Raw genomic sequence first — 1,153,433 nt, 5'->3', positions numbered from 1 at the left:
GAAAATATTCTTCTGTGCCCCAACTTGGTTTCACTTCCCCCTTTCTTGGATCCTCCCTACTATCAGAGTAGTTATATCATACCTACTTAAAGTCCACATTTGTAATAATCGTCACTGGTTTCAGGCATTCTTTAAATTTAGCTCTCTTCTAAATTTCAGCTTTCTCGGTCTAGGTCTAAGTCGTGTTCAGCTCTTTTGGAACCCCAGGGACTGTAGCCCACCAGGCTCTTCTGTCCATGGGATTTCCCAGGCAAGAATATTGGAGTGGGTTGCCATTTCCTTCTCCAGGGAATTTTCCCAGCCCAGGGATGGAACCTTAGTCTCCTGCTTAGCAGGCAGATTCTTTACCACTGAGCCACCAGTGAAATGCAATTTCAACTTTACTAATTAATAGACAACTCGGTATTTCACATTATAGATAAGCTTCAGGGTTTTTCTTAATTTACATACATTTTCAAATAATATTTCAAAAACTATTTTTAATTTGATTATTTACTTCTATAGAGAGAGCATCATAGGCATTTTTAAAGCTGAAATAAAACTTTAGATAGCATTTTAGATATGAGGAAACTTGGGTCCAAGGAGATTAAAAGCATTATAGGAGATTAAAAGCATTATGGAAGATTCAGCACTACTCAGTAGCAGAGACTGCAGAATTCCACACATCTGCTGGCGACCAGGTGTTCTCTCTTAGTAAAAACAATCTTTTATTATTAGATTTTGTCTGTCATGATTTTCAGATCATGTGAGACAGCTAAGAATAAATTGTGACTTGGTGAGAAGACAAATATAAACCATCTAGTATGTTTATTTTCAAAGATAGTACAACCAAAGTAATCATTTATCATGTAGTTTATACATAGGCTAACTAGGGTGATTTTTCCAGTGTGGACCTGCATAATATAACACTCCTGAAACCAAGAAAACCTTTCTAGTAGGACTTTATTAAATAAATCCTTAGTTAAATTTCCTTCCTTTCTCAAAAGAATTTATATTTCTGTTTAAATAGGATGTTTGAAAATTATACCTTTAAAGACTTCTCTTTAAAAAAGTCTGCCAGGACTCAAGGTCTATTTTATAGTCAACAACAAGAATCACAGTTTGATCCCACTGGAGACGAGCACACGCACTGGCATCAGATCGCCCTGGTTCAAATCCCAGTTTAATATTATGCCTCTTAATATTATGCGTGACCTTGTACTGTCTCTGCACCGCAGTGCCCTCATCTATAAAAGATACATGACAACAACACGAATCTCTATGAATTGTTTTGCATCTTGGAACTTAAATGAGTTTTACTCTGAAGAAGCTTGGGCTTCCCAGGTGGCGAAGTGGTAGAGAATCTGCCTGCCATTGCAGGAGACATGGGTTTGATCCCTGGGTTGGGAAAATCCCCTGGAGAAGGAAATGGCAACCCACTCCAATATTCTTGCCTGGAAAATCCCATAGACAGAGGAGCCTGGTGGGCTATAATTCATGAGGCTGAAGAAGAGTTGGACACAACTTAGCGACTAAACAACAGCAACATAAAGGAGCTTATAATAGAATCAGATTGTGTGTGTGCTCAGTCACTCAGTGGTGTCCAACTCTTTGTGACACTATGGACTATAGCCTTCAAGGCTCCTCTGTCCATGGGAATTCCCAGGCAAGAATGCTGGAGTGGGTTTCCATTTCCTTCTCCAGGAGATCTTCCCAATCCATTGAGTCTTCTGAGTCTCCTCCATCAGGAGGTGGATTACCACTGAGCCACCTGGGAAGCCCAATAAGTTAAACTGAAAACCTACGTAAAAGTTAACTGTTGTTATGCAGAGATGTAGCTGGGCTCTTGAAATTCTGCAGTAATATAGGAGACATCTCTAGTGGTCGATATCTTTCCCCCTTCCATCTTCCTTCTTTGTTAAATAAGGATGTACTGAGCACCTACTTGTTCAATAAACTTACCACACTTGGAATAAATGTGTCTCTGTGTGCGGATAACTAAATTTTGTAGTCTTCCTCATCTCAACATATTTGTTTTTTTTTTTAATTGGAAGATAATTGCTTTACAATGTTGAGTTAGTTTCTGCTGTAAATGTGAATCAGCTATCTGTATACATATATCCCCTCCCTCTTGGACCTCTCTCCCATTGCTGCCCCATCCCACCCCTCTAGGTCATCACAGAGCACCGGGCTGAGCTCCCTGTGTTATGCAGCAGCTTCCCACTAGCTATCTGCTTTACATATAGAGTGACTAACACACACACACACACACACACACACACACACACGTGTATATATGTCAGTGCTACTCTCTCGGTTTTCCAACATATGTGTATTCGTTACTTCTACTGAATGCCCTTAGTAGGTCATGGACTGAATTAATTTTTCTAGCACCCATGATAAAATTGCTCAGCACCATCTTCATTTCTTTTCTCATCCACTTTTGTAGCTTTATGAAACGGCATGTTTGGATTGGATGCTTAGTTCCTGAATAAGGAATAAAAACAACAAAAAGGTGACCACTACATTTCTCACTCCCCAATCTTAAATCACTTTTGAACTCATTACTCAAACTAATTTCTAAAGCACAGAAATTAAACTATTAATATTGTTAAAGAAATCAGAAAAATTCATACACATTGTGTATTGTTTTGTTTATTTTTCACGTGGTCTCACCCCAAAGTTTATTTACTGTGAAGATAACATTTTTAAGCTCCTGGCACCAACTTCTTCTGAGGTCTTAGATGTCCCAGTCTTGTAGAACTTGGTTGTTGTGTACTCAAAAATCAATTAAGATTAGTGTCTGCATGAGAAAATGACATTCTTACCACTTAATTAAGAAAAGAAACTTGATATTTACCCATATTTTATATTACCAATAGTGAGCATTATACACACTGGGTGTTTAATATATAGAGAGATTTCCTTTGGGAAGCTTGGTGTGATCTTCAAATCAATATGATAGGAATTTTCTCAAAGCCCTGGGAGACCCTAAATCAAAGTAAAGAAGCCACTTTTTAGAGCAGTTGAAGCCACCACCCAGTCCCATGAAGGCAGAAAGATACTGAACATTTAAGAATGTTAGAACACATGTGTAGAGTGCCTCACTCAGAACTTGTATACGGAAGAATTAATAGGTTTTGTCTACAATAAGTATTAATAACATTAAAATACACATATATATGAAAATATCTAAGATTTACAGTGTTGACTTTGTTGCTATTACTGACCAGGGTTCTTGGCCTCCTTAATTAATAAAAATTGATAAGAGGTCAGACAAGCAGGTTCCAGCCTGTCTCATTGCTAGGCACTATGCTTGGTGTCTCATGTGCATTATCATATTTTATCCCTACTTACAGATAAGAAAATTAAGAGAAAGCTTAAGTGCTTTTTCAGAGATTGAAAAGCAAGAAATTATCAGGAACCTAAATCCAGAATCCATACTCTTAAACATACAGGGTCCTACTGCTAGGTAGCTTATTCTGTATAGTTGGGAAAACAGATATGTAAATAATTAAATCTCAGATTAGTAATTCACAAGATGTGTTACCTTGGTCCTCTCTGAGGCCCAGTGTTATCATACATAGAACAGACTTCAAAATATACATTGGGGGATTTCCCTGGCAGTCTGGTGGTTAAAAATCCTTCTTCCAATGCAGGTGATGCAGGTTTGATCCCAGGTCTGGGAACTAAGATCCCACATGCATGAAAAAAGCCCATGCACTACAACTAAGACCCCATGAAGCTAAATAAATATTAAATATATATATATATAACAACTGTTAGTGAAGATTAAATTACACTCTATATTATGCCTCACCTCAAATATTCAATAGATGCTATAATGGAAAGAATAAATAACCAAGCATTGTGAAAGCACTGAAATCTTGACTTTTTTTTTTTTTTCAACTTGTTTTAAATTGTTGGAACACAAACATTTGATACTGAATATTTTCAGGAATTCCCTGGTAGTACAGTGGTTTAAGACTGTGTTTCCACTGCAAGGGGCACGGGTTCAATCCCCGGTCGGGGAATTAGGATCCCACATGTCAGGCAGCATAGTCAGAAAACAAACAAACAAAATTATTGGCCTAGAGAAGAGTGATGACTCCGTGCTAGCAATGTTTAAAGTATTATATTTCTCTATTAAACAGGACTAAAGAATGAGTGACCATCTTAGCTTTTTTTCATCTTCTTGCTACATATCTTATTGTAAAGCTCAAAAATATTGTATTAAAACCACCACATATGGTGTGTTTCAGTGGCTCACTTTTCATAACACAATCCACCACAGAAAAAAGGTATGTTATGTTCTGCATTAACAGACCCTCTTTGACCAACATATACTTTTCAATCACTGAACCTGTTTAATGCCTTCATATAACTTAATTCAATTTGTAAATACATTCATTTCTTCCTTACTAGTTTATCTTCTGCCTTCCCCTTAATAATATAAGCAAGGCCCATAAGCAAGCAATGATCAGTGATTACTGTTAATACCTATAATGCCAACAGATGACTGAGTGGACATGGTTCCAAGGAAACAGAAGAATGACAGTCATGCACAGTATGTCATTTGCCAAATACATATTGAATAATTACCTTGAGCCAGAGATTTACAATTACCCTCATTGTCATGTTTACTCATAAAAGCAGGCCATTGATTTGCTTGCTTCAAAACCAAGCTCTGAATTTGGTTTGATTATAAAGTTTTGCATCTCCTACCCACAGAAGGCACCTAGTATTTTGTGAAAATACATTCAGCAACAAAAAAATAACAAATATTTCATTCGGTGACTGTAAAATAGATGATTTATCTTAATGTATTTAGGATCGCGTGCTGCATGCTAAGTTGCTTCAGTCGTGTCTGACTTGTTGCGACCCTATGGACTGTAGCCTGCCAAGCTCTCCTGTCCATGGAATTCTCAAGCAAGAATACAGAAGTGGGTTGCCATGCCCTCCTCCAGGTCAAAGATAACATTTGGAAACAAACAACAAACAGCCTAGTGAATAACCCATCCATTAAACCACTTCAAATTTTTGTTTTGTTTTTCTAATTTCTTTTGTAATAAAAAATTGGTAAGGAAGTTGGGAGCAGGTACCTTCTTTAAATAGATTTTTTTTTCCATTTGCTTCTAAAATAAATTACACATACCACTTATAAGTGAAAACAGCTGATTTACTTAAATGCTAAGTTTAAGTAAGTGAGTAAGATTTACCTAAATGCCAAGTGAGTAAGATTTTACTTAAATGTCAAGTGAAGAATGCAAATTTAAAAACAGTATTTGCAACTATTCAAATAATACCAAAATGGAGTCAGTTTAAACCACAAAAAGGAGATGTGTTTTGGAGTTGAATGTCATATCAGCACTGTGATCACCTTTGTGGCAGATGAACATCTTAACAACAGCCAGCAATCTGAGAATAGTTCAAAGTATAAAATTAGAAAGATGAAAATGAAAATACAAAGACATGAAATATCTCAGTGGCAGAGCAGAGCAATGATCAGATTTCATTTGAAGAAAAGGATTTCAGGAAGTCTAAATGTCCTGGATTTGGATGTCTTCTCATAGTTTAAAGGATCCTCATTACCAACTTATGAGTTGATGAAGAAACTAACAAAGATAAGACCTGTCTAAGGTTTTAAGATCAATCTCTCAAATTAAACACTCCTTTCATTACACTATATTGGAAATAATGATGGCATTTGATATAAAGAAGTTTTAAATATTTTAGACCACATCAAATTAGGCTATGTAATTAGGCTAAGAAATACATAATTAAAATATATTTATTTTTATTAAAATACATATCTCTTATTATAAAAATGAGCATTTGTTTAGAATATATAGAAATAAAGATTAGCACGGCACTTCTTTGGTGGTCTTTCTCTGGTGGCTCAGATGGTCAAGAATCTGCCTATAATGCAGGAGACCTGGGTTCCATCCATGGGTCAGGAAGATCCCCTTGAGAAGGGAATGGCTGCCACTCCATTATTCTTGCCTGGAGAATTCCATGGACAGAGGAACCTGGGAGGCTATAGCATGGGGTAGCAAAGAGTGGGACATGACAGCAACTAACACTTTCATCATCTTCCCTGGTGGTCCAGCAGCTAAGACGCTGAATGTCCAATACAGGGGCCCAAGTTCCATCCCAGGTCAGAGAACTAGATTCCACATGACTCAACTAGAGTTCAGATGTTGTAACTAAAGATCCTGTGTGCCACAACAAGACCTGGTGCAGCCCAATTAATTAATCAATTTGTTAAAACTTCTAGCAAAAAGATGAAAATTAAGATTACCTTTAGTCCCACAGCTAAGAGATAGTCATTGTAAATATATATTATTTAGTGTTCCAGTTCAGTTCAGTTCAGTCGCTCAGTCGTGTCCGACTCTTTGCAACCTCATGAATCGCAGCACGCCAGGCCTCCCTGTCCATCACCATCTCCTGGAGTTAACTCAAACTCACGTCCATCGAGTCAGTGATGCCATCCAGCCATCTCATCCTCTGTCGTCCCTTTCTCCTCCTGCCCCAATCCCTCCCAGCATCAGAATCTTTTCCAATGAGTCAACTCTTCGCATGAGGTGGCCAAAGTACTGGAGCTTCAGCTTCAGCATCATTCCTTCCAAAGAAATCCTAGGGCTGATCTCCTTCAGAATGACTGGTTGGATCGCCTTGCAGTCCAAGGGACTCTCAAGAGTCTTCTCCAACACCATACTTCAAAAGCATCAATTCTTCAGCTCTCAGCCTTCTTCACAGTCAAACTCTCACATCCATACATGACCACAGGAAAAACCATAGCCTTGACTATACCCTGGGTAAGTGAAAGTGAAGTTGCTCAGTCGTGCCCGACTCTTAATGACCCCATGGACTGCAGCCTACCAGGCTCCTCCATCCATGGGATTTTCCAGGCAAGAGTACTGGAGTGGGTTGCCATTGCCATAACATCAAATACAAAGGCCTTTGGGCAGCAGAAACTTAGATGTGATTATGACACACATAACCCTGTGTGACCGGATCATAGTGAGGAAGAAAGAGTTGTCTGAGAAAGTTGGAGAGGTGGGTAGGGCCTTGCAGGCCATTTTAAAGAGTTTAAACTTTATTTCAAATGCAACAAGAAGCTGTTAGACTTGACAGATGAAACATGATGTTTAACATCCCTTTTAAGAGTATTTAAGTCTATGGATCACAATAAACTGTGGAAAATTCTGAGAGAGATGGGAATACCAGACCACCTGACCTGCCTCTTAGAAACCTATATACAGGTCAGGAAGCAACAGTTAGAACTGGACATGGAACAATGGACTGGTTCCAAATAGGAAAAGGAGGACATCAAGGCTGTATATTGTCACCCCACTTATTTAACTTATATGCAGTGTACATCATGAGAAACACTGGACTGGAAGAAGCACAAGCTGGAATCAAGATTGCTGGGAGAAATATCAATAACCTCAGATATGCAGATGATACCACCCTTACGGCCGAAAGTGAAGAAGAACTAAAGAGCCTCTTGATGAAAGTCAAAGAGGAGAGTGAAAAAGTTGGCTTAAAGCTTAACATTCAGAAAACTAAAATCATGGCATCCGGTCCCATCACTTCATGGGAAATAGATGGGGAAACAGTGGAAACAGTAACAGATTTTATTTTGGGGAGCTCCAAAATCACTGCAGATGGTGACTGAAGCTATGAAGTTAAAAGACACTTACTCTTTGGAAGAAAAGCTATGACCAACTTAGACAGCATATTAAAAAGTAGAGACATTACTTTGTGAACAAAAGTCCATCTAGTCGAGGCTATGGTTTTTCCAGTAGTCATGTATGAATGTGAGAGTTGGACAATAGAGAAAGGTGAGCGCCGAAGAACTGTGGTGTTGGAGAAGACTCTTGAGAGTCCCTTGGACTGCAAGGAGATCCAACCAGTCCATCCTAAAGGAGATCAGTCTGGAAAGACTGCTGTTGAAGCTGAAACTCCAATACTTTGGCTACCTGATGCAAAGAGCTGACTCAAGAAAAGACCCTGATGCTGGGAAAGATTGAAGGTGGGAGGAGAAGGGAATGACAGAGGATGAAATGGTTGGATGGCATCACCAACTCAATGGACATGGGTTTGGGTGGACTCCAGGATTTGGTGATGGACAGGGAGGTCTGGCATGCTGCAGTTTATGGGGTCGCAAAGAGTCAGACATGACTGAGCAACTGAACTGAAGTTTATAAAAAAAAAAACAGGAATATAAAAATGGGCATATGTTAAGTCCAACTGTTGCCAGTGATTTTGAGGTTCCTTCTTTGTCATGAAAGAATTCAGAGATGAAGCAGAGAGATTTAAGAAATTAAACTGTGAAAGGTGTTAGTTATTCAGTCATGTCTGAGTCTTTGAGACACCATGGACTATAGCCAGCCAGGCTCCTTTTCCCATGGAATTCTCCAGATAAGAATACTGAAGTGGGTTGCCATTTCCTTCTCCAGGGGATCTTCTTGACCCCTGAAGAATCCATGTCTCCTGCATAGGCATACAGATTTTTTTTTACCATCTGAGCCACCAGGGAAGCCCAAGAGAGTACAGTGAAAGTTTATTTAAGCAACGATACCCGGAGAGTGGGCAGACAAGCTGCTTATAAGGGATATACAAATGAAGGGGTGGAACATTCAACGGAAAAGGAGGAGTTTGGGGGTTGACTTTCCTGATTTTCATCCCAGCTCCATTTTCCCAAGAGAAGGAGGAATTTCTGTCCCCATTTAGCCTAGATCAGAAGGGTCATGGCATTCATGCATGATGAAGAGCTTATCTGTAAGGCAAATCTTATTATAATGAGAGCACAATGAGAAAAAAGTTACATTTGGATGCAGGATATTCCCTCCTAGCCCTATCTTTCTTTGCTACTCAAATCCTTATCACTCAAAATGTGTGCTTTCAGGTTGAAGGTTCTTGTTTTCCATTGTTTGCCTATGGACCCCTGAAGTTTATAAGATATGTGATTTTAGCCCACTAGGCTCCTCTGTCCATGGGGATTCTCCAGGCAAGAATACTGGAGGGGGTTGCCAGGTCCTCCCCCAGGGGATCTTCCTGATCCAGGGATTGAAACTGCATCATTAATCTGCAGAACTGTACAAAGGGTCAGAGCAGTTCCTGGCAGGAGAGCCCTCCAGCAGTGTCAGCCATAACTATTGCATCAAAAAAAAAAAAAAAGCTTTAAAAATGTTGATATCATTGATTTGAAAATTCAAACTTTAGGAAAGGACTATAAGATGAAATGAAGATCATCTAATTATTAAAGCTGATTTTGAAACCAAGCAAGACCCTGTGGGACTCCTGGGCATAGAAGCCTTTCTGTGTCCCCCCTATTTTTTGCACAAAGTAGCCTCCATGACCTTCTTCTCTGAGTTCCAACAGTTGCTAGTCAGGGAAGGGAGGGGATACACAGATAAGGGAAGAGCAGCCTAGAAGCAATAGTGCAGCCTTGGGGCAGAGTCAGCCTCATGGGGATACACATGACAATATCTTTGAGCTATTTACAGAACTAAAACAAATGGAAGATGTTACCATTCTTCATTCCAGAGAAGACCACCAGAGGCCAGATTAAAGGAACTAGAGAAGCTCATCAGGAGATCACTTGAGGCCAGGTTAAAGGTTACACATACCTGATCCTTATCAGCAATCTCTTCCTTGAACCCTTGCTGTAAAACTTCTCACCAAATCTTCCTGGCTTAGGACACACAATTTTGTGACACAGGAATCCGCTGTGTCCTCCCTTCTTAAGCCAAGCAATAAATCTATTCTTTTCTGCTTCACCCCAACTTCTGTCTCTAAGATTTGATTCGGTATCAAGTGCATAAAGGCTGAGTTTTCAGCATGAACTTCACAGAAGATGTCATTGTTGTTTAGTCACTAAGTCATGTCTGACTCTTTGCAACCCCATGTACTGTAGCCCACCAGCCTCTTCTGTCCATGGAATTCTCCAGGCAAGAATACTGGAGTGGGTTACCATTTCCTTCTCCAGGGGATCTACCCAACCCAGTGATCGAACCCTCATCTCATGCATTGGCAGGAGTGGTTCTTTACCACTGTGCCACTGTGGAAGCCACAGAAGACAGTTCCACTCATTCATTCAATAAATAGTTATTGAAATGTGTAGCACTTGAAATACTGACAAATGCTAATAAATGATAAATCTGGTTGGATTGTGAGCCTGTTAACTCCTATGGTGAATATTAAAGGAAAATAGCTTTATGCTGATGCTGAAGTTCCAATACTTTGGCCACCTGATGCAAAGAGCCAACTCATTGGAAAAGACCCTGATGCTGGGAAAAATTGAAGGCAAAAGGAAAAGGAGTTGGCAGAAGATGAGATGTTAGCATCACTAACTCAGTGGACATGAATTTAAGCAAATTCTGGGAGATAGTGGAGGGCAGAGGAAACTGCTGTGCTACAGTTCATGGGGTCACAAAGAGCTGGACTGTTAACTGAGTCCAGGCTTGCTCTGCTCACCACATGACAGGCCAATGAGCCTGAGAGACTAGGTGTTGAGGCAAGGAAAACAACTTTATTCAGAAAGCCAGCTGATTAGTCCACCATCTTGGCCTACATAGCATCATTCTCATGTGAAGCTCTTACAACTGCTTCCATAAGCTTCCAGTGAATCTCCTTGATAGTGAAGCCCTTTTCATAATAGCATCACAGGACAAAAGTATCTATAAATGACAAAAGACTTAAAAATCATGGTTAGACATCTGATTAATTGATAAAGACACTTGGACAATACTTATTCCTTAAAGTAACCAGAGATCTCAAAAGCAAATATAAGTCACTTAAAGACAAAGAAATTCATGTAGTTTGTTATCAAAAATGCATTCCAAGAAAACTTTTCTCTGAACAACAACAACAACAACAACAAAAAACAAATCCAAGTCTTTGGAAATTCTGATTGTTGGAAATGCTCTCAAACAGCGTGGCAGGAATAAAACAGTCAAAAATGGCTCATCAAGGCGGTCTTAACTGCTGCCAAAGGGGTTGCTACAAACAAGGGTCTTAGAAAGATGGCAATGACGACCCTGTATGCAAGACAGGAAAAAAGACACAGCTGTGTATAACGGACTTTTGGACTCAGAGGGAGAGGGAGAAGGTGGGATGATTTTGGAGAATGGCATTCTATCATGTATACTGTCATGTAAGAATTGAATCGCCAGTCTATGTCTGACGCAGGATACAGCATGCTTGGGGTTGGTGCATGGGGATGACCCACTGAGATGTTATGGGGAGGGAGGTGGGAGGGGGGTTCATGTTTGGGAACACATGTAAGAATTAAAGATTTTAAAATATTTAAAAAAATTTTTAAAAAAAGAAGAAAAAAAAATAAAAGAAATAAAGAGAATTAAAAAAAAAACAAAACAAGGGTCTTGGAGCAAGCACATCCAGTGGGAAATCTGCTTGGTTTTTATCTTTAATACTCAGGTTCGTTCCCTCGCTTGGCTCTTCATAAGTTAAGGACCACAGACTTAGAATCTTTCCCAGATGTCACCTAAGTTTTTACTGGACAATTGGTAACTATTTTCCCTACCCATTGAGTTCTTCGGGCTTCCCTTGTGGTTCAGCTGGTAAAGAATCTGCCTGCAATGCGGGAGACCTAGGTTCAGTCCCTGGGTTAGGAAGATCCCCTGGAGAAGGGAAAGGCTACCCATGCCAGTATTCTGACCTGGAGAATTCCAAGGGGGTCTCAAAGAGTTGGACATAACTGAACGACTTTCACTTAGTTCTTTGCACATGTCCAGGATAAAACCTGCAAACTTAGCCTGTCAAACTGTTCTTATGAGGAAAGAGAATCAGAAGTGAAAAGAAAAAAGGACTGGCAACCAGCCACCATGAAGTGTGAAAGTGAAGTGAAAGTCATTCAGTCATGTCTGACTCTTTGCAGCCCCATGGATTTCATGGAATTCTCCAGGCCAGAATATTGGAGTGGGTAGCCTTTCCCTTCTCCATGGGATCTTCACAACCCAGGGATTGAACCCAGGTCTCCCATGTTGCAGGCAGATTCTTTACCAGCTGAGCCACAAGGGAAGCCCAAGAATACTGGAGTAGGTAGCCTATCCTTTCTCCAGGGTATCTTCCCGACCCAGGAATCGAACCAGGGTCTCCTGCATTGCAAATTCTTTACCAGCTGAGCTATCGGGGAAGCCACCATAGTAGGAATCTTATTCACAAGCCGGCTATATATCTTTCTGTTCGAATGTTTGGAAAATGAATTTCTTCTTTATTTCTTATAACTTCTCCTTTGATAGAAAAGACCATATCTTTCCTACATGATCATGCATAACTCTTTTCTGTATTTTTTTTTTATTCATCACACTGTCTATTGAAAACACATCTTAGTTTCCTTAAAGTTTTTTTCCACATTGAGGTACTTGGTGACATTTGTAACAGATGTAATAGCTTATTTATGTTAAACCTAGGCACAATGAAAGTTTTATACTTAATATTATATTTAATATGTTGATTCAAGACATGTCTATATTATTATTAGTAAACAATCAAACATTAATATTAGGTACTAATATAATATTACATGTTTTCCAGTTCATGTGAAATGGAAACTTGTCTAACTTGATTTCTCTTGTATTTAGAATGTTTTTGGTTTAAAAGTGGTTATTACTATTATTTAAGCCAATTAAATAGAGCTATTTTTACAATCAACCAGGGCAATATTTTCCAAACAAGAGATATACATAAACACACAGCAGCAAGGCCCCAGTTCTTACTTCGAGACTTCAGTTCTGAGTCAGGTACAACAATGTAAAACCCACCCGCTTACAAAAGAGGTGGATTAAAAGTGGGGCTCTCACAGATGAAACAAGTCAGGCTCACTTGGCTAGATGGAAAAATATTAATATTTGCAGAAAAATCAGTTTCTAATTACATAGGACATGCCAGCTTCTAATTACTTTCAGTTGAGTAAGTCCCTCAGTCGTGTCTGACTCTGCGACCCCATGGACTGCAGCACGTCAGGCTTCCCTGCACATCACCAACTCCTGGAGTTTACTCAAACTCATGTCCATTGAGTCAGTGATGCCATCCAACCATCTCATCTTCTGTTGTCCCCTTCTCCTCCTGCCCTCAATCTTTCTAGCATCAAGGTCTTTTCAAATAAGTCAGCTCTTCGCATCAGGTGGCCAAAGTATTAGAGTTTCAGCTTCAACAGCAGTCCTTCCAGTGAATACCCAGGACTGGTGTCCTTTAGGATGGACTGGCTGGATCTCCTTGCAGTCCAAGGGACTCTCAAGAGTCTTCTCCAACACCACAGTTCAAAAGTATTAATTCTTTGGTGCTCAGCTTTTTTTTATAGTCCAACTCTCATATCCATACATGACTACTGGACAAATCAGAGCATTGGCTAGACGGACCTTTATTGGCAAAGTAATGTCTCTGCTTCTTAATATGCTGTCTAGGTTGGTCACAGCTTTTCTCCCAAGGATTAAGCGTTTTTTAATTGCATGGCTTCAGTCACCATCTGAAGTGATTTTGGAGCCCAGAAATATAAAGTCTGCCACTATTTCCACTGTTTCTCCATCTATTTGCCATGAAGTGATGAGACCGGATGCTATGATCTTTGTTTTCTGAATGTTAGGCTTTGGCACCCCACTCCAGTACTTTTGCCTGAAAAATCCCACGGATGGAGGAGCCTGGTAGGCTGCAGTCCATGGGGTCACTAAGAGTCAGACATGACTGAGCAACTTCACTTTGACTTTTCACTTTCATGCATTGGAGAAGGAAATGGCAACCCACTCTAGTGTTCTTGCCTGGAGAATCCGAGGGACGGGGGAACCTGGTGGGCTGCCGTCTATGGGGTTGCACAGAGTCGAACACGACTGAAGCGACTTAGCAGCAGTAGCAGCAGCAGGCTTTAAGCCAACTTTTTCAGTCTCCTCTTTCACTTTCATCAAGAGGCTCTTTAGTTCTTCTTCACCTTCTGCCATAAGGGTGGTGTCATCTGCATATCTGAGGTTATTGATATTTCTCCCGGCAATCTTGATTCCAGCTTGTGCTTCTTCCAGCCCAGCATTTCTCATGATGTACTCTGCATATAAATTAGACAACTAGAGTGACAATATACAGCCTTGACGTTCTCCTTTTTCTATTTGGAACCAGTCTGTTGTTCCATGTCCAGTTCTAATGGTTGCATCCTGACCTGCATACAGGTTTGTCAAGAGGCCAGTCAGGTGGTCTGGTATTCCCATCTCTTTCAAAATTTTCCACAGTTTACTGTGATCCACACAGTCAAAGGCTTTGGCATAGTCAATAAAGCAGAAATAGATGTTTTCATGGAGTTCTCCTGCTTTTTATGATCCAGTGGATGTTGGCAATTTGATTCTCAAGTTCCTCTGTGCCTTTTCTAAAACCAGTGCCAACAATCCGTGAACCCTGGCTTGGAGAATTTTGAACATTACTTCTCTAGCGTGTGAGATGAGTGCAATTGTGCGGTAGTTTGAGCATTCTTTGGCATTGCCTTTCTCTGGGACAGGAATGAAAACTGACCCTTTCCAGTCCTGTGGCTCGACTCTTTTGTAGAGTCAGAGGGAAAGAAGTAATGAGGAACTAAAGCCAAAAGCCACAACTGCACTCACTTCACACACTAGTAAAGTAATGCTCAAAATTCTCCAAGCCAGGCTTCAGCAATATGTGAACTGTGAACTTCCAGATGTTTTAACTGGTTTTAGAAAAGGCGGAGGAACGAGACATCAAATTGCCAACATTGCTGGATCATTGAAAAAGCAAGAGTTCCAGAAAAACATCTATTTTTGCTTCATTGAATATGCCAAAGCCTTTGACTGCATGGATCACAATAAACTGTGGAAAATTCTGAAAGAGATGGGAATACCAGACCATCTGACCTGCCACTTAAGAAACCTGTATGCAGGTCAGGAAGCAACAGTCAGAACTGGACATGGAACAAAAGACTGGTTCCAAATAGAAAAAGGAGTATGTCAAGGCTGTATATTGTCACCCTGCTTATTTAACTTATATGCAGAGTACATCATGAGAAACACTGTGCTGGAAGAAGCACAAGCTGGAATCAAGATTGCCAGGAGAAATATCAATAACCTCAGATATGCAGATGACACACCCTTATGGCAGAAAGTGAAGAGGAACTGAAAAGCCTCTTGATGAAAGTGAAAGAGGAGGGTGAAAAAGTTGGCTTAAAGTTCAACATTCAGAAAACTAAGATCTGGTTCCATCTGGTTCCATCACTTCATGGGAAATAGATGGGGAAACAAAGGAAACAGTGTCAGACTTTATTTTTCTGGGCTCCAAAATCACTGCAAATGGTGATTGCAACTATGAAATTAAAAGATACTTACTCCTTGAAAGGAAAGTTATGATCAACCTAGACAGCATATTCAAAAGCAGAGACATTACTTTGTCAACAAAGGTGCATCTAGTCAAGGCTATGGTTTTTCCAGCGGTCATGTATGGATGTGAGAGTTAGACTGTGAAGAAAGCTGAGCACCAAAGAATTGATGCTTTTGAACTGTGGTGTTGGAGAAGACTCTTGAGAGTCCCTTGGACTGCAAGGTGATCCAACCAGTCCATCCTAAAGGAGATCAATCCTGGATGTTCATTGGAAGGACTGATGTTGAAGCTGAAACTCCAATACTTGGCCACCTCATGTGAAGAGTTGACTCATTAGAAAAGACTTTGATGCTGGGGAAGATTGAGGGCAGGAGGCGAAGGGGACGACAGAGGATGAGATGGTTGGATGGCATCACCGAGTCAATGGATATGGGTTTGGGTGAACTCCGGCAGCTGGTGATGGACAGGGAGGCCTGGAGTACTGCAGTTCAGCGACTGAACTGAACTGAACTGAAAGTCAAAAAGCAGAACAGAGAGAGAGAGGCAGTGGGGAGGTAAAGTGAAAGGGTCTACAGTCTTTCAAAGCATCTCCAAAGGGATGGTCAGCCTTTGGAAGGGGTGTATTAATCTCTTCTATTTCCAGGTGTGCAGGGAACAAAAGCCCTTTAGTTTACAGACAAGCAGAGGGGCAGGGTCCTTTTAAGGAAGCCACTATGTATGCTTATAATAACAAAAGCAATGAAACGTAAGTTAAAGAAACAGTTTCCATCATGGAGTCAGAATTGGCTTTTTCTCTACAACAGGACATGACTTAGCAACTGAACAACTCAATTTTATTCCCAGATGACACAGTGATGAAGATTCTGCCTGCCAATGCAGGAGACACAGGAGAGGCAGGTTTGATCCCTGGCTTGGGAAGATCCCTTGGAGGAGGAAATGGCAACCCACTTCAGTATTCTTGCCTGGAAAATTCCATGGACAGAAGAACTTGGCAGGCTGCAGTCCCCGGGATTGCAAAGAGTTGGACATGACTGAGCACGCACAGAAGAATGAATTTTAAGCTGAGGGTGAGTTTGGCTTCTAGTATGGTCTTATGAAAAGTTCCGGGGGGCAGTTGTATAAGTATTTGAAATTTAAATTAGATTAGAGAGTAGAGATACAGCTTTAGAGGCCAGAAACCCTGAAGCTTTTGCAGAAGCAATTGGAAAAGATGTACACATCTTATGAGTAGTGCTTCTGAAATTGAGCAGGACCCTGTAAGGCCCTCCTGGGTATAAAAGCCTCTCTGTGGTGACCCAGGGACAAAAGAGCAGATAAAACCAAGGAGGGTTTTGGAATGCAGGAACAGAAAAACCGGACCATTATCATCCTTCCCTCCCCCCTGTTATAGCTATTAACTGATTTCAGGTTCTCCTGAGCAGTATAACCTGTCTCTCCTCCTACCCAATAGGGAGGAGATATTTGTGTTACTCTTCCCCTCCTGCAATATATGTGCCTCATCCAATCAGCGAATGACCCACAAGAGCCCTATCCCACTCCTGTACCTTGGGTATAAAAGTGGACTAAGGACCCCTGTTCAACACTGGCTCTCCCTTGAGCTGGCCCGCTGTCTCCCGCTCTAATAAACTTTATTTGCCTCTCATGTCTGGAAATTCTTTACCAACCCACGCCCAGACCACGACACTCTCCATGCTCCTTATTTCTTGTTTACAGGAAAAAAGGCTTCAGCCTACTTGATCTTTCCTGAGTTCTAAAGCCTGAGGGCTTCCTGAGTTCTAAAGCCTGAGGGCTTCCTTGGTGGCTCAGATGGTAAAGAATCTGCTTGCAATGCAGGAGTGCTGTGTGTGTGCTAAATCACTTCAGTCATGTCCGACTCTTTGCGACCCTTTAGACTGTAGCCCACCAGGCTCCTCTGTCCATGGGATTCTCCAGGCAAGATTACTAAAGTGGGTTGCCATGCCTTCCTGCAGGGGATCTTCCAGACCCAGGAATCGAACACACATCTCTTATGTCTCCTGTATTGGCAGGCAGGTTCTTTACCACTAGGGCCACCTGGGAAGCCTGCAATGCAGGAGACCCGGGCTCAAATCCTGGGTTAGGAAGATGTCCTGGAGAAGGAAATGGTAACCCACTCAAGTATTCTTCCCTGGAGAATCCCATGGACAGAGGAGCCTGGCAGGCTACAGTCTGTGGGGTCACAAAGAATCAGACATGACTGAGCAACTAACAAAAAGCAGATTCAAATAGTTCCTAACTAGGGAAGGATGTCAAAGCTATGGGAATGGAGGTCAAAACTATAGTCAAACCTATGGTTTTTCCAGTAGTCATGTATGGATTGAGAATTGGACCATAAAGCAGGCTGAGTGCCAAAGAATTGATATTTTTGAACTGTGGTGTTGGAGAAGACTCTTGAGAGTCCCTTGGAATGCAAGGAGATCCAATCAGTCCATCCTAAAAGAAATAAGTCCTTAATATTCTTTGGAAGGACTGATGCTGAAGCTGAAGCTCCAATACCTTGGCCACCTGGGATGTGAAGAACTGACTGATTTGAAAAGACCCCGATGCTGGGAAAGATGAAAGGCGGGAGGAGAAGGAGACAACAGAGGATGGGATGGTTGGATGGCATCACCAACTTGATGGATATGAGTTTGAGCAGGCTCTGGGAGTTGGTGATGGACAGGGAAGCCTGGTGTGCTGCAGTCCATAGGGTCGCAAAGTGCTGGACACAACTGAGTGGCTGAACTGAACTGAAGGGAAGGGAGGAAATGCAGAAACAAAGGAGGAGCAGGGAAGAAACAATAGTGATAAAGCAGGTCTTGGTTTCTCCTCAAGGGATATACATGTTTTTGAGATCTTTGTCAGGAACAAAGGTCTCAACCCCAATAGAGAATGGCAACTTCAAGCTGAGCACAAGATTCCTGGGGCACCACCACGCTGTTGCCTCACCACCAACCAATCAGAAGAAAGCCACATGCCCTGCAGCTATCACCCCAAATTTCACCTTTAAAAACTCTTACCCCAAATGATTGGAGAGTTCAAGGTGTTTGAGCATGAGCTGCCTATTTTCCTTGCTTGGTCCCTGCAGTAAACGTTTCTCTGCTCCCAACTCCAATGTTTCCATTTGTTTAGCCTCCCTTTGCATTGAGCACAAGCACTTGGGTATGGCATCATTTCAAACAAGGGGAAACGAGGACTTATATGAATACAATGTCTGGATATGAGAGGAATGAGAGAAGGAATAAATTCTTCAGATTTTATTAATAATAAGGGAATAACAAGTTATTAATAGCAAGGGAATTATTCTCCTTAGGGTACAGAGAATTTTTAGTTAGGAAAAGAGCATCTGTCATTTTTCAGATTCTGCAGTATTCAGCCTTGAAGATTTTTACCAATGATTACGAATAGTAAAAAAAAAAAAATGCTTTGCCTTTAGCAAAATAGACTTGTGGCTCATATGGTGGAGGTTGTTTTCATCCACCACTAAAATTAACATGAAGCATGTGTGAGGAGAGTAGAATTAATATGTGAACAAGTGAAAAAGAAACAGCTAAAGCAAAAGCGCTTTTATGGGCTGAGGTTCTTTTAAATTTTTTTTTAATTAATAAACTTTATTTTTTAGAGCAGTGTAAGGTCATGGAAAAATAAAGCAGCAAGTACAGAGTTCCCATATACTCATGTCCCCACACATGGACAATCTGCCCCATTCAAAAAGTGGGAAAGGAACCTGAAGAGACATTTCTCCAAAGAAGACATACAGATGGTTAACAAGCACATGAAAAGATGCTCAACATCACTCTTTATTACAGAAACACAAATCAAACTACAATAAGATACCATCTCACACCAATCAGAATGCCCATCATCAAAGTCTACAAACAACAAATGCTGGAGAGAGTGTGGAGAAAGGGGAACACCCTTGCATTGCTGGTGGGAATGTAAACTGATAAAGCCACTATGAAAGACGGTATGGAGAGTCTCTAAAAAGCTAGGAATAAAACCACCATATGACCCAGCAATCCCACTCCTAGTCATATACCCTGAGGAAACCAAACTTGCAAAAGACACATGTACCTCACTGTTCATTGCAGCACTATTTACAGTAGCTAGAACATGGAAGCAACCTAGATGTCCATTGATAGATGAATTGATAAAGAAGCTGTGGTACATATATACAATGGAATATTACTCAGCCATAAAAAGGAACACATTTGAATCTATTCTAATGAGGTAGATGGACCTAGAGCCTATTATACAGAATGAAGTAAGTCAGAAAGAGAAATATAAACATCGTATACTGACACATATATATAGACTCTAAAAAGATGATACTGATGAATTTATTTTCAGGGCAGCAATGGAGAAACAGACATAGAGAACAGACCTATGGACATGCGGGGAGGGGGGAAGGAGAAGGGGAGATGTGTGGAGAGAGTAACATAGAAATTTGTGTGTGTGTGTTAGTCGCCCAGTCATGCCCAACTCTTTGTGACCCCATGGGCTGTAGCCCACCAGGCTCCTCTGTCCATGGAATTCCCTAAGCCAGAATACTGGAGTGGGTTACCATTTCCTTCTCCAACACAGAACTTTACAATACCATATGTAAAACAGATAGCCAATGGCAATTTGCTGTATGAATCAGGGAACTCAAACAGGGGTTCTATGGCAGGTTGAAGGCTGGGCTGGGGAGGGAGATGGGAGGGATATCTGGGTGGGAGGGGACATGGGTGTACCTAAGGCTGATTCTTGTTGATGTGTGATAGAAAACCACAAAATTCTGTAAAGCAATTATTCTTCAATTAGAAAAAAAAAAAACTTTATTTTTTAGAGCAGTTTAAGGTTATGGCAAAATTAAGCAGCAAGTACAGAGCTCCCATATACCCATGTTCCCTCACACGGATAATCTGCCCCGTTGCCAGGGTCCCCACCAGAGTGGCCTGTTTGTTGCAGATGATGAACTTAAATGGACACACCGTCATCATCCAAAGTGGCTTTTCTTCTCATCCTCTTTACAGGGTCTTTCAGAAAGCAGAAGTTTTTGATTTTAGGGACATCTATATCATCAATCATTTCTGATTTCATGGATCATGAAAGGCTGCTCTATCTAAAAAGTCATTGTGATAACATAGGCCACATAGATTTTCTCCTACATCATCTTTTCTATTTTTTCAGTTTTGCATTTCACATTTAACTCTATTTTGAGTCAATTTTTGTGAAGAAAACTGTATCTAGATTTTTTTTTCTTGCATATGGATGTTCACTTGCCCCAGTAGCTTTTGTCGAAAAGACTATATTTCTCTATTATATTGCTTCTGCCAACGATCAATTGATTCTATTTATGGGGTCTATTCTGGGCTCTCTGTTCTATTGATCCATTTGTTCTTTTGCCATATTGCACTGTCTTAGTGACTGTAGCTATATGCTAAGTCTTGAAGTCATTAGTATCAGTCTTATAATCTTGTTCTTCTCCTTCAATATTTAACTAAATAGCCTGGGTCTTTTCCATTTCAAATCTTTAGAATCAGTTTTCCTATATCCACAAGATAAATTTCTGAGATTTTGATTGAAAGTGCATTGAATCTATCAAGTTGGGAAGAACTGACAGCTTGACAAAGTCTATTTATGAACATGGAATTTCTCCAATTATTTAGTTGATGTGTTTTTTTTTTTTTTTGTCATCAGAGTTTTGTAGTTTTCTTTATAGAGATTTTGTACATATCTTGTTACTTTGCATACTTGGAATAAATTCCACTTCATTATGGTGTATAATTTTTATACATTGTTGGATTTATTGTTGTTGCTGTTGTTTAGTCACTAAGTCATGTCTGACTCCTTGCAATCCCATAGACTGCAGCACACAAGGTCTCCCTGTCCTTCACTGTGCCTCAGAGTTTGCTCAAACTCATGTCCATTGAGTTGATTATGCCATCCAATCATCTCATCCTCTGTCACCCCCTTCTCTTCCTGCCTTCAATCTTTCCCAGCACTGGGGTCTTTTCAAATGATCTGGCTCTTCACATCAGGTGGCCAAAATATTGGAGCTTCAGCTTCAGCATAAATCCTTCCAATGATTATCAGGACTGATTTCCTTTAGGACTGAATGGTTTCATCTCCTAAGAGTCTTCTTGAACACCACAGTTCAAAAGCATCCATTCTTCAGTACTCAGCCTTCTTTATGGTCCAACTCTCACATTCATATATGACTACTGGAAAAATCATAGCTTTGACTATTTGGACCATTGTCAGCAAAGTGATGTCTCTGCTTTTTAATATGCTGTCAAAGTTTGTCATAGCTTTCCTTCCAAGGAACAAGCATCTTTTAATTTCATGGCTGCAGTCACTGTCCACAGTGATTTTGGACACCAAGAAAATAAAATCTGCCATTGCTTCCACTTTTTCCCCATCTATTTGCCATGAAATGATGGGACTGGATGCCATGATCTTCGTTTTTTGAATGTTGAGTTTTAAACCAGCTTTTTCACTCTCCTTTTTCATTCTCATCAAGAGGCTCTTTAGTTTCTCTTCACTTTCTGCCATTAAAGTGGTGCCATCTGCATATCTGAGATTGTTGATATTTCTCCTGGCAATCTTGATTCCAGCCTGTGATTCATCCAGTTTGGCATTTCCCATGATATACTCTGCATATAAGTTAAACAAGGTGACAATATACAGCCTTGTCTTACTCCTTTCCCAATTTTGAACCAGTTATTCCCTGTAAGGTTATAACTATTGTTTCTTGACCTGCATATAGATTTCTCAGGAGACTGATAACCAGACCAGGTGGTCTGGTATTTCCATCTCTTAAAGGATTTTCCACAATTTATTTTTACCCACACAATCAAAGGCTTTCACATAGTCAATGAATCAGAAGTAGATGTTTTCCTGGAATTCCCTTGATTTCTCTATGACTGAATGAATGTTGGCAAACCGAAAGATTACTGATTTTAGATCCTTCTTCTTTTCGAATATATATGCATTTAATGCTATCAGCTTCCCTTCAAGCAGTGCTTTGGCTGAATCCCATGAATTTTAAGTTCTATTTTTATTTTCACTTAGTTTAAATTTTTTTAATTAAATTTAAAAATTAAACTTAGTTTAAAATTTTTAAGCCTTTGACTGTTTGTATCACAACAAACTGTGGAAAATTCTTAAAGAGATGTGAATACCAGACCACCTGACTTGCCTCTTGAGAAATCTGTATGCAGATCAAAACGCAACAATCAGAACTGGACAAGGAACAATAGACTGGTTCCAAATCAGGAAAAGAGTATGTCAACGCTGTATATTGTCACCCTGCTTATTTAACTTATATGCATTGTACATCATGCAAAGTGCCAGGCTGGATGAAGCACAAGCTGAAATCAAGATTGCCAGGAGAAATATCAGTAACCTCAGATACGCAGATGACACCACCTTTATGGCAGAAAGCAAAGAAGAACTAAAGAGCCTCTTGATGAAAGTGAAAGAGAAGAGTGAAGAAGTTGGCTTAAAACTCAACATTCAGAAAACAAAGATCATGGCATCCGGTCCCATCACTTCATAGCAAATAGATGGGGAAACAATGGAAGCAGTGACAGACTTTATTTTCTTGGGCTCCAAAATGACACTTGCTCCTTGGAAGAAAACCTATGACCAACCTAGACAGCATACTAAAAGCAGAGACTTTGCTTCGCCAACAAAAATCCACCTGGTCAAATCTATGGTTTTTCCGATAGTCATGTACAGATATGAGAGTTGGACTATAAAGAAAGATGAACGCAGAAGAATTGATGCTTTTGAACTGTGGTGTTGGAGAAGACTCTTCAGAGTCCGTTGGACTGCAAGGAGATCCAACCAGTCTATCCTAAAGGAAATCAGTCCTGAACATTCATTGGAAGGACTGATGCTGAAACTGAAACTCCAGTGCTTTGGCCACCTGATGCAAAGAACTGACTCACTGGAAAAGACCCTGATGCTGGGAAAGATTGAAGGCAGGAGAAGGGGACAACAGAGGATGAGATGGTTGGATGGCATCACCGACTCAATGGACATGAGTTTGAGTAATCTCCAGGAGTTGGTGATGGACAGGGAAGCCTGGTGTGGTCCTTGGGGTCACAGAGTCAGACATGACTGAGCAACTGAACTGAACTAAAAATTTTAAATGTCTCTTGTTATTTCTAATTTGACCCATGTGTTATTTAGAAGTGTGTCTGGTAATCTCCAAATATTTGGGAATTTTCTGGTTATCTTTCTGGTTATTGATTTTTAGTTTAATTCCACTGTGGTCTGATACATTATATGATTTTTATCATTCTGTTTGTTAAGATGTTCTTTTTTATGGCCCAGAATGTGGTTTATTTTTCTGTATTTTCTGTGTGACCTCAAGAAGAACCTATATTCTGGTGTTTTTGAGTCAAGTAGTCTACAGATGTCAGTTATATCCAGTTGATTGATGGTGCTATTGAATTCAACTATGTTCTTTGATTTTATGCCTGCTGGATCTGTTTTTGATAGAGAAATTAGAGTGACTTCATCTATTTCTCCTTGCAGTTCTATTTCTACCAGTTTTTGCCTCATGTATTTTGAGGTTGTTTTGTTAGACACATACACTTTAAAGACTGCTATGTCCTCTTGGAGAATTGACCCCTTTGTATTATTTAATGTATATCTTTGTCCATGGTGTGGCTCACAGGGGTAAAGATTCAGCCCACAACGCGGGAGACCTGAGTTAGATCCCTGGGTCAGGAAGATCCCCTGGAGAAGAAAATGGCAACCCACTCCAGTATTCTTGCCTGAAAAATCCCATGGATGGGGGAGCCTGGCCGGCTATAGTCCATAGGGTTGCAAAGAGTTGGACACGACTGAGCAACTTCATATATACATATTTGTCCATGATAAGTTTCCTTGCTCTGAAGCCTGTTCTGTCTGAAATTCATATAGCTACTACTGCTTTATTTTAATTGGAGTTAGCATGGTATTGGAAAAGGCAATGGCACCCCACTCCAGTACTCTTGCCTGGAAAATCCCATGGATGGAGGATCCTGGTAGGCTGCAGTCCAGGGGGTTGCTAAGAGTCAGACATGACTGAGCGACTTCACTTTCACTTTTCACTTTCATGCATTGGAGAAGGAAATGGCAACCCACTCCAGTGTTCTTGCCTGGAGAATCCCCCAGGGACGGGGGAGCCGGGTGAGCTGCCGTCTATGGGGTTGCCGAGTCGGACACGACTGAAGTGACTTAGCAGCAGCAGCAGCAGCAGTAGCAGCAGCAGCATGGTATATCTTTCTCCATCCTTTTACTTTATTCTATATCTGTCTTTATATTTAAGGTGGTTTCTTGTAGAAACCATATAGGTGGTCTTCTTCTTTGGTTTGTTCTGATAATCTCTGTTTTTTAGTTGATATGTTTGTACCATTGTTGCTTAAAGTGATTACTGATAGAGCTGGATTAATATCTACCATATTAACTTTTTTCTACTTGTTTTCCTTGTATTCTGTTCCTATTTTCATCTTCCATTCTTTTTCTTTCTGATAATTGTGCTTTTAATTGGGGATTTTATATGACTCTATTTTTTCTTCCTTTTTAACATATCAATTATGCTTAAAAATATCACAGTGGTCATCATATGCATTTGCAATTAAACCAACTCCATTTTCAAATAACATTACACCACTTCATGCTTCATAACAAAATATTCCCTATTCCTCCCTCTTCCTTTGGTGTAATTTACCTCTTATACATAAGCTGTAATTTACCTCTTATACATAAGCTGTAATTTGCCTCCTATACATAAGCTATAATCCTTCAATACACTTTTACCATTATTATGTTGAACAAACTGCTACTTATTAGATCAATTAAAAATAAGAAGAATAAGTTTTTATTTTACCCTTACTTAGTCTTCACTAATGCTCTTTATTTTTCTGTAGATCTGAGATTCTAACTTTCATCATTTTCCTTCTCTCTGAAGAACTTCTTGTGTAAGGCAGATCTAGTGGCCACAAATTCCCTCAAATTTTGTCTGAGAAAATTTGTTCCTTCACTTTTGAGGGTTAGTTTCCCAGTATACAGAATGCTATGTCACTGAGTTTTGTTGTTGCTGTTTTTTCAACATTTTATTTCATTGTCTTCCTGCTTGTATGGCTTCTGAGGGGAAATATGATATAATTCTTATCTTTGTTCTGTATATATGGTAAGGTTTTTTTTTTTTCCCTCTAGATTCTTTTGAGTTCTTTTTCCTTTATATTTTCTTTTCTGCAGTTCTAATATAATACACCTAGGTATGGTTGCATTGGCACATCCTTACTTGATGTTCTCTGAGCTTCCTGGATCTGTGATTAATTTAGGGAATTTCTCAGTTAATATTACTTCAAATATTGCTTCTATTCCTTTCTCTCTTTCTTTTCCTACTCTATTCCCATTATATCTATTTGACACCCTTTGCAATTCTCCAACAATTCTTGGCTATTCTTTATGTTTGTTTTTTTAACACGATTTTTTTCTCTTTTCATATTTTTCTTTTTTGATTTTGGAAGTGTCTGCTTCCATACCCTCAAGCTCAGAGATTCTTTCCTCAGATGCGTCCAGCCTACTAAGAAGTTCATCAAAGTCATTCTTCATTCCTATTACAATGTTATTGACCTCTAGAATTATTTTCTTTATTCTTTCTTAGAATTTCCATCTCTCTGCTTATATTACCCATCTGTTCCTGCACATTAACTACTATTCCATCAGCACTCACGATCTTATATTTCCACCATCTGTGCTATATCTGAGTCTGGTTTCAATGTTTGCTCTGCCGCTTCCAACTGTTTTTGTCTCTCATTGTGACTCGTCGGGTTTTTTTGAAAGCTGGGCAAGGTGTACTGGGTGAAAAGAACTCTGATAAATAGGCCTTTAGCAATGCGGTGGGAGGGGTGGGATGGGGGAGTCTTCTAGAGTCCTGTGATCAGGTCTCGGTGTTTTACTCAGCCTATGCCTCTGAGCTGTGAGTGTTACAAGTGTTCCTCCATTCCCCACTGCCACAGATTAAGCGGGACATGGCTAGAGGGTGCTAGTTTGAGTACATCCTTTCCCCAGGTCATTTAGGCTCTGATAAAATTCCCAGAGTTTAAGCTCTGCTAATAAAATTTCTTTTGAGCCTAATCTAAAAGAACAAGGCTCTGGCATATTTCAAAATGGCTATTTTTCCCCTGCTTCCCTGCCAGTCCTCCAAGGGGATTTTTTTTCTTTTCCTGATAATTCATTGTGGGAACTTGTTAGAGTTCCAGGAAGTAAAACTCATGAAAGTAAACAGACACCCCCCGCCCCCTGGAATTTTTAACCCTTAAGATTTATTCAAGATACGTGTGTGTGCGCTTTACTCTTCAGGCTTCCCTGGTGCCTCAGACGGTGAAGAATCTGCCTGCAATGTTGGAGACCGAGGTTCGATCCCGGGGTTGGGACAATCCCCTGGAGAAGGGCATGGCAACCCAGTCCAGTATTGTTCTCCCCATGGAGAATCCCCACGGACAGAGGAACCTAGCAGTTTACAGTCCACGGGGTCACAGAGTCAGACACAATGAGCGACTAAGCACAATCCATTACTCATTGGGTTTCCCTACATAGGCACTGGTTTTCAAGGAGGTGTCTGCCTGTAGGTTTCTGTTCTGGCAAATTGTGCTTCTCTCTATGGCCAATCTCTCCAATTTTGTTGCTGTTGCTGTTTAGTTGCTAAGTCGTGTGGACGCTTTTGCAACCTCATGGATTGTAGCCCTCGAGGCTCCTCTGTCCATGGGATTTCCCAGAAAAGAATACTGGAGTGGGCTTCCATTTCCTCCTGCAAGGGATCTTCCTGACCCAGGGATTGAATCCATGTTTCCTGCACTGCAGGTGAATTCCTTACCGCTGAACCACCATGGATGCCCTCTCCAATTTTGAGGGCAGCTTTTTATCCTGTCACCTCACTTCTTTGGAGGATCTAAGAATAGTATTTTGAGTTTTCATTTTGTTCAGATTTTTGTTAGGATAGAGTGGCAACTTCCAAACTCATTTAAACTGGGTTTAATCCATCAGCGTCAGTGTGGTCTCATTATGTGGCCCCAGCTCACCCTGCTCACACTCTTGTATTTCCTTATCCTCTTTTAGGATTCCTAGCTCTAACACAAAGACCATGTCCAATCTACCTTGACTCACCTTAGCAGTTATGATATACAACCATGAAAAATGAAGGAGAAGAAAAATCTGTCTGGGAACTAAGCTGAGAAAAAGGAGATGCTTTTTAAAAATAAAACTTAGGACTAGATATTGTTTGGTATTTCTTCATTGGTTTATTTGACAAGGACTTTTTTTTTTTTAATGTTTGTCTTTGTCAACTGAAAAAATAAAACCCTACATAATCTAAAAGGTGAGAATTATGTTTTCTTTGGTGTTAAGCCCAGGAATACCATCTCTCAGTAGCTCTGAAAGACTTTTCTGAAGAGGTAAAGAAGGAGTTAGGATATACAAGTGTTTTTGCAAAGCAAAACCCCCAAAACCCAGGAAATGGAAGATCAAAAGATTCCTGCTAATCAAAAGAAACCAGACATCTGAAGCTAGTGAATTTAGTGCTGTCCACACATGGGAAGATGCAAGACCCTGGGATTATCGAAATGCTTTCTTCAATAGGGCCACTATCCCATTTTTCTGCACCCTGAGTCCCCTCGGGGCGCACAGTCACTGCAGTGGCAGCCTGTTTACCTCCCCTCAGGAGCCACTGTCCTGACCATCAGGCTGGGGTGGGGGCAGGGGGCAGTGGCTGAGGGTTTTACATCCTTTGTTTACTGAAATGAGAGGTGACATTCTTTGTCCACACGCTCTTGTTTTTCTAGCTGAAACTCCTATCTTGTGTAGTCAGGAATAGGTAAATAACCATGATTTACTAAAAGCCTGGGCTTCCCAGGCGGCACTAGTGGTAAACAACCCACCTGCCAATGCAGGAGACATAAGAGATGTGGGTTTGACCCCTGAGTTGGGGAGATCTTCTGGAGGAGGGCATGGCAACCCACTCCAGTCTTCTTGACTGGAGAATCCCACTGGCAGAGGAGCCTGGGGGGCTACAAACCATAGGGTTGTAAAGAGTCAGACATGACTGAAGCAACTTAGCATGCATGCACTAAAAGACTAAAGTAGAGGTCTTCTATGGGTATTTTTGGACTTCCCTGGTGGCTCAGACGGTAAAGCCTCTGTCTACAATGTGGGAGATCCGGGTTCGAGCCCTGGGTTGGGAAGATTCCCTGGAGAAGGAAATGGCAATCCACTCCAGTACTATTGCCTGGAAAATCCCATGGACAGAGGAGCCTGGCAGGCTGCAGTCTATGGGGTCGCAAAGAGTCGGATACGACTGAGAGACTTCACTTCATGGGTATTTTTATGGGTACATCTGTTTCTGCCCTTTAAGAAACAGATGTACACTGTGGCAAAACCTTGTTAAAAATTTCTCTTCAGGCAAGATGCAAGATAGTAAAGCTCTCTTTCTAGTCAGCCTGTCATGAATAAAAAAGACAAGGGCAATCTCCACTATCTTTGAGTGAATCAGAATAGGATAAAGGTGAAGACAGGGAGATAGAAAAATGTTCCGTGTCTAAGATAGTAGATATGACCATCCTTTCATGTCTGAATAGTGCGTGTGTGCGTGCAAAGTCACTTCAGTTGTATCCTACTTTTTGCAGTCCTATGGACTGTAGTCTGCCAGGTTCCTCTGTCCATGGGATTCTCCAGGCAAGAAGACTGGAATGGGTTACTGTGCCCTCCTCCAGGGGATCTTCCCAACCCAGGGATCGAACCCAAATCTCTTATGTCTCCTGCATTGGCAGGCGGGTTCTTTACCACTAGCGCCACCCGGGTAGCCCCTGAATGGTAGAACCCTGCTCAAAGCAGTAAGAAATATCTCCTTTGAAAATGTCAGTGCCTTTGGAATTTTGGGTATTAACTGTCTTTACTGTTCATTTTCTTTTAGCTCATATGAATGGCTTATTACTTCAACTAACACATATTTCATTCCTTTTTTAGTATATTCATGAAAGTTAAATCTCAAATGAAAACTACATATGCAGACTTTTAAGAATGTTGTAACATCGGACACAAAATCTACCTAGTGATCTTTACAACAATCAAGAGAGAAAAAGAAGTTGATAAAAACTGAAGCAGCAGAAGGGGGCAGTAAAACGCAGCAGAATGCTCTGGAAGATTTTTTTAATATGCTTTCTTATTTTCAGTTAACAGAGAATTCTCCAACAAATTTCAGAGACTAATGCATTTTATATAACAGATACATGTATTTGTCTAAAATGAACACAGAAACACTAAACACAGGTGAGAAACATTAAGTCTCACATGATTATAATCTTATTTTTTATGTTGTGACATATCATGGCATAATAATCATAGTACTTTTCCACACAGGACAGGATTTAGCCATTTTGAGTTGGTTTGGGACATTTAATATTTCCCCATGACCAGCATCCCCAAATACACTACCCATTCTATTTTACTGTCCCAGACTTACCAAAGTTAATAAATCATAACAGTTTTTCCTCAAGTCCATAACCGGACTTCCTTTCTAAACTGCACCCATCCTATTTTCTGACAGCATAGGTACATGCAACTCTCTCTACTCTATTGTGCTATATAAGTTACAGATTAAACCAAGTAGTTTAACCGAATAGGTATTTTTTAATTGAATTTCCACTATGAAATGGAGTTCAATTTCTTTAAGTTCCAAGTAATCTAAATGTGATTATTCTCAGCACCCTGTTTTGTTCACACTTTGAATTTAGTCTCCCTGCAAACAATAGAACACACTTTTATACGTAGCAGGTATACAATTAAGATCAGATGAGGACAATGATGATGATGACTTCAAAATGAATTCAGGATTACAATATAAAGCCAGCAGAGTCAGAGTATGAATTCTTCCTTGGCATCTAACCAAACTCAAATTGGTAGTCCTAAATATCCACTTAAAATTTGAGTAGACACATGCTACCACTTAAAATGAAACAGAAAACTGGAATTATTAAAAGATTGTTTACATCTATGCTCTTAGCTGAAATTTCATGTAAGACTCAGTACAATAAATGGGAGTGTCACAAATGGAATGATTAAATATGACTAGAGGAGACAGGCTTCCTGGGTGAGATGGAATTTTAGTCATTTGTCTCATGTAGAATCACATTAAGCAAAATGCTGAAAAAAAAGTTGATTGTCTTTTTTTAAAGGGCTCTACAATGCAGCTACTTTTTTCTTTTCTCTTTTTTGGGGGGCAGGGGAGGGGGGTGGCGGAGAGGGGGTGGCATTTCACCTTCACACACCCCTCCAGACCACAAGACAGAATCAAACGAAAACAAAAGATGATGACATTGAAAATTGTCAAAATCACCCTTCCTTCACATCCATTCCATCCGAATTCCTCATCAAATTACCTTCCAAAATGAGCCTAGAAAACTGGCCCTAATAAACCCAGACAACTGAGAAGTAAACGTAATGTTGTACTTGACTCCTTTGTCACAACTCATCATCCCAGAGAGGTAGGCAGAAAACACACACACACAAAGCAGGCTTTAAGAATCTACTTCCTTCAATTGATATCTCCTGTGAAGAGCTGGTGACCAAAACAGTGAAAATCACTGCAGCAGAGACAGAAACGCCTTAAAGCAGATCTTTAGGACGGTGAGCATCCTTAAACATCCCGGTCACCTCCGCTTCCCTTGTTCATGGGAGGAGAGGAAAGGTTACAGCGGTGACCCCTCAATCTCAGATTGACTATTTACAGGATAAGTGCTCAGGGTCAGTTTTGAGGGGAGGAATTTACCTTTATTTCCTCTCTCCAAGAAGCAACGTCGGGGTGGTGGCATGAAGAACAGTATTTTTTATGTTGAAAACAACTTAGCTAGAGAAAGAACCTACAGGTACCTATACACTGACTACAGCTATTACAGTTCATTCGGTCAAGTAAAAAAATAAAAAATAAAAAAATTGAAAGTTTTGTATGTGCGTACATCTACACGAGGTTAAGAGCAGTCACTGAAATCAGGACACATCTGAAATACATGAGTAAAACATGTCAGCCTTTCTTGGCCCGATTCTCCCCAGTCTCTCCAGACTGTGACTTCCTCGGCCCCCAAAAGCCGAGGGACCAGACGTGGGGGCTGGGGAGCGCGGGCGCGCGAGGGGATTCCCTGAGCTCCGGAACGTCCCAGCCCCCTGATCGATTCCGGGAGAGGAAGCCGGGAGGCCGCCCTCCCCACCCCCGCCCTCACCCAGAAAATCTACCTCGGACCCCCTCTCGGATGCCTCGGTCCCAACCGCGACAGAAGGAAAGGCGTCTGGCGCGAAGCACGGCGCCAGCGGTGGAGAAACCGGCCGAGGGGCGCTGGAAAGTCGGCACTGGGAGGGGGCGATCCGCTTTGCACCCACCTTAGGGAAGCCAAGCGCGACTCCCCAAGTTTCCGATTTTCTAGTTTGCGCAGCTAAAAAGAAAGAAAGAAAGAAAGAAACCCTACCCCCACCCGGGTCTTACGCAATTGCTTAAGTAGAAAGAGGGGGAAAAGTTTTGGAAGGGGGGAAGGAAAGGCGGAAAGAAACACTCATGCCGTCACGTGGGCTATTTCACGCATAAAAGGAAGGTCCTCTCCGTTAGCTTCCAGTTGTCAAAGGACTCGCAGCGTCAGAGGACGCCCCGGAACTCCGCACAGCGCCTCCTCCGGCCCCGCAGCTCCGATCCGCGCACCTCGACGCCTCCGCCGGCCCCGTGCCCCGCCCGCAGCCGAGATGCTCGCCCGGGCCCTGCTGCTCTGCGCCGCCGTGGCGCTCTGCGGTGCAGGTGAGTGAGTTCCTGGCGCCCGTGCCCGGGATTCTGCGGCTCCGTCCACCCGGGCTGAGTTTCTGCTCAGACTTCTCCCGGGAACTCCAGGTATTCTAAATACTCCCAGAATTCAGAGGCCGAGTCCGGACCACTCGAGTCCAAATAAACTGGACGGCTAGCCCCGCTTTGCCCTCAGCTCTGTTCTTCATGGGCCAGTTATTGCACCCATCTTTTCTCATCTACTAAATAGGAACGGGGATACTAATTTGCAGGTTGTCATTATAAGACAAGGAGATCTGATCAATATATGTGAGATGATTTTGTATAGCACCTAACTGCTATTGAATGAAAATAATTGTGTTATATAACTTCCCTAGTTAGTGCTTTCCCGGCCCAGGGAAGACCAGATTGTTTTTTAAGATAAACAGAATAGCTTAAAAGCAAGCTGTTTTTACTTTGCAGATTTCTCCATAGTTTGTTTTTGTCGTTGTTGTCTTTTTCTAATGTAAATTAAGTCATGCCACCTTAATACTGTAAATCATTCAATGATCTCCCCTGACACGTGAAATAAAACCCAAATTCCCATAAACCCCACAGGATCTGCCTTCACCTTTTCTGAACTTAGCGTCCACTTCTTCCTCTTCTGTCAGGCATGCCTCAGGGCCTTTGCACTTGTTTTCCTCTCAACTTAGAATGTTCTTCCTCCAGATCTTTCTCCAGCTTTTTGACAGAGAAGAAAGAAGAAGGAAAACAAAAAAACAAAGAAACAAAAAAAAACTGTTTGATTAAAATACTTGGTCTATTCCCTCTAGTTTTGAAAGTCCTACTTTGAGCCTCTTCTAAAGGCTAATTTGAGCATCTAAAGTTTCTAAGAAAAATTTAGCAACATGATTTCCCTGGTGGAATATTCTGTTACCTTTATTTAGAAAAGGAAGTTGGTATTTCTACATTATAGCCATTCTGTAAGGCAAGTCAAAAAAAAGTTTTCCCGTGACTACCTATATATTTCTTGAAATTTTTATTGTGAAGTTGACTCATAGTAAGTAAAGCAATTAAATGCTTAAGTCAAGATTGACACTGAAAAATTATTTATTCACTGTCTGTACTGTTTTTGTAGCAAATCCTTGCTGTTCCCATCCATGCCAGAATCGAGGTGTATGTATGAGTGTAGGATTTGACCAGTATAAATGTGACTGTACCCGAACAGGATTCTATGGTGAAAACTGTACCACACGTAAGTTTGTTGTTGAGTGCCCTCATTTGGAATGGGGTATATACAGTTATCATTTTACAGAATTGTGTCTTATAATGTGTCCCGTTAATTTCTTTTTCCTCTCATTGCAGCTGAATTTCTGACAAGAATAAAATTACTCCTGAAACCCACTCCCGACACAGTGCACTACATACTTACCCACTTCAAGGGAGTCTGGAACATTGTCAATAAGATCTCCTTCCTGCGAAATATGATTATGAGATATGTGTTGACGTGTAAGTACAAATCACTTTAGGGTTCTCAGCTGCCTCAAAGAAAAATGTACTTTATAAATTTTAGATTTTAAAACTTAATTCAAAACATGTTTAAATATACCATTTTAGTTTGCCTACTATCTTAATGGCCAAAAATATTGACATCCGAATCCCCTGAAGCTTCTAAAGTTCTGTCTCACAGGCAGAATTCTGCTTAAAATACTGCCCGCCTCTGCTGACCTTCACTGTTCTTGACAGTTTGTGAAGGACGCGTGGTCCCGTTGTTTACTGAATGGCCATGGGGCACAGAACTGCACCCATTAAAATAAATGAATAATTTGGATTGGGGTCGGCAAGAAAGTAACCTTTATTTCTAATGTGAGTGTCAAGCCCAGACATTTTGCTCATGGGCCTCTTGAACAATAAGTGGATGGTTATTTGAAAAAAATCAAAATGGCTAGACCAAAACATATTCTGTAAAGAATATATACTTTATCAAAGATGCCTTTTAATGCATCATTCTTTCCTCTTTTTTGAGCACCAGTAGCAGGCTTTAAAGTATGATTACTTTAAAATAGAGTATCTTTGTATTAATTAAATTAAATTTATTCTAGTGCCACTTTGTACATTATACAATAAAAATGAGCATTGATTTGCCTTGTGGATGGCAACAAATAACATTTTTTTTCCTCTAAAATTTCAGCGAGATCACATTTGATTGAGAGTCCGCCAACTTATAATGTGCACTACAGCTATAAAAGCTGGGAAGCCTTTTCTAACCTGTCCTATTATACCAGAGCTCTTCCTCCTGTGCCTGATGACTGCCCAACACCCATGGGTGTGAAAGGTGAGTGAGAGGAGACAGTTATATTAACTGTAACTGGGATTGGATTGATACCTAGAAAATTTGACCCCAAACTATGATTATTTGTTAATAAAACTATTTTTTCCCTTCTTATGGATATCTCTGGATATTTTTTGAAATTGTGAGTCCAAGTAAACTATTCCATGGAAGCAAATAGGCTTTTTGGTATGAAAAAGTGAAAATGTTAGTCACTCGACTGTGTCCAACTCTTTGCAACCCCATGGACTGTGGCTAGCCAGGCTTCTATGTCCATGGAATTCTCCAAGCAAGAGTACTGGAGTGGGTTGCCATTCTTTTCTCCAGGGTATCTTCCTAACCTAGGTATCGAATCTGGGTCTTCTGCATTGCAGGCAGATTCTTTATCATCTGAGCCACCAGGGAAGCCCAGATATTTTGGTATAATGTCATAGGTTCTCAAATTCTTTCATTAAAACTGAATTAATACTAGTTAAAGTAGATTATTCAGTAAGAGGTTGTTCCCCTATATCTTAGAACTTCCATTAATATTATGATCTTGTTCAAAGTTGTATTTTTCCTGTAAGTGAAGAAGACCCTGGTAAATTGACAGTTTACTCTCTGCTTCCTTAAATATATAAATGGGTTCTTATTTTGGCTTTCTCATTTTTTACAGGGAGGAAAGAGCTTCCTGATTCGAAAGAAGTTGTGAAAAAAGTACTTCTAAGAAGAAAGTTCATTCCTGATCCCCAGGGCACAAATCTGATGTTTGCATTCTTTGCCCAGCACTTCACCCATCAATTTTTCAAGACAGATTTTGAACGAGGACCAGCTTTCACTAAGGGAAAGAACCATGGGGTGAGACGGAATTAAATGAGAATTTGTAGCAAATCAAGTTCTGTGTGTAAAAACCTTAATGGGGTTTCCATTTTATCTCACTGGTTGAGTGAAAAAATACATAAAACATACTTACATACATATATACAGATTATTATTTGTAGTTTGACTCATATTTTTAGTTTAAAATATTGGATCTGCAAAAAAGTTGTCTTTAAAAAAATTTGTTACCTTGATTACGCTGCCTTAAATATTATAAGGTGAGATTTTTGCAGCATTATTATCTCTTGGGTTTCAGTGACATAGCTTCAATTAATAAGTATTTTATATCTAAACATTTTCTGCTGCTTTTTAAAAGAAATATCATATAATTAGAATGAAAAATTCTGATACAGGCTCCATATGAGACACTAATTTAGATTTATAAGCTATGGGGTTATTTTTAGTGGATAAACAAGTGAATTTATTAATTTTGTGGCTATGAAAAAAATATGTTACTGAAAAATTTTAAAGCAAACTACATCATCACATTATTTAGTAATAAATACATCCTAGGCATTTTACATAAGAACAACTTCAGTAGCAAATCAAAAATTTTTCATAATCTTCTAGGTGGACTTAAGTCATGTTTATGGTGAATCTTTAGAGAGACAACATAAGCTGCGCCTTTTCAAGGATGGAAAAATGAAATATCAGGTTTGTTCCATTTAAATATTAAGAATTCATTACCACTCACCACCCACCTATGTTCTAAATCTCTAATGATGAAAATTTGTTTCTTACCTCTTCTTACTGATACTTTTTTAGATGATTAATGGAGAGATGTATCCTCCCACTGTCAAAGATACTCAGGTTGAAATGATCTACCCGCCTCATATTCCTGAACACTTGAAGTTTGCTGTGGGCCAGGAGGTCTTTGGTCTGGTGCCTGGTCTGATGATGTATGCCACCATTTGGCTGCGGGAACACAACAGAGTGTGTGATGTGCTTAAACAAGAGCATCCAGAATGGGGCGATGAGCAGTTGTTCCAGACAAGCAGGCTAATCCTGATAGGTAAGCAAGAAGAGCAAATCACTTAAAAAGAAAACCCTCTTCCTCAAAGAAAACTAACTTGTTTCCTTTGCTTGGGAGGAATATAATACTTGGAGTGTCATGCATGTACAATCACCTGCTCCATATTCATTCAGTCCTTCAGCTGGATTGGTCAGACACCTACCTCAATGGTGGAAAAGAAAATCTAGATAGGAATGCCAAATGACCAGTTGCATTTCAGTTGCTTGAACATTTGTGAGCAGAAAGAATTCATGTTTTCAATTTTTTATTTTGTGCCTGTAGGAGAAACTATTAAGATTGTGATTGAAGACTACGTACAGCACTTGAGTGGCTATCACTTCAAACTGAAGTTTGACCCAGAGCTGCTTTTCAACCAACAGTTCCAGTACCAAAACCGTATTGCTGCTGAGTTTAACACGCTCTACCACTGGCATCCCCTTCTGCCTGACGTCTTTCAGATTGATGGCCAGGAGTACAACTATCAGCAGTTTATCTATAACAACTCTGTCTTACTGGAACATGGTGTCACTCAGTTTGTTGAATCATTTACCAGGCAAATTGCTGGCAGGGTAAGCATTATTAGTGAAAAATAAAATAAAACAAAGGACTAGCTGGTAACTAGAATGTCTGCTGCAGAAAAGATTTTTCTTAAACTTACTGAAAGATTAATTATTGCTAGTAATCTTTCCTTGAAATAAGAAGGATATGTAATATATATATTTATTATTATATGATCTTGATTATAATATAATTTTACCATTATAATCTAGATCATAGAAATAATCTATAAATATTCCAAACTTATAGTTTAGGTCTCCACTGGTAGCTTCAGTTTACCTACTTGGCACTCAAGGGATGTTTTTAAAATAGAAATCTTGGGAATTCCCTGGTGGTGCAGTGGTTAGAATTTCTTGCTCTCACTGCTGAGGGGCTGGGTTCAGTCCCTGGTCAGGGAACAAAAATCCCACAGGCCACTTAGCATGGCCAAAAAATGAAAAAAAAAATCTTACATATGCCTAAAACTCAATTAACATGTTCTACAATATAATTCATATTCCACAGGTCGCTGGCGGTAGGAATCTTCCAGTCGCAGTAGAGAAAGTATCAAAGGCTTCACTTGACCAGAGCAGAGAGATGAAATACCAGTCTTTTAATGAGTATCGCAAACGTTTTCTGCTGAAGCCCTATGAATCTTTTGAGGAACTTACAGGTGAGAAGCAGTTTCTAAACTTCTTCAAAGAGCCAAGGGGCAAATGGAAACAACAGGAAAGTTGAAAGCAAATTGAGCGAAGGGGTAACACTCTTCATTTTGTCAAAAGTTTGACGTTGGTTGTGTCTTTGTCCTTGTCACCCTCACAGGAGAGAAGGAAATGGCTGCAGAGTTAGAAGCGCTCTACGGAGACATAGATGCCATGGAGCTGTATCCCGCCCTTCTGGTAGAGAAGCCCCGTCCCGACGCCATCTTTGGGGAGACCATGGTAGAAGCCGGAGCACCGTTCTCCCTGAAAGGACTTATGGGTAATCCTATATGTTCTCCTGAGTACTGGAAGCCTAGCACTTTTGGTGGAGAAGTAGGTTTTAAAATCATCAACACTGCCTCAATTCAGTCTCTCATCTGCAGTAACGTGAAAGGCTGTCCCTTTACCTCATTCAGTGTTCAAGATGCACACCTCACCAAAACAGTCACCATTAACGCAAGCTCTTCCCACTCGGGACTAGACGATATCAACCCCACAGTCCTACTAAAGGAACGTTCAACCGAACTGTAGAAGCCTAGTGGTCATATTTATTTATTTATATGAACTGTTTCTTTTAACTTAATTATTTAATATTTATATGAAACTCCTTGTGTTACTTAACATCTTCTGTTAAGGAGAAAAAGGGGGTCATACTTATGAAGATTTCCATGTTGATTTTAAAGATGTCGAAGTTTCTTCAAGTTAAAGGGGAAAGCAGTTTTCATTCTTCTGTACAATCCAATGGGAAATGAGTATGACATCTTTTTACTTGAATTTCAGCTTATAATAAGAACAAAAGCTAAATTTGAACATGTAAGTGCTGTTGCAAGATGACAAAATGCTGCACATTTCGACACTGTCAATATTTCCAGGGTGTCTCCTACGATGCCTGAGAAACAGCTGTCTACTCACTGGTCCTTTTATGGTCTTCTTTTAGCCTTTTGCAGATCAGTTTACTTCGTCTGTTTTGTTTTCCTGGTTTTAAGGTCTGAGTGTGTGTTTTTTGGACTCTGCCTGTACTTTCTTACCTGAACTTATGCAAGTTTTCAGGAAATCCTCAGCTCAGAACTACTACAAAAGGCCTTTACAAAAAGGTATACATTCATTTTAAGTGAAAGGCAGAGAACTTTACAAATAAACTATAACCTAATAAAAAGCCCAATAATTAAAGCCACAGGGGGTTCTTGACACCAAGAAAGTATTCCTATTCTAATTAATGTCTTTCCTCATTTAAAAGCAAATAATTGCTGAATAGTTCCCAGGGAGACAATGCTTCTTTTCCACATCTCATTGTCAGTTGACATTTTCTGGTACTGTGTATTAATTTAATTTATTGAGAGCTATTATGTCTTCTTAGGATGACTGTTATAAACTGGGTGTAAGGCTGCATGGTGTTCTTTTTTGGCATTATGTCAGAATCAATGTATCTTTTAGGATTACCTCTCCGGATTATTACTATAACATAAATGTTTGGATTAAGATTTGTGAAAACATGTTAGGAATCCAACTCTGGTATACTGAGCTGTAAAGTTGGAATTCGTCTTTAAGGTTTACCTATTCACCAGCCCACAGAGAACATTGTCTCATTACCCTGGATGTGCTATAACACTGACAGTGTACACATTTTTGAAGGACTTGTGGATGTTTCATTAATTCATTCACCCCTAACTTTCTGGAGAAACATTCTTTACAAAGCACTGTGGGTCTTAATATTTTTAAATCATGCACTGAAAATCAGTATTTATGTAAATAATTGAAAAAGTATGCCTGTTAGGCAGAGGGAGAAAAATGAAATTTCATTAAAGAGAAATAACTCAGGGGAATTTTCAAGATTTTATGTTTAAATGATTTATGGTTAAGAAAGAGTCAATAGTAGAAGAGTTTGTATTAAAAAAACTGTTACCTTCATTGATTTTTTAAAAAACTGATTTGTTAATATCTGAATGACTGAATCTGGGAATTTGGAATATGTGTGTTTTGGTGCCTCAGACTATGTATGATTAAATTAATTTATGTAAACTGTAAGTGTTGAAATGAATAGCTGTTTATTTTTGTATTATTTAAAAATTGAAAACCTCTTCTAAAATAAATAAATTTTGACTGTTTCTGTATATCTTTGTCATGAGATGATTTCTGTAAAGCATCATTCTTCCATCTCTCCCAAACTGGACTGGCCCTTAGTGAAATGGTTCTGCCCTCCATCATATAGAGGTCTTAAGGTCACTGTTATAATCTCTCATACATGGAAACACTGTATTTGAAAATGGGTGCTTTGTCCTATAGAAGAGAGATAGCAACAAACTTATTTTCATTGCCTAATCTTAGAAGTAGGGAAAAAAGTACACAAAAGGCAAAGAATAAGGCAAAGATGCTAAGGAGGCACAGAATCTAAAAGAAAGTTGAAAGAAGGAGAGACTAAGTTCTCTTGGGTGAATCTCTGATACCAGGTTCATTGGCTCTGTCATTAGCTACTCTGGATATCTTGGTAATTTCAATATCCACATGGACTGCATGTTTCACATCCTGCCTGGGGTCTCTTGTCTTCTAGTCTAGTGTTCCCTTCTTCCATATTTCCTATGATCATACAGACTTTGATCTCATCATTAATACTGTACCATTTCCAAAATCTTCATTTCAATCATCTTTTACTACCAACACTTGCAGCTCATGTATTTTAGTACTCATGCTCTAACATCTAACTTCAGCTTCACTGAACCTATTGATTCACCAAACCTTATCACCTCCTATCTCCTCATTTCTTTCCTTATGCATCTAACTCAGATTCCATTGTCCATCTTGAGACTCATTCCCTCATTTCTTGGTCTACTCTCCATTGTACGTAACTGACACAACTTAATTTCAGCCATAAACGGATTATTTGACTTCTCAGTAGCATTCAACACAAATGTCTATAGCAGCTTTACCATAAGATTTTTTTTTTATTGGCTTCATGGTTTATACTCTCCTCATCTTTCCCCCCTTCCATAAAGAGTTGCTATTGGGTTGTTTATTTTTAAAGCTCTTCATACATTCTGTGTGGTGTGTGTGTGTGCTCAGTCACTCAGTTGTGTCTGATTCTTTGCAACCCCATGAACTGTAGCCCTCCAGGCTCCTCTGTCCATGGGATTTCCCAGGCAACAATATTGGAGTGGGTTGCCATTTCCTGCTCCAAGGGATCTTCCTGACCAGGGGTTGAACCTGCATCTCCTGCATTGGCTGGTGGATTCATTACCTCTGATCCACCTGGGAAACCCTCATCATCACTATAAATTAAAGTGTCCTGATTCCTCTTTCTCTTCTTTATCTGTACTCTTCCAGGTTAATCCCGGCCAAGTTTATAAACTGAATCACTAATTTAATCACTCTCAGATTTGTTTCTAGAACCAATCTCTGTCAATTAACAACTCAAATTCATATTTTAGTGGCTTATTTTATATCTCTGCCCTTTCAGCAACACATACTCCAAATAATAATCATTTAATATTAAAAACACCACTATTACCTAGTTTTCAAGCAAAAGCATCTCTTTCCTTCACACTCATAGCCAGTCCAGCAGCAAATCTGTTGTCTATATTCCCGCACACAAATCTTAAATCTGTCACTTTCCATCCAACTCCATGGCAATCAACCTAATCGATGTAATAATCTCTTAATTGGTGTTCTCTGTTCTTGTCTCATTCTAAATCACTGTCATAGCAATGAGAGTGATCATTTTCAGACATAATCATATCATACCCCTTTGCTTGTTTGAAATCTTCTCAGTTCAGTTCAGTTTAGTCACTCAGTCGTTCCGACTCTGTGACCCCATGAACTGCAGCATGCCAGGCTTCCCTGTGCATCACCAACACCCAGAGTTTACTCAAACTCATGTCCATCAAGTCAGTGATGCCATCCAACCATCTCATCCTCTGTTGTCCCCTTCTCCTTCCACCTTCAATCTTTCCCAGCATCAGGGTCTTTTCCAATGAGTCAGTTCTTCACATCAGGTGACCAAAGTATTGGAGTTTCACCTTCAGCATCAGTCCTTCCAATGAATATTCAGGACTGATTTCCTCTAGGATTAATTGGTTGGATCTCCTTGCTGCCCAAGCTACTCTCAAGAGTCTTCTCTAACTCCACAGTTCAAAACATCAATTCTTCAGCACTCAGCTTGCTTTATAGTCCAACTCTCACATCCATACATGACCACTGGAAAAACCATAGCTTTGATCAGATGGACCTTTGTTGGCAAAGTAATGTCTCTGCTTTATAATATTCTGTCTAGGTTGGTCATAGCTTTTCTTCCAAGGAAATCTGATGATTTCCTATTCCACAATGGATAAATCTAAACTTATCCTGTGTACTTAGTGATCTACCCCTGCCTATATCAGTCATGTCTACTACGATTTTCCACCCTCGTTCCACTTTTCCACTTTGGAAAATAGTTTGGGATTCCCTTCTAAAACAAAAAAAGAATCATTTACAATATGTATTAGCTTTATATTTAAGCTGTTAACAAATTACCACAAACTTACTAGCTGAAAACAACACAAATTCATTGCCTATGGTTTTGGAGGTCAGAAGTAAGACTAGGTCTTGTGAGTTAAAATCAAACAGTGAGCAGCACTGTGTTTCTTCTGGAAGCTCTAGGGAAGAATCTATTCCTTACCTTTCCCAGCTTCTAGAAGCCACTTGCAATTCCTTGGCTCATGTCTCTTTATCTTCAAAGCCAGCAGGGTAGCATCTTCAAATATCTGTGACTCTGACCTTTTTGCCTCTTTCTCATTAAGGCCCTTTTGATTGTTTTGAGCCAATGAAGATAATCAAGGAAATTCTTCCCTCCTCAAAATCCTTAATATATTTGCATATACAAAGTCCCTTTTGTCACATAACGCAACATATTCACAGATTCTAAGGATTGGGCCTGGACATCTTTGGAGGGCCATTATTTTTCCTACCATATCATATAATCTAGCCAATGATCTCTTGGGTATTTACATTAGAAAAATAAAACCTATATTCATGCAAAAATCTGTTCAACACAAAAATAGCTAAAAGATGGAAATTATCCAAGTGTCCTTTAATAGGTTAATGGTTAAATAAAGTGTGGCAAACTGTGGTGTATCTATACCATGGAGTACTACACAAAACAAACAAATGAAACTATTGATACACATAATAATTTTGATGGAACGCAAGGGAATTATTCTGAGTGTAAAAAAACCAATCTTTAAAAGTTACCTACGGTAAGAGTCTATTATATAACATTTTTTAACTAACAAAAGTTTAAGGATGGAGAATTGATTAGTTGTTACCAGATTAGGAATGGTGGGATGGGTAGCTATAGCTATAAAGGGGTAGCATGAAAGCTTTGTTCTGGGATAAATGAAACTCTCATAAATTACTGATGATAGTATAAAAGATTATAGCCATTTTGGAAGCCACTCTGGCAGTTTAAACATACCCTATGTCCAGCAATTCTACTTCCAGCTACTTACCTAAGAAAAATGAATATACGTGTACATAGAAGACTTAAGCCTGTCCGTGGCCACTCTTCCAAAAAATTGCAGAGGGTGGAAAGATCCCAAACTCATTTTACAAGGCCACCATCATCCTGATACCAAAATAAGACAAAGATACTACACAAACAAAAAAATTACAGACCAATATCACTCTTGAACATAGATGCAAAAATCCTCAGCAAAATTCTAGCAAGCAGAATCCAACAACACATTAAAAGAATCATACACTAGGATCAAGTGGAGTTTATCCCAGGGGATGCAAGAATTCTTCAATATATGCAAATCAATAAATGTGATACACCAAATAAACTAACTGAAAGATAAAAACCATATGATCATCTCCATACATGCAGAGAAAGCTTTTGACAAAATTCAACACCCATTTATGATAAAAAAAAAAAAACTCTCGAGAAAATGGACATATAAGTAACCTACCTCAACATATTAAAGCCCATATATGACAAACCCACAGCAAACATTATTCTCAATGGTGAAAAACTGAAAGCAGTTACTCTAAGGTTAGGAACAAGACAAGGGTGCCCACTCTCACCACTATTATTCAATATAGTTTTGGAAGTCCTAGCCATGACAGTCAGAGAAGAAAAAGAAATAAAAAGAATCCAGATTGGAAAAGAAGTAAAACTCTCACTGTTTGTAGATGACATGATACTCTTCATAAAAACCCTTAAGATGCCACCAGAAAATTACTAGAACTAATCAATGAATTAGTAAAGTTGCAGGATACAAAATTAATATGCAGAAATCCCTTGCATTCCTATACACAACCAATGAAAAATCAGAAAGAGAAATTAAGGAAACAATTCCATTCAACATTATAACAAAAAGAATAAAGTACATAGGAATAAATCTACCTAAAGAGACAAAAGACCTATATGCAGAAAACTATGTGTGCATGCATGCTAAGTCACTCCAGTCATGTGAGACTCTATGTGACCCCACGGACTGTAGCCCGCCAGGCTCCTCTATCCATGGGATTCTCCAGGCAAGAATACTGGAGTGGGTTCCCATTTCCTTCTCCAGGGGATCTTCCCAACCCAGGCATTGAACCCTGGTCTCCTGCATTGCAGACATATTCTTTACTGACTGAGCTATGAGGGAAGCCCTAAAGACAGTACGGTCTGGCACAAAAACAGAACTATAGACCAATGGAACAAGACAGAAAGCCCGAGATAAACCCACACACTTATGAGCACCTTATCTTGGACAAAGCAGGCAAGAATATACAACCTTTTCAATAACTGGTGGTGGGAAAACTGGACAGTTACATATAGAAGAATGAAATTAGAATACTTCCTAACACCATATACAAAAATAAACTCAAAATGGATTAAAGACAAATGTAAGGCCAGAAACTTAAAAAACTGGAAGAAAAGAGGCAGAACACTCTTTGACATAAATTGCAGCGAGATTCTCTTCGACTCACTTCCTAGAATAATGAAAATAAAAACAAAAATAAACAAATGGGACCTAATTAAAACTAAAGGTTTTTTATAGCAAAGGAAACTATAGACAAGATGAAAAGATAACCCTTAGAAGGGGAGAAAATAATTGCGAATGAAGCAATGATAAAGGGTTAATCTCCAACATATATAAGCAGCCCATACAGCTTAATATCAGAAAAACAAACAACCCAATCAAAAAATGGGCAAAAGACCTGAACAGACATTTCTACAAAGAAGACATATAGATGGCCAATATACACATGAAAAGATGCTCAACATCTCTCATTATTAGAGAAATGCAAATCAAAGCTATGATGAGGTATCACCTCATACCAGTCAGAATGTCCATCATCATAAAATCTACAAGCAATAAATTCTGGAGAGGATGTGGAGAAAAGGGAACCCTCTCGCACTGTTGGTGGAAATGTAAGTTGATACAGCCACTATGGAAAAGAGTATGGAGATTCTTAAAAAAAAAAAAAAAGGAATAAATCTACCAGATGACCTAACAATCCCACTACACCCTGAGAAAACCACAATTCAAAAATACACCTGTACCCCAATATTTGTTGCAGCACCATTTACAATAGCCAGTACATGGAAGCAGCCTAAATGTCCATCAACAGATGAATGTATAAAGAAGTTGTGGTACATATACACGAATGAACATTACTCAGCCATGAAAAAGAATAACTGCTAATAAGTTGAATGGAGGTGGATGAACCTGAAGCCTGTTATACAGAGTGACAGATGTCAAAAGAGATAGACAAATATTGTATATTAATTCATATATACATGGAACCTTGAAAAATGGTACTGATTAATCTACAGGGAAGGGCTGGAGATGCAGACATAGAGGAGGGACTTGTGGACACAGCGGGCAAAGGAGAGGGTGGGATGAGTTGAGAAAGTAGGGTAAACATATGTGCACTGCCATGAGTAAAATAGATAGCTAGTGGGAAGCTGCTGTATAACACAGGGAACACAGCCTGGTGCTCTGTGACAACCTAGAGGAGTGGGATGGGGAGGGGGGTGGCAGGAAGGCTCAAGAGGGAGGAGATAGACATATATATACACACACGCTCATATATATATATATATATGCACATATGAGCACAGGTTTCTGCAACAACACGTAGAGCGCGGCCAAGAGGAGCTACCCCACGTCCGAGGTCAGGGGCGGCAGCTGAAAGGAGTTATCCCGTGTCTGAAGTCAGGGTCGGCAGCCTAGAGGAGCTACCCCCGCCCGAGGCCAAGGGCGGCGGCCGGGAGGAGTTGCCCCATGCTGGAGGCCAGGGGCGGCGGCAGGGAGGAGCAACCCCACGTCCAAAGAGTGATGGCTGCGCTGGCGCCGGAGGGCCTAGAGGAGGTATTCCACGTTCAAGGTCAGGAGGGGCAGTGGTGAGGCGATACCCCTCCTCCAAGGTAAGGAGCAGTGGCTGTGCTTTGCTGGAGCAGCTGTGAAGAGATACCCCATGTCCAAGATAAGAGAAACCCAAGTAAGACAGTAGGTATTGCAAGAGGGCATCAGAGGGCAGACACACTGAAACCATAATCACAGAAAACTAGTCAATCTAATCACACTAGGACCACAGCCTTGTCTAACTCAATGAAACCAAGCCATGCCCTGTGGGGCCACCCAAGTCGGGAGGGCATGGTGGAGAGGTCTGACACAATGTGGTCCACTGGAGAAGGGAATGGCAAACCACTTCAGTATTCTTGATTTGAGAACCCCATGAACAGTATGAAAAGGCAAAATGATAGGATACTGAAAGAGGAACTCGCCAGGTCAGTAGGTGCCCAATATGCTACTGGAGATCAGTGGAGAAATAACTCCAGAAAGAATGAAGGGATGGAGCCAAAGCAAAAACAATACCCAGTTGTGGATGTGACTGGTGATGGAAGTAAAATCTGATGCTGTAAAGAGTAATATTGCATAGGAACCTGGAATGTCAGGTCCATGAATCAAGGCAAATTGGAAGTGGTCAAACAAGAGATAGCAACAGTGAATGTCGACATTCTAGGAATCAGCGAACTAAAATGGACTGGAATGGGTGAATTTAACTCAGATGACCATTATATCTACTACTGTGGGCAGGAATCCCTCAGAAGAAATGGAGTAGCCATCATGGTCAACAAAAGAGTCTGAAATGCAGTACTTGGATGCAATCTCAAAAACGATAGAATGATCTCTGTTCATTTCCAAGGCAAACCATTCAATATCATGGTAATCCAAGCCTATGCCCCAACCTGGAATACTGAAGAAGCTGAAGTTTAATGGTTCTATGAAGACCTACAAGACCTTTTAGAACTAACACCCAAAAAAGATGTCCTTTTCATTATAGGGAACTGGAATGCAAAAGTAGGAAGTCAAGAAACACCTGGAGTAACAGGCAAATTTGGCCTTGGAGTACGGAATGAAGCAGGGCAAAGGCTAATAGAGTTTTGCTAAGAGAATGCACTGGTCATAGCAAACACCCTCTTCCAACAACATAAGAGAAGACTCTACACATGGACATCACCAGATGGTCAACACCGAAATCAGATTGATTATGTTCTTTGCAGCCAAAAATGGAGAAGCTCAATACAGTCAACAAAAACAAGACCGGGAGCTGACTATGGCTTAGATCATGAACTCCCTATTGCCAAATTCAGACTGAAATTGAAGAAAGTAGGGAAAACCACTAGACCATTTAGGTATGACCTAAATCAAAACCCTTATGCTTATACAGTGGAAGTGAGAAATAGACTTAAGGGCCTAGATCTGATAGATAGAGTGCCTGATGAACTACGGAATGAGGTTCGTGACATTGTTCAGGAGACAGGGATCAAGACCATCCCCGCGGAAAAGAAATGCAAAAAAGAAAAATGGCTGTCTGGGGAGGCCTTAAAAATAGCTGTGAAAAGAAGAGAAGTGAAAAGCAAAGGAGAAAAGGAAAGATATAAGCATCTGAATGCAGAGTTCCAAAGAATAGCAAGAAGAGATTAAAAAAAACCTTTCTCAGCGATCAATGCAAAGAAATAGAGGAAAACAATAGAATGGGAAAGATTAGAGATCTCTTCAAGAAAATTAGAGACACCAAGGGAACATTTCATGCAAAGATGGGCTCAATAAAGGACAGAAATGGTATGGACCTAACAGAAGCAGAAGATATTAAGAAGAAGTGGCAAGAATACACAGAAGAACTATACAAAAAAGAGCTTCATGACCAAGATAATCATGATGGTGTGATCACTCATCTAGAGCTAGACATCCTGGAATGTGAAGTCAAGGAGGCCTTAGAAAGCATCACTATGAACAAAGCTAGTGGAGGTGATGGAATTCCAGTTGAGCTATTTCAAATCATGAAGGATGATGCTGTGAAAGTGCTGCACTCAATATGCCAGCAAATTTGGAAAACTCAGCAGTGGCCACAGGACTGGAAAAGGTCAGTTTTCATTCCAACTCCAAAGAAAGGTGCCGGGAGCCAGCGTGAGAATCCCACCCGTGACAAGGTCATGCGGCAGAGATCTGATGTGCAAGGTTGAGTCAGATCTCAGGTTTTCCCCCTGGTATTTCCTGAGCATGTACCCCCCAAAATAAGAATATGCCTGCCTTATTGTATTGTACTTTTCCACTCTCTTGACACACTCTGGAGAAAGTCATCTCAAGGCTTTAGTCTTCTGGACTTGAAAGGGTGTTTCAATCCAAAAACCCCTCTGATGGCTTTCTAGCCTGCCTCTAGGACTCCTACAGCTGCGCATGTGATTGTTTGAGGCCTCCTGACCGGACTGAGGGAGGCACAGGAAGCTTAAAACATCCTAGGAATGTAGGGGCTTCCGAGGAGTCAAAATCATTAGAATAGGACTGATTAAAGGTTTCATTTGTTGAGTCAATACTTGCTGCCAAATTTTCATATCTTTTATTTGTGGAGATAGTTGGTATATAGAAAAACAGGTAGTAGCCCTGGTATTAGCAACATTAGATCTTTGAGTTAAGTACTTTCTTTGTTATAACCCACTGCACCTTTGTTCTACAGGAATGTAACTTTATTTAGTACTTTGAGGGTGATGCAGAGTAAAGAAAAAACACTTCTAGGGAAAAGGAGTTTTCTGGTTGATAGACAATTATCCAGGAAGAGAGCCATAAAAATGTTAACAAGCCTCTTGGCCAGAAGATAATATAAACCACCTGAGACCTTTTGTATACGGGAGGGTATGCAAAAAGAAAGCCTTGTCTCAATGAGGGTCAGGACTGCTGCCCCTGCATAACTCTGCATATTCCATTATGCACAACTTGGGGTATATAAGCTGATTTTGAAAAATAGTTTTTGGAGTCTTGCACCGATGTTGGGCTTCCCCATGTCGTTCTTTTCTCCCTTTTTCGGCTGAATTCCCACCTGGGGCGTGGAGGCTCACCATGTTTACTTTCTTGTCCCGGCTTCTAAGATCCGTAAAAGAGAGAGCCCAAGGCGGGGCACTCTCCGATATTCAAATGGACGCCAGTGGCCTAATGTAGACGGTGCAAGTTCCTTGTCTGGAACTTTATTGGCTTTCCACATAAACCAAGTTATTCAGCCTCTTTTCTCCACTTAATTTTCCTACTATACTATTTCTTCCTAATCTAATCTTATATTAATAAATAAGTTTTTTTCCTCGCCTATCCATCTCCCCTTTGAATCACCCTGGATCCACCGAGGCTGGACCCTGGCAGAAAGGCAATGCCAAAGAATGCTCAAACTACCGCACAATTGCACTCATCTCACACGCTAGTAAAGTAATGCTCAAAATTCTCCAAGCCAGGCTTCAGCAATATGTGAACTGTGAACTTCCAGATGTTCAAGCTGGTTTTAGAAAAGGCAGAGGAACCAGAGATCAGATTGCCAACATCCGCTGGATCATCGAAAAAGCAAGAGAGTTCCAGAAAGACACCTATTTCTGCTTTATTGACTATGCCAAAGCCTTTGACTGTGTGGATCACAATAAACTGTGGAAAATTCTTCAAGAGATGGGAATACCAGAGCACCTGACCTGCCTCTTGAGTAACCTATATGCAGGTCAGGAAGCCACAGTTAGAACTGGACATGGAACAACAGACTGGTTCCAAAGAGGGCAAGGAGTACGTTAAGGCTGTATATTGTCACCCTGCTTATTTAACTTATATGCAGAGTACATCATGAGAAATGCTGGACTGGAAGAAGCACAAGCTAGAATCAAGATTGCCGGGAGAAATATCAATAACCTCAGATATGCAGATGACACCACCTTTATGGCAGAAAGTGAAGAGGAACTAAAAAGCCTCTTGATGAAAGTGAAAGAGGAGAGCGAAAAAGTTGGCTTAAAGCTCAACATTCAGAAAACGAAGATCATGGCATCTGGTCCCATCACTTCATGGGAAATAGACGGGGAAACAGTGGAAACAGTGTCAGACTTTATTTTGGGGGGCTCCCAAATCACTGTAGATGCTGACTGCAACTATGAAATTAAAGGACGCTTACTCCTTCGAAGAAAAGTTATGACCAACCTAGATAGCACATTCAAAAGCAGAGACATTACTTTGCCAACAAAGGTCCGACTAGTCAAGGCTATGGTTTTTCCTGTGGTCATGTATGGATGTGAGAGTTGGACTGTGAAGAAAGCTGAGAGCCAAAGAATTGATGCTTTTGAACTGTGGTGTTGGAGAAGACTCTTGAGAGTCCCTTGGACTGCAAGGAGATCCAACCAGTCCATTCTGAAGGAGATCAGCCCTGGGATTTCTTTGGAGGGAATGATGCTCAAGCTGAAACTCCAGTACTTTGGCCACTTCATGTGAAGAGTTGACTCATTGGAAAAGACTGTGATGTTGGGAGGGATTGGGGGCAGGAGGAGAAGGGGATGACTGAGGATGAGATGGCTGGATGGCATCACGGACTTGATGGACGTGAGTCTGAGTGAACTCCGGGAGTTGGTAATGGACAGGGAGGCCTGGCATGCTGTGATTCATGGGGTCACAAAGATTTGGACATGACTGAGCGACTGAACTGAACTGATATACACACATACAGTTATGACTGATTTGTGGTTTTGTACAGCAGAAACCAACACAACATTGTAAAGCAATTGTCATCCAGTTAAACAAATTTTAAATAAAGAAATAGAACAGATAACATAAAGAAGTACTTAAGATAATTTACAGCATGATGGCCATAGTTGCCATGCTGTATGATATATATGAAATTTGTTAAGAAATGATTCCTAAGAATTGTCTTCAGGAAGCACCAGAATATGCTCTTCTGCATGGCAGTGGCAAAGAGTAAGTTTCAGATGGACGCTTGGCCATGGTTTTGATTTTGATAGGGAAATTAAAATGATGAAGAGAGTAGGTCTTTGACTGATTTCTGACCCTGCCTGGACTACGTACCTGCCTGCAAACACACCAATTGTTACCAGAAAGTCAAGAGGCACTTTAGATAAGAGAACAAGTGGGTATTGGAATTTCTTGAGCCCTTAGAGGCCTGGCCAGCCCCCTGGGGTCCTGAAAATCTGGTGACTTTCATCCAGAAAATCCAGATGAAACAAATAGCTTTGTAAATGTTAAAGAAAAATCAGAGCTGTATTTTTGCATGCAAACTGATGATATCAGTTTAGAATTATAATCGGGAGCCCCAAAACTGAAATTTGAAGTCTCATCCATGGGGTGAATGCACAGCCTGGGACCTCTTCCCAATTGGGACTCCAGATTGCTGTTAACTAGGGACTTCTCACTGCTGTTTAAGTCTGGATGTCGCTCAGTCAAATTTGATGATGTATGTGCCAGTACTTTCTTTTTTCTATTTCTCTTCTTTTAATGACTGTATATTGAAATTAAGTCAGTCAATCCTTTATTAAATATTGAAATTGTTCAAAACAAAACAAAAAACTTTGTCGACTTACCAGTGTTCAAACTGCCTTTTATTTTTCTTTAAAGATATGAAGAAATAGCTAACAAGGAATGTCAATGAAATGCAAATCTCAGATATTTGAATGCAGTTACCTTCATATCTTTCAGTTTTCTTCTTATCAGGAGAAAACTGATACCTTTCTCTCCCTCTCTCCTTTTTTTTAGGTTCCATTATTTAAATGTAACTGTGTTGGATCCATTTAACTTCTCTCACACAGCTTAACAAAAGAACAAATTAAACACACATTCACACATGATTAAGTCCTCAGAATCTGCCTTCTTCTATAAGGCTCAGCTCCATCACTCAAGGTAGGATGCTACCTAATTTTTCTATTCCTCCTGCTAAAAACATGTGGACTAATCTTTATATTCTTAGCTGTACAACACACTGTGATTATGTGATTTTGATTGAATTTGTTGATTTTCCACATATGTAGACTATTTTTCTATGTGAATGAGAGCTCCTAGCCACTCTGTTTGGATACAGAGTTTACTATGTAAGAGCTAAAGGAAAGATTCGGAATGGGCCATCTAATTCCTTATAAATGGAAATGTTCCTGGCATCTCATAACCAATTACTGCATATAGAAGCAAATACATATCACTTTCATGAAAGTAGCTTATTTAATAATCACAATAGAGAATAATGAAAAATAAAAGCAAATCAATGAGGAATGAAAATAATTGTAATAAACTTCATGTGCTAAAGCTAGCATACTTTAATCACAAGAAAGCATTTGAAGACCTCAGTGAAAAGCAATTTTTTTTTCTTTAACTTCTTTCTTTTTTTGACTGCACTGCACAGCTTGTGGGATTTTAGTTCCCTGACCAGGGATCAAACCTGAGCCCTCAATAGTGAAAGCAAAGAGTCCTAACCACTGGATCACCAGGGAATTCCTGAAAGGCAGTTTCTTCTTGATGAGGGTGCTTGCTGATAACCTGGTAATTAGGAAGATGAAGAAAATAGAAAAGTAAATAAACACACATCTCAAAATTGAAATCTAAGTGAAATGTGGTTGTTACATATTTTACAGTACGTGAATGATCACTTTAGTAATCAAGAAACTGCTACTTATCATTTTAAAAATGGGTCCCTTTTTGTTCCTTTACTTTCCTTCATTCCATAGATATGGATATAGATAGGGAATTCCCTGGCAATGCTGTGGTTAGGACTCCAAGCTCTAACTGCTGAGGGCCCAGGTCTGATCCCCTGGTCAGAGAAATAAGATCTCACAAGCTGTGTGGTGTGACCAAAAAAATATAGATAGATAGATAGATAGACAGCATTGACAAATATTATAACTTGCCTAATAATTATATTGTAACAACTTAATATCATAGACTTAGTATATTCAGGGCTGCTTTTTTCCATAGTTGAAGATTGAAAAATGATTTAAAAATTACAGTTGTCCCCCAACTTGACCTCCAATTTCAGTGTATTACTAAGGACTCAAGTTTTTGCAGAGCTTAGCCACAGTCTGGGTTTGAAGTAGAGGGAAGCAGTTTAAGATGAATAGTAAACAGTTTGGAAAATCATTCTGTTTTTAAATTTTTAATCCAGACAAAAAGCACTACTTCTGTGGATCCTCACTAAATACTGTTGGCATTCAAAAGTAATCAGATTACTCTCACTATAATAATTAATTTAAAGGCCTTAGATAAAGTAGAATGTATTACTATTTCAGCATTCTACATTATGTTACTCAGAAAAAAGGTTAATCCATGAAGGAAATTCAGAAAATAGATCGATTTTTCGAGAAAATAACACAAAAGGTTATCTTCTGTTTACTTTCCAACTTCCTTCCTAAAAGACTCATCACTGAAACCAAACGGAAGTTTGAGATTTGAGTTGGTCATGTGTCTCAGCCTCTAGTGTTTTAACTTCTCTTTCTTCTGTGGCTTCGTTCAAGTGGACGCTGTCCAGATAGCAGGCACTTGCTGTTTCATGTTCCTGATTGTTTCTAATAGATGATGTGAAGCATCATAGTGTGACTTCCCCTGGTTATTACTCAATATCTGTTTAAGATGGCAACATTCACAAAACGCAGGGTGGGGTCTGTTTTACACGCTCTTGAAAAAGTGGAAAACATTATAATCTGAAAGAAGCAAAGAAGAATGGCCAATGGATAAACAATCTTTCCTCAAACAAAACAATATTTAGAAATGATGTAAGTGAAGAATGTTCCTTTCACCCACATCCTGAAATCTACCATGTATGTTTTTTCGTAACATTATCATGGTATATATGTGTGTATGTGTGTGTGTGTGTGTGTGTGTGTGTGTGTGTATCTTAGACTCAACATCGCTATTGAGAAATATTTTAAATATTGAGTTATCTGAAATGCTCTTTAAAGTCGAAAGATGCCTCCTTCAGAGAGAAAAAGGGAGAAAAGCATTTGAATGTTAAAAACAATGTAATTGTATTAAAAGCTCCAACTTCGAAGAGGCTAACACCAAATAGATTGATGTATACTCCCTTTTCTCATGTTAATTCTCTTTATTCATCTAAAAAATGATATATATTATAAATATTCTTAATAAGGTGGAGTCATATAAATAGGCTCATTTAGAATATGACTTCTACTCTATGTTTAGAAATCTATAGCATCACTTGAAATAAAGTTATGTCCTTGGAAATTATAAAACAATTGTGAATTTTTAAGCTAAACTACTTAATTTGGGTGTTACAAGTCAAGAATAGGACTTTTCACGTTTGTGAGGATATTAGCATGGTGGTGGACTGGCTAGATGCTTGCAGACAGGATGGGCTTGGGAGCTGGACAAATATGAGTTCTGTTCCTTTCTAGCAGTGTGGTTAATAAGAGCCCTATATTCCTCATCATTCAAAGGTAAAATGGGAATAGTAATACCTACTGCATTCCTAGGGCTTCCCTGGTGGCTCAGACAGTAAAGAGTCTGCCTGCAATGCAGGAGACCTGAGTTCCATCCCTGGGCTGGGAAGATCCCCTGGAGAAGGACATGGCAACCCACTCCAGTATTCTTGCCTGGAGAATTCCACAGACAGAGGAGCCTAGAAGACTATAGTCCATGGGTTGCAAAGGGTCAGACACGACTGAGTGACTAACACGCACACTGTATTCCTAGCCCAGGATTGACATACAATTCAAGGAAGCAAGTTTTATTTTTCTATTTCAAACCATAACTCAAGGCAAATTACTTTGTAGGTGTTCATTTCTCTGAGTGAGTGAGTGAGTGCAAGTCACTCAGTCGTGTCCAACTCTTTGGGACTCCATGGACTATACAGTCCATGGAATTCTCTAGGCCAGGATAATGAAGTGGGTAGCCTTTCCTTTCTCCAGGGGATCTTTGCAACCCAGGGATTGAACCCAGGTCTCCCGCATTGCAGGCAGATTCTTTACCAGCTGAGCCACCAGGGAAGCCCAAGAATACTGGAGTAAGTAGCCTATCCCTTCTCCAGTGAATCTTCCCGACCCAGGAATCAAGCGGATTTCCTGCCTTGCAGGTGGTTTCTTTACCAACTCAGCTAATCATATAATAAATACGTTGATAATAATAACACATTGAAAAAACTAACAGAGAAAGTGAAAATAACTTGATGTTCTAAAATTGGCTTTCTGTGACATCAAGAACTAGGAATCTCTCTGGACTTCCTTTGCTTCTGTTATACTATAAGAAGTTAGAGAGGGCTACATAATTCCTCTTCTTATATATGACTACTAAATTAACTTAATATCCACACATCCTGTGGTAACTCAATATAGTTCTTTGCTTCTCAATTGGTTTACAGCTCAGCAAAGGTCTACCCTGTTATGCCATGATACAAAGCATTAATTAGGGCATTTAAAAATTTTTTTTAGCTGTGTTAGGCAGAATCATGTCCCCTACCCAAAGCTGTCTGGGTTCTAACTCTTGGAATTTGTCATATAACAACATGGAATAAAAGCTGCAGAGAAAATTATTTTGCTAATCATCTGACCTTAAACTAAAGAGTTCATCCTGGATTACCCAATGTAATCATAAGAGTAACTCAAAAGGGTTCCTAAATATGAAAGAGGAAGACAGAAGGCTCATTGACAGGGTGATGCAATGTGAGACAGACTTGACTGGCTATTAGTAGTTTTGAAGATGGTAGCGGCCAGGGAAGCAAGAGTGTGAGCAGCCTCTAGGAGGTGGAAAAGGGCAAGAAAACGTGTTCTCCCCTAGAGCTCCCACAAAGGAATGTACACCTCGATTTTAGCCAATGTGGCCAGTATAGGACTTCTGAACTACAGAACTAAACGATAATGAATTTGTATTAAGTTTGGGTGAGCTGTTACAGCAGCAATAGGAGATTAATACAGTAGCTAATGTGAGCAAGAGAACACATTGGGAGTGATGAGACCAACCTCCTATAATGGCAAGTATGTGTAAATCACTCAACACAGGTACAAGAAACAAATCATATGGTGTCTTTTGAGCTCTGTTTCCTTCTACTGTATGATAATGTTACAGTCCTTCTCAGACCTGCTTACAGCATTCCCAATAGACTGGCAGGTGTATGCTTTTTGCTTCAATGCCCTTATGACTTGGGTTTCCCTGGTGGCTCAGATGGTAAAGAATCTGCCTGCAATGTGGGAGACCTAGGTTTGACCTCTGGGTTGGGAAGATCCCCCGGAGAAGGGAATGGCTACCCACTCCAGTGTTCTTACCTGGAGAATTAATTCCATGGGCAGAGGAGCTGTGCGACTAACCCTTTTGCTTTTTTCCCTTGTGACTTACTTCTCTTAGGTCTTGTCTTATGCATTTACCTTAAGTGTAGTCTTTTAAGCCCTAAAGTCATCACAGTATTTCTTCAGAGATTTTCCTTTTTTGAATTTTCTCTGCAAATACGAGCAATAGAGTGATTCATTATCTTTCTTACCTGTGTGCTCACACTGTGCACGATCTCTGTTGGGCCCACTCTAGTCTATATTGTGTGTGGATTAGAGGGAGATTTAAAAGGAGAATGTGTAATTTTCTTCCTGGAATTAAAACAGAAAATGAAAGCCTCCACTTGCAAGATAAGTGGAACATCGCCAGAATTCTTTTTTTACCCAACACAATGTCAGTTCAGAATAAGGAAAAAATAAAACTGGTCAGCTACTTCATGCCCAATATCCTACAGCTTTAATAAGATCTAGAAGGATAAATTGGGAGTTATCATGGAATGGTGAAAAGAAAAAAATACTAGTTTTGGAGTCAACAAAACTTGTATGTTCAACATTTATGTTCCTCTTCAGTTCTTCCTTATCATTTTTTCTCTTTTAGTAAGTCTTTATTACAGAATTGTGACATTCATTTTTTCATTCTTAGCATGAAGCTCACTACTGGGAAATACCCTTATTGGTTTTTGATTGAATGGATATACCTAATTTAGCACAGAAAGGAACTTTTGAGTGAGAAAACTGTCACTCTGATAGGATACAGAAAACCACTGCTTAGTAGATGGACACTTTTGCTATCATAGATTATTTTGAGAATCTTATAAAAGCTAAACACCTAAAACAAAAAATAACACAATAACACAATAATTATCGTAAAACTTCAGATAGTTCTTAAGCTTTTGAACATGATCCAAATTAAAAAACTACAGCAGTGGATTCTCCTGCAGTAAAATAAAAGGGAATTAGTAACAACTTGGAAAAAACTGAAGAGAATTACATAACAAAAGAGGGTAGTAATGTCATAGAAAGAACTTTCAGTTGAGAATCAAGTAACTAAGAGATCCAGTTTTACCAAGAATTTATTTAATCAAATTATTTAAAACATTTTGATAGAATACATCAAAGAGGACTTCCCTGGCATTCCGGGAGTTAAGACTGCTTCCAATGCAGGGTGTGTGGGTTCAATGTCTGATCAGGGAACTAAGATCCTACGTGCCATGTGGCCAAAAATTTTTAAGTTAAATTAAATTTTAAAAAATCAGTAGAAGGGTTAATCGTAACACTTGGTAGGTCTCTTTTCATCTTGTTTCTAACACTCTATTGATCTGTTTCTACTTTATAAAATTAAGGTGTTAGTGATATGGGTTAAATGTTTGTGTCCCTCCAAATTTCACATGTTGAACTTCTAACCCAAGTATGGATGAATTTACTTCTCAGGAAGTAATTCAGTTTAAATGAGGTTATAAAGTGAGCGTCCCGGATAACAACAAGGTCCTACTGTACAGATCAAGGAACAATATTCAATATCCTATGATAAACCACCATGGAAAAGAATATTTAAAAGAGAATATAAATATATGTATAACAATCACTCTGTTGTACAGCAGAAATTAACACAACTTCGTAACTCAACTATACTTCAACAAAAAAAGAAGTCATGGCCCTGATCTGATAGTATGACTATCCTTGTAAGAAAAGACACTACATTTGGTACAGTCAATAGAACATTTTGCAGCACTAAAATGAAATGAGTTATCAAGCATGAAAAGACATGGAGTAATCTTAAATGCATATTACTAAGCAAAAACGACTCTTCTATAAGCCAGGAAGAGACCTTTCATCAGCAATCAAATTTTCCAGCACCTTGATCTTGGATTTCTCAACCTTCAGAACTGTAAGAAACAAATTTATATTGTTTAAACCACCTAGACTGTGGAATTTTCTTATTGCTACTTTTTGGTTGCATCAGGTCTTAGTCATGGCGTGCAGATTTTCCTTGGGTCATGTGGGATCTTTCCATGCAGCTCACAAGCTTAGTTGTCTCCACCTCCCCACCCACCCCCAGCTTGCAGGATCTTAGTCCCAAGACCAGCAATTCAACCTCCATCCCCTGCATTGCAAGGCAGAGTCTTAACCTCTGGACTGCGAGCGAAATCCCTGTGGAACTTTGTTATGGCAGCCCAAGCAGACATACACAGCTGAATAATCACCAAGGTTCTAGTATCATTTCTATTTCCATAATGTCATAAATCTCGAATTAGTCCAACTTGGGAGGCCAATATAAGAAACAACTACAGATGACATTTTATTTGTATTATGAGATAACACATATAAAATCAAAAGTTTGTGTTTTTTTTAAATTTATTTTACTTTACAATACTGTATTGGTTTTGCCATACATTGACATGAATCTGCCACGGGTGTACATGAGTTCCCAATCCTGAACCCCCCTCCCACCTCCCACCCCGTATCATCTCTCTGGATAGCTACCACCCGAAAAGCTTGAACATAAGACACTGCCAGGAGCGCGCACAGAACAAAGGATGGAACAGAAATAGCCGGCTGCAGACCATCCCCCTCCGGTGACAGGCAGCCAGAGCCGTAAGGGCTGGAAGGGGGCAATTGCAGCCCAAGAGAGACATTACCTACCAGAATTAAAAGTTTTTTTTTTAAACACAATCTTGAACTATACCAACAACTTTTTGTTATAAAATGTGTTCAACTATTACTATGTTTTCAACTCTCTTTATTTTTTTTTTAATTTTAGGTATAGAACTTTTATTAAAAATTTCCAGTCCAAAGACAAAAATTATCCAACTTCCACAATAAATCAATGTCTGTAGGATATCCATATGCCTTAGACAATCACTGTATCACTCAAAATAAAACATTATTGTTCCATTGTCCCAATGAAAATGAGGAAAACTATAGCTTCACACACAAAATGATAAAATCACTAATTATAAATCATATTCATAAGAATAAATGTACATATAGAAATCATGTCCAATGTTCTTGACCCAAGTGCTATAACCATGTCCAAAAGTGATGAAAGAAAAAGTCGGGGACTTCCATGTGATCTAGTTGCTAAGATTCTGCGCTCCCAATGCAGGGAACTCAGGTTTGATCCCTGGTCAGGGAACTAGGATCCAGCACAGTCAAATAAATAAATAAATATTAAAGAAAAATACTTTGTTAAAAAAGTAAAAGTAGAAAATACTTTACTAAAAGTGAAAAAGGACACACAGTTTTAAGAAACTTTAAGTCTGTCAGAGGAATCAACTGTTAACTGTGGCCACACATACAATTTTATTCATAAATATTCATGCAATTTAATTTTTGTTTAAAAAAATTGTGACTTTTTCGTCCCATTATAGACGTTTTAATATACATTGCCTCATATAGATCTACATGTCCTTCATATGGAACTTTTATAGTCATTAATTTAAACTCACCGTATTCTCAAAGGTAACTTGTTATTGACTATAATAATTAGGAATATTGAAATTTTTCCCAAAATAGTTAACAAGTGAAAACTAAATAAAGCAAGTCTAAAGAAGAAACCAAGGAAAGAAAAACAGGGGACTTTCCTGGTAATCCAGTGGCTAAGACTCCATCCTGCCAATGCAGGGGACCCAGGTCAGGGAATCAGATCCCACATACCATAATGAAGATGGAAGAGCCCACGTGGGCCAAGTAAGACCAAGTGCAGCCAAATAAATAAACAAATTTTTTTTTTAAAAAAAGAAAGACAAAGAAAATAAAACAAAAGTTGAGTTAACTCTACCCTTTGGTTAAGATCATGGCATCTGGTACCATCATTTCATGGCAAATAGAAGTGGAAACAGTGACAGATTTTATGAAAATGTGTTCAGACGGTGACTGCAGCCATGAAATTAAAAGATACTTGCTCCTTGGAAGGAAAGTTATGACAAACATAGCACATTAAAAAGCAGAAACGTCACTTTGCCAACAAAGGTCCATCTAGGCAAAGCTATGGTTTTTTCAGTAGTCATGTATGGATGTGAGAGTTGGATCATAAAAAAGGCTAAACACCAAAGAATTGATGCTTTCAAACTGTGGTGGTGGAGAAGACCCTTGAGAGTCCCTTGGACAGCAAGGAGATCCAACCAGTCAATCCTAAAGGAAATCAACCCTGACTATTCATTCATGACCCAGAACACCATGATAGTGTGATCAGTCACCTAGAGCCAGACATTCTAGAATTCAGAATCAAGTGGGCCTTAGGAAGCATCAACTGGAATTCCAGTTGAGCTATTTCAAATCCTGAAAGATGATGCTGTGAAAATGCTGCACTCAATATGTCAGCAAATTTGGAAAAGCACTGGCCACAGGACTGGAAATGATCAGTTTTCATTCCAATCCCAAAGAAAGGCAATACCAAAGAATGTTCAAACTACTGCACAATTTCACTCATCTCACGTGCTAGCAAAGTAATGCTCAAAATTCTCCAAGCCATGCTTCAACAGTACATGAACCATGAACTTCCAGATATTCAAGCTGGATTTAGAAAAGGCAGAGGAACCAGAGATCAAAATGCCAACATCCACTGGATCATCAAAAAAGCAAGAGAGTTCCAGAAAAACATCTGCTCTATTGACTATGCCAAAGGCTTTGACTGTGTGGATCACAGCAAACTGTGGAAAATTCTTCAAGAGATGAGAATACCAGACCACCTGACCTGCCTCTTGAGAAATCTGTATGCAGGTCAAGAAGTAAGAGTGAGAACTGTACGTGAGAACAACCGAATGGTTCCAGATTGGGAAAGGAGTCCATCAAGGCTGTATATTGTCACCCTTCTTGTTTAACTTATATGCAGAGTGCATCATGGAAAAGGCCAGGCTAGATGAAGCACAAGCTGGAATCAAGATTGCAGGGAGAAATATCAGTAAGCTCAGATATACAGATGATACCACCTTTATGGTGGAAAGCAAAGAACTAAAGAGCCTCTTGATGAAAGTGAGAGGAGAGTTAAAAAGTTGGCTTAAAACTCAACATTCAGAAAACTAAAATCATGGCATCCGGCCCCATCACTTCATGGCAAATAGATGGAGAAACACTGACAGACTTTATTTTGGGGGGCTCCAAAATCACTGCAGATGGTGACTGCAGCCATGAAATTAAAAGATACTTGCTCCTTGGAAGGAAAGTTATGAACAACCTAGACAGCATATTAAAAAGCAGAGATGTTACTTTGCCAACAAACGTCTGTCTAGTCAAAGCTATGGTTTTTCCAGTAGCCATGTATGGATGTGAGAGTTGGACCATAAAGAAAGCTGAGCACCAAAGAATTGATGCTATTGAACTGCGGTCTTGGAGAAGACTCATGAGAGTCTCTTGGACTGCAAGGAGATCCAACCAGTCCATCCTAAAGGAAATCAGTCCTGAATATTCATTAGAAGGACTGATGCTGAAGCTGAAACTCCAACACTTTGGCCACCTGATGTGAAGAATGACTCATTGAAAAAGACCCTGATGCTGGGAAAGATTGAAGGTGGGAGCAGAAGGGGATGCCAGAGGATGAGATGGTTTGATGGCATCACCGACTCAGTGGACATGAGTTTAAGCAAATTCCAAAAGATAGTGATCAACAGGGAAGGCTGGCGTGCTGCTATCCATGAGGTCCATGAGTCTTGGACATGAGTTAGCAACGGAACAACAGTAACCATTCTCTGACAAGAAATTTTCAGGATGCTTTCTATTAATTCATTTGAGAGTTTGGGTGTCAGTGTTGGATTTTTAATTTGTTATATATGTATATTTATATGTTTTACTGAATTATGATTAATTTACTATTTATTTGATTTTATTTATTTTTGGCTGCGCTGGGTCTTTGTTGCTTCATCTGGGCGTTCTCTAGTTGAGGCGAGTGGGAGCCACTCTTCATTGGGGTGGTGAGACTTCTCGTTGTGGTGGCTTCTCTTGTTGTGGGGCACAGGCTCCACAGCACTGGCTCAGTACTGTGGCGCATAGGTTTACTTGCTCTGTGAACTGTGGGATCTTCCCAGACCAGGGATCAAACCCATGTCCCCTGCTTTAGTAGGTGGATTCTTAACCACTGGACCATCAGGGAAGCCCTAGTAGATTTGCTATTGTGACTTTGAGGAACATAATTTGTGATGGACCAGCAAGTAATTGACAAAAGGCAAAGAGGTTGTCCAAAGATAACGGTTGCCTAGAAGTTCTGAGTGAAAATTATCTACATAATATTAAAATGTATTTCTGTTAAAGCAGATCTCTCCAGACTAGAGTTGTATGGCTCAGGTAAATACACAGATCTTCAAGAATAAACATTTCTAAATTAGGAGCAGGTTAATGTCTTTCTCAACTAAATGGGAAAGGACTCAAACCAGAATGGGATTCTGAATTGTAATGGACTTTCTGTAACACACAAATCTTTAAGAAATAAATATTCCTATGATGTTTGGAACAAGATACCAAAGCTTTACTCTTATAAAGCAGCAAGTAACATAACAACTAAGTAATACAGAGTTTTGTGAGTCAAATTTGTATTTTCTCTGTGTTAGCCAGACATCTCCAGAGAGACAGAACTAGCAGGAGATTTATCTTTATCTCCTAAAATGCCAGTTAATCTTAATATGCTATCAATCAGAAAATACTAATTTCTGATATATAAAGTACAAACATGAAATATGTATCTAAGAATCTATATAAGGGAGGTCCTATGATGGCACTCTGGACTGGGAATCTAAATAATCTAAACATTAAACAGAACAGCTTCCTCAAATATCTGGGAATTTCAGAATGACTGATACTTCTGAAGCTGTGCCAGATTTGAAGCGATGTTTGCCAGTAGATTCGCAGATGACAAATTTCGTTCAGTTCAGTCACTCAGTCATGTCTGACGTTTTGCACGCCAGGCCTCCCTGTCCAAAACCAGCCCCCAGAGTTTACCCAAACTCACGTCCATTGAGTCGGTGATGCCATCCAACCATCTCATCCTCTGTCCCCTTCTCCTTCTGCCTTCAATCTTTCCCAGCATCAGAGTCTTTTCAAACCAGTCAGCTCTTTGCATCAGGTGGCCAAAGGAATGGAGTTTCAGCTTCAACATCAGTCCTTCCAATGAACACCCAGGACTGATCTCCTTTAGGATGGACTGGTTTGATCTCCTTGCAGTCCAAGAGACTCTCAAGAGTCTTCTTCAACACCACAGCTCAAAAGCATCAATTCTTTGGTGCTCAGCTTTCTTTATAGTCCAACTCTCACATCCATACATGACCACTGGAAAAACCACAGCCTTGACCATATGGACCTTTGTTGGCAAAGTAATGTCTCTGCTTTTTAATATGCTGTCTAGGTTGGTCATAACTTTCCTTCCAAGGAGCAAGCATCTTTTAATTTCATGGCTGCAGTCACCATCTGTAGTGATTTTGGAGCCCCCCAAAATAAAGTATGACACTGTTTCCACTGTTTCCCCATCTATTTGCCATGAAGTGATGGGGCTGGATGCCATGATCTTAGTTTTCTGAATGTTGAGTTTTAAGCCAACTTTTTCACAAAGAGTGCCAAGATGACAAAGAGTACCAAGAATAACTGAAACACCCTCCTGAGTCCCCTCCAATCGTTGAGAAATGGAATAGCAGATCCAGTAGGAACCAGAAAAATAGAGGTAATCGGTTGCAAGGTAATAGATAGTTTAGAGGTAGGAATAGCAGACAGGGGTGCCCAAGTGACAATTGACCCAATCAGTGGCATGAATGATCCTGGGGTAACAATTGCCTGCAGCACAGACCAGAATTTACTAGCCCATCCATATGGACATTATGGTTACAACCAACAGCCTCCCTAAGGCTACTACTGATAGAAGTGTCAGCAGCTTGTAGTAAAACCAACTACTTTGTTAACATGACAAAAGTTTATATTGTACCTTCTGTTGGTCACAGTTTTCTATTCTGATTGTAGCAAGTGAATTATTAATTTTTTTTGGAACTTGAGAGTTCCTAAAAATTATATCTTACTGGAGAGATGTAATGGTTGCTGGAACTAAATACCTCCTAAAAAGGTTTAAACAAAAATCTATGAAACACTGTTATGAAATTCACACTTATTATTTGACATTCACTACCAGCAGAAATTAGTTCAGGAAGAAGAGAATGAGGGCCTAGAAATCTCATAAAATATGACAAAGGGTGAAAGAAACTTGTTACCTAATTGATGCTTCTAAATTACTGAAGAGAATGTGTTAACCAAAAGGGTGTTTTCTGTAGTTTTGAAACAGGTGACCCAACAAACAAAAATGTGCCTGCAGCACTGTTGACAGTTTTATAATAGAACTCTGTTCCATGGGGTAATTATATTCCCATAGCACCAGATTAGTATAAGTAAATCTCCTGAATCTGTGAATCTATTAAGAAACTCAAGTTCACATTGTATCATGGAGCAAAATACAGTTACAGTTTGGAGGTAATACCAGCAGAATATCCAGTCTGTAACTTATAGAAGCTAAACATTATTTTTTAAGATTATGTGTATATTATATATAAAAAACAGCCTGCATTTGCATGATAGAGACTAGAAATAAGGGGAATTGAAAGAATTCATGTATCAGATGGTCTCCCCAGGATGTTTCTTTAGTTTAAAGCAGTTTAATTCAGTCTACTTAAACCACATGGGTTCCCAGATCCTCTTGTATAGAATTCTAGTAAATACTGAGTGAATATTAAAGGACTGTGGAGACGGAAGAAGAAACAAACTTCAGGATTGAATGGAGGGAGGTGTATATGTCATCAAAAGCTCAGCTTCTCTTACACACCAGTGCCAGATTCAGAGACAGAGCTTTGGCTGAAGTAGAAAAGGATAGCTTTATTACTTTGCCAGGCAAAGGAGGATATAGCAGGCTAATGCTCTCAAAACTGTGTATCCCATCTTTAAGAGAATAATGAGAAATTTTATGGTTCAAAGACAGCATCTCAGCTTGTGGATACACTTCTGATTGGTTGGTGGTAAGGTAAAAGGAGTCAGCGTTATCAACCTTCAGGTTCCAACCAGTCTGAGATCTATATGCTTGCGGGCAGCATACCCAGGGCTTGAATCCCATCTAGAGGGAGTTTCCATATCTGCAAAACAGCTCAAATATATTGTCGTGTGTATTGATGAGGAATCAGGACCCTGCTCCAAGACTGCATTACTGTTTCTCTTGACTGTTTCTTTCTTTCTTGTCTTGCTTCCCTCTCTTTCCTAACTAACAGCTGCGTGAATCTTCCCATTGAAACAGGGAATGTCATGGAGGCTGAATGAAGGCTATTTTCTATAATCAAAGAAACGGGGGACACAGGAAGTCTTTGTACCCAGGAGGCCCACAGGGCCTTGCTCAGTATCATAGATTAGCAAGATTACTGCATGTTTCAAGAGGAGAAAAACAGCCTTAAAATCTGCACCAATTATGGATACTGGATTACAAACATTGGAATACTCATGCAGAACGAGAATACAAATCTGCTTCATTATTACTTTGGTGAGGCTTTTTAGGGGGTTGGAGGGGGCAGAGAGGGTAAGGGTGGGTGGTTTTGGTAATGGGTAGGAGTGGAAATGTTTATAAAAAGCAACATGAATAAAATGAGGCTATTTTTGGCTATGCTGTGTGGTTTGCAGAATCTTAGCTCCCTGACCAGGGACTGGGCTATGGTAGTGAAAGCGCTGAGTCCTAACCGTGGAACAGCTAGGGAACTCCCATGAGATCTTAAGCAACTTCCTCCAAATGAACCTCTTGCCAGTGTTTTTTTGACATTCAAGTAATCTTTATCAAAATGAGGAAGTGGATCAGGAAAACCTAGGGTAGACAAGACAATCCGTTGATACATAAGCAGTTGAAAGACTTCTTCTGTAAATCAGTAAGGGGCTGGTAAGATTTCTTAGACTTAAAAGGTTGCTTGTCATATGGCAGAGCCTCTCATCACTTTCTCATCTTCCTTTACCCTAAATTTACTGATACAATTAGGCATGCACACAAATTAAGAGGTTGAAATATTAAAGAACAGTCAGTATAGTAGGAAAGTAAAGATTTTAACATTACATAAAATGTCTACAACACGCATGCTATGCAGCCGTGTTTGACTCTTTGTGACCTATGGACTGTAGCCCACCAGCCTCCACTGTCCGTGGGATTCTCCAGGCAAGAATACCAGAAAGGGTTGCCATGCCCTCCTCCAGGGGATCTTCCTGACCCAGGGACTGAACCTTCATCTCTTATTGTAAATCAGTTTCCTATACTTCAATTTTAAAAAGTTCATGTACTACAGCTTGCTCTATATTCCAACTGCAAATTACTTTCCACTCATCAAGCAAGGACTTTGGAATCTGAGAAAGTAGTCTCTTAAATACTTGTAGCAGATAAGCAGATTGCAGAAGTTTATAAAGATTTTTAGTAATTAGATAGCCTAATCCTTTCATTGCAAAATATAAACATGAAGTTATAATCCAGAAAGAGAATGAGAGTTTTGTTTTTCAAAATATATAAACTTTTCTTGTCCTACTAATTCCTCCAGGCCAAGAATTGTTCATATCTTTTCTGTAGACTGGTGGTTTCCAGATATCTACAACACACATGAAGCAGAGGAGAGAGACAGTTGGATTAAATACAACATGATGATCCATTGTTAAAAATATGACTCCTCCAAGGTTGATTCTAAGAGTTGCCATTTATGCATAACCAGTTCTAGATTCAGGTGGGGGCAGGATGGGATGTTCCTTGAATAAAATAGCAAATTTTAGAGATGTAATCTACCAGTTCCCTAGTCCATAATATCCTTGTACAATCCTTAATCAGACATTGCAGGTTTTGATAATGGCTCAGAGTCTTGCACTTCCCCACAACTCTCGCTTACCTTTAAAATGATTATAAGGATCGTGTAGCTAATCTGTTCAACAGCCTATAATTTTCAGTACTTGTCTATTCCATCCACCCCTTCCAGTTCAGTTCAGTTCAGTTCAGTTCAGTCGCTCAGTCGTGTCCGACTCTTTGCGATCCCATGAATCGCAGCACGCCAGGCCTCCCTGTTCATCACCATCTCCCGGAGTTCACTCAGACTCATGTCCATCGAGTCCGTGATGCCATCCAGCCATCTCATCCTCGGTCGTCCCTTTCTCCTACTGCCCCCAATCCCTCCCAGCATCAGAGTCTTTCTTTTCCAATGAGTCAACTCTTCGCATGAGGTGGCCAAAGTACTGGAGTTTCAGCTTCAGCATCATTCCCTCCAAAGAAATCCCAGGGTTGATCTCCTTCAGAATGGACTGGTTGGATCTCCTTGCAGTCCAAGGGACTCTCAAGAGTCTTCCCCAACACCACAGTTCAAAAGCATCAATTCTTCAGCACTCAGCTTTCTTCACAGTCCAACTCTCACATCCATATATGACCACAGGAAAAACCATAGCCTTGACTAGATGGACCTTAGTCAGCAAAGTAATGTCTCTGCTTTTGAATATGCTATCTAGGTTGGTCATAACTTTCCTTCCAAGGAGTAAGCGTCTTTTAATTTCATGGCTGCAGTCATCATCTGCGGTGATTTTGGAGCCCAAAAATATAAAGTCTGACACTGTTTCTACTGTTTCCCCATCTATTTCCCATGAAGTAATGGGACCGGATGCCATGATCTTCGTTTTCTGAATGTTGAGCTTTAAGCCAACTTTTTCACTCTCCACTTTCACTTTCATCAAGAGGCTTTTTAGCTCCTCTTCACTTTCTGCCATAAGGGTGGTGTGATCTGCATATCTGAGGTTATTGAAATTTCTCCTGGCAATCTTGATTCCAGCTTGTGTTTCTTCCAGTCCAGCGCTTATCATGATGTACTCTGCATATAAGTTAAATAAGCAGGGTGACAATATACAGCCTTGATGTACACCTTTTCCTATTTGGAACCAGTCTGTTGTCCACCCCTTCCAAGGCAACCTTTATCACCTTTTAGCAGAGTACTTGTGCTCATGCTCAGTCACTGAGTTGGGTCCAACTTTTTGCAACCCTATGGACTGACTGTAGCCTTCTAGGCTCCTCTGTCTATGGGATTTCCCAGGCAAGAATACTGGAATGGGTTGCCTTTTCCTCCTCCAGGGGATCTTCTTGACCCCGTGATCAAACCTGAGTCTCCTGCTTCTCTTTCATTGGTGGGTAGATTCTTTACCACTGAACCACCCTGGGAAGCTCATAATATTTAACTTCTTTCCACTCACTTCTGTACCAACAGGTATCTCCCACCTCAACTCACACCTCTTGCGGACCTAATTCTTTATTCCTCTATTTTGTTCCAGTCAATCACTGTTCTTTGGTGCTTTCTTTCTTACCTATGATATACTTTTACCATCCAGAGACAACTATTCCTAATATTTTGGTATATAAGAACATGGCAGTATTATCTTCTCATTTATTTCTTTGGCTGTCCCAGGTCTTAGCTGCAGCATGTGGGACCTTCTGTCTTTGTTTGTTGAGCCATACAGGATCTTCAGCTGTGGCATGCAACCTCGCAGTTGTGGCTCGTGGGATCTGGTTCCTCGACCAGGAATTGAATCCAGGCTCCCTGCACTGGGAGAGAGGAGTCTTAGCCCCTGGACCACCAAGGGGGTCCCAATATTAACTTAATTTGCAGAAATTACGCTTTTTATTGGAGCCAAAACTATGAACTCCTTATTGCCTGTGATTTTAAATCTTGTTGAAAGCTTCCTCACCCTAAGACCTACAATCTTTTCTTCTAATTGTATAGCTTTGTGTTTCACAAGTAGGTCTTCAATGTGTGAGAAGCTCACATTTGTAAAAGTAGAGTAGAAGTGAGGAGTCCTGAGGGGTTGGTAACAGAGGCAGCAGAGATTAGGTAGCTTTGCTATCACTCACCCACTGTCCATAGGGAAGCTCTACTCACTTATCCCCTGCTTAGCAAAACCCGTATCTTAATATGTTCAGAGGAGAAACTTTGACATTCTTAAAGCAAAAGACATGCTATGAAAATGAACCAATCATCAAACAAAGAAGAAGTTACACATAACTAAACATATGATGCTATCAGTAAAAAATTCAATATGTATAGAAACCTAGAAACAATCTTCTGGAAAGTAGAATAAAAGGTATGTGAAGGAAATGGGAAAGAAAAGATAAAAAGATTAGAGAAACCCAGGAGGGCGAGCATCAGATAAACTGGAGGTTTTGAAACGTAAAACAATAAAAATATAGAGAATTCTGTTTAAATTATAAATAAAATGTCCTATGGTGGAGAGAGGTTAGTGAGTCCCAGCCTAGAAAATGAAAACAGATCTGAACCATAATGTTATAAAATTTTGGAACACTTAATGATGAAGCAGAGAACTAAAAGGATGAAAAGAAGTTACGATTTTAAAAAGTGTTAGTCGCTCAGTCACGTCCGGCTTTTTGTGGCCACATGGACTGCAGCCCATCAGGCTCCTCTGTCCATGGGATTTCCCTGGCAAGAATACTGGAGTGGGTTGCCATTTCCTTCTCCAGGGGATCTTCCCAACCCAGGGACTGAACTCAGGTCTCCAGCATTGGTAGGTTGGTTCTTTACCACTGAGCCACCGGGGAAGCCCCTAGTTTCATTAAAAACTTTCAAATGAAAGCCTCTGGTTGGCCTGGCTGGAATCACATGTTCATCCTTGGCTCCATCACTACAGCCAGAGGAATGACTGACTCACTCTGACAGGCCAGGTACAGATTAGGTGCCCATCCTGGCCCTGGGGAGAAGGTACCATAATGGGGAGAATGAGCAGGAATGGGAGAGGAAACCAGACAAATAAATAGAGAAACATCTACTCTACATATCAAGGGCTTCCCTGGTGTCTCAGACAGTAAAGAATCTGCTTGCAAAAGCAGGAGACATGGGTTTGATCCCTGGTCTGGGAAAATCCCCTGGAGAAGGAAATGGCAACCCACTCCAATATTCTTGCCCGGAAAATCCCATGGACAAAGGAGCCTGTGGGCTCCTACTGTCCGTGGGGTCACAAAAGAGTTGGACACGACTTAGCGACTAAACAACAATTCTATATGTCCTACAAAATCTTTGACAGTTTGAAGACTGCCTACTTCGACAGCCTTATTTCCTTCCACTATTTAAGTCAGATTATGCTCCTGAAGGATAGCAAAGCAGTTCAGAGAGTGAGCTTTGAGATTAGCAGAACTACCTTTGCAAAAGAAATTTGCAATTTACAAATTATATTATTTTGGGTAATTTTTGCAACCTCTCTAAGCCTTAGTCTCTTCATTTGTTAAATATGGTAAATAATGAAACCAAAGGACATGATACCAGAAAAACACTTGGCATAGGTCTCCCAGGGAACAGGTGTGAAATTTTGAGGGGTTGGTAAAAAGTACCCATTAGAGATTTCCTGTCTCATACAGGGCAAGAGACTGCTTCTCAGGTCTTTAAACTATATCACTGGCTTTCCTGGTTCTTCACCTTCTAGATGACATGTCATGGGGCTTCACAGCCTCTATAATTGCTTGAACCAATATCTTAGAACAAGCTATAATTCTGTTCTTTTTCTTTAGAGAATCCTGGCTAATACAGCTGTTAATTAGAGTCCATGCCTTATTCAGTTTTCGCTGGATTTTTATACCCTCATTTTCATGTGTGTGTGTGTGTATATATATATACTTTCATACAATTTCAATACCATACACAAATTCATTAACCACCACCAAAATCTATATACAGAACTACTCATACAACTCCATAGCAAAAAAGCAAACAATTTGATTAAAAACTGACAAACAATTTGAACAGACATATTCTCAAAGAAGAAATACAGATGGCCAGTATATATATATAAGGACATGAAAAGGTGTCCAACATCATTAATTATGAAGAAAATGTAAATGGAATAACAAATATTGGCAAGAATATAGAGAAAAAGGAAAGCTTATATTCAATACATTGTTGGTGGTAATATAAATCTGTGTATGTATTTCTATAAATTTCCATAGCCACTATGGAAAACGATATGGACATTCCTCAAAAAACTGAATATAGAATACTGTATATCCAGAAATATATATATGTGTGTGTATATTACACACACATATATATATATCATACAAATACTATATAATCCAGAAATTCCACTGCTGGGTACTTATTGGAAAAAAATTAAAACACTAACTCAAAAAGATATCTGCACCTCCATGTTCATTAAGCATTATTTACAATAGCCAAGGCATGCAAATAACCTAAGGGTCCATCAGTGAATGAATGAATAAAGAAAAGACATATAATAAATATATGTATGTATGCTATTCAATCATTTAAAAAGGAAATCCCACCACTTGTAACAATGTGGATGAACCTTGAAAGCATTATGCTAAGTGAATAAGTTAAAGACAAAAATCATATACGAGCTCACTTATAAGTAAAATCTAATAAAAACCACTGACCTTATACATAGAAGCAACAGACTGATCGTTTCCAGAGGCAGGGGGTGGTGTATGAAATGGGTAAAAGTGGTCCAAAGGTACAAACTTCCAGTTATAAAATAAGTAAGTCCTGAGGATGTAATGTGTGGCATGGTGACTATAGTAATAACACTGTATTATAAATTTAAAGTTGCTAAGAGAGTAGATCTTAAAATTTCTCATCACACACACAAAAACTGTAACCATGTGTGGTGGGACAAAAAGAGATACAGAAATGTTCCACCAGCATATAGTAACTCCACAAGCTCTTCTTTATAGTCATACCCTCCTCATCTGTCCTTGTCTGCTCATCTATTCTCCACCTTTATAGTTTTGTTATTTCGAGAATTCAATCTCAGTGAAACCATGTGCTATGTAACCTTTGAAACTAGCTTTTTTCACTAAGCATGAGGCTCTTGAGACACATCCGAGTTGCTGCATGCATCCTCATTTCCTTCATTTTTATTGCTGGCCAGTATTCCATTGTATAGATTTCACTGGACCAATATTTGCTTAATCATTCACCTATTGAAAGGCATTTCAATTGTTTCCTCTCAAATTTACTTTTAAAGAAGTAAACATTTAAATAACTTTAAATCTTGCCAACCCAGGGATTGAACCCAGGTCTCCTGGGAAATTCTTTACCATTGGATTCTATACTGTCTGAGCCACCGGGGAAAGCCCTTAAATCTACCTCAGTTCAGTTCTGTTCAGTCGCTCAGTCGTGTCCGACTCTTTGCGACCCCATGAATCGCAGCACGCCAGGCCTCCCTGTCCATCACCAACTCCCGGAGTTCACTCAGAGTTGCATCCGTTGAGTCAGTGATGCCATCCAGCCATTTCATCCTCTGTCGTCCCCTTCTCCTCCTGCCCCCAATCCCTCCCAGCATCAAAGTCTTCTCCAATGAGTCAACTCTTCACATGAGGTGGCCAAAGTACTGGAGTTTCAGCTTCAATATCATTCGTGGGATTAGTTCACTGATTAAGTGTTTCTGAACAAGAGGAATGCAGTCATCACATGGGATGTCTATTTGAATAAATATGACTTTATGAGGGTGACTTTTAAAATTCTTTAATCACTAATCATCATTCTTTAGTTGCTCAGTTGTGTCCCATGCGACCCCGAGAACTGTAGGCAGCCAGGTTCCACTGCCCATGGGATTTCCCAGGCAAGAATACTGGAGTGGGTTGCTATTTCCTTCTCCAGGGAATCTTCTCAACTCAGGGATTGAACCTGCATCTTCTGCATTGGCAGGCAGATTCATTGCCACTGAGACACCAGGGAAGACCTAGTCAGTTAATAGCTTAATCCTAAACAGTGTCAAGTCTCAGGAGACCGTAGGGGCAGGGGACCAGAGATAGTCAGCATGAGGCAAAGAGGGCCAGCCCGGTTGAAATATTACTGTGGTAAGGAGGAGAGCTGACGGAGAAAGTGGTGTGCAAAAGAGAAAGAGTGGTTTTGCAACAGGAAAGATGACAGCATGGGAATCATTTACACTTCCCATTTCCCTCGAGTTCCAGCGGCTGGACTGTCACTGTCACTCACTACAACACCCCTTTGAGCCTCCACTTACATCCAGTAATAACCATTTCATCATTAATTTTACACAACCATACATGGAAACTAAACCCACCCCAAAGGCCATGATTTTTGTTACAAAAAATTCAGAAGAACATATTCTCTTTTAAATCAATTACGTGTCTATACATTTGAAGTTAGTTTTAGCTCATTTGGGGTAATAATATACCCTCTTCAGACCTTCTGTTTCTATACTTGCAAAGTAGAAAAATCATATCTTATCTTCCTGAAAGTAATGAACATGTAAAAAAAAATTCTTTGAATTTCTATTTTTACTATTTCATTAAAATAGTGCTGTATCTATCAAAAATATTCTATCAGTTCAGTTCAGTTCAGTCGCTCAGTCGTGTCTGACTCTTTGCCACCCCATGAATCGCAGCCCGCCAGGCCTCCCTGTCCAACACCAACTCCCAGAGTTCACGCAGACTCATGTCCATCGAGTCAGTGATGCCATCCAGCCATCTCATCCTCTGTCATCCCCTTTTCCTCCTGCCCCTAATCCCTCCCAGTCTTTTCCAATAAGTCAACTCTTTGCATGAGGTGGCCAAAGTACTGGAGTTTCTGCTTCAGCATCATTCCGTCCAAAGAAATCCCAGGGCTGATCTCCTTCAGAATGGACTGTGAATATGATCTCCTTGCAGTCCAAGGGACTCTCAAGAGTCTTCTCCAACACCACAGTTCAAAAGCATTAATTCTTCAGTGCTCAGCTTTCTTCACAGTCCAACTCTCGCATCCATACATGACCACTGGAAAAACCATAGCCCTGACTAGATGGACAGGAAAGAGCTTTTGTTCTTTCAAAAGGAACCAAGAGGTTCCAGGTGGACAAAATAAATTTTAGATGCAATTCTTCTCTCAATGGGCTCCCAATTTAACTCAGTGGAGAAAATAAATGTCAAAAGTATAAAGCATGGAGTTATTGTAGTAATTACAAATAAATATATCATGGCTATTTGACATTTTCTTCTTCAATGAATTTTCCTCCACTCTTTCTTAGTGGTCCATTTTCATAATCATCACCTAGATAAAGTCATCATGCTATTAAGTCAAGCATTTTGCTCTGTGACCATATCCTTCCATTCTTTCAGATTCTTTGTTTGAATAATGCCCTCCCCACTATGGGACACCCCTGGGTCCCCTTGGGCTCTCCAGTCCTTTAGCATCTCTGCTGTATCTCTTTTCTTTAGCTCCCTTCTGCCTTTTGTTCTCTCCTTTTCCAGAATAAATGGCCCATCACCTCAATAATTCTCTTGCCAAAACATTAAGCTCACTTGTCCCTATTTTCATTCCCTTTTATTACGGTAAAATCCCTGGAAGCAACTAAATATTCAGTTTTTCCACCTTTTCTCCACACTGACTTCATACTTAACTGATAATTTTTCTACACGTGTTCCATACTCACAGGAGAGAATGTGGGACTGTTACCAATTCATGATTCCTAAATTAAAATGTGCTTTCAGTATTCCTGGTGATCCTATTGCCTTTTCTAACCAACACTCTCCTTCCTATCCAAGAGGGCTTTTCCCCACCTTCTCTCTCCTCAAACTTCTGCCCTGGACAAATTCTTCCCCTTGCTCCATGAAGACAACCTACTTCCACCTCAACAGAAAAAAATAAAGGCCAGCAGCGGTGAACTCCCACAAGTTCCTCTTATCCCAGCTGGAAAATGCCCCTGTGCCTGGGTCTACTATAGCCCCCTTCACTCCTCTTTCAGCAAAACGTGCCCCATCTCCATCATTCAAGATCTAGCCTCATCCTGGGTTCCCACTCCCTTGTTAGCCCAGAGCCATCCACTGTCTGCCTTTCATCTCTTTATCTCTTCCTGTATATTAGTCCTTTCCATCATGGCATCTGGTCCCTTCACTTCATGGCAAATAGATGGGGAAACAATGGAAACAGTGATAGATTTTATTTTCTTGGGCTCCAAAATCAATGCAGAGAATGACTGCAGCCATGAAATTAAAAGATGCTTGTTCCTTGGAAGGAAAGCTTATGACCAACCTAGACAGCATATTAAAAAGCAGAGACATTACTTTGCCAACAAAGGTCCATCTAGTCAAAACTGTGGTTTTTCCAGTAGTCATGTATGGATGTGAATGTTGGACCATAAAGAAAGCTGAACACTGAGGAATTGATGCTTTTGAACTGTAGTGTTGGAGAAGACTGTTGAGAGTCCCTTGGACAGCAAGGAGATCAAACCAGTCAATCCTAAAGGAAATCAGTCCTGGGTGTTCACTGGAAGGATTGATGCTGAAGCTGAAACTCCTGGCATGCTGCAGTCTATGGGGTCACAAAGAGTCGGACACGATTGACTGAGTGACTGAACTGAACTGAACTGATCAGCACGTAAACACGCATATCCATCTCAGAAAAAACCTCCCTTAATCTCACTTCCTCTTTCCCAGTTACCATCTTCCTCCCTCCTTTCCCATGGGGCCCAGAAACTTTTTTTTTTTTTTTTTACCATGATGACTATAGTTTTTTGCCTCAAAGCTGCACATTAGTGCCATCTTCCCAACCCATTCCTTTTCTAGTAAAAGACCCTGCCCTCGCTACAGAAATGGGCTTATGTCCCAGACTCGACCAACTATGGTCATTATCTGTGCTCAGCAATCAGTGATTGGCCCTGAGACCTGAGTAACCAAGGGCTCAAGAAAGTAAACAGAAACCACACTGGGTACTTCAAAGAGAGAAGAATTAATCCAGGGAACTCTTAAGTATGAAAAGGTTGGAAAAGCAAACAGGAGCTTAATAACTGCTAGATCTGCAGAAACCAAAAAAATTTAAAAAAAAGGATGAGGGGTAGGGACACAGGAATTTATGGGAGGGGGTCTCTGAGATCTGTTGCTACAAGTTGTAGGGGGAGATTCTCCACGGCTAGGGTGTGGACTTTTGTGGAGGATATTTGTCTGGGCAGATCCCTGGATGGCCTAGGAGCTACAGCCCAGTGGGTGATGTGAAGCAGAACTGTTACCCCAACTACAAGGGGATACATCCTGATATCAAGATTTTCTGGTTCTTCTAAGGAACACAGTGAAGGGGGTGCTGAGAGTTCAGAAAGAAGCTGGAATCTGGAGCCATCTTCCCCTGCTGCTGAAGTGACAAGATGCAGATGGAGAAACAGGGAAGAAATTCCTTTGCTTTCCTTCTCTTGTCTTCTAATTTTCTTCTCTTGCTTCTCACTGATAGGTCCTAGTGAGAAACCAGCTGGGGCTTCCCTGGTAGTCCAGTGGTTAAGACTCTATGCTGCCAATACAGGGGGTCCAGGTTCAATCCCTGGTCAGGAAACTAGATTCCACATGCTGCAACTAAGAGTTCATATACTGCAACTACAAAAAGACCCCGCTAAGGTCCAGCATGGCCAAATAAATTTTTTAAAAGAAAAGAAACCAGCTGACAAAGGAGTCCAAGAAATGTAGTCCCAGACCCAGCATCACAAAGCAGAATATAAAAAGTTAGTGTTGGTAAAAACCTAGCATGTGACCTCAGCTAGATTTGACTTGGAAATCCAGATCAATAGTAGCCTCTTTTTCTCCTCAGCTTCTAGGGCTGTGAGTACTGATTTCAGAGTGCAGGCTGTGCCTAGGAAAGCCTGAGCAAAGAATGGCAGAATACATCAAGCAGGAATAGGTGATTTCCAGCACTCCCCCGCCCAGCTTCTAAGTCCCTGAAGTTGTAAGATGTAAGAGTAAAGGAATGGATCGCCATCGATTTCCTACCATGTGTAGGAGAAGATTGCCCTGTAAGTAAATTTCAGATATTCTTTTAATAATAAATGTTATGTTTTGATCATGGCAAGAAGCATGCTTGTTCAGTATAACAGTTACTCCACAGCTTTGAAGAGGGGACTGGAGGAGGAAAAACCTGGCCAGAAGACCGAGAAGCTCTTGTCAGGAAGGCAAGAGAGGTCAAAATAACATCTTAGAAGTCAAAACAGGACAGAGTTTTAAGAGCTGGACAAAAATGTCGAATGTCTAATGAATTACCAGGTGATTGATTAAGCTAACATTACTTGTAGCTGTGAAAGTGAAATCACTTAATCGTGTCTGACTCTTTGCGACTCCATGGACTGTAGCCTATCAGGCTCCTCAGTCCATGGGATTTTCCAGGCAAGAGTGCCGGGATGGGTTGCCATTGCCTTCTCCAACTTGTAGCTATTGGTCTTGCTAAATTTTGTGATCAATGATTCAACATTGAAGGGTCCCAACAACCCATAAACCCTTTGAATAAATTATTTCTGGATTTCCAATTCAAATTGAGGGCAATATTCTTGGTTTATTTATAGTTTGCAGATTTCACTTCTCCTATATGAAAAATCAAAGAATTAAGTTAAAGAGTGATGGAACTTCCCTGGTGATCCAGTGATTGAGACTCCTTGCTTCCATTGCAGGGGACATGGGTTCCACCCCTGGTTGGAGAACTGTGATTCCACATGGCATGGACAAAAAAAAAAAAAAAAGGCAAAATAAAGAGTAGGTACCTAATAGATGCTATCACCTAGACAGAGAATGCACAAAAAACAAGAACAGGGCTGTTTCTTTTCTGAAGGAATTTACAGGCCAGTCAGGGAGACCCTTATTCAAATTGAGGAACTCTGCAACTTCAGTCAACTTCAGAGGAAAGTCACGAATTTTATTCTATAAAGCAGACTTATGGGAATTACTGTGTTATTTGTATATTTATTTGGTTGTGCCAGGTCTTATTTGCAGCACATGGGATCTTTGATCTTCAATACAGCATGTGGGATCTTTAGGCATGCGAACTCTTAGTTGTGGCACATGGGATCTACTTCCCTGACCAGGGACTGAACCTGGGCCCCCTGCATTGCGATCGTGGAGTCTTAGCCACTGGACCACCAGAAGAATCCTGGAAATCATTCTTTTAAAAGATAAAAAAAACACTCATGAGGTCATTTTAAATTTCACACCCTCTGCATTACTTTGCAAGGGTTGCCATAACATAATACCACACACTGGGTGACTTAAACACCAAAAATTGCATTTTATCACAGTTCTGGAGGCTAGAAATCTAAAATCAAAATGTCAGCAGGTCTGGTTTCTCCTGAGGCCTCTCTCCTTGGCTTGCAGGTGGCTGCCTTCTCCCAGCATCCTCACCTGACCTTCCCTCTGTGCATCTGTGTTCTAATCTCTTCTTCTTATAGGGATATCAGGCATACTAGATTAGAGTCCACCCTAATGACCTCATTTTACCTTAGCCAGCTCCTTAAAGGCCCTAGCTCTTGTGAGGTACTGGGGGTTAGGGTTTCAACATATAAATTTATTGGGATACAATTCAGGCCATAACACCATGAAAACCAATTCTACATAATGCAGTGATTTGTACAGTCAGGATGATTCATGCATGCTAAGTCGCTCAGTTGTGTCCAACTCTTTGTGACCCTAAGGACTGTAGCCCACCAGGCTCCTCTGTCCATGGGATTCTCCAGACAAGAATATTAGCATGGGTTGCCATGCCCTTCTCCAGGGGATCTTCCCAACCCAGGGATTGAACCTGTGTTTCTTATGTCTCCTGCACTGGCAGGTGAGTTCTTTACCACTGGCACCACCTAGGAAGCCTAGGATGATTCATAAAAGCACTAAGTATTGTTCTGTGTGGATAGCTTTCTAATTCAGAAAAAAAAAAATTATTTTTTCACATCACTTCACACCTAAGTATTAAGAAAATTGCCTAGAAGGAAATATCATCTACCTAATAAATTTGAGTGCTTCTTACAGTGCTCCTTTCCCTTCCAGTCGAGTTACCTGAATCTTCAGGTCCTGAGTTAATTCCTCTAATTTTCATGGCAACAGTTGGGTGTGATATCTGCTGTTCTCATTCCAATCCAGATCCTATAAAGAAGAGCCCCGGGAGTGTATACACTGTTTACTTTGCACAGCCTTGCTTGGCAACAGGATTTGGAGTCTCCCTCATTTTGAAAAGCTCCTTTCCACACCCCTCACAAGGCCCTTTAGGAGAAAACATTTTCCACATATGCTTCTTATGTGTCTTAGTAGCTGATTATACCTGTGTGTTTGTTTCCAAAATACTGCCCGTTACAACTTGTATAACTTGGAAGCAGGTATATTATGCAAAAGTCTACATTTACATGAAAATTTGTCTCCCTTTTCCTGCAGGCAGCAAGTTGCAGTGCCCTGCCCTTCAAGCCCTTCATAGTATTTGAGAGGGCAGGGCAACGGCAGAACACATACCCATGCATTATTACCATGGCGGAAGAACCGGCTGGTCTTCAGGCTCCCCAAGGGAAATTATGTGTCTTCTACTAGAAGGCAGGGAGGGAACCCTCCACCTCTTACTCTAAGAAATTCCTTTGGAGAACTGGATGATGCTCTAACCTGCCATGTAGGATGAGACCATGCCTAGAAACAGTGAAAGCCAAACAAACCTGTAAACAAAAATTTTTTAATGGCAAATCATGACATTAATTAACATCAAAAGTGAGTGACTATGCAGACGCTAACTGCAAATCTAAGAAATCTATCCGTATGTATTCTCAACGCAATACATGTAGCATTTTAGAATTTAGACCCAGGAAAAGCATTCCCCCAACTCCCTGAGAAACTAGGAGACACCGTTTTCTCCGGTGATGTGATCCACATAACAGATTTTCCAGCCATGATGTCATATCTCTTGAGCATATCCGGTAGTGTTTATAGGTTTGCCCAGATATTGATCCTCTCAGCCTCACGTTTGTTGGATCCCAGAGTTAATAGAGCAGGCGCCTTTGTTTTCCATCACATCCCATAAAATAATTACAATGTTCTGTTTGTACTATTATATAACAGGTAAGAAGCCCTGATGTAAGTGACCACATTTTCCACTGTTTTTTCCTTGTAAGTCAGGAAGCTCTGAGACAAGTATGAAGCTTGACTACTAAATTATCACAGAGTTAGGATATTTTGTTTTCTTTCTCCCTTTGTTCTGATTTTCTATTCTACTAATGCTATTTTGCATGTCTTTTGTGCAAACAAAATCCTTATGGGAAAAAAACAAGATAAATCTTCTGTTAGTGACACTAGAGGAGTTGAAATACAAAATACAACTATACAGACATTGCCCTGGCTGCTTTACAAATAAAAGTGAGGATCCCCCTAAGAAGAAAAGTGACCTTTGATGAAAATCCTGCACCAGACTGCAGTTAAGCACATGTTTTTATATTTATTCTCAGCTGTTTCTTCCACATGTCACTCATTATGTTGTTCAGAAATATATATTTAAAGACTCTCAATATTCGATCGATATGTGCAGTGTAATATTGAAAAACACAGTTAACATGTGATGATTTACAGCGGTAGAGAGGATGGAGTGGGTGGGAGCTTCTAAGATGGAAAAATCAAAATCCATAACTGAAAGATTCTTCAAATAATTCCTTCAATTCTATTCTACCATATTCTACCTTCAAAGGATCTTTCTTTTTACCACAATTTATTACAGATAGCATCACTGACCAAAGTCTTGATATCAAAGAAATGATTGGTAGAAATGGTTCTGCCAAGGTGTAGAGACTAAAATATCCCATGACTGCATTTCACCTCTTGTTAGTTCACAGTAACACTGGGACACTATAAATTTTCCTAACTGCTATGAAGAAGATTAGAATAAATTTAAACTAGAAACATGACCAGCAGTGTAATACATTGTTTATAGAAATTAAACCTCTAATCAAGAGAGTCTCAACTATTGGTTTTGAATACATAAATGAACTTTATGTAGTTCATTTAAAAAGGAATAATTCACTAATGTTTTTCAATATAAGCTAATGTACAATTCCAAAGATCAACTCAGTAAATCTGGATGATTTAATTCAAAGAAATTGTAGTTCACAGACTACATATTCCTAAGAAAATAGTCCAGAAATACATAGCTTTCTGCCAAATTTCTGTTAAGTCCAGAAGAGCAAAGAGCATGAGGTCTGTACTCATTAATGAATGCTTAGAGTTCAGTTATTCGATGCTGTGTATTAAGAGAAAACTCATAGAAGTGCTACAGGCAAAGTTAAAATTCAACAACTTTTCATTTTAATCAGGCCATAAATCTAAATAAAAGAATATTGAGTCTCCAAGTAAAGGTAGGTGCCTAAGTCAATATTTTAACAAATACATCTTTTTTAATATTTATTTTTTGAATTAATGTATTTATTTGGCTGTGCCGGGTCTCAGTTGGGAGATCGATCTCTGTTGTGGCATGCAGGATCTTTAGTTGCGGAAAGCAAACCCTTAGTTGAGGTTTGTGGGATCTAGTTCCCTGAGCAGGGATCAAATCTGGGCCCCCTGAATTGGGAATGCAGAGTCTTAGCCACTAGGACACCAGGAAGTCCCAATAAATATATATCTTAACCAAAAAGATTCATAAAATTTAATTTGCATTAAGCTCCTTTTCGACTTTTTTTTCTTTTCAAATTTTGCTTATACTAGTGATGAGAACATAAACCTAGAAATAAGATTTGCAGTCATCACTTTCCTTCCAAATTCCCAAATTAACATTATAACAAACACTAGTGTTGTTTTGGACTTCAGGAAAATTATATAAGTTTTCTAGCCCTTGGTTTTCTAACATGTATAATGAAAATGATTAATAGTACCTACTTCACACACCCTCCCCCTGGTGGCTCAGACTATAAAGTATCTGCCTGCAATGCGGACGGCCCCGAGTTTGATCCCTGGGTCGGGAAGATCTCCTGGAGAAGGAAATAGCAGCCCACTCCTACTCTTGCCTGGAAAGTCCCATGGATGAAGGAACCTGGTAGGCTACAGTCCATGGGGTTGCAAAGAGTTGGACAAGACTGAGAGACTTCACTTTCACCTACTTCATAGGGTTGTTATAAAAATTTAGTAAAATTTCACATATGAGGCAATGGCCAAAGGGTGTGGCACAGATTAAATGTCCAATAAGTGTTAGCTGTTAATATCACTATTGTGATTATTATTACAGTTAGAACTGGACATGGAACAACAGACTGGTTCCAAATAGGAAAAGGAGTACATCAAGGCTGTATATTGTCACCCTGCTTATTTAACTTATATGCAGAGTACATCATGAGAAACGCTGGACTGGAAGAAACACAAGCTGGAATCAAGATTGCTGGGAGAAATATCAATAACCCCAGATGTGCAGATGACACCACCCTTATGGCAGAAAGTGAAGAGGAGCTAAAAAGCCTCTTGATGAAAGTGAAAGAGGAGAGTGAAAAAGTTGGCTTAAAGCTCAACATTCAGAAAACGAAGATCATGGCATCTGGTCCATTCACTTCATGGGAAATAGATGGGGAAACAGTAGAAACAGTGTCAGACTTTATTTTTGGGGGTTCCAAAATCACTGCAGATGGTGACTGCAGCCATGAAATTAAAAGACACTTACTCCTTGGAAGAAAAGTTATGACCAACCTAGATAGCATATTAAAAAGCAGAGATATTACTTTGCCAACAAAGGTCCGTCTAGTCAAGGCTATGGTTTTTCCTGTGGTCATGTATGGATGTGAGAGTTGGACTGTGAAGAAGGCTGAGTGCCGAAGAATTGATACGTTTGAACTGTGGTGTTGGAGAAGATTCTTGAGAGTCCCTTGGACTGCAAGGAGATCCAACCAGTCCATTCTGAAGGAGATCAACCCTGGGATTTCTTTGGAAGGAATGATGCTGAAGCTGAAACTCCAGTACTCTGGCCATCTCATGTGAAGAACTGACTCATTGGAAAAGACTCTGATGCTGGGAGGGATTGGGGACAGGAGGAGAAGGGGACGACCGAGGATGAGATGGCTGGATGGCACCATGGACTCGATGGACCTGAGTCTGAGGGAACTCCGGGAGTTGGTGATGGACAGGGAGGCCTGGCATGCTGCGATTCATGGGGTCGCAAAGAGTCAGACACGACTGAGCGACTGAACTGACTGAATGATCTTTAAAGTCATTATTCTGTCACATTTTTTCCTGATAGCCTTACATTTAAAACCATCTCATCTTTCAATTTCTTTCAATATTTTCTTAATTTTTCCACAATTTCAGCCATGAAAACTCTGACTAATGTCCAAATGATAATGATAATGACAACAACAATAACCTTAATAATGAGGATAATGAAAATGAAGTCCCAAAAAGCTTGTTATGGGACTTTCCTGGTGGTGGTTAAGAATCCAACTGCCAATGCAGGGAACACGGGTTGAATTCCTGGTCCAGGAAGATCCCACGTGCCACGGAGCAGCTATGCTTATGCTCTAGAGCCAACTCAACTACTAAAGCCTGCATTCCTGAAGCCTGTGCTCTGCAACAAGAGAAGCCATTGCAAGGATCAGTCTAGGGACCACAATGAAGACCTAATGCAGCCAAAAATTAATAAATAATTTTCTTTTTAAGTTTGTTTTGATAGATCATGAACTTTTGGAGAATGTTCATATGGTATTGTTGCCAACAAACCCCAAAATTCTTCCACACAGTCTTTGCCCAGTTATTCCTTCCCACATGATTTCCACAAAGAAGAAGCATGCACAGGATCCAAGGAAAATGGCAGAAAAGCTACCATTTTATTATTAAGTGGGCCTGTACTTAAATTTCAATGCAGAGATCTCTGGTTAGCCAGATTAATAATGTGACCTGTGAAAAGGATTACTGTAAGTGCCTTTCTCACCAGTTTAAGTACAAAACCGGGTCCATACCTCAGGGTCTTTCTGTCTTCAGGTTGATCACTTAGTACAGAAGACTAAAGAAATGGGAGTGTGTGTAGATGCTAAGAAGGGCAAGGAAGGAGAGTAGGACGGCTAGGATTACCTTAGGAGAAGATCCTTTGAAAGTTTCTATGGCTCCTGCTTCATGGGGCAAAAGGAAGAAGAGAGATTCACAATTAGGCACAGGACCTTTCAATACACTATAACCCACCCCCAGGTAGATGCAGTCCAACAACATCTAAGACTTGGCTCCAATCAGACTAATGTTCCCTTGGAAGGTTAATATTTCCTCGGAAGAAAGCATAAGAGATCCTCCTCAACTCTTTCCCAAATAGTGGTTCAATAACACTTTGAGTCTATAACATACCAAAAACATACCAAGAAGTGATAATTACTTAAAAATGTTTGAAAAATAATAAATAAATTTTGACTCCTTGACTTTTAAGTACTCTAGAAAACTATGTTTTTAAGAACTAATTAGAAATATCTAATGAGAAAGACCTAATGTTTCTAAAGCTATGATCTTTTCCTGGACACAGAGCTTTGAATAATAGAAATGAATACATTTTTAAAGGCCTTGTATATTGGCTTAGTTCTCAACTAATCAGTGAAATATGGTAGTTAATCATCAGTTAACATTTTTATATACAAAGATGAAAGATTTTCTTGAAATTCAAAAGAAAAAATAAAAGTTGATTTTTTTGGTGAAATCAGCATACGATTCCTGGCAGTAGCTAAAAGACCATGAAGATATTAAACAATCAAGTGGAAGACTATCTTCCAATGCACTTGGTCTCTTAAAATCTTCTGGCCAAACAACCACCTGAATAACACATAAGTGATTGTTAACCATATTTATAATTGGAAATTTTAATCTAATGTTTTTATTTATTTATTTATTTTAAATTTTTATTTTTACTTTATTTTACTTTACCATACTGTATTGGTTTCGCCATACATTGACATGAATCCACCACGGGTGTACATGAGTTCCCAAACATGAACCCCTCTCCCACCTCCCACCCCATATCATCTCTCTGGATCATCCCCGTGCACCAGCCCCAAGCATCCTGTATCCTGTATCGAACATAGACTGGCGATTCGTTTCTTACATGATAGTATACATGTTTCAATGCCATTCTCCCAAATCATCCAACCCTCTCCCCCTCCCTGAGTCCAAAAGTCCATTCTACACATCTGTGTCTCTTTTGCTGTCTCGCATACAGAGTCATCATTACCATCTTTCTAAATTCCATATATATGTGTTAGTATACTGTATTGGTGTTTTTCTTTCTGGCTTACTTCACTCTGCATATATAATCGGCTCCAGTTTCATCCATCTCATTAGAACTGATTCAAATGTATTCTTTTTAATGGCTGTAATGTTTTTATTTTGAACATGCAATATATTTCCAGAAGTCTGTAAAGGCTAACCAAAGATTTTCCTTATTTAATCACAGAGAATAAGAAAAGAAGAAGAGAAACTTACTGTCCATTTTTGATTGGTCCTTGTTAGGGTTGAATCACAACAGTCTGTGTTTCATAGACTTCTGGAAATATCAGTTACATTTCAATAGTTCATTTTAAACTACTTATGTATCATAAAAGGGAAATCAAATTGGCTTAGACTACCTCATTCATTCACTCATTCAAGATATGACCCTCAAGAATACAGTCTATGGGGCGGAGAGCTGTTATATAAGGAGGTAATTAGTGCAATGTAAATGTAGAAAGAAGGCATTATGGGAGTAGAAAAGAGGGAACAACTCACTCTGCCTGGGGGGAGGAGAAGGAGGTGTGGGAGGGATTCAAGGAGAGATGGAAAGCTGTTTTTAAGTATGACTAAGACAACTAGGTGGACAAGGCAGGATATGAGGTGTGGCAGAGGTGGAGGAAAGGGCCTTTTAGGTGGAGGAAAAATCTGTATGCATGCATGAAGGCATGACAAGCTATGGTATGCAGGGGGAGCTGACAATCCTTTTTGTCTAGAAATCACTGGAGAAATGAAAAAAAAAATGCAAGGGAAAGAATGGTAGAAGATTAAAAAGCTAGAAAATTAATCAGTAAACAGGTGGTGAAAATAAGCATAGAAAGGAGTTTTCTGAAGGGGGAATTACTGGCAATTTACTTAAAGAGTATCTTCTAAAATAGAAAAAGAAGACTAATAAAAAGGCCATTACAGGGTATCTCCAGCTGGTCCGGTGGTTAGGACCCCCCTGCTTCCGTTACAGGGGGCACAGTTTTGATCCCTGGTCCCAGGTTGGGGAATTAAGATCCTGTTATAAATAAACAGTGTGCAACTGAAATCTGACAATGGAAACAGAGTAAAGGAAATGCTTAGGAGATAAAAGAAAAGGTTAGAAAAACAGATTAGATGTTGAGGATGGAGGAGAAGATATCAATATAAGATGAGTCCCTAGTATGATTTTAATTAAATAATGGTAGAAATACAGGGGAGATCAAATTAGTGCAGAAATCTGTGAATTCAACTTGGTATACACTGAGTTTGAGACGCTTCTGGGACAATAAGATGAAGCTATTCCATTGTCAATGGAGTAAAGGAATCTGTGACCAAGAGAAAGGTTTTGGCAAGAGATAGAGATTTGTAAATCATTGACATTCACTTGGCAGTCTAGGCTATGGGATTGGAAAAGACAGCCCAGAGAGAAAATGTAGACGGAAGAGAAGTGAATCACTCTCGTTACATAAAAAGTGAGTCATCAGATGGGATATCAGGTCTGTCTACTGATAATGTGTGGGCAGAGCTCGACTGTCCCCCAAAGCAAGGAATGATCTCTTTAGTGTCCCTCTGGCAAGAGTGGAGAAGTTATGTTTCTGGAATTTTTTTCCTTTGAATTCTTCCCATCCTTTTTATCCCTTTTAATTTCATACTTCTTCATGGTCTACTGGTCCTGGTCCCTCTCATACCTAATCTTTCTACATAAAGCCTCTTCTTCAATCCATCCTACACTCTGTTTCCAGTCGGTCTTTATAAATAGCGCTTCCAATCATCATGCTCTCCCCTCCCATACACATACCTCTTAAAATAGGCCAGTAAATACATTTCACACATTTTGCAAAAAAAAGGCAGTGCTTCATAGTGGAAAGAGCCAAGCTTTGGAACTAGATCAATCTGAACTCAAATCTCAGTTCATTAGATAGAATCATGTAGAACCATCTATAACCTTCATTTTTGTAGGTTAAAAATGGTTGAATATCAGCAGTTCCTATGGTTCAATTCAGGTTTCCAAGGTTGCATTAGCAGTAAAGAACTTGCCTGCCAATGCAGGAAACATAAGAGATATGGGTTCCATCTCTGGGTGGGGAAGATCCCCTGGAGGAGAAAATGGCAACCCACTCCAGTATTCTTGCCTGGAGAAGCCCATGGACAGAGGAGCCTGGCGGGCTACAGTCCAAAGGGTTGCAAAGAGTCAGACACGACTGAAGTGACTTAGCACGCACATACACACATGGTTCAGTTTAATAGCTTTGTGAGCCAGGGCTCACTAGCAAGTTAAATTACTCTCTCAGAGCTTAATCCCCATTGTCTCCTACGTTAACAGAGCTAGGGATCTCCCAAAGATGCATTCCTAGGTCAATTGCTAAATTTGGGAAGCAATGAAACATGGCTAAGTATCAATTTCTTCTTCCTTGGGAAGAAAAATCCCTTCTTTTAGGTTGAGGCAGAAATGTTAGGAGAGGAAGAGAGAATTTAGGGCCCTCCCAAAGTAATCTGATGGATCCATTTGTTAAAGTCTTCCTGTTCCATGATCTGTTACTAATCACTCTATCCTTTCTTCAATCTTTTGTGAGGGGCACGTTATTTCTTTGGAAACATAAATGTTACTGATTTGGCTGAGTCATATATTATTCAGACCTGAGAACCATCCTCTTTCTTCAATACATTACAATTTTGCCTAGTTCTTATATCATTGCTTAGTTTGAATTTCATAGTTGAACTCTCAGAAGTCAACTTCATTTCCAAGCTCTTGAAGATAGCTCACTATGTTCTCATGTACAATTTACATAAGTAAATTATTTAATTTAGAATCCATACATAGTTAATTCATTAAACTTTCCAAAATAGTGTTCTCTCCAACTAACATTCTGACTACAGATACTGTTTACTGATCAATGTCAAGTTGTGATACAATTCTTTACTGATGAAGGAATATAAATACAGGCTTCCATAGTGGTTCTTATTATTACGTAGGTTATGGGCTTTCTGGGGAACTAGATAAAAGCTATGATGGTTCTCTGCACACACACACCCACAAATTGCATGGCCAAAAATACTCAAAAAAATTTTTATAGTCTAAGGAGATGACAAGCCCTTTGAAATCTTTCATAAGTTATTAAGAAGTCCTTTCTATAGTGAGGACAGTCCGCTGATTAACTGAACAAGATTTCATGGTAAAAGAGAAAGAAAACAGCTTCTACTTGCACCCGAAAGATATTGATGCATCAAATGCTGATTTAAAGTTTCAGCTATTATATCAATAGGATGCTGCTAGGTTATGCTGCATTAACAAACAATCCCCAATCTCAGGGGTTGAGCACAAAAAAAGTCATATTTCTTACTCACCTGTGCAATGTAGGTTGGTACATGTCTTTGGTAATTAGTGTCACTCAGAAACACAGAATGATGGAGCATCACTGTCTAGGCAGTGTTTTCTGATCACTGAGATAGGAAAAGCCAGTGTAATTTACCTCACTCTGACTAACAGAGTTCCTGTGCGGAAATGACAAGTAATCTTTCTACTCAAGTTTCATCAGCCAAAATAAGAGATACCACATGTATAGCTTTAAGAGGTAAAGAAAAGAAGAGTGAGAAATAAAGACTGTTTCTATGGTCTTTGTTTCAAGAGTTGATTGTATGTGTTATTTGTTATTTCTGAACTTCTTTGAACATGATGTATACTATTTCTTTGTAATCAAAGATGCTAAGCTTTTGAAACTTGATACTCTTTATAAGGATTCTCATCAAATATTATTTATAATTATGCATGGGTTCTATTAAAGTATTCTTTAAATTCTTCTTTTGGGCTATATTCCAAGTCAAACCTTCCAAAATGGGAAGATTAATCTCTTAGCTTTATGGAATTGGCAACATAAAAACATGTCACCATAGTGTGGGTAGAGATGGCATGTTCACTGTCAATTTCTATAACGTAATCGAGTCGATATAAAACTTATTAATGTTGGGGTGCTTTTCTATCACTCCAATGGTGTGAAGGCACAGGTAAATATCCAACTACCATCTCTTGCTGAAGCCATTCCTGGCCCTCCAATTCTTCCCACAGGGACTCTGTATGTCTTTTTGCGCTTGTTTAATTGGCCCATAATTGTCTACATGCCTTTCTGCCCCATTGACTGTAAGCTCACTCATTCATTTGTTAAACAAATATTTATTTTTAATCTCCTTTACATTTCTGCTCTTCGCATAGGGGCTAGTACAGATGGGAGTTCACAAATTAAAACTGATACGTGTGCGCTCAGTCTTGTCTAACTCTTCGTGGCCCTATGGATTGTAGCCCTCCAGGCTCCTCTGTCCATGGGATTTCCCAGGCAAGAATACTGGAGTGGGTTGCCATGCCCTCCTCCAAGGAATCTTCCTGACCCAGGGATCAAACCCACATTTCTTATATCTTCTGCATTGGCAGGTGGATTCTTTACCATTAGCACTACCTGTAAAATTGAATTAATGAATAAATTGAAGAATATTGTTAATAACAGTCGTGTTATTTTTATAGTGGCAACTACTATTTATTGAAAGGAAGTCAGGATCCTTAACTAATTTATTGAGTACTTTTTATACATTCTGGGTTTTGTGCTAAATGTTTTACATGTGTTATCTTGTGTGTGTGAGCATGCTCAGTCACTCAGTCGTGTCCCGCTCTTTGCAGCCCCAGGGACTATAGCCGGCCAGGCTCCTCTGTCCATGGGATTCTCCAGGCAAGCATACTGGAGTAGGGGTTGCCATTTCCTCCTCTGAGGATTCTTTCCAACCCAGAGACTGAGCCTACGTGCCCTGAGTCTCCTGCATTGGCATGAGGTTATCTTCTTCAATCCTATAATAACTCTAAGAGATAGATATTATTATCCTTATGAGATGACTCCATTCACTGTCTCAGTCACTCTGTTTTCAATTGCATCTAATTGGTTTTCACTTCCTTCGTCAGTTTGGGAGTTTGCTATTAGCAACTTTCCATCTCTTACATTTAGGATGCATTGTGGCCTTCTTCTAACCTCATAGGTTGAAGTTCTAACCCCCAGAACCTCAGAATGCAAGCTTACTTGGAAATAAGGTTTTTGCAGATGTAATTAGTTAGAACAGATAAAGTTATACCAGTGTAGGTAGGCCCCTCACCTGACAGATGCTCTTATAAAAGCAGGAAATTTGGACACAGACACACAAATTGGGGTAATGCCATGTGAAGACTGGGGAATTGGTGACAAAGGAACAGATTGTGCAGAGTGAAAAATTTGGGGATAACTGTGTTTGTTGTTGTTTGGCTACACCATGCAGCTTGCAGGATCTTACTTCCCTGACCAGGGATTGAACATGGGCCAGGGAAATCCCTAGGGATACTTGTTTTATACGGAAAAGCTTTCATAGAACCATCATTTGTAACAGCTTACACACAAACTATATGCTAAAGAGCCTACAGTTCAAGTGGAAGTAATGGGAAAACTCATAGCATCAGTGTGAGTCGGCTGCTTTTTGCCTCTTGTCAAAGTTGTAAGAGAGTCATGAATTCAGGCTAGCTATAAGAGGTGCTTCTGATTCTAAACAGATAGTATATTAAAAAAAAGAAGAAGAAGGAAAGAAAGAAAGCTGTTCAGTTCAGTTCAGTCACTCAGTCGTGTCCGACTCTTTGAGACCCCATGTTCGCAGCACACCAGGCCTCCCTGTCCATCACCAACTCCCGGAGTTCACTCAGACTCATGTCCATCGAGTCAGTGATGCCATCCAGCCATCTCATCCTCGGTCGTCCCCTTCTCCTCCTGCTTCCAATCCCTCCCAGCATCAGAGTCTTTTCCAATGAGTCAACTCTTCGCATGAGCTTTAGCATCAGTCCTTCCAAAGAAATCCCAGGACTGATCTCCTTCAGAATGGACTGGGTGAATCTCCTTGCAGTCCAAGGGACTCTCAAGAGTCTTCTACAACACCACAGTTCAAAAGCATCAATTCTTCGGCACTCAGCCTTCCTCACAGTCCCACTCTCACATCCATACATGACCACAGGAAAAACCATAGCCTTGACTAAATGGACCTTAGTCGGCAAAGTAATGTCTCTGCTTTCGAATATGCTATCTAGGTTGGTCATAACTTTTCTTCCAAGGAGTAAGGATCTTTTGATTTCATGGCTGCAATCACCATCTGCAGTGATTTTGGAGCCCAAGAAAATAAAGTCTGACACTGTTTCCACTGTTGCCCCATCTATTTCTAGCCCATCCTTTCTCAAGCATCTGCATTAGGTAATGAGAACTTGGTCATGATGAAACTTACCACTGGCAAGAATCAGATTCTGGATGCTACCCTCTTACTCAGGGCTTCTCTTCCAGACAGCTTCAATTTGGGGATAAGTGACAGGTGTGGCTAGAGTGCCAAGGGCAGGGAATTAAAGACCACAGATTTCAATCACCGTGTGCCTAGATGACAGGCTTTGCTGTGGTTACCTGGAAACACAAGAAGCATATCAAGGAAACTTTACTGCTAAAAAGAACTTACAGGCTGGCTCACAAAAGCCTGTTATTTTTTGATCTCTATAGGAACCTCTGGATTCCCAGATCATCACCAAGAGGAAGCAGGTGTAAATGATGTTTAGCCTCCTAAGGAGAGCACAGTCCTTCTCCCAACTTTAGATACAATCACAGGAAACAGAAATCTCCCAGAAAGCAGAATCAGGGGATAAAAGATACAGTAACCCCCTACTTTATAAACTCAAAATGAATTAAAGATACGTAAGTCTTGAAACCATAAAACTCCAAGAAAAAAACATTGGCAATACTCCCACTGACATAGATCTTAGCAATATATATATATATAATTTTTTTTCCTGCAGGGGGTGGATCTATCTTCTCAGCAAGGAAACGAAAGCAATAATAAACAAATGGGACCTAACCAAACTTAAAAGCTTTTATACATCAAAGGAAACCATCAACAAAATGAAAAGTCACCCTACTGAATAAGAGAAGACATTTGCAAATGATATGTCTAATAAAGGGATTAATAGCCAAGGTATGCAAATAATTCATGCAATTCAAAAGGAAAAACAAACAAAAACACATAATTCATTTCAAAAATTGACAAAAGACCTGAAAAGTTATTTTTCCAGGAAACGTAGATGACCAACAGACTTATGGAAAGATGCTCAGCAACAGTAATCATCAGAGAAATTCAAATCAAAATCACAATGAAATAGGGACTTCCCCGGCAGTCTAGTGGTTAAGACTTCACCTTCCAATGCAGGGGGTGCAGGCTTGATCCCTGGCTGGGAAGTTAAGATCCCACATGCCTCATGGCCAAAATCCAAAACATAAAACAGAAGCAACACTGTAACAAATTCAATTTTTAAAAGTACACACAATAAGATAACACCTCATAGCAGTCAGGATGGCTATTGTCAAAAAGACTGGAAATAACAAGTGTTGGTGAGGATGCGGAGAAAAGGAAACACTGTGCACTGTTGGTGGGAATGCAGATTGGTGCAGCCAGTATGGAAAACTGAAGGGAAGTTTCCTAAAAACACTAAAAATGGAATTACCATATTATCCAGCAATTCTGCTTCTAGGGTGCTTATCCAAAGAACACAATTTTAAAAGATATATGCACCCAGTGTTCATAGAAGCATTATTTTCAACAGCCAAGGCATGGAAGCACCCTATATGGCCATCAACAGATGAATGGATAAAAATTTGGTAAACAGACACAATGAAATATTTAATATTGCTCAGGGTAGGGAGTTTTGGTAATTTCTGTTAGTAGGATTTTAAAATTGCTAGATATCAGTGCTTTTTATGAATTTCCAATTTTTTCACTTTCTGAATGGGAGTTTGTATTGCACTTACTTGGTTCCCATCCCTTCTTTGTATACTGGTTGGGGCTAAGGTTTGTGGAGAAAGTGTTTCTTTCAGTTTACAGGTTGTTGGATCATAAGGCCCACATCCCGTCCTAATTAAAAGAACATACATCACTCAGACATACTGGATAACACCCAGCAAACCTGGACTGTAAGCAAGTGCAGCAAGCAGATAATACTCGGGGACCATCTCACTTTCGTAGGGGCAAAGGTGTTCCCCTTGTGAAAAAGCAATACGCTCAGATATTTGGGTCACCAAAGTGGTTTTGGCAGAGGTTGCTAGCTGTGCCCTTGATGTCTGTTTTCCACTTTGTCTCCAGTAATAAAAGCTTCAGTAGGAAACTTTTATTAGACTGCTGAGTTTAAGATTCTCTTTTTAAGCTAGACATCACCATGTAACTAGGTGCCGGCTAAGGGATGTGAGTAGAATTAATGTGTGTCACTGTTCTTTGTGGTTTTAGAAACAGAATATAAACAACTTTCTTCTCCATTTCCTGCTGGTCAAATATGAAACAATCATTTAGGAACAGCCACACCAGAGGAACCTGGGTCCTTCGATGAATTTCATGTGCAAGCTCCACTATTTGCCATGAACCACCTATTAAATAACTTTAGATGAGAGAGAAATTGTTACCTGAAAATTGGATTCCCCTCTTGGTGGGTGTTGAGCCAAAAGACACAGTTCAGTTCAGTTCAGTTCAGTCACTCAGTCGTGTCTGACTCTTTGCGACCCCCCTACTCTAAGAATTGGAGAAGAAAGTGTTTATTACCTGCAGCAAGTAAGGAGAACAGCGGGGATCTTTCCCAAAGGACTGTCACCCCAAACAGCAAAATCAGGGAAGTTTTAAGCTAAGGGTACATGCATCTTCATGAAGGGGCTTGAGCAGAGGAAAACTTAGTGTAGAGTTTCAGCAAAGGTCAACAGAATCCATGCTTTAGTTGACTGAAGTCATGAAATTCAAAAAGGGTCAACATCATCACCCCTTAGGCTCCACTTGATCTGATGGTTGAGCACTCAAGGGAGGCTTAAATTCTGCAAAACGGCTCAAGAAAGTGCTTCAGGCTAATCTTTGCCATTGGTACAGAACTGGAGTTTTTGCAAATGGTCATTATCTTTGCCATTTTTACTTCTCTTGCCTGATAACAGTCTTTTGTTCCTGAATTCTTTTTTTGTTTTTTAAAGAAATTTTCATTTATTTGGCTGCGCTGAGTAGTAGTTGCAGCATGTGGGATCTAGTTCCCCTACCAGGGGCTGAACTCAGTCCCCCTGCATTGGGAGCAGAGTCCTAGCCACTGGACCACCAGGGAAGTCCCCTGAATTCTTTTGTTCCTTGAAGATGATTAATTACTGAGACTGGTTCAAAGGCAAGCATTCTGGTCAATCTTGGATCACAAAATGATTTAAGTCAAAAATGGCTTCTCTTATGCCAAGAAAGCCATGTCTGTTTCTCTTCCTCCAGGGAACGAATTGAACCTAATAAGGTCACTTTTACCTTAGCCTAATGTTACACTGGAATGGGTTAATTTAACTCAGATGACCATTATATCTACTACTGTGGGCATGAATCCCTTAGAAGAAATGGAGCGGCCATCATGGTCAACAAAAGAGGTCGAACTGCAGTACTTGGATGCAATCTCAAAAATGACAGAATGATCTCTGTTCGTTTCCAAGGCAAACCATTCAATATAATGGTAATCCAAGCCTATGCCCCAACCCGGAATACTGAAGAAGCTGAAGTTTAATGGTTCTATGACCTTTTAGAACTAACACCCAAAAAAGATGTCCTTTTCATTATAGGGAACTGGAAGGCAAAAGTAGGAAGTCAAGAAACACCTGGAGTAACAGGCAAATTTGGCCTTGGAGTATGGAATGAAGCAGGGCAAAGGCTAATAGAGTTTTGCTAAGAGAACACACTGGTCATAGCAAACACCCTCTTCCAACAACACAAGAGAAGACTCTACACATGGACATCACCAGATGGTCAACACCAAAATCAGATTGATTATATTTGCAGCCAAAGATGGAGAAGCTCTATACAGTCAGCAAAAACAAGACCAGGAGCTAACTGTGGCTCAGATCATGAACTCCTTATTGCCAAATTCAGACTTAAATTGAAGAAAGTAGGGAAAACCACTAGACCATTCATTTCAGTTCAGTTCAGTTCAGTTCAGTCGCTCAGTCGTGTCCGACTCTTTGTGACCCCATGAATCACAGCACACCAGGCCTCCCTGTCCATCACCAACTCCCAGAGTTCACTCAGACTCACGTCCATCGAGTCAGTGATGCTATCCAGCCATCTCATCCTCTGTCGTCCCCTTCTCCTCCTGCCCCCAGTCCCTCCCAGCATCAAAGTCTTTTCCAATGAGTCAACTCTTCGCATGAGGTGGCCAAAGTACTGGAGTTTCAGCTTCAGCATCATTCCTTCCAAAGAAATCCCAGGGTTGATCTCCTTCAGAATGGACTGGTTGGCTCTCCTTGCAGTCCAAGGGACTCTCAAGAGTCTTCTCCAACACCACAGTCAGGTATGACCTAAATCAAATCCCTTATGATTACACAGTGGAAGTGAGAAATAGATTTAAGGGACTAGAAATAGATTTAAGGGACAGACAGAAAGCTTGATGAACTATGAATGGAGGTTTGTGACATTGTACAGGAGACAGGGATCAAGACCATCCCCACGGAAAAGAAATGCAAAAAAGCAAAATGGCTGTCTGAGGAGACCTTACAAATAACTGAAAAGAAGAGAAGTGAAAAGCAAAGGACAAAAGGAAAGATATAAGCATCTGAATGCAGAGTTCCAAAGTATAGCAAGGAGAGATAAGAAAGCCTTCCTCAGCGGTGGTTTGAGCATTCTTTGGCATTGCCTTTCTTTGGGATTGGAATGAAAACTGACCTGTTCCAGACCTGTGGCCACTGCTGAGTTTTCCAAATTTGCTGGCATATTGAGTTCAGCACTTTCACAGCATCATGTTTTTGATTTGAAATAGCTCACCTGGTGAGCTATTTCACCATGGATTTCACCAGTGATTCCATCACCTCCACTAGCTATGTTCTTAGTGATGCTTCCCAAGGCCCACTTGACTTCACATTCCAGGATGGCTGGCTCTAGGTGAGAGATCACACCATCATGATTATCTGGGTCATCAAGATCGTTTTTGTACAGTTCTTCTGTGTATTCTTGCCACCTCTTCTTAATATCTTCTGCTTCTGTTAGGTCCATACCATTTCTGTCCTTTATTGAGCCCATCTTTGCATGAATTGTTCGCTTGGAATCTCTAATTTTCCTGAAGAGATCTCTAGTCTTTCCAATTCTATTTTTTTGCACTGATCAGTGAGGAAGGCTTTCTTATCTCTCCTTGCTATTCTTTGGAACTCTGCATTCCAATGGGTGTATCTTTCTGTTTCTCCTTTTCTTTTCCCTTCTCTTCTTTTCACACTATTTGTAAGGCCTCCTCAGTAAGGGATTTTATTTAGGTCATACCTGAATGGTCTAGTGTTTTTCCCTACTTTCTTTAAGTCTGAATTTGGCTATAAGGAGTTCATGATCTGAGCCACAGTCAGCTCCCGGTCTTGTTTTTGCTGACTGTATAGAGCTTCTCCATCTTTGGCTGCAAACAATATAATCAGTCTGATTTCATTGTTGACCATCTGGTGATGTCCATGTGTAGAGTTTTTTCTTGTGTTGTTGGAAGAGGGTGTTTGCTATGACCAGTGCGTTCTCTCGGCAAAACTCTATTAGCCTTTGCCTGCCCTGCTTCGTTCTTCCAAGGCTAAATCTACCTGTTAGTCCAGGTGTTTCTTGACTTCCTACTTTTGCATTCTAGTCCCCTATAATGACAAGGACATCTTTTTTGGGTCTTAAAGTAAGCTTGCACACCACAACTCTTGAACTCTACAGGCTGGGTACTGCAACTACTGAGCCCACAAACCCTACAGCCTTTGCTCCACCACAAGAGAAGTGACTACACTGAGAAGCCCATGCACCAAAAGAAAGAATAGCTCCTGCTTACTCCAACTAGAGAAAATCTCACGCTCAGTGAAGATCCGGCAGAGCCAAAGATAAATTAAGAAATTATTTTTTAAGAAAGGAATAACATAATGATTTAAAAAATGTGACGGAAGAAATGGAGATCTACTAAATTATTAAATTGCATTATGAACACATTTGTATATTTCCCTTAGATTGATGGGGAAAAAAATAAAACTGTTTCTCAGTTTTATTCAGTTAGATTTCACACTGAAATTAGGCTGTTCAATCACTACATTAAATCTAATGAAAACTACTTCAAAGTCTCTCTATTTTCTTACTGGCTTCTACAAAAAAAAGTCATTTAAACAGATACCCTACTTTTATAGTAGAAAGAAAAGTCTGGCTAGAAAATCATAATGAAGAGAAAGAAACTGAAGTCTTTCTAGGAGAAAAAATTGAATAAATGGTTTGAAAGAAAAGTTAATATGTTCTTTAAGAGTCATATTTTCATCAAAGTGAAAATTTTCTGTTTCCACAAACAATTACAGTGAATGTATATAAAATGCAAATTGGGCAGAAGTTTTTTTTCAGCTATTTTTGGATCAACAGTTTTGATCCAAAACTGTTCAAAGTATAAAAGATGAGCCTTCATATGTTGAAAAGTTTCTATTATTTTGAAAGTAAAAACTGCCATCAAGTGGATTTTCCAGAGTAAGCCAGTTGATTCACTATATCAGTGTTTGCTTTGGTGTCGTGTAGACAAGGAATTTCAGGAAAGGATTTAAAATCTGAAAGTCATTAGGGTCTACTCTTAAAATTCCAGGTTTGTTTGAGTGTAAATTTAGGACCAGAGCTAGAAGGGCCCTGGCATCTGCTGTGGGAACATATGAGCAGCTCTGGCTTCTGTTAATGAGGGCACAAATAGAGTATGTTGTATAAACATGCCGAGCAACAGAAAGTAGGTTGCCCTAAAATAGAAATAGCATACCAGTTTTACTGAATATCCCAAAAAGGACAGATATTAAATGCCCCTAATTAGTGAGTGCTAAAAATAGTACTACAATTAGAAAACAGTCATTTTATTCCAAGAGGTAGCACTCAAACTTCCCAGGTGGCGCTAGTGGTAAAGAACCTGCCTGCCAATGCAGGTTAGATATAAAAGACTCAGCTTCAGCCTCTGGGCTAGGAAGATCCCCTGGAGGAGGGCACCACAACCCATTGCAGTATTGTTGCCTGGAGAATCCCAAGGACAAAGGAGTTTAGCAGGCCGCACAGAATCGGACACAACTAAAGGGACTTAGCACACACCACTCAAACTAGGCATCTATGAAGTGATTCCAAAATGATTTTATAAACAATGGCAGAAGGGTAGTAAAATACTGAAAGCATGCAGCCCAGACTGGGATTTGAACCCACTGTCTTTTAACTGAGATCATACCTGGTCTCAGGACTTAACAAACCTGGGGTTCTTAATGTCTCATTATAGAAAGAATTCAGTGAGAGACAAAGTGATAGGTAAGAAATGGATTTATTTAGAGAGAAACACATTCCAGAGACAGAATGCAATCCATCTCAAATGATGAGAACAGCTCTGGGAGGAAAACACTCCACAGAGTGTGGGCCATCTCAGAAGGCAAGTGGCCTTGAAATATGGCATGGTTAGTTTTTATGGGCTAATGAATGAGAGAGGATTACTTCAGCTATTGTGGAGAGGAGGCAGACATTTCCAGGAACTGGGCCACCAGCTCAGAACAGTGATGGCATTGATGATTGATGGCATTAGCATTTAGCATGCTAATACATTACAATGAGCATATCAGTTCAGCTTAGTTCAGTTGCTCAGTCATGTCCAACTCTTTGCAACCCCATGGACTGTGGCATGCCAGGCTTCCCTGTCCATCACCAACTCCTGAAGTTTACTCAAACTCATGTCCATCAAGTCAGTGATGCCATCCAACTATCTCATCCTCTGTCGTCCCCTTTCCTCCTGCCTTCAATCTTTCCCAGCATCAGGGTTTTTTTAAATGAGTCAGCTCTTCGCATCAGGTGAGCAAAGTATTGGAGTTTCAGCTTCAGCATCAGTCCTTCCAATGAATATTCAGGACTGATTTCCTTTAGGATGGACTGGTTGGATCTCCTTGCAGTCCAAGGGACTCTCAACAGTCTTCTCCAACAGTTCAAAAACATTGATTCTTTGGCACTCAGCTTTCTTTATGGTCCAACTCTCACATCCATACATGACTACTGGAAAAACCATAGCCTTGACTAGACGGACCTTTGTTGACAAAGTAATGTCTCTGGTTTTTAATATGCTGTCTGGGTTGGTCATAACTTTCCTTCCAAGGAGTAAGCATCTTTTAATTTCATGGCTGCAGTCACCATCTGCAGTGGTTTTGGAGCTCCACAAATAAAATCTCTCAGTGTTTCCACTGTTTCCCCATCTATTTGCCATGAAGGGATGGGACCAGATGCCATGATCTTCGTTTTCTGAATGTTGAGTTTTAAGCCAACTTTTTCACTCTCCTCTTTCACTTTCATCAGGTATTCCATCACCTCCTCTAGCTTTGTTCTTAGTGATGCTTTCTAAGGCCCACTTGACTTCACATTCCAAGATGTCTGGTCTAGATCACACCATTGTGGTTATCTGGATCATTAAGACCTTTTTCGTATAGTTCTTCTGTGTATTCTCGCCATCTCTTCTTATGCTTCTGTCAGGTCCATACCGTTTCTCCCCATTATTACACAGTGAATGTATAATGAGGGTCAAGATCTACTGGAAGTTGAAACTTCTGCTATCCTGGTTGGTTCTAACCAGTTTTTGCTGTGTCCTCAACGGCTATGTCATTATTTTAGAGGTTGTGCCGTGCTCATTTTCCTCCTGTTTCAATGAGTTCACAATCAGAAAAATTATTGAAAATAACTGCAGCCAAGTTCAGAGACCTGGGATCACAGCTCTGGGATGTAGTAGGTACGACTATTGTTCACTGACCTAGACTATGTCTAGAGTTTGTGCTTCAGTTTTAATATCTCTATGTTGCTACAAAACAGACAAACTAAGGAACAAAGCTTTGCTGAACCATAAAAGCAAACGGGGCAAGCAAATAAGAGAATTGTAGAAGCTTGGTTGAGAAACAGACACTGACTTAAAAGAAGTTTGCTTAGAGTTTTATCCTTGGAATGACAACAGAGGAAAGGAAAGAAAGAAGGCTGGGGTTTTGATGGAACAGGCTTTGAGAGATTGGGGCTTCAGGCTCTTCCAAGCAAGAGTGGTAACTAAAGACCTTTCTAAATCTGTGACTCTTAAATGTTGTGATACTGAAAAAGAAAAAAATAACAATAATAGAATTCTCTTGGACTATTCCTTGAACTTTTTTCCTCAAAATTTTGTAAGCAGATAGGGTAGAGGGAGCCCCAGAGAAAAAGAACCAGAGATGGCTATCAAAACATAAGAGAAGCCATTTTTGGCCTAAGCCATTTTGTGATCTCAGCCTGACCACAATGCTTGCCCTTGAACCAGGTCTCAGTAATTAATGATCTTAATTAAGGGAACAAAAGAATGCAGGAACAAAGGACCATTATTGGGCAAGAGAAGTAACAATAGCAAAGACAATAAACCACTTGTAAAAGACTCCTAGTTCTGTCTCATTGGCTAAGATTACCCTGAAGCACTTTCTTGAGCTGCTTTGTAGAATTTAAGCCCCTGGATCCAGGGAAAGTTGGAGGACTTGCAGGCCTGGCCACTGGTTTACACAAATTGGGTCAGCCAGCAGACAAATGACAAAATGTGTGAGCTACAAAGTGCTGCCTCACTTCTGCCCTCAAAATCTTGCACAAGAATATCTCCTGTGACTTACCCTAAACAGAAACATACAAGAAAATTCACTCTGAGAAACAGATTTCAGGCTAGCCAACTCGACACAATACAAAGTCTATGCAAATTTTGTGTGTAAGTAGCCTATGCGAATTATGTGTGCATGCCAAATGACATCACAGCCTGGTGTATAAATAATAATACAACCTATTAAATATTTTCTATGTTCTATTCTTTGGGCATTAAGTCATTAAATTATCATAACTCAGCGCTGAAGGGACTATTTTTGTTCCCATTTTCCAGATGTGGAAACTGAATCAAAAATAATCAAGTAAAAAAAAAAAAAGTTAAGTAGCTTGTGTAAGGCCAGAGAGCCAGTAAGTATTAGCAACAGCAGGATTTAAACCACCCAGGCAGTCTAGCTGTAGCGCCTCTGCCCTTAGCCATTACCTCTCTGCAACATCCAGAGAGACAACGTGAGGAAGGCTTTGGAAGAACTGAGTCAAAAGAGGACACAGCGTAATCTCAGCCTGACAAGTGCAAAGGGACCTGAGCCACACAGTCAGCAGGGATTTCCCGTTGGGAGCAGCATAACACTGTTCACCTGATTAAATGAACGATTTAAATTTTGCATGAATCTGCTTTATAGATTTCTCTTTTCATGTACAATTTTTTGGCTGAAAATAATTAATAGCAGTACAGCTCTTAACTAGTGAACAGCTTAGCTTATATGGGGACCAGCTGAACTATTTCTGATAAAGAGGATGTAGGAGGAGCCAACACTTCTGAGAACATCATTAAACAGTGAACACGTGGGACTTCCCAGGTGGTCCAATGGCTAAGACTCCATCCTCCCAATGCAAGGGGCCTGCGTTTGATCCCTGGTCAGGGAACTAGATCCCACATGCCGTAACTAAGACCCAGCAGAGCTACATGCGTGCATATATATATACATATTTTAAAAAAGAATGAACAAGTACATTAAGTATAAAAGAATGAAGCATTAGTTAAGGCCATGGAGAAATTTTTTTTTTAATTGTCAATCCCTACTAAATGAGAGATGCTTTTGCCAGATGATATTAAGTGCTTGAACTAAATGTGCATGCAGTTTTCCTTGTCCATTCACAAAATGCCAGAATTTCACAGCAAAATGGTGCCTCTTTGTCCCTGGGGGCAGATTTCAAAAAAATGTCCCATGTATGTTCTTGGAGGGAAAGGCAGTGGGAATCAAGGTACGTCAGTATGATTATGGCTGTCTGGCTGAAAGCTTTGCGCAATTCTGTGTGTCATTCAGCATTTGAAGGTTAGAACGCATTTGGCATTTTCTGTGACAATGGCTTTGTATTACACAACTGCTTTCAATCACTCAACCACTTCCCCCTTGCATGGATGGCGGGCATTTCCTTCACGGCACTTGATGCCCTGGAGAGGCACTTTGGCTATAATGTGTCTTACCTGCCAAACGCTGTAGAACCACACTTGGCACCAACCTAGCCCACTCCTCACAGATGTTCAGCGGCTCTATCCTGAAAAGCTAATTTGTGGGAAATCCTGAAACTACAGCTCTCTACAAATACTCCACATAAAGCGCATTTCCCCCAGAATGATTCATTAAAAGCCTTGCCTGCAGATCATCCGCTGGCCCCGGCCCTAGACTGTCTCCTGGTCGGCAGTGGATTCCGCTGGCCACGGGTGCCAAGTCCAGGAATCTCCTCTCCTGAGTCTTTTGAGTCCCTGCTGATTCCCCACAAAACTCTCCCACACATTTTAAATTCCTCTAAATCGAATCAACTGCCTCTCCTTCTGACAAACTCGTCTGACAAGTCCAGACCACTGTCCTCTATCCGGTTTCAAACATTTGCGATGTTCCTGTGCTTTTTCAGCCTTTATTTTAGTTTCAAGGTACTAGTGAGCAGCTCAAATGCAATCCTTTCCTGATGCCACCAGGCAGTTAATTATTTTTCCCTTAATACTTCCACAAAATGGTTTAGACTTCACTTTCTTTCATGTTCTTCTTTTATTTCTTATTTTTAATTGACACAAAGTACTACTATGGCCTCTTGTAAAAGATCAAAGCCCTAGATTCCAATTCTGCCTCCTTCACTAACTATGTGACATTGTTCAAGTTACTTGATCTTTCTGGTACTCAGTTTTCTCATCTGCAATGTGTTAGTAATAATCATGATAAAATATAACAATAGTTTTAATAAGACCTAGCATATACAGTGCTTCCTATGTGTCAGGAACTCTAAGAGTGAATATAAATTAATTTTTTAATAATGAAGAAGCACGATTAAATAATTTTTTAGCAAATCCATACCATAGAGTATTATGTAGCCATTAAAAATAATGAGGAATAATGACATTAAGCTATGTCACTGATATAATATTAAGTATGTCTCTCTCTGACTCTTTAAAAATATATTAACAGAGACATGCACATATGGTTTGAATTTTTACAAAGGATATGTTTATATATTTATATAGTTTAAATTTTTCAATGAACATTTTAAAAACAAAATAAATAGATAAATTGACTAAAAATAAATTATAATTTTACAAACATACCAGAACCTGCAGCTTGAGTAAATTGTTACCACTCATGAAAGTAGAAACTGCTATGTACTATCCCTATTCCAATCACAATTTAAAAACTATTTTGATATATACCTTTAAGAACTGCCAACTAAACCAGGCTTGCATGTTTCTCATTATCCTCAGTGAGATAGACTTCTACTTTGGGAATGATTGATATTTTTTAACAGAAACAATTATTTGTCATCATGACTGAAATTGTTTATCAGGTGGGTAATGCTGGAGAAGGAAATGGCAACCCACTCCAGTGTTCCTGCCTGGAGAATCCCAGGGACGGGGGAGCCTGGTGGGCTTCTGTCTATGGGGTCGCACAGAGTCGGACATGACTGAAGTGACTTAGCAGCAATGCTGATTCTAATTAAAATTATCACAGACTTCTCTCATTCAAGGCCCTTTAAATTTTAATTTTTAAAAGATTGTTTTAAATTAAGATATGTACATTTAAAAAAATTATGCAAGCAGGATCTCTGGTGTGTCATACAGCTCTTTCATTGTGGCTCCTGGACTCTCGAGTTGTGGAACTTGGGCTCTGGATATCAAGGGCTTAGTAGTTGCCTCCCATGGGCTTAGCTGCCTGTGGGATCTTAGTTCCCCAACCAAGGATCATACCCACATCCCCTGCACTGGGAGGCAAGTTCTTAACCACAGGACCTCCAGGGAAGTCCCCAAAGCCCTGCAATTTTTAAAAGATGTTGTAGGGGCAACAGCTCAGTCCTTTCACAGGATATAGAGCTTCCAAAATGTTTCCAATGTCTATTTCAAAATAATAAGCTTAATTATGCTTTGCAGGAGGAAACCTGCACACTTATTGAAATTGTGCTGCTCAGATTCCATTCTTCTAGTTAGCTGCCAATTGGAACCAATCTCTAAAACTTTTCAATAATTTTATCAGGCCTAGAAGCTGCTAAATAAATGCCTTATTTATCATGCTTTGCTGTTCAGTCACTGCGTTGTGTCTGACTCTTTGTGACCCCATGGACTGCCACACACCAGGTTCTCTGTCCTTCACCATCTCCCCAGTTCACTCAAATTCATGGTCATTGAGTCAGTGATGCTATCCAACCATTTCATTCTCTGCCACTCCCTTTTCCTCCTGCCCTCAATCTTTACCAGCATCAGAGTCTTTTCCGATGAATCAGCTCTTTTCATCAGGTGACCATCAGGTGTGTACTCCATGGATCACAGCCTTGTGATGGTGAAGGGGCTTCATATTTATCAGTTTGAATATTTTTACTCTTCTTTTTATAAAACACTCTCACCATTACTTTATCTCTATAGGTAACTTTTATATATCACACATTTCACTTAATACTATACAACTTATTCTTGTTTTTAAATGAAAAAAAATTTTTAATTTAGTTTTACCTGCAACTACTACCATCACAAGTAGCCTATCTTAAGAATGCTGTTCCTTCAAGCTGAATTCAATACAGCAACTTCCTGTCCCACCTCCAACAAGTATCTAGCTCTGTACTGTGGCTTGTCTATGTATCTTTTATTCAGTAAAAGAGGAGAACTTCTGTCTGAGATTAATCGCTCAGCCCACTCTCAGAGACTTGCTCCACCATATAGATCAATTCATCTTTATCATCAGCTCCTCTTTTGACTCAGCTTTTGCTCTTTAAACAAGTCAGGTCTCTCCCACAGAGACCTGAGAGAGAGGGGCAGAAAGAGAAAGAGAGAATCATGGAGAGAGAGAGAACCTTGATCCTAGGTCTCCTTCTAGTTTCTGAACCATCCCTGGACTCCTTCTTTAAAACAAGTCAGTGCTCTCTTAGATTACTCTCACATTCTTCTAAAGCCATAGCAGTTAGTGTTATGCCTCAATCACTCCAATAAAAGCATCAGAGGTGGTCACTAATGACCGTCCATTGTCTAAACCCAAGGGATAATTTTCAGGCATCTTACTTGAATTCCTTGGCGTTGCACATTTCACACTCTTCACCACTTCTTCCTTGAAACGTTTAGTTTGGCTTCTGTGAAATCACACTGTTTCTGTTCTGCCTCCTGTTCCCTTTTTTGTGTATTTTGCAGATTCATCATCTAAAACTTGATGCCCCCCAGAATTCCATCATGGGCCCCTCTCTCTTCTCCATCTATACACTTAGCCTTATCTCTTCTTTGTTCAAGGCCTCAAATGCTACTTCTTCCTGCTGGCATCCTAACCTTCAAGTCTAAGCTGGCCTTTGTCCCCTGAGGGCCATTTGGAACTCATCATGTGGCCCCACAAACTCTCTTATCCTTCCTGCTCCCTTTTTGGCAAATGGCACCACCCAGTTTCACAAAATTACACAGAGTCCTCCTAGGATTTGTCTCTCTTCCTCATTTCCCATATCCATTGATCTTCGACCCTTGCCAATTCTGTCTATTAAATGCATCTTCAAGTATTCATTTAGGGCTTTTCTAGCTTCTTATCTAGATTCCTGTCATTGTCTCACTACACCTCTGATTCTAGTTTTATCTCTTCCAGTATACCCTCCCGAACATCATCGCAAGAAATGTTCTAATACACAGATCAGTAACTCATCAATTTCCAGTGAAAACCTAAACCTAAGACTTTACATAATCTGGCCCTGCCTGCCTTCCCAGTTTTATCTTCTCTAAACTCCACAGGCATCCTAAGATCTGGCCACATGCCAGATCTGGAATTTTATAAACGTATCATACTCTCTCTTCCCACACCTTCCCATTGTTTTCCCTCTTCCTCTTTTCTTCTCAGCGTTGCTAATTATAACTTCTTGGGAAATTTAGTTTCACTTTTATCAAGATTTATCGGGGCTTCCCTGGCAGTCCAGTGGTTAAGACTCTGCTCTTCCACGGCGCGAGCTGGATGCCTGCTTGGGGAACTGAGATTGCACATGCCATAGAGCGGAGGCCAAAAAAAAAAAAAAAAAAGATTTACTTATCTGAACTTCTAATGAAATTGCTTAGAATTGAAATAAGTGACCTTCCTTTGGGAATCCTTATATCTCTGTCTCTCTTATTACATGTATAATACCAGGTCTCTTATTTGCAAGTTCTGAAATTAAACCCAAATCAGACTTAAAAATAGGTAAAGGAGGACCAAACAGAATGCAGTATGTAAAAACTAGTGGAAAGCCTGTGATGTGAGTTTTAAAGCATAGCTGAATAGAGTGGCCTAACCAATTTCCTCAGGAGTCTGTATTTTTCTCCATCTTTATCTTTGTTTTTCTCTATGTTGGTCTTATTTTCAGACAAGCTGTCACTGCTTGATGGCAAAGAACGTTGTCAGCTGCTTTCTTGAAACTTCCATCAAAAATTCTAGGATGAATAGAAACAAAGAAAAAAAAAATCCTAGGATGGTTTCTCATTGGCCTAACTGTGGCCACATGTCTGTTTTACTGAATAATCACTTTGGTTAGGACAAAGAGATATCTTGCCTGGCCAGGTCCAGGCCATAGGCCCAGCATAGGTGTTGGGGTGGTGGGTAGGGTCCTAAATTGAGAATGGGAGAAATGATTCCATCCAAAGCATGGCGGACAGAGAGGGGCACATATGTCTGCTGCAACCCTTCTCGCTGTTTTCATACAGTGTGTTTGTCTGCCTACTCACTGAGTTGTGAGTTCTTTCGGGGGAGGTACAGATTAGATTTGCACATATGTAACCCAAGCATAAAGTATACCACATGTTAGTGTTCTTGTGAGAACTTCATCAAATAATATATTTAAACTCTTTCAAGCATTTAGCCACACACACACACACACACACAAAAGAAATCTTGCCATTTGCAACAACATGGATGGACTTTTAGGGCATTATGCTAAGTGAAACAGGTAAGACAAATACCACAGATCTCCCTTATATGTAGAATCTATAAAAGAAAACAAAATAAACAACAGAAAGTAATAAAACAAAACAAAATAAAAGCCAAGCTCATAGACACATACAGAGAACAAACTGGCAGATGCCAGAGGTGGGGGGTGGACAAAAATGGGTGAAAGGGTCAAAAGGTCAAAGCTTCCAGCTGTAAAATAAGTCACAGGGATGTACTGTATAGCACAGTGAATAAAGTCAATAATACTATATTTTATGTATTTGAAAGTTGCTAAGAGAAAAACTATTAAGACCTCACCACAAGAAAAAAAATTATTTGTAACTATGTATACTGACAAATGTTGACCAGACTTACCATGGTGATCATTTTGCAGTATATATGCATATCTAATTATTCCATATGCTTGAATATATACATTGTTGTCTCTCAATTATACCTCAAAAAATAAAGCACTGATCATAGTCAGATATATAATAATAAACATTAACTATACTATTGGTATTAATGTTTCATATATAGAGTGAAAAAGGTAGTATGAAATCAGCTTCATTTGTACAGCCAAAGTACTGAAAAAACTCATATGCACAATTTTTTTTTTTTTCCTTTTTGACTGTGCTTAGTTCCTCAGCCAGGGATTGAACCTGGGCCCATGGCAGTAAAAGTGTGGAGTCCACTAAACTGTCAGGGAATTCCCATCATACACGTGATTTGTTGTTGTTGTTTAGTTGCTAAATTGTGTCCAACTCCTTGCAACCCCGTGGACTGTAGCCCACCAGGCTCCTCTGTCCATGGGATTTCCCAGGCAAGACTACAGGAGAGGGTTGCCATTTCCTTCTCCTGGGGATCTTCCTAACCCAGAGATGGAATCCAGGTCTCCTGCTTGGCAGACAGATTCTTTACGACTGAGCCAATGCATTTCTATCATTAGAGAAAATAGTTTCACCTTTAAGTGATGGAAGAACCATCTACAAGTGAATTAAACTTAAGAGATTTATTATCTCACATAGCAAGGAGTCTAGAAGCCACATGGTGGTAAAGAGATAGTTATATTAGTGGTTAAAAGAAATAATCCAAGATCCAGAGTACTTACATCTTTCAGTTTTGCCATGCTCAGAAGGTAAGTCAGTTCCCTTCATGGTCACAAGAGACGGTTGAAGCTCCTAGCAGTATGTTCTCACCTACCATATGGCCTAAAGGCAGAAAAAAGGGATACCTTTTTCCATGGTTCTCTTTTTAAGAACAAAGAGTTTTCTCAGAATTGTCCCTGTCCCCAGCCAATTACTACTACAAATCTTTGGTCAGAATTAGGCCAGAGTGAGATCAAAGTGATTTCATAGATCAAGGAAGACATTTTCAAAAGGAGCACATGCTTTCTAACATTGTTGACCCCGACAATATGGAAGGGCTTGGGATATCAGCCGCATTTTGTAGGCATTTCCAAATACGTAATCACTGTTGCATTCAATACATCCATAGTGTCTATAGTAAAATTACTATTTCCCCCTACTGGCCCTGATTTTATCCCTTAGTATACACACAGTTAACTGCTGGGGGAACTGCTTCTTATTTTCATTTGCTCCTACAAAAATGAAAGCATATTGGTGAGTTGGCTCCCCCAAATGGAAACATGCTATATACGTTCTACATTTTCAAATTGATGCACATTATTTGCATGATAGAATGTGTCAGCTATCAATTTATTGCCTTTTGTTTCCAAACTTCTTTTATTTCCACACTTCTTTGCCCTGTTTTGTGACTCTGGAGCTGCCTTTTAAAACACTTCTCCTTTGATTTCTCCTGGCTCAGTTTTAGACTTTGTCAACACCGGGTACTAGAGGGACACCACGAGGCCAGAGCAGGAGGAAGGGGGTCTTCCCTTCCTGCTTCCAGAGAGGTGTTCTTGGCAAGGGAGCCGGTTGATGGGCTCACATTATCATCTCTGCTCATGGGCACTCAGATAAGTGTTTCTGGCCCACCCTGGAGGTCGGTCCCATGGTTCGGCTGTGGCTACAGCCTCAGCAAGTTTCTTTCCACTAGCCGACTGCATGTTCCTATGGCAGCAACACCCTCTCCAGAGGTCAGACTCTGTCTTGGGCAAAGGGAGGAGAGCTCTTCTAGATTCTTCCTTCCTTCCTTCTTCAAGTTCTTCAGCCCAAGGATTAGTAAATTCTTTCTGTATTTACTACCTCTGTACTTCTTAGACCTTTATTTCTCCCTTTAACTAGTTAACCACATTTTACGGGTTGACAATTTTTCATATCAAATTGTCTCTGTTTATATTACCTTTGTGGTTTCTTTTGACTGGATTCCATCCCAGTTCCTTCAAAATTTATGGTTTTGAGTGTCAGGTTTTGTGTTTTTTTTTTATTTTCTTGGCTGCTCCATGCAACATGTGGGATCTTAGTTCCCCAAGCAGGGATTGAACTCACACCCCTTACACTGAAAATGTGGAGTCTTACCACTGAACCACCAGGGAAGGCTCTTGAGTGTCTGAGTTTAAAATTCAATTTAAATAAATATTTATTGAGAAAGTGTTGTACTATGTGCATATTAGTTTATTATTAAACATATTAGTTTAAATATTAGGAATAATGTACAAAGTCCTTAATTCATGGAGTTTACAGTCTAGCAGAGATTCAGCAGAGATTCTAGGAGCAATTCTAGCAGCGATTCAGGTAATAAAATTAAATAAACGTAAAACTCAAGATAGCCATCAGTACTATAAAGAAAATATGAATGTTTAAGAGACTAGATGGTAAAAATAAATCAGAGGATAGGAGACCATGTGCTGAGTCCTGTGCTTAGTAACTCAGTCATGTCTGACTCTTTGTGACCCCATGGACCGGGTTCCTCTGTCCATGGGGACTCTCCAGGCAAGAATACTGGAGTGGGTTGCCATGCCCTACTCCAGGAGATCTTCCCAACCCAGTGATCGAACTCAGGTCTCCCACATTGCAGGCAAATGGTGGTAGCATAATCAAGAAGGAATTCTCTGAGGAGGTGACATTTCAGCAGAGATCTGAATCATGGGAAGGAGTTGACAGTTTGCAGAACAGCAAACATCCATTGTGGCTGGAGCAGGATCTAAAAAGAATAGACTGGTAGAAAGTGAGGCCAGTAGTCAGCAGATAATGCAAAACTAAGTAGGCAATGAAAGGTTTAGATGTTATTCTAAAGATGATGGGAGGGCATTGGAATGTTTTAAACAGGAATAAAACAATCTACTCTATGTTTTAAAAGACCCCTTTCACTGTTGTATAAAGCATGTGGAGTCAAGAATAGAGATAGGTACACAACAGAAGAACTATACAAAACAGATCTTCATGACCCAGATAACCATGATGGTGTGATCACTCACCCAGAGCCAGACATCCTGGAATTTGGACTCAAGTGGCCCTTAGGAAGCACCACTAGGAACAAAGCTAGTGGATGTGATGGAATTCCAGCTGAGCTATTTCAAATCCTTAAAGACGATGCTGTGAAACTGCTGCACTCAATATGTCAGCAAATTTGGAAAACTCAGCAGTGGCCACAGGACTGGAAAAGGTCACTTTTCATTCCAATCCCAAAGAAATTCAATCTCAAAGAATGCTCAAACTACCGCTCAACTGCACTCATCTCACATGCTAGCAAAGTAATGCTCAAGATTCTCCAAGTCAGGCTTTAACAGTACATGAACCATGAACTTTCAGATGTTCAAGCTGAATTTAGAAAAGGCAGAGGAACCAGAGATCAAATTGCCAACATCTGCTGGATCATCGAAAAAGTAAGAGAGTTCCAGAAAACATCTACTTCTGTTTTATTGACTACACCAAAGTCTTTGACTGTGTGGATCACAACAAACTGTGGAAAATTCTTCAAGAGATGGGAATACCAGACCACCTGATCTGCCTCCTGAGGAATCTGTATGCAGGCCAGAGGCAACAGTTAGAACTGTAAATGGAACAATAGACTAGTTCCAAATCGGGAAAGAAGTACATTAAGGCTATATATTGTCATCTTGCTTATTTAACTTACATGCAGAGTATATCATGAGAAATGCTGGGCTGGATGAAGAACAAGCTGGAATCAAAATTGCTGAGAGAAATATTAATAACCTCAGATATGCAGATGACACCACCCTTATGGCAGAAAGTGAAGAAGATCTAAAGAGCCTCTTGATGAAAATGAAAGAGGAGAATGAAAAAGTTGGTGTAAAACTCAACATTCAGAAAACTAAGATCGTGGCATCTGGTCCCACCACTTCATGGGAAATAGATGAGGAAACAATGGAAACAGTGAGAGACTTTATTTGTGGGGGCTCCAAAATCACTGCAGATGGTGACTGCAGCCATGAAATTAAAAGACGATTACTCCTTGGAAGAAAAGCTATGACCAACCTATAAAGCACATTAAAAAGCAGAGACATTACTTTTCTGACAAAGGTGTATCTAGTCAAAGCTATGGTTTTTCCAGTGGTCATGTATGGATGTGAGAGTTGGACCATAAAGAAAGCTGAGTGCCAAAGAACTGATGCTTTTGAACTCTGGTGTTGGAGAAGACTCTTCAGAGTCCGTTGGACTGCAAGGAGATCCAACCAGTCCATCCTAAAGGAGATCAGTCCTGGGTGTTTATTGGAAGGACTGATCCTGAAGCTGAAACTCCGATACTTAGGCCACGTGATGCAAAGAACTGACTCATTTGAAAAGACCCTGATGCTGGGAAAGATTGAAGGCAGGAGGAGAAGGGGATGACAGAGGATGAGATGGTTGGATGGCATCACTGACTCGATGCACATAAGTTTGAGTAATCTCTGCAAGTTGGGGATGGACAGGGAAGCCTGGTGTGCTGCAGTCGATGGGGTCTCAAAGAGTCAGACACAAGTGAGCGACTGAACTGAACTGATACAAGTTAGGAAGCAATAATAGTTATCCACAGAAACATTGTTGACATGGACTGAAATGGTAGCAATGGTAGCAGTAAACAATGGAGGGGAATAAATGTAACATAGAGCCCACAGATGTTACTGATTATTAATGGAGAATGAGAAGAAGTGAGGAATCAGAGATAACTCCCACATTGGGGCCTGAGTAAATGGTTAACATATGTGAGTTAGTGGGCTTTACATCAACAGTTTCCAAACATCTTGATCTCAGGACCCTTTTATTAAAAAAAAATACTTATTTATTCGGCTGCATTGGGTCTTAGTTGCAACACGTGGGATCTTTGTTGCTTCATGTGGGATTTCTCATTGCAGTCCATGGACTCTCTAGTTGTGATGTGTGGACACCAGAGAGTGCAGTTTTCAGTAGCTGCAGCATGCAGGCTCTCTAGTTGGAAGTGAAATAAGTGAAGTGAAGTTGCTCAGTTGTGTCCGACTCTCTGTGACCCCATGGACAGTAGCCTACTAGGCTCCACTGTCCTTGGGATTTTCCAGGCAAGAATACTGGAGTGGGCTGCCATTTCCTTCTCCAGGGGATCTTCCCAACCCAGGGAAGGCAGATTCTTAATCACTGGACCAGCAGGGAAGTCCAAGGATCCTTTCTTTACTTTTAAAAATTGAGTAATTTTAAAAATGGGGCTTCCCAGGTAGCTCAGTGGTAAAGAATCTGCCTGCCAATGCAGTAGATGTAGGAGACAGGGGTTCAATCTCAGGTCAGAAAGATTCCCTGGAGGAAGAAATGCCAACCCACTCCAGTAATCTTGCCTAGAAAATCCTATGGACAGAGGAGCCTGTCAGGCCACAGTCCATAGGGTCGCAAAGAGTCAGACAAATTGAACAACTGCGCATACATAATTTTAAAAATGCTTTCATTTATATGGAATATATATATATACTTATCATATTAAAAGTAAAACAGAAAATTTAAATATGTATTTATTAATTCATTTAAAATAAAAATGATAAATCCATGGCATGTGGACATAAATGACATTCTTTATGAAAAATACCATATTCTATGAAAATTATTCTATGCAACAAAAACTGCTTCGTGAGAAGAGAGGCATAGTTTTATATTTTTCAAATCTCATTAATGTCTGGCTTAATAAAGGACAAGTGTACAGTATTCTTAAATCTGCTTCCTTACTCCAATATTCTTGCCTGGAAAATTCCAAGGACAGAGGAGCCTCACAGGCCACACAGTCATGAGGTTGCAAAGAGTTAGACATGACTGAGTGCACGCACACACATTCAATCTGTTGTGATGCATTGTTTTAGCTACACCACATGAAGAAAACCTCACCTCACATAATTATGTAGTTAGAAATGGAAGGGTTGTCTTAATAGCCTTTTCAGATAACTGCATATATTCTTCTTTGACATTACACTAAAACTCCAGAAATATTTCTTAAAGATGATCTGCAGTGAGGACTCTGAAACCATCTCAATGAACTTCTCATACTGTTTTATTAAAATCTATTGGTCTATTTGTACTTTGAATCAGTCTTTTATCCACATATGAGTTTGACTGTATGAATGCCCAAAGATCCCCAGAACACATTTTGAGAATAACTGGATCACATAACATTATTCACTAATTCAAAAAAATACATATTGAGTTGTTACCATAGGTCAGCCCTTGTTCTGTGAGCCAGCAATACAAAGAAATGATTTAACATGACCCTTTCTTCGTTACATAATTCTGAGCACACTACCTTTGAGGGATCTATGACAGTACTACTTGGGGGGACAGTTTCTTTCCCAAAGAGTGTTTTGTAAGCCAAAAAGTTTCAACTCCAAACCATTTAGGGAGTACTTACTCAATAAAAAAAAATTAAAAACAAAACACCCCAACCAAAACCCTGGCACTTTCTCAGGTATGCAGATAAATGAAAGGTAGTTAAACATGTTTATACACATACTTCCTGTATTGCTTTATCACTTCCACCATCGTGATAAACCACCCGTATAGATTACTAACTCTAATCTCTTCACACGTTAAAGTCAGATGTTAACATTTTGCTTTCAAAAAATTACAGAATCTTCTGTATCACCTTGAACATTGTTAATTCTTCCAGAATCATAGTCACAAAAAATTATTACTTCATAAAGTGACCTCACACATCAACTCCTTGAACTCTGTTTACAGTAATGAAGCCAGATGATGTGAGATTGGGGGAAATCCCATATTCTTTCTGTGGTTGATGACTTCTTTAATAGTGCCAAATTTTTTTTTTTTCTTACCTTAGTCAATGTATGATATAATGCTCAACTAGAGTACAGCTTCCTAATCTGGCTATGAAGATGGGTAGCTTAATCAGAAAAACGGAAAAGTTGTTTTCAGGCTATAATTCTTGAAATTTAGTCGCAAAAATATGGATCAAATATTACTATTCAGAAGAGAAACTGCCTGATACTGGAGAGCAAGGATTATCTTTGTCTTCATACTTGCAACTACTACCTTTTCTACTTTAAATAAAGTGGATGCTACAGGAACATTTGTCAAGTTGAAGATGAGAGGAATCCAAATACAAGGAAACACTTTCAGAGGTTTAATTGAAAAGTTCAGAGATAAAAACTTATCTGGCAAGAAACTACGCTAAAGATAGAAATGATATGATATTGCTAGTCTCCTTAAAGGATAATGCTTAGTAAACCTTTGACAAATAATTTCAGTTCCTCCTCTTTAAAATGAGGGAAGCAATACCTTTCAGCTCTAGCTGTTAAAGGACTAAATGAGGTAGTGGATATAAAGCACCCGGTGCCGTTCTGGCACCTCTGAGGACTTGACTCATGTTAATTCTTTTCTTTCCCTTCTTTATGAACCTCCTCCATAAGGATGATCTTTGGAGTACACTTTTTTCCCCCTATGCTGTGTGGCATGCAGGATTGAAACTGTGCCCCCTGCAGTAGAAACAGAGAGTCTTAACCACTGGATTCCCAGGGAAGTCCAAAATACACTCTTCTTGATTGACTAGGACAAAATACTAAGCATAATCATGTTATTAATGAATCTAACCATTTTCAAAAATTTCTTCTCTATGTTTTTAAAAGCAGGAGTTTTGTAGCAGCATCTCTTTGTCCTGCTGCTGCTGCTAAGTCACATCAGTTGTGTCCGACTCTGTGCGACTCCACAGACGGCAGCCCACCAGGCTCCCCCGTCCCTGGGATTCTCCAGGCAAGAACACTGGAGTGGGTTGCCATTTCCTTCTCCAATGCATGAAAGTGAAAAATGAAAGTGAACTCGCTCAGTCGTGTCCGACTCTTAGCGACCCCATGGACTATAGCCTACGAGGCTCCTCCGTCCATGGGATTTCCCAGGCAAGAGTACTGGAGTGGGGTGCCATTGCCTTCTCCATCTCTTTGTCCAGTATGTATTTCTTGGGCACCTACTACATGCCAGGTCTACCAGATTCTGAAGAGATGGCTCTGAACATATCCACAAAACTTCTGAACCTCATGGAGAAGACAAGAATCCATCAAATAACTATGCAAATAATTAATTACAATTATCCCTATTTCTTGTATTTTTTGTTTACTTCTTCTCACTGAGTAACATATATTCAGTTCAGTTCAGTCACTCAGTCGTGTCCAACTCTTTGCGACCCCATGAATTGCAGCACGCCAGGCCTCCCTGTCCATCACCAACTCCCGGAGTTCACCCAAACTCCTGTTCATCGAGTCAGTGATGCCATCCAGCCATCTCATCCTCTGTCGTCCCCTTCTCCTCCTGCCCCCAATCCCTTCCAGCATCAGAGTCTTTTCCAATGAGTCAACTCTTCACACAAGGTGGCCAAAGTGTTGGAGTTTCAGCTTCAGCATCAGTCCTTCCAAAGAACACCCAGGACTGATCTCCTTTAGAATGGACTGGTTGAATCTCCTTGCAGTCCAAGGGACTATCAAGAGTCTTCTCCAACACCACAGTTCAAAAGCATCAATTCTTCAGTGCTCAGCTTTCTTCACAGTCCAACGTTCACATCCATACATGACCACAGGAAAAACCATAGCCTTGACTAGACGGACCTTTGTTGGCAAAGTAATGTCTCTGCTTTTGAATATGCTATCTAGGTTGGTCATGACTTTTCTTCCAAGGAGGAGGCGTCTTTTAATTTCATGGCTGCAGTCACTATCTGCAGTGATTTTGGAGCCCCAAAAAGATGAAGTCTGACACTGTTTCCACTGTTTCTCCATCTATTTCCCATGAAGTGATGGGACTGGATGCCATGATCTTCGTTTTCTGAATGTTGAGCTTTAAGGCAACTTTTTCACTCTCCACTCTCACTTTTACCAAGAGGCTTTTTAGTTCCTCCTCACTTTCTGCCATAAGGGTGGTGTCATCTGCATATCTGAGGTTATTGATATTTCCCCTGGCAATCTTGATTCCAGCTTGTGCTTCTTCCAGCCCAGCGTTTCTCATGATGTACTCTGCATACAAGTTAAATAAGCAGGGTGACAATATACAGCCTTGATGAACTCCTTTTCCTATTTGGAACCAGTCTGTTGGTCCATGTCCAGTTCTAACTGTTGCTTCCTGATCTGCATATAGGTTTCTCAAGAGGCAGGTCAGGTGGCCTGGTATTCCCATCTCTTTCAGAATTTTCCACAGTTTCTTGTGATCCACACAGTCAAAGGCTTTGGCATAGTCAATAAAGCAGAAATAGATGGTTTTCTGGAACTCTCTTGCTTTTTCCATGATCCAGCGGATGTTGGCAATTTGATCTCTGGTTCCTCTGCCTTTGCTAAAACCAGCTTGAACATCTGGAAGTTCACAGTTCACGTATTACTGAAGTCTGGCTTGGAGAATTTTGAGTATTACTTTACTAGCATGTGAGATGAGTGCAACTGTGCGGTAGTTTGAGCATTCTTTGGCATTGCCTTTCTTTGGGATTGGAATGAAAAGTGACCTTTTCCAGTCCTGTGGCCACTGCTGAGTTTTCCAGATTTGCTGGCATATTGATTGTACTTGGCCTATTTATCTAGTTTATTGTCTGCCTTCATCACTAGAAGGTCTGTTTTATTCCCTGTTGAGTACATCAAGATTAGTACTTGACAGGCAATGGACATTCAGTGAATATTTGTTGAAAGAAATGTATGAATTACAATTTTAATAATCACTTTGAAAAAGTTAAGGATGCTTTAACTTTTATGTGAGTTTATAATACAGAGGTTAACCTCATGTTTCATACCAATGACAAAAGAAAGAAGTTTCTCTGTATATGAAAGAGGAGTAAAAGGAGGATTATATAGAAATGTAAGAAGGTAATGGATGTCTTCAATTTGAGAAGCCCTTGCTTAAGTGCTGATGTTGAAGATAGAACATAGAGATTCAGAATGACTGAAATGTTTCTAACAGCACTGATATGGAAAACTGAGATTAATGTAAGGAAAGGTATAAGTAACTCATTAAACATTCAGAGGAAGATATAAATCCTTTATGTTACTTTGAAAGAATCATACCCTCTAATGAAGCGAGTAGTAAAAGAAGACACAGCCATTTGACCACTAATTAAAAACTTCTTTAAAGGCTAAACACATAGTTGACGCAATTTCCTAAACATCTATCTTGGGAAAAAGATGAACTCTTTGGCCCAAGGTAGTCAACAGTAAGCTGATATCTCCCTAAGCTGTTTGTGTAGCACCTGAGAGGCAACAGTCAACTTTTATAGGGCTGCTCTTAAAACAAAAATGAATGCTGAACACACACATGACTATACCTAGTCTATGTGAATCCCAAGAATTAAGTACACAAAGGAAACCCTGGGCAAACAGGAATGTGTTCCTTTTTCTAAAGGTTCCGAGGAAGTGATGTTCAAAAACACATTTGCTTCTTGATGTCTGCAAAGGGAGATTTTCACATATAACAATCCACCCTGTTACTGAAAATTTTATTCAATTCTGATATGAATCTGTATAAATAGTTAATCAAAACGAATATAAATTTTTGAAATGTGAGAAAGGCTCCATTTTAACAAATGCATTTAGCTAAGAGGGGTATTCGTTGTATAACACATCAAGGCTGATTCATCACTTAAACCCTATGGCGAATATGAAGGACAGAGTTCTATAACTTCATCATGAACAGAATACTTTTTGTGTTGCCAAACTTGTCAAAGATAAGGAAAGACTATTAGTTCTTGTATTTGTTTGCTTCCTTAAATCAGCCTTTGGATCACATCAGCAGGTCTCGGGAATTAAGACATGTGTCTGACACCATGGGTGGATGGGACAAACAGAAAACTAGCAGACACCAAGGGTTATTCTCAGTGCAAGTGATCACACAAAGTTACAAAGCTCTGCATCTAAGATTATGTCTATTATGAATGTAACATTTCCCTTCTCTTTTAGTCTAAACCAGAAGCATATTTACAGGGGAGGAGAAAACATTTAATTTATACCAAGGCCATCCTCTGCAAAGTGAAGAAAATAAGAATACTTAAAATAATATTAACTAATATTTATTGAACACATATCATGAATCAGCATTTGTGCCAAACCTCATATTATTATTATTGACTTCTCACAGAAATTCTTTAAAATGGGAAGAATTATGATAAGACCACAATTTTTCATTTGGTCTAAACAAAAGAGAGAACATAAATTTTAATAATATGAATTTTGTCAGATTGAGAAACTGGACTATGAAACTTAAAAATAAAAATTATAATGCACTGAACTAACTGTGATTATCTTCTGTATTGCTGCTGTTATTGGTTAGTCACTAAGTCATTTCTGACTCTTTGCAACTGCATGGAGTGGAGCCCTCCAGGCTCCTCTGTCCATGAGATTTTCCAGGCAAGAACACTGGACTGGGTTGCCATTTCCTCCAATTTTCAGTATAAATAGGAGTAAAAGCTAGAGGATATTTATGTTATTGATATTTTGAAAATCTAAGAATATAAACATTTTAGTTAGTATAGCAACGTCCTTTCTTGCAAGATTAAACTTATCTTTATTATCATAAAAATGAGTAGTTCATTCATATGAAATTCTTTTGATGGTATTAGTTACTCATACTGAGACTATAAATACTTGTTTCATTTCTTAAAGAAAATTGTATTTACTCATGGTATTGAGCTTTCTAATATTTACCCTCCCAACTATGATTTCTCTGATTTTACTATAATTATTATTATATAATTAACTTGAAAAGCATAAAATCTGTCAATGTTCTTTGGAGTTTAGCAAAATTATCTGTTTTTCTTTTTATCTCAATTAAGGTATAAGTAAAAATACATAGTGCTTCTGACAGAAATACCCTCAAAACACAACAAAGAATCTTGGTTTTCTTTCCAACATAACATTTAGCATTTATTAAATTCTGAATTTATAAATATTAAATCACTCAAATTTGTTAGAAAAGGCTAAGAAAAGGAAAGCTGGTGCATGTCCCAGGGCTACTTTTCTCCCAAGCCCTGACCACTACGACCGAGCTAGTGAAAGCCACAGTTCAGAAAGAGACCGCTCAGCAGAACAAGATAACTGCGACCTTTTAAAATGGACCTTTTGGAGAATTCCCTGGGGTTCCAGTGGTTAGGACGCCATGCTCTTACTGCTGAGGGTCTGGGTTTGATCCCTGGTCAGGGAATTAAAATCTCACAAGCCCATCAGAATGGTCAAAAAAAAAAAAAAAAAAAAAGAATAAGTAAATAAAATTGGCCTACTGTAAGAAAAAGAAATGCAGTTTGGAACATTTCTGATTTATATTCCCAGCTAGGTTAAATGAGATAATTTGTTTATATGCAGTCAAATTGGAAATGATCTGAAAATGAGAAAGATTACAATGTTTTTCAAAAATGTGTCATTTAAGATGATTGCCCTTGTCAGTCATATCATTTGTAAATATTTTCCCCCATTCTATAGGTTGTTTTTTGTTTTCCCTTTACTATTCAAAAGCAGAGACATTACTTTGCCAACAAAGGTCCGTCTAGTCAAGGCTATGGTTTTTCCAGTGGTCATGTATGGATGTGAACGTTGGACTGTGAAGAAAGCTGAGTGCCAAAGAATTGATGCTTTTGAACTGTGGTGTTGGAGAAGACTCTTGAGAGTCCCTTGGACTGCAAGGAAATCCAACCAATCCATTCTAAAGGAGATCAGTCCTGGGTGTTCTTTGGAAGGACTGATGCTGAAGCTGAAACTCCAACACTTTGGCCACCTTGTGTGAAGAGTTGACTCATTGGAAAAGACTCTGATGCTGGAAGGGATTGGGGGCAGGAGGAGAAGGGGACGACAGAGGATGAGATGGCTGGATGGCATCACCGACTCGATGGACAGTAGTTTGGGTGAACTCCGGGAGTTAGTGATGGACAGGGAGGCCTGGCGTGCTGCAGTTCATGGGGTCGCAGAGAGTCGGACACAACTAAGCGACTGAACTGAACTGAACTGTGCAAAAGCTTTTAAGTTTAATTGGGTTCTCTTTATTTGTTTTTACTTGTACTTCTTTTGCCTTAAGAAGAATATGTTGCTAATAGTTATGTCAAAGAGCATTCCACTTATGTTCTCTTCTTTTTATTTTATGATTTCAGGTCTTACTTTTAAGTCTTTAAGCCATTTTGAGTTTATTTTTGTATATTGTGTGAGAGAATGTTCTAATGCCACTGTTTTTCATGTGGTGGCCCAGTTTTTCCCAATATTACATGTTGAAGAGACTATCTTTTCTCCACTGAGTATTCTTGCTTCTTCTGTTGTAGATTAATTGACCATAGGCACATGGGTTTATTTCTGGGTTCTCTATTATGTTCCATTGATCTATGTATCTATTTTGTGCCAATTCCATATTGTTTGGACTCCTGTAGTTTTGCAGTATAGTCAAGTCAGGGAGGGTGATACTTCCAGCTTTATTCTTTTTTCACAGGATTGCTCTGGCAATTCAAGGTCTTTTGTGATTCAATATAAATTTTATGATTTTTTTTCTAGTTCTCTGAAAAATGTCATGGGTATTTTGATCATGATTGCACTGAATCTGTACATTGCTTTGGATTGTATGGCCATTTTATTAATATTAATTCTTCTAAACCAATAGCATCAGATATTTTTCCATTTCTTGAATCATCTTCAATTTCTCCCATCAATGCCTTGTAGGTTTCAGAATGTAAGTCTTCCAAATTTTCCAAAATATACAAACATGTCATACAACTCAATATCAAAAAATGGTCAGAACATGAATAGACATTTTCCAGAGGAAGACACATAGATGACCAACAGACACATGAAAAGTTTTTCAACATCACGGATTATTCAGTTCAGTTCAGTCACTCAGTTGTGTCCGACTCTTTGCCACCCCATGAATCGCAGCACGCCAGACCTCCCTGTCCATCACCAACTCCCGGAGTTCACTCAGACTCGCATCCATCGAGTCCATGATGCCATCCAGCCATCTCATCCTCAGTCGTCCCCTTTTCCTTCTGCCTCCAATCCCTCCCAGCATGAGAGTCTTTTCCAATGAGTCAACTCTTTGCATGAGGTGGCCAAAGTACTGGAGTTCCTTTCACTTAAAAAAACAAAAACAAAAACAAAACCCTGCTAATTAGCCATACAACCTTTATCCTCTTTTCTTATTATACCCCCAGAGGCTTGATCCCACTGTGCCAGTCCCCAACCACTCTTTTTTGACACTCCTGGTTTCTAATTCTTCCCAGAAGGTTAACATGTTGTTTAGCTACCATGATACAGGAAGAAAGCTCTTTGAGGAAAAGAGCCAGGTTTTGCTTGTTTTACCATCCAAATGTCTAATAGTCTGTAGTACACAGAAAGTACTCATTTCATTTTTGTTGAACAAATAAATAGATGGCTTCCCTTTGATCACATTTGGAAAATATACTGTATGTATCACCTAAAGGTCTTCATTGCTAAGTACAGAAACCATCTCTGAAGGGACAGTGAGGAAGCAAGGGTGTGGGGTAATTATAAGGAAGAAGGTAAAATCTCTTGCTTGATTAGCAGGTCTTTAAGCAACAGGAAAATACTGGAAGGCCAGTGAGAGATAACAAAACCTAAAGAAAGCCTAAGGAAAACTCAGGAACCTAAGCAAATCTTTGAGGGTTAAAATGTAGGAAATCCACAAATTTTCTGGGTTAGAGCATTAAAGCATCACTAATGGAATAATCAAAGTTCAAATCAACTCTTTGTCACCTTGTTCAAATCACAGCATAATAGTATTTAAATGGCACAATTTGTGTGAAACTCCTATAAGCTAAAAATCTAAGCACTTAGAACACAGCCCAGACAGAGTGAAGTATCGACAAGCAGCTGTTCAATGTTTAAAAAGTGCTAAACTTTTGGTTAAGGAGGGCAAAGCTGATTACTGTCCAGTCAGATTACATCCAAGGGTGAAAAGGTTAACTCACTAAAAGTACATCTCTTGTCAGAAGTAGAACAAGATATTTGCCATATCTAAAAAAAATGCTAAGAATACATAGTTTTCATTATATTCAGAGTAGTCAGGAAATCCTGTAACTAATGATAGGAAATCCAGGAGTATTAAAAAAAAAACAAAAAAGAAATTGGTGAGATTAAATTAACTTTATCAATAAAGTAGAGATATAAAAACATGATCCCCCTAGATTTCTCTATTTCCTTATTTCTTGATTTCCTTTTCTATTTGGTACAAAATTGAGGCAGTATGGCTTCTGAGATACTACCTACCTACATGCCTAACTTTGTTGCTACCAGTTGCAGCTGTTCATACACTCTTTTGATTCCCTATTCATCTCCTTCCTCCTTGGAAAGCAAGGGAAGGGATTATTTTGTAACCTGATGATAATATTTGTCATGTCATTCTTTCTTTCTCTATTTCCTTGCTTCACTCTGGAATTTATCTCCTCCCCAGCCTCAGTTTATTAACCTTCAGGGTATGGTGTAATACTAAACATTTCCTTAATTGAGTCACGTAAAGAAGAGTGGTTTTTACTATCAAGTTTCAGTTCAGCCACTCAGTCATGTCCGACTCTTTGCGACCCCATGAATCACAGCATGCCAGGCCTCCCTATCCATCACCATCTCCCAGAGTTCACTCAGACTCATGTCCATCGAGTCCGTGATGCCATCCAGCCATCTCATCCTCTGTCGTCCCCTTCTCCTCCTGTCCCCAATCCCTCCCAGCATCAGAGTCTTTTCCAATGAGTCAACTCTTCGCATGAGGTGGCCAAAGTACTTGAGTTTCAGCTTTAGCATCATTCTTTCCAAAGAAATTCCAGGGTTGATCTCCTTCAGAATGGACTGGTTGGCTCTCCTTGCAGTCCAAGGGACTCTCAAGAGTCTTCCCCAACACCACAGTTCAAAAACATCAATTCTTCGGTGCTCAGCCTTCTTCACAGTCCAACTCTCACATCCCTACATGACCACAGGAAAAACCATAGCCTTGACTAGACGGACCTTAGTCGGCAAAGTAATGTCTCTGCTTTTGAATATACTATCTAGATTGGTCATAACTTTTCTTCCAAGGAGTAAGCGTCTTTTAATTTCATGGCTGCGGTCACCATCTGCAGTGATTTTGGAGCCCAAAAAAATAAAGTCTGATACTGTTTCTACTGTTCCCCCATCTATTTCCCATGAAGTGATGGGACCGGAAGCCATGATGTTCGTTTTCTGAATGTTGAGCTTTAAGCCAACTTTTTCACTCTCCTCTTTCACTTTCATCAAGAGGCTTTTTAGCTCCTCTTCACTTTCAAGTTTAACAATTTGCTATTTTGAAACTATTGCTAGACCCACATTAAATGGGATGTTAGAGAATATTATGAAGAGTAAATTTCTCTTTTTACAGAAATTAAAATGTATTATTTTAATGTATCATTTGTGTGGTATTGGTATGATAGCTACAAGATTTATCCAAAACCCTGCAATTACTTATTAGTATAACGTCATCTCTCACTTGCTGAAAAGCAATGTAAGATGAAGTGAGAAAACTCATATGATAGTCTAGTGCAGTACTTTTTCAGGAAAAAAGCTCCCAATCATTAGTGAGTAATTCTTAAAAGCAGATATTACACGTTGACTTTCAGGAGATAAAGTGAAAGGGCTAAGGGAAAGAGACACACAGTTTAATGGTGGAAGTGCCTTCCAAGTTGTGTCCTTGAACAATGTGGAGAATTCGATATTTTGAATGAATCAGAATGATCAAGTTATCTTATCACAGGTGGAAAAGAAAAATGTAGCAATATTGACATTCTGATATACCTGATAAATTATTAATGACTTGTCTGACTATCAGTTCAGTTCAGTTCAGTTGCTCAGTTGTGTCCGACTCTGCGACCCCATGGACTGCAGCACCGACTCCCGGAGTTTACCCAAACTCATGTCCATTGAGTGGGTGATGCCATCCAACCATCTCATCCTCTGTCATCCCCTTCTCCTCCTGCCCTCAATCTTTCCCAGCATCACAGTCTTTTCAAATGAGTCAGCTCTTCGCATTAAGTGGCCAAAGTATTGGAGTATTGGCTTCAACATCAGTCCTGATGAACACTCAGGAGTAACCTCCTTTTTGTCTGACTATATAGCAATGGCTATACAAATCTGGACAGAAGATCCTGGTGGGCTACAATCCATGGGGTTGCAAAAGAGTTGGACACAACTTAGTGACCAAACAACAATACAAACTTGGGTTAAATTCTTTCTCTACTATTTATTAACTGCATGGCTCAGGTAAGATTTCACTTTTTAGTCCTCAATGTCTAACATGGAGGTAAAAATGCTCTCTCTTCAGAGTTGTTGAAGGAATTAGTAAGACAGTACATGTTACTGACACATAAGCACTTTGTAATAATGTGAACTGAATTGTTGTTTTCAAATCCACAATCCACACTATCTACAGAGATGCCCAATAGACAACATGATTTAACACTAAAAACTGAAGAACTTCCTAAATGAGAAGATAAAACATCCAGCCATGAAACACTGAAATAAATACACCAATGAGAAAGTTATTTATTTTTTTTAAACTGGAGTGTAATTTCTTTAGAACTTCTAGAGAATACATCAACTATTATAAGTCTTGATTTGGATGCAGGGGAAGTGGCATGGTTCTCTTTATTTTTTTTATTTAACTCGATTCTATGAAGATAATTATATATCTAGATTTTTAAAACAGAGCAAATGAAGCATTTCTCCAGATTAAAGGAAAATTGTGTGTGTGTGTGTGTGTGTGTGTGTGTGTGTGTGAGTCACTCAGTCATGTCTGACTCTGTGACCCCATGGACTGTAGCCTGCCAGGCTCCTCTGTCCATGGAATTCTACAGACAAGAGTACTGTAGTGGGTTGCCAATTCCTTCTCCAGGGGATCTTCCTGACCCAGGAATTGAACTGGACTCTCCTGCATTGCAGGGAGATTCTTTACCATCTGAGCCACCAGAGAAGATAAAAGGCCATAAAAATAGTAACGAAATAGCACTTCTCTGCCTCTGTCTCTCAGACACAAGTGGAGGGGCTCTATTTTCTGCCAGTTTGTGCTTGGAAGCATCCGAGTTCATCATATTTGCACTTCACAAATAGCACACACACGAAACGAGACTTTTCTCTCATCTAGTCCTTGGTTTCTGCAGTGTCATCTCAGAGGATGACATGCTTTCCTGCTTCTTTTTCAGGTATTGTTTCTAGTCCATAACTCAATGGGCATCAAAAGCAACCGCAAGTTGAGAAGTGTCCTTTATTCAACAGCTTTGCTACATTCTGTTGCAGAGGATACAAGTAAGTGTTTCTTTGTCCCGACAAGTTATTGGATACAGCTCTTTCCATCATCCCCTCTGGTGGGGCTCTGGCACAAGCGTCTGGGGACAAGAGTCAAATAAAGGGGCAAGCTCAGCAGCACATCTCCAGCTGAACTCAGAATTAGTCTTCCATTATGATACTGCTCCTTTGCCTTGGGACTGACTCAAGAAAGAAAGTGTCTTAGCGGCTCAGTCGTGTCCAAAACTCTTTGTGACCCCATGGACAGTAGCCCACCAGGCTCCTCTGTCCATGGAATTATCCAGGCAAGAATACTGGAGTGGGTTGCCATGCCCTTCTCTAGGGGATCTTCCTGACACAGGGATTGAACCAGGGTCTCCGGCATTGCAGGCAGATTCTTTAGCATCTGAGTCACCAGGGACTGACTCAACTTCTCTTTAAATGAGTTCTGTTCCTGGTGGTCCTTCCGTCTCTTAGGCAAACAGACCCTTGTAAATTTTTCCAACCCAGTCTTAGAGACAATCCAAATATATCTGAAACCTCTGGGGAACCCAGAAGAAATGCTCCACAAACAAAGATATTTTTTTGCTTCACACAAAAGGGAAAATTCTCTACAGGATGCCCAAATGCTAGTGTAGGATGTCTAGCTTCTGATCACACTCTTGCAGACCATACTGAAGAGCCCTTCTTGCCCAGTTCACTTTGGTTATAACAACTGAAACTGACTCTGACTCTTTTAGGCAACAGGGGGATTTTATTATAAAGAATCAGTTTTCTGACTGGACATAGGGACAGGCTACCTGTCCTTGCCGCCTCAAGCAAAGCTGAAGTGGGAATTTAACTCAGTCAGGGTCTCTCTCAACTTTCATCTTTGCCTTTGTCTGTGAAACTGGTCTCCTCTTCTCCCCTCCTCGCCCCGCTGTGTCCCTTCCCTCTTCTCCCCCACTTCAGCCTTGCTTTCTCTCTCTCACACCTTTCCTCCCTGTTTTCCCCCTTTACTCTTCTTGTGTCCAAGCCCGTGTGACAGAAAACCAAACTTCCAACAAAGCCTAAGGCTGAAGTTTAGTCATTCAGTGAGAAATTGTTTTCTCTTTTCCTGACAGTGTAATACCACATTCTTTTTTGACCCAACTTGGGTCAGGTGACCACCTAAAATTTAACAACCAGGCAAAGTCTGAAAGAAAATCAAACAAATCAAAAGCTAGAACTACAAATAATTAGTCAAATAAACTGCTTTAGATTTTATTTCTTTACCTATGATTTAGTTGATATGACTTGTTGTCATAGTTATAAAATAGATGGTGATTAAAGAGATAGGATATCTTAAAAGTTGGTCAGTCAATATCTGAAGGAGTAAACATTGACAGGAGAAGAAGTAAAAATTTACTAAAGGTATTCTTTGAGACAGGCTTCCCAGGTGGCGCTAGTGGTAAAAATCCTGGTCGACGCAAGAGACACAGGTTTGATCACTGGGCCAGGGAGATTCCCTCCCACTCCAGTATTTTTGCCTGAAGAATCCCATGGACAGAGGGGCTACAGTCCATAGGGTCGTAAATAGCTGGACACGACTGAAGCGACTCAGGACATCCTTTGAGACACTAATTCAATCAAATGTCAAGGATGAAACTGTTCCATTATCAATTACACTTTGAAAAGTCAGAGTACTACAGCCCTCTCCTGGACAGTCACAAAGCATATTTATGTTCCAAGATTTAAATAATTCTCTATAAATACAAGGAAATTGTTCACATTCTAAACTTATTCCTTTTTAATGATTTTTGAAATTGCTGTTTTTCTAGCTATCATTTTATGCTATTATTATGAATGCTTCAGTTGAGCCACAAGTCCTTTTATGCTCTTAAATCCCTGAATATTACCCAAGTTTAGGATGGGTAAGGGCTTGGTTTCCTTAGACAATTTCCAAGAGTCTAGAGCAAGGTGGGGAAGCTAAGAGAAGTTGAGTATGGGACAAGGTCACTGTCATCACTTTTAATCAACTGTTTGTCAAACTCTTTAACAAATTCTGCCTAACTTAAAGTTCTGGATACTTTATCATTCTTGTTTTATTTATGAAGCAACTAGGATTTTGGAGAAATCTGGTGAGATTAAGCAAAAAAATTTTAAGTCAGTTTTCAGGCTTAAGGGTTAAACATTTATCTAGGTAGATTTGTTTGTAAGACTGTTAAGTTTACTTTAGTTTTGGGAAGGCTTTATTATCCAAAGATTAAAAGTTCATGAAATCATCGTTATGTGTATTTCTTCTAAGATATAGAAAAAACCAAGGCATAAATTATTTTTATAGGTCAAGTCAGAGGCAACAGAATCATCCCCTAAGTTTTGAATTTCTCATTAAACTCCTTATTTTGATTGGAATTTCTAACTTTTCACCCTCTCGATATAGATTTTAAAAAAAACACAACTTTTTAAAAAATTAGTTACCCTGGAAGGTGACACCTGTTAAAGAGTCAGAGATACATTGTATTTCAACATATATTAAGTCATCATATTATAAAGCATGTTGATGCAAAACCTATAGTGTCATAGGAAACTAAGAATTAATGTATTTTTGCATAAAAAGGAAGATGGAACTTTGCCAAGGCAGCTACAGCTGCAAGACAATTTCACAGTTAGGTTGGGTAGTTTTTCCTTTATTGGTGTTTGGGTCTAAAATGTTACTTGTGAGTCACCACGCACAGAGGAGGATCTTAGTGACCCTGAAAACACTCCCTGCCAGGTGTTTTCTAATGTGTCATTTAAAAAAAGGTCATGGGGGCCATCCCACAATGTAATTATGCAATTATGAGAAATTTTAAAGGAAATATTTGAAGATTAAAAATCGGAAAATCCCAAAAGCTTCCATGGTGATGGAAAAATCCCATGAACAAATAAATGAAGGATATATCCAAACAGAAGTCACAAGTAAATCATCAGCATAGGTGTAAATCTTGGCCAAGTAAACATTATAAGACAGAGAAATCCAAGGGTAGGAGGCAGGTAAGTCTTTCCAAATACTAAGGTATTTGCAATCAATAAAGAAAAAAGACATTTTTCTTTTGCTGCAATCTATACATGTGACTCTAGAATAAGAAAGCATAGATTTGACTGCGAAAAGTCTTTCGGAATAAGTTATCAGGGTTCCGATGGAATCCTATGACTTCCTTCTTAATGCATTTGGAAATACACTGGCATGGTTAGACGTCATCTGTATTTATTTTATGAGAACTTTAACCCAGCTGCATTCTTTTTGAAAGTAAAAATTTGGCTAAACTTAAGAAATTATTTAAACTTCATCTGCATCTGAATCTAGCAACTTTTGTATTCATATTCCTTAAAATCTGGGTGTTGGAGGGTAGGAAAATGGATGTGGAAGCAATTTCTGTTTATTTTTACATTCGAATAAACCAATACTTGTTGGGTCTCTACCAGTCAATCACTCTCTATCAGCCAGTATTCTTGGCACTGTGGAAATGGAAGTGAACAATCGGGGCAAGACCATTTTTCTCATAGAGCTCCCTTTCTATTAGGGAGTCCAGGCAGTTAGACAAATAAGTAACAAATGTGGACAAGTGAACTAAACTGTGATAAGACCTAAAAAAGAGACAAATAGGATAATTTAATAGTATACAATGCCTGTGAGAGGTGATGTGTGTATTGAAATAAAATTTCAGCCACTTGAAAGGGTTTCATTTACAGAAAACAACAAATGCTAAGATCTCAAGAAGCAAGAGTTTAAGTTTATTCAAGAAAAAGAAGAGAGTTCAGGGTAACTTCAGCATCAAGGGTATGGAGACTGGTGTGAAATGAGCCTGATGAGGAAAGAAGAGCACAGGTTATTGTGCGTTTGTATTTTACAGTAAATGCGGCGGTAAACCACTGAGCTTCTTGGCTAGGCTCAGTGGTTAACACCATAAAACAAAATCATAAGTATTAATACTTCAAGACATAAATTTACACTTAAATTATGAGATAGTGAATTACTCTGTGAAAGATTTATTTTCATCATGAAACGTAACACTTGTCTTCTATACTTTACCTCATTGATGAACATATGAGTAGACCTTAGTCATGAAGTTAAGTATAGCAATTATTTTAAAAGATATCATTTGGAAAATTAAGGGTTTACATTTTCAAATGATTAATATTATAGATCATGAATAAAGAACGGTCTATCTGGAGGAAGTGTTCATGGAGTAAAGAGGTAAAAAGGTTTAAGAAGTTAACTCATTTCTGTTGTTTTGAGATGAGCTAAGGAAGTCTTTCTGAAATAGAGGGTAATAATATTTATTATTTTATATATGATTAAAAATGTAGCAGTTGCTATTTTCAGTGAATTTGGCTATTACATAAAAGTATAAAAAAGAAAATAATAATCACCAATAATAGAATTACTTTCTAGTCTTTCTTAATCATTGTGACATATATTTGACAAAACTGAAATTTTATAGGATATAAAGTTTTTCAACCCAATTACTTTCACCTAATATAAATGCTGGGCTGGAAGAAGCACAGCTGGAATCAAGATTGCCGGGAGAAATATCAATAACCTCAGATATGCAGATGACATCACCTTTATGGCAGAAAGTGAAGAACTAAAAAGCCTCTTCATGAAAGGGAAAGAGGAGAGTGAAAAAGTTGGCTTAAAGCTCAACATTCAGAAAATGAAGATCATGACATCTGGTCCCATCACTTCATGGGAAATATAGATGGGGAAACAATAAAAACAGTGTCAGAATTTATTTTGGGGGGCTCCAAAATCACTGCAGATGGTGACTGCAGCCATGAAATTAAAAGACGCTTACTCCTTGGAAGGAAAGTTATGACCAACCTAGATAGCATATTCAAAAGCAGAGACATCACTTTGTCAGCAAAGGTCCATATAGTCAAGGCTATGGTTTTTCCAGTGGTCATGTATGGATGTGAGAGTTGGACTGTGAAGAAAGCTGAGCGCTGAAGAATTGATGCTTTTGAACTGTGGTGTTGGAGAAGACTCTTGAGAGTCCCTTGGACTGCAAGGAGATCCCACCAGTCCATTCTAAAGGAGATCAGCCCTGGGTGTTCATTGGAAGGAATGATGCTGAAGCTGAAACTCCAGTACTTTGGCCACCTCATGTGAAGAGTTGACTCATTGGAAAAGACCCTGATGCTGGGAGAGATTGGGGGCAGGAGGAGAAGGGGACGACAGAGGATGAGATGGCTGGATGGCATCACTGACTCGATGGATGTGAGTCTGAGTGAACTCTGGGAGTTGGTAAAGGACAGAGAGGCCTGGCGTGCTGCGATTCACGGGGTCGCAGAGAGTTGGACATGACTGAGCGACTGAACTGAACTGAACTGAATATTATGTTTTTGGTAACTTTCATGTCAATGTATATTCTTTGACAATGCCATCTTAATATTTACGTAACAATTCTTCTTTTGGCTATAAAATGATTAATTTACTCATCTATCTGTTTTGGTTTCTTATATTCTCTTAGCAAGAGTTTCTGAGAAACTATTACTCATGGCACTTTTTTATTCTAAGATTTGTCTACTACATTAGAAGACACAGGACCAAGTCCTTGGCAAGCAGAAATATAGGAATTTTTGGTGGTGGAATACATTTGTTTTAGTTAATGTTACTAAGCATCTCATGGGCCTCCTTGGTGGCTCAGTAGTAAAAGAATGTGCCTGGAATGCAGGAGCCCCAGGTTCAATCCCTGGGTCAGGAAGATTCCCTGGAGAAGGAAATGGCAACCCACTCCAGTATTCTTGCCTGGAAAATTCCATGAACAGTGAAGCCTGGTGAGCTACAGTCCATGGGGTTGCAAGAATTGGACACGACTAAGCGACCAGCTGTGCGTCACAGTAATAACCTAATTTCACAATGACAACAAAAAGATATTAATGGCTCAAACTCTGGAATGCATTTCATTTGTTTATATCAGAAGACTATTTTTCTGGGGGTGTTCTCTCACCTTATTTCATCCCTAGAGTGGTTTTAGAAGTTTAGTGTGGAATGAAGTGGGCTTTGTATAGTCACTGACTCTGAATTCAAAGTGTAATTCCCAGCCACCAGAGAAGTTCTATATTTCTGGGGAAATCCCATGTACCCTAATGAAATGGGACACATTTTGAAAATAAATAACTGCCTCGAGTAAAAAGATATTTCCGGAGGGAAAAAATAATGCTGGAGTTTTTATCAGTTGTCTGGCTTTAGTCTAAAGGTCAAATGCCATTTATATATTTAATAAATATTATTCACTATCCACTATTTGCAAAGAAAAGTAGTCTCTGCTCTGATGGAGACTTCATTCTAGTGGTGAGGCAGGTATCAATCAAGTTATCATACAAATAAACAGTTACAGAGTGTCTTAGCAAAGACACTCAGCACTAGCAGTTGTATGACAAGCCTAACAAGGGAACTGTCCTAGCCTAGGGAGGATCAGGAAAGATTTCCCCAAAGAAGTGATATCTGAGCTGAGATCTGAAAGAGAAATAGAGGCTACCCAGGTACAGAGGAAAACCTTCCAGATAGGAAAGACAATAAATGAATACTCATTACTATTACAAACCTTGGGAAGGGAAAATTTTTAACTGGTTCAAAATACTACTTAAGATTTCACCAGAGTCTAGTCAGCTTATTAGACATGTTTTGTGTATGTACATTAAAGGGCAATGTCATTTACTAGGCAACCAGTACTGACTCCAAACAGTGACATATAAATACTAAAAGAAAGTAAGAAATAGCACTGGTTTTTCAGTGGTCTCTTACTTTAAGTATTTGAACCAGAGCCTCACTTAAAAGAATAAAGATCCATGCTTCTTACTGTATTACATGTCATTAAGGGTATAAGGCAACAATTGTGGGGAATGAAGATGTACAAATACAATTTACCTACTGCTTTAAAAATGGGTTTAGGTGCAAAAATAGGTTATTTTAGCTTTTTTCCAACAGTTTATCAACTAGAAAGAAGCCAACTATTTAAAGACTTACATATTAAGACAGGAAACCATAAAACTTCTTGAAGAGAATATAGGCAAACATTCTCTGATCTAAATCATAGCAATGAGTTCTTAGATCAGTCTCCCAAGGCAATAAAAGAAATGCAAACAAAAATAAACAAATGAAACCTATCAAACTTATAAGCTTCTACACAGCAAAGGAAACCATAAACAAAACAAAAAGGCAATCTACAGACTGGGAGAAAATATTTGCAAATGATGTGACCTACAAGGGGTTCAATTTCCAAAATATATAAACAGTTCATACAACTCAATAGCAAAAAACCAAACAACCCAATCAAAAAGTGAGGAGAGGACCTAAATAGACATTTCTCCAAAGAAGATAGACAAATGGCCAATAGGTATATGAAAATATGCTCGACATTGCTAATTATCAGAGAAATAAATATCAAAACTACAATAAGGTAACATTTCACAGTGGTCAGAATGGCCGACATTAAAGCCTACAAAGAATGAATGCAAAAGAGGATGTAGAAAAAAGGAAACTCTCCTCCACTGTTGATGGGAATGTAAACTGGCACAGCCACTACAGAAAACATTATGGAGGTTCCTTAAAAAAATGAAAATAGAGTTACCATATGATTCAACAAGCCCACTCCTAGACACATATCTGGAGAGAACTCTACTTTGAAAAGATACATGCACCCCAAAGTTCATGGCAGATATATTTACAATAGCCAAGACACGGAAGCAACCTAAATGTTCACTGACAGATGAATAGGTAAAGATGTGTAATGCATGCTCATCATGTCTGACTCTTTGTGACCCTCTGGACCGTACCCTGCTAGGCTCTTCTATCCATGGGATTTTCCAGGCAAGAATACTGGAGTAGGCTGCCATTTCCTTCTCCAGGGGATCTTCCCCATCCAGGGATGGTGCCCACATCTCCTACATTGCAGATGGATTCTTTACCAATTCAGCCATCAGGGAAGCCCAAAGATGTTGTCCTTGTTCAGTCACTCAGTCGTGTCCAACTCTTCGCAACCCTATGGCTTCCCTGTCCTTCACCATCTCCCAGAGCTTGCTCAAAATCATGTCCATTGAGTCAGTGATGCCATCTAGCCTTCTCATTCTTTGTCATCCCTTCTCCTCCTGTCTTCAATCTTTCCCAGCATCAGGGCCTTTTCTAATGAGTCGGCTCTTCGCTTCAGGTGGCCAAAGTATTGGAGCTTCAGCTTCAACATTAGTCCTTCCAATGAATATTCAAGATTGACTTCCCTTAGGACTTATTAGTTTGTTCTCCTTGCAGTCCAAGGGACTCTCAAGATTCTTCTCCAATTCCACAGTTCAAAAGCATCAACTCTTTGGCGCTCAGCCTACTTTATGGTCCAACTCTCACATCCATATATGACTACTGGAAAAACCATATCTTTGACTATAGTTGAAAGAAGAATATATATATATATACACACACATATATATATATACACATACATATATATATAAATATTTATATATATATATATAAAATGGAAGCACTTGATGTACACTGAAAATTAACACATCATTATAAATCAACTGTACTTCAATAGAAAGAGAGAAGCCAAATTACAACTATTTGTTATGAATAAATGCATCCAGAAATATGCTTATAATCATCACAAACATTAAAAGTGCTTCGGTATGCATTTTAATCAAGGTATGCAAAACTGCCAATAAATAGAAGCAGTATTAGGACTAGTAGTAGTCATAGTAACAGTAGTTGTTAGTAGTATCAGTAGCAGTAGTAGCTGCAGTAGTGTAGTAGTAATAACAGTGGTGGTGGTGGTGGCAGTAATCATAGTAGTAGCAATATTAGTAATAATTACTATAATGCTGTTGTAATAGTTACTATAGTATTTATTGTAGTAGTTACTATATTTGTTACAGTAGTAGTTACTATATTTATTGTAGTAATTACTATAATATTTATTCTGAATTTATCATGAATTTACCAAGTTACCAATTTATTGCAAATACTTAAAATTACTGTCCAAGACATGTGTTATGATTTTTGCTTTATAGACAATATAGTTTAGGTTCATAGAGGTTAAATGAACTATGCAAGATCACACAGCAAGCAATGGAGGGAGGACTCAGTCCTGGTCTCTCAGGCTCTCTGTTCAGATGAATATTGCTTACATTTGGAGGACTTATCTGATTCTGTTTTAATAATGTCATTTTCTTTCAGGGTAACTGTGTTTTCATAGCTGTAAAACAGTGATATTCCATTTACATTCCATATATTTCAGGTTAGAGTAAAGCAGAAAATTCACTTAAAAATTATAGAATATTTCTTCCAAGGGGCTAGACTGATGCTCAAGAACATGTTTATTAATTAATAGAATTCTTAGTAAAGATATATAGATGTTTCTGGGAAGACAAAATGTTCTACAAAAGGTGTTATTGTATAAAATATAACTAACAATATTTGCAAGAAGTACCAGCACAGAAATTCTTTTGATGATCATTTCCTTAAGTTTTGAAATCTTACCTAGTTTCAATAAACCCCAGATAAAGAGGAACATTTTCTAAACAGAACAACAGTTAAAAGAGATATTAGTTCTTATTGTCAATGAGATAAGTCATTCAGTCAGAACAGAGAGAATTAGACATGGAAGGCAGCACAAACTTAAAATGTAAAGCAAGATTTATTAGCAATAAAGGTCATATTCAATTCAAAACAAAAGACATTTTCTATAAAAAAAGGTATAATGTTACATACTTTCAGCTGGGTAGTGGCAGAATCAATAATTAAATCCACATGTCTAATTTGGGTTTGCTGTTCTCATCCAATCCTGAGGGAAATTAATCCTAAGGGAAATCAGTCCTGAATATTCATTGGAAGGACTGATGCTGAAGCTGAAGCTCCAAAACTTTGGCCACCTGATGCAAAAAACTGATTCACTGGAAAATACCCTGATGCTGGGAAAGATTGCAGGCAGGAGGAGAAGGGGATGACAGAGGATGAGATGGTTGGATGGCATCATCGACTTGATGGACATGAGTTTGAGCAAGCTTCAGGAGTTGGTGATGGACAGGGAAGCCTGGCCTGCTGCAGTCCATGGGATTGCAAAGAGTCAAACATGACTGAGCAACTGAACTGAGCTGAACTGATCCACGCCTGTAGTAGATTTTAGACTAAATGAAGTGTAGATTTTATTGGAAATAGATGAACCAAATCCCTCACACATATACAAACTTAAAAATGTCTGCTGGTTCAGTCTGGGTAAGGGCAATAGGTGAAAATATAGTTATATTTAAGGAAAGATGAAAAAATAAGCATTAACAAAATTCTATTCTCCTCTAGGTAAAATGGAATATAAACCAAAAAAGTTATAAAAAATTATAATCATAATGACAATATTAAGAAGTTTTACCATCGTTTCTTGAAGATCAGTGAAGGAAGAAGTTGGCCTCACTTTCATACTTTTTGTTGAATAAATGAGACCATTGCTCAGGCCAGAATCTGAGTTTGCTCTGGTAATTCCCTCTTCTTCATATTATGCAACAGTTCTGCCTGTAATAATTAGATTGAGAGATAGGGAAAGAGAGGCTTCATGGATCAAAGCCCTAAACGGCAGCACTTAATTTTTTTTTTTTAAAGAAACAGAATGATTGGTCATCCCAGAAGATTTAAATCTAGTTTGATAGGGTTAGCGTGTGGGGAGAAGACTGAAAAATCTGAAAGGCTCATGTGGCAGGATAGGAATAAAGAAAGAGAACTCCAAAGGGTGCATAAAAGCAGGGAAATGAGATATGCGTGCTCAAGCTTTAGGAATTAAAGGCTGCCCCTCCCCTGGAAGCACAGATGGATCAAGATGAACAGAACAGAGGAGACACTTGCAGTTTCCCATACAAGGTGTACCACATATAGATTTAAATAAACAAATTAAGTCTGAAGTAAAGACTTCTGAATACACATTCTTCTGAATACATGCATGCACACGCACATGTGTGTGTTTGTCTATGTGAGATAGAGAGAGAGAAAGAGCAAACTAGACTGAGTATATCCTAGTAAGAACTTGTCAGGATTAGGCTGTTAAGATAGTTACAATCCATAGGATATGAATACTTATCAGATTCACAGTCTGACTTATGTTTGAAAAGAGATTTTTAAAATTCTAGCAGTGCTACACAACTGCAAAAGAAACTCAGCCAAGTGAGTTACTTGTATCAATCAATATAGACCTTTTTAAGAATTGAAATGACTTCCTTCTTTATTTAATTTTTGTTGTTGCACTAGGTCTTCATTGTTGCGTATGTGGGTTTTCTCTAGTTGTGGCAAGTGGGGGCTATCTCTTGTTGCAGAGTATAGGCTCCAGGCTGCGGCGGGTTCAGTAGTTGTGGTGCCTGGGCCTAGTTGTTTCAAGGGGTGTGGAATCTTCTTGGACCAGGGATTGAACCCATCGGCATTGAACTGCATTGACCTACACTGAATGCATTGGCATTGGCATTGAACTGCATTGGCAAGTGGATTCTTAACCACTGAAATACCAAGGAAGTCTTGAAGTACAGTTGACTTATAACATTGTATTATTTTCAGGTACAGTATAGTAATTTGATATCTTTATAACGTATACTCTGTACAAATTTATTAGAGATTATTGCCTATATCCTCTCATAACTTATTTATTATGCACTACATCTTCACAAGTTATTTTACACCTAGTTGTTTGTAACTCTTAATCTCCTTCATCTATTTTGCCCCTCTTCCTTCTCCCTCTCCTCTGCTACTGCTAAGTCACTTCAGTCATCTCCGACTCTGTGCGACCCCATAGATGGCAGCCCACCAGGCTCCACCGTCCCTGGGATTCTCCAGGCAAGAACACTGGAGTGGGTTGCCATTTCCTTCTCCCTTTCCTCTGGTAGCCATGAATTTGATCTCTGTATCTCTGAGTTTGTTTCTGATGTGTTATATTTGTTCACTTACTTTATTTTTCAGATTCCACATATAAGTGGAAGAGTCAAGAATACACAGTGGGGAGAAGACAGTTTCTTTAATAAGTGGTTTTGGCAAAACCAGAAAAATACATGAAAAAGAATAAAACTAGAACATTCCCTCATATCACATACAAAAATAAACTCATAATAGCTTAAAGACCTAAATATAAGACCTTAAACTACAAAACTCCTAGAGGAAAACATAAGCAGTATGATCTTGGACATTGATCTTAGCAACATTTATTTTTTTGTATCTGTCTCCTCAGGCAAGGAAACCATAACCAAAAATAAACAACTGGGACCTCAGTTCAGTTCAGTTCAGTTCAGTCACTCAGTTGTGTCTGACTCTGCAACCCCATGGACTACAGCACACCATGATACCCTGTCCATCACCAATTCCTGGAGCTTGATCATGTTCCCCAAATCATGGTCTTCGAGTTGGTGATGCCATCCAATCATCTTATCCTCTGTTGTCCCCTTCTCCTCCTGCCTTCTCAGCATCAGGGTCTTTTCTAATGAGTCAGTTCTTCACACTTCCAGCCAAAGTACTGGAACTTCAGCTGCACCATCAGTTGTCCCAATGAATATTCAGGATTGATTTCCTTTAGGATGGACTGGTTGGATCTCCTTGCAGTCCAAGGGACTCTCAAGAGTCTTCTCCAACATCACAGTTCAAAAGCATCAATTCTTCGGTGCCCAGCTTTCTTTATGGTCCAACTCTCATATCCATATATGACTACTGGAAAAACCATAGCTTTGACTAGACAGACCTTTGTCTGCAAAATAATGTCTCTCCTTTTTGATATGCTGTCTAGGTTGGTCATAGCTTTTCTTCCAAGGAGCAAGCATCTTTCAATTTCATGGCTGCAGTCACCATATACAGTGATTTGGGAGCCCAAGAAAACAAAGTCTCTCACTGTTTCCCCATCTATTTTCCATGAAGTGATGGGACTGGATACCATGATCTTAGTTTTCTGAATGTTGAGTTTTAAGCCAACTTTTTCACTCTCCTCTTTCACTTTCATCAAGAGGCTCTTTAGTTCTTTTTTGCTTTCTGCCATAAGGGTAGTGTCATCTGCATATCTGAGGTTATTGATTTTTCTCCCGGCAATCTTGATTCCACCTTGTGCTTCATTCAGCCCAGCATTTCACGTGATGTACTCTGCATATAAGTTAAGTAAGCAGAGTGACAACATATCCTCGACATACTCCTTTCCCAGTTTGGAACCAGTCTGTTGTTTCATGTCCAGTGGAACCTAATCAAACTTAAAACTAATTAAACTTAATCAAACCCTAAGTGGGATCTAATCAAACTTACAAGCGTCTCCAGAGCAAAGGAAACCATCAATGTAATGAAAAGGCAATCTACTGAATGGGAGAAAATATTTGCAAATGACGTGACCAACAAGGGGTTTAATATCCAAAATATCTAAAGAACTCATACAACTCAATATGAAAAAAGCAAACAACCCAGTTACAAAATGGGTAGAGTAACTGAATAGGTGCTTTTCCAAAGAACACAAAGAGTTGACCAATAGGCACATGAAAAGATGCTCAACGTACTAATCATCAAGGAAATGCAAATCGAAACCACAATGAGCTATCACCTCACATAGTCAGAATGGCTACTGTCGAAAAGACAAGAAATAACAAGTGCTGGCGAGGATGTGAAGAAAAGGAAATTCTTTTTGCTTGTTCCTTTGCACTGGATCTTCATTCCTGTGCTCACGCTTTCTCTAGTCGACTGTGGAAGCCACTCTTTGTTGTAGTGCAGGGGCTCATCTTTGCGGTGGCTTTTCCTGCTGTGGAATACAGGCTCTAGGTGCTTGAGGCCAGCAGCTATGGCACATGGGCTTATTTGCTCCAAGGCATGTGGGATCTTCCTGGACCAGGGATCAAATCCCTGCAATGAACAGTGGATTCTTAACCACTGGACTACCAGGGAAGTCCAGAGAAAAGGGAACTCTTGTACACTGTTGTTGGAAATGTAAATTGGCACAGACACTAAGGAAAATATAATAGTATGAATGTTCCTCAAAAAATTAAAAATAGAATGCGATCATCATCATGTGATCCAGCAATTCTACTCAACATAGACTTTTATTCATAAATTTGATCATCAGACATTTGAAGAAAACAAAGTGAAGAGAAAGATCACTATAAACTAATAGAATAGTGGATCAAAAGGAAAAGATCACGCAAGCAATAGAAGGAAGCTGTTGAATGTCTATTTTAATCAGAGAAATTAGAGAATATTGCATTCATGAAACAAAAATAATATTATAGTAAAGGAGCAATTAGAGAATTAGAATGTCCAAAATCTATACCCAGTGCTGGTGAGGATATGACCAACAGGAACTCATTCATTGCTGCTGGGAATGCAAAATGGTACAGTCAGTGTCAAAGACAGTTCGGCAGATTCTTTGAAAACTAAACCATATTTTTACCACATGATTTAGCAATCATATTCCTTGGTATTTACCCAAAGGAGCTGAGAACTTAGGTCTACAAAAATACTACACAGGGATGTTTACAGAAGCTTTATTTATAGCTGCCAAAACTTGCCAGCAAGCAGTATGTCCTTCCTGTAGGTGAATGGATAACTAAACTGTGATACATCCAGACAATGGAAATTTATTCAGTGCTGAAAAGAAATGATATATCAAGACATGAAAGGACATAGAGAAACCTTAAATCATATTAAGTGAAAGAAGCCAATCTGAAAAGGCTGCATACAGCCTGATTCCCACTATATGATATTGTGGGAAAGGTAAATCTGTGGACACGGCAAAAATATCAGTGGTTGCTAGGGGTAGCAGTAGGGGAGTCAGTCAGGGGAGAGATGAACAGGCAGAGAACAGAGGATTTTTCGAGTAGTGGGAATATTCTACATATTTTAAATGATGGATGTATGGATAGATACACATTTGTCCAAACCCACAGAATATACAGCACCAATAGGGAATCCTAAGGGAAACTGTAGACATTGAGTGATTATCATGTGTCAGTGTAGATCATTCTTGGTAAAAATATATACTATTCTGGTGAATGGTGTTGATAATGGAGGAGGCTATACATACGTGTGGGCAATGAATATATGAGAAATCTCTGTACATTCCTCAATTCTACTGTAAACCTAAACTGCTCTGAAACAAACAAATAAACAAACCTACAACCATTCAGTTTGAAAAGGTCCAGTGCACCAAGTAAGGTGAATGAAGAAAAAGCCATACTAAGGTGATCAGACCTGTACTCCCTTCTGATGGTGAAAACTCTCCTGCCTCTGCACCATCTTTCTCTTCTTCCCTCCTGTGAGAAAGGAGGATGCACCCAGCCCCATCTCAAGACCTAACCTGTTCCACTTGGGTCAGAGAATTCACACTTGTTCAAGGTTCACCCCCTCACTTAGCCCCTCTCCCTCCAGCAACATTATTTCTGCCAAAAGGAAAATCTGTTTTAGAATTCGTATCATAAAGCAAAACCCCAAATCCTCCTTATTTCATTGTTTTATATCCTACTTCATGTTTCAGCTCTCCTTGAAAGCTTTCCTTTGCTGTAGAAATGTAAAAGGCTTCCAGTTCAGTTCAGTTCAGTTCAGTTCAGTTCAGTTGCTCAGTCATGTCCGACTCTTTGCGACCCCATGAATTGCAGCAGGCCAGGCCTCCCTGTCCATCACCAACTCCCAGAGTTGACTTTGGTCCCCATTTACCACGTTTTGTAGGTTTATCCATGTTGTTGCATGTATAACTTCATTCTGTTTTATTGCTGTAGTGGAGAAGGCGATGGCACCCACTCCAGTGCTCTTGCCTGGAGAATCCCATGGACGGAGGAGCCTGGTGGGCTGCAGTCCATGGGGTCGCTAAGAGTTGGACAACTGAGCGACTTCACTTTCACTTTTCACTTTCATGCATTGGAGAATGAAATGGCAACCCACTCCAGTGTTCTTGCCTGGAGAATCCCAGGGACGGCGGAGCCTGGTGGGCTACCGTCTATGGGGTCGCACAGAGTCGGACAGGACTGATGTGACTTAGCAGCAGCAGCAGCAGTGTGAGAAAAGAAGAGAAGCAAAAGGCAAAGGAGAATAGGAAAGATATATCCATCTGAATGCAGAGTTCCAAAGAATGGCAAGGAGAGGTAAGAAAGTCTTCCTCAGTGATCAATGCAAAGAAATAGAAGAAAACAACAGGATGGAAAGACTAGAGATCTCTTCAAGAGAATAGAGATAACCAAGGGAACATTTCCTGCAAAGATGGGCACAGTAAAGGACAGAAATGGTATGGACCTAACAGAAGCAGAAGATATTAAGAAGAGGTGGCAAGAATACATAGAAGAACTACACAAAAAATACCTTAAAGACCCAGATAACCTTGATGGTGTGATCACTCACCTAGAACCAGACATTCTGGAATGCTAAGCCAAGTGGGTCTTAGAAAGCATCAGTGCAAACAAAGAGGGAGGTGATGGAATTCCAGATGAGCTATTTCAAATCTAAAAGATGATGCTGTTAAGGTCCTGCACTCAATATGCCAGCAAATTTGGAAAACTCAGCAGTGGCCATAGGACTGGAAAAGGTCAGTTTTCATTCCAATCCCAAAGAAAGGAAATGCCAAAGAATGCTCAAACTACCACACAATTGCACTCTTCTACACACTAGTAAAGTAATGCTCAAAATTCTCCAAGCCAGGCTTCAACAGTACATGAACTATGAACTTCCAGATATTCAAGCTGGATTTAGAAAAGGCAGAGGAACCAGAGATCAAATTGACAACATCCATTGGATCATCAAAAGAGCAAGAGAGTTCCAGAAAAACATCTGTTTTATTGATTACGCAAAAGCCTTTCCCTGTGTGGATCACAACAAACTGTGGAAAATTCTGAAAGAGATGGGAATACCAAACCACCTTACCTTAGTCCTGAGAAACCAGTATGCAGGTCAAGGAGCAACAGTTAGAACTGGACATGGAACAACAGACTGGTTCCAAATCGGGAAAGGAGTATGTCAAGGCTGCATATTGTCACCCTGCTGATTTAACTTATATACAGAGCACATCATGCAAAATGCCGGGCTGGATGAAGCATAACCTAGAATCAAGATTGCCAGGAGAAATAACCTCAGATGTGTAAATGACACTAGCATTATGGCAGAAAGCGAAGAAGAACAAAAGAGCCTCTTGATGAAAGTGAAAGAGGTGAGTGAAAAAGTTGGCTTGAAACTCAACATTCAGAAAACTAAGATCATGGCATCCGGTCCCATCACTTCATGGCAAGTAGATGGGGAAACAATGGAAACAGTGACAGACTTCACTTTCTTGGGCTCCCAAATCACTGCATATGGTGACTGCAGACATGAAATTAAAAGACGCTTGCTCCTTGGAAGAAAATCTATGACCAACCTAGACAGCATATTAAAAAGCAGAGACATTACTTTCTGACAAAGGTGCATCTAGTCAAAGCTATGGTTTTTCCTGTGGTATGTATGGATGTGAGAGTTGGACTATAAAGAAAGCTGAGAGCCAAAGAACTGATGCTTATGAACTGTGGTGTTGGAGAAGACTCTTGAGAGTCCCTTGGACTGTAAGGAGATCCAACCAGTCCATCCTAAAGGAAATCAGCCCTGAATATTCACTGGAAGGACTGATGTTGAAGCTGAAGCTCTAATACTTTGGTCACCTGATGTGAAGAACTGACTCATTAGAAAAGATCCTGATGCTGGGAAAGTTTGAAGGCAGGAGGAGAAGGGGATGACAAAGGATGAGATGGTTGGATGGTGTCACCAACTCAATAGACATGAGTTTGAGTAAACTTCAGGAGCTGGTGATGGACAGGGAAGCCTGGCCTGCTGCAGTTCATGGGGTCGCAAAGAGTCAGACACAACTAAGCGACTGAACTGACGGACTGTGTTACTTAATCACAGTTTGTTAATAGTTCTCATTGTTATGGACATCTGGAAATTTTCAAGATTGAATATGAAAAAAGCTGCTGTATTTTTTTAAAAGTAAGAGACAATTTCTTCCCTCATTAGTGTATATTAAACAAAAAGAACTATTTTGCCTACAGTTGTTCATTTACATTCACTTATTGACCCTTTTCTATCTGGATTCCACTTCCAGATGTTCACTGGAACTACTTTTTTTGAGGACACTACAGGCTGGATAACATCAATTTCAATGGAGTATTAATTGGAGTTTGACACAGCTGATCACTCCTTCCTTCTCTGGAATTTACATGATCCTGACTCTTTTCTTTAAATGGTTGGCTTCTCTATCACAATCTCCTTTCCTGATTCCTTCTCTCTTACTAAACCCCTGGACAGACTGCTACAGATCTTGCACTCTTCTTAATATCTCTCTTTCCCTCCTCTTTCTAGTTTATCTCATAATTCCCATGGTGTAGCTTCTCTAAGTATGTTGTCAGCTTTCATATCTGGGTTTCCAGAAAGATTTCTCCACTACGTTCCAGACTTACATATCCAGTTTCCTCCTTGACATTTAAACTTGAATATCTTATCCACCCTTCAAATTTAAAATGTGCAGAATATGAAGTGAAACCTGGTTCTCACCTACAGCCCTAAGTTTCCCCACTGAGAAATAGCAATCTACCTAGTTGCTTATACCAAAAACTCTAGGAGTCATAAGTGATTTCTCCCTTATCTATATTCTCTATATCCAACCTATTCTTTCTCTAAGATGTATATTCACCCTCCCAACCTCTCCTAATTTCTTCTGTAGTGATGTATGGTATTATAGTCTCATTCAGTTACACTGTAATTTTGATAAATATAATTTAACATGATCCTCAAAATAACTAAGTGATGTATAGAGAAAATGGACTCTGATTCAAGGTAATTAACTTGACCAAGTTTCCACAGTAAGTGGTAGAGATGAAACACGAAACTAGTGTTTATAAGTATGTGAACAAATGATAACTAACATTTGATTACCTGCTGTGTGTTAAGCATTTTCCCTGTTTTGTCTCTTAGTGCATATAATAAGAAGATAGAATTGCTGTCCTTTCTTAAATCAGATTCAAGGATATTAAATCACTTGCCCAAAATTAGAGTTCTCTGCTCCCAGTTCCAACTTCCTCCTTTCCATTCTTCTCAATATTCTCATAGACATTTGTCAAACATCTTTAATGGTTCAGAATTGGCTACAGAGTTATATCCTTCTCAGGACATTTGGTGCTTTTATGATCTGGCCCCTGGCTTTCTTTAGAATTCCATCTGATACTAGTTCTCACCACATCACCTGGATGCCAGCCATATCAACTACTTTAGAGATCCAGTTTGAACATGCTGTGCTCTTTCTTTATGTCTTTATCTGAGCTCTTTCTTCTGCTTAAATGTTCTATAATGGCCATTGCAGTTGCCTGGCTACCATCTGTTTTGTTTCTTTCTATAGCTACTCCTATTTCTGTTTAAATAGCCACACTTCCCTTGTGATATGGTTCAAACTTGGTTCAGCTCTAGCTAACAAACATGATTTTATATCCTGGTTACAGTTCTTCATTCAGATGAACCAGATACAGACAGAGAGAGACAAAATGAGACTTATGTGAAAAATATTTCCCAACTCCTTGGAGGGGGGTCTTGGAACTGCCATTCCCCAGCCCCTACTCTTGAAATTGATGTGTAGCTGATGAGCCTATCTGATGAGCCTGAGGATGAATGAGTCTTATGTTGAAGCCTGACACTTCGGAAGGCAGAGGCGTGGAAGGATTACATCAGGTCCTTCCTTACTGATGTCTCTGGGCTGCTGAAAAAAACCAACACTGAAGCTCCTTTTGACTCTTGACTTTTCAGTTATGTGGATCATTTTATGGACAGATTTTTCTGCTACTTGCAACTGAAAACAGCTAAATGTTACACCACATTTTATCATATAGGCCACCCTTAGTTTCTCAGTGAAGTTAGATATTTTTCCCTCAGTGAAAGTTCCTTCTGCATACCTCTACCAAAGCCTATACTACATTGCTTTAATTATTAGTCTGCTTCCCCAGTATATGAAATACCCTCAGTAAAAGAGTTTGTGTTATATGCTGCTTTGGTGACTGACACAGTAAAAAATCTACCTGCAATGCAGGAGACCCAGGTTCAATCCCTGGATCGGAAAGATCCCCTGGAGAAGGCAATGGCTTATCTACTCTAGTCTTCTTGCCTGGAGAATTCCTTGGACAAAAGAGTCTGGTGGGCTACAGTCCATGGGGTCATAGAGCTGGACATGACTGAGTGACTAATACTATATGCTGCTCTATCAGTTTATTATAAGACAATGTGCTCAGAAACAGCCCACCATTCCTCCCCCAAACACTCTTTTTTAATGCAAGGTTATCAACCTCAGCACTATTGTTATTTGGGGCCAGATATATCTTGGTTGTAAAGGGCTATCCTGTGCAATATATAATGTTTAGTCCTTGGACTCTACTCATTAGAGGCCAGTAACATTACCCCTGCCCTCAATTTGTGACAATAAAAAATGTCATCCCCTGGGAGATAAAATTGTGACTAGTTGGGAACAACTGGCCTAACATAATGACCAACAGTTTAGATATTATTACAATCATTCTTTCGGTTGTACTTGTTTGTTTTGCTATTTTTTTTCTTATTTTTTCTTTTTCATTTTTGCTGTACCACACAGTATGTAGGATCTTAGTTCCCTGACCAGGGACTGAACCTGTGCCCCCTGCATTGGAAGGTAGAGTCTTAACCAGTGGACTGCTGGGAAAGTCCGCTTTTGGATTTTTAAGTCAATGGCAATTTATAGAAGCTAATCCTTAAAGAATCATATTAAATCCACCCGTGAATATAGACAGAAAGGATGAAGGGTCCACACATGGCAAAGTATATTGGGTCCACGTGAAACTATTGGTTTGGTATGTAATAAAAGAGTGCTAAGGCAAACTCCACCTTTACTGGGCCAGGATGTGATCTCACACACCAAACCTGCTTTTCTCATAAGCCAATCCCTTTCCAGAAACTTCTCATTCCAAAAGGATGGGTCACTTTCATCATAGGAAAAGGAAGGACCAAAAAGAGGAGGAAATTTCTTACATATAAGAAATATTATACTAGGGACCTATAACAGAACTTGGCACCAAACTACTGTCATCACCTCCTCGTATCTTACGCATACCCAACCTAATCCCTAAATGGTTTCTCCCCACATACAGTAAGCTCTTTCTAACTGTTACTAATTATAAACTCCTTCAGAGCTGAGGTGTTTTCACTGAGAGTGAACATGCAGGTACCTGAGCCCACGCAACCTCCTCGGCCTCAGGGCAAACACTTCTGCTTTGAAATGCCTTCTCTAATGGACAGGATGAGGGAAACGGAAGCTGTAGAACTGAGTGAACCAAGTCAAAAGCCTTGTGTGAGTGATTAAGTGTTCTCTAATATATAAAGAATTCAGAGATGGGGCAGAGTGAATGCACCTCACTCAGACCTGACACAGTAATCTGTATTTCTTATCTTTATGTACCCAAAGCATGTTTTATTTCTACCAAATTTATTTTCTACTTGAATACATCATTTTGATAAATGTGAAAATTAAATATTGCAGGTGAAATGTATAATTTATAAAAAGTACATTTTGAGTTCTTTTTCCTCTTACCCCTTAGGTTGATGCAAACACAATGTTTGCCTTTGAACCTAGATGTAGATTTGAAGATGTAGAGAATATTGATTTTCATACATAGGTTTATTCAAAAGTTTATAAGAATTCAATTGAAAGTCTTGATTCCAAGCACAAAGAAACTAATGAAAACCAAAAAATTATATATAATAACAAGGTCATTGATATAATTAAGAATGATATATATGTATGGTATGCTTCATTCCCTATATACTCCAGAAAACAATATAATTTTGGCAATTGATCTAGACATGGATGGAGCTTCTATATTCTCTCTGTAAAATAGAGATTTGCATTGGAAAAAAATAGGTCACAACCATAAAGTAATTTCCCTGGAACCTGAAATGGAAGACTGTGGTATTTTTATGATTTGTTTTGTAGAAGACAAACTTCTTTAGAATTAGTTGGGGATAGATATATAATCTAGATTTTCATATTGCCCTAGAAACATATCAATATGTGAATAGTTAACAGAGCCAAAATATTAACTAATATAACAACGTCTCACTATTTTATTATGTTTCTGTATCATGATTCATATGGAGTTACTGTTCTCTAGCTTTATACCCTGCCTAAAAATAACCATCTACTAAATACCTATAATATACCAAGCATACATTATGTCATATGATAAGCATCAGTTCAGTTCAGTTCAGTCGCTCAGTCGTGTCTGACTCCTTGCCACCCCATGAAACTCAGCACGCCAGGCCTCCCTGTCCATCACCAACTCCCGGAGTTCACCCAAACTCATGTCCATCAAGTTGGTGATGCCATCAGCCATCTCATCCTCTGTCGTCCCCTTCTCCTCCTGCCCCCAATCCCTCCCAGCATGAGTCTTTTCCAATGAGTCAACTCTTCGCATGAGGTAGCCAAAATATTAGAGCTTCAGCCTCAGTGTCAGTCCTTCCAACGAACACCCAGGATTGGTCTCCTTTAGGATGGACTGGTTGGATCTCCTTGCAGTCCAGGGGACTCTCAAGAGTCTTCTCCAACACCTCAGTTCATAAGAATCAATTCTTCGTCACTCAGCTTTCTTTACAGTCCAACTTTCACATCCATACATGACCACTGGGAAAACCATAGCCTTGACTAGATGGACCTTTGTTGGCAAAGTAATATCTCTGCTTTTGAATATGCTATCTAGGTTGGTCATAACTTTCCTTCCAAGGAGTAAGCGTCTTTAATTTCATGGCTGCAGTCACCATCTGCAGTGATTTTGGAGCCCAAAGAATTAAAGTCTGACACTGTGTCCACTGTTTCCCCATCTATTTCCCATGAAGTGATGGGACTGGATGCCATGATCTTAGTTTTCTGAATGTTGAGCTTTAAGCCAACTCTTTCACTCTCCTCTTTCACTTTCATCAAGAGGCTTTTCAGTTCCTCTTCACTTTCTGCCATAAGGGTGGTGTCATCTGCATATCTGAGGTTATTGATATTTCTCCCGGTAATCTTGATTCCAGCTTGTGCTTCTTCCAGCCCAGCGTTTCTCATGATGTACTCTGCATAGAAGTTAAATAAGCAGGGTGACAATATTCATCCTTGACGTACTCCTTTTCCTATTTGGAACCAGTCTGTTGTTCCATGTCCAGTTATAACTGTTGCTTCCTGACCTGTATATAGATTTCTCAAGAGGCAGGTCAGGTGGTCTGGTATTCCCATCTCTTGAAGAATTTTCCACAGTTTATTGTGATCCACACAGTCAAAGGCTTTGGTATAGTCAATAAAGCAGAAATAGATGGTTTCCTGGAACTCTCTTGTTTTCCCCGTGATCCAGCAGATGTTGGCAATTTGATCTCTGGTTCCTCTGCCTTTGCTAAATCCAGCTTGAACATCTGGAAGTTCATGGTTCATGTATTGCTGAAGCCTGGCTTGGAGAATTTTGAGCATTACTTTGCTAGCGTGTGAGATGAGTGCAACTGTGCCGTAGTTTGAGCATTCTTTGGCATTGCCTTTCTTTGGGATTGGAATGAAAACTGACCTTTTCCAGTCCTGTGGCCACTGCTGAGTTTTCCAAATTTTGCTGGCACATTGAGTGCAGCACTTTCACAGCATCATCCTTCAGGATTTGAAATAGCTCAACTGGAATTCCATCACCTCCACTAGCTTTGTTCATAGTGATACTTTCTAAGGCCCACTTGACTTCACATTCCAAGATGTCTGGTTCTAGGTGAGTGATGACACCATCGTGATTATCTGGGTCGTGAAGATCTTTTTTGTACAATTTTTCTGTGTATTCTTGCTACCTCTTCTTAATATCTTCTGCTTAGGTCCATACCATTTCTGTCCTTTATCGAGTCCATCTTTGCATGAAATGTTCCCTTGGTATCTCTAATTTTCTTGAAGAGATCTCTAGTCTTTCACATTCTCTTGTATTCCTCTATTTCTTTGCATTGATCACTGAGGAAGGCTTTCTTATCTCTCCTTGCTATTCTTTGGAACTCTACATTCAGATGCTTATATCTTTCCTTTTCTTCTTTGCTTTTCACTTCTCTTCTGTTCACAGCTATTTGTAAGGCCTCCTCAGACAGCCATTTTGCTTTTTTGCATTTCTTTTCCATGGGGATAGTCTTGATCCCTGTCTGCTGTACAATGTCATGAACCTCCATCCATAGTTCATCAGGCATTCTGCCTATCAGATCTAGTCCCCAGATTGATTATATTCTTCGCAGCCAAAGATGGAAAATCTCTATACAGACAGCAAAAACAAGACTGGGAGCTGACTGTGGCTTAGATCATGAGCTCCTTATTGCCAAATTGAGACTTAAATTGAAGAAAGTAGGGAAAACCACTAGACCATTCAGGTATGACCTAAATCAAATCCCTTAGGAGTATACAGTGGAAGTGAGAAATAGATTTAAGGGACTAGATCTGATAGAATGCCTGATGAACTATGATAAGCATAATACATGTCAAATGATTAATGCATAATATATGTCAAATGATTGATATATATTATGTCAATCAATTACTTTCTCCCAAAGTAATTCTGAGCTTATACTATTACTTCTGTTTTACAGATGAAAAAACTGAGTTTGCTGAAGTCCATAACTTGCCCAAAGCCATAGAGCCTACAAGAAACAAAAAAGAAAGGCAATGAATATTTTGTCCATCAGATAGGTCATAAGACAAAAGGGATCATCTGAGTCCTTGTGTTCCACTAAAAGAGGACTTACTTATCAAATATTGGGCTGGCTCAGAACTTCATTTGATTTTTTCCATTAGACGGCTCTAGTTAGTGGTTGGTCTCCTGCATTGCAGGCAAATTTTTTACCCACTGAGCCATCTGGGAAGCCCCTAGTAGTGCTTAGTTATCTTTAACTTCATTAGAAACAATTTTGGTATATTGTATTGTGACAGCTGTTGTAACAGCACGTATTTAAGAAAAAACTTATCTAAATTGTATTTTTGTGTAGCCATTTTAATACTGAAGGTGAAAGAAAAAAAAGCAACATTTTGGCATATTATGCTTTATTATTTCAAAAAAGGTAACAATGCAACTAAAAGGCAAAATTATTCGTGCAGGACATGGAGAAAGTGCTGTAACTGATGGTGTCAAAAGTGGTTTGTGAAGTTTAGTGCTAGAGATTTCTTGCTGGATGGTGCTCCTCCATTGGGTAGACCAGTTGAAGTTGATAGCAATTAAATTGAGACTTTAATTGAGAGAAATTGATGATATACTACATGGGAGAGAGCCAACATACTCAAAATATCCAAATCAAGCATCGAAAATCATTTGCACCAGCTTGGTTATGTTCATCACTCTGATGTTTGGGTTTCACGTAAGTTAACAGAAAAAAACTTTGTATTTCTGCAAGCGATGTTCTACTGAAATGTAACAAAATATTCTGTGGAGCAGGCAAAAGGACAAGGCCTGAGATCTGCTCGCTTCCTGTACCTTGAACTGTTCTTTGCTGAAGTAAATATACATATATGAATAAATATATAAACACTGTTTAGTATCTGAGCTTGCCTCCCCCATCTTCTTGAGATTGTTCTCAAGGGGAAGAGGTAAGAGGGTTGCCCTTGGGGCTGGGGCCAAGTGGGGCCGCTGAGGCTGATAGATGCTCTGTACTCCATTATCCCCTGTAGCTTCAGGCCTAGGAACAGGACGTAGCAGTCCCTCCCCCAAGCCACACCCCCCTGGACCTACTGCTGCTCCGCCTGGGTTGATAGGTAATGAAAAGCGGATACTGTACAATTATGCAGAATGGAACAGACCGTGAGGCAAGTAAAATGAACCACCAACAACCACAGCAAAGGCCAGGCTTAGAAGAAAGTGATGTATATATAGTGGGATTAGAAGGGAGTCCTCTATTACGAGCTCCTTCTGGAAAACTAAACAATTAATTTCAACAAGTGCTTGCTCCCAGTTTAGGCCAACTGAAAGCAGCACGCGATGGAAAAGTGTCCGGAATTAGTCAACAGAAAGTGCATCATCTTCCCTCAGGATAACGCAAGACCGCATGTTTCTTTGATGACCAGGCAAAAACTGTTACAACTTGGCTGAGAAGTTCTGATTCATCTACCATATTCACCAGACATTGTACCTTCAGATTTCCATTTATTTTGGTCTTTACAAAATTCTCTTAATGAGGAAAAAATTCAGTTCTCTGGAAAACTGTAAAAAGCATCTGGAACAGTTCTTTGCTCAAAAAGATACAAAGCTTTGTGAAGACAGAATAATGAAGTTGCCTGAAAGATGGCAGAAGGTACTGGAACAAAACGGTGAATAAGCTGTTTAATAAAATTCTTGGTGAAAATGAAAAATGTACCTTTTAATTTTTACTTTAAAACCAAGGGAACATTTTGGCCAACTCAATCTGCAGGTGACATAAAACTGGACGTGAAAGCTAATAAAATTTAAAATGAACTTATCAAGCTAAAAAAACAGATCCAAAATCAGCAAGATGAAAGCAGTATAAGGATGGATGTAGTGGTTTAGAGTTACCTCTAGAAGACATCCATTGAGCAGTGAGGAAAAAGCAATTGATTTGGGGTGATGCCTCATCTTTTAACACTCATTGGTTATGTATGGGTAGCTTACCACCGTCACTTTATCAAGTGCCTTAGACCACGGGGGTCACATGGTGTCTATATCAATTCCCTCTTCTATCAACCTAGAAACCCTAGCAGAAATAAAATTGATTTGTTTAGCAAGACTTGTTCTTTCGGAACTCATGTTGGATTCTCACTGGAAACTATATTACTTAAGTTTTCCTAAGCTATCCATTTAATGATATATTCTACAAACTCTTAACAAGGGTTGATGTGAATATTCCTACACAATTTTCTTGAAGACAATCAATAGAGAGCTTTATGGTCACATCTCAAGCACTTTCATAAACCAGGATATTATTCACTTGGTCCTGTACTTGGAACACAGTATAAAGTTAGTTATTAGTTACTAGGCTAGGAAATGGAGAAGATCTAAACATCGAGTAAGTTTCACGTATTATTTCATTTGATCCTACTTTACTAATCTTCCAGTAGGTATTATTTTCACGTTAAAAATGAAGAAATTGAAATTTGAGATACCGCTCAGCTTGAACAGATCAACTAGCTTGCCTAGTCATGTACCTAGTAAGGCATAAATTCAAACTTTGCTTTAACACCAGACCCTGTATTTTGCCATTACTACATGCTGGCATTGTCCCTCTTTGTCCCCTTCATCAAATTTTAATTTTCTCTTTATAAGCACTAGTTAACATATGTCAGTCTAAATATCATTTTCTTAGAAGAAGATGAATGCAAAATAGTAATAGAGTAGTTCTGTTTTCTTTCTGTGAGCTGTTAAATTTAGTTCCCATCCCAAAATAGTAGACCTATCTCTGCCTTATTCTTCTTGCTCTGAACATAAAGAAAGAGGTAGGGGGAGGAGCAAGGAAGGGATGAGGGGAAAGATAGGGAGAGAGAGAGAGACGGGCAGAGAAGAGAAAGAGAAGAAATAGAGATTTTTGTTCATTATCTCTTCACAGTTCTCCACTATCATAGACATATTCTCTCAAATTACATGTTAATATATTTCTCAACCAGTTTTTCCCTCATCATTATTAAACACAGAGAGTTTCTTTTATCAATTCCAGGTAAGATATCACATTAAAAACAAAAGTCAAGAATTTTTATAAATTACTTTAACTTTATTTTTTTCCCCAAGGTATTAAAATTATTTATTTTTGCCTCGCTGCACACCACGTGGGATCTTAATCATGACATTGGGTATCCAATTTCATGAACATTGCCCATAAACACTATTTCTTGTTTATATAAAATAGTGTAGCAGTTAGAGTACCTCAATGCAGAGATTCTGTTTCAAAGTCCTCTTCAAAATAGTCAGCTCACTCAAAGCATGTTTTTACTTCCAAAACCCAGACACAGCCAAGAAATGCTGGTGCTAATAGTCAGGAAAGTTAAACAGGCCATTTCCTAAGAAAACATTTGTGATTAGTTAGTCAGTACAAATTTTCCCTTAAAATGTATCTTGTTCAAATGTTTTTGTTTATGCTTTTAAGGAAGAATTTTCCCATCTTGTCACAAGATTATTTTAAAACATCTGTTTTAGAGCAACATTGATTTAACACATCATTTGAGACTAGCTAATATTTAGCATATGAACATGAGAATAGCTGGCCATTTAAAAATACTGTCAATGTTGAATAAAATCTGAAATAAAATTTGAAGCCAGTATTTAGGGGGAGAAAAAAAAAAAAAGAACAGTGGTATTTCTTCTTTTCCTGTGTGTCCACTCTAATTTACTAAGTTTTATCCTGCCCCAAGCCACATCTCACATTAGAACAACACCTCCTTCTCACTCCATTCTTGCAACAAGCAAGAAACAAGAAAGACTATCCTGTTGTTTTTATTGTGGAATTTTCCTCTGTCAGAACTTCTTTCCCACGGCCTTGTGTTAGCCCTCTCAAAATCTCTCACCAGGATAATAGAAATGGTCTTTAGTTAGACTCCTGCTTAACAGTATGCGCCCACTGCTGTCCCACATCTACACTGTCATATCTGATAACTTGCTTATTTTAAGCCTCCATTGGATCTCTATTGCCTTCAAAATAAACTGGTGTTGGAATTCATAACTGGCTTCCATCAGTAGCTTGACCTTCCTATGACTCCACCCCTAGCCCTGGATAAGAAGCAGATCACATTCTCAGGAGCTGTGAATGCACCCTCCCCTGAACACCCCATGCTCTTTCACAGTCAGCTACCAGTGACTATTCATTTCATGCAAGCTAGAAATTTGTTCTCCTTCTTCTCTTTTCTAGATAGATCTTCTGATTCTTCCATCTCACCATAAATGTCCCTTCCTATAATGATTTGACTTTTTTCCTCAGTAAAAATTAACCATCCTCTCATCTTAGCCCATGGCACTTTATTCATAGCACTTGTGTAATATTAATTTCAAAATGATAAGAAAAGCATTCTGAGAGAGACAGATAAATCATACAGGGTGGAAAAGAGAAAGGAAAACTTAGTGCCTGATATCCTAAGTCCTATGAACTATGATGAGTTCACTGAAGACAGCAACTTGGATTTATTCGTTATCCATTCAGTTGGACTTTTATATTGACTCACAGTGAGTGTTCAATATATTTTTCTTAAATAAATAGTCTTCTTCAAAAAAGAGCTAATTACTAATCTTAACCATTGCTTTAATGTTGGAAGTCATATGAACTGAACTGAACTGAAGGTGTGCAATATTACTCTACCCAATAGGAAGCCAGTAAGGTCCTAGAGATGAGGCATCCTAAAGACTCATACTGAATTAAATGGTAATCATAATAAACTACCTTAACTTCCTGAATTACGTTTTCTATCGTTTCCATATAAAAATACCAAAATACCAAAATTTCGCATCATCTGTTGTGTGGTCACTACTCACACTACTTGGAATGTGATTTGAATATGTTAATAATTGGGGGAATTTTTTCCACAAAGATGATACATGTGGTGGATGAGTAGCACAGTGTTGACACAACAAATCGAACTCACTCATTTAAAGGCGAAGTGAAGTGAAGTCACTCAGTCATGTCTGACTCTTTGTGACCCCATGGACTGTAGCCTACCAGGCTCCTCTGTCCATGGAATTCTCCAGGCAAGAGTACTGGAGTGGGCTGCCATTTCCTTCTCCAGGAGATCTTCCCAACCCAGGGATTGAACCTGGGCATCCCACATTGCAGGCAGACGCTTTATTGTCTAAGCCACCAGGGCTCATTTAAAGGTACAGTGGAAATATCATTAGTTATTTTAATCTCATTAGTGATATGATAATCAAGAATAAAGTAATAAAAGTAGCCAATAAACCTCACCATTTTAGAGTTTCCAGTGTTACCATTATTTATGCTGTGCTGTGGTTAGCTGCTCAGTTGTGTCTGACTCTTTGTGACCTCATGGACTGTAGCCTGCCAGGCTCCTCTTGTCCATGGGGATTCTTCAGGCAAGAATATTGGAGTGGGTTGCCATGCCCTCCTCCAGTGGATCTTTCCAGTCCAGGAATCGAACCAGGGTCTCCCACATTGCAGGTGGATTCTTTACCATCTGAGCCACCAGGGAAGCCCACCATTACTTATACCAATTTTAAAAACATGAATAAAATCCTAATACTCTGTGTATGCTTTCAGTTGGTTCTTAAACAATATAAAATCAGATAAATTCTATTCTCCTACGAACTTTACCTAAAGTTAATAGATTTTAATCTTTTTTAAAAATAATCACTGGAAGTAAAATGACTCTCAACGGGGCTTGAGCATTTTTAGCTGCTTTGATACAAATCTATGAGAAATGTTATTTTCAATAATTTAGAGTTTTTGATTGCTTAACTTTGGCTAAAGAATAACTTTGGCTCATAACTATGGACTGAGATTCATGACATTGTACAGGAGGCAGTGATTAACACCATCTCCAAGAAAAAGAAATGCAAAAAGGCAAAATGGTTCTCTGAGGAGGCCTTACAAATAGCTGTGAACAGAAGAGAAGCAAAAGGAAAAGGAGAAAAGGAAAGAATGCAGAGTTCCAAAGAATAGCAAGGAGAGATAAGAAAGCCTTCCACAGTGATAAATGCAAAGAAATAGAGGAAAACAACAGAATGGGAAAGACTAGAGATTTTGTCAAGAAAATTAGAGATACCAAGGGAACATTTCATGCAAAGATGGGCTCGATAAAGGACAGAAATAGTATGGACCTAACAGAAGCAGAAGATATAAAGAAGAGGTGGCAAGAATACACATAAGAACTATACAAAAAAGATCTTCACAACTCAGATAATCACAATGGTATGATCACTCAGCTAGATCCAGACATCCTGGAATGTGAAGTCAAGTGGGCCTTAGGAAGCAACACTATAAACAAAGCTAGTGGAGGTGATAGAATTCCTGTTGAGCTATTTCAAATCCTAAAAGACAATGCTGTGAAAGTACTGCACTCAACATGTCAGCAAATTTGGAAAACTCAGCAGTGGCCACAGGACTGGAAAAGGTCCGTTTTCATTCCAATCCCAAAAAAAGGCAATGCCAAAGAATCCTCAAACTACCGCACAATTGCACTCATCTTACACGCTAGTAAAGTAATGCTCAAAAGTCTCCAAGCCAGGTTTCAACAGTACATGAACCATGAACTTCCAGATGTTCAAGCTCGATTTAGCAAAGGCAGAGGAACCAGAGATCAAATTGCCAACAACATCTGCTGGATCATAAAAAAATGCAAGAGAGTTCCAGAAAAACATCTACTTCTGCTTTACAGACTATGCCAAAGCCTCTGACTGTTGGATCACAATAAACTATGGAAAATTCTTCAAGAGATGGTAATACCAGACCTCCTTACCTGCCTCCTTAGAAATCTGTATGCAGGTCAGAAGCAACAGTTAGAACTGGACATGAAACAACAGACTGGTTACCAATTGAGAAAGGAGTACATCAAGGCTGCATATTGTCACCTTGCTTATTTAACTTATATGCAGAGTACATCATGAGAAACGCTGGGCTGGAAGAAGCACAAGCTGGACTCAAGATTGCCGGGAGAAATATCAATAACCTCAGATATGCAGACACCACCCTTATGGCAGAGGGCGAAGAAGAACTAAAGAGCCTCTTGATGAAAGTGAAAGAGGAGAGTGAAAAAGTTAGCTTAAAACTCAACATTCAGAAAACTAAGATCAGTCCCAACACTTCATGGCAAATAGATGGGGAAACTGTGGAAACAGTGTTAGACTTTATTTTCTGGGGCTCCCAAATCATTGCAGATGGAGACTGCAGTCATGAAATTAAAAGACGCTTGCTCCTTGGAAGAAAAGCTATGACTAACCTAGATAGCATATTCAAAAGCAGAGACATTACTTTGCCAACAAAGATCCATCTAATCAAAGCTATGGTTTTTCCAATAGTCACGTATGGATGTGAGAGTTGGACTGTAAAGAAACCTGAGTGCCGAATAATTGATGCTTTTGAACTGTGGTGTTGGAGAAGAGTCTTGCAAGTCCCTTGGACTGCAAGGTCCAACCAGTCCACCCTAAAGGAAATCAGTCCTGAATATTCATTGGAACGACTGATGTTGAAGCTGAAACTCCAATATTTTGGCCACCTAATGCAAAGAACTGACTGATTTGAAAAGACCCTGATCCTGGTAAAGATTGAAGGCAGGAAAAGGGGACGACAGAGGATGAGACGGTTGGATGGCATCACTGACTGGACATGAGTTTGAGTAAACTCCGGGAGTCGGTGATAGACAGGGAAGCCTTGTGTGCTGCAATCCATGGGGTGGCAAAGAGTCAGACACGACTGAGTAACTGAAGTAAACTGAACTGAAAGAATAACTTGACACCTAACAATTTTAAACAGTTATTTGTAATTCAAAGTATCTGATTATATAATTATATATCTAAAATCTAAAAAATAAATACTGCTATCTATCCTAAGGAAACAATTCCAAATTATTAAAAAATACACAAAGTTGTTTATCACATCATGGTTTATGCTACAAAGTCAATACAACTTCAATTTCTAAAAATAAAGTACATTTTATAAATATTAGACGGGATATAATGTTACCGAGTTTAAAAGACTGTAGCAATGTAAAATGCATGTGAACTAAATTTTAAAGCAGAAAATATAAAATTGTATGTTTATTATGATTACAAATAGGTAAAAAGTTAAATATTTGTAATGAATGGTTGGTGAACTTTGAGGAAGGGACTGCAAAATGTCAGCAATGTTCCTTCAGTTTATGATTTGATGGAGATGATTTTTCTCCCCTTATTTCCCAAACTCTCTCTTATATAGTTTAGTTATTTTTAAAAATTTATATTTATAATACTATTTGAAATATTATATTATCAGCAAACTATTTTAGCAAGAAATTTTATTGGAACCTGAATTTACCAATTACTTTATTACTTTTCAGTGCTTAAGCTAACATGAAATTATATTATCTACACAGTATTTATTAAGTACAGATACTGTAAACACACACATGTCCTTATTTTATTTGCAAAAGAGTACACCACCACCAAGTCTATTCTGCTTGTTCTCACACTTCCTATTCTACTTTTTCTCCAATTTCAGTGTATTTCCTTAGGTTCACCTTCCACTCACTGTGGACATGCGTGGGTCAAGGCCTGGCAAACAGAGAGGATCCAGCCTAGCTCAAGATTCTCTCTTGGACTTTCCTAGTGGTCCAGCGGTAAAAGAATCTGCCTACCAATGCAGGGGCGTGTGTGCATGCTAAGTCACTTCAGTCATGTTCGACTCTGTTCAACCCCATGGACTCTAGCCCGCCAGGCTCCTCTGCCCATGGAATTCTCCAGGCGAGGATACTGGAGTGGGTTGCCAATACCCTCCTTCAAGGGATCTCCCAGACGCAGAAATTGAACCTGGGTCTCCTGCACTGTCAGCAGATTCTTTACCACTGGACCACTTTAACCATCTGAGCCACTACAGAAGCCCGCCAACGGAGGGGACACAAGTTCAATGCCTGGTCTGGGAAGATGTCACATGCCGCAGAGCAATTCAGCCCATGCAACACAACTACTTAGCCTGCACACCACAACTACTGAAGTCCAAGCACCTGAAGTCCATGCCCTGCATGCAGAGAAACCACTGCAACGGGAAACCCGTGCACTGCAACTAGAGAGCAGCCCCCCTTTGCAGCAACTAGAGAAAGCCCAAGCACAGCGATGAACCAATACATAAATACACAAACAAATAATTTTCTCTCAATGCAGAGCTATACTGATTTTTTTTTTAAGCCTCTTGATGAAAGTGAAAGAGGAGAGTGAAAGGTTGGCTTAAAGCTCAACATTCAGAAAACAAAGATCATGGCATCCAGTCCCATCACTTCATGGGAAATAGATGGGGAAACAGTGGAAACAGGGTCAGACTTTATTTTGAGGGGCTCCAAAATCAATGCAGATGGTGACTGCAGCCATGAAATTAACAGACGCTTACTCCTTGGAAGAAAAGCTATGACCAACCTAGATAGCATATTCAAAAGCAGAGACATTACTTTGCCAACTAAGGTCTGTCTAGTCAAGGCTATGGTTTTTCCAGTAGTCATGTATGTATGTGAGAGTTGGACTGTGAAGAAGGCTGAGCGCTGAAGAATTGATGCTTTTGAACTGTGGTGTTGGAGAAGACTCTTGAGAGTCCCTTGGACTGCAAGGAGAGCCAACCAGTCCATTCTGAAGGAGATCAGCCCTGGGATTTCTTTGGAAGGAATGATGCTAAAACTGAAACTCCAGTACTTTGGCCACCTCATGCGAAGAGTTGACTCATTGGAAAAGACTTTGATGTTGGGAGGGATTGGGGGCAGGAGGAGAAGGGGACGACAGAGGATGAGATGGCTGGATGGCATCATGGACTCGATGAGTCTGAGTGAACTCCGGGAGTTGGTGATGGACAGGGAGGCCTGGCGTGCTGTGATTCATGGGGTCGCAAAGAGTCGGACACGACTGAGCGACTGAACTGAACTGAACTGAATGGGGCCCTCATATATGTTTCAGGCATAGTGCCAAATATTTAAATTCATTATCCTCCAAGCAGAGTTATGAAATGAGTTTCACTGTCCCTATTTTAGGTATGAGAAAGCTGAGTGTCACAACACTGAGTATGTAACATTCATGTACACCTGACTTTGGTAAGGGCCTCATGCCTTCAGCTATAGCTGTTGTCCACTAGTCCACAGGCCCTCATTCTATGTTGTCTGTGTCTCTGCCCTTCTTCCAAAGCTCAGATGCAAAAAGCAAGGAAGGCAGTCTGAAGTCTGATACTTCTTAAACAGAGTGTCAACCAGTCTACTGTTTTTGGTTCTTCATCTTCACCCCCACTTTCACAGGTACCTGATATCAATAATTTCTGAGCCTTTGGGGATCTACAGGTTTTTTTTTAATTCTTCTTGGATTTTCTCACTGCTAGTTTACGATTCAGGTTTTTTGGGTCTACTAAACTAGCTACCACTCATATTTCATTAATTCAACTTTTAAAATATTCCACTCCTCCACCACCGTCTTCTTCTGCTTCTTCTTTCCCACTCTCTCTCTTCACTCCCCCCAAAATATCTTGTTGTGAAATATAATATGCACACCTAAGTAAACATATATCTGTGATAGGCAAGATAAAGACCCCAAGACATCCATATCCTAATCACCAAGAACTGTGAATATGTTGTTACTTTATATGCAAAAACGGACTTTGTAGATGTGATTTAAGAATCTTGATATGGGAGGAATTCCTGGAAGTTCAGTGTTCAGGATTCTGTGCTTTCACTGCCAAGGGCCTGGGTTCAGTCCCCAGTTGAGAAACTATTATCCTGCAAGCTATATGACACAGCCAAAAAAAGAAAAGAAAAAAAAAACTTAGATGTGGAAAGGTTATATTTGATTATCTAATATTGGCCCAATTATAATCACAAGAGTGATTAAAGTGAAAAAGAGAAGAAGAGGCGGTAAGAATGATGTTATGTGACGGGCTTTGCTGTTGGTCCAAAGGCCAAGACTCCACACTCCCAATGCAGGGGGCCCTGGTCAGAGAACTCGATCCCACGTGACACAACAAAGCATTCACATGCCACAGTGAAGACTGAAGAGTTCAGGTGCTGCAACTAAGACCAGCACAACCAAATACATAGATAAACTTTTTTTTTACATGGTGTTATGTGAGAAGCTGTTCCTAACACTGAAGATGGAGTAAGGTGACCAGGAGTCAAGGAACGCCAGTCACCTATAGAAACTAGAAAATGGAAGGAAATCCTTCCCAAGAGTCTCCAAAAAGTCACAAAGCCCTGCTGATTCGTTGATTTATGCTCAGTGAGACTTATGCTGGATTTCTAATTCACAGAACTACAAAAAAATTAATTTGTGTTACTTTAAGTGACTGTATTTCTGATAATTTATTAAAGAATCCTTAAGAAATAAGCACAGCACAATAAAAATAATCAAAAGTTAAAAAGCATGTAACCATCATCCAAGTCAAAACATAAAACTGTATTTCTGCCTGTGTTTTTAGCATGCCAAAGTTGGGATCACACTATATGCATTCATTCGTGTTTTGCGCCTTCAGCTTAACATTTTGATATGATCCATACATGGTGTTGTATATAATTCTAGCAATTGTAATTGCTGTATATATATATATTTATTTATTAATGCTTATTTTATCTCTTGGGCTTCTCTGGTGGCTCAGTGGTGAAGAATCCACCTGCCAATGCAGGAGATGTGGAGAAGATGCAGGTCCGATCTCTGGGTCAGGAAGCCCCTGGAGAAGGAAATGACAACTCACTCCACTGTATTTGTCTGAGAAATCCCATGGACAGAGGAACCTGGTGGGCTACAGTCCATGGGGGTTGCAAAAGAATCGGACTCGACTTAGTGACTGAACAATGATAAGCATTTTATATGATATATTAGCTTTCTTTTGGTTGGTTTTTATGTGCTACTTCATTTTCCCACCCTTTTAAAATTGTGTATTTTATGTTTATAAATGTCTCTTTTCAACAACCTATAGGTAGGATTTTTAAACAGTCTGATAATCATTCTGTTAACTGACACATTTAGTTCATTTATGTGTACTGTGGGTGCTAAGTTACTTCAGTCGTGTCCAACTGTTTGTAATCCCACGTAGCCCACCAGGCTCCTCTGTCCATGGGATTCTCCAGGCAAGAATACTGGAGTGGGTTGTCATTTCCTCCTCCAGGGGATCTTCCCAACCCAGGGATCGAACCCACATCTCTTACATCTCCTGCACTGGCAGGCGGGTTCTTTACCACTAATAAATAATAGGTGTAAATTTACCTCAGTATTTTGTGAGTTTCATTTGTACCACCTGATCTATTTTTCTTTCATTCTCTTTCTTGCCGTTCTTGGTGAGTCAGGGGAGTTACTGAGTGTGTTTTGTATTATTCCATTTTCCCCTCTGTTGGTTTGAAAATTATGCTTTCCTGGTTTTATTCCTTTGTTGTTGCATCCTTAACTTATTCAAATTAAATATCTCCTAATAAAACAACAAACATTATCAATGGATAAAATTTCTCATGGGAAACTGGACAGATCAAGTGGACATTATCTGATCTTAGCCTCACCAAATGCAAACCCAGACATATTTTCTTGGTGTGATAAAATGTGAAGGACAACAGTTTCACCCTGTGCAATATTGCTGCCAATAAACAAAGCCACTGAATTGAATTGCTATGGACTGGGCTGCGTTCCCTAAATTTCATATGTTGAAGCCCTAATTCCCAATGTTATGATATCTGGAGATGGAGATTTTGGCAGGTAACTTGGGTTGAATGAGGTCATGAAGGTGAGGCCCTCATGATGGGATTCAGTTCAGTTCAGTTCAGTCGCTCAGTTGTGTCCAACTCTTTGCATCCCCATGAATTGCAGCACGCCAGGCCTCCCTCTCCATCACCAACTCCCGGAGTTCACTCAAACTCACGTCCATTGAGTCAGTGATGCCATCCAGCCATCTCATCCTCTGTCATCCCCGTTTCCTCCTGCCCCCAATCCTTCCCAGCATCAAAGTCTTTTCCAATGAGTCAACTCTTCGCATGAGGTGGCCAAAGTACTGGAGTTTCAGCTTTAGTACCCATTACCTATGTCTTTTAATGACATTATTTGGTTTTGCTTTCCTAGATTTCCTTTTGATCTCACTTTCTCCATCTATATAAGAAATACTAAATCATATATTCAGAATTAGTCTTAAACAATTCATAGTGGTTAAAGCTATTGGATTTGCAATATTATGAAGATCTAAGATTACTAAGAAAAGCAACATGGTCCAGTTACAAGAGCTATGACCTCTGACTCAAACACTGGATTACTAACAACTATATGATCACAGAAAGGTCATTTTAAGTCCACAGTGTTCATTCTATAAAACGAGGTTAATATAGTACATATATATGTGTGTGTATATATATATATATATAAACATGTATCTGACATTAATATAATGAGGAGACATAATGCAGGAGACACAAGAGATGTGGGTTCAATCTCTTGATTGAGAAGATCCCTTGGAGAAGGAAATGGTACCCCACTCTAGTATTCCTGCCTGGAAAATTCCATGTACAGAGGAGACTGGCAGGCTACCATTCATGGGGCTGCAAAGAGTTGGACATGACTGAGTGAATGAGCACAATGTAATGAGGATAATGTTTTAATCCACTTCAATTAGATTCACAAATATTTTTGAGTGGTCTTTTATATCCCCACCATTGTTCTAGATACAATGGAAAAGATGTGCAAGGTCTCTAAACTCATGGAATTCATAGGAGTCTGATGGGCATGATGAATCAAAAAAGGTATGATGAATGTTACAAAAGGAACAGTGAGAGCTGCTCTAAGAGCTATAAAGCAATGGAATTTAACTATATAGGGACTCTCCTGAAGAGATGAGAGGCTAAGGCTGAGGGAGTTGGGGTAATGAAAAGAAGAACTAGAGTCTTGAAGAATAAGCAATCTGGCTCCCTACAGGAATAATAACAGCAAGCAGGGCATGATTTATTGACTTTTGGAGTGCTTAGAAAAACAGTTGCCATCATTTAAGAATTTGGAGATTACACACACACACACACACACACAAAACAATTTCTTGAAAAATTAGATCTAACACATGGCAACTTTCAGTTGAACCAAGAAGCAGCTGCTTCTATCAGTGTATGTGTGATTCAATTTGCACAAGATACCACCACTCTACACGACTTGTTTCACTTTACATTACTCTGCCTAAGTCTGTATTTGAGATTTAAATATCTGACCTAGAAAGAAATACACTGAAGAACAGAAGTAAGTCCTGTGTGGCTGGCACACAGAGATAAAAAGGAATCAGATTGGGAGTCCCAGCTGCAGTGGTAAGTATGTGCCAAATTGGGGCAAGTCTGGTAGGTTTTTAGATCAATGGAAGAATCACTGAAAAGTCTTAAAGAGGGAAATTACATCTCATACTTGAGTTTCAGAAATATTTTTCTAGATGCAAAGTGAAAAGGAGACTGCAAAAAATACTTTGAAAGCTGAAGACTAGAAAGTATCAATGTGGCTTATCTTGTCAAGTTTCAGATGAAAACCAAGAATGAATTTTAAGTTTTGTGTAGAATAGGTTCCATTCTGATAAAAGAAAGCCATTATGACTCTTTTAACTTTCTCTAAGGACAAAAAAATAAACGTTAGTCATACTTTGAAAAAGATAAAAATAAAAACATTGACCAAAATTATTCTAATGTGAAAGGGGGAAAAAACTTGCATAAAAAGTGAAAAACCAGATGATAAAACTTGAATGATAAAAGAAAACTTTCCCGTATGTTACAGAAAAGTATTCCCCTTGCTCAATACAGTACATCCTAGTATTATACAAATAAACACAAACTCATACAGACACACTGAAAAAGTTATAACTCAGAATGACCCATGGGGCTTATTTCCTGTTAGATTCTGTCCCTGGTTCTGCTCTCTAATTCTCTTTGAATACATTTCAGCAATGATTCATTTTGTCAGTCTGCCAATAGTCTTTCCTACTGAGCGAGTAGCATGTACTTCACGTACGTTAGCAGAAACACAATTGAGAGGTTTTGCCCAGGATTACTTTATTTGCTTCTTAAAAGTGTCAGATTTTTTTTTCATATTGGTAATATGCCTCTCTAAGACTACATATCATATGACAAATAGAACAAGTTGTTTAAAACACCAAAGGAACATTTCTCTAGAAATGACTTTGACCTGCATTTGGTCTTGCCCTAATATATTTATGAGATTCTAATAAAATCTTTTATTTCATTATTTTTTCTCACCTACTCCTTGCCACCCCTATCTCCTCCTCAAAGCTCAAGTCTGAAGTCCATGAAGAGCTGAGCTAACAATATTAGCTAATATTTCTTGAGTCATGTGTCAGAGATTAAAGTGCTTTGTACAGACTACTTCATTTTATCCTCACCACCACCGAATCAGACAAGGAAGAAAGTTATTCTTTTTACAAATAAGGAAACTGGACCCATACAATGGTGAAGCTGGAATTTGAACTCTTGTTATTAACTGTCATGCTATAACACTTTGTTGTTCAGTTACTAAATTGTGTCAGACTCTTTGCGACCCCATGGACTGTAGCACGCCAGGCTTCCCTGTCCTTCACCACTTTCCAGAGCTTGCTCAAACTCATGTCCATTGAGTAAGTGATGCCATCCAGCAATCTCATCCTTTGTCATCCCCTTATCCTCCTATCTTCATCTTTATCAGCATCAGGGTCTTTTCTTTTTTTAAAAAAAATTAATTTATTTTAATTGGAGGCTAATTACTTTACAATATTGTAGTGGTTTTTGCCATACATTGACATGAATCAATTTCATGGCTACAGTCACCATCTGCAGTGATGTTGGAGCCCAAGAAAATAAAGCCTGCCACTATTTCTATTGTTTCCTCATCTATTTGCCATGAAGTGATGGGACCGGATGCCATGACCTTCGTTTTTGGAATGTTGAGTTTTAAGCCAGTTTTTTCACTCTCCTCTTTCACTTTCATCAAGAGGCTCTTTAGTTCTTCTTCACTTTCTGCCATTAACGGTGGTGTCACCTGCATACCTGAGATTATTGATATTTCTTCCAGCAGTCTTGAGTCAAGCTTGTGCTTCATCCAGCACAGCATTTCACATGATGTACTCTGCATATAAATTAAATAAGCAGGGTGACAATATACAGTCTTGATGTACTCCTTCCCAATTTGGAACCAGTCCATTGTTCCATATCCAGTTCTAACTCTTGCTTCTTGACCTGCACACAGGTTTCTCAGGAGGCAGGTCAGGTGGTCTGGTATTCCCATCGCTTTAAGAATTTTTACAGTTTGTTGTGATCCACACAGTCAAAGGCTTTAACGTGGTCATTAAAGCAGTACTAGATGTTTTTCTTGAATTCTCTTGCTTTTTCTATGATCCAATGGATGTTGGCAATTTGATCTCGATCTCTGGTTCCTCTGCCTTTTTTAAATACAGCTTGAACACCTGGGAGTTCTCAATTCATGTACTGTTGAAGCCTAGCTTGGAGAATTTTGAACATTACTTTGCTAGCATGTGAAATGAGTGCAACTGTGTGGTAGTTTGAACATTTTTTGGTATTGGCCTTCTTTGGGACTGGAATGAAAACTGACCTTTTCCAGTCCTGTGGCCACTGCTGCTGAGTTTTCCAAATTTGCTGGCATACTGAGTGCAGCACTTTTACAGCATCATCTTTTAGGATTTGAAATAGCTCGCCTGAATTTCCATCACAGAATCCATATTTTTAACCTCTACATGATAAACATTTTATTATACTTAAATTAACCTGTTTTCTGTAATATTTAATACTATATTAAATGTGCTGTTTTCTAGGAGGCTTTTAGTCTCCTGGTAGACAGATCTTATCAGTCCACAAGTCCTACCAGATATAGCTGGATAGCAGTAGCCCCCACCTATGCTTAAGTTGGGATCCCTACTCTCCCCACCTCCTGAATAAGACCACCCACAGATCTATCTTTGTCATCTCTTCATTCCATCAAGGTAGATTGACAGCTTGATTTTTCCCCTTCTACTTAATGCCCATTTTGGGCTTCCCAGGTGGTGCTAGTGGTAAAGAACCTGCCTGCCAATATAGGATACATAACAGACGCAGGTTCCATCCCTGGGTGGGGAAGGTCCCCTGGAGAAGGCAATGGCAACCCACTCCAGTATTCTTGCCTGAAGAATCCCATGGACAGAGGAGCCTGGAGGGCTACAGTTCATAGTATCACAAAGAGTCAGACATGACTGAAGCAACTTTGCCCACACAGCACAATGCCTATATTGGAGATAGCATTCCTTTTTCAACTAGGGATGAGCAAGCAAAAATCCTCTTTCTTTCCTGAGTCAAAGAAGAAACAGAAGGAAATCCTATTATCCATTCGAGTATCTTATGGAAGTTTGGTTGGCAGCTCGGACCAAGTGTTCCTAAGATCAAATTTCCGCAGCATTTATTTCCCTCTAGAAAGAACTGACTAAGCTAAATCCAAAGTCATCTCTTGATCCATTATTTTCCTAAGCCTTCTCACTTTCTTATAAGAATCACTTTTAAGTTGTTGAATTCATCCATTTTCCTCAATGCTCTCTCACCTGAATTGCTGAAAATACATTACCTAGTTTCCCCAGACTCCCCTCTCTCTGCCATTCTCTTTCATTTTTCACATTCTAGCCAAAGAATCTTCACAAATTGTAAACATAGTCAAATTACTTTCATAGTCAAATTATAAAGTCCTTCAGTGACTCTCCATTGCTCTTTGTTGTTGTTGTTGAGTCACTAAGCTGTGTCCAACTCTGCAACCCCATGGACTACCACACACCAGGCTTCCCTGTCCTTTAGTATCTCCCAGAGTTTGTTCAAATTTGTGTCCATTGAGTCAGTGATGCCATCCAACCATCTCATCTTCTGTCGCCCCCTTCACTTACTGCCCTCAGTCTTTCCCCACCATCAGGGTCTTTTCCAATAGTAGACTCTTTGCATCAGGTGGCCATAGTATTGGAGCTTCAGCATCAGTCCTTCCAATGAATATTCAGGGTTGATTTCCTTTAGGATTGACTGGTTTGATCTCCTTGCTGTAAAAGGGACTCTCAGGAGTCTTCTCCAGCACCACAATTCAAAAGCATCAGTTCTTCAGCACTCAGCCTTCTTTACGGTCCAACTCTCACATCTGTACATGACGAGTAGAAAAACCATAGCTTTGACTAGACGGAACATCGTCGGCAAAGTGATGTCTCTGCTTTTTAACAGGCTCTCTAGGTTTGTTATCACTTTTCTTGTATAGAGCAAGTGTCTTTAATTTTGTGGCTGTAGTCACTGTCCAGAGTGATTTTGGACCCCAAGAAAATAAAATCTGCCACTGTTTCCACTTTTCCCCCATCTATTTGCCATGAAGTGATGGGACTGGATGCCATGATCTTAGTTTTTTGAATGTTGAGTTTCAAGCCAGCTTTTTCACTCTCCCCAATTGCCCTTAGGATAAATTTTAAAGTTTCAATAGTGCTTTCGGTTACCAGGCCTTAGTACCATTCCAGATTCATCTTTCATTATCTTTCCCAAAAGTGGCCCTGGATTCTCTTCAATTCCATCCGTCATAACTTCTCTGTGTCTCAATAAGGTGCTAGATTTTCCTGCTTACTGTTGTTTACACACATTTTCTCCAACACCTCTCACTGTTCCTTCTCCTTCGTTAGGCTAACCTCTTCACGTTTTGCGTCCTTCCACATCTCCCTGCATTTCTTCATTGTTTTCATGGCTGGTTGAATTTTCATTGCTGCTGCTTGGATAGTTTGCATCTCTGGCTAAACAGTAAGCTATGTAAGAACAGGAACTACTTTATTTTGATTATTACTGTGTCCCCAACAACCTTTTACAGTGCCTGGGAAATAATAGGTACTTGGTAATCATTTATTGAATAAACGAGCATATGCGTAATCTGCTACATTATGAGTTAAATAGGTTCCCATGTTCTCATCAGTCAATTTGAAAGTTAAGCTTTCAAATTAACTTCTGGAACAATTTGTTAATAATTTGGGATTTAGCTCTATTTTGTCCATTTGTTTTTACGCAATCATCTCTCCTCTTCCTCTCTGATGACTGCTTCTAAATTCCCCATATTTGTTATTCAATCAAACAAGAGTACAGAGTAAAGCCATGATCTGAGGGAGAGAAGTTAGAAATGGCAATGAGGGAACTAGAAAGATTGGAAAATAAAGTAAATGTTGTTTATAAAGTCATGTCAAATTAACAAGTATTGATTGAGTATCTGACAAGTACAGTGCCTGGCACTTAGTAGGCACTACAAAAATATGTTGATTTTCTTAATGAATGAAGAAACTTTTCAGAGTTTTATTCAAATGTTCCTGGTAGAGAAAGATTCTGATAGTCAGCAATGCAGATATCTCTCTGCCTACAAATCAAGACTAAGCATTGATTTTTAAGAATTTTATTTCTTTCTGGGAGGAGGAGTGGTTGTGGATAGAGTTACCTGTGGCCAGAGCTGGGAGCTAGGAGTAGTAAACGGCCAAGAAGGATTGGGCTCCCCTGAGAATATGAGAGCAGAAGCTGGTAGAAGCACTGCTGTTGGAACACTAGGCCTTAGGACAGCACTGAAACATCAAGTTGAGCCTAAACTCTCAGTGATACAGGATTATTAAAGGGAATTAAAATGACCCTTAGCTATGCAACTCTTTGGGTGTCAGCAGAAGCAGAAGAAAATCCTCTCCACTAACATACTTGTCTAATTTAGACTCACTGAATGTCACATAGTTAAGATTAGGCAATTAATCACAATCAAAGACTACAAAGAAAACATCAGTTAACATTAGTCAGTAAAAACAATAAACAACAGATTTACACTCCCAAGATTTTTGTGTAGATTCATAAAATAAAGAACTTTGGGCAAATCTGCATGAAATGTTTAGAGAAATAAAAGATTTCATTACAAAGATAACTGGTTAAAGGTTATGAATCCATATATTTGAAGGGAGAGTGAAACATCTAAAAATGAAAATATAACTGTTGAAATAAAAAAATTCAATCAATGGCTAAGCAGTAAATATATCTAAAGATAGAATTAATAATGGTATTTCTTGAGAAATTATACATTACAGACAAGGATATGAGAAATATGAGAGAGATATCAAGGACATAAAAGGTTAACATAGATCTAGACAGAATTCCAGAAAAAGAGAATAGATAGAAAAGAAGAAAGACAAATTTTAGATACATTTTGGCTATACTTATTGAGATTTTAATAAAAGAACAAATCTCTACTGATTCAGGAATAACAATATGTTCTAAGTAGAATAACAATATGTTCTAAGTAGGCTAAATTGTTTTTCAAATCCTGGAAATATGAGATAACATAGAAATGCAGTTGGAATGACAGCAACAGCATTAATGGAGAGTAGTATAATGTCTTTAAATTGTTGAGAGACAAAACTACCAACCTAGAATTATGTACCCAACAGAACTATCTCTCAAGAATGTCTAAAATAAAGACATGCTTAGATTAACTCAAACTGAGAAGCTTTATTATTAAGAAATCTACATTATATAAACTTTTAAAAGTAGGAAAAATTAACCCAGAAGCATGGTCTAAAATGCAAAAAGAAATGATGAGCAAATAAGTAGTAAATGTGTTTGTGTGTATGTGTGTGTGTGTTTGTAAAACAAAGCAAATATTGACTATATAATTTAGAAATAGCAATGTTAAAATAGAAATAGCAATGCTGAAATTACAGGGCTAAAGAAAGAATGTGCTTCCCTGGTGACTCAGTGGTAAAGAATCCAACTCCTAATGCAGGAGACACATCCTGGGACAGGAAGATCCCCTGGAGAAGAAAATGGCAACCCGCTCCAATATTCTTACCTGGGAAATCCCACTGATAGAGAAGGCTGGTGGGCTCATGTCCATGGGGCTGCAAAAAAGTTGGACACTGTTTGGAGTCTAAATAACAACAACACAAAAGAAAGGATAGGATTAAAATCCTGGACAAAATTAGCATATAAGTGCAGGAAGAAATACAGTTAAAGTATTCTAGGGTTTTTATATTTTAGGGGTTAAGATATTGATTAAATCTGATTTCTGATAATGATTTGTTAGGTTACTCCTATAAAATTCCTGCTAAACATAATGGAAATTGTTCAATAAATTATAAATAAAGCAACATATTTTAGGCATTGAATTTCTTCAAGACAGTGACTAATTTCTGGAAGAAAGACTCTAATCAGATAAGTTAAAAAAAAATTAGATCTGCAGAAATAAGAAAACAACAACAAAAACACATGCAAAACCTTCAAATGTTGAAATAATCAGATTTTTAAATAATTACATTTGACATGTTTAAGGAAATAACTCACAAAGTTACAAATTATCTATAGGAATCAGGAAATCATGAAAAGTGATAAATCAGATGTGAGAAAAAACAAAACAGGGTGTATAGGGGTAAAAAATAAGAGAAACTTTTAAAAGCAATGGAGATGGCTAATAAACATATGAAAAGATTTCCACACTATATGCCTTCAGGGAAACATAAATTAAAACAATGAGATAGTACTACCTAAGAGAATGGACAAAATCTGAAACACTGACAATACCAAATGCTGGTGAGGCTGTGAAGCAGCAAGAACTCTCATGCTAGTGGGAATGCAAAATGTCACTGCCACTTTCAAAGACAGTTTGTCAGTTTCTTATAAAACTAAACATACTGTAACCATATGAGCCAGCAAAACATATTCCTTGGTACTCACCCAAAGGAACTGAAGACATCCCACACAAAAACCTGCACATGGGTATTTATAGCAGCTTTTTTCATAATTGCTAAAACTTGGACTGTGGTGTTGGAGAAGACTCTTGAGAGTCCCTTGGACTGCAAGGAGATCCAACCAGTCCATTCTGAAGGAGATCAGCCGGGGATTTCTTTGGAAGGAATGATGCTGAAGCTGAAACTCCAGTACTTTTTCCACCTCATGCAAAGAATTGACTCATTGGAAAAGACTCTGATGCTGGGAGGGATTGGGGGCAGGAGGAGAAGGGGATGATAGTTCAATAAATTATAAATAAAGCAACATATTTTAAGCATTGAAATATGGCATCACTGACTCGATGGATGCGAGTCTGAGTGAACTCCGGGAGTTGGTGATGGACAGGGGGGCTTGGCGTGCTGCTATTCATGGGGTCGCAAAGAGTCGGACACGACTGAGTGACTGAACTGAACTGAACTGAAAACTTGGAAGCAATCAAGATGTCTTTTAGTAGATGAACAGATAACTAAACTGTGCTACATTCAGACAATGGAATGTTACTCAGCATAAAAAATAAATGAGCTATTACACTGTGAAAAGACATGGAGGAAACTTAGATACATAGCACTAGGTGAAAGAGGACAATCTGATTACATATTGTATGAATCCAACTATATGACCTGGAAAGGGGAAAATTATGGACAATGGAATTACAGGAAATTATTAAGATCAATGGTGACCAAGGAGATGGGGAGGAAGAGCTGAATAAGTAGAGCACAAAGGATTTTTAGGGTAGTAAAAATATTCTGCATAAAATTATAATGATGAATATGTGCCATTACACATTTGTCCAAACCCATAGGTTGCACAACACTAAACGTGAACCCAAGATAAACTACAGACTTTGGGTGACTGTGACAGCAGACTCTATGCATCTATATATATATTTGCTTGGCACAGAAAGAGATGAAAAATACACACCAAATTCTTAATGTTGGTTACCTGAGCCTGGGTTTAGAGAAAAGGAGAGAGATGAAAAGAGAATAAACTTTTCTTTATATAGAAAAAAAGCGTAGCTGGCAATGATTGGATACAACAGAAGAAATAACTAGTGAAGTAAAAGAGAAATTTGAAGAGATCAAGAACACAGGATGAAGAGGCAGAAATATGGAATAAAATAAAAGTGAAGATATTGTAGTAGGTGTGAGGAGACAATGAAGATGCCTATCCTATGTTTGATTGGAAAATCACTAGAAGAGGAAAGCAAAAATGCAGCAGATTAAGGGCTTGAAAAGATGAGGAATGAGAACTTTATTGTTCTAAAGAATGATAACATACCACAAATTCAAGAAGCCCGATAAATCCCAGAAGGTAATTATTTTAAGACCCACACTTAAATGCATCATCAATCAGTTCAGCTCACTTGCTCAGTTGTGTCTGACTCTTTGTGACCCCATGGACTGCATGCAACATGACAGACTTCTCTGTCCATCACCAACTCCCAGAGCTTGCTCAAACTCATGTCCATCAATTAAATGCATCATAACAAAATATAAGAACTCAAAAACCATAAAAAGTTTTATAAACCAGTGGAAAAAATAAACAGTTAACTTCAAGGAGCCACAGGGCCCCTGAATCTGACGTATCACCAACAGTAATGAAAAGAAGAAGATAGTATCATTTATCTCCAATGTAATGAGGAAAAGATTATCAACCAGGACTTACATAGGAAAAATACAAGTGACAGAGTTGTTGCCAGCAGGTTTTCACCACATGAAATTTTAAGAGATGAAATTCAGACAGAAAGAAAGTAATCCCAGATGGAAAGTCTGAGATGCAGGAAGTAATGGAGAACAAAGAAATTGGTAAATATATGAGCAAATTTGAAAGAACATCTATTGTATTTTAAAAGATAATAATATATTGTAACTTTTGAAAAAATATTAAAATATCAAACAGTAATGTAGTAAGTGGAAAGTAGGGGTCCTAAATGGCATTAAAACATTAATTGAGGAGCTTGACTCCTATGTTAACCATTTCTAAACTAGTGGAAAGAAAAATAATAAAAGTATAAAAATAAATTTGACAAATTTAAAAATTAAAGAGTAGAACATATAATGGCAAAAATTAAATTATATCAATAATTACATTCAATGTACATAAGCTAAATGCCTTAGTTAAAATAAAGTTTGAAAATTGGATAATAAAAATCCAATTATTTTCCTTTATAAAAAGATTGAGGGCTTCTCCGGTGGCTCAGACTGTAAAGAATCCATCTGCGATGAGGGAGACCCAGGTCTGATCCCTGGGTCAGGAAGATCCTCTGGAGAAGGAAATGGCTATCCACTTGCTGGAGAATTCCATGGACAGAGTTGCCTGGCAGGCTATAGTCCATAGGGTTGCAGAGTTGGACACGACTGAGCGACAAACACACATAGAAAGATTGAAAGTTGTAGGATTGAAGAAGATACACTGTACAAATTCTAACTAAAAGAAAGCTAGTCTAGCTATTATATAAATATGAAATAAAATAACTTTAAGTCAAAATATTAGTATAGAGAAGGAAAGTCCAAATGATAAAAAAAGGTTTAATTCATAAGTAAGATGCAACAATTCTAATTTTGTATGCTTAAATGCTATGGTCTCAAAATACATCTTCTATGAATAATACCACTTTTATTTATTCTTCCAAATCTGTATGCCTTTTGTTTGTTTTCATGTCTATTTGCACTAACTAAAATATCTAGTAGAAAGTTTAATAGAAAGAGTGAAAACAAATACCCTTTTCTGATCCTGGGTCAAAAACAGGAGGTGTTTAAAAATGTCTCTATCAGCTATGAGATTTACCATATGTTTCCATAAATATTCTTTATTTAATTAAGAAAGTTTCCCTCTTTTATAGTTTAATTGAATTTTAATCATGACTTGATGTTGAATTTTAACAAACTTTTAATCTGCTGATATTGTGAAGTCCATGATATTTTGCCTGTAATCTGTTAATGTGGTGAATTATAGCAACTCATTTTCCAATATTGCGTTCCCGGAATATAACCAATTGACCGTGATGTTTGATTCCTTCTATAAACCACTGAATATGGTTTGTTAAAATTTTTGTTCTGAATTCTTGTCTCTATGTATATGAGTGTATTTAGTCCATAATCTTCCTTGCCTTTCTAATATTGTTTCTGTCCAATTTTAGATACAATGGTACATTAACCTCTAACTAAAGTGGCCTTAATGTTCCCCTCAGCTTGACAAAACTTTAGACAGGATTCTTCCTAAGTAAATACCTCTGACCTTCTTTTCCTTTTTTCTTTTACCAATTTATTATTTCTTATTTTTAATATAATTTTTAAAGATTACACTCCATTTACAGTTATTACAAAATATTGGCTATATTCCCTGTGTTGTACAATATATCCATCTTACACCCAATAGTTTTTACCTCCCATTCCATAACCCCTATACTGCCCCTCCTACTCTCCCCTCTGTTAACTACTAATTTGTTCTCTATAACTGTAAGCCTGCTTTTTTTTTTGCTATATTCACTAGTTTGTATTTTTATATTCCACCTATGAGTGATATCATATAGTATCTGTCTTTCTCTGTCTGACTTATTTCATTAAAAAGCATAAAGCCCTCCAAGTCCATCCATGTTGCTGCAAATGGTAAATTTTCTTTTTTTTATGGCTGTGTGGTCAGTCAGTTCAGTTCAGTCACTCAGTCATGTCCGACTCTTTGTGACCCATGGACTGCAGCATGCCAGGATTCCCTGTCCATCACCCATTCCCAGAGCTTTCTCAAATTCATGTCCATCAAGTCAGTGATGCCATCCAACCATCTCATCCTCTGTCATCCCCTTCTCCTCCTGCCCTCAATCTTTCCCAGCATCGAGGTCTTTTCTACTGAGTCAGTTCTCTGCATTAGGTGGCCAAAGTATTGGAGTTTCAACTTAAGCATCAGTCCTTCCAGTGAATATTCAGGACTGATTTCCTTTAGGATAGACTGGTTGGATCTCCTTGCAGTCCAAAGGACTCTCAAAAGTCTTCTCCAACACCACAGTTCCAAAGTACCAATTCTTCAGGACTCAGCTTTCTTTATAGTCCATCTCTCACATCCATACATGACTACCAGAAAACCATAGCTTTGACTAGACGGACGTTTGTTGGCCTAGTAATGTCTCTGTTTTTTAAATGCTGTCTAGGTTGGTCATAGCTTTCCTTCCAAGGAGCAAGCATTTCTTAATTTCATGGCTGCAGTCACCATCTGCAGTGGTTTTGGAGCCCCCCAAAATAAAGTCTAACACTGTTTCCATTGTTTCCCCATCTATTTACCTTGAAGTGATTGGACCAGATGCCATAATCTTCATTTTCTGAATGTTGAGTTTTAAGCCAACTTTTTCACTCTCCTCTTTCACTTTCATCAAGAGGCTCCTCAGTTCTTCACTTTCTGCCATAACGGTGGTATCATCTGCATATCTGAGGTTATTGATGTTTCTCCCAGCAATCTTGATTCCAGCTTGTGTTTCATCCAGCCCGGCATTTTGCATGATGTACTCTGTATATAAGTTAAATCAGCAGGGTGACAATATGCAGCCTTGACATATTCCTTTCCCGATTTGGAACCAGTCTGTTGTTCCTTGTCCAGTTCTAACTGTTGCTTCTTGATCTGCATATAGATTTCTCAGGAGGGAGGTCAGGTGGCCTGGTATTCCCATCTCTTTCAGAATTTTCCACAGTTTGTTGTGATCCACACAGTCAAAGGCTTTGGAGTAGTCAATAAAGCAAAATTAGACATTTTTCTGGAGCTCTCATGCTTTTTCGATGATCCAGCAGGTGTTGGCAATTTGATCTCTGGTTCCTCTGCCTTTTCTAAATCTAGCTTGACCATCTGGAAGTTCACGGTTCACATACTATTGAAGCCTGGCTTGTAGAATTTTGAGCATTACTTTGCTAGCATGTGAGATGAATGCAGTTGTGTGGTAGTTTGAGCATGGCTGAGTGGTATTCCATTGTCTATATATATATACACACCACATCTTCTTTATTCATTCATTTGTTGATAGACACTTAGGCTGCTTCCATACAATCATGGCAATTCTAAATAATTCTGGTAGGAACACTGAATGAATGTATCTTTTTAAATTAGTGTTTTTGTTTTTTTCAAATATATATCCAAACGGAACTGCTGAATCATATGGTCAGTCTTGTTTTAGTTTCTTGAGAAACCTCAATATTGTTTTTCACAGTGGCTGCAGTAATTTATATTCCCACCAATAGTGTATGAAGGTTCCTTTTTTCTCCACGTCATTTCTCCATTTGGTCTTTTTTGATAACAGTCATTCTGGCAGATATCAAGTGATATTTCATGATGAGTTTGATTTGCATTTCCCTGAGGAGTAGCAATGTTAAGCACCTTTTCTTGTGCCTCCAACACCACAGTTCAAAAGCATCAATTCTTTGGCGCTCAGCTTTCTTCACAGTCCAACTCTCACATCCATACATGACTACTGGAAGAACCATAGCCTTGACTAGACGGACCTTTGTTGGCAAAGTAATGTCTCTGCTTTTAAATACGCTGTCTAGGTTGGTCATAACTTTTCTTCCAAGGAGTAAGCGTCTTTTAATTTCATGGCTGCAGTCACCATCTGCAGTGATTTTGGAGCCCCCAAAAATAAAGTCTGACACTGTTTCCACTGTTTCCCCATCTATTTCCCATGAATTGAAACACTTTAAAATATCAGAAACCTTAATAACAGGATGTATAAAAACTGCTCCTACAAACCAATGAGAACAAGGTAGGCAACTCAACAGCAAAATAGAGAAAAGAATAGAATAAATACTTATCTAAAGAGGAAATTTAAATGGCTAGCAAGCAAATGAAAATATGCCTAATCTTTATTGACATTTTAAAACCACAGTGAGACACCTCTACCCGGTCTCCAGATGGGCAAATAGTTTACAGCACCAACAACACCGTGATGAAGACACGGAATCACAGGAACTCTTAACACACAGTGGACAGGAGTATAAACTGGATCAACTCTACAGTTTGGAAACTGTTGGCATCATCTGCTACAGTTGGCATTTTAACTGCCTTAGACACAAGTATTGCAGTCTTAGAAATTCAATTGTATGGTGTATTAGAAGATAGATGTGCAATAATGATCTCAGTTGTATTATTCAGAGTTATCAGAAACTGGAACTATCACAAATGGCCATCAATAGTTGAGTGAATAAACTGTCATGTAATCATACATGGAGTACTATAAAAGGAATGAAAATGAGCCAAAATGAGCCAACTAACCATGTAGTTTCATATGTAGTAAAGCTACATACAAAAACATGCGTGGATTTTAGAAATAAAGTTGAGGGAAAGAAGCAAGGTATTTAAGAAAATCATGCAGTATGGCTGCACTTGTATAAAACTGAAAAAGACTAAAACTGAACTTTACTTGTTTTTGATAGATATACAACTAATAAAACAATGAAACTATTATTCTAAGTTAAGAATAGGTTTCAGTCAGTTCAGTTCAGTCACTCAGTCGTGTCCGACTCTTTGCGACCCCATGAATCGCAGCATGCCAGGCCTCCCTGTTCATCACCAACTCCCGGAGTTCACCCAAACTTATGTGCATTGAGTCGGTGATGCCATCCAGCCATCTCATCCTCTGTCGTCCCCTTCTCCTCCTGCCCCCAATCCCTCCCAGCATCAGGGTCTTTTCCAATGAGTCAACTCTTTGCATGAGGTGGACAAAGTATTGGAGTTTCGGTTTACTTCTAAATAAAAGAAAAGAAATTATCATTGGAATAAAATACACAAGAGGTTTCTAGGGGGTGCTGCTTATGGTTCTTAATCTCAGTGGTGCACAGGTATTTGTTTTGTAACTATATATTAAACTGTACCTATGGTTTTATGCTTTCCCATGTGTTATACTTCATAACTTCAAAATTGATTTTAAGAAAATATTGTAGAATTTAGAATTTGTTAAGCGTTGATAGTAAATTTTGAATACAATCAATAACAGAATAGAATAAAATGCCAAAATACCAAGTCTGTTGAGAGAGGAAAAAATAATCCTAAGAAAAAAACAAACAAAAATTTATCAGATAAAAACAGAAAGATAAGAATGCTGAAGAAAATGAGTATAGAGAAAAGAGGACACATAGAATTTTAAAAAGTAAGTAAGATGCTAGAATTAGGTCCACATATATAAAAATCAAATAAACATAAAGGAGCTCATACAGAAATCATCAGTTAAAAGATAGACACAGTAAGAATGGACTAATAAGAAAAATAAAAACCAAATGTTGCTGTATGTTGTATATAAGAAAGAAGGTGAAAGTAGAAGGATAGAAAAAGTTATAGTAGGCAAATACTAGGGCTTCCCAGGTGTTGCTAGTGGTAAAGAACCCAGTTGCCAGTGCAGGAGACATAAGAAATCTGGGTTCGATCCCTGAGTTGGGAAGATCCCCTGAAGGAGGAAATGACAATCCACTCCAATATTCTTGCCTGGAGAATCCATGGACAGAGAAGCCTGGTGGGCTACAGTCCATAGGGTCGCAAAGAGTCAGACACGACTGAAGCGACTTAGCACATATGCATCCAGGCAAATGCTAATAAAACTGATAAAACCACATTAATAAAAAATAAATAAAGTAGGCTGTAATGCAAGAAATGCTATCAGGGACAATCAGAGTAGCAATGGAACTTCATGCTGGGCCAAAAAGTTTCTGTCTTTTGCAGATTATATCTCCTCCCTTCCCACTTTGCTTGCTCACTCTTCCGACTAGCGTAGTATGGTAGTTCTCAATCCTTCTTGAATTAGAATCTCAAGGAGAGCTTTCATCAAGTTTCAAGATTATGATTCATTGGTTCCTGGGATAGGACACAGTCATCAGTATTTTCATATAGGTCCCTGGGGAATTCTAAACCTGAGTGCAAGACTGAGAAGTACCTGAGGAGGAAGCACTGGAATCTTCTGCTCCTCTGAGCCTCGAGCACTGTACTTCCTGAAGCCCTTTGAGTCATTAAGTTTTGCTACCTCCAAATTTCTCATAACCTACCCTCAACTCCACCACCATAAACTTAGGGAAATTCATGGGGTTCTGTATGGGATTTCAGTCTTTCCCAAGTGAGTCCTATCTTTAAGTGAATTGGGAGCTGGTCTAATTTTCTTCAGTCTTACTCTACACATCTCAGCCAGAGCATTCTTTGTGACCTCAATCCGGTCTTACTTCTAACCCATAATCCCACTTGAACCCTTTGGTGGTCTCCCACAGCCTTTAAATAGTAATAAGATGTAAACGTTTGGACTGTCTTTCAAGGCTCTTCTTAACAGGGGCCCTGCATTCCTATCCATCCTTAGCTTCTGCTACTTGTTCGTTTAAATGTTATGAGCCAGTAATACTGACTTTTCTGGCTTAACCTTTGCACTTTCTAGTCTCCTGTCTTACATGTGTTATTCCCTCTCCTTAAAACATTCCCATTGGCTCTCATCTCTCCATTCCCTTGAACTACCCCTCAATTTCTACCTACATAACTCTAATTGCCTCATCAGGTCTTAATATATATTTCATTTTCTCTTAATGCCCCTGAACCCCTACAATAAATTTGACTGTTATGAAGCAACTCAGTATCTGTATTTTAGAACATTAACTTATTGTTGTTAGGTCACTATGTCATGTGTGACTCTTTGCTACATTAATTTGGCATTGCTTAAATTATTGTAAAGCACTATTTGTCTCTCTTCCCTCCCAAACTCTAAGTTCCAGGAAGGCAGGGGTGAGTGTGACTTGTTCACTACTGTCTGTTTAGCAAGGAGCACAGCACTTTTGATGAGAACAATGCTCCATAAATACTGATTGAATGAATAAATACATGTTATGTAATGATTCGCCCTTCATCCACTCAATCTCCCTTCTCCATTCCTAGCTCTTACAAATACTGAATCTAAGGTAAAAAGGTAAAGAACTTAAAATGTCACTCAGACTGGAGGAGATACACTCTCTGCAAAAAAAAAAAAAAAAAATGACACTTAAGAAATACTGACAAGAAGTCAGTCACATAAAGCTAATTGTCTTAGATGTTTTGATCCAAGGCCAATTCATACTGAAGACGTCTGTCCCTCACCTACCTTCATAATTCAAAGCCCTATACCCTCCTTATAGCAATTTTCTCATTTTCCACCTATATCTATTCTTAATTCTATAAATCCTTCCTCCTTGTGCCACCCACAGCATTTTATATATTGCAGACAAACATTTGATAACAATATACTCCATGCCTGCTCAGTCACATCCTGTGGACTGTAACCCTCCGGGCTCCTCTGTTCATGGGATTCTCCAGGCAAGAATACTGGAGAGGGTTGCCATTTTCTCCTCCAGAGGATCCTCCTGATCTAAGAATTGAACTTGTGTCTCCTGTGTCTCCTGAATTGGCAGGCAGATTCTTCACCACTGAACCGCCTGGAAAGCCCAATAACAGTATACTACCTGCTGTCCATTTCACATAACAAATCTGGTCATGTGTCTAGAATGAAAAGTTTTATCTTCATAAACTTATATGCCAAGCATGTCATGCATATCACTCATTCATAGCTCTTCTCAAAATAGCCCTCAGAAATTCATTCTTCTCATAAGTGAACAAAAGAACTCCAAGAAGTGAAGTGAAGCAAAGGAGAGAATCCAAGTGAAGCATGTTCACAAAACACTCACACATCAAAGGACAATTATTCCCTCAGATATATATAATAATTATCTCAAAAGCAAAACAAAAAACTCAGATTAACTTCCCTTGAAGTAATGTCTTAGAAATCCTATTAATTTTTCCCCAGAAGTATTTCTACTACAGAGCCTAATAAAATTCCATATTCTCTTTCATTAAAATATGGTAAAAAAAATCATTATGCATTGAGACAAAAAAACTTTATTATCTCTTTTAATGTAAGCATAGTGAATATTTAGCAAGAAAACTATTTCAAATTATCCCAGTGATAGGATATCATAAATAACTTTTTGAAATGTAAAAAGAATAATTCAATTAAAAAGCATTTAAGGTAAACAAGAGGTATGAAAGCAGATGCCTAATAAGCCAAAGCTATATTCTATAACTCAACAATACTTTTAAAAATCCTGAATTAATAATGATATATCAGAAAACATACAAATAAACCTAATAAAAATCAAATATACCTAAAAGGATAACTAAAACTGACAGTCAAAATTAGTGAAACATTAAGCTAAAGGCATTTATATGTACCCATATTGAAGATCTAACCTGATGTAAGGACTATGACACCCCAAGGCAAAGGAATTTCTGTTCCTGAAACTTCACATTTAGTAATAAAATTTTGTAGCTAGAAAAAGACTAGATGCCAAGCTAAAACAATTCTGTATTCTCAGTCTCTATGTGAAAGTGACATGTAACTGTGGGCCTACCAGAATTCAAAGCAGGATATTCAGCCTGTGCTTTTAATGGATATTTGTATTTTGTAAAATAGACAAATGGTTCTTATTCTCCATTCATCAGGGAAATTTCAGAAATTAAAGTCACTATAAATTCCCAAATTACAGAACATGTGTTTCCAATATAAGGAACCTCTGCCAACGTTCCCAGAAGAATTATATGCACACGTAATTGCTTATACCGTCTCACACTGTTTACAACCTATTCATTCCCCCCTTTCACTCCCAGCTCTCTTCCAGCCATGAGCATTAGTAATAGCTCAACAGCATTTTACACGTTTTGCCTAGGGCATTTTTTCTTGCTGTGGGCCTCAATCAAAGTTGGCAGCTTTTCAGGTTACCTTGGTAAATGGCTAAAGCAGGATACCTAAAGCAGGTATACGTTCCTTCCGAGGTGTGCCAAACACTGGGCCTCCTTCTTGGTGGTGCAGGGCCAAAAAGCCCAGCAAGTCGTCTTTCCCTTTGGCATGGATATCCTGACATCTCCCAAAGGCACTGAGAGTGTTACCTCAGGATCTGACATCAAGGTTGTCTGGTCTTCCCTTCATTCAAGGGGATCTGACATTGTAAACAATTAGGTTAAGTAACTGGCTAAAAGATTTGATCATGATTTCTTCTCATGGCTTAAGGCATACCCTGTAAACTTGACTTGGAGTTTTTATTCTGCTTTGTATTAGGTGGTTGCTCCACTCCTACACTTTTTTTCCTAAGGAACTCATTCATAGTCAGGTGGGCATAGCCCATAGCTCTTCCAGATAGGCCAGTGTGACTGTACCAGGCTCAGTGCCTATTATGGTCTTGCCTCGTCTCTGCCACCCCCATGCTGCTTCTCATTCCCAGTGCAGTATTTCATACCAGCATTTCTGGTCTGGAGAGAACAGATGTTTTACATAGATGTTTCAAAACAGGTGTTTCAAAGATACTGGGAAAACTTCCCTGGTGGTCCAGCGGTTAAGAATCTACCCTGCAACGCAGGGGACTCAGGTTCAATCCCTGATATGGGAACTAAGATCCCACATGCCTTGGAGCAAGCAGAGGGCCCATGCACCACAGCAAAAGATCCCACATGACACAGCAAAGATCCTGGGTGCCGCAACTAAGACCTCATGCAGCCAAGTAAATAAATGAATATTTAAAAATAAAGATACTAGTGATTCCTCAATACATACTGCAGGTGTTTGTTGAGAGACTGTTATCTAAGACCCCCTAGATTTGGCTATCCTAATGCTTTCTAAAATAAGATATTTCTAAAATTCTAGTATCCAACTTTCTTTGACTGCTGAATGCATTTTTAAGTGTGTGTTTGTTGTATGTGTGCTAACCAAAAAAAAAAAAAAAAAACAACGGTTAGTTTTTTCAACCCAGCTTATCTAGTTCACATAGAATCTCTGATGTGAACCACATTGACAAATTTCGTAAAACTAAAACCATGCTGTATTCTGTTTAGTCAAGCGTTCACAAAATCAATTCCCCACATATATTTCCTGCTTTAGGGTTAATATACATTGACATGTTCCAGCCTGCTCTTCTTTTGTTATGCAAAATTTTAACTTTCTAAGATTGATCTGAGGCATGCTAGGGTATAATTCTGATTAATGGTCTATGGATGAAAAGATACAGACATGAGGAAGACTGTCAACTTTCTTCATGTGAATTCCCTCAGACGAAGGTATACAGGCATCTACAAGCATGAAAGGAAACAGCTTTTCAGACAGAGAAGAATTGCTCTTCTCTCAAAGAGAGGTTCAGGTGCTATTTAGAGGGGCTTGGAGGTTCAAATTACTCTGATGCCTCCAGTTCGTATTTTCCAAATGAATATTTGAACTTTCACATACAAACTCTAGCAAAGTTTTGATAGTGGTCATTGGTGCTGTCCACTAAGTATTTCCAGTTCTCATGCTGGGCAAAATGGTACCTCCTTGTCCCTTTGAAGTTATGAAACGCCATACGACTTGCTTTGGTCAGACATACATGAGAAGTGAGGTTTTTCATTTCCCTTTAAAGACTTTAAGAGTTAGTTCACAATGCATTACATTTTCTTTTTTCCCTTCCGCCACAATCACCAGCAATGGTCCAGACAGCAGAGGCTATATCAACCTGAGTTGTGGAGTGACGGCTATGCAAAGCAAAACTGCCAACCAACCTGCAGTGACTGTGCAGTACAAGTGAGAAACAAACCCTTAGGGTTTGTTTTGTTACCACAGCATAACCCAAGCAGCCTACTCTGACTGATACAACTTTGAATTCAATTAGTGGCTAAACACTGAATTTAAATCTTGTCTATCTCAATTCAATATGTACAAGATATGGGAGACTCTTTCAATATATTCATCTAAAGTCCCTGCATTTATACCCATTTTTTAAAAAACTGATACTTAATTTTAAGTCTGTAGTTTCTTTGTTATCATGCACCCAATGCCATCAGGGCCTCCTTTCCCTGCCATCCTTGAATTCTGCACACTCTTTATACTGTTCCATGATGGAAACTATTCTAAGTCCCCAAACTTTATCTTTTATTGAGATTTTTTTTTCCAGATGACATAGGTGATAACTCTCTTAGCTGCTTCATCAAAGAAATACTTGATATTTCACTCTTCCCTGAGGATCTATATCCTGACACTAGTCATCACTTACATCTTTTGGTTGAAAGTAGCAGACATTGACTCTGTCTAACTTTTAAACGGGCAGATTATGGGAAGGATATTAGGGTTTTGAAGACAGGAAATTGGAGGACCAGACTTGGCAAGGGAAAGAAATTGAAGCAGCTCTAGAAAGGAAGGAATGAAGAATCAGGAGGAAATAACTACCCTCATGTTAGAGTAGTCATTGCTGCCATAAGAGATCTCTGGCTGTCCTTTCTGACCATGAGCCACTCGGATTTCAAAACTTTCCAGTTGGAAGCTCTTAGATCACAATCTCATCCATTAGCAATTCTAGGGAGTGGGAGAGGAATGGTCTGACCTTTCAAAGTTTCGTTGGTAGAGGCAGGGGCTTGAAATTCCCTTCCACATGATTATACACAGCAAAGTGAAAGTGAAGTCGCTCAGTCGTGTCCGACTCTTTGCAACCCCATGGACTGTAGCCCACCAGGCTCCTCCGCCCATGGGGTTCTCCAGGCAAGAGCACTGGAGTGGGTTGCCATTTCCTTCTCCATATACACAGCAGGGGAGAGGTAAATCCTCAAAGAAATCACGCTCTACCAGGGAGAAGAATGGATGCTAGTCAACACCACCACCAAAATAAGGAAGTGAGAAAAGGATAGAATAATGTGATTTGTTTTGTTTTGGCCATGCCACACAGCTTGTGGGATCTTAGTTCCCAAACCAGGGATCCAACGCATGCCCCCTGCAATGGAAGCATGGAATCCTAATCACCAGACCACCAGGGAACTCCCTATAAATTTTAATAGTGACAATTCACCATTATAAAATCAGGGCCTTGAGAACAGTAGAACGGCTATTAAAGATGATGCTGGTGCAAAGAATAATATGTATCATACATAATTATACAGTGGAAAAATCTTTCTTCTCTCTTGCAAATAGGACAAAAGGTTTGGCTAACAAAGACAAGATTCTTTGAGGGCAAGGTTTGGGGTTTGGGAGAGAAAAATATATATGCATATATATGTAGCTGTACAGGTGTTTGTGTGTCAGTACCGGAGTGTGTGTTTTTATGTGTGTGAGTGTGTTATGTATGTGAGTACTTATGTATATGGGTGGCTATATATGTGTGTGTAACTATAAGTGTAGGTATAGGTATAAGTGAAGTAAAAATTTTTGGTAATGATATTAGCAATATTACAAAGAAGAGAAAACCTAGGCCTAATCATCTTTTAAGTCTAGGTGCCGTACTAGGCTTCCCTGATGGCTCAGTGGTAAAGAATCTGCCTGCAATACAGGAGATGGGGGTTTGATCTCTGAGTTGGGAAGATTCCCTGGAGGAGGAAATGGCAATCCACTCTAGTATTCTTGCTTAGGAAATCCCATGGACAGGGGAGCCTGGCAAGCTACAGTCCATGGGGTCGCAAAAGAGCTGGACATGACTTAGTGACTAAACAACGAACAGCAACAGGTACTGTACTGACTAGGTATATGTGAGATAATCATTTCCAGTCAGGACCTAAACGAGATTCCAAAGACAAAGGTTATGGCTCATCACCTCATTTCTGTAGATGTAGGTGCCATCCTAAGGTCTCCTCTGGACATTCAAGACAGTTGCAGAATTGAGAAACATGGAAAGAAGACTGACATCTGAAATAAGTCCATCTCCACTCTTTCACCTCCCCCTTGCCATTTCTTCACTCTCTCTTTTCTTCCTCTCCTTTCCAGAAGTACGGGAGAAGGGAAAACCTTTCATAGGGCAGATGCTGGTTGCCCAAGAAGAGAAGCTGCTCCTGTTCCAGTTAATTTGCAGATTTTGCATCTGCTCCCTTGGCTGGTGACATCTGGAAGCTGACGCCCTGGTTCCTCCTGATATATGAAACCTGATGAGATTTACTAGTTTACCTGCTTTATCAGACTTGTGTGTGTGTGTTTTGCCACACAGCTTCTGATTTTCTTTAGTTGTGTATATTTCTTTTAAATAAAATATAATATGTAAATTATTACATTAATCAACTGGAAAAGAATAATTAATTCTGTAAAGCCTAAAGGTTTGAATCTAAGGAATTCTTAAGGATTGTATCATGTGTTTCCTCAAAGAACTTATCATCCATGCTTATTACTTTATAAAGATCTTTTCCGCTTTGCAAATATCATTCAGCAACTGAAAGATTAGGTTCTGGGAAGTAGAGGATGGCCAAAGTCCAATTAACTATCCTTGATCAGGATAACTCTATAATGTTTTGGAAACAGTACAAAGAAAAATGCACAATATTAGTATTGGACTACAATGTCCACATTATAAGCCTGATTACTGCCTTAATCACCTCATGTTCAATCATACTCAGTTCAGTTCAGTTCAGTCGCTCAGTCGTGTCCGACTCTTTGCGACCCCATGAATCGCAGCACGCCAGGCCTCCCTGTTCATCACCATCTCCCGGAGTTCACTCAGACTCACGTCCATCGAGTCCGTGATGCCATCCAGCCATCTCATCCTCTGTCGTCCCTTTCTCCTCCTGCCCCCAATCCCTCCCAGCATCAGAGTCTTTTCCAATGGGTCAACTCTTCGCATGAGGTGGTCAAAGTACTGGAGTTTCAGCTTCAGCATCATTCAATCATACTATTAGAGGATATTTTACAAAAATGAATTTGAATTAATACAAGGTATAAAAAAATTCAAAAGAGCAAACTTCCCTTTTAATTAACAAGTATTTAGCATCTAATATACACCAACTGAGACTTTCCCACTGGCTCAGGCAGTAAAGAATCTGCCTGCAATGCAGGAGACACAGGAGATCCCTGGGTGGGGATAATCCCCTGGGTGGGGAAGATCCCCTGGAGGAGGAAAATGGCAGTCTACTCCAGTATTCTTGCCCGAAAAATCCCATGGACCGAGGAGCCCGGCGGGCTACAGTCCCAAAGGTCACAAAGAGTCGGACAGGACTGAGCGAGTATGTATGCACACACATATGCCAACTAATGCTGGAGAAATGAAATTAATATAAGAGAGTAAAGCTTTCAGGAGTTCAGAATGTTCTCTGGGAAGTGAAAATTCCACATTTGGTAGCATCCCTATGAAGGCTTGGTTCAAGAAGTTCCAACAAAGCTAGACATTCCAACATACTTAACTCATGGCTTTTGAGACTACTTTAAAAACACCTATGCCAGGAACACGAACACACCTATGAAAGAAACAAGGAAAGTAGCCATCAAAGAAACCTTGTGGACCCCTGCATGGGTACTGCAAATATTGAAAAAACAACCACCTTGAGTTCAGGGAGGACGGAAATGAGTGTTCTCTGAACCAGTCTGTCCCAGCATGTAGGTGTTCCAACCCCAACCTGCTCTTGCAACTTTCCTTCCCGTGGTCATCATGATCCCGGATCCCAGATCACTCAGCCCACACTGCCTCCCCGGAAATCAGTCCTCTTCAGCATAATAGGCTAACAGGACTTGGTTGTGCTACTACAGGTTTCCTCTCCCTTTTGATTTCACAGATTCCCATCACAGCATCTGATTCTACTTGAATGAGCATGCACTGTTAGAAATTTGACACTGGAGGCAAAGAAACAGAGATAGCCTGATGCCTTGTCAACAAAACTAGACAGCTGTCCCTGAATAAAAAGAACAAAAGAAACTAAAGTTTAATTTTCATCCTTGAACTGACCTATAGAGGAGAAAAACACATATACAGGCATTGCTTTATATCATATACAAATAAAAGAAAACTCGAGGATAATTAGAAGAATAAGAAATAACACTGCATAGAATAAAAAGTGTCATGGAAAAGGGGGTAAAAGAATGATGACAATGATGTGAAGTAAATATGAGAAGGCTTCCTGAAGGAAGAGAAGTGCATTCAAGATAAAGGAAATGGGATGGGCAAGAAAGCATGGGAAAATATTTTATTAAGGTTTACGCAATCATAATTTCTATTGTTTTAAAAAGCATATAGCAGTTCTAGAATAAAACAAATTCTGGAGAAGGATGTTTATTTATTCTCTTTGATTTTATGGGGAAGGAAAACAGAAATAATACAGCTATAGAAGAGATTTTTGATTTTGAGTAGTAGGTTATGAATTCTAGATTTTAAATGAAATCAGTATCAACATTTTCTAAGTCTAAACTCATAAATGTCACTAACCTTATAGCAACTGGCACAACCTTAATTTGGGAAGAATTCTTGGATTCTTTTACTCTTCTCCCTTCTTTATTAATAGTACTTTAAAAATCTCACAAATACTTGTGTTATATGTTTTAGAAAAAAATGGGTGGTTACATGAGGAGCACGAATTTTATCTCATTATATGGATGAACACTGTAATGCTTGGAACAGCCCAAAATAAGGTTGCACAGTCACAGGACTGAATGCATTTCCATGACTGGAAACGCTCCAAAATGAACTAGCCAGACATTTAGAAGAGTCAGACAAACTTTTAAGACAAATTTCTAACTTTGATTCCATGATTTCATGGCTCTAGCTGTGAGATTTCCATATGAGCAATCAAATTTATTCATGCAGAGTCTTCAGTAGAGGTAAAACTTTCACTTTATTCTAGCAATGAGCTACATAACTATGCCCTTCCCAAGACCATCACCAGGGATCCATGGCGTTTCCTAGCATTTCACAAAATCTGGCTCTAGAAGCATCTATGTCACCATTGCTGGAAAGATTACTAAACTTTTAGATTTCTAGGTGGCACCTCAGACCTACAAAAGAAGAATGTTTATGGGTGAATCCCAGAAATCTACATATTTAACAAGCTTTCCAAGTGACTATTCAACACTATAATTTGTGAACCACTGCTCTAATCCTTGACATTCCTGCTGAGAGGGGAGACCAGAGAAGACTATTTGCAGTTATGACTGCAGTTATAGAGTCATCTGTTCCTTAAGGAGTGAGTTAAGCTTTCAAACATCTCAAATACTATTTAAGCATTCAACCACCTTTGGAGACTAAACTTACAGCATATAAAATCTTCCATGACCTTTTCCTTACAAGACACAATTTTCTATTTTTGTGGACATTACAATTACTGACAGTAATCTTTCTCCAAATTCTTTGTCTCACCAAAGAACACTGAGTGAATAAGGCCTCAGTTATCAGCAGGGCCTGGTCAAGATTCGAATCTGTTTTAGCCTTTTTCTTTTCTATTTGATATCGGAAAAGAACACAGTATTCAGATTACATTTGCAACTGAAACCACAGAATATGAGTTAAAGGAATCCAAGGGAATTATCTCACTTGTCTCCATTTTACTGTAAACATAATTTGCTATTTGGTTATATTACCAAACCATAACTGCTTTACCATCTGTCCTATAGATTATAATGGCATTAGCAAAATTGAAGCTCCTAGAATGTTACCTACTATTTTTCCATTACTATTTTTAAAACTGTATGCCAAAGATTTAACTATTTTTTACAAGGAATTAGTAGTAAAAAATATGGCTAAGTTGGGCTAATTGAGAGAAAGCTAGTCAAATTAATTTAAAAATTGATCATTAAGGCTTTTACAAAATATTTTCAATAATATATAGGATGTCAAATTTCAAATATGAAATGCTAATAGTGAGCATACATAACCTTTTTAAGTACATGAAAGTAAAGAAAAATAATTAATAATATTAGTTAAATTTTTGTAAAAGTTTTATACAAATAGACCAGGTTCAAATCTGGTCTAAATTATCATGAATTCCAAATAAAAGGTTTTAAATGTATACTATGAATCCGTTTTTTGGATATTAATAGTCAAATTATTGTTAGATTAGTTTCCTTTCATTCTTCCATGTATCTTCTAAGGACATTGGTTTTTTATTAGACTAAGAGTTAAAAATTGTCTTTAGATAGAAAATACATTTTTATTCTTAAAGTAATTCCTGTAATATCCCTTAGGTACAAATTAACATAAAGATAATGTTAACATTTAAGGTTTTAAAAAATTTTCCCATGGGAAATATTTGCAAAGATCACTTCAATTTACAAGGATACATTTTACGAAAGTTAGAAACATCTTATAATTTACAAATTATGCATTTTAACTGGCTGCTAAAAGCTAAACTTCATGTATTCTAGAAAATGAGTAGTTTTTGGTTTGAGGCTGTCAAACCTGTCAAACCTCTGTCCGTGGAACTCTCCAGGCAAGAATACTGGAGTGGGTAGCCATTCTCTTCTCCAGGGGATCTTCTCAACCCAGGGATAGAACCCAGGCCTCCTGCATTGCAGGCAGATTCTTTACCATCTAAGCCACCAGGTCAGACAAGATCAAAAAAGAACCTCATTTTAGAGGGACCAGTGAAGTAAAATATTCTTAAAAATACATATATTTTATTACAAATGTGTTAAAATAGGTCCTAAGTAAATAACTAGTTTTCTTTGTTTATATAACTTGATTTAATCACTCAGATAATTACAGAACCAAAATGGGGTGGAGACTTATTAAGAAGTGCCGTATAATATGAATGACAAAATTCACACAAACCATGGAGGCAGAAAGCCCTTGTTCATAACCCTACTCAGTCACATGACAGCTTATCACTTTGGACAAGTTACATAATCTCTCTGAGCCTTGGCTTTCTCCTTTGTGAATCAAAATAAACAATATCTGCTTTCTAGGGTTTTTAAAATAATAGCTGGGCTGCAATACACTTAGGACCAGAATTATTATATATGAAACTTTTAATATCTATTAATAATTATGTATGTATAGCTACATAATTTATATATGCACATATAGTCCTGGGTGTGAAAACTCCAGAAAAAAATATAAAGGTATACACCATAAATTGTTACTAAGTTCTAAGACACAAAAAATGGATTCTAAATAAATCCATATAATGGAACATTATGGACATTATGAGGTCATTAAACACTATATTTTCAAAAAATAATAAATAACATATAGATAAATGGTGAAGCTATAATTTTAAGTTGAAAAGCAATATATAAAACCATAGATTGTGTGAAAAACATATGCATAGAAAAAATATTAGAAGGAAATTCCTCAATAGTGGTACTCTCTATTTGGGGCATTACAGACAGCATTACACGTGGTTGGAATTCTATCATCATGGTCACTATCTTTCTGATAAACTCTTATTCTTTCATGTTCTTTTAAAAGTATTGACTTTTGAAGCCCCTAATTGATCATAATATTCCCCATGTGCTTTAATACAATAGGATGATCACTTACTGTGATCTGCACGCTCTTTAGACAGACAACGATACACACATTTATTGTGCATTTATCAAGTACATACTCAGTGCCCAGCCCTGAGGACACAAAGATGAGATATAGATTCTTTCTTAAAAAACTTACAGAGAAAAAGAAACATAAAAGTATATCTGATATACAGTATTATTTTAGCAAAGGATGGAGGGAAGGTGAACAAAAGAAAAAGTATGATGAATATTCTGATAAAGAGTATGCAACCTGCTGTAGAGGCACAGAAGAGAGCAATCAATTTTTTTCTTTGATTTGGGGTGAATCGCCTGAGTTTTGACATATGAGTAAGAATGGCTTTGATTTCATACCTGCTAAGCTAAGACTGGGGCTTCCCTGATGGCTCAGGGAAGTAGTATAGAATCCATCTGCCAATGCAGGATATGGGAGTTCGATCCCTGGATCAGGAAGAAAGATTCCCTGGAGAAGGAAATGGCAACCCACTCCAGTATTCTTGCCTGGGAAATCCTATGGATGAGGAGCCTGGTGGGCTACAAGTCCATGGGATCGCAGAAAAGTCAGACACAACTTAGCAACTAAACAACAGAATGCATGTGATATATCCTTATGGAATTATCCAGTTATCAATGGGATGCATGAGAGCAGAAATCAAGAAAAAGTTCTGGAATAGAGATGAGAATTTGAGAGCCACCAACACACAGGCTGAAACCATGAAAGCACACGAAGTTGGTAAAAGTGAGGATGAAGAAAGAAGCAGGACTATGATCCACAGACAGACAAAGGACTAGGCCCTCAAAATGATGACTGAGGGTAAAAAGCAAGAGGGGCGCCCAAATAAAGGCTGAAAAAAATGGTCAGAGATGGAAAATAAAAACCAAAACAGAACTGATGAGAAAGCCCGGAATGGCGTTTTTAAAGAAGGAAGGGGGTCAACGGTAAGTAAGGTAAGTGTATGCTTAGTCGCTCAGTCGTGTCCGACTCTTTGCAACACCATGGACTGTAGCCCACCAGGCTTCTCTGTCCATGGAATTCTCCAGGCAAGAATACCGGGGTGGGTTGCCATGCCCTTCTCCAGAGGATCTCTCTGACCCAGGAATCAAACCAGGGTCTCCTGCACTGCAGCTGGATTCTTTACCAGCTGAGTTACCAGAGAAGCTATGCAACTAATTCATAGGACTTAGACGTGCAGTTCTTTGGAATGACATTGGCCAATGCAGTTTCAGTTCATATCTGTGAGTGTGCATGTGTGTACCTGTGTGAGTGGAAATATAGAGGCTGGGGGCACTAAGTTTAAAAATGAACGAGGATAAAGGGCATAACATACTATTCACAATATGAAAACAAATATTTTAAAGTCTGACCTCTCCAAATATAAATAAATCCAAGCTAAAAACAAGCTATCCGTTTTGCTTGCCAATTAACAAAATATTCTAAAAAAGTAACACTCCATGCTGGCAATGATACACTGAGGGAGCACACAGTGCTGGTAGAAATAGGACATAACGCTCACTTTTTCCTATCTGCCTGGCATAACAGATCTTTCCTTCCTTTGCAGCCCCACTGTACACATCTGATAACATTTAACTGCACTTCATACTCTTCATGTATAACTCTCCCTCTATTTGGCTTATAAAGTTTCTGAGCATAGGGACCCAGTTTGACTAATCTCCTCTAGTCCCCTTAGTCTCTAGCTTCCATCCAGGGCCTGACTCATGGTAAGTACTTAAGAGATGCTTGTTAAATGAATTCGTAAAGACTTCCTATTTCTATACATGCTGTTCCAGCTAAAACTGACAAAATTCACCCCGTTTGAATATTAAAATGTGAAGAAACTAAGCCTGAAGAAATAATTTCCTTTATGAAATTCTGATAATGTCTGTGTGATCAGGTATAAAGGTGGGTATATATATTATGCATGTCATGCATATCCACAAATATTTAAGCTGTCCAGACTTTCCTCCGATTTTGTTACTTTTAGTTCTCTCGGGGTATTTTTCTTTTTCTCAAGTCTCTATTTATCACTTCATCATTCTTTGAATATACATTTTAAAAAGCCATCCAAAGCTGCCAAGTCAATTTACAACAGTCATACCCTCTACTGTTAAGCTGGACATGACTAAAACTATGGCTAACAAGTTTATTGAAATTGGTGAGAGTGGAAAAAGTGTAAATTCAGTTGGTATTTGAAGTGGGAAAGTAAAACATGAGTAGGCTTTAAAGTGTGTTTTTAATGTGCTTCATATTTCCTAAACTGTAATTTTAATGAATCATCAGAAATTATTGTGTCTGTATGTACTATTCAGGGAACCTCAGGAAAAGCACAGTAATCACTGGGCTGTCAGGAAAGCAGGTATAAAATTTTATGATACGTTTTCCACGAGAGCCAAAATACCCCCGGTGTCAGCATTATATGGTGTTATTCTTCCAGGACTGAACACATTTGAAGAGTAAACCAAGCCACCTCCTTCGGAAAAAAAAAAAAAAATGACAATTTTCTTCAAATATGCCAAAATTGTAGCATTATTCTTTTGCTTGCTTCTAAAAATATTGAAATGAAGTATTTCACAATAAAGTATTAGGCAATCTCTCTAATTATGCACTACTACCCTTCATGTGCTACATCAGTGGTACTCAACCAGGGCAATTTTGCCCCCCTGTCTCTCAGGGACATTGGCAATGTCTCGAGACATTTTTCACATTTGTGATAATCAACCCTTTCTGGTGGTGAAAAGGACTAGTTGATAAGGGCCAGGGATGTTTTCTAAACATCCTGCAGTATACAGGATGCCCCACCCCAAAAAGAGTTATCCATTCCAAAATGTCACAACAGTGCTAAGATTAAAACACCTTGTGCTAAATAATAGATCACACACAACTTTCAGAGAACCCTATCCATCTTTTGAGGCTCAGCTAAGCTACCAGTCCCATCATGAGGCTTTCTCAGATCAACCCGCAACGACACCTTCATAGGTTAGGCTTTCCATCATTTAGGTTTCATTTGATGATAAACCCACCTCAAAGAGTTTTTGAGCAATCAAATGTTCACATTCACTGCTGATACTTCTTACTCTCCTTTTTTGTAATTTGCTTGTGTTCAATGACAATAGTACTAGAGAGGTTTATAAACCAAAAGACTCGCTTTCATGTTACTTTCTCTTTCCCAATTGTCTGTTTTGTTTATCTATCTTTACTGTAACACTGGTATCAGAGATAATAGGTTTTAAATTGAGAAAGAATAACTAATTATCCCATTGTTTTCCCAGCTAAAATATTTGGGTAATATTTCTAGTAACTCATATTGTTAGCATCTATTGTTTGGTGATTCTAATAAGAATAAAAACAAAGAAGAGGGCTATGATTTTTGGCTTCTGATCAATCGTGTAATTCTCTTCCAATTTAAAGCTTGAAGATTTGGTGTGTTATTTCAAATACCAGGAATTCATACCCCCATGAGCCAGCAGAGGTAGGAATGGGAGACATGAAAAAAAAAAAAAAGTTCTGAATTAAAGTTATCAGTTAAATAGAATTCATGAACAATACTCTTAAGAAACATGTGATTTTCTTGAAAAAGAAAGCTATTTTAATAAGTCACTGCCATACTGCTCCTTTCTCCCCCTGATTCTTCAGGGTCCTTTAATATGTTGGTTGTGCATAAACACGGAACCTATAAGTACCTGTGAAAGTTCATCAAGGATATAGATTATTATACAAAGTGATAGTAAGACTTATAATAATTATCCTCAATTGACTTACCCATTTTTTTTAAGCTAGCTAGATAGGTAGGATACTTGGTTGTATGTTTCTAAGAAAAGAAAGGCCAGGATGGAAAGATCTCAATTTTGCCTAAGACTGAAGGGGATGATGATATGATGATGTCACTAGCAGAAGCCAGTTAGAAGATTTTAGTTTTCAAACTAAACTGAAACCTACCTTCCTGTTATTGCCATATTGCTCTCCTGAAGAAACCCAAACCAAGTCCAATCTATCCTCCACAGAAAGTTCCTTCAGATACTTAAGACAGCTGCCCTATTCATCCCAAGTCTTCTCTTTGAACTCATGTTTACTAAGTGTCTGTCCTAATGAAAGACAGAACAAATCCAGGGAGCCAGTGCTCCATGGTGCCGACACCTGAGCTAACCAAGAAGTTACAGCCTGTCTTTGGAGATTTAAATGCAATTTACTTGAACTCCGGTCCCCACGTGTTGGAGGGTGCCACCTACAGCTGTCTTCAGGGATTCTTAGGTGGGGAGAGGAATTGCTTTTTCCTGGTTACCCCTGGCTCAGAGCTTGTGTTTTCGGTGAGTATTCAGTCTTCCTTGATTACAACATTTTGTGGATGCTCTCTTTCTCCTCTGACTTTAGCAGTAACTCTAAAATTAAATACAAGACATTCTTGTTCTTAAAAGTCCTTTCACCCTCCTGTTTAATTCTCTGTCCTTTTAAATACTCTCCCATAGATTCCACCTCTTCTTTTGGCTCCAGCATCAACACATGCCATTTTTAGCCTTGAATTTCAACCTATGTTATGGAACAGGGTTGGTTTCAGCACATTTGTATTAACACTGGTACCATTATCACACTCTTTAGTTTGGCTCAAAAGCATATTAGTGCATTCAGCTGTTCCTTTCACAAAGACAAACTGCCCCTTCTCACTTTAAATTATAGCTTATGTATAACCTGATGGCTTCATTCGCAAAGGCCGGCTCTCTTTCACCACATATGTGGCTTCTGCTTTCAGTCTTCGTCTGATGGAAACCCTCATACCACTGCTGGATTCAGCTTTGAAAGCTAGAGCATTCAAGGTCCAACCCTGTTCTAAACCTCTGACCAGATCCTGCTGAGTTAAGTCCCACCTTTTTCAGGACAGCATCTTATCAGCTGGCTTTTCCAAGAAGCCAGTAAACACTTTCTAATACCAAATCACTGTTTTCTTATTATTAATAGTTCTCTTCCAAGGAAACACATATTCCTGCTTCCATGCTTCGTTCACAACTTCCCCCGCTGTGTTAGCTCACTAGCACCACCACAACAAAGGACCATGAAATGGGTGACTGAAGAACAGAAAAGTATTTTCTCATCATTCTGGAGGTTAGAGTCTTCTTATAAGGATAGCAGTCTTGTTGAATTAAGGTCCACCCTGATGGCCTTGCTTTAACTTCACCTCTTTAAAATTCCCATCTCCAAATACAGTCTCATCTCTGAGGTTCTGGGGATTAAGATCTTAACATATGAATTTAAGGGGGACACGGTTCAGTCCATAACAGCCACCTAAGTTTGCTTCTTCCTCCTTCTCCTTTCCAAATCCAAACCGATATTTAAGGCCACATTCAAATCCCACTTTCAGTTCTTTACCACATACTCATTCTTACTCAACTTTCTTTTTACTCGGAGCTCATTCACTCTGACTTGTACAGCTTCACCTTCTAGGGTACCTGTCTTCTGTCTCCAGAAAGTTTCAGCTCATTTAAGCTCTCTAAGTTCTTGGTAAGACTTACTGAATTTGGATTTGGGACTCAAGAAGAATGAGTTTCCTCGGTTTGAATTGTCTTCTTTTTTTTTTTTCTCATGACTTTTCAAGGTCTTATTTACTGCGCTGTTGCTTTCATGGTAACAGATAAGTTGCTAAGCAGGAAAGAGTCTCTGCTCCGTTACTGATTAAAAAGTAATGGTTCGAGACTAAGAAAAGGAAAAATTTTTCTTCCATATAAGCATATGTGAGATCTCTTCCCTAACTGACACTAAACCTTAAACTCCCTTTTAACATTTTCCTTCTCCTCTTAAACAGCTTCTTCAAACACATTTTTCCAGGCTCATTATCATCAAATACCATAAAACACAGTGTAAGCAGCTCACTCAAATTCTTTCTTGTGCTCTGATACTTAGTTAAGATCTTTTAACTTGAAAAAGATCAGCATTTACCTTAAGAATATAATCCAAACTAACATTTAGAGTTCATTTACATGTACTCTAATGTGTATTAAAACTGGTCATTTAATCCTTTATAAAACTATGAATGAATACTATGATTCCCCCTATTTCGTACTTGAGGAAATTAGGCATAGAAATGTTAAATATCAAAAACTTGCCCAAAATAGCCTGGTAGATTAAGCCAAAGTAAGTGCTAAATGGCTTAACTACTATGTAAAATTCCATCCACAAACAGGAAAAACATCATTCATTCTCCCACATCCCAACCCCTCTTTAACCCTAAATTTAAAATTCATAGTTACAAATAATTTTCTAATGCAAAGCATAGATTCTTTAGATAAAGATTTTCAATTATAGAAAAATAACTTTTTTTCTAAAAAAATATCAGACTTTGTGTTTCAATCAGTTGAATAGTGTATGAAAGTGAAAGTCGCTCAGTCGTGTCTGACTCTGTGCCCCCCGGACTAACTATAACTATACAGTCCGTGGAATTCTCCAGGCCAGAATACTAAAGCAGGTAGCCTTTCCCTTCTCCAGGGGATCTTCCCAATCCAGGGATCCAAGCCAGGTCTCCCACATTGTAGGCGGATTCTTTACCAGTTGAACCAAATACTGTATGTATCTGTGTGTGTGTGTGTGTGTATATATATAATTGACCTCATCTTCATGTTCTTGGGCAGTATGGTTTGCTTTGTAATCAGTTCCTCAAGGGCAAACCTGACGCTGGACTGGAAGAAGCACAAGCTGGAATCAAGATTGCCAGGAGAAATATCAATAACCTTAGATATGCAGATGACACCACCCTTATGGCAGAAAGTGAAGAGGAACTAAAAAGCCTCCTGATGAAAGTGAAAGAGGAGAGTGAAAAGGTTGGCTTAAAGCTCAACACTCAGAAAACGAAGTTCATGGCATCCGGTCCCATCACTTCATGGGAAATAGACGGGGAAACAGTGGAAACAGTGTCAGACTTTATATTTGGGGGGCTCCAAAATCACTGCAGATGGTGACTGCAGCCATGAAATTAAAAAACGCTTACTCCTTGGAAGAAAAGTTATGACCAACCTAGATAGCATATTCAAAAGCAGAGCCATTACTTTGCCAACTAAGGTCCGTCTAGTCAAGGCTATGGTTTTTCCTGTGGTCATGTATGGATGTGAGAGTTGGACTGTGAAGAAGACTGAGCGCCGAAGAATTGATGCTTTTGAACTGTGGTGTTGGAGAAGACTCTTGAGAGTCCCTTGGACTGCAAGGAGATCCAACCAGTTCATTCTGAAGGAGATCAACCCTGGGATTTCCTTGGAAGGGATGATGCTAAAGCTGAAACTCCAGTACTTTGGCCACCTCATGCGAAGAGTTGACTCATTGGAAAAGACTCTGATACTGGGAGAGATTGGGGGCAGGAGGAGAAGGGGATGACCGAGGATGAGATGGCTGGCTGGCATCACTGACTCGATGGACATGAGTCTGAGTGAACTCCAGGAGTTGGTGATGGACAGGGAGGCCTGGCGTGCTGCGATTCATGGGGTGGCAAAGAGTCAGACGTGACTGAGCGACTGAACTGAACTGAACTGACAGCCGCCTGTACATATGTGATTATGCTGCCCTCACGTGACAGACATTGTGAACTGCAAGAAGGGTGAATTTCTCTTTTTTTTTTTAGCTAAGACTGTGAAGCTGAGAGTTGCTACCCCTCAACTGTTGACTGACCACTTTCAAACCCACTTTTACCTGTGACTTCGTAAAGCCAATGTAATTTTCATGAGTGGTTAACTTACATTATAGAAGAAAACCAGTGGGAGACTATTCAATTAACGCAGATATTTACAGTACTGTGTACTTACAGGTTTCATAAGCATTTTCAATTCGGTAATAGGAAATATCAGACATACTCTCCCTGGGAATGCAATATGCTAATAGAGAAGGTATATATATAATATTGAAAATTATATTTTTAAAAACTGGAAAATTTTTGAAGTTTCTCCCGGGTGGTGTGTATAATTTACTTATTTGACTGTACATCCTGAAAAGACTTGCCATTTTAAAATCTTTTCAATATTAATCTTGGAAACATGGAATTTAAAACCTTAAACTTAAATCCTCTATCCATGTTTATAAGTATGGAAATAGCCTGTGTTATTAAATAAAACAGCAGAGACTTTGCCCTGCAACAAAACTCAAGGCAGATCTGAAAAAGATCCTCTTTACTCCTTGATAAACAGTCTGTTGGCTTGCAAAGGCAGTGGCTAGAATATCCTTTTGGTTATAATTTCACATGATTGTCTCATTGAATGTGGAGTTAAAAACCAAAAACAGAGCATCAAAATTCCACCCTAGATGATGCAGGCTAGAAAATGTGAATATGAGGCTAACCAAAGGCCTCCAAATTCTCTCTCAAAGTGGCCTGCCTTCAGCTGAGGATTCCTGCCACTAATACATTTTTTCCTACTTACAATATGACGTTTCTGGGAGTTTCTCTGGTAGCTTCATTTTGAAACATCAAAATACAACATTATCTGGAGAAATATGACACTATAAATTACAAACTCTTTAGACTAGATTAATCCAGCAGAATACTTACTGTCAAAGGGGAAGCGGTAAATAACGAGGGAAGAGGAGACGCTGCAGGGAGCGCTGAGTGCCCAGCAGGCTGGAGGAATGGCACACACAGCAGAGAGCAGGGCAAGAAGAACGGCCAGTGTGCGCTCTACAAGTGGGAACAAGGCAAGATCAGTTAAAGCAAAGAAGCCAAACACGGAAAGGGAAACGGAGCAGAGGCTGAACACAAAACTCTGGGCAACTTGGGAATTTTATGTGGGACTTGGCTTTGGTGACCAAAGCTAAGATACAGAGAGTATCCGAGAAGGAGGGGAATTTTCATCGGAGTTTACAAATTAATTGAAGCAAATAAAGGGTAGTGTGATGACTGACTTTGTTTTAAAGAATTTTAAGATTGACAGCTTTACTACAAATAAATTCTCACCTTTTTTTCTTTTTTTTTTGAGATAAAACATTCTGCACCTAAAGATACTGAAATGCTAACTTCTTTTTTGTAAATATTGAACTGGTTGTTTCACCTCTTCTCAGCCAGAATTAGGAAAGGCCCTATTGTGTTGCTAAATATTTTATTCACTTTCTATCTTGAAATGTTTCTAAAAAACTAAATAAATGTAAAAAAGGGGGGTGGGGCAGAGGGGAGGAAGAAAGGAACTATTAACTAAAGCAACATTGCCAAAAAAGGAGTATCTAAACTCTTTTAAACTCTAACTCAAGTCCTTCCAAACGGTGAAAAATGAGTGCTACAGAGTGAGACAAGTTAAGTGATAATGTCATTTTTTCCCCCTGTATATCTGAGAAAGCAGTTATCAGTTGGCCCTTTTCTGGTGACGTCCTTTTTCAGGGTATATGCTTATTTGCATCATACTAGATCTTTCCAAGGATATACTGATACCAATCAATATTGATACCAATCTACTCCTTACCGGGTGAACTGTGTGTTTCTCTCAGTGAGTATGATAGCTCTTTAACATACAAAGACATTCTGAGATCCTTTCTGCCTAAATTCTTCTCTTTCATGGCCCTTTTTCATGACTCTCCTTCAGGAGAGACCCCAAGAAGCAGTAGTAATATAAACTTTAACACGGGGAAATGGTGCCAGATTCCTTGAACTAGCAGCCGGTCTAGGACAAAGACGGCAGCCACAAGCGGGCAGTGCTGCTCCTTCCAAAAGGGGCAGTCACGACGTCCTAAGCAGGGTTCTCTTTTAGTCTCTGCCATTTTCCCCATTTAAAAGACAATATACTTTAGGTAAAGAATCAATTTTTTTAATCTACAGTGCCGAAGGATGATATTCAAAATATTTGTCTTTAAAAAAGGAAAGGCAGACCAGACCTTGGATGGAAACAGGTATTTGGCTGCCTTATTGGTTCCTGCTCAACCTCAGGTCCATATTTCATTTGTGTTAGTTTTCAGTGTTGATAAGATGTAACTGCCATGATAAAAATGCATCAGGTTTGAAAATAAAGCCAAAATAGGTGTTGTCTAAAATTACAGCCAAAATCTACCATAACTCAGTTAAGCTTAACACAGTCACGCAGCTACATGAAAAGACAGAAAGAAAAAAAGAATGAAAGAAATCAAACAAGAATCAACAACCCTCACCATGAGGAAGGATGGGCTGAAGGGATAGTTAAGGAGTTTGGGAAGGTCATGGATAACCAGCGAGGACCTACTGTATAGCACATGGATCCCTGCTCAGTGTTATGCGGCAGCCTGGATGGGAAGGGAGTTTGGGGGAGAATGGATACATGTATATGTATGGCTGAGTCCCTTCACTATTCACCTGAAACTATCACAACATTGTTTGTTAATCGGCTATACCCCAATACAAAACAAAAATTTTTTTTTTTTTAAATCAACAACCTTAACACTATCAATATGATGAATTAACACACAGATTTCTTCCTAAGGTGTTGATCACATTTTAATGGCACATTTACTGTACTGAAAGATACATCAAGAATTTTTAAGGTGAAAAACTGGAATATTTATAGTTTACTTATTGGAGACTATACACAGATGGATACTAAGTATCAGATGTAGAAATATGACTAGAGAAAGTAGAGATGTGTAATTGGAATAAAAAGGCCCATCTGGAGTCGAGTTAAAGTCCAAGCCCCGGTTCCAACTCTTACTGGTTCTGGGATCTTGAGCAAGTTACTCAACCTCTCTCAGTCTGTTTCTTCACCTATTAAATGTAACAACTTTGCCTCCACTTGAGTAATTGTGAAGATCCAAATGAAACCATGTCAGTGAAAATATTTTATAAATTATTAAAATTTATTCAATGTAATAATAATGTAATATCTTAGTATGGTGACACCCATCAGTTCAGTTCAGTTCAGTTCAGTCGCTCAGTCGTGTCCGACTCTTTGCGACCCCATGAATCGCAGCACGCCAGGCCTCCCTGTCCATCATCAACTCCCGGAGTTCACTCAGACTCACGTCCATTGAGTCCGTGATGCCATCCAGCCATCTCATCCTCTGTCATCCCCTTTTCCTCCTGCCCCCAATCCCTCCCAGCACCAGAGTCTTCGCATGAGGTGGCCAAAGTACTGGAGTTTCAGCTTCAGCATCATTCATTCCAAAGAAATCCCAGGGCTGATCTCCTTCAGAATGGACTGGTTGGATCTCCTTGCAGTCCAAGGGACTCTCAGGAGTCTTCTCCAACCCCACAGTTCAAAAGCATCAATTCTTCGGCGCTCAGCTTTCTTCACAGTCCAACTCTCACATCCATACGTGACCACATAACTATACGTATTACAGTGATCGCTCTGAAATGTATAGAAATAGCAGATCACTATGTTGGTGACATGAGTGCACAGTCACTCAGTCATGTCTGATTCTGTGATCCCATGAACTGCAGCCTACCAGGCTCTTCTGTCCGTGGGATTTTCCAGGCAAGAATACTGGAGTGGGTTACCATTTCCTTCTTCAACTATGTTGGTAACACAGTTGGGTTAATTATACTTCAAAAAGAAACTCAAGAAAAAAGAGATTTGTAGTACAGGTGGGGAGTGGAGTAGATTGGATGAAGGTGATCAAAAGGTACAGACTTCCAGTTATAAGATAAATAAATACTAGGAATGTAATGCACAACATGATTACTATAATTAACACTACTGAATGCTGTGTATGAAAGCTGTTAAAAGAGTAAATCCTAAATAGTTCACATCACAAAATTATTTTTCTTTTCCTTTATTTTTTATCTGTCTGAGATGATGGATGTTCACCCAACTTACTGTGGCAATAATTTCATGATGTATGTAAGTCAGATCATTAGGCTACACAACTTAAAACTTATACAGTGCTGTATGTCAATTATATCTCAATAAAACTGGAAGAAAAAAGTGATTCAATGTTACCTACTGAATTACTATTAAGCACTAGACTAATAATAATACAAGTAATACCCTGAATCCTAATAGAGGTTCATATTTCCTCCAAGAAAAGTCATTTTCTTCATGAACTATGTCTTAAGATCTTAGAAATGTGACAAGAATGCAAAAGCTTGACAAACTAGACTTTAAAAAACACTCTGGATTGAGGGACTACCTCTGGATTTAAAAAGGTGGTGGGCTGGACAATCTCTCACCACCAAAACTACACCTTTGTATCTCACACTTGAAAATGAATGTTATTTATAGATAAAGCTGCCAGTTAATTCTCACAAGAGGATTACCAGACTGCCAATCAAGCAAAGCCCCAGCAGGTGGGGTTTATGTGAGTTAACAAAACAGGTTCTGTCAAAGCACTTGTAGAAGTGTATTCCAGAATCACTGACCCTCCCACACCCTATTCTTAATCCAAAAAATTATATCCTCGAGGTATATCCTATATACCTTTCCAAATGTATTTTCCACATTTCTAATCAGAGTCTTCTAAACAGTAAGATTAAAGGTTCTTAGCAAGGCATTTAACAGTCTGGGCTATATCTGTCTTTCAGTCTTATTTCTAAACTGATGTCTCCACAAACTCCATTCTCCAGTCACATCACACATCATAATAGCCACTATTCCCTGAGTACTGTACTCAGTTCAGGGCTTTTACTCATGCTAGTCCCTGCATCAGGAAAGCTCTTTTCTCCCTTCTCCAAATAGTAACATAATTTTATTTTTCAAAGCCCAGTTCAAGTGCTGTTTTCTCTGCCTCCTCTCATTTGAGCTATACCCCAACACTCAGAATTTATCACTATCTCCTACAACCTTATAAAGCCCTTGCTTGTATTTTTTTAAGTACTTCTTTAATACATAGATGTTGCTTTCTCATCAAATTATAAATCCAAATACTGTAAAGCACATTATTTTTAGCTTAGCATTTCCTATTGCCTCTAACTGTGTGTGTGTGTTTTATCGATCAGTAACTCGCTGCATGTTTATCAAAAATAATGACCACCATTAGATGAGTGCTTATTATGCACCAGGTTCTATCACAAACTTCTTATATTCACTATACTAATTGAGTCACTTAATCCTGGAAATAAATCTTTGAAGTAGTTAACATTAGCCCCATTTAATAAGAGAATAAAGTTAAGCCATCAATTCTAAGATAAATCAACCAAGAATATTCATTGGAAGGACTGTTGCTGAAGCTGAAGCTCCAATACTTTGGCCACCTGATGTGAAGAGCCAACTCACTGGAAAAGACCCTGATGCTGGGAAAGACTGAAGGCAATAGGAGAAGGCACAGCAGAGGATGAGATGGTTAGATAGCATCACTGACTCAATGGACATGAATTTGAGCAAACTCCAGGACAGAGTGGAAGACAGAGGAGCCTGGCATCATGAAGAGTCAGACACAGCTCAGCGACTGAACAACAAGGTTAAGCGGTTTATCCAAGGTGAACACTAGTTTAGAGTCAGGACTGGAACCAAGGTCTTTCATAATTCACAGCTTGCGTCAACAACCAGTTCAATACACAGCTTTTAATTATAGCTCTAAGTGCTTAACCATAAAAAAACTAGAGTAGATAAAAGGCTACCATCGGAATACTTACTAAAAAATATCAAGAACACTGGGGCCTAGACGCACCACATATTTAAACACTTTCTTTAAAGAATAATATTGCCTGCCTCATAAGACTATTTTGAAGACTAAACGACAAAAAGTACGTAAAATGCTTATCACAGTACCTGGAACACAGTAAAAGTTCAAACAAGCTTGTATTTTTTCAGTTGTGAATAGTTAATGGAAATGACACTAATACTTCCTAAATCATAAAATCCCAGGGCAAGTAGACATGCTTTAAATTTATAGCGGCCGGAATGTCAGATAAAAGGAAATGTTTCAAATTAAAACATAAATTTATAAAGCATTTCCCAATATACAGGAAATACAAATGGTATTAACTTATATTTGGAAAAGGTTGTGAAAGATGTTCTCAAAGATAAGATCACAAAGAGATTTACGAAGCTTTTGAGGCTGATGGCATCTTCCACATTCTGACATTCCTCTCCCCCTTTGCTGGGAATAGGGCACTGACTAGAGTCTGTGGAATCTGGACCGTGAAGTTCACTCAGCAACAATAATCGTACCAAAGGCTATTCATTGAGCAATCATGGGGTTCATATGCATCAGTACTTTTACTTTCTACAAAACACTGTTGAAGTTGGTGCTGCTATATATTGTTATTGCTGTTGCTGTTATTATTATTACTCAAATGAGAAAATACAGGGTGTGGAGAATCTAAGCAATTTGCCTAAAATTACATGACAGTAAGCGACACAGCCAGAATACAAGCATGTCTCTTGTCTGCCTCTGAAGCCCAACCTCTTAATCATTCTATTTTCACTCAATCTGTAATCTACCGTTGCTTTGCATTTTTTCTTTCATAAAGGGAAGTTTTTGGTGTGATTCATGACATTATAAATACTAGCTTCTTTTAGCAGACTCATTCAAGCAAAATACTCATTGTCTAGGCAATCCAACTTCTTTTAATTTAACACAAAGAGCAGACATAAACAAATTAAAATTTATGTAGTCTGAATTCCAACACCATAAAACCAGAAGGCACAATGTACCTCTATCTATCCACAGAGTCTTTTCCTAGAATGGTCTGAAACCAGCAGTGACATCACTGGGGTAGACTAACTTCGTATCATATGACTGTATGGCGATGTGTTCTGGGTATGTTTTTATCTTGCTTTTTAAAATTGTCATATGGGTAATATATCATGTAAGGTATTTTTAAAACTGCAGCTTTTCCCAGGTCAGCAATGTTGTCCAGTCTTTATATCTATATATTTGCATTGCTGTTTTCATGGTGATTTTTTTTTTTTCCTCCAACTTGATACCTACCACTGCTTTCTTTATGGTCTGGGCTCTCACTTTGAAAAATGCCCTTTGAAAATACTGGTTCACTTGAAAATTCCTTCCGCTATAGGAGAATTTACATTTTGAATGTTTATATTGGCCCTGCTCACTAAAACAAAAATGTGGACGATGAAGGGGAAGCACTCAGGCTTTACCATAACTATCTCTGAACTCTCCTTTCTCCACCACATAAAGAACCAGAAAGATAAACACAGCATTCAGAGGGTTTAATTTAACATAATGGTGGCTGGGGAACCTCGCATCTGATGACAATAATTATAGACTTCTCACGCCAAATTCACTATTTTGAAGTTCAGACAAGCTTTCATTTAAACCTAACTTTCAACTATTCATAAAGTTTGAAGTTATTTTCATTGTTTTGTCAGACATCTCAAATGTTGCTTCTCAGTGATTATCCTGAAACTCCATAAATACCCACTAAAAGATATTTTTTCCTTAAATACTTTAAAGTGTTATGCTTTTATGCCACTACCCTCTCATCATTTCCAGCTTTGTATTTCTGATTCTTTGACCAGACCTAGAGTCATTAAGATCTAAAGCTATAAAGTTATTCTGAAGGGAATTAAGATCCTGGGAAAATTACATTACATGCCCTTTTCACATATTCTGTCCTAAAATACGTTATTTGGACAAAACATTTAAATCAAAATTTAAATGGCAACACAGTCCTGCAGGGCCTATATGGAAGGGAAGAGGGGCAACGCTCTTGTTGAAAATAGCACACATGGAAATAAAATAATGCCTGCCACATCAGTAAAAAAAGGATGTGGCAGCCATCGATGATTTTGGCCACCCTGATGGTGAACCTTGAGGGAACTCAGAATGGAAAGAAGGAATGCCTGACATTTAGCAGTCATCAGAGGGTAGTTACCCACAATGGCGCAGTCCAAGGAAACTAAGGATGAGAAAACACAGGATACTGGTCCCAGACAGCGAAGATGAATATCAAAGGAACGATTTCAGTGAGCCCAGAATCTCGCATCTCCCCCTACAGAGAAAAGCACTAAATTCCTTAACTTGAGATATCTAGTTTTCCTTTGTTAACAGTAACCTTTTGCTCCAACTTTGCAAAAACTCCTATATGTTAGGGCTTCCCCTCTTCCTCTTCAGAACAGTTTTCTCAGTGTTATCTGAGAAGTTGTTTCCCAGGCTTGAAGTCCTAGGAATGTCCTCCAAATGAAACATAACTCTTAACTTTTAGGTCATGCATCTTTTTTCAGTCAACACGTTACATTCTGGTCATATGTATAGAAGCTCGCCACCATTTTTTTAAAATCAGCTAGGGAAATACAAATTTATCTTAACCAAAATCTACAAAAATCTGTGGGAAAAAAATCTGTGCATATCCACTTATTTTTCTCTTGTTATTAAAATTGAGATCTTAAATCACTGTCTTGGTCAGTCAAGCAATGACAAAGCATTTCCTTCTGCTACCTAGGCAGCACTTATTATTATTTATTCTGTCCTGCAATGAAACCTAGTGCCATCAATTCATAAAAATTGTTCAAGGTACATTTAATAATCAGAAGAGGAAATGATACTTTTCTAAACACATTGGTGGTAGAATGAATAATGACGCTCAGATATCCAGGTTCTAAACCCTGTAACCTGTGAAGGTTACCTTACATGGCAAAAAGAATTTTGCAGATATGATTAAGAATTCTGAGATGGAGAGATTTTCCTAAATTATCCAGGCAGGCCCTATGTACAATTGCAAGTATCCTTTTAAGAGAAAAGTAGAGGATGACTTGGAGGAGGCTATGGCACCCCACTCCAGCGCTCTTACCTGGAGAATCCCATGGGCGGAGGAGCCTGGTAGGCTGCAGTCCATGGGGTCTCGAAGAGTCGGACACGACTGAGCGACTTCACTTTCACTTTTCACTTTCACGCATTGGAGAAGGAAATGGCAACCCACTGCAGTGTTCTTGCCTGGAGAATCCCAGGGACGGGGGAGCCTAGTGGGCTGCTGTCTCTGGGGTCACACAGTCAGACACAACTGAAGCGACTTAGCAGCAGCAGCAGAGGAAGACTTGACTACAGAAAGGAAGAAGGCCATGTGATTATTGCAGCAGACATCGGCGTGGCCAGAATGAATAGCAGCAGCCTCTAGAAACTGGAAGACGCCAAGAATGTATTCTTCCCTGGCCTTCTGAAGAAACCAACTGCACTGACACCTTGATTTTAGCCCCATAAGACTCATTTCAAACTTCTGGTCTCCACATCCATAAGAGAATAAATTTCAATTGGTTTAAGCCAGGAAGTTTGAGGTAATTTGTTACAGCAGCAATAGGAAACAAAACAACATTCTACAGATGACAGTATTTTCTAAACAGAAAAATTATGGCTCAATATGTTCAAGTTAATTTACTAACCTTTCAAAACTAATATTCCCAAAGATAAGAAATAAACCAAGGGAACTTGTGGTTTCTGGTCCAGTGTGTAAGAAGCTCGAAAGTTGCTACTCTGTCCTAACAAGTAAAGATCTGAACAAACTGAAATATCAACAACTCTTCTGAGATCTGTCAGAGAAGTGAGGTCTCAGACAAACCATTTTCTCCCACCCTGGAGAAACAGGCAGAAAGAATCACAACTATCAGAGCAGAAACCCAGCAGCAGAAACTTTCAGAACTAGTAGCAGGGTAGAAAAATCTGAACTGCAATAGATAAGCTGCTGAAGGCTCAATGTAGACGTAAAGAAGAAAATGGCAGCCTACTCCAGTATTCTTGCCTGGGAAATCCCATGGACAGAGGAGTCTGGAGGGCTACAGTCCAAGGGGTTGCAAAGAGTCGGACATGACTCAGCAGACTGAACAACAATAACAATGTAGACAAGTCTGAGAGTTAGAAACTTCAGGCCACTGGATCACCGAACCAGGGAAATGATTCTCTTATCAAACAGTGACTCATCACGATACCTTCAGAACCCTCATCATTCTCTGTCTACAAATTCCCAATTATTATATCATGAATTTTGAATCACTGCATTGAAAGACCCATTCTAAAAGAAAAAAAAAAAAAGAAAAAAAACTTTGGGGAGTTTTACCTCTGGAACTCAACCAAGTTCTCACAGTAAATATCAAAGAAAATCTCCTTGGGCTTTTGACAAGGAAAGAGAAAAACTATTTGGGGATATGCAGAACATTTTGTTCTTTTGACAAGGCCTGTGCTCAAGAGAAATTATTTTACCAGCACCTAACCCATTTGCGTTTTATCACAGCATAACTGACCCCTTTCAGTTTTCTTGATGAAAGTAAGAGAGGAGAGTGAAAAAGGTGGCTTAAAGCTCAACATACAAAAAACTAAGATCATGGCATCCAGTCCCATCACTTCATGGCACACAGATGGGGAAACAATGGAAACAGTGACAGACTTTATTTTCTTAGGCTCCCAAATCACTTCAGATGTGACTGCAGCCATGAAATTAAAAGACACTTACTCCTTGGAAGAAAAGTTATGACCAACCTAGACAGCATATTAAAAAGCAGAGCCATTACTTTGCTGACAAAGGTCCGTCTAGTCAAAGTTATGGTTTTTCCAGTAGTTATGTATGGATGTGAGTTGGACTATAAAGAAAGCTGAGTGCTAAAGAATTGATGCTTTTGAATTGTGGTATTGGAGAAGACTCTTGAGAGTCCCCGGAACTGCAAGGAGATCAAACCAGTCAATCCTAAAGGAAATCAGTCCTGAATATTCATTGGAAGGACTGATGCGTAAGCTGAAACTTCAATACTTTGGGCACCTGATGTGAGGAACTGACTCATTTGAAAAGACCTTGATGCTGGGAAAGATTAAAGGCAGGAGGAGAAGAGGACGTCAGAGGATAAGATGGTTTGATGGCATCACCAATTTGATGGACATGAGTCTGAGCAAACTCTAGGAGTTGGTGATGGACAGGGAAGCCTGGTGTGCAACAGTCCATGGTGTCACCAAGAGTCAGAAACAAGTGAGCGACTGAACTGAACTGAACTGACCCCTTATAAGCCTTCCATGAGAGACAAGGAAAATATTCAATTCCAGCCCCTCCAATCATCTGCCCCACCTAAAATGTGGGAGGGGAGGACTGAGAAGAACTTGTGAAGTTCACAGTTCAGACACAGGCTCACTGAAAGGCTAATGCCTTATCATAGGGTATGCTTCCCTATACCTTATCAGCACATTATTAAAGGCCTATTTCTGGGAGTTCCTTTCACCCAGTACATCATGTCTGGCTTTCAGCAAAAAATTATAAGTAATACTAAAGGGCATTTAACACAGTTTAAAGAGACAGCGCAAGTGTCAGAACCAGATTCAAAATGTAAATTTTAAAACAACTGTGATTGTTACACTAAAGCCTCTAATAAAAAAGTAGATAATTTGCAAGAATGACTGGATAGATGACTACAAGTCCTATCTTGTGTATTAACAAATATATATAATGCTTACTATGTACCAGGCAGTGCCCTAATGGTTCATGAAGATTAATTCATTAAATATTCAAAACAATTCTATGAATGAATACAATCATTATCCCCATTTTACAGATGGGTACACAGAGGCACAGCGATATTAAGTAGCTTGTCCAAGGATACACAGCTGGTCGGGGACACTGCCACTATACCATGTTGCTTTGGGGAATTTAAAAATGCAGGTGAAAAGCTGGAACCAGACTTCCCATCCCATTTCTGTCACTTTTGATTTGCCCTTATGCAAATTTCTTGCCTGGCTGGATCCAGTTTCTTCAGCTATAAAAGGATGAAGTCAGATCAGTGTTTCCCAAAGTGTGCTGTGGCTATCAGGTAATATGTGGGTGGAGACTTTTTTCATAGTTATATATTTATTTTCATATATATCAGAAAAAATATATGTAGTAGATAAAACATTAAATCAAATATATATGAAAAAAGAACAAATGGATAGTGTCTGTAGAGAGAGGGAAGTCCTAAGAAAGAATCAAAAAGATATGCTAGAGATCAAAAACACTGTAACAGAAATGAACAATGCCTTTGATAGTCTCAGTAGTAGACTGGACATGGCTGAGGAAAGAATCTGAGGATATTCAATATCCTCAGGATATTGAGACTGTGTCAAAAGAAACTTTCAAAACTGAAAAGCAAAGAGAAAAAAGACTAGGAGAGAAAGCAAAAAACACAAAACAGATTATCCCCAAACACTGGGACAAATGCAGAACAAGTGCCCCCAAAAGCTAGCCCAGGTCATATTGTATAGAAACTGTAGGAAATCAAAGCTAAAGAAAAAATCCTGAAAGAAGCCAGAGGGGGGAAAATCTACATATAGAGGAGCAAGGGTAAGATTTACATCCAACTTCTCAAAGACCATGCAAACAAGAAGAAAGTGGAGTGAAGTATCTACCTTGTTGAGAGAAGAAACGAAGCCAAAACACTCAGTAAAATTAAAACAGTAACTACTCTACAACAGGCATAAAGGGAAATATATTTGTAAATAAAACTATATGAATGAAATCAAATGTAAACAAAATACGAGAAAAGAATTCCTAAGAATCATGAACCATTTATATTTCAATCTTTAAGACCATTTCTTGAATTAGAAGTTACAAAATTCTAAGCACCTGTGCTTAAATGGCAACTACAGCTGCTAAACTGGCAACTGCAACTACAACTCAGAGGGTAATAAGAGATGCTCATGGTGGAAAAGGATCTACACCTTCACAGAAAAGGTAGTTCCCTTAAATAACACAATGCATAAATCTAAGAGGAAATAGCAATGCCTAAGGTGTATTGCCCACTTAGCACATGTAAATGTGTTTACATGGATTTACTCAGGTTAAGTGGATTAACATAACTATGGCCATTTGACTAAGGGCTTCCCTGGTGGCTCAGAGGTTAAAGCATATGCCTGGAATGCAGGAGACTCGGGTTCAATCCCTGGGTTGGGAAGATCCCCTGGAGAAGGAAATGGCAACCCACTCCAGTACTCTTGCCTGGAGAATCCCAAGGAGGGAGAAGCCTGGTAGGCTACAGTCCATGGGGTCACAAAGAGTCGGATACAACTGAGCCACTTCACTTCACACAAGTGGTGAACCCAGGCAGCCTTGCTACAGTTTACACCCCTGAGCACTAGGCTGTCCTCAGTGACTTCTAAAAAGGAATTGCATTGTTTTCCTTCCTAGGATATGTCAACTCTAGCCTTGTAAGAGAAGGAAATGGCTACCCACTCCAGTATTCTTGCCTAGAGAATCTCGTGGACAGAGGGGCCTGATGGGCTGCCATCTATGGGGTTGCACAGAGTCGGACCTGACTGAAGCGACTTAGCAGCAGCAGCAGCAGCCTTGTAAGTTGGCTATTTGTTGAGGTACCAGTTCAAAGAACTATCATTATTTAGGTTCACAGAAGATAAAATTATTATTTTAAACACCTCTAATCCAAAGTTATGACTTTTCCAAATAAAAGTCATTTTATTTGAAACCCTTTAAAAATTATTTTTGATTTCTAGCATCTTCTGAAGTCAAATTCTGTCAACTAGAAATTGGCACTTGCCATGGGCACTTGCTATCTATCTCTTCAAGGATTAAATCATGTGCTATTGCAGCTGCTGACCTTTAAAATCCCCTGAAAGGAGTTCAGGGTGGAGAGCAGAAACTAGGCACTCTGTGCTCAGGGGAAAACTGACAGGATAGATTTTCAGATATTTTCAAGAGCCAGTTTTAATGAGCCCAATTCTTGTATGTATTACTATCTAGAAAAGCACTAAAATCCATGGTGACAGCTGCTCCTCATGACTAGTAGAAAGCTTCACCAGAATAGCAGAAACCTTCTGGAAAACTATGTGCTTGATTGCACATATTCTGCCTTCACCAAAATCACATATATACTGACCTTCCCACCTGCCACTTTGGAGAAGTTTCTCAGAGCTGTCTGAGGTGCTATCTCCTGGGCTGCAGTTCTCATTTTGCCCCAAATAAAACTTAACTTGCAACTCTCAAGTTGTACATTTTTTCCCTGAGTTTTGAACCTTCATTAATTATCGGCATAAGATGATATTCCAGGCTTACTCTGTGGGTTTCTCTGATCCAGCTTTTCTTTCTTTCCCAAGGAGCCCTGGTTCCTTTTAATCACAATGTTATTTAGAAACCTGGATTTGTGTAGTCCTCACAGATACAGGAGTGTTGATTCTATGCCCTCAGTACACAGAGCTAGAACACATATATATGTGTACTTGTATATACACATGCACACTACTAGGTAGGTAGAAGATGAAAGAGAGACGGATTATAGATAGATGATAGATAATTTAATAGAACAGAGCTAGAAAATGTATATATGTGTGTTTGTATCTATACAAGCACACTGCTAGGTAGGTAGAAAGATGATAGACAGATAGATTATAGATAGATGATAGATAATTTAATAGATATAGAACAAACCATGGGTTCACACTGATACCTCAAATCCCAATCCAAAATCACTTCCCCCACTACAGACTACACTACTGCCAACAGTTGTGAGAAGCCAGACTTCGTTCATTCTGTTAGCAGAACACAGTAACAAACTGATAACCAACAACACTGCAAAATAACAATCCTACTGAATAAGAGTTCAATATATTTGTGTACAGTTCTTTTGGCATTTATTCTAAGGTTAAGCTTTCAAAATGCTGTATCAAAAAGTTACTTGGCCTCGTTGTCCCTCACCTTCAGTGTGGTTCAATTTTTCATCTGAAACAACTTAGTTTCACTTTTTTTTCTATTTGTATTCCATTTTAGATTCCCCTCATTCTTATTGGTTTTACTTTTCTTTGTGGCTTCCATTTGAGTATATAAGATATTAGTGTGATTATGAGAGTCAAAACTGCATGAAAATTTATACTTGGAGAGGAGTCACTCTCTCATCCCCAGTCCTTCATTCCTGATCAGTCCGGTAGATATCCAACCTTATTTGCTTCTTGGCTTTTCCTTCTTGTATAGAAGGAAAAAATTTTTTTCCAATATTTTGGAAAAATAAATAGATGCACATCTATTTTCCTATATCTCCTTTCCTGCACAAAAGATCACATATTATGGACTGCTTACAATTTTTATTCTGCTTCTCTCACTAAGTAATATATCCTGAAAATCACTCCATATAAACCTTAGAGATCTTTCTCTTTTAAACTTCCAAAATACTTCATGTACTACTTTTTATTTAAACAATCTCCTATAGATGAACACTTATTTTGTTTCCAATATTTGTACCAGTTTACATTCCGGGGCTTCCCTGGTGGCTAAGACGGTAGAGAATCCACCAGCAGTGCAGGAGACCTAGGTTTGATCTCTGGGTTGGGAAGATCCCCTGGAGAAAGGGGTAGCAACCCATTCCAATATTCTTGCCTAGAGAATCCCCATGGACAAAGGAGCCTACCGGGCTACAGTCCACGGTGTTGCAAAGAGCCAGACATGCCTGAGCGACTAAGCACAGCGCAACGTATAAAAGAACCAGTTACTCACATCTTGCTAACAAAATATGTTGCTGAGCTTTAAAAATTTTCCTTATCTGTTAAGTGAGAAATGGTATCTTATGGAATTTTAATTTTTCATATTTATTATTTCTCATATTATGCATAAAGTTGAACATATTTTCTTTTGCTTGAGTGCATATGTGCTAAGTCACTTCAGTCATGTCCAACTCTTTGTAACCCTATGGACTGTATTCCGCCAGGCTCCTCTGACCATGGGACTCTCCAGGCAAGAATACTGGAGTGGGTTGCCATGCCCTCCTTCAAGGGATCTTCCCAACCCAGGAACTGAACCCACATCTCCTGTGTCTCCTGCATTGCAGATGGATTTGTAACCCACTAGTCACCTGGGAATCCCCTTTCTTATGCTTAGGAGCCATTTATGTATGTATATATTTTATACATGGTGGCTTCCCTGGTGGCTCAGAGGGTAAAGCGTCTGCCTGCAGTGCGGGAGACCCGGGTTCAATCCCTACATCGGGAAGATCCCCTGGAGAAGGAAATGGCAACCCACTCCAGTACTCTTGCAAATATATATATGTGTTATAAATATAAAATCTACGGCATTAGGATAATGGTTACTATTGGAAAAGGAAAAGTTGAGGGAGACTGGTAGGTAAATGTGAAAATTTACTGACCTTCTGGTATGTGCACCTTTTGAATATATTTCAGTAGAAGATGTATTTTGGAGTGAATACCTTATATATGCCTTTCAAATTAGAGGAAACAATTACAAGGGAGTAGATGTGCACACATGCTCAGTCATGTCTGACTCTGCAACCCCATGGACTGTAGCCTGCCAGCTCCGCTTGTCCATGGAGTTTTCTAGGCAAGAACAGTGGAGTGGGTTGCCATTTCCTACTGCAGGGTATCTTCCCGATCCTGCGATGAAACCCATGTCTCCTGCATCTCCTGCATTGGCAGGCAGATTCTTTACCACTAGGACTACCTGGGAATACAAGGGATTAAAGAAAGTATAATCAACTTAAAGATTTGGCAATAAGTGAAAAGGGTAAAAATAAAGTCATGAAAATGTTATTAAAACAGCAGAATGCATGGAAAGCACAAAATAAGATTAGCATTAAATATATCAATAATCACAACAGCTGTACATGGACTAAATTCTCTAACTAAAAAAGAGACATTAGTAAACTGGATATAAGACAGTATATACCTATATACTACCTAAAAGAGTCAATCATGAAACAAAGATATTAAAAGTAAAAATATAAAAAAAGATGTCACAGATGAAAACTACCAACAGGCATTACGACAGAAAGTGAAAGTGTTAGTCACTCAGTTGTGTCTGACTCTTTGTGACCCCATGAACTATAGCCCACCAGGCTCCTCCATCCATGGGATTTTTCCAGGAGAAATATTAGAGTGGGTTGCCATTTCCTTCTCCAGGGGATCTTCCTGACCCAAGGATTGAACCCGGGTCTCCTGCATCTCAGGCAGACTTTTTATCATTTGACCCACTGGGAAAGCCCCAGAGAGAAAAGGACTGTTATATGTATAGATGGTAAATATATATGATTAACAATAATTAGATGGGATGCTTTAACAATTTAAAATCTATCTACACCTAAAAACTAAACCCTCAGAATAATATTGACAAAAGTGTAAAGACAAGATGTTATATTCATAATCATAACTGTGAAACAACAGATCAAACTAAAAAAGTAATAAGTATATGAGAAATATGAATAACTAGCAAACAAGAAAACTTGATTTCATGGTCATATAGAGAATGTAGCACGCAACATTTATGGAAAACAGTTCTTTCAAAGATAGGAAAAAGTTTACTAGGTCGTAAATGAAGTCTTGGTCTCAATACGTTTCAAATTTTGTCATATAAACCACATCCTCTGACCAAAAGCAACATTTCAAAAAGAGATAACTTTTTAGAAGTCCCCTATGTTTGAATATTAAAATGATTGATTTACTGATACCATAAAGCTGTAATCTCTCAGTAAAAATTGCAATATGATCCAAGGGGTTAAGCAGAGGACATCATTAGAAGAACTGAGGTGTAGATTCAGATGATTAGAATGACAGCCTAATATTATATCAACCTGATAAAATAAAGAAAAAAAACTTAAAAAAATTAGAACCCCTCTCGCAAGAGATTTTGGAAATAAAATTCATTTCGATACATTTGGCTAAAATAATGCAGAATATATATATTCCATATAGTCTGGGTGGGCACAAGGCAAGAGACAGTCATTGGGTTTCTACTTTAACATCTCTGTTGACCAATTAAACAAACTTTCTATTTCACTAATACTTGGGATGAAGGGATATAAAAATTGCCTCTGCCAAATATTAGAAGAGGGACTCTTAAATTTGGAAGGATATTAGAAACTTCAGGGAAATTTTTTTTTAATGTAGGACTGACCCAGAACTCACTGACTTATTATCACCAGGAGCCAGAATGTGTATTTCCAAAGTCTCCAAGGACAATTTTGATGTATGACCATGATCAGAACCACCAAAAAAGACATGCTGGAAAAATTTTACAAAATATTATTTCAAATGTTCAGTTCAGTTCACTCAGTCGTGTCTGACTCTTTCCGACCCCATGAATAGCAGCACACCAGGCCTCCCTGTCCATCACCAACTCCCGGAGTTCACTCAGACTCAAGTCCATTGAGGCAGTGATGCCATCCAGCCATCTCATCCTCTGTTGTCCCCTTCTCCTCCTGCCCCCAATCCCTCCCAGCATCAGAATCTTTTCCAATGAGTCAGCTCTTCGCATGAGGTGGCCAAAGTACTGGAGTTTCAGCTTTAGCATCATTCCTTCCAAAGAAATCCCAGGGTTGATCTCCTTCAGAATGGATTGGTTGGACTTCCTTGCAGTCCAAGGGACTCTCAAGAGTCTTCTCCAACACCACAGTTCAAAAGCATCAATTCTTCGGCGCTCAGCCTTCTTCACAGTCCAACTCTCACATACATACAAGACCACTGGAAAAACCATAGCCTTGACTAGATGGACCTTAGTCAGCAAAGTAATGTCTCTGCTTTTGAATATGCTATCTAGGTTGGTCATAACTTTTCTTCCAAGGAGTAAGTGTCTTTTAATTTCATGGGTGCAGTCACCATCTGCAGTGATTTTGGAGCTCAAAAAATTAAAGTCTGACACTGTTTCCACTGTTTCCCCATCTATTTCCCATGAAGTGATGGGACTGGATGCCATGATCTTCGTTTTCTGAATGTTGAGCTTTAAGCCAACTTTTTCACTCTCCTCTTTCACTTTCATCAAGAGGCTTTTTAGCTCCTCTTCACTTTTTGCCATAAGGGTGGTGTCATCTGCATATCTGAGGTTACTGATGTTTCTCCCAGCAATCTTGATTCCAGCTTGTGTTTCTTCCAGTCCAACATTTCTCATGATGTACTTTTCTGCATATAAGTTAAATAAACAGGGTGACAATACAAAGCCTTGACGTACTCCTTTTCCTATTTGGAACCAGTCTGTTGTTCCATGTCCAGTTCTGTCTGTTGTTCCATGTCCAGTTCTAACTGTTGCTTCCTGACCTGCATACAGATTTCTCAAGAGGCAGGTCAGGTGGTCTGGTATTCCCATCTCTTTCAGAATTTTCCACAGTTTATTGTCATCTACAAAAGGCTTTGGTATAGTCAATAAAGCAGAAATAGATGTTTTTCTGGAACTCTCTTGCTTTTTCCATGATCCAGCGGATGTTGGCAATTTGATCTCTGGTTCCTCTGCCTTTGCTAAATCCAGCTTGAACATCAGGAAGTTCATGGTTCACGTATTGCTGAAGCCTGGCTTGGAGAATTTTGAGCATTACTTTACTAGCATGTGAGATGAGTGCAATTGTGCAGTAGTTTGAGCATTCTTTGGCATTGCCTTTCTTTGGGGTTAGAATGAAAACTGACCTTTTCCAGTCCTGTGGCCACTGCTGAGTTTTCCAAATTTGTTGGCATATTGAATGCAGCACTTTCACAGCATCATCTTTCAGGATTTGAAATAGCTCAACTGGAATTCCATCACCTCCACTAGCTTTGTTCGTAGTGATGCTTTCTAAGGCCCACTTGACTTCATATTCCAGGATGTCTGGCTCTAGATGAGTGATCACACCATCGTGATTATCTGGGTTGTGACGATCTTTTTTGTACAGTTCTTCTGTGTATTCTTGCCACCTCTTCTTAATATCTTCTGCTTCTGTTAGGTCCATACCATTTCTGTCCTTTATCAAGCCCATCTTTGCATGAAATGTTCCCTTGGTATCTCTAATTTTCTTGAAGAGATCTCTAGTCTTTCCCATTTTGTTGTTTTCCTCTATTTCTTTGCATTGATCGGTGAGGAAGGCTTTATCTTTTCTTGCTATTCTTTGGAACTCTGCATTCAGATGCTTATATCTTTCCCTTTCTCCTTTGTTTTTCACCTCTCTTCTTTCCACAGCTATTTGTAAGGCCTCCCCAGACACCCATTTTGCTTTTTTGCATTTCTTTTCCATGGGGATGGTCTTGATCCCTGTCTCCTGTACAATGTCATGAACCTCATTCCATAGTTCATCAGGCACTCTATCTATCAGATCTAGGCCCTTAAATCTATTTCTCACTTCCACTGTATAATCATAAGGGATTTGATTTAGGTCATACCTGAAACATTTCAAATAGTTATACAATATCAGATAAAAGAAACATTTTCCAGTTGCCTTTAAAAATGTTGTTCAGTCACTCAGTAGTGTCCATTTCCTTGTGACCCCACGGACTGCAGCACACCAGGCTTCCTTATCCATCACCACCTTCGGGAGCTTGCTCAAACTCATGTCCATTGAGTCAGTGATGCCATCCAACCATCTTGTCCTCTGTCGTCTCCTTCTTCTCTTGCTTTCAATCTTTCCTAGCATCGGGGTAGCCAATAAACTTATTGGCTTTTCCAATAAGTCAGCTCTTCGCATCAGGTAGCCAAAGTATTGGAGCTTCCACGTCAGCATCAGTCATTCCAGTATTCAGGATTGATTTCTTTTAGGACTGACTCATTTGACTTGCAGTCCAAGGGACTCTAAAAAGTATTCTCCAATACCACAGTTCAAAAGCATCAATTTTTTGGTGCTCTGCCTTCTTTATGGTCCAACTGTCACATCTATACATGACTACTTGAAAAATCCTAGCTTTGACTAAACAGACCTTTGTCTGAAAAGTAATGTCTGTGCTTTTTAATATGCTGTCTGGGTTGGTCATAGCTTGTCTTCCAAGGAGCAAGCATCTTTTAATTCATGGCTGCAGTCACCATCTGCCATGATTTGGGAGCCCAAGAAAATAAAGTCCGTCATTGTTTCCTGTTTCCCCATCTACTTGCCATGAAGTGATGGGACTGGATGCCATGATCTTTGTTTTCTGAATGTTGAGTTTTAAGCCAACTTTTTCACTCTCCTCTTTCACTTTCATCAAGAGGCTCTTTAGTTCCTCTTTGCTTTCTGGCATAAGGGTGGTGTCATCTGCATATCTGAGGTTATTGATATTTTTCCTGGTAATCTTGATTCTAGCTTGTGCTTCATCCACCCCAACATTTCACATGATGTATTCTGCATGTAAGTTAAATAAGCAGAGTAACAATATACAGCCTTGCCGTACTCTTTTCCCAATTTGGAACCAGTCCATTTTTCCATGTCCTGTTCTAACTGTTCTCGACCTGCATACAGGTTTTACAGGAGGCAAGTAAGCTGGCCATTAAAAGTAGTGCGACCTATTTCAGGAACAAGGCCACAAACAAATGGCCCATTCCAAGTTGCTCTTTAAAAAAATTCAAAAATTGGTTTTACTGGTGCTAAGAGAATTTAAGATTTTTTCCCCAAACAAAAAAACAAAATGAAGCCAGAACAACAGATGAGAAATGATAGTAGGAAAGTTTTTCATCAATTTTGCTCTTCTATGCTCCTAATTTCTGTTTTTAATTCCTTGGAGGACTAAGGAATACAAAGCTTTTAGGAGAAAAAATGCTCCTCAAGTGATCATATCTTATCATTTGATTTGCTTACACTGCAATTATTATTATTATAAGAGCATTTAACATAAAATCTATCCTAACAAAATTTTAAGTGTGCAATACATTAAACCATAGATACAATGTTGTATAGCAGATCTATAGAACTCACTTATCTGAAAATTTACACCCTTTTAATTGCAATTCTCTATTTCCTCCTTCCCCCACCCTCTGATAGTCCCTGTTCTACTCTCTGCTTCTATGTGTTTGACTATTTTGATGTCTTGTGTAAGTAGAATTATGAAGTATTTGTCCTTCTGTGACTAGAAAATTTCACTTAGCATAATGTCCTCTATGTTGTCATATATGACAGGATTTCTTTCTTTTTGTAAGGCTGAATAATATATTATTGTACATGTATACCACATTTTCTTTATCTATTCATCCATCAATGGCCATTTAAGCTGTTTCCACTTCTCAGCTATTATGAATAATGCTGCAATGAACATGGGAGTACAAATAGTTCTTCTGGATTGCTGAATCATCGGATATTTCAGCTTTTAATATTTTAAGGAACCTCCATACTGTCTTTCATAGTGGCTGCACCATTCAACATTCCCACCAACAGGATACAAGGATTCCAATTTCTCTACACATTCAATTACACTTATCTTTTTTTTTTTAATAATAGCCAACCTAATAAGTGTGTCTGATATCTCATCATGATTTTTATTTGTATTTCCTTGATGCTTGGTGATAATGAGCATCTTAGCACATACCTGTCGGCCATTTGTACATCTTCTTTAGAGAAATGTCTACTGATGTCATTTACCCATTTTAAAATCCAGTCATTTGCTTTTTCCTATTGAGTTGAAGGAATTCCTTGTATGTTTTAGATACCAATCCCTTATCAGATACATGGATTACAATTATTTTTCCCCATTCTATAGGTTGTATTGTAGTTCTGTGGTTTCCTTTGTAATACAGAAATGTTTTAATTTGATATAGCCCTACTCGTCTATTTTTGCTTTTGCTGCCTATGCTTTTGATGTTATAGCCCTGAAATCACTGCCAAGATCAATGTCATGAAACTTTTCCCTTATGTTTCCTTATAGGAGTTTAACAGTGTCAGGTCTAAAATTTAAGTCTTTAATCAAATTCGTGTTGAGTGTTGTGTATGGTATTTAAGTCTTTAATCAAATTTGTGTTGAGTGTTGTGTATGGTATTTAAGTCTTTAATCAAATTTGTGTTGAGTGTTGTGTATGGTATAAGGATCTGATATCATTCTTTTGCATGGAGATATTCATGATTTGTTGATGAGATTATCTTTTCTCTATTTTGTATTCATGGTACCCTTGTTGAAGTTCAGTTGAGCATATATGCATGAGTTTATCTGTTGGCTTTCCATTCCTTTTCCATTGGTCTATAAGTCTGTCTTTTGCCAGCACTATACATAATTTTAGGATTGTTCTATTTCTATTTTAAAAAGTCATTGGGACTTTGATAGAGATTATTTTGAATCTGTAGATCACTTTGGGTAGTATGGACATTTTAATAATATTAATTCTTCTAATCCATGAACACAAGATGTCTATTTATCTGTGTCTTCTTTAATTTCCTCCATCAATGTTTTAAAGTTTTCAGTGTACAGTATAAGTCTTTTACCTCCTTAGTTAAATTTATTCCTCAGTATTCATTCTTTTTGATGTTATTGTATTATTTTCTTACTTTCCTTTTTAAATAGTCTTGTTGTTGGATAAGGATGCAACTGCTTTTTGTATGTTGTCTTAGTTCGTTGGGGCTGGTGTAACAAAATACCATATAAAGGCATTAATCTCATTCTTGACAACTCCATCATCTTGGCCTAATCATCTCTTAAAAGCCCTGCTCCCTTTTAGTATCATCTTGAAGGTGAGAAATTCAACATATAAAATTTTGGAGGGACATAAACACCCAGTAGGCTGCATATATTCATATTGCATCCTAAAACTTTACTAATAACTTTATGCAAGTTTACATTAATTTATTAGCTTGAATAGCTGTTCAGTGAAACCCATAGGATTATCTACATATAAGAACATGTAAACTGCAGACAAGTAATTTTACTTCTTCCTTCTCAGTTTAGATGCCTTTAATTCTCTTTATTGCCCATTTGCTCTGGCTAGAGTTGCCAATACTATTCGGAATAGACAGGGGAAGAATGGACATTCTTGCTTTCTTCTGGGTCTGATAGGAATAGCTTTCAGTTTTTCACTATTTTGTGTGATGTTAGCTGTGGATTTTCATATATGGCCTTATGTTGAGCTAGCCTTTTATTTCTAGTTTAGTGAGAGCTTTTATCATGAAAGGGTGTTGAATTTTGTAAAATGCTCTTTCAGCGTCTATTGAGATTATCATGTGATTTTATTCTTTACTATGTCAATGTGATGTTTCACATAATTCATTTTCATATGTTGAACTATCTTTGAATTCCACGGGTAAATTCCAATTGATTATGGTATGATCCTTTGAATGTAAGGTTAAATTCAGTTTGTTAATATTTTGTTAACAGTTTATCGTATCTATGTTCACAAGGGATATTGGCCTGTAGTTTTATTTTCGTGTAGTCTCTTTATTTGGCTCTATTATTAGGGTAATGCTGGCCTCATTAAAAGAGTTTGGAAGTGTTCCCTCCTCTTTAATTTTTCAGAAGAGATTGAGAAGGATGGTGTTAATTCTTCATTAAATGCTTGGCAGAATTCACCAATAAAGTCATCTGGCTTTACTTTTTGGGAGATTGTTGATTACTGATTCACTCTCCTAAGAGTTACAGTTTATATTTTCTATTTCTTCATGATTTAGTCTTTGTAGAGTGTATGTTTTTAGTAATTTATCTATTTCATTCAGACTATCCAATTTGTTGGTATATAATAGTTCATAGTAATCTCATATAATCATTTTTATTTTTATAATATCAGTTGTAATGTCTCTGTTTTCATTTCTGATTTTATCTCAGTCTTCTCTAGGTTTTTTGTTATAATTTTATGTTTAAAAAATAACTCTGTTTTGTTAAATTCTTCTATTCTTAATTTTGTTTACTTCTGCTTTAGTTTTTACTATTTCCTCCCTTCTGCTAACTTTGTTCTTTTTCCAGTTTTTGAGGTATAGTCAGGCTTTTCATTTGAGGTTTTTCTTCCTTTTTAAATGTAGGCATTTATCACTATAAATATCCCAATTAACGTTTCTTTTACTGCATCTCATAATTTTTGGCATATTATATTTTCTTTTTCACTTGTTTTGAGATATTTTCTAATTTATCTTTTGATTACTTCTTTGACCCACTGGTTATTCAAGAGTGTGTTGTTTAGTTTCCACATCTCAGTGAATTTTTCAGCTTTTCTTCTGCTTTTGATTTCTAGTTTCATTTCACTATGGTCAGAAAATATACTTTGTATGATTTCAACCTTCCTAATTTTTTAAAGATTTGGCTTGAGATCTAACATGTTCCATGTGTGTTTGAGAAGGATGCATATTTTGCTGTTGTTGGAGAGAATGTTCTTATATGCCTATTATTGGTCAATTTAATCTATCATGTTGTTCAAGTTGGCTGTTTCTTTATTGATCTTCTGTCTAAATGTTCTATCCATTATTAAAAGTGGAGTATTGAAGTCTTCTACCATTATTCTGAAAACCAAAAGAGAAGGAGGAGGCAGAGGATGAGACAGTTAGATAGCATCACCAACTCAGTGGATATGAATTTGAGCAAACTTTGGGAAATAGTGAAGGACAGGGAAGCTTGGCGTGCTGCAGTCCAAGGGGTCACAGAGTCGGACATGACCTAATGACTGAACAACAACAACCGTTATTTTATTGCTATGCATTTCTCTCTTCTGTCAATGTTTACTTTATATACTTCTGTGCCTTAATGTTGGGTGCATATATATTTATAATTGTTATCTTTCTAACAAGGTGACTCTTTTATCATTATATAACATCTTTCTTAATCTCTTGTGACAGTTTTTTACTTAAAGTCTATTTTATATAAGTGTAGTCACCCCAGTTATCTTTAGGTTACTATTTGCAGGGAATATCTTATTTTTATACTTTCACTTTCACCTATGTATGCCCATAAATCTGAAGTGAGTGAGTCTCTTATAAACAAAATATAGTTGAGTATCTTTTATTATCCATTCACCTACTCGATGTCTTTTGATTGAGGAATTCAGTCCATCTACATTTAAAGTAATTATTAATCAGGAAGGACTTAGTGTTGCCATTTTGTTAATTACTTTCTGCTGCCTTACAAGTCTTTCATCTACGCTTTCTTCTCTTGCTCGTTTGTGTTTTATAATTCTTTTTTATTAATAAGTTTTGATACCTTTCTCTTTTTCTCTTGTGTGTCTTCTCTTGTGTGTCTTGTGTGTGTTTGGTTACTCTGGGCCTATGACAAGAGTATAGCCACAGGATTGCAAAAGCATTTTTTCTGGAGATTTCACAATCAAATCAATGAAAATGTAAACAGTTTTAAAAAGTAGAAAAAAATACAATCAGTTGTAAAGTATAATTTCTTGAAAGCTTTCAGGAATACAGTTGAAAGAGGAGCAGGGTTAAAGATTCATGGGAATTCAAAGAAAATTCAAAATAATTGGGAATAAGATGTAAATAATGATAGCATATTTAAACAGGACTTTAAAAGTTGTGACACTAAATTATATCTAATCCTCACAAAAATATGTGAAAGCAACTATTCCTTTTACTGAGAATGCTATTTTAGAGAGGTTTACCAGCTAATTAATGGTCATAAAACCAAGAAACAACAATCAGCATTCTAACTTAAATTCGAAATCCACTGCTCCTCCACTATAGCAGATGTAATCTGTTTCTATAAACTGTTATATGGAATATAGGTAATAAGTTAAATTTAAAATTTCAATAGAAGCAAGTAAACATATCTTGGCATTTTCTACCAACATTTGGTGTAACAGAACTCAGGAAAGAAATAATAATAAAACATGTTTTAAAACATAAGTTATTTTGAAGGTGCAGAGATCATTCTACACGTCCCTCCAGAAAAGAAGCATTTGGAAATCCATATGCCTGAAAAGGGAACTATCTTATGGCATAAGCAAAAAAAGCAACAGAAATAAGGTGATGGTGATATGAACATGTACAGCACAGATAAGGTGAGAGATTAGAATGCTCCCTATAGAGATAATAAAACTAACACAGTCTAGTTATGGAGCATCTATTTCTTAGTTGCTTCCTTCAGTGCAAACGAAAATGTCTTGACTACTTTTGTTGACAATATTTTCAGAAGATAGTGGATGAAACTAAGTGAATTGCTACCCCAGAGTTAATTCTATCTAGTAAAGAAAAACTAGTAAGCAACAAGGAAGTGTTGGGAACCTTCAAAAGGAAATAACTAAGGGACTTCAGAACTTACCAAGGAAAAGAAAGGAAAGGCTGAGTGCAAGAGAATACATACTGCAGGTTTATAGAAAAGAGTCAGACCTCACTCAATGGCCCAGGACTCTAACAGGGAAAATAATCTGGAGGTGACAAAGTAAAATTCTGACAATAACCCTCTCCACTTATTACGAAGAAAAGTGAAAGATAAAGTGGGTAATTGTACAGCATCATGGGGAGTATTCAAATGAATTCAGATTTGTTAAAGGGTATCTTTGGAAAGACAGCATGCAATCAAGTATGATAAATTAATCTTAGAAATACTACAGTCCAAAATAGACTAAGTTTCACAAAAAATGCTGAGAACAGTCTCTAGGTCTATCCACATCTCTTTAAATGGTACTATTCTCTCCCTTTCTATGGCTGAGTATTGTTTCATTTAGGGGCTTCCCAGATGCATCAGTGGTAAAGAATCTGCCTGAAATGCAGATGTGTGCAGAAGATGCAAATTCAATCCCTGTGTCAGGAAGATCACCAGGAGAAGGAAATGGTAACCCAGCCCAGTATTCTTGCCTAGAAAATCCCATGGACAGAGGAGCTTGGCAGGCTATAGTTCACGGGGTCACAAAAGAGTTGGACACAACTTAGTGACTAAACAACAACAACAATATTTCATCAAGGGCTCCCCTGGTAGCTGAGGGTATAGATGAACCTATTTGCAAAGCAGAAATAATGACACAGACATAGACAACAAACATATGAATACCGGGGGCCGGGAGAGGTGGGTGTGGGTGGGATGAATTGGTAGAATGGGACTGATAGATAAACACTACTATGTATAAAACAGATGACTACTGAGAACAGATGGTATAGCACAGGGAACTCTACTCAATGGTCTGCAGTGACCTAAACAAGAAGGAAATGTGAAAAAGAGGGGATATATCTATATGTGCAGCTGATTCACTTTGCTGCACAGCAGAAACTAACACAATATTGTAAAGCAACTATGTTGTTGTTCAGTCGCTTGGTCGTGTCCGACTCTTTGCAACCCCGTGAACTACAGCATGCCAGGGCTCCCTGTTCCTCACCATAACCCAAAGTCAGCCCAAGTTCATGTCCATTGCATCAGTGATGCCATCCAGCCATCACATCTTCTAATGCCCTCTTCTCCTTCTGTCCTCAGTCTTTCCCAGCATCAAGGACTTTTCCAATGTGTCAGCTGTTTGCATCAGACGACCAAAATACTGGAGCTTCAGCTTCAGCATCAGTCCTTCCAACAAGTATTCAGGGTTTATTTCCCTTAAGATTGACTGGTTTGACCTCCTTGCAGTGCAAGGAACTTTCAGGAGTCTTCTCCAGCACCACAGTTCGAAGGCATCAATTCTTTGGTGCTCTGCCTTCTTTACAATCCAACTCTCACAGCTGTACGTTGTGAGACCACTGGAAAGACCACAGCCTTGACTATATGGACCTTTGTTGGCAGAGTAACGTTTCTGCTTTTCAACACACCATCTAGGTCTGTCGTAGCTTTCTTGTCAAGAAGCAATTGTTTCCTGATTTCATGGCTGCAGCTATCATCAGCAGTGATTTTAGAGCCCAAGAAAAGGCAAGTGATTTTAGAGCCCAAGAAGCAATTATACTCCAATTTAAAAAAAAATGCTAAGAACAAAAGGAGACTTAGAATTACATTCAGAGCAAGACAGTGAAGGAAGATGTAGATCTTCTCTTCAGCAGAACAGAAAACTGCAAGAAAGAACTACGGAATTCTTACTTTTCTTTCATGTCCTCAATCAAGGAGAATAAATTTTAAAAAAGAAAGAGAACACATATTGGAAAGGGAAATAAAATACTAAACAGAAGAGATTACAGCACTATTTCATTCAAGTAAGTCACTTCATCTTTCAGGATCTGAAATAGCTCAATTGGAATTCCATCACCTCCATTAGCTTTGTTCGTAGTGATGCTTTCTAAGGCCCACTTGACTTCACATTCCAGGATGTCTGGATCTAGATGAGTGACCACACCATCGTGATTATCTGGGTCATGAAGATCTTTTTTGTACAGTTCTTCTGTGTATTCTTGCCACCTCTTCTTAATATCTTCTGCTTCTGTTAGGTCCATACCATTTCTGTCCTTTATTGAGCCCATCTTTGCATGAAATGTTCCCTTGGTATCTCTAATTTTTTTGAAGAGATCTCTAGTCTTTCCCATTCTGTTCTTTTCCTCTATTTCTTTGCACTGATTGCTGAAGAAGGCTTTCTTATCTCTCCTTGCTATTCTTTGGAACTCTGCATTCAGATGCTTAAATCTTTCCTTTTCTCCTTTGTTTTTCGCCTCTCTTCTTTCCACAGCTATTTGTAAGGCCTCCCCCAGACAGCCATTTTGCTTTTTTGCATTTCTTTTCCATGGGGATGGTCTTGATCCCTGTCTCCTGTACAAGGTCACGAACCTCATTCCATAGTTCATCAGGCACTCTATCTATCAGATCTAGGCCCTTAAATCTATTTCTCACTTCCACTGTATAATCATAAGGGGTTTGATTTAGGTCATATCTGAATGGTCTAGTGGTTTTCCCTACTTTCTTCAATTTAAGTCTGAATTTGGCAATAAGGAGTTCATGATCTGAGCCACAGTCAGCTCCCAGTCTTGTTTTTGCTGACTGTATAGAGCTTCTCCATCTTTGGCTGCAAAGAATATAATCAATCTGATTTCAGTGTTGACCATCTGGTGATGTCCATGTGTACAGCCTTCTCTTGTGTTGTTGGTAGAGGGTGTTTGCTATGACCAGTGCATTTTCTTGGCAAAACTCTATTAGCCATTGTCCTGCTTCATTCCGTACTCCAAGGCCAAATTTGCCTGTTACTCCAGGTGTTTCTTGACTTCCTACTTTTGCATTCTAGTCCCCTATAATGAAAAGGACATCTTTTTTTGGGTGTTAGTTCTAAAAGGCCTTGTAGGTCTTCACAGAACCATTCAACTTCAGCTTCTTCAGTGTTACTGGCTGGGGCATAGGCTTGGATTACCATGATATTGAATGGTTTGCCTTGGAAACAAACAAAGATCATTCTGTCATTTTTGAGACTGCATCCAAGTACTGCAGTTCGAACTCTTTTGTTGACCATGATGGCTACTCCATTTCTTCTAAGGGATTCCTGCCCAGAGTAGTAGATATAATGGTCATCTGAGTTAAATTCACCCATTCCAGTCCACCTTAGTTCACTGATTCCTAGAATGTTGAAGTTCACTCTTGCTATCTCCTGTTTGACCACTGCCAATTTGTCTTGATTCATGGACCTAACATTCCAGTTTCCAATGCAATATTGCTCTTTACAGCATCAGACCTTGCTTCTATCACCAGTCACATCCACAACTGGGTATTGTTTTGCTTTGGCTTCATCCCTTCATTCTTTCTAGTTCTTTCTCCACTGACCTCCAGTAGCATATTGGGCACTTATCAACCTGGGGGAGTTCCTCTTTCAGTATCCTATCATTTTGCCTTTTCATACTGTTTATGGGGTTCTCAAGGCAAGAATACTGAAGTGGTTTGCCATTCCCTTCTCCAGTGGACCACATTCTGTCAGTGGCCACAGGACTGGAAAAGGTCAGTTTTCATTCCAATCCCAAAGAAAAGCAATGCCAAAGAATGCTCAAACTATGGCACAATTGCACTCATCTCACATGCTAGTAAAGTAATGCTCAAAATTCTCCAAGCCAGGCTTCAGCAATACATGAACGGTGAATTTTCAAACATTCAAGCTGGTTTCAGAAAAGGCAGAGGAACCAGAGATCAAATTGCCAACATCTGCTAGATCGTGGAGAAAGCAAGAGAGTTCCAGAAAAACATCTATTTCTGCTTTATGACTATGCCAAAGCCTTTGACTGTGTGGATCACAAGAAACTGGGGAAAATAGGAAAAGGAGTACGTCAAGGCTGCATATTGTCACCCTGCTTATTTAACTTATATGCAGAGTACATCATGAGAAATGTTGGGCTGGAGGAAGCAGAAGCTGGAATCAAGATTGCCGGGAGAAATATCAATAACCTCAGATATGCAGGTGACACCACCCTTATGGCAGAAAGTGAAGAGGAACTAAAAAGCCTCTTGATGAAAGTGAAAGAGGAGAATGAAAAGGTTGGCTTAAAGCTCAACATTCAGAAAACAAAGATCATGGCATCCAGTCCCATCACTTCATGGCAAATAGATGGGGAAACTGTGGAAACAGTGTTAGACTTTATATTTCTCGGCTTCAAAATCACTGCAGATGGTGACCGCAGCCATGAAATTAAAAGATGCTTACTCCTTGGAAGGAAAGTTATGACCAACCTAGATAGTATATTCAAAAGCAGAGACATTACTTTGCCAACTAAGGTCTGTCTAGTCAAAGCTATGGTTCTTCCAGTGGTCATGTATGGATGTGAGAGTTGGACTGTGAAGAAAGTTGAGCACAGAAGAATTGATGCTTTTGAACTGTGGGTTTGGAGAAGACTCTTGAGAGTCCCTTGGACTGCAAGGAGATCCAACCAGTCCATCCTAAAGGAGATCAGTCCTGGGTGTTCATTGGAAGGACTGATGCTGAAGCTGAAACTCCAATACTTTGGCCACCTGATGTGAAGAGCTGACTGATCTGAAAAGACCCTGATGTTGGGAGGGATTGGGGGCAGGAGAAGAATGGGATGACAGAGGAAGAGATGGCTGGATGGCATCACTGACTCGATTGACATGAGTTTGGGTAAACTGAGGGAGTTGGTGATGGACAGGGAGGCCTGGCGTGCTGTGATTCATGGGATGGCAAATGTCAGACACAACTGAGCTACTGAACTGAAGTGAAGTCACTTTGGCATTTTAGTCTAGCTTCCAACATTTTCTCCCAGGTGTAAATTTTATTTTGTTATTTCAAGAGTGAAAGAGATGTTTCTGAGCTCAAAATAAGGAAGGATTTATTTTAGTAAAAATAATGTCATTCACCTACGGCCTTTATAACCAAAAGTGCCCCAGCCCTTTTTGAAGAGGTAATCCTTTTTAGATCACATATCTTTGCCTTCTGGCTAAAGCTGACTAAACCAAGGGTGTGACCTTTGCCAAATTATGCCAGTCCATTGGCTGAAGTGACCAGAATCAAAATGGTTTGAGCTAAACCTTATAACATATGAATTTAGATTTTTTCATTTGAATTGCCATTAATATTATACATTAATATTTGTCCTCTTCCAAATTACAAATTTCCAGTTTTAAGCATAGAGTAAGTTAATTTTCCTACTTTGGCAAAGTTAGGTGTGAAATTTGGCCATGAAGATGAAAGGTGTTAGAAAAAAGATGGCAATTTAAACACATCTATCTACCTTCCCTACATCTTTTAAAACAGGGGAAGAATTTTTTAACGGTAAAAACTAGCAACAATGAGGAAAAACACAAAGGAGAAAACAATAAAACTAAAGTTCAGAAATCAAATACACCCATAAGTGACTCTGCCAACCTAAAAAATATTATTAAAAGCCTGTACAAGAAAAAGATAAAAGATAAAAAGATAAAAATGAATTCTGTGTATACTACAGAATATCTCTTACACACTTCTGATTTTGTGTATTATGCTTTTACTTGCTTATCTCCTTTGCTGGACTAAGCCCCATGACATAGGGAATCAGGCCTAATTTTCTTTGTATCCTCAGTACCTAGGTACTGCTTGCTTGATATAAAATAGCTGCTCAACACATGTTTATGGTACTAATGAATCTATATTCACTTTATTGTAATAAATAAAAACTCATGTACTTGCTGTCTCTCACTCATTTGGTGTATCTTATAAGCTATAGATAAGCTGACTACTCTTAGATCATAGAATATCCATTCTATGGGGTAGCCTTGAACCAACGGGCTCACTGTAAAAGTCTAATATCCAAAGACTGCAATAACGTTTTGAAAGCATCCCCTAGCAAAGAGGGGGCAGCCAGTAAATTGTTTATGAATTAAAGTTCATTGTTTTGAATGGTACATGGAAGAAAAGTGAAGTGACTACCTTAAAGAAACAAATAAGAACAAGGAAAGATACGATAAAGCAGATGGGAGATACAAGGCAAAAGTCATAAACATTACTAAAAACTGTATTCAAACTTTTCTACAGTATTTTTTCACCAAAACAAAAGAATAAGAACTAGCAGATGTTTTAAATACATAAGACATTTCAGGGCACTAAAAATGGTTGTTTGACCAATTTAAGAGGAAAAGATGGACTATGCCAAAAGAAGTTGTTGAGAAGGATAGCTATTACTGTTGGATCCAAAAGAAAATTTTCTTGATCAGAAAAACTGATTTTTTCTTTCAGAAAATGACATGTGAATTTCTGAGAATCATTAACAGCCTATGCTAAAAAGAAATAATCTTCTTCTCAAATAATGCAATATTGGCGACCAAAGACGGTGCTTGTCACAGGACTCGAAGCTCTATTTTTTTCAGTTTATTTTTTTGCCACCCTGTTAACGAACAGGTTTTGTTAATTCTCTTATCTCAATCCTATTACTTGTTCAGAGCTATTTCTGTAACGGTCATCAATATCCAGGGATCTTAAATCTGAGCTTAAACTTGTTCCACTTCAAGAGGAGTTTAGCAGACAGTAATTCTTATCCACTGAACACAATCAAGAATACCAGGCACAGAAAACTAAACTGTCTAAACTGTGAGTCTTCTTGATAATATAATTTAAAAAATTTTACCTTCAGGGGGAAATAATGATTTTACTGTTTATATATTATTGTGAGTTCTTTAAAAATATTTCTAAGTAACATTAAGTAATATTTATCCATTATGAAGATAATTAAATACTGTGTGTGAATGTGTGCTCAGTCGTGTCTGACTCTGCGGATCTATGCACTGTAACAGCCCACCAGGTTCCTCTGTCCATGGGATTTCCCAGGCAAGAGTACTAGTGGGTTGCCATTTTCTCCTCTAAGCCGCCTTCCAGGCCCAGGGATCTAAACTACTTCTCCTGCATCTCCAGCATTGGTAGGCAAATTCTTTACCACTGAGCCACCTGCAAAGACCCTAAGTACTGTATTATCTTTCCCTTTTAAAGTGATTTGCACAAGTCATCTTCATTAAGTTCAGGGTAAACACACAATTTTGAGTATGATATTCTAGAAAGTTAAAACCATGAATAGAGGATTTAATTTTGAAATTTACAATTCTCTGGTCCTTCCTTTGAGTGAAGAGTGAACTGAAGGAAAGAAGTGAGGATTCCTTACAATTTGTGAAGTTGACTTCCAAGCTGTGAAAGGGAGTATTAGCATTCAGCACTAAAGCACTCTCAGATCTCTGAACCAAATACTTAACCAACTTTGTGTTCCTGGGTTTTCTTATTGATATTATATTTTTTGTTGTTATTTTAATCTTTAAGGATAATAATGTCTGTTTCAGAAGGTTACTTCAAGAATTTAATGAGAAATTAAAAAAAATAAAGGGGTTTATTGAGATTTATTAAATTAGGTAAAATTTTCCTCTCAAATGTTTTTTGGGTTTTTATTTTTATTTTTTTTAGCATTTTACTCCTGTGGAGGTGAGTATTATTACTAATAAAACTTAACAGTTTTCATCATGAAAATGAATGTAGTGAGGTTTCCCATACATTTTCCATGAAATATTTTTATTAAATACAAAAATATACTATATATATATTCAAGCTTTAATATATATTTAAATATACATTATATATATTTATTATATATTTTTAATATATATATATATTTGACCATTATTCATGCTACTTAGAATTACCTAATGTTAAAGCTAGAAAAAAATTTTAAACATCACCTGATTCACCACAGTAATTTTTTGCCTACATATTATGTTTATAAACTGGCTTTAATGTTATATAAGCTGTTGTCAAATATGTGTGTTAGTCACTCAGTCATGTCCGACTCCTCGCAACCTCCCTTGTCGTGGAATTCTGCAGGAAAGAACACTGGAGTGGGTTGCTATTTCCTTCTTTGCTGTCAAATATATATGTATATATAAACCATCTGTGATGTCTAAAACAGAATTCAAATAGTATGTCCTGGTATAGTGCTTTTACAAGATACAAGATATATCTGCTCTGAATTTCCCATAGGATTTTGACATTTCTATTTTTTTTTCAGAACAAGTCAGAAAATATCTATATGCAATAAGAGCAAATCTGGATAAGTTAACATCTTCTTCATTTGTTAGGAACAATAATTCAGTTATAATTTGAAAGCTCTTATTTTCTAAGAATATTTTTTTACTGATGACACTAGTTGAGAAATAGATTGTTATTTGTTATGCCTTCCTGAGATACAAACTGTTCAAAGCTTCCCTACATCTTTCACTTGCCCTGTCTCATTTGTTGAAAAATCAAAACTATTTGAGAAAGTTAGAAGCTGAGAAAACATTCTATCTGTTCGGCAGTGTCTTACATTAAAGTTCCTATTACAGTTCTTCTATCAATGTTATCATAAACTTTAGACACAACAGAGGAAAAAAGTAATAAAGTAAGGGATGTTTTCAATAGCATCAATATTTGAGTTTCATATGTAAGGGAAAGGAAAATAGTATTTGCTTAGAGCCAATCGTTTGTTCAGCATTATTTGTTACAGCCATTTTGAGGAGTAAAATATCCTCAAATATAAGTGTCCCATATTCCACTCTTCTTTCTGGGGATTTATTTTTAAAGAAAGCTCTCCTTATGATGTAAAAATATAAAAGTTGACCTCCCCCCAAATTAACAGCTAGACAGGCTAGAAGTGGTAACAGAAATCCTGAGTGCTGTTATTGTCTCTGCAAAGTCCTACTCCACCAGACAACTGAAATTCAGAAAATATATGAATCACTGTGACATAAATGCTGAAATTTAAAGAGAAAATCACTTATGAGTTCAAAAAATTAGAAGTAGAGAAGTAATTCACTGGAAAGCAAGTGTGTCACATTCAAATTAAAATCACCTCCCATTTTCCACTTATGTACACATCTTTAGAAAATTTTTACTATTGTTTTCAAGGCAATTTCATGTACATTTTATTAGCCCATACTTCATGACTTTAAATCAATCTCCTTTTCAGGTTTCACACTCTTAAATGCCGTGTGGCAAACAGATATTGCTAGAAGTAAGTCAAAGTATATGGTAAAGGATCTTAGTAATGAAATAATAGAATAAAACAGCTTTGAGATAAATGTATAACACGTGTGTGGCTATGTACATACACACACAACACATATCCATATGCACATGTATTTGGGTGAGGGAGCTAATTAGACATTAAAAGTGCATATACATATTGATTACAAATAAAATTTATATTAGTATGACTATATTGGAAGGACTGATGCTGAAGCTGAAACTCCAATACTTTGGCCACCTGATGCAAAGAACTGACTCATCTGAAAAGATCCTGATGCTGGGAAAGATTGAAGGTGGGAGGAGAAAGGGGACAACAGAGGATGAAATGGTTGGATGGCATCACTGACTCAGTGGACATGAGTTTGAGTAAATTCTAGGAGTTGGTGATGGACAGGGAGGTCTGGCATGCTGCAGTCCATGGAGTCACAAAGAGTCAGACACAACTGAGCGACTGAACTGAACTGAACTGAATTTTAAATATTTGGTTCTAGTACCTAAAAATTTTAATTACTTGCTAATTATCATTTTGAAAAGTGAAAAAGGAAAGAAAGCATTAGTTGCTCAGTCATGTCTGACTCTTTGTGACTCCATGGACTGTAGCCCTACCAGGCTCCTCTCTCCATGGAATTCTCCACGCAAGAATATTGGAGTGGGTAGCCATTCCCTTCTTCAAGACCTGACCCAGGGATCGAGGCCAAGTCTCCTACATTGCAGGCAAATTCTTTACCATCTGAGCCACCTGCAAAGCCCACTCAATACCTATAAAGTTCCTACTACTAAATATTATACATTTTATATCATTTAATCTTAATACAGTTATTTGAGGTAGACACAATTTGATCACTCCAATCTTACAGATAGAGAAAATGAAAGCAGAGAGAATTTGGTGATTTGATCAACATCACATAGCCAGTAACAGGCAGAACTAGATTTGAACCTATGTGTTGTTAATCATTATGCTATACTGTCACTTGGAAGCACTGCAATGCATGGTTTTGCCCACAAGAAGCTAATTCTTCATTGGGTAGAAGATATATATAAATAAACCAGTTAGAGAGTAACTCAAGAAATTAACTGATGTGAGGCATAAAATTCCTTCTATATTAATATTAAACCAACACCACTTAATTCTTTCTGCTGCTGCTGCTAAGTCACTTCAGTCGTGTCCGACTCTGTGTGACCCCATAGACGGCAGACCACCAGGCTCCCCCGTCCCTGGGATTCTCCAGGCAAGAACACTGGAGTGGGGTGCCATTTCCTTCTCCAATGCATGAAAGCGAAAAGTGAAAGTGAAGTCACTCAGTCGTGTCCGACCCTCAACGATCCCATGGACTGCAGCCTTCCAGGCTCCTCCATCCATGGGATTTTCCAGGCAAGAGTACTGGAGTGAGTTGCCATTGCCTTCTCCGTAATTCTTACTAAAAGTCTCTAATTCATAGTCAGTACATAAAATAGTGGTGTAGGGTAGAGAAAGAGGAAATTGTGGCTTGGGTGAAATCATCAGTTACTTTTGTGATCTAAGATAATGATGTCTTCATAAGTCCAGTAATAGCTTCCATGATCTGACATGGTGCCATCAGACCTATCTGATGTGAAATTCCCACCACTAATCACTTTTTTTAAGAAAAGAAAGAAAAAGCAGAACTGTTTTCTACAGGAGCCCATATGACATTGGTAAGACAGTTGCGGCAGGGGTTAAAACATCTGACATTAATATACTAGCACTGGTGAGAACATTAGCCTGGCTTAGTTGATCAGATTAGCTCACAGTCACCTTGGAAAACACAAGAAGACAAAGATATAAGAAGATGTATGGTTAAAGGTAAGAAACTGTAGAACATGAAGCCCTGCATGGATGTATCATCCTTACGGACTACAGACCAAGACACAGAATCTAGAATTCTATCAAAAGTGAAGGTGAAGGAGAATATCTGTAGACTTTCCTCACCAAGAAGTTTTGCTTGGTTTTATCCACCTAATGGCACAGTATGTTCCAAGTATGCCTTAAAGATAGATAATTGGTATATCCCACTTCAGGTAAGTTAAAGAATTATTTTAATCAAGCACTTCAGTACTTTATTCCCAGTCATTTATTTATATCTCATGGCTAATCATGTTCAGACATAATAATGCCATTTTTAGTACAGCACCTTCTCTGAAACAGCTTCTTATGCAATGTGTTTTCCAAAGGGAACATATGCATTCATGTATAAGAGAGGGGGAAGGGTATTCATTTTTAACTGTATAATAACAAAAAAAAATTATTTCAAAAATTTCACAGTGAAGATTCTTTAATACTCTGTGATTTTTACTTTTTTGATGTTCATGGAAAGATGCCATATATGTCACAACAAGATCATTTTTATCTTTGGTTGTTGGATCTCTTTATTTTGTACTTGGAGAAACCAGTGTCAGAATACAGCATCTAAAACTTTAAATTACAATTGAAAAAAAGAAAAGGAATGAAAACACATTTACCTGGACCTCAGCCCTAGTAAATAAAATGGAATATTTATATGGAGGCTTTTCCCTGCTCTGGCATTAATTTTATTTCTCAAAAACAAATAATACTTATTGAAATGCTTAAAACAATTTTTCCCTCTGTATGGAAAATACTGATAAACAGTGTATTCTTATATGCACTATAGTTACTTAATCTGACCTAGACCAAGGTCGACCCATCCATTCTGAACAAAGTCTGTGTATCACTCTTCTGATCTATTTTTTTAACACAGTAGATTGTATTGTATTGTATTGTATTGTAGTTTGTGTTGTAGTTAGCATGTGGACTGCAGCCCTGCAGGCTCCTCTGTCCGTGGAATTTGCTAGGCAACAATACTGGAGTAGATGGCTATTTCCTACTCCAGAGGATCTTCCCAACCCAGGGATCAAATTGGCATCTCCTGCATCTCCTGCACTGGCAGGAGATTCTTTACCACTGAGCCACCTGTACCATTCTTTACCAGCTAAACCCAATGGGTAGTTAGCATAGAACATCAGTATTTTTCCACAGACATCAGAACAACCCCAACACTGGCCAAGAAAATAACTGGCACTTGAATTATTTGATATGTAGGAGTTTCCTGGCCTATATTTTTAAAGGACCTTCTGTGGCATCCCAGGTATGTGGGCCCAGAGCAGAGAAAGAAAGCAAACAATCCAAAAAATGGGCAACATAATCCTACTATGCCTCATTTCCCTACCTGCCATTCTTAAAGGATAGTTGGGGAAATCTGAGAAATGCTGAGGCTCCAAACCAAAGCTTTACAAAGTAAGGAAAAGACAGGCCATATAGAAGTACAGAAATAGTGGCCAGAATCTATATAATTTAGATAATGCTTTACAGTTAAGAGTCAGGTGCTGTGGACTCAACTGTATCCCTCCAAATTCATATGTTGATGACTTAATCCCAAATGTGATGGCATTTTGAGATAAATAAATAATAAGGAAATAATTAATGGTTAAATGAGGTTATGAGGGTAGGGCCTTGATCTGTAGGACTACTGTCCTGACAATAGGGGATGTCAGAACTCCAGCTCTCTGTATCATTTAATAACACAGGGAGGTGACTTTCTGCAAACCAGTAAGAGAGGCTTCACCGGAAATCAATCCTCCCAGATCTTAATCTGAGACTTCCAGCCTACAGAAATGTAAGAAAATAAATTTCTGTTGTTTAAGCCTCGAAGTCTGTCACATTTTGTTATAGCAGTCCTAGCAGACTAAGTCACTAAGGTTCATATGTGATTTTTTACAAGTAGAAAAGTGGTATAAAGTTTTAAAGACTAAAGTGTTAGCTTGTAAACATATGCCACATGTTAAGAAGATTTTATATAAAAGTTGAGCTACATAAAAACAGGACTAAGAAACAGGCTTAATTTTTGAATTTGCTCTTAAAGATTGCTGAAGCCATAGAACTGTTTCTTCAGTTACATTTAAAAGGGCTTCCCTGGTGTCCAGATGGTAAAGAATCTGCCTGCAATGCAGGAGGCCTGAGTTCAATCCTGGATTGGGAAGATCCCCTGGAGATGGGAATGACAACCCACTCCAGGATTTTTGCCTGGAGAATTCCATGGACAGAGGAGCTTGATGGGCTACAGTCCGTGGGGTTACAAAGAGTTGGACACGACTGAGCAACTAACACTTTCGCTTTCACATTGAAAAACTCAAATGTCATTGTTTGGAATGTAGAATTAATTATCTTAAAATGGTTGAGATGAGTCTTTGAGTGAAGTATCTCACTTTGCTACACAAATCTCAACACAAAGATCAGTGTAACATTTCCATAATTTTGCTACACAAGCGGGAGTAGTTCTATAAAGAGCATTTTGCAGTTTTATTTTGATACGAAATTGATGCATATTGCCTATTACCCTTGCTTCTATCAGTGATCCAGAGACACAGGATTGATGATAAATTCTCAGGCAACATGTATGACTGTCAAGAACCAACAGCAGGCAAAGCCATTTTGTCTTTTGCATTAACTTTCCAGAGTCATTATCAGTCATTAGAATTTATTCAAAAAACTTGAAATAAACAGACTCTTCTATTACATTTAGTATAAATGAATGAGGTTTAATCCAAAGCAGATAAATATATAATTCATATAAATACTATCTCAAGAAATATATAATTCAAATATATACTATCTCAAGAAATATATCATTAGAATAAGTATTATCTCAAAGAATAAGGACCTACTGATTTGTTATTTTCATATTCTCATCTTGGTTTTAATGCTTATACAAAAATTAGGTGGATTTGTTTCATTAATTCATTCACTCATTGAGCATGTTATTGAATAGTATAAAAAAAACAAGGATTTTAGAAATTTGGAAGTCAGAGAAACCTGGAATTGAAATTGAGTTCTATCTACTTCATACTACCTCTGTGAGCTCTGGCAAGTCACTGAATCTCTTAGAGCCTGAGAATTCACATCTGAAAAATGCGGAAAAGGTTTTGTGAACATTTAAAATAGTGTATATATCAAGTGGACATATCACTTAGATTCTTTCTAAATTGCTGTCGTCATTTATGGACTTTTTTTACAACATGTGAAACAATTATCAGAAGTAAGACAGTGACAAGTAAAGACTAGTCTTTGTCATGGAAGAACTTACAGTAATGAAGCATGTAAGAAAAGTTCTAGAAACTGCTGTGGATGCTAGGACAGAAATGAGTTTAAGGTTCAGTGATGAGATGATCACACTATTTGAAAACTCACCAGTAAATTACAACAGTTAGTACTGAAAGCAAAGCTCTTCTTTAGGAACACTAAAACTCTATAGTCAGTTCTAAACTAGATATTTTGATTAGATTAAATCAACATATATGAAATGACTAATGAATGTCATCACAGTTTCATGCGAACAGGAGTAATGATAACAATGAAATATTCTAAGAGTGGATTTGGGGTTTTTAGAGAGATTTTAAAAGCAAATATTTAAGAATTTTACTCACTTCCTTTCTATTCCAGATCACTATTTTGTGCAAAACAGGAACTAAAAGAAAAATTATTTTAAATTGTCACATTTTATTCCTTAGTAATTACTAAACCATGGTTGGGGGGTGTTAGAGTTTTGAAGACATAGTTTGAAAAATCTTATCCCATATAAGCCATTATTTTAACATACTATTAAATCCTAAACTAAGAGAAAAATAAAACCTAACTTGGTATAACTATGCTTTTAAATTCTATTTCTCACCAATATTTAGTTTCACTTTTAAGAGTTTTGTAGTACTCATTTGAATGGTAGTCTGTCAAAGGTCATCCAAACACAATTTTTACTTAACACAGATTTTATTAATTGAAACAGTATTATAACTGTCTGAAATAAAAAAGAACACTAACACAGATTTTTATAATATATCATATGGAAAATAGAGTAATTCTTGAACCACAGTAAATCTTAGGGAAGGTGGCAGGTTTTTTTGTCTTCTTGCTCAACTTTATCACCAATTTCCAATCACATCTGTTATTCCCAATAACATCTATAAATCATCATGTAATATTATATTATTTACAATAATTGTATTTACAATATTATTGTGTTTACAATAACACAAAGTCTTGTAAAATCCTATTATTACTTGAAATCCTTTTAACCTAAAGTAGACATGGAATTTTTTAGCTACTGCAAATTAAATATTGATCATATTTTTAAATGACTATTATATATAGAAATCTATAGAAATTATTTTATTTTATAGATTTACATAGCACTTACTATGTGCAAGCATCTAAGCACCTTCCAAATACTAATTGGATTAATTTTAGGATACAAAAGCAAATTTTGAAGAGAATAAATTATTTGAGATATCAGAAAACCTCAGAGTAAGTTGATGAAGGGGATATTAACAGGTGTGTAGCTCAAACTTATCAATAACTAACAGGCTTGTGTCTTCCTCTACAGTGTCTTCAAGCAGTGCAAGCAAATACACCTCTTCCGATTTCTTTTCCAATTTCTGTCTCTGTTGTAAATTTTACCAATCTATGAGAAAGTGAAAGTGAAGTCGCTCAGTCATGTCCGACTCTTTGTGACCCCATGGACTGTAGCCTACCAGACTCCTCTGTCCATGGGATTCTCCAGGCAAGAGTACTGGAGCGGGTTGCCATTTCCTTCTCAAGGGGATCTTCCCGACCCAGGGACTGAACCCTGGTCTCCCACACTGCTTTAACCTCTGAGCCACCAGGGAAGCCCTCTAACTCAAATGGAGGCATTAGGTAAGGAATGGACTCTATCTTTTACTACACAGGCAACTTGGCTTACTTAAGTTTTAGAATTTGTGAATGCCACACTAGATGAGTTTTGTTCTTCATGTAACTCAAGAGTCCAGAGTAAAGGCTGGCCCATAGTCTCTCCTTTTCTTTTTAGCAGCGCTGGGTCTCAGTTGCAGCTCACAGGCTTCTCTTTACTTGTGGCAGCCAGGCTCAGTAGTTGAGGTGCACAGGTGTGTGGGCTTAGCTGTCCTGCAGCATGTGGGATCTTAGTTCCCCAGGATCAAACCCAGGTCTCCTACTTTGCAAGGAGGATTCTTAACTACTGGACCACCAGTGAAGACCCCCACAGTCTACTCTTAACATAGACTAATCCAATCAATGGACCAGGTTTTCCCCCAAGTAACTGGATTATCTTTTCAGTAAAAGAATTCCTTGAAATTGGTGAAAGTCTTTTTGAAAACTGAAATGTCTTTTTTCTCCACTAGATTGCCAACTAGGTTGGCAAGAAACAGGTTAAGAAGCAGAATGCTTCTCTCTCTTCACCATGTGAAGTAAAATTTCACATAGGTTTTCTTAAACTTATATACGTTTATTGTAAATAGTAGCTATCCCAAATTATCAATTTACTTTTGCAAAATAAAAGAGACTAGCCCTTTCATTGTCATTCATTTGAAATACCAATTTAAAAAAAGAGAGAAACTAGCTTGAAACCAACTTTCTGAGGACTAAATAACTAAGTTATCAAACAGTTTCCATTACTTTGTTCTTCTGAAGAAAATTTATATTAATTTTTCTTAGATGCAAAAATCATTTTTAAGTAATTCCAGTAGGTAATTAAGTGGATTCTTTTGTCCAACAACATTTACTTACTTCTGTTTTCTCTTATTTTCATTTTCTTTTATTCTTTTTCACAATTAAATTTATTCAAATTTAAAATTATCTATTATAGTTATTTACTTATTTTTAATTAATTTATTTTAATTGGAGGCCAATTACTTTACAATATTGTGGTAGTTTTTGCCATACATTGACATGAATCAGCCATGGGTGTACATGTGTCTCCCCATCTCGAACCCCCCTCCATCCCCCTCCCCATCTCATGCTTCTCGGTTGTCCCAGTACATCAGCTTTGAGTGCCCTGTTTCATGCATCGAACTTGGACTGGTCATCCATTTCACATATAGTAATGTACATGTTTCAATGCTATTCTCTCAAATCATCCCACCCTCACCTTCTCCCACAGAGTCCAAAAGTCTGTTTTTTATATCTGTGTCTCTTTTGCTGTCTTGCATATAGGGTCATCGTTACATCGTTCTAAATTCCATATATATGCGCTAATATACTGTATTGTTGCTTTTGTTTCTGACTTACTTCACTCTGTATAATAGGCTCCAGTTTCATCCACCTCATTAGAACTGACTCAAATGTGTTCTTTGTTATAGCTGAGTAATATTCCATTGTGTACATGTACCACAACTTTCTTATCCATTCATCTGCATGGAAGCAACACCTAGATTGCTTCCTTTCCTAGCTATTGTAAACAGTGCTGCAATGAACACTGGGGTACACATGTCTCCTTCAATTCTGGTTTCCTCAGTGTTTATGCTCTGCAGTGGGATTGCTGGATCATACGGCAGTTCTATTTCCAGCTTTTTAAGGAATCTCCACACTGTTCTCCATAGTGGCTGTACTAGTTTGCATTCCCACCAACAATGTAAGAGGGTTCCCTTTTCTCCACACCCTCTCCAGCATTTATTCTTTGTAGCCACTTTGATGGTGGCCATTCTGATGGGTGTGAGATGGTACCTCATTTTGGTTTTGATTTGCATTTCTCTAATAAGTGATGTTGAGCATCTGTTTGTTAGCCATCTGTATGTCTTCTTTGGAGAAATGTCTGTTTAGTTCTTTGGCCCATTTTTGGGCCATTGGGTCATTTATTTTTCTGGTATTGAGCTGCATGAGCTGCTTGTATATTCTGGAGATTAATTCTTTGTCGGTTGTATATTTATAGTCACATATATACTGTGGAATAGACTGACATCCCCTTGACTGTTTTAAAAAGTCTTTTCTTGTTAAAATTGGCAATCAAACTGGCAAAGACCTTTGACTTCCAGTGATTCTGGGTAGGAACTGTAATGAGGAAAACAATAAAATTAAGATACCAGTCCAAATGTTGGGGGCAGAAGTCTCAGCAAAAAAGGAATTGAGACAAAGAGTTCTGGTTTACCATTCTGTGCCTTGGGAAAGCACCAAACAGACCAAGCTCAGTGTCTATCAACAAAAAATTAAGAGGGAATCAACACATAAGCTGGATGATATCACTGCTTAAAACTGACTGTGAAAGAAAAAGACAAGGGGAAAGAGTAGAAGAGGGAAAAAAAAGGAGAGTATATCCCCCTGTTAGTTTACCCTCCCCTGACTTGAAAATTTCAAGAAAATCACACCTATAGAGACTTTCTTAGGGTATGTGTTAGTATGTATATTAGAGTTTTCCAGATAATGGAAAGATAAATAGGCAAATAAGTTGGATTTGAATGTGAGCTAAGAATAAATAAGTTCTACACAAGGGCATCAAGGAGGTTCCTAAGAATAAAATTCCACATGCTTTCAGTGGATTTTGTGACTATTTTAGCTTCTCAAAATTCTATAGGCATAGTTACTGGCTGCTTCCATTTGCTTGGTGGGTGATACCACCAAAACATGCCTTAGGGTATGGAGAGCAGTTACAGTATTAGGCTTCAAATTACACTGTTCCTTAAGATCAAAAATCTTTAACGCCAATTTAGAAGCTGGATTTGTCAAACCATACTGAGAAAAAATAACACAGTAAATTAACTTCCATTTAAAAGTTAATGCTTTAAGACTCAGCTCTAAAATCAGAAGTAGGTTCAAATCCTTGGTCTACCACTTACTATGTGATCTTAAGCTAGTAAAACTTAAACTCCCTGTCCTTTAGCTTCCTTGCCTGTAAAATGGCATTAACAATGTCCCTGCTACATATGGTTGTGAGAAAGAGTGACTTTTGACACATAAAATGATTGATACAATGCCAGGCACATACTAGTGATCATAGTAAGTATGTAATTATTATTAATTAAAACATTATTACTATAAAAATGATTATAATTTTATGAAATTTTATAACAGATAGTAATAAAATAAATCAGTAACAAATAATACTCACTAAGTACATAGACCTAAACTAAAGACTTTTTAAGTAAAGACAAACTATAAATTATGTAAATTTCTTAGGTCAAAATCTCTTTAATGACCCAAATCTTAAATTAATGTCCTTTTACGAGGCAGGCAGAATGCTATGCACTATATCACTTAGTGACAACCCTTAACTTCCATGGAACCTGGCAGCAGAATATATATACATCTATTTCTCCTAGAATTCATCTGTCATCATTACTTCTTTGTTCATCCCATAGATCATATCAAAACTAAATCTCTAAAATGGAAGAAGCAAAAAGCCAAAGTTTGGAGGAAGACTTTGAAGGACAGGCCTCACACACAGGTAAGGAAAGTCAGAAGAAAAAAACAATTGTAAAATTAAAATTAAGTTTGCTGCTGCTGCTGCTGCTGCTGCTAAGTCGCTTCAGTCGTGTCCGACTCTGTGCGACCCCATAGACAGCAGCCCATCAGGTTCCACCGTCCCTGGGATTCTCCAGGCAAGATTTGGAGATCTTATTGTCATTACTCAGTATGAAACTTAAGTAATACCTTTGAATGGGTTGATGGAATCATCTAAAAAATATTTGACTGCATAAATTAATGTGAAATCAAATACTTTTGAAAGAATTTTAATTAGATATCAAAGAAAAACACTGATTATTGAGAATTTCTTCTGTCATAAAACCTCTGTATCTACACTACAATTATGTTTGTATTAGCAAAAAAAAAAGGTGGGGGTGGAAATGCAGGAAATCCCTTGGCCTATGAAGTCATCATAGGCAACTGTTAAAAGAATGAGTAACAAATACAAGATCTGACTTAGAGGTAGTTCCACAATATGAGAAAGCAAGATGCAGAAAGTTATGTGATACCATTTTCTAGAGCAATTCTTTGCCACTGTAAACAGTAGAAAGCCAAAAGAAAAATAAAGAGTTTTTAATTTTAATTTTTTGAATCTAAAAAATACAATAATTTTAAAATATAAATGTATTTGTTCTAATTGGAGGCTAATTACTTTACAATATTGTATTGGTTTTGCCATACATCAACATGAATCCACCACGGGTGTACACGTGTTCCCCATCCTGAACCCCCCGCCTACCTCCCTCCCCGTAAAATCTTAAATGAAATTGATTTCAGTATTCTTCCAGAATAACTAAGACTTCATTTTATCCAAAGCCTGTTTTGTTGATCTGTTAAATTATGTGTGGCTGTCTATATACCACTAGCAAGAGTTTAAAAGTCAAATAGCATGGTTTAAACTTTTAAATTCAAGTTTCTTTTAACTCTATTGAATCTTATTTAAGTAATACTCCCTTCTCTGTTTAATAATCATATAGAATTTTTAGATTTAGTCAGGAGTTTGAATGAGTTTATATGAATACTAAACAAAAATCCATGAAAACTAATTTCATAATGACAGTGACCTTCTAAGTATAACACAAAGCCAAGAAATCATTAAGGAAGATTGATAAATTTAGCTATATAAATGAGGAAAGGAAGGAAGGAAGAGAGAAAGGGAAGAAACACGGAAAGGGAGACAATTTGCTTTAAATTTTATTCCAGGACCCAAAGGAGTAATAAATGATTGGAGAAAGTTTAAATTGGAGAGTGAAGATAGTGATTCAGTTGCACCTAGCAAGAAGGAGATTCTCAGACAAATGTCTTCTCCTCAGAGTAGAGATGACAAAGACTCAAAAGAAAGATTCAGCAGAAAGGTAAGATAAGAAAAGAATCTATTAGTTATTATTAATAATGTACAATATGTTTTTATTAAAGTATTGTTTGTATTAGCAAAAAAAAAAGGAGGGGGGAAATGCAGTAAATCCCTTGGCCTATGAAGTCACCATAGGCAACTGCTAAAAGAATGATGTACAAATACATGATCTGACTTAGAGGTTGTTCCACAATATGAGAAAGCAAGATGCAGAAAGTTATGTGATACCATTTTCTAGAGCAATAGAAAACAAACACTATATTTGTATTTATGCTGAAATGGTTATATGAGCATATATGTAAAAAAGTACAAAAAGACACTGACCAAACTGACAATATTGGTTAAGTGGAAGGGTGGGGTTCATTGACTGTTCTCAGCTTCCTCCTTCTAAGGAGGAGGAAGAAGATAAGCAGAATAAGCTGCAATATATCCATGATTTTTTTTTAAAGGAGCATTTTTTAAAATTCTCATTTGTCTCTTATTATACAATGTGTATGTAAATCAGTATTTGTGGTTCAGTCTGTTTAACAGAGAACTATGATAGCGACTTCAGAGAAGGCAATGCAACCCACTTCAGTACTCTTGCCTGGAAAATCCCATGGACAGAGGAGCCTATGGCTGCAGTCTATGGGGTCACTAAGAGTCAGACACAACTGAGTGACTTCACTTTCACTTTTCAATTTCATGCATTGGAGAAGGAAATGGCAACCCACTCCAGTGTTCTTGCCTGGAAAATCCCAGGGACGGGGGAGCCTGGTGGGCTGCCATCTAAGGGGTTGTGCAGAGTCGGACATGACTGAAGCAACTTAGCAGCAGCATGATAGCAACTTACAAATTATACAAAACATTTAACAATGGTTAGGGTTAAAATAAATTAATTTTGAAAGATAAACTTAAAGCAGAAAAAATAATATGATAAGAAGAATGAGATAAAAAAAAGAGAATGAGGACATTAGAGAAACAAATATAGGAGGAAGAAACAAGAGAACAACAAAAGCACCAGATATTTCTACTTAATCCTGGTACCTTCTATAAAAAACCCACCTCATAGGTTTATTGTGAAGATTAAGAAAATAATCTATATAAATTATCTAAGACATAGTAAATTTTCCATAAATTTGGGGGTCATCCAACTTCCATGGTTCTGGGCTGTTCCACATCAATTAATCACAGTATATCCCATCAACACTCCTTTATATCGTGTGTGTGTGCACGTGTGTGTGTGTGAAGGGGGAGGGTGTTTAACATTCTATTGCCTAAATCATAATGACATTGCCATTGAGAAAGGCTCTGCAGGTAATTTTATATTCCAGTTGCAGTGAAAAGTAGCTGTCTTGCACATGGAAGTTAGGTCTTTTCTCATTTTAGCCTAAACCAGTGCATACAAATCACCTGGAGGACTTGTTTAAACATGGCTCACTCAGCCTCACCCTTCCAGATTCTGATTCAGTAGGTCTGGGGTGGCGTCCCCAAATTTGCGTTTCCCAGAACTTTTCAGCTGGCGGTGATGCCACTAGTCTTCTGGCTAATCTGGTGAACTCCAAATATGAGTAAAAGCTGTCTTGCTTAAATGCCATCCTACAGATTCCAAAAATATCAGTAAGTGATTTGACAAAATCTTTTAAACAACTTTTGTTGAGGAGGCAATAATGTCCAAAGGCATTTGTTGGGGACACATTTAAATGAGTGTGCAGGCACTTGTGTGCACATGTGTGTATTTACAGTTTTATGAAAGTTACTCTAAAGTAGACCTTGTTGGGTTTTTTTCACCCAAACTGGAACATTCCATGACCATCTCACAGCTCAACTATATTCGGCAATACGAATGTATGCATTGAATCATGAAATAATTACTGAACCTCTATTATGAGCCAGACACAAAACATATTAGAGAGTGATAAATGACACACAAAAAATTTCTGCCCCCACAGAACACAAAAGTTAGGAAAACTAATATTAGACTAATAAATATATATAATAATATCAAGTATTATTTATTACTATGAAAAAAATAATAAAGCAAAAGGGGTACTAAGTGTGGGGCAGGGACACTTTTAGGTAGAATAATCAAAGAAGGTGACATTTGAACAAATGAGGTGGAAGAAAAGGCCACCTCAGGAGGTAGCGAAAGTGAGTCACTCAGTCGCGTCTGACTCTTTGCAACCCCATGGAGGTAGAGGAGATAGCAAATGCAAACTCTTAAAGTTGAGAACGGGTTTGTTACATATAAGGAATACAAATTTCTGACTGATTGATCTCTATCATTTCTTTTATCTATCCCCAGATGAGCGTTCAAGAATATGAACTAATCCACAAAGATAAAGAAGATGAAAACTGCCTTCGTAAATACCGCAGACAGTGTATGCAGGATATGCACCAGAAGCTGAGTTTTGGGCCTAGATATGGGTTTGTGTATGAGCTGGAATCTGGGGAGCAATTCCTGGAAACCATTGAAAAGGAACAGAAAATCACCACTATCGTTGTTCATATTTATGAAGATGGTATTAAGGGCTGTGATGCTCTAAACAGTAGCTTAACATGCCTTGCAGCCGAATACCCTATGGTTAAGTTTTGTAAAATAAAGGCTTCTAATACAGGCGCCGGAGACCGCTTTTCCTCAGATGTACTCCCCACGCTGCTTGTCTACAAAGGTGGGGAACTCCTAAGCAATTTCATCAGTGTTACTGAACAGCTTGCTGAAGAATTTTTTACTGGGGATGTGGAGTCTTTCCTAAATGAATATGGGTTATTACCTGAAAAGGAGATGCATGTCCTAGAGCAGAGCAACATGGAAGAAGATATGGAATAAAGATTCACTATGTCAATGTCTCATATTTCGTATTCCTCCTTTAAGCATTGAATAGTGATTTTGGTAGTATTCACATTCTTTTAGGGAATACCAAACATAGCCCTGGCTTCTCTAATTTGAGGAAGAAAAACTCCAGACTGACACTAAAATTATATGATTAGCATGTCTTAATATTAGTTACTCAAGTTGATATAACACTTTACCTCAAAACATTGTAGTCTTCAGCAACATGTTAGTAGACAAAGAGGATATGAAAAATACTGTGAAAGTTTTCAAAAATTCCTTTCCAGTTATATGTTGGCTTTTTTATTCCATGCTTTTCCTCATTGTTATTACTAGGTTTTTCAAATTATATTGTTAATTATAAATTTGCTTGTGTAATAAGAATAAAGTCTCGTAAGGAAATACATTCTCTATTTGAAGTTTGTTCTCTCTCAAATATTATATTATCAAGGCCCTAAAACATTATATAACCCAAAATACAAATAAATTTTCGTTTGGTAAGATATTTTATATTCCAAATAAACTAATACATTAGAAACACTGTGGCACATTAAAATTATTTTTTAAAAGTATTTGTTTAAAAATACTGTTTCAGAGTTTCAGAAAATAACTAACTTAAAGAAAAAAAGCAAGTAGAAGCAAGGTCTTTTTTTTTTTTAGACAAAAGAATAATATTTAGTGGTAATAATAATTACAACTATCATTTATTGATTGTGTTTTAAGGGCCAATATTTTATACATGTGATTTCTAATACTTAAGCACAATTCTGCAAGTAAATATTACTCCCATTTCATAAATGATGAAATTGAAATTCAGAGAAGTAGAAGTTCTATTTCCATGTCCCTTGAAAACACTTGGAAAACTCTCCTGCTACACAAACACATGGAAATGCAAAATAAAATATAATTTGAAAAAATGTTTTTAAGTGCAGGAATGAGATGAAGAGCAAGATAAAAGAAATTTCTAGGTATCTGAATCAGAGCAAAAAATAACCATGAGTGAGAGCCAAAATATGTCCTATTATTGAAGGCATGGTGTTTGGTAAATAATCAAAAATGTGCTCTCAGTGACAAGTGTGTTTAAAACAGGCTGGCACATTTTCCCCTGATGAGACAATGTTGAAGCCAGACATATGTCACACGTTCTAGTCTCCACTCTCCTAGATGACTACTTTATGGCTTCTCTGCTTTCCTTAAACCTTTTTTACCCAGTCCAAACACTTCACCTTGTCCATATTTCATTGAGAAAACAGAAATTATCAGATGAGCCCTGCCTCATCTTTCCATCACCAATCTAAAACGTGCACCTGTGTGTAAACACTGCTTCCGTTGATGTGAACACAGAAGTTTATGCAGCCATCTAAGGTCAATGGAGAAAACGATGCTATGGATCCGATGCTCACCTGCACAGTAATTTTACTCCTGAAATTATCTCCCTTCTACTTGCATCATCTATTTCTCACTTTCTCTATGCTGTATTATTCATATTGGTTGTAAATTAGTTTTTAAACTGTCCACTATTTAAAATACGCCCCTTAAAATTTCCAGCTATCCTTCGCTTCTCTGCTTCCCTTTAAAATCATGTCTCCTGAAAGAAGGGTCTAAAGTCATTATCTTTATTCCTCATTTCCAATTTTTTTCATCCAACTCCAATCAGGTCTTTGTCCCAAGCACTCTAATTACAGTTGTAGTCAACCTGTCAAGCTTATTTCTTATAAGTCGTATTGCAATAGGGAAGAATAAATCTGACTCCATATTGGATCTGTTTCTTCTATGTTAACCTTTGTATTATAGTGCTTTTACTGTAAGCTGATCACTAAAAGAATGTTGCCTACAACCTGAAATATACAGGATAGCCCATTCTCAATGCTCTGACCATTAAATACGAAATACTTTCCATTTGTATAGAGATTAAAAAGTTGCACAGCTGAGAATAACATTTGTCTTATTGGAGGTTTATAGGAACACTGTCACCAGGATTACATGGACAGCTGCAAGAACAAGGGATTCCAGCACCAAAAAGTTTGCAAAACTCAACCACAATCCCTTTCCTTTTAGTATAAAAGACACTTGAATCATAACTCAGATAAGATGATTCTTTGGGACACAGTCCACCATCTTCTCAGTATGCTGGCTTTCTGAATAATGAATTCCTCACCCCAACAACTCCTCTCTTAATTTCTTGGCCTGTTGTGCAGAAAGCAGTATGAGCTTAGACTCAGTAACATTATTCCTTATTTTATTCTGTCTCCTATAAGCATGTGTCAGCGCTGATCACCTCCCCTCTTAAGTTACTTCTTCTAGCTTCTTTGAAACTACAGTCTATTTATATCCTACTGACTATTCCTTCTAAATCTCCTTCTCTAACTTCTCTAAACATTCATCCTAGATAGCCCTCTCCCACCTATAGTCTTAAATACTATTTATATTCAGACTGCTTTCAAAATCCCATTTCCAGCTTTACCTCTCTTCCGGACTCCAAAATCTCATTTCTGAATTGGAGGAAAGGAGGAAAAAAGGAAAAGAAGAATGGTAAAGAAAAAGAAGGTCTGCAATTACCTTAGATAATGGTGATACAAATGTGGGTGAGACAATTCCTAACTATGACTAGCTTACAATGACCAGTCTCTAGCATATAGTTGCTACAATAAGTAGTTTCTGCTTATGAATCCAAAATTCCATCTTTTATTCCTCTTTATAAATTGGGAAAGGCATTTTAAATACTCTGTGGCCTAACTTGATGAATGCTAGACATAACAAAAAGATAAAAAGTGCTGGGAGGGAGACTGAAGGGTAATTATATATAAAGTGAGGAGCTTTTAAAAAATAGTTCTACATGTTTTCTATTATCAAGTAACTGCTAATGAATTTATTAATCTCTTACAGGGTTCTCTGTCAGGGAATTATTGGACTTAAAAACCATAGCAAAAATAGGATCTTTATGTGTGTATTTATAATTTAAAAACTCCTTAGTAAAACAGCTCTTTTAGATTGATATTAATTCCATGGACTAGAAGTAAATATTTAAAAAGATGACTGCAAGGCAGTGAGGCAGAATAGTCAACCATGTATCTCAAAAGAAAACAATATTTTAAGATTAAAGTATAAGTTCTTTTCAATCATCAGCCATTATTAACTGCAGTGTAGTGTAGCTTCCGAGGGCAGAGGGAGAAAAGCAACACTTAATGGGAAAAGAAGACTCATCTATGGGAAAGAAGAAAAATGAGTGCTTTGAAAAAATTCCTGTTCAATGAAAGCTTTACTCTTTTAAGAAATAACCCACTGTGCATTAATTTAAAATAGAGAGCTAGCAAGCTTAAGCAGGACTAGACCCTGGAATGTATTTAACCCATAACTGCCAAAACAAAAGTAACTAGGTGGCACCTATGTAAAGGGAGTAGTGATGATAGCAACCATTCTCAACAGAAGCACTCAGTGACTAACAGATGCCAGAGTGAAGCTTTGATGAGTGCATCAGGAAGAGTCAGACAAAAGGCAGGATTTGACTAGAATATTTGAAGCCCGCTGCTGCAGAAATCCTGGATTACAAACTCCCCTCATGTAAACACTTAGTCTGCTATGATATTTGGCAGGAGGAGAGAAAAAGAAAATTTTTGTCTCAGCAAAAGAATGAATTTTTTTAATGTAAAGATTTCAAATGTCATAACACGTCCCAAATCAAACCACCCAAATAAGAACTGGAATAGACTTGAAAAAAAAGCCAAAAGCATTAGTTGGAAAATAGTAGGAAAATCTGTAGCAAACAGCAGAATTATCTTGGAAAGTGAGAAGCTTATTCACTAGTTTACAAAATTTATTGATAAGCTGCAATGTGCCAAGCAGTGTCCTTGATCGTAGGGAGCTCAAGGTAAAGAGATATTTAAACAAACAGTAGATGAATAATGCACCTACATTTGTATATAAACCTATGTCTATATTATCAGTGGCAGTTAGTATTCTGAGCACTGGTGCCAGACTTTCTAAGTTTGAATCTACTCACTAATTCTGTGACCTTCGGCAAGTTAGTTAACCTTTTTACACCTGTTTCTTCATCTATAAAATAAGGAAAATAACAGCACATTTTGGAAAAAAAAAATAAGTAAATTATGTAAACTACTCAGGATGCCACCTATCACATAATAAGCATTACCCAATGTTAGTTATTATTGTGATAACTATATATTGTTATATATAATTATTTATGAAGTAAAATGGTAATATGGTACATAAATATAAGATCTCAAGATATGCTTACTTAAATAGACACTCACTTATGAAGGAGTTGGAATGTGATTATCTACCCAAACGTACCACTCATTTCTCTATATAAGACCTTATTTTTAAAATCTATATATTTGAACTGAAACAGAAAGATTATAAAAAACTGTCATTTCAAATTGACTACAGATACCACAAATAAAATTAGTTTTGAAAATAGAAGTACCAAATAAACATTAGCACACAAATAAGAAAGAAATCTACACAATATTGGTGGTGCTAGTGTTAAAGTACCCACCTGCCAATGCAGGAGACATAAGAGATATGGGTTCAATCCCTGAGCTCAATCCCTGGGTCGGGAAGATCCCCTGGAGGAGGGCATGGCAGCCCACTCCAGTATTCTTGCCTGGAGAATTTAATGGACAGAGGAGCCTGGTGGGCTACAGTCCATAGGGTTGCAAAGAGTCAGACACAACTGAAGTGACTTAGCACACAGGCACATACTGAATTTATTGCAGAATATAATTACGATCATACATCTAGCTGCTCAAATAAATCTAGTAAGCTATTATCTTACGATAAAAATTTGATCTGTTCTTTCTCCAAATATTCCACAAATATTTGAGTGTCTAATATGTACAAGGAATATGTTAGATAACAGAGGAGTGGTGATTAAAATGGGAAACATATAGTCATTTCTTCTTCTCAAGAGACTTGAACTAGGAGCACACATTTCTGAAATTTAATTTAAAAGATGGGTATTTATTTTTATTTATTACTGAGGCCTTCTCTTCTGGAACCCAAGCTGATACTGAATTTCAGTGAAGAAATTGTCATTCACTCAGGCCCCTCCTAGATAGCATATTCAAAAGGAGAGACATTACTTTGCCAACAAAGGTCTGTCTAGTCAAGGCTATGGTTTTTCCAGTAGTCACGTATGGATGTGAGAGTTGGACTGTGAAGAAAGATGAGCGCTGAAGAATTGATGCTTTTGAACTGTGGTGTTGGAGAAGACTCTTGAGAGTCCCTTGGACTGCAAGGAGATCCAACCAGTCCATTCTGAAGGAGATCAGTCCTGGGTGTCCTTTGGAAGGAATGATGCTAAAGCTGAAACTCCAGTACTTTGGCCACCTCATGCGAAGAGTTGACTCATTGGAAAAGACTCTGATGCTGGGAGGAATTGGGGGCAGGAGGAGAAGGGGACGATAGAGGATGAGATGGCTGGATGGCATCACCGACTCGATGGAGGTGAGTTTGAGTGAACTCCAGGAGTTGGTGATGGACAAGGAGGCCTGGCGTGCTGCAATTCATGGGGTCGCAAAGCGAACATGACTGAGCGACTGAACTGAACTGAACAGGCCCCTCTGACTACATAATACACTGTTGTATCTACTTAGTTACTCCTCTTAGTGTCACTGCTGCTGCTGCTAAGTCACTTCAGTCGTGTCCGACTCTGTGAGACCCCAGAGACAGCAGCCCACCAGGCTCCTCTGTCCCTGGGATTCTCCAGGCAAGAACACTGGAGTGGGTTGCTGTTTCCTTCTCCAATGCATGAAAGTAAAAAGTGAAAGAGAAGTCGCTCAGTCATGCCCGACTTTTAGCGACTACATGGACTGCAGCCCACCAGGCTCCTCTGTCCATGGGATTTTCCAGGCAAGAGTCCTGGAGTGGGGTGCCATAGCCTCCTCCATTAGTGTCACTACTAACCTCCTTTTTGAATCTTCAATTTCAATATACCATTCTCTGATGATAGTCATCTACCCTTCAGTGCTCTCAATCCTCTACTCCCAATGCATATTCTTTAAGACCTCCACTTTCTCCACCTTACCTTTTTAACAGTGTCTCCATGTTCATGGTTTCTATCCTTCTCATGTGGCCTAGACACTCGGCAGATGACATCAACCACCTTCCTGCTGGCCCATTCCATATTTCATCCTTTCATTCTTCCAAAGCACTTCTCTTTTAAGTCCCCAGAGTTCTGAACATTTCAACCGGAGTCCATAGCTTGTCCAGTAAACAATTCCCTCTTCCATTTCTCACAACCAACATTTCAAACCTTTCTCATTCTCCCTCAGTTCTCCCCTTACAAATCCTTCCTCCTCTGAACAAATGACCTTGATTTCAACATTGCAGAAGAAATTGAGCCTCCTTAGCAAGAACTTCCCTAATTATTTACCTCATATATATTAACCTACTATTTGCCATTTCATTGTTCTCAAAGATGTCTCTCTTTACAAGGCTAATCCTGGTATCTGTGATTTTAATCAGATTATATCATTCAAATTTCACAACTTTTTTTGCTTATATAATTTTTCTTCTCCTTCTAATTAATTTCTTATTCACAACCTAAAGTCAAGTATATATCTCTGATTACAATTTTTTTCTCTAGGACTTCAGAATTCTCACTAGCTGTGATGCTCTCTAACATTCTCCTTCTCTTCATTGCTATATTCTTGAAAAACAAATCCATGTCCTTATTAATCTTTTCCTTCTTTCCATTTACTTCTCCGCCTCTCTTTCTCAACCACTCCACTAAAAGTGATTCTGACAATGACCTCTGTGTCAGGAAGGTTTCTAGCAAAGAACAACACAACAGAAAGGTATGACTGAAGGAAGTTTAATGAAGAGACTACGTGTATATACATACATATGTGCTATATGTATATATACAAGGATGTGGGCAGGACATTAACAAGAAATGGTATAGCACCACAGGGCCAGCAACAGATGAAAATGACTACTACCCCCTCCAGGCCTTAAGGAAACCAGTGAGACATATCAATAGTATAGGAAAGTGCCGCCCAACGGGAGCTTTAGCTGTTGGGAGAGAACATTGCCCCTGCCAGTCTATGACCCAGGATGGAGAGATATCTCAAAATAAATAACTGGAGCCCTCTTCCTTCTGTTCTCCTATCTTTCCTTCATGCCTCCCATTGTCCAAACCTAACCAGAGGCCAGAGGGCAGGAGAATCTAATTTCCACATGTGTTAAGTCAACTTTCCCTGGGCACAGACTGGAGAAGGACAGAAAGTGGTTCTTAAGAGGTAAATGGGGGAATATACAACACAACCATCTAACCACTACACCCATTAGACTCTATGATCCTCATCTTGAAACAAATATAAAGGCAAAAACACCACGTAAGTCATGATTACTAGAGAATCCATGTGAAGGCAATACTAGCCATGTTATCCAATAGCAGCTTTGGAGACTCCAAATAACATAGCTAACATTTTTATAATGTGTTATAGTATCAAAAGATTTCACATACACTATCTTATTTGACTCTCACAATTCCTCTATAAGATAGTCAGAGCAATGGCTTTAATAAGTCTTGTTCAAGGATGGAGACTTTTTTTTTTCCAGCTTTACTGGGGTATAATTGACAGAGCTATAAGACATATAAAGTATACAACATGATGATTTGATACACACATACATCGTGAGAGGGTCACCCCACCACCAGTCAGGTTAACCAACACACAGGATGGAGATATCAAAGTGTTTATGCTCAGTTGACTTGCTCAGCTTTATACAGCTATGAAGAGTTAGAATTTGAACTTAATGCCTAGCACCTACACTTTTCACATTGCATCATACTCTTTATCTAGCAGTCACCAACACGAAGAACACATTAACAACCAAATTTGGGTTTCTCGGGGATTAGAATATCCGTTTTAATACATTTCAAGTCCACGTCTCAATTCTACAGAAAACAAAACAAAAGTTACCTGGAATCCAGACAAAGCTGCAGTATATTTCACAACTCCAACAACAAATGCAGTGGCCGTGGCCCTGGGAAGAAAGAACAAAGGTAAGTATACAGTAATCTCAGTTTTCAATTATGGGTTTTCTTTATGTGGCCAATAGCATTTAAGGAAAACATTGCATTTTATCTTTACTTGAGGTTCTCAGTTATAACAAGTATCAAAGTCCTTTTATCTTTCATGGCTCTTTTATTCTTCCATAGTATGTAAGAAAATGATGCTTCTTGCTCACTCAGTCGTGTCTGACTCTGCGACCCCATGGACCGCAGCATGCCAGGCTTCCCCGTCCTTCACCAATACCCGGAGCTTGCTCAAACTCATGACCATTGAGTCAGGGATGCCATCCAACCATCTCATCCTCTGTTGTCCCCCTCTCCTCCTGCCTTCGATCTTTTCCAGCATCAGGGTCTTTTCCAATGAGTCGACTCTTCACATCAGGTGGCCAAAGTTTTGGGGCTTCTAAAAATTAGTTTCCATAAAACTAGGTATTTCACCCTAAGCTATTTTACTTCTCAGAGTGTCCATCCTCACTCCCAGTCCCTGAACACATACTACCTTAATTCAAATATGTTACCTCGAAAATAGTAATTTGTTTTTAAATGTTGACATTTATTCATTGACAACACATAGTTAACTTCCATACACTGTTCCTGTTCTAACAAATTAATGTACTTTCAACAGGCAACAATAATTACACTTGAAATTCAACTTGCTAGGCAACTTGAATTATGAGACTTAGATAATAAATTACAGAAGTCCCAAGAAGTTTAGAAGCATAAGAACATGGCCTTGCACTATATTTATTTTTTATTAAAAATACAGATGACATTTTTGCCCATCATTTTTCCTACTTTGAGTATTTAAGAAGAGGAACTTAAACATAACTATAGTAACAAGAGAATAAATGATTTAAACCCATTAGTTAAAGGGCATGCATGCTAAGTTGCTTCAGTTGTGTCCGACTCTCTGCGACCCTACGGACTGCAGCCCACCAGTTTCTTCTGTCAGTGGAATTAGACTTTAAAAATCAAGATACTTTCTGTTTTAAAGAAATACATTTAAAATATGAGGACACAGAAAAGTTGGAAGTAAAATGATGGGAAAGATATAACAAGAAAATAATTTTAAAGCATGAATCACTAAATTAATATTAGACAAAATAAGCTTAAAGAGAAAAGCATGATTAGATATATAAACGGTCATTACATAATGATAATAGAGTACATTTTAACAGGAAGATCTATCAATTTTAAGCTTACAGATACCTAATAAAATGTTATAAAATATACACAGTACAAATCAATAAAATACAGGTGAAGGTCCCTGGCAGTCCAGGGTTTTAAGACTCCACACTTCCATTGCAGAGGACACAGGTTCAATCCATTGTTAGGGAACTAAGATCCTGTGTGGTGCAGCCAAAAAAACTTTTTAAATAATGTTTTAAATAAAAATTTTTTTAAATAAAATACAGGAAGAAAGTGATTAATTCACCACCAGATATTTCAGCTCAGTTCCTTTGATCCTTAATATATCATTATCAATGTAGCTATTAACCACATAATTAACAAGTTTGATCTAAGGGACATATAAAACATTGCAACCAATAAGTAGTGAACTAATAATTTCCCCCTATCTAGCACACAAAGAATATTTTCAAAAGTTAATAAGCTATGTCGCTGTAAAACAGATTAAACTTTAGGACACTGAGATTAAATCTGCTCTGATTCTTAACCTTGCATTATCACAGTCAACATCCAAAGTGAAAGCTCTCCCAGACTCTTCACACTCACTACTGTTTGCCCACTCCCAACCTGCTGTTTGCCATAATATGCTACTATACCATTATTACCATTCACTTCCATTTCCTCTCTAAAAGCAGTATGCTTCCCTTTATTTTCAACCTTTTCTCCAAACATTCCTTTCACATCTTCGCCTTAAGTGGAACTTAATTCTTCAAAGAAAATCCTCTTTCTCTTTATTGCTTTTAAGTGGTAATTGTCTATTCTTTCAAAATCCAAATAGCATTGACACTCTCCTTCACTCTAGATCATTGTTCCCACTTTCTTCTGTAAAACATATTATGTGCTTTTCAAAACACTCACGTTGTTTGCATCACTTTTCCTCCCACTCTTGAAACTTGTCACTTGTCAACTAGTGACATTCCAATTATTCTCCTTCATTTATCAAAAATATCATACTCAACTCACACAGCCTTCTCTTATGCTTCAAGTTCTATTATCATGTTGAGTATTATCATTATTCTAGCAGATCATCCTTCCATAATCTGAACTCAGTTCCTTGACTGCCTCATTTCTTTATCTCCAATAACCTAGTTTACCACAATCACGCACTTCATTTGCTATCATGTATGTGTTTCTTCTCAAATCGCTATTCCAAGCATTCTTGCTTATGATCACAATCATGTCTCTGTATTTACTCTTCAACTACCAAAATTTTGAGTTATTTTTTTCTCGATCTTCAGTGCACTGATACAATTCACCAGAACATTCTCTCTCTATCGCATTGTTTTCCCCCTTTCTCTCTCTTCATTTTTTATTCAGTTTAGATTCATGGTTCCTTATTTAAATAATATCCTTTGAACAACACTTTTGGCAATATCTTAAATTTCTTGGCCTTTGCTTTCAGCTTATCTGTTGAACCAAGACCCTTAAATCTGCCATTTACTTTCTCTATTCTTAAATCTGAGAAGTCAGACTACTTGGAGGGGGAATCATAGAAGTTCAATTACTTATTATTATTAACCTCAAATGGGGTTTACCAGTATCTGGTAATCCTACTATGTTTGTTTGAGTTCATCTCCCATTCTTTGCAACAAGCCTATGAAATCTTATTCATCCCCATCTTTCTTCACTCACAGTAGATGACCTTGCCAACTTCATAAAGATCTGAAAGCATCAGATGAAATTAACTTTCCACTACTGAATCTACAAGCCCATATACACCTGCACCAATTTTCTTCTCCCTCTGACCTATTATATTAGAATAGATGTTCCTTCTCTCAAGACCAATAGCTGCCTATGCTTGAGAGAATATCCCCTCCCTCCTTCTCAGGAATCTTACCTTCATGTTTTCTTCTGTTTAGTTATCCCTCTTGCTTCTGCATATTCAATCACTCTCTTTCATCAGCATCTTTCCCCTTAACATATATATGCTCTACCAACTACTATGTTTAGTAAGTTATTAATACTTTCCTGAACCTCAATTTCTGAATTGTTTAAAAAAACTAGGATAGGAACTTCCCTTGTAGTCAAGTAGTTCAGAATTCACCTTGCAATTCAGGGGAAGTGAGTTTGATCCCTGGTCTGGGAAGTAAGATTCCACATGTCATGAAGTTGCTAAGCCTGTGTGCCACAACTACTGAAATCCATGAGCGCTGCAGCTACCATAGCCCTGTGCTACAACTAGAGAGTCCATGAGCCACTGTGAAAAATCCCACATGCCCGCAACTAAGACCCAACGCAGCCAAACAAACATTTTTAAAGTATGATTAAAATGAAATAATAAAGGAATGAAAATGGTAAAAATGAAAATACTCTGTAAACTGTGGTTGGTGGTTTAGTTGCTAAGTCATGTCCAGCTTTCTGCAACCCTATGCATTATAGCCCATCAGGCTCCCCTGTCCATGGGATTTCCCAGGCAAGAATACTGGAGTGGGTTGCCATTTCCTCCTCTGTTGTAAACTGTAAACCAATGTATAATGAGAGAGTTTAATGTTAGAATTTGTTTCAATCTAAAGATCCAAACAATTAAGTGACTTCCTGTGGTTTTGTTGTTTCCTAACTGAAAGATCTAGGGATACAACTCTACTCTCCATTATCATTAGCTATTATTTCATTTATAATTAAAATATAGACAATTATTATCAGTAGTACTAACTTGAAAGCATAGAAATCTTTCTTAGAAATATTTTAAATGACACAGTTTTTGTGTAGATGTAGATATTGCAGTCAGCCTCTTAGCTTATTGACATTCAGAATTTTAATCATGGGCAGGCATCTGGTGTATCCACAACTAAACTGGATTTAACTAAAATAGAATCTGAGCTGATTAAAGTACCTTCATCCCCATTATCAAGTTTCTCTTTACAGTTCTGTAAACATAAGATCCCCTTAACAAACTAAACAAATTGAGTGAAAAAAATCTTTTTCTAACAAGAATATGTATATATTTATATATATATATATACATATACACACACACACTGGAGAAGGCAATGGCACCCCACTCCAGTATTCTTGCCTGGAAAATCCCATGGATGGAGGAGCCTGGTGGGCTGCAGTCCATGGGGTCGCTAAGAGTCAGATACAACTGAGCGATTTCACTTTCACTTTTCACTTTCATGCATTGGAGAAGGAAATGGCAACCCGCTCCAGTGTTCTTGCCTAGAGAATCCCAGGGACGGGGGAATCTGGTGGGCTGCCGTCTATGGGGTCGCACAGAGTCGGACACGACTGAAGTGATTTAGCAGCGCATATATATATATATATATGCACACAGAAATATAACTGTATCACTTCGCTGTACATTTAAAACTAAAACGACACTGGAAATCAACTATTGTTGTTCAGTCACTAAGTCGCCAAGGGTTCTATGGCCAAAAACTGAACATGTATCTTTAACTTTGAAACTGAGAAGGAAATGGAGGCTGTAGAACCTTCAGGAAACAAGGGTGGCTAGAGGAAATTGTCATTAAATGGCAACCCTTGTTGTGAAAGGCGGCACTTTGACTTGCAATAATGTGAAATGTAGAACTAATAACTTGTGAAAATTGCTAAGGAGAAGTAACCTAATAAACTTGTAGATCTTGCTGAGATTCCCAAGCAGAATACTGAAAATGCCAACTGATTTCTTGTAACTGGCCATGATCAAATATGAGAAGAGAGAGATGAACTAAATAAGAAACTGTTCAGTTTCGGAGAAAATTTTATAAAAAAAAGAAAGGGTCCAGAACACCTTGTCCACATAGCAAGAGTTTCTCAAGAAGGAAATGCCCTGTGGGCAAAGATCAAAGCCAAGGAACTGCTAGTGAAACATGGCATCAAGGTAAGTTAGCATCAAGGGTGCAGCTATAATAATCTTGAAGACTTTGGAAATACTTAAGCCAGTAACTCACAGATCTCTTAGCCAAACAAAAAGACTTCTAAGAATCATATGAGCACAGATTGTAGTCCTCTAAGCTAGACAATGGGTATCTAAGATTTTCCAGGGTATTGTCCTTCAGTGCCCTGACTCTCAGCTCAGAGGAGAGAGAGATGTCCATCTTGAACAGATTCGTGGGCATGCCTTTTATCTAATGGAATGGATAATTTGCTTCACAGTAAATAAAAGATATTTTTAAAGGAATTACATCAGTTTAGTCTTAAAGGGAGAGATAGTTCAAAATAAAAAGAGGCTTCTGGGCCTTAAACCTTCAAGAATAGGGAGCAAGTTGAGAAAGCGTCTCAGCTTCAAACATTTGCTATGTCTCATGGAAAAGGACTCAGAATAGAGCCACAATTTTGAAAATCACTCCCAGGGAGAAGAATTAGTTCCTAATTGACACACATTCTCTGCTCACAGAACATGATGAATTATACATATGCCCAACTGAAGTTCAGAACTACTATGGAGCATTCACTGCACTGTACCTCCAATTTCCCTTCTTTTTGAACAAAACTGTCAAGTGCCTGTCTTGCCACTGTATGCTGGATGAGTGGGGGCAGAAAAGTTGGTTCTTTAGTTCATACATCTTTAGATTGCTACTGCTTCTACTGCTGCTGCTAAGTCACGTCAGTCATGTCCGACTCTGTGCAACCCCATAGACGACAGCCCACCAGGCTCCTCTGTCCCTGGGATTCTCCAGGCAAAAATACTGGAGTGGGTTGCCATTTCCTTCTCCAATCTTTAGGTTGAAACTGCAGCAATGATTGTTCATGTATACCTGAAATTAATTTAGAAGACAAAATTATGAACTGCTATAGCCAGGGGTATATTATGGTAACTAATTTCCAAAGATGGCTGCCATCAAGCCTTTTTCTTCTTGCATATACATAACCATTGAGAAGTAAAATTTCTTCTTCCTTTTCCCCTTTTAATCCAGGCTTATCCTGTAGATTAGTTTTCTGAACAATACAATATAGAGAAATACAATGTAGAGAAAGTGATGTTCTGAGACTTCCAAGCTAAGACCTCAAGAGAACCTCCAGCTTCTACTTTTCTTGGAACTCTCACTTGGGATGCTACTGCTTTTTCACCATAAAAAGAAAAAAATGAAATGGCAACTTAAGGAGGGGGAGAAAATATTTGCAAATGATATGACTAAGAAAGGTTTAATCTCCAAATATATGCAAACAACTCACAAAACTCAACAAAACAAACAACCCAATCAAAAAAATGGGTAGAAGACTTGAACAGTTATTTCTCCAAAGACATAGAGGTGGCCAATAGGCACATGAAAAGATGTTCAACATCACTATTAGAGAAATGCAAATCTAAACTACAATAAGGTACCACCTCACACCAATCAGAATGCCTGTCATTAAAAAGTCTACAAATAACAAATGCTGGAGAGGGAGTGGAGAAATCGGAACCCTCCTACAGTGTTGGTGAGAATGTAAGTTGGTTCAGCCACTATGGAAAACAGTATGGAAGTTCCTCAAAAACTAAAAGTAGAGTTGCAATATGATCCAGCAATCCCCTCCTGGGCATATACCCAGACAAAACAATAATTCAAAAAGATACATTCACCCCTATGTTCATAGCAGCACTATTCACAATAGCCAAGACATGGAAACAAGCTAAATGTCCATCAACAGATAAACGGTGCATATATACAATGCAGTATTATTCAGCCATAAAAAGATAATGCCATTTGCAGCAACATGGATGCAACTAGAGATTATCATACTGAGTGAAGTCATTCAGAAAGACAAATACCATATAATATCACCTCCATGTGAAATCTAAAATATGGCACAGACTACAGACAGAAACAAGACTCACAGGACGGAAACAGACTCACAGAGAATAGAGGTGTTTGCCAAGGAGGGGAAGGGAGAGTGAGTGATGGACTGGAAGTTTGGTTAGGAGATGCAAACTATTACACTTAGAATGGATAGATAATAAGGTCCTACTGTGTAGCCCAGGGATAAGCCATAATGGAAAAAATATTAAAAAAGAATGTATACATGTGTATAACTGAGTCACTTTGCTTTACAGCAGAATTTAACACAATACTAATCAATCAACTATACTTCAATTAAAAAAGCTCATTTCAACCCAAGAACTAAAACATCACCAATATTGTCTAATTGGCTCATTTGTTCCTTCTCACCTATTTTGCTTCCCTCTCACTCTGAAATGGTAACCATGAATTCTTACTACATGCTCCTTTCAGTTCAGTTTAGTTCAGTTCATTCGCTCAGTCATGTCTGACTCTTTGCAATCCCATGGACTGCAGCACACCAGGCCTCCCTGTCCATCACCAACTCCGAGTTTACCCATACTCATGTCCACTGAGTCAGTGATGCCATCCAACCACCTCATCCTCTGTCATCCCCTTCTCCTCCCACCTTCAATCTTTCCCAGCATCAGGGTCTTTTCAAATGAGTCAGCTCTTCGTATTGGGTGGCCAAAATACTGGAGTTTCAGCTTCACCATCAGTCCTTCCAATGAATATTCAGGACTGATTTCCTTTAGGATGGACTGGTTGGATCTCCTTGCAGTCCAAGGGACTCTCAAGAGTCTTCTCCAACACCATAGTTCAAAAGTAACAATTCTTCAGTGCTCAGCTTTCTTTATAATCCAACTCTCACATCCATACATAACTACTAGAAAAACTATAGCCTTGACTAGACAGACCTTTGCTGGCAAAGTAACATCTCTGCTTTTTAATATGCTGTCTAGGTTGGTCATAACTTTTCTCCCAAGGAGTATGCGTCTTTTAATTTCATGGCTGCAATCACCATCTGCAGTGATTTTAGAGCCCCAAAAAGTAAAGTCTGCCACTGTTTCTCCATCTATTTGCCTTGAAGTGATGGGACCAGATGCCATGATCTTTATTTTCTGAATGTTGAGCTCTTTTACTTAAAAAAAAAAAAAAAAAAAAAAAGCTTTTACACAAATGTATGTATTCCAAAATAATATAGCTTAGATTTGTTTCTAAGCTTTATAAAAATGGCATGTAGGCTTCTAAGTCTTGCTTTATTTAATCATCCCTTTATTCTCAGGTCATTCTCACTGCTAAATAAAATTACAAAACCTGCAACTTTTTATTTTCTTGTCAGTGGTGGCTACGAACAGAGCTGCCTTAACATTCCCACGCATGTACTCTTGCGCACATATGCACGACTATAAGGTACACATGCAGGAGTAGAATGGTTAGGTTTTAGAATACATGAATCCTTAATTATTCAAGATAATGCCCAATTGCTTTCCCGAGTGCACCAGTTTACAACCCCACCTTTAGAAATCTTCTTGATGTGCATCTTCATTAGTACTGTCGTTATTTCTTAATTTTTCCATCTACTGGATGTAAGATAGTATTCGTCATGGTCTTTTAATTAGTTGATCACTTGAAATTAAACATCTTTTCATATATTTAGTCACACCCTCTTAAAATGTCATTTCTCTTTTGCTCTTTTTCTTACAGGACAATGATGAATAGAAATTGTGTAATAATAAGCATCCTTGTCATGTTCCTCATTTTTAATGTATACAACTTCATCATGATACATTATCCCTTTTATATAATGTTGGATTCAGTTTATCAATAATGCTTTTGACTTTCGGATCTGTGTTAGTAAGTGCTGTAAGTCTGCCATTTCCTTTTCTCCTACCAAATGTCTGATTCTAGTATCAATAAAAACTACATAGGCCTTGTAAATTAAGCTGAAGAGTACCCACATTATCTATTGAGTTTGCATGAAATGTTCAAAGAGCAGTCTTTGAAAGGGAAGTAAAACATTTGGATGTTATCAAAAATTTTAAAAGTATTTTCTTTTCAATACTATTGAGTAAGTAGTATGTAGCTTGTCTATTTCTTCTTCAGCCAATTTAAGGGAAAGGTACTTTCCTAGACCTTGTCTCTTTTGTCTGTTTTCAAATACATTAGAAATGCTCCTGGTAGTCTACATTTTCCTCTGCTGTGGGTTAAGACTCCATTTTCAATCTTTATGTTGCTTAGACTTGTTTTCTTCTTACTCAAATACACCAATTTGTTTTGTCATGAAAACAACATTGACATTGTGATTCTATGGTTTCTAACTCACTGATTTCTTCCCTTTTCCTGTGTCTTCCTGTTTTATAGTGTGTTTATTCTGTCAATCTTTTCCTAAGATATACACTTAGCCTTTAAGCATTTAAAATCATTGTCCTCTAAGTGCACTTTCTGGTGCATCATTCAATTTTTTCAAATGTAACACATAATTAGGTTCTAAGTATGCTTTTTTCTTTCATCTATGAAGCTTTTTTAATCTTGTAAAGCCATGATTAAAAAATAACTTTTATTAGTTTTTAAAACAACCAACTTCTAATTTATCTCTATTCATTTAATACCAACTTTATGAAATTTATTGTAACTTCTTCATGCCTAATAATGGTCAATTCTTGCTAAAACACAATGCTTAAGAATGTTCTCTGTTGATCATTCTAAATGTGGTCACTGAATCAATATTGTTAATTGCATTATTAAAATCTGTGTCTTCATTTTCTTGGTCTGATTTGTTAGTAACTGAAAGCTGTTAAAATTTCTGATTGCTGCTCCATTTGTTGCTTTAGCCTGGGCTTCCCAGGTGGCACTAGTGGTAAAGAACCCGCCTGCCAATGCAGGAGACATAAGAGATGTGGGTTTGATCTCTGGGTCAGGAGATCCGCTGGAGGAGGCAACACATTCCAGTATTCTTGCCTGGAGAATCCCAAGGACAGAGGAGATTGGTGGGCTACTGCCCAAGGTTGCAAAAAGTTGGACACAACTGAAGTGACTTAGCACGCATGCATTACACATTTTGAGGCCATTTTATTAAACATATAGAAATTTAAAATTATATATATATTTCTAATGAGTTGATCCTCTTACCATTATTTAGAGGTCTTCTCCATCTTTAATAATACTATCATAAAGTCTAATTTTGATAGCAAATCTACATTTTCTTTTGCTATTTGCCCATCTTTTACATTGTTTAAAAAATCCAGCCTATACCAGATTTTCAAAAAAACAGAATCAATGTTTTTAACTGGATTTAACCTATTCATAGTTATTTTCATTATTATTTGACTTATTATTATTATCTTACTAATTTTATCCCTCCCCCACCCCTAATTTCTTTCCTTTTTGTATTGAGCTTGTCTTCCTATTTCATATTTTTAAATTTTTCTTTGGAACTATTCATTTCATATCTATTATTTTAGCATTTATAAATTTTACAATACATGTTTAACATAATTTCAAAGTTAAATGGTATCTTAACCCATTTTCTGAATAATAAAACACTTCAGAACACTTTAATTCTAATCACTCCCCTCCCATCTTATAAGTTATTATTCAGTTTTTCAATTATATCCTACATTAAAAGTCCAAATCAATATTGCATAAAATATTTTTATTTAATTACAATTTTGCTTCTTATAAACACTTCATTACAATTGTTTTATACAAAAAACACTTTTGATTTACATGTTTTTCATTTATTCGCTTACTAGTTTTTCAATTTCAGACTCCTTCTGAAATCATTTTCCTTCTTGAAGATCATCCTTTTGCAATTTCTTTAATGAAGTTCCACTGATGGTAAAATCTGTTTTTCATTTGAATGGAGCCTTATTTCAGTTTTGCTTCATACAAATTCCAAGTTGATAATTTTTTCCTCAGAATTTTGCAGCCACTATTCTACCATCTTTGGAGTCCCTGTTGCTATCAAGAAGCCTTCTGAAGTTCTGTCTTGCCTTCACCAATGATGTTTTCCTCACTTTGACTGCTTTAGTAATCTTTTGTTTGGTATCTCACAGTTATAATACATTGAATTTAGGCTTAGATTTCATCTATATACGCTTGGGATATATTGTGCTTCCTGAATTTATAAATTTGTGTTTTTCCAACCAATGCTGAAAATTCTGTTACTTCTTCAAATATTGCCACTTCATCTTCTCTATTCTCTCCTGCTGGTACTTCTAGCCTTCATAATTTTTCCTTCCACATCTCTAATTTAATATTAAATTAAATTAATAATTTAATTCTTAATAATTTCTTAATTCCTTCTCCTTAATTTTCTAGCACCTTCTTTCTTCTTGCTGCACACTGGGTAATTTCTTTGTATCTAGCTTCCAGTTTATTTATTGACTATTCAGCTGAGTTAATATCATATTCAACATGTGTATCTGTTTTTTTTAATTGCAAGTAATATATTTCTTATCTAGCAGTTTCATTTCTTTTCAGATCTGCCTGTGGTTCCATCCTTCATGTGTGCTGATGACGAGACCTTGGAAAAGTGAATCCAAAGTTTATTTCTATGGGTTCTGCCTCATGCTATTAATAGCCAGTTTCCACTTGTAGCTGGTGATCTCCAGTCATGAAATAATACTGTTTTATCTTAATCTATGGGAATCTTGGACCTACATTTTGTTTCTACCAGGAACTATAGGGTATTGCAAACTGAGGCCTACTTCAGTTGTCCTGGATGGGGCATCTCAGATTCAGATTTATCTCGTTGTTTCTGGTCTGAGGAGAACGGCATATGGCAATGCTGCAACTGGTATTTGTCATCCAGGCAACTATTGCCAAACTTTAGGCTTAACGGAGTTGTCACAATTTACAGATCAAAATGTGTTCATTTCGTCAGGAAATAGAAACTAGAGGTATGGTTCTTAGAGATTTCCCCTACCTTCTTTGAGCCTATTAATGGATTCAAAGGAGATTTTATTCAAGACCTAGTTGTTCTGCAGTACCTAAAGTACTACTGGAAGCAAAAGTCTTGTTTAATATATGATATGCTAACCTGATATACCTTTGATAACCTGAGAAAGCTCATGACTTATGACAATCCTTGCTCATTCAAAGAGGTATGGAGAGGTTTCCTACCTCTCAATTGGAACTCAATCAGTATTTTGGAACTGAGTGTACAAAGTATGAACTTACCCAATAAGCTGTTGCCCCATCTTGTAGAAATTTCTCTTATGATTCTACTACTAAGATACTCAGACAGCCCTGACAGTTCAAATTTTCAATGTCCTGATCAATATGTAGTTCAGGTCAACAGAACTAAAATCTATGAAAACAAACCATTATTTTGAACATTTTAAAAAACAGACAATAACAATTTGTTATATGCAACTTACATCTAGATGCATAACTTTATTCTTGGAAGCCTGAGCCACCTATAATTTATAGAAGCAAGGCTAAACAAGGCAGCTGGTGATTTCATTTTAGTCAGAAACAGATCTAACAGGAATCTGGCAGCAGATCTGGCTGCTGTTGTCTTAAATGCAGATGGCTTGTTTGCATCTTTATGATTCATAATTGTTGGTCACTGTTCTCTGGATGATCAGGAACCTCTCTGTGCCTCAACCTAATCACTGAAGTAGTGAAAGGAGATACCCGCAGCAAGGGCTGCAACTGCAAATGCTGCAATCACACCTAAAAGTGAAACAAACACAAAACAAATGGAAATGGAATGAGCAAAAGAAAGGTTGAACTGCTCCTAGGCTTTGAAATGCAGGTAACTGATGGACTAAACAACAATAACAATACACAAACACAAATACATATGCATACACATATACAGACACTGAAAGCCAGCAAAATCTTAGAGGAAAATATAGCAATAGTTGAAAATATATTTTTCAAAGGTTGGACTGGTAATCTACTTCTGATCCCTTAAAATAAAAGTGTCTTTTCTTTTTTTAAAAAAGTATCTTTTCTTATACACAAGTGCACTCATACACATCTAAGAGACAATCTAAGAGACAAACTAACGTATACTTTAAAAGGCTTCTATAAATATTTATATTGACATTTCAGCCATGCCATCTCATGCAACTTAGCTTAAACCAAAGAGACATCATAATGCAAAGTCATTTATATAGCTATCAAAAAACACAGAAACTAAAATCTAAAAATCATTAAGCTTATGTTGGCAACTTTTATTTTTAATTTTTTCCCTGAGCATTTTAAGTTAAAAAAACAAACACAAAACTGACCATAGTAGTCTAGACACACACAAACACAGGTGCAAAAAATTTAGGTAATGAAGTTCACCTAGTGAGTTAAGTGACATGGAAAAACACTGAAGTTTCTGGCTTCTAACTCTCAGTCAGCCAAAAGTCTTAACTAAGCAACAGGTCACATGTTCTTTTATCAGTAAGTCTGAAAAATGGTAAAGTGACCACCACACTTCTTGGAAACTTTAAAATTAAAGTGCATTAGAATTTTCAGATTTGAATTTGACTCTTTTCATAGAATATCTATCAAAATCTTTCATAATAGCAATCCTGGGAACACAAATTTGGAAAACATTGGCACTACTATAGTTGATCCCCAAAACTCAACATAATTTTCTTCTAAAAACACCAAAACATTTAATAGGAAGTGTCATTTTTGAGAGCACTTGGAACAATGCTTTTTTTATAAATCTTTCTGCCACTTTCCACAGTATTTAGTACTAGCTTAATCTAGCTCTTTTAAGAAAACAAAATGAAAATAATTTTAAAGTAACAAAAAAATACAAGTCCAAAATATCATCTTTTCAATTTTATAGAAGAAATATAATACCTATGTTTTGCTGAATTTTCAACACTATTGTAGTTTTAATTGGCTGTTTTGGTTGTTCATCATCTGTGTTGTCCAATGAAGCTTCAGTATCCATAGAGGAACTTATACAGGCTGTAAGAAGATAATAATAATACATACTAAGTAAGATGGGAATAATTACCATTTAAAAATAACCTTTAAAGAACACTATAAAAAACACACAGTGAGCTCCATTTTCCTTCAACTTGACTTTTTTAAAAAATTTATTTTTTTCACTTGACTTTAAAATAACAATTTGCTCTTTATTAAGTGTAGGTGAACTAAATTTCATGGACTATATGTCAGACTGATACACTTTTTAAAATACTTTATATACTTTCATAACTGATTGATATCAAAAAGCCATAGAGCTAGTTCTAAATGATGTCCACAAATTATAATCTGATTACCATATGATAGTAGAGATAAACTGATACTAAAAATCAAACTACACAGACAGGGTAACCTTCTCTCTTAACTAGGATTAATTTATAATATACTTATTGATGGTTCTGGATTAATCATTCTAAGCAATCATATATTAATACAAAAGCAAGGACTGGCAAACTAACCCATGGGCCAAACTACAGTCCATGGGACAGACCTTACATACCTAAAATATTTACAGAAACAGTTAGATCACCTGAAATTTGTAATATATAAGCAAAATGTGATCGTAAATTTGACCTTAAAACAACTCAATGTTAAGCAAAGTACGTACATTATCTCATTTACAGCTGAAAAATAAAATCTGGGACACTAAGTGAATATTTGAGCATCATAAGCAACAGAATGAGGATTCAAGTATAAGTTTTCTTGCTACTTCATTATGCTGACAATAATTTGTGAGGGCTAGCCTAGCTGAATTTATTTAAAACTAACTAAAAAGTTTTTGAATTGAAAACATTCTTAGGGATCACACAGACAAGTGGTTTTCTTTTTTAAACTAGTGTTAAAAAATCAGACAGGAAATCCCAGGATGTGAAACAGATGAAAACAGAATTACTCTGGTTGAAGCATGGGTGGATCCCGGAGCCATTCTCCCTACTTTGCCTCAAGAGGGGATAGCAGGCAGCTGTTCTAGAGAAAGCAATTGCAGTTGATCCTTAAACAACACGGGTCTGAACTGCATGGATCCATTTAATTACACGTGACTTTTTCTTCACTAAATATATGTTATATGATCCATGGTCAGTTGAATCCATGGATGCAGCACTGCCCGTGTGTGCTAAGTCGCTTCAGACATGTCTGACTCTTTGTGACCTCATGAACCATAGCCCACCAGGTTCCTCTGTCCATGGGATTTTCCAGGTAAGAACACTGGAGTGGGTTGCTGTGCCCTTCTCCAGGGGATCTTCCCAACCTAGGTATCAAACCCACGTCTCTTAAGTCTGCCTGCTCTGCCAAGTGGGTTCTTTACCATTAGCGCCACCTGGGAAGCCCACGGTACTGCCCATACTGTGAAGCTATATGCGATTTTTGACTGTGGGAGGGTCAGTGCCCTTAAATCCCCATGTGGTTCAAGGATCAACTGTACTTCATATTGATCTCTTTATTAATATTTACAAAGATTAGAGAATAGCAGAGTGAGAAACAGTAAATACTGTTTAAATTCAAAGTAAAATATCTTATTGCTTGGGATTGAAATATCTTTCATAGACATTTTTGTATCCCAATATACTGTGCACTTATATGCAGAGTACATCATGAGAAACGCTGGACTGGAAGAAGCACAAGCTGGAATCAAGATTGCCGGGAGAAATATCAATAACCTCAGATATGCAGATGATACCACCCTTATGGCAGAAAGTGAAGAGGAGCTAAAGAGCCTCTTGATGAAAGTAAAAGAGGAGAGTGAAAAGGTTGGCTTAAAGCTCATCATTCAGAAAACTAAGATCATGGCATCTGGTCCCATCACTTCATGGCAAATAGATGGGGAAACAGTGGAAACAGTGGCTGACTTTATTTTTCTGAGCTCCCAAATCACTGCAGATGGTGACTGCAGCCATGAAATTAAAAGACGCTTACTCCTTGGAAGGAAAGTTATGACCAACCTAGACAGCATATTAAAAAGCAGAGACATTACTTTGCCAACAAAGGTCCATCTAGTCAAGGTTATGGTTTTTCCAGTGGTCATGTATGGATATGAGAGGTGGACTATAAAGAAAGCTGAGTGCAGAAGAACTGATGCTTTTGAACTGTGGTGTAGGAGAAGACTCTTGAGAGTCCCTTGGACTGCAAGGAGATCCAACCAATCCATCCCAAAGGAGATCAGTCCTGGGTGTTCATTGGAAGGACTGATGCTGAAGCTGAAACTCCAATACTCTGGCTACCTGATTGTGAAAAGCTGACTCATTTCAAAAGACCCTGATGCTGGGAAAGACTGAGGGCAGGAGGAGGAGGGGATGACAGAAGATGCGATGATGGGATGGCATCACCAACTCAATGGACATGGGTTTGGGTGGACTCTGGGAGTTGGTGATGGACAGGGAGGCCTGGCATCCTGCGGTTCACAGGGTCGCAAAAAGTCGGACATGACTGAGCAACTGAACTGAACTGATACTGTGTGCACATCTATGGGGATGTTCTTACAAGGATGACACATAAAATTATTGAAATAATTATCTATGATACCAAAATGAATTTTTAAAATTGCTTGCTTCTCATCAATTTCTCATGAAGAAAAGTTTGTCATGTTGAGAAATAGTCCTCAGTAGCCACACCTCATTAGAATCAAGGGCACAACCACTGTTTTTTTTCCTCTTTGAGCATATGACTAAAGTACTTTAAAAATGAACACAAAACATTTCTCTATTTTGTTCTACTCCCATATCAGATCAGTCACAAAGACCAACAAATTGTTCTTATGAACTTTCTCCAGAATTATTGTCTTCTATATTTCTACAGCTCCCAGTTATCACCGTAACACTTTACTTCTAGACTACATTAGCTCACCAGCTTAAAAGCTTCCCTAACTTCATCCATAGTTCTAAAAGTTGAATGCAAGTATAATTTTATTTATTTTAAAAACATACACACACCTTTGGTTTTTCTATTAGCAAATATCACTGCTTAAAGCTTTTCTTTGGGCCATTAAAATCTTTACCTCAGATACAAACACAAATAATGGATGAAGTATGAAGTGCACTTATTTAACTTATATGCTGGAGACTTTTTTTTACTTTTTTACTTCAGTATTTATAAACAGCACAAAAATGGCTTTATTTTTCATGACATTACACCTTTAAAACTGAAGTTATATGTGAACATAATGCTCAAAGAAGTCAAATCCTTTGTATAAACAATTTATATCTCTTTAAAAAAGACATTCCAAGCTCTATTTTCATTTTAAAATCTGTCATACAAAATTATATTGATTTGATACAAATTTGAGACAGTTTTACTAAAGAAGAGCATTTTTCAAGAGTGAATAAATCCTTATCATAACAATTTGTGTCTGTTTTGGGTGTGGGCATGTAGAATTGTTTTTTAATACACGTTTATTTTATTTTTTGGACGTACTGTGCAGCATGCAGAATCTTAGTTCCCTGACCAGTGACTGAACTCATGTCCCCAGCAATGGAAGCGTGAAGTCTATCCTAACCACTGGACCACCAGGGAAGTCGCTATGAGGGCATATAGAATTTAATTAAAATCTCATGCACTGCAGTTTTACCAACACCTTAGTGTTATCTGAACTTTAAATGCAAACAACATGTTATTCAAAAGGAAATTAGATCTTAATCATTTCTTAAAACCAGATAATTTTAACTGCAGACAAATTCAAATTATTCATGGGAGAAAGCAATCTTTCTTAAGCAACTGTCAACAAAAGAGAAAATAAGGACATGATGAATACATGCTAAGTTGTAGATATATTCAATTTCATTCCGAGCTGCTGACAAGTAGGACTATTTAGAAGAAAGTTAAAATGAAACGTTAGAACTTAAACTCTTAGCTGTCATCTTTCATCTTCCAGATCCCTAACTCCTAAGTTAATAAGGTTTCATTAGCCAGTGATTTAGCCATGAAAATACATCTTCAGCATTACTTGTTTTCCTTTATTATCAATGTTTAACCAAACAACAAAAATTAATTTCACCTCTGATACCAAGAGAGAATTACCAAAGATGGGTTCCACCAGATTTTAAAGGTGTGTCTCTAAATTTTTAGCTGATACTGTAAATAAAGTACATCTGAATTATTAAGTTAATATCTACTAGGAGGTGACTAATACATTTAAGAAATTTTAAAGCCAGTTATTCTTCACCTTAAGTGAGTCATTTTGACAAACAAATTGTTCTTCATCCCTTAAGTTATTTTAAAATACCTACTGGCAAAATATGTGTTTTAAACATAGCAACTACTTGGCAACTATATTATAGAACAGAAATAATTAAATAAGCAAATAACATCAAATACTTAGAGACTAAAGCTAGATACTTATAACAACTTTAACAATTATAAACATACAATCATTGATTTCAATCTCTAAATTTGAACATTTGAGCTCCACTTTTCATGATTTTCCATGGAAACCCTAATTTCAAATAATTAGGAAAATATATTCACGCTATATAGCATTAATCTCATACTTATTATTATTGACTTAATTATAATTCAGAAGGTACATTCTTTAAACATTTTATAATAATTCTAGTAAGGATCACCTTACATTTATATATCTCTTTCTGTTCAGAATATATTCTCCCTAACATTTTCAGTAAATTCTAATACCAACCCCATGAGAACCTGGGGTTCAAAGGGGACTTGTTTAAGGTTACACAGCTGTAAGTGTTCATCAAGACTGCCAGGAAAATATCAATAACCTCAGATACACAGAAGACACCAACCTTATGGGAGAAAGTGAAGAACTAAAGAGCCTCTTGATGAAAGTGGAAGAGGAGGGTGAAAAAGTTGGCTTAAAACTCAACATTCAGAAAAAAAAGATCACAGCACCTGGTCCCATCACTTCTTGCCAAATAGATAGGGAAACAATGGAAACAGAGAGAGACTTCATTTTGCTGGGTTCCAAAATCACCAAAGATGGTGACTGTAGCCATGAAATTAAAAGACGCTTGCTCCTTGGAAGAAAAGCTGTGACCAACCTAAACAGCATATTAAAAAGCAGAGACATTACTTTGCCAACTAGTGAAAGCTATGGTTTTTCCAGTATGGATATGAGAGTTGGACTATAAAGAAAGCTGAGCGCCAAAGAACTGATGGTGTTGGAGAAGACTCTTGAGAGTCCCTTGGACTGCAAGGAGATCCAACTAGTCAATCCTGAAGGAAATCAGTTCTGAATATTCATTGGAAGGACTGATGCTGAAGCTGAAACTCCAATACTTTGGCCATCTGATGTTAAGAATTGACTCCTTAGAAAAGACCCTCATGCTGGGAAAGATTGAAGGTAGGAGGAGAAGGGGACAAAAGAGGATGAGATGGCTGTATGGCATCACCTACTCGATGGACATGAATTTGAGCAAACTCCAGGAGTTGGTGATGGACAGGGAAGCCTGGCTTGGTGCAGTCCATGTGGTTGCAGAGAGTCAGACATGTCTGAGCAACTGAACCGAACTGAACTGAAGCTGTAACTGGCAGATCTGGACTCAGATGTGCAACTGGTAAAATTATGCATCCAATATTTTTGAACAAATAAATGAATGAATAAGTAAATGCAAAAGTGAAGATAATTCTAAACTAATAGAATGTTTATGTAAAAGCACTTAATTTTTCTATTAAAATGTTTATGTTTTTACCTTATTCCATAATTGGGAATATATTTTGCTTCTAAAAAACTAAATAATTCCTTCAAATTCAACAAATACCTGATAAAGCAAAAATAATACACAAATCTTATTTTTGGTCACAATACATCTGATCCAGGTGTTTAATTCCTAAACAGCTTAGAGTCACTTTTACTATATTCATCTTTCAAAATGAACTCAAGAGTCACCTGCTCTGAAGCTTTCTCTGAATCACTTATAGGGATAGTTCCTGTGCTAAATGTTCTGATAATTCCCTGTTCATTCTCCTATTATAGAACTAACCACTAGTTAAAGCAAAACATAAAAGTAGTAATAATAAAGAATGAAAAAAACAAAAGAATTTACTAAAACTTGAAAACACTCATGTCAAACCTTTGTCACCAAAGATTACAGGTTACTGCTCACCTGTCATCAAAGTATTTTTTCTGACTGAATTATTACAACCAAATCACTGGAGACCCTAAAGTCCTGTCAGTAATCTTGATATTCTTGAGTACTTTGTTACTCCTAGGACCTTACTACATGGCCTGCATAATTAATAAAGCATACAATTCTATTTCCAAGTCAGATTACAGGCTTCTTGAGGACAGGAATCTGACCTTTGATTTGTCACCTATAACACTGCCTTGAACAGAGCAAATGCCTAATAAATATCTAATAAATAGACATACTAAATGCTATAAACTAAAATTAACATTTATGGGGCAACAATTAAGTGTTACATGCTGTCACATTTTAATGTTCTGCATCTCTTAAAACATTCTAAACTATTAAGCCATAAAGCTATGCTATTATATCCTTTTAAAATCATCATGTTCAGTGTAGCACACTACACAAACTTTAAAAACCTTCTATCTAGCTAGGCATATGCTTACAATTTTTAAAGCATACAGTAAGTATGAAAAAAGATGTGCTACAGTGTTCAAAATGACATATTCAGTCTATGTCATTCAGTTAGTAACATATTTATGAATACCTATTATGCTTTAGGCATGGAACTCAGAGCAACACTTACTCTCAAGAATCCTACAGTCTTACGTGAAAGATTAACATTGTTAAACATGCAACTGATACTCATCAATAATTATGAGTGGAAAATAATGCAAAGAAGCTGCAAAAAACTATAATTAGACATAATGGAGGAATCCAGGCAGACTGAGCTAGTATGTGAGCACGTAAAAGTATCTACACAGGTTAAAAAAATGCTGTTTAGCTCCTTGAAGACAGGATCAGTATCTTATTGATTTTTGGATCCCAAACTGCAGGACTGACAAAATCAACAATCTGTTCAGTCAACAAATATTTACTGTGGACCTATGCTATGTTAAGGCTAGATTCTCAGTAAAGTGCTAAACATGAAAGCAGTGAAAGGTGGTAAAGAAAAATTAGGTCTAGAAACAGAAATAATAAAAACAGTTAAAGACATTTGGGAGTATTTGGCTTTGAAATATTTTACATGACAACTGCCCTCAGTTTAAACTTAAAGCAAGACCTCAATAAAGAAGCAGTACAGCTGACATTTGAACAACATGGGTTTGAAATGCACAGGCCCACTTATATGCAGATTGTTTTCAATAAATACACACTACAGTACAAGGCAATCCACGGTTGGTTGAATCTGTGAACTCAGAAGTAACTTACTCAAGTAATCAACATCAGAGGTGACCAAGAACAAAGGCAAACAAAAATCTCTGCCTTCATGATTCTAAGATCGGGTGGCAGAAATAGAGTAGTCGCTCATCTAGAAAAACATATTTCACAAAGTAGCAAACTTTTCTACCAATCTGCCTCAAAATCTATCATTCAGAGAATATGCTATAGCTATACCTTTAAAAATATTAGTTTTCAGGGGACTGAAGCACACCTGCAGCTTTAACATCTGGTACTTAGCAATTTAGAGGTTTTTATTTTTGTTTTGCTTTAAAACAAACTTACTGTTCCACATGATTAATATGAGCCTGCAGCTGTTGAAAAAACAAGTCTGGTGATCTCCAACTAGCCTGAGGCTTTACTGACAGATTAGAAATTCATCAACTAAACACTTACTTTATTCACAATAGAAACAAGACTCAATCACCCAACTCTTGTGGGGGGTTGGAATTAGTCAAGCAACAGAAAAATGATATGAAATTTATACTACGATATCAGAGATTTCAAGACTGATTTAAAAAATGGCTACATACTACGCATTTATGGATATCTGCAAGTAATATTTTTATCACATATTTTTTTAAATGTTTTGGGAAGACTGTATATACCTATACATTTATTTATAGACATGTTTTCATATTCTGCTCTCACTAGAAACAAAAACAGAGCAAGCAGAGCAAAACAAAACAAAACAAAGACTTTTAAAATGCAAGATCAAATGTGAAAGTGATGGTTAGAGACAGAGAATGTGTTACACAATTACTCAGTATGGCACATCTATGCTCTGTAAAAATAATCTTGATCTAAATTTTGGACCTGCCCATTTTAGCCTGGCATCCTAATTATACGGAGGGGACAGGAAAATAAGAGCAAATAGTCTGAAGACATTAAAAAAAAAAAAAAAAATCTGTGACCTGATGCTTAACCAAATAATTAAAGATAATGGATTCTGAGAAAACTTCACTTAGAATAAAAGAAATCCCTTAAATCTATACATTTCTACTTATTTAAGACTGAACATTTCTACCTATTTAAGTCTACGCTTGAAAAAAAATCTAATGTATCTTAAATTCTGATAACAATTTTCCAAAAAAACCCTGATGCTTATACACTATGTAGAAATTAAACAGACACATTTTTAAATGACTCAAAAATATCAAATAGGACTAGCTTGAAAGAAATCTACAGACATGATGCTTAACCTAGATGTCCCATAAGTAACCTTTAGTTCAGTTCAGTTCAGTTCAGTCGCTCAGTCGTATCTGACTCTTTGCGACCCCATGAATCGCAGCACGCCAGGCCTCCCTGTCTATCACCAACTCTAATCTGGTTCTTAAATAACTTCATATAATTACCTGTGTTTATTTCCTCTGCAATTTCCAAATCTTCTATTTGAATCATACGATCTAACATCTCTAAAAAATGGTCTCTTATTTCTTCAGCTGACTCATCACCAAATTTATAATCACATAACATTACAGTGGATCCCAGAATGGGGACAAAAACTCGGTGAGGGAGAATGTGGAACTCTTTTTCAGAATCTAAAAGGAGAAGAAACAATATTTAGATAGGTTTGTCACTGGTATCAGTGATAAATATAAGTATATGTAAGTATATGTCAAAATAAATAAAACCTAAAAGGTCTTTTCATTTTCTAACTGTTCTTATACAAAATTCTTACTGAATTCTTTAACTCAATATTTAAGACCTCCGCAAGGGACCTAAATGATACTTCCATAAAATATCAACTCACCACTGCCTTCAATCCGAGGATGTTGTTGATTATACATGTTTATGTTATTCACTATTCTATGAAAAAATACTCAGGAAACAATTTTGTCCCTGGTCTCAGAACTAGTTGTTTTTCTCGTTTGTTTTAACCTTATAAATACTGAAATTTCTGAACAATTTTTCCCTTCTTCATGCAAGTTTAGAGACAAACTAGTGGCTGACTTACATTAAATGTATAGATCATGATAGCATTCCTTTCCATACTAATCTCACCACTGACTTCATCTTACATGATACAGCTCCCCAATCAAGCATGTATAGGATATCAAGATATACACATTTTCTGTACTAATCTCACCACCAACTCCATTTTGCTTTCATTTTCCCTTTGCCTCATTCTCATAATTAACACTTACTTCGTCTTTTTAACTTGCAATGCCTTTTTGTGAACAGCTTTAAATCATTTTTAGACAAAATAATATGGATGTCAGCAAATAATGAGCATTTCATTCTTCCAATAATCACATTTCCCTCAATAGTCACTGATCCACATAAACACATAATTATTGTTTGGCACAACACCATGACTGAGGAAGTATCAACAAAGATAAGAGATTTTGTGTAAAGAATGACTTTCAGCAATGGATATGAGATTTAAAAAGCTTCTGATATTCGGATCAAGTAGAAAACCAGGGCTAACTTTAAGAGTAACTCACATTTCATTGTTAAGAAACAAGTGTTAGCTTTATAAGAGATGACACTGAAGAATGCCTTAAATGTCATAGAAAATGCCATGGCGTAAATTAGGTGTTCCTGCCAGATTCTGCTTAATACATTGCTTTAACATGAGAATTGGGCCAGTTTTACCCTGTGACCAGACTGCCTCCTAGCTGTAAAATTACATTACTGCAATTTGCACTGTAGTATATAAACCACCCACCCACACATTAATGTCACGACTATTATTTTGGGCCATAGTTTCTTTTTGGGGGGAGAGGAGCATAATTTCTTGAAACAGGTTAAGGTCAAAACTTTCAAAGGTGGTGCTAATGTGTATGTTTAATTGGCATGCAAAATTTTAAAACTGCATTAATTCTAGGTTTGACTGAAAAACAGACAAATTTGTTTGCTTATGAAATCAAATGTTAAAGATTTGGTTGCAATACTTAAATAACTTACTAAGTATAAAAAGAAAAATATAATTTTAAAATTAAAGTTAGATTAACCATTTATTACCCAAATGAGACCAAGTTTTCTAGCTCATCTGAGGTTTAAAATGGGAGGGGAGATTTTTTTTAAAACAGCACATCTTAAAAAGTACTTAAAAAAAGAATCCTTTAGGCATATTCCCATAGCAGAGTATTTAGTTCAAAATTATTTAAATAAGTTCAAAACAGATAAAAACATTTACAGTTAAGTCAATATGATAAGAATTGAGTTTTTGCTGATTAAGTATAGAATCCTAAGTCATACTGGAGTATTACAGAAAATTTTACAGAACAGGTGATATCTAAGCTGACTCTTAACGCATGAAGGAATGAGAAGTACAGGTAAGAGAGTGTAACCATGACTACAGGCAAAAAGGAAATACAAACGTTCTGAGCGGACAGGTAGTATAGATGGATGCGGAGGGAAGGATGGAAGAGGGTAAGAGATTTCATTATCGACGACCTCAGTTTTCATGTGTCATCTACTGAGTAAGTAGGCAAGATTGAATGTAGGCTGACAGAGAATGAAGAAGGTCTGGGATACTTCTTAAGGGAAAGAGAAGAGGAAGACCACAATAAGTAAAAGGACCAAGTGGAGTCCTTTGTTTTTTTTTAACTGTCATTTAAATTTTAAGTTCTTTCATCTGGATAGCCAGAACTTAAAAACTATGTTTACGTTAAAGATTACAAATGTAATGTTAATATGCCCTTTGCAGATTTCCTTTTGCATGCAAAAAATATTCCAGTTTAGGTTAATTTCATAGTATATATTCTAGATTTTACCATATTACAAATCTTCAAGATCTTACCAGTATATAAGAAAGACAAGCTAAGTAAAATGAGAACTAAACCTAAGATCTAAAATGTAGCGTATATATATTAAACTATAAAATTTACATGTTGTGTTATTATACTTGCAATATATTTTTTACCTTGATATCCTAAGATATACTGACATGTTAATAATTATCCTGTTACTACAGTTCAAAAATGTTTATTTACACTTGATTTCTTTTTAAAATATAATCTATAAACAATTGCTATTAGAAAGAGTTAACTTTACTGACTGGACATCAGCAAAAATTTCAAAATACTAACTCACTTAATATGAAATAATACCAAAGCAGTATTATGATACCCTATTTATGAAGCATTTGTAATGGAAGGGAATATTTAACTAATATATGTGATACAGTAGATCTTTGACATTAATGGTGGGTACATCCCCATGTCCCTGAAAATGCTAAAATTCATAGTTCAGTTGTAACATATAGTGTTACTCAGCAAGTAAAGTAATGCTTAATATCATGAGAATTAGCACACACATGAAGTCAAGCAGCAAAAACAAAGCCACAGAAATGGTAGACTAATTGGGTGGCTAAGTAATCAGGCTTTACATACTTCCCAAAATAAAACTCTGATTCCAATAGCTCCACGTAAAATTCAAAATCATGTCTCAGGAAAATGATATATTATTCGTGAATGGAATTTCAGTTATTTGTGAAGTACATGAAGGATATATGTTAAATCTGGAAATTCCAGATATTATCATACTGGGAATACAAAAAAAATATAAGCAGTCTACCAAATCTGATACACAGGCTTTTAAAACTAAGAAAAGTTATTTAATACACAGGAGCTATGTTTTTTTTCCTATAAAAATAAACACATTCCCTTAAAAAACTAGTATGTATGTTTCAATTATGTACATATTTAACTGTGAACTGCAAATCCACTCACACCTGAATACAGAAAGGTAGATAAATGTGTAGCTTCAAAAGCATACTTAATATGATAACCTTCCTTTTGAGTAAAAATAAAAGATTTCTAGTACAAGTTAGTGAAAAAGTATAAATTGTTCATGTTTCTCAAAAGATGGAATTATATACGGTTAAGACATCAGGACCAGCCTTTTTTAAATCTAATGAAGTCTGTAGAGTAACATGGATGAAAAGTATATAAACCAGTACACACACCAAAAAAAAACTGAAAAGAATATGATCAACTGCATATATACCTATTAAAGACTCTATTATATATAATGCTGAACACTAATGCATTAATTTTTTGTTCATGAATAAGATCTTAAAAAAACTTCACAGGTATTCATAAAAAATAATGGTTTTAAAATGTAACACAGTTTATCCATTCTGACAAAAATTCACACAGAATTTTTTTTAATCTTCCCTAAAATTATTAAATGTTGACAGATTTGCTATTACAAGGTGTTCAAAACTTTCTTCAGGTGGCAACTGAAATTCTTCATTAAATAAGAAAAGCAAATGATGACATTATTTTAATAGATGTATGCAGTAAAAAAGGTGATCTTGACATCCTAGTATATAGATTGAACACAGGGAAAAACAGTACTTAATTTTATACTCATAACTTTTTTTTCTGGAATTTCATTCAAAAGCAGATCCTCAAACAGTATTTCACAACGATCAGCAACTGTATTCAATATATCTCTTTTCATGGCCTATGGAAAAACAAAGAAAAGCGCAATGAGAAATAAGATCTATTACTTTAAATTCACATTATTTTATCATCAACCCCTCTCCCACATAATTGACTAGAGAATCCTATGGACAGAGGAGCCTGGTGGGCTATCATCCATGGAGTCACAAAGAGCTGAACACGACTGAAGCACCTGAACATGCACGCATGTATAAACGTGTCCACTAAAATAACTAATACATCATTTCATTTTTTAAGGTCCATTTATTTAACATGCTTATCATGTTTAACAGCAAATTTACCCAAACTTCATCTATACAGTAAATTTAAACCAAATAAAAATGAATGAAATTTTGCGTCTCAACGATAATGCTAGTACTCCAAATTAGAAAATGTATAACCACAACAAAAGTGCCAGTCATCATTTTTTAAACTTCTAAATTATATAGGTTATAGAACACCACCAAATAATTCTTCCTAGGAGCATTTTTCTTGCTATTAAAAAGCTCAATTTCCCTCATAAGAAATGATTTCAAATGCACTGATATGTACAGAATTAATTGTGGAACACAATAAACCTGTATAATCATCACTTTATAAAGGATATTCTATATATCAAAAATAAGACATTCTACATATGAAAATCTTGGGATGAATCATCTGGTTTAGCTGGACTGCCCAACAGATTGGACTTTTATTAGTTAAAATCAAATTAATTATGAAACTTGAGACTGAAAAAAGATTAAGATTTTAGGATTTTTTAATAATTATGTTAACATGCTTCTTTCATATACCAGTTTTCCTTTTGTACCTGCACAGCATCTTTAACCTTGGGCTTATTACTATGAATATAAGCTCTGCATTTCACAGCACCCTTAAGGTTTACAGAGCCGCTGCAGATCTGGACCATGGCTGTGGATCTGTGGTCTGAATTCAGAAGCTGAAAGACAAAATCTGTTTAAGTTCTAATAGACAATGATTATCAACTATATGAAATATTTAAACATTATATAAGTCACTGCATGAAGCAAGAAGAAATTTTTAATGACCCAGGTGTCTGAAAATATTCTTCATAAATTTTAGAAGGCCATTATATTTCTCCTTATAAATTATATGTTATTTTCTGAGTATTTTGAACATACTCTAAAATTAAATGCACTACATCTAAATTTTTCTTACTAACATAACTATCTATAATACCTATATTCTTTCAATATGTTCATTAAACATATATTATTTGCAGATAACTCAGATAAGTACTAATAAGATGGAGAGATGTAAAAAGAAAACATGACCTAGTAACAGAAGGTATGTAATGCAAGATCTGCAACAAAAATAACTGAAATACAGAGCAGGATGTGATAAATACAGAAAAATTACAAGCAACATATAAACATTCATTTATTTATACTTTCAACTCATAACTTTCATAAATCAAAAGTAATGTTACAGACTCCGCAGGTCAACTATGTCTGTCACCAGAGAACGATACCAGTGATCATCACTTTCATCTCATAGACCCATTCTTTTCTAATCTAAGTAGTATTAGTTCATGCTTGGCTTTGAGCTTTTTCACAGACATTTTTAAACCTTATCATTTCAATAAGCACTAAAACAAGGAGAGCAGTGAAACTTCAAAAGTACTACTAGAGATCTGTACAATCATACCGGAAACAAAAATCATGATTCTTAAAAAAAAAAAAAGGACGTGGTACAAATATATATTCTAAGTGCACGTGAAATAAGCCATTCAACAACAGACTTCCCTGGTGGTCCAGTGGTTAAGAATTCGCTTGCCAATGCAGGGGACACAGGTTCAGTCCCTGATCCGGGAAGGGCCGACATATCACAGAGCAACTAACCCCATCCACCCCAACGACTGAGCCCAAGCTCTAGGGCCTATTTGCCATTAACTACTGGGTCCACACGGTGTAACTACCGAAGACCTTGCACCTCGAGTCTATTCTTCAACAAGAGAAGCCACCGCAGTGAGAAGCCCCTGCACTGCAGGAGTAGCCCCCACTCAGCCCACCAGGGAAAGACCGCGCACAGCAATGAAGATCCAGAGCGGCCAAAAATAAATAAATAAATAACTGTTAAAAAACCACAATACAGTCAACTCTGAAGAAAAAAGACAATTCGTGCAACTTAACCACTGCTAACTAACCGTCTGCCAGTGACTCTAATGTAATTCAGGCAAAGGCTAATTTTTTTTTTAAAGAATGTAAGCCTAAAAAAAATCAAGGTCTGGGTAAAAAAATCTGTCACAGGCCAAACAGTTCAGAAGGTTCCAGGTCTGCTCAAAACTGTCAGTCATTAAATGAAGTAACAGGGTAACAATGCTGGTACTCTTTGGAATAAGCCTCCTATGATACTTGTAGAGATCACTGATAAATCAATAAATGGAGTGGAGGAGGAGTAATGAGCTCCCTTCATCCACTAAACATAACTCTACTGTATAAGAATAACGCCCCATTTTACATATTTAATATCTAATTTACAGTACATATTAGCACAGTGGCAACATATATATTATATATTATATATGTATATATTTATACATGTGTAAATTAGAACATTATTTTCCAAAATTGACTAGACTGTATATATAAAAGTCTATACACACACACATATCAAGGAGAAGACTTTTTAAAAGATAAAAGGACTTGATTCTCTCCTTTTTGGTGGAAATGTATTTGGGTTCTATAAATGTCAACCCGTCTTGGTTTCTTTGGACTTCGGAACAAACCAGCTAGCAGACTTTGAAAATCAAACCTATTCATAAGTGGAGGAATTTCTGTGATGCTGATATTATATTCTGGAAAAGAAAAGATTCCTCTGGTTATGGTAACCAAGTGAAACCTCACGAAAATGGTAACATTTCGGCTCTATCTTAATGTACAGGTAGGACTTTGACAGTCTGGATAATAAGGGGAAAAATGGCACTGATAAGACAGATGACTTGGGAAATACACAGAACTTTAAAGGTATGGAAAGCATACATCTAAAATAGTTAAGTTAGAAAATAATGAAAAGGCATGCTGAGGCCACAAAAAGCCTTGAATCAGAATTCGAACTAGTACATATAGAGCAATTGAGGAATTTTACACAAGGGGAATAACACAGTTAGTGTCTGCCCCTTATATACACTTAATACTAATTGGAAAAAAAAAAACTAATAAGTAAATGAACAGTGAATGAATGCAAATTGTGATTCCGAAAGGATAATCTGAGGTAATATACAAGACAGATCAGAAATATGAAAGATATCCCAGGAAATATACAAACAAAGGTATCAGAATTCAGAGAATGAATCACTTTGGATAAGAATAAATGGAAAGAGAGAGACTAAGTTCCTTGTGATGAATTAGGTAAAACAATTAGATTGTAAGGCTAATGGCAATGGGACCATAAAATAAAAGATGAGCTATGCTGCAAAGAAAGAATCAACAAAAATTGATAGAGGGTGAAAAAAGTGACCTCATATACTTACTGACTACTTATTATTTATTATATAATAAATTATCTCATGATATTACCTTCTACTCTTCTCTCTATATTCCCACTCTCCAGACATTTTTAACTGCAATTCTATAACTGAAATAATTTTAATTGAACTGTTTAATAAACAAAGAGGTCATGTAAGTATAACGAGTAAAGCATACCGGTAGAGGAATAAACTTAAAAAAACACTTCTAAAACGAAAAAGAAGAAGGAAAACTAAAGGCTAAAAATACTTTTAAGGTCCTGAGAAGAGAAACTGAGAAATGCTTAGTGGCATAAGTCTGACAATTTAGTAATGTTCTATTGCTAAACACAAAGAAGGAAAAGCAGCAATGAAAGCACCCTCCTGTGACAAATGGCTTTTAAGTCTGTTTTATTAAGTTAAAAAAAAAAAAAAATACATGTCCTGGTAGCATTTCCCTGTTTCAACATTTTCAGTATAATATTGAAATGAAAAGTTTTCTAAAATCATGAATGTACTTTACACGCTATCAAGCTTCAAGCATAATTTCAAGCAGGACTAAAATCAAATGTATACATACTTTTAAGAATAATTATCCAAATTTAAATTTCTGAGAAGACATGTGTAAAGTAAAGCAACAATATAAAAATAGAAACCTTGCTAATATTGTGTGATTTTTACCAAAACAGAGATATAGATTTGCTTCAAATTAGGTACGTAACAACTCTTCGCACATCACTGCACACATCTTTTAAGTTAAGAAAATTACAACTCTGCTCACAAAACTTACCATACAAAATATCACACACACATATGTATGTATATATACATACATATATGTACATTTTTTCCCTAACTGCTAGCTACATGATGTCAAAATTTTAATAGTTTTGAGGCAATACACTCCAATAGATTTTATTACACCAACCAACTTGGGAATAAATTCTTGGAAATAACTTTCTTTGAACGGAACATTTTTTATAGTCTCTTTTACATCTCAAAAATTTTTTGACTCTCTAATCACAAGCATAAAAAGAGAAACAGAGCTTCCCTGGTGGCTCAGCAGGAAAGAATCTACCTGCCAGTGCAGGAGACACAGGTTCGATCCCTGACCCTGGAAGATCCCATGTGCCATGGGGCAACTAAGCCCGTGCACCACAACTAAGTCTGCGCTCTAGAGCCCAGAAGCCACAAATACTGAGCCCATGTGCCCTAGAGCCTGTGCTCCACAGCAAGGAAAGCTACCGCAACGAGAAGCTCGGGCACTGCAACTAGAGAGTAGCCCCGGCTCACTGCAGCTAGAGAAAGGCCCATGCAGCAACAACAAACACCCAGCACAGCCAAAAAATTAATACACACTTAAAAAAAAAAATTTCATTAAGCTTATGCTAAGAAATACTGCATTTTAATTTTAGATAAGGAGTATTTTAAAATATTTACCAACTGTGTTAGCACTCTAATATCAAATGAATGATTAGCTGCTTGAGTATTTCCTCTAGAAGATTTTTTCTGAAATGACACAGAAATTAAAAAATTAGACGGTTGAGATTGGAGTGAAACATAAAAGATAATTTAGGAGCTATCCAACATACACGGAGAGGAGAAAAAAGTCTTACTATTTGTTTTACGTTAGTCTTTTCTATAGGTACATTATTTTGTGTATTCTGTATTCTACAAATTATTCATCTCCTACTTTTATTCCTCTAAAGCAAGGGTTCACAAACTATGCCTATGGATCAAATCCAAACTACCTCTAGTCTTTATAAATAAAGTTTTACTGGAACACAACCAAGATTGTTCATGTATGTATTGTCTGTGGCCACTTTCACACTACAGCAGAAAAGCCGAATAGCTGTAAGAGAGAACACATGGCCTACAAAGTCTAAAATATTTACTACTTGGTTTTTCACATTAAGCTCACTGAGCCCTGCTCCAAAGGGGGAAATCACCAAAGTTCCTCTTCAGACCAAAGATATTTTAGAAGATCCCCCATACACACTCCCTATAAAATGGCCAAACTTAGTATGTAAACTGTTATCAGGGCAGAACATACGACTTTAGTTTTAAGTAAGCAGATTGCAAAGTAGAAATCAGATGAAATTTAGATGACACCCTCTCCTGCAGGTTTCAAAATTCTTATGATTTCAGAAATAATCTATCATTTTCTGAGATAATCATTTGTCCTTTAGTTTCAAAGACCTTAGAAATAAGAAGTAGATAAAAATTGTTTTCATGAAGGTAAGGCCTAAATACCTAAAGATAAAAGTCAGCTTTTATTTTTCCTTAAGCACAAATAATTTCATAAGATGACTTTCTCGTGACTCACCTGTCCTTCTAATAGGTCACAATCTTCATCTTTAACTTGTCCATTAATCAAATAAATACCATTTTCTATCTGCTTGGCCCAGCGTGCAAGTCCATTCTTAAAAGAAACACAACATGAACATCTTTCAGATATAATGCCATCTCAGTTAAACTCCCTTGAGTCTACTTTTTCCCACCTAATACACTAAAATATTAATGATAAATATCCCTAAGTTTCAATAAACTGGCATTTAAATTCAGTATCATGAACAACAAAAAAGTATATCCCCAATTTTTAGTACCTAACCCATATTAAATAATCATTTTCTAATCTTTTTCCCAAACTAACATACATATCACAGATTTAGGTGGCTTAATAACCAGTCAAATAAAATTCAGTAATTTCTGTTAAAAAAAGTAAGAAAAGAGAAAGCGCCTCAAACAAATATATACAACAGTATTAAAGAGGAAACAATAAACCAGCTCCATTTACCTCCTCAACAGGAAAAAAGACAAAAAAGCTATGAACAAAAGAATGGTACAGAATTACAAAACATAACTGGAAGATGGAAAACAAAACTAAGAGGAAGATAGTTCCCTGTGCTATACAGTAGGGCCTTGTTTTTGTCCATTCTATTTATAAAAATTTGCATCTGCTAATCCCAATCTTTCAATCTATATGCAATATCCTATGACAGATCATAATGGAAAAGAATGTGAAAAAGAGTATATATACATGTATAACTGAATCACTTTGATGTACAGTAGAAATTGTTGTTCAGTCACACAGTCGTGTCTGACTCTTTGCAACCCCATGGACTGCTGCATGCCAGGCTTCCCTGTCCCATACCATCTTCCAAAGTTTCCCCAAATTCATGTCCAGTGCATCAGTGATGCCACAGTAGAAATCAACACATTGTAAATAAACTATATTTCAATGAAAAAAAAATTTTTTAAACAACTAAAGATGAACACAAAAAGACCAAACAGTGTATTTTCTTACATAGTTATATTTTACAATGTACATGTGCTCAGTTGCTAAGTCACGTCCGACTTTGTGACCCCATGGACTGTTGCCCACCAGGCTCAGACTTTGTCCATGGGATTTCCTAGGCAAGAATACTGGAGTGGGTTGCCATTTCATTCTCCAAGACAATGTACATATTACATGTTAATTAACATATATTTATGAAGCACTTATTATTATGCTAAATATGGTAGTATGATGACATTGTCCCGTGTCTAAATTTCTAATCTGGCTGGACTAACAAATCAGTTACCTGTAACAATATTATAATTAGAATGCAATTTCAAAATTCTAAAATGAACATCATAGACAACCAGAATAAAGGCAGATCATCTATTCAGCAATCACTAAAGAAAATTCATTTTATTCTGATACCTTTGTATTTTTCTCCAGAGTATAGCTGGCAGAAGTAGTAGACAGCGGGACGTGAATATTAATATAAACTGTACACTCTAAGGAAAGCCATGAAGCTGATAGTCCATTTTGATACTTCCAATCTGCCGGTTTTGCAGAACTCTTTAGCAAAGAAGAAAACGTAAGATACGTGATTAATGTAAAACACACGGAGCAATAAAACATCATAAAATGTACAGCCTAGGAATTCATACAAGTTGTTATCCAACATATTTGGCCAAATTCCTTCATCAAAGAGCAACAGGTTAGAACTAAATAAAAATAAAGCATGCATTAAAAGTCTGGTGTTCTTCAACACATCCCAGGCAATCCTGGCAACTCCCTCCCCCAGTGAAAGGCTGGTTTAAAATTCTGGCAAGTTCTCTGGTCCTGTAGTTCTCATCTGCAGCTTCACCAGAGTCAATTCTAAAGCTTCTGATGTGGCATCAATAACCACTGAGCAACTATATGAGGTGCCAGATGTTTTCCTTCTGTCCTATCCCTGCTAACAAAATACTGCAGCCACTTTTCCACTCTGTTTTTTCAACACCTTAGCAAAGGATTAGTTTGGATTCCTCTGAGTACAGACAGTTTGTTTAGGCACTGCGGCTCCCACAAGCCTAGAGACTCTTACTACAAGCCTCTCAAATATAATACTGGACCCATAAACAAGATAAGGAGAGCTTAACAAAAATATTCTAACAATAAAACAGAACAAAAATTTTGCTGGTCTGCAAAGAAATTAAGCATATTTCAAAATAAAAAAACTATGGGTGCTTGTGGACATCAATAAGAGACAGCATTGAGAATTATTAAAACAAAAATTTGATTTTTTTTTAAGGGCTTTCTAATTTCTTTTTTTTTTAATTTTTATTTTTACTTTGTTTTACTTTACAATACTGTATTGGTTTTGCCATACATTGACATGAATCCACCACGGGTGTACATGCATTCCCAAACATGAACCCCCCTCCCACCTCCCTCCCCATAACATCTCTCTGGGTCATCCCCATGCACCAGCCCAAAGCATGCTGTATCCTGCATCAGACATAGTCTGCAACACAGAAAAGTCTTTATAAAGAGAACTTTTTCTTACCTTTGGATCATGAATATCATAAGTTCGACAAAATATTCTTTACTAATTAAGGATAGAAATAACCAAAAAAGTAAAAAAAAAAAAAAAAAAAAGCAATTCTTAATAATCCAAAAAAAGACCCATCCAAAAATAAAATGAAAATATATGCATCTAAATTTTTACAAAATCATACCACTTCATGGTATGACACTTAAAGATAGGTATACACACACACACACATATATATGGATACATGTGTTTGTGCAAGTATATATACTTTTTTTTTTTCTTTCTTTTTTTTCTTTTATTTTTTTTTAATTAAATTTTAAAATCTTTAATTCTTACATGTGTTCCCAAACATGAAACCCCCTCCCACCTCCCTCCCCATAACATCTCTGTGTGTGATCCCCATGCACCAGCCCCAAGCATGCTGTAATCTGCGTCAGACATAGACTGGCGATTCAATTCTTACATGATAGTATACATGATAGAATGCCATTCTCCCAAATCATCCCGCCCTCTCCCTCTCTCTCTGAGTCCAAAAGTCCGTTATACACAGCTGTGTCTTTTTTCCTGTCTTGCATACAGGGTCATCATTGCCATCTTTCTAAATTCCATATATATGTGTTAGTATACTGTATTGGTGTTTTTCTTTCTGGCTTACTTCACTCTGTATAATCGGCTCCAGTTTCATCCATCTCATCAGAACTGATTCAAATGAATTCTTTTTAATGGCTGAGTAATACTCCATTGTGTACATGTACCAAAGCTTTCTTATCCATTCATCTGCTGATGGACATCTAGGTTGTTTCCATGTCCTGGCTATTATAAACAGTGCTGCGATGAACATTGGGGTACATGTGTCTCTTTCAATTCTGGTTTCCTCGGTGTGTATACCCAGCAGTGGGATTGCTGGGTCATAAGGTAGTTCTATTTGCAATTTTTTAAGGAATCTCCACACTGTTCTCCATAGTGGCTGTACTAGTTTGCATTCCCACCAACAGTGTAGGAGGGTTCCCTTTTCTCCACACCCTCTCCAGCATTTATTGCTTGCAGATTTTTGGATCGCAGCCATTCTGACTGGTGTGAAGTGGTACCTCATTGTGGTTTTGATTTGCATTTCTCTGATAATGAGTGATGTTGAGCATCTTTTCATGTGTTTGTTAGCCATCCGTATGTCTTCTTTGGAGAAATGTCTATTTAGTTCTTTGGCCCATTTTTTGATTGGGTCGTTTATTTTTCTGGAATTGAGCTGCATAAGTTGCTTGTATATTTTTGAGATTAGTTGTTTGTCAGTATATATACTTTTATATATATAAATTCCTTTGACTATAATACTTTGGATACTTTATTTCCTACTGTTTATAAATCCTGCTCATCCCAATGAATAGAATGATAGCTCTTACAAAATTGTCCTCATATACACACCCTTTTTAACAAACAGGAGTGCTGTTCTGAATGGAGTCAAGCCTGGAATGTTTACTGGGTCAAATGGTCTGTACAGGAAACATTCCAGTTAAATATCAAAGGAGTTAAGAGCTCAGCTTCGGTAGGAATGACCACTTATTTGAATTTTGTCTTTGGCAGGTCCTAATTTACTGGACCCTTACATTGCTTCACTCCCTTGGCAAAACTGCCTCATGCTTGGGAGGTACTTGCCCTGCTAACATGTAGAGGAAAGAAGCTACTGCTGCTGTTGCTGCTAAATCGTTTCAGTCGTATCCGACTCTGTGCGACCCATAGACGGTAGCCCACCAGACTCCCCGTCCCTGGGATTCTCCAGGCAAGAACACTGGAGTGGGTTGCCATTTCCTTCTCCAATGCATGAAAGTGAAAAGTGAAAGTGAAGTCGCTCAGTCGTATCCAACTCTTCGTGACCCCATGGACTGCAGCCTACCAGGCTCCTCCGCCCATGGGATTTTCCAGGCAAGAGTACTGGAGTGGGGTGCCATTGCCTTCTCTAGGAAAGAAGCTAAGAAGGCCCTAAAACTGGCTTCTAGAGTCACCTGATCTTGGCCAAAGAAACAAAAATTTCCAGCTCAGTGTAACTGGGCTTTGAGTTGAACATTTTATCTACAGGAACTGGAGGTAAGCAATATAAAAGCACTACTTTGCTTAAGCTATACCTCTCTGTAGGGGACCTGGTGCACTTTAATGTACAGGGGTAGACAGCTGGTGAAGCATCCAGAAGGCCTAGTCCCCGCCTCCTCTCTCAAACTCCTTACAACATGAGACACAATTAACAATCATTAACACTATTCTTATTGGCAGTCCTATTTACATGTTATTTACAGAAAACTTACAAATGATTTAAATAAACTTTTGGGTAAAAAAGTTGCAGGAACATTACATTGGTATCATATACTTTAAAACATGAACACCTAAATAAAAGATACTTTTTTGTAGAAGAGCAAAAGTGAAGTATAACTCGTTCCGAGACATCCTCTTCTGTGAAATTCCACAGTCTCTTTTTATTCACAGATTTTTCCACAGCAAATACTAGCTGAAAAAGAGGAAAACACAATTGAATGCAAAATAAAAGAAAGGAAAGTGCAGAAAAAGACAATTATAATAATCCTAAGGTCACATTTAGCTTTAAAATTTCATGATCCTATCATTAAATTTTCTTTCTTTCAACTGATTATTAATCATTTGAATTCCATTTTTAGAGATAAATAAAAATTGGGTATTAAATAAAAAAACATAATTCACTGTCATTAATGATCCACTGAACCCAATTTGGGGCAACTGAGCTTCCCAGGTGGCGTTGGTGGTAAAGAACCTGCCTGCCAAGCAGGAGACGTAAGAGACACAGGTTCGATCCCTGGGTCAGGAAGATCCCTGGAGGAGGGCATGGCAACCCACTCCAGTATTCTTGACTGGAGAATCCCCTGGATAGAGGAGCCTGGTGGGTTACAGTCCATAGGGTCAAAAAGAGTCAGACACGATTAAAGTGACTTAGCACGCATGACTTAGCACCCATGCAACATTTAAGTGATGTATGAAGATTTTATTTAATTAGAATGAGAAATGACAAGTGATTTTTAGCCTAAAAAAATGGAGCATATCGCGCATTTGGCCTTTCTTATTTAAATGTCATCAAAAATGTAAGGCAATATACAAGGGTACATAAAATACAGACTAACACAAATTGTAAGTGGGAAAATCAGAAATAAGGACATAAATCTATGCCACAGGTAAGAATGATAAAAATGCATACTTGATATGGGGACAGGGTTCATAAATTTAGCTCTAAGCTTTCTAAAAATACTGTGCATGAAGAAACCTAATTTGTTCCCTAATTCACATGGTCCATAAGCTAAACAGTTGATCAGAATAGGCACAACTTTCTTGATAATGATATCAAAAGAAATTTCTTCAAAGACAGTATTATGTAATACAATGAATGAAGCTCTCTGCAATGACCTTATGGGAGACTGTGCCAAGTTTTACAAGCTTACTTCATATCATATCCTCAATGCAGGCCAATGGAAAGAAAGAAACTAAAATGCTACAGTTTCTGAAACAGAGCACTTCTAAAATTTTATATGCTTCTTAGAAACAAGAGATACAGAAAGCAAGAAGGAGGATCTGTCTCTCTCTAGCACTGAGCCATTCAATTCAATGCAAATCACAAAATGATGCACAGCAGTGGACATAGGTTACATTTCAAAATGCCAAATAGGGTGAACAACTGTGAAAGAGGTATACTTATTTAAAATGGTAAAAATGGTACAAGGTTGAATAACTTGCCAGGGGGAGGGATTATCATCTCTTTCTTCCTTTACTCCCATAGGTACAAATATCAAAGGTTTGAAGGTGGGATTTTTGATGGGAGAGAAAGTCACAAAACTGGAAGAATCTGTAGCATCTGGATTCTGAGCAGTACGCTTTTTACTAGAGAAAGGGTTTTGGGGATTCTGGTGGGTTTTGCACGTCTCAAGATAATGAGGTCCCCTTCTTTCTTGGGGTGGAAAATAAATTTGTGAAGGCTTATCTGGATTTTTAAAAGATATTTATTTGGTTGCTTTGGGTCTTAGTTGCCCTGCAGCCTGTGGGATCTTAGTTGCCCCACCAGGTATCGAACTTGCATCCTCTGCATTGGAAGGCGGACTCTTAACCACTGGACCTCAGGGAAGTCCCCTTATCTGGATCTTGAGTACTAAAAGAGATGCAAGCTGGCTGTCCAGAGCTTGCTTCAGGTTTGGGCTTAACGGGAAACAGTTTGTGGACCCTTATATTTACTGGTAAACTACGTTACCCAATTGACTGACACTGGAATTAAACAAAAAGTAAGTGATTTGTGATAGATACTCTGTCCAGAAATAAAGAATAAGTGTCTGACTGCCGTTACTTTATGTCTTATTCTCAGGATCCTGAGAGAACTGAAGAGATGAAGAATTACAAAACATTAACTTCACATTAAGGTAATCACTTGGAGCTAAATGGGAGTTCTAGCAAAATACTGCTATTGCACAATAAAAATTGTTAATCCTCTATAACTTGTTTCACAATAGTAAAAAATTATCTTTAAAATAAGGAATATTTTTAAAATATATAGCTTTGATTGAAAATATATATTGACATATATTACAAGATACTAAGCAATTGGGTGGAAAAGGCTGTTTTAACATAATCTCATCATAGAGAATTAATCTAAATGTGTCTGCTGCTGCTGCTGCTAAGTCACTTCAGTCATGTCCGACTCTGTGCAACCTTATAGACAGTAGCCCAAGAGGCTCCCCCGTCCCTGGGATTCTCCAGGCAAGAACACTGGAGTCAGTTGCCATTTCCTTCTCCAATGCATGAAAGTGAAAAGTGAAAGTGAAGTCACTCAGTTGTGTCCAACTCTTAGTGACCCCATGGACTGCAGCCTACCAGGCTCCTCCATCCATGTGATTTTCCAGGCAAGAGTACTGGAGTAGGCTGCCATTGCCTTCTCCGCTAAACGTGCCTAGGATCACTGTAAACATATACAACAATTAAGATGTAACTTTAAGAATATTTGATATTTCAGACTTACTCTACGCAGGGTATTTTGAAATTCACTTCCCATTTCTAAAGCTGTAATAATAAATACTCCAAGAACTAAAAGTCCCCCTGGTAGCATCCTGGATACCTAAAAACAGAAATACAGCATTAGCTAACAAAAGCATTTGACATTATATGCAACCTGTTTGAGAAGCTAAATATTAGATCAGTAAATGCCTACCTACTACCAACTATATGCACAGCACTGAGATGAGGGCTTTGAAAAAACGGTTAAAATATTGAGAAATGGATGATAATCAAGATGAATGAGGTGTTAATCTTCCTAGAGTATTCTAAACTTTCTACCTTAAAACTACCTTATAAATAAAACCATTTAATAATGACACCCTTTAGTTACAGCAATAAACGAACTTCTTTCTCAAAAGATCAAAGACTGAAATCTCTACTGAATTTTTCAGTGACTTCCACTATCAGCTAAATAAACAGATTTTATCTTAGGCTGGTATTCTAGACTCTCTAAAACCTGATAGATCTGATATGCAGAGCCTCATCTAACACTACTTCCCATGAAATATCCAAGCATCAATCACAAACTTCTCACTGTTCTCCACACATACGGCTAGGTTTTCTAACTCTATATCTTTCACTCAGCCTGGAAGGACTTTCTCTTGTACATCTACATGTCGGAACTCTACTGCACACCTCAAAGTCAGCTTGAGGAAGCTGTCTTCCTCGATCCTTTGATCTTCAAACTCATACAGGATTTCACTACAGTTTTCCCATGGAGCTTATCTCATGAACTTGTGCTATGGTTATGTGTGTACCTTATTTGTTAATCTGGGAGCTCCTTAATAGAAGAACTTAACTCTCAACTACCTCCGTATTCCTAGAATATCCAGCAGAGTCTGGGATTTGAAGAGAGGGAGTACAATTTAAAAATCCATTGTTTCCTATTGTTTAGATTTATCTCAATTTAAAAAATCTTATTGATATTGGGTATTTATATTATTTACAGCTTTTCCATACGCTTAAATAATAAATGGTTAAAAATCCTAGCAAGTTTCTGTGTCCACAGGATTATCTGCTTATAATAAATCTCTTGAAGTGGATAACCAGGCTAAAAAGTTATACATTATTTTTCAGGATTTTGACACATACTACCAGTTTGTCCTTTATAATATCTAATTGTCCTTCCATCTGATTGTGGCTAGTTCCTCATGCCACAGGTATTGCTTCCTACCAGCTGTACTCAAGAGATCAGAGTGCTCTGGTTATCTTTTATGTACTTAATGTATACACAAAGTTTTCTGAAAATTAGATACCATAATCTAACTCCTAATATATTTGTATTATGTCTGCTGATGTGGGCGAGCTGGGTTTGACCCCTGGGTGGGGAAGATCCCCTGGAGGAGGGCATGGCAATGCACTCCAGCATTCTTGCCTGGAGAATTCCATGGCGAGAGGAACCTGGGGGGCTATACAGTCCATGGGGTCGCAAAGAGTCAGACATGACTGACAACGAAGCACACAGCACATGTTTGCTGATAGCTCCCTCTGATTTCATAAATTCTAAATACTATAGAGACACAGCTTGACCTACAAAAGCAATGAAATTTTCATATTTAGCAGGGAGAACCTGCATATCTTTTCAAAATCATAAATAAATAAAATTAACCATTTCTTTCGAGAGGCAAAAAGGCTATACACTTTGCCCTATAAATTTTATGTTTATAGATGCATATAGATTTTTTAATCCATTAAATATTTAATATTTCATTAGAAGATCATATTAAATATTTAATGGATTAAAAAAAAAAAAACCTAAACACTACCTCCCAAAATAAATGCAGATAAACAAGTATGTGTGTTTGAAGATTTAAAGCTAAATGGAGAAGGAACTAATTCTATTTTTACCTTACTTTAACACTGTTCATTGGATGATATAATCCAATTCACTTTTAAGTGAATTTACTTATTGTTTCCTTCACCCACCCCAAATCTGTTTCTTCTTTGTGTAATGGCACCACCACTTTCCTGGACACCCTGGAAAAAAGTCTCAGTAACCTTCTTCTACTCTCACAGTCTTTACTGCCAGTCTAGTTGGTCACTAAATCATCTTAATACTAGCTCTTTCTCTGAAATGTTTTGGCAATGAAGTTTAGCCCTCTGCTTCAGTTTGTTTATTCATCCATTCACTTATCCTTTATTCTGGTGTCTCATTACAAACCATGGGAATACTACGCTTGGCACTAAGGATACAGCCGTAAGCAAAAGAGACATGACCCTTGTCCTCATGAAGCTTAAGGGTCTAGTCACTAGGTAATGTCATCTTTTCTTGAACTATTACTATAATTATGTTTTCTGCTCTTTCCAATCTCCCTACTCTCCATTTGCACTGTACCAAGGCACTGAAATTACTTTCTCAGTTATTGGCACATCAATCCTCCAAATAGGGAGCTCTGAAAGTCTACCGCAGAGCTACTGGCTCCCAAATGAACTCCTCCCTTCCCAGGATGACTGACACTTCAAACTATCCATAAACTGACCCCACACAGTCTTAAGTCTAAACACATTCTTTAATATACACCATGCTTCAATTATACCCAGTTACCTGCTATTCTAACACACCTTGAAATTTCATGCCTTTGGGTCACTTATTCACACCTTTGTGCATTCAATGTCCTCCATGACTTCTACTAGCAAAGTCCTATTCATCTTTAAAGTTCAGAGTCTTCTGTGAAGCTGTCTGAATCCAACCACTTATAGATATTTGTTCATCCCCTACTCTATACTCCTATAATACTGTTCTATTGAATCTCATTTGGTAATAATGTTTTTCACTCTGGTTAAAATGTAAATTCTAAGGACATTAAAAAAATTTTTAACCATCATTTTACTTTCTCAGTACCTAGCTTAAGTCTTTAAAACAATCTGACCAGCAACAATATTATCAATAACTAGTATTATTTTAAAGTATAGAAAAATTAGAAATAAGCTAAATTAAAAAACACAACAGATAAAAGTCAACAATGGAAAAGCATAGCATAATAAGATCAAAGGTTTTCAAGTCATGTTGCCTGGGTTCAAATCCCAGTTTCACAACCTGTTATATTAATCTTGGGTGAATTACTTAACTCCAAGTAAGAAAATGCTTTTTTAAAAACTAGATACAAGTAATCAACAACAAAAGAATATAATCGTGAATGAAACACAGCAGAAAATTCTCCTAATTTTTGGTATACTATCCAAGTTTTGAAAACTTAAGAATGAGTACTCTGAAATCCTAGTCTAGTAACCTGAGAATAAAGTATTTTTACTTTGTTAGGAAACACAAACTTAACTAAATAAGAGACAAACATGATGACCTGGTGGGCATGTTCTGTGGCCCATTCTTCATCCAAGTTATCCAATTTGGCTTTGGAATGTTTGGGGCTCTCATTCTGTTCTCCTTTGGGTGGTGTTCTCGTGGCAAGAATCACATAATCCTTTTGTGAGGAACACTTAAAAACAAATTAGAAAAGCTTACTAGAGGGAAATGTCACTGAGGCATGCAAAGCCTTCATGATATGCAAAAACGGAGCAATATTCATAACAGCTTAAATTGTCAACACCTGTGTTATAACGGAATGAATCTACAGGGAAACCAATTTTGATGGACAGCTCTACAGCATTTACCTCACGTGTTTTCTTTCAATATATTTAATACTAGCTCCTTATTTATTTGGCATCATGAATACAAACCATGTAGTGGTCCTTTAAAATGGTTTACTAGATGACTGAAAGAACTGCATTTTAAAAATGTGTTTATTTATTCTTGGCTGCGTTGGTCTTCTCTGCTGTGCGTGGGCTTTCTCTAGTCGCAGCGCACAGGCTTCTCAATGCAGTGGCTTCTCTCACTGTGTAGCACGAGCTCTGGAGCAGAGGCTCTGCAGTTACAGCACACAAGCTTAGTTGCTCTGTGACATGAGGGATCTTCCTGGACCAGGGATCAAACCCCTGGCCCTTGCATTGGCAGGCGGATTCTTAACCACTGGACCACCAAGAAAGTCCCCTAAACTGTACATAAACTAAAAGATGACATGTTTGGTCAATTTTCTAGTTAATTTATTTTCTAAGTAATCTCAACAGATTAGATAATTCAACAAATATAAAATCCCTGGAAAATAAAGTAAGAAATGACCTTGTGCATCTTACTTTCACTGAAACAACGGTAGTGGGGAACTTGCTCATGTGGTCCACAGAAAAACAAAGGGGGTGTAGGACAGATAACCAAAGTGTTATTAGATGGATGTTCCTCAGTTTTAATAGCAATTAAATGCTAACCAAAAGTGGGAATCCTGAAGATAAAATAGGGAAAAATTTACTAGCTCAGACTCATTACAGTGAAAATCTCCTACAAAGAAAGAGTAAAAGTACAAGGTAGCATGACGTTATCCTCACACATGACCTGAAATCCTAATCGTTAGTGTTACCCTGGAACAGAAAAGAAAAAATGGAAGAGAAATTATTTCAATAAAAGTTATTTCCAGAATGTTACACTGAAATGAACACTGGGAACAGGTAGGCTCTGATTAAGAAAACTCTTTGCTTTCGTAAAATCTATGATTTTGAAAAGAAAAAGAAACTGACTCTGAGAATAGGAAACAGGCAAGCCTGAAAGCTTGAGGGGAAGGAGAGAATAGGGATGAACCTGGAAAAAAAAGAGAAAGAAGCAAGTAGAATACTGGCAGGAATGAAAAGGCAGCATGAAGAGAGTGGAATTCTCCCTAAATTGTGGGAGATTTACATGTGAGATGGCAGTTTTGCTGAGAAACGGGCTACGTGCAGTAAGGCAAGTCTGGAAAAAGGTATTTCTCCCTGACCTTTTACCTTTACTGATTACATCTCTGACTTTTCTTCTCTTCAGTTTTTAAAATAAAGGGAAGTAAAGATCCTTAAATAAAGGTCTCTAACAGAAAGAATCCCATATTAGATGTTAAGTAACCTGAATCTAAAAGAAGTTCAGCCAGAGAGGCTATCTGGCTGTCTGGTGAGAAGCCTCATGAGGCTTATGAGAAATCAGATTTGTGAAAACTCTTTGAATGTACCCGTCTCTCAGGGCTACACTGACACTAACTAAGCACATTCAGAATGATGTTGAAAACGAGAATACCATGAAGGGGTATGAGCACACGGATTCTCTGCAGAGTGCATTCTTTCTAAGTAGACAACATAGGATATCCAATTATAAGAGAAAGTAGCTTAGGAATGTGCACAGAATCAGAACAAGGAACGTTAATTATGCAACGTGAATGTTCCAAAACATCATGCTAAAATATCCAGGAGGAAACCTGTCCCAACAGACTTTTATTTGTTATTAGGCCTCAAAATCAATCCTTGGAACATAGTGCACTCTCCCCAAATAGAGTGAAGATGGAAGCAGCCGGTGCGCCTGCGTGACTCTCTCTGTCTGTTCACTGCTGTGTACTGCTGACAGTCCTCCCTGCTGATTAACACATCCTCCCATCAATCATAAAAAGTCAGTGGGTGCTTACGCTTTTTAAAGTAATTCTCCAAACAGTTGTTCCATTTTGTGTTGCTTTTTAAGACTTAACTCTAAGAGGAAAATAAAATCTAATTTCCAAATTTCTCCCAGTCCCTTCCTTCCCTCTCCAGTCAATCAATATTAAAAAAAATATTCAGTAAATGAGTGCCATGGTATGTAATAAAATATATGAGCTGTATTTGTTACAGGTCTGAGATGAGACAAACCCAAAATAAAACTGTCAAAAGCTACTTGTAAAGAATTCGACAACCTGGAATTAAAGATTAGAGGGGAGTAAAAATCACTTTGAAAAGACAATGAAATGTGAATAATCTGGTCAGTAAAATTCTAATTTTGGAGTTTTTACCTTATAAGTTACTTTTACATTATCAAAAGGGAATGTGTTCTGACTTGGGTAAACCTGGGTTACAGTCTTCTTCATTCCATCCCTTCATCACCTAAGTTGGGTTTACTACTAAAGGGAATATTTTAACTTTAAAGTAAACAAATTAGTTTCATCAATAAATGCACAAGAAAAGATACATACCTGTCCTATTAAAAGACCAGAGACAAAAGCTTTTTCCTGGAGATTGATGTTTGAAAGATACTGGCCAACAGTCTCTTCTACAATGTAGGTTCTTCCCATTATTAAGAACTAATTCAACTTCCTAAATTACAAGAAAATATATACAGCATGTTTAGGCAAAAACCAGACTTTGCAATGGCTTTTCTTATGGGGTAGTATAGAGAAACTGTACTAACCTGAAACTGTACTAATTCTCAACAGAGAGTTGCAGGAAATGACTCCCAATCAACTATAGTTGACATGAGCAATAAGCCTAGTCCCATATCTCAGAAGATATGGAAAAGGATATGGCAACCCACTTCAGTATTCTTGGCTGAAGAATTCCACAGACAGAAGAGCCTTGTGGGCTATAGTCCATGGAGTCGCAAAGAGTTGGACATGACTGAGTGACTCTCACTTACATATCTCAGATAAAGAGAACACAAAACTAGTAAGCCACACACCAGATTTCTTATTGAAATCGACCACTCCTTGGTTGTATCATCTTTGGTAATTTACTGCTTAGCCTCTCTGTGTTCGTTTCTAAAACAGAAAAGATAATAATTTCTGAGGTGCTCAATGGGAGCTAAGGAGAATCAAATTTATGCATTCAAGAAGCACACTACGGAGACATGCTATGTGCTAAAAACTGTGCTAAAGTGGGATGGCACAAAGTTGAATAATACTTGGCCTCTGCCCTTGAGTGACTCAGAGTACAACTAGAATGATAGAAGTAAACAAAAGCAACGTAATAATAACAAAAACATGCAGAGCTTTCACTCACGTAAGGCATTGTTCTAAATATTTAACATATGGTGACGTTTAATATTCACACACACACACACACACACACGTACACAAGAAAAAAAAAAAAAAGACATGAGTCCAAAAACCTAAAAAGAGCCATAGAGACTCTGAAGAAACACAGTAGCAGCATTCTGAACATAGGTAATAGTCATTACCTGCAAAGAAATTCCAATCTTATTCAGGGCAACAAAGCCCAGGCAATTCTAGAAGTGCTGGGGTGTCTTATCTAACACCAGTAAAATAAACTGCCAATCACAATGATTTTGCATTATTCTAAAACTAAAGCCCAGAGAATTGGTTCTGGTTTGAAATGGTCTATTAGATTATCTATTTTGTTTTGTTTTGTTTTGTCTCAAAATGCATTAAATTTCTTTATAGCTCTCAGATTTGCACATATATTTGCTAAGTTTAGAACTATCCACCATTAGCGCCTCTATAAAGTTAAGGGGCTTTCCACTTTTAACTCCTTCAGTTCAGTTCAGTTCAGTTGCTCAGTCATGTCCGACTCTTTGCGACCCCATGAACTGCAGCACGCCAGGCCTCCCTGTCCATCACCAACTGCCGGAGTTAACTCAGACTCACGTCCATCAAGTCAGTGATGCCATCCAGCCATCTCATCCTCTGTTGTCCCCTTCTCCTCCTGCTCCCAATCCCTCCCAGCATCAGAGTCTTTTCCAATGAGTTATCTCTTCGCATGAGGTGGCCAAAGTACTGGAGTTTCAGCTTTAGCATCATTCCTTTCAAAGAAATCCCAGGGCTGATCTCCTTCAGAATGGACTGGTTGGATCTCCTTGCAGTCCAAGGGACTCTCAAGAGTCTTCTCCAACACCACAGTTCAAAAGCATCAATTCTTCGGCGCTCAGCCTTCTTCACAGTCCAACTCTCACATCCATACATGACCACAGGAAAAACCATAGCCTTGACTTAGATGGACCTTAGTCGGCAAAGTAATGTCTCTGCTTTTGAATATGCTATCTAGGTTGGTCATAACTTTTCTTCGAAGGAGTAAGCGTCTTTTAATTTCATGGCTGCAGTCACCAACTGCAGTGATTTTGGAGCCCCCAAAAATAAAGTCTGAAACTGTTTCCCCATCTATTTCCCATGAAGTGATGGGACCGGATGCCATGATCTTCATTTTCTGAATGTAGAGCTTTAAGCCAACTTTTTCACTCTCCTCTTTCACTTTCATCAAGAGGCTTTTTAGTTCCTCTTCACTTTCTGCCATAAGGGTGGTGTCATCTGCACATCTGAGGTTATTGATATTTCTCCTGGCAATCTTGATTCCAGCTTGTGTTTCTTCCAGTCCAGCATTCCTCATGATGTACTCTGCATATAAGTTAAATAAGCAGGACGTACTCCTTTTCCTCTTTGGAACCAGTCTGTTGTTTCATGTCCAGTTCTAACTGTTGCTTCCTGACCTGCATACAGATTTCTCAAGAGGCAGGTCAGGTGCTCTGGTATTCCCATCTCTTTCAGAATTTTCCAGTTTATTGTGATCCACATAGTCAAAGGCTTTGGCATAGTCAATAAAGCAGAAATAGATGTTTTTCTGGAACTCTCTTGCTTTTTCCATGATCCAGAGGATGTTGGCAATTTGATCTCTGGTTCCTCTGCCTTTTCTAAAACCAGCTTGAACATCTGGAAGTGCACGGTTCACGTATTGCTGAAGCCTGGCTTGGAGAATTTTGAGCATTACTTTACTAGCATGTGAGATGAGTGTAATTGTGTGGTAGTTTGAGCATTCTTTGGCATTGCCTTTCTTTGGGATTGGAATGAAAACTGACCTTTTCCAGTCCTGTGGCCACTGCTGAGTTTTCCAAACTTGCTGGCATATTGAGTGCAGCATTTTCACAGCATCATCTTTCAGGATTTGAAAGAGCTCAACTGGAATTCCCTCCCCTCCACTAGCTTTGTTCGTAGTGATGCTTTCTAAGGCCCACTTGACTTCACATTCCAGGATGTCTGGCTCTAGATGAGTGATCACACCATTGTGATTATGCAATTCTGTGTATTAAACTCTCTTCTACTTTTCATGCTATTCTACTCCTTTCCTTCTGCCCTAAATAATTCTTAATTCTTACAAGAAATAACAATGGTAGTCACTCCAAGGTAACTTTCTAATCTTACTTTTTCTAGTGCCATACACTAGCCATGTTAATATATAAGAAACTGAATGCAATAAGAAGATGAGAATCTTTGGGACTTGAAATCTAGTTGACTGCTGGATTTTTTTTTCCTTTAGTGCTCCCTCAAATATTTAAAATGTAACCAATCATACTAGACTAAAGGGTAATACTAAAAATGCAGATCTTCTCTTACATAGTTCAATTTTTCCTGAAATGCTGCATATCAGCAGAAGCTTTGGAAGTTGTTCAAAATCAGATTGAAACCATTCAACTTTCCTGGAGTCTAGTTTGTTAGTCTTCAATATAAAGAATTTGGATCATAGAACATCTGAAAACCTAATTTTAGAATCCTGTAAGTCCAAATATAGAACATCTGTGTTTTCCAAACAGTATATCAATAATGATGATATTTTGGCCCAGGACACAATATGGGCTTCGCAGACAACTCAGTGATGAAGAATCTGCCTGCCAAGCAGAAGTCATGGGTTCCATCCCTGTGTCAGAAAGACTCCCTGCAGAAAGAAACGGCAGCCCACTCCAGTACTGCCTGGAGAATTCCATGGACAGAGGAGTCTAATGGGCTACAGTCCATGGAGTGCCAAGGAGTCTGACATGACTTAGCAACTGAGCACATTTGCAAGACATAATACAGTACTGCACATACCAGTAACCTTATTTAAAGTGCTTAGAATATTTTAAGGTTTCTTTGGTGGCTCAGATAGCAAAGAATCTGCCGGCAATGCAGGAGACCAGGGTTCGATCCCTGGGTCCGGTAGAACCCCTGAAAAAGGAAATGGCAACCTATTCCAGTATTATTGCCTGGAGAATTCATGGACAGAGGAGCCTGGTGGGCTACAGTTCACTGGTCACAAAGAGTCAGACAAGACTGAGTGACTAACACACAAAGAATATTTGAGGGGAAAGAAATCCGAATGAAGCTCCTTTCTGGTATTCTCAAAGGTGGGAGGACGACATTATGAATGCTTCATTTTCAATAAAGAATTTAGCAAATTCTTTTCAAGAATAATCAAACGTGAAACAATTCCCAGATTCAGGTTAGAAGCCATCGAATTACAACCTGGAAACTCTGTTACGGTGTCAGGATGGTTTTTAAGAATGTGTTTAAAAATTTCTGTTCCGACAGTTTTTCAATTTAACAATATAAACACAAGGCAACATTTTCTGCAAAGCTACCTTAAAACATACAAATAAAAGCGACACTCAAACTCCACTTGGTTTCTTCTGGAAATTCAACGGAACTCCTTACATTCGTTAAATCACTGTTACCCACCCCTGCCACCGAAAATAAACAAGAACACCTAAGTAAGACAAGTCTCAAAACTGGATCTGTGTTGTGTACGAGAGTCCGTCCGTATGTTTCCTATAGTCTGTCCCTTTCTTTTCCTCCTTGAAAAGACAGCTCTGTGTCCGAGAGCACACATTACACACACACACACACATGAATTCCACCCTCAAGTTGACTCACCTGTACTCAGACTATGCACACGTGGCAGACAAATCTGACGAACTGTCAGACCATCTGAGGGGGGGGTTAGCGTGTAAGTATAAGTCTCCAGGGACCAGATGCCCGTCCGGTCCCAATTCCACAGTCAGTGAATTCATCAGAAAGCGACGGACTTCCCGAAACCCGGGGTCTCCGGAGTCAGGTGGCGCGGATTGATGACGTAAGCTGCCCCCCCCCCACGCCCCCGGCTTTTACCGCAGCATCTCAGCCAAAGCTACTGCGGTCGCCACCCCGCCCCCTTCTGGGCGCCATTGAGAGCGTGGCAGTGGCCCAGCTCCTGCTGTCCGGCCCTGCCAAGACCGATGCCCTCTAGTGGCTCAGTGTCTAGAAACCGCCAAAGAGGACGACCCATGGCATCCCGAAGCTTTGACGGTAAGGTTGCCTTGCTCTTCGGGGAGGAGCGTGGGTTAACGAGGGCGCCACCTCGCGGAGGAGTGGTCCATGCGCAGGCGACAGTCGGGGCCGGGGGTGAAAGAAGGAAGCGGAATGGGTGGTGCGGAATAGGACTGACGGAAGGGATTGGAAAAAACTACGTTTCCCAGAAGCCCGCGCGGCTTGAAGCTGGGCGGAGAGACGGGTGAAAGCAAGCCGGATAGCGGCCTGCAAGACAGGGTCAGAGGCTGCCTCTGAACTCGGATTCCCAGGGTGCCCAGCTTCCGGCGGCTGCGCGCTCTCTGCGAGCGCGGGCGCTGTGGCGCGTCTAGTGCCGCGGCTAACACAGAGTTCTATTTCCCAGGGTCCCGCCGCGGGAGTCTCCGGCGGGCGGGCGCGCGCGAGCCACCGAGTGAGGAGGCCGAGGCGGCCGCCCAGACTTCTGGGTCCTCTGGGTCTTCGCCTTTCTTTTCCGTTTCTGCCGCGTCGGCCGCTGCCGCCGCGGTCCACGGCCCAGTCGACATGGCGGCGGTGTTGCAGCAGGTCCTGGAGCGCACGGAGCTGAACAAGCTGCCTAAGTCCGTCCAGAACAAACTTGAGAAGTTTCTTGCTGACCAGCAGTCCGAGATCGACGGCCTGAAGGGGCGGCACGAGAAATTTAAGGTGGAGAGCGGTAAGTGCGGCGCTCTTCCCGCGCTGGTTTCTGGGCCCGACCCCACAGCGATGGCTGGTCTCCCCTTGCAAGCTCGCTCTGCCCACAACTTCCCTGGTAGCATCGCTTCTCCGGCTCGGTGGGCACCGTAGGCCTTCTCTCAACTACCCGCCCTCCCGGTTTGATAGGAAGGAGCTTTTTTGTTTTTAAAATCTGACTCTACGTGGTGTTTCCTTTTGTTTGTAATTAGAGTGGTCGCATTTAGGAAAACCTAACGATGTCCAGCAAACCCATTGTGGTGATTTGAGTCTATTTACTCGTCTCTGAGAGTGGGCGACTCTTGACTCTTCTAAGCCTATCTGTATGTTGCACGTTAAATGACAGTAGTTTTTGCCGTTTTCTAGTAGTCTATGTTCAGAGGCCTGTGTCTAATTGATAACTTCCTGAATTTGTTCTGACTGTCGCTTTGGTCCGGTGATGAACTAAGTGTACAGAAAACGAGTAGGTGCCTAAGACAGCGCTGGAAGCACAGTACACGTGTAGATGTTTAATACATCTGACTTCTCTCGAAAGTTGAAATTTGATAGAAAATATATTGTCTGTTTACAAATACCTGTAGTATACCCACAAATAAGAAAGTTCTTGACATAGCGACTTGAACAACGTTTAGGAAAGATTAAGATCATAGTAATTACCCGTGGTAAAATGTCGATACAGAGTTGATGTTGAAAATTAAACCGTTTGTGTGTCTTGGTGTACCAGTTTTTTGGGGGTAGGTTGGGGTGGGGATTGTAACTGGGTTTTTTTTGCTAAGTGTATTGAAATTCCTTAAGTAAGTTTTCGTATAAAAAAACAAAACAGTTGTAATTGTCAAGCAGAATTGATGTTGAAAATTATCTGAATCCCAACACTGAATATAGTACACTGCATTGTATTTGTTAATTTGCACAATAAATATTGAATGTCTTCTACGTGACTGATTTTGCTAAGCAGTAAGTTATCAGTTGCTTCCCTTGAAAAGTTAACAAATATTTTTATATAAATTTAGTAATTTTGTATGTTCAGGTGTTATTTTGGCTATTTTAATACAAGCCTTTTTAAAACAAAGCAGTTATTAACCTAAATGACTTTCTTTTCCATTTAATGTTTTTGTTGTTATTGTTTGCTTTATGCTAAGAAGTCAATTGATGTGTGGGGGACATACCATGATAAATAAGACATGTTGCCAGCCTTGAGGAATTTCATAATCTTGTGGAATAAACATAAAAATTATTCAGGCTTTACTTTCTTATATGCGTATAAGTCAGCTGGAAATGTTGCATTGAAGTCCTTTACCGTACTGGCTATTTGTCTTTACTCAGATTCGCTCTTATATGAAGTGTGGGTTCCAATATTATGTCCTAAATCTTAAAATCAAGGTTATTAAAAATAAGTAGCAATGTTGACAGTGTACATGTGTGTGTTTGATTTTTTCTTTTTTTCCTCTGATCATCTGTAGAACAACAGTACTTTGAGATTGAGAAGAGATTGTCCCACAGTCAGGAGAGACTTGTGAATGAAACCCGGGAGTGTCAAAGCTTGCGGCTTGAGCTAGAGAAGCTCAGTAAGTATTTAATTATGTCTTTCTAATATTCTTGGGATATTGAGGGCGGCTACTCCTTTAGACACTTTGAGAATATTTAATTACTATATATGAAAATACTGATTATCCTTATTTTAATTTATGGTAATATTAGGGTTTTTTTTTTTCATTCAGCGGTAAAGACATTGAAAGAGTACAGGGCTTGTTGGTCAGGAGGTATGGGTTCTAGTTCTGACTGCTGTTAAAAGCTCTTTTGTCATATAAATCGTGATAGTGTTTATTGTTTACAAAATTGCTAGGACCATTTGTCTGTCTACTTCCAACAACTGTATATGTCAAGTGAGATGTGTATGAAAGCATTTTGAAAAGACTAAAGTGCTATGCAACTGAAAAAGTAGAGAGTGACTTAATTATGTTGAAAAAGCCTGTTCTATTATAATATTTGTGTTTTAACTCTCATTATAATTTTTATAAATATTTATAAATCTAAGGATGCAATTTCTGCTTTAAGGTGTAATTTCCTTGAAAGCTGAGCAGCCAGTTTTCTTCATAAGTTTTCTTACATCACTGCTGCTACTGCTGCAAGTCCTAAAAATACATAAGATCTCAAAGATGATGTGTTTTATGTGCTTGGTTTGCAGTATAAAAAAAGCAAATGTAGGAAGATCTTTATAGAGTAGAGACATCATAATATTTATTACTAGATACAGCTGGATTTTAATTTGATTGGGAATGCGAGAAGCTAATAAGAGAAAAACTGAAGCATCAGTCTTCTTAACTGAGTCCATGCCCACTGGCTATATGTTTGAGTTGAAATTCTTTTTGGCTAATTTTGGCACATCTCATTTTTAAAACATGATGTATACATATGATGGTGTATATATACATTTGTAATGAGAGTATAAATAGTTATTGAGTAGCTGCGTGTGACTCATCACCTATACATTGTTTTATCTTGGCATAGAAAATAAAAGGTTTGTAGAGCAGTAGTGCTAAAAAATTTCAAGAAAGTGACTGATCACAGCTTCTTATATGAAATCTGGAAAGGGGAGAGGGAGGAGAAGATGGGGATAAACCTAGATAGACATACCTTGCTGGGTGTACAGTTTTTTTTTTTTTTTTTTTGTAGGTTATTCTGAATTTGTAAGTTTAGAAAGCTGTAATAGCATTAAACTATATAGAAAATCTAGACTAAATTAGCAGAATTTTTTTTTGTTTTAATAAGCCAGTTTAACTTGGAAATAGTAATAACTGCTCATTAAATCACTAGTACATAATAGGTGTTTTTAGTGGAAGAAAATTTCAGAACGTGTATTCTTCCTAATTATCAACATACATTTAAAACAGAAACTATAAGGGGAGGTAACACTTTATGGGTGGCGATCCTAGGACTGAAAGTTCAGTATAGCTGGATTTCAGTATAGCTGAATTATATATACGTAAAATTACATATAGCTCTTCTTAAGGCCATAAACCAGCTGAATTACAGTTATCCATTATTGTGATCTATTCTGTACACACTTTATGTAGTTTAAATATTATTTGGTCTCTTGATTTTTGTCCTTTTTATACTTATTTTTTAAATTTGTAAATATAGTTCAGTTTTTTATGATTGACTTAGAAGATGTCATTGAAAATTAAGGAAATGAGTAATTGCAAATACTTTCTCCTAAGAATGTTGGCTAGAATGATTGCAAATATGATTTTGGAAACAGGACAGCATATTGTAAAAGTTGTACTAGAAATGCAGTAAATTTGGGTTGTACTTAAGAATTTGAAATGCAGTGCTGTACAGCTCAACCTTTCTGAAACTCAGTTTCTTAATTTCAAGGTGTGTATGGGTGACAGTTGAATAAAAACTGTCATTGCAGATTTTAAGCTTACGTGTGTGACAGTCATAAAATTCCTTTTATCCAGACAGTCAATTGAAGGCACTTACCGAGAAAAACAAGGAACTTGAAGTTGCTCAGGATCGCAATATTGCCATTCAGGTAATAGTTATTCCTGTGAATAAAGCTAATTGTGAACGTGATACTTGAGGAATTTTTCTGTTCTAATTGTGCTTATTGTTCGTTTAGTCAGTGGGAAGATGAAATATGTTTAATTAGGAGAAGCTACTAACAAAAATGTGTATACATAAATTTCTTAGTGGGATTTTATGTTGTAATGATTAATTGAACATTCCTTTTACTTATTGGAAAATATGAGTACTTGATATGAAAAAAAAACACATTTGCTATTAGCTCTGTAGCTCTTAAGTCATGATTTTTAAAAAGGGGTTTTTTTTTTTGCATTGTAACTAAAATGCCATAATTTTGTAAGTAGGGTAGACATTCAGGCTGTATGTGCCTAGTCGCTCTGTTGCCTCCTACTCTTTGTGACCACATGGACTGTAACCCACCAGGCTCCTCTATCCATGGGATTCTCCAGGCAAAAATACTGGAGTGAGTTGCCATGTCCTCCCCCAGGGGATCTTCCCAACCCAGGGATCAAACCCAGGTCTCCCACATTGCAGGCAGATTCTTTACCATCTGAGCCACCAGGGAAGCCCAGCCATTCATAGATCCATCTATATCCATCCACCCACTCACCTACTTACCTGCCATTCTTTTAGAAATTACCTATTTAACGCTTACTGTTGCCCAAGCATTATTTCAAGTATTTCAGTGCAGCTGGGGATATGGGTGAATCTACACTGATAATCATTTCTTTAGAGTAGTGATTAAGAATAACAGATTGGTGGTGATCACAAGGATTGCAGGCCAGTTTGTTTAATAAAGTGATCATACCTAGTGATTCTTTGAGCAGATAGACCCTCAGACTCTTGCCATTGCTTTTTAAAAAATTTGCTTTTGATTTGAGGTTAAGAAATACATACAGAAAGTATTTATAGTGGGAAAGAGTCATAGACTTGATTCAATAGAAATGTAAAATTTTCTAATAGAAACAACAAATAGAATCACCAAAAAGTATTTTCTCATTAAAAATATGACTATATATATGTACACATATATATATATCTTTAATACATGACTCCTTTCAAATTATAAGAAAACCATTCAAGGGGGAAAATGGGCAAGGGAGTTTTTAAAAACATAGGAAGCTGTACAAATAGCCAATAACAATATGATATGTTATTCTGCTTCACTCATAATCAGGAAAATGCAGATAATGTAACAGGATATAATTATTTTTCACCTCCCCATGTTAACATTGGTTTTTCTTTTTTTCTCTGTTCATTTTTTAAGCATAATCTTCAGTGGCTTGAGATAGGCAGTTATGACTTAAATGCCTATAAACTGCCGTTGTCTTGGTACCAAGTAATTTGTCAAAATATATTAAGGGTTTTAAGTAATTCCATTTCTGGGCCTATTTCTTGAGAAATAATTTGAACCAGGATATAGTGATAGTCGTCGGTTTTATGACAGAAAAATTAGAAGTAAATCAAGTTTCCTATAAAGGCTTGTTGAAGTAATTATATAACTATATGACACTTCCAAGTGATTAGAAACTGACATGGGAAGTTTTTTTTTTTAACTTTTTATTTTGTTTTGGAATATAGCCGGTTAACAAACAACATTGTAATATTTTCAGGTAAATAGCATAGGAATCCAGCCATACATACACATGTATCCATTCTTCCCCAAGCTCCTCTCCCATCCAGGTTGGAAATTATTTTTGTGAATCTAGGAAAAGTAATTTAAAAAATCTAGAATATGAACAGAAGTGTTGAGATTGTGGGTAATTTTTAAACGTTTTGATGTATAAGCCATGAGAAAGAAAATCAAGCAAACTTAAACCACAGCTAATGATAATTAAAATGCCAATTTCATGTTCATTTCTTTATAATTGATCAATTTGATTTCCTTATTTAAATATATTATGCTTATTCCTTTATGTGACAGAGCCAGTTTACAAGGACGAAGGAAGAATTGGAAGCTGAGAAAAGAGACTTAATTAGAACCAATGAGAGACTGTCTCAAGAACTTGAATATTTAACAGGTATGAAGAAGTACCTTTAACTTCTAACTTCACTCTTTCTCTTCTAGTAGAGCTAAAATTTAATGCCCAGTCCATTTCTATTGGCTGGTGTTTGTCATAGCTCAGAGTAGATTTCAGAGTAATATATCAGATCATTCTAAGTACTTAAAGAATGCTACAGACAAGTACACAAATGAAAAACATCTCAAAGAATTTGGACCAAGGTTTATGTACCACAATATGGTTTATAGTATCGAAGTTGGGAACTTGTTTAGGTGTTTGGTTGAAGAGGCTGAACGCCTTCATTTTGTACAGGCATCCTTACTGATAAAGCTGTCCACAAGCATTCAATTTAGGGACCTAAAAGGAGAGCCCATATATGAAAGGGCAGACTGAAGGAATTAGGAAGCAAGAATATAGAATATAATATGTAATAGAGTTGCTGTATTTAATTAAATGTGACTCTTAAGCAGTTTAATGGTATCCAGTTCCCTTTGGGTCCTTTTTCTAAAAGTTTTGAGAAATTTTATTTCTGCCAAAGAAAGAATAAATATTTATTTTACTATAAAATAATAGTCAATTTGGTAACTAGTCTCAGAAAAAAAGTTACTTTTGATCAACTAGTGGGTAGGTAAAATTAAGTTTTCTCATAAAAACCTGCATGTAAGGAATATAAGAAAAATTACACATATATCCTGGCTGGTTTTGAGTATAAATTTTTGATATCTATACTTGCTTTTTAACTTAAGAAATGGCTAATTTGTGAATTTTTAATAAACTTTTGGTTAATATGAGGAAATTAATGTTAATATTGTATATTTAACTTTACATATTGCATTTAAAATAACCAGTATAATTTGCATATTTGGTTGGATGCATGAATTTGGTTTCATTTAAAATTAAATTTGTGATTAAGCATGGCAAAAGCAAGTTAAAATAGTAGAATTGAGAACTACTTATTTAGATGTTTATGGTCCTAGAGATGCATCTTTGATATTTGGTTCCTCTGAGCATTAATTAATCATTTTCCCTTTCTCTTCTGACCTTTCTAGAGGATTTTAAACGTCTAAATGAAAAATTTAAGGAAAGCAATGCAACAAAGGGTGAGCTTCAGTTAAAACTGGATGAACTTCAAGCTTCTGATGTTTCTGTTAAGGTGAGAAACAAGTTAATTTCTAATGTACAAAATACAATGTTTGCTTTATACGCACCTAAATTATATTTTAAGTATAGGCAAATTATCTATAAAATAATTAAAAGCTATATTTTTTTAATATCAGGGGATTAAGTTTTAAGACAATTTTGATTGAACTGTTTTGCTTATGGGATATTTAAATTTCATATAGTGTTTATTTGGTTCTGTTTTCTGTTAAGAATACATGCAAATACTTATTTCTATTGTAAAATAAAATTCTGTTTTTGTCCCTTAGCTACATACAAAATCTTTTGAATAACCATATATTAATCTTTCACCATAAACCTTTTTTTCTCGGATTTCCTTAGTATCGAGAAAAGCGCCTGGAGCAAGAAAAGGAGTTGTTACACAATCAGAATACTTGGCTCAATACAGAGTTGAAAACCAAAACTGATGAACTTCTGGCTCTCGGCAGAGAAAAAGGAAATGAAATTCTAGAGCTTAAATGTAATCTTGAAAACAAAAAAGAGGAGGTAAGTTAGTAAACTACCAAAATGTAAGTTGTTGGTTACAACTTATGTTTGTGTGCCAACTTATAAATATTTATTTAGTGGAATACCAGATTAAATATTTTGTAAGATTAGGGATTCAAATGTGGAAGATATAACACATAAAAAATTGGCCTCAAAAGTTAACCAATTGCATTTAAATAAAGAACTTAAGATATTTGATGAAAATTTTGATGCTATCTTCTGACTTACAGTGTATCTTTCCTAAGATGCATGTTTGAGAAGTGGTGGTTAGATTCTGTGAGCTAGATCCAAAACATGTTCTTGTGTGAGCTGTTAGTTTTCATTTTAAGCATTCATCTTATTTTCTTAAGCATTCATATTTTATATTAAATGCTTTTTAAAAAAATAATTATTTATTTTGGGGGATGCTGGGTTTTCATTGTTGCAAGCAGGCTTTCCCTAGTTGCAGCTTGTGGGGACCACTCTCTGCAGCTCACAGGCTGTAGAATGTCAGCTCAGTAGTTGTGGCCTATAGGCTTAGCAGCCACATGGCGTGTGGAGTCCTTCTACACCAGGGATCAAACCTGTGTCCCCTGCATTGGCAGGTGGATTGTTAACCACTGGGCCACCAGGGAGGTCCTATAAAATGCTTTTTTGGTAGGTGGGGATTGTTTTTACTTTTACTTTGCAGTGAAACTTTGTATCAAATTTCAGTTAATACAGTATCCACTACCACCCCCACCCCCCACCCAACTCTGCATTTTTGTTTCTAGGTTTCTAGAATGGAAGAACAGATGAATGGCCTGAAAGCATCAAATGAGAATCTTCAAAAGCATGTAGAGGATCTGTTGACCAAACTGAAAGAGGTATCAGTTCAGTTCAGTCGCTCAATCGTGTCCGACTCTTTGCGACCCCATGAATCACTGCATGCCAGGCCTCCCTGTCCATCACCAACTGCCGGAGTTCACTCAAACTCACGTCCATTGAGGCAGTGATGCCATCCAGCCATCTCATTCTCTGTCGTCCCCTTCTCCTCCTGCCCCCAATCCCTCCCAGCATCAGAGTCTTTTCCAGTGAGTTATCTCTTCGCATGAGGTGACCAAAGTATTGGAGTTTCAGCTTTAGCATCATTCCTTCCAAAGAATACCCAGGGCTGGTCTCCTTTAGGATGGACTGGTTGGATCTCCTTGCAGTCCAAGGGACTCTCAAGAGTCTTCTCCAACACCACAGTTCAAAAGCATCAGTTCTTCGGCACTCAGCTTTCTTCACAGCCCAACTCTCATATCCATACATGACTACTGGAAAAACCATAGCCTGACCTCTTTAAAAATGTCTCTTTTACGAAAATACTGTAACACTCCAGAACCTGTTAATCTGTAAAATAATTGCATGTTTTGCACTGTTCCTAACACCATAAAATATCTAGAACACTTTTATATGTTGTAGTTAGGCTAAAATCACTAGAGTCAGTTGTATACCACACCTAAAGTACTATCTAAAAATAAGTATGGTTAATTTTAATGACATTTAACTATTCTGCTTTAAGATAAAAATATCAGTTTATCCTTAAGGTAATTCATCCCTATCATGACAACTGATTTTAATTTTAGTGGTGTTTTAATCTTTACCTCTACTTCAAAACTGAATTTTTCATCTTGGCATTTGGTAAGCATTCTAAATTCAGTTCAAATGAGACTCTTGTAATTGGTTTTTTAGTGTTTTGTTTTTGTTTTTCAGGCCAAGGAACAGCAGGCTAGTATGGAAGAGAAATTCCACAATGAATTAAATGCTCACATAAAACTCTCTAACCTTTACAAGGTAAGTACTTTACCATACATTTTCATGCCATAATGTTGCATTAATGGATGTTGGATAACTTTTTTAAGATTAAATTTTAGAGCGCTGCTGATGATTCAGAGGCAAAGAGCAATGAACTGACCCGAGCAGTGGACCAGCTACACAGACTTTTGAAGTCAACTGGAGAAGGTAAGACTTTTCAATCATGAGAAGATTGTTTTGTTTTTAGATAGAAGGTGCTGTTTTCTTTGCCCTTGTGTAGATTTAGAGGTCAGATTAACTTTATTAGGGACAAAATTTGATACATAAAAAAGATGCTTAGATCAAATTTTAAACTCTGTTTCAGCAAATAGTATATTTGAAAACAGGTAGCTATTGTTTTTCTAAGTTTTTTGCATCTAATAGCCTTATATGTGTTCTGATTTCTAATAGGAAGTTTTTCTTCCATTTTTGAAACATTTACTTTGATAAATATTAATACATATGGGTTTATAGTTTGGAGACTGTCTTAATCCATAAGTATTACTTTTTAAGTTATAAAGTGTATTTTAAAGTCTTTGGTTTTCTTCTATACTTGCTTTTTTTAAAATGTAAGTTATTTATGTATGACCTTCCCCAGTTATTTCTTGTGTTCTCTACATCTAAGATCAGATTAAGCCAAAGAAATACTTAGAGCCCCTGTTTTACAGTTTGAGTTCCCCTAGTTTCCCACTTTTACAAAAGAGATAGCAAAAGAAGAAATAGATTCACTAGGCCACACACCTCAGGAATTACAAGTTCATTAAGAGCTTCCATTGAGTAATAACTATCAACCAGTGTCTGTAGAATTTAATATTGTCCGCTGAAGGGAAAAATAATGACTATTCTATTACACTTTATAAACTCAAAGATTTTAATTATATTTTTGGTTATTCTGTCTCTATCATGTTGTTAGCCAGTAAAGGATTTCAAGAACATATCATAGAGGTGGAAGAATCTAAAGATCGAATGGAAAAAGAAATGCTTGAGAAAATAAGGAAATTAGAGAAGGAATTAGAGAATGCAAATGACCTGCTTTCTGCCACAAAACGTAAAGGTACGGGTTCATAGACAGCTTATTAAAGGCTGGAAATACTGGAACTTTCCTACGTAGTCCTCACTTAACTTCACTAATAGTGTTTCTCATTCTCAGATGTAACTACCATTTGATGACAAATGATTGTGTGTTAGTTTCCAGAACAGTTTTAACTATTAATGCTGCATGGTTTTTAGAATTGTGTTAAATGATTATTTGTTGTCATATTTTAAAGTCTTCATATGAATGTATGCATAATGTACAATAGGTGTCACTTTTTGCTTGTTTTGTGAGAAGCATTAGTGGCTTTAGTTTGAAATTTTCCAAAAGTGTACTAGATTTCTCTGTGTTGGCACAGGGGCCATCTTATCTGAAGAAGAGCTTGCGGCCATGTCTCCTACTGCAGCAGCTGTAGCCAAGATAGTGAAACCTGGCATGAAGTTAACTGAGGTAAGAAGGATCTCAAATCTTGTTTTCCATCAGCAAAAAGTGTTTAGACCTCTCTGACACCTACTCCCCCCAAAATTTATTCTTGTTGTTTAATGATTAATGGATCGTTTTAGGGAAGGCTTTCCTGGTTCCTGGTTCTATGCAGCGTATAGTAAACATTGCCATCTTGTGTAATTGCTGGATGAATGTTTGTAAAGAAGCTATACAGGCTATATTATGCTTGGATTTGAAATGATATCTTTTCTTTCAGCTGTATAATGCTTATGTGGAAACTCAGGATCAGCTGCTTTTGGAGAAACTAGAAAACAAAAGAATTAATAAGTATCTAGATGAAATAGTGAAAGAAGTTGAAGCCAAAGCACCAATTTTGAAACGCCAACGTGAGGAGTATGAGCGTGCACAGAAAGCTGTGGCAAGTTTATCTGTTAAGCTTGAACAAGCCATGAAGGTTGGTTCCATTCCTAAATTGTAACTGTAGAAAAAATACAGAGGAGAAATAATTTACTAAGTAGGATGGTTCTTTCTTAGAAATAAAGAATTTACCTCCAAAGCTAATTGCTTTTTCAGTGGTAGGGTAATTATATATTTTAAAGTTTGTCATTACATTATTAAACATCTCTTAATTGCAAAATGTTTTATTTTTATTCAGCAAACATTGAAAACCCTTAGCATTTTTTAAGATATTTGGGATGTTTTCTGTAGGGTTCTCTAGAGGATGATAAATAGACACAATCTCTTTTTGTAATAGAACCTTTCTAAATTTAGCAGGGATCATTTTTTGTCAGGCAGTTCTGATATTCTGTCTGGATATGATAATACTGTTCATTGAAAAGAACTCCTTTATAAAAATATCATTTCACAATTTGGCAAATCTTTACATACATTATTTTGTTACTATTCCTCTGTTTATTAGAAGTACCAAGGAAGTTTGAGAATATTCTTTATTTCTTTAGATTCCTTTTTAATAGATACTGGTTTAAGAAGAGTATTTGTTTGTTTGCTTCCCAGGTGGTGCTAGTGGTAAAGAACCTGCCTGTCAATGCAGGGATATGTAAGAGACGCAGGTTCAATCCCTGGGTTGGGAAGATTCCCTAGAGAAGGGCATGGCAACCCACTCCAGTATTCTTGCCTGGAGAATCCCATGGACAGAGGAGCCTAGTGGGCTACAGTCCATAGAGTTGCAAAGAGTTGGACACCACTGAAGCAACTTAGCATGCACACATGCACAATGTTGTTTTTTATTAAGATACAGCTGTTAGTATTACTGAGAAATCTTTGAGAGTTATTAAACAAATCTTATTGAAGGAAATCAGTTAATTTATGTGCTAAATAGTATAAATGCATCTCTGTGTTGTGTGTGTGTGTATGTGTGTGTGTGTATGAGTCACTCAAACTGTCCAACTCTTTATGACCCCATGGACGGTAGCCCACCAGGCTTCTCTGTTCGTGGAATTCTCTAGGCAAGAATACTTGCGTGGGTAGTCATTACCTTCTCCAGAGGGTCTTCCTGACCCAAGGATCAAACCCAAGTCTTCTGCGTTGCAGGCAGATTCTTTACCATCTGAACTACCAGGGAAGCTCAAATGTGTCCTTAATTTGACTTAAACTTTTATTACTGTTGTTATTACAATTTAGATGTCAGTTTAAATCAGGGTGTATTGTGTCTAACAACTCTTTCTCCTAAATCAAATCATGTCTAGCATTCTTGCCTTGAGAGAATATGGGGCTTTAATACACACCCCTGCCCATCTGGTGTGGTTTAAAAAGAGGTCCTTTGGATCTCCTTGACTTTCTCACTGTTGAAAGTGAACATTTTACCTGAAGCTTATTGTCTGAGGAGGTGGTAAAGTGGAGGGCTTAAGAATCAGGTAAAACCGGCTGTTCACTGTGGGAAAACCTATTAATTCATCACTAATGTGCAGACACAGTAATAAATACAGACTTTTTTCATAACTTCCAAAAGCTTTAAAAATAATTTCAGTATCTTTTTTTTGTAGCCAAATCTTCTGTCCATAACATATATCATGTCCAGTTTAGATTCTGTGGTGCTCATTTCTCAGATTTCTTGAATTTTATAACTAAGTTACTTTCTTCCTTGGCATCTTAATTGATCCCATTTTGAAATCAGTAGGTTTGTGTTATTACCATTTTTCATGAATGTTTGCCTGCTCCATCTTGTCTCATACTTAATTCCTTCTGAAATCGGTTTATTCTTGGACCTTGATGGCATTGTGCTCAGAGGCACTTGAAACACCAGGATAAATACAAGCCATCTTTCACTTGTATACTATCTATAACAATACATGCTTTGTGAAATAATACATGCTATGTGAGAACAGTGCATTAAAAAGCAAAATTTACATGGATTGGAGATAAAACATAAGATTTCAAAGATACTATGTGCTTACATCAAGCTTCTTAAAACTATGCCCCTAAATCTCTAATGATACTGTGATATAAAACATTACTTCAATATGTTACCATTTTTCTTTTTTTTAACAGCCTTATGACATTGGTTGCTGATTCTTTAAAATTAGTTCCCGGTGCATTTTTTTAATAAGTCCAAGTCTTACCCAACATTTTTTGCTTTTAATATTTCTAGATGGTATAATAATGATTATCACTGTAATGCAGTCCTTTGTTTTTATCTCAATAACAAAGTTTTTTGAGAGTGTTTGTTTGATCTCCAACGTCATTTGATAATATACTATGAATTTGGTGTGGCGTAACATTTTGATTCACAGTTAACTTGGGGGGATTCCCCCTTCATTAGCATACAGTGATGAACATTATAATGTTGAGCTTATTTGAAATATTAAGAAATGTATTCATATTTTTAAGAAATTTCTCTTTAGAAACTATATTATATAGAATATTTTAAAATTATAAGTTGATTACTGTGATATTTGAGCACTGTATACTTTTGTTATTTGTATAACTGCTGTTTGTATGCATCTTAGAAGAAAATACAGAGTTTTCACTTGACTTCATTTTTAAAGGAGATTCAGCGATTGCAGGAGGACACAGATAAAGCCAATAAACATTCATCTGTGCTTGAAAGAGACAATCAAAGAATGGAAGTACAAATAAAAGATCTTTCACAACAGGTTAGTTTTTTGTTTCTTTTCCTATTTTATTTTGTTTTCCTGAACTGACTGCCTAGTAATGTTTGTTTCCAAGTATGTAAGATACAACTAGTACATACGAAATTCTCATCAAATGAGAAAACTGCTCTAAATGAATTGCAGTCTAGTCATTGTTTACTTTTAGCCCCTCCCTTTTTTCTTTTCTTTAAGTATTTGATAAATTTTCAGTTTGAAGATAACTGGTTGTAATTAATGAAGTAATTCAAAGATAAAAGAGTTATCTTCCCACAGTTCAAGTCCCAGAGTTAGCAGACTGGTGTGTATTCTTTCACATCTTCTTTTACGTACAGATACATGTGAGCATATGTGAACATACGTAAGCACTCTTTGTTTTTACTGAAATAAAGTCACTTATTTTGTATATGCATCTGTAAGTGCATTCCCCTAACACTTTTTTTTTAAACTGATTAAGTTTGGAGATGTAGATCTGTTTTGTTCATATATTTAACCTTAATTTTTGTATGTAAAATGACTGAACAACAGCAAATACGCAAACACAGACATAGATAAAAATTTTGCATAAATGAAGTTAGCATCTATTTCCCATGCTCCTCTTCTGCCCAACTATGTAATACATATCTAAGCATGCAAGTGCAAGCGTACAGACACAATGGGTATATATTTCTGAGTGTTTTATATGGTCATTGTTTTACAAAAATGGAACCATGCCTCTGGAATTATAATTTGACTTCTTTTTAAAAAATAACAGTATTCATTACATACTTTTCATAGAAATGAGAAATAATTTTTCTGATTAAGATTTTATTTCATTCTTAATATCTAAAATAATCTTAAAAACTCATTTTTTCAAGATAATTTAATACTCCATCGAAGGTATTCATAAAGTAACCTTGTCATTTGAAAATTTTCACTTCTAAACATTTCCAAAGTCAAAACCAATACTATTTGATAATATATTAAAACTCTTTCTTTTAGATTAGAGTGCTTCTGATGGAACTTGAAGAAGCGAGGGGTAACCATGTAATCCGTGATGAGGAAGTAAGCTCTGCTGATATAAGTAGTTCATCTGAAGTAATATCACAGCATCTAGTATCTTATAGAAACATAGAAGAGCTTCAACAGCAAAATCAACGTCTCTTAGTGGCCCTTCGGGAACTTGGGGAAACCAGAGAAAGAGAAGAACAAGAAACAACTTCATCCAAGTAAGCAATAGACTTACTTTGGTTTATTCAGCGAACATTTATTGAAAACTTTTTATGTGCCTTAAATAGTACTGGATATTGGGAATATAGTGATTTAGGAGAAAAAAAATAAAATCAAGCAACCATATTGCTGAAAAATTCTACTCTCAAGGACCCCAGTTTTTGGATGAGATGGTTAGTAAGTGAGATAGATAATAAGATCAATAAATAGATTATTTTAGTTCAGTGTGATTTGTGCAGTAATAGAGAAAAGCCTTTCTGTGAGAGCATAGAAGTGTGAGACCCAGCCTAGATTTGGGGGAACAGACCTGGCTTCATGAAGGAGATGCTTAAGAATAACTCAAAGGAAAGAATCTTTTGAAATAATCATTTTGGTGCTAGAGAAGGAGAAATGGCTATGAAAGCAAGAAGAATGGAATTTGGACTCAGTGGAATTGGTTTGATTTTTGCAAACAAATTTTTCAGATGACCTTGTTGAGTACCTGAGTCCTATGTAATGGGGATTTTAAAAGCTATTCTTAAAATAGCAACAAAAGAAGGAAAGGATAAGAGAGATGAAAATACTGTGCTTAATGACAGGCAATAAAATGCTTAGTCAATTTGTAGTAGAAATTATAACTGCCTCTCAATCTCAGTCCTGTTAAATAGACTTGATTTATTTTCTTGCAGAATTTCTGAGCTTCAGGTCAAACTTGAGAATGCCCTTGCTGAATTGGAACAACTCCGTGAATCACGGCAACATCAAATGCAGCTTGTTGATTCTATAGTTCGTCAGCGTGATATGTACCGAATTCTGTTGTCACAGACAACGGGAGTTGCCATTCCTTTACAGGGTAGGAGTTTTTATATGTTATCTTAAAAGTTTCCAAGTATTTCTGGGAAATATTTCTGAAATGTATATTAGGGAATGGATTTTGCTACATGAGCAATGTCTGCTCTAATAATGATAACTTCAAATATGGCTACCATATATGAGTGATTGTAATACATCATCAGTTCTAAAATACACCATTATTTTAGGTAAGAAAAATGCTGATCATTGTTGCAAAGTACACGTCTGAGAGTCAGTGAATTATATTACTTATTTTTGTTACGTTTTAACATTTAGCCTGCAAAAATTACCTTTATTTAACTAGAAGTCATAAATAATTGTAGTAAGTTATTTAGTTTCATAATTCTTTGTTTCATAATTTCTATAATCTTGTGGTTTAAATAAGTCAGCCTGTTGACTTCTGATAATGATGTATTTTGTGAAGAGGCATTACATCATTCTTTTTACATTTCTGAAGCTTCAAGCTTAGATGATATTTCTCTTGTGTCAACTCCAAAACGTTCAAGTACATCACAGACTGCTTCCACTCCTGCTTCAGTAATTGAGCCAGCAGAGGCTATAGAAGCTAAGGCTGCACTTAAACAGGTAAAATACCCCTAACTTGACATCTTTATCTTGAGTCACATTTTTGAGAACATGTAATAATTTCATCTAATAATTTCTCTAATATTTAGCTGCAGGAAATTTTTGAGAACTACAAAAAAGAAAAGGCAGATAATGAAAAAATGCAGAATGAGCAGCTTGAGAAACTTCAGGAGCAAGTCACAGATTTGCGATCACAAAATACCAAAATCTCTACCCAGCTAGATTTTGCTTCTAAACGGTAAATTTTCTTTTCCAAAGTTACGTTTAAACATAATAGTTGATATTCAGTGGAATCAAATTCAAGGGTTCGTTTGTGGTGGTATTACTTTTTTTGGTGGGTTCTGATCCAGGTTGAGAAGTTACAGGGGTTCATTTTTCACTTTTGATTAATAACATTCCTGTGAATGTTATTAAGGGGTCCAGGTAAGTTCATATAAGGAATGTTTCTATTTTTCCTTCCTGCGATTAAAGGACATACTGTTTCCATAGGACTTAATTATTTTAATTAAGGAGGATAAGAGAAGTATGAGAAATTCATTCAGCCTTTTCTAATCTAGGTAGAAGAGAAGCAAGTGCTAGAGTTAATTTTGGGAAAATTGACTTTTTTGGTTACTTGCAGAGGAATAACAGTAAATTTCATTCCATTGTTAACAGAGCCATTGAATAGTTGTTAGTTTATCAGGTTAGGAAAAACTTATTTCTTTGTATACTACATGATCAGACTGTTTGCAAGTATGACCAGCAGTCTGTATTTTCCAACAATTTGATATCCCAGTAAAAGCACCATTTTCCTCCATGCTGATATCTCTAGCCAGCCACTTTTAAGCTTTTAAGCACATAAGACATAAGCACATAAGGCAATAAGGTGAAGAATTATAGATGGGAAAAAAAGGATTGGCAAAAATCCGTCACTAACCATGCATAAATGCCTTAAACTGCATACTGCTTTGTGATGGGTGTCTTCCTGTATGAACGTTATATTGACGTTATTTTGAATACGATTAAAATGCTTGTATGTAAGATTAAAAAGTTAATTCAGCATGAAATACAGTGCTTATTTAGAATTTGAATTTAACTGCTAAACTTGGAGTTTAGAAAAAAGAATGAAGATTTTTACATTATTACACAAATCATGTTTCATATTATCAATCATATAAAATTAAGCTCTTGTGAAACTCAAGAAATTGAGCTAGGATATAGTATTTCATTTGCTAACAGAATTATTTTTCTTTCATATCAGTTATGAAATGCTACAAGATAATGTTGAAGGATACCGTCGAGAAATAACATCCCTACATGAAAGAAATCAGAAACTCACTGCAACAACTCAGAAGCAAGAACAGATCATTAACACAATGACGCAAGATTTGAGAGGCGCTAATGAAAAGCTGGCTGTTGCAGAAGTGAGGCCAATGTCTATTATCTCTTATGTTATAAATTGCATTTGACACTTGTTTTTTAATTATTACTTTGATTTTACTGGTGGGTATAATGTAGATTTTTGAGGTTTGTGGATTATACATCCTTATCAAATAGTTTCCTGGCATCCATCTGTCCATCAGAGCAGTTGGGTGATTGTTTCTAGTAAAAGAGGAAAGGGAAAGAAGTGGTTTTTCTGGGCTAAGATTTCTTTGGTTACAACAAAGGCTGAGGATGAATATTTTATCCATTCTTGTTCATTTCTAGTAAAAAACAGTATACAATTTTCATTAGCATTGAACTCTGTTCCTGAATTGCAACATAAATGTAAGTGTCGATCAGAAATTCACAGTACTTTCAACTTAAATTCTAAAGTCTTTGATGATAGATTCTCATAAGAGTGTTTTGCTTTTTATAAACTTTTTTCTCATAACTTTTTAATCTTTATCTATGATCTTAGTATAGTTATCCCCTCATTTTACGTATTGAAAAGGACTCAGAAACTAAGTAATTTGCCCTTTTGCAGGCCATCATGAGATACAGGTTGGTTGGGACTTAAAACTTAGCTTTTCTAATTCTGTTGGCTCTGTTATTTCTGTCTTGTCCTCACTCCTTTGTGGAGAATGGACAGCAGCACTATTTCAAACTGGTGGCGTAAGTTTTATAATTGATAGTTTTTGACTCATCCTGTAAATATGAATACTTTGAGGATATTGATTTTCAGCAAGCCCTTGTATATCTATCCTCTGAAACTCAGAAGATACTCCTCATGGGGAAAAAAAGTTCAAATAGATAAGTCAGCACTCAAACAGATACTTAGAAGCCAAATTTAGTTTCTAAAACTTGCATAGTTGAATAGTATGCAGGTGTGACTATTGCATAGTTTTATAATTTTGCATCTTATACTGTGGCATTTCAGATTTTTGTTGGGGTTTGTTTTTGTTTTTTTTTAAGTCTTCATTTGCTGGACCAAAGATAATAGATGTATTTGTGGTAATTGTAAGAATTTTTCCTTTGAATTTATTGGTATTTCCAGTAATATGTGTTTCATAACTCAATACATGAAACTTAGAATTGTGTTATTACATTTGACACATTGTTTTTCAACATTTTTTTTTAATGTGTACTTGACTCAAGGTAAGAGCAGAAAATCTGAAAAAGGAAAAGGAAATGCTTAAATTGTCAGAAGTCCGTCTTTCTCAGCAAAGAGAATCTTTGTTGGCCGAACAAAGAGGGCAAAACTTACTGCTTACTAATCTGCAAACAATTCAGGTAACCAAATAAAAAAGGGATAAGTATAAAAAAATTTTTAAGTTTAATTTGAATAATTTTAACATTGTATCTCAGTTTTCTTAATAAGAACGTTTACGTCAGTTCTGTCATGCATTATGATGATCATTGAATTTTGAAGTTTATTTAAGACATCAGTATTTCAAGTAAAACATTGAAGGAGAACCGACTGAAGCCAGGCAATTGGCAGTTTTGATCCTCATGTCTATGTTTACAGAGTCCTATACAGTTGAATTGTTTTCAACATTAAATCTTTGGTTTGTTCTTCAAAACATGAAGAAATCTGGCTGTGGTAATATGGTTCTTATTTTCCCTATTAAATAGATGTTTTACTATGGAAAATGTCAAAATATCTTCTTGGTAAATGTTTTCGATCTTCATGCAGAAATGAGTTTTATTCCTGTAATTTCCAGTTGCCTTTGAGTTTTTGTTGTTGTTGTTCATTTGTTCTTACTTTTTTTAAGTATAACCAAATTTTTTTTTTCTATCCTTAGGGAATATTAGAGCGATCTGAAACAGAAACCAAACAAAGGCTTAGTAGCCAGATAGAAAAACTGGAACATGAAATATCCCATCTAAAGAAGAAGTTGGAGAATGAGGTGGAACAGAGGCATACACTTACGAGAAATCTGGATGTGAGTCTTATCAGTGTTCTGAATTTCTGTAGAATATTTCTGTTTAAAAATCAAGCTCATGTTGAAGCACAGTCTTGAAGAGATCTCTTACAGACTCTAATTTTTTCTTGCCTTTTTGTATGCCTAGTAATTTTTCGTTGGGTGCCATAACATGAGTTTTATCCTGAGGGGTGCCGGATATTTTTCTTTAAATCTTGAGTTTTCTCCTGGACTGAAGTTAAGTTAACTGAAAATAGTTTGCTTCTCTTGAGTCTATTTTTTACAATTTATTAGGCAGACTCAAAGCATGCCTAATAAGTTGTAAAAAATAGGGACAAATAGATTCAAGAGATTAGACCTGATAGAGTGCCTGAAGAATTATGACAGAGGTTCATGACATTGTACAAGAGGCAGTGATAAGACCGTCCCCAAGAAAAAGAAATGCAAAATGGCAAAATGGTTGTCTGAGGAGGCCTTAACGAATAACTGAGAAAAGAAGAGAAGTGAAAGGCAAAGGAGAAAAGGAAAGATATACTCATTTGAAAGCAGAGTTCCAAAGAATAGCAAAGAAAGATAAGAAAGCCTTCCTCAGGGATCAGTGCAAAGAAATAGAGGAAAACAATAAAATAGGAAAGACTAGAGATCTCTTCAAGAAAATTAGAAATACTAAGGGAACATTTCATGCAAAGATGGGCACAATAAAGAACAGAAATGGTATGGACCTAACAGAAGCAGAAGGTATTAAGAAGAGGTGGCAAAGAATACCCAGAAGAACTATACAGAAAAGATCTTCATGACCGAGATAACCACAATGGTGTGATCACCCACCTAGAGGAAGTTTGGTGGGCCTTAGGAAACATTACTGTGAACAAAGCTAGTGGATGTGATGGAATTCCAGTTGAGCTATTTCAAATCCTGAAAGATGATGCTGTGAAAGTGCTGCACTCAATATGCCAGCAAATTTGAAAAACTCGGCAGTGGTCCCCAGGACTGGAAGAGGTCAGTTTTCATCCAATCCCAAAGAAAGGCAATGCCAAAGAATGTCCAAACTACCTCACAGTTGCATTCATCTCACATGCTAGCAAAGCAATGGTTAGAATTCTCCAAGCCAGGCTTCAAGCATGAACCCTGAACTTCCAGATGTTCAAGCTGAATTTAGAAAAGGCAGAGGAACTAGAGATCAAATTGCCAACATTTGCTGGATCATAGAAAAGCAGAGTTCCAGAAAAACATCCACTTTTGTTTCATTGACTATGCCAAAGCCTTTGACTGTGTGGATCACAACAAACTATGGAAAATTCTTAAAGAGATGGGAATACAGACCACCTGACCTGCTGAGAAATCTGTATACAGGTCAAGAAGCAACAGTTAGAACTGGACATGGAATGGCAGACTGGTTCTGAATTGGGAAAGGAGTACATCAAGTCTGTATCTTGTCACCCTGCTTGTTTCTCTTATATGCAGTATACATCATGCAAAATGCTGGACTGGATGAAGGACAAGCTGGAATCAAGATTGCTGGGAGAAACATCAATAATCTTAGATATGCAGATGACACCACCCTTATGGCAGAAAGTAAAGAAATAAACAGCCTCTTGATGAAAGAGGAGAGTGGAAAAGTTGGCTTAAAGCTCAACATTCAGAATACTAAGAGCATGGCATCTAGTCCCATCATTTCATGGCTAATAGATGGGGAAACCATGGAAATAGAGACTTCATTTTGGGGAGCTCCAGAATCACTGCAGATGGTGACTGCAGCCATGAAATTAAAAGACGCTTGCTTCTTGGAAGAAAAGCTATGACCAACCTACACAGCATATTAAAAAGCAGAGACTTTACTTTGCCAACAAAGGTCCGTCTAGTCAAGGCTATGATTTTCCCAGTGGTCATGTATGGATGTGAGAGTTGGACTATTAAAAAAGCTGAGTGCCAAAGAATTGATGCTTTTGAACTGTGGTGTTGGAGAAGACTCTTGAGAGTCCCTTGGACTGCAAGGAGATCCAACCAGTCCATCCTAAAGGAAATCAGTCCTGAATATTCATTGGAAAGACTGATGCTGAAGCTGAAACTCCAATACTTTGGCCACCTGATGTGAAGAACTGTCTCATTGAAAAAGACCCTGATGCTTGGAAAGATTGAAGGCAGGAGGAGAAGGGAACGACAGTGGATGATATGGTTGGATGACATCACCGACTCGACATGAGTTTGAGTTGGCTCCATGAGTTGGTGATAGGCAGGGTAACCTGGCATGCTGCAGTCCATGGGGTCACAAAGAGTCGGACATGACTGAGCAACTGAACTGAGCCAAGGCAAATCTTCCTGAGGTGTAGTCCCAGAGTCCAGTGAGTGAAGAGCTTTTTCAGTCAGGCTGCTAGAAACAGGCATTATTCCTGACTTGCTCTGAGGACCAGAGAGTCTTCAGTCTTCAGACCACTCCAGTCTCTGTTTGATTTTTTACCATCTGGAGTATTTTCACAGGCATGCACTGATCACTCTTTTGCTCATTATTCAAGAAGGGAACCTGTGCAAGTCTCCACAATAGTATGTCTGGGAAGCTGTCTTCTCTCTGATAGTCTTTCTGTTTAATGAATTCAAGCTGCTCTGGCCTTCTATTCTGAGTTGTATGTTCCTAGTTCATGAAGTCTGTGGCCTCATTTTCCTTTCCCTTTGCTTAGCCTGGACAATCTTAAATCAATAAGGTGAGAAATTGTAGGGTTCATCTCTTCTGTTTCCTATCTCAGTTGGTTCAAAGCATTTTGTCTGTTTTTTGTTGTTGATTTATTTTGGTTGTTTCAGTTCAGGAGGTAAATGTCAGTTCTGTTGCTCTGTTTTAGCCAGCTTAAAGTTCTGTAAAAAGGTAATTTGAACCTCTAGTTACTTAAAAATTGAAAGATAGTGTTTGTAGGGTTAATGTATTTTTTTCTTATAGGTTCAACTTTTAGATACAAAGAGACAGCTGGATACTGAGACAAATCTTCATCTTAACACAAAAGAACTGTTAAAAAATGCTCAAAAGGAAATTGCTTCATTGAAACAACACCTCAGTAATATGGAAGTCCAACTTGCTTCTCAGTCTTCACAGAGAACTGGTAAAGGTAAATAATTAAGTAGGCTGACAAAAGTGCCAGGTTTATAACATATCCTGTAAATAAGTAGCCATTGTTTTCATAGATACTAGCAAAAGATTTAAACAAAAAACTTTACTCTTCATACAGTAAAGCCCAGTTTTCCACCTAAATTAATAAATGCATAGACTTGAAAGATTCAGAATAGTTGTATATGTGGCAGCTGACCAAGATATGCTCTTAGTTTTCCAGTTATTGAAACCATTTCATTGATGCTTTAAGAGTGTTTCTCTTGTGGAGGGTTAATAATTTGAATTTTTAACTCCCTTTTGAGATGAAGTTACTTGCTAAATATGTAATGATAAGGCTAACTTACAGAAATCATGGATTTGTTTGATCTCTTTAGAGCAGTATTCCTATCTTTGCTCATTGACAGCTGCAGGGAAAAGGTTTGTCTCATTAGGTTTTGCTACTCTTTGTCAATACATTATTTCAAATGCAAACCCATTGAGTCCAAGTAATCTTTCTACATGGCCTTACTTCTTTCTTAATATAGAAGAGAAATTTAAAACATAAGTATACATGTGTACGTATGTGATAGATATTATATATATATAATTCTCCAGGACTCCTTTCTTCTTATTACCATATAGTAAGAAAACATTCTTTTTTTTAATCTGTAATTTCTTCCTTTTCTGTGAATTTTAGAATGAGAATTACTGTAAATGTTTCAAGCTGTAGCGTTTTGGCATAAACAGTGGTTTAATTAAATTAAGAGTGTTAATTTCTACAAGTAGCTATTTCAGTTTAGTGGAATTATTTTATATTCTCTTTTAAATACCTTTTAAAAAATATTTGTAACAGCAGAGTTCAAATACTTAAACATTTTTGTTTTTAAATAACCTACTGACTGTAACCTGTTTTTATTTTGGTATTCAGCATAGGTTGAAATAAACTTTCTAGATAGTTAAGTACTTCTACATCTCAGCCTTAATTCTTATTTCAAAAATTCTTTTTTCACAAATTCTTTAATAGTAGTCATCTTTAATATCATTTAAAATGTTAATTTTAAGAAAGCTGTTAAATCTATTAGGTCAGCCTAGCAACAAAGAAGATATAGATGACCTTCTGAGCCAGCTAAGGCAGGCAGAAGAGCAGGTGAATGACTTGAAGGAAAGACTCAAAACAAGCACTAGTAATGTGGAACAGTATCGTGCAATGGTTACTAGTTTGGAAGAGTCCCTCAACAAGGAGAAACAGGTATATGCAATTTTGAAATCAGTTTGCATGTACTTTTTTTTTAAGTTAGAATGTGTAAGGCACTGTGCAAAAGTGTGGGTTCAACTGGCATTGCACTTACCTCTTAAAAGTGCCAGATACAACAAAATAATCACACAAAATTTGTAGAACATGGGAAGTGTATTCCTATAGAAAAAGTACAGATGAAATGCTGATGTGAGTGGGTGGTAGGTGAGATTGTTTGTCTTTTGAGTATGCATGACTTCACAGGGGAGATGGCATTTTTGCCTGGCCTTGACGGAAAGCATCATTTGAATAGTAAAGATAGGAAGTTATTCCTTGTAATAGGCACTATCAGCTGAGATAGGAAGGCCAGTGTATTCCATTTGTGAATTTTAGTACGTTTTAAATTTAGCTTAGGCCAGTCTTGCCTTCTGAGATGGCCCACACTGTCTATGAACAGAGTTTCTAAATAAATCCCCTTCTTACCTATCTAAATAAATTTAGCTTTGATTTGGGGAAAGGAATTGTATAATTTTAAATGTGTGTATTCTTTGTACCCTACTGTTTGGTTGATGGTAAAGGTGACAGAAGAAGTTCGTAAGAATATTGAAGTTCGCTTAAAAGAGTCAGCCGAGTTCCAGACACAGCTGGAGAAGAAGCTGATGGAGGCAGAGAAGGAGAAACAGGAACTGCAGGATGACAAGAGAAAAGCCATAGAGAGCATGGAGCAACAGGTAACTTAGGTTATTACCATACCGATCACTTTTTCTGTTACAAGGATTTAGATCCTTTTATCTAGCTCATTAATTACCATTCAGTTATTCTCAGCAGATACTGATTGAACACATACCGTGTATAACTATTTTAGTTTTGTATTTTACTCTGATCTGTACATGTTTCCCTTTGGATACTTGAGACTACTTTATGGTACTAAATATCAGTGCTGCTTTTCAGAAGCCTCTGCCTAAAAATTTACTTTTGTACACATTTTTAATAATATGGAATGAATAAAAGCCTGCAAAATTTGCATAATGTATCAGGTGATAAACTATTTAAACTTAATAAGTCTTGGGCTACTTGTATTTTTAAAAACCTGACTTCGATAATTTTAAAGCAAATTTGCAATTAACTCTTGGTTTTAATCTTGTTCTTCAACTTAGTTGTCTGAGTTAAAGAAAACACTCAATAGTGTTCAGAATGAAGTACAAGAAGCTCTTCAGAGAGCAAGCACAGCTTTGAGTAATGAACAGCAAGCCAGACGGGACTGTCAGGAACAAGTAAGTGTCATTCAGAGCCAGTTATTGGAAAGTGAGCTTTGATCTTAGGGCACAGTTCTTTGAGTATAGTAATGCATTTGGGGGATTGGTGCATTTTATAAAACATGCAGGTTATTTCCACTCTTAGGGCACTTGGAATAAGATCAACTGATAAGTATAGACGAAAGCTAAAAGTAAGGCCAGGTTTCCCCTGCTGTCCAGAAGTAGAACATTCCTGTGAAAGCTGAAATGGCATAAAGTGAAGAAACAGTTATCTCAGGTCACATCTTCCTAATGGAAACACAGATTAAATAGAGATAAAACATAGATGCTCACAGTCCAAAGCTATGACGGCTTGATGCTGAGATGCTGAGTGTAGTTCCTGTGGAAGGAGCTTGGCGATACCCCTCTTGCTACTCAGGGTGCTCACTGCCTCAATAATGGCATCTACTGAAATGCTGAACACTGTTTTCACTTTTCTGTAAAAGCAGTAGTCCTCTTTGGATTTCTTTTGTTTAGCAGAAATAGATACTAACCTAGGTCTTCCATAAAAGCAAAGATGCATAAAGCAGACTTTGAAGAAAAAAAGAGATGTCTGTAGAGCCATATCCATTAACAAAACAACATTGGTAAATGGAGAAAATATATTAAAATAGGAGTAGAAGATTAAACGGGTACTTGATCTCACTTGCGAGCATTCTTTTACTATTGCCGTACTACACTAAGTCTAGTTGTAAAGCTGTACTATAGACAAGATAGAGATACTTTTCCTCAGCAAAACAGGGACATTTTGAAAACATTTTTAATGCATTACTGAGCTTATGCAGATTTCTATACATCACCGTTTATAAGCTTTAACAGTACAAAAGCACATTATTTAAGTATATATACATACATGCACACACATATACATGATACTGCTTTTTATAGTTTGTTATGAATAAGAGATGATAAAACAATTCAGGAAAATGAGGATTATTGAAATGGTAGAATGGGAAAGGAATACATGTAAGGGTATTGGTAACGTTCTCATTTTTCTGATTGGTGGTATGTTAATAGCATATTGCTTACATGCATAACATGTATATGTAACAGGATTATTTTAGAAATGGAGTATAAGGGAAAGTGCTTCATTTCCCTTTTTCACTTGTGTGTATATATGCATATATTTTATGTAACTGAGTTATATTTAGTCTTTATTTCATAAAGTCTGTTCCAAGTTACTACCTCATCTAAGTTTCATTTTGAACAGTTGTTTAACACTTCATCAAATAGGTACAGCATAATTTTTCATTATTCTCCTAGATATTTTGGAACATTTAGATTGTGTTCACATTTATTGCTGTGAGTAATAGTGTGCATCTTTTCAAAGATTGGCCTTATGGAATTTTAACCTGTGTCAATGGGGCAATAATTCCTTTCAGGCTAAAATAGCTGTGGAAGCTCAGAATAAGTATGAGAGAGAATTGATGCTGCATGCTGCTGATGTTGAAGCTCTCCAAGCTGCCAAGGAACAGGTTTCCAAAATGGCCTCAGTGCGTCAGCACTTGGAAGAAACAGCCCAAAAAGCAGAGTCACAGTTGTTGGAATGTAAAGCATCTTGGGAAGAAAGAGAGAGAATGTTAAAGGTATTATTCATAATAGAATGTTCTGGAAAATTGAAGGGTTTGGGGTTTTTTTTTTTATTGTTTTTTAACATACATTGGAAAATCTGTTATTATATGATAGACTCTTGGCTTATAGGATGAAGTTTCTAAGAGTGTATCTCGCTGTGAAGATCTAGAAAAACAAAACAGGTTACTTCATGATCAGATTGAAAAATTAAGTGACAAAGTCGTTTCCTCGATGAAGGAAGGTGTACAAGGTCCATTGAATGTATCTCTCAGTGAAGAAGGAAAATCTCAAGAACAAATTTTAGAAATTCTCAGGTAAATCCGATAAATTCTTAGTGCTTTACTTCTGTGATGAGCAACAATTATGAAGTTACACTGTAAGTGTATAAATTAGGCCAGTGGAAGTTATGTTATTTAGGTAAATAAATATAAAGCTTGTTTTGTCACATAGAGTCAACAAACCAACTACCACCCAATTGGTGGTCAGTTGACATTTAGACATATGCCGATTTAAATATATGAATTCAAGTTGAATCTGACAGTAAGAACTTGAATGGCTTCCTTGGAAAGTAAACACCTTTCAGATTTATTTTAAAGTAGAAACCACTGTCTGAAAATAGTTTTTAAAGTGAATAATTTTGTTATCTTAAAAATTATCCAAGTTTTTGAATGTTCTGTTACTGGCATTAATCTATTCAAATAACATCTTACATATTTTTGTAGATTTATACGACGAGAAAAAGAAATTGCTGAAACTAGATTTGAAGTGGCTCAAGTTGAGAGCCTGCGATATCGACAAAGGGTTGAACTTTTAGAAAGAGAGCTGCAGGAACTTCAGGATAGCCTAAATGCTGAAAGGGAGAAAGTTCAGGTATGTACCCTAAGCTTTAAGAAGGTACTTGTTAAATCAGGAGATGTACTCATTTCAGTTTCTAGTAGCATAAAATTTAGTTTGAAGCATTCTTCTTAAACTCGTACGTTCATTAGATGGTAAACATCGGCGCAGTTTAGTGATGAGACTCGATGGTGAACAAGACTGCGTGGCTGCAAGCTCTAGTTCATGCTATTCGGTGTGTTGCTGGGCGTCTTATTTAACGCCCTTGCCTGTAATATGAGGGAGATGAAAACAGAATTGAGTTAGTGCACATGAAACTTTTGAATTATGTCTGGTGCACACAGAGTGCTTGATAAATTTCAGTTATCTTTATTTACTACATTAATTGTCATTATAGAAATTAGTCATCTACAAAAAATGGTTGAATTTGCTATGGAATTTTCTTTTTCTCAGCAGAGGTGTAAAATGTAGTCAAAAGAGTCAGCCAAAGTGGGGAAAAAAGGTGTTCGGTGAATGTATGACCACAACACAAGCTCAACTGTGTCCACTCAACCAGCTGAAAGCTTATTACTGCGTAACCTCATTCTGAGGAGATGCAATAATATAACTCCACGTCTAGAAAGAAGGAAATTAAGACCTTGAATCATTTATCTTCTTTTAACTGATAGATGGTTGGAATGGCTACTAGAGAGAAACCATGAAATAGGAGAAAGTGGTTAATTGAACAAGTAGACTTACGGGATTTACATTTTCAGACAGAAATGAAAAGTTACAGAATTACGTCCTATTGAGAAAACAACTCAAATTCAAATATCTCACTATGGAAATAATAAACAGACCCTCTGATTCAGTGGAGCTAACACTTGCAGGAAAGAGCAGAATCAGGGTTTCTAATGAAGATTGTATATTCTTTCAGTCTCCTGTGTTTTCTTTGCTGTTCCTACTACATAAAGGCAAATAATACTACAAAATACCCAGCTCAGCCAAGCCTAACATACAAAGGGAGAGAGTCAAGAAGTAACCTAAGTTATATCAAAAATAATGTCTGCCCAAGTCAAGCAGTGTAGCCTGGCAACCATGAACGATATTTTTAAAAATGGTAAAGGTATAAAGTAATACATGCAAAAACTAGATAATTGTACTCAGAACAGAAAAAATGTTCTTCACACATGAACAAGTATTCAGTAAAACTGCTCAGAATCAAAGTGATGAAATAATCGAGTGAAATGAAAGAGTTTCTGAAAAAGAGGGGGAAAACTGAGGACCAAAATAACATCATTTTAGAACTGTTCCTGAATTCAGTTTAGCAAGAAAAAGAATAGAAACAGGAAGATAGAGGGCTGGATTAATGTTTTTACCTAATGTAAATATTTGTTGGTGAGATTTGTAGTATCTTTTTACTTTCATCTTTTAATTTCTTGGCGTGTTTGAACTCTGTAATTGGCATGAATCACAGAAAAATAAACATGTAAGACTCCTAAAAATTGTTTTAAAAGTTGACGTTTAAGTCCTTTTTATTTTTATAGGCAACATTAGAGCTGGTAGGAAAACATAGACCTTAATCTATTGCTAAATGTTGCCGTACACATATGTTTGAAATCTTTAGGTAACTGCAAAAACAATGGCCCAGCATGAGGAACTGATGAAGAAAACCGAAACAATGAACGTAGTCATGGAGACCAATAAGATGCTGAGAGAAGAGAAGGAGAGGCTGGAACAGGATCTACAGCAGATGCAAGCCAAGGTTTGTAATTTACAAATGAAGAGTAGAGAGACATATTTTTAGTAATGTTGTAAATAAATTTTTGCATCAGATATTAAAAAAAAATACTGAAACCATTTTCAGGTCAGGAAACTGGAGTTAGATATTTTACCCTTACAAGAAGCAAATGCTGAGCTGAGTGAGAAAAGTGGTATGTTGCAAGCAGAGAAGAAGTTATTAGAAGAAGATGTCAAACGTTGGAAAGCACGTAACCAGGTAAATTTAGTCAAACCCATTCCAAAACATAAAAACATATTGATTTAAAATAATAGGGTAAAGTTTAAGAGGATAAAAATGTTTGATGAGCTAGTGGGAAGTATTTTATATTGATCAGTAAAAGTCTGACGTGTTTGTTACATATACCTATGTGTCAGGCATTAAGCTTATAACTAAATTTTTAAAGTTTTGGTTATACTGTGTGTATTTTTTTAAAAAGCTAAATTGTCTATTTGTATTCCGAATTTAGGCTTTTGCTTTGTCTTTAAAATGTTTTTGTACATGAGAAATGGATTTATATAATTCATTGAAGCACTTTAAGAAGACTTGTTCACTGCAGTATTTTGGGGGGGTGGGGGCAAGAAGACAAAACCATATAGCATAGTATGTTTGGCTTCCCTGGTGTCTCAGACGATAAAGAATTTGCCTGCAGTGCAGGAGACCTGGGTTCAATCCCTGGGTTGGGAAGATCCCCTGGAGAAGGGAATGGCAACCCACTTCAGTATTCTTACCTGAAAAATCCCTTGGACAGAGGAGCCTGGCAGGCTACAGTCCATGGGTTCACAATGAGTCAGACACCACTGAGCAACAAAATGCACCCACACATTAATTCAGTTCAGTCACTCAGTTGTGTCTGATTCTTTGCAATCCCATGGACTGCAGCACACCAGGCCTCCCTGTCCATCACCAACTCCTGGAGTTTACTCAAAACTCCTGTCCATCACGTTGGTGATGCCATCCAACCATCTCATCCTCTGTCATCCCCTTCTCCCACCTTCAGTCTTTCCCAGCATCAGGGTCTTTTTCAGTGAGATAGTTCTTCACATCAGGTTCCCAGAGTATTAGAGTTTCAGCTTCAGCATCAGTCCTTCCAGTGAATATTCAGGACCGATTTCCTTTTGGATGGACTGGTTAGATCTCCCTACTGTCCAAGGAACTCTCAAGAGTCTTCTCCAACACCACAGTTCAAAAGCATCAATTCTTCGGTGCTAAGCTTTTTTAATAGTCCAACTCTCACATCCATACATGACTACTGGAAAAACCATAGCTTTGACTAGACAGACCTTTGTTGGCAAAGTAATGTCTCTGCTTTTTAATATGCTATCTAGGTTGGTCATAGCTTTTCTTCCAAGGAGCAAGCATCTTTTAATTTCATGGCTGCAGTCACCATCCTCAGTGATTTTGGAGCCCCTAAAATAAAGTCTGTCACTGTTTCCATTGTTTCCCCATCTATTAGCCATGAGATGATAGGACCAGATGCCATGATCTTAGTATTCTGAATGTTGAGTTTTAAGCCAACTTTTTCACTGTCCTCTTTCACTTTCATCAAGAGGCTTTTTAGTTCTTCGCTTTCTGCCATGAGGGTGGTGTCATCTGCATATCTGAGGTTATTGATATAACCTCACATACTATACACACACGTAGTATGATTAGAAGCTGTAGCTCTGTATTCAGAGAAGAAGTTGGAAATCTGCCTTACCTCATACTAGCTATGTGCTTTGTGAAAATGAGGACATTAATCTTTCTCAGATAATTTTTCTTGATTTTGTAAATGACATAATCACCCTATTCATTTTATAAAAATTAAATAAAGCAGTTCACCCAGCACCTAGAAAATGCTCTAAAGAACTGCTCATATCTGAATAAGATTTTAAAATTTAGAGCCCCTTCATGCTTTTTTATTCACACAAAGAGTCTGAAAAATCCAGAAAGGATAATCTGCCCAAGCCTAGATATATTCGTGTTAAATTATGCTGCCTTCTTTTCTGGTTAATGGAATCAATTATATGTAAGATTATTTTCATTTTCTTGTTTTGTTTGTAATGCATGATGAACTTTTTTTCCCTATATATGTCACTTTAATAAAATTGGGTATGTAATATTAAAAGCTTATAGATTCTTTGGATCCCTTTATTTGACTCTGTTGTAACTATTCTGAAATGTTCCTTTGCAACTGAAAATGAATAATGAATGATATTTACTTTGTTTTCCCCTTTCATTTTGGCTAAACCTCTTAGCTAAACAAAGGAACTAAAGCTTTATTTTCTTATAATTTGATGATTGATCACTATGCAAGCATCTAATGTAAACATAATTAGATACTCTGACATTTTAATATAGCACATTAGTTTCATAAAATTGTGTTATGCATTGTTCCTCTTCTAGCATCTAGTGAGTCAACAGAAAGATCCAGATACAGAAGAATATCGTAAGCTGCTTTCTGAAAAGGAAGTTCACACTAAACGTATTCAGCAATTGACTGAAGAAATTGGAAGACTTAAAGCTGAAATTGCAAGGTATATGGACTAATCTCAAATTGTATACAAAACTTGGACAATCTTAAAGAAGTTTGCTTCAGTCGTGTCCAACTCTGTGCGACCCCAGAGACGGCAGCCCACCAGGCTCTCCCATCCCTGGGATTCTCCAGACAAGAACACTGGAGTGGGTTGCCATTTCCTTCTCCAATGCATGAAAGTGAAAAGTGAAAGTGAAGTCGCTCAGTCGTGTGTGACTCTTAGCGACCCCATGGAGTGCAGCCCACCAGGCTCCTCTGTCCATGGGATTTTCCAGGCAAGAGTACTGGAGTGGGGTCCCATTGCCTTCTCCGACACTTTCTTTAAATGTCATAAAAAAGAAGAAGAACACAGCAAACACTGTATGTGGCCTACAAAACCTCTAGATTTTGCTATCAGGCAGATGTGGATTAAACTCTGGGTACCATATAGAGTAAAAGTGTGCATGTTACTTATAGCTCAGTTTTTCTCATCTCTAAAATGGGTATATATGGCATGTAATAAGTCAGTCACATTTTTCTAAAGTACCACAGGTTCATAAGTTAAGGAATTCTCTTTTGAAGTGTGTGTGTATGCTTTTCTTAGAATTTTCTAAACAAAACACACACTAAAACAACACAATAAAAATATAACTTTAACAACCCCATGGACTGCAGCCTACCAGGCTCCTCCATCCATAGGATTTTCCAGGCAAGAGTACTGGAGTGGGGTGCCATTGCCTTCTCCGAAAAATATAACTTAAAAGGTTTTAAAATTTGAAGTCTCAAATATTTAGTCTTTTTGCTTTATCCCATCTGTTTTGCTTAGATCAAATGCATCTTTGACTAACAACCAGAACTTAATCCAGAGTCTAAAGGAAGATTTAAATAAAGTAAGAACAGAAAAGGAAAACATCCAGAAGGAGTTAGATGCCAAAATAATTGATATTCAAGAAAAGGTTAAAACTATTACTCAAGTCAAGAAAATTGGACGTAGGTACAAGACTCAATATGAAGAACTTAAAGCACAACAAGATAAGGTATTTTTGAAGTGGTTTTCTTTTTATATATTCTTTACATATATGACTTTTTGATATATACAGTTTTGGTCTACATAATTTATACAGTTTTATGTATATTTAGATATATGGATATGCATATTTGGATGAGTCTTATAAAACTTTATTCATAATATTTAGTTATTGGTTTTTAATCTTATATGTGATATTTTATTTAGTTTAAGATTAGGTCTTTAGTATGTCCTAAAATGAACCATAATTCATAAAGAAATAATAGTAAATGCTACGCATTTTTATTTAGTTTCCCAATTTCAAATATTGTTCTTTTCAAAACTATTGTCTTGTAACTCATTAAAGAACTCATTTAGCTGATTAAAATGATATTTATCAAAAAGTGCTAGTTTCTTGTAATTGATCAGGTTGTGTTATTTTAAATAAGTATTTTGTGTTAACCATCTATCAAAAAGAATTTTTAAATCTTTGTTTTACTTTAGACTTGATTTTTATTTTTGATTACCAGTGGTAAAGAACTTGTATATTGACTTGATTGTGTATTTAGCACTTGTTAGACTAGAAAATATATGAAGAAAAAATTTCAAAATTCTTAGCCCTCGGTTAACCACTATTAATACTTTAATATGCTTTCCTTTACATATGAGTGATTTGTTTTTCTGGATAATTCTGTGTTAAACAGTGCCTAATCACTTTGATTAGCTGATTAATACCCAGTAGTATGGAAAGCCCTAACCTATTTAACTAATAGCTTACTCTTGGACATTAAAGTTGTTTTATAGAAGATTTATTTATGAATACCCTTAAAGGTAAGTTTCTTTATATACTTACTATTTTCTTAGATGAATTTGCAGAATTACTGAATATAAATGTGCAAGTGTATTATTACTGTTTGTCATCTTAGGTCATGGAGACCTCAGCTCAGTCTTCTGGAGACCATCAGGAACAGCACGTCTCAGTCCAGGAAATGCAGGAGCTCAAAGAGACGCTAAGCCAAGCTGAAACCAAGTCAAAGTCACTCGAGAATCAAGTGGAGAACCTGCAGAAGGTATGAGCGGAAGAGAAGTGAAAGGTGTATGTTCCTAATTGTTTCCTTGTTGAAAAGCTGGAAAAATACAATGGAATATAATTCAGTCATAAAGGAATTTTGAAAAAAGAAAAATGTGTTAAACACTGATACTTTCTCTTATTTTACGGAAACATGTAATTTTTCTTTGAATGACTTATGTATGCAGATAATACCTAATCATCTTGCAAGTGTCCACTCACTTGATTACCGTTTTATATTTATACTTTCATTTAATCTAAACAAATTAATAAGTTTTATGCTTTAACTCTATAGGGGATGTAGTTATATTGATTTGGCTAAATTACATGGTTAATACTTTGTCTTGCTTTAAAAAAGACTTTATCTGAGAAAGAGATAGAAGCAAGAAGTCTCCAGGAACAGACTCTGGAGCTTCAGTCTGAACTTGCACGACTTCGTCAGGACCTTCAAGATAGAACCACACAGGAAGAGCAACTCCGACAGCAGATAACTGAAAAGGAAGAAAAAACAAGAAAGGCCATCGTAGCAGCAAAGTCAAAAATTGCACATTTAGCTGGTAAGTTTCTATATGCTTTATGATTCGAATTTGATGGTGAAAGTTGGTTATTTGATACAGGCTTACAATTAAATGGGAAAGAAAAGTAAATACTGCCAAGTGACTTCTGTGTATGTGTTTGCATACTTTAGATATTAGGTTTATTTAATTGGATTTAAATTACAGCAGTTTTAATTCTCAAGTAATACGGATATCCTTAATTTATGATGTCTTTCTTAATTGTTAACTGACAGTAGATAGGGAGTACAGTTGTCCTTCTGCTTTAGTGTGTAACTATTACTGCCTTCTGATGGTAACCCTTTGGGTCCATAGTATACTGTCCAGAGGCCTTCTGTAAATTCTAGGCAGCATTCTCAATGAGTTTTCCGTACCTCACTCATGGAGGGCCCCATTAGCCCTTCAGGGAGAACATCATGTCAGCTGTATGAGGATCCCAGTGCTACAACACTCAGGGCCTTACTGCACCTTGCTTACCAGTCTGGTAGTAGGTAAATAAAATGCCAAGTAGGTTTAATTTTATTATGAGCAGTTTTTTAAATGGATCTCTAAGATAGTGTCCCTGGCAACTTCATTTTTAAAAAACAAGTTTCTTGATTATCCTAGAGTACCTTTTGCTGTAAATTATATAAAATGAAAATTTTATAGTCTAATATATTAAAAATATTTAAAGTCCATGTATAAGAGCTCCTGCTGACTAGTTTATGGTAGATCCTTTATCTTTTTTGAGATCTTAGTTAGGAAAAGCTGAGGTGTTTTTTTTTTTTGGAGTATATTTTATATTGGAGTAATAAATAAATGTATAAAACCTTCCTTATTGAAATGTAGAGTATACCAGAATTATTGCAGATGCTAAAGTTCAGGAATAGAATCCAATACAGCCTTTGAGTACTTATCAAGTACATAAATATTTTTTGTTTCCACTGTTTGATTATGATATTAATATAACGATGTGGTTACTTTAGGTGTAAAAGATCAGCTAACTAAAGAAAATGAAGAGCTTAAACAAAGGAATGGAGCCTTAGATCAGCAGAAAGATGAACTGGATGTTCGTATGACTGCTCTTAAGTCCCAGTATGAAGGTCGAATTAGTCGCTTGGAGAGAGAACTCAGGGAGCATCAAGAGAGACATCTTGAGCAAAGAGACGAGCCTCAGGAACCTACCAATAAGGTAATCAGCCAGTTCTGTTTAAATGGCAAATCATTTTTTCTCTGTACGTTTTGCTTGAAGATGTCTAGTGATTTAGGAGCCTCTGTCAGAGAGAATTGACAATAAAAAATTTTGATGGCATTGTTGGGTGGACTCTTGTAGGTCTGGCACAATAATCCGTAGTTTTCTTTCTCTAGGTCCCAGAACAGCAGAGACAGATCACGTTGAAAACAACTCCAGCTTCTGGTGAAAGAGGAATGTGAGTTTTGTTCTTTGACAGTCTGTTTATAGTCTGTTTCCTGCTTTTCTTTTAAAATACAGGGAGGACCTAGTCATCTTTGGGGAGAAAAAAAGTTTGCGTTATAAAATTATATAGTTGAAGAGCAAGAGGCTGAGGTGAGACAGGTTCAGTAATCAACACTTAATATGTTCTGCTTGTCAGAATGCACCACTGTAGAGTATCTCTAGCACAGTTTCTAATGCTTAACTTCAGAACTGCTTCAATAAGAGTTTCGTAATATTTAGTGAACAAAAAATATAAAATTGTACTTACTGTCTTTAAGTAACCCTGGCGTTCTACAGTCCATGGGGTTGCAAACAGTCTGACATGACTGAGCGACTGAACAACAGTAGTACTTATTGCCTAATTTTTTTCCTAATCTACCAAAAATCTACTCAAAGCAATGTTAGGAAAACAGTTAATAAGGTTTCAGTGCGTATTCAGTTCATTCAGTTGCTCAGTCATGTCCTACTCTGCACCCCATGAACTGCAGCACGCCAGGCCTCGCTGTCTTATCGCCAACTCCGGGAGTTCACCCAAACTCATGTCCATCGAGTTGGTGATGCCATCCAGCCATCTAATCCTCTGTCATCCCCTTCTCCTCCTGCCCCCAATCCCTCCCAGCATCAGGGTCTTTTCCACTGAGTCAACTCTTCATGTGAGGTGGCCAAAGTACTAGAATTTCAGCTTTACCATCAGTCCTTCCAAAGAATACCCAGGACTGATTTCCTTTAGGATGGACTGGTTGGATCTCCTTGCAGTCCAAGGAACTCTCAAGAGTCTTCTCCACCACCACAGTTCAACAGCATCAATTCTTCGGCTCTCAGCTTTCTTCACAGTCCAACTTTCACATCCACACATGACCACTGGCAAAACAATAGCCTTGACTAGACAGACCATTGTTGGCAAAGTAATGTCTCTGCTTTTGAATATGCTATCTAGGTTGGTCACAACTTTTCTTCCAAGGAGTAAGCGTCTTTTAATTTCAGTCACCATCTGCAGTGATTTTGGAGCCCCCAGAAATAAAGTCTGACACTGTTTCCACTGTTTGCCCATCTATTTCCCATGAAGTGATGGGACCGGATGCCATGATCTTCGTTTTCTGAATGTTGAGCTTGAAACCAACTTTTTCACTCTCCTCTCACTTTCATCAAGAGGCTTTTTAGTTCCTCTTCACTTTCTGCCATAAGGGTGGTGTCATCTGCATATCTGAGGTTATTGATATTTCTCCCAGCAATCTTGATTCCAGCTTGCGCTTTTTCCAGCCCAGTGTTTCTCATGATGTACTCTGCACACAAGTTAAATAAGCAGGGTGACAATATACAGCCTTGACGTACTCCTTTTCCTATTTGGAACCAGTCTGTTGTTCCATGTCTAGTTCTGACTGTTGCTTCCTGACCTGCATATAGATTTCTCAAGAGGCAGGTCAGGTGGTTTGGTATTCCCATCTCTTGAAGAATTTTCCATAGTTTATTGTGATCCCCATAGTCAAAGGCTTCGGCATAGTCAACAAAGCAGAAATAGATGTTTTTCTGGAACTCTCTTGCTTTTTCCATGATCCAGCGGATGTTGGCAATTTGATCTCTGGTTCCTCTGCCTTTTCTAAAACCAGCTTGAGTTCATGGTTCACGTATTGCTGAAGCCTGGCTTGGAGAATTTTGAGCATTACTTTACTAGCGTGTGAGATGAGTGCAATTGTGCAGTAGTTTGAGCATTCTTTGGCATTGCCTTTCTTTGGGATTGGAATGAAAACTGACCTTTTCCAGTCCTGTGGCTACTGCTGAGTTTTCCAGATTTGCTGACATATTGAGTGCAGCGCTCTCACAGCATCATCTTCCAGGATTTGAAATAGCTCAACTGGAATTCCATCACCTCCTCTAGCTTCGTTCATAGTGATGCTTTCTAAGGCCCACTTGACTTCACATTCCAGGATGTCTGGATCTAGGTGAGTGACCACACCATCGTGATTATCTTGGTCGTGAAGATCTTTTTTGTGGTTTTCCTGTGTATTCTTGCCACCTCTTCTTAATATCTTCTGCTTCTGTTAGGTCCATACCATTTCTGTCCTTTATTGAGCCCATCTTTGCATGAAATGTTCCCTTGGTACCTCTGATTTTTTTGATGAGATCTCTAGTCTTTCCCATTCTGTTGTTTTCCTCTATTTCTTTGCATTGATCCCTGAAGAAGGCTTTCTTATCTCTCCTTGCTATTCTTTGGAACTCTGCTTTCAGATGCTTATATCTTTCCTTTTCTCCTTCGCTTTTCACTTCTCTTCTTTTCACAGCTACTTGTAAGGCTCCCCAGACACCCATTTTGCCTTTTTGCATTTCTTTTCCATGGTGATGGTCTTGATCCCTGTTTCATGTACAATGTCACGAACCCTCGTCCATAGTTCATCAGGCACTCTATGTATCAGATCTTGTCCCTTAAATCTATTTCTCACTTCCTTATAATCATAAGGAATTTGATTTAGGTCATGTCTGAATCGTCTAGTGGTTTTCCCTACTTTCTTCAATTTAAGTCTGAATTTGGCAATAAGGAGTTCATGATCTGAGCCACAGTCAGCTCCTGGTCTTGTTTTTGCTGACTGTATAGAGTTTCTCCATCTTTGGCTGCAAAGAATATAATCAATCTGATTTCAGTGTTGACCATCTGCTGATGTCCATGTGTAGAGTCTTCTCCTTTGTTTTCAGAAGAGGGTGTTTGCTATGACCAATGCATTCTCTTGGCAAAACTCTAGTCTTTGCCCTGCTTCATTCCGTATTCCAAGGCCAATTTTGCCTGTTACCCCAGGTGTTTCTTAACTTCCTGCTTTGCATTCCAGTCCCGTGTAATGAAAAGGACATTTTTTTTGGGTGTTAGTTCTAAAAGGTCTTGTAGGTCTTCTTAGAACCGTTCAACTTTAGCTTCTTCAGCGTTACTGGTTGGGGCATAGACTTGGATTACTGTGATATTGAATGGTTTGCCTTGGATACGAACCAAGTACTGCATTTCGGACTCTTGTGTTGACCATGATGGTTACTCCATTTCTTTTAAGGGATTCCTGCCCACAGTAGTGTATTAAGGTAATAATTACTAGACATTCACTTCAGTAAGCATATGTGCTTTACTTTTGATGGAGTATTTGTACTTTATAAGGAATGTTTGTATTACTTTTTGTGAATTATTATTTTCACGTTTTTCTTTGCATAAGTGCCAGCATGTCAGACCCACCAACAGCCAATATCAAGCCAACCCCTGTTGTGTCTACGCCAAGTAAAGTGACAGCTGCAGCTATGGCTGGGAATAAGTCAACACCTCGAGCTAGTATCCGCCCAATGGTTACACCTGCAACTGTTACAAATCCTACTACTACCCCAACAGCCACAGTGATGCCCACTACACAAGTGGAATCACAGGAAGGTAAGTAAAATAATAGCAAATCTGATTGAACCGACAGTTTTCTTAGATTTATTATGAGAAGATGAGTGTAATTCCAAGGATAAACGAGACTTCCCACTAAAGCTAACATCAGACTCCATAGTAAAAGTGGGCAGTTAGTATTTTCAGGTGTGTGCCTCCTGGGTTACTTGTTAACATAGCATATTTCCTCCCTCCATCATTTTTGCTTTGTTTCATTTTCAAGCTAAAGAAAGAGGGAAATGACACCCTTATAAATATATGTCATCTTTTTCAGGACCATGTTTTTCACCTCTGTTGGCTAAGAAAGATGATATGAAATCCACTTTGGAAAACTGTATTAAATCAGTGATTCATCCTAAACATCACTTCTTCACTAAAGCTATCTGATCTTTTCATTTTTTTCTCCACTTTGTTCCCATGTCACTTTCTTAGTCATTACAGCACTTAAACAACCACATTTTATTCAGTTGAATGTTTTTTTTTTAATTCCACTTGATTGAGCTTCTCAAGCATAGGAATTTTGTTTTTCATTGTTTTAATTCCTTTACCTAATCTCAAGATAGGTGTCAGTAAAACTTTACTAAATACAATTCCCATAGGTTCTTAACAAATTTTAGAATTCAGTAAATTATTTGTGTTTAAAAATATGTAAAATTATATGTGCTATGAAAGGACAGAATATTTCATTTGAACTACATTCAGTAAAATGATTATGAGATATATTACCAGTTAAACTTAATGGTTATTTTATATCAATTGAAAGCAAAATGATACTTAAGTCTCTTTGTATCATTTTATTTGGTCTTCATTTAAAAAGAACAATGGATGGAAAAACAGTTTCAGGTATTTATTTATTTAATTCAACCAGCAATTTACTGCACACTACCTTATCTCTCACACAGGCAATACAAAGATGCATAATACTTTTCTTTTACCCTCAGTGTTTTTATCTAATGAGTGATGAGAGGTCTGTACACAAATAGCTGTGCACAGTGTCACTTGTAACAGAATAGGGAAGGGTAATCCCAACTTTGGTAAGAACAGAAACCTTAATGCATTGGATGCTATAATTGTTTTTCAGCTATGCAGTCAGAAGGGCCCGTAGAGCATGTTCCAGTTTTCGGAAGCACGAGTGGATCTGTCCGTTCTACCAGTCCTAATGTCCAGCCTTCTATCCCTCAGCCCATTTTAACTGTTCAGCAGCAAACACAGGCTACGGCTTTTGTGCAGCCTACTCAACAGAGTCATCCTCAGATTGAGCCTACAAATCAAGAACTATCCCCAAACATAGTGGAGGTGGTGCAGAGTTCGCCAGTTGAGCGGCCTTCTACTTCCACAGCAGTATTTGGCACTGGTAAGACTAATTTTAAAATGAAGTTAGAGTAGACTTGTGCATTTACAGTTTCTTGAGTATATTATATATCCTGAATATTCTTTGTACATACTTGTTTTCTGTCGGGTATTAAAGGAGATGACTGTATTCCTAACATCTTATTTTATGTTTACTGCTGATTTCTAATTTAGGTCACCGATTTTTGTCATTAAGATCTTTCTTCCTTTCCAATTATTTCATCACTGATTTTAAACGTGGTACAACCCATAACATGTTATATGTACAGTTGACCCTTGAACAACACAGATTTGAACTGCATGGTCCACTTATATGTGGATTTTTTCAGTAGTGTGGTGTTTCAGAACACCATAGCAACTACACATCCTCAGTTGCTTGGATCTGCAGATACAAAGAATGGCAAATTTGGAAGGACAGTGCCCCTCTCCCCTAAGTTGTTCAAGGGTCAGCTGTAACTCAGTACAAGTCCTGAGAACTAAAAGATAACTAAAAAAAGATCATGTAAGAATTGTCAAATCTTAAACATATAAGGAAGTTTTTATTTGTCCAAGGAGTCTTGAGATTTATAAATTATAAGAAGGCCCTATATAACCTTTGTGAGTAGCAATTCTATAGTAATACAGTCACAGTGAGTTAGATGTATTACTGTAAATGTTGATTGGCTTTATTAACCAAAGGTTTAGTTGATAGTATGAGACCATTGATTCAGAACATAAATTTGTCTTTGTTTACAAAGACCAAAAAAATTTCTCTTTGTTTACACATAAAGTGGCAGGAACAGATTTTGTTGTTCTGTCCAAATAAATGTTTGCTGTGGATTTTGTTTTTTAGTTAAATGATCAAGATGTTTTCAGGTTAACTTTAAATTGAGCTGTTATGCTGTAATTCAAGATTTAAATTACATAATTTCACAGTTTCAGCTACCCCAAGTTCTTCTTTGCCAAAGCGTACTCGTGAAGAGGAAGAAGATAGCACCATAGAAACATCAGACCAGATCTCTGATGATACAGTGGAAATGCCTCTTCCAAAGAAGCTGAAAAGTGTTACACCTGTAGGAACTGAGGTATGTAAAGGTATTTCTGTTTATTTTTACTTCTACCAATAGAAACAAGATACTCTTTCAGTTACAACATTATTAAGTGAATGGAGGTTTTAGGGGTCAAAATCCAGAAAATACTGCTGTTAGTAACAATGTTTCCACTGACAGCCCTGGTAGTATTATGTAACATTGCCAGTAGTATTCTATATTCTTTTCATATGTTTTATTGAATTTCCAATTTCCATTTTAAAATCACAGTTATAGAAACATAGAATGAATTCCATTTCAGTTTTTTTTTTTTAATTCAAAGAATAAGGAAGTTTATAGTCTCATGGGTGTTTTAAACTGGTATCTGCCATTTTTACCCTCTAGTTGACCAAAATGGTTTTCCTTCATTTTCTTTTGTTTAGGATAAGTTGTAATAAATTGTTCTCTTGCAAGCATTGAGACTACTAAATTCATTTCACTGGCATGTAGTTACTTAATGTTCATTAACCTTATTTTGTATATACCAAAGAAGAATGTGATTGGTTATATTTTCATAAGTAAATATAAGTGAACATTTCTGATGTATTGTTTCATAAAATTACAGATTTGAGTTTTATTTTATCGGGAAACCTAGCTGAACAAGTGTTGCTTCATCTAGTGAATTGATACGATTCACACACATTTATATGTCCTGATTCAGGAAGAAGTTATGGCAGAAGAAAGTACTGATGGAGAGGTAGAGACTCAAGTATACACCCAGGATTCTCAAGATTCCATTGGAGAAGTAAGTAAAAATACTGAAAGTAAAGTAAACAAATGATTGCTTGAATGAAATGAGCTTTGACAAATTGAAATATTCTTTGGACTTCTGTTTTCAATATGCTTCTTTTATATTTAACAAAATATTAGAATTGCCAATACAATTTCTACTTTGTTTTACTTCTGGTTATACCTGCCTGCTACATTTTATTAAAGAAATATGTTTCTTTATAGAAGGCACAAACTTTCTAAGCTAAGAGTTGTCACAAGTAAAGATTATCCACTCTTATTTATTTGAAAGGATGAGCTGGGTTGAGTCTTACATTTATCCATAGTGCTCATTCGTTGGTCCTCTGTTGCTCCCCTCTATTGCTTCCCTTACTAAATTAACTGAAAGGAAATGCATTTGTGTACATCTTGATCTTTTTAATTCTCATTGAGGCTTCTCCAGAAACAGCCTGACGAATGGAAATGCATAGACTCTGAAGATACAAACTCTAGCTTTTGTTCATTACTTTACCACTTAGAAGCTGTATGACTATAAGCAAGATGTTAATTCTCTTTAAGCTTCAATTTTCTCATCTGTTGGAATACCTAAAATAGTCGTGTAGAGTACCTAAAATAGTACCTGCCATATATAAGGCACTCAGATTAATACTTTTCTCCCATTCCTCTGCCCTACAAATTGAGAATTCATCGTTTATAGCGTGTGTGCACGCATGTGCATGTACTCAGTTGCTCAGTAGTATTCGACTCTTTTTCAACCCCATGGACTGTAGCGTCCAAGGCTCCTTTGTCCATGGAATTTTCCAGGCAAGAATACTGGAGTGGGTTACCATTTCCCTCTGCAGGGGATCTTCCCAACCTAGGGATCACACCTTTGACTCTGGCAACTCCTGCATCAACAGGCAGATTCTTTACCACTGTACCACCTGGGAAGTCAATTTATAGTAATTTATTTGTAATATTATAACATTAGTTAACATAATTCATTATTATATGCCAAGTGTAGTTAAAATATTTGCATTTATTAAATAATTTAATTCTCATAATAGATCTGGTCACAACCCTGTTTTATAGGTGAAGAAATCAATGCCTAGCTGAGTCATGTACCCAAGTTCTCATAGCGTTGGAGCTAGAATTTAATCTCAGATTGTCTGTTTTTCATTTGTCTTGTTAAGCTTGAAACAATACTTTCTCTCTGGGTAAAGTTTTAGGATCACTTTATTCTAAAATTATTTTATCTGTATAAAATAAAGAAATTGTTTCAGGCTAATCACAAGTAACCACAGATTGCAGGTAAATACTAGTTTCAGTCAGTGCAGTTCAGTTCAGTTGCTCAGTCACGTCCGACTCTTTGTGACCCCATGAATCGCAGCACGCCAGGCCTCCCTGTCCATCACCAACTCCCGGAGTTCACTCAGACTCACATCCATCGAGTCCGTGATGCCATCCAACCAGCTCATCCTCTGTCGTCCCTTTCTCCTCCTGCCCCCAATCCCTCCCAGCATCAGGGTCTTTTCCACTGAGTCAACTCTTCACATGAGGTGGCCAAAGTACTGGAGTTTCAGCTTTAGCATCATTCCTTCCAAAGAAATCCCAGGGCTGATCTCCTTCAGAATGGACTGGTTGGATCTCCTTGCAGTCCAAGGGACTCTCAAGAGTCTTCTCCAACACCACAGTTCAAAAGCATCAATTCTTGGGCACTCAGCCTTCTTCACAGTCCAACTTTCACATCCACACATGACCACTGGAGAAACCATAGCCTTGACTAGATGGACCTTAGTCGGCAAAGTAATGTCTCTGCTTTTGAATATGCTATCTAGGTTGGTCATAACTTTTCTTCCAAGGAATAAGCATCTTTTAATTTCATGGCTGCAGTCACCAACTGCAGTGATTTTGGAGCCCCCAGAAATAAAGTCTGACACTGTTTCCACTGTTTGCCCATCTATTTCCCATGAAGTGATGGGACCAGATGCCATGATCTTCGTTTTCTGAATGTTGAGCTTTAAGCCAACTTTTTCACTCTCCTCTTTCACTTTCATCAAGAGGCTTTTTAGTTCCTCTTCACTTTCTGCCATAAAGGTGGTGTCATCTGCATATCTGAGGTTATTGATATTTCTCCCGGCAAACTTGATTCCAGCTTGTGCTTCTTCCAGTCCAGCGTTTCTCATGATGTACTCTGCATAGAAGTTAAATAAGCAGGGTGACAATATACAGCCTTGACGTACTCCTTTTCCTATTTGGAACCAGTCTATTGTTCCACATCCAGTTCTAACTGTTGCTTCCTGACCTGCATATAGATTTCTCAAGAGGCAGGTCAGGTGGTCTAGTATTCCCATCTCTTTCAGAATTTTCCACAGTTTCTTGTGATCCACACAGTCAAAGGCTTTGGCATAGTCAATAAAGCAGAAATAGATGTTTTTCTGGAACTCTCTTGCTTTTTCCATGATCCAGCAGATGTTGGCAATTTGATCACTGGTTCCTCTGCCTTTTCTAAAACCAACTTGAACATCTGGAAGTTCACAGTTCACGTATTGTTGAAGCCTGGCTTGGAGAATTTTGAGCATCACTTTACTAGCGTGTGAGATGAGTGCAATTGTGCACTAGTTTCATAGATGCATTAATTTTCTAATGTAATTTTTTCAGATTTCGTTGACTACAAACAGAAAATTAAACCTCCAAGATGAATAAATGGCATCAGTTTCACGTATCTCTCAGAGAGGGTCGTACCTGAAGAGCATAACAATTTTGAAATAAGATGTGAATTTTGGTGTTATTGCCAGACTTGGTTAAATTATACTAAAATATTTTGTACAAAGCATTTACTTTTGAGATTGACAAAATTGTCTGTGACTCAGAAGTGCAATTGGACTGCATTCTGCCTTCTAGCACTGTCTACTCTGTGTGAATATGTGGCAGTTCATTTTTCTAATTTTCTGACAGTGAAGCAGATGTTCTTTGTAAGTGTTGTTTTTCTTGAAATAAGCATGTCAGTTTGAGTTACATTTTTAATTATACCATGACTTACTCATTTTTTCCATTACAGTAAACATAATCTTTATGAATGATTTAGTTCATAAGGCATTGTTTCTGCCTTGTATACCAGAAGATTTTGGAACTCCCTGGTGATTCAGTGGTTAATGCTCTGTGCTTCTACTGTAGAGAGTGTGGATTCTATCCCTGGTCAGGGAACTAAGGTTCCACATGCCACGTGCCACAGCCCCCCTTCCCCCCCGCCATAAAAAGATTTCGCTGAGTACTGAACTAAAAAGTAAACAGTTTTTTGTAAGAAATATAAAAAATAAATTATGGTTTATTTCAGTAGCTAAAAATATGAAATTTTTAGAGTAAGGAAATGCTGGTATATCTTTAATGTGGTTTGAAGACTTAAGACAGGGTGTTTAGAAAGGGGGAGAAGTGTTTGTAAAAAGATAGTTGTAATAGTTTGTCTTATTTAGTGTGTTTTACAGATGGTTTCTGGTTTGGGGAACATTTTTTGTCTTTTTTTTATTATATGTTGCAGTTCCATGGGTATTCTTTTTTCTAACTTTGGTTTGCACTGTTAACTCACTATATTGGCTCTTGAGCACTTGAAATGCAACAAGCCCAAAGTGAGATATTCTTAAATATGAAATATACATTGGATTTTGTAGATGAATTACAAATTTTAAAAGATAAGGTGAATAATAATTATATTGATTCCATGCTGAAATGATTTTTGGCTATATTAAGATTGTTATTAAAAATTGACTTCACTTTTTTTTTATGTGACTGCTAAAAAGTTGTAAATTATACATGTGAAATGTATTGTGGCTCACATTAAATTTCTGATGGACAACATTCATCTACAGTACCACCCTGGTACCTTTGACACATACACGTGTCTCTGTGTGTGTGTGTGTGTGTGTGTGTGTGTGTGGTCTATCTTTTTTATTGAAGTATTACCAACTTGGATTTAGAATAATTTTTCTATAATAAGATAGTAAAGAGACCCAAAACATTTATTTTGAATTAATTCTGCTTTTGAAAACATTTTTTAAAATAAAATTCTCATAGCCCATTAGTATTCTTTAGCCTTTACTTATATCTACAGTATGTCACTGATAGTTTTAAGTATAATTGACTATTATTTATTCATCTATTTTTTTTACTTTTAAAGGGAGTCACCCAGGGAGATTATACACCAATGGAAGACAGTGAAGAAACCTCTCAATCTCTACAAATAGACCTTGGGCCTCTTCAGTCAGATCAACAAACAGCTTCATCCCAAGATGGTCAGGGCAAAGGAGATGATGTCATTGTAATTGACAGTGATGATGAAGAGGAGGAGGAGGATGAAAATGATGGGGAACATGAGGTGAATTTGATTTGAAATCATTTATTGTTTTCAACTGAAATTCTGATTCCCTGTCACTTTAAGTAAATTGTTTTGCTTTTCTTTTATCCTGATTAGTTCTCAGCTTAACATTTGGTAGTGAAATTTGCATGGAGCAAGTGATGGAAAATCTCATTTGTTTTAATGATTACTAAGTCCTTTAGGATTTGTTAGATTAATTAATCTTAAATGTCACTGATAAATGACTAGATTTAACTGAAAGCACTATGGTTCTGAAAATAAAAGGATTGTTTTTTATTTTGTGGAACCCTCATAGTTCTTTTCAGAAGAAATTGAAGTGTGAAGATAATTATTTTTTTAAGTGAAACTTTGCATTTTGTTTTGGGTGTTAGTTCAGTATTGACACCTTCTCCTTTTTTGATTCTTTTATTAATCAAGCTAGGTATTTAAAAGCTCATAGTACAATGTCACCATTTTCTCATTCAATGCCACATTTTAAATTTAGAATCATAGTGGACCACTTGACATTCATTTGACACCTAGAAGTTTTTATCTTTCAGTTGATCTCATACGGACAGTTAGAACTCGGAGTTGACCATTAACAATACTAATTCCAGTAAGCATCACAGTTTTGATTCTTGATGCCACTGAAGACTGAATTCCATATAACTTTCAGGACAGCTCCTGTATCCTCATCAATGTGGTGTCACTTAAATTTCTAATCATGGTATCAAGATACTGTAGAACATGTATACCACATCCTGTGTCTTTATTTATACTTGGGATTTTTTGCAAGGATTATGAAGAAGATGAAGACGATGACGATGATGATGAAGACGACACAGGGATGGGAGATGAGGGTGAAGACAGTAACGAAGGCACTGGTAGTGCAGACGGCAATGACGGATACGAGGCTGATGATGCTGAGGTAACGGCTACAGTTTGGACCATCATTTTCTTCAGGAACTTGCTTGGTACTTTCCAAGAGTATAAAAGTCCTGTATTCTCAGAACACTACAACTTTTCATGTCTTTGGGTTTTCTGTTAGATTCTACTGTCATTTGGTTAATTATTGAAGATAAAATCACTTGATTTATTTGCATTTAGCATTCATATTTTGTTTTCAGGGCGGTGACGGGACTGATCCAGGTACAGAAACAGAAGAAAGTATGGGTGGAGGTGAAAGTAATCAGAGAGCAGCTGATTCTCAAAACAGTGGTGAGATTCTGTTTAGTTTTCCTTTTGTTGTTTTTGTCTCTTTTTAATTGAACACTTTTAATATTTTACTTAATTCAATATTTTAGCTAACATTTTCTAAACTAAGATTACGCTTAATTATCACATACGTAGTAAAACTTAGTAAACTGGCAAGGAAAAGATTGGCTCTTGTTCCTGCTTTGTCATATTATTCTCATAAAAGTCTGTTGTGTTTATATCTAAATGTAGTCATTATACTATTTTTTTCTACCTCATTGGAATACTGTGAGATTCAGACTTTTTAAATCTATAAAGTATTATAAATGCCATGTGTTGCTTCTGCTCATAAGTGTAAAATTAAATCAAGGACTTCTAATAATAGTAATAGCAGTTCACAACCAGGAGAGGTCAGTCTAATCAAGCTGCATGTTTCAAGATTGGTGGGTATCAGTTTTAAAATATTGTCCAGTTTTCCGATGAATAAGAGACTTTTTCATCAATAGAGCGTGCCTTTCGTTAATTCTTGAAAAGATCAGTCCTGGCAATCAGCTAAAATATTATAGGCAGTAAAGTATAGAATTCATAGAAAATAGTTTTCTTTTAGAATCATTTTTAAATGTTTTTTGAAGACTCCGTGATCATCTGGTTTTGATATTCTGGTTTTAACAGATAATACTGAGCCAAAATCAGTAGTAATATAATTAAAAACCTTATATATGTAACTAGTGGGAAAACAGAAGATCTGAGTTTTTGTGTAGGCCTGTGTATAAAAATGTAAATTGTATTCTCATTTGAATTAAGGAAAGGCAGGCAGTCTTTTCAACTTTTAAATTTTTTAAGAGAATGAATATTGAACTATATAATGAAGAATAGTATTGCTTTTTAAGGGAGCTAAGGAGATTAATAATTTACATCTTTAAAGCATTTTATGGATTTAAGAAATACCTTTTTTGTGTCACATAATTGGGTTATAGAGGGAAAGTTTTTGCCTAATATTATCACTGAAAGCTAAGTCATGTGAGCATGAGTGTTCATAGCCTTTTCTCCTCGATACAAAACATGACAGATGCTCATTGATTACTTGTCGGGAAATTCTTACACTAAGCTTACCAGGTTTTAAGTACCAGTGAAGAATCTGAAAAACAGAGGCAAAGTGATATAACCAGGGTAAGTGTTAAAAGGTATTAAGTGTGAAAATGTTTATCTTGTGTTAAGCTAAATGCTTTCTGTCCATTATTTGAAATCTTCAGGAAAATGTTTCTTGTGGGTTATATTTTTGTTGCATGAACTAGCCAAAGAAATAGAAGGAACTTGCTTAAGGCAGTACAGCTGTTAATTGCATACCTGTTATCTCTGGGTCTGCCACACCTCACTGTTTTTTTATGAAAATATTAGGTGAACATTCATAGTGGTAAGATTAATAGTTCTAGCGATTGTCCAGGTTACCTTATTGTAAACTTAATAGTTCAGAATAAACTTTCCTTTTCCTATAGGCGAAGGAAATACTGGTACTGCAGAGTCCTCTTTTTCCCAGGAGATATCTAGAGAACAGCAGCCATCATCAGCATCTGAAAGACAGACCCCCAGAGCCCCTCAGTCACCAAGACGCCCACCACACCCGCTTCCCCCAAGACTGACCATTCATGCTCCACCTCAGGAGCTGGGACCGCCAGTTCAGGTATTTAAAGTACTAGTAATTCTGAACATTTTATTTTGAAAAATGTTGGGTTTTTTCTCCCTTTCGTTCCATTAGCTATTACTTTGTTTTTCCCCAGGAATTAAGTGAACTTTTTAATGTTTTGGTACATTTTTATAAAATTTTTTGAGCTGAAACTAATCTCTAAATTATTTTCCCTGAAATATGACAGACGTGGACTTTGGAAAAGCAAGGCTTGCTAAAGTCGTGTATAAGTTGAAATGATTATATTCAGAGAAAATAAGGGTCTGCTGTTTCTACAGGTTAAAAAAGAAATTTTTCTTGGATTTTAATTAAATATATTTCAGCAGCTGACCCATTTGTTTTGAAGGTTTCTTTCTCCAAGGTGCATGAGTTTTTTTTAAAAGAAATTTCTGTTCTTAACAGATCTTTTTTCTTCTTCTCTTTGGGAATCACACATATCAATCCCCACTGTTCAAGTTCATGATAGTGTGCACAGCCCTTTACACGAGACACTCTTGGCAGTAGGATGGGACATCTCTACCAGCAGCTCTTGAAGAAACAGCGGGAAAAGTACAAAGGATCTATTAATCGTGTAGCTTGAGTCTTACTTGGTAGTGTACCGAACACTGTCAAGGGTAGATTTCGCCGAAATACCACTGGTGGAGATAAATTTTCTCATTCTCTTAAAATATAAAGTCTTAGAGGATTGTTTATGAATCCTGCAAATGTCACTGTTTACAAAATAAACTTCTTTAATACTGGTACAAGATTAGTAGCAGTTTAAGAAAGGTTCTAATGATTACATTAATCTGCTAACGTTTCAGTTATTTTATTACCAGCCTGATAAGCTGTATCTGTTAGCGTTTGGTGTTTCTTTGATTGCCTAATTCCTTAAATGAAATTCCTTTCTTGACACAGAGAATTCAGATGACTCGAAGGCAGTCTGTAGGACGTGGGCTTCAGTTGACTCCAGGAATAGGTGGCATGGTAAGTACCTACCTCTCATGTAAAAGTGATTTATTTGTTCAGCAATTATTTGTCTTGTCCATACGGATGCTCCTATCATGCCTGCTGAGTACTTGTTTTCTGTCTTTTTTAGCAGCAGCATTTTTTTGATGATGAAGATAGAACAGTTCCAAGTACCCCAACTCTTGTGGTACCACATCGTACTGATGGATTTGCTGAAGCGATTCAGTAAGTTAATGAGATAGAACCATACTTTGTGACTAATCAAACTCTTTCCCTCTTAACTTGATTACATTTGATGGATATATTATTTGTTAAGTTCTGTGCTGGGTACTAAGCACTTGAGAGTAGAAGGGTTGAGGATGTAGTGTTTGAGAAAATCATATCGAAATGAATGAAATACAGTTGCTTCCATCAGAAATTTAAAATTTAAAGGCAGTATAACTGTGGTTAAGAGCATGGGCTTTAGAGTTAGAATGCCTGGCTTTGAAACCTAGTTGTACTGCTTACTTACTATATCAAGTTTCGTGTATTCTCTGTACCTGAGTATCTTCATTTTATTAATGAGAATAACACAGTATTTCTTAGCTCATAAATTGTTAGAATTAAATGAATTTATGTTACCATATTTATATAATATCACCTGCACATAGTAAATGCTTTATGTCAGATGTTGGTGAAAGTGTTAATAATTACAGTCATCATAATGGATAATACTGTTGTGTAAGCTAAGCTTATGCACAACTAATGATAATCTTAACACTCTAGAATAGAGAAATGAGCAAGAAGCTTTGTTTATAAAAATGAAGGAGTGATTTTTATCAACACATAGGAAAAAGAATCAGAGGACTTAATGGGGACAGCATTAAATTGAGTCTCGAAAAAAAAAATGCCTGAAGCTTACTGAGCATTCCCATGAATCACTATTTTAATCTTCATAACTGTGACACTGTGAGACCACGATCACACCATCAAGGTTATTGGGTCTTTAAGATCTTTTTTTGTATAGTTCTGTGTATTCTTCTGTGATCACTCACCTAGAGCCAGACATCCAGGATAAGAAGTCCAGAGGGCCTTAGGCAGCATCACTGCGAACAAAGCTAACGGAGGTGATGGAATTCCAGTTGAACTATTTCAAATCCTAAAAGATGATGCTGTGAAAGTGCTGCATTCAATATGCCAGCAAATTTAGAAATCTCAGTAGTCACCACAGGCCTGGAAAAGTACAGTTTTCATTCCAATCCCAAAGAAAGGCAGTGCCAAAGAATGCTCAGACTACCACACAACTACACTCATCTCACATGCTTGCAAAGGCAGTGACACCCCACTCCAGTACTCTTGCCTGGAAAATCCCATGGACGGAGGAGCCTGGTAGGCTGCAGTCCATGGGGTCACGAAGAGTCGGACACGACTGAGCGACTTCACTTTCTCATGCATTGGAGAAGAAAATGGCAACCCACTCCAGTGTTCTTGCCTGGAGAATCCCAGGGACGGGGGAGCCTGGTGGGCTGCCGTCTATGGGGTCGCACAGTCGGACACGACTGAAGCGACTTAGCAGCAGCAGCAGCAGCACACGTTTGCAAAGTAATGCTCAAAATTCTCCAAGCCAGGCTTCAACAGTATGTGAACTGAGAACTTCCAGATGTTGAAGCTGGATTTAGAAAAGACAGAGGAGCCAGAGATCAAATTGCCAACATCTATTGGATCATAGAAAAAGAAAGAGAGTTCCAGAAAAACTCTATTTCTGCTTTATTGATTACACCAAAGCCTTTGACTGTGTGGATCACAACACACTATGGAAAATTCTTCAAGAGATGGGAATACCAGACCACCTGACCTGCCTCCTGAGAAATCTGTATACAGGTCAAGAAGCAACAGTTAGAACTGGACATGGAACAGCAGACTGGTTCCGAATTGGGAAAGGAGTACATCAAGGCTGTATATTGTCACCCTGCTTATTTAATTTATATGCAGAGTACATCATGCAAAATGCCAGGCTGGGTGAAGCACAAGCTGGAATGAAGATTGCAGGGAGAAATATCAATCACCTCAGATATGCAGATGACACCACCTTCATGGCAGAAAGTGAAGACGAACTAAAGATTCTCTTGATTAAAGTAAAGAGAGTAAGAAAGCTGACTCAAAACTCAACATTCAGAAAACTAAGATCATGGCATCCAGTCCCATGACTTTATGGCAGATAGATGGGGAAACAATGGAAACAGTGACAGACTATATTTTGGGGCTCCGAAATCACTGCAGATAGTGACTACATTCATGAAATTTAAAAATGCTTACTCTTTGGAAGAAAAGCTATGACCAGCCTAGACAGCATATTAAAAAGCACATTACTTTGCCAACAAAGGTCCGTCTAGTCAAAGCTGTGGTTTTTCCAGTAGTCATGTATGGATGTGAGAGTTGGACCATAAAAAAAGCTGAGCACTGAAAAATTGATGCTTTTGAACTGTGGTGTTAGAAAAGATTCTTAAGAGACCCTTGGACAGCAAGATCAAAGCAGTCAATCCTAAAGGAAATCAGTCCTGAATCTTCATTGGAATACTTTGGTATTGAAGTATAGTCCAATACTACCAGTACTCCAATACTTTGGCCACCTGATGTGAAAAACTGACTCATTGAAAAAGATCCTGATGCCGGGCAAGATTGAAGTTGGGAGGAGAAGGTGATGACAGTGGATGAGATGGTTGGATAGCATCACAGACTCAATGGACATGAGTTTGAGCAAGCTGCTGGAGTTGGTAGTGGACAGGGAAGCCTGGCGTGCTACAGTTCGTAGAGTCGCAAAGAGTCAGACACGACTGAGTGACTGAACTGAACTGTGAGAATAGATACTGTTATTTCATTTGCAGATAAGGAAACACAGAGATACTAACATATTGACTAGATTTCAGACAGCTAGGAAGTGGCAGTTTTTCATTTCAAACCAGTCTGGCTCTGGAACCTATTTTTAACTCTTGTGCTGTACCACTCCTTCTGAAGGAAAAGAAGGCTTTTCACGTGGAAGTGTGTATGTTTAATTGTGGCTGAAATATCTGTTGCATGATATGTACTTGAAAAATAGAAAAAAAGTTTCTACAGAAATGGGAGCTGATTAATTTTCTAAGGTATGTGATAATACATGGCTGTAGAACAAGTTTTAAAGTTGTTCAGTTAACCGCAACTCACCTCAAGTAACACAGTTTGACAAGCCCACTCACTGATCAGTGTCAGCCCCACCCTTCTAAAAGTCAGCCAATCAGAAACACTCATCTAAAAAACTGCTTGGAATTTAAGTTCCTTCTAATAGAAGGAGACAGATTTAAAAGTTTACCTGATAGAGATTGTCCTTAACTAAAACAATGATGGAAACAGGAAATAGATTCAAGAGCATAATCCATAAACCAGGGTACAATCCATACACATCAATAGCTGGCTAGCCAAGGAAGATTAGGGTAAGGAGTGGGCAAAGAGTTGAGATAATGCTATTTTATACCCTGGATTATGGGCAGAAAGTTGAATAGTAGTGTTATTAGGGCAGGGAGAAAACAAATTTCTAGCCAGCTAATAATTAAATCTTTTCTAGACCAACATTGAAAACTGAAACAAAACTTTTGTCATGATTTTACTCGATTTTTGTTATATCTCATGTTCAGTTTATGTTGCTTTTTATGTATCTACATAGTGATTTCTAGCAGATTTGAGAAATGTGAGGCATAGGTCAGGAGAGCTGGAAGCTATTATTTATAAATCATATTTATATAAATCACATAATATGAATCCCATGATTTATATTATTGCTAAGTTCTTGACAACTGATATTTTGAAAATATTTTCATATATGAGAATTTCTTTATCAGTTTTATTTTCAAACTGTTTTCCTACTTTCTTTTTGTTTATTCTTCCTTCTTCCTGTTTTCTTTCCATCATTGCAGTTCAAGCAAGGTAACTTTAAAGGTCATCTTAAATTAATTTTTGTCTATTTAGTTCCCCACAGGTTGCTGGTGTTCCTAGATTCCGGTTTGGGCCACCTGAAGATATGCCACAAACGAGTTCTAGTCACTCTGATCTTGGGCAACTTGCTTCTCAAGGAGGTAAATAGCTAAATAAAAGCTTAGCTCTCTTGGATTTGCATGTATTTGGTAATAAACTGTTCTGACATAATTTTTTTTAAGTATTAATAAAAAAAAACATATCTAAATAATTCTTATCATAATTTATGGAAAAAGGTATAATATATTTAATACTTACTAAGCACTGTCTTAGATATAAGTGTTCCCAACAAAATTTTCAGTTCTTTGGGCATAATGACTAACTTTTACATCTGTATCTCTTTTGGCTCCTAGTATAGTATCGGGAATATTTGTTGCGCCCGTAAATATACCTGGGTACTACCATCCATTTTAAAGTTGTTGGAAGGAATGCAGCATATTTTTTTCGCTTGATGTTTAACATTCCAGTTAAGTTTATAAAACTAGTTTGATATTTTCCATTAACATTAAAAATAAAAAATGTTTAAAAATATGTGGAATAAAATGATATCTAAATTAAGTAATAGCATTTGGTTACTTGGACATGAATTAGGCTATTTCTGGAATTAATTACCTTTTAATCATTGGTTGCCATTCATAGAACACACTATTTCTGGGAAGCTGTTACGGTATTTTGTAAATGAATAGGAATGCATACTGGTCTAATAATAAGCCCAGAACAGAAGAATAGTCTGCAGCCCTGATGTAAGTCATGAAATTCATCTGAGTCCCTGGGTGGTTTAGGATATTAGGTCTAATACTGTTTGCCTCTATCAATATGAAATTGTGAGTTGACTTCAGAGGAATTCAAAGTTTAAATGTGGCTTTATTATAGTACTTCTAAGACTTGGAAGTGAGATCTAAGCTTAGATTGGAATGCTACCACTTTACTAGTAACTTGGGAAAATTAATTAACTTCTTTGGAATTCAGTTTCTTTAGCAAAAAAGACTAATAATAAGCTTGCAGTTTTGGTGAAGAGTATATTCAAACAGTACGTAGTTCCTAGGTGGCTACTCAATAAAGTTAGCTTTTATGAAACTATGAGAGCACTTCAGCTGGTCTTTTTTAGGGTACTTAAGTTAGTGTTGTTTCCATGGTGACTCATTGGTAAAGAATCCATCTGCCAATAAAGGAGACACAGGTTTGATCCTTGGGTTGGGAAGATCCCCTGGAGAGGAAATGGCAACCCACTCCAGCATTGTTGTCTGGGAAATCGTGGGCTACAGTCCATAGGGTTGCAAAGAGTCAGACACAACTGAGCAACTAAACAACAACAAGTTAGTGTTAGCTTTAAGGATACATTTAAATTGTATTTACATTTTTGGGGGATTGACCTTTGCTTAATGGGCTAATTGTGGGCTTCAGCAGAGTTATGTGTTTCCACTGACTAGTTTTCTTTCTTTTCGATATCTAGGATGTGGACAGTATTTTGTCTTTTCAATCATTAATGTTCAAAATTGTCTTTAGGTTTGGGAATGTATGAAACACCCCTTTTTCTAGCTCATGAAGAGGAGTCGGGTGGCCGAAGTGTTCCTACTACTCCTCTGCAAGTAGCAGCCCCAGGTAGGTATCAAAGGCGGATCAGTAGATTATGTTTTATTGGTGAAATGGAAACCTGTGATTAAAAATTTAAGGAAACCAGAAAGCTAAAGTTTTCATTGCTCTTCTGGTCTTTTCATTTTCAAGTGACCGTATTTACTGAGAGCACCACCTCCGATGCCTCAGAGCATGCTTCTCAGTCTGTTCCAATGGTGACAACATCCACTGGTACTTTATCCACAACAAACGAAACAGCAACAGGTGATGATGGAGATGAAGTATTTGTGGAGGCAGAATCTGAAGGGTAAATGTTTACCTTGTAATTTTTGCATGCTTATACTTGTCAGACTTTTACATTTTTTTGTTCTTTCCTTAAGCTAGAAAGAAACGGTCTCTTGAACTATATTTTCAGTGGCATCCTTTTATAAAAATAAACCAAGCCATATATTTTGGAAAGCCAATTTTTGCACAAAATATTATATTTTAAGACTTTATATATTATTATTACAGAAGAGAGATAACTTTTTAAATGGTTATATCCTTGAAAATTGCATATGATGCATTCTAGGACAAAGTATTCTCTAAAATCACTGGTCCTCTTCCACTAATGTAGCTGCTTGAACTTTTCCCTAAGAAAGAAGTCTTTCTGTGAAAATTAGGAAATGTTAGGAAATGACTCACTTTTCCATTTAGTGGTGGACTCTCAAGCAAACCTCACCTATTTTTTATTTATGTGCATTTAGAATTTGGTCTGAAACACTGACTTCTTAAAAATTAGAAATCTTCAAGACCTGACTTAACACATCAGTTATAAACAAAGTTTAAAAAGAAGCATTTCACAACAAATCATCTGAATTTTTTTTAAACCAAAGGAGGTGGAACAGTTTAATAGAAAGAACTCACTAGACAGTGCTTTGGCGAAGTTTAACTTTCAAAGAGGAACCTGATTCTTTATAAAATAAAAATGTTAGACTGCTTCGTAGTCAAAAGCATAGCTAGAAGTAGAACCCAGATTCCTAGCTAGTGCTCAAGTATTGTTTTATTTAGCAACATTTTGTTAGTGTAATTAACAGCCCAACCCTAGTAGATATATAAGAAAAAATAAAGTCTACTGATACACCTCTAACTCGGTGCTGCTTAATTTGAGAAAGTTACACACCCTGCTGAAAATACTAGCTGCCTTTAATTCCATACCATGTATGCAAGTCACTTTATATGTGTCATTTTTAATCTACACAGTATCAGAAAGTTTTGTCTCCATTTTACAAATGATTTTGAACATGTTAAAATAACTTGCTTAGACTGTACTTCTCTAGTTTTCAACTGTAGCAGAGTTATAAGAGGTTCAGTTCAGTTCAGTTCAGTTGCTCAGTCGTGTCCAATTCTTTGTGACCCCGTGGACTACAGCACGCCAGGCTTCCCTGTCCATCACCAACTCCCGGAGCTTGCTCAAATTCATGTCCGTCGAGTCAGTGATGCCATCCAACCATCTTATCTTTTGTGGTCCTCTTCACCTCCTGCCTTCAGTCTTCCTAGCATCAGGGTCCTTTCCAGTGAGTCGTTCTTCACATCAGGTGGCCAAAGTATTGGATTTTATTTCACCATCAGTCCTTCCAATGAATATTCAGGACTGATTTCCTTTAGGATTGGTTTGATCTCCTTACTGACCAGGGTACTCTCAAAAGTCTTCTCCAACACCGCAGTTCAAAAGTATCTATTCTTCAGCGCTCAGCTTTCCAACTTTGAAATCTATACACGACTACTGGAAAAACCATAGCTTTGACTAGACAGACCTTTGTTGGCAAAGTAATATTTCTGCTTTTTAATATGCTGTATAGGTTGATCATAGCTTTTCTTCCAAGGAGCAAGCGTCTTTTAATTTTATGGCTGCAGTCACCATCTGCAGTGATTTTGGAGTCTAAGGAAATAAAGTCTGTCACTGTTTCCCTTGTTTCCCCATCTGTTTGCTGTAAAGTGATGGGACCAGATGCCATGGTCTTTCTTTTTTGAATGTTGAGTTTTAAGGCAACTTTTTCACTCTCCTCTTTCACTTTCATCAGGAGGCTCTTTAGTTCTTCTTTGCTTGCAGCCATAAGGGTGGTGTCATCTGCATATCTGAGGTTATTGATATTTCTCCTGGCAATCTTGATTCTAGCTTGTGCTTCATCCAGCCGGGCATTTCGCATGATGTAATCTGCATATAAGTTAAATAAGTAGGGTGACAGTGTACAGCCTTGATCTTTCAGGTACATGGTTATATGGACTGAAGTTTGCATGTGATAAAAACAGGAGCACATATAAGTTATTCTTATACTCTTAATCTTCCTCACTTGTTTTTTGATGTGCTTTCTTGAATGGAAGAGAGAGATGAACTTACAGCTTTGAGCCAGGAATTCACCTACCCTAGCCTCATCTGGCGGAGAAGGCAATGGCACCCCACTCCAGTACTCTTGCCTGGAAAATACCATGGATGGAGGAGCCTGGTGGGCTGCAGTCCATGGGGTCGCTGAGAGTTGGATACAACTGAGCGATATCACTTTCACTTTTCACTTTCATGCATTGGAGAAGGAAATGGCAACCCACTCCAGTGTTCTCGCCTGGAGAATCCCAGGAACGGCGGAGCCTGGTGGGCTGCCGTCTATGGGGTCGCACAGAGTCGGACACGACTAAAGTGACATGGCAGCAGCAGTAGCAGCCTCATCTGGGCTAGAGCCCATGGTGAAACAGTGGTATATTATTAATAGTTGGAACTGTTGTGGGTTATTTTAGTATCTAGTTTTGTTGAAAGTTGTTTTGCAGTTTATCAAAACCCAGATACTATTATCTACCATGAACATCAAGAATGTGAACATCTTTTGTTTAAAAAAAAAAACAGCAAAAAAGAGGAAAAAATAAAATTGGAGTATGTCCTAGTGAGAAAAGAAGTGAGGGAAAAGGAACTTGAGCTGTCTTTTCCTCTGCCTTTTAAATATATGGTTACTGTTGTTAGAGTCTGAAATTTTGAGTTGGAGGGGACCTCTGGGTTATCTAAATGATAGACTAAATCAAAGAAAAGTTTGGGAACAATTTAGGATACATGCTAGGATCAGTTTTGTATTTTCTAATGAATTTTTGTTTTCCTCTCTTAGTATTAGTTCAGAAGCAGGCCTCGAAATTGATAGCCAGCAGGAAGAAGAGCCTGTTCAGGCCTCTGATGAGTCAGATCTTCCTTCCACCAGCCAGGACCCTCCTTCCAGTTCTTCTGTAGGTAAGTCCCTGCTCCAGACTGCAACATAGCTTTTACACATCAGTCTTATTTTCAGAAGACACTGTTCTGTTAGTAACAGTTGATAATTCTTTTTTCCTTGACTTTTAAAATGCTTCATTTGAAAGGAAATTTTTACTTTATTAAAAAGAACTTTTAATTTATATTAAAGGGAATTGGTTGTATCAAAAGTGCCATAGGGGCTGGAGGGATGGATTATTGGGAGGGACGCTAAAGAGTAGTCTCCAGGCCTCTTGCCTATATTTAAACCAGAGCAGTTCCTTTTTTATTTCTTCTAACTGATAAGTTCTGCATGAGATTTGGTATATAGAGTTGAGGGTTGGGAGGCCTGTTGCTTAAAAAGAAATTGAAATTGACTGGTGTAAATAGTTTTATACTTTGGTTTTTCACATTTTTGAAGTTAACTTTGGAAAGGGCTATGGATCTTTCTTGCAATACAGATTATTTCTGCAGTTCCTTTTAAAAAATAATTAATACTTATTGGGCACTTAGTTTGTATCAGACAGTATTCTAAGCCTTTTACCTGTATTTATTCATTTAATTCTCATACCACCCAGCGTGGTAAGCACATATCTCCATTTCATAGAAATGGGAACTGAGTCACAAAAAGATTGAATAATTTCCTTCAAAGTCACACAATAATGGCCAAGCCAGGATGCAAACTCAAGAAGTTTGACTAGAGACTCCACTCTTAAGTGGTACGCTGAGATAGCTTATTTATCTCAGAGTTTTTAGCTAGGGAATTTCTTTTATTATTAAAGAAATATATCCTCAGTCACCCACTCTTAATTATTTCATTTTAAATTGTTTATAGCAGTAATCTTCAAAGTCTGTCATGGAACCTTCAGGTTTTATGGAAGACCTGCTCAGTTACTACTTTTTTCAGTCTTTTTTTGGCTGTCTCAAGACCTCTTCTCCGTTGCTGCTGCTTTTCTGTAACACATTAACCCATTACCTAATATGCCCAGATTCAGATTCTGTATCTGTCTTTTAACAGCTAGTAACTTTAAATCTCTGCTCACTTCATTGTGAAATATGGACATTCATAACTCATCTTGCAATCAGGATTAGAAATAATGTATGTAAATTATATAACTCAGTGCTTTGCACACAGTAAGGCTCAAATTGTAGCTGTCATAATTATTATCAATATGATAATTCATATCATTATGAATAATATAATAATTGAAGTTCTATGCCCCCAGTCATATTCTGCTGTCCCATGAGAATTGTCTTTCCTCCACGGGAGGGCACAAGTTATATCTTACCAGAGCTTGCATAAGAAAATACGGTTCTTGTTCCCTTTTACAGTATAATATGAAATGAGGGTGTTAACACTAATCCTACCCCTCTGAGCAGTCATCCGTGTGGTCAGCAAATATTTAAGTGTCTGCCAAGTGCCAGGCAGTTTTACATAAGCGTTACTAAAGAAAGTGATATTTAAGGAAAAACCTGAAGGTAAGGGAGCAAATCTGTGCAGCTCTTCAGGGGAAGGTGTTCCAGGATGAGAAAAAGAGTAGATGCAGAGTCCATAAGGCAACAGTGTGCTATGTTTAGGATCAGCAAAGAGGCCTGTGTGGCTGAAACATAATCTGGACAGAGAGAGAATAGCAGGAGATAATGGCGTGGGGGAGGATAGATCTTGTAGCCCATTGTCATTTCTTCGGCTCTCGTGGATATAGCAGGCTTTTGGAGGGCTTCAGACAGTGTGGTGACATGATCTGACTGAACTTGGTATCACTTTGGCTGCTGTGTAGAGAAGAGACTGAAAGTGAGTAATCGGCAGCAACAAAGAGAAAGTTTGGAGAATATTGCAGTAATTGAAGGTAAAGACAATGATGTTTTAGACAGGACAGTGGAATCAAGATTGTGAGGAGTCAGATTCAGGATATAGATTAAAATTAGAGCTTACAGGATTTGCTAATGCTTGGATTGGGGATGTCTGGAAAAGGGAGGAGTCAGATATGACTGGTGGTATATTGCAATGGACTGTTTTTCCCTTTATATTCCCCAGCCCCTTTCTCAGTGTCTGCTGTGTGGATAGGAGCCAAGTAAATATTTATTATTAAATCATAAGAGTTGGGTGAAATGAATGAAAAAGTCAAAAACAATGTTTAAAAATTTTTTTAACTTTTTACCTTTTTGTTTGTTAAATGTCCCTTATTAAAAAAACAACAATATTTAAATACAGAAAGCAATGGGCACCTCTGCATTCTATCCATGCATTCACTTAGTAATTAGTTTTTGTCATTTTAACTGCTTTCTTGTTTATTAACTTGCTTTCCTGTATATTAATGCTTTTCTTAGATACTAGCAGTAGTCAGCCGAAGCCTTTCAGACGAGTAAGACTTCAGACGACATTGAGACAAGGTGTCCGTGGTCGCCAGTTTAACAGACAGAGAGGTAAATTTCTAATATACTGATCACGTGATAGGATGTGCAGTAGTATTAAATGGAATGAGTTTTCTAATCCTTAAGCTTCCAATGTGTATTTATTTGACTTTTTTTGTTTGTTCTTTAAAATACTCCAGGGGCTGATTAAATAATTATACGTTGAGCTTGTTATGTTTACTAATCTATAAGCTGCTTGTAGACAGGTTTGTGTACCATAGGTGTATAATGAATATGTGCTTATATTTTATTCTTACTCATTTCTTCCTTGAATTCAGGGTAAGATCTGGAAAAGCTAAAATGTTATAGTGCTGTGTAATCACTTGTTACATCTCTGCCTTTTGTTGTTAAACCTTTTATACAGAAGAATAAGGATTTGTGATCTGTTTAGTCACAAAAGAAAAGTAAAAAAGAAAAATGTAAAATTTTAATATCTTTGTTTTCTAGTTTAACTGTTAGAGATTGCATTCATGTTATAAAACATTAATCTAATTGTAATGATTTCCACTGAAGATGTAAAATACCTAACATGGTTTTGTGTCTATATGCTTAGACACTTGATCTTGAAAATTTTTATAATGAATTAGGGTAAGTGAATACTCTAGTTTTAAGCTAACTTCTTAAAATACTCTAGTTTGAGCTAACTTTGAAGGATGCATTCCGTTTTTTTCTTTTTTTCTCTTACAGGTGTGAGCCATGCAATGGGAGGGAGAGGAGGAATAAATAGAGGAAATATTAATTAAATGTTCTGTAAACTATAATAACTGTGAATAAGATTACCAGATCTGTTTCAGTGTAATGACTGTCAAGCTTAAAAACACTTTTGTATTTAAGTTGGTGTGCTTATCTCAACATTCTTTATTAATAAAATGTATTTCAGTGTCAACATTGATCATTCGTTTCTTCATTTTAATTAGTTGGCTCTTCCTTCGCCCATCAGTCTAAGGACACTTGTACCAAGTATTGGATAAGGTCTGCCCAGAACGAGTAGTAATGGCTCTTGCTCTCCTACTTGGCACGTCGATGTTATAGTATTGATCTAAAAAGAGGAAGGATCACTTTTTCAATTAAAAAGAAAATAAAACACTTAAAAGTAGTTTCTATTTAGTGTTATGCTGAAAGAGAGTATCATTTTAATATAAGAAATGTATTAATTTCAACTTTCTGACAAAAAACCAGCTGCCTAGGCAGACTGACCTTTCACCATCTTTGATTAAAATTGTATTTAATTCTGCTTTTTCAGTGTAGGAATTTGAGAAAACCAAGTTAGTTTAAAAAATGATAATTTGCTTGAATTTTATTCTTTAAAAAAATACATTCTGATGTCATTTATATAGGCAGAATAGCTTATATTTTCATGACTTTTTCAAAGAAAAATACCCCAGGTAATATAATTAATAAAATTCGTTTCTCAGGAACTTCCTTTTGATCTTCAGACTGTGTAATTATATAAATCAATATAACTTTATAGTAAGTAAGGCCTCTGTTAAATGCCACTGATAATAAAAGTAAAATAATTTTTCATTAGCAGTTTTAACTCAGTTTAGTGGATGTTTTATTATACTAGGCTTTAATCTCATGAAGGATAGGGCAGAAATGAATTGTAATCCATTCAGTGTAATTGAAAATAAACCAATAATCTAAGCTTTCTCTTCAGAATAATTAGAGTAAGTGATAGAATTTAACTTCTCACCTTTGGTCACCATTGAACACTTGGTTTTGCTTTGATTTTATTCATGTTGCAGAGATAATAACTTACCTTTAGAAAAGGCATAGTAATCATAGCCATCGGGTTTTCTGACGTTGGGCAGTGATATTGCTGAAGTAACCACGTTTGGAAGTCCTCTCCACAGTGTGCTCACTTTAACTTCGTTGTGGAGGAAGCCTGTAGATGACATTGTCAATGTGTTAGATTGAACGGCAGTGTACTGTATTGGAAAGAGCAGTTGTTGAGTCACACAGACGTGGGTTTTAACCATAGTTTGGGAGTAGCTCTGTTACCTTGGGTGAGTTAACTTCAGTGCCTCAACTTTTGCTGTCTCTCATAGGATACAAATATCTACCTTTTAGGACTATTTTGAGGGTTATAGATTTGAGCTTAATGTTCTTAGTTAATGGTATTTATTATAATTAATAAGCCTGAATAAATTGTCTTTCTTATCCACAAAGAAAAATACAGTATTGATCTTTGGTCATTCACTGAGGCAAATTGATGTTTTACATTAATAAGTTTAAAGTATTAGAGTTATTTGGCCAGAATTTATATTTAATAATCAATGCTATATTACATCTACTTCATGTATAAGAATTAACACAGTAAAAAATATTACCTTTGTCTTGATAAGGGACTCTGACAGGTGAGTAGTGAATCCTGATGGTGTGTATTTGAGAAGGTCCTATAGCACGTTCAGATCGACGTCTCCTAACCTGTGCTGTTTCTCCATACACAGAATAGTTTATAGCAGGCCTTCTTCCAGTACACTTTTGGGTGGGTTCTTGTTTGTAAGTGTACTGCTGAACGCTGCCACCTATGATGAATTAGAAAATCACGTATATCATGAAAATTAATTTTAATGCCCAAAAGAGGTGGAAAGAGCTTTTTACAAAGTAGAGAAAACAGTGGATGTTTTTTATACAGTATAGTCCAGACATTAATAATGGTTATTAGTCATAAGGCCAACACACTGCATAGTTTAGCTTTGTTTGAAAATAAATACCATTCTTTATGTAAATATCCTAAAAACTCATGAAATTGTGATTTGAATGTCAAGAAAGCAAAACGCTTCTTACTGCCCTTAATTTATTTTTTAATTGAAAATATTTGATTTTAGACATTAAAGCTATTTGTTGACAGTAATCCCAGTAAGAAATGAAAATATTTAAGAAATTTTCCTGTCAGATCTCTCCTTAAAAGTTTTTTTAATTTTGTTAATTATGTAACACATACCTCTCTTGAAAAAATACACAGATTCAGGTCTGTTCTTGTATTGAGCTATTGAGAGAGCCGCCACTATTTTCCCATTTAGTCCTCCAAATCCTTTGGAGATTAGTTTGGGATATCCTGCATCTTTTATGTCGTTGGTGAAACGCCAGTACTGAGAACCCTGATCATTAAAAAGAGGAAATGATGTGAACAGCTTTTTTAAAAGGTTATAAAGTGAGTGGGGGGAAGATTAGAAACTCATTATTAGATTTAGGTATTGAGAGAAAGTTTTACCTTAGTTAATAATTTGAATAGTTTGACAAGGTTACCAAATTAACTTATCAAATTTTAATGGTAGTTTGTTTAAGTATGGAGACCTTCTGAAATGGAAGTTAAACTGATTTATGTTTTCATAATAAAAAGTAACTGTTTGCTGATTTCTCTCACAAAGATATTTTTCTTACCTTAAAGAAGAACGTTTTTCCCTCACAGTTGCATCTAGTAAAAACTGTATCAATGGGGGAGGGAATGCCCCAAACTTCAGTAATTCTCCGAGGTGGAGGTGGTGGACTGAATGGAGTCAACATCCAGAAATAATGACCTAAAATTGAAAGTGATCATCAGCCTACAAGCAGAATGAAGACTGAAACCTACCCCAGAAGAAATCAAAATCAAGTCTTAAAAATAGTTATCATAAACAGATGAAATGTGTTGACAAGCATTCTATGATGGTTAGAATTGTGAGTACTAAATGCTGATGACAGTATTTGAACATTTCTGAGAGTGGATGTTTCTCAAGTCTGAAATTTAGCCTGACAAAATTTTTAGTTTCCCAGTTTTCTAGAAAGGGCCTTCTAGCTTTGATTTACAGAAAGTCACTTAATCTCTCAATTTCTTTATCTCTTAGAATTAAGTAGTTATAATTGAATAACTTAGTTGTGTTTGTTACTTTGTTCCCAGGTGGCTTAGATGGTCAGCAATCTGTGCAATGTCAGAGACCCAGGTTTGATCCCTGGGTCAGGAAGTTCCCCTGGAGAAGGGAATGGCAACCCACTCCAGTATTCTTGCCTGGAAAATCCCATGGACAGAGGAGCCTGGTGGGCTACAGTCCATGGGGTTGCAAAGAGTCAGACACAACTGAGCAACTAAATTACTTTCACTATGTCTAACTTTTTTAATCCAATACTTGAGTATTTACCCTCAAGTCCTTATAATTTATGTGAGGTAAGTTTATCAGTCAGGTTTCCCTCCAGGAAGCTCAATTCAGATTTGTACTCCCATGATTCGTTCTCATGAATTCCAAGAACAAAACGAGCAGAAAAAGAAATGTGTACAAAACTCACCTCGAAATGCAACTAATGTCCCATTACGCAAAGTAGTCAGTCCATCTACTGGCCTACCATTGCATAAATTAGTTTCATCTGAAACAAATTAACACAAATTAAGCCAACATAAAAATGAGAAGAGGGTTCCGCTCTTTTCAAATGTTCCCATTAGGTTCTCTTTCCTCTGTTCACCCTTTCCTAAGCTCGTGAAGAGTACATGTTTGAGGTACATGCATTTCAGAAAAAGTGTTACATGTTAAAAGAGTGATACTATTCATAGTTTTACTTAAAGGTGATATTACTCAAAAAAGTATATAAACATACATTATGAATTGAAATGGGTCAGGGTACCTGATCTTCATGTAAACTTGATAGGTATTAGATGTTCAGTGTCAATGTCAAATTCTGTTTCTTAGTTCTGATTGCCCTGTGGAATTGGTTTGGCAAAAAGTATTGCAGATTCTTGTACCCCTAGGTTATTATTTGATTTTCCAAATACCAAATAAACTTATTTGATTACCTCTCAGCTTACATGTAGAGAAGATGTAAAACTTCACAAGTTAAGTTCAGGGTTCTAAATATGTATCAGTAGAATAACACCAAATCAGGGCATTCTGGTTCAGAAAGATTTAACATTGCCAATTTTAAACATGAAAGTAACTGATTGATATTACCTGAAAACATGGGGTTGAAGCCGAAGCCTTGACCGTGTCCTCTCACTATGATTTCAGTGCCTGGAATAACTATAGGAGTTAGCACAGGGGGCCTGAAAATCACGTGAGGTTTTTCTCCTTCAGCAGCATCTCCATCCTCATTCTTGGGGTTTACCTCAATTATTTCTGAGTTGGGGGTTGGGGTAGAGCTGGTGGTGGTTTGGAGCATGGCTTTTGGTAAAGAGGTAGGAGTCGGTTCAGGCATTACTGATGTCATCTTCGGGGGTGTTGGCGTAGTCTTTGGTTTTCTCACTCTAGGTGTTGGCTTTTTGGTCGAAGTGGGCTTTTTGGGTGCTTTGGTTGGTTTCTGCGGTTTAGGAGTTGTCACTTGAGAATTGGTAGCTGTGCCTTTCGGTACAGCTGTGGTTTTTTCAGGTTTGTTCGCAGTCTTTTTGGTCGTCGTCTTTGTGGCAGTCGTTACTTTAGGTGCAAGAGTTGTTTTAGGAGTAATTTTGGATGACGTGGTCTGTTTGGTTGTGGTAGATGTTACACCTGTGGTTGTACTTGGTGTTTTGGATTCAGTAGTCTTTTCTGTTTTAGTTGCTGCCTCTGTTACAGTCTTAGCTACAGCTGTTGTAATTTCAGGTGTAGAATGTATGTCTTTTTCTGTGGACTTGTCTTTAACTGTTGTACTCATTTCAGGTTTGTTCACTTTAGGAGCCTTGATTGTGGGTACTGCAGGTTCCTTGGGACTCTTTTCGAGAGCCTTTGGTGTGGGTTCTATAGGAGGCTGAGGAGTTGATTCAGCAGGGCTCTTCGGAGTAGTGGCAGGCTGCATGGTGGTAGTTGAAGTAGAGGCCTTTGAGGTGGTTGGAGCAGGTATATCAGGAGAACTTGGAGCAGGTGTCTCAGGAGAATTTGGAGTGGGCTCCTTGGGTTTAGCAGGAGCTGGCTCCTTGGGGCTGGTGGGTGCAGGCTCCTTGGGGATGGTAGGAGCAGGCTCCTTGGAGGCAGTAGTGGGAGCAGGCTCCTTGGGGGTGATGGGAGCAGGCTCCTTGGGGCTGGTGAGAGCAGGCTCCTTGGGAGTGGTGGTGGGAGCAGGCTCCTTGGGGGTGATGGGAGCAGGCTCCTTGGGGGTGGGTGCAGGCTCCTTGGAGGTGGTGGGAGCAGGCTCCTTGGTGGTGGTAGTGGGTGCAGGCTCCTTGGGGCTGGTGGGTGCAGGCTCCTCGGGGATGGTGGGAGCAGGCTTCTTGGGGGTGGTGGGAGCAGGCTCCTTGGGGGTGGTGGTGGGAGCAGGCTCCTTGGGGGCAGTTGGTGCAGGCTTCTTGGGGGCAGTTGGTGCAGGCTCCTTGGGGGTGGTGGGAGCAGGCTCCTTGGGGGAAGTTGGTGCAGGCTCCTTGGGGGTGGTAGTGGGTGCAGGCTCCTTGGGGGTGGTGGGAGCAGGCTCCTTCGGGGTAGTTGGTATAGGCTCCTTGGGGGTGGTGGGAGCAGGCTCCTTGGGGGTGGTAGTGGGAGCAGGCTCCTTGGTGGTGGGTGCAGGCTCCTCGGTGTTGGGAGCAGGCTCCTTGGGGGTGGTTGGTGCAGGCTCCTTGGTGGTGGTGGTGGCAGCAGGCTCCTTGGGAGTGGTGGTGAGAGCAGGCTCCTTGGGGGTGGTGGGTGCAGTCTCCTTGGGGGTGGTGGGTGCAGGCTCCTTGGTGGTGGTGGTGGGAGCAGGCTCCTTGGTGGTGGTGGTGGGAGCAGGCTCCTTGGTGGTGGTGGTGGGAGCAGGCTCCTTGGTGGTGGTGGTGGGAGCAGGCTCCTTGGTGGTGGTGGTGGTGGGAGCAGGCTCCTTGGTGGTGGTGGTGGGAGCAGGCTCCTTGGTGGTGGTGGTGGGAGCAGGCTCCTTGGTGGTGGTGGTGGGAGCAGGCTCCTTGGTGGTGGTGGTGGGAGCAGGCTCCTTGGGGGTGGTGGTGGGAGCAGGCTCCTTGGTGGTGGTGGTGGGAGCAGGCTCCTTGGTGGTGGTGGTGGGAGCAGGCTCCTTGGTGGTGGTGGTGGGAGCAGGCTCCTTGGTGGTGGTGGTGGGAGCAGGCTCCTTGGTGGTGGTGGTGGGAGCAGGCTCCTTGGTGGTGGTGGTGGGAGCAGGCTCCTTGGTGGTGGTGGTGGGAGCAGGCTCCTTGGTGGTGGTGGTGGGAGCAGGCTCCTTGGTGGTGGTGGTGGGAGCAGGCTTCTTGGTGGTGGTGGGAGCAGGCTCCTTGGGGGTGGTGGGTGCAGTCTCCTTGGTGGTGGTGGTGGGAGCAGGCTCCTTGGTGGTGGTGGTGGTGGGAGCAGGCTCCTTGGTGGTGGTGGTGGGAGCAGGCTCCTTGGTGGTGGTGGTGGGAGCAGGCTCCTTGGGGGTGGTGGGTGCAGTCTCCTTGGGGGTGGTGGGTGCAGGCTCCTTGGTGGTGGTGGTGGGAGCAGGCTCCTTGGTGGTGGTGGTGGTGGGAGCAGGCTCCTTGGTGGTGGTGGTGGGAGCAGGCTCCTTGGGGGTGGTGGGTGCAGTCTCCTTGGGGGTGGTGGGTGCAGGCTCCTTGGTGGTGGGAGTAGGCTTCTTGGGGGTGGTGGGTGTAGGGGATCTGGTTATAGTTTTAGCTTTAGGTGTAGATGTAGCAGGAGCTTCAGGTGTGGGTGCAAGACCTTTAGTAGATGTATTCTCTGCAGTTCGTGTCTCTTTAGCTGAAGTTGTCTTCTCTTTTGCGCTAGTGGAAGTCTGTTTGCTTGTCGTAGAAGTCTCTTTAGTTTCAACTGTTGTCTCTCTGACTGTCGAAGGTATCTCTTTAGTTGTGTCAGAATTAGGTGGAAGACTGGGCTTAGGAAGTGTTGGTTTTACTGTTGTAATCTTGGGAGTCGTGGTAACTTTATTACGTTGAGTGGTGGGAATGTTAGGAGTTGGGGTGAGCTTGAAATCACCATTATCCAGTCCACTTCCACCTTCATCTATAACTGGTGGTTCTGGGGTAGGTTTATTTTTAGGAGTTCTTTTCTTCTTATCTTTTACTAGAGAAAAAAAAAATATTTTTTTATTTTTGTGACATAAAGATGCCATCCTTATCATTGACTGGCTGTGTATATCTAGGCAAATTGCTAATCTCTAACATGTCTATTGATTTACTGTAAAATGGTAAATACTATTTTACTGGACTATTTTAGGGAATGAATGAGATAAGGGATGAAAAATATAAAATTCAATACAATTAATACATGGAAGCAAGTGGCAACTTGGAAATTGTTATTATGATCGATAACACTAAGTCAACTCTCATATCAATGTTCTTTGCCCTCACTTTCTTAGCTCTTCTTATTCCTTATTGCTCATTGCTCCTTTACTGGAAACCTAGTTCCAGCATCTTTAGACCCACTGAACCAATTCCCTCAGAAACCTCTATAACTGCATCAAGAAATCTGTTCCAGTCACCCCCAAGCTTCCAGCTTAGCCCTGCTTCCATGCACATGGCTTTGAACTTCCTTCTTTTCTCTGTCCATCTAAACTCAGCAGTCTCAGGGGATACAGAGAGGGAGATTAGGATACCATGGCAGCAAAAGGACCCTATTTAACAGGACTTCCCGTAGCAGCCACCCCACGGGTGAACCACAGAACCCAAGAGGCACACCACTTAGATGAGTTCTGTTTCTCAAACAATTCTATTAATGCTCAGAGATTAAATATCTTGCTATTCAGCTAGAAAGAAGGCTTCGGGGGAAATAACCACCCAGGAAATAGAATTCTTCAAAACTCCAGTATCCAAAATCTGCCATTTCCTGGAGAATAAGAATATCTTTTAGAAATTTAGGAAATATTTTTAAAAAGCAGAACAAACGAAATTTCTCTTTCGGAGGTAATCGCCAATTCTGTAGTATGTCCTTTACTACAGAAAAATCAGATATGACATAATTAGAAAAATAATAAGATCCATAAAATGTGAATAAGAATAATATTGCCTTTCAGGAATATATGAGAATTTAATGGTTTAAAGTTTCAAACTACTTAAGGAAGAATATAAATGTTCGTTATAGGGAAGGAGAAATGAAACCGCAAGATAGAAGAGAGAGAAATGCTATCAGGTAGAGGGGAACTGAAATAGAAAACCATTAGCAATCATCTCTGATGCCATCCTATGGTTCTCCAGTTGCTGCTCTCGTCTTCTTTGGCTTTACAGAGTGATGTCTTAGCTGCTTGGCTCTAATTTCCTATAGGAAATTTTCATGAATATCTTTTAATATTTATGAAGTTACACCCCCCCTCAATATTGAAATGTCCTCAAATCATTCTCCCACACACATTACTTTTAGATAATTATTGTTCACATGGCATTGATATAGTCATTGATCTTTATCAATGCTCAAACCTTTGGGTTTCTTCTTTAATTCTCTATTATCAGCTGAATTTTTGGAAGACTTGATTTTCCGAATAGTTGAAGAGGAAGAGGAAGAGGAGGAGGAAGACTCTTGATTTTCAGAAACAGAATGTTCTATAAATCAAATAAAAAGGTTGATCACACCAACTGTGATTTAAAGCAAAAAAGAACTGCCAGTCCAAATACAACAAAAAATGCTGTTAATTGATCTACAAATGCCATATTCTGCTTTTGTTTTATCAGTAAAATGAGCAACTCCTCTTGTAAATGTCAGTTAAAAGCAAGGCACCTGATCTTGTCACAGATACTAGAGTGTAACTATTCAATATATAACTTTCACTCAGCTTTCTTATATCCCACCGAATCAAATCGTTATACAAAGAAAATCATGGGCTCTTTTTAAAACAATAAGTCTTGTTTCTTCTGATTATTTTAATCTAGTCCTGTACAGTTTGGTAAATAAGAAAAATAACTTTGGCTTGAACTTTGACTTAAACAAAAAGTGTGAGGAGCCTTTAATGACTCCGAAGATCACCTTATTCTATGAAGAGTTCATAGAAGTAATCCACCTACAGGTTGTTTCATCTTAGAAACAACCTTTTGTTACATCTGTCATCTTCCTACCTTCTGTTATTTCCTCTGATTCTATAACTTTCTTAGTCTTCTTCTTGTTTGGTGATTTGGGTGAACGTTTGGTTGTTGATTTGATGGTCTGAGATGCTCCTGGAGGTGGAGGTGCAGTCTTTGGAGGTGGTGGTGGTGTGGGGTTATGCACTGAGGCCAAGCAAGACAGGTCGGTTAATATCTTGTTCACATTCATCAGCAATTCTTAACTGTGAAAGGCACAGATGCCATCTGGCTTCAAGAGTAGATGCTGGTGAAAACCAGTGCAGGCAAGCTCTTAGCCCAGCACTAACTACTCCAAATTAATGAATTCTGAGAATGCATTACTATTAAATAAAAAAAAAAAAAAACCGATTCTCAAATCACTGTAAATTATGAGTTGGAGCAAAGGCTCAGGAGTCAGAAGACCTGAATTCCAATTCTAGACCTGCAAAGCTCTGCTGTTGACCTTGGGCAAATGGGCAAGCCCTCTTGAATCACCCTGCCTGCAAACTGACATGTTTTCTCCTAGATAATTTCCAGAGGTGTTTGCCTGCCTAAAAAATGCTTAACTCTGTGCGCAGCATCCTTTATTCCAGCCTTCTGTGATACAAAAATAATCCCTGCATGTGGTTGACAGATATGCTCTCAAGAAGAAAAATATAAAAATTACATTTTCCTGTTGTCATATTCATTGAAATCGAATGATACCAATTTACCTTTTTTCTTTTTTTTAATTACAAAAGTTCTACATGAATATTTACCCCTGGAAGAATTTCACACTTTCATATTATGCTTTCCTCAAAATGCATTGCCCTTATCCAAGATAAAATAGCTTAATGGTTTGGCATGTATCTTTAACCTTGTATTGCCCCTACTCTTTGCCCCTTCTTATGCCTAGAGGAGAAGACATGGAACATGTTTTGACCATTAGGAACCAGGAGAAAAGAAGAGGGACTTCTGAAAGATAAGAAAGCAGAGAACAGGGAGAGAGGAGGCCCCATGGGTGGGGGAGAGTGGTGATAAATCCTGCTACTCTTACCGAACTTCTCCTCCAAACTGTTTTTGTAATTTCCATGAACTGACGACCACAATGTTCCCGCTTTCTTCTCCCCTCCCAAAAATGTCAGGTACCACAACTTGAGAAAATTTTTTTCACATTCTAACGATCTTGAGCAAACTATTTAACCTCTTGGACTGTTTTCTCATCCACATTCAGAGGTGCTTGACTGCTTCAATTCTTGAACTGTTAGGACTTTTAGACATACAGATGCCTATAAGCAGTATCTTTAGCAATCTTAAAACGACTAAATGGTGAGTTGCAAGATAGTTTGGGTGTTTTTGTTTTTTTTTTAAAGAAAATGCTGAAGCTCTAATGGATGCCTCTATTTTCACTTGGACCCTGACCATCTCTGTGAATTCTGTGAATGAAGCACTACCTTCATCAATCTTTTTTCATTGAGTTTTACATACACATCAAGTAATCTGACCCACCACTTGGTAGCGTAAACTATTGCCTTTATTAATATGGTTCTCTCAATGATTGATCATTCTCTAATCATCTTCCCTCCCGATCCATCCTCTGCCCAAAATAAATTCTTAGTTTTTTGTCTCACAGCCAAAACAATTATCAGAGTGATGAGTGAATAAGAAGGTCATCTCACAGGTCCATCTGAAAGCTGCAGGAACTCTGCACTTGGAGATTTTAGTTACAAGGGTGTTGTCTCCGTTATTTTTGGAATGCTTTCCAATGAAAACAGTGAAGAGTTAAGAAATGTTCCTCCACTATGCTGATTAATAGTTTTCCACCCTATTTCTTCACTGTTTGAAAGAAGCAAAAGATGCACCCTTGTTTAAATAAAATGATAAGATTATGCAAGCAGTACTTATTTTCACTTTTACTCTACAGATATTTTAACAGAGTAGGATTTAAGAGAAAACACTTGGTTAAAAAAAAGGAATCAATTATTTAAATACGTTTTTATAAATATTTTTTCTTTTGGCAAATTTAGAGGGTTTTATTAAGCTCTCAGAGTACTCCTTCAGGACCTATAATCAGAGAAGAGGATTTAAAATGGAACTACCTTTTTTTATTGACCCCTTCATATACAGACATTTAGATAGAGACTTGAGACTGAAGAGAGGAGAGAGGAACACAGTAGACACTTAACTTCTTGGTCTGCTGATCAATTTAGTGCTTTAAACTGACTCCTAAATTTACTAGTTCAGAGAAGTAAACTCTGTCCTCAGATATACACTCAAGAACACTGAGAGCAAAAGCACAGATAGTTCAAAGGACAGTTGACTTTTTGAGGTCAGCACAATGGGGTTAGACAGGAAATCATCAAATGAGCTGGATACTGTTGATTTAACCTGCAGTTGAACCACACCTAGAAGAGAAAAGCATGGATAATCGGCCCCTATCTCTGTCTCTCTTGTGCTCCTGGAACCTGGCTGAGCCAGGGAGTGATAGGAAGAAGTGTTCTTTCTTTAATTCATCGCGGTGAAACAAAGAGCTTACATGTTAGTAAAACCAAGACCTGAGATGGACCATGTGTTAGACATTATCTGTGGCGCTAGGGTAGGTGCACAGATCTGGCTGTACTGAGAAGCACTGACGGTAATGGGATGCTTACCTGCTTCACAAAAAGTGCCATAATCGGAACAGCACTTGCCATACTTCTTACAGTCTGAGTCGCAGTCACACTCCCTCCCTCTTGCAAAGGATTCGAAGCAGCGGCCTTTACAGGAAAGCTCTACCCAGAGCAAAGCAAAACATTATGGGTTATTGGATGTGCGGTCCATCATGCCTATGTATTGATTAACCATTTTCCACCTTATAGCTGACTAGAGCTTTAAAAGTGCATAGCTAAGTCTTCTTTGGCATTTGGGAAATGGTTGGTTTCCCAAATGAAGACAGTTGAAGTCAAGAAAGAAATCTGGAGACTTAGGGAAACTTTTCTTGCCCTTCATGGCTCCAAGAGACATCCCAATGCTGTCTGAGTCATTTCATGCATGGACAATGGAAAACTGAGAAATGTCTAAAGAGGTAAGCATCCTTCGTATGAATTCCCCCATCCTCTCCTCACACCATTACTTTCCAAATGGATTTTTTAAATTGCTCATACATATTTTATAACGATATATCCTAAAGAGTTGACTTAAATAGGTAACTAGTTAGGCTCAAAAATTATTCAGAATGCACAGACCTTTATTATGACAAACTGGCATGGTATAGAGCTGAAAGATGTCAGCCCAATCCTTTGGTTTGGACTATATAAGAGAAGTCTGCTTGTTTTCCCCAAAAGCCTTGGTTAAAGCCACAGTGATTTACACAGACATATTTGAAATAATTACCTTACACAACAAATAAGTTGTACAACAATATATTTACCAACTTCACATGCAAATTCTAAAGCAGACATAACTTGGAGCCACCTTAATAATTTTCATAAATATGAAGTTTTTGCACATTAACAACAAAATGGTCAAAAATATCTTTTAAGTGAAGTATCATAATTTAAATTACACCCTTTGGTTTTAACTGAAATTCATCATTAAATATTCATTATTAAACCCTGTAAAGTGCCTTTTTTCAGGTAACCTAGAAACATAGTAATATCAAAAAGTTAAACAGTAAGCAAAATTATTTTATTTCCATGAACTTCTTTGATGAAGCTATTGAAGGGCTCCATCACTAAGTAATTACCTCTCTGGTTAATAGCAAAGAATTACTACTGTTTACTTAATGACTCCTGAGTCACAATATTAAGTCTCTATTTAAAACAAGACATGATACTTGGCACTAGTCAATAGCCTTGTGCCAGTGACAGGTTTCCAGGTTCCCCTTAGCCTCCCGCTATGGTCGCAGCTTTGACGTCATCTTCAGGCACAGCAGCACACTGCACAGCACACACATTTAGGCAAGGGAAGGGAGAAAGGCACTTCAGCACAAAGACGCGGAACAGTCTGACAACAGCATTGCACGTGGTGCAAGGGGACTCACAGGACATGAGCTTGACAGAGACACCAGCTCTCAGGACTTACCCACAGTGCATTCTTTCTTGAAGTCAGGGCAGCACTCCATGTAGTGTTGACAGTTATAATCACAGTTGCAGGTGGCATCTCTAGAATACCCTTCCCCACATCTCCCCGCACAGCTTGATAAATCTAAAATCATACAATACTAGCGTAAACATGGCCAAATGACTTTATATAAAGAAGAGGTCCAAGGAGAAGGACTAAGCCTCTTGGTGATGGAGAGTTTTATCCATTGGAAAAGGTTGGGAATGATGGTTTGTGATGGGTCCCAGTGACCTTTGCTTCGTCCTAGGTGACCTTGACCATGCCTTTTAGTCATTACTAGACTGAAAACATAAATACACCTTTGAAAACCAGGCTGAGTAATGGCGTTGCACAAAGAGGGTGCTCTTCCTGGGGGAGGGCAGCTACAATTCTACTAATGCTGCCATTTACCGAGCATCTCTGTGCTGGTCACTGAGTCACGCGTTATCTCTAGTGCTCCTGAAACGCTGCCAGGAGAATTTCAGTACTCTCCTTTTTAGAAATAAGAAAGCTGAAACTCAGAAATTTTAGGAACTTGTTTAAGGGCACCCAGTTAGTTAATAGTTTCAGCACATATGTATTACAGTCAGTGAACACATATCAGTCATTCATATCGACCTCTTTCCCTCTTAGAAATATCCTGATTTGTATACTAAATTGTATGGTCATCCTAAGGAAACAGCCCATCTAGAATTTGAACCCTGATATATCTGAATCCAAAACTCGAACTTTCCCCACCCGATCACATCGCCTCTCATTCCTGATGATGCATTTACAGCAAGCTGGCTATGCTTGCTGTAAATTTTCCTCTACTCCTGCTCCTTTCGCTGGTGGGGATAACTGGGGTCTATAAATGTGGGGAGAAGTCAGAGGCCTTCAACCACTGCTAAAGAGAGTACAAAATAGGTAATTCTTGAAAAGCATCTGAGCATAAATATAAAAGTCATGAACAGAATTATTTTAGATAAAAGCATAATTATCCTTACATATATTTTTTAAATCATTTGGAAACACCGTGAAAACCTGCCTGAGAAATAACCACAGAAATGTAACAACTGAATCCATCCATGGAATAGAGACTGGCAGGTGCAATGTTCTGAATCCACAGAGGGATGTTGAAGCACTGAAAAAATCTCGAAATAATGAATCCAGGAAAATTAAAGTCTTACTATGCAAGTAAAACAGTGAACATTAGGACAACTTTCAGAACTTTTTACATACATATGTGTACAGTGCATACAAAAATGCTTATCATATATAGTGTATGTATATAAATACATATATTATATATACAGAAAAAAGAATGGGAAGAGATTGAGAAGGCAAGAAAAGCAGACAAGGCAACATCAAAAGGTTATTCTTTTACAACCAGCAGATTTCTGAAATAGGAAGTCAATTATTTTTATAGGAAAAACTCATTTCCATAGATTTAATGAATGTCCTAGTTTTATTAATTTGAACAACTAGTTTTAAAATCATTTAATTAAAGGAGTAAAATTTTTTGTGACCCACCAATAGTATTATAAAGGGGAAGTGACTTAGGAAATGCACCTGTGTTATGAACCTTGTAATATTATTCTGAGAGAGCAGAAGAACTTGGAGACACCAGAGTACTCATCATTCCTGATTAAATATTTATATTTGCTCTCATGAATTTTTCCACCTTACCTAAGTGATTCTGAAACTATGTCCATGCAGGCAGGTATCTCACATGCTCAGTTGATTTAATCATTTTACTGAAAGTGTCTACCTTATAAAAGTAATTTTGTCATAAAAGTTATGTACCTTGATTTTTCTTCTGTCATATTTTGCTTATCAAAGGAAAAAAAGGGAAGCAAAAATCCAAAGCTTGGTGTTATTGTTAAGTAATCTATTTTATGATGCTAGAGAATTCTGTTAAGGTGATTACACTGCACGTACCTTAACATTTTCTAAAAATGAATAATAAGAACTGTTTTTACAGGACTGTTTCTGGAGGGCTGTGAATGGTTCAGTGTTGTAAAATGACATTCACACCTGTATAAATTCCTATCTGAATAAATAGTCCTTGAAAGAAGAAGGCACACTTTCAAGATTACTAAAATGCCCTTTGAAACGTAAATATTCACTGTAGTATATTTATATCAAGATGATGCCAACATAAGCTATCAATAATTTATTTGATATAAAAGATTAGTTGAATTTGTAAACATGTAGGAAGAATCATATGCTGTTTAAATATTGTTCATTTTGGTTAGTTTGATGAGATATCATTCCAACATAGTTTTATTGTGTGTCTGTGTTTTTTAAACCTTTGGGAGAACCATAGAAACAATAAGTACAAAAACTACTCTATTGAAAAGCGCAAAACTCTACAAAGATTTCATAATATAAAATGCTTATAAATATGCTACACATTCTTTACTTTTAAGGTTTTACTATACATTAGAGTCAGACAAGTATCATTTTTAGAAAGTTATTTCTTTTGTTGTCATAAAAGTCAGAACTGAGCAATTAGCAATCTCTGTCAAATAAAAGTATTTTTGACAGTTAAGGTACCTTGAGAAGAAGCTTGCTGAATCAAGAAAACAGAAAGCAGCAGCAAGTAAATGGGAAGTATTTTCCACTCCATGGCTGTTTTCAGGTACTGAGCCCTCGCTGGAAAGAAAATAAAAGTATTAGAAAACTCCTCTTGGATCTCACCACTAATTTATGCTTGTATTAGAGCATCTCAATAATTTCAAAATTCAATTTAATGATAAAAAACTTTCCCATTCTTAAAGCAAGACATTTAAAAGTAACCAGCCTTAATTCATTGTAAATACTTGACCATTAGATTTAATCTTATACAGAGAAAAATATCATCAAATCACCATCTCAATCATGTTACTGACCATTTTAATACTTTAGAATCTCCCAAATAGAAAAAAAGACATCTTAAAACTCTATTCAAATTATAGCATGTACTTAAAGTACAAGATTTAAATCCTATATTGAAGGGAAAAAATAAGTAACCAGCTTAAGTAAAATTTAATTTAACAGAGTTATCATTCCAACATTCTCTTAACTCTCAATATAAACTCATAAGCTTCCAGCAGGTGTATTGCATAAATGTGATTCTTTTCTAAACTCTCCAACTACTATCCCTATAAATCTTTTCAAGCACCTTTAATAAAGTATATCCTTATTGAGCTGAAAACATATAATTCCATGAAGCAAGTTAACTGTGACACTTACCCGTAAAAGGAGAGATGAATTTCTCCCATGTCCCATAAGTCTTATATATCAGAGCAAATGTTAGGATGAACCAATTAGTCCAAAGGTTAGACAAAATCAACAGTGACAACCTATGAAATCAAACTTTCCTCATTTCTTGGAACAGGTCCCACCCGACCAGACTTAAGTAACATCTGGAAAACACTTCCGTTAATAAAAATGACTACTACAAATAAATTTAGATTTATTGGCCCAAACACACTTCTAATTTCGAAGTGAAGTGAACAAATTGTTCTGAGATGGTAAATTGCTTGGCAGGCTTTGACTAGTGCAATAACTTTAAAATAGTCAAATGCTGGTATCATTTCTTTTTTTTTCCTTTTTCCAGTTAACCCAGCAAAGAGTGTTTTTGAAACTTTATCTAGTTTCAGCTTGTGGCATAAGTTTTCTGAACTTATACATTCAAATGTTTAATTCTTTTCTTGAGTATTTTCATTTTCACTGAGCACAGAAAATATGCTATCAGTTACCTATTAGGTGGATGATTTTCACTGTGGATTTTATATCTTCCTTTACTATGTAAAAACCTGCTTAAAAACTATATTGATGTCTCCCTTAACACCTTTATTTAAGCCCAGTAATATTTGGAAAAGGTCTTTTTACTTATTCATGTAGCTTCCTTGTCACAGAGAAAATGTGAACCATCAGCTTCCCAGAGTTGGGTCAGCTAGCTCAAGGTTTTACCCGGTTTGATAGGAAATGTTCCTGTTCAAGGGCTTCCCAGGTGGCGCTAGTGGTAAAAGAATACACCTTCCAATGCAGGAGACTCAAGAGATATGGGTTCGATCCCTGGGTTGGAAAGATCCCCTGGAGAAGAGAATGGCAACGCACACCAGTATTCTTGCCTGAAGAATCCCATGGACAGAGGAGCCTGGCGGCCTGCAGTCCATGGGGTCACAAAGAGTCGGACCCCACTGAAATGACTGAGCATGCACGCATGTTCCTGTTCAAGTCCTCTCTACCTACATAGGGCCTAGTTTATGTCCTAGCACCTCCCTGAAATCTTGTCAGATCAGTATAAAGCACAACTGCAATGATTATTGAATTAACTGTTCATCTGTCTTATTCCCACCTCCCAGGCCCCTCAAACAATCTGAATTTCCCCAGGACAACTAACTTCTATGTCTTCATATGTAGTCCAGTGCTTCACCAAGATGTGTTCAATACACGCTTATTGAACCAAACTATTGTGAGCTGGAGTCTGCTGTATACTATGTGTTTGGGAGGTGCTACGCTTAATTATCATTTTAAAATGCCTTTAAACTTATATATAATCATCCATGTTTTACAAATAAGATGAAGATCTACAGATGAAGAATCTGTGACCCTACTAAGGATACGTAAACGAGTAGGAGCCAGAGCCAAAATTTGAACCTATTTATTTTGCGGTCTACTGTATTCCTACTCTATCTGGCTCCCTTCTGATCAAAGTCACCCCTTCAGTACTTAATCAGGGTACTAAATGTTACTCCTCCATGTGTACGTGTGGGTTTATGAGATTGTGACCTTTGTAAAAACCAGAGATTGTAATATAAGCATCTCTTTTGTTTCCACAATTCTTATTCTGGGCTATATGTATGAGGACAATTTAGAGACTATCTGATCACACAGTCTCCTTTCTCTGAGAACTACCTCCCTGACTTTAGGGATATTTCCCTTTTAGCCAGTTTCATATACATGATCTTACCACATCAGCCTCAACCGGCAAGATGGGGAATAGAAACCTGAAATAAACTGGGTTAATATGTTTCCCTGTCCTGGAAATTTGGAATTGCAATCCAGAGACGACAAGTTTGTCTATGTAGACATGTAACGTGCAAACAACTGTCTAAGGAAGTAGAGAAAGTCCTTCAGAATAAAGACATGCAAGTGAAGGAAGCAGTCACGCAGAGAGTGTTCTAAGAGCTTTCTGAGTCTTGGTGACTCCTTGTTCCTGAGACCCAGGTGCCTTCTTGCCCTGGGTCTTTATGGCAGAGTCTCCCTTAGGGGATGAAAGTGGCTAAAGATTATGATTTGTCTTACTTAAAATCACTAATCAGTACATAGCAGATGGAACTGAACTAAATTAATTCTTAGCTTTCCTGAGGTCAAGAAGGGGAAGCTAGAAGGTTTGTAACTTTTTCAAGTCAGATGTTTACATCATTTTCTTGTTAGTTGTTTGAAAAGCTGGGAATACCAAGAATATCAAAAATGCACACAGACATATTCTTAAACAGATTGCATTCTGATTATTGCCTTCTAGAGTTATCTGTACAAATGTTTTCCTTCTTTGGATAAAGATGGAAAATCGTTAGAATGATGGCAAGATATATTCTTTATTTGGCTGCATCGCATGGCACGTGGGATCTTCGTGCCCCAACTAGGGATCAAACCCATACGTCCTGCAGTGGAAGCATCAGTCTTAACCAACCACTGGACTGCCAGGGAAGTTCACAAATGGTGTTCTTAAAGTGACTGAAAAATCTTCTCTAGTAATTCTGGCTAAATTCACCTCCTAGGCTTGGGAAACTGACAACACACACACATAATTGTGACCAATAACAGCTTTAAACATATCCACTGAGACAGCAAACATGTTGTCTCTGCATATTACAGTAGGGAAAAAGTGAGAAACTTTATTAAATATCACATTCATGGAGTTTAACCTGATTTGCATAATTCTATTGGGTAATGGAGCTATCTGGGTAAGTAAAGTTTGCCTCAAAAGCACGGCAGCATTTTCATTTTATCTACTAAATATACGAACTGTACTAAACACTACATTCTGGGAGTATTGGATCATTCAGACTTCCTTGCTGACCAAACAGAAATTTTTCTATTAGATTATAGGTTCCCCCTCTGAGATTTCTTTTCTCATTTAAATGTTTTTTCTTAATGTTCACTTAAATCTCACTTCATTGGGATAAAAGGGCTGGTTTCTGGTGTGAGGGACATGGGGAGGAGGGTGAAGAAAGGGGGAGAGGATGTTAATAATATTGGATCCTGCCCTCATCTTCTAGGGATGTGTTTCACTGAATTCACCCTCATGAACACCAGTGTCTGTGCTTGGCAGCAACACAGTGATGCCTTCAGAGAACATTCAGGTGTGTTTAGGGATGTTTTCTCTGCATTAGGTTATCCCAGACCGATGTGCCCTTCCACTTGGTGTGCCCTGTTTCTCCATCCCTGCTGTTCGCTGCCGCTTTGCCCTGTAGCCAGTGCGTCTGCCTCGAGCGGCTGCTTTCCACCCTTCCGCACCTTGGATGTGTTTCTGTTTCTTCCAGCAGCAGCCTAGGAAAAACTGAAGGCTGGGAGGGGAAAACCACAGATGCAGTTTTGCTCTCTATTGCCCCAGTGTTGCTCACAATGCCAAATTAATGTACTCTGGAACAGGGGTCCCCAACCGGTCTGTTAGGAACCTGGCCACACAGCTGGAGATGAGTGGTGGGCAAAAGTAAAACCATCCCTGCCTCCCACCCTCTGTAGGAAAATTGTCTTCTATGAAACTGGTCTCTAGCCAAGAAGGTTGGGGACCTCTCCTACGGAATAGAGCAGAGGATTTGGGGACCACCTAGGTGGCTCAGCGGTGAAGAATTCGCCTGCCAATGCAGGAGATGCAGGAGACTTGAGTCAGTCCCTGGGTCAGGAAGATTCAGTGGAGGAGGGCATGGCAACCCACTCCAGTATTCTTGCCTGCAGAATCCCATGGACAGGGGAGCCTGGCAGGCTGCAGTCCCTGGTGTCATAGGGAGTCAGACATGGCTGAGACAGTATGGCATGACACACGGTCTGTCTGCTTTGTTCACGGCGCTGTCACAGAGTTGTGGCTTTTTTTTTTTTCAATGTGGATTAAAAGTCTGACCATTACCTAAGAATTATTGCATTTGTTTGTGGAGGTCGTGGGCCTTTTCTACCCTCTTCCGGCTGCCCAGCTAGAGATTCTGCTGCCCAGCTCCCCCCCTCAGTCGTGCGTGACAAGGTGACTGCATTTTCTCCAGTGAAATGTGAGTGGATGGAGTATGTACACCTTTCACTCTGCCTCCCGGACAGGAAATCACTTGACCTGGACGCCCTCTTTCCCAGCTTCTCATAGAAAGCTATATGGTGCATGCGCATGGCTTAATTGTGCCTCCCAGTGATCTGGTAATTATTGTAATTAAACCCATTTTACCTTTGAGTTAGTTAAGACACAGAAAGATTAAGTAATGTGCTTAAGACTAGAAAGCAGTAGATGGTAAAGTTAATACGTTAACCCACACCTATTGGGCTACAAAGCCATGATTTTAACCAATTCTATGACCCAATGCTGTCATATCCAAGATTAATAACTATTTACTTTGTGCTCCTACATAACTTTATTTGTATTCTATAAGGGCATTTCTTACTTATCGATATCCATTTTTCCCACTAAGTCATAAGCTTCTGAAGGATCCAGAGCAATTACATTAGGCTCATTCTGTAGTGTATATTCTTTCTGTGCCTGATTGATACTCTATATGTTTGCTGAATTTAACTCAAGTTTGCTGTCTGTCTTCTAAGGGCTTCTTTGACTACTACAATTACCAGTACAGCATTGAGATCTCTCCAGTCTACGTCACTTGGATTCCAGATGTCAAGGAAGCATATTATGTATGACAGCTCAGACGAAATCATTACAAATGTATTTCCCAGAAGCCAACAACGTGAGTAATTTCCACGGAACTGTTTAAGTGAGTGAGAGTGAATTGGGAGGTTTTAATAACTCAGTGTGACAAATACTTGAGACTGGGAAATTCAGAGAGTGGGAGCGAAGTTTGGCTGTGGTTGAAGGACCACACATAGGTGGGACAAGAGGAAAGTCTTCCAAGAGACACCATCTAGGACATTTCATTAAGTCATTCCAGAGCAGAAATGAAGCCAGGCTCTTCAAAGACACTGAGCATAATGCAGTTTTGGCTGATTGTACAACATTGCATAATAGTCTTTGTAAAATCCTTTTGTCTGCCCATGGTAGCTAGTTTCTGTCAAAAGAATTAAGAAGAAAAACATTTATAATGAATTGCTCCAGTGAAATTTTTATTCAGCTTGATACAGAAAACAGTCAGAAGCTTAAAATAAAACTCAATGCTTTTTCCCCTCTTGACCCTTTAAGCTCTTGCCTTATAAAACCAGACAGCAGAGGGTCTTTACATCTCAGGGTGCTCCATTGATCTTGGTTGAATGAATTCATGAATCAGTGTTACAGCTAGTATTAGCCCCTCTCCTTCCTCTCCCTTAGACAGGGAAGGACAGTCTTGGTATTTACAAGCCCCTTGTTTCTTTGTATGTGACAATTAAACCACAAGAGGGAAGGGACTGGAGAGAGAGATGAAAAGAATGGTTATTTATTTATCCTCTATTTGAACTCTGCTCTTTCCGCAAAGGAAACATGGCAGGGGCTTGATGTAGGCCAGGTCTTTTTGTCCCCTCAAGTCCTCCTTGAAGTATAGTATCATGAGGATCTGTACCCTTTATGGAGGTAATTCAAGGTCCCAGCAATGTCCCCCAGAGTCTGGTCAGGCTTCAGCTAACACTCCCACCAACTCCCATCCATGTTTAGTGAATACCAAGTAGGTGAAAGTGTGAAAGTGTTAGTTGCTCAGTCACATCTGACTCTTTGCAACCCCATGGACTGTAGCCCACCGGGCTCTCTGTCCACGGAATTCTCCAGGAAAGAATACTGGAGTAGGTTGCCTTTCCCTTCTCTTGGAGATCTTCCTGACCCAGGGATTGAAGATCTGGGTGTCCCACGTTGCAGGCAGATTCATTACCGTCTGAGCCACCAGGGAAACCTAAAAGGTGCCAGGCACTTATTCTTATTAAAGCAAAACAAACCTAAACAAAACAAGTGATGAAGTAGGTTTTATTATTATTCCCTTTACAAGTAAGGAAACTGAGCACGAGCATTTCAGAAGCTTTTCCTCTGATTGAAAGGAGGATGCCAGCCTACATTTGCCTAAAAATTATAGATGTAGATTTCTTTTAATGTTACATTCCAAATTCTAACACTGAAGTACTGTATGAACCCCCAAAAGCTTTGGCTCTTTAAAACACTGACCCAGTTTAAACGATAGATGTGGCTTCCTCCTTCATAGATGGCTGTCATCATAGATGACAGCATAGGTGATGAATCAGTAGAATAAAACAAGTAAGTCTCTGCCGGGGTCCAGCCCTGGTGGATCCAGGGAATTCGAAGGGTGGACGGCATTGGCGTGGAAAGACTTGTTTATTTATTAATATAAGATTAGATTAAGAAACTATAGTGTAGTAAGAAGATTAAGTGGAGGAAGAGGGCTGAATAGCTTGGTTTACGCGGAAGACCAATAAAATTCCAGACAAGGAATTTGCACCATCTACGTTGGGCCACCGGCGCCCGCTTGAATATCTAAGGGTGCCTCGCCTTAAGCTCCCTTTCTCGCGGGTCTTAACAGCCAGGGCAAGTAAGTAGACCTGGCGAGCCTCCGCGCCCCAGGTGGAGATTCAGCCTGAAATTAAAGTAAAGAGCGGAGGGAGGGAAAGGGAGAGAAGAAGAGAGACAGAGACACGGGGGGAGCCAGATTCCCAAGAAACCAGGCCGAGAGACTAGTCCGAGAAACTGGTCTGAGAAACTGGTCCCATCCTTTATTGTTCAGAAGGCCTTTTATACTTTTGATAAAACATGGAGATCAATGAGTAACACAAAATTATGTAGCGTTCGCAACTCAGACTCTTTCTGTATATTATTTTGTATACAAAAGGTCTCAGGTGATTTACATTATCTTCTGGCCAAGAGGCTTGTTAACACTTTTTGGCTCTCTTCCTTAATGAATGTTAATTTTGCTTCTCCTGAAGTGTTTTCCTTTAATCTACATCTCCTTAAAGCGCTAAAGTTACATCTCTAGAGAACAAAGGCGCAGTGGGTTATAACAAAGAAGGTACTTAACTCAAAGATCTAATGTTGCTAATACAAGGTCTACTACTTGTTTTTCTATATATCTAAAAATAAAGGATATGAAAATTCAGCAGCAAGCATTGACTCAACAAATGAAACTTTTAATCAGTCCTATTCCAAAGATTTTGACTCCTCGGAAGCTCCTACATTCCTATGATGTTTTAAGCTTCCTGTGCCTCCTGAGGTCAGGAGACCTCAAACAATCACATGCGCAGCTGTACGAGCCTTGCAGGCAGGCTAGAAAGCCATCAGAGGGGTATTTGGATTGAAACACTCTTTCAAATGCAGAAGACTAAAGCCCTGAATTGACTTTTTCCAGAGAATGTCAGAAGAGTGGAAAAGCAGAGCACAAAAACCGGCAGATTTTTGTTGGGGTACATGCTTAGGAATTTCCAGAGGGGTCCCTGAAGTCTGAGCATGGCTTGCGTATGTCAGCTTCCTTCCTCATGACCTTGTCACGGGCGGGATTCCTCACACTGGCTCCCGGCAAGTCTCAACTTTTAATTTCTATTTAATTATAAAAATATCTTAATAAAAACATTCAAGGATAATTTTACCATTTGTAATACAATTATTTGTATACTTACATATTCTCTTCAAAATTTTGTCCATATGCAATTGTTCAGTGGTAAAGAAAATCTGCCTGCAGCATAGGAGAGGCAGGTTCGATCCCTGGGTGGGATCCAGGGAAGATCCCCTGGAAGAGAGCATGGCAACCCACTCCAGTTGTGTCAGAAAAACCCCATGGACAGAGGAGCCTGGTGGGCTATGGTCTATAGGGTCACAAAGAGTTGGACACAACTGAAGCGACTTAGCACACGTGTACACACCTAGCAAAAAACTTGCACATAGGAAGTGTTTCATGAAATCTCAAGTTGAGTTTAGTGAAACTGTAGAGTTATCATCAGTAAGACAGGTCTTTTTAAAAAATTCTGTTTTCCCATCCCAACAAGCAAAATGAGTTGATACTTAGATACACTCCTGTTTATCCTTCTATTTTACCACATGCATTTGTAGAAATGAGACAACAAATGGATGTGACCTCTGGCCTTGGAAAACAGGTTGTAAAAACCCAGTAGGGCAAGGAAGAGTGCTGGGAAAACAAGTGACTTTTGGAGGAAACTTCCACTGAAAGACCCCAGAACTCAGAACACTTACAATCAGCCCTCCATAGTGTTGAAAACAGAAACTGTTCTCTCCTTTGGTGCTTTTTCCCTTTATGGCTCATCTTAAAGTCAGTTCTAATGAGGTGGATGAAGCTGGAGCCAATTATACAGAGTGAAGTAAGCCAGAAAGAAAAACACCAATACAGTATACTAATGCATATATATGGAATTCAGAAAGATGGTAACGATAACCCTGTATGCGAGACAGCAAAAGAGACACAGATGTATAGAACAGTCTTTCGGACTCTGTGGGAGAGGAAGAGAGTGGGATGATTTGGGAGAATGACATTGAAACATGTATAATATCATATAAGAAATGAATCGCCAGTCTAGGTTCGACGCAGGATACTGGATGCTTGGGGCTGGTGCACTGGGATGACCCAGAGAGATGGTATGGGGAGGGAGGTGAGAGGGGGGTTCAGGATTGGGAACATGTGTACACCCATGGCGGATTCATGTTGATGTATGGCAAAACCAATATAGTATTGTAAAGTAAAATAAAGTAAAATTAAAAAAAAATAATAAAGTATATTGCTAGTTAAGAACGTTAGCTAATGAATACTAAAGGGCAACATTGAGGCCAGCAGCCAAAAGCTAATATCTTTCCCGGCACCTTTATCTTTTCCACTCTTCCTGTAGAAAAGGAATGTGGGGAACTTAAGGAGAAAAGAAGTAAAAAGCCAAAAAAGATAAACCTAGACGTAAATAGTTGACACAGTCTTGCACAGAACCATCTATCTTTATTCAGTACAAGGCAGGTAGGAACACCAGAGGAGGGAAAAGGCAGAGCAAGTTATTCGAATGCCAGTAAAACTAAAGTTGGGATTGTTTAAAACTTTTGAGAAACCAGTTGAACCATCTCGTGGCTCTGTTTCTGAATCTAAAAAATTAGTTTGCCACAGGAAAGTCAAGAAACTACAGATTGTGTAATGCAGTGATCCGGAAAAATTTATTTTTTTAAGCGACAACTCATTTTGCACTCCCATGTTGCCTTCCCAAGAGAGACCGCTTGGTTGAAATAAGAATTTCATAAGCCTGTAGCAACGTAAAAGCTGGCCAGCATTCAGGCATTTTGCATAGTAAAGAAAGGTAGAAGGAAGCAGAGGGAGTGAGCCCTGGGTTGGAGCGAAAACAGAGAGAGAAATGTATCTCCAAAGAAAATTGAAATAAACAACAACCGACTAATGAAGATGTTATTAACTCATGTGCTGTGTGGTGGGCAATGTCACTCCTTTCCATGTTCCTTACACAATCTTATTTTAACTTTTTAGAATATTTATTTATTTATTTATTTTTGGCTATGTTGGGTCTTTGTGGCTGCGTGGACTTCTCTCGAGTTGTGGTGAACGGGAGCACCTCTCTAGTTACAGCGCTTAGACTTCCCACTTGCGATAGCCTCTCTTGCACGGGCTTCAGTAGCTGCAGCATGTGGCTCAGTAGTTGTAGCTCCCAGGCTCTAGAGCACAGGCTCGGTAGTGGTGGCACATGGACTTAGTTGTCCCGTGGCACATAGGATCTTCCCAGACCAGAGATCGAACCCGTGTCCCCTAAATTGAAAGACAGAGTCTTACCCACTGAACCACCAGGGAAGCCCTCCTTACACAGTCTTTAATAAATTCCACCATGTTCACAAAAGTGTTTGATAACAGTGGACTTGTGGACCATAGTCATGGCAGGCACTGTGTCAAGCCAGAAGCTACATGTAGACCACTCTCATACTTGACCTCTAAGAAAACTGAACAATGAGATGACATCTAATATGTAAAATATTAGGAAAAGGTGCCACCTCATCAGAGCTGCTTTCAGAGGCTTCAGAGGCTGAAAGTCACGAGGAGGGGTATGGGCTGACAGCATGAATAGCTCTGATGAATTAAGGAGTAGCTAGAGCTAATTGGAAAAGACTCCGATGCTGGGAGGGATTGGGAGCAGGAGGAGAAGGGGACGACAGAGGATGAGATGGCTGGATGGCATCACCGACTCGGTGATGAGTTTGAGCAATTCATGGGGTTGCAAAGAGTTGGACATGACTGAGCGACTGAACTAAACTGAACTGAGAGCTAATTGAAGGCTTTGAGAGAACCTCTCTGACCTGAAGACTGATACGGAGCAGCTGAGCAGAGCTCTGCCGTGTTCCTGCGGCCTCTGTCGGACACAGATTCCTGGGAGGGCTAGATCTTACTCTGTTCCACGTGGCCATTCCAGAGTCCTGGGTTGAGGTGTCTAGGATGGGAGAGACACCAGTGTGGCTTTTTTGTTTATACTTTATCATTAAACAAAACAATAGTGAATCATGATATAAAGAAAACAACTCAAAGGCAAGTGAACGTTTTCAAATATAGAGCAGAAAAGGTAAGAGTGGCTCTTTGTGCTTCCTGGCTTGTGGCCAGTTTCTTCTTCCTTGATGGCATTTCTTATAAGTGATGCTCTGTCATAAACCGGAATGAAGTCTGACGGCCAGAGTGACTCACTGTCGGGATACTGGATCAACAAACTATAGCAACTTTTGGGTAATGGGTCAGTTTATACCTTCTGGTTTCCGCTGCTATTCCTCTGCCTTTGCTTTTGGAGTTTCACCTGAACATCCTTGACTTGTTTCATTCCATCAAGGAAAGTTGGGTTCAACACATTTTTTTTAAAAAGCCTTTTACAGGAAGCAAACCTATGAATCAAAGACTCAATGGGAGTGACCTAATCACTGGTCCAGACTTCCCGCCATTGGCAACATACAAAACCATTCACTCCTTCAGAAGATTTCTCTTTAGAAGCTGCTAATGCCATTTATTTGCAGCCTTTGCTGAGGTTTCTGTTACAACCAATGGGTTCATCCTAGTAGTCCAACAGACTGACCAGCATATGTGGGGTTATTGACTGAATCTCATGAAAACTAAAAGCAGGGGGAATCTAAAAGTTACATAGGAAAAAATCTTAAATCTCAGTAGAAAAGTATATTTTGCCTAAAAGCAGCCAGTTTCAGAACTGTTAGCATTAGTGAGGAAGTACCAACAGGGAATTGTAGAACATAATAAAAAGTGATGATCAGCAAGGGGTGTAATGAAGGAAAGAGTGAGTCACTACTTGAGACATGGATCTGGGAAGTTAATGGGTCTCCAGGGTGGCAGGTTGGAGGTAGAGGACAACCCAGCCCCTCCAAATGTCCAGAAACAACAGTAGTCTGTGGATATTTTAGATCTGGTAGCAACATGGGGATAGGCATGGGACAGAACTGATCAAAGAAAAGGGGGAGGATGCACTGAGGCCTGATGAAGTGGAGTGCATCGGGTGGGCGCCTAACCAGACCCCCTGGATTATGTATCACTTACAGCCCTTCTCAGCAAAGAACGTGCTGTGTTTGGAGAACTAGGAAGAGTGGTGTCTTTTTCTCACTTGGTACTTTTTGAGACAAGTGCCTCAAAAGATTATGTTTTAATTAGCACATTTTCCATTATTCTCAGTGGCAATGGCAATAGTGGCAGTTAGAGTTATTGCAGGCATGGTGAATGCAGCAACACCAGAAATCCAGATGTGCTGGAGTTGAGTGTCTGATGATGGGAGTACAAGCGGTACCAATAAAGGTCACCTAATGAAAAATATATAAAGAAAGAAAATTTTATAACATCAATGAATTATCTTCTATTTTTTAAAAATCTATGTATTTTCAAAAATGTAAATTTTATAGTTCAAGTCAAGATAGCTGAGACAAGTCTATTCCAGTCATTTAGAGAGCAGATGTTAAGAGTTAAATCATTCTTCCTAACTGGTCCTTGTATGGTCCATAGGGAATAAGCAAATAATATCCTGAAATAACTGATGCACAGGGAAATTTACTTTTTTTTTCCAAAAGTTAAGTTGCATTAAATAATCTTCTATAAAATGTAGAGACAATACACTAGCTCATCCCTGACTTTGAGAGTTTAAAGTCAGAACAACTGTTCTCTGCCATACATCAGAGTGTGTCATGAGTCTGTCTTGGCTTTCTTATGTTAACTTAAAAAAAAAAACTTTTAAAATTTATATTGGAGTGTAGTCTACTGACAATGTTGTGATAGTTTCAAGTGGACAGTGAAGGGATTCAGTGCATATACTTGCATCCATTCGCCCTCAAACTCCCCTCCCATCCAGTCTATGACATGATATTGAACAGTTTCCTGTGCTATACAGTAGGTCTTTGTTGGTTATCCATTTTAAATATAATTTATGCTAACTTTTGAATCTAATATTTTCTCCCCTAAAGAGATGTTCCCCTTTTCTCCCCTCAGGCATCAGTGTTGAGGCTATGTCCTCCCATCAAAGCCATGCTATCAAAAACAAGCCTTTGGAGAAACTTCCCTTGTGGTCCACTGGCTAAGACTCCATGCTCCTAATACAAGGGACCTGGGTTCAATCCCTGATCAGGGAACTAGATCCCACATGCCACAGCTAAGACCCAGCACAGCCAAATAAATAAATTAATGTTTAAAGGGAAAAAATCAAGCCTTTGAAAAGGATATGAATAAAGAAAATTCTTTTTCTTTGAATAATGGATAAAGGATATTCAGTCATCAATAAAGGAAATAAATTCAACAATGAAGCTGATGAAGCTGTGTTACTTTTTAGTTCACTTTTAATTTTTAAAAATTCACAAACCTTTTGAAAATATCTGTATGACATGATCCTCTACATAGAAAACCCTAAAGACTCCACCAGAAAATTACTAGAGCTAATTAATGAATATAATAAAGTTGCAGGATATAAAATCAACACGCAGAAATCCCTTGCATTCCTATACACTAATAATGAGAAAGTAGAAAAAGAAATTAAGGAAACAATTCCATTCACCATTGCAACGAAAAGAATAAAATACTTAGGAATATATCTACCTAAAGAAACTAAAGACCTATATATAGAAAACTATAAAACACTGATGAAAGAAATCAAAGAGGACACTAATAGATGGAGAAATATACCATGTTCGTGGATCGGAAGAATCAATATAGTGAAAATGAGTATACTACCCAAAGCAATTTACAAATTCAATGCAATCCCTATCAAGCTACCAGTGATATTTTTCACAGAACTAGAACAAATCATTTCAAGATTTGTATGGAAATACAAAAAACCTCAAATAGCCAAAGCAATCTTGAGAAAGAAGAACGGAACTGGAGGAATCAACTTGCCTGACTTCAGGCTCTACTACAAAGCCACAGTCATCAAGACAGTATGGTACTGGCACAAAGACAGAAATATAGATCAATGGAACAAAATAGAAAGCCCAGAGATAAATCCACACACCTATGGACAGCTTATCTTTGACAAAGGAGGCAAGAATATACAATGGAGTAAAGACAATCTCTTTAACAAGTGGTGCTGGGAAAACTGGTCAACCATTTGTAAAAGAATGAAATTAGATCACTTTCTAACACCGCACACGAAAATAAACTCAAAATGGATTAAAGATCTAAATGTAAGACCAGAAACTATAAAACTCCTAGAGGAGAACATAGGCAAAACACTCTCAGACATAAATCACAGCAGGATCCTCTATGATCCACCTCCCAGAATTCTGGAAATAAAAGCAAAAATAAACAAATGGGATCCAATTAAAATTAAAAGCTTCTGCACAACAAAGGAAAATATAAGCAAGGTGAAAAGACAGCCTTCTGAATGGGAGAAAATAATAGCAAATGAAACAACTGACAAACAACTAATCTCAAAAATATACAAGCAACTTATGCAACTCAATTCCAGAAAAATAAACGACCCAATCAAAAAATGGGCCAAAGAACTAAATAGACATTTCTCCAAAGAAGACATACGGATGGCTAACAAACACATGAAAAGATGCTCAGCATCACTCATTATTAGAGAAATGCAAATCAAAACCACAATGAGGTACCACTTCATACCAGTCAGAATGGCTGCGATCCAAAAATCTGCAAGCAATAAATGCTGGAGAGGGTGTGGAGAAAAGAGAACCCTCCTACACTATTGGTGGGAATGCAAAATAGTGCAACCACTATGGAAAACAGTGTGGAGATTCCTTAAAAAATTGCAAATAGAACTACCTTATGACCCAGCAATCCCACTGCTGGGCATACATACTGAGGAAACCAGAATTGAAAGAGACACATGTACCCCAATGTTCATCGCAGCACTGTTTATAATAGCCAGGACATGGAAACAACCTAGATGTCCATCAGCAGATGAATGGATAAGAAAGCTGTGGTACATATACACAATGGAGTATTACTCAGCCATTAAAAAGAATTCATTTGAATCAGTTCTGTTGAGATGGATGAAACTGGAGCCGATTATACAGAGTGAAGTAAGCCAGAAAGAAAAACATCAATACAGTATACTAACACATATATATGGAATTTAGAAAGATGGCAATGATGACCCTGTATGCAAGACAGCAAAAAAGACACAGATATGTATAGCAGACTTTGGGACTCAGAGGGAGAGGGAGAGGGTGGGATGATTTGGGAGAATGGCATTGAAACATGTATACTATCATGTAAGAATCGAATCACCAGTCTATGTCTGATGCAGGATACAGCATGCTTGGGGCTGGTGCATGGGGATGACCCAGAGGGATGTTGTGGGGAGGGAGGTGGGAGGGGGGGTTCATGTTGGGATTGCATGTACACCCGTGGTGGATTCAGGTCAATGTATGTCGAAACCAATACAGTATTGTAAAGTAAAATAAAGTAAAAATAAAAATTAAAAAAAATAAAATAAAATAAAATAAAACAACAAAAAAAAGAAAATATCTGTAAAGAAATTTCTCAGACAAAATCATTTCTCACACAAAAATCATGATTTTTCTCCTGATAGAAACATTTAGGGATTCCTAGGTGGCTCAGTGGTAAAGAATCCATCTGCCAGTGTAGGAGACAAGGATTCCATCCTTGGGTCGGGAAGATTCTTTGGAGGAGGAAATGGCAACCCAATCCAGTGTTCTTGCCTGGAAAATCCCATGAACAGAGGAGCCTGGTGACTTTGTGCTTGGGGTGGGACATGACATAGAGACTAAACAACAACAGCAACAAAAAGGAGATATTTAACAGTAAAGTCTAGAGCTTCAGTTCAGTTCAGTCCAGTCGTCCAGTCGTGTCTGACTCTTTGCGACCCCATGAATCGCAGCACGCCAGGCCTCCCTGTCCATCACCATCTCCAGGAGTTCACCCAAACTCTTGTCCATCGAGTTGGTGATGCCATCCAGCCATCTCATCCTCTGTCGTCCCCTTCTCCTCCTGCCCCCAGTCCCTCCCAGCATCAGAGTCTTTTCCAATGAGTCAACTCTTCACATCAGGTGGCCAAAGTATTGGAGTTTCAGCTTTAGCATCAGTCCTTCCAATGAACACCCAGGACTGATCTCCTTTAGGAAGGACTGGTTGGATCTCCTTGCAGTCCAAGGGACTCTCAAGAGTCTTATCCAACACCACAGTTCAAAAGCATCAATTCTTTGGCACTCAGTTTTCTTCACAGTCCAGAGCTTAGACTCTTAGATAAGGAAATGAAGGACTAGAGTCTAAGATCATTTGACTCTCTAAGAGAGTTTCTCCCAGGGCTGAGAGATGAAAGGTGGGGTTCACAGAAGTGGTTTTAACTCATCAAAATCTATCAAGGAGAATTCTAATTTCTTCTCAGAAGGAACAGCTAATTATATCAGATGTAAACGTATGCTCCAGCTCAGGACTGGGACTATTTTCTCTCTTATATGTAACCTGGGTATTTTTTTTCCCATACATTTCCCTGACTTGCTTTTATAGATATTAACAAACGTTTAATTAAAGAAAACTATTTTTAAAAAATCATGGAGGGACTTCCTTGGTGGTCCAATGGCTAAGACTCTTCAGTCCAAATGCAGGGAGTCTGGGTTCGAACCCTGGTCAGGGAATTAGATCCCACATGCTGCAACTAAGACTACCCAGGCTGCAGCTAAGATCTGGTGCAGCCAAATAAATAAACAAACAAAATTTTAAAATATATATTTGTAAAGCATGAATGCTCATAACTGCAATTACAGTGTCAACCTTTATCAAAGCTATTTTGAGAGACTTAATAAACAAATCTTCACATCTTGTTTTTTTTTTTTTTTTTTTTACCACTTCTCCACAGCTTGTGGGATCTTAGTTCCCTGGCTAAAGATTGAACCCTGGCCTTCAGCAGTGAAAGTGTAGAGTCCTAACCACTTAGCCACCAGGGAATTCCCCACACCTTGATTTTAAACTTTGGAAAAGGAACCGTGTTAGCATCTAGCCAACTGATTATTAAGCAGAGAACTAGGAGCACACTTGAGTCAGTTTGTTATTATTAGGGATGTTAACTTATAAAATCAAACACCTAGGTAAGGTGTTGGTTTTGTTCCAAATAGATTTTTTAAAGGTATTCTGCTATACTGTGAACTAACAGGGACAATTATGTATTATGATTAAGTATTATGAACACATAATCTAATTGATGATCTATCAGAAACTTTTGAGAAGCTGATGAACACTGCCCCTGTTGACATGAAGAATAGTATATGAAAATTCTTATAAAAAATATAACTCAAACCGAAGCTGTTGAACACTCAATGAAACCTACCTTTAAATATCACTGTTGTTTTTATTTCATGAGTTTTAAGAATTACTTGATGTGATACCACAATCTATGGTCAAAGGACTGTCTTCTGAGATTTAACAGATTATCCTATGAAAAAGTATGGCATTTTCGAACAGCAAGTGGGTTTATAGTAGAGAAGGAAAAATACAGGTTGGAATCAGAAGAGTTCATGGTCATATTGTACAATTTTATCACAGAAATCTCATCTAGATTCTCTCCATACTTGAACCCCATTCAAGCCCCCATCCCATCATCCACCCGAGTCAAACCTTAATATGAAGGTTCATAATTCTCCATTGAATTGGAATTTTAAAAACATCACAAAATCCCTTGAAAAATATCTATAAAAGGCTGTATGTCTAAGTCTTCAATGTTTTATTCACAAAAAATATAACCTGTATATATAACATTATGTTTTTATTTTTTAAAGCCTTTATTGAATTTGTTACAATATTGCTTCTGTTTTATGTTTTGTTTTTTGGCCAAGAGGCATGAGAAATCTTAACCATTGGATTTTCCAGAGAGGTCCCTGAAAGTGAAGTGAAAGTGTTTAGTTGCTCAGTCATGTCCTACTCTTTGCGACCACATGGACTATAGCCTACCAGGCCCCTCAGTCCTTGGAATTCTCCAAGCAAGAATATTGGAGTGGGTGGCCATTCCCTTCTCTGGGGAGGGGTCTTCCTGACCCAGGGATCAAACCCAGGAGGTCCCTACAGCATTACATTTTATGAAATGATTAGATGATAAATAATTAGAATCCATATATGAAGAAATAAAAATTATTTATGTTAATTGCTAGAAAATTTAAGGCTAAATTTATGGCTGAACTATAACAAGAGTCTCTTGGGTCACATGATTGTTTCTGTAAAGTAGCATGTATTTCAAATGCTTCAGTGAATTCTCTGCTACAAAGTTTTTAAAAAGACACTGGAGATAGTTCAAATATGCTTTGTAAACACAGCTCATTTTCTTGTCTTCCATATTAAATTAATATGACAAATAAATAACTTGTGAGAAAGCAAGTATATTAAACCATTGATGATATGAATCCAAAAGGCATGACAATATCCAGTCAATATCCAAATGATAGCCTCCAACCAGAACTGGGAAGGGAAGAAGATAGCAACAGCTGTCACAAAAAAAAAAAAAAAAATTACTAGAATAAATCAGAAATATGGACCCAGTTAACTCAAGTCTTCATATAGAAATTAAGAGAAACTGAGCACAGAACTGGATTGCATTTATCTGCATCTTTTACAATTAGGAGGAGCCACCTTGCTGTAAGGAAATGGCAGCCCACTCCAGTACTCTTGCCTGGAAAATCCCATGGACGGAGGAGCCTGGCAGGCTCCAGTCCATGGGATCACAAAGAGTCGTACATGACTGAGCGACTTCACTTTCATATCCGGCTGTAATGGCTCATCGGCAGAAATGATGTATACCCCTTTCATTTGGTCCAAAGCTGAGGACTCTGAGGTTCTAAATGATGGCTGGTCACCATCATCTAGAAAGCCTAACTCCCTGAATGACTGTGGATGACAGCCCCCGCCTCCCCTCTCTCCTATACCCTGCATTAGATTGTGCCATAAGGAAGCAATAAATAAACTCTGTTTAAAGAAATTCAAGAAGTTGGGGTTTTGTTTTGTTTTTATAGCAGGCTTCCCTGGTGGCTCACTGGTAAAGATCCGACCTGCCAATGCAGGAGATGTAGGTTCAATCCCTAGGTCAGGAAGATCTCCCAGAGGAGGAAATGGCAACCCATTCCAGTATTCATGCCTGGGAAACCCCATGGACAGAGGAGCCTGGCAGCTACAGTCTATGGAGTCACAAGATTTGGACATGACTTAGCGACCACACAGCCGAGCAGTTAGCACAGTCTGACTAATGCAGAAATCTTACAAAACTGGTGAAATGTAAACTGACTTTTCTTTCAATGAAGCCAAACACAACCTTGAGATAGCATTGAAAAACATTCCCATCTCTGGTGAGTAATTTTACAAAGTGCCTCTGGCAACTGGAAAGAGGAGACCGAATGGAAAATCCTTTGCATCAAACTGTGAGTAGTGTCAAGCCTTTTCCGCTTGGCCACTTGAAATCAGTCCTGAACTTCACCATTCTGAAACGTCAAAAGATTGTGGTGAGCCATTTAAATTATACTAGTCCACAATGAATTACGTTTTTTCCTCTTGATACTTTGAAACACTTTCACTCTACTATCTTCTTTGGTTGGTTTCTGAGGAGGAGTCAGCTATAATGCATATCCTTTTTTTTTTTTAATCTATAGATAAAGGGTTCTCCCTGCCCTTCCCATCTGGCTTCTTTTAGGATGTAGTTTATATATATAAAACTACACCTAGGGGTAGTTTGTGGTTGGGGCGGCACTTATCTTGCCTGACATTCTCTGAGCTTCCTGAATCTGTGGTTTGGTGTCTGACATTAATTTGCGAAAATTCTTGAAACTGATCTGGACCCTGTGGAGCCCTTCTAGATACAAAAGCCTTTCTGTGTCCCTGTTTCTTGTTTGTAGGACAAAGGCTTCATTCTCCTAGACCTTTTCTGAGTTAAGTACAGCAGATTCAAACAATTACTAACTGGGGAAGTGAGGGAATGCAAAACCAGAGGAAAGGCAGTCAGTCAGAAACCGCAGTGCAGTGATGGGCAGCCCCCTGGCCCCTCCTCAAGGGCATAGCATTCTGATGCATATTTCTGAATTCTTCTACAGGTGCTGGGGCCTCCACCCAGGTGCACGATGGAAACTTCAGGAACAGAAGCACATGGATCCCAGACTGGTTGGAACCAGAAGGCTGATGGTTGAGATTTCTGGACCACCCTGTTACCTCACCAGCAACCAATCAGAAGAAAGTCATATATCCTGTAGCCCTACCCCCAGATTTGCCATTAAAAACTCTTCCCTCAAAGCCGCTGGGAAATTTGGGCTTTTTGAGCATTGAGATGTTCGTTCTCCTTGCTTGGCCCTTGCAATTAACCTTTCTTGGCTCCAGACTCCCACGCTTTGGTTTGCTTATCTTCCCTGTAGGGCACACAAACTTGGGATCAACAACATTCTCAGTCATTACTGTTTCAAATTTGTCTTCTTCTCCTTTCTCTCTTTCTTCTCCTCCTAGTGATACCGCGCACCTCAGACTGGGATTTAAACCCATGTGTCAGTACTCAAACCCAGTCAGAATTCAAACTGGAAATAGAATTCACAGTCTTTTAACTGGGATTGCACTCCTGATCTCAGGACTTAATGAGGCTCAGGTTCTTTACATCTCATTGCAGAAAGAATTCAGCTACGGACAAAGTGATAGGTAACAAGTGGATTTATTTAAAGAGATACACATTCCATAGACACTGTATGGTCCAACTCAAAAGGTGAGAATGGCCTTGGGAAAAATGCACTCTTTAGGGTGTGGGCGGTCTCAGAAGGCGTGAGGCCGTGAAAATGCAGTGGTTAGTTTTTATGGTCTGGGAGCAGAACCTTCTGCCATCTTGGATCTAGTTGATTCTAACAGTTTTTGTCCTGTCCTATGACTGCCATTCTTTGAAAGGTTGTGCCCTGTCGGCTTCCCTCCTGTCTCACTGGTATCCTCATCATACTTGTGTTACATCTTCTGTAGTTCTTCCACAGCCCTTGGATATTCTGCTCTGTTTTTCTCAATCAAAGCCATCACCAGCATCCTTCATGTTTGTTACAGTATCTTTCATCTCTAACATTTCCTTTTGGATCTTTCTTAGGGTTTGCTTTTCTTTGCTTAAATTATACATCTGTTCTTGTCTGCTGCCTACTTTATGCCCTTAATAAATTAATCATAGTTTGTTTTTTTTTTTAATTCCTGGTCTGGTATTCCAACCATATCTGATTCTGCTTGCTCTGTATTTTCAAACTGTGTTTTTTTGCCCTTTACTGTATCTTGCAGTTTTTGCTTATAGCCAGACATGATGTCATTGGTAAAAGAAACTTCTGTAAATAAGCCTTTACTAATGTGATGGTGAGGTAGGGGGGCAGGGGAAGCATCCTGTAGTCCTATGACTAATTCTCAGTCTTTCAGTGAACCTACACCTCTTGAGTGTGGACTTCACAAGTGCTTCTAATTAATCTTTCCTGCACTGTTCTTCACCTTCCCCTCCCCCATACTTAAACAGGAAGGCTAGAGTGGGCTGAAGTTCGGTATCTCCCTTCCCCAGGGTCAGAGGCTAACCCTAGCAGGTTAAATATGGTCGATTAATTTCTCCTGAGGGCAGGCCTTGTTACAAAGAACTAGAGTGCACTGGTGTGTTTCAAAATGGCTCCTTTTTCCCTCTCCCTATGGGAGGCACAAGCTTTTTCTGCATTATTCACTCTGAGACCCCGGTCAAACTCCTGGAGGTAAGAGTCTCAAAAGTGTGGTGGTGATGTTACTGAAAACTTGACACCGGTGCTGAAACAAGTCTTAGAGACAGAGTTCTGGGTGAAGTAGAAAAAGATAACTTTTTTATTTTGCTAAGCAAAGGGGGACACAGTTGTGCCCTCAAAAACTGTGTGTCCCAACCCAGGAGGGTTTGATGAGGGTTCAAAGGTAGAGTCTCTGGCAAAACTAGGGTGTGTGTAGAACCTGCATTTTCTAAGCCCATTTCAGGTGTTGTTTAGTCGCTCAGTTGTATCGGACTCTTTCTTGACCCCCTGGACTGTAGTCCGCCAGGCTCTTCTATCCATGGGATTCCCCAGGCAAGAATACTGGAGTGGGTTGCTATTTCCTTCTTCAGGGGACCTTTCCTACCCAGGCACCGAACCCATGCCTCCCTGTCTCCTACACTGGCAGGAGATTCTTTACCGCTGAGCCAGCAGGGAAGCCCTTTTCTCTGGTGTCTCCTAATCTTGATGAGCTTCTCTAGTCCATTTAATCTTGTTTTAGGTGATTTCTTGACTGCTCTTCCCTTGATTAGCAACTATTCAAATCTGCTCTTTGGAACTCAGGGAAGGTCATGTAGACCGGAGCCTTGCCTATAAGAAATGGGGGACAAAACGGCCTCCATGCCTGGGAGCCCCACAGGGCCCTGCTCGGTTTCAGCAGGCCCCTATATTTGGGTCCCCCTGGCGTTTTTCACTTTCATACTTGTCCAGTCTGAGCCTCCAGCAATTTATCAGTTACAGCTCTGGATTTCCTACTAGGGAATTGGTTCCCATGGAGGATTCCATTTTTGGGTTTCTGCTTGGTACATTGTGATTCTCTGTGTTCTCCAAATTTAGGGATAGCTTTTTGCTCTGTGGCCTCACTTCTCTTATGGGCCTAAGAAGAGTGGTTGATTTTTCAGTCTTTTTACTTGTAAAAAAGACCTTTTCACTTCTTACAGTGGAGTGGTAACTCCAAGCTGCTCATACACACAACTGGAAACCAGGAATGCCATTACTTTTATTTTTCCTTAAAGTATTAATTACCATTATTCTTGAGAGGATACGGAGGATACTTACTAGCCATAAATTCCTGGGTTCAGAAGCAAAGCCAGTTTCAGAAAGGGAAAAAGGGCTTGGGACAGAGTTAGACATTAGTGTTCTTTTTCCTTTTGTTTAAAAATTTTCGATGGATTTAATTTGGACTGTGCTGGGTCTTCGTTGTTGCACCCAGGCTCTCTCTAGTTGTGGCGAGAGGAGGCTACTCTCTATTTGCCGGGTATGGGCTTCTCATTGCGGTGGCTTCTCTCACTGCGGAGTGCGGGCTTCAGTAATCGTGGCACATGGGCCTAGGTGCTGTGTGGCATATGGAATTTTCTCTAACCAGGGGTTGAGTCCATATGCCCTGCGTTGGCAGGCAGGTTCTCAGCCATTGGACCACCAGAGAAGTCCAGACACTAGTATTCTACAGAAGAATCTTCCCAAAGATAGTCTCCTTTGGTCTCCATCTTTAAATATATCATGTAATCAACAGAGTTCTATTGGACCTGCTGCTGCTAAGTCGCTTCAGTTGTGTCCGATTCTGTGCGACCCCATAGACGGCAGCCCACCATGCTCTCCCATCCCTGGGATTCTCCAGGCAAGAACACTGGAGTGGGTTGCCATTTCCTTCTCCAATGCATGAAAGTGAAAAGTGAAAGTGAAGTCACTGAGTCATGTCCAACTCTCAGCAACCCCATGGACTGCAACCTATCAAGCTCCTCCGTCCATGGGATTTTCCAGGCAAGAGTACTGGAGTGGGGTGCCATTGCCTTCTCATCTATTGGACCTAGCAAGTCAGTATGATCTCTGTTGTTTCTGGAAGAGACAGAAGGAAGTTTCTCTGACAGCAGGTCCAAAAACAAAACTGAAAATTACTAAGAATTTATACACTGAAATAAAAAATTCTCTGTAAAGAGTCATGCCCGTTTCCCTCAGAATAATGTTGGAAAACTCAGGTTGAATACAAGTCCTTCATAAGCTGGCTTTTGTTTGCCTTGCAGCCCCATCTCTTTTTAATCCCCACTGTCATTCTACATGAACCATATTGAATGTTTTATAGTTTTATCTCTTGCTCTTGTTCTTTCTCAGTTTTACTTTTCTTTGTACCAACTTTGTTTCTCTTCTCAGAGCTAGTAAAGTTCTTTTTTACTTTCCCTATGACTGACAAGTTGGACAGAGATTCAAGGAGGCCATTTGTAGTAATGAAAAAAAAAAAAAGGCAATCTGAGGGGATTTAAAGAAATAAGCTTAGTAATTTTGACCTTCTTGTCTCACTTAGATATCTTTTCTACCTGGAAGACATTGGGGCCGGTCTAAGAATTAAATTGACTTGAGACAAATTAAAAGGAGAAAGTCAAACAAAAGTTTAATAACATATATACCTGGGAGAGACCCAGGAGAGCTGAGTAACTCACCAAAATGGCCGAAAGCCTCATCTTAAACACCATCTTCATCTAAAAAGAATGTTAGGGTTAGTGGTTTAGGACTTCAAAGGTGGAGGGGCAGAGGAAGGCAATTAACAGATGGAAAAGCAAATGTTTGGAAAACAAATGTTTGTTGGGCAATGAAGAGACAATGGGACATAGAGCAGACTCTGATCTCCAGGTCCTGTTGAGTTTTCTCTACCACATGTAGCCCATATTCTCTATAAATTTCTCTGATGATAGCTCTGTTCCGGAAACAGGCTCTTACATCCCAAGTCTTCCATTAAATCAAAATAATCAGCCTAAATTAATCCTCCTGCAAAAGAGATTCATCTTGGAGTGGCAAATTTTATTCCCTTAAAGACGTTTGATCAGTTTCTTCATCTATGCCTTGGAATAGCCCTGTAATAGCCCTGTGTGTTCCAGTGATGTCTGGTGATTGCACGTTACTCCTTACTGTACCCTCTCCTCCAGCACCCCAACACACACACGACTGTGAGCTTCTAGAGAACAATGCTCATGTTTTGTTCACCTCTGTTCTCTCTCATACCTCAGTGCCTAGAAGTTCGTTGAATGACTAAATGAATGCATCTACCACTGTCATCAAAATAAAAGGCTGAAATGGCCCAACCTTTCTACTTCTGCTTCAAGCTACATGGTGTTTAATTTTTCACTTATTTTCTCTTTTTCAGGCTGCCATTGATATTAATTTAAAATGCATACCTGCTGTATTAAAATTCATAAGGAAAAGAAATATATACTGTATTTTATCTGCAGAATTCTGTTCTGGCTTATGCACAACTGTACTTATCGACATTTGACAATGGCAATTTTTTTTTTTTTTGGCTTTCTTTTCATGAAAGGAATTAAGAAAAAAAATAGTTGTAATTTGCATTTTTGAATTAAAAATAAAAGCTCTATTAAAAAAAAAGTATATTTACATAATTCAAGCAACATTATTGAAAGAGAACTATCAATAAGAAGAGTACCACTTTAGAATTACTATTTTGAACTTTTCATTTTAAATAATTTCAGACACAGTTGGAAAATGACAAATATTTCTCATATATTCACATAGATTTCTGTAAATATCTTCAGTTCAGTCGCTCAGTCATGTCCGACTCTTTGCGACCCCATGAATCGCAGCACGTCAGGCCTCCCTGTCCATCATCAACTCCCGGAGTTCACTCAGACTCACGTCCATCGAGTCAGTGATGCCATCCAGCCATCTCGTCCTCGGTCGTCCCCTTCTCCTCCTGCCCCCAATCCCTCCCAGCATCAGAGTCTTCTCTAATAAGTCAACTCTTCGCATGAGGTGGCCAAAGTACTGGAGTTTCAGCTTCAGCATCATTCCTTCCAAAGAACACCCACGGTTGATCTCCTTCAGAATGGACTGGTTGGATCTCCTTGCAGTCCAAGGGACTCTCAAGAGTCTTCTCCAACACCACAGTTCAAAAGCATCAATTCTTTGGTGCTCAGCCTTCTTCACAGTCCAACTCTTGAATCCATACATGACTACTGGAAAAACCATAGCCTTGACTAGACGGACCTTTGTTGGCAAAATAATGTCCCTGCTTTTGAATGTGCTATCTAGTTTGGTCATAACTTTTCTTCCAAGGAGTAAGCATCTTTTAATTTCATGGCTGCAATCACCATCTGCAGTGATTTTGGAGCCCTCAAAAATAAAGTCTGACACTGTTTCCACTGTTTGCCCATCTATTTCCCATGAAGTGATGGGACCAGATGCCATGATCTTCGTTTTCTGAATGTTGAGCTTTAAGCCAACTTTTTCACTCCTCTTTCACTTTCATCAAGAGGCTCTTTAGTTCCTCTTCACTTTCTGCCATAAGGGTGGTGTCATCTGCATATCTGAGCTTATTGATATTTCTCCCAGCAATCTAGATTTCAGCCTGTGCTTCCTCCAGCCCAGAGTTTCTCATGATGTACTCTGCATAGAAGTTAAATAAGCAGGGTGACAGTATACAGCCTTGACATACTCCTTTTCCTATTTGGAACCAGTCTGTTGTTCCATGTCCAGTTCTAACTGTTGCTTCCTGACCTGCATATAGGTTTCTCAAGAGGAGGTCAGGTGGTCTGGTATTCCCATCTCTTTCAGAATCCTCCACAGTTTCTTGTGATCCACACAGTCAAAGGCTTTGGCATAGTCAATAAAGCAGAAATAGATGTTTTTCTGGAACTCTCTTGCTTTTTCCATGATCCAGTGGATGTTGGCAATTTGATCTCTGGTTTCTCTGCCTTTTCTAAAACCAGCTTGAACATCTGGAAATTCATGGTTCACATATTGCTGAAGCCTTGCTTGGAGAATTTTTAACAAATAATAATGTTCAATTCTTCATTCCTTCTACATTTATTAGTTGAAATCCTACTAAAAGGAATAGTTTTCCTATTTTTAATCAGAATAAACTTATGGATTCTTATTTTATTAAATGGGTAATAATCTATGACATCACTATTTATTAAAGTGTCCTAGATTTGGCCATTGGGAGTCTTACCAAGTTGGTTCCCATGTCCATTAGACATACCCCCATCATTTCTTAGAGCACTTCCTACTTTTTGGCACTCTTAGAGATTTCAGCGTTATACTTCTCATGCAGTGCTGGAATCAGCCACTTCTTCGAGGAGCCTTAGTTCCATGACCCTTCCCCACCCAAGCAGGGTCACAGGGAGATGTTGTTTAGAAATCAAATCCAAGCACCAGATGTGTTCCTTGGCACTGGTGTATCCTTGCTGCTAGGCCTTCTCAGAGGACAGAGCCATAAAAAAGCAAATACACATTCATACACTCTACATTTATCTGCATGCTTAGTAAAATCATAAGTCCATACTGTAATACCTCCAATTTCAATCCAATACCACAGTATTCACTCTTTTTTTTTTTAACTGGTAGCACCTTACTCCAACAGTGAGAAAGTTAGTTTTCATTATCTGCAATATATTTACTCATTTGCTTAATCCTAGAGCAAGTAGTAACCCACTCCAGTGTTCTTGCCTGGAGAATCTCAGGGACGGCGGGGCCTGGTGGGCTACCGTCTATGGGGTCGCACACAGTCAGACACGACTGAAGCAACTTGGCAGCAGCAGCAGCAGCAGAGCAAGTACTTTCACACGCTAAACAATATCCCTATGAGAAACAGATCTACTAACTGAGGAGTGTTCATGTGCACAGTTCTTGTCTTTAACCTTGGAGTATATAGTTTAAATAGAATATTATCCAAAGTTGCTAAGGTTAGTTTGATTTTTTTCCCCATCCAACTTCATAGGGATTCTATTATTTTATGATTTCCTTCATCCTATTCCCTTTGCCCCATTTTCCTCACCATGTTTACCCCCATTCCTCTTAGGTAACCAATCTTATGATTTTCTGGTTTATTTCTCTTGCGTTTGTTGTTTGTTTTGCACAATGTACATCATGAGAAATGCTGGGCTGGATGAAGCCCAAGCTGGAATCAAGATGGCCAGGAGAAATATCAATAACCTCAGATATGCAGATGATACCTCCCTTATGGCAGAAAGCAAAAAATAACTTAAGAGCCTCTTGATGAAAGTGAAAGAGGTGAAAAAGTTGGCGTAAACCTCAACATTCAGAAAATGAAGATCATGGCATCCAGTCCCATCACTTCGTGGCAAATAGATGGAGAAACTGTCAGACTTTATTTTAGGGGGCTCTAAAATCACTGCAGATGGTGATTGCAGCCATGAAATTAAAAGATGCTTACTCCTTGGAAGAAAAGTTATGACCAATCTAGATAGCATATTCAAAAGCAGGGACATTACTTTGCTAACAAAGGTCCGTCTATTCAAGGCTTATGGTTTTTCCAGTGGTCATGTATGGATGTGAGAGTTGGACTGTGAAGAAAGCAGAGCACCGAAGAATTGATGCTTTTGAACTGTGGTGTTGGAGAAGACTGTTGAGAGTCCCTTGGACTGCAAGGAGATCCAACCAGTCCATTCTGAAGGAGATCAGTCCTGGGTGTTCTTTGGAAGGAATGATGCTAAAGCTGAAACTCCAGTACTTTGGCCACCTCATGCGAACAGCTGACTCATTAGAAAAGACTCTGATGCTGGGAGGGATTGGGGGCAGGAGGAGAAGGGGACGACCGAGGATGAGATGGCTGGATGGCATCACTGACTCGATGGGCACGAGTCTGAGTGAACTCTGGGAGATGGTGATGGACAGGGAGGCCTGGCGTGCTGCGATTCATGGGGTCGTAAAGAGTCGGACACGAGTGAGTGACTGAACTTAACTGATAGAGATTATAGTTACTCTATTTTTTCATTTTTATAATTGTGTATATTCCATTGTATAGATGTACCACACTTCATTCAACTACTCTTCTCTATATAAGCATTTAGGGGGCTTTAAGTATTTTATGGAGAAATTATGTGCAATATTTCAATGAATAACCTTGTGCATATTACGTTTGTATAATTGGAGGTACATCTTCAGGGTCACTTACCAGAGTCAAAAATTGAATGCATATTTTGTTTTGTTATAATTTGCCAAATTTCCCTTAAAACATTCCACCAGTGATTAATGAGAGTGTCTATTTCCCCACAGTTTATCACCAGCATGCATTGTCAGCCTTTTGTTTTGCCATTACATAGACGACAAGCATTTAGGTGTAGTTTTAGGTTGCATTTCTCCCAATTTTAAGTGGGGTCAAACAAACCCATCCTTTGGATTTTTTATTTTCTCCTGAATTTTTATAGAGTTATATTATAGATATTGTGCCTTTGTTTGGATGGCACTAAATTTGGCACGAATTTATACTTTTAAAAAATACATTCATCTGGCTGCCTTGGGTCTTAGCTGTGGCATGCAAGATTTTCGCTGAGTCAGGACATTTTGCTGCAGAGCACAGACTCTACTGCGGCACACAGGCTTAGTTGCCCTGTGGCGTGTGGGATTTTAGTTCTCCAGGGATGGAACTTTTGTACCCTGCATTGCAAGGTGAGTTCTTAACCTCTGGATCATCAGGGAAGTCCCTAAAATAGTAAATTGAAACAAAGCATTTCTTAGTCTTTCATCTTATTTCTAATTTGTGTCATAAATAGAGAAGAAGCAAAGTGTAGGTAGCTTTCTAAATTTGTCTGTGCAATCCAGTTACAAGTCATTTTTGATAACGTTGCTCATCACATTCCTTTCTTCACTTCACCATTGTCTGGGACTGTAACTTGAATTTTTCCATAAATTGCCTGGTTTTTCTGCCTAATTGTTTTTACTAGTACTTTGGTGGTAAAAAGGGTATAGTTTCCTGCCATAGAGCAGACACAGTGGATTGCTCAAAAAATATTTGCTAAGGTGTAAAAAATGCTAAAGGATAAAACTGAACTTGGTTATTTTTTTATATATAAGAATGAAAGAGAAAATACAAATTCACTTGTATTCATAGATTACTTCTAGAAAATGTAAAGCAATCTGGTAAAAATAAAAACATAATGTAAATAAAGACAGAAGGCTAATGCAAAGAAAAAAACTAAGGTAGAGAAGAATAAGGCTAATGCACCAAATGTATATCTTCGTGATCTATACTTTTGCTAAGAAGGTAGAAGTTTTTAATAGAGTGCAGTTGTAATGACAATAATGAAATGAGAACAAAAAAAAAAAAAAGAAATGAGAACTGCTTATTTTTTCCAAATCAGTTTGAGACTGAGGTGTCAAGCCTAGAAGTAAAAGAGTATGTGCTTTTTTTCTCTCTCTCTCTTTTAAAGGCAGTATAGCTATCAGTTTCTTCCATAATAAATTGTTTTCTTAATTTTAAACAGATGTTTAAAGGGCAAGAGGTGAATTTGGACAAAAATAAATAAATAAAAGAATACGATACAAACAGTGAGAAAGAATGAGAGAATGCTCCACTCTTGACTTGCTTTGGCCTTTTTAGAATATTACTAATGAACCCCATCTGTACCAGCTTCTGAGTCTTTGCAACTTGTCTCTGGTTGGAGTTGCATCCTTGCTTTTCTTTTATGGAAAAAAACAGTCTAAAACCAAGCCCTCCTACAGGGAGAGTTTGCCAAGCCATGTGGGGTCCCTCTGGGAACCAGAGCAATTTACCATAGCCCATTACAGGCAGGCAGATGTGCCCTACATAAAGACCAATAGCAGGCAAGCAAGACAAAAAGAGAGCACAAATGACCATTAAAAATAATTTTTACTGCAGTGCTTAAAGGAAAAACAGATTTGATCTCTGTACACTGAAGTTGTGCCTCCAGAAAAGCAACAAACTGCCCCCAAAGGCACAGTGAAGCCCTGCATTAGTCCCCTGGGTTCCTGTGCTTTCTTGTTTATTTTACTGTAGGCTGCTGCTGCTGCTGCTTAATCGCTTCAGTCGTGTCCAACTCTGTGCAACACTATGGACTGTAGCCACCCAGGCTCCTTTGTCCTTGGGATTCTCCAGGCAAGAATACTGGAGTGGGTTGCATACTCTGCTCCAGGGTATCTTCCCAACCCAGGAATGGAACCTGGGTCTCCTGCATTGCAGGTAGATTACCACTGAGCTACCAGGGAAGACTTTACTGTAGGCTACTCAGCCTTAATATGCAGTTAGTGTGCAGCATGCCATTTTAAAGGGGAATGCTACATAAAGCATTTCCCCCAATATTTTGGAATACGTGGAGATATTTCATATTCCGCATGGACATTTTGTAGTTTTCAAATTTCAGCATGCGTCAGAATCACCTAGAAGCCTTTTTGTTCACTCACTGTGTCATGTCTCTTTGCAACCCCATGGACTGCAGCACGCCAGGCTTCCCTGTCCTTCACCATCTCCCGAAGCTTGTTCAAATTCGTGTCTATTGAGTCAGTGATGTCATCAAATCATCTCATCTTCTGTCTCCCCCTTCTCCTCCCGCCTTCAATCTTTTCCAGCATCAGGGTCTTTCCCATGAGTTGTCTATTTGCATCAGGTGGCCAAAGTACTGGAGCTTCAGCATCAGTCCTTCCCATGAATATTCAGCTTGTGAGTACACAATACTGCCCATCTTGACTGGAGTTCTTGATTCAGTCAGTGTGTGGTGGGGCCCAAGGATTGTGTATCTAACATGTATGCAGATGATGCTGAAGCTGATACTGCTTATCCAGTATTTGGGGACCACTGGCCTAGATATATGGTACTCAAACCATTTGTGTTTAAATATATTTTTAGAGGTCTTTGTATCTTTCAACTCCCAGCAAGAGGCAAACTGAAAATTAGGTCTTACCTTGGAAATTCTGTTTTGTTGTCAGCTAAACACAATCTAGTATTTTCAAAAGTATAAACCAAGCGCTTCCAAGTATAATTCCCTGAGCTTCTCCAAGAACCCACAGGTTGTTTTATTACAGCATTGATGCATATAATAATCATGGTCTGTGCTTCTAACATGAAAGAAACACTGACTTTTGGTATCACACTGATTTGTGTTTCATCCCATAGGCAATTCACAAGAGACACATTAGTCTTAACAGATGATGGAGGAGATCTTTGTATCAGAAAGTATACATTGCACATGTGTGTTTTATTTGGTTTTGTTGCTTATTTTTGTTGGTTTTCTTTTTAAACTTTTGGTCCTGTAAAAAAAAAAAAAGTGTTAAGAAAAAAAAAAACTTCTAAGCACTTCTTGGAGGTGCTAAAGCATCTTTATGGCTGTGATTGAAGATGGGAGGGAAATGGTAGATATATCAACAAAAACGTCTGAGAGCTGTGAGTTCTGTCAATAAAGGACCAAACCTAGCTTACAAACCAACATTAGATCAGAGGTCATAGATAGTCCCTTTCTGGTCTAAATGTCTAAGAGTGCTTTCAGACCAAGTAACCCCATAGTAGCTGTTTTATTAAATATGGATCTATTCATTCTAATCTTGGGCTGCAAGAGGGAAACCAAAATTGAAGTTCAGTATTAGTCATAATGCAAGTGTTTATCAATAATAATCTAGGTTCATATTTGTTATTCAAAAATCCCTGGAACCTGTTGTTAAGTATTCAGAATTTATAGCACTTTAGAATGGTAAAGGGAAAACACATTTAATAATATCAACACATGCAGCAGGGTTCAGGACAGTACTTGATAAAGAATTGCAGTAATATTTCTGAAGGAAAATATATGAATAGTTACATTAAGTGGCATAAGGAAAGACAATGAACAATTTTATTGTAGTTAGATTTTGCTATTAGATGTGTTCAAGTCATACTTTTACTTTCTAAAACAATATTGTCTGTGTTCAGTCATGTCTGACTCTTTGCGACCCCCATGGATTGTAGCCTGCTAGGCTCCTCTGTCTATGGGATTCCCCAGGCAAGAACACTGGAGTGGGTTGCCATTCCCTTCTCCAGGGGATCTTCCTGACCCAGGGATCAAACCCACATTTCCTGCATTTGCAGGTGTATTCTATACTAGGTCACCTGGAAAGTCCCCAAAACAATTTTACTGAGATATAATTCACATACCATAAAATCCATCATTTTAAAGTGTACAATTCAGAAGTTTCCAGTATATTCATAGGGCTGTGCAACCATCACCACCCTCTAATTCTAGAATATATCATCACTTCCCGTTTCTCCCTTCTCTTTCTCTGACAACCACTAATCTACATTCTGTCCCTATGGACTTGCCTATTTTGGACACTTCATGCAATTGGAATTATACAATATGTGGCCTTTTGTGTTTGCCTTCTTTAACTTAACATAATGCTTTTGTGGCAAGGGGTGGGCAGCTGTGTCAAGTGGCACGTGGGATCTTAATTCCCCACCCAGAGATCGAATCCATGCCCCCTGCATTGGAAGCATGGAGTCTTAACCCTAGACCACCAGGGAAGTCCCAAGTATAATGTTTTTAAGGTTTATCCATGTTATAGCATATATCAGTACTTCACGCCTTTTCATTGCTGAATAGTATTCCATTGTATAAATATATCATATTTTGTTTATTCATCATTTGATGGATATTTGGGTTCTTTACTTTTTGGTTTTAATGAATAATGTTATTAAGAATAATCAGGCACAAATTTTTTGTGTACTTATGGTATTTACCTATGAGTGGAATTGCTGGGTCATATGATAACTGTTTAAATTTTTGAGAAACAGAAGAACTTTTTACGAAAATGGTTGCATTATACGTTGGTTTCAATTTCCCCTTGACTTTGCAGTATTTGTTATCATCCATACTTTTGATTGCTATCCCAGTGACTGTGAGGTGGTTTCCATTTTAATCTTGATTTTTATTTCCCTGATGGCTAATGATGTCAGATACTTTTTCATAAACTTATTAGTAATTTATGTATCTTTGGAGAGAGATTTAGTCAAATCTTTGCTCATTTTTAAGTTGGGTTATTTGTCTTTAAAATATTAAGTGGTTCCAAATAGGAAAAGGAGTACATCAAGGCTGTATATTGTCACTCTGTTTATTTAACTTATATGCAGAGTACATCATAAGAAACGCTGGGCTGGAAGAAGCACAAGCTGGAATCAAGATTGCCGGGACAAATATCAATAACCTCAGATATGCAGATGACACCACCCTTATGGCAGAAAGTGAAGAGGAACTAAAAAGCCTCTTGATGAAAGTGAAAGTGGAGAGTGAAAAAGTTGGCTTAAAGCTCAACATTCAGAAAATGAAGATCATGGCATCTGGCCCCATCACTTCATGGGAAATAGATGGGCAAACAGTGGAAACAGTGTCAGACTTTATTTTTGGGGGCTCCAAAATCACTGCAGATGGTGATTGCAGCCATGAAATTAAAAGACTCTTACTCCTTGGAAGAAAAGTTATGACCAACCTAGATAGCACATTCAAAAGCAGGAACATTACTTTGCCAACAAAGGTCCATCTAATCAAGGCTATGGTTTTTCCAGTGGTCATGTATGGATGTGAGAGTTGGACTGTGAAGAAGGCTGAGAGCTGAAGAATTGATGCTTTTGACCTGTGGTGTTGGAGAAGACTTTTGAGAGTCCCTTGGACTGGAAAGAGATCCAACCAGTCCATTCTGAAGGAGATCAGCCCTGGGATTTCTTTGGAAGGAATGATGCTAAAGCTGAAACTCCAGTACTTTGGCCACCTCATGCGAAGAGTTGACTCATTGCAAAAGACTCTGATGCTGGGAGGGATTGGGGACAGGAGGAGAAGGGGACAACAGAGGATGAGATGGCTGGATGGCATCACTGACTCGATGGGCGTGAGTCTGAGTGAACTGCGGGAGTTGGTGATGGACAGGAAGGCCTGGCGTGCTGCGATTCACTGGGGTCGCAAAGAGTCGGACACGCCTGAGCGACTGAACTGAACTGAATAGTTCTTCAGAAATGCTCCTTGTATTACTGCAACTTTTGGCTATTTCTCAGAATTCTGAAAAAATTGATTTGACCCTTTTGCCAATATTCTCATTGCCTTTATGGAGGAGCTGATTTTCAGAGCTTCTTATTCTGCTGAAGAAAATGTGCTTCTCAGGTCATATTTTATAGTCCAAATGAGTTTCAATTTTTCATAACATTTTTGAATTGTAGAATTGTGAATATGTTTTGTCTGAATATGAATCATGTTCTCATTCTTTTTCTTTTTTAAGATAATTCACCTTTTTAGTGAAAATATGACCTGAATAAAGGAGATGAAAAGATCATATGACTAAAAATACAACTTTCTCAACATACAGTAAGAAAGTACTAATGAGGAGATGGTAGTTAAACTTGAGTACTATTTTTTTTTTGTTGGTATTATGGAGTATCATTTTATACTGCTAGCTTTATAAGAAGAAAAAATATTACTGATGACTTATACTTATTTTATGTTAAGAAACACTTCTTAGTTTTTCATAAGAACAAACCAACTCCACATGTTTTGGTTTTTACTTGCAGAAAGTAAAACCAGTATAAAATTTAATTAAAGTTGCAACTTTTAAATAAATTTACAAGTATTGCTGACAACTAATTGCTCTGTTTTTTGAAATTTTCTGCCCTTTAAAAATGTGGCTTTTAGAAAATATGGCTTAGTTTTGAAAATTCATTGGAAAGGCATCAGATTTTAAATACTTAACTGTGAAAAGCCCCAAACAGTCATGTTTTGCTTGTAGGTTTTTAGGTGTCAGGAGAGGCTACCAGGAATAGGTTGGCTATCCAAGCAGAATATTCAAAAGCCCTAGAAACCAGTTCTTACTGTGGATGGTCCTGAAGTTCTGTTATATATCTCTCTTAATTGTTTATTTATCTCATAAATATGTGTTTGTATTAGATAGGAGCACTGAACAAAATGGACTTAAGTTCCTACCTTGGGAAAAATTATGTCACGATGTCAGATAGGTACTAAGAAGAATAAACGAAAGTGGGTGGCAGCTAAAGAATGGAGTGTACATGACAGGGGCAGTTTGCTATACATGACAGGGTGTTTCAGGGAAGACATCTCTAGTAGGTAATTGTTTTAGAGAACAGATGGCACTAGTGGTCAAGGATCCTCCTGCCAATGCAGGAGACTCAAGAGATGAGGGTCCAAGCCCCAGGTTGGGAAGATCCCCTACAGTAGGAAATGGCAACCCACTCCAGTATTCCTGCATTGAAAATTCCATGGACAGAGGAGCCTGGTGGCCACAGCCATGAGATCACAAATAGTCGGACATATCTGAGCAAACACACACAGAGACTTGTGTAAAGGGAGGGAGTGAGACAGACATCTGACAAAGGATTATTCCAGGCAAAGATAACAGTGAGAACAAAGGTCCTGAAGTTGAAATGTATTTGTCACCTCGTATGACCCCTCTTGCACTCCAAGACCAGGGAAAACAGGTTCACCTTCAAGAAAAAATATGGGCGTGGGGTTGCTCAGCCTGAAAGTCCTCCTAGACACTTAGAACAAATAGGGAGGACCCAGAAGGACTGATGTTGAAGCTGAAACTCCAATACTTTGGCCACCTGATGCAAAGAACTGACTCAGAGGAAAAGACCCTGATGCTGGGAAAGATGGAAGGCAGGGGGAGAAGGGGACGACAGAGGATGAGATGGTTGGATGGCATCACCCACTCAATGGACATGAGTTTGAGTAAACTCTGGGAGTTGGTGATGGACAGGGAGGCCTGGCGTGCTGCAGTCCATGGGGTTGCAAAGAGTCAGACATGACTAAGCGGCTGAACTGACTAACTGAGGCTTCATATACATTTGATTTGAAGGTGGTTTGTAGCTTGGCTCACAGATTTGGTACTTAACTCATAGGATTTACATCTCTCAGGGTTCTTTAGTGATATTTCCACCTTCCTGGTCTTCAGTCATGGCCACAAAATAACTTTAGAGCTTCCAAGGAAGTACCTAGAAGTTTGTTCTTTAATAAAACCATATTTTTGGTTGTTGGACCAAAATTTTAAAAACAAAAATGATCAGTGAGCTTTAAGATATGAGAGATTTTAAGATCAATAGAAAGTAAAGTTTTATCTGATTGTAAATTCCATCATATATACTCATGTTTAAAAAAAAATGGAGGCTTAAGTAAATTTCAAACCCTTAGGGAATACTCTGATGGTTTGGTTGTGCAATCTATGGTGTCATCTAGTGGTAATTCCTTTAAATTTCAACCAAATGTCCCAGAGGGTTATACTAAATCATTAGAAAAATATGACTAAAGCAAAGTTCTCTAAATTAAATAGCTGTCAAATTATAGTCACCAGTTCTTTCAAAATAATTATAGATCAAAGGAAGTTATAAAGATTATACAGGGAGGATTGTGTACCCTATATCCACTTTTCCCTTTAGGTTATAATTTATATAGTTATAGTACAATAGTACTTATTTATAATGTGAAAAGAAAGTGAAAGTTGCTCAGTTGTGTCCAACTCTTTGCGACCCCTTGGACTATACAGTCCATGGAATTCTCCAGGCCAAAATGCTGGAGTGAGCTGCCTTTCCCTTCTCCAGGGGATCTTCCCAACCCAGGAATCAAACCCATGTCTCCTGCATTGCAGGTAGATTCTTTACCAGCTGAGCCACAAGGGAAGCCCAAGAATACTGGAGTGGGTAACCTGTCCCTTCTCCAGCAGATCTTCCCAACCCAGGAATCGAAATTACTTACAAATAATTTATATAAAAATAAGCTTATTTATAGTAATATTAAATATAACAATACCCAAACCAGGAAATTGATATTGATACAATGGATGTTCTATGTCATTTTATCACATGGGTAGATTTGTATAACCCCAGTGCAGTCAAGATTCAGAATGATTCCTTCACCCCAGACGTCTCCTTTGTACTTTACTTCCATTGCCACATCTCTCATTTCCCACCATCTCTAACCTCTGAAAAATACTACTCTGTTTTTCATCTCTATAATTTTATATCATAAAATCACTTGGGTATCAATCTGTTTTTCATCCCTATAATTTTATACCATAAAATCATATGGGCATCAATCTATATTTCATCTCTATAATTTTATATCATAAAATCACATGGGCATCAATCTATATTTCATCTCTATAATTTTATATAATAAAATCATGTGGGCATTAATCTGTTTTTTATCTCTATAATTTTATATAATAATATCACATGGCATGTGATTTTTTAAGATTGACTTTCTTTCCCACTCAGCATCATTCCGTGGATACTCATAGAAGTTTTTAATATCAATAGCCATTCCTTTTTTTTTTTTTGGTAATACAATTCAAGTTTATTTCATTTGTTCTTACAACACAAAACTTAATACAGTATTATTTAGAATTCTGATATACATGAATTAGGATAATATGAGAAACCCAATTGTGTCAAATATATTATGTTGTGGAAAAAGATGAACTTAAATATATCAAAATGCACAAGCATTAGTCTTTTTCCATTTACAAAATAGAATCAGTACAACTTAATTTTTAAAAAATTTTGCATGCAAAACAGTGCACTTGCTTGAGTAGGACCCTCTCACCAGCTTCTTCTATATACAAGGAAGTATACAATATTGCATGGAAGAAAACAGCTTATTTGAAGTTTTAGGGATAAAAATCAAATAGGTACACATAGATTTGAAACCCATTATTTGAGTGAAAGAAATCAATCAATGAAGGGCCTACTTGCAATAGCCATTCCTTTTTATTGCTGAAAAAGGGAACATGCAGTATTCCATGTACAATGTACTGCAGTTTAATTACTTACCTCCTGTGGTACAACTGGGTTGTTTCAGTTTGGGGCTATTACAAATAAAGATACAATGAGCAATAGTGTGAAAGATTTTTGTGAGCATTAGCATCACCGAGTCAATGGACGTGAATATGAACAAACTCCAGGAGATAGTAGAGGATAGACTGATTAGACCAATACTGGAAAGGGGATTGTGGAGAAGGCAACAACAACCCACTCCAGGACTCTTGCCTGGAAAAACCCCATGGACGGAGGAGCCTGGTGTGCTGCCGTCTATGGGGGTCGCTAAGAGTCGGAGCGACTTCACTTTCACTTTTCACTTTGATGCTTTGGAGAAGGAAATGGCCACCCACTCCAGTGTTCTCGCCTGGACAATCCCAGGGATGGCGGAGCCTGGTGGGCGGCCGTCTATGGGGTCGCACAGAGTCGGACACGCCTGAAGTGACTTAGCAGCAGCAGCAGAAGCATGATTGATGGGTCATATGATGGATGTATGTTTAGTTTTTTAAAAAACTCCCAAGCTATTTTCCAGAGGAGTTGTATCATTTAAATTCCTACCAGCAATATATGAGTGATCCAGGTTTTAGTCATTTTTATTAACATTTAGTATTGTTACTATTTCAATTATTTTTGCTTTCATAATAAAATTATGTGTAAAAAGCAATATCTCACTATATAATTTTTATTTATTTAATACCTAATGATTTTGGACACTTTTCATGTGCTTACTTGCCATTTGAATATTCTCTTTAAAGAAATATCTATACATATCTTTGGTCTATTTTCTATACTTTTTGTTGTTGATGAGCTCTTTGTATATTCTAAATATAAGTAATTTCTAGTATAAATGATTTGCAGGTATTTTTCTCCAGTCTTTAGCTTAACTATTTAACTCCTTAACAGAATTCTTTCACAGAGCAAACATTTAAATTTTTGGCGAAATCCAATTTGTCAATAATGTCTTTTATGGATCATATTTTTGGTGTCATGTCTAGTAACTCTTTACCAAGCCCTATGTCCTGAAAATATTATACTATGTTGGGTTTCTGGGGGGAATTTATCTAAGTTGAGGTTCACTTAGTTTCTTAAAGTTGTATGTTTATGTCTTTTGCCAAATTTAAGAAATTTTCAGTTATTATTTTTTTCAAATATCTTTTCAACCCTCTTCTTTCTCCTCTTCTTCTGGATTCTTACTACACAAACATTAGATCTTTTGTTATAGTTTATAATCCCACAGATCCCTAAGATTGTGTTCATTTATTGTCAATCTGTCTTCTCTGTTCTTTGGATTAGGGAATTTCTGTCGGCAAGTTTTCTGCTTCTTTCCTCTACTCGGTTCTGTTGTTGAGCTTATTCATTTGGTTTTTTTATTGAGGTTATTGTATTTTCAGTTCTATAGTTTCTATTTGGTTCTTCATTTGGCTGCTTTAAAATCTTTGTCAGATGATCATAACATCTATCCACATCATCTTGGTTTTGGAGTCTGTTATTTCAAGTTGAGACTTTCCCAGCTCTTGGTATAAAAAGAGACTTATGTTTGAACCTGGAATTTTTATATTCTGTCATGAGACTCTGAATCATACTCAAATGTTCTGCTTAGCCGGCTTCTTTTTTTAAACTGAGTTATACTTGATGTATGATATTATATAAGTTGCAGGTGAATAATACAGTGATTCAGAATTTTAAAGGTCATATTCCATTTATAGTTATTATAAAATATTTGCTGTGTTCCCTATGCTGTACAGTATATTCTTGTAGCTTATTTTATCCATAATAGTCTGAACCTCTTAACCTCCTCTCTCCCTGGTAACCACTGGTTTATTTAGCAGATTTCTTTGACATCATTCTGGTGGGGAAAGAGGGGCACCATTTCATTACTACTAAGTGGAGCTGAAGTCCAGTTTCCATTGAGATGCAGGATGGGGGAAGGGCTCCTCTTCACACCTGGATAAGAAAGAACATTCTGGCCACACTAAGCTTTCACTGATACTAACTTGGCTGAGAACAGCAGGTGTGTCTTATTTGGGTTCCGCACGTGGCTTCCACTGACACTTCCTGGGGTGGCCTTGTTACTACCACATAGCAGTGAAATCCTTGACTCCCCATTAGGCCTTCTCTGATATCACCTAACAGGGAAGGGAGAGATCCCTCTTAACTCTTTTGAAGTGGGAACCTAAGCTCCCCACTCACCCTTTGTTAATGGGGAACAGTTTTGGTTTTTTTTTTTTTCCTGGACTGTATGGCTGGCTTAGGGCAGTTATTATTGAAAAGTTTTTGTCTTGTCTCTTTTTTGGTCCCTTGAATGGAGAAAGAAATCTTTCCTTCAGAGTTTTGTTGTTGTTCTGTACTACTGGGATTTCCATTTCTGGCTTCTCCATTACCCAGATATATCAAACAAAAAGAGGAAAAAAAAAAACAAAAACAAGGAGCATACCGCTTTGTTGCTTCTTGGATCCCTACATCTCTAGACAGTCTGACTTTTTAATCTCTACATTTCAGATTTGTTTTGTATATAACATTCAGGGAAGGAATTTATATTTAATATGAGGAATGGAGAAAGTGTGTCTATCTAGTACAGAAATGGAAGTGGAAATCAGGTCCCACATTAAAAAAAAATTTACTGAGTTGGAGTTAACACAATATAAAGTTAACCATTTTGAAGAGAACAATTCAGTGACATTGCTACTGCTGCTGCTGCTAAGTCGCTTCAGGCATGTCCGACTCTTTGCGACCCCATAGATGGCAGCCCACCAGGCTCCCCCATCCCTGAGATTCTCCAGGCAAGAACACTGGAGTGGGTTGCCATTTCCTTCTTCAATGCATGAAAGTGAAAAGTGAAAGTGAAGTTGCTCAGTCGTGTGCGACTCTTAGTGACCCCATGGACTGCAGCCTACCAGGCTCCTCCATCCATGGGATTTTCCAGGCAAGAGTACTGGAGTGGAGTGCCATTGCCTTCTCCAAGTGCACTCAAAATGTACAACCATCACTTCTGTCTAGTTCCAAAGAATTTCCATTAGTCTAAAATAAAACCCTTTATCTACTTAGCAGTTCCTCCTTACTCCCCACTGTCCCAGCTCTTGGAAACTACCAGTCTTTATTCTGTCTCTATGGCATTATCTACCCTGTGCATCTCATATAAATAAAATCACACAACATGTGATCTTTTGTGTCTGGCTTCTTTCACACAGCATATTGTTTTTGAAGTTCATCCATGTTGTAGCGCATGTCAGTACTTCATTTCTGAATAATATCCCATTGCATGTATATATCTCAATTTGATTTTCTGTTGCTGGACCTTTGGGTGGTTTCTGCTTTTTGGCTGTTGTGCAGAGTGCTTCTCTGAACATGTGTGTGTATGTACTTTTCCAAGTGTTCATGCGTGCTCAGCTGCTAAGTTGTGTCTGACTCTTTGCAACCCCATGGACTGTAGCCCCCAGGCTCTTCTGCCCTGGGGATTTCCCAGGCAAGAATACTGCAGTGGGTTGCCTGCATACTGCCTGAAGGAAGATGCTTCTCCAGAGGATCTTCCCAACCCAGGGATCGAACCCACGTCTCTTGCATTGCAGGCAGATTTTTTACCACTGAGCCACCAGGGATGAATACTTTTTAGCTATAAAGCTAGCAATAGAATTTCAGGGTCAGGTAGTAACTATATTTTCAGGTTTTGAAGATCTGACTGTTTTCCAGAGGCTCAGTCATTTTACATTCCAGGCAGCAATGTATGAAGGGTCTGATCTCTTCATATCCTCACTAACAAATACAGCTTCTGGGTGGTTGCTGGCAATCCTTGGGTCCTTTGGCTTGTAGGCACATCACTCCAATCTCTGTTTCTCTCTTTACATGCCATCTCCCCTGTGTATCTGTGTCCAGATTTCCCTCTTACATGGACTCTCTCATCCAGTATGAACACAACTTGATCACATTTACAAAGATTATTTCCAAATAAGGTCACATTTACAGGTACTCAGGATTAAGACTTTAACATACATTTTTGAGGGACGCCATTCAAATCATAACAGTCCATTCCGGTTTCAAAGCACTCTAACTATTATAAATGTATCACGGGCACTACAGCAGCCTTCCTAGGTTATTTGTAGCTTGAATCAAAAGCTCAGGATTCTATCCCGAACTTGGTGACTAACTGTCCTGTGACTTTAAATTAGAGTTTTCATGTCCCTGAGCTAACTTCTGGTCTGCAGAATGGAGAGCTTGGAGGAGGAGGATAAATCTGCCATTTCTCAAATTCCAGCTTCCAATATCATATCCACAGGACCTTGTGATATGTCAAGGCAACTATTATCTTCCCTGTAGATTTTCTTTTGGTACACTGTTGTTATGAGCTTATTCAATCATCATGGTTTCCAGATTCTTCATAATCCTTATTGTCCTTCCCTAGGTATTCCTCAAATTATTATGTGCTAAGATGTGGTAATTAGAAATGGACAAATAAATGTCCCATGTGTAGCCTGGCTCCTGAAGAAAAATAACATTAATAGACTGAAAGAGAGAGAGAGAGAGCAATGGAAGAATGAGGGAGAGGATACCAGGCAAACAACAGTCACAAGATAACAGGTTAATATAAACAAAACATTATTTAATGCAAAAAAAAAAAGGAACAAGGAGAAAGAATCTTAATGGGAAGTAGAATAAGATACCAAGAAGGCCATTAATTGTTATATAGACATATCACCTCAAAATATGCTAAGTAGTAGCTAATGGAAATATAGCAATGTATCAAGTCACAGAGGAAGAATTCATACACTTCACAGAAATCTACAAATCAAGTAGATAAACCCTATGAAACATACTATGATTGGAATGATTATGGTGTCTGATTAAACCATTTGATCATGAATTGGGTCTTAGTCTCAACATAAATGAAACCTGTTAATACATGAGGTATACTCACTTCTCTAAATGTAATAATGAAATTTGTCAAAAGAATATACATTTAGAAAATGCAAACTATCTGCTAAATGGCTTTAAAGTTGAAAAAAAGTCCAAAGTGCAAGCTTAAAATACCTCAGGACAGAAAGACTCCTGTTCAGTATAATTTATTATTTATAGAGTAGCCAAGGAAATTAATTATTATATATGTATTTATTTTTGCTGTTTTATACTTTTTATTTTTTATATATTTTATTGAGGTACAGTTGATTTCCAATGTGTTATTTCAGGTGAACAACAGTGATTCAGTTATTATATATATACAATTTTATATATTCTTTTTCAGAAATGTTTTCCTTATAGGAATTACAAAATATTCAGTATAGTTCTCTGTGCAATATAGTACATCCTTGTTATCTAGTTTATATATAGTAGTGTATATATATTAATCCCAAACCTTAGTTTATCAGTCCTCACACTTTTTCTCTTTGGTAAACATAAGTTTATTGTCTATGTCTGTGAGTATGTTTCTGTTTTGTAAATAAGTTAATCTGTATAATTTTTCAGATTCCACATATAAGTGATATTGTATGACATTTGTCTTTGCCTGACTTCACTAAGCATGATAATCTCTAGCTCCATCTATGTTGCAAATGGTGTTATTTTATTTTTTTTATGGCTGAGAAGTATTTCATTGTAAAAATATACCACATCGTCTTTATCCATTCATCTGTTGATGGACATTTATGTCATTTCCATGTCTTGGCTACTGTAAATAGTGCTACAATGAATATTGGGGTGCACACATCCTTTTGAATTATAGTTTTCTCTGGATATATGTCAGGAGTGAGGTTGCAGGATCATCCGATAGCTCTATTTTTAGTGTTTTGTTTTCAGTTTTAGTATTTTTTTTGAAGTATTGTGGATTTACAATGCTGTGTTGATTTTTATGCTGTACAGCCAAATGATTCCGTTATATATACATTCTTTTTGTGACATTTTTCCCCATGATTGTTGATCATAGGATATTGAATATAAGTTCTCTGTAATTTACGGTATGACCTTGTTGCTTATCTATTCTATACATAAAGCTTATATATGCTAACCCCAGCATCCCACTTACTTCCTCCCCCTAAATCCTCTCCCTAGGTCACCACCAGTCTGTTCTCTATGTCTGTGATGCTATTTTGGTTTCATAGATAGACTCATTTGTGTCGTTTAGATTCCACATCTAAGTGACATCACATGGTATCTGTCTTTTCGTTCTGACTTACTTCACTTAGTGTGATAATCTCTAGGTCCATTCATGCTATTGCAAATGGCATTATTTCATTCTTTTTACGGCTGAGTAGTATTCCACCATTCAAATGCACCACACCTTCTTTATCCATTCATCTGTCCATGGACATTAAGGTTTTTTCCACGTCTTGGCTATTGTGAATAGTGCTGTTCTGAACACAGGAGTGCATGTATCTTTTTTTTTTTTTTTTACTTTATTTTGCTTTACAATACTGTATTGGTTTTGCCATACATTGACATGAATCCACCCTGGGTGTACATGAGTTCCCAATCCTGAACCCTCCCTCCTACCTCCCACCCCATATCATCTCTCTGGATCATCCCCGTGCACCAGCCCCAAGCATCCTGTATCCTGTACCGAACATAGACTGGCGATTCGTTTCTTACATGATAGTATACATGTTTCAATGCCATTCTCCCAAATCATCCAACCCTCTCCCTCATGTATCTTTTTGAATTAAACTTTTGTCCAGATATACCCCCAGGAGTGTGATTGATGGATCATATGGTAATTCTATTTTTAGGTTTCTGAGGAACCTCCATGCTGTTTTCCATAGTGGATGCACCAATTTGCATTCCCACCAACAGTATAGAAAGGTTCTGTTTTCTCCATACCCTCTCCAACATTATTTGTAGATTTTTTAATGATGGCCATTCTGACTGGTGTGAAGCGGTACCTCGTTGTAGTTTAGATTTGCATTTCTCTAATAATTTAGTGATGTGGAACATATTTTCATATCTGTATGTCTTCTTCAGAGAAATATCTATTTAGATCCTCTGCCCATTTTTTGATTGGGTTGTTTGTTTCAATATTGAGCACATAAACTGTTTGTATATGTTGGAGATTAATCCCTTGTCAGTCCTATTGTTTGCAAATATTTTCTCCCATTCTGTGGGTTGTCTTTATTTTGTTAATGGATTCCTTTGCTATGTAGAAGATTTTAACTAGGTCCCATTTGTTTATTTCTGTTTGATTTCATTACTCTAGAGGATGGATCCAAAAAGATATTGCTGCAGTTTATGTTGAAGAGTGTCCCACCTATGTGTTCCTCTAGAGAGTCATAGTATCCGGGCTTACGTTTAGGTCTTTAATCCATTTTGAGTTTATTTTTGTGTATGATGTTAGAGATTGTTCTAATTTCATTCTTTTACATGTGCTGTCCAGTTTTTCCAGTACCACTTATTACATTTTATTTATTTATTCATTTATTGCTGCATTGGGCCTCCACTGATGTGTGTGGGCTTTCTCTAGCTGCTGGGAGCAGGGGCTACTTGTTGTCGTGGTGCACAGGCTTCTCCTGGTGGTGGCTTCTCCTGTTGCACAGCACAGGCTCTAGGGGGCACGGGCTTCAGTTGTTGTGACTCGCAGGCTCAGCAGTGGTACACAGGCTTAGTTGCTTTGAAGTATGTGGGATCTTTCTGAATCAAGAATCAAACTGGTGTCCCCTGTATTGCAAGGCAGATTCTTAACCACTGGATAAGAGGGAAATTTCTCCCAGCACCACTTACTGAAGAAACTGTCTTTTCTACCAGGGAGATACTTTAAAACTTGAGTCAGATCATGTCACTTTCCCGCTCAAAACTTTGCATTGACTTCATTTCTCAATTATAATATAACCTATATTTTTTAACCAGGGCCTTCCAGGCCCCATCTGCTATTCCTGTCCTTCAGCTTCCCTCTTTACTCTTTGTGCTGTTTCCACATCTGCTTCCTCCTGCCTTTTTTTTTTTACCCCAGGGGCTTTTACTTACTGTTCTCTATGCCTATTTTGATTTCCTTTTGGATACTAGTTTGGATTTTTCTTCTCATTTTTGTTCAACTTTATCTCCTGAGAGAGGCATTTTCTGTTCAGTTCATCTAAATGAAGAGTTGAATGTAATTTTCACGAGGGGAAGAGCTATCCAGTTCATTCACTGCTGTATTCTTAGCAATTAGAACAGTGTTTGGAGCATTGTACATGCTCAGTAAGTATTCATTGAGTGAATAAGTGAAAAAGAACGGACTATATAATAAGACCTGTGGAATCCAGCTAAAGTAGAACTTAGAGGAAATATTTAGCATAATGAAACCAAAGTAATTGTTATTTAAAAAGAGTTTGAAATTAAGTGATCTTTCATTTCAGGGAACCAGATAAAGTAAAACAGAATAAATCCAAAGAAAGCATAAACAAAGAAAGTAAAAAGAAGAAACTGATGAAACAGGAACCAGAACTAAAGAAATAACAAAAGTTCCTCAACAAAATGAAGTCTAATGTTTAAAAGGTAGAAAAGAGTGTGAAAATAACCAAATAAAAAGAGGAATCCACAAATAAGCAACATCTAGGAAGAAACAGGAGACTGACATCAGATAATGAAGCAATGCTTTAAAATTATGAGAATACTACATACAACATTATGCCAACAGTTTATAAAATATAAATTACTAATATCAATTCATCAAATAATTAAAAAAAAAAACTTTGACTAGACCAAGATTCATATAAGAAGTTTTGTATCTCTAAAAATCCCTAGATTCCTACAGTATTTGGGCAAGCTTTACTCATCTTCAAGAAACAATATTTAGTTATACAAATATCCCTGAAACAGGGTAAAGATAGGAAGCTACTCAATTCATTTTATGAAGATACCAAAACTAGATGAAGGCTGTACAAGAAAACTTGAAGCCGACTTATGAACACAAATGTAAGTGAAACAGTAGTAAATTGAATACTGCAGTAAGTTAAAAGAACAGTACTTTAAGTCCTAGATTTTTTATGCTAGATTTTTCTCAGAAATTTTTGGATGGTTTTACATTAAAAAATTATTGTAATTTATTAAATACATTGAATGGAGAAGATTACTTGATATTATAATAGATATTGAAAGTCATTTGATAAAATCTAACACCTATGCACAAGTAAAGACACACACTCATACCTAACAGACAAGGAATAAAAGAAATTTTCCTTGACTGCAAAAAGGATACACACGAAACACTAAAGCAAATATACTCCTTGGTGAAACTTTTGATGCTCCCTATTAAAGTCAGGGAGAAGAAAAACACTGGCACTCTCTTTTCAGCTATTCAACATTATATTGGAGATTTTCAGAAATGCAATGAGTTATACAGATTGAAAAAAAAGAAAAGTTATTAATTATAGAAGATAATGCTCATCAATCTAGAAAACCCAAGTGAATTGAGTGGCAACTTGTTAGCACTCCATGACCTTTGTGACCCTACCATACAATGTGGCTTCTGCCTCATTTCTCCCTGTCTGTGCTCCAGACACATTAAAAGTTATTCAGTTTCTTGACTCTTCTTCTCTTAATAATCAAACTGTAATCTAAGGATCAAAATTATCATCTGGGGCCTCATTAGCTATGAAAATGCCAGATTCTACTTCAGGTCTATTGCCCTTTAGTAAGACTCCTTCAAATAATTTTTTTTTTCACATTCAACTTTCAGAAGCATTACCCTATATCACTTCTCTACTTAAGGATGTTGCACATGCTTTTCCTTTTTTTTCCCCAGGGTATTTTTGTCCTTCTTATTAATTTCCCGACTCAAACATTTCAGCTCAAACTTCCCTAATATTTTAGACTGAGACAGGAGTCTCCCATGTGTTCGCTCAGAGCACTCTGTACTGTTTCTTCATAGCATGGCCCTTGTCACATTCTAAAATACTTGTTTATGTGACTCTTTAGTTAATGTCTGGCTCCTCCTGTAAACCATAGGTCCTTGAGGGATCATGTCTCTTGGGTTCACTCTTGCTTCCAGGGCACAAGGCCTGACTTCCAGTAGGCACTCAATAAATCTTTGTAGAATGTAAAAATGTAGTGGAAAGTCTGATCTACATGACACCTTCCTCTTGGTTATGAAAAGAACTTTTATTATTATTGTGACTTAAACTTTGCTTCAATTATATGATTAATTTGCAGAATAGAATAATGTGACCTGAAAATGAGTCCATTATCCTAAACAAGGTTTTCTTTTCGTATTTGTATTAAGACATAGAGGTGTAAACTTGTGATTCTCAATCCTGGATGAACTTCAGATCACCTGGAGCTTAGAAATATTCCAGTATCTGGGTCCCATCCCAGAGACTCTGATTTCATTGGCCCAGGCAATGATGAAAGTGTTATCTCTGGCACTCAACTGGACAAGCACTCAAAAATAAAGTAAAAGAAAGTGAAATAATATTGCCTTTTAGTATTCATATACGTAAATTATGAACCTGTGGCCAAAGCAAAGCTTATCTTAAACAGAAGTTGCTAAATTGCAATATTAAAAAGATGAAATAAAAATTAATTATATACAACTTGAAGGATTGGGCTTCCCTGCTGATCTAGTGGCCACGACTCTGCACTCCCACTGCCAGGGTCCAGGTTCAATCCCTGTTCAGAAACCAAGATCCCTCATGCCACAACTAAAGATCCGGCATGCTACAATTAAGACCTGGCACAGCCAAAGAAATTAATTAATTAAAACTTGAAGGATTTTATCATCTGATGTTAGGTGCTCTAAACTGTGATGTCTATGTCATATTTTTTTTGTTCCTTCAAGGAATTGACTGGTATCATATCTTAAAGTGAAGTTGCTCAGTCGTGTCCAACTCTTTGCGACCCTGTGGACTGTAGCCCACCAGGCTCCTCTGTCCGTGGGATTCTCCAGGCAAGAATACTGGAGAGGGTTGCCATTTCCTTCTCCAGGGGATCTTCCCAACCCAGGGATCGAACCCAGTTCTCCGTCATTGCAGGCAGATGCTTTAACCTCTGGGTCACCAGGGAAGCCTATCATAGCTTAAAGAATCTTGGAATTACATTGTCATTATCTTCTTCAGATATGTGACTAATAGACACTAATTGTCTAAGACTTTTTTCCATTGTTTAGTGCCGGGGTCCAGGCCCAGTGGATCCAGGGTAATTCGAAGGGGAGACGGAATCGGCGTCCTAGGAAAAAGCTATTTAATTAGAAATATAAAGAGAGATTAGAAAAGAATAGTGTAGTAGGAAAATTAGTGGAGAAAAAGAGGCTGAATAACTTGGTTTACTTGGAATACCAATAAAACTCCAAGACAAGGAATTTGCACCATCTACGTAGGCCACCGGCGCCCACTTGAATAGTGGAGGGTGCCCCGCCTTGGGCTCCCTCTCACGTGGATCCTAGAAGCCAGGGCAAGTAAGTAGACATGGCGAGCATCCACGGTTCAGATGGGAATTCAGCCAGAAGGGGAAAGAAAAAAACGACACGGGGGAATCAGTCTTTCCAGAAACTGATCTATTTTCAGGTTTGCTGATATACTTTTTGTTATACATAGGGATGAATACAGAGTCACATGGGGTCAGCAGACCTGACCCTTGTCAAAATCAGGTGCTTCATATAAAAGTATACAAAAGTCTTAGGGGTTTTACATCATCTTCTGGCCATGAGGCCTGCTGACATTTTATGGCACTTTCTGATAACGGTCAGTCAACCAGAAAACTTATTTTTTTCCAGGGGTGATTTTTTTCTTAAACTAGGCACCACCCTCTGAAGGTACCAGATAAAGTTGCATTCCTATAGGGTGAGGGTGTAGTGGGTTACAATCAAGAAAAGGAATTTACTTAGCCTAAGGTTTAACATGATTAATCTTAAAGGTTAATACTAATTTCTCCTGTATGCTAGTTATATTCATTATAAGGGCAGGGAATATGGAGATCTAGCAGCAAATATTGGCTCAACAAATGAAAAACCCTTCACCAATATAATTTCTAATCAACCCACTATACTATACTAATAATTTTCTAACTTCTCAAAAGAATCTGTATTTAGAAAGTTTACAGCATCTCATGCCTCTCACAGTTGGGAGGCTGTAAACAATAACATGTGGCCGGACAAACCTGTTCAGGCAGGCTAGAGAATCTTCAGAGGAGTTTGTAAGTTGAAACACTCTTGTCACGCCCAGGAATTTTTACTAACTTGGAGCTGTAAGTTAACTCCTTCTTCGAAAGAGATGGTGGGGATCAGCACCCCCGTAAAGTCAGAGGTGTAGGTGAGAGCATAAAACAGTAAAGTATGCAGACTCTGGTTTTGGGGTTAGATGCTCAGGAACAGGGGGTCTCCTGAGGCTCGATCCTGCCTTTGCGTAATATCGAGCCTCCTTCCTCATGACCTTTGCCATGGGCAGAGTTCCTCACGCTGGCTCCCAGCAGTTTAGATGACTCACAGTACTCAAAAAATTCATATTTCATACTCTTAGGTTATTATGTCTACAATTGGTAGAAAGTCATATCAGAGCTTTCTTATCCCTCAGGGAAGGACATGATATTAACTCTTTGGCTGAATTGTATTAAAGCCACCAGACAAAGACTGCAGGAAATACACTTTTAGTTAAAGTCAGGTGTTTTTTTTTAAATTCCACTGGCTACTGCAAGGAGAATGTGCTTGGAAGAAACCATAGGGTGTGTCAACAAGGGGGAATAGCGAGGGCTTGTGTTCAGTAGTTTTAAAGAGATATTAGGATAGAGGGGACACATTCTGGATTGGCTAGTCTGGAAAAGAGATGCTAGAGTGATTTGATATTTCAGGATAACCCAGACAGCAAACTTTTTTTTTTTTTCCTTCTTTTTCAACAATCATGAGTCTGTGTCTATTAATGCCACTCTCTGAAGCACCTGTAGGTCTTTTTGTGTCTTTCTTTCTAGTTTATAGTTTATGTTACGTGTTTCCTTTATGGCCCTGCTTATTTTTGATTATGCCAGATTGGAATTGGAATCCTAGGAAGATGTAATCTTCCTCCAGTGTGGATTTACATTTGCTTCTGCCTGAGTGCTTCATATTATTTCAGTTTTAGGCATTGATATAACTGAAGCTGAGATCCATTTTCTTCATTTTCTGGGCTATCAACTTCTAGTTCATTCCTGCTCCTAGAGTACAATTCTCTATTTCTGAAATTAAGAAAAGAAGTTTCATCAAACACACTTTTGGTAGTTTCTGGATCTCACTCTGTTTCACAAGACTTGTGAGGCTGTTGAAGCACCATTCAACTTCAGTGTTCTCCTTGGGGGTTAGTAAAGGAGCCCTCCAAGACTGGCAGACATCCCCAGGGGAAAAGTGACCCCAAACTCCAGAATTTTTTTCCAAACCTCTGTCCTCCACTGTTTTTTGGCTTAGTAATTCTTCCCTATTTTATTAGCTTTACTATTCCATCAAGTCACTAAAATGTTTTTATATTTATTTTTTTAATTTGTTTCTTTTTAATTGGAATATAATTGCTTTACAATGTTGTGTTGGTTTCTGAGCCATACAACAATGTCAATCAACCATAAGCATACATATGTCCCCTTCCTCTTGAATCTCCCTTCTACCTCCCACAGCATCCCACCCCTCTAGGTTGTCACAGAGCACCAGATCTGAGCTCACTAGTCATACAGCAAATTCCTACTGGATATCTATTTTACATATGGTAATGTACGAGTCTCATAATTTTTTGGTCTAGATTTTCTAGTTGTCTTCAGTGGAAGGCTTGATCTACCTTTCCTAGAAGCACAAATCCATATCATATAATTTCCAAAAATAAATTATATTTTATTATACGAAAAGTTCTTGCATACAATTGTCAAGTTCAGTTCAGTTCAGTTCAGTCACTCAGTTGTGTCCAACTCTTTGTGACCCCATGAATTGCAGCATTCCAGGCCTCCCTGTCCATCACCATCTTCCAGAGTTCACTCAAACTCATGTCTGTCACGTCGGTGATGCCATCCAGCCATCTCATCCTCTGTCGTCCCCTTCTCCTCCTGCCCCCAATCTCTCCCAGCATCAAAGTTTTTCCAATGAGTTAACTCTTCGCATGAGGTGGCCAAATTACTGGAGTTTCAGCTTTAGCATCATTCCTTCCAAAGAACACCCAGAACTGATCTCCTTTAGAATGGACTGGTTGGATCTCCTTGCATTCCAAGGGACTCTCAAGAGTCTTCTCCAACACCACAGTTCAAAAGCATCAGTTCTTCAGTGCTCAGCTTTCTTCACAGTCCAACTCTCACATCCATACATGACTACTGGAAAAACAATAGTCTAGACTAGACGGACCTTTGTTGGCAAAGTAATGTCTCTGCTTTTGAATATGCTATCTAGGTTGGTCATAACTTTCCTTCCAAGGAGTAAGCATCTTTTAATTTCATACTTAACTGTCAAGTTAAGCATGACATATTTATAAAACTCTTTCATAGTAAGAATAAGCTGTTTTTCATTGCCTCACTCACCTAAACCATGATAGATAACCAAATTAATTGACTCTCTAGAAGATCAGTTTGCATTTTTTTAAAAGAAGAGTCAGTTCTATGACATTTAACTTCTAGAGACTTGTTACATCCCAAGGCTCTACAATCAAGTCAGCTAGATATGTGTTTCTCCTACTGGGCCTTATTTAATTAATTTAGAAGGCAACTCTCAATTTATGAAACATTGAGGTCCTCATGAGTAGATGTACCAGTTATAATCCTCCACAATTTGCAGTAACACGTTTATTCATTTAGCTGTTGCTTTTGCAAGACTTGCCACCAAAGAAGGTAGAATGTCAATGGTAATTTTAGAGATTACTTCATTACAAATGGATCTCAGAGTATAATTGGTTTCCTTTTCCTAAACCATGTGTATCATGCACATGTGTTAAAAGAAGGGTTGTTTGCATCAAGGCAGTTTTGCCATTACAGAATTTGCAAAGGGGCACAACAACAGAATCCCTTCCAAAGTTACAGTTGAAACATAATATTTTTCTTCACCTACTTTCCTGATGCAGTTAATTTAAATTTAAACTAAGCTGAAGGAAGTTTATAGTTTGAAGGAAGATGCCCAGTTGGAACCACAGGATTGATGGAGCAGAGAAGGAATCTTTCCAAACTGAAACTTTTTCATAGAATGATTTAATGGTGACAAAACAGGAGTTCCCAGAAAAATATAGTTTCTATTTTCCTTGCTGCAAGTGTTCATCCAGTTTGAATTGTTAATATCCCTGAACCTAGATGAACATCAGAAAGAGTCCTGAAAAGAAGTCATTTTCCAGTTATTTTCCCCCAGACAGGGCAAACAAAAATGCGGCAGAATAGAAATGGGCACAATTATTTGTATTACATGTATCTTGAAGAAATTGATTGAGCCCAGAAGTATTTGATTATAAAGTGTACATCTAAGAGATATCTGAGATAAATGGGAATGTTAATAGCCATCTTCATGACTGGGTAAACTTGTACCAGATGCTTTATTGTGAATAATATTAACTAAGAAAGACATCAACAATGGAAACTTATCAAATCAGTAAGTTAGAAAACATGAAAGGAACTGATGGTGGCATCTGATGGTTTTTGCCTCAGAATTGAAAACAAATAACAACAAAAACACCTTGAAATACAAAAATCTTTAATCACTCTAAACTCAAGAGAGGGAACATAAATGACCAAATAAAAAATCATATCTCATCTCCAGCAAAGAGGCTACATGTAGTTGCTGATCGTTGCCTGCTTGGTCTTTCTATGTTGTTTCTGGGAATACAGTCCACCATTCTTTCCCTTCTGTAAGCAAGCATACCAAGAAAACAGAAGCAACACTTTAAAGGTTTTGTAAGAAACTGATATTGACTCAACCATATATTATTTTAATATATTGCTCCTGTGAGCAGAGCTATCTGAGATTATTATAAGTCAAAAATTTCCCTTAGAAATTGTGAAATGAATTCGTTTCAATAAAGATGAGTCAGCCTTGTTAAAAGTGTTGAGGGAAATGATCATGATTTAACACTTAAAAGTTGGGCAAGAAGTTCTACTCAGTCTTTTGTGAGAATTCTGGTGTTTAACATGTATTGATATTATCAAAGAAAGATATTTGATTTGTTCTTCTGTTTGGGGCCACACTACATAGCTTGTGGGATCTTAGTTCCCTGACCAGGGATTGAACCCATGTCCTTAGGAGTCAAAGTGCAGAGTCTTAACCTTTGGATGGCCAGGGAATTCCCCAAAATACTTGATTTTAAATCATGGACCTCTGTATAATCGGCTCTAGTTTCATCCATCTCATTAGAACTGATTCAAATTTATTCTTTTTAATGGCTGAGTAATACTCCATTGTGTATATGTACCACAGCTTTCTTATCCATTCATCTGCTGATGGACATCTAGGTTGTTTCCATGTCCTGCCTATTATAAACAGTGCTGCAATGAACATTGGGGTACATGTGTCTCTTTCAATTATGGTTTCCTCCGTGTATATACCCAGCAGTGGGATTGCTGGGTCACCAATACAGTATACTGACACATATATATGGAATTTATAAAGATGGTAATGATGACCCTGTATGCGAGACAGCAAAAGAGACACAGATGTACAGAACGGACTTTTGGACTCTGAGGGAGAGGGAGAGGGTGGGATGATTTGGGAGAATGGCATTGAAACATGTATACTATCATGTGAGAAACGAAGTGCCAGTCTATGTTTGATAGAGGATACAGGATGCTTGGGGCTGGTGCATGGGGATGATCCAGAGGGATGATATGGGGTGGGAGGTGGGAGGGGGATTCAGGATTGGGAGCTCGTATACACCCGTGGTAGATTCATGTCAATGTATGGCAAAACCAATACAGTATTGTAAAGTAAAATAAAGTAAAAATAAATTAAAAAAAAAAAAAAAGAACTGAAAAAAAAAGTCATGGACCTATTTGAAGATATATTCTTTAAAACTGTGTTGATTATCAGTTTGGTGTAAGTTCTTGATCTTCCATGGCGAAAACAAAGTCCATACAGATGATTGATATTATACTGTCTCATATGGTCAGATGATATTAACATTCTTGCGTTGGGCTGATCATGTAACACAGATGATGTATGAGTTCCATATTTCTGTTTTAACAAATTGCCACAAGCAGTGGATTAAAATAAGACAAATGTATTACAGTTTTGAAGGTCAGAGGTCTTATCATTTTGAAGGGGGCTAAAGTCAAGGTGTCAGCAGGATTGCATTGCTTCTTTGTTTCTAAAGAAGAATCCTTGCCTTGCCTTCGCCAGTTTTTAGAGGCCGCCCACATTTCTTGACTCTTGGCTACATCCCTATCTCCACTTCTTTTGTCATATCTCCTCTCTCTCTCTGATGGTCAAGCCTTCTTCTTATTAGGATCCTTGTCATTTTATGTTGGCTCACTGTTGAAGATAAATGAAGTCAGGCATTAGTTAAAGTAATACAAACAGATTTTATTTAGTGACTACTGGAAATAGGGGGAAAATCTGAGTTTAGTTCTAATTTGTGCAGAGGTGCTTGGGTGTTTTAAAGGGAGAATGAGGGATTAAGGTGTGGCAATGGCTTGAGCAGAATCAGGGAAATGAAAAACCGCAAAAAGCAGGAAGTGGGCATTGGTCTATTTAAAATCCATCTGGATTTGCTAACTGATGTTTATCATGGTTAGGCTCATTTCTCCCACAGAGACCAGGAGACAGGGGCCCTATCTTCAGATGTCGGTTGGAACAAACAATAAATTCTGTTGGCAACCTTGTTTTCTCTGGCAGGCAACTTTAAGGAGGGGCTAGGGTCTTCCTATGAATGCACCCTGGAGCTGTTAGAAACTATATCAATGTTTGCTCAAGTCTTCATAGGCCATTATTGAGGCCTCGTGGAGAAGAGGCCTCAGAGGAGACTGATCAGAGTTTGATCAAGAAGAGAATCTTTGTTACTACCTAGATCATTTCTCCATCTCAAGTTTCTTAATCCCATTTGCATGCAAAATTCCTTTTGCCATATAATGTAACATATTTATAGGTTCTGAGGCTTTTGTGGGGAGGTATTAGCCTGCCTACTGTAGACAGCAATGACAGAACTATTCCACTCCCATCAAAGTATATCTCTCTTATCATTTTTAAGTTTTGATGGACTTCCAATCTATGATCGCACAATTGAACCTCAGAACAGTCTTTTTTTTTTTTCATAAGTCTTTTGAGACAAAAGACAAGTATCTTTGACCCATTTGTACACATGGGAGCTTAAACTAAGAAATACTGAGAACCTGCCTGATAGATATGAAACTACGGTGATTGTTCTAAAAACTGTTTCTGATTTATTAGTTACAAATTTTTTATACAATATGACATTGATTTTAAAGGCATTGTACACATGCAAAAATCTGGAAACTAAGCAAAACAAAACCAAGCATAATTTATGGCCTGAAAAAAAGGACTGCTTTAGAGCTTCAAAAGCATTTTCAACGTTTATGGAAAGCTCATATCCGTATACTCTGACTGCTTTTCATTTCTCTCAACAGTACTGTTTTAATTTCTTCAAGATTTTAGGTTAGTAGACACAAGGAAATGTTCTCAACTTTTAAAATCTACTTTATGCTTTGTTGATATAATCACAGAAGATATAACCACCAGAGTTAATTTTTTATGGCCAACTCTGTGGTAATGGTGCTTCCCTGATAACTCAGCAGGTAAAGAATCCTCCTGCAATGCAGGAGACACAGGAGATGCAGGTTCAATCCCTGGGTTGGGAAGATCCCCTGGAGAAGGGAATGGCAACCCACTCCAGTGTTCTTGCCTGGGAAATCCCATGGACAGAGGAGCCTGATGGGCTACAGTCCAAAGGATCTCAAAGAGTTAGACACGACTGAGCAACTATGCACACAACAACTCTGTGATAATAGTGATTCTATCTAGTTTCCAGATTATTTATTCGTGTGATTACAAAACATTGAGTATGAACTATAAAAACTCTATTTACTCAAGGGGTTTTCAGATAGGAACTATTATCTTTACCACTGTATCCCTAGTCGCTAGCACAGTGTCTTGGACTTTGACAATCAATCATTGATGCAAATGAGTAAGCAAGTTCAATGCAGCTATGAGACATAAGTGCGAGGAGATCTCCTCTGGTTATGGCAGCACTCAACACAGTTGGGGTGAAGGGGGGTGTCATTTAGGGCTGTGAGATGAGGGGATCTCCTAAAGTGTACTGTGAAAGAGGAGTAACAGTAGAAAGAATAATAACTATAGACCAGATGGGGATGGGGAAGGGCAAGGGCATCCTGAAATAGAAGGGAGAAGATGGTAGGCATGAAATTGTAAAGACCTCCTATGACTTTAGCTGTCTCATAATATGATATTGAAATTTTTCTCTCTTTAAGTTTAAGAAGTGCAGGTTATTTTCTCAGGTATGTTTGTGTGTAAAAATTATTTGACTATTTGATGCTTGGTAAGCCACAGTAACCTAGGTAACCACTGAATAATATATGAATCTACTAGCAAAGGTCAAAGAAAAGTATTAGGTGTGTGTGACATTAAAACAGTTGGAGATAACATCATAATTCTTAAATTGAAGGGAACTTTTTTCATGGAAACAAATAAAAAAAAGAGATTGATTAATTTGCATCGTCAAACTATAGATAGTGGTTATAGTTAGAGGATGCTTGGACACTTGTAAAATTTTTGCCAAAATAGTGAAATGAATCTGATGAAGGGACCCTACAAAATGCCTCTCAAAAGCTTCCACACCTAACTTTCTTAGCCTCTCAGGCAAGTTAAGAAATTCAAACCTGAAGCTGCAAAAAACTATAGAACCTGGAAATCCTTTAATTTTCAATTTTTTTTCCTTCCGATAAGAAGTGCTTAACTTATTACATTGAAATTTTCATAATTAAAAAGAAAGGTTTATTTTTTTATGATTTGGAGACAAATGGGGAGTTAGCTTTTCAGTGTATTCAGCCAAGGGTCAATCCTAACTCCTTTATATGTGTGTTTCATGTATATTATTTGATCAGTAACTTCTCTATGCATTTGACATACTTGAAACACTTTATTTCTCTCCCTCTGTGAATGTCATCATACTCTCAGTAGTTCAGACCATCTTGAGTCCTTTCTTCCTGTCTCACCCCACATCCAAACCAGCAGGGTTTTTTTTTTTTTCCCCCTTGTTTATTTTCTGTCTCCTCCCCTTGAATGTAAGGTCTGAGGAAGATGACCTAGTGTTATTCCTTTTCACAAACAAATCCTCAGTGTCTAGACAGAAAATATATTAAATGCATAATTATTGAATGAATTAATAAAAATATTAGTGATGTCTTTTTGTACAAGCTTTGCCTTCTTGTGAGATTTTTGAAAGGTGCAGGAAAGTGTAAAGTATAAGAAAAATGTAAAAAAAAAGTTTAAAAAATCCCAGGAACCCCTATAATTTTGGTTTCCAGAAATAATCCCTTTTAATATTCTAACATATCCCTCCAGAAATCTAACAGTGAATATTTCTAGGTACTTTGCAACTGATGCCTAAAAAATGAATTCAAACATCAAAGAAAATTAAGTTTAAGGCTTTCAGGAATACCTGGATATTATATTAACTGTTTAGATTTTTTATTTTTCCCCTCTCATAACTTCACATAAGCATTTACTCACATTATTAAAATTTGAAAATATATTCTGTTTGCATATTTCATTTCATGAGTATACTTTAATCTATTTGTTTATAGTTAGTTATAATATTAAGTTGCTTACATTTTTTGAATTTATAAGAAACATCATGATGAACATCAATACATGATCTTTCTGGATGCTTCTTTGAAAACTGAAAAATGAATTACACCAAATGATAAAAACATTTTTAAGACTCTTGATGCATTCTGCTAAATAATTAACAAAATTATTTCTTAGAAATATAATGGTTTATATCTGATAAGTTGAACATGGGTGCCTGATTTATTGTCCCTGTACTTTATATGTAAAATGAAAGTGAAAGTGAAAGTCGCTCCTCCGTGTCCAAGTCTTTGTGACCCCATGGACTATACAGTCCATGGAATTCTCCAGGCCAGAATACTGGAAACAGTAGCTGTTCCCTTCTCCAGGGGATCTTCGCAACCCAGGGATTGAACCCAGGTCTCCTGCATTGCAGGTAGATTCTTTACCAGCTGAGCCACCAGGGAAGCCATTATATTTAAAATATGTATATTTAATTTTTTACTTATGAACTCAATAAACTTTTTTCATTACTCTTCAGCTATTTGATCATTAGTGTGGCTGAGTGTTCAAATGTTTTTCCTCACTGACATGTACATCTAACTAAATATTATTAAACATATGACACAAAAATATACACATAATTTAAATATGCACTGTTAAGAATACTCAGAGATAGTAATAATAAATTAGACCTCTGTGTAGCCATAATTCAGTTTATGGAATAGAACTCCCAAGACTTTTAAGACTCCTGTATATCCCATCCCAACCTATCTACTTTCCTCCCTACAGAGATAACCACTACCCTTAATTGATTTTTCCCAAAAAGTGTTTTGCTTAATTTTCCATTTAAAAGAGTTTTTTCAATTCAGTTCAGTTCAGTTGCTCAGTCGTGTCCAACTCTTTGCGACCCCATGAATCGCGGCACGCCAGGCCTCCCTGTCCATCACCATCTCATGGAGTTCACTCAGACTCATGTCCATCAAGTCAGTGATGCCATCCAGCCATCTCATCCTCTGTCATCCCCTTCTCCTCCTGCCCCCCATCCCTCCCAGCATCAGAGTCTTTTCCACTGAGTCAACTCTTCGCATGAGGTGGCCAAAGTACTGGAGTTTCAGCTTTAGCATCATTCCTTCCAAAGAAATCCCAGGGCTGATCTCCTTCAGAATGGACTGGTTGAATCTCCTTGCAGTCGAAGGGACTCTCAAGAGTCTTCTCCAACACCATAGTTCAAAAGCATCAATTCTTTGGCACTCAGCCTTCTTCACAGTCCAACTTTTGCATCCATACATGACCACAGGAAAAACCATAGCCTTGACTAGACGAACCTTAGTCGGCAAAGTAATGTCTCTGCTTTTGAATATGCTATCTAGGTTGGTCATAACTTTTCTTCCAAGGAGTAAGCGTCTTTTAATTTCATGGCTGCAGTCACCATCTGCAGTGATTTTGGAGCCCAAAAAAGTAAAGTCTGACACTGTTTCCACTGTTTCCCCATCTACGTGCCATGAGTGATGGGACCGGATGCCATGATCTTCGTTTTCTGAATGTTGAGCTTGAAGCCAACTTTTTTCCTTTCCTCTTTCACTTTCATCCAGAGGCTTTTTAGCTCCTCTTTACTTTCTGCCATAAGGGTGGTGTCATCTGCATATCTGATATTTCTCCCGGCAATCTTGATTCTAGCTTGTGTTTCTTCCAGTCCATCGTTTCTCATGATTTACTCTGCATATAAGTTCAATAAGCAGGGTGACAATATACAGCCTTGACATACTCCTTTTCCTATTTGGAACCAGTCTATTGTTCCATGTCCAGTTCTAACTGTTGCTTCCTGACCTGCATACAGATTTCTCAAGAGGCAATTATTTAATTGTATTAATTTTGGTTGTACTGGGTCTTGGTTGGTGTGCACAGGCTTTCTCTCGTTGAGGCGAGTAGGGGCTACTCTCTAGCCGCAGTGCGCGGGCTTCTCACTGTGGTGACTTCTCTTATTGCAGAGCACAAGCTGTAGACGCATGGGTTTCAGTGGTTGCAACATGTGGGCTCGGTAGTTGTGGTACACAGGCTTAGTTGCTTTGTAGTGTGTGGAATCTTCCTGGACAAGGGATTGGACCCACGTCCCCTGCATTGGCAGGCAGATTCTTATCCACTGTACCAATAGTGAAGTCCTGGCTTATTTCTTTAAGACTATTTAATATCAAGATTATGTTCGGTGTATACTCTTGTCACATATTTTTATCATCTAATTGTCTCTTTGGAGAGTCATCTGTGATGCTATTATTTTTTTCAGATCTACATAACATTTATAGCCATAACTCACCAATAATTTATTCACTATAATTTAGGTGGAAAATTGAATTATTCTCATTATTCAGTTATTTTAATTAATGAAGTTTTACTCTTATAATGTGTATGTATCTTCTCTTATCAGAAAAAAAAGTGAATATGTATTTAGTTAGGATGAATATAGGAGGTTGTATTTAGGATTTAGCATCAGTCCTTCCAGTGAATATTCAGGACTCATTTCCTTCAGGATTGACTGGTTTGATCTCCTGGCAGTTCAAGGGACTCTCAAGAGTCTTCTCCAACACCACAGTTCAGAAGAATCAATTCTTTGACACTCAGCATACTTTATAGTCCAGCTCTCACATCCATACATGACTACTGGGAAAACCATAGCTTTGACGAGACTGACCTTTGTTAAAAACGTTAACGTCTGCTTTTTAATATGCTGTCTAGATTGGTCATAACTTTTCTTCCAAGGAGCAAGTGTCTTTTAATTTCATGGCTGCAGTCACCATCTGCAGTGATTTTGGAGCCCCCCAAAATAAAGTCTGTTATTGATTCCATTGTTTCCCCAACTATTTGCCATGAAGTGATGGGACCAGATGACATGATCTTAGTTTTCTGAATGTTGAGTTTTAAGCCAACATTTTCCACTCTTCTCTTTCACTTTCATCAAGAGGCTGTTTAGTTCTTCTTCACTTTCTGCCATAAGGGTGGAATCATCTGCATTTCTGAGGTTATTGATATTTCTCCTGGCAATCTTGATTCCAAATTCCAGCCTGACATTTTGCATGATGTACTCTGCATATCAGTTAAATAGACAAGGTGACAATATACAGCCTTGGCGTACTCGTTTCCAGATTTGGAACCAGTCTTTTGTTTCATGTCCAGTTCTAACTTTGCTTCTTGACCTGCATACAGATTTTTCAGGAGGCAAGTAAAGTGGACTGGTATTCCCATCTCTTCAAGAACTTTCCATGGTTTGCTGTGATCCACACAGTCTAAGGCCTTAGCGTAGTCAATGAAGCAGAAGTAAATGTTTTTCTGGAACTCTCTTGCTTTTTCTATGATCCAAAAATTCAGTTCAGTTTGGTCGCTCAGTCATGTCTGACTATTTGCGACCCCATGAACTGCAGCATGCCAGGCTTCTCTGTCCATCACCAACTCTCAGAGCTTACTCAAACTCATGTCCATTGACAGTGATGCCATCAAACAATCTCATCTTCTGGAGTCCCCTTCTCTTCCTGCCTTCAATCTTTCCCAGCATTAAGGTCTTTTCTAATGAGTCAGTTCTTCACATCACATGGTAAAAGTATTGGAGTTTCAGCTTCAGCATCAGTCCTTCCAATGAATATTCAGGACTGATTTCTTTAGGATAGAATGGTTGGATCTCCTTGCAATCCAAGGAACTCCTTGCAGTCCAAGTCTTCTCCTAGTCAATAAAGCAGAAGTAGATATTTTTCTGGAACTCTCGTGCTTTTTCCAATGATTCAACAGATGTTGGGAATTTGATCTCTGGTTCCTCTGCCTTTTCTAAATCCAGCTTGAACATCTGGAAATTCACGGTTCACATACTGTTGAAGCCTGGCTTGGAGAATTTTGAGCATTACTTTGCTAGTGTGTGAGATGAGTGCAATTGTGTGGTAGTTTGAACATTCTTTGGCATCGCCTTTCTTTGGGATGGGAATGAAAACTGACCTATTCCAACTGACTGTGGGCACTGATGAGTTTTCCAAATTTGCTGGCATATTGAATGCAGCACTTTCACAACATCATCTTTTAGGATTTGAAATATTTCAGCTGGAATTCCATCACTTCCACTAGCTTTGTTCATAGTTATGCTTCCTAAGGCCCACCTGACTTCACATTCCAGGATGTCTGGCTCTAGGTGAGTGATCACACCATTGCAATTATCTGGATCGTGAAGATCTTTTTTGTATAATTCTTCTGTGTATTCTTGCCACCTCGTCTTAATATTTTCTGCTTCTGTTAGGTCCATACCATTTCTGTCCTTTATCGTGCCCATTTTTGCATGAAATATTCCCTTGGTATCTCTAATTTTCTTGAAGAGATCTCTAGTCTTCCCCATTCTATCACTTTTCCTCTATTTCTTTGCATTGTCCACTTAGAAAGGCTTTCTTATCTCTCCTTGCTATTCTTTGGAACTCTGCATTCAAATGAGTGTATCTTTCCTTTTCTCCTTTGCCTTTTGCTGTATAGTACCGTTATCCATATATATTATATATATAGACATTATACTTACTATATACATATATATACACATTATTTTTATATTCTTTTCCATTATGGTTTATCACAGGATGCTGAATACAGTTCTCTGTGCTATATATAGTAGAACCTTGTCATGTATTTATCTCATATAGAACAGTTTGCATCAGCTAACGCCAAGCTCCCATTCCATCCTTCCCCCATTCCTCCCCCTTGACAACCCATGTCAGTGAGTCTTTTTCTCTTTCATAGGTGAGTTCATTTGCATCATATTTTAGATTCCACATATAAGGGATATGATATAATATTTTTCTTTCTCTTTCTGACTTACTTCACTTAGTGTGATAATCTCTAGGTCCATCCATGTTGCTGCAAACAGCGCAATTTCATTCTTTTTTTATGGTTGAGAAGTATTCCATTGTACATATGTTCTACATCTCCTTCATCCATTCATCTGTCCATCGATATTTAGGCCATTTGCATGTCTTGCCTATTGTGAATAGTGTTGCTACGGACATAGGAGTGCATGTATCTAGTTGAATTAAACTTTTGTCCAGATATATGCCCAGGAGTGGGATTGTTGGGTAGTTTCCTGAGGAAACTCCATACTGTCTTCCACAGTGGCTGCGCCAATTTACATTCTCACCAACAACATAGGAAGGTTCCTTTTTCTCCACACCCTCTTTAGCATTTATTATTTATAGACTTCTTAATGATGGCCATCCTGACAGGTATGAGGTGGTACCTAATTGTGGTTTTGATTTGCATTTCTCTAATATTAATAATTAGTGATGTGGAGCATCTTTGCATGTGTCTTTTGAGCATCTGTATGCTTTGGAGAAATGTCTGTTTATGTCTTCTGCCTGCTTCTCTTGGGTTGTTTGTTTTTTCACTGTTGAGTTTGTATGAATTGCTTGTATATTTTGAAGATCAAGCCTTCATCAGTTGCATGATTTACAAATATTTTCTCCTATTCAATAGGTTGTCTTTTCACTTTGTTTATGGTTTCCTTTGCTGTGCAAAAGCTTGTAAGTTTGGTAAGGTCCCATTTGTTTCCTTTTGCTTTTATTTCTATTGCCTTAGGAGACCGACCTAAGAAAACATGAGTACAGTTTATGTCAGAGAATGTTTTGCCGTGTTTTCTTCTAGGAATTTCATGGTATCATGTCTTATTATATTTAATTCTTTAATACATTTTGGATTTATGTTTGTGTATGGTGTCAGGGTGTGTTCTAATTTCATTGATATACATGTAGCTGTGAGACTGGAATGTCTTGTCATTCTGGAAAGCAAGATAGTACTGCTGTCAAACACTGCTGGGGTCATAGCAAAAAGAAGTGTAAACTAACCTAAAGGTCTTACCGGTAGGATACTAGCAGCAATTAATGCATATCAAGTATATTTCCATCCACAAATTAATAATGCTACCAAAAGATTAAACAAAACAAAAATTCTTAATGGTCACATTTGGAATTTGTTAGTAAAATAACTCTTTATTGTGAAAGTAGTAAATTAAGGGACAGAAGTATTTTCTTACTTTTCCTATATGAAACATTCCTCAAAGTAACTACAAAGTTAATGAGGGAAAATTCCTTTTTGTAAGAGTATTCAAGCTAATGATCATGGAAGGAATGGTAAAATGAGCATTTCCCATTTTGCAACCCAAGTGAAATTAGTGGATCTGGGCAATGATTGTTTGTACCCAGCATCACATAAAGGCACAGCCAAACACTATATGTACACCCCTACCCATCAAGTATTCTTGCAAAGAATCAAAACTGAAGTCAAATAAATTTATTTGCCTAATTCCTGATCAACTGGAAACACAGGAAGCAGAGAAACACATTAAAGGGTATTATAGTACAGGTATATAATTAGCAAAATACAGGCTATGGAATACTTTACAGAAAACAACCTGATTTCTTCAAAAAAGAATTAAAAGGTGAGAGGCTGGAGGGAGAGCCCATAAGCTAGGAGTGTCTAAGAAAGTATACTCTGAATGCAAGGTATAAATCTTTGGATCCTTTTGAAAATATTAGTGAAATGATAATCATTAGAAGGAGTTAGAATTAATTTTTAAGGTATGATGATGCTATTGTGGTTGTTTTTAAAGAGTCCTTATGTTTTAGATATACATATCAAAGTATTGGGGCTTCCCTGGTGGCTCAGATGGTGAAGAATCTGCCAGCAACGCAGGAGCTCTGGGAAACCAGGGTTCAGTCCCTGGGTTGGGAATATCCCCTGGAGGAGGGCATAGCAGCCCACTCCAGTATCCTTGCCTGGAGAATCCCATGGACAGAGGAGCCTGGCGGGCTACAGTCTGTAAGGTTGCAAAGAGTTGGACCTGACTGAAGCAACTGAGCATGCGCACACCTCAAAACGCTTTTAGATGAAATAACATGAAATATGGAATTCACTTGACAATCACCTGGAGGAAGAAGCCATAATGAAGCAAAATTGATCATTGATGAGTTGATAGTTGCTGAAACAGGATGATTCTTGGCTATTAGACTTTACTTTTGTATATGCATGAAAATTTTTTTTACTGTAAAAAAAAAATACCGATGCCTTGATTCTGCCCCAGATTCCAATTCAAGTAGATGATCTGGGGTGGCAGTAGATCCTTGACACAGTGAAATCTTATTTAGTCTGAGTTAAGCAGGAAACCAGGAGCTGAAACTGAGCAGTTTCAGTTAAGACAGAGCAGACTGAAAAGTAGATGCATGATAGAATGTAGACAGAGCCCTGGAGGAGGGTTGGGGGAGTTTGATTCTTGACCTAGTTTTACCTCTAGCCAGTTTGGTGAAACTAGACATGTCCCTTTACCTGTATGGGTAAGTTTCTTCATCTGATAAAGACGAGTTTAAGTTATTTAATTTCTAAACTTTCTTTCCAGCTTTTGTTGTGCAGGAGGGGAGCAAATGATCTCGAGTGTATTGAAGTGTCCAGTCATATCATTATTGCATTTTGTTAACTATTTTTTTCCAACCAAATGATCCCTTTGGCCTTTGGGGATAAATATGTTTGCTTTTCCATGGAACTTAACTGAGCTTTTCTACACTCTTAGGACTGTTTACATGGAGCTGCTCACCTTTCTGTATGGCTCAGCTAGTAACAGCCGCCTGGTCTGCTGCGCAGTCCTTTTCTTTCACTGTACATGCATTTAACAAGTTCTGTTGAGTTAAGGGAGTGTGTTAAAGACTGAGGCAAAAAAAATTTCAAACCAAACAGGCAGCAATAAATCGTTTCGAATGTATGGTTCTGTGTGGAGAGTTACACAAGCGTAAGTGCCATACAATGAGTTGAGTGTGGAAGTGTATAGTACATGGACAGCTGGATCAGTGGGGAAGTATCAGAACTTTGTCAACAGGGGATGACAAGAGCATTTTTGTATATTTGATATACACTTGTGGCAATGGTATAAAGTTATCTCAGTTCACTGAGGCAACCCAGCCTCAATGTGAGGCTTTTTGGTGCTCGAAAACTGGGTCTATTAGCTGGTTATTAGCTGATGGGTTAGGACAGGTTATTAACCTCTTTGCTTCAAATCCCTCATCTGTAAAGTGGAGATCATTATTCATGTGATATCCACTAAATGTGTATTGCTTTCACATCATCATAAAGTTGAAAAATTGTAAGCTAAACCATCATAAGTCAGAGATTGCTGTCGGACCTTTGTTCATGGGGATGTTTTGAGGATTGAATGAGTTAATAAATGTTAAGCACTTAGACTAGTACCTATCTCAGAGTAAACACTTCATGGCACATAAAAGGGGAAAATGTGGAAGCAATGACAGATTTTATTTTCTTGGGCTCAAAAAATCACTGCAGATGGTGACTGCAGCCATGAAATGGAAAGACGCTTGCTCCTTGGAAGGAGAGCTAGGACAAACCCAGACAGACACATATTAAAAAGCAGAGACATCATTTTACCAATAAAGGTTCATATGGTCAAGGCTATGGATTTCCAATAGTCATGTATGGATTGGAGAGTTGGACTATAAAGAAAGCTGAGTGCCGAAGAATTGATGCTTTTGAACTGTTGTGTTGGAAAAGAGTCTTGAGAGTCCCTTGGACTGCAAGGAGATCAAACCAGTTAATTCTAAAGTAAATCAACCCTGAATATTCATTGGAAGGGCTGATGCTGAAGCTGAAGTTCCAATATTTTTCCCACCTGATGCCAAGGGCCAACTCATTGGAAAAGACCCTAATGCTGGGAAAGATGAAGGCAAAAGAAGGGGACAACAGAGGATGAAATGGTTGGATGACTTCTGACTCAATGGACATGACTTTGAGCAAACTGGGAGGCAGTGGAGGACTGAGGAACTGGGCATGCTGTAGTCCACGGAGTCACAAAAACTGGACATGACTTAAGAGACTGAATAACAACATTGTGTAATATGAATAAATACTGTAATTTTATATAGTATATAATAATGATTTCTGTTATTCATTTATGGCATTGAAAAATACTTTGATTAGTGTCAATTTTGAAGAGCATTGCCCCTGGGAAAGATATGATTGTCACAATTCTGCCACATATAACTCAAAAGAGAGCATAAACTATACCTCCATTACTTATGAAGCAGTATAAAATAGAATTATAAAGTAAAATAGAATAAAAAAAGAATGTGCAAAGAAAAGCAACAAATTCTGAGAAATCAAACAAATGCAGACAATTATGAACATGTTCCTGGAGGGAATTCACATTAGGCTGAAAATTATGGTGAATAATTTAATTTGACATATTTTAATCAAATGTCCTGAATTAGAAGTCACAGCTAAATATATCCATGATGAAATATTGTCATCTGGAACCACATAGACAACTAATAGAGAAAGATGCATTTTTCTTTGTTTTCAAAAACAGATGTTCTGAGGTTTGGAAATTTTTATTTGTGCCTATATATCACTAGAGGATATTACAATTGTTCCCTCCTTATATGACTGAAAATCGGTTTCATGAGAAGAATTCTAGCGTCACTGGTTTTTATTTTGGAGGACAGTCTCAGGATGGTCTGATTTTAAAACCATGAGCCACATCTTTTAGGAGTTTAAATCTTGCCCTAATAAATAGTAGTCACCACATACTTAGCCAATCATAACAAAAACATGTGTTAAAAATATTTGAGCTGGAGAGAAAACATGTTCCTTGGGGGCCCAGTGGATCTCTTGAGGTCACAGAAGAGGCCATCTCAGAGAAAGCAAATGTTCTTTGGCTCTTACAGGATAATTGAAGCCTTAACCATTTTAAATGAATCAGTGGCTGGGTTGGTGGTAGTGGTGAAAACTGTTAGTGTCTTTGGCCTTACACTTAAAGGATATTTTCTTTTTGAGCAACATCTCAGAAGTATATATTGATACAATTAGCTTTTTAAAGGATGATGAAAAAAACACTTAGCCACCTATTCATGGAGATGAACTGCAAGTAAAGGGAAAGACCATCCCCTGGGTCCATATAAAGCCAAGATTGTATTGAATATTTGAAACAGGGATTTTGATTAAGAAAGGTTCCTTTATTCATATATGGTTTCTTCATTTAAAGACTTGAATTTTAGTGGCTTGTTTTGTGAAAATCCAAGCTGCTTCTTTCCCTCCCTAATTTCTAGCATCATCAAGCAGATTTCAGCATGCTGAGGAACATTTTGTACTTGATGACTGATGAGAAAGATAATTTTTAAATTACCCATGAGTTTGTACCCTGTGACAATTTTTGCCAAACATTAAGACTTCCACGGTTCAGTTCAGTCGCTCAGTTGTGCCCGACTCTTTGTGACCCCATTGACTGCAGCATGCCAGGTCTCCCTGTCCATCACCAGCTCCCGGAGCTTGCTCAAACTCATGTCTATCGAGTCGGTGATGCCACCCAACCATCCCATCTTCTGGAGTCCCCTTATCCTCCTGCCTCCAATCTTTCCCAGCATCAGGGTCTTTTCCAGTGAGTCAGTTCTTCACATCAGGTGGCCAAAGTATTGGGCCTTCAGCTTCAGCATCAGTCCTTCCAATGAATATTCAGGACTGATTTCCTGTAGGATTGACTGGTTTGATCTCCTTGCAGTCCAAGGGATTCTCAAGAGTCTTCTCTAACACCACAGTTCAAAAGCATCAATTTTTCAGTGCTCAGCATTCTTTATGGTCCAACTCTCACATGCATACATGACTACTGGAAAAAGCATAGCTTTGACTAGACGGACCTTTGTCGGCAAAGCAATATCTCTTCTTGTCAATATGCTGTCTTGGTTGGTCACAGCTTTTCTTCCAAGGAGCAAGAGTCTTTTAATTTCATGGTTGCAGTCACCATGAAATCACTGCAGTCATCTGCAATGATTTTGGAACCCAAGAAAATAAAGTCTGTCATGGTTTCCATTGTCTCCCCATCTATTTGCCATGAAGTGATGGGACCAGATGCCATGATTTTAGTTTTTTGAATGTTGAATTTTTGTGGTGTAAGTGAGGGGTTCTGTGGAAAGTGCCTGGGTCGTGATGGAGCTTTATTCCTTTAAAAGAATCCACTGTTTAAATACATACATTGCACAAGGAAGGAATAGAGTTACTAACTAGCCTTTCATTTGCAATCAGGCCACAACAAAGTAGTTCTTGTGGAAATAGGACCCTGGAAGGAGATCTAGAGAGAACAAGTATTAGAAATCAGGTATGCAGGCTTCAAAATTATAAGAGGAAAATCACAGGGTAATCAAGAGCCTGATTTTCCTTCTTTCTTGTCTAATTTATTTTCTGAAAAAACAGTGTGTGAAAGCCTCAAGAAAGGAGTCATAATCTTATCTCTTGAAAGAAAATGAAAGCATTAGTCACTCAGTCATGTCCAACTCTTTGCAATGCCATGGACTATAGCTTGCCAGGCCCCTCTGTCCATTGAATTCTTCAGGCAAGGATACTGGAGTGGGTTGCCATTTCCTTCCCCAGGGGATCTTCCCGACCTGGGTCTCCTGCATTGCAGGCAGATTCTTTATCATCTGAGCCACAGGGGAAGTGTGTATATTTTCTTTTTTAAAAATTTTTTAATTTTAATTGGAGGTTAATTGCTTTATAATATTGTATTGGTTTTGCCATACATCAACATGAATCCACCATGGATATACATATGTTCCCCATCCTGAACCTTCCTCCCACCTCCCTCCCCATACCATCCCTCTGGGTCATCCCAGTACACCAGCCCCAAGCATCCTGTATCATGCATCAAAGTTTCAATGCCATTCTCCCAAATCAACCCACCTTCTCCCTCTCCCAGAGTCCAAAAGACTGTTCTATACATCTGTGTCTCTTTTGCTGTCTCGCATACAGGGTTATCCTTACCATCTTTCTAAATTCCATATATATGTGTTAGTATACTGTATTGGTGTTTTTCTTTCTGGCTTACTTCACTCTGTATAATAGGCTCCAGTTTCATCCACCTCATTAGAACTGATTCAAATGTATTCTTTTTACTTTTCTACTTCTTGCCCACTTCCTTTTTATCTTCTCTATATGTGTGGCAACTCATTTTCTTCAGATCGATTACACACATTTACTCACCCTTGCCTTTCAATAGGAATGAGTATTATGCTGTAGCTGCTAACTAAGTGTCCTTGTCTTCATTAGGCTGTGATTGTATTGTCCCATTCTAAAGATGTCTGAATGTATGAGCTGTCTTCCAGATGTTAATCAGTTCATATTGTTTCCTCTTAAGCTATGCATATTTCCTGACTTAGAAACCTGGGAAATAGACATCATTACACATAGATGATGATGACAGTGATAGCTGATTGGGAACTATTATTATTCCCATTTTACAGATGAAGCAATTGAGATACTTGGAACTCAAATACCCTGTCCAGCACCACACTGGAGATAACCCAGGCTGTGTGTTTCTGGTGCTCATGCTTTTAATTCATTATCTTTACTCAACTTTTACCTATAGTTACTCAAATAACTAAATAATATTTGTACCAAAATTTACAGATTATTTTGTGCACCTTAGTTGAAAATAGTCTGTTTCTATCTTTTCTTCTGTCTGCCTTTCTTGGGAAATCTCAAGGTCACGTACAGATCACCAGGGTCCATTTGTTGAGGGCCTTGCTTTCTGTTGGCAATAGCCACTTGTATGCTGCACCTGTGTGTACTTGTGACCTGGGAAGTCATTTCACTGAGGCTACCCTGGGAGTTGCTTGGGTATCTCTCATTGGGAATGGTTTCCTTAGCCCAAGCGTGAGATGGTGTCAGGGATCAGATATGTGATGCCTCCGCAGTGAGTCACACACCCCTCTCCTCCTGAAATCTTGTCCTGCTTCTCCTTGGACATCACCAACTCTGCTTCTCTACTTGGAGTTACTCAGCCCTGCTGTCCTTTCAATCCTGCTCAAAAGTGGGTGGCTGTCTTGACCCAATGGAGCAGTTTAACTCTTGAATTTTCTTTTCTTTAATTCATTTGCATGAAATACTGAGATACTGCATACAATAATCACCATGCCCTTCCCAATAATCACCGTGGATTATCCATATACTTACACTTCCAGCCCACACAGACCTGTATACGTGTTTCTATTTCTCTAAGTGTAGTGGCTTTTCTCGTGACTGTTGATAAACTATCTGCCTGCAATGCAGGAGACCTGGGTTCAATTCCTGAGTCAGGAGGATCCCCTGGAGAAGAAAATGGCAACCCACTCCAGTATTCTTGCCTGCAGAATCCCAAGGACAGAGGAGTCTGGCAGGCTACAGTCCATGGTGTTGCAGGAGTTGGAATGACTTAGCGACTAAAACCACCACCAAGTAATGGCACATAGTAGGTGTCAGAGAGGTCTTTACCACTAAACTAGAGCCAGAGAGAAGTCACCTTGGAATAGTCGAGTATCATCTTCTTAGTTCTAGGGAAAATAATTGGGGTTCAACTCTAAGAGATAGAAAACATTCTGACCAGTTCTCTTGGGGTGACTTGTTCAGATTCAGGGAAGTAGGTTGTATAGGTGAACTGTCTAAGTGAACTTATTGACAGAGGTTACATCAAATGTTAGTATTCAGATACAATATGGAGACAGGGTCCATGGAGCTAGAGATAGTCTTTCCCCAAAGCATTGTTGGGAAAGGGTCCTATCCTGGTGCCCGCAGCATCAGCTCTAGCCAAGGATTCTGTTTTTACCCTAGGCTTTAGATCCAACATGTTTGAATAGCCTTGTTGGTAGAGAGAATACTTTTCTTACCAGCATCTTCCATGCTAAGATTCATTCTGGATTGCCTGGTGTCTTCTGCCGAAGTAACTCCACTACTGTCATGCACCTTGGTTCTATCACAGGCCAAATTTTTACAACTTCATACCAGTAGGGAAATCACAAATTAAAAGATCTTCCAAATTAAAAAAAAAAAAACTTCAAAAAAAAAATATATATAACAACAACAAAAAAAGATCTTCCATCATTAGGAACCTGGACATCCTGTCTGGGGGCTCTTCCACTAAGCATAACACTGGGGGATGGATAGACGACCATAAAGAGATTGGCTTCTGTGTGGAACTATGTAGCTGCCCAATGGCTGTGGCTTTTATCAGAGTCGGGGCTTTGCATTACATTATAAACATCAAGGTGTGATTCACCAAGGCTGACTTATTAGAATCAGTGACTCTCTAACATAATTGTGTACATCAATAGAGGTCTCAGGTGAACTGGTCCCTCTTTCTCCAGACTCTTTTAAGCATGAGGGGAATCTCTGGAAGTGGGAGCCTGGGGGATGACAGTCTTGATTTCTAGATAATCTGCTGTTGCCAGAGGTGTGTGCTTAGTCGCTCAGTTGTGTCTGACTCTTTGCAACCCCCTGGACTGTAGCCTGCCAGGCTCCTCTGTCCGTGGGGATTCTCTAGGCAAGAATACTGGAGTGGATTACTGTATCCTCCTCCAGGGCATCTTCCCAACCCAGGTATCAAACCCAGGTCTCCTGCGTTGAAAGTGGATTCTTTACCATCTGAGCCACCAGGGAAGCACACTGGAAGAATAGTGGAGTGAGTAGCTTATCCCTTCTCCAGGGGATCTTCCTGACCCAGGAATTGAACCAGGGTCTCCTGCATTGCAGGCAGTAGGCTTAACCATTTGCGTTTTGGAAATAGAGAGAAGCCAGTTTGAACAGACACTCCAGATATCGTATGCTTACGGTCATATGTATATATGTGGCTGCGTATATATTTAGGCATATAAAGGGAGAAGGGAAGGAGAAGTTAACTGAATAGTAACATATCATCACTGGGAAAACAGAGTAGATACCAGACTGAGGTTCAAAAGTATAGATTTGATTCATTTTCTATAAAAATAGAATGTCTGTTAGTTCTGCCAATAAATTCAAATTATTAGTTATGACTATAACTTAAGAATCATCCAGTGTAGATACAATATCACAACCATGATTTAATAAAAATCAACTAAAAAGTTGGGCAAAATTTCAGACTTGCTAAGCAGTTATAAGGATTTTACATGTCTCTGTCCTGACTTTCTTCCAAACTGCTAAATAAGAAACACTCTCGTACAAGTTGAAATGTTGATCTCAGTAACATCCCTAGCTTATGTGACACACCGAAGGAGAGGCTCTTGTCAGTCAAGTGACCAATGTTCTGATTTGCCTAGGATGGAGGGGGATCCAGAGATGTGAGATTGTCATTGTTAAAACTGGGAATGTTCTGGGCAAACTAGAACAAGTTGGTTACCCTACTGGTCAAACACCTCTTCTTGAAAGGGTGATCAGTGTACTTGGGTTTCTTCCACTTTGTGACTTCAACATCTTTACCATTTGATTTCCAAGATTGCCTTGAGGGCTATATTTATTCCCATCCAGCCAGAAAAGGCAAAGAATATGGAAGCTACCATGGGCGTCACATATAAAAACTGCAGTATCTGTGAGGTGCAATAAAGCAAAGTACAGTGAGGTCTGCCTGGTATAGCACTTCCACTTGGCTGGAATTTGGTCATTTGGGTACATGGAATTTTAACAAGGTCTAGAGGAAAATAACCTATTTGTGTTCCTGGGAGGTAAAGGAGAATAGCTAGTCAATCTCTACCCTATCTAAGGAGTCTGGCCCCGGGAATCAGGGTTTCAACCCTGATAAAGATCATAGTGCATAAAGATGGCATTAGAGCAATGAAGTCACCCACCTTTGGGGACCATGCTTTCATAGACAATATTATTATCAGTGACTTATGTGAATTAATGCTCTGTACCGTATGTAAGACCCCTGAGATTTTTGTGAAGATGACATCAGTAATGACTCAGTTTGACATTTTCTCCATTCAGGGAGAAAAAAGACAGTTAAATCTGATTCAGACGATGTTTTTAACTATTGCTTCACAATAAACCACCACAAAATGTCAGTGGCTTAACGCAATGAGCTCTTCTCTATTACGTTTCTCTATTGGTGAGTGGGCTGGCTTTATCTGACCTAGACAGGGCTTGGGTCTATTCCGTGGGTTGGATACAAGATCTGTTGAATGTGTCGCTCATCCTTCTTGGATCAGCAGCATGTTCTTATGGACAAAGGCAGAAATACAAAAGGAGTGAGCAAAAACATATCCTTCTTCTTAACATTTGGGTTCAAACTTGGTCCATTGTCTTCCTCTCATATTTCATTGGTCAAAGCAAGTCCCATGGCCAATCCCAATATCCATGGAGTAAAGGAGCATGCACCTCTCGTGGAGATGAGGAGAGAGAGTGAACATACGCCTATTAATAATTTACCACACAAAAATGAAGTAAAGAGTATATATGACCTGAAGTTGAAATTGTGTTTACTTCTTAAAGATAGAAGTTCAAGTAAGGAAGACTGAAAACTGTCTCAGAAATAGCCCAAAGTTTTGGTGTCTCTGTGACAAGAAGGAATATACAGAAGGACTCACAAAGGACTGGAATAGTAGTCCATCACTATTGAGGATAAAATGGCCTGTGTACTGACCCAGCCATCTTCTGTTCCCCTGATTGCTATGTTGTGCTTAGTCAGTCATGTCCGCTCTTTATGACCCCATGGACTGTATGTAGCCTGTCAGGCTCCTCTGTCTATGGGGATTCTCCAGGCAAGAATACTGGAGTGGGTTGCCCTGCCCTCCTCCAGGGTATCTTTCCAACCCAGGGATTGAACCCAGGTCTCCTACATTGCAGGTGGATTCTTTCCTGTCTGAGCCACCAGGGAAGCCCAAGAATACTCGAGTGGTTAGCCCCTTCTCCAGGGAAACTTCCCAGCCCAGGAATTTGAACCAGAGTGGCTTCCCATGTAGCTCAGCTGGTAAAGAGTCCACCTGCGATGTAGGAGACCTGGGTTCGATCCCTGGGTTGGGAAGATTCCCATGGAGGAGGGCATAGCAGCCCACTCCAGTATTCTGTCTGGAGAATCTCCACGGACAGCCTGGTGGGCTACAGTCCATGGGGTCATACATGACTGAGCGACTAAGTCCAAATCACTCCTGCATTGCAGGTGGATTATTTACCAGCTGAGCTACTATTATCCCTGCTGCTTTCTCTGAATACACTGAAAGAAAGGGTCTCATTGAGTCATCAGTACTTCTGGCCACCGAGTATTGGGCTGTGTCTCCTCTTCTGTTGTCTCACGGCTTATTGAACTTCTCTAGGTATTAGCACCTATCACTAATTCTACCAGTTAGCAGGTCACAAGACAGTCTGTATAGAAAATTGCCTCAATGGGAAGTACTGGGCATAGCAGAGATTAAGATGTTATGAATTCCCTGAACTTTGCCATTTCTTCATCCACTTGCTCATTTATCAAATATTCATCAAATGCTTGAGGTAATGAATAAAAAGACACAGAACCTGTGCTGTGGGAAAACACAGTTTTATGGGAGAGAGAAAAATACAAATAAATCTGTGTTCCTTGAATCTATAATACTCCTCAGGTCTATAGCACATATCTTTCAAAAAATTTTAATGTTTCTAAAATATAAAAGTATCTTATTATTGATATCAATACAACAACTTTATAGGAATTAGGCAGTGAATAATGTGTGATATAGTTGTGCATGTACAAACAGCTTTATATCAAATATCATTTATTGCATTCTTGGTTAAATTGTTTATATTGGTAGTTTAATCTGGTTTGAATCTTTTAACTTTAATCCTTATTTTTACTTGAAATGAAAAAAATAACCTATGATGCAATATTTTTGGACTATATAATTTTATTTTAATCTCTATAACTGCTTGAGCATAATTTTTAAAGAATAAACTGCATTATTTTAAGATTCTAAATTTATTATGCATAATTATTGAATAATTAGCAGCTCTAACTGAGGAAAAGTATTATTGAGGTATAGAAAGAAGAGCAAAATAAGTAAAAGTTTTGATCATGATAATTGCATTTTTCTGAACAATGTGTTTTTGTCCAAAACTGTGGAATATGCTTCAAGAGATGGGAATACCAGACCACCTCACCTGCCTTCTGAGAAATGTGTATGCAGGTCAAGAAGCAATAGTAGAACTAGGTACGGAACAGCAGACTGGTTCCAAATCGGGAAAGGAGTACGTCAAGGCTGTATATTGTCACCCTGCTTATTTAACTTATATGTAGAGTACATCATGCAAAATGCCAGGCTGGGTGAAGCACAAGCTGGAATTAAGATTGCAGGGAGAAATATCAATCACCTCAGATATGCAGATGACACCACCCTTATGGCAGAAAGCAAAGAAGGACTAAAGAGCCTCTTGATGAAAGTGAAAGCGGAGAGTGGAAAATGTTGGCTTAAAATTCAACATGCAGAAAACTAATATCATGTCATCTGGTCTCATTACTTCATGACAAATAGATGGGGAAACAGTGGAAACAGTGAGATACTTTATATTGGGGGGGGTCCAAAATCACTGCAGATGGTGACTGCACCCATGAAATGAAAAGACTCTTGCTCCATGGAAGAAAAGCTATGACAAACCTGGACAGCATTTTAAAAAGCAGAAACATTACTTTGTCAACAAAGGTCCATCTAGTCAAAGTTATGGTTTCTCCAGTAATCATGTATGGATGTGGGAGTTGGACCATAAAGAAGGCTGAGTGCCAAAGAATTGTTTTCGAACTGCGGTATTGGAGAAGACTCTTGATAGTCCCTTGCACTGTAAGGAGATCAAATAAGTCCATCCTAAAGGAAATCAGTCTTGAATATTTATTGGAAGGACTGAGGCTGAAGCTGAAACTCCTATACTTTGGCCACCTAATGCAAAGAACTGACTCATTGGAAAAGACACTGATGCTGGGAAAGATTGAAGGTGGGAGGAGAAGGGGACGGCAGAGGATAAGATGGTTGGGTGGCATCATTGACTTGATGGACATGATTTTAAGCAAACTCTGAGAGTTGGTTACGGACAGGAAGGCCTGGCATGTTACAGTCCATGGGGTCGCAAAGAGTCAGACATGGCTGAATGAATGAACTGAACTGTCCAATATCAAAAACTGGAAATAGAACTGCCATACAACCCAGCAATCCCACTGCGGAGCATACACACCAAGGAAACCAGAATTGAAAGAGACACGTGTACCCCAATGTTCGTTGCAGCACTGTTTACAATAGCTAGGACATGGAAGCAAACTAATGTCCATTGGCAGAAGAATGGATAAGAAAGTTGTGGTACATATATACAATGGAATATTACTCAGCTATTAAAAAGAACACATTTGAATCAGTTCTAAGGAGGTGGATGAAACTGGAGCCTATTATACACAGTGAAGTAAGTCAGAAAGAAAAAACACCACTACAGTATATTAACGCATATATATGGAATTTAGAAAGACGGTAATGATGACCCTATATGGGAGACAGCAAGAGAGACACAGATGTAAGGAACAGACCTTTGGACTCCGGGAGAAGGCAAGTGTGAGATGAATTGAGCGAATAGGATTGAAGCATGTATATTGCCACAAGTGAAATAGAGGACCAGTCCACATTTGATGCAGGCAGCAGGGCAGTCAAAGCCAGTGCACTGGGACAGCCCAGAGGGATGCAATGGGAAGAGGGGTGGAAGGGGGTTTGGGATGGCGGACACATGTACACGTGTGGCTGATTAATGTCAGCGTATAGCAAAAACCACCACAATTATTGCACAGTAATTAGACTCCAATTGAAAGAAATAAATTAATTTTTAAAAAATGTGTCAAAACTTTTATGGTAATCTAACTCTTTTTAATGTAATATTTAATACTAATACTATTCAAGCTGGTTTTAGAAACGGCAAAGGAACCAGAGATCAAATTGCCAACATCCGTTAGATCATGGAAAAAGCAAGAGAGTTCCAGAAAAACATCTATTTCTGCTTTATTGACTATGCCAAAGCCTTTGACTGTGTAGATCACAATAAACTATGGAAAATTCTGAGAGAGATGGGAATACCAGACCACCTGACCTGCCTCTTGAGAAATCTGTATGCAGGTCAGGAAGCAATAGTGAGAACTGGACATGGAACAACAGACTGGTTCCAAATAGGAAAAGGAGTACATCAAGGCTGTATATTGTCACCCTGCTTATTTAACTTATATGCAGAGTACATCATGAGAAATGCTGGACTGGAAGAAACACAAGCTGGAATCAAGATTGCCGGGAGAAATATCAATAACCTCAGATATGCAGATGACACCACCCTTATGGCAGACTGTGAAGAAGGCTGAGCGCCGAAGAATTGATGCTTTTGAACTGTGGTGTTGGAGAAGAGTCTTGAGAGTCCCTTGGACTGCAAGGAGATCCAACCAGTCCATTCTGAAGGAGATCAACCCTGGGATTTCTTTGGAAGGAATGATGCTAAAGCTGAAGCTCTAGTACTTTTGCCACCTCATGTGAAGAGTTGACTCACTGGAAAAGACTCTGATGCTGGGAGGGATGGAGGGCAGGAGGAGAAGGGGATGACCGAGGATGAGATGGCTGGATGGCATCACTGACTTGATGGACGTGAGTCTGAGTGAACTTCGTGAGATGGTGATGGACAGGGAGGCCTGGCGTGCTGCAATTCATGGGGTCGCAAAGAGTCGGACATGACTGAGCGACTGAACTGAACTGAACTGAACTTAACAGGCTAATTGCTGAAATCCATTTTGTGGGTTTATATCTTTGAGATTCACAGTTTGAGATAGCCAGGGACATGCTGATCAGCCACAAAAATAAATCTCTTTTTAATTCAGAGATTTTAATATTAAATAATTGCTAGGAAACATTCCTACTTAGGAAAAATGTGAAGTTAAACACTCAAATGTGTGTCATTTCCATTTAATATTAAGAAATGCTATTATTTAAAAATACAGCTCCACTGTTATATCCAGCATGTTCTAACAAATTTCAAATTATTCTATATATTCAACTTCATCAATAATACCTAAGATATTACTATTCAGGGTTTCTCATTTTATGAAATTAAAGTCTCTGGTTTCTATATACTATGATGAAATATTAACATGAGAAAATATTGTATATCAAGAGCGTTGCCCACTCAGGCTAAAATATTTAACTATTAAAAGTGGGAACTACTAAATATTCTAGAATAGATCATAGATATGCAACATTGGGAAGATTTGGTGTGATTGACTGATGTACAGTGAAAAACTATCATTCAGGTGCTCATCTTTGTCAAAATCTTCAAGCTTAGTTTCAATAGATGCTTTTAAATTCCCATGATATTTAATTCATTAAAAAAGAGAAAATTAGAAATTTAGTCAGTAGGAAATGCAGATGCAATTGTGTTCTTTGATAAACTTCAAATTTATAATGTCACCTCTAAATATCCCATTGAAGGAGAGGTCATGGTCACAAACCACGGAAGTAGTAATGCTGTGATGAGATGCCTGACTACCGATTGCCAAAGGTGATTTAGAAGAAATCTAAGGGACTTCTCTGGTGGTCCAGTAGCTAAGACTCTGTGCCCCCGATTCAGGATGGCTGGCATAGATCCCTGATCAGGAAACAAGATCCCACATACTCATGTTCATATGATGCAACTAAAGACTCTGCTTGTAGCAACCAAAATCGAAGACCCTGCATGCTGCAACTAAGACCTGGCACAGCCAATAAATTATTACTTTTTTTATAAAAGAGAAGAACTCTTAGATTCTTGAGTGAAGAAGATTTAAACTCAGATTTCAGAGGGGAATCAAGGAAGGCTACTAGGAAAGGGATAAAACCTGAATTGTACTTTGAGTATGAATGAAAGTGACAGCAAAGTCGCTCAGTCCTGTCTGACTCTTTGCGACCCCATGGACTGTAGCCTCCCAGGCTCCTCTGTCCATGGGATTTTCAGTTACCCAAATAAATAAGTGAAGCAAGGAAATTATCTGCAGCAGTAATAGAAAGTGCAAAAGAATGGAGATGCGATGAAGGCGGTGTGTGCAGTGAAGCAGTTCTGTTTACCCAAAATCTGTGATGTGAATGCAATGGTGCAGAAAGATAGAAAAATGACAAGAGTTTGGATAAGAAATATCTTTGTCCCATGTTTAGGGTCTGGAATTTATAATGAAGACACCAGGGAGCCACTTCAAGCTTTACATCACCAGAGTGAAATGATCAGATCTGTTTCAGAAAGACAACTCAGAAAAGTGTGGATAATGCGCCAGCCTCTCCCCAGAGGGAGATTGGAGGCAAAAACCCCACTTAGGAAATGATAAGCAAGAGCCTAACCTAGGGCAGTGGTGGTGGGAGTGGAATGGAAGGTATGTATTTGAGAAATATTAAGAACATAGGGCTTGCCCGGTAGTCCAGTGGTTAAGAATCCCCCTTGCAATGCAGCAGACAGCAGTTTAATCCCTGGGCCGGGAAGATCCCCACATGCTGTGGAGCAACTAAGCCCACGTGCTGCCACTCCTGCAGCCTGTGTGCCCTAGAGCCCATGCTCCATGACAAGAGAAGCCACTACAATGAGAGGCCTACAACCAGCAAACTAGACGGTAGCCCCAGTTCATGCAACTAGAAAGCCTGCATGCAGTCATGATGACCCAGCATAGCTAAAAATAAAAATTAAAAAATACTTAGCATGACAAAGATGTGCTGATGAGAGAGTAAGATGGGGAAGGCTCCAGAATACCTTGGGTAAATGCATGGATGGTGATGTCATTCCCTCAAAAGAGAAAGGAAAGGCGGTAGACCTGGGAGGGATGGGAAGCAGAGATGATGACCTTGACTGTGGACCTGTTTAAGGTGTCCATGAGACATCTAAGAGGAGACATCACATGGAATAACAACATAAGAGAGGGCATTACTCTTGTCTGTCACAATTCACACTTCGATCAGTTCAGTTCAGTTGCTCAGTCGTGTCCGACTCTTTGTGACCCCATGGAATGCAGCATGCCAGGCATCCCCGTCCATCACCAATTCCCGGCACTTACTCAAATTCATGCCCATTGAGTTGGTGATGCCATCCTGCCATCTCATCCTTTGTCATCCCCTTCTCCTCCTGCCTTTAATCTTTCCCAGCACCAGGGTCTTTTCCAATGAGTCAGTTCTTCGAATCAAAGTACTGGAGCTTCAGCTTTAGCATCATTCCTTCCAATGAATATTTGGGAGTGAGTTCCTTTAGGATTGACTTGTTTGATCTCCTTGCAGTCCAAGGGACTCTAAAGAGTCTTCTCCAACACCACAGTTCAAAAGCATCAATTCTTCAGCTCAGCTTTTTTTATAGTCCAACTCTTTGATCCATACATAACTATTGGAAAAACCATGGCTTTGACTAGATGGGCCTTTGTAGGCAAAGTAATATCTCTGCTTTTCAATATGCTGTCACGTTGGTCATAGCTTTTTTTCCAAGGAGCAAGTGTCTTTTCATTTCACGGCTGGAATCACCATCTGCAGTGATTTTTCGAGCCCAAGAAAATAAAGTCTGTTACTCTTTCTATTTTTTCCCCATCTATTTGCAATGAAGTGATGGGACCAGATGCCATGATCTTAGTTTTCTGAATGGTGAGTTTTAAGCCAACTTTTTCACTCTCCTCTTTCACTTTCATCAAGAGGCTCTTCAGTTCCTCTTCACTTGCTGCCATAAGGGTGATGTCATCTGCATATCTGTGGTTATTGATATTTCTCCCGGCAATCTTGATTCCAGCTAGTGTTTCATCCAGCCTGGCATTTCACATGATGTACTCTGCATGGCAACCCACTCCAGTATTCTTGCCTGGAAAATCCCATGGACAGAGAAGCCTGGTAGGCTACAGTCCATGGGGTCGCAAAGAGTTGGATGCAACTGAGTGACTTCACTTCACTTTCACTCTGCATATAAGTAAATAAGCAGGGTGACAATATACTGCCTTGATGTACTCCTTTCCCGATTTGGAACCAGTCTGTTGTTCCATGTCCAGTTCTAACTGTTGCTTCTTGACCTCATACAGATTGCTCAAGAGGCAGGTAAGGTGGTCTGGTATTCCTGTCTCTTGAAGAATTTTCCACAGTTTGTTGTGATCCACACAGTCAAAGGCTTTGGCATAGTCAATAAAGCAGAAATAAATGTTTTTCTGGAACTCTCTTGCTTGTTCTGTGATCCAGTGGATGTTGGCAATTTGATCCCTGGTTCCTCTATCTTTTCTAAATCCAGCTTGACCATCTGGAAGTTCACAGTTCACGTACTGTTGAAGCCTGGCTTGGAGAATTTTGAGCATTACTTTCACACTAGCATACTTTAATTCTAGTGGCTCTCTTTAACAGACACCTCACACCAAAACAAGAGTGTTTTTCTACTGAGGTCTAGATTCCAGGTGTTAGCCAGCAAGAATTTTCCATGAGAATATAATTGGAATTTCTTATAAAACTATGGAAAAAACACACAGCCCCAGCCTATAATATTTTGATGAAACTAGATGAGATGAATTTTGGCTTAATCAAATCTAGGTGAATTGAGATCTCAAAACTTGGAAAAAGTAGGGTTAAGATGAAAAGAGTAAAATCTTCCTTCTCTAGAGGGTAGTTAACTTACAGACTTAGGTAAAAAGTAAAATACAAGATGCTCAGGTAAATAAATTTCAGATAAAAATGAATGTTTTCAGTATGTCTCAACTATTGAATGCACTTATACTAAAAAAATTACACATTGTTTATCTGAAATTTAAATTTAATTGTGTACTCTTTTTTATGTGCTAAATTCAACACTCTTATATAGGCATTCATTTTGTAATGAATGAATTTCTAATAGCCTATATAGGCATCCATTTTATGCTGAAAAAATAAAACCTAATAGCTGTATTTGTTTCATAATGGTTCTAAGACAAATTATCATAAAGTGAGTGACTTAAAACTATACCAATTTATTATCTTGCAGCTTTGGAGGTCGAAATTCTGAAATGGGTCTCACTGGGCTAGAATCCAGGCATTCTCTGGCCTGTATTTATTCTGGAGGCTGTAAGGGAAAAGTCATTCCCTTGCCTTTTCCAGTTTCTAGAAGCTTCCTACTCTGCTTGGCTCTTGGCCTCTGCTTTTCATCTTCAAAGTCATCATTATTGTATATTTCAATCTCTGTTTCTGACCCTTCTGCCTCCCTCTTTTAAAGATTGTGTGTTTACAGTGAACCCACCTGGATAATACAGGATAATCTCCCTGTCTCATGATGTCTCTTAATCACATCTGCAATGTTTTCACATAAGGTATATTCACATATCAGATAAAATATTCACAAACTCTAGGGGATTAGGACCTGGGCACTTTGGGGGTTATTTTTCCACCTAGCACAGCAGCTCTCCAAAGACATTAGACTCATGCATGTGAAGTCTATACTGGACAAAGTTTCTGTATCCTGTGTGATACATCACCTCCAGTTTTCTGACGTTTTTCATCCGTTTTGTCTGCCAGTCAGGACGGAATTCTGTGATGTAGTTGGTCTACTAGCAAGGCAGCAACATACTTCAAATCCTCTTGGGCTCAGCTATACCAGGATGTAAGACAGTCTTATATCCTAGGTGGTGGAGTTATAACTATGAGGGGATGGCCTGGCGGACGAGGTTGATAAAGAGCACATATCTTAAAGATGCCCTGAAGCTCCTTTCTGGATGCTGACAATGTTTATGGATATTAGAAGGCAGGGGGACATGACTGGAAGGAGTTCTACACAGTATTTCTTTTATTTTTACCTAAGTATAAGTCGTGTGATCAGTTACTTTCGTGTCCAGACTACAATCACGTCCGAGTCTTTGCTACTCCATGGAATTCTCCAGGCCAGAATACTGGAGTGGGTAAGCCTTTCCCTTCTCCAGGGGATCTTCCCAACCCAGGGATCAAAACCAAGTCTCTTACATTGCAGGCAGATTCTTTACTGGCTGAGCCACAAGGGAAGCCCTTTTTTTTTTTTAACCTAAGCTTTTCTTAAAAAAAAAAAAAAAAAAAAAAGCATTGAGAGAGAATGCAGACAACGTAACTAAAAGGCCAGTGTCTTAATTCATTTGGGCTGCATAGCGAAGTGCTAGGTATAGATGGTTGATAGACATCAGAAATTGATTTCTCACAGTTCTGGAGGCTGGAAGTCTGAGATCAGGGTGCCAGCATGACTGGATGAGAACCATCTGCCTGGTCTCAGACCTCCCATTGTATCCGCATGTGGCAGAAGGGTCAAGTCAGCTCTGTGAGTCTCTTTTATAAGAGCACTGATCCCATTAATGAGGTCTCCACTCTTATAACTTAACCACCTTTCAAATCCACCTTCAAACTAGATATCATATTCACCATTTCACACTAGCAGACTTTGAGGATCAGGGAGATGAGCTTGCCTGTCCAGGGTACCATGGGCTTAATGTCAGAGCCAGATCCATTTGCAGGTTTGTGTTTACCCCAAGTCATCTTCATTCATTGTGTTATGTCTCTGGGATGTTGGCATATACTGTTTTAACAGCTATGAAAAGGAGCAATGAGACTGTGATTAGGGACATATTAATCGTTCTTTGTCCTTCATGGGGGAAAGGCCTATTAGTCACATGTAAATATCCTTCAGCTGTGTGAGAACAGCCACGTAGCATTTACTTCACAAGGATAACCATGGCCCTTTCTAGAAGAGCTGCCCATTCCCTTTGCAGCCCATCCCTTCCTTTCTTCCCCTGGCTCAACATTTTCTTCATGAGGAGATTACACTGAGGTAATACATTCTGAATGTTGAAGCACATTTTGGGCTTCTCTGGGGGAGACATGGATTTCTGGCTGTCCTTCACGTTCCTCTTTTGTTCTTTGTACAGTGAAACTCCAGGGAGCTTTCTCTTTTTTTTTCCACCAGGATTTCACTGTCCTAAAGCATTCAGAGGTTGGAAACCCAACAGACTAGTGAGCCAGTGAGAGGCGTTGGACCACGGTCAGACCCAACCCAATGACATCAACGGAGACAATCTCAGTCTGCTGCAAATATGTTTTTCTGAACACACCCAAATCCCAAAGATGTTCATCTTCTCTCGGCTCCCCGACATCCGCTTTGTCAAATCCCAGACTGTTACAGAGAAACAAACGCAGTCTAGATTCCCAATAGACTCCTACTTAGGGACACTACTCTTCCTTATAACAGAATAGCAAGAAGCAAGGGGTTTCAGAATCGTTTTTGAACATTTTATGGGTCAAAAGAGTTTCAAAATCATTTGTTTCAGTTGAGGAATCCAGAGAAAGGGAACCAGGTGCAAAGCTGTCTGAATTTGGCAAAGTGAGGATCTTTGAGCAGTAAATGACTTAACAGAAATACATGGAATGCTTTGAAATAAACTCAGTGATTTCTTTTCCATTCTTTCTTTTAATTAAAAAAAAAATTTATTAGGGTATGGCTCCTTTACAATGTTGTTAGTTTCTGCTGTACCATGAAGTGAAACAGCTTTATGCATACATATACCCCCCTACCCTCTTGACCTTCCTTCACCCCCACCCCTCCCACCCCTGATCCCACCTATCTAGGTCATCACAGAGCACCAAGCTGAGCTCCATGTACTGACTTTCAATTTTCTTTTATAAGTAGCTGCATAATTTGCTGGCAGGGAGGGACAAGTTGGAACTTAAGCATCTATTAACACAGAACAACATGGGCAAGTGAGGCAGACCTGGGCTTCAGCCTCAGCTCTGTTACCTACTGACAGGATCACCCTAGATAAATGTTCAAACTTCTCACATCTTTAGCTCTCAATCGTGACTTAATAATTCTCTTTTGGGGATGTTAACAGGAGGATCTTTGTAAATTGCTTGGTACACAAGCTATCACTCAATCAGCCATAGCTACTATTCTTCCTCTGCACCTGGAACATAGCTGAACTTTAATCAGTTTTGGAGAAAAGGAAGAAAAGAGGATGATGCCTAAAGTCACAGAAGCTTCTCTTTTTCTAAGTGCCATTTCCCTTTCCCAAGCAATCACTGAACTTGTCTCTTGGTCTTTCTTGCATTGCTCATGCTAATCCTGTTTTCTCTTGCCCTCCACTAACATTTCTCGATTATAATGAATCAATATTCCTTGAGCTTCCTCTATGCAACAGTCACTTAGGTATCAAGAAGAAAACAAAAATAAGACGAAGATCCTCCCTTCAAAGCACTACTGCTTACTGTTCAACAGAAAGTATAAGTGATAAACTTGTAATATAAAGAAGCAGAAAAATGTGTAATATAAGTCTACTAATGTGCTTTGGGATAAAAATGAGGAAGAGGTTCCCATAAGATGCAGCATTTGTGTTGGACTTAAGCAGGATTTGGAGGAGGAAATGGCAACCCACTCCAGTATTCTTGCCTGGAGAATCCCATGGATGGAGGAGCTTGGTGGGCTACAGTCCACGGGTCGCAAAGAGTCGGACACGACTGAGCAACTTCGCTTTCACTTTCACTAAGCAGGATTTGGACTTGAAGAAAAAGAGCCAAATGACATCCAGGAAAGGAACCAGCAAAAGCCAATGGATGCTGCATAAGAAGGGTAATAAAATATATCATAGTAACTGTAAGAAACCAAATACCTACTGTGTGTCAGGCACTATTCCAAATGCTTTACATGTATTATTTCATTTAATTATGAGAAGAAAATATGAATATGAATTATTATATTTAAATATAAAAAATAAATATATTTCATTTATAAATTATTTATGAAAGTGAAAGTGAAGTCGCTCAGTTGTGTCCGACTCTTTGCGACCCCATGGACTGTACCCTATCAGGCTCCTTCGTCCATGGGATTTTCCAGGCAAGAGTGCTGGAGTGGATTGCCATTTCCTTCTCCAGGGGATCTTCCTGACCCAGGAATCGAACCTGGGTTTCCCGCCTTGCAGGCAGACGCTTTACCGTCTGAGCCACCAGGGAAGCCCAAATTATTTATAAATATTATATATTTTATAAATATATATGATATATAATATAAATATAAATTATATATATAATATAAATATAAATTATTTCTGACTTGATTTAAATTAATATGTGCCCAGAGGGCACAGGCTCCAGTAGAAGGAAGGTTAAAACAGAACAGCTGAGCTATCAACACAGTGCTTTCAGGATACAGAGTACTAAGTCGTTTTAATTTCCTTTTTATAATAACTCTAAGAAAGAAAATGAGACTATTCACCAGTTAGGTAGTTTGAATATATAAACACAGGGCCTGAAGAGATGAAGAAACTTTCTTACCATTTCCATACTTACACTGTATCTTGTCATTACAAAATTCTGTGGTTTGTTTATAAGAAGTTCCCTATGGGAATCACCTACCCTAATTACAACAAACCTTAACTTTGAGGCTATGATACTTGTTTTCATTAAATTATATTCATTGTTTGTTAGAGAAGATTGCATTTACTTATGAATCATAATAGAAACTGATTTTCTTAAACTTAACCTTATAAAAGGCTATCATATTCTTTTGAAGTTAGGAAAAATATGTTTTTTTTCCCTTGTAAAATTATGTAAGTAAAAACTAAATAGTGATTTTAGTAGAATTATCTTTATCAGTCAATGCAGATATCTTGGTATTTCACTGGTATGTAATTTTGGTACTAACCCATTTGTATTCTGTCACAAGTTGATCACTAAAGGGGTGTTGTCTATAAGCTTAAATTATATTAATACATAATGGCCCATCTCTGGGAACCCTGACTCCCAGGTAATGAGCATTAAGCTAAAGTACCTGCCTTTAGCACACAGGAAGCACCCTGACCAGGCCTCCCTGTGAATGGCTGCCTTCAGAATGAAATGAACACATCTCCTCAGGAGGCTGACTGGAACCAGGAAATGTCTGGCTTTACTTCCTCCCCTATTAGTATAAAAGAAGCTTGAATTCTAACTCAGGCAAGATGGTTCTTTGGAACATGAGTCCACCATCTTATTGGTCTGTTGGCTTTCTGAATTAAGTTGCTATTCCTTGCCCCAACAACTTGTTTCTCAATTTATTGGTTTCTAGTGTGGGAGCATGTGAGCTTAGACTCAGCATCACTTTGTTCGGGTATCCTTCTGCATGTCTTTGCATCCCTTCCTCTTCTCTACTATTCAGGTCATCAGATTGCTGGTAGAATTTCTCTTCTGAGGGAGCTTCTTGGTCTTTTCTACACAAAATAGGATCACTTGCCCATGGTCGTCTATTTATTTAGTGCTATTTTATTATCTTCATAATTCTCATCATAAAAAAATTATATCCTTCATATATTCATATTTCCTTGACTAGCTCTCCCACTAACTGAAGGCTCCAAGAGGGTGGGATGTTTTTGTTGTTGCTTTGTTTTTCATGGCCAAATCCCTGCACTGTAGGAAAGTACCTGGAACGTGGTAGAGGGTCATTAAATACTGCTGCATGAATGAACAAATAACGGAATAAAATGAATGTGCCCAGCTTCAAGGAGGTCTTGTGAAAATCTTTGCTTCTTTCCCTCTGGCATCGCATTAAAGACAGTCAAGAGTTTTAAGTTCAGTAGTTTTCAAACAGTGTGTACATTTAAAAGGAAGTGTCTAGAAAGCAATACCAAACCACAAGCTAGTAGAATGCAGGCATTCAGAGCCTGTGCCTAAGTGGTATTTTTAATATAAAAGGATGTCTTTAATGGGAATTAAATTTTTCTATCTACTTTTATTTTTATGGTTTTTATATATGTGTGTGTGTATATATACATATAGGGAGAGACAACAACCAGATAGAAGATATTTTAAAATATTGAAGCTTCTTTAATAGCAAAAGACATAACATTTCTTCAGAAAACTTAACTAGAAATGTAGACAATGTATACAAAGAAAACTGTAAGACTCCCTGATAAGGCACAATGTAAACTTTTCTAACTGATATTTTTGAGCAGAGGTATTAACCCTTAACATGTCACCTAACTGCTAAGCTGTGTCAACACTAAAGAGTCATAAGGGATGACAATGCTAGATTTTAACTAGAAAATGAAGAAGGTTGAGAAATCCTGTCTGCCTTTGTGTTCTGGAAAATGGTTTACTGCGAAATATCACCCTTCTTCATATAACATAGATAAGACTCATGGATTCCCCACTTGTTTACCGGTGACAAGGTCAGACACAGTCCCTTCAAATTTCCATTCTTTGTCTCATAAGTAGTTAGCTGAACTACTTGTCCCCATTGATCAATGGATACAAAATACTTCTGATTTTGTACTTCTCTCCTTCCCCCAAGTGCCTGAACCTTGCCCCTCACTCAGGTCAGCACCCAGACCCTACTGAGAATGCACCAGGCTCAGGGTGAAACGTTCTTTACTATCTGATCATGTCACCCTTTCCTCCTGCCTCCCCATACTCAGTTCTTCCCAACCTTGTTTAGGACTTTCTATTACTTTGCCTAACTCTTGAGACTTTTGCAGATCTTAGAGTCACAGTACTCTCACTTCCTTCCACTCCCACCTTGTAATAATCTCTTTCATTAAAAAAAGTCTCCTTGATAAGTTTGAATTTGGTATTTAACAAAGTATAAGAAAGTATAAAATATAACAAAGTATAAAGAAAACTGAGCACCAAAGAAATAATGCTTTGGAACTGTGGTGTTGGAGAAGACTCTTGAGAGTCCCTTGGACTGCAAGGAGATCAAACCAGTCCATCCTGAAGGAAATCAGTCCTGAATATTAATTGGAAAGACTGATGCTGAAGTTGAAACTCCAATACTTTGGCCACATGATGTGAAGAACTGACTCATTGGAAAGACCCTGATGCTAGGAAAGATTGAAGGCAGGAGGAGAAGGGACGACAGAGGATGAGATGGTTGGATGGCATCACTGACTCAGTGGACATGAGTTTGAGTAATGGACAGGTAGGCTTGGCGTGCTACAGTCCATGGGGTTGCAAAGAGTCGGACACGACTAAGCAACTGAACTGAATTATGATTTCTTCCCTTCTATCTTCAGGTTTCTTGTGTTCTTCCTGTAATTTCTTTAGGTGTAAGGTTAGATTCTTGCCTGGAGAATCCCAGGGATGGGGGAGCCTGGTAGGCTGCCGTCTATGGGGTCGCACAGAGTCGGACACGACAAGCGACTTAGCAGCAGCAGCAGCAAGGTTAGATTGCTAGCGATTTTTTCTGGTTTTCTGAGGTAAGCTTTCATTGCTATAAACTTCCCTCTGAGAAGTGCTGTGCTGCAACCTGTAGGTTTTGGATCATTCTCTTGCATCTGGTGTTTACCCAGATGGGTAAGGCTGGGTGGGTAAGGCTGGTTCAGGGCCTACAGCAGACTTCCTGGAGGGAAAGACAGGGACCCCTGCATGTGGGACTGGAGACAGAACAACTTGGATTCACATTCTTCTCTTCCATGAACCAACTTGCAAAGTTATTTCACCTCTTTTTTAATATATCTGTGGATTGATTTACTTTGTTAGAATTTTTTAATGTTTAAATTTTTGTATGATTTAAAATGTTACCTTCCATTTTTAGTTATTACAGATATTGACTATATCCCATGGTTTTCTAAATTTAGTTTTTATTTTCTATTAGAATATAATTGAGCTACAATTTTTGGTGTACAGCAAAGTGATTCAGTTACACATATGCTTAATTGCCTCAGTTGTGTCTGACTCTTCATTCCCCTATAGACTGTAGCCTACCAGGCTCCTCTGTCTATGGGATTCTCCAGGCAAGAATACTGGGGTCGGATGCCATGCCCTCCTCCAGGGAATCTTCCCAGCCCAGGGATCAAACCTGAGTCTCCTGCATTGCAGGCAGATTCTTTCCCACTGAGTCAACGGGGAAGCCTCCAGTTACACATATACATATACCCATTCTTTTTCATATTCTTTTCTCATATCAATTATTACAGAGTATTTAGCAGAGTCCCTGTGCTATACAGTAGATCCTTGTTGATTATCTGTTTTAAATACAGTAGTGGGTGTATCTTAATCCTAGACTCCTAATTTATCCCTCCTTCCCGAGCCTTTCCCCTTTGGAAACCATAAATTTGTTTTTAAAGTCCATGAGTCTGTTTCTGTTTTGTAAAATAAGTTAATTTGCATCATTTTTTAGATTCCACATGTAAGTGATATCATATGTTATTTGTCTTTCTCTTTTACTTCACTTGGTATGGTAATCTCTAGGTTTGTTCATGTTGCTGCAAATAGCCTTTTTTTCATTCTTTTTTTGGCTGAGTAACATTCCATTGTGTATATACACTATGTTTTCTTTATTCTTCTGTTGATGGACTTTGAGGTTGTTTCCATGTCTTGGCTATTGTCAATAGTGCTGCTATGAACATTGGAGTGCATGTATCTTTTTGAATAATGGTTTTCTTTGGATATATAACCAGGAATGGATCATATGGTAGCTCTGTTTTTAGTTTTTTAAGGGACTTCCATAATGGGTGTACCAATTTACATTCCCATCAACAGCATAGGAGGGTTCCTTTTTCTCCACTCCCTCTCTAGCATTTATTATTTATAGACTTTTTAATAATGGCCATTCTGATTGATGTGAGGTGATACCTCACTGTAGTTTTGAATTGAATTTCTCTAAGAATGAGTAATGTTGAACATCTTTTCATGTATTTTTTTTTGCCATCTGTATGTCTTTTTTGGAGAAAAGTCTATTTAGATATTCTGCCCATTTCTTGATTGGATTTTTTATTTTTTATGATAATGAGCTGCATGAACTGTTTGTATATTTTAAAGATTAATCCCTTGTTGATTACATCATTCACAAATATTTTCTCCCATTCTGTGGGTTGTCTTTTTGTTTATGGTTTCCTTTGCTATGCAAAAGCTTTTGACTTTTTTTTATAAGCAGCCTTTACTATGAGTCGGTTCTTTTTTTCTTTATTTTTAATTGAAGGGTAATTGCTTTACAGTATTGTTTTGATTTCTAGCTTTTAACTTTAATTAGATCCTACTCGTTCATTTTGGTTTTTATTTCCACTGCTCTAGGAGGTGGATCCAAAAAGATACTGTTGCGATTTATGTCAAAGTGTGTTCTGCCTATGTTTTTCTCCCAAGAGTTTCATGGTATCTGGTCTTCCATTGAGGTCTTTAACCCAATTTGAGTTTTTGTGTAAGGTGTTAGAGGATGTTCTAATTTTATTTTTTACATGTAGTTTTCCCAACACCATTTATTGAATAAACTGTCTTTTCTCTGTTATATATTCTTGCATCCTTTGTTGTAGATTAATTGACCATAGGTGCATGGCTTATTTCTGGGCTTTTTATCCTGTTCCATTGGTCTATATTTGTTTTTTGTGCCAGTATCATACTGTCTTGATTAAAGAGAGGAGATTAAGGAGATTGAGGAGAAGAAAATGACAACCCACTCCGGTATTCTGGCCAGGAGAATCCCATGAACAGAGGAGCTACAGCTCATGGGGTCACAAAGAGTCAGACAAGAGTGAGCACGCAGCATGTACATAGCATAACCTGAAGTCAGAGAGCCTGATTTCTTCAGCTCCATTTTTCTTTCTCAGGATTGCTTTGGCTAGTCAGCATCTTTTGTGTTTCTATACAGATTTAAAACTTTTTTTTGCTTTAGTTCTGTGAAAAGTGCCATTGTTAATTTCATAGGGATTACATTGAATTTGTCTTGGGTAGTATAGTCATCTTGACAATACTGGATCTTCCAATCCAATAACATGGTATATCTTTCCATCTGTTTGTGTCATCTTTGATTTCTTTCATCAGTATCTTATAGTTTTCAGAGTACAGGTCCTTTGTCTTCTTAGGTAGATTTTATTCTTAGGCGCTTTATTCTTTTTGGTGTGATGACACATGAGCTTGTTTCCTTAATTTTTCTTTTTGATCTTTCACTGCTTGTATATAGATATGCAAGAGATTTCTGTGTTTTAATTTTGTATCCTACAACTTTACAATTAATGGATGAATTCTAGTAGTTTCCTGGTAGCATCTTTACTTTCCATTTACAGTTATTACAGAATAGTGGCTATATTCCCCATGTTATACCATACATCCTTGAGCTTACCTTACACTCAGTAGTTTGTACCTGCCACTCCCACCCTTCTATTCCACATCATGTGTTTGTCCTCTATGAGTCTGCTTCTTGTTTGCTTTACTCACTCACCTGGTGTATTTTTGAGAGTCCATATATAAATGGTGTCATTTGGTATTTCTCTGTATGACTTATTTCACTTAGCATAATGCCTTCCAAGTCCATCCATGTTGTTGCAAATGGCAAAGTTTAGTTCTTTTTTATGGCTGAGTGATATCCTTTTGCATGCATGTAGATATGTATATGTATATATATGTATGCTTATATGTAGATATATATATATATGCATATGTAGGTACAACTTCTTTATCCATTCATCTGTTAATTGACACTTAACTTGCTGTTAGTTCACCTCTTTGAGCTTCCATTTCTTTACAAATAAATAAAGATAATGATATTTTTTAAAAAAGAAAATAACTTTGCTATAAGAAAGCTATGAGAGAGATACATAACTTGGTGCTGGCATAGACAAGACACTTAATAAATATGAGTTTCATTTCTTCTCTCACAAGCACAAAGTGTGAGCAACCATGGCCTATACTGGCCTCACTGAGCCTCTTCCTGTGATGAGCATGTTCTGGGGCTTCATTGGTTTCCTGGTGCCCTGGTTCATCCCTAAGGATCCCAACCAAGGAGTTATCATCACTATGCTGATGACCTGTTCCGTTTGTTCATCTTTTGGCTGATTGCAATTCTGGCTCACATCAGTCTTCTCTTTAGAACACGCTTGAAAAATGAAACTGTCTGGTACCTCGAGTATCATTGACCTTGAGGAAGAAGGCTTGCCTGCCAGTACTCAGTCATTGAGGTCACAAAGAGAACTCCTCTAGATGCAAAATCACTTCCATCCCCAGACCACCTTCCTCGATTCACCCCCTTTGGAATCAGCTGCCTGAAACGTTCACACCACATCTGAACATTTTATTCTACAGTGCAGTGATTTTTTCCTGTCACCACTTTTATACTTTGATGAGTGATGTGCCCACTTAATCTAAACTATGCTGCCTCAATGAAATGATTAGGTACTCTTCTGAGATCAAAAGTGCTGTTCTTCTGAAAGATAACGTTACTCTCTCCTTGGAACCAGTGATTTTGAAGATGGCTCCTACCTGCTCACAACATGAAAATCAGTGAGTGTTTAAAAATGTTACATGACAATAAGACTCCAGGGGGGCCGTCAGTAGGAAAACTTGTTCAGAGGGAAAATTTGTCCCACCAGAATTATACCAGAGTATATTATCAGGATGAATTTCTCATTTCTACTACCTTTTGGAATAAATTATTTTTCTGCTTTCAAAAAAAAAAGAAAAAACACCATGAAGTGTGGTTTAAATAAATGTGAATATGACTTTGTCCCATTGAGCAGGTCAGAAGAAAGTCTTGTTTGTACAGATCTTTCTCAGCAAAGGTAAGTTAGGCCCTACTTAGATCTGTGCTATTTGTGAACAATTTTATATTCATCTCCCAAGGGGACACTAAGCCACCCTCCATTAAATGAATCTCCAAGGACACCTACAACATATATGCATTGATTCTTCTTGATATGGAATCTCCCATAATATCACTCTTTTGGGCTCCTCTCTTAGATTTTCAAATGTTTTGGATTAGGTGTTCATTTATTTTCTGGCTTTATTATTCTGAGTCCCCACATTTTTAATGCCTTTTAGATATGCAGGCATGAGTTTTGATCAATGCTGCAGCATTATTCATGCAATATGATTTCTTTTTATTATAATTTCAGCTGGAAGACTGCTGTTTTTGTTTGTCATGCAAGCATAGACTTGCTACAGAGAAATTTCTCTTGCAACGCCTTATAGACTAAATACAGCAACGCCTTGTATTTTCATGATCAGCACTCTGGCATTTAATAATCCCTTGATACCAAAATTCTTATGCTATATAATAGTTTTATTTTTAAGAATTTATTTTCCCTTGTAATGGTTTTCAATATGGAAAGAAAAATACTGCTTTTATTTAGTGTCAAATATTGTGCCCATACTCCATACTTCTATTCTAAAAATAATTTAAACTCAGTACTTTGATCAGATTCCAAAGCAATTATAATTAGCTCATAGGGTCAAATATCCAGAGTATCTCAATTTGGAGTATTCAAAAGACAATTATGCCATCAGCCTAAATAAGTCATGATAAGTCATGATATGGCAGGTTTCAATGCATCTGATGAGATTCAGCAGAGATTTTCCTTTGCTATTTTTAATCTCCCACTCATTTAAGTAGAGTACTTAAAAAGTATGATATCTGGATCATTTATATGTGGAATCTAAAATATGGCACGAGTGAACCTATCTACAAAACCGAAAGGGAGTCATAGACATAAAGAACAGACTTGTGGTTGCCAAGTGGAAGTGGAGGGAAAGAGAAGACTGGAAGTTTGGGGTTCGTAGACAGTAGATAGCCTGGTGGGTAGACTGCTGTCCATAGGTCACACAGTCAGACACGACTGAAGCAACTTAGCATGCATGCATGCATTGGAGAAGGAAATGGCAACCCACTCCAGTATTCTTGCCTGGAGAATCCCAGGGACGGGGAGCCTGGTGGGCTGCTGTCTATGGGTTCGCACAGAGTTGGACACGACTGAAGCGACGCAGCAGCAGCAACAGATGGTAGATGCAAACCGTTACATTTGGAATGGATAAACAACAAGGTCCTAATATATAGCACAGGGAACTATATTCAATATCCTGTGATAAACCCATACTGGAAAAGAATACGAAAAAGAATGTGTATATATATATATATATATATATATATATATATACGTGTGTGTGTGTGTATATATATATATATATATATATATATATATACACATGTACAACTCAGTCACTTTGCTACAGAGCAGAGATTGGCATGAGCTTGTAAATCAACTATACTTCAATTTTAAAAAAGCTTGATATCTAGTTACCTTAAATAGTCACACGTTTGCAAGTGGAGACAGTATTTCCTGATCTGTCATGTGCTTTATTCTGAAAGCTGATGTTATAAATTGAATCTAATAAGAATAATTAAATAAACTCAGATTTTTAATTAAGCCTGTTGGGAGAGCAGAAGACTGTAGCTAGCATTTATTCCATGCTACAACTGCATTAATCCATTGTGTGTGGATTAGCTTTACCTTTATAAGAATTAAGCTGCTTTTGATTAAGAGTTGCTATTTGATCCATCAAGTCCAAAGAGATTTTGGAATTGGTTGAATGTGAAAGACTGCATTGTAAGGACCAGAGACACATTCCACTGCTGTTAGAACCAGTCCTAAATGCAACCTTGTTGAGAAGCGTCTCCCTGAAGAACTTCTGAAGCCTCCAGGATCATAAGCTTTGGTTGTTATTTCAGTAACACCAAAGTTGGGGGTGGGTGGGAAGCTCTGTGGGCAGCCGCTGAGTATACAGAATCACACTATGTATAATCGGAGGGTGTAGTCTCAGATTCCAGCTACATAAAGTCATGAGCAGACTGAATCTCATGTCATCAATGGTTGTGCTAAAAAAGCCTCGGTCTCTGACATGGACTCCTGCTGCTTTCACCGAAATGATACTTGCTTCCTGGGGATGATGACATAGAAGGAATTCAAGTGGATGCTGAGATTAAGGATGTTGTTTTTTCTCAGAATATGTATGGATTTTTAACATTTTATTGATGTATAAAAGAAAGAAGAAAAGAAAGTGAAGTTGTTCAGCCATGTCTAACTCTGCGACCCCATGGACTGTAGCCTACCAGGTTCCTCTGTTCATGGGATTTTCCAGGCAAGAATACTGGAGTGAGTTGCCATTTCCCTCTCCAGGAGATATTCCCGACCCAGGGGTCGAAGCTGGGTCTCCCACATTTTAGGCAGATTCTTTACCATCTGAGCCACCAGGGAAGTCCCTATTGAAGTATAGTTGATTTCTAATGTGTCAATTTCTGCTGTATAGCAAAGTCATTCAGTTATACATATATATATATGTATATATATATATTTTTTAATGTCCTTTTCCATTATGGCTTATCACAGGATATTTTAAAAAGTATATTCTTTCTTTTTTTATTTTTTAAAAGCATTTGTTTATTTTTAATTGGAGGATAATAGCTTAACAATGTTGTGTTGGTTTCTGCCATACATTAACATGAATCAACCATAGGTATACATATGTCCCCTCCTCTCCCTACTCCATGACCCATCCAACCCTCTAGGTTGTCACAGAGAACCAGGTTAAGTTCCCTGCATCATATAGCAAATTCTCCTTACCTATTTTACATATGATAATGTATATGCTTCAATGCTACTCTCTCAATTCATCTCACCCTCTCCTTTCCCCACTGTGCCCATAAGTCTGTTCCTTATTTCTGTGTCTCTATTGCTACCCTTCAAATAGGTTAATCAGTACCATTTTCTAGATTCCATATGTATGCATTAATATATGGTATTTTTCTCTTTTTGACTTACTTCATTCTATATAACAGACTCTAGGTTCATCTACCTCACTAGAACAGACTCAAATTCATTCCTTTTTATGGTTGAGTAATATTTCTTTGTATATGTGTACCACATCTTCTTTGTCCATTCATCTCTCGATGGACATCTAGGTTGCTTCCGTGTCCTGACTATTGTAAATAGAGCTTTAATGAACTTTGGGGTATGTACCAAATGTCTTTTAGATTGTGGTTTTCTCAGTATACGCCCAGTAGTGGGCTAGGTCATATGGTAGCTTTATTCCTAGTTTTTAAAGAAATATTCATACTTTTCTCCATAGAGGCTGTGTCAAGTTACTTTTCCACCCACTGTGCAGAAGGGGTCCCTTTTCTCCACATCCTCTCTACAAATCTATTGTCTGTAGATTTTTTGCTGATGGCCATTCTGACCCCTGTGAGGTGATACCTCATCATAGTTTTGATTTGCATTCCTCTAATAATAAGTGATGCTGAGCATTTTTCCATGTGTTTATTAGCTATCTGTGAGTCTTCTTTGGAAAATGTCTTCTGCCCATTTTTTGATTGAGTTATTTGTTTTTCTGATATTTAGTTGTATGAGCTACTTCTATATTGAGGAGATTAATCCTTTGTCAGTTGCTTCATTTGCAATGATGTCCAGCAGAACATCTTTATTTTTGATGCAGCACATCGAGCCCTGGTGGTTGTTATATCTTCTCTTCTGAGATTCAGTGTAGATATGATCACTATGCTTGGAAACTTAAGAGAACTGCATGGATGGACATCTGAGAATCACCATGCCTGGTAAAATGTTTAATTAAGGATTTCCTGTGTGCAGATCTCTGAAGGCCTGGAATGTGCAGTGATGACTATACACCAGTGGATGTCACTCTCAGAACACACAAATGTGCTCTCAGACCCTCTTTGGTAAGGCAAGGCAGACACTCCACAGATGTTTGCTTCTTCCACCAGGGTCATGGGAAGTAATGTTGGTGTCCAGATGTCACCCATCATTATAGAGTCCTCTGCACTGTATCTTCATCCAAGGGTAGAAAGAAAAATTGTGGAATGCTTTGCAAACATGCTTTTATCTATAGGAATGGTGTCCATTGATGGATGGAATTTGGAGAATGCCTCTGAGTGAGTTAATAGCATTTAAAAATGTGGTTTGGCTGTAATCATAGTTGCCTGTTGGAAGGAAAGTAGGAGATTCAGGCATAAACATGGGGAGAAAATTCACTTTTCACTTCTGTATCTGTTGTTTGTAGTTTTGTTTGTACTTTGTTAATAATGTTAATACATCATTCAAAAGTAAAGATTAAAGAATAATAATATTTGGCAAAATCTTCATAGTATCCTCTTTTTTCTTTGAATATTTGTCCTATTACTTTCTTAAGGACATTTCTGTTATGGAAAAAAAACACTGATAGTGTTCTCTGCAATGTTACTGATTTCTTTTCTTCAAACTGGTCTCTCATTCAGGCATTAATTCATTTTCATTTATTTACATTTTTATTATGCACTTAACTACATGTTACTTGTTGGTCAGGTGCTGGGGTACACTGGAAAATGGAAAAACACAAGTTTTTAAAAGAGCTCTGATAAGAATTAGAGTTGAAGAAACACATTGACTGTAAAACTATGCTTATCTGGTTCACTTATGAATTATTAAAAGATGCTTGCTCCTTGGAAGGAAAGCTGTGACAAACCTAGACAGTGTATTAAAAAGCAAAGACATCACTTTGCCAACAAAGGTCTATACAGTCAAAGCTATGATTTTCCAGTAGTTATGTATGGGTGTTAGAGTTGGAACATAAAGAAGGCTGAAACTAATAAATTGATACTTTCACATTGTGGTGCTGGAGAAGACTCTTCAGAGTCCCTTGGACTTTAAGGAACTCACACCAGTCAATCCTAAAGGAAATCCACCCTGAATATTCATTGGAAGGACTGATGCTGAAGCTGAAGTTCCAATACTTTGGTCACCTGAGGGGAAGAACCAACTCACTGGAAAAGACCCTGATGCTGGGAAAGATTGAAGGCAAAAGGAGAAGAGGGCAGCAGAGGATAAGATAGTTGGATGATATCACTGACTCAATGGATGTGAATTTGAGCAACTCTGGGAGATGGTGAAGGACAGGGAAGCCTGGCTTGCTGCAGTCCATGGAGTCACAAAGTGTTAGACGCAACTTAGGAACTGAACAATAACAGCAACAAAGTGTACCATAAAATATATAGTTTTAATTTTCTAAGAGTAAAAATGTATTGTGAAGTTGACAAGATAAAAAATTTTCCACATCTGGGAATGTAACTTGGTATAATTTGTTATCAGAACAATTTGGACATTTTCTCAGAAATCTCAGGAGTCATCAGAATCTTTGACTCAGCAATTCTACTTATAAAAATCATTCTTATGTGACAAAGATATACTTATGTGGGAGAAAAATCAGAAGCAGGAAAGAGGTATAGTAATCATGCGTTAGCAGAACAAAGCCAACGTGATGTAGCTGTTGACAAAGCCTAAATACAAAGTTGCCTTAAAAAAAAATCCAAACATCCCTTCCTCTTTGGATAGGTTTGTTTCACTTCTGACCTATGTAAAGTCCCAGACAGAAGACTGGCAAGATGTGAGTCCTTTTTACTTTGACTCTTGGGGGAGAGACTGGATAATGCCCTGTGTTACCAGCAGTAATAGACACAATGCAATGCAGCCCACCAGAGAGGCAAAGTTAAGTTTTAGGCAAAACAAAAACAAAAATCTGATACAAGTCCATTATGGTTAACATGGGTAAATCGAACTTCTCCAGATCTACCCAGTTTCTGCTGCTGCTACTGCTAAGTCGCTTCCGTCGTGTCTGACTCTGTGCGACCCCATAGATGGCAGCCCACTCGGCTCCTCTGTCCCTGGGATTCTCCAGGCAAGGATACTGGAGTGGGTTGCCATTTCCTTCTCCAATGCATGAAAGTGAAAAGTGAAAGTGTTCCGCCTATTGATAAGACTGAACTTCAGGTTGAAGAAGATAGAACATCGTCAAGGTGGCACAACTGTCTAAAGATGGGTTGAGATTCATCTGGCTGCCTTCAATGAGTTCAAGTCTCTAGAACTAGGAGATTGAATCCTGGGTTACCAACACAACTGGCAAATGAAATAATCTAATTGGCTTCGGAGAGCTCTGTCCCACTGTGAAGAAGTAGAGAGGCGCTGGAAAGCTGAGCATAAGCAAAGACTGTTTTCACTTTCCTAAAAGTAAAGAAGATACTGCCCATGTTAGGCTTTCGAGATGATGCTGTAGCTGCTTAATTCCACTTCACATCAGGGTGGAGCTGAATGACATCAGGGGCAGGTTTCTCCTCGTGTGCCCTGTTTCAGTCTCTCTGGCCTCTTTAGCAAAGAACCAAAACCAGGGTGGCTCAAAGCAACAGAAGTTAATTCTTTTATAGTTCTGAAGGCTTACAGTCCAAAATCCAAGTCTTGACAAGGCACACTTCCTCTAAAACCTGTAGGGAAAAACACTTTCTTGCCTCTTCCTGGCTATCAGTGAAAGTGATAATTGCTCAGTTGTGTCCAGCCCTTTGCAACCCCATGGACTGTAGCCTGCCAGGCCCCTCTGTCCATGGGATTCTCCAGGCAAGAATACTAGAGTGGGTAGCTATTCCCTTCTTCAGGGTATCATCCCAACCCAGGGATCAAATCCAGGTCTCCTGCATTACAGGCAGATTCTTTATCATCTGAGCCACCAGGGAAGCTGGTGAAGTTGCTCAGTCATGTCTGACTCTTTGTGACCCCTTGGACTGTAGCCTACCAGGCTCCACCCATGAGATTTTCCAGGCAAGTATACCGGAATGGGTTGCCATTTCCTTCTCCAGAGGATCTTCCCAACCCAGGGATTGAACCCAGGTCTCCTGCATTACAGGCAGATTCTTTACCAGCTGAGCCACCAGGGAAGCTGGTGGTAACTGTCAATTCTTGATGTTCTCTGCCTCTATCATCATTTGGCATTTTCCCTGTGTGTCTGCCTCTTCACATGACATTTTCCTCTTCTTGTAAAAACATCAGTCAGATTAGAGCCCACCCTAATGACCACATTATAACTTGATTGCATCTGCAACACCCCTATTTCCAAGTAAGGTCCCTTTCACAGGTATGAGTGGTTAAGACTTCAACATTATCTTTTTGAGGAATAAAATTCAATCATAACACCATATTCTTTCTTTATCATTTTGTTACTTTGTTCTGTTCCATATTCTATAGTCTGTGTATTCTCTTATTCACAATTCCTACCACTTCCAAACTCTTTCTCATATTTATTTTCATTAGGTTTGTTTCCATTTTCCATACTCCAGTGACTATAGTAAATTTTGAGATTTGTAAGTGTAACCAAAAATGAAAAGGTTGGGAAATGCTCTGTCGAGTGGTATCCAGCTTAAAGTAGGGCCTAAACAGCTTGACCTTACCCATAGCAGTCATCCTTTCTGCCCTCAGCTTCCCCAAGTGTAAAATGACTTCACAACTTGCAAGCTTGAAGAGTAACAGTATGTGTGAACAAACTGGGGTAGCCAACATTTCTGAAACAGAGGTCTTTGATTAGGGGCAGTGACTGGGACAGACTAAAACAAGCCCTACTGTTTGGCGTACTGGGATTGACAGATAAACTGCCTCCTCATTTGGAACATCCTCATTTCTCATATCAACAATCTCTCTCTTGTTGTTTTTGGCTTGCACTTCAAGGTTTCTTCAAGCCCAACATCTGAAGCAACCGCCAACAGAACAGAGGAACTGCAGAAACAGCGGTTCCCAAGAGCCTGCCAGGCAGACAGTCAAGTTCAGCCTGTAGGTCTGGTAGCTGTTTCTGGTGCATATCAAAGGATGCCTATTTTTCATCTCTCTACCATGTTGCCAAAGAGGTAATAATAACGAAGTGTGAGGCTGTAAGGAACAGCCCTACATCAAATGCGTGTCCTTCTTTGATCCAACTGAGCCAGATGATAGTGATTTTGCTGTCAAGAGAGCAATGGCAGAAGGCCAGCCAGTGCAGCAAGATTTGAGCTGGGTGTGTCAATTAAGGACAGATGACTGTGCCTGTTCTAACTGGAAGCTAAGGAAGCTCAGCTTCCTTTGTTCAGAAACCAGATGTAGCCATTGGTATTCAAAAGTCAGTGTATAGAAACGAAACTCCTGAGGGTTGAGAAAGATTAAGGTGTCTCCATTTTCCACCTTTTGTCTGTGGAATAATACGCTGAAGGCAGGAAGCTGAGTGGATGCATAGAAGCATCACTTCTTGTTCATTCTCATCTGCTTTGAATAAAAGCTAGCTTTTGTGCTACTGGGGAATAAAGCTCTCTCTCTCTCTCTCTCTCTCTCTCTCTCTCTCTCTCTATCTCTCTCTCTCTCTCTTTCTCTATCTCTCTCTCTCTCTCTTTCTCTATCTCTCTCTCTCTCTCTCTACACACACACACACACACACATACAGTTTCTACTTTTTGGGTAATCATTTTCCTAGACTACAATCAGATATTTTGAGTTGTAGTTTGTTTCAAAGTGCAATTAAAAACCACAAAAAGGATGGAACACCACTTCCCTTGATAATGCGAATTTAGTAAATTTTATCCTTGCTTTTAATCTTACTTGATAACAAGTACTGAAGAATTTTTCCTGCCTTTTGCAATGGCTTTCCAAATGCAGCTAACGTGCTCTATTTCCTTCTATAATTTCCTACAATTGTTGGTACCTTTGATCTCACATCAGGGATGAGAATGATCATGAAGACAAACACCCCATGTATGTATCAGTGGCAGCAAGGACACTGATTGCCTTTTAATGGCCAGACTCAGGCTTTTCCAGGAAAGCAGTGGTTGACAACATCAAGTTTTGGGGGGAACTCCATTTCTGAGACAGAGTCCTGGTTTTCTGGCGCCAGTGATTCCACCTCTGGCCTCCTGGCCTTGTTGAGCATCTGGTAGATCTCATTTTAGAGAGATGAGATTAAAATTCATTCAACTTCACCACCTAGAATAAGGGCATTCACTCATTTTGCTTTATGGAAAATAAATGAACTTCAGCCAAGTATGAAAAAAATCCGTTCCTAAATTTCCTCTCACATGCCTCAGTTTGGGACAAGGACCAACTTGCCAGGGTTGGTCTCATTGAGTCTAGCCCTCCTGGGTCTCTCAAAACAAATTTTGTGTCATGTTACTCTGCAAATAAAGTCAAAACTTCTTAAAAGGATTTATGGGACCTTTCACATCTTGGCATCTGCTTAATTCTCCAGCCTTGTAGCCACACTGGACTACTCACTCACCACTGAGCCTCTACAAAACCACTGATCTCTTTCGAGAATGACCTTTATCCACTGACTCACCACAGTGTAGGAATAAATTACAGTCCTTACCTCAAGGGATTGTTAAAGTATTCATTAACAAATTTTGATAATATATGTCACTTTTGTAGAACTCTGTCTGGCTTCATAAGGGTCAGCTAACATTGTTGTGATCCAGATTTTTGCCTAGCTATTACATTCCACAGGGACCCCTTCATCCTGGTTCAGTGACCCTGCATGTACTCTCATAGTTCCCTGTACTTATCCTTTCCATACGACTTACCAAACAGTATTATATTTTGGGAAAGATACTGAGATGAGGTAGCACAGTCCTATGTGAATGTTTAATGCTGCTACCACAGAGTAGTTATACTTCATCTCTTCTTGTTCTTTCCCGTATTCAATAGTCAAGTCACTTAAAAGAATTCCTAACCCACCCACCCTCAGAGACACCACATAAAAAGTTTTGCTTTCAAAGGAGGACAAAATGAAAGCCATATCTGTGAAACATCCTGTTCCTTTCCTACTGGGCCCACAGAACTTCTTTCACAAGCTTCTGCTCTACAGTGACTCCAGGAAGCTGTTTCATTTCCCTGGAATGTGACACACTCTTTTTATCAAGTTTCTCTATCCCCGAAGGATAGGCTGCGTCGTGGAGTTCATCCTCTGTCACGGGTCCTCCCTTACACTTGGTGATACCTGTTCAGAGGTTTGCAGTACACAGACAGGCAGGTATGTCTCATCACACATCTTTTACTGCTGCTTCTAAGGCTATTGTCCATATCCTGGAAATGCTGTAGGATACACATACAGTCTTGCCCCGTTGGCAGCTGTGATCATTTGGCACTAGAAAATCACTGCTTTTCCCTGGGAGTTCAGAGTTGGAGGCCTGACTGTGTCTCAACACACAAGAGGAACCCAGGAGAGAGGCAAAGCATTCAGCTACTCTTCTGAAGACTGTCCGATGCTGTGGAGTGAGGTTTTGTGTCAACCAAATATCTGGGAAAAAGACTGAAATTTTCATTTGCTATCCAGATGTTTCTATGTTCTGCTCTAATTTCCTTCATCTCATTTGGTCTCCTTGACATCAGGACAGCTGATCCATTTAGTAATCACTCTTCTCCACTCTCACTAAATATTTCATTTGGTCTTACCCTGTACTCCCAAGCTCCTGCCCGTTCCCGTTAACTGTTAACTCTTTAAACAGCTCTGGTACTGTAATCCACATGTAAATAAGCATGAAGTGAATAGGATACGGCATGGCAGAAAAGTGGCAGTTTTAATCCCATTAGTCATAACTTCCGGAGAAGGCAATGGCAACCCACTCCAGTACTCTTGCCTGGAAAATCCCATGGACAGAGGAGCCTGGTAGGCTGCAGTCCATGGGGTCGCTAAGAGTTGGGCATGACTGGGCAGCAGCCATAACTTCAGGGATCTTTGATTTTGGAGACAAAGATGCCATCCTAAAGGGTTTTTGAGCAGCATTCAAATATCTTTAATTAATATTTAATGGAGGGGGCATCTTCCCTTGTAGCTCAGTTGGTAAAGAATCTGCCTGCAGTGCAGGAGACCCAGGTTCGATCCCTGGGTGGGGAAGATTCCCTGGAGAAGGAAATGGCAACTCACTCCAGTATCTTGCCTGGAAAATCTCATGGACAGAGGGGCCTGGAGGGCTGCAGTCTGTGGGGTCGCAAAGAGTCGGGCACGACTGAGCAACTAACACTAACTAACACTTTCCTTCCACCTAAAACCAGGCAAATCAATAAACTTTCCTTAGTGACCACAATGCTGTTAGGCACTTATATATTCACCTGTACACCCTTACATACATACCAAGCTATATGCTGTGCTATGCTAAATGCAGGAGATAAATTTATTTACAAATGCATTGGTATGTATTTGTATTTACAAATGCATTCGTATTTGCATAAACAGATAATTACCATATACTATTACTATGGACGGAATCATCTCACCTCATAATTCATTTATTGAAGTCCTAACCCCCAAAGAACCCCTGGGTGTTCTTTGGAAGGAATGATGCTGAAGCTGAAACTCCAGTACTTTGGCCACCTCATGCGAAGAGTTGACTCATTGGAAAAGACTCTGATGCTGGGAGGGATTGGGGGCAGGAGGAGAAGGGGACGACAGAGGATGAGATGGCTGGATGGCATCACCGACTCGATGGACGTGAGTCTGAGTGAACTCCGGGAGTTGGTGATGGACAGGGAAGCCTGGCGTGCTGCAATTCATGGGGTCACAAAGAGTCAGACACGACTGAGTGACTGAGCTGAACTGAACCCCCAATATCTCAGAGTGTGACTGTATTTGGAAAGAGCATTTTTAAAAAGGTGATAGAGTTAAAATGAGGCCAATAGAGCAGACCTTAGACCAATCTGACTGATGTCCTTAAAACCTTGTAAGATGCAGTTTGGACACAGAAACAACAGGGACATGTGTGTGCAGAATAACCACATAAAGAAGTCAGGATATCAATGATTTTTTTACATTAAAAATGTATATTTTAAGGAAGTGAAAGTGTTAGTCACTCAGTCATGTCCGACTCTTTGGACTCCATGGGCTGTAGCCGGTCAGGCTTCTCTGTTTATGGAATTCTCCAGGCAAGAGTACCAGAATTGATTTCCATTCCCTTTTCTAGGGACTTTTCCTAACCTAGGAATGAAACTCAGGTCTCCTGCATTACAGGCAGATTCTTTACCATCTGAGCCACAGTATAAAGTATGTAAACAGGTAAGCTTGGGAAGAAGCTGACCAAGATTTATGAGTTAAGAGATACCAGCGTCCATTCACATTTTTAATATTTCTTTTTTTTTTTTTTTACAGAATATCTGCTAAATTTATTTCATTTGTACAATTTTGTATATCACTTTGGAAATTATTGCAAAGACAATCCTTTTGTCAGATGACAAAAAAACAGCCATGTTGTTAGTGATTATTCTGGACCTCCAAGTTGGAGCTAAGGAGTGGCACACTTAATGGCAGGAATAGAAGGGTTAGATTCTCTTTGGTTGGTCTCTTTCTTTGAGCTTTCTCCCTTGTGAGTCACAATTCTATAACACAATTCCCTTGCTTCACAATTCACTTCCTTCAACACAATTCTGTGTTGAATTCTATAGCCTGTGCAACTATGGGAAATACTCATTTCCTGGAAGTGCCCAGGAAAAAGAAGCCCAAAATGTTCCTTAGTCTATTTTGGTAAGGTCCTTGGATCTACTCATAGGGTAAGCAAGTGTTCCGGTTCAAGAAAAGCCTACGGTGTCACTTGAACCTTGAATATTTCTCCATGTAAACTGATTGTGATTGGGTGGCAGATCATTGAGGATCATGGTTGTTGGCTTAATATCAACTCTACATCAGTAACAAGTATTGCTGTAGGTTCCCAGGTGAGAGACAAAGCCTAGGAAAAGATGATGCTGCTACCGAGTGCAGGCTGATGTGATAGAGGGGAGCACTGACAAAGATGGAAGTCAGCTGATGCAACTTCAGGGTCTCATAGCTGGCATGAGGGTTGAGGTGGTAGAAATGAGGAGGGTGGAGCTCGTCCAGGAACTTCTATGAAGAACTTCCAAATTCCCAGGCTGCTCCTCTGAGAATAGAGAATTTGAAGCAGAATCTTGGCTGAGGACGGTGGCTGGGAAACTACAATCATTCCGACCACGTTCTACTGCTGCTCCAGCTTGGCAGTGAGCTTTCTGACTCAGTGAGAGGTGATTACACACTGAAAACTTGGCTTCAGCTTCTCCCCTCCAAGGACCCCTGGGACGCTGCAGTTAATCAGCAGTCTGGTCATCAAGGGTCACTTGACATTTTGAAAATGTGTTTTAAATACCTGGGCAAGTCTGTTGATACATTCTTTCAGTGTCCCTACAGAGTTGGAACAACCTCAGCCGGTGGGACACGTCAAGCGTTGTTTCTGCACATGGATCCGCTCTGCCGGGGAGCCTGGGTCAGAGCATAGCGAGCTCCATCCTGCTGTCTGACTCAGAGCTGGAGGAAACTGGAAATGTTGGGACAGTGTGGATTACAGGCCTGAAAATCAGGCGCTCTGGAAACTGAAAACCAATAGGACAAAGTGGGTCAGGGTGCAGGGTAGCGTCCTCTAGCACCAGAAAATCATGTAGATTTTGTCTCATTGGATCCAAGTCCCTTATTATGATTAGGATTCTTTGTTGTTGTTAGTGTCTAAGTCATGTCCAACTCTTCTGCAACCCCGCCATGGACTGTGGCCCACCAGACTCCCCAGTCTGTGAGATCTCCCAGTTAAGAATACTAGAGTGGGTTGCCATTTCCTTCTCCAGGGGAATCTTCTCAACCCAGAGATCAAACCTGCAGATTCTTGACCACTGAGCCACAGGAAGCCCAGGGACTTTCTTAGAGTGGTGAAAACACTGGGCTTCTCCATGGGCTTGAGTCAAATAACCCTCCCTCCCCCTAACACATGCACATCCATCTATGGACACATTATTACTCTGTGAAATCAAATAAGAATGGTCATAAATCTTGAAGAGAAAACAAATCTCAACAGGAGAGGGAGATAAAAGAATAAACTCCTTGACCTATTTTTCTTTGAGAATAGTGAGTAGGGTGATTGTGTGCTGGTTGAATGAATGTAAAATCATGAGAATTTTTTTCCTTCTTATAGGTAGCTGGGGGAGTCAGTCATTTTTCCCTTTCACATGTCTTCCTACTAGGCTTCATCTTTCCTGTTACGTTCTTATCCTCCACCCACTAAAAGCAAGGAACACAGAGTATCTGGGGCAATCCCATTTCTTCTTTTCATAAAGACTACTTCAACCTGTCACTTTTTTTATCTTTAGTTGCCTACGCAGCTTCTGGTACTAATAAATGCGAATATGCTAATAATGGCTAACACAAAGCACTGGGCTATAGGCATAATAGGAGATGTTACTTTTGATTCTGAATAAGCAGAAGAGAAGAGTTAGTCACTCAGTTGTGTCCGATTCTTTGTGACCCCGTGGACTCTTCTGTCCATGGAACTTTCCAGGCAAGAATACTGGAGTGGGATGCTATTTCCTTTGTTAAGGGATCTTCCTGATCCAGGAGTCGAACCCAGGTCTCCTGCATCACAGGCAGATTCTTTATTCTCTGAGTCACCAGGGAAGCAGAAGCAGGTATTATTAATATCCTCATTTTAAAGATGAGGAAACTGATAAACTTCAATCTTGCCCAAGATTATGCTGTGGGAAGTGAGAAGTGAAAGTGTTAGCTGCATCTGACTCTTTGTGATCCCATGGACTGTAGCCCACCAGGCTCTTTTGTCCATGAAATTCTCCAGGCAACAATACTGGAGTGGGTAGCCATTCCTTTCTCCAGGGGATCTTCCTGACCCAGGAATCCAGTCTGGGTCGCCTACATTGTAGGCAGACTCTTTACTGTCTGAGCCACCAGAGAAGCCCTGATTCTGTGGAAAATGGAACTAAATGTGAATTCAGATCATCTGACTCCAGGATCTATTTTGTAGCCATTTTTCTATAATTTTAGAATAGTTTTAGTCTCCCAAATTGACTTATAGCTTCAGTATGATCTCTATCAAAATATCACAGGCTGTTTTATAGAAATCAATGAGCTGAACCTAAAATTTATGTGGAAATACAAGGGATTCAATATAGCCAAAATATTCTTGAAAAGAAAAAAGTAGAGGACTTTCATTTCCTGTTTATAAAACTTATAAACATTTAAAGTACAGTAATCAATTTTTGGTCAATTGACTTTTGACAATGATACTCAATTCAATGAGAAAAGTTAGCATATTCAAAACTGGTTCTGGGACACCTGGATATCCTTAGGCAACAAGGTGAATTTAGATCTTTATATTAAATTATACACAAAAATCAAATCACTGTATCATAAACCTAACTGTAAGAGCTAGAACTCTAAAGTTTTAAAAGAAAACAAAGGAGGAAATAGTTGAGACCTTAGTTCAGATAAAAATTTCTTGGGAGCCCCCCGAGTTCTATTGGTTAGGATTCTGGGCCTTCACTGTCATGCTGAGGGTCAATCCCTGATCAAGGAACTGAGATCCGGCAAGCTGCATGGCCAAGAAAAAATAAAAATGTCTTAGCTACAACTCCAAATGTGTAATCCATTAAGAAAAAATTGATGTTTGACTTAAAAATAAAATTGTGCTCTTCAAAAGACATTATTAAAAAAATGACAAGATAAGCCACAGACTGGCAAAAATATTTCCAAATCAGAAATCTAGGATATATAAGAGACGTAACTATAGCTATAATGAGACGTAACTCAATTTAAATGGGTGAAATATTTGAATAGACATCTTAACAAAGAAGATGTCCAAATAATTAATGATCACATGAAAGAAATACTCATAATTAGTAGGGAAGAGCAAATTAAAATGAGATATTAGCAAAGGTTTTTTGGACCCAATTCCAAGATATGTGCATGGAAGTTTCCCTATACCAATAAGCAGTTCTTGGGCTCCAGCAGGGTGTCTGAGCATTGAATTAAATTCTGTATGCTTAGAGATAAAACCAGATTCCACAGTTCAAGGGCTCAGTCTTACAAGACCAACCTCCACTTCAGATGTCAGCTGTTGGCCCAAGTTGTTACCTGTATTTCTGACCAACTGGATATCAGACTCCATTCTTGGGTTTGATTATTTCTTAGAATGGCTCACAGAACTCAGAAAAACTCATTTATTCACTAGATTATCTATTTGTTGTTGTTATTGTTCAGTCACTCAGTCACTCTTTGAGACCCCACGGACTGCAGCACGCCAGGCTTCCCGGTCCCCCATCTCCCAGAGCTTGCTCAAACTCACGTCCTTTGAATCAGTGATGCCATCCAACCATCTCGTCCTTTGTCATCTCCTTCTTCTCTTGCCTTCAATCTTTCCCAGCATCAGGGTCTTTTCTAAAGAGTGGGCTCTTCACATCAGGTGGCCCAAGTATTGGAGATTCAGCATCAGTCCTTCCAATGAATATTCAGGATTGATTTCCTTTAGGATTGACTAATGGAGAAGGCAACGGCAACCCACTCCAGTACTCTTGCCTGGAAAATCCCATGGATGGAGGAGCCTGGTAGGCTGCAGTCCGTGGGGTCGTGAAGTCGGACACTACTGAGAGACTTCACTTTCACTTTTCACTTTCATGCATTGGAGAAGGAAATGGCAACCCACTCCAGTGTTCTTGCCTGGAGAAACCCAGGGACGGGGGAGCCTGGTGGGCTGCCATCTATGGGGTCGCACAGAGTCGGACACGACTGAAGTGACTCAGCAGTAGCAGCAGTAGCAGGATTGACTAATTTGATCTGCTTGCAGTCCAAGGGACTCTCAAGAGTTTTCTCCAACACCAGACTCCAAAAGCATCAATTCTTCAGTGCTCAGCCTTCTTTATGGTCCAACTCTCACATCCATACATGACTACTGGAAAAACCATAGATTTGACTAGATGGACCTTTGTCAGAAGTGATGTCTATGCTTTTTAATACACTGTCCAGGTTTGTGAGAGCTTTCCTTCCAAAAAGTAAGCATCTTCTAATTTCATGACTGCAGTCACCATCTGTCGTGATTTTGGAGCCCAAGAAAATATAGTCTGTCACTGTTTCCACTGTTTCCCCATCTACTAGCCATGAAGTGATGAGATTAGATGCCATGATCTTTGCTTTTTGAATTGAGTTTTAAGACAGGTTTTTCACTCTTTCACCTTCATCAAGAGGCTCTTTTAGTTCCTCTTTGCTTTCTGCTTTGAGGGTGGTATCGTCTGCATATCTGAGGTTATTGGCATTTTTCTCAGCAATCTTGATTCCAGCTTGAGCTTCATCCAGCCCAGCATTTCACATGATGTACTCTTCATAAACGGGGTGACAATATTCATCCTTGTGTACTCCTTTCTCAATTTGGAACCAGTCTGTTGTTCCACGTCCAGTTCTAACTGTTGCTTCTTGACCTGCATACACGTTTCTCAGGAGGCAAGTAAGGTGGTCCGGTATTCCCATCTCTTTAAGAATTTTCCACAGTTTGTTGTGATCTGCACAGTTTAAGGCTTTAGCATAGTCAATGAAGCAGAACTATCAATTTGTTATAAAACAATAATAAAGAATACAAGCCAACAGCCAGACGAAGAGATGCATAGAGCAAGTCATAAACAAAGAAGCTTCCATCCTTCTAGGGTGTGGAGGCGTGCAGAAGCTTTCTGGTTCCCCAGCATGAGAGGGAAGCTTGGTGTGTTGCAGTCCATGGGGTAGCAAAGAGTCAGACACAAGTTAGCACAACAAAAACAACAATGTGAAAACTCTCCAAAAGAGGCCAAAGAGCTGTCTTTTGGAGGGTTTTATGGAGGTTTCATTTAGTCTTGGTTGACTAAATCATTGGCCAGTGGTGATTAACTCAACCTCAAGCTTCTCTCCTCTCTGAAGAAATGAAGAGGTGGGATTGAAAGTTCCAACCCTGACTCAGTGGTAAAGAATCCATTTGCCAAGCAGGAGACATGGGTTTGATCCCTGGGTCTGAAAGATCTCCTAGAGAAGGAAATAGCAACTCACTCCAGTATTCTTGCCTGAGAAATCCCATGGACAGAGGAGCCTAGAGGGCTACGATCCAAGGGGTCACGAAAGAGTGGGACATGACTCAGCAACTAAACAAGAAGTCACAGGGTTAATTCTCTTGGCAACCAGCCCCCATCTTTAGGTGCTTTCCAAAGTCACCTCACTCACATAACAAAAGACACTTTTATGACTCTCAGCACCTAGGAAATTCCAAGGATTTGGAAAGTTTTGAGCCAGGAACTGTGCACAAGAGCAAATGATTAAATATATATTTCTTATAAATCACAGTATTGATGATACCTTCGGCTGTTTGGAGATGTCAGGCTTCCCTCGTGACTCAGCAGGTAAAGAATCCATCTGCAATGTGGGAGACCTGTGTTCAGGCCCTGGATTGAGAAATCCCCTGGAGAAGGAAAAGTCTATCCACTCCAGTATTCTGGCCTGGAGAATTCCATGGACTGTATAGTCCATGAATGAGGTCACAAAAAGTTGGACATGTCTGAGTGACTTTCACTTCACTTCATTGATGATACCACTCTATATCCACTATAGTGGGTAATAATTAGTGTTGGTGAGAATGTGGATAAATTAGAATTCTCATATATTGCTATTCAGAATATAAACAGGGCAGTCACTTTGAAAAACAAGTTGACAATTTCTTGCAAATGTAAACATAAATTTATGTGTAAGTCTTTGTGTGCACATCTCTTGCAGAGATTCCCAGCCAGGAGTAAAATTATTAGGTTCTTGGGTATCTAAGGCATCTATACAAGAGAAATGAAAACATATGTTTACACAAAGACTTAGGTGTGAATTTTCATAACAGTATTATTTATAATAACCAAAAATAGGATCCTGAGTCATAGATAAATAAAAGTGGCACAATCACACAATGCAATACTGTTCAGCAATAAAAGGAATGAAATACTGATAGCATGGATGAACCTCAGGAATTTTTTGCTAAGTAGAATAAGCTAGATACAAAAGACAACATATTATTGTACAATTCCATTATAAAATGTCTAGAAGAGGCAAATCTAGAGAGACAGAAAATTGATTAATGTTTATTTAGTGCTAGAGGTAAAATTGGAAATGGCAACCCACTCCAGTGTTCTTTCCTGGAGAATCCCAGGGATGGGGGAGCCTGGTGGGCTGCCGTCCATGGGGTCGCACAGAGTCGGACACGACTGAAGCGACTTAGCAGCAGCAGCAGAAGTAAAATTAAAGAATATCTGCAAATGGGTACGATTTTGGGAGTAACATAAACATTCTAAATTTAGAATGTCATGACAGTTGCACAACTCTGTAAATTTATTAAACATAATTAAATTTTATAGTTACAATGGATAAAATTTATGGTTTATAAATTATACTCTTAATAAAGCTGTTAAAAAGAAAAAAGAAATAGTTTTTCAAATGAGCAAATTAATAACTCGTCATGCCTTTCACTTTTCTTACTTGTTTGGTCGATTATGCCCTTCTTGGTTCCACTTCTTTTTGCTCTCTGGCTTACAATCCATCATCCCTTTGTTTAGACATCGCTATCAGTAGCCCATCAACTCCATTGCCTCAACTTTCCCACACTCTACCCGCTCAGTAAAGCTTGGATTATGGACGAATTGAACCATTTACCTTCTCTTCACCATTTCAGCTGCTGACACAGGATTATCTGTACAGTTGTTCATAAATATTCAAGCTTTCTGATGATCTCCATTATGCTCTTAATATTTGCCAATCTTAGTGCAGGCCTCTTGTGATTCTGATTCTTCTTGGCTGCTACTCCAGAGCTTGGCTCTTCTTCTCAAACTTCCAATCCCTCTGTTTTAGCATCTATTTTAACAGAAAAAGCAGAGGCTGTCTTGTATGAAGTCTTAACTTCTTATCATTATTAATGATAATGATATATCCATTTGTAATGATAATTGTCACTCCACACGTCCCAGCATTCGTTGAATTTGACAGTGCTCCTCCTCTCCTCAAATCCTATAACCCCCTAACTCTCCATCAAAATATCTGACGAGGCTGAGTCTCTCACAAGGGTTTTGGGAGAGGCTATTATGAGCACTTTAGACAAAGAGGAATAATTTCCTCAGACAGAGGAAGTGCTGGCTCTATTGGCAGAGAAGACACATCTGATTTTGGGTTCCAGTTTTCTAGCTTCATCAAAATCTGCTCATATGCCTCTATCCCAGGTTTTAGGAGCACATTTCTTTTAGTGTCCTAACTTTAGCATAAGAGATTGAAAGTTAAATCTGCATTATCACCTAGCCACTCTAAGAATAAAATCTTTGTTTTGATTTTTGCAGAAATTGACTCTGCAGTTATAGGAGATAAGGGTTTCACTCAATTTTATATCCTTAGTACAGTACTTTAGTTGGGAATTTAAAGCCCTGAACTCATTATTTTCAGTCTCCACATTCTCCAGGGCACTTATAAGCTAGCAATCAACAGATTCTCCTTTTTCACCAAAATGATCTTCAAAGCCTTGATTCCTTAAACACCAGGATGGAGGGAGGCTCAAGAAGGAGAGGATATATGTATATACACACAACATACATGCAGCTGATTTGCTTAGCTGCACAGCAGAAATTAGCTCAATATTATAAAGCAATTATTTGTTGTTGTTGTTCAGTCACTCAGTCATGTCCAACTCTGCGACCCCATGGACTGCAGCATGCCAGGCCTCCCTGTCCCTCACCAACTCCCAGAGCTTGCTCAAACTCATGTCCATTGAGTCAGTGATGCTATCCAACTGTCTTGTCCTTTGTCATCCCCTTCTCCTCCTGCCTTCAATCTTTCCCAGCATCAGGATTTTTTCTAATGAGTTGGTTCTTCGCATCAGGCGGTCAAAGTATTGGAGCTTCAGCTTCAGCATCAGTCCTTCCAATGAATATTCAGGACTGATTTCCTTTAGGATTGTTTTCCTTTAGGATTGACTGGTTTGATCTCCCTGGAGTCCAAGGGAGTCTCAAGAGTCTTCTCCCTTACCACAGTTGAAAAGCATCAATTCTTTCGTATTCAGCCTTCCTTATGGTCCAACTCACATCCATGCATGACTACTGGAAAAACCATAGCTTTGACTATATGGACCTTTGTTGGCAAAGTAATGTCTCTGCTTTTTAATATACTTTTCAGGTTTGTCATAGCTTTTCTTCCAAGGAGCAAGCTTCTTTTAATTTCATGACCGGAGTCACCATCTGCAGTGAATTTGGAACCCAAGAAAATACGCCAATGATTACATTTTTTAAAAAAGAAATGTCTATTGGTGACAATTTAAGTACTATTTTGGCACTACCTCCCAGGAACTATCAGTGTCCTCTTTACCACTTGCTGCTGCTACTGCTGCTATGTCTTACCACTTGAGGCAGCTTATTAATGCTGCTATATCTATCTAGATCACACAACCAATTAAAATTAATTCAGAACCAATTCAGAGAAGTCTGTATCCATCAGGTTCTGTTACAGAGACTTAATCACTAGGAAATTGTGTGCGTGTGTTTGAGCTTTTGCAATATGGAGTAATGAATTAATATCACTATAAAGTCTCTATAAAAACATTGCCTCTCAGGTAGGAGTTTGATTTCAGCAGAGTAGGGAATTGGGAACATAGCTGTACAGGGAAGAGTGAGGCCAAACTGAAATCCAGGAATATGAGTTGGAACCCATGAGGACAGACTAGAACCTGTGTTAGTTTCTCATCTTCAGTCCTCCAGCTTTGATGGTGTGGGTCTCTTCTGGAAAGAGCTGGCTCTTAGACACAGGGATAAACACTTAGCTGACTCAGGGGATGTAGAAGATCCACTGGGAGGTGGAATAGCTGACCCACACCAACGACCATCTCACACTGGCACAGGGAGCCAGATTATGGTGACAAGGTGCATAAGTTGCCACAGTACCTGGGACCCCTGCACCAGCCTGCAAAGGGTAAAAGCACTCTGGCTGCAGCTTCACTTTTGCCTTTCAAGTTTTGTAAGAAATGTCTCTTGTGGACACACTTTGAACTATGCAGATAAGCAGTATGTAGTTCCAATTTACCTAAGCTGATGCAGTAGGCAGACACAAGATCGTATAAGACTTTTAGGCTATGGAAGAAAAGAAGAATGGGATGTCATTGATGGAATGACATGATCTGATATTTTTGAAAGATCAGTCTGGTAAAAAATGGAGTGTAGTAGAGAGGTGGGGAAGGACCCAGTAAGGAATGTCTTGTGTGAAAAGACGGTGGTCTTGCTTAATGTCTTAGTCAGTTCTGGCTGCTTTAACAGATGATCATAGCCCAAGTGGCTTATAAACAATAGAATTTTATTTTCACAGGTCTGGATTCTGGGAAGTCCAAGATCAAGACACTGGCGGATTGGGTGCCTGCTGGTGGTCTGCTTTCTGGTTTAGAGATGGCTATCGTTCTATGTCCTCACATGGTAGAAGGGCTAGGGAGCTCCCTGGGGTCTCTTGTGTGTGCATGCATGCATGTACACTCACAGAGTCATATCTGACTCTTTGTGACCCTATGGACTGTAGCCCTCCAGGCTCCTCTGTCCATAGGATTCTTCAGGCAAGAATACCCGAGTGGGTTGCCATTTCCCCTTCCAGGGGATCTTCCTGACCCAGGATCAAACTTGCATCTCCCTGTATTTCCTGCATTGACAGGTGGATTTTTTTTACCACTTAGCCATGTGGGAAGCCCACATGGGCTTTTATAAGGCCATAAGTCCTATTTATGAGTTGCAGTCCTTACAACCTAATCATCTCCCAAAGGCCCCGCCTCCAAATACCATCACACTGGGGACTAGGTTTCAACATATGAATTTGAGAGAGACATACAACCATAGCACCTAAAGTGATAGCAGTAGAGACTGAGAGTTATCATTTGATGAACTGAATTTGGGGAGTATGAATGAGTGAGACATTATGAGTGAATCCCAGGGTTTCAGCTGAAGTAACTCATTTAATGGTACTTGTTGTTGTTTACTCGCTCAGTTGTGTCCAACTCATTGTGACCCTATGGACTGCATCATGCCAGGCTCCCCTGTCCTTCACCATCTCCTGGAACTTGCTCAAACTCATGTCCATTGAGTCAGTGATGCCATCCAACCATCTTTTCCTCTGTTGTCCCCTTCTCCTCCTGCCCTCAATCTTTCCCAGCATCAGGGTCTTTTCTACTGAGTTGGCTTTTCACATCAGGTGGCCAAAGTATTGGAGCTTCAGTTTCAGCATCAGTCCTTCTAATGAATATTAAGGATTGATTCCCTTTAGGACTGACTGCTTCGATCTTGCAGACTCTCAAGAGTCTTCTAAAACATCACAGTTCAAAAGCATCAATTCTTCAGTGCTCAGCCTTCTTTATGGTACAACTCTCACATCCACACATGACAACTGGAAAAACCATAGCTTTGACTATACAGACTTGTTGGCAAAGTAACATCTCAACTTTATAATAAGTTGTCTAGGTTAATTGGGAAAGTGTAGGAAAGGAAAAGGTTTGGAGGGTCATGCCCCAGGCATGGAAGTATTTAGTTGTTAATAGAGGCAATGGAACAGGTATTTTCTAAAAGTACTGTATGAAATATTATTTATGTAAAATAGATAGTTCTGTTAAGAAACCTTAAACAGTGTATTTCACTCAATAATTTTTCAATAATAGATTAACATTATCACTAATACAACTTTGTAAAGCAATTATATTCCAATACAAAAATATCTTTCTTCTACTCTGCTGAAAGCAATAAAATTATAAATGCCTCCTACTAAGTTTTCAGAGATTCTAAACAATCCACCTGCTCCTTCTATTTTTTTTATCAACATTATTTTTTTTTAAATTTATTTATTTTAATTGGAGGCTGAAACAGGTATTGAATAAGTAAGGAGTCTGAATAAGCAAGGGGTTTATCACCTTCATACAACCAGAATTTATTCCAGTGCTCATAGCGTAGTTCAACAGTATCATATAAGGTCTCAGTTCTCTCCTTCTTTCTCCATCCTTAGTATGTAGACCAACATCCTCAGAGTTGCTGCCTCATTGTTCCAAATTGACTGGAATATCTCTGTTCATGCTCTAAGCATGGAAGGGAGTGTCATATCTCCACCCTACGTTGCTCACACAGAGGGACTAAAATGTCAAATAAGTTCTAGTGAGTGTGGTCGACTTGAAGAACATTCATATCATAAATGTTGAGAGTTATGTTTTATTTGGTGGGAATTTTTAGGACTTCAAGCCCGGAAACAGCATTTCAGTAATCTGAAAGAACTGCTCAGAGGGGGTGAGGGGAGGAGCCAGGTTACATAGAGATTTTGCAACAAAGGACAGGCAACCTGAATGTCAAAAGATTATTATTAATTGAAGAAAACAAGATATCCCAGGTTAAGGAATTTAGCATTTTTTAAAATGTATGACAAGAGTCTGGGCTCAATGTAATCCTTCCTTTGATATACACCTCGGTTATCTGGGGGCAGTACCCTGTCTTCACATCTGAATTTTCTCCGTGCTCACCAAAGGGAGTGACTGCAATCTGATGGCTGCTAGATGGCAGGTAATCTTCTTCCTGAGTTCCCTCAAGGCTTAACCAGCTCACTTTGGAGGGCTGCAATCCGTGATGACTGTGACATCCTTGTGTTTACTGATACGGCAGGAAATACTCCATTTCTCAATGTGCTGTTATCCAGTTCTGCAAAGCATGTTCCTGTGTGCAAGGTTGTATTAATGAAGGGAGTGCAAGGCTAACAACTAAGTCTGTAAGCTGGGTTAATGTAAAGAATAAGAATGGTTTAGATTTTGCTGTATAGTAGAAACTATGCAACATTGTAAAGCAGCTATACTCCAATAAAAATAAGATACCTAAATATCAGGGATCAGAGTATAAAATAGATTTTAAGAAAAAATAGAATGGCTTAGATGTGGCAGGATTGCATAAACAGAGGCACACTCCGATTACAAAACTTGATCAGAGCCATTGTCTAGTGTCTGTATTTGAGTTTAGATTAAGCTGAAGGATTATAAGAATTATACTCATGGTGTAGATCAGAGGAGCCTGATTTTGTAAATAAAGTAATATTGGAACACACATATACATACTATCTGTGGCTGTTTTTCTGATAAAACAGCAGAGATGACTAGTAGTCAAAGAACCCATGTGGCCCATAGAGCCTAACATTTTTACTATTTCTGTCTTTGCAGAAAAAGGTTGCTGACCACTGGTGTAGATCATACTTCTTGCTATGTTTACATCAGATTACTTAATTATAGTCTAGGTAGACTTTATATGACACATAAGGAATTGTAAATATGCGAGTCTACTATTGTCTAAAAGATTTCTCCTTTGCCCCCTTGGTTACCTGCCTTTGGAGACCTTCCCTTTTATGCTATTATAACTACACTAGCAACATACAAAACTTGGGCTTGCTTTTTACAGTTTTGCTAGATGCCATGGAAGGTTCAACACCCTGTCCTGTTGTCCTAAGAGAACGTTCAAGCTTGATAATTGATATCATTACTGAACTCTGCTCAACCACTAGAGTTGTAATAGGGAAGAAACTTTATACTTTATTGCAAGCTAATCACTAAAGAGATGCTGCCTGTCAGCTTAAATTACACATAATGGCCCATCTGTAGCAACCTTGTCTCCCAGGTAATAAGCATTAAGCTAAAATATCTTTCTTTAACACACAGAAAACATCCTGAGTAGGCCCACCTGTGAATGACTGCAGGAAGGGCGAAAACACACCCCCTTCCGGAGGTTGACCGGAAACAGGATGTGTTTGGCTTTACTCCTGCCACTTTAAGTATAAAAGAATCCTGAAGTCTAAGTCAGCCAAGATGGTTCCATGAGGTGTCTACCTTTTCGTCTGTTCGCTATTCGTTGCCCCAAATTGTGAAGAGTCAGCCAGGAGCCTTGCTGCTTCAGGACAGCCGACCTGGTTGGAGAATTTTTGGGTCAAGCTCCAGCAGCTGCCGGGACCACGTCTCTTGACGATTTGTCCTTCAAAATTCCCCAAAGTGGCAACGCCTGCCCCAGCACTTGGCAGCGGGATCAAGGAATCAACCTTTGGGACCCACAGTCTCCATACAGAAGGTAAGTCGCTCTGGTGTGTACAACTGGAAACTTTATTTCCTCTCCGTTTGAGGCTTATTTTTTTTTCCTGAAATAAGCCAGTTCGCTTTGTATTTGAGTTGGGTACCCTGATGGAGAGAGGAAAGAGCTGTTGGACTTTTACCTGATTTACGAAACAGTTCATTTTTTTCTTCGTATGCTAGCGTTCGTGTGTGGCTTTTGTGTTTTGTCTTGAATTTCAGTCTATAAAAATGGGGACTGTTTCCACAAGTTCTAAAGAAAGTCATTTGATGTTCTTTTGGATACGTGATTTGATTATAGTAATGAACCTATCAGTGAGAGGAAGATGCTATTTTAACAATGTGTGGTTATAGTACCTTTAGGATCTCCACAGGGGGTTTAGGCAGGGTTATCTTGGGACCCTTTGTACCACATATGCCTACCCTTGCTGTGTTAATTACATCACTTGTGGACTCCTGTGTCATTGGTATATATAAAGCCCCAAGACCAAACTCGAAGGTTTATTTAGGATTTTCTGTTTGTCCTTTGGAGTTTTTGTTTCCTTTTGTTTGGTACTATTTCTCCATTTACAGCCAAATGAATTTTGTGATATTTAAAACTTTTACTGGTGTCAAATAAATATTTAAAACTTTTACTGGTGTCAAATAGGAATAGAAATAAAAAAAAAGAAAGAAAAGAAATGTCTGTGGCATATTTACAGGGGGAAAAGGTTTCATTTGGTTCCTAAAATCACAAAAAGCCCCAGGCCAGAGTTCAGCCTGGTTGGTTGATGCCAAGGCAAAAAGGCATCCTTTTAATGGTTGGAGATAATCAGTTGTTATCTATGGTTTTATGGTGGCTATTCTGTGAAGAATAGGGGAAGAATGATAGAACTGTTTATGTGCAAGCATTTGTGCTAGTGTGTTGGCGAAATTAAGAAAAGAAAGGGAAGGAGAGTGAGGAAAGGTTGCTTTGAATCTTAACACCTGCCTCAGCCGCTCCTTTTCCTACCCTACCTTGTGTTTCTATTCAGCCCCAGTTCCTGACACAGGGGCTCAGAACAGCCCCTCCTTATCGGGACAAGTTAGAAAATCCTGTGTTAGTTCCGTGGAAACAGGGACTTGGTCTGGTATTGCTTTCTAACACCTGACAGGGCACCCAGTTTGGGCCAGGAGTCACGCCAAGGGCAGGGCAACCTCTTTTATGCCCTTATCTTATAGAAGGGCTAACTGCAAATGACAAGCCACCTGGGTTTCGCAGACATGTTTACTTGGGAAGATCCTTATAGAAGGATCTTCTACACTTGAAGCCCACTTGGCAGCACCCACAGCAGAGCCAAATTGGGACCTAATAAGGGAGGAACACCCTTAATAGGGCATTACTTCGTGCATCTTGGCAGGGCTTTGTAAGGGGAACCAAAGCAAGAGAGATTGAACAAAACTCAAGAAATCCAGCCAAAAAAAAAAAAAAAAAACCCAAACAAACAAAAAGCACCAAATGTAGACTCCTCTGAATTTTTAGAAAAGATTTTTGGAAAAGATTGATCAGACCTACAAACATTGTACTAATGCAGATTCTGAGGGCCCTGGAAATATTAGAATGGTAAACTTGAACTTTTTTGAGGAGCAAAATGCCTCAGATTTCAGGAGACAGTTGTGAAGATTAGATGGTACATTTGGAATACACTCTTCTCAATTGGTACAGTTGCTTTTAAAATGTTGAACCGAGAACTATGCAAGAAGGAAAATGCAAAATGAAACACCACTTTTTTGTCAGTGGCACTGAATTCTCAGAAGGCAAGTGACCCTTGAGAGAGGGGAAGACATGGGGGGGGGGGCGGTGGGCAGAGAGGGAAGCTGCTATTGGGGAAGATACAATGTGCTATTGTAAGGAGGAAGAACCCTGGAAACAGATCACCCTAGACTGATAACACAGGAAGAAAAACAATTAGACAGAAGAGTCTCTCATATGGTAGAAAGAGAGGAACGCTCTGATGAAAGACGAGGGCCTGGGCTTGAGGCACCTAATCACCCACAGGAGCCCTGGGTGAAATTGACAGTGAGGGATGAGCTGGTGAACAGTCTGATACACCTCATGCTGAAATTTTTCACCAGAACAGCTTGACGTCAGAGTCCCACCAGAACTCATGTTAAGCCTACAGAGGGCACTCACGGAAACCCCAGGAAGGAGCTCCTTCCCCCAGAGGTCTAGGAGGAGGTAAGACCAGAAGTCTGTGCTAGGGCCTCCCAGGGAAGGCCAAAAATACATGGCCAATACAAGTCCTATCAAAAAGGGATGCTGGACACCTAATTGAAAACTATATCCTCTGAGGCAAGAAGATCATTTCTCCCACAGATTGACCTGTCAAAATACCAGCCAGTGTATTCAGAAAAGGCCAGAGAGGGGGCCACAGGGTGGGTTTGACTTGGATCACACCTGGTCAGGCTGGAGATGTCGTGCACAATTGTTCTGATTCCCGAGATGCTCTCAGACACTGCTCTGCAGCACAGTCATAACAGCACCCATTACGGGGGAGGTGCTGTTGCAGGAGAGACACACATCAGGTCCTGGTACCTGCAGAAGTCCTTAGGACGGACTGCCGAGTGAGAGTTCTTGGCTTCACACAGGAAAAGAACTCAAGAGGGAACCAGAATGAAGGAAAAGCAAGTTTATTTAGAGAGATACATAGTCCATAGTCAGAATGCAGAGCATTTCAAAGTGAGAGTGCTCCAGGGCTTGGGGGTGATATGTTTTTATGGGCTAAATCATTTCATAGGCTAATGAATGGGAGGAATAGTCTTGCTGTTTCAGAATAGGTGTGGATTACCCAGGATTTGGGCCACTGCCCACTTTTTGGCCTTCCTTGGAACTGTCCTGCTGTAAGGAGTGGTGATTTTTTGTATGACAATGAAGGTAGAATGAACTACTAGAATATTCTCAAAGCCACCTTGGTTTCAGCTGGTCTTTACTGCATCCCAAGAGCTATGACCTTTCTTCATTATCGAGCATCTGTGTCCTGCCCCTTTCTCTCCTGTCTCATTTCCCTCCTCAGAGTTTCCTCCCGTATTTTTATGGGGTGCAGAGGAGTGATGGTCTGTCTTCTGGGACTGCCTCATGCCTGGGCAGAAGCACCAACCCTGCCTGTTGGGGACTAAAAAATCTCTGGATGCCTGATTAGGGTCCCCAGGGCCAGGACAGCATCTTAAGTCAGGGTGGTAGGTGCTGGACTCCTCGCATAGCCATCATTTTAATACGAAACTGTCGTAACCTGAAAAACACAAATGTTACCCAGGGGTTAAACATGAAGGGTCCAGAGAGGAGGAGGAGGAATATGAGTATTATTAGGTCCAGAAAGAGCAGGAACCAAGTAAGCCTAGGAAGGGCACCCTTAATGGTGGACCTGATGGCATTAGGGTCAGACCCCTGGTGGTATTGGTGTAACCATGATGCTTGTTCATAAATCTTTTTTGCTGCTCATCTTGTGTGTGCTCAGTTGTGTCTGACTCTTTGTAGCCACATGGGCTATAGCCTGCCAGGCTCCTCTGTCCATGGAATTTCCTGGGCAAGAATCCTGGAACAAGTTGCTATTTCCTACTCCAGGGGATCTTATATGCAGGGATTGAACCTAGCTCTCCTGCATCGGCAGGCAGATTCTTTACCACTAGCGCCACCTGGGAAGTCCAGCTTCATCTGGCCCAAATTATTAACATGGTTACGGCAGGTTTTGTTTATGACCACATAAACATCACCCTGCTTGGCCACCAAGTAATCCAAGGCCAATCTACTGTCCTAACCACATTGGCTGGTGAGTTTACAAAAGCTGAAATACTATTTAGTGATCAGTTCAGTTCAGTCGCTCAGTCGTGTCCGACTCTTTGCAACCCCATGAATCGCAGCACGCCAGGCCTCCCTGTCCATCACCAACTCCCGGAGTTCACTCAGAGTTGCGTCCGTTGAGTCAGTGATGCCATCCAGCCATTTCATCCTCTGTCGTCCCCTTCTCCTCCTGCCCCCAATCCCTCCCAGCATCAAAGTCTTCTCCAATGAGTCAACTCTTCACATGAGGTGGCCAAAGTACTGGAGTTTCAGCTTTAGCATCATTCCTTCCAAAGAACACCCAGGGCTGATCTCCTTTAGAATGAACTGATTGGATCTCCTTGCAGTCGAAGGGACTCTCAAGAGTCTTCTCCAACACCACAGTTCAAAAGCATCAATTCTTCGGCACTCAGCCTTCTTCACAGTCCAACTCTCACATCCATACATGACCACAGGAAAAACCATAGCCTGGACTAGACGGACCTTAGTCGGCAAAGTAATGTCTCTAGTTTTGAATATGCTATCTAGGTTGGTAACTTTTCTTCCAAGGAGTAAGCGTCTTTTAATTTCATGGCTGCACTCACAATCTGCAGTGATTTTGGAGCCCCCCAAAAATAAAGTCTGACACTGTTTCCACTGTTTCCCCATCTATTTCCCATGAAGTGATGGGACCAGATGCCATGATCTTCGTTTTCTGAATGTTGAGCTTTAAGCCAACTTTTTCACTCTCCTCTTTCACTTTCATCAAGAGGCTTTTTAGTTCCTCTTCACTTTCTGCCATAAGGGTGGTGTCATCTGCATATCTGAGGTTATTGATATTTGTCCCGGCAATCTTGATTCCAGCTTGTGTTTCTTGCAGCCCAGTGTTTCTCATAATGTACTCTGCATAGAAGTTAAATAAGCAGGGTGACAATATACAGCCTTGACGTACTCCTTTTCCTATTTGGAACCAGTCTGTTGTTCCATGTCCAGTTCTAACTGTTGCTTCCTGACCTGCATACAGGTTTCTCAAGAGGCAGGTCAGGTGGTCTGGTATTCCCATCTCTTTCAGAATTTTCCATAGTTTCTTGTGATCCACACAGTCAAAGGCTTTGGCATAGTCAATAAAGCAGAAATAGATGTTTTTCTGGAACTCTCTTGCTTTTTCCATGATCCAGCGGATGTTGGCAAATGATCTCTGGTTTCTCTGCCTTTTCTAAAACCAGCTTGAACATCAGGGAGTTCACGGTTCACGTATTGCTGAAGCCTGGCTTGGAGAATTTTGAGCATTACTTTATTAGCATGTGAGATGAGTGCAATTGTGCGGTAGTTTGGACATTCTTTGGCATTGCCTTTCTTTGGGATTGGAATGAAAACTGACCTTTTCCAGTCCTGTGGCCACTGCTGAGTTTGCTAAATGTGCTGGCATATTGAGTGCAGCACTTTCACAGCATCCTCTTTCATGATTTGAAATAGCTCTACTGGAACTCCATCACCTCCACTAGCTTTGTTCATAGTGATGCTTTCTAAGGCCCACTTGACTTCATATTCCAGGATCTCTGGCTCTAGATGAGTGATCACACCATCATGATTATCCAGGTTGTGAAGATCGTTTTTGTACAGTTCTTCTGTGTATTCTTGCCATCTCTTCTTAATATCTTCTGCTTCTGTTAGGTCCATACCATTTCTGTCCTTTATTGAGCTCATCTTTGCATGAAATGTTCCCTTGGTATCTAATTTTCTTGAAGAGATCTCTAGTCTTTCCCATTCTGTTCTTTTCATCTATTTCTTTGCACTGATCGCTGAAGAAGGCTTTCTTATCTCTTCTTGCTATTCTTTGAAACTCTGCATTCAGATGCTTATATCTTTCCTTTTCTCCTTGGCTTTTTGCTTCTCTTCTTTTCACAGCTATTTGTAAGGCCTCCCCAGACAGCCATTTTGCTTTTTTGCATTTCTTTTCCATGGGGATGGTCTTGATCCCTGTCTCCTGTACAGTGTCACGAACCTCATTCCATAGTTCATCAGGCACTCTATCAGATCTAGGCCCTTAAATCTATTTCTCACTTCCACAGTATAATCATAAAGGATTTGATTTAGGTCATACCTGAATGGTCTAGTGGTTTCCCCTACTTTCTTCAATTTAAGTCTGAATTTGGCAATAAGGAGTTCATGATCTGAGCCACAGTCAGCTCCTGGTCTTCTTTTTGTTGACTGTATAGAGCTTCTCTATCTTTTGCTGCAGAGAATATAATCAATCTGATTTCGGTGTTGACCATCTGGTGATGTCCATGTGTAGAGTCTTCTCTTGTGTTGTTGGAAGAGGGTGTTTGCTATGACCAGTGCATTTTCTTGGCAAAACTCTATTAGTCTTTGCCCTGCTTCATTCTGCATTCCAAGGCCAAATTTGCCTGTTACTCCAGGTGTTTCTTGACTTCCTACTTTTGCATTCCAGTCCCCTATAATGAAAAAGGACATCTTTTTTGGGTGTTAGTTCTAAAAGGTCTTCTAGGTCTTCATAGAACCATTCAACTTCAGCTTCTTCAATGTTACTGGTTGGGGCATAGACTTAGATTACTGTGATATTGAATGGTTTGCCTTGGAAACGAAGAGAGATCATTCTGTCGTTTTTGAGATTGCATCCAAGTACTACATTTTGGACTCTTCTGTTGACCATGATGGTTACTCCATTTCTTCTAAGGGATTCTTGCCCGCAGTAGTAGATATAATGGTCATCTGAGTTAAATTCACCCATTCCAGTCCATTTTAGTTTACTGATTCCTAGAATGTTAGATTTAGTGATTAGAGTAAGGCTCTCTAAAGTGTTAGTTAGATTTTCTAGGGTTACCTCATAGTAGGCAACGCTTCCTCATGGAGCTACCAACCCCCCTGCCAATCCTATTCCTGCCAATGTTAATCTGATGGCCCTCCTGGGATGATGTTGAGTATTACTATGTTTGGTGTTGAATGGGAGCTAACTTCCTAATGTCTAAGCTCCCTGTGTCACACATCATCTATTAAAAAAGAAGCATTTACACAGGGGCCAAATTTTCACTGTGGAGCCCTTGTCTTTGGGCCCTCATAATGGTGGGTGCCTCATATCCAGACATATCCTGAAGGTGCAACAAGAGATCTTGGAACAGAAGAATTTAACAAGAAAGCAGCCATCCGAATCCATGGAAGGGACAAGTTATGCACACAATACAGAGATAAGGGCCCACTCAAAATCATCTATTCAGAATCGTTAAGTTTGGGAGTATTCCATGCCCTTGGCTAAGATGAGATGAGATGATGTAGTAAGAGGGCTTTAGCCACCACTTCCATAGAGCCTGACAATTTCTAGGCCAACTTTTAGTCCTTTCCATTGCTATCCTATGGGCACCTGTCTGGTCCTCATTATATGCACATAGAATAGAAGCATTCATGGGAGTGCAGTTTGGGTCTGGGTTCTAAAACACTGGTGATATCTGTAGCATCCAGTGGCCAGAGATGGCCCCAAAGAGTCTCATCATAGCCCCAAGAACCATTATGGATGTAGTGGTATGGAAAGCATGAGTGGTTTTTTTCAATAATGAAAGTAGCCATGATTAATGGATAAGGTGTAAGTTACCCTTTTAAAAGGAATCACATGTAGGCAAGATAATGGGCCTGACAGGGAAGGGGCATTGGCTATTGTGCTCAAATTGGTGGAGGGGGGATTTTCTCTGTGTTTGAATCAATAATACTCACTTAGTATGTACCTATTTATACTTGTAATGATTGTTGTAAGCCAGGATTTTTATGGCAGATCCAACAATTAACTAATTTTTCTTCCCAGGGCACTATTTTTGATGTTTGTACACATGCTAAGTCACTTTAGTCATGTCCAACTCTTTGTGACCCCCCCTGGACTGTAGCCTGCCAGGCTCCTCTGTCCATGGGATTCTCGAGGAAAGAATACTGGAGTGGGTTGCCACATCCTTCTCCGAGGGATCTTCCTGACCCAGGAATCGAACCTGCATTTCTTATGTTTCCTGCATTAATAGGTGTTTTTTTGTTTTTTTTTTTTTTACCACTAGTGCCACCTGCAAAGCCCATTTTAGTTGTTTAGTTTCCCGCTCTGTCCAAGCCTTCAGTTCAGTTCAGTCACTCAGTCGTGTCCGACTCTTTGCAACCCCATGAATTGCAGCAAGCCAGGTCTCCCTGTCCGTCACCAACTCCCGGAGTCCACCCAAACCCATGTCCATCGAGTTGGTGATGCCATCCAACCATCTCATCCTCTATTGTCCCCTTCTCCTCCTGCCCCCAATCCCTCCCAGCATCAGGGCCTTTTCTAATGAGTCAGCTCTTCGCATCAGGTGGCCAAAGTACTGGAGTTTCAGCTTCAGCATCAGTCCTTCCAATGAACACCCAGGACTGATCTCCTTTAGGATGAACTGGTTGAATCTCCTTGCAGTCCATGGACTCTTGAGAGTCTTCTCCAACACCACAGTTCAAAAGCATCAATTCTTTGGCACTCAGCTTTCTTTATAGTCCCAACTCTCACATCCATACATGAGCACTGGAAAAACCATAGCCTTGACTAGATGGACCTTTGTTGGCAAAGTAATGTCTCTGCTTTTCAATATGCTCTCTAGCTTGGTCATAACTTTCCTTCCAAGGAGTAAGTGTCTTTTAATTTCATGGCTGCAATCACCATTCCAAGCCTTGACTCTCATCAAAAGTCCTACTAGGAGTATCAGTGGCTTTAAACATCATATTACTGTATTTTTTTTTCAGTAGAGGGAAGTGTTTACTAGTGGATGGAAGTTCTGAAAAAGAGCAGAATAAGAGCACAGTAGTGAGAAACACAAATATGAGGCAAACTCGTTATCGTAGCCACACACAGTCACTTCACTGCTCTTTTTTTGTATTGTTTTATTTTGGGGGACTTGCTACACTATTTATTAATTGAAGCATAGCTGATGTTCAGTGCATCATTTCAGGTGTACAGCAGAGTGGTTCAGTTACACATGTATGTACATCAGTTCTTTTACAGATTCTTTTCTCATAATTACAGAATATTGAGTGGAGTTCCCTGTGCTATACAGTAGGTCCTTATTACTGGTATATGGTAGTGTGTATATGTTAATCCTAAACTTCTAAATTATCCCCTCCCTTTTTGGTAACCATAAGTTTGTTTTTATGTCTGTGGGTGTATTTTTATATGTCCATTTGTGTCATTTTTGAAGATGCCATAAGTAAGCAATATCATAATCTGTCTTTCTGGTTTACTTAGTATGATTATCTCTAGGTCCATCCATGTTACTGCAAATGGCATTATTCATTCTTTTATGGCTGAGTAATATCCTATTGGACATATATACCAGATCTTCTTTATCTGTTCATCTGTCCATGGATGTTTAGGTTGGCTCTGTCTTAACTATTGTAAATAGTGCTGTAATGAACATTAGGGTGCATGTACTTTTTCAGATTGTGGTTTTCTCTGGAGGTAAGCCCAGGAGTAGGATTTCTAATCATATGGTAGCTCTATTTTTAGTTTTTAAAAGAATTTACATACTGTTCTCCATAGTGGCTGCACCAATTTACATTTCCACCAACAATGTAGGAGGGTCCTTTTTCTCTGCATCCTCTCTAGCATTTATTATTTGTAGACTTTCTAATGGGATTCCCTGGTGGCTCAGATGGTAAAGCGTCAACCTGCAATGCAGGAGACCCAGGTTCGATCCCTGGGTCGGGGAGATCCCCTGGAGAAAGAAATGGCAACTCACTCCAGTACTCTTGCCTAGAAAATTCCATGGATGGAGGAGCCTGGTAAGCCACAGTCAATGGGGTCGCAAAGAGTCAGACATGACTGAGGAGTTTCACTTAATGATGGCCATTCTGCCTGGTGTGAGTTGATTCCTCATTGTAGTTTTGATTTGCATTTCTCTAATTAGCAATGCTTAGCACCTTTTTGCGTGCTTTTTAACCATGTGTATGTCTTTGGAGAAATGTCAGTTTATTTAAATTTTTATTGGGGTAAAGTTGCTTTGGGGGCTTCCCTGGTGGTTCAGTGCTAAAGAATTCACCTAATGAAGGAGACTTGGGTTCAGTCTGTGGGTCGGGAAGATCCCCAGGAGGAGGAAATGGCTACCCACTCCCATATTCTTGCCTGGGAAATCCCATGGACAGAGGAGCCTGGCAAGCTACGGTCCATAGGGTCACAAAGATCAAACATGTCAATAATGACTGAATGACTGAACAATAGTTGCCTTACGATGTTAGTTTCTGCTGCACAGCAGAGTGAATCAGCTATACATGTACATTTATTCCCTCTTCTTTGGATCTCCTTCCAGTTTAGGTCACCACAGAGCAGAGCTCCCTGTGCAGGACAGCAGGTTCTCATTAGTTATCCATTTTATACATAGTATCAATAGTGTATGTGTGGATCCCAATTCCTCCCACTCTCCCACTTCCCCCTTGGTATTCATAGGTTTTTCCTCTATGCCTGTCTCTCTTTCTGCTTTACAAATAAGATCATCTATACCATTTTTCTAGTGTCCACATATATGCATTAATATGCAATATTTATATTTATTCTCTTTCTGACTTCACTGTGTATCACAGTCTCTAGGTCCATCCACATCTCTACAAATGACCCATTTTCATTCCTTTTTGTGGCTGAGTAATATTCCATTGTATATACATACCACATCTTCTTTATCTATGCTTCTGGTGATGGACATTTAGGTTGCTTCCATGTCCTGGCTATTGTAAATAGTACTGTGATGAATACTGGGATGCATGTGTCTTTTTCAGTTATGTTTCTCTCTGGGTGTATATGCCCAGCATTGGGGTTGTTGCCTATGGTAACTTTAGTTTTAGTTTTTTAAGGAACCTCCATATTATTCTCCATAGTGGCTGCATCAATTTACATTCCCATCAATGGTACAAGAAGATGTCCTTTCTCCACACCCTCTCCAGCATATATTGTAGATTTTTTTGACGATGACCATTCTGCTTGGTGTGAGGTGATACCTCATTGTGGTATTGATCTGTATTTCTCTAATAATTAGTGATGTTGAGAATCTTTTCATGTGTTTATTGGACATCTGTGTGTCATCTTCCTACCCATTTTTTGATTCGTTGTTCAGTTGCTAAGTTGTTTCCAACTCTTTGTGACCCCATGGATTGCAGCGTGCCAGGCTTCCCTGTCCTTCACCATCTCCCAGAGTTTGCTTAAACTCATGTCCACTGTGTCCATAATATTGTCCAACCATCTTGTCCTCTGTTTCCCCCTTCTCCTCTTGCCCTCAGTTTCTCCCAGCATCACAGTCTTTTTCAGTGGGTTGGCTCTTCACGTCAGGTGGCCAAAGTACTGGAGCTTCAACTTCAGCATCAGTGCTTCCCATGAATATTCAGGGTTGATTTCCTTTAGGATTGGCTGATTTGATCTCCTAGCAGTCCAAGAGTCTTCTCCAGCACCACAGTTTGAAGGCATCAATTCTTCAGTGCTCAATCTTCCATATGGTCCACCTCTCACATCCATACATGACCACTGGAATAACCATAGCTTTGACTAGACAGACCTTTGTTGGCAAAGTAATGTCTCTGCTTTTTAATATGCTGTCTAGGTTGGTCATAACTTTCCTTCCAAGGAGCAAGCATCTTATAATTCTATGGCTGCAGTCAGGGTCTGCAGTGATTTTGGAGCCCAAGAAAGTAAAAACTGCCACTGTTTTCACTTTTCCCCCTTCTATTTGCCATGAAGTGATGGGACAGATGCCATGATCTTTGGTTTTTGAATTGAGTTTTAAGCCAGCTTTTCTCACTCTCCTCTTTCACCCTCATTAAGAGATTCTTTATTTTCCTCTTTGCTTTCTGCCACTAGAATGGTATCATATGCATATTTAATTTTTTGATTGGGTTGTTATTTTTCATATTGAGCTGCATGAGTTATTTGTATATTTTGAAGATTAAGCCCCTGTCGGTTACATTGTTTGCAAATATTTTCTCCCATTCTGTGGACTTTCATTTTGTTTATGGTTTCCTTTGGTGTGCAAAAGTTTTTAAGTTTATTAGTTTATTTTTTTAATTTCCATTCCTCTAGGAGATGAATCCGGAAAGATACTGCTGTGATTTATGTCAAAGAATATTCTGTGTTCTATATTTTCCTCTAGGAGTTTTATAGTATCTAGTTTCACATTTAGGTTTTTAATCCATTTTGAGTTTACTTTTGCATATGATGTTAGAAAATATTCTACTTTCATTCTTTAACATGTGACTGTGCAGTATTCCCAGTGTCACTTATTGAAGAGACCATCTCTTCTCCATTATATAATCTTGCCTTCTTTGTCATAGGTTAACTATAGGTGTATGGATTTATTTCTGAGTTTTCTATCCTGTTCCATTACTCTGTATTTTTTTTTTGTGTGTGTGTATGCTAATACCGTACTGTTGATACAGTTGATGACTGTATCCTTGTAGTATTGTCTGAAGCCAGAGTACCTGATTCCTCCAGCTCCAGTTTTCTTTCTCAGGATTGATTTGGCTATTTGGGCTCTTTTGTGTTTGAATGCAAATTCTAGAATCTTTTTTTCTAGTTCTGTGAAAAATGCAATCGGTAGTTTGATAAAGATTGCAGTGAATTTGTAGACTGCCTTGAACAGATGGCCTTGTCCTTTTGACAATAAGATTGTTTAAATCCAAGAACACACTGTATCTTTCTATTTCTTTGTGTTATCTTTTGTTTCATCAGCATCTTACAGTTTTCAGAGTATAGGTCTTTTGCCTCCTTAGGTAGGTTTATTTCTAGATGTTTTATTCTCTTTGATGTAATGGTACATAAGAATGTTTCCTTAATTTTGCTTTTGAACTTTTGCTGTTAGTGTACCAAAATGCAACAAATTTATGTATTAATTTTGTATCTTACAACTTTACCAAATTCATCGAGTTCTTTTATTATAGTTTTCTGGTGGTGTCTTTATGATATTCTATGTACAGTATCATGTCACCTGCAAACAGTGACAGCTTTTATTTTCCAGTTTGAATTCATTTCTTTGACTTCCAAAAGTACATGGTGTTGAATAAAAGTGGTGAGAATAAACATTCTGTCTTCTTCCTAATTTTAAGATAAAATGTTTTCAGTTTTTCAGCATTGAATATGATGTTATCTGTGGGTTTGTCATATGAGGCCTTCATGTTGAAGTAGGTTCCCTATATGCCCACGTTGTGGAAAGTTTTTTTTTAAATCATAAATGGATGTTGAATTCTGTGAACTTTTTCTGCATCTATTGAGATGATCATATGGCTTTTATTCAATGTATTAATGAGGTATACCACACTGATTTGTGGATATTAAAATCCTTGCATCCCTGGGATAAATTCCACTTGTTCATGGTGTATGATTCTTTGCATTGGATTCAGTTTGGTGGTATTATGTTGAAGATTTTTGCGTCTATGTTCATCTTGATGTTGACCTGTAATTTTTCTTTTCTTGCTGTACCTTTGTCTGGCTGTGGTATCAGGGTGATCATGCCCCCTAGAAAGAGTTTGGAAGTGTTCTTTCCTCTGCATTTCTTGGGACTACCTTCACAAGGATAGGTGTTAACTCTTCTCTAAATGTTTGATAGAATTCATCAGCGAAGCCTTTTGGTTCCGGACTTCTGTTTGTTGGGAATTTTAAATCACAGATTCAGTTTCAGTACTTGTAACTGATCTGTTCAAATTTTCTATTTCTTTCTGGTTCAGTCTTGGGAGGTTGTACTTTTCTAAGAATTTGTCTATTTCTTCTAGGTTGTCCATTGTATTGGCATATAGTTACCTGGAGTAGCCTCTTATCCTTTGTATTTCTGTGATGTCCGTTCTGTTTTCATTTCTGATTTTATTGATTTGGACCCTTTTTTCTTGATGAGAATGGCTAAAGGTTTATCAATTTTATCTTTTCAAAGAATATTTTTAGTTTCACTGATCTTTTCTACTGTTGTCTTAGTTTCTATTTATTTCTGCTCTGATCTTTATGATTTCTTTCCAACTTTGCATTTTGTTTGATCTTTTTCTAGTTGCTTTTGGTGTAAGGTTAGATTGTTTGAGATTTTTTCTTGTTTCTTCAGGTAAGCTGGTATTGCTATAAACTTCCCTCTTAAACGGCTTTTACCTGTGCCACAGGTTTTGGATCATTTTTTTTTTTTTTTAATTTGTCTCTGCTGCTGCTGCTAAGTCACTTCAGTCGTGTCTGACTCTGTGTGTCCCCATAGACGGCAGCCCACCAGGCTCCCCTGTCCCTGGGATTCTCCAGGCAAGAACACTGGAGTGGGTTGCCATTTCCTTCTCCAATGCATACAATGGTCCTTAAGTATGTGATAATCATAATGGTCTGTTTATCATAAAGGTATTTGAAAAGTTTGTACCCAAACATAGTAACTGTATTTTCTCTTTGATTTCTTCAGTGATCTATTTTTTCAGTGAAGTGAAGTGAAGTCACTCAGTTGTGTCCGACTCTTTGCGACCCCATGGACCATAGCCTACCAGGCTCCTCTGTCCATGGGATTTTCCAGGCAATAGTACTGGAGTGGATTGCCATCTCCTTCTCCTGGGGATCTTCCCGACCCAGGGATTGAACCTAGGTCTCCCGCATTGTAGACAGATGCTTTACTGTCTGAGCCACCAGAGAAGTGAACCTCCATGTGTTTATGTTTTTTGTAATTTTTTTTTTTTTATGGTAGATGTCTAATCTCATAGTATTGGGGTCAGATCGAACACGGGTCTCTCGCATTGTAGGCAGACTCTTTACTGTCTGAGCCACCAGGGAAGCCCTGATAAGATTTTAAATGTGCTCAGGCTTGCTTTGTTGTTCAGCATGTGATCAATCCTGGAGAATGTTACATGAGCGCTTGAAAAGAATATGTATTCTGCTGCTTTTGGATGGAATGTCCTACAAATGTCAATTAAGCCCATCTGATAATGTAAGGCCTGTGGTTCCTTCTTGATTTTCTGTCTGGATGATCTGTCCAGTGATGTGAGTAGGGTGTTGAAGTCAATGTTTAATTTAAGAAAAAGCTCGATGGTCAGGATCGTGTGCTAGAATTGTTTACTAAAGTAGGCTAGAAAGTGTCCTTTCTAAGGACTGAGGAATCAAGCAGATATCTTGACTGTATTAAACCAGTATTCTCCAAAAGTCAAGTGATATATTGCAATATATTGGAGGAAAATGTTTGTGATTAAATATCTTGTATTAAGTGTTCACTCCTCAGTTGTGTTTGAGTCTTTGCAATGCTATGAACTGTAGACCACTAGGCTCCTCTGTCCATGGAATTCTCCAGGCAACAATACTGGAGTGGGTTGCCATTGCTTTCTCCAGGGGATCTTCCTGATCCAGGGGTTGAACCTGGGTCTTCTTCATTGCAGGTCCATTCTTTACTCTCTGAGCCACCAGGGAAGACTGCAATATATATGTTACAATACATTGGGGGAAAATGTTTATGATTAAATATCTTGGTAACACTTAAAACTTGAGCAAATTTTGTTTACTACTGAATTTCTGAGATTATTTAAGTAGATCATTTAAGTATCAGTAAGATCAGCATGATCATGTATGGATGTGAAAGTTGGACTGTGAAGAAGGCTGAGTGCTGAAGAATTGATGCTTTTGAACTGTGGTGTTGGAGAAGACTCTTGAGAGTCCCTTCGACTGCAAGGAGATCCAACCAGTCCATCCTAAAGGAGATCAGCCCTGGGATTTCTTTGGAAGGAATGATGCTAAAGCTCAAACTCCAGTACTTTGGCCACCTCATGCGAAGAGTTGACTCATTGGAAAAGACTCTGATGCTGGGAGGGATTGGGGGCAGGAGGAGAAGGGGACGACAGAGGATGAGATGGCTGGATGGCATCACTGACTCGACGGACGTGAGTCTGAGTGAACTCCGGGAGTTGGTGATGGACAGGGAGGCCTGGTGTGCTGCGATTCATGGGGTCACAAAGAGTCGGACATGACTGAGCAAATGAACTGAACTGAATCATAGTAAATACTTAATGGAAGGACATGTTATGTAGTGTTTCACAAACTTGTTTGATATTTGAACTTAATGTCATTGTTGTTCAGTCGCTCAGTTGAGTCCAACTCTTTGAACCCCATGAACTGTAGCACGCCAGGTTTCCCTGTCTTTCACCATCTCCCAGAGCTTGCTCAAACTCATATCCATTGAGTTGGGGAAGCCATCCAACCATCTCATCCTCTGTCATCCTCTTCTGCTCCTGCCTTCAACCCTTCCCAGCATCAAGATCTTTCCAATGAGTTGGCTGTTTGCATCAGGTGGCCAAAGTAGTGGAGCTTCAGCATCAGTCCTTCCAATGAATATTCAGGATTGATTTCCTTTAGGATTGACTGGTTTGATTTCCTTGCAACCCAAGGAATCGCAAGAGTCTAATCCAACACCACAGTTCAAAAGCATCAATTCTTTGAAGGCACTCAGCCTTCTTTATGTTCCAACTCTCACATCCATACATGACTATTGGAAATGTAGCTTTGGCTATATGGACATTTGTTGACAAAGTAATGTCTCTGCTTTTTAATATGCTGTCCAGGTTTTTCATAGCTTTTTTTCCCAAGAAGCAAGAATCTTTAAATTTCATGGCTGCAGTCACCATCTGCAGTGACTTTGGAACCCAAGAAAATAAAGTCTGTCACTGTTTCCATTGTTTCCCCATTTATTTGCTATGAAGTGATGGGACTGGATGCCATGATCTCAGTTTTTTGAATGTTGAGTTTTAAGCCAACTTTTTCACTCTCCTCTTTCACTTTCATCAAGAGGCTCTTCAGTTCCTCTTCACTTTCTCCGATTAGGGTGGTGTCATCTGTGTATCTGAGGTTATTTATATTTCTCCTGGCAATCTTGATTCCAACTTGTGCTTCATCCAGCCTTGCATTTTGCAGGATGTAGTCTTCATATAAGGTTCCATTAACAGGGTGACATTTTACAGCCTTGATGTACCCCTTTCCCAATATGTGGAACCAGTCCATTGTTCCATGTCCAGTTCTAAATGTTGCTTCTTGACCTGCATACAGGTTTCTCAGGAGTCAGATAAGGTGATCTGATGTTCCCATCTCTCAAGAATTTTCCATAGTTTGTTGTGATCCACACAGTCAAAGGCTTTAGCATAGTCAATGAAACAGATGTTTTTCTGGAATTGTCTTGCTTTTTCTGTGATCCAGTGGATGTTGGCAATTTGATCTCTGGTTCCTCTGCCTTTTCTAAATCCAGCTTGAACATCTGGAAGTTGTCAGTTCATGTACTGTTGAAGCCTAGCTTGGAGAAGTTTGAGCATTACTTTGCTAGCATGTGAGATGAGTACAATTGTGCAGTAGTAGTTTGAGCATTCTTTGGCATTGATCTTCTTTGAGGTTGGAATAAAAACTGACCTAGTCCTGTGGCCACTGCTGAGTTAAGTATTTGCTTAATATATAATAAATACTTAGTAGGAGGACATGTTATATAGTGTTTCACAAACTTGTTTGATGCTAGAACTCAGTTGACTCAAAATACCTTAACTGGGCTATTCTATAGAATTTTCTTTGGCAAACACTGATTTAGATAACCATCTGTCTGACTGCCTGGCTGTGGACTAGATGATTTTTCCAGTTTTCTTTGAATAATGTGATCTAGGTAAAAATTCTTCAATCACAGGCCATGATTAGGCCTTTGCTAGTTTATTACCTATCATAGGTAGATGAAATCACTTGAATGCAATATAACTGTTTAAGAAAACTGTCATGAAATGGGGACATCATTTAACTTGGAGTTATGAGATGGCAGATCTTGATGAAAGTGAAAGAGAAGAGTGAAAAAGTTGGCTTAAAGCTCAACATTCAGAAAACTAAGACCATGGCATCTGGTCCCATGACTTTATGGCAAATAGATAGGGAAACAGTGGAAACAGTGTCAGACTTTATTTTTCTGGGCTCAAAATCACTGCAGATGGTGATTGCAGCCATGAAATTAAAAGACGCTTACTCCTTGGAAGGAAAGTTATGACCAACCTAGACAGCATATTAAAAAGCAGAGACATTACTTTGTCAACAAAGGTCCGTCTAGTCAAGGGTATGGTTTTTCCAGTAGTCATGTATGGATGTGAGAGTTGGACTATAAAGAAAGCTGAGTGCCAAAGAATTGATGCTTTTGAACTGTGGTGCTGGAGAAGACTCTTGAGAGTCCCTTGGAGTGCAAGGAGATCCAACCAGTCCATCCTAAAGGAGATCAGTCCTGGGTGTTCCTTGGAAGGGCTGATGCTGAAGCTGAAACTCCAAAACTTTGGCCACCTGATGTGAAGAGCTGACTCATTTGGAAAGACCCTGATGCTGGGAAAGATTGAGGGCAGGAGGAGAAGGGGACGACAGAGGATGAGATGGTTGGATGGCATCACCGACTCGACGGACATGAGTTTGGGTGGACTTCGGGAGTTGGTGATGGACAGGGAGGCCTGGCGTGCTACAATTCATGGGGTCGCAAAGAGTCGGACATGACTGAGCAACTGAACTGATCGTGAGATGTAGAAGGTGTGCCGTTCTCGCTATTGATTAGCTGTGTTATCTTAAGGAAATTACATAGGTTATCTGAATCCCAGGATGTGGATATACAAAATGTGAGTAATACTATTTCAAGAGTTGTGATGATTAAATCATGATATGTATGACACATACATGTGTGTGTGTCTATAAATTTTAATGCTTGTTATGAGTTCAAGAAATCAAATTTAGGTTTTTAAAAAAGTTAAGAAAAAGGATGTGAAAATTTTATTTAGGCAGGTTTTACTGGAACAATTTTTTTTATAAAATAACTTTATGAAACAGTCCATCAAGATATTGTAAAGAAAATACACACTAAGGCAATATATGTACACTTCATAAATATACAATACATCTCGGCAATTGCTTCCAGAGTCTGTTACCACCATGTACAGTGTATTGACGTTTAACATTACGCTAATTTGAACATACAAGATTTTCAAGAAAAACAAAACTGTCCCATTGGTGTTTCAAAAATTGTTTCCAATTGACAGGAAAATTTAAAAAATGCTAAAATGTAAAATTTATGGCGCTAACTGAATGGAAAACTATGTCAAAAATGTTAGAGCAAAGATCCATGCCATAATCACTGAGGACAAATATATTTATTATTATAGCTGGTTTCAGCTGGTTCCACAAAGTTACTGAAAATAATATCCTTATTTTGGATGCTCAATCAAGGTAAACATCATTTGGTATTAGAAAGCTTTCTAGAAGCTGTACTATACTTCTATAATGAGTGGTATTTCTTTCGTTTTTAAAGTAAAAATAAGTATGTAAGTCCTATTATTAATATAAAGTATTAATACTTAAAAAAGTATCTTCATAAGTTACTTAGTAAGCTTTGATCAAAACACACAGCAACTAGCTTTATTATTATCAAAATGGTTAAATGCTGAAATTCACTTGGCTTTGAATTTTTTTCTTTTTTACAAAGTTATCTTAGCTACTATGTTACTATAAAACATCACTGATGGGTCCCGTTAAATGTTTAGAAAAATCCTTGCAAAGGAACTGCTCCAGTGTAATAAATAAAGAAAATACTACAAGACTTTTCTAGATCTTACCAAAAGATATGACCATGGTGGGATCATGAAAATACCGCAACAGTACCAAGGAAGGCACACAAAACTGAGCACAGCACCATTTCAAGCTGCCACGATAGCAGCTGTTCAGGGAACTTGATTCCCGTGGTAAATGTGGGTTAACTATGTGGATTTACGCTTTGGAGAACTGCTTAGTATGGATAGGCAGACACAGCTATATAAACGATGAATGTGGTCTGATACTCAACGGTCCCGTTGGCACTGTAGGATAAGGCTCGAACCCTCATGCGGTAGGTCTCTGGTTCTTGCAGTGGTCGTATTGTGTACACCACTCCTTTCAGGTTTTCATCCCTTAAGGCAAAGGGAACGGTCTGTTCCTCATCTACCATGAGGAAAGTTGTCCTGGGATGCATCACTCCATCTTGCGTGTATGCAACCAGCCTGATCAAATCTTGATTGGCAGCTATTCCAAATGGGAGGGAGACGAGTTTGTATTCCAGGGCATATGGACTCAAGGCACATTCCAAATCATTGGGTGGACAGTTCTTGAGACAGAACCTAAGGACAACAATCACATGAAATAGATCGTTATCGTGGCTTGGAAGCAGGAAAAGGCACGATGCAGGTGGTCATGATCCATGACAATTTGGGGGCATTAAAGGCAGGAGAGAGTATGACTTCAAAATACTAAGGTTCACCACCCCATGGTCTGTGTTATTAACTGAAACCAGATGCCAGACGCTGACGAGTGTGTGCTGGTCTAGAGTCATATATTTCTCTCTCAGCTCCATTAAAATCAGAAGCTTTGGAACCACTGAAAAAAGTACCACAGAACATCTTTAAAGTGAAAAGTAGGTTTTGGAAAGAGAAACATCTGCATATATATTGGAAACAAGGACTTCTTAAAGAGAGGACTACAAATGACTTTAAAATTTTAACATCTACCCTAAGACTATTTGAAAGCAGAAATAGAATATATTGATATTGGTTTTTCTAAAAATAATAAAAGGTCAATTACGACTATAAAAAAAAAAGAAACAACTTTCTTTTCGGTATTTGCTTTCCACATCATTTTAGATTAAAAATAGTATATTTTCTTTTTCCAGAGCCCACAGTAGTTGTTTATGAGTCGTCATGACTTTGAAATTGTGTGCCAGAAATCACTGGTAATAAAGAGTAAAACAAAAAAATGCACAAAGGACCATGTTCTGAAGATACAGATTCTTCAGTCATAGTATTTTTCAAAGTCTGATAAGTCTGTAATTTTTTTTAAAAATTTTTCTTTTTTTTTTTAATTTTTATTTTTACTGGGCATACACACCGAGGAAACCAGAATTGAAAGAGACACATGTACCCCAGTGTTCATCGCAGCACTGTTTATAATAGCCAGGACATGGAAACAACCTAGATGTCCATCAGCAGATGAATGGATAAGTCTGTAATTTTAATCTTCCCCCTTCCCTATTCCCCTCAGACGGATTACAAATAGGTTTTGGATGAATCCCGGGCAGCGCACACTTGACCGTGTTACAGTAACATGGGAATCACCACTGAGAGGAAAACAAAGTGAGATCCAACCAGAGTCTGGTTTCAGAACTACCTCCCTATTAGTGGAGCCTATTCATGATGGCCATTATCTCATTTTCCAAGCACCCCACCAACTTGGTACCTAAACAGAGTGCAACATTTCTGTAAGGGGAGGGAGAAAACAAAGCAGTTTATTCAAAACCCAGAAAAGACAGTGTTTCCGACAGCAGAATATGTAAACAAGATGAGACGTGAGTGAGCGGGCAGACGACTGACTCATCCTCGGTCTCCTCCACACTCCCACGGAGTCATGATGACTCATCACTGTACAATCATGGTACTTCTTAGAGCGAGTGCTCTAAAAGCAGAGAGCCCTGAAAACCCTGAGCCAACACCACGAGAAAACAGGTAATTTCAAAGATAGGTAGGCTCTGTCACCCTATAAAATGCTCCCTGCCGAGGAAGGATTCTAGATGTTGCCTGGTGCATTACACGCTGAGCAGACTTGTGCCAGGAAACCCAGGTAGCTCAAAGCTGGCGATCGCTGCCGCAGGATGAATTCATTTTTTTGCCCACTCTCTGAAGAAGGAACACACTGTAAACCCCTAGCCCCCTGAGGGATTACTGACTTGCTGTGAGTGAGAAACATGACCGCAGACAGGGCTTGCTGGTCAAGGAGAGAGAGGAAGGAGGATTTTCAAAAGCATGCCTGGGAAAAGAAGGCAAGACATACCCTGACACAGGATCCCGTTGGTAGTCAGGTGGACAGGGTGTCTCAATGCAACGGTAGCTTCCTCTCATGTTGAAGCACATGCGATTTGGCCCACAGCGCACATTCTGTTCCAGGCACTCATCAATATCTACAACAGCACAAGAAAGAAAAAGCATTAGCAAGTTAGGTCAGAAGAGGCCTTCAGGGCAGGCATTGTGGCTATTTGCCTGGAATATTGAGGGTTAGCTTTCTCCTCCCCAAGAAAGAACTTGGTTGGTAGCTGCACCTAAGCTTTTTCACCCACCAAGTGGGGATCTTGATTCTTGGTGTGCTGTTTCCCAGACTGATTGTTCTGAGGTTAAGTTTTTTAAAAATCATGTGAAAAGACATTGAAAAATAAGGGCTATTAAAGTAGAAGGGAAGCTACAAAGAAAAAAATTTTTTTTTACACTTGGGAAATAGAATGCATTTGAGTTTTGTAAAGCCAGTAATTCTTTAAATTCACGAAAAACAAGCTAAAAATTTAAAAGACACATGTGAACCTTTCTTGGAGTCAAAAATCTCTTTAAAACATGAATGATCCTTGATCTTTCCCTAATATTTTGTAAGGTCAAATTACTGGGTGGGAGGTTGGGTAGTAGAATTTTAAAGAAGTTATACATTCAAGGAAGACTTGTGGAAACATACAGAATAAAGGGGGGGAAAAAAAAGAAACCGGATCAAATAGATGACCCAAGAACCATAATTCAAGTTTGATTGAATCTGAAGGGAATGATGCTGAAGCTGAAACTCCAGTACTTTGGCCACCTCATGCGAAGAGTTGACTCATTGGAAAAGACTCGGATGCTGGGAGGGATTGGGGGCAGAAGGAGAAGGGGACGACAGAGGATGAGATGGCTGGATGGCATCACCGACTCGATGGACATGAGTTTGAGTGAACTCTGGGAGTTGGTGATGGACAGGGAGGCCTGGCGTGCTGAGATTCATGGGGTCGCAAGGAGTCGGACACAACTGAGAGACTGAACTGAACTGAACTATGTAGAATCCATCCTCAGTTGTAATAGGTAGGGTACTGTCCCTAGGATATTGGGGAAACATGCAAATGAAATGCTCTTTATTTTGTTTTCTACACAAAGTTGTTTAGAAAAAACACATTTAAATCATTAAAATTAAAAAGCATCAAGATAAAGCCAAAAGAAACGTTTTATGAGTTCCCTGAAAATGAGTGTTTCTAAGCCATGATTTTAAACTTGAGGTCTATATTTAAGCATTAGGGGATCTGTGAATGAAACCATTTCTGTACGTTGAGTATGTAGGTATGTGTATGCAAGTTAGCAAGAGAGATGAAGCAAGACTCAGATTGATTGACTTTTCTGGATAAGAGGGCCTATAGAGTTCAACATAATTTAAGGGATGTTGAGACCCCGAAGTTAAGAATCATATTTTACAGCAATAGTTTCAAACTGTGGTATCTGTATTCCCCTGGTAGTACATGAAAACTCCCAGCAGTTATGACAGCAGGCAACTATTTCAGGGAATTAATTTCCATTCAAATTAAAAAACTTTTTTCTTATTGAAGTATCAGTCAGTTCAGTTCAGTTGCTCAGTTGTGTCCGACTCTTTGTGACCCCATGAATCGCAGCACACCAGGCCTCCCTGTCCATCACCATCTCATGGAGTTCACTCAGACTCACATCCATTGAGTCCGTGATGCCATCCAACCATCTCATCCTCGGTGGTCCCCTTCTCCTCCTGCCCCCAATCCCTCCCAGCATCCGAGTCTTTTCCAATGAGTCAACTCTTCACATGAGGTGGCCAAAGTACTGGAGCTTAAGCTTTAGCATCATTCCTTCCAAAGAAATCCCAGGGTTGATCTCCTTCAGAATGGACTGGTTGGATCTCCTTGCAGTCCAAGGGACTCTCAAGAGTCTTCTCCAACACCACAGTTCAAAAGCATCAATTCTTCGGCACTCAGCCTTCTTCACAGTCCAACTCTCACATCCATACATGACCACAGGAAAAACCACAGCCTGGACTAGACGGACCTTAGTCGGCAAAGTAATGTCTCTGCTTTTGAATATGCTATCTAGGTTGGCCATAACTTTTCTTCCAAGGAGTAAGCGTCTTTTAATTTCATGGCTGAAGTCACCATCTGCAGTGATTTTGGAGCCCCCAAAAATAAAGTCTGACACTGTTTCTACTGTTTCCCCATCTATTTCCCATGAAGTGATGGGACTGGATGCCATGATCTTCGTTTTCTGAGCTTTAAGCCAACTTTTTCACTCTCCTCTTTCACTTTCATCAAGAGGCTTTTTAGTTCCTCTTCACTTTCTGCCATAAGGGTGGTGTCATCTGCATATCTGAGGTTATTGATAGTTGTCCCGGCAATCTTGATTCCAGCTTGTGTTTCTTGCAGCCCAGCGATTCTCATAACGTACTCTGCATATAAGTTCAATAAGCAGGGTGACAATATACAGCCTTGACGTACTCCTTTTCCTATTTGGAACCAGTCTGTTGTTTCATGTCCAGTTCTAACTGTTGCTTCCTGACCTGCATACAGATTTCTCAAGAGGCAGGTCAGGTGCCCTGGTATTCCCATCTCTTTCAGAATTTTCCACAGTTTCTTGTGATCCACACAGTCAAAGGCTTTGGCATAGTCAATAAAGCAGAAATATATGTTTTTCTGGAACTCTCTTGCTTTTTCCATGATCCAGTGGATGTTGGCAATTTGATCTCTGGTTCTTCTGCCTTTTCTAACACCAGCTTGAACATCAGGGAGTTCACGGTTCACGTATTGCTGAAGCCTGGCTTGGAGAATTTTGAGCATTACTTTACTAGCATGTGAGATGAGTGCAATTGTGCGGTATAGTTGATTTATAATGCTGTGTTAATCCGGTGTACAGCAAAGTGATTCAATTATACATACATATATACTTTTTCAGATTATTTTCTTTTAGTTTATTACAAAATATTATGTATAGTTCCCTGTGCTATATAGTAGTGTGTACATGTCAGTCCTAATTTCTCAATTTATCCCTCCCTCCAACTCCCTTTTCCCTTTGGTAAGCATAAGTTGCTTTTCTATGTCTGTGGGTCTATTATTGTTTTGTAGGAAAGTTCATTTGTGTCTTTCTTTAGATTCCACATATAAGTGATATCACATGTTACTTCATTTTTCTCCGACTTCTCTTAGCATGGTAATCTCTAGATCCATCCATGTTGCGAATGACATTATTTTATCCTTTTTATGACTCATCTTTCATTGTGTATATATGCCACATCTTTATCCGTTCATCTGTCAATAGACATGTAGGTTGCTTCCATGTCTCGGCTGTTGTAAACAGTACTGCAGTGAACATTGGGGTGAATGTGTATTTTCAAATTATGGTTTTCTCTAGATATATGCCCAGAAGTAAAGCTGCAGGAGCAAAAAAAGCAGGATAGCTCTACTTTTAGCTTTTCAAGGACCCTCCATGTTGTTCTCCATAGTGGCTATAACAGTTTACATTTCCACCAACAAGGCAGGAGGGCTTCTTATTCTCCACACCCTCTCCAGCATTTATTATTTGTAGACTTTTGGATAATGGCCATTCTGAGTGGTGTGAAATGATACCTCATTGTAATTTTGATTTGCATTTTTGTAATAATTAATGATATTGAGCATCTTTTCATGTGCCTGTTGGCCACCTGTGGATCTTCTTTGCAGAATATTTTGGAGATTAATCCCTTGTCAGTCACATCATTTGAAAATATTTTCTTCCATTCTGTAGGTGGCCTTTTACATTTTGTTTATGGTTTCCTATGCTGTGGAAAAGATTTTAAGTTTATTTAGATCTCATTTTTTAAAGTTTTCTTTTTAACTTAAATTTTTATTTTCATTACTCAGGAGATGGAGCCAAAAAGATATTGCTGCTATTTATGTATCCTGCCTATGTTTCCCCCCAAAAGTTTTATGATATCTGGTTTTACATTTAAGTTATAATCCATTTTGTTTATGGTGTTAGAGAATGTTCTAATTTCACTCTTTTACATGCGTTGGTTCAGTTTTCCCAGCACCACTTATTGAAGAAACTGTATTTTTGCTATTGTACATTTTTGCCTCCTTTGTTGTGGATTAATTGACCATAGGTGTGTTGGTTTGTTTCTGAGCTTTCTCTCCTGTTCCATTTATCAATATTTCTGTTTTTGTGCCACTACCACATTATTTTGATAACTATAGCTTTGAGTATATTCTGAAGTCAGGGAGCCTGTTTCCTCCAGCTCTGTTTTACTTTCTCAAGATTTCTTTGGCTACTTGAGGTCTTTTGTGCTTCCATATAAATTTTAAAATTTCTTATTCTGTGAAAAATGCCATTGGTAATTTGACAGCAATTGCACTGAACATGTAGACTGTCTTGGGTAGTATACTCATTTTGACAATATTGATTGTTACAGTCCAAGAATATTGTATATCCTTCCTTCTGTTTGTGTTATCTTTGATTTCTTTCATCAGCATCTCATAGTTTTTAGAATACAGGTCTTTTGCCTCTTTAGGTAGGTTTATTTCAAGGTATTTTATTCTTTTTGATACAATGGTAACTGTTAAGTGTATAGAAAAAGAAAGTATTTCAGTGTATTAACTGTGTCCAGCAATTGTACTGAAATTATTGAGCTCTAGTAATCTTCTGGTAGCGTCTTTAGGATTTTCTATGTATAGTATTGTTATCTGCAAACCGTGGTAGTTTTATTACTCCTTTTCCAATTTGGATTCCTTTCATTTCTCTTTCTTCTTTAACATGTCTAGGACTTCCATAATTCTGTTGAATAAAGTGCCAAGTGGATATCCTTCATCCTTGGCCTTGTTTCTGAACTTAGAGGAAAATACTTTCAACTTTTTACCATTGAGTAGGATGTTATCTGTGAGTAGGGTTTATCATATATGGCTTTATGATGTTGAGGTAAGTTCCCCCTATGCCCACTTTATGGGGAACTTTATATCATAAATGGGTATTGAATTTTATCACAATAAACTGGAAAATTCTGAAAGAGATGGGAATACCAGACCACCTGACCTGCCTCTTGAGAAACCTGTATGCAGGCCAGGAAGCAACAGTTAGAACTGGACATGGAACAACAGACTGGGTCCAAATAGGAAAAGGAGTACGTCAAGGCTGTATATTGTCACCCTGCTTATTTAACCTATATGCAGAGTACATCTGCATATAGGTTATTCAGCCCAGAGAAACGCTGGGCTGGAAGAATCACATGCTGGAATCAAGATTGCCGGGACAAATATCAATAACCTCAGATATGCAGATGATACCACCCTTAGGCAGAAAGTGAAGAACTAAAGAGACCCTTGATGAAAGTGAAAGAGGAGAGTGAAAAAGTTGGCTTAAAGCTCAACATTCAGAAAATGAAGATCATGGCATCCAGTCCCATCACTTCACAGCAAATAGATGGAGAAACAGTGGAAACAGTGGCTGACTTTATTTTTTGGGGTTCCAAAATCACTGCAGATGGTGATTGCAGCCATGAAATTAAAAGACGCTTACTCCTTGGAAGGAAAGTTATGACCAACCTAGATAGCATATTGAAAAGCAGAGACATTACTTTGTCAACAAAAGTCCGTCTAGTCAAGGCTATGGTTTTTCCAGTGGTCATGTATGGATGTGAGAGTTGGACTATAAAGAAAGCTGAGTGCTGAAGAATTGATGCTTTTGAACTGTGGTGTTGGAGAAGACTCTTGAGAGTCCCTTGGAGTGCAAGGAGATCCAACCAGTCCATCCTAAAGGAGATCAGTCCTGGGTGTTCATTGGAAGGACTGATGCTGAAGCTGAAGCTCCAATATTTTGGCCATCTGATGCGAAGAGCAGACTCATTTGAAAAGCCCCTGATGTTGGGAAAGATTGAAGGCAGGAGGAGAAGGGGATGACGGAGGATGAGATGATTAGATGGCATTACTGACTCAATGGACATGAGTTTGGGTGGACTTCGGGAGTTGGTGATGGACAGGGAGGCCTGCTGTGCTGCGGTTCATGGGATCGCAAAGAGTCGGACATGACTGAGCGATTGAACTAACCTGAACTGAATTTTATCAAAAGTTTTTTTCTGCATCTATTGCAATGATCATATAGTTTTAATTCAATTTGTCACTGTGGTGTATCACACTGATTTGTGGACACTGAAAAATCTTGCATCCCTGGAATTTTAATCATGGTGTATGATCCTTTTAATGTAATGTTGGATTCAGTTTGCTAGTAATTTGTTTAATATTTTTGCAATATATTAATCAGTGACATTTGTATGTAATTTTTCTCTTTTGTGGTATCTTTGGTTTTGGTTATCAGAGTGACGGTGGCCTCACTGAATGAGTTTGGAAGTATTCCTTCCTCTGGAAGTTTTTGGAATAGTTTCAGAAGATTTAGGTGTTAACTCTTCTATTAAAGTTTTATAGAATTTGCCTGTTAAGTCATCTGATAGCGTATCTTTTGGGGGAGTTTTTAAAATCACAGATTCAATTTTAGTATTTAAAATTGGTCTGTTCATGTTCTCTTTTTCTTCATTTTTCACTCTTGGGAGATTGTACCTTTCTAAGAATTTGCATATTTCTTGTAGGTTTATTGATAAATAGTTGCTTTTAGTATGAGCCTTTGTATTTCTGTGGTGTTGACTGTAACTTCTTTCTCATTTATGATTTTATTGATTTGGGCTCTCTCCCTGTTTTTCTTGATGAGTCTGGCTAAAGGTTTATTGATTTTGTTTATCTTTACAATGAATCAGCTTTTATTTTTATTGCTTTTAATATTTTGACATTTTTATTTTTAAAAATTTTATTGTATAGTTGACTTGCAATGTTCTGTTAGTTCAGGTGTATAGCAAAGTGATTCAGTTATACACATACATACATACATGCTTTTCTGAAGAACCACCTTTTAGTTTCGCTGATCTTTACTATTGTTTTCTTCCTCTGTATTTCATTTATTTCTGATTTGATCTTTATGCTTTCTTTCCTTTTAATTAACTTTGGGTTTTGTTTTGTTCTTTCTTTAGTTGCTTTAGGTGTGAAGTTAGGTAGTTGCAGATCTTTCTTGTTTCCTGACGTAAGCTTGTATAGCTATTAACTTTTTTCTTAGAACTGCTTTTGCTGTGTTCCATGTTTTGGATCATCATGTTTCTGTTTTCATTTATCTCTAGGTATTTTTTCGATTTCCTCTTTGATTTCTTCAGTGATTCATTTGTTACTTCGGAGAAGGCAATGGCACCTCACTCCAGTACTCTTGCCTGGAAAATCCCATGGATGGAGGAGCCTGGAGGGCTGCAGTCCATGGGGTCGCTGAGAGTTGGACACGACTAAGCGACTTCTCTTTCACTTTTCACTCTTCATGCATTGGAGAAGGAAATGGCAACCAACTCCAGTGTTCTTGGAGAATCCCAGGGACGGGGGAGCCTGGTGGGCTGTGCCGTCTATGGGGTCGCGCAGAGTCGGACACGACTGAAGCAACTTAGCAGCAGCAGCACAATGTTAAGCCTCCATGTGTTCCTGTTTTTTGCAGTTTTTTCTTGTAGATGATGTCTGATTTCATAGTGCTGTGGTCAGAAAAGATGCTTGATAAGATTTCAGTTTTCTTAAATTTATTGAGGCTTGCTTTGTGGCCAAGCACATACTTTGATTGTACTTGTATAAGTGCATGTCAATCCTGGAGAATGTTCCATGTGCGCTTGAAAAGAATCTGTATTCCGCTGCTTTTGGATGGAATGCTCTATATATACTAATTAAGTTCATCTGGACTAATGGGTCTTTTATGGCCTATGTTTTCTTATTGATTTTCTGCCTGGATCATCTGTCCATTGAGGCAAGTGGGGTGAGTGTTAAAAGTCCTCCCCTCGTACTGTGTTACTGTTAATTTCTCCTTTTATGTCTATTAACTTCCTTGAATATGAGATTTTTGATATAGCAGTCTAGGTATACACACAATTGTGTTAAGGTGCTGATTTCTTAATTTCAAATGCACTTCAAGTATCCTGAAGTTTTACTCTCCTCCTCTCATGATTACTAGTTTCAATATCATATTTGAATGTGGATGATTTCCTACCTTTTGGGTAGGTTTGCCTTTACCAATGAGCTTTCCCATTTCCTAATTTGCTTATTTCTAGTTGTAGACTTTTCTGTCTAGAGCAATTCCTTTAGCATTTTTTTGTAAAGCTGGTTTGGTGGTATTGAGTTCTTTCGGCTTTTGCTTGTCTGTAAAGCCTTAGATTTCTCTGTCAAAATTTGAATGAGTCTTGCTGGGTAAAGTAATCTTGTTTGTAGGTTTTTCACTTTCATAACTTTAAATATAATGTGTCACTCTCCTCTAGCCAGAGTTTCAGCTAAAAAATCAGACAATAACCTTATGGGGGTCCCTTATACATTATTTGTTGCTTTTAATATTTTCTGTCAGTTTGATTGCCATGTGTGTGGGCATGTTCCTTCTAGAGTCGATCGTCTACGATAGGTTTTGCACTTCCTGGGCTTGGGTAACTGTCTCCTTTTGCACATTAGGAAAGTTTTCAGTTATTATCTCTTCAAATATCTTCTCAGGCCCTTTCTCTGCCTTTTCTCCTTCTGGGACCTCTATAATGCAAATGTTGGTGCATTTGACATTGTCTCAGAAGTCTCTCAAACTGCCCTCATTTCTTCTCAATTTTTTCTTTATTCTGTTATGCAGTGCTGACTTCTACCATTCTGTCTTCCAGCTCACCTGTCCATTCTTCTGGCTCATTTATTCAGCTATTGATTCCTTCTAGGGTGTTTTTCACTTCAGTTATTGTATCCTTCAACTTTTTGGCTGTTCTTTATATTTTTTAACTCTTTGCTAAAAATTTCTTATAGGTTTTTGCACCGTGCATTTCTGGATCATCTTTACAATCATTACTCTGAACTCTTTCTCAGGTAGATTGCCTATCTCCACGTCACTTAGTTGTTCTGGGGGTTTATCTTGTTCTCTGTCTGGAACATAATCCTCTGTTATCTCCTTTCACCTGGGTTTTTCTTTCTTTTTTATTTTTTAAAAAATCTGTGGTTGCCCTGGGTCTTCATTGGTGTGTGCAGGCTTTCTCAGGCTGTGGAGAGTGGGGCCTACTCTCTAGCTGTGGTGCACAGGGCTTCTCATCGTGGTGGCTTCTCTACGCTCGTGGGCTTCAGGAGTTGCCGCATGTGAGCTCAGCAGTTGTGGCTCATGGGCCCTAGAATCTGCAGGGTTCAGCAGTTGTGGCACATGGGCTCAGTTGCCCATGGCATGCAGAATCTTTCTGCACCAGGGACCAAACCCGCGTTCCCTGCATTGGTAGGTGGATTCCTATCCACAGTACCGCCAGGGAAGTCTTTGTCTAGATTTCTATTTGTATTTTTAGGTATGTGGAAGGTTATTTATGTTTCTTGGCCTCTGAGAAGTGGCCTGTATGGGGGATGTCCTCTGTGTCCCAGCAGTACACTCCCCTTTTGTCACCAAAGGGCCAGGGACCAGGTGATTCTAGGGTAGGTTCTGATCTGCATTTCTGGACTTGGTTCTGTAGGCTGCTGGATTGTAGTATTTTTGCTTCTGGTATCTGCCCCCTGGTGGGTAGAGCTGGGACTTGATAATGACATAATGTGCTTACTATTACTCCTTTTACAATAGGATTAGTTTTCCTCCAGGAATGAAACAGAAACATGTTTTATTTCAGTTAAATCTTAAATCTTGCCTTTTGACTCTGCAAACCAACTTTCAATTATGATTTTTATCTGTTGGAAGTGTTCCATCTCCTTGACAAAATGAAATTGTCTCAGAATGAAGTGAAAAGCCCTTTAGGAAAATGTGAAAGAAATTTACCTTTGCTATCATAAAAAAAATCCCATTCCCCTCCCATCCATATTCCAAGTTTCCTTTTCACTTTAATTTTTATAGTGAACTCACACAGAAACATGGGGCCAGTGGACTGTTAGGGTCTATGAAAATGGTGGCTTGGAGGCCGGGATCTGGATACACATTTATACACAGTAAGAACAGCTACCTCCTCACATATGTCCATTGGCTGAATATATCAAATGTCAGAATCCAATATACAAAGTGTTTGTCCTTAGCTCCACAATAACATACACTTCCCATAGAAGAGCTTTCAAAAAGTATTTGAGCTTCTAAGAAGGTAACCCTTCTTTGTCTTCTATCACTATCTCTTCAGGAGTAAGTATCTTTAAGGCGTTCAATCTGCTCACTTTGTTCACTCACTTTAGTCACTAGTCATAAAAAAAAGTAGCCAGAAAAGGTGGAGCAATCAGGTTATCTTTTGTTACCTGACAGTATGGTAATATCTGGTTTTTGTAAGATACTATATAATTATATAACATATCATAAGATTAATTTAAATAGTATATAATATATAAAATTACAAAATATTATTTAAAAATTATTATGATCAAAAATTAAAGTATAGGCTTTTCACAACAAATATTATTGCTGTAAGAAAAGTATACCAAGATGAGTTGAAAAACTTTCACAGGAACAGCTTTAGAATATATGAATGCATTTAACCAAATGCTTCTGGCTACATTAAAAAAAGTAGTTCAGAATAAACATTTGACTTATAGAGAATATAAAGTAATTCAGATTCTCAATAGACATGAACTGCTTCTTAAAAACTTGGATAGATAATTCATTTTGAAGGCAATGCCAACATAAGTATTTTTACACTTTTAGAATTAGATTGTTGTTCAGTCACTCAGTTGTGTTCGACTCTTTGCAACCCCATGGTTTCCCCGTCCTTCACCATCTCCTGGAGCTTGCTCAAATTTATGTTTATTGACTTGGTGATGCCATCCAACCATCTCATCATCTGTCGTTGCCTTCTCCTCCTGCCTTCAGTCTTTCCCACCATCAGGGTCTTTTCCAATGAGTTGGCTCTTTGCATCAGGTGGCCAAAGTATTGGGGCTTCAGCCTCAGTCTTTCCAAAGAATATTCAGGACTGATTTCCTTTAGGATTGACTTGTTGCATTTCCTTGCAGTCCAAGGGACTCTCAAGAGTCTTCTCCAACACCACAGTTCAAAAACATCAGTTCTTTAGCACTCAGCCTTCTTATGGTCCAACTCTCACATCCATACATGACTACTGGAAAAACCATAGCTTTGACTATGTGGGCCTTTGTTGACAAAGTGATATCTGATTTTTAACACTATGTCTAGGTTTGTCATAGCTTTTTTTCCAAGGAGCAAGTGTCTTTTAATTTCATGGCTGCAGTCATTGTCCACAGAGATTTTGGAGCCCGAGAAAATAAAATCTATCACTGTTTCCTTTGTTTCCCCATCTATTTGCCATGAAGTGATGGGACCAGATGCCATGATCTTAAGATTTTGATTGATACAGGATGCTTGGGGCTGGTGCACTGGGACGACCCAGAGGGATGGTACGGAGAGGGAGGTGGGAGGGGTGTTTAGGATGGGGAACATGTGTATGCCCGTGGAGGATTCATGTTGATGTGTGACAGAACCAATACAATATTGTAAAGTAATTAGCCTCCAATTAAAAAATAAATTTAAATTTAAAAAAAGATTTTGATTGTTGGAGTTTTAAGCCCACTTTCACTCTCCTTTTTCATCTTCCTCAAGAGGCTCTTTAGCTTCTCTTCACTTTCTGCCATAAGGGTGGCATCATCTGCATATCTAAGCTTATTAATATTTCTCCTGACAATCTTGATTCCAGCCTGTGATTCACCCAGACTGGCATTTCACATGATGTACTCTGCATATAAGTTCAATAAGCAGGGTGATAATATTCAGCCTTAACATAATCATTTTCCAATTTGTAGCCAGTCCATTGTTCCATGTCCAGTTCTAACTGTTGCTTCTTGACCTGCATACAGGTTTCTCAGGAGGCAAGTAAGGTGGTCTGGTATTCCCATCTCTTTAAGAATTTTCCAGAGTTTGTTGTGGTCCACATAGTCAAAGGCTTTGGCATAGTCAATAAAGCAGATGTTTTTCTGCAACTCTCTTGCTTTTTCTATGATCCAACAGATATTGGCAGTTTGATCTCTGGTTGCTCTGCCTTTTCTAAATCCAGTTTGTATATCTGGAAGTTCTCAGTTCATGTACTATTGAAGCCTAGCTTGAATGATTTTTAGCATTACCTTGCTAGCTTTTGAAATGAGTGCAATTGTGCAGTAGTTTGAACATTTTTGGCAGTGCCCTTCTTTGGGACTGGAATTAGATTAGTGGGGTTTAAGATTAGCATACAAAATTTTCAGTTTCTCCTCTCTGCTTTTGGGAAAAACTATGCTTGGTCATGTTTTTGCTTTTCATTTTGCAATCTGATGACTTCTACTTTTGACTAGTTTCTGTCAATGTTCAATGTCAAGTTCACTTTAATATCCCTTTTATTATTGATATCTCTAACACTAATGTATAAAGCTTCAAAAATTCATCTGGGGATGAAACGTAGTCTTTTGTTCCTCATAAATACCTCAAACACTTTCTAAAGCCATAAAAGACTCCAAGTTATTCTTTAGAGTGGAGACTTCTTTAAAGGTTGTAATTGTTTTCTCTCATGTCCTTTTACAAAATCACAAAAATATGTAACTTGCTTAAATTGTAAACATTTTAGATGATGCCTGTTTCTGATTTGTGCACATTATTTTCCACTCTCTAGAGCACAAGTGAAAGTGGAAAAATGTTTTGAACTGAATGAGTGACAAGGACAACTAAAAAAACATACTGGCATAATTTAATGGAGAAAAAATCCTCTCCTGAGAATATGAATATGACATAATATAACCCTTAAAAACCTGGCTAAGGAGTTTGCAGTCCACTAGGTTATTCCAAATGCTTCAGTATCTGTCCCCTTCCTTCCTTGGTACCTGGTGCGCCTGTAGAGAGAATAATGGTAGTGTTGTACACTGCCCCCCCTTCAGAAGGATTCTTGGGGTGACAAGCTGGAGAAAGTTGTAAGACATGGACAATGTAAGCACTCTTACATCTCTGCTGCCACACTACAATGACACTGTTGTTCACAGCATCACAGGAGAAACAAAGGACCATTCTAAACAGTGAAATCTGTGATCAAGTCCTATCTTTGTTCTTGATGGTTATAGGACACTGAAACTCACATAATCACTCTAAGAATTGGTTTTATCATCTCTAGAATGGGTCCGATTTATTGTTCTTGACAAAGCTATACTGCTGATTAAAACGAGCTAACAGTTGTTTCAGAAAAATGTAAAACTATAATGTAGATACGTTATTCCAGTATTTCAAAACTTAGTAAAATGTTCTTCCTAGGGCAAGCTTTTCATAAATGTTTGGTGAAGGATAACTGGAGCAGAGTTTATTATTGCGTTCACATGATCAGTGGGGGCTCTCAGGGAGCATATTGGGTGAATGGAGTAAGTAAGAGTGGGGAGGCTCATAGTAACCCAGGTGAAGCAACTGTCCATCCTGTTCTTGCCTTCCAGAACACATTTCCATGAGCTGCATCCTAGCAAGTGTTTTGTAAAGGGAAGTCTTTCATACAGGACAGAGATGAATAAAATTCAGAGCTTTTAAAGACCTATATCATATTCTTTGGGGTTTTTTTGTCCATAGAATTAGTTTCTTAGATTTTGACGATTTATGTAAATTCATACATTTTTTCTCTAAGTACACATTGCAACATACTACAGTTCATCAAAATACTTCCTTTCACATTTTTGTGTGAAGAGGGTACAATTGAGATTGATTTTTTTTTTTTTCTTTCTATCATCACTGCTGCTGCTGACCCCATAGATGGCCGCCCACCAGGCACCCCCATCCCTGGGATTCTCCAGGCAAGAACACTGGAGTGGGTTGCCATTTCCTTCTCCAATGCATGAAAGTGAAAAGTGAAGTCGCTCAGTCATGTCCGACTCTTAGTGACCCCATGGACTGCAGCCCACTAGGCTCCTCCGTCCATGGGATTTTCCAGGCAAGAGTACTGGAGTGGGGTGCCATTGCCATCATTACATTGTCTAAAACTCCACTGTAACACCTAGTAATAGAACTTTGTATGTTGATTAAGCACTTATTTGCATGTCTGTATCCACTAGACTCTCATAAGGAAATAGTGTACATTATTCACCTGTTTTAACCTACTGCGTCCTGAATTTCTAGAAAATGATTGGCATTCATCATTTGATTCAAAGAATGAAGGAGTTAATCAATTGCCCACTGATCACCAAAACAAAGTATAAAATAATGCCTAACACTGAAGTACATTTACTGAGCATTCATCCCATTTCTCCTTTCTTCTTAGCTGGATTGGTTCCTTTTAGTTTTAAATACATATGATATGAACTGGTTTAGGCATTCCTGTGCCGCCTTCTCGGAGAAGGCAATGGCACCCCACTCCAGTACTCTTGCTTGGAAAATCCCATGGACGGAGAAGCCTGGTGGGCTGCACTCCATGGGGTCACTGGGAGTCGGACACAACTGAGCGACTTCAGTTTTCACTTTCATGCACTGGAGAAGGAAATGGCAACCCACTCCAGTGTTCTTGCCTGGAGAATCCCAGGGATGGGGGTGCCTGGTGGGCTGCCGTCTATGGGGTTGCACAGAGTCGGACACGACTGAAGCAACTTAGCAGTAGCAGTGCCTTTTTCTAAGACCATACCAAAAATGTTTCTCAAATTTTCCTTTGCTTAATTCCCTTCTGCTTTTCCTGCTTGTAAAAGCGATGATTAAAGATAAGTCTGACCCATGGGAAAGTGAAGGGAAAGGAATCAACTAGAAGAATAGTTATTAAAAAAAGAAGACATTTCTCATACTATGCTATATTGGTTTTAAGTTAAGTTGCAGCAGTAAATGTCCAAAGTTTTCTCACCTTGACATGTCTTTCCATTGAGCATGAGCTGATAGCCAGGTGGACAGATACACCGATAGCTCCCAAAGGTATTTTTACACTCATGCTGGCAGGTGTCTGTATTTTCACATTCATTAATATCTGTGCAGAAAGAAAGCAGAATATGTAAGTACACAAAACAAAGGCAGAAACTGTGACAGAATCAACAATAAATAAGCTTTTGACATACAGTAGACAACTTAGTGATTTTATACTCATGTGTTTAAAAATGCTCAAAGTGGTTTCATATCAGGATCTGTTTTTAATGGTCCAATATAAAACTGTCCTATATTATAAAATATGAACATCTCTTTTGTGTATAAATGTATTTGAGCTGAAACCCCAACCTAGCCAATTTCAATGTTACTTAATTAAGATTAGAACAACAGATGAAACAGAATGGTGCAAGATCCCAAACTACTAAAGTGCTAAACTCTTGACAGAACAGTAGAATTTACCTAAAAGATAAAGTTTCTATTGAGATTAACTGGAAAAAGAAATATTCTTTTCTATTTTATTTAAACTTCAGTTGCCTCTCTCTCTCTCCAACAGCCATGTGTAACTTTCCCATATGCAGATATCATTTAGTGGAGGTGGTTTTATCTTTGCAATAGGAATATTTATCCAGCTTATATGATTATAAAGTATTTCACTAATGACAACTACATATACATAGTTGCTATGTTACTTTCGCCCACCCGCTTAACTTCTCAAGATCTCAGTTGATTCTTCTGCCAAGAGGAGTCATAGACACAATCTCCTTACTTCACACAGGTTTGTTAGAAGGTGCAGATATAATAAGATATGAAAAACATTTTATAAACTATAAAGAGCTAATCTACCTGCTATCACTAAACAAAATTAAGAAAACAGTAATAAAAAGGACAGTTAGAAAGATAGTTTAAAATTAACTGCTATTTGCTTTCAGAATCAGGGATGGGATTTGAGAGGCCTAGATTTACTGTCTCAACTGTTTTGCCTAATAGTAAAGTTCGCCACCCAGTGTTAGAAGAAAGAGGAGAAGATGGTGTGAAATGGGGGCAGTAAGGCTGTGGGCTGGAAGTAAAGGAAAGAGAAAGTGAAAACTTGGAGATGACTCAGAGCAAAAGAACCTGTTCACTCTGCAGATGCTCCGATTATAATTGCAATGACCCAATCTGTTAATGACAAATACTCATAAAATATTTGTCATCGTTTTTGCCCCATTTTAGTTAACCAAAGCATTCACAGAAGCACTTGAGTTATTTTAACATTTTCCCTTTATAATCTGCTTTAACAAAAATAACAACAGAAATGTAAATCATATTGAACTCCAAGTAGTTTAAAGTGGCCCTAAGTGTGATTTCTGTGTTCAGAAGCAATGTATCATTCATTTTCCCTAATAAGTAAGCTTTGGAATAAATTCCTTAAAAAGCTAAATTTTAGCCCAAGTCTAAACAAAATGCCATGGTGTTAATCTGAATCTTTTGTAATCTGTCTATCCCAGATGGTTAATTAAAGACAGACATGTGGTGTTTACTGCAAGTTGCTTGTTACATAATTCCAAAGCTGTCTGCAATCATAGTGTGAATTTCTTTATTAGTACAAACACCATAAAATATTCACTGTATTTTAAGGAATATTTCTTTTTTTAAATTTTACTTTATTTTACTTTACCATACTGTTTTAAGTCTATTCAGTGGTCCCCAATAAAACTTAAATATCCAGTAACAAACTAGTTATAGAAGTTAACTTTAGATTCTCCAAGACTGGTCCTCACTCTGAAGTAGTAACTGCTTTACACAGTAGATTGTTTGGGGAATGTAACTCACATAAATATGTTAGTGTAATATAAACACAGAGACAAAGAAAACATTCATAAGACTTTACTGATGAAATTACAGGGCATAGATTGTGATTGAGAAAAGGAGACATGGTTACCAATCAAGACGCTTTCTTAAAATGACTTGGACCTTCAGATGATTTAGAAATCAACTAGATGGTGTATGGTATGGGGAATAGTGTTTCCCTCACTTACGAAAGCACAAGCAAAGATTTTTGGTGTAGAAGAAAAGAGTTGTCTGAAACAAAGGCAGAGAGTGGGATGTTAATAAGATATGAAAACTTGTCAGTGGGAATGATGATTTGGAAGAAACTTTGAAAAATGAAATGTTAGATGTTAATTCTATGGAAAAGTAAAAAGTTTCACTAGTAAATAGGTCAAAATTGTGGGCATAAAAAATTACCAATGGGGAAAAAAAAATCTAATAAGAACAGTTTGAAGCAGGCTGAGAGCAATGTTTGATATAGTGTCAAGAACAGTCGAGTCCACAGGCTTAGTATTAATAATTAAGTAGTATTTGACCATATGTGGAAAAATGTTGAGAGTTGTTAATGAACGTATGAATGTTTCACATTCAAGAAGTAAAAGAAACGAGCACTGTCCACAGTTCAGGGAAGCTGACCACAGGTAGAAGATCCCATATACATCATATTAAGCTTTAGGTACTTCAAAACAGCCAGATAGAAAAGTTCTGGGAACATCTGGGGCTAAAGAATAAAGGTTTGAAAGAGTAATGATCTAGAGGGTTTGAAGGTCCACAGAGTGGAGGTGATGTGAGAAGCTGCGTCCATCTAACAGTGACAAAGGACACATGTCAAAGACTATGATGCAGGAACAGGACTTGGAGAAGTGCAGAAAAAGAAATGACAAAAATTGAAGTCAGATGGCATTTTTTAAATACTTAAAAGAAATGTTTAACAGAGAGCACATTTGGGAGAGAATAAACAAAGCATAGAACAACATGAGGTTGGCATAGGGGTCTTCAAATTTAAACAGAATTTCATTCTTTCTCCTCTTGTCTCCCCACTCCCTTTCTTTCTTGTTTTATCATTTCTTCGACCAAACTGTAGGGCTCATTTGTGCTTGCTAATTCCTCTCAGTGTATATAGTCCTATGACATGCAAACGGTGGATACTCACAGAAAATTGAATTATATGAACGATAGATGGAATTGTTTGCAGTTTAACTGAAGACAGGGTCTTCATTCTGGAGTTGGAAATTACACTTCACTTTTGTACACAAATTAAGTTACAGACTTGTAAATTTAAAGGTACTGAAAGCATACAATTTAGAACAATGGAAAAAAGTTTTGTCCTGACATATTATCTTTTCAGTGACTCACATATACACAAAATAAATCAAACAGAGAAGCTCCACAGGGAGTGTGGGACTACAGTCAGGGCAGTGTTCTATGTTCATACAGAGCAAGCAGTTGACACAGTAGCAGACAGTTTCCCTTTAAACCCACTGCTTTGGCATCCATCGGACAAAACCATCATCTGCTAGTACTTTATTACGGTGGTAATATTCATATTCTCTTTTTTTAAAAAACCCATATTCTGAATGCCACTGCACTTTGCTTCTATATAGCATTAAATTTAGTAACACTTTCAGGTCAATCAAAAAAAGAGAAATTGCCAGCATAAAACAATAAATTATCAGAATGTACACATATAAATACATCACTCATTCGAGAAAACTGGCAATTGGTGTAGGTGCCAGAGTAAATGTCTTGAAGCTTTGAGTCATCCCACACTGAAATCAGGTATAGGTCACTGCACCCAGACTCATGGGCGCTGTACATACGCTCAGACTTTGGTCCATAAGAGAACCCACAGAAAGGAAATGGAATACGGCTGACATTTACCTACACATGTGTCAAGGCTCGCCTCAGAGCCTTCGGGGCAAGTTTTCCTAATAGTCCTTCTAGTCCTGGAGAGAGATGTTCTGCTGTTCCTATACTCTGAGTAGGAGCTGTAGAGATGTGAGTACTGTCTGTAATGCTGTTGAGGTTGATAGTTGTTTCTCATGGGGGAGAAGCGTGCAAGGTTATAGCTATTGTATTGAGTGCCATAATTTGGCAGCCTCTCCAGTCCAGCGCAAGATTTCCCATCCCCTAACAAATGTTGTCCTGGTGGACAGATACACTTGAAGCTGCCAGGGGTGTTGAAGCACTGATATGCACAAGGCTTAGACACTTGTTCACATTCATTAATATCTGCTCGTGTGCCATGATACATAAAAAAGAGAAAAAAAAAAAACAACATACACACATATACACACAGAAAACACAGGAATAAAGAATCAGTCTGTGAAACAAACTGAAAACATTATGTTACCTTCCAAAGCTGGGAATACAGTAATTTTTCGACTGCTGTAAACTTTTGAAAAAGCTTTCATCATTAAGATATAACTATATAGAAAGATTCTATGATTCTCCCTAAACACTGCTTTACAGTAGAAACAAATAGGATTACAATGGAAAATGTGGTCTTTAACCCAGAAAAACTAGAGTTCAAAGCTAATATAAATCTTACTTTTGCTGGTGAAGAATGCAATCATATCTCTAGTTAGAGTTTAACTATAATTTTGATCACTTAGGGCTTCTAATCTTTCATATAATTACAAGTTTCAGATGCAGGAATATTGGTACAACTACAGTCAGTTTTATTTTCCCTTTTTCCTTCGAATCAATAATTACTCATGAATAATCACGCTAAGCACATTTTCTTAACAAAAATTAAAAAGAAATGACACAAAGTCATTCTTCCTAAGAAACTCACAAAGTCCAAAAATGAAAGCTATCCTTCTTTCCTAGATCAACACACAGAATATGTACTCACAACACTTCTTATAAAGTGAATAAATACCAGAGATCAAAACCAAATTCTTTAATTCATTACCAAAGTGCCATGAAAGAAAACAACATAAATAACTAGAATAAAGTAGTAAATTTTGCTTTAATAATTATTTCAGTAGGCAAAAGTTAAAATTAACATTTTTAATCTCTTTAAGGCAATGGCCCTACCTTCTTTACAAATTTATCCCCCAGCCCAATTGCTGACATTCAGCTTCAAGTCAAACAAGTGAACAACGGAACATATTTCATTCTGCTAGGTCACTGTAATAACTGATCAAAATGTTAAATTATATATAAATTATAATACCTAAATAGAAGACTAAAATGACATGCATTTCTATTAAACAGTATTTATTTTAAAAGAGTTCATAATAATGATACTACTATAAACATTTGCAATGCACAAAGTACTATGCTAGGAACTACATAAAGACAGTACTAAATTTTTATGGAAGAATTCACTATAAAGACAGGGCAGGCTTGTCTCTTTGTGGCTATAAAGACAGGCTGTCTCTTAAATAGATAACCAAGGCATCTAATTTAAAAAGTATAATAGCATGCAAACCAGAAGCCAGTATTTAAAAGCTCAACACAATTTTTTTTGCTGCATGTAAATGTAAATATTCTGAGGTAGAATATTTTATAGGTCAGTTTCTTGATTATAAATGTGTTAATTTTAAAAAAGCATATGGTTACCTTCTTAAAGATATTTTCTATCTACCTGCCTTACTTTACACTCAATTATAACTAAGATGGAAACAAACAGGCAATTGGAAGAATTAAATGAGATTCTTAGCACTGGGAATGGTATATAGTATGTGCTAAATATATGGTAGATAAAGTGCTAATTACCAATTCACTTAAAATGTGTTCACATTTTAATCCCTCATAACTAAACCTTCATAGTACATACAAATATACTTCACATTCAAATAAAATGTATCTATATAAACATGATATATGCATAGCGAGACAATCAATGAGATAATCTTCATAATTAAGTTGTCATGGTAATTATACCACACCTCACTTTGATATGTGTAGTTCATAGTAAGCATTCTGTAAGTAGTTATTATTACCACTTGAAAGTCAGTGTCAGTTGAATTCAATATGAAGTCTCTAAGAAGTAATTCAAACTGTGTAATGGATTACTTAAACCAACTTACTCTTCTAAATGTAGCAAGAAAGCATTTGAGAATACAGTGGTCCTAATCAAGTTGGTAGGGGTGGGTAATTATATTAACAGTTTTATTAACTCAATAAGAGTTTCTGTTAACTTACCCAAACAGGGTCTTCCAAGTCCTTGAGACCGGTACCCTCTTGGACACACACAACGATAGCTGCCTCTTGTATTCTCACATATCTGGTTATATCTGCACTGATGGGTCCCATCTTTACACTCATCAACATCTATGAACACGGAGGCAATAAAAAGCAATAACATTTCCTCTTTCAAAACCTGAGGTCACTATATTTAAAATGAACATTTTAATTGTTTAGAATGTTGCACTTCTTACCATGTGATTGAACCCTGCAGTCAGAAAAGCTGGGTTCAAGTCCCAGCTGTCACTTATTAGAAAGCTTAGTTGCTCAGTTGTGTCCGACTCTTTGTGACCCCACGGTCTGTAGCCAGGCAGGCTCCTCTGTCCATGGGGATGCTCCAGGTAAGAATACTGGAGTGGGTTGCCATGCCCTCCTCCAGGTCACTTGTTAATTGGCTTCGTTTCCTCGTTCTGCTCCCTACTATGGATAGAGTTTTGTTCTCGGCTTTCTCTTCCCTTCTCTATACCCCTCCTCCTGTAGCCATCGAATTTATACCAGTGACTCTAATGAGCTTCCTGATGTAGATCAAGAGCAGTAGTACCACACTGCTTCTTACCTACAGACTCAGATTTCTAGCTGCCAGCTGGCCATCTCCATCGCCATATTTTACTAGAACTTCAAACTCAGCATGTTCAGAGTATCCTTACTCTTATCATTACTCTCATCTATGACAACAGCATTCTGTTTTCCCCAAACTGTAAACATCAGAGTTATCTTTAATTTATTCCCTAAACTTCCAAGACTGAGTAATTCTACTTCCTTCGAACAAAGCCACATATCCCCGTTTTCCATTTTCATGTAGCTATATTTTTGCTATAGCTTCTTAACAGTCTTCTGATCTTTCAGCTTATTTCTAATTAATCTTATACATAACTAGAGTCAATATTCTTAAAAATACAGTTACACGTAACTGTATATGATGCTACAAATTGTCTACTATTCGTAGGAATTTAGAAAAACGTTTACCTATATCCATATTGCTGAAAACAGTCTTTGCAATCTGATAGTCCACCCTCCCATTTTAAAAAAATTACACTAAATCTCCTTGTATCTCAACAAAGACCAACAAGTGGTCACTACTCCTTCATTTATATCTACAATCTCCCCTCTCTCTCACATTATTTTGAAACAAATCTAAGGCATATTTTAACTTTATTAATAAATGTTTCATTTCGAAATTCTTTTTTCCCCATTTTTAAAATGAGAAACTTCTGTGTTTCTCAATAGAAACTCAAATTTCTGTGTCATTTCAAGACTTGTTCAAGGTCAGAGAGCTGTTAAGGAGGACGAATTTTAACATGTTCTCCCTGACTCCAGCTCTTTCCCCCTCATCTAGGGCTATTTTTCTTGCCTTTTACTACCACCTTCACATATCGACATCCCATTCGAGGATAATTTAAATATGATCACTTCCATGACTTGGCTGTTAGTCACTCCTATTAGATATGAGCACTCTTTTGAGTACTCTTACACAATTTTATCTGTACCTTTTTTTTTTTTAACAAACTTTCTATAATTTTTGGCTGTGCCGGGTCTTCGTTGCTATGCACGGGCTTTCTCTAACTGCGGCAAATGGAAGCTACTCTCTAGTTGTGCTGTGTGGGCTTCTCATTGCAATGGCTTCTTTCATTGTGGAGCACAGGCTTTAGGGCACACTATCTTCAGTACTTGCAGTGCGGGGGCTCAGTACATGGACTTAGCTGCCCCGAGGCATGTGGAATCTTCCTGGACCAGGGATTGAACTTGGGTCTCCTGCTTTGGAATATGGATTCTTATCCACTAGACCATCAGGGAAGTCCTGCTTATACTTTTTATGGCATTTCATCTTCTATTACTGTTTTTTTTTTATCTTTTGGTGAGGCAAGTAGAGTTGGCTGATCTATCCCAGGTGATTTTAAGTACATGAGAGCAGGAAGGCTATCTGCTTCAGTTCTGTAAATTGTGAAGTTTACAGAACTGTTCTGTAAACTATGTTACAGTTTACAGTTAAAACTATGCTACAGTTCTGTCAACTATGGCACACTAGCACAGAATAGGCACACAAAGAACAAACTTAGGGAGAAATATAATTTACTTCATTGTCTGGTCATTGATTTAACATTTAATGAATATTTAGTTTTAAAATAATTATATTTTGAACTTTCAATAAGTCTCTACAAACATAAGTTTTTCTTAACCCCTCCAATGAAATTCTTAACATATATGCTAAATTTCATATTAAAAATTATGTGAGATAATATTAATGTATGTGGATGTTAAACTATATAAACCAATAGTGTAATTCATGGGAGCTCAAAATGGTCTAAGTTTCTTGGGTGAGCTTTCATTTCCTGGTAGAGTCATGATGCTGGGACTTCAGAGCTCAACCATATGAGAAGTTGGTGGTAAAAAAACCTATAGAAAAAGATATTTCTTTGTTGGATGAAATTTATTCTAATCATTAGTTTTAAGCAAGGATGCCTTATTTGGCTTGTTGATAGTAAACGGATCTCAGTCACTGAAATAGCCAGACACTCACCAATGCAGGTTCCGTTTTCTGCCTTGGTCATTCCATTTGGACAGAGATCAATGCATTTATAGCCACCGCGAGTGTTCTTGCAATGCTGATCTGGTCTGCATACATTCTGTCTACACTCATTTATATCTTGATAAAAGAACAAAGATAATGCAGATTGAGAAAGTGATTTCTTCCACTTTTTCATAATAACATGCCTTTGGATTTTAAGGATAAATAATATAGATGATTATATAATCATGGTATAAGGTTGAAGTATTTTAAATCCATCAAGGTATGTAACACACTTTATTTTAGAACATAATGATAAAAATAAAAAATATTACATCACATAGATGGAAGCCATGCCAAAACATCTCCCCCTCCTAGAAAAATAAAAATTATATGTCTATTTAACTGCTGAGTTGTGTCCAGCTCTTCGTGACCCCATGAACTATAGCCCGCCAGGCTCCTCTGTCCATGGAATTCTCCAGGCAGAATACTGGAGTGGGTAGCTATTCCCTTCTCCAGGGGATCTTCCGGACCTAGGGATCAAACCTGGGTTTCCTGCATTGCAGGCAGATTCTTTATTGTCTGAGCCACCAGGGAAGCCCATATATAACCATATTCACACGTATATTATGATTTTGTGAAAAATGGTAATATAATAGAGAACATGTTAAAAATGGTTGTAAAATTGGAAAATGAAACCTGTCAAGTATAGCATTCGTTTCCTTTTGTTTTTGCATGGATCACATAAACAATGCATGGTAGGTGCCCTATATCAGACACAACACATAGATCAGGTCAGACAGCATTAAGACATTACAAAGATGCCACTGCTTTGAATTCATAATCCTTTCCTTACCCACACATTTTCTGCCTTTGAGCTGATACCCAGGTTCACATCCACAGTGAAAACTTCCTATGGCATTGAAACAGCGGTGGTGACAGGGGCTGGATTCTTGACATTCATTAATATCTGTTAAGCAAAACAGAACTTTCATTACATGCTGTTAGAAAACAGGTTAGTTTATCCCAAATGTTTAACATTTCAGTGATCTTTGATCAATCTTATGTTTAAGATCTTCCCTAAAAAAAGAGTCCAATCTAATTGCTCTCAAGGGATCTGCTAGATAACTGATAGAATAAACTGCTAGTGAGGGTTTCTCTCTTCAACACTATCCCAAGATTAACATTTGCTATTGCTTCAGAGCTATGTTGATGCAATACTTCTGTAGTTTAGCTATTTTGTTTACTATATGGCTCCCACTCTTGTTTTTAGGAACTCTGAGTCCTGGAATATAGCTGACAGAGAGTACTGAAAATAAATAATAATAAAGTTAGGGTCTTCTGCAACATCTTTTGAAATTTGAACTTTCTTCTGGATTTTGGCTGTTATTGGCCTGACGCAGGTCTTTATCACCCTGTGCTCAGATGACTGCAGCAACTTTAGCTTTTATCCTCATCTGTAGTCATTGCCAAGTTAATCTTTGTGAACATCATCTGGGTCACAGTGTAATGGAAAAAAAGTGCAGGTGTGAATTCCCCCAACTGATGCATACGTGCTTGTATTTTGTACCTTCTCTTTTTTCATTTCTTCTGTTCCCAGAGAAAGGGAGACGACTACTTGCATTTAAGAAAAGTTCCTCTACTTGAGCTTTTGATCTCTGTGTCTGTCTTCTCCTTCCCCACTAAGATAAGAACTGTGGTCCACCAAGCATTTCCTCCTCACATATGTTCTTAAAGCTCTTCGTCCTTACTGCCATCTTTCCTATAACCCTGTTCAGTTCAGTCACTCAGTCGTGTCTGACTCTTTGCGACTCCATGAATTGCAGCACACCAGGCCTCCCTGTCCATCACCAACTCCTGGAGTTCACTCAGACCCGCGTCCATTGAGTCGGTGATGCCATCTAGCCATCTCATCCTCCGTCATCCCCTTTTCCTCCAGCCCCCAATCCCTCCCAGCATCAGAGTCTTTTCCAATGAGTCAACTCTTCACATGAGGTGGCCAAAGTACTGGACTTTCAGCTTTAGCATCATTCCTTCCAAAGAAATCCCAGGGCTGATCTCCTTTAGAATGAACTGGTTGGATCTCCTTGCAGTCCAAGGGACTCTCAAGAGTCTTCTCCAGCACCACAGTTCAAAAGCATCAATTCTTCGGCTCTCAGCTTTCTTCACAGTCCAACTCTCACATCCATACATGACCACAGGAAAAACCATAGCCTTGACTAGATGGACCTTTGTTGGCAAAGTAATGTCTTTGCTTTTGAATATGCTATCTAGGTTGGTCATAACTTTCCTTCCAAGGAGTAAGCGTCTTTTAATTTCATGGCTGCAGTCACCATCTGCAGTTTTTTGGAGCCCCCCAAAATAAAGTCTGACACTGTTTCTACTGTTTCCCCATCTATTTCTCATGAAGTGATGGGACCGGATGCCATGATCTTCATTTTCTGAATGTTGAGCTTTAAGCCAACTTTTTCACTCTCCTCTTTCACTTTTATCAAGAGGCTTTATAGTTCCTCTTCACTTTCTGCCATAAGGGTGGTGTCATCTGCATATCTGAGGTTATTGATATTTGTCCCGGCAATCTTGATTCCAGCTTGTGTTTCTTCCAGTCCAGCGTTTCTCATGATGTACTCTGCATATAAGTTAAATAAGCAGGGTGACAATATACAACCTTGACGTACTCCTTTTCCTATTTGGAACCAGTCTGTTGTTCCATGTCCAGTTCTGACTGTTGCTTCCTGACCTGCATACAAGTTTCTCAAGAGGCAGGTTAGGTGGTCTGATATTCCCATCTCTTTCAGAATTTTCCACAGTTTATTGTGATCCACACAATCAAAGGCTTTGGCATAGTCGATAAAGCAGAAATAGATGTTTTTCTGGAACTCTCTGGCTTTTTCCATGATCCAGCAGATGTTGTCAATTTGATCTCTGGTTCCTCTGCCTTTTCGAAAACCAGCTTGAACGTCAGGGAGTTCATGGTTCACGTATTGCTGAAGTCTGCCTTGGAGAATTTTGAGCATTACTTTACTAGCATGTGAGATGAGTGCAATTGTGAGGTAGTTTGAGCATTCTTTGGCATTGCCTTCTTTGGAATTGGAATGAAAACTGACCTTTTCCAGTCCTGTGGCCACTGCTGAGTTTTCCAAACTTGCTGGCATATTGAGTGCAGCACTTTCACAGCATCATCTTCCAGGATTTGAAACAGCTCAGCTGGAATTCCATCACCTCCACTAGCTTTGTTCGTAGTGATGCTTTCTAAGGCCCACTTGACTTCACATTCCAGGATGTCTGGCTCTAGATGAGTGATCACACCATTGTAATTATCCGGGTCATGAAGATCTTTTTTGTACAGTTCTTCTGTGTATTCTTGCCACCTCTTCTTAATATCTTCTGCTTCTGTTAGGTCCATACCATTTCTGTCCTTTATGGAGCCCATCTTTGCATGAAATGTTCCCTTGGTATCTCTAATTTTCTTGAAGAGATCTCTAGTCTTTCCCATTCTGTTCTTTTCCTCTATTTCTTTGCATTGATCGCTGAAGAAGGCTTTCTTATCTCTTCTTGCTATTCTCTGGAACTCTGCATTCAGACGCTTATATCTTTCCTTTTCTCCTTTGTTTTTCGCCTTTCTTCTTTTCACAGCTATTTGTAAGGCCTCCCCCAGACAGCCATTTTGCTTTTTTGCATTTCTTTTCCATGGGGATGGTCTTGATCCCTGTCTCCTGTACAATGTCACGAACCTCATTCCATAGTTCATCAGGCACTCTATCTGTCAGATCTAGACCCTTAAATCTATTTCTCACTTAGGTAGGTTTATTCTGAGGCATTTTAATCTTTTTGCTGTGATGGTAAATGGGATTGTCTCCTTAATTTATTCTTGTTACTTGTAATTTTTTCTAATCTTTTGCTGTTAGTATATAGAAGTGAAACAGACTTCTGGGTATTAGCTTTGTATCCTGAAAATTTCCCCAATAAAATTTTGAGCTCTAGCAGCTTTCTGGTAGCATCTTTAGTATTTTATATGTATAGTATAATGTAACCTGCAAAGAGTGACATCTTTACAGCTTCTTTTCCAATTTGGATTCCTTTTATTTCTTTCTTCTCTGGCTTCCATGACTAAGGCTTGCAAAATTATATTGAGTAAAAGTGGTGAGAGTGGACATCCTTGTCTTGTTCCTGATCTTAGAAGAAAAGCTTTCAGCTTTTCTCCATTGAGCATGATGTTTGCTGTGGGTATGTCATATGGCTTTTATTATGCTGAGTTAAGTTCCCTTTATCCCCACTTTCTGGAGAGTTTTTTCATAAAGAGATGTTGATTTTTGTCAAAAGCTTTTTCTGCATATATTGAGATGATCATATGGGTTTATTCTTCAGTCTGCTACTGTGGTATATCACACTAATTGATTTGCAGATATTAAAAAATTCTTGCATCCCTGGGATAAATCCCATTTGGTCATGGTATATGATTCTCTTAATGTATTGTTGGATTTGGTTTGCTAATATTTTGTTGTGGGTTTTTGAATCTGTGTTCCTCAGTGATATTCACCTGTAAGTTTTCCTTTTTGGGGTGTCTGTCTGGTTTTCATATCAAAGTGATGGTGTCCCCATTGAATGAGTTTCAATTTCAGTACTTGTGATTGGTTTGTTCATGAAAGTCACTCAGTCATGTCCAACTCTTTGTGACTCTGTAGTCCCTGGAATTCTCCAGGTCAGAATTCTGGAGTGGGTAGCCTTTCTCTTCTCCAGGGGATCTTCCCAACCAGGGACTGAACCAAGGTCTCCTGCATTGCAGGCAGATTCTTTACCAGCTGAGCCACAAGGGAAGCCCAGGAGTATTGGAGTGGGTAGTCTATCCATTCTCCAGTGGTTTTTCCTGGAACTGAATGGAGTCTCCTCCATTGCCTGCATATTCTTTACCAACTGAGCTACGGTCTGTTCTATTTATTCCTGATTCAGTTTTAGGAGACTGTACCTTCCAAGGAATTTGTTCATTTCTTCTAGGTTGTCCATTTTATTGGCATATAGCTGTTTGTAGTAGTCTCTTAAAATCCTCTGTATTTCTGTGGTATCATTTGTAATTTCTCCTTTTTATTTCTAATTTTATTGATTTGAGACCTCTCTCTTTTTTTGATGACTCTGGCTAAAGCTTTATCGATTTTATTTTTTCAAAGAACCATCTTTTAGTTTAACTCATCTTTTCTAATTTTTTTTGGTCTGTATTTCAATTATTTTTGCTCTGATCTTTATGATTTATTCCTTTCTACTAACTTTGGGTTTGCTTGTTCTTCTTTCTTTCGTTGCTCTAGGTGTAAGGTAGGTTGTTTATTTGAAATTTTTCTTGTTTCCTGAGGTAAGATTGTATTGCTATAAACTTCTCTCTTAAACTGCTTTTGCTGCATCTCAACGTTTTTGGATCGTTGTGTTTTCATTTGTCTGAGTCTTTTTTTATTTCCTCTTCGATTTCTTCAATGATCCTTTTTTTTTCTTTTTGTCATTTAGTCTCCATGTGTTTGCATTTTGGGCAGTTTTTTTTTTTTTTTTTTTATAGTTGATGTCTAATTTCATAGTGCTGTGGTTGCAAAAGAAATTTCAGTTTTATATACCAGAGTTTTCTTTGTGGCTCAGTATGTGATTGATCATGGAAAATGTTCCATGTGCACTTGAGAAGAATGTATATTCTGCTACCTTTGGATGACATGCTCTATACATATGGATTGAGTCCATCAAGTCTAATGTGTCCTTTAAGGCCTATGTTTCCTTATTGACTTTTTTCTCTGATCCATTCATTGAGGTAAGTGGGGCATTGAAGTCCCCACTATTCTTGTGTTTCTGTTGACTTGTACTTTAATGGCTATTAGCATTTGTCTTATATATTGAGGTGCTCCTATGTTGGGTACATGTGTATTTGCAACTATTATCTTTTGGGATCGATCCTTTGATCATGTAGTATTCTTCCTTGTCTTTTGTAACAGTCTTTATTTTAAAGTCTATTTTGTCTGATATGACTGTCACTACTCTAGCTTTCTTTTAATTTCCATTTGCATGGAATACCTATTTCGACTCCCTCACTTTGTCTGTATAGTCTCTAGATATGAAGTGGGTCTCTTAGACAATATAGATGAAAGTATTTATTAGTATGTATGTTCTTATTGCCATTTTGTTAATTCTTTAGGATTTGCTTTTGTAGGTACCTTCCTCTTTTGTTCTATTCTGTTGTGATTTTATAACTATCTTTGGTGTTGTGCTTGGATTGATCTTTCTTTTTTGTGTATATATCTATCATAGATTTTTGGTTTGCAGCTATTAATACCATGAAGTTTTTATATAGCAGTCTATAACATACAAGATTGTTTTAAGTTGCTGGTCTCTTAATTTCAAATGCATTTCCAATATCCTGCATTTGTACTCTCCTCATGATTTCTGGTTTGATACCTTTTTTGTCTGTAAATTATTTTCTATCTTTACAGTTTGTTTGACTTTACTGATGAACTTTCCCATTTGTAATTTTCTTTTTTTTCAGTTGTGGCCTTTTCTTTTCCACCTAGAGAAGTTTCTTCAGCATTTGTTGTAAAGCTGGTTTGGTGGTGCTAAATTCTCTTAGCTTTTGCTTGTCTATAAAACCTTTGATTTCTCTGTTGAATCGGAATGAGAGTCTTGCTGGGTAGAGTATTCTTGTTTATAGGTTTTCCCCTTTCATCGCTTTAAATATATCATGCCAGTTCTTTCAAGCTGCACAGTTTCTGCTGAAAAGTCAGATGATAACCATATGGGGATTCCCTTGTATGTTACTTGTTGCTTTCCATATTTTTTTTTTTGGTCTTTAATTTTTGTCAGTTTGATAAATATGTGTCTTGGTGTCTTCCTCCTTGGGTTTATCCTGTATGGGACTCTGTGCTTCTAGGACTTGAATGTCTACTTTCCCAAGTTAGGGAAGCTTTTGGCTATTTCTTCAAATATTTTCTCAGGACCTTTCTCTTCTCCTTCTGGGACCCCTTTAATGTGAATTTTGGTGCTTTAATGTCTGAGAGGTCTGTTAAACTGTTCTCATTTCTTTTCATTCTTTTTTCCTTATTCTGTTCTGTGGCAGTGATTTCCACCAATACCAATCTCTCTTCAAGTTCACTTAACTTGCTCTTCTGCCTCATTTATTCTGGTACTGATTCTGTCAAGTGTATCTTTTTATTCTTCTAGTGTAGTTTTCATTTCACTTACTGTATTGCTCAACTTTTTTTTTTTCTGGTTTTCTAGGTCTTTGTGACACATTTCAGGTGTCTCTTCAGTCTCTTCCTCCATTGTCTTTCTGAGATCTTGGATCATTTTTACTGTCATATCTGAATTCTTTTTCAGTCTGATTGCCTTACTGCACTTCACTTCATTGTTCTTCTGGGCTTTTATCTTCTTCCTTCAGTTGGAACATACTTCTCTGCTGACTCATTGTGTCTAACTTTCTGTGTCTGTGGCCTCCTTTTCTCAGGCTGCAGGTGCGTAATTATGCTTGCTTCTGGAATCCGCCTCTGCTGCATGATGGTGGTCCAGAGGCTTGTACAGGCTTCCTAGTGGGAGGGATTGGTGCCTGCCCACTGGTGCAGCTGGGTCTTGTCTCTCTGGTAGGCAGGGCCATGTCAGGGCCATAGCTGTGAGCTCAGGCTTTAGGCAGTCTGTGTGTGTTTTCACCCTGTTGGTTGTTTGACCTGAGGTGTCCAAGCAGACGAGCCCACAGTCTGTTGGGTGGGCCCAGGTCTTGCTATTGAGACCTCTGAGAAAGCTCATGCCAGTGAATATTCCCTGGAGCCTCTGCCTCTCGAGTCCTCGCCCACAGAGTGAGCGTGAGCTGACCCCTCCCCTCCATGAGCTGACCCCTCCCTCCAAAAGACCCACAGGTAGGTATGGCCCAGGCTCTTCTGTAGTCACTGCTTTACTATGTTCCAGGGCATGTAAACCTTGTGTGTGCCCGCCAAGAGTTTTCTCCCAGTCCTGTGGAGCTCCTGGCCTTCAAAGTCAAATGCTCTGGGGGCTTGTCCACCCAGGGTCAGACTCACAGGCTAGGGTGCCTGCCATGTGGAGCTCAGAACTCTCACTCCATGGGAGAACCTCTGTGATACAAATATTTTTCACTTTGTGGGTTGTCCACCAGGTAGGAATGAAATTTGATTACATCACACATGTGCCCCTTCTATCATCTCATTGTGGCTTCTTCTTCATCTATGGATGTACAGAATATCTTTTCTGGTATCTGTCAGTCTTTTTCATTTGGCAGTTAGTTTTAAGTTTGGTGATTTCATGACAGGAGGTGAGTTCAAGTCCTTCTACTCCCCCATTTTGTCTGCTCCCTGCTCTGTGATCATATACCTTTAGAAGATTTTCTTTGTGCAGTTTTTCTTCTTTTGCTTGGCCTCTTATCCTTTTTACCCTTCTTGTTCTCCAAAGCCAACCTACATTAACAATCTAATATAAATAACATCTATAGTTAATATAGAAATGGTAATAACATATTCTTTTATGTACACCCATAGCTCTCCCTAAATATATAAATACACTTCCTTTTTTCTTTTGTTGCTGTTTGTTTTCCAGTCACAATCTTTTCTACATAAGGTACATATGCTTTCCTATATCTTAAGTGTTCTCACTAAAGGATGTCTCATGGAAATTCCTCTAAGCCAAACAGCAGAGCTTCATTCCATTCTTTATAATGACAGATATAATGGTTTATGGTATAGATATGCCATAATTCATTCATTCTTTTTACTATTGATAAGAATTTAGCTTTGTATCCACTGTATCTTTGTTTGGAAAATCCTGCCAGCAGCTTTATTTCTAATTGCTAAAACGTGGAAGTGCCAAGATGCCCTTTCGTAGGTGAATGAATAGATAAATTGTGGTAGAGTCATCCAATGGATTATTTTTCAGCACTAAAAAGAAAGGCGCTATCAACCAATGAAAAGACATGGAGGAAACATACATGTATATTACTAAGTGAAAGAAGCTAATCTGAAAAGGTTAAATGCTACATAATTCCAACTATATGACATTATGGAAAAGGTAAAGCGAGAGAGACAATAAAAATATCAGTGTTCCCAGAGTTTGGGGGAGGGAAGGATGACGAGGTGAAGCATAGATTTTTTGGGTAGGGAAGTGATCCTGCATGATACTACAATGGAGGATACATGACATTGGAATATAGAACATCAAGAGTAAATGCTAATGTAAACAACAGACTTTCGGTTGTAATGATGTGTCAATGTAGGTTTATCCTTGGTAAAAAATGTACCACTCTAGAAGGAATTTGATAGTAGGGGAGGCTGTGAAGGAGTTGGGGCAGGGAGAATTTGGAAAATCTCTTTCTGTTCTACTCAAATTTGCTGTGAATCTAAAATTCTTCTAGAAAATAAGTTTTATATCCAAAGTCCTGCAATAAATAGTAATCTTATGGAGATTTTTTTTTTAATAAGAGAAAAGGTTTATTTCTATGCACATAGGTGCCAACCAAAAAAGTAACATGTTTCATGGTGAAAGTTAAAGGCTTTTAAACCAGACTTAACAGCAGAAATGAAGAGGGGATAATTGGCTTCTATGAGAAGAACAGACAGGGTTCTTCAGAAAACAATGAGATAAGAGACTATATGATAATGTTTGTCTGTACAAGGATGAGTGATTTTTGCATCTTCTTCAGGATCATAAAATACCGTGCAGGAGAGATTTATGGTAGGGTTACTCTATGTCTCTCTCCTGGGACTAGACTCTACCCTGAAGAGGTAATTGATAGTCATGGTCATTTCTCAGAAGTTTCTGCTTTTACTCAGGTGAGGGGACCTCTAAGAAGGCTTTCTTGTACATCGGTTGAATCTCAAGTATGAAACAGATTCTATTAAGATCATGCTGTATGATCTCCACTCTCAAGTATTATAGGCAAGTTTTATTCAAAATCACTGTTACAAATACTTAAAATAGCCATAGAATATTACGTTTAAATATTTTACTACGAAGCTCAATCTATTAAATGGAGTTCAACCTAAATGGTCCAACAGGCAGGGTTTTTAACTCTTAGTATAATGAAGATAAAGCAAGGGCTTCCATTTATGTACCTTGACAACTCAGCCCATCACTGGTTCTTCGAAAGCCAATTCCACAGCGGACTACACAGCGATAGGATCCGATGGTATTATCACAGTCCTGACCAGCATGGCAGGTGTATCCACCCAAAGCACACTCATCAATATCTGCAACAAAGTGATTCATTTAACTAAGGGGAGTGGGAAAAAAAAAACCCACTTAAGAACCTGCTGTGAAATAAGAATAAGGAAAGCAATGAGTGACACTTGAAATACACAAGAGCAAGAATGTTGAATTTGGGGGTAGGTCCCTTCAGATGAGTTGAAGAGCTGACAAGCTCACAGCAGACAGTGTGTGTCTTCAAAGACCAAGCCATCCATCAGACCACTTATAAATTAGATGACTGAAAAAAGGTACTTCTTTTTAACATCTGAGTTCTCATTTGTAAAATGAGGATAATATCTATCTCTCAGTACTGCTTTAAAAATTAAAGGAAATAATGTATACAAAGTGCCCAATCCATACTGGCCATTCCCACAGAAGTTATTCCTATGCCCTGTTATGTCCTTACTCCCTCTCTCTTTTGTATTTAGATGGAGGCCTACTTGGGCATAGAGGGAGAAATCCTTTTTTTCATTTTTAATTTATAAATTAGGCTCCTATATAATTTCTAACTTTGAAGCATACCTAGAATTTGATAGAAATGTGTGATTTCTTTTTGTAACGTTCCTAAAGTCCTACCAGGATTGTGCAGTTCACTTAAATTCTTTATAACCTTATTTTTCCTTGGTGTTATCCCTGTAAAATGCATATGGTAATAGGCCTGGCTGCCTCTCATTGTCTTTTGGTTATTGAGTGAATCATTAGAGGCATCCCTGCCCACAGAGTGCCCCATATGAAGGCAGTGTGTGAGCAGTCTTCTCTCTGCCTTACTTTTTCAACTTAATGAAGGCAGAGGCAGAAAGAGTAGTAAAGAAGAGCCCTGGTCTTCCATGCTTTCTCTAGGTCGGAGATTGCCATGTCCGTTGCTTAAATGTGTTGATTAAATTTAGCCGTGTAACTACCTTGACAAGTTCTTCCATCGGCAGCTATGGTGAGGCCTTTGGGGCAGGAGCAATAATAGGTTCCCATGGCATTGTGACAGAGATGAGAGCAGGGATTCCCTGCGGCACATTCATCTTCATCTGGAAGAAGAAACAAGACCCAATTAGTATGGAGAAGCCTTACATTCAAGGAGTTATTAAAGTGGGTGAAAAGAGCTGTCTGTAGAGGCCAATGAACGGATCCAATGTAACAGAAAATGCTCCATATGCCACAGAACAGAAACACAAAATGAAATTACTTTTGGGTCCTCACATTATCTCTGACAGTGGCTGCATTAATTTTAAAACAACAATGGTGAAAGCTAAGACATAATGACCATTTACTGTGATTGCAATGCTTTTTATTATTCCTATGTTAACTCATCTCAACATTCCTAGGAGGTAAGTATTTTTATTCCTATTCTCATTTGCATGCTAAAACTGAGGAACAAAGAGGTTAACTAAATTGCTGAAGGCCACATAGGTCATTATCGGCAGAGCTGGGATTTGAACCTGGGCAGTACAGTTTCTAAAGACGACCTTTTTATCGCTGTGTGATGTTTCACTGCACACCAGCAAAAAGAAAAGCACTGTGTATGCCAGTTTGAGCTCCTCTAGCCATTTATTTAGCTGTTTACTGAACTGTGACTCTCCTGCACTGGCACACGGATAGCACAAGGCAGGTTTAGTCATCAGTCCTCCACCCACAATCCAGCCCTGTGCTGCTGCTGCTAAATCACTTCAGTCGTGTCCGATCTGTGCGACTCCATAGATGGCAGCCCACCAGGCCCGGCCGTCCTTGGGATTCTCCAGGCAAGAACACTGGAGTGGGTTGCCATTTCCTTCTCCAATGCATGAAAGTGAAAAGTTGAAAGTGAAGTCGCTCAGTTGTGCCCGACTCTTAGTGACCCCATGGACTGCAGCCTACCAGGCTCCTCCGTCCATGGGATTCTCCAGGCAAGAGTACTGGAGTGGGCTGCCATTGCCATCTCCAGCCCTGTGCTACAACTGGGCAATTCTAGGGTTAAGTGACTTAGAGTTGAATTACTGCTGTTTCACATTCGTGCAATCAGGTGGCCAAACATAGTCCAGTGTTTGGTTCCTGTGTTCAGTCTACCCCTGTACTTGATCATGATCCCTTACACACTTGATTGTGGAACTAACTGACACAGCACGGGCTTTGTATCTATCTGAAATTCAAATCTAGCTCTGCCATCTGATAGCTGAGTGAACTTAGGCACTCAACTTCTTCACATCTCAATTTCCTCACCTATAAAATGAGACACTTAGAGGATATTGTGATTAATAAATATCTAGCAAAATGACAGTAAATGTCCATTAAGGATAACATGAACAGATTATGAAAAACAAAAATGCATCATTTATTGTTATACTTACCAGCACAAAAGGGTCCGACCGAGTCTAAGGCAAACCCAGAGGGACACTGATTACTGCGTTCTCCTACCATAGAGACAAAAGCAAAATTAATTGACTTGTTAGAACTTTAGCACCTTCTTTCTTTCCAGAACCATCCTCCCTGGGAAGATGTGCCCAAAGTGGAACACATGACGCAGCAAATGCAATAGGTGAAAACAAGCAGAATGGAAACATTTTCCTGTTTCCCAACCGAGAACTAAATGAATCATAGTGCAGAGATTGTTGGCAAGCAGCCAGTGGAAGCAGATTTTCTGCCTAAGTAGTTTACATGAATCAAAAGAAAATTAATTATTCTTTGATAACAAAAAAGGATACAAATCAATGTGACTGCCAGACATAACCACAGGCAAAATCCTATTCTTCCAGCCATTTACTTTTTCTGTTTTAGAAGTAGGAGTGGTATTTTGAAAACCTTTAAAATAATTTATGCCAGTGAAAAACAAACTCTAATGAAGAAAACCTCTCCTTTTGTCAATTTCCACTGGCACAGTGAAGCATCTGGGTCAAAGTTTCTTTGTGTGTAACCAAGTATTCTTTCCATGTAGTCAAAGCAAGAAACAGGCATATCGTTATGGAATAGATGTCAGATTAGTGTTAGAAGAAAACATACAAACAAGAATAGGTAGCTTAGGGAATCTCTTTTCTTAGGAAGTAACTCTGTTTTGATGGATGTAAGTTATTTTACAAATATAAACATTAATGAGATGCAAAAACTTAAACTCATTTTCAAGTTACCAAAGTAATATAAACACACACACACACCCTAAAAGACAATCATTGACATAATAGATTTCTCTTTAAGGGGAATTTTATTTAAGTCATATAATACACCGAGTTTATATTCAATCTCTTAGATATTATCTTAGATTTTCCTTCAATTCCAAATACATGAGATGGTTTACTTTTATTGCTTTAGGTGTTCTTCATAGAGTGAGTCTGGGTATTTATTTTTCATATTCATTCTACTTTGGAGAGTCTCTGATTGCAAAATTATTTAAGCCCTGCTGAGACCATGACACTTTTCAAAAGTCTCATATTTGTGGAGGGAGGAAGAAATACTACTCCAGTGAATATAGTTCCTTGACTAGAAAGCTAAAGCCATACTTGCTATTTCTAGGCAATCAAACTGCTTAAAACCTTGAAGAGAAAGCAGAGGTTCATGATCCATTTCCTCTCCAAGTGTAAAAATGACCCTGAGAGTATTCAAGCCTTCCTGCACCTTCAAGGCAATGGGGCAGGATGGATGGGATAGAAATGTTTGCTAAATGATTGTTGACTGTCATAGAGTACTATGAGCTTCGTGTGCTATATTACATTTAAATCTCAGAATTCCCCGACTCCCGTCATAACCAATTTTCAGATGAAGAATTTGAGACTGAGGTCATGTAATTAACCTAAAGTCAAAAGTAATAAAATTATAAAGATAATCTGGAACAAGGATTTAGATGCAAGTCCTTGCGACCTTCAACCACTGAATTCAAGAATACAATTCAGATGACCCAATCTCATTGCTTTTTGTGGCAGAGTAATTATACAGTGGAAGTGAGAAATAGATTTAAGGGCGTAGATCTGATAGATAGAGTACCTGATGAACTATGGAATGAGGTTCGTGACATTGTACAGGAGACAGGGATCAAGACCATCCCCATGGAAAAGAAATGCAAAAAAGAAAAATGGCTGTCTGGGGAGGCCTTACAAGTAGCTGTGAAAAGAAGAGAGGCGAAAAGCAAAGGAGAAAAGGAAATATATAAGCATCTGAATGCAGAGTTCCAAAGTATAGCAAGAAGAGATAAGAAAGCGTTCTTCAGCGATCAATGCAAAGAAATAGAGGAAAAGAACAGAATGGGAAAGACTAGAGATCTCTTCAAGAAAATTAGAGATACCAAGGGAACATTTCATGCAAAGATGGGCTCGATAAAGGACAGAAATGGTATGGACCTAACAGAAGCAGAAGATATTAAGAAGAGGTGGCAAGAATACATGGAAGAACTGTACAAAAAAGATCTGCACGACCCAGATAATCATGATGATGTGATCACTCATCTAGAGCCAGACATCCTGGAATGTGAAGTCAAGTGGGCCTTAGAAAGCATCACTACGAACAAAGCTAGTGGAGGTGATGGAATTCCAGTTGAGCTGTTTCAAATCCTGGAAGACGATGCTGTGAAAGTGCTGCACTCAATATACCAGCAAGTTTGGAAAACTCAGCAGTGGCCACAGGACTGGAAAAGGTCAGTTTTCATTCCAATTCCAAAGAAAGGCAATGCCAAAGAATGCTCAAACTACCGCACAATTGTACTCATCTCACATGCTAGTAAAGTAATGCTCAAAATTCTCCAAGGCAGACTTCAGCAATACGTGAACCATGAACTCCCTGACGTTCAAGCTGGTTTTTGAAAAGGCAGAGGAACCAGAGATCAAATTGCCAACATCTGCTGGATCATCAAAAAAGCAAGAGAGTTCCAGAAAAACATCTATTTCTGCTTTATTGACTACGCCAAAGCCTTTGACTGTGTGGATCACAATAAACTGGAAAATTCTGAAAGAGATGGGAATACCAGACCACCTAACCTGCCTCTTGAGAAATCTGTATGCAGGTCAGGAAGCAACAGTTAGAACTGGACATGGAACAACAGACTCGTTCTAAATAGGAAAAGGAGTACATCAAGGCTGTATATTGTCCCCCTGCTTATTTAACTTGTATGCAGAGTACATCATGAGAAATGCTGGACTGGAAGAAACACAAGCTGGAATCAAGATTGCTGGGAGAAATATCAATAACCTCAGATATGCAGATGACACCACCCTTATGGCAGAAAGTGAAGAGGAGCTAAAAAGCCTCTTGATGAAAGTGAAAGAGGAGAGTGAAAAAGTTGGCTTAAAGCTCAACATTCAGAAAACAAAGCTCATGGCATCTGGTCCCATCACTTCATGGCAAATAGATGGGGAAACAGTGGAAACAGTGTCAGGCCTTATTTTGGGGGGCTCCAAGATCACTGCAGATGGTGACGGCAACCATGAAATTAAAAGACACTTACTCCTTGGAAGAAAAGTTATAACCTAGATAGCATATTCAAAAGCAAAGACATTACTTTGCCAACTAAGGTCCATCTAGTCAAGGCTATGGTTTTTCTGTGGTCATGTATGGATGTGAGAGTTGGACTGTGAAGAAGGCTGAGCGCCGAAGAATTGATGCTTTTGAACTGTGGTGTTGGAGAAGACTCTTGAGGGTCCCTTGGACTGCAAGGAGAGCCAACCAGTCCATTCTGAAGGAGATCAACCCTGGGATTTCTTTGGAAGGAATGATGCTAAAGCTTAAGCTCCAGTACTTTTGCCACCTCATGCAAAGAGTTGACTCATTGGAAAAGACTCTGATGCTGGGAGAGATTGGGGGCAGGAGGAGAAGGGGACGACCCAGGATGGGATGGCTGGATGGCATCACAGACTCGATTGACGTGAGTCTGAGTGAACTCCGTGAGATGGTGATGGACAGGGAGGCCTGGCGTGCTGCGATTCATGGGGTCGCAAAGAGTCGGACACGACTGAGCGACTGAACTGAACTGAATGTTCCATTATGTATATGCACTACATCTTCTTTATCTATTCATCTGTGAATGGACATTTAGGTTGCTTCCAATGTCCTGGCTATTGTAAACAGTGCTATGATTATTACTGGATGCAGATGTCTTTTTCAATTATGGTTTTCTCAGGGCAAATGCTCAGTAGTGGAATGCTGGGTCATATGGTAGTTCTATTTTTAGTTTTTTAAGGAACCTTCATACTGTTCTCCATAATGACTGTATCTCTGATCTACATTCCCACAAACAGTGCAAGAGAGTTCTCTTTTTCTCCACATCCTCTCCAGCATTTTTTATATATAGATTTTCTGGTGATGGCCATTCTGACCTGTGTGAAATGGTAATACTTCATTGTAGTTTTGATCTGTATGTCTCTAATAATTAGTAATTATGATCATCTTTTCACGTGTCTCTTGGTCATCTGTGTGTCTTCTTTAGAGATGTCTGTCACACAGAGTGAAGTAAGAAAAAAAATATTAATACATGTATATGGAATCTAGAAAGATGGTCCAGATGAACCTATTTGCAGGGCAGGAATAAGAGGCACAGGTGTAGGGAACGGATGTGTGGACACGCCAGGGGGAGAGGCAGGTGGGCTGAATTGGGAGCTGGCATTGACATATGTGTGCTGCCATGTGTAAAACAGATGCGGGGAGCCTGCGGTACAGTGCGAGGAGTTCAGCTCTGAGCTGTGTGATGACCTAGAGGTGTGGGAGGGGCAGCTGTACACATACAGCTGGTCCACTTCACTCTGCAGCAGAAACTGACACAATACTGTAAAGCAACTATACCCCAACATAAAGGTTTAAAAGGAATACAATTCAGGTAGTTATAATTCATGCTTCATTGGTATTCACTTATTTACATATGCCTTACTGTAGCCAGTATGTTGTGTACAGCACTGTGTTGGGGCCACAGTTGTAGAAAAATGTGTCACATAAATATAAGTTATTATCTGATAGAAGCTTTAGATTTTTGGTTCTAAACAGGGAGATGGCTTCCATAAGGCGGCATCTGGGAAGTTTCCTGGGAGAGACTTTGGTTGTCCTGATGATGACAGGATTTAATAGGAAGCCTATTTCGTGAGTGGGGTGGACCCCAGGGCAGGTTTTAAATATTGCAATGTGTGGGATAAGGATGCAAGATGAAGATGTGTCCCTTTCCCCAAAAGATTTTTGTGGAATCCAGAAAGCTGTTTGTAATTATCTATGGCTAGAACTCTTCTTCCAATTATTCAACATTTTTGTGTGTGTGATTAAAATATATAATAAACTTTCTAGGAATGCAACTGTCATGTAAATGGATGGTTCATTGTGCATTGTTTTTGTCGGAATGTTACCAAGAATTACTCAGTTTCCTTTGTTTTTAAACATCATACTTGGGCTCTAAATATTGGTTCAGCTATATAAATACTTCTACCTATAATGTCCAAAGATTTTCATATCCAAGTACATAAAATACATATTTTCCTTTTATTCTTTCTCTTGTAGTTAAAGAACGTGACTGAATTATATCGTGATTTTCTTTTTTGACATAGAAGGAAGGTAATACAAAATGTTTGTTTCTGTGTTATGGTAATATATAATTGTAAAAACAAACATTGATACGTATAAAATTCTCTGTACCCTTTCACTTGAGACAAACTACTGCCCAGATTTTTATGCTCTTCCTTGCAGTCACTTCTACCAGTATACTATCATGTTAGTATACTATCAGAATATGCTTCAAAAAATTAAGTTAGGATCTTTATAGACTAATAACTGCCAAATTTTACTGATACTATAATCTATTGGAGAAGTTATTAAAAATATAGATCCCTTGGTTCTGCCCCAGTCAGAATGGCAAAGGAAGAAGCCTGGGAAATTTCTGTTTTCAACCAGTATGAAGGTTTCCTTTGAGTCACTATAATGTGGGCAACCTAGGTTTGGATCGTATAGTAAAGACTAGATACAACAGAATCATTCAGAGGCTGTGTTAAATATACAGACTCCAAGGTCCTACCTTAGACTAGGTAAACCAAAATCTTTGTGTCTAAAAATCTGAACTATCATCAAGCTCTGTACAAGTCTAACTGCATTGTAACCATAGTTCTAGTTTAGACCCAACAAAGAGAAAGAATGTGCTGGTTAAGCAACTCAGAATGCAGGCTTGCCCCCTGGTGGTCATTTAAAAAGAAACTGCAGGTGCACAATTCTTACAACAAACAGGAACAGTAACAACCAATGGGCAACTATATCAGCTGTGATTCACAGAATCATAGTATCCAAGAATAGTAAGAGGTTTTAAATGTCTCAGTGTTTCCTTCTACTGTGGGACTCAAATCCCGCAATAGATAGAAACCATAAAGACCATCAAGCAGTTTCAAGTTTAGAGGACTTGACACAATTGGGTAGAAAGTACATGACTTTTCAAAAATCATCTTAATTCCTCTAGTCCCAGATAATATAAATTCATTTTAACCAAAATATTGTGCTAAAGTTTTAAAAAAAAATTCTATGGAGTATTGGAAAAAGTAGAAGTGGAGAATAAATTTGAAAAGTAGGTATTACTGGGGAAAAGAAAATATAACTTTGTTTCAGTGGCTCTTTTCTCTTGTCCAAGTTAAAGTAACATGCGTAACAATAGTAAAATAAGGTGGTGGTGACGGACGTGGATGGAGAAGGTGTGGGGCTATGAGGCTTCATGAATCTGAGATTAGTTTAAAAAATGTGAATATATTCTTACATTCCTATGACCTCAAATTTGATGAAGCAGTTCTGATGCTGAAGAAGAAAACAGTTATGTGCACAACTGATGAGAACAAGGGTAAACAGTGAAAATGAATTTTTAGTGTATGTGCTAAACATGATCATTTATTTTAGGAAAGCCAGCACAAAGCAAACACACACTCGCCAGACTACTCCAAATCATTTAAAATATACTCATGGGAGCCTAAAGGTCAGTGTTAAAATCATCCAGTTAGTGTCTATAACAACCTCATGCAAGTATCTCCAAGCGTCAAAACCCCATGGGATATGGAATGCTAATTGTCATGGTGCCTCTTACCACTGGAAAACGGTACTTATGAACCTATATGCAGGGCAGGAATGGAGAGGCAGATGTAGAAAATAGACTTGTGAACACAACGGGGGAAGGTGACGGTGGGACAAACGGAGAGAGCAGCACTGAAACATACCCATTACCAAATGTAGAAGAGACAGCTAACGGGAAGCTGCCGCAGAGCGCAGGAGCTCAGCCCAGTGCTCTCTGCAACCAGAGGGGCGGGAGGGGCTGGGAGGCTCCAGAGGGAGGGGACATATGTACCCCTGCAGCCGATTCACACTGTTGTACAGCAGAAATCAACGCAACAAGCTAAAGCAATTATACTCCTAAAAAATGAATATTTAAATAAAACAAAAATGGAAAAGGATATCTCAGAATGTAGATACGTCAGAACCCACCAGCATAGGGGGACTACTAAGATCAAGAGGCGGCAGTTCAAAAGCTGTACTTTCCAAGAACAGCAAATGCCAGCTGGAATTCTGGTGATTACTCCCCCGTTTTTCTTTTAAAGAGAAACTTTGTTTTCTGGATTAGGTTAAAATACACCTTTACATCCTGCTTGAGGAATTTAAAAAAAATCTTGTAAGATTCAAAACAAGAACAAATGGACTTTATTACCCAAAGAAAAATCATTGACAAGAGAATATCTTTTTACATTGCTCTGTGTATATAGGCTAGAACAGTAACAACTCCAATATGCTATTAATATATGAAGATGCATCTTAGCAAACCAAATGTACTAGAATGCTAACTGGATTGGACTTACCATAGGACTTTACTCATAAAACATAGACAACACACATGAAAAACACATTACGTTCAGTCTGTACCTTGACATCCTTATTTTGAATGGCATCAATGCAATTCTTTTACCCATTTAGAAAGGACTACATAGCATAAAGAGCTGGACTTTCCCTTAACCAAATTACCTTTGGAAATTGAAGCATGGATTTTAAAACCCAGTGTCTCTTCTAGCTGGTTGTAGTCAGATTCCACAGAGGATGCATGAAGTGTTTCTACCAAAAAAGGCATTCTTCCCTGTGCCTCATCATAGAAGACAGTGTGGTTCCATGTGTAAGGGACGCTGATGCCATCAATGGTGAACAGCCGGGTTGAGTAGGCATACAGCTGCCCAGCACCTGTTTGAACGTAGTCCTCAGTGTAATCCTAAGAAGGACAATATGGATTTGAGGATCAGCATGGCTTTTTTTTTTTTTTTCTTCTTGAGGGTACTATGATATGTCGAATGAGATAAAAATAAAAATGGCTTAGGGTCTAAAAATATACAGTTCTAAATAAAAATTATAATTGTATAGCAGTGTTCAAACTTAAACTACCTACCATTGTAACTACTTTAGTTTCATAATTTTAGTGTCATAAATGAGAGTTTAATAAGGGACTCAGAGTTGTCGGTCAAGAGTAAAGTAAAAATGTGAAAAGGCGATGGCTATCATTCTTTAATTTCTGGAATACTTTTGTGGATGGTCTATAAAATCTTTTAGGTAAGACTTACTATTCTCTTTGTCTGTAGAAAGTTAAATGGCTTAAATCAACATAGCTCTGATCTTAGTCCTGATAAGCATGGTCATGAAACTACTAAAAGCTTATAAAGACTCCTCCTTAAAGATTTTTAGACAAAGACCACATAGCCATTTCTACCCTTAGTGGTTTAGAGATTTACTCTGCAAAGTGAACAAGGGAAACTATACAAGTTTTCTGTGCTTCTTTAATGTTCTTTGCCTCTTACTCTTACCATTGCTCCAATAAACAGTGAAGGCAAGTTACCCTAACGTTTTACCTTCACAGTGACTTCGGCAGGTGACTGTAGCTGCAGGACGTAGCCACTCACAATGATATCTACCAGTAGAGCACCATCAGAATCCAAGCCCCGGGCAACGTGAGTCATCCGCAAGATTTCTCCTAGGAATTAAAATTTATTCATTTCAACAGCAAATATATATATATGTGTGTGTGTGTGTGTATGTATATATACAGATCCACTTCCCAGTAGTAAAAAATCCACCTGCCAATGTAGGAGGTGCAGGTTCGATTCCTGGGTCAGGAAGATCCCCTGGAGAAGGAAACGACAACCCACTCCAGTATTCTTTCCTGGAAAACTCCATGGACAGAGGAGCCTGGCGGGCTTCAGTCCATGGGGTCACAAAGCCAGATACGACTGAGCATGCACACATGCTGTATCTGTGTATTTTTAAAATATGGTTTGTGTAAGCACACTACAGACTTATTTTTATACCAGTTCAGCTATGTTATGATTTGTGTTTAATCAAGTTTGAAGTATAATAAGAGAAAATAGCACTTAGCCCCCAAATTAAACTTAGATTTACTCAATTAGATTGATTTTGAAATTTTTTTTTTTTTACATATTTTACAAAAATTTCACCCGATTACACTTAGAATTAGGTGAAGGAATCCACACTTTCAACTGACAAGCAACAGCAAGGCAGTTCTACAGAAATGGACTGATTGTCTGTGAGAAGGGGACAGACAGCGTGACCAGGAAGACTGGCAGTAGCCACAAGTCTGGCTCCAGCGCTTTGTTCTTTCTGGTGCTTTTAGAAACAGCAAAGGGGCATCTTAGGAAGTGGATTGCCACACAAAGACCCACATGTCTTGTGGGCTGATTAAAGCTTTGGTTTTCCTCAGCTCTGCTACCTTAAAGATCACTGCTGCAAAGGCAGACCACCTTCGAAGATACTTCATACAAAGGTCTTTAAAAAGTCGTGTGCCCTTGGAAAAGACCCTGAATTGCTAATCCATATGGATTAAGGCTAAGGATAAAGTGAAAAGTCTTTAGATTTGCTTGTTTATATTTCCAATTTTTTGATTGAAGAATCCCCTATCAGATATCATAACTGAATCTCTGGTTCAAAGACAAAAACCTTTAATTAATAGCTATGACTCAGCTTCCTGCTCTGCTTGGCCTTCAAACCCTCTCTAAGGAATTAAAAGAGAACAGATACAGGAAAGATGAAGGAAAAAAACTTTTAGGTTATAAAAATCACTATACTATCTGAAAACATATGGCCTCTTATAGAGCCATGTCAGTAAAAGTTTATAGGAAAATATAAACTTGCTTTTATGTCACTTATGATAAGATGGCAACAAAACTTTGAAAGTATCCTCTGTGGGAACATGTATTTTTCTAAACTGCCAACTTTTACAGCAATCATATTTTTAAATAGCAATAGGATATTAAGTTCGGTTGATACGAACCAGTTGCAAATTCCACTTGGGTTTCTCTCTTGAAAACTGCATTGGTGAGGGTAAAGCCATTGACTGCTTCTCCTATTTCTTTTGCTGTTGTCCAATAAATGGGATTTAGAATAGAAACTATCTTTCTCATTGCTGGACCTAGAGAAAAAAGGGGTAAATAAGATGTCACAGAAAAATATTTACAGCCCATTGTTGTTATTCACAGCAAGTTATTCAAAGGGATGAATTCTAAATATACTTGAATAACAACAAAAATAGCATCTAAAAATGTCAGTTTTTAAAAAGAGTTTACCATTGGGATAAAACTAAGGACTATTACACTGCTCATTTAGTAGTAGCATCCCTAGAAATTTTAAGTGGAAATAATAGATGAAGAAGAATAATGTATGTTTAAAAAAAGAGGCTTATTGACAACTTTTATCAGCAAAGAGACTTACCAAGACTGCGAGGTACATTGGTAATTTTGGCATGTATTATTCTAGTATCAGAGTTTGGGCTATCTGTGACCGTGGCGTTAAGGAAAGCAATTCCAAATTCAACATCATTAATGCTTCCAATAACACTTCCTCTGGCTCGCTGGGGCCCACCTATTGCGGGAAGAGAAAACATTCTTGGAAAGGAAACAATTTCATCAACATTACATCGGAGAAAAGAAAGCCAGTATTCAAAGATGCTCCAAATCTTCTCCCAAACATTTAAAATATCATATGACATCTGAATTTCAGAGTGAAATAAATAAGCTTTCAAAACATTCTACTCCCATGTAACACTCATCATCCTGCATAAATCTAGGATCCTTCCAATCTATGTACATCACAGTATTATTTCACAATCCAAAGAATACACTCAGCGCCCAGTCCCAAAGCCAAAATAAAGTACGTGTTTGGTGATGGTGATGAAATGTTAATAATAATGAGGGTTTATTGAGCCTGTCATGTTCTATAGGAAGCACCTAATATGTTTTAACTCATTCTAGCCAAAATTCTATAAGGTAAGTTTAAATAGCCACAGTTTAAATAAATAGCCCGAGTTTGTAGACTAGGAAAATAAAGTTCAGAGCATTCAAGTGATTGTCCCATGATTACTTAATTAGGAAGCAGTAGAGTGAGGATATAAACAGAGATCTGCTTGTCATCAAAACCCATATTCTTTATTTTTAAATTTATTTATTGAAGTACAGTTGCTTTACAATGTGTTGGTTTCTGCTGTACAACAAAGGGAATCAGTTATATGTATACATATAGCTCCTCCATCTTGAGCCTCCCTCCCACCCCACCCTTCTAAGTCGTCACAGAGCACTGAGCTGAGCTCCCTGTATGTCAGAAAGAGAAAAACAAGTTACCATCTATTAATGCGTAAATGTGGGATCTAGAAAAATGATTCAGAAAACCCATATTCTTTTATCCATTGCCTCCTTCATGAGAACACAGAAGGAAGGAGGTATCACCAACGAAACAGCTCCAAAGCCTTGTGACTGGTCACTATCAACATAAATGTGAAGTGTTTAAGGGCTATTGTTCAGTCTTGGGTTTCAGATCAATGGCTTACCAAGCATTTCATATTATATATATACTGGGATATGTTTACCTTGAGAAAAATTTGAGAAGAATTATTGTACTTTTAACATTGCTGCATAATTTATACCAAGACAATTATGCTGAGCAAGAATCATACAAACTTTTAAAAGTAACTACAGTAGTTTTATGCTTTCTTTCCATTGTTCAACAAAAATATTGGTTACTAACACAGAATCAGTGGCTAAGGAGTCCATGCTTTGACAAGAGAGGGAAATACACTGTCATGTAAGAAACTAATAGTTTTACAGAATTTTGTTGTTTTCTGTCAAACATCAAATTAATTTTATCAAAGTATAGTTGATTTACAATGTTATATGCTTCTGCATACATTCAGAAATATTTAGCAAAGTGAGTATTTCCAGGTTTTAAATAGCTTTTTTTTTTCTTGAAATATAAGGAAAGGATTTCATAGATGACAGCTGAATGGATAAGATTAAAAAAAAATCAGAATAATCCCAAAGAAATGCAAATTATATTCTTGGTATCTGGGTTCAGAGCAGCTAATAGTTAAAAATATTAATTATTTGATTCTTTTTTACTGAGAAGGAAATGGCAACCCACTCCAGTATTCTTGCCTGGAGAATCCCATGGACAAAGGAGCCTGGTGGTTCCTTGGGGAGCCATGGGGTCGCAGAGAGTTGGACATTACTGAGCGCTAACACACACACTCTTGAATATAGTTTGAAGCAATCATAAGGTGTTTCAGATATTGTTGTCATGTATTATACACTGGGGCTTCCCTGATGGCTCAGTGGTAAAGAATCTGCCTGCCAATGCAGGAGATGTGGGTTCCATCCCAGGTTGGGAAGCTCCCCTGAAGGACATGGCAACCCACTCCAGTATTCTTGCCTGCAGAATCCCACACACAGAGGCGCCTGGCAGGCTACAGTCCATAAGGTTGCGAAAGAGTCGGGCATGACTTAGCAACTAAACAACAAATTATATACTGGGGAGAAATACAGTTGTATTCAATCTGAGAAAAGTCAGTAAGTGTTTCATCATTTTATTTTGCATTATTTTAATAGAGAAACAGTTTTTTCACACTGATTCACCCTTCATGTTCTTGATTATATTCATCTGTTAGTCAAGTATTGAAGATACAATGGTAAGAAAGATAAAAAAGACATGAAGCTTGCTTTCATAGCACTTATATCTAAACAGGGGAGATAATTAAATTAGAATTCTGCAAATAGATGTGAAATGCACTAATGTGTAAGATATCTATTACTCAGGGAAGTCTGAGAAAGAGGTAAAAATAGACTAAAGATGGGAAGATTAGTTGCTTAAGACTGAGCATATATACAAGTCAAGGAAGGCAGAGAAAGGCTTTCTGGGTAGAAGATACAGCAGATGTCGCCCTTTTAGGAGATGGTGGCTTGTCACATCTGAGAAGCTAAGAGTAGAGAGTTTAGAGAGTGATGGGAACCATGCAGCAAGATGACGCAGGCAGGTACATAGTAGGGCCTGGTTGGCTACTTTTGTTCTTATCCTGAGTCCTAAGCAGGGCGAGAGAAGGATAGTAGGATCACTAATTTCCTTAGTTCTCAAGGTCAGCACTAATGAGTAGCCTCCCATTTTGACCTTGATTCTCTAGTCTCACTAGAGACTTGAATCCCAGTGTTCAACAGATGTCTCCTTGTTCTGTCTACCCAGTTGGGATCCTTCAAACTCTCTCTCAGACCCTGTAATCCAAATTATTTGCCTATTTGGACCTCTTCTGTCACTGGGTCCCTGGTACCACAAGAGACTGAGCTCCAAATGTCTCAACTGAAATGAGACCTGTCACTGTGCCTACATGTTAAGAGTCTCAACATCGTCGGTGATCAGCGCCATGTTGAAGAGACGCATTAAGCAACTGAGCAAGGATGCTTGCTCTTTCAGCCTGCTTACATCCTATACATCTGTTCATGTAACTCCTTTCTGTCCCTCTGTCAAATGGGGCTTGTTGATTTTCAGGGATATTTAATTCCCAAAGCAACCTTAAAGCTTTGGAATGTCCAATGTTATATCCATATTTCAACAGTGTGAAAATGTTCTTTTTGGTCTGGTTCTTTGAGATGAATACCCTTAATATTTTCCACCATTTCTTGGGACTCCAGTAAACTCTGAGGTCCATGAGTTCTAAAAAGCCAACTCTGTTCCTTCTGAATTGTTGTATCTCAATATCTAGCCATATTGTATGACTTGAAGGACAGTAGTTGAACTCCCCCTAATCTTTTCCCTTAAACTGAATTTTCCCTATTTTACTGTCTATACTCACGTTATCTGTATTTCAGTCTGTGAAAGAACAGCCTCCAATCGTGTATTTCTATTAGCTATTCAGTTTCTCCCCCACCCTCATTTTTCTGCCTGGAATCTCAGCCTGGTTTGCCCACTCTTCCTTGCCCTTTTTAGTCCTCAAGCCCAGGACTCTATTTACAGCTGGGGGAAGACTATATCCTTTTATAAAAGGAGCCTAGAAGGGGGCAAGTAGAGACTAATACACAGCATGAGCTTTGGCGCAGAGCTGCAGCAATTCTTCCATCCAGTTGTTGTCATTGTTTAGTCTCTATGTTGTGTCCAGCTCTTTGCAACACCATGGACTGTAGCCCATGAGGCTCCTCTCTCCATGGGATTTCCCAGGCAAGAATACTAGAGTGGGTTGCCATTTCCTTCTCCAGGGAGTCTTCCCAACCCATGGATCAAACCTATGTTCCTGCTTGACAGGTGAATTCTTTACCACTGAGCCACCTGGGAAGCCCCTCTTTCACCCAGAGTTGGCACTATTTTGTAATTTGAGGGCTCAGAATGGATATAAATGTGGTCCTGCTAAAGTCTAATGCAGTTGCTTACCTGGACATACTTGTATATTACATCTGGATACCTGAGTAGCATCGCCTGGGCAGGGGCGACCACTTTTAGATGGTATTGGATTGTTGCACAGCCGTTTTCGTGTCTTTTCACCTCCTCCACAAGAGGTGGAACACCAGCTCCAACTATGCCAGTTTCCCCAACTTCCATCCACTGTGAACAAGAACGAGATGGTCAATATTAACAAATGGGTTATAAAATCTACCCCCAGGGTGACTCTACCTATACAGCTTTCAAGACCTGAAACGATGGGGCTGCTACAAGGAGCACTGAATGAAAGGCTTTACTTGTTCTGCTGCCAGGGGTTGGGAAGCTCACCAGGACACATGTCCGTGTTGCATCTCTGGATCTGGGAGTCTGGGCCCCCACAAGCTCTTCCTCCATTGGAGGGACGAGGGTTATCACATGTGCGGTACCGCCGCATCTGCCCCCCATCACATGTCCGGCTGCATATTCCCCAGCCACTCCAAGGACTCCAGTTACCATGAGCTACGACACAGAACCATTGGAGAAGTGGTAAACAATGACATTCATCCAAAGAGTACAGAAAGACTCTATCCAGGAAGTGAAAAGAAACACCCAGATCTATAAATAGGCATCTTCCAAAGACAGGAGGTTTAGCTGTTGGTTTGACTGGAAACTGGGTATACATTCCAGTGACTGTGCAATTCCATTTAACCTGCATAAACAAGGCTGAGTGCCAAAGCACTGATGCTTTTGAATTGTGGTGCTGGAGAAGACTTAGGAGAGTCCCTTGGATTGCAAGATCAAACCGGTCAATCCTAAAGGAAATCAACCCTGAATATTCACTAAAAGGACTGCTGCTGGAGCTCCAATACTTTGGTCACCTGATGCGAAGAGCTGACCCCCTGAAAAAGACCCTGATGCTGCAAAAGAGTGAAGGCAAAAGGAGAAAGGGGAGGCAGAGACTAAGATGGTTAGATAGCATCATTGACTCAATGACATGAATTTGAACAAACTCCAGGATACAGCAGAGGACAGAGGAGGCTGGCGTGCTGCAGTCCAAGCGGTTGCAAAGAATCCGACACAACTTAGTGACTGAACCACAACAAAGAGAGTTTTCCAGGAGCTGCAGGATAGGAATGAGAAAAGGTTTCTGAGGAGTCAAGCTATAACATTCAGGATACAATGAACTGAAATGTTGCTAGGGTCCACACTTCTAGCTTGGGTGACTAAATTAAGGCAGAGAGGCACCTCCTTGCTTCTGTTCAGGAAGCATCACCAGTTACTGGGGAAGGATGCCCTAGTCCTTGCACTCTGCAGCTGGTCCTATAAAGAACATGAAATAGGATGTAACCTCTGCCCATATAAATCAGTGGGGTCTATGGTATTATATAGACACAACAGCAACCACACAACATTTTGATATTTTAAACCAATGGCAGACAAATCAAGTAACAGACTGCTGTAATTTTAAGGACTTAAGGCCATAATGAAACTTTAAGAAAGTATAATGTTGACTCACTATTTCCAACACTCACTTGGACAAGAGTCACTATTACAAAAATCGCTCTGTACATCACTCCCTTCACATTTGTTGCCTCCATACTGGGGAGCAGGATCAGAGCAGTCCCTTGTTCTCTGCCTGGCGCCACCTCCACAGGATACAGAACAGGCACTCCAACTGGTCCAAGTGGCCCACTTGCCATCGACTGGGTTAAAGAAAAACATATGTGCTCTGTTACTACTTAGAAACGATCAAGTTAAACCCTGCACATTGATAGGTTGAGTGATGATCTTATTGATACTGATTTTTTTTTTAAGTTTCTATTTTGTTTTGGAGGATAGCTGATCAACAATGTTGTGACAGTTTCAGGTGGACAGCAAAGGGACTCAGCCATACATATACATGCATCCATTCTCCCCCAGACTCCCCAGCCATTCAGGCTGCCACATAACATTGAGCAGAGTTCCCTGTGCTATACAGTAGGACCGTGTTGGTTATCCACTTTAAATATAGCAGTGTGTACATTTGACATTGATTCTTAATGACATACTCCCTAGATAAGACATAGAGGTTAAATTATTGAGAGTACAAACATTGTATTTGTCTTACTTGGGCAGTGTCTTTCATTGCAAACTTGCATCTGTGTTTCTGCTCCATCACAGTAGGATCCAGCAAATGACGGTGGTGGGTTATTGCACAGTCTTGTTCTTGTTTGGGTACCTTTTCCACAACTTACGCTGCATGTCCCCCAAGGCTGCCAGGTACTCCATGCTCCATGAACTACAAACATCCCAAAACAGAGTTTCAAGTCACAGAACCACGTTTGTTAGAAAAAAAAATTATACAAATAAATAACTCGTAATGAGTTAAATTAGCCCAGGATCGAAAACAACTGAAATTGAACCAAAGCAAACATAACAAATGATGTTCTTCCCTTCCCCCTTTGGTTAGATTTTCATGAGAATTAGTGTCTATAGGGAAATTGAGAAGGCTACCTGATGCCAAAATAAATGCTTAAAATTATCCAAAGGGGTATTTTATTAAAATTAAATGTAATCAAACTATTACATGTAAATAAAGTTTGAGCTTATAAGCCCTAACTATTTTTGGGGGAAAGTGGAAGGAACCAGAAGCTAAGCTGTATAACAAATCTTGATGCAGTTATGGAGAACACAATTGTCTCCATAATGATAACTTGGACCCCACACTGCAAGGCCACATCTTCAAACCTGATTCAGCTTCACATTTAAAAATGTACTTGGACCTTTCAAGAGCATGATGATTTGCACAGTTCTCTTTGAAAATTTTTCCCCATTACATAATGTTCATGGATTAAAAGTTCTAAATAACACACTCACCTGCTTCCTAAACAACAGAAAAAATTGACCTGTAGTTTCCAAGAAATAAGATTAAGGCCTTCCTTTTAGTAACTAACATATTACACCATCTGACCACAGGACTGGAACAACCTTATGTTTCCTTCCAGGTGTAGGGGCTGAGAATAAACATTTTGGTTTCTCTTATGTATAAGTCAGAATCAGGTCATATTTTTGTCAAAAGGTATATTCTAGATGTGGGACTCAAAAAGCTTGTTGCCGTGGTCACCAGGTTTAACCAAGATAGGAACCATAGGGCTTTAAGGTCCTGTCTAAATATTCTCTTACTAACACAACCTGTAAGTTGAAAAACAAGGAATGGAATTATCATTTGGTTTCTTTGTTTAGAAAATATTTCAAAACACATCTTGAATTTTCTTCTAATTAACTGTTGTCTAATTGAATTGACTACATATTCTTGTACTTTGTAGACACAAGAAACACAGTCACAAATTTATTTCAGCTGACAAGAATCTTTACTAAAAATTATTTGACTAAACATAAAAGGGAAAGAAAGCCTTTCACTAAATGGCAAGTACTATTCAAGACTACTACTTTATTAATTAAGATCACTGATGTTCATAGTTATTATATATGGACTATGGCATTTCAAAATTCTGCTATTCCAACTGTTTTAATATGTCCTGTTTTCAAGGGTGTTGGTTAATGAAAGACTTTATTTCCTATAAAAAGCCTTATGATACATGCATTTTTTGGGGGGATTACAACTGGGTGACATTTATTAATTTCTTATCTCTGTAGATTCTATTATGGAGCTTCCCTGGTGACTCAGATGGTAAAGAATCTGCCTGCAATGCAAGAGACCTGGGTTTGATCCCTATGTGGGGAAGATCCCCTGGAGAAGGGAATGGCTACCCACTTCAGTGTTCTTGCCTGGAGAATTCCATGGGTAGAGGAGCCTAGTGGGCTACAGTTTCTATGACATATGGATAGAGGTTTTAGCTGAAGATCCTTTTAATTTTTTAAGTCAATATGGCCATGAAATTAAAAGACACTTACTCCTTGGAAGAAAAGTTATGACCAACCTAGATAGCATATTCAAAAGCAGAGACATTATTTTGCTGACTAAGGCCCGTCTAGTCAAGGCTATGGTTTTTCCTGCGGTCATGTATGGATGTGAGAGTTGGACTGTGAAGAAGGCTGAGCACCGAAGAACTGATGCTTTTGAACTGTGGTGTTGGAGAAGACTCTTGAGAGTCCCTTGGACTGCAAGGAGATCAGCCTTGGGATTTCTTTGGAAGGAATGATGCTAAAGCTGGAACTCCAGTACTTTGGCCACCTCATGCGAAGAGTTGACTCACTGGAAAAGACTCTGATGCTGGGAGGGATTGGGGGCAGGAGGAGAAGAAGGGGACGACAGAGGATGAGATGGCTGGATGGCATCACTGACTCGATGGATGTGAGTCTGAGTGAACTCCGGGAGTTGGTGATGGACAGGGAGGCCTGGCGTGCTGCGATTCATGGGGTTGCAAAGAGTCGGACACAACTGAGCGACTGAACTGAGAAAACCCTAACCAAAATTGAATTTCATGGCATGAAACGTGGTAGAATTGAAATGTTTCTTTTCTGTGAATGGAAGGATAGCAAAAATGACAATATAAACCAGAGAAGGTGTAAAATTTCATAGTATCTAAAGAATACAAAAGACAACAGCTATGGAGGAATTAGAACATTATGAAAAGTAAAACAGATGAATTTGTTATTACACTGCATTGCGGTTCTGATTTTGGAAAGACAAGAGAGCAGAGACTCTAGAGCAGATACCCTGTGCCTGAATAACCACTCTGCCCTTATTAGCTGTGTGATCCTAGATGAATTACTTAGCTTCTGAGTATCTAGTTTCTTCATCTGCAGTATGTGGATAAGAAAAGAACCTACCTTACTAGGATGGGCATGAAAAATAATGAGTTGATAGATGAAAAGTGTTAGAAAAGTATAAGACACACAATATCACCTAAGTGTGAGCCCTAAGCTAGTACTGCTATTCTTCACTCAAAGTTCTCAATGCTTTCAGAATGATACTTCAAAAAAAGCTCAGTCTTTCAGCAATCCAACAATATATCTTTAATAACTGACTCATATGGCAACAGGATGGCCTACCCCAGAAGATATCAATCTTTTTTAAAGGGAAGACTGTCAGTTTAGAAATATCTCTAACTGAGGGAAGACAGTTCAGTTCAGTCACTCAGTCATGTCCGACTCTTTGCGACCCCATGAATTCCAGCACGCCAGGCCTCCCTGTCCATCACCAACTCCTGGAGATCACTCAAACTGATGTCCATTGAGTTCGTGATGCCATCCAGCCATCTCATCCTCTGTTGTCCGTGATGCCATCCAGCCATCTCATCCTCTGTTGTCCCCTTCTCCTCCTGCCCACAATCCCTCCCAGCATCAGAGTCTTTTCCAATGAGTAGGCCTAAAATAGCAATTTGTACCAGAAAGTAGAAGTGTTCATAGAATCATGGGGACAGGTCAAGAGGACACTGAAGATGATAGCCTCAAGGGATCTCTACTAACCAAGTCTAGGACAATTTGTGCATCATAATAAATGACAGTTGTGCATTATAAATCACTGAAGGAAAGGGTATTTGAGTTCTTACTGATATAACTCAAAAAAAAAAAAAAAAGGGAGAAAGAGAGAGAGAAGATTTTTCCTACAATGGAAAGCCAATAATAGATGTAGGAGATATGATTGAGTTAGAAATAAAATGTCTTGTAAGATCATAGTAACAACCGATTTAAAGCAAAAATAAATCATAAATAGAGGCTAAAAATGGTAGGTAAAAGACTGATAAGAAACAAGATGTTTACGAAGTCTTAAAGTTTCCCTACAAAATGCTTAGTAATTACAAAGGTAAATATAGTAACTACACACTGGAAAAACACTGTTCACTGTTAAAGTGAACAAAGCTAACATCACCAGTTTGAGATGTCATGTGATATGATGTACTGAGAACACAAAATCCTTTCTATGATATGTCTGCTAAAATGCAAAATCTGAATCTAATCATGAAAAAATATCACACCTAAATGGAAGATTCTTACAAAATGATTAGCCTATAGACTTAAAAAATAGCAAGGCCATACAATGTAAAAAGTAGCTAAGAAATTGTTCCAATTGAAAGGGACTAAAGAGACATCAGGGAGGCCTGGCGTGCTGCGATTCATGGGGTCGTAAAGAGTCAGACATGACTGAGCAACTGCACTGAAAGAGACATGACACATAAATGCAAGTGTGATCTTGGAAGAGATCGTGGAATGGGAAAAAGAGTTTATGAAGCATATATGACTGGGAAAAATCAGAAATAACAAATCCAGCAGGCAGAAAAACAATAAGGAAATGACTGAACTCAAGAACAGCAATCAACTAGATGTAGTTGACGTCTATAGACTAGTTCATCTGAGAACAGCAGAATTTACATTGTTCTCAGGCTCACATGGAACATTCATCAAGGTGGACCACATTCTGAGCCATAAAATATACTTTAACAAATTTTAAAAAATAGAAATTATATGATGTCTGTTCTCAGACCACAATGGAATCAAGCTAGAAATCAATAGATGCAAAATCCCCAAATATGTGGACATTAAACAACACACTACTAAATAATACAATTTCATGAAGAAATCTTGAGATATTGAAGATATTTTGAATTAAATGCAAATGAAAATACAACTTATCAAAATTTGTGGGATATAGCAAAAGTAGTGCTTGGGGGGAAATTCATAGTACTGAATGCATATATTAGAGAAGATCTAAAATAAATCATCTACATTTCCACCTCAGGAAACTAAAAAAGAAGAGAAAATGAAATCTAAAGAAGAAAAGAAATAGAGCAGAGATCAGTGAAACTGAACATAGGAAATCAATAGATAATAATCAATGAAACCCAAAGCCGATTCTTTGAAAAGATCAATAAAATCAGTAAGATTCTAGCCAGGCTAATCAAAAGAACAAGAATACAAATTATTAATATCAGAAATAAAAGAGGAGGCATCTCTATAGATCCTATGGGTATTAAAAATATTAAAAGGAATATTAATAGAGTTTGAACAACTCTATGTCTGCCAGTTTGACAACCTAGATGGAATAGACCAACTCCCTGAAAGACACAATTTGCCAAAAATCACATGAGAAAACAGTTTGAATAGTTCTATATCTAATCACTAATTAATAAACTTCCATAACAGAAAACACAGTACCAGATGGGTTTACTGTTGAATTTTACCAAACATATGTGGGAAAAAATGGACCATATACCAATTCTCTACCTTTTCTTTCAAAGGACAGAGCAGAGAGACTACTGCCTAACTCTTTCTATGAGGCTAGCATCACTCATACTAAAACCAGACAAAAACATTACAAAACAAGGAAACTACAGGCCAATATCTCTCATGAACATAGATGTAAAAAGTCTCAACAAATATTATCAAGTTGAATCCAACAATGTATTAAAAGAAAACCTCTTCTGTCCCTAAGATGCTGACATACCCCCTGGATGAAGAAGACCATCTTAGGCTATGCCCATTTTGCAGTGGTATACACTGATAAAGAGTCCCATGGATGGAGGAGCCTGGTAGGCTGCAGTCCATGGGGTCGCTAAGAGTCGGCAGGACTGAGCGACTTCACTTTCGCTTTTCACTTTCATGCATTGGAGAAGGCAATGGCAACCCACTCCAGTGTTCTTGCCTGGAGAATCCCAGAGACAGAGGAGCCAAGTGGGCTGCTGTCTATGGGGTCACACAGAGTTGGACACGACTGAAGCGACTTAGCAGCAGCAGTAGCAGTACACTGATAAATGTTTAACAGCCAGCTCTCTGGGAATAGGGAGGAAACACTGATTTATAGCATCTATAGTTTTTATGATACAAAACACTCCCACCATGGTCAATATCTACGTATTAATGTGATGTCATGAAACTCCCAGTGGGAAAAGACACACGCTCTCAGAGGCTGGATCCAGAACACCACTGACAATATGCCATAATAACAGCTAAATTCAATCGGTTTAGGGGCTGAGAGATAACCAAAGAAAGTCTAAAAATCAGTAAGCCAACAGAACAGCGAGCAAGACTGCAGTAAGCCAATAGTTACTCAATAAAAACAGAAAGAAAAAAAGACACCTTTGAGTTTTATTTTAGGACATGTACAAATATCTATATAATGAAAAGCTAAATGATATCATAGCTGATAAACTGTACAAAGATTAATCAGGTATTTCTGGTTTGATATGTTATTAACTTTCTAATTTTTCAAGATTAAAATAATCTTGGCTTTTTAATCTTTTTTAGATTTCATAAGAACATTTAATTTTTATAACATAATAGAAATTCTCAGCTGCAAATTAAGATACCCAAGATCTAAGTGAAGAGGCTTAGGAATCAGATCAACTTGGGTACAAATCCTTAATTCACTTTTTAGTAGTTATATAACCTCAGTAAATTATCATGTATTTCCTCATATCAAATATTTTATCATATAGTTTCCTGAATTGTACAATAGAATGCAATATCCAATGCAGAGGGTAACTATCTCTTTTTTGTCAACATCCCTTTTTTAGACCATCTCAGGTAAAGTATTTCTTCCAGGTATGCTCTTTCACTTCAACTCTTGAGTTTGTTCTATACGCTTATCAGTATGCAAGTGACATTCTCCATTTACCATTCTAATCCTAGCAGTTAGAACAGTGCCTTGAACACAGACCGAGTGCTCAATAAATATCTGTTGGATTAATGAGTGATTTCTATTCCACAGGATTTCTTTCAGGCTGTCAAACAAGGAGCCCTGCCTGCCTCTCTTGATCCACTGTGGGTAAGTAGCCCAAGCTGGCTCTCAGAGCAGTATCCTTCTCCTGGACTCCCTGAGTTCAGAGGTGAGCCTGGGACCCACAAAATCAAGCAGTTCCTTCCCAGAGGCTGATACAAATTCTGAGAGAGAGGAACTCTTTTGTTCTGAGGCCTTAGATTCTAAGGCCCTTGTAGGCCAGGTACCACCAGTCATTTTTTCCACACACACAGTGTCTAATGAAGAATAAAGCCATAGAAAGGAAAGCAGAGATGAGAGATGGAAAACACTCTGGTACGAACATTAGCCAAATTCTTGGATTCAATCATACCTGAAAATAGAATTTTCTATGGATGCTTAGTATTTAAGCTTGGTCTATTTACATGGTCTAAATAGATGGTCTATTTATTTTAATTTAATTTCTGTCACTTTAATCTGAAAAAGCCCTAATATACCACACCTAGTATAGTCACTCTAAGAATCTTTGCCCCAAAGAGGTTTTCCTCCAACTAATTGGCTATGGGGCAATTTTGCTGTGAAAGATAAAATAACTGGTTGACAGGTTTCAACAAGTTGGCAGTGGTTTCATTTCCCTACTGACTCAGTGTTCCCATTTTTATATTATATACATCTTAGGTCTCATTAAGATCTATAGAGTGATGAGCAGATGTGATGGTCTTAGCAAAGTCAATAACTTATGTATAATGACTTGATAGAAAATACAGTGATAAGAAAACTTACTGAAGTGTGAAATAAGAGTATAAAGTTGGATTGCATACCATACTAAAGTGATATCATATCAGTTTGTAAATCCTTCGGTGAGCACAATCATCCCTCCCACCTGTCAAAAGCAAAGATTTACCAAGCTATGGTGAATATAAAAGGGTAATGACTAATTCATAGGATAGGGGCTTCCCTGGTACCTCAGACAGTAAAGAATCTGCCTGCAATACAGAAGACCCTGTATTCAATCCCTGGGTCAGGAAGATCCCCTGGAGAAGGGAATGGGTACACACTCCAATATTCTTGCCTGGACAATTCCATGGACAGAGCAGCCTGACGGGCTACAGTCCATGGGGTTGCAAAGAGTCAGGCATGACTGAGTGACTAACTGTAATTCATAACAGCCTTTAGGAGTATTAATTATTCCAGTATCATTTTTAGCTAATTTAGGTACTAAAGATTGGTTTCTAATGCTGTCTTTATCAAATTTATCACACAATATTAAAAGTTGCAGGCAAACCCATCAAGCTCTTCTTATATCCCTGCAAAAGGAAAAGGTTATGTGTTTCTTGATGAATATGTTTCTAGAAAATGGTAACATAATGTAGCCAGAATTGTGGTATTTGAGACAGAATCTGACTTAGAGAATTTGGTGAAATATAAGGACTGAGAATGGGATGGAACATTTATTTAACTGTGGTCCAGGTGTCTATGATCAGTTATATATGTTACATATATTGATAAAAAATAGCAGTATCCCTCCTCTGTTCATTTTACTCTCAGGGGACAGCTGAAAAGACTTACAGCAGATTTTTTTTACATCAGAAAGAACTTATATCCAACATAAGATTCTGAGGGTTTCCCTAGTGGCTCAAACAGTAAAGAATCTGCCTGCAATGTGGGAGACCCGGGTTCAATCCTTGGGTTGGGAAGATCCTCTGGAGAAGGAAATGGTATTCTTGCCTGGGAAATCCCATGGATAGAGGAGCCTGGTGGGCTACAGTCCATGGAGTCACAAAGAGTTGGACATGACTGAGTGGCTAACACACTAAGATCCTGAATCATTGATGATAAACTTTGAGAAAGGAAGTACCTTTGTTTTCCAAGATATACCCCAATACAACTACGTGCATGCAAACTCAGTCATGTCCGGCTTTGGCATCCTATGAACAGTAGCCCACCAGGCTCTTCTGTCCATGGGATTTCCCTGGCAAGGACACTGGAGTGGGTTGCCATTTCCTTCTCCAGAGGATCCTCCTGATCCAGGGATCAAACTCAAGTTTCCTGCATCTCCTGCATTGCATGTAGATTCTTTACCACTTGACCCACTGGGGAAGCAATACAACTATAACATGAATTTACACACATTTGGAATGTATTCAAGTATTTTCCAAAATATTTTCATTTTTAATTTTTCACAACAAATTGTTTAAAAACTTTGTTTTCAATTTTTCATCTTAATTATATCCTTTTAGGTGTACCTTTATTTTCATTAATTTATCTTTTACAGCAAAATTGTCTTATGGTCTACTTAGTTGTGTGGCAATACTGCTTGCTTGGCAGCAAAGATTCTTATAGTGAAGACACCTAGAACCCTAAAATACCTATGTTGTTTCACAAAGTCAAAAATGACATGTAGATAAAGTCCTAAGCATGGTTCCTAGCACATGACATTTATTGAGTGAATGTAGCTAATGCTATTTTCTCCTTGCCAGCCGTGTATTTCTGGGCAGGTCTTTAACCTCTCTAGGCTTCATTTTTCTCATCTGAAAATGAATGACTGGATTAGCTGTTATCTAAGGTCTTCAACATCTCTAAAATTCTGTTAATTTGATTGCATTTAAATGATTAAAAATATACCACAGTTTGGAAATCTTTCTCATGTTCAGTTAAATCAGGTACTTGAATTAACACTAATTTAATGCCACACCCTCATATACATGAGACAGAAGTGAAACATAGAGAATGTGTTCAAAGGTTGAGGCTATAACATCTCTTCTCAATAAAGAAGAAAAGGTAATTATAGCTCCTTTGTATGGGTCAAAAAGACACAAGTTTTGCCCATCTCTGGGTTCTCACCTGGGCAAGGCCGAATGTTGCACATGATGGTTTCCACGGCAGTCCCTTCACACGGCCGCCCACCGTGTTGAGCTGATGGATTATTGCAAGTTCTGCTCCTGGTTCGGTTGCCGTGTCCACAGCTCCTTGTGCATTCTTCCCAGGGACTCCATTCTGACCAGTTCCCATCCACTATCCAAAGGTGACACGTTAACACCATCAGGGACGTTTCAATGGAAAGAACTTATACTGAGACAAGCCATAGTTAGGGGACAGAAGTGGGTATCTATTGAACCACGTGCCTGTCTGTTGAATAAAGAGGTGTACCTGGACACGGCTTCTGGTGACAGTTTTGCATTTCTGAATCCGATCCCTGGCAAGGCTTCCCCCCGTTGGCTGGAGAGGGGTTGTTGCACAGACGACTCCTCTTCTGGATCCCTTTTCCACAAGTGACACTGCAGGGTCTCCAGGCCGACCACTGGGAAAAGCCACCGGGGACTGCAAATAAAACACTGTACTTGGTCTCTGTTATTGTAAATACAAAAATTATAAGTCAGATTTCATGGAAGACATGCACTCGGTCTAGCACTGAACATAGAAAGGCTGAGAAATTGTTTATGGAAGCTCTTCTTTAGTGTAAAATGAAAACCGAAGCATCCGAGAAGCACTGAGCAGTTAACTAGAGTTTCTTCCTGGTTCCAGTCCTGATTCATTTGGACATGGCTGTTGAAAGAGTGAGCGACGAAGAGATTTATATGCTGTTTACCTTTTGGAAATATGTCATTCTTTGAAGCAAAACTATGCACTGATTTTTGAGAATAATTTTAACCTAGTTTTAAAAAGAAAACTCCATTTGGGATTTTGAATTATTAACATGGTATTCTGCAGCTCTCATCTGTACTGTTTTTAATCTCTTCAGTTTGTAATGTGATTTTTGTCCTATCCCTATAATCTAGAAGTATCTTAAGGGTACAAGAGATGTGGGCTAAGATGCTGAATGGTTTTTATTGTTTAGATTGCCCCAGGTACTGTTTAATAAGAACATATCAGGGTAAACGAATATCACACTCACCCTGGACTATGACAGGCACTCTCACAAGGACAGAACCCATCAAGTTTCGAGCAACGCATTCATACTCAGATGTATCTTCTTTCTGAGCAGCTGCGATATGTAATGAGTTGTTGGACAACACATTAATTCGCTCATCCCAGAGGATAGAGTGCCCTTGACGGGACCATGTAATGGCTGGACGAGGCTCTCCAGTTGCTTGACAATTCAAGATGACTTTGCTGCCAGCATTAATAATAGTTTCTACTGGTTCAAGAGTGATAATAGGAGGACCTATGGAGAAAAGCACATGTTTTTTAGTTTTTGTGGAATTATATTTACATTGTGAGTCATATTATATAACATTATTTAGAAAAAAATTAAACTGATTTTTTTTTAATAAAATGTAGCTTCTCAACTGTTAAGGTTGTAATTGCCATTGACAGAATGTTTTATTTAGTAAACGGTAAAAATTTTAAATGCCTAAGCAATCTAGCCTAGAGCATGGGCTCTGCAGTTGTGCTTTTCTGGATTCACATTCTGCCTCTGCTCTTTACTACCTTTTTGAATCACTGTGTCCTTAAAAATGGTGCCTAGTTCAGAGGATCTTGTTTGACTCAACTAAGATGATGCAAGCACAGATCTTCAACAAAAGACAAGAAGAAAATATCCTTAGTACTACTGTTCTTATTATTTTTGTTATTGCTTTTGTCTGTGTTTTACATGGTGAACATTTAATTCTTTCCCTTACATCATTTTTTGAGGTTAAGAGTTGTTATTAAGTTATTCTTTCATCACTGATCATCATTCTCAAAATATACTGCTGCTGCTGCTAAGTCACTTCAGTCGTGTCCGACTCTGCACGACCCCATAGACGGCAGCCCACCAGGCTCCCCCGTCCCTGGGATTCTCCAGGCAAGAACACTGGAGTGGGTTGCCATTTCTGTCTCCAATGCGTGAAAGTGAAGTCGCTCAGTCGTATCCGACTCTTAGCGACCCCATGGACTGCAGCCTACCAGGCTCCTCCGTCCGTAGGATTTTCCAGGCAAGAGTACTAGAGTGGGGTGCCATTGTGTTCTCCCTCAATATATACATATATTGAGAATTTATTTCTTGCCAGGCATTGTGCACAGATACAGTATCTAGTTTCAAGGGATTCAGAGTCTATTTATAAGACAGACAAGTAACCAGTTATTGAGCTATAAGATACATATAAAATTTAGTAACACAATAGGTAGAATAGAATTTAGTACAGAATAGATAAATGTGTGGTAACATGAGAGCCTAAACAATAGTGACTCAATACACCAAACAAAAGTTATGTCTCTGGAAATGAAGAGGTAAAGGAAGACATTCAAGAATTATTAAAGTAGGAGTTAGCCATTCAATAGTATAGCATAAAGGGATGAATTGAAGACTACAGGGTTTTGATTTGGGGAATACAGTTTATCTTTGGGTAAATTCAGTAGAATACGCAAGAAAGAACAGATTTATTAGGAAGGAATAAGGAATGATGATTTGCATCCATTTAGAAATGCTGAGCTTGAGATATCTGTAGGACAGTCAAGTGGAGATGTCTATTCATATCTCAAGCTTAGAATAGAGATAGAGGTAAGATTGCTTCAGGAGTGAGTCTAAAATGAGAGGGAGAGATCCAAAGACAGAAACTATTGCAACATTATTAGGTAAGAAATGAACAGAAAATGAGCCTGTAAATGATACTCAGAGCTGATCACTGAGGAAGGAAGAAATTCAGAAGAAAATGGTATCCTAGTAACCAAAGTGTGTTTCAAGGAGGAGCGAGAGGTCAACAGTATCTATAGTGGATGACAGCTGTTCAAATGAAGGTATTGGAAAGATAAAAGGAACTATAAAATATAAAAAGTTGGTGGCATAATATTTATACTGGTCTACAATGTCAAGAAAGAGAATATAAAGGACTTCATGGAGAAGAAGCTTAAACTGGATTTTAAAAAAAAATGAGTAAGATTACATATAGAAGAAAGGAACTGCCATGGAGAGAAGCAAACAGTATAGAGATAGTTAGCTCTGAAACGTGATTCAGCCTGGACAGCAGCAGCATGCAGGTTTTAAACATTTGGTTAAAATCTTAAAAGAAAATCTAAAGGGTTTACATTTGAATAGGTGAGAATAGGGGAGTGTGTTTTTTCTTGATAGAGTCTGATAGGATGACAGCAGTGTTTCAGACTGAACTGAACTGGTGGAAGGATTGGCTCAACAGAAAGTGATGCATATGAGATAATTCAGGGTGGTGGCTGCATATTACAGACCAGGAGCTGTATCTGGAATGATAGAACACAGAACAAAAACAGAAGTAAAATGTGTTTTATGGTAATACTACTATGATAGTATTTTATGTAAAAGTATCACTGACATGTTGTCTTTTACAAAAGGAATTCTTTCACGTGAGGTTTGAATCTTTCAGTGTTATTAATGTATTATTCATATATATGTCCGCATCATCCTCAAATTGCATTCTTACTTGACGTTTATATTAAAATCACTTTAAGAACTTTCCGGGCTCTAAGAACACCCCTCCCGTTTCAGATTACATTATGTATTCCATAAACTGTTGTTGACTAAAGTAAATGGCTCAACTAGTCATGCAACACACTAAATAAGAACATTGACTAAATAAGCCTGTTCATATTATTATGGTCAAAAAAGTGTTAAATAAAACTAAGACTCTTCATTTAGATTCCATATTTGAACATTTCCAATGGCACGTAGTCTATAAATTAATTTAACAATAAGTCCCATATGTAAAAAAATTTAAAAAGGAAAATAAAAAATTCCATATGCACATCTTTCAAAGTTTAATTAATTCTATCAGTCATATAATAATTTGTTAAATATGAGCATTTTATCTAAATGAAGACATTTCTTATGGTACTTTAATCTTAAACATTGTATTTTTTACTTTTTTATATCCCTCATTTATTACAATGAATTTATTGTCAGTATATGTAAATGAGCTAATCTAATGCAGTATTTCTTAAACTTGGCCAGTGAATCACTCTTCCTGGGGAGATTAATTGTGAGATGCCCTACATACATTCACCCAAGAAAGCTATGAAACCCTGGGTTGGGGGGATTTCATGAGAATAACATTTTTGGGGGGGAAATTTAGATTATTATATCCTCCTCTAATTGAGTTAAATTCACATCTGCATGCTAACATTTCTGGAAATATCTGGAGTAAAGAAAACTGGTGCACCTAAGCAGAGCTTGGCATATAGTAGGTGCTCTTATATATATATATATATATATATATATTTAATAAATGAAAACTTTGTTTAATCTATTTTTCTCAGAATTATTCAATCATGGCACTCTACTTTTCTCCTAATGATATCCATAAAGTTATTATTTGGTACATTTGTATTTTAATAAAACACTATCTTAGACACAGAAACAAGCTTATGAATAATATATTCTATTGTATAATATTCTATTGTATATAATGTATATAATATTCTATTGTATAGATTAGAATTTTATTCTATTAGAATAAAATTCAGCAATAGAATATTATTCTACTGAATATTATTCAGCCACGAAAAGGAGGGGATCCTGCCATTTGTGACAACATGGAAGGCATTGTGTTAAGTGAAATACGCCAGACAAGAGGCAAATAGTTGCATGCTGCCACTTACATGTAGAATCTTAAAAAGTCAGGAACAGAGAATAGACTGGGGGTGGCCAGGGGCTGAAGGGTGGGGAGGTGGGCAGATACTGGTCAAAACATACAGACTTTTCATCATAAAAATGAGTGACTTTTGAGAATCTAATGTATAGTATGATGACTCCAGTTAGTCACCCCATACTCTATACTTGAAATTTGCTGAGTAGATCTTAAACATTCTCACCAAAAATCCCACAAAAAAACAAACAAAAAAGTGTGAGGTGATGAAAATGTTAATTAACTTGATTGTGGTAATCATTTTACAGTGTATTCAATATATGTAAATCAAATCATCACACTGTACACTTTAGTTTCTTTCACCATGCCACGTGGCATGTAGGATCTTAGTTTCCTGACTTGGTATTGAACCTGCACCCCCTGCAGTAGAAGTCTTAACCACTGGACCACCAGGCAAGTTCTATACTGTATGCTTTAAATATACATAGTTTTATTTGTCAATTATACCTCACTAAGGCTGCAGGGGGTACCACCGTCTTCAATATCTATTAAATATCTGTTCAGCATTTCAGAGAATATATAGAAATAGAGAAATATCTATTTAAGTTTTAGAGAATAGTAGTTTGGTAAACAGCTGTTAGTAAATGGTCTACAGCATCTCTTAATCGTGAATAAAAAATGTAAATTCATTCCATTAAATACCGAGCCTATTCACAAAATAAACTGATTTCCTTAACTTAATGACACTGTTCTCAGGTCAGCCCCTGAAGTGGTTCTGGGGTCTGTCCACTGAGTCACTGGAGTCTTTCATGCTTTTCAAATTACAGAAACCTATCTTCTGATTGTTGACACTGAGGACCTTTATCACAAGCATGCTCATCCTGCCAAGAACACACAGATACTTCACAACAGATTGACAGCAGTTGATCCAGAGAACTCTTGAGTTCATTTACATTAGTCTTTATTTTTAACACCTAGTTTTACAGTGCCATAAAATGACATCTTTGTAAGCTCCTTACAAGAATGGTAGGGAGCTAGAAAAAGGGTATTTGACTGAATATATTGCAAACAGCAACAAAAGCTCTGATATCAAACCACTGCAAATTTGAACTGTATATGTTAGGTAAAATAGACAAAAATACCTGTGCAACGTTGTGTCAGTCTTCTGGTTGATAACAATTGCTCTATCAGCAGCAGCAAACTAAATTAGACTCTGAAAGCTACCATTAATGTATTTGCTAGAAAGTTAAATGAACAATTATATGGATATTTCTTCATCAAATTTAAGCAGCTTACTTTGCAAAGTCAGACTCATGCTGCGTTCCACCACCCCAGCTTCATTGGTAGCTACACATGTATAATCACCAGCATCTTCATTCTACGGAAATAAGCAGTGTTTTATAAAAACAGCCTACCGAGCAGTGAAAATCATATTTTTTTTCACCATGAGCTTGTTTATGCAATTGTGTTTATGAAAAGGTATTTTAATAGAAATAGGAAAACTTACATATATTTAACCATACAAATAGATTAAAAAAAAAAGAAATTCTTAGCTAAATTTTTTTTTTCTATACAACCTAGGGAACTCTCAGGGAACAATAACTGGTAGAAACCAAAGCAGAAATACCATTTTTTATAATGATTTATCCAAAATTATCTTAGTAAAGAAAAATGCCAATATGACTCTTAGTGACCCGATGGACTGTAGCCCACCAGGCTCCTCCATCCATGGGATTTTCCAGGCAAGAGTACTGGAGTGGGGTGCCATTGCCTTCTCCAATAGATATTTTAAAAAGCATTAAATATTCAGAATAAATGAATAAATATCTAGTTCTTTGTTACAGAGGTTATTAAAAACATTAATGTTAGCCTCTACTTTAGAAGCTTGAAATATAGGAAAGTGAAAAACTAATTTACTAGTGATGCAAATCACAGAACATAAGTGATAAATTTATACATACATGATATAGAAAAGAAGTACCACATGAATTTAGATTTGATATCTAATTAGAGATTTTGGTAAGGTCTTATGAACAGAGGAATTCTGGTCTTGTTAATAAAAAGAATAAGTCATTTAGGGGGAACTGAATTGCAGGAAGTGGAAGAGGGTAGGAGAAGAGAGATGGATGTTGGTTTAGATAATTTAGTCAAACTATCAATGCATGATCCAGATAGAAATTTCTCATAGGAAACTGTAGGTGGAACTTGAAAGAGTTTCAGGGTTGAAGGCATAGGGTTAGGAATCTGAAATTGTGTGGTGGAAAATCAGTATTAATATAAGAAGAAGTACCAAGGACTTCAAAAGTAGTTATGTTTGTGTAGCGGTAGAGCGGGGAAAGCAGCGGTGAAGAAGCAGACTGATTAGTGTAGCCAGAGGTAGAAATCATCTCAAAATTGAAGGAACAGTCAACAGCATCTAATGCTGAAATAAAACCAAGCTGAATAAAAGACCGAAAGTGGTCCATTGAAACAGGTCCACTGGGCAGTATAGTCTAATTGCGATTTCAATGAATTCAACAGTGGGTTAACAAATAACTCATCTTTAGTTAAGAATTTTTTAGATAAAATATCTCATTCCCTTGACCCTCAAATTAGAATAACTTAAAGTACTAATATTGCCTGAATTACTGAAGCTTTTGGAAAGCCTGATAAAGTTGTTGACTTAGTGATGAAATCTATCTTATATTTAAAATAGTGTTCGTAATTCTTCAAATTCCTCATTCTAAAATAGATTTAAGGAAGTTATCTACTGATGCTGAATAACAGGTCAATGATGGAGAACAAAGCAGCTAATTTTTTTATTGCTCGTACTCCTTTGAAGGGCTAAAAATCATCAATTTGAACTATCTTTTCAGTTTTTTAAAAGAACCCATTGATTCAGATTTTATGATTAAAATAGGAATGCAGAGAAACTTCCCATGGCACCTATAGAGAGGTGTTGATTGTGACATTTAAAGTGTGTACTGACAACTCAGTGTGACTTACCACAGTGCCATAAATGGCCAAGGAGCCATTGCCAAGTTGCCGGATTCTGTGGCTAATTTCAATGTCAATCCCCCTTCTGCTCCACTGGATGGTTGGGGCGGGATCTCCTTTCACCTCACAATTCAGGATTGCATTACCACCAAGTGGTTCAATCCAGTTAGAAGGGTAATCACCTTTGAAGACTGGAGGTTCTGGAAAATAACAAAAGACGAGTGTATATTAGTCTTTGTGATTCTAACCTATTTAAAAGACAATTTAGTGAAGAGGGGAAAAGCCACTTTTGAGCCCCATGAATCTTGCAGAATCAGCTGCTCATGCTAATCGGCGAGAGAATTTTGTCCATTTCAGTAATCTAAGTGAATGATGCCATTTGTGCCAAATGATCTCTTCACATACTGCTTACCTACTTTTGAGATGAACATTCATAATTTGTTTTTATCTCATGAGTTTGCACATCTGTGAAATAAGACTAAACTAATAAACATGAAGTTACATCATATTACTATACAATAGGGATCCAAAATACAAACCATTCATCATAAATACTGAAAACAGAACACTTTCACCCACCTTTCACATAAACAAATCCAATTGCCTTCACAAAACCAACGCTGTTTTCGGCAGTGCACACGTAAGTGCCTGAATCCTCTTTTGATATCCTTTCAATAACAAGTTCACTGTGTCCACTGACGCTGTCAAAGTGGGCTGAAGGAAACAAAGTAGAGTACACAAATGTCTCTCAGTAACCTCAGAAAATAATCACAACAGCTCAGTATTTTGCAAGTTAGATTTATGAGTTGGTCAGCAATTCAACCAAAGAGATCTCATTATGACACTGGAGGAGAGAGCCCTTTCCAGAGATTTCTTCCTCTGAGCTATTTGCAATGTCTCTAGACACTTGTTTGAAGAATGAAAAAGAGAATGATAACAAACATCTTCTAAAATTATTTTCGATTACACCTTTCATCTCAAAGAGTTGCCTAACGCTGGCTCGCACTCTCTCTAGGTTTCAAAAATCTTTCCTTCAGAAATATGACATTTTCCATTTCATTTCTCTCACCACCACTTTTCCTCCCAAACAATTTACATCAAGAACATGGAAATCTTTTCAGTTATAATTCAACTGACCTGGCAACTCAGAAGGAAAGTCATGAACACCTACGCTAGTTAGGTAATAATGACAAGATTAAATTTGTAATAATTTGAACTTGCCCATAAGTGGTAATGATATAAATTACCAAAGGTAGTTTCAATACTTGGAATAGAGTATAAGATAAATATGTGAATCCTAAAACAATCGATACTAAATAAGATTCCGATTAGACCAACCAATATCTAATTACATTAAGTATGTTTACTTTGCAGATTCTCTCCCATTCAAATTATCTTTTTTTTTTTTGCATATAATTGCTTTACAATGTTAAGTATTTTTTGTACAACAAAGTGAATCAGGTATATGTGAACATATATTTTCTCCCTCTTGGACCACCCCCACTCCCCCAACCCCCAATCCCACCCATCTAGTTCATCACAGAGCATGGGGTTGAGTTCCCTGTGCTATATAGCTGGTTCAAATTATCTTTTAAAGTTTTCATACTGCTGAATAGTAAGTGGAAAATTAAGCTTTAAAAACTTAAATATCTAAGTTAGTATTCTATCTTCAGAAAACAGTGCTGATTAGGTTTTTTAGAGTTTATTGTTCTTTAGTGAAGTATATTATACTATTACTGTTGAGGTGACACAGCTGATGAATTCTAGTTATCATAAATCTTTATAACAGAAAACTCAAGCTTATTACTAACTTTCTAGCGAGGCATTTCTTAAGTGCTAATAGTGTAGTACTTCAGAACTCAATTTTAGGAAGCAACAATTTCTTTTTACAAACAGTATCTTCGTGCTGGTGCTAAAAGTCTAACAGATAGCAACACATCTTCCCCGTGATGCGTGGCACTACCTGAACACGTAGTGCACACACAGATTGGAAATTGTTTACTTAATTGATCTACACTCTGATAGTGGATTAGAGAGGTTAATTCATACAATGAAAAAGAGAGTTCTCTGTAAAATTAGGTGAATCTTCAGGACTCTCACAGTTGTCTTAATCAATAAGGAAGGAGGTCTCAGGTAGCTCAGTGGTAAAGAATTCTCCTGCCAATGCAGGAGCTGCAGGAGACACGAGTTTGATCCCTAGGTCAGGAATATCCCTGGAGGGGGAAATGGCAACCCATTCCAGTATTCTTGCCTGGGAAATCCTATGGACAGAGAAGCCTGGCAGGCTGCAGTCGGTGGGGTCACAAAGATTCAGACACGACTGAGTGAGAACAGCGAAGAGGTCCAGGGGGATACATTTGGGCATCTGTGTATATGACTTCTCGGGGAGGGGAATTAGTTTTAGGTTAAAAAACCTACCTATATCCTTCAATATATGGTCCTGTAATCAACGTGTCCTTTCTAAAGAATGAAAAGAACACATATCCTGGGCATAGGCTAAAATCCAGGCAAAAGTACACATTTTACAGAATTTAAAGCAATCAATTCATGCAACTTTTCAATCAATTCCCACAGTTAAAGAAAATGGAGATGGGTTTCAAGTTCTCTATCAGTGTACTTATTCACTTCTTAAGAATTAAATTACCAACCTGGGATGATATTGTTATTGAAGGTCCATGTTAACTTGGGCAATGGAATACCAGTTGCTTTACAGTTTAATCGGAGCTGTTCTCCCTTATTTAATGACACATCTCCAGGGAGTTCAGTAAAAGTCGGAAGAACTTGAACAGTCAGGCTGATGGTGTGTGTGTCTTCACCTGCGGCATTGTTAGCAATGCAGGTATAGGTGCCAGAATCCTCCGGCTTAAAGAAAGAAAAGTCATTGTGCATAAAGTTACACGATCTTACATCATATTACATATAATTCATAAAACTGCATAGCTTGGTCCCCAAAGGAGCACTCTAAAAATGATTTAAATTTCCATCTTTTAGTCTGAACCATCTGGCTAGTTTTTACAAAGCATAATTTACAATGTTTAAGAAATTAAAAGTCCATACCTTACAGAACTATAGCATTTTATAGTAAGAAGATCTTAGAAAACTTTAGATTATGCAGTTTTAGTAAACATCAACTGCCGTACTACAATGTACAACTAAAGAGCAAATGTACTCCCAAAGGCTGTTAGAATCTTGATGGCATAGCTGGTTCTCTGGGTAATGTGGCGCACCAAAGACCATGAAAATGATCAAAGGAAATGGCAACAGTCAGGGCAATTAGCTGCAATTCCAAGATTTCACTTGCTAAATCCAATAGCCAGCTCTTGGCAATCATTTTACTCGAAGTTGTAGCAGCATTCGACAAAATTCTGGCTTCCTTCTTTTTTAAAACCATGTCTTCACTTGGCTTCCAGGACACCCCATTCCCCTAGTTTCCTTTCTGCCTCACTGATTGCTTTTCTTCCATCTCCTTTTGCTGGCTTCCCCTCCACATTAATTTGCCAACGTAGGTGTATAAGAGGGCTCAGTCTCTGTTCCTCTTTTCTTCTGTCCACACTCAACTCGGTTTTAGTGGCTTTAAAAACCATCTACATGCTGAAACGAGTACCAGTATGTCCAGCCCAGATGTTTCTTCCAAACTCCAATTGTACTGAACTTATTCCAACGCTCTGCTCGGTTGCCTAGAAGACATCTCAAGCGCAGGTCCAAAACCAAACTCCCCTCTTCGCCTTTCCGGTCTATCTGCAGCCTTCACTCCATCTCAGTTGATGGCTATTCTGTTCTTCCAGCTGTTCGTGACTTTGCCCTCAGACACTGGAGTGTTTGTTTATTCTTTTTCACACTATTTTCAGTCTAGCTAGGAAATCCTAGCTTCAAAGTATACACAAAATCCAACCACTTCTCACTCACCCCTTCTCAGCTAATGTTCTGCTTTGAGTCCTATCATCTCTCATCTGCCTCCAGACCATCTTCCCAACTGGTCTTTCGGCTTCTTTCCTTGCCTCCCTACCATATATTCTCATCACAATAGTCAATGCAATATGGCAAAAACATAAGGCAGACAACATTGCTCCCCTGCTCAAAACCTGTAATGGATTCTGATTTTACTCAGAGTAAAATGCACATTGTTACATGGGATTGCAAAGAATCAGACACGACTGAGCAACTGAACAGCAATGAGGTATTACGTGTATCTGGTCTTCACTTTTTCTCTGACTTCTCTCTCTTCCTTCTTTTTTTCACTGGTCTCCTGTTTCTCAAATACATCAGGCATGTTCCTACCTTACATTTTTTTTTTTTTTATTTTTTGCACCCACCTTCATTTCTTTACCCCCCAAATCTGGGGTAGGGGATCCCAGTTTTCTGCCTCTCTCCCAGGCAGAGAAAACTGGAATGCTCCTCTCCCAGATATCTGCTTAGCTAATTCACTTCCTTCAAATTTTGCTCAAAGTATTTGCTTCCCAGAGGACATTTATTCTGACCATGCTATTTAAAAATATAACTTGTACTCTTCCAAATTCAGATACCTTTTACCTGTTCTTATTTTATTTTTCATACCAGTTGTTTTCTTTTGAATTGTATACATTCTTTATTTTTATTTTTTACTATTTTGTTATCATTCTTTTGAAATGTATGCATCGTTTATTTTTGTTATTGACTCTCTCACTCCTTTAGGAATAAACTCCATGAAGGCAACGATCTTTCATTGCTTTGTTCAATGTATTTATTCCCAGTGTCTAAATCTGTGCTGATCATAGAGAAGGTACTCAATACTCAATAAATATTTGTTAAATTAATGACTGAATGCTTCTGACTGTATTAAGGTCCACAGCACAGACTTTTCCTTATTTTTTAAAAAGAAGTTTAAGAATAGATTTTCTTTGCATTGAAGCATCAAGTAATTGATTGGCAATGCAGCATAAAAATATAATCACTTACTATAGATACAATCTAACACTGCTAGGGTTTCATAATGATTTTTAAGGGCAAACAGAAATAAATCATATTCCATGTAAAGGTCTCCTCACCCTGACACCACTTAGCTGCTCTTAAATTCCCAGATCTTAACATCTTAAATTTAAAAGCCAAAGATTTTATGGAAGTGAAGCTTTGGAAAATCCAGATTATACATATTATTCACAGATAGACATATCATTTGTGTCTTTCATCTGTTATTTATAAGGTACCTTATTGTTGCTATTAAAAAAATTTATCTCAGTTGTCCCACTAAAAGTTTAAACTTTTCTCATTTAATTCCTTCATGTCTATAAGAGTGATTGAGAGGTCAAATTCAACATTCTTGAATCTGACAGTAGTTCCTACCAGAGACTGTATACCAGTTTAAACAAACAAATTTAACATTATTTTATCACTCTTAAGCTCACATTTTTAACTTTTCATAGGTCTGAAATTGGGATCAGTTCAGTTCAGTTCAGTCGCTCAGTTGTGTCCGACTCACATACAACTTAAAAATTGATGGTCTTCTCTAGTTTACTTGACTGGATTTTTTTTTTTTCCTTTCTTTCTTAGTGGTACATAAAATAAAGGTGCATCTTACAATTGATAGAAACCTAGATTTGAATAAATACAATTTCTGCTTGTACATAAGATCAAGTTAGCCTAGCCCTAGGGCTATTTATCTGGTAATCAAGGAGTCTACCTAACAGCGGAAATTATACTATGAAGTGAATGTGACCAATTTTATCAATTTAATCTGTTTGAATTTAATTCTATGAAGATTTTATAATGAAATTTAGGTACTTCGAAGGGTAATGAAAAGGAATAATGAAAGTATTAGTCACTCAGTCATGTCTGACTCTTTGCGGTCCCATGGGCAGTAGCCTACCAGGCTCCTCTGTCCAAGGAATTCTCCGGGCAAGAATACTGGAGTGGGTAGCCATTCCCTTCTCCATGGCATCTTCCTGACCCAGGGATAGAACCTGGGTCTCCTGCACTGTAGGCAGATTCTTTACTGTTTGTGCCACCAGGGAAGTCCAAAGATAGGCACAAAAGCTTTGAAAGTGATTCACATTTTGATCATGTTTAATAGTTGGTCCCAAGTGTTGATACACTGAAACCATATGATAATTTTTAAAAAGTCATGTGGTATGTATAGATATAGATTCTTCTTCAAAATGGCTAATATTGAAAAACAGATGCTTCCCATAGCTACTATTCTGCAGACTGGACAAATACCACCTAAGAATATTCAAAATTCCCAGCTTGCACAGATCCCTAAGACTGAAAGTTATTTAAAAACCTGAAAAGACAAAAAAGCCTGCTTTTTGTATTTGCTTAATAATACATCACACATTCTTACACCTCTATTCTTTGAACAATGTCTCATGCATTGTTACAAGCAAGGAATATAATAGAGGCTTAGAATTTTTCTGATAAAGATTTCCACAAAAATAAAATAAGTTTAGAAAAAAGTCATTTATAAGTTCCCATGATGTGCTAAATACTATCCTTGGGGACATAAAATGAAATATATATAAAATTAATTTTTTGACCTGCATTTATAAGGGTACTTTTCTTTCATTATTCCCTGGTGCTTCAGTGGTTAGGACTTGGCTCTTTCGCTGCTGTGGAAGTTTGACCCCTGATTAGGGAACTAAGATCCTGCAAGCTGTGTGGCACAGACAGAAACAAACAAAACAAAAAATACATTTTCAAGCTAAATCACTAAAACGGTGAATTAATGATCTGTCTCAATGTATCTCTTCATATTTATTAAACTTACCACAACATTTTCCAGGATAAGCTCTCCATAGGGTTCGACAGTATATTTTCCTAACAAGTTAGCCAAAAGAACATTGTCTTTTTTCCAGTTAATTGCTGGTGTGGGGATTCCATCAGCCACACATGGAAGAACGGCTCGTGAATTCTCATTGACCGTGTAATGTACTTCTGTACTTTGGATTCTAGGTGGTACTATAAAGAGTTTTTAAAAAGAAAGTCATTCAGGATGTTGAGTTCAATCATTATTCACACTGAAAATGAACACACAATAGATTCTCTTGAGAGTAACTTGGTAGAAATACTAACAAAATATATCAAGTCATTTGTTTGTTACTCTGAAAGCAATCAATATTTTTGACACTAGCAAGAATTCTAAGGCATTTGTACATGTTGGATGTACTTACAATGAGCCTTGGAAAAAACAACATTGAACTGGTGAGAAATATTTAAATTTTATTTGACTTACTGACTTTCCCTTGGGTTTCTTTTGCTTATTGCAGTGAAATAAAACAAACAAGAGCAACTAAAGCCAAAACCACTTCTACAGTTGTATAATTGCTGGATTTGTATCACAGAGATACTATGAGGACAAACTAATAAAACTCACTAGTTTAAAACACTATAAAATACCTCATATTAAAGCTAAAGAAAAAAATTTATTGCAGTACTTCACGTTACAACAAATGTAAGTAAAACTGGTGAAAACATTTAATTTAGTTTTTATACTATCACAGAGGAAATGTTTTATAGTGATTTCATAATTCCATGCAAATACTGCTTATGCTTCAAATTTTTTGAAATGGAATTTAGGCAACATGGAAAGATCAACTGAATATTTCAGGGTACAAAGAAATACCTTAGAGGATTCAGTACGAAGATATTTACTTCTAACAGAAAAGTTTAAATATGTTAAGAATTCTTGACTAAAAAAGGAAAAATATACTCTCCTCCCCAAACAGTAAATTTCAGAATTATTCAAATACATCAGTGAGAAATGGATCAACTTTTTCACAAATTTTTTAAAGTTACAGAACACAATAGGTTTCAGCAAAAAAAAAAGATTATATGGATATGCAAACCTTATATGAATAATTATATGCATAAACAGGCTTCCCTGGTAGCTCAGCTGGTAAGAATCTGCCTGCAATGTAAGAGACCCTGGTTCAATTTCTGGGTCAGGAAGCTCCCCTAGAGAAGGGATAGGCTACCCACTTCAGAATTTTTGGGCTTCCCTGGTGGCTCAGCTGGTAAAGAATCCATCTGCAATGCAGGAGTCCTGGGTTCAATCCCTGGGTTGGGAAGATCCCCTGGAGGAAGGCATGGCAACCCACTCCAGTATTCTTCCTGGAGAATCCCATGAACAGAGGAGCCTGGCAGGCTGCAGTCCATGGGGTTGCACAGAGTCGGACATGACTGAAGCCACTTTAACATGCACATATGTGCACACACGTACATAAATGATAGATAACATTGAAAAGCCTAAAACCTATTTTGTTGAATGGTATATCATAAATATCTAGTTCATTTTCATTAATTTGTTATATTTTCATTATCTCCTTTATCCTGGTTTCCCTGGAGTTGGTATTTCAACTTTGCTAACAGTTAGTTAGCTAACCAAAGGCAGTTCAACTTTGCTAAAGTTGCAACACTAGTGCATTTACTTACTCTTTGTTAAAATGAAAATTTTAAGGCTGTGACCACTATACTTGATTTTAGTTATGGGTACATACAATACATTTTGATGTGGTGTCCTTATTTTTATGATTTTCTAAATTTGAAAATAAAATCGTATTCTTTGACCTACTTGCTAATCAGAATGATAATTTTTAATTTGCTTGGGGTTGGGGTTTTGGCATTAAAAATTCATTACACATTTCAAGCTTTATTGCATTATGGGTGGGAACTGTGGCCTATACTTTTAAGTTATTATTAATGATTTCTTTGTTGTTTGCGTGCACGCACACTCAGTTGTATCTGACTCTTTGGCTCCAGGCTCCTCTGTCTACGGAATTTTCCAGGCAAGAATACTGGAGTGGGTTGCCATTTCCTCCTCCAGGGGATCTTCCTGACCCAGGGATTGAACCCGTGTCTCCTGTGGCTCTGAATTGCAGGCAGACTCTTTATCACTTAGCTGCCTGGGAAGTCCCTCTTTGTTGTTTAGTATACACTTACTTTTGATAAATTTTCTATAAACATGTGAAAAAAGGAATATTATTTATTTAAAACCAAAGGACTAATGTGTATTAATTAGTTCAATTATATTAGCTGAAAGCAAGAATAAAATTTTAGAAAATTCAAATACACCTGAAAGACAAAAAAACCACTTTCACAAATTTTTTTAAAAAGAAAAAACAGAAACTCGTTATTAAAATGAGAGATACTTCTGAAAATAGTAGTTGAACACAGTTTAATTTATTTATTGTTTCTTACCACTGATATTAACAGTTATTCTATCTTTAGTCTTCAAATATATATTAATTAAAATATTTCAATGCTGATTTTTAGATATTTTATTAGTTGTCTGAATACAAAGGAAAAACAGGTATTTTTTTTTCTATTACAAAAATATACCTGTAAATGTTTTGCTACTTTATTTTAAATGTTTTGCTACTTTAAAATAATGAATCAGATCTCCAATGCTCACTAGGTTCACATTACAGTTATAAGGTAGGTCACATGCTGGTTAGTTTTGGGCCAGGAGGACTTGCGATTCGAAAAGTAAAGCAGAAGAGCAATAAAACTAATGAACTCCTCACAAGTCAACTTACAGATCCCAGTAGTCACCATATGAGGGTGCTGGCAACAGATTAATTATCCTGGCTTTATGAATAAAATCACTCTCACAAGGTGTGTGCACAAATAAACAGAGCCGACCAAAAACATATTTGAAGGACATGCGTACCTACACACCACATGCACACACCACACTCCGCTCTGGTTTGCTGTTTTTCATTGTTTTTATTTCCATCATATTTTCCCCTGGTGGTCTCTTCTCTCTGCCGTGGTAAAGAAGTAAACTGAAATAACTTATGCTAAACAACCTACCATGCACGGTGAGCTTGGTGCTCGTGCTGCTTGATCCTGCCACGTTAGCTGCCATGCACGTGTACTGGCCAGCATCACCAGGCTGAGCAAACGCTATCTGCAGAGCACCGGAGCTGAGGATGCGCTGGCGGACTGACTCCATAATTACATGCCCATCTTTATGCCACATGATGTCAGGTGGTGGGAGGCCATCTGCCTCACAGGGTAGCATGATGGGCTTATCCACAACAGTGACGTATTCCTTCGGATGAGGGCTAATGACTGGAGGAACTAAAAAAGTTACAAAGTTTAATCATCATCTTAAAAGCGTGAATGTACTCTTTATGCAATGTGGTCTTATTCTAGCAAAATGAAGTCACGTGGTTATGAAACAAAGCCCTGATTTTACCGTATCATCAAAGGGTGGCTACAGTTTATTTTTGCTGGAAAAGAAGATTCATTGAATCCACTGCAGAAAATCATTCTCTACATAGTTAACAAATAGAAAGGACAATCAATCTTGAGATTTAAACATGTACTCATGAGGGATTGCATGTCCAGAAAACCAACTGTTGATAGAGGTATTTTCTTTAACACACATGTATTACGTGATTCATTCATCAGCTCCTTGAACTTTAAAAGTAGATCTCTTCCAGGTCTGGAAATTATTCACCTGCTCAGACCCCTTTATCCATGCTTTTCCTGCTGTGCTTATGATCTCATATGCTGGGACCATATTTAACAATGTATTATTTTAATGAATAAAGAAGTAGGATATTGAAAAGAATTACAATTAATCTTTGAACAGCACAGGGGGTAGGGATGATGACTCTCGGCACTACAGAAAATCCAAATTTAACTGATAATTGGCCTTCAGTATCCTTAACCCCTCTGCATCTGTAGTTTTATGTCTTCAGATTTAACCAACTTCGGCTCGTGCAGTAATGTAGTATTTACTACTGAATGAGTGGACCTGCATGGTTTGAATCATATTGGTTAAGGATTGAATTTGTACAGACGGAACTCTTCCTACTTTGTCAGAAAAGAGTGGACAGGCTTATGATGGCAGTTTCTCATCCTGGTGTTTACAATAGTGATTACCACTCATGCTATTTTACTTAGCTTTAAAGACACATCACATAATTATGAGAGAACAATCAAACACAAGTGAGGAACAACCAACCACAAGCACAGGAGAAAGGAAGGTAAAGATGATACCCCCTCCCAGTGTCAGTCAATCCAAGCCCAGAGACACTGACAAGGTGCAGAAAAAACGATGGTAAATTTACTGTACTTTTCAGTAAATTTACTTTACTGTGCAGGCCAAAAGAATAAAATTGTTTGAAATGTCTACCACCTATTCAAAATATTGTTACCACATGCTTTAAGAAACAAGGGGCCTCTGAGAACTCTACTGATCCAAGTTATGCCCTGTGGATAGCAAGTCCCAGAGACCGGGAAATATCTGCTGTGTCTCTAGAGGAGGCTGGGCAGAAATGGTCAACCAAGGGAGACCAAATTTTAGGGTACACTAACAGTAATGAGTGGGCTTCCCAATGGCTCCATGGTAAAGAATCTGCCTGCAATGCAGAAGACAAAAGAGATGTGAGTTTGATCCCTGGGTTGGGAAGATCCCCTGGAGGAGAAAATGGCAACCACTCCAGTTTTCTTGCCTAGAAAATTTCATGGACAGAGGAGCCTGGTGGGCTACAGTCCGTGGGGTTGCAGAGTCAGACATGACTGAGTGCGTATGCATACCCATGCACACACACACACATAATGGTACTGAGTAAATCAACAAGTTGTGAAAAATATGAATAACTTAAAATTATGTATATCAACCAAAGTTATCTGGTTGATTTTCTGCTTGCTATTACATACTGTTATCTGTTAAGAGGTTTTTTTTTTGTTGTTGTTCCCATTGCATGGCATATGGGATCTTAGTTCCCCAATCATGGATCAAACCCATGCCTCCTGCATTGTAGGCAGGGAATCTTAACCACTGGACCACCAGGGAAGTCCCTACATGCTGTATCTGAAAAGAGAGAGTCTATTCAGAGTTTTTCATGCCTCTAGAGTATGCAATTATCTCTGATTGCTTTTGGAATACTGAAATCCTATTAGTTGTTTTAATGTGTTTCTTTGTCCCATAATTGCTCCTGTAATTTTAATCAATTAGTGAAAGAAAAAATCCTAATTCTTTTATATGATCCCAATGGATGAAGCACAAGCTGGAATCAAGATTGTGGGGGGAAATATCAATAACCTCAAATATGCAGATGACACTGAAGAGGAATTAAAGAACCTCTTGAAGAAGGTGAAAGAAGAGAGTGAAAAAGCTGGCTTAAAACTCAACATTCAAAAAACGAAGATCATGGCATCTGGTCCCATCACTTCATAGCAAATAGGTGGGGAAACAGTGGAAACAGTGACAGACTTTATTTTCTTGGGCTCCAAAATCACTGCAGGTGGTGACTACAGCCATGAAAAGATGCTTGCTCCTTGAACGAAAAGCTATGACAAACCTAGATAGCATCTTAAAAAGCAGAGACATTCCTTTGCCTACAAAGGCCCTGCCTACAAAGGCCTGTCTAGTCAAAGCTATGGTTTTTCCAGTAGTCATGTATGGATATGAGAGTTGGACCATAAGAAGGCTGAGCACCGAAGAATTAATGCTTTTGAACTGTGGTGTTGGAGAAGACTCTTGAGAGTCCCTTGGATAGCAAGGAGATCCAACCAGTCAATCCTAAAGGAAATCAACCCTGAATATTCACTGGAAGGACTGAGGCTGAAGCTCCAACACTTTGGCCACCTGATGGAAAAGAGCTGACTCACTGAAAAAGACCCTAATGCTGGGAAAGATTGAAGGTAGGAGGAGAAGGGGACGGCAGAGGATGAGATGGTTGAATAGCATCACCAACTCAAAGGACATGAGTTTGAACAAACTCTGGGAGATTGTGAATAACAAGAGACCCTAGCATGCTGCAGTCCATTGGGTCACAAAGAGTTGGACACAGCTGAGCAACTGAACAACAATGTTGCCAAAACCAATGACTATTTCTTGGTCATCATCTTAATTGACTCTCCCTTGAGTTAAAAAACAAAAAATCTGTCTATTCCTTCTTGAAACTCTGTCGTCTCCTTGACTCCATCTAGTTTTCCTCTGTCATCTTTCCCCTCTCCTTTGTTATTCTTTTTAGCATTCTGTTTTTCAGACCTCTTAACAACGCAGAGTCTTGGGCTCTTTTCTATCCAAATACTCATCCAGTCTTGTGGACTGAAAAACCCTAATTACTTCCAAATTTGTATCTTAGGCTGTACTTCTCCTTTGAGTCCTGAATTCATAAATAATCAATGCTTTTTGACATCTCTGCTAGGATTTCTAACAGTTTCCCACATCTGACATGATCAGCCCACAAAGGTCCATTTAGTCAAGGCTATGGTTTTTCCTGTGGTCATGTATGGATGTGAGAGTTGGACTGTGAAGAAAGCTGAGCACCGAAGAATTGATGCTCTTGAACTGTGGTGTTGGAGAAGACTCTTGAGAGTCCCTTGGACTGCAAGGAGATCCAACCAGTCCATTCTGAAGGAGATCAGCCCTGGATGTTCATTGGAAGGACTGATGCTAGAGCTGAAACCAGTACTCAGGCCACCTCATGCGAAGAGTTGACTCATTGGAAAAGACACTGATGCTGGGAGGGACTGGGGGCAGGAGGAGAAGGGGATGACAGAGGATGAGATGGGTGGATGGCATCACTGACTCGATGGATGTGAGTCTGAGTGAACTCCGGGAGTTGGTGATGGACAGGGAGACCTGGCGTGCTGCGATTCATGGGGTCACAGAGTCAGACACGACTGACTGAACTGAACTGAACATGATTAGAAATCATGTTTTCCTTCCTCCAAAACTAGTTCTTCTCCTTGAACTCCGCCCCCCCCCCCCCCATAGCAATATCTCCACTCAAGCCCAAAGCCCAGGAAACATCCCAGTTTGAATAATCAGCAATCCTGGCTATTATATCTCCAAAAAAATTCTTGAATCCACCACTTCGTTTTTCATTTACCCCTGTGACTCTCATAAATACTGCCACCCCCAGCCAGACCATATCACATGATGCCTAGAGCCGTGGTCCTCAACATTTTTGGCACCAGGAACTAGTTTCATGGAAGACAATTTTTCCATGGACTGAGGAGGGGGACTGATTTTGGGATGATTCAATACATTACATTTATTGTGCACTATATTTCTATTATTATTACATCAGTTTCACCTCCAAACATCAGGTCTTAGATTCTGTTGGTTGGGGACGCCTGGCCTAAGCACTTTACTAGTTCTTCCAGATCTAGTCTTGAGCTTTCTCTAAATCATTACCTACATACCAGCAAGAGAGCTTCTTAAAACCAAACAAAAGTCTGTGTTAAATCATGGAAAGCCTTCAATATTGCACAGAAAAGAAAATCTTTCCTCTCCTCTGGTCTTCCAGGTGTTCCATGCACTGGCCCCACCTTATCTGCCACGATTCTTTTCTTACCCTTTCCTGCTTTGGGACCATTACACACACTGCCTTCTCTTCCGTGGGCACTCTGCTACCTTTACATGGCTCATCCTCACTCGTCATTCAGATCTCAGCTCTAATGGTGCCTCCAGAGAAGATTGGTTTTGTTTTTTCCTTCCTTACACCATAAAAATATTACGTCTGTAATGTTCACTATGGTGTTGGAGAAGACTCTCTTGAGAGTCCCTTGGATTGCAAGGAGATCCAACCAGTCCATTCTAAAGGACATCAGCCCTGGGTGTTCTTTGGAAGGACTGATGCTAAAGCTGAAACTCCAGTACTTTGGCCACCTCATGCGAAGAGTTGACTCATTGGGAGACTCTGATGCTGGGAGGGATTGGGGGCAGGAGGAGAAGGGGACGACAGAGGATGACATAGCTGGATGGCATCACTGACTCGATGGACCTGAGTTTGAGTGAACTCCAGGAGTTGGTGATGGACAGGAAGGCCTGATGTGCTGCGATTCATGGGGTCACAGAGTCGGACACGACTGAGTGACTGAACTGAACTGAATGTTCAATGTGTTTCTACTTAACATAATAAATGTTTATTAAAATTGTTGAAAAATACAAGGAAATCAGATTTATAACCTGCAGATAAGTAAGTGAGCTTAACTACAGTTATTCATTCACCCTAGGAAAATCACACTACAAGGAAATTCAAACCGCCAATGTGAACTGAGTAGTTCAGAACCCACTTCTAGGTCAGGTTGTTATCCACAAAAGCAATGCATGCAAGATATGAACATTATATCAAGAAAATGTAAGGTAACTATGAAAAAAAACCCCACTCTCTTCTTATATATTTTTTCTCATCAAGTTGGTTTACTTGCAATATGACTTACTTTTTGGTTTCAGAACTTCTGTCATTTTGTAAAATTAAAAACAATTATGATTTTTAAGTGGATATTACAATCCAGTGTTTCGTAATGTATACAGAGTAGCATTATGGAGAAAATGGTTTTAAAAATCACCTTAAATATGTGCTACAATAGAAGTACCAAATGGAGGTTCACAGAAATTTAAAATATGAGATGTCTCGGTTTTCTTATACAAATAATGCCCCCAAACCACCCAAGCACTAAATTTTTTTCTTCAAAAAAGTAACAGAATAGAAATAGAATAGACAACAAATAGAATAATGTAAACTAAGAATATGAAGGACTATGGCAGCATCATTATTTGACATAATATGAATTTTGATAGGCACTGCTATAAGCATATTTACTTACCTTGGACATTCAACTTGATTTTGCCCAAGGCTGTACCAGCTGGATTCTGAGCCACACACATGTAAGTACCAGCATCCTCTCTGACAGCTCTGGAAATCTGCAAGCCGCCATGGGGAAGAACTGCATGGCTTCTACCTACATCACAGTTAGAACAGGGTGAGAAGAATTTTTACTTTTGTTAAAAAAATTATACTGACTTCTGAATTATAAAACTGAGTTGCCATGACTGTCTTGAGAGAAACAGTACCTGAACTGATGACATTGATGCCTTCTTTTTGCCAAGTGATGAAAGGACTGGGTGTCCCTGTTGCTTCACAGGGTAATAAAATGGGATTGTTTAGAATGACGTCCAGCTCACTTGGCTGAGGCTGAATGACTGGAGCCTCTGTAAGAACCAATCAACAGAAATATTGCAAGAATGCTAGTTAGTGGCATAAATATCTACAGTAGCCGTGAGGTTAAACCTGTCTGAATTCATACTTCCAAAATATTAGTGATTTCATTGCCCCAGGGAAAAGTACATATCAGTCATATCACGTTGCTTTTTGAGTCTTGTTACTATAGCCAGTTTCCATTAGAAGAACTCCAGAGAAAAGACTAAAATCAGAAACAGATTGTAAAAATTCAACGAAAATAATTTAGAGGTTGTTCATTGTGGTTTGTCATCTGTATGCTTTCTTTAGTCTGCTGAAGAATATCTATCAGCTTTCCTAGCCCCAAAATATTACTGTGGTTTATGACCCTAGACAGGACCATCTTTGAAGAAAAAACATGACTTAAAGAGATAACAGCAAGATTTTAATGAATAAGCACCCTTTCATACCTTGGACATGAAGGCTCACATGTCGATGTGCAGAACCAGCTGAATTCCTGGCAACACAAGTATATCTTCCAGCATGGCTTAGTTGAGTGGCAAGTATTTCAATTGCTCCTAAAAAGGAAAGAAGAATTTCATGCATAGGGCATCCCTCGTTTTCTGGTTTGATAAACCATGTCTCTCTGATTTTTGTTTTTCTGTCCCCCTGGCATGGGGGTCCTTGGCTTGTAGTCCTACTTGTATTCCCTGTGCCTACCTAGCACAGAACTTAAAAAAAAAAAACACCATTAACAACTTTATTTAGGTGAATTTTCAGACTATAAAATTCAGCCATTTAAATGTACAATTCAGTAACTCCTGGCATATTACAGACTCATGCAATTATCACAGTTTAATTTTAGAACATTTTCATTACACCAAAAAGAAATCTTACCCCCGTTTATAGTCCTGCCTCACTCTCAACCCCACTGATCACTAATTTACTTTCTGTCTCTAAATATTGATCTCTTCTGGACATTTTACCTAGATGGGATCATACCGAAATCTTTTGTGTCTGACTTCTACTGTGAGCATAGTTTTTGAGTTGCATCTGTTGTAGTATGTGTCAATATTTTTGTTCCATTTTATTGTTAAATAGAATTCCATTGTGTAAAGTGAGCCCCACTGTTTATCCATTAACCAGTTAATGGAAATTTACACTGCTTCCAATTTTTGGTTATTCAGAAGATTGCTACATGAATATTTGCATACAAATCTTTGCATGGACATATGTTTTTATTTCTCTGGGTAGATACCTAGGAGTGGAGTTGCTGGGTCATAGGGTAACTCTTTCTTTCTGAGAAAGTTCTGAACTGTTCTCTTAGCACAGTACTTTGTGGTGAAGAATAGTTAATTTATATTTTATGATTTTACTTGCTACCCATCTATGCAGATTTCTGAGATAGCCAACATACTTTGCTATGAAAGCCAAGTTCATCTTTCATTATTTTCCTTCTTTTGAAGAAATGAATTCTCTTAGCATAAGATGCACACACTCATAAAGCCCCAGGATGTTCAGGATGTTAGTTGCTACTTTTTATCATCCTCCTCAATGCAGGATGAATTTTCAGAAACACGAATGTGAATCACCTGTACTTTCATTTAGGTGAATTATTTTTTCTCTTTAATACAGAAAATTTTCAGAGCTTAAATTTTATAAATGGTGTTTACAACCACCCTCAAAAAACAGCCACATCATAACACTTAGCACCCAATCGTACTTGTTAAATTATAGAAAACTTGAAAGCAAGAACCCTGTCTTAGTTTTAGATCCTCAGAAATTTAGTGGAGTACATAGTCCATTTTAGGTACTAAATGTTTATTAAATGAATGGACATTCTATTTGGCCAAAGAAGTATGGTTCACTCAAAGGCAACCAGTAAAATTTTTAAACCTTGTTGTTGTTTAGTCGCAAAGTTGTGTCCAATTCTTTTGCGACCCTATGGACTGAGCTTCCCAGGTGGCTCAGACAGTAAAGTGTCTGTCTGCAGTGCAGGAGACCTGAGTTTGATCCCTGGGTTGGGAAGATTCCCCTGGAGAAGGAAATAACCCACTCCAGTATTCTTGCCTGAAGAATTCCATGGAGAGAGGAGCCTGGTGGGCTGCAGTCCATGGACTGCAAAGAACTGGACATGACTACCACATACATGTACTGCAGCCCGCTAGGCTCCTATGTCCATGGGGTTTCCCAGGCAAGAATATTGGAGTGGGCTGCCATTTCCTCCTCCAGGGGATCTTCCTGACCCAAGGACTGAACATGTGACTCCTGTAGCTCCTGCATTAACAGGTGGATTCTTTACCACTGAGCTACCAGGGAAACCTTTCCAAACCTTAGGTTGAGAAAATATGCACATAAAATCTAAGTGGTCATGCTGAATACATGCAGATCAGTTTTAGTTACTATTTATTATTTTGTTTTCAGGTTTTTTCCTATCCCTTTCCCTCATTCTCCTCTCAACGCTAACTGAATTTTTTCCCAAATGTCTAAGCCTAGGAATATCGATATATTTTTTTCTTTTATTTTGGTGCAACAAAAGTTCAAGTAAGGCCATCCATTAGAACTAACCCAATCAATATCTGTGTCATCACTGAGCTGGGTCTTACCTGAGGACAGAATTCTATAGCCCTCTCCTCTGGGAAGCAGTCTTATACCATTCTTCATCCAGTGGATTGAGGGAAACGGAACTCCTGAAGCGGTGCAGGTGATCACTGCGGGGGTGTGTTTGGTTACTAGGAAGTCTGTAGGCTCATCAGCAATGGAAGGTGGAACTGAAAAACAACAACAAAAAGAAAGAAAAATACATGTTTCCAACCCTGACAGATTTCCAAAGCCTACTCATAAATCCTTCTCTTTCTACATTGAAAGTGAATGTTTGGTAAGTGGAAAAGGAAGCCCCTTTGTGAAGTGGTGAAAAGAAGAAATGACATCATTATAATAACTTTCAGTCCACATACTAAGCCAGCTCTACCTTGGACAGTGAGATCCACAGTTCTCTCGTCCTCTCCGGCATCACTGGTCACCGTGCACTCATAGGTCGCAGTGTCATCCACAGAAGGGGAAATAATTACCAGCGAACCTGAAGAAAGAAGCCTAGAAGAGATTTCAAAGCAATGAGGTGCTATATATCAGTTTTCATAAATGTTTCTAGTTGTTTTCATAAATGTTTCTACCATGTTGGGAGCTGAGGGAAATGGAACTCTTTCTTCAAATGTTAAAGTGAGCATTATTTTATGCATCAAACTTTAAGTCTATATGGCAGTGGGTTAACAGGGCCTCAACCTCAACATTTTCAGGAAGCAGTGGTATAGAATGATTGCCTTAAGAGGGAACCCTGCAGTTTCTGAATGCTGACAGCGTGACCAACCATGCTCTCCTAGGTGAAATACAGTGAAATGGGCACACTGATGATAGCCGCTCTTTACTGACCACCAAATACATTCCTGGTACCATCTCAGATGCTTCACATAGATGATCTCTAAATTTCACAGTAATTTTGCAGCTTGGAATTTGGTTATTTCCACTGACCGATAGGTAACTACAAGTCTGTCTTGCAGCTTTCCCTACTTCACATGTCTCCTTACATGTGGTGGATACCTTGGAGATGCACAGTACATAAATCAGAGTCTAACTTGAAATAAACTCAAAACCAAAGTTGTCTGAATCACTTAAAATATACAAAAGGCTGAGTAAACACACATACATTATTTAAAGTAATCTAAATAAGAATATCTGTTTTCTTACCTCAAACTGTGCACCAATAAATGGGAATAATTTGATTCAATGGGAACATATTTGACCTGCTTCTTAATTCAAGGGCATTGGCATTTTCCACATAGAGTATGCTTTCAAGTCATTAAACCCCCAATGCCAAAGGATTAAAAGGATGAGAAAGAGAGAGACGCAACAGATTTTCAAGTGAAACCCTCCTGATTTATGTTTCCAGATGTAACAGAATTGATTTTTATCAGGGTAGGTCTATGAAAACTTGTTTTTAGTGATATAGCAAATCTTTTGACAAGATATCTATTAACACAAGAAATGCTCATCTAAGGGATCAGAAATCTGTAGTATTTTTAAGGTTAGTCTTTAAAAATATGATATGATAGTAAGAAAAATGGTAGTAAAGCTGGAAGAGTACAGAAAATTGGTGAAACTGCTATTCTTCCACCTTACACATGCTGCCAACACTGTATTTGAAGGTATAAAATTTGATTTCTCTTCTGCAACTAAAACTCATATTATTTTTAAAGAGTACTTTTTCTTTTATACCAAATGATGTTTTTATCCTTTGTCATTATAAAATTACAAAAGGTGCTAAAAACAGCAGCAGAATGGAAATTTAATGCTATAGAGCTCACTGACAGTTATCCACAGGGCTTATGGAAAGAGAAGTTATACCTATAATTCAGAAAAAAATACTTTAGATTGAAAAACTAATTCAATACTAAGAAAAATATAATACGCTCTCTACAGACTAGCTAGTTTTTCACACTTTATACATTTTCTGTCCCCACTGATAAAGTAAAAATGTTAAATCTTTGAAAAATATGTTTCTAAATAGCTGGTGGAATTTTGCAGGTAAATTGCTCCTTACCTGTATGAATTCTGATTTTGATCCACATTCAGAAGATGCCCGTTTTTTCTCCAGCTGACTGACGGTTTTGGTATACCAGTAGCCTCACAAGCCAGAGTGGTTTGAACATTTACTGTTACAGTTATGTTGGTAGGACCCGGAGCAATGGATGGAGGAACTAAAACAGTTACCAAGTAAGAGAAAACACATTCAGCAAACAGGATGCCGTTTGAAGTATCTCTGCCAAACTGAAATTAATCACTGGTAACTTGTTTACATTTATGAACACAATAAGGTTCTCTGCACTTACATAGTGCTGTGATAATGCCATTCACCATGAGTCTTGATTGTTCATAATAGAGCACTGGACCTGAAGGTCTTTGTGCTATGACCTCACTGGTTTAGGCAACCAAAGAACATCTGACTCTAAGACTGGATGTTGTTCCTAAACATATATTTACCATGGACCTGTAAATCTATTCGCCTGCGATCTGTTCCAGCAGCATTGGTAGCCATACACAAATATCGCCCACTATCAGTCACTTGTGCCGACTGGATATGAAGGAATCCATTTTCCAAGATGGAGTATCTAGAAGAAAGATCACACGTGAAGGTCTCTGAATGTGAGTCTTTCTGATCATGCACATTTTAACTGAGAGCATTTTAAAAGACTCAGTTATCCATTGTTAGTCCTTTTCCTGCTTCAGAAATTTGTAATACCCTTGGTAGAAAAAAGGGATATTCTGAAAAGGGGTATAGCAGATGGACTTATGATCTTGGATACATTATAACTGTTATATTTTGGATGCAAGCTTTTAGGAATTAGAGTTAGGGTTTTAAAATACTGCAGTTTCATTCTCATATTAAGATGAAAAGACTCAAATAATGCATTGGATCAAATATTTAAAAACTTACATTTCAGTCCCTACAGTATTTTCATCCTTTTCTAGAACTGTTACCTTGCATGACTCCCAGATAGAACAGCTCCATCCTTTCTCCATGTTATCTTTGGGGCTGGCACACCTTCCGCAAAGCATTCCAATAGAGTTGACTTATTTAAGTGAATGACAAGACTCTGGGGGCCACTCTTTATGCTTGGAGGAACTATAAAAGAGATGCATGTGGAAATTTTCTTTTATATCAGTAACACAGCCTGAACTAAGACTCTGACTAGGTAATAATACAAGCTGAGATTTGAGTCTAATATATGGCTTTGGCTATGGCTAATTCAGGTTAGTATAAATAGAATTGGGGTTGAATTCCTAAAACCTTATTCAAGATAAGATTTTATTTAAAAATCTACTCAAAAATGAAGTGGGGAAGAGGCTTTAAATCCCTGATATGGTGTGTGAAGGGCTTCCCTTGTGGCTCAGGTGGTAAAGAATCTGCCTGCAATGTGGTAGACCTGGGTTCGAGCTCTGGATTGGGAAGATCCCCTGGAGAAGGGAAAGGCTACCCACTCCAATATTCTGGCCTGAAAAATCCCACAGGCTGTATAGTCCATGGGGTTGCAAAGAGTTGGACATGACTGAGTGACTTTCACTCACTCACTCATGGTGTGTGAAATCTTTCTATGGAAGAGGCTTGAAAAGAGTAAAAAAAAAAAAAACCAGCTCTGGTATGATACAAATTAAAGATGATATTTCTTATTTCTCTTTGGCCAAATAATGGTCAGAGAATGTTAACACTGGAACAACTTCACTTTAAATAAAGCTTAGAAAGTCGGCTGTTTAAAAAAAACACATCTGTGATTAATCATGCAAGTCTCAGAGCATGTATTTTACTAATCACTGAGTTCACATGGGAATACAAAACTTGAATTTTAATTTTAGTGTTAGAGATATTAACTGCCTGGGTCATCCAACTTGTAAAATTTCATCTATTAAAACATCAGAGGAGTGGTTTTTAAAAGTCAGTGTCATATTCCTGAAATTTGGCAAATTTTAGTGTTTAGATTTTATATTTGAGAAAATTACAATCCCATGGCAGTTTCTGTCTAGCACATATATAATCAAACCCCAACATCAATAAACGTGACTAAATAATTGGCTACTTGTCACCCAGAGATTTAGTGTATTAACTTCTCCAGTGGCTCTGATCTGAATGATATAAAACATCAGAATATTCTGATAACAATTGGACATGTATTGTCCTCTAAGAGAAATGTATCTTTAATTATATTTTTGAAGCTGAGTTAGTTTGAATATAGCTATAGCACAAATGTCACATGTTGTCTATGTCAAAAGAAATAAGATAAGCACAAGAATTTGTTTAGTGTGCTCATAAAAAACAAAAATGTTATCTCTTTGAATGTCCTGTCTAAATTTTTAAATTGTAAAACAGCGGTTAAGCTTTCTTACCATTGACAGTGAGAATAAACTCTCTTGTAGTCTTTCCCACAATGTTGCTGGCAACACAGGTATAATTGGCGGTATCACCTAGATCTGCATTATTAATTTGCAAGTATCTCCCTCCAGATAGGATTCTTATTCGAGGTGTTGCCTGGATTCAACAAGGAAAATTTAGCATTAAAATGTCAGGAAAATGAAATACGAATCATCAAAAGTAACCAAATAGTGAACTGTAGCATACCTGTCTCCCACTATCTTCGTCTGCTCCCCCTACCACTACCCTGGATTAAAAACTCTTGGGAGCTATCTCTATGAGTGTAGTTAAGGCAAGAGCACAATCAGTGTCTTGTTCTTCACAGTGACGGCTACAGTGATCCACTCAAGGATGGAAAAGGGTTTCAAGCTGGGCTCATGAGCACTCCTTGCAGGACATTTCTGGAAGTGTTGGGATAAGGTATATTTTTACTGGAATCTGATAGTGAGGGTGACATAGGCTGGTGGCAGTTGTACCACCATGTGGGGACAACTTGCTGTGAATCTAAGACATAAGCAGCACTGAGATAAAGAAGGAAAACAGATGTTTGACTACATAATTAGAGCCTCTGGATAATGCCTAAAGCTTAAGTTCACCAATTATTATTGCTAATAAATATGTTCCTCCTGATCCCAATTAAGTTAACAGTCTGAAGCCTGTTACTTAAAGCTGAAAGTTTCCTGATAATAAATTACCTTTGGTTAACTTAAAGGAAACAATTATCCTTCAACATTTTTAAAATAAGTAAATAAATGATTTTAGTTTACAAATATTTGTCAAGCATTTATTTTGTATCCAGGCATGGGACCAAAAATTATGAAACTACAGAGATCTATATTGAGATGAAATACTGAAATATAATGATATCTACTCTATTATGTCCAGTTGAGAACTGTTCAATACGTGAACCGTGAACTTCCTGATGTTCAAGCTGGTTTTAGAAAAGGCAGAGGAACCAGAGATCAAATTGACAACATCCGCTGGATCATGGAAAAAGCAAGAGAGTTCCAGAGAAACATCTATTTCTGCTTTATTGACTATGCCAAAGCCTCTGACTGTGTGGATCACAAGAAACTGTGGAAAATTCTGAAAGAGATGGGAATACCAGACCACCTAACCTGCCTCTTGAGAAATCTGTATGCAGGTCAGGAAGCAACAGTTAGAACTGGACATGGAACAACAGACTGGTTCCAAATAGGAAAAGGTGTACATCAGGCTGTATATTGTCACCCTGCTTATTTAACTTATATGCAGAGTACATCATGAGAAACGCTGGGCTGGAAGAAACACAAGCTGGAATCAAGATTGCCGGGAGAAATATCAATAACCTCAGATATGCAGATAACACCACCGTTATGGCAGAAAGTGAAGAGGAGCTAAAAAGCCTCTTGATGAAAGTGAAAGAGGAGAGTGAAAAAGTTGGCTTAAAGCTCAACATTCAGAAAACAAAGATCATGGCATCTGGTCCCATCACTTCATGGGAAATAAACAGGGAAACAGTGGAAACGGTGTCAGACTTTATTTTTGGGGGCTCCAAAATCACCACAGATGGTGACTGCAGCCATGAAATTAAAAGACGCTTACTCCTTGGAAGAAAAGTTATGACCAATCTAGACAGCATATTCAAAAGCAGGGACATTACTTTGCCGACTAAGGTCTGTCTAGTCAAGGCTATGGTTTTTCCTGTGGTCATGTATGGATGTGAGAGTTGGACTGTGAAGAAGGCTGAGCGCCGAAGAATTGATGCTTTTGAACTGTGGTGTTGGAGAAGACTCTTGAGAGTCCCCTGGACTGCAAGGAGATCCAACCAGTCCATTCTGCAGGAGATCAGCCCTGGGATTTCTTTGGAAGGAATGATGCTGAAGCTGAGACTCCAGTACTTTGGCCACCTCATGTGAAGAGTTGACTCATTGGAAAAGACTGATGCTGGGAGGGTTTGGGGGCAGTAGGAGAAAGGGACGACCGAGGATGAGATGGCTGGATGGCATCACGGACTCGATGGAAATGAGTCTGAGTGAACTCCGGGAGATGGTGATGAACAGGGAGGCCTGGCGTGCTGCGATTCATGGGGTCGCAAAGAGTCGAACACGACTGAGCGACTGAACTGAACTGAACTGAACTAAGGACTGTTCATAAACTTTTAAAAAATATGCCAGGTAGCAACAAAGGCTGATATTTTCCGGTTGTGCCAAAGTGGATCTGCTTCAGGAAGAGTCCAAATGAGATTTTTCTACCATATGGGTTCTGTCCCAGATAAACATATATTCCTAGTGAAAAAAGTTGTTCACACTAAGATGTACAGTTCAGGTCAATTTATCTTTAAAGTCCACACATTTTCTGTAGGCCTTTAATTGCTACAGGGGCCATTAGTAGTAAATTTTTATTATTTCTAATGAGAACAGGTGATTTTTTTCAATATACATGGAAGTTCCACAAAACATATTTTAATTTTTAAGTTCAATATGGGTATAGCAGGACTTTATGCTAATAAAAAGTTCTGAGTTGATTTTTGTGTCTTTCTTCCATGAATATCAGTAAGTTCTGCTTATTTACTCAGTCTCACTTCAACTTTCTCTGGTTCTCTTCCCATTTACTGCCAGTGATTCTTCCAAATTTCATTTCTTTCCTTAGAACCTTATTCTGAGCAATGACCCTGTTTCCTACTCCACTGAGAAAATCAAAGCCAAGTGCCTGCAATTTCTCCCTCTTGCATATGAATGCAACCTTCCTTCCTACATTTCCATCTCTGTGGAAAAGGTCGTCCCTTCAGTCCAAGGCTAATCTCTTCATCTGTCACCAAGGGTCCCATCCTTTCCCTACTCAACACACTTAGTTCTCGATCTTCAAACTCTTCTAGTTAATAAGAACATACAAATCTCTTTTGCATTTAAATAACAGTCCACAGTCATTCCCACTTCCTCCTCTTTCACTCCCCCAACAACTGTAACGTGTCTTCTCCTTTGATCAATCTACTGAAGGCTGCTTACATCTTGAAGCACATCTGTGTATTACCAAAGCCAATAAATACACTTTACTTTGTATCTTGACGTGAACTCCGTTAACTGCTCCCTCTCTATTTCTTGGCTTTCAGTACACCAACTTCTCCGAGCGTTCCTTCTCAGTCCCACTTTTCTCCTCTTCTTCCTTGGCTCACCTTTTAATTCTCAATGTTGTCTTAGGCGTTATTCTCATTTACAGGGCTTCTCATACCACGTGCTTTCTGGTTGACCTCATACAAACCTATAGCTTCGACAACAGGCTATACTATTGAGGACCACCAAATCAAAGATATTTTTGAGTAAATATGGACCCATATTTCTTAGAACTTTGTGGAATTTCCATTTGGATAATATATAGGTAATTCAAATTCAAATTATCTAAAACTGAACTCATCTCTTTTTTTTTTTAACCATCTACTGTTGAATTCAGTCTGTCCCAGTACTGACGTCACTTGGTCGTATCTGAAATTAGCCTGATTTCTCCATCATTAACATTTACTCAGTCTCTGTCTGAACATCTAGTGGTCTAGAGTGAAATGCACACATGGGAGATAAGACTATGGAGGAAAAGTCAGAGCATGAAGAGCTTTGTGAGCAAAGCTGGGCAACTGAACCTGAATCCTGAAATCTATGGAGAATCATCAAAGGATTTTAATCAAGGTCTACTTCAACCATACCAAGCTACCTGCAGTTCCTGAGACAACAGCATTCCTCTTCCTATAATGCCTTTGTGCATACTGTCACCTATGTTTGGAGTCCCCTTCTTTCTCACCCAACATTTAAACTGAACTCACCCATTCCAAGAGGCTCCCCTGGGCTATTCTTTACCCTTAAGTCTGGGTTACTTGCTTCTTTTCACTGTTTCTCCTCTGTATATCCCTCTAAGATAAAATTTATCAGCAGTATCAATTTTCTATATCTGTGATGTACTTCTGTATATTTTCAGATAGTCTATGAGCTCCTTATGGATCAGGATTATTGTCAGGAGCAATCACAATGCATAGCATTATAGCAGGCACACAATAAACAGAGAAACTGAGGCATGGGGCTGTTAAGTGATACGCATGATAATTAAACACATTAGTAACTCTCAGAATCCAGTCTCTCTGTGGTTAGTGTTTGTGCGATTTGATGATGGCTAAAGTCTCTCTGTCTTAGGTATTAGGGACATGATTTCCTTTTATTTAGACTCAGTGTATCACAATTGGTTATACTAAGAGGATGAGGAAAAAGAAGGATAAGTAACTACTAGGATAAAGACAATCTGACATTCAAAGTCAAGGCTTAGAGCCAATCCTAAAAGGCTACTTAGGATTCTAGGCTCTGATACTCTATGAGAGCAGACAGGTATCACCAGAGCATGGGCATCTCACAGAGCCAGTAACTGTATTTCCAAAGATTTCAGTCTAGACTCCTGGTATGGGAAAGATTGAAGGCGGGAGGAGAAGGGGATGACAAAGGATGAGATGGTTGGATGGCATCACTGACTTGATGGACATGAGTTTGAGTAAGCTCCTGGAGTTTGTGATGGACAGGGAGGCCTATCGTGCTGTAGTCTATGGGTCACAAAGAGTCGGACACGACTGAGTGACTGAACTGAACTGATTCACAGATCCTTGGGGTCACTCCTGAGGTCCAAGTTTAGATTAAGGAAAGTCAGTAACAGGTTTGCCCAGGGACTTGGCAAGAAAAGTCAGTTCTTTTGAGACTTTGATGGCTTCTTTTCTTTCAAGAAAAGACATGAGTGTTTCAATCCAAGTTTATTTCACCAGCTCCAGGGGATACATACTTAGGCCAATTTACAAAGTATGCGAATCAAAATACCTGTCTTTTGACTCATAACTAGCTACTACCTACACCAGCAAAGGCTGAGTAAAGAAGGCTGACAAAAGGACTCTGTGCCCAGCCCTGCAATGCTGAAGAACTAGTAACCTGATGTTGAAGGACTCTATAGCTGATTTTTTTTTTTTTTCTCAAAATGAATCTGTGGAACTTGGCAAAACTTACCTGTAACCGTTCTCCATTTTTAAGCCAAGTGATTACAGGTGGAGGCACTGCATCTGATTTGCATTCCAATGTCACTTGTCTGTTCCGTAACACAGTGAAATCCTGGGGCTCACCAGTTCCAGCAATATTAGGGGGTACTGGATGGGAAAACAAATACACCAAAGGCTTTTAATAAATGAGATACAAAATGCTCTGGATTATCTTAGGTGTTCAACAGTGTTGTTTCTGCTGTATGAAAGAAGCAGCAAAGATTTAAAACGCTACTCATTCAATTTATAGTACCCTGATAACAAAGAGTGAACTTTTTAAATCGTACTCAGTACTTAAGTACCTTAAGTAATGAAATTCTTCTGATAGCCCCATGAATGATAGGATAAGTAATATAACCACATTTTATCACCATTTAATAGGTAAAGAAACTAAGGCCCAAAGAAGGGACTTTTTTTGTGTGTGTCCAGGTCTACACCTGGTAATAATTTTCTCTGAACATATTTTAAAACTTTTAAATTAGGTTCTGTTCATCATAACAAACAGAAATATATAGATTTTTCTTAATATGCAGAAAGGGGGGCAAAAAAGGGGTAAGGAATTAAGAGGTATATACTACTATATATAAAATAAATAAGCTACAAGGATATAAAGTAAAGGGAATACAGTCAATATTTCATAATGACTTTAAGTGGAGTATAATTTCTAAAAATTTTCAATCACTATGGTATATACCTGAAACTAATATAAAATTGTAAATCAACTATACCACAATTTTAAAAGTGTATATTTTTTATGTGACTGCTGTATACACAACTTACACGTCAGTTGGTCTAATTTGTGTATAGGGCTGGTGGGGGCAGGAGAACACTCCTACATTACACCAGGCCTACATTTTGGATTGCTTAGTGATTTAGGCTATGAGGAGATAAAGATCTGTTAAGTTCTTTAAATGTTCCTCTCTTTGAACAGTAATTTCCAGCTCTGTGTCAAAGTAGGACCAGCCATAGTCTAATTGGCCCTACTTTCTAGAAGGTAATTTGGTCTTGAATGTGTGTGTGTGTATGTACGTGCATATGCGTATAGTTGCATATAATCAAGAAAGTGGACTTATAGAAATTTATTAAAACAAAATAATTAAAAATAGGTCAACACACTTATACAAGAATGTCTATAATAGTGCTGCTTATGTTGGTAAAAATACAGAAACAGCCAAAAATAAGGAATGTATTAAATAAGTAATGGCATGTTCATAAAATTGGAAATCATGCAATCGCTAAAAAGTAATGTTATAAAAATATATATTTTTTGACATGAAAACATGTTCAACATGCCACTGAAATAAAGAGTTAAATACTATATGCCACATGATCACATTTCTGTGACAATATTTATATGTAGAAAGGTCTTATTCTTGTGTGATGAGATTATGAATACTTTTTATTTTCATTTTTACTCTAATTTATATTCTATGATTTAAAATCAGTGAATATGAATTATTTGTGCAGGAACAGAACATATAACTCAAAAATCTACTAAACTACTCCCATGAGCACATGATCAGTCAAATATAAAAATCAAAATTTCAAAATACATATTTCCTAATATATAAACATAGTTTTATGATGTGTTGGATAGCTGCCCTATGTTCCATAAATTATGCCTTTTAATTAGGTATAAGTGTATGATGGACTGCAGGACATTTTGCCAGCGTTACCATGCACTCTCACTAAATACTCTTTGTCATCATCTCCTGCAGGACTGGATGCCAGACATGTGTATCTTCCTGTATCTTCCACCTATAAAATTCAAATAAGTGAATTGCACAAGGTTAACATACTGGTTTTGATGATGAGAATAAATATCTATTATAACAAATGTAAAGGACTCACACAAAGCAAGATATCATTAATACAGCATAATAATTAACATTTAATAAATGTACTAACATTTGTATTTAGCACTCTGATACTGAGCTCAGCATCTCTGCTACATGTAAATCTATGTATTTGACATAGATTTAAGGGGGTTTCAGGGCACCTGTTCCCAATAAAATCTCTTTTTTTTTGGTAAAAAATAAAAAAGGAAACAAAAAGAGAGTTTCAGTGTTTGATCTCAGAATGTTTGCACGTTATGTATGTTAATGATGTCAGAGAAGGCAGATACATACAGGACACAGCACCACATATGACACAAATACTACTCAGTATTTTTTGAAGAAGGAAGTATTTATGAATTTAAATTGCAGATTGCAAAATTCTATTGGAGACTTCCTGAAGCAAGTAAAACACATTAATCAACTAACCAACCAACCAAAGTAGTAAATAAAAATCAGGTTATTTTAATAAAGAACATTAATACCATATTTTTAATATTCCTTGATATACACAGAGAAACAATATAGCCATGTTATGTAATTTGGCTGTAAATAAGTCAGGCTGACAGAAAAATCTATTTTCTGACTAAAACCAGAAACATTTCTTTAAAAATGCCCATGCAGAGTTTCCACTGAAGTGTTAGACTTTATTCATATTTGACACTGTGTAAACACAGCCCATGCTTAAATAAGTGAAAAGTATACACTGAAAAACAGATGATCTTACTACTGTGAAAAATGTATTTTGAAAAAGTAGAAAATCCTGTTTTCATTTATTACTTGAATATTCCTAGAATACTGAGAATTTTAAAATTCTTACTTCAAAACTGACTTTATGGGTTATTGAAAAACTTTTTTTTTTCAGTGGAGTGCATAGACTCCACTGAAAAAATTTTAGATTAGGATGTTAAGACTAGTATGTCTGGAAAATTACTAACTCTAACTTTAGAAGAGTGACAGTCACATCGTCCTTCAGTTAAGAATTGAAAGGGATGTACTACTGCCTGGAGAATAATTTCAAAGTTGCTCATCATATCTTGAAAACCTCTAAAAGTCAGCTCTCCTCCACCAATACAGTCTATTCCCCAGTTATATTGTCCTCTCCACTTGTCCTGACTCAGCCAAGCCTGCACCATCACTCATGACTGTTCTTAGATCTTACCTCCTCCCAGAACCATTTCCTGACAACTTACACCCTTCTGAATATTGATAATTACTATCAGTAGCTACATTTCCTAATGTGTGTTCTCTTAATAGAGTGTTTGAAAAATTATAATTAATCAGGCTTTTTAGAGAAAGACTTTGCAGACATGCATTATGGCTCACAAAGGAGAGAAAGGTACAGTTTTTCCAACCTGTTTTGTCACAGAAGGAGAGTTTGATGGAAAATGTCTTAGCAAACTCATCTTTCACCACACAATTTGGAATTTGCAAAATATCCATTATGTACCAGGCATAATTATGTGCAATAGATACATACACAAAAAGACAAAGTTCAGGTAACTAAGATATAATTTAGTAATAAGGGCTCTGACAGAGATAAAAGAAAACACAGAGGAGCAGAGGAACCATGAGCAGTCTCGCGACTTGATGATATTTAATGTTTGAATTCTATAATGTTTTAATGGTTTGCTATTGTTTCTTTTCCTAATTTCATCATGCGTGCAGTTTTATTTTTCTTAGACAACTGAAAACTTTTTGAAGGCTGAGAAATGTCTTATGTATTATATTTGTGTTCTTCACAATAGCTAGACTATGTGGGTCACCATTTAACTCTTGATGGAAACTCTGTCTTAACATAACTCTTCATTTTCACATTTAAGACCTAATGTAATGTGGCCTTATTTCCTTTTAGAGCTTTAGTTACCATGATTCCTTTATAGTTACGGTTTTAGTGTACACTTCACTGTCTCCATGCTATTCCTTAAGTTACAAAATTCTTTGGCTTCCCTTTTGGTCAGCTGAAATTATAGCATTCAAGTATTCTGATTTAGCAAGTGGTTTGATAGTGTGACCTGAGTTTTTTCTGGGTTACTAAAATGCTTGATGGAGAGAAGAGGGAAATGCAAAGTATGTTCTCTTTAATGTTAGAAACAAGAAACTGGGCCGACTTCCACTGGCTACGCTGTTGAACCAGACCCAGGATTGAGACCGATTCCATCACTGAGCCAGTGATAAGTACTGGACAAGTGAATACTTCGTCTTTTTCTGGATTTGTAGAAAGGGGATAAAGACATTGCCTTACCCAGTTGTCATGGTGGTCATGGGTGTGATAGAGCTGATAGCGTAACATAAGACTGATGCAATTCATAACCCTCAGCTCTCTTTTCTAGCTCCCTTTCTTTTCCGTTTCCTCAGTGAAAATGTACATGAAATATGATTAAGTAATGTATTATTCTACCTTTAATGGAATGATGATTATAATAACAATAAAAGCAGCAGTAACAATAATCATTCAAACTCAATTTTAGCATCTCTGCATACCTATGGCATCAGTCTAAGCACATCACTTTACATTATCTCTAAGGCCCCAAGAACATAAGTTCAGTATTGTTCCTATTTTGATCCTCAGTTAACAGAGGAAGGCATTAGGGAACATACGGATAATATTTGTAACATAAGGTTTGCCTCTGTTTTCAAAAGAGTATATTGTTAAAAGACACCCAAGACATACTTCTCTTTAATATATTTACATTTTAGATTAATTTCCTTAAACATAAACTAAAAGAACAGTCAATTTTATTGAATTGACCATTTTTGGAAAAATTCCATCTCTTCAGATTTTCAAGTTTGTGAGTTCATTCTGAAGATCAAAAGTGCCCTTTGAAGCCTCTTATACACATATGTTTGACTGCTTTTTGCCATTCTATAAAGGGCTGCTGCTGCTAAGCTGCTTCAGTCATGTCCGACTCTGTGCGACCCCACAGACGGCAGCCCACCAGGCTCCCCTGTCCCTGGGATTCTCCAGGCAAGAACACTGGAGTGGGTTGCCATTTCCTTCTCCAGTGCATGAAAGTGAAAAGTGAAAGTGAAGTCGCTCAGTTGTGTCTGACTCTTAGTGACCTCATGGACTGCAGCCTACCGGGCTCCTCTGTCCATGGGATTTTTCAGGCAAGAGTACTGGAGTGGGGTGCCATTGCCTTCTCCGCTATAAAGGGCTATATGGCACAAACCAAGAGCTTCAGGAAATACACTATCACTTATGGCATTGTGAAAACTTGAAAAAAAATATATATGAAGGTATCTTGCTTTCTTCTATACTTAATCTGATAATTTCACTTCTTCGTTTTAGTCATGTTACCTTGTAAGTGTCTATTCAATCACGCATGTCATAGAACAAATCTACCCTTGCTAAAGTCACAGAGATCTGAGATATATTCAGACTCTAAGACAATTTCTCCAACACTCCCCAGAGATGAGCAAGTGAGACGTTTAACCTAGGACAGAATAATCATGTGAATCTTGCACTAACCTGAGTACTAGATATTCGAAGAACCTCTCCTCCTCCAAGAGTCTGCATCTGATTCATCTGTGGAAGGGGTCGACCATCTTTCATCCAGGTAATCTTAGGAGCTGGGATTCCAGAAGCCATGCAGGTAAGTTCAAGAGGATTATTAACAATTACTGACATCTCTATGGGTTCTTCAGATCCATTGATATGAGGTGGTTCTATTTAAAAGGAATTAAAGACAACAACAAAATAAACTTGCTGTTTGAAAAGATACTGCAATTTAGAAAAACTTTAAAAATTCAACTCAAATTTATCTTTGTACAATACACATTGATTTGGACAAGAATACCAAAAGGACAATTCCTTATTATCATTTCAGTATTATTAATGAGATGTTATTCGTCATTGGCACTATTTTATTTTATTGTAGTGTAGTGTTAGTTGCTCAGTCGGGTCTGACTCTTCGTGACCCCATGGACTGGAACCCACCAGGCTCCTCTGTCCATGGGATTTTCCAGGCAGGAATATTGGAGTGGGATGCCATTTCCTTCTCCATTATTGTAGTTTATCGAGGAACAATTTATTAAGTGTCAGCACTATGTAAAGTCTTTGTGCATTATCTTTTCACTGGCACTATTTTAAAAGAGACAGATCATTCTTATAATAGATCATGAAGTAAACGGCAAGCCACCAAAGGTAATTAAAGCTCAGCAATTGAGATTCAGATAATTAGAGCAGTCTTACTTAACTGTGAAGATTTGAAAATGATAAAAACTAAACCCATCTTGTACTATTTTTTAAAGAGTTACTTAAATAAAGTAGTGTGTTTTTGCACCTTTAAAATATCTATTGTTTCTGCAAAAGCAATAAGCCAATGCTATGAAATTCTGCAATTATCTTTTCCATGCAGAACTTTAAGAGGAAACAATGACTAAGCAAAAGAAAAACAGTTACATTCGGAGACTATTTCTGCATAAAACACATTTGTTATGTCTGGGCAGAAATAATTTCCTCTTTTGTTATTTATACTTCTAAATTACCTTTCTCAAGAGGATGTTAAAGAATCTAAACACTTGGAGGAAACATTAAAGTTTCTTAGTCCAACTATTCCTAAGTTTAAGAATCACTTTAAAACAGATTTCCCTTACACTAATCATTCAAATTTTCTATGAAACTTTCCAGCTTACTATTTCACAAGGCAGCAAAAATAGCTGTTGGACAGCTCCAAGGATTAGCTGTGTGCGTGTGTGCACATGTGTGTGTGTTTTAAATCAGGCACATAGTTTAGAACAGAGGTTCACAGTAGGAGACAGAGAATCTGGAATCAAAACAGCCTGATTTTGATTTCTGGCTCCAACAATTATTAGGTTAGTGAATTTGAACAAATCTTTAAAAAAAAAAAACACTATTATTTAACTAAGAGAATTGTGAAGATTCAAGATTTAATGATAATCTAAAAGTATATTTCTTTTGTGTTTCTGAACTGTTTTATAATTAAAGGTTTATTAACATAATAAAAACTTTCTTAAGAAAGTTATAACTACTACTAAGTATACTATATCTGTTGGTGTTATTATTAAAAACTGCCTCCTAGATTTCTTAAAAAACTAGGAATAAAACTACCATATGACTCAGCAATCCCACTACTGGGCATATACCCTGAGAAAAATCATAATTGAAAAAGACACATAATTGAAAAAGCAATCCTACTACTGGGCATATATAATTGAAAAAGACATGTACCCCAATGTTCATTACAACACTATTTATAATAGCCAGGATAAGGAAGCAACCTAGATGTCTGTTGACAGATAAATGGATAAAGAAGTTGTGGTATATATGATGGAATTCCATTTGAACTATTTCAAATCCTAAAAGATGATGCTGTTAAAGTGCTGCACTCAATATGCCAGCAAATTTGGAAAACTCAGCAGTGGCCACAGGACTGGAAAAGGTCAGCTTTCATTCCAATCCCAAGGAAGGCAATCCCAAAGACTGCTCAAACTACTGCACGATTGCTCTCATCTCACATGCTAGCAGAGTAATGCTCAAAATTCTCCAAGCCAGGCTTTAATAGTGCGTGAACCGTGAAATTCCAGATGTTCAAGCTGGATTTAGAAAAGACAGAGGAACCAGAGATCAAATTGCCAACATGTGTTGGATCACCGAAAAAGCAAGAGAGTTCTAGAAAAACATCTACTTCTGCATTATTGATTATGCCAAAGCCTTTGACTATGTAGATCACAACAAGCTGTGGAAAATTCTTCAAGAGATGGGAATACCAGACTACCTGACCTACCTCCTGAGAAATCTATATGTAGGTTAGGAAGCACCAGTTAGAACCAGGCATGGAACAACAGATTGGTTCCAAATTGGGAAAGGAGTACGTCAAGGCTGTATATTGTCACCCTGCTTATTTAACTTATATGCAGAGTACATCATGAGAAATGCCAGGCCAGATGAAGCACAAGCTGGAATGAAGATTGCCGGGAGAAATATTAATAACCTCAGATATGCAGATGACACCACCCTTACAGCAGAAAGTGAAGAGGAACTAAAGAGTCTGTTGATGAAAGTGAAAGAGAAGAGTGAAAAAGCTGGCTTAAAACTCAACATTCAGAAAACGAAGATCATGGCATCTGGTCCCATCACTCATGGCAAATAGATGGGGAAACAATGGAAACAGTGACAGACTTTCTTTTCTTGGGCTCCAAAATCACTGCAGATATGAACTGCAGCCATGAAGTTAAAAGACACTTGCTCCTTGGAAGAAAACTGACCAACCTATACAGCATATTGAAAAGCAGAGACACTACTTTGCTGATAAAGGTCTGTCTAGTAAAAGCTATGGTTTTTCCAGCAGTCATGTATGGATGTGAGAGGTGGACTATGAAGAAAGCTGAGTGGTGAAGAAATGATGCTTTTGAACTGTGGTATTGGGAGAAGACTCTTGAGAGTCCCTTGGACTGCAAGGAGATCCAACGAGTCTATCCTAAAGGAAATCAGTCCCGAATATTCATTGGAAGGACTGATGCTGAAATTGAAACTCCAATACTTTGGCCATGTAATGCAAAGAACTGACTCACTAAAAAAGACTGATGACGGGAAAGATTGAAGGCAGGAGGAGAAGGGGATGACAGAAGATGAGATGGTTGGATGACATCACCGACTCTATGGACATGAGTTTGTGCAAGCTCTGGGAGTTGGTGATGGACAGGGAAGCCTGGCATGCTGCAGTCCATGGGGTCGCAAAGAGTTGAACATGACTGAGTGGATGAACTGAACTGATATATCGATATAGATGCAGACGTATATACACGATAGAATGTTACTTAGCAATAAAACGTAATGGATTTGAGTCAGTTCTAGTGAGGTGGATGAACCTAGAGTCTGTTATACAGAGTTAAGTAAACAAGAAAGAGAAAACCAAATATCATATTAACACATATATATGGAATCTAGAAAAACGGTATTGATGAACCTGTTTGAAGGGCAGGAATAGAGATTCAGACATAGAGAACAGACTTATGAACACAGCAGGGGTTGGAGAGGCTGGGACAAACTGAGAAAGTAGCACTGAAATATATACATTACCACATATAAAATAGATAGCTAATGAGAGGCTGCTATATAACAGAGGGAGCTCAACCTGGTGGTCTGTGACAACCTAGAGGGGAGGGATGGGGTGGGAGGTGGGAAGGACCTTCAAGGGGAGGGGACATTTGTGTACTTATGGCTGATTCATGTTGATATATGGCAGAAACCAACACAACATTGTAAAGCAACTATACTCCAATTAAAAATAAATTTAAAAATACTGCCTCCTAAAATTTGTACCTATGGTCCTTGTTTTCCTTTCTGGAAAAAGGTAATATATTATAATTAAGAACTCAGAGTTTCTTAACTATTGTCCCAGGCCAGAATACTGGAGTAGGTAGCCTTTCCCTTCTCCAGGGGATCTTCCCAACCCAGGGATCAAACCCGGGTCTCCCACATTGCAGGCAGATTCTTTACCAGCTGAGCCACAAAAGAAGTCCATCTGTCTTACACTTTGGGCAGGACAGGAGTTGTCCATACTCTGGTGACTCCAAAGCTTACATTTCTAGCCTAGATCTCTTTTCTGGGCTCCAGATCCATATACCCAGTTACGAGATAAGAATCTTCAGTGGGTTCTTTGAAAACAATTTCCAACTCAGCATATACTGAGATTGAACCTGTGACCTTATTCCTCAAAACCTGGTCCATTTCCAGCATTCCCTGCATTTATGTGATGAAACTGCCAATTGTTCAGTCACCTAAGCCAGAAACTGGGTGTCATCCTTAATATCTTCATCTTCATCACTTCCCTACATCCAAACCCATATGCAAGTCTTAATACTTCTACCTGAAGTTATCTTTTGAGTACATCTTTCCTTCTCACCTCCATCACTAATCTGAGTTACAATGCCATTTATTTGGACTAATATATCTTGGCTATAGGTGCTTACCGAATATCATTTACCTGTTTCTTTTATGTTAACAGAACTCAATCTTGTGAGGGCTGTCATTGTGTTAAAAATTACATTTTCTAGTCTTTAGTTGGTAGTAGATGGAGTGGCATGTGAAGAATCTAACCAAGGAGATGTAAATGGAAGTAGTTTTGTGGGAATTCTAAGAAAATCCTGAAAGGGACAATTTTTTGCCTTCCCTATTTTTCTTGCTCTAGTGTTGCAACTAGTGATGCTGGGGGTGAGCTGATGATGCACGATCACAGACTGACCAGATGTTGAGGCCAGGGGCCAAGAGAACTGTAAAGATTTGAACTGCTGAGTGAATGCAAGGAGTGCCCAGCTCCAGACATCTCGTTCAGTGAGAAAAACAAAAGTTCTTTCTTTAAGTCAGCATGTTTAGACTCTGTTAATCACAGTTAAACACCATTCCTAATAATACAGTCTCTCGGAGTCCACGTTTGTCCTGCTCCAGCCCGCTCTCCACTTTGCAGTCAGTGATATTCTCAAGCTGCAACTCTACTCATGGCATTCCCCTTATTAGAACTTTTAAAGCTTTCCCGTCGTTCTAGGACAAAACCCCAGAATCTTAATGTGGTCAACAATCCCTTCAGGGTTTGAACCCTGTCAATTCCCTCCACCCTCAACCCCAGCTTTATTCTGCATGATCTTCTCCCTTGTTTTTAGTATTTTAGCCACAGCAGACTTTTCAGAACTGCTAACACACCGTGAGACCTCCCACCAGATGGATGGAGTTAAGTTGGGACTAGCAGTTCCCCAAATTAGGATATTTACATTCACATTCCTAGTGGAGTACAGATTGAAGTTTTGCAGGTTTTAATGGAACTAGCCTTCAACAGATGCTGAAATGCTACAGCTGCTCATCTTTCTGTTGAGCAGTTTTCAAACCTGTTTTAATATCCTTATACATCTTGCAGGAGGGCAGGTTGTTCTTTGTATTGACATATGACTCTAACAGCATTATTGTTACTTTCCTTTTTGTTTTCTACAACCATAAAAGCACCGGGCTGCGATTCTGTTCCTGGGTCCTTGAATTCCTGGAGAAGTATTCCTTCTCTCTGTCTCAGCTGCCACATGCTGCACCAAGCCCCTGTATCTCCAGGCCTGTATAACAGACTCTTCAAGTCATTTTTCACTATGTCATCAGAGGGATTTTTTTGGAAATGAAATCTGATTGTAACATATTCCTGCTTCTGCCTTCCTAATGAGGTCCAGATTTTCAGAGGCCCTTCACAGTATGGCTTCTGTCCAGGTATATTTCCTGTCGTGCTCAACTTCAGTGAGCACCAACAGAAAACTCAAGCTTTATCACTCCTAGGTGAAAAATGGATGCCTCTCCTCACTCATCAGGACAGTTTGACTTTTTAAGGCTTAGATGTCTCCTTGAGGGGATCTTCTCTGAACCTTCCCATCCCACAGAATTTCCACCGTATCATTCCTATCACACTCAAAAGTCATCACTTGTTCTATATCTGTGTTTTCCGCTGATGCAGGAAGTTGAGGGCTGAGACCACATCCTGTTTATTCAATGATGCATTCAAGTATTATTTCATACCATATGGCACATAGTAGGTGTTCAATGATAATGTGCTACATGATACTAGAAACATGCTGGGCACATAATAAACAGTCAATAATTAATACTATGTGAATAATTAATGTACAAGGTCATATTTATGTCATTTCCTGGTACTCCTCATATTCTGTGAATTGCTATATAGGAATATGTTATTCCACCCTTCTTCACTAACACACACTTTCTTCTGCCTTCTGTCTCTAAATATTGTGGAGTACTGCCTCTTATCACTTTCATTCTGTGCAACACTCATCTACACCACCATATTTCTGTTTGTTTATTTGATATTGTTCTGTTTCCTGCTACAGTTAAAACTCACTTTAGTCAAGCTGATAAATACCTAATCTATTCAGTTCAAGCCAACAGATAAATATTATGTGTCAAATGCCATGCTAAGCCCAGGGAATACAGCAGTATGTAAAAAGGGCACTGCTCATCACAGAGTTTAACTAAGGATGAGACAGACGTTTAAGGTTACATAAATAATAATAGGTACTATGAGAAAGTTTATAGCACATCCTGAAAACATTTGGCCACCAATATTCTTAATTTTTCCTTGTGGGGCACATTTTGTTGAAAAAAAAATTAATGAGCCTGAGATTTTATTTTAAACATTATGAAAAAACAAACAAAATTCCAAAAAATTATTGATCGTTGAAATAGTTCATTTCTTTCATGTTCATTTCGTCTCCCAATAAAAATGTTTTATTTCTCGGAAAACATGTTTTCTCTTTGTACTATTTGTTTGCATGTTGAACATTGGAATACACATTTAAAATATTTTTTGTGTGTGAAATAATGCCATCTGCAGCAGCATGGGTGACCCTAGAGATTATCACACTAAGTGAAGTAAGTCGGACGGAGAAAGACAAATATCATATACAACTTATATGTGAAATCCAAAAGAGTGGTGCAAATAAACTTACAAAACAGAAATAGAGTCACATATGCAGAAAACAAACTTGTGGTTACCAGGGAGGAAAGGTGGAGGAGAGATGAATTGGGAGATTGGAATTGATATATACACACTACTACATATAAGTAGGTAACAAGAAACTACTGCATAGCACAGGGAACTCTACTCAATGCTCTGGAATGACTTACATGGAAAAAGATCCCCCAAAAGAGTGGATACATGTATAACTGATTCACTTGGCTATACAGCAAAAACTAACACAACGTTGTTAATCACCTAGCCCTCAATAAAAAAACAAATTTTAAGTGAAAAAAAAAAATCCCTAATCAAATCTAAGCAAGAATTATTCAACTTGCCAGGTTGGCTTTTTGAAACCATATACAAGTGTATATATCTCCACAGTAACATTTTTTTCCATATATATATATATATGTATATAAATGTACAAAAGAAGAAATAGAACTAGATCATTTGAAATGACCATTAAACTATAATCTACACACTGGATCATTTAAAGACTGTGGAATAACACAACAGCATAAACATTATGCTCTTCCATTAAATTACTATCATCAGAAGAGACTTTCGTTCTGTTGTTGTTTAGTCACTAAGTAGTGTCCAACTTTTTGTGAACCCATGGACTGCAGTGTGCCAGGCTCCTACGTCCTCCACTATCTCTTGGCACTTGCTCACATTCATGTCCTTTGAATTGATGATGCAATCTAAACATCTCATCCTCTGCCTCCCCCTTCTGCTTTCGCATTTAATCTTTCCCAGCATCAGAGTCTTTTCCAATGAGCTGGCTCTTTGTATCAGGCAGCCAAAGTACTGGAGCTTCAGCATCAGTTCTTCCAATAAATATTCAGAGTTGATTTCCTTTAGGATTGACTGGTTCGATTTCCTTGCAGCCCAAGGGACTCTCAAGAGTCTTCTCCAGCACCCTGAGTTGAAAGCACCAATTCTCTGGTGCTCAGTCTTCTTTGTGGTTCAGCTCTAACATCCGTACATGAATACTGGAAAAACCATAAATTTGACTATACAGAACTCTGTTGGCAAAGTGATGTCTCTGCATTTTAATATTCTGTCTAGGGCTTCCCAGGTGGCACCATTGGTAAAGAACCACCTGCCTTACAGGAGATGTAAGAGATGTGGGTTCAACCCTTGGGTTGGGAAAATCCCCTGGAGGATGACATGGCAATCAACTCCTGTATTCTTGCCTAGAGACTCCCAGGGAGAGAGGAGCCAGGTGGACTACTGTCCATTGGGTTGCAAAGAGTTGTACACGACTGAGTGACTCAGCATGCTAGGTTTGTCATAGCTTCCCTTCCAAGGAGCAAGTTTCTTTTAATTTCATGGCTGCAGTCACCATCCACAGTGATTCTGGAGCCTGAGGGGAAAAACAATCTGTCACTGCTTCCACTTTTTCCTCTTCTGTTTGCCACGAAGTGATGGGACACGATGCCTTGATCTTAGTTTTTTTTAATGCTGAGTTTCAAGCCAGGTTTTTCACTCTCTTGTTTCACCCTTATCAAGAGGCTTTTTAGTTCCTCTTCATTTTCAGCCATTAGAGTGGTATCATCTGCATATCTGAGGTTGTTGATACTCCTCCCAGCAATGTTGATTCCAGCCTGTGATTCACCAGCCTGGCATTTGGCATGATGTACTCTGCATAGAAGTTAAATTAACAGGGTGCCAATGAACAGCCTTGTCATACTCCTTTACCAATTTTGACCAGTCAGTTGTTCCATGTGAGGTTCTAACTGGTGCTTCTTGGCCTGCATTTGGGTTTCTTAGGAGACAGGTACGGTGGTCTGGTATTCCCATCTCTTGAATTTTCCACAGTTTGTTGTGATCCACACAGTCAAAGGCTTTCATGTGGTCAATGAAGCAGAAGCAAATCTTTTTCCGGAACTCCCTTGCTTTCTCCATGACCCAACAAATGTTAACAATTTATCTCTGATTTTTCTATCTTTTCTAAATCCTGCTTAAACATCTGGAAGCTCTTGGTTCACGTACTGCTAAAGCCTAGCTTGAAGGATTTTGAGCATAAACTCTGCTATCTTGTGAAATGAGTGCAATTGTATGGTATTTTTAACATTCTTTGGCAATGCCCTTTTTTGGGATTGGAATGAAAACAAACCTTTTCCAGTCCTGTAGCCACTGCTGAGTTTTCCAAATCTGCTTACATATTGAGTGTAGCACTTTAATAGCATCATCTTTAAAATGATCTTTAGGATTTTAGGATTTTGAGTAGCTCACCTGGAATTTCGTCACCTCCAGTAGCTTTGTTTGTAGTAATGCTTCCTAAGGGTCACTTGACTTCATACTCCAGGATGTCTGGCTCTAGGTAACTGACCACACCATCACAGTTATCAGGGTTATTAAGACCTTTGTTGTATGGGTCTTCTGTATATTCCTACCACTTCTTAATCTCGTCTGCTTCTGTTAGGTCCTTACCATTTCTGTCCTTTATTGAGCCCATCCTTGCATGAAATGTTCCCTTGATATCTCCAATTTTCTTGAAGAGTTCTCTGCACTGTTATTTAAGAAGGACTTATCTTTCCTTGCTATTCTCTGGAACTCTGCATTCAGTTGGGTATACATCTTTTCTCCCTTGCCTTTCACCTTTCTTCTTTTCCTCAACTATTTGTAAAGCCTCCTCAGACAACCACTCTGCATTCTTGTATTTTTTTCCTTTGGGCTGGTTTTGGTCACTGCTTCCTGTACAATGTTATGAACTTCTGCCCATAGTTCTTCAGGCACTCTATCTACCAGATCAATCCATTGAATCTATGTGTCATCTCCACTGTATAATCCTAAGGGATTTGATTTAGATCATACCTGAGTGGCCTAGTGGTTTTTCTCTACGTTCTTCAATTTAAGCCCGAATTTGGCAATAAGGAGCTCATGATGTGAGCCACAGTTCAAGTACTGCATTTTGGACTCTTTTGTTGACTATGAGAGCTATTCCATTTCTTCAAAGGGATTTTTGCCCACAGTAGTAGATATATCGGTCATCTGAATTAAATTCACCCATTCCAGTCCATCTAGTTCACTGATTCCTAAGATGTTGATGTTTAATCTTGCTATCTCCTGCTTGACCACATCCAATTTACATTGATTCATGGACCTAACATTCCAGGTTCCTATGCAATATTGTTCTTTACAGTATCAGACGTTACTTTTACCACCAGACATGTACACATCTGAGCACTGTTTCTGCTTTAGCCCAGCCACTTCATTCTTTCTGGAGCTATTAGTAACTGCCCTCCGCTCTTTGCCTAACATACTGGGCACCTTCTACTTGGGGGCGGCTCATCTTTCAGTGTCATATCTTTTTGCTTTTCATACTATTTGTTGTGTTCTAATGGCAAGAATAATGGAGTGGGTTGTCATTTCTACCTCCAGTGGACCATGTTTTGTCAAAACTCTTTGCTCTGACCCATCCACCTTGGGTGGCCCTGCAAGGCATGGCTCATAGCTTCATGGAGTTATGCAAGCCCCTTCACTGTGACAAGGCTGCTACCCAGGAAGGGGGATTTTAATTCTTGGAAAAAGTTAAAAAACTTCTTATCTACTAGTTGTACGATTTGGTCAGTGAATGATGTTTTATAAGTAGTAGGGCCCATCCTTTTATACAGAGAAGAAAGAGTAATTTAATATGCTTCAGATAAAAGTAAACATAGGTGAATTATAGAACATAAATATAGAGTACGATGAAATTTTTTAAAATTTTGTCCCATAGCCAGTGATTCCAAAGATTACATTTACTTATTGTCTTTATTATGACATATTTCCCAATTATTTTACTCACGCAAGACCTTCAGGATAAAGTGTTTGCTGACTTCTCCTGCTTCGTTCGAGGCAATGCAGGTGTACCGTCCCGAATCTTCAGTTTCTGCTTTGATGAGCTGAAGGACCATTCCTTGAGAGCTGATTGACAGATGGGCATCTAGCCCCAGAGGGTGACCATCTCTAAGCCAGGACATCCTGGGAGCTGGGGTTCCATCAGTAAAACATGTCATGGAGGTGGAACTACCCTTGACAATTGTGATTTCCTCTGTCCCCATCCCATTGTGCAGACTTGGTGGTACTATATAGAAAACAAAATTATATATCTATTATTATTTGATATCAATTTAGATTAAGAATTTAAATGGTTTACTTAGTTCTATAGTGTTTCTGTGATCTATTAAATTATAGAATTTAAAATAGCATATAATTAATGAATGACTTTACTAAAAAAACATGTTATAGGCTAATTACTAACTTTGCAAAATATTAATAATAAGCTCTCAGGACTGTTTTCCTTGTTGAACATACAAAACTAAATGTGGTTTAAATTTGGTCATTTTTTAACATTTTAGACTTTCACCTTTAATTTATTATATAATATTCCAGATATTAAATCCTCTTCCAGAAACACAAGAGAACACTCTACACATGGACATCACCACATGGTCAATACTGAATGCAGACTGACTATATTCTTTGCAGCCAAAGATACAGAAGCTCTATACAGTCAGCAAACACAAGACCGGGAACTGACTGTGGCTCAGATCATGAACTCCTTATTGCCAAATTCAGACTTAAATTGAAGAAAGTAGGGAAAACCACTAGACCATTCAGGTATGACCTAAATCAAATCCCTTACAATTATACAGTAGAAGTGACAATCAGATTCAAGGGATTAGGTCTGATAGACTGAGTGCCTGAAGAACTATGGATGGAGGTTGGTGACACTGTACAGGAGACAGGGATCAAGTCCATCCCCAAGATAAAGAAATGCAAAAAGGCAAAATAGTTGTCTGAGGAGGCCTTACATATAGCTGAGAAAAGAAGAGAAGTGAAATGCAAAGGAGAAAAGGAAAGATAAATCGATCTGAAAGCAGAGTTCCAAAGAAGAGCAAGGAGAAGTAAGAAAGCCTTCCTAAGTGATCAATGCAAAGAAATAGAGGAAAACAATAAAATAGGAAACACTAGAGATCTCTTCAAGAAAATTAGAGATACCAAGGGAACATTTCATGCAAAGATGGGCTTGATAAAGGACAGAAATGGTACGGAACTAACAGAAACAGAAGATGTTAAGAAGAGGTGGCAAGAATACACAGAAAAACTGTACAAAAAAGATCTTCATGACCCAGATAACCAGGAAGGTGTGATCACTTACCTAGCGCTAGACATCCTGGAATGTGAAGTCAAGTGGGCCTTAGAAAGCATCACTATGAACAAAGCTAGTGGAGGTGATGGAATTCCAGTTGAGCTATTTCAAATCCTGAAAGATGATGTTGTGAGAGTGCTGCACTCAATATGCCAGCAAATTTGGAAAACTCAGCAGTGGCCATAGCACTGGAAAAGGACAATTTTCATTCCAATCCCAAAGAAAGGCAATGCCAAAGAATGCTCAAACTACCAAACAACTCGACTCATGTCACACTTTAGTAAAGTAATGCTCAAAATACTCCAAGGCAGGCTTCTACTGTACATGAACCATGAACTTCAAGATGTTTAAGCTGGTTTTAGAAAAGACAGAGGAACCAGAGATCAAATTGTCAACATCTGCTGGATCATTGAAAAAGCAAGAAAGTTCCAGAAAAACATCTACTTCTGCTTTATTGACTATGCTAAAAGCCTTTGACTGTGTGCATCACCACAAACTGTAAAATTCTGAAAGAGATGGGAATACCAGACCATCTGACCTGCCTCTTGAGAAATCTGTATGCAGATCAAGAAGCAACAGTTAGAACCCGACACGGAACAATGAATTGTTTCCAAATTGGGAAAGGAGTATGTCAAGGCTGTATATTGTCACCCTGTTTATTTAACTTATATGCAGAGTACATCATGAGAAACACTGGGCTGGATGAAGCACAATCTGGAATCAAGATTGCCAGGAGAAATATCAATAATCGCAGATACGCAGGTGACACCACCCTTATGGCAGAAAGTGAAGAAGAACTAAAAAGCCTCTTGATGAAAGTGAAAGAGGAGAGTGAAAAAGTTGGCTTAAAACTCAACATTCAGAAAATTAAGATTATGGCATTTGATCCCATCACTTCATGGCGAATAGATGGGGAAACAGTGGAAACAGTGTCAGGCCTTATTTTTTGGGGCTCCAAAATCACTGCAGATGGTGACTGGCCATGAAATTAAAAGATCCTTGCTCCTCGGATGAAAAGTTATGACCAACCTAGACAGCATATGCAAAAGCAGAGACATTATTTTGCCAACAAAGGTCCATCTAGTCAAAGCTATGGTTTTTCCAGTAGTCATGTATGGATATGAGAGTTGGACTATGAAGAAAGCTGAGCGCTGAAGAATTGATGCTTTCGAACTGCGGTGTTGGAGAAGACTCTTGAGAGTCCCTTGGACTGCAAAGAGATCAAACCAGTGCATCCTAAAGGAAATTAGTCCTGAATATTCATTGGACGTTCTGATGCTGAAGCTGAAACTCCAATACTTTGGCCACCTGATGCGACGAACTGACTCATTAGAAAAGACCCTGATGCTGGGAAATATTGAAAGCGGGAGAAGAAGGGGACGATAGAGGATGAGATGGTTGGATGACATCACCAACTCAATGGACATGAGTTTGAGTAAACACCGGGAGTTGGTGATGGACAGGGAGACTGGGCATTCTGCAATCCATGGAGTTGCAAAGATTCAGACATGACTGAGTGACTGAACTGAACTGATATTATTCTGGAAGTATACTTTCAACTACCTTGTGTGGAATAAACAAAATAATAAGTTCCAGAGTCAATTTTATATAATCCAACATAAATCATTTTTAGCCTATGGTAAATAGTTACTTAACTCTTCTGAGATGTTCTTGGGGACTGTGAACTCTCTGGTCTAGCAAATCTTGAGAAGTGGAATGTTTTAAGTTCTCTCTCTGTCTAACATAACAGATAGACATTTAGTATACACACAAATACCCATCCATATTTTAAAGACTCTCAGACGACAACACATTAGAAAACAGTCTTAACTGTCTTTTTGTACGAAAAGACTGGTCTTGTGTCTGGATTGAAATGCTATTTTAAAAAATTGACATTTCATTTAATGCTAAATTCCAGGTTACAAAAGTATTTTTTTTAAGGGATTGGTTCCTTTTAATTTTTTTAACTTTTTATTTTTACTTTATTTTACTTTACAATACTGTATTGGTTTTGCCATACATTGACATGAATCCACCACGGGTGTACATGCGATCCCAAACATGAACCCCTCTCCCACCTCCCTCCCCACAACATCCCTCTGGGTCATCCCCGTGCACCAGCCCCAAGCATGCTGTATCCTACATCGGACACAGACTGGTGATTCGATTCTTACCTGATAGTATACATGTTTCAATGCCATTCTCCCAAAGCATCCCACCCTCTCCCTCTCCCTTATGCTTCAATATATACGAATCCCCTGGGAAGAAAGGCATTCTGACCTAGTTAGTAAGATCCTATTTTACCAATCTTTCCTGATATGTCAATATTTAAATTAAGCCTGTTGCTTAATATTGGACACACAGTAAAGTAATAGGGACGTTTCTGGTAACATACCCAAAACTTGAAGACTGTAATGTTTATTATCCACCCCAGCTCTGTTGGATGCCACACAAGTATACACAGCAACATCGGATGCCTGAGCTCTCACAATCCTGGAAAACAATTTGACCCAACACTTCATAATTTCATCCCACTTCATAATCTGACATTTGATCAACATATACAAATAAAAATACTTGTGATAATACAAAGATTATAGAAGGTGATTTATTTGGGTAAATTTTAGTTATAAAGATTATAACCATCTATCGCAAAACATAGATGCCTCCAGTGAAATTTATTTGACAAAGCTGATTAGGCACTAAGAGTAAGCCACTGAAAATGTAACACAATGTGAGGTGAATATTTTTCAAATACATATTAACAGAGAATGATGAAAATCACATGATTATAGTAAGCATCTTCCCATCATTTTGCCATACAAAGTTTTAGCTAAAATAGCAGCTCTTGAAAAATATATATATGATAGATGTAAGTCTATGAATGACCTATGGTATACAAATTTACTAAAACATGAACATTTAAATAATAATAAAACATTTCAAATTTATATCTGCCATTCTCCCTCTTCTAAAACACAAAAAACTGAAAGGAAACAAAAGTTAAAAATGTAGAAATGTAGGAAAAGACATTTCTAAAACATTATTTAGATGAAGCTGTTGTTGCTAACTAGCTAAGTTGTGTTCAACTTTCTTGCGACCCCATGGACTGTAGCCCACCAGACTCCTCGGTCCATGGGATTTCCAAGGCAAGAATACTGGAGTGGGTTGCCATTTCTTCCTCCAGGGGATCTTCCCAGCCCAGGTCTCTTGCATCTCTTGGAGGCGGATTCTTTATCAGGGAGCCAACTTTACCGACTTAACAAGTTTACCAAAGTTAAGGTTTACAATTACAGTAACTCTGTGTAGCAAATCACACACAATAAAAGCTGACCTGATAACTTGTCCTCCAGAGAGCAACCGGATATGGGAGGAGAGAGGTAGAGGAAGTCCATTCTTTAGCCAGTTTATCTGTGGTGGAGGCATTCCTGTGGCTCTGCATTCAATATTTATTGAGGTATCCACCAAAGCCATTAATTTCTCTGCTTCTTCTTTATTACCCCTAATTGCAGGTGGAACTATGTCATGCAGAAAATGAGAGAGGAGGGAATGGGTCTATTACTAGTTCAAATCATTCAACTACATTTACTCATATTTCTGCTTTATATCCTAAAAGGAAATAACAAGGACATCAGATTTTAGAACTAAATGCTTCAGACACCTATGGCTTTATTTCGTCTGATAGATTCTAAGGCAGCTTAACCAAAAGAGGATGAAATTTCATATTTACCATAGACATTTAAATTAAAAATCCGGTCTTCCTCTCCAGCAGGATTAGTAGCAACACACGTGTACTTCCCCGTGTCGGATGGGAGTGCTCCGTAAATGTTTAATGTGCCGCCGTCTGCAGTCACCCTGTAGGAGAGAGCATAACAGATGCACTGAGATGATTTGTATGGAGCTAGCTATTTCTGGAAAACTCACTTGGACTATTATATTCTTCAAAAGAAAAAAAGAGTCATGCTAAAATGCATCTTCGTCTTGGATATAATGGTTCAAATCTTTTTCATTAAGTTCATGAAATCAGAGCTAGTGAAACTGAAGGTGATTTCAGGTAACCAGCTAAACTTCTGCAGTAATGGGTGTCATACACCCGCTGCCTCCTTCTGAGGAAAAGGAAATGAACAACATCAGGAATTTTTCTATCCAAATCATGGGCAAAGGCATGCTTTACTCAGAAATAGAATGTTTTGTCATTACTTATCAATATAAGGTTTGAATTAAATGAAAAATATAAAATTTTGGTATAAAAACTGAAGAATGTTTATAATGTTTTAATAAGAAATTAAAGTGAAAAATCTAGCTATAAACAACTTAGTATTAGTCTTAATGAGAAAGAGCTGACTCATTTGAAAAGAACCCGATGCTGGGAAAGATTGAGGGCAAGAGGAGAAGGGGATGACAGAGGATGAGATGGTTGGATGGCATCACTGACTCGAGTGGACATGAGTCTGAGTGAACTCCGGGAGTTGGTGATGGACAGGGAGGCCCGGCGTGCTACGGTTCATGGGGTCGCAGAGTCGGACATGACTGAGCGACTGAACTGAACTGAAGGGGCAAGATGGAATAACTTATTTAAACAGTGACAACAGCTTAGTATTTATGTACAGGTGTTATTTGCAAATTTTTTCCCACAAATTGCTATAGCTTTCTCTTTGAATTACATAATAGTGAACAATATGATTACAGTATCAATAATATCTAAATTAAGATGATTACATTACTGATTCTATTCACACACCATTTATTATCAAATAAAACTTCCTATGTTTTATAAAGAGGTTAAATTACTATCTACGGTTATTCTTACAATAGTCATTTTATTACATTCTCCCAGTGTCAAGAGTAAATACTCCATTTCTACTATATCATATTATTAAATATAATTATTGAGAAGTACAATTTTATTATCTGGGTCTATTTTATTTTTTCTTTTTGAAAACATAAACTTTTAAATTCCATGAGTTTAACCATGTGAATAAACAAAAAGCAAGCTGCCACAACTAAAGGAAAACACTAAGCTGACTTTGGAAAAATTACTTCATTTGGCGGATAAACTGGCCCCCTCACAAACCTACATATATTGTGGAGCTGGGAACAAATAATCAAAAAATTGAAAATAAGAATAAATATATTTGAGATCTTAATGTAAGAGGAGAAGTAATAGATCCTAAATTCCTCGGTATAAATATTACCTTTTAGAATAACTTAAAGTCCCACCAACTATCTAGTACTCGGTTTGGAACTAGGTTGATATCACAGCTGATTTAATAAAAATAATGAAATATTGGTTAACTTTTGAGGGATGTCCAACCAGAGAAGTGAAATGCAAAATGTACCTCTAAGCTAAAACATTATTTGGCAATTCACGTAATTTTGTAAAGGGGACTAATATTTAAATTTTAACATAAAACTTCAGGAAAAAAAAAACATTTATTTTTCCATAAATTGTGTACATTCAATTTATTGAGTAGAAAATATACTGCAAACCCCTAAATTTAAAATATTGGTTCAAAGTAATAAAGTTTGTAATACATTTAATTAATGCCTGCTGAGGTATATATAAGGGATTCCCAGGTGGTTCAGTGGCAAATAATCCACCTGCCAATGTAGGAGACATGGGTTTGATACTTGAGTCAGGAAAATCCCCTAGAGAAAGAAATGGCAACCCACTCCAGGATTTTTGCCTGAAAAATCCAACAGACAGAAGAGCCTGGCAGGCCTCAGTCCGTGGGGTCACAAAGAGTCGGACATGACTGAGTGAGTAAGCGTGCATGCAAGGTATATATAATTCTTCAAGTAATTACAATTACTCTGGTGTGTATATATTATGAGACTTTGTGAAGAAATAATCCAGCAGAGTATAGAATAATGTATTGTCCTTCAAAATACATTTGTTGAAAGTATCAGGAAACCTGTAACATTTATCATTCCATCTCTATGAGGTTTGTGGCATGAAGAGTCAACTAAAAACGGCATCTGGACATATTACAAGGAATGAACCAGGTTATGATGATAGTATCTTTCTTTCAAAATGAGCCAAGCACTATGGCATGTCTGGCGGCTTGGTGATTTCAGGACACAAAATCACATCTACGAGATGACTGATGAATCGTTTGTAGAATGAAATTGATTTGATGTTAGCAAGAAAGAAAAACTAATTATTTTTATGATGTAGACTTTGGTATAAATGTTCTGGAATTAGAGGAATAAAATCTACAACAGCTAACTAACACTTGCCGAAATGAACATGTAGGGAGATTTTATAACACAGAGTTGAAAGATAAAGAGCACATGCATACGCAGATACTTTTGAATGATTCTCCCAAGAGAGTATCTGTGTCCAACTCTCTAAAATTGTATCCTTTTTCTTTCTGAATATAATGATAGCCAAGTTCCAAAGAGACTGAATTTACTATTATTCATGTGAAATTTGAAGCATAAAGCATTGTAGAAGACATTACAATTAATGACACAAAGATTCTTTTCACACATACCGAATTCTTTCTGTTTCACTGTTAACTATGGGCTTTCCATCTTTAAGCCACTGAATAAGTGGGGTGGGAATGCCATTTGCATTGCAGACCAGCTCAACATTTTCCCCAAGAAGGACACTGACTTCACTTGGAATCTCAGCATCAGCAACATTTGGAGGAACTTTGGAGAAATAATTAAGACTTTCATTATCAAGGCATAAGAGTGCAAATGCTATGAATACAACAGAATCATAGAACAATATGCTATTTTTATGTCATATTCTTCCTAGATTCCGGTTCAAGATCAAACTCTTGCCATTGTCAGAAATTACTTGAAAACTAAGTATAAGAATCACTTCAATATTCTTGTTATTCTGTAAGTTGATATAATTATTTAGTCATAGGGGTTGTTGACACATCTACCTCATGGGCACCCTTCTTGGCCAAAGAGAATCACTCCTGATTAAAGCCTCAATAGATAGCTCAGAATTAATACAGTTCAGGAGAATCTGTTTTTATAAAAGTTTAGCATAAGTCTGAGAAAGGTATCTGAATTGAGTATTTCTTTCTCTATGATACAGTTTAAATACTCTTTATTCTGAACAACAAATAGCTTATTATTCAAGATTCAATCATCTCTATTTCTTTTACTAGCATCTTTCTTCCTCACTTTAATGATTCAATTAAGAAATAGTGGATAATGAAAATATTGACAATTCTATTAGAAACACATTTGAATTACTCTTCTTCATAATTACAGTGGGGTGGTTCATATAGTGGAGGCAGTTCACACCAAGTTGCAAGAGCCAGATTTGCATACCTTTACAACTCCATGTTCAGTGCCATCATTTCAAGTGGTAGCTTGAAATGGGCCACCGTGGAAATACTCACACCACAGAAACTGACAGATGACTGGTTCCAAGCCAAGACCATTTTATTTGCAGAGTCAACTGTTAGATATTTACCAAGACACCACTGCATAATCTCTCCAAATCTCATTTCAGTTGTCCAGAAGATAAGAATAATTATACTAAATTTATATTTACCAAAGAAGTTGAATCAATAAGAATGCTAATGAGACATCCCATAATAAGTGTCAAATACAGGAAAGCAGGCTTTTGGGTAGCTCAGTGGTAAAGAACCCACTTGCCAATGCAGGAGATGTGGGTTCAATCCCTGTGTTGGGAAGATTTCCTGAAGAAGGAAAATAATAACCCACTCCAGTATTCTTGCCTGGGAAATCCCATGGACGGAGGAGCCATGTGGGCTACAGTCCACGGGGTCACAAAAGAGTCGGACACAACTTAGCAGCTAAAGCAACAACAAAGGCATAGCATGGACTAGGCCTCGTGTACATATATAGCATCTATATAGTCTTAAGATACATACAAAATGTCTGGTAAATCTTTGATCATACCACATACTCCATAAGTGGCATCTATTATTATTAATGCATTAAACATAAATTAGGCATGTAATTTCTGACACTGAATCTCTGAACAGCTATATTTCCTTTTGTGCTTCTAAAATCTTCAGCATCACTAATAGGAAAAACCACTGATACTCATAAACTAATTTTGATTTTTCTTTAATTTCAATTTTTCGGTGATGGATTTTAATCTTACTGTGGTGATCACTTTGCACCATATACATATATAAAATCATTATGTTGTACACATTAAACTTGTATAATGTTGGTGCATGCTCAGTCATCACATGGTGTCCAACTCTTTACGACCCCATGGACTGTAGCCCAGAAGGCCCCTTTGTCCATGGGATTTCCAAGGCAAGCATACTGGAGTGGGTTGCCATTTCCTCTTCCTTGTGATAATACAAAGATTATAGAAGGTGATTTATTTTGGGAAATTTTAGCTATAAAGATTATAAGCATCCATCCCAGGACTGAACCCGTGTCTCCTGCATTGGCAGGTGGATTCTTTACCTCTGAGTAAAGAATGGGAAGCCCTATACAATGTTACATGTCAATTATATTTCAACAAAACTGGAAAAAAATTTCAATTTTTCTGTGGTTAGTTTCAGCAGAGCACACAGCAAGTAGATAATACATATTCACAATTGCACTGGACAAACTTAGGACAAATTCTTTTCACAATAACTATAATGAAATTGGAAAAAGCAAGCATTTCAACTTGGTTTCAAGTTAGACTTCCATTTCAATTTATAATACCCGAAGGTTTGCTGAACATCAAAAAGATGCAAGTTCTCCCTGCAGTGCTCAGTTCTATGCTGGAACATAATAGATGTTAATTAAGTATTTTTTGGATAAATCAATGCTCTGTATTCTCACCTCCAATTAGATTCACGATTATTTACATTTACCCATTCCTTGACCAGTAATTAGGACATATTTAATCTCTTCATGAGATAAATCTTACATATCTATATAAGTAGAGACTCTATAGGCTTAGTATCAAAATAAATTATTCCAGCTTTAAGTGAAGAAGTAAATATACTATAGGGAGGTACACATTTCAGGACACATGAAAAAACAGATTTTGAAATTTCTACTACTCTTTTCTTCACATTTATGTACATTTTCATGAAAACTCTACCTACTGGTAAATGCAGGACAGAAAATTCACAGTATTTTTTGTTTATCTAAAGATATTTTGGGGACTTTCCTGATGCCCCAGTAGTTAAGACTTCACCTTACAATGCAGGAAGTACAGGTTTGAACCCTGCCTGGGAAGCTAAGATCTAAGTGTCTTGTGCCTCATGCCCAAAAAGCCAGAACATAAAACGATAGAAGCAATAGCGTAATAAATTCAATAAAGACTTTTAAAAAATGGTCCACATAAAACGAAATCTTAAAAAAAAAGATGTTTTGTTAAGTCAAACCATTATGCTGTGTACTCTAAAATTATATGGTTCTTTACATCACTTAAATCTCAATAAACTGAAAAGACTACAATATCCAAAACACACACAAGAGATATTTTGAATCAATTATAAATGATCTGTTTAGATATACACTTATTTTGTACTATAAATAGAATGGAATAAGGAAACTGAAGACAGATCAGAGTGTACCCCACATACCTTGAATTGAAAGAATGTAATTTTTCTGTGCTTTTCCCTCCATATTTGAGGCAATGCATGTATAGTTTCCACTGTCTGAATGTTGGGACCTGGCAATTTGGAGTTTGCTTCCCCCAGACAAAATATGAACTTCCAGTGAGCCAGAATTTTCTAGTGGTAGAAACAAAGCAAATCATAAAAAAGCTTCTATTTTAAGGTCTCTACAGTTCACCATAAAAATGTCTGACTTTATGTGATAAATGTATTTCTTAAAGGTCCTCCTTTTGTACTTTGATTTTAAAGGACCGCCTTATTTTTTGCAAAAGACAAGGAGAAAAATCTCTGTAAAATGAAGACTCTTTTGTAAGTTTATATTCTAGTACATTAGGCTTTCTGAACTAAACATAGCTATGTGCACAGTACTGAACATGTGCTAGTTTATTAACCTAATGAATGAGGAGCAAAAGAAAACAATCATAAGAAATGCACAGCTACATTACCTATGGGTTTGTGGTTCTTCAACCATGCTATGGAGGGAGGTGGGATTCCAGTAGCATCACATGTTAAAGTAACAGGATTGCTGACTGTCTCCACAGTGACTTCGTTTTCAGGCCCTTCAATACTGGGTGGCACTGTAAAAAGACAGAAGAAAATCATGTGTCCTCATTAAGTTAATTCAGGATACTTTCTTTCATTTGCATATCTGGGGGAAAAAAAGACTTGTATTAGAGGCAGATGCTCACCATATACATTGAGGTGGAAATTTTTATCATCCCGTCCTGCTACATTTATAGCTCTACATACATACTGGCCTGTGTCAGACACCTAAAAGAAAAAGATACTATTGTATGTGCTCCATTAAGTTACAGATGACCAATCACACTGTTCAAGTGTAGATTAAATCATCAGTCATCTTTATGCTCAAATGCCCCAGTCCTAATTGCCTTCAACAATCCTGCTTTTTCTTTTAAATGAAAAAATGAAGATGATGGCATTGACGATGTTATTTTTTTTAATGAAAATAATTTTTTAGTGTAGTAAAGGAAAGATACAACTTCCAGTTCTCTCTTCCATAATCCCACCAAGGAGTCACGCATGACATACAAACAAAAATAAAAGATGCACCTCAGCTTTTGCGATGTGCAGCATTTGTCCATCGGCCAAAATCGCCAGGGGAGCAGACTCTGTTAGCATCCGTCCATTCTTATACCAGGTGATGACTGGAGGCGGGACAGCATTCGATTCACACTCCAGTGATACTGAGGTCCCCTCTCTTACATTAACTACAGAAAGAGATTCGCTTCCATGATCTTTAATGCTTGGGGGCACTGAAGGAAGAAAACAGAGGTTTTGTTTTTTTCCATTAAGGTGCGCAGATAGAAAATACCTAATACCAGTTTAAAAATGAAAGACTCTTATGAGAATAGTATAAACAAACCATAAACAGTCAGGGAAACTTTTTTCTTGCTTTCCCCAGCTTGGTTGATAGCTATACAAGTGTATTCACCACCATCAGATACCTTGGCCCGGATAATTTGCAAAGTTCGACCACCTGTGGGCAAATATAGTGCAAATTGAAGAGCGGTATAGAAATTGTTGTAATAACTAGTTTATCAACAAGATAAATGACAAAATATATCCTTTCCCTTGGAGAGAAATCTATACATATTAATAGAAGCATTTCATATACAAAATGAAAGAATTTAATCAGTTTCCTTGGATCCTTTCATTATTACTTACTCTGAAAGTTAAAGTGTTAGGCACTCAGTCATGCCCGACTCTTTTTTGTGACCCCATGGACTATAACCCACCAGGCTCCTCTGTCCATGGAATTTTCCAGCAAGAATACTAGAGTGGGTTGCCTTTCCCTTCTCCAGGGGATCTTCCCCACCCAGGGATTGAACTCAGGTCTCTCACACTGCAGGCAGACTCTTTATCATCTAAGCAACCAGGTAAGCCCATTACTTACTCTGCTTCCTTCTAAAAGAAGAAATTATTAAAAATTTATCTCCAGTAACCAAATGTGGATAACAGAACTGTTTCATACAGATTCTTCTGAGTAAACAATAATTGTACTACAGTCAGTATACGTTAAGTATTTCTGGTTTAAATCTCCCACAGTACGGAAGTGGCTATCCTCTGTTAGTCAATTTATCTACCCTTCAGGAGCTTTAGTACTGATTAAAAACAACCAGTGAATCTATCCAATGAAAGCACTATTTCGTAAACTTATCATCCCCAAGGGATTAGTAAGCAGCTCTGTTCCTAAATTTCATAATTTTTTGAAGCAGACCTTGTTACTGTACATTCCCACTCAAATCATAAAAGTCTACATGGTTTCATCCGAACAGCCCCAAACGGCTAGAGAGAGGCATTTAACGTGAACAAATGGATGTAGCAAGACAAAAGTCTGGAAAGAGACTAAGTTGAAATTCCATTTGTATTAAAAATAAAGAAAAATGAGAAAGTGTCACCTACTTTAAAAGAGTACTAAGTTCCTTACCAGGCACAATGAGAGCATTTGTGTTTAGTTTGATAGGCTGTTCATTCTTGAGCCAGCTGAGATCAGGAGGTGGAAAACCAGAGACCTCACAGGTCAAAGAGATGAAATTGTTCACCACAACAGTGAGATTTTCAGGGTTAGGACCAATGATACTTGGAGGAACTATAATAGTAAATATATTAAAAGTGAAATGTGTTAATATTAAACATATTAAAAGTGAAAAATGAGATTATCAATAATACATACTCCAATTTATTAATATAAGCCCAACCACTGTACTCTGCTAAAGCACTGAGTTAATGATACTAATTATTTACCTTTCTTCTTAGAATTCCCTAATGCCTTCATCAAATTCATGTACATCAGTTTTGTTTTTTCCAATTGAAAGAAAATACTAGAATTTTTAAAGGCAGAATTATTGTACATTTTAATGTAATTGGAAGTTCTTAAGATGGTTTTGTCAATGTACAAAGATCTAATACTGCTTTTTATTAAATATATTTGAATATTCTGGCTTTTAATATTACACCCTTAAAGTTTTTATTTTCTTGTTTATAGTAATACTAGACACTTTATTTTAGGGTATCTATCTGTAAATTATACAGATAATTTCCACAATGTAAATAAATGACTTTCAAGATGAGCAAAAAACTTAAGAAATAAACAATATAACGTCTTATTGTTCAACACCAAAAAAGAATTCCAAAAGCAAAAGCAGTACAGAAAAAAGAAGAGTACAAATAAGATTAACAATGCAAATGACAATTATGCGTATTAAAACACACATTTATGGAACAATAGATGTTTTTATAAGAACACATGCATATTGAAGGAATAATATTATGGATTCAAATGACTTCCAAAGTGGGGATGGGGTGGGAACAGGAGTGAGGAATGGGCATTAAAAATGAATGAATATATGAATGAATGAATAGATTTAAAGGCAGAGATAGGTCTCGCTCAGGCTAGCGAAGATAGTAAGACGTGAGATAAAGAATGTAATGTAACATTCTATTATTATATTATACTCTCTATATTATTCTCTCTATGTATTATATTCAGATTGAGGTTTTAAAACAGCAGCCAAAAAAAAAGATCAAAAAGACAAAATTGCTTTTTAAATATTACTATCAAACTTTTAATTACTAATTTTCAGGACGATTCATTGATACTTATTTCAGATGCTGTGCTAAGTGCTGATGCAGTACAAAAATATAATAGATTATAAAGAATAATTTGGTGGTAGTGACACTGAGCAAAAAAGTGACAGATAACATTTTTTTGAGTGATTATGCTGTGCTGGGCACTAAACACTTTATAATGCCATTTCATTGAAAGCTCATAAAACTTATGTGTTAGATACAGTGTTATCCTCTTATTATAGATGAGGAAGCTGAGACAGAGAGAGACTAGCATCTTGCCTAAGGTTTCACAGTCACTGGGAGAGACTGGTGTCTGGTTTAGAGCCCTATTCTTTACCACCATCTGATACTGCCTTGTAATTACAAGTGTGCATGCCTAGTTGCTCAGCCGTGTCCGACTCTTTGTGACTCTGTGGACTGTAGCCTGTCAGGTTCCTCTGTCCATGGGGTTCTCCAAGAAGACAGAAAACGGGGATACCTTCCAGAAAGACAGCGTGGCATATACAATGGTCCAAATGGGGAAAAGAATATGGCACCAGAAGGCTGACCTGACCAGAGTTTGAAGAGCAAGGTTGTTGGGGAGTTAGGCTGGAGAGTAGACAAGATATAAGGACTAAGTAGGATCAAGTCCTATAGGGTCTTCTGGGCATCATTAAGAACACTGAAATACAGCCCAAGGAAAGGAAAGCAGAAGAATGGTTTACTCAAAAATTCACTTAAAAGATACCAATCTGGCCACAGTGGAGGGAATTGGTGAGAAGGCTAAAAGGGACTCAGAAAGACCAGTTAGGTGACTATTGCTGTGATAAGTGCAAAAGATTACAGTGCTATGCTCAGGATGGTGTCGGAATGAACAGAAGAGTGAGTGGATCCAGGATGTTTTGTGGTAGGATATCCAGGACTCAATGCTTTGGGTGTGAGGTTTAAGGAGGAGGAGGAATCAAGGATGGCATTCCTTTTCCTGGCTTGAACAGTGGGAAGATGGTGATTCCCTTTACTGAGACATAGATCCCTAGAGGAGGAACACATTTTGGGGAAAAGGGAATAAGCTCAGTTACATACACGTGGTCTTACGAATGACTATCTCACATTTGTACTGATAAGAAGTAAATATCTGAATAGAAGAGTCTAGAGTTCCTGAGGGGGACCTGGCTGGAGATAAAACTTTGCCAACTATCCGCACATAAATGGTATCTGAAATTTGGGAATTCATGAGATCACATGATGCGTGAGGAAGAGCTTGAAGAAATGAGGTTGAGGGCTTAGAAAAATAACGAGTAACAGTCAAGTAGGAAGGGAGGAACTAACAAAGGAAACTGGCAATGAGAGATTGGAAAGGAAAGATATCAATAAGGGGCGTAGGTATCACATAAGCCAAAGGAAGAGAAATTTTGAAAAAGATAGTCAAATGCTCAAGAATGTCAAATGCTCAAAAGTAAGAAAGATAAAGCCTGGAAAATGCCTACTGGATTTTTGATGTCATTTCTTGAATTCAGTGAGCAGCTTCATTGGAGATGTGGGGGTGAAATCTGGTGAGTAGCGGTGGGAGGAATGAGCAGGAGTGAGGAGATGGAGATGGTAAATATACACAGCGATTAGAGAAGGTTGGTTTGAAATCGGGGCAAAGAGAGGGAGGCAGCTGAAGGGAAATACTAGGTCCAAGGGAGTGTTTCTTATTTTTATTTTTTAAGAGGGAAGAGAGAAGTAAATTTAAGTGCTCTTGGGAAACAGCCAGTAAAAGTGTGAATTTCAGTACTGGAGAGGAAGAGAGGAGACTGTGGGATTTCTGAGGGGGTAGCGGCAGGGATCTAGAGCCAAGTCAGCCTTTGGAAGGCAGAGGAACTCTTCCATTCTGTGTTGTAACAGAAGAAGAGAAGAAATGGCAATATCAGACACAGCTGATATTGTCAAATTGATGGTAGGAATTAGAAGTGGTTTCTGCAATACGCCTTCTCTTTTCCCTGTAAAACAGGAGGCAAGGGTATTGACTGAAAGTAAGAGGTGGGCTGTGATGGACTGACGTTTGTGTCCCCCCAAAATTCATATACTAAAACACTAACTCTCAAAAAAAATAAAATAAAATAAAACACTAACTCTCAGTGTGGTTGTATTTGAAGACGGGGACTTGAAGAAGTGAAACATAAATGAAGTCATAAAGGTCATAAGCCTGATCCTACCAGATTACTGTCTTTATAAAAATAAGACAGCTGAAAGCTTCCTTGCTTTTTCTGTCCATGTGTGCTCGTGGAAGGGCCTCATGAAGACAAACTGGTCATCTTCAAGCCAGAAAGAGCCTTCACCAAAGCTGAATCCTGCTGGAACCTTGATCTTGGACTTTCCAGCCTCCAGACTGGTGAGAAAATAAACTCTTGTTGTTTAACCACGTAGTCTCTGGTATTTTGTTAATGGCTGCCCGAGCTAAGACAGGGGCCATCTGACGTTCGAGAAGGTGTGAGTCACTCTGAAGTAGAGACATAAGGATGCACCCCAGCCAGTATAAAGAGCTCATTTCAAGCAGTACCTGTCAATTGATAACTCCAATATTCCTGATGCCAAGAGTTTCTCCAGCTAGGGTTACCTACCTGGGTATACATACAGAATTCAGTTGAGAGGTAATACAGAAAAGCAGCTAAGCTTAAAGCCTTTGGAATCAGACTGCTGCTGTTGCTGCTGCTGCTAAGTCACTTCAATCGTGTCGACTCTGTGCGACCCCATAGACGGCAGCCCACCAGCCTCCCCGGTCCCTGGGATTCTCCAGGCAAGAACACTGGAGTGGGTTGCCATTTCCTTCTCCAATGCATGAAAGTGAAAAGTGAAAGTGAAGTCGCTCAGTCGTGTCCGACTCCTAGTGACCCCATGGACTCAGCCTACCAGCCTCCCCGGTCCCTGGGATTCTCCAGGCAAGAGCACTGGAGTGGGTGCCATTTCCTTCTCCAGTGCATGAAAGTGAAAAGGGAAAGTGAAAAGGGAAAGTGAAGTCGCTCAGTCTGTCCGACTCTTCGCGACCCCATGGACTGAAGCCTACCTGAGTTAAAATACTGGTTTTGTATTTGCCAGCTGTGTAACTTTGGCCATGTTTATCTCACAGAGGCTCATCTTTTTCATCCGTAAAAGAGATATATAATAGGACCAACCCCCTGGGGTTGAGATAATTAAGTAAAATAACATATATAAAAACACCTGGCACATCATCTTGTAGGTATCAAGCAGTCAGTATGTTGCGTTGCTATTTGTGGACCTGAGCTTTTATTAAGCAAGAGCACTGAGAAGACGTGGGCTAAGAGCAGCAATCAATATGCTGGTCAATGAAGGCCAGGCTGGATGTGAAGGAAAGTAAAGACACCGAGGGTTGGGAAACATTGGAGGTCAACAGACTGAAGGTTAGAGCCCAACAAGAACAAGCACTGCTGGAAAACAAATAGTATGGTTTTAGGGAAGCAATTTAAATGGCTTCTCCCCTACATGGATTTTCCAGTATTTAATCCAATATGAAGTATGGATTCCTAATGCAGTCAGGAGATCAAGACACCATGAACTGGCAACAGAGGAGAGCCCTCCTGTCCCATTCTTAACAGTAAACACTAATGGCAGCTGCCTCTCAATTCATGCAAGGTTCCCAACTCAGATGATTCTGCTATACATTAAGAAGAGAAACTGGATATAAAGGAAATATAATCAAGGAACAACAAATATGTGTTTAGCAACTACCATGTCCTTAGGTTTAGGAAGACCAAGGTCCATAAGAAATAACCATTTGTCTACAGCATTTATAATAAAGTTATAAGATAGAGGTGAAGATACAGACATAGAAAGATAATAAAGTAGCATCTGTAACTACTAAAATTGGGTTTTTTTTTTTTACAAGATGCTTTTGACCATGTAAAGAAAGAAAAATGAATCCTGCCTTGGGGGATCAGGAAAAATAATCAACACTTTTATTTTTCAACATTTATTCTACTGTACTTTATCGATTAGAATGTAAACTTTCACAGTGATTATTACTGTTTAATTCATTTTTTCTGGGAAATCATAATACATTATTACCATTTTGGTCAGATCTACTCAACAAAAGTTTCTAAGCACTGGGACTACAAAGATAGCACTGCCTCAAATCCGTTACACAGCATCAGTACCAGACATTGCTAGACATCAATACTTCCTACATATCGCACCACAAAAGAATATCCATTGCGATAAATAAAAGTCTTTTGAAAGAAGAAATGTTTCACTAATGTCACATTTCTGCTATTTTCAAAATGAGCTAGAATCTGGTATATGAATCACACAGAGTGAGAGTAAGTGAAAGTCGCTCAGTTGAGTCTGACTCTTTGCGACCCTATGGACTATATAGTCCATGGAATTCTCCAGGCCAGAACACTGGAGTGGGTAGCGTTTCCCTTTTTCAGGGGATCTTCCCAACCCAGGGATTGAACCCAGGTCTCTTGCATTGTAGGCAGATTCTTTACCAGCTGAGCCATGTGAATCAAACAGTTAAAGAAAATGTTATAATAATTGTTCACCATTTCCAATTTAATATTCTGGAAGCAGCTGTGTGCCATGAAAATAAAATTATTTATGGTTGACATCCAACAGCATTTTTAGCAAAAGCAAAAAAAAACTACTATTTATGGAGTGTCTAGAATTTATCAAAAACTTAAAATCTGATAAATGAATTAGATGTATGGATGGTTCTTAGGAATTATTAAACTACACAAAGTGACTTTTTCTTCCTTGCGGAGTGTATTAAGTTCTGGAGGGTGTAATTCAACATGAATTCCATAACTGAGGACAGAAACTGGTTCCAATCAGGCCCAGTGGGTAAATTTTCATGAGTAGAAGAGCTATTTTTGGTTCTTACTTCATATAAACTTATACTCTTTGGGATTTCAAATTTTGATTTTTTTTTTTTAACTTTCAAATACATAGGAGTAACTACTTTGTCTTAGGGGACTGAAATAATATAAAAACAGTCTTCCTAAAAGATTTGTACTTTATAAATCCCATAAGCTGTGGTAAGAAAGAAAGAAGGGGAAAGATTGAATGAATGCTGGCTCCACACATTGTTCAAGTTAAAAAATAGGAAATAAGCCTACATAATCTAAAACACAGTTTTCCTGCTTTTTCAAGCATACTCTAACAGATGTTTTTGGAACTGAGCTCTTACCATGAACATTGAGGTTAAAATATTTTTTGGCACTTCCCGCTGTGTTCTCAGCAATGCACACATATCTGCCGATATCTGTTATTTGACTATTTAGAACCTAAGGGGGAAAATGAAGCAATTTCAACTAAAACTTTTTAGAAAGCAGCTTGTCAATTTTGAGAATAAACAATCCATATTCTTTCCAGTTAATACCAGATAAACATAATAAAGAATTTTTATATGTAGCATGGCTGATGCTGGTTTTTATGAGGTCAATTAAATAAATATTTATAAAGATTTCTAATCAGAAAAGGCAATTTTGTACATACTGGCATATTGACTAAGAAAAGTCCCAAGTCTTTCTCCCACTTCCCCATCTACATCCCTGCCCATGTGACTACATCACTGGAAATTCCTCCCATCAGGAAGTGGGATAAAGATGTAGAATTTGTGTTGGCCTTGTGATCAGCTTTGACCAGCAGAGTGTGATGGATGTGACAGTGTTCCATTTCAAACCTAAGCCTTGTGCACTTCCCCTCACTCATCTGGAAGCCTGCCACCACTCTGTAAGGAAACCAGGATTAGCCCGTTGGAAGGTGAGAGATCACATGGGAAGGGTCATCCTAGTTATTGCAACTGAGGCCCCAGAAACATGCAAGAGCCCAGCTAAGATCAGCAGAGCCACTAAATTCAACCCACAGTATGTAGACACTTGAGTAAGCCTTGCCAAGACCAGAAAATCACCCAGTCAACCAGAAAGAAGGCTTGTGAGCTGAATAAATCCCTATTATTTTAAGCTGTTTGAAGTGATTTGTTTTACACAGCAAGAGTTAATATAGTAGCTATGTTTTTAAATTATGCACACATTTCTATTGATCTACATATCTTTTAGCTCTAGCCAACGGAAATATTTTAGCATTTAGCTAGAGGTTGTACGTGCATCACACAGAAAAAGTCATGATGTTTAGAAGATACTTAGAGAATTCAAGATTATTTATAAGCAGTGAATCCCATACTTTTTTTTTTTTTTAAAGAACTCCATGAGATATGTTCTGGGTTGGATTCCCTGATGCTTAAATTCTTGGACCTACAGAACATCATTAATATGTTCAAGAAATAATTTCTTAAGTTGTGTCCTAACTAAAGAGTTGGTGTAGTTTCTACAAGTGCCTATCTTTCTTTTAGGACACTTGAAAAGAAAAAAATAAGACATGCCCATTAGTACACAGTAATTCAGGATATTTATATGGTTTTCATTATTATCAACTCTTTGCCAACAGAGGACAAATTTTAATCTACATAGAACCTTACACCATCAGAAATATGCAATGAAAAGATTATAATAATTCACTTATAATTTGATGTTTAACACAGAGGCCAAATTACAGTAAATTTAGGTGTATGTGTGTGAATGTACAGATGAATTCTGGAAATATTCACATAAAACTGTTAACAGTGGTCACCAGTGATAATGAGAAAAGAATGAGGAAGAATAATTGTATTTTATATCCTTTTTATGATGTGTTTTTTTCATAAATGGGGACTGAAGCCCACCAGGCTCCTCTGTCCATGGAATTCTCCCTTGGACTGGAGTGGGTAGCCTATCCCTTCTCCTGGGGATCTTCCTAACCCAGGCATCGAACCGGGGTCTCCTGCACTGCAGGCAGATTCTTTACCAGCTGAGCTACCAGGGAAGTCCACAAATATTTATAAACCAGTACAAATTATTTTTAAAAGCAAAAACACAGTGATTATAAAATACAAACTCATAGCTATTTTTAAATTAGATTGTTTACAGTTACCTGTAGAATTCTCCCATTAGATAGAAATTTATGACGCTCATCTTCTAGCAAGGGCTGCCCATCTTTTTGCCAGGAACTCCTTGGTGTGGGACTGCCACTGGATAAACACTCCATCAGCACACTCTTGTTCACCAGCACGGTGACCTCTTCAGGGAGATCACCATTTGCTCCCTTGATAACTGGCGGCACTAATAAGTGATTGAAACAAAGAGAAAAGACAGGAAGCAAAGTCCTTTCTAAATTATTCTAGCTTTATGACAATTTTTAAAAGTTTGGGATAAGAGAGAAGCAAAAGTTGAAGAAGAATCCATGATCCTGAAGTAACATTTTACATTAATAAATCACGGTGGTGATAAAAACTATGTAAATTTGGGTTTACTTTTTCCTTCCCCACCTATGCTGGACTCCCAAAGTTTGCTTCCCATTTAGGTTAATACTGATTATTACCTTTCTGCACCACCCTCACAGGCTCCCCTCCCCACCCTTAGGTCACATTATAATTTTTTTTTTTTTTAAATCTCTGATCCCAGGTTGATGAGGGTGGGTGCAGAAAGCAATGATGAAGCCAAGTAGCTCCAACTTCAGTGTTTGACTGTCTATACACCCCTCCCCCATGGTGGAAATGTCTAATGTTCTCTGTTTTCCATGGGCCCAAAACACCACCCCAACCACTGTTTCTCTTACTCTCATACATAAGGAAAGGACTAAATACATTTGATATGTGTTCCCACATATCCTTTCTTACCATCTCAAGGGATGGCATTACACTACCATGGAAGGTAGTGAGCCCTAGCTGACCCCTCTTGGTTTCTTGACTGCATTCTTCACCTATTCTATGACTTGCTCCATCAATCTTGTACCTTCCTCCCATCTGCACACACTTGAAACTTTAACCTGTCCCTGTCTGTTGGAGCATTTTCCTTGATCTATAAGCAAGTTCAAAACTCTCTTAAAGATATTATTTCAGACAAGCTGCTTTCCTACAACTCAATTTCATGTCTTCCTGCCTCTTCAAAATCTCCTAAGAGTAGTCTATATTTTTTCCTTTTCCATCTGATTATTTGCTCAGTATATATCCTTCTGTTCTGTGGTTGAGTACCACACCATACTAAAAAAAAAAAAATTGATCTTTTGAATTTCACCAGTGATTTTTTAGTTTCAAAGCCAAATGACCTTTTTTAGTTTTCATTTCTTTAGATTTGCTTTGTTCGTGGTGATGCTTCCTATGGCCCACTTGACTTTGCACTCCAGGATGTCTGGCTCTAGATGAGTGATCACAACATCCTGGTTATCTGGGTCATGAAGATCTTTTTTGTACAGTTTTTCTGTGTATTCCTGCCACCTCTTCTTAATATTTTCTACTTCTGTTAGGTCCATACCATTTCTGTGCTTAATTGTGCCCATCTTTCCATGAAATATTCCCTTGGTATCTCTAATTTTCTTGAAGAGATCTCTAGTCTTTCCCATTCTATTGTTTTCCTCTATCTCTTAGCACTAATCACTTAGGAAGGCTTTCTTATCTCTCCTTGCTATTCTTTGGAACTCTGCATTCAAATGGGTATATATTTCCTTTTTTCCTTTGCCTTCAGGTTTTCCTCTTTTCTCAGCTATTTGTAAGGCCTCCTCAGACAACCATTTTGCATTTTCTATGTCTTCTTATTGGGGATGGTCTTGATCCCTGCCTCCTGTACAATGTCACAAACCTCCATCCATAGTTCTTCAGGCACTCTGTCTATCAGATCTAATCCCTTTAATCTAATTGTCACTTCCACTGTATAACTGTAAGAGATTTGATTTAGGTCTGCCAAAGAATTGATGCTTTTGAACTGTGGTGTTGGAGAAGACTCTTGAGAGTCCCTTGGACTGCAAGGAGATCCAACCAACCCATTCTGAAGGAGATCAGCCCTGGGATTTCTTTGGAAGGAATGATGCTAAAGCTGAAACTTCAGTACTTTGACCAACTCATGCGAAGAGCTGACTCATTGGAAAAGACTTTGATGCTGGTAGGGATTGGGGGCAGGAGGAGAAGGGGACAACAGAGGATGAGATGGCTGGATGGCATCACTGACTCGATGGACGTGAGTCTGAGTGAACTCCAGGAGTTGGTGATGGACAGGGAGGCCTGGCATGCTGCGATTCATGGGGTCACAAAGAGTCGGACATGACTGAGCGACTGAACTGTATGAAGGGTGTAGTGGTTTTCCCTACTTTCTTCAATTTAAGTCCAAATTTTGCAATAAGGAGTTCATGATCTGGGCCATAGTGAGCTCCTGGGAATTCCAGCTGAGCTATTTTAAACCTTAAAAAATGATGCTGTGAAAGTGCTACAGTCAATATGCCAGCAAATTTGGAAAACTCAGCAATGGCCATAGGACTGGAAAAGGTCAGTTTTCATTCCAATCACAAAGAAATGCAATGCCAAAGAAAGTTCAAACTACCTCACAATTGAACTCAACTCACATGCTAGCAAAGTAATGCTCAAAATTCTCCAAGCTAGAATTCAACAGTATATGAACCAAGAACATCCAGTTGTTCAAGCTGTATTTAGAAGAGGCAGAAGAGCCAGAGATCAAATTGCCAACATCCATTGGATCATCGAAAAAACAAGAGAGTTCCAGAAAAAACATCTATTTCTGCTTTATTGACTACACCAAAGCCTTTGACTGTATGGATCACAACAAACTATGGAAAATTCTTAAACGGATGGGAATACCAGACCTCCTTACCTGCCTCTTGAGAAATCTGTATGCAGATCAAGAAGCAACAGTTAGAACCCGACACAGAACAATGAATTGTTTCCAAATTGGGAAAGGAGTACGTCAAGGCTGTATACTGTCACCCTGTTTATTTAACTTATATGCAGAGTTGATCATGTGAAATGCCGGGCTGGATGAAGCACAAGCTGGAATCAAGAGTGCTGAGAGAAATATCATTAACCTCAGATACACAGGTGACACCACCCTTATGGCAGAAAGTGAAGAAGGACTAAAGAGCCTCTTGATGAAAGTGAAAGAGGAGAGTGAAAAAGTTGGCTTAAAACTCAACATTCAAAAAGTGAAGATCATGGCATTTGGTCCCATCACTTCATGGCAAACAGATGGGGAAACAGTGACAGACTTTCTTTTCTTGGGCTCCAAAATCACTCCACATGGTGACTATAGCCATTAAATAAAAAGACACCTGCTCCTTGAAAGAAAAGCTATGACTAACCTAGACAGCATATTAAAAATCAGAGAGATTACTTTGCTGACAAAGGTCCGTCTAGGCAAAACTATGGTTTTTCCAGTAGTCATGTATGAATGTGAGAGTTGGACTATAAAGAAAGCTGAGTGCCTTAGAATTGATACTTTGGAACTGTGGTGCTGGAGAAGACTCTTGAGAGTCCCTTGGACTGCAAGGAGATCCAACCAGTCCATCCTAAAGGAAATCAGTCCTGAATACTCATTGGAAGGACTGATGTTTAAGCTGAATCTCCAATACTTTGGTCACCTGATGCAAAGAACTGACTCATTGGGAAAGACCCTGATGCGGGGAAAGATTGAAGGCAGGAGGAGAAGGGGACGACAGAGGATGAGATGGTTGAATGGCATCACGGACTTGATGGACATGAGTTTGTACAAGCTCCGGGAGTGGGTGATGGACAGGGAAGCCTGGTATGCTGCAGTCCATGGGGTCGCAGAGTCGGACATGACTGAGCAACCGAACTGAACTGAAATTTGCTTTAGCATTCCATACTAAACCCACTTCTTGATAACCTTTTCTATGCCTTGGATTCTACGACTTCGTAGGTTTCATAAACTCCTCAGATTGTTCCTCCTCTAATCTACTTTCTTTGTCCTGTCTCCTACTTGTAAATGATGCTACAATGATCTTCTCGATCTTCCACTCTATCTATAACACTTTCTGTTGAAAAATCTCATGCCTCTGAATATCACCTGTTGGTGTACAACTTTCAAACCTATATTCTCAGTTCAATTCTCCCTCCTGTGTTGTAGTTCCATATTTCCAACGTCTCTTTCAACATCTTCCTGAGTATCTTGGTACCATGCTAAATTCGACATATGCAAAACAACGCTGATTTCATTCTTCTCAAGTCATGTTGTTTTCCTAAATCTTCTATTTTTATTACTGTTTCTGTAATTTTCTCAATCACACAGGACAAAAATCTGTTTCATCTTATACTCTCAGATAAGTGCCTACCGCTTCATATAGTCTAGTCACTTCCTCTATAAAAACTATCATACCAACTGATTCCTATACATTCCCACGGCTACTTCTCCAGCTTAGCTCCTTCTAATGAAAACATCTACTTTTTTCCTGCTTCTACTACCATCCCCTCTCTTTCCCCTTAAAGGTACAATACTTCTACTCTCAGTCCATGCATTCAAAACATGTCTATGGTCCAAGGGTGGACACATAAATTATGCCTTATCAGTGAGGCCTCTTGGCCTCTGTAATTGGTTCAGATATGGATATGTGACTCATGCTTGGCCAATTAAAGCCACAGAAATCCAATTTTAGGATTTCAGCTGTAAATACTGGGAAAGAAAAGCAAGCCAGGAGAAAGTTCAGTGGATCTTCTGAATCACAGAAGTTAGACATGATTGCAGCCTGGGAGTTTTCAGGTTCATGGATCAGTGATTCTCTCTCTCTCTCTCTTTTTTAATTTAAGCCAGTTTCTTATTTGATAGTTCAGGCATACTAACTAAGGTGTTCTCAATTTGTCTACGACAACTCCCTGGGAGAATTATCAGTTTCTGCTTATGTCTCTAAAATGCTGAGTGCAACGTCATGCAAACATTAGTCCCTCAAAAAACTTTTGAGTGAAAGAATGCATCACAAGCAAAAAACAAACTCACAGAGTACACGAACATCATACTGAAGGGAATCTTCTCCAGCCTCATTCACAGCCACACACACGTATCTCCCAGCATCTTCTACTTTAGCCCGAGGAATCTGTAACACTCGCCCTCCTGAAAACAGATCCCAATACATATGTTTACTTCTCTAAATCTTACAGTGAAAGCGGTCATAAACAGAGATAACTTTTCAGGTCTAATGACTTCCTTACATTTTCTTTTAAGGCTCTCCACCCAGGGTTCCACTGTTAACCCCACATAGCACATTTATACCACGCAGTGCATTACTGAAAAGTGACCCAGCATATAAATGAGACCTCCTGAGAACTAAAGAGCTTGTGTAGATTTTCCTACAGGGAGCAATGTTGCTCTATGCCCTGCTCATGTTCCATGTGGAATGCTGTTATGTGGTGACTCCTTGCTTTTACATAGAATTCTAAACACATGTGAGAGGAGCCCAGCAGGTCACAAAGAGTCAGACATGACATACTGACTATATGATAACAAACAACAACAACAAAAGAAGTTTACACTGTTGGAGACAAGTACTGATTTGAGCAAATAATAGCCAAGGATATAAAAGGTATAAAGTATACCATTTTACATATGATTTTGAAAGAATAATATATTTTCAAACTTTTCATGATGGTGTAATTTCAAACAGGGAAAAGTCACAATATTTATATAAAATTTTATCTATATTTATCAAGTATTTATATTTCAATCCATTAGTTTGATCTCTGTCATATATGTGTACATATTAACTTATTTATATATATAAATATATAATACTCTCAAATGATTTAGAAAAAGATTACATATATATATATATTAAAATTTGAGAATAAATTGTTAACATGTTTCGCCTTTACCCCTAAATACTCACAAATCTATATTTCATAAAACAAGGATAATCCCTATATAATGATAGCATCCAGTCCCATCACTTTATGGCAAATAGATGTGGAAACAGTGGCTGACTTTATTTTTCTGGGCTCCAAAATACTGCAGATGGTGACTGCAGCCATGAAATTAAAAGACGCTTACTCTTTGGAAGAAAAGTTATGACCAACCTAGACAGCATATTAAAAAGCAGAGATATTACTTTGCAAACAAAGGTCCATCTAGCCAAGGCTATGGTTTTTCCAGTGGTCATGTATGGATGTGAGAGTTGGACTATAAAGAAAGCTGAGCACTAAAGAATTGATGCTTTTGTTGGAGAAGACTCTTGAGAGTCCCTTGGACTGCAAGGAGATCCAACCAGTCCATCCTAAAGGAGAACAGTCCTGTGTGTTCATTGGAAGGACTGTTGTTGAAGCTGAAACTCCCATACTTTGGCTACCTGATGTGAAGAGCTGACTCATTTGAAAAGACCCTGATGCTGGGAAAGATTGAGGGCAGGAGAAGGGGACAACAGAGGATGAGATGGTTGGATAGCATCACTGACTCGATGGACATGGGTTTGGGTGAACTCTGGGAGTTGGTGATGGACAGGGAGGCCTTGTGTGCTGCGGTTCATGGGGTCACAAAGAGTCAGACATGAACTGAGTCACTGAACTGAACTGAATGATAGTATAATGATCAATATGTAGAATCAAGAAAAAAACTACTATTGAACCAGAGTCCATATTCAAATTTCATTATTATTATATTGTCTTTTATATCTATTTTTTTCCGAAGCTCAGATCCAATATAGGATCACATACTATATCTGGTCATCATTTCTATTTAGTCTCTTTTTTTAATCCAAGATTCTTTTATTTAATTGAGATGAAGTTTACATACAGTGGAAGGCACTGGACTTTAAATGTATAGTTTGATAAATTTTGACAAACCTATTTGAATGTTTGCTAAAAGTAAACAGAAGCCTTGAAAATATTATTATTCCACAATTTAAACATCTCTTTTTCCATCATAAACTATGTAATAACTGAAATATCTGAAACTAATAATCTTTATGATTGATTTATGAGAAATGCATTTAATAACTGAGTAGTAACTATCTGCAAATATACTTTAGAATTTATCATTAATAATGTACAGAAACAGAGCTGATTATTTCATCTCACTATATAGAAAAATGGAGGCACTTGGAGCCAAAAGACTTTAACTTGATAGAATAATTCCATAGTAGATTTGAAAATTAAAGGTGTTCTATCCTATGTCAAATTTTCAGCCTAGACTCTCCTAGCTTGAAGGTACATAGATACCAGTGGCCATAAAATCAATCAATTAGACTGGTCTTATGGAGAAGGGAAAGGCTACCCACTCCAGTATTCTGGCCTGGAGAATTCTATGGACTGTATAGTCCATGGGGTCACAAAGAGTCGGACACGAGTGAGTGACTTTCACTTCACTTCAGTAAATGGAAAGCACATCTGACACAGATTCAGATTTTCACCCTCTTCCTTACAGTGTTTACCTGGCAAAATCAGTACTCTCTCACTTGAGGTCAGAGGGTGGCCATCTTTATACCATGTCAGTGTAGGAGCGGGGGCAGCGTTAGTCTCACAATAGAGAGAGATGGGATTGTTGATGATCACGTCCTTGGCTTCACCTCTCCTGCCAGTGTCCACCATGTTTCCTATTTCCCAGAGCTTCTGAAAACTTGGAGGAACTACAGAGGAAAGACATGAAATTTTGGATTCATGTAAATGACAGTGTCAATCCATTAAGGAAAGATCTTGGCTGGTATTTTCACAAGAGTGATTTGTACATGTAATAAATTAGACAATATGAATATATTTTCAAGTACTTATACACCTACCAACTCAGCCCATAGCTAAAATAAAAAGTAGCAGACAGAAGTCAGAGCTGGTTCTCCAGCGGAAAAGCAAGAGTATGGAGCTCAGAATGTTGCGCTAATGTTCTGCTCTCCATTCCTGTTCAAAGGATCTAGCACTTAGAAGATAGACTGTCCTTAGGAAGGACCTACTCTTAATATAATAAACATGGCTAAAGAATATGATTATAGCAGGGAAAACTAATTTTGAGAAACCATTAGAAAATATTGGCTCAATAGAGCATTTCCCAGTGGTTTGTCTTATTAAGAAAGCCAAAGAAGATATGTAGCCAAGATTAAAAAGTGTATTAACAAAAATAAAGGGACATTCTCAAAGTTTTCTGGGTGAGAACTATGAACTAAGAAAATAATTTATCTTATTTAGTATTCAGCACAATTCTACAAGGCGTTAATTTTAAAAGTAAAGAAAAAGGGGCTTAAAATATGTAGGTAACTCACCAAGTCACAAAGCTTGAAGGAGCCTAAGTCATCAGATTCCAAGTCTTACTACTTCAAAATCTGATATAATGTTACTCTGGCTTTCTGATAAACTTTACAATATAATGTTAGGGGAAAGCTAATGTAACAGAGAAGTATGTATTGGGTGATCCCAATGTATAAATAACATACACATTTACAAAAATATATCAAAAGGAAATACACAAAAATAACAGAAGTAACCCTGAATGACAGGATTATTTTCTGCTTTGTTATTTTTCTGAGTCCAAGTTTTCAATAATGACTTTATATTATTGTCAACAGAAAAAAAAATATTAAAGCAAACTAAGGCAAATCTCTTTGTCATTGCTTTGCCAAATCATATAAATTAAATTATATTTAATAAGCATATTAGTATTACCTTGTATATTCACATCAAAATCCAGCTCATCTTCACCTGCAATGTTAGATGCTACACACGTGTATCGTCCAGTGTCTGATATTTGAGTCTCCTTGATTTGAAGTGTGTGTCCACTGGCAGCAATAGTAACATGATCATCTGATTTAAGGGGCTGTAATTCAATTATAATAATGTTATCATTAAGTACTCCAATAAATCCTCTAGGGGGCCATACAGTTGAGAGGTTTTATGATTCTTTAATAAAAATTAAAATGTAGGTCAAATAGAAATACTCAAGACAACAATAACTTAATTTACTTTGAATAAGCTGATTGTTTTTGAGCAATCATGTCTTTATTTACAGAAAATTATAGTTCATGTAGTTTATATCTGTGCTAGGTATTTCTGGGTGGTACATTTATAAACTATTTATGATGAAAAATGTTCTTAATGTATCATATCTATGTTGGAAAAAAATTTACTTCAGCTGATCCCACATTGTAGTGAAGCAACTCTTATTATTTTGTAGCAAATGCTAGAGTTTTTTAAAGAAAGACTGAAGACATTAGCATAGCCTGATTAGATTTAAAAATCACTATTGCTCATTCAGAAACATCTTTACTTAATTAATGAAGAAATTTAACCTTGAGATATTTATATTATGAGGTTTTATTGATAACATTAGCTACATTTAATAGGACATTTCTCATCTTTTAAACATTCTGTATATACTAAATTCCCTCTTATTTCTTGAAAATTTTAGTTCTTGGCTCACTGTTACTCCTTCCAATGATTTTTCTCATAATTCTTGGTGGTTTCAAAACCCACATAGACAGCCAGCCAATGCTTTGTGCTCTCAGCTCCTTGAATCTTTTTTTTTTTTTGTCCCAATCCTCTCTCGGTCACTCAATAGGAGAGTTATACCTAGAACTTGATAATTATCAATAATCACACCTCTTCATAATCTCAGTTTCAAGTTCTCACCTTCTGACCATCACCTCTTAACTTTCTAACTCATTTTCTCTAGCATACCAACTCCCATAATTTTTTGTTGCCACAGGAGGACCCGAAGTTCACTGAACTTGCAATCTTTTCATGATCACTCACTCTCCTCGTGATTCAGAGAGTCTATTATGACAATCACTCCTTGCCTAAACTTGCATTAAAAAAAGAATCAACTCCTTTCACCTTCTCTCTTTATTTGCCTAGCAAAACCCTAACCTTGATTGATACCAGTCTCTGCCCATTCTCTACATCCCTGGGTCTACTCCAGAAAGTGTCCTCTCTCTTGTGGGTCATCATCAGTTGCTTTGTGCCCACTGGATGATTTCAGTCAGCATACAACAGTATAATTTCTGCATGAAAAACACTTCATTAGACTGCAGCCTAACTCCATATTTTTCTGTTCTCTTTTATAGCCAGTGCCTTTAAAACGTTTTCTACATTTTCTGTCTCCATTTCTCTCCATCTTTTCTTGAATCCTGCAATAAGACTTTTATCATTTCTACTTGACTGAAATGATATTGTCAAGGTCATCAGTGACATCCATGTTTCTCAATTTAATGGTCAGTTTCTCAGTCTTTATTTTACTTGATCAGTGGTATTTAACACAGTTTAACCTGTCTTAATTTTGACAACTGTATTTCCTTTTCTTTCGGGACATTTCACTCCCTGCCCCACAACCTCTAAATGGAGGAGCTCCCCAGGGCTTAATCCTTGGACCTCTTCTCTTTCCACCTAATCTCACTCTCCCAGAGATCTCATGCAAAACTTTTGACTTCTCTCTTTCCCTCACATCCTGCTATCACCTTCATCCAAGCAACCAACTTCTATCTCTTGGACAATGGCAATAAATTCATTTCTGGACTTCCTCTTTCTTCAACCAGTAAAGAAGCCAATGCAATCTTTTAAAAATCTTTTAAGTCAGATCATTTTACTCCTGTGTTCAAAATTTTCCAGCAGCTTTCCATCAGTATGAGGCCAATAGATCTGTGTGTGTGCTGTCACTCAGCCCTGTCTGCCTCTTTGCGACCCCACGGACTGTAGCCTGCCAGGCTCCTCTGCCCATGGGATTCTCCAGGCAAGAATACTGGAGTTGGGTTGCAATTTCCTTCTCCAAGGGATCTTCCCAACCCAGGGACTGAACCTGCATCTCCTGCATTGACAGGCAGATTCTTTACCAGTGTGCCACCTTAGCTCTAAGTACGATCCGACCCTCCGTTAATCTTTTGCTCTCACCTTCCTTTGTGTTTCCATTAATCGCTGCACTGCAGCCAAATGCCTCAGGCCCTCTGTCCCTTGCCCGTCTCTCTAGAATACTTTCCTCTCAGATAGATATCTTATGTCTGCTTCCTTCAATTTCTTTGAGTTCAGCTTAAATTATCACCTTCTCAGTGAGGTCTTCCCTAGATAAATAGGAGATCATACTCCTCATACTTCCTATTCTTTCTGACTCAGTTTTCTCTATAACATTCACCCTTAAGCACTGTGTTTTACTTTTTTGTTGAGTTTCCTCCCTACCCCGTAAACTCCACAAAAGCAAAGGTTTTGCTTTTTTTTTTTGGTCTCTTTCCTTCATAGTGGTATCGCCTGGATCTAAAATAGTGTTTGGCAAATACTATATGCTCAATAAATAATTTGGGATGCAATGAACCATTATTAACATCACATATAAAAATAGTATAACTTAAACTTTCCATGTCAAAGAAAAATTCCAGAGCACGAATAAACAAACACATAGATTCTATCAAAACTCATTGTGGTTAATGCTGCTGATATTTTTGGTGGCTTTTCTCAAAAACACTGTTTTATTCAAGCAGTGTTGCTTATCTGAGAAATGAACTAGCAGAAGGAATGATATGGAAGATAAACCCAAACCAGTATTTTTTGTACACATTTTAGGGGACCAATTGCAAATCCTAAAAAATTTAGCAATTTAACTAAAGCATCATAATAGGATCGGTTTCCATCTGGATGTGAAACTAGTTTAACTGTTCATTATGAAACTTAAGAAAAACTGCCCTATTCCTAGTAAAATGCAAGATTTTGTCAAATTTTTATGTGTATATATGTATACGTGTGCATGTGTATAAAATGCAAGGAACAAAAGGTTTGAGGTAACATTAAAAATAAAATAATAATATTTCAAAAGAGAAAGGAATTATTTGATTCCAAGCAAACTCATATAGAATTGATATTGTTCATAAAGTGTGTTTGTAGTCAGAAATGAACCTGTAAACAGAACATGGTGGGAGTTCCATATTTTTCCTTTTGCAATGGCTTCCAGATGAAATTTGCTTATTTTATAAGAGATGATTTTTTTCTGGCCGCCAAGATTGCAAAATCCATCTGTGATATGAAAAAATAAATCTCTGTCTTTCTGCATCTTAAATTATGACTCTGACCTGAACATCTACAATTGGAATTTGACTATTTGGTTGATTATGTGTAAAACAGGACAAACATCAAGTTAGTTATGTCATATCTGTATTAAGCAGAGTGTTAATAGCAGCTTAAAAAAAATCTACTTTGATCTTAAAACACTAGCACATGTTTGTAAAACATGCATAGAAGTAAGTAAGTTGAATGAGATATAGTGTGTGGTCTGAAAGTCAGATTACATAATTGAAGGATGTGTCTTTCCATGGCCCCAGTTACCTGTACTGGGCACTTTATCATCACAGTTAGCTTTTTTCCCTCATCTTGAAATGTTAGGAATATTACCCTTTTGAAAAAGAGTTAAAAATGTTTAGAGAAATTTCTGAATAAACTTAGTACCTGTGTTATACCGATCATTCTAATCTGACTCAACACTTTTTGTGTTTCTTCTCCACAAAGTTTGAAAAAACCACAGAGCACAAAAACCATTCACCAGTGGGAAGGTGGCTGGATTTTCAAAGACAGTTGCCAGTGTATAGTAAAACAGTCCTTCAAACTTTTTAGTGATGAAATAATATTAAAATTGTGGAATATGGTTCCATTTGTGTGTGTGTGTTTGCAAGTTTATACTCTAGGAGCATGGGATTGTTCTCATTTTAAGGTCACATTGATTCTCTGAGTTACCTGTGTCTGGGTATTTTGTTTTTTTAATTTAATTGACTATTTCAGTCTATTAAAAAACATCAACAAAAGAAAAAAACTTGACTGGCCTGTCCATCCTTGTACCAGCTGAGGGATGCAGAAGGAATCGCATAGGCTTCACACTCCAAGGTCAGCGTGTTGTTTACCTTGATCTTCACTTCTCTAGGGGAAAGACCTGGCCCCAAGAGGTCTCCTTTATTGATTATGGGTGGAACTGCACACACACAAATATCAAAATATTAAACATTAGTTCTTTTACTTTTAAAAAATTTTTTCTACTTTAATTTTTTTTATAATGTTGTGCAATCATTAGCACAATCTAATCTTTTATTTTGGTCATGCCACATAGCCTGTGGGATCTTAGTTCCCTGGCCAGGGGTTGAACCCATGACCCCTGCAGTGGAAGCCTGGAGTCTTAACCACTGGACTGACACGGAGGTCCCAAACATTAGTTCTTAAATTGGAATGTCATGTAAATCACAATGAGAACCACTTAAGAAAACAAGGAAATAACTTAGGCACTTGCTATGCTCTCCTTTCATCAAGGACCCAACTGAGCATTTTATGAAATGGCAGTGTTCGGACACAGAATGTGGAGAAAGTTTTCGTTCTTCCCTTATCACTATAATACTGCCAATGAGGTTAACATGCTTCACAGAACAGTTAGTTTAGTTTGTTCTGGGTCCCCAAACACAGCCTGAGTATAACCCATAAAATGCATTTTATTAGTTCCTAAGGGGAATTATTCAACGAACAAAAGATAATTTAAAAGATGCTTTTCCTTTTTTTTTTTTAAAAAAATCTTCAATTGTACTCCTTATTAACAGTACTATTCTTTTTTTTAAAAAATAAATCAGTGTACAGTGGATCAGCCCAAAGTCACTGACAAACTCATCTGCGGCTGCTGAATAAAGCATGCATATTTAAGGAACAGTTTTGAACATGAAAATACTTCTACACAGCAAAATTCAGAAGAGGGCAATTCACAAGAAAAAAAAAAAAGAGGAACTTAAGAAAGTGCTACTGACAAGTTCTCCAAAATGTCAGTGACCAGATTCAGTGGGCTTTTCACATCTTGAAGCAGTTGAGGTCATGGGCACAATGTTTAATTCAACTTCCATCTGAATGAAGAGAGTTGCATAAACGATCAACTTTAATGATGAATATAAATAATTATGAACCCAGAATGGAAAACAGAATTGAAACAGGTAAAAACCTGGGGAAACCTTGGAACATAGTGTTCTTTCAGAACTTACTGTAGACCTTCACTTCATAATGCTTTATCGTCTCCCCTGCCTCATTAGTGGCCACACAAGCGTATCTCCCAGCATCGTCCTCCTGTGCATTTAGGATCTGCAGAGTCCTGCCTCCTGAAAAGCAACAGAACACCAAAGAACTTCTGAAGTCACACTGGCAGTGGGGTTTGCACAAACCACAAGTTTTAGTTCTTACTATTAACCTATTTATTCTTCTCTATGCTGATTCTACAACAGACAAAACAAACTACACTATAGATGGACAAAATACAATATAGATTGGGTAAGTCCTCAGCGGTCTGCTGTGGTAATGACTCTTCATGCTCATTCGGACCTTCCCCTACCTCTTTGTACACACTGTAACTAAGGGTTTTATTTTTTTAGCATTTTAAAAATTAATTATTTTAATTGGAGGCTAACTACTTTATAATATTGTGGTGGTTTTTTGCCATACATCGACATGAATCAGCCATGGGTGTACATGTGTCTTTACCAACAGGTCTTCTGCCTTAATTATCTTCTTCCTCTCATCTACCTGGCCTATCAGTAAAGACTGATTTTGCTAAAACAGCTTATTTAAAAAAATTTTTTTAATTTATTTGCTGTGCTGGCTCTTACTTGCTGCATGTGAACTCTTAGTAGCAGCACGTGGGATCTAATTCCTTAAGGAGGAATCGAACCTGGGCCTCCTGCATTGCGATTGTCGAGTCAGGAACTGGGCCACCAGGAAAGTTCCTAAACACAGTTTTTTATTATAATTTTTCTTCCTAAAAATGTTCAATGATTTTCAATTGACTAAAGTATAAAGTCAAAACTCTTCAATCTAGGCATTCAAAACAAGACTCCAACGTTCCTTTCTGATCTATGTCCTGCCTGCCCTCCTCCCTGACATATATACCTGTGAACACCGTCTACTCAAGAGGGAGGTAAGGAGTATGTTTATTATTGCCTGCATGTAGACAGGGCATTCTTACCTTGTATTTTCCCACACTCGTCATTCTGATGGATCTGAAATCTCCCCTAACTCATTTCCAACCAACAAAGTTCTATAACTTTCTCAAAGGTTTGTTTCAAGTTCTGGCTATAACAAACCATTTCATGGCCACTTCAGCCTATGGTGGCCATTCCTTTTTTCATTATTATAAAACTTGTCACTACTTCATTTATTATGCTCTATGACTACTGATAAAAAAAATCATCCTGTAAATGCCTGCCAATGCAAGAGACGTAGGTTCAATCCCTGGGACGGGAAGATTCCCTGGAGAAGGAAATGGAAGCCCACTCCAGTATTCTTACTTAGGAAGTCCCGTGGACAGAGGAGCTTGGTGGGCCACAGTACATACATATTTCCAAGTATTAATGAGGAATAACAAACTCTGTCAATCTAAATACTAACCTTCAAGGTTCAATTCAACAAGAAGTGAATTTCTACCCTTTTTGGTATTCAACATTATATTTAAGCAATTAATCACACTGTAGTATTTATTTATTTGCCTTTTATTTACTTTATTGGTCTTTCAAAAAGAAATTTTACTACCCTAGATTACAAGATTTAGAGATAAAATTTAAAAATTAGATAGCAATAGTACACCACCACGAACAATGCAAGTGTTTATATGAAAATAGCAATGATTCTGTTTTTTATAAAAGTAGGTGGTACAAACACATCTTGGGTATCTGAAGTAAGCTAGTTACCTGGAAGAATACGGATATTTCGGTTGGATTCTAAAGGAGTTCCATTCTTAAACCAGGTGATGGTGGCTGGGGGATATGAATAAGCTTCGCAGACTAAAGACGTGGGGCTGTTAAGGATAACAGTGACGTCTTCAGGGTTGCCATCGCCATCAACACCAGCAATTATAGGAGATACTGAAAAAGATTTAAAATTTAATCCAAGAAATAGACTCAGAAACTTCTTTATTTGTGCATTTCTAAGTTTCCGTAAGTACTTATTTGCATAATTCCATTCCCTAACAACTATAGAAACAATTGGTTACTGTTCTCATTTTACACAAAAGCAGTGAGAACCTTCAAAAGCTCACAGAGTAATGGAGAGGAGGACATATAAAAGGGAATCCTAACACACTGCAGTATGGACAATCATGGAAATAGCGGTACAGGATACACGGAGGGAGCAGAGCATCCAATCCAAGGTAAGGTGCGGGATTGTCAGAGGACTCTCATCAGGGATCACCTAAAGGGGCAGATTTCAAAGTGAGCCTCAAAGAACTGGTACTGGTTACAAGATGAAAGAAAGGAGAGTAGTGGGAGGCGGGAGCATGTTGGGAGCAGAGTAGCGTAAACAGAGAGGAGCAAGCAGGAAATATACAGAGAATATAGAAAACATACAGAGTTTGGACTCAAAAGGCTCAGTTTGGAAGCAAGAGAACGATAGGAACGCTTGTTCCATAAAAGATAATGAAAGCTTTTCTACTACGCTTGGTAAAGGCATGAGAAAGAACATCAAAAGAAAAAAAAAGAGAAATTGGGAAACAAACTAAATGAAATAGGAGCACCGAATATGAAATAGAAAAAGTGAAACACACTAGATAAAAGTAGAAGATCACCATATAGTCCTGCTGTTTTTAAACATGGTTGCTCATTAGAAACACATTTGGAGCTTTGGAGGAAAAAAAGCAATACCTGGGCATTTGTATTTTTCAAAAAAGCTTTCATATACATATGTGTGTGTGTGTGTTCATTCATGTGCACACACACACAGTCATGTCTGACTGTTTGTGACCTCATGAACTATAGCCTGCCAGATTCCCCTGTCAATGAGATTTTCCAGGCAAGAATGCTGGAGTGGGTTGCCATTTCCTTCTCCAACAGATCTTCCTAACCTAGGAACTAAACTCATGTCTCTTACATCTCCTGCATTAGCAGGCAGACTTTTCACTGCTGAGCCACTTGGGAAGCCCATATATATATATATATATGTGTGTGTGTGTGTGTGTGTGTGTGTGTGTGTGTACATATATATATAGTATATATGTATATATATATATACACACATATATATATATTATATATGTATATATAGCAGAGTAAACAGTGAGGAGCAAGCAGGAAATATACAGAGAATATAGGAAATATACAGAGAATATAGGAAATATACAGAGTTTGGACTCAAAAGGGTCAGTTTGGAAGCAAGAGAACGATAGGTACACTTGTTCCATAAAAGATAATGAAAGCTTTTCTACTACGCTTGGTAAAGGCATGAGAAAGAACATCAAAAGAAAAAAAAGGAGAGAAATTGGGAAACAAACTAAATGAAATAGGAGCACTGAATATGAAATGTATATATATATATACACCTATATATATGTATATAGTATATATAGTATGTATAGTATATAGTATATATGTGTGTGTATATATAGTATATATATACTATATATGTGTATACATGTATATGTGTATATATATACTATATATACATATATACACATATATATACTATATATATACAGTATGTATAATATAATGTTTTTTAAAAAATCATGAAATTTTGCCTAGCTAAAAAATTTATGACATTTTGATTCTATTTGTTTGAATTAGTGTGACTAGAATGCTAGATTTCTAATTTATAGTCACTCAAAATTTTGATATAGTTCCATGTATTCTGGCATCTAGTATTACTGCTAAAAGTCTAAAAAATTTATTATCTTGGTGATTAAAAACAGTTTGAATGAGGTTTGAAACTTCTAATCCAATTCTGAGAATATACAGAAATATTATTTTGTAAAAAAAAAAAAATAATGAGGGCCTGAGCTAGAGCAGTGGAGAAAGGAACAGAGAGGAGGGGACAATTAAAGAAGGATTTAGAAAACCAACTGTCAGGACTTGATAGAATTTAAGGGGCTAAGAAACCAAAGTCAAATGTAACTTCCAATTTTCTTGCTTGGGAATGAACCTAGGTAAATTGCACTGAGGCAAAACAAAGGAAAAATATGGAAAGACCTGCACATTCAGGAGGGGAAGATGGTTTGTTCAGTCTGATTATCTTAAATTTTAAGTGCTTGTGAGAATTGCAGGTAGAAACGTCCAACAAGCAATTGTATATAGAAATCTGAACCTTGGGAGAAAGATCTGGGTTGCAGGTATGGATTTTAAAAAGTCTCCAGTTGATAGGAAATGATAATGAAACCTCTGGGAATTAAATTTGTTACCTGATGAGACTAGAGTAAAATGAGCAGTGAAATAAGGATGAAACATAAGGGGACCTAATGTCTAAGAGATGGATTAAGTAAGAGTTCATAAAGGAGAGAGAAAGAGAGCAACCAAAGGTGTGCAAGGATAACTAGGGAGGGACAGTGTCCAGGAGAAAGGGATACATCATTAAGGGATCCAACCATTAAGATAAGAATTGAACAATGTTTGATTTAACAATGGGCAGGCTTACAACAGTAGTATCAAAAATGGTGTGGGCAGAAGCTTGTTTTTAGTGGGATAAGATGTATAGACAGAATGTTGACTATCTGAAGTGATGGAGGCAACAGAAGATGAAGCTGGAGGTAAGGCAGACAGTGGGTAAGACTGACAGACCAAAGAAGGGGGACAAGATACAGGATGAAGGGTAGAAGCAATAACTGTGAACAAAAAGGATAATTTACCCTCTGGGGAAAGAAAGGGTAAAAACATTGAATTATGGCTGGGTAGACTGGAACTTGCAGATATACACACTTAAACAGCCTTAACTTTTTATGAAGTTGGTGAAAAGAAAACTGATTCAGATCCCTCGTCTTCAATGAATGAATGAGAATGGCAAGAAATAAATAACCAGAAAGCGAGTAGGAAGTGGAGGAAGGAATATAGTCAGATAATAGAACTTGAGATGCCTGTGATAAAGAATATGTGATCTCCACTGAAGAGAATCGCCAGGGAGCTGATGTCTCCTGGGAAGAGTCAGAGTTCAATTACTGCAAGGAGCTGGAAAGAGTTTGAAATCTAGTTTCCAGAGGACAGGGGTAGGATCTGGACATGAGCCAGTACTGAGAGGTCAGTCAGTGGTGGGAGGAAGGGGTCATGAGGAATTTAGAGCTCTAAGAGAAGCAACAGGCTACAGCAGAGGGGAGGAAATCCCGGGCTGGGTATTTGACTTTCAAACACTGATGGGCATGCAGGGAAGATGAGTTTGTTACAGGACAACTGGCTCATGAACTCTCATTATTATTGATTCAGGTAACAGGTGCTGGGGCTATATTTTTTCAAGATAAAAACAGTTTTGCCTTAGGGAATTTATATTTTATATAATTAGTACTTATATATAGTATTCATTTAACACTTACTTATACTATCCAGTATTCTGCCTTAGCTTTTCTGGCCGACATGTCTCTTTACTCAACTAGACTGTAAGCTGCCTGAGGACTGTATCCTGTATGAGACTAGCTATTCCACTAGTCTAGCCAGTAACTATCATAACATACAAGTAAAGAAATAAAAAAATAGCAAAAATTTGCATCCTCAATTATAGTCAGTTTTAGTAGAATGAAACATGTATTTGATATCAGTAATCAAATACAATATATTTAGGTGGTGCACTTTAAATTTCTAATGTGAGCAGAAATCTGGACTCTATTTTAATGTTATTTTTGAGACATAAGTATAACTTTAATGCTACAGAAACTGAACGTACAGTTATTTCACCATTCTTAGGCCATTTGTTTTCATGGTATAGTTTTTCTTGCGTTCAAAGGGCTTGATATTCAAATGTACTGATCTGTGTTAAATGAGAAGGAAGCCATTTGAGATTTAAAACCTACACTTGTGGTCTCAGTATACATTTTAACCTAGGAATCTTCACAGCTCATCACTGACTCAATATAGAATTTACACATTGCACATTAATCTCAAGGGGAGAGAATTTATCTAGGAAAAAGAATTGTTAATCAAATGGTTTAAAAAAACACACAAAATTTGCAATTTCCAGGTAATTTACTGCACAATAGTACCCTCTAAGATTTTTTAGGTATTAATGAGTTAGCAAATGACAGAAACACACATAACAACAGAGGAGCAGCATGTTATGTGAAGGAAAAGAAAATCTACAGCAGTCCCTCACCGCAGTGGGAGCAGTCCCCAGTACTGCTACGTAAGTTCACAAAGGGAAGAAGAGATGATGTGTTTTAAGACAGAGGAAACACATTTCTAAAATAAAAGCATTTTAATGCTGTTTTAACCCTTCGGCCTCACAAGGGATTGTGTTAATTCATTATCACTCATGAGCAAGCATAAAATTTTCATGAGCTTGTCCACATCTATTCTTCATCTTAGTTACCAATAGAGATTCCAGTATAGACAATTACCAATAATGGCAGAATTCCCCGAAGAAATGATAAAATATCCCACGTTGAGCCCCTTTCATTGCTTTTCTTTCACCAGTATTTGTTTTTCCTTTATTACTGTTTATTTAATGTATATCTTATTCATAGTTGTGCTTAGTACAAAACACAGTACCTGGAAACGATAGGTATGCCAAATGGAATGAATGAATGTATAAATTAATTAATGAAAGAAAATAAGCAAATGTACACAAGCTCTGGTCCAGGTAGAAATATTAACTAAATAAAAGAAGAGAATTGAACTTGTTGCCATGGCTGATTTGTCGAGACCTGAAGCAATGCTTACACCTACCCAACACATTAAGACTGAAACTTTTGCTCTTGTCACCAGCTGTATTAGATGCCAAACATGTGTATCTTCCAGTCTGTGACACTTGGGCATTCGCAATCTGAAGAAAACGGCCACCAGACATAAGATGATGAGTGTCATCTTCTTTCAGGAGCTGACCATCTTTATACCATGTTATTTCTGGTACTGGATTCCCTGTAACAAAAAGACATTTCTGAGAGTTGGCTAATTATCACATCTACAATTGGTAACTAAAAGGATACATTTTAAACAGTGCTGCAATGAACATTGGGGTACATGTATCTTTTCAAATCATGGTTTTCTCTAGATTATACTCCAATACAAAATTTAAAAATAAAGAAAAGGATGCATTTTTCATTCATTTCCCTTTTTAATTATTCCACTTCTAAAAGAATGGAAAGCTATTCATTTTAAAATAAATTAACAAACATAAGCGAATTTACAATAATAATCATGCTTATATTTTTAAAATCTACAAGTGAAATAGTTATATTAGTCTCTGTGTTTAACTAAATTTATACCATACTTTGGGCTTCCCTGGTGGCTCAGATGGTAAAAAATCTGCCTGCAATGCAGGAGACCGGAGTTTGATTCCTGGGTTGGGAAGATCCCTATGGCTACCCATTCCAGTACTTTTGCCTGGAGAAGTCCATGGACAGAGGAGCCTGGTGGGCTACAGTCCATGGGACTGCAGAGTCAGACACATCTGAATGACTAACACACACACACACACACACACACACACACACACACCATACCTTAGGTTATTACAATTAAATATTTTCATAATAAAATACATTTAAAAAGAATGGAGTATGCATTTTTACTAAAATTGTTACTCATGAATACCTTTATATGCATATTAAATTTCTTAAGAAGATTTTATATTTTTGAGGGAAAGCTGCAAATAAGGAAAGCCTTTAATTAAACAATTCAACAAGCAGGTATTTTGTGTTTATACCAGGATTCTAGCATAGATATATAGATAGGTAGAAAGATAGAAATGTACAGTACTATTCCTTTAATATTTATAGCCTTTAGAAAAAATACCTTTCATATTTTTAGCGGGACTTTTAAAAATACTGTTTTAAATTGTTCAGATTTTTTATTTTTGAAAATGTAAAACTATAAAAACAAGTTCTGTTAGGAAAGTGGACTAGGATGATATATTAAGGCTCAACTGTACTGGCAATGAAGTCTGTTCTATAGCCCTAACAGGGCAAGAAAGCAAACTCACAGGTTCGCCTAACTGCTGAGTATAGCACACATGGCACTCCATGTCCTGACCTCACATTTCAGGAAGAGACAGTGGGCCTCACCCAAATAGAGGCCCTGTCAGAAAGGCCCATCTGTGCAAGCATGCTACCAGCTGACCCAGACAGAATCCCAAGTTGAGTTGCATGGTGAAGAACTATCTCTGCTGAAGCAAACCTTCAAAGTCTGGAATTGGAGACCCTCAAGTGTGCAGATACCACTGCAAGGGATTGGTTAAACATGACACTTCATAAGAAACTAATAAAGCTCCAATAACAAAACAATTGACCCTAAAAATGTGGAGATCTATGAATAATCCTCTTAAAGAAGACTAGTAAACAAAATTAAGAAAATAATGCATGAACAAAATGAGAAGTTCAACAAAGAAATAGAAACCATAATGAAAAAACAAAACCCCCACAACCAAACAAATTCTAGGGCTAAAGAATACAATGACTGAACTAAAGAATTCAAAAGAAAGCCTCAACTTCAGACTTGACCAAGCAAAAGAACTAGAAGACTTGAAATTATCTAATCAGAGGATCAAAATGAAAAGAAGAATGAAGAAACGTGAAGAAAGCCTACAGGAGTTACGAAGTACTATCATCAAAACAATATACACATTATGGGAATCCCAGAAGGAAAAGAGAATGAGAAAGGAAGAGAAAGTATATTTAAAGTGATAATGTCTGAAAACTTCCCCAAATAGACATTCATATTCATGAGTCCCAAAAGATCCCAAATAGGTTGAACTAAAAAGGGCTACATTTAAATACAGTATAACTAAAATTTGAATGCAGTAAGAGGAAAGCAACAGATCACATACAAGGGAACTCCCCTAAGAGTATAGGCAGATTTCTCATAAGAAACTTAGAAGGCTAAGAGAGAATGGCCTAAGATACTCTTAAAAAAAAAAAAAAAAAGCCTGTCAACCAAGAATACTAAAGCTGAAAAAATATGAATAAGAGGTTTTCCCAAGCAAACAAAAGCTGAGAGTAACAAACAAAAACAAAAACCACCACCAGACCAGTCTTCTAAGAAATTAAAAATGGTATTCTTAAATGGAAATAAATTAGATATTAGAGCAGAAATAAATTAAATAGAGTACAAGAAAACAACAGAAAAGATATAAAACTAAGAATTGGTTCTTTGAAAAAATATTTATAAACCTTTAGCTAGACTAAGAAAAAAAGAGACGAAAGAGGATCAAAATAAATAAGATTACAAATGAAAGAGGAGACATTACAACTGATAACACAGAAATACAAGAATCATAAGAGACTACTCTCTAAAACTATAGCCAACAAGCTTAACAATCTAGGGAAAAATGGGTAAGTTCTTAGAAATATAAAACCTGCCAAGACTAAACCATGAGAACACAGAAAATTTTAAACAGACCAGTTACTAGCAAGGATATTAAACCAGAAATCTAAAACCTCCCAACAGGAAAAAGCTAAGACCAGATGGTTTCAGTGATAAATTTTACCAAATGTTTAAAAAAGAGTCAATATCAATTCGTCCCAGACTCTTTAAAAAATTGACAAGGGAACATCCCCAAACTCATTTGAGAAGGCCAGCATTACCCTGATACCAGAGTCAGGTAAGAAAGAAAACTACAGGCCAATATCCCTGATGAATACAAAACAAAAATTCTCAAAAAAAGAAAACAAACTAGAAAATGGAATTCAACATTAAATTAAAAGGATCATGCACCATGATCAAATGGGATTCATCCCTGGGATTCAAGGATGGTTCAAGACACACAGAAAATATAATACATCACATCAACAGAATGAAAGATAAAAATCATATACCCATATCAGTAGATGCACAGAAGCTTTTGACAAAATTCAACATCTGTTCATGATTAAAAAAAAAAATCTCAACAAATTGTATATAGCAGGAACATTCTTCAATATAAAATAGGCCATAAAACAACTCTATAGCTAACATCATACTGAATGGTGAAAGAGTAAAAGTTTTTCTTTAAGACCAAGAATAAGATGGGAGTGCCCATTCTCACCATTCCTATTCAACACAGTATTAGAAATCCAAGCCAGATTATCACACACAAAAAAGAAAAGGCATCAGTATTGGAAAGGAAGAAGTTGTCTGTTTGTAGATGGCATGATTATAGAGAAAATCCTAAAGATTCTACCAAAAAAAACCTGTTAACTTTAATTAACAAATTCAGTAAAGCTTCAGATACAAAATCAAGATAAAAATCAGTAGCATTTTATACACTAACAACAAATTATCTGCAAAAGAAATTTTAAAAAATCTAATTTACAATAGCATCAAAACAAACAAAAAAAAACTACCTAGGAATAAATATAATCAAGGAAGTGAAAAATCCCTACATTGAAAACTATAAGACATTGATGAAATAAATAAAAGAAGACACAAATAAATGGACAGATATCTTGTATTCATGGGCTGGAAGAATTAATATTCTTAATTAAAATGTCCATATTACTCAAAGTTATTTATAGGTCCAATACAATCCCTATGAAGATTCCCATGGCATTTTTTTTTAACAGATAGAAAAAAAAAATCTTAAAATTTGTTTGGAATTACAAAAGACCCTCAATAGCCAAAGCAATCCTGAGAAGGAAGAACAAAATGAGAAGCATCACATATCCTCATTTAAAACTATATTACAAAGCTCTAGTCATCAAACCAGTAAGGTATGCCATAAAAAAAGACACATAGACCAGTGGAACAGAATTATAAATGGAAAGATAAACTGATACATACACAATCAGGAGGGTTAAGAATACTCGATGGAAAAACACAGTCTCTTCAATAAATAGTGGTGGGAGAACTGGATATTCACATGCAAAAAGAATGAAACTAGATCCATATCTTACACTACTCATAAAAATTAACTTGAAATGGATCAACGACTTAAATGTATGACCTGAAACCCTTAAACTCCTGAAAGACAGCATAGGGACAAAGCTCTTTGACACTGGTCTTGGCAATGATTTCTAAGATATGACACCAGAAGAATAGGCATCAAAAGCAAAAACGAACAAACAGGACTATCTCTATCAAACTAAAAAACTCTATGCAGCAAAGAAACCATCAACAAAATGAAACGGCAACTATAAAACAGGAAAAATATTTGCAAGCCACTATCTGATAAAGTGGTTAATATTCAAAATATGTAAGGACTCTTATAACTCAACAGCAAAACACGCACACACACAAACATACAAAGAATCCAATTAAAAATTTGGCAAAGGGCCTGAATAGATATTTTTTGCAAAGAAGATATTCAAATGGCTGACAGGTACAAGAAAAGCTGTTCAATGTCACTAATCATCCAGGAAAGACAAATCAAAAGCACAATGAGGTAACACTTTACACCTGTTAGAATAGCTATTATCAAAAACATAGGAGTTATGGATGCAGAACATAAACTTATGGTGACTAGGGAATAAGAGAGGGGGTGGATAAATTGGAAGGCTGGGACTGACATATACACACTACTATATATCAGATAGGTAACTAATAAGGACCTACTATATGGCACAAAGAACTCAGATAACTAAAAAGGATCTACTGGATGGCAAAAATAACTCTACTCAATACTCTAATGACCTATATGGGGAAAGAATCTAAGAGTGGATATATGTATATCAGATTCACTTTGCTATACTCCTAAGACTAACACAACATTGTAAATTGACTAGTCTCATAAAATTTTTTTTTTTTAAAAATACAGGCAATGACAAGTGTTGATGAGGATGTGAAAAAAAGGAATCCCTGTACACCTTTGGAGGGAATGTAAATTGGTATAACCCCTATGGAAAACTGTATCACAGTTCCTCAAAAAACTGAAAATAGAATTACTATGTGTCCAACAATCTGAAGAAAATGAAATCACTATCTCAAAAGAGATATCTGCATTTCAATGTTCACAATAGCCAAGACAAGGAAACAAACTAAGTGTCCATGGATAGATAACTGGATAAAGATAATGTGACATATGCAAAACTATACATATAATTTAATGTTATTATTACATACTATTATTCTACAATATATAATACTACTATTAAATACTGTATATATACACATATATATATATATATATTTTTTTTTAGTATTATCCAGTCATGAAAAAGAAGGAAATCCTAACATTTGTGACAACATGGATAAACCTTGAGGACATTATGCTAAGTGAAATAAGTCAGACAGACAAAGACAAATATGGTCTGATCTCTCTTATACATGGAATCTAATAAAATCAAACTCATAGAAACTGAGAACCCATTAGTGATTGTATAGGGAGGGGGTTGGAGGTGGGATAAATAAGTGAAGGTGGCCAGAAAGCACAAACTTCTAATAACAAGTTAATAATCATGATTACAGTTAACAATACTTCTTGTATATTTGAAAGCTGCAAGAAAGTAGATCTTGAAAGTTCTAATCACAAAAGAAGTGTGCAGCCATGTGAGGTGATGGATGTTAACAGTGTGGTAGTCTGTGTGTGTGTATATAATCAGTATGTTGTTCACCTTACAGTTATACAATATTATATATCAATTATATCTTGATGAAACAAAAATAAAAAAGAAATTTCTAAAAACCAAGTGAAACATTAAGAAGAAGCTAGAAGGCTCAAGATAAGATGTTATAAAATTTAAGCAGATGGTCTCTATGCAAGAGTTGTTACCACATCATTTTAGAGAAAGAAAACAGGTTACATAATGTATATGTGACAGTTTTTATATCTGCCTTTCTGAAATGAAAATACTTCCTTGCTTTCATAAATGTATTATAGGGCATCTAAACAACAAAGCAATAAATCAATTGAATCTTCCTTAAAACTCTTACATTCTATAAAATGTATGGGCTGCTCCAGTTGTTCCATTAAAACTGCAAGGTCATGCCTTCACTAAAGAGATGGTCTTGGAAATGTTCTCTCATAGATTTATTTGTATTACATGCAACACAATGATTCATGGAGAAAGCCAGTGAAAGCTTTAGAATTTTCCTTTTTATTCATCTCCATTCTCTTTATTATATACAAACATGTTAACTAAAGGTGACATTTTTGATCATAATTGATGGTATTGCTATTGCTAAGTCACTTCAGTCGTGTCTGACTCTGTGTGACCCCATAGATGGCAGCCCACCAGGCTCCACCATCCCTGGGATTCTCCAGGCAAGAACACTGGAGTGGGTTGCCATTTCCTAATGATGCTATCCTTTCACCAAAATTATTTCTTTGGAGAAAGCAGTAAAAAGGAAAGGAAGGTGCAAACTTAGGGAAGGAAAGAAAAAATAATAGGAGGTGGGACAGAAAAATCCTACCTGCAAATAGAAGAATTAAAAAAGAAAAAACAATTTACCTAATTGAAAGAAAAGACCAGTATGTATTTCTTTTTCTGTCTCTGTTCCATGCTTCTCTCCCTTCCTTTTTTCACTGTTAAGAATTTCCTTTTTATCTCCATAGAATCTGAAAGATTTCCTCCTATATTTCTACCACCTGTACTGGTCTAGAATTCAATTTCAAATGCTTGATTATTCTCAACTAATTGTGATGTAAGTGAAGGCAAGGAATAGCCAGTGAGCTGAGGAAAAATCCAAGAGCTGAGCCCCTTACCTGTCACTTCACAAGTCAGTGTAACACTCTGTTTCTCTTTCACTTTCACATCTTCAAATGTATTTTCACCCATGATGCGAGGTGGTACTTAAGAAAAAAAAGACAGAAAAAGGAGCAATTATAACAGCAATTTGGTTATTTATAGGTATCTATTTTATATATTTTTATTAAGCAGTACCCTTTAAAACAATCCAAATTCTCATTATTATTTGTTTACTAGAATAATGTTATCATATTGCTTGATCAATTCTAAGATAAACTATAAAGCTACATGTCATAAATTCAATTATAATGAATTTTATTATATATAAATCATAAAATCCAGATAAATATGTCAACAAGTCAATGAGTAATAAAATCTATGAGACACTTATTTCTCTCTCTACAATTCAGATACACACTCACATTCAAAAAGTGATCACAGTCTTAGAACACTGGTGAACAACTGTGAACTGACAAGACACGGCATTTCAGCCATTTTAATCCAACTGATTACATACAAACCATTCTAACGTTGAATTCTTGCCAAGAGTGACAATCCAGGGGCCAAAGAATACACAAATATAAGATCAAGCTGCAGATAAATGTTAAATCTGCTTCCAGAACGTGTTTAAGACAATTTAACTTTTTTCTGTTGTTGTTCAGTCACTCAGTCGTGTCTGACTCTTTGTGACCCCATGGACTGCAGACTGCAGCACGCCAGGCTTCCCTGTCCTTCACCATCTACCGGAGTTTGCTCAAACTCATGTCCAATGAGTCAATATTGTAAACTGTATAAATACCTAATACTGAAAGCCGAAAGATTTTTCTTTCTTCTCCAGCTGCGTTTCTTACAACACATGTATACTGGCCAGCATCTTCTGTTCTGGTCCGTATCAATCGCAGAATCCTACCTCCTGGAGAAGCAAACCACCAGATGACTCGAAAAGAAATCTGTAACTTTACAAGTTTGCCATGCAGTGCTGAATTTTGGTAAAATTGAATCAATTCACTTCAAAGTCCATGAAAATGTATTTATGACAAGTTTTTAATAAATATCATGTTTTAAGGCTGTATATAACAGAACGGATAATTCAGAATAATTTTCCAGTTTAATGGACAAAGACAGTTAATACAAACCCAGGTGACACCAAGCAAGAAATGGAGTTTCACAGACGTGGTGTTTGAGCATAATCTTGAAAGGTAAGTATACTTTAACACAGAAAGGAGTCAAAAGATACCACTGTAGGTAGAGTATGCGGGTATAGAGGTAGAAAGTAGGTGTGGCACCTAAAACAGAACAGGGGCAGAAGATAGTGAGAGATGAAACTAGATGGAGTATGACCACTTTTGAGGACTCTGTGGGTCTTCAAATGCAATGTTAAGGAATTTAGGGTTTATTATGTTCACTAAAGGCTATGGAAGCATGTAAACAAACAAAGTCATGCTATGATTCATACTTCAGAAAAACAACTGTGACAATGTTTAGGAAAAGATTCCCAGTTTTCCATGGAACATATGAAATGGAAACATTAGAAAGAACACTATACCAACAACCCAGATTGGAATGACATCAATTATACAAGGGATGGATGAAACTATGAAGACTGACAACCAGTTTTCAATTTGAGTTTCATGGAATTCTAGAGCTATTTATTTCAAAGTTTATGAGGGGCACCTCCCTTATAAGCATGACTCTGATTTTTTTTCCTCCTTATATTCTGAATTCTACATAATGAAGAAAGACTCTGGTAGACTGGGAATGAAACTGATATGCTGAAGGGTGTGATCTAGAGGAAAATTCCTCGTAACGATCAAGGAAAGAGGAATCAGCAAATGAGACTGAAACGAAGCCAGCAGAGAACAAAGATATATACTGAAAGAGCAGAGTCCTTGAAATCATTTGAGAAGTAATTTCTAAGAACAAAATGTAAATCATTTCTTAGATTTTGTAATAATTTTTCATTTGGTATATTTTAGCTTAGTACCCTGAATTCGAACTAAAACAATTGAAATGGTTAAACAAAATTTTCATGTAAATATTCACCTGGATCTGAAGTCATCAGGAATTTCCATCTGCTTCCTGTTTTTATAAACACAGCAAGTCCTCATTGATCTTTTTTTTTTCCTTTAAGCAACGTACATATCCTCAACCCATTGAAAGATGAAATGTGTCTAGCATCTTACTTAGATAGAATGGATTACCAAATTGAGTCTTTTCTCTCAGTTGAATTTAGGTAAGCAAAGTTGAATACAAAAATTCTCTAAACATGTCAAAAAACTTATATTAATTAAGAAAAGATTCAAGCACTCACTGCTACTTCAGATTAGTGAGACTGTGAGACCATAATATGATGCCAGTTGGGAGATATTATTAAAACAATACAACTTTTATGAGTCATTACTGGCTCAGCAAACCTCAACCTCATAAATCTCATGATCTTTCTTTTCTCTTTGTTTCCTGGTCCTCTCCCTCATTCCAGTAAAAGAAAAAAAAAAAAAGATTTGACAGTAAGTTAGATGGAGACATTTCTTGTACCTATTAAATTTTTACAGTCAGCTATCTGTTTTTGGCAGGTAACTTCATAACAATGATAGAGGCTTCAACAATGAAAAACTTGACAACGTCTCAGGAGAACTAATCTTAATGAAACAGGAACGTGCAACTGATCAAGGAACGAGAGTCATACGCCATTCATCTGATTCTCAGTCATCAACTGCACAACACACATGTTCAGACTGTAAAACTGAATGACTCCTCTGGCAGTGTCACAAGGTGAAGTACTTTTAATGTGTTCGCGCAGGGATCTCCATTTGCTAGTCAAGCAAAACAAAACTATACGATAAAACCAAAACACTAGTCCTGTGAATCTACTGTAAGCCAGAGTACATCACTCTGTCTTGACTTTTTCATTTCTGGGAGCTCTAATGTAGTTATATTTGAAAAGTTTCCTACTTTTTCAGCAACTGAGAATGCAAAAACAAAAACAATACAAGGATATTTGTAAGAGAAGAAGATGAAGTGTTCATGTTTTTGTAACCAAATTATAATAAAATCTTTGCCATCAGTATGCATTCTCTAAGATCAACAGAGGATGGAAATCTCAAGAAAATGAATGCACTATAGGACATGGGAAAGCTTCCCAGGATAGGGAGACCCAAACTTTTTAGCAGGTTGTCTATGACAATAAAGGCAAACATGTTATTGGATGCTTAGGATATAAGCAGGCACTGTGTTAGCTGCTTTACACATATTAACTCATCTTTATAAAAACCCCTAAATACTACTAATATCTTCACTTACAAGTGAAGAACTGAGGTTAGCAAAGTGGAGTAACTTGCCTGAGGGCACAGATCTAGTATTGTAGGTAATGTGTGCACGCATGCTCAGTTGTGTCTCACTCTGTGACTCCAAGACTGGGGCCTGCCAGGCTCCTCTGTCTATGGGATTATCCTGGCAAGAATACTGGAGTAGATTGCCATTCTGCTCTCCAGGGGATCTTCCTGAGCCAGGGATCAAACCTGTATCTCCTGCATCAGTAGGAAGATTCTTTACCACTGGGAAGCCCATTATAGGCAATAATCATTGCTAATAATTATTTCTATTTATATATTTAATTATAGGCAATAAATATAATGACTACAGCAATGTACATTTCTCATTTAGTCCCTATCATTTATAGACCAAGATCTTGAAGAAATTAATAATAGGATATTCAGATCTAATTCAAATACTAGGAAAATATCTTTTCTGAAAAATCCTTCAAAAGTGGGAATTTAAACTTTGAATACACTTAGGGGCAGGGAACTCATTACCTCTTAAAATAGTTCATCTTGACTTTCAACAACACAAATATTGTTTTAAAGTTGTTTGTATTCAGACCCAAATCTGTCCCTAGCATTTTCCATACATTAGCATTACTTTTAACCTCTGGAACTACATAGAACCAACATAATCTGTTCTACCCATGGCTCTTCAAGTATTTAAATGTAATTTTCACTATGAGATCATAAGGTTACACAAAGCTTATTTTTTCAGATTAAATAGAATCAGGCATATAGCTTATTTTGCAATCATTGGCCATCACGGTTATCCTCCATGAAAATACTGTCAATAAATACTTCTTACATCTTCCTAATGAGTAAGATAAGTCCAGAGTACAACCAGTCTTATCTTACTGGTAAAAACATATTCAGGTGGCAAAACATTGTATTTTCTTTTTATAATAAAACACCTTACACTGTTAATGCATACTTAATCACTAACACAATTCAGAGATCTTTTCATATGAAGAATTCTGAAGCAGTATCTCACCCTAATTTTCATCACTGGTTTTTGAAAGCAAGTACAGGAGTCTGCTTAACTTTCATTTTGTTAGGTTTAATTCAGAAGTTCCAGAGTAAGATGTGTTTGAATTCAGATGTCTTCATTCAACACATTAGGTATTCTTCTAAGTACCCCTGCTTTTTATTACCCACAGACTTGGAGAGATTATTTTCTTAGTCTGTATCCAAGTCATTAGTGAAAGGAGCCAAGTGTAAATTCCAGGGGCATGGCCCAAGACATCTCTTGCCACACTTACACTGATCTATAAAGAATAAGATAATAGATTTTCCTACATAATTAGATGAGGAATCAGCAGAGTATCTTCTATAATAATGATAAAGTCTTAGCTCAAAAGAAACTATTCCATCTTGGAAATACAAATCTCACTTAGAATAGCCATGAATAAATTCACACACTTTGTTTGAATATGGAGATACGTTATATAACATTATACCCTCTAGGCTCTGGATTCAATTCCAGTACTTCATTTTTCACTTTTCAAATTAGTTTGTACTCATTCTAGCATGAATGCTCTGATATCCCCATGAATTAAGTAATAATCAAGTGCCAAGACTACTCTTTCAAAAGGATCAGAGATATTTAGAGATTTTCCCCATTGTCCTATAGCTTCTGATGTCATTCCAAAGTTTTTTCTAATATGATCAGTGGGTATTATAGTAAGCAGTTAGCTCAAAAAAGGAAAAAAATAAAACATGGAGATATGAGAAATTAAGGAGAAGCTGTGGCCACAGGAAGCTAACCAGATCAATCACCAAGTTACAAGAATTTTTAATACCTGAGAGGATTCGCAGGGAACTGCTAAGGTTGACAGGCCACCCATCTTTAAGCCACGTAATTGAAGGCAGGGGAATTCCTGAAGCTTCACAATTTAGGGACACTGAGCTTTTTTCCACCACACTTATATTTTCAGGTGTCCTGTGGTTTCCAATGATGCTTGGAGGGGCTGTAAGACAAAGTACCAAATTCTAAATAGTTTATTCTTAAAAATGATTTTCTGGTCAACACTAGCAAAATAAACAGTGACAACAATGAGATGATGATGACGATGACTATGACAGTCCTGGAAGTGAAAATGTGAAGGAGTTGCCTGAGAGTCAGAGATCAACTAAGAGGGGCAGAGAGGGGGGACCCAGGAGCCTAGAGAAGACTGGAGTGACCAGCTCCTAGAAGGCAAGTGTGCCTTGTGGATGAAAACATGTGAAACACACAAAGCAGGCTGAGAAGACACGTTTGGGCCAAGAGCAGAGTACAGTCAGGATAGTCTGAGGAGGGGGTGGCAGGTCACACTGACCATACAGGCTTGGACAAGTGCAAGGGCTGTGTTAGAGGAGAACTGGCATGAAAATCCAATTAAGCCAGCACCAGAAGAGAGAGGGAACAAGGCTACACACAGGCCTTGAGTGCCTCTATATGGCCCTCAGTAGTCCAGGGAAAGTTACCCCTCCATCATGTTTTCCTTCTGTGCAGAGCAGGGCCAGTGGTACTCTGCTTTCAAGGTCTCACAGAACTGAAGCAAGCAGAGCACTGAGTCAACTGGAATTTATCATAATCTGAGATCTTGATTTCTCAACAGCAGTCTTGCCTAGGAAATTTTATGACAGCCACTCTTGTTAATACATCTGACCTAAATGTTCTTTCCTAGAGGATTGATCAAATAAAGTATGAAACATTCAAGTAATGTAATAAGCATCTGTTAAAAAGAATGAAAAAAAAACCCCACAGTCTAACTAAAAGATACATAAGACTGATTTCTTTTCAATCATTAGCTTCGACTCACACATTGCTCTCAAACTATACTGGACTTTGTGGATGTTCTAACTGGAACTGAGTCACAAAACTAAGTCTATTAGATTTACCATTGATTCTATAGATTTAAAAACTCCAACTCAAATTATATGCATACAAATAGGTGTCACACACAAACAGAAGTATATGTGTGTCTGATCCATTCCTACTGACATTTATGCTCATTATTTAGAAGTTTAAACCTGATTTCAATACAACTAATGCTGAGTCAGTAAGCTGTAAGGAATCTAGGGTTACACTTATCAAGTCAGCTAATGTGGAAAACACAGAATCAAGGAATATTACTTGGGATGGCACTGGATCAAAAGTATTTGAAGAAGATAATTATCGACTTCACAGTGTGCTTTTCTAAAAGAATATCCAATATATGCTTATTTCAGCAAAATAAGAAAAGGGAGGTCAGGCATAGCATGATAAGTGATGAGACTGATCTAAAGAAGTGGTATGTGTGTAGAAAATTGTTGCTGTTCAGTCACTAAGTTGTGTCCAACTCTTTGCAATCCCAAGGAACACAGTATGCCAGGCTTCCTTGTCCCTTCCCTATCTTCCGGAATTTGCTCAAACTCATGCCCACTGAGTTGATCGTGTCATCCAGCCATCTCATCCTCTGTTGCCCCTTTCTCCTCCTGCCCTCAATCATTCCCAGCATCAGGGTCTTTTCCAAATAGTAGAAAAATAATAGACTATAAATAGAACACTCAACACCCGAGGTCTCTATCTCCCATCCAGGAGGCTGTAGATTATATCAGCCAGTTAATAGACTTAAGGAGCCTCTTTATACTTACTGTGTACACTTAAGTCATATTTTCTGTCAGTCATTCCTGCTATATTCATAGCAACACACACATAACGGCCTGTGTCCGACACATGAACGTTCTTCAGCTGCACAACACGACCTTCAGCCATTATTTCCATTCCTCTTCCCTTTGTCAAAGGGTGGCCATCTTTCATCCAGGTCACTGCTGGCTGAGGAATACCTTCCACCTCACACTCCAAGGAAACGGTCCTTCCTCGAGTTACAATGATTTCAGTAGGGTGGCTACCACTGTTGGATATAGTTGGTCGAGCTGGGGAAGGAAAAAAAGAAAAGAAATAGGAAATATCTGCCTCAGATGAGGCATAGTACAGATGTATGGGCTGTGCTCAGTCGTGTCCGACTCTTTTTGACCTCATGGACTGTAGCCCGCCAGACTCCTCTGTCCATGGAATTTTCCAGGCAAGAATACTGGAGTGGGTTGCCATTTCCTTCTCCAGGGGATCTTCCCGATCCAGGGATCGAACCCACATCTCTTGCATCTCCTGCATTGGCAGGCAGACTCTTTATCCTGTACCACCTGGAAAGTCCAAGTCTTATATAAGAATTTTCATCAGGCAAAGTTAAATTCATTTTTGATGTCAAAAAATTAACTGCAAAGCAAAGACCTAGGACTAATAGTCATGGCATCGCCATATTGAGAGGTGGCATTCTTCTCCAATGTTTGTAAATGGGTTCATACCTAAACTCAGTAGAGTAAGGAAAGCAAGCTGCATTAGCTACTTTTCCTGCTTTGGAGACATTATACAAATATTTGAACTATCATCACCTGTAGCTCTAACCTATGTACATCTTCCTAATACTAATTTAAAATGTGTATGATAATCTAGCTCATGACCCAAAGTCCATTACCAATTCCTTTCTTCCTCCCACTAGCGGGGTTAGAAAAACTGAGACTGTTTCTCCATCGTTAGAAATTGTGGTGACTGAACGAATCACTGTAGACCTAAAAAATCTGAATAGAGGTCTGCTGGCAGGGGTAAAGTGAGGGGGCAGATTTGTGAAATTTTTTGCTCTCCTGCTAAAAGAGAAAGATAACATCCCTTCCCCTTCTTTTTGCCCTCAATGTGGACTTGTCACTACAAATACAGAAACAAGAATCTTGAGATCACAAAAGAAGGACCAGGAGAATCCTAGATCTCCTGTCCTGTCCTGCTAAAAGTAAGATGCTGACCAGCTCCAGTGACTGCCAACCTCAGCTTCTCATTATGTCAGAAAACAAATCTCTATTTGTTCAAGCCACTGATGGCCAGAGATTCTGTAACCTTACAGCTAAATTCACCTAATGGAACCTGATTCCAAGAAAGACGATTAAACGAACTCAAAGACATATGTGTGTGGGAAGGAAAATGGACCCACGTTAGTAATCCTGTGTTCGAGTGCCAATCCTGTCATACACAAGTCATATGACCTCAGCTAGTCATGAAAACTTCTCTGGGCTTAAGTTTTCACTGATATAAAAGGGAGGCCATATTTTTGTCTCATATCACAGTTCATGTAGAGATTAAATGAGGTTAATGTAAATATTTTAAATACTTTAAAATTTTACATAAATTAAAGAATCTTTAAAATGGGATATTTGGGGGAATTTGGGGGAGAATGGACACATGTATATGTAGGGCTGAGTCCCTTCACTGTTCACCTAAAACTGTCACAACTTTGTTAATCAGCTATACCCCAATACAAAATAAAAGTTTAAGTTAAACAAACAAACAAAAAAGGGACATTTTTACATACTGTAACTATGCCCGATGATAAAATGCCATTCTCCCCATTTCACGTCTACCATACTGCCCCAACAAATTGCAGCCACACTGTGAGTCTGCCATCAGGAAGTTGATGCAGAATTGACAGCTGTATAACTGAATAAGTACTAGCTAGAAATAAACAACTGCTCTCTCGTTATGTCAACACAATTTAAACTTGTGGGTCTCATGAGAGGGATAGCTATCCCCGCATATCCAGAGGGGACTGGTTCCAGGATCTGACTCAGACACCAAAATCTGAGGACGCTCAAGTCCATTATATAGAAAATGGCACAGCATTTACATATAACCTTTGAACATCCTCTGTTACACTTTAAATCATCACGAGATTATAATACCTTATAATGATATGTAAATAGTTGTAAATACAATGTAAATGGTATGCAAATAGTTGCCTGATGCCCAGAAAAATTCAAGTTTTGCTTTTTTTAAAAAATTTTTTGGACATTGCAAAAAATACTTTTGATATGCAGTTGGTTGAATCCACGGATGTGGAATTTATGGATAAGGAGGGCCAAGGAGGGCCAGCTATATAACTATACTACTTTGAATCTTAAAGATATAAAGAAAAAATAAAAGAGAAGGATGGAAAAGTTGTTGTTTTTTTTTAAATTGTGCCAAAGCCTGGCTAATCAATAACTTACTATAAACTTGCAGACTGTAGTCTTTCTTTGCAGTCCCAGCAACATTCGATGCCATACATGAATAGAGCCCTGCATCAGATTTTTCTGCAATTGAAATCTGCAACTGCCTGCCTCCAGATAAAATTCTGACTCGCCCTGCAGAATCAGCCAGCACTGGGGAGCCTGCAAGAAAAACCAAGTGGCAGAATGTGAAACAAACATATAAGGTATTTGTGTATATATTTCTAATGAGTACAAATACATATTTATTTACTTCCTGTTCACATACTCAAAAGGCAGAGGGTACTGTATAATAATCTATGCAAAAAGGAAGAAGAGGAAGAGAAAGAAGAGGAGGAGGAAGAGAAGGCTATCTTCTGCAAACTTTTCTTTCAATCAATATTGTGTTTAAAGAAAACATACTTGGTAAAATAAATGTTAAAAAAATCTCTAAGTAAAACAAAAATTATTTCTCAAATCAGCTAAAAATTTAGAAGATTTGGTACTTAAAGGAGACACATTTGTTGATGAATAACTGAAAATCTGTTGAACTTCAGAATTCAATTTAACATACATTACAAAACTGTCACATAGACCAAAAAATGCTTACTTTAGAAGATTATTTTTAAACCGATTTTAAAGAAGAAAAAAATAGTTAATTGAATGCTGGATTTGTTATCAGTATAGCTGCCCTTTAAATTAATTTCTTCTTGTGAGTAGTCTCAAATCTGAAGATTTTCACCTTGACAGTACAGAATTATCCCATCTGGCACATTTAGCATAAAACAAGTATGCTGTGTAATATTTTAGTATGCAAACTTCAAATGAGTTTATTAATAAATTGGCATATTTTTCAAATTAAACATGAATTTATTTAATATTTATACTTAAATAAATGTCAAAAGATGAAAACTAACCTTTCTTCTTCCAAAGGAGATTTGGGGGAGGAATACCACTTGATTCACACAATAGACTAATGAGGTGTCCTTCAATGACTGTAAGTTGAGCAACTTCATCAGAACCAGAAATATTTGGTGGTACTGAAAGATTTTTTTTAAAAAGGAAAAACACTATTTTAAGAACAATTATAAAATTTCCCTAATGCTTTGCATGATAAAAAAAAAAAAGGTTCTCTCTCAAAAGGAATGAAGAAATAATCTAGCACTTGAAGCTGACATATCAACACCACATTAAAAGCCAATTGTAAGATACAGAATGAATATATAATAGCAGATTTCCCATTTTCACAGACATTTAATTATCAAAATACTCAGAGCAACATAAAAAGATGATATAGTATATTATGAATATTTAGACACGTTACATTTGAAAAATGAAGACATCTATTAAGTTTAAACTTAACCCAGCCAATTGCACCTGTGAGCTTTGATATCTCAGATGCTGAACAGAATCAAAAAGCATCAGGCACACAACATAAAGTAAAGAACAGAGGCCAAGCTTCCCAGGTGGCTCAGTGGTAAAGAATCTGCTTGCCGAGCAGGAGATATGGGTTCGATCTCCGGGTAGAAAAGACTCCCTGGAAAAGGAAATGGCAACACACAACAGTATTCTTGCCTGGGAAATCCCATGGACAGAGGAGGCTGGCGGGCTACAGTCCATAGGGTTGCAAGAGTTAGACATGGCTTAGCAACTAAACAATGAAAAACAGAGGTGAGGAATTTGATCTAAGAAACAGATATGTTACCAATCCTAGGTTTCACAATCTGTCTCCCCACTGGCCTCCAGCCTCTTCTTGGAACCTTCAAAGTGAATCGACTACCCAAACTTTTCTCTAAGAGGCTGAGTCTGCATGTGCTGGCCAAATTCTCCCCTTGGACACTGTTCTGGCTGCAGTGTTATCACATGATAGATGCTTGTTCTCCTAAGCTCCTGGGAGTTGAGGAGTGGGAGAATCCTCCTCACCATCAAATGCAGCTTCCAGCCATTGTTAAACCACCTCCACGAAACTCTCTATTCCTTTGAGGCTCATATCATCCATCTACTTCCCTTTCTCTTTCTCTTCACTCTCTGTGAACCTGTCATTCTTTTTCCTTCACTGAACAGTTTGGTACTTGTTTCCATCCCTTCTCTTCACACTGAAGACCTGTCATCATTCTGTATAAACTCAACTGCCACGTCTAAACATCTGACTACTCAGTTTCTTGATCTGCTCATCACTTTCTCCATCAAAAGCCATACACTTTTCACCATCTAGAACATTTCTCCTATTAATTTATAAATGTAGGTCACATCCTATCCTTACAGCTCCTTCACTTCAAGTATTCCCAACTCTCAATTCAATGACCTAGTTGAATGGCAAGTCTTTAAACCTTTCAGAAGCCGCCCAATCTACTATCTACTCTTTTATTACTGACTTCACTATCCAGCTTTGATTTTATGTTCAATAATTTCAACTAGTTTTCTGCCAATATTCGCAACTGTCCCACACTATTGTGTTTCCTACTTGGCAATACCATTTCTTGAGATAAATCCTATACTCTGTCATAACCTATACCACACATGAAATATCTACAGAAGAAAATGACAGCAACACAGATTGCCACCAACTATAAATCCATGACCTCCAAATCAAATTCCCCTCATTCCCATGAGTGAGTATCACTTACATTAATACAAATATTTGCAAACATGTATCTGTAATGCAGATAGTGTCTGAGATCTGGACTCCTATATCTGACTAGATTTTAAAAATTAATTTATCAGTAGATCCTTATTGGTTACCTATTTTAAATACAGCAGTGTGTACATGTCAATCCCAAACTCCAAATCTACCCTTTGCACCCCCACTTCCCCCTGGTAACCACAAATTCATTCTCTAAGTCTGTTTCTGTTTTGTAAATAATTCATTTGTATCATTTTTTAGATTCCATATACAAAGAATATCACGTGATACTTGACTTTCTCTGTCTGACTTACTTTACTTAGTATGATAATCTCCAGGTAAATCCAGTTCAGTTCAGTTCAGTCATTCAGTCGTGTCTGACTCTTTGCGACCCCATAAACCGCAGCACACCAGGCCTCCCTGTCCATCACCAACTCCCGGAGTCTACCCAAACCCATGTCCATTGAGTCAGGGATGCCATCCAACCATTTCATCCTCTGTCATCCTCTTCTCCTCCTGCACTCAATCTTTCCCAGCACCAGGGTCTTTTCAAATGAGTCATCTCTTCACATCAGGTGGCCAAAGGATTGGAGTTTCAGCTTCAGCATCAGTCCTTCCAATGAATACTCAGGACTGATCTCCTTTAGGATGGACTGGTTGGATCTCCTTGCAGTCCAAGGGACTCTCAAGAGTCTTCTCCAACAGCACAGTTCAAAAGCATCAATTCTTCACCACTCAGCTTTCTTTATAGTCCAACTCTTACATCCATACGTGACCACTGGAAAAACCATAGCCTTGACTAGAAGGACTTTTGTTGGCAAAGTAACGTCTCTGCTTTTTAATGTGTTGTCTAGGTTGGTCATAACTTTCCTTCCAAGGAGGAAGCATCTTTTAATTTCATGGCTGCAATCACCATCTGCAGCAATTTTGGAGCCCAGAAAAATTAAGTGTGACACTGTTTCCACTGTTTCCCCATCTATTTCCCATGAAGTGATGGGACCAGATGCCATGATCTTCGTTTTCTGAATGTTGAGCTTTAAGCCAACTTTTTCACTGTCTCTTTCACTTTCATCAACAGGCTCTTTTTCTTCTTCATATTCTGCCATAAGGGTGGTGTCATCTGCATATCTGAGATTATTGATATTTCTCCCGGCAATCTTGATTCTAGCTTGTGCTTCTCCAGCCCAGCATTTCTCCTGATGTACTCTGCATAGAAGTTAAATAAGCAGGGTGACAATATACAGCCTTGACGCACTCCTTGTCCTATTTGGAACCAGTCTGTTATTCCATGTCCAGTTCTAACTGTTGCTTCCTGATCTGCATATAGGTTTCTCAAGAGGCAAATCAGGTGGTCTGGTATTCCCATCTCTCTCAGAATTTTCCACAGTTTCTTGTGATCCACACAGTCAAAGGCTTTGGCATAGTCAATAAAGCAGAAATAGATGTTTTTCTGGAACTCTCTTGCTTTTTCCATGATCCAGCGGATGTTGGCAATTTGATCTCTGGTTCCTCTGCCTTTTCGAAAACCAGCTTGAATGTCAGGAAATTCACGGTTCACATATTGCTGAAGCCTGGCTTTGAGAATTTTAAGCATTCCTTTATTATCGTGTGAGATGAGTGCAATTGTGTGGTAGTTTGAGCATTCTTTGGCATTGCTTTTCTTTGGGACTGGAATGAAAACTGACCTTTTCCAGTCCTGTAGCCACTGCTGAGTTTTCCAAATTTGTTCTGTTTTAAATACAGCAGTGTGTACATGTCAATCCCAAACTCCAAATCTACCCTTTGCACCCTCACTTCCCCCTGGTAACCATAAATTCATTCTCTAAGTCTGTTTCTGTTTTGTAAATAAGTTCACCAGGTCCCTCCATGTTGCTGCAAATGGCATTATTTCATTCTTTTAAATGGCTGAGCAACACTCCATTGTATACATGTACTACTTCTTCTTTATCCACTCATCTGTCAATGGACATTTAAGTTGCTTCCGTGTCTTGGTTATTGTAAATAGAGCTGCTATGAACACTTGTAAGCATGTATCCTTTTGAGCCACATTTTTCTCCAGTTATATGCCCAGATGGAGGATTGCTGGATCAGATGGGAGCTCTATTTTTAGTTTTTTAAGGAACCTCTGTACTGTTTTCCATAGAGGCTGCACCAGTTTACATTCCCACCAACAATGTAGGAGGGTTGCCTTTTCCCCACACCCTCTCCAGCATTAATTTGTAGATTTTCTGATGATGGCCATTCTGACTGGTGTGAGGTGATATCTCCTTAATAGTTTTAATATGCATTTGTCTAATAATCAATGATGCTGACCATCTTTATATCTGTCTACTTAATATCTCAACATGGGTGCCTTAGAGGGATTCTCAAACTCAACTTGTCCTAAACTGAACCTTTGTTCCCTTTCCAAGGGGAGGACGTTACTGTCCACACAGGCCAGCTGATCAGCCCAAACCAACATCCATCTTTTACCCTTTCCAGTTTCCATACCTCTCAATGTAATCAACCAATTCTATTAATTCAATTTCTTAAAAAACTTCATTAATTTAATACTAAAAAACTAGTTTACTGGCTTTCTTCTTAAAATACAAATCTGAATGCCCCAGTCCTCCTTTGAATTCCATTAGTGGTGATGTATCACCTTGAGAATCAAATCCATACTTTTAAAATTGATTTTAGAGTTCCTCTTCTATATGCCCCTTTTAATCTTTCCTACCTAATATTATATCTTCTTATTCTCCTCTGAGCCACACTAAGCTCCACAGTGAATGCTGTTTCATTCGTTGAATACAGACAATGTTCATCTTCAGAGAGCTAACACCTACTCATCCTTAAAACCTCAGTTAGATGTCACCAGCCCCCTGCTATGTCTTCCCAAAAAATCTCCTGTGATAACTCTTAGGAGACAATTTTAACAATCTTCTGAAAGCTGTTTCTACACCAGCAGACCCTAAGTTCTGTGTGACCAGTGTCACTGTCCTTCTTATGAACCTACCTATGCTTACACATGGCACAGTGCCCAGATCACAGAGTCACACCATAAGTAATTTTTGAGTGAATCCAGTCTTAAAGTCTCAACTTTCCTTTATCATTCATTCTTACGTCTACTGCTTTCCTCTTTAAGAGGCACAGGTCTACTCATCTCTTAAGTACACTTTGTAGTTTATGTCTCATTGGACTTCTCTTCAGTGTGTGCCATTATGCATTCATTTACCCATTCATATATATATGTCCAACCTATTTCCTGTTTGCATTCTTCTTCTGGGAACAACACTGTCCTGGGTTTCCACAATAGAAGTTATACCCAGTTTTATTCCTACCTCTTTGACAAATGTTCCAACTGTTTCCCATCTGGGATTTCTTTTTCTGTCTCCTTTCTTACATGGTACGTGAGAGTCATTCTGCACAGTACTCTTCTATACATATTCTTTTTACTCTCTCTAAGCAATAAGCCATGAAATTAAAAGATGCTTGCTCCTTGGAAGAAAAGCTATGACCAACCTAGACAGCACATTAAAAAGCAGAGATGTTACTTTGCTGACAAAGGCCCATCTAGTCAAGGCTATGGTTTTTCCAGTAGTCAGGTACGGACGTGAGAGGTGGACCATAAAGAAAGCTGAGCACTAAAGAATTGATGCTTTTGAACTGTGGCATTGGAGAACACTCTTGAGAGTCCCCTGGACTGAAAGGAGATCCAACCAGTCTATCCTAAAGGAAATCAGTCCTGACTATTCATGGCAAAGACTGATGCTGAAGCTCCAATACTTTGGCCACCTGATGCGAAGAAGTGACTCATTGGAAAAGACTCTGATGCTGGGAGGGATTGGGGGCAGGGGGTGAAGGGGACGACAGAGGATGAGATGGTTGGATGGCAGCACCGACTCAATGGACATGAGTTTGAGTAAACTCCAGGAGTTGGTGATGGACAGGGAGGCCTGGCATGCTGCAGTCCATGGGGTCGCCAAGAGTCGGACACAACTGAGTGACTGAACTGGACTGACTGATAAATCAACTGTATTTCAATAAAGTAAACTTTAGAAATATGAAGAACTAAAAATAAAATTATATTTTCTTGTACAATTTTTTAAAAGTGAATTCTTCACCTCACTTTCTAATTGATCATCACTCCAAATTTTTCCTTTTCACTTCTTTTTTCAAACTTTACTTGATAACACTTAGCAATGTCTTGTCCATGTTGGGACGTATATGAATATTTTTCCCACTTGAGAGAAATAAGAGAAGGGAAGTAAAGGAAACATAGAGGGAGAAAAAGGATGGAAAGAAGTAGGAAGAGAAATTAATAATATGTAACTTGTTGTTTAGTCACTAAGTTGTGTCTGACTCTTTTGCAACCCCATGAATTATAGTCCTCCAGGCTTCTCTGTCCATGGAATTTCCCATTCAAGAATACTGGAATGGGTTGCCATTTCCCCTCCACAGGATCTTCCTGACACTGGGATTGATCCTGCGTCTCCTGTTTGGCAGGTGGATTATTTACCACTGAGCTACCTAGGAAGCTCAATATGCAACTAATATGTAATAAATATAAATTTAGTACATAATAAATTTTAGTATTTAAAAGTAAATGAATTCCTTTATAGGATAAATGATTACACTTCTCATAATTTTCAAGATTTTTTTAAAATGATAGTAACAATTTATAATTAAGCTATTCTCTAAGTAAATGCGTAGGTTTAAACAATAGTTGTTCTCCATTGGAATCAGATTACTTTCTCTACTTATTTTTATTTTAAAATGTGGTTTTTAATTAACTTTTATAACCAAAGTTATATTTCGTGTCATTACCTCAATAATTAAAATGTTTAAACAAATATAATCAAAATTAATAGTGCTTAATATGTTATAAATGAATGTAAACAAGTACTTAAAAGTTGATTATTTGGGAAACGGGAACACTTTTTAACAACTGGCAGACAACCACAGCTAACATAAAAGTTGCAATTATTCCTAAAAACTATCTTAGTAACAAACAAATTATCTTACTAACTTTTTAAAACTTCAAGTGAGTATAGCATTTCACATTCGTCAGCAGAGTAACCTCATCTCCCTCCCCAACTGCACATGCTCTCTGTCTTTCTCAGAGGCTAAATTCACATACATAATCTGACCTTCTGACATTTTCAATTAACCAACATGCTCTCTGCTCACGAAGAATGCTCAATCATTAGCATATCCTGGCTCTAAGCTAGAGGGCATGTTAATCAGTCAGGAGAGGAGAACATCAAAGTTACAGTGATCTACATACTTAGGTTCAGGAAATCTATTTAGTTGCCCTTGAATTAAGTATGTAAGCTGATATTCAGGACAGCTCAGCATCATTTAAACATATTAATTAATATCATCTATGTATTATTTATGTGGTTGTCAGTTTAAGAACTGATACAAACAATGAAAGGTCAGACCACAAGCTGAATCATTTAAGGGTTGATCTCACTTACCCCAAATGTTGACATTATAGTTCTTCTCAGTTTTTCCTGCAACATTTGTGGCTTCACAAGTGTAGCGACCACTATCTTGAACCTGAGCATCTTCAATCTAAAACCAAAATCATGCTTTGAAACCACAGTTTATATTTTGTAATTAATTGGGATTTTATATTAATGTTGCTTGTGATCCCTGATTTTTCATTTGTTCTGAAGGTTTTCAAACATAAAAAGTTGAGAAAATAGTATTGGGTTAGCCAAAAAGTTTGGTCTGTTTTTTACTTAAGATGTTATGAAAAACTCAAATGAACTTTTTGGCAAATCCAATAAAATTGATAGCTATATGCTCATTATCCACATTCAATACTTATCAAGATTCAACAATTATCACTTACATCATACCTTGTTTTAATCTCATTAACTTTAGTGGTTGAAGGTGTAGAAAGGTCTTTTAAATATGATTAAGATAAAATAGCACCAAAAAACCCCCCACAATTAACCTTTGAATGAGTTATTTATGGCTTTAAATATACAATTTTTTTATGTCCAGGACACTCTTCAGTAAAATAACACCCTTACTCTATTGCTTTCTATATGACGTTTAAAAGCTCCTTCAAGTCAACCATTATACTCAATTAGTCTTAAACTCCTAGTACCAAGTTTGGTGCTTGGTAGATAATTGAATATCAGTAAATATTTTCCATAGATTTATCTGCAACATACATGAATACTTATCCATCATTTATTCATAGACCTTTCAGCAGTTATTGAGAATCTTGTACTAGGTACTACTGATAGAAGATACTAAGAAATATAGCGTAATATATGGTTTCTGCCTTGAGTTTGCAATCTAGCTGATAATATAAAGCATGTGAATATAAAAAAGTTTAATGATAAACAAGGTGTAAATAATATAAGATACTATAAGAGGTATAACAAATAATATGTAATTGACAGCTAACTTTGAAATCAATTGCTAGAATATTCAAACGAGGGTGAATCACTGGTGTTGCAGTTATCACTGAAAGTATTTAGTCTTCACTAGTTCTCATTTCCAAGAAGTCTTCTCCCTACATCCCTTCCTCTGGACCCATACATTCCAGGGTGCCTGGGTGGCCTTGTTGGTGGAGAGTCAGTGGATCCCAGGATTTCTTCATTCCCTCTCTCCTGGCTTCCCAACTCCACTGGGATCTGTGCTCTGAAGAAATGAACTCCTCCACTCACTGAAATTGCTAAGACAGTTCTAATCAAGTACAGCTCTCCCTGAGCAGTGCTGGGACTTATGTTAATATAATCATCTCCCTCCATCATTCAGTCAGTGCTGAGGTTTGAGAATTCTAGCTGCTTTCTAGAACTCTAGGCTCTGCTTCTGAGAAAAGGCAGCACTTTTGGCCTTTATTTTCCCTCTATAACTCAACTGACTTATCTTACTTCCTCCATCAGTGACTCCATCATTACAGGACTGTAATTTTGAAAGAGTCCATTCTCTTGCCTCTGATACACACATTCACGCTCCCTCCCACTCTCTCTTATACTTCTGCTTGTGGAAGTTTCTTAGCTTCCCTTCATGCTGACAATTTTCATTCACTTCTCAAGACTCTGTTTGACAGTGAAAACTTTCTTTTATCAAGAAGCCATGTGGTGTAGTGGTTAGCAGCATGGATTCTGAAGTTATACTTTTATATTCAAATCCCATTTCTGCCACTTAGTAACTGTGGGCAGATTACTTAGCCATTCTCTCAATTCCACATAGGGTTATTATGAGGATTTTATAAACATTCCAGTGGCCTGTTAGCTTCCTGAATCCTAATTCCTTAGGCTGACCTTCCATTTTAGTTCTTATTTCACTCAAATCAGCCCTGTCAACATTATTTCCAAAATTTACTTTGTTAAATTGTTTCAGTATCATGAGTTTACTTGCTGGTCACAATCAGGTCTTTTGTCCCATCTCCCCATAAAAAGCCAAATAGCCATCCAAGACTATTCTAGGCAACCATAACCTTACTTTTTGCTATCTTTCCCAAATGTACTGTCTGTATCATCCACTGGATAAGTAACTTAGAGCCTTATAACACTTAGCTGCATTTTTCAATTAGGCTGCTAGATTTTCATATATTATATAAAATTGGAAATAATTTTATATGTATATATATAGGATATACATATTTATATAGAATTGGAAAATTTTGCATAAATGTGTCATTCTTTATTGCATCCCTCTGCAGAGCACCTAGAATGGGTATTCGCTGATTGGTTGGATGACTGAAATGATGCATTCCTTAGAATGTTTCTATCATATTTTGCTAGAAGCATTGTTTGAATGGCTTCTGCCTTCAAATATGAATTGACATTCAAATATTTAAATCTTACTAGGCATAAATTAGAAAAAATATCACAAACCTCAAAAGGGTTCCTAGAATTTTAGAGGATAAATTTAGTAGGATACTTGTAAAGTTTAACACTGTACTATTTTGATAGGAGTAATATTAAAGCGATGATCTTAGAAATAAAAGAAGTAAACGAGTCTGTAGCCTTACCTTTAGCACACTCCCATTTTCAGTAACACTGAGACCTGGCTTCTTCAACAAGGGGCGGCCATCTTTTAACCAGGTCAGAGTCGGTGGGGGAATAGCATCACTTCGACATAGCAGCTCCACAGCTTGGCTAATGAGGACAGAGACGTTCTGTTCTTCTCCCATAATATTTGGTGCAACTAAGTGAAAGATGGGTTTTCCCTCAGGATAAAAGAGGCCAGCACACTGCTTATCTTTATTAATCATCAGGACATACACTGAATAACTTTATTAGTGCTTTTAAGATGTAGGATCACAGTAATTCTAGCATACCCTCTTTGCATCACTTGGTTCAGAATCAAGTGTTCATAAGTCACTGATTAAAGTGTTCCTGTTGAACAAAAATAGTTTTTCACTAACTTTTCGTGGAAAAAAGTTTTAGAACTGGAAGTTCTCACCAAGTGCCCATTTAAGAAACTTCTTGAACTCGAAGTCACCCCTTAAGATTTTCAAAGTATTAAATCACTCATGAAATATTTTGGAAATAACAATGAATTAAAAGCAAATATATTTTTGATGCTTATTTTTATATATTTTTTTGCAAAATAAAATAAATTTCATACACATAGAGGCAAAATAAAAATCGAGTTGAAAGGGATCATCCTGTCCCACCTCTCAGCGTGCAAAATATAAGATGGGTGACAGGTAAGACCTTATGTGAAATAACATGATTCTATGGAATAAAGGCCATGTGGGATAACTAAATCAGTGACCAGCTGCACAACACACAGCTACATAAAAAGAAGAAATGAGTTGAAATTTTAATGAGATTAAAATGAGAATTCCCTGGCTATAAGGCTTGTCAGATGCTGAAATATGTTCTTGGAGGAGTTTAAGGAATCGCCTTCCCTTGGGTATATTAAAAAATAGAGTAAACAATCATTTGTCTTAGATGGTCTAGGTACAGCCCTGCCAAGAATGAGAGGGTGGGCTTCATAAGCTCTCAAGGCCTCTTTCAGGCCTGTATTTATAATAATTCAAAGACATGAACTAATACTGAAATCAGGTCTGTTATTAAAGGGCGACTCCAAAAAAGCACAAAGGGGAATTTGCCCGGCCATTTCTCACTAAATTCTATAACTATTTAGGATTGTAAGAAACATGCCATATTTGTAGTTTTTTGTTTTTGTTTTTACAAGAAAGGCAAAGTTTCACTGAAATGAATCCTAAAGGATTCTTCCAAATGCATTGGGAGGAATAAGGTGCTTGTGGTAAAGAACATTTTAACAGCCCGTTAGCCATTGCTTCTGACTTGACACCGCTGCATGTGGCAAAATGACAATGGACTTTAGCTAGTAACATGTTTTTCTGTAACCAGGAGATTTCTCTGCTACACAGGAAAAGGCATACAAACTAGAGGGTACTTTCTTATGCTTTTTCTGGATGCAGGACTTGTGCTAAACCCAAAGGAATTGATGCTAACAAAAGAAATTTCATGCACAATGGCTGGAACAGACCAGTGGAGCATTTGGGCAGAGATCTGTGATGTCCATTCTGCTAAATTTAATAGCACACACAGATACTGGCTCTCCATCAGCTTAAATTTGTCTGCGGTGACAGAAAAGAGTGGGATTATTTTTAACATGTGAGACAACAGAAAAAGATACGCAACTAGTCTGAGATGAAAACTTCTATAATCTCAGCAAAATGAGCACGAGTGCCATCTTCTATTATGAAAAAATATATATCTTCACCAGACTTTGCATAAAGAGTCCTAAATAGAACAGCATATTTCATAGCTTGGAAATAATTTCAGGAAAAGTCTGGTCTCTGGATAAAAATGTACCATGACTGTGTGAGTGAAAGTCACTCAGTCGTGTCTGACTCTTTGCAAACCCCATACAATTCTCCAGGCCAGAATACTGTAGTGGGTAGCCTTTTCTTTCTCCAGGGGATCTTCCCAACTCAGGGTTTGAACACAGGTCTCCGGCGTTGCAGGTGGATTCTTTACCAGCTGAGCCACAAGGGAAGCTCCATGACTATGTAAAACATGTTTATCTTAGATTACTTGTAGACTTTATAAAAGAGCATGGATTCTTCAGGACTGCTTGTAGACGTAAATGTCAGAAATAATTCAAGAGAGCGGAATGTTAATTTCCAAATAGTTTTCCTTTAATTACTTTTCTCACAGCTAAGTGAGTGAGTCAAGCTCCAAAGGAAATCAAGTTTTTAACACTGACAGGAAAAATATAAAAACAAAAGAGTATTTGTTCCTTAACATAAATTAAAGCAAATCTAATTATAGTTGAGGATACATATTACCAAAGCCCATCTATTTTTTTCTGCCCTGTCTTTCATTTCCAACTTCTTGTTTAGTCTGAGAAGAGAAAAGCTTCCACCCTTTAGATTCCTGGGTTTCTTAGATGATATCTCTATTCTGCTTTGCAGTCATACTGCTTAGGAACGGGTATATTGGGCCTGTTTCTCATCCTGTGCATTATGCCTCTGACACATAAGTAATCAAGTCAGAATTGCCATGGGGTTATGCTTGTGGAGATGCTGGGGAATGTGTGATTGCTAAGAAAGCTCTCTGAGATTCAGGTTAAAGGAAACTACAGGAATCGAAATCATTTAAAAACTCAATTCTCATCATACTGGATGCTTGGGGCTGGGTGCACTGGGACGACCCAGAAGGATGGTACGGGGAGGGAGGAGGGAGGGGTTTCAGGATGGGGAACACGCGTATAGCTGTGGCGGATTCATGTTGACGTATGGCAAAACCAATACAATATTGTAAAGTAATTAACCTCCAATTAAAATAAATTTATATTAAAAAATAATAATAAAGAAAAAAAATAAAACCTCAATTCTCTTGTTTCAGCACTTCAGAATACAGTAAAGCATCCTCCAAATTTATACCAAGGAGAAACGGTTACTATTCTTGTAACTGTAGGGATAGCTATTTTATCCAGTATGTGCTCCTTTTACACCCCTACACTCTATAATGTGAATCTGAACTTATCTTTGGCCATGAGCAACAAACCAACCCAAGGTTGCCAAAGTTAATACCACAAATTTAGGAATCTAATGCAGGGGCATAATATAAATAGTAGAGGGTAGATTGGAGGCTAATTTCAAATTTAAATGTTTTAATTTGATACTTCATTAACATGTGAAATATATAAGCGTAGCAAGCTACTAAACACACACATTTTCAAACACACGTTCATGTCAGCTAGCCTCTTGACTTACTACAGAGGGAGTCTGGTTTCTGGACTAAAAGACTTGTATGAGAGTATCTTAACAAAATCTTAAAGAATAGTCATGCACATCTTCACAACTCCTGGAAAATATCAACTCTCTATCACCTCTCAAGTCCACTTTTGACATTAATCAATGCAGAAATGGAAAAAGCCAAGGCCAGATTTTCAGTGTTAACTAAAACCCAGTGAATACCAATGGCAATCCTGGGCTTGGCTTGCTCATGACTGAAGGAGCTATTGTGTCACAAACTTAAACTGATGAATCATCCTCTAAAAACAGTTTAGACTGGAAACATTCCAATTCTTCATAAAGCATAAAAGTGATCCATTAAGGGAAGGAGTTTCTTGCGATTGGGCATTTTAGAATCTCTGTTATCTCAGACAAAGAGCACCAACAAACCTGGAGGCTGAATACCCACACATGTCAACTGCAGAAGCAACAAAAATGGGGGATGCATACAAATTACGGATAGTTTACTGATGCCAACTGGGGTTTTTTAGCTTAATTAGATATGTATGGTATCTATGTTGTCACGAGGGGCCTTTTAATTAAAAAAAATTAAGACTTATTAAGTCAAAGTCAAAGTTATTTGTGATGACTCTGTTTTTGGCGAATTCAAAAAGGCACATCAATTCACATGGCCTGGAGGTTAAAAAAATAATACATTTTAAAATATTTATTTTAAAAGGAATGAATTCTTTAGAACTGAGGTAGGATCTAGAAGAAAAGGCCTGCATTAAACAGATACTCTTTGAGGGACGCAGAAGAATCCATTATTCCAGGAAGCAAAAATATAATTGCAAATGAGACACTAAGAAGAAAAAAACAAACCTGAAAAAGTCCTAAATGCAAAGGTATACTAAAATGTGAAATGACAAGTGTAATCTATGAATGGAGGCCAATGAGACCGCAATTTCATCTTGGGGACTTTTTGGTGTGACAGAATCAGACCTTTCCTTTTGTATATTACAGCTGCATCACAGGTAGGAAAAAAACTTGAATTTTGCCTAATTTATACTCAACTTTTGCTTCCCAAATAATCCTTTAATTCATAGACATAGTATTAACTATAAAATATGCTGATTGTACACATAATTAAAAGGTAAGGAAATCTAGGCTTCAAATAGAATTGATCAAGAGAGCTACTTAAAGAGGAACTTCCTTTAGTGAGAAGATCATATCTTTGTATGCATTTTCATTCTCAGAAGTTCAAAAAGGGAAAATGAGTCAAAGTCAAATATGAGGCAGAAAGGGTGAAACTGATTCTGTTAACCTTATAACTTCACTTCCATTGTTCATAGCTCTCCATTGTCAAAAACACTCAACTATGTCAATGATCTCAGGACTTAAACACAGCTATTTCAGAGCAGAAATAATCATTAAAATGTCTCACCATATACTCTGAGGTCAATGTCCCTTTGTTTCTCCCCAGCAGCATTTATTGCCACACAGGTATATCGCCCGGTATCACTGATCTGTGCACTGGTCAATGCTAGGATGCGGCCCCCAGACAGAACCTATCAAAGAACAGAACACTAAATAGCCAACATGGCTCCTGAGAAGGGTAGGCATAAACATACTTTTTCAATTATTTTCTGAGTTTAATCAATCAAACATTTGCCTCTAGAAGGATTTCTTCCTGGATATTTTAAAGAGAGCAAGCATCATTCAATCTCCTCATTTTCTCCATGGAGGAGGACAGAAAATAGAACCAAAGCTGGCAATAATCACTTGAAAACAACTTCTCCACATACATGATCAAGTGAAGATTCAACTTTATCTGTGCTTACTACAGAAAGAGAGAAAGCCACCAGGGGAGAACGATGAGAAGTGGGAATAAGAGGAGTTAATCCTCCTCCTAATTTTTCCTTGGGAGAACAGTTAAGAAGTTAAAATTAACACTGTAATAGCAGTCAAATTAATTAGTCACACTCATAGCCCTTTTATTCCATTGACATAGCTGTACCTCAAAAATACTGACATTAACTCTGGATAGTCTATGATCCCAAATTCCGCAAGCAAAGGATTTTCAAGAAAAGCTCAAGAAACAGAAGGGTGGAATAACTATGCCTTCTTCAAGGCAAAACAAGATTAAAGTACACTTTAAATGGGATATATGTCTTTTTGTATCTCAAATTTTGAGTCAGTGCGAAGTACTTAAATTTTGTTCTCAGACTCAAATTTCATTTCTCATGATGTTGTCTTTTTCCATTTTTCTTGATATGATGTTTTAGTAGAAGTGACTACACTTTAGATGGTTCTCTGATTTATTATTATTTTCAGAAATTTAAATATAACGTCTACCAGGAAATTCTTGCTTCTGTCATTGATGAACATTTCTTTGTATAGGGTATCTCTTACGGTCATACCAGACAGTGGGAATAGGGAAGCAGATGTACCTAAAACAACAGTCAAAATACAGAACTATATATGAGACAAGGGAACTCTTAGACATACTGAGCTTTTAATGAACTGTCTAGAAATCCCAGTTGTGTGTCCATATTTATAGATGTATATGTGTACATTTTTGGATAACATTTGTGAATCCTTGTTCTGAAAGTTCCTTTTATGGTTCAGACTTCATGGACTGAATAGTGAGATGGTAGATTTGCCTTAAGAAATGACATGGAGTACCTGTATCCCATTAACAAAACTAGTGACAGGGCTCCCATCTTTCAGCCAGGTCAGACTTGGGGCCGGGATGCCTCTGGCTTCACACTCTAACCTCACCAGGTTATTAACCACCACTGCCACCATGTCACTGCTGCCAAAAATTGATGGGGGCACTGAAAAGGAATAAAAAAGTAAACAAAAGTAAAGCATGCTAACATCACAGAATATTTCATCTCAGAATAATAACAACTATGTGCTCTGTCCATAGTAATGTGTTTTCCATTTTTATTTCTTGACTTCCAGGTTTGTGTGTGTATACCTGTTTCCCTCCACTGTATCCACTCTAGTATGTTAACTATGAACTCCTCTTAAAAGCACTATTAGAGGAAAAAACTTGAAAACATTTCCTGAACCTAAGATTCTGATAGACAATACTGACCAACAGGGCTACTGTCATTAGCTGATAAGATAGTTGATGACTGTTCTGAACAGTTCAACTAAAGCAAAAAAGTTCAGCAGCATGTGAAAACAGAGCATTTAACAGGAATCAAATTAGAACACTGCATCCTTAAATAAAGATGACAATAACACATTCTGTTAAATATCAACACTAGAATTTTATAGATGCACTTGATCGTCTTGAATGCTTCTTCACCCTGGATCAGTCTAGTAGGGGCACTAACCGTGGACCTGCAGACTGTAAAATAACTCGGTTGCTCCAGCTGAGTTGATGGCCACACATTTATATATGCCAGCATCTGTGATCTGCGCACTTTCAATATTGATGATCTGTCCTCTGTTCAGGAAAGTCACACTACTGGAATCTGATAGTGGACGATTATCTTTGTACCATGTAATAGCTGCAAGGAGAAGAGAAGAGAAGCCCATCTATTTAAATGTTTCTTTAAAAAATTATCCTTCAATAAAAAATAAATTTAAAAAACTCAATATACACACTGAATTAGAGGTTAACTACAATAGTAACAACTGCTTTATTCTTATGCTTATCACTCTAATCTGTTTAAATATTTAAGGTTGATTTTTAGGAGGAAGGAGGTAAACATTAAAAAATTATGAACAGTCAGGCCAATATAAGTGTCTTGAAGTGAATTTGTAAAAAAATTATATTCTTTACATTTTCTCTAATGTATCACTATTTGTCTGAGAGCAAACTTTTAATCAACTATATTTCTTCTCGTATACAATATATGCCTCTCATCTACAAAAATTTTGTTTACACTTCTAATCAAAACCAAACACACTATTAGCCTCAAAAATTTTATATTATTATCGATTCATATGAATAACTTACCAGTGATGAGAATCGATACAATAACAGTCTCATCAAATGAATGGTTCATGATCAACTTAGACTAGATTAAAAGTATATTTTCAGCATAAATGTAAATAAAATGACATTGTGGGTTTTGTTACCACAGTAAGGACAGTAAGGCAATTATTCACATATCTGTACATTATTTAAATGGGTAAATTATTTCATGGAGCTAAAAGCAATGAAAATTCAAAAATATCATCCACCAAAAATGATTTCCTAATCAGTGTTTTACATTTGAAATGTATTCTATAATATTTTCTTCATTAGCAATTACTATAGTATCCTTATAAACCGATTTAGCAATTCACAGAAATCTTAAAACGTTGGTAAGTTACAGAGTCTGAAAACAAGCATACCAGGCGTGGGAGTTCCAGCTGCTTTACACTCCAGCTGTACGGGGCTGTTCACCACCACGGTCTCATTCAGCATCTTCCCTGCATCCTCCAGGCTGGGTGGTTCTGCAAGAAGCCCAAAGAGGTAGCTAGCACACAGAAATAGGGTATTAAACTGAAATAGTTTCCTGACTGGGACTTGTCATTTCTTTCTTTTTCCCTTTCTTTCTTTCACTTATATACAATGATATATTTGGAATAAATCTAAGGTACACTATTGAGTGGGGCTTCCCTGGTGGCTCAGATGGTAAAGAATCTGACTGCAAGCCAGAGACCTGGGTTCAATCCCTGCATTGGGAAGATCCCCTGGAGGAGGGCATGGCAACCCACTCCAGTATTCTTGCCTGGAGAATCCCCATGGGCAGAGGGATGCTATTAAGCAGCATTGAAAATAGGATGTAAAAGATCTTAAAAGGTTTTTGGATCATCTATTAATCTAGGCCCATAATTGAAAAGCCTTGGATACATACATTAGCAGAGTAGTAAAACAAAGTTAAGGGAGTATTTTTAATTTCAATAAATCTGATTAGTCTGATGATGAACTGCCTTTACCAAGAAGTAATCTAATGTATTTGAACTCTTCCAGTGAAGAACATCAGTATTTCTCAAAATATCTGACTTTACCTTGTGCTTAGTCGCTCAGTCGTGTCCAACTGTTTGCAACCCCATGGACTGTACCCCACCAGGCTCCTTGGTCCAAGGGGATTCTCCAGGAAAGAATACTGGAGTGGGTTGCCATGCCCTTCTCCAGGGGATCTTCCCAACCCAGGGAATGAACCCAAGTCTCGTGTGTTGCAGGCAGATTCTTTACTCTCTGAGCCACCAGGGAAGCCTGACTCTACCTGAGAACAGTACTATCTTAAATCATTTCAGAGAAATTAGAATCACTTATTTGTTTATTAGAATCTTTTTTGATAGAAAAGTTACAACAGTCAGTAAAATAAAACAGAAAGCTACATTTTCAACTTTAAATAATCACAGATAATGCTGCTTTAGTTTTAATGTGAGGCATCCCTGGTGGCTCAGAGGTAAAAAATCCGCCTGCAGTGCAGGAGACCATCTGCAATGCAAGAGAAATCGGTTCGATCCCTGGGTTGGGATGATCCTCTGAAGAAACGGCAACCTACTTCAGTATTCTTGCCTGAGAAATCCCATGGATAGAGGAGCCTGGCAGGCTACAGTCCATGGGGTTGCAAGAGTTGGACATGATTTAGTGACTAGACCATGTATTTATAAAGTAGGAACACAAAAAGTTTAAGAGGCTTAGGGTAAAAGTAAAGACAACTTGGAATAGCAAAGCCCTACATCTCCTATCTTAAGGAATGCAGGAGGGATGTGAGGAAAAACAAAATTGCAAGTAAACTGGAGGTTTTCTCTTATTTGGAAAAGATGCTAGGTATATGTTAACTTCGGGGTTTATATAAAAAACATTTTAAAGATTTGATAAATTTAACTTATCCAGTGCACCAGAGCCCCTCACCTCTACCCCATATCCATTTAAATAATTGATCCATTAACCTAGCAAAAACAGAAAGGGGAAAGAAGGCAAGGGAATAAGAAAAATGATCAGAACTAAATAAGATGGTAGAAATAAAATCAAATATGTAACTCAAGAACATAAATGTGAATGAGTTAATTTTCTTGGTCAATACAGAAAGAGTTAAGACTATCTGAGGGTTAACATGTGTTTTTTTTTAAATTAAAAAGCACAAGCAAAACAACTGTAAAAATGTTGACAGTAAAGAGCTAGACAGAGATATACCAGAAAAATAAGGGAGATATCAATTTCTGAAAAACTGGTATACAAGGCAAAAATAATGCTTTCTACTGACTCAACTGTTGTAATTCAGAAAGAATCCACTATAATGATAATGCTTTATGCATTGAATAAAAAAGCAAAATTATAAATAAAAAAGGAGAGAAAATTTGAAAAATCTAAAAGTAGTATATTATAGTATTTCTTAGAAATTAACTACATAGTGAAACACAAAATGAAGTTCTAGAGAATTAGAAAGCTAAAATTACCCAAACATATATATGTTTAAAGCTCAACATTCAGAAAACTAAAATCATAGCATCTGGTCCCATCACTCTATGGCAACTAGATGAGGAAACAGTGCAAACAGTGTCAGACTTTATTTTTTTGGGCTCCAAAATCACTGCAGATGGTGAATGCAGCCATGAAATTAAAAGACGCTTACTCCTTGGAAGGAAAGTTATGACCAACCTAGACAGCATATTAAAAAGCAGAGACATTACTTTGCCAACAAAGGTCTGTCTAGTCAAGGCTACAGTTTTTCCAGTGGTCATGTATGGATGTGAGAGTTGGACTATAAAGAAAGCTGAGTGCCAAAGAATAGATGCTTTTGAACTGTGGTGTTGGAGAAGATTCTTGAGAGTCCCTTGGACTGCAAGGAGATCCAACCAGTCCATCCTAAAGGAGATCAGTCCTGGGTGTTCATTGGAAGGACTGATGCTGAAGCTGAAACTCCAATACTTTGGCCACTTGATGTGAAGAGCTGACTTATTGGAAAAGACCCTGATGCTGGGAAAGATTGAGGGCAGGAGGAGAAGGGGAAGACAGAGGATGAGATGGTGGGATGGCATTACTGACTCAATGGACATGGGTTTGGGTGGACTCCGGGAGTTGGTGATGGACCGGGAGGCCTGGCGTGCTGTGGTTCACGGGGTCACAAAGAGTCGGACGCGACTGAGTGACTGAACTGAACTAATATATGTTTATACACACACACATGTTATTTGTGTATTTATTGTTAACAAAGAATACATATTATTTTCAAATGGCAACAGAATATTTTCAAGACAGATTATATATTAGGTCACAAAAACTCTCAATAAGGTATTTATACCACAATTTAAAAAATCATAGTAAGAAAATCACAGAACTCAGTAGTAATATTACAAAGTTCTCTACATGGGGAAAAAGCTTATTAAAGAGGAAATCAAGACAAATGTCTATGGGTAGAAAAAATTAATTAGAATGAGATTGATTAAAACTAAAATCTGTGGGCCATCAATAAGCAGTGCATTACACAAAGGCAATCTTAAAGTTCTAATTAATATATTAAAAATGAAGACATGCTAAAAATAAATGTTCTAACCATTCAACTCAGATTCTAGAAAAAGACCAATAAAATAAACCCAAAGAAATCAGGAATAAACCTGGAGAAGGAAATGGCAACCCATTCCAGTACTCTTGCCTGGAAAATGCCATGGACGGAGGAGCCTGGTAGACTACCGTCCATGGGGTCACAAAGAGTCGGACACGACTGAGTGACGACACCGTACACCTTAGAGCTAGGAAGGATTTTGAGATGATCTTGTTTATCCCCTGGGTTGCTGAAGGAAATATCTTCTGTCTTTCTATGCTGGAATCTCTGAAGAACGATATGAAACTTTGCATGTGAAATGTACTTTGTTATATAGCCCCTTCTAGTTAAGAAACTTTGTTTATACCTTATTGAAATCTCTGTTGAGAAGGTTCCAGCAGAAACTCATTTGTAGTTTCTTTATAGGAAGAAAACTAGTTCTGTCAAATGCCTGTTCTGTATTATTATTCTGGTTATAACACAGGGTAGGCTCAGTAATATGAAAGAGAAATAGGTTATTATTTGTAATTGTAATATTAGGTTGGTGCAAAAATATTTGTACTTTTGCATTGTTGAACTTTGCCCTTTATATTGGCATACATTGTTTAATAAATGTGATTATGTTATACATCAAAAAAAAAAAAAAGAAATCAGGAATAAAGAAATAATAGAAGTAGAAAACTATACCAAAGCAAACAAACAAGCAAAAGGAATAACCAACAAAGCTGGTTTTTGACAAGTTTAAAATAAAGCCTGTCCTCAAAAACAGATGACCTTATAGATCAGATTTCTAGTTTCTGGGAAGTTGTTCCTGAAGACAAAGTTTAGAGGCTACTTGGCCCTCAAACCTGTAGTTCATTTGTATTTATCTAATCAATGTATTAAATCTTCCTGTTCGAAATACTTAGATTGTTTCTGTTTTCTGCTGAATTCTGACTTATGATATGGCATTTAAGCAAAAGAAAAAAAAGAAAAAAGACCTCTAAATATGACTATCTGACTTTTACAACTGGAAAGGAAAAATAATTAGTCCATGGCACATTGCTCCAAAATAGTTATTTAAATATTAACTTGAAGCCTGCTGGACTAAAGTGATCATTGACGGGTTTGACAGGCTATGTAACTGCTGCAATAAAACAATATGGTGGGAGTAAGAAATATAACAGCCATGAGGCAGTTTGGCTATTTTTCATTCCACCAGAGAACTTAAAGAGAAAAGATTAGATGTCAGCGAGAATGGCAGAATAAGGACTCACAAAATCCACTCCACCATAAAAAAAAAAGAACATTGGAAAATTATCAAAACCAACTTTCTTACTACTCGGGGAATTAACCAAATGCTTACAATAATTCAAGAAGTGTTTATTCAAGAAAAAGAGCTAAATCCAATTAAGAAGAGTGAGTTTTACAACATTTTATCTCACTCTCTTCCCATCACTCTTTCCTTACCTCAGGAGTAATTTTGAAAACAAACAGCTCTGCAGCCACAGTGAAAAAAAGCACAGTAAATATTGGAGGGCCACCTCATGCAAAGAGTTGACTCATTGGAAAAGACTCTGATGCTGGGAGGGATTGGGGGCAGGAGGAGAAGGGGACGACAGAGGATGAGATGGCTGGATGGCATCACGGACTCAATGGATGTGAGTCTGAGTGAACTCCGGGAGTTGGTGATGGACAGGGAGGCCTGGCGTGCTGCGATTCATGGGGTCGCAAAGAGTTGGACATGACTGAGAGACTGAACTGAACTGAAGAGCTACCTAAAAGCCCCATTCCTAGAAAACTCACTATTTGACCTGTCTGGCCTTTCTCTGGAAATTTCCACTCCTAGGACTTGTCTTTAACTATCCACACCCAAAATTTGTTCAGTGAAATCCATCCCTTTCCCAGAGGCATTTTAAAGTCTATCAAAACAGACTTCACAGAGATTGTCCAGGAAAGTTACCATATTAGTTTCCTTTCCCTTCCATAACAAATTATTTCAAACCTGGTAATTTAAACAACACAAGTGTATTATTTTACAGTTTTGTGGGTCAGAAATCAACATGGCTTCACTGGGTTAAAATCAAAGTTTCAGAAGGACTCATTTCCTTTCTGCTGGTTCAAAGGAAAACCTATTTCCTTGCCTATTCAGAGGATAAAGCGTCTGCCTGCAATGTGGGGGACCCGGGTTCGATCTCTGGTTTAGGAAGATCCCCTGGAGAAGGAAATGGCAACCCATCTCAATAATCTTGCCTGGAGAATCCCATGGACAGAGGAGCCTGGCAGGCTACAGTCCATGGGGTTGCAGAGTCAGACACAACTGAGCAACTTCACTTCACTTTCTTTCCAACTTAGAGAGGACACATATTCCTTGAGTTGTGGACACCTTCCTCCATCTACAAAGCTAGTAATAGGGAAGGTCATAAGACCTCACATCTCATCATTCTAAATTCTGCCTTAATTTTCTACTTTTCATGACATGTCTGGGTCCATCTAGATAATCCACAATAATCTTCCTACTTTAATGTCCATTGATTGACAACATTAAATTAATTTTTAAAAAAATACTAAAGGAAGTCCTTCAGGCTGCATAAAAAGAGTGACTTTAATACATATAAAGAAGTAAAGAGCACTGGTAGAGGTAACTAATAGTAAAGCCAGTAAAACTGTATATTTTACAGATAACACTATTTTCTCCTTCCTCATTTAAAAGATAACATAAATCAATAATTATAAATATATATTGATAGGCACATGATGAATAAAGATGTAATTTGTATGACTATAATAGCACAAAGGAGGGGAAAGGGAAAGGATCTATATAGGAGCAAAGTTTTTATAATACTGAAACTAAATTAGTATTAATCCAAAGTATTAACATTATTAATTAAGATGCTAATTGTAATCCTTAGGGCACCCACTAAAAACTCAAAAATATGGAAAAAGGAGGAATAAAATAAACAAAATGATACACAAGAAAATATCTATTTCACACAAAAAGGGAGTAATGGAAGAACACAAAAACAACACATACATACATACATATAAATGGTAGACATAAATCCTAGCATCTCAGTAATTACAATAAATGCAAATGTATTAAACACTCTAAGCCAAAGGCAGAGGAGACCAGCAGAATGGATTTAAAAAGCAAAAAAAAAAAAAAAAAAAAAGACCTAATTATATGTTGTCTACAACTGATCCACTTTAGATTCAAAGACACAAATAGGTTGAAAGTAAAAGGATGGGCAAGATATCATGCAAACAGTAAACAAATAAAAATGGAGAGGCTTTATCAATATTAAAAAAAACAGATTTTGAAAGAAAAATTATTAGTAGCAACCAAGTAAGATATTTTTAAAAGACACAAAGTATCAATTTATCCCAAATACATGACAATTATAACCACATATTCACAAAACAGTTATTCAGTGGTATCTGACTCTTGGCAATCCCATGAACTGTAGCCCACCAGGTTCCTTTATCCTTGGAATTCTCAAAGAAAGAGTACTGGAGTGGATAGCCATTCCTTCTCTAGGGGATCTTCCTGACCCATGGATTGAATCCAGGTCTCCTGCAGAACAGGCAGGTTCTTTTTTTTTTTACCATTTGGGCCACCAGGGCAGCCCATAAGTGAAAGTATTAGGCACTAAGCCATGTCTGACCCTTTGTGATCCCATGGACTGTAGCCTGCCAGGCTCCTCTGTCCATGGAATTTTCCAGGCAAGAATCTGCCTGCAGTGCAGGAGATCAGGGTTCAATCCCGGGGTCGGGAAGATCCCCTGGAGAAGGGAATGAATGGCTACCTACTCCAGTATTATTGCCTGGAGAATACCATGGGCAGAGGAGCCTGATGGGCTACAGTTCATGGGGTCGCAAGGAGTCAGAAACAACTGAGTAACTAATGTACACATTCACAAAACAATGGAGTCTCTAGATACATGGAAGAAAAAATTTGCAGAATCTAAGGAAGAAAGACAATTCAACAATAATAGTCAGAGACATCAATATTCCACTTTCAATAATGGATATAACAATTAGACAAAAATCAGCAATAGAAGACTTGAACAACACTATAAATCAAGAGATAGATATACATAGTATAGTCCACACAAGAAGAGCAAAATCAACATCGTTCTCAAGTGCACATGGAATATTTTTAAGAATAAACCATATATTAGGCTATAAGAGAAGTCTCAGGACATTTAAAAGGATTAAATCATACAAAGTATGTTTTTAAACCACAACAGAATGAAATTATGAATCAATCATAACAGAAGAGTTGGGAAATTCACAAATATGTAGAAATGAAATAACACACTCCTAAATAACATGATTCTCAAAGAAGAAATCATATAAGATGTTACATAATTCCCTGAGATAAATTAAAATAAAAATACAACACACCAAAACTTACGGGATACACATAAAGCAACACTTAAATGTGAAATTCATAGCTGTAAACAACTATATTAAAAACTCAAATCAGTAACCTAACATTCCACCTAAAGAAATCAGAATAATAAAGAGTAAACCCAAAGCAGGCAGAATAAAGGAAATAATAAAGAATAGAGCAAAAATAGACAATAGAAAGAAAGAGAAAACCAATGAAACTAAAATCTGGTTTTTTGAAAGATCAATGAAAGAGACAAAATTTTAGCCCACTGACCAAGACAACACAAAAGAGGAGACCAAATTACTCCGATCAGGAAAGAAACAAGGGTCATTGCTACCAACTTTACAGAATTACAATTATACAGTAATATTATAAACAGTTTTGTGCCAACAATTAGGTTATAACCTAGATGTAATAGATAATTTCTTAGAAAAATACAAACTACTGACACAGACTCAAAAAGAAACTGAAACTCTGAATAGACACGTAAAAACAAATTGCATTAATAATAATTAAAAAAAAAATCCTTCACATACATACTCACAAAACTGGAGAATGGCTTTAATAGTGAATTCTGCCAGACATTTAAGGATTAAACTGAATCCTTCACAAACTCTTTCAAAATAAAGCAGAGAATGAGTGAAACACTTCTTAAATCATTCTAAGAGGTCAGTGTAACATGATAACAGAACCAGACAGAGAGAGTCAATAAAAGGACATTATGATCAATATTTCTTATGAAAAGAGACATAAAAATCATCAAAAAAATACTAGTAAGGTGAATCCAGCAACACATAAAACATATCATGCACCATGACTAACAGGAATTTATTCCAGAAGGGCAGGGTTGGCTCAACATATGAAAATCAAGAACTGTATTCAATTCAGTATTATACTAAAGAATTAACTCAAAATGTATTAAAGACTTAAATGTAAGACCTGAACCACAAACTCCTAGAAGAAAACGTAAGAATAAAGTTCCCTGACAGTGTTCTTGGCAATGATTTCTTGGATATGACACCAAAAGCATGAACAATAAATGCAAATATATATATATATATACATATATACATGGTTTGCAAATATTTTCTTCCATTTTGTAAGTTGCTTTTCATTTTTCTGATGGGCTCCTTTACTTTGCAGAAGCTTTTCAGTTTGATGTAATTCCACTTGTTTATTTTGCTTTTATTGTTTGTTCTTTTGGTGTCATATCCATATATATAATAAAGGGTGAATAATAAAAACATACAAGAAACTTAGACAACTCAATAGCAAAAAAAAAAAACCCACCACCAACAAATAATAAATAATACAAATATATAATGGGCAAAGGACCTGAATAGACAGTTTTTCAAAGAAGATATACAAATTGCCAACAGGTACATGAAAAGGAGCTCACCATCACTACTCATCAGGGAAATGTAAATCAAAATCACAGTGAATTATCACCTCACACCCGTTAGGATGGTTATAAAAAATACAAGCAATAACAAGTGTTAGTGAGAATGTGGAAAAAAAGAAATTCGTACACTCTCCGTAGGAATGTAAATGGTAATGACCACTAGAAAACAGCATGAACTTTCCTCAAAGACGTTAAAAATAGAACTACCATATGGTCCAGCAATTCCATATTTGGTTATATATCTGAAGCAACCAAAATCAGTACCTCAAAGATATCTATAACTCCCATGTTCATTGCAGCATTATTTACAAAAGCCAAGACAGAGAAACAATCTAAGTGTCCATAGATGAATGGATAATAAAAATGCTGTCTTTCTCTCTCATTCCCTCTAATTTGTGTTTATTATATGCACTGTCATACATTATATATATATATATATATATATATAGAGAGAGAGAGACAGACAGACAGACAGACAGACAGACGGAATACTTGTCAGTCACAAGAAAGCAGGAAATTCTGTCATTGAAACAACCTGAATGAAACTATAGGACCTTATGCTGAGTGAAATAAGCCAGACAGAGAAAGATAAATACTATATGATCTCAATTTTATGTGGAATTTAAAAAGAGTTGACTCATAGAACCTGAGAATAGAATGGTGGTACCAGGGGCTGGGGGGTGGGGGGTGGGGGAAATGGGGAGATACTGGTCAAAAGGTACAACCCTTCATTTATCAAGTTCTGGGAGTCTAATGTACATCATGGTGCCTATTGTACTACTCAATAATGTACTGGTAACACAGTAGATCTGAAATGTTCTCACTACACACACAAAAATAGTAACTGTGTAAAATGGTGGATATGTTAATTTGATTGTAATAATATTTCACAAAGTATACATACATTGAATCTTCCCATGGTACACTTAAAATGTAATGAATTTTATTCATCAATTATATCTTGATAAAGCTGGGGAAAAAAGAATAAAAGACAGAGTGGTACTGTCATAAGAATCACAATTAGGCAATGGAACAGAATTGATTTTAGAGAAATTTAACCCTTATATGTATAATCAAATGACTTCAGAAAGCATGCCAAGCCATTCGGTAGGGGAAAGATTAAGTGAAGTAAGTAAGTGACGTCACTCAGTCATGTCCGACTCTTTGCGACCCCACGGACTGTAGCCTACCAGGCTCCTCTGTCCATGGGATTTTCCAGGCAATAGTACTGGAGTGGATTGCCATTTCCTTCTCCAGCGGATCTTCCCAACCCAGGGATTGAACCCAGGTCTCCCGCATTGTAGACAGACGCTTTACCATCTGAGCCACCAGGGAAGTTCGGGGGTGGGGGGGGGGGGGAGAGATTAACCTTTTCAATAAATGGTGCTCGTTCACTTAACATAAAAACTAAATAAAAATATAAATACTATTATTCCCTTCTAGCACAAAGAGATGGTCTTGGAATTTTGAATTTAGGTGAACACTGTTGTAGAAGAAGAATTAGTAAGGTAATAATATTTTGTGATAACAATAAGATGTCTGCATACTGTGTACTCTAAGTAGAAGACTGAACTCTATTCGACTTACTGGTTTTCTTTCTTCTAAAAGCTCCAGGCATGTATCGTGCCAAAATCAAAATACCTTCATCTGAACGTATTGTGGGTCTAAATTTTGCCTATTACTTTAATCATTCAGAGACATTAATGCATTTTTTTTCAAATCATGGCAAAATTTGAATTAATACATAACTGATCAAAAGTGCCTTGGAGACTCCCTAACGACGAAAATTATCATACAATGAATAATAAATTCACCAATACCAAGAAAATAGCATAGTAGAGCCCTGAACTAAAGTTATCCTTTAAAAGAGAAAAGTTCTCTACAATATTCTCAAGTCTCCTCTAGGCCACAAGTGAGCTATTACACAAAATACAAAAACGATATAGAAAAAAAAAATTTAAGTGGGTGTTAGCATATTTTAGCCAAGCAAATAGATCCAAATAATAAAATTAAGGGTGCTCTACTAATGTTTTAGCCAGACAAGTAATACAGACACAAAATAGTTCCTGGCCAGCAGGAAAGACAGCAGGACATTAGATATATTTGTTAAAATGTTGGTGTAATGAGCAGGGCCAGAGGCCAAATACGTGTTTGGCCAAAACAGTCATCAAGCTGCTATTTACAGATGATGACCAGGAACCAGACACCAGGCTATATTTTTCATGTCTAGTCTTGCATTGATTCCTCAGAACAACTTCCCTGATTGTCGTATTATCTTCATCCTTTCCATTTTACAGATGAGAAAACCAAGCTTTTAAAAAGTTCGCATCTAAGCCCACTGTCCTCCAGATAATACTTGGAGTGTAGAAGCCCCAGTTCAAAGTTTTTCACCACAATAGTCTACTTCTGGGTGCTTCACCTTGGTTGATTTTGGCTAAGAAAATAATTACGTGCAGATGAATGCTTGAGCCATTAGACCCCAAAGAATCGTTTGTTTGTGGAAACACCTGTCTCGCTTGGCAAGTATCTGAGGTTTAAATATAATTTCATAGTTTGGTCTAGAGAATTAGAACTTCCAGAATTATGAAACTTTGATCATCAAAAAGGACCACCTACTGAGAGCCTCTGCCGTCTATAATAGAACTTCCCCTGGAAAACCCAGGGGATCATAAGAATGCTCCCCTTCTCGTGATCATGACTTCATTTCCAGTCCAGGAGACCACGCACCCTTACTCCACCTTTTGGAAACACTTTTTCCCATGTTTGAGAAAAATGGATGCATCTACACTCCTTTTTTATATAAAAGCAAAATAATAAGCAATTTGAAAGCTGAGTTTCTTAGGATTGAATACTTTTGGATGACAATTGTATGGATAGAAAAGACTCGCTTGCTGAGTGTGTTACTCCTGGGATTAAAACAAATCCTAATTTTAAAAACAGCTATAGGATTGGTTAAACAATAAAAGAAATAATTAAATGACAGTTGCTTGACTATAGATTTTTCAATGTCCCTCTTAATACATAGCACCAGACTTAGATATAATACTTTGGAAGCACTGAGAAAGCAAGAGTATAAAAAGGCTACTGCAAACTTCTATTACTGACTTCTTAGCTTTATTACAAAATTGAATTATCAAATTAATAATTAGACAGCATCATTAATATCTCAAGTAATTCAATGTGTGGTATCTTTAAGCCACTTTCTCCCTATTCTTATGGAATTTTTTTGCCTCAGATTAATCTGTCATTTTTAACCTCTGAGGTCTTTGTGAAATCCATCAACTAATCCCTTAGAAATTCCTACATCTTTTTGAACATCCCCAATTCTCCCTGAAATTATGAATATAAATATGAAAGAGGACAGGATCAAGTCTGGAACCATGTCCCTCCAATGTGACATAGCCATCATGAAGGCCGAGATGATACATCACTTTCTGTTCATATTCCTGTCACATGTCATGTTAACTACTTCCTCCAGGTTGATCACGATCAGTATTAGATTAGAAGTTCACTTCATCATTTATTCTTCCTTCAGGCTGATGAAATGTTATCCAGACAAGTCAAGATCCTACTAGGGGAAACATTTTCAGCTAGTAATATATCTTACTTCTATTCTATGGTAATTCATATCAAGAAGACTTTTATATTTTCTGACTAGTCTGGTAGTTTTTAAAAAATCCTTACAATCACCAACCTTGTGTTTCTCTCTTTTTTCACACTAACCCAGATATCCTCCAGCCTCCTCCTTGTCTCCGATGATTTTCCACTTGTGTACTCTAATTGAATCTCTTCAGTTCAGTTCAGTTCAGTTCAGTTGCTCAGTTGTGTCTGATTCTTTGTGACCCCATGAATTGTGGCACGCCAGGCCTCCCTGTCCATCACTAACTCCTGGAGTTCACTCAGACTCCGTCCATCGAGTCAGTGATGCCATCCAACCATCTCATCCTCGGTCGTCCCCTTCTCCTCCTGCCCCCAATCCCTCCCAGCATCAGAGTCTTTTCCAATGAGTCAATGTAGGGAACAAGGTATAAAGAAGGTTGAGAAGTGCTTGCAAATGAGACTCTCAACCAGGACTGAACATTCTTGCAAACGAGATGTTCTGCCCAGTGTAGGGAACTAGGTTTAAGGAAGGTTGAGAAGTGCTTACAAATGAGACTCTCAACCAGGGCTGAACATTCTTGCAAATGAGATGTTCAGCTAAGAATCCTGTTTGTTCCCGTGGGAAAAGAACATTTCTTGCACACAAGGATGTTTCTCTGATTCCTCAAAAGGAACAGACCCAGGGACAAAACGGATTCTAAGTTGATAAGGAAGTTCCCCAAAACAAAGTCTTAGCTGCAGTAAATAAGTCAAGGTAAAGGTTATCTTGCCCTGCGCCTGCACACTGTATAGTCTCTGAATCATAGTGCTTGGCAACTTGCCCTGTAGGTTGTTGTGCAAGGGATATAAAATAAAGCAGCTGTAAGAAGCAAGTGTTAAAATATAAAGATTCAAACCACTCTGCAGTGTTGGTGTTTCATTCCATCGCCAGCAAGTCAACTCTTCGCATGAGGTGGCCAAAGTACTGGAGTTTCAGCTTTAGCATCATTTCCTCCAAAGAAATCCCAGGGTTGATCTCCTTCAGAATGGACTGGTTGGATCTCCTTGCAGTCCAAGGGACTCTCAAGAGTCTTCTCCAAAATCACAGTTCAAAAGCATCAATTCTTCGGCGCTCAGCCTTCTTCACAGTCCAACTCTCACATCCATACATGACCACAGGAAAAACCATAGCCTTGACTAGACGGACCTTAGTCGGCAAAGTAATGTCCCTGCTTTTGAATATGCTATCTAGGTTGGTCATAACTTTTCTTCCAAGGAGTAAGCGTCTTTTAATTTCATGGCTGCAGTCACCTGCTAACATATATTTTGTTACCATAGTTAGACAGTATGTTGATAGACTTGTGTTTTCTCAGATATTGGATCTGCTGTTTTCTTTTCTGTTGTTGCCCTGTGTTTGATGGGATACTCGAGTTCTTTCACGGACTCTAGTCTTCAGTCAGTCTTGACTACACTAGCAAGTCTTTACAGTCTGGGCCATTGTTTCTCCATGTAAAAGCTCAGATTACTTGCATGAGAGATGCTGTTTCATGAGATGTGGGAAAGTGTCCACAAAGATGAATTTCTAAAAAGCAATACATATGATTTTTATGAATACAAGTCTGGGAGCCCCAAATACTGAGGTCTGGTTCTTCCCAGTTCTGGGGACATGTTCTCTTCTTCACTACAGAGTCTTCATTTAAGTACTTTAAAGAAGTCTAGAGAACAAATAACTTCTCTTTTCTGGACAGCTTCTAAAAGAGTAGAAGTGGGAGATTATTATATCTAAAACCTTTAAACCTCAAAAGCACTCTTCAAGTCAGATACTTAGAGAGATTAAATAAGTGGCTTGCTCAAAGTTATACAAATCATGGTTAACAAAGAATTTAAACCAAAGTTGGCATCAGTCCAGTGCCTGAGATGATGGCAACATATCATGCTATCCTACTCAACTGCTGCCTCTTAGCCAGCAATGGGAGACCAGATTAGGATTGAAGCTATTGGAAAGGAGAAGATAAATAATCTGTACAAAAAGGAGACAAGGAGACTCAGGGCAGGAAAATGGGGAAGGAGACCAGGCCCACCGCCAGCACACTCTTAGATGGAAGCTGAGGTCTGAGTAAATGCTGGAGACAGCTGGCAAAGAGCACTGGAAACATACAGAAGGCCTCACAAGGAATGAGGTAAATTCAAGGCAACTTAAGGAAGAGCACAGTCAATCTGTCCCCTAACCCCCAAGTGTGGTGAGACAATTCCAAGATGGTTACAGTCAGATATTGATCATTCAGCTAATTATTCAATGAAAAACTAAAGGTCCTCTAAGAAATATGGTTTGTGTATATGACATAAGGCAGATGTTCATATCTGAAAAATGGGGGAAAGAATAAAGTGGGTTTATTGGAAACATTTTGAGAATTGATCATTTCAATTTTTTAACTGGGTGATTTAATTAAAAGAAAACATGTAAAGAAACAGATTAGAAGAATTCAATGTTCACACAAAATTTTTTCATTCACTTATTATTTACTCTTTCATTTGTCAAACATTTATTGACTTTCTACTATAGACCTGGAGTTAAGCTAAATGCTGGGGTGTTATTTCAGGTTAAGACCACTCAGTAAATATGGGGTGAATATATGAATGAATGGATGGAATGAATGAATAAAAGGCTTAACAAGCAATCACATGAATTAGAGAAAATAAATGAAGTGTACAAGGAGATCTTCGCTAGCTCTCTGTAAATATCCTTGGCTGAATTACGAAAGTGCAAACGTTCAATTCTTGGTCCTTTCTGATGAACCTCTACAGATCTAAAGTCTCACAATGACAGTCAGGGAGTCTTTCAAGTTTACTGCGAAGCTGCACTATTCATGAGGCATTCCATGGCCACTCAGACTTTTTGTTAAAGTACACGAGGGAAGATCCTCAGTCAAAGAAAGCTTCTACTCACTTCTAGCTTCAAAAAATTAATCTTTTAGGCAGGCAAGATAATCATAGACAATGCAAAGGAAAAAACCTGCAACTTCTGGTTTTTCAACCAAAGTTATCCATACAAAGCTATCAGCTGACAGAATTCAAACAATTAAAACACAAGGTAGTGTGTTTGTTTATGAGCTCTAGCATGTCTATTTGAGAACATGAAAACTGAAGATGTTCAATATGAGTAATGGCCATAATGTAAACTATATACTTTTCTCATACAGACTAAAATAAACACTCATTTCTTTTACATTACAATTCAATAAAAATGGGCCCAATATGTTTTTTTAAAAAGACCCTAGAAATACTCTTCTGTTAAGACATGGAGGTGCCATTACCATGTACATGCAGTTGAATGAGCTGCTGTGTTTCTCCAGCTGCATTGGTGGCCACACACGTGTATCTGCCAGCATCTTCCATCAGGGCTTTGGCAATTTGTAGAAGTCGACCAGAAGACTGTATCTAATTGGGATCAGAAAGTATGGCAGCATTCTGTACTTTATATGTGGACGTGAAAATATTTGCTAAAGAGACAAACTCATTTAAGTTTATAATATCTAATTATATTTTAATGCTGCTATCTTAATTACCTTTTGACAAATTAGAGCCAGATCACCGCATCATGCACAAGAAAACAGACTATTTTGATTAAAAAACTTTTCTTACGCCTTGGAAAACACAAAGTTACCTAAGGCCAGCCTGCTGGTATAGTCATAAAAGTCCACTGAATAAAAAGGCATTCGCACTGCAACTATGAGGTATGTGATGAAAATGTAGCTATTTGAAAAAAAAACATGGTTATATTTATACAACACTTCATGAATAGTTTTAAAACAACAATCTTTTTTGATTAAATGGTCACAGGGGCCAGAAAAACAATAAAAGTTATAAAATATGAGTAATAGAAATGCAGATAAATTTCCTCCTGTCTGGTTTTCCTTATTTCCCTCTTAAGCACATAACAACCGGCCTTTACCATTTTAGAACTAGTGATTCTGTGGTTATACTTTGAAACTGATTATTCAGGGGTTAGCAGTAACTTCCTTTTTAAAGATTTCTTTTGACATGGACCATTTTTAAAGTCTTTATTAAATTTGTTACAAGACTGCCTCTGCTTTATGTTTTGGTTTTTTCAGCCGCGAGGCATGCGGGATCATAGCTCCCTAACTAGAGACTGAACCCCCTGCATTGGAAAGCAAAGTCCCAAGCACTGGACCACCAGGGAAGTCCCATTAGTAACTTCTAATCATAGCACCCAGCAGCCTAGGCAGTGAGCTCATACTATAGCATTTGGCATTGTGGGCTTCCTACTCCTCAATCACTCTGCTCTCTGGTAGCTGAAGAGACAGTACTCCCTCAGTTCTCACTCTGACTTTCTTAGTAGATTACAGAACCTGTTTCCTCCTCCTGTCCCATAAACAGGGAACTTGGCTTTCTGAGAGTTTCCATCCAAACCCATGTCTTTGATGAAGAATCCTGTGCAGGCTCCTAAATTTACAGCACTGGCCTCAACTTCTCTCCTGAGCTTCCAACTGTCTGCTGGACAAGTTAGCATATGAAATGTAACACATCCAAAACAAAGCTTACAACTGTTTTCCCCTTATTTCTGAACCTAATTCTCAGGTCATGTTTCCAGTCTTGTTAAATGGCACAGGTCCTCTGGGTTTCAGAGGCTGCTTTGACTCTCCTAGTAATTAGGCAATGCTATGTTTCTCAGATCCCTTGTCTCCATTCTCACAGCCACTGTGGGATTATAATAGCTCCTTAATTTATATTCCAGTGTCTCCAGCCTCCCAAACTGTTAATCTGCCTTGCATACTGTTGCCAGAATAATTTGTCTAAAATGAAAATTTGATCCTTTTACCAGTCCCCCTTCAAAGCTCATGCATGGCTCACCACTTTGCCCAGAACGAAACTGGAGCTCAGCAAAGTCTTCCAGGCTCACCACATTCTGACCCCAGATGACCTCTCCATACACTGCGATGGACACTCCCACTTAACTTCTTCTCCAGCCATACTGTACTAAACATGGCAAGCTGCACATTCACATACTTATATTCACTTCTGGACTTTCACATGTGGCGTTTAAAAAGTGCCATAATTTCTTACGACTCTGTGTTACATCAGTTTTCTCTCCTGTTTCTTCTCACTTTATGCTGCCCTTGAATTAAGTCATCCCTGTCCATGAGTTTCAAAAGTCATAAAGCATCAATATCTCCAGCTATACTTTGAGCTTCAAGACCATATATTCAATGGTTTCCCTAGCATCTCAACTTATTTATTTCAAGATCTTCTTAACCCTGAAAAGTCTAAAACTCATAGTTTTTCCCCCTCAAACTTCTCTGCCTCCAAAATCTTTCTCACTGGATGGCATCACTATCTATGCACTTCTGTATACTACATTCCTACTAGTTTTTCTTGATATTCCCCACTCCCTCACCTTTTATCAACAATGCATAATCAAGCCCTAATGATTTAACCAGTAAACAACTGTCAAATATATCCATGTATCTTCACCTCTGTGGCCAGTATATGAGTCCAAATTTCTATCTTTTCTCTCCTAGACAAAAACAAATAAGTTCAACTGATTTCCACATATCTACTCTTGACTCCTTAAATTCTTTCATCAAAGAGGCCTAGGTAACTCCTGAAAATGTAAGCCTGCTCATGTCATTTTTCTCTGCAGTTCAGTTCAGTTCAGTCGCTCAACTGTGTCCGACTCTTTGTGACTTCATGAATTGCAGCAAGCCAGGCCTCCCTGTCCATCACCAACTCCCGGCGTTCACTCAAACTCATATCCATCGAGTCAGTGATGCCTTCCAGCTATCTCATCCTCTGCCATCGCCTTCTCCTCCTGCCCCCAATCCTTCCCAGCATCAGAGGCTTTTCCAATGAGTCAACTCTTCATATGAGGTAGCCAAAGTACTGGAGTTTCAGCTTTAGCATCATTCCTTCCAAAGAACAGCCAGGACTGATCTCCTTTAGAATGGACTGGTTGGATCTCCCTGCAGTCCAAGGTACTCTCAAGAGTCTTCTCCAATACCACAGTTCAAAAGCATCAATTCTACGGGGCTCAGCTTTCTTCACAATCCAACTCTCACGTCCATACCTGACTACTGGAAAAACCATAGCCTTGACTAGACAGACCTGTGTTGGCAAAGTAATGTCTCTGCTCTTCAATATGCTATCTAGGTTGGTCATAACTTTCCTTCCAAGGAGTAAGTGTCTTTTAATTTCATGGCTGCAATCATCATCTGCAGTGATTTTGGAGCCCAGAAAATAAAGGCAGCCACTGTTTCCACTGTTTCCCCATCTATTTCCCATGAAGTGATGGGACCAGATGCCATGATCTTCATTTTCTAAATGCTGAACTTTAAGCCAACTTTTTCACTCTCCTCTTTCACTTTCCTCAAGAGGCTTTTTAGTACCTCTTCACTTTCTGCCATAAGGGTGGTGTCATCTGCATATCTGAGGTGACTGGTATTTCTCCCGGCAATCCTGAAGATTGTGCTTGTTTTAGCCCAGCATTTCTCATGATGTACTCTGCATATAAGTTAAATAAGCAGGGTGACAATTTACAGCCTTGATGTACTCCTTTTCCTATTTGGAACCAGTCTGTTGTTTCATGTCCAGTTCTAACTGTTGCTTCCTGACCTGCATACAGGTTTCTCAAGAGGCAGGTCAGGTGGTCTGGTATTCCCATCTCTTTCAGAATTTTCCACAGTTTATTGTGATCCACACAGTCAAACGCTTTGCATAGTCAATAAAGCAGAAATAGATGTTTTTCTGAAATTCTCTTGCTTTTTCCATGATCCAGAGGATGTTGGCAATTTGATCTCTGGTTCCTCTGCCTTTTCTAAAACCAGTTTGAACATCAGGAAGTTCACGGTTCACGTATTGCTGAAGCCTGGCTTGGAGAATTTTTGAGCATTACTTTACTAGCATGTGAGATGAGTGCAACTGTGCGGTAGTTTGAGCATTCTTTGGCATTGCCTTTCTTTGGGATTGGAATGAAAACTGACCTTTTCCAGTCCTGTGGCCACAGCTGAGTTTTCCAAATTGCTGGCATACTGAATGCAGCACTTTCATAGCATCATCTTTCAGGATTTGAAATAGCTCAACTGGAATTCCATCACCTCCACTAGCTTTGTTTGTAGTGATGCTTCCAAAGGCCACTTGACTTCACATTCCAGGATAGCTGGCTCTAGGTGAATGATCACACCATCGTGATTATCTTGGTCATTAAAATCTTTTTTGTACAGTTCTGTGTATTCTTGCCACCTCTTCTTAATATCTTCTGCTTCTGTTAGGTCCATACCATTTCTGTCCTTTATCGAGCCCATCTTTGCATGAAATGTTCCCTTGGTATCTCTAATTTTCTTGAAGAGATCTCTAGTCTTTCCCATTCTGTTCTTTTCCTCTATTTCTTTGCATTGATCGCTGAAGAACGCTTTCTTATCTCTTCTTGCTATTCTTTGGAACTCTGTATTCAGACGCTTATAGCTTTCCTTTTCTTCTTTGCTTTTCGCTTCTCTTCTTTTCACAGCTATTTGTAAGGCCTCCTCAGACAGCCATTTTGCTTTTTTGCATTTCTTTTCCATGGGGATCGTCTTGATCCCTGTCTCCTGCACAATGTCACGAACCTCCATCCATAATTTATCAGGCATTCTGTCTATCAGATCTAGTCCCTTAAATCTATTTCTCACTTGCACTGTATAATCATAAGGGGTTTGATTTAGGTCATACCTGAATGGTATAGTGGTTTTCCCTGCTGCTGCTGCTAAGTCACTTCATTCGTGTCTGACTCTGTGCGACCCCATAGATGGCAGCCCACCAGGCTCCACAATCCCTGGGATTCTCCAGGCAAGAATACTGGAGTGGGTTGCCATCTCCTTCTCCAAGTGGTTTTCCCTACTTTCTTCAATTTAAGTCTGATTTTGGCAATAAGGAGTTCATGATCTGAGCCACAGTCAGCTTCTGGTCTTGTTTTTGCTGACTGTATATAGCTTCTCCATCTTTGGCTGCAAAGAATATAACCAATCTGATTTCGGCGTTGACCATGTGGTGATGTCCACACGTAGAGTCTTCTCTTGTGTTGTTGGAAGAAGGTGTTTGGTGTGACCAGTGCATTCTCTTGGCAAAACTCTATTAGTCTTTGCCCTGCTTCATTCCGTATTCCAAGGCCAAATTTGCCTGTTACTCCAGGTGTTTCTTGACTTTCTACTTTTGCATTCCAGTCCCCTATAATGAAAAGGACATCTTTTTTGGGTGTTAGTTCTAAAAGGTCTTGTAGGTCTTCACAGAACCATTCAACTTCAGCTTCTTCAGCATTACTGGTTGGGGCATAGACTTGGATTACTGTGATACTGAACGGTTTGCTTTGGAAACGAAGAGAGACCATTCTGTCGTTTTTGAGATTGCATTCAAGTACTATAATTTGGACTCTTTTGTTGACCATGATGGCTACTCCATTTCTTCTAAGGGATTCCTGCCTGCAGTAGTAGATATAATGGTCATCTGAGTTAAATTCACCCATTCCAGTCCATTTTAGTTCGCTGATTCCTAGAATGTCGACATTCACTCTTGCCATCTCCTGTTTGACCACTTCCAGTTTGCCTTGATTCATGGACCTAACATTCCAGGCTCCTATGCAATATTGCTCTTTCCCTGGTAAGAGCTACCAATATTTCCCTGGTAGCTCAGACGGTAAAGTGTCTGCCTACAATGTGGGAGACCCAGGTTCAATCCCTGGGTCAGGAAGATCTCTTGGAGAAGGGAATGGCAACCCACTCCAGTATTCTTGTCTCCCCAACCCCCTCCACCCAAAAGCGGGGCTCAAAGAAACATTTTTCTCTTAAAACTGTTCAAAAATCTCCCATTGCTTTAAAGTGAAAATAAAGACATTAATGTTACTCAAATACTTTCCACCCATCCTCTGATCTTCTCTAATATCATTTCTCCCTTGCTCTTACTTCCCTAAGCCAAGGGCTTGCTTTCAGGTTCTCAAGAGGTGTCATACTGCCCTTTGTTTGCCCACGAATAACTTCTCTGAAAGATTCTACTCAGCTCTCTTCTATTAATTTTTCCATTTAACTCCATATGTTCTTCAGATCTCTGCTTACAGACTTTCTTCATAAATCACCCTCATGCTTTGGGAAGAGGTCGTTGAGAGGATGTGACCGCCTGCATGACCTGTGAGCTGGACTCCAGCACTTGGAGGCTCCTGAACTTCTCATGTTTGGAATGTGCATTCCATCCGCCTCCCCAGTGCTAGACTCTGCCCAAGGATATAGCCTTGAGACAGTAGTGTGCTATTGAGATCATCTGAACGGATATGCGACTAAACCTAGATAGGGCCTCTATATAAACTTTTAAGATTTGGTAGGCAGATGAGGAGATGTACTCATCTTACAGACATTCAAGACAAGCCTGGAAAGTAAGTTCCCTTGCTTATTAAATCTGCCGCTACCAATCTGGAATGCTGTGACTCTTTCTGAGCTCTCTCTCTCCCCTCTGAATAGCGGGTGGTTTCAGATTACACCCGGGAAGCTCCAGGGGTTGCAAACCACACATGATCAAAGGCAGCATTTCTTATTATCTGTTCTTAAACCTCTCTAAACTCTCTCTTAAAATTACTCATCCCTGTTTCCAATTATATTTTTGTATGATTATATGATATATATCTGCCTCACAGGTAAGCAGTTGTTTACCTGCACTATGTTAGAAGGATATATATTAAATCTTTTATAGCACAAAATGTGTGAGATTAATTCCACTAGATTTGGAATAGGAATAATAAATGAACAGATATCATCGCTTCTGCCAGGAAAAGAACTTTGCATATCCCTCATTCCTGAAACTTACCTCAAGCAAAGCACAAGCCCATTTTAGTCAATTAACCTGATCTTAGAAGCAAAATCTATTATTTTAAATGCATCATTTAAATCACTCAGGTTTACAATCTACCCATCTCCTAACTGAACAAATATGTACTGACTATGGTTATATGCCAGGGACTATACTCAGTATGAAGATACAGAAATGAACTTACTCATAGAGACTGGTCTCTGCCATCTTGAAGATTATAAGCTAAACTATATTTTCCAAGACATATTTCACCTAGGCTTATGCAGTTATAATTCCACCTTAATCCTAGTCAAAGGTGAACATATTTGGGATACTCTGACTTAGTACTGATGAACTTTTCATCTATGGGACACTGGTTTTTTTTAACAAGTAAAACAGGCATACATTGAGATAATACAAATAACAACCACTATGTTAAAATCAACATCATTGTTAAAGTTATTAGTCTTTAATTCCATTTTTTGGGTCAAAACATTAAGCTAAATTCTAAACAAGCCTAAGGACAACACATAATATATTCGTGCATTTCCTGCAAAATCTGTCCAACAGGAGAGCCTATAACTAAGAAAAGAGAATATGACAGCTCCTTATATAGCTTTCTCATCTTCAACATAATAATATTCATACTTACTTTGAGGTTTCCTTGGGCAGTGTTGACAGGCTGTCCATCTTTCAACCATGTGATGGATGGATTTGGAATGCCATTAGCTATGCACTGCAAGGTGATGGGCTTGTACTTCAACACAGCTCTCTCAGAAAGACCTGAGGATTTGATTGTTGGAGGCACTAGATTTAAGGAAAAGAGAAAAGTAGGAAGGAAGGAAGAAAAAAGAAAGTTGAGAAGGGGACAGAGGGAGAGAGGGAACAAAAACCATAATCAGTAGGCTCAACACTTAAAGATCCAGAACTTGAAAGTTTAAAATTTAGAAAGGAAAAGATGACAAAATAACAAACTACAAAATAAATTCACCCATTCACTTCATTTATCATTTTTAGCAATTTTAGAGTTACTTATTTCTGAAGTAGGATCTCTAATTCGCCAAAGAATAAGTAAAACATGTTTACAGCAACTGCAATCCGCGTGTATGTTTGGCTTACAACCTTTTGGTCTGTTTTCCTAATGTATTATGACTTTCCACTTCTCCAGAACTGCCTCATTAAATCAGGGTGCATTTCCAGTACCCATATTTATACCACATGAATCTGTCCCCAGCAGGGCTGATTAAATCCAGGATGGTAATCTGATTTAAACTGGGCTTGCCAGATTTCCTCCCTCAAGAACTGGAATTGACAGTAAGAAATGGGATTGGCTATATTCTATCATGGGATTGAAAAAGTGGGGGAAAAAAAAAACCAGTCTGCTTGGGAAGAATGAAACTGATGTTCATAGAAACCTCTGCTTGTAGCTTCCAAAGGCTCTCCAGTTTCTTATTCCAGTCCTTCCCTTCCCAAGGACGACTAGCAAATGAGATACATAATACCCTGGCAGAGGTTTGCTGCTGTCATTAGAGTAATGATTCTAACCCTATTATGCCAGTTCCAAGAATGCACTTATGTGCCCTGGTTCCCGCATCGTACCCTCACGCTCCATTTCTGGAAATGACTTTATTCACACTCCCTTCTGTTTTGGCTGAAAGCTTGAATGCTTATAAAGTGAAAGTGAAAGTGAAGTCGCTCAGTCCTGTCCGACTCTTTGCGACCCTGTGGACTGTAGCCGACCAGGCTTCTCAATCCATGGGATTCTCCAGGCAAGAATACTGGAGTGGGTTGCCATTTCCTTCTCCAGGGGATCTTCCCGACCCAGGGATCGAACCCAGGTCTCCTGCATTGCAGGCAAACGCTTTAACCTCTGAGCCACCAGCGAAGCCCCATTGAATGCTTATAACCCCCCTTTATTTGACATTTGCTACCTATCTCTTCTATCTTCTTTGATCTCATTGCTCAGACCCTTGCATGCTATGTAGAATATACCTCCTACCATTTAAATTCCATCTCAATTCATTCACATGGTTATCACGTGGTTAAATCTTCCATGTTAGTAAAGTGCCTTAAAATTTTCCATTATTTAACTCAAATTTTCATCCAAATTCACATTCAAATTTGTACTACTTTCCACAATTCAAGATTTATCCAGATTAATGAGTCACAATCTGAATTAGATACTGAAACGATGTGTAAATGAATTTTCCGTGAAATGTTCCTGTTCCTTCTTCAGCATACCATGAACAGTTACTTCAAATTCCTTCTTGTGGTCTCCAGCAGTGTTTGTTGCTACACACCGATAAAGGCCTGTGTCTGATACTTGAGCCTGGGCAATAACCAGTTTGCGTCCATTTAGTAAGATCTTGAATCCATCTCTTTCATCAATGAGCTGGCCGTCCTTCAGCCACCTATAGATATAAAGCAAAAAGAAGTCTGGAGATATATTTTAAATAACTGCATTCCTAAGTCATCAATCAACCACCTTATCTTGGAGAAACATTAACTAATATATATTGGACTTATATATTTATATATGTGTACACGTATATTTTGGAGAAGGCAATAGCACCCCACTCCAGTACTCTTGCCTGGAGAATCCCATGGGCGGAGGAGCCTGGTAGGCTGCCGTCTATGGGGTCGCACAGAGTTGGACACGACTGAAGCGACTCAGCAGCTTAGCAGCAGCACACATATATTTGGGCTTCCCAGGTGGCACTAGTGGTAAAGAATCTGCCTGCCTAATGTAGTAGATATAAGAGACATGGGTTCAATCCCTGAGTTGGGAAGACTCCCTGGAGAAGGGCATGGCAACCCACTCCAGTATTCATGCCTGGAGAATCCCATGGACAGAGGAGCCTGGTGGGCTACAGTACACAGGGTTGCAAAGAGTCAGATACAACTGAAGTGACTCAGCACAACACAGAAGAGCATGATATATACATATTCTCAATTATGTACCTGCCTAATTTCCCATTTGCTCATTCTATGAAATAAACTGGAAATCAGGAAAAGAAAAAATTTAAAAAGAAGTTGGCGTATTGTAGGGAAACCAAAGAACTATGTGTACAGGTCTTCATTTTTCTATTAATGCAGGGCTACAGAAAGAAGCAAATGCTCCTACATGTTTCTCACTTCCAATGTTTAGATAACATTAACCAGCAAAACACACACAATCCTAAAACATTTGCAAAACAAAAGTCTAGAATCATATGGTATTTTATAAGTTTCAGTTGATCATGAGTTATCACTTTCCATTTAGTCTATAGTCACGTGTGTGCGCTTAGTCGCTCGGTCATGTCCGACTCTTTGTGACCCCATGGGCTGTAGTCCACCAGGCTTCTCTGTCCACGGGATTCTCCAGGTAAGAATACTGGAGTGGGTTGCCAAGACCTCCTCCAGGGGATCTTCCCAACCCAGGAATCGAACCCAGGTCTCCCTCATTGCAAGCAGATTCTTTACTGTTTGAGGCACTAGAGAAACCCATAATCATGTGTGGAGCTATTTTATTCCAACAACTAGTTGAGCATCTGTTCGTTTGCATATCACACAGAACCTCGGAAATGAAAGGCAAGTATTCAAGGAATACTTTGTGAATGAAGGAATAAGAAAAAAAGAATTGGTAATCATATATTCATGTTAAGTTCCTCTATTTCCCTAATATTTCTGGTACCCTGTTTTAAATTTAGTTGTTCATTAAACATCTCAGTGCTTCAAGAAGATCTGACAGATAATGCTTAATATTCTGTTTCTATGAACTGAAAATGTAATTTTTAAGAGCATAGAATGAATTCCTCTAATGGAGCAGATTTATGGGCCCTGTGAATATCAGATAAAAGTTGCCTTGCATTGAGTTAGCCAAAAAGCTTATTCAGCTTTCTTCTGCCAAATGAAATTTTTGGCAAACTCAATTAGAGAATACATCTTTTAATAAAAGAGGTATATAACCAGTATAACTTTATACAATCACTTTTTAGTGACACAGAACCTCTCTCAAAATAGCTCTGCAACTCTCAAATAAAAAAGTGGGAGGTATTTAGAAGACATACCAAAGCCCTTACATGATAGTTGGTGGAGGAGAACCTGTCACTTGACAATCTAGTTCCAGCAAGTTATTGACCATTACAATGAAGTAAGACGTTTCATCTCCTCCTTCTATAGCTGGTGGCACTAGAAAAAGAGAGGGATGAAACATACAAAGAAATGTATACCAGAGAAAATACAGTATCACATTAAGCAATACTAAGTTGTTCTGTAGAAGGCTGGTAAGTATCACAGTCATCTGGTACATGAAGGATACTTGAAATGGACTCTAATATACATTTTATAATATGCATTTGCCAGGGTCAATAAATATACATTTGACACACTGTGAATTTTTCTCAGCTAATCTAGCACTATGGCACTGCAAATGCTACGAGAACATAGCTGATTCATACCTTATGCTGTTTATTGTCATAAGAATAAGATAAGGGAACCTCAAAAATTGGGCCTGCATTGAAAGTTTCAATTCATAAAGAAAGCTACAAGAGAGACTCAAAGCTACAAGATGACTTCCCAAGGTCCACAGACTGTTTCTTGTTGTTTAGCACAGTGTTCGTGACACGTTGTCACTCAATGCACAGATACTATCACAGATGTAAAAATGTTACTCACGGTCACAGTGAGAGACCATGCTGTCACTCACTGCAATCAGATATTGTCACAGATGTAAAAATGCATCTATATATTTAAAAAGTGTACCTATCAGAATAAATGGAAGATTTAGGTAGGTTTTTAGATCTTGGGACTCTGGTGGTCAATCCACCATTCAGTAATATGTAGCCCAGAGCTGAACAGATAACTAAACCTTCTCTAAGACTGTTTGATTATTTCACGAACACAAAAGCAGTTCACAAACAAAGCAGGTAGTGCTATGAATATGAGAATACAGGGGGTGGCCTTCTCATTTACCTAAGACATCAACTTCGTATTTGATTTCCTTTTCTCCTGCCACACTCGTAGCCACACATATATACTGTCCCCTATCGACTTCCAGGGCACTTGTGATTTCTAGTTTCTTCCCACCAGCTTCTATGCGGATGTTGTCACTGACTTTCACAGGTACACCGTCTTTCAACCAGGTTAGAACTGGAGGAGGGTTGCCGGCAGCTTTACACTCCAGGGTCAGTGAATGAGCAACTATCACTTGCTTATTCAGAGGTGCAGCCAGGTCACCTTCAATTATTGGAGGAACTAGAGGCAGAAAAAAGGAATATTTCAGGCAATTCTTTGGAACCCTAATGAAATAAAGAGGATTTTTCTTTTCACTCATACAGGTTGACTATAGGAACTATAGTCAGACTATAGCCGTGTCCCTCCCCCACTAAGCTATTGAGGAAAGAACTTCTTGGTTCTGCTTATCTACTGTTCTAAATATTGTGGGTTACTCTATACCATGTCTGGTTTACAAAGGACAAACTAGAGAGAATGATCTTAGTCCTAAGAACTACTTTACTTTCTCCATAAAAATCAAATGGTCTAGATTCCAAGGAGCCAAAGGCAAATGATTGACTGAATGAATGATCACTTCTTACCAACCTTAGTTTCTTAAAACTTTTTTCCAAATCATGGGACAAATTCTTCCAATTTCAATCCATGAATATAGAAGACAACACAACCCAGCAGGGATTTATCACTGAACAAACTGGATGTCAGTGTATTAGGAAGCATAGGCAGAAAACACATAATAAAAACATACGAGTTTTCCTTACCATAGATGTCCACATGGAATGATTTTTCAGCACTTCCAGCAACATTGGTTACTAGACACTTATATGCCGCTGAATCAGAGACCTGTGCTCGAGGAATATGAAGAAATTGTCCCTTTTCAACATAAAGTGCTTGTGAGCTGGATATGACTGGCTGGCCATCCTTATACCAAGTAATAGCAGGCATTGGAAGTCCTCGTGTTTCACATTCCAGTTTAATTACGCTGTTGATCAAAGCTGACACTTCTGTGGTGACATTCCCTCCTTTAATACTAGGCGGAACTACAAAGGATTTCAGAACACAAACATGCCTTCTAAGTTTTAGCATTTGCATAAAAGTCTCAAATGAATGCTCCATATGTTTAAATAATGCAGTAAAGGAAATATGAATTAGAGACAACTAGGAATTCTGTGATTTATCTACCGATAATTAGTTGCCTGGGGATTCCCTGGTGGCTCAGTGGTAAAGAACCTGCCTGCAGATGCAGGAGATGTGGGATCGATCCCTGAGTCTGGAAGATCCCCTGGAGTAGGAAATGGCAACTCATTCCAGTAGTCTTGCCTGGAGAATCCCATGGACAGAGCAGCCTGGCGGGCTACAGTCCATGAGGTTGCAGAGTCAGATACAACTTAGCAACTAAATGATAATAACAACAATCAGTTGCCTGTCTTGTCAAAACAATCTTCATCACCCTCCTTTTGGGAGTCAGATTTCAGTAAAAGTAGAAACTCAGTTTTCATTTCAGGGGTTCATTTAAGTCCAATAGATCATGTTACTGTAACTAAGAAAGTCATGTTTAACAAACAAAGCAAAACAAAAATAAATCCAAAGTAAATACAGTAAGTTTGAAATCAGGCCAAGAGAGCAAAAGTGTCAGATGAGGTACAAATGCATGGCCTTTCCCCAGGAAATACAAAAGGTCTAAGAGCTTTTAGAACCCAGCTACTGGTAAGAACTGTAGAGTCTAACTTTTGCCTACTTTTTTTTTTTTTTTGGAAGCACAGAGAGTTCATTCACTGAACTATACTCATCTAATTGGTAGCATGTGTATCTTCCATAATTCAGCAACCACATGCCTGGCCTCTCACACCATATGAGGACTATGCTGCTGGAAAAACAATGCCACTGGCTCAAGCCCTGCTATATACTCTGAACACAGTCATCCCAAGATTCTGCTATCATTCCAATAGTTTAAAAAAATCAAATGGCATGTGCCTGAATGTGAGTTTTTTTTTTTTTTACATAAACTTTTATGTTAGAATATTTTTCTTATGGGACGAGAGTTATGAGTTTTGGAAGCACAATCACAGAGGTAGAGTGCCATTCTCATCAACTGTATCAAGGGTACACTATCAACGTGGCATATCACTGATGATACTGACCTTCATCACCTGGTTGAGGTAGATTTTGCTATGTGTCTCCACTGGAAAGTTAGTCTCTTTTGCCCTTTCGAAAAGAATTACTCTTCCTATCCCACAGGTATTGGGTGGGGAGCTATGTTCTACTTCCTTGAGAGGGGGAGACTACATAATTTTGCGGGGAATTCTCTGTATGGGAGATTTGTCTCTCATCCCCACTTTATCTGTTTCTATCAATATAGACTCATGGAGACTTTTTATGCTTTGAATATAATCCAACACTACATTATTTTATTGTTCAAATTTTTCCAGTTATGGCCACTGAGAACAATTCCAATTGACCCTACCTAAAGCTAAACATTCAGAAAACGAAGATCATGGCATCTGGTCCCATCACTTCATGGGAAATAGATGGGGAAACAGTGGAAGACTTTATTTTTGGGGGCTCCAAAATCACTGCAGATGGTGACTGCAGCCATGAAATTAAAAGATGCTTACTCCTTGGAAGAAAAGTTATGATCAACCTAGAGAGCATATGCAAAAGCAGAGACATTACTTTGCTGACTAAGGTCCATCTAGTCAAGGCTATGGTTTTTCCTGTGGTCATGTATGGATGTGAGAGTTGGACTGTGAAGAAAGCTGAGTACCGAAGAATTGATGCTTTTGAACTGTGGTGTTGGAGAAGACTCTTGAGAGTCCCTTGGACTGCAAGGAGATCCAACCAGTCCATTCTGAAGGAGATCAACCCTGGGATTTCTTTGGAGGGAATGATGCTGAAGCTGAGACTTCAGTACTTTGGCCACCTCATGCGAAGAGTTGACTCACTGGAAAAGACTCTGATGCTGGGAGGGACTGGAGGCAGGAGGAGAAGGGGACGACAGAGGATGAGATGGCTGGATGGCATCACTGACTCGATGGACGGAGTCTGAGTGAACTCTGGGAGTTAGTGATGGACAGGGAGGCCTGGCATGCTGCAATTCATGGGGTCGCAAAGAGTCGGACACAACTGAGCGACTGAACTGAACTGAACTGAAGCCCCTTTGACATGAAAGTGAAAGTGAAAGTGAAGTCGCTCAGTCATGTCCGACTCTGCGACACTGTGGACTGCAGCCCACCAGGCTCCCCTTTCCATGGGATTCTCCAGGTAAGAATGCCCCTTTGACACACATCACATTATTTCAGTACTTTCTTGTTTTCTGCTCCTATTACAGGCTCCAGGCTCATCTGCCCCAGCTCTAGAAGTAACTATTTCTCCTAGAAGCTCTGGTTCTTTTTAGTGGAAAAGAATATTAGAAAACAATATCTGAATCTAAGTGAAATTCCATAATGTTTTCTGATAATTGTTCTTAGAACCAGTTCATAGTGACAAACATTCATATACACATTTTTTTTCTCACACATAAATGAAGGCAAGATCTACTATACAGCACACCTCATTTTACTGCACTTTGACTTACTGTGCTTTGCAGACATTGTATTTTTCACAAACTGAAGGTCTGTGGCAACCCTGCATTGAATAAGTGTATTGGCACTATTTTTCCAAAAGCATTCACTTACTTGCCATCTCCATAACATTTTGGTAGTTCTATCAATGTTTCAAGCCTTTATTATTATGTTTGTTGTGGAGAGCTTTGATCAGTGATTTTAATGTTACTACTATGACTTGCTAAAGACTCAGATGATAGTATTTTTTAGCAATAAAGTATTTTTTTAATTAAGTTTTAAGACATAATATTTTTGTATATCTAATAGACAGGGAAACTAAAATAAAAATGTGTGTGACTCACTTTATTGCAATATTTATTGTGGTGGTCTGGAACTAAACATGCAATATCTCAGATGTATACCTGCATTGTGAGGTGAATTTGATGGTAGAATATCTTTTCTATTAGGTAATTTACTATATAGATCAGGGCAGCAGCTCACAGGCCAAGCATGGAGATGCTGAATCAAGTGTAGTTTTTACATTTTTAAACAATTGGAAAAAAAGCAAAATAATAATATTTTGTGACATGTAAAAATTATATGAAATTCCAACTTCAACACCCAGTAAGTTTTATTGGAACACAGTCACGTTCCTTTGTTTGGGTACTGTCTATGACTACTTCTACAACGACCAAGTTTAACTGTTGCAATAAATACCAAATACGGTGTTCTCATTGCTTCTCACTGTTGTTCAGCTCACCATAAATTTCAGTGACACAGTTATAACGCAATAGCATTTGAAGTGCCATAAATATCACCATGCCATGATATTTTATTTTACCTTTATTACCAGTGTATACGTCTCATATCAAAACATTGAAAATAAAAGGGAGAAAAATGGGCTTTAAAATGTAACATTTTTGAAGCGCAGCACATTGTGGATTATTCTGTTATTAAGTTCAATGGCAAAGCACTCAGTTTATTTTTTAATAACAGTATAGCTGTCTTGAAAAAATATAGTGTTATTAAAATCAGTGTATACTAACTTTACAAAACTAAGCACTCGTCACACTATTTCCCACTCAAAGAAAGACAACAGATAAATTAATAAAAAATGGAATGCTTCCTTAAGCAGAATTTCTTCACAAAGATAAAAAGTCAAAATGAGCCTACAATTTAAGTTTCTTAGTGGCTCATTTGTTAGCCAACGAAGGAAAGCCTTTAAGAGTGATTTAAGTATAATAAATCAAGAATGATTGCATTAGCAAAGAATTGTGTCTAATCAGTTTGTTTAAGACTATTAGCTTTTCCATAAGAATAATTGCTTGAAAAGTTGAGAACATTGACAACATTAATAGTTTTATTTAAAGGGGCTTTTCTGAACAATATTCTTGGCTCTTAACACAGTGACAGATGTTGCTGATACTGGTTAGTTGTCTTTTATTTGATGAGTCAATGCCATGTTTGAATATACTGAAGAATTGGCCCCTAAGAATAGCCTGCATGGAACAACTGCAGATGAAAATATTTTCAAAGAAGTTGAAAAAACATTAATTAATTACAGTCTGAAGTGGAATCTGTTAAGATGTGCTATAACTGATGGTGATAAAAAATACCATTAGTTTAGAGAAATTTACTAAGGTTATCAGAGAAATTGACAAGGCTTATTAAAATGTAAGGTTTTAAAAGTCTATCTTTATTCTTTGTAGTATTAATCAGCAAGCACTTGTGTAAAACATTCATGAGTTACTGAGGCAGTACTGTCCATAGTGTATCTCACTTGCTCTTTTTTTTTTTCACTTGCTCTTATAGACTTAAATACGATTAGTTCCATGAATTTTTGTCAGAATTAAAAGGTGAATATACTGAATTATCCTAACTTAGTTTAATGTCTTAATGGTGGAAAAGTTACATTTTAATTTTCTGAGCTTAGTACTAAGACTGAATTTTCTTTGAATGAGAATTGTTCTCAAACACCATGATTGCCTACTGAATGGCTGTGGAACTTAGTTTTACTACAAACTTGACAAGGTTTCTTAATTAATTCAACTTAAAATTAGCAGACAAAATCAGCTCTTAAATACAAAATCTATATTGCTGATAGTCATTCTGTTGTTTGAATCACAAGTTGCTCTACGCATTTTCCACTGTCAAACAAAACTTAGATCTTGATTTCCCTACAGATTTGCAGTGAATATATTTTCTGAACTCAACATTCAGTTTCAATAACATTTGTCAGACTTTGATGCAAATGCAGAATAACCTTCCACATTTAAAGTCCATATATCTCTGAAAATGAGGTCCTTCCATCTAACCCTCAATTGTAATTGATTAGCTGGTTAGCAGAATGGCAGGGTGAAAGTCAAACATCAAGAGAATATAAGAGAATTCTACAAATGCCTTTCAAGTAATAAATATAATCAATTAAAATCATGTTTGTGAAATGACATTAGTATTTGAATATCTATTTTCGTGAAAAGACATTTTCAAAGACGAAATACATAAAATCTCATTACAGATCAGTATTAACAGAGGAACATCTGAATTCAACTTTGGTGATAGTAATCATTAACTTTGAACTCTTAGTAAAATGTTATCCTTCCAAAGGAACTCCATTCTCATTAGTAGACTTGTATTATCACATATTTTACAATTTTTATAATTATCAGAAAGATAGAATACCAAACAATTGGTAGACATTTATTTCTATTTTTTATGTAAATACCTACATAATATCATTGATTTTCTCACAGTCTGAAAAACCTAAAATATTTTCCAACTTTGTTGTTGTTCAGTTGCTCAGTTGTGTCTGATTCTTTGCAACCCCATGGACTGCAGCACGCCAGGCCTCCTTGTCCCTCACTATCTCCTGGAGTTTGCCCATGTTCATGTCCATTGAGTCACTGATGCTATCTAATGATCTCATCCTCTGCTGCCCTCTTCTCCTTTTGCCTTCTATCTTTCCCAGCATCAGGGTCTTTTTCAATGAGTCAGCTGTTCATATCAGGTGGCCAAAGTATTGGAGCTCAGTCTTTCCAATGAGTATCCAGGGTTGATCAATTTCCTTTAGGATTGACTGGTTGAAACTCCCTGCAGTTCAAGGGACTCTTAAGAGTCTTCTCTAGCACCACAATTCAAAAGCATCAATTCTTCAGTGCTCAGCCTTCTTTATGGTCCAACTCTCACAACCATACATGACTACTGGAAAGACTATAGCTTTGACTATATGGACCATTGTTGGCAAAGTAATGTCTTTGCTTGTAACTCATTCGGTTTGGCATTTTGCATGATGTACTTTGCATATAAGTTAAATAAACAGGGTGACAATTTATAGCCTTGACATACTCCTTTCCCAATTTTGAACCAGTTAGTTGTTCCACATAAGGTTCTAACTGTTGCTTCTTGACCTGCATATAGATTTCTCATGAGGCAGGTAAGGTGGTCTGGTATTCCCATCTCTTTCAGAATTTTCCACAGTTTCCTGTGATCCACACAGTCAAAGGCTTTGGCATAGTTGATGAAGCAGATGTAGATATTTCTCTGGAATTCCCTTGCTTTCTCTATGATCCAACAAATATTGGCAATTTGATCTCGAGTTTCTCTGCCTTTTCTAAACCCAGCTTGTACATCTAGATGTTCTCAATTCAAGTAACGCTTAGACCCAGCTTGAAGGATTTTGAGCATAATCCTACTAGCATGGAAAATGAATGCAATTGTATGGTAGTATGAACATTCTTTAGCATTGCTCTTCTTTGCTATTGGGATGAAAACTGACCTTTTCCAGTCCTGTGGCCATTGCTGAGTTTCCAAATTTGCTGGCATATGGAATGCAGAAGTTTAACAGCATCATCTTTTAGGATTTGAAACAGCTCAGCTGGAATTCCATCACCCCCCATGAGCTTTGTTCATAGTGATGTTTCCTAAGGCCCACTTGACTTCACACTCCAGGATATCTGGCTCTAGGTGAGTGACCATACCATCATGGTTATCCCAGTCATTAAGACCTTTTTAATGTATAGTTCTTCTGTGCATTCTTGCCAGCTCTTCTTAATCTCTTCTGCCTCTGTTAGGTCCTACTGTTTCTATCATTTATTGTGCACATTCTTACATGAAATTTTCTTGAAGAGACCTCTAGTCTTTGCCATTCTGTTGTTTTCCTCTATTCCTTTGCACTGTTTATTGAAGAAGGCCTTCTTATCTCTTCTTGAAATTCTTTGGAACTCTGCATTCATTGAGTTGTATATATAGTTCCATTTCTCCCTTGCTTTTTAGCTTCTCTTATTTCCTCAGCTATTTGTAAAGCCTCCTCATGCAACCACTTTGCCTTCTTACATTTCTTTTTCCTGGGATGGTTTTGGTCACTGCCTCTTGTACAATGTTACAAAACTCTGTCCATACTTCTTCAGGCATTCTGTCTATCAGATTTAATTCTTTGAATCTAATCATCAGTAAGTAAACCTACCTGCTGCTGCTGCTCCTGCTAAGTCGCTTCAGTCGTGTCCGACTCTGTGCGACCCCAGAGACGGCAGCCCAAACCTATCTATTTACCATCTTTCCCCTTATAAAAAAAGGTTTGTCAAGTTCTGCTATAAATAATTGGTTAATATAAATTCAAGCCACCATTTTTAAATCTTAAGAAAGGATATTTACTCAAACTTTAAATTTTAATTTTGATTTCAGCCTATTGACATTAATCTGGAAATGTTTATCAACTTTATGGCTCAAAGTGTCTAAATAAACTGGCTAGCTTAATTAGTTGGATGATACATTAATGAAGTCAAGAACATAGGTTCAAACAGCCCCTTACCCTCTTACAAAGGAATATCACTTGTACTGAAAAGGGTTTATTTAAAAAGTTTGTATTTATGACTTGAGAAAAATTACTCAAAAAACATTTCTAGCTGACAGCAGAACAATACACCATCTACTGTTTAAATTTCCCAGATACACATTTCTTCCTGCTTCAATTTAATTCACATATACTTTTCTGAGTCCTGTACTTCTGTTTGAGGAAAGGTATTACTGGTAAATGCTATGAATTCATTGTACATTAAAATGTACCACTCAAAACTTTTATACCAAAACTTTTATATACACTCAAAAACTTTTATACCATTTGGGGAAATTTTCAGATCTGAAACTTATCCACGATTAAGTAAAAAATCTTTACCTCAGACTACTAGCTATAAATTTGCATGATCTCCCCACAGGTTATTAAATGCTCATTTATTTCCTTTTCCTTTTCCCCCCATTTCTCTCCATATCTTTTATTTTTCACTCATATTTTCTCTCCATTTCTTTCCTTATTCAGGCAAACTGTGCATTTCTGCCTTTCAGGTGCATCAGATCCACCTGCTTTATCCTCACATAAAGAAAGAAAATGAGTGAATCAGCTGCAGTGAGAAACATATTCTTAACCTGAGATCTCTATTAGTATTTCTCCTAGTTCATCCAAGCATGCTATATGTTTCATTTATTCTTATAAATAAAAGCGTTTTTGCAAGTGAAATAAAATAAGCTTAAGATTACACACTCAGAGGTGTAGACGAGCTTGCCTGAGAAGAAATGGTATTATTTCCTGAATTATAATACTTAAAATTTCAGTGTTACAATGCCTTTCATCTCTGACAATCTCAGGAGGTTTAATCATTCATTACAGTCTTCTCTTCTGCGTGCCTGAGGGCATGATACTGAATGAACAAGAGGATCTGAAATGAAAGAACCCAAGTCCTATGGAAGTAGGAGTCTCATTGAATCACCACAAGTATTCATCACAGACTTTGGCAACAATGCAACAATGTAGAGAAGACTACTTAACAGCTTAAGGGAAATATTGCACCTATTGTTTAAAAGCCTGGTTCTGGTAGGAGGCCAATGGTAGCAATAGTACTTTTGTTTAACTTGGATGCCTACATAGCTAATTTTTCAGTAACATTACTGTGCTTTGGAGGACATGTCTATTCAAGACTAATTTCTTCCACATGCTTCTATTTATAGACAGAAATGATTTAAAAGCCTGTATTAAGCAAAATCTTTGATTCAAAAGAGTTAATACATAATGCCAGGTTGTCTGCAGTCGTGTTTCAGTTCAGTTCAGTTCAGTCGCTCAGTCGTGTCTGACTCTTTGCGATCCCACGAATTGCAGCACGCCAGGCCTCCCTGTCCATCACCAACTCCCGGAGTTCACTCAGACTCACGTCCATCGAGTCGGTGATGCCATCCAGCCATCTCATCCTCTGTCGTCCCCTTCTCTTCCTGCCCAGGTGCTATTATTATCCCCATTTTAGAAATGAGGAACTGAAGCTCAGAGGGGTTAGGCAATTTGTCCAAAGTTGCAAAGCTAGTAAGTGGCGTAAGTTGGATCTGAACCCAAGTTGGCTTAACTCAGAAGCCCAAGTTCTTATTGATGACCAAACAATCACTGTCCAACAGAAATATAATGACCATATATATAATTTAAAAATTTCCAACAGTCACATTAAAAACATGAAAATGACACATTTTACTTAGTTCAATATATCTAAAATATCATCATTTCAGATGATAAAATTATTACCCATTTTATTTTAATATTCGGTTTGTCTTTGAGATCTTTCCCGGTAGTTTAGCAGTAAAGAATCTGCCTGCACTGGAGGACATGTGGGTTTGATCTCTGTGTTAGGAAGATCCCCTGGAGAAGGGAATGTGAACCCACTCCAGTATTGCTGCCTGGGAAATCCCATGGACAGAGGAGCCTGGCAGGCTACAGTCCCTGGGGTTGCAAAAGAGTCAGACACAACTTTGTGACTCCACAACATTCTATATTTACAGCCTGTCTCAATTTGAACTAGCCACACTTCCAGTGCTCAGCAGTCAACTATAGCTGATGGTTACCATACTGAAAAGTCTGTCACTAGATAATTTATCCACTGAGCAAATATTTCTTGAGAGCTACTGAATGCCTGTGTGCATGCTATCAGACATTAGTGAATATGCAAAGCAAGGTCCTTCCAAAGTTACTTTCCTTGGAGAGAAAGAGCAAATAAGTAAATAAACCCATAATTAAGCAATTAAACTATCAGACAGTGATCCGTGCTGTAAGGGAAACTAGGACAATGGAGCAGAGTCATTATGTGATTGCTCTGGATTGGGAAGATCCTGCAGAAGTTTCTGAGGTTTCTGAACTTCTCCTGAGTGTCATATGCTACAGAAAGAAGACAGTGCAGGGAGCAGAGCCACCAATAAGCCTGACTGACCTGATGAGTTCTACCCCTTTCTATGGTGTAATTCTTTGTGCCTACAACAGAATAATCAAATACCTTCCATGGCTCCTGGCATAAAAATAAAATGACTTGAGTGGTCATCTTCCTCAGAGGATATTGAAAGTTTTAGCGAAACAAGGGCTACATACCTCTGATGGGGACTTAACTGAAAGAAAAGAACAGCACTGCTTAAAATATTTAAATTATTATCATGTGGTCTGAAGAAAGACCAAGATAGAATGAAAATAGAATAACTGACTTGGTTGCATACTATCAACTTCATTTTATTTCATGCATCTCTACTCTTTTTAGAGCTCTTTAAGAACCTCTCGAGGTATACAGACATTTAACTTATGTTCCACTAACAAATAAGGGAATACCTGACCTCTTAAGTGAGATCATATGAAAATCACTAGACCCTGAAGAAATACATACTCAATGATAAAATGCATTAAAATTGGATACAACGTTCTAGCTTAAAACAGAAGAAGATAGGCTTTTGCCCTTGAAGTAAGTACCATTTAAAATTATTTTGCATTGAATAAAAGAGCAACCCTGATTTTCAATGTATAATGAGAACTGATAATAACAGTAAAAAGCATAAGAAAGTCACACTTACTATAGATTGTCAGTTTTATATCCTTGGCTTGTTTGCCAGCTGCATTAGACACAGTACACTGGTAGCGTCCCTTGTCACTTCTTCGTGCATTCTTTAAATGTAAAACTTGTCCTCTGTCTAGAATTTCAATATTAGGGTCTCCCAAAAATAAAGGCCTAGAAAAAATACAATTTTATTCTATGGCTCCATTTTCATTTTCCTAAACATTTTCTGTTTTATTAATCATAACAGAAATCATTAAGTTGTATGAGTTTAAAAATATGGATCAAAGTTGAATTTTTTAGTTGGAATCTAAAAAATGCAATGATATGACTAAGTACTCCTGTTCAGAAGAGTGGGATTATTAAATCACTTTATTAATGAAAGTTAATTATCACTTTGAGATGAAAGATTATTCTTCCTTTTAACTTAAATTGTTGAACAGTAATAATAAAACATTTTATTTCATTCATTCACCACCCCCCTTTTTTAAATTTATATAGATAGTTTTTCTTTTCTGAATGATGGTAGAAAATTTAAGTGTACAGGAGCTTCAAGCCAAGCAATATTATTTGTAAACTAATATTATAATACATGGAAAAATATTCACAACACATAGTTATTACTAAAGACGATATCAACTTTCCTAATAAGTAGGTATTATAATAAATATGAATGCTTTCATAATACTGAAATACTGAAAGATATTTATCCCAAAGGTAGGTCATATATATTTGTCAAGGAGTCTTTTTCCACTATTCAGTCATTTACCAACTACTATTATGTGACTGCTTTATGTTTGGTAGCAGCTTTATTTAATACTTAAAACATCATGTTTATTAAAGTCTATGGTATCTTAAGAGTCATACCTTTAAAATCCCATTGATATTCTTTCAGGAAGACCTATATCTTGTTTTTAAAAAGCTGTAGGGAATTTGCCACATGATAAATCAATGCAGTTCTATATTAAAAGTCAGTACTAAGACTACAAGATTAAAGAAAACACATTTAATTTTCTGCGACAGCATCCCTTACTATTCCTTGGTATGACACTTTGTTTGAAGTTCCCTAAAACTGACAGAATAAAGTTCCTTACGTAAATGTATTCTGTTTAAAGAAGTGGAATACTTGATAATGCTCCTCAAATTTAAGCAACTTTAAAACTTTCACTGATTGCTCACTATGCAAGTTTCATAAAAACTGAAACAAAAAAAGCATTATAATAAGAAAAGGTCTTCTTGGTTTATTGCCACAACGTGATTCTTTCCTCTTACCATTCTCAGTCTGTGTTCTTGCACACATTTTTCTAAACATTTCCACTCAGGAACATATTGCTAGAGGAATCTCAAGTTGTTATACATAAATGGCCTTGTATTATTGTTCTATTTTTAACTTGACAATAGCTATGGAGATAATTTTGGTGCCTACAGCTTGATTTTCTTTTTAATTGCTGTTTAGTGTTTCACAATATGACAACGCTGTATGTCACCTATCCATTCTCCCAAGGTCAAGCTTTAAGCAGTTTTCACCTTTCTGCCATCATTGTTTCAGAGAGAATTAACATACAAGCCTTCCTATGGAACAGACAATTGACTTCCCTTTCCTAGACACTGGAAGTATAACTGCTGTATTAGAGCATATGAACATTTAAATTTTAATAGATATCAACAAATTGGCTTTCAGAGTACTAATTTATTAATACCTTGTTCCATCAGAGAATTATATCCTAACCTACCAAACTCTAAGACAACAACTGATATTTTTCAAACTTCTACTATTTTTTTGCCAAACTGACCTATGAAAAACAAAGTCATGTTATTTTTGCTTGCCCTCTCCAAATTATTGAAGGTGAGCATCTTTTAAAACATTTATTGCTTAACTATGTAACTTTCTAATTGCCTGTTTATACCCTCCACACATCTTCCTATGTTGTCTTTCTTAACATATAAAAACTTTTCATACAATCCTTTGTTTCATACACTGCAAACCTTTACTTTTTGCTACTTAAGTCTTAGATACCTACTTTCAGAAATTATAAAAATACACAAACTGTGACCATGCTGTAACAGATAAGCTCTCATGAGCAATACACATCATTGCACCTATTATCAATGTGGGCAAACCTCAGCAGCCCTTGAACTTGAAGTCTAGGAAACATTTAATTGCTCTTTAGGGGGTGTTCTTTTTGCCCATATTGTAAACTAGCTTAAGTATTTATCTTGATGTCATAAGCAAATTTCATTTTTTAATAATGCACAAAATTCCATGTAAACACAAGATTAGTTCTTTATTTGGATCTTGCATTTTTTCCTTTGTTGCTCTTAATATATATTTGTGCTTAGTTGCTTCAGTTGTGTTCAACTCTATGCAACTCTATGGACTGTAGCCTGCCAGGCTCCTTTGTCCATTGGGATTCTCCAGGCAAGAATACTGGAGTGGGTTACCATGCCCTCTTCCAGGGGATCTTCCTGACCCAGGAATCGAACCGGGTGCTCCTGCCTTACAGGCAGAATCTTTACCAGTTGAGCTACCAGGAAAGCCCTTGCATATATTCAGTGTATAACAAATTGAATTTCTCCATGTCTCTAAAATAAATTCCTAGCATTTATAAAGCATCTTATAATTCATAAATTTGAGACCATTTTTGAATACTGCTTTTCCTTCATGTTCACTTAATAACACTCTAGCTGGTAAGATAGTTAAGAGGGAGAAAATCCACATCTATTTACAAACAGTTGGACCCTTGCAACAAATATAGAAAAAGTACTCACTTGCCATCTTTGAACCAGTGAATAACGGGAAAGGGGGTGCCTTTCACCTGGCATTCAAGTGTGGTAGCCTGGTTCAGGAGAACTGAGACTTCACCAGGGGAACCAGCACCTATTATGGTGGGCGGGACTTAAACAAAGATATTTTATCATGAAAATCTACGACTTAGCAAAAAGAGTAGAGAGGGGAGAGAAGATAATGATTTCTATAATATTTCAACAAGTTTTTGTCAAAAAGAAAATATTATGCAATAATCCTGTTTTCATATCACATCTGTAGACCCAAATATCAAATTTAAATACAGGAACACATTCATGAACGATCTGACAGCAGAAAATTACTTGGAAGAATTGTGGTAATAAAGAATTCATTTTCAGCAACATTAAATCAACACACAAAAGGAGTTTAGAATATAAATGAGCAGTGAAGCTCATATAATGAAATTTACTATGGCTATCCATTTTAAATAATGAATGACATAGTCAACGACAATCTGATAATGTTCAAATTCTACATATTATACCATAGTGTTGTTTGAAATATACTACCCTTGTCTCTTTTAAAGGCCTCCTATGCTAAAATTGCATGTCAGATAAAATGTGAAAAGATTCACATTATATCTCATGTGAAAAGGTGCTAGTTTTTATTCTTAGAATTATCAAGCGTATTAAAGAGCTCCCATAAACTTCCCTGAACTTCAAATCCTCTCCCTTCACATCATGTTATGGTGATTAACCTTCATCTGCAGAGCCACGTGTTGTGCTGTGCTTAGCTGCTCAGTCATGTCTGACTCTTTGGGACCCCAGGAACTGTAGCTCGCCAGGCTCCTCTGTCTATGGGGATTCTCCAGGCAAGAATACTGGAGTAGGTAACCATGTCCTCTTCCAGGGGATCTTCCCAACCCAGGGATTAAACCCAGGTCTCTCGCACTGCAGGAGGATTTTTTTTACCATCTGAGGCTCCAAGGAATGATCAGCCACTAAAAGGATCAATGCCAGGAGGGGCGGGTAGTAATCAGATTTGTTTTAAGACCATGCTGGCTTCCAAATGAAGATCATATTCCAGTGGCAAAGAGTGGACAAAGTGGACTTGTTAGGAGGCTATTACATTAATTCAGTTTATAACTGACATGGGATTAAGAAGCAGACTTAACAGGATGCAGACAAATTCACAGAGTTGGGAAGAGGGAATTAGGAAGAATCGGTGCCAGGTTGTGTCAAAAGCAAGTGGTAGTATGGAGGTGATGGTCACTATGATGTGACCGCTGAAGGTGCCCAGAACAGACATTTACTGAGACCTTTCTGAATGACTTCCCTGGTGGCACAGACAGTTAAAGCGTCTGCCTATGATGTGGGAGACCTAGCTTCAATCCCTGGCTCAGGAAGATCCCCTGGAAAAGGAAATGGCAATACACTCCAGTACTCTTGCCTGGAAAATCCCATGGACAGTCGCAGAGAGTCAGACATGACTGAGCAACTTTATTTTCTTTCTTTCTGTTCTCTATGTAACTAAGATATTGAGCCAAAGATATTGAGCTAAAAAAGCTAAGATACTGTGGAGGAGATTAGACATATAGCCTGAGAGCTCAGAAAAGAAGTCTGAGTTGGAGATAAAAATGTGGCAGTCATCAGCACACAGAGAGCAGTAAAAGTCAGGAGAGGAAATGAGTACCAAGATAAATAATGCCAATGAGACTGATAACAGAAAGATTACTTGGTTTCTATAGCTGATACTTATAGATAAAATGGTAATTTTGGTAGAGGAATGCAAAGTACTTCAGGCTTTGACAACACTTATGAGACAGAGTTTTTATATTATAGCAGTTGATGAATGATCACTCTAACGCAGGATCATCCCCAGATCTCATTTCCACTCCAGACTTACAAATCATATGTCCTTTGAGGAGAAAAATATTGAACATGAAGGGAGTCATTTTATCACAAAGTGAACTTTAATCAGCAAAAATAATTCACAAGCTAAACTTATGAAAATTTTAATTTATGATTAGGATTCAAACATTTTAAATATTTTAAACACCAATTTATTTCAGTTTCAACCTGTTCTCAGAATTCTCCCCACTTAATTAGAATTAGGGCTGAGGTAATTTAGTTACAGAAATCATTCAGAATGCAGAGGAGGGTGAATTTGTTACATTTATCAGTTCAAGTACAACCCAGGAGCTTCAGGCTGCTGCTGCTGCTGCTAAGTCGCTTCAGTTGTGTCCGACTCTGTGCGACCCCATAGACGGCAGCCCACCCAGCTCCCCCGTCCCTGGGATTCTCCAGGCAAGGACACCGGAGTGGGTTGCCATTTCCTTCTCCAGTGCATGAAAGTGAAAAGTGAAAGTGACGTTGCTCAGTTGTGTCTGACTCTTAGCCACCCCATGGATGTAGCCCACCAGGCTCCTCCGTCCATGGGATTTTCCCAGGCAAGAGTACTGGAGTGGGTGCCATTGGAGGTCAGCAAATGAATGAATTTTACCTGCATTATCCTCTATAGTTACCTCCCAAAGAATTTCCTGACCACCTCAATAGAGAAACTGACAAGAACAGTAATTTAGTAATTTTATGTATAAGACAGTAGCATGTACCCAAAGACATCACTATATGATAAATAACAAATATCTACAAACTTTCTATATCATATAGTTCTGATTAACCAATATTAAGGACAAAAATAATATGAGTAAAAGGAATCTATCAAACTTTCATCTCTTTAACTCTTTAATACAGTCAGTGCTATGCTATATAAAACACACTTGAATCGTAGTTTTTTTAAAAGAATATTTTCCTTACCTAGCACATCAATGTTAAAATGCTTTTGAGAAGCGCCTGCAACATTCACTGCTTTACAGGAATATCTTCCTGCGTCCTCTGGAGAGGCTCTGAAGAGCTTTAATATCTTCCCATTGTTTACAATCTGAATACTGCTGCTCTCAGTCACCTTTTAAGGCCAAAAGGGTCAATGTTATTTCCAATCCTAATAAAAAGGCCTAATTAAAATTTGAAGCAAAATGTTTATATTGCTATTAATAAGACCGTCACATCTGAATGATTAATTTCAGAGGCATAGGCAAAGATGTACGCGTATCTGGACATCTCCATTTACCTGAACATCATCTTTATACCACATAACGATGGGAGATGGAGTACCTTCAACTTCACAAAAGAGACTGGTTGGCTGGTTGACCAACACGGACACATTTGTTACTTGTTCTTTATCTTTAATTACTGGAGGAACTGCAAAACGTGAGGAACTGGGGTTAGTTTAAAATAAATATTATATATAGTTTCTTTACCAGGACTTTGGAAAGCAAATCTGAGGTATTTGAGAGCTAGAAAAGGTTGGTCATACTTAAGCAAAGCTTTTATTATGAAATGAAGAGTCTTGACAATATATTTATAAGTAACTCACTAAATCTTACTTTAATTATTCAGGTATGAATTAAAACTGAAAATGAAAAATGAAAAATGAAAAAAATTCAGTTATGTATTAAGGATAAATTTAAGGGAGAAACTATTTATTTCACATACCACTCAAAATGCAAACTGCTCGTCTCAAGTTATGTGGGACTACTTTGCTGATAAGAATGAATATTGCCCAGTATTTATGGAAGACAATATCCATTAATTTTTAAGTGTATACATCCTTTGACTCATGCAAAGTGCCATATGTACATGATTTTCACTGAAGCATTACTTAAAATAGTATACAAGTGTTACCTAATTAAATGTTCATCATTAATATGAACATTTATGTTCATTATGAGCTTATCATAGAAAGCTAAGTTATGGTACAGTGGGATCCTAGTTAGGCATAAATAAGAGTTAGGAATACTCTAAGATAGAGTACTTAATGATACAGGCAAGGTATACAGTAATGGATAAAACAGTCTACTATAAATTCTTTTTATATGTAACAAAGAATGAAATATATATTCGTATTTCTTCATTTTTGCAGAAAATATCTCTGGGAAGATACACACAAACACATACATACCCCCAACAACTTTCCTTGCCCAGAGGGAGGATAAAGTAGATTGCTTAGCTCAGTGCCAGAAGACTTTTGACTTTGTATCTTTTTCTACCATTTGAATTTTCAATGATGTAAAATCACAAAAAAAATTATATGAAATTTTAAGTCAAATGAATACATGAAGTTAGACTACTAGTTTTTAAATTGATAACATGTCTTTTTATGTAAATATTAAATGATACTACACTGAAAGGAAAACATATAAAGGAATTTGAACATATTACATATTCAGTTATATGATTTTATCTGTATTTACCATGGACTTTGAGGTTATATCTTCTTTCTGTGGTTCCAGCTTCATTGACTGCCACACAAATATACTCCCCGTTGTCATATGGTGTAACAGAAGCAATAACCAACAATGTGCCATCTTCTAATACAGAAATACCAAGCTCTTGGCCTGTCAGCTCTCTACCATTCCGCAACCATTTGATGGTTGGTTTGGGGGTACCTAAAAAAGAAATTAAAGCTTTGTGATATTTTACAACAAAATTAGAAATCACTATTAAATATCAACTATCTTGAGGAGAAATAAAATTTCTCATCATTATACTATGTATCCTTAGGTACTTTCAAAATATGGAATTTTGCAGAGATTATGGTATGTCATCTCTCTATTTCCTGACTGGTTTTAAAAGATCTAAGGTCTCTAGTGTAGAATTTGATCAAAGTCATTTTTATCAAGACATTCAGATGATAATAAGCAAAACATTTTCTTGAGTGAGTTCATGGTATTAACGAGAGAAAAAGGTATTTTAGTTAAATAGACTAGAAATAGGCAGAGCTTTGGGGTGATAATAAAGGAAGAACAAAAATAAGATACTCTCAGAGGAACAGACATGAAGATTATGCAAACACTAAGAGGAAAGGAATGATGTACAGAAATGATGCTTCATCATTCACATTTTAAACAGTCCTGATAGAGCAGAGATGAGGAGCATCTGCTACTCACACATCTTGTGGGGATCCCACTCTGTTAAAGAGAGGGCATAGATTGATTCTTGAGTTTTTATACTGAAAATAAAGTTGAGAAAGCAGTGAGCAGAACTGCTTTCCTGGATTTATTTATGACCAACAGAGTGAGTGGACGTTATACGAATACAAGTGATAAAAAAAAATCTTAAAATGCATAATGGAGCCAAAAGGACATACTGGAAACAGACAAAGATTAACTCTATAATATGGATCTATTTATACAGCAAAGAATGTGCCAGGCACTATTCTAAGCACTTTCACATTTTACTTAATTTATATAAAAAATAAAGCACATTAAATAAAATCAATATATTGTATGAGACATGGCTAATAATCTTAAAGCATAATAAAAATATCAAAGAATGGAGAATGGTCATATATCAAAGACAAGTACACAAAAGGCAGGAATACACAGAATGTATTAAGATTAAACTCAAATTGAGTCAAAGTGTTATAAAACTGACTTTGACTATTAATGACTGAATTATAAAAATGACTATATTTGTGGGAAAAAATAAAACAAAAATAGTGGCATATTTCACTGTAAGATGCTGACTGATGAAGAGAATATAAAACTGATGGACTACAACTGCACATGTTGCCAAGGATAAAAGTGGGTTATAATCATTTCCTTATATCCTACTTATTCCTTAATGGACTTCGCAAACTTCTCAACTAATATTTGTTAAGCTAATAAATGAAAAAGCAAATTAAGAAATGCTGGGCTGGCAGAAGCACAAGCTGGAATCAAGACTGCAGGGAGAAATATCAATAACCTCAGATATGCAGATGACACCACCCTTATGGCATAAAGTGAAGAGGAACTAAAAAGCCTCTTGATGAAAGTGAAAAAGTTGGCTTAAAGCTCAACATTCAGAAAACGAAGATCTTGGCATCTGGTCCCATCACTTCATGGGAAATAGATGGGGAAACAGTGGAAACAGTGTCAGACTTTATTCTGGGCGGGGCTCCAAAATCACTGCAGATGGTGACTGCAGCCATGAAATTAAGAGACGCTTACTCCTTGGAAGGAAAGTTATGACCAACCTAGACAGCATATTCAAGAGCAGAGACACTACATTGCCAACAAAGGTCCATCTAGTCAAGGCTATGGTTTTTCCAGTAGTCATGTATGGATGTGAGAGTTGGACTGTGAAGAAAGCTGAGCGCTGAAGAATTGATGCTGTTGAACTGTGGTGTTGGAGAAGACTCTTGAGAGTCCCTTGGACTGCAAGGAGATCCAACCAGTCCATTCTGAAGGAGATCAGCCCTTGGATTTCTTTGGAAGGAATGATGCTGAAGCTGAAACTCCAGTACTTTGGCCACCTCATGTGAAGAGCTGACTCACTGGAAAAGACTGGGAGAGATTGGGGGCAGGAGGAGAAGGGGATGACCGAGGATGAGATGGCTGGATGGCATCACTGACTCGATGGATGTGAGTTTGAGTGAACTCTGGGAGATGGTGATGGACAAGGAGGCCTGGTGTGCTGTGATTCATGGGGTCGCAAAGAGTTGGACATGACTGAGGAACTGAATTGAACTGAACTAAAGAAGTAAATTGCATTATCTTTACTTTCTCAATGGTAGAACAACCAGGTCAAGGTGAAATTCATGGCAAAGATAATGAAAGGCACTAAGCTAGAAGGGGACGACAGAGGACGAGATGGCTGGATGGCATCATTGAGTCAATGGACATGAGTTTGAACAAACTCTGGGAAATGGAGAAGGATAGGGCAGCCTGGGCATGCTGCAGTCTGTGGGGTCTCAAAAAGTCAGACATGACTGAGCGACTGAAAACAGCAATTTTAAATTAACACAAGAATTCTATCCCAGGTGAACTAGGAAACTAGGAAGAGGTAGTATATCAAACTGGAAAAGGGACATTCAAGTCAGCTTGTAAGTCAGGGATTCAGCGGAGAGTACTCAGCGATAGCACCACTAGTAGGGCTCCCTTGGGAGTGAGTGCCCATAGCACTTACTTGAACATACCTTTCTCAAGGATTCTTCTCCAGCCTTGCCTACCACCACCGCCCACTGACCCTAGGAATGGTGTTGGTGGTGTAGCTGCTAAGTTGTGTCTGACTCTTGAGACCCCATGGACTATAGTCTGGCAGGCTCTCTGTCCATGGGGATTCTCCAGGTAAGAATACTGGAAAGGTTTGCCATTTCCTTCTCCAGGGGATCTTCCCAACCCAGCGACTGAATCCATGTCTCCTGCATTGCAGGCAGATTCTTTACCACTGGAAGCCATCAGGGAAACCATCACGGACCCCAGGAACAGTTACTGACAACTCTTTACATATCTGAAGAGCTTATTAGAGTTACCTTTTTTTGAATGCTGGTAGAAAATAATCATTGATGAGAGAGATATTGTTAAGAGATGCAAAATCTTGCTGTAGAAACAGAGGGAGCTGTAGGGTCCTTCAACTTCCACTGTCTCCAGGAACAACGACGAAGAGGCCCGTGTAGGAGCATGGATTCCTCCAGGAGACGATGGAAAGGGTACTGCTCGGTTTTTGCCAGAATTAGTACAGACTCATTTGAGTCACTGCAGATGAACATTATGTGAAAGAGAATATTTTGGGCCACCTATTGGGCATCCAGGGTAAGGCGATAGTGACCCTTTTTATAGGCTTTGGAGCAGAAAGAATAACCATCATCCTGCCAGGAAATATGATGAGATAGAAAGCCCAGAAATTCAGGGAAAGGAGGAGTTTGGACAAGCATCAGAGAGCCAAGTTACTACCTGGCTCCAGAATTACCAGTAGAGGATAAATCTAGAAAGGAGTTTTTAGAAAAGAAGAGTAACAAGGAGATGGTCCTAATATATACCCCTGACTGAGACAAATATGCAATATTTTGAATAGCTCTGTCACATTATAAAGAGAAATCTTGTCAGAAATAAAATGAACTAAGTCACAGGAAGGAGCATGAACGAACTGGAAAACATACCGGCTTAGGCAAGTCTGAAAGAACAGAAGGCGTTTCCAGTGAAGGAAATAAAACACCTGGAGGGAAGAATACCTAGATTAAAGAGTTCTTATTTGAAAGAAGTGTTAGTTTCCATTTTGCACAAATGTTATAACAAGGACTGACGAGTAGAATTTAATGATGCCTGGGGTTCAATACAGAATTCTAGAACAATACAACATTATGCCAATGCCCATGTGACCAAGTCGTACACACCTTTTGCAGGACATGGAAATGCAATGCGTTGGTTGGCCACTCTTTCTTGGAATGGAGTGTTATATGGAGGCTCTAGGTCTTCCAGAATAGGTGGTTCTATTAGAAAAATAAATGCATTATCACAGGCTTTCCTTGGGCAATACTGAATTCTTCTGAGGCTACATTTGATACCTGCTTCTCTTTTCCTGCCTTTGCACTGGTACTCTCCCTGACTGGAATGTTTTTCCTCCTGATTGGACATGCCTGGCTCCTTCTAGTCAACAAGATTTCACTACACATATCATCACCTCAGAGAAGTCCTCATGACAATTCAGTCTACGGTAGCCAACTGCTGGGAGTTGTCTAAAAAAAACTATTTTAAATTTCTACAAAGTGCATCTCACAATCTGTTATTTCTTATTTACTTGCCTGCTTGCTTTCTGCCTACTTACAGAACTGGTCATGAGAGCAGGGGTTTTACCTCTGTCACCGTCTTCTCCTCACTGCCTAGATCACGACAGACCCCTGGCAGGAACTTGATAAACACTTGTTGCTTAAAGGAATAAAGATTAATCAATTTGGGGGGCGTGCACCATGTGGCATGTGGGATCTTAGTTTCCCAACTAGGGATCGAACTCATGCCCTCTACAGTGGAAACGCGGAGACCAACTACTGGATCACCAGGGAATTCCTCAAAGATTAATCTTTAAACCCTCAACACAGGCCATCATTAGAGGGAACAGTGGACCTCGACGTTCTAGGGATTAATGTTGAGTGCACCTTACTACTCTAAGGTAAATCCTACTCCAATCAACTGTGCCCACAATTTCTTCCAGACCAAAAATAGTGGGTGGGGTACTTATCTAGGATTGTTTGCACCATCTACATCATCCTGGGCAACTCCATTTTCAAAGGTAAACAGTTTACTAACATACAGCTTCATTTCATTTCTGGAATCATTTTCCTTTCAAAGATAACTAGAGAGTCATAAATCTATACAGAAGTCTTCTGAAAGTGATCCAAGACTAAGCAAGACTATATCTTCTGCACAGACTCCAGGGTTTTCCCCCCACTCCCCACCCCACCATACATATATTTTCCTAGGACCCAAATCACCTTGAACGTGTAGTGTTATCTCCGTCTCATCACTGCCTGCTATGTTAGTAGCGACACATGTATATATGCCAGCATCTGAGAGCATCGCTTGTTTGATGCTTAATGTCCCATCTGGATGGCTAATATGCTGCAGTCCATCAACCAGCACGGCGCTTCCACCTTTGAACCAGGTGATAACAGGAAGAGGTGTCCCTTGAGCACCGCAAGGAATGTCCACTCTTTGGCCAACTTGGACTTTCATAACTTTAGGGCCACGCTGTATCTTTGGAGGCACTGGAAACAATGACTGAGTATTAACAAACCAAGTTTTAAAAACTTCCTTCCTTTTTTCACTTTAAATGAGACCTCCTCACCAAGACACAGCATGGGAAAGTAGAATCATCTCAGGATGGGGACCCAGGCTCACGCCACTTAGTAGCTGTGTGATCAAGGGCGATTCAGTATACTGTGTGAGGCCTGTTTCCTTGCTAATCCAGGCAAAATAAACTCTTTAGTACCAACGCACTGCAAAGATTATGGGAAGGAATGAATTTAAACTTCTCATTCCAAACTCGAGGAATACTAAGCATTTAAGGATGTCAGATTTCTTACATAAATAACGTAAGGTTTAAAAAGCCTCTAAAATGGCAATCCAGTTGATTTCTGTAACAGAGTAAAACAAAAGTGTTTCTCTCCATGGATTCTTAACTTCTGTTCTCTTTGTGGAAGATTTAACTAGACAGTAAGAACTATTTCCCATCATAGCTTTCACTTATTTCAGAGAAGAAAATCAAGACAGAACTTCTATTATTTCCCTTTATCTACCTTCCTTCAGAAATGTAAATGAGATAATTTATAAAAGTAGTGTTAGCTCCCACATACACCCATTGTGTACTATAAAATCAAATTGATTCCTAAAGATATGATTAGAATTTATGTACTTTACATCCCTGAAATACCCGACTCCTCTGTCCTTTTGTTAAAACTTAATATTTAACCAAGATATTCTAAAGGTTTCATTTGCAACAATCTTTTAAGTTGATAGTACAGGCGTACTTCATTTTACTTTTACCGTGCTTTGCTTTATTACACTTAACAGATAATGCAATTTTTACAAATGGAAGTTTTATGGCAACCCTACATTGTCAAATGATGTTTAGCACTTTTAGCAATAAGATATTTTAAAAATTAACACTGTATGCATTATGCTCAATGCAGGTACATTGTTTTTAAAGCCATAATGCTACTGCACACTTTGTAGACTATAATATAGTGTAAACATAATTTTTATTGGCACTGGGAAACCAAAAAAACTCATGTGACTCACTTGATTGCTATATTCATTTTACTGAGATGCTCTGGAAACAAACCCATAATATCTCTAAGATATGCCTGTATTATTATCATCATTTTATGAAAAAAACATTAAAGATAAAAGAGGGTAGGTTTTACCTAACGCCCTAGAACTAGTGAACATCAGAACTCTCAGTGGATTTTATATCCCACAGTCAAGAGGACAGTAGTGTAATGACTGATCTGAGAGTGAAATCAGGTCAAGACCATGTGAGCAAATTTCTTCTCTTATTTGAATGCATGGCTTAGAATATGTGCTCACTAAGCATATGTTGAATGAATGAGTAATTAGACTAAGGCAAATTGGGGGAAGAAAGCAGACTATGAAGAAAATTTTGTAAAGGAGTTAAAGAACCCCAGGAGCAGAATGTTTTCAGTGACTGAGCTCCATAAACATTGAAAATGACCATTTAAATGCTATCAAATCCTTCCTTGAACATTTGCTTCCACAAAAGGCTACCAGTCTAAATGCATTTCTTTCTTTTTCTTAAAGTATGCTTTAGCATTAGAATGAATATACTTATTTTTACTTATTTATTTTTTATTTTGGCTGTACTGGGTCTTTGTCAAATCATGTGGGCTTTCTCTAGTCACAGAGCATGGGCTCTAAAGTGGGGGGGTCTCAGTTGCCCTGCAGCAGGTGGAATCTTAGTCCCCCAAAAAGGGACTGAACCCATGTCCTGTACATTAGGAGGTGGTTTCTTAACCACTGGACCACCAGGGAAGTTCCTAAACATATTTCTTTTTTTTACAGTGTATCAACAATACTTATAAATGACCTGTGGTAAAACTGAGATCCAAAATTTTAATACTGTTCACCTGAGGAAAAAGGGGAAAGTTGTTTATGGATAGGAGATAACATTTTCAAAGTAAATGAAAGAAAGTTGTGAGTCTCAGATTTTAGAAAATTTTTGTATAATTACTCCGTATATAATTTGAGGATAACTATCAGAAAAAGTGGGACAACAGGTTTGCTGGTGGCTAGTCCCCAGATAGCATATACTTTCATTTCGAAACTCACCATGGACGTTTAATTTAACAGACTGAGTCACATTCCCTGCAATATTTGTAGCGACGCAAAGATACATCCCACTATCTGAAACACGGGTCTCAGTGATCTTCATTGAACCAGAGGGGAGGAACGTGTGTCTAAGAGAAGGAAACCACAGGGCAGACCATCAAATAGGAGAATATAAATATCCCCTAAGCAACTGCAATTCACTATGAAATTATTACTTTGCAAACAGTTTCTGAAACCATTCTCTAATCTATAATGTCATTTCTATGCACCTTAAAAGTCAGGAATTTTCGTAAGTATCCTATGTATTCTGTATGATATTCTCACAAACACCAAATTAATTTGCTTTCACATTTAAATTTAATCTAAGGGTGTGACACTGTCGAGTAATTGTACATCTCTTTGCTTTACTAAGTATAGCTTTACAAAGCAAATATGTTTTAATAAACTTTGAAGATACTTCAAACACATTATAGTTTTTCTCCAATGCTTCATTAACATTTTTATGTGCTAAAATAAAGACAAAAGAAGGTACATATGAAGTTCTCAAATATATATTGAGAACACACACACACTCCTCTTATGTAGTTAGGTAAACCAGATCTACACATAAAATGTTATTATGTTCACTTTACCAAAACAGCTTTAAGAGGGAGGGGGCCAAATAGACCTACCCACGATCAGGATTTCTATAAGTTAAGACAGATAAAGTGTGCTATTGGCCCAGAGACTGACAAATGGATAAAGAGTTAAAGATGAGATCCCCTCATCCCAACCAGAAGACTTAAGCATATACGAGAACTCAACATGTAATACGTAATATCAGAGGTGATGTTACAGAAAGTTAGGAAAGGACTGACTATTCAAAAATAGTGTTGGGCAAGCGGCTCTCCACATGGGAAAATAAATAAAATTAGAGAACAAACTAGTACTATACACAAAATAAAAATTTAGAAGTATTAAAATCCAAAAAGTGAAAACAAACTTAAAATACTGCAATAAAACGTTGCAGTTTTATTTATGATCTACTAATTTAAACAAACATCTTGAGCTACATGCAAATTTTAAAATTCTGTACAACCAGTATGTGAGTGCTAGCGTGCTCAGTCCAACTCTTAGCAACGCCATGGACTTTAGCCCACCAGGCTCCTGAGTCCATGGGATTCTCCAGGCAAGAATACTGGAGGTGAGTTGCCATTTCCTCCTCCAGGGGATCTTCCCAATCCAGGGATGGAACTAGACACCATATATAAATTAATTTGAAAGGCTAGGAGTATTCTGAGATATTTTCAACACATATGAGAGACAAAGGATTGCTATTAAGAACAAAACCCAAATTTCTACATTCAATAATTAAAAAAAAACAAGTCACCAGAACACTGGAGCAGGTTTAAAGATGCAATTCACAGACAACAAAATGGCCAACAAACAAGAGAAAGCATTCTAGCCCCACTGGAATTCAGTCATGTGAAAAGTAAGATAGTTGCAAGATACCATTTCACACCTATATGAATGGCAAAAACTTTTAAGTCAGTCAACACCATGCACTGTTGATAATGTGGCAACAGGTACATATATATTCTGCTGGTGGCAGGTAAATTAGGACTGCCCCTTCAGTAGGCAATTAAGCAATGTCTACAAAACTCAAAATAGTTACTCATTCTAATTAGGAATTGTGGTTCTAGGTACAAGTCTCAAAGAAACTCATGTAGCTGCATACAAGGAGAGACATAAAAAGATATTCCTTGAAAAGTTTTGTTTCTAAAGCCAAGGGAAAAAAAAGAAGAATAAAATGTAGAAACACCAACCAGAGCATAAAGAGAGAAATCTGTCTAAATAAAATGTAGAATATGTTTACGGTAATGAAAATGAATAAACTGAATCTACATGCATAAAAATGGATAAAAGTTGACTCAATAAAGCAAGCAGTAGAGTAATAAGTAACATGCTACAATAGTAAACTGAAAACAAGTACATGAAACAAAATTAAAAGGAGGGAAAATATTCTGTACTATCTAAGGATGTATGTGTAGGATACACACCAAGTCTGTGGCAGTTTGCCTCTGGGAAGAGAGATAGAGACGGAGACTGAGAAGGGGAACAATGAAACTTCAGCATCATCTGAAATGTCAAGGCACTTATTTTCTTCAAAGACATAATAATGTAGTTCTGCACTGTTTATTTTTTTCCCTCAAGTGTGGTAGGGAAACTAGAATGGCATGAATTTATAGCTTCAAAACTATACACATCAACAAGGCTAAGAGAAGATAGCTAGAGATTATAGTTTTTATTCTTCCGGTAACTTCTGGCATGATATCAAGTTAAAACAGTAATTGATACCATTCTTTGAGAACAAGAGGAGAAATACGGAATGTACATTATATCATCCTTTCAGGAATTATCCTCATTCTATAAACAAAAAGTCGAGGTTCAAAGAGACCCACTGAAAAAACTGCCAAAGTTTCAGAGAAGCTTTACATAGTGGAGGTAAATTTAAACTCACACTTGCATGGCAACAAAAGTTGTGCTCTGAAAGTTTCTGGCGTTCTGCTTTCCATTACTCTTAGCCTATCAAATGTTTTTTCAGTGGACCTTTGTTTGTTTAAGGGCTTTAATCAAGAAGATTTGTACAAAACTACCTAATGAAAGTCAAAACCTTGATATTAGAGAACCTATTGTGTTTTATTGCTTCTCTGGGAATAATGCAATTTTATAGACAATACACACTTTGTACTAACAAGAATCTACATACTAATCTACATCCAAACCATTTCCATAACTACCTTGTAGAATGTCCAGTGGGAAGTTATGTCAAAGCTCAGTTTTAGCATTTCTGCTCTTAAAGAATGATTTAGATGGTTTACATGTTTCCTGTAGGCTCAGTGTAATATAAATTATCTCAAATTTTAAAACTGGGCTTCTTGATTGGGTTGTTTTTTTTGATATTGAGCTGCACGAGCTGCTTGTATATTTTGGAGATTAATCCTTGTCAGTTGTTTTGTTTGAAAATATTTTCTCCCATTCTGAGGGGAAGATCTAATGGATACTTCTCCAAAGATGACACAAAGATGGCCAACAAACTCATGAAAAGATGCTTACCATCACCAATTATTAGAGAAATGCACATCAAAATTACAATGAGGTATCACGTCACTCTGGTCAGAATGGCCATCATGAAAAAAATCTAGAAACAATAAATGGTGGAGAAAGTCTGGAGAAAAGTGAACCCTCCTACACTGTTGCTGGGAATGTAAACTGGTACAGCCACTATGCAGAACAGTATGGAGGTTCCTCAAAAAACTAAAAATGGAATTACCATATGAGCCAGCAATCCCACTCCTGGGCAGACACTCAGAGAAAACCATAGTTCAAAAAGATACATGCACCCCACTGTTCACTATAGCACTATTTACAATAGTCAGGACATGGAACCAACCTAAATACCAACAGAGAAATGGATAAAGATGTGTGTACAATGAAATGTTAACAAAATAGTGCCATCTGCAGAGATGTGGACAGACCCAGAGATTATCATATGGAGTGAAGAAAGAAAGAAAAACAGTAGCATCAAATATCATATAATACTGCTTATATGTGGAATCTAGAAGAAAGGTACAGATGAACATAGTTGCAAAGCAGAAATAGAGACACAGATGTAGCGAACTTATGGACACCAACGGGAAAAGTGGGGATGGGATGAACCAGGAGATTACTATTGACACACGTACACTACTGCTGCTGTGCATAAAACAGATAACTAAAGAGAACCTACTGTATAGCACAGAGAATTCTACTCCGTGTTCTGTGATGATCTAAATGGGAAGGAAATCTAAAAAAAGGGGATAGATGTATACTTAAAATCGATTCACTTTGCTGTACAGTAGAAACTAACAAAAAATGTAAAGTAACTATACTCCAATAAAAATTAATAGAAAATAAAAATAAAAGGTTGGTTTTTTTTTTTTTTTGAGACATTTGAAAACCTGAACAGCCGTCTGTCCCAAGAGATTGTTTCATGTGTCGCAATTCATCCCAGGTCTCCTACCTTGGAGAGAATGGAGAGATGAGCTGGGTTTCTTTGGCCCAGGTAATGATGGGTGGGGGTAAACTCTTCACTTCACATGGAAGGGTCACCTCTTCTCCCGCAAGGACTGAGATCTCAACGGGTTTATCCTGGGATGGTCCCCTTTGGTCTCCGAACACTCTAGGCCTTACTAAAACAAACACAAGTTTGGGAAGGGAAAGAATACATTGAAACAAAGCACACTTGAAGTTAAAAACAGGACCACTAACATTCTTAAATAATTCTCAAAAACATTCTGTTAATTTCAAAGTTTGGGGACATATCTAAAGCTTTCCATAAACATTTACTGTGAGAGCTTAATGGAAAATGACTAGAACATTTTCCTTTTCACCTCTTCCTTTCAGAACACAATGAAAAGGTCCACCAAATGCCCTTTCAGAATCTGCCATATGTCAAGTAACCCCTCAAGGCAGAGCGCTAACCAAGACATAGCTGAGGTTTGGCTTTGCTAGGAGCCTTAACTATGTGGTGTTTCTAAAGAGGGTTGGGTGCCATAAGCATACTCCTTGGAAAAACACCATTAAATTTTTTCCAAAAGGCTATACCGTTTTTCTCCCTTTAAATCAGAATCTAAAGAGAGGAGATGTAGGTTGGTAGGAAAATTACATTTTTTTGTAAAAAAAAACTATAAACTTGGGGGAGTCGTTCACTTTAGGGGTTCAGGCCTCCGGTAACGTTATTTGGGAGAGAAATGTGAGTTTTGGCACAGACACACAGCATCAGTGGAGAACAGTCGTCCACGGGGGCTCTCACCATAGACAGTCAGCTGCACTTTCCTTTTGGCGTAGCCAGCTGCATTGGTGGCGGTGCACACATACTCCCCACTCTCCTCACCCCCGGGGGACACCACGTACAGACTTCCATCAGCCCCTGCGGAAAACTTAGCACTGCTGGTGGAAATCAGCTCGCCCTTCTGCAAAATGACACAGTGAAGTGTTTTTTAAGATAATAAAGGAGTAATAAAGTAATGTCTGGAAGAGGAAGAGCGGGAGAAAAAAGATCTCTGAAGGAGAAGATACTAGACTGAAAGGAGGCTAATTTAAAGAAAGTTCCCTGTAAGAAAAACAAATAATGCCAAGGTGATATTTCTTCCTACTAAACCGGGTTCCCTTCATTCTAGAACTAACAAAACTGGAGAGGATGAGGAAGTAGCAAATGGGACGGGTGCATGTGCTAAGACAGGCACCGTTTTGAGCACTTTACATGAATTAACTATGGCAACGCTTACAACAATCTTCTGAGTAGTAATTACGACAATCCCTATTTTACAGATGAAAGTATTAAGTCTGGGAGCTTGGTGGGATAACTTGCCCAAAGTGAAAGAGTCAGTCATTGGTAGAACTAGAAATAGAACCTGGGGAGGCACACTCAGGAGGCCAAACTCTTCACCTCCATTGTATTATCACAGAACAAAGGCCATTCAGGAAAGCTTTTATTTTTATATTTCCCTAAAACGAATTAAAACTTCTACTCTGTTCCAGACACTGTTTAGTTTGTGGAGTCAGCTTCACCACCATACTTTTGTGCAGGAATCTGAGCCTTCCAATTTAATTTACAGATATCAAAACCAACTTCTTTTATATTTCAGAGACTTTTAGAAGTATAAAATTAGACGTTACGGCTATCTGGAGGAAAACACGGTCCAAAAGGATACGCACACCCCCAACATTCACTGCAGCACTGTTTACAATAGCCAAGACATGAAAGCAACCTGAATGTCTTGGATTGACAAAGATGATGTGATGAATATATACAATGGAATATTGCTGCTGCTGCTGCTAAGTCGCTTCAGTCGTGTCCGACTCTGTGTGACCCCATAGACGGCAGCCCACCAGGCTCCCATCCCTGGGATTCTCCAGACAAGAACACTGGAGTGGGGTGCCATTTCCTTCTCCAATACATGAAAGTGAAAAGTGAAAGTGAAGTCGCTCAGCTGTGTCCGACTCTTCGCGACCCCATGGACTGCAGCCCACAAGGCTCCTCCATCTGTGGAATTTTCCAGGCAAGAGTACTGGAGTGGGGTGCCATTGCCTTCTCTCAATGGAATAATACTCAGCCATTAAAAAGAATGAAGTGATGCCATTTACATCAACATGGGTCAACCTAGAAACTGTCATAGTGAACGAAGTAAGTCTAAGAGAATTATTGTGTGATATCCCTTATATGAAGAATATGAAAAAGAAATGATAGAAATGAACTTATTTACAAAACAGAAACAGATCTTTACTACTTAAGGATCAAACAAGTGAATGCACTAAGGACATTTTAAGGTCCCTTCCAAGAGGTAAGACTGCGTGGTTTTTCCTTTCTGTCAGGTCCTATACGAGAGTGGCAAGTTCCACATATGACTAAAAATATTCAAATGCTGTTGTTACAGCATATGTCACAACAAACACCACTAAATGCATCCCTTACCTTGGACCAGGCAATAGACGGTTTGGGAATTCCACTTGCTTTGCACGGTAAAGTTACTGGAATGCCTTCAATGGTACTGAGGATCTGCTGTCCATGCTGAATGGTTGGCAGAACTGGAAAAGGAAGCAATATGCAGAATCTGAGCACCTACCCTTCCATTTTGCCTTACAAGTTTAAAGCTGAACTTTTTCATGATAAACAGAATATTTAGAAAAACTAGCAAAGAATCTTTTCTGTTAAAATGTAGGGTCATTTGGAAGGGAGTGTAATAAATTAAATACAACAGTTACAATCTGAACAATTTAAATAAAACCTTAAAATGAAGTAGCAAATTATGTGTAATATGGTTGATTTTCCTAACAAAACTATGAGAGGACTGAAGGAAATCTGTATTTTCCAGAAATTCAAGATAGCACTATACCCTAAGAGTTACACATTTAACATATATCTTTCACCATTGTACATTACACATTAAGCTGCAGTGAGCTGACTTAAACTCACCTCTAGAGAAATGGACTATTTAACCACTACACATTAAATATCTGTCTATACACAAGAATCACTTAGCAAGCTACTAAATTTAACCTTGAAAATAGAATCTGTTTTCTCAAAAGGAATTCAAAAGTTATACTTGAAAGGTCTTAGGAGTTTACATTTAAAAGTCTAAAATACAAAATTCTAAGGGGAAAAATGGCATAACTTTTGATTTTAGAAAGCAACTAAAGAATTGACACTAATGAGTGAAACAATAGGAAAGAGATTTTATCATTTCATTCTGTGTAAATCTGCTAATCATAACCAGTGTTAGTCTCTCAGTCATGTCTGACTCTTTGTGACCCTATGAACTGCAGCCCACCAGGCTCCTCTGTCCATGGGATTCTCCAGGCAAGAATACTGGAGTGAGCTGCCTTTCCCTTCTCCAGGGGACCTTCCTGACCCAGAGACTGAACCTGGGTCTCCTGCACCATCTGAGCCACCAGGGAAGCCCAATCATAACCTCTCCAAATACAAAACATTACCATTATTTGATGTTCTCCAAATAATGAATTTGATTACAGAAGCTCTCATATGTGAAAGTTCCTAACACAGCAAATGAACATCATAAAAGTGCATGCACATATATGTGTATATATATACACCATGCATTTCCTTTCCTTTCCCTGAAAGATGGAGCTGCTCTCTAGGGCTCAAGCATTCCCTGTGTCTCTTGTCTTTAAGTCAAATATCCCTGGAATAATCCCAGCTAGCCTGGAGTTGAAGTTAAGCAGACAAGAGATACCAGAGACCTCAGCGCAAAAACTTCCTCTGGGAAAAGCTTAGATTAGCTTTGTTACATACTTGCATTTTTCTAAGACTAGTCTTACTCCTTAGATAATATCTTCTTAAAGAATTGGCAGCAAATTCCCAGCCCTAAACAAGAATGTCAGGCTACTCTTTAAAGCGAGAAATTTAATTCCCAGAATTATCACGGAATAGTCAACGTTCAACTTTGCTGTCATTTTGTGGCAATGTGGAATAAGCCATTTTCCTAAATGCATATTATGTTTGACAGGTATAAAGGCAAATGTCAGCTATACATGCAGGCAACAGTTTTCAAATCTGATGACACTTGAGTATGGAAGAGCTTTTTCGTTCCAGATTGTCAATCTATGTAAATCAACATAACAATGAAATGGTTTGTCATTTTAATTTGCATTTGTATGTGCATTCATTAATACATTTTAAGAATTCATTGAGAGCCTTTACTATATTTTTTAATTGATTAAACCAAAGTATAGTTGATTTACAATGTTGTGTTAATCTCTCATAAAGAGCAAAGTGACTCATTTATACATACATATACCTTCTTTTATTCTTTTCCATTATGGCTTGTCTCAGGGTATAATAAATATTCTTAAAAGTGGAGAGGCAGTGATGAAATTTACATAAATACAGAGGTATAGAAAAACTATAATACTGCATCACATCCAACTCAAAGACAAATCTTTCCTCTGGATAGCCCTTATTAACTAAATCATTTACTCATTTTGGACTACAATGGATGAACAGTGTTCTCAAATGACCTCTTTAACTTTTCACTGTTAAATTTCCTTTATCAGTCTTCTCCAACTCCTTGGGTCTGGCCAACATCACAACTAATCATGTCACTCTTTGACCCAGGTGAAAATTTATATCAGAATCCATCTCGAGACAAGATTCTAGCAATTGTTAGAAGTAAAAGGAAGATGACATGAGTACATTTCTACTGTCGGTTGTCAAACCAGTCCATAAGCACCCTCTGGGAAATGTACGGGCTCTAGCCATACATGAAACCAGTCTGTTGTTCCATGTCCACTTCTAACTGTTGCTTCCTGACCTGCATATAAGTTTCTCAAGAGACAGGTCAGGTGGTCTGGTATTCCCATATCCTTCAGAATTTTCCACAGTTTATTGAGATCCACACAGTCAAAGGCTTTGACATAGTCAATAAAGCATAAATAGATGTTTTTCTGGAACTCTCTTGCTTTTTCCATGATCCAGCAGATGTTGGCAATTTGATCTCCGGTTCCTCTGCCTTTTCTAAAACCAGCCTGAACATCTGGAAGCTCATGGTTCACGTATTGCTGAAGCCTGACTTGGAGAATTTTGAGCATTACTTTAATAGCATGTGAGATGAGTGCAACTGTGCAATAGTTTGAGCATTCTTTGGCATTGCCTTTCTTTGGGATTGGAATGAAAACTGACATTTTCCAGTCCTGTGGCCACTGCAGAGTTTCCAAATTTGCTGGCATATTGAGTGCAGCACTTTCATAGCATCATCTTCCAGGATTGAAATAGCTCCACTGGAATTCCATCACCTCCACTAGCTTTGTTCGTAGTGATGCTTTCTAAGGCCCATTTGACTTCACATTCCAGGATGTCTGGCTCTAGGTGAATGATCACACCATCATGATTATCTGGGTCGTGAAGCTCTTTTTTGTATGGTTCTCCTGTGTATTCTTGCCACCTCTTCTTAATATCTTCTGCTTCTGTTAGGTCGATACCATTTCTGTCCTTTACATCAAGGCTGTATATTGTCACCCTCCTTATTTAAGTTATATGCAGAGTACATCATGAGAAACGCTGGACTGGAAGAAGCACAAGCTGGAATCAAGATTGCTGGGAGAAATATCAATAACCTCAGATATACAGATGACACCACCCTTATGGCAGAAAGTGAAGAGGAACTAAAAAGCCTCTTGAGGAAAGTGAAAGAGGAGAGTGAAAAAGTTGGCTTAAAGCTCAACATTCAGAAAACAAAGATCATGGCATCTGGTCCCATCACTTCATGGGAAATAGATGGGGAAACAGTGGAAACAGTGTCAGACTTTATTTTTGGGGGCTCCAAAATCACTGCAGATGGTGACTGCAGCCATGAAATTAAAAGACGCTTACTCCTTGGAAGGAAAGTTATGACCAACCTAGACAGCATATGCAAAAGCAGAGACATTACTTTGCCAACAAAGGTCCGTCTAGTCAAGGGTATGGTTTTTCAGTGGTCATGTATGGATGTGAGAGTTGGACTCTGAAGAAAGCTGAGTGCCGAAGAATTGATGCTTTTGAACTGTGGTGTTGGAGAAGACTCTTGAGAGTCCCTTGGACTGCAAAGAGATCCAACCAGTCCATCCTAAAGGAAATCAGTTCTGGGTGGTCATTGGAAGGACTGATGCTGAAGCTGAAACTCCAGTACTTTGGCCACCTCATGCGAAGAGTTGACTCATTGGAAAAGATTCAGACACTGGGAGGGACTGGGGGCAGGAGGAAAAGGGGATGACAGAGGATGAGATAGCTGGATGGCATCACCGACTCGATGGACATGAGTTTGAGTGAACTCCGGGAGTTGGTGATGGACAGGGAGGCCTGAAGTGCTGCAATTCATGTGGTCACAAGAGTCGGACACGACTGAGCGACTGAACTGAACTGATACATGAAACACAACTGCAGACAACCTGGCATTATGTATTAACTCTTTTGGACCACAACTATTTTAGTATTACCTTATTATTTCTTCAAGAATATTTCATATAAGGTTGGTGGAGATTGCCACAAGAGACTGAAAGAGGTGGAAGAGGCTATTTACAGGAAAAGCAGATATTTAAAAAGAAGATGGCCTGCATTCACTGGAAACTTCAACAGAACCAGCAAAATTTGGAAAATACTGGATTGTCCAATTCAGGCCCTAAAAAAGACTGAATCAACTACTAAAAATAGATGTTCTATTCTACTTTCATCCCTGTACACAGAGCTAGTTTTTAATACTACACTTTAGAAAAGCAATGTTGCAAAGTCTTTAAAGGAAATATTTTTAAAAATTATGACAATTTCTTGAACTATGTAGCTGTTATCTATTGAGATGTAAAAAGTTGAGAATGGTTACTCACGAATGGAAAAAAAGATAGCTTCTGGATTTTTTTATTTGTGACCTTTATAACATGCAAAAAGATTGTTTGGAGCACATGAGATGGCCTTTAGAAAAGTTTAGGTCATTTCTAGTAACACACAAAGGGGTTATTAGAAAGGACATGGCTGTTACACAATCTGAAAAGAAGAGGCAGTTTGGATGGTATAATAAGTCCTGCTTGCCTGAAATTAAAATGTATTTTTAAACATAACTCTTTGAGAGCTAAGTTCACTTTTATCAATTAAGAACCCACTTACAAAAGCCCTTGGACAGACTCAGCTAGTGACTCCCAATAATATCTTTTCGTGTACACAGGAAAGGGGAATCTGGAAACAGCCTTAACAATGTTAAATACTGTTCAAGAAATAAGGCTTTTTGTTAAGAATAACAATTAGGAAAGACATCTACTTCTTATAATTAGAGGAACAGAGTGATTTGATTTAATGACATGGACCCAGTTCTGAACTGGGAAAAAAAATTATGATGGGTGCGCCTCTTACCATGCACGTCCACAGTGGTAGTTTTGTTAGTGGTTCCAGCAACGTTACTGGCCACACAAGTATACTCGCCTCCATCCTGCAAGCGGACTCTTTCAATATGGAGACTCCCATCACTGCGTACAGTGATGTAAGGGTTTTGGACCAACTTGAAGGGAAAAAAAGTTATTTTTAATTAAAAAGGCAACAGTGTCTAAGCCAAAAGCAGATCTGCTTTCTTTTCCAACTGGATTATTAAATGTCTTATAAAATAATGAAATATTTTAACATCCTTAAGTGAAAAATGATGAGCATAAAATGTTACCAAGCATCATAACATTTGTATGTCATTGTGATATACCACCAAAAATTCTATCTACTAACATCTGTTGGAATTATGCATAGGTTGGAAAGGGAAAGAAACAGAAACAACATTTATTCCCTGTTTCTGTAATTTTGGTTATCATGCAGAACCCAAATTTGACTCTTACTATTGCCTTAATTTGTTCTTTTTCAAGAAGACTTGATTACCACTTGCAAGCCATTTGACATTTTTATTTTGGCAATCAAGCATCACTCAAATGGAGAGAATGATCTCAACACCCACCCTATTCAGATACAAATATTAGAAGTCAATGCATGATATAGGAACTACATGAGAGAAGGGTGACAAGAGTTTGTTAATAATCATTACCTCTAACTCTACCATTTATGTATTTTGTTCAATCACAGGGTACTTTAGTGCTCAAACAGAATCATCCTATGTCATAAGGGCATTTATTATTGAGTGAGGTGCACTAGTTTTTCTCGGGTTTTTATGCAAATATGAACATTTTTACATCTTATTTCATGGACTCAATTCACTTTTAATTGGCACTTCAAGAGGACAGTAAGTCTAAAGACTCTGGAAAATAGAAGGAAAAATGCTCTGAACTAGATGAAAATTTATTGCCATAGATAGATGTTTACAGAATAATTCCTTAGACCTGTGAAAAATTTTCAAATTTCTTCATAATCACAAGCTATGCCTTGAAAAACAATGAGAAAAAAATTGATCTACATTGTAAAATAGTTCACTGTCAAAGAATGTTTGAAGATAATAATAAAGATTAAAATATAACATGAAACAATTTTATGAGAATATTAACATTTTATTACTTCCTGCAAAAAAGGACATAAGATATTTAAATGCTATGAAAACAAACTTCATCCTTGCTTCATTTTTTACATATTCTGGAATTTTCTAGTAACACTGAATTTAATGCAAAACCATAAAAACTACACCATTGACTATTTCTCTATCATACTAATTCCAAAATCATATAAACTGCATAAACATATTAATACTGAAAAAACATTTATTTTTAAAATGTTTGCATATTTATTTTATTGAAATTTCAGTGGCTGAAACACATTGCCTCTTCCTCAAGAAAATTAGCAATATGAAAGCACGGATTTCAAATGCTCTTACCATGGCTGAATTCTTAATCCACCGACGTTCTGGAATGGGATTTCCAGCCAGGAGAGCACAAGGCAAAGTAAGCTGCTGTCCTTCAATTACACTGGTAACCGGGGGGCTGATTCCAATGAGTGGGGCGGCTAAATCAGAGCGAGCACACAGCCACCATCAGCACTATTTCACTCAAAAGGAAGGCCAACTCTTTTATAGACCAAGATGACTACTAATGAAGCTATTAGAAAACTGAGTTTTCAAGAACAAGATATTTAAATGCACAAATTAGAAGATAGAGATACAGGACCCTTCTAAGCAAGAGAGACTGGCAAGAGGACAGGTAATAGCACAGAAGTCAAGACAGTTACATAGAGTAGGTCTGCGGCTTAAAGGCCTGAAAAGTCAAGCCAAGAAATTTGCAAAATATTCAACAGACAGATGGAGAGTGAGCGAAAGCACTGATAAATAGAAAAGTAGAATCATCAGCAACTATTCATCTGGGAACTTACTGGACAAGGGACAATTAGAAGGGATGAGATGAGTGATGAGGCTGTCATAACAGCTCGGGAAAACAGAATGATAGAAGGCACAGAGGCTTTGTAAACGTATCCCTTTCTAGACATCAATGAATAAATTCAACACGAATCAAAGTAAAAGCCCTAGTAAAGTAAAAAACAAAGTGAAAGCCCTAAGAGATTCTGCTTGGAAATCTTAAGCTTATGTACATGCTGTTCCAACGAACAGGCATAGAATATAAGCTTAAGCGTGTGGCCAAATAGGTATTTTAATCAGTGGGAAGAGAATATTCAATAAAAGATACTGTACCAAAGTCTGACCACTTGGAAAGAAAGGATTTGGTATTCCTACTTCATATCACACACAGAAATAATTCCATGTGGACTAAAATGATAAGTGTAAAGAAAAGAACTAGAAAAGAATACCACCAGCGTGTGTGTGTCTGTGTGTGTACTCAGACTTAATTTATTCAGTTGAGCTTCATTTCTTCAGGTGGAAGGTAAGGAGCTTAAAGCGGACATCTCTAAGGTTATTTCCACTTCTAACATAAAGGAAATATAAAATAGGGTAGAAGGGAAGGACGGCTAATGTTGCAATCATATATTTACCTTTTTTTTTTTTAATGGTACAAGGAAGAGATGAGGTAGTAAGAGAAGCCTGATGTTTGCAAAAAGTGTGCTAAGTACTCCATTGATCTTACCAAGTCCAGTCACTGTTACTGTTGTCTGGGACTGGATCTTTCCAAACTGGTTTTCCGCTTCACAAATATATGTTCCTTTGTCACTTGCCCATAAGTCTAAAAAGAAGAGACGATTCACTCACTCAGCACCAACCATTAACCACATGTGAGTCACAGTGCTGAGATCTGCGAGTGGAAAATATGACACTGCCGCCTGGTAGTTCCCATTCTAGGAAAAGAGACATAGATGGAAAACAACAATCCTACTGCAGTGTGAAAATGCTCTCATTTGAGCTTCAGACCCTGAGCTGTGGGAGCAGAGAGACAGAAGTGCCTGACGGGAGTTAGGGAAGGAGTCACATAGGAGTTAACATCTGCTTGTGCATGTAAGCTTAGCAGTGTCAGATTCTTTGCGACCCCAGGGACTGCAGCCCGCTAGGCTCCCCTGTCCTTGGGATTTCCCAAGCAAGAATACTGGAATGGGTTGCCATTTCCTCTTCCAAGGGATTTTTCCAACCCAGGAATTGAACCCATATCTCCAGCCTCTCCTGCATTGCAGGCTGGTTCTTTACTTCTGAGCCACTAGGGAAGCCTGAGCTATACCTTAAATACCTTAAACAATAGGTAGAACAGAGGAAGGGCAGTCCAAACTCAATCGGCTCAAAGGCAAGAACATGACTTGAAAAAATCATGCTCTGTTCAAAGAACGGAAATATGTATCACCTCCCTAGGGACATTTTGGAGGCTGGCAGGAGAAACTGTTTTCATTGGTACAATGATTAGGAGAAGCTTCACTGGTGACTCAGCAGTAGAGAATCCATCTGCAATGCAGGAAACCTGGAGATGTGGATTTGACCCCTGGGTCGGGAAGAGCCCCTGGAGGAGAAAATGACAATGCACTCCAGTAATCTTGCCCAGAAAATCCCATGGACAGAGGAGCCTGACAGGCTACAGTCCATGGGGTCACAAAGAGTCAGATATGATTTAAAATAACAACAGCAAATGATAAGGAGTGTCTACTGGCGATAACCAGGCAGACAATGCATGGGGATGGATTCACAATATTCATAATATCCCAAGTTCAGCAAGACTTTCGAATGCCCCACTAGAAATTTTTGGATTTGATGACTTTGTTTATAATTATTTGAGCCTACAACCTAACCTTGTTTAAGTGGAAGAAAGAAAGAACTTTTCTAAAATTGTATACCATTTTAGAACCAGCCTAGAGTTTCTGGGTCATCAATTCATATTCCTTTATCACTCTACATTTCAGCTGTCAAGTTCATGATGATGTAAATAAACATGTATACATACTCTGTGAGCACTGCCTGGATATTTATCTATTACTGCTGCTGCTACTGAGTCACTTCAGTTGTGTCCAACTCTGTGTGACCCTATGGACTGCAGCCCACCAGGCTCCTCTATCCATGGGATGCTCTAGGCAAGGGTACTACAGTGGGTTGCCATGCCCTTCCTCCAGGGGATCTTCCCAACACAGGGATCAAACCTGGGTCTCCTGCATTTCAGGCAGATTCTTTACCACTGAGCCACCCCAGGGAAGCCCACTTATCTACTGAAATACGCAGTATTTTAAGAAAAATTACTTTGTTTTCTTTTGTACAAAATTTGCATGTTAAATTTTTTTATTATGTAGGTCAGTCAAATATATAAATTTTTCAGAGTAATAAAAAGCATATTTATGAAATATTTTAAATTAAAGATTGTGTTGGGGATAGGGGAAGGATTACTGGGTTACAGGTTGTGTGGACATAATCAGGAGCCTGAAGACGAAGAGGTAGACTGCTACCTTTTAAAAAGCATTGTTTTACCTTACAAGCAACTGGAAAGTCAAAAGGTTTTAAATAGGGAACTGACTGTCATCTTTGCAAATATCTTAACTAAAAAAGCACATTTTAATCTATTGATAAGACACTGACAGAGAAAAAATAATAGTTTTCCATTATAAATACTTCCCTCCTATTTCAAAGAGTGCTGACCAAGTTTCTACTCTGTTAACCACATGCATTTGACTATAGAATTTGCATCTGGTAAATGCTGATGGCATGTACTCTCAAAATTAGCAAACATTCATTTGCCAAGGCAACTCTGGCAAACCACCTGGTTAATAAGTTGGAGATTATTTCTAACCAAGATATTTTTCATATTATCAACTCAGACTATTTTGTAGAGAAATACAAAATACCACTGAGAACTAAATTTCTAATTGTTAGCTTCCTTTTAGATAATTTACTTTGAGCAACTGGCAACCACTGATGAATACACTGCCCTTGTTTATTTTTTCTTTTCTTTCATTTCCACCAACTGATTTGTTTTCAATTCTTTTTGTTTCCCTCTGAGCTGTTTCTCATCACCACTGTGCCAATCTATCTGTGTGAGCTTCTCTATTCTTCCTTCTAGCTCATGTCTCCTCTATCCTGCAGAGGAGCTGTTCTGAAACAGTACTTTCACATGCCTTTCCTGCCTAGGAAGCTTGGGGGGCTATTTGCTACCTTACCAACTGCATTTCTTCACCTGCACATTTCAGGTTCTGCACAATCTGACCCATCTATTAAGTAATTCTCGTATGTACTAATATGGCCACCTGCTCAGATAGTAGATTATAAAATATCTAAGGAAGGAACCCCATTTTGACTTCAGTCTTCACCATAGAGCCTAGCACAAAGCTGAACATGTAAGTGCTTGTAATTAGTTTAATTTGCACTGAAACTTTAAGAGAGGTTAATGTACATTTGACATTGTTAATAAACATGAAAATTACTTATGGGGAGCCTTCTACAAAATATCCTAAAACATAATTTTTTTTAAAAAGTCAATTAATCATTGAATTGGTTTTACTCCTCTTATTCCATTATCCAAATAGTCTTAACAATATTTGAAAAAGTACTAAGAGTTTACAAATATCTGAATGCTTAAGAGAGTATTGGTAAAAGTTTGAGATGATGGAATATTTGACTATTTAAAAAATGTTTTGCTCCAGATAGTTTTTACTCAACATTGATAGTGAAGAGGGTCTCTATGAATGTGATTATGAATTTTTGGCCCCAAACAATTAACATTAACTAACTACTAGTAATATTTTACCTCTCTAGACAACAGTTGGTACAAGAGTAAATAGACATGATTACTTATCCACCTACAGGCCCAGGTTGATTCTATTTGTAATAAGAAAATGAGCTATAAAGAAGACATACTGCTTCATAAGTCTTTATGATATAGTAACAATATAAAATTGAATAAAATGCTATTCATTTATGATAAATCCCAGGCATGAGTTCAGTATTATTTTAAAATGAAATTCAACAAACAAAAAATGTGTTGGCAAGATTAATTTACTATTTTGAACATATCAACGCCTATGTATACTTTCAAGGTACATATTCGTATAAAATATATTTCCTTTAACCTACTTGAAATAAAGAGATCTCCTGTTCTTAGTTGGCTGATGGAACTCACTGAAAAAGGTCTTGAGAAGATGGGCATGTTGTCTAGTCTTCGCCATTTAATCTTTGGTTCTGGATAACCCTGGACATAGCAAGGTAATGTCACATTTGAGCCAATCTCCACAGATACATCAGTAGGTTCTTGTATAAAAACTGGAGGTGCTGGAAGATATTTAAAATGAAAAAAAAAAAAACCGGTTATTGGTATTGTATACAGGCACACGAAATAGAAATTAATTTATAGCTAATTTAATAAACAGCATGAATAAACTCCAGCCACGAAATTAAAAGATGCTTGCTCCTTGGAAGAAAAGTGATGACAAATTTAGATGGCATATTGAAAAGCAGAGACATTACTTTGCCAGCAAAGGTCCATCTAGTCAAGGCTATGGTTTTTCCAGTAGTCATGTATGGATGTGAGAGTTGGACTGTAAAGGAAGTTGAGTGCCGAAGAATCGATGCTTTTGAACTGTGGTGTTGGAGAAGACTCTCCAGAGTCCCTTGGACTGCAAGGAGATCTACCCAGTCCATCCTAAAGGAAATCAGTCCTGAATATTCATTGAAAGGACTGACGCCGAACCTGAAACACCAATACTTTGGCCACCTGATGCGAAGAACTGACTCACTGGAAAAGATCCCAGTGCTGGGAAAGACTGAAGGAGGGAGGAGACAGAGACAACAGAGGATGAGATGGTTGGATGGCATCCCTAACTCAATGGACATGAGTTTGAGGAAGCTCCGGGAGTTAGTGATGGACAGGGAAGCCTGGCGTGCTGCAGTCCATGGGGTCGCAAAGAGCTGGATACAACTGAATGACTAAACTGAACTGAATTTAATAGACAAACAACAGATTGAATTTGAATCAACTTATTGTTCATATACTATTAGAAATATCTGTTTTAAATACTCTTGTCTGCTATTAAAAACACATTTTCTTAATAAATGAATAGAGGCACAAGGAAGTTCAACTATTCCCTTAACGTGATTAAGATAGAAGCAATGACAATTTAAATCAGGATTTCCTTAACTAAAGAGAATCTTTCATTTTTGGAATTCGTCTTTTAGTTTATGCCACACTCCTCAAAACTTTAACTTTTCTAATAAATAAGTCTGCTTTGTAATGAAATACTTCAGACAATTTCCAAAACTTACTTTTTTGGTGGAATTTTTAAATAAATTAATTCATATCAGGGCTTATTCTTCAATAGATCACTATATAACAAAGTGAAGTGAAGTCGCTCAGTCGTGTCCGACTCTTTGCGACCCCATGGACTGTAGCCTACCAGGCTTCCCTGTCCACTGGAGTGAGTTACCATTTCCTTCTCCAGGCAAGAGTACTGGAGTGGGTTGCCATTTCCTTCTCCAGGGGATCTTCCTGACCCAGGGATCGAACCCTGGTCTCCTGCATTCCAGGCAGACACTTTAACTCTGAGCCACCAGGGAAGTCACAAGCAGACAGTATTTAATCTTAAATTATATTATTGGTGTATATCACATTCTTGCTTCTCAATACATTTTATATATATATATATTTTTTTTTTTTGTATTTTTCAGTTGAAGAAATTGAAGCTTAAAATTCAATAATTTAAATTTACAGGGTAGCTTTTGATAAATGAAGCCTAGGGAGTGATTGGAGAAGGTGATGGCACCCCACTCCAATACTCTTGCCTGGAAAATCCCATGGATGGAGGAGCCTGGTGGGCTGCAGTCCATGGGGTCGCGAAGAGTCGGACACAACTGAGCGACTTCACTTTCACTTTTCACTTTCATGCATTGGAGAAGGAAATGGCAACCCACTCCAGTGTTCTTGCCTGGAGAATCCCAGGGACAGAGGAGCCTGGTGGGCTGCCATGTATGGGATCGCACAGAGTCGGATACGACTGAAGCGACTTAGCAGTAGCAGTAGCAGCAGGGAGTGATTAATCTTAGAGTTAAGAAATGACTCAGAAATTAAAAAATTATAGATAAGAAGGCTACAGTTATCTACATAATTTACTTAACCACAGAAGCCAGAAGGAAAAATGAGAGGTTAACAGGCCTACCTTGGAAAACACAGGAATGCAAGATAGGGAGGATGCTGTCAGCAAGCCTAAATAGATGAGGCTCTCAGTATATCCCACAGAACTTATGAGTAATGAGGTATGAGGCATCAGGCAAGGAGAAACATAAGAAACTATTAGAGGTAATAGATGAAGCCTGTTCAGTATAGAGGAAGCACCCTAGGAAGGTCTGCCTGATAATGTCAGGATTAAACATTGGTTATGAATTGCAACAACTATAGCATACAGAGCCAGAGACTTGGTTAAGTCCTCTTCATTAACTATCTCATTTGATCTTCATAATATCCCTATGAGGTAGATACTGTTATTATCCCAATTTTATAGAAGCTGAAACAGAGATGGTTAATTTGCTAAGTGTCACATGGAGCTGAACAATGGAACTAGTATCGAAAATCAGACTGATCTGACTCCAAAGTCACAGTTCTTTATCATTTTATCAGCCTCTCTTTTCTATGGGTTCTTATAACTGCCCAGATTCAAGCTGGTTATCCACCTGGTAAAAATAGGTGTAGAGATCACTTCTCTCCTTCTAAATGGTAATTCCGGGACTTGGGTGTATACCTGTCTCCCAAGTAGCATTAGTGCTTTATTAACCTGGGCTAAAGGACCTCCTTTAACTTTGTAGTCCTGTTTTCCATTAGTTCTCTATACAAATCTTATTCTTTGGACCATCAGAAGTTACTCCAAGCAAGGACTGACCTTTCTCAAATCAGCACCTGTGCCAACATCACTCCTTTCAAATGCGATGTCTGAAGTTGATCTCTGGCTATTGAAATACTAACAGGTCTTGAATGCAGTTCAAAAGGCCCTTCCTCAATCACCTCTCTTACCATCCTACACGGATATGATTTTTTCCCCCCTGAGGTTTCAGAGAACTCACTCTACACCATTCTCATAGCAACGGCTCCATTCAGTCTCTTACTAGACAACACATTTGACTTTCTGCAGAGAATTTATATTTGCAACCATGTTTTTATCTTCTATAGCAACTAACATGGCACTCTGTGAATTATAGATGACTGCTAGATATCTGTGAATGACTGAATCAATATTAAAACAACAATAACCTAGCATGTGTGTGTGTGCATTAAGTGTACAAGCTGAAAACAACATTGGGAGTACATTTGAATTTTGAAAAAACACGGCAATGTCATAAGTCCCATCATTTGTTTATTGAAACTACATAAAATAAAATTTAACACTACTATTGAATAATGTGTTTCTAAAAAGAAGTTGTGTATCTATTCAAATTTTTCTTACCTCTATATGGGAATTTGACTAATAAAAAACAGTAGGCAAAATAAATGCTCTTAAAAAATTGTTTAGAAAGCAGCTCACTGCTTATCATAGTTATGTAAGTAACGCCTTACTTCTATCTGGAGTGAGATTAGTCATTTATTCTAGAGCTAGTTGCTTTTCTGAAAAAGAGATGTATAAATGTTACAAAATATGCTAGGTTCAGAGTGAACAGGTGAATCTAGAAATGGGACCGAAAATAAGCTCCAGAAAAGCAAAAGATATGCAGAAGCCTAGAACTAATCAACTCTTTGGGAGGAAACCAAGATTAGTGACATAATAGAACACAGTCATCAGTGAAAATGGAGATGAATGAGACTTTTCAGACATAAGAAAGAACAAACCAGATTTAAAAAGGATACGTGACGCTCAAGTTGTGCCCCATAAAACTCAATTGAGATGAGAGAAGTCACCTGTGGGGAAGAAGCTTTGGGAACAGTGTGAGGCACGAGACAAGCACAAGGTCAGGAAATAAACGTCCTACTGCCAGAAAACAAGGAAAATGAGAATACCAGGCACTAGATGAGCAGCCAAGACAGCATGGATGACAAGCAAACCTCAGTATGAAGCCGCTCAAGAGGCCTTTTAAGAACTTCCTGCCCCTGAGTGTGGCCAACTCAGACTCCAAGTGAATTACGTTGGATGGATGGTAAATAGGTTAGCAAAACCAGAGGGAAAGGAAGCAGAATTTAATTTAGTTAAAAACAAACAAACAAAAAATAGAAGGAAATGGCAACCCACTCCAGTATTCTTGCCTTGAGAATCCCATGGATGGATCCCATGGACGGAGGAGTCTGGCGGGCCCCAGCCCATGGGGTCGCAGAGAGTGGGACACGACTGAGCGACAAACACAGAGGAGCTAGTAGTTAGAGAAGCAGCTTGGGAAATGACAGCCCACCAGGGGGCTTCCCTGGTGGCTCAGAGGCTAAAGTGTCTGCCCGCAATGCAGGAGACCTGGGTTCGATCCCTGGGTTGGGAATATCCCCTGAAGAAGGAAATGGCAACCCACTTCAGTACTCTTGCCTGGAGAATTCCATGGACAGAGAAACCTGGTAGACTATAGTCCATGGCGTCGCAAAGAGTCGGACACGACTGAGCGACTTCACTTTTCCTTTCACTTTCAGGTGGTATCAAATCGCAGCTTCACTATTTCTTAGTACATAAACTTAAAAAATTATTTTACCTCCCCTCATCTAAATTTCCCAAAAGAGGGATAATAACATATCCTATCTCATGTTCATAAAAGAAAGAATCACTATCAGTCATTTAGCACGTAGTAATTACCCAAGTTCAGCCTTCATTGGAATTTGTTAGGCTCTTTCGGAGAAGGGAATGGCAATCCACTCCAGTATTCTTGCCTGGAGAATCCCATGGACAGAGGAGCCTAGTGAGCCACAGTCCGTGGGGCTGCAAAGAGTCGGACACGACTGAGCGAATGAATGAATGAATTACCCAAGTACTGACTATCAGTGATCACAAATGCTGTATAGTTAGTTAAATTATAGTTCTGGAGTTTAATGTATCTAATATTAGTTTTAAATTTGGTTTCTGTATATACTGTTTCTGTTTTATGTTTTGGATATTTGGCCCCGAGGCATGTGGGATCTTAACTCCCAGTCAGGGGTCGAACCCTCACTTTCTGCAATGGAAGTGAAGTCTTAGCCACTGAACTGCCAGGGAAGTCCCTGGCTTCTGCATATAGTTTCATAGATTTATTATGCTGGGTCCCCTATGATCCCCTAAATATTTACGTGCAAGCACCTTGATCGCACAGGGTTAATGCTCAGTAGAGCTTTGGTGTCGCTTACAGGTGGATGTGGTTGTATGAACGCATTATTTTTAAAATATAAAACTTACAAACAGATTTACCATCATGATCTAAAACCTATTCTATAAAGTTATTCTAGTTCCCTCAGTGATAATTAAATCTCTCCCGACTATGGCAACTTTTGCATTACGTGAGTCCAGCTGAGAATTTTTTTTCTAAAATGGCTGAACACCCTGTTTTGGTTCTACCAAACCACAAAACACGGAACCACAGTCTAAGTCTAAAACATCACCCTCTGTGGTGTGGAATCCTGCAAATAGAGTCACTGCCAGGCCAGCTTTTTGTTTGATGGAGCCAATCCTTTTCTCTTCCAAATGACATCCTTTTGAAAAAGGATGAAAAGCACTGGTAAGGATCCCTGAGCACTGACCTGAAATGTCCACAACTTAAAGTCATGATAATGAGAAATAGGAAAATGGAGACACACAACAAGAAGCTAGAACTCAAAAATAACATGAAACAGACTTTTTATGATTATTTTTTGATCTAGTATTGTTTACGTGAAGTAACAGACCCACAAAAACAATCTGAAAGTCCAACTAGTTACATGATATGGATAAAAGCAAGTTTTTCTTCTAAAGTCATAATCTACTTAAATTTATGCCCAACAGTTCTGGAACTCAAATGAATAATTTTATGCACTACTAAAAGTAACACTTAAATTATCTCAAGCCCTCTTTTCAAAAATCAAGTTCAAACACTATCATATTAAAAGCACAATGCTTAATCTTAAATGCTATACCACTATTTTTAATGCTTTTTTTGTATTATTTTTCAAGACTTGGAGAATCAAAATGACCACTCAGGTTGTAAAGTAAATATTCACCTATTTGATTCATGTCCCATTAAGCAGCTTTGAAGGAAAAGCAGTAACTGCTCACATACTGAATGTATTGGTTTGGCCAAGAAGTTTAAATCCAAACGAACTTCTTGGCCAACCCAATGCATGGACTACAATACTTCATTTCATCTTTACAGCCAACCTATCAAGTTGTTCATTGGTAGGCTGGTTGGTTGCTCAGTCATGTCTGACTCCTTTTGCAACCCCATGGACTATAGCCCAGCAGGCTCCTCTGTTCATGAGATTTCCCAGGCACAAAAACTAGAGTGGGTTACCATTTCCATCTCCAGGGGATCTTCCTGACCCAGGGACTGAACACACATCTCCTGCTTCTCAGGTAAATTCTTTACCATGGAGTCATGTGGGGAGTCCAACTAGTAAAAGCTAGGCAGAAAACCCAGTCATTTTTTACAGCCCATTCTCTTAACCACTATATAAATTCTGGGTAAAACGTGGCTTTTTTTTTTTTAGGGGGGCGGTCTGCTTTTAAACCTACTTGTAGTAATCAGAACTATCACAACTGTGACATGCATAGTGTGTGGCAGTTACATCACCTATTTGCTAGGATATGCAACAATACTTTTAGGTGGCCAGAAAAGGTCTAATCAAACTCTGTGGTCTATTAATACAATGATCAGAATACTAATGGTGAATAGGGAAATAGTTAAGGCATGCCAAAATCATGAATGGTGATGTAATATTAAGTTATTTGGCAACTGCTAACAATGATCAAGGTTACAGTAAGCAAACAATAGAGTTTATGTAAGTAGCTCCATCAGGAAAATTACTGGAATAAAATTAAGGAAGCCATTGTTTTAGAAAAGGTCATTGAGAGTGAAGATTTTGAATACGAGTGAAGAGAAAAAAAAATCCAGATCAAGGAACAAGGGATAAATATATAACTATATATAACTTTTTTCTTACATCCTTTTATTTTAAGGCCATTTCAAATTTCTACCTCTCTGCTCCAAATTAGTAGTCATGTTCCTCTGAGGCCCATGTCAACCAGCTACTAACTTTGAGACCTTCAGCCCTCCAGCAATTCCTCTTTTTCATCAAATTTCATGCCCAGACCACAGTTTTCTAAACTCAAAACAGTTTTTTAATTTCACTATAACGATTTGCTAAGCCAGTCAATCTTAAGGGAAATCAACCCTGAATATTCACTGGAATGACTGATGCTGAAGTGAATCTCCTGTATTTTGGTCATTGATGAGAACAGACGATTCATTGGAAGAGACCCTGATGCTGGGAAAGATTGAGGACAGAAGGAGAAGAGGGCTTCAGAGGATGAGATGGCTGGATGACATCACCAATGCAATGGACATGAACTTGGGCAAACTTTGGAAGACAGTGAGGGACAGCCATCTTTTTTTCCTTTAGAAAACTAAGGAATAGCATCTGATTCCATCATTTCATGGCAAATAGAAGGGGAAACAGTGGAAACAGCAGCAGAATTTATTTTTCTGGGCTCCAAAATCACAGCAGATGGTGACTGCAACCATAAAATTAAAAGACGCTTACTCTGTGGAAGAAAAGTTATGACCAACATAGACAGCATATTAAAAAGCAGAGACATCACTTTGCCAACAAAGGTCTGTCTAGTCAAGGCTATGGTTTTTCCAGTAGTCATGTATGGATGTGAGGGTTGGACTATAAAGAAAGCTGAGCACAGAAGAATTGACACTTTTGACCTGTGGTGTTGGAAAAGACTCTTGAGAGTCCCTTGGCCTGCAAGGAGATCCAACCAGTCCATCCTAAAAGAAATCAGTCCTGAATATTCATTGGAAGCACTGATGCTGAAGCTGAAACTCCAACACTTTGGCCATCTGATGTGAAGAACTGACTCATCTGAAAAGACCCCAATGCTGGGAAAGATTGAAGGCAGAAGGAGAAGGGGATGACAGAGGATGAGATGCTTGAATAGCATCACTGACTCAAAGGACATGAGTTTGAGTAAACTCCATGAGTTGGTGATGGACAGGGAGGCCCGGCATGCTGCAATTTGTGGGGTCACAGAGAGTCAGACATTGACTGGGTGACTGAACAACAATTTGCCTATGGTCTCGTAATATAACAAGATGAGAGGGCTGAGTCCTCTTAGGTCTATCATTTATTAGCAGTATGATGTTGGATAATTTACCTAACCTCTTTGAGCTCATAATAGAGATACTCATAGTGCAGACTTCACAGTTATTATGAAACGAAATAATGTATGTGAAATGCTTCACACAATGGTTGGTACTTATTAAGTACCAATTAAAGACTTATTGAGGTAAGTCTTTCAGAATCTTACTGTTTGCTGGTAACGACCTTCAGTTCTTTGATCCATATACTACCATCTTATCAACTTTTCCCCGTCTTCATTTCTTTCACAACCTTGGAGAGGAGAGGGAAGGAGGTAAGGATTAGTCTACAGACACAGAGGTAGGAGGCGAAGGGACTGACTGCCATAATGTCTCACTTTCGTCTCTGAGGTGGAAGGGAAAGCCGCAGCTGAGAGAAAAGGTGGTGGTGTCCATAGGGAATGGGAGAGAAAGTTACACACAGACACACAGGAGGACTGAGCTCTGAGTCAAGAGGTGAGGAAGGATTTTGTTAATTTATCACAGTCCGAGGTTTAGGTGATCCCTCCCATTGGTGTGTCAGCATCACGATTATAGGAAAGGATGTGAAGATGACTCCAGGTTATAGCCTGTCTGAGGGGGTGTAAATACAAGAGGGCAAGACACCTGAGGGCACTAATTCGAGATGTACTGAAGACAAAGAGGCAGACTGATGTCTCGGTTATAAAATATCAAACTTTTATTAGGATGTTTCCTAATCTACTCCAAGTCACTCCAGCACAGACAGCTCTAACTTTTATATGGCTTTTCGCTCATCAGAAGAGAAACTTGGAAAGTCCAGAAGCTAAAAAAATTATCAAGAAGGCACCAAGTAAGCATGTTAAGGTGTTTAGATTTTCTACAATCTTGGAAGATTGAGGGTGTCATTCCCTTTTCTCTGGAGATTTTCTACAGTCTTGGAGGGGTTGAGGAGATCGTTCCCTTGTCGCCCAAGCTGTTTCACTCCTCTAGAGCTAAACGATTCTAAAAGAATGTTGGGTTAACAAAAAATATCCATGCAGGGAAGAGGGAGAAGCAAAACTAGAAAATGTTGAGAAGTGAAACTCTGTATCTTTCTTAAAAACAAGAATTCTGTATCTGATCACCCCCTTCACTTGGGCCTTACATCGGGTTGGCCAAAAAGTTCGTTTGAGTTTTTCTGAACACTGGTAGATGGGTTGGCAAACCCGGTATTTCTAAAAGCATTTCTTGTATCTTATACTCTGCTGATAAATTTAGAGACCTTCCACCCAGAGATTCCAATCTTATTTCCAAAGCACTTCTCTCAGTAACCACAGGGTTTAGTCATGGTTCAAACACATCTTGCTGCGCCCCAGATTCTACAGTGATCTTTGTGACCATATCCAGCTTTGTTGATTCTACCCAAAGGGCATAATCACCAAGAATGCAGAGTGTTCCCCGGGGCATGGGGATCATAAAAGATCTCAAGAGGAAAAACACTTAGTTTATACAAAACAAAATACTAAGCTTAGAGGGACATGATTTTCATTTAAAGAACTAAGACTGTAGAACTCAAATGTTCTGTTACTTTATTCAAAATAAAAAATGCACTTTCTTTATAGTTCTTAACCTTAAAAAAAAAAAAAACAGTTTTGGCTTGAAAATCATCATGCATAAATGAAAATGCAATTTAATGAAATGTCATATTTTATAAATTTAAGTGATGCAACCATATGACTTATCTGTTAAAATTAAGCTGTTGGGTTCTTTCTCATATGAAACAAGCTCTGCTTTATTTCATGTGTTAACCATAACTGTGCAATTTTATTTTTCAAGAAGCATGAGATGGAGAGACAAAGAAGGGAGGACCAAACTCCTTGAGTAATTCGACTGAAGTTGTCATGCACAGGCTGTATCATTCCCACTGTGATTGATGTTTATTTGCAGTTCATGCTTTGTTCTTATACACAAAGGAGTCACTGCTAGTGAATTTAAAAAAAAAAAAAAAAGGAAGAGGACAATCTGCTACCTTTTCTGTCATCAGCATTTCCAAATTATGATCGAGGGCCAAAGTCTAATTTTCAGCCTTCAGATGTTAATACTTAGGAATGTGCTGTCCAAATGGATGACTCCTGATAGGAAAATGTTTGGCAAACAGATGAGAGACACTGAAGCCTATAGTCTCTGAAATCAAACAACCTGGGTTCAAACAACCAGGCCGTCCCTCCATAGCTCTTGAACTGGTCAATTTGCTTAGACTTTTTAAGTTTTCATTTCCTTACCTATGTAGTGGGGAAAATTATAGTATATTCCTCTTAAGATTGTTAGAAGGGTTTAATGATATAATGCATAAACACACACACACACACATATATATATATTCACTGTTCTTAGCATGCTACTGCTGCTGTTGCTAAGTCACTTCAGTTGTGTCTGATTCTGTGCGATCCCATAGACAGCAGCCCACCAGGTGCCCCCGTCCCTGTGTGTATATGTGTGTGTGTGTATATATCTATATATCTATATCTATATCTATATATATATATATGTATGTATGCATTATATCATTAATTTACCATGTTCTTAGCATAGTGCATGATAAATAGAAAAAAACTTAGTAGGGTTTAATGATATAATGTGTGTGTATATATATATATACACACACACACATATATACACACTGTTCTTAGTACAGTGCTTGGTAAATAGAAAAAACAACTTGGTAAATCTTAACTACATTATATTAATAATATGAAATGCTAACTCTAATTTTGCCATTCTGACAAATATTTCCACTAACTGTTTCAAAGCTGTGAGCATGACAAAATTCCAGGTCAATTTCAAAACAAACTTGTCTATCAGAGCCAGGATGCTTACTTACAGCCAACATCCAGAGTTATCCTGCCAGTTGCTCTTCCAGCATCATTGACAGCAACACACGTATAATCACCAGCATCCAAATCTTGAGTTTCTTGAATCTTCAAAAGTCCCAAGAGAGGGTCAATAATGAGGAATGTTGAGGGCTTCAGCTCAAGATCCCCTAAGTAAGAATGACACGGAGAACAATACACGGTTAAGGGTTTCAATAGTTTGCTACTGATCTGACTGCAAAACTTCTGAAGAAAACTGATGGTAAAGTTTTTTAAATCCAAGTGTCTGGCACAATGCAGACACTTAAACAATGCTTATGCAATGAAAGAAAATGTTTCTTGGTAATGAGCTGATTTAGGCCTATATAATTCCACAGGCTAACCTATAACCAAAAAATCAGGCTCTAAATGAATTATGTGCAAATATTTCCTACTGTATGTGTGCCTAAATGAGAACAAACTCTCTGAAGCTATGTTGGGAGATTAAGAAAGAGTGGAAGCTATCACTGCGGCTGTGAAAACGGAAAAGGAAGATGAAGATCGAAACAAAATTTCTACCATCTTTGTAACAGGATGAATTTCAATTACCCAGGAAATACTTTGGAGACTATGGGTGTTCTTAGTTTGGCTAAATGCCCAGGTTTCTGGTTTGCTTAATGTTCTCAGTCAGATTTTGTCCTGTGAGAGGTTTAAGCTGCCTGAGGGGATTCTAAGAATGGCTAAGGAACCACAGCTGGCTAGAGAGCATAGGAAGAAGCTTGTTGAAAGAAAAAGAATGGATGAAGAACTCTTGGAAATAGCCGGAGAGGACTGTTGTTATATTAATCTCCCAGGATACCTCTACTAAATCTGTATTATACATCAAAGTTTTTTAAGTCAGAGTTATAGGGTTTGGGGAAGAAGCAGGTAGGGAATAAATGAGTGGAGGATGCAATCAGATAATGAGTTTGACCTCAGTGTGAGGGCAGAATAACCCAAGAAAGATGACTTAGGTCTGGGTTGCCTATCCCTGTAACACCTCAGATCCTCTGAGAACCATTTCTGTTTGACGGCAGGCAATGCCTCAACAAATCTGTTAGCTGAGTTAGCCTATCCTTGGGCTTCCTTTCCTCCAGGGTTTTTCCTTACCTAAGAATGAAATTAACCAGGATGACAAGTATCATAAAAAAAAAAAAAAAAAATACTAGCACTGGAGACCTGGGTTCAATCCCCGAGTCGGGAAGATCTTCTGGAGAAGGGAACAGCAACCCACCCCAGTATTCTTGCTTGGAGAATTCTGGGGACAGAGGAGCCTGACAGGCTACAATCCATGGGATCGCAAAGAGCTGGGCACAACTAAGTGACAAACACTTACTTACTGATGTTTAAGTGACAGCTTAGTGTTGCCATCTCTTTTGCTTCTTTTTTGTAAAAGGCAATGTCAAACTTTTTGTGGGGATCCTAAAAAAATTCCAGGAGGTTTAAAGGCCATTGCTCTTAGGGTTTCACAGCATGCCAGATGTCAAGTCTGAAGAAGTATTCTCCAAATGCCATTTACTGGCTTAGCCATGTGTCTTGGGACTGAGGACTACAGAAATAACTCCCTTAGCTTCTTAAACTAATTTTTATTGGAGTACAACTGATTTACGATGTTGTGTTAGCTTTTGCTGTACAGCAAAGTGAATCAGTTACACATATACACTGGCCACTCTTTGTCAAATTCTTTTCCCATGAAAGTCACTACAGAGTATTGAGAAAGGCCCTCTGTGCTATACAGTAGGTTATTAGTTATCTATTTTATTAATATATACATATACTGATAATAGTACATATATGTCAGTTCTAATCTCCCAATTTATGCCATCCCTCTGTTTCCCCCTTGGTAACCATAAGCTTGTATTCTACATCTGTGTCCCTTAGCTTTTAACAGGCTAAAACCCTAGAGCTAGTAATTCTCTAGAACACTATACAAAGCAACAACCAACAGACTTAGGGTGACAAACAAATTCTCATTTTGCTTTTATAATTTGAGGAGGAGATGAGGTCAAAGCCATAAATTTCAAAACAAAAAAATTACATTAGCAACCGTGAGTGCCAAAAATAAAGTATTTTTCAGCATTCCAACATTTAAAACCTCAATCATCCTTTTAAGCTGGCTACTGCATACCATGCGAGAATGAGAGAAGCAGCTAAAGCCTTGTCCATGTGCCTCTGGGAAATTTTCATAAGCAAAAGCAGATGATGTTGACATAAACCTTCCTCCCACTAGGGGAGGATGCAATGTGACCAAGCTGTTCATCAAGCATTAAAATGTTTGGACTAAAACGCATTTAGAGTTTTGCATTTTATTTCTCCCTTAGTTTTTTTTGTATATGTCACAGGACATAACAGGATGAAATAAAGACCTTTTTGCTAGCATTTTTTTTAAATAAAAGTATTTTAAAAATAGCAGTAATGAAACAAAATATAAATTGGAAAACACCAGTTATATCAAGTTTACATACTGATCATATTTTGATAATCTCTCTTGATTTCTACTGAACAATTAGCAATCAAAGTATTGCTATAATGCCATAAAGAAATACAGAACTTTGAGATGAAGATGATTGGGGGAGTAAATCTTTAATTTTAATACTAGATAACATTAGAAGAATATTTACATACATTATATTATATAAATTTTGCTGACATTCTAGGATTTAAAACAATCGTTATCCACTAAGGAGGATACTTTCTGCTTTAGTTTAAATTAGATTTTGGCATCTATGGACATAAAGACTAATAGATAATTTATCCATGACATAAGGTCCTTTAAACTGTTGAAAGTTCTTTATTGGTTCTCAAAAATGTTTGTCTCAAGACTCTTTTTACACTCTTAAAATTTTTCAGGGACTTTAATGAGTTTTTGTTTATGTAGATTATATTTATTTGTACTAAGGAACTGGCAACCCACTCCAGTATTCTTGCCTGGAGAAACCCGTGGACAGAGGAGCCTGGTGGGCTGCTGTCCATGGGGTCGCACAGAGTCGGACACGACTGAAGCGACTTAGCATGCATGCATGCAGTGGAGAAGGAAATGGCAACCCACTCCAGTATTCTTGCCTGGAGAATCCCAGGGACAGAGGAGTATGGTGGGCTGCAGTCTATGGGGTCGCACAGAGATGGACATGACTGAAGTGACTTAGCAGTAGCAGAAGCAGCATTTTAGAAAAGAAAGTGAAAAGTTTAAAAGCATATGCACTTATTTTCTAGTAACTCAGGACATTTTAACATAAATCTATCTTATAAAAAATAATGTTTCCCCGAACTAGAGAAATTTTGTGAGAAAAGTTGCATTGTTTCACATTTTTGCAAATCTCTAGACTGTCTAGCTTCTTAAAAATAGACTGTTGAGTGTTCTTTTTTGCTTCTGCATTCACTCTACTGGATATCATATGTTACATAGTTCCTAAAACTTCACGAATCACTCATAAGACAATGCATGTGAAAAAGTCAAATAACAATTTAGTATAATCAGGACAATAATTTTGATCTTATGGACCTGAAAAGAGTTGGTGGGAACCTCCAGGGATTCCCAACTATACTTTAATAAACACCAATCTAAAGAAACCCAATTTCTTTACTATTTTGCCACAAATACTCTTCATACAATATTTTAATAGTATTCTTGATTCTTTCTTTGAACCCACCTTATGTTGCTCGTTTCTAATATCTAAAATTTTGGTGCGCATTTGTATGTGTGAGATTCCTTTTCTCGAATGGTCTGAATGAAATACCACTTATTAAAGAATGGTGGCTGCCAAAGGCTGCAGGGCAGGGGAAATGGGAAGTCATTGTTCAACAGGCTTAAAGTTTCAGTCCCACAAGATGAATGAGTTCTAGAGATTTGCTGTACAACAGTGCATAGAGTTAATAATGCTGTACCGTCTGTTTAAATCAGAACTGCCTGGGGAAAAAAAAAAGGCATGACCAAAAGGTTATTCTTATGGTTAGGGAAAGAACTAATCACCTGTGGTTTCCCCAATGAGGGATTTCCCTAATTTTGCTGGTGTCTCATCCCAGCAGAGGTGGACAAGGAAGGTCCAGCTGCCCCCCACCCCTTTCTTTTTTTCAAGCCAGTTTGCAAGTAAAATAGTTTGTCTTCTGGCTTTTCTCTTTATGATCCAGACTCTGCCTAAGGAATAAATTGCCTGCCTGTGACTGAGAGAGCCAGTGATCCTGGGGCTCAGGGCAGTTGTGTGTGTTGCTGCTGAACAAAACGCAGGTCCTCCATAATCATCTCTCAGTGCTTAATGCCCACATGCTAACTCTGCTGGTGCATAATTTGAACAGAGAAATGAGATAGGATTTACTTGGCCCATTGAACTCCAATGTCTCTAGTCGAAAGGAGAAACAAATGCATAGTTAATTCTAGAATCTTCCATGTGGTGGCTGCCTCGTTCCCTAACTCCTCATTTAGATCCCAAGGTATCTGTGGGACCAAAACTGACATACAAAGTTATTCAGGAGAGTAGCCCCAATTTGAGAGCATAAAACACTCTTTCTGTGACTCAGCTCTACACAGGCAGAGAAATCAGCAGGTTCTATTAGTTTTTAAAACATTTTTATTTTTCATATAAACTACTGGTGAAAATTAAAAAAGAGAACTACCTCTATAACACATTTTTTCTGGATTTCTTTAAGATGCGAGTTTGAAACTATTATGTATTTCATTTGAAAGTTAAAGATTTAAGCATTTCAAATAAGGGAAATTCATTTTTGTTGACTGAAATAGAACTGAAAACTAATTAAGAAGCAAATCCACAAATGCTTTCTTATCAGAGAAAACACAAAGACTTAAAAATCATTTTACAAGGAAAACTATGAAAAATGACATTATCTCCTTGTTTCCCTCCCTGTTTCTGATTTATGTTATTGAAAGTATTTGCTTTCTGCATAAAGCTTCATGTTCTTCTTCACCTCATGTTCCCCAAGAGTTTGAACCCGAGGTGAATTCACAATTTTGTGATTATGACATCAACCTGTTGCTATGGGAATGTCTGTGATTTAACAAACAGAATCATAACAATAGTGCTTTGTACTATTTAGCATTTTTCATCTGAAGATTAAAGAGTATTTTGCAAACAGCATCTCAATAATCCTAGCAACCTCCCCTCTCAGGGTGTTTGTAGGGATTTTTCTTTCTCATAGACTGGAAAAACTGAGAGAAACAGGAGCGGGACATTCTGCAGAGATAGCCACTGTCAGCATCTGAGCCTGGACCAGGGCCCAAGGGCATTTTCACCAAGGACAAGCAGCACATTATTATTATTTTATTACAGAATCACAGAGGCAGAACCTTTATGTCACAAATAGGGGCAGATAATTTCTATACTTGACATAAACATCTACCATGCATGATAAAGCTGACCACAAAATACATTTGCCTTTAAATCACAAATGTTATTCAATTGTAAGCTTTAACACGGGTCTTTATTTGACCACTTTATAGAAAAGTATCCTGCAGAATCTAGGAAACTTCCTAATTGTGAGAGCCTAAGCAAAGTGAACTGAAATCAGAGAAGCTATTTTAAACATGAACTGAGTATTCCTGGACAGTTTTCTACAGGAAACAATCCTAAACTAACAAAGAGAATGTTCAGCTGGATTAGCAGAGGAGAAGTTTTCCTGCTTTGATTTTAACGGTTCTATAATCCACACCAGATGTCAAATGCTGAAATTCAGAGTGCAGCATGTTGAATTGCCGTCTCTAGTGAGACCATAAACACATTTTATGGGGCTGCTAAGTCACACACCAAAACAAATTTTTAACAAATTATTTTTATCTAAAAGAGAAAGCAATACTAAGTGAATCAGACATGAACATACTTAAGAAATATACCTTTGAACCATTTAACTTGAGGTGGAGGAACACCAGAGGTTTTACATTCCATAACTGTTGTATCCCCCAGGGCAACCAAGAGCTCACTCTGAACTACAATCAACTTCGGAGCTTCTGAAAACAACAAACAAGCAAACAGTTAAAGCCTAGCACAATGCCACGTGCAACCTGTTTATGTTTACTAAATGAAGCAATTTAAAAATGATCATTATTTATGTGCTTGTCGCCATCTTAATATTTATAATAAATAGAAATAAACTCTTCTAATGTATATGCACAATGATGTATGTGATAAAAGATCATCTATAAAAACCAAAAGAATATCAGACGAAAATAATTCTGCTAAAACAGAGTCTAAAAATTTAGGATATTAATTGATGCACATTTTCTCTGAGATATACATTTTGAAATGTGCACAACTGATGCAGATTTCAATTAACTGATGCACATTTTCTATGTGACTTTAAGGATATTCATGTCTATGTACAGAGACAGTTGTTCTTTAAGGTTAAATTTTTGGGGGTTCCTCTTTGTAGCTCAGATGGTAAAGAATCTGCCCACAATGGGGGAGACCCAGGTTCAATCCCTGGGTTGGGAAGGTCCCCTGGAAAAGAAAATGACAACCCACTCCAATATTCTTGCCTAGAGAATTCCACGGACAGAAGAGCTTGGGGAGCTACAGTCTATGGGATTGAAGAAAATAGGACATGACTGAGCAACTAACGCTTACTTAAGGCTAAACTCTGCACCTATAAGAAGCAGTTTCCCACTTTTGACTCTATTTTCCTCTTTGATGTTAAACACAGACATTCTCTAAGTTTCTTTCCTTAGCTCTGTTTGATTCACCCTTTTGCCTAATACTTCAGTTTATGCACCCATTTTTTTAAATGAACTGAACATTTTAGGTCTTTCCAACTTCAACTGAGGTAGCTTTAAACAAACCCAAGAGTTAACTTCGCAAAGATCATGTTTCTACCTGGCTAGAAAACTTCCGTGATTGCATTTCATAATTTCCTAATCTGACTTTCGAAACTCACATTGGTGCATGGCTTTTTCTTGAATTTCACCCCCTTTACACTTCCTGACTTGCCACAAGTATGGAGCTACACTTGTTTCAAAACAGGCCCTATTCTCTCCATCTTCCTACTTTTGCGAAAGTTGTTTCCTCTGCCTGACACCCGTTGTCACAACTCTTTACATCCCACTCATTATTCCAGACTGAGCTTAAGTCCTGTCTCCTTTGAGAAATGCTTGCAAATTCCCCATCTGGAATTATTAATCTTCCCTCTGCCAGCCTCCCACGTTAATGCTTATGTGTCTTCCTTATTATATTTCTTTATGTATATCTACTTTCATTATTCACACTCTTGAAAAATAAGGGCCTCATAATGTCCTTTTTTCTTTAATTTTTACACTCCAGAATCTCTAGCATAGCATTTTACATACTTTGAGTGATTAATAAGTTAAATAAATGGGTGGAACATTTTGGTTTCTTTGTGAATTAACCAAAATTCATTTCTGTAACGCATATCCCATTCCCAACTGTCTGGTCTCTCTCCACATGGGTGTTCTGTGATTGATTTTCAGTCATCTCTAAGTCTAAGCCCATTTTCCCTTCAAAAACTTACTCACCACTTGCCTTTCTAATGTCTACAAATGAAACCAATCTTCCCAGGCTTTTAGGTTGAGTATTTGTGACACTTTTGTTAACTCCCTCATCTATACATACCCTCTATAATTCTCAGCCTTTATTATGGCCCTTTTATACTCCTTCCTCTCCACAAGCCTTACTATGAATTATGGTAAATAAAAATGAGAGAAAGAGTGAATTGCTAGTCACTAATTATTTACATTTTACAAACTGAGATTGAGTATGTAATGCCCATGTCCTTTGTCTAAGAAACGTCAAATTAAAAGAAATATTCTATTATATATTATTAGAATATATGATTATGTATAATAGATTAGATTACATTATACATGTTAGAATATGTGATATTATAGAAAAGTTGTCATGATATTATTTATTATTATTATAAGAAAAATAAAATATTTATCTTCAATAAATATTTGAGTTTGGAGGGGAAAAACTGAAGATGAAAAGCAAAAATAACATCTAGATAGTGACAGAAGTGTTATAAATATTTAATTATAATATAAATGTTATAAACAATTTCATATATATGCATTTATGTATGAATATATAAATTCAAACATATATGGACATAAGTGGAAAATGTAAAACAAAAGTTGAGGTAAGCTAAGAAAAATACAGAATTTGTTGATTTGTAAGTAAAACAAAGAACAGATCAACCATGGAAGGACAGAACTCTATGGACAATCAGAAACACTTCCATAATCTGGAATCTTCCTTGATTTCTGTTGAATAATGAACCGATTCATTTTCTGAACTTTTAACTTAAATTAGTTAAAATATTTGCTTTAATCAGTGTGTGAGACAAATAAAAAATTATACAACTGGATATGACTCATTCCAATATTAATTTTTTTAAAAAGCACTTTTACATTGCTTGATATGATATTCACCCTATTTGAACTGGCTTTTAAACTGATTATACTTGCCAATGTATCTGAGGGTAGAAGTCTGTTTATCCATTCCAGCTGAATTACTTGCCAGGCAACCATAGATCCCTGCATCTTTGGGAACTGCATTTTTGATAAACAAGTTACCTTCTGAGGTCATCCTATACCTATAGACAAAAAGAAAATGAAATTGAAAATAGTAATAGGATCAGGGAACTATAGCAACTTCCTTCAAATATCTTCAAATACTTTAGAGTTATGCTTTTGGTGCTGGTTGCAAAAATGATTAATAGCATCACTATGTAAGAAGAAACACTGTAATAATAACAATATGTGTGTGTGTGTTAAGTCGCTTCAGTCATGTCCGACTCTTTGAGACCCCATGGACTGTAGCCTGGCCAGGCTCCTCTCTCCATGGGATTCTCCAGGCAAGAATACTGGAGTGGTTGCCATTTCCTTCTCCAGAATAATAACAATAGGTTCCACATATCTAATACTTGCCATGTGCCAAGGCTGATCTAGCAGCTTTATATTTATTCATGTTTTAAATGTTCCTAACAATCCAATGTGGAGAAGGCAATGGCAACCCACTCCAGTACTCTTGCCTGGAAAATCCCATGGATGGAGGAGCCTGGAAGGCTGCAGTCCATGGGGTCAGTGAGGGTTGGACAGAACTGAGTGACTTCACTTTCACTTTTCACTTTCATGCACTGGAGAAGGAAATGGCAACCCACTCCAGTGTTCCTGCCTGGAGAATCCCGGGGACAGGGGAGCCTGGTGGGCTGCCATCCATGGGGTCACACAGAGTCGGACACGACTGAAGTGACTTAGCAGCAGCAGCAACAACAATCCAATGAGTTAGATACTACTATTCTGTCTGTTATACAGATGAGAAAAGAGGTTATACAACTTGCCCCAAGTCAGCGTCAGTAAAGGGAAGAAGCGAAGTTTGCACCCAGGCAATCTTGCTCTGTGTGAACTTCTAAGCTAAACAGTTCCTCAAAATGAAAACCTGAGAGATGCAATGCCTCACGTCTCAAGTGAGTCCCTGAAGAGGCCGGGAATAGAATTTGGCTCACAGCTAAGATCGTCTCCTCATGACAAACCCAGAGTAATGGGAGCCTGATGGCTGGAAACTTCACTGTTTATGTCCCAAGTGTTCGGTACTTTCTCTGAGCATGAGAGGATTCATTTTCTTTTAAAAGCATCCAGCAGAATAGAATACTACAATGAGAAATGTAGTATGAGAGGCAATGGTGAACATGAGTTATGAAGAAAGTCTGCACACACTTTAATTAGAGCTACTGTTCCATCCTTTGCTTGTGCCTCTCTCTTCTGTCAAATCCCAGGACCAAGCCTTTAGTGAATGGGTTAAATGCACATCAATTTACCCACAGAAAGTTTATTATCCCCATTTCAATTATTCATGGGCTTCCCAGGTGGTGCTAGTGGTAAAGAATGTGCCTGCCAATACAGGAGACAGATGCCAGTTCAATTCCTGGGTCAGGAAAACCCCTGGAGGAAGGGCATGGCAAACCACTCCAGTATTCCTGGCTAAATAATCCCATGGGTAGAGGATCCTGGCGGGCAACAATCCATAGGGTCACAGAGAGTCAGACGCAACTGAAGTGACTTAGCACACAGTTATTCATGGTAAATCAACTGTTACAGTGTTCTGTTTACAAAGCAAAGTGAGGAAACACTCAGTTCTAGCTGTTGAATTCAACACTCAAGAACCTCAAACTCTAGACATTCATCATTTATTACTTTATGGACATTTCCTGGCCTATTGAGAAAATCTAGAGCTGCGGATTTGGGTCAAACTTCCCTTAATCCCAGAGATTTAGTCAGATTAGTTCTGACCAGAAATTTCATCAACTCCTCTTACTCAGTAAAAACAAAGAACATGATACAAACCCAGTACCTGTGTGAACCCATGATAAACATATCATTCATGGTCCAGGAGATCTTTGGTTTGGGATAACCTGTTACAGAACACATGATGGAGACCTCTGATCCACCTGTGAAGGACTGATTCTTGGGCATCACAGTGACTTTGGGTGGTTCTGCAGATAAAAAGAAAACACACAGCATGAAATGCCAGTGATGTCAGGAGCTTCCTCTATTAGCAGATTTGCAGACTTATCACCACCACACCTTTACTTTATAAACATTTATTTATTTTGCACTTCCAGGAGTTTGTTTATGAACAATAACAAAAAAGCTGCAGTTACTCAGCAGACATGCTCCCCAAGGCGGGCAAGGAACGCAGATCCTGTTTTCCAGCTTTCGGCAGCCCAAGTTGTATGAGACCAGGGTCTGCTCTCCTCGCTTCTCCAGAGCCTCTCCTCTCCATGAAAGACTGATGCAGGCTGGGGCTGGGACCCCAAAGCTTGACTCTGTACCCCACAGGCCTGGGGAGGACCGCAGAGGGCTTCACCTCTGGTCATTCGGCCCAAGGTCGTGTAGCTCAGCCAAGCCCTGTCAGCCCACTGGAGCAGCAGGCTTGCTCCTACTCCCAGATCGTGAAGCATGAGGGTGGGCAAGGCCTTGCCTTCAGAGCTTGGCAAGGGCCTGGCACACTCTCCTTTGAGGGCACATCAGGAGTCTGGATCTGACATCAATGACAGGAAGAGGCCTCCACTTTCCTGCCCCCTGAATGCAAGGAGGAGAGTAGCAGGATTATGACAGTGATATGAGGTCCTGGGGCAGGGATTCCTCCATCCATTCTCTAGCCAGGTGGTCCTCATGGCCTGGCAGCAGGTGTCGATGACCTTGGTGACTTCAGCCACAGGGAGGCTGCTGGTAGGGGTGGCGTTCAGCACCTCCAGCTTAATGGTTCCCAAGGCCAAGACTTTCCTCTTGCGGTGCAGGAGAAGGTGGAGCTCAACATGGAGGGAAGGGGCAAACGGACTTAGACCACCAGGGAGAAGCCTCCTTCCTCGAAAGGCAGCAGGTCCCTATTGTCACTCCGAGTGCACGTGGACCAGCACCACACTTTGAGGTTCTCCCTGACCACGCACTAGACCATGTGGGCCATCAGGTCCTGGAGCACTGCCGGATGATGATGGAAGAAATGTTCACATATTGAGGGATGGCAGTCATTCTGGCTTATACACGATCTGGCTTGAACTTTATGCTAGTGAGAACAGCCTGTCGATGGATTATCAAACATGCATTGTACCTCTGCTTTAACCATTAAAGAATGTGTTGAAAAAATCAAAATGGAGTAACTGTGGTTCAAGCATTCAAAATGGAGACAGGTGGCTGCTGTCAATGTGGTTTCAGACAAGCTCCTGCATCACCAAGAACCTGAATCTTCTGAACTGCATCAGACTCACGGACACCAACAGCTGTTCTCAAAACATCTACTAGCGGTTCCCAGCTGCAACCTTATGGTCTCAAGGACTCCCTTTGTAACTATGCAACCAACTCGCTCCCCAAACAACCCTTGCTTAATAAGCATCCCTACTTCTTGCCAGTTCCAATCCTAATCCTGACAAACAACTGATGCAATACTGTGGTTTTTGCCTATATAAGCCTCCCTCATTTTGTAGTCAGGCAGAACACAATTCAAGTGTTTCCTGAATCTGTGTCTCCAAGGCCACTGTCCTCAGTTTGACTTGAATAAAACGCTTCTTTTCCTATTATAGACTGTTTACTGATTATCTGCATCAGCAATGAAGATGCCCCAGGCCCATGAGCCCTGTGAAGAGCAGCTCCTGCTTGGCAACACTTGGGAAGGTCCTCCTTGAGACCCACAATGCCCAGGATGCTCTAGTGGTTAGAAACAATGACACAGAAGTGGTCCACCTCCAGCTTCTGGTGGCCCTTTATCTCAAAGTGAACGGGAATATAGACTTGAATATATATACATGAAGGACTGGATGAACCACCTGACGATACTCACGTTCTCTACCACCTCACCATGTTGACCTAGCAGGCAGGCAGGTGAGCATAGCCACCCTGATGATCATGAAGCAGAGCAGGCAGTATAAAGGTGATCCTGGCTTAGAACTTGGCCCATGCAGCTCGGCTGCACAAGCAGCAACAGCAGCAGCAGCGTGCAGTCAGCCACAGCAAGAGCTCCAAGGCCAAGGTGGAACTGGGACCACACACGTGTGCTGGTGCCCTTGAAGCCTCGATGACACTGGCCTTAGGCTTCCCCCCTGGGCTCTGGCTGGGAAGGAGCTCTTAGGGTACTCTCCATCAGGGATCTGGCCCCATCAGTGTAGGAGAGACACGAAAAGCAATGAAAGCATGATAGGTAAATTGCTTTTGAGAGTAAAATGAATCTGATCCAAATGTTTCAGTGTCTCCACTGGTTACCACGGGGACGCTTGCTACTCTGCTCCAACTACCTGACCACTGGCTTCCACCTGTTTGTCTGGAACTTCAATATAAACTTGTTTTCAGGTAAGGTCTCCAGACAGAGCCTTTTGCCTCTTTCTATATAGTGAACACAGGTTGAGAACCAAACTTGTTGTCACAGCAGCCTGCTTTGTTTGAATTGTTCTTTCCCTTTTTAATAAAATTTTTATAAATATTGCTGAGGTTGAGGCCATGTCTTTCATATTATTCCATATTCCAGTATACTCCATAATATTTAACATCCCTTTCACATTGTCCAGTGACTTGTAAATAACAGAGACCTAAAACCATTGAGGGAACACAGGTCATTCCTAAACTCTAACTTGGTTCTGAGAATTGTTACGCCTGCCAACCTCTCAAGATCCAGCTATACTGATCATCTGCCTCATGCCCATGGATTCACAACAGCTCAACTTAACAGAAAATATCCATTATTCAAAGTGCATATTACATTTTACTTCTGTGGCAGAAAAAAACAACCTTCAAAAATGAAAAGTTAAATCAGAAATTTATTATCTAAAAGGACACAAGAATTCTCTGGGATAACTGGGATGCTGGTAAGGCTGGTCTAATCAATTACATGTTTTACATCTATACTACTTCAGAGTAAGAATTAATCATCAACAAAGGTATCATCAAAGAAATATTTAATGATTGCCTTTCTCTTTAAAGCCCACTTATTTTTTTTTACATTTTATTGAAGTATAATGGACTTAAAATATTAATTTCAGGTGGTGTATAACATGATTATTTTTAAAGTTAAGCACCACACAAATTTGTTATATTACTAACTAAATTCGCTTTGCTGTACATTATATCCCTGTGACTTATTTATTTTATAACTGGTAGTTTAAATAATTTACTTTGTGTAAACATGCCCCACTCAATAAGATAAAAATAAATTCATTTGCATGATGTCTGAAATAGATGTCATGAGTATTAACAAAAATAAGTTAATTCAATAATATGCTTTTTGCACAATTATTATGTTCCAGGCTCTGTGCTAACTTACAGGGATACACTGATGAGCCAAACAGGATGTCAGCTTTCCACTTAACCAGGTTTTTACTACAAATGAATTTGAGAATTCAGTTAATCAGTTAGATCTGGATATGTTTGTGGTGTATCTTCATAATAAGTTAGTCTGCAAATTGTGGTTTAGCTTCACCAAGCAACACTAGCCTGAGGAATCCCTATACATTTGAAAGAGATACAAATGGTGCCACTGGGCAGCTATACCATGGAACAAACCTAATTAGTGCCTAATTGCGAGCAGCTTCTAATCACTCACTCCCCTTTTTTTCCTGTTTATATTGTGTTTCTCAAATAATTTTGTCTTTGAAGTTAATGCTTAAGGGTTTTTCTGGCGAGCAGACTTGGTTGATAGCTAATACTATTCTATGGTTTCCTCTTAGTGAACAGAGGGCTGGAGAAACATGTGAGGTCAAGGGCAGACTAGCCATAGCCAGTAAGTCCAAACTGTGATTCCATCTGGAGTCCATCAATTCTGAAATGCGGGAGCACTACACATGTTTTGGGAGAGCTGTGGACAATCTTCAGGGGAAGAAGTGGGAAAAACGAACACTTGTTTCTCTTTGGAATTTTTTGAATACCCACATTTACTCCCACCTTCCCAAAATAAAAGGTTTCTCATATCTACCTCATTTTGACATAGCATTGCTACAAAGATTCAGCAGCTCCTGGGATTTTTGGCTAAACACGATGCCTTCCAGTGGCCTCTGCCAGAACTGGCTTGGCGTCAGTCCCAGCAAGAATCCCACTGGTAGGCTCTGTAGTTCAGATATCAAAGTGAAAATAAATGTCAGTTACCCAAACCAGGATGTAGTGAGCTAAGAGGTCATTTCTCCAATAAAGCCTGGATATAGGGTGCTGTTCAGGGTCATGAAGTAAGTCTGTGTGCAACATACAGATGGGATGACATCATCCCACAGAAGGTGAGAAATTTACCACTGCCCTGGAAAGAATATTTCTGCTGACAATAAGAAAATCAGAAAGAATATGAACAAACATAGGCATTCATAATTGCATTTTGACCAAATAACTGTTGAATAAAAATGATCAGAATGATTCAACTTTTATTTGATCAGGTTAAATAAGGATATACTCTATATCCAGGTTTTATTGGAGAAATGACCTCTTAGCTCTTTACATCTTGGTTTGGGTAACTGACATTTATTTTCACTCTGATATCCGAACTACAGAGCCTACCAGTGGGATTCTTTCTAGGAGAGACTGGCATCTCTCAACATAATTATTTCAACTGTTAGATTTTTTTTTTAATTCCTAGGGGAATAAAGCTCATCTTGTTTTAATAAGATAGTTCTCATGAAGTAAGAAGAAGTTCAATTCCATCAAAATCCAGAGTCCACTTTTAGGCTTTGAGGAGAAGTAATCCATTCTTAGTTGGTTTTCAACCTCATTTCAATACCACAGTCACTGCCATTATCATCACCACCACTACCACCAACCATCAGCACCATCATCCTAAATAACAACTTACTGCTCATGAGCCAAAGTGATGGGAATGTGGCACTGTTAGGTAACAAGGCATTAATTCATTCTTTATATTTTAACCACAACAAAAGAGAAATACAAAAGTTTCCGTAATTCTCCACCAATGATTTTAAAACGTTAAACGTAGATTAGGATACTAGGAATGAAAAATACTACTCTAAGACTTAGGTGTCGTTACTGCTCAAACTGGCAAAATGCATCTTATATAAGAAGAGCATGAAAACAGCCACGGCTCCAACTGCAAAGACCAAGGAAGATAAAATCTCAACAAAGTCTTAAAAATCTCCAACATCATCTTCATACACAAGAGACAAATTTACTGTTATTGGTAATTGGGTCTGATTTGTTGGTAGGACATTATCAAAGACAACACTTAAGGCCTTTCTCTTCAAGGTGGTTTAATCAGACATCAGTAATGATTTGAATTACTTAAACAATAATTTAACATATTTTTCACCACTGGTATATTGAAAGTACTTGGGAAAATCTGCTTTCATCCTTTCACAAAACAAATATTTACTGAGTACCTACTATGTTTCTGACACTCGGTGACCTCAAAGATCTCACAGAATATTGTACACAAAAGTGTATTATATACAATTAGGGACTAAATCTCTTTCTAGAAGTCAGTTCATTGAAATAGGAAGGAGGGCAGAAGTTACTGAGTACCTATGTGCCAAGTATGTAACTCCAAAACCCACCATTTGTTTTCCTCAATAACCCTGTGAAGTGCTACTGTCACTTTACATATTAAAAAAAAACATAATTAAGACTCAAAATGGTTAAATAATCCATGGTGTCAAAGTCAAAACATGGTGTCTAGTCAAAGCTATGGTTTTTGCAGTAGTCATGTATGGATGTGAGAGTTGGACTATAAAGAAAGCTGAGCACTGAAGAATTGATGCTTTTGAACTGTGGTGTTGGAGAAGACTCTTGAGAGTCCCTTGGACTGCAAGGAGATCAAACCAATCCATCCTAAAGGAAATCAGTCCTGAATATTCATTCGAAGGACTGATGCTGAAGCTGAAACTCCAATACTTAGGCCACCTGATGCAAAGAACTGACTCATTGGAAAAGACCCTGAAGCTGGGAAAGATTGAAGGCAGGAGGAGAAGGGGACGACAGAGGATGAGATGGTTGGATGGCATCACCAACTCGATGGACTTGAGTTTGAGCAAGCTCTGGAAGTTGGTGATAGACAGGGAAGCAGTTCATGGGGTCTCAAAGAGTCAGACACAACCGAGTGAATGAAACGAACTGAACTGAAGCCATGGCATCTGATGTATACTTTAATGGAGATAATAAAGCTATCTTAACTCATAGGGTTATTGTGGAACTAATATACTGAAAACATGAAAAGTGAAAGTGTTAGTTTCTCAGTCATGTCCAACTCTTGGAAACCCCATGGACTGAATGAAGCCTGCCAGACTCCTCTGTCCATGGAATTCTTCAGGCAAGGATACTGATGTGGGTAGCCATTCTCTTCTCCAGGGGATCTTCCAAACCTAGGAATCGAACCCAGGTCTCCTGCACTGCAGGCAGATTCTTTACAATCTGAGCCACAGGGGAAGTCCATTGAATACACAGAACTTTAAAAATTCCTGACAAATAATAGGCTGTCTGTAATTTTTGCTATTATTTATATTTCATTATATGGCAAAGTATGACAAAGAATGATAGAATAAGTACCACAATATTTATAATATGTATGTACAAATTATTATCCAGACATTTACACATGAAACTTGATCACAAATCTTAGGTTCCCAGATAGTATTCAGTCATACATCCCAGTAACAGATAATACTTATCATATGTTACTGATTCCTCTGAAATTTGAGATGCTTCTAGATATTCAACATATATTAGAAATTTCAATAAAAATAGACAAATTTAGTTTTACTGATGAAAAAAGACTAATACCTATGCCACCTGGCACATGTTAAAAAAGAGTTATGATGATGTAATGAGCATATGGTTCTGATAATATCAATTTCAGTCTTAGTGAAGTAATTCTGGTCATTAGGGACTTACTTTATCAATCAGCTAGAGAAATATTTCTTTCCTTTTTTATTGCAAAATTCTCTCCAGTGCCATGGTCTAATTAGTGACAGATATCTGCCCTTTCCTGACACCACAGAAGACAAATACTTCTCGTGTTCATACAGACATAGGAGGAGGAAAGGAGGCTTTGTCTGCCCTTTGAATTCCATGTGGCAGCACGTGATTGTGGAGGAAACGTCAGCTCTACAGTGACTGTGCTCAAATTTCACCAGGATGCCTGTGCTCAGCTTCAAAAATCTTCCTCATAAAGGAGCAGTCAATGGAGTCAACAGAAGATTTTTTTCTTTTCCCAGAAAAACAGGGAGAGAGTCTCGTTTTGTTTTTTTGTTTTGTTTTGTTTTACTTAATCTTTAGGCCACTCTGTGCAGCATGTGGGATCTTCTTTTCTCAACCAGGGATCGAACCCACACCCCTTGCATTGGAAGTGTGGAGTCTTAACCACTGGACCACCAGGGATGTCCCTAGTCTGTTTCAAACAAAATTTAAAACCCATTACATATAAATAAATACCACTCCACTTTTTCTAAATTTTATTCCTAACCCTGACAAATAAAAAGCATTTGGAAATACAGTGGCCACTGTGACACTTTAGAAGTGATCAAATGTTTCAGCCTATCATAAAATTTTGCAAAACTCACATGATAGAATTCTTAAGTTAGGGTGACCTAGAGTAAACAATACCTTAATGATAACATCTCTGTAAATTTTTTTACCAGATAACTATCAGATTTTGGTTTTGTAAGCAATCATATGCTGGCATGTGCTGTAACAGGAAAAGAAAGCACCTATATAATGAAATCTAAGATTGTTGATGTAATTCAAATAATTCATTGAAATTAATATGGAAACATCAAAGATAAGGTTGGTGACCCCAATGTTCCTAAGAGTCTGTTATTGTTATTCTGAAGTCCATTCAGCAATTGAGGAGTATACGTCTATTGGGTACAACTGTGTTTTTCTCTCTGTACAAGGCATTATGATTTTTTTTTTAAAAGGCAGTAAGTATTTCATAGTGCATATAATATGATTAGGGGAAAACAAAATTTCATGATACATGAAATTTATCATGACTTTAAGTGCAGAATTGTATAGCAAAAAAATTAAAGTTCTACAGAATACCAGTTAAAAAGAGATTAACAATATTCAGAAAGGAGGGCTTAGCATTTCATTATAGGCAGGACAAAAGTGGACTCCAGGAGATGGTAAGGGACAGGGAAGCCTGGCATGCTGCAGAGCATGGGGTCGCGAAGAGTTAGACATGGCTTGGTGACTGAACAACCACAGGATATAGGTAGGAAGCATGAAAGTCAAACCACTCTGTGAGCTAAGCCATGCAGCTAGAATGAAAACGATGTAACTTGGAGGCAGTCAGGACATGCCTGTGATGCAAGTATGAGAAGTGGAATTGAGGGAAATCACACAGTGGTGGAAAGGAACAGGGCAGGGGCTAGAGCTGAAATGTGTATGTGCGTGTCTGTGTGCACTCAGCTGTGTGTGTATGTGTGTACACGTGTGCACAGCTATGTCCAACTCTCTGTGACACCCCCACGGACTGCAGGCCACCAGATGCACTAGGAAACAGGAATTCACTGCAGGTACAATGAACATGGAACGTGACAGAAAACATTCAGTGACCAGAAAAACTCAGTTCCAGGACCTTCCCTGGTGGTTCAGTGGCCAAGACTTCACTTCCCGATGCAGGGGGTGAGGGTTCGATCCCTGGTCGGGGAGCTAAAATCCCATGTCTTGCAGCCAAAATTCCAGAACATAAAAACTACAGAAGGCAATATTGTAACAAATTCAACAGACTTAAAAAATTGAAAAAAACAAAACCTCAGTTCTGGAAACCTGAAGACAGGATAAGAGTAGTACCTATCTTTGAGAAATTCTATACAACGCAAAATTCAAATCTCATATATAACCACCAAAAACTATCTGCCTGATACTAATCTGACATGAAATATAGCAGCATCAGTAATATTCTATGGATAAAAGAATTAACCTAATAGATTATCTACTCGTCATCAATAATTAGAGGTGAACCCTCAAAAAGCAAGTTCAAGTATTCAGCTACCCAGATTAAGGAAATGTGAATAAAAGAAAAGGCATATGAATATCTAATTCTTTTAGGGTAAATAGTTTTCATATATTGAAAGGAAACATTTTTATTTTTTTATTCGCCATATATGGTTTTATGTGAATAAAGTGTGAAGATAAAATATGGAAAGTATTATTAAAAGAAAGTTAGCTTGTGGAAGACTCCGGAGTGTAACTTTTATTCCAAGGTAATCAGAAAACCACAAAAAGTGTTTGAATAGATGGACATTTAAATTAATATTTAGGGGAAATTCACCTGATGGTACTATGGAGTAGAGTGGGGCAACAAAATCAGAAGAAAGGAAGTCCATAACAAGAGAATTTTTATGGATTTAGTTTAGGCATGTGCATCACAAGGAGGATAAGGATAATGCCAGTGGAAATAACAAAACAGGTAGTGATATGAGGGGCAGTGAAGAACTGAACTAACCATGCACAGGGTAAGTGAGAGGCATCTTGGCAGAAAAACATCATTACATCTGGGATAATTCCATTTGAACCTGAAATTTCGCATGAGATCATTCACACAGATCCCTATTAGCACTGCCAATCACTCACTGATTCCATCATCAGACTGTAGAAAATATGTCCTATATAGATGTCCATAAATAAAAAAGGCATGGGAAATTCAATGTTAAAAACTGATGCATTGTGTTTGTGTGGCCTGGGGAAAAAGCAGGTGAGGAGGGGGTGAAGAGAGAGAGCAGTGGGGAGAGGGGGAGAGAGAGAGAGACAGAGAGAGAGAGAGAGAGAGAGGGAGGGAGGGAGGGAGGGAGGGAGGGAGGGAGGGAGGGAGGGAGGGAGGGAGGCATGACTCCTGAAAATAGATCTCAAGCACCCTACTTCCTGGTCTAGAGTTTTCCTTCCCCCCAAAGCAAATTAGATTAACAGAATCAACCATGAAAGGATTTTTACCTCAATAACTTTTCATGTTCAAAAGAAACAGGATTGTAAAGTTTTAGAAGCTTTTATTTCCCTCCTCCAAAAGGATTTATGCCCTCAATGAACCTAACAGAACAACGGATTATCAATTGTTTACATAGGCATAAAAAATACATTCTTAAAAAAAAAAAGTATTTCAAGGCTGTAAATTGATCTCTGGGATGTAAGATTACCAAACTTCTAAGTTCCTAACGATAACTTTACGTCATGAGGAATTAAGACTCTGATGAGAAGAAAGATACTCCAATAACTCGTTTTTAGTATAGTTTCTTTTCTTACTTGAGGTCTCACAAGAAAAGCTAAGTAAAGATCCTCATTTTAGAGACAATTAAAACCTACATTCAGTCCAACCATTTAATTGACTAGCATTTCTGAACACATAATAAAACCGTTTTGTAACTATTCCCCAATATATTTTTCTTTGTGAATAATATATTCCCTTAAAATATCGGCATGACTTAACATCAAGCCGTGCTACATGAGAAGTTGGAAAATAATTAGTATTTAATTACTGAACTTCATTTCCACGGAGTCCTTCAGCCTGAAATGTATTTTACAGAATCTATGACCCTTCTAAAAATCGGTATTCACTACAGAAAAACCTAGTTTCAAAAGGTTACATAATGACTATCATTGAGATTGCTGAGAACTGTAGTTAATACCTGTGTCCTACTCTGAAAGATGCTTATCTACCTATACAGCTCATTTATTTAAAACATATTGATATTGTTTGAAAATGTATTATTACTTCAGTTTCTGAGTAGGAAGATAACTCTAGCTAGATTTAGTGGTAACTAATTTTAAAATGTGAAGTTTGCATAATGAAACTAACACAATGTCTCTAAGAATGATGTAGATAGATATGCTTGTTACTCAACTTTTCCTCGCTCTCCAATGAGTAGAAACTGCAATGGACTATATTAAGATTTTTAAGTTTTTTCAGGACTACTAGTCAGCTTGCATAAGTCGCCAGGGATTCTTTTCAAAAAGCAAAGGGTGAAAATTTAAAACTAACCAGTCAGCCAAACAAACAAAACAGACCTAGGCAATGAGTCAAGAGTACTGAAATTCCAAAGATATGGAGTCAAATGCACCAGTTTCAAATGAAATCTCATCAGTGGAAATATGAAGACCTGGCTACAACTTTTCCAAAATGGTAGAATTATTGATGAATGGCAGTAACTCAAACGAATTATGATAGTGGTTATTCTACATGGCAGTAGCAACAAGTTTCCTAAATTTCTACTCTTCCTCTATCTGCCTTTTTCTCCAGGAAAACTAGAGTTGTATCCACTACCTACTGCTGCTGCTGCTGCTAAATCGCTTCAGTTGTGTCCGACTCTGTGCAACCCCATAGATGGCAGCCCACCAGGCTCCCCCGTCCCTGGGATTCTCCAGGCAAGAACACTGGAGTGGGTTGCCATTTCCTTCTCCACTACCTACATGCCTATTTAAATTCAAATTTAAAAATCCTAAAGCTCAATCAAATTTCACAAACAGGCTCCTTCGGTGCACTAGCCATAGTTGAAGTACTCTATGACACATACAGCTGGTAGCTATTACGTGGGACAGCACAGATACACAACATTCCCATCATTCTAAAACATTTTTGTGGACAGTGTTGGACTAGAGAAAAAATATTAAATCTCAAGAGGTCACTAACTCAATGACTTATCAGTAGGTGGGTACAACAGCAGTAAAACACATTGATTTAGCTTAATTCAATTTAAACAGGTGACAACTAAATATTGACAGTTATATGCTAGATTTGCAAACTATTCTGCACCCATGTCCCAGTGTGGTTATGCAATTCAGTTAGTAAGACAAAGGCAGGGACTTCCCTGGTGGTCCAGTAACCACTGAGCCAGGGTTGATCCCTGGTTTGTGAAGATCCTACCTTCCATGGAGCAACTAAGTCCACGCACAACTGCTGAAGTCCTTGAGCCACAACAGAGGAAGCTACCACAATGAGGAGCCCACACACTCGCCACACTAGAGAAAGCCTCCACACAGCAACAAAGACTCAGCACAGTCGAAGGTAAAAAAAATAAAATAAAAATTTTAAAATAGAAAGGCGATAATTTCAGAGATAAGCAATGATAAATTTAAGTCACATTCTCTTTTAATGACAAAATCTTAATGGTATACATACATGCATCAAGACTTCTTTAAAATTTACAACTTTTATTTTTCCAATATAAAATACAGGGATATGTAAATGTACCAAATGTTTGCTGACTTGATACCCATTTTAGATAATTCCTAATGTAAAATTATTACACATTATCCTTATTTCCATTTAATACTATATTTTTTTCTTTCCTTAACAACAACCACAAGAAGTCATGAATTCGGGAGCTTTTTTGGATGATTAGCCAAAACAGATTAAGACAATAAATATGATTCATAAGAAAGTAAGAATTTTTAATTTAGATTTTTCTTAGAAAATCTTCAACTAAATGATAACTTGCATTGCCTGTTGCGTGGGTCTTTATAACAATTTCCCCCAATCACAGAATTTCCAAAGTAAAGAGGAAGGCCAAATTTAGACTTATCAATATAGTCTCATTTACCTTCAGGGGGTAGAGGCAAATCATAATTACCATTATTACTTTTTGGCATCTAGAAGGATACTATTAAAGCTTTCTAAATACTTATTGTACTTAGAACTCCTAATTCAGAATAAAGTACGGCAAGAATACCTTGACTACAAAAAGTGTATTAAGTACATTCAGACAACAGAATATTATTCAGTGTTAAAAAGAAATGAGCAATCAAGCTATGAAAAGACATGGAGGAATTTTAGTGAAAGGAACCAATCACTAATGGGTACTTCCTGAATGATTCCAAATATATGACATTTTGAAAAGGCAAAAGTATAGAGATCGTAAAAAGATGAGTAGTTTCAACGGGTTGGGGAGGTGGGAGAAACAAATGAACAGGCAGAGCAGAGAGGATATTTAGGCAGTTAAAATACTCTGTGTGGTTACTGTAATGATGAATACATATTACTAGACATTTGCCAAACCCACAGAGTGTACACCACCAAAAGTGATCACTAACGTAAACTACGGACTTTGGATGACTATAGTGTGTTAATGCAGGTTCATCATCTGTAACAAATGTTCCACTCTGGTGGGGGATATTCATAAAGGGGGAGGTTATGCATGTGTGGGGGCAAGGAGCATCTGGGAAATTTCTGTACCTTCCTTCTAACTTTGCTGTGAAGCTAAAACTGCTCTGAAGAAAAAATACTCTTTTAAAAAATGTGGTTACACATTTTACAAAAAAGGGATTATTTTACAAATTATCATGCAACCATCACAGAATCAAAAGCATACAAAAGTGGAGCAACATAGCCTTTTTCTTGAAGGGAAAAAATTTAAAATCTGGCAATTCATTTATTTTGCTAGACAAATTCATTTGCTACCTTACTTATCTTATCAGGGAAGCAACTCACAATGGGATTGGAAGAACATTTGGTCTCCAGAGTCCAATTTGAGTCACAACCTCCCATCCTTCCAGCTGTCACTTCCTGACTCCCACATTTCCCTTCACCAAGTTCATCATGGCCTCAACTCCTTTGAACCTTCTTTTTTTTATTTCAATCTATCAGACCATGCCTTTAACTCTCTCTTCTTTCTTGATCTGGTCTAAACTCCACAGAGCATCACTACACACTACAAACATTTTTTTCAATTACTTTATCTTTTGCTGAACCAAATCACAAAACCCCAAACCTAAATGACTCTTCTATGTGTATACTGAAAAGATGATTGAAGATGGCAAGAAAAAGGAAAATCACACCATCATGGAAAACAATTACCTATTCAGCCTTGCCTTTACTCTCAGCAAGCCCATATTTCTGTGTCCTCATTCTTCCATGGAATTGTGCATGTAATGTACTCCATCTAGAAAGGCTTTCATGACTTCTATCTGACAAATATTGACTCATATCCCAGTAGATACTTCAGACACCATCTCCTGAATGAAGCCCTTCTCAAATTCCACTCATTACTGAGATAGTATACAAAGATCCTGAAGTTCCTACCCACTTGGGTAATAAATATTTTTAAAATTTACTTCTATCCTTTCTTCAGCTTTGAACTTACTAAAGGGAAGGATGTCGTTTTCTTCTCATTTTTATTCTTGGCAGGGAGTGGAATGCCTAGCACAAATTTTCGGTGAATACAAGAATGAATGAATGGACAAATGAGATACCTTTTTATAAAGGTATTTTTAGTCAAGGCACTTTGCATGTTTCAGTAATGATTTCATTATTATGGGAAAAAATATACCTGGCATAGCATGATTTAGATAGTGCTATGGGAAAATTAATAGCATACACAAGGATCCCATTAATATAACAGTGATCAGCTTTGTAGTCACAATAACCACCTGCCCCTAACATATCACACCCTTCTGCAGATGCACCGTAACTGCTCCCACTTTATGCATTATTTCTAATTCCATTTTTATTTATAATAGGCAAATACCAAAGCTCCTTCCTCATGTATAAAAATAGCAAGTCATTATGTTTTCCCCATATTATAAATATCTAAACTTTACAAACAGAATTTTCCTAGTTGAATTCTTAATTTATAAAATAACTCAAACATTAATCAATGTTTCAAGGGAATTAGAAACAGAATTTTCCTTTTAGTTGGATTCTTAATTTATAAAATAATTCAAAGAAACATTAGTCAATGTTTCAAGGGAATCTGAATCAAATAAAATGTTAGTACATGTTCTGACAAAAGGATTTCTCAGACTTGGCAATAGTTGCTTTGCCTAACTAAGTACTCTGCTTCTCATTCAGTCTTCTCACAGACGTGTGCAATACTACGTGCTCTAGATAACTAATGAGAAGAGACTGCCTGGCATGGAGAAGTCCACCGAATGCTCTGTGGTGACCTAAATGGGAAGGAAATCCAAGGAAGAGGAGATACACGTATACATGTGGATGAACCCAGAACATTTTGCTGAACAGCAGAAACGAACACTGTAAGGCAGCTATACGTCTATGAAAAAATTAACATTATGTCAGGCATCAAAGACACAAAACTGAAGAAAACTGGGTCATGCTCTAATGTAGCTTACAGTCTAGCCATCTTACTGGTTCTCTGCGTGCATACTCACAGTTCTCTCTCCACTAGGCTGTTCCCTACCAGCCACTCTACCAGAGCTTAGGTCAAAAGGGTCACTAAACTGTTTCATTTTCTAAGGTAGATTTAGACTTCCAGCTCTTGGTGACTCATGTGCCAGGAATTTACAGACACTTTGTATCTTTACTATTTAAAAAAATTTACTTCAGTACTCAATTTCCTACAGAGACTTAAGAATCCTTTCTCTTTTTAAACCTTCTTCTACCTAGGCCTGTTAACTGCACACACAGGCATTTCTATATAATATGCAGAACAATGGAAAGACCTAGTTCAGATCTAGGCTCTGCTACCTGCTGGCTTTATAACCTAGGGCAAGCCACTAACTCCGCAGAGGCTCTTCGTCTTTATGGGTAAAATACAGATAATACAAATATATACAACATGTAAGAGTTAGATGATATCATGTATGTCACAAATTCTCAAACATTTTTAAATGTCTGTAGTTTCATCTGGATAATTAAGTGGATTGAAGTGCTTGCTGATTCATCTGACATCTGGACATCTTTCTAGCTCACTTATATCCATCAGGTCTGGCTTAATATACATTTTTTTTTCATGGCCTAGTTTTACTCAACATTATAATGTCCTTGGTGTAAAACTTCTTTATAATAATTTCTCATATATTTGAAGTATTTGTTAGGTCATCATATCTCTTTTTCTTTTATAATGTAAATAATTCTTTAAACTTCCTTATAATTTCCATTTTAAAACATTTTAATAGAGTTTCTGTCTTCTAAGTTTTAGAGAAACAGGGTTCTTTCTATCTGCAATTAAAGTGATCTGAGATACAGAGAAGGAGAAATATATGACATCCCTTATATGTGGAATATAAAAACAAATGATAAAAAGGAACTTATTTTTAAAAGTCATAGAGTTAGAGAATGAACTTACAGTTGCCAGCAGGTAAGGATGGGGAAAGGGATATTTAGGGAATTGGGGATGGACATATACATACTGCTATATATAAAATGGATAACCAACAAGGACCATATATAGCACATGGAACTCTGTTCAGTATTACATGGCAGTCTGGAAGGGATGGGAGCTTGGGGAAGAATGGATACACGTATCTGTATGGTTGAGTCCCTTTGTTGTTCACCTGAAACTATCACAACATTGTTAATTGGCCACACCTTAGTACAAATTAAAAAGTTTTAAAAATAATAAATTTTAAAAAGTGGTGTAAGATCTATGCAAGATATAGATACCTTGCATGAAAGACAAAAACAATGAAATGCGTAATATTACTTTTTTTTTTTTTACATTTTAACTGTATGGAATTGAATCATATTATAACAGAAGCTTGCCCCTAACCATGGAGTCAGCAGAATACATTCATCAGGTGAAGTTAATATTAAACTTTTCTCTTCATAAAGTTTACAGTCAGCATAGAAAGAATTAGGAAAGCAAATATTTCTATAGGAAAACTACATATTCCTTGGATATCACTGCAGGAAATACGTGATGTAAAATACCCCTAGAATATATTCCTTCAAATCTTAAAGCCTGAAACATCCTTCTTATCAGAGCCCTAGTACAGAAATCAGCAAAACCTAGTATTGTAAGAGAGCATCTTACTCATGTGTGCTGATTCACACTAAGACATCAAAGAACGAAGGAACTGAATAAAATTAACTTTTGACAACCAGTGATGATTTGGAAGTTTTAAGAGAATGATTTATGGCACTAGTATTTAAAGGAGACATATATGTTTCTCAGGTCAACCTCCAAAAATAAAAGCTTAACTAGGAAGACTTCAAAGTATTAAAATGTCTAGGAAAACAGAGGAACTAATTAAATTCAATTGTTATTATTCAAACATGAATTCAGACTTCTATAAATCAAAATGTACTGCTGTGAAAATCATGCAAAGGGAAAATATAAAGGGATTTTCAAGACTCCCTTACTGGGCTATTCATTGTAAGAAAACCTAATTTAATTATCAATTGATACTCTGCATTTCTCCTTTTCCTTTTCCTCATTTTGGTTCAGAAATGATTTAAAATAGATGACTCTGTGATATAATCCTATAAAATTCCAAACCCATAAGCTTTTAAATATGACTTTTTATACTGTCAAAACTTCTAACAACACTTTTTTGAGAAGCATTATTATTTCCTAATTTAATTTATTAATTATTCCATATTTTTACATTATCTCCTATTGACTTTCTAAATTTTATCTTAATTATTTTAAATATAAAAGTTATAAAGCACAGTTACAGAATATATAGCAAAGAAACAAAGAAAATATATCACTCACACATAATTTGATCTCCCTAATATAATTAATGTCAGAATTTTCCAAACTTTTAAAATCCTATTTACACAAAGTTTTAAAACAATTCCTCTCTATTAAATACTTCTTGGAAACCAGAATTGAAAGAGACACATGTACCCCAATGTTCATCGCAGCACTGTTTATAATAGCCAGGACATGGAAACAACCTAGATGCCCATCAGCAGATGAATGGATAAGAAAGCTGTGGTACATATACACAATGGAGTATTACTCAGCCGTTAAAAAGAATTCATTTGAATCAGTTCTGATGAGATGGATGAAACTGGAGCCGATTATACAGAGTGAAGTAAGCCAGAAAGAAAAACACCAATACAGTATACTAACACATATATATGGAATTTAGAAAGATGGCAATGACGACCCTGTACGCGAGACAGCAAAAAAGACACAGATGTGTATAATGGACTTTTGGACTCAGAGGGAGAGGGAGCGGGTGGGATGATTTGGGAGAATGGCATTGTAACATGAATACTATCATGTAAGAATCAAATCGCCAGTCTATGTCCGACGCAGGATACAGCATGCTTGGGGCTGGTGCACGGTGATGACCCAGAGAGATGCTATGGGGAGGGAGGTGGGAGGGGGGTTCATGTTTGGGAACGCATGTACACCCATGGTGGATTCATGTCAATGTATGGCAAAACCAATACAGTATTGTAAAGTAAAATAAAGTAAAAATAAAAATTTAAAAAAGAAATAAATTAAATTGAATAAATTTCAAAAAATAAAACAAATAAAATAAATAAATACTTCTTTTTCAAGTACAGAAAAGCAAAGTAGAAAAGTCGCTTATAGTCCCACTGACACCAACAATCACATTTATGTATCTATCAATCCAGATTCTTGTTCTGCTAACATAATTATGAATGTCTTCTATTTGTTTGTTATTTTGCTTGCACAGCTGTAGTTCTGAATCTTGTGATAAACCATGCTTGAGGTAAACAGGGTTTTCGGGAAAATTTCCTGTGTCTAGTTACATTATTATCTCCAGAGTGAGGAATTCGCACAATGAAATAAGCATATCAACCCATTCACATTCTCTCATGCTCATTAGTGAAACTGATTCGACAGCCAGTTTCTGAGATCAGCATTTCCTTTCAAGGCTCTTTTGATAAATTGATAATGAACCTAACAGTCAGTGAGGGAAATTAAAGTGATGGAAAAAGGCCACTGGATCATTTACTTCTGCTGCTGTTGGACTCAAAATCCTATGATGCTGCCAAAACTGAAGTCTTATAAATGTCCGTGGTCTCAGTAAAAATTAAAATTCCCACAGGGAGCATCCGAGTGGCTGACTCTAGGTAATGTGACCTGCAAGGGTTTAGGGAAAGGTAATTATCCGATTTCGTTTTCCACTTTCCTTTTTTAAAGAAAAATTTTTATTGGGATATAGTTGATTTACAATGTTGTATTAGTTTCAGGTGTATACCAAAGTAAATCAGTTATACATATATATATTTATCTTTTTTTAGATTTTTAGATCATTTCTCATGTAGGTTGCTGCTGCTGCTAAAACACTTCAGTCGTGTCTGACTCTGTGCGACCCCAGAGACGGCAGCCCACTAGGCTCCCCCATCCCTGGGATTCTCCAGGCAAGAACACTGGAGTGGGTTGCCATTTCCTTCTCCAATGCATGAAAGTGAAAAGTGAAAGTGAATCGCTCAGTCATATCCAACTCTTAGCGACCCCATGGACTGCAGCCTACCAGGCTTCTCCACCCATGGGATTTTCCAGGCAAGAGTACTGGAGTGGGGTGCTATAGCCTTCTCCACATGTAGGTTATTACAGAGTATTGAATAAAATTCCCTGTGCTATACAGTAGGTCTTTACAAGTCATCTTTTCTATGTATAGTAGCATGTATATGTCAATTCCAATCTTTCAATTTATCTCTCCCTCTCCCTTATTCCCTGATAGCTATAAATTTGTTTTCCAGCAATTCCACTACTGGATATATACCCTGAGAAAACCATAGTTCAAAAAGATACATATACCCCAATGTTCATTGCTGCACTATGTACAGTAGCCAGGACATGGAAACAAACTAAGTGTCCATCAATAGATGAATGGATAGAGAAGATCTGGTATAAATGGAATATTACTGAGCCATGAAAAAAACCGAAATTAGGTCATTTGGTGAGACATGGATGAAACTAGCGTCTGTCACACAGAGTGAAGTCAGTCGGAAAGAGAAAAACAAATATTGTAAATTAACACATGAATGAGGAATCTAGAAAATGTACAGATGGAACTAGTTTCAGGGCAGGAATAGAGACACAGATGTAGAGAATGAAGGTGCAGACCTGGGGCTGGGGGGAAGGGAAGGGTGAGATGAATGGGAAGACTAGGTTTTACATACATACACTGCTATGTGCAGAATCGACAGCTGGTGGGAACCGCAGTATCACACAGGGAGCACGGTTCATTGCTCTGTGATGAGTGTGGGGTCGCAGAGTCGGACACGACTGAAGCGACTTAGCAGCAGCAGCCGCCAGGCTTCCTATCCACTTTCTGTCCTACTGGTTTCTTACCTAGCTGGTTATTGCTATTGATAGGTTTAAGTAGATAGCATGCTGGCTTCCTAAAGGGTAACATTTTGTTTTTGAAACAAACTAAGAAATGAAGAAACAAAGATACATCCTCTCTGCTTTCATGTGGACATAAAAAAGATGGACCGCTGATTGAAATTTTCATTTCACTGAATTCATTTACACAAACACCAATCTTATATGTAATATATGAAATTCCTCCCCCAATTTTTGCCACTGTAGATTGAAACTGAATTTTGGTATTCTTCAGTTTTGTCTTTTTAGGTCTTTATATTTTATTGTTAATGAGAAAAGGCTGCAGTAGCTAGACATATGCTATTTTTAACCAGAAAATTCTTGCTAATTACATTTCATAAAACTACTACCAAAACTTGTAAAGTCTGGATGTTTAACTTTTAAAAGTATTACAGATAGAAGAAGTTTCCAAACAGATCTGTGGAGGCAGGGCAAAATAAATGAGGTTATAAATTAAGCTATTGATTCTCCTGTAAGCAAGAAAAATATTCCTAAACTGTGTATTCAATCCAAGTAGCTGTTATATCTTTTAAGCTTTCTTGAACTATTTTTGATTTATTCTTTTTAAAACATGTAACTGCATAAAAGTGGACTTAATTTACAATTTATGTTTCAATGTCAATGGTTGGCAAGCATCTTATATTCTCATGAATTATAATCCTAGGTACAGCACTTTATTTCATCAACTATCCACTGCTTTTCAATAATGTATTCAAGCATAAAATAATCAGAGGGCATAATAATAGCTAGAGTCTTATTTTTAATAAACAGTGCTAGCAAATTCTAGAATATAGTTTTGTTAGATTTTTAAAAACTAATTTTTCATCAAAATTGTTGACTCAAACTCAAGATCAACTAGACAGGCCATAAAATAATGCCTTTAAACAGATTTACACCACTAGAGATTATACAGAGGGGCTTCCCTGGTGGTTCAGACAGTAAAGAATCTGCCTGCAACGTGGAAGACCCAGGTTCGATCCCTCGGACAGGAAGATCTCCTGGAGAAGGGCCTGGCAATCCATTCCAGTATTCTTGCCTAGAGAATCCCATGGACACAGCAGCCTTGTGGGCCACAATCCATGGCATCGTAAAGAGTCGGACATGACTGAAGTGACTTAGCATGCATGCAGGCAGAGATTATGCAAGCTAACCAGTAATCATATAGTGACATATGGTTTTGTATTTATATTTTGTATACTTAATGACATCTAACCTAAGAACTTAAATTGTCAGGTTATAATAGGTCTATTTACCAGAAAGAAGATAAAAGTTTTAGTGTTTCCTTTAAAAATATGCATTTCTATGTCATAGGTTCATACTCAAGAATAGATTCAAATACAGTTTTGGAAAATGTTGTCCATGAAACCACCTGAGAGGTCAGTTATAAATGCAGATCTCCAGGCCCTAACCCAGGCCTGTGAAATCAGAATCTCTGGGCATGAAGTAAGAAATCTGCTTTTTAAAAAGTTCCTTGGAAAAGTCTTCATCCATAAATGTTTGAGAAACACTGTTCAAATTGAATGAGCGATACTAAAGGACTAAACAGCTGACCTGGAGAAACAAGGACGGCTCTGATTCTTTTAAAATCCCATTGTAACAGACTTCAGGGAAAGAACCAGGATCATATTTCAGAAGTCCATTACCATGTATCCTATTTGAAATAATCAGTTTGGTAAAATATACTTCCAAAACTCTAGTAACTAAAGTTACTACTTGGATTGACTCAAATATCTAGGCTGTTTACTACATGGAAACGCATTTACAAAAGCAACATTCCCCCAGAGGTTTCAGCAGATCATCTAACTAATGAAAGACGCACAGTCATATAGTCAGATTGCAGTACATATCTCAAATACCAATGAGAAAACCAGAATCAGATGTCAACCATTTTATTAAGTCTCATGGTAGTTTCACTTTGTTTTTTTGCCATTAATAGCATTCCAAGAGCTAACCTCGAAACTCAGTGGTAACTGTCTTAAACAACAACATTATAACCAAGTGAGGCATGTTATAAAGTTGTTTCTAGTACCATAACCAAATAGCCAGACCTGATTCTGAGGCAATCAGTCTCCCACATCAAGGATTTGAAATAAAATACTCTCCTAAGGCAGCAACCAAACCTTTCAGCTAAACAGTGTAAAACTGCCAATAGTAAGTTGCTCATTACATTAAGACTCTAGAGACATTTAGAAGCCAAATAGGATTCTACTGAAAGAGATACTTGGGAATAGCTTCTGATCTTCATCTGTTAGTCTGGAATAACATACATATTTAGTAGCAATTAGAAGGCAATGGCAACCCACTCTAGTACTCTTGCCTGGAAAATCCCATGGGTGGAGGAGCCTGGTAGGCTGCAGTCCAGGGGGTCGCTAAGAGTCGGACACAACTGAGCGACTTCACTTTCACTTTTATGCACTGGAGAAGGAGATGGCAACCCACTCCAGTGTTCTTGCCTGGAGAATCCCAAGGACGAGGGAGCCTGGTAGGCTGCCATCTGTGGGGTCGCACAGGGTCGGACACAACTGAGTGACTTAGCAGCAGCAGCAGCAGACCACACTTACTTCCCTGCTGGTCCAGGGGTTAAGACTTCACCTTCCATGGCTGGGAGTGTGGGTTCAATCCCTGGTGCTTTTAGCTATTTGAACATCTTAGTCTATACAGACAATTAAGATTGATTTATCATTAGCTTATTTGTATGTGTGTGTCTGTGTATGTATCTAAGATAAATAAGGTAATAACAGCTCTGTTAAAGTTTCAATAAAATTTCACCTTGATAGGAAACATCTTAAAACTTAATTAAAACCATAAAAGTAAATTAAATATGCAAATAATGCACTCAGATTGGGAACTTTGCTTTTTATTTTTTACGAATTAAAAGTATTTTTTCAAGTTCACAAAATAGATAAGAAATTTTAAAACTATTAAATCATCCAGAGACTATTTCTATTCCCTTAAAATAAAGGTCTTCAATTACTACGATTAACTGCGTTTAAGGTCAACTATTTGCCAGAGATGTTTTAGTTTCCAGCTTAGTCCCCTTCCGACCCTCAAGGTCCACAAGCATTCTATTCTTCAACACTGTAATTGTTTGGATAGATACCCTCAGATGGACAATTTAAGGGAATAGAGATCAAAGAAGGAAAACAGAAAGATACCATGACTCAGAAGTCACTGTCAGGACAGTACCTTGCACTGTAAGGAAAACGGCCTCAGTCGATGATCCTCCTTCATTGGAAACAACACAGCGATACTCTCCTGCATCGCTGAATTTCACACTCCTGAGCTCCAGGGAAAGGTTAGCCAAGATCCTCATTCCTGCTGGAGCTGTCAGTCTGACATCTCGGCCATTCCTCTGCCAGGTTAGATTGTAACCCACTGCACTGACGACAAGGCACGTCAAAACTGCTGTTTCTCCAGGAGTGACTGTAACATTATTAGGCACTTGGATGACTGGTGGGGGTTCTGTGGGAAATGAGAAGATTCCAGTTGAAAGATCCAGAAGTCATTTTACTCACTTATAGAGGTGGCCTAAAATTTTAATGAGAATGTATTGAATATCTGGTAGGAAAGACTGGTAGGAAAGATGCAGTACAACAGAACTTATTCTATAATACAAATGGGGTGATCACGAGGGTTTCCCTTGTGGCTCAGCTGGTAAAGAATCTGCCTGCAATGCGGGAGACCTGGATTCGATCCCTGGGTTGGGAAGATCCCCTGGAGAAGGGAAATGCTTCCCACTCCAGTGTTCTGGCCTGGAGAATTCCATTATCATCTAGTTGAAAAATGCTTTAAATGCATGTTTACATACCATAGCACACTAAAACTCAAATCTATAAATTACAGCTGTAAGCATCAAAGAGGCATGGCAAAAAGATATGACTACGCTGATTAAGTATTACAGAATCTGTCAAATTTTGAAGAAAGTAGCATTCATGGATTTTTAAACTTAAGATCATTTATTTAGTGTTTTAAAGAAAACAGGACATGAAGGATGGGAGATATGGCAAAGATACAATGGCATCAGCTTTAAGGAGATTATCACCTCATTAAGACACAGTGGAACCGTAGAGTAAAATGAATACTCCCTCAGAGAAGCAGCAGAATGTTTAAGAAATTCAAGTTAACAGCAGGGATAGACTTTTAATAAAATTATACACATAGGACCAAATACACAAAAGGCACTGAGTGATGCATGCTCATTTCAGATGTGGTCAAAAGCCATTTACCAATTAAATATTCAACCAGCATTTCTAGAGGAAATCACATACTGCTCTAGTTAGGTTTGAGGATAAACCTAAATGCCCCTGTAAAGCTCACTCTGCCCGAAAGCTTTAAAATAACCTGCCATATCAAGACATTATTTAGCAATAACAGCAATAAAAAACTAGCTGGAAAGCCAAGTATCTGTCTCAGTTGAAATGTGAAAGAAGATCAGATATTCAAGATCCAACTCTACTCAAAACTGTATATAAGTACAGATGAATATCTTAAGCCTAAAATAAAACCTGGAAGTAATATGCCAAAACCATAGTGGTTATCTCTGAGAGAAGGAAATATGTACATTTTTTCCTATTTTCCTTTATATTTATCTTTGTTTTCCAAACATTTTTAGAGGAATATATGCTACTTTAAATTATAAAAATATTTGTAATTTTTACCATTCTGCTATGTCTTTAAAACCTCTTTTGAAAAGTTAATGAATCAGTTGGAGAGAGTATATGAGAAAGTGAGAAAGGTCTGACTGAATTCTACTTAGATTTGACAAATAAAATGCAGGATGCTCTGCTAAATTTGAATTTAAGATTAACATTGAATATTACTTTAAAATATATAAGATATTTTATATACTATTATATAATTATATACTATTTTTGTATCTCTCATGAAATATTTTGAGACATATTTATATGAAAGTCACATGTAAGTGGGCATCCTGTATTTTGAGCTGCTGAATCTGATAAACACAGGCTGCCTAATTTTATCCAAATTTACCTGGACGATCCTAGAAAAGGCAATATATTCACAATGTTTCCCTACCTGAAAAATGAGATGATTAAATTGGGTAATCCAGAAGACCCTTCTAGCACCAAGGCTCTATGATTGTAACATACAAGATAGTATGGACCAAAGACCCAGAAGTGAGCATTTGTGAATACGTGTTAACACTCTACCAACATCTTCCTGAAGACCACAAAATGTGTTGTATAATTTCCTTTGTTGTTGTCGTTCTTTTTAAACAACCTTCTTCAGTTAGACTAGGGATGTTTAGAAACTGTAAATCCCACATTATCAGCATACAGGGGATGCCAGGTGCTTACCTAGGTCCTTCTCAAGAACCGAGGCACTCATTTCCCTAACTGCTCTGCTTGTTGACTATGACTGAGCTCAGAGCCAAGGGAGCTGACGTGCCTGGTCAGGCTCCCTTTCCACTGCAGCCCACTTCTGGTGACCACTTTATGAAGGAAAAACACACAGCTCTCTTGCCTCAGTTCAAGGTCATCCCAGCGTCAAAGCCCCTGTAGGATCCGCTGAGGCCTCTGTTGTGATTGCATCATGATGTAATTTCTTCCACTCCTTCACGGGTGCTCTTCCCTAGAAAACTCCCTGATAACTCTCTCGCTCGCATAATCTGTGTTAGAGTCTATTTCCTCTTCAAATATATATTTAAGTACGTCAAACACCAGCAACCTACTAACATCCAGGGGCAGAAGAGCTTTTAACATGACATCCAATACCACTGCTGCATAAATATCTGGAGAGGATAAACATTATGCACACTGAAATATTTACATCAATAACTTGGGTGGTGATGGGAGAGATGATGAAGGAGAATGACAGCAGTTTACAGAAGAGTCTAAGATAACAAATTACTGGAAATAGCCTGGTCCCGAGAGGATGAGGGGTAGTCATTCCTAAGTGAAAGAATGTCTGAGGCTAAGATTAGGGACCAGAGATGGAATCTCAAAACTGAGAAAGAATGATAAGTATAGGCCTTGTGACATTAAGTAAGGCTCACTGGACTGAAAGTCAGGAGGCCAGGAATCTACTTCTCACCACCAACCTATGTCATCAGAAATGGGGCACCTGCCTGTTCTGGGTTTCACTTTCTTTAGCTACAAAGTGATGAGGTGGTACAATATTATTTCCATGTCTTACCCTGCTCTGAAAGAGTATCCTATAATTACAATTTAAGATTGCCTGACAAGTATTCTGTAATCAATTTTCAGTTCAGTCGCTTAGTCGTGTCTGACTCTTTGCGACCCCATGAATCGCAGCACGTCAGGCCTCCCTGTCCATCACCAACTCCCAGAGTTCACTCAAACTCACGTCTGTCGAGTCAGTGATGCCATCCAGCCATCTCATCCTCGGCCGTCCCCTTTTCCTCCTGCCCCCAATCCCTCCCAGCATCAGAGTCTTTTCCAATGAGTCAACTCTTCGCATGAGGTGGCCAAAGTACTGGAGTTTCAGCTTTAGCATCAGTCCTTCCAAAGAACACCCAGGACTGATCTCCTTCAGAATGGACTGGTTGGATCTCCTTGCAGTCCAAGGGACTCTCAAGAGTCTTCTCCAACACCACAGTTCAAAAGCATCAGTTCTTCGGCGCTCAGCTTTCTTCACAGTCCAACTCTCACATCCATACATGACTACTGGAAAAACCATAGCCTTGACTAGACAGACCTTAGTTGGCAAAGTAATGTCTCTGCTTTTGAATATGCTATCTAGGTTGGTCATGACTTTTCTTCCAAGGAGTAAGTGTCTTTTAATTTCATGGCTGCAATCACCATCTGCAGTGATTTTGGAGCCCAAAAAAATAAAGTCTGACACTGTTTCCACTGTTTCTCCATCTATTTCCCATGAAGTGATGGGACCAGATGCCATGATCTTTATTTTCTGAATGTTGAGGTTTAAGCCAACTTTTTCACTCTCCTCTTTCACTTTCATCAAGAGGCTTTTTGTTCCTCTTCACTTTCTGCCATAAGGGTGGTGTTATCTGCATATCTGAGGTTATTGATATTTCTCCTGGCAATCTTGATTCCAGCTTGTGCTTCTTCCAGCCTAGCAATTTACTTAAGGCCAAAATTTCAGGTGTGTGTGTGTGTGTGTGTGTGTGTGTGTGTGATGGGAAGGGAATTATGCTAATAAATCAATTCAGTAGAGAAAACTAATATGACTGTACTAGTACTAAAGTACCAAGTGCCATGTGTAAAGGGTTTTTGCTACTTCTGCAGTTCTGTTCATTCGTTTCTATATGTTTACACGCAATAAAAGAGAAGTATAATTCTTTTTACACCCATTTTCCATTTAAAATGATCAATATCAATATTTCCAATGAACCAAAAATCCTAAAAATTGTTGGCTAGAAGAATGCTGAAAATATTCAAGTAACATATTGGTAGAACTTTAGTTTTCCTTGAAACATTTCTCAGGTGCTATGTGACTTTATAAAATAATGTCCACAGTGATACCAGTAAAACATCACCATCCCATCATGCTGTGCTTCCCAGCACTCCTGTCTAAATGTAACATCTAATTATCCTATGAATAAACAGCTGATTCTCTTGTGCTAGTCAGTAGCGACAGTAGGATGGCTGAGCCAGGGCCTGGGTGGAAGTTTAAGGCTGGTAGGTTAAAAGAAAAAAAAAGTTCAGAAAGAAATGTCCATTCTTTCAAGTCCAAAGGGGTACTTCCTTGCTACTTCTATTTTTACAGTCATTGCCGTATCACACTTCTGCCTCCTCTTTGATGATTAAGCAAAGGGGACACAATTCCTGAAAACTGGCTTTGGCATAGTACAACTTCCCAGTGATACCACGGCTTGGCTGGCACAGATTAACACTACAAGGGCATGGGTAGAGTGTATATTCAGAAGTTACTGATACCATAGGGCCAAATTCTTAGAAGTCAGTTCACAAGTCCTTTCCGGCACTTCCCAGTTATTTATGCGAGATGCCTGAGTCCACTCACTGAAATCTCTTTTCTCTGTTGTCCTTCTCTTAATTAATATTGCTGGGAAAAAACTCAAGTGCTCAAGTGTTTGTTTTCCCAGAAGCTGAGGAATGTTGACATGATTCCAGTGCTTTTCGTAATTACTGGAGATGAAAAAATGAATAGTTTATGATGTATGTCAACTTGCTAAATTGTTTCAGAAGACAAACTTTATTTTTCTAAGAATAAGAGAATACAAATAATTTACTGCAAGAAGAACAGGCTTGCATGCCTCAGTTTAAAAGTTCAGCTTGAACTTATTGATAATAAACGTAAACTCTGGGCTTCAAAACAGTCCTACAGTTATAAAGCTTCTTTTGTCTTACATTTTTCCAAGAAAATGCACCTCTGACATTTCAGATGCACAAACTGACAGTTCAGACATTGTTATAAGAAAGCTCCACAGGCACGTTTAGGTCGGAATAGGGTTACTATTAAACATACATTAACCCTAGGCTATGAGGCAGGCAGAAAATGACTGAGTTAAAACAAAATTTCTAATAAATTCTAGATATGTGTTGAGTAGGTAGCTTAATCTTGATCACTGATAATATATGGTAGTTGTTCTGGTTTCTAAAGAATTCTGGAGATAGGAGGAAAAAATGATAATATAATGAGAGCCTTGTCTATTTATAGGAAACTTACTATTTAAATGTGAATTAATTAGCATGACTCCTGTCCCTCTCAATACCAATACTGTAATTACTGAGGTCCTGTGTTTTTGAATGTGACACTTAGGGTCTTCAACTCAGATGTCAGAATCCATCCACAAAAGCACTTTGCATATTATAAACATGGGAAGAGAAAGGGAAAGTTGAACCTTGCTATTCTAAAGATGGATCTCTCCCTTGTTTTCTCAAAGGAGAATGCCATATGAGGATTTCAAAATATTAAACCCCTACAATAATAATAACATCAACAATAATTTTAAAAACATGTTTATTAGTTGTTTCTATGTGCCTGATTCTATCCTGTGCTTAACATATACTCTCTCACTTAATCCTCATAATTTCTCCATGAAAAAAGAGACTATTACTGCTATTATCATCATTTTAGAGTGGGAAAACCAAGGCACTGAGTTCTTAGGTAACTGGTCCAAGGCAGATCTCACAAGTTAATACGGAGCGAAGCCTGGTTAACAAACATCCCATTTCCATACCTGCATTGATACTGAGGCAACTGCCAAGGACTTAGTGATAATTACCTGACACGTCGAAGAACGTCTGTGCTCGCCCAGTCCCTGCACTACTGACAGCGATGCACTCGTAGGGGCCTTCGTCAGACAGAGCGACCTCTTCAATATCCCATGTCACGCGGGCAGATTCTCTGCGGCAAGAACATAGAGCCATGCTTAGTTACTACAAACACAAGACCAGGCTGAGCAGTGATTCCACTATTTGTTTTAGTCATTCAAATGAACAAAGAGAACAGTTCAAAGAAAGTAAATTGATTAAACTGCAGATTTCTCTGTAGCTTAAAACTATACACCTCTTACATTTTAAATAGAAAGTGAAGCTTCTCTAATCTGAGCAAAAAAACAAAGACAGTAACTTTGGTTTTGTTTTTTTCTATTGATCTTCCTAGGTTCTAACAGGAGAAATCATTTCCAAATGTGAGAATAATTTTAAAGAGGCTGTGGATAGAAGAATGAACCTTTTTTGCTGAGAAAATATCATGGAGACATCTTTAATTTTTCTCAAAAGTCATTTCAAAAACACTGCCGATAGTTTTACCACTTTTGATTTTCACTTTTTTCGCATCCATATGTCTACTTTCTTTTGACTATTATTTTTTGATCAGGCCTCTCCTTTGCTGTTTAGAAATACAGTCTGTGTCTGTCCAGTTATGGAGACTATAAATTTCTTTAAGAAAATATTCTCTGACTAGGTCAAAATAACTAAATAAATAAGATTTTCAAAAATTGGCAGAAAAACACTCCTTAAATCTTCTCTCCTTCCCCTCTCTTTTCAAGTTTTTGGTCATTTTCAGTGGGATTTAGCCAAAGCAACTGAACCAGGTAATTAACAAATATGAAGGTAGAAAACAGAATTTTTTGGTTCTCAAAAAGATAAATTCTCTTTAACTTTTTTATGTATAAGCTCCACATAAGACTATATACCATATCTGGTTCAATACGTGTATACAATGAGTAAAAAAAAAAAAAAGATCAGTTTTATAATCAAAGTTGTCATTTAAGTAAAACAAATCTTTTTCCTATATTATATATTCACTCATTTAATAAAAATATATACTCTGCCCTCTAGCAGGGCTTCCCTGGTAGCTCAGATGGCAAAGAATCTGCCTGCAACGTGGGAGACCCAGGTTCAGTCCCTGGGTTGGGAAGATCTCCTGGAGAAGGACCTGGCAACCCATTCCAGTATTCTTGCCTGGAGAATCCCATGGACAGAGAAGCCTGGTGAGCTACAGTAAAGTGGGCTTTGTAACATGGGGTTACAAAGAGTCAGACACGACTGAAGCAACTTAGCACACATGTCCTCTAACATTTCAATTTGTTACTCATCTTCTGGCAGTGTCTTAGTAATAGCCATTTAATTCTTATTTAAAAGATTCTGATAACCTATAAAATAAGCATTATATTATTCTAAAATATGATTGTCATACTTTCATATTTTTTCTTATTTATAACATTTTTTAAACATTAAAGATATGGATAAAATGACCCAGTGCAGAGTCAAGATACCTTTCACTGAAGCTGAAAATGTACAAGATATATTCCTCACAGTAATAACTCCAGAGCCCTCCCAATTCAAATGAATGGGACTCACTATAAAGAATTCTTTGAGCTCTTAAGGTACATTTACCACTAACCTATATTTAAAAGAAAGTCAAAACACAGGTTCCTGCCATCAGGAAAGTGAGAAAGTAAGCAAGGTGACCATTCCATATATTTTAGTAACTGGGAATATGTCCCTCAGTTAATACTGTTTCCTTTCACATGTGTCTCTGCATTAGGTGTCAGTGGTCCTTACTGCCCCATTGAGAAGAAAACGGAGTATGACTTACTCTTTGCTGCACTGATCACCTAAGATGCATCTTGAATGCTTTAGAGCAGTATGCTAAACTCAAGTTTACAACTGCCATTATCTAGAAGGTACTGGTAAGTTCCAGGAAGGTAGAAGTTTGAATTATACACATTTTTTTGTGCCTTCTGCAGTGCTTACTTCAGGGCCAAGTATATGTTAGGATTCATTAAAAACTTAAGACACATGGAAATTTTAGAATAGAAAGCAGCAATTCCTCTAGTCTTAGGGTCCTTTCTTTAAAAACAAGAAAGTAAGGTGGGAGGGGGGGTTCAGGATGGGGAACACGTGTACAGCCGTGGCGGATTCACGTTGATGTATGGCAAACCAGTACAATATTGTAAAGTAATTAGCCTCCAATTAAAATAAATAAATTTAAATTAAAAAATAAAAAAAAATAAACACAAGAAAGTAGGGAGAAGTACAAGTAATTTATTCAAAGGCATGTAACCAGTGTATGGGTTGCTTAAGAGAATATTCTTTAGTATTATATTTATTCCTATCTCATTTATGAAATCATTACATGAAAACAATTCTCCTTTTCAGGTAGCCTTATCACTAAGGCATTATCCTCTGTCCATGGAATTCTCCAGGCAAGAATACTAGAGTGGAGGGCCATTCCCTTCTCCAGGGGATCTTCCCAACCCAGGGATCGAACCCAGGTCTCCTGCATTGCAGGCAGATTCTTTACCATAAAAGCCACCAGGAAAGTTCACTAAGATTGCATGGCCACAATAAAAAGTTTGGAAGGAACGGCCTTTGGAACAGGGGAAGGCACACGTCAGTTAGAAATGAGTCTTGTGCTCATGGAAATGAATTCTCCCCCACGTCCCCTAGAAATCATCGTGACTCACACAGCAAAAGATCCAGTCATGCATCTGGAGTTGTCAGGAAATCCAGGGCAGAGATGTGCGAGTGAACGGGGATTAGAGCATCAAATCCATCATCACCCATGCCCACTTTTGTCTCTAGACTCTTACATCTAGAGAACTTAACAAATGTCAGCAAGGCATGTCACATCTCTGGGCCACAGAGTTGGAAAAATGCAAGAAAGAATCCTTGTGGTTTACCTCAGAGGAACTGGGTGAATTAATAAATTAATGTTTATAAAGAATCTCAACTGTCTTTCAGAAATGTTACTATTTAAATCCAAAGCAGAATTGTTTGATTTCATCAGTTAGGTATGTGACTTTGTCATCTGATGTCTTGGTCTGCTAATGTTGCTGGTTATTAACTATGCAGCTAAGGAAATCATCAAGATGTATGTTAAGAAAGTAGCAGGAAATAAGTCCAATCTTTACCTAATGGAAAATTCAAGTTATGATAAACATTCTTGCCACAGCTTTTGCTTTAAATGACCCCATGAGGAGATTGTATAAGCTAAGATTTGTCAAAACTTAACATATTACAGAAGCTATTTATGTGAATATTGAGTTACCCGTGTGAAAGTTTTATAAAATAATACTTAGAGTTTTTCTCCTTGAATGTAGTTTGTTTTATAGTAAATTAACAACAACAAGAAAGTTTTCCAGAAATCATCCTCTAGTTTTCAAGGTCTACTTAATGTTTATCATTAGATGACTTAAATTTGTCCAGAAAATTCACCGGTCTTCTCAAGGAAAGTTGGTGTCCTCTAGCCCACTCCCATTGATTTGTGGCTGCAGTGTGTGTGTGTGTGCTAAGTGGATTTAGCAGTGTCTGACTCTTTGTGACCCTCCAGGCTACTCTGTCTATGGGATTCTCCAGGCAAGAATACTGGAATGGGTTGCCATGTGCCCTCCTCAAGGGGATCTTATCCACCCAAAGATGGAACCCCAGTCTTCTGACAGCATCCCAGCAGATAGTTCACCCTTTCCTCCTGGCTCCCTGGGCTCCAGCTACTCTGGCTTCCTTCCTGTCTTTCTTCCCCACATGCCTGGCGGACTCTGGCTTTAGTGTACTTGCACTGATTGTTGCTGGTATGTGAACACTCCTCCCTGGATATCTGCAGGACCATCTCGTTCACCATGTTCAGGTCCTTACTCAAATGTCTCTACTATGAATTTTTAAATTGCAACTTGGCCAAAATCATATGCCCTTCACCAACCAGTAATTATGTGCCTGAAATAACCTGCTCTACTTTTCATTGTAACACATCAGATTCACTTATCATAACACTTTAAATCAGATTCAGAGACATATTTACCCTCAAGCCACTGAAGTTTAAACTTCAGGGTCTTTTCACTTGCAAGGTCTCTTGCAAGGTTCAGTACCTAACTTTATATTCATAATTTTGTATTCTTTGTCTTCTCAAGGGACCTTCAAACTATAAAATTGAGATCCTATAAAACTTGCAATCAACTCTTAAATGTATTCCAGCATTTATTATATTACCATAAATACTTATCATCTATTTCTGTCTTCCTTCTTTACAATATAAGCTCCACAAAGGTACAGAATCGTGTCTGTTTTGCTCAGTGTTATACCCCAGGACCATGAAGCAAATAAGAATCTATAATGAATATGCAGACTAACATAAATATCTATCTGTATTTCTGATGTTTCATGCTATTAAATATTACTAACAGAAGCATTTACACACTTTAAATACTGGTCGACTCCAAGCGTAACTCCATTTCTGACAAAACTCAAGGTAAAAGGCAAAAGACTGTCAATAGTGCAGGGAATCTGGCCCGGCTGCAGGTAGTAGCCCGGGGTTTTCTCAGGCATTGTAACTTTCGGAGCATCTGGGGAAAAAAGAAGGGCAAGAAGGTCACAGTGATATTTGGTACTTCCTGTTAACCCATCCAAAACTTTATGCTTAAACTATTCCAGTAAATTCTCTGCATTTCAGTTAATCTAAACCACTAAAAATCACTTTAATTATCCTTCTTTGTTCCAAGTTTATTAATTTCTGGATTATCTCCAGAAAGTACTCATTGAATCTATGACTCCACTGATTTTAAGGCCTAATTTTTTTTTTTTTTACCAGGAAGATAGAAAGCAAAATTACCAAATAAGTTACAAAGTATCATCAATTGTAGAAGAGAGTTTAATTCTGAAAATGTAAAGGTATGTATAACCCACATAGCTTAGAATTGAATTCATAGTGTAACTATTTCCAGAAAAAGAATGAAAAAATTGATTTCTTAAGAATCCAATAGTTTTTTTAAGCATTCAGTTCAGGGGCTAAAGCAACTAACTCTGTATATGGTCTCTGAGGAAATACTGAGATTGGTTCTACTATGATCTTTTCTCAGCATTAAACAATAGAGTTGTTCCTGAATATAAATATAAACCTTCTATATTAATGATAAATTGTTACTGCTCCATCCAGTAGGGCAACATTAGAATCAATCTTTCTATATCTGTTGAATATATATGGTTGGATGGCATCATCAACTTGATGGACAAGAGCAAGCTCCGGGACTTGGTGATGGGACAGGGAAGCCTGGCGTGCTGCAGTCCATGGGGTCACGAAGAACTGGACACAACTGAGCGACTGAACTAACTGATATCTGTGTCAGTCCATGGTTCAAGCTACACACAGTTTTAAAGTTTTGGTCAAATTCAGTCATCAGCATTTGGAAATAATAGCAAATATATAAGTAACTAGCCTACTAACTAACTAACCAACCAACTAACCAAATAAAGGCAAACTCATCATGTTATTTACAATGAACTATTGATTACTATATAGAAGGTTTCTGATAATCATATATAAACTTTAGCCAAATTAGACAGCTTAATCAAACATTAAACACAAGTCCCAGGCTTTTTATGGGGAGTAAGAGCATCACTTCATGGCAAATAGATGGGGAAACAGTGAGAAAGTTTATTTTCTTGGGCTCCAAAATCACTGCAGATGGTGACTGCAGCCATGAAATCAAAAGACGCTTGGTCCCTGGAAGAAAAGCTATGACAAACCTAGACAGCAAATTAAAAAGCAGAGACATTACTTTGCCAACAAAGGTCCGTCTGGTCAAAGCTATGGCTTTTCCAGTAGTCATGTATGGATGTGGGAGTTGGACCGTAAAGAAACCTGAGTGCCGAAGAATTGATGCTTTGAACTGTGGTGTCAGAGAAGACTCTTCAGAGTCCCCTGGACTGCAAGGAGATCAAACCGGTCAATCCTAAAGGAAATCAGTCCTGAATATTCACTGGAAAGACTGATGCTGAAGCTGAAGCTCCAATACTTTAGCCACCTGATGCAAAGAACTGACTCATCTGAAAAGACCCTGATGCTGGGAAAGATTGAAGGCGGGAGAGAAGGGGATGACAGAGGATGAGGTGGTTGGATAGCATCACCAACTCGATGGACATGAGTCTGAGTAAACTCCGGGAGTTGGTGATGGACAGGGAAGCCTGGCGTGCTGCAGTTCATGAGGTCTCAAAGAGTCAGACACGACGGATTGACTGAACTGAACTGAAGAGCATCAGAATTTCCCAGTTCAAGTTCTTACACTGATTGACGTAAGATTCTAAGATCTACAGATTTTGAATCTACTAAGATTCTCAGATCTACAAATCGGTGAGATTTAACATGAAATTTTGAAATTTCTTTTTTTACGGTTAAGAAAAGTTGTTACCTATGTGTAAATGCTTTTCCACACAGTGACTCAGTAATAATGTGAGGACATTATTTTTGACTTTAGAGTCCATTTTTTACTTATAAGACCACATAAACCCCTTAAACTATCAATACTCCAGTGATGAATAAAGTGACATCTTACCTGGGACAATACTAGAGAAGGAAACACTTGACACTCTCTGGAAGAGAAAATCATCCTTATCGTAGCCTGTTACTTTGAGAAAGAAAGCTTCATTTGGTGGTATAAAATCAGAAATATTCCATATGCCATAAGGTTTTCTATCAGGATAATATTTAACAGGAATAGTCTTAAGAGAACTGCCTGAGATACTCAGAAGTTCAAGACGATCTACTCTAGCTGGGATGGAAATTCCAGACGTATTCAGCAGCACATAGGTAGGTATTCCTACAAGAGAAAGAATTTATCATTTATAAGTAATATGCACCCTAGGTTATCTATCAAGTAAGTTTTATATTATAACAGCAGGTAACCAGGATCATATATATGAGTACTACAGGCTGTGCCAAAAGCTGTGTCTCAGTTGTGGAATCTTTTCTACACAAATAAAAAAAGTTTATGACCAGAGAAATACAGGAAACCATAGATAATGACTTTTAAGTTATCTAATCATGTTTATATGTAGAAAATTAGAATTATGAATATTGTATATTTGTATTATATGAATAGTTTTAAAGATTCATTATTTTGTATCCTCCTAGTAACTGAAGCAATAAAAATAAAAGAACAATCAGAAAAAAAGAAATTTAAAGTCACAGTAGGACTAAGCCTTCTTTTCAGCTACAGAACAATAAATCTTCTTGCATGAATAAAAATAAGATGAAAAAGCACCTTTCAAATCAATAATAATTTCATCTTGGAACATATAACGCTATGTGATATCTTCAGTGTTTTAACTATACACAACACACTCTATATTTTCACCTTGACAACAGGTAAGTAAGATGCTAGTAAGAAAAAGGCCCAAGATCTAGGTCAGCAGTTTTCAAAGTTTAGTAAGTATAGGAATCAATGAGGTGCTTGTTAAAGTGTACATTCCTGGGACCTGGAGAAGGAAATGGCAACCCACTCCAGTATTCTTGCCTGGGAGATCTTATGGATAGAGGAGACTGACAGGCTACCATTCATGGAGTTGCAAAAGAGTTGGATGTGCCTTAGTGACTAAACAACAAAACTGGGACCTACTGTCTATAATTTTCATTCAGGAAATCTGAGGTAGGCCCCAGGAACCTTAACTTTTGATAAGCTCCTCAAGTGAGTTCAGTATCACTGGTCTTTGGACCATACTTCAAGAAACAATGACTATGACAGGAGTGTAATCATATTTCAAATAAAGATGTCATGTTTCCCAATTTTACTGAAGAACTACAAAATTACAAAACCACAGTCTGAGAAGTACTGTGCACTTCAATATCTACTATGCCAATTGAGCTAATACACAAATACAAACCTTGCACCGGTCTGCTGACTGTTTTTTTGAAGTCCAGGGTGGGCTTTCGTGAAAAACCAGCTCGAAAGTCAATAGTACTGAGGCCAGTAATGCGAACAGAGTGCCTTCCAGTGCTAGACGTCTGAAAAATGTTTAATGACAAATTCCATCAGCAGGTAATCCAGGGTGCTGGTCACACTAAACACTGAAAAGCCAAAGAAACTGCAGAGCATTCTGTTAGACGTGATGTCCGCTCACTGTGACCTTTATCTGGGTGTTTTGAACTTAACCGTGATTCCATAACTTCAATGCAAGTTTTGTAATACATATCCAGGGGACCTGAAGCTTATACAATTGAGTATTATATTGCACGCTCAGTGGTAAAAGATAGAGGGGCACAGTCATAGTGAATGGACTTGATTCACAAGGTGGATGTTCAAGAATCAAGACACTGAATAGAATGGAGGGAATATTTGCAAATCACATATCTAATAAACAATCATTATCCAGAATTATCCACAATATATAAAGAGCTTTTACAACTCAACAATTTAAAAAGCAATAACAGCAGCAATTAAAATGAGGCAAAGTATTTGAATAAACATTTTTCCAAAGAAGATATAAAATGGCCAATAAGCACATGAAAAGATGCTTGATATCATTATCCATTAAGGAACTGCAGATCAAAACCACAGTGAAATCCCACTTTAAACTATTAGGATGGCTGCAGTCTTTAAAAAAAATAAAAGGCAGGCAAGTGAGGAGGGATAAATTGGGAGATTCGGATTGACATATACACATTACTATATATAAAATAGATTATTAATAAGGACTTACTGTATAACACAGAAAACTCTACTCAACACTCTGTAATAGCCTATAAAAGAATCTAAAAGAGGGAAAATGTTTATGTATAACTAATTTGCTTTGCTGTATACCTGAAACCGACACCACTGTGAATCAATTATAACCCAATAAAATCTTTTTAAAGAAGACAAAAATATGTGGGAAGAGTGTGAAGAAATTGTAAACCACATGCATTGCTGGTGAAAATATAAAATGGTACAGCTGATTTGAAAAATATCTTTGCAGTTCCTCAAAAATTAAACAGCATTACCACAAAAAAAAGGAAAAGAAATGAATATTCACGAAATAAATGAATGACTAAACCTTCTCCCCTAAACATCATCCAGGTTCTATTATGGAAAATATTTCCTTTCTCTTTGCTTAGGGAAGATACAGCCAGGACAAGCACAAGAGTCAATTATCAACTAGCTTTTAACTTACCAGCATCTTCAGCTCACCAGTGCCCAGTCAAGGCACTCAGTTAGTGAGATACAAGTATGAGTGAAAAAATAAGGTCCTCACCCTCTGAGAACTTATGGCCAGTGAGGAAGTCAGATGGAGGAAGAGAAATCTCCAATGCAATACAGTAAATGCAGTGACAGAATTACAGAAAAGGTAGAGAGAAAAGAAATGTGTATATTAAAGGAGCACAGACTAGGCTGTAGTTCAGTTAAAGCCTCCTAAAGGAGATGAACAAGATATTGAATAGCTGAGAGCTGAAGTCACCTCTATGTGCAAAAATAATAAATAATTTGGATTAGGACCACAGGATAAAACACTAACATTTATTGGGCACTTTCTTTGTGTCCAGACTTTTTGCATACATTGGCTTATTTGTTTTTCATGACAACTGTGTAAGGTAGATACCATCATTAGCCCCATGGCACAGATAAACAGACTGAGGCACCAAAGCATTAAATACCTTGCCCAAGTTCACAAGGTTTCCCAACTTTCCTAACATTGCAGAAGTCGGGTTTTAACCCAAAGGTCAGACTCTGGGCTCTTTTCCACTGTGCAAGATTGTCTCCCAAGGGCAAGGTAAGTCAGAGTGAACCCCTACCTCAGTATCTCTCTAATTATGATTTGAGGACGAACTATGTCTATACCTACACAAAATCACCTGGATTGTTTGTAAAAATACAGACTCCGAGCTCCAGCCAAAATTTACTGGTCAGTGGCGTCTAGGACTATGCATATAATATATGGTAATATATGGCTATATATGGCTACAAGGCTCTGCAAACCACACAGCTTTCCCTAAATCCCTGTGACTCATGTGGCAATGAGTACAGAAAAGATCAGGAGATATGTATGTCCCTGTTGCTACCAATCACATTCCCCACTGAGAAGAACCTGCAGAAACTCAAAGCAAAGGAAAATGAAGGTGAAGGGAAAGAAAAAAAACATTACATCTTCTCAAAAAATGTGTTGCATTCTTAGCATAAATGATGTTCCTAATTACCATGGCTCATTTTATAGGGCTTACAAAATACTGTAAGTGCAGAAGTCTCAGTACACTTATTCCATTATTTCTAAAGGAAAACGTGTTATGAATTAACATATAAAAGGAAACTATATATCATAATCCAATTTTAAATTGAGTATCTCCTACAGGGCTATTTAAAACCTTGAGAAGTCTACATTCAACTGCCTTAATAATGAGAGCTTTACTGAAAATACTATTGTCTACTAGTTTCTTGTCAAGGAGAAACAAAGTAGTCAATATTATGAGTTGATTTAGATTTTTTTCACTGACATTATCTATTGCTGTTAGTTGCCTTGTGGCTCAGAAAGTCCCCTATGATAAAACAGCTACTGAGAGGTTATCAAGGGCAAATGTGATACATACTTCGCCTAATGCCTGCTATCAAGTACTACCCATCTACCAAGTGTTTTGTGCACAAACCAACTGATAATAAGTCCATTTCCAAAGTGGTGCTTACAGGGAACTCTGCTCAATGTTATGTGGCAGCCTGGATGGGAGGGGAGTTTGGGGAGAATGGATACACGTATTGTGCATGGCTGAGTCCCTTAGCTATCCACCTGAAACTATCACAACACTGATGATCAGCTATACTTCAGTACAAAATAAAAAGGTTTTTTTAAAGTGATGTTTACTATCTGAGAAAAATTAGAAATTACCCACGTGTTTGAAAATATGGTATCCTGCTGGTAAATAATCAGAGAAGGCAATGGCAACCCACTCCAGTACTCTAGCCTAGAAAATCCCATGGACGGAGGAGCCTGGCAGGCTGCAGTCCATGAGGTTGCAAAGAGTTGGACATGACTGAGCGACTTCACTTTCACTTTTCACTTTCATGCATTGGAGAAGGAAATGGCAATCCACTCCAGTGTTCTTGCCTGGAGAATTCCAGGGACGGGGGAGCCTGGTGGGCTGCCATCTATGGGGTCACACATGACTGATGCAACATAGCAACAGCAGCAGCTGGCAAATAATACATTAAAAATAAAGCTGAGCTGATGAACACGGAGTCTCTTACAATCTCTACAAAATTATTATAAATTAATCTTGATCCAAATAACATACCAAAAAAGTGGGTGGGGATAGGACGTAGGTAAACTCTGAGAAAAGCTAAAAATATGACACATAATTAAAGAAGATTGTAATTTCTTATTTATATATTATACTGTAAACAGTAGGAATCCCTGCATAGGATTTGAAAGAGTTTGTAAGTAAAAGGTATTTCCAACTGAGTTAGTTTTTATGGACAATGACATCCAACTCTGGGTTAATCAGGGGAATAGGAGCAAAAGATATCACAAATAAACCACAATTATTCATTTAAAAATATAATGCCAGGAAATATTTTAAACTAAGTTAGTTAAAAATGACCTCTGATACTCACTTATTATTCTTGAATCATTCTCTTGAAAGAATTACAATAATACTTGGACAATATTTTAGGAACAGAAAATATCACATTCAATATCTTCATGAGAAAGTGCTAACAATTTATTATTTTAATCTGTTGTCTTAAAGTAAGCTATTATTTTAGTCTGTTTCTTAGCTGACCTCCCTCTTTCAAGTACTACTGTCATAGGAACAAAAAGATTTTAGGAATAATGATGGTAAAATGTATCAGTAACTGGAAAAAGGAGAAAGGTCCAACATACACAAAATGCATTCTGTACAGGAGGCTAAATCTTTTATGTAAATTACCATCTTTAATCCCCACAAAAGCCCATCTAAGATAATAGTATTATCACCTTCATTTCACAGATCAGAAAGGTAGAGTCACTTGCTCAGAGTCACAGATAAAGAGCAGGCAGCAGAGCTGGGCGGAGAAGGCAATGGCAGCCCACTCCAGCGCTCTTGCCTGGAGAATCCCATGGACGGAGGAGCCTGGTGGACTGCAGTCCATGGGGCTGCGAAAAGTCAGACACGACTGAGCGACTTCACTTTCACATTTCACTTTCATGCATTGGAGAAGGAACTGGCACCCCACTCCAGTATTCCTGCCTGGAGAATCCCAGGGATGGGGAGCCTGGTGGGCTGCCATCTATGGGGTCACATAGAGTCAGACACAACTGATGCAACTTGGCAGCAGCAGCAGAGCTGGGATGTGAATTCAGTGAGGATCCAGAAACTGACCTCCACAGGTACACCATGTGCTTCTCATGATCATTTCAATGAATTGAATTACGCTGGTTTGGGGGTAAAGGCTGAAATATACCCAACTGCCCTACACAACAGAAGAGTAATATGGAATTTCGCTTCCCTGGTGGCTCGTCCAGTAAAGAATCCACCTGCAATGCAGGAGACCTGGGTTTGATTCCCTGGGTTGGGAAGATCCCCTGGAGAAGGGAGCAGCAACCCATTCCAGTATTCAGGCCTGGGAAATTCCATGGACAGAATAACCTAGTGTCCATGGGGTTGCAAAGAGTCAGACAAAGCTAAGTGAATATATATATGGAATTCCTGACACTATTCACAGGAGAGAAGCAGAAACAAAATAGAGAAAAGAAGAATGGAGGGCAAGGAGAGAGCAAAAGGACACAAGTTACTTCAAGATAAACCCCAAATCGATAGTCAAATTTACTAAATTTACAAAACGGTCTTGTTACTGGATTTCCCGGAAATTTTTGAAGGACTGGGGTTCACCCAACATGGAGGCATAAAAGATTAGAATCAACACACAAGTAATCAGAGGCAAGGAGACCAAAACAAAGTAAACCTTCAGGAAACCCCAGAAGCACTGAGGAAAGGCTTTGGGTTCTAATGTGTTATGGACAGAGTGGGGTTGGAGGAGAATTAAAAGATAAGAAAGCCTTGGAGGGGCAAAGAAAATTTAGCTAATTTAGCTAATCTATGACTAAGTTAAATAGAGGGGAAGTGCAGCTGCGTATTTCTTACTCCTCTCTGCCTTTCTGAATAATTTTAGGCCCATTTTTCTACATACATAATTAAATTAGTATGACAAAACCCATTGCTTTGATGTTTTTTCTATTTGATCTTTATATCATGTAGATTTAAACTATATGCTGTAATAAAGTGAGAATTTGGCTCCAAAAAGCATCTCTCCACCACAGAGTATCTAGCAGTATCACTTCCACACAGAGGCATCCTCACCTCCTGGGTCCTGTGACTCACAGTGGTTCCAAGCATAACAGGAAATATCTAGACAGACACTGGACTGGGTTTGTATAAGCCTAAAATTCTAAAAGGTGCATTTTAAACAGTCTACTTCTTCATGTTATTTATTAAGGTTTATAATGTGTTACATTACTGCCCTGAGTTAGAATGTCAAGTTGGTCAAGTTGCAGAAGGGTCTGAGTCAGGAATACAGAGGCTGCTGTAGTGTAAGCTGAGTTGAGGCAAAGATGAGGTTAGACTAGATACCTCCTGGCATTCTCTAGTTATAAACAGGCAGCCACACAAAAGAGTGAGAGAGAAGCAGCAGCAGAGTGGACCAGAGTGTGGGCTTCTGAACTGAGAGTGAGTCTTTAAGAAATGAAGGAGCAGGGCAGGCTGAAGGACCATGGGGCAAGCACCATGGAGAGCTCCAGGGAAAATCAGTTGCTCTTCCGATATCTTCCTGGTCAACTATATTGCAGATGAACCTATTTTTACAGCTAGACATCTATTAAATATTGAAAGTCTTCTCTACATAGAAAGCCCTTGAAGGCAAGAATTATATCAAATATATCACCTATAAAATACTATTCAATAGGTACTTAATACATGAAATTAATTTATTAATATCATTAATAATAAGGCCAACAAACATTTAACATTGGCAGTTTCCCTTAGATTTCCCTAGGACCAACTGATACCAGAGTCATCAAGAATTCATTGAATTTTTCTAGATACATTATGCTAAGTAAGTTCACACGATATCTCATTAAGCACCAAAAAGAAATTGGGGCCTAAAGAAATAATTACTTGCCTAGGTTTATACAGCAAGTTAAACGGCAATTACTCCAAGTTCAATACTCTAAGTTGATGCAAACATTCTAGGATGACATAATCTCTGGGTTGATTTGGACCCTATTGCATAGAAAACAATAATATCCCCATCTATTCATTTGCCATTCTAAATTTCTAAATGCACTCTCAACTTAGGAGGAGTCAGGTTAGTAGAGCGTTGGTAAACTTCTCTGTGGGGAAAAAAAAAAGCCCTAATTTGGGACATTTGCCAAATTCTGTGATGTAAATACTACCAAGTGGCTGATTTCAAGCTCCCAACAGGATGACACTGAGTTTGGAAGAGAAAGCACATAACTGACTCTCCATGATCCATTTATAAACCAGCTCCAGAAAACCATTAGGCCATGATAACAGTTCTGGCAAATGCCTTAGAAAGGAAGTGTAGTGTGTCTGTCACTCACAAAAATGTCTGTATCATCCTAGAAGTGACACAATCTCTTCCTTTTTCTATGCACATTCTCCAGTCTTTTCCTCCACTAAAAAGAGGTCACATGTTGGGAAAGATTAAAGGCAAAAGGAGAAGAGGGTGACAGAGGATGAGATGGTTGGATGGCATCACCAATTCAATGGATATGAACTTGGGCAAACTTCGGCAGATGGTGAGGGGCACAGAGGCCTGGCGTGCTGCAGTCCATGGGGTCGCAAAGAGTCAGACACGACTCGGCGACTGAACAGTAACAATGTTCTAAATACGTTGGTGCCTCCATCAGCTTGGGTTCCTGAGCATACGAAGTAGAGCAGCCCATCAACCCTCACAGAACAGGTGACACTAGTGAGGAATGAACTTGCATTAAGCCAAGGAGAACACATCCTGGTACGAAATGTGAAGTCTGCCATGTTATAGATGAATTAAAATATGATTGCTAGAGTTGGCTTTAATTTCTCTCTCCTAAGGAGCTTCAATGTTAAATAAGCCAAAGTAAATAAAGCCTTTATGTCTATCTAGAATTGATGGAAAATATAGATACAGTTCACTATTTATACACACTCTGGAGAAGAACTAATTTAGTTTTACCACTCATGTGTCAGAAACTGTTTAAACATTTACCAACATCTAATTAATCATGACAATATTAAGTAGGTATTATTTTCCCCTATTTTTCACAGACTTGGGTAGGTTTAGGTAATTTCTTCAAGGTCAAAAATGTATTAAGTAGTATACCTTAAATTAAAATAGATGTCCATCTACTTTCAAATCAGTTGCTCTTATATAACATACCATCATTTACAATGTAAAGAATACTATACTTTTAATCAAATATTTATTGAGAAGTTAACATGGGGTAGGATTTGTGCCAGTCAAAAAGATATAATGAAGCCAGCTAGATTTAAATACTAATATTTTACTAGTCATTGTTTGTTTTAAAAAATGTAATACAAGGAAAAAAATGTAAATTCTGTATATATTCACATATACATACACACACATACCCATTTAAATATAAATAAAATGTACATATATTTTTTAAAGGAAATATTCCATTTGATTGTCAATCTGATATTGGCAGACAAATATAACTGGGGAATATTCCAGGAAAAAAATCTACTACAGAGCATTCCATTGACCCTAAACACTGAATTAATGCCATAGCTAATCCATTTAAACAATACACCTGGTGTAGTCTGACTGCTTATTCAAAAGAGGTACCAGGTGGTAATAACTCGAGGCCAGCGTAATATGCTACTTGTGTGGTCCTTTGTTAGACTTGAGGTTTATTGTAATTCCTTAACAAGTTTATGCCATTTGAGCATTTCTAAAACTATCCTTATCCTGGAGAAAATGCATTAGTAGGTTCTGGCAACCAAAGTAACTATCTACAACCAGAAATATTTCTGGAGTCTCAGAATCTCAATATAATCATGTGGTTGGGTACATTCCCTTCTCTACTTGGGAGATGATCTAAGGACAGTTTATCCAAATTTACTTAATGGAAACACCTCAGGGGATGTGCTACATCCCATGATCACACTGATAATCCTAGACTAATAGCAGCAGTCTCTACCCACTAAACATCATGGGTACTGACAACTATTTAATGTCTTTGCAACAAAGTTTCCCTTAAAGAGCCTCGCACACAATCTGGCCTGAGAGTTTATGTGGTTATGTTCAAATAGCCTAGGTATAATTAAGCTGTCTGAATGGAAAGTTTACACTTCTTCTCAGAAAGAAGACCCAGGATTTCTAGCTTCCCTACAGATACAAATTTAGGGGCCTCAAACAACTGTCTCTTTTGTTTGTAATAATAACTTGGGATTCATTTCAGTTACTTTCTTTTTGGCAAGTTTTCACCTGCATCAGAGGCAACCTAAAACATCCAGGTTAGTTATATGAATTATACTGATAAGTTGACTCATTGTCTCCATTCAATGAAAGTGTTCAAATAAATCACGGTAAAGTAATCACTAGGGTTTCCTTGGTAAACCACAGAAGAAAAGCAGTCGCCACTGTAATAGTCAAATCATGGGCATAATAAAGTGTTCTGTGCCAGAACATCAACTGTGATCCAGACTAAACCAAAGCTTCTGCCTGCTTCCCTGGATATCATCAGAATAAGTGAATTCATTTTTATTCAGGAATATTTATATAGTTCTTTCCCAGGCACTATGGCATATACTTGTGACAAAGTCTAGTCTACAGCAAAACTGGAAGCCAAAACCTGTACAGAAATAAATATGACATAATGGGGGAAAATTATGCAAAAGGGAGGTGGCAAAAAATTGCAATAGAAAGCCAGAGGGAAAAGAGTATATTCTGGATGAGAAAAGTCTTGATACAAGTGTTACCATTTGAGCTGAGCATTATTGGAGCTATGAATCAGACATAAAATAAGAAAAGAAGAATATGCTAGAAAGAAGCAATAGCTTGAGAGAAAGCACAGACCAAGAGAATGTGGAAAGAGAAGACGGGAGACATTGCACAAGTGTATTTGATTAGAATAGAAAGGCACATGGTGGAAGATAACCAAAAAGACTGGTTGAGGCTCCATTCGGTGCTCCTTGAATACCATGCTAATGTCAACTAAGAGATGGGCTGTGTATTACACATGAGATTAAAACTGTTATGCAAAACATTCAAAAAAGCTGTTAGTAATTCCACTGACAGAGCAGACATTTTCCAGATAGCAGAGTGCATGAGAGATGGCACCAGGGATGTACTGTCTAATCTCAGACATTTCTCCCCTTAAGAAAATACACATGTAAAATGCTATCCTTCATTAGCCATCCAAAAGGGAGATCCAAAGTCAGCAGCAATATTTATGTCAGTGGATTCAGCTCAGTTGGCCTTTACGCCAACCTGACACATTATTTTGGTATTTCATTCAGGAGCAAAATAAGTCCATTATCTTTACTTGCATTGTAATTCTCATCCTTTGTTTAGATATCACTAATTGTACACCAGATACTGTGTAACATCAGGACCAGAAGCTTCTTTGATGATGATTAGATATGAATTTAAAATACTGTGATAACAGATATTGTGTCTTTTTATTGTTTTCTTAATTACAGGAGATCAGGTTTAGAGACTTGTCTAAACAGTGTTCCTACTATCTTATCTCCTTCCTCACTCACAGATTAATCCTCAGTGACTGTTCTAATGATCATTAAGATGTACTTAGTGACCATTAAGTATCATGGAACATGGCCCGAATCAGACACTCAGTAAAGGTTTATTGAATGGATAACTGGATGAATAGGTGTGTTAGGCACAAGGAAAAACATCAGACATGTAAAATATCCCCCTTCTAGGCAAGAGTTTTATTAGAGGAAATATCACTGGTAGCAATCCAAATCACCTAGAAAATGGGTTCAAATACTTCACAATCAGTTGCTAATCATACAGAAGAATGGTATCACTTGTACACATCTCAAAGTCAATAACAGACAACTTAACATCACTGGTCAGAGAGCAAGAACGGATTACCTTAGTGAACAGCTAGCTCAAGACTGCTGACTTAGAGCATGCTTAAATTAAAATGTTTGGATGATACAGAGACTCAGAACTTCATATATTCCTCCCCACTGTGGTCACAGAAAGTCAGACTCAATCTAGTTATATTTGGGGCGAGTCCGTCAAAATAACTGTAATATCAAATTTGGCCACATTTACTTAAAATGTAACAGCAAAACACTTCATTATTGACTATCTGATGCACTCAGGAAGGACTGAGCAACTACTCTGTGCACGGAACTGGGGGATAACACAGGCAGATGGGACTGTTTGTGATCCACTCAATAAAAGTTACTAATTTTATTTCACATAGCCTTTTTACTTAAACCTTTATTCCATATTATTCATGTTAAAATATCCATCTGTTTTATTTTCCTTATAAGACTGAGAGTTGTGAGGGAAAGAAACACTGATATTCTAGGACTTAAATGGAGTTACAATGAAAAATTAACTTTATAAAATTAAAGAATAAAAGTTAAGTATTTCTTTTAAAAAATCGGCATGCAAAATTTCTATGGTATAACACCTCCATGTACCTTCACAGCAGCTATATAATTTGAAATGACCCAGTTGATATCATTTTCTTTTCTTTTTATCATGTCGGGAAGCTGAGACAGTGAAAGAGCAAATGATGAAAGGGGAATCTTCTTTGAGGTGTCCCAGTATTCCAGAGTAAACTGTTTATTTGGGAGTTACAAGGGATTCTAACGGAAGAGGAAGAGCAATACACGCAGCACATAACGGGTGTGCCTTTAAGCCTGCTCTCCCTATAGACAACCAGAGCTTATTCCTGCAGGGGCTGAAAGCTGCTCTAGAAGGGTTTAATTCTCTAGCTGAACAGCCTTCTCCTGTTCTACCTTAAAAAAAAAAGAGCTTCTCAGACACAGAAAAACAGATCCTGGGTTTGGAAGTAGGCCAGAGCACACTGAAATTTCTGAGAAATATGGGCAAGCCACGCACAGCATCTACTAGGGAGGGTCCCACATATGATTTGCAGCAGGACCAGATCTCAGATTTATGGTATCCTGAATTTCGAAGGCAAACACGTTCTTTCCTCCATATTGCCAAAATACAATGCTTTCTTAGTATGAACATATACTACTTAATGTGACTCGAAGATACAAATACCATTTTGTGTTCAAGCACACAATGAATGTAGGTCTACTACACACCAATAACCAGCAATGTTTGAGGGCTTATTTTGTAACAGGAACTTGTTAAATACTCCATTTGTATAATCTTCATTTAATTCTCAGAACACTTCTATGAAGGAAAGGACTGTTATTGCCATCCTATATTAAAGAGGTGGAAAGAAAATCAAGAGAAGCTATAGTTCTAAGGGATTAGCAGCTTGTAAGTGGTGGTGTTGAGATTCAAACCCAGGGTAGTTCCACACTGGGGCCTGTGTCCCTAAACATCATTCTCTACTGGCTCCATCTCTGATTGTTTTGGAGGCAGACAGTGGCTAATATAATCAATCTACAGATTCGATGACAGGAGAATTACCTGAGCATTTTAAGTCTATTTATGGTGGTACTGATCCCTTTCACGGTCATCAAAACCAAACACTATCAATTCATATGATCAAGACAACTCCGAAGAATGCAACACGTCTACTGATTTTTAGCAAAAGCTTTCTCCATGATCATTAGAGAAGATATAAATAAACTATCATATATATATTTTATAAAACATGCCAACATCAAAATAAAACAACAAATAGACTCTGTAACATAACAGTACCTTCACTGTCCATATTCCAGCCTCTGGCTCTTTAACATTCACCACCTTGGCAGAGTTATGAATATTTAATAGCTCATTCAGGCCAAATCCCTTTTTTATCAGCTTTCCTGAAAGACAGATGTAGAGGTTACAAGCATAATCTTTATTTCAGCTGTGTATATCAGCTGTGTACATTTCCAGTACAAATTACCTGCTGGACATTTACACCTCTAGCTCTAAACATCATTTTGTATCTAAAATATACATAACTTTACCATTTCCGAACACTGTAATTGAAGTAACAGATTCCTATTTGCTCTGTTGATGTGATCTTAAAAACAGAGTAAGGAAGATGATAATCATATTTCCAAAGTTAATCTAGGTAATGATTATTATGGCTACAAAGAAGTGATATACAGTCACTAGAGACATTTAGACTTAACAGATGGCAAAAGAGTAAACTAGAATAAAAGTCTTTTTGGAGATGACTCAAGATATTGCTAACATTAAGAGCCCTGGGCATAACTTTGCATAAAGTGTAAAACCTCAGTCTTCCGTGAAGTGCAGGAGAAGGCTTTTACTTGTCAAAGGAACAATTAGAGGAGCAGTATAATGAAGTAACACGGTACCTTCTCCAACTGAGATCAACATACAGGATCTGACAGTTGGAACTTAGGAAGGAAAACAAATTTGGAATTAAGCCATACTTTACATATTCATTTCAGTCTTGGCTCTCGTGTGGACTATTTCTGCAGCTATGTAAACAAATCAATTAAAAGAATCCCATGTTTGCATCAGAAGTTTTATAATCGCTGCAAATGACTTTTAAAATATCACTGTCAGTGAATTTTTAAAGTAGTAGAACTTAAGGCAATGGTTACAGGTACTTTCGATACAGATAATGAACAACACAAATCCTTCCTGGGTAGATAGGATAGATGGTACTAGAAGAATGCTACTTATAAAGGCAAATCCATTTCTGCAGATAAATCTGTTTTCAAGACCAAACAGTCTCAAAAAAATTGGTTTTGCTTGCTCATAAATTTCAATTTGATTGTTAAATGTGGTTGAAGCCTTTGAGGTCAATTTCATACACTATTTTCTCTAAGGTATGTCATTTTCTAAGATTCAAATAAAGAAAAAAGGTAGTTACTCCTTTCCAATTTATAAATGTTCACACAGGTTAAAAATATGTAACATATACTTCAGCTACAATAAGAATAAAAATACTGTGCAAACATCATTGGTTAAAAAATTTCCTAAACACGTATATTAAGAAAAATTAGGTTTCTTTTTTTTTTTTTAAGATTACTATTCAATTCAACCTTAAGTCTTGTAAATTCAACCAGAGATGGAATTAAGCCAAAACTGAGAATCATACCAATTATCAAAGGAAAAAATTAAAACATTATTCTAATGAGAATATAAATTTGTTTTTTTAACAACTATCTCCTGTAAAATTACACAAGCCCCTTTGCCACGACAAGGCTGTGATCCATGAAGGGTCATAGTGGAAAGGTCTCACAAAATATGGTCCACTGGAGGAAGGAATCATAAACCACTTCGGTATTTTTCCCTCGAGAACTGAACAGAGTATGAAAAGACAAAAAGACACCAGAAGACAAGCCTCCCAGGTTAAGAGGTGTGCAGTATGCTTCTGAAGATAACAAGGGAACATTTGATGCAAGATGGGCATGATAAAAGACAGAAACAGTAGGACCTAACAGAAGCAGCAGAGATTAAGAAGAGGTGGCAAGAATACACAGAAGAATTATACAAAAAAGGTTTTAATGACCTGGATAAACACGATGGTGTGATCACTCACTCAGAGCCAGACATCCTGGAGTGTGAAGTCAAATGGGCCTCAGGAAGCATTACCACGAACTAAGCTAGTGAAAATGACGGAATTCCAGCTGAGCTATTTCAAATCCTAAAAGATACTGCTGTAAAAGTGTTGCACTCAATATGCCAGCAAATTTGGAAAACTCAGCAGTGGCCACAGGACTGGAAAAGGTCACTTTTCGTTGCAATCCCAAAGAAGGACAATGCCAAAGAATGCTTACTTAACTGCTGCACAATTGTGCTTATTTCACATGCTAGCAAGGTAATGCTCAAAATCTTTCAAGTTAGGCTTCCATAGTACGTGAACCAAGAACTTTCATATATACAAGCTGGATTTAGAACAGGCAGTGGAAACAGATCAAATTGCCAACATTCACTGGATCATAGAGAAAGCAAGGGAATTCCAGAAAAACATCTACTTCTGCTTCATTGACTACACTAAAGCCTTTGACAGTGTGGATCATAACAAACTGTGGAAAATTCTTCAAGAGATGTGACTACCAGAGTTAACTTGTCTCCTGAAGAGGAGCTAAAGAGTCTCTTGATGAGGATGGAAGGAAAGAATGAAAAAAGCTGGCTTAAACTCACATTCAAAAAACTAAAATCATGGCATCCAGTCCCACCACTTCATGGCAAATAGAGGGGAAAAAAGTGGAAGTAGTGACAGATTTTATATTCTTGGGCTCCAAAATCACCGTGGACAGTGACTATAACCATTAAATTAAAAGACACTTGTTCCTTGGAAGGAAAGCTATGACAAACCCATACAGCATATTGAAAAACAGAGACCTCACATTGATGACAAAGGTACGTACAGTCAAAGCTATGGTTTTTCCAGTAAATACATACAGATGTGAGAGTTGGACCATAGAGAAGGCTGAGCACCAAAGAACTCATGCTTTCAAATTGTGGTGCTGGAGAAGATTCTTGAGAGTCCACTGGAATGCAAGGTGGGCAAGTAAGTCAATCCTAAAGGAAATCAACCCTGAATATTCACTGGAAGGACTGACGCTGAAGCACCTATCCTTTGACCACCCGATGTGAAGAGCGGACTCATTGGAAAAGAGCCTGATTGCGGGAAAGATTGAGAGCAGGAGAAGAGGGTGACAGAGAATGAGATGATTGGATAATATCACTGGGATAGTATCACTGAGGCAATGAACACGAGTTTGAACAAACCCTGGTAGATAGTAAAGAATAGGAAAGCCTGGTGGTATACTGCAGTCCATAGGGTTGCAAAGAGTCGGACACAACTTAGCGACTGAACAAGAACAACCTGTAAAATTAAAATCTATCAAGAAAATGATATGGTAAAAAATTAGACAGTTTTTTTAGTAATAAAGGACTTTTTTCACTTAAAAATGATTCACTTAAAAATGACAAAACACTGAATTTTACAGAATAAGTTACTGTGAAGTATTTCCTCATATAAAGGTGAAGAAAATATTTCAGGTTCATCTAAAATATTTTTTGGATCCTTCAGTTACAATTAAGTTAGTAAATGCCATCTGTTTAAATTATTAGGAGTTTCAGTTTTTTGAATCTCATGTTAACTCAATGATACTTATGACTAAAAATCCTGTTTTAATTTTTAAACATCTTCTCCAGTCATTTTTGAGTTGGTTAAATTTATTCATAAAGTCAGCATTAATTTGAACAAGTAAGTCTTTCTATTTTTTTCATATTCTATATTTTTAAATATTTTTAATATGAATGTTCCATATAGCTTACCTAAAGGATTGCGAATTTCAATCATTGGAGAAGGGCCACTCAGAGACACAGTAACCTCTTTTAGACTTGGATCAAAGGGAATTTTCCAAGTATTTACAGCCTGTTCCAAATGATCTGTTGATAAGAGGTGAACTTTGGAAGCCTGCACTGCTTCTTCCACCCATTTTAAAACCTGTAAGAAAAAGAGAAATATGAGTGATATCAAAATATTTACAGCTTTATATCACCTCGAATTGCTGAAACAGTAGCCTGTTTGCATAATGAAATGACCAGGTCGCTTTCTATACTGTGTGAGGCTTATTTCCATCACAATCAACATAAACTTTCTCAACCCACAGAACAGGAAAAATGCACTCCCCAGGGGATTAGTCTCCAAAAGTTTCAAACAGCTCATGTAACTCAATATTAAAAAAACAAACAAACAAACAAACAAAAGGCCTAATAACCCAATTGGAAAATGCACAGAATACCTGAATAAACATTTCTGCAAAGAAGACATACAGATGGCCGAGAGGCACATGAAAAGAGGCACGTGCTCAACAATGCTAATTATTTGAGAAACACAAATCAAAACTACAATGAGATATCACCTCACACCAGTCAAAATGGCCATCATCAAAAACAATCTATAAACAATTAATGCTGGGGTGGATGTGGAGAAAAGGGAACCCTCCTACACTGTTGGTGGGAATGTAAATTGGTACAGCCACTATGGAGAACAGTATGGAGGTTTCTTAAAAACAATCCCACTCCTGGGTATATATCCAGAGAAAAACATGGTTTGAAAGGCTAGACATACCCCAATGTTAAACGCACCATTATTTACGATAGCCAAGACGTGGAAGCAATGAAAATGTCAATCAACAGAAGATGTGGTAAAAACACAGCCATAAAAAAGAATAAAATAATACCATTTGCGCCAACATGGATAGACATGGAGATTATCATACAATCTCATAACATCTCAGACATAAGTCAGAGAAAGACAAATGTCATACGATATGGCTTCTATGTGGAATCTCTAAAAAATGATACAAATGGACTTATTTATAAAACAGAAACATATTTACATACTTAGAGAATGAATGTATGGTTACCTGGGGGCAGGGGGAAAAGGGCAAGGAACAGACTGAGAGTTTGGGATTGACATGTACACACTGCTGTATTTTTTAAAAAAGCCTAACTCTCCCTACATCCACTTATTATAGCAGGTTCAGAATAAAATATTAGTTTAACCCATGCTCAAATTTCAATTTTTATATCTTGGAGTAATATATTCAAAATGAGATTACAGTGTCCAAACACTAGTTGTGTAAGATATGACATGCATAGGTACTACAGACAGTTCCATTTCTCAACGGAAATGAAAAGAATCTACAGAAAACAAGGTAATGGCAATACTGAGATTCTTTTTCCCTCTATTTTTTCTTTCTCAGTTTTTCTCAAAGTTCAATTAATAAAAGACAATTAGCAAATTATCAAATCCAATTTCAATATATTGAGTACTGAATTACTGTAATAGAGCACACTATAAAACTACATATTATAATAATATATACTGTAGTATATTAATTATTAAAAAATAATTGCAATGCCAGCAAAACTTTCATTTTTATGATAAAATAAAAAATACAAGAATATAATGGGGAAAATAACCATTGTGTTTCTTAAAGTGGAAAAATACTTCAGGTTAGAACCAATTTTAGTGGCATGCTCTTGAAGGAAACCTTCTAGTCCACAGAAATGCTCAGCAACAGCAAATACAATTCCTCATTTTACAGGGCATGTCTGGACAGGTACTGCTTAGCTGAACTTACCACATTACTCCTAGATCATACTAAGCTTTAATCCACCTAAGATCTTCCTCTGGTTCATTTATCCTTCAAGACGGTATTCCATCATGAACAATTTCCCTCATAATTACTCATTAAACACTGAAGAGCACTGGGTATTAAGCTACAGCCAAGCTACTCAAACAACAGTATTTTTTAAATTTCAATAATGGTAGTCACAAACCAATGAATCAAACAACAAGTATTGTGTAATAATTTCAATCTCTGTAAAATGGATTCCCCCCTTTTTTTTGGTCCTCAAGGATGAGAAAAGTGGCTAAGACATTATCATAAAATTAACAATGTGAGGCAATTATGTTTATTAATCAAATAAATGTTCACTGTTCAAAGAACTCTTCTAAGTACTGAGTACTGATGAAAGTGAATGAAATTGATGAAAGTGAATGAAATTGATGAACATGAATGAAATTGATGAAAGTGAAGTTGCTCAGTCATATTCAACTCTTTGCGACCCCAAGGACTGGAGCCCACCAGGCTCTTCCATCCATGGAATTTTCCAGACAAGAATACTGGAGTGAGTTGCCATTTCCTTCTCCAGGGGATCATCCCAACCCAGGGATCGAACCCAGGTCTCCTGCATTGCAGGCAGACTCTTTACCATCTGAACCACAAAGGAAGGAAATGCTGGACTAGAGGAAGCACAAGCTGGAATCAAGATTTCCAGGAGAAATATCAATAACCACAGATATGCAGATGACACCACTCTCGGGGCAGAAAAAGAAGAGGAACTAAGAGCTTCTTGATGAAAGTGAAAGAGGAGAGTGAAAAAGCTGGCTTAAAACTCAACATTCAAAAAACGAAGATCATGGCATCTGGTCCCATCACTTCGTGGCAAATAGATGGGGAAACAATGGAAACAGTGAGAGACTTTATTTTCTTGGGCACCAAAATCAATGCAGATGGTGACTGCAGCCACAAAATTAAAAGATGCCTGCTCTCTGGAAGAAAAGCTACGACCAACTTAGACAGTATTTTAAAAAGCAGAGACATTACTTGGCCAACAAAGGTCCGCATAGTCAAAGCTATGGTTTTTCCAGTAGTCATGTATGGATGAGAGAGCCAGACCATAAAGAAAGCTGAGCACCAAAGAATTGATGCTTTTGAACTGTGGTGGAAAAGACTCTTGAGAGTCCCTTGGATTGCAAGATCAAACCAGTCAATCCTAAAGAAAGTCAGTCCTGAATATTCACTGGAAGGACTGATGCTAAAGCTCTAATACTTTGCCCACCTGATGTGAAGAACGGACTCACTAGAAAAGACCCTGATGCTGAGAAAGGTTGAAGGCAGGGGGAGAAGGGGACGCCAGAGGATGAGATGGTTGGATATCATCATCAACTTGATGGACATGAGTTTGAGCAAGCTCCAGGAGTTGGTGATGGACAGGGAGGCCTGGCATGCTGCAGTCCATGGTGTCTAAAAGAGTTGGACACAACTGAGCAACTGAATTGGACTTCTTAAATAAAAGAAAGGAATTCATAAAACAGGAAGCCTTTGTTGAAATAATGTATGTAAACTGCCCATCATAGTACTTGCCACATAGTGGATTTTCAAATGTTTTCCTCCATCTCCAACTGAATTCCCTTCCCTTCCCCTAATTGAAAATTTCAATAATGACTTCATGGGCAAAGTGAGAAAAAACGTACCCCTGAAAGACAAGATTTCTTAAATGAAAAACAGACACAAAGTCACTCCAGGTAGAAGAGAGGTGCTTAAAAACATACAGAGACAGAAGTACTCATATGTTGGGAACATGAGTGCATCTAACTGGCTACAGTTAAGTTTTCAGAAAAGGGAGAAGCAGAATATGAGGTTGGAAGCTTATGTCAGGGGCAGTGTGTGTATGCTCACAAAGTCAAGCTATGACAACCGGATTCTATCCTAAAGACATGAGTGAAAAGTTTCTGAAGGAATTTCTGCTTTAAGCAGAGAAGTAATACTTTGACAGAAGTATTTTACAAAGAAAAGCTTGTAGTGGTATCATCAACTAACTGAGCACAAAAATTACTGCATAAATCCAATGATATATTTCCTCAGATTTTAACTGTATAAAGCACCTGGGATTTTACATATGAGATAGGTAGGTATCGATATCATTACCTAAAGAAGCAAATGCCATATTTTGAAAAATGGGTTCTGAGTGATCTATCATGCATGAACAGAAAGATATGAATCATTCTGCCAATCAAATCGGTCCATATGGCTATAGAAACCAGAGACTGATTCTTGCTAATATCTGACCATAAATAGAACACATATTTTAAAAATCAGAGTGTTGACATTTTAATGTCTTCAACATGGAACATGGCTACCTAACTCAAAGGAATGCAAAGAACTGACTTACTCTCTGAGAAGGCACTTGATAAATTTTACTGGTGATAAATAACTTTGAGAATAATGTCTGATTTAGAGACTAAAGAAGGCAAAGACAAGAGAAATCAGATAAATGGAAAGAACATTTGTTTTAAGGACAAGACACAAAATGTGGTCATAAATAATTCTCAATGCAAGAAAGAAAAGAATTAGAAAACAAGGATATTATAGTATCTCAGGTTCAACAATGAAATGCAATAGTGTTGAGCGGAAATAAAAGTGAAATCAATTTTTAATACACCTTTCTTTAAATGTGTAGTGTATTCTGCATGACTCCTCAAATACATCTGTCCTTTGAAACAAATGTAAAAAGGTTATGATATATAACTGGAAAATGACACCACCCTTATGGCAGAAAGTGAAGAGGAACTAAAAAGCCTCTTGAAAGTGAAAGAGGAGAGTGAAAAAGTTGGCTTCAAGCTCAACATTCAGAAAACGAAGATCATGGCATCCGGTCCCATCACTTCATGGGAAATAGACGGCGAAACAGTGGAAACAGTGTCAGACTTTATTTTTTGGGGCTCCAAAAATCACTGCAGATGGTGACTGCAGCCATGAAATTAAAAGACGCTTACTCCTTGGAAGAAAAGTTATGACCAGCCTAGATAGCATATTCAAAAGCAGAGACATTACTTTGCCGACTAAGGTCCGTCTAGTCAAGGCTATGGTTTTTCCAGTAGTCATGTATGGACGTGAGAGTTGGACTGTGAAGAAGGCTGAGCACTGAAAAATTGATGCTTTTGAACTGTGGTGTTGGAGAAGACTCTTGAGAGTCCCTTGGACTGCAAGGAGATCCAACCAGTCCATTCTGAAGGAGATCAGCCCTGGGATTTCTTTGGAAGGAATGATGCTGAAGCTGAAACTCCAGTACTTTGGCCACCTCATGCGAAGAGTTGACTCATTGGAAAAGACTCTGACGTTGGGAGGGATTGTGGGCAGGAAGAGAAGGGGACGACAGAGGATGAGATGGCTGGATGGCATCACTGAGTCGATGGACGTGAGTCTGAGTGAACTCCGGGAGATGGTGATGGACAGGGAGGCCTGGCGTGCTGCAATTCATGGGGTCACAAAGAGTTGGACACGACTGAGCGACTGAACTGAACTTCTAGGCATTCCTGTGAAAATGGAAAGCTTTCTGATTTAGTTGCCTTCTCATACAGAAACTGTGTTTAAATGGTAGGAAATATAAGTGGGCTTTTGGTTTATTCTTAATACTGTTTCTACTTCATCAACATTTATGAGGCTTTCACAGAGATTACGATGGATCATGATATTACTGGTTGGGAAAGATACAGTGCAGACTTCTGTCACAAGTCTCAAATCACTTTTTTATACAATTATAGGAAAAAATCAAATTGAAGACAGATGCAACCCACTTTATTAGAAAATACAGATATCACCAACATGTGAATAAAAGCAGATTCCTACAAGCCACACAATCACTGAAAGTGAGGTTTCTGACCTCTAATGTTGCCACATATAAGGAAAAAGAAAAAAAAAAAAAAACTTTGTCTAACCATGAGAAATGTTCTTATGAGATTGGAAAGGACCTTAAATTGTAACAACAAAAAGAAGTGAACTAGAATAATGTGAGATCCCTTGAATGCTTACATTTTTACTAAACCATTGGTTTAGTCTTTCAAACCACTAAGGCACCATTAACTGTGCATTAAGTTTTAATGTAAAAATAGTCTCTAATGATTTTTAGCAGTTTAAATCTCAAAAGGCCTTTGAGAACATCTAACCCAGATCCTTTATTTTATAAATGAGGGAAACTGATAAGTGAGTTCTTATACCTTTCAAACACCTAACCATACTGATTCTGGTGCAGTAGTTATTTTTTATAAAGCCCCTGAGTCCTTGAAGACACTCTCCTAGTATAAATATTTTGCATCCTACATAATAATTGATACTTAAAAATAGTTCCTATTTCTATTTTATTCAGGAAGGAAATGCAAGTATCATTGCAAAACAGAACACTAGCCTACATTATTATGTATTATGAAACATGATACATAGCATTAAGCAGAAATGAAGTACAATCAATTTTGCATACATCTTCAAGGACAGAATTTGACAAAAACTTTGGAAGAATCTTTCTTTTTTTAACCAGGATATTATTGACATATAACATTAAATTCATTTCAGGTGTATAGTATAATGATTCAATACGTGTATATACTGCAAAATGAGTCTCACAATAGGTCTAACTAACATATATCACCACACATAGTTGCCATTTTTTTCTCTTGTGATGAGAACTTTTAGGACTTGCTCTCTTAGGAACTTCCAAATATACAATACATTAACTATAGCTAATAGGCTCTACGTTACATCCCCAGGACTTATTGATTTTATAACTAGAAGTCTGTACCTTTTGAACCCTTTTAACCTACACCTACCCCACCAAATCCCCAGCTTCTGTTCTTTATATATTACTGGTTTAATTTAATTTTGTTTTTATTTTAGATTCTATACACTGTATTCGTCTTTTTCTGTCTGATTTATTTCACTTAGCATAATGCCCTCAAGGTCCATCCCTGTTGTCAAACATGACAAGATTACCTTCTTTTTATGGCTGAATAATATCCCAATATATATATGTAAATATACCACATTTTCATCATTCATTTATAGATGGGCACTTAGGCTGCTTCCATATTTTGGTGATTGTAAACAGTGCTGCAATGAACATGAAGTAAATATGTTTTTTGAGTTAATACTTTTGTTTTATTCAGATAAATACCCAGAAGTGGAACTGCTTGATCATAAGATCATCTGGGGGTTTTCCCTGGTAGCTCAGACGATAAAGAATCTGCCTGCAATGCAGGATACACAGGAGACTGGGTTCGATTTCTGGGTCAGGAAGATTCTGTGAAGAAGGAAATGGCAATCCATTCTAGTATCCTTGCCTGGAAAATTCCATGGATGCATAAGTCTGGTGGGCTACAGTCCACAGGGTCACAAAAGGTCGGATACAACTGAGCGATTAACACTTTCATTTTTCAAGGTCTTTTTTAATTTGGAGGGGAAGCGTCTTACTCTTTTCCATAGTGATTGTACCAATTTACACTCCCCAACAGTACACAAGCGTTCCTTTTGCTTTTTGTCCTTGCCAACAACCTGTCATTTCCTGTCTTCTTGGTAATGGCCATTCTAACCAGTGTGAGGTGATATGATATCTCATTGTGATTTTGATTTGCATTTCCCTGATGATTAGTGATATTGAGCACCTTTGAATGTACTTGTTGGCCATGTGAATGTCCTATTTGAAAAAAATAGTTATTCATAACTTTTGCTCACTTTTAGTTGATTGATTGGGGGGTTTTGCTATTTAGTTCTTTATGTTTTGAATAGTAATCCCTCATCAAACATATGATATGCAACTATTCTAACTTCTCCCATTCAATAGGTTGCCTTTTCGTTTGTTGGGTCTGATTCTTTGCAACCCTATGGACTATAGCCTGCCAGACTCCTTTGTCCATGGTATTCTCCAGGCAAGAACACTACAGTGGGTTGCTGTGCTGTCCTCCAGGGGATCTTCTCAATCCAGGGATCAAACCCACATCTTCTACACTGCAGGCAGATTCTTTACCTCTGAGCCACCAGGGAAGCACCAGATTGGCGATATAATGGAATTTAAAGTCATGAAGCTCCCCTCAGAGCCCCTCCCCCACCATGGACTTACACAACCAAGGAAATACATCATTCTGCCATAATAAACTTAGATGTTAATACACAACGGCCCAGAAAACTAGATGTCCATCAGTACACAATGGCTCAGCAACCTAGATGTCCATCAACAAATGAACAGTTAAGGAAAGGTGTGGTATATTACGTACAATGGAATATTACTCAGCCATCAAAAGGAACAAATTTGAATCAGTTGAACTGAGGTAGACGAACCTAGAGCCTGTTATACAGACTGAAATAAGTCAGAAAGAAAGAGACAAATATCATATACTAACACACATATATGGAATCTAGAAAAATGGTACTGATGAAACTATTTGCAAGATACACACAGAGACACAGACATAGAGAAAAGACTTGTAAACACAGCAGGGGATGAAGAGTATGGGACGAATTGAGAGAGCAGTGCTGACATATACATACCAGCATATGTAAAATAGATAGCTAGTATGAAGTTGCTATGTAACACAGGGAGCTCAGCCTGGTGCTCTGTGATGACCTAGAGGGGTGAGCCAGGTTGGGGAGGCTCAACAGGGAGGGGATAGGGAAAAGGCTTAGAAATTGGAATTGCATTAGAAAATTTGGGTTCAATGGGGGAACTACAGAGGACTGATAACAAAAATGACCCTCAACTTCAACTCTATGAACACGTAAAACTTGCATAAAACTACCACACCTTCAACATGATGGAAGTTCTCTAATGTGTAACAGCTGAAAAAATAAAAGCACACTTCATACATTTTTGAAGGGTGAAATCATTCCTGCTGTTCTAAAGTGTCAAAGTATATTTCATTAATTTATCTTCATAAAATTCCTATGTGTCAGAAACTCAACATGCTATAAATGACTGAGGAAATTTCTCTTGCCAGAAATATGCATTTAAAATAATGAAAACATAAAGCATTGACTATTATACACTAGCTCCTCAGACCTTATTCATCTTACAGCTGAAAGCTGGGACCCTTTTACCAATCTTTCTTTTCCTAACCATTGAGCCCCTGGCAACTACTTTTCTATTCTGTGTTTCTATGAGCTGGAAATTTTTTGGTAGATTCCACGTAACTATTGTGCTGATAACATTGTATAGCATAACTGAAATTTACTAGGAGAATAGAGCTTAAATGTTTTAACCAAAAAAACAAAAAAGAGAGAGAGAAAGAGAAACATGGGAGGCGGGAGACATGATAATTAACTAGATGGGGAGAATCCTTTCCCAATACACAAGTATATCAATAGGTGCACACATCCCAATATACACTTTATGATTCCAGAATCCAATCATAACTGAATGGTTTTATTTTAATGGCTGCCACTTAAATAGCACTTTCATTTAAGCCCCATGCTAAGAACTTTATAAATTTTACCTCATTCAATTTTTCTATATTCTTTATTTAAATGGTATAGTATATAACACATTGCTAGTAAGTATAATTCCAAAAAAAAGCATACAAGTCCAAATCACATGCTCTTAACCACTGTAATGAAACATAGGGTGAAGTTCTTTGGGTGTCCATTGCTCCTCATTCCCACCATTGAAAGAAACCTCAGATTCCAACTGGCCCAAGGGGAAAAAGAAAGAGAGAGAAAGAAATAGAAGGGGAGTGAAGGAAAAGGAGAGAAAAAAGGGAGGAAGCAGGAGAGGGGAAGGAGAAAGAGAGAAAAAGAGAGGGAGAGAAGAAAGAAGGGAAAGGAAGAAGAAAGGGAGTTACAGGAGGCAGAAAAAGAAAGAACTTAATTTGGAGCTTCTAAACCTAAATCCTACTAATTCAAAATTAATTCAAAAGATTTCAAGCATAATTTTGATTCTATGCAAATTTCAAATTATGTCCCTGTCTAAGATGTACACCTACACATACTTAATATGTAAATCCACTGTACTGCCCTGTGTTTGCTGAGTTCGGGAATAAGATAGAGAAAGTAATTCAGATGCATTAAACAGGAATAGCATTTGGTTGATTAAGTTAATCTCACAATCGATGTGTTCTTACCAATGAGATAGGAAAATCTCAGAGTCTAGAGACCACAGCTCTTTCATCACTAATCAGAACCATATAGGACCAAGAGAACCCGAACTCAGATAGCAGAGGCTCCCTCACTTTTAGACAGAACTTGGATGGGCACTGCAAACACTTCCCATAATGACTTAGCTGTCTCCCTGTTTCTACGTTGATCTGTACCCATCCATTCTGATTGACATATTATCTAGAGATTTTAACACAGTTGCAGGCAAGTTTCTCTGACCCCCTGGGTCTTTCAGCCACTAAAAGGAACCTTTTGTGTATTTCTGTTCTGATTATAGATAGATTTTAAAGTGAAGTTATCTAAATCTCATCATACTTTCCGTATTTCCAATTAGTGTCCTAAGAACTAATAACGTACTCAAAAACAAGAAGCTTTAAGAAAAAGCATATATTCAAATGTCACATAATATAACTTTTAGTGCCTTTGATGAGGAGATAAACTGGAAGATTTTAAAGGTCCAGCTATTTCAGAGGCCCCACAAGGAATAAATGTTAGTAACAATGTGTGCCTCAGGCAGTCAAGAAGAGGAGTGTGGACTAAAACTATTGGGAAATGCTTTATAGGAGTGGTAAAACTTCAATACTATGCAGCTTTTAACATCTGGCACCATGCACAAAAACCTCAGCAATACTAACTCTTTCCAGATTCCCTGTAATCTATAGCAAGAACACTTAAATTTATATAACAGCCTGGGTTTTACTGGTACTGTTTGAAATAATATAGGTGAATATTCAGTACTTGCCAAGTTATTTTCAGTCTCCCTTTTAAATTACAGTAAAACATTTTATTAGCGCCCGCAACTAAATCATCACTAGAGATGGTAGTTGAAATCAACTGTACAAATCTTAGCAGCTCCCAAGGAGGAAAGAGCAAAGTAAATCAAGAATCAAAATCTGGGAAGTAAATGAAAGCAATGGATTAAGTCAGAGAAAGTCTGGCCCATCCTCATATCAAAAGGTAATCTTCATATCTAAAAAAGAAGAGATTGGAAAGTGAAGGGGAAAGGGAGGGGTGGGAAGGGATACTTAGGGAGTTTGGGATGGACATGTACACACCGCAATATTTAAAATAGATAACCAACAAGGATCTACTGTATAGTACACGGAACTCTGCTCAATGTCATGTGGCAGCCTGGATGGGAGAGGAGTTTGGGGGAGGATGGATTCATGTATATGTCCCTTCGCTGTTCACCTGAATCTATCACATTTGTTAATTGACTATACTCCAATACAAAGTAAAACTTTTTTTTTTAAAGTAACTTAACATGAAAAAAAAAAGAAATAAAATAAAGGTGATACAGAGGCAGGAGGATATTTTGAATATTGGGCGGGGTAGTAAAGGAGGAGGAGAAAAAAAGAAAAAGCATCCAAGGAGTAACCTATTAAGGTCTTTAGAGTAAATAATATTTATATTTACTTTAAATCTAATTATCACAGTTTATTACACTGAAGGAAAAAATGAAAGGGGATTAATGACCTGAAATGAGATTTTATATTAAGTTGATGAACACTAAAAAAAAATAGTCATCGTATCAAATACTACGTTCTGTATTAAATCCATAGGGTAAAAAGGTATATGCCCTGCCTATAATAGTTTATAAAACCAGATTCAAATAACCAGAGTACAGGCATTTGCCATTTGCTATCATAAACTAGGACAAAATAGACTCTCTGTTCCACTGGAGTACAGGCATTTGACATTTGCTATCATAAACTAGGATAATATAGCCTCTCTGTTCCACTCCTAGTAAAATCATGCTTTTAGAGCAGGGGAACAGTGCTGGGTCTCTGACTACAGGGCAGTGAGAGATGCCTCAGCAAAAGATAATTGATCATAAATGTTTCCCCAGAGACCTCCTATTTAGTAAAAGACATAGGTTCTGTGAGCTTACACAACTTGAGGGCCCTCTCTAAGAAAAATGCATGTGCAATTAAAAAAAAAATAGTTCGCATATATTTCAAATTATTAAAAGCTGACAAATACTGTAAATCCCCCAAATAAATATATTAATATAAAATCTGCTATTGTTAACTGTCAAGAGGCTATGATATTTCCCCCCTTGCATCTTTGTCTGCATACTCTTTGAATGTCTGTTCCCATGACCAAAAAATGTAATATTTTATGCAGAGAGACTAGAAAGACAGTCTTTTCTCGAATATCAGTTATCCAAAAAAAATTTTATTATCTGAGATACTTTAAAACTTTCAACTTCATACATGACATACTTGAAGTATTGCTAGAGCTATAGCTCAAACAAACAAACAGAAAAAATAGCCAAGATCACCCCAATGTCATGAGACACAGGACACATGTGTCAGGGGGGCAGCTGAAGCTGAAGAGGACAATGATCTTAACCAATCACGGTTTAACTACCTTACTTTTGCAAATGCCCCCAAGCCTCAATTTTTAACTCTGTGAACACTTTCACTTTCCAGTACCTTGGAAGGGATTCACACAAAAGAACACAGGCAAACTTAAATTTTGTTACTTTCACTGTAACAAAAGTTTTCAAAACTTTCACTCTGTCTCCATTCCCATTTTTCTGGAAGATACAGTAATTACAACTTCCTTGCCCACTTACGACACCACGCAAATGGCAACCATCAATGCCAGATTTTTTTTTTAAGCTGCTTGAAGACCAGTCAATAGTGAGTTTCTCTATTGCCTTTGCTTGGTAAAGGGTATACGTGGCAAATACATCACAGTCATGGACTGATTATTAAGTAAATGACAGGGACCATTTTAAGCAACTGCCATTAGGTTCTACAAAACCTCTACAATGAACTAATGCTACATGTCCACAAGGTAGACATGCAGCACTCTTCAATGGGATCAGCAGTGTGGCAGTTAAAATAAACCAGGATGAAAATAATGAAACACCAATGACAGAGGGAAAGAAGATGAGAAACAAAAGCCAAAGATACATTAGCTTCAGTGCTACCTTGGTGGCAATTTAATGTGGACACGAAAAAGAAGGAAAGTCTGGAATGACTCTCAGACTTCTGGCTTGAGAAATAAGAAGAATGATAATCTTTTTAAACTATGACCAGAAACACCAAAGGAAAGTAAGGTTCAAGAGTCACCACAGCCCACTCTTTGCAACCCCATGGACTGTAACCCACTGGGCTCCTCCGTCCACGTGATTTTCCAGGCAAGAATACTGGAGTGGGTTGCCATTTCCTCCTCCAGGGGATTTTTCTGACCCAGAGATCTAACCCATGTCCCCTGCATTGGCAGGCAGGTTCTTTACCACTGAGCTACCTGGGAAGCCACTCAAGAGTCATTACATGGAAGACAAAAACCACTAAGAAAAAGAGAGAAAACGAAAACAACATGAACATACATTTCAAATCTCCTACAAAGATACGATTTTATACCAATTATAAAAGGAGGAAAAACTCAAATTAATGTGTACCTATCCCTGGTGACTCAGACAGTAAAAATCCACCTGCAGTGCAGGAGACTTCGGTTCAATCCCTGGGTTGGGAAGATCCCCTAAGGAAGGGAATGACTACCCACTCTAGTATTCCTGCCTGGATAATTCCATGGAGAGAGGAGCCTGGTGGGCTACAGTCCATGGGGTCGCAAAGAGTCGAACACAACTGAGAGACTGATACTTAAAGTCAATAAACAAATTTGATGGGTAGGTAAACTCATTAGTTTTAGATTCCTACACTACAGCAAAATAACTATAAAACTGTTCTGTTCAAGACTATCAAACTGATTTACATACTGGAACAATTAGAAGAATCCTGGTTTCTCTATCAATTAAATAACAACAAAATTGTTTGACCCATAGTTTTGAGGAATCAGTCCTAACGATCCCGCTGTGTCTGTATCTAACATAGGAAGCAAGTTAATAAACAGAAAACTCAATTAAACAGAGACAAGAAGGAGGTGATCTCACACTCTGTAAAGACTGCAGAGCCCAATGGAAGGAGAAAGACTGCATCTTTAAGAACTCAGCCAATGAAAAGCCACAGATTCTTCATTTATTATAGCCCTCCCTACTTCCTTTTTATCTCTATAAAAGTGTTCTCCTTTGGGGGACTTGCCTATGGCCTTGCATTGGTTGCAATCTCCGAATTGCAATTCTCTGCTGATCCAAGCTCATCTTTGCTGGAGAAGTATCTAGGAGTCTACTTGTTTTAGGTAAACATATGAATAGATAAACTTTTTAATATTATATTTTTATTTTCAAATTATATATTAAAACTGTTTTTATAACAGTAATACATCTATGTTAAAAAATAAAAAGGAAAAGAAACAGTCATCTAAGGAGAAAATAATACCCATAACTGTACTACCTGCAAATAATCACTCTTCAATATTTTTATATTTCTTTCTATATCTGTGCATTTGTGCATTATGTGCTTAAAAACACTTATTTACATAATTAGGATTATACTACACATTTAGTTTTCTTATTCAAATCATTTATAAACACTTGCTCTGTACTCACCCATCAGGTAAATATTTGGGAATATAAAATAAATTAGACAGAGTTCATAGCATCACTTTGCTGACAAAGGCCCATATAGTCAAAGCTATGGTTTTTCCAGTAGTTATGTAGGGATGTGCCTGATTGAACCTAGCATTGTGAATTTCCAGACCACTAAAGAAATAGTTGGAAATAGACCATGGTTTCATAAAACTACCGCATTCATCTTTGGTTATTTTCTAAAGCCTTGTTTTGTAAATGGAAAACTGTGAGTGACTACACCTTTCCATTTCTCAGCCATAATTTTTATGGTAATTAGTCACACAATCTGTACTAACTTCTGGAGTTAAATATACTGAAGTCAGCATCTTTGATTTCAAAATAATTTTTAAAATATAGCTTTATGATTCAGTAAGAAATCAAATGTCTTGGCCTAAACATGAGTAGGAAAGAACATTGGCAAGAAAAATGACCACAGTGTTTCTTTCAGCAGTCACAGGGTAGAGAAATGGAATTACAGGCTAATTATCTGGTACTTCAAGCACATAAAATGTTTTGAAGCACATGAAAAATCAATGAGAAATACTAGTTCATTAGAGATTTAATGTTCAGATTTGAAACCACAGCTTTTACACGCAAAATAGATTCACAGTAGATGATAAGTGTCACCGGGGAGCAACGTTTTATTCTACCTTTATCTATACAGTAAACAATGCTGGTATTAATCAGAGATATTTATAAACAAAAAATAAATGACATTAATCCAATGAGGTTATGAGCAAGATGTTAATCAAGTTGCCCTCAACTGCAGGGAACTAGTATACTAATTATAAACTCAAGAATTAGAAGAAGAGCCAAATCCTCTGTCCATGGGATTCTCCAGGCAAAAATACTGAAGGGGGTAGCCATTCCCTTCTCCAGGGGATCTTCCCAATCCACGGACTGAACTCAGGTCTGCTGAATTGCAGGCAGATTCTAGACCTTCTGAGCCACCAGGGAAGCCCCAATTATGAACTTGAGAATTAGAAGAGCCAAATAGATAAGTCTGGAGATATATGAAATGGTCAGTAAATTTTCATAAAGACAAAAATGATTACAGTTAATCATTACACCAGAAAGTTATCACTAGCAACAGCCCCCAATACAATGGTTATTAGTCTCAAAGGCACTAAACCATAGTCAAGCAAATATCCAAATAATAGCTTTAGCAGTTTTCATGTAAACCTTAAATTCAACCTAAAGTAATTATTTTCAGTAACTGTAACATTGCTAAAGGAAAATCCAAAAATTTTGCTGGAAGCGCTTTATTCTTTACATGCACAAAAAAATAACAATGATGATACTACATATATCCACCATAATGGTAAACTGAAAAAGGCAGAAACACCAAGTGTTAGTGAAAATGTAGAACAGCCAGGATTCTTGCATACTACTCATGAGAATATAAATTGAACCAACTTTAGAACACAGTTAAGTGGCATCTGCTGAAGGTGATTTTATTCTCTGTGACCCAACATTCTTGCTCTTAGATATTTAACCAAGAGAAATCAATCCATATACACAACAAATGAACATCCTAGAATATTCAGGGCAGTACGATCAGTATAAGATTAAAGTTGGAAATTACCCAAAATACATCAACCATAGAGTGGATAGATTGTGATATATTCATAAAACAGAAGTCAGTACATGAATGAGGATGGATGATTTACAACTATAGGTAACAATGTGGCTGAGTCTCACAAATAACAAGGTTGAACAAAAAAACTCAGACATTAAAGCCTTTGTGGCAGAAAGTGAAGAGGAACTAAAAAGACTCTTGATGAAAGTGAAAGAGGAGAGTGAAAAAGTTGGCTTAAAGCTCACCACTCAGAAAATGAAGATCATGGCATCTGGTCCCATCACTTCATGGAAAATAGATGGGGAAACAGAGGAAACAGTGTCAGACTTTATTTTTGGGGGCTCCAAGATCACTGCAGATGGTGACTGAAGCCAGGAAATTAAAAGACACTTACTCCTTGGAAGGAAAGTTATGACCAACCTAGATAGCATATTCAAAAGCAGAGACATTATTTGCCGACTAAGGTCCGTCTAGTCAAGGCTATGGTTTTTCCTGTGGTCATATACGGATGTGAGAGTTGGACTGTGAAGAAGGCTGAGCGCCGAAGAATTGATGCATTTGAACTGTGGTGTTGGAGAAGACTCTTGAGAGTCCCTTGGACTGCAGGGAGATCCAACCAATCCATTCTGAAGATCAACCCTGGGATTTCTTTGGAAGGAATGATGCTAAAGCTGAAACTCCAGTACTTTGGCCACCTCATGCGAAGAGTTGACTCATTGGAAAAGACTCTGATGCTGGGAGGGATTGGGGGCAGGAGGAGAAGGGGACGACCGAGGATGAGATGGCTGGATGGCATCACTGAGTCGATGGATGTGAGTCTGAGTGAACTCCGGGAGATGGTGATGGACAGGGAGGCCTGGCGTGCTGTGATTCATGGGGTCGCAAAGAGTCAGACACGACTAAGCAACTGAACTGAACTGAACTGTGTGACTGCATTTACATACAGGGCAGAATGTGGCAAACCAATCTATATTTTTCCAGACCAGGATATAGGGATAGCCCATGTAAGTGAAAGGTGGTTTAAAGAGGGTTTCTGGCATCCTGATAATGTATTGCTTCTCAATGGTTACCTAAGATATGTTGAGTTTCTGAAAATGGATTAAGCTGTAGGTTTATGTGCATTTTTCTGCATATGTATAATACTTCAATGAATTGGAGAAGGAAATGGCAACCCACTCCAGTACTCATGCCTAGAAAATCCCATGGACAAGAAGCCTGCAGGCTACAGTCCGTGGGGTCACAAAGAGTCAGACACAACTGAGTGACTTCACTTTCACTTTCAATGAAAAGGTTAAAATAAAGAAATGTTTACAATGATTCCAAAAGTACTTTTCTACCAAACCTATGCCTTTATTTATTAAGCTTAATTTAACCAAAATAAAGTTTTGCTAATTAATTCCAAGAAATTCAATCATACATGTAAAACTATACAGTATTCAAGAGAAGATTAAAAAAAAAAATTCCCATGGTACAAATGTACAATAATGCAGGATAACACATCAGATACATAGGAAAACATAAGAAAATAATAAATATATACACTGATTTTTCAACTTTTAAGATACCATAAATTGATTAGATGCACCATCATTTTATGTGCCAATTAGAAAGGTGAAACACTTCTATGTTTCAATCTATGAAATAGGTGAAACAATCTATGAATGCCACTGAGTATAAAATAAATTTAATGAAAAATACATTATTCTGTAAGTGTCTCTTAGAGTGGATGAGAAATGTGCCATAAATAAACAGTAGGAACTGTGGGTGCTCAGACTAAGGGTCCACATGGCAGGTATCCTCTAGGAAGCAGTTATCTATTAAGCGGACCAGAAAATAACCTTTGAAGGGTAGAAAAGAAAGAAGTTAAGGGCTGGAAGATGAGGTCATTCCAGGTTAAGGAAGCTTTAGAAGAAGAAGGAGGGCAGAGGCAGCAAAGTACGCATCACTGTGTGGACGTAGAGAAGAGATGGCCTAATTAGAGAACAGTCAAGACTAATTAGAGTAAGGAATGCAGTGTTAGGAAACATCTGGAGATATATTTGGATGGCAAGGTGAGGCCAGATAATAGAAGGGTTGGAATTCCAACAAAAACAATTTGGACTCCATTCAATTGGCAGTAATGGCGGGTGTTTATAACGGGGACCAGCCGTTATTAAAATGATATTTGAGGAGGCTTATCTTACTGGGTTGGATGTGGGAAACGAGAAGCAGAAAAGAAGAAATGATTGCTGTAATATAGGTGTGAAGTGATGAACACTGGGACTAGAGTGCTACATTAGAAAATGCATTAAATAAAATTTCCACAATATACCTTTATGGTGCATTCCATATGTAAAATGAAATGTGATGTTGCAGAAGTAAGTTCAACATCCTAAAAGCAAACTACATGTTTTTCTTTTTCATAAAATATTTGACTTATTATTAGAAACTTGAACATGAGTTTGATCTATACATATTTTGTGTAAGGGAGACGAATAAAAGAGAATGATGAGAAATAAATATTTCCAACCTTTTCAAAGGAGATTCATTCAACTTTTTAAGACCTAAAGTTTCTAAACACCTAACTAAAAAATTTCTTGGGTATTTACCTACTTAGTTATGTATGTTGGATGTTTGAAAGTGAAAGTCACTCAGTTGTGCCCAACTCTTTGTGACCCCATGGACTATACAGTCCATAGAATTCTCCAGGCCAGAATTCGGGAGTAGGTAGCCTTTCCCTTCTCCAGCGGATCTTCCTGACCCAGGGATTGAACCAGGGTCTCCTGCATTGCAAGCAATTCTTTACCAGCTGAGCTAACAGGTTTACTTAATTTAAATCATGAATGATTAAAAACTAATATGTCCATAACTGGATTTGTGTGTGTGTGTCTGTATTTCTATCCCTGTTTTTCCTTTTATCCTTCCAATACAACATGCAGAGCACATGGTCTTAAAAGTGTTTACAGTCTTTATATTAAGGCTTAGAATATTTAGTAAAGTGCTTTGCTCAATGAAACAAGGCAAAATCTGTGTAGACTTCCTCAATGAGTTATGCAAATATTTGTCTCTAGATAGAATCTTAGGTAACAATAAGCATTTGGGCACTTATTTAACCTAAAAAGTTAAATTTCCAACTGGTAAATCATTCATTATAGAATGACTACAAAGCTGATGCGTGACTACTTTTAGATTGAAAGTGAAGTGAAAGTGTAAGTCACTCAGTCATGTCTGACTCTTTGTGACCCCATGGACTGTAGCCCACCAGGCTCTTCTTTCCTTGAAATCCTCCAGGCAATAATACTAGAGTGGTTAGCCATTCCCTTTTTCCAGGGTACCTTCCGGACTCAGGGATCGAACCCAGGTCTCCTGCATTGCAGGCAGCTTCTTTACCACCTGAGTCACAAATGCAGTGTAATCATTCACTTGAGTCACAGCACAGTATTACCAACACAGCAAAAGAGACAACTGGAATCAGTTTTTCTCTTAGAAGTTTTATGGATTGAAGGGCAGAAGAGTGGCTGGTGTCCCTACATTACTCAGAGTAGATATAATTAAAGGGGATAATGTGTCTGGAATGGGAAAGTAGAATGTCATATCTATTCATTCAAAATCTGACTCATCCTGTTATAGGCATGTATGTGTGTTTATAAACCTTAATAACAGAGGAACAGGAGCTAAGCCTATACCTTAAGAGACCTAATTGAAATGACTGAATATAGGAACACTTTACTGTAGTGACATGTAGTATAATTATGCTGGCAATTTAGAAAAAAAAATACTTTGGTCACACTAAAAGTAAAAAGGTAGTTTTTAACATAGCTAATAAAGAAAGACTTACCATTTACCTATGGAACATAATAATTTCAGAAAAGGATGGAATCACATTATTCAGTTGTCTGCATCAATTATGTCTCAAACTATCAAGAGAGATGGTGGTAAATGTTACTTAATGATTTTTAAAAACTGTATAATCATGGTCTTTATGTCTGCATGCCTTTTTATAAGTAAAATAAGGTTCTCATTCCTCTCTGTTTGAGTTTGTTATGTGTTATCTATCCTTTTCTGAATATTAATAATGTCACTAAGAAATATAATTACATTCTTAATAATGAACAATATTTTCTAATACACTGAATTCATAATTCCTTCACTAACTTTTACTTCTCTTGAATTCCTCAAGTTTGAACAGTTCTTACAACGAAGTACTACTACCAGACAAAAGACAAAATGAAGGCTTAACCAAGGATGTCATGCTTCTATTGATTATTATAAACCATTCCTAAAGATTTCTTAGTGTAATATTACTTAACCATTACTGTTGAAATTTATGATATTTCAAGATTTTTGATTTTTTATCATTTATAACAAGGCTATTTTACCACTCAATACGTAATAGTTTGCCCATGTCTCAGCAAAATCAGTATTGTTGAATCTTTAAAACAACAAATACTACCCTTTAAGCCTTTTTATTTTTTTTGCAAAAGTCTATTATATGACCTGATAAAGTAAAACAGTTCTATCTGACCCTGAGTTCTAATGTCTTTGCAGTTTCCTCCATTTGTGCCCATGAGTCCTCTATAAACATTCCCTGCAAAGTACTGTGTGCTTTCCAAAACTGATACACTGTTGGACTGATGTGCTTAGTAACCTGTTTCAGATACTTTAAAATCAATTTTGCTTCATGAGGGAATAACAAGTTAGAAATTGTGCTCCCCAAAACAATTCAAACCATGAGACAACAGAGAAAATAACTTTTTTTTCAAACAAAATCCAACAGTAACCAAGGGTTGTGATTCTTAAAAGATGACAAAGAGAAAAGTCGATGGTTTCTAGCTGGAGGCAATTTCTACCTGAGAAATGAAACTGAATTGAGCACACAGAGATCTAAGTTTGGAGAGGCTGAGGCAACCAGAATTTTAAGGAAGGAATTCTAGAGAAATTTTGAGTTTTGAAGACCAAAAAAAAAAAAAAACAATCAGATATTTGCATAGGAGGCCTCGTGAGTCTTGTCTGAGTAACAATCTGTGCATGCCTGGGCAAACCTCATGAGGACAAGATGAAACAACTTGCAAAAGAAAACTTTCTTGGGATAAGCAAGATAAAAATTCCTAGAGATCACACAGGACCAGTATTATATCAGTTCTTTTCAGCCAGAGCAGAGAGGCCTTGGTGAAATTAGTAGACACTATAGAATGGCCATTCCTTATATGTAGGACAAAACTATCCCTAGAAGAGTGGCATATTTAAGCTCATGCCTACTGGTAATTATACCAAATATGTATGGTCTAAACACTCCAGTTTTTAAAAAGAGAGTATTATTCATACAAAAAGCAAGACCCAAAGATTTGCTGTCTATAAGAAACACACTTTAAATATGAACACACTGGTCAACAAAATGCAAAAGAATGACTGAAAGAAAAGATCTATTATATAAACATTAAACATAAGAAAACTGGAAGTGCTTTATTAAAAATGAAAAGAACTAGATTTTGGAACAAGAAACATTTCCAAAAATAAAAGAGAGAGTTCAAAATGATACAAGGTCAATTAATCAAGAACACACAACAATTCTATATACATATGCACCCAATAACAGCCTCAAAATACATGAAGTAAGACCTAACATAACTAGAGACAAATATACAATTAGATTTTAGCATCTCTCTTTTGATAAATGATAGAACAAATGGACACACAATCAGTAACTATATACATATGAAAAACACTACCAAACAATGGAACCTGACTGACGATTATGACCCAGCAACAGAAAAATACACAATATTCTCAAAAACAAAGGCCAATGTGTGGATATTTGAAAATTAAACAACATACTACTCAGGAACTCATGGATCGAAGAAGGCAGCACAAAGGAAATTTGAAAATTTAAACAGTAAAAATGAAAACAATAGATTCTAATTCCTGAGGAGTTGCTAAAACACTGCTTTCAGAAAAATTATAGCATTAAATGTATACATTAAAAAAGTTTTTAAGGCGGTCTGCCCTTCAGAAATTTGAAGAGTAAATTAAATCCGAAATTAAGAAGAAAAAAAAAAAAAAGAACAGAAAATAACAGAACAGGTGAAAGACAAAGGGAGAAAGATATCAATAAAACTTAAAGCTATTTCCTAAAAACAAATTTTAAAATTTGATAGCCCTTTAGCCAGACTGATCAGACAAAAGCTGCTTTAAGCAAAATAAACACTGGAACCACCCGACTGTCTGATAACAGGGAAATGGATAAGTTGTGGTATACTCATGAAACAGAATACAGTAAATACGAAGGGATGAACTGATGACATACACAAAAGCATGGATGAATTGAAAACCATTAAGTCAAAAAACTTGATATAAACATTCTTATTTACACAAAATTTTAGAAAAGACTATGCCAGTCAGGTGATGGAAAGCAAATCGGTGACTGACAGGCTGAAAGGAAAAGCAAAAAGCTGAATGGAATGGGGCAGAAGGGAAATTTTAAGGGTAATGAAAATGTTCTATAACACAGTTGTGGAAGTGGTTACACAAGTATATAAATTTGTCAAAATTCATCAGAATGGCTCAGACAGTAAAGTGTCTGGCCACAATGTGGGAGACCTGGGTTCAGTCCCTGGGTTGGGATGATCTCCTGGAGAAGGAAATGGCAACCCACTCTAGTACTCTTGCCTGGAAAATCCCATGGACGGAGGAACCTGGTAGGCCACAGCCCATGGGATTGCAAAGAGTCAGACACGACTGAGCGACTTCACTTTCACTTTCACTTAGTTTATGCAAACTCCACCTCAGTAGTATTTGCTGAAAAGTATTATGTGAATATATAGCATGTATAGAAATACAGTTAATGCCATAATAATATACAGATATATGCTATAAGCATGCTTTGCATTCATACTGGATAAAGTAGTAAATATTTATGTATATAAAGTATCAAGACATATATACACTACCATGTGTAAAACAAAGAGCTAGTGGGAAGCTGATGTGTGGCACGGGGAGCTCAGCCTTTGACGACCTAGAGGGGTGGGAAGAGGGGCTGGGAGGCAGGCTAAAGAGGGAGGGGATATATGTATACTTACAGTTGATTCACTCTATTGTACAACAGAAGCTAACATAACATTGTGAAGCAATTATACTACAATAATAAAATAAAATATGTATGTATATTCTATGATTCATTTGATTATTTGTCCAGAAAGCATGTAACTGAACTTCACAGTAGGATGAAGTTCACCCTTGGATGATGCTTAGATGCTTTAAGTGTTTAAGACAAAATATTTGCCCTCAAGGACTCACAATCTGACATCATAATAGAAAGGAGAGGAACAGGAGAGTATGGAGAAAGAAAAAAAAACAATTCAAGTGGGTCCTAGGATTCAAGAGGCAGCTATGGAGAAAGAGAACTCAGTTTCAGGCCATCTTTATAAATGGTCTCATTTACCAGCTATAAAATACACACCTTTAAGCTCTTGATTCTTGCCGAATAAGAGCACAAATTTCTTTCTTGAAAGCCACTGAAGAGTGAAAGTGAAGTCGCTCGAGTCCAACTTTTTGTGACCCCATGAACTGTAGCCCACCAGGCTCCTCCATCCAAGGAATTTTCTAGGCAAGAGTACTGGAGCAAGAGTACTGGATCTCCTTCTCCAGGAGATCTTCCCGACCCAGGGATCAAACCTGGGTCTCCTGCTGACACTATAAATAACTATTTCTTATGGCTGAAAGACTCAAGCTGATGTTAATATTAACATCAGAGGGAAAAATGCATAACTCCATTTGATATTTCAACAAAGGGGAACAAAATTCCATTTGATACTTCAGCTTGCAAAGCTAAATATTTTTACCATTCTTTATATATAATTTCTGCAGTGGGAAGAGTTAAGTTCCCAGACTTTGGTTTTACATGAATGAATTTGAAACAATTTCAGTTTTCAACTGCAATGACAACCAGTATCAGTGCTCCTCAAACTTTTTTTTCTTCTTTTAAACAGTACAATTTGTCAATTTACACTTTAAGCAGAAAGAAACAAACATGGAAAATAGGCAGAGCCACAACTGTTCCAGTAGAAACGGGAACACAGGCCACTGCAGAGCCCCCAAGACCTACTACAAACAAGCTCCATGAAGTACACTTTAAAACCACTTTGCTGCATAATCAAAGAATAAAATTCTACTTAAAAAACAACTGATTAATTTCTTTGATACAGGCACAAAAACAATACATTAATTTACTTATTATTCCTTCAGGTAGGAAATAATAAGCTGTAGATGTTCCCTGAGAGTTTGTTCGATGAAGCCAGGCTCACAGGATCTCATCAGGGAATAAGCTTTGTTTCATTCTATGACTGCATAAATCAACGTATATTTGGAAAATTTTCTATGGTCAATACAGCTAGCCAAGCACGTTTATGTGCCTTTAAAAATAGCACTTAAATACTTCTATTCTAAACCAAAAACAAGTTTAAACCTCTCAAAGTTATTCAATCTGACAAGCCTTTAAATAGGTAATGAATGGTTTTCCATGAGGGTCCTAGTCTTTTCTACATCTGTGTGGGTTAGACATTTCCGAAAGAACAGTTCTTTTGTGCAATCCTGAACTTCAATTTCCAGGCCCCATCTAAAAGAGGAAGTATAGGCAGTGAGTGAAATGAACAAATACTAAAAGACTTATCCAAATATTTTTTAAGCTGCAAAAGTATTCAGGGTAAGTTTGGAAAAAGTATAAATTGGTTTTCATTTTATAAAAACCGGCTAATCCTATTGTGTTTACTTTGGAAATTTCACTTGAAAACGAACTTTATTCTGTTTGATGTTGCACCCTGAATTCAGAAACATTTTTCTAAATCCGTGTACTGAGTATTGTCTCATTCTACATTTCTAATAAAAATGAAGAATACTGTAGGGAAAAAAGCAAAAAACAAAAATTCAGGAAGCCAAGATCAGAATTCATATTCTGTGACAATTATACTGCTAGAAAAAAATAAACTTTAAGACAAATTATTTATTTCCTAAAAAAGATACAAAAGTGAATTAAATTCAGTAACAATCAAATTGGTCTTTTTGTCTGATTTTTCCCTATTTGTAGTTTTCTTAAATATGTGAAATGGAACACTTCCTGCCAGATCTGTAGATAAAGATGTCAAAGCCATCAGGGATTCCAGCCTTCCAAAAGTAAATTTCTGAATTTCTGAGCCAGGAAAAACAATGCCAGCTACCCAGCACCCATCAGCCACTCTGAAAGGTAAGCACTGAAGAGCTGCGAGGAGGGGAAATTACGAGAAAGTCAAAGAGGCAGCCATTCACCATATCCACCACTCCCTAAGGTGAAGGAGGAATTAAGGATATGAAAAATCGAGAGGCATGATGCTGGCTCTAGACCGCTGAAATACAAATAAAAGGAGATATTTCATTGAACCCAGAAGCTTGTATCTTCCTATGTACAGAAGAGCACTAAATTGAAGAACAAAGGGAAAACCACTGGGCCATTCAGGTATGACCTAAATCAAATCCCTTATGATTATACACTGGAAGTGACAAATAGATTCAGGGATTAGATCTAATAGACAGGGTGCCTGAAAGACTATGGACTGAGATTCGTAACACTGTACATGAGGCAGCGACCAAAACCATCATAAAGAAGAAATAAAAAAGGCAAAATGATTGTCTCAGGAACCCTTACAAATAACTGAGAAGAGAGGTAAAAGGCAAAGGAAAAAAGGAATGATATACCCATTGGAATGCACAGTTCCAAAGACTAGCAAGGAGAGACAAGAAAGCCTTTAAAAGGAATAATGTGAAGAAAAAGAGGAAAACAACACAGTGGGAAAGACTAGAGATCTCTTCAAGAAAATTAGAGATACCAAGGGAACAGAAAGCAAAGAGGAACGAAAGAGTCTCTTGAGGATGGTGAAAGAGGAGAGTGAAAAAGCTGGCTTAAAATTGAACATTCAAAATACTAAGATCATGACATCAGGTCCCATCACTTCATGGCAAATAGATGAGAAACAATGGAAACAGTGACAGACTTTATTTTCTTGGGTTCCAAAATCACTGCAGATGGTGACTGCAGTCATGAAACGAAAACACACTTGCTCTAGGAAGTAAAGCTTGACAAACCTAGACAGCATAATAAAAAGCAGACACATACTTTGCAAACAAAGGTCTGTCTACTCAAAGCTATGGTTTTCCCAGTAGTCATTTATAGATGTGAGAGCTGGACCACAAAGAAAGCTGAGCGTCAAAGAACTGATGCTTTTGAACTGTGGTGTTGGAGAAGGCTCTTGAGAGTCCCTTGGACTGCAAGGAGATCCACCCAGTCCATCCTAAAGGAAATAAGTCTTGAATATTCATTGAAAAGACTGATGCTGAAGCTGAAACTCCAACATTCTGGCCACCTGATGTGAAGAGCTGACTCATTAGACAAGACCCTGATGCTGGGAAAGATTAAAGGCAGGGGGAGAAGGGGATGACAGAGGACCAGATGGTTAGACAGCATCACCAACTCAATGGACATGAGTTTGAGCAAACTCCAGGAGACAGTGAAGGACAGAGAAGCCTGGAGTGTTGCAGTCCATGGGATCACAAAGAGTTGACATGACTGAGCGACTTAACAACAAAGGGAATATTCTTGCAAAGATAGGCACAATAAAGGACAGAAACAGTATGGACCGAACAGAAGCAGCAGAGATTAGGAAGATGTGGCAAGAAAACACAGAAGAACTACATTAAAAGATCTTAATGACCCAGATAACCACGGTGGTGTAATCACTCATCTAGAGCCAGACAGCCTGGAGTGTGAAGTCCAATGGACATTAGGAAGCATCACTATGAACAAAACTAGTGGAGGTGATGGAATTCCAGCTGAGCTATTTCAAATCCAAGAAGATGATGCTGTGAAAGTGCTGCACTCAATAACATACCAGCAAATTTGGAAAATTCAACAGTGGTCACAAGACTGAAAAAGATAACTTTTATTCCAATCCCAGAGAATGGCAATGCAAAAGAATGTTCAAACTAACACATAATTGCACTGATTTTACATGCTAGCAAACTAATGCTCAAAAGCCTTCAAGCTAGACTTCAACAGTATACAAACTAAGAACTTCCAGATGTACAAGTTGGATTTAGAAAAGGCAGAGGAACCATGGAACAATCTGCCAACATCCACTGGATCACAGAGACAGCAAGGGATTCCAGAAAAACATCTACTTCTGCTTCACTGACTATGCTAAAGCTTTTGACTGTGTGGATCACAACGAACTGTGAAAAATTCTTAAAGAGATGGGAATACCAGGCACCTTACCTGTCTCCTGCAACCTGTCAAGAAGCAACAATTAGAACCAGACATGGAACGATGGACTGGTTAAAAAATGGAAAGGACTATTTTAAGGTAGTATATTGTCACCTTGCTTATTTAACTTATAGCCAGAGAACATCATACAAGATGCTGGCTGGTTTAACTACAAGTTCAAATCAAGACTGCCTGGAGAAATATCAATAACCTCAGATATGCAGATGACACCACTCTTATGGCAGAAAGCCAAGAGGAATTAAAAAGCCTCTTGATGAAAGTGAAAGAGGAGAGTGAAAAAACTGGCTTAAAACTCAACATTCAAAAAACAAAGATCATGGCATCTGGTCCCATCACTTCATGGCAAATTGATAGGGAAACAATGGAAACAGTGTCAGACTTTATTTTCGGGGAGCTCCAAAATCACTGCAGATGGTGACTGCAGCCATGAAATTAAAAGATACTTGCTCCTTGGAAGAATAGCAACGACAAAACTAGACAGTGAATTAAAAAGCAGAGACATTACTTTGCCAACAAAGGTCCATATAGTCAAAGTTATGGTTGTTCCAGTAGTCATGTATAGATGTGAGAGTTGGGTCATAAAAAAGGCTGAGTGCCAAAGAACTGATATTTTGGAACTGTGGTGCTGGAGAAGACTCTTGAGAGTCCCTTGGAGAGCAAGGAGATCAAACCATTCCATCATAAAGGAAATCTACCCTAAATATACATTGGCAGACTGATGCTGAAGCTCCAATACTTTGGCCACCTACTGCGAACAGTTGACTCATTGGACACTGATGCTGCGAAAGACTGAAAGCAGGAGAAGAGGACGATAGAGGATAAGATGGCTGGATGGCACCACTGACTAAATGGACATGAGTTTGAGGAAGCTCCAGGAGTTGGGGATGGACTGGGAAGCCTGGTATGCTACAGTACATGGCGTTACAAAGAGTTGAATACAACTTAGCGACTGAACAACAACAATGAAATTCATTAACTTGAGTCAGTGATGCCATCCAACTATCTCATCCTCTGGTGTCCCCTTCTCCTCCTGCCCTCAATCTTTCCCAGCATCAGGGTCTTTTTCAATGAGTCAGTTCTTCACATCAGGTGGCCTAAGTATTGGAGTTGGAGCTTCAGCATCAGTCCTTCCAATGAATATTCAGCACTTCCTTTAGGATGGACTGGGTGGATCTCCTTGTGGTCCAAGGGACTCTCGAGAGTCTTCTCCAATACCACAGTTCAAAAGCATCAATTCTTTGGCATTCAGCTTTCTTTATAGTCTACCTCTCACATCCATACATAACTAGTGGGAAAACCATAACTTTGACTAGACGGACCTTTATTGGTAAAGTAATGTCTCTGCTTTTTAATATACTGTCTAGGTTGGTCATAACTTTTCTTCCAAGGAGCACGTATCTTTTAATTCCATGGGTGCAGTCACCATCTGCAGTGATTCTGGAGCCCCCCAAAATAAAGTCTGTCACTGTTTCCACTGTTTCCCCATCTATTTGCCATGAAGTGATGGGACTGGAAGCCATGATCTTAGTTTTCTGAATGTTGAGTTTGTTAACACTATAATATTTAGTGTTGTGACTGAACCTGGGTCTCCTGCACTGCAGGCAGAGTCTTTACTGCCTAGCCACCAGGGAAGCCCCATTAGGAAAATAAGGAATCCCAAAGCAGCAGGAAAAGTGACAAGAACAATCTGAACAACTGAATCTGGGGATGTATAAACAAAACAGCATTAGCTGATGGACAGGCTGAATCACAGGAATTAAGGAAGGCTCCTGAGGGCTTCAGAAGAGTGACAGAATGCTATCCCCACAAATACTTCTTTGGCACAAGAATTATTTTGAGCGATGGACAGGGAAGTCCAGTTGCTGCACCTCATGGGGTCACAAAGAGTTGCACAAGACTGAGCGACTGAACTATTTTGAGAAGCAGCAGACACAAGAGAGGTTCTGAAAACAGAGTAGAAGTTACCTTTGAATAAAGGAAATCTCCATTTGTAATGGTGTCTCCCTCTCCATACCAGGAAGATAAGAATAACTGGAAATCACAAAAGAATCTTTTCAATAGAGAGGGCCTGACTTAAATCTGCATAACAAACCTTATCTTTGATAACCTTGCTTTTCTTGGACACTTCCCCAAAACTGCCTCCCCTAACCTTTCCTTCTTTTGATTTCTGGAAGTGATATTTGAGCCTGTTTCTAAGTCATCTTGGAAAGCGACTAATTTTTCCCCTGGGTATTTCCCATGTATACATAAGGTATACAAATTAATAAACTTCCTTTTTTTTTTTTCTTTTCTTAAACTGTCTTTTGTTACAAGATTCCCAGCTGAGGCACAGAAGGATAGAGGAAAATTTATCTTTTTCCTTTCCTCATCTCCAAGACTCCATTGAAGTAAGTTCCAGTCTCTTGGCAGAAAGAAAGAAGAGAGAGCCCGGGACACCGAGTCAGAGTACTTGGGTTCAACATTGTTGACTTAAAAAAAGAAAGCACAACATGAGAGATGGGAGTCAAGTTTTATTGGGGACAAAATGAGGACTACAGCCCAGGAGATAGCACTTCATTTAGCTCTGAGAAACTGCTCCAAAGAGGCAAGGGGGAAGGTCACTGTATATATGATTTTAGTAAAGAGGGACATGGAACTGGACATAGAACAAACAGTCTGGTTCCAAATTGGGAAAGGAGTACATCAAGGCTGTATATTGTCACTCTGCTTATTTAACTTATATGCAGAGTACATCATGAGAAATGCTAGACTGAATGAAGCACAAGCTGGAATCAAGATTGCTGGGAGAAATATTAATAACCTCAGATATGCAGATGATGCCACACTTATGGCAGAAAGAAAAGAACTGGGGAGCCTCTTAATGAAAGTGAGAGAGGAGAGTGAAAAAGTTGGCTTAAAACTCAACACTCAAAAAACTAAGATCATGGCATCTGGTCCCATCACTTCATGGGATATAGATGGGGAAACAATGAAAACAGTGACAGACTTTATTTTTGGGGGGCTCCAAAATCACTGTAGATGGTGACTGCAGCCATGAAATTAAAGACACTTGCTCCTTTGAAGAAAAGTTATGACCAACCTAGACAGCATATTAAAAAGCAGAGACATTACTTTACCAACAAAGGTCCATATACTCAAAGTTATGGTTTTTCCAGTGGTCATGTATGGATGTGAGAGTTGGACTACAAAGAAAGCTGAGTGCCGAAGAACTGATGCTTTTGAACTGTGGTGTTGGAGAATACTCTCGAGAGTCCCTTGGACTGCAGGAAATCCAACCAGTCCATCCTAAAGGAAATAAATCCTGAATATTCATTACAAAGACTGATGCTGAAGCTGAAACTCCAATACTTTTGGCCACCTGATGTGAAGAGCTGACTCATTAGAAAAGACCCTGATGCTGGGAAAGATTAAATGCAGGAGGAGAAGGGGATGACAGAGGATGAGATGGTTGGATGGCATCGCCGACTCAATGGACATGAGTTTGAGTAAACTCCGGGCGTTGGTGATGAACAGGGGGGCCTGGCATGCTGCAGTCCATGGGGTCGCAAAGACTGGACAGGACTGAGCAACTGAACTGAAAGGGGGAGTACATTTCTACGGTCTCGTGAAGTTTCTGCTAGGCACGAGAAACAATCGTCACCATTAAGGATTTTGGTTTTGCTATTCACTCGCTCATTCGTGTCTGACTCTTTGTGGCCCCACCAACTGTAGCCCCGCAAGTCTCCTCTGTCCACAGACTTTCTAGATAAGAATACCAGAGGAAGTTGCCAGTTCCTACTCCAGGGGATCTTCCTGACTCAGGAGTCAAACCCCTGTCTCTTGCATCTCCTGTACTGGCGGGCCAGCTTGTTACCACTAGTGCTCCCTGAGAAGTTCATAAAGGATTTTAGTGCTTTTCTAGATATGAGGAGATAGAAGAATTGGGCTCAGAAAATCAGCTCCTAAGAATAGCTAACCATCTGCAAACCTATCCTGCCAGTTTTCCTGGAGCATAGAGACCCTCATTTCTGCTTCGCACCCTGAACTCCTTCAGCATGTACTGGAGCTCAGCACCAGCACAGGATTTAATCCTTGCAGAGCTAGATCGCAAGTGCCCATGGCAAGTACCAGTTTGTGGTTGACAACACCAGGCTCTTACTTAGACTCAGCATCCCTGCTTACATGGAACATGGCTAAATTTAGATACAGGGTCTCCCTCTGCATGGTGAAACTATTAGCGAGACAATTCCTTTCTTTTTCAGTTTTCGATGACACCGAACAAAAGATCTGAGATTTTATGTAAATGTGGAAATTGCTGGGGATTTCTTCCAGTCGAAATCTCAACTTAATTCCAGTATTTTAATTCTGCATTTGTTCATTCAACAGACAGCAAGTTTCTACTAGTCTACTATATGCTTGGCACTCTGGTAGGAAGCAGAAATATAAAAACAAAAGTAGTTCTGGCTCATGTGAAGTTTATAGGCTATAACAGTAGATACACTATATTATATAACAGGATGATACAATAAGAGACGGACAAAGGACAGGCACCTAGCCCAAATTTGGGGAATCAAGGAGGGCCAAAAAGGGAAATCACTTCTAACAAGAGACTAAAGGATTAATGAGAATTAGCCAGGTTAAGGGAAATTGAGGGATTGATGGTTACTGGTACAGAGTCTGGAAAGTTTTCTGGAAGAAAGGAACAGCCCATCCAAAGTCTAAGATGATAAAACAAAGTGCATCAGAGAAACTAAAAGAAGTATATCTTGTAATCAAAACAGTATGGTACTGGCACAAAAACAGATATATAGATCAATGGAACAGATCAGAGCCCAGAAATAAACCCACACTCTTATGGTCACTTAATCTCAACAAAAGAGACAAGAATATACAACGGAGAAAAGAGAGTCTCTTCAGTAAGCGGTGCTGGGAAAATCAAACAGCTAAGTGTAAAAGAATGAAATTAGAACATTCTCTTAACACCACGTTCAAAAATAAAATTAAAATGGATTAAATGTAAGACCAGAAACAAAAACTCCAAGAGGAAAACATAAGCAGAACACTCTTTGACATAAATCCTAACAATATTCTTTAGGATCTATCTCCTAAAGTATAGGAAATAAAAGCAAAAATAAACAGATGGGACTTAATTAAACTTAAAAGCTCTTACACAGCAAAGGAAACCGTCAAAACAAAAAGACAACCTACTGAATAGGAGCAAATGACATGACTGAAAGGGACTAATATCCAACATATATGAACTGCTCACACACTCAACATCAGAAATAAATAAATAAACAGCCCAATAAAATGAGCAGATCTGAATAGACATTTTTCCAACGATGAAACATTGATGGCACATGAAAAGATGCTCAACATTACTAATCACCAGAGAAATGCAAATCAAAACCACAATGATACATCACCTCATACTTTTCAGGATAAAAATCATCAAAAAGAACACACAAAAAAAAATGTTGGCAAGGATGTGGAGAAAAAGGAACCCTCTTACCCTGTTGATGGGAATGTAAATTGGTGCAGCCACTGTAGAAAAAGAGTATGGAGGTTTCTCAAAAAATTAAAAGTAAAACTACCATATGACCCAGCAATTCTACTTCTGGGTATTTATCTGAAAAAGGCAAAAATACTAATTCAAAAAGATACATGCTCTCCAATGTTCACAGCTGCATTATTTACAATTACTAAGAAATGAAAGCAAGTTAAGTGTCCAAAAACAGAGGAATGGATAAGGAGGATTCGGGGCTGGGTGTGTGTGTGTGTGTGTGTGTGTGTGTGTGTGTGTGTGTGTGTGTGTGTGTGTGTGTGTGTGTGTGTGTGTGTGTGTGTGTGTGTGTGTGTGTACACATATCACACAATGGAATACTACTCGGCCATAAAAAAGAATGAAACCTTGCCATTTGCAGCAACATGGATGGACTAAATAAAATAAGTAGGAGAGGAAGATAAAAACTGTATGATATTACTTATAAATGGAATCTGAAAAGACAATCATCTAGTGACTATAACAGAAAAAAAGCAGAATCACAGATGTCAAGAACAAATGAGGGGTTACCAGTGGGGAGAGGGCATGGGGGATGGGCAAGATAGTAGGAAGGGATTAAGGGGTACAAACTATTATGCAAAAAATAAACTACAAGAATACATTTACAACATGGAGAATATAGTCAATGTTTTAAAATAACTATAAATGTAGTGTAACCTTTAAAAATTGTGAATCACTATACTGTACACCTATATAATACTGTACATTAACTATACTTCAACTAAAAATCGGAAGAAGTACATTGTAACTGAACTCACATGGCTCACTCCACCTTAAACATGGACACCTTCTAGGACTGAAATCCCTTCAATTATCAATCTTCTTTGTACTACCACCCTCATTCTGTTCTGTGCCTTCTTCCCAGTAACTTAACTTTTCCCTGATCCTTAGGCCCCAAAACTTTCACTGTTATTTCTAAAAACCCCATTCCACTGGTGGACTCCCTTACTCCCAGTCTTCACCAAAACTTCAAAATACTTCCTAACCTCAAAGGAAATATGTCACTTAGGCAAGTTTCTTCTAACTTTCTTTTAATGAAGGATGTTCATTCTTCTGTACCCCATATAGAGACCTGGGGTGGCTTTCTTTTTCCTCACTACTTCTTGCCCCACCTCGAATAAAGCCCAGCTACTTTGAAAACTGTCTCAATCCATCTTATTGTCCTATTGCTCCATTCCTTATTTACTGAAGACTTTGGTACCTGGCCAGTTGCCTTTCTATTCCAAGCCTGTCAACACAGTCAGTTCCACATTCACACAGATGATCTGTTACCTGCTTCTCAAATACCTTGACCTTCTCGCCTCTTGTAACATCACCACTTCATTACAGCCGCAGACTCCCACAGCCACATCAAGGGACTGGCTATCAACAAAGGTAGCCCCATACATCTCACTTTCTCACCTTAGTCTCCAAATCCTCCAGACTTTATACATAGCTGCTCTCTCTGAAAGCATTTTACACCATGAGAATGTGTACACCACCTATTTTAAAATTGAATCCTTAAAGACTAACATATAGGAGATGGCCTCAGCACTGTTGAATGAATAAACGAGTGAAGATAATACAGCAAGAAATTAAGGTATAAATAAATAAGAGAATTGAGCACCGAAGAATTGATAGTTTTGAACTGTGGTGTTGGAGAAGACTCTTGAGAGTCCCTTGGACTGCAAGGAGATCCAACCAGTCCATTCTAAAGGAGATCAGTCCTGGGTGTTCATTGGAGGGACTGATGTTGAAGCTGAAACTCCAATACTTTGGCCACCTGATGCAGAGAGCTGACTTATCTGAAAAAGCCCTGATGCTGGGAAAGATTAAGGGCCGGAGGAGAAGGGGACGACACAGGATGTGATGGTTGGATGGCATCACTGACTCGACGGACATGGGTTTGGGTGGACTCTGGTAGCTGGTGATGGACAGGGAGGCCAGGCGTGCTGCGGTTCATGGGGTCGCAAAGAGTCGGGCACGACTGAGGGACTGGACTGAACTGAACTGAACTAAGAGACTGACAGAGAGACAAGTAAAACTACCCTATGGCCACAGACTACATGAGACATCAGGTGAAGAAACGATGTGCTGACTGGGAAAGCTAGTGTGAAAACAGAATGGAAAGCATTTTAATAACTGACTGCAAGTCAGGAAGGGAAGGTGGCAAAGACGACTCACGCCATTTGGGCTGGGATGAATACAAGAAGGGTGGTAATATCAAGAGCAAAGGGGAGCTCTAAAAATGAGCATGTCAAATGCACAGAGGAGCCTGGAGGGTACAGTCCAAAGGTTGTGAAAAGCCGGACATGAGCAGCAGCAGCAGCAGCAATGGATTTATAATATAAATCTAGACAGAGAGAAACGCCATAAGAAATTAAGTAGGATAAGGGGAACTAGAACAGAAAATGAAAAGTGCCATTTTAAATAATACTTCCAGGAAAAAGAGACATGTAAGTAAGGATCTAAATGAACTGAGGAAAGAAGAGAAACAACAGAGAAAGGAAAAAAAGCCTAAGTTATAACATCAAGAGAAAGGGTACACTCAGAAGCTAGCCAAGGTTGAAAGATACATTTAGAATAAGAGAGGAAGACGTACCAGCAAAGGAGGCAGAGAAGCAATGGAGATCTACTGCAAAAGAACATCAACCATATTAGGGATTTTCAGGGCAAGGGGGTTTCCAAAAAAAAAAGCTAAATGGTCTTCAGTGTCACCTTTTACTAAGAAAAATCAAGACTGAGGTTAGTCTTTGATTACATGAATAGGTCTAACTGGGTGGAGAGAGTGAAAATTAAAATGCCAGAATAAATATGTATGAGGGGACGAAGTAATTACCATTCAACGAATCTGGTGAAGAAGAAAGAAGCAAAATTTGGAAGGTGGAGTTTGGTTTTTGACTTTGGTTTTGGATGAGTGAGACCTGACTTATGTCCTCCCAGATTCCAGAATCTGGTATATTGAGACACTGGGTCTGTGTGTGCTTCATCCTTTCACTGCAGTGTAGAGCCTTGCTATAAACCTGGTCTCTAAGTATATGCAGTGTATTTCATTTTTTAACTGAAAATGCTTTCACTGTTTTTATTTTATTTTAAAAGTAATATATTCATTATTGTGAGGCTTCCCAGGTGGTGCTAGAGGTGAAGAACCCACTAACCAATGCAGGAGACTTAGGAGCCTGGCAGGCTACTGTCCATAGGGTTGCGAAGAGTTGGACACAACTGAAGCAACTTAGCATGCATGCACATTGATTATTTTAAAAATTTTATAAAAGTACATAAAATAAAAATTATTAAAATTATCTGTACAGTAATTGTATCAGCATATTTGGGTACGATCTTTCCAATTTTTTTAGAAATATGCATATATATGTAAATGATTAATGTTTTTTTAAAACTGAAGTCTTACTAGATATAGAATTTCAATAAAAACCCTTTGAAGGAACACTAATTTTAATTATTACTTTTACTAATTTGTTAAATTTAAAAATTCATTGTCAAATTATTGAGACAATATATTAATTTAATAAATATTATTTGAATGGATAATGGGCAAATTTTCACAAATGGGTTACTAATTATGATGACTTTCTTCCTATTCCCAGAAGAAATATTGAAATTTTAAATGGTTTTAACAAGACCATGTGTTTTTTCATAAGTTCATAATTTTAAAATTTAATACAATATTCAAAAAATGGTATTTTTAAAGTAAATGATCTGTGTCTATTGAAAATTATAATTAAGAATTCTGAAAATCTTTTTCTTTCTCTTCATTCATTCACACCAAAGTTGTTTAAATTATATGGTAAAAGACCTTAAAGTACATTTTTCTTTTGGGGTCTTTGGCAAAAAAGAAAAGAGCCATTTGTAATTTTTGTCATAAAGCCAAAACATGTACAAAATGTTACAGGGGAGCTATCAAAAGTAGCTCATACCATCTCTCAAAATACTTTGCTTTTATAACCCTATTACAGCTGGTTCATTCCAGGAATGCATAAGGAAACCTGGAAAATATATGAAGCATAGACTCTGTTTCCATTTATTTACTCTAAATCACAAGGAAATTTCTTATGTAAAACTACCCTTACTTTGACTCTTAACTCTTTCATCCCCCCTTTGTCACTGCAGAAATAGAAGCAAAAAATTAAGACTGTCCCTGATGAATGTTTCTAATTTCTGCTGAAACAAATGCAAATAAGGATAAATCATGATATGTATTTGGCATTTACCTACATTTGCAACCTAGTATCTTCATGGAATTGCCTATCACTTCCCTAAATAATCCTACTGTTTTCAATGCTGTCTGTTGGTTCATTATACAGAAATATTAGAAATAAAATCATGGGTTCTCTTCACTCTTTGTATTCTGTACATGTATTCAATTCATGAAATCCCTTCCACTCAGTTCAGTTCAGTTGCTCAGTCGTGTCCGACTCTTTGCGAACCCATGAATCGCAGCACGCCAGGCCTCCCTGTCCATCACCAACTCCCGGAGTTCACTCAGACTATGTCCATCGAGTCCGTGATGCCATCCAGCCATCTCATCCTCTGTCGTCCCCTTCTCCTCCTGCCCCCAATCCCTCCCAGCATTAAAGTCTTTTCCAATGAGTCAACTCTTCGCATGAGGTGGCCAAAGTACTGGAGTTTCAGTTTCAGCATCATTTCTTACAAACAAATCCCAGGGTTGATCTCCTTCAGAATGGACTGGTTGTATCTCCTTGCACTCTAAGGGATTCTCAAGAGTCTTCTCCAACACCACAGGTCAAAAGCATCAATTCTTCGGCGCTCAGCCTTCTTCACAGTCCAACTCTCACATCCATACATGACCACTGGAAAAACCATAGCATTGACTAGATGGACCTTAGTCGGCAAAGTAATGTCTCTGCTTTTGAATATGCCCTTTAGGTTGGTCATAACTTTTCTTCCAAGGAGTAAGCGTCTTTTAATTTCATGGCTGCAATCACCATCTGCAGTGATTTTGGAGCCCAAAAAAATAAAGTCTGACACTGTTTCCACTGTTTCCCCATCTATTTCCCATGAAGTGATGGGATTGGATGCCATGATCTTCGTTTTCTGAATGTTGAGCTTGAAGCCAACTTTTTCACTCTCCTCTTTCACTTTCATCAAGAGGCTTTTTAGTTCCTCTTCACTTTATGCCATAAGGGTGGTGTCATCTGCTTATCTGAGGTTATTGATATTTCTCCCGGCAATCTTGATTCCAGCTTGTGTTTCTTCCAGTCCAACTTTTCTCTTGATGTACTCTGCATATAAGTTAAATAAGTAGGGTGACAATATACAGCCTTGATGTACTCCTTTTCCTATTTGGAACCAGTCTGTTATTCCATGTCCAGTTCTAACTGTTGCTTCCTGACCTGCACACAGGTTTCTCAAGAGGCAGGTGAGGTGGTCTGGTATTCCCATCACTTTCAGAATTTTCCACAGTTTATTGTGATCCACACAGTCAAAGGCTTTAGCATAGTCAATAAAGCAGAAGTAGATGTTTTTCTGGAACTCTCTTGCTTTTTCCATGATCCAGCGGATGTTGGCAATTTGATCTCTGGTTCCTCTGCCTTTTCTAAAACCAGTTGAACATCCCTTAAACTGCCTTTTAAAGAAACAAAATCATATGCTTTCTCCAGAGGTATTAAACCACTTTTAAGTGATACAATTATTTCTGCCAAAAGTACTCACCAACTCTTTCCTTGCAACATGTATCTAAACATGTGTTTCATATAAAAGTTATGATTTTTTTTCAAATAAATAGTAATTATACGAAAGGACTTCTGGATAGGCAATTAACAAAAGAAAATTAGAAAATTATATAAACTCTTCTATGTTTAGAGATTAATGATGTCCAATTACCTCGGGCCAAACTATTTAATTACAATTATTAAAGATAACTACTAACAGTACCTCTTGATCTGGAGGCAGTATGTAGTAACCAGATGTTTTTATCCCCCACTTCTATGATAAACAAAAGACTGAGGTTTGGTATCCTGGGCATACAGATGTCTTGGTCAGATGGAGCAACTGGCCTAGACATTCAGAAGCTTTTTAGGTAAGAAGGGACTAAGATTCCAAAATTCTTCCAAGATGCAAAATTAGGTCCTTTGCAAAATAATTAAGACACATGACCTCACTAAATTTTCACCAAAAAAAGTCTTACTGTCTTTAATGATTCCTAGATTGGACAATTAAATGTAATTGGCTTTCTTTTTTCCCATTTGTTTTCACTAAACTATAGTTGATTTACAATGTTGGGTTAGTTTAAGGTATAAAACTTGGTATGTACATGTATATGTATATGTGTGCCTACTAAGTCACTTCAGTCATGTCCAAACTCCTTGTGACCCCAGGGACTGTAGCGCTCCAGGCTCCTCTCTCCATGGGATTCTCCAGTCAAGAATACTGAAGTGGGCCCTTCACCAGGGATATATGTGTGTGTGTTTGTATGTATATACACACACATGTATATGAAAAGAAAGTGAAAGAAAGTGTTAGCCGCACAGTCGTGTCTGACACTTTATGACCCCAGGACTGCAGCCTACCAGGCTCCTCTGTCCATGGCATTCTCCTGGCAAGAATACTAGAGTGGGTTGCCATTCTCTTCTCCAGGGGATCTTCCCAACCCAGGGATCAAAGTCAGGTGTCCTACATTACATGCAGATTATTTACCAAGTGACCCATCAGGGAAGTCCCATATATGTGTGTATGTACATGTATATATACATAAATGTGTGTGTATACTTATATATATATATTTACTTTTTCAGATTCTTTTCCATTATAGGTTATTACAAGATATTATAGTTCCCTGTGCTACAGAGTAAATCCTTATTGCTTTATAACTGCTTCCTTAACAATAATATAAATCTTTATAAAATATAGTATTTTTTGAAACAATAGGCATATAACCTCTTAAATGTGTTAGTTCTCTTGTTCTTTCTGAAATAAGATCAGATATACTCTGACATATATATTTTATGGTGTACATAGATAATGATGGAGAAAGTGTACCTACTATGTTAACATAGACATATGCTTTCTCTATAAACAGAAAACTCTAAAAGGAACATTTAACTTTTAAATAGATAAAATATGAAAGGAAATATCCAAATTGTTGAGGTTCTATGAATATGGCTCAGTAGAATTTTATCTGCTTCAATTATTTTCTTCATATTTTCTTGTGTTCCTTTGTGGTGCCCAGTTGAAACTCTTCAAGAGATCAAGATCAGTGATTTCAGAGGCTAATTAGTTGTTTCAGTTTTAAATATCAAGCATTTGGGACATTTTTTTCTCCCAACTTAAATCTTTAACTCCCATCAAGTTTTCTAAATGGAGAAAACAGATCGTTTCTTTCAAGTCAGTGCAGATTTGAATAAATTTTTCAAAGACTGAGATTGACACTATAACTTTTTGACAGGTAAGACTCCTACAAACCTAGAATTAGATATGCAAGTAACTGACTAAATTAAAGACATCTCAGTTAAGATCGATATTTTACTTCAGCTTCTGATCAAAATGGAGAAGAAAATGGCAACCCACTCCAATATTCTTACCTGGAAAATCCCATGGACAGAGGAGCCTGGTGAGATATTGTCCATGGGGATACAAAAAGTCAGACACAACTGAGCAACTGAACAAACATCAAAATAGAATCCGTTACATTGTTCACCTGAAACTATCAAAACACTGTTAACTGGCAATACCCCAATAAAAAACAAAAAGCATTTTAAAAATTTGCAATGCACATTAAAAAAAAAGAATCAGTTAAGTAAACAAGTTTATTTCTTTTTCTCCTTATTTTCATCTTGTTAAATACATATAATCTATTAGCTAACATTTGCCCTTAATTTTTTTTTTCTTTGAGGAATGTTCTTTCAGGCATTTATAACAGCTTCTTTTCTCCTTTCTCTTTGCTTTTTTGGTATTTTAGAAAGAAAATTCAGTGAGTGGTATCCATTCGTTTTCTGAGTTTTGTAGACAAGTAATGCCAGAGATGACATATCATGACCGTCTTTACATTTCATAGCCAGAGATTTTTGTTTCATGGGTATGACTCCCGTGGCCCTTATAGAAAGTACCGCCACAGTTTGTAACTAGTGCTTCCAACAGTTCCCAGAGCCAACATGGAAAATGAAACCATGAAATGCAAGGTGGAATTCTCATTTTCCATACAGAGCATATCTTTTAAATACTCCCTATTCCCCAGTATTTCACATTGGAGAGGGCTCTTTCTGACTTTTGGTATATTTTGCCTAAATAAGATTCTATTGAGAACAGTCATCTTTTTCCTCCCACATGCAAGAAATATGTACTATGCATACTTTAAATGCCATCTTGAAAAACTGTTCCCATTCTCAGAGGCCTGTGAGCAATAAATAGTTTTTTAAACAATAAATTATGTTATATTCTGGGTTTTTTTTATAAACAACTGAAACCACAAAGTACACATGGCTTCATTTAACCATCTTGGTGACCTGTAAAGCACTCCCAGGTGCCCTGGAGAGATAAGACAGTGACAGGAGTGTGTGTATCCAGCACACACTCATGACAACATGTCAATCGGCATAATAATAAAGGAAGAAAGCATTCCATTGGAACTAAGGTATGTATTCCTTTTTTGGTATTTTTGTGGATGTAGAGATATCCATATTATTTTAAAATATGAGCTCTGAGCTCTCCACTTCATTTTCAACACTTAATTAGGTGAATTCAAAGAAGGGATAAGTGGAAACACTTATGTATTCTTTTCACACATTTCCAGAAGCTTTCTAGATGTTATAACTGTCTCATACATTTTCAAATTTCAGAGGAAACACAGTAATCTGTACCTACTTATTTTTAAGGTCAGCAAGGTTATGTTTTTGAAATAATGACTGGAGTGAAACTTGAAACAGAGGAAAAGAAAATGGCAGATCTCATTTTGGAGCACTAACTGTTCAAAACCCTGGGTTTCAGAGTCTCATCATTAAGTCCATACACGGAAAGCTCTCATTCTGAATTCTAATCACAAGTAGCCTTTAGCAATATTGCAGGAAGGGTCTGTGCTGAATTTATCCTCCAGCAAAAGCTTACAGCTTTTCTAATATCAACACTGACCTCAATGAAAAGGAGTATAAAATTCACAAGAGAAATATATCCAGTAATTTCTAATCAGTGAGGCTCTTGGTTGCCAGGTTGTTCATATTTTTCACCTGATTAGTTGCCAACTGCCACGTCATTTTCTTGAGTTTCAGTTACTGCCTCTGAAATATCTAGTAAATGCAACTCTTCCCTTCCCAGTGGAAACACCTAAAGATGTTTTCTTTAGCGTCTCAACACATGTTACATACAGAAAGATGATCATCTGTTCTGTCTTCCTCCAGAACTCCATGAACCTGTCTGCTCCTCAGCTCCAGGACACTTCTCCACCTAATCACCTACCCCTGCTTCCTTCCATGCAGGGCATCCAGGGACTCTTCCTATGTTCCTCTCTTCTCTGCAGCTGCAACTACACAGGCTGACTCCAGGCAGACTCTCGAGCAAGTGGGATTTATTCTCTTCGGAGCTTCCTGACAGTGCTTATCATGTTATTATTATCGCTAGTGTTTTATAGGTTACAAATATGGTTAAATGAGGCCATGGGTTCATTTGGGGGGGGGGGGGTGGCAAAAAATAACATAACTTACTGTTTAAACATTTTTCTAATGCCCATAGATCTGTGATGATTAAAGGAATGCACTCAGCATAGTGCCTGGAATATAATAAGCACTCTCTAGGGGTGACCTATATTATTATGACTATAATTGATATTATTATTCCCACAATAAGCAGTTAAACCCTTTACCTTTAAATGGTTTTACTGCGATGTGAAAATAAGAAAATATGACAAATACAGGGCAATTGTAAATATTTGAGAATCTCACAAAGCCTTTATTTACTAGCCTGAGTTCATTCTCCCTTATGTATTTATTTGTAAAGGTGGGGTTCACCAAAATACCCCACAGAAGAAGGACATCCCAAGGACCTATAATAAAAGCAAAATCAGAGGTTCTCTCTGGCGTAGGAGGACCTCCAGGCTCACTGATTTCCATTTTCCTGGGACTATTTGGCTTATTATATGTGTCCCTTATTTTATTTAAGCTTCACGGCAGTCCTGTGAGTTAATTACTATGCCTGTTATCACATGAAGAAAGTCTCAGAGAAGTTACAGAAAGTTTCCAACTAGCTAAAGGCAGAGTACTCATTTAAATCCAGATCTCCTGGATCCTAAAGCCCCATCATAGCATGCTGCCTTTGGTTATCTCAACACAGATGGACGCTAAATACATACTTGTTTTAGGAAAAAATTTTAAAATGTTGCTGGAATATTTTGACTAAATTCATCACTAAATAAAAATAATAAGTTAGTATTTATTGGTATATTCTACTTAGCAGCAGCAGCAAACACAATAACTTTGAGACAGGTACTATCATTCTCCTCTTTTTCAAATGAGGAAACTGAAAGAGAAAGACTTTGTAACTTAGGTAACATCCCCTGGCTGGGATATGGGTCATGGTCCCAGGGCCTGGAGTCTTTACTGCACAGTTCTGCTTGTGCTGGATACTTTGATTTTGCCCCTCCAGATCAATTCTCTGCCCTTCTCCATTAGGCTCTGCATCCAGGGATGCTGACCTTCAAGAACTGCTTCACTAGGGGCTCCATGGTCTCCCAGCTTCCAGTTAGACTGGGTGAAATGAAAAGCGTGAAGAAGGATTCTCCAGGCTTTATCCTCCACGGCTGCAGTTTGCCTGTCAGAGGATCTCAACTTTGATCTCCCTGGGCGCTGGTCCAAGCTCTCTCCTTTATTGTTGCTGGACTCTCAATGCTTCACCATTGCCTGTTGGCTGCGATTAGCCCTGCCCACACCTTGGTAGTCTGTTATTCACTAAACTTTCTTTTGTCCCTGCTGAGTGAGCCATCTCTTTTCTGCTCAGATAATTACTGATATCCTGCTTCTTTAATCACTCTTAGAGTAAAAATTCTGGGATGACTTCCCTCTCTCCTTGCTGCTGTAATAAAGTTGATGGTAAATTCCCAGAGCACGTTGGCTTCAGCAGTGGCTGGGACAGTCTTGCCTACAAGGCAGGAGAACTTAGAACTGAGATTCCAAAGACCTTGGACTTTTACCACCCTGCCACTTATTCAAAGAAAAGTAGACAGCATTTTCAGTGCCTTTCCAATCCCTTCTAAAGTAGAGGGTAGTCAGTTTAGATCAGATGCCCAAGTCTATTATGCTGGGTACTATTTGATGAGTGTGAAAAATCTGGCTTAAAACTCAACATTCAAAAAACAAAGATCATGGCATCTGGTCCCATCACTTCATGGCAAATACATGGGGAAACAATGGGAACAGTGACAGACTTTATTTTCTTGGGCTCCAAAATCACTGTGGATGGTGACTGCAGCCATGAAAGTAAAAGACACTTGCTCCTTGGAAGAAAAGCAATGACCAACCTAGGCAGCATATTAAAAAGCAGAGACATTACTTTACCAACAAACTTCTATATAGTCAAAGCTATGATTTTTCCAATTGTCATGTAAGGATGTGAAAGCTGGACCGTAAAGAAGGCTGTGCACTGAAGAATTGAATCTTTTGAACTGGCTTTTGGACAAGACTCTTGAGAGTCCCTTGAACTGCAAGGAGATCAAACCAGTCAATTCTAAAGAAAATCAGTCCTGAATATTCATTGAAAGGACTGATGCTGAAGTTCCAATACTTTGGCCACCTGATGCAAAGAGCCTACTATTGGAAAAAGATCCTGATGCTGGGGAAGATTGAAGACAGGAGAAGGGGATGACAAAGGACGAGATGGTTGGATGGCATCACCGACTCAATGGACATGAGTTTGAGCAAACGCTAGGAGTTGGTGATAGACAGGGAAGCCTGGCATGCTGCAGTCCATGGGGTCACAAAGAGTTGGACACAACTGAGTGACTGAACGACAACAACTATTGAAATTTCCCTATTTGCTTAATCTCATGTGGCTCTATCCTATCTTCAATGAAGAAACTTCAAAGATCTTCCTTTTCCAGTGTTCAGTGGGCTGACTAGCATCAGGTAGCTCAACATGTGCTGAACAAATGAATCAGGATGGAATATCTGATGCGTCACTTTACTGTTGAAACTGCATCATCTGATAAAAACAAAAGAGGAAATCAGAACCAAGATTCACCACGGTTATGGGTGCAGTTACATGATAAAGAATGTATGTGTCCCCTACGTTCTGACATTTACAGTCAGCAGTAGTTTAACCCTGAACAAAATGGTCTGCCTCCCTATGCCTCTTCCCCTCATCTGTGAAATAGAGGTGATGTTCATGGTCTCTTTTTTTCAGACTTACTTTTTATTGAAGGATAATTGCTTTACAGAATTTTGCTGTTTTCTGTCAAACCTCAATCTCAGTCAGCCATAGCTATACATATATTCCCTCCCTTTTGAACCTCCCTCCCATCTCCTGCCCCATCCCACCCCTCTAGGTTGATACAGAGGCTCTGTTTCATGGTGTCTTTCTTATAGGCAGTAGTAAGGATTAAGTGAAATGAAACGAAGTAAAATAAAATTCAGCTCTTGCTTAGAGGCCATAGCAAGCACCCAATCATTCTGATCTGGTATCATTTTCTTAATCACACAGCATATTTTCTTACGCATAGACCAAAGAAAGGAGTTACAGGAGTCTTTCACGTCTGAAAGAAAATCAAGAGGAATATGTCTATGCCAAACAGAGTAGCACAGGGCACCACTCCAGAAGAAAGCCCTGGGTATTAAAAAGGAATGTTGGAATTAAAACATCCTACACTGACAACCTGCAAGTTATATGATAGGATAGTCATTAAGATATATTCTCATGGGACTTCTAAATATCATTATTGACCTTTTTCAAAAATGTAAAGTTCCTGACAATTATTTATTTAATAAAATTTATTTCTGCTATAACATTGTCAGCTAGCCAGCATTACTTAGGAGTGGGGAATAAAAGCAGTCTACAAGTGTGGGATGATGAGGGAGAGGGTTTGGGGTGGGGGGTTGGAAACGGAGATATTTGAAGACATCAGCTGGAAGAGGCGGAGGGAAAGGACTGGGAAACAGAACAAGTGAATTACCCACTGGATGATGGATCTTTTGGGTTAGGTTCTTGGACACAAGAATATAACATCTGTGGGTAACTCTGAGATTTCAAACTTGGACTTAAACCTAGGAAGCATTAATTGGATCACTGACAATCACCCAGTTTACAAAGAAGTGAAAAACTCAGACTGTTCAGTTCCTTCACTGTCTTCAAAGGTGATTTAAGTACATCTTTGAGATGTGTCTTAACTTGTATTGCCAAAGAGTAATACCACACAATGATTTATATACCCCTGATGCTCAGCCAAACACTTCCTTTTCTTTGGTTTCTCTTTTATGTTAAATAAAGATGAAAGACACCTAGATCTTCTCCAAAAAAATGAACAGGAAGAGAGAAAAAAACTTCAAGTAATCTCGAGAGAGTTGACACAAAATATAACCTGCTCATTTAGGAAATTGATGAAATGGGTTAGGAGGATAAAGCATAATACTCAACAGATTCCTTTGGAAACAAAACATGAAAAAAATCACTCTATTAAAATGAAAGGACTCAGTATGTGTATGCTTCACCACAGTTCTTATACCTATTAAGTGTGTAGACATCGTTATAGCATCTAAGTTCCTTAGAGTTTAGAATATTTACATAATAGGAGAATCTGGAACAATTAGAAAAGGGAAATGGTTAAACTACATGCTAAAATTTTCGCAAATCCAATTTTAACATTGTCATTCTGCTTTTTGTTTAAAAAAAATAATTTACTTTGGTGGCTTTAAGGAATATATTGGCTTATGGGGCTCCAGAAACCCCTTCAGAATATCTCTTTTACACACATCAAAAAAAGAACCATCTCTCCAGCCTCTTCCCAGACTGTCCCAGTCAAACTTATTTCCCAGCAACAACAATGAACCATCTGGTTTCTAACAAACACAGTGGCACAATTTCCCTACTTTGAAAGCAAAATAACAACACTATAAGGATTAAAGCAATACTAGTTAACATTTACTGGGCACTTACCCTACATTGGAACTTGGGAGGAACATTTCATATGCATTATCTCATTTAATATGATAACAACTTCCTGAAATGTGTAATTCTACTATCCCCATTTTACATTTACATATCCCCATTTATCCTTTCTTTTACAAAGAAACTGGGACTTACAGAGACCATGTCACCAAAAAATACAGAATTCTTATCAGTTAGGAAGACTTCCTTGATAGCTCAGTTGGTAAAGAATCTGCCTGCAATGCAGGAGACTCCAGTTCAATTCCTGGGTCAGGAAGATCCGCAGGAGAAGGAATAGGCTACCCACTCCAGCATTCTGGCCTGGAGAATTCCATGGACTGTATAGTCCATGGAGTCACAAAGAGTTGGACATGACTGAATGACTCACTTTCACTTTACACTTTTATAAGTTAGGATGCGTTTATTAGTAAGGTACCGTAATGTTCAACTCTAATTGTCTTAAACAGAAAGATTACTTCCCTAATTCTTGGGCTTAGAGGTAGGATGGTCTGAATGTTGACTTAATCCAAAGGCTCTGGACTTCCTTAGCTCTTTAATCCCCCTCATATTTATTTCAACCTCGGACTTGTATGAAGATGCCTGCACCAAACTTGGGATTTACATCCATGCAGGATAATATCCAGAAAATATCTTTTCCAAGAGACCCTTAGCTAAGTCTCTTTTGAGATTTAGTGACCTTTCATGAACCACCTGAAAGGGGGATTGGAATTGCTATGGTTGACATAAACATTAAAGTCCATTCCTGTTGGCATCAAACTCTAGCTTATAAAAATGGGCAGTTTTAGTAATGCTTTTATCTAGTCCTCTTCTGCCTAGCTGAACTTAAAGATCAGAGTATCAACTGATGCTCTAGGAGAAAAAGACTATTAACATAGCAGTGGGTTAAATTTCTGTGATATATCTACATCCAGACAATTTTCTGTAATTTATACCAGAATTTTTAAACTGTTATTCCTATAAATTATTTGGTAATTTGGACCATAAAGAAGGCTGAGTGCAGAAGTATTGATGCTTTTGAACTGTGGAGCTGGAGAAGACACCTGAGAGTCCTTTGGATTGCAAGATCAAATCCTAAAGGAAATCAGTCGTGAATATTCATTGGAAGGACTGATGCTGAAGCTGAAGCTCCAATACTTTAGCCCCCTGATGTGAAGAACTGACTCACTGGAAAGGACCCTGATGCTGGGAAAGATTGAAAGCACAAGGGGAAAAGGGCAACAGAGGATGAGATGGTTGGATGGCGTCACCAACTCAATGGACATGAGTTTGAGCAAACTCCAGGAGACAGTGAAGGACAGGGAAGACTGGTGTGCTGCAGTCCATGGGGTCACAAAGAGTTGGACACAACTGAGTGACTGAACAACAGAATTCTTTCTTAGGACTACGCATCACCCCATTTGTTTAATAAGAAAGTCTGTACCTCTGTAGGGCTTATAATCTTCATTTAAGACAACAGTTTTTTCAATTTTTCATAAATCAATTTTCTCTGAGTGTATGAATATAAATTATCACACTAATGGGACAGGCAAGGTTATAGTCTAGCTCTGGGACCCAATCCCAATAATGTCCTATGTTTGTCATCATTTAATCACTAAATCATGTCTGACTCTTTATGACCCCATCTTTTGTATTTTGTAGCTCGCCAGGCTCCTCTGTCCATGGGATTTCCCAAGAAGATTCTGGAGTGGGTTGCCATTTCCTTCCAAAGGATCTTCCGGACCCAGGGGTCAAACCTGTGTCTCCTATACTGGCAGGTGGATGTTTTACCACTGAGCCACAAGGGAAACCCAACAATAAAGTTCTAAGGTTCTCCCTAGAAGTTTCAGTTCAGTCGCTCATTTGTGTCCGACTCTTTGTGATCTCATGGACTGCAGACCCGCCAGGTCTCCCTGTCCATCACCAACTCCTGGAGTTTACTCAAACTCATGTCCATTGAGTTGGTGATGCCATCCAACCATCTCATCCTCTGTCATCCCCTTCTCCTTCCTTCAAACTTTCCCAGCATCAGGGTCTTTTCCAATGAGTCAGTTCTTTGCATCAGATGGCCAAAGTATTGGAGTTTCAACTTCAACATCAGTCCTTCCAATCAATATTCAGGACTGATCTCCTTTAGGATGGACTGGTTGGATCTCCTTGCAGTCCAAGGGACTCTCAAGAGTCTTCTAAACACCACATTTCAAAAGCATCAATTCTTCGGTGCTGAGCTTTCTTTATACTCCAACTCATATCCATACACGACTACTGGAAAAATCATAGCCTTGACTAGACAGACCTTTGTTGGCAAAGGTCTAGAAGTTTATCCAATTTGTTTTGAGAATCTCCAAGTTACGCCTGCAGGTTCAGTCAGCTGCTCTTTCAAACGCACTAGGTGCCCGCTGACCGTGGCCATGACTCTTCTCACCTCTTCTCTTCTGCAGTACCTTCTGCTGGGAACCACCCTGTCCTCTGGGCATGGTATACTCTGTTGCCATCAATGCCCCAGCTGTCTGCGCTGAATGCCACTACCACTCCCCCAAAAGCCGCATAACCCCCTAAGTGGGTGGTATCCTCACTGATAAAAGAGAGAGTGACGCTCTTCTCCACTATGACCTACTTCATGCTAATGCTACTGACTGTACCTCAGAGTCTCACATAATCCCAGGTTAGAAACAACTCCAAATGTTGCCATTCCCATCATTAAGGGCAAGCACAAGGTCAAGGGACAAGACACCTAGTTCCAGAGAGAGACACCTTGCACTCTTCTCCAACTTCAGGCTCCCAAACTCTCATGCAGATGTTTATTCAAATAACTGTTAAGGTTTCCCCCTGTAGTTGTCAGACCTGCCCAGGCACTTCTGAATTGCTACAGTGGACACGGAGGGACACTTCCCTCATAGCGTCCCTCAAAGCTCAGGGACGCTTTCCTCATAGCTCAGTCAGTAAAGGAAACCTGGGTTCATCTCCTGGGTCGGGAAGATCCCCTGGAGAAGGAAATGGCAACCCGCTCCAGTATTCTTGCCTGGACAATCCCATGACAGAAGAGCCTAGCAGGCTACAGTCCACGGGGTTGCAGAGTCAGACATGACTTAGTAAACCACTACAATGGACACAATACAGACTCAAGTCATAGTTTCCTCCAAAGGCTGTTTCTTACAAGAAAATTTGTTTACACTAAAGTAATATTCTGTGTTTGTATATCATATATTAATAAAAAATATTTTAACTAAATTATTTATTCTAGAAACTTGCAATGTGCCATTAGTTCCTGCATGATCTAATAGGAACTCTTTAGTTATAAGAGAACATAGTGAACCATTTCTTTCAAGACAAGGAAGTCTCAAGAAATGAACAGAACTTGTTTATTGACTATATTCCCTGTGCTGTCCATTATATCCTTAAAACTTATTTATTTTATGCTTATTAGTTTGTACCTTTTAAATCCCTTCACCTACTTTGCCCTCTCCCCATCCATTCCCCTCCGGTAATCACAAATTTGTTCTCTGTGGGTCCATTTCTGTTTTGTTACATCTGTCCATTTATATTATTATCTTTAGAGTCCACATATATGTAAAAATATATGGTATTTGTCTTTCTCTGTCTTATTTGACTAAGCATAATATGCTCCAGATATTTTATATATATATTATATATAGATATAGAGCATATCAATAGCCAAATTTTTATAAACATATAAATTTATATATAATATATATTATATATATATGTAAAATCCTGTGTTACAAAGAAAAAAACCCATCTTTTTAGCTCATATCAGAAACTTAAGTGTTTACCACATATTAGATCACAAAAAAAGAGGAAAATAACACACACATATCCACATGTATGTGTGTATGTATACATATATATGAGTATGTGTGTATATATCTGTGGATACATTTATTTATATATCTGTGGATATATTTATGTATGTGTGTTTATATAAACACATACAATACAGTTAATCATGCTGTTATTCTTCCATAGTTGAAAACTGTTCATTAAGAAAAGTTTTAGTACTAATTGCAGTAATGACAAACAAAAAAATAAAATTTGTATAGATACCCTGGCCACATCAAATCAAACATGAATTATGCAAATGTAATATCTTATCTTTTTTCTGGCATGTTCCTAGACACTTACCTGGGAGCCAAATAAGTAAACAAAATTTTATCATCACAGGTAGAGTCAAAGCAAGGTAACAGAAAAAGAGACTCATGACAAGTATACATATCTCAAACATAATTTTAGAAACTACAAATTTTTCTTAATATATACATTATAGACTATCATAAAAATGTTTAGATAAGTATATAGTTATTGGGCAATAGTTTCTATTTTTTATTTTAGAGATCAAACTCCATCAGAATAACTAACTTCTTATATTCTAGTTTAGTGAACAAATGTAAAATGAGTCAATAAAGAGTCAAATCAAGGCTCTTTACCAGTTATCCAAAAGCTTTACATGAAAAATACAAGCTAACCTTACTAAACAATAAAAACTACAAAAATTTTCAAGTTCCACTAAATGAATTTTAAATAAATGTATACTCAAATCTAAATAATTTATCAGTATAGCATAATACCATCTAGAAATTAATACCAGATAAACCTATGCTTCTACACATCAGTTTAATGCCTTTATTAACTTGTGGCCCAGGGGGAAAAACCTTTTTGCTTGAATTGTTCTTGAAATCAAAACTGATACAATTAGGTTTGCCCAACTGATGTTGATAAGGTAGTGAATAATAAAGTAGACCCACTTTATTAAACTGACCTCATTCACTTGTTTTTTGTCGAGATGGAACACTTGACCAGAACTTGTAGAGGCAATTTCTTCATAGACTCTGTATCCAATATGGCTTCTGTCATCACAATCTCCAGTAAGCACAAATACCACCTACAGTTTAAAAAAAAAAAAAAAAAGAAGATAATTTAAAGGATTTGGGGAAATCACCATATGGTTATCGAGCACTTACTGTATATTAACATACTGCCAGGCAAGTGGGAGGTGGAGGGGGGTGGGTGTGGGTGTGTGTGTGTGTATCTTCCTGATTCACACAATTTACAGGCGATCTTGAAGTTAACCTTACAAAAGAGGTAAAGTTTACTTTGTCATCTTTGAATCAAACCTTGGAAATCTGACTTGTTTTGGCCACAGTTCAGTTCAGTTCAGTAGCTCAGTCGTGTCCGACTCTTTGCAACCCTATGAATCACAGCACGCCAGGCCTCCCTGTCCAACACCAACTCCCGGAGTTCACCCAAACTCATGTGCATCGAGTCAGTGATCCCATCCAGCCATCTCATCCTCTGTCGTTCCCTTCTCCTCCTGCCCCCAAACCCTCCCAGCATCAGGGTCTTTTCCAATGAGTCAACTCTTCGCATGAGGTGGCCAAAGTATTGGAGTTTCAGCCTCAGCATCAGTACTTCCAATGAACACCCAGGACTGGTCTCCTTTAGGATGGACTGGTTGGATCTCCTCGCAGTTTTGGCCATAAGAACAAGGCAAAATGCACATTCTACTGGTTCCAAACTGACACTCAAGCTGCTGCTGCTGCTAAGTCACTTCAGTTGTGTCCGACTCTGTGCAGCTCCATAGACGGAAGCCCACCAGGCTCCCCCATCCCTGGGATTCTCCAGGCAAGAACAATGGAGTGGGTTGCCATTTAGTCCTTCAATGCATGAAAATGAAAAGTGAAAGTGAAGTCACTCAGTCGTGTCCGACTCGTAGCGACCCCATGGACTGCAGCCCACCAGGCTCCTCCATCCATGGGATTTTCTTGGCAAGAGTACTGGAGTGGGGTGCCATTGCCTTGTGTATTTCCACTTGATCTCTGAGCGTTTCTGCCTTTGTCATGACAAGATCATACCTAAACTAGATTACTGGTCTCAGAAATAGGTGGAGAAACTTGCAAGGAAGAGCCAAGTCACCCAGAGCTCAGCTGAGATAAGCCAAAACCAAACCATGCCTAGATACACAAGTGAGCAAGCAGAGGCTAGGGCAAGTGAGCCCGACAAACATGTGAGAAATACATGACTATTGTTTTAAGTCACTGAGAGTTAGAATAGCTTGTTACTCAGCAATAGCTAACTGATACAATGAGTAAATTGACTCATACAAGATTTCACATAGAAGGTCACATTAGAAATACAGGCTTTTCTGTTAGGGCTGTGCTTTTTGTCAGTTATGTGGATAAGACAATAACAAATATCTTAATTAAACCCTAATCATTTCTTTTCCATATTGTGAAAAAATGCATTTATATTCTATGTACAAATATCACATATCTATTTACATTAAATCACACATACATACATATTGGAGCCCTTATATATGGATCCATAATTGTAGTTGTTGATATTTGCCACACATGGGATAGTGAGAGGGGAGGCAATCTCTTACATGCTGTATTTCTTACAGCTGCGTTCAGATGGAAAATTGGGGGGTTGGGGGGTTGACTCCTACTCACCTGTGACTGTTTCTGTTGGATAAGCTGCAGCACCTCATGAGTGAGTCGATAATCCTTGGATCGCGCATCAGTGAAAACATAGATGAAAGACCCAGGAAGGGAAATTTCCAAGGCAATTTTTATAGCTCCGATACTCATTTCTGGACAGTCACCACCACCCTGTTAAGAAACAGTGAGAAAAATCCTATTATTTCACTGGCATAAAAGAGATAGTTATGACAAACTGCCTTAGAAGCTCAAGAAACAAGAAAGGTCTCTTCATTTCTATTTTCTGTCCGTTTGCCACTAGATTAACCACTTCGGTTACAAGGAGATGGAAAAGACATAAAGTGATGTGGAGACAAAAAAGAAAAAAACTGTACTTTTGGATAAATAAAAAATTCACCCCAGATACACAAAATAGAAATTGTTACATACTTTGTAATTAAATATTGATCAACTCCCATTCTCATACATGACTATTTCATACATCTCCTCTTCTCTTATTCTGACTCTTATTTGATGAACTTCCCTCTGTTGTACTGGGAAGATAGACGCAATCAATAGAGAACTGTCATAAACTCCCACTCCAACACCTATTAACCTACAGTAATAGTAGCCGCATGCCCTGCCTTCACGGTGAAAGAATCATTTCACTCACAGCTAAGGCTAACTTCTCACCTGTGCCTAATCAAGGACACAGTTCCTGTGACCATCCCTTCTCTCCATTCCATTGTCAAAATTTTTCTTTTTACTGGATCATTTTCACCAGCAAACAAACAGACTGGTGTATCTCCTATACCCCAAGTTTCTGCTCTGATGTGACCAATTAGAGAAAACCTCCATGACCACCTTACGTAAAGTACAGCCCCTTTGTAACTCTTTTCACTCTGCTTCATTTTTACTACTAACACATAATCTCTGTGTTTTATCTGCTACTGTATTAGGCTCAAAATAGGCTTCTCAGATGGTGCTGGCAGTAAAGAATCCACCTGTCAATATTGAAGATGCAGGAGATGCAGTTTCAAACTCAGGGTTGGTAAGATCCCACGAGGAGGGCATGGCAACCTATTCCAGTATTCTTGCCTGGAAAATTCCATAGAAGGGGAAGACTGATGGGCTATTGTCCCTGGGGTTGCAAATAGTCAGACTCAACTGAACACACGCTACTACTAGGCTCAATATATCGTGCTAAACAAAAACAGCCCTCGCCCTAAGAGGAATTCTGCCACATATATTCCCTTCAAGGACATATGAATTTAAAGATAGAACTCAGCATGCTGTGTTTACAGTGTTACACATTATATTTTAAATTTAGGACTATAGCCTACTTATATTATCATGTCATCAATGTTTTTTTCAAAATCACAGCTTTTAATGATTGTGAAATATTCTGTCTACATCCCATAATTTAGTCAGGCATGTCTCTACTGTTGAACATTAATGTTTTTTCAAATCTTCCTCTATTTTAAAGATATAAATACAAATCTATCACAGTTTGATTATATCTATAATATATATTATATATTATAGTAATTTTATTTTTTTTTTTCCTCATGTTTCCTTAGCAGATATCCAAAACTCAAGGAAATGAACTTTTAACCAGTATGTTTTGAGCAATGAGTAAGTGCTTAAACACCCTGCTAGGACTCAGGCACACAAACATGAAGAAGCCAAAGCATCTTGTACTTAAGCAGCTCATGCCTACAAAAGGCAATCAAATAAACAGCAGGGCAGCTTGGGAACATTTTGGGGTGGGAGGGCTTGTGATTCCACAGTCCACCAGAACCTAGTAGAAGTGAGCTCTTCCTTAAAATGAAAAGAATTACTTGATAAGGTTTTATTCTAAACTCTGGAAATTCTATTTGATTCTCCTACTGTGGCTTTCCCTAGAGTCCAGTCTCCAATTTTGATACAGATACACTGAGCACCAGAGGTCTCAACAGGGTCATACAAAACCAAGCATAGAATTGTTCACCCTTTAGTCTGGACCACCTGAAGAATCTTTTCTTGCACTAGATCCCACTCAATGCTTTTCGCTTTTAAACATCATCAATGGAATGAGTTGGAACCAAGCACCAACTGTTACAAATTACTTCTGAAACTGAGACACACTTTAAAATGTCACACATCAAAAATCACATCATTAAATAGTAGGGGGCTGGACGCTGTAGTGACTTTTGAGAAGATAACAACTATCAACTCCCAGAAATTTTATTGAGTTAGCAGGTCCTTCTATTTCTGCAGTAAATGTTTCCTATCCTCTGTTACCGATAATGCATTTTCACAACATCGAGTTTAACAAGTGATACTGTTCTCAAAAACTTGTATACATGTATCTTCAGACTGTACCTACGTCCCAAATTTGAATTTTCTATTTACAATTGCTTTTTAGATATCTACTTCTAGATGTTTTACAGGTATCTACAATTCAGTGCATCTACTATGGAACTCTTTATATTTTCTTCAACCATATCGTCCCTATTTTGGGTATTGCCTGCCTAGAGGTTTAGTTCAAATCCTGAGTCACCTCTGACCCCTCCCCCGCCTTCCTTCACCTAATCAGTGGCCAAACCATTTTCCTTCTACATCCATTATGAATTTGTCCCCTCCCTTCCCCTTTACTTCCTACAATTCACTCTTCTTATCATTAATTGTTTTACAAGTATAGCCTCCTATCTAATCTTCTGCTCTTCCGACCACCAAATTTTATATTTCCTGAAGTAAAGAGCTGCCTAGATCACATTCCTACTAAAATCTTTCATTAACTACTGTGTGGGATCAAATTCTCTCTCTAGCTTTCTATCTCCTAGTGCTCCCTCTTCAAAACCTGCTTCCTTGGTAACTAGACTTACCACAATCATCATCGTGAAATGTAGAGAAATATTAAATCACTATATTTTGTAACAGGAATTGTGTCATAGATCAATTACATTTCAGAAACAAACAAACTCATAGAAAAAGAAATCAGATTGTGGTTACTAGAGGCAGGGGGAAGGGGAACATAATGAAGGTAGTCAAAAGGTACCACCTTGAAGTTATAACTAAAATAAGTACTAGGAATGTAGGTACAACATGGCAAATATAATCAACAGTGCTGTATGTTATATATGAAGGTTGTTGAGAGTAAACTTAGTTCTCATAACAGGGGAAAACAGTTTTTTATTTCTCTGGGTTTATATCGCTTTGTGACCTTTGTACAAAGAAATATAAAACTAGAGATATTTCTCTGGTTTTCTATCTGTTTGTAACTCTTTGCAACCCCATGGAGGGCAGCCTGCCAGGCTCTTCTGTCTATAGAATTCTCCAGGCGAGAATACTGGAGTGAATTGCCATTCCCTTCTCCAGGGATTGAACCCAGGTCTCCTGCATTGCAGGCAGATTCTTTACCAATGAGTCACCAGGGGAGCCCCTATACAGTGCTGTATGTCATAATAATTATACCTCAATAAAAGTGGAGGAAAAAAATTGCTTCTTTTAATCTATTTTCTATTCTTTAATTATGCCCCTTGCTTCACACCTTAATTCCTTAAGTATTTTCACTTAAATACTCTTTCTACTGTTCCATCTCAACCATCAAACATTCCTCACTGATGTATGCATATCTAAAATCTCCCATTTTCCATAAGCTCTTTGATGGTAGTAATGGTGTGCTAAATCTTGAGTCCTCAGATCATAGAATTTGCTGACATACAGTAATGGCTGAGTAAATATTTGTCAGATTGAACTATTTGCCTTCCAAGTTCGAGATAGTATACCTTCCTCTCTTGAAAATGTTCTCTTTTCTCCCATTCAGATGTACTTCCTCACTTACTCTTCAGATGGACTCTAATTTGTTTTCTTTAATAATGTACCACATTTTCCATAGCAGAACAGTTATTGGGGGGGGGGGGGATTATCGCATATAGCAAATGCCCTTGAATGAGCATTTGTGTACTAGGAAAGTGGGAAATAGCTACTGGGCAGATTGGTAACTTTAGTATGTTGGCTAGGAATAATTTATACTTGTAGCCAACTTTGCATATGCTGCTAAGTCACTTCAGTCATGTCCGACTCTGTGCGACCCCACAGATGGCAGCCCACCAGGCTCCCCCATCCTTGAGATTCTCCAGGCTTTGCATATAGGTAATGAATATCCTGGACCGCTCAAAAATTTATTAGATTCCTATTGTATTTTCAGGCTTCCCTGATAGCTCAGTTGGTAAAGAATCTGCCTGCAATGCAGGAGACCCCGGTTTAATACCTGGGTCAGAAAGATCCGCTGGAAAAGGGATAGGCTACCCACTCCTGTATTCTAGGGTGTCCCCTGTGGCTCAACTGGTAAAGAATCCATCTGCAATGCAGGAGACCTGGGTTCGATCCCTGGGTTGGGAAGATCCCCTGGGGAAGGGAACGGCTACCCACTCCAGTATACCCACTCCAGTAATCTGGTCTGGAGAATTCCATGGACTGTGTAGTCCATGGGGTCACAAAGAGTCAGACGTGACTGAACGACTTTCACTGTATTTTCACAAGCTTAAGCAAAAAAAAAAAGAAAAGAAAGAAAGAAATTTCTCAGTTGTACTTGATATTGTGCACCTGAGTATAAATCACTATATAAATTATCCATTTCACAGCATTTGTTAAGTGGCCAAGTACACAATAATGCTGTGTGGTAAATAACTCTAGGAGAGATTATTATATATATACATATATTTTTTTTTTTTTTTTTGCTGTTATCTAGTATCAGTGGCCTTGTAGAAGTCATCTGTCAGCGGGCCAAAAATCAGAATAGCTAAGTCATCTCCAGAGACACATACTAGGAATGGCAAGAATGATGAAAATGCTGTCCAGTTATTGAGTGAAGAACAATCTCTGAGCCACCTGACTTGCATTCAAATTTATGCTAAGAGGACCTCAGGATGTTCATCCCTCAGCATCATCCAGGAGTAGACTCTAGAGACTACTAGAATCCTTGGAAGTTTGCCTATCTCATTGTACAAGCAGGTTCCTGAAAAGAAAAATAAGTTTCTTTTTTCCAAAAGAAGTTAAAATGTTACAGCTTTAGAAAAGCCTCTAATACTTGAGTCTAATTTTCTAATCATTTTAAATCATAAATAACCACTAATATCAGCTATAAATGGAAGACTTTGGTTCTGAGCTATCTATTATCATAACTTCCCTGGTGACTCAGATGGTAAAACATCTGCCTACATTGCAGGAAACCAGGGTTCAATCTCTGGGTCGGGAAGATCTCCCGGAGATGGAAATGGCAACCCACTGCAGTATTCTTGCCTGGAAAATCCCATGGACCGAGGAACCTGGCAGGCTACAGTCCATGGGGTCGCAAGAGTTGGACATGACTGAGCAACTTCACTTTCACTTTCTTTTTATTATCATAACCACTAACCAGCCATATGTAACTGAGCACTGAAAATACAGTTAATGAAACTAAGGAACTGAATGTTTCAATTAATTTATAAACTGAAGAAGCATTAATTCTTTATCCTGATGAGATGGTAAAATGATAACGTTTTAAATATAATAGATAACATAGACGATTAAAATTATTTTCAACTTTTTTTTAAATTACCTATGTGGCTCACATTCTATTTTTGTTGGACAGTACTGTTTCAGAGTAATATGTTTGGTTTAGTTATGTAGGCTGCATTCTAGACTATTATTTGTAAGGTTGTTGCTTTGATCTGAAAGTCTTCCATGAGCTTTGCCTTTAAGAAAAAGTTCAGTTCAGTTGCTCAGTCGTGTCCGGCTCTTTGCGACCCCATGAATCGCAGCACGCCAGGCCTCCCTGTTGATTACCAGAAACAAAATTCAAGCTGCTTTAATTTACTAAGGGTTAGGAATCAAGGTAAAATCTACTCCAGAAATCTGTAAATCATTTGCTTCATTTAAAATATATGTGTTTTATATACACAAGGTTTATAACTAAAATTTGTATATATTTATATAAATGTATAAAATATCTCAGGAACTTAACTCACAGGATTGCTAATGCTGCTGCTGCTGCTAAGTCGCTTCAGTCGTGTCTGACTCTGTGCGACCCCATAGACTGCCGCCTACCAGGCTCCTCTGCCTATTTCCCAAATAAGTAACTGATCTTTTGATCATTAAATTTAGCTAAAAGGCAGATTTGTCAGACCAGGACTAGAGAGAACCATTGTCAAAATGTCCAAGGTCCATGCTTATAAATATGCTGCACAAGTCATATACTTTGGTTAATTTGTGTCAAACTCATGTACAAATTTTAAAATTAGGGTAATGGGATTGTGACTGAACTATAAAAACAAACTGTTTTAAGTTTCTAGTTCCAAACTTGAAAGGTAGTCCTTTAAAAGTCTTAATGTTTTCTGTTTTTACCTGTATAACAAGTAAAAATCTAAAATAATATTCTACAAAACATTTACAATGGAGAAATTTAGAACTGATGAACCTAAACCTATGAAAAGTCTCATTAATTTAACCAGTGGATATCAACTCTGCACCAAGCACTGAGACAGCAGTGTCTCACACACTACGCTATTTACTTCCTACATCAATTTATGAAGTAGAGATCATTTCTAGCACATTCATTGACAGAGCACTAATTCTTAAAAACCCCTTTCCCAGAATCACACAACCAGTAACTAAAAGAGCAGGGATTTGAATTCAATTTTGCCTGGCCTGAGAGTCTACGCAGACTCCACTAAAACATTTAATTTCCTTCATCAACTTCTGTGACTTCAAGTATCTTATCAGAGCAACTGAAAAAGCAGCAGAAGAAAGATTCGTGTTCTCCTGATGCCCACAGAATATTGCACTTTCTTCTATTACAACATTCGCTGACTTGTATTTATAATTTATCTGCTTCCTCCCACTAGATCATTGTTTCATGGGGAACTCAGTATTCCATTGTTGCTTGATGAATGAGTGGATAAACAAATGAGTAGTGGGTAAATGGGTGAATGAGACTGTATAAAGCAATCTTGACACAACCTATACATACATACTCGCTATATTCAAGTCTGAGCTTATCCAAGCGTGGACCATCTCAATTCAAGTAATAAAATTCCAGAGCTAAGTCTCCTAAGAATGCAAGTGCCAAAAGTTGCTCTTTAACAAAGCAATACATATATGAATATGCACTGTAGTTTGTAAAACTAACTACCCTAAATCTACCTTCACCCCATTTTCTCTCTCTCCCCCTCCCCTCTGCCATCCTCCACCACTTCCCAACATCATAAGGTCAAATTTTATATTTATATATAAAAACAAACTCAGCAATGTGTATGCATCACATATAAACCTGCATACATACATGAAAATGCAAGTTGTGATGGATATAAAGTTGCATAATGTGTTGAATTGCATAATTCCCTAAATATATGTAAGAAGGGCCTGACTCTGTTAAGGTTGTGTTTTTATTTAAACTCTGACACATAACTAATTTGTATTAGTAGGTTCATTCATCATTTTGTCTTTATAATTCTACTGATAGCTACAATTGATCACGTTGCCAAAGACACGAAGACAGAGAAAAAATCAGAAGCATGCGGCCTTTCACAGGAAACTGCTTGTGAGATTAAAGGGGAAAAGAAAACTGTAACTTCAGAAATACAGTGATAATTATGTTCAGAAAATAAATTCTTGTCAAAAAAGATTAAGTAAAAATGAATGGAAATCCTATCAGTAAAGGGAGTAATAAAACAGATTACCATGCAGTCTTTTCTAAATACAAAACAGTATGGAAGTAGTCCTGGAATAAACTGAACCTTTAAACCCTGACAGGAGTTAAAGAAAAATCAAGTCTCTGCCCAAAACCTAATGGGAAAATGCTCATCAAACAAAGGATCAGAGAAGGAAGATTAATCTCAAAGTGGGCCTTTGCCCATGCCTTATTATTTCTCTTCCAGACCATTTCAATTCTATTCTCATCATCTATTTTCAATGGATTAGTGTTTGTACCAATTGTTTTCCAGTTATGCCTAACTCTAAGCAACCAAAAAAATGAAACATTTTTGGCAGGTTCATTTCTGAGTCCAAAAGACTGCCCATTGGCATTACAACATTTACCCTTATTCTACTACCATTTACTAAGCCTAGTTTCACAGTGCAATTGTATTCCTCTCATATGGAACACCCGTGGTTTTGAATGTCTTATTTGTACAATTTTCCCTTTATGTATAAAATTTTGGAATGAAACTCCATTATAAACTGTACAAAAGTTTACAACCCTCAGTTCACTTTCTAAAAATACAGTTGTACGATTCTATAACCAAGAAAACAGAATGTACATGTGGAAACCATTAAATTACATCGAATTTAATTTAAAGTTGCTTCTAACCAAGTATGAAATAAATCAGAATGACTGTAGAATCCTAATGCATCAGTGACATTTGGTCTTCATCACTTATAGAAAATATGGCAGGGATGTACTAAGAGACAGAATATTTCAGAGTCCAGACTTCAAATCCCCATAATCAAAAAAAGAAGATACCACATTCCAGACAGTCCACCATGCTCCCTTTACTAGGCTGAAGAAGATGGAATCCAAACCAAGGCATCAAAGAACTGCTGACCTCAGTTCCAGGAATGCCGAAGCTTAACAACAACAACCGTTTCCAGGCTTTCAGGTTATCACTCATCAGTAGTAAGGGTCTAACTCTTCTGAAACTGACCTTTCCAATTATTGGAACTTATTTCATGTTGAGCCTTAAGAGGATATTCAGTTCACTTGCATTGAAACAATATTAATGCATATATATGGAATCTAAAAAATGGTACTGACGAACCTATTTGCAGGGCAGGAATTGAGACACAGACGTAGAGAACAGGCTTGTGGACAAGAGGGGGAAGGAGAGGGTGGGATGAATCGAGAGAGTAGCATTGAAATAGCTACGCCAGCATGGGTCAACAGGTAACTAGTATGAAGTTGCCTATAACACGGGGAGCGCAGCCTGGCACTCTGTGATGACCTAGAGGGGTGGGATAGGGGAGTGGGGTGGGAGAGGCTCAAGAAGGAGGAAATATATGTGTACTAATGGCTGATTCGTGTTGTGGTATGGCAGAAATCAATACAACATTGTAAAGCACTTAGCTCCTCCAATTAAAAATAAACAACAATTTTTTTAAAGAATGTATATACCAGGCTCTTAATTAATAAATCAGAGAATACTGTGCCTTCATACTTTAAAATGTTTCAAAAGCTTCATAATGTACATGAATTATAATAGGCCATGGTCCTTTCATGTCTTCCCAGGTGGCGCTAATGGAAAAAAACCTGCCTGCCAATCCAGGAGACATAAGAGGCCTGAGTTCAATCCCTGGATCAGGAAGGTCCCCTGGAGGAGAACATGGCAACCCACTCCAGTATTCTTGCCTGGAGAGTCCACTGACAGAGGAGCCTAGTGGACTATAATCCATGGGGTTGCAAAGAGTCAGACGTGACTGAAGTGACTCAGCGTGACACACATGGTCGTTTCAAGAGGGAAACAGCATGTAAGCAACCAAGCACAACAAAAATACCACCATAGAGCTTCCCGTGATCAGGAGACATATAGACGTGCTCAGGGTTAACTCTAGGTGAAAATGGAAAACTACAAAAACGGTACCTTGGAATTCTCAGAATACACTTCAGTAATTCTCCTCTTCCCTGATACTTAGAGAATTCCCTCCTTTGTCAAGCATTCTGTACCTTTCTATTAGGAGCTCTTTCCCATCAGATTAAGACACTGCCCTGGTTCCTGGTTGGAACAGGACATCCCAGGCAGCTTCAGTAGTAAAGAATCCGCCTGTCGTTGCAGGAGATATCGGTTCCATTCCTGGGTCAGGAAGATCCCCTGGAGAAGGGAAAAGCTACCCTTTCCAGTATTTTTGCCTGGAAAATCCCAAGAACTGAGGAGCCTGGCAGCCTATAGTCCATGATGTGACAGAGACAGACAAGACTGAGTAGCTAAGCATCCACGCACTCGTCTCCTAGCAGATGGGTCTCCTGTTTGCTCAGTGAGAAGGAGCCAGAGGGAGACAGGGGCACCGTCAGAGGCCACTAAAGCTAATCGTCTTTGCTTATCTAAGGACTAAGCTTTCACCTTGCTTGCACTTGCTCAGGAAGGCTTTCTTTCTCCCTGTCTTCTCTCTGCTATGACCCTTTTCTACCTTTGGACTTCCCTGGTGGCTCAGATGCTAAGAGCGTCTGCCTACAATGCGGGAGACCTGGGTTTGATCCCTGGGTTGGCAAGACCCCCTGGAGGAGGAAACGGCAACCCACTCGAGTACTCTTGCCTTGAAAATCCCATGGACGGAGGAGCCATGGACGGATGCTACAGTCCACGGGGGCGTAAAGAGTCAGACACGACTGAGCCCCTTCACTTTCACTTTTCTCTACCATTCCTCTGAATTCCTCAGGCTCTCCTTGCCCACTAAAATCTTTCTCTTCCTTTCTGTTCCAATACTCACATATGGATTTTATGTTTCCAGCATAACTGACATTACCTTTGTTTCTGAGTAACAGAGGAAGTTGTACTGTTGTGATTCTTTTTGCTTAAGGTGATAAAAATATATTTATACTCTGTATATTAGGTCTTGACAAAAAATTATCAATAGAACATACTTTTATTAATAAAATCATTATAATGTATCAATATTGCATTTATATGGCAGTTGAGATAGACAAGTCATTATTCTTAGAACTAGTAAGTAGTCACTAAGCAAGACTGGTAAACTAAGATCTGGATCATCTCAAAGGAAGAGACGAATACACATAGACAGTAGCTACCTGGGGAGCTTGTTTTTCTTTAAATCAACATGAATATAGGAGAATGGAGACTTAGTTTAAAGTTGATATATGGAAACCTGAGGGACTTAGCTGGTCACTGGACCAGTAATTGACAGTGGGATAGGCCTGCCCAAGAAAGTCCATATCAGCCTCGAACACCAACAGAGGGTCCCAGACACTGCACACAGGAGCCCCATGTATTGTTTGGTGAGAAAGGCCAGTGCTATCAAATCTCTAACTGATGTTAGAGATGCCTGGGGTACTGAAAAGTTTCTGGAAGGGCTCCAAACAGCTGACAGGTTAACTGAGCAAATAATACTCAAAGTCAATACCAAAACCAAGATTCCACAATTCTTGAGACTTTCTCAAGACCTAAGAAGAAAAAAGATGGCTTCTTGAGAACTGCTTCTGATCAACTTGGATTGAGACTATTAACTTTAATTTGATTAAAGAAATTAATTTTTACTTTAAAAATCTTCAATTTTCCATTTTGTTGAAAGTGAGGTTTATAGTTTTTTTTTCTCTAAGAGTCTAGGCTTTAGATAAAAAAAAAATTCTCCCAAGAAAAACATTTTTTCCTCCATCCTTACCAACACCCCAAAACAGACAAAATCAGGTATAGTACTTATTGTGGGGAATAGAACAATCCTTTGGTTGGCTTAATAGCATGAATGGAATAAATCCAGGCATCACAAGTCAGTAGACTCTTCTTAAAAATGTTATTTTTTCACATGTATTTATAATATTTTACTCCACAATGACTCATGCATTTACACTTAAGAATGTATCCCTACATGTGCACTCTCAAAAGAACATCAAGAAGTGCCCCATTGCAATCCACCCCCAACCCATGTTAAGTATCTGCATATTCTGCTTTGAAAAAAGCAATCCAACAGTCAGAACACCCTTCTATACTCTCTTATCCTTTGAAGTTCATGCAAAAGATCATTAAGAAATCAGCCAGCTATTTGCTTCTGGACAGGGTACTAAGATGGAAGGCTAGAAAGAGCCAATTATTCTCACTCAGTGCCCATCTTTAGTACCCATCCTACTTCCTAGAGATATAGGATTGTTTGTCCCTCAGAAAATTTAGTTCTCTGACAGAAAACTCCAGCAGCAAACTAAAGTTTTAATAGATGCTTCAATCAGGCCCAAAAAAGCCTAACTCTAACAATAAAAATAATCATAACCAGCTATGAACACAACTGCAGTATAAACATTACCTTTCAATCTCTTAAAATGCACTCTGCTCTTGTGTCTCTCCAAGGTGACTGTGAGGTTCCACTTAAATAAGCTTACCACATTAAGTAGCAAGAAAACATGCTGAGCAAAGGAAGTGATTTTCAATTTACGGTTAACTGTGTCATTTGCTGCTCAGTAACTGTAGGTGAGCCAATTACTCAAAGTGACTGATGTAGAAGAGGAATTTTATTTTCTTTAGGTAAAATTGTTTCATTGAGAATGAGGCAGTCTTGCATCTACATCTGTCTTTAATTCTCTACTTTCCTACTTTGAAGTAAAATACAAAGAGAAATGAAATAAATGTTAATTTGATTAGCTTAATAAGGTTACTTAAACCGACATTTTAAAAAAAAAGTAGCAAAGTGAAAAAGGACACTGGCTCGGACATTAAACACTTCCACTTTTGAGACTGCTATTGCTACTTGCCAGTCTGACGACCTGAGGAAAACATATTATCTAATACCTCAAAGCCTCAGTCTCTGAATTTGTAAAAAGGAAGATTAATAGTTGTGTGGGTTTGAATTGAGAAGGTGACTTTAATAAAACACATATAAAATCTTTCACAAGGCACACGTTCCATAACTGTTGTCCCTTCGTGGTGGAATTACTTAGATAACTGTTATCCCTTTATGGTAGAATTACTTGGATAACTGCTGTCCATTTATAGTAGAATTACTTGGTGACTATCTTTTCTGAAAGACTACTGGAGTACCAGAGACAGTAGTAGTAAGAATAGCAACAATAACTAACCTTTACCAGCTCTTACTTTCAATCAGATGCTGTTCTACTATTCTTGTAGCTTTTACACATATCATGAGTTGCATGCATTTGACTCCTGTCACTTTCTTCCCTAAATTAAACACGTCATTCCTCCTGTAAAAGTGTGTACATATACACTGATATTTCCATTTAAGTTTTCTTAATATGCATTTCTTATAAATGCATATTAAGAAAACTTAAATGGAAATAAAAACTGCTTTCTTCAGTCGAATCACATCCAACACCAAACATAAAAATCACACCTTTTATAACTCTACATTATATCCGTGTGTGTGTGTGTGTGTGTGTGTGTGTGTGTGTGTGTGTGTATGCACTCAGTTATGTCTGATTCTTTGTGATACCCCATGGACTGTAGTGTGCCAGGCTCCCCTGTCCATGGGATTTTGCAGGCAAGCATACTGGAGTTGGTTGCCATTCCCTTCCCCAGGGGATCTTTCTGACCAGGGATTGATCCTGTGTCCCCTGAGGCTCTTGCATTACAAGAGGATTCTTTACCCAGTGAGCCATCAGGAAGCTCACATTATATCTATGCTAACATATGATCCTTTCCCTCTTCTGGTTCTAGTCAATTTCTTTTCACTTTCTTAAATTTTGGTTATATATCAGTTTTGCTTTTTAATTCATATAGAAGACTTCTATAAATTTAGAAATGAAAAGGACACTTAAACATAGTAGCATGATTTTGAATACTTGAGATTAAATAATTGTATACTGAATTGGCATCATAAATCAGCATTATCTCATCCTCAGTTTTAACAGTTTTTGCCTGTCTGGCCATGGTTTTTCATAATCTCTGTTGGCAGTTATTTTTAACATCAACTGTTCCCATACTACAGTAAAATATTTTTTCCCTTAATTTCAGTTTGTCTATTTACTCTTCTGTTCCAGTTAAAGAATGCCAATAATTGTACCGAACTCTAATTCATAACTATCTTGTTACTTTGTGACAATGCTAGTCAACATATTTTTACTTATTCTTGCTTATATTAAGGTCAATTTTGTTTTTTCAGAAAGAAACTGAGAGGTAGGAGCATTTAATACAATTCATACAGTACATTTATAATGGGTATTTAGCACAAATAAATTGTGCAAGTGGATTCAATCTGCTTTTCTCTTAAGGAGAAAAATATAAAAACACAAGGGCCTCCATGGTGCTATGCTCAGTCACTCAGTCATGTCCAACTCTTTGTGGGCCCATGGAATTTCCCAGGTGGACCCCACCAGGCTCCTCTGCCCATGGGATTTTCCAGGCAAGAACACTATAGAGTGGAGTGCTACTTTCTACTCAAGATAATCTTCCCAACCCACAGGGCACACTCATCTCTTGCATCTCCTGTACTGACAGAGGATTCTTAACCACTAGTACCACCTGGGAAGTCCAAGAGTCTTCATATTTAACACTAAAAATGTTGGCATAGTAAAGGTAAACATTAGTGGGCTTCCCAAGTTATTAAAAAAAATATAACAAGCTGAAATTTGTTTCACATCAAAAAAATTTGATGGGCAATTTTATTAAAAGACTTCTCAAAAAATTAAAGTTTATGTGAAGCATTTCAATTCTGGGGATCAATAGTAGAAATATCTTACTTTTTTACATTTCAAATGTTTGACTAATATGCTTTTTTCTGTATAAAATATTTGAATGAAAGAATATCATTGAAAGTATATCATTATCCAATGTGATACACCACATTAACAAATTGAAAGATAAAAACCATCTCAACAGATGCAGAGAAAACCTTTGACAAAATTCAACATCCATTTATTTTATTTTTCATTTTTTGCAACATCCATTTATGATAAAGACCCTCCAGAAAGCAGGCACAGAAGGAGCATATCTCAACATAATAAAAGCCATATATGATAAACCCACAGCAAACATTATCCTCAATGGTGAAAAATTGAAAGCGTTTCCCCTAAAGTTAGGAACAAGACAAGAGTGCCCACTCTCACCACTACTATTCAACATAGTTTTGGAAGTTTTAGCCACAGCAATCAGAGAAGAAAAAGAAATTAAAGGAATCCAGATTGGGAAAGAAGTAAAACTCTATTTGCAGATGATATGATCCTCTACATAGAAAACCCTAAAGACACCACCAGGAAACTACTAGAGCTAATCAATGAATACAGTAAAGTTTCAGGATACAAAATTAACACACAGAAATCCCTTGCACTAACAATGAGAAAACAGAAAGAGAAATTAAGGTAAAAATTCCATTCACCACTGCAACAAAAAGAATATACACAGGAATAAATCTACCTAAAAAAACAAAAGACCTATATATGGAAAACTATAAAACACTGATGAAAGAAATCAAAGATGACACAAATAGATGGAGAAATATACCATGTTCATGGATTGGAAGAATCAATATAGTGAAAATGGGTATACTGCCCAAAGCAATCTATAGATTCAATGCAATCCCTATCAAGCTACCAACTGTATTCTTCATAGAGCTAGAACAAATAATTTCACAATTTGTATGGAAATACAAAAAACCTCAAATAGCCAAAGCAATCTTGAGAAAGAAGAATGGAACTGGAGGAATCAACCTGCCTGACTTTGGACTATACTACAAAGCCACAGTCATCAAGACAGTATGGTACTGACACAAAGACAGAAATATAGATCAATGAAACAAAACAGAAAGCCCAGATAAGTCCATACACCTGTGGACATCTTATCTTTGACAAAGGAGGCAAGACTATACAATGGAGAAAAGACAATCTCTTTAACAAGTGGTGCTGGGAAAACTGGTCAACCACTTGTAAAAGAATGAAACTAGAACACTTTCTGACACCATACACAAAAATAAACCCAAAATGGATTAAAGATCTAAATGCAAGACCAGAAACTATAAAACTCCTAGAGGAGAACATAGGCAAAACACTCTCAGACATAAATCACAGCAGGATCCTCTATGACCCACCTCCCAGAATATTGGAAATAAAAGCAAAAATAAACAAATGGGACCTAATTAAACTTCAAAGCTTTGCACAATGAAGGAAACTATAAGCAAGGTGAAAAGACAGCCTTCAGAATGGGAGAAAATAATAGCAAATGAAGCAACTGACAAAGAATTCATCTCAAAAATATACAAGCACCTCATGAAGCTCAATTCCAGAAAAATAAATGACACAATCCAAAAATAAGCCAAAGAACTAAACAGACATTTCTCCAAAGAAGACATACAGATGGCTAACAAACACATGAAAAGATGCTCAACATCACTCATTATCAGAGAAATGCAAATCAAAACCACAAAGAGGTACCATCTCACATCGGTCAGAATGGCTGCTATCAAAAAGTCTACAAACAAATGCTGCAAAGAGTGCAGAGAAAAGGGAACCCTCTTACACTGTTGGTGGGAATGCAAACTAGTACAGTCACTATGGAGAACAGTGTGGAGATTCCTTAAAAAACTGAAAATAGAACTGCCATACAACCCAGCAACCCCACTGCTGGCCATACACACCAAGGAAACCAGAAGTGAAGGAGACACATGTACCCCAATGTTCATCGCAGTACTGTTTACAATAGCCAGGACATGGAAGCAACCTAGATGTCCATCGGCAGACAAATGGATAAGAAAGCTATAGTACGTATACACAATGGAATATTACTCAGCTATTAAAAGAATGCATTTGAATCAGTTCTAATGAGGTGGATGAAACTGGAGCCTATTATACAGAGTGAAGTAAGTCAGAAAGAAAAACACCAATACAGTATATTAACGCATATATATATGGAATTTAGAAAGATGGTAACAATGACCCTGTATGCGAGACAGCAAAAGAGACACAGATGTAAAGAACAGACTTTTGGACTCTGTGGGAGAAGGCGAGGGTGGGATGATTTGAGAGAACAGCATTGAAACATGTATATTACAATATGTGGAACAGATCGTCAGTCCAGGTTCGATTCATGAAAAAGGGTGCTCAGGGCTGGTGCACTGGGATGACCCTGAGGGATGGGATGGGGAGGGAGGTGGGAAGGGGGTTCAGGATGGGGGACACATGTACACGCATGGCTGATTCATGTCAATGTATGGCAAAACCACTACAATATTGTAAAGTAATTAGCCTCCAATTAAAATAAATACATAAATAAAAGAAAAAAGAAATTATACAGGAAAGAATAAACTTAGTAATGCAAAAAAAAAAGCATATCATCATCAACATCATTTTCTAAAAATTAACAAGCTTTATAGCTTCTTATAAAGAATGTGACCTGAGACAAGAATTTGCAATGCATATTCACAAGGATATTAATTCTCAAAGTGGTGTGTGATTTGAATACCATTGTTGTCATTTATCGTCCCTTCTTTTCCCCAGAGAGAAACCTCAGAAGCTTTCTGTACAAGCTACTTTTCTGTATCCCAAATGAAAGAAGATACAGGAAAATGAAATTAATGTTATACATTTAATGGTTTAAGTTTAGTGATTTCTCTTACATTTTTCTTGTAAAATTTTAATTACCTCTACAAGATAAATAGCTGAGTCTGGTCAAAAGTTAATGGGCAATTATTTAATTTACTTCAAACTGAATTTCCTTTTCTTGTTTTCAAAACAAATTATGAAAGGAATATTTTCAAAGGTTTCTTTTTTTAAAAAAAAATCCAAGTTAATTTTAATACAACAGCCAACCTTATTGCTCTTCATATCAGTGATTTGGGGGGAGTTACTAAAAACATTAGAAGAGGAACCAAAAAAGGGTCTGGAAATTACACACACACACACACACACATTTTAGTATTATACTAAAATTTTATGAAATTTGTGAATTTTAGTTTCTCAGAGTGGGTTATAGAATAAAATATTCTCTAAGCAAACACTGAAGAAAAAATACATTCTTTAGGTCAGGGTTAAGTAATGACGGAGCCTAGTGTCTTCATATTCGAACCTTACTTGATGAAAATTTTTGCCACTGATTAAAAAAGGAATAATTCACCAGAAACTTTGAAAATAAAAATACTTCCATGGTATCCCCAATGCTTATAACAGTGTCCAATTTTGCATGAAGAGAAAAGTAAATATTTGATTCCGTCCTTGGCTAGTTGTTCTAATTAAGCATCCTCTTATATCTCAAGACAGTGTAAAAATAAATCCTTAAGATGCGGCCAGTACAGAGGAAATCTCCAGAGAAATGGACACCAGTTTTCATTCCAGGGAAGGAAGAAAGATTATTTTCTTGAACAGAGACATTATGACTCTACAGAGTATCTGTATCAAGTTCAGTTTCAGAGGTTGGCTGAGGAGGGCTCTGGGAAGGGAATCAATGAAGTATGATTAAGGATCATGACCCTCCTCCCTGGAGACAAATGGAGCAAGGAGGATCTGAAGATCCCTTAGAACAAAAGAAGGGGAGAGGCAGGAAATGAGGAAGTGCCAGGTCTCAATGAGAATGTAGGCATTTGCATTCTGGCCAGCTTTCTAAGAATATATCCCAGCTGAATTTTTGCAGAGGGGAAAAGAAATGAATGCAGTAAATCTCTTCCAAACATTCTTTCAGCTAGAAACCTTCATTACATGGCCGTACTGAATCTTTCTATTACAAAAAGTGATGATTAGATTTTTAAGTATCTTTTGTACCATCAGGTAAAGTTTGTATTGTATTTGATATAGTTTCACTGTTACATGTACATTTTTAAAAGAAGCTATGCTCGTATGACATTCATTTATTCAACAGCTATTTAAGTCCACTCTCCTGCAGACACTGATTCATCCCATGGTAGACCAGAGGCTCAATGAGAGCTGTAAGGCTCTTGTACTCAGGAGTTCATGATAAAACACCAGAATATAAAAATATAAACAATTAGGGTAATACAATTTTTAATTCCTGGGTTCCACATACAGGATAGAAATTTTTATGTAAATTTTCTTTCAAAGAATGTGGACATCCAAAATGGAAAATAATTTGCTATATCAGGGGACAGAAAAGTAAATTGTAAATAAGTATTGAGATAATGACTGAAAAAGAATGATATGAGAAAGGAAATAGAGGATTAATGAGAGACATAATCAGAAGAAATTTAATAAAAGAGAAAAACAGACAAGGGATAACTATAAAAACCTATTTAGACATTTATGAAACATAATCCAATTTAGCATGCAATTTAAAAATAGAGACAGGCACAATGAAAGAATCACGATGGAATACATATTTGGAATGCCAAATTCCTGAGTTTTTTCACCCTATGCCCCAATTATGCTCATACCACATATAGTTCCAAATAAAGTCATGCACTCGACAGTGAAACCAATTGAAGTATTAAACTTCAAACTCTAATCTGAACTGTTAATTTGTACACAGTGGTGGTTTGTTCCTTCATTCTTCCATTCATTCTCTATGAGCACACTCTACACGCCAGGCATTTTACTAAGGGATTCAGTGATTAACTAAATCAGACATAACTCTTCACTATGAAATCCCAACTGCTTTGTGACAGAAAGAGGCCATGAGATATGACCAATCCTGGAGGACAGGACAGATTCTCTGACAAAGTGGTATTCCAGATGAGATTTTGAAAACAGGATTTTAAACTCGATTAAAGGAGCATGGACATGAGGGCAAGATGAAGAGCTTCTTATGCAAGCAGAGGAGAAGGAAATGGCAACACACTCCAGTATTCCTGCCTAGAGAATTCCATGGACAGAGGAGCCTGGTGTGCTACCGTCCATGGGGTCACAAAAAGTCGGACATGACTGAGTGACTAACACACACACATGCAAGGAGAACAGCACACGCAAGGGCCCCACAGGGAGACAGGGCGGATCCAGACACAGCAGACTCTGTGCAAGACCCCTACAGCAGATCTCAGGGCCCAAGGTAGAGAGTGGCTCCAGGAAGGGCTGACAGGTTGACAGGCCTCAGGTCACTCAGGAATTTGGGAAGACTTGGGTGAAGTGAGGGTAGGAGGTGAGTGGACAGGGTATTAGAGGGGAATGTTGAGGGACATTTTTCTTTTAGATCTTTGGTCTGCTGGTCAGAGTAGAGAAAGGCCTGGAAAATCAAATCAAGAATAAAAGCAGGGAAATCACTTAGAAGCTTTTTTGCATTAATTGAGCCTAAAGATACAATTATGACCAACCTAGATAGCATATTATAAAGCAGAGACATTACTTTGCCAACAAAGGTCCGTCTAGTCAAGGCTATGGTTTTTCCAGTGGTCACATATGGATGTGAGAGTTGGACTATGAAGATAGCTGAGCACTGAAGAATTGATGATTTTGAACTGTGGCATTGGAGAAGACTCCCAAGAGTCTGTTGGACTGCAGGAAGATCCAACCAGTCCATTCTAAAGGAGATCAGTCCTGGGTGTTCTTTGCAAGGAATGATGCTAAAGCTGAAACTCCAGTACTTTGGCCACCTCATGCAAAGAGTTGACTCATTGGAAAAGACCCTGATGCCGGGAGGGATTGGGGGCAGGAGGAGATGGGGATGACAGAAGATGAGATGGTTGGATGGCATCACCAACTCCATGGACATGAGTTTGAGTGAACTCCAGGAGTTGGTGATGGACAGGGAGGCCTGGCGTGCTGCGATTCATGGGGTCGCAAAGAGTTGGACATGACTCAGAGATTGAACTGAACTGAAAGATACAATAACTGGGACTCTGACAAGCTAATATTAATGAATGAAAGTCAACTGACATAAAAATTATTAAGAAAGTTAAAAACCAATATTTGATTGATGGTTTGGAGGAGAAAAGACATGTATAGTAAGGATGATTCAGAGTTTTGGTGAATAACCAGGATACTACAGGCATAATTCACAAAGATAACAAACAGAAGACAAAGAACAAGATTTAGAACCATATTAGAAGGAGTGGTGGAGAAGGCAGTGACACCCCACTCCAGGACTCTTGCCTGGAAAATCCCATGGATGGAGGAGCCTGGTGGGCTGCAGTCCATGGGGTCGCTAAGAGTCGGACACGACTGAGTGACTTCACTTTCAGTTTTCACTTTCATGCACTGGAGAAGGAAATGGCAACCCACTCCAGTGTTCTTGCCTGGAGAATCCCAGCGACAGGGGAGCCTGGTGGCCTGCCATCTATGGGGTCGCACAGAGTCGGACACGACTGAAGTGACTTAGCAGTAGCAGTAGAAGGAGTGGAAAGAGAACATCTGTGAGTTTCACTTTGGAGTGCCATTGTGACATCCCGGAGACTGACTGAAGGGTCTAATTCTCAGAGGAGAGTTCTAGGCTAGAAATGTATTTATGTGTGTATGGATGATTTTTCCTAAAGAGAAAAAGTAAAAATGAGACAAATAAATGGGGCCAGTTTGCAAACCTACTAGGATCCTAAACATTTAATGGCCAACTGGGGGGAAATGAGCTGCCTAGGAAGCTTAAGAAAAGTGGGACGTAAAGTGAAAGAATATGTAAAGGAAGAGAATGCCTCAAGATGAACGGAGAGGCCAGTATTGCCAAGAACTACAAAGTTTAACTAACATACTGACAAATGAAATGTTTCCACTGCATTTAGCAAAGCCAGAGATTATGTGTCACCAGCTAGAGCTACATAGACCATGAGTGTGGGGACTAGATTGAAAGAGACTAAGAAGGCACGTGAGGAAAAGATGGCAGGGAATACTGACAACTTTCCAGGTATTGAAGGAACTGAGAAATGAAAGTTGCTATTTGTAAGAGAATTTTGAGAACAACAGTGATTTGTTGGTTAGTTTGGTTTGTTCCCAACAGTTTGGTTTACTGGGAGAGGGGTTTGTTTTGGAGGTAGACTTGAACATATTTATAGGAAATAGAGGAGGGGGTGGGAGGAATTGGGAGATTGGGATTGATATAGATATACTATTAATACTATGTATAAAATAGTATAAATGAACTAAAGAGAATCTCCTGTATAGCACATGAACCCTACTCAATACTCTGGGGTAACCTAAAGAGGAAGTAAAAACAAAAAAGGAGATGATATATGTATATGTACAGCCAATTCATGTTGTTGTACAGTAGAAACACAGCACTGTAAAGCAACTACACTCCAATTTTTTTAAAAACTAAATGGGAAACCTAAAGCAGTTAAAAAAGAAAAAAAAAAAAAAAACAGCTTGATATCATTAAGATCCTGAGAAAGCCAAGGAGTTGTGATTAAGTAGAGAATGAGAATAGGATGGTTATCAAACGCATGTGGATTACATGCAAGGTATGAGGAAGCCAAGAGCTTCCATTTAAATGTGCCTCTGTGTGAAACAGTAAGTGAGACAGCTTGCTCAGAGTGGATCATTAGCCAAAAATGGTCCGTAGTAAAAGGGTAATGGAATACAGGTTTAAGAAGAATAGCTCAAGTTTGCAACTGTCATTGGGAGGCATGGGAGATATACTTGATCAAAGAAATAGAATAGGATCAAGGGAGTATTGAGAGTCCAGTGGAAGCAGGTGGCTATGTATTTATAGTGAAATCAACCTGCCATATCGTGAGACTCCAATGGCACCTGGCATAATAATTTTGGTCCTTCAGGAATGAATTTCTGCCTTTTGAACAAAAAAGCAATGGACAAGGAAGAAAGCAGTGTTTTTGAAATGACAAGACTCTGAGCTAGATTGGAAGAAAGTGAAAAAGGAGACTCCGAAGGCCTGGGAGACAGGATAGGGATCACTGGACTGGAATGTTTGGTGAGGGTGAAGCAGCAGTTGTAGTAAGAAGCTGTAACAAGCTTGGTGGACAGATGGTTGAGGCTGGAGATTAAAAGCTTGAATGAGTGACCTGAGAGACAGAATGAATTGGGCATTCTTGCCTGGGGAATCCCCATGGACAGAGGAGCCTGGCAGGCTACCGTCCAGGGGGTCACAAAGACTTGGACATGATTGAGCAGCTAAGCACACACACAACGTCCAGAGGGTATGTGGGAATACAAGACTGAGATGGAGGAAAGGAAAGGTCACTGAAGACCAGGTCAAAGAACTGAGAGGAGAAGGTTCCGACAGGTCATTCCAGTCGCTGGGGAGGTGCCCTGGAATGACGGCAGCCCTAAAGGGGACAGGCAGCCAATGATCCAGTCACCAACAGCGTCAATGAGCAGTGCCCAAAAGACCTATAGGTGATTGCAGCAGAGACCATCCATGGAGGATAGGATAATAAAACAGCCTCAAAGGAGCAACTTACTAAAAAAAAAAAAAAAACAATAGATATGAGAAAAATGTCCTCAACAAGGAATGAGGAGAAGGTACATGTTAACCTTATCTCCAAGTCCTGTTTTCAGAATAACATTTCAACCAACTATTCATCTTCTCTACTAACAAAACTATACTTACAAAAATTTATATAGGTGACTTCAAGAATTTTTAAATTATCCTAATTATAGCACAACGATTATAGGAAAAGAATTAACTGTTCCTTATGAAACAGTGAAAGGAGTCAGTGAAAGGAGTCATCTAGTGCTCACTTGTATCTGACTTTTTGCAGCCCCCATGGACTGTAGCACACCAGGCTCTTCTGTCCATGGAATTTTCCAAGCAAGGATACTGGAGTGGGTCGCCACTTCCTACTCCAGGGTATCTTCCTGACCCAGGGATTGAACCCACATCTCCTGTGTCTCCTACATTGGTAAGTGGATTCTTTACCACTGAAGTCATCTAGAGCAGAAGTCAATAAACTTTTCTCTGATGCATCACACAGTAACCACTTAGGCTTTGTGGGCCAGTCGGTCACAGCTACAGAACTCTGCCTGTGTTACATGGCAGCAGCTACAGACAACGCATAAATGAAGGTGGTGTTTTGAACCCAATCTGTCCCAATTCCATGTGTATCATTCAAGTCAGAAAAAGTGGTATTAGAATTTAAAAACTAAGAATTATTACTTTCAGACTTAAAACTGAAGATGATCAGTCAAAAGTTCATGATTTTCCTTTCCCCTGAAAGAAATAAAATTAAAAGAAAGCACTCACCTGAACATAGAGTTCTCTAAGCTCATATTGAAATTTCTTGGGATCTGTGGTAACTGTTACTGGGCCAATTTCTGTGGAGATAAAAATGACGTAAGTCAAGAATAGTGCTCAATAGCATTAAAGTCTTTAGCATACTGTGGTTGCAAATGTCCTTTCACTATGCACTGTACAGTTAATTGAACAATTAGAAATAGTCAACAAAACAACAAAGATCATTTCTCCATTTAGAGCTACCAAAGACTACTTTAAGATTTGTCATAAATGATGCATACTTAAAACAGTGAATTTTTAGACTTAGGAAATGCAAAACAGTGAAAGTGAAAGTCACCCAGTCGTGTCCGACATTGCAACCCCATGGACGAAACAGTCCATGGAATTCTCCAGGCCAGAATGCTGGTATGGGTAGCCTTTCCGTTCTCCAGGAGATCTTCCCGATCCAGGAATCAAGCCCAGGTCTCCAGCATTGCAGGTGGATTCTTTACCAGCTGAGCCACCAGGAAAATGCAAAGAGGGAGTTAAAATGTCACAGGGCAAAGAATCGGGAGACATCAGTCTCTTTTTACTCTCACCAGGCAGTGAGTATTTATGGAGCAACTATTTTGTTGTTGGATTCTAAATTAATCACTGTCCATCTTTTAATTTTGATTTGTCAACTACAAGCTGTAAATTTGTTTGCAAATAAAACATTTACTACTAAAGCAAAAAAGAAAAAAAGGAGCCAAATGACCCTTCTTTGTCCACAGGGTTTTTAAGAACTTGCAGGAGCACAGATAGGAAGATCAGAAGCACAGATATCAGGATACTGAAAGTTCAAACACAGTCGCTACCACTTCATCTGCCATAGCTGGGGTTGCTGTCCCTCATTATCACCATTCTCCTAAACTGCCCTTGACGAAAATAATTACCTCTGGGGTCACTGCCACCCTCATGATTGTCCTAGTATAATGCACAAACCATTGTTTCAAGCGGAAACAAGTAGGGGACTGTTTCCTGGTGAAAACCAACAGACCTAAGTCAGGTGAAGAGGAGAAGTCCAGATACCAGTAGGGTTAAATTGATAGAAATATAAATATACATACACACACGGAACATGTTTATTTAATAGTAAACATTTTAATCTGCAAAAATCATTTTCTTAAAAAAAAAGTTAACCTTTAAAATAGACAAGCTAAAACCGGCCTTTACAGGTATCAATTACTTCCCCTAGAAAACATCCACGTGTGTGTGTTTAGTTGCTCAGTCATGTCCAAATCTTTGTGACCTATGGACTGCAGCCCACCAGTCTCCTCTGTCCATGAGGATTCTCCAGGCAAGAATACTGGAGGGGGTTGCTATGCTGTTCTCCAGGGGATCTTCCCAATCCAGGGATCAAACCCAGGTCTCCCACATTGCAGGCAGATTCTTTACCAGCTGAGCCACTAGGGAAGCCTGGAAACACCCATATGTTAGTCGCTCAGTTGTGTCCGACTCTTTGTGACCCCACGGACTATAGCCCACAAGGCTCCTCTGTCCATGGAATTCTGCAGGCAAGAAGACTGGAGTGGGTAGCCATTCCCTTCTCCAGGGGATCTTTCTTACCCAGGGACCCAGGGATCAAACCCAGGTCCCCTGCATTGCAGGCAGATTCTTTACAGTCTGAGCCACCAGGGAAGCCCGGAAACCTCCATATATTTAAGTAATAGTTTAAAATTCATCCAAGTATCATGTGTACAGACATACCATCTTAAATTCCTAGGGTAGATGAAAGTTCTTCTATTTTATGTAATGAAAATAACAATACAAAATTATAAAGATACTTAACATTTAGTTTTTATAAGACATTAGCTTCAAACACATACTGTTAGAATAGGACTTATGACTTCAAAGGATAATAATTAATGAGCCAGGCCTTCTATAATATATTAAATGTGATACAAAAACAGATTGCAGAATTTTAGAAATAAATGAGGTAAACTGGATAGGAAGCATGATGATATGCTTAGTCATAGCCCATGTAATTTTTCTTAGAAATTACACGAAAATATGTCTCTATTCTTCACCACAGATTAGACATCTTGCAGCATGCAAAAGGAATGACGAGGTGATTGAAGAAACTGTGTGAAAATGCAAACATCTGAATTCCATACAGAGAAGAACAGTCATTAGCTATGTAAACGCCATGTCCTGAGTATATGGAAAATCGGAGAAGACTACTCCCTCAAAACTAAACAAAGGCATACTTTGCAAAGGAATGCAAAATAGCAAAGAATATACCAGGCAGTTACACCTTGACATATAAATTGTCAGCAGCACCATCAAGCCACACTTCTGTGCTTCTACATGGCATAATACTAAAATAATTCTAGAATTCAAAACTCAAGAACCAGAAAGGAATAAAAGAATACTAGAAAAATCAATTATATGAAAATAAATAGTACAGACATGCAAGAACATTCCTATAATAATAATTTTTTAATTAGCCCTGATACATGTCTATCTTCAATAGTAGAGATTAGGGGATGCTATGAAAATAGGAGAACTGATTAGCCTTCATTTAATTATTGAGAGATTCAAATACCCACCTGTTTTCAACAAAGACAGGAAATATTTCCTGTGGCTCATTTATATACATTTTTGCAAATCACACTGGACACTTGAGATAAATCTTTTATCAGTTATAAGAAATACTCAGACCAAAAAAAAAAAAAAAAAATACTCAGGAGAGAGAAAGCCTTGCCAGGCTGCCATATCCCTCCAGCTATAAGCATCTTTTCCAACTCTTTGGAATGGAATGATATAACTATTTGGCAAAATCAACCTTCCTTTCAGGACTTGTGTCCATTTGTCTTTCTCTTCATTTAATAAAGCCCTGCACCAGCTGTGTTATAAGCAATTTCCTCTTCTCTTCCTTATTCTCTTGTGTTGATTGCTTAGCCCCTGCCAAGCCTTCAACGACACTGAACAGGTATAACTTTGTCTTCTTTTCCTGACTGAGCATGGTCCTCTATTGCTTACAGAATTGAATGAGAACTCTCCAAGCACTGCAGGTCCTCTCTTCTATTTATCTAATCTTCAAACTTCGTCACACTGCTTAGCATGAGGACACTGCTCTTCCTTCCCATCTTTCAGGGCCATTCCCACGTCTTTCATCTGCCCAGACACCTCTCATTCTAGCAAGTCTGAATCAAGTCCCATCTCCTTGGATGTTCTGCCATTTCTTCAGTAAACATTAGTGTTGGTTGATGTTTGTATAATAAAGACATGGGAAGAATGAAGGGGCATAACGTTTAACAGAATAAGTGATCATATCCCATTTTATTCAATGACTTTATCTGGTTGCTTATCAAAATAACACCAAAAAAAAAAAAAAAAAATACTGTATTGGCCAAAAAGTTCATAAGGGTTTTTCCATGGTACAGAAAAATCCAAATGAATTTTTTGGCCAATCCAATATAAAACAACAATCAGTCTCCAAAGAGAATCCTCAAGCTTGATGGGGCATTAAAAATCATTTGCTTCAATTTTCTTATCTATGGACAAGAAAACCTGAGGTTCACAGATGATGAAATTGAAAAACTGGTAGTGAAGAAAGAGGTTACGACGTCTAAAAACATTCTCTATACTGAGCAACCTCCACAGCTCACTAACATTTCCTCTTTTCCAAGATCTTCATTCAATCAATGATTATATCACTGTGAACTTTCTCCTTTCCTCTGGATCATGGGCAAAACAGGCCATATTTTGAGTACCTAAACTGATGCACACAATATCTAGAATTTTTTATTGTCATGTGCCTGGATATTTGAAAATAGATTAAAAGAAGCAATTTTTTTTCTTTCAGTTTTACTGAGGTATAATTATTATGACATATAACACTACATAGGGCCTACCCTGGTGACTCAGGGTAAAGAATCTACCTGCATTTCAGGAGACCCAGGTTCAGTTCCTGGGCTGGGAAAATTCCCTAGAGAAGCACATGGCAACCCACTCCAGGATTCTTGCCTAGAAAATCCCATGTACAGAGGAGCCTGGCAGGCTACAGTCCACGGGGTCGCAGAGAGTCGGACATAACTGAGTGACCAACACATGGCAAGGAGCAACTGGAAGTTTCACTCTTTCACAATAAATGCAGAAAGAAAAGTATGGAAAAATAGTGTGGGAGTACTAACATAGAAAAAGCACTTTTCAGAATGAATCAAGGAAATTTCAAAAAGGAAATGAAAATTTAGGATTTCAAATCAGAAAAAATGGAAAAGTACTTTACTAATGCTAATTTTTAAAAAATTCTATATATCAAGTTTTCACAACAGCTCTGTATTTCATCAAATTACTGTTATTACCTACGGTTTGGTATGGTGGTGGTTTTCAGTCGTGTCTGACTCTTTGCTAACTCATGGATTATAGCCCGCCAGGCTCCTCTGTCCATGGAATTCTCTAGGTAAGAATACTGGAGTTTGTAGCCATTCCCTTCTCCAGGGGATTTTCCCAACCCAGGGATCGAACCTGGTCTCCCGCATTGCAGGCAGATTCTTTTACTATCTGAGCCACCAGGGAAGATCATATTACTATACAAATAATTGAAGGTTCTATGATAAGCCAAAGCCTAAGGGGTCCCACCATACTGTCTGCCTGTAATCTGAGAGCATCTATCACATGATATGTGATTGGCATTGCTTTTTGTCTCCCTCACTTGATTATCAGCCTAAGGAGATGTACCTATAAATAGATTCTAAATAAACATTTGAAGATGAGAAGACGGGAAACAAAAGAATAAAGATTAAGCCCAGGTCTCCAGATCCTTCATTTTGTGTGCCTTTCATTTTACTGTGGAACCTCCAGACTACAGCTAAAGATCATGCTATATAATCAGCATGATGATGCTGAACGGTTGACTTCCTCTTTACACAAAAGTACTTATTCTTTCATCAAGTTATTGATGCTGATAATCAACACAAACAATTTCCCACATATTGCTGATCTTAAAAAAGCAAAAGAAACATTAAGGTAAGGAATATGAATTATAAGTACAAGGAGCAAGTCACATTTCAGAAGATCGTTTTTTATTTAAAAAAAAATGTCTGAAACTCTAAACAAGTCTTTCCTCTTCTCATTAATTGTGTTATTTCCCGTTTCCTAGGGATTTATCGGGGTTCGAATGGGTTGGATTTATTTCCAACATCTCAGCCATTGTTCTCCTAATCTGAGTTGCTAGATTGAATTTGAGCAAATAATGGAAAGAAGTTCACAATGTAGTATTTTCTTTCACTGCTTCACTTGGCAAGATCAATATCCAGTTCCTCACTTCCTTTTTCCTTTTCACTAACAGATTTCTGCTCCTTACAGTTTTTCTTTACTCACAGTGGTTCCTTGATAACAAGAGGTATATTTACTGCTGCTTGCTGGAGTCTCAAACACTTTTTGTGAATGGTTTGGTAACAATGCTTACAATTTCCTTGGCTTTTAAAAATATGTAGTTTTATATTTATAATTGTATATAAATATGTGAAGAGTTAAAAACCCCTAAGCTGCACTATAAATTAATCAATATTTGCAAAGCATTACAAAAGGTCAAAATAAATATATAAATCACAGTGCTTGCCATAGAGGAAATTTAAATATAGTTGAAAATTTTTTAAAACAGCAAGCTATGAAAAATTAATCTAGCCTCAGGGAAGGGCAAATATTTTCAGTGTCTAGAGAAACACCCCTGAGCTCTTGGGAGAAACACAGTGAAGACATCAGGGAGAAGATGTGGTATGAGTTGGGACTTGAAGAGAACACTGCATTCACAGAGGGTGGTATCAGAGCAAAGAAATTCTAGGCACTGGGACATGGCTTGTTCAAAATGCCTTCTATGAGCTGACTCTCAACACATTCACTTTCTAAAAATTCTACTCTCAATTAATTTTACACAAATCAATTATAATGTCTTCTGTGCAAAACTGTAATATAAATATATACATATTTAAAGCATTAAAATTATTTAAGCAAAAATCAATAATCACGTTTCTCGCTTTGGAATGCTATAGAAAATCAGATTAATAAGTATACTTTCATTGTTTTCAATTTAACAAGATACTCTTTCCAGATTTCTCTCTCCTCATTTGATTATAATGTTGCTGTCCAGCACCATTTTTGAATGATTTGCACCTAAGTCACAAAAAAGAACTGTTTCCAGACTTTGAGCTGAGCTAATGTCAAAGATATTTCAGGATTCATTTAACTGCGTACATGCCTACTCACATTAAAACAGGTAATTTTCAAGACCACTTAAAGACCCTTAATGACTGTTTTGACATGAAGTGATGTAAGGTGGTGTGTTTTATAAAATCTGAGTTAAGGATGAATTCATGCACACTATGTAATATTGATTACATACATAGCATTCTGTTTTGCTTTCCAAAGAGGTTATTCATTAACAATGAGTTGCATAATCTTAAACACATGCACTTAGCCCAACTGTAGATAATGTATGTATATTGCAAGGGTCATTTCACTTAAACTGAACAAGATATAGAAAAAATCATGAACATGAATTCAGCAATGTTTCATAGCTGTTTAGAGCAGGAAGCAAAGAAGAATGCCTTAATAACTGACACAGGATCATGAGGTATACTGAGTAGGATGTTATTGCTTAGACTGGACTTTGGCCAGAGCTCCAGCAAGCACTCTTGCAAAAACAGCCGTGAGATTTTTAATGGCCCAACAAAATCCAGATTCTCAGTTTTGCCTGTACTCCTAAATATTTAAACATCAAAACATACCCAAGCATTGGTAAGTTACACTCAGAAATATAAGAAAACATAATATTTTAAGTCATGCTATTTTAACAAATTTAATGAAGAAGCTTTCCATTGTGATTAAGGTATTCTGAAAACAAATAAGAAGAAAATAGATACTATGTTCAAGAATATTTTAAAATTTAAATAATGATATTCTTACAGAAAACTGTGTTTTAAACTTTAAGATAAAAAAAATATGACAATTCATTTCAAAGTTTTCATTGTTCTCTTAGACAATTCCTTAGCATTACCGGTCTTCCAAATAAATTTAGGCAGCAGGGAGGGATAAAGAAAAGAAAAATTATAAAAAGAGCAGTAAAGTATTTTTGAAAAAGAAAAAAATATGCTTGTAAATCCTTAGAAAAGAATCATTAAAACTGCTGAAATTTCAACATGTTAGGAGACTAGACATTCTCAGTCCTGATTGTTTCTACAACTAAACAAATGCATGCAATCCTTTGATCATGTTTTCAGGGAAAATGTAATTCAGTGGTCCTAAACTATATTCATGAAGTAAACACTTTATCTGCAAACAATGAGAATCTGAGACATGACAAAAATATAGATGCTTTCATGTATCTGTGTATATATTATGCATGTGGTATTCACTGAACACTTGCATTCATTCATTCATTCAACAAACAGGCATTCTATCCTTAAGGTTGGTTCAAATTGTCAGGAGAAAGCAAATATTTACATTTAAAGAGTGGAGGTCTTAAGTATAAGAAAGTCGGAAATATCTGAGTGTATCTTACAAACTAAGAGGTGGTTGAATGGACTTGTGACCACTATGTTGTATAAAGCCCTAATCTCAAAAGGATCCCTGCATTGGGGTTTAATGCTTGTACTCACTGTCCTGAAGTAATTTTATCTCTTAATTTGTGTTTTGTAAAGCAAAGTTCAATGGGTAGATGTAACAGGCACTGCAAACCTGGAGCCTCATTTCCACAGTCCTGCCCCCCACCACCTTCAGGGGACAGGGCACCTGTTCTTCTACTCCCATAAAGCCCAGGCCCTACCCAGCAGCCCCATCCCTGCTTCTGCTGGCTGTCACCATCCGCCAGCTACCCAGCGAGGACCTTGATATGAGGATGGGGAGGGTTAGGATGAGGGCACGTGACAGTTGGTCAAGGCTAGAGGCCAAGTCTTGGCCTCTCAACCAGGACAAGCCTTTTCATACATTCCCAATTCATGCACCAAGCATTTCCCAGCACCTAGCACCAAAGTTTATAAATCTCTGGGGGCCGCCTGTCTGCCAAGGGTTGAGGCAGTGGGGCCAGGGACAGAGGAGATGTCTGTCTCAACTTCACCTGTTTCCAGCCTGAGCACAGTGCTTGGGTCCCACTGGCTCAAGGGGGAACTTTGACAGCCTGTATCCCTAGGGACCTCAGGGGCCAGCATGGGTCTGCATTTGACCTTCAGGTATCCTGGTACCCAGGGGTGCTCCTTTTGCAGGGAGGATGCTGGGAGGATCTTCTTTTCCTCCTTGCAAACCACTGAAGTCTAGATTAAACTATTAGCATGAATTTTACCATCTATCTTTATTTTGTGAAATGCCCATTTTAAACGCAAATATCAGAATATTTGACTAGTATGCAGATTAATGCAAAATATACAATTTGTATTTCATTGCTGGTTACAGATGGTGCCTCCAGCTGTCCAGAAGAAACACACAAATCAGATTCAGCAAGATTAAAGGAGATTAAAGATTCTGTCACAATCCCAGCAACAGTATGAACACTCTAGGTTTATCATGACATCGAACTAAGTAGTACTTTTTATTGAAAAACATAAAAGATTTTTAAAATTAAAAGGCCATGGTTATATAAAGAAAAGCTAAATATTGAAATATATGTGTTCTGCCAAGTTAATTTGTGGATTTAATACATTAAATATCTCAAAAACAATTTTTTAACTTGTGTTTTAGAATACTTAGCAACAATATTCTTAAATGTATTCTGAATAGGACATGGGTGATTATATCAATGAAAACTGACCAAAAAAAGTATAAATAGGACAACTTAAGCATAACTAACTAAAAGGACAGAAGTAGTGATACACAAATAAATATGTAAAAACTGGAAAATAATTAATAATTATAAACAAGCATCTGAAGGTAAGATATATAAAATAAGGTTATTTATGTTAAAAAAATATGTAACTCTAATTCAAATTTTACAGTATCTAGTAAAAATAAGCTCCAAAGGGTTAAAGGTTCAGTGTAACCATTATAATTACTTCAACTGAATCTAAATGAGAATATATATATAGATATATTTAAAAATAACATTCTCCTTTTCAAAGTAATAGAAGAAATCACAAGGGGCAATACTGACAGATATAAATATATAAAAATCAAGTAAAAATTAAAACCTAAAAAAGCTATAAAGCCAGATTTGGGAACATTTTTATGTCATCGATTTAAATTAAAATCCATGTTATCTTAAGAAATCATTCAAATTTGTACCAAAAAAACTAAAGTATCATCACTAAAAGAAAGGAAAATTCATTAACAGGATAACAAAAACACAAGACTAGAAACGAATACTCATATTTTGTTATACAGAGACAAACTCCAGCGAAGTTGAAGTACCTTGTAAGAAAGAAAATTATTTTGCTTAATAGTATCACTGCAACCAGTGTCATACTAAACCTGGCATATTTGTACTCTTTAAGATTATAAGTAGTTGCCACTTTTATGAAATTCACTGTAGTTATATGTATGATATGATTATAGGTATGATAAAACTTAAAGTTATATTGTGATAAAGTTATTTCCCACTTTGTTATAATCCACTGAAAATAGATACTGACACTGCTAGGACAGCAACAAATAGTATCAAACTAGAGAAATGATTAAAAAACATGAGTCTCTAAATAATATTAGGTGGCAATTAAACTATTGTTTCATGTCGAAAAACAAGTAAATGTTTATCATATACCATTAAACAAAAAAAGCAAAACACAGAACTATAGGCAAAGGCACTTCCCCTGCAGTCCAGTAGTTAAGACTTTGCTTCCCAATCCAAGGGTGCAGGTTTGATCCCTGGTTGGGAGCTAAGATTTCATAAGTCTCATGGCCAAAAAATCAGAACACAGACAACAGAAACAATATTGTAACACATTCAATAAAGACATGAAACATGGCCCACATGAAAAAAAAAAAAAAGTCCTGCAGGTACTTTGACTGCAACTATGAACAAAGGTAGATACGCCTAAGGACAAATTCTGAAAGGTCACACCAGATCAAAAACTGATGTTTGGAAAAGGTGGAGAAATGATTATTTTATCTTTAAATTTCTCATATTATTTGTATTTGTAATTTAAGGCAAAAGAGAGGAATTTCACTGGATCACAACAGGCTTGAGGTTGTGCCCATGCATTCTGCCTTAGTATGCTTTGTGTAAGGTAGTTGCTTCAGTTGTGTCTGACTCTTGGCAACCCTGTGGACAGCAGCCCACCAGGCTCCTCTTCCATTGGATTCTCCATCTTCCTTCCAAATGCCTAATTATTGTCAAAGTCATCTTCCTGTTAGTCTTTACTGAATATACAAAGAATCCCTTTTGACTGGATGAAATGAAACATTCTCCACACTTGTAACATGGAAACTCAATCACAGTCACATTTTGGTTCTCTTCTGGGTAATACTGATTTTTTTTTTTTCTCTACACACTCTTGCAATGATGGGTTTACTCATGAATATGTATGTGTCTTCTGTCTTGCTTTTATCTCTTCACAGAAGAAATATGGGAAATATGAAGTATCCAATATAACTGAACATGAAACCACATCATCAGTGTGAGTGTGCTTATTTGCTCAGTCAGGTCCAATTCTTTGTGACCCCATGGACTGTAGCCTGCCAAGCTCCTCTATCCATGGGGATTCTCCAGGCAAGAATACTGCAGTGGGTTGCCATGCCCTGCTCTAGGGGATCTTCCCAACTCAGATATCGAACTCAAGTCTCCCGCATTGCAGGTGGATTCTTTACCGAATGAGCCATCAGGGAAGTCCAAGAACACTGGAGTGGGTAGCCTGTCCCTTCTCCAGCCGATCTTCCCAACCCAGGAATCGAACCGGGTCTCCTGCATTGCAGGTGGATTCTTTACAAGCTGAGCTACCAGGGAAGCCCCACCAATGCAAGTTTCCATTTTAAATTTAAATATCTCTCCTACAGGGAAGTTCAGAGTATTCACCTTAGTTGGTATCTAAAAGCATCCCAGAGCTGGGAAGTTACCATAGTCTAAGGTCACTGAAGTTAATTACTTTATGCCATTGTGACTAGGTCCCAAGGTGTTTTCAACCCAAGACAAGTCTGTGCCTTGTGCCCAAACTTGGTAAGAGGAAAGCTTCCACATAAGAGCCATATCACTTCCTCTCCTCCCAACTCATCGACGCACTACTGCATAAGCAAAGACTCGCATGTCCCCACAGGCACCAAAAGGCTGTGGTACACATCCAAATAAAAAACAAGAGACACTGTGGCATTTCTCCTGTGTCACAGTAATCAGTCCTTTCTTACCTCTCAGGGTGTGGCTGACTGATGGATTGATTAACCACACTGCATGGCACGGGGCATCTTAGTTCCCTATCCAGTGATCGAACCTGCACCCCCTAATTTGGAAATGTGGAATACTAACCACTGGACCATCAGGGAAGTCTTCCATCTCAGGGTTTCAATACCCCTGCTCCAAGTTCCCATGCTTCTCTTCTTCCCTCTGAAGGGCCTTCCTGTTAACCAATTATATCAAGCCTTCCCTGGTGGTTCCATTGGTAAAGAATCTGCCTGCAATGCAGGAGACCCAGCTTTGATCCCTGGGTTGGGAAGATCCCCTAGAGGAGGGCATGGCAACTCACTCCAGTATTCTTGCCTGGAGAATTCCATGGACAGAAGAGCCTGGAGGGTTACAGTCCATGGGGCCTCAAAGAGTCGGACATAACTAAGCGACTAAGCACATGCCTCTGTTTAAAATCTGAACTCCACAAGGTGAGGGTTGTTACTTTCTGTACAACATTACTCAAACTAAAATGCAATAATTAACATATTTTATAAGCATCCACTAATAACAATTAGAAGGGACACTGAGAAGGCAATTTGACCAAGTGCAGTTCCCAACCAAACTAGTTTATAGAGCTTAAATGACTCAAATGCCATCAGAAAATCTATACAACCTAGATGAAAAGTGACACTGAATTGGGAATTGTCCACTCACATGGCCTTCATTTACTAAATGTTTGACCTAAGAGGCAGTCTGTTATTTTGCTTAAGAGCTCAGGCACTGGAATCAAAGCTACTTGGATTACAATCAAGGTTCTGCCATAATATTTTTTTGTTTTGTTTTTAACTTTTATCCAGTTCCTAAATCTCCATGACTTTATTTCCCCCATTTTAGTATGGGAAAACTGAACCATTTCTAAAACACTGGGTTTGTTGTGAAAAGTGTTTAATGAGGTTGTTTAATGAGGGATTGGGGGCAGGAGGAAAAGGGGACGACAGAGGATGAGATGGATGGATGGCATCACCAACTTGATGGACATGAGTTTGAGTGAACTCTGGGAAATGGTGATGGACAGGGAGGCCTGGCGTGCTACAAATCATGGGGTTGCAAAGAGTCGGACATGACTGAGCGGCTGAACTGAACTGAATTGAACTGAATAAGGATAGCAAGCAAATGTAATGCTTGGAATGGACTGACCAGGCTAACTCTGCTATTGCTACTGCTGCTACTGTCGGTGACTTTGATGGCAATGTTACCCAGGAGGGAGAGTGGTAAAGCATCTGCCTGCCAATGCAGATGGGTTCCATCCTTGGGTCAGAAAGATCCCATGGAGTAGGAAATGGCAACCCACTCCAGTATTCTTGCCTGGAAAATTCCACAGACAGAGGAACCTGGCAGGTTATAGTCCATAGGGTCGCAAAGAGTCAGACACAAGAGCACACGCACAACAGTGATTGGTTTCTTAAAAAATCTACTATAAGCAACGAATTCACTCTGGGAGTTTAGTAAAACATAATACTTTTCTTGTGCTTCTCACTGTTTAAGATGATTTAATGAATTTGAATTTCAAACTCAAAAAGGCATTAGTTAAGTGCACTCTCTCTTTTTTTTTTTTTTTCTTTTACCAGCCCCAAGCACCCTGTATCGAACATAGACTGGCGCTTCATTTCTTACATGATAGTATACATGTTTCAATGCCATTCTCCCAAATCATCCCACCCTCTCCCTCTCCCTCACAGTCCAAAAGTCCGTTCTATGCATCTGTGTCTCTTTTGCTGTCTCGCAAATTTTTTTTTTTTTTTTTAAGTAAGGTACATTCTTATCAGGGCTTCCCTGATGGTCAGACAATAAAGAATGCAAGAGACCCAGGTTCAGTTCCTGGGTTGGAAAGATCCTACCCACTCCAGTATTCCTGCTTGGAGAATTCCATGGATAGAGGAGCCTGGCAGGCTACAGTCCACGGGGTCACAAAGAGTCGGACAGGAATGAGCGATTAACAGACACACACATTCTTATCAAGCCATGCCTTAATTTTTTACCTTGCATCAGATAAAAAATGTCAGACTTTCAGATGACTGAAACTCTTTCTTGCCTTTGGAGATAATAGAACAACATTTCTCATACTTGCCATTAAATCAAATCTCAGAATTTGAAGTTACATAATCAAGTATTTAAAAGATATGTTTGATCTTTACTTTCCACTTCAATGATACTTAAAAATATTAATACCCAAACAAGACTGAGATAAAAACAGCATTTATAAATTTAAAAAAAAGGTATATATTCTGGGTTGCTAATTAATTCAGTATATGAAAATACTACTAAAGCTATATTATCTCTTCACTCTGCCCAAAATAAAGAAAAATATCCACCTCTGTTCCTTTGTTTATATTTTTTCTATATAAGAGACTGCTTTCTCCCTTAGCAAACTTTTACTCAAGATCTAATTCAGGTGTCAACTTTGTTGGAACAAATTCCTGAGTGTCTCAATCCTCAGAGGTCACTCCTCTGAATTCTTTTAATGACATATCTTAACTGTTTGGTAAATAACCCAATGTGCTGAATGTCCTCTAAAATGGCCTCCAAGGACCCACCATCTGATATTCACACCCTTCTGTAATCCCCTCTCCTTAAGAATGGGATGAACTTAATGACCTGCCTCTAATGAACAGAACAGAACAAAACTAATGAAATGTCACCACTGAGATTAGGTTGAAAAAAATTTTACCTTCTGTCTTGCATGCCCTCTCTCCCTCTGATGGAAATTACCCATGTGAGTTACCCTGTTATCCTACAGGGAGGAGCCCATGGCAAGGAGCTGAGGGCAGTCTTTTGCCAACAGCCAACAAAAAACTCAATCTTGACAACAACCCGGTGAGTAAGAAAGTGGACCTTCTTCAGTCAAGCCATGTCACGACCACAGACCCAGTCAGTACCTCAATTGTAGACTTGTGAGAGAGTCAGAGGACCCAGCTTAGTTGTACTGGAATTCCTGACTCACAAAAAAGTGTGATTTAATAAACGTCTGTCATGTTTCAACACTAAGGCTCAGAATAATTTTTCATGCAACAGGTTCATTTCACTACATATTCAGTCTCTATAGTGTGAAAGTGTTAATTGCTCAGTTGTGTACCACTCTTTGCAACCCCATGGACTGTAGCCCACCAGGCTCCTCTGTCTATGGGATTCTCCATACAAGAATACTGGAGTAAGTGGCCATTTCCTACTCCAGAGGATCTTCCCAACCCAGCATAGAATGCAGGTCTCCTACATTGCAGGCAGATTCTTTACCATCTGAGCCACCAGGGAAGCCCATTCATTCTCCATAACTATTAATTTCATCATGATAATTAAATCAATAAAGTTAATCAGGTGAATGAATTAAGAAAATTAAAAGAAACTGAAATTTAATTCAAGACTCTAAAGAAGTTATTGATAAAGCACACACTGTGCCAAAGAATAAACTGACAAACATTTACGCTTTAAGACTTTTTAATCCAACAAATCATCTTTCAATCCCTATTAGGTATTTATACCCCATGCTTAAAGCTGACCATTGGAAGCCTGATAAAATAATTCACATTGCAACCATTACTATGTGAATTTCTGATGTTTTAATTTTGCAAATCTCAACTCATCTGTTGAGTTTACTATAAAAAAGCTGAATATGTTTGGCACAGGTCTTAAGGAAGAAAGTTTAGAAGGCATATTTCTAAGATGGAATAGAACAGACTTAGAGCAGAATTGTGAATGCCTCATATCCTACAGCAGGAGGAGACAGATGTATCACTTCCCCAAGGATTTCACAGTATGGCAGATTAAAAGGACAATAAAACAAGTAAATGAGCAAAGAGAAAATAGCAACATGTTGGAATCAGTGCTGTGATGGAAATAAGCAGGCTACTGACACAAATAATGGACAGGGGGAGGGCATAATAGTACAGTATTCAAGGAAGACCTCTTGAATTTCCTTTGTGTAAAATAACAAATGCCCATAATCTTTGTCCAATTTTATACTGGGTTGCTACTCTCTGTGTGTCAATCTGTGAAAGCTGTTTCCACTAAGTAAATTAGGTTTTGTCTGTGATATGAGTTGCAAGAAGTTTTCTCTAGCTCAGTGTCTCTTGTGGCAATTTTGGTCATGTAAAAATAGTTTTCTTTTATGTAGTAAGTAAAATTTATTACTCTTTTCCCCATGGTTCCTGGTTTTTATCATAGTTAGGAAAACTTTCTTCATCCTGAAGTCATGTAAAATTCTCCCCTGATGTCTTCTAGTACTTTTAAGATTTGTGTTTTAGATTGACACTAATGGTTTGTTTGAAGTTTCTGCTGGTGTAAACTGTGAGGTATGGATCCACTTTTTTTCCAGATGAGTACCCTGCTGGCTCATAATTATTTACAGAAAAATCTATTTTTCCCTACGGATATTACATGCCACTACAATTCACATGTGTATTCTATATTCTTTTCCGTTAATCTTTTCCTTCATGCCTAGAACCAAACTGTCTTAATAACTGAGGCAAAATATGTTTTAATCTCGGGTGGGGCTCATTTCCATATCATCACTCTCCTTTGGCTGAATTTTCCTGGCTATTGGTGCTTATTTCCTATAACAATATAAGATCAGTCTATCTAGTTCAATAAAAATCCTGTAGATATTTTTTTCTATGTCACACAAATTCATAGAATAAATCAGGACAAACAAAATGCATAGATTTTTCATGCATTATTCCAATTATTGAAGTATTCTTTGGGGATCATTAGAAGTTTTTTATAGTTTATTTTCCCCCAAACAGAAGTGTGCGTATTTCTTACTAAGTTTATAGCTATTTTAGATATACTTTTTGATGTTGAAAATCAGGGATCATCCTTCTAATTATATCTTCTAAGTGGTTGCAACTTTGTAGTATACAGAAGTTATTGATTTTGTATAGTAATTTATCTTTACCACCATTTGGAATTTTTTTTACTCTTTTTAAGAATTTTCAGCTGATTCTTTTGGTTTTCCAGGTATACAATCATGAAAACTGCAAATCATTTTGTTTTGTATCTCTGATTCCTCTCTCATATCTAATGGAATTGGTTAACATTCCAAGAACAACGTTAAGCAATAGTTGTGATTCAGTTCAGTTCAGTTGCTCAGTCGTGTCCAATTCTTTGTGATCCCACGAACTGCAGAATGCCAGGCCTCCTTATCCATCACCAACTGCTGGAGTCTCCCCAAAGCCATGTCCACTGAGTCAGTGATACCATCCAACCATCTCATCCTCTGTCGTCGCCTTCTCCTCCTGCCCTCAGTCTTCCCCAGCATGAGGGTCTTCTCAAATGAGTCAGCTCTTCATATCAGGTGGCCAAAGTATTGGAGTTTCAGCTTTTGCATCATTCCCTCCAAAGAACACCCAGGGCTGATCTCCTTTAGGATGGACTGGTTGGATCTCCTTGCAGTCCAAGGGACTCTCAAGAGTCTTCTCCAACACCACAGTTCAAAAGCATCAATTCTTCGGCGCTCAGCCTTCTTCACAGTCCAACTCTCACATCCATACATGACCACTGGAAAAACCGTAGCTTGACTAGACAGACCTTTGTTGACAAAATAATGTCTCTGCTTTTTAATATACTGTCTAGGTTAGTCATAACTTTCTTTCCAAGGAGTAAGCATCTTTTAATTTCATGGCTGTAATTACCATCTGCAGTGATTTTGGAGCCCCAAAAATAAAGTCAGCAAATGGACATCACTATCAATTTCTAAAATGAGCAACAATGTTTCTAGTGTTTACACATTAAGTATGACACTGGATTTTGGATTAAAATACATATATTTTGTCATATTAAAATAACTACCTAGTCACAATTAGAGATTTTTCTGTTTTAAAGTATGAACTTTAAATTAAATTTTGTTGCCAATCATGTGCTTTTCTCCTTAAATGTAATGTTATTAGATTTCCTTTTACTGAATCATTACTATGCCCCTGAAATAAACTCCCTTAATCAGGATGTTTTATTCTTTTAATGTGTGCTAAATTCTGTTCACATTTAATTTAGGACTTTGTGTACTTATTTGCATGAATATGACTATGAATGATCTAAAGTTTCTTTCTAATTGTAATCATTATTAAGTTTTAACATTAACATCATGTTTACACCATTTCAAAACTTGATATACTTCCTTTTTATATTCCCTGAAATAGTTTAAATACCATTGACATTAGGTTTTAAAGGGTTTAGTAGAATTTTCTTGTGAAATCATTAGGACCTAGTGTTTTTGGCAATGGGAGTATATATTTCTCTGCCCTCCTAGCCAACCCCATCTTAATTTGTCTGTCTTTATTTTCTGTATATAAAATATAGAGAACCTTTTAGTAAATTATCTCTCTCTAGAAATTTAACCATTTTATTCAATTTGTCAAATTATTCATCTGGAGTTTAGAACGCACACTCTCTTACAAGGTAAACTTCCAGCATTTTGAGGTATTTTTCCTATTATCCTTTCTTACATTCTGTATTTCTTTCTGCTCCTCTCTACATTTCTCATCTTATTTTAGTTCTCCTAAGGTTTACTGTTCCCCTCTTATTTATTTCATTTCTTTCTGCCGTTATGCTTCTTAATTATCATTTTGCTTGGCATACATTGATTTTGTTGTTTTCTTCTAGCTTCCTAACTTACTACTCCAAGTAGTAAATGCATAATTTTTCTTCTGGAAATTATTTATCCATTATCATAGGTACTGACAGGCTGTATTTTTATTATTATATTTATTTTCTATATTAATCTTAGTTTGGATTTCCTTTTTGACGTGACTTTGAAAGATGTTTTAATTTGTTGTTTTCAACTTTATTCTCTTATTAATTTGTATTTTTACAGTATTATGATTAGTGCAATTTTCCGTGTCTTACTGCAAATGTTTCATTTCTATTAACATTCCATGGTCACTAGAGATGATGTACTCTCTGTTTTAAGGAAACAGTTTTATACATCAATTAGATTAATCTTTTTAATAATATTAACTAGATCTTAGAGATTTACATATTTTTGGCCATTTAGTCTGTTATGCACTATAGAAGAAAATTAAAGTTCCTAATTTTAAATTGCTGATTTTTTCTCTTGTTTTACGAATAGTACATAGATATATTTCATTGTTATACCTTTGCTATGAATGCTTCAATCCTTTTAAAGTGTTATTTTATCTTGTTTAACATTATAAACTGCTCTTTTTGTTTCATATAAGGTTAATCTGACTTAAAGTCAAATGCTTTATATCATCTGGATCATGATTGTAGCTTGCTTTTCATTTGCATTTAAATTATTGTTTAGTCGCTAAGTTGTGTCCAACTCTTTGCAACCCCATAAACTGCAGACGTCCCTGTATTTCACTATCTCCTGGAGTTTACTCCAAGCCATATCCTTTGAGTCTGTGACGCCATCTAACCATTTTATCCTCTGTCACACCCTTCTCCTCCTGCCCTCAGTCTTTCCCAACATCAGGGTCTTTTCCAATGAACTGACTCTTCACATCAGGTGGCCAAAGTGTTGAAGTTTCAGTTTCAGCAACAGCCTTTCCAATAAATATTCAGGGTTGATTTCCTTTAAGATTGACTGGTTTGATCTCCTTGCTGTTCAAGGGACTCTCAAGAGTATGCTCAAGCACCATAATTTTCAAGTACCAATTCTTTGGCACTCAGCCTTCTTTATGGTCCAATTCTCACATCCATACGTGACTACAGGAAAAACCACAGCTTTGACTATACAGACCTTTGTCAACAAAGTGATGCCTCTGCTTTGTAATATGCTATCTAAGTTGGTCATAGCTTTTCTTTCAAAGAACAAGTGTCTTTTAATTATGGGGCTGCAGTCACCATTTGCAGTGATTCTGGAGCCCAAGAAAATAAAGTCTGTTACAGTTTCCACTGTTTCCCCATCTATTTGCCATGAAGTGATGGAACCGGATGTCATGACCTTCGTTTTCTAAATGTTAAGTTTTAAGCCAACTTTTTCACTCTCCTCTTTCAATTTCATCAAGAGGCTCTATAGTTCCTCTTTGCTTTCTGCCCTTAGAGGGATATAATCTTCACATCTGAAGTTGATATTTCTCCTGGCAATCTGGATTCCAGTTTGTACTTCAGCCAGCCCGGCATTTCACATGATATACTCTGTATGTAAGTTAAATAAGAAGGGTGACAATATACAGCCTTGATGTACTCCTGTGCCAATTTGGAACCAGTCTGTTGTTCCATGTGTAGTTCTAACTGTTGCTTCTTGAACTGAATACAGGTTTCTCAAGAGGCAGGTAAGGTGGTCTGGTATTCCCATCTCTTTAAGAATTTTGCATATTGAAATAAATGTACTTCTTTTATCTGCCATTCTCTTTCCCCCTGCTGTCTCCCTTTTGTAACACTTATTGTTTCTACTGTCAGTACAACTATCAATATAGTCTATTTTGATACCCTAAAGCTCCAGTACTTTGGCCACCTCATGAGAAGAGTTGACTCATTGGAAAAGACTCTGATGCTGGGAGGGATTGGGGGCAGGACGAGAAGGGGACGACAGAGGATGAGATGGCTGGATGGCATCACAGACTCGATGGACGTGAGTCTGAGTGAACTCCGGGAGATGGTGATGGACAGGGAGGCCTGGCGTGCTGCGATTCATGGGGTCGCAAAGAGTTGGGACATGACTGAGCGACCGAACTGAACTGAACTGAATCCTTATATTTGCTCTTCTCCTAAAAGAGTTACATGGATCTACTGCTCCTGGTTAGTATTTTCACTGCAGTTTTTTCAGACAGCTCTTAGATGTCCATAGTTCACCTTCTTAAAAATTCCTTAAGATATCTCACAGGCACAATATTCCCATTGTTGAGCATGTTCAAAATCATTTACTATGACTTTTGAACTTGAACACCATTTTTGCTGGCTCTAAAAGTCTTGAGTCACACTCTTTCTCTGAAGATTTTGTACAGGTTGCTCCACTACCTTCTAGTCCTGAACAGTTACAGAGCAGTTTAAGGTCACAGTAATCATTTTCGTTTACAAGTGACGTTTTTCTTGGCCACCCAAAGGATTCTTTCACTATCTCCAATGTTCAGCATTTAACATGGATGTTTTCACGTTGATGGCACTTATGGCAACTTTCACTGGGCTTGGTAAAAGCATGTCTTTGGTTTCTGGAAGTTCACATAACGCATTTTGTCACATAGTTTCTGTTTCCCTTATTAGCAACTCCAGTAATATGCATGGTTGACTTCATCTGCCTGTATTCTGTAGTTATAATCTTATCTGTAATCTTATTGAACTCTTTATATTTGTTTCATTTTGCTCACTTTTCTCATATTCCTCCTCTAGATCTTCTCTACCTTTCAGCATTGTTATTTCTTCTTTTTCCAACAAGTTCACCAGGTTTACCCGATAATTTCTCTTTCTTGGTTCCATTGTTTTGTTTTGTCTTTCATGAGTTTGCCTTACATGGGGGCTCAGACAGGAAAGAACCCACCGGCAATGCAGGAGACCCAGGGTCAGTCCCTGGGTTGGGAAGATCCCCTGGAAAACCAATGGCTACCCACTCCAGTATTCTTGCCTGGAGAATTCCATGGGCAGAGGAGCCTGGTGGACTGTAGTGAAGAGTCAGACATGATTAACACTTTCACTTTTTTTTTTTTTTTCTTACCTAGCTTTTGGTATTCTTCTTCATTTCCTCATTATTTTCCTTGTGATTTTCTTTACAAAGATCCTGGGCTGTTTGTTTTGTTTTTTTTTTTGTATCATAGTAGTAGCCCTGGTACTTTTTTTTTTTTTCTGTACTAGCTGTTTGCTGGAAATTCATGTGGGGAAGGATCCAGGGGCATGTTCCAGGATAACAGCACTTTTTGTCATGATAAAGGATTTTGTTTATGTATTTATTTGCACTTCACATTTCCTTAGCCAATGGATATGGTAGCTGTGGTACATTTCTTAACTATGGCTTATAATTTATTATGATTCACTTATTTTTACTGCTGAGAGCCAAGCTAGGTCTGAGAAAGAGCCTGCACTCTGCTGGTTCACCCCATTCAACCTGTTATAAAAATGGAGGTCAGACACTGCACCAAAGTATGTATCCCCCTTCTCCAAAAATAATACTCTTTTAGTGTACTGACTACACTCTCACTCCATTCTGTTCTAATTCTACATCCCACTGTACAGTATCATAGCTTTGGATAGAAATTCGTTTTGGGGTTTATCTGGGGTTTTATCACTGCCCTAGTTATACCCAAAATGGTTGCTCATATTTTGGTTTCTCTTTCACCTTGTTATTTTGGATAATTTCTGGGAAGAGGATGGAATAATCTGACTATAAACTACCACACTGAAATCAGAGGTCTGATCCTAAATTCTTTCATTTTTAGTCTTAACAATGAACATTCTCAAAATCCACATGTTTTACAGTTTAGGAATTGAGTTGGAAGTACTAAGAAATAATAGCCATCTGCTTTGTATCTGGAACTCTGCATACAAATATATTTATTTTATTCTGTAGTCCTTAAAACAGCCCTGCTAATTAGGTATTATTATCTTCGTTTTACAAATGAACAGCAGAGCCCAGAATTCAAACTCGCTCTATCTGACTCTAAGGTCCACATTCTTTACTTCAAACCACACACAAATAAGTCCCTCTCCTCCAAATATAATTTTTAAATGTTTAATTGTAGTGGAAACAAAGGAATTCCTGATTGATTAGATGGTGGCATTATTTCCTTGTTCTGGAATCTAAATTTCTTTAGTCTCCTCCAAATATTTTTTTAAGCACTGCTTACTTATAGAAGGAAAAATTCTAGAGCAGAAATGGTTGCATGCTATTGCACGAGGACAGGACTTCCTAAACTGTAAAACCACAAAGTCCAACATAACACAACCAATATGCTGTTTGGTTTCATCCCCTAAGCAACTGACCAAACACTACTATGAACGTGTCTGCCAATGGATTTGACAAAGATTAAGAATGTTGGTACACCCTTACCTAAAAAAATAAACTTTTAATAAACATAAATAATAAATAGGCGAGCATTCAAATAAAAAAAATTTTTTTTCTGAGGGTAAATTACAAATGTTTCATTTTGGGAAGAACTGACATAATTACTTCATGAATGTTTTAAACTTGTGACATGTATGAAAACTTCAGACACAATCACTATTTCAGTGACAGACAGAAATTAGTGATTGCTACCATACTCATCTTGCCATTCAAATGAAGAAAGCAATGCACAAATTTTCCCTTCTTTCATAATAAAGTTTTATTTTAAAATTTTAATAGATATCCTCTAAAGACAGCACTAAAAGACGACACGATAGAAGAGCACTGTATTTCAAATAAAGACTTGAGTTTTCATACCGGTTCTATGTTAGTCACGGTGTGAATCTGGGCAAGTTACTTAACCTCGAAACTTCACTGCCTTTGTGTATAAACTAGACTTGAAAATACCTTGCCTCAGTGTTCCTGTGTGGCTAACACCTTTGTAAACAGGCTAGTGTAGTTTCTAACACAAGTATTTACTGAATCTGAAAAACATTACAAATAATTTCTTATTTCTCCTTTCTGCTTCACGGAGTTAATACGAAAATCATGGTTTATCTATATATCATAACATCATGATATTATGATGAGTGATAACAAACAACTTGCTATCAATTTAAAATAGACTGCTACAGACACAAGTTAGCTATATGTAAGCTTCATGGTGACCATAAGCAAACATCTATCATAAATACATAAAAGATAAAGAGAATATAAGCATACCACTAAATAAAGTCATCAATCACAAAGGAAGAAAGCAAGAAAGGAATTATAAAAATAGTTTTGAAACAACCAAAAGACTAAAAGAGCATACCTATTAATAATTACCTTAAATGTAAATGGATTAAGTACTTCAATCAAGAGATATACCATGGCTGAATGAATTAAAACAAATGACTCACCTATTTGCTGCCTATAAAAGAGACACTTTACATGTAAGGACCTACACAGATAAAAAGTAAAGAAATAAAAAAGATATTTCATGCAAATGGAAACCAAAAGAAAGCTCAAACATCTATACTTTTATAAGACGAAACAGACCTTAAAACAAAGACTGTAGTTTTAACAGACAAAAAGGGGTGTTACATAATGATAAAGGGGACAATCCAAAAAGAATCTGTTACATTCGTAAACACAATAACTGTAGAGAACTTTAATACCCCTCTTACATCAGTGGGTACATCACTGAGACCGAAAAATACATAAGAAAACATCAGCCTGAAATGACATGTGAGACCACATAAAATTAACAGATATCTACAAAATACACCATCCAAAAGCAACAGAATACACATTCTTCTCAACGGCACACGGAACACTTTCCAAAATAGACCCCATGTTACGTCACAAAGCGAGTCTTAGTAGCTTTAAGAGTAATGAAATAAGATCAATTTCATATCAGAAACTAGAAATTAATTACATGAAGAAGACTGGAAAATTCATGAATGTGCTGACGTGCTCAGTCACAGCTGACTCTTTGCGACCCCATGGATTGTAGGTTCCTTTGTCCATGGAATTTTCCAGGCAAGGATTACTGGAGTGGGTTGCCATTTCCTTCTCCAGGGAAATCTTCCTGACCCAAAGACTGAACCTGAGTCTCCTGTGTCTCCAGCATTGCAGGCAGATTCTTTACCACTGTGCCACCTGGGAAGCTAAGGAGAGAGAGATAAATTGCCCTCCCTACGGCTGTCCACTGACTCCTGTCACAGTATAGTCCACAGGTGGAGAGCGGGCTGGCTGGCCAAGTCAGAGCACAGCAGGCAGCTCCAGTGTCCACAAGAAATTCAGTTTTACCTGCTACATCAATGGTGACCCAAGGCTCCACTGGGATGATGAGAATGGATCAAGTGGGATCTATAGGCAGGCAGGCACCGGGCCCCACCAGTCAGTGTGTGGGCTCTCTCATCCAACTTACTCACAAAGAACTGGGACTGGTCAGGGTTGCCCCCTGGGTATCCCTCAGGAGGGTGCTCAGGACATTCCCTCTTCCAATGCCCCCCTTTCTGACAAAAGCACATTGGTTCAGCCCCAGGCATCTTCTTGGGGGTCTGTCCAGCCTTCTCAGTCCTTCAAGGTCCCCTTGAGGTGGTGAGTGAATCAGAACAGCCAAGAGCCGCATTTTCTTTATTAGCCTCTTATCTTTATTGGCCTCCTCCATCAAGGAGGAGGTAGTTACAGACCCTGAAAGGCCTCTATCAAGGCTGACAAGGATGAAGATAAAACAACATGCTAATGAACAACCCATGGGTCAAAGAAGAAATAGTAATAAAAAGAATAATTTTTAAAATATCTTCAGAAGAATGAGAATAAAATGTAACATATCAAAAATTTATCGATTACAGCAAATGCAGTTCTAAAAGGGACATTCACAGTAATAAATGGCTCCTTTAAGAAACAAGAAAAACCTCAAATATACAACTTAAGTTTACACCTCAAGGAACTTCAGAAGGAGCAAAGGCCAAAGTTAGTAGAAGGAAGGAAATAACAGAGATTACAGCAGAAATAAATGAAATAAAGACTTAAAAGAACATAGAAAAGATCAATTAAACTAAGAGTTGGTTCTTTCAACAGAAAAATAAGTTGATAAATGTTTGGATGGACTAAGAAAAACGTGAGAGGACTCAAATAATTAAAATCAGAGATGAAAGAGGAGGCTCACTACTGGTACCATGGAAATACAAAGGATGATAAAAGACAATTACAAACAGTTACTGGAAACACTGGATAACCTAGAAGAAATGGATACATTTCTGGAAACATACAATCTACAGAGACTGAATCACGATGAAAAAGAAAATCTTAACAGACTGATTACCAGCAAGGAGACTGAATCAGTAATCATAAACCTCCCAATAAACAAAAGCCCAGGGCCAGAGAGCTTCACTGGTGAAATACACAAAACATTCAAAAATAATAACAGTCCTTCTCTAATTCTTCCAAAAGGTTTAAGAGGAGGGGATCTCTTCCAAACACATTCTATGCAAGACCAGCATCACCCTGATACCCAAACCAACAAGAATGACACAAAAAGGAAAGTCATAGCCCAGTATTTCTGCTGAACACAGATGCAAAAGTCTCAACAAAATATCAGCAAACCAAATTAAACAATACATTAAAAGTATCATACACCATGGGCACAACTAACATCATACTTAATGGTGAAAAGCTGAAAACTTTTCCTCTAAAATCAGGAACAAGACAAGGATGCCCACTCCCACCACTTTTATTCAACACAGAAATGAAAGGACCAGTCAGAGCAATTAGGTAAGTAAAAGACATAAAAGGCATTTGAATTGGAAATGAAGAAGTACAGCTGTCATTATCTGAAGAAGATGTCAATATTATACACAGAAGACCTTAAAGATGCCATCTAAAACTTGTTAAAATTCATAAACAAATTCAGTGGAGTTGCAGGATACAAACTCAATTTGCAAAAATCTGTTGTTTCTTACTTATACTAATAACAAACTCAGAAAGAGAATTTTTTAACATCTCCTTTACAGTTGCATCAGAGATGAAATACTTAAGCATAAATTAAACCAAGGGGATAAAAAACTTGTACATTGAAAACTACAAGATATTAAAGAAAGAAACTGAAGATGACAAAAATAAACAGAAAGATATTTGTACTCATGGATTAGAAATATTGATACTGTTAAAATGTCCATACTACCCAAAGTAATATACAGATTCAATACAATCCCTCCCAAAATTCCAATGGCATTCATTGAAATGGAACAAACAGTCCTATAATTTGTATAGAAACAAAAAAGATCACAAACAGCCAAAGCAATTTTGAAGAACAACAAAGCTGGAGACATCACACTCCTTGACTTCAAGCTATATTACAAAGGTATAATAACTTAAACAGTATGGTATTGGTATAAAAGCAGACACATGGAACAACAGAACAGAATAGAGAACCAGAAATAAACCTACACTAATTTATGACAAAGGAGCCAAGAAAATACAGTGGAAAAGGGAGAATCTCTTCAATAATGACCTTGGTTGGGGGGGGAAGAAACTGGACCACTATCTTATACTATATGCAAAAGCTAATTCAAAATAGACTGAAGACTTAAACATAAGGCCTGAAACCAAAATACCTAGAAGAAAGCGAAGATGATAAGCTCCTTGACATAATTCTTGGCAATGATTTTCTTTGATCTTATGGCAAAGCAAAGGCAAAAGTGAAGTGAAGTTGCTCAGTCGTGTCGGACTCTTTGTGACCCCATGGACTGTAGCCTACCAGGCTCCTCTGTCCATGGAATTTTCCAGGCAAGAGTACTGGAGTGGGGTGCCATTTCCTTCTCCAGGGGATCTTCCCAACCCAGGGATCGAACCCAGGTCTCCTGCATTGTAGGTAGATGTATCTGAGCCACCAGGGAAGTCACAAAGCAAAGGCAACAAAAATAAAAATAAATGAGTAGAACTCTATCAAACTAAAAAGCCTCTGCACAACACAGATAATCCAACAACAAAATAAAAAAAAAAACAACCTGCTGAATGGGAGGAAGTGACAGCACACCATCTATCTGATAGGAAGCTAACTCAATACAACTCAGTAGTGAAACAAACAAACAACTGATTAAAAACTGGAAAGAATATCTAAACAGACATTTTCCAAAGAAGACATACAGATAGCCAACAGACACAGGAAAAGATACCCAACATCATTAATCATCAGGGAAATGCGTATCGAAACCCAAGATATCACCTCAAACCTATTGAAACAGCTTATCAAATAGCCATTTTATCAGAAAGCACTGTGTACCCTGCAGAGAGGGTATATTTTATTGGATTACCCTATTTGAGTATTCTCAGCTTTTTCAACCCCTGATTGTAAAAAGTCTACAATTTAGTAGGAAGGGAAAAAAGTGCAAATAAGATTATGTGAGGTAAATTCACTGCAAACAAAGCCCCTAGAGTTTAGAAAGAGTTCCTCATTCACCTGGGACAAAAGCCTAGCAGTTAGGCTTTTGATGATTTTGAAGGAGAGACAGCCTGTGCTCTAATACTGCTCAACCACTTGTTGAATGACCTTGGGCAATTTACTTAAACTCCTTTATCCTCAGATTACTCATCTGTAGAACAGACCTTCCCAGGGTTGTAGAGAGGATTTAACACACTATAAGGCTCAGCACTCAGGACCAGGAGTTAAGAATAATATTACTATCAGGATCTAAGTCACACAGTTAAGGACAGAATACTTTTACATGGACTCTCATTTCTAGGAAAGACATACTGTCAGTTCCCCCTTAAATGTTGTTTATGGTGATTTAAACAAGCAAACAAAAACTTACTTGAGTTTAGCCCTAGCTCAGATATGTTTGGAGAAAAATAAGTAGTAAGGTATTAGTAAAGCAATAAAAATATAATAACACACTTGACTGCACTATGAACTAGGTAATCTAATTACGTGTTTTTGTTCTTAGTGGTTAGTCACTCAGTCCTGTCCAACTCTTTGCAACCCCATGGACTGTAGCCCACCAGACCCCTCTGTCCACGGGGATTCTCCAGGCAAAGAATACAGAAGTGGGTTGCCATGCCCTCCTACAAGGGGATCTTCCCTACCCTGGGATCAAACGCAGGTCTCACTTGCCTGTAACTCTAGCTCAGATATGTTTGGAAGAAAAAACAGAAGTTGTAAGATATTAGTAAAGCAATAAAAATATAATAACACACTTGACTGCACTATGAACTAGGTGATCTAATTACTTGCTTCTAGGAGTCAGGATTATTTTAATTCTAAATTGAAAATGTTGCTTCCTGTTTAAATTTTAGTTCTTAATTTAGAAATAAAAAGACGCAAGGAAACATATGCAGGTCTTTCGGGTAGTTTATTTTTCTAGGGCAGGATATTTTACTTCGCTTCTATCTTCTGGCATTCAGTCCTGTGAACTGCTAGACAGACCTGGGTTGAATTTCGCCAAAACCACAAAGTCGAGTGATGGCGCCTAGGAAGCTCATGACTAATTTTAAACTTAAAAATAAGCATCTATGCCAGGAATCTGTAGTAAAATGAGGCAACATCAAAGTTGTAGTGAACTGGGGCAATGAGAACAACAAAAATACCTATCAATATTTAGAGTTACACAATTAGCATTAAACATCATTAACACTTGAACTTAAATTTCTAAGAGCATTTTTATATGCTACCCACTCTTTCACACTCTCCATGTTTGCCTTAGATATGACAAGGAGCTTGTGAAAATGTCAATACAAAGATTTTTAATTCTGCTATTGACTATGTAATAAAAGAAAATGAACTACCTTTTCCCATAAAATGTCTCAACATGAGACTATATTGTTTCCAAAAAATTATCATAATCAGATATTCTTTTTTAAGGGTAGAAAAATATTTTAATGCTCAATTAGAAAATAATGAAATGAAGTGACGATCCACACGTAATATTTTAAATAATGTTTTGATATAATGTTAATTCTGGAATTACTCATAATGTATGCAGAGGGAAAAATAGTACAATATAAAACAACTATCTCATGTACTATCCATTAAAAAAAAAATAGAGTGAAGGGAGGGGAGAGAGAGTCAAGAGACAAATGAAATACGCCAAATTTTAACAGTGAGTTTGTTAGAACTTTGCTGGCATTGTTTTTCTCTATACTTTCACACTATCTCCACGTTTTCTACATGGAGCAAAGTTGGTTTCACAAGCAAATAAATGAAAAATCTTGTATCTGAAGTATTATCTGTCAAATGGGGTAATATGGATGTTTACATCAGGAAAAACACTACCAATTTTTAAAATTAAGAAATGATAAGTAAGGAAGCCCATGTTTTTGCTAAAATATTATTTATTTTGGCGTATTAACTCCTACCGCATAACCGATATTCCCTTCATGGATTACAGCAGAAAGTGAAGAGAAACTAAAGAGCCTCTTGAAAGAGGAGACTGAAAAAGTTGGCGTAAAAGTCAACATACAAAAAACCGATAAGATCATGGCATCTGGTCCCATCTTCAGGAAAACAGAAGGGGAAAAAGTAGAAGCAGTGACAAACGTTATTTTCCTAGGCTCCAAAATCACTGTGATGGTGACTGCAGCCATGAAATTAAAAGATGCCTGCTTCCTGGCAGGAAAGCCATTACAATCCTAGTCACTACACTAAAAAAGCAGAAACATCACTTTTCTGACAAAGGTTCATATTGTCAAAGCTGTGGTTTTCCCAGTAGTCAAGTATGGATGTGAGAACTGGACCATAAATAAAGCTGAGCGCCAAAGAATGGATACTTTCAAATTTTGGCGCTGGAGAAGACTCTTGAGTGTCCCTTGAACTGCAAGGTCAAACCAGTCAATCCTAAAGGAATTCAACCTTGAATATTCATTGGAAGGTCTGATGCTAAAGCTGAAGCTCCAATTATGTTGACCACCTGATGTGAAGAACTGACTCACTGGAAAAACCCCTGATGCTCTAGCAAAGATTGAAGGCAAAAGGAGAAGGGGATGGAAGAGGATGCAATGGTTAGATAGCATCACCAACTCAATGGACATGAATTGGAGCAAAGTCTGGGAAACAGCAGAGAAGAGAGTAGCCTGGTGTACTGCAGTCCATGGGATGGCAAAGTGCTGGACAGGACTTAGCGACTGAACAACAGTAAGCAACCAATATGCCACTGAATTTTTGCCACAGACTCAACAGACTAACAGACTCAACAAGAGACTAATTTCTAGTGCTAATTTAAGATTTTTTCAACCTCACTCTTTCATTTAAAACCTTTATCAGCTGCAAAAAAACACTCCTAGATATTCTAATGGACTTCAGCACATGAAAGTTGTATAGGGAAGGGTTGATGTAATTTATACCAAACACAATCAAGTTCTTCAGTTTAATAAGGAAACACTGACCAGGCAAGCAGAAAGTAGAACACTAGTTTTGATATAGCTAAAGCTCTACTGTTCTGGTACATGGAGGGAAAAAAATATTTAAAACTTAATATACAGTAAAGCAATCAACAGGTTTCATATCCCAGGTCAAGACATTCTCTCTCCCACCCCCAGAGAATCAACTCTGCCTGCTTGCTCAACTACTCTCCAGCTGCCTAGCCTTCTCCGTGGCCTTCATGAGCCCTTCCCAATTTGGCCAAGTAGATGGGGCCCACGGGCAGGCCCTGCTGCTAACCATCTTCCTCAGTTCAAAAATAAGACACAATCAGACTAGCTCCATAGCTCTCAGAAAAGCTGAAAATACTGAGCCACACCAGGACTGAAACATACTTGTCGCTCACATACACACACACGATGTAACTGTCACCAGACTTTCACAAAACTGATAAATGAACTATTAATACATTCTAAAATGTTCCCTTGGTTGCATAAATTACATATGTCGAGTCTGAGGAAACCAGTTGTCTACAGCTGTCTGCAACTCAGTAAGGATTACAGTATGCTACCCTTAAACTTGGTTATTACATTAGCTTTTTACCAATACACGACAGAATATGAGTTTCCTACACCTTTCTACCCAGAAAAAATTCATTTCTCTTAGATCAAATGTATGTCAAATACCTAATGGCATCCAGTTAGTATAAATTTAAAGAGATAGAAAACAAAACTTGACACTAGCTTCAGAATTCCTCTCAATGTATGTACTTTTAGTTAAGTTACGCCAGAAAATGCAATCCTTTATACTGGTGGTCTCTACAGTGAGGTATACATATCTCAAAAGGGTACATAAGGATATCAGTATGCAAGGAATTTCTGGTTATATTTAATTATCTCAACCAATGTATTTCTGGTGTGTTTTTCAGTTAACATACTTTATAAGAACGACAATACATGCATGTGATTTTCAATTAATATGTATATGACTACAGTTATATACTCGAGATTTTTATCAGTAAGCATGACTGATTTTAGAAGTTTGAAGTTTGATCATCAGAACTAGCAAAGGAAAATTTCTATACAAAACTCTCTCTATATAAAAATCAGTGTGCTAATCTCTACCTGAGCAAGAATCTTGACCCAGCTCAAGGCAATAGACAATCCATTTCACTAACAGTTTATCACAAGCACTGCACAGCCAAAAAATAATGCTGTAAGGCATTGAAATATTATATATTCTATCAATATTTCCCACAAAGTATTATTTGATAACTCAAATACATTTGGTTAATGGTCCTCAACTTGATCTTAATCATACAAATTCACTAAATCTCAAAGATGCAAAGAACATGTGTTAGTCACTCAGTCATGTCCAACTCAGGAACCTCATGAACTGTAACCCACCAGGCTCCTCTGTCCATGGAATTCTCCAGGCAAGAATACTGAAGTGGGTAGCCATTCCCTTCTCCAGGGGATCTTCCTGACCCAGTGATCAAACCCAGGCCTCTTGCACTGCAGGCAGATTCTTTACCATCTTAGCCACCGAAGAAGCCCAAGAAGAAAGGCTTCCCTGACTAAGAACATGTACCACAAGCTTAAATATATTTTTCAGATTATATTTTAAATTTTATTATTTGTAGTCTTTGAATCAAAGAAAACAATCTTTAATTTCACAGAGAGAAAGACATTACAAAAAGTCATGTGGAACCAAGTCTTTCTCTTCTGACAAATCTGATCTAGATTTATTAATGATTCAAATGGGCTTCCCCGGTGACGCTAGTAGTAAAGAACCCGACCATCAGTGCAGGAAACTTAACAGATATGGGTTCAATCCCTGGGTCGGGAAGATCCCCTGGAAGGCATTGCAACCCGCTCCAGTATTCTTACCTGGAGAATCATCATGGAGGAGCCTGGTGGGCTACAGTCCATGGGGTCACAAAGAGTCAGACACAACTCAAGCGGCTTAGTACACACACATTCCACCAACTAATATTATTTGGGGCTGTCTCAGTATCATAATTTTTAATTTCAATTTAAAGGATATGAATAAAGAAAGCCTTGGCTTATAAAATGACTACAGCAAAATTCAACCCCCAATACTTACTTTTATGACTTCATAATTTTATTCATCCCTGTGTGACAGGAAAGGAACCACTGTCTGGGTGAGGTGGTTCAGGTGAAATGAAACAGGAGGCTAATCTCATTTAGGATCCATGTCCCCAGTGAATTTTGTCTCTTGGAGGATAAGAACAAAGTATCCTTACAGATTACATCAACATCTCCCCTTGCCGACAGTTTCCAATCAAAGGCATCAGCAGGCACACGTTTGTCAGCCCACTGACGGTGGTTCTCACACTTCTGTACCCTTACCACACTTCACTGGGGATTTTTCCTTCCTGCTATTTCTTTTCTCTACCCCCTGCTCCTTCTCTGAGTTTTTATTTTCTTCTCTCCTGCCTTACTACACCTTCAAGAGATTATGTCTCACAGGTAGACAGCATGATGCATTGTTAATACAGGAAAATAAAACTACATTTCAGAATCTTGGTCAGAGTTCATAATATTGACTGTTTTACTGACTATTTTCATTAAGAAAACATCACTGGTTCAATATACTGCCTTATTCTATTTTGGATTTCTCTTGTTTTTAAATATTTGGGACAATTTCTTGTAAGACTTCTTCCTTCAATTCTTTCCAAACAAAATAATGTTTTTTAAATAAAACATTTAAGAAAAGTGATTACATAGAGGTATTTTTTAAAAGCCATAGTAATCAGAGAAACACATGTAAAATCATTGAAAAGGCAAGGAGAGAATAATCATTTCAAAGAAGACATTTTTCTCTAATTTCTGACTAAACTATATTTTATTTTCTGAAAGACTATACACAAGGAAATAGATGTATGTAGTATCTTAGAATTCATGGACAATAAGAAAATGTAACAGAAAATGACAAACAGGAAATTCTTTTCTCAAAAAAGAAGAAAGAGTGACAAATTTTAGAAAGCATATATGGACTGGTAAGCTAAATTTTCAATCTGAGAAAATAACTGTGGCTATTGGGCACAGAGTATTTCAATTCTTATGAAAAATATATTCAGAACTCAGTAAACTGCAAGCTTTATGTCATCCAATAATGCAAAATCACTAACAAAAAAGCTAAAACTCTTAGGGCTAATAAAGATGTTGTTTAACATGAAGGAAGGTAAGAATTCAGTACATTCAGTTCTACTCAACTCATATCTGGAGAATAGTATGCAAGTACATGCTTTAAGAGAGGAAAGTGACCCATTAAAGTATATCCAGAGAAGGGCTATAAGGTTACAAGGCATATTCATCTGGAAATCATTTCATATGAACATTTAATAACAGGATAATCATCTTCGAACACTGGTAGCCATGTCATTTATAAGGAAAAGAACTTAAATCAACAGCAATAAAAATAATAAACAGATAAATACATTTAGCTCAATATAGTAAGGAAATTTCTAGTACAAGCATACCTTGGCTTATTGTCCTTCACTTTATTGTACTTCACAGATGCATACCATTTTCTTTTTTACAAATTGAAGGTCTGTAGCAACCTTGAGTCAAGCAAGTCTATTGATGACATTTATCTAACAGCATTTGCTCATTTTGTGTCTCTGTGTCACATTTTGGTAATTCTCACAATATTTCAAACTTTTCCATTATTATTATATTTGTCATGGTGATCTGTGGTCAGTGACCTCTGACATTACTACTGTAATTGTTTTTGGGGGTGCCACGAACCACACCCAGCGAGCTTACTCCATAAATGTTGCGTGTGTTCTGACTGCTCCACTGACTGGCCATTCCCCAGTCTCTCTCCCTCTTCCTGCTCCTGCTGCTGCTGCTGCTGCTAAGTCACTTCAGTCGTGTCCGACTCTGTGCGACCCCATAGACAGCAGCCCACCAGGCTCCCCCGTCCCTGGGGTTCTCCAGGCAAGAACACTGGAGTGGGTTGCCATTTCCTTCTCCAATGCATGAAAGTGAAAAGTGAAAGTGGAGGCACTCAGTCGTGTCCGACTCTTAGTGACCCCATGGACGGCAGCCCACCAGGCTCCTCCATCCATGGGATTTTCCAGGCAAGAGTACTGGAGGGGGATGCCATCGCCTTCTCCATTCCCTCTTTCTAGGCTTCCCTATTCCCACAAAAATAATGAAATTAAGCCAGTTAACTGACTCGATGGACATGAGTCTGAGTGAACTCCAGGAGTTAGTGATGGACAGGGAGGCCTGGTGTGCTGCAATTCATGGGGTCGCAAAGAGTCGGATACAACTGAGCGACTGAACTGAACTGAATGACTCTACAACAGCCTTCAAGAGTTCAAGTAAGAGGAGGAGTCAACTGATGCTAATGTTACTGTTGTCATTTTTAAAACGTGCCACAACCACACCAACGTTTAGCAACTATCACCCTAATTAACACCCTCCATCAGCAAAAAGATTTACTCATTGAAGGCTCAAATGATGAACAGCACTTTTTAGCAATAAAATATTTTTAAGTTAAGATATATACATTGTTAGACATAATGCTATTGCACACTTAATAGACTATAAGAGAGTGTAAACAGAACTTTCAAATACACTGGGAAATCCAAAAATTTACAGGACACATTTTAGCGCAATTACTTGCTTTATTGTGGTGGTCTGGACCTGAACCCACAAAATCATCTCGATATGCTTACAACTAAAACTGGTTTAAGATGACATACACTCAGTCACCTGAAATGTTTAAGGACAGTTAGATAATCAACTTTAAGGCTTGGAATGAATGAATGATTAATGGATCTATTCTTGACACCGAAGACACTGAAGAAATATGAAGAGACGATATATTTAGGTGCACATGGGGGTCTATTTGCCTCATAAATGTGGGTAAGTTGAAGGAAGGTTTTGAGAGAAGCACAGAAAAAAAAATAACAAATGATCTAAGTTTGGATGAAAGAGTTGGGTTTAGCCAAAATCAAGAGATAGACAGTTGATGGAGGGAAAACCAAAGAAGACAACACAGGTAAAAACCACTAATATTAGAGAAAAAATAGTAGCTGCAAGGGACCAAGCATCTAAGCGTGGTTCCATTGCCTTCTAACTCCTGAGCTTCTAGGAGCCAACGCAGCAGCTTATGATTTTTCTCAAAAGGAAGGCTTTTCTCAATCTTCCTTTTCTATGTGTCAAAATCTGAATGCAGACTTACTTCTTGAGCCACTTGACAATAGATATATTAGATACAGTGCATAGGCTTCGGTGAATTTAAATCTGAAACAATTTAATGAACCACTTTTCGAAACTGTGTAATATGCTGAGGTATAAACTGTGGCTAGTGACCTTCAGGATTTGAGAACTGACCCTGAGGCATGTACCAATCTCTCATTCTAAGCAAAAGTCTCCCCTGCCTGAAGTGTGAGCAGCTTTATCAGCGCTTTGCTAGCCCTCCAGCATCGGGCCCCAGCCTTCGCCTTGACTTCCTCTCCTACCTTGCCCTCTTACATATCCCACCCTGGGCCCACCCTCTCTGTTTACTGCTCTGCAATCGTGCTCTGATGCTTCCACCATTGTCTTTTGCTCCTGTCTCTGTGCCATCGCCCGGGTGCACCCCTTCCCCTGCTGCTTCTGGCTTCCAACCCATCTTTGAGGACCAAGCTGAACGTCCCCTACTCTGGCTGGGGGTGGGGTGGGGGGGGGTGCGCTGTAGTGCTGCTCCTGTAGTTTTAGAGACTTCATTCACCACTACGGACCCTCAGGGATATTCTGTGTTGCCTTACATACATGACATGTCTTCCCTGCTGGGCTCTGGGCTGGCTGAGAAAAGGAGAGGTTGTCATTCATCTTTATTTCTCCTGTCGCACCTATGAAATCACTGTGCACAGAGTAGTCTTCGAGACACCAAAGATACGTTGTTTGGGCAGGGGTGGGAGGGGGATAAACCCCCCAGCAACCGCTGCCCTCGTGGGGCATCCACTGGTGAGGAGAGGGAGGTCTAAGCAGAAGACTGGAAAGAGGTTCAGGCCATAGCATCAGGAGCATCTTGCAGTCAGCCATCAAACCATATGATAATCAAAGGTGAAGCCCTTGCCACTTTCTACTTCTGTCTCCTGGTGACCCACGGATGTACCCAGTTCCAGGCACTAACCCTAACAACATTTGACATTCCTGAAGTCTTAAGACAAGATGTACTGAAATGCCTCGGCCCCCTCGTTGGGGCATTAGTACTGAGTCACTCTCGCTGCTAGGATGTTACCCAATACTGACCACAGAGTTTTCCATGTTATGTTCCAATTTGCCTTTATTGCTAATCAGATACAGCTGACATTATCATACAAACATCATCTCTCATTATCTAAAGCTTACTCTGTCACAGGCATAGTGGAGATAAACTGTTTTCATCTCTTTCCCTGTAACCAATAAAGTGAATGTATATTGGGAAGTCAAAAGCGGATGAGCACTGTTTTAAGATACTTAAAAACTGTGATCAAGCTATGGTGGTAAAATTCTGGGAACCTCCTCTCCTTTTACCATACAATAAGCATCCATCAATATACAAGTCTGCTTTTTAAACATTAAAGCGGTAAAAGAAGATTATCACTGACCACGTTACAAAGTCACCTTAGCATACGAATTGATGAATCTGCATTAGTAACTGCCTGTAATTTGTTCTTCTTTGGGGTCCCTTAATCTTCCAGTCTGACCAGATGGTGACATGTCCCATGGTAACCATGCTGAATGCCCTTCCTTAAAGGGGAAACAAAATGGAATTTTTCTGGTTAAGGCAAAAGACTTTCCACTCTACAGCTCCCAATTTTTCCTTATGCCAAACTTAGTCCATGAATTCTTGCCTGAACTCTGACTCCTGAGGACATTCATTGTACAGTCTCATGGGTACAATACTGCTAAAAAAAATAAAATAGCATTATCACCAAGATATGGAATACAGCACCATTTGGCATTATAATAAATAAATGCATCAAAATGGTGTTCAGCAGTACAAAAATTTCAGCAAGGAGTTCCATTCATCCACAAGTCTTATGTGGCTAAGCTGTAAGAAATGACAACCTGTGAAAATAGCAATAATCTCAAAACTGAAGAGTTGTTCTCACAGACAACCAGGTTGATAAATTCTAATGAGACTACTGTCAGTTACACTTGCATTCATGGGTTAGTGTACACACATTTTCAAAGTCAGAAGAAACAAATAATTGCATAACACTGTCACAAACTTGTTACTGAGCACACTAACTATAGGTCGTTTTCTTCCCAGGCTGCATACCCAACTATTTGGCTTGATGCTTTTAACACTACATCAAAATTACCTCTGCAGCAAATAAGCTAAATAATGAAAGTAAAGATCTGAAAATTCCTTTTCAGAATAAACACATTCTTTCATTTATTTGTCTTCCTGGAGTACCCTCCATGTGTAAGCACAGTTCTTAGCAGGATAGATGATAAAACACGCTGCTGCTGCTGCCAAGTCACGTCAGTCATGTCTGACTCTTGGCAACCCCATGGACTACAGCCTATCAGGCTCCTCCATCCATGGGCTTTCCCAAGCAAGAGTACTAGAGTGGGTTGCCATTGCCTTCTCCAATAAAACATGAAATCCCTTCAAAAGAATACTGGATGACTGCGGGTCTTATGGGCTTCACCAGTGGCTCAGTGGTAAAGAATCCAACTGCAATGCAGAAGACCCAGGTTCAATCCCTGGGTCAGGAAGAGCCCCTGGAGGAGGGCATGGCAACTCATTTCAGTATTCTTGTCTGGGGAATTCCATGGACAAAGGAGCCTGGCAGGCTATAGTCCCAGGGGTTGCAAAGAGCCAGACACAACTGAAGCAACTTAGCACGCACATAGATATGTATAATCCCATTAAGAAAAAGAAAATAATAACTTACTCAAGTTGTAAACAACCGATACACACATATTTTATGTAGAATACCTCAAGCTTAGGACTTGACAAATTTATCATCCCACTTAATTATCTGCTCATTTCCTTATAAGTGTTAGTTGCTCAGTTGTGTCCAACTCTGAGACCCAAGAACTGTAGCCCATCGGGCTCCTCTGTCCATGGAATTCTCCAGGCATCAATATTGGAGTGGGTTGCCATTCGCTTCTCCAGGAGATCTTTCCAACCAAGCATCAAACTCCAGGCTCTTGCATTGCAGGCAGATTCTTTACCCTCTGAGCCACCAGGGGAGCCCCCTACTTCCTTATTGTCCATGTCAAACAATATGTTTTGAAGGTTAATTAGATCATCCTTCGGATATTGCGCTTCAACAGCATCTAGTCAGCATTTCTGAGTGATACATCTACCGTTATAAATGTAAAATTTCTCAGCTGTAAAGCTCTTTCTCTTTGCTATTGTTTTCAATGCTGTTTTTCCTGTCAAACCAACAAGATTGTTCCCTTTGCTCTTTTTAACAAAGATCTTTTCCAAAAGATTCTTTTGTACTCTTCACAACATCTAAATTATAACTATACAATAATATTCAAAAAATGCTAATAATATAATTAAAAGACAACCTCTTGAGAAACAATCAGTAGAAAAGAGTAAATAGATTCTTTCGTTGCTGAGTCCCCAGTGGCTAACAGATTAAATATCACCAAGCACCAAATTTGCCTTCTATTGGGTAGGTTAAATTATTGTTTAAATAAAAAAAGAAACAGGAAAGCAGATGTTTATCTTCAACTACACCCAGGAAGAACTGGGAGGAGTTTAAAATTTATTGTATGGTGAAAATGAGTACATACTGGGAAGTAGTTCCTCATCCTGTTTGCAGCACTAATTTTCAATTTTATTGTATATAAATGTTCCAGAAAAGCATCATCTATTTAAAAGGCAGAAGGATAAACATATAAGTCAAAGAGTTAAGAACTGCTTCAAAAGAACAGCTTATACAACTATTGGTTTAAGAGAAGAAAACAACATTCAAATTTGAAGGAAGGCTATTTCCATTCTCAAGTTGTCAGCTTCCATCTATTTCTCTCCCAATTAAACATTACACTTCACTGTTCCTGTTTTAACTTTTTAGAATTCCAATGTATCATTCAGGAAAAAACATGCAGTGTCTTCAGCAGTGAATAATAAAATGCCATAAATGTAGAAGTGATATGTAAGCCAAACATGCTTCAGTTCAGTTTAGTCGCTCAGTCACGTCCGACTCTTTGGGACCCCATGAATCGCAGCACGCCAGGCATCCCTGTCCATCACCATCTCCCGGAGTTCACTCAGACTCATGTCCATCGAGTCCATGATGCCATCTAGCCATCTCATCCTCTGTCGTCCCCTTCTCCTCCTGCCCCCAATCCCTCCCAGCATCAGAGTCTTTTCCAATGAGTCAACTCTTCATGTGAGGTGGCCAAAGTACTGGAGTTTCAGCTTTAGCATCATTCCTTCCAAAGAAATCCCAGGGCTGATCTCCTTCAGAATGGACTGGTTGGATCTCCTTGCACTCCCAGGGACTCTCAAGAGTCTTCTCCAACACCACAGTTCAAAAGCATCAATTCTTTGGCGCTCAGCCTTCTTCACAGTCCAACTCTCACATCCATACATGACCACAGGAAAAACCATAGCCTTGACTAGACGGACCTTAGTCGGCAAAGTAATGTCCCTGCTTTTGAATATGCTATCTAGGTTGGTCATAACTTTTCTTCCAAGGAGTAAGCGTCTTTTAATTTCATGGCCGCAAACATGCTTACATGAACTAATAACATCTAAAACTTCACTAGAGCTTCCCTGTCACTCTTTCTTCATGATGGTTCTATACTTGGCTTTGCAGTTACTTCTGTTTCAGTTCCTGGTCAAGGTAGATCAAATGTAATACAGTGAAATTATGACTGCTTCATGATAGTAAACTTGTGGTTCAAACCCAAAAATAATGCCAAGGAGAAAAAAATAAATATATATATATATATATATATATATATAAACTCCAAATTATGGTTATAGGGTATATAGAACTTAAGATAAGTACTTCATACTATGATATACAAAATTCCTTATGGAAGTACTGACCAAGATTTTGGTCCTACCCCATGAGTCAACCCTCTAGGATTACTTGTTATTCAGCACTGGAATACAGAGCCACCTACTGGTATCTCTAGATCCAAGTTAAAAACTTGTCTACCTAAATTTGTTTAGAAAGATGGCAATGACGACCCTGTATGCAAGACAGGAAAAAAGACACAGCTGTGTATAACGGACTTTTGGACTCAGAGAGAGAGGGAGAGGGCGGGATGATTTGGGAGAATGGCATTCTATCATGTATACTATCATGTAAGAATTGAATCGCCAGTCTATGTCTGACGCAGGATACAGCATGCTTGGGGCTGGTGCATGGGGATCACCCACAGAGATGTTATGGGGAGGGAGGTGGGAGGGGGTTTCATGTTTGGGAACACATGTAAGAATTAAAGATTTTAAAATTTAATAAAAAAAAAAAGAAAAGAAAAAAAAAATAAAAAATAAAAAATAAAAAAAATAAAAAAATAAAAAACTGACCTAAATCCTCCTATAGCAGTATTTCTCAAAAGAACAATTAGAATTTTATTTGCTTGAAACGTGTCCAAAAGTACACTTAAATGGAAATTACTCTGCTATTATACAAAGCTTCTTGTATCTTCACATTTTAACTTGGTAGTCAAAACCTCAGTCATTAAAGTCAGTTCACCTTGCTTCCAAATACCCATGTTTCAATCTTAATAAGTGAACGAAAGTTACATAATTAAGTATCTGTTCATTCACTCATTCACAAATATTAATTGAACATCTATGTATAATGGGCTAGGCTCCATGCTAGGCTGTGGGAAGCAGAGTTGAGCAAGGCAGACATCAACTTTACAGGGAAATTGACGATCAAAAACTGAACAAATCCTTATTCAGGCTGTTGCTATCGTTTCAGTGAGAAGCAACGAGGAAACCATCAGGAAATGCTCCCATATCAAGGAGAGCGTATCAAAAGTGTGCCCAGGCACTTTGCAGGGAAAACTCGTAATAGTCATCATCTCTGGAAGTGCAGCACTGACAATTTGAAAATTTTATAAATTTCATGCTGTATATTTTTCCTCTTAGATTAAAAAAGTTAGAACTCATTCCCATCTCACTGAGCATGATATACAATGAGGGCATGTGTGTGTGTGTGCATGTACATGAAAGTATTATACTGGGATAAGTAAGGGCTAGGAAGCAATTTTGATGAATAACAAAACTGCCAAAAATATTTTCAATATTTTCTTTCAATTACTCAATTATTCTAACATTATGTACCAATACAGAAACTGTTTCAAATGCCTAGTATCTGCATTAAATATTTATCTTTAAAAATTTACAAAGTGGGCTCTGTACTGGGAAGCAGATCATAAGCATAACTTTTATTTCTTAGATCTTGAATATTACATATAGTTAACACCAACAGATAACCAGAGAATGTGAAAAAACCAAAGTCATTTCAAATAAGCAAGCACTTTAATTTTTCTTGGAGCTGAATATGGCAACACACAATTTTTTTTTTTTTAAGGAATATTTGCAGTAAGTCAAAAATTAGGTTCACTTGTCCATGTCAATTAACTCTTACAAAGATCCAGTTGCTTCTGTTTTTCATTGGTTTGATGTTATCATGTGTATTTTGTTTTCCAGTCGAATAGAATACTAAAATTAATATTTCAGCAGAGTTTTTGTCCTGTTTTTCAAATATAATACTGTTTTTTATATTGTTTTTCAGTCAAATATAATACTAAAATTAATGTTTCAGCAAAAAGATACTGCTTGAGAAGAAATCAGCCAAATAATTCAGAGAGGACACAGCAACAATCAGCTTATTCGCCAGTCACTCATATGCTGTGTTTTCTTATCATCATCACTTATATCTTGCTCTAAAAATACCAACATACTATTAAGCAGATGCCAAGTGTTTAAAGCTGGCCATCTGAAATAACTATATACTACCAAGAGATTAGTTGATAGGTGATCAAAAACTGATTTTTCTAGAGCTCTGACAGGATCTGCTTTAAACTAAAAATAAATGACCTTCATAAATGTTATTAAATGCGTCTCTAGTTTTCTATAAGATCACAGTTCTTAGGGAAATGCCCTAGAAACTACGTCATCTCATTAACTGAGGCAATCTTAAATTACTGAGCAAGTATTAAAAAGAAAAATTTGAAAAAACATCAAGATGAAAAGTCTCCTAGCTCGGTTAACTTCAGTAAATTCAGCATTTTCTTTTAATCTTTTCATTAACATGACTCATTGACGGTATCTGCCTATGTCTTCAAATATACATTTATTTTTTCTCGGAGCAAGTAAAGCAAGAGACCACATTGCTTTCTCTCCTTTTAGTCTCCTAACTTAAAAATCAGAACCATAAGAAAGATGGGTTACACCAACAGACACTCACACATGTCTATCAAAATTTTATTTCCCTGTTTGAAATGGCCTGATAGCACCTTGGAGGGGGACATACATATTTCTTTCTTTGTGGAGCCAGGATAACAGAATCTACTATGTCTCAAATTGAGACCCCAAACGATTTTAAGCATTTTTCCCCCAAATTTCTGTGAGACTACTTCCATCTTAAGTCTTAAATATAAGGATATGTGGAAATGAAATAAATAAATCAACAAGAACTCAAATGAAATAAGCAAATAAACTAAAACTTGGAGAAGCACAAACAAATTAAGACTAAATTTCATGACATTTGAAAACATTTTGTGACAAACTTAACTTGTTTGAGAGACTGGGGGTGTGGGGTGTTTTTTAATAAGCAAATGCAGATGTTGAGGGAAAAATGCTTAGATTTTTTATACTGTTCTTTGCTAACAAAATTTCAAATGTTTTCCATAAGCAAACAATGTTGAAATGTCTGAATATTTTTTTCTTAAACCACCATCCAGCTAAACGTTGAAAAATGGAATTTATCAATTTACCATTGAGATTATACATTTGATCATTTCTGAATATTTCTTTGCTCAACTTTATTTTCCATGTCCTTTATAAATTTTGATTAATTGTGAGAAGAATTCATGGTCTTCTTATGTTGTATACACACACATACATACACATACACACATTGAGTCAGTATTTATTCAAGTGTTACTCTCCAGGAACATATTTAAAGTTGTCCATAACAGATCATGGGATGAAATATTTCATTTTACTACACACAGAGGTTTGGGTTCACTTTTATATAACATGGAAAACTACCTTTATTTAAGTGTTCACTGTCAAATCAAAACAATACCCAACAAGTAAAACAGTGATGCAGGTTTTCTTACACCTGAGTTTTACTTTCAGTCATTATTGTGATGCCCCTGAATCTTTTTATTTGGTCAAATAGTTTTTTTCCTTTTAAACTTAAAACTGTCACTGATTAAATTCAGTTCAGTTGCTCAGTTGTGTCCGACTCTTTGTGACCCCATGAATCGCAGCACGCCAGGCCTCCCTGTCCATCACCAACTCCCGGAGTTCACTCAGACTCACGTCCATCGAGTCGGTGATGCCATCCAGCCATCTCATCCTCGGTCGTCCCCTTCTCCTCCTGCCCCCAATCCCTCCCAGCATCAGAGTCTTTTCCAATGAGTCAACTCTTCGCATGAGGTGGCCAAAGTACTGGAGTTTGAGCTTTAGCATCATTCCTTCCAAAGAAATCCCAGGGCTGATCTCCTTCTGATTAAATTGGATACCACCAACTGGAAAAGATCCTGATGCTGGGAAAGACTGAAGGCAAAAGGAGGAGGTGACAGCAGAGGATGAGATGGTTAGATAACACCACCAACTCATTGGACATGAGTTTGAGCAAACTTGGGGAGATAGTGAAGGACAGAAAAGCTTGGCATGCTGCGGTCCATGAAGTCACAAAGAGTTGGACATGACTTATCAACTGAACAACATATTGGATAAGTTTCACTTCTATCTGTTTCCAAACTCTGTCCAATATGCAAAAGTATCCCAATTATTACGGAAAACTTTCTAAATTCAGTTATGATGCAGTTGCCCTATTGAGACATTAAAGACTTTTTCACCAATGGGAAAAAATGACACCTGAAAGTAAATGAGGTTGAATTAATCAACTGAAAAATGTCTTCCCCCTCATTCCACTTAACGGTGTGATGAAAACTCAAATGAGTCTGAGTTTCTTATGCTTTGCAGTGCTACAATCATAGCATGAAAAGATTACTTTGCAATTACCAAGAATCCCTAACAGTCTATCAAAGATGAGTTTGCGTTGCCTCTCCAAGAATTTATTTCCTCACCTTTAATCTCCTCACTAGGTAAGACTTTACTCCTTGGAAGGAAAGTTGTAACCAACCTAGACAGCATATTAAAAAGCAGAGATATTACTTTGTCAACAAAGGTCCATCTAGTCAAGGCTATGGTCTTTCCAGTAGTCATGTATGGATGTGAGTTGGACTATAAAGAAAGCTGAGCACCAAAGAATTGATGCTTTTGAACTGCGGTGTTGGAGAAGACTCTTTGGAGTCCCTTGGACTGCAAGCAGATCCAACCAGTCTATCCTGAAGTAGATCAGTCCTGGGTGTTCATTGAAGGACTGATGTTGAAGCTGAAACTCCAATACTTTGGCCACCTGATGCGAAGAGCTGACTCATTTGAGAAGACCCTGATGCTGGGAAAGGTTGAGGGCAGGAGGAGAAGGGGACGAGAGAGGATGAGATGGTTGGATGGCATCACGGACTCGATGGACATGAGTTTGGGTAAACCCGGGAGTTGGTGATGGACAGGGAGGCCTGGCGTGCTGTGGTTCATGGGGTCACAAAGAGGTGGACCCGACTGAACGACTGAACTGACTGACTGACAGTAAGGAGCACCAAAGGAAATCCAGAATACAGAATAAAAACTGATCCCAAAGCAAAAAATAATACTATAACGATGGCCTACATTAAGCAACGGACATTTTGAAGTTTCTGGTAGACAGCAGTAGGAGTTTGAATTGCTTTGGGAAGCATCTTACGCCTCTCAAAGTGATGACTGATTAATGGCGGAAAGTAATTTACTAAATCTGATAAGTATAGACAATATCTAAATACAATTGGAGTACTTCATACCTGGCTGATCCCAACATCCACATATCAGGAAGTATGTCAAGTTACTAGTTAATAGTTTCAGAAATGCTAACTGTACAAGGGCAAGGATTCCCTTTTCATCAATATTATCTTCCTATCTTCATCAACTGAGTATAAGATGCATAGTAGGTATTTCAGGAATGCCTACTATTTTCAAGAAGCTGTGTGTGTGTGTGTGTGTGTGTGTATACACTAGGAATTTCTAGTGATATATCTAATCACACGTGTGTGCATACATATGATTGTTTGTATATACAATTGTCAATGAAGTAAAGAAGAGAACACATTTTATTAATCATGAATATCTCAATGGTTAATGAAGAAGAGAACATATTTTATTAATCAGGAGCATCTCAAAGATTCCTATTAATAAAGCTTATTAAAAGAAAGTATTTCAAAATTAAAATTCTTGGAGAAAACTGCCAAAGTTTGTGTTCCAGAAAATGGCCTTATGGTCCAGCCCTGTCTGTAAAATGGGGTTTTTACTACTGTGAAGGAAAAATAACTTGGCCTCAATCTTTTTCTTAGACATATGTTAGGAATGAAAGAGATGTTAATAAAGTGCTTATATGTCCTTTGGGAGAAAAATTCTATACCAAGTGCTCTCATAAGGTAAGTCAAAATGTAATTTGACAAAAGGTAATTACCCATTTGAATCCTTTGGCTCTGGATCACAGAAGAGGAGGGTGGGTAAAGTAACCTTGAACAAGTGGTCTGGAATAAATTAATAGCTATCCATTCCAAAGAGCTAATCCATTACGTACTGCCTGTTGCTATTTCCCTTCTGAATACTTTGGACTGTTATAAGAGTTGCCCAAAGATCCCTGCTGGATGCCATCACATCATTAGCAGTCAAATAAGGAAATATTGATCTGCCAAGAAAAATGGAACAGTTAACCTCTTGTGTCATTCAGATGCCTGTGGAGCAGAGAAAGTAGAATGTAATTTGAAGGATTCCCTTATTCCACAAAGTTTATCAAGTTGCAAAGATTGAAATATAACACAAAACACAGCTGTTAGGCTTATTCCCACAAAAAAGGAAAACCTCGCAGGAAGCACCACAACCCATTCAAAAGCGTAATATGTAGTCCATTCCATAAACAATAACAGAGGCATATCAAAGATAGTTTACTCAGTTTCAATTCATCATTCTTTTATAATTATTTGGAAATTTCAGTACAAACCAGAACTGTCTATGTCCAAAAATTAGATCAGAAAATTCCAAGCCTTAAATATTTTTACAGGAGAAATTTTCTGTCACTTGTGCTTCCAAACATAATGTTTTAAGATGTTTACTTTTTAGAAAACTAGTGAAGTTATACCACCTAGTTTGTTATCTCATCTTTCAGCTAAAAGAAAAAAAAAAGTACTCTTGTCATAAAAGAATTTCTGCAGAAAGAATCCAGTGTAAAGATATAAAATTCATAAACATGAAGGAAGTGATACAAAAGATAGGAATGCAAGGTTCAGTTTCACAAATTCTAAATAATGTTGGAAAGCTTATTTTAAAGGAGTTTTTAAATATTTACATCAAACACAGTCATCCAAGAATAGCCTTTTGGCCAAAACTAGTTTTTCAGATATGTTTTTGTATAAGCATGAGTACATATGTGTGTATGTGAGTATCTATGTGCACATGGGTATATTTGAGTATATACTTGAGCACGCACAGGCATGTGTGTATGCATACATACGTATTTGTCAGTTAGTGTGTATATGTATATATGTGCGTGTGCACGTGTTTGAATCTATGTTTGAATATGTGAGGGTACATGAGCATGTGTGCATACGTACGAACGTGTCTGTGTATCTTTTAGATCCCTCGTAGCTCAGTGGGTAAAGAATCTGCCTACAATGCAGGAGACCTGGATTCAATCCCCGGGCCAGGAAGATCCCCTGGAGAAGGAACTGGCAAGCCACTCCAGTCTTCTTGCCCGGAGAATCCCATGGACAGAGGAGCCTGGTGGGCTACAGTCCATGGGGTCGCAAGACTCAGACACAACTTAGGGACTAAACCACCACCAATATGTTAATTTGCTTTTCTCAATCATATTTATTCTTCATATTTTAAGAAGCAATCTGTTTTGTTTGTGAACCATGCAGAAGGTGTAAGTACCCTAGTATTACATGCAACTATGGAATAGAATATTGGCAAGGTGGAAAACAGTCTGAACATTAACTCTTTGGAACCAAAACATCACTGTTTATTTCACAAGGATTATGTAATCTTCCACAGGAAACAATCACACTAAAGTGCTGAAATTTTTCATATTATTCAAGGTTTTTGAACACTCTTAGGTAGCTGGGACAAGGGCTTTTTTTTTTTAACAGAAAACCTGTTTTACTGATTTTACAAACTTTAACATACAAAAAACTCAAACCTTAAACATCCTCTTATAATTACTATCATAATTATAAAGTCTAGTGAAATTAAACTATTTCAAAGTCAAAGCTATTTCAAAGCATGATCTTGCTGCTGCTGCTAAGTCGCTTCAGTCGTGTCCGACTCTGTGCAACCCCAAAGACGGCAGCCCACCAGGCTCCCCCATCCCTGGGATTCTCCAAACAGGAACACTGGAGTGGGTTGCCATTTCCATTCTCTAATGCATTAAAGTGAAAAGTGAAAGTGAAGTTGTGTCCGACTCTTCGCGACCCCATGGACTGCAGCCCACCAGGCTCCCCCGTCCATGGGATTTCCCAGGCAAGAGTACTGGAGTGGGGTGCCATTGCCTTCTCCGATGCATGATCTTAAGTATTCTCAATTAGTGAGGAAAAACCCCAACTGTTTCATAAATGAAATGTTACGAAAAAAATTTACAAGACAGGAAATGAGAAGGGAAGTCCTCTCATAACAAGACTAATTAACTCAACCCTCTCTACATGTTGCCTTCATTAAGCCATGTCAAAGTAAACACAACCAAAACACAGTGATCATTTTATATACCTACACATAATATTACAGCAATACAAACCTCCCTGTGATTGCATTTAATTTTCAAACTCTGGGGACAAAAAAAAAAAAAGCTCTAAGAAGTAAGACAGTTTGTACAGGTTAATGAAAGAAGCAATGCCAATATACATGAGAGATGCTTGGTATAAACATTGCTGAATGAAACTTCTGTTAGACCTCAAAAACAGAATTATAATCTGAGAAAAGTACTCCCAAGTTATCAGAGGTGGAGGTGGAAAAGCTAGACAGTTAAGAATGTGGACTCCAAAGTTAGACTGTGTTCAAATCCCATTTCTGTGTCTTTTTAACTATCCGAGCATTGAACCTCTTAGTATCAGTTTCCTCATCTATCAAATAATAAAACTACTTTGTTGAGTCACTGTACATGTAAATGACTTAATAAATAAAACCACTTAGGACAGTTATTTTTAGTAAGGTATCATTATTGACAGCCAAACTCTCAATAAAAGTTGTTGTTTAGTTACGCAGCCGTGCATGACTCTTTTGCGAGCCCATGGACTATAGCTTGCCAAGCTTCTCCGTCTATGAGATTTCCCAAGCAAGAATACTGGAGTAGGTTGCCATTTTCTTCTCCACGAGATCTTCTTGACCCAGGGATCGAACTCATGTCTCCTGCATTGGTAGGCAGGTTCTTTACTGTTGAGACATCAGGGAAGCCCCAATAAATTTACCTATTATTATTATCATTATGTTAAGTTTGCTTATGCTTAGATTCACTCACAAGAGGCTCTCCATTTCTTCAGCCATAATTTTTTTAATGGAAAATGAGCCATGACACAATCATGAATGTGGTATCTGTTAGGGACCAAACGACGGGCTCTAGGACCTGAGTCATGTTTACCAGAAAGAGACAGGACATGCGCTCATCCTGCCTGGCCAATCATGCAACGCCAGCTACTCCTGTAACTGAGACAAAGAACTGCCTGTACATGAGCCACCATACTCCTTTGTTCGGGGCTCTAGTCGGATTCCACTGTGCTGGATGAGACTTGGGCCCTAGCGTGCTAGAAATAAACTCCCTTCTTGCCTTTGCATTACTGTGGTGGACTTGCTCTCTCGGTCGGTTCGGAGATACGGTCTCGGTGCATAACAGTATCAAGTGGTAGTGAGTAAAATGTATATTTTGCCTGCACCAGGATCAACTATAAATCCTGGCTGGACCAACACTGGAGCGTTTTAGCAAGAAGGCAAATAACTGTGCTGCCCACAGAATCTTCAGAAGTACTTTTGCACTCCAGATTTCATTCAGCAATATTTACCAAGCATCTCTCATCCATGGATGAGAGTTAGACATGAGAGATAAACAGACAGAGATTGAAACAAAGAGACAGAGAAAGAAATAACACATACGCCACAAAAGAAAATCCTGCTTTCCCAGAATAAATTCACAAAAAGATGAAACAGTGTATTTTTTACAAAAATAAGAAGTGCACTAAAGATTTTTTTTGAGAGAGATAAAATACACATATTCCTTTTTTGTTCTTTATTAATAATGAGGAGTGTCAAAAACTTAACAATAATTCCTGCGAAAGTTAGCAAATGTAAGTCAAACTTGATAGTCACTTTCATTTCACATACACAAAAATTTACATTTCTACCTAAATGTTATTAGATAACAATGACAATTTACTATTTCCAGAGGTAAAATATTTGAAGTTTAGCCCCTCCACTTGATCACTGTGGAATGGAGGAGTACAAAAGTCTTAGTTGGCCACTTTATAAGCATATGTGGGAAATTGGATTACTAATTTTAAAACTAGTTTGAAAATATAAGACAAAATACTAAAACTTTACTATAACTTTTGTGTCTATAAATTTAATGTCTTTAGAATAAGAGAAATGTATGTTTCGCGTAGTTTTCTCATCTTCCCAGCTAAGGCTAGATAAGTAAAATGTGAATAAAAGTCTACCATAAATTTAAGGAATAATCTACCATTATAATCATTTTTCTCCACAAAAAAATCTAACTGAAATAATTCAGGATACAGTTTCCAATAGAAACTGTCAAATGTACTCTCCCTTTCAAATGTTAGTCTTGTCCATTTCCTAACCGAACAAACATAAAAGGTCAATAGGAAAATAGTACAGTTTAAAAAAGAAAAAACACTAGGGCAACAGACATCACTTTAACACAATGCACATTCTTTCCAAAAGCAGGAATTTGTAATCTCGTCTAACATCATCCTAAGACCCCTCTGAAGTTTACGGCACAGGATTTAGGAAGACTATAAAAGAGGAACTGCTATAGTCAGGACAGGAAGCAATTAAGACATAAATAAGAATTTCCTCAGAATCAGGTTAAAGTAAGGACACGTTTAAGACATGTCTTAAAGGTGAAACTAACAGATAAATAATGATGTAATGAGTGGAAGTAGGTGTAGGAGACCTTTCTGGCGATAAATGCAGGTATCTTTAAGCACATAAAAGTTTTGCGTTGGAAACTGTAAAAGTGGATTTTTAAATGCAAAGTACAACAAAATTCCACAGGGCTCTGGGTGTTTGGAGTTCCACAGTCACTCCTGAGATCTTGCAGGAGGTGAAGCTATGAGTTTGAGGAAAATCAGGTTTTCTTTTTCTTTAATTACTCAGTGAATCATTCTTGAAATATTTAGAGGAGAATGATTTAGACATTTGAAGGTTAGGTAATAAGCACTCCAGAAGAGTCTCAAACAAACAAACTGAAAACAACTCAATAGACACCAAAATCATGAAGACTACTGCTAAAATATACAAAGAAGTCAGTATCTCAGTAAGCAGACATTATACCAAATCAGGATTTGTTAGTGCTATTTTTGTGATGCTCAGTGTATAATTATTGTTACTCAATTTTGCAATTATCACAATCATTCTTTGATTACCAAAAATTTACCTTGAAAGCGGACAGTACACAGTATGCCCTCTTTAGCCATTTCTCTCAATTCTCAAATGAACATAAAAATCAGTGACCTGTAAGTGTTCTGCAAACCAGCTCATCTAGGGAGTGTGGTGAGAGATGGATAAAAATCTCTTCCCTTTTCTGTACCAATTCTCACATCTGGGGCTCTAGGAGGGATATTTCAGAAATAAAAAACTTATTTTTGTTGACAGATAGCTAAAGGATCCAGAAAGACTTATTTTGAGGAGAAAAAAGGACAGCCAAGAGCGATGACTAAAGTTTACTGAATTCTGGAATCTTAGATCAGGAAGGAAACTCAGAGGTCATCTCTTCCAACCCTTCGGTTTTAGAGATGATAAAATTGAAGAGTGAACTTACATAAGTTTACACAACTCGTTTAGAGGAATTTATGTTTCATTTGCTTTCTTGTTTCATCATTTTTACTTCTCAAAGTCTTGTTTTCTTGATTCTGCTAACTTTAGTGGAGGTGTTTAATAAAATCAAACCATTTCTTGTATAACGGTTACTTCGTGGGGAGCTGAGTAGTTCACAGAAAATTCTGACCTTCCTCCTCTTATAGGTTGGTGCAAATTAATCAGATTCTGTGATTAATAAGCAAAGAGAAAAAAAAACTAATTCTAAATATGCAGTAGGAACCTCAGTTTTTAGATTATTTGATTTTTCTACTATACACATCTACACCACACTGATTTCCCATTAGCTTTTGAACTTTACAGATTTTCTAATTAAAACTGAAAAAAAAAAAAAAAAGGCAGCTCCAGCTCCTCTTGTTCTCCTCCACTGCCATCCTCTATTTCGCTTCCCTTCTGGAGGCAAATTTTTCAAAATATTTGCCTATGCTCACCATTTCCTCATCTCTTTCTGAAGCCTCAACTTTACCAAATCCTGCTTCCTCCTCCAACACTTCACCAAAACAGCTCTGCATGAAGTTACCGGTGGCTTTGCTTCCACTCAATCAAATAAGCACACAGTGCACATCTCCTAAGATCTCTCAAGGGCGTCTGGCAACACTCCCTCTTTCTTGAAATCCTCTTTCCTTGGTGTCCCTGATATCACACTGTCCTGATTTTCTCCCTCCTCTTTCTTTATATATTTATTGTATTAATTATTTATTTAAGTCGCAGTGCCAGGGCTTAGTTTTGGCATCTGAGACCTTCGATTTTCACTGCAGCATGCGGGATCTTTCAGTCATGGCATGTAGGATCTCAATCCCTGACCAGGGACTGAACTCAGACTCCTCGCATTGGGAGTGCAGCGTCTTAGCCACTGGACCACCAGGAAAGTCACTCTCCCTGCTCTTTTATCATGGATTCTAGCTTTCTTAGCTGCATGTTCATTCTGCCTCGCCTGGCCAATAATGACTTTGCAGTTCCTAAAGGCTCATTCTTTTTTTTTCACATATATTTATTTTTTAATTGAAGGATAATTCCTTTACAGAATTTTGTTGTTTTCTTTAAGCCATCTCATTAATACTTTTCCCTAACTGATATCATACATGCCAGTGACGTCAGTTAAAACCTAGGCAACAGTGACCCAAGAATGTATATTGAATTAAAATGTCTTTAAGTTACATATAATTCATTATATAAAAGAAAAACTTATTTTATCTCCACCCTCCCATCTGGTCCTCTTACACTGTCTCCCATCTCTGAAAAGTACTTCCATTCAAACAGTTACACAATACAAAACCTTTGGATTTATCATCACTCATCTTCCCAGGCTCATTCCTCCATTACCTAAACCATCACCAAACCAAACCCTAACCACCTACTAAATAGCTCTTGAATCTTTCTCCTTCTCCGAATGTCATCAACCACAACCTTAGTCCTAGCTCTACCATCTCTTATCTCTTAGAGGACCTAAACTATAGAAGGAGGCCTGAAGGTCCTCCCATCATTCACTACTTCTCTCTAATCCACTCCCCACAGGGAGCCACAGTGATTTTTCTGAGACATAAATCTAATTACATCACCTACCAATTAAACCTTCCCAGCGACTTCTAAAGAGTCACACATGACTGAGCGACTGAACAACAACAATGACTTCTAAGGCTCTTGGAAGAAAGTTGAAACCCCTAAACATGCTCTCTTTTCCTGTAAGGTCCGGCTTCTACCCATTCCTCCAGCAATCCCTAATCCCCTCCACCCCTTTTTCTGCTTACTTACCTGCTCACTCTTAATCCATAGGACCTTCCCTTTGTGTCCCTACCCTAAAGTATTCTTCCCTCTATCCTTTCCTCTGATTATCTCCTGCCCCTCCTTGGCATTTATTTCTGTCTTCATTACCATGAGGAAGCCTTGCCTAAAGCCCCCAACTGCCTCATACTCACTAAATTGCCTTTTCAGCTCTTTGACTGTTTCATCAATTTCTATCATTCCCCAAGACTGTCAGCCAATGGAGGAAGGGGTTGCATCTGGTTTTTTGGTTTCTCAATCATCCCAGTGCCACTTGAGTCCCTAAGACATTATGGAAACAATATTTGCTGAATAACAGAACAAATGACCAGGACCTCCCTGGTGGTCCACTGGTTAAGAATCTGCCTGCCCATCTTCCCTGGTCTGAGAAGATCCCACATGACACTGAGCTTAACTAAGCCCACCAGCAGTCGCAAGCACTGAGAACCTGCGCCCTACAGCAAGAGGGGCCACCGAAGCGATAAGCCCGTGTATTCCAACTAGAGCGCAGCCCCTGCCTGCAGCAACTGGAGAAAGCCTGCAAGCAGCAAGGAAGCCCCAGCGCAGATAAAAGTTAATTAAAAACAAAAAGAACTAATGACCAAACTAGAGCCTCGGACTTCTGAAACACCAGAATAACCTGCAGTTGTTGGAGCTCTGCAAGAAACGGAAAAGAACATATCCAGTCATTTTAGCTGTTATTTTTCCAGAGTATTTCTTTTTCTTAGCACACAAGTGGATATATCTTCGCCAACTGATTTTTTTCTATTTCAGCACTCATCACTAACATGAATCATTCTAAATCACTGACCAAACTCTAACCAGGCAAGATGTTCACTGTCGCAGTATACGATTTTTGCTCAGGAAGGAGCTGTTTCACTCAGTGCAACTGAAAACAATAAGTGTTTCCTGTGTAACTGGTCTCACACATGCGCTATGCTACTATGCTTGTTATGATGTAGTTGTTGTGTTTCATTTTTACACATGCTGAAACCAGTTCATCTTTCACTTTGTGTAACGCAATTTATTTTCTTGTCATATAAATCTGTATTTTTTTAAAAAATGTTTTATTCTCCACAAAAATAGAAGAGATATTATCAGATATTCACATCTCATACACAGCCTAACATTTTCAATAGCAGGAATTTTCTCTTTAACAAACAATTATAATTAGTAAAAACAATTCATAAATTATATGTGGTTAATCCGATTATTTTGATGCATGGAAATTTTTACTGAAGATCTTATTCATTTGCAACACAATATAATCATGAAATAAAGCTGCATTTATTCCATTTATAATTATTTATAATACTATTTCCTACCATCAAATAAGTATCTATTATGTATCAAGTGCTCATCACTAATCTTCAAAACAGTGTGTAAAATTAATATAACAATGTCACACTTACAGAGAAGGAAATTAAAGTTTGAAGATGTTAAAGATCAAACAGATGATGAGATGATTTCTAACATGGAGTTAAAAAGAAGGAGACATAACTATGGAAGCATCCCTAATGTTATTCTCTTGGTCAATCAACAGATATTCAGTGAGTACCTATTGGGTCAAGACTTCAGGATACGACAGGGAACAAGACGGCCAGTGTCCTTTACCCTCACTGAAGCTGGGAACAAGACGGCCAGTAGTGTCCTTACCCTCACTGAAGCTAGTAAGTGTAACTTTTAAAACCTGAAGAAGAAGAAATGAGTGTTGCAATTTAAAAAGGATACTCCAAGACCTTGGTCTTCAAGGAGCTGTTTTCTAGGACTAAAGAGGTAAAAAATTTCTTCTCATATGCCGGACACGCTCCTCTTCATGACCTTACCAATGTAAACCGAGATCACATTCATTTCTGAGAACTTTAAGCAATGAGGCAAGATCCTCACATTCAACACGTTCCTGTGAAGAAGTATAAAGTAGAATCTGGCACCCAAACTCTCATCATGATTCTCTTGAGCTACATCTTTGGCATGAGGGCACCCAATTTAGTATGTTACTATGAGGTTATTTCAACAGCCAGAAACTGATCATTTGTAACACAACCAATTCAACATGGAACTCCTTGGGGTGGGGGGAAGGCGTTTCTCCTGGGATAATATTTTGAAATGATTCTTTAACTTATTGTTTTCAAATTCAGTGATTTTATGAAGTAACAAGATTAAAATGTACACTTCTTGGACAGCTAAGAAACTAAAATATTTGGGTTGGCAACTGAATGTTCTAAGTGAGTCAAAGGCACTATAGCTTCTGTCAGCTAGTGGCCAAATTACTATGGGAAAGAAATTTCACAAGTTTGACTATGACTGCTCCTATCTTTAAAACACTACTATTCAACACTCAGGGGCTTCCCTGGTGTCTCAGACAGTAAAGAATCTACCTGCAATGCAGGAGACCTGGGTTCAATCCCTGAGTTGGGAAGGTTCCCCTGGAGAAGGAAATGGCAACATACTCCAGTATTCAAGCTTGGAGAATCCCACGGACAGAGAAGCCTGATGGGCTATGGTCCCTGGGGTCACCAAGAGTAGGACACAATCGAGCAACTAACACTAAACTAGACTACTGGATGCTCAGTTATGGGACTTCCTGTAAAGGCAGGTGTGGAGAAAAGTACACTCACTTCTTTCTAATACAACATGCATACACATTGTTTCTTCAATAGTAGGCAAAGATTTGTAGTTGCTTCCTAAAATACACAGTGGATCTTAATGAAGAATGGAAACAATGTCTGAACATTACTATTCCAGAAGCTAAGGTTCTAATCTAAGAATTCCTACTCTAAATATAGTTACATTACTTTCATGTTACTTACAAAAGTCATATTTTGGCAATGTTATTATAACCCATTTTTAAATGAATGCCCTGCATACATTAATAAGACATAGCTAAATACATAATTTGGGCTTGAGGTTGCAGCTACATTACAGACTTGTTAAAACATCCCTACTATTTTCAACAAGATTTTTTTAAGTTTTCTTCTTTGAGGAGAAAACAAAATTTTCAAGCTGCTGCTGCTGCTGCTAAGAGAGGACCTTCAAATAAAGACAAAATTCTGCATAATTAAGGCAATCATAACATTTCCGAGGCCTGTCTCCTTATCAAGAAGTTTTATAGAAATCAAGTAACAACATTGGTTGTAAATTAATGCCATTAAAGTCAGAAATTATTCTGATTTAGAATGAATGATTATTTATCTAAATACAGTTAATGGCTCAATCTTTTGATATTTTCTAAAAATTGAATTCACTAGTTCTGAACTATTTTTTAAGTCAGCATACAGCTCATCTGCACAAGGACACTCCAATTATTCTCTCTCATTACATACAGTGATTCTCAACAGAAGGGAGGGTAGGGGAATGCAACATTTAACTCCCATGTGGAGTGTAAGAATCTTCTTAGAGTCATATATTATTTGAAAAACGTCCTCCTAAAAATCTAAATGATTCTTAAAACACTTCCCCATCCCCCATTTTAAAAATTTATAATTTTAATATTTGATATTACTCAATTTTTATATTAATCAGCATTTTAAATGAGTTAAAATAATTCTTAATGATGTAGATACTTTTAAAGCATCTGTGATAGAATAATGGTCCCCTCAAGATGTCCATATCCCAAACCCTTAGTACCTGAGAATAAGTTACCTTACATGGCAAAGAGACTTTGCAGCTGTGATTAAGGATCTAGAGATAAAAGAGATTTTCCTAGATTATTCAGGTAGGTCCCATGAAATCCCAAAAGTGCTTATAAGTGGGAGGCAAGCAGATCTGAGTCCAAGAAGGAACCATGACTACGAAAGAAAAATTGGAGCAATGCAAGCAGCTATAAGACAAGGAATCCAAGTGGCTTTAGAAGATAGAAAAGGCAAGGAAATGGATTCTCCCATAGAACCTCTAGAAGGAATACAGCCCTGCTGTCACTTTGATATTTTAATTTCTGAAGTCCAGGACTGTAAGATAGTGTTTTTTTAATGCCACTAAGTTTGTGGTAATTTGTTACAGTGACAATAGGAAATTAATTCAGTACTACTATGTCAAGAATTGCAAAATCTACCAGAACCATGCTAGAATTGACTGGCTAAAAATTATAAATTGCAAATCTGTGATAACCTGAACATGTCTAGACAAAATCATTTTTAAAGGTATTTATTTAAATCACAGCCATCAGTATGTTATTTTTTGAAAGAAATGCTGGCTCGTTTTAGATACCAGACTGTCTATTCCTAAGTCCAGACATTGAAAATATTGTTACAAAAATGTACTAATAATTATATTATTTTAAAGTAATATACTAGTGATCACCCAATTTTTAAATCCCTTCATGTTAATAATTATAAACATTCTGCTGTAGTGTGAGGGGGTAATCGTGACGACCAGTGCTTGATAGGAGATGTCACTGCACCCCCCACCATGAACTATTAATGAGGTGCAGTCACTCAAAGAGAGGATTCGTCTGAAAATTCCCAGTGGAAGCCATTCTCCATCATGTCTATGTTTTAGCAGGTAAAAACCACTTTAAGAGATTTAATGATACAGTATCATTACTTAAACCATAATAATAAAAATAAAAACCAAGAAAATGCACAAAGAAAATGCTGGAAATGAATAGGTCAAATTTTTATGCTGACATCAAGACGTTTAAAGACTAAATACATCATCAATTCAAATAGCTCCTAAACATGCACACACTGGAGAAATTATCTTCTACTCAAAAAGATGACAGCACTTAGCACCAGTAACAATAGCTAACTGGACACTTCTGAATGGTTTTCTTACCGTAATGAAGGATTTATGTCAGTCTCAAAGTTTTCTCTCTACATCTCACTTACCACAAGACTGCGATTGGGAATATGGTTTGTGGTTATAGGACAGATGAATGCTAAATGGCCCAGGCAAGTAAAAACAATTGCTCTTATTAGCACAGTGATGGCACCTTAGCAAAAGAGCCAAGCAATTTTTTTTTAATCACCATAGCACCTTGAGTTGTCCTTCTAAAATGACTTCTATACTTTCACTGCATGGCTGTGGGGTTTTTATTATAGCTATTTTTTCATATCTATTACTCATCTCTATACTGTCACTGCTTGTATCATGGTAGGCATATTATCAATGTTTATTCAATTAACCATTCCACCTACCCATCAGTACCCTCATTCTCATTTTGGCCTATACCTGGGTGACAGAGAAGGCAATGGCACCCCACTCCAGTACTCCTGCCTGGAAGATCCCATGGACGGAGAAGCCTGGAAGGCTGCAGTCCATGAGGTTGCTAAGAGTTGGACACAACTGAGCGACTTCATTTTCACTTTTCACTTTCATGCACTGGAGAAGGAAATGGCAACCCACTCCAGTGTTCTTGCCTGGAGAATCCCAGGGACAGAGGAGCCTGGTAGGAGGCCGTCTATGGGGTCGCACAGAGTCAGACACGACTGAAGCGACTTAGCAGCAGCAGCAGCATACCTGAGTGAAGCATCTCCCACAGCAAAAGACAGCAAAATCACCTGTACAAGCTCAGGATTTACATGGGTTCACTTAAGTTGTTTAGGATTGCTCTGAACATTCATGACATGTTAAAAATGACATCATTCAATTGGAATATATAAACCAACCGGCTAATTTAATTCTTCTGAGTTCTCCTTTTTTCTTGTACAAAGGCAAATATACTACTAGGCAGCTAGTAGATCAAAAATCACTGAATAAAATCAGCAAAAAAGTATTCAGAAAAAATTCATTCATCTGGTTTTAAGCATTAACTTTTTGCTTCCAAACAAGTGGTTATATTAACAGTCAACTGTAATGCCCTAAGGCAAAGATCTTTTTCTAGCTTTCCTGACTACCAGAATAAGAAAACGACAAATTCCATAGGGTCCTTGGCCAATGATTTGGTTTATTAGCTACAGCACAGTTTTATTAACACAGTTAGAACACTACTAGGAAACCAAATCAGTATCCTATCTCTTGAACCACATAAAATCTTAAATAGCACCAAAAAAATGAAGACTAAGCCACATATTCTTCATTATAGTTGCTGCTGCTAAGTCGCTTCAGTCGTGTCCGACTCTGTGCGACCCCATAGACAGCAGCCCACCAGGCTCTCCCGTCCCTGGGATTCTCCAGGCAAGAACACTGGAGTGGGTTGCCATTTCCTTCTCCAATGCATGAAAGTGAAAAGTCAAAGTGAAGTCGCTCAGTTGTGTCCGACTCTTCACGACCCCATGGACTACAGCCTACCAGGCACATGATATTGACTATATTTCCCTGTTCTATACAGTAGGACCTTGTTGTTTATTTTACATATAACAGTTTGTATCTGTTAATCCCAAACTCCTGATTTATTCCTCCCTGCCCTTTCCCTTTGTTAACCATAAATTTGCTTTCTATGTCTATGAGTCTGATTCTGTTTTGTAAACAAATTTATTTGTATCATATGTTAGATTCCACATATATCATATCATATTTGTCTTTGTCTTACTTCGCTTAGTATGATAATCTCTAGGTCCATCCATGTAGCTGCAAATGGAATTATTCCATTCTTTTTTATGGTTGAATAATATTCCATGGTATGTACATACCATAGTGATGGCCCCTTTATACAGTCGTCTATTGATGGACATTTAAGCTGCCTCCATGTCTTGACAACTGTAAACAGTGCTGAGAAAAAGTTAAGTAAAAAAAATTTTTTTTAATATCCTCAGTGATATAGGGGTTCAGAAACTATGAAAAATAAAATTCTCAAAATGTATTTAAATCTCTGTACTAAACAGATACAGTTCATTAAAAAGCCTGTTGTTTTTTTTAACTTACTCTTGTTATGTGGGACTCCAGCTCCTCCTTCTTTCCCAATTCTGACCTTTGGAAATCTTTCTGAATAATCACAATCCTTCATGTTTCTGATTTCAACTTTACAGTTTTATAGTTTTTTCAGTCTTGCCCTGGGGTTTTTGAAAATTACTTGAATAAAAATTAAGTTAACTACAAAGACATTCTTTCTAAGCTCAGATGGGAGCAGGTGCTACTTCAAAGTCTATTTATTCTTTGTTAACTCATTCTCATTGTCAGGATAAGAGCAGTAAAATTTCCCTCCACATGCCAAGTTTCTAAACTAGCCCATCTCACTCTACAACGTTCATAACCCATTAATATAAGCTCTTTCCACCTAAAATGTTTCTGAATCTTATACTTTTTCCTTTATTCACGTAACAGTAAATGTTTACTGAGGGCCTACCGTATCCAGACCCTAGACATGAACAAGATGAAATCTCTGTCTTTGAGTATACTGAGAGAGATGGACATGGAAACAGACGCCGGATTTCAGTACCCAAGTGCCCTGCAGCTGGTAAGGGTGCTCACAGGAGGCAGGCCCTATATCTCAGTGTCAAGGAGGTTAGGTCTTGATGGATTTCAAGTGTGCACAGAAGTTTCTCAAGCATAACAGTTTTGCATCAGTTAAGACAGAGGCTTAGAAGTGAAGAAGAAACAAGTCTGGATTAGTATAAATAGGATAAAAGGTATCCTATGTGACAGAGGTAGTAGAGATAAACGATGCTGGACTTACATACCACACTAGCCTCTCAAACAAAATCAAAGAGTAAGGGTTTATACGCAAGGTCAAGGACTCTCTGAGGAAAAAACATAATCAAAACCTCCCATTTCCCCTCAACCCAGGGGAGAATCATCTCTGCAGAGGATACCTGGGAATGTGGGGGGCATCTTTTTGGCTAGCACAATGGGGATGACACCAAGTCACAGGTTCCCACCAAGTCTATCCAATTGCAAAGCCCTGCTCCTTCCACCAGTCAGGATACAGCTGTGATATGAAAGTCAAGCACAAAGACAGTGAGTCAGAAAGGACTGAGGCATCCCAGTCTACAGAAAAGGGAAGGAGGAGGAGACTGACCAAACACTGCTTTGGCAACAAGTTTGTTGCTGGTGACCACTGAAGAGCAGTCACTTTTCTTTTCTTTTCTTTTTTTTTACAAGGACTTCAGGAAGGGGTGACTAGGAAGTGGAAATTTCAAGTAGGTTTAAAATGTGCTTTCAATAAATGTGACAATGAAGGAATGCATGGTACTGAAGCCGCAGTCTGAAAGAGCTGTTGGGCTGTAGAGGACATTTTTGTTCTGTTGCTGTTTTGATCAGGACACTAGGATATAAAGCATAGAGTAACAATTCTTAATATTTGACAGATCTCTATTCTGTCTTCCATAGCAACTGTACCAATTTATATTTCCAACAGTATGCACATATAGAGACAATTAATTTACAACAAAGATATGAAGAACACACAGTGGAGAAAGGAGAGTCTTTTCAATAAAAAAGATTCCCCTTTCTCCACATTCTCAGTAACACTTATTTCTTGACTTTCTTTTCCTGCATCTGTTTTTCTGTGTCTTTTCCAGTGTCTATGTCTTTTAAAGAAAAAAAAAAATCTATTCAGGTCCTCTGCCAATTTTAAAATCTTGCTGTTAATTTATTGCTGTTGGTGGTGGTGTTATTGAGTTAGGTAATTCGTATATTTTAATATCAACCCTTTATCAAATATATCACTTATAAATATCAAAAAAATAAAGTGTAGGGTATGTGTGTTTCACAAATGATATGAGAAGCTGTTTGCAAGAGCCCATCGAAACTGACCGAAGAACAGAGTACCAGAGGAACAGAACTAGAACAGATATTTTTGTAGAAAATATGGATATGACAAACACTCAAGTATGGAAGATTTTTCAAACATAAAACGCAGGCAGATGCTATAGTTCTGGGCAGGTATAGCCCAGAGATAGGACCAAAAAAAAAAAAAGCACAGAATTAATGACTACACCAGTAAACAGTAAATCTTTGACCCTGGAACAGACGCTCCCTGATTTCACAGGAGCTAACAGCATATAAAAATAAAATTGCCTCTGCCAGTAGCCAGGGCTGATTGAGTCACTTGAATTACTGAAGGATCATCACAAGGTACATCGCGTATAATCACAAGACCATAATCAAGACAGAAAAGTGGTGGGGAAACAGCCGTGTCACATGTCATTCTCTGGATTGCTACCACAATCGATGGTACGATTTAGTTAAAATCTACAACAGTTCTGTTCTGTAACATTTACGACATTCCTGTTGCACAAAATCACGAAGAATCAAGGTACATGACCTGCTTTCTAATTGATGTTATCAAGCATTCTCTATCGTGTCAGAGTGAGAATCTGGTGATTTCATGCAATCTGAGCCATAATGAAGCCTGAATACCACATCATACTAACCCTGGAACTATGTGCCAGTGGCTTTGTGATTACTTGTGAGGGTCCCATAAACTACCTCAAACTACCCAAACAGCCAACTCTTTTCTCATATATCCTTTTCCTATATCTTAAGAGAAAACATATCCACCTAGCTGCTAAAGCGGAGAACACAAATGTCAGTTAAATCACATCAATATCCAGTGAGGTACCATTATTTATGATGGCTATTTACTGCTTTATACCTTATCAGTGATGGATAAGTTTTGTCAAATACTATATGTAAATTTTAATTTTTATTAAAATAACTTACAAGTCTTTAGGAATTTATAATAAAAACAAGTGTCGTTAAAATGTTTTCTTTCTCTATCTCAAAATGGCCTAAGAAGCTTTATTTCATAATTTTTCAGAAAACCTCAGATTAACCAAACACTTTGAATTTGTTTTAAACCAAACACTTTATTACATAGGTATGAAAATGCCAAGAAAAAAAATGATTTCTTCAAACTAAGTACAGAACATTTTCACTGTTTCACATTACTTGAACTAGTTTTTTCTGAATGTATTTTTTTAAATCCATTAAAAACTTGCATTTGGGGGTAGCAACATTTTTTTTCACAAAATGAAACAAAAGCTCTGTTCTTCTGAGAAGAGACTTGGGCATACCAATGTCCAATTCAGGAGAGCTCAGGAAATGTTTTAGTGATATTCCATTACCCCTTGAGACACTTAACTTCAGCTCATGAAAATACCAGCGTCTAAGGGATGAAAATTACAATGGCTTCCTGCAGAAGCCCCCTCCAGGCTATGGGACTAATTTAAACAATATGGCAAAATTCCAACCAAACCACTACAGCTACAGCTAAGTCACTTCAGTCGTGTCCGACTCTGTGCGATCCCATAGACGGCTAGCATAGGTTAAAAACATCTATTACTTAAAAGTTGATTTGTGCATTTATCTGTCAGTACTAAATCTTTCACATTTTACATGTTCCGTGAAAATAAAAAACTGTCATGTATTCTAATGCAATATTAATTTACTCTGCCTCTGTCTTTCTCTCCCTCTCTCTTTTTTTGGAGAAGCTGTAAGGTAAAGGGAGGGGAAGTCTGGGCACAGTGCCTTACACATGTGTGTACAGATGTACTGAATTGGGTATCTTGTAATGGCATTTTAATAAATGCAGAGATAAAGCTATGTCCTATTTCTATTTGTTGGCATTAGAGAAATGCCAAAACTCTGCAACAGTCCATAAAAACTCTCAAGAACAAAATTTAAGATAAAATGAAATATCATACATTTCAAACACATCAAACTCTCAGCTTAAAATTAATCTAATTCACTGGGTTATAGCCTTTAGAAGAGAGCAAGCTAAGCTGATTTTTAATTATGGACAGACTTGCTACTTTGCGTATCAGTACTTGCGGGTAAGCAAGTGGGAGAAAGGTTTAGTATCTATTAGTCCAAACATAAATTCAGAATCCAAATAACAGGGTCTGAATTCCAGCTACAATTTACTTGCTGTTTGGCCTTCGCTAAGTCACCTGACCCCTCAGAGCTTTGCCTTATTACCTGTAATTTGGTATAAACAATCTCACAGGATTAAAAGAGAAAATCCACATAAGCATAATGAATGTTATCTCCAGCATTTGTTCTTCTACCCTGAAATAGATAGCTCAGCTGGCAAAGAATCTGCCTGCAATGCAGGAGATCCCAGTTTGATTCCTGGGTTGGGAAGTTCCCCTGAAGAAGGGATAGGCTACCCATTCCAGTATTCTTAGGCTTCTCTGATGGCTCAGACGGTAAAGAATCTACCTGCAATGTGGGAGACCTGGGTTCAATCCCTGAGTTGGGAAAATCCCCTGGAGGAGGACATGGCAACTCACTCCAGTATTCTTGCCTGGAGAATCCTCATGGATGGAGGAGCCTGGTGGGCTACAGTCCATGGGGTTGCAAAAAGTCAGACACGACTGAGCAAGTAAGAACAGCACCCTGAAATATGCAGATAAAATACATTCCATTTTGCTGAGGATTTCAGCCACAGAGAGAAAAAGGACTTGCCAAGGAGAGCTGAAAAATGGCAACAGAAGTATTCAGGACTTTGAAGGCTTTCTGTCTTCCATGTTCTTACGTTGCTCATTCCCTCTCCAACACAATTTCCTGTGAGCACTCAGAAAACATTTTATAATATTAGCATACCATGTATTTGGTCAAGCGGCATCCCTGAGCCCTGAATGTGTTTCTGTCGGTCTCTCGGACTTTAATTCAGTGAGCCATGAACCTGCCTGTCAATTCCCACCTTCCCACCCCAAGAGTGAGAAACCAAGCCAAGCTGGAGTTTAAAACAGCTTCTGAGAAGGCATCCTCTCGCCACCTTTGAGCCTGGTCTTAACTAAATCCTCGTATAGCTGATTGGTAGAGGAAGTACCCCAGCAGGTCTCTCATTTCCATCTGCCTTTTACGCAAAATTTTCATCAAGAAAACTTATGTACAACATCTACACACACACACATGCACACATTCACCTCCTTAGTTCAAATTTTAAAAAGCGTATTTTAACTTGTGAAATTACATTTTCAAAGAGAAAGAGAAAACACTGAAAACCAGCAAAGTCATCTCACGTTGCTAGAGGCAAGTCCAAAAAGCATGAACCTTCATCTCACATTTAACTTGCAATAGCCTGGAGAGAAAAAGCGCTCCCTGAGCCATGCCGGCAGATGCAGCGTTGGCGTGACACACGGTACAGGATAGAATGATGCTAACCACAAATGGGAAATTAGGCCGTCACAATGGCCCAAACCTGGAGACTGGGAAAAATTCTATCATTTTAATTTAGTTCTGCCATATTTAATTTATGTAAAAGCTTCACGTTGGCTTGGTATCTGGAAATGTGTCCGTCTTCAAATAGTTTTAGCATTAATAATTTGCAGATTGAAATCTGCAGTTACATACATCTTTCAGGGGGTATCTGCAGCTAGCAAAGATTTGCACAATGCTACATCGCAACTGCTGGAATCAGACTGAGCCATAGAACAGATTTCCAAGGAAGTCAAAGAAAGCCAAGATGCAAGAGAATCCCAGATGAGGTAAAAAGAGCCAAGACGCCATCTTTAATACAAAGCCCAGCCTCCCTTTGCCTATGTGCATTTTCATCTTAAAACAAAATTAGGATTATTTCTTATTGGCCAAATAGTGAGCCCCCTACAAAGAAATAAATGACAGGGAAGAAAAGGATCATCACTGTTAATAGAGAAAAAAAAGAAGACTAAATATAAAGCAACGGGCATGCAGAGAGAACATGGAAGAATACAAATTCCATAAATGCAATTTCCAAATATCATTTTCTGAATTCCCATGGAAAACTTCATGTTAGGGAAAACCATTTCTGGGCCTTCAATCTGGAAACTCAAAGGGGCCTCCTTGGAGCCAGATAAATAACAAAATCATCACAAATGCATTTTTTCTTCTAAAATATCTCAAAATGTCTTACAGATATCTCTGTGTTTATTGGCATGGGACTCCTAAGATACACACAAAACACTACTGATTGAGGATTTCAGTCACAGAAATAAATGGCACTTGCCAACAATAGCTAACAGGTGGAGACAGGATTAAACACAGGATCATCCAGTGTATGGAACAGACTTCTATTCAGCAGGCAATGCTGTTGACTAGTCAAGTGTCCTCACAAGAGAATGACTTAAAGTCCAGCAAGTGAAGAGAATGATCCATGTGTTTTAAAACATCCCACAGAGGAAGATGACTCTATCTCAGAATTGTCCTTGGATTTGCTCATTTAATGAAGTGTTTGATTTTTAAGGACAAGACAGTCTCCTGTCAGCTACAAACAGAATCATGTAACATTTGTCGCACTGCAAAAATATTGTCCCTATCTGACCATAAAAGCAGATTTGTTGGACTTCTGAGGGAAGATGGCAGAATAAAGTCAAATTTGGTTTTAAAATATCTATCTGCTCTGAGAAATATATACAATACATGGCAAGGAGAACTCTGAATCAGTTGAGCAATATTCAATATTTTGCCTGCTGTGCATTGGACTTCTAATGAATATTAGCTGTTTGAAGCCAGATCACAGAACCATCCTTAGTACAAACTAACAAATGAAAAAAACATATATATGCTAAAACTAATTAAAAATGTATCATAGCAATCAAATAAAGCAAGAGGCAAAACCTTAATGCAACTTTTTTTTTAAAGAAACACTGCCAACCAATATTTTCTTAAGTCAGTCTCCCAAGGCAATAGAAATAAAAGCAAAAAAACAGATGACACCTATTCTCAAAATGAAATGACAACCTATGGACTGTGAGAAAATATTTGAAAAGGATGTTACTGGCAAGGGCTTAACTTCCAAAATATAAAAACAGCTCATACAACTGAAAAATAAAAACCCAGTACAAAAATGGGCAGAAGACTAAATAGACACTTTTCTAAAGAAGACATACAGATGATCAAAAAGCACATGAAAAGATGCTCATCACCACTAATTAGTAAGAAATGCAAACCAAAACTACAGTGAGGTACCAGTGGCCATCATTAAAAAGCCTACAAATAACAAATGTTAGAGAGGGGATGAAGAAAAGGGAATCCTTCTACAACGTTGTTGTGCTGGTGGGAATGTAAACTGGTGCAGCCACTATGGAAAACAGTCTGGAGGTTCCTCAAAAAACTAAAAATAGAGTTGCCATATGACCCTGCAATCCAACTCTTGGGCATCTCTCTGGGAAAAAACTATAATTCAGAAAGATACATACACCCCTATGTAATGTCCACTGACAGATGAATGGATAAAGAAGATGTGGTTTGCACGTGTGCACTTATGCACACGTGCGCACGCACACACACACACACAAATGGAATAATACTAAGCCATGGAAAACAATGAAACGAAGCCATTTGCAGCTACATGGATGGACCTAGAAATTATCATACTAAGCAAAGTAAGAAAGAGAAAGACAAATACCTTACACGTGGAATCTGAAAGACAACACAAATGAATGTATCTATGAAACAGAAGCAGACTTCCAGCCATAGAGAACTGCCCCTTTACAGTTGCCAAGGGGGCAGAAGATGGGGGGGGAAAGGATCAAGAGTTTGGGAGCAGCAGATACAAACTACTATATCTAGGATGGATAAACAACAAGGTCCTGCTCTGTAGCACAGGGAACTATTTCAATATCCTGTGATTAAACCATAATGGAAAAGAATATGAAAAAGAATATATGACTACACTTTGCTGCGCAGCAGAAATTAACACAAAATTGTAACTCATCTGTACTTCAATAATTTTTTTAAGGAAATGGTGCTAGAGGAGAAAGAGATTCTAGAAAGTAGCTCAATCATCTCAAACCACGTTCTACTAGAGCTGTAAGCAGTGACAAATATCCAAGTTTTCCACTGTATCTCTAATTATTCCTTTAAAGAAGCAGCCTAAGCAATCCAAGACCAAACAATGTATTTACAGATACTCATTCAAGAGAGATGAAAACATTTTGTATAATGTCCACAAAAGGACTTATACAAAAATATTCATAATAGTCAAAACCTTAGAAGCAACCCAATCTCTATCAACGCAAGACTGAATAAACAAACTGTGGTATAAGCATATAACTGAATATTACTTAGTCATGAAAAAGGAATTAACACATGCAGAACCAATGCACTGAGGGAAAGAAGGCAGTCACAAGTGAATATGTAGTCTTTTGAGAACACTCATGTGCAAAACTAAGCCGTGATGACAGTTATTAGAAAAATGGTGATCTCTATGGTAGGAGAGAAAGGGCATAAGGGAACATTTTGTGGAAATGGAAAGGTTCACTGCCTTGACTGGCCTATAGGTTACACAGTGTAGACATCTGTCAAACTCTCGAACCACAATCTCAAAATCTATACATTTTACTGTAGGTCATTTTTTAAACAAACAAACACACAAAAAGAATAAAAGCAGCTGTTAAGGGGATAGGTGGAGAGCCCAGGCAAAAGATACGGAAACTCCTCACATGAGGAAAGGCTTCTTATCACCACAGCATCTTACAGGTTTAGAAACATCCAATGAATGGTCCAGCTCTTTTTTCCTACCTAGAAAGAAAGCTAGGATGAGAAAATAGAACTATCAAAACCAACCCACTAACTTTCTAGCAATAAAGAGGGACATGGTAGGAAGAAAAAGAAAAGGGAAAATAAGATGCTTTTCTGAGGGGATGGGAGGTCCTTCAGGGAGAAACACACAGAGATCCCTATAGAAGTCCCAGCACTTCTTTGAACTAAGAGGCTGTGGCCAAAACCCAGAGTTGTCCCTTCACAAACTAGAGAAAGGTCTGAAACCCCTCCCCAAACAGGTAGAGGAAACCCCAGTCTCTGTATTTTTATCAGCCTTTAGGCAGAGAAGGTCCACCCATCACCACAGTCAATCACATTTCTTTCCAAGTCCCACTATCTTCCCTCCTCACGCTGTCAAAGAACAGCATTTTGAAGACTCAGTACATCCAGTCCCAGAAGAGCAGTTAAGGGCATGACGAGTAAGCCTCAAGTAGGGTGAAGAGAACAAAAGAGAACTCATCGAGGCCTTATCACCATCAATTAGAGGCTTATGGAGCTGCCCACATCTGACACGAAAAATTCGTAAAGGAACGGCACGATGCACCAGAACTGTGTACACGGGAATCCCAATCTCACACTGTGTCACACATCTGAATTTGCAGAACCTGTTATAATACAACTATAAGATGACAGAGAGTACGTGAACACAACCAATAAATGCCTACCTAAGAGATATCGGAACATGACATGCTCTGAGTGGATGTCACAGAACGGAGGCAGAAGGAGAGGAGACTGCAAGAAACCTATATGTATACTCTTCTCTTCATCCCCACCTCTTCAGGTCCTTATTTATCAGACAGCTGGCCAAGGGGGAAAGGCAGAAATGAAGAATAGGAAAAGGCACCAGAACCTAAACTCCTGAGTACTGAAAATTATGCAAAATAAGACTATAGTAATAAGTACTCTCCTATATTGACCTACTGATTTTAGCTTTATACTTGAATGCTAAGTTGAAAGAGTAAAGCACGAGTGCATTCTCTCATACGATCAATCCACACTCAAAGGTAGTGCAGACTCTATTCTTAACAATCATTAATAACACAGAAAAGTGGAATTCACCAACTGAAAACAGCAATTACTGAAATGAAATCTGCAAAGTCTTACAAAGAGTGAGTATCCCACCAGGAACAAGCTAAAAGAAAAGCATCCTACATAGTCAACCAGAAGACACGCCATTCATGTTAACATTTTGAAGTAATCATGATTTCTGTTCTCCTGGAACAAGTGAAGCATCTGTGGATGCTAAAAGCTGATGTGTTTTTCCCAGTCTTAAAATAATCCTATTTATTTTACTAAGTTTTTCACAATTTACCTCCAGCAGAGACCTAATGAAGTGAGTTTCATCCTTAGTGAGATTTTTTTTTTTAATCATAGAAAAAGGAAGTCATGCGAATGAAATTGTTCAAAAAGATTTGCATTTACTTGTATTTATTCCACATTATAGTATGGCTATGTTCTTTGAGTGAGTGAGGAAGGAAGAAGCTGAAGTAATGAGGGAGGAAGCTAGGAAGGGAGGAAATTGAGAGACCTATAAAATTATTGTTGATACTGAAAGTTAACCACCTCCTCCAGGGCATGCTCCTCACTCACCCAAGTAGGGGAGAATTCCATCATAAAGAGTGAAGAAAGCTGTGACCCCCTTAAAACAAACTAATTAAAATGCAGAAAGACAGCTCAGCTCTCCAATTACTAAACACACAAAAGAGGCCACCTAAAGGTCCATAAACAACTCTAAAAAGAAATCCAGAGCGAGTTTACAAAGAATTTAAATATGAAAACAATAAACTAGATCTAATAATAAATATAAACAGGAAATACCAATGACTTATCACTTAGTAAGCCATACGCTCTGAGCCACAATTTGGATCACTTTAAAAAAACAAACCCAGCCTTGGCAGTATTGTATTTCAACGTATGGAACAGTCAATAAAACCTGCAGAGAAAACCACACCTTCTCTCTCCATCCTACTCCTATGAGCGGCTTTGTTAATTACAGTAGGGCACAGCAGAGGTTGAGGAACAGAGCTGACCTCTTTCAACAATGTTAAGGCTTTCACCAGCCCAGCCTAATAAACACATGTTCCCAATAACTTCCCCAATGAATAAGCCCCTTTCAAAAGAGAAACAGGACTCACAGCAACACTAACCTCTTGATTAGAAAGCACATACTTAGCCAGTGGACTGTGAAGGTCCCCCCCAATTGGTAGGCTTCAGGCTACATTCACAATCAATTAGTTACATCAAATCCCCTTTTGTTTCCCTCCAGTGACTTTTTGCCACCCTGTTACTTGACTCCTAAGCAAATGCCTCACCTGGCTCGCATCCAGAATCCCTGCAAAGCATGCCCTTCCCAGACCATGGGAGTCAGCCTCTACAGACGTGACTAGCCTTCTAGAACTTCTAACAGTGTGGTAGAGAGATGTGTTAGAGACAGTTGCTCAGGGGAAACTGAGGCACGTGTTTGTTCAACTGAAGAAGCTTCCTTGTTCTTTGCTTGACATCTCTGTTAAGGATCTTTCTTTCATCTACACCAGATCTATCCCAGCAGTTCTATCCCAGAACTGTTCTGGGATAAGAATATTCAGCTGGAAACAAAGCTGTCCAGGTTATAATCTCAGTTTAGTCACTAAAAGCTACCTGACCTTGGCATCTCTGAAGCTCAAATTCCTAATCTACAAACTGGGTGAATTTTGGTTAACTCCATTTCTCTTTCAAAATGTTAATAATCTGGGATTTCCCTGATGTTCCAGTGGCTAAGACTCCATGCTCCCACTGCACAGGGTATGGATTCGATCCCTGGTCAGGAAACTAGATCCCACGTTGCTCAACTAGGAGTCCACACGCCCCAACTAAAAAAGATTGAAGATCTTTGCCATGTGTGGCAACTAAGATCCAACACAGCCAAATAAGTAAATAAAAAATGTTTAAATAGCTTTAAAAACAAAACAAAAAAAGTTGATTTGTGAAACAGGACATCCATCTGTGATCTCTTACCTTCGATTACATTCTATCCTGCTCTCATTTTAAGGAAGGGTTCAAGCCCTATCACTACCCCATAAGCCTTACCCCTGAAAGATTAACTGATGACTAATGATCCATTCTAGCCATTCGTAATTCCTACTGTGGTCTTCAATACCCTTCAGAATTTACCTAAATGTGTTTCTGTTGACAATGTGATTGATGCTCAAATATACCAGCAACTTTCTTACCAGCTTTTAGAATTATTACTTTGCCAGTTTACTGTCCATTCTACCCCCATTCTACCCCTCCTTCCAATCTCCAAGTTTGGATTAATACAACTGTATTTCCTTTCAAGAGTTACTGTGCATTGCCAGGGAAATCACATAAAAATGTTAACGGGATCCATCACAAATTTATTAGATTCAACCTCAGCTGTTCAGCAATCCATTAATTTCTTTTTCCTCTGCTCCCTTTTCCACTGTCTACAAGTAGTTATTCCAAGTGTTTATCACTCACTTCTAGCACTAGACTCCTTGCTGCTGCCCTCCTCACTCTCAGTAAACAACTGTCAGAAAAGAATAAATGAGTTTAGCCAAGAACCCCCAAAACTGCCCTCTTGATTTATAGTATATCCATTCTTCCTACTTTCCTTCCTGGAATAAACAAACTACTATGAGTGCTTATTTGCCAAAGGTACACCCCCCCCTCCTTAAAGTGAATTGGGCTTTCCCGGTGGCTCAGCTGATAAAGAATCTGCCTGCAATGCGGGAGACCTCAGTTTGATCCCTGGGTTGGGAAGATCCCCTGGAGAAGGGAACAGCTACCCAGTATTCTGGCCTGGAGAATTCCATGGGCTACATAGTCCAGGGGGTTGCAAAAGAGTTGGACGTGACTGAGTGACTTTCACACTTCAAGTGAATTCACATGCAGCTCTTCACTTTTCCAAAGCTGTCTATCAATCACAACTTTCATTTCTTTAATCAATGATTCTCTTTCACTTCAGAGCCTTTCTTCCCCACCTGCTTGGGATATATGCTCAAAACTCTCCCAAACTTTAAATAAACAAATTTTCTCCTATTGGACTATCTTGAAGTTAGAGGGGTCTGGGAAAGATAATTTCCGGCTGAACATCCCAGAGATTTTTCCACTGCATCCCAGTGATTTTTCCACAGCACGGAACCAAGAACACAACTTATCAGAAGATGGCAAGTTGTCTCCTACATACTGTGTCTCTCATTAGGTTTGGCACTGAGTTTTCCTGACTCCATTCAGCAAGTGTTTTATTAAATCTTTCTCTTCTCAGACTCACAATGTAAGATTCTGTCTTTATTGCCTTTTCTTCTCACTCTCCAAATCCAGCTTGAATTAGATCATCAGCTCTATGACTATGCCTGTCATCTCTATATGAAATCTTCCACAGCTCTAACTCCAGGCGTAAACTTCTCCCTAAGCTCTAATAGCACATTTCAACACTCCATTTAACACTACCATTCTGAATTATCCACTAGCAAGTCAACATGGCAGTATCAAGATGCTTCTGCTTACAAGTAATAGGAAATTTCTACTCATTCAATCTTAGACCATAAATAAATTTACAGCCCCATGTAACGAGAGGTAAAAGAGTCTACAGACACTGTTCAGATGTACATCAAGGTTCTGAATCTCTTCTCTGCATTTTTCTTGGCTCTGCCCTCCTCTGCACACTGGCTTTATCTTCCGTGGTAATGATGATGGTAAGATGGATGCAACAATGTAATATTCAAACACAATATTATCCATAAATGAAGTGTTTGTCTTAGGGGTAAGAGGAAAAACATTATAGAAGTCCCATTGAAAGAGATCCATGCTTATTTCTAAACCAATTGGCAAATGGAATGAGACTATCAGACTTTGTTTAGACCAAGGCTTCTCAGCCTTGGAACTACTGACATTTAGGGCCAGATCACTCTTTCTTATAGGGAGCTACTCTATGCATTATTAATGTCCAGCAGCATCGTGGCCTCTACCCACTACATGCCAATAGTATTTGCCACCTATGACAACCAAAAATGTCTCCAGACATTGCCAAATGTCCCCGGGGAGGCACAATCACCAGTGGCTTAGACTAGCTATAATATAGCCTTAGAACACAAGTAAAGGTCATCTTAAGAAAGGAGGTAAGAAATTAAAGTTAGCTAGACAACCAACAGTGGCCACTGCAATGTCCAAAACCAAACTTGTTTTCTACTTCCCATGTTCAAAATATATTTCTCCTCCTGAATTTCTGATATTGATTAGTATCGCTGTCTAGATACTCAGTGATCCAAACTTAAGAACCCCGGTGTCATCTTTATACCTTCCTTATTTCCCATGTCCAGTGGTCCACAGTTCCTGTCAACACTGATGCCGAAGCTCCTTCTCTTCTCTCCACTCTTCCGTCTCTTCTCTCCACTTCCACTGTCACCTAAGTATCTCAGTGGTTGCCTCCTTACTATGCTTCCTGCCTCCTAGGCTTTCCTACAGTTTTAACAGTTATCATCTAAGGATAAGTCTGGCCAAATCACCTCACAACTTAAAAATATTTGATGATACCTCCTCGTTACCCAAAAAAGCAAATTAAACATTTTTAGCCTATTATATACAAAGACTGCAATGATATACCCTTTGCTTATTACTGCTGGCTGAACTCCAGCCCCTCCACTTACCTTTTTCTTTACCACTCAAGATTACTATTTTTCCAACCAGACATCTGATATATCAGTGATGTGTCTGCATCACTTTTTCTGCCTGGAATGACCTCTTCACTCTCACTTCCTAATCCTGCTTCAAGTCCTGCATACTTCTTATGCACTATTTCTTTTTTTGGTGACTTACATTCTCCCCATGGGAAATTAATTACTCTAGCAGCTGCATCCACACAGTATTTATTAAACATATAATTGTGATTGAGCACTTAATGCAACATGTTACAGCTTTATTCATCTGGCAGTTAGATCAGGGCTACTAAAGATAAGGTATTATCTCTATTTATAACAACAATTTCTGGTCCAGTGCTTAGAACATAACAAAACAGCCCTAAATGCAGAGCTTCTGAAACAAAAGAACAGAATTGAACTGATTTCAATATATTTCAATGCCCAAAACTATCATAAGTCTCAGGGACGAAGTCTAACCAGTCAGTTAAAAGTATTTAATCTCTGGACTTCCCTGGTGATCCAGTGGTTAAGAATATGCCTGCCAATGCAGAGGATACGGGTTTGATCCCTGGTCTGGAGAATTCCACATGCTTCAGGACAGCTGAGCCCACGCACCACAACTACTGAAGCCCACGGGCCCTAGAGTGTCTGCTTCGCAACTAGAGAAGCCGCCCCAACGAGGAGCAACTAGAAAGAGCCCACGCACAGCGATGGAGACTCAGCGTAGCCAAAAAAATAATAGATTATTTTTTAAAGTATTTCATCTCTAATGAAAGTGAAAGTGAAGTCGCTCAGTCGTGTCCTACTCTTTGTGACCCCGTAGACTGTAGCCCACCAGGCTCCTCCGTCCATGGGATTCTCCAGGCAAGAATACTGGAGTGGGTTGCCATTTCCTTCTCCAGGGGATCTTCCCGACCTGGGGATCGAACCCAGGTCTCCCGCATTGCAGGCAGACACTTTAACCTCTGAGCCACCAGGGAATAATAAGTCAAATTATCTGAACACATACAAAATGCCTGTCTAATAATTAAATAACAATTCAAAAAGCGAAAATCAGTATGTGCCAAATAAAATTTCATCAATATCAGCTATGAAATCATTTTGTATTAAGAGGAATGATAATTTCCAATTATTTGCACATGTGTATTCCCACAGACTATCCATAATCCCTTCTCACACTTCACCCTCAATGAGGAACAGGGTTTGGGTGGGCTCTCGAGAACAGGAGCTTGAGTACAAGTGTCCTTGGACCCCAAGAGATGCTGAACTAGAGAAATCAAGCAAGAGTCACATCTCCAAAGGGATAAGAAGAAAGGGATTGTTTTGGTTGCTGTTGTTGGTTTCAATTCAAACCAAAGTAGAAACTGAGTACAAAGGAAAGGAATCATGGTAAACAGAGACCATCTGGGGAGACTAACAGAGGCATCATGCTATTGGTCTGTTATATTTCTTAGTACACGAGATGCCTGATTAGAAGATAAATAACAGTAGAATTTATAAAGGCCTATACATGGGAAAAGCAATATGGCAATATGTGTTGAGTCATAAAGATGTGAGTTCTCTTTGTCAGAGGTTCTGCTTTGGGAATCTTTGCTGGGCAAATAATCAAAAACCCAGAAGAAAGTCTGTAAGCACCTTTGTGTCTCTATAGCCCTCTTTATAAACAAGAAAAAATAGAATTGATCTACAAATCCACCATAAAAGACTAATTACATCTTTTTACATTCATTCAATGAGATTGGCTCTGGAAACTATGCAGCATCTATGTGAAAACATGAGGCACTTATGATACCTGATACTTACATTTCAGTCTCGATTACATTAGCTAAAAAAATCATATGTGGAAAAGTTCTACCTAAATATATCCAAAAAAGATAATGGCTATACCAAAGCATTAATAATTTCTACATTTGGGATTTTCATTATCTTCTAAACTTTCCATACTGTGGTTATGTTACTTTCAAAAGTTTAATTTCAAGTCGGCAAGAGAACCACAGATAAATCGCATCCATTTATGTACGCCTTTAAGCACAGGCAGCAGAAAGCACCTGTCTTCAGAAAGGCCAGCGTTTCGGTGGAATGCCATTGAGAAAGATGAACACATCCTGTTGGAGTCCCGGGCCCAGTTTGATCTCACTTCTTGGAGAGTCCCAGGAGCTTGGAATTCAACTCCAAACCACAGTCATAAGATTCATCAGCAGTGTCCCAAAGAATATGAATTAGCTGACAAACGTTTATGAGGTTTCACTCAAAAAAATCTAAACTTAGCTGTTCTGGCAGTGTGATGGACGTCCCAGCCTGGACACTTACCTTGCCTGGACAGGGTGAAGATGCACCTGGAATTATTTGCCAAACCCTGCTCACTTCTCTTCTTTACAGAGAACCTTAACCACATTCGCCTGTGGGTCACGGTGCCAGAAGACCAGAATTCTCAATTACTGTAGTTCTAAGGGCTTCTTTTTGTGCATACATAGAAATCTATTTTTGTTCTTAAATCTATTTAAAGAGATATAAATAGTGCCCCAGTAACACACTCCTAAATCTTATATCCAAAGTGAGATTTGTATAAAAATGCTATATTGTAGACCTATTCTTTCTGTGCCTTAGATTTCTATTTAACCCTGTTTGTCAGGAATAGCCAAAGATCCTGCTCTCATCCGTAATAACATAAAACTGCCACAGACACCAAGACAGAAACAAGAGCTAATAAGATGGCCTGAGCTATGGTGTGATCCTATTGCTTTTAACTAACAGTCTGGTGATCACAAACACTTCTTTAATAAGGCACTGCCCTTAAATGTCCCTTGTGTTTTCACTTCCTGCTTAATTGGCTGGGATAGAGTGAGAATCACTGCTAAATGATTGCTCCGTGGTAGAAGCAACTGAATATTAGTGACAGGCGCATAGAGTATATAAATTCTGAAAAAAGGTAAGGCACATTCCCCCACTGCCAGAACTAAAGGCAGTTTGCAGGCTGAAGGGACATTACTTCTCTTCCCCTCTGCCCTCCTTCTATTTACAAGGGGAAGATCAGATTTCTCAGAAATTCCTGTTTGCATCTGGGTACCCTAAAATGGAACTTACTGCCTCATAAAACAAAAGTACCACATTTCTATAGGAAAAAAAAATCACAGATAGCTGTATGTCATATTTATATTTTTGGATAGGATCTGAATTTTTCTCGTAGGGATTTCCCTTTCTCTTCTTTTTTAACATGTATACACTCCACTTGATTTTCTCTGGGCTTCCCAGGTGACGCTAGTGGTAAAGAATCCATCTACCGATGCAGGAGACATAAGAGACTTGGGTTCAATCCCCAGGTCGGGAAGATTCCCTGACAGACAACATGGCAACCCACTCCAGTATTCTTGCCAGGAGAAGCCCATGGACAGAGGAGGCTGAAGGCTACAGTCCATTACCCAACTGCTGGCTTCAACATTTATCCAACTTAAAGTTTAACACTCACTAGTAATGTTCTCTCCAAAGTTAATTCCTTTTATCTATTAAATATATATTTTCTCTGAAAAAATTTAAATCACCTTTGTACCTCTCTTCAGTATTCTTCCCAAAAAGAGTTCCCATCAAGTTCTACCTCAGTCATCCAGGCCTTTCTAACCACCTCTGCTGAGACACTGTTGCATTTGCTGGAATCAGTCTCTTCTCAAGATCTTTTGTTCTCCTCATAAAATCTACCAGAACTCACTTCCCAGCTATAGTAGTTTGCAAAAATGGCCTCAACTATATACATACATGCCTGCCCTCTGCAATGTGACATGGCCTCCTGACAGGAGGCAGCATCTATTTCCCCCATCCCCAATCTAGACTGGCCTTGATTCTTGCCTTGGCCAATAGAATACGGTAAAAGAAAGGGTGTGCCAGTTCCAAGAGAAGACTTTGAGAGCATCTGTACACTTCCCCTCAGTCTCCTGGGATCCCTCACATCTCTTGGATGAACCCTAAGCTAGCATCCTGGATGATGGAAGACCACGAGGAGCAGAGCGAGGCATCCCAGCTGAAATCATCTGAGAGTGTCCAGGCCCTAGCTGATGAAGCAGTTTATCAAAGACACATCAGTGAAGCCAGCCAAGACCAGAAGAACTACCGGGAGAACTGAGTTCAGCCAAAACTGTTGGCCCCTAAGACGGTGAACTTTATTTTTTAAACACTGTACATTGGAGTATAGCTGATTAACAATGTTGTGATAGTTTCAGGTGCAAAATTTAGTACACCTAAGTGTTTTAAGAAACACTTTAAGAAGTGTTTTAATCACATACTCTCAAACTGAAAGCAGTCAATATGTTTTAATTAAAAAAGCAGACACTCTGGAATCAGAAGGACTTGAAGACATGAATTAGCCTATTTTCTCATAGAAAAGATAAAAGGAGATGTAATTTATAAATATGTGGCACTTAGCAGGTTATATAAAATCCTAAAAGGATTTGTTTCTATATTATATGACAATTGTAGGAATTCATATAATCTTAAATATTTGACTGAGGGAAATTTTCTGTCCCATTTTCAAGTGGACAGAAAAGGAACTCAGCCATCCATATCCATTCCCCGACCCGCCAAACTCCACTCCCATCCAGGTTGCCACACAACTTTGAGCAGAATTCCCTGTACTATACAGTAGGACCTTGTTGGTTATCCATTTTAAATACAGCAGTGTCCCAAACTCCCTATCTATCCCTTCCCCCTATCCTTCTCCTTGACAACTGTAAGTTCATTCTCTGAACTTTAGTAAATGATTATTGTTTAAAACCATTAAGTTTGGGGATAACCTGTCACACAGCAAAAGCTAACTAATACAGCCACCAATACATATTCCTTAACAACCAAGCCTCTGCTTTCCTACTTTTCTTTTTATATCATAGGCTAAAATTTTCTCATCCATTAGACTACCCTTTCACCTAGCACATAAGTTCTTATAATTCAATGCAAAAATTCTCCTTATCCCCAAAGTATGGGGACAGGGTGTTCTTAGCCACAATAACATCACAGGAAGTATTATGTAAAATTTCCCTCAATCAAATATTTAAGATTATACAAATTCCTACAATTGTCATATAATACAGAAACAAATCCTTTTAGGATTATATATAACCTGCCATGTGCCATCTATTTTACAAATTGCATCCCCTTTCATTTTCTCTATGAGAAAATAGGCTAATCCATGTCTTCAAGTCCTTCTGATTCCAAAGTCTATGCTTTTCTCATTAAACCATACTGGTTATTTTCACTTTGAGAGTATGTGACTAATGCTCTAATTTCTTACAAGACTTAGATATACTAAATTTTGCATCAACTTATAGAACTCAAACCAAAGTCCTTCACTTTGCTTACTCATCCAACCAAGTGACAGATGTTGCCTAAGTCTGTGCACTCTTGAACCTATAATCCTCAGCACTGACCTACCTATTTCCCTGCTTCTTCTCTTCTCGGAGGTCATGACAATGGACTAAGCTACTTTCACCTAACTTATTTCTACCTGTGTTTTCCTGTCGCTAAAAATCAATCAGCCGTCTACTCCAAAAGGTCTGACTTTTTCCAGCCTGTCTTCTAATCTATGACTGAGGTAGACAGTGGGGGAGAAAGACAGAATACAAATCAAAACATGAAAACATTCATTAAACATATAATAAGATGCCAACTTACTCTCACCTATGAGATGCATCCCAGGCTCTTGGTTATACATACTGTAAACTTTCTGGACAAAGTCTACTTCTTCCTCTGTATCTTGACATGGCATATGTTCAGTAAATCAATGTTGAGGAATAATAATATTTACAAAAGTGGAAACTATGGCCCCAAGTGGCTTCATGTTGCATTCAAAAGAATTATCTTTTATGGCATTTAACTTGAACTTTATGTTTTTTTCCTTACTAAGGGCTATTAACATTAATAGGGCACCACAGAGGGGACTTTTGTTTTGCTTCTGATAGCCATCTTTCAACAAGTCTGCTGCAAGCAAATGAGATCAGCATTTTAAGAGCCAATAATTGTGCGGCTGATTGTCTATACTTGCTAAAAATTTTTCCCATAGTTTGCCTCTATCTATGCCTCTATAGTATGCCTCTATCACTGACTCTATCTTATAGTGAAAATTAATGCCCCGATTTAAACGAATGATATGAAACATGATCTATTATGCCCACTGGCACACAGTATGTTACACCTCATTACCACATTCTTAAAGAATAATTAGCATCTCTGGGGATGAGTCAAATATTACACATTCAACATTTGCAGATACGTTTACTCACAGTGAGAAAATGGTGGTTCTAACCTTTCCATACACTAAGCCTCAGTCATAAGTTTTACCAGTCCTGAAAGTTGACATTTTCCTCTGGGGAACATAGATTGTTTTACTGTTCAATCACTGGCATGCCAGTTGAGTCTAGAAACTTTCCACTCACATGCTTAGATACTGAACCTATTGTCATATTTTTGCATTTCCTCCGAAGTTATTTATACTCTTTAAACTCTTTAATTAAATTTGATAAATAAAAATGGGGACTGACTCCATTTAATTGCACTCAGTTTAGGTCAGTTGCTCAGTCGTGTCCGACTCTTTGCAACCCCATGGACACACCAGGCTTCCCTGTCCATAACCAACTCCCAGAGCTTGTTCAAACTCATGCCCATAGAGTCAATGATGCCATCCAACCATCTCATCCTCTGTCGTCCCCTTATCCTCCTGCATCAGGGACTTTTACAATGAGTCAGTTCTTCACATCAGATGGCCAAAGTATTGGAGTTTCAGCTTCAGAATCAGTCCTTCCAGTGAATATTCAGGGCTGATTTCCTTTAGGATGGACTGGTTCGATCTCCTTGCAGTCCAAGGGAGTCTTATCCAACACCACAGTTCAAAAGCATCAATTCTTTGGTGCTCAGCTTTCTTTTTGGTCCAACTCTCACATCCATATATGACCCCTGGAAAAACCATTGCTTTGACTAGATGGACCTTTATCAGCAAACTAATGTCTCTGCTTTTTAATATGCGGTCTAGGTTTGTCATAGCTTTTCTTCCAAGGAGCAAGCATCTTTTAATTTCATGGCTGCAGTCACCATCTGCAGTGATTTTGGAGCCCAAGAAAAGGGAGTCACTTTTTTCATTGTTTCCCCATCTATTTACCATGAAGCGATGAGACGGGATATTTAACTGAAATATTTAGCTTCAAAATCCACAAGTGTTCATGATACATTCAGATAATTAAGACCAACTTAGGCCACTGTTTAATTTATTGGAGAAGTCACTCATACATCCATATCATTATCTATATTACAGTCAGATGCCAAAACTGAAATACAGATTTAATGTAAGCTTAAACCACTTTCAATTGTCTTTATGTATCAAGTTACAATTTAAACAAGTCATTTATTAATTTCAAATAAATTTAAATCGAAAGTTAACCATATAAAATATAAGATCTCACAAAATACACTCATCAAAAATATAGAAAGTTATTCAGAGTATAAAACAGTGTACTTTAACCATTATCAATCCTGGTTTAATATATTCTTACTTTTTCCCTTCTTGAAATTTTTTTTTTTCCATCAGATTTCCTAGGATTTTCGTTTCTTGTGTCCTTAAAAATATTTTCAAGCTTATCTTATTTCTTTGAAGATAGAATTGCATCTTATACTCGAACAATTCTGAAACCTTACATTTCTGTGCATCTGCTCCAGCAGCTGGTTGTTTCTGCTTGTACTTATCCTTGGTGCCTGGCTTCCACAAACGCTTGGTTAAATTTTACTATGATTTTCCCATTACACTCATAGAACTATTTCTGGGAATTCCTGGAAGCCTAGGATCTTCATTTGCTTTTACTAGGTACATACAGGGACACGACCAGTTCAGGACCACCTTAAACCAAATCCACACCCAGCATTCTCTGAACTGCCTAGGTGAAGTGTTTACCACATCCTTGAGAACATCAGGGTTTGACTGTAACGTCTCAATGATTTATTTCATTAGGATTTGGGTTTTGTGCCCTCTGCTCCTCAGCACTAAAGGTGGGAGGGCAAGGAGTGTTGACTTCTGGTTCACCCTTATCCTTACACTCAGAGGGTAGCCTGGGGATCGCAGTTTTACAGAGATTTCCTCTTAGACTCCCTACCATGGGTAGGTCCTGGGTTCAATATGACTAGGTTTTGCAACCAAGAATAATCCCTGCCCATGTCCTCAAGCTTCCCTGGTGGCTCAGTGGTAAAAGAATCCACCTGCAATGCAAGAGACCTGGGTTCAATCCCTGGGTCGGGAAGATCCCCTAGAGAAGGAAATGGCAACCCACTCCAGTACTCTTGCCTGAAGAATTCTATGGATAGGGGAGCCTGGGAGCTACAGTCCATGGGGTTGCAAAGAGTCGGACACAACTAAAGCAACTTAGCACACACATAAGTATTTATAATCCCATTAAGAGAAAGAAAATAAGAATGACTTACTCAATTTGTAAACAAACTGATACACCCCCATTTTATGTAGAAAATCTCAAGTTTAGGACTTGACGAATTTATCATCTCACTTAATTATCTGCTTATTTCTTTATAAGTGTTAATAACTCAGTTGTGTCCAACTCTGTGATCCATAAATTACAGCCCACCAGGCTCCTCTGTCCATGGAATTCATCAGGCATCAATCCTGGAGTGGGTTGCCATTCCTTTCTCCAGGAGGTCTTCCCAGCCCAGGGATCAAACTTGGGTCTCCTGCATTGCAACTGACCTATGTCCTCAAGCAGAAGTGGCTTCACTGTTCCACTGACTATTCTGGGTCTCATTTTCCTCTAAACTTTTAGCCAGGTAATTCCTTTACTATTTTTTAGCATTCTGATACTTTTAAAATTGTATGTATCCATCCCAGACTTGTTAGCTGTTTTCAGTGGCAGGATTGGTTCTGAGTGTCTTTTAGTCCACAATGCTTCCAGAAACAGATTGTTTCCCCAGGGTTAATAAGCCCCATTCAAACAAACATATCCCACGTGTCTGAAGTGTTTGTTTTAACTCTCTCTCTTAATTGCAAGTAACAAACATGGCTCAGTTCAGTTCAGTTGCTCAGTCGTGTCCGACTCTTTGCGACCCCATGAATCCAAGTTACTTCAAATAACTGAGGGTAGTTACAAGGATTGGCTTCCCAGGTGGCTCAGTAGTAAAGAATTCTCCTGCCAATGCAGGGGACGCAGTTTTGACTCCTAGGTCAGGCAGATCTGGAGAAGCATATGGCAACCCACTCCAGTACTCATGCCTGGGAAATCCCATGGACAGAGGAGCCTGGTGGGTTACAGTCCGTGGGGTTGCAAAAGAGCTGGACACGACTTAGTGACTAAGCAACAAGTTACAAGAATGCAGGTGCACAGGATCCCAGGAGTAACCGGGAAGAGAAGGAGCCTTTCACAGTGTGCCAAGAAAGATGAGGAGAACTGGAAAGAGTAGATTGTGGGCCTTCACTCCATCTCAGAGTTCCTTAAACCTTTTTTAGCAAGACTCAGAATAGCCTGGAGGGCTGTGAAAACACAGACTGCTGGGCCCCACCTGCAGGGTTTCTGAAACAGGGCCTCAGAATTTGCCTGTCTGGACTGCAAGGAGATCAGTCAATTCTAAAGGAAATCAACCCTGAATATTCATTGGAAGGGCTGATGCTGAAGCTGAAGTTCCAATATTTGGCCACTTGATGTGAAGGGCCAACTCATTAGAAAAGATCCTGATGCTGGGAAAGATTGAAGGCGGGAGGAAAAGGGGATGACAGGATGAGATGGTTGGATGACATCACCGACTCAATGGACATAAGTTTGAGCAAACTCGGAAATGGTGAAGGACAGGGAAGCCTGGTGTGCTACAGTCCATGGGGTCACAAAGAGTCGGACACGGCTAAGTGACTGAACAACAGCTAGATTCGCAGGTGATACTCATGCTGCCCATGATCTCAGAGATCAGCCTTTGAGAACCACCACCCTACTGCATCCACGTTCCAACATGAAGACTGGAGTTTCGCTGCTGAGATCCCAATCCTAGTTGCCCCTCTACTGCATGTGTGAACTGAGACACACTGGATTTTCCCACCTCTCTGGGCCTGCTTCCTGTCTGAGTGACTCAGATTCCTTGTCTATAAAACAGAGAAACTGGAAGCACTTACCTTGAAGCATGTGTTGTGAAGATCAAATGAAACAAAAGATGTAAAATGCATAGAACAGTGCCAGTATCTTATAATGACAAGCAATCGGTAACATCAGTTACTGGTAATAACATTATCACTCATCTATTTTAACTAAATCATATATCAGAATTTATTCTCCTTTTGCCCGTGTGCAATTTTACTTTCTACCGTGTTAACTGGCTTTTTCTGCCCCCAACTCCCTCCCTCTCACAAATCCCGTTAAAAGTATTCAAGCATAGCTTTCTCGTGATTTTGGCTCACCATGACAGTTGCAGACTAGTCACTATCCCCCTTCATGACTTTTTAATTATAAAACAATTTTAAAGCTTTTTATTGTGCAATTATTTTAGGCTTGCATCAATGTTGCAAGAATGGCACAGAGTTCCTGCACACCCCCTACACTGCTTGCCTTCGTAACATCTTATATAATGACAATAACCACTCCTCAGTGTTTCCTAATCTTTCATGACTTTCACATTTTTGAAGAGTCTTGGTCAGCTGTTTTATACAATGTCCCTCCATTTGGATTTATCTAGTATTTTCTCATGATTAGATTGCAGTTACACACTTCTGGCAAGAATACCACTGAAACGATATTGCATCTTTCTTAACACATTGTATCAGGAGGGACGTGATGCCCTATATGACTGTCTATAGCTTCTCTATTGGGAGAAGGCAATGGCACCCCACTCCAGTACTCTTGCCTGGAAAATCCATGGACGGAGGAGCCTGGTAGGCTGCAGTCCATGGGGTCGCTAAGAGTCAGGTACAATTGAGCGACTTCACTTTCACTTTTCACTTTCATGCACTGGAAAAGGAAATGGCAACCCACTCCAGTGTTCTTGCCTGGAGACTCCCAGGGATGGTGGGCTGCTGTCTATGGGGTCGCATAGAGTCGGACACGAGTGAAGCGACTTAGCAGCAGCAGCTTCTCTATTTCCAATCTTTTGAGTTTATTAATGACTATGGTATACTCAGGGCTTCTCTTGTGGCTTAGACAGTAAAGTTATCTGCCTGCAATGCTGGAGTTCAGTTCACTTGAGTCGCTCAGTTGTGTCCAACTCTTTGTGACCCCATGAACTGCAGGACGCCAGGCTCCCCTGTCCATCACCAACTCCTGGAGCTTACTCAAACTCATGTTCATCGAGTCAGTGATGCCATCTAACCATCTCATCCTCTGTCATCCCCTTCTCCTCCCACCTTCAATCTTTCCCAGAATCAAGGTCTTGTCCAATGAGTCAGTTCTTTGCATCAGGTGGCCAAAGTATTGGAGTTTCAGCTTCAACATCAGTCCTTCCAATCAATATTCAGGACTGATTTCCTTTAGGATGGACTGGTTGGATCTCCTTGCAGTCCAAGGGACTCTTAAGAGTCTTCTCCAACACCTTCTTCAAAAGCATCAACTCTTCAGTGCTCAGCTTTCTTTGTAGTCCAACTCTCACATCCATACATGACTACTGGAAAAACCAAAGCTTTGACTAAACAGACCTTTGTTGGCAAAGTAATGTCTCTGCTTTTTAATATGCTGTCTAGGTTGGTCATCACTTTTCTTCCAAGGAATAAGCGTGTTTTCATTTCATGACTGTAGTCACCATCTGCAGTGATTTTGGAGCCCCCCAAAATAAAGTCTATCACTGTTTCCATTATTTCCCCTACTATTTGCCATGAAGTGATAGGACCAGATGCCATGATCCTAATTTTCTGAATGTTGAGTTTTAAGCCAACTTTTTCAATGCAATGCTCATAACCCTGGTTCAATCCCTGGGTTGAGAAGATCCCCTGGAAAAGGGAGTGGCAACCCACTCCAGTATTCTTCCCTGGAGAATCCCATGGACAGAGAAGCCTGGCTGGTTCCAGTCCCTGGGGTCACAAAGAGTTGAACACAACTGAGAGACTAACACACTCTATGTACTTAATTATATACTTAATGCCGTCCATTTTTCCCAGTTTAAATTCCCAAGAGGGAACCTGACTAGTCAAATTCTCATTTGCTGCCACGTCACGTCACAATCCGTGAATTCAGTGCCCTGGGACCAGGTCACCCTCCCTGGTCCTGTTAGCCATGGTGCAGTAGGGTGACAGGGTGGGTAGAACAAAATGAGGCTGCACCGGGTGGCTCTTAACAGTGACTCCCAACAGGGAAGACGCCAAAGAAAGGGCTGGAAATGAGGCAGACACCATGACTGACATGTCTAAACGTAATTACAGGCTTAAAGACATTCAGTGTTGTTGCTCAATGTGTTCTCATTAAAACGAAATGCTCCGATTAAATTCCCTTACATCCCAGGACTTCTCTTTTTATACAGAACCTATTCAAATATATCTGAGTGCTCATGTCATGTGTTTCACACATGTTAAGATCACTGGAGGTTGTCAGCACTAAGTATAGCAGGACCTTCCTGAGTGGGAACAGGAAGAAACTGATCCTGTCCCAGGGGAAAGGTTCTACAATGTATATATGTACATCACTTGCTTTGATATTCCTATTGAATCCATCAGTCAGGAAGCACAGGAAAAGGGGTAATTTATAGAGACTGCCTAAGAAAGTGATGTTCAAAAGAAAATCCATAATACTAACATGAAAAGCACTATAAATAAGGATGAAAACAATGTTCCCAACTCTTTCTGGAAATGGCATCAGACAAGAATTCTATGCGAAGTGTGATAGTTGCTTTAAACACACCATCTTGAAATATCAACCACAGACCCCTAACTTCTTACAGAAATGCCAGTTATGGATCCGCCATCTTTGAGTTTATTACACATTTGGGCTCCAAAATCACTGCAAATGGTGACTCAGTTCAGTTGAGTTCAGTCCAGTCACTCAGTCATGTCCGACTCTTTGCGACCCCATGACTCGCAGCACGCCAGGCCTCCCTGTCCATCACCAACTCCCGGAGTTCACTCAGACTCACATCCATCCATGAAATTAAAAGACACTTACACCTTGGAAGGAAAGTTATGACCAACCTAGACAGCATATTCAAAATAAGAGACATTACTTTGTCAACAAAGGTCTGTCTAGTCATGGCTATGGTTTTTCCAGTAGTCATGTATGGATGTGAGAGTTGGACTGTAAAGAAAGCTAAGTGCAGAAGAATTGATGCTTTTGAACTGTGGTGTTGGCAAAGACGCTTAAGGGTCCCTTGGACTGCAAGAAGATCCAACCAGTCCATCCTAAAGGAGATCAGTCCTAGGTGTTCATTGGAAGGACTGATGCTGAAGCTGAAACTCCAATACTTTGGCCACATGATGCAAAGAGCTGACTCACTGGAAAAGACCCCGATGCTGGGAAAGATTGAGGGCAGAAGAAGGGGACAACAGAGGATGAGATGGTTGGATGGCATCACCAGCTCAATGGACATGAGTTTGGGTAAACTCCGGGAGTTGGTGATGGACAGGGAGGCCTGGCGTGCTACAGTCCATGAGGTCGCAAAGAGTCAGACATGACTGAGCAACTGAACTGAACTGAAGATAAACACGTATACTTTTTTCTCCCTCATTCTCCAATTTACCATGCAAAGCAGAAAATGTAGGTTTCCCATCTCATAATGTCCACTAATACATTATTTGTACATAAGTACAGTATATATGCTGGCATATACTTCTCTTTCTTGAATTCATTTTCTTGAATTCCACCAGCTGATTTAAGAAGTTGAGAGTTGCAAGCTATTCTTGACATACATTTGCTCTCCATTCAGGAAACTCGCTGCCCCTTTCTTCATGGACGCCCCTCCCCATAGGGGTAACATCTAGTTCCTGGGTTCTAGAATACATTTTCTCTTCCTGACCTGAATAAACAAGCTGCATAAACATTTTTGTTTGGGTATGCCTCTGCTGTGTGAAACTGCCATATCATTTGAACATTTAAGTATAACATAGGAAGGTTACAAATATTATAACACATAAAACTCAGAGCATGAGTAACTGGACAGCAAAGAACATGCATGGTGTGGCCGACAAGGTGAATTATGTAATCTCTCAGGGCCTTACCTCTCTCATCTGTAGAATGGGGATACGAAGAACTTACATCAAGCCAAAATTATGAGAATCACATGAGATAATGCATGTGAGCATTTGGCAGAGTACTTTCATGAAATATAAGTTCCTTTCCTTTTCTTCTACAAAATAAAAAATGTAAGACAGAGTCTGCCTTAAAATGAGATATTGCTCTTTATTATCACTATGCATTTAGGAAAACAAACTACAAAGTTTCTCAAAGAGCCACCATCAGCTTGTTCCAAAAGCTAGTTAACACAGAGGCAGATTTCAGCCAGGGGAGGAGAGAGCACCAGCAAAGGATATCACTTTAGACAAAATCTTTTCAGCATCTCTACCTTCAGCTAGATCTTTCTCATCTTCCATCAAGTAAACCCTTTCAGCAACTAAGCCTCATTTCGGGAATGTGCCTTTGTATCTCCGTAATTCCAGCCAACTCTTGACCCCACACTTCACCCCTGGAATTTTCCCTCAGGCCTAAATTCTTTTCTGTGGTAGTCGGCCTGTCTCTAAGGGGCTTGGGACTAGTTCTCAGGTTTCTGATACCACTTCTGGTATGGGCTCTCTCTCACATTTTGTTGCAGAAAATGGAATCGTTCCAGACATGATCAATTTACCAGCATTGGTGGGTTTATGCGCCTCGGTACCTCTGGACTCAATGCTACCCTCTTCTACATAACTTCCCGAGAGCACCTTCACGTCTTCTCATGCCCCCAGTCCTATTCCTTACTCCTTGGGCCATAATGGTTTAAGCATAAATAAAGGGCTACATAAGTTAACCAAGGAAGAAACTCCCATCATTCGAGGAAGACAAGAAGGAGGACGCCAATAACATTAGAGGAAAAATAAAAACCTCTATAAAAGTCTTTTTAAAAGTTTTGCATAAACATTCCTAGTTAAAACAAGGGGGATCTTGTGGTCTGAACCAACACCTAAATCTCTTCTACCCTAAAAGCTTTCAATTCAGGTTCTCGGAGTTTTTTCCTTTAAGTTACTTTGATACTTGTTATCAGAACTAGTGTTAAAATGGACTAGTGTTAAATGCTCCGGTTGATTCTGCTTAACTCGATCGGTCCTGTCCTGTTAGCCTCTCTGCCTGACTTCATCACCAGGAATAGTAAAATTTGCTTCTCCTCTGATTAGCTATTAACAGACTGATACAATTTCTAGTTTCTCCAGTTTTCTTATTTAATATTTACTAGGAACCATGACTATAGGAACTAAAAAAAAAAAAATAAGCACAGGCATCAATCATTTTAATAACCTCAGTGTCCAAGCAAAATACGATCCACTTAATACAAGTATCCAAAATATGTACACTCAAAAAATCATGTATCTCAAGCATCTATAAATGAATGACCTATGTAACATCTGCAGATCTTTTCCTGATGAAATCAGAATTTTATTAAAACAAATTATTGCACTTTTTTAAAGGGCAGAGACACATAAAACTTTTCAAGGAAAACTCCTTCAAAAAAAATAATGCCAGTTATTCCTTCCCAGACAGAACTGAAATGCACAGTAGAGAATTAAGTCTTTCCCTGGCCAAAAGAAATCATTTTTCTAAAATACTCTTCCCCTCTTTTTTCCCTAGAGTACAAGCCACACAGAATGTTCTATATGGAAGTCCTTCTGGTTCCCAGTTGTTGCTTCAGTTGTGTCTGACTCTTTGTGACCCCATGGACTGTAGCAGGCCAGGCTCCTCTGTCCATGAGATTCTCCAGGCAAGAACATTGGAGTAGGTTGACATTTCCTCCTCCAGGGGATCTTCCCAACCCAGGGATCAAACCCACATCTGTTATGCCTCCTGCATTGGCAGGCCATTTCTTTACCACTAGACCCTCTGGTTCCTTACAACTGGTTAAACTGAAGTGGCTGCTGTGAGCCTATTAAAATAGGTTAGCAGGCCAGGAAATTATTCTGTATACAGTCAATTTTAAAGGTGAATATTGTTTTAAGACATGTCTTCACATTTACCACAATTCTCTCATGCTAAGACTTAAATACAACATTTTTGAGATTAATTATGTTAAGACTTACGATCTTGTTAATGGTCAAGTATCTCTCTCCTAAGACTCCACTTGCCCATCTTATTCTCCTGGCCATGCTCTTCTTTAGTCTTTACATGTCTACAGTCAAAAGACTCTCCCTTCACGTTGAAGCTTACACATCAGCCAACAAAAACAAGTCTATTGCCAACTTGACTGACTGCTCTCCAATGTCACCATTTCCTTTTTGCCTTTGAGTCTTAAACATGCTTTCTTTCTCCTTCCTCCCCTCTGCCCTGTGCCATCCGCCTTTTGCCCCAACTCCACCTCCAACTCTTCACCCAGATAACTGCCATTCCCCTGCTTGGGGGAATGTTTCCTGGTTCTTTGTCCCAGTCCCATCACCTTCTACTAAGAACTGGAGAAACCAATAGGCCACAGGGAGGTGGGAGAATATATTGACTAGGTACTTGGATTCTGGAGATGAATCTTGGATTTCAAATCTCAGATCTACCATTTACTAGTTATGAGGCCCAGGGTAGGAAAATGTCACCTTGCTGGGCCTCTACTTTGACAAACACAAAATATAAACAATATTGTTATTTTGTCATTTTCATGAGGATTAAATCTGTTAAAGCATGTAAAGCAATAACAGTATCAGATATGCAGTACCTATTCAATAAGAATTAGATACTATCATTGCCACAATGGGGTCACAAAGAGGCTTCCCTGGTGGCTCAGAGGTTAAAGTGTCTGCCTGGAATGCAGGAGACCCAGGTTTGATCCCTGGGTTGGGAAGATCCCCTGGAGAAGGAAATGGCAATCCACTCCAGTACTCTTGCCTGGAGAATCCCACGGAGGGAGGAGTCTGGTAGGCTACAGTCCATGGGGTCGCAAAGAGTCAGACACAACTGAGCGACCTTACTTACTTACTTACTTATTGCCACAAAATCTGGATTTCCCATATCCTATTACATGATGTGTATTATTATCACAATTCTTATTCTTATAACATGATCTTCCAAACATTATAAGCTCTGCTAAGATAAAAGACCTTATCTGACTCATTAACCATCGCATTCCAAGCACCAAGGCATATGCCTTGGCGACATAAGGCATAGAATTGCACTCAGTAAGCATTTAATGAATCAATGAAGAAGTAAATTACTATCAATGACTCTGCCTCCAAGACGTGAGTTCAAACTTGCTTTTAGGAAGCTATCACTGTGCCCCTACAAGTCCACGTCCCCGACTCACAACAACAGGCGTTCAGCTGCTCTCACACCAGTTCCACTGTGTGTTACTTTGAGGCTTTTGGACTTGAGTCAGCTGTTGGAATACTCTAAACCTGATATTTTAGAATCTGGACTAAACTACTTGCTGAGTGTTTGGACTTGGCTTGTTTCTTAAACTATTTACAGGACATGGTACCCTAGCTGCGCATAAGAAATACCCTGCTCTGGGTCACCACCTGGATAAGCATTTCCTCCCATTTAACTTATATCTTATCCCCAACTAGTAATTGAGGAAATTGACACTATAACACCTCAGACTATAACTATGTTCATTAATTAGGTGGCTGTAAAGAAAGGAATTATCTGTTCTGAATGTCAATTAGAATTATATGTTATTTTCTTATTATTACAGAACAATGACAATTGGTATTAATAATGACTCAATACATTTCAGTATCAGTTTACTCTTCTGTATTTCATTAGTTGTAATGTTTAAGAATATTCCATATCCATAACACCATCCCATTGTCCAAGACATGTAACAGAAAACATTTCATACTAACAAAATCATGGGATGATAATACAAGGTTATATAGAAGTCCACATCAAGGGTACTAAAACAATGTTATTTCATCTGTTCATTCAAAAATATGTATTGAATTTCTATTACACTGCGATGTATTAAAGAATAGAGCTGTAAAGATGAATCATGTTCTATGCCTTAAGAAGTTCATAAATTAGTGGCTTTCAATTTAGGTTAAAATAATACTTAAGTGTTTGAAATTAAAGCAGCTTCCAACTTTGCTCTTCACCAAAGGACAAGGAGCCATCATGATCTTGAATAGCTGCTAAAATCATCTTTTTTGCAGTATTTCATTTCTATTAAATCTTTCTAAATACAGATCCCAAAGGACTTTCTCTCTGTATAGCCCTAATGTTTAGGTCAGGATAGAGTCTAACAGAATAACCAACTCATTATAATGTTCTAGTGTTAATATTCAAGGGACATCCCCAGAAAGGTAAAAAGGGAATCAAAGTTCAACAGCCAAAGACCCTCTCCCTCCACAATTCTCATCTGTACCGTGAACTCACACTACTGCCATGTTAAAACAGTGAGAATGTGTTCATATGGCAAGAAGGAAATAAGGGTAAAGGACAATACTCTCAAGTGTTTATAATCACAGACAGTACAAAAAACAGACCCCAGTCAAGTTTTGCTTAAATGTACGCATTTTTCTTCTAATGTAATTTAGGTTCAGGCATGTTTCTGTCTTCTTCTATTAACACAGTTTCAAGGAGCATTGCTGGGTTAGTCTACAGTTATGATTTTGGAAGTAGGCCCATCTGGATTTGAATTCCCCCTCCACCACCTGAGGAGGTCTTGATCAAGCTCATTAACCTCACTGATCTTCATCCACACAATGGTAGATATAACAACTACTTTTTAAAATACAGGACATGAGAAGGGACTTCCCTAGGGGTCCAGGGGTTGACTCTGCCTTCCAGTGCAGGGGTATGGGTTCAATCCTTGGTTGGGGAGCCAAGATCCCACAAGCCCCATGGCCAAAAAACATAAAAATATTGCAATAAATTAAAGACTTTAAAAATGGTCCACATTTTTAAAAATCTTTAAAAAAATATGAGGATGCCTAACAATTGTTTTTTCTCCAACTATTGTATCAAAAATTAATTTTTAAGAAAGGAGGAGTAAGAGGACAAAGGCAGGAGGAAGAAAAAGAATAAGTGAAGGGGAAGTAACAGGAAGAGGAGAAAAAGAAAATGGGGGGAGAGAAGGAAGACAATGGAAAAGTTTTGTTTTTTTAAATTATGTCATCAAGTATGGAAACCCATTGACTTCAAAAGCAAAACAGCTATAAAATTAAAAACATAAAAGGAAATAAAGCCATCAACTGACTGTTTGCTTGAAATGCTGTGTATAAATGAATAAAGAATGAATGAACTGTACAAATCTAATGGGGCTGAGAAAAGACAGGGGCACAATCAGAGCTTCCCTGGTGGCTCATACAGTAAAGAATCTGCCTGCTACGTGGGAGACCCAGATTTGATCCCTGGGTCAGAAAGATCCCCTGGAGAAGTCAATGGCAACTCACTCCAGTATTCTTGCCTGGAGAATCCCATGACAGAGGAGCTTGGTGGCCTACAGTCCATGGGGTCACAAAGAGTCAGACACAATTGAGCAACTTAACACTTCACCCTTCAGACAATGTATATAGTTGATCCTTGAACAATGCTGGTTTGAATTGCACAGGTCCACTTGTACATTAAAACTCAGCAGGGGCCACAGGACTGGAAAAGGTCAGTTTTCATTCCAATCCCAAAGAAAGGCAACGCCAAAGAATGCTCAAACTACCGCACAATTGCACTCATCTCACACACTAGTAAAGTAATGCTCAAAATTCTCCAAGCCAGGCTACAGCAATATATGAACCGTGAACTTCCTGATGTTCAAGCTGGTTTTAGAAAAGGCAGAGGAACCAGAGATCAAATTGTCAGCATCTACTGGATCATCAAAAAAGCAAGAGAGTTCCAGAAAAACATATATTTCCGCTTTATAGACTATGCCAAAGCCTTTGACTGTGTGGATCACAATAAACTGTGGAAAATTCTTCAAGAGATGGGAATACCAGACCACCTGACCTGCCTCTTGAGAAACCTGTATGCAGGTCAGGAAGCAACAGTTAGAACTGGACATGGAACAACAGACTGGTTCCAAATAGGAAAAGGACTATGTCAAGGCTGTATATTGTCACCCTGCTTATTTAACTTCTATGCAGAGTACATCATGAGAAACGCTGGACTGGAAGAAACACAAGCTGGAATCAAGATTGCTGGGAGAAATATCAGTAACCTTAGATATGCAGATAATACCACCCTTATGGCAGAAAGTGAAAAGGAACTAAAAAGCCTCTTGAGGAAAGTGAAAGAGGAGAGTGAAAAAGTTGGCTTAAAGCTCCACATTCAGAAAACAAAGATCATGGCATCTGGTCCCATCACTTCATGGGAAATAGATGGGGAAAGAGTAGAAACAGTGTCAGACTTTATTTTGGGGGGCTCCAAAAATCACTGCAGATGATGACTGCAGCCATGAAATTAAAAGACGCTTACTCCTTGGAAGAAAAGTTACGACCAACCTAGAGGGCATATTCAAAAGCGGAGACATTACTTTGCCAACAAAGGTCCATCTAGTCAAGGCTATGGTTTTTCCTGTGGTCATATATGGATGTTAGAGTTGGACTGTGAAGAAAGCTGAGCACCGAAGAATTGATGCTTTTGAACTGTGGTGTTGGAGAAGACTCTTGAGAGTCCCTTGGACTTCAAGGAGATCCAACCAGTCCATTCTAAAAGAGATCAGTCCTGGGTGTTTACTGGAAGGACTGATGGTAAACCTGAAACTCCAATACTTTGGCCACCTCATGCGAAGAGTTGACTCATTGGAAAAGACTCTGATGCTGGGAGGGATTGGGGGCAGGAGGAGAAGGGGACAACAGAGGATGAGATGATTGGAAGGCATCACCGACTCGATGGACATGAGTTTGAGTAAACTCCGGGAGTTGGTGATGGACAGGGAGGCCTGGTGTGCTGTGATTCATAGGGTCGCAAAGAGTTGGACACGACTGAGACTGAACTGAACTAAACTTGTACATTGATATTTTTCAATACTAAATACTGCAGTACTACACTGCCCATGGTTGGCTGAATCCAGGGATGAAGAGCAAATACAAATGTGGGGCGGCAAGGTTAACTGTAAATTATATATGGATTAACCCATATAATAACCCACACACTTGTTCAAGGGTGAACTATGTTCCAACAATCCTGGTTACAGTCCAAATATCACAACTGTCAAGGAATATTGAGAAGTGATAGTGAGCTAGCTGTTGCTGCTGCTAAGTCACTTCAGTCGTGTCCGACTCTGTGCGACCCCATAGATGGCAGCCCACCAGGCTCCCCCTTCCCTGGGATTCTCCAGGCAAGAACACTGGAGTGGGTGGCCATTTCCTTCTCCAATGCATGAAAGTGAAAAGTGAAAGTGAAGTCGGTCAGTCGTGCCCGACTCTTAGCGACCCCATGGACTGCAGCCCACCAGGCTCCTCCATCCATGGGATTTTCCAGGCAAGAGTACTGGAGTGGGTTGTCATTGCCTTCTCTGGATAGTGAGCTAGGCTACAGCCACTTTCAGCACTGACTCTTCTATCAGCATTTAAAATAAGGATGATTTTCTTGTTGTAATTGATTCATCAATTCAACCAATATTGCCCTCCAAGTTTGCCCTCTAGCATCCTATGGTCTAGCAGAATATACAGGATAATATCCATAAATAGCCAAAATACATGTTTTGTGATAAAGATAGTGAGAAGTGCAAATGAAATATAATAAAGACTCCAACAAAAAAAATTACCTTCTGTGGGAATACTCTGAAAAGGCTTCCTGAAGAAAACAATATTATTCATTCATTTATTCATTAACTGAATTTATTCTGGCATTTTACCACATACCTGAAAATATTTAAAGAGTCAAGAAACACAACCATAATCAAGACAGATGAAATTCAAACTTTCAAAGAAGAAAATGATAAATATATATATATATATATAAAGTAAGTTTGTTGTTGCTGTTATTTAGTCACTAAGTCATGTCTGATTCTTTTGCAACCCTATGGACTATAACCTGCCAGGCTTCTCTGTCTATGGGATTTTTCAGGCAAGAATACTGGAGTGGGTTGCCACACTCTCCTCCAGGGGATCTTCCCAACCCAGGGATCAAACCCACATCTCCTGCTTGACAGGCAGATTCTTTACCACTATGCCACCCAGTAAACCATAAACAAGTTTAGACAATGACTATTAGTTTTTAATAAATTGAAATAGGGTAATCTGATGGAGAGCAATTTCAGATGAGAGGAAGCACCTGCAGATGGTAGTGGTTTAGTTGCTAAGTTGTGTCCAATTCATGTGACCCTGTGGACTGTAGCCCGCCAGGCTACTCTGTCCTCTGTCCATGGGATTCCCCAGGCAGCAAGAATACTGGAGTGGGTTGCCCTTTCCGTCTTTAGGGAACATTCCCAAACCAGGGACTGAACCCAGGTCTTCTGCACTGTAGGCAGGTTCTTTACCAACTGAGCCACCAGGGATGCCCCAAACTTCAGATTATGTCATCAGTAACAACCTCTCTGAAGTTTTAGCATTTGAGAACTGAAAATATTCTTGGCAGAAAGAATAGGAAGTGTAAAGATCTTGAAATGAGAACAGGCTGAGCATGGAAGAGCATTTTCAAGAAAGAAACTGAAAAGGGAGGGAGTACTTCCCTGATGGTCCAGTGGTTAAGAACCTGCCTTGCAATGGGGGCTATGCAGGTTCAATCCCTGGCTGGGGAACTAAGATCCCACATGCTCCTGGCAACTACCAAGTCATGCCTGCCTTGGATAAGACTGGTTGCAGTGATATAAATAAATAAACAAATATTTTTTAAAAGGTGGAGGGGAAGTACACAGAGAGGTACTCGGATCACATATAGCTTTATAGGTAACTGGGCTTCCCTGGTGGCTCAGACGGTAAAGAATCTGCCTGCAATGCAGGAGACTCGGGATCAATCCTTGGGTCCAGAAGATCCCCTGGAGAAGGGAATGGCAACCCACTCCAGTATCCTTGCCTGGAGAATTCCATGGAGAGAGGAGCCTGGCAGGCTACAGTCCATGAGGTCGCAAACATAAGCAACCAGAAGGAATTTATTATTGGGTTGGCCAAAAAGTTAGTTTGGGTTTTTTTGTATCATCTTATGGAAACCTCCCAAGAACTTTTCCACCACCCCAAAGTTTAAAATCTGAAGGAAGCTGTTGAAAGGTTTCTAATATGATTTATTTCCATTTCTTAAAGATTACCATGGCTCTTGTATGGATGAAAGCAAGACCAACAGCATGGAGACCAAGTTGAAAGCTATTATACAGTTAAGAGAGATGATGGTGATGGTTGATAGTAGTGGCGACTGAGACAAATGGGCAGGTCCAGGCTGTATTTTGAAGTTAGAGCAAAACAAGCGGAACAAACGTGCATGTGTGTTTAAAACTGACTGACTTCATGATTTAGAATATTGGTAGAGAAAAAGGCAGAGAAAGAAAAGTGGGAAGGATTTCATGTCTATTGATCACCTGCTATGTCTAAGTGCTTTACATCAATTATTTCACTTAATTCTCACAACAACTGCAGAGGCTATCATTGTCACCCCCTGTTTTTTCTTCTAAGGTAAAATTAAGAGAGAAATATGTTAGGTAAGTTGTCCGAGGCCTCACGACTAGGAGAAAAGTTTCAAATCCAGGTCCCTCTGACTCAAACCTGTGTCCTTTTTGACGTAGTGTCTCTCTGGGGTTATGAAAAGGTGGGAGTAAAGACATAAAGCAAGGGAAAGTATGCACAGGAAACTTCCATTTTCTGGAAAACATTCAAAGGAGAAGAATAACCAACTGAACTGGCTACAGCCTTTAACAACTCTCTCTTCCTCCAGAATTTCATCATCGATGTCCAGTAAATCTCTAGGCTTAAATTCTCTCTCCAGCTCCACCTCCCCAGCCATTCACACTGTCTTACTGACTTCCACTGCCAAACCTTCATTTGTGAACGTTGTCTGTCCAGCTTACGGATTTGATTTTCTAGAAGAATTCATGCTTTCTGAGGAAGCCTCACAGGAGATAAGAAATTTGATTCTCCTCTGTTCCACTCATGGGGAGCCCCTTCATTCCCATTCCCATCTCCCTGGAAACTCACCAATCCCAGAGAAAAATGATAATTTATATGCATATAATAGCACAGGTTTACAACAAAGAGAGTAAAGAGACCAACCAAAGTAAAAGAGTAAAAACACAGATGACGACAGGAGATTTCCACACATCTCTATTATAAATGTATAGGGCAAGCAAAAATAATCACAAGTACAGATTTGAACAACAGCATTTTAGATATTCTGCAGCACTTAATATGCACCAGGCACTATTAAAAAACACTTTAATTTAACCCTGAAAATAACTCTGTGGAAGGGTACTATTATTATATTTTACAAATGAAGAAATTGAAGACATAGAGATTATGCCCAAATTCACAGAAATCGTAAGCAGAGAGCCAAGCTTGAAACCTAGACAGTCTACCCCAGAACCTATGTTCTAAACCACTGTTACACGGCTTCTCTAATTAATATAATCAGTAAGATTATCTAACTATATGTGAAGAATCACATTCAATAAGCAGAAAATATTGATATTTTTCAAACACACTCAGAATATTTAAAAAATAATAACTGACAAAACTGGTTTCTTCATAAAAGTAGTATTAATTTTTTAATAGAAGAAAAAGTATGAATTAGAGTTAAAAGCCTTAAATCTCTGCATTATGAGTAAGAATGGTAAAAATAAATATATAAATTTACAAGATAAAAAGGAACAAGAGAACAGAACTAAGGAAAGTGGAAGCTAAGAAACAACAAAAATAGGGCCACAAATTAATAAAGTAGAAAACAAAAAAACTGAGATGACCAAAAAAACAGAGGCCATTTCCTTGAAATAGACAAACTGATGTAAACTGATCATAAAGAAAGAGAAGGCACAGTGAAATAATGCTGGAAATAAAAACTGAGTTATTGGTATGGATACACTAGAGTTAAACTTCCTTTATGCAATCTTGATTGCAATTACAATGGGAAAAGTTTTCATTTAACCATCAAACATGATGATCACTTTAGTGATTTTTGAAGAGGTTTTTAATAGGTTTTTTTTTCTTTTTGATTAAAGGAGTTATTGTAATTTCTAGTTTTATGAGCATTGACTGTTTCCTTATTTGATAATGAATATAATTATATAGTTATATCAAATGTATCTACTGATACATCTCAATACATCTATTGAGATGACAATATTTTCTCTTTTTACTACTAATATGATAAATTACTATTTGCTAGTGTTAAACTAATCTTCTTAGCTATGGGATAAAAAGAACCTGATCATTACATATATCCCTCTTTATAGTCAATAAATTTCTCAATGGATTTACTAAAATTAATTTGGAATTTTCGCAACTAGATTTCTGAAGGAAGTTGACCTATAAATTTTCTTTCTTGTATTAGCCTTATCAGATATAGGCACAAGAGTTATGTGAGCCTCATGGAAAATGTTGCCTTTTTTTTTTTGGCAAGAAGTAGTCTTGCAGAATTGCGATCATTTTTCCTTAAATACTTGGTAAAGCCTTCCTGAGCAAGCATCTGGACCTAGAGTTTTACTTGCAGAAATTTTACTGGGGCTTCATTGCTGGCTCAGTGGTAAAGAATCCACCTGCCAATGCAGGAGACATGGGATCGATCCCTGGGTCAGGAAGATCCCTTGGAGGAAGAAACGGCAACCCATTCCAGTATTCCCGCCTGAAAAATCCCAAGGAGAGAGAGGCCTAGTGGGCTACAGCCCATGGGGTCGCAAAGAGTCAGACACAACTTAGCAACTGAGCATGCAGACATTTTACTATGAGTAAAACTTTCTTAATGGGAGAAATTTGGACTCAGGGAAATCATATAGAAGGAAAAGTACAAAGATATGCGCAGAGACCTTTCAACACCATGGGAGGCTAAGCTGACAGGAAGACCCTCCCCGTACAAAACAGAAATGCTAGATAAAAAATGCAATTCTTTTTTAAATAATAAAAAGGGGAAATCTCCCAAGTACTTAAAATAAAAAGAACTCAAACCAGAAGTAACCTTCAGTTGTCACAGTGGCAACAAAAGAGGGTGTCAGATACTGATACATGGCTTGGCTGCTAAAATTTTAATGCCCATATGAGTATAGTTTTCATGGTATCAGTCTTTTTGGATCAAAGAACTAAAATAGAGTACCCTATTAAAAGTCAAGTCCGATCAGTGAAACGAGGATCAGGAAAAATTCCTCACGCTAATCTAGAAAATTGGCAAGAAGGTTTACCATATATCCAGGTCTCTAACTGGGGGGAATAAATCTCCTGAGGATAAACTGAAACCCTAAGCAAGCAACAGATAAGGAGCTATACTAACTGCAAGGTGCAAGATCCTAAAGACAGAGAAAATTAGCCTAAAGGCTAATTTTAGGAACTCAACAAAAATCAAATGCAAAACCTCTCTGTAGAAACATGCAGAGTCCAGGGTATAATAGGCTCCCTGCTATTATATGAATTCACAGTCAACAACAACCACACAAGGAAACAGATACAATGAGAAAATGTCAGCAGACCAAATAGTTGAAAGAATTTGCACCACTGTAAGAGGTAGAAATAATACAACAATATTAAAGAGACTGTAATATTGAAGAGCATACAACATAAAACAGGCAGATCTGAAAAAGAATCAAGTGAAACCTCTAGCATTTTTTTTCAAACTATGGTGATTGAAATTGAAAACTTAATGGATGACTTAAAAGAGTCGATAAGAGTTGAAGAGAACTGTATAGAAGATTTGAGAAAATCATCCAGAATGCAGCAAGGAGAAAGACATAAAGAAAACTATGAAAGCAAGATAAAGAGGTTTGGAGAATAGAATGAAAAGACCCAAAATACACTTAAGATTTTATGAAGAGGATACTACAGAATAAGGGAGAAATATCTGAAAGATAAGAATTGTCCAGCATTGAATAGAAACTGAAGTTCTCAGGTTGGGGAAGCAAACCAGGTTCCAAGCAGGAAAACCAAAATCAAATCCAAGCTTGAAAATAAAGACCTGCAGAAACAGGAAGACAAAACAGATAAATCTTAAAATAACCGAAAAAGAAAGACAGCTTGCGTAAAAAGGAATGACAAAACTGAAAATAAAATAGTATCTTCAATGAACTAAGATAGGTACAGAATTTTATACCTAACTAAACTACTAACAAAAATTAAGGTTCTATACATACACTCTTTAAAAAAAGACCAAAAGGATTTCCTATCATTGGAGGAGGCCACCAAGAGAAGAGGACCTTGAGCTGGAGGCTCCTCACCTCCTCCTCTCTCCTTACACTGTAAGTTTGTTCAGACCATTGTTTCCACACTGGGAGCTATTTCAGGGACAAAGCCTTGAGAGAGGAATGTATTTTTAAGACCATCTGTACTGAATCCCATTAAGGCCTCCACATAAACTCTTTTAAGATTCTGGTTGGTGGATGCAAAGATCAATTCACCTTGCAGCTACCCAAGACAAGACTAGTGTGTAAGTTTCTTTTCTTATTAAAACTGCCACTTAAGAATCCAGAATAGTCTGCCTCTTTCTTTGGTCTCTCCTTACCCTCTGAGAGAAGGGATTCAAATTTCACCTGGGAAATTTGTGAAACCACAAATTTCACCTGTGGTTGTGAATCAACACCTACTTTTATACACAATTCCCAAGGTCGGGAGAGGGGGTGGGTACTACTAAAGGGTGTGAATAATTTAAAGAAGAATGATTAAAGAGTACCTTAATATCTGTTACAAGGTAGAAGGGGGAAAAAAGGAGTGAAGTTATCTAAGGCACAAATTAAGTCCATTTAAGACAGATGGAATGTTGAATGACACTTTTCCAATACTGCAGAAAAATTCCTTGAAAGAGGAAAAATCTTTTCATGACAGGAGAGAAAATCTCTGGCACACAGAGAGATATTCCAACATAGAGTGTGACTTCAGAGAAAATTTCAAGGCACAAGTATGACCACCTGATCCAGGTGCTAGAGAACATGTTCACCTAAAAAGAGCAAAGACCCTCTGGGGAATATGAAACAACAGAACTGAGCTTCACTGTGACTTCCACAAAGGACTCTGAAGTACAAATAATGAACTGAAAAGCAAAACAGTTATCATCGTGAATCTCAAAAATTAATATTCTAGGTAGTACAATATCTTCTTCAAATTCTGCTCTCTACTGCTTAATGAAATAATATATTCTCTGGACCTTCTACTTGATTTAAAAAGAAAAAGGAATATGAAAGAACAAGATCTTAGTAGAAGGAAAGAAGTCTTAAAAATTAGGGCAGAAATAAATCAAAAGAAACAAAAGAGACTATAGCAAAAATCAACAAAGCTGAAAGCTGGTTCTTTGAAAGGATAAATAAAATTGACAAACCATTAGCCAGACTCATCAAGAAACAAAGGGAGAAAAATCAAATCAATAAAATTAGAAATGAAAATGGAGAGATCACAACAGACAACACAGAAATACAAAGGATCATAAGAGACTACTATCAGCAATTATATGCCAATAAAAAGGACAACGTGGAAGGAACGGAAAAATTCTTAGAAAAGTACAACTTTCGAAAACTGAACCAGGAAGAAATAGAAAATCTTAACAGACCCATCACAAGCATGGAAATTGAAACTGTAATCAGAAATCTTCCAGCAAACAAAAGCCCAGGTCCAGATGGCTTCAGAGCTGAATTCTACCAAAAATTTAGAGAAGAGCTAACACCTATCTTACTCAAACTCTTCCAGAAAATTGCAGAGGAAGGTAAACTTCCAAACTCATTCTATCAGGCCACCATCACCCTAATACCAAAGCCTGACAAAGATGCCACAAAAAGAGAAAACTACAGGCCAATATCACTGATGAACATAGATGCAAAAATCCTTAACAAAATTCTAGCAAACAGAATCCAACAACACATTAAAAAGATCATACACCATGACCAAGTGGGCTTTATCCCAGGGATGCAAGGATTCCTCAATATCCGCAAATCAATCAATGTAATTCACCACATTAACAAATTGAAAAATAAAAACCATATGATTATCTCAACAGATGCAGAGAAAGCCTTTGACAAAATTCAACATCCATTTATGATAAAAACTCTCCAGAAAGCAGGAATAGAAGGAACATACCTCAACATAATAAAAGCTATATATGACAAACTCACAGCAAACATTATCCTCAATGGTGAAAAATTGAAAGCATTTCCCCTGAAGTCAGGAACAAGACAAGGGTGCCCACTTTCACCACTATTATTCAACACAGTTTTGGAAGTTTTGGCCGCCGCAATCAGAGCAGAAAAAGAAATAAAAGGAATCCAAATTGGAAAAGAAGAAGTAAACCTCTCACTGTTTGCAGATGACATGATCCTCTGCATAGAAAACCCTAAAGACTACACCAGAAAATTACTAGAGCTAATCAATGAATATAGTAAAGTTGCAGGATATAAAATCAACACACAGAAATCCCTTGCATTCCTATACACTAATAATGAGAAAGTAGAAAAAGAAATTAAGGAAACAATTCCATTCACCACTGCAATGAAAGGAATAAAATACTTAGGAATATATCTACCTAAAGAAACTAAAGACCTATATATAGGAAACTATAAAACACTGGTGAAAGAAATCAAAGAGAACACTAATAGATGGAGAAATATACCATGTTCATGGATTGAAAGAATCAGTATAGTGAAAATGAGTATACTACCCAAAGCAATCTACAGATTCAATGCAATCCCTATCAAGCTACCAGCGGTATTCTTCACAGAGCTAGAACAAATAATTTCACAATTTGTATGGAAATACAAAAAACCTCGAATAGCCAAAGCAATCTTGAGAAAGAACAATGGAACTAGAGGAATCAACCCGCCTGACTTCAGGCTCTACTACAAAGCCACAGTCATCAAGACAGTATGGTACTGGCACCAGGACAGAAATATAGATCAATGGAACAAAACAGAAAGCCCAGAGATAAATCCACACACCTATGGACACTTTATCTTCAACAAACAAGGCAAGAACATACAATGGAGAAAAGACAATCTCTTTAACAAGTGGTGCTGGGAAAACTGGTCAACCACTTGTAAAAGAATGAAACTAGAACACTTTCTAACACCATACACAAAAATAAACTCAAAATGGATTAAAGATCTAAATGTAAGACCAGAAACTATAAAACTCCTAAGAGGAGAACATAGGCAAAACACTCTCCAACATAAATCACAGCAGGATCCTCTATGACCCACCTCCCAGAATTCTGGAAATAAAAGCAAAAATAAACAAATGGGATCTAATTAAAATTAAAAGCTTCTGCACAACAAAGGAAAATATAAGCAAAGTGAAAAGACAGCCTTCTGAATGGGAGAAAATAATAGCAAATGAAGCAACAGACAAACAACTAATCTCAAAAATATACAAGCAACTCCTGCAGCTCAATTCCAGAAAAATAAATGACCCAATCAAAAAATGGGCCAAAGAACTAAATAGACATTTCTCCAAAGAAGACATACAGACGGCTAACAAACACATGAAAAGATGCTCAACATCACTCATTATCAGAGAAATGCAAATCAAAACCACAATGAGGTACCATTTCACACCAGTCAGAATGGCTGCGATCCAAAAGTCTACAAGCAATAAATGCTGGAGAGGGTGTGGAGAAAAGGGAACCCTCTTACACTGTTGGTGGGAATGCGAACTAGTACAGCCACTATGGAGAACAGTGTGGAGATTCCTTAAAATACTGGAAATAGAACTGCCTTATGACCCAGCAATCCCACTGCTGGGCATACACACCGAGGATACCAGAATTGAAAGAGACACGTGTACCCCAATGTTCATCACAGCACTGTTTATAATAGCCAGGACATGGAAACAACCTAGATGTCCATCAGCAGATGAATGGATAAGAAAGCTGTGGTACCTACACACAATGGAGTATTACTCAGCCATTAAAAAGAATACATTTGAATCAGTTCTAATGAGGTGGATGAAATTAGAGCCGATTATACAGAGTGAAGTAAGCCAGAAAGAAAAACACCAATACAGTATACTAACGCATATATATGGAATTTAGAAAGATGGTAACGATAACCCTGTATGTGAGACAGCAAAAGAGACACAGATGTATAGAACAGTCTTTTGCACTCTGTGGGAGAGGGAGAGGGTGGGATGAGTTGGGAGAATGGCATTGAAACATGTATAATATCATATAAGAAATGAATCGCCAGTCTAGGTTCAATGCAGGATACAGGATGTTTGGGGCTGGTGCACTGGGATGACCCAGAGAGGTGGTATGAGGAGGGAAGTGGGAGGGGGGATTCAGGATTGGGAACATGTGTACACCCGTGGAGGATTCATGTTGATGTATGGCAAAACCAATACAGTATAGTAAAGTAAAATAAAGTAAAATTTTAAAAAAAGAAAAAAAAAGAAAGAACAAGTTCTATCTCATGGATTTATCTCTTCCCCATCACCCATCATTCTTATTTAACCAGCCTCTCCCAGTCAGATCTTGGCGAAAACAGCTGAGTTGCCCTGAAGCATTTTCGATGGCAATCAGAGTGACTTCCAGTCTGGGAACTTCAAGGAATTCCTCCTACCTGAGAATAAAACAATGCTTAAAGGTAAGCTCTCAGAGATTTAGTGTTAATGGAAAAATTGCTCCAATTAGTGTTTGAAGTTTCCAAGAAAAGAAATCTACAGGCATAAAAACCCCAAATACTTTGGAATACACACATAATTCCCAGCATTCCTAGCTTCTATATAATTTCCCCTATTTCAAAATTAAAGTAAATGTATCAATGTCTCCAAAAGAAAAAAAAAATCAAATAAAGCTTTATAAAATATTTTAAGAGTAAATGCTCTAAAGCATTAAATTAAGCTTTAAGAGTAAAAGTCACAGATTTTTTTTTTAATTCAAGTTATTTAAAGGACTTACATAGCATTCCAAACATACTAATATCTCTCTCCATAACTCCCACTGAGAACCCAGTTTCGATCCAGAAAGAGCTCAGAATTTAGAGTCCATGATACTCCCTGATACAAACATCTTTTATTAGAAATTTATAAATTTTATAAATTTTATAAATTTTACTAAAGACTGAACTGTCTTTAGTAAAAGAGTGAAAGTGTTTTGTTTTATTCAGTGTTGATAATTATTGAATAGTCTCAGTACGGGTTAAATTGTGTTCCCACCAACATTCATATAGTAACGTTCCATCCCCTAGCACTCCACAATGTGACTTATTAAAAAATAATAAGGATGCTTCAGATACAGTTAGTTAAGATGAGGTTCATACTGGAGTTCAGTTCAGTCACCCAGTTGTGTCTGACTCTTTGAGACACCATGGGCTGCGGCACGTCAGGCCTCCCCGTCCATCACCAACTCCTAGAGTTTACTCAAACTCATATCCATTGAGTTGGTGATGCCATCCAACCATCTCATCCTCTGTCATCGCCTTGTCCTCCCACCTTCAATCTTTCCCAGCATCAGGGTCTTTTCTGATCAGTCAGTTCTTTGCATCAGGTGGCCAAAGTATTGGAGTTTCAGCTTCAGCATCAGTCCTTCCAATGAATATTCAGGACTGGTTTCCTTTAAGATGAACTGGTTGGATCTCCTTGCAGTCTAAGGGACTCTCAAGAGTCTTCTCCAACACCCCAGTTCAAAAGCATCAATTCTTTGGTGCTCAGCTTTCTTTATAGTCCAACTGTCACATCCATACATGACCACTGGAAAAACCATAACTTTGACTAGACAGCCCTTGTTGGTAAAGTAATGTCTCTGCTTTTTAATATGCTGTCAAGGTTGGTCATAATTTTTCTTCCAAAGAGCAAGCATCTTTTAATTTCATGGCTGCAATCACCATCTGCAGTGATTTTGGAGCCCAGAAAAATAAAGTTTGTCACTGTTTCCACTGTTTCCCAATCTACTTGCCATGAAGTGATGGAACCAGATGTCACGATCTTAGTTTTCTGAATGTTGAGTTTTAAGCCAACTTTTTCACTCTCCTCTTTTCACTTTCATCAAGAGGCTCTTTAGTTCCTTGCTTTCTTCCATAAGGGAAGTATCATCTGCATATCTGAGGTTACTGATATTTCTCCTGGCAATCTTGATTCCCGCCTGTGCTTCATCCAGCCCAGCATTTCTCATGATGTACTCTGCATATAAGTTAAAAAAGCAGGGTGACAATATACAGCCTTGACATACTCCTTTTCCTATTTGAAACCAGTCTGTTGTTCCATGTCCAGTTCTAACTGTTGCTTCTTGACCTGCACACAGGTTTCTCAAGAGGCAGGTCAGGTGGACTGGTATTCCCATCTCTTTCAGAATTTTCTACAGTTTGTCGTGATCCACACAGTCAAAGGCTTTGGCATAGTCAATAAAGCAGAAGTAGATGTTTTTCTGGAACTCTCATGCTTTCTCAGTGATCCAACGGACGTTGGCAATTTGATCTCTGATTCCTCTGCCTTTTCTAAATCCAGCTTGAACATCTGGAAGTGCACAGTTCACGTACAGTTGAAGCCTGGCCTGGAGAATTTTGAGCATTACTTTGCTAGCGTGTGAGATGAGTGCAACTGTGTGATAGTTTGAGAATTCGTTGGCATTGCCTTTCTTTGGGACTGGAATGAAAACTGACCTTTTCCAGTCCTGTGGCCACTGCTGAGTTTTCCAAATTTGCTGGCATATTGAGTACAGCACTTTCACAGCATCATCTTTTAGGATTTGAAAGAGTGGGCCAATAATCCAAAATGGCAGATGTCCTTATCAAAAAGGGAAAATTAACGCAGCACACAGAGAGGCCACCCTGTGAACGTGAAGACAGAGATCTGTCCATCTACAAGCCAGAGAACCCCAATGATCACCAGCGAAGCACCCGGAGCCACGAGAGACAGATGAGGCAGATTCTTCTCCACAGCCCTCAGCACGAAACAGCCCTGCCAACATCTTAACTGCAGGTGTCTAGGCTCCACAACTGTGAGACAGCAGATTTCTGTTGCTCAAACCACCCAGTGTGGCACTTTATTATGGCAGCCCTCACGAAGCCACACGGGGCCCCCTTTGCCATACCTTCCTGGGCACATCTCCTTAATTTTACACATTTCTCAAAACAGACGAAAGTGGCAAAAAATAACTTGTAGAAACATAACGCAAAGTCCATACAAGCCTCAGTTGCCTCATACGTAAAATAAAGTTAACATCAATTTTGAGAACGATGTATCTAGTTCCTAGTCCACGGTAATGACTCAAAACTAAGATGGTAGCTGTGACTATTAGAAGTAAAAATGGTGCCACTAAGACATGTGAGCTGAAGTGTTTCCTCAGAAGTCCCTGCCACCCAGGTTGTCTGCAACAGATGACTTCACCAGGCTCCAACTCTCACCAGTCTGAGTAGGTACCTTAAATTTATATCCAAGTCTCAGACAATGCAGGCTTCTCTGGTGGCTCAGAAGTAAAGAATCCGCCTGCCAACGCAGGAGACACAGGTTTAATCCCTGGGTTGGAAAGATCCCCTGGAGAAGGAATTGGCAACCCACTCCAGTATTCTTGCCTGGGAAATCCCATGGACAGAGGAGCCTGGCAGGCTACGATCCATAGGATTGCAAAGAGTCGGACATGATTTAGGGATTAAACAAGTCAGACGTTGCAATCAAAGTATCCCATGTTGCTTTATATCACCATCAACTGTGGTCACTGCCCCCAAAGCAAACCATTTTCCTTCCCTCTTCCTCTCATTCCCTGTTTCCTCTCTCCTGACCCATTCATTCACATCCTATTTCCTCACATATCCTATGGCTTCCAAACCATCTTCACATAGTGAAACTCACTCAGTCATGTCCAATTCTTTGCGACCCCATGGACTGTAACCTGCCAGGCTCCTCTGTCCATAGGATTCTCCAGGCCAGAATACTGGAGTGGGTAGCCGTTACCTTCTCCCGGGGATCTTCCCAACCCAGGTCTCCCACTTTGCAGGTGGATTCTTTGTGTTCTGAACCACCAGGGAAGCCCTCCCCACAATAACCCCCCAATCTAATTCCCACTTTAGCTGAAATAAGGTTTTTCATCATTGATGCCCCCTCCCTCACAGACTTCCTGAGTAGAGTCCGCTCATTCTCCAGCACCCGAGGTCAGAAGAGGAGGGTCATCATTTAATCCACACCCAATATGTCATTCCTCTACCTTCACAAAAAACATCTTCCATTCTGAGGTGTATGCCACCTGACACCCTCTAACCTTCTTCATCATTGTTGGCAGCCACATGAAGACTTCTGAATAATTGTTATTAAATACAAACTTGATGCCTGACTCACTGTCTTCCTTACTTTAAGCTCTGTTATTATCCAGATTATGGTAACATCCATAATATTCCATAGACTCAAGTTCCTTGATATCAACTCCATAATCTTCATTTCTACTCAAGCTGAATTGTATGATCAATCACTCTGGCTATTCTCACCAATTAATCCCAAATTCCTTGTTATATATTGTGCTTCACAAGCAAAATCTCAACTCTTGTCAGTCAATACATCCAGATTTGACTCTATGATTCATCTCTTCAGTCTCTCTTAATTATTCATTTTTAATTGGAGGATAATTATTGTACAATATTGGATTGGTTTCTGCCACATATCAACATGAATCAGCCAGAGGAATACATATGTCCACTCCCTCTTGTTTAACTTATATGCAGAGTACATTATGCGAAATGCTGGACTGGATGAAGCACAAGCTGGAATCAAGATTGCAGGGAGAAATGTCAATAACCTCAGATATGCAGATGACACCACCCTCATGGCAGAAAGCAAAGAGAAACTAAAGGGCCTCTTGATGAAAGTGAAAGAGGAGAGTGAAAAAGTTGGCTTAAAGCTCAACATTCAAAAACTAAGATCATGGCATCTGGTCCCATCACTTCATAGCAAAAAGATGGGAAAACAATGGAAACAGTGACAGACTTTATTTTCTTCGTCTCCAAAATCACTGCAGATGGTGCAGCCATGAAATTAAAAGATGCTTGCTCCTTGGAATAAAAGCTATGATGAACCTAAACAGCATATTAAAAAGTAGAGACATTTCTTGGCTGACAAAGATCTGTCTAGTCAAAGCTATGGTTTTCCCAGTAGTCATGTATGGATGTAAGTTGGACCATAAAGAAAGCTGAGTGCTGGAGAATCGATGCTTTTGAACTGTGGTGTTGGAGAAGACTCTTGAGAGTCCCTTGGACTGCAAGGAGATCCAACCAGCCCATCCTAAAGGAAATCAGTCCTAAATATTCATTGGAAAGATCGATGCTAAAGCTCCAATACTTTGGCTACCTGATGCAAAGAACTGACTCATTAGAAAAGACCCTGATGCTGGAAAAGATTGAAGGCAGGAAGAGAAGAGGTTGACAGAGAATGAGGTGGTTGGATGGCATCACCAACTTGACAGACGTGAGTTTGAGCAAGTTCCGGGAGTTGGTGATGGACAGGGAAGCATGGTGTGCTGCTATCTATTGGGTTGCAAAGAGTCCGACATGACTGAGTGACTGAACTGAACTGATTCTTCTCAAACATACCCTATTTCTTTAGCCACACCTGCTCAATGAAATCCAAGTCCTAGATGAAACAAAAGATAAAACTCAGCAATTATACCCAGGTTGCTGAGAGTTGCTGGAGAAAATCACCCAGGTAGGCAGCATACAAGCACTACAAATTCATATTTTGAACCACAGCTCATCCTGGTTTGAAACTGTCTCTGTGTCCATTGATACCCTGTACCTCTCAAACTCCACCAGTTTTCTAAAATCTTACTTACCCTTCTGCCAGTTCCCTCCTCTCATCAAATGACCCTCCTTTTCCTTTGAGAAAAGAAAGAGTCCATCAGACAAGAAGTCATCCAACATCCTGCATCTTCACCTACCACCTTGACCATGACCGTACCTATCGGTGGTCCACTTGGCTCCTATCACACTGAGCCCAAGGTCTTCTCCTTTGGAGGAGAACAACCAATCCTTCTACTTTGCATCCTATCTCCTCTTGTTTTCTCAAAGTACTGGTTTTATAAATCACCTGTTCTCTCTGGCATATTTTATCTCTTCTATTCTACTGACTCTCTTCTAGCAGCATTTAAATATCTTTCCTGTCTCCCACCTTAAAAGAACATGTTCTTTCTCAAGTCCAATAACTAATGATTATTGAGAATTTATTGTGTGAAAGGGATTGTGCTAAGTTTTGGACATCTAGTATTTCAATCCTCACATCAGCCTTACAAAGCAGATAATACTATCCCCAGTTACTGATAGTGAAGCACAGAGAAGTTAAGAGCACACAAAAAGTACTTGGTGGAGCCCATTTTCCAAGCCAGGCATCAGATGCCAGAACCTATGCTATAAACCACGATGTTATGTTTCTTGACAGAAACATACTGCATTCGTTAGCTCCATTTTCTTACCCATCATTTCAGCCTCCTGGCTCCACAACTCCTAAAAAACAGTCTATTTTAATGTAGCCTTTTGGTTTAGCCTTTACTTTCAGTAACCTTATAAACGGATAGAGCTGACAGACAACAACTTCTGCTTAAAACTAACAACTTTTCATATTTCCAAACATTGCTCATTCTTATTTCTCTTCCTATTTACCTGGACTCTCCTTTCCAGAATCTTTTATAAATTTCCCTTCTGTCTTTTAAATATTTATTTGGCTGGGCGGGGAGTGGGGGACAGGGGGAGGGAGAGTAGCATATGGGATCTAGTTCCCTGACCAGGGATCAAATCTAAGCCCCCTGCATTGGAAACACAGGAGTATTAGCTGCTGGACCACCAGGGAAGTTCCCCCCTTTTGTCTTTTAAATGCTGTGTTTGCCATAGTTCTTGCCTGTCTCCCTTCTCTACTCAATCTACATGCTCTCTTTAGATGATCTCATTCATTCCAATGGCTTTAGCTGTCATCTGCATAAGTTTCAAGGGGACAGAACCATTACTTGGCACTATTCACACTAACACTGACAGCTGGAAATGCTGAGGGGTAATACCTGGAGATTGACAGGCCACCCAAACAGATCCACACAGGGAGACATTTACTTTCATAAATTCACCATCAACCAATGTCTGGCTCACAGACTTGCAAACTCAGAAACTTTTAACTTGACACTGTCAGACTATTTTAAACAATAGAGACAGATGTATAAAGCTGGTGTGCCGAATTGTGAGTTACCAATGAGGAGTATAACTGTCTGGTGAATCTGATGTATATGCCAGTGTGATCAGAACATTCTCTTCCCATAAGTAAAATTCATGAGGTTAAAAATTCCTGGGAGGCTGTTTAGTGAGGGACTAAAACAAGGAGCGCTAATAGTATGATCCAAATATGTAATGACATCATTACGTTTTTATAAAGATAAACAGTCTACCAGCACAGCTGGAACGCTGCTCACGATGGACTAGCTATCTAAGCATAGAATGAACTCTCTGAACCTTAGATAAAATTTGGCAAAAAAAAAAAAAGTCTGGTTTAAAAATGGGCAGTGGATCTGAACAGACATTTTTCCAAAGACATACAGATGGATACAGATGGTCAACAGGTGAATGAAAACTACGCAACATCATTAATCATCAGGGAAACGCAAATCACACCCACAGTGGTTTATCACTTCACACCTGTCAGAACAGCTATGATCAAAAAGACAAAGAAATACAGTGTTGGTGAGGCTATGGAGAAAAGGGAATCTTTCTGCACTATTAGTGAGAATATAAATTGGTGCAATCACTATGGAAAACAATGTGGAGGTCCCTCAAAAAATTAAAAACAGGTCTACCATAAGATCCAGCAGCGCCATGGCTGGGTATTTATTGAAAGAAAACAAAAACACTAACACGGAAAGATACATGAACTGCCAAATTCAAGGCAGCATTATTTACAGCAGCCAAGATATGGAAGCAACCGAAGTGTCCATTTATGGATGAATGGAAAAAGAAAATGTGACGTGCATACACAAAAAGAGAGAGAGAGAAAGAAAGGACTATTATTCAGTCGTAAAAAAGGAAACCTTGCCATTTGCAACCAAATGGATGGACCTTGATAGGTTTATGCTAAGTGAAATCAGACAAAGGCAAATACTGTATGTTCTCACTGATATGTGGACGCTAAAAAAATTTTTTTAAACACTGATACAGAGAACAGATTGGTGGTTGTCAGGGGCAGAGAGTAGGCAAAATGAGAGAAGGGCGTCAAAGGTACAAACGCAGTTATAAAATAAGTCAGTCATGGGGCTGTAATGTACAACATGGTGACTACAGTCAAGACTGTATTGTATATGTGAAAGTTTCTAAGAGAGTAACTCTTAAAAGCTCTCATCACAGGAAAAAGCATTTTGTAACATGTATGGTCACAGATACTGACTTATCACGGTGATCATATGAAGACAGACAGATATCAAACCACCATACTGTGCAATTGAAACCAATATCATGTCAATTACACAATTTTTAACAAAAATAACTTGGTTGTACAATGTCTAAGTCTGCTTCTGTGACTTTTTCATTGTTGACCTCGACACTTTTGGTTGAGACTTTATTTTGGACAAGTTAATGTATAAGGAACTGATAAGCAAGACTCCCATCCTGAGAGTAACAGTGTCTCTTAAAGCTAACTTTACATATCTTTTCTCTTTAATCATATGCCAATTTCATATTTTAATCTACAAAAGGCAATATTTCCCTTTTCTCCATGTTTTAAAGGCCGAGTCCACTCTTTTGAACTCTATTAATAACTCTGAAATCCATAGCCTTTTTCCTATGCCCAAGTCACCTCAATTTTCCTCCCTGAATTGCTATGATGGCCTCAGGTTTTCTCTCTGAGCTCTCAGGATTGCCTTGTTCCAATCTGTCCAAAAGATAAGGATTTAAAATGAAAACCCAAACATGTCACTTCCAGGTTCCTGAAAGCTTTCAGGAGGAAATCCAAACTCCTTAATATTTTTGTCAAACCGCTTTTACTCATGCACTATTCTCCAGGTAACACTTCTAGAAAACCTTTGCTAACCACCACCCTCTTTAATGCAGTATCAGGGACACTGCTCTCAGCTCACACAATCCCCTATGCTTATTTTTCCACTATAAAATGTTTCACAGTTTATAATATTGTTATTTCTCTAGCCCTTCTCCCTAAAGACTATTAATGTCTTGTAAGTTATGCCTCATCTTTGAATCAAAGGCACCTAGCATGGTCCTTGACAAATGGTAACTTTATTACCTCTAATTATAGGCAAGCAGAGTCATAAAGCTCACTAAGTAAGAATGGTTATTGTTTGACCAAAAACAAACTATACATAAAACCAAATTCTGATTTACTATCAATCAATTAAAGGGCTGTTTCTCAACTTAATATGAAAAAAAAAAACACCTTTCATCCTTCAGGAGTCAAAGATGATGTTTTAAAATAGAAACATCTCCAACACATTTAACACATTTGATATATCAAGATTCAGTCCCTATACTTCAAGACAAAGTTTTCACTGGGCAAACTATCTCTGTATCCTCAGAAAATAACCAGTGATATGGGATCTAGACACTCCAGTTAAAACAGTCTATCATCCTAGGAAACAAAGTTATCATTGTCTAACCAAAATCTCACTCTTAAATTTTAGCTCATTTCCTTTAGATTTCTGTTGGGCTTAAATCCTTTTCCTCATGAAAACCCTTCTTCCTGCAGGATCTGCCAAAGGCAAAGGGACACTCATAGTTTCTTGGCTCCTTTTTTTTTTTTTTTTTTTTAATATGTTGAAACTGAAAACATTCAATTTGAAGTTTAGTTCATGTAAATTTGTATAGGTTTTCAAGGTCTCAATGTGCAATATTTTCCTTGTAAAAATCTTTCTATTCTTCTGTTCAGAAAAAAATTCTAAAAGAATATTTTCATTACAAAAGTCTTAGAGTGTTCTTTTTTTAACACTGTGTAGGTCCTGCAGAACCATACAAAGTCATTGACAGTTCAAAATTTTTATTACTATGAAACGCAAGTGAAGAGATATGTAATGCTGCTAATTCTCCCAATGAATCAAGTCCTTGCCACTTGGAGTCTCTTTGCAGTCCATTATCATTCAGTAAATTATGATCACTAAAACCATCAACTTAGGTAATAATCTAGCAATGCACTGGTTTTTATAGGTAAAGAAACAGAAGTCTGGCAAGGTTAAATGATTTGTTTAAATGACAAGAATAAGGAAGAGAACACAAATCTTCACTTCCAAATTGGAGACTCTACTACATTGTTTCCATTTTGTAAGATGTTGGGTGAATTATTATTATCAAAACTAGTTTCAATTTTAGCTTCAAGAACAAAACAATCTTTCCAGTAGTTGGAAAAAGCAATATAATTCCAAACATTTCCAATTCCTCTACTGCCATTCTCTTTTAAATTCTCTCCAAACAGGCTTTCATTTCCAATGAAATGAGACATTTCCAATGTATCAATAATATCCACATTGCTAAATAGATTAGCCAATCCTCAGGCCTCTTATTAACTAACCAATTAGTGATTCTTCCTTGAAAGTTTTCCTCTCTTGACTTCCAGTTACACTCTTCTCTCTCTCTCTTCAGTTTCTTAGGCTGCTTTGTTCTTTTATTCTTGTCTCTAACTGCTCAACGTTGGAGGATGCCAGAACTGGGTCCTCAGACCTTCACTGATTCTTCATCTAATAGGTCCTTCAGTGGTCCCACCTAGCCTCACCCTGATTATCATCGTATACACACCTTCTGATCTCAAATGTATGTTTCTGACCCAGACCTGTCCCCTGAACTCTAATCTTATATATCCAACTGCCTTTGTACCATCTCCACTTGGGTAACAAAGTCATCTCAAACTTAACCGTATAGCCAAAAATAAAGACCTCAGTCTCCCGCTGTTCCTCAAACCTGCTCATGGTTCCTCTTCTGCATCTCAGTAAATCCCTACACTATGCTTCCACTCACTCAGGCCAAATCCTCAGAATCTGTCTTGCCTACTATCATGTTTCTCTCACATCTAATTCATCACTAAATCCTTTTGGTCTCATCTCCAAGATATATATAAAATCCAACTATTTCTCAAACTTTTCACAGCTACCAACTTCACCCAAGATATACCACGCTCTTCTGCACCTGGCTCTGATGACTGGGGGAGCTGTGTCACTGCGGCCCACAAGACGCCTTCTATATTAAGGCCACTCTTTCAAGACCAGGAGACATAGCTGATATACTTTACATATAGAAACAAACACAAAGAGTTAGGCAAAAGCAGGAGACAAATGAATACCTTCCAAACATAAGATAAAAACCCCAGAAAAGAATTCCCCAAAACACTAACAGCAATTTACCAGGTAAATAGCTAAAAGTCATAAATAAGGTTAACGATCTTGGAAGAAGAATGGATGAACTCAGTGAGCTTCAACAAAGAGAAAATATTAAAAAGAATCAGTCAAACCTGAAGAAACAATGAAATAAAAAATACACTAAAAGAAATCAACAGTAGAATGGAGGATACAGAGAACAGATCAGTGATCTGGAAGACAGAGTAGTGGAAATCTCCCAACTCCAACAGCAGAAAGAAAGAGAATAAGAAAAAGATACAGTTTAGGATACCTCTAAGATAACATCAAGCATAGTTAACATTCACACTACAGGAGCTCCAGGAGGAGGAAGAGAAAGAAAGGATATGAAACCAATCTGAAGAAATAACAACTGAAAACTTATCTAACTTGGCAAAGGAAACAGACACCTAAGTCCAGGAAGCACCAAGAGTCCCAACAAGATGAACCCAGAGAGACCCATATAAAGATATATTACACTTAAAATGCCTAATGTTAAAAAAAAAGAATCTTAAAAGCAGCAAGAGATAAACACCTAGCTACATACAAGGGAACCCTGTAAGACCATCAGTTAATTTTCAGCAGAAACTGTACAAGCCAGAAGAAACTGGCACTATATATATATACACACACACACTGAAGAAAAACAGCTTACAATCAAGAATACTGTACCTGGCAAGGTTATCATTCATAATTGAAGAAAAGATAAAGAGTTTCCCAGAAAAGCACAAGCTAAAAGGAGTTCATTCCCACTAAACTGGCCTTACAAAAAAGTATTAAAGGGACTTCTTTGGCAACCAACTCCAGTACTCTTGCCTAGAAAATCCCATGGATGGAGGACACTGGTGTCCATGGGGTCGCTAAGAGTCAGACAGGACTGAGCAACTTCACTTTCACTTTCACTAGAAAAGACAAAAACCAAACCAAGCCAAATAAAACAAATTATTAAAGGAAAAAAATCACTGATAAAAGCAAACATATAGCAAAGGTTCAACCATCTATGGGGAAGGCAATGGCACCCACTCCAGTACTCTTGCCTGGAAAATCCCATGGATGGAGGAGCCTGGAAGGCTGCAGTCCATGGGGTGGCTAAGAGTCAGACACGACTGAGTGACTTCACTTTCACTTTTCACTTTCATGCACTGGAGAAGGAAATGGCAACCCACTCCAGGGTTCTTGCCTGGAGAATCCCAGGGACGGGGGAGCCTGGTGGGCTGCCATCTATGGGGTCACACAGAGTCAGACACAACTGAAGCGACTTAGCAGCAGCAGCAGCAACTATCTATAAAACTAGCATGAAGGTCAAAAGACAAAACAAAAATCATTGATATTTGAAATAATCAGTCAAGCAATATACAGAATAAAAAGATATGAATATGACCTCAAAAGTATAAAATGTTGAGAACGGAGAAATAAAAATTTAGTGCTTTCAGAATGTACTTGAACGTAAGTGACTAATTGCTTGTTATATTTACATAGGTTGTTACATACAAACCTCATGGTAACCACAAACACAAAATTGATACTCGAAACACAAAAAATAAAGAGAAAGAAATACAAACACACACAGACAAAAAAAAAAGGTCATCAAATCACAAGGGAAGAGAACAAGAGAAGGAAAGAAGAAACAGAGGACAACTAAGAAAAATAACCAGAAAACAACTAACAAAATGGCAGTAAGTACAACCTATGACTAATTACTCTAAATGCAAACTAAGTGCTCCAGTCAAAAGACATAAGGTGGCTGAATGGATTTTTTAATAGCCGGTATCTACACTGCCCGCAAAAGACTCACTTCAGTTGTAAAAACATAGATTAAAAGTGAAGGAATGAAACAAAGATATTCCACACAAACAAACAAAATGAATTGTTGGAGTAGCAATAAGAATATCAGACAAAACAGGCTTTAAAACAAAGAAGAATGTTACATAATTATAAAGGGAACAATCCAATAAAAGCATAATACTTGTAATATGCACCCAACAGAGACAAACCTAAATATAAAACATTAACAGACATAAAGGGACAAATTGAGAGTAATACAATAATAATAGAGGACTGGAACATACTATTTGCATCAATGACTAGCTCATCCAAACAGAAAATCAATAAGAAAAAGTCGGCCTTAAATGACACAGTAGACCAGATGGACATAACAGACTATTATAGAACATTCCATCCCCAAACAGCAAAATACACATTCTTTTCAAGTACACATGGAACATTCTCCAGAGGTTAGGGGTGGGACTGAAAGTTCCAACCCTCTAATCGCAGGGATGAGTCTCCTGGCAGTGAGCCCTCATTCTTCAGTGGAGTCCCAAAGTCACCTCATTAACACGACAGAAGATATCTTTTGGTTCTCATCAATTAGGAAATTTCAAGAGTTTTAAGAGTTGCATACCAGAAAAGGTGACAAAGATCAAATATTTATTTCATATTACAAATCACAGTTTCACATATGTCCACACAGGAAATTGCCCACAAATAGTTACAGAAGTATTATTCATACTAGTCAAAAAGTGGAAACAACTCAAATATCCATTATTGATTAAAAGATAAATAAACTATAAATAAACCATATCTATAAAATGGATTATTATTTGGGCATAAAAATGAATTACTGATATATGCTATGATGTGTATAAATCTTAAAAACATTATGCTAAAGTGAAAGAAGTCAGTCAAAAAAAGATAATATATGATTCCATTCATGTGAAATTCTAGAATAGGAAAAGCCACAGAGACAAAAAGTAAATTAGGAGCTGCTTAGGCCTGGGAGGAGGATAATACGGGAAGGGGGTGGGGGTGAGAGGACAGATAAATAAAAAGGCACAGGGTGTCTCTTTAAAGTGAGGAAGATGTTCCAAACTTGACTGAGGATTGGTTGCATATATCTATATCACTGCTGACAGTGACTGCAGTCATGAAATTAAAAGACGCTTGGTCCTTGGAAGGAAAGCTATGACAAACCTAGACAGCATATTAAAAAGCAGAGACATCACTTTGCTGACAAAGGTCCATACAGTCAAAACTACAGTTTTTCCAGTAGTCATGGATTAAGAGTTGGGACCAGAAAGAAGGCTGAAAACAAAAGAAATGATGCTTTAGAATTGTGGTGCTAGAGAAGACTCTTGAGATTCACTTGTACTACAAGAACTTCAAACCAGTCAATCCTAAAGGAAAGCTCAAACTTCGTGTTAGCCACTTGATGTGAGAGCCGACTCACTGGAAAACACCCTGATGCTGGGAAAGATTGAAGGCAAAGGAGAAAGGGGTGCTAGAGGATAAGATGGTTAGATAGCATCACTAAATCAATGGACGTGAGTTTGAGCAAACTCTGGGAGATAGTGAAGGACAGGAAAGCCTGGCGTGCTTAAGTTCATGAGGTCGCAAAGAGTTGGACATAACCTAGTGACTGAACAACAGTAACAATCTCTGAATATACTATAAATCACAGAATGGTATGTTTTAAATGAGTGATTATATAGTAAGGTCAATAAAGCTATTAAAAATTAATACATTAAATGCAATCATGAAAGTGGAAAACCCATCTTAAGCAGAGGTAGCATCAAACAGTTGTCTTGACTTGCGATGACCCCGGTGCTCTGTGGAACTTCCTCCCACCATGGGTTACGCTGTTACTCCTCTAACACTAGCTTCCTGCATTTTTCTGAGTGATTTTATTACCACCTTGTCAACTGGTTGACTTATTCCTCTTGTATGTCTATGTGAAAGTGTTAGTTGCTCAGTCATTCCGCCTCTTGGCAACCGCATGGACTGTAGCCTGCCAGGCTCCTCTCAGTTCATGGGATTTCCCAGGCAAGAATACTAGAGTGGGCTGCCATTCCCTTCTCCAGAGGACTGTCCCAACCCAGGGACCGAACCTGGGTCTCCTGCATTGCAGGCAGATTCTTTAATGTCTGAGCCACCTACACTTCCATGTATTTTCATTTTTACCCCCACCTTAAAACATACAGCTTGCCCCCCACTATTATGCAGAGGCCCAAAGCAATCATGTGAAGGCCTTAAGGCCTCTGTCAAATGCCTGAGACTATATCCCAAATCTTATTCATTACTTCATCTAGCTAAATTCAACCGCAGATGCCAAAGCACTTTGAATAGCTATAAGCAAAGTTATTAATATAATTATATTAAATTACCACATCATTTATTTGCTTGTCATTGTATCAGGGACTGTGAAAAACTACCATGTGTGAAATAGTCATAAAACGTTACCGTTGGGAGTGACCTTAAAGATGTTCAAATCTAATTCTGCCATTTTATAATTGAGATAATGGATACAAAAATGTAAACAGACTTTTCCAATGTCACTCAGTAAGCCAGTAAATCTCCATTCAAGGCCTTTCTGTCCACTGGTGATTCCAAGTTGATAATCAACCAGAAGTAGAAGGGAATCAAAAAGTCTTAATTATTGTACACACACACAAACAGAAAATGACATACAAAGATAATATTACAATCCATTATTGTGAGTTAGTAAAGGTTATTAGTATGTTTTAATTTCTATTCTCATCTTTAAGTTCAAAAACACTTTGAATCACAATGAAACTAGAATAGCTTTTGCTGAATTATACATACAATTAATTTTATGGAGCCAATTTAATCATTTTCTCTTATTACTTAATTCAAAATAATTTATTAGTCATTTTTTATTAGCATACTGTTTCCCCTAGTTTGAATCGTGATTGCCAAAATAAAGGAAAGTCAACTACAACAAATTTTCCTATTTGGTAACAACTGGAAGGGAGCACACCACAATAAAATTTATTCCAATAATTTTTTTCATATCATATCAAAATAAATATCATGATGATCTAGTTTCCATTTATGCCTTGAGGCAGTTTTTTGAGTTCTCTTTACAGCAACATCATTTCATAAAAGCTTTTTGGAGGAAAGCAAACTGTGGTGTCACAGAAAAGAATTTTTACTTTATGTTTTGCCAACGTCAGATTCATTGCTATAGAAGAAACATATTTAGCCTATTCCAAGCTTACAAAGTCTTGGTCTGCATCACAATTGGCATCTTCAGTTCAGTTCAGTTGCTCAATCGTGTCCGACTCTTTGCGACCCCATGAATCACGGCATGCCAGGCCTCCCTGTCCATCACCAACTCCCGGAATTCACTCAAATTCATGTCCATCGAGTCAGTGATGCCATCTAGCCATCTCATCCTCTGTCGTCCCCTTCTCCTCCTACCCCCAGTCCCTCCCAGCATCAGGGTCTTTTCCAGTGAGTCAACTCTTAACATTTAACAAATTAAAACGTTGTAACACATGAGGTGTCTCACTGAGACAGCTAACACAGTAAATGATCATTCTTTATTCAAATATTAAAATTTTTATTTTTAATCAACATTGAATTTACTAAGGTTATATGTATAGCACAGAGGAGGACAGGTTATTGTTTTCATCATTTGAAGAACAAACAAAAATCCCAGAGTTTTTTTTCCCTCTAAACTCCTCCCCCTGCCAATTCTTTAATAGCTGAAACCTGCCACATTTAAAACCAAGTAATAATTTGAACTCTCACATGCTTGTCAAAAGCACAAGGAAAGAATTTGAGATTCTCAATATCAAGTTTTCATTGTGAAGTGGCTGTGTCAAAGTCTTCAAAGTGAAAAAAATATTTCAATAAAAATGTGAGAGAACAGTGGGGGAGAACTTCAAGAAACCACTGCTTTATTTCTTCGACTGGGCAGTGAGTCGTGCTAATAAAACTCAGGTGGCGCTAGACAGCCAGCCCCAGGGCTCCCCAGGCAATGCTATCCTCACGTTGACAATGAGGGCTCCTATGAGCCTCACAGAAAGGTGCCACTTTAAAGAGAAACTGAAAAAAGTAAAGAGGATCAAATTACCGCGCAGCAGCTGAAACCCATGGCTTTAGGGCAAAAAAATAAAGTGACTGTACTTCAACTACCTTTAAAGAGCACCGCCAAACCAAATTACATGCATTTCTACTGGAAGAGAGGAGGACACGTTTATTACCATCTGTGAGCCGAACTAATGATGATCTGGTGCGACGATCAGTAGATTCAATTAACAAATGAATGGCTTATTTTCATCTCTTCAGTTCATTAGTAATTATTGCTTACAAGCTTCCCTGTGTCTCACACAACAGGTTTTTCTCCCCCTAACTTGAGGGTTATCTTGAGAATGCTCTCAAGTTTGGTGTTGGCTGTTAAAGTACTGCTGCTGAATACCCAATGTACCACTTGGCCTTAAACATTCTTCAGTTTCAAATTTTTTAAGTTAATTAACTTTGATATCATTGCTCTGGTTTTCATAATTCCACGCTTTCCAGGTTTGGGTACCACTGTGCAAGCACCCCAAACAAGCCATCTCCATGGCTGAGACATGAGCAGGTATCAGGGAGCAAATCCAGATGCAGGCGAGCAATTCTTTGTTACAACTGTATTCAGCTACACATTTAAAATGGTTCTGAAACTTACTGACACACAATTTCGAGGCATAAGAAACAACGTAATCATAAGGAATAACAAAGAACAAGTATTCCCCTTACCTGGGTCGTGGAAAGGCACCAAAGCAAAGTTGAAGAGAGGTCTCTTAGGTCTTTTCAAAGACGTCTCCAAAATTTTGGAAGCCCCCTCGATCACCTGAACTAGATCATCATACATGGAACCAGTCACATCAAACACAAAAGCCAAGGTGGAGGCCCCCTCGGGAATTTCTTCTGCCTCGACCTCCGACTGGGGGATTGCATCCTGCGCTCGGGAAGGATAAAGAAGAGCGAGCAGGAATATGGTGTGGATCATGTCCCAGGAAATCATTGTCTTTTTTTTTTTTTTTTTCCTGGAGCGCCCAAGCACTCTGCTGAGCCCTCCTCAACAGGCAGCGGGTTTCCTCTCGGGGCAATTTATTCGACTCCAGAAACCTCTTTGAACTTGCCAAAAGTTGGGGGCTGAGAATCAGATGGCGACTAGCACCGAACCCGAAATCCCTGCACGGGGCCGGGCAGGCAAAGATGCGGCAGCCTTCGTCCGGACGCAGACTCCTTCGGGACGGCCGAGTGCCCGCGGCCCGGGCGGCGTGTGGCTGAGTGCGGGCGGCGCGCCCGGCCCATGCCCCGGGGACTGCTCCGAGCCAGCGGCGCTGCGCAGAGTCCGCTGCCCTCGTCGCCGCCGCCGCTCTCCGCCCGGACCAGCCGCCGCGGCTCCCAACTTTCCACTGCGCGCCGCCCGCCCGCGAGCGGGCCGGGGAGGGGAAAATGGGCTCGGCCTCGCCTCCTGATTGGTTGAGGGGACGCCCCCCACCTCCGCCTGGCTCTGGGGCCCCGCCTCCTGGAGGGCAACTTCTCCCCACCGAGTCCCGGGTCAACTGAGTACCGGGGAAGCGCTCCCGGGGTCCCCTCCGCGCCCACCCGCGCGGCGCCTCCCCTCCAAAACCCCGGGGTAAACAATGGCTTGCAAGAATGTGTGGCGAGGTCCCGAACCGAGGGACACTGCGCTACCCTGGTGCACAAAGGGGATTTGCCTTTTTTTTTCCTACGATGCAAAACGCTACTTCAGACACCTCTTTCATAATAGCCCCCGCCCGCCCCCAAGAAGCCAAGACCACCCCCCTTGCGCAGCCCAGCTTCGCGTCCTCAGCCCTCAACCCAGCCGGGAGGGGGAGCTGGAACGGTCCTCCCGGCTGGGCTGCAGCCACATTATCACTCTGATCTCGGGTACTGTGGGGCTTTGGTGGGGAGGGAGGGAGGAGAGAGCTGGACCGGTCAGAAACAGGAGGACAGGGAAAAGGGTTGTGGAGGGAAACGAGATAGAGACAGCGGGGCCTGGGTAGTCACTGAGTGTAGATGGAAAAGGTGATGGGAGTCAAAGCAGTTGGGTGTGATGAGTACCGGATGGAGGCTCAGCGCACCGGATGGGAGGGCGAGAGGCAAAGGAAGAGGAAGGGGGAGAAACACCGTCTGAAGGAGAAAATTGATTTTTTGTTAAATTTCACTATCAAGATTCATGCTTGCCGAGCAACATAAATCCTCCCCTCAGCATAGTGAGGCGGAATAATATCATTTCATATTTCCTCCCATAGAACACCCGTGTGCCCAGCCTCAGCCAAAGACCCATTACAAAGGTGTTCCCCTCTGTGGCATTTTCTTGCTGATAAGTGAGGAAACCTCGCCCTGAAAAACAGTACAGCGTTTTTCCCTCTTGTCATTATTACATACATTTTGGTACCAGTAACAGAAAAGAAGGTGGACAAAGAAAGTCAACCATAAGCTGAAGGTTCTTTGCCTCTTTTTAATAAAAATGTATTCACATCCTGCCAAAGGAGCTGCTATCCGGATCCTGGCATTTAAAGAGGGGCCAGCAGGCATCTTGATCCAGTTGGAATGTGTGTTAGACCACCCATCCAACACGGAGGCAGCCTCAGGAAGAGCCTGCTCCCCTGAGCCTCTTAGACTTTAATCTGCAACTGTCTTCCCTTTCAGACCCAGCGACTCTGGAACCTGAGTTTATGATACCTATAAGTCATGTCATTTAAAGGAAGCAGCCCAGCCATTTGGGCTGAGTGAGAATATGAGAAGAAAGGAGGAAAGTATTTCCTCTCTAAGTAGTATTTAGAAAATGCTATTTGAGTAACCTACTCCTTTGTTTATCTTAAAGGGATTGCATTCTAAGTCTTAGAGACTTCACTGAGACCTGAGCTGTTCCAGGTGTTCAGGGGAGGTGGTAGAGCTTGCTGATTAAGACTTCTGGGTCAGATAATCTGGGTGCAATGCCCAGCTGTGACCCTTAATTACGGTGTATCTTCAGAAGTTACCTACCTCTTCATGCCTTTGTTGATTCAGTTGTAAATGGAAATAATGATAGAAGAGACCTAATAAGGATTCAGTGATCTATCTTGGAAATTGTTTCATGTACACTTGAAAAAAATGTTGTTTGGTGGGAATTCTCCATAAATGTCAATTAGTTTGATAGTGTTGTTTGAATCTTCTGTATTCTTACTGATTTCTGCCTTCCTAACAGAACAAGCGGAATCAAAATCTGACTTAATTGTGGATTTGTCAATTTCTTCTGGTCCTTTTATGAGGTTTTGTTTGCTTCATGCATTTTGAAGCCTGTAATTATATGCATAAATACTTAGGATTATTATGTCAGCTTGATTAATTGATATGTTTATCATTGTGAAGTTACATTCATTATCCCTGGTAATATTATTTACTGTGGAATATGCTTTGTCTAATATTAATATAGCACTCCGGTTTTGATTAGTGTTTTAGCATGATGTATAACTTCCCATCCTATCACTTTTAACTTATTTGTGTATATTAAAATGTGTTTCCAGTAGTCACCTTAACATTGGGTCTTGCTTTTTTTATGCAAACAATCTCAGCCTTTTATTGAACTCTGTAGAGCTCATACTCTTTCCATTCAGTATGATTATGGATATGGTTGGGTTGAAATCTGTCATCTTGCTATTTGGTTTTTTTCTGTTCTTTGTTTCTTTTTTCCATTTTTCTGCCTTCTTTTGGGTTGATTGAATGTTTTTTATGGTTCCATTTTATCTCTATTCCTAGCTTATTAGCTATAACTATTTTATTTTAGTGGTTGCTATAGTATTTATCCTGGAGGAGGATTTGGCAATCCATTCCAGTATTCTTGCCTGGAGAACCCCGTGGACAGAGGAGCCTGGAGGGCTACAGTCCATGGGGCCGCAAAAAGTCAGACAGGATTGAGTAACTAAGAACATAGTGTTTATAACTGGGCTTCCCCGGTGACTCAGTAGTAAAGAATCTGCCTGCAAACAGGAGACATGGGTTCAATTCCTGGGTTAGCAACCCACTCCAGTATTCTTGCCTGGAAATTCCCACGGACAAAGGAGCCTGGTGGTGGGAAATCCCACGGACAGAGGAGTGGAGGGGCTACAGTCCGAGGAATCGCAAAAGAGTCGGGCAGGACTGAGAAACTAAATAACAACAGTGTTTAAATATACGTCACCATCTTCCCTCAAGTAATGCTGTACCATGTCACATGCAGTAAAGAAGGTGAAAGTGAAGTCGCTCAGTCGTGTCTGACTCTCAGCGACCCCATGGACTGTAGCCTACGAGACTCCTCCATCCATGGGATTTTCCAGGCAAGAGAATAGAGTGGGTTGCCATTTCCTTCTGCAGGGAATCTTCCTGACCCAGGGATCGAACCCAGGTCTCCCGCATTGTAGGCAGACGTTTTACCATCTGCGCCATCAGGGAAGTTCCATACAGTTACATACCACGTCACATACAGTAAAAGAACCTCAGAATAATATACTCCCATTAATTTCCTCCCAATCTTTTTTACTATTTTCATCCATTTTATTTTACAATATTTTAAACCCAACACTATATTAATGTAACTTTTAAAGTAGTCGATTATCTTTTTAAAATATTTAAATAATTTACAAATGAACATATTTACTCATGTAGTCGCCATTTCTGGCGCTGTTCATCTTTGTGTAAATCCAGGTTTTCATCTGGTATCATTTTCCTTCCCCATGAAGCGTTTGCTTTACTGGTTCCCGTAGTGCCGTTCTGCTGGTGATGAATTATTTCACTTTTGTGTGTTCAAGAAATTCTTTGTTTCACCTTTGTTTTTGACAGTTTGGGAGTTTTGTTTCATTTATGTCTGTGGGTTGTTTTTATTTATTTAGCTGGATAGAGGATTCTAGGTTGGCAGGTTTTCGTCTTCCTTTTGGTTCCTTAAAGGTGTTACTCCACTGTCGTCTTTCTTGCACTATTTCCAGTGAGAAATTTCTATCATATATATTTTGTCCTTTTATATGAAACAATTAACATATATGAGGCCATGAAATTGTTATCTGGTTCACTGATGGTCTCTTCAGTTTTCTTAATTACTATTTTCTTCTCTTGTTATGTTTCAATTTTTGCTAGTTTTCAGGCTGTTTCTTAAAGTTCTCTAATCTATTTCTCTTTACTGTTTATTCTGCCAGTTGTCTCATCCAGTGTACCTTACGTCTCAGACGCTGCAGTTTTTATTTCTGGAAGTTCCCTTTGAATCCTATATATCAGTTCAGTTCAGTTGCTCAGTCAGAATTATATATATATGTCTTCCATGTCTCATTTTAAGTGTGTGAATATTTGGAATACAGTTTTAATAACTTTTTATGTCCTTGACTGGTAATTCTAATATCTTTATCAGCTCTACATCAGTTTCAATTAATCAGTGTTTCTCCTTAGTATAGGTTGTATTTTCTTGCTTCCTTTCAGGTCTCACATTTTCTGATTGAATGTCAGACATATGAATTTTACCTTTATACTATGAATTTATACTAGATATCTGTGTATTTTTATAAATATTCTTGAACTCTATTCTGGGACAGACTAAAGTTATTTGGAAAGGGTTTGATCCTTTTGCGACTCATTTTTAAAATTTGTCATGTCAGACCAAAGCACGATTCAGTGGAGAACGAATTATTCCGCATTGCTGAGGAAAGACTCTCCTGAATGCTCCACCCAGTGCACTCTGCAGCATGAAGTTTTTTAGTCTGGCAGGTAGGGACAGAGCGATCCGCCTCCCTGTGTGAGCGTGGGCACTGTCAACTTTACTCTTTGAAGTGCTTTTTTCCTCACGTGCACGTTGCTGGTCAGCACTCACCTGGATATACAAGGAGGACTCTCCTCCCCGCTCCGTCTTGATTCCACCTCCGCACACAATGGCCTGGAAATTCTCTGAAGATGGTGAACTGGGACAGTTATAGGATTTGTTTCCCATCTCTCTGGGATCATTGTCCTCCTTTGCCTGAGAGCAAAATGAAAAGTATGCGTATGATGCACTTAGCCCAATGCCTGGCAATGCAGCAAGTACTCAATCAAGTTTAGTAGTATTATTACCATTATATTTATTTGAAGTTACAGCATTGCAAGTTTGAAGCTATGTGTATATGCACTGGGGACACAATGCTTTGGAAGAGACAGATAACTAAGGAGGCATTTTTATTTGTTTATAGACGATCTTTTGTAGCTTCACTAGCATCCTGAAATCGAAGTGGGTGGTAACACTTAAGAACACGTTGAAGGTTTACCATGATGGGGAAAACAGGTGATAAAGAAAAGGGATATTTAGTGTAAATACACATTAACTTCCATAATCCCAGTGCATCTCTCCACTCCAGTCTCATATAACTGATGACTATGATTTGCAACATGGGGGAGACATGCATGGTTCTCCCACTGCTTTTCAATAAAATTTGAACTCTTTTTTCAAATGCAGATCTCTAGGGACCAAGTAGCCCTGTACAGAAATGTTATTTACACTTTAAAATAAATGACTCCCTGAAAGTAGATGTTGGCAGGCAGTCAGCTAAGAACACCAAGAATATATAATGGGAGAAAGTGATTGGGTTAGGAAAAGGACCTGGCCCAGGACAGAAGAAGGAAGGGTGGGGCAAAAAAGACAGTGATGCTTAAGTCAGAGTATCGCCCAGAAATAACAATATATATTTCTGGGAAATAACAGAGTATTTCTCAGAAATAACAATAATAATAAATGGTAATATATAGCCTTTTTTCACACTTGTGTTATTAAAAACACTCTGAGGCTGAAGGAACACTAGTCTATGAATCGAGTGCCTTCAACCACTAATTGTTTTCAGTTTTGTCACTCACAAGCAGGTCATACTAAACAATTTCTAAAATTTGTTTGAGCTGTAACATTCTCTGTTGGTCTTAGCTGAAGTTCCCGGAAAGCAGAGCCTGAAATGAAGGTCTGGGGTGTGATGCCAGGTGCAGGCATGAGGGGTAGAGGGAATGATGCATCAGAGAAGTACACTCTCAAGTTGCCCTCTGCTTTCAGCTACTGGCTACTGGGTCCGATAGGACAGACTGAAAACCCTTATGTTAGCCCTTCAATGTTGTGAAGGAGCAAGGAAGTGAAGGAAGTAACAGAGGAAATTAGCTAGCCATCAGCAACCTTCCTCACTGGTCAAAGACTGATCCCATCAGGCCAAAAACCCCACAATTTGGGGTCCTACAAATATGCGTGCTGATCTGATTTCCTTGACATCCTGCTCCAAGGCATCAGTAGGAAAGCCCAGGACAGAGACAAGAGAGGCACAGGAGACGCCAGAGGCAAGATGCTGTCAGGTCACACCTGCAAAGTTGGCTGGAGCTTGTGTTATATCCTGAAAGCATGAAAAGACACTGAAGGAATTCAAACTAAAGAGCCAAAAAGTAAAATATTGGTTATACTTCAGCAAAATCAGACAATGAGTGAGAAATGGAATAAGGGAAATAAACTTAGGCTGCAGTAATAATATTAACAACATCCTTCATCCAACAAAACTGAGACTTGGCCAGTTTCTGCAATTTGCCTTAATGTCATGGTTGGTGAGGAGGGAACCAGGATTTGGACACAGGCAAGCTGATTCCCAGGCTCCTGCCCTTCACTGCTTTGCACTGCTGCCCTCAGGCTCCAAATTATGAACTGGTATAACAGCAATGGATAAGACGAGGGGAAACTTAATACATTAGGAGTCTGAGATTAACATACACACACTGCTATGTATAAAATATATCTAGTATTGTGGGAAAGATTCCCTTAGAAGAAATAAAGTAGTCCTCATAGTCAACTAAAGAATCTGAAATGCAGTACTTAGGTGCAGCCTCAAAAATGAGAGAATGATCTCAGTTCATTTCCAAGGCAAGCCACTCAACATCACAGTAATCCAAGTCTATGCCCCAATCACTGATGCCATAAAAGATGAAGTTGACTGGTTTTATGAAGACCTACAACACCTAGAACTGACATCAAAAAAGAAAAAGAAAAAAAAGATATCCTTTTCTTCATAGGGGATTGAAATGCAAAACTAGGAAGTCAAGAGATACCTGTAGTAACAGATAAGTTTGGCCTTGGAGTACAAAATAAAGCAGGGCAAAAGCTACAGGGGTTTTGTTAAGAGAACATGCTGGTCGTAGCAAACCCCTTCTTCCAACAACTCAAAGGACAACTCTACACATAGACATCACCGAATGGTCAATACTGAAATCAGATTGAATATTTTCTTTGCAGACAAAGAGGGATAAGCTCTATACAGTCAGCAAAAACAAGACTGAGAGCTGACTGTGGCTCAGTTCATGAACTCCTTATTGCAAAATTCAGGCTTAAATTGAATAAAGTAGGAAAAACCACTAGACCATTAAGGTATGACCTAAATCAAATCCCTTATGATTATACAGTGGAGATGATGAATAAACTCAAGGGACTAGATCTGGTAGACACAGTGCCTGAAAAACTATGGACAGAGGTTCATAACATTGTACAGGCGGCAGCAACCAAAATCACCCTAAGGAAGAAGAAATCCAAGAAGGCAAAGTGGTTGCCTGAGGAGGCTTTACAAATAGCAGAAGAAAGAAGAGAAGCAAAGGACAAAGAACAAAAGGAAAGATACACCCAACTGAATATAGAGTTCCAGAGAACAGCAAGGAGAGTTAAGAAGGCCTTCTTAAATGAACAATGCAAAGAAATAGAAGAAAGCAACAGAATGGGAAATACTAGAGGTTTCTTCAAGAAAACTGGAGATATGAAGGAAGCATTTCATGTAAGGATGGACATAATAAAGGACAGAAATGGTAAGGACCTAATTGAAGCAGAAGAGATTAAGAAGAGGTGGCAAGAATACACAGAAGACTTTTACAAGAAAGTCTAAATGACCCAGATAACCACAACGGTGTGGTCACTCATCTAGAGCTGGATATCCTGGAATGTGAAGTCAAGTGGGTTTCAGGAAGAATTACTACAAAAATAGCTAGTGGAAGTAACGGAATTCCAGCTGAGCTATTTCAAATTCTTAAAAATGATGCCGTTAAAGTGCTGCACTCAATATGTCAGCAAATTTGGAAAACCCAGCAGTGGCCACAGGACTGGAAAAGGTCAGTTTTCATCCAAATCCCAAAGATAGGCAATGCCAAAGAATTTTCAAACTACCAAATAATTGCAATCATTTCACATGCTAGCAAGATTATGCTCAAAATCCTTCAAGCTAGAATTCAGCAGTACATGAACCTAGAAATTCCCAGATGTACAAACTGGGTTCCAAAGAGGTAGAGGAACCAGATGTCAAATTGACAACATTCACTGGATCATGGAGAAGGCAAGGGAATTCCAAAAAAATCTGCTTCATTGATTACACTAAAGATTTTGACTGTATAGATCATAACAAACTGTGGGAAATTCTTAAAAAGAGTACAAGACCACCTTACCCATCTTCTGAGAAACCTGTATGCAAGTCAAGAAGCAATAGAACCAGGACAACAAACTGGTTCCAAATTGGGAACTACAAGACTACATATTGTCATCCTGCTTATTTAAATTCTATGCAGAGTGCACCATGTAAATGCCAGGCTGGATGAACCACAAGCTGGAATCAAGATTGCTGGAAGAAATATCTGCAACCTCAGATATGCAGATAATACCACTCTAATGGCAGAAAGTGAAGAGGAACTAAGGAGCCTCTTGATGAGGATGAAAGAGAGAGAAAAAGCTGGCTTGAAACTCAACATTCAAAAAACGAAGATTATGGCACCCAGTCCCACCACTTCCTGGCAAATGGAAAGGGAAAAAGTGGAAGAAGTGACAGATTTCATATTCTTGAGCTCCAAAATCACTATGGACAATGATTGCAGCCATGAAAGTAAAAGACTTTTGCTCCTTGGAAGCTATGACAAAATTTTGAAATTTTGAAGCTAGGACAGCATATTGAAAAGAAGACACATCACTTTGCTGACAAAGGTCAGTATTGTCAAAACTATGGTTTTTCCAGTAGTCATGTACAGATGTGAGAGCTGGACCATAAAGAAGGCTGAGTGTCAAAGAATTGATGCTTTTGAACTGTGGTATTGGAGAAGACTCTTGAGAGTCTCTTGGACTGCAAGAACTTCAAACCAGTCAATTCTAAAGGAAATCAACCCTGTTTATTCATTGGAAGGACTGATATGAAGTTCTAATACTTTGGCCACCTGATGCAAAGAGCTGACCCACTGGAAAAGACTGTGATGCTGGGAAAGATTGAAAGCAAAAGAAGAAGGGGGTGGCAGATGATGAGGTGGTTAGACAGCATCACCTACTCAATGAACATGAATCTGAGCAAACTCTGGGAATTAGTCGAAGACAGGAGCATGGTATGCTACAGTCCACAGGTCACAAAGAGTCAGACACGACTTAGTGACTGAACAACAATAACAATATATAAAATAGATAATCAATAAGGACCTACTGCATAGCACAGAGAACCCTACTCAATATTCTATAATGACCAAAATGGGGAAAAAATTCTGCAAAAAGTCCCCAGGAATATATATACATATATATATATAATGTATGTATAACTGAATCACTTTGCTGTGTACTTAAAACTAACATAACATTGTAAATCAACTAGACTCTAATATAAAATAAAAGTTTTAAAAATGCCACTGCTTTTTAATATATTGACTCTGTATACCACAACCTTGCTGAATTTGTTAATTTGTTATCTATTTAATAGGATGTGGTTTTTCATACAGATTCTTAGGACTTTCTACATATGTGATTACATTATTTGCAAATAAGGACAGTTTTACTTTTTTTAAAAGTAACAAAAATATTTGGCAATTTCCCATTGCCTTTTATGAAAGATCTGCATAGGTAATTCCAAACAAGCACAAGCCATAAACATTCTTTAAAGTTTCCACAGACAGAGACCAGGATGAGAGGAAAAAGCAAGTTCCACGATAACTGATACCTATCCTTTCTTGGTCAACCCTAAATACTATCCTAGATTACTTCCAAGATGTCCTAGAAGATCCTTGGAGGTAAAGGATGGGAGTTCAGAAGGGAGTAGCTCCTCCTGGAATGAAGACACAATGCAGATTTTGCAGTGAGGTGGAGTAGATTGCAGAACATCTCCTGTTTCATGCTGCTGCTGCTGCTGCTGCTAAGTCGCTTCAGTCATGTCCAACTCTGTGCAGCTCACCAGGCTCCCCCACCCCTGGGGTTCTCCAGGAAAGAACACTGGAGTGGGTTGCCATTTCCTTCTCCAGTGCGTGAAAGTGAAGTCGCTCAGTCATGTCAGACTCTTCGCAACCCCATGGATTGCAGCCCACCAGGCTCCTCTGCCCATGGGATTTTCCAGGCAAGAGTACTGGAGTGGGTTGCCATTGCCGTCTCCTGTTTCATGCTAACAATCACCAAATTCGCTCTCAGAAGTCCTCTTTACGAAGATTCTTATCTTTGCTATATTTTAGGATGGAAATATGAACAGGTAATGTTTTTAAAAGTTGTCTAGCATATTTATAGCAAAGTCAACACTAAAATCTTCTCTCCAATTCAGTTTTCACCCTTGGAATTCTTTTACCTATTCTGGAGAAGATCAGACTCTGCTCACTGGCTAAGAATTTTAAGAGATCTCCTAATTGGAAGCATTTATCACACTAGGCCTAATAAAGCCTAGCTCAGGAAAACATTGCCTTAAATGACTGAGTTCTCAAGACAACTGCTATAAAGTAATGTGTCTATACACCACTTATTGTAAACTGCCTCCTGCAACTCACTAGATGGTTTGACATTATCCTCAATGATCTTCCCCCAAACGTCTAGTTCTCCAAGTAACAAGCCCCAGGATTATTTGATGTTTACTTTAGCACATTTCTACAGGGTAAGTAATGGGCTATTCTTTGCAATACAATGAATTAAAAGTAGAGTACTTTTGCACCATAAGTACATTTGTACTTTGACCATAGTGGTTGTACTTGGCACCGCCATGAAACTTAAAAAAAAATAATAAAGTTAGATTATTTTTTTCTTGTCTCCCTTAAGAAGGCAATAAAAGGATGGAAAGCCATCGTGTTGTAACTGGAAAATTAATCACATCAAATATTCTCATACTAATCAAGTTATAAGCCTGGAATTGGCTTATATAAAACAGATGTTTACACTTATTCTCCTTTGGTACAAATGTCGAGGAGAAAGAACAGCATAACTCTTTCATGGTGTGCTTTGCGGAATAGAACATTCTACTTTTACATTTTTAATGAAGCCACAAAGCTTGTGGCCAGCCAGGGGGACAGCCAGAAGAGGGAAAAGCACTGGGACTGAGTCTTCTGCCGTTTGTAAGCCAAAACCCTTGTTGTCTGTTACGGAATGGGAAGTACACTGCCTAAGGAAGAGGGAACATGTGTCTGGTGGTTTGTCCAAAGGGAGCCTCCCTTTTGGCCCAGCCTCTGTCCTAGTTCTCTAGGACTCAGGATTCTGGTTTGCATTTCAATGGTGAGCTCTTTATAAGGACCTCAGCTATCCACCCCCCGCCCCTAAAATACATCAAGAGACCTACAAGCTGTCATCAGACTACTTGTGGAGAACTTTTGAAAGCTTAACTGAACGCTTAATGGAGGAGAGAGGCTTGAACCAAGAATGTCTCAGCTTCCCTTTCTGGGGAAAAAAAAAATGGAAGAAATTAAAATTTATTCTCAGTGACCTCTCTCCAGATGTCCTTTCAAACCTCCATCCCCTCTCACAGAAAGCTGCTGTCCCCAGAGGGCCAGGGCAATAGTCACACACTCAGTCTTCTCTGCTCCTTTATCTCAATTCAAATGCCAGAAAAGATTTTAGAGAGTATCTTTCTACTCCAGGGTCTTCATTTTACAGAGAGAAAACAGTCCCAGAGCGTGACTTGTCCAGGGTTTCATAAAATTTTGAAGTAGGGCTTGGAAGTATATTTTGGACCCATAATTATCACTTTTCTACCTCACTAGCTGTATTAGCTAATATTTATTGAGTATTTAAGTACTTTTTATGTATGAATACAGTTAACCGCCTTCAGTTCTCATTCCAAAACTATGAGATGTTTAACATAATGACCCCCATTTCACGGAAAAGGAAATTAAAGATGAAATTCACACAAAGGGGTTAGATCATCTGGCCTGGTTCTCTATCTAGTTCTCATTCTTCTCTTCACTTTTATTCTACTCCTTTTGCCTTCAGTCCACATTTTTCCTATTATTTTACAGTAAAATGGAAAATTTTAATAATCACACTTTGAAGTAATTACGTTATAGTGTAAGTTTTCAAAGTTTCATTAGTAATATAATTTAAAAAATACTTTATTGGCCTTTTCAGAGAAAATAAAAAATACTACAATCTTAATTTCTTTTGCTTTGTCCATTATCCATGAAGCAGTGTTTGGATGCTTATTATTATATGTATATAATGAGCTTTTCCTGCTCCTAAGCCTAGTTCTGAGCTTTCTCCCTCATTATGTATCGATTCAAACTAATTTTATATTTTTCCCATGATTCCATGAATTCCTTGAGAATAAGGGCTTGAAGGCGGGAGGAGAAGGGGACAACAGAGGATGAGATGGTTGGATGGCATCACCGACTCAATGGACATGAGTTTGAGTAAACTCTGAGTTGGTGATAGGGAGGCCTGGCATGCTGCAGTCCATGGGGTCGCAGAGGGTCAGACATGACTGAGCGACTGAACTGAACTGAAGGGCTATATTGGGGTCATCTTCATAAACACATTGTGCTCGACATGCAGTAGGAATTCAATCATGTTTCTTTAATGAACTGCTGAATTCATAATGGTTAATAATAATGACAACAGTAGTAACAATTGCCATCTACGGGATATTTTAAACATGTTCTTGTCACATAAGTGAAATAAAAACATTCAATATTCACAATGATCTTATAAGATAAATATTTCTATAATCATTTCAAAGATGAACAAACTAAACTAAGAATGGAAAGCAATTTGCCCAAGATCACATTGGGAGAACATGGTACATCTAGGAGTTAAACCCAAGTCTTTTAGGACTCTTTCCAGTATACGTCACCACCATCATGCAAAATAATTTCATTATTAACCTGAACCTGACATTTCTAGGAAAAATAAATATTCTGCAAAAAAAAATTATGTATCTAAGGCCAAATGATGTATTTAAATCACCTTGCTTACATGAAGCTATCTTTATTCAACTCCAGATAGACAGTCAAAGAGTTGTTAAAGTGAGGACAATTTAGCAGGATGTAGTTTTTTTGGGGAAAAAAAAAAAGCAACTCTAAGAAAAGGGAATAGTGTGAAGCTGTGAATATGTTATTAAGCTACTCATCTGTTTATTAGAAACATCTATCAATGCCTGTGACCAGTTTCTATTAACAACAAGAGAAAGACCAAGATTCTAACATCAATTTATTTGATTCTGAAGAATAAGAAAAGGTGTTAGAGTATAGCTCAGATGGTAGACATAACTCATTTTCTGTTTTCACTACTAGTCTAACTACAATTTATTTTTAGGGATGAAACTTTTTTTCTCTTTTTGCAGACCTCCCTTCCATGTTTTCAAATAGGGATTTTCCCTAGGCTAAGGTTCTGATTATATATATAAAGAGTCCCAGAATTTAGGGAGGGAAGAGAGCTTTGAAAATCAGAAAACACCTACTATTTTAGACAGCTGGGAATCTGTCCTAACTTCAGAGGAAGACATTCTAACTTCCTATCTTACATTCCAACATTCAGTAACTCTCTTGATCAGAATGTTTCCCTTACATTTCTTCTAACATAAGTTAAGCCTTTTTCTTCTTGTTCTGTTTTCAGAAGAACTACAGCTGGTCACATCCCTCCAAATATTTTTTTTCTCTATCAATTCATGAAAAGGGAAAGGTATTGGCTTCAATAATAAGCACTTGGATCTAGGCTTTCTGCCTTTGTTTAAAAAAAAACACAACACTTTCAGTTCAGTTCAGTTGCTCAGTCGTGTCCGACTCTTTGTAACCCCATGAATCGCAGCACGCCAGGCCTCCCTGTCCATCACTAACTCCTGGAGTTCACTCAAACTCACGTCCATCGAGTCAGTAATGCCATCCAGCCATCTCATCCTCTGTCGTCCCCTCTCCTCCTGCCCCCAGTCCCCCCAAGCATCAGAGTCTTTTCCAATGAGTCAACTCTTCGCATGAGGTGGCCAAAGTACTGGAGTTTCAGCTTTAGCATCATTCCTTCCAAAGAAATCCTAGGGCTGATCTCCTTCAGAATGGACTGGTTAGATCTTGCAGTCCAAGGGACTCTCAAGAGTCTTCTCCAACACCACAGTTCAAAAGCATCAATTACACTTTAGCACTATTCAAATCACATTAATCAAAAGATGATAAATAATTCCAGGTTCCTTTGAAGAAATAAGGGAATATATGATAAAAATCAATCTTCTTTCTTTCCTTTTAATTTTCACCCTACAATCAGTTTAAAATTAAATGTTTTTCTTTTTCATTAAAAAGAAGGTTATGGGGATAACTGTGGTGAGAGACTAGAAAATGAATCAGTTTAACTTGATACAGATACAAATAAATACCTATGAAAATATTTATAGAGATGTGTATATATGCAGGCAGGCTTTCCAGGTGGCACTAGTGATAAAGGACCCACCTGTCAATGCAGGAGACATAAGGGATGTGGATTTGATCCCTGGGTGGGGAAGATCCCCTGGAGGAGGGCATGGCAACCCACTCCAGTATTCTTGCCCGGAGAATCCCATGGACAGAGGAATCTGGCAGGTCTATGGGGTTCCTAAGAGTCAGATACTACTGAAGCAATTCTGCACACATTTTTATAGGCAGGCTAATATACACATATGTATTTCCTTGCTCAGTCAGCTGAGAGGGCCTACAGGCAATGATACTCCAATAGCAACGGGCAAACTTAGTGCCCAAATCTTGGTTCCTTTCTTTTTTTTTGGCCACAGAGCATGCATGTGGGATCTTAGTTCCCCAACCAGGGATTGAACCCACGTCCCCTGCTTTGGAAGCAGGGAGTTTTTTAACCACTGCACCACCAAGGAAGTCCCCCAAATCTTGGTTTATCATGGACATTTCCAATAAAAGGAACCAGGGCTCCTCAGAGAAATGGCTGATTATAAGGCTGGAACAGAAAATATACAAGATGAGCTTAGAGTATCTTGTTGGGTCATACATGAAGGAAATGCAAAACAAAACAAAAAAGGTACACACACACAATAATAGTTTATGTCAAAGGGATACAGAAGCCAACTGAAAGAACTCCTAGTGTCTAAACTGAAACAATTTGAACAGCAAAACATAATACCAAATTACAACCCAAAGTATAAAATTATTCTTGAGTCCATAAGGATACAAATAAATAACTGGATAAAAAAAAAATAAGGGGTTCTTCTACTATGCAGAAGAATTCCACATAATATATGTAGAAACACCACCCTCAAGGAGATGGAAGATAAATACTCACCCCTTAAACAAAGTAACTTGCCCCTCAAAAATACAGTAAAGAAAGGGGGGAAATACAGAGTAGAAACCTGGTCAACATTAAGTCCACCAGGTGGTCAAGGTTAATTAACATCAACAATGATAAGTCATGTTGGTAGCATGTATTCTTAATGAGATGAGATTAGCATTTGTCATCTTCGTTCCAAGAATCCCCCAAGAATTCTTGTCATAGACTAGAGAAGTCTAATGTGCAATTTGGTATCTGGATGAGATCCTGAAGTAAACAAGAAGCATTCAGTAAAAACCTAGCAAATATGAGTGAAGTATGGTAGAGTTTAATGAATATTTAGTTAATACTGGTCACTGCAGATGGTGACCACGGCCACAAAATTAAAAGATGCTTACTCCTAGGGAAAAAAGCTATAGCAAACATAGATAGCACATTAAAAAGCAGAGACATCACTTGGCTGACTGAGGTCCGTATAGTCAAAGCTGTGGTTTTTCCAGTAGTCATGTACAGATGTGAGAGTTGGCCCATAAAGAAGGCTGAGCACCAAAGAATTGATGCTTTTGAATTGTGGTGCCTAAGAAAGACTCTTGAGAGTCCCTTGGAGTACAAGGAGATCAAACCAACCAATCCTAAAGATAAATCAACCCTGAATATTAATTGGAGGGACTGATGTTGAAGCTTAAACTCCAATACTTTGGTCACCTAATGTGAAGAGCCAACTCATTGGAAGAGATCTTGATGCTGGGAAATACTGAGGGCAGGAGGAGAAAGAAACGACAGAGGATGAGATGGTTGGATGGCATCACCGACTGAATGGGCATGAGTTTGAGCAAGCCCTCGGAGATAGTGAAGGGCAGGGAAATATGGTGTGCTGCAGTCCATGGGGTCGCAAAGATTCGGACACAGCTTGGTTGGCAGCTGAACAATGAACAACAACAACAGCAATGTTAGTTCACTAGCTGCAACAAATGTACCGTATCAATGAAGGATATTAACAATGTGGGAAACTGGATATGGGGTATATGGAAACTTTCTGTTCTATCTTTACAAATTTTCTACAAATCTAAAACTGTTGTAAAATTTAAAATTGTTATTTATAAAATAAATAGCAAAAGGAGCCCTGAAGTCATTTTTTACAGGGCAGGAATATGATAGAGTAAAAAAATACGAATGATTTGTATTAGTCATTTGTCATCCATACAATGAAGTAAATTAAATAATTCATGGTAATTCATGAGTGCATTTTATCAGCAGAATAATGTCTTAAGCTTAAAATACAGAACATCTGAAAGAAATTCTACTGGGCCTATTGAAATCAGACTAAATGCATTCTATAGCATAAATAAGCATTAAGAAAATGTACCCTAAAGCAAAAATACTGATTGCCATATGGCAGATCATTGCTGCTCAAGCTAGTGTTAGTTACTGAAACATCGAGAGTAGAAGAAATTCATGATTATTTTCTCAAAAACAAAACCTATCTACAATAAACTGCAACTACTATTCCAATCAGAACAGCTTGCTAATGAAACCAAAGTCATTAGCATGGAAATTATTTAGACGGACTGTTAATACAGTTGATGACAAACTATAGCCTCATACCAGTTTGTTGCCTCACAGTCATTAGTCGGTGTAAGACAACAGTATGCCTAGATTAGCATAAGCCCAAACCCTTAAAAATGCTTAAGCAAAATGTCATATTGATGATAGATCACGTGCTTTACTTTCTTAAGGAACTGGACCTGCATCGACCTGGGAAAGAACTTGAGCAGATCCAAAGCAAATTCTACTGTAAATGACTCTAGTGGGAGAACTTTGCTGAATTTGGTGGGCAAATTTCAGCAAAATCCTTCCACTCACACTGCAGCTAATCCAAAATCTCTTGATAGAGGATTTTCTGTACCACATTTCAAACATCTCCACAAATTTCTTTTGCTGTGGCTTATAGACTGGCCAAGGAACTGAACATCAAGATTGCAGAGAAAAGGGTTTCCTCCCACTGGACTTGTAGTTCATGGTGTAGGGTTGAATTTTCTAAATACAAATGTACAATGAATTATTAGAAGCATGAAAGCTCATTCAATCATCCCCAAAGAGCAATCTTTAATGCTAAATATTTAGCTATATGCTGAAATTTTGTATAAAATTAGAACCATATTTAACAGATGTTGGAAAAAAAATTGGGGTTATGCCAACTAACTCAAACCACCAATATTACTACTATCAAATTATATAAAGGACAAAATAATAATAACTGAACACCAAAATTGACAAAATGAGGTATAGACATATTCAGCAAATGCATTTGTATTATATCTTCCAACTATATTCATCCTTTAAAAAGGTTACAGTTTCACTCTCTCTGACTCTAGTTAACAAGTGGCTCTGTTAATTCAACCAGCAATTGATCCACAGTATGTTAATATCCCAAAGCTTTCTCTTCATAAAATCAGTCTAGCCAAATATCTTTACCAATACTAAGTAAAACTTGGAACTCTTCTAAGGAAAATTCAGCAGGTTTTTTTTTTGTCTTCTACCAACAAAAAGCTATGATGATTAGCTCACTGATTTAAGGTTACACTAAAATTTTCAGAATAGCCAGAGACTACTTTTGAAGGTGCTATTGGAAGCGTTTAGAGAAACTATGCACAAAATGACTACATTCTAAATGAGAAGGAAGTGTGGGGAGTCTTTGTCCTACCCTCAGTCTCTACACATGGATATATCTGATCAGCACTCATTTATTCATAGGTCATGCAGTGCGCAGTCATTGAGAACCTTTTATATGCTAGACACTGGGGAAATACCACAAAGAGATAGCAACCCTGCGGCCACATTATAATCAGCCAATATCTAGAATTATAATGATAAGATAAATAAACAACTCTTATTAGAGACATTAATGTTTTGATAGTTCAGTTCAGTCCATCAGTCATCTCCAACTTTTTGCAACCTCATGGACTGTATCACCCCAGGCTTCCAAGTCCATCACCAACTTTGGAGCTGACTCAAACTCATGTCCATCGAGTCGATGATGCCATCCAATCATCTCATCCTCTGTCATCCCCTTCTCCTCCCGCCTTCAATCTTTCCCAGCATCAGGGTCTTTTCCAATGAGTCGGTTCTTCGCATCACATGGCCAAAGTATTGGAGTTTCAGCTTCAACATCAGTCCTTCCAATGAACACCCAGGACTGATCTCCTTTAGGATGGACTGGTTGGCTCTCCTTGCAGTCCAAGGGACTCTCAAGAGTCTTCTCCAACACCACAGTTCAAAAGCATCAATTCTTCTGTGCTCAGCTTTCTTTATAGTCCAACTCTCACATCCATACATTACTACTGGGAAAACCATAGCTTTGACTAAACAGACTTTTGTTGGCAGAGTAATGTCTCTGCTTTTTAATATGCTGTCTAGGTTGGTCATAGCTTTTCTTTCAAGGAGTAACTGTCTTTTAATTTCATGGCTGCAGTCACCATCTGCAGTGATTTTGGAGCCCCCTAAAATAAAGTCTCACTGTTTCCATTGTTTTCCCATCTATTTCCCCATCACAAAGTGATGGGACCAGATGCCATGATCTTAGTTTTTCTGAATGTTGAATTTTAAGTCTACTTTTTCACTCTCCTCTTTCACTTTCATCAAGAGGCTCTTTAGTTCTTCTTCACTTTCTGCCATGAGGGTGGTGTCATCTGCATATCTGAGGTTATTGATATTTCTCCCAGAAATCTTGATTCCAGCTTGGGCTTCTTCCAGCTCAGCATTTCTCATGATGTAGTCTGCACGTAAGTTCAATAAGCAGGGTGACAATATACAGCCTTGATGTACTCCTTTCCCAATTTGGAACCAGTCTGTTGTTTCATGTCTGGTTCTAACTGCTGCTTCTTGACCTGCATATAGGTTTCTCAAGAGGCAGGTCAGGTGGTCTGGTATTCCCTTCTCTCTCAGAATTTTCCACAGTTTATTGTGATCCACACAGTCAAAGGCTTTGACTTAGTCAATAAAGAAGATGTTTTTCTGGAACTCCCTTGCTTTTTCCATGATCCAGCGGATGTCAGCAATTTGATCTGTGGTTCCTCTGGCGTTTCTAAGTCCAGCTTGAACATCTGGAAGTTCATGATTCACGTACTGCTGAAGCCTGGCTTGGAGAATTTTGAGCATTACTTTACTAGCATGTGAGATGAGTGCAATTGTGCGGTAGTTTGAGCATTCTTTGGCATTGCCTTTCTTGGGGATTGGAATGAAAACTGACCTTTTCCAGTCCTGGGACCACTGCTGAGTTTTCCAAATTTGCTGGCATATTGAGTGCAGCACATTCACAGCATCATCTTTTAGGATTTGAAATAGCTCAACTGGAATTCCATCACCTCCACTAGCTTTGTTCGTTGTGATGCTTCCTAAGGCCCACTTGACTTCGCATTCCAGGATGTCTGGCTCTAGGTGAGTGTGAGTGATCACACCATTGTGGTTATCTGGGTCATAAAGATCTTTTTTGTATAATTCTTCTGTGTATTCTTGCCACCTCTTCTTAATATCTTCTGCTTCTGTTAGGTCCATACCATTTCTGTCCTTTATTGTGCCTGTCTTTGCATGAAATGTTCCTTTGGTATCTCTAATTTTCTTGAAGTGATCTCCAGTCTTTCCCATTCTATTTTTTTCCTCTATTTCTTTGCACTGATCACTGAGGAAGGCTTTCTTATCTCTCCTTGCTACTGTTTGGAACTCTGCATTCAGATGGGTGTATCTTTCCTTTCCTCCTTTGCCTTTAGTTTCTCTTCTTTTCTCAGCTATTTGTAAGGCCTCCTCAGACAACCATTTTGCCTTGTTGCATTTCTTTTTCTTGGGGATGGTCTTGATCACTGCCTCCTGCACAATGTCATGAACCTCCATCCATAGTTCTTCAGGCAATCTGTCTATCAGACGTAATCCCTTGAATCTATTTGTCACTTCTGTTGTATAATTGTAAGTGAATCAATTTGTCATACCTGAATGGTCTAGTGGTTTCCCCAACTTTAATCAATATAAGTCTGAATTTTGCAACAAAAAGTTCATGATCTGAGGCACAGTCAGCTCCCGGTGTTGGTTTTGCTGACTGTATAGATCTTCTCATTTTTGGCTGCAAAGAATATGATCAGTGTGATTCCAATTTTGACCATCTGGTGATGTCCATGTGTGGACTTGTCTGTTGTGTTGTTGGAAGAAGGTGTTTGCTATGACCAGTGTGTTCTCTCGGCAAAACTCTGTTAGCCTTTGCCCTGCTTCATTTTGTACTCCTACTTTTGTATTTCAGTCCCCTATAATGAAAAGGGCATCTTTTTGGGTGTTAATTCTAGAAGGTCTTGTGAGAATACCTTCACATAATGTGTATAGAACTGTAGAATTGTCTTTGATAATTAACATTTGCCTTATCTTTGCTTCTTCCCACTCCTGATATTACCGGGGCTTCCCTGGTAGCTCAGATGGTAAAGAGTCTGCCTGCCAGTGTAAGAGCCTTGGGTTTGATCCCTGGATTGGTAAGATCCACTCGAGAAGGTAATGGCAACCCACTCCAATATTCTTGCCTTGAGAATTCTATGGACAGAGGAGCCTGGCAGGCTACAGCATGGACTCGAATAGAGTCAGATATGACTGAGCAACTAACACTTTATCTTTGCTTCTGACATGTTACTGGTCTTATTCACCCAAGATTTCTGTTAAATAGCTATTTCCCCCCCTAATTAAACTTCCTTTCTTATTTTTTAATTGGAGGAAAATTGCTTTACAACGTTGTGTTGGTTTCTGCTGTACAGCCTCCCTTGCCCCAACCCTGTTCCACCCAAGTCATCACAGACATAGAGAACGGACTTGCAGGCACAGTGGGGAAAGGAGACAGCGGGACGATCAGAGAAAAGAGCATTGACATATATACAAAATCATGTGTAAAATAGATAGCTGGTGAGAAGTTGCTATCTAACACAGGGAGCCGAGCCTGACACTCTGTGATAAATAGCTATTTTAAAGGTTAAGGATCTCTAGAGGTATTAGGAAAGTGTGAAAACTAACATTGCCCTCTACTGGCAGATCCCTCAAGTAAAAAGCATTGTGTCTGTTTTGCCATTTACCTTATTCCTCATCTTTGGGGATACATTTTTGAGGTTAAGAGATTAGAGTTTGCTTCTTATAAATAAGGCTTGCAATTGCTTTGGAAACAAAGTCCAAAATGTCTAGGCAATGATGGCAAGCATAGTCAGCACCAACTAAAATAAATACTTTTAAAAATACAGTTCTATCCACATCATGTGAAGGTATTGTCTCCTAGCACAGCAGTTCAGGGATATCTTAATTTCATCTCACGGAACCTGAATTTAATCATCCAAGACTCTCTAGGCTCCTGTGAACTAGATAGCTCTGACATTTGAGTAGGCTTTTCAGTCCATGTGATAAACAATGATGCTTCTCTTTGTATCACTGAGATGTATGAATTCACTCCAGTTAAAACTTCAGTTGCAGCACAAGATCTGGGGACATGAATGTCTCAAGATATTTGTAGGAACTCTCAGTCTTAGATGATCCTGTGTTAATAGATTGAGAGGCATTATAACATAAGAGCTCCTTGTTTGTTGAAAAGATTTGAATCACACTTGAAAGTTGATTCCAACATTCTTCAATGAATTTCCCTTTTTTTCATATAGATACAAGAAGCTTTGGTTGTGAGCAAGTGCTCTCTTATTTCCTCTCTGTATTTCTAGGACTTAGCAGTGTCCTATAATTAATACATATTTAAGGAAGTCTTCTTGAATAGATTAAGCCTTATTTCTCGATAAAATGCTCCTGGTAGAATGGGGTATGGTGTATAGGAAGAACACATGCTTTGGAGTTGAACAGACTTGGATTTAAATCCTAGCTTTGATAGCCAGCTGTGTGGTAGGAAATTCACCTAACCTCGGTGAGCGATAGGTTTCTCATCTGTAAATGAGAAATATAATATCAACACTCTCTTCTTATGCTGCTGTAGAGATTAGATAAGATAAACTTGCAAAGTATCTGGCACGTAACAAGCATTCAAAAATTAGTTCCCTTTCTTTTTAGTTAAATTGACAACTTGATTCTTTCTAGTCAGTATTACAGAACAAATTTAGCTCAGATACATTTTGACAAAAGAAAAAAGAAAACGCGTTGTAGTTACATTATTTACTTAATTTACAAACCTTTCTTTCCCCCACCAGGAATAAGATGTATATATAAGCTCCCATATTTTGCTTGCTTGAGGGTTTCTACCAACTTCAAAAGAGATTAAATACACTGGGAAAGGCACTAAGGAAATTTATTTTACCAACCGTCATTTTCCAATTAACTAAAAGTGGAGAAAATTATAACACCTTCCATTACATTAATGATTTGCAGATTTCAAAACACTTTGTACTCTCTCACTTCAGTTTCATATTAGCCGCCATTTTAAAGCTAAGGAAACTGAGAGCAGGGGAAATAAGGGGTGGGGGAGCTGCCAAATATGGGGAGTAGAATCAGAAACCCTGTGTCTTGTCCAGGGATCATTCCTAACCCACCTGAGATGCTTTGCTTCATGCGTTCTCCCACGGGGCCACCATTACCTGCTCGCTAGCGCTCCCTGCCGCCTGATTTGGGCACTGCACCCCAAACCCGGTGTTTTCTGCTGTCGATGGCATCGTGGGGCTTCCCACTATGGCTCAGTGGTAAAGAATCTCCCTGCCAATGTAGGAGCCACAGGAGTCTCAGGTTTGATCCTTGGGTCGGGAAGATCCCCTGCAGGAGGCAATGGCAACCCACTCTAGTATTCTTGCCTGGAAAAATCCCATGGACAGAGGAGACTGACAGGCTACAGTCCATGAAGTCGCTAAGAGGCACATGCGACTGAGTACGCAGGCACAGTTAAAAAGGACGCCCAAGTCATAAGTCCTGGAGCTCTTTTTTTCCTTTTTTTTTTGAGTCCTCGGTAACCCACAATCAGGCTTGTGATGAGTTGTTTAGAATTAACCACTCGTTCATCATTTTACAAAAACTAAATGCCCTTGCTGGCGTGTTTTTTTTTTTTTTTTTAATTCTAGGGAGGTTCTCAGTTTATTTTCAACATTAAAGATGCTAAAGCAAATGTGAATCGAATGGAAAAGTTGAAGCTCTTGTCTGTAGGGCTAGAGACTCAGAGTCTCCATTTGAAAGAGCTGTGCCTTCAGTTTTCTCCTGCGACGCATTTATTGACATTTTGTTGTGTTGCCAGTGCTAGTTGGTAGCCAGCTGTTCTCATCATATTTTAATTAAAGTTTCCACACTATCAAGAAATATTCTGTGTAAAAGATGTGTAACAGCTTCCTGCCACTGTTCCTGTATCAGATCTATCACCGTGCTTAGGCTTTAACAATATAATCTATCCTTACCCTTGCAGTCCTACAGCCCAGATACAGTTTATTCAGCCAGGATCCCTGTACCTTTAAGGGAACTTGATCTCCCAACTCAAATTTAGATTTGTACATTTTGATGAACAGAAGGCTCCTGTTTTTAATAGATTTTCAGGTGGATCTATTTATTCAGAACAGGGATAAAGAAAAAATGGCTGTAGACAGGTACCCCATTATATTCATTTTCAGTGCAAATAAAATAATACTTATTTCTCATCTTAAAACTTCAGTCAACAATAGACTTCAGGGGGTAGGTTAAAGACTAAGTAATATAGGAATGAAACATGGGAAAGGAAATTTAAGTTCAAATAGTATATCTGTTAACAGGCAATAGATGATGAATCACTTGTAAAGAGTAGGTTATAAAGTAGAAACTTTTCTACCATAATTTTACCTTTTTTAGTCAACATATTAACAATGAGTATTTGTAAAAACTTCTGGAAGAGGATTTCTTGGAGGCAAAGGTCATATTTCAAGTTCATAAGCTCATGATGCATCTGATAAGAAAGCACATAATCAATTTTAATAAATAATAATTTATAAATTGACAGATTACAATTTGCTGATAGTCACTGTTTTTCTTTGCTCGCCTTCCCATTAATCAAGTGAAACAGCTGGTTCAAAGCCATCCTCCATCTTGCTTCTTTCTCATCATGTATCAAAGTTCACAGAAATTCTGATTTTGCCTCTTTATACCCAACACCAAAATATATTATGGTATTGGCCAGACCCATCACTTTTTTGTATTCCCGCAAAATCACAATTTGTATTCCCCCAAATTGCGTTTAAGCTCAGAATTCAGTAAGAATTCTCAAGTTCCTACCGACACATAAGGCATCCCACCCACACTGCCGTCCTTTCCCTCTCTCTGTGTGTCATTCTTCTCTGGCCCTGCTTCTGCGGCGCGCTTCACCCTCTTCCCCCACAAAACAGAAGAGAAAAAAGCCGTTAAGATTAGACTTTCTCTGGTGTCAGAGGAGTCAGCTCAGGACTGACTTACATAATAACTGAAGAAATAGCCTTGCATATGCGACAATTTCTACTGCCCCGCCATTTCTACCTTCTTTCAATCACTTCTGTAGCCTTTCTCTGAAGAATCTCTCAGTGGTTGAGTGCTTTTTAAAAGCCCTAAGGAGAAACCACTCTGTCACAAAACCATGCCTAATCCGCCTTCAATTTGGCCAATCTGATTCTCACCACCTTCAATTTGGCCAAAAGTAGACACTTTGAGAAGAGAAACAATAACACTAAAGAAAGGGAACTGAGACAATATATTGCTTTTCCCCCTCTCTCTCTCTCTGAAAGAAGAAAGGGACTTAGGTACCAGAAAAGAAATGGACAAGTAAGGAAACAGATGTAAGAAATGGACAAGTACAAGAAGCAAAATGCACACACACACACAGCATAATGGGCAAAATTTTGGTTGAAAAGAATAACTGAATGGTAAAATGAAGTCCATGTTAGTAATGAAGTGACAATTCTACCACGTAGTTTTAGGGGAAAGTTACTCAGCTTACTTCTAGTAAAATCTCAATTTCTTATCCCCGTAGAATTGTTAGCACAGTAATGGAACACGACCAGGCAGTAAAAAGTTACTATTTTGAAGAAAAAAAAAGAGTTGATTCTACATTAAATTTGTAAACTTTGTTTCTGCAGTGCCTGAGGTACTGTTTCCAGAGGTTTATGGCCTACTGTTATGTGCGCATACAGAATATCAAAATAAAACTTTAAGTGGAGAACTTAATAAGGTTGATTTTTTTTTTTAAAGAAAACCATTTTTCCTGTGAGATGCAAGCTAGTCCTCACACTCTAAGATTTATTCCAACAGCAGTAAAAATGTTCATATTTACTATCTGGTTCAGGACAAGTTAATAATTAGTCCTCAGTTTGATCGTATTTCTGTATTATGTCAATCTAATAAAATTATGTCAATATTCAAACAAAATGCATCAGCTATTTTAAGACTTCCTGAAATTCTACCTCCTCCACAAAGACTTGCCTCAGTAGCAATTTCGTGCTCTCTTATCCTATCCTTGTCTTAATAAAACGTTCATAACTCTGATCCCACGGGCAGCACTTTTAAAGAAATGATGGATGTCATTTTCTGGGATATTTACTAGATGTCCCAGAAGACCAAAGATAGGCAAAACCCTGATTTTCAAAGGAATGGGGATCAGGAGAAACAAAGTACATGCTCTTTGAAATTAAGGCTATATTTTATATACTTTTTTACTGGCAGCACTTAGTAAGCATCTGTAACATACATGAATGAATGACAGAAACTCAGATTCCGAAACTCAGATAAACTGGCAAATATAACATCTATCTTCTCTTGAAGTGAGAAATATGTAGATGAATTGTGACCCTTCAGAAAGAGCCCAGACTCATTAAAAACAAATCATGCCAGGCTAAATCCAAGAGGATTTTATTCTTTGCCATGTCCTGATCAATTTGGATCAAAACATAATGAGCACACTAATTAAATCTGTGAACGTTACAAAATTGGTGAGGAAAGTTAATATACTCAATAACAGAATGGAGATTCTACTTTATCTGAAAGATCTAAAAATGGCTATTTGGAATTTTAACAAAGAGAAATGCAAATGATTTTGTAAAACTTGTAAGTATGTGTATGATGTTTTTAATTTTACTAATTAGTTGTTTTACTATTGACTGTGCTGGGTCTTCATTGCTGCATGTAGGCTTTCTCTAGCTGCAGCGAGCAGAGGCTACTCTCTAGCTGCGTCTCATTGCAGCGGCTTTTCTTGTTGCAGAACATGGGCTCTAGAGTGCCTGGGCTTCATCTGCTTAGCTTGAAGGCGCTAGAGTGTGTACAGCCTTCATTAGTTGTGGCGCAAGGGCCTAGTTGCCCCTGCAGCCCTGGCATATGGAATCTTCCTGGACCAGGGATGGAACCCGTGTTCCCTATGTTAGCAGGCAGATTCTTAACCACTGGACCATCAGGGAAGCCCTTCATGACTTTTTAGATTCACGAAAACAATTTTAAAATGGAATATAAGATGAGAGAATCTGGATTCAGTGGGATGAAAAATGTGGCATGGGAGTTATGGCACGAAAAAATAATACAAACTTCTCAAATGACCACAGATCAGGATGAGCCAATGATGTCAAAAGACTACTAAAAAGTTAATGTAAAGTTTAGTATTAACAGGACTCTTACAGATCATGTGAGTAAATGGTCCACTGGGCCTGCATTAGACAGAACACACATTTGCCCTCTGGTGTGACACTTGAAGAGAAAATGCTGACTAAGTGAGGAGCATTGACAAGGGCATGACCAAGACGGTGAGGCGCTCTAAAGCCACATCAGATGAGAAACTAAGAAATGTGGGGCATTCAAGTTGATGGATATAAACAGTGGCTTTCAGGTCTGTTTTCACTTGTTTCAGTTGAGTTCAGTTGCTCAGTTGTGTCCGACTCTTTGCGACCCCATGGACTGCAGCATACCAGGGCTCCCTGTCCATCACCAACTCCCGGAGTTTACTCAAACTCATGTCCATTGAGTTGGTGATGCCATCCAGCCATCTCATCCTCTGTCATCCCCTTCTCCTCAACTTAAAGTAACCACCATCTTGTACCTTGTGTTTATGCTTCCCTTCCTTTCATAATCAGATCTCATCTCATCTTAAAAGTATAGTTTTAATTTTAATTGATTTTTACTCCATAAAATATTATGTTTAATGTACTCTTTTAGAACTTATTGTTTCACTTAATGATTCACATTTGTACTATCCATCTTCTTTGTTTTTGTTAAATAATTTATACTGCTAAATAATATTCAGTTCAGTTCAGTTCAGTCGCTCAGTCGTGTCTGACTGTCCGACCCATGAATCGCAGCATGCCAGGCCTCCCTGTCAATCACCAACTCCCAGAGTTCACTCAAACTCATGTCCATCCAGTCAGTGATGCCATCCAGCCATCTCATCCTCTGTTGTCCCCTTCTCCTCCTGCCCCTAGTCCCTCCCAGCATCAGGGTCTTTTCCAATGAGTCAATTATTCACATGGGGTGGCCAAAGTACTGGAGTTTCAGCTTTAGCATCAGTCCTTCCAAAGAACACCCAGGACTGATCTCCTTCAGAATGGACTGGTTGGATCTCCTTGCAGTCAAATGGACTCTCAAGAGTCTTCTCCAACACTACAGTTCCAAAGCATCAATTCTTCGGTGCTCAGCTTTCTTCACAGTCCAACTCTCATATCCATACATGACCATGGGAAAAACCATACCCTTGACTAGATGGACCTTTGTTGGCAAAGTAATATCTCTGCTTTTGAATATGCTATCTAGGTTGGTCATAACTTTCCTTCCAAGGAGTAAGCGTCTTTTAATTTCATGGCTGCAATCACCATCTGCAGTGATCTTGGAGCCCCCAAAAATAAAGTCTGACACTGTTTCCACTGTTTCCCCATCTATTTCCCATGAAGTGATGGGACCAGATGCCATGAATGTTTTCTGAATGTTGAGCTTTAAGCCAACTTTTTCATTCTCCTCTTTCACTTTCATCAAGAGGCTTTTTAGTTCCTCTTCACTTTCTGCCATAAGGGTGGTGTCATCTGCATATCTGAGGTTATTGATATTTCTCCCGGCAATCTTGATTCCAGGCTGTGCTTCTTTCAGCCCAGCATTTCTCATGATGTACTCTGCATAGAAGTTAAATAAGCAGGGTGACAATATACAGCCTTGACGTACTCCTTTTCCTATTTGGAACCAATCTGTTGTTCCATGTCCAGTTCTAACTGTTGCTTCCTGACCTGCATACAGGTTTCTCAAGAGGCAGGTCAGGTGGTCTGGTATTCCCATCTCTCTCAGAATTTTCCACAGTTTCTTGTGATCCACACAGTCAAAGGCTTTGGCATAGTCAATAAAGCAGAAATAGATGTTTTTCTGGAACTCTCTCATTTTTTTGATGATCCAGTGGATGTTGTCAATTCGATCTCTGGTTCCTCTGCCTTTTCTAAAACCAGCTTGAACATCTGGAAGTTTACAGTTCACGTATTGCTGAAGCCTGGCTTGGAGAATTTTGAGCATTACTTCACTAGCATGTGAGATGAGTGCAATTGTGCGGTAGTTTGAGCATTCTTTGGCATTGTTTTTCTTTGGGATTGGAATGAAAACTGACCTTTTCCAGTCCTGTGGCTAAATAATATTACATTGAATGAATATACGAAGCTGATCAGCCATTCTACTGTCAATGGGGCTGTAAGGTTATTTCAGGTTTTTGCTATTGTGATTAGTTTTGCCAAGAACATTCTTATACATCTCCTGGAATATTTTTACAAAGGTTGATTTTAGGAATATAAGAATGGGATTACTAGAAAGTAGGATATGTAAATGTTTGGTCAAATATTTAAAGGAACATCATAAGGAAGAGGACTACAATAATTAAAGAAAAATATAAGGAAAGCCAGGCTGGATGAAACACAAGCTGGAATAAAGATTGCCAAGAGAAATATCAGATATGCAGATGACACCTTCCTTATGGCAGAAAGCGAAGAGCCTCTTGATGAAGGTGAAAGAGGAGAGTGCCAAAGCTGGCTTAACACTCAGCATTAAAAAAACTAAGAACATGGCATGTGGTCCCATCACTCCATGGCAAATACATGGGAAAACAATGGAAACAATGAGAGACTTTATTTTCTTGGGCTCCAAAATCACTGCAGATGGTGACTGCAGCCATGAAATTAAAAGATGTTTGCTCCTTTGAAGAAAAGCTATAATCAATCTAGACAGCATATTAAAAAACAAAGACATTACTTTGCCAACAAAGGTCCGTATAGTCTAAGCTATGGCTTTTCCAGTAGTCATGTATGGATGTGAGTGTTGGACCATAAAGAAAGCTGAGCATCAAAGAATTGATGCTTTTGAACTGTGGTGTTGGAGAAGACTCTTGAGAGTCTCTTGGACTGCAAGGAGATCCAACCAGTCCATCCTAAAGGAAATCAGTCCTGAATATTTATTGGAAAGATTGATGCTTATGCTGAAGCCAAAGCCCCAATACTTTGGCCAACTGATGTGAAGAACTGACTCATTGGAAAAGACCCTAATGCTGGGAAAGATTGAAGGCAGGAGGAGAAGGGGACAACAGAGGATGAGATGGTTGGATGGCATCCCCGACTTGATACATGAGTTTGAGCAAGCTCCATGAGTTGGTGATGGACAAGGAAGCCTGGTGTGCTGCAGTCCATGGGGTCACAAAGAGTTGGACACTACCAAGCAACTGAACTCAGCCCTGGAGTCAGATGACTTTCAAGGGAATTCAAGTTTTGCCGTTCAAAGGTTGTGTGACCATGGACAATTCAATTTGTTAATTTCTAAGAAATTCTTGTTGAGATTTATATAGAAATATGATTTTTAAAAATAGACAACAGAAATCTACCATTCACAGTTTCAGAGGCTCAAAGTCTGAGATCAGGGTGCCAGCATCATCATGTGAGGGCCCTCTTCCAGGAAGCAGACTTCTCATCGTAAAATATGGCACTGTTTTTTACAAATAGATGTATTGTTTTGTGTGTTACTGAGAAGGTAACAGGCAGGAAGCCTAGGGGTCTCCAAAGGAGGAAATAGGCTGCAAGTGTCAAGACGTTTTTTATCGTTCTCTTAAGCGGCAGGAGGAAACTATAAGTGTCAGATTTTTTTTTCCCTTCTCTATACAAAATTAAAAGGAGGTTTCTCTTAAAAGTCTGTGTTGCCATGATGACACCTGGTTCCACCTGAACTTAACTTTTCTCAAACCTTGAGCTAACCAATGTATTTTTCTTACAGAAATGTATTTCTTATGCTATTTTAATGAACTATGTATTTACCTTAGACTCTTTCTTCAAGTTGGTTTGCCTAAGACTCAGAACCAACAAACCAGTATGTTTTACTTATGCAAATGTCCTCTTAAGCTAGGTTAATGAGACTATGTATTTGCTTGGAAACCTGCCTTTCTTCAAGATTCATGTCAATCGTTTTATGGCCTGGGATGACTCACCTTATGTCAATGTTATTTCAAAATGCATGTTGTGGGTGAGGGGCCTGGTGCCATTCTCTGAGTTTTGAGACATTCAGTTCAGTTGCTCAGTCATGTCTGACTGTTTGAGACCCCATGGACTGCAGCACACCAGGCTTCCCTGTCCATCACCAACTCTCAGAGCTTACTCAAACTCATATCCATTGAGTCAGTGATGCCATCCAACCATCTCATCCTCTGTTGTCCCCTTCTCCTCCTGCCTTCAATCTTTCCCAGCATCAGGGTCTTTTCCAATGAGTCAGCTCCTCGCATCAGGTGGCCAAAGTATTGGCATTTCAACATCAGCATCAATCTTTCCAATGAATATTCAGGACTGATTTCCTTCAGGATTGACTGGCTGCATCTCCTTGCAGTCCAAGGAACTCTCAAGAGTCTTCTCTAACACCACAGTTCAAAAGCATCTATTCTTTGGTGCTCAGCTTTCTTTATAGTTCAGCTCTAGCATCCATACATGACCACTGGAAAAACCATAGCTTTGACTAGACAGACCGTGTTGGCAAAGTAATGTCTCTGCTTTTTAATATGCTGTCTAGGTTGGTCATAGCTTTTCTTCCAAGGAGCCAGCGTCTTTTAATTTCATGGCTGCAATCACCATCTGCAGTGATTTTGGAGCCCAGAAAAGTAAAGTCAGCCACTGTTTCCACTGTTTCCCATCTATTTGCCACGAAGTGATGGGACCGGATGCCATGATCTTACTTTTCTGAATGTTGAGCTTTAAGCCAACTTTTTCACTCTCCTCTTTCACTTTCATCAAGAGGCTCTTTAGTTCTTCTCCACTTTCTGCCATAATGGTGTCATTTGCATATATGAGGTTATTGATATTTCTCCCGGCAATCTTGATTCCAGCTTGTGCTTCATCCAGTCCAGCATTTTGCATGATGTACTCTGCATATAATTTAAATAAGCAGAGTGACAATATACAGCCTTGACATACTCCTTTCCCAATTTGGAACCAGTCTGTTGTTCCATGTCCAGTTCTACTGCTGCTTCTTGATCTGCTTTCAGATTTCTCAGGAGGCAGGTCAGGTGGTCTGGTATTCCCATCTCTTTCAGAATTTTCCATAGTGTGTTGTGATCCACACAGTCAAAGGCTTTGGCATAGTCAGTAAAGTAGAAGTAGATATTTTTCTGGAACTCTCTTGCTTTTTCAATGATCCAACAGAGGTTGACATTTCCTTTCTCTAATTAGCTGCCTGCTAGTAGGTATATAACTTTCTGTTAAAGACTAGCAGAGGGGAATTCTTTCTGCCTCCTTCTGATGTCTATGTCTGAAGCTTTCTCTATCTCTTTTATACTTTAATAAAACTTTATTACACAAAAGTTCTGAGTAATCAAGCCTTGTCACTGGACCCAGATTGAATTCCTCTCCTCTGGAGGCCAAGAATCCTGGTGTCTTTCATGGCTCAGCATCAACCTTTCATTACTACAGAAAAAAAAAAAAAAAGAATTAGGACCAAAGGTGGGAGTTTTATACCAAATATAAAAAAGAACTCTAAACAGCTTTATCTATCCAAAGGTAGAATAAGCTTCTTGGAATGACTGATTTAAGACTGGTTTGGGGTAAGTCTGATCTGAGTCTGGAATCTCCCTGTGGTACTCGGTCAGCAGGTAAGGGGTCACAAGGAAACAATGACAGGTGAGACTTTAGGATTGAAAAGCTATGAAGGATTTGTGGCCAAAAAGCCAAGAACAGAAACACAATAATGGGACATAGCCAGAGTACTCAGTTAGCTCTTTCGGGTATACTGTGTGTTGTGAATGGAATTATGACTTCTCCCCCAAGTACCCCACCAAAAATACATTGAAATCCTAAACCTATTTGGAAGTAAGGTCTTTTCACATGTAACAAAATTAAGATGAGATCATTAGGGTGGGACCTTGATCCAATATGGCTGGAGGGGGAATAATAATAAGAGGGGAAGACAGTTGTGTGAAGAGAGAGATACAAACAGGCAGAGATTGGAGTTATGCTGCCACAAACTAAGAAACATCTGGGGCTATGGGAAGTTGGGAGAAACAAAGAGGGATCCTCCCCTAAAGGTTTTGGAGGGAGTATAGCTTTGCCAATACCTTGATTCCAGACTTGTAACCTCCAGAATTGTGAGACAATAAATTTCTGTTGTTTTAAGCCACCAAGTTTGTGGCAATTTGTTATGGCAGCCTAGGAAACTAATAGACAATGAATCATTAAAAGCCCAAAGAGGTGTAATCAATTTCCTATGATGAGACAGTGATACAGCAAGGATGTTGTGAAACAGATATCTTCACTGAATGAGAATTTGGACATGATGATCTCAAAAGATCCCTCGTGACTCTGGGATTCTACACATACCCATCCAGTAAAATTCTCATGCCAATAAATATGTAAATTGCAGTTAATGAGTTAGAAAGGTCAAACAAACTAACATGTGCATTCATTCAAGCCCTATACATTTAAAATTAGATGTACTCAGCTTTCGAAAATACCATGTGTCCATACATCTCTACCCATCAGTTCCAACATTTTCTTCTGACAAGATGTAAAAAGGAAATTCTAATAAATTAATCCTATGAAAGTCATTTGGGACTATTATCTACAATAAAAATTTAAAAATAAAACAAAGCACAGATAATGACAAATTTGTTCTTCTCAAGTCTTGAGTCCTACCAAGAAATCTCCTACCTAGAGATTTTTTGAAATAAAGAAAAATAAAGAAAGAATATCAGGGTATATAACTCCACTTCCTAAATCAAGGGCCAGGAGGAAGAAAGTCCAAATTACCGAATTGGTGTTTGTACCATCATAATAAAGCAAGCTCATGATTTTCCAAAAGTTAAAAGTTACCGCTGATATATTTTTCTCTAAATGTTCACAATGCTTTAGGAAAGCTACTAATGGACATGATTTACCTCTCTGTTTAATCTATGTTTCTGCTCAGTATTCGCCTCATTTTACAAATGTCAATACTGTCTTACATTTACACAGTATCTCCAGATTATACACTCAGAGAGGGAAAGAAAGTCTATTTTACAGCTACACCATGCCACAAGACACCTGGAGGTTTGAAAATTAGAGCAAATGAGGATTTAATTAAATATCGCTGTGTTTAGTCTTAAACTGTAAAGTAAGGGTGCTTTATAATCACCCTCATGGGGCTGTTGGGGTAATTGAATAAGACAACCAGGGCAAAGCACTTGAACGCTGACTAGCAATCAGTCAATCTCCATTAAATATCAGTGGTAGGTTTCATACAGAGGCAAGGATTGAGTGTCCATATTTGTGGTTAAAATTAAATGTGTAAAATTTTAAGATCCTTACTTTCATAGTAACATGGTGAGAAGTGGGAGAGTATAGAGTAACCTCCATAGAGCACAAGCTTTGGAGCCCACTACTTGAGAATTTAGACCCTGATTCATACTCAGTAGCTGTGTGATCCCAAGTAAGTCATCTAGTATCATAACAGAGTTATTTTTAGGATCATTACCTGAGAATTAGACACCATGCTAATAAAATACCATGCTAATAAAATACCTAATGTGACACACCTGACACATAGCAGGTATTCGACAAATAGCAGTAGTAGATTCCCTGGAGGAGGGCACGGCAACCCACTCCAGTGTTCTTGCCTGGAGAATCCCAGGGGCAGCGGATCCTGGTGGGCTGCCGTCTATGGGGTCACAGAGTTGGACATGACTGAAGTGACTTAGCAGCAGCAGCAGTAGCAGCAGTAGCAGCAGCAGCAGCAGCAGCAGCAGTAGATTCCCTCGAGGAGGGCACGGCAACCCACTCCAGTATTCTTGCCTGGAGAATCCCCTGGACAGAGGAGCCTAGCGGGCTACAGTCCATGGGGTTGCAAAGAGTCAGGCACAACTGAGCAACTAAGCACGACTATAGCACAGCCCAGCAGTCGATCAAAGGGGGCTTGCAGTCTATGGTGCCCCATCTCGAAGCTTCCTCTCAGTACTTTCCATTCTTCTACACACAACTTTTATTTTTTGTAATAATTTGAATTCCTTTTCCTTCCAATGAATATTCAGTTGATTTCCTTTAGGACTGAGTGGCTTGATCTCCTTGTTGTCCAGGGGACTCTCAAGAGTCTCTTCCAGCACCACAATTCAAAACCATCAATTCTTCAATGCTTAGCCTTGCTTATGATCCAACTCTTACATCTGTACATGACTACTGTATAGCTTTGACTATACAGACCTTTGTTGGCAAAGTGATGTCTTGGCTTTTTAATATCCTCTCTAGTTTTGTCATTCCTTTTCTTTCAAGGATCAAGCATCTTTTAAATTTCATGGCTGCAGTCACTGCCCACAGTGATTTGGGAGCCCAAGAAAATAAAGTCTGTCATGGTTTCCAATTTTTCCCCGTCTATTTGCCATGAAATGATGGGACCAGATACCATGATCTTAATTTTTTGAATGTTGAGTTTCAGAGCCTTTTCATTCTCCTCTTTCACTCTCATCAAGAGGCTCTTTTTAGAATGGTACCTTATCTGAATATCTGAGGTTGCTGGTATTTCTCCCAACAATCTTGATTCCAGTTTGTGATTCATCATTCTCATGATGTACTCTGCATATAAGTTAAATAAGCAGGGGGAAAAATACAGGCTTGTCGTACTCCTTTTCCAATTTGGAACCAGTCCATTGTTCCATGTCCAATTATAACTGTTGATTCTTTACCCACATACAGGTTTCTCAGGAGTCAGGTAAGGTGCTCTGGTACTCCCATCTCCTTAAGAATTTTCCACAGTTTATTGTGATCCACACAGACAAAGGCTTTGGTGTAATCAAAGAAACAGAAGTAGATGTTTTTCTGGAACTCCCTTGCTTTCTCCATGATCCAACAAATGTTGGCAATTTGATCTCTGGTTCCTCTACTTCTTTGAAACCAGCCTGTACATGTGGAAGTTCTTGGTTCATGCACTGCTAAAGCCTAGCTTGAAGGATTTTGAGAATAACCTTGCTAGTATGTAAAATGAATGTAATTGTACAGTAGTTTGAACATTCTTTGGCATTGCCCTTCTTTGGACTTGGAATGAAAACTGACCTTTTCCAGTCCTGAGGCCACTGCTGAGTTTTCCAAATTTGTTGGCATATTGAGTGCAGCACTTTCACAGCATCATCTCTTAGGATACTAAATAGCTCAGCTGGAATTCTATCACATTCATTAGCTTTGTTCATAGTAATGCTTCCTAAGGCCCACTTGACTTCACACTCTAAGATTTCTGGCTTTAAGTCAGTGAACACACCACTGTGGTTATCTGGGTCATTAAGGAATAGTTCTAGATCATTTCTTGTATCATTTTTCTATATATTATTGCCACCTCTTAGTGTCTTCTGCTTCAGTTAGGTCCTTACCATTTATCCTTTACTGTGCCCATCCTTACATGAAATGTTCCCTTGATATCTATAACTTTCTTGAAGAGATCTCTAGTCTTCCCCATGTCAATATTACTAAAAATATGTAATTAATTTTAAAAATTAGATATCTTTGTAAGGAAAAGTAGCAAACACTGGAAAAAGGGGGAAGAGTAGATGGTAAATCTTGTCAGGATCATTTTGGTTGATATCATTTTGGGATATCTAGAGGATGTCATGTTTCATTTACTATTTACTAAAATAATTAAAGGTCTTAGGCTTAGTGATGTTACCAGGAAACACAGAGATTTTCATCCAGTAGAGATACAAACAATGTTTTTTTTTTTTCTTGTGGAATAGATCATCCCAAAGATTATGATTATTGCCCTATAGAATATTTGGGGAGTATCTATTCCAGCAATCTTATCCTACTATTCTTTTATGAAATTGCCTGTAAGAATTTAAGTCCTCAAATGCTCTTTGAAAGAGTCTTGACATCTTCCCAATTCCTTCATTAATAAATGAGTGAATTAAATCTTTGACATGCATTCATTTTATATTTGCATGTGAGTCATGGTTTTCATTTTCTAAAAATTATACATCAGCAGCCCTGAAGAGCTTATTAGGAAAGTAATTACCATAATTTTAACAAAATGAAAGATGATTTGGCAATGTGAATGATCACTTTCTAGTTCTTCTATTAAATCAATTCAGAGTTTTTCTCCATATTTTCCTGTAGCTGGGCATTGCTGTGTTCAGACATGATCAAGAAGAGCTGCCACTTGCTGCAACAGCTAAGCTGGCAGAAGTTCTAAGTTCTCATACAACTGTATTTGCAATGAATTCAAAATCACTGTAATGACTGTGATCGGCGTCCCTTTCTTGCTTATTTAAATCTTTGGTAATGGTCTAAGAGATAAGGCTCATGTTACCACATGCTCACAATGTCTGGCTAGCTTTGCACATACAAAATACAGTTTCTTTCTAGTTTCCTGCCAACAGAGGAGAACAAACAGAGTTAGACTCTGAAGGAGTGGGCTCGTTGGTTTAAGCTCTTTTTCACGTTGGTAATATGTAATGCTCATCAACATAGAAACCGTCTGGCAAAACTTGGAGCCAAATTTCCACTCAATTCATGACTCCTGTAAGCCATGGGAATTATCATAGGTTCACATACCCAAGATTTAGAAGAAAGAAAGATACGGACAATCTAGATTTAAATTTAAATTTGTATGAATAATTGAGTCTAATGATCCACATTTCTGTGGACAAAAGTTGAAGGATACAAAGAATTCAATAAACTTAAAATATGAAAAATAGAAAAGATACAGTCGATATAAATGGAGAGAATTATTCTCTTCATAGAAGGATTTTCCACTGTACAAAACCATTCATAATAAAAGCTTTTAGGAGCAAAATTCCCCAGGACTCTAAAATTCTCTTTTCTTCTTTTATTATTTCTCTGTATCTCAATACAAATGCTTAAAGCAATGTGGTAGAGTGAGGGAGATTTTGGTACTACTGGTGGTGTGTGACCTTAGAGGAACCTATTCATCTCACTGGGATAGGATTTCCTTATCCAAGAATGAATTAGTGGGTCTAATGGAATTTTAAGACTCCATCCAACTTCATTTCGTGACTTACAGACAACTTTCAAGAGGACGCATTACATAAGACATTCCTAAAGTAATATGAGGGAAGTAATCGCCAGAGAACTCTCATAGCCTCAGCTCACTTAAAGAGAGAGGACTATGTCCTGTAACAGATCTACTCACGCTGCTAACTTGTTTTGTCTAAAGAAATAGAGTGGAAAAGAACACCAAACAAAGCAGGGTTTAGGGGTTCCAATCAGAGCTTTACCAACAAGCAGTTGTCTGGGTTGGGTTGAGTCACTCTGCCGCTGTAAACTGAGGATGCAGATTGGATCTTTCTTCTAGCACTGCTTTTCATTCTCTACCCAATTTACAGATGTTTAGTTACAAGGGTTTAGCAACAGATGTTTAGCAACAAATGTTTAGTTGCTAGGGTAGGAGATAGAACCTACATTTTTCATGGAAGTAGCCTTTAGGGGCATGAATCCTGGGTTTGATGCTTACAAGCTGTGTGAATTTGGTCAAGTCACTTAAACTTGTAAAGCCTCAATTTCCTTATCTGTAAAATGGGAAAAGAGATGCTACTTACTCCATATATTTTGAAGGTTAAATGGCTCAATTCAGTTCAGTTGCTCAGTCATGTCCGACTCTTTGCAACCCCATGGACTGCAGCACGCCAGGCCTCCCTGTCCATCGCCAACTCCCAGAGTTTACTCAAACTCATGTCCATTGAGTCAGTGATGCCATCCAACCATCTCATCCTCTGTCGTCCCCTTCTCCTCCTGCCTTCAATCTTTCCAAGCACCAGGGTCTCTTCCACTGAGTCACTTCTTCATATCAGTTGGCCAAAGTATTAGAGTTTCAGCTTCAACATCAGTCCTTCCAATGAATATTCAGGACTGATCTCCTTTAGGATGAACTAGGTGAATCTCCTTGCAGTCCAAAGGACTCTCAAGAGTCTTCTCCAACACCACAGTTCAAAAGCATCAATTCCTTGATGCTCAGCTTTCTTTATAGTCCATAAAGAAACCATAGCTTTGACTAGATGGACCTTTGTTGGTTAAATGGCTAAGTATATTTAAAATGCCTGATACAGTAACTACTATATAGTTTTACTCAATGAATAACAATTATTTTTACCATTGCAGCCATGATATGGTAAGAGTTCTCAGCTGAAGGAACATTTTTGCATAATTATTTTAAAAAATTTATCTTCACAGCTGTGTATGCTTATTTTGGTTACAAGTTACAAGTGCAACTCACTTGTAACATCAAGATATCTTGTCAAGAATTGAAATTAAATTTTGGATTTTACAGTAATTCTCTCATGAGTGTATAAAAGATTAACAATGTAATATTTGTAATCTTTTATTACCCTGCAAATGGAAAATACTACATATCTGTCCAAGACTTTTTACTGTATTAAAAAAAGTCAAAATATTGCATCAACAATAAAACAGGGTAACAATTAGGATTATGATTAAGCTATGGCTGTTGAAGGAAGTTTCCTTAGCAAACTGCCAAGTCTCTTCATCTGAAATAGCCTCTAGAATGTTTTTATAATGTTACTATTAATTCAAATGGTATGATACTGTTCATTGGCCCTAAAAAATATGAATAGTATGAACTTTTAGAAGTCAATTTGGTTTCAATTTTCAAAATTTAAGCATAATGCCTAAAATCTCAAAAAATATGAAATTCATCTAATTTAACAAATTCTACAGGTTCATTTATAAGAGTTTGTTGTTAGCATCATCTAAAGTAATAAATAATGCTAAGCTTAACACTAGTAACATTTCAGTTTTACTTAACTAAATAGTGATTTTCATTTAATAACATTCCACTCTCCAATTTATCACTTGCCATCTATTATAGAACTTATTACTGTTTTCAGGGGAAAAAACCCTCTTCAATGCATTGTGTCCAAAGGACACTTAGATTTTGAGGATAAAATAAATCTTTAAAGTCATAAAAAGAAAGGTGAAGATAGTAATACCACAGTTCATTGAATATCTACCTCTTTTCTTTTTTGGCCGCACTGCATGTAGAACTTTCCTGATCAGGGGTTGAACCCACACCTCCTGCAAGAGAAATAAGATTCCCCCATGGAATCTTAACCAATGGACCACCAGGGAAGCCAAATATCTACCTTTTACTAAACATTCAGTATAGGTCTGAGATTATTAAGTACATGAGCACTTAATTTAATATTTATATAATTTAACCACCACAGAAATAAGCATTATTTTCCCCATTTATCAGCTAAGGAACCAAGGTCAAGGAAGTTTATTAACTGCCCACAGTTACAGAGCTTTCAAGTGACAGGACTGCAAGTATTTCTGACCTAAAATCTGTGCTTTCTCTACCACATTACATATCTTATTAACAGATTACCCTAAACTCTCCAGCCTCTCATCTTCATTTTTACCCTGCCTTCCTCCCTATAAAACCTCTATCTACTGACTCACTCCCAGGAAAGGAGGAGAAACAAGAGTGAGACTTGGGTTGCTGCAGTTCATTCATTCAACTGTACCAGGATATGAAATGTGGTTTTTCCCATCATCCCAAACCTGCATTTAAGTCTTAAATCCAGATGAGGGTAAATGGCACTTCATATTTCCTTATTTCAAGTTCGTAGAACTTCGAGCATTTAGGGTCAGCCCTACCACCACCAAAACCCATCATAATTTTAAAAATTCATCTACTTATTCTATTTTGTGTGTGTGCAGAGCCTTCCGTCAATGGAGTATCATGGAGGCCTCAAAGGGAGAGAAGGTGGATTAGGACGTGCATAGCCCTACAAGCAGGTCTAGGTTTGATTTTAGATTGGGGTAAAGTGTAAGTGGCTCAAATGGTAAACGATCTGCCTACAACGTGGGAGACCTGAGTTTGATCCCTGAGTTGGGAAGATCCCCTGGAGAAGGAAATGACAACCCACTCCAGTATTCTTACCCGGAGAATCCCACGAACAGAGGAGCCTGGTGGGCTAGAGTCCATGGCGTTGCAGAGTTGGACATGACTGAGTGACTTTCACTTTCACTGAGGTTGGAGAACAGGATATAACTGGCCTTGACCTGTGCAAGATCTTGGGAGTGAGACTGCAGATGGGGAGCCTGACTGGAGGTGATACCGAGATGATGAATACGGGATGGTGGAGGTGGTGGTTTAGATCTGAATATGGGCCAGAACAAGGAGTGGTCCTTGTCAGTTGAGACTGAGTTGGAGAAAGAAGGGTAGGACTCACATCTCTGGTGTGGAGAGACAAGAGGAAAAATCAACATGTGAAGGGGTGGAGTGGGGAGTGGTGCTCAGTTTTTGCCTCATCCCTGGGGCAGGGACCAAGGAGGATGGACCATCACTCCTACTCATCCCTGGCTCCTGGCCTCCTGAATTTTGAGTCTAGGCTGAAGTCACAGAAAAACAAGGAGAGAAGGAAGGGCCCCCAAAGGAGGCAAAGTTCACAGAATGGGGTCTTGCCAAGTCCTGTAAGAAGAAAGAAAGACGAGGTCATCACCCTTGGTTTTTAGGTCATGTGTCTGCCAGAAGAGGGGCTATGCCTCCACTGTCCAGTGGGGAAGTTTTCCTTCCTGAAGGCAAGGGAGGGAAGCCCTGAGGAAAGTCCTGAAGGACAGCAGGGTGGCTGCAGAAAGGGACATCATGTCCTAGCTGGATCCACACTGGGCTGCAGAGCCCACGGGTCCACATTCATCTCAGCACAGGAGCCAGGCTTGGTGAGACCATCCTCAGGGTGGAGATGGTGCATTCAGAGGAGTGGCCTGTAGCACGTTAGCCTCCACAGTCTCCTCCGCAGTCCAGGGATGAAGGAAGGGTCACTTAACATCAGTTCTCATGTTAAGAGATCCCAGAAGGCTACATCGGTAAGGTCTGCTGGGACAGTTCTAACATGCTGAAGAGGAGGATGGGGGGAGCCCTACCCAATCCCACCTCCCGAGGGCCCTTAGAGGATATGCACAATCACCCCCTTTCATTCCTTGCCCCCAAAAGAAAGTGCCCATAGATTAGCAGTGGGGCAGGAGCCCTGGGAGCTGCCCGGGCAGCCCAACCTGGAGGAGAGTTCAGCACTGTTGCTCCTGGCAGCAATGAAGGGGCCAAAAAGAAGCTGAGCTGTCACCCCTAAAAGCCACCAATTGCCCCTATGCAGAGACCACCACACCAACAGCGGCTTCCAACATTAGACAGAAACAGGCTAGGTCAGGAGAAGCTGAAGACTGCGCTATGCCTTTCTATTACACGTGACCTTCTGATGGGCAGTATGAGCATCACCAGGGAGTTCCTAGCAATGCAGAGTCTCAGGCCCCACCCTTAACTTCCTGAATCAGAATCTGCTTTTTTTTTATCAAGGCCAGAAGGAGATGAACCTACACATGAAAGCCTGAGTGACAGCGCTGTCAGTCACAAATCTGTCACCCTTCGGGGGAGTGGAGCCTCCGCGCCCTTCCTGCTGAGTTTCTGCAACAGGCACTGCAAACCTGCGGGAGTCCAGGGCCTGATGAGACTCAAGAAGAAAGTTCCAAAGGAAAGAGAAAAGAAGAAAGAATATGTAAGACAGCCCACATATGCTCAGTTATCAGATCAGCAGATAGACAGTGTCAGAGAAAGGGGAGGAGAAAAGCTTTAGATAAAGTTTAAGAATGAAGTTTACAAATGAATCATTGTAGGTGCTCAAATAAGACAGACCCAATGATCACACTGACAAGATCAAAATGAAATTTGCCAAGATGTTTTTAAGGGCAGTGCAGCAGAGATCATTTAAAATCAGTAATAAGAAAAAATTACAATTATTACATGTTTCTATGTTCAGTAAGTTGAGAGCCCTCAGAAAGGTACATCAACAGTCATTCATTTATCCACCAAATGTGGGTTAAAAATCAAATTGCTGGGCGCTGTGCTGAGCGCAAGCAAATAAGATGTGGACCCAAGGAACTTAAAGACTATTATGTGACAAAGTCACTCTTTCAGAAAATAGTTACTGTTATCCCCTGGATCCAGGCACTGTCGTGAGCACCAAGCATGCAAAAGCAGACAAAACAAACAGAATCCCTACTCATGGCACTTACATTCTAGTGGAGATGGATAATACATGAGATTAATAAGTAAAATGTAAAGCAGGACTAAGGACTTCCCAGGTGGCAGAATGGTAAAGAATCCACATGCCAATGCAGGAGATGCAAGAGACAGAGGTTCGATCCCTGGGTTGGGAAGATCCCCTGGAGGAGGGCAGAGCATCCCATTCCAGTATTGCCTGGGAAATTACATGCACAGAGGAGCCTGGCAGGCTACAATCCATGGAGTCACAAAGAGTTGGACCTGACTGAGCATGCACGCACCATAGCAGAACTAATGGTATAAAGCAGGGAAGTGGGAATGGGGGTGTAGGGAGAGCGCTGCAATTTTAAACAGGGTGGCCAGGAAAGAAGGCTTCCCAGGTGGCACTAGTGGTAAAGGACCCAACTGCCAATGTAGGAGATATAAGGGATGTGGTTCTATCCCTGAGTCGGGAGGATCCCCTGGAGAAAGGCATGGCAACCCACTCCAGTATGCTTGCCTGGAGAATTCCATGGACAGAGGGCCCTGGCGGGATAGTCCATGAGGTCACACAGAGTCGGACACGCTGAAGCAACTTAGCATGCACACAGCATGCATTCAGGAAAGAAACATGAATTGTGAGCAATCCTGAAGAGTGAGGGAGCCCACCTCATGGGTGTCTGGAGGGAGAGCACTCCAGGTGGACAGGGCAATAATGAAAAGCTTTTCCTGTGCTGAGACCCCCGGGGGAGGCCACCTTGACAGGGCTGCAGCAGGACAGCTGGTGACAGTCAGAGGACGTGAGTTTGCAGCGGTAACACCAGCTGGGTAGCATGGGTCCTGAGGGCCGCCGTGAGGACTCAGGCTTCTCCTCTGGAGTCACAGAAGCATTCTGAGCAGCAGCGTGATGGGAATTCGACTTCTGTTCTAATAGGATGTCAGGCTGCAATGAACAATGGAAGTGATGAAAGGTTATCAGATTCTGGATATGATTTTTGGGTAAAGTTACAATTTGCCATTAGATTCAGACAAAAGAGATAGAAGTCAAGGATATAACAAATACAAATAATAAAATACTGTGTTTTGTTAATCACATCCTGTAAATCAACTCTCATGTAAGTCCAAAGAGCTCTAATCTTGATCTCAGCACATCAGGCCCACCCTTAGCAGGTCTTCATGTTTGACCTACCTGCATAAAGCTGCGCAGAGCTGAGCAGGGAATGCCATACAGCTTTTCCATATTGCTAACTAAGAAATTTAGAAAGTGAAATCACAGAATTCCTAGTAGTCACCTAGTTGTCATCTGCTTTCTTGGACCAAGTTAAACCACATGTTTGAGTAGTTTGCACATCTTTCCCCAGTGTTCTGAGGTTGTAAGCTCTGGACCCCTTATAATCCACCCATAGGAGTTTACTGAAGGCAAAGGAAGATACTAATAATGAGATTTCTCTCATGGGATCCTTCTATATGAGAAATCACAAACGGTGATCTCTGAATGTCTCTTGAGAAATCTAAAATTAATTTCTCAAGATAGTTGAACAAAAAATGATGAAAATGTGCTTCAGAGGAAAAATTCACTCCAGAGTAAGCTAAATCCAAGTTATAAATTTCTAAATACGACATCATCAGTCTCGGTTATTTTCAGACATGCCATCTATTCTAAGTTATTTTCAGACAATGTTCGTCCTGACTTCCTTCTAAAAAAAATCTATAAACGAGGATCACAAAATCAAAAGGAATTTACATTTTAAACCTCTAACCCTGGGTTGGGAAGATCCCCTGGAAGAGGGCATGGCAACCCACTCCAGTATTCTTGCCTGGAGAATCCCCTTGGACAGAGCCTGGCGGGCAGCAGTCCATAGGGTCGCAGTCTGACATGACTGAGCAGCTAAGCACAGCCACAAGGTGGAGATCTAAAGCAATGATTAGTTTTCACAGCAGGCTCCAGTTTACAATCCAGAATTCCTCTTTTAAGATTCGAGTGGTGCATGTTCTCAGATTCTGCCAGAAACTGATTTATTATTTTAAGCTAGAGGAAAACAGTGCTTATGTATCAGGATTCTTTTGTATAGATTGGAAATACACCTGACATGCAAAGTATTTCAGGAAATTCTCAGCGATACAATATTAGGTGGCAAAGTGGAGATACTGTTTAGAAATGTCAAGTTTAGGTCTAAAGAAGAGAGAACACGATTGTTTTATCAGTTGATCATGAGCACATTTTAATAAAGGGCTAATGTGACTATATCAGTATAGGTATGTTATGGCTGATAATGAATAATTAAATCCCTTTACCTTGACAGATAGCAGTCCTAGACTAATAATTCTGAAGATTCTAAACCAAGAGTATGAATGAAAGATCCCTCTAGTTTTGTTCATTTGCATATGGTAGTGGGACCAGCTCACCAAGCGAAGCACTAGTGAAAGCAGAAAACCCTCATCTCCTTTTTAAGTGGGTTTTGTCAGTTTCCAAAATTACACACAACCTGCCTCTTGAGAAATCTGTATGCAGGTCAGGAAGCAACAGTTAGAACTGAACATGGAACAACAGACTGGTTCCAAATAGGAAAAGGAGTACGTCAAGGCTGTATATTGTCACCCTGCTTATTTAACTTATATGCAGAGTACATCATGAGAAACGCTGGACTGGAAGAATCACAAGCTGGAATCAGGATTGCCGGGAGAAATATCAATAACCTCAGATATGCAGATGACACCACCCTTATGGCAGAAAGTGAAGAGGAGCTAAAAAGCCTCTTGATGAAAGTGAAAGAGGAGAGCGAAAAAGTTGGCTTAAAGCTCAACATTCAGAAAACGAAGATCATGGCATCCGGTCCCATCACTTCATGGGAAATAGATGGGGAAACAGTGGAAACAATGTCAGACTTTATTTTTTTGTGCTCCAAAATCACAGCCGATGGTGATTGCAGCCACGAAATTAAAAGACACTTACTCCTTGGAAGAAAAATTATGACCAACCTAGATAGCATATTCAAAAGCAGAGACATTACTTTGCCGACTAAGGTCCGTCTAGTCAAGGCTATGGTTTTTCCCATGGTCATGTATGGATGTGAGAGTTGGACTGTGAAGAAGGCTGAGCGCCAAAGAATTGATGCTTTTGAACTGTGGTGTTGGAGAAGACTCTTGAGAGTCCCTTGGACTGCAAGGAGATCCAACCAGTCCATTCTGAAGGAGATTAGTCCTGGGATTTCTTTGGAAGGAATGATGCTAAAGCTGAAGCTCCAGTACTTTGGCCACCTCATGCGAAGAGTTGACTCATTGGAAAAGACTGATGCTGGGAGGGATTGGGGGCAGGAGAAGGGGACAACTGAGGATGAGATGGCTGGATGGCATCATGGACTCGATGAATGTGAGTCTGAGTGAACTCCGGGAGATGGTGATGGACAGGGAGGCCTGGTGTGCTGCGATTCATGGGATCACAAAGAGTCGGACACAACTGAGCGACTGAACTGAACTGAACTGAAATGTATTTGCTTGATTCACAAATTATCTTCCCAGTTTACTCATCTAGAAGTTTCATTATTTTAAAAACAATCTGAATTTCCTTTGGTTTTTTGTAGTGTGAACTTTTATTCTTCCCTATGAAAACAAACGAAAACAAACTGAAAGCAAAAATCTAAGCTAGATAATAAATAGAAAATGTGGTACAATCTTTTATCCCTCTCTGTTTCTTCTACTTTTATATGCCTTAACTTAGTGATTATCTACAGAACAGATTTCCCAGGTGGCGCAGTGGTAAAGAATCCACCTGCCAATGCAGGAGACGTAAGAAATGTGGGTTTGATCCCTGGACTGGGAAGATTCCCTGGAGGAGGAAATGGCAACTCATTCCAGTATTCTTGCCTGGAAAATTCCATGGACAGAGGAGCCTGGTGGTCTACTGTCCATAGGGTTGGAAAAAGTTGGACACAACCGAGGAAAACTTAGCGAGAGAATGCAACAGAAGTAAATGAATGAGTCTCAAAAGCAGCTAAAATTCTCGCAATGATAATTTCTTCAAGGTCTTCTGCAACTTTTTATCATAATGAAAGAATCCATTTGTGGAAATTGTTTTTCTTCCTAGTTTACTCAGGTTTTAAGATGTTCATTCTTCAATTTATTATAGGTTTTCATCATCAATACTTAGAAAATAAGAAAGGCAACCACAATCTCAAGGATTGTTGTTTTCAGCTATCTGGTGAGAATTTCCCCCTCATTCCTTAAGGCTGATTTATCTCTTTATCTCAGTCACCTGCCTATGCTACGACTAGTAGCACAGAGTCCAGAGTTGTTTATTTAGATAAGCATCAAAGTTTGGGATGCTGATCTGTACTTAAAAGACGTTTGATCCTGTTCACCTTGATTTGGAAATCAAATTGGAACTCTTAACAAGAAATATTTGTCTCTTCCGCTACTTTCTGGTCTCAGCCAGTCCGGAAATACCAAGAGCAGGCTTCATAGTAGTATTTAGAACTTCCGCTTCCTGTTCTGGAGGAAAGCAGAAGTGGGGAAACGTGAAAACATTAACCAAAAAAACACTTGACCTTTTGCGATCCACCACAACATCCGAGGAAAATGTTGTTCAAATGTTGTCTCTTTACTTAACCCAGTGTAAACTTATATGACATCGTTTCACCCAAACAAAATCTGTAGAAGACTTTTGGCTTTGGCTTCATCCCTGGAGAACCTAAACGAGTGAGACGTATTCTTCAGGAGTGGCGTCTGGAGAGGGAGTGCGATGTGTGGGGCTATAACGTGATCAGTTACAAGCATAGTGGGCTATATGGGCTGCTCAGTTCTTAATTCCTCCAGGCAGTGGTTCTCAAGCTTTGTGTGCAACAGAATCGCATGGAGGGCTAGTTAAAATGCAAACTATTGTGTTCATCCCGTTTTCACTCCAGTTCTTGGAAGGGGTCAGACAATTTGCACTTCTAACAAGTCACCATGTGAACCTGATTCATCTGACTTGAGAATCCCACTTGGAGAACCACAGTCCTGAGTGAATTTACTTGTGAAAATGGAGAAAACAAACCTTCGCAAATGTTGAGATCTCATTTGAAAGAGGAACCAAGGCAAAACAGGAGCACCGAGTTTAGAACCAGTTACAGTTGGGATTTGAATTAGGAATCGGTCCAAAACTGTAAGTCTAGGCAAATTGCTTAATCTTCCCGACCCACACTTTCCTTATCTGTAAAATGAAGGTTAATAATTGCATCTGTTTCTGAGTACCAAACAAGATACTGTATGTAAGGTGTCTGGCACATAAAATTCTGTAAATGGTTGTTTTTATTTTAAAAATTACAGACACTATTAGTAAGAACAAACCAACCAAACAGTTCACTTGTAGGCAATAATCTCTGAGATCTAAGCACAGGAGAAACTTTGGTTAGGATCCCATATTTGTTTTGGATTCAGATTAAATAAAAAGTGACTGTATATAATCTAAAGAGCAATCTTTCTCCTTTAAAATAAAATCTCTGATAGGATCCCTGGTTCTTTCTTGAAACCCATCCTTAATTCCCATTTCTTTATTGCCATTTTAAAGCTCATTCTAACATTTACTTTTTTTATTCGTCTATTGCTGCTGTATTTCTTTCCCCTGCTGTTTACACCTCTTTGCACCACCCAAAAAGACTTTTTTTTTTAACATGGAAAAAGTCTAGGAGCCTTAAACTCTTGAATAGTGGAGTTAACCCTCTCCAGTTACAAAGTCAGAGTTTTAACAAATTGAAGAAAATGAAGAAAACTAACAACATGTGTGAATAAACTCACTCTAGTGACATTAAAATTAATTTATACCACCTAGTTTCCATGTTTATGATGCATCTGTGCATTTCCACCAAAATATTAGTATATTACATCCCCAAACAAAGGAGAACTTGAGGAAAATGACCAGTTCTCCACCTCTTCCAACGATTAAAAATGGGCTCAATCTAAAGCATGAGAGATGGTTGTTAGATAAAAGGAATATCTCACTCATCTTTTGGGCAAAATATCAATTGTGAACTTACTATAGTCTCTCTCTGTGGGAATACACTGGCTATGAGTAAAAGAGACCCAAGTCCTTATCCCATGGAGCTTATGGTCTAGATGAGAAAACAAGCATTTAGCAAATAAGTACACAATACATTAACAAAGAGAAACTGACAGCTGCAATGGACCAAAAAATGAGTTAAAACACCACAGTGACAGTGGGGTTGGGGCAGCACAGAGGAAAGCCTGCAGGAGCTATTACAATGCTTGTAAGGTCAAATGAATTTTTTCTTACAGGAGGTGAGGGCATGAAAGAGAGATGCTGGAGGTGCGAGGGAGAGAGACAGGCTAAGTAAGGATCACGAAGGTTGTTGTAGGACAAGAAGGTCTTTATCCTGGGAACAGCAGGAAGCCACAAAATTATTTTAAGCAGGGAATTAGCATGCTCGAATTAGCATATTTAAAAGATCACTTGGGCTTCAGTGTGCCAAACAGATTACCAGGTATGAGGGGATGGGACTTAGAAGGGAGAACAGAGGTCAAAGGGGTAGTTGTGGCAAGAGTCAGTGATGATTAGGGCACTACTATTAGAGTCCAGCGGTAGATTGGACTTTATGGTAGTAAAGTATTCACTATAATCTTCTTTAGTGGAAATTTGAGCAAAGAAGAAAAAAATGTCATTTCTCCAGGGGGTCCAAGTATTGATGTGTCTAAAAGCCACATGACCATTCAATATCCCTTCTAATACTCTAACATGATTTAGATGAACTTCTAATTCATAGTTACATAACCAGACTTATGAATGATAGTTCATTTTATTTCAAGACTAATGAATAGATTGCCCATAAGGCCCATCACCTTGGTGCCTGATCTCAGCATTTGCCTTTTATCACTTGTGTGGTAAAGGCTTATCACTTTTCAGGAACTACTTGAATACACAGCTCCTGGAGGACAATTTTAATTCGTTTCCTGGTTAAGCCACCAACTAGCTGAGTACAAGCCTCTGGAAAAATAGGACTGAGGGTCTGCTTTAGTAGCCTTGAGGTGGTGGAAGAAGAAGGGTGCTGAAGAAGGTTGAGAAAGAGGGGATGGGGCTCTCAGGACAAACTTTGCCTCTTTCCTCAGGTTTGTCTGGGACCAGCCTCGTAAAGGAGGAGCTGCAGGAGGTTGCCACAGGTAGTAGGCCGCCATCTTAAACTGGTTTCCCATAATATGCTCCCTTTGTAGAGTTTCAGCCAACAGTGAAGATGAACCCCAGTAATACATTTCTAATCAGAGCCTTCATTAATGGAAATGATCCCAGCAAAGGTGGAGGGGTATGTCCATGAACATAGCCTCCCTGTCCGCCACAGCTCAGGAAGCCACAACTTCTGTTCTCCATTTCCACCCATTTGTATGCTGAAGACATTCCCATCAATTTCTACATCCTTCCTCTCTGGTGAGAGTGCCACAGAGGGTTCATAAACTGACTACTCCCATGGGACCAGATGTTTATTTCCTCTCCCTTCAAATAAGTCTGAATCCTGACTCACTAGACTTACATACAGAAGACTGCTGCTTTCTCTCCCTCTAATATAGCCATCTACCTATCCTAAGAACCTTTTCCATCCCCTATACATGTGTACATAGGGGGTTTTATTGCCAGTTGCTCTGTAAGATTCTTCCCGGAGGTGAATTCTTCTAAGGAAGTATCTATAGAAAGGGCAGAGAGAATGGATAAAGAAGACATGGTATACACCATGTGGTATACATTTATGTGGTGTGTGTGTATATATATATATATATATATATATATACAATAGACTACTCAGTTCAGTTCAGTCGCTCAGTAGTGTCTGACTCTTTGCAACCCCATGAATCGCAGAACACCAGGCCTCCCTGTCCATCACCTACTACTCAACTGTAAAAAATAATGAAATAATGTCATTTGCAGCAATATGGATGAGCATAGAAATTTATCATATTAAGTGAAGATAGCCAGAAAGAGAAAGACAAATATATGGTATCATTTATATGTGGAGTCTAAAATATGATACAAATGAACTTATTTACAAAGCAGAAACAGACTCACAGACTTAGAAAACATATTTATGATGAACAAAGGGGAAACACAGTTGGGGAGTGATAACCTATGAGTTTGGGATTAGCAGATACAAACAAGATCAAGCTAGTTTATCCTAAAGGGAATCAATCCTGAATATTCATTGGAAGGAGTGATGCTGAAGCTGAAGCTCTAATACTCTGGCCACCTGATGCAAAGAGTTGACACATTGGAAAAGCTTCTGATCCTAGAAAAGATTGAAGGCAAAAGGAGAAGAGGGCGACAGGATGATTTGTTGGATGGTATCACAGGTTCAATGGACATGAACTTGAGCAAATTCTGGGAGATGGTGAGGAACAGGGAAGCCTGGAGTGCTGCAGTCCATGGGGTCACAAAGAGTTGAACATGACTTGGCAACTGAACAACAACAACAATATATATATATATCTGAATCACTTTGTTGTACACTAGAAACTAACACAACATTGATTGCACATAAAATATATTTCAATAGAAAAAAGAAACAAAATAAAAGAAAGCGTGGAGAGGTGGCAACTTGAATCACATTTATCTAGAGTGATTTTGTAAAATGCACATCCTGAACCCTGGCTCAAACACCCTAGATCAAAATCTACACTGTAATAGACACTCCAAGTGATTTCTAAGCACACTGAGGTTTAGGAACCACTGCTATATGGCAACTGTGCTACCACCCTGTATGGATGCTCACTGAGTCTCTAGTTCATAGGAGGGGAAGGAGTAGATTGTACATAACTTTCAGCCTTCCTCACCCATGCAGCATCCTAAAGAGCTCCATTCATGAGGTCAATCAAGTAGGTTGATCAGGAATTTCACCTCTGACAAAAAGGTTGCGATCTTTCCTCTGAAATTCTTTTTAGAGTGAAGTTTGAGTACAGGCAAGATGATATCATCTCGTCTTCATATGGGATGGAAAGTGAAAGTCACTCAGTCATGTCCCACTCTTTGTGACTCTATGGACTACACAGTGCATGGGATTCTCCAGGACAGAAAACTGGAGTGGGTAGCCATTCCCTTCTCCAGGGGATCTTCCCAACCCAGGGATCGAACTGGGGTGTCCTGCATTGCAGGTGGATTCTTTACCAGCTAAGCTACTAGGGAAGCCTGTATGGGATGGAACCATCCCTCTAATGGACATTTGGGAATATAGGCGGCAAGGTCACACTGTTGACCTATGGATGCTACGGGTATTTTGTGGTCTGAGGTCAGAGATGCAAAATCTCTCGACTTTGGGGGCCTCCCACATAACCAAGAATTGTGCTGCTCAAACACCAATAATATTACAGGTGAAGAATCCTTCAGTTTTGATGCCTCTATAATGCACATGGATACAATGTTTAAATTTATTATAGAATCTTCTCTTTGTCCTATGCATTGAATATAATATAGGGTTTCTATGTTGCTGAAGAGAGTGTACATAAAGTTCTCAGCACAGTGCTTGTGTTTTATTCTAGGTAACTCTAGGAGTTTCAGATTTACTTTGATAAATGCAAATGAGTGATTGAGGATTAATTAATAAGATTCTTCCCTAGGGCTTTCCAACTGTAACGCAATCCAGAGTGGAAGAGATGGAAAAAGGTTGATATAACCTATTGTTAACTAATAAGGTCTGTGTAAAACCTCTGAAATTACTCAGGCAAGTCCAGCATCTGTTTGACCACAATTCTCTATCATCTTCCCATCATCTTTAGTAATAACATTGAAGTATTCAATGGATTATGTAGAATTTTGCCAAAGGTTGGGAAGAGAGAGTGCTTGCCATTTAAACACTGTGCATCAATATTTGAAGTGAAGTGAAGTGAAAGTCAATCAGTCGTGTCTGACTCTTTGCGACCCCATGGTCTATACAGTCTATGGAATTCTCCAGGCCAGAATGCTGGAGTGGGTAGCCTTTTCATTCTCCAGTGGATCTTCCTGACCCAGGAATCAAACCAGGGTCTCCTACGTTGCAGGCAGATTCTTTACCAACTGAGCTATCAGGGAAGAAATATTTGGCTTTAGCTTTTATTGCTATTAACGGTAGTTTCCAAGATAAATTGAGTTTTCTGTAAAAATAAATCCCAGTACTAAGAATCATAATTTTTACCAGATTAGGAAAAAAGATTCTTGCACACATATAAAAAAAGAATGCAGTTGGAATGGCATTCTTGCCAGAAGCTATATACCATTCTGCAATTTATTTCGTTTTTGGTGGAAGGAAGGACTTCAAAGCCTTAAGTATACATATATGCTACAAGCATGTCTAAAATTCAAGTGTAGGAACCTCTGAACCAACTTCCACATGAATTAGCAAGCCTATAATTTATTACCAGGTAATATAAAAATAAGGATATGTAGAGACTGAGAGATGGCATAAATAACACATGCAAAGAATAGTGAGGTTTGGAATATAAAACTTTCTAAAATTCAAATGTGATTACCATTGGGACACAAATTCCTTTAACACGTCTTGCAAGTCTCTTCATGATCTGAACTTTTCAAAACTAACAAACCAATATATATTTTAAATACTCATTTCAAAAGCAAAGAAGAGTATATGGAAAATAAAAAAGAGAAAGCACTGATCTGCGAGAAGGAAGAGTCGATTTTGCCACTGATTTTGTACAGGTTACTTTTGTTATCTGTGAAATTGTGAGAAAAACTACACATTAGCTGAAATCTATAATGAGGTTAACAGTTTATTAATGCACTTGAATTTCTACTTCATTGTCAGAACTGCTAAGCATGTCAACAGGGCTTATGATTTGTCTGTTTCATATCTTATTCTTTCCTTATGAATTGTGTCCTGGATTAACATAAATTTACGAAGCAGTCTCTAAGAATAGTTTGAACATTGGTATCCTTTTAAAGGGGAAAAAGGACTTTTTGGTAGTGGAAAGCAAGCATTAAAATGAACAATCTCTTTTATTTTATTGGAACGTAAAAGCTTTTAAAACTCTATCCTGGTGGCTCAGATGGTAAAGAATCTGCCTGCAGTACAGGAGACCTGGGTTTGATCCTTGGGTTGGGAAAATCTCCTGGATAAAGGAATGGCTGTCCATTCAAGTATTCTTGTCTGAAGAATTCCATAGACAGAGGAGACTGGTGGGCTACAGTCCATGGGGTCGCAAGGAAATGACTGAGTGACTAACACTTTCACTTTTCAAAAGTTTTTAAAACTCTAAGTTTGGTACTTTACCCTTCTGTTTCTTTGAACATTCATTTGAGAGAAATCCTTTCAATTGGGTTACAAAGAGGTTGTTTTGATAATACATCCCACTGAAGCAATTGCAGTTTGTGCTGATTCAAAATGTAAGGAAACCTTTCTTATAGCAGTTCATCAGAGGATATTTTTGGTATCTTTCACAGTGATATTAAGATTTTTTTTTAATACATGAGTGCTCCTAAAGGCTTTTTCAAAATAAGCATGCTTCCAAACAGGCTGTTAAAAAAAATTCAATAAAAGCAAAGATGGCAGCAGCTACTCCAAAAAGGGGAAAAAAACCCCCTCATGATTGATCTATTTTAGGAAGCCCATGCCACGTAAATAAAATTCTAATATATCAGGTTTCTTTCCTACTATATACATTAGTAGACTATAAAATACTTACACAAATATAAAGTGAACGGCCCAGAATAATCACTATTTTGTCACTAATTACTCAAGGGGCTTCCCAGGCGGTGCTAGTGGTAAAGAACCTGCCTGAAAATGCAGGAGACAGAAGTGATGTGGGTTCGATCCCTGGGTTGGGAAGATCCCCTGGAGGAGGGAATGGCAACCCACTCCAGTCTTCTTGCCTGCAGAATCCCATGGACAGAGGAGCCTGGTGGGCTACAGTCCATAAGGTCGCAGAGTCAGACAGGACTGAAGCGACTTGGCAGGCACATATGGACTCTAAATTTTACTCAAAACAAGCCAGTCCCCAGAAATAAGTTGGACCCAAAAAGGATGTGCTTTTGTTGTTGTTGTTGTTGTTCAGGTGCTTAGTTGTGTCCAACTCTTTGCAACCCCATAGACTGCAGCATGCCAGGCTCTCCTGTCCTTCACCATCTCCTGGAGCTAGCTCAAACTCATGTCTCTAGAGTTGGTGATGCTATCCAACCATCTCATCCTTTGTCGTCCCCTTCTCCTCCTGCCTTTAATCTTTCCCAACATCAGGGTCTTTTCTGAGTCAGCTCTTCACATCAGGTGGCCAAAGTATTGGAGCTTCAGCTTCAGCATCTGAATCCTTCCAGAAAACAGCTTCTTGGGAGTCGGCTCATGGCCTCCTGACTGAAGCCTCCCCACCCTGCCTCCTTCCCTGTCCATCAACCTCCAACACTGCCGTTCTCACAAGGGCCTCAGGGTGCTACTCATCCCTTGTGGGGGCATCCAGGAGGCATCCAAAATTCTAAGACCGGAACAGTGACATTCCAGTTAACTGTACACACCATTAAGGCACTGATGATGCAATTTTCTGTTATGTAGCAGCTCTGTGTTCTGGTGAAAGGAGAGAGGCCAATTTCAAGTGTACTAATTGGATTTGTAGCCTTTTGGGAAAAGAGCATCAGTCAGAGTCTCATCATCATCATCCAAACAGGTGCTACAGAACCTGAGAGAAGTTTGCATCACGTAAAAGTAACAGAGAACAGACCATATGGTTAAACCACTTCTTTCAAGAGGGAGGGGACATAAGTATATCTATGGTTGATTCATGTTGATGTTTGACAGAAACCAATACAGTATTGTAAAACAATTATCCTTCAATTAAAAATAAATAAATTTAATTTTTAAAAATGACCTCTCTGCTCCCATTGGGCTGAGGATATGTTCATCTGACCTACTGGGCATGGGGACAACAGGAGAGGCCTGAAGTCCACCTGGATTTATATTAGAGGACAGGGAAGCAAAATAGATGAGTAAAGGATCAGAGATGAAAGATCCAAGACAGCCTGTGTGCACTGAGGACATGAGAGAGATTTTACCAGGAGACAGACTTGGGAGAGAACATTTGAAGAGATTCTCTATGATGAACCTTCCCAGGAAATTTTCCTTGGGATATTGCAATAAACATTTAATTTCCCTTTAACTGGGACTTCCCTGGTGGCTCAGACAGTGAAGAATCTGCCTGCAATGCAGGAGACCCAGGTTTGATCCCTGTGTCAGGAAGATCCCCTGGAGAAGGGAACGATAGCCCACTCCAGTATTCTTGCCTGAAGAATTCCATGGACTGAGGAACCTGGAGGGCTACAGTCCGTAGGGTCGCAAAGAGTCAGACACGACTGAGTGATTAATGTTCAACACTCACTCACTTCTCTTTAACTAAGTTTCATAGCTTGATTGGTGTGACGTGATCTGCAAGGGATCTACTGGTCCTTCGGGGGTAAATGGAAATCACAACCTTTCTACAATGCAGATTGGATCGTGTCCCTCCACTCCTGAAAGTCCTCCAAAAGTTTATTCCCACTCTGCTTGCTTAGCATGGTCTGGCCCTGACTTTGGTTCAGCCACATTTCCTATCCTTACCACAATGCTGTACTCCAGCCATAAATAAAATGAATAGTTCCCCACATGCACTGTAATCTCACACTTGCGGCTGCTCCCTTGGCTTAAAATGCTTCCCTACCCCATTCTTGCATTCGTTCACTTATATAATAAATATTTCCTGAGCACCTATTATGTGTAAGCACTGGGGTGATCAAAATAGTGAATAATAATTATAAGAACAATTACAAAATAGTGAACAAAACACATACAAAAAGCCCTACATATGTCACATATTATTTTGGCTAATTCTTTATGCCATTTAAACACACTCTAAACTCAGCACAACATTATGTGTGGATCTCATTTGAATGCCATCTTTGCTTTGTTTTGCTTCTAATGTATTAAAAAAATAGTTCATCCCCTTCTTCTACCCCCTCCTCCCTGGTAGCCACTAATCCATTCTTTGTGTATGAGTTTGGTATTAATTTGTTATTCCTACTGTCGTTATTGTTTTTAGGTGCCACATGGAAGAGAGATTATATGGTATTTGTCTTCTTCTGTTTCTGACTTATTTCATTTAGCTTAATGCCCTTAAGTTCCATTCATATTGTCGGAAATGGCAAGATTTCATTTTTTACAGCTGAATAATATTCCATTGTGTGTATATGTGTGTGTGTATCATGTTTTCTATATTGATTCATTTATTGATGGACACTTAGACTGATTCCATATTTTGGCTATTGTAAACAATGTTGCAGTGAACATGGGGTGCATATATTTTTTTCAAGTGAGTGTTTTTGTTTTCTTTTTAAATTAATTGATTTATTTTTTATTTTACTTTACAATACTGTATTGGTTTGGCCTTACATCAACATGAATCCTCCACGGGTGTACATGAGTTCCCAATCCTGAACCCCCCCTCCCACCTCCTTCCCCATACCATCTCTCTGGGTCATCCCAGTGCACCAGCCCCAAATATCCTGTATCCTGCATCGAACCTAGACTGGCGATTTGTTTCTTACGTGATATTATACATGTTTCAATGCCATTCTCCCAAATCACCCCACCCTCTCCCTCTCCCACAGAGTCCAAAAGTCTGTTCTATACACCTGTGTCTCTTTTGCTGTCTCGCGTACAGGTTTTCTTCAGGTAAGTGCAGAGTAGAGAAATTGCTGGATCATATGGTAATTCTATTTTTAATTTTTTGAGGAGCCTCTGTTTTTCACGGTGGATGGATGCACCAATTTACATTCTCACTGAGCACGCACAAGGGTTTCCTTCTTTCCACATTCTCATCAGCTCTTGGTATTGTTTGTCTTGTTGATAATAGTCTTTCTGACATGAGTGAAGTGATATCCCACAATGGGTTTGACTTTCACTTCCCTGGTTATTAATGAAGTTGAGCATGTTCTTCTGTACTTAGAGCCTGCTATTTGTATGTCTTCTTTGGAAAAAAATGTCTATTCAGATCATTTGTAATCAGATTGCTTGTTTTGCAGCTATTGCGTTATATGAATTCTTTCTGTATTTTGAATATTTGCCCCTTATCAGATATATGGTTTACAAATATTTTCTCCCATTCAGTAAATTTCCTTTCAATTTTGTTGATTCCTTTGCTGTGCAGAAGCTTCTTAGTCCCACCCGTTTAATTTTTGCTTTAGTTGCCTATGCTTTTGAGGTCAGACCCATCACTGAGCATGATGTTAGCTGTGGGCTTGTCATTATCATCTTTATTATGCTGTAGTACATCGCCTCTCTACGTGTTTTGTTTGGAATTTTTACATTAAGTGGATGTTGAATTTCATCCAAAGGTTTTTCTGCATCTATTGAGATGGTTTTGATTTTTATTCCTCATTTTGTTATTGTGATATATCACATAGACTGATTTATGGATGTTGAACCATCCTTGCATCCCTGGAATAAATATCACTTGATCACAATGTATGATCCATGTAATGTGTTGTTGAATTCAGCTTGTTAATGTTTTCCTGAGAATTTTTGCATCTATGTTCATGAAGGATATTGATCTGTAAATTTTTTTGTGGTGTCCTTTTCTGGATTTATATCAGGGTAATGCTGACCTCCTAAAATGTGTTTAGAAGAATCCTCCCCTCCACCTTCCATATTTTGAGTTTGAAAATGATTGGCATTGATTCTTATTCAAAAGTCCAGTATAAGTCACCACTGAAGTCATCTGGTCCTGTACTTTTATTTGTTGAAACTTTTTTTAAAATTACTTATTCAATTGCCTTGCTAGTAATCAACCTCAAGATTTTCTATTTCATTATGATTCAGTCTTGGTAGTTTGCATGCTTCCAAAAATTCATCCATTTCTTATACACTGTAAAATTTATTGACATTTAATTGTCAATAGTAATCTCTTATGTTCCTTTGTATATCTGTGGTATTGTCATAACACCTTTTTTGTTTTTACTTTATTTGAATCCTCTCTCTCTCTCTTTATTTTTTTTTTTGGTGATTCTAGCTAAATGTGTTTATAAATTTGGTTTATCTTTTCAAAGAACCAGTTCTTAGTTTCATCAAGTATGTCATCTTAAAAAAATCATGAGACAACTGAGGAAATCTGAAACTGATTGGGTATTTGAAAATATAATTATTATTAACTTTAGGTGAGATAATAGTATTGTTTCTCAACCTTCAGAAAACTAAAATCATGGCATCTGATCCCATTACTTCATGACAAGTAGATGGGGAAACAATGGAAACAGTGATAGACTTTATTTTTGGAGGCTCCAAAATCACTGCAGATGGTGACTGCAGCCATGAAATTAAAAGATGCTTGCCCCTTGGAAGAAAAGTTATGACCAACCTAGACAGCATATTAAAAAGCAGAGACATTACTTTGCCAAAAAAGGTCCGTCTAGTCAAAGCTATGGTTTTTCCAATAGTCAAGTATGGATGTGAGAGTTGGACTATAAAGAAGGCTGAGCACCGAAGAACTGATGCTTTTGAACTGTGGTGTTGGAGAAGACTCTTGAGAGTCCCTTGGACTGCAAGGAGATCCAACCAGTCCATTCTAAATGAGATCAGTCCTGAGTATTCATTGGAAGGACTGATGCCAAAGCTGAAACTCCAATACTTTAGCCACCTGCTGTGAAGAACTGACTCATTGGAAAAGACCTGGGAAAGATTGAAGGCGGGCAGAGAAGGGGACGACAGAGGATGAGATGGTGGGATGGCATCACCAACTCAATGGACATGAGTTTGAGTAAGCTCCGGGAATTGGTGATGGACAGGGAGGCCTGGTGTGCTGCAGTCCATGGGGTCGCAAAGAGTCAGACACGACTGAGTGACTGAACTGAACTAAACTGAATAGTATTGTGTTCTTTTAATAAAACAAGTATCCTTATCTTTTAAAGATATATCATAAAACAATTAAAAATAAAATAATATGAGGTCTGAAATTGGATTCAAACTAGTCCAGTAATGGATTGGAGGGTGTGATGAGAATATGGATGGAACAAAATTGACCATTTGTGTTGTTGTTCACTCAGTCATGTCCAACTCTTTGCGACCCCATGGACTCTAGCACGCCAGGCTTCCCTGTCCTTCACCATCTCCTGGAGCATTTGTAGATAATGGTTAAATTATCTCCCTACATTTGTGTATGTTTGAAAATTTTCATAATACAAATAGTTTTTAAAAGAAAGACAAAAAGTAAAAGTATACTGGGCTCCCTGCCTTCCAACAAGCCTTTCCTGGACTCCCAATTCCAGCTACACTTCTGAAACCTGAGGACCCCTTTTGCTCTCCTAGACCCTTAGCTCATCTCATCATTACACCATTTTATGACTGTCTGACTGTCTGTCCCACCCCATGAGACAGTCAGCCACTTAAGGGCAAGGATTGTCTATGTCTTTCTAATCATTCTTTCATCAGCTTCAAGTACAGTACCTGACAGAAAAACAGATGCTAGACACCTATGCAAATGAAAACCCAAAGTCTACAGAAATCAGATTTCAATGCACATGGCATTGGTTTCAAGGAAACAGCAACTTGATAGCTGTCTTTGTCCTAATTGGCAGATATGATTCCATTGACTCAACATATGTTTATTGAACCCCACATTGTATGAGAGACATGGTTCTGGAGACGATATACTCCCTATTATTGATTATTTTCCTTTGGGGTCTCCAAGAGAGACGGGAAAGATGCAGAGGTGCCCATGTATTTGCACACAGGTGCACACACATACACTCCCACATAGAGATATAGTTATTTGCTCATTGTTGGTCCTTTCAGGCTTTAGTTGAAACAAACAAACAAAAAAGGTTAGTATTCCTATAGCAATATCTAACATTTCTGTTTGCTCATTTTAGGTATCACATTGATAAATAATATAGGATTGTTTGTTATAGAGAAGAGTTTCTAGTCCTCTTTAATAAAGATTAAGTTTGCTAAGGATAAAAACAACTTAGGTTGCCCCTCAGAGTTCATTTCCTTTCTAAAATAATTAAAAAACTATATATATATATAGGAGAAGGCAATGGCACCCCACTCTAGTACTCTTGCCTGGAAAATCCCATGGATGGAGGATCCTGGTAGGCTGCAGTCCATGGGATCACTAAGAGTCGGACACAACTGAGCATTTTCACTTTCATGCATTGGAGAAGGAAATGGCAACCCACTCCAGCGTTCTTGCCTGGAGAATCCCAGGGACAGGGGAGCCTGCTGGGCTGCTGTTTATGGGGTTGGACAGAGTCAGACACGACTGATGCGACTTAGCAGCAGCATATATATATATAGTTAGTCACTCAGTCGTGATTGCATTTCTATGTTATTTATTCTACTAATAACATGACACTTGCTAAGTCCTAACAGTTTTCAACAAGTGGTAGATGATATGAGTGGCTTCCCTGGCGGCTCAGTGATAAAGAGTCCACCTACCAAGCAGGAGTCTTGGGTTGAATTGCTGGGTCAGGAAGATCCCCTGGAGGAGGAAATGGCAACCCACGCCAGTATTCTTGCCTGGAAAATCCCATGGACAGAGGAGACTGGTGGGTTGCAGTCCATGTGGTCACAACTTAGTGACTAAACAACAGGTGATATGAGTCTCTATTCAATCTCTTCCAATCCTATATTAAAAACAAATAAAATAATAAAATCCACTTTATAAGGTAAGATGGATAATTCACTCTAATTTTGAGATATTCCTCTCTTCTTGGGAGATTACTTGCTTCTATTTGAGTAAAATCACATCATCTGCCAAGAAAATTTCACATCACATAAAGCATATTTCTCAAGAAATACATACTTAACTTCATTTATGATTTTACTGTAAGTGCGTGAAGTGTGTCAATATCGCTGAACTTATGAAAATCTTCGGTGACGGTTTCTCTGTCTGAGAGCTAGAGATATTTTTCCACACATCTGATTCTGTCAATTCCAAAATAAAATATATTTGCAAAAGCTATTAATGAGCCATGGAATATAACAAAACAGAAGCCAGGATTACTGTTGTAAATTTTCCAATAACCTGTACTAAGTAGAGCCAACTGATTATGATTTTCACTATCATAGGATCACATAAACCGTGCACCCAGGAGAAGCTGAATGCATTCTTATCGAATGAGTAAGTGAATCAATACCATCAGTTTGGACTAATGATGCAGAGTCAATTATTAAAAGCCTGTGTTATAGAAGAATATACATACATAGGGTTATTATTCTAAGAACGTACCAAAATTGTATCTTGACAAAAGACCTTAGAGAACCTCCTTTGATAATGAGAGCCAAAATTGTTGGGACCAGCCCAACAACAAACCGACCTGAGGGAGTGGTGCCGCAGAAGAATAAGGAAAAATAAGACTCAGAAATAAGGTAGGGATCAGGGGGCTGATGACGCTTGCAGGCAAAAGCCCAGATCTTAGTCCTTCATGCTTTTTATTGCTAACATCTACTTCCTTGTACCTGCTCTAGAAATATATGTTTTTTACAATCTTAGATTGAGGATAAAGATATACAATGCACAGTCCTCAATGTCAAACCTTCAGGCCTTTCATGACTCTGTTTAGCCTTTCAGCTAGTAACGATCTTTCTCAGCAACTCCCTTAAGGCTCTGGTTACGAGAACAGTCATTAATGGTTTTCCATCAGTCACGTCAGTACTTCAACATCTTGTTTTCAAGAAGTTTCTCCACAATGTACTTTTTACTGCTCCCAGTCCTTCTCCTGGGGGTGATGAGAAGGTCATTCTTATTTTTCAAAGAAGCCCTATTAATTATAGTACAGGCCTGTGTGCAGCATATTCCCTACATATCCCCTTTTTTAATTTTTTGAACCTTATTTTTGGTGATTATTGTTGATCATAGAAGTCAAAGCGATAGTCACTAATTGCTATTGTTGTCTGTCGACTTTCTTGGTGATTCGCCACCAGACTACGTAGAATCAGAAAAAAAAGATATATAAAGATTAACATAAAACCAGTCATTGATTCTCCGATGGTTTTCAAGTGAGGAATGGGATTTAATTGAGAAATACCATCTGCTGCTGCTTCTAGCAGATTAGATCTGCTGGGGAAAAGGTGTATTTTCTGAGAGAAAGTGTCCATAATCTCTTGTTGTAAGTTATTAATATCCAGAGATAGATTACCTCGATTTAACTTTGTCCCAAGGAAATGAAGATTCACTATATTTGTGAGGAGTGACCCAAAAAGAAGTAATGTTCCAATCACACTGAAGACGAATCTGTTTTTGCAGACTATTTACTTGATCACCTAGTAGTATAACAACCTGTTGCAAATCAACCATTTGTGTAGCTAATTTTCCATCCATTTGTCTTTGGGTGGACCAAAGAACATCAGAATCTTAATCCCATTCTTGCACAAAGCGCACAGTCTGTACACTCTGATGTAATGCCAGTCCTACTCTGTTAATTATAGTACTGGCCTGTGCATAGCATATCCAAATACATATGATACCTTTAAATATTCTAGCATGATATTTCAGTACGGTAATTTCAGTATCAGTTTCCATTATCTATTAATACGAAGATGTAGTTTATTAAACCAAGAGAAACACCCACCGATTCTCCAATATGGAGGACCAACCAGATGCTGATGCCAGAAACCTGGCTTGTACTATATCTTGGACACTCCTCTTTCCTAAGCCCATCTACCTGGTTATCAAGGTGTATTGTGCCTATGATCTAACCATATTTTCTTCTTGTCTGCTTGGAGAGCTCCTACTTTTCCTTCACAATTCTGTGTAGTCTAACTTGACTCTCCCAGACTGACTTAGACCTTCCTAATATCTAATATATTTTAGTCATATTTCTATTACAGCATATTTATGTGTTATAATATTACCATTATTTGAATTCCTCCTCTCAGGAATGGGATAAATCAGAACCAGTTCTGGCAAGATAAAACTGATGAGGTTAAACCCAAGCCAACATTCACAAGAGGGAACCTTAAATCAGGAATCAGAGATCAGAAACATGCTCTAGAATCAAGGGGTCAGATTAAAATGGTACCTGAAGATGAAGCTGATTTGTGTAAAATGGAGGAAAGGACAGAAATGGGTGTAGGTTAGCAAAAGAAAGAGGATCCAGAATGATTGCCACAAACACTGGTGGTCAGAGGCTCACATTTTACTGGATAGAATTCAGTAAAAGCTATTTAACAGAGCTAAGTGAAAGCAATGAGTCAGAAAAGTTCTGTTTATACTATTGGGAGGGCAGAGGTCTGACCACCTCTCTTAAGAGGAAACTAAGGCCTTGGTTAAGCTAGAATTTCAGAGCTAAGAGGATGTGGAGAAAGTAAACTGTTTGTTGTGAGCAGAGGGTAATTTAATCTATAGCTTGGGACCCAGAAACAGTACCCAGAAACAGATAAGGGGGGAGGAAATAAATTGGAAGATTGGGATTGACACATATACATATATATGATAACTAATAAGAACCTACTGTATAGCACAGAGAACTCTACTCAATGCTCTGTCATGGCCTACGCAGGAAAAGAATCTAAAAAAATGGAAAAGAGAAGAGTGGATATATGTATAACTGATTCATTTTGCTGTACACCAGAAACTAACACAGCATTGTAAATCAACTGTACTCCAGAAAAAAAAAAAAAAACTTTTTTAAAGGCTCGATTCAGAAACAATCAATTGTGATTTTCATCTGGCTGTGTAATAATTCTCTCTGTTCCACAGGCATAGTAAAAATTGACTAACCATCATGTCCTTTTGCCAGAGGAGAAAGCACTCCAGTGGTTTTCCGGTGCACAGCTAAATAAATGCTGTTTGGTTCTTGTCGAAGGCTTGTTAGGATGTTATATAACAGAGGAAGAAGCCTAGAGGGATGGCAAGGCCACTGGATGCTCAGCAGCACGTATAATCTTCCCACTCAGCGCCTTGCCAACGTGGCTGTGTGCACACAGTCCTTCCCGGAGCTGTTCCACTGGGCTCCTGGACCTGCCGCCCCCGTCCTTGGCTGTGTGGCTGGGAATTTCTCTGCTAGATGCTCCTCACCCCTCAGGGGGAGTCGTCTGAGGAAGTTCAATCAGGGTCAAGGAGGCTTGTTTTCTCTTCCTCGTCAATGGATTGACTCTATAAACTGATCTGTTCTGTAAACAGAAGGAAATCCTCATTGTCTTTTCACACTTGAGTTTCCCTAACGCAGACACTAACTCAGGAGTCATGAGTAAGTCGCAAAGTTATTTCACGTACATTTCGTTTGTTTTTTCCTGGAATGATGATGAGATCAAGGCCTGTATCTAGGAAAGAATTTGTGAGAACCTCTGGAAGTATAAGGTGTTTATTAGGATAGATGGTGGGGATTTGAAGTTACTTTATTCCTTTTCAATTCTGCTATTCTCTAAGGATTTTAACCATGTTGCCTGAAATGTCATCAAACAAATGCTTTTGTGATAGACCTTTCCAAAGAGCAAAATATTAGAAAGTTCCAGCCTAGCCTGTGACTTGATATTCAGTTCCTCCAGTTTCCAGGATTATATAAAATGAGGCATCCTAAAGTTGCAAGAAACCTTTATCTGTTTCTTCAGACAATTGAAAGGATACCATATATTACGTGCCAAAATATTAGATCTCCAAGGAGCTAAGATCAAAAAAATAGTATCTAGAGAAAAACTAGTCAAAAAATTTTTCCATAGAATTTTAAAATTATAGGATGAAATGCTGTTAGAAATGAATGAAATAGTCAACACATCCCTGTCACTTTACAGATGAGGGAGCCAAGGCCATGCAGATGACATGATGTATTCATAGTGAAAAAATTCACAGATAGAAAACCAGGATAAGAATATAGGTCTTCCATTTCTCAAAATCTAAGGCTATGCTCCAGAAAATGTCCATTGCACATCCTCCATTCCCAAGTTGCACATTTAGAAATATATGCTTCATATTAAAATTCCAAGTCAGTATGTGGATTAAAGGATATTTTGCCACATATTTTCTTTTTTTTTAATTTTTATTTTTACTTTATTCACATATTTTCTTAAACATTTCCAAACATGTTTTTGTTTCAACCTTGCATTTGGTCTTTATTCTCAACTTAAAAGTTTAGCTTTAAAAGCAAGCCTTTGGAATATTTTAAAAGATGGAGATTTCCTTTGCTTCTGAGACCTTAGTGCTTCCTTAGATCTTATTTTGTCTTAGCTAGTTGGATTTTTCATTTTTAAATATCTCTATTTTCATTTAACTAAATGTGTTTATCACTTATCTCTTTGCACTTGAAATTCTAGTCTTGTTCAGCCATAAAAGTCTAAATACAATTTAATACCTAACAAGAAAATAAGTATAATTGAAAAACTATGACAGTTTTGCTAAATTGAGCAGTGGGAGCATTCTCAGTCGCTTCAGTCGTGTTTAACTCTTTGCAGCCCCATGGACTGTAGCCCACCAGGCTCCTCTGTCCATATTCTCCAGGCAAGAATATTGGAGTGGGTTGCTGTGCCCTCCTCCAGGGGATCTTCTTGACCCAGGGATCAAACCTGTGTTTCCTGCATTACAGAGGGACTCTTTACCACTCTGCCACGGGGGAAGCCCAAATTGAGCAGCACTTCTTAGAAAATCATCAGGAATATGAATTCTCTGATTATGAACTAAAAACGTGTTGGTGGTGTTTAGTCGCTAAGTCACATCCAACTCTTTTTGTGACCCCATGCACTGTAAACCCACCAGGCTCTTCTCTCCATGGGATTTCCCAGGCAAGAATACTGGAGTGGGTTGCCATTTCCTTTTCCAGGGGATCTTCCCAACCCAGGGATCAAACCTGCCCTGTATCACAGGCAGATTCTTTACCACTGAAACACCAGGGAAGCCCCTACATACTTGTTAGAACTGAATAATAACTACCACCTTCTCTAAACTCTACTATTTAGATATCTAATTGTAATGGCATTTTACCAAGGAAAGGTATGGTCATTCTTTTGGAGATCTGAAGATAGCAATTATGTATTAATTAAATTAGAAAAAATAAAGATTATTATAGTGAAGATTTTCTTTCTCCAGGCTGACTACAGTTTCAAAGAATAAATATTAGATGAGAATTATTAGGAATTTTAATTCAGATCTATTTAATATTCTTGAGAAGTTCATCAAAAATAATTGCTGACATCTCATCATCCAACAAGTTCAAAGCACTTCCTACTCGGTATAAAAGAGACCTCATGTTCTGTATAATCATGCTGTCTGAAGAAGAGAAAAGACTTTAACAGAAAGTGCTTTTCTTTCCCAGGAATTAAAAGGAGTGGAAAAAAACCAAGTTGTTATGTGAAAATATAATCACTGTAGTAAGAATGTTAAATGTGGCTACAAAAAAATTTGATATACTTTATATGCAAAGAGGTATCATTAGAATTGCTATAATGGATAAATAACTATTTTACAATAAAACTATGTATTTTACCAAAACACTTCCCTTAGGTAACAGAAAAGTGGGCAAATTTAAACACAGTGACTCATGACCACCTGCTACTTCTGAAAATCCAGTCATATGCATACCTATTATTCAGAGGTTAGTAATGCCCTCTAGAGCTCTCTTTTTATCCTCCTCCTTTGTCAGCCAACTCACTTTATGGCTATTAAGTCCATAAAGCTTCTGAATCCTCTACAGGTCATCTCATAACAAAAGTTGACCACCTGACATCCAGTCCCTACCTGACAGTCCATCCGTATTTTGTGAAAATATGTTAATCCCTCCCTAAGACCATGATAACCTGAGTCAACAGTGAGCACATTAGTGAAATACAATTGCTGGTTTAATGGAGTAATTCCAGTTAGCCACTGAACATGAGGCATCTTCTACTTCTCCCATTGTCTAGAGATTCATTCAATTTGTCAGTAAGCTGAGTGGACATAATAGAGGAGGCAATGAAATCATGAGCTGATCTGTCCATCTAAAATGTCTACCATTATTTAAAAAAACATTTAATATTAATTCAGTTTTTGAATTAATAATCCATATCTAGACAGAGACTTTGAACTATAACAAGTAACAATATTTGAATTAAAGAAAGTTACTAAAATGCTTTATGTCAAATATTGAGTTGGCCAAAAAGTTCATTCGAGGTCTTCCATAACATCTTATGGAAAACCAGAACAAAATTTTTTGGCCAACACAATATTTTTATTGACCTTTGGGATAGTCTATAGCGATCTTGAAAGAAAATGAAACACTTCTAAAAGTGTAAAACAAATTTATACCACTTACAGAAAAGTAAAAAATATGGGTTTTTTTTTTTTTGAAAACAAAATAAGCAAAGATTAGGACAGCTGACCTATTAATAGATGAAACTCTACAAAGACTGGTTCCAAATAGGAAAAGCAGTATGTCAAGGCTGTATATTGCCACCCTGCTTATTTAACTTATATGCAGAGTACATCATGAGAAACGCTGGACTGGAAGAAGCACAGGCTGGAATCAAGACTGCTGGGAGAAATATCAATAAGCTCAGATATGCAGATGACATCACCCTATGGCAGAAAGTGAAGAGGAACTAAAGAGCCTCTTGATGAAAGTGAAAGAGGAGAGTGAAAAAGTTGGCTTAAAGCTCAACATTCAGAAAACGAAGATCATGGCATCTGGTCCCATCACTTCATGGCAGATGTAAGATGGGGAAACAGTGGCTGACTTTATTTTTGGGGGCTGCAAAAATCACTGCAGATGGTGACTGCAGCCATGAAATTAAAAGACGCTTACTCCTTGGAAGGAAAGTTATGACCGACCTAGATAGCATATTCAAAAGCAGAGACATTACTTTGCCAACAAAGGTCCATCTAGTCAAGGCTATGGTTTTTCCAGTGGTCATGTATGGATATGAGAGTTGGACTGTGAAGAAAGCTGAGCACCGAAGAATTGATGCTTTTGAACTGTAGTGTTGGAGAAGACTCTTGAGAATCCTTTCGACTGCAAGGAGATCCAACCAGTCCACTCTGAAGGAGATCAACCCTGGGTGTTCTTTGGAAGGACTGATGCTAAAGCTGAAACTTTGGCCAGCTGAAGTAAAGAGTTGACTCATTGGAAAAGACTCTGATGCTGGGAGGGATTGGGGGCAGGAGGAGAAGGGGATGACAGAGGATGAGATGGCTGGATGGCATCACGGACTCGATGGACGTGAGTCTGAGTGAACTCCGGGAGTTGGTGATGGACAGGGAGGCCTGGCGTGCTGCGATTCATGGGGTCGCAAAGAGTCGGACACGACTGAGCGACTGAACTGAACTGAACTGACTGAATACAAAGTATCTTGCCTTGAACCACTCACTTGACAGAGGAAAAAAATCTAAAAATCAGATAAGTTTACTGACTTAGAGGTAAGTACAGGTCAGTGGCCATTAGTGAATAAACAAGAAACAGACAAAAGGTCACATGAATCTCTCTTCTCTGCTCTTTGTATGTAGGACAGACGTAACTCTCATCCTCCTATATCCCCTTTTAGGACTCCCCTCAACCCCACGATGTTCCTTTGTTCCAAGTGCTTAGGCTATGTCCTGTTCCTAAAAACTCTGGTTTTCTAGTACTTAGCAGCAGCAGCAGCAGCATTGTTTGGAAAATACTCTCTTAAGCCATTATATGGTCTTAAACCAAAATGTGCTCCATGGCATATGATTAGATGCTGCCTAACAAAAGGGGTCTCTGATAAAATGAGGTTTGGAAATTCTAGGTTAAACAAAGGTTTCTTTTCTTTTCTGTATGCTTTTTCTTGGTCTTTAATATCTTCAGATATTCATATTCCAACTTTATTTAGTACATTTTTTGTTGTTTTAAAACAAAGTATATGTCACAGGCACTATAATAAATTAAAACACAATTTGGGAAACACTGTTACATGAGCTAATTCCTAATGAGTTTATCTAAGATGGCTCCTTTCCAGAAAGATACTTTTTTACAATTCTGAATGATCATTTTGGAATCTGTCAAACACATAGTAGAAAATTAAACTGACCCCTTATTCATACTAGCCAAAGAAAGGAAGAGTCTAGAGTATTTGCATTTTAAAATTGGCTTTTGGAAGATTAAAAGGATTTAAGATGTGAAGAAATTACAATTTAAGATGGTATTTCATGTACTGTGAATAAGATGCTCAAATTACTTCACTTATTGTATCTTCCCTGTAAAGTTGATCCTAATCTGATAGAGGTGCCGTTTATTGAGCACTGCATGCCGGGCTGTGCTAAGCATTTTGCATTATTCACAACAGCCCTTTAAAGAAGACCCTTTTATAATTCAAACTGGTCTAGTTCCCAGGCCTATGCTATTAACCTCACTATGACACACTTTCACCAGTCCATCCAATTACCAAAGTTCCAGTAATTCAAACATGAACTCTGCCTTTTCCTTCATACCACAGCTCCAGAAAGTGTCAGGATTTAAGCCAGGATTCTGTCCATATTTCAGAATCATTTCCCTCTCCTTGTATAGGAAATGTTGAACTTCTTTACAGTAAACACTCTGATTTCCTCTGTGAATAACAATGGACTTCCCTGGTGGCTCAGTGGTTAAGAATTCGCTGGCCAATGCAGGAGACTCGGTTTCAATCTGTGAATCAGGAAGACGACCTGAAGAAGGAAATGACAACCCACTCCAGTGTTCTCGCCTGGAAAATTACGTGAACAGAGGAGTCTGGTGGGCTACAGTCCACGGGGTTGCAAAGAGTCAGACACAAATGAACATGTACACACACATGGATAACAATGTAATAAATTAGACAGCTGCAATGGCACCCCACTCCAGGACTCTTGCCTGGAAAATCCCATGGACGGAGGAGCCTGGTGGGCTGCAGTCCATGGGGTCGCTAAGAGTCGGACACGACAGAGCGACTTCACTCTCACTTTTTACTTTCATGCATTGGAGAAGGAAATGGCAACCCACTCCAGTGTTCTTGCCTGGAGAATCCCAGGGACGGGGGAGCCTGGTGGGCTGCCGTCTATGGGATTGCACAGAGTCGGACATGACTGAAGCGACTTAGCAGCAGCAGCAGCAAGGCATGCAATTGTATTGATCCCATCTTCAAAGGGGGCTTGGTGGTGACCCTGGTTAGTTCACAGTAGATATGGTTTCTTTTCTGAGTTGAGTGCTACTCAAAGGGTAGTCCTGCCACTTCCAAACTCTTTGTTATGGATCTATGATAAAGGGCTTATTCCAGAAAACAAATCAGCTACCTCATTAAGCACATGATTTAGTTCAACTGACATTTGCTTTCAAGGCAAAGGGCAGGAAGCAGTGTGTAGTTCTGTGCTCTGGTACAAACTCCTGTGCTGTGCTGTGCTGAGCTTAGTTGCTCAGTGGTATCTGAATCTTTGCGACCCCATGGACTGTAGCCCTCTAGGCTCCTCTGCCCATGGGATTCTCCAGGTAAGCAAACTGGAATGGGTCACCATGCCCTCCTCCAAGGGATCTTCCCAATCCAGGGATCAAATCCAGGTCTCCTAAGTTGTAGGCAGATTCCTTATCATCTGAGCCACCAGGGAAATCCATAAATACTGGAGTGGGTAGCCTATCCCTGTTTTGGAGAAGACTCTTGAGAGTCCCTTGGACAACAAGGAGAGCCAACCAATCCATCCTAAAGGAAATCAGTCCTGAATAGTCACTGAAAGGACTGATGCTGAAGCTGAAACTCCAATACATTGACCACCTGATGCAAAGAACTGACTCATTGGAAAAGACCCTGATGCTGGGAAAGATTGAAGGTGGGAGGAGAAGGGGACAACAGAGGATGAGATGGTTGGATGACATCACCAACTCAATGGACATGAGTTTGAGTAGGCCCCGGGAGTTGGTGATGGACAGGGAAGCCTGGCATGCTGCAGTCCATGGCATCACAAAAAGTCGGACACGACTGAGTGACTGAACTGAACTGAGCCTATCCCTTCTCCAGGGGATCTTCCCGACCCAGGAATCAAACTGGGGTCTCCTGCATTGCAGGTGTATTCTTTACCAGCCGAGCTACCAGGGAAGCGCACAAACTCCTACCTCACTTCGGATGGATACAGGCAGGCTATGAGAAACGTTGCGCTAACTGACTTGGTTTGGCATTATTTTCTTTTGATCCTAAGGTCTAGGTGGTAGAGTAAAAGGAGTATGGACTTTGGAATCATGCAGTCTGGATTACCAATGACAATTCTGTTGCTTACTTGCAGTGTAATGTTGGGAAATTCATACAAACTCTTTGAGTCTCAGTTTTCTTGTCTATAAAATGGAGGAATTCATTATTTCTTCCCAGGTTGGTTGCAAAGAGGAAATCAGACAATGTTTTTAAAGTTCCTAACCGTATGTGGATAATGTATTTGTTAATATGATAGTAAACTTCACTCCCTTTCTGTTTCTACCACAGGGCTTCCAATACCATGTACTGGAATTCTGGTATTTTTGGAATCAGTATTTTTCATTGAGATAGGTTTTTCACTGTAGTTTTGGACTACAGTAAAGCAGAAGGAAAAGGTAAGAAAGTGTGGCAATGGTAGAAAAAATAGATCCTTAAAATGCATAATTATTAAAATTTATGCAAAATAAAAAATCATTCATCTTACTTTCTTGACATCTTCTAGGGAAAGAAGTTAAGGATTAGGAAGAAGCATCAACCTGCCTTTGATGATTTCTGAAATTATCCTGTGAATATATATATATATATATATATATATATATATACACACATTGGTCTCTATCATCTCAAAGAACTATTATTTCTTATTTCTTTGCTTCAGTTCATTCCCCAGTAGTATTGTACTAAATCTATTTAGAAAGATATGGGGGCTATGACTTGTCAAAGTTAATCAGAATTCATAATACTTTAAAAACAGTATTTAAATAGACCTTAAAAAATAAGTGTTCAAGTACATTTGAGTAGTAGGGTTCTTGCTGGGTTCTACTGGTGGCCTCTTTTTATAATTGGCTTATTATTGATCCAGGCTTAGTTCATACAACTGTTATTGTTGATAAACATGAGGAGAATCTTTGGAAAAGCATAGTAATCATTCACATTTAAATAGCTATGGTAGGATGTTGCTAAATCTACCGGAAGTTCTCAGATGACCTAGAGTATGACTTTATGACATAGGCAATTAATATTTTGCTTTACTACAGCAATTCTTTGCTAAAAATTGTGCTTAAGTTTCACGATTTCATATTAGGACAGCACTTGCAATATATTCTCAAAATTTACTATTGCAGAAAAAAAGCAAGGAGGAACTAAAGAGCCTCTTGATGAAGGTGAAAGAGGAGAGTGAAAAAGTTGGCTTAAAACTCAACATTCAGAAAAAAAAGATCATGGCATCCAGTCCCATTACTTCATAGCAGATAGATGAGGAAACAATGGAAACAGTGAAAGACTTTATTTTCTTGGGCTGCAAAATCATTGCAGATGGTGACTGCAGCCACGAAATTAAAAAACGCTTGCTTCTTGGAAGAAGAGCTATGACAAACCCAGACAATTGGATTTACATTTTATTACAAAGCAGAGACATTACTTTGCCTACAAATTTTCATCTAGTCAGTGTTATGGTCGAGATAGTTGGATGGCATCACCAACTCAGTGGACATGAGTTTGGGCAAACTCCGGGAAATAGTGAAGGACAGGGCAACCTGGCATGCTGCAGTCCATGGGGTGGCAAACCATCAGACATGACTGAGCGACTGAACAACAATGACACATTTATTATAGAATATAATTGCTTACCACTGTAAACTTTGAAGTATTAGAAGTATTAACACCACCACCACCAATACACAGTTTATTTTTAGGTACATAGTTTAAAATGAAAAGCTCAGTCATAAATAAAGAGTAGAAGAGAAATTCAGAGAATAAGAATTTTTATCATTTTATTCAATAAATGTCTATGATTTTTATGACTTTAATTTTTTAAAAAAATCAGTGTAACTGTAAATGCATCTATTCAGCACAGAAAGTATAGACAAATACAATAAGAACAGACATTTCTCAAGGCACTTAGGCTAATTCCACCTAACATGTCTCTAGTAATACTTTCTCAAACAGTAGAGATAGGAATAATGAATTAATTTACTTTACATAAAAAAATCTTTTGCTTAACACTCGATATAGCCTGAGTGAGTTCATTGTTGTAGTACGTATTCCTCATCCATTAAAAGAAAAGGCAAAAGAGACTTGTGTGCCCTCCATTCCTTTGTTTTGAGATTTCTCTGCAGGGGATTTAAACTCTCTAGTGCTCACATTACACATAAAAGGCACAGTGGAGAACGAAGCAATTATCCAACTGTGTTCATATTTTACTGAATTTGCCTCAATTATAACTGAAACTTCAGTAAAATAGTATCTGTTCAGAATTACTTAACTGTTGCCTCAATTTCTTCCACTAACTTTGTCTATACATAGTTCCATAACCTTTAAAATGGGATCACTTGAATTGTCTTGCACTGTCAGTGGGAATGTAAATTAGTGCAGCCACTATGGAAAACAGTATAGAGGCTCTTTAAAAAACTAAAAATAGAGTTGTCATTCGATCCAGCAATCCCACTCCTGGGCATACACCCAGACAAAAGTATAATTCAAAAAGACACATGCAACCCTATGTTCATCAGTTCAGTTCAGTTGCTCAGTCGTGTCTGATTCTTAGTGACCCCATGGACTGCAGCATGCCAGGCTTCCCTGTCCATCACCGACTCCCAGGGCCTACTCAAACTCATGTCCATCAAGTTGGTGATGCCATCCAACTATCTCATCCTCTGTCATCCCCTTCTCCTCCTGCCTTCAATCTTTCCCAGCATCAGGGTCTTTTCCAATGAGTCAGTTCTTCTCATCAGATGGCCAAAGTATTGGAGTTTCAGCTTCGGCATCAGTCCTTCCAATGAATATTCAGGACTAATTTCATTTAGGATTGACTGAGTGGATCTCCTCGCAGTCCAGGAGACTCTCAAGAGTCTTCTCCAACACCAAAGTTCAAAAGCATCAATTCTTTGGTGCTCAGCTTTCTTTGTAGTCTAACTCGCACATCCATACATGACTACTGGAAAAACCATAGCTTTGATGGTTTTCCATCAATGTCTTTGCTTTTTAGTATGCTATCTGGGTTTGTCATAGCTTTTCTTTCAAGGAGCAAGCATCTTTTAATTTCATGACTGCAGTCACCATCTGCAGTGATTTTGGAGCCCAAGAAAATAAAGTCTCTCACTGCCATTTGCAACATCATGGGTGCATCTAGAGATTACCATACTAAGTGAAGTAAGTCAAAACGAGAAAGACAGATACAATATGATATCATTTATGTGGAACCTAAAATATGACAAAAATGAACATATCTACAAAATAAAAACAGACTCACAAATATAGAGAACAGACGTGGTTGCCAAGGGGGAGATGGACTAGGGAGGGAAGGACTGGGAGCTTGGTAATAGCAGGTGCAAACTATTATACATAGGATGGATAAACAACAAGATCCTATACAGCATAGGGAACTATATTCAATATTCTGTGATAATATTGGAATAATGGAAACAATAATGGAAATAATGGAAACCATAATGGAAAAGAATATATATATATATTTATAACTGAGTCACTTTGCTGTATACCACAAATTAAACACATAAATCAACTAATACTTCAATAATTTTTTAAGCAGATGAGATTAAAGAAATGAGATTCCCCTGAAACTTCATTTTCAAATAATCTTAGAAAAGATGTTAACGCTGAATATTTCTTTCCAGTCTCTGATGAAGGAAAGCAGTAACCATCATCGCTGAAGAGTTGTGACAATGTAAACACAAAATATTTGTCTAGCATGTGATCAGACAAATAAGCACAAATAAGTCATTAGAATGTGCTACATCACAATCATTACTTATAAATAATATAATTAGTGTAGTAAAGTTACTATATTGTTATAAATATACCAATAGAAACATAAGGGAAAAAACCTGTCATAAGCGTATGGCCATGTTTTCACAGGGGTGGAGGAGCACAGAGAGGATGTGTTTCTCTTCATTTGTTTGAGCAAATGTTTGCTTTGGTCTATTTTTGCTTCCTCTCCCACTTCCTACTAAACAAGTCACACCAGAATCAATCATGTCAATATTTAAGGGACTCATTTAGCAACTGCATTGTCTGTACTTCCTGTAATCACTGAACATTGTGTAGCTATTTTCTACTTTCAAAATAAGTTTTAATCATAGTTACCCCATCCTTATGACGTTTTCCCACATTCAGTCTCCGCATTTTCAAATCAAACAACTTTTAATAATGCATCATCAATTCTAGAATTCTGCTCCATGTTTCATACTGAATGCTTCAACAAAGCTGGATGAAAGGGATAAAATTAATTCATTAATCCAACCTACTGACCTTCTGAATTGAGAGGTCTCCAGCCATAAACCCTAGGCATCTGCATTTTTTCCCTATACTTTTGATAATTTCCTTCTCTTATTTGGATCCCTTGTTCATTAGGTATTGAATAGTCTAGGCTGATTCTGTGTGTGTATACGTGTAGTCACTCAGTTGTGTCTGACGCTTTGTGACCCTATGGACTGTAACACACCAGGCTCCTCTATCTATGGAATACTCCAGGCAAGAATACTCGAGTGGGTTGCCATATCCTCCTCCAGGTGATCTTCCTAACCCAGGAACTGAACCCACGTCTCCTGTGTTCCCTGTACTGCAAGCAGATTCTCGGCCACTGGGGAAGCCGGATTGAGTCTGATCTCCTTATAATGTCTTTCCTATTGCCTCTTTCCACTTTGCTGTCTTTTTACTCTCCTTTCTAGGATATACCTCAGTTTTATCTTCCAGCCTTTTCACTGATTTATTTTGCCATCCTTTTAAAAATTGTATTGCTTTTAATTTTTCTTTTTCCATCGTGCCCTGTTCTTTTTTTAATGTATGTAAGAGCTAAACAAAACAGAAGTGATGAAGAGCTGAACATTCTTAGGAGACTGTCATCCGTTCTGTTCAGAAAAGCCAGAGTATAGGCTAGTGAAGATAAACATGGAGAGTACAATAAAGCCTCCAATTCTCCCCCTCTTCACCCTCCCCCAAACCTGTTTCAAGCCCATTGCCACATGAGTTTGCAATTCCTTTCGTTAAGCAGACAGGAATCTGTTTCCTGAACCCTGATTTGGAGCAGTCTTATGACCTCCATTGGTCCAAAAAATTTAGCAGATATGACAGTGTGTTGCTTCTGAGCCTAGGCCTCAAAAAATCTTGTATGTTTCTGATTCTGGTTTCTTTTGTACCTCTATCATTCCCATAAACCACGCCCAGGCTACCCTGCTAGAAGATGAGGGACACATAGGCTGAGTCAAGCTGTCCCAGTTTTTCAGCTAAGCCTGTCCTAGACCAGTCAAGGCCAGCCAACCACCAGAAACAAAAGCAATTTCAGCCAAGATCAAGAGAGCCAAAGCAGCATACCAGCCCAGACAAGAGAGCATTAATGTTTCCTAAGTATGTTTCTGAGACTTTGCGGTTGTTTGTTACACAGCATTGTCCTGGCAATACACAACTGATACAGAAAGATAGCTGTTAGTCAGGTATGGAGGATCTTGTCTGTTACTCTGAGGAATTTGAGCTTATGAAATGGAAAACCTGCAGGGTATTCAAAGGAGAGAAACATGACTTAGTTTGCATTTTGGAAAAGTCACTCTAGCTACAATGTGCAGGCTGAGTTGAGAGTGGAATCTCCACTCGGCAAATGCCTCAATGATGTAACATCAGTGGGAACAGTAAGGAGAAGACAAATACCAGAGACATCGAAGAAGTAGATGATTTAGCAGAAGGTAAGTGACTGGTTGAAGGCAGAGAGGGAAAGGAAATTCTGGTGTGTTTCCTGGGTTTTGGTGCCATGAAATGAACTCATACTGAGTTCTGGGAGGAAATAGAGTAAGTTTATTTTTACCATATTAAATTACTAGGTATATTAAATTTGAGTCCTAAGGGACATTTAGGTAGATGTTTGGCAGTCAGTGTTATGTCTAGGTCTGGAGGTTGGGACTGAGTTCTGGAGTTTTGATAACAACACTAATTTAGGAAGCCATAATATATGGGTAGCTAAGTAGAGCCATGAGGTTGGATGAAATTGCCCAAGGATAAGGTGTATATTAAGAAGAGAACCAAGGACAGGCAGGGCACTGGGGTGAACAATGTTTAGGGCACTTGTTAAAGATGAAGAGCCAGCAGAAAGAGGGAGGACAGAAATACAAGGAAATCAGACATCTCAAAGCCAGAGGAACATTTCAAAAGGAGAAGGAATCACAATATCCAACTGGTGTAAGTTGTCTCTCTCATTAAGATTATATCTATCAAAATTTTAGAATCAGAAAGGTATTTAAAGATTAAGACTTCAACATTGCAGTGACATCTACAAAGTTATTTTTCCAATTAAATGAGTAGTTTTACAGGAGTTGGGCCTACCAATCTAACTGCAAAATGAAAAATTAAAATATTTCTGAAAATACTTAAAAGGTCCATCTTAATAACTGTAGAATCACTTTAAGTCTCATGCAATTTAAAGAAGAAAAGAAGGAGAATTATTCTTAACATCATCATAAGCTCTACTTATTCTAATTTCAGGTGGACTCACTAGAGAATACTAGAACAGATGTTCAGGGAACACAAAGGTCATCTCTCTCTGGTGCAGGGCACTCTGGTTCTCTGATTATTTATAACTTGTCATTCACATCAGCTGATTTAAAAACAAGCCAGGAAGTATTTAGGCCAAATGTTCAGGGACATCAAGAAGCCTGTAACTTTTAAAAAAAATTTTCTGATACAGTACTTCCATTTTAATCTTGCCCTTCTACAGACAAAACATAGATAAATTAATCCAGTATGTTAGGGTTGCTTTGTTTTATTTAGTATACATTCCTGAAAAGCTTATTTCATGAGCCTCCTCATATAAAGGTGAATTAACGCTTCCGGAATATGAGGAACTCGATTCTAGTATTTAGAAGTCATTCAAACTGAGACTTCTTGAACGATGCCATCTGAGTAGTACTGTGGTCACTGCAGGCTGGTTTGTACAGTTTTTCCAACACAGTAAGTATGAGGGGACAGCAGAATCTCCAAGAGAGTCTCTAAGGTTCGTTTTAGGTCTCCTATCTGCAGGCAGCTTCTTGAAAATGGAGAATACAGCAGCTGCTCTAACCACCGGAGGGGGCCATTTCATCAGTTTCAAGCCTGACTATACTGAAGCAAAGCTTTTCTTGTGACAGCAGGCTTTTCAACAGATGGTGAGGAGTTTGTTTACCAGTTGCAAAAGAGAAGAGTCAGGACCCTTTGTCAGTTGCAGGCTGGGTTGGGAGAGTGCCTCAAGCCTGCGATCCCTTCTGTGAGGACTGGGAGAATACTGGGTGCAATGCAGGCACCCTGAACAGCTCCCCAAAACTCACACAGCTGTTCCCGTCCCATTACAGGTCTCATCCAAGAGAAAATAAGCACTCTCATGGGCTTGCTTTTCTGTGGACAATCTAACACTTTGCTAAGCTGCCATACTAAATATGTTGTTCTTTAAAGGGAAGCTCTCAAAATTTGGGGGCAGGTGGACTGCGATTCTGAGTTTAGCCACACTAAGTTTAGTCCAGTTGGTCAGTCGTGTCTGATTCTTTCTGACCCCATGGACTGCAGCACGCCAGGCCTCCCTGTCCATCACCAACTCCCAGAGCATACTCAAACTCATGTCCATTGAGTCAGTGATGCCATCCAACCATCTCGTCCTCTGTTGTCCCCTTCTCCTCCTGCCTTCGATCTTTCCCACCATCAGAGTCTTTTCCAGTGAATCAGTTTTTCACATCAGGTGGCCAAACTCTCAGAGCTTCAGCTTCAGCATCAGTCCTTCCAATGATTACTCAGGGCTGATTTCCTTTGGGATTGACTGGGTTGATCTCCTTGCCATTCAAGGGACTCTCAAGAGTCTTCTCTGACACCACAGTTTGAAAGCATCAATTCTTTGGCGCTCAGCTTTCTTTATGATCCAAGGCTCACACCCATACATGACTACTCACATTATTTCACCAGTATACATCCTTCAAGATACTGGTGTTTAAAAACAGGAGCTTTTTAGTAAAAAGAAAAAAAAGCAAGGTCTGTGCCTATTCCACTGACCGAGAACAAAAGCCCAACTCAAACTAGCTTAGTGAAGGCAGAGAGGAATTCCTTGGGTCACCTAACAGAAAGGCCCAGCAGCATGCTCCCTTCAGGAATGGCTGGCTTCAGAATTTCATGTCTTGAGGATGCTGCTGCTCCCTATCCACCTCTTGAACTGCTTTCCTGTGTGTTGACCTCAGTCAGGTAGAGACTCTCCTTATCAGAGCAAGTGCTTCTGGGCAGTCTCAGGTTTAAATGGCTCTTATACTTAATGACCCCACCATAAGGTGAGCAGTTCATCTCTAAAAACTCCAGCAAAAGCCTGGAATATATCTCAGGATATGTGCCCACCTGTGGACTCAGCCAGGCCATGACCACCACAACTGCAAAGCTTATGGGCAGTGGTATGGATGCAGTAACCTAGAATGGGGAAGGGTTGGTCTCCAAACAGGAAAAAAAATTATTTCTGGAAGAAGAGAGATGGGATGCTAAAAATTAAGAAATCCGTTATATCTTACAATTTGTAAATAACTTACCATTGTGCTTAAAGCATAAAGAACTTAAAGAAATGTAGCTAAAAGAGAGGAGAATGATAGTGAACAAGAAAATAACAATAATATTTCTGAGGTGATGAAGATAAAGATCACTGTTATTTCAGTATAGAACTCATTGTTCTGTGTATAACTTACCTGGACTATTGAGCTGCAAACTTGGACATAGAGGATGTCAGTGCTGTATGATTATCAGTGAGAAATAATGAAAAGGTGAAGAAAGCATATTCAAGGATTTGAGAAAATTGACATTGGGGCATAATAAATAATTCTGTGATCTAGGAAACAGATAGTTGGTTTTATGGTCCTGCTCCAGCCCACCAAATGTATCATTGGGCAAATTTGAGCAGAAATCTCTGTTCTCAGCAGGCCTGTAAAACATGACTACCAACCACTGGGCCTTTGTCCAGACTGTATTCCCAGCCTGAAGTGTTATTGCCCTCCTCTCTGTCTCTCCAAGTCAGCCCACAGTTTGAGGCCGTCTCTGCTATGGATACTGTTCCAACTCTCATCCATCTCTCATCTTTCTCATAGCATTCTGTTAGCCCTGTAAAGTTCCTGGGAAGATGAGCAAAATCTTACTTTAGAGAGTTTTGCATCTAGAGCAGAATCTGACGCTTCATCATACTAACTGTGCATTGTCTGCTGCACGTCAAGGACACAGGTTGAGCTACCTCCTGCTTATCCTACTCAGCTTTAAATGCCATCTTCTCCAATGAGCTTTCCATGACCCTAAAAGTTAGAGCAGGTGTCTCCCGTACCATTTTCCAAAGCCTCTTCAGCCCTCCAGGTATGCATTCTCTTTGTGTACTAATAACTTTGAATACTACCAACTCAACATCTTCAATGAGTCTTTGATCTGCTTAATAACTGAAAAATAACTCACAGGAAAAAAAATTACAGAGCCATTTAATCCGAAATGACATTGTATTCAATAGAAGTACATGAGAATTCAGCGAAAGGAAAAACTCAGAAAGGTTTCGGGGGCTGCTGTATTTCATTCATCACAGTATACTTAGCCTTGCGCTCAGCACCTAGAACAGATAGAATACCAGATGTCAGTACCTAGACAAACAGAATAATTTGGAGGAACGCCTGAGGGATGAAGAGGGGCATAGAGGGACGGGGGCGGGAGGAAGCATTGAACCGAGTGCTAAGCAGGAACTGAATCTGAACACACAGGGCTGAGTAGATTATTACTGCATGTAGCTTGACTCTCCTGTGAAATTATATGAATCACACAATCCTTGACTCAAGGCAGAGGTAAACAAGAACCTTTAAAAAGAGGTTAGAAAAAAAAAAAAAACACAAGAAGAGACTAGAGGTTTGAAACAGTGAGAGTGAGGGAAGCAAGAAATGAATGAAAGATACAGAGCTTTATGTTTTTTTTTAATATTCTGAATTCTAGAATGCCTAAAAACAGTTTTATCATACCAAAGTCAGATTATCTTGCAATGGATTCTGTGTAAAAGAAGTATAGTGAAAGTCGCTCAGTCGTGTCCGACTCTTTGTGACCCCATGAACTGTAGCCTACTACGCTCCTCCATCCATGGGATTTTCCAGGCAAGGGTACTGGAGTGGGTTGCCATTTCCTTCTCCAAAAAGTCACTCAGTCGTGTCCAACTCTTTGCGACCCCATGGACTCTACAGTCCATGGAATTCTCCAGGCCAGAACACTGGAGTGGGTAGGCTTTCCCTTCTCCAGGGGGTCTTCCCAACCCAGGGATTGAACCCAGGTCTCTCACAGTGCAGACGGATTCTTTAGCAGCTAAGTCACAAGGGAAGCCCATTGTTTTTAATCAAGTCAAATGCTTTAAACTTTGATCAGGAACTAAGAAATCATATAACTTTTATCCCCAAAAGCATCTCTCTGACAAAACTAGGATGTATTTCCTTTGAAACAGAAAACAATGCGTTAGTGGCATGAAGGTTAATAAAGAGTTCTGGGTGACCTATTGTTTATCAAATCACTGGTCTGTGTACACGGGCTGTGATGAAATAATCAGTCCACAAGAACTCAATACACTCTGGGAAAGATCTCTGTGTGTTGTACCCAGGGAACCTAAAATGAAACTTGAAGCAACTGTGTAAAAGAAACAGGAAAACAACCCTAGCTGTTATCTCTTATTGAGTCTATTTTTTTGTAGAGAATCCTGAGAAAACAAAAGCCATCTTGTTTGAAGTGTTTCTGCCTTCTTCAAGTTTGAGGGGGAGAAAAAGTCCGTTTGAAGTACTTACAAATTAAACATTGTGAAGAGTATTTCTTCCTTCATATCTGAAATAACTAATTCTATAATTGGACCATTTTGCCTTTTAAAAATTTAGTTTTAGCATCTGCTTGTGCCTGGAGCTCAACACATTGCAGAAAATACAAGAGACATAAAATTGCATCAACATCACTTGGGAACTGGTTGGAAATACAGGTTCTCAGGCTCCACCTCAGTCTTTTTTTTTTTTTTTTTTTTTTACTTTATTTTACTTTACAATACTGTATTGGTTTTGCCATACATTGACATGAATCCACCACGGGTGTACATGCGTTCCCAAACATGAATCCCCCTCCCACCTCCCTCCCCATAACATCTCTCTGGGTCATCCCCGTGCACCAGCCCCAAGCATGCTGTATCCTGCATCAGACATAGACTGGCGATTCGATTCTTACGTGATAGTATACATGTTTCAATGCCATTCTCCCAAATCATCCCACCCTCTCCCTCTCCCTCTGAGTCCAAAAGTCTGCTATACACATCTGTATCTTTCTTGCTGTCTTGCATACAGGGTCATCATTGCCATCTTTCTAAATTCCATATATATGTATTAGTATACTGTATTGGTGTTTTTCTTTCTGGCTTACTTCACTCTGTATAATAGGCTCCAGTTTCATCCACCTCATTAGAACTGATTCAAATGTATTCTTTTTAATGGCTGAGTAATACTCCATTGTGTATATGTACCACAGCTTTCTTATCCATTCATCTGCTGATGGGCATCTAGGTTGTTTCCATGTCCTGGCTATTATAAACAGTGCTGCGATGAACATTGGGGTACATGTGTCTCTTTCAGTTCTGGTTTCCTCAGTGTGTATGCCCAGCAGTGGGATTGCTGGGTCATAAGGCAGTTCTATTTCCAGTTTTTTAAGGAATCTCCACACTGTTCTCCAAAGTGGCTGTACTAGTTTGCATTCCCACCAACAGTGTAGGAGGGTTCCCTTTTCTCTACACCCTCTCCAGCATTTATTGCTTGCAGACTTTTGGATCTCAGACATTCTGACTGGTGTGAAGTGGTACCTCATTGTGGTTTTGATTTGCATTTCTCTGATAATGAGTGATGTTGAGCATCTTTTCATGTGTTTGTTAGCCATCTGTATATCTTCTTTGGAGAAATGTCTATTTAGTTCTTTGGTCCATTTTTTGATTGGGTTGTTTATTTTTCTGGAATTGAGCTGCATAAGTTGCTTGTATATTTTTGAGATTAGTTGTCAGTTGCTTCATTTGCTATTATTTTCTCCCATTCAGAAGGCTGTCTTTTCACCTTGCTTATAGTTTCCTTTGTTGTGCAGAAGCTTTTAATTTTAATTAGATCCCATTTGTTTATTTTTGCTTTTATTTCCAGAATTCTGGAAGGTGGATCATAGAGGATCCTGCTGTGATTTATGTCGGAGAGAGTTTTGCCTATGTTCTCCTCTAGGAGTTTTAAAAATATGGAACACTTCACGAATTTGCGTGTCATCCTTGTGCAGGGGCCATGCTAATCTTCTCTGTATTGTTCCAATTTTAGTATATGTGCTGCCGAAGCGAGCACTCCACCACAGTCTTAATCAATCAGGATCTGCATTTTAGCAAGAGCCCCAAGTGATTTGTATGTGCTTGAGAATTTGAGAAGCAAAGTTACGGCTGTGAGTTGGAATCACGTGGGCTTGCTTTTGTTTTTTTTTACTGTTCTTGGTGGCTGAGACTGTAAAGAATCTTCCTGCAATGCAGGAGACCCAGATTCGATCCCTGGGATGGGAAGATCCCCTGGAGGAGGGCATGACAACCCACTCCAGTATTCATGCCTGGAGAATCCCATGGACAGAGGAATCTGGCAGGCTACAGTCCATGGGGTCACAGAGTCAGACATGACTGAGTGACTAACACTTTCACACTACTCTTGCCTGATCTCTTTCTAGAGATGGAGTACATCCTGGGCATGGGAATGTTTCTGAAGATTCTCAGGTGATTCTAATGTGTCGCCTAGTTTCCGACACACTGCCCTGAGTCACAGCTCTGGTGGTTTTAGTCTGTTGCAGCTTGTGGACACATGCTAAAATGCAGATTCTGATTCTTGAGGTCTGGGGTGGATCCTGACAATCTGCATTTTTAACCAGTTGCTGGGTGATATTGCAACAATTTTTTCCCCTCTTGTATCTTCCTCCATAATACCTAGCTCCAGGCACAAGCAGATGCTAAAGAAATAATTTTTCAAGGACTCATTTTTTTTCCCAGTAAAAGGATAATTGCATTTTACGGCTATTTTCACATGTATTTTTAAAGCAATGGCAGCACAAACTGAAAGCCCTAAGAAATAAGAGGAAATTAATGTTAGCTTAAATATTATGGCCTGCTATGGGTTGACATGTTTCTCCCCAAAATGACACAGGGAAATCCTTATCTCTACAACCTCAGAACTGATTTGGAAACAGATGTCATTGCAAGTTTAATTAGTTAAGTTAAAATGAGATCCTACTAGGGTAGAATCCTTAAGAGCCCACTATGGGCCCTTAATCCAATGTGTGTGTGTGTGTGTGTGTGTGTGTGTGCACGTGCGCACTTTGCTGCTCAGTCGTGTCCAACCCTTTGCAGCCATGAACTATAGCCTGCCAGGCTCCTCTGTCCATGGGATTTTCCAGGCAAGACTACTAGAGCAGACTGCCGTTTCCTCCTCCCAGGATCTTCCCTGGAACCCACATCTCCTGCGTCTCCTGCATCGGCAGTACCGCTGCACTGCCTGTTTACCACTACATCACCTGGGAAGCCCAATCCAATACGACTTGTGTTCTTATAAGAGGAGAAGAGACACAGTGACAGATCCACACTGGGTCATGTCACAGTGGAGACAGGGATTGCCGTGATGTATCTGCAAGCCACGGAACATCCAGGACTGCCCACACCTACCGGAGGCTAGGAAAAGGCAAGCAAGCATTCTTCCCTAGAACCCTCAGAGGAAGCACAGCCCTGGCCACATCTTGATTTTAAACCTCTTCCCTTGAGAACTCAGAGAACTAACATCTTTTGTTCTAAGCCACCAGCTTGTAGTAATCTGTTATGGCAGCCCTAAGCAACTGGTGCACAGCCTGTCTTCCAAGTACTTATTGCAAAGGCCAGGATGTTTTGTTGTTCTGCCATTTTTTTTTTTCCATCCTGCCTATTTACAAAAACTAGATTGATTTGCCTATGGCAACTTCAAATGTGGCTCATTACTTACTATTACATATAACGAGGGAAGGAATTATAAACAAGAAGCAAGTGAATAGAGTTCTACTGAAAGGGAAAAAATGAAAGAAAAGGGGATACTTAAAACTGAAGGAAAGAAAAAAGAACATACACTTATAAAGTTCACTATAACTAATCTTAAATTGGAGGAAAAGAAAAACAGTTCTCAAAAATGAAATAATCCTTTAGTGGAAATACATTGCTTTGTGGTCATACCGATCTAGACTGAAAACCTAGCCACATCAGCGGATTTTAAAGAAGTCATATAACATTCATGAATACATATAATGGGAACACCAATGATGCTATTCACCCATAGAAGTTGGTGTGAGAATTGTTAAGGGTTCAGCAGTCTGTCAAACCATTCATAAGTAGCAGATATTATTATCAGAAGACTGAAGAAAGAGCACAGAGTGTCACTTAGGAAGTTCTCCTCTAACCCTTTTCATTTATTACAAAATTAATATGTTTAATCAGCTCAGCAAAATACCTCAAGCCCAACTGAGAACAGAAAATATGGAATTGGTTAAAATCCAACAGTAGCAAGGCAGTAAACTCTGTGTAGGAGAGAAACACCTGAACTATGGGCTGGCCTCTGTGGTCAAGTCAAGGACACAGGTGCCCAGGAAGAAAAGGCCCTTAAAGGGGGCGGCGGGGAAAGAAGCAGTGACCCTGAAACAAACGTGCCCTCACAGTTTTCCCCTGTGTCTATTTTGAGTAAATAAAATGTTTTCCCTTCTGTGTATTAGAAACATGCCTGGTCTTATTTCTAAACTGTTTCTAGTAAGAATGTCTGAGCAAAAACCAAAACTGATGAAAACTTTATTATGTGTACATTTTTGTACAGAAGAAAGAGAAAATTTACTTTTGACCTTTATTATTAAACTTCAAAATGAGAAAAAACTAAGTCAAATTTATAACATTCTGAAACCAATTAAAATTCAGTACAAACCAGTATTGTGATTTTTCAAATGTTCATTGGACAAGAAAAAAGTAGTGAAGTTTATTCTGTGTAGAGACTAAAATAAAAAAAAATTTATTTTCAATAAGGATACAATATAACCTGTCTCTCTGCAAGCTTTTTTGGTCAGAAGAACTTCTGAACTATCACCAAGCAGCCAAATAACTATATAATTTACTTTAACCTGCAGAATTATTAGAATTAAAGGAAGAATATTGTCTATTTAGTAGATTAGAGAGAAATTCTTTTCTTGAGACATTTGCTAATATCTGTATATTTGCATCCCCTCCCAAATTCATATGTTAAATTCTATCTCCCAATACGACAATTTTAGGAGCTAGAGCTTTGGGGCGATACTGAGTGGAGATCCATGAATGAGATTAGTGCCCTTATAAAAGAGACTCCAGAGTTCCCTAGTCCACTTCCACCTTATGAGGACACAGACTTTGCTGTCTATGAATTTGGAAGCAGACTCCACATATTGATCTTGGATTTTCCAGCCTCAAGAATTGTGAAGAATAAATATTTGTTGCATAAAGTCACCCAGATTATGATATTTTATTATAGCAGCTGGAACAGACATTAGAACATTCTTCCAATTTCACTATAATTTACCTTTGTACAGGCCTGACTATCTGTGAAACTCTGAAAGACAGAAATTGCTGAATTCATGGTAATATGCTCAGGACACTCTAATTGCTCAAAAAATTACATTGAATGAACTATTATAAAACTATGGAGTGGACCTTAATATTCTCTGATGAACTGTACCAGGAGATACCTGAGACAGTGAACACTGTCCATTTTTTTGATCTCCAACCATCTAAACCTCCCTCATATATTAGGTTCATCAAAAAGTTCATTTAAGTTTTTCTGTAAGATGGTATAGAAAACCCAGACCAACTTTTTGGCCAAACCAATATTTAAAGCTTTATACAACTCCTTTTGTATAAAGGTAGATACTCACTTCCCCAAGTTCCTGGTTACTCCAATCCCCCATTCACATTTCAAACTGGAACTTCATGACACTGACAAGCAGAGATGCTAGAGAAATCGCTGTCGTGTCCGACTTCTTGTGATCCCGTGGACTGTAGCCTACCAGGCTCCTCTGTTCATGGAATTTTCCAGGCAAGAGTACTGGAGTGGGTTGCCATTTTCTTCTCCAGGGGATCTTCCCAACCCAGGGATCAAAGCCAGGTCTCCCGCATTGCAGGCAGATCCT

General features: G+C 38.3%; 6 protein-coding genes, 2 non-coding genes and 2 pseudogenes across 11 annotated transcripts; 6 read left to right on the top strand and 4 right to left on the bottom strand.

Moving 5' to 3' along the window:
* Positions 1–32,082: 32,082 nt before the first annotated feature.
* On the top strand, positions 32,083–39,538 carry PTGS2 (prostaglandin-endoperoxide synthase 2). Of its 2 annotated transcripts, XM_068985962.1 has the most exons (10): positions 32,083–32,134; positions 33,234–33,350; positions 33,461–33,604; positions 34,287–34,430; positions 35,080–35,261; positions 35,853–35,936; positions 36,048–36,294; positions 36,577–36,863; positions 37,357–37,504; positions 37,654–39,538. In XM_068985962.1, exons 1-10 carry the CDS (start codon positions 32,083–32,085, stop codon positions 38,061–38,063), a joined length of 1,815 nt encoding a protein of 604 aa, XP_068842063.1. In that variant the 3' UTR covers positions 38,064–39,538. The 2 variants fall into 2 exon arrangements, with proteins under 2 accessions (XP_068842063.1, XP_068842064.1); XM_068985963.1 differs by lacking the exon at positions 32,083–32,134 and having other exon boundaries at positions 33,242–33,350; positions 36,577–36,766; positions 37,371–37,504.
* A 23,306-nt stretch (positions 39,539–62,844) lies between these two features.
* Positions 62,845–63,901, top strand: LOC138090895 (RNA guanine-N7 methyltransferase activating subunit-like; annotated as a pseudogene).
* Positions 63,902–246,022: 182,121 nt separating this feature from the next.
* On the top strand, positions 246,023–250,266 carry PDC (phosducin). Its single transcript, XM_068986544.1, has 3 exons — positions 246,023–246,083; positions 247,307–247,458; positions 249,742–250,266. Exons 1-3 carry the CDS (start codon positions 246,023–246,025, stop codon positions 250,264–250,266), a joined length of 738 nt encoding a protein of 245 aa, XP_068842645.1.
* Positions 250,267–268,664: 18,398 nt separating this feature from the next.
* ODR4 (odr-4 GPCR localization factor homolog) lies at positions 268,665–304,272 on the bottom strand. Of its 3 annotated transcripts, XM_068986021.1 has the most exons (14): positions 304,174–304,272; positions 301,468–301,602; positions 298,134–298,229; positions 295,507–295,613; positions 293,132–293,168; positions 292,018–292,158; positions 290,638–290,733; positions 289,752–289,820; positions 285,657–285,785; positions 284,778–284,867; position 283,527; positions 280,805–280,990; positions 272,014–272,124; positions 268,665–270,879 (listed from the first exon to the last, which is right to left on the bottom strand). In XM_068986021.1, the coding sequence occupies exons 1-14, from the start codon at positions 304,270–304,272 to the stop codon at positions 270,812–270,814; spliced, it is 1,365 nt and encodes a 454-aa protein (XP_068842122.1). In that variant the 3' UTR covers positions 268,665–270,811. The 3 variants fall into 3 exon arrangements, with proteins under 3 accessions (XP_068842122.1, XP_068842123.1, XP_068842124.1); XM_068986022.1 differs by lacking the exon at positions 289,752–289,820; XM_068986023.1 differs by lacking the exon at positions 298,134–298,229.
* A 5,271-nt stretch (positions 304,273–309,543) lies between these two features.
* TPR (translocated promoter region, nuclear basket protein) lies at positions 309,544–372,357 on the top strand. The gene is made up of 51 exons (XM_068986292.1): positions 309,544–309,694; positions 311,172–311,276; positions 313,173–313,246; positions 315,161–315,257; positions 316,289–316,392; positions 316,740–316,904; positions 317,657–317,749; positions 318,621–318,701; positions 318,782–318,869; positions 319,615–319,755; positions 320,093–320,184; positions 320,435–320,632; positions 323,184–323,291; positions 324,267–324,493; positions 325,163–325,326; positions 325,783–325,910; positions 326,000–326,148; positions 327,151–327,313; positions 328,467–328,601; positions 329,114–329,254; positions 332,163–332,328; positions 333,392–333,558; positions 334,122–334,274; positions 334,701–334,817; positions 336,221–336,424; positions 336,540–336,724; positions 337,133–337,280; positions 338,851–338,988; positions 339,091–339,222; positions 341,389–341,519; positions 342,324–342,534; positions 343,430–343,573; positions 343,931–344,129; positions 345,092–345,297; positions 345,474–345,535; positions 348,750–348,958; positions 350,040–350,312; positions 351,224–351,372; positions 352,037–352,120; positions 356,258–356,455; positions 357,231–357,362; positions 357,562–357,652; positions 359,125–359,309; positions 360,210–360,278; positions 360,391–360,485; positions 364,239–364,345; positions 365,751–365,846; positions 365,970–366,126; positions 368,951–369,069; positions 371,395–371,490; positions 372,166–372,357. Exons 1-51 carry the CDS (start codon positions 309,544–309,546, stop codon positions 372,219–372,221), a joined length of 7,083 nt encoding a protein of 2,360 aa, XP_068842393.1. The 3' UTR covers positions 372,222–372,357.
* PRG4 (proteoglycan 4) lies at positions 372,071–388,741 on the bottom strand. Its single transcript, XM_068985788.1, has 12 exons — positions 388,634–388,741; positions 387,956–388,054; positions 385,400–385,522; positions 383,989–384,108; positions 378,553–379,391; positions 376,401–378,123; positions 375,745–375,822; positions 374,866–375,002; positions 374,426–374,582; positions 373,809–374,006; positions 373,238–373,363; positions 372,071–372,517 (listed from the first exon to the last, which is right to left on the bottom strand). Exons 2-12 carry the CDS (start codon positions 388,026–388,028, stop codon positions 372,420–372,422), a joined length of 3,672 nt encoding a protein of 1,223 aa, XP_068841889.1. The 5' UTR covers positions 388,029–388,054; positions 388,634–388,741; the 3' UTR covers positions 372,071–372,419.
* Positions 388,742–482,256: 93,515 nt separating this feature from the next.
* LOC138090815 (V-type proton ATPase subunit e 1 pseudogene) lies at positions 482,257–482,492 on the top strand (annotated as a pseudogene).
* A 45,117-nt stretch (positions 482,493–527,609) lies between these two features.
* Positions 527,610–1,065,342, bottom strand: HMCN1 (hemicentin 1). Its single transcript, XM_068985901.1, has 107 exons — positions 1,065,075–1,065,342; positions 941,873–941,943; positions 918,216–918,374; positions 916,523–916,645; positions 864,847–865,018; positions 861,295–861,401; positions 849,329–849,449; positions 848,002–848,265; positions 845,871–846,015; positions 841,453–841,574; positions 835,449–835,724; positions 812,150–812,291; positions 810,265–810,392; positions 807,682–807,795; positions 801,833–801,991; positions 790,828–791,022; positions 787,421–787,516; positions 786,223–786,350; positions 784,776–784,920; positions 779,856–779,968; positions 778,194–778,353; positions 777,402–777,570; positions 773,360–773,487; positions 771,007–771,279; positions 769,912–770,007; positions 766,007–766,201; positions 764,824–764,954; positions 764,511–764,658; positions 761,718–761,844; positions 758,968–759,122; positions 748,327–748,605; positions 747,527–747,808; positions 746,635–746,743; positions 744,815–744,984; positions 743,226–743,380; positions 736,066–736,189; positions 720,250–720,351; positions 719,241–719,417; positions 718,579–718,730; positions 717,338–717,461; positions 712,705–712,880; positions 710,183–710,279; positions 703,018–703,140; positions 702,122–702,283; positions 699,683–699,964; positions 697,867–698,034; positions 693,547–693,660; positions 692,765–692,851; positions 685,876–686,067; positions 680,935–681,108; positions 679,240–679,353; positions 678,052–678,197; positions 673,925–674,075; positions 672,706–672,900; positions 670,284–670,397; positions 665,425–665,612; positions 663,644–663,740; positions 657,338–657,499; positions 656,273–656,386; positions 655,960–656,162; positions 655,578–655,659; positions 655,335–655,466; positions 654,856–655,005; positions 651,817–651,976; positions 649,050–649,174; positions 648,654–648,837; positions 647,715–647,812; positions 643,973–644,251; positions 633,180–633,376; positions 629,549–629,630; positions 627,844–627,980; positions 622,813–622,954; positions 621,412–621,556; positions 620,914–621,041; positions 620,474–620,630; positions 618,848–618,969; positions 618,483–618,647; positions 616,347–616,454; positions 615,771–615,908; positions 615,524–615,658; positions 609,758–610,027; positions 606,714–606,904; positions 602,623–602,836; positions 600,554–600,688; positions 599,984–600,174; positions 598,295–598,376; positions 593,359–593,628; positions 592,614–592,784; positions 592,308–592,478; positions 582,933–583,103; positions 582,358–582,528; positions 581,174–581,344; positions 580,838–581,008; positions 576,866–577,015; positions 576,429–576,566; positions 574,993–575,114; positions 574,124–574,361; positions 566,536–566,598; positions 565,120–565,239; positions 564,088–564,222; positions 554,868–554,981; positions 554,024–554,149; positions 551,464–551,592; positions 549,190–549,540; positions 545,483–545,602; positions 530,680–530,806; positions 527,610–528,977 (listed from the first exon to the last, which is right to left on the bottom strand). The coding sequence occupies exons 1-107, from the start codon at positions 1,065,340–1,065,342 to the stop codon at positions 528,611–528,613; spliced, it is 16,908 nt and encodes a 5,635-aa protein (XP_068842002.1). The 3' UTR covers positions 527,610–528,610.
* On the top strand, positions 1,032,997–1,033,068 carry TRNAS-GGA (transfer RNA serine (anticodon GGA)). Its single transcript has one exon. It is a non-coding gene; the product is annotated as a tRNA-Ser (tRNA).
* Positions 1,065,343–1,149,473: 84,131 nt separating the features above from the next.
* On the bottom strand, positions 1,149,474–1,149,580 carry LOC138090923 (U6 spliceosomal RNA). Its single transcript, XR_011145895.1, has one exon. It is a non-coding gene; the product is annotated as a U6 spliceosomal RNA (small nuclear RNA).
* Between the last annotated feature and the right edge of the window lie 3,853 nt (positions 1,149,581–1,153,433).

This window comes from Capricornis sumatraensis, chromosome 14, assembly GCF_032405125.1.
Source record: "Capricornis sumatraensis isolate serow.1 chromosome 14, serow.2, whole genome shotgun sequence".
NCBI lineage: Eukaryota > Metazoa > Chordata > Mammalia > Artiodactyla > Bovidae > Capricornis > Capricornis sumatraensis.
The sequence above is the reverse complement of the archived record's forward strand: the minus strand, read 5'-3'. Positions and strand labels throughout refer to the sequence as shown.

Coding starts and splice junctions, on each gene's coding strand:
- ODR4 (XM_068986021.1), bottom strand. CDS start 304,272: ATGGGAAGAACCTACATTGTAGAAGAGACTGTTGGCCAGTATCTTTCA. Junction 298,230..301,467: donor CCACAGAACATGCCCACCAG/GTCATCATGTTT, acceptor TTCTGTTTTTAG/GTATCCAGGATGCTACCAGG. Junction 292,159..293,131: donor ATGATATTCATGATCCAAAG/GTAAGAAAAAGT, acceptor TCTTTGCTAAAG/AGTTCTGCAAAACCGGCAGA.
- TPR (XM_068986292.1), top strand. CDS start 309,544: ATGGCGGCGGTGTTGCAGCAGGTCCTGGAGCGCACGGAGCTGAACAAG. Junction 334,818..336,220: donor GACGGGACTGTCAGGAACAA/GTAAGTGTCATT, acceptor AATTCCTTTCAG/GCTAAAATAGCTGTGGAAGC. Junction 360,279..360,390: donor CTCCAGGAATAGGTGGCATG/GTAAGTACCTAC, acceptor TGTCTTTTTTAG/CAGCAGCATTTTTTTGATGA.
- HMCN1 (XM_068985901.1), bottom strand. CDS start 1,065,342: ATGATTTCCTGGGACATGATCCACACCATATTCCTGCTCGCTCTTCTT. Junction 770,008..771,006: donor GATAACACTACACGTTCAAG/GTGATTTGGGTC, acceptor TTTTTCTAATAG/AACCACCTATTCTGGAAGAC. Junction 679,354..680,934: donor AAATATCCGTATTCTTCCAG/GTAACTAGCTTA, acceptor GTTGCTTTTCAG/GAGGCAGGACTCTGCAGATC.
- PDC (XM_068986544.1), top strand. CDS start 246,023: ATGGAAGAAGCAAAAAGCCAAAGTTTGGAGGAAGACTTTGAAGGACAG. Junction 246,084..247,306: donor AGGACAGGCCTCACACACAG/GTAAGGAAAGTC, acceptor ATTTTATTCCAG/GACCCAAAGGAGTAATAAAT. Junction 247,459..249,741: donor AAGAAAGATTCAGCAGAAAG/GTAAGATAAGAA, acceptor ATCTATCCCCAG/ATGAGCGTTCAAGAATATGA.
- PTGS2 (XM_068985962.1), top strand. CDS start 32,083: ATGCTCGCCCGGGCCCTGCTGCTCTGCGCCGCCGTGGCGCTCTGCGGT. Junction 33,605..34,286: donor TATGAGATATGTGTTGACGT/GTAAGTACAAAT, acceptor CTAAAATTTCAG/CGAGATCACATTTGATTGAG. Junction 34,431..35,079: donor AACACCCATGGGTGTGAAAG/GTGAGTGAGAGG, acceptor CATTTTTTACAG/GGAGGAAAGAGCTTCCTGAT.
- PRG4 (XM_068985788.1), bottom strand. CDS start 388,028: ATGGAGTGGAAAATACTTCCCATTTACTTGCTGCTGCTTTCTGTTTTC. Junction 374,007..374,425: donor TGTGTATTTTTTCAAGAGAG/GTATGTGTTACA, acceptor AATTCATCATAG/GTGGCAGCGTTCAGCAGTAC. Junction 372,518..373,237: donor TTACTATGCCTTTTCTAAAG/GTAAGTTATTAT, acceptor TCCTCTTTTTAG/ATCAATACTATAACATCGAC.